Here is a 1,139,559-nt window from a genome sequence, read left to right as displayed (position 1 = left end):
GTACAAAGTAGAGTCTGGGACTGTGTCCTACGGTGATAACAATAAGCCTCTGTTGTAGAATCTTCTGTGACACCGAAAGAAGCGGAGGAGCTTAGATAATTTACTTATCGAGCAGACTCAGTACACTGATAGCGTAACACTCATTCATATAGCAAATAGCACATATACTGTACTAGCAACTGTGTGGCATGACAGACCATTGCTTTATTACATCAGAACGATAAGGCCCTTGCTCCTCACCTTTAGGGCCTTTTGGCTTTTCAAGTCATATTAATAACACATCATGTATGTATGTGTGTGTATATATATATATATATAACACACATTGATCTGTAAATGTGTCAGAGTTAGTCATACACAGGTTGGGAAACTAAAATGAAGAACCTCACTTCAGCTTTATCATTGTCTCCACCAACCTGCCATTTTTACCACAACATGACATGTTTTTTTATGGTCAGCTTCACTTTCATTCTGACTTAACTGCCAATTTGTTTGCCAACGGTACCACAAAGAGAATAAATGTTCAAAAGACGGTGGCACTGATGTTTCACAAGTGCCTCGCCTAAATATGAGATGAGCTGCAGCAAATGATTTTACTACTGTATCCAAATGTATTCATATCTAAACTGTATTAGGTCAAGGTCAGTGACTCAGCTCAGGATGGACACTGTGAAAAAACACACCATGATGCCCTCAAACATCGCCAGCATGCACAGTACAATCTAAACCAAGAAAACAAGAAACTGTTCTAACTTATAAAGTCAGTTCTTGTTCTGAAGTGCTCTGATAGCCGTTTATGGTTACAACAAATGCAACATAATCAACACATCTGACAGTTCGATTTTGGCCGGGGACTTTTTTTCCTATGTCACACCTCTTATCTCTCCCCTATGTTTCATGTTTACCTCTCAGCTGTTGAATGCAAATGAAGGCAAAAAAGAAGACATTTTTAAATATTATTCAGGAGCGCTCTGATAGGAAAATGGCTGCCTACACATGCAACGTAACTGCAACATCTGTGGTTTGTCTCTAACTGTGAAAACTTTGGTGCATATCCTATCCCTTATCTCTGCCCATATTTCCTATTTGCCTCTAGACTATTGAATGCCAAATAAAGGAAAAAAATGGTAACAAAGTAGTTGTACACCATCATTTACATTTGAAACTATCTTTGTACTTGAAATAAGTAAATCTCTGAGTGGTGATAATGTTGTGAAAATCATTTAAGTAACAACCAGTTAAAAGTAAAGGTAAGGTAGAAACAGATAAGATGACCTTTACACAACTATAAGATTAGTTAAAAATAAGAGGACAGTATAAATTACTCACTTTGTGCATGACTTGTCACATTTGCAGAGAGCTGTACTTTTGGTTTTCACTGGTGTTTGGTGCTCATGTTTAATGGAAAACATGCGTGTTCCAAAGGAACACTATGTCCTGTTCTAACCCACAAAGATCATACTTTTGTCCTGTTTTTTTCTCTCTCTCTCAGGGCACCAAAAAGCCATAAATACCAGAATGTAGTAAACAGATTTTAGTCCTCCAAAGGAAGCTCACAGCCTGCAAAAAAGGTATCTATATTTAGAGTAGACAGAGGTCCAAAAAGTGCTGAATAAAATGGACAAATAATAGCGGGAATGGGAAAGTTTTCAATAAGCAGCCATTCTCAGGATATGTCAGGTGTTACAACAAACTGATTTTATGAGCCAATATTTAGTTAGTATTAGTTTTTAGAACTACACGTTAATGGCATAAACAATGTATATTAGAGTCAAATCAAAAACTCTTGGGGCAGTGCCAAGTTCATAATTCACTGTGGTGGTGCAATTTTGACAGTTCTATCCTTGTAGTGCTGGTGGACAGCTTTTTGAATTTTACCATCTTACCTTACCAAAAACAAAGCGTCAGTCTTTGTCTGAACATCCCAATTTCCCTCAGTCAGTCAGTGTTGCTGCACCATACAGATGTGTTCCTGTGGTAGAGGAGAGCTGAGGTCTTCCCAGAGGCTAGAAATCTGACTTGTCAATTCCAGCTATTGAAACTAGCTGACCTAGGCTGCAAAAAAAAGAAAGAAAGAAATGAAATCTATAAAATCTAAAGGTCCAGAGTTTTCACATGCATTTCATTCATGCAATACTGAAGTGTAGGCCAAGATATAATTAATTGGTGTTGATATGGTGAAAGCACTGAATGGCATCCATAGAAATAAGTGTCTTTGTAATGGACACAGTAGGGCACTTAGGGCTTGCTCATACTGTAATATTCCAATATCAAGCAATATTTTAGTAACGCAAGGATTTTCTGTTGTGTGAAACCCTTCCTTAACATGTTTTCAAAAAGCAGCCAGAACAAGTAAACAATGGAGAAAGAAGTAAGAAAAAACTACAGTCAGAATAAAAGGCTAATTCATCCCTTAAAAAACTGCCAAAGCCCCAAAAGGAGAACTGTCTGCAGGGTGATGACAAAGATGACAGCAATGTGGCAGCAATAGCTTGTGTGTTCTTATGTAGCAACTACATCATGGCTGTGGTTTCAAAACAACTCAGCATCCTTTTTGGTAATTGAGTATGTCCTAAAGTAGGCAAAGGGCACCTCAGAATGAAACAGAAACTACACCTATTTACAAAATACAGCCCAGTATTCTGGGAAAGAACACCCCCCCCACACACACACACACACGTAAAACCATACCATGCAATGGGTGTGTCAGATCTCCAGTGGTGATATGAGTTTTAACAAACAGGCTGGTGTTACAAGAACAACACTGGATGACCAGACGGAGAGTGAAAGTTCAATCAACACTTTTTTTAAAATGACCTGGGTCCAGAACTACATAGACACAGCCCAAGTAAAGAGAAACATTGTAGTGGCCAGTTTCAAGAATACCCACCCAACATCCTTGAGGAGATCCAGGAAAGCATGAAACTTGGTAAATGAGCTCACAATGTTCTTGAGTACAGCCTCGTCTTCAAAAGCACTGACAGCAGGTGGTGATGACCCAGAGCCAGTGGCTGCAAGTGCCTCTGACAGGGAGAGGTTCGTACAATGACAGCTTTTTGAAATATGAATTTAAAAACTCAGAAACACAATATGAAACTGCTAACATGTTTATTTGAAAGTTTGAAAGATGTGCAGAATATCCTAAAAGGAACAACAAACGATAGTATTCTACATCATGAAAGATTGTTTTATAAAGACAAAATTAAAATCAAATAGGGACAAATTAAATAAATTACTATGTCAGCACTGCGTTTTAAAAATAAAAAACATTTAAAACAGCTGTAAAAAGAGTAATAGGACACATGGAACAAGCAGTACATTGTTTCTTAAAGCCCCCATGAAATGTCTGAAACTGTACTTTTCCTCTGAGGTTTGATGTGTTCCCACATTAAACCAGTTTACATCGGGAGATCTTGATTTATGGATTTGAATTGATACTTGATTGAGGTGGGGTTAGCTTGGAATCCCAAATATCTACCATGAAACTATACTGAATGAAATTTTTATATTGTGCATGGCACCAAATGCAAAATATGTCTTTACAAAATAAGGCAACATTTAAATACAAAAATTTACATTGCATGGCATTTTTGATACATATGATTGAATCAATAACTCTAATTTTAATTTCATACGATTCGACTACCCCTGCTTTGGCTTAAATGGATCAAGATTTTTAATGACTTTTCATGTCATCTCTCCCTAAAATGAAACTGAGACTGAAGATGTAAGAATTCTAAAGATTTAAAAAATAAACCTTCAAGAAAGAAAGTGCATAAAATCTACATCATAGTTGTCCTTAAAGTGAACAACAATCTATATGCAAGATTTTGCTACTGCCACATAGCCAACGTTAGCATTAACAGCTGTTTACTTACCAGTCTAGAAGAAATGCTTCAAGTTCAGCATCAAACTTCATTCCTTTATTCACCAAGAGCTGTGTCCAGCGGTGGAAAGCAATACAAAGGTCAATTCTTGTTTTGCTTCTATTTCTATCTATCTTTCCCTCTACTGAAATTAGCATGCTAGCCAGCTAGCCCAGGCCATCGTATCTGCTATGCGAAAGTGTCGTCCAGTTCAACATGAGAGGATGAAGATGTAGCACTGCCCAGAGAGGGTATTCTAACCTCTTGTCTTGTAAAAACAATTATGGCTGAAGCTCGTGGTAACTAAACAGCTGTTAATGCTAACACTGGCTAAGTAGTGACAACAGTAATTCACATGTAGCACCTTTGAGGAGAAGGCAATGAGAACAGACAGAAATATTTTCATTTTTCTCTGGTCAACTGGTCAGAGCAATTCAGTTTCTGACTGCCCTCCCAGACCGCTCAGAGGCCTGATCAGCTCCAGAGTCTTCCTAGCAAGACAGGCTTTCCCCTCTGTCCCTTCAGACCCTGACTGATTTATTGTCACTAGCCTTCCATTTCCCTTGTTCCGTGACCCTGCTGATCCCACAGATTCTGCCTTGTCACTTTTAATGTCACAACACTCGATCCTATGGACAATACACTAAGTTCCCATGACTTTGAGTTATGAAAAACATTGCTATGATGCGCTTTGCTCCGGGGAGAGTTGCTATGAACTTCCATGGGAACCGTTGCTATGATGGGAATTGCTCCGGTGAGAGATGCTGTTGCTCTTATGTGTGCTTGGCTGAGTCTGACAAGTTTTACCAAAGGAGGATTTTTGGCTACAGGAAACTGTGCTCAGAACCTGAGTCAAGCTGGGTATCAGGCTTGGAATATCGATGCAATTCCTCCTCTCCACCTATACCAGGGTCTATTCGAGATCTAGAAGCCTTACTGAAGGTCACATCTGGTTGCCTGTCTTCATGCAAGGACTCCCTGACAAAGGATGAAGATCTGGGTGTGGTAGTGTCAGCTGGGCCACCACAAAAGATGCTGCCTACCTAAAGACAGAAATTTGACATTTGATGAGAAAAACTGATAAATTATTAAGGTGATACAGCCTATGGATTACATGCTACTATCAAAGACATGTGATAGACATGTGGTGCAGTTGAACATTTCACCCTTAAACCAAACTGCAACTATGGAATATGTATTTGTAGTCTCATGCAACTATACTCACTGTGCCTGTGTTTTAAAATTACTTGTAAACATGAAACTGAAACACTCAGTGCACATACAACACAGTCACCCACCACTGACAAAGGTTACCCAAACATTGCATTGCACGTCCTTACCAAAGACAAAGCGTCAGTCTTTGTCCCAACATCCCGACAGTCCCCTCTAGTCAGTGATGCTGCATCATCCAAATGTGTTCCTATTGTAGAGGAGAGCTGAGGTCTTCCCAGAGGTTGGAAATCTGACTTGTCAATTCCAGCTATTGAAGCTAGCTGACCTAGGCTATAAAAAAAGATATGAAATCTATAAAATTTAAAGATCCAGAGTTGGCACATGCATTTCATTCATGCACTACTGAAGTGTAGGCCAAGATATAATTAACAGGCAGCAACATGGTAAAAGCACTGAATGGCATCCATTCAAAACAGTAATAATAATAATAATAATAATAACAATAATAATAATATTAATAATAATAAAAATAATAAATAAACAGCTCCATTGCATTTCATTCATGTACTACTGAAGTGTACACCAAATTGAATTGGTAAGTTCTAACAAATGCTATCTCACATACAGACTCATAATTTTCTGCAGAAAATGTAAATATAATTTCACTGAGATGCCACATGCATTGAGATGAATTACTGGAAGATAAAATTAATTGGTGTTGAAATGGTAAAAGCACTCAGTGGCATCTATAGCAACCATAGCAACAAGAGTCTCTGAATGAGATGTGGACACAGTAGGGCACTTATGGCTTGCTCATACTGCAATATTCCAGTATTAACAAGCAATATTTTAGTAATACAAGGATTTCCTGTTGTGTGAAACCCTTCCTTAACATACCTTCACAAAGTAAGCCAGAACAAGTAAACAATGGAGAAAAAAGTAACAAAAAACTAAAGTTAAGGTCAAGACTGCAAGGATTCTGGTTTCATTGTTTCTGTTGAGTAAACAGATAAAAGAATATGAGAGATGAGAAAGTCAGAGTAAAAGGTGAATTCATCCTTTAGAAAAACTGCCAAAGCCCCAAAAGGATAACTGGTCAATCAAATAATAAAATAAATAAATTCAGAACAAAAGTAGATAAGGAATTTATGATGCACATAAAATGTTAAACAAACACAACAAGTGGTTTTGTCAGATGATTCCTGTCAGAATGAAACTGTGCTTAATACCACACCCAAACACAGGATGCCAACATAGCTGACAAGAGACTTGTTTAAGTGTATGTCAAAATGAAACAGAAACATTTATAGCAGCCTACTTACAAAGAGATGCTTACAGCCCAGCATCTGTGAAATACATTCTGGGAAATCAACTTTCTTGTGAGTCACGAGAGGACATCCTTTCATTATTATGCATCCTGCATAAACACACACAACTGTTACTTGAACTGAACCATGAGTTCCTATAATCATGCAGTCCAGCATGATGGACTTCAGTTGCATGATCTTGTTACAGTGCAGTGTTTTCGCTGGGAAACCTTGGGTCCTGGCATTCATCTGGATGTTACTTGACACTTGACACTTGTCCCTTCCCAAAAAACACGGTTGGAGCTAACACTGTGTAAAAAAAAACCCCCAAAAAACTAACATTTGCTAAAATAACCCTCAGCAGTTTTTGACTGTTGAAAAATGAACAATTCAAAGCATTACTGTGGCCTCTATTACCCTGTAAAGATTTCATTGCAAAAATAAGGCACAGATTGATGAATAAGAAATTGTATTTGCTATAAGTGGTCCCAAAACATTTATATTGAAATAAAATTAGATAAAAGCATCATGTGACAAGGGGAAACATTAATAGTGAAATCAAAATAACATTCTATGGGGATCCTGTCAAAGTGAAACTAATGTGACCTGGGGTGTATGCCAGATCTCCAGTGGTGATATGACTCTTGGAAAAGTAAAACTGGACGATGAAAAACATGAGAGTGAAAGGTTAAGAGTTCAGTAAACACTTTCTTTAAACTGCCTGGGCCCAGAAGAAGAATGTGTCAATAGAGAAACATTGTAGTGGCCAGTTTCAAGAATACCCACCCAGCATCCTTGAGGAGATCCAAGGAAAGCATGAAACTTGGTAAATGAGCTCTCAATGCTCTCAAGCACTGCCTCGTCTTCAAGAGCACTGACAGGAGGTGGTGCTGATCCAGAGCCAGTGGCTGCAAGCGCCTCTGACAGGGAGTGATTGGCATCACGAAGACGGGAATTCTCCAGCTCATACTGAATAAAAATAAGAAAAAAGACTAGAATAATAAGGTATAGATTTTCATTTGCTTACTTACTAAAGCAAATATTCAAAACATCAGGCTCCGGTTGAACTGAGCTGATGGCTAATGTTTGAAACTTTAGCACAGCTACATCCATGTACCTGCCAAAACTGGTTTAAAGTGATGTGACTGTTTAATGTAATGAGTTAAGGCCACAAGCCTGCATAAACTGTCAATACAAATCATCAGCATGTGAATTAAAACTGAACTTTGGTCCCAAAAAGTTTTAAGCTAAATAATAAAAACATGGATTATGGATCTTGACGTGTCAGAATGTAGATTAGAAGTTTGGCACTGAAAAGATCATATCCACTGTATATACCTGTAGAGCGAAGCTGTTGCTGCTGCACAGAGAAGCTGCAGTAGTGCAAAACAGAAAAAAGTAAATAACAGACAAAAAAATTGTACCTAAGTATTTTCAAGATTATCATTACCTCAATGAGCCTCGACTCTGCTTTCAGTCTGGCTCTGCGTTCCTCTGCCAGCTTCAGACGACACTCTTTTAGCTCCATCTGCAGGACATGCACAGCAACACACAGACAAATACACATCATGGTTTCAGTGCTTTAAAGTCAACTGTTAAGAGATCCAGAACTTTGCCTTTGTGGGTACAAAAGAGAAAAGTTCCAGTATGGGAGTCAACCTGTTTTGACTCACCTGTAAACGCTCAAACTGCCGTCCAGTGATCCTGTTCTGGAGATTGAAAGAAGATGGTCTCTGCTCCACTTCCACAACCACTTCTTCCTCTTCCTGTTCTTCCTCGTCCTCATCTTCATCTGAATCTGAATCCACAGTAACCTTCACAGTAGCTGCACCCTAAAACCATGTGTTTCAACAGATGAAGATGAATACAGATTGAATTTAAAATCAATTTTTTGCAGTCTGACTGCTCTTGACAGGGTTCTGCTCCATTTTCTACTCCAGACAGTGGCTGTATAGGTCTTTTTTTATTATTTACATATACTTTGCATACATACTAGAAAACTTACCTGAAAGCTTTGTTCTGACACAGTTACTCCAGGAGGCAGACCTCTGCAACAAAAGCATAAAATAAGTCTTTGACTACAGTTATAATTGGTGAATGCTTTGTAAATACAGGAGGTATGACTGTTTTCCATAAAGCCTACAATATGTTATATCTTGGTTGGTTGAGGAGACATGTTTAATAAATGTGGCCTTGATTTGTAACTACACAGCTTTCTTTTTTAACTTAATACTTTTGTTCTATCAAAGTTTTAAAATAACAAATGTCTTAAACTTATAAATGGAATACAGATTATTATTATTATTATTATTATTTTTTAACTAAAGCAAATTGGTTAACATCTCTTCACCTCTGACGTCCAGCTCGTGCAGCAGCACGCCAAGGAATGTAACAGGAGCGGGAATAGGGCTTCTGTGCCTGGACAACACCTGAACTCCGCCCTCCAGGAGATGTTCCTTTACGGGGGGCTACACCAGAAAGAGAGCTGTGTGAATAACCTTAAGAAGTAAATGAACTCAAGCCTTTAGGCTGCAGGAAGTTTTGCTGAATGGCAATAAGCCTCTGTAGCTCAACAACGGTCACACTGTATCATGTGTGCAAAAGCCCCTCGTGTCGTTCACATCATTTGATGGAATGATCCCACTTCTATAATATGTGCCTTTTTCACTGGCTGATCACTACCACAAGTATTTGTGGTTAGATTTGTTTAACTAAAATACAGTGACTTTCATTATTTGACATCACAATCAAGTGTCTATGTTTTATGAAGCATTGTGAGAAACAAGAAACATGCACATACATACCTATCCTAAATGCACCTTTTCCTCTGACTAAACTGGGCAGTGATCGCTTCTTTGGACCAGGAGCTCTCTGTGGCTCAGTGGTTGCAGGCTTGATCCAGCAGTACTGCAGTAAAACATGAGGAATATTTTACCATTCAAAACACACATATGTAAATGCACCACTCGAGCACTTAGAACTTTTCTCAGTGATAACATCAGCTGCAGACACTGACCTCTGGTGACTCTCCATCAGCATTCATCAGTACTTTCTCTAATATAGTTTTAATTAGGACCTTGTCTGTGGAGGGAGAAAAATATATATATAGAAATTTGCCAGCATGAGAACACTGCATGCTAAAAACTTAAGACTTGGTATGCAATCAGGACATAGCTAAATAAAAATCTGAGAGTGCACTAGCAGCACCTAGAGTCTTTAATGTTTATTACACCATGATAAAAAAAACATATCATAAATTATCATTTTGGCCAAAGTTCAATGCAGTGTGAAAACATCTAGACTTGTTATTACTTTGATTGAAGAAGCTTCTTACCAACTAAAGGGTTACTCCGAATATCCAATACACAAAGAGCAGAATTTGTTTTCAAGGCTTCCAGCAAACGACGAGCTCCTTCATTGGACAGACCACATCTCTGCAGGTCCACAGCTGTTCACCAAGTCACAAAGTGGAAACCTGAGCAACATTTCTACAACAAGGAAAACAACAAGAAACACTCTCTTCTCCTTGTCTCCCTGTATTTCTCTCAAATCTGCACACAGGTACTAACCTTTAACCCAGAGATCCTCAGCCAGTTCATGTGCAAGAGCAGCAGCACCCCGGTCCCCAATCAAAGTGTTACAGTTAAGGGTGACACGGCGGAGACCTCCCATTCCCTCAAACTGCGGCTGTCGATACCTCAGAGACTCTGCCCATGCAGTACCATGTCTCTGCATTCCCTGATGCTAAGAAAAAACTGTGTTATTACAGGTAACTGACTACAGGTAATTTTTGAAATGATTTTTACAAATAGTGGTTGATTACATATCACTACAATAGCTAAAGTCCAAAATACATTAAAAATAGCAGGTCAAGTCTTTAAAATGAGATATTCCACCTTGATGATGTTGGCCATATGCTCTGCCCCTCTCCAGGTGAGATTGCATCCTGTAAAATCTACTGTCCTGATGCTTGTAGAATACTTAACACTTTGGCAAATCACTGAAACACATTATTATAAAAAAATAACATGTTCAGATACAGTTTAAGGCTTTCTGAACAATGAGGGGAAAGAATACTGTGAATATACGTACCCTCTAAGCCCTCGTCAGTGATTGGACAGTTAGCCAGAGATAGGTTTTCCAAGGCAACGCTTTTTGCCAAACCCTGGAAAAAAATACATGAAGCTCATTTAAATCATTTTAGTTTTTACAAAATGTCTCTTGAACAGGGCAGCTTTTTGAATAGATTTTCACCCAAGTTTTATGTCCCATGCATTCAAAGGTTATGTTTGCAACTTTGTAATATTTGCAATATTGTCTGTCTGTTTTCACCTTTGTCAAGGTGATGAGGTCCCTCTCTCTCAGTGGAAGTCCATTAAGCTGCAGAGTCTTGAGGTTGGAAGAGACAATCAGGCACTCTCTAAGGGCCTTGCACAGCTTAAATGTCATGTCCTTAGAGCGAATGGCTGGGATCTTCTTCTTGAAGCTAGACTTATAGTACCTTCTATCTGAAATTGGTTGTGATATGATTAATGTTTATATGCAAAAGTGGTAAGACATTCAAGTTTTTGATTTAACTTTTATTGTAAAGGCTAATACCATATAATAAGGTGATATAAACTTATTTTTTTTCATTGTCAGCAGATGAATGATGTCTATTTTCTGCCTTACCTGCGTCTCCAGAACCCAGACTAGCTTGGTATGTGCTACTTATTGCAATATGGTGCAGGTGTTTGTTGATGGAGATAGAGCTGAGAATGGGTGGCCAGTCTGTCAGTTTCAGCCTGTCTCCATTAAAGTCCAGCATCCCTTTGTCAAGGTTCATCTTGACAGCAGGGAGAGGCACTGATTCCTGTCTGGCACAGGCAAAGTCATAATATGCCATAAAATCCTGGGCACCCTGCTGCCGAATCTGAGCACTGTCCTGAACCATCTTTGACCTAGGAACAAAAACATGTTAGTCATAATAATTACAAAGATCAACAGGGCCATGAGATCATCTGGGACTGGTGGGGAAACTGTGAATAAACAAACAAAAAAAAAAAACATATATCTTCATCATTTTACTTTTATACAGTAAATAGCTGCCACAATGCAATTACTAATTTCTGCTACATGTATTTGCATATAAGGCAAACGTCTTCACTTACTCTTGTTCACTTGTACTGACTTTAACTACAACTTTTCGTTCCATTCTGAATTTAACTGAAGGTTAGGGTTGCTTAGATCACACTGAGGAGAATCAGATCAACTAAGCTTTAGTTATAACTTCTTAATATCTTAACTACTCAGTTAATGTGCTACAGTGTGGGTCTAAAACACCGCTGTTTGTTCTGTCTTGCTTTTGAAATGACAAGGCCTACGTTCATATTTAGGCTATCTTGTGGAAGATCTAGTGTGTTGCTCAAATATGAACTATATACACGGTTGTTTTCTTCTCTACAATCATATAGTATGTTCTCACAAAGGCTGGATAGGGATAGCATAGATTTACTACTCAGGAGTCGGTTACTACTACAGGTAACAGCGGATACCTCACTTGTCAATATTTGACCAGATCATCAACAATAGCTGAACAACCGTTAATGACAGCGTGAGACACAGATTTCAGAACACTTTAAAGTTAACGCTAAATCTTGCAGTACGTTAAAAGCTGAAAGATAATTTGGTTGGCTGTTAACGGGAAATTAAACTAAAACGTCCAGGCCTCAATGCACTTTAATAATAAAAGCGTTAGCTAGTGTTTCAGCTAGCAGCGTTAGCCAGCTAAGTGCTTAGCAACCGTTGGTAGTGAAAGACAGTACCAGGCTCTCGCGCTGGTACTGTCGTAAATGGTCGTGTTTAGCTGTACTTTCATACATGATTAAATAATGTAGAATCAAACTAAAATAATATAGTATACCTTCCACGTACAACTGAAGGCTTTATCGTCGTGGCACTGTTCTCTCCGTTCTTCTTGACCACTGTCTGACAACTTCTATGGTCTGTTATTGTTGTTGACGATGCAGACAAATAAGCGCTCAAAAGTGGCGCTGTTGTGGCAGACGAGCCTCGCCCACTTCACTTTCTCACTGTCTGCTCTGCGGCTCCATCCAGAGCCCTGCTGCCACCTACCGAGGTGGTGGTACAAACGCATCCCTGAATAGTCACTGTCTTGTAAATTGATAGTTTTGTGCGGCAATGCCAAAATAAGTTACGGCAGAATATGCGAGGCTGGGCTAACCAACTCGGCAAAGTGGGGTAACTGCTCAAAGACTCATAGAAGTCCCAACAGCCCTATAATTTGGGTCAACAAAATGTCGGAAAATCACCATCAATTTTCCTTGAGGTCCACGTTAACATATTTAATTGCGTTGTTTTTCAGCGAAAACTAAAAAAAACTAGCAAATATTTACATCTGGGCAGTTGGTAGCAGTGAATATTTGCTTAGAATGTATCTGAACATTTTTTCAAAAAATTAGTCAAAATATGCCTAGTTGTTGTTAAGCAAGACAGACTTTTGAAACAACCACACCACACTGCAACTAACATCTCCGAAAGAACTGTTCTAATGAGTATCCTATGTATCCAAATAACAAGCTTTTTTGCCGTCAACACATACTTTAAATGGTGCATTTGGGTCCCACACTAAAGTCCTCCATAATGTGATTGTTTAACATGATGTTATCGCAAATAAAAATTTGTGATCACGTGTAAAACCATCACAAGAGTTCATTCCATTTGAAATTTGCATAATTTTGTTTATTTTCATATGGTTCTAGTTTAAGACTCCGGTGTTGGAGTCCTTACAGAGATCTGAAAAGGTGTCGTGACCATGTTTGTGACCCTCACATTCTCGTCTGTTCTGTGGGATATGAACGCAACACAAGAACGCCCTCTCCTCCAGTGTGAAATGAACTAGTCGAAGCCCATTGGTCAGAGCAACTGTCGATCAAACGCCTGGTCCTCTGTATTCCAGTAATCCCAACCTACTCTGGCTTCATTGGGAATGAGCTAACTAGATTGCGCGGAGGCAGGATTGCGAAAATACCGAGCCGTAAAAAATAATTGTCACGTTTTTAAAAGAAGTTGGATTCAAGGAAATTGAACCGAAACAACACTGAGAAGGATTTCTTGCGACTTCAGAGGTAATTTTGGTCATTTGTCAGCTCATAATAACCGTTAAACGATAGTTCGTGGATGGCAGCTACTGTAGCTAGCAATGTGTGTTTTTTTTCCCAAACATCAGTGCCCTGGCTGTCTGAGTGTGTGTGGTGGGGTGCTGGCCTGTAAGTGAATTTCGAATTGTAAAATGTCAACCCTTTATATAACTATTATCTACGCTGTCTCTCTTGATAAGACGCAGTGAAATTGTATAGTTACATTACTAAAGCATATCTGTCTGCTGTTGTTTAAGATGAGACTTGCTATAGCGGTGTCCATCATGCTGTCCAGTGGCTAATGCTAATGATGCAAACCGTCCTGTGATAATGCAGTTTGGGATATTTGCTGTATTAGACACTTGTTCTGGAAGAGTGAAATCAGAATCAAAAATAGCCACCACACATGAACATATTCAAGGTGGTGAAAATTGAGAAAACACATGATTTTACACGTTTTGCTGTTGTTGTTTTTTATAGTGGGGACCCCAAGGTGGGATGTACCATATGACAATGTGTATTTTGTCATCATGGTTGTTTTGTTCATAGACTGAAGAGGGTCAGATCAAGTAATCTTTTATTATAATGTCTTAATATTTTGGTATCCCACTCAGTGTGCTGTAGGTGTGCAGTATGGCCAAGTGCAATATCAAAATCGCAGGAGCGGCAATTTTTGATGAAGGTTAAATGTGTCACAACATACCAGTATAAATAAATTATTTTGGTGTTACAGAGCTGCCCTGGCCTACAAATCATATTCTTCAGTTGTGAGGGAACATGTTTGTTTGGTACAGACCCCAGCAAAAATCACATCATCATAATTTTATATATTTTTCAGTGAAAAGGAAATTCAAAAATTCCCACTAAAATTGTGACTCATATCAATATTGCAGTATCTGTCAAAACGATTGCACCATGATATTTTATCATATACTTGCATACCCTTGGATGCTATAGTATGGATCTGCTAATCATAGGCTGAACTGTAAAAACACTTCCCAGTTATCAAACGGTGAACCAACAATTAATTTTCCTTGACAAATGCAAAATGGTTAAAACATTATCTATCTATATTTTTTAATGTGCAAAACCCATCAATAAAAATTATAAAAACCTGCACTACTTACAAAGGTGTCATTATGCATATATAAAAAAAAGAAGTGCTGCCCCATACAACTAAGTATGGACAGTCAGTAGCATATTCAACTTAGTACAGACACCGATTTTAATTATCTTTTTTAGCATAGAGAATACAGAAACTGAAAGTCCGCTCACTAATTTATCTGCACTGTTTGTATTGACAAGACATCTGCCTGATATCTTCAGACAGCTGTTTGTTAGTATTAGTTCCTTGGCAGGGACAGATTGAAGTAAGTAGCACCCACACACAGTTCACACGACTTTCTTGGTTTCACATTTGTTACCAGTAATGACTGCCTACATATAACATTGAGTACAGATGCATGTTTTATGAGAAAACTGGCAAATCCTTTTTTCTTTCTTTAAAAAAAAAAAATCCACTCCTGACAAATAGCCTGTAGTGTGTTGCTCAAATATGATCTGTTTGCACAGAGGAAGAGTTGTAAAATCTAGATCATGCACTCCTATAACCTTTTCAATAGTCGGTTACAGGTGACAGTGAATACGAATTATTCTAATACTTTTTCATGAGATCATTTCAGAACTGTAGCACATAAAGTGGGAATGCTGAAATTTTATCTAAAGGAGACAGTTGAGTTGGCTCAGCAATCAATCATTCACAGATGTGACCGTATCTCCACCTGCATGGAGGAGGAAAACAATTCCTGTTATTACGTTGTTAAGATTTACATGCATTTTGCATATACCACAAATAAGAGATGAATACTTTTAACACTCCCCTTTCCCTTGGTACAATCTTCCTAATTTTTTAGCAATAAGAAACAAAAGTTACTTGTGTTGTATCCTGTTCACAATGATCTTATGGAATGAATCTGCTGTACTCCTATATGAGTATGAATTGTAAAAACAGGTGGTTAGTTTTCATGCTACATACTATCCTGACCAAGAGGTCACAATAACAACCTGGGTGAGTATAAAGCGCCTACTGGTACCTTGCAGGACAATAGCCTCTCTGTTGGTGTGTTTTTTTTTGTTACCAGTCATTTGGCTGTGTTTGTGCCAAGAAAGATCCCACTAGTTTGTATATTTCTCTAAGGGGATGGGGTTGGACTGGCATGCTTTGGACTCTCTCTCTCTCTCTCTCTCTCTCTCTCTCTCTCTCTCTCTCTCTTTCTCTCTCTTTCTCTTTCTCTCTCTTTCTCTTTCTGTGTGTGTGTGTGTGTGTGTGTGTTACTATTGTCTTTGGTCAGTAACTTTGCAGTAAGCATCTAAACCAAATTATATATTTTTAAAGTGACTTATTTGTCTTTACTCACTTCCTGTTGCCGACAAGATTTACATTTACATTCATTAAGGATTACAGGGAAAAGGAAGGAAGGAAATGCTGTTTGGTTGAGGTCCAAAAGCTACACACACAGGACTGAATGTCCCTTCTCCACTGAGGTCAGCGCACCGACATTTCTCACAGACACAGTCATCTGTTAACACTCTTTTCTCTCACCAGCATCCGGTCTTCCTCTAGTCCCACTCAAAGGTCAAACATAATTAGCAGCAACTTTAGCTCGTGTTTCAAAATGTCATCACACTTCTATGGTACACTAGAGCCACTGTGTGCCTATTTCTTTGGTCCTGGTGGTCATCGTAATGACAGCTTTGCCGAGTGTAGGCCGAGAACAGACACACAACTTTTCCCTGGATTTGGCGTCAGCTGCCATCCCACACAGTTTTAGCAAAGAAAACAGCATCAGAGGTTTTGATCTTTGTTTCAAAATCTGGTCGTAATAGTAAGGTGCTTTACGGTAGGTGGCTGTGTATACAGATGAATAAAGATATCAAAATAAAAGGCAACTTACATAAGAAAAACACTAAAGCTAACATATAAAATATTTAGATAGTGATGAAACTTTTCAAAGCTTGTCGTAGTGTTTTCCATGAGTAGTTTTTTTTCTCTCCAAGCAATGGTAGTCTGGAGTAATTTTGGCTTTGGCTCCAATTAAGTTTTATTTTTGTCCTGCTTTTGGTTCTAGCAGGGATAACATTTCATTTAAAAAACTCCCCTTGGGCTCTGGAAACTTGTGATGGTCATTTATTATTTTAGACTAAATAATTATTTGATTTAACAGCCATTAATTCCAGGGCAACATTGCCTGAAATACAAAATAATTATTATGTGGAGTGAATTGGCCCAGCCAACACACAAACATGCTCACACAAAGCAAGTACACATTATTTTGCATATGCCAGTAACTGACTTGCACAGTCCCTGAATTAATCAGAATCAGAAACTTGAGTTGGATTCAGTTTTTTAGTTCCAGTTAATATTTAAATACCCTCAGGGTTATGGACCAGGGGAGTTTAAAGTGCATTTGGATTCTGAGAAATGACTGCATTTTGGGGTGGTCATTCCTGCACACTTGTTACTCCTAAGGGAGATGTATAAGGTCAGTTTTAGGAATGTCCCCCCAAATGTCGACTATTTGATGCATCAGTTGCAAAGTGCTTGATTCAACTCACAGTCAGTGGACAAATTGTTACATTTTTTTAAAGCTGCCTCACAGTTCACACACACAGCACTGCAGGAGCAACAGAGCAACTGGCGGTAAACTGTACAACCAGATAACTATTCCAGTCACATGATTGGTTCGGCGTGGTGCTTTTCTCATTATCGTTGGCTTTTCGTATTGTCTATCAAAACACAGGTGGAATGAGTTCTATCGATGTTGTTATCGACCATGTCTTAAATGTCGCGATATATATCATTATCTTTTATAGCCCAGGCCTAATTCCACTGTAACATCAGATGAAATGCAAAAATAATTGTTATGCGCAGTGAATTGGCCCAGCCAACACACATACACGCTCATGCAAAGCAAGCACACATCATTTTGCATATGCCAGTAACTGACTTGCACAATCCCTGAATTAATATATGGTAAACAAAGATGTGTTGCATATTGAGTTGAGTTTGATCCCGATTTAGCTGCAGTTTCTGTTTAGATAACCTAGGGGGTAGGGACTAGGGGGAAATGAGGTCTTAGTACATTTGGATTCTGACATATGATTGGATCTTGGAGAGATCCGTGCATGTATATCTACCTGGGAATTTTCAGTAGCTCACTCTATAAGGCAGGCATACACAACTGAATAGTTAAACAGGACAGTGGCAAAGTCCAATGCAGAGAGAGGAGGCGCTATTTTTTAGGTGAGTCTTTTCTTTCCTAAAATAGGACTCCTGCCGGCATACAAATGAGGTTTTGGTTTGGTTTTTAAGTAACAACAAAGTCTCTGTGGTTTTTGTAGTTTGTGGTCACATTCATTACTGCTGCAAGGACAAGGATCAGAGCCCAGCAAAGAGGTATTGATTTGTGTGTTGGTGTGCATTTGTAGCTATCAGTTTCTTGGTGAGATTTCCCAGAATCTGCAGCTGTTTTTCCCACTTCCCATCAGTGCATTATATATTTATTTATTTTTAGGCCTTGATGGCCGTGGATGTATTGGGGGTTGTGAAATGTTTCAGGCTGATGCAGAAGTTGGAAAAATAATCTTAAGTATTCAGAACCGCTAAAGCATATAACTGCTCTTTTCATGTGGGGACTCACTAGGCCTGCAACAGGCTCAGAAACGATTTTGGTGCTGGCACATAAGTGTGTGAAACATTGACTCCACACAGCTGTGTTTATGTTGAGCCATGCCTCTAAATTTCATCTGGAGGTGATATTTTTTTTAAGCAAAGAACACACTAGAAGACTTTTTAAGAACCGTGTCAACTGTGGAAAGACTCAGCAGCACACATGTGGGTTAACAAAGGCACAACTGTTCAGATTTTCTTGTTAACAAAGTGAAAATGAAGAAATGTCATTAAGAGTGGTGATTGATTGGTGTGTTTCTTGGCTGCAGAAGTAGTTGCAGGATGGAGGCTCTGCAGCATTTACGTTGTGTTCAGTTAACATCAGCTGGCCTCCAGTTGTTTCGCTACCATAAAAATGCACAGTATAATCAGTTACAGTGCATACAAAACAAACAGCTGGATGGACATGACCATAAACTTCAGCCATGTAGGCCACTTGTTTTTAAAACCATATTTGAAACCACTTTACGAGCCAGCAGTAAAAGCACATCCAGGATTTGAAATTCCTCTCTTACTCCTGCTGCTGCGAAATAACTAAGCTAACTAATAACTAGTGAAATAATAAGCTGTTTTTTTAACTTTAGATCTCTGTGGTTACTAGCTCTTGTATTCCTGCACTAAAATCCTAATATTTTCTTCATCTGACAGATTTTATTTCCAGTATCTTCTTGTTTTTATGACTGCATTTTATTCCCGTATTTGCATTCTATCCTCCACCAAAGTCTTGATAACAGTCAAACTAACCAGTGATTTGAAATGAAACATTGAGGAGGTGTTCAGATAAGCAGCCGTAAAAATATGTGCTCCACCACTCCTTTCCCACTGCATAAGCTTTCTCCTCCCCGAAATCATTGTGTACGTGTTTGTGAAGCCTCATGTGCAGTATACCATTATGGCCTGCTTTTCTTTGGCACTTACAGCAGCTGGTTTTGTTCACTGCATTGTGAAAAGAAAACAACTATATGTCATCTACCATGGAAAAAAAGATTGTTGAAGAATGCTGTCAGAATTCGAGAGCAGGGTTGTGTTTTATTGTTGCGTTATTTGTTACTGCCTTTAGATGAATAGATAGCTGTTGGTAACGATGGATATCATTTTGCAGTGGTCTGATTCTAAATGCTGCTGAGTATATTAGGGTCACACTGTACTGTCTGCATAATCCACTGCTATCTTTTTTGTTTCAGGTTAGGGTCACACTCTAACTACTTATTGGGTAATTCATAACAGGCTCTGCTTGTGTGTTTGCGCGTCTGTGTATTTTGCGATCAGCTCCTGTTGTTTCAGCAATGGGCTTGGCAGTACTTGAGAGCACTGTTTTATCAAGCTACCCAGCAGTTCTAGGCCTGTCCCAGCCTGTCTCAAGGAAAACCAGACAAACTGCACTGCAGCGTTTCGGTGACAGTTAAACGCACATAAACAGAATTATGTACACAAACATGCACACGCAAGTTTCATCCAAGCCAAGGCTCATAACCGAATCATTGCAACATATCCTTTTCTGCTTAAATCGAGTGTGCTGATTTTGTCTTTCTGTTTCTAGGGAAAATAACAGTCACATAATGTACGGGCAGAGCTGATCTTGCCTTCCCCACCTAGATGTCTTTACAGTTAACTTCTTTCAGTATATCAGACTGAAACTCTTTGCATCTTGTTCTAATCCCTGTCTATGCCCATTATTATGTTAGTGCTGTGGTAGTATTATTACTAATGTGGTTTTCTTGAATCCATCCTTATGCAATTATTGGATCGCAATTATTTGACCATACTCTTGATTAGGGCTGCAATAAACAATTACTATCATTATAGATTATTCTTGAGATTATTTCTTAATTAATCTTTTGATCTTTAAGTTGCTTAAAGGCTAAGGTGATTTCTTCATATTGCTTGTTTTCTCAGACCAACAGTCCAAAACCCAAATATATTCAGTTACTGGTCACATCAGGCAAAGGAAAGTAGTAAATCCTCAGAACTGTGAACCTGAAACCAATTAATGTTAATCAGGTATGAAAATAGTTGCAAATTAATTCTCTGTCAATTAATTGATCGGTTGTTTTAACTCTACTCTTAATTTTACTTGTAAGTTTAATCTGTTTGCCATAAAAGCTCCTGTGAGCAGTAAAATGACTTATCCCTTGTTTAATCCATAACATTAATATGATAGATTTATTAGGAGCACAAAATATAAATGTGTGGTTGTAGTTGCAAAGCCAGCCACAGCCAGTGAACAAGTTATGACAGTGCAACTTAGGAAGGAAGAGTGTCGTTTGTGTGTGCAACCTCTCAGTTTGTATAAACCAGATGCTGGTGGGGGAAAAAAAAATTCTCTGGAAAAAAGAAATCGTTCCATGTTATCGTAAATGTTTCCTCAGGTGTATCCTCATTACTTTCAGCTTCCTTTTAAATAGGTGTGTTTGTGTCTGAGGATCTGTTAGGCGTGCAGTACAAATAAAAGCTCCCGTGTATCCTGAGAAAAGTAGCTGGGACTTGTTTTCTTTGGAGAGTTTGTCAAGTGTACTATTTCTGTTGTAACTATTTCTGTTTCTCTTTGCTTTAACATTCTGCAGGACTGTGTACTTTTACATGTTTCACTGCCTATATTTGATTGAAATAATACTTCAACTGAAATTATACTGAAAGTAATAGTGAAAGCAGGAAAAGCAAGTTTATTTGTTTTGTACCTATTAAACACAGAGGCAGTTCCATGCTTCACAGGAGGCATCATGTATGGATTTCTAATGCTGGACCCACAGCTTTCAGACAGCTGCTTTCCTGTCCTTGTCTACCTGATCTTCATCTGGCTGTGGATAACCAGCCAATGCTAGAGGCATTGTTAGCAGATAAGTTGCAAAAACAAGCCTTCAACATTCAAAACCTCCTCAAGCTGAGAAGAAGACAGGTGAACCAGATAAGCAACAACAGCCAGCTTCACTGCATATAGCCTGAAAGCAGCTGCCAGTGAGATGTGTTTTCTTGTGGTAAAATTTGGTTTTTCCTGGCAGCGTTACCCTCTGGCTTTAGCGTGCATTCATACAGCACACACCCACAGGCTGACAGGGAATCACTGCAGAAACACAAAAAGGCACAGCAGATTGCAGCTCCTCCTCAGAACCAGTGACAAGAGCAAACTAGCCAAATCTCTAGAGACGTTTTATGAAATTACTGTGCATACCAGAATATTCCATGAATAAGGATATTTTATTTGCATGACTCCAATTTTGCTGTTTCACAACACCGCCCTTAGCCCAGCACCACCTTCATAGTTTGAAACAGCCCTGTGTGTTGATAGTCAGGGAGTTTTATTTGAACAAAAATTATCAGTCAGCGGTTAAATGTGTTTGTGTTTTATCAGATCTCTGTTCTATTAAATTTTTTCTCTTTTACCACAGGGCGCCTTCTATCTGTGTCTTGCCTCTCGGGATGTCCAGCATGGTGTTACTGTAGTGGAGAGGACCACCACTTTAGTACCTACAAACAGTGGCTTGGCCAGTTGATCACCATGCCTCGCTTAAGCTTCAGTCCCAACTCAAAGCCTGACTGTAGCCCTGTCTGGCTCATCTGTATTCTTCTCTGCCTCTCGGGTGTACACACTCATGCCAAAGATGGTAAGAACTGAACTACATTAAGGGAAAGCTCCACCCTCTACATTCTGATGAATCAAAAATCTGCAATTTTCAGTGCACATGATGTTATATTGAATATTGAATATTCTGTGTAGCAGGTGCAGATGGAAAAGTTTGCTTCTTTGGGGCTGATACTGAATCCATGTGTGCTGATGTAAAGTTACATTGAGTCTGTATACTACCATTTAAATCTCTTAATCACCTGTCTCAATCTTCCTTTTTCCCCCCTCCCAGTCCTTAGTGTACCCCAGGAGGTCAACCTGTCAGCCAACACATATACACAGCAGCTATCCATATCTTGGTTGGGAGGAGCAGCCACAACGTTTGACCTCATCGATTCTAAGAACTGAATTCAATGAAATTGTCTTCTATGTAAGAGCATTTTTTTTTCTGTTTAATTTGTTCTCTTGCTTTTCTTATTTTTTAGCTTTGTTACAGTTTGGTGACATTCTCATGTGAAAGATGCTATAACCTTACACACATGTTGGATTTTTAAGGCTAATGCTAATATTGATATTTGAGGGTTTCAAAAATCTCATAATCTGTATCAGCTGATATAGATCTTTTTTTTTATACAACCCAAATATAAAAAAACATTTATCTGCTGAGTTAACCACCAATTCAATTAGTTTACACTGAGCTAATAATGACCTGACCAATTTATTGGCTAAATATATAAATTATTTGCCTCTGCAGCACATATTGCTATAATTGTTCATTTGATTTTACATACATGTCCCAGGTTATGCATTTGATATAAAGATCCAAAGGAGTTTGTTTCTTTTCCTGGCTGAACTGTCATCATCTACCAGCTTCATGTTGTTCTGGTTCACTCCCTCACTGTTTTCTTTGTGTGTTATTTGTAGGAGACGGTGTCTGTGATGGCAAATCAGGTGAGTGGTTTGCACCAGTTTACCTGGACCTCAGCGGAACCTCTAGAGTGTACCTCGCTGTCCGTTAAAATCCGCTCAAGAGATGGACAGACAACAAGTGAATGGAGCAACACTGAGATACTTCAAGGTCAGAGGGACAATAATTACAGAATCAAAAATACTGTACTGCCTGACCTGTCAGTTAACGTCATGCATTTATTCATTCAGGAGGAGTTCAGACTATTTCAAATTCTTTTTCTCTCTGAAGTCAAATTACTTACTTTTGTAGCTAAATGTGGATCTCTATTTATATCTCCCTCCCCATAAACACTCTGCTTTTTACTTTCAATCTCACTCCTGCTTTTTAGGGAATGATATCCCCAGCAATGAGAAATTCCAGATCTACCCCATCGACAAAACTGTACCTGTGGGGTCCAACACTACCTTCTGCTGCATTGTGGAGGAGGGGAAGGTCTTTGATACCATCCTATACAATGGCGCAGTCATAAACACGACACGACTGAGCAGGCGAAGTTACGCTTCTACAGTGGTTAATCAGGGGCCATCCCAGAGCTCGGGTTTCAACATCATCTGCTACAACAGCCAAAAGGAGCTGGCTGGAACAGTGTTGTTTGTTGGATGTAAGACAAATAACTGGATGGATAACGACTGATGTGTGAATGGTTGTCTTATCTAAGATGGATGACAGTGGCTGGAGTGACAGAGAGAGTTCTCACAGAGTGAATTTGTCATTCAGATTGAGAAATAATAGATGTCACAGAAGGGGTCAGATGTAAGAGTTTGTTTATCCAAAAATATTCTTGAAACATCTGGTCTGCTTGTGATATTGAATGACTGTGTGCTGTGCCTGACTGCTTGAATTTTCCTGCTGATGCCTGCAAGTCTATAGATTATGCCAGAGCTTGTCGTTCAAATAAATCCTGGTAATTATTAAAATGTATGTAATCTTTATTCACATGTGTATATGATGATGTAAGTAAATAAGTCTCTGCTTCTTGTCCTCATCCCCAGACCCACCACTACCCACTGATTTTGTGTGTGAGACTCATGACTTAACCTCAGTTGTATGCCAGTGGAATGATACGCGAAACACACTGTATGGCAAACGAGGAACACGCTACTCGCTGAACAACAGGTAGCACAGTCGCACTCAAACACAATAATTTTAAATGGCTTAACCTCACCTCAGCTCACACATGTATGCAACAAAATGCCTGTAACCCGACCTGAAACCTGATGCTTGGGTTAGGTAGCAGAACACATGGAGTAGGACATGTCAGCACACCTCGTACTTTATTTAATATTAGTGTAGTTTTAATATTCTGCTAACACTCTGCTGTTAGGTCAGGTCAGCATTGCTTTCACACCACAAACTAGCTGTTCCAGAGTTACTTGGAACCAGATCCACTTTATCAGGCTGCCTTGGTAAGGTTACGCAGTCCGCACCAGTTCAATGCTGTCACTGTTATCACTACTGTGAACACACTGAACAAAAAGCCTGCTTAATCATACAATGGAATTTGTATCTGACTCAGATCCCAGACACTATAAAAAAGGAAAAAAACAAAGACACATTATTGGAAACTCTCAGTAGGATGTCATAATGGTCTGGGACGGGGGGAACAGTGATGGAGTGATGTTTGCTTGTTTTGGCCAGATTCATAGCAATTCATGTACAGGCTGGGATGTGGCACAATGTCACTTTGCTTCTGCCTTTGTCTAAAATGTGTTTTCTGCCCAGAAAAAAATCTACAGAGAGAGAGAGAACAGCAAGAAATAAAAAGCACTTAGTCTAAGTAACCACTTGCTGTTTCTGTGTGGACTGATAGTGGATTGGCTATCGGCCAGACCTTTTACAGGAATTGCCTGATAGCTGGCCAGAAGAATTACTACATTATGAATGTGTGTGCATCTGTATCTGTAGGTTACATGAGTTTCTAAACTGATGATATTTTATCTTAATTTAATTTGGTTGCTTTGATTTTCACATTCTTAGCAAATTTTTTGTTGATTTTTAATCTGTTTTGTTGTGTTTTTTAGGGATTGTCCACAGAGTAATCTGTGGCAGCAAAGGAAACAGTGTATTTTGTCCCAGTGGGAGGGTAACTTTACACTGGTAGCTGTGAATCCTCTCGGCCATTACAGTCTCACTGACTCTGCTAAACTCAGTCACAGAGGTGAGTATATTACCGTATCAAAATCATTTGGCCGATACGCAGAATTTATATGAATTAGTTTTTTATACCAATTTTTCAGAGTAAAACAGGGTTGTTTTTTTTTCTTCGGTTCACTGATTGTTGTTTCACCTTTTCACCACAGTGCGTCCAGTGGCACCAACCATACAGAACTCTGTCGTCCAAGCCTGGAACGCCACTGTGCAGTGGCAGTGGGAGTACAGTACCTATAACAACTGGGCTCTTGTCTGTCAAGCGGAGCTTACCTGCCATGGCTCCAAAACAACTGTGAGTTGTGTGTGTGTGTTTTTGTGTGTATGTGTGTGTGTTGTGGGGGATGACCACATCTCTATTTTCCTTGTTTTTTTTTTTTACCGTCTGTCTCCATGTACAGAACCATTTTAAATGTCATTTGTGTGTGTGTATGGTATGGCTGCAAGACAGTATCACTTCCATTCTTCCACATTTCCATTACAACATACTAATGACCTACCACAATACTTTCAACAAATGCAAGCATCGGCATGTTCTCTCCATGTGTGTGGCCATTAATGAAACACACAGCAACCCAGTATACTCTGTGTTTCCAGCATACCTTCTCTGGTGTGGGTCTGCACTCTGTGTTTTTATCGGACCTTTACCCTGATGAGGATTACAGTGTTAAGATCCGCTGTGGTGCCCAGGAGAATTTCTGGAAGTGGGGAAACTGGAGCGAACCATATGACTTCAAAACCAGAACATATGGTAAGAGGTTCATTTTTGGTATGTCTTAATTTTAGCTAGGTTTCAGTGAACCAAGACTGCAACTTATGACAGTTTTCATTAATTGACTTGTAGTAAGTAATTCATGTTTCTACATACTGTCCAGATCTTGGATAATTATTACTAATTGCTCTGAAGTATCACTTAAATATGATATTCTCACTTCTCACAATGTTACAGCTTGTCAGTTACAAAAGATTAGACATGTTATTACTGTAAAATTGTGAGGCCAGTGTGTCAGTTAAAGCCCCATTTGTATTTATTTTGACCGTGTAAAGCTGAGATATATTCATACAAAACAAAACATCTCTTGCACAAGTTAATGCAGCCTCATGTTGGTATAATAGATGATTATTTATGGGTAAGTAAGAAAATGGAACTTGTGCTAAGAAGATCAGTAAAGTGCAAAGATTTCTTTTAATTTTGTATGAGTCATCTTTATATTGTTGTGTATTTTCAACAGTAGAAATTTCACTTAAATAAATTAAAATGAAAAACCAGCAGTGACCAAATATGTATTTTCCTTCCCTCAGCTCCAGATGCTCCTGATGTGTGGGTGTGGATGAACAAAGACTACACTGGGCAAGTCATTTGGAAGGTGATTTTTGTTTTTTGGCTTTGAATTAAATTGCTTTAGACAGTTTGCTATTTTTACTGTGAAGAGCACAGATTTACAACATATTCAAATACGCCACAAACAGATTATGAAAGCTTTTCGGGTTCTTCTATTTTAGTCTTCATCCTTTGTCTCTGGCTTTCCTCCTCCTTTATCCTTTTACTCTCTTTCTCCATTTTGACATGAAGAAGCTGAACCTGATGTGAATATATGTTATGAATATCTAAAATTGTAAGTAAAATGCAGGTTTTAAATTGTCTCATCTTTCTCTTCCCTCTCATTCCTTCCCTTTTAACGTGATTGAATCTAGCCTCTGACACGAAGACAGAGCCACGGCCAGATCACAGGTTATGAAGTCACTCTCTTAATAGAAAATGGACAGCACACAGACATCTTTTCACCAGACACTACTGCTGCACCAGTCAACCTCACACAGATCGCTGCCTCCAGCAGTGGCAGCATGATCATTGCAACAGTCGTCGCAAAGAACACTGATTGGCTTTCTCAGCCTACAAGTGTAGTTATACCTCTACGTTCGACAGGTATGTGATAATGGAAGGGATAGTATGTTTGGGTCTGTTTGGTTTCACAGTCATAAAACACTTGTCTTACCTGAAAGTCTAAAGCCGCTGTTTTTCATGCTGTATACATATTTTCTTCTTTCCAGATGTGGAACCTCAGGCTGTGCCCAGGGCAGTTTTTGTGGACGGAGGTTTCCCCCTGTTCTGGCAGAGCGATGCTAACACCACCTTTGGTTACGTGGTAGAATGGAATGATGCCTTCTGCACGCAGAACTGCCCTGTGGAGTGGATTAAGGTGGCCGCTGGAAACACTAATGTCACGGTTGAGTCAGGTAAGGCACTTGAAGTCTTGAAAGTAGAGCATTGTTTTCAGTATGTTTTAAACATATTGTATATATGTCTACTGTTAGTACAGGCTAAAAACTCGTCTGTCTTTGTCACCTGCTATTTTTGGCTATGGACAGTGTTCAGTAATTTAAAAAGCAGGATTTTCTTCTTTCCACAAACTGAAACATGACATTAATCTCTAGTGTCTGCCAATAAGGTGTTGTGAATGTGAATGTGAAATTACACTGTTTAATACACAATAATCTCTTTCTTTGCCATCAGCCAACTTCCAGCAGGGTGTGAGGTACAACTTCTCCCTGTACAGCTGCTCCTCAGAGGCCCCAGAGCTGCTGCAGCGCTGGCAGGGATACATGCATGAGCTGGGTAAGGATAGTGCTGCATGCAGAAAGCTTATCCTTTTAGAAAAAGCAGTGACTTCAGAAATCGTACTCTGCATTTTAATTGCTGACTCTTTGTTCTCATACCCTCTTGTTCTCTGCCCCTGCCTACCTCTCCAATTTTCGATTTGTTCCCTTCCTTCTACAGTCCCCTCCTCCTCTGTCCTTCTGTCAACCAGTCAGCAGGGCTCTGATGTTCTCCTCACCTGGGGAGAGATCCCACTGGTCAATCACAGAGGTTTCCTCCTGGGCTACAACATTTACAACAGCACCGGCTCCGACCTCAAACTTCTAGGTACATGTTATGATGTGAAGTGCCACCTCTGTAAACAGTACAGCTGTTCCAGTAGTTGGCTTGAAAAAGGACTCGTATGTAAAACATCCATAATTCATGTTATTACATCATTCATCGCAATATTTTTTGGAAAATGCATTTTCTATCCTGTTAAACTCATTAACTTTCCTCTTCATTGCTCCTCCTTTTCTTTCCTTCCTGGGCCTCTCTCCCTTTGTTCTCCACCCTGTCCTTTTGAACAGCCAATCTGCCAGACCAAGAAAGCAGGAGCTACACAGTAAAAGGAGTCACTGAGGGCTCCCATAAATTTACTGTCAAGGCCTACAACTCAGCAGGCGAGGACTCTGGTGCCACTGCCTCCATAACGCTTGAGCCATACAGTATGTGAATATATTGTTATGTGTGTCATAGTTACATCATTGGTACTTGACAGCAGTTGTTTATTCTACAGTTATTTCTGTTATTTGAGGCTACAACAGAGGCTCTTGTATAAATAAATGCTTGCAGGTAACCACAGATGGATACAGTTTCCACAGTGATTTGTACTCAGATGTAACTTCAACTCTAATATGCCTAAACTTTCTGCTGTCCTGTCTTAACAGCTGATTGGCTGATCCTGGAAATCTTGGTTTCTCTGGGAATTACAGCTGTATTCCTCGCCATTGTCACTTTGGTTTGCTACAAGAAAAGAGAATGGTGAGACTAATGCTCCTCCTCTTTTTCTCTCTCCTGTTTGTATTTATTTCATGAATAATGAGCGTCATTTGTGAAAATATCTACCACACTGCAAAATCTCAGTCAGCTTATTCCCTACACTGTGTTGAAGAGGAGCTACTAGGAGGCATTATTTGAGTTTGTTTGGGCTTTCGACAATAGTAATTTTTTTTTAAAAAGTGTCATTTTACTTTGTCACCAGGGTGAAAAGGGCATTCTATCCAGACATACCTGAGCCCAAGCTGCCTGGTGATTGGTCCAGGTCACAGGTACGGTATCAACCTAATCCAGTCTGCCCCTCACAACTGAACTCATTCTGTTATATAGAACTTCTATATATATAGAACCATTCCTATTCCTTATTTTCTTGTTTTTTGATCATCACTAGTGATATGACTGTTCAATCACTCCATGTATCTTACAGGGGCCGTTGGATGTGAAGCCGTCTTCCCACAGTATCATCCATATTGTAGAAAAGCCTGAGTGGGATTCTAGTAAAGAAGCACTTGTCGTCATTCCAGAGGAAGATGAGGATGAAGATGAGCAGGGGATGGGAGACGAGCCAGTCGACACAGATGAGCCAACGTCATTGCGCTACTACAACCAAGTAGTAGATGACAGGCCCATAAGACCACGTTTCCCAGACTCTTCTGCTTCCTCTGCATCTTCTTTGGATTCAGGACGCACCGATGTGACATACACAGGGATCCAGACCTCAGGTTCTTCTTTTGTCTTCCAGCTGGATCCACAGGGTTCCTCTGAGGGCCACCAACCCCATGCTGATCTGCCTGTCAGCTGCGGAGGTGGAGGAGGGGGCTACCAGCCCCAGATGCAAAATAGGGCCCTGAGTGATGACATGGGTCTAGATTCACCCAAGCCGTTTGAGCCTCAGGCTGCCAGTTCTGGGGGCTACAAACCCCAGAGCTCCTGGCATTTGGACTCCCCTGTGGAGGCCAGGGAAAGCGGCGACCTGGCACCCTGCCTCGGCTCCCCCACCTCTGTTGCTTCTACTCAGTTCCTCCTCCCTGATGGGGATGAGCACACAGAAGAGAAACGACAGGTGCCATCAGCAGCAGCAAACTGGTTCACCAGTCTGCTGTCATCCACAAAACCATGATATCATCTCTGTCTCACTACTAGCAGCCAGACCAGGGGGAGTTAACACAAAACTGTCATATTCATTACTGTTAAGTGTCATACAAGAATCAAGGTTAGCCCATATGGTCTAGGTACATACCCCGTTTGATGTAGCACTACATCCACACATTTGCACTTGACAGCAGGTTAATAATGCTTTTTAAAGTGTTCTATTCCAAACATACAGAAATACATATATAGTTCATTTCTCTTTCATGCAAATATCATAAATCAAAATATGTATATTTCTACGTCAAAACATTTCTACACGGACAACAGATCTCCTCAAAATATTTCTTCAGACCCCTTTTCCACCATATTTATTGCACCCCCTGGCAATCTGGTGGCTGTTACAATAAATCTCCTCACTGCCTTTTCTGTGACACCCTGTAATGGGCATTTAGCAATGGCATATCCTGTGTTTCAGTTGAGTATATCCAGGTTTTAGCTTGCATTTCAAATGTTTTTATTTTTTGCTATGTGAACTTAAATACAATACAGAAGAAAACTGAAGATGGTGGTTTTGATCCAAAGGACATTTGTTGAAAGAAGTCTAAAGAGGACTGTTTGAAACAGAAGTTAGCTAAATAGACAGAAAACGTCCCTCTCCTCTCCAGAAAGTATCCATGTCTTCTGCTGGTCCGCCATTTGGGGTAATCTTGCCTGCTTTATGACAGCTGATGAGCTACTTGTAAAGAAGTCAGTCAGTGAAATTTTAATTGAAAGATGCAGTTATGAATGAGAGCCGTCATTATTTTGTGGTGCTTTCTGTTATAAGTCTGGAATTGTGTGGGTGATGAGCCCGGTGGATATACACTGATATAAGCTAGAACATGAATACAAACTGATGTAATTTCATGACCGAAGACACTATTCTGTTACTTTTGAGTGTTATTGTTGCTCTTTTGTCTTCCTTAGCCAGTAGAGATTTTTTTTTCTTGTTAAGACACACATTTCACAGTCAGGCCAGTGTAATTTTTTATGTTGTATTGTGAATCATCCTCAAATTGATGATTGTTGGTATTGTACAAATTATGATAATTAATTTGGATGGGTAATTTAAATTTTATTTCACACACTGCCTTACACCTAAATGTCATGCATAATGAAAAATAATTTCTACAGCAAAGCAGTTTAGAACTGATCAGAAATGTATTGCTACATTTTCCACTGGCATTTAGTATAATGTACAAAAGATGTCTTTTTTTAATCAGTTTTAGTATGTGCTGAAATTTCAGAACTTTGGTTACATTGTAATTTTTTTGGGATGTGACAAATGCTTTTTCTTTGGTTGCTTCATTGTCAAGCCCAGAGAGATGGCTGATTTGCTGTGCTTGCAAGTTTGTTTATTTTTAGGGAGATCTAAGTCTACGCTACATTTAAAACTACACCTGTTTTTTTTGTTTGTTTGTTTGTTTTTAAGTGACTATTTATCTTTTCATTTAAAACTTTTCCTGAGGCCACCATGGGAATTTTATGATTGGGAAAGGGGACCAAGGAGAAAAGCATATGTTGATATTGGGAAATACTATCATTCAGCTTTTGTTGACATTGGAGAAATGGCCATGTGAATATTGGTCGCTTGACCGCACTTTGGCATCTCTGTAATGGTGTCAAACACAGGGCACTAATTGCCTAAGTACACTTCACATACTCCATTAACTCTCCACCCATATGTACAGTGTGGGTGTTGAGGATGTACCATTGTCTGGACTTCCCAAAAGCATCATTATGCAAATATTTATACTTTCTAAATCAAGTGGTAACCAGGATGTTTATTTCATTGTATTTTTTCAGTTAGGCCCTGGCTTGCCTTTGTGGCAGCCTGTGGTCTGTTGATTCTCAGTGCCTCCAGCCAACAAGCTTTAAGTAAAACTACTGTGACCTGAATGATGATTTAGATTACTATAATGGATGGCTTCACTGATGAACTCATAACAGGCAAGCAGTCCTCTTTGACTACTGAGAAAAATGTATCCCCCCTTTTATCTTTATCTTGTGACACTGATCTGCATTTTGACTTGATTAATGGGGAAAAATGGCTGAAAGAATTTGTCAAAAGCTACGCCTCATACCAGTCAAACTGAGTAAAACGTTTCATCATGGGAGATCAGTGATCATTTTATGGCAGTGGCAAAGGGTGGATATAGTTTTGAGTATTTAAACATGGCTGCAGATTGTTTTCCTTTGAAGCCTGCTTTCTCAAACCAGCAGTGCTTTGGAGACTAACCTATGAACGCTATGTGTTACATGCTTTTATGTTGATTTAAATCAACAAAATGGCACCTTTTTAAATTTTTTCTTCAAATCTTTGTTTTTCTATGACTAACTGTACATAATTGTAATTTTCTTTCATTTGTTTCTTTCACACAACACAAAGTTGTAAGTTGTGCTACGATGGAAATTATATTCTCTATACTACAACATGTAGAGTTAATGTTGACTAACCAGCCTTCTTGAGAGAATAAAGGCAAGTGTTTGTGTTGATGACACCAGATATATAGAGTCCTATGACATGTAGAGCATCACACTTTAACTGTATGTTTGTTGTGTGCTTAAACACAGGAAAACTTTAAAGTGTGTCTGAAAAAAATCATGTAAACTGAATTAGAATTGTGATTTTGTCTTAGGATAGTTTAGCCTGCTTTGCATTCCTATCTTATCACAGCAGTGATGCTTTGCCAGACACGACACAAGTAGGGCCAGAGTACTCACCATGCAAACTCATACGTGGCGACTGCTGACATGCACGCATTCAGTCCATATTTCTTATTGGAGTCTATGTTTACTCTGTAGAGCATAACGGTTTTGAGGTTTATACAGCAGGGGACACTTGCTGCCTTATACATCTTCATCTCTGGCCCTAAGATGTTTTGCAAAATCAATGCATGCTGTATAAACTATTACTACAAACCAGTGGCTCGTAAATCCCATCAGCTCCATGTTTACGTTAGCCCATTGCTTCAAAACACTAACACTGACTAATGTTGTGCATGACAACATGACTGAAGTATTGTGCAGTTGAAAAAGGCTGTCTTTTAAAAAAAAATGCTTTAAAATGTATGATATTTTGCAAAATATTTTACTATGGATTGAGTGAAAAGAGAGTGAAGTGCTTTTGAGTGAATGAATAAATGTTAACACTAATAATACAAACTGATATGCTACTTGTTTAAAGGCAATAAAGTTATTTGTCTGGCCACTTATTAGTTTGTCGGTGTTGTTCACTTCCCCACTTATCTCCACAGAAATTTAAATAGCCATCTACTGCCTCTTGCCATAATCTATCTGCTAATCTTTACGATACGATTTTTTTGTCCATTAAATACAAGTTATTCTTTTTCTCTCATTCATTAGTGAGGGATGGCTGTAATCAAGAGTTGCTAAAAATACCACCGTCCCTGCTGACCTTCGTTAAGTGTCAGATTGCACAGGTCCTGGATCGGTTTGTAGTCATTACATCTCGTTTTTCATCCGGGTGCTGAAATGAAAACTGATCCAGAGTAAGCTGGGCCCGCCCGCTCCCACGAGTGCCCTCCTGAAGCACTCTGGGCAACCCCGTTGACATGTCGTCATGGCAACGGTGCAGTCTGTTTTTCAGTCTGTTTATTAGGGAGCTAAAAAAGACGTAACAACAGTAACATGTAAATTATTTGGTAGTATATTGTCTGAATTGAACTTAAAAGAAAGAAGATGTCGGATATATTGTGCAAGTGGCTGAATCAGGAGCTCCGACTGTCAAAAGCTGTTGGTAAGAGTGGTTAAAGTTATAGCCTGTCTAGCCACCTGTGAGCTCAATTATGGTAACGTTAACTTACGATTTATTTAACTGATAACGGTGACTAGTTAAGGATCACTAAAGGGCAAAGAGCATTTGAATTCACAAAGTGAACAATGTAAAAGCCATTTTAGAGGCTACATATCAAAGTCAATAAACAACGTATAGGAGGTAGAAGAAAGCAAACTTAGCTTAAACTTAAAAATAGTAGTATTTTTGACTTTGTCTGTGTGAAGTTAGCAGTCTGAAATTGACCAGACAGGTACTCCAGCTTATCATTTTAAATATTTTTGATGGTCAACTTAGATGGTTTTCCAATACTTTTAAGTTATAAGCAACATTAAAAAGATAGCACGGTCTAAAACGTTGCTATTGTTGGTGTAAATGATTGCATGTTCATCTTCACAGAGCCAAAGACCTTTTCCAAGGATTTCTCCACTGGTTACCTGATAGGGGAGGTTCTGCATAAATATCAGTTGCAGAGCGATTTCAGTATGTTTATGAAGAAAGAGTAAGTTGCCCTCTCTCTCTCTCTCTCTCTCTCTCGCTCTCTCGCTCACTCACTCACTCGCTCTTGCTTTCTCTGCATGTCAGTCCTTACTCCTTTGCTTTTTGTTGCTGGAAAAATGCTGCTTAATTCTCTAGCTCTTTTAAAGTGTTCATAAATATTTAAATTAATCACACCTTTTCTCATAGCACCTCCATCTCCAAACTGAATAATTTTACCCGCCTTGAGCCTACTCTCCAGTTATTGGGGATCTCCTTCGATATAAATACAGTCCAGGATCTGATGCAGGAGAAGCAGGGTGTTGCCACACGCCTCCTTTACCAACTCTACATCTCACTTGAAAAAAAGAAGAGAGCAGAAATCAGTGGGACAATGATGGAAATCATGCAACCAGCTGCCAATGCAGGCCTGCACAAAAAGGAGCATGACATCTACTCTGATGTAAGTGGGGCTATATAGATGTACTGTATGTGTAGTATGTGCATGCAGTTAGGGGTCAGTTTCTTTCAACAGTGTGTTGATTTTTTATGTTTGAAGTTCACATTTGTAGTTTAATATCAGTATCTGAAAAACATGTATTTTCAATTATCTTACTGTCTTTCTTTTATACAGCGACTACATCAGGTGGTAAAACGTGATGCAGAGCTGAAGCTGCAGAAAATTTCTCAGCACTATGAGGAGAAATGCCAGGAACTGAATGACAGGTCTGTCATGACCTATCCCATCCAGCAAAAGAGACAACTCAAAGTCCAGGATGAGAAAAGAATGAAGAATATTGAGAAGGTACTGGAGATCATGAAAGTATGTCTTTATCAACATGACATACTTTTTTTCCAGTCTTATGTCACACGGTTACAAGTCTTTGCAGGTATTTTGGTGTTAGACATCACTATAACTCTGTGGTACTTAATGAAATTCCACTTAAACTCTAGTTTCCTGATGACAGAATACATGAAAACTACTACTGCTACTGGCAGTGATGAACATTGGGAACTGTGTGTGTTGCAGCTGCGGATGTCCCATCAGAAGTACAATGGCATCATGCCTTATAACCAGACCACTGTCGTCCAGGTACCCAAGCCACCACCCTACACTTCACAGCTTAACCTAAAGAAGAGACAACAGCAGCAGCAACGCAGAGAACAACAAGCACAGGTGTGATCAAGATTAAACAAGTTGATCATTCAATTTATTTATTTTCTGGCTTGGTGACACAGGGTCAACTGTGGAATGGCGCCCAAAGAATTTGTAGAGGCTTATGCTTTCTGACAATGATCCTAAAAACTTACATTGGTCATCAGCATCTGTTAAATATATGATGAAAAAGATCCTCCAAAAACATTGTTTTTGTTGTTAAGTTCACCAGATGTCCCCAGATCTTTTCAAAAGCAATAGCTTGTTGTTATTAAACAGTTATCATCGTTTACAGAGGGGAGATTGTTCCTTGTTCTTTTTCTCTGCCAAGATTTTCCTTAGAATTTTTCAGACTAAGAATTTCAACTGATGACCCTCTGTATATTACACTACCCTTAAGGCATTTGTTATACCACAACATTTTTTTTAATTTCTCACTGCACATTTGTTACACGTGTCCAAACTGAAAACAAAGGAGTAATGAGGGTTTATTTATTTTTGGTATTGCAATTTCTGTCCATTTTGTCCATGCAGATGGTCCAGACTGAAATAGCCCAGTTTGAGACAAACAGGAAGAAGCTGGTTACTTATGGTTTTGCTTCCTCTTCAAGGTGAGAGAAATGGAAAAACTCACTGAAAGAATATACTATGTTATTTAAATGTTTGTATTAATGAAGTATTACAGTAATCTGAGATATTGACCATCATTTATCTCAACAATGACTTCATATGTGATTTGAACCATTTCAATTCTAGTGGTCAGCCCATCTCTACAGAGATTCCCCATGGTGGCAGCAGCCAGGGCTGTGAGGTCCCTGGAAATGGAACTAAGTTGATTTTACAGTCCAATAGCAAATATTTACAGGAGGTCCAACAGAGGCTGGAGGAGAATGCTGTAGCTCGCAAGCAGAGAGAGAAAAGACGAGCCAAATTCCTGGTGGAGCAGCTCAAGGCCCATGAAGCTGGAGAGGTGAAATGACTCCTCTCCTCTTGCTGAGAAATGTTAATATACCTAATGTTAATTGAGATAAATGCCCACTCAGGAGATGTGAGAATTCATTCAGTACAGTCTTTTTCTTTCTCTAGTCATTCAAATACAGTCATTCATCCAATTGTTTTTGTAGAATGTATATGGAAAACACATTTTAAACACACTTTACAAATGTCACCCCACTAAGTGACATTTGTCATTTTAACTCAGAATTGGCCACCTCTGCCTCACCTTGCAGGAGAAACAGCGAGAGGAACAGCTGGTGAAGCGTCTGACACGTCAGACTCGGCAGGAGCAGCGTTTGGCAGCTCTGCTCCTCCAGATGCGTATGCAGAAGGAGGTGATTCGGGAGAACCGCCTGTGCAGAGAGCAGCAGTACCAGCAGCGGAGAGAGAGGGACTTCCAGGAGGCTCTGGAGAGGGAGGCGGTGAGATGGGATGAATAAGGAAGAAGAATAACCCTCTCTACTATGGCTTTGTATTAGGCTGTATCACAGTGGTGTCAGAGGAAGAGAGAGGAAAGGGTGGATGCTGTTAGTTTGTGTAGTATCAACAGGGAGGGTGTTTGATATTATGAGGAGACAGAGAGAGAGAGACTTTACAGGGATGGATAAATGGTAAAGTAAGACTGTATGACTCATGACATACCTATATTTATCCTTCCAGTAATCACACTTATACTGTAGATGGTTGATTTAGTTGAAAGGAGAGCAGAGATACTTGAAATGCCTTGCAAAGGATGACAGCCATGATCCAGCATGGTTTCAGTGTTAACATATAGTATGTTGTAGTATGGTGTGTTCATGGTGTAGAACAGAATTTATCAGCCAATCCCAGAGCAGATTCTCATGTGATTATGTCTCGGATTCTTCAGTTACTTGCCCCTTACTCTAAAACTGAGAGAATCTTTTTTATGAGATGATTTACAGAGAATCGTGCGTTTAAATGTACATATGTTTAAAAGTTTTAATGGGGTATTATTGATGTTGTGTCTGGCAAACTGGAAACTGAATGAACTGTTATCTAATGTATAAAACCTGCTATACAGTAGGTAACAATAATTCAAATCTCAGCAATCAGCAGTCTATCGATTACAAAAACTGAATTACAGAAATGTCCAATGTAACATCTTTCATATTCCTTTATACTTATAACAGTGGTGATTAGCAGGAACATTTATCTCATGCCTTGTCCACTCATTCCGTCTTTCTGACTGGGGCCCAGTACAGGCTTTGGCTCAGCAGGCTAAGTTGGACCGCGCTGAAGAGATCAAAAAGGAGCTTGAATTCTGTAACAGGATTGCTGCTGAGCGAGCTCAAAACAGATATGAGAAGCACTTTAAGAGCTGCAAGGACATTTTGGAGCAGATAGTGGACTTGGCCACCAAGGTTGGAGAATATCGACTGCTCACTGCAAAGTACGTAACACAGTTGCTTTTAATGATGCAGTAGAAACACACATATGGTATTTGGGCTTAAAACCTCTAGACTGATCTCTTGGTCAGTCAGTTAGTGAAAATGTACTTTCCTGGTATTTACTAAGTATTATAATTGAAAAAAAAATTTAGTTAAGAAATCTATTTTTAAAAGTGTAATGTACTTTAGTTATAAAGACATTTTGGCCATTTCATGATGGGCCAAAATGAGGGATAGGACTGAGGAAGTAATAAGACAAGTTCTTTGCTGTGTCTGCAAATGTTAATTATTTATTTATTCATGAACAAAATTCACATTCAGGTGCAAAACATAACATCACATTAAGCTCTCTTAATCCTAAGAATAAAAAATAGACAGAGGGAAATATGGGCAAATATGCACTCTAAGTATTGGTTTGTTTCTTTCTTTCTCTGGGAAAACATTAAAAGGGTATTTCAGGAAAGTATTGAGAAACTGAAATCTGACTGTAGACTGAAGTCTTTTATGTAATGTTTAAAAACGGAAGCGTTGCAGTGCATTGCTAATTCAGATGCAAGTCTAAAACATGTGAAAAAAATCCATTCATTGGAACATTCTTGTACAACAAAATAAAATCAGGAGATGTCAACATCCTGTCTGCTTCTTCTCATGATCAAATACATCATTAACACAGGTATCAACTGCTCACCCAAACCTGCTCTGTATTCACTCTGTTTTTATACACACACACACACACACACACACACACACACAACCTGTGACCCCAGGTTGTAGATGTTCTGGTTAAACACAGTTCATTTTAGTCATTTTCATGGTCAGTCAAAAAACAATTAGATTTTCCATACACTGGTTGTTTAAAAGTATGGTATAGTGCAGTTAGTTACCTGGTATGCAGTATTTCCCTGGTATGCATTAAATTGTTACAGATCAAACCATTTTCAAACGTGTGGTCCATATTTTATTTCAACCACAGTTCTGCTTATTAAGTTTAGCTTTGCCTCCTCTCTTTTTTTCTGTTGTCATGTCCAGTCTGATTCCAGAGAAGCTGATGAGGGAGTGGAAGGAATTGCTGTTCAGAGGTCTGCCTCTCTATGAGCCGATACAGGGCCAGCAGCCCGGGTTTGAGTTCTCAACCCCACTAGATCCTGTAGAGCTTAAGAAACAGGAGATACTCAACAACCAGGACTATGATGAATACACTGTGAGTTTGAAACACAAGTGCAGTGTGTTTTTAAATTATGTTTGTACATGTGTATTTGCCTGCACATTTTCATGTAGCTTGTCTGTGCAGACTGAATAACTTGTTGGTCAAACCCACACTTTCAAACAAATGCTGATTTCACTAACAGTATCAGGCATAATTAGACTAAATAGTACCTGAACGGAAGCCATGAACTGATTGTTGAAGGTCCTCTTTGTCTTAGCCATTTGTCATGTTTCTCAGAATATGGTAGGCGAATGGGCGTGGCCAGAAGAAGCAAGGGAGACCACATTACCCCCAAGCAACAACAACATTCTTGGACATGTTGTCCAGCGACTGAGGAACATTGTTCACCCACCTGTCGTGGAACCCTCCACACCTTTATTTTCTCACTTTACCCTCAAGGCCTGTGTCTTGGGCAAGTTTTGCTCTGGCAAAACCACCTGCCTGGCCAAGATCGCTGAAGGCATGCAGTCACGAACACACAAACACAATGTCACACCACTTAATTAAGTCTTCACTGAAACAATATATTAAAAACTGGTGTAGAATAAGACTTATTTGTTGCTTAGTATGTGTGTTGTTTTCTGCTCTAGCCCATGGCATCCATGTCTTATCAGTTGACACACTGATTGAGGAGGCGCTGAATGCTTATCATAATGGAGAAGAGGTTAGTCAGATACAGTATAACAGTACTGTAACTTCACTAGTATCCTTTTTTATTGAATCTAGTCACATAATTTTATTTTGAAATGATTTTTTAGGATTAGGAGTCCTCAATGATCCTAAACATTTCACCCTCTAAAACAAGTCTGTTTTGGACAAAATGTACAGGCCATGGAGCAGCAAGGAGAAAAAGACAATGAGCATCTGCCCACATTCTGCACATCACTGAAACCTGGTGGGTTACTGAAGCCAGCATGATTCTGTTTTATGCTATTTTACACTATTCATTACATTGTGTTTTGTACTTGTGACAAAAATGCACTATATGTTAAGTATTTCACACAGCTGCTTGTTTAATGTGAAACAAGCTGTTACTCATAATTTTATTGTTTTTCAGACCTTGACACTCAAGAGGAAAATAGAGACAGTAATGTAAGTGTAAGAGTTGTTCATGTATACGTATGTTGTATTTGTGATTTTCTGACTTTTGACATTTGTATTTAATTAAACATGAGGTAACCTGTATTCAATTTATGTCACTAATGTGATTAAAATGTGCTTTACTTGCCAATAAAATAATGACTTTTCCTCCCGCTTACAGGGGTTCCCTCATCCAGCTGTCTACCCGGGCCATGCAAGGAGCAGCTGCAGAGAAAGAGCTGAGTAAAGGCAACACCATCCCTAATGAGCTGTTAGTAGACATTGTGGTAGAAGCTATCAGGTAAGCACATAATCTGTATTGCTGTATATAATACTGTATATAGGATTTCATTTGTCTTATCTCAGTTTTACTATTTGCAATTCATTTCACATATCCAGCGATTCAGAGAATTCTCAATGATACAGTCTTAATCAACAATTCCACTAGCACTGTCTAGAGAGTGAAACATTTCTTGTCTTCTTACTAGGCAGGTTCCAGCTCAGTCAGGTTGGATTCTGGATGGCTTTCCAGTGGACATCACCCAGGCCTACCTGCTAGAGAAAGCCCTGGGTGGGTCTGTAGATGAAGGAAATGAATCTGAAAGCGGAAGGGAGAACCTTGCTGCTGACCCTGATCCACCCAAACCCTTGCCGTCCCCAGATCCTGTATTGGACGTGGCTCTGCTGCTGGATATCCCTGATGAGAGTGTGGTTGGACGTGCATTCAGTAACACTGGTGGGAGTTTAATGTTATGTATCCATGTGCACCCAAACCTTATTTGTTAGATGGTGTGCGTGTGTGTGTGTGTTTGTGTGTGTGTATACCTACAAAAGTAACTAGTCAAATGTTTTAACTGTATGTTTGTGTTTTTATGTGGTTCCCCCACTTCCAAACCTCCCACAGATACAGATACTGCTGCTGATGCAACCTTCCACCCCACAGACAAAACTTTGCATCTGGCACAGATTTCACACAGGTAAAAAAATAAGAAGCTTACTGAAATTAATCACTGCTACTGTCTGACTACAGTATGTGTCTAATATCTAACAAACCCCATCTGCAGGATTGCAGCTTTTCAGGACACCTGGCCAAAACTTGAGAAATGGTTTGGTGGAAAGCAAAACATTTTTGTTCGTGTTGATGCCAATGTAGATGAGGAGGAGCTTTACAAGAGGGTGGAATCTGTCCTGCAGAAAACACATGTGCAAACACAAGACGGTAACTGGTTGTCATTTTAGTATCAACTCAATATTAGTTCTCACATTCTTTCACCATTTTGTTCAGAATCAATTTCCTTATTGTGCCATAGCAGTAGATAAAAATTATTAATTTTCCAACATATTCCCTCATCAGCTCTTGTCACTCCTGCTGTTGATGATGTGTTGGACAGTGGGAAAGCTCCAGACTCTTCTCCATCAGCCACTCCTCCACCTGTCAACCAACCTCCAGCCTTCACAGATGAGGCCCCTGACCCCACAGAATCCTATTCCAGCCTTAATGAGGAAAAAGCCCAAAGTGTGAACGCACTCTCCAAATCCAACACACACTCCCCCAGAGGTGATTAGATAAGCAGTCTCTGGATTACATACTTTAATTGCTGTTTTACAGTCATTTCTGGTCACAAAAGAAATTCTGCTTCACAGAAAAAATCATCACCAACATCTATTTTAGGGTGGTCTGGCTCTTAGTTGCCTTCCCACTGCTGTAATCAATAAGTAATTATGAATTATTGATAATTGATTCATGTTCAATAGATATAATTAGTTTTACTTTATTATAGTGATTATATATGTACTTCTGGCTAATCAACAGGGCATTCTAGGAAGGCATCAACTTCCTCAGTCGCCAATGAGAACTCTCAAGGAGTCCCCAAGAACCCACCTGAATCTGCCTCTCCCTGCTCAGGGTCCTCGGCCTGGGTTTATGTGGATGAACCCCTTCCTCTGGTAGGGTACAACCTGAGTTTATGTTTGTTTTACTAATCAAGTCAAGTCAAGTCAAATTTTATTTATATAGCGCCAATTCACAACAGAAGTTATCTCGAGGCACTAATCAGAGTTGGAGGTGCAACTCTAATGTCTTTCTAATGACATTCATGCAACAAGGTGGCGCACTAACATGATTTAGTCAATGAACCTGTGGTTTTATAACCTGTATTGCATCTTTGTTTCAGTTATGTGAAAATACATGACATGTTACATCTCTGTTACATTATGCCCTCTGCTTTGTTGTCTTCCCCTCACCAACTCTGTCTATAGGAGATCTCAGAGTACCTGTGCCCCCACTGGGACACAGTGTGTGGTTCTTATGTGAACAACATAAAGACAGTGATGCAGCAGCTGCGCTCACAAAGCACTGTTATTACCCATCACCTATTCAACATCAGGTACTACTCTGAAAATGATGTCTAATAAATATTACATTTAGTACCACATAAGTATTACCCAGTTCTCTGTATCTGTAGAAAGGAGTTCAAGCATTACCTGGGGCGTCCAGACTTGAGGCAGGAATTAGTGTTTCAGTGGCAGAAGGACTTCAACAGCATTGCCGATGATATGAGAGAGGATGAGGATACCAAAGCAGAGCTACATCTGAGACTCGATGTAAGAAGAATTTGTAGTATTGTGGTAATAATAATAATGATACAAATATACCTAAACTGATTCTGAAACTTGTGTGAAAATATAAAATACAAGGAGATGTTCTGATATTTGTACAGGAACTGCGTGAACGTTTGTGGGACATCAGTGACAAACGGAAAGAGCAGGACGAGCAAGAGAGGGCTTCTCTCATGTGTGATGGCTGGCTGGAGGACCACACAGCCGTTCTCGTCAACCTCCACTCTATGCTCATGCAGGTAACTTTTCAGTTTCTGTGTAACTGAAAAGCTGGAAAAGAAAACAGTGACTCCATTTCATTTCACCCTTGAGATGGCTGTGGCCCAAGAGAGGAGAACCATTGTGCATATAGCTAACTAGCCATCTGGACACAAGCTAAGGCCTGATCAGTAACATCACTTAAGATGCATTTGCTCATTGTAATTTATAAGCTCACCTGTTCCATTGCTTCTTTTCCATTCTCTTGGATTGTCTGTCATACAGGTGGAGTTGAACCGTTTCCAGGAGACACTCAGTTTTCTCAGGGTCTACTATTTGAGCATGTACAGACAGGTGCTGCCTGAACCACCCTCCAAGTTTGTCTGTATCCCTCTACTGGACAACCCAGAAACAAAAGATCAGGGCGAGAGGCAAGAAACACATTTTAAATTGCAACCTGACAGTTTTAATGCAAGATTAAGATGAAATGACAAAATTGTGAATAATTTAGGGATAATGAGAGGAGAAAATGAAAAAATGTATTTTGTTCCTCCAGCATTGAGCCAGCGGACACAAATATATGTAGTCAGATGGATGACGGAGAGGAAAGGAGGAAAAATAAATTGTAAGGGAAAAGCACTACCACATACAATGTTTCCTTTAAGTTTTCTGCTGTCTGTGTGATAGATGACATGGGCGTTGTTATTTCCTCACAATCTAAATATAACCCAGCACCAACAAATACACACATAAACAGTTTCCTCCTCTTCTGCAGTGTTCCCCTCCTTCCCAGACGTCCTGACTCCTCAGGAGGGGTCTCCAAGACAAAAGACCAGGGTCAAACAGAACCTGTCAAGGTATCTGTGTATCTCTATCTTTCATTTACTTCAGTCCTTCTCAGGATCTGTAACTTCTTTTGTTATTTTTTGTTATTCTACTCATTTCCACTCATAAAGGAGTACTATGGATATTATGTGCTCTGCTAGCTTTGTTTGAGTTTGAGTTGTTTCAGGTTGCACTACCTTATAAGGCAGATCTTTTTGGTGTGACGGTGGTATTGTTAATGGTGATACACTGATATACAGTCTTACAGTAAAAGATATTGACCCTTTTCATTGTTTACGCTAGCCACCACATGAGAAACTCATCTCCGACTATGAGGAGGCACTCAAAGCCATCGACAAATTGGTAAAACTGCACGAGTTTGCATGAATATTTTATGGTGGTATGTTTATTTATTTATTTCATTCGTGATTTGTATGGGTCACACGTGTGTAGGTGTCAGCAGAAGCCCACAAGGGGGAGACAAAAGAGCACAAGGAGAAACCACAGGAGAAGGAGAAGGCCCCTGCAAGTGCAAACAAAACAACAAAAGGAAAGCAATCAGCAAAAAAACAGAAAGGCATGTCTTAGTATAAAGAAAACAATGGAGAGGTGCTGTTTAACATGTACTGTATGTTTTAGAAGATCTTCTAGATCATTATCTCCTACCCCAACTTGTTTCTCCAGGTCCACCGTCCCCACCTCCAGCTCCCACCCCTGCACCAGCTGATGAAAAAACTTCTGAGAAGACTCAAGAACAAGAAGTCAGAAGTAAAATACATGAAGAATATAAAGCCGCACTAAAACACGAGGGTAGGTACACACACACACACACACACACACACATACAAAGAGATTCTGTAGTTTCTTCATATCAAAATATACATGTTTGCCATATTAAGATATTATATTAAGATATAAGATAAGATAATTGCACACACACATGCATGCAGGTGTGTACATGTTCAGTATGCTGATACAGTTGTGTTCCTGTGTCAATGTATGTGTTTTCCAGAGAATGCAGCAAAGGCACGCATTTCACTGGTGAAAGGTCATGGTCTGGTGATGGTGCAAACCCTGCAAAGCAGAGCAGAAGAGGCCTTTAGCAACATGGAGAAGTGGTTAGAAGCACACTATCTTGCAGAAATGAAGAGGTATGGGACAGTATGAGTGTGGGTTTATGTGTGGTATGGCGTGTAGTGGGCCATGTGTGCATATAGAGGGACAGGAATGTGAAAAGCACTATCACACACAAGGTCCTCTACCTTGTTCTTTTAAGTAACAAGGCTAAAGGATATGTGTGCAGGATTAAAAGCCCCCAGACTGAATTGTTGATATAGTGAGTTATATCTAGTGTTTTATTTAACTTTTAAGTAAGTCACAGAACATTTTCAAATTGATGGAAACTCTTTGAATGCCTCTGAGGTTATTCTGAAACTATTATTTGAAAATATAAAAATACATACTTCTTATGAGAAGTTGTAGATTTTAGTTTACACTGGGAATGAGCCACTTCTATCACATTTAAGCATGATTATTAATTATACAAAGAAGACATTCATGACATTTTATCTGTTTCTTATCTCCTGTAGTATTGATGAATTATCAGAAGTGGTTCGCCACCACATAGAGGCTGGTGCTAAGCTGCAGTATGAGCTGGTGTTGGTATGTAGTGACTTAATAATTTTATTGTATTATGTGTATGGTCTGAAGTCTCCTCCTCCTACCTCCCTCTTCTAATTTTAAGATTCTCCATAATCTCTTCTTCAGGAATGTACTGATTTCTATCTGAATGGAGACTGCCACATGGTGGCTAGCCAGCCTCCTCCTCCCCATCCACCTCCTCTGGAGAAACCCACAGAGTCCACCCCGACCATTACTCAGCTGGAGTCACTCCACCAACAGCTGTACAATGTTGCTCCATCAGGTGCATATAGGGGAGACACGTTTGGTGTGATTGGGTCTGTTAATCATGCTATCCAGCTATTCATCCATCCATTGATCCCTTTTCCTTCTTTTTTGACTTTCAGGCCTCATGTCCAGCTTTGATTTCTTCAGTTTGCTCAGGGATATCACCTCTGTTAGCATGGGCAGAAACACCTTGCCTGAGCCCTGGTTCAACAAGAATGAAACACAGGTACTCGTCAAAGTGTTGACTCAAAACACAATTGGGCAGTCATGTATTCTCACTTGACAGTTTATGAACAATATGAGTCAACTGACATTAGCATTTTAAAATTACACAACCAAATGACTACATAATCTCATAGCACTCTGCTGACCACAACCCAGTGCAGAAAAAGCAAAGCAAGATACAAAACATTCCATAACCTAATCAACTAAATAAAATAAAAGACACATTACATAGCTTACAGGAGCTCTGTCCTTTTCTCTCCTGTCCCCAGTTGATGGAGATCGTGTCTCTGCTATCGGATGACCACGAGCTCATAGACTGGCGTCGGTTTCTGCTCAGTGCTGCCCTCCCTTGGCCGTTTCCCTCCTTGACACAGCTGCTGGCTGTGCTACAATGTTTTAAAGCAGTTGATACCTGCGACACAGGCCATATAAACTGGGAACAGTACCTACAGGTCAGTCTCTACATTCACACTAATTCAGAAATATGTAATAAATACAGATTCTGATTCTCTGATTAGACATTGTAACTGTCTTGCCTCCTCTCTCACCAGACAGAGTTGTGGTTTCCGAGTGAGAGTGTCCTGCCCGTCCCTGTGGACCCCTCTGAGCCTCTACCTTATGACCGTCTGACTAACCTTCGCAAGGTAACTACCTGCAATAACTGACAACTTAATTCAGAATCAAGGTAAGCTTTTATTGTTCCTGAAATTAGGAATTCAAGGGGACACAAACATAACTTAAGGGCTTTTCTGCTATTCTCAGTGGTATCTTATTGCACCATCCACTTTGTTCTAAACCTAAAAGGGGTCAAACTTTTTAAACCAGTCTTATGTTTTGTGCATGTCCAAATGAACTGTGCTGCAAGTAATAAATAAAAAGAACTGACAGTAACATCAGTGTCTGTTCCTCCTTCTCAGTTCTTTTTCCAGTTGTTTGCGGACCACTCTTTCTCCCCCCCCCAACTGCACTATGTATCCATGCTGCAGTATTTTGCAGCCGACCCTAACCCCAGACAGGGCTTCATCAGAGCACTTAGTGTAGTGCTGGGACAAAATCTTAAGCACCCCTCATCAGGCCATCTTGTCAAGGTGGGTAAATTAATGTATAAATCAGAATCAGAATATCTTTATTGTCATTGTCACATGTACCACGAAATTAAAAGTGTCATCCAGTCGATGCATCATTCCTAAAATAGAATAAAAATAAATAAAATAGAAACAATAAATAAAAACAAGCACAAACGCACACGATCCATTCTGTTCTTATTGCACAGTTCTTATTGCACCTCAGGCTATGTTTTTGGCTATATTGAGTGTGGTTATTGGTAAAGAAATGTGAATGAAATATGCACATGAAATTAATTGAAAAAGCACTTTCTTTGGCATGTTATCTTTTTCTATCATCAACACCATTTCTGTCTTCTCTCACCAATGTTCTCAGATAGTCAAGAATTATAGAAACCAGTGATGTTATTTTCAGTATTACCAGCAATGATTTTGCAACAGTATGTGTCTCTAGTGGTTGAGATTTTGTTTTAGAATTAAACTGTTGCACAGTAACAGGACAATATCACTATGTGTTGTGTTTGCAGTCTATGCCCAGTATAGAAGAGGCTGCAGAGCTCAGCTCCACAGAACTTGATGGAGAGTGCAAGGAAGAGGAGACTCTGTGTGCATCAAGCAGTTCATTGGCGGAGCAGGGAGTGTCCATTCCTGCTCTCCTTGCTGTCATCTGCCACAAAATCACCAAGATGAAAGACAGAAGCCCCCTTCCTCCAGGCTGCCTGAGTCAGGAGGAGCACACTCAGGTATTTTGTGAAAGAAGTGATTGAGAAAGACATGTACAAGTTTTAATTTATATCTAGTTTTAATTTACTGATTCTGTGGGTTTGCATAAACCCTAAGGGTTCTATACTGAAAAATGAATTGTCCAAGCATAATTATTAACCATATTTTTAAATGAAACCCTCCCCTTGTGGGAATACTGTTTATCTCTGCTGCCCTCTAGTACCTGGTGCATGTATTCAAAGAGCTGGGCTACAAGCCTGAGAACTGTGTCCCTTTCTCCATCCTGTCTGAGCATCCTTCCATCCAGGGCCTGATGGAGACCTCAACACACTACCAGCTTGTAGTAAGTGTCTTTTTGTCACATGTTTTGTTTTCTTGTTATTTGTTCCCCTACCACAATGTCTGTTTGATGGGAATCCAAAATCACACACCACCACTTGTTCTCTGCTGCTGTGATCAGTCACACACACATCACCCAGCATCATGTGCATTTATATTCTCATTGCTTATTGTTTAAGCTGACAAACCTGCATAAGGACTCACTTTCAGCTTTCATCTGTCTCTCCCTCCCCATACTTTGTGTCCTCTTCTTCTTTTCTTTTTTTGTAACCTTTATTTATTTCTAAAATTTCCTTCTCTTCCTCTTTCTCTCTCTCTCTTTGTGTATCAGAACATTCATAAAGTGCTGCTGGCTCATCAGGATCAAGCAGACGCTAACAGCTCGACAGTTTCCTAAAGGATGAGACATATACTTTAGATACGCTGCTGTCTGCATCAAGAAGAACTCTTTCACTTAGGAAATGCAAACAATGATGCTTTGGACATTTTTAAGTATTCTCATTATTTTTTACATTTGAAATGTTTGCTGTTGGCCATATTGCTTACTTCAGTATTGAATAAATGCATTTGCGACCATAACTTGTTTCAGTGTGTAGAAATGTTTATAACTGACGAAGGCTGAATGACAACATAATTGCAAATGACAACAATAACATCAATGATGGCAGGATTGACCCCTTGACTCGCTTTTTTTCCTGATACACTCCAGCAGTTTTTCTGACTGACTTGTTTTTCTAATGACCTCTCTGACACAGAAAAGCATTGGTTGCAGCTACAATGAGTGCTTTGTCCAGGATAACCTAAATGTCAAGCCTGACTTGCCAGCAACTGCCTGCCAGGGCACCCGCAACCCTATCTCAGTCCATTCAGCAGTCATGTGTTGTGGTAGCTTAGCAGTCACTGGTGCCTACCAATCAAGTTAATGTGCATGCTGGTCAGAAAAAAAGGAATCATTTTGTTGTTACTAAAGACAAAGCAACTTATTAATACATCATCATGGGTGTCACACCAAGTATCTTTAATGTCATCAATAAGTGCTTCCCTGTACTTGTTGAGGGGGTTACATTCTGTCAGCAGTCTTAAGAGAATGTGACTCCTGTTAACATTTCCATTTGTTCAATTTGATGCAACAAGGGCTGGAGGAACCTCCCACCCCCCTGTCCCTACGCTTTTTCTTTTTCCCTCCCTTTCATTACCACTGCAGGTCCAGGGCTCTTGGACTTCTCAGTGTGTGACTTTTAGAGAAAACAGAGCCACTCACATGTGTCATATAGGCAGAGTCATATTTCGCAGACTTGCACCCAAAACCTCCTGAACGATAATGAATAAGTCAGCACCTTAATGTCGGACCTTTTCCAGCTGTTGCAAGAAAAAGCACACTGGATAAAATCTAGGTACACTAGATAAGGATTTGGGATTTCTTCACCATCAAATTGACACTGCAGACCTTGTTAAAAAACTTCTACTGCTGGCTCAAACGGACATGAGATCAGAAAGAAGACTTTCAGGACATAACGTGGTGCACTGATTTTTACCAAGAATGTGATTTTTCTCAGTTTTATGTTGGTGATCCTACTGATTTCTTGTGGAACATTTTTACAGTCACTCACTGGAACTGACACTGTTGCTGTATTACAGAATTAAAAGGGCAAACTTTCTCTCAAGGAAATTGCTGTTCATGCATGAAGGCTTTCATCAGTTTATTTTTGAATTGGAAAACTATTTCTGACTTTGGCTGTGGGTCACAGTTTGCTACTCTAATAACAACATGGGGGTTGTATTTTGGATATTTTCTCTTCTGGCTCTTCCAGTGCTTCAGTCTGCCAAGATCCTGACTGTTTGTCTAATTGGTGAGTAGTGGAGCAGTGATTGTAAAAGCACCTTTTACTAGTTGTAATAGGGATATTCAGTGCAAATATTTGTTAAAAAATATAAGAAGTATGGACTTCTCATTGGGGAGTGGTACTGGGGAGTCACTAATGTACAGTAATATATTTAGATTTGTAAGGAAATTGCAGTTTGTATATGTAATCATTAGTAGTGCAACAGCAAGACATGTATTCAGATAGCAGAGTGATAGTACAGTTATTTTTGGAGATGTCTCCTCAGCTCCCTTCTCTTCTTCCACAGGAGGAAGCCACTACTTGTTATTAGATGAAATTTCTCATAACTTACACCAGCGTGGCCATGAGGTCCGCATGCTCTTGCAACTGGGCAACCCTGTTATTACAGGTACTCTGTACATACAGAACACATACACTCAAACATACATATACAGAAAAATATTTTCTCCCTGATTCTTTTTCTGATTTAGTCATTCTATTTTTTGTGTAAATGACTTTGTCCCAGGTTTCTCCTATGAAGGCCGTGCAGACAGTTACCAGACGAGCACCTGGTCCTTAGGAGAGAAATATATCAAAGAATACAATGGCTGGTTCCTGGAGCAACAAACACAGTTTTTACTGGGAAGGTATCAAACAGAGTTTGATAATTATGCTAGGAGAAACAGGCAAGCTCTAGTAAGCTACTTAATCATGTTTTGAATCTGGTTCTCCATCAGCATTTGGACACTCTTGGATTTATCTTATAATAATGCCCAATTTGTCTCTGTTATACGGTAGACTAATGAACCTTCTTGGATTAATGTGAACAGCTGAACATATTTGTCTGTAACAGTATTATATCAGATTTAAATTGGTCCTTTTTCAATCCCTTTCCCTCTCTGTTTGTCTTTATCTTACCCACTTTCCCTTCCTCTCTCTTTCTCTCAGGGATAACTTTAATAACTTTTTAAACTTCATGGGGCACCTGTCCTATCAGTGTGACAAGCTGTTAGGGGACAAAGAGATGATAACTTTCCTCTGGAGGCAACATTTTGACATCACCATCCTCGATGCTTTTAACCCCTGTTCCTTCATACTGGCACACAGACTTGGTATATCTGCTGTTCATATCACTTTGGTTTACTATCACCATTTAATATCCTCTACCATTACTACAGTAATATACTATTTACAAATATTTACCAATTGCTACTTAAGCTATTTGTTTATTCAAACGTAAATCTAAATAAATCTGTCAACATGAATATATCCACAGCAAGTCCCATGTGCTTTACTTTTGATTCATTCCAGGTGTCCAATACATAGCTTTCTATCCTGGCACTCTGAACGGTCCTCTGTCCATTGCTCTTCCCAGCCCACTCTCCTACATCCCAGTCTTCAGCTCCCAGCTGTCCGACAACATGAACCTCTGGGGTCGTGCAAAGAACCTCTTTTATTCTTTCCTGGCTCCTGTAGGTAAGAATGGATAACAAGGTGTCAAGGATTTTATCTGCCTTTCTCAAAGCACAAATGCTTCTCTTTTCATTTGTAATATATTGACTGACAATATTAGCACGTATTATTAATTAGCCATCACTACCTGTCTCTTATCTCATACTTATTTCTTTTTAAGCTAAGTTCAACATCTGCTAGTGCTGCCATTAGCACACCATCTAAATACAGTAATCAGTACTATTTTTAGCTAATGTTCCATTGAAACAGTTTGCATCGGCAACAGTCATCTATGCTAATATGTATTAACAAGAAATGAGTTAGAATTAAATCTGAACTGCATTCTGCAAATATTGACTTACAATGTTGGTGCTTTTTGATTGTGTCTTGTGTCTTATATCAAAGGCCAGGAACTTGTATGGTTGACATTTAGGGAAGTAGCTGAGCGCCACCTTGAGTCAGGCTCACCCCCTGGTGGCCTGAAGGAGTTCCACCAAGGAGCTGAACTCTGGGCTTTCAACACTGACTTTTCACTGGAGTTCCCCCAGCCTCTAATGCCCTACACTGTGCTGGTGGGAGGTCTGCTGAATAAACCTGGCAAAGCCTCCAGACCAGGTCTGTATTCTTTATACACAGATAGGTTAGTGAGACTCAGGTTTTCAAAATAACCAGCCTTCTTTACTTTTCTTCTTCCCTCTGGACTTTTACTCCTCCCCATGCAAAACCATCCCTCTCTCGTCCTTCCTTGCTCCACACTCTGCAAATTTCCTCTATGGCCCATACTCCAACCCTTTTGATTCCTCAGGATCTTGAATTGTGGATCTCCAGTTTTGGAGAAGCAGGTTTCATTGTGGTGACTCTGGGATCCATGGTCTCTTCAATCTCTGTGGACCTTCTGCTTGTGGAGCTGGTGGCTGGCTTCTCTGAGATTCCTCAGGGGGTGCTCTGGAGGTAAAAGCATAACACACTTCATACAGGCATAGAATATATATGTCAGTTAAAGTCAGGATGTTACAAGAAGTTCTTAAACTTGCAGTGTTTTGCTTGCAGGTATGACCCCAAGCGATGGCCGGCTCACCTGGACAGACCTCCCAATCTCAGGCTAGTGGACTGGCTACCTCTTAATGACCTGCTGGGTAGGAACCATCTGCCTCTCTCACCCTGACCTTTTGTTACAAACATGAAGGCCTGTTACAGTATATGGTAGACTGTCAAAAGGCTTAGTCATTGAGGGCATTATGGGCTATCAGACTCTATTTCTCTGTTTACTCCAGGCCACAAAAAAGCACGTCTCTTTATCACCCATGGTGGACAAAACAGCCTGCTACAGGCAGTGTACCATGGTGTTCCTGTACTGGGAATCCCCCTGTTTGGAGACCAGTTTGACAATGTGGTCAGGGCTGAAACAAAAGGACTTGGCCTCACCATCAACCCCACGTGCATCACCAGGGAACGCCTCAGCTCCACTATTCAAATACTCATTCAGGACATTAGGTATGTGGATGGACAGCTGGGTGGTAGAGTACAGAGATGCATGTAGCTACACCCCTTTTCTCTTTCTTTATTTTTCCCAATCATCTCTTCTTTTCGAGGTTCAAGTCTTCAGCTCTGTCCCTCAGCCAGATCCACAGAACCCATCCTGTCCCTCCAGCCCTTCGACTCATCCAGTGGGTGGAGCACATCTTGCACTCTGGAGGTGGTGCTCATTTGAGGCCAACTTCACTGATGCAACCATGGTACCAGAGATACCTGCTGGACCTGGTGCTTCTTTTCTGTCTGGGGCTTCTTGGACCTGTAATTCTCTGCTGGACTTTCTGTAGGAACAAGAACAGCAGGGATAAACAGAAAAAAATGCACTAGCGGCACTACAATTCAGATTGACACCTCAGTTCTGTGTCACTTGTTTATTTTGGACTTCTTGTATACTGTACTATACTGTATATGAGAACTTAAAAACCCTAAAATACTTTTATTGAATAATGTTCAATAAATAAGCCATGCTTGTGGTAACCAATTCATACAATATGTCTCAAGGACAAAAATATAACTTAATTTTTCTTTTCAGAATATTCCCTTTAATTATCAAAACGAAAGCTAAAATGTACTGCAAAGCATAAGAAACAGAAAAAAGTGGTTTCAGGTGTTAGTGTGCAAAAAAATGCAACTTTGCTCAACTTTGCTTTTCACACTGAGTTCTTTCTGTATACTGAAACATTTCCACTTCATCCATGTCCACTAATGCCAAGTTTCCTGCCCTCTCCCCTCCTAGCGCCATCATGTCTACTAGACATCTCATTTCTACTGCAGCGCCACATTGTCCAACACCTCTGTGCTGTTTTGACCCGGCTCCACCGCAAGCAGGGGTGGTTGACAGTACACAGGCTAACACACTCGCACACTCTAACTAAGCTGGTTATGCTACAGTAGATGAATGAATGCTGGGAATGTTTCTAAGTGCTTTTCTTGTCTGGTTTGGGTACATATATGTAAACAAAGTTATTTATATACCTGAATTCTCATAAGTCTGCTCTACCTGCTAAACTTGTGTATGCATGTGTGCATGTGTGTGTTTGGGGCAGCGTTATGGTCTACTGGTTCTTCAGTTATTAACCACCACCACCACCTGCAAGCCTCAACTCTGACCCCCACACCCTCCTCTACTGGTTTCCACTGAGTCTCCTTCCCCTCTCTAAACAAGACACAAAAGCACACAGCAATGTTCACGGTCAGCGCTTAAGCCACTGTTGCCCTCCCATTCCTCACATCTGTGTTAAGGGTTAGCAGGGAGGAAAATATAGATTATCAGGGAAATAATGACCAATTAGGACAGCTTGTTCTCTGTCCATTCAGCTGTCCTTCCCCTCATTCCTTCCCTGCATTTCATTTGTCTATTTGTCTGGCAGTTGCAGGTGCCAGTGAGTCTTCCTCTGTCTCGCACGCAATCCACAACAGGCTGGGCAAAGCAGCCAAAGCATGACAGAGAAAAAAAAAGGCAGAAAAAGCAAACTTTAATGAAGCAGAAGACGAATACACCAAAGTAGAACAAAGGGAATTCATGGAAGAGAGGAGAAACAGAAAAAACGCAGCAGAGAGAAAGAGAAGATATATGAAATAGCGATCAGAATACCTCAGGATAAAACAGATAACAAAGACAGCTATCCAAGCATGAATAAACTGTCAACTTTTATTAATGTTTTAACACTGTAACTGAATTTAATTTACAGTTTGATTTTGAATTTTTGCTTTATGTTAACTGCAGTTGTCAATACATTTCATTTACAACAATGACACCACTTACAAAATTTTTTTTCTACAAGTAGCCTGCAGTAACAAAATCAAATAATTTGATTTTTTTTTCAAGTATGGGAAAAAGGATGCTCGAACATTTTTGGTGTTGAAAGTGAATATGAAGTTTCACACTAATAGCATGTTTCTGTCTTGATAAGCTGAGGCTTCTAGTAAAGATGGGAACTGGTTGTTTTGTGGCTGAATATCCTCTGAAATTATTTAAGGTAAAAACAAAAATGGGCTTGAGTGCAGTGGTGAGTTCAAGCAGGAAGTGAGAAATAAATCTGACAGACTCTGTAAACTCTTGCAGTTGGCTCAGTGATTTCCTAGATTGTAACGGGTCAAATAGGGAGACAGTTAAGAGTCTGCAGAGAGGGCATAATGTATTGTGTGTAATGAGATTGTTGGAGTTTTAACCAGTTTGTGCTCTGGAGCTAAAATCTGTGTTGTTTGTGGGTTAGAGCCCCATCTAGTGACCTGAGAAAACTTTCTAGAACTACCCACATATTGAGTAGAAATTAAATAACAAAATAAATGCAATCAGATACTGTTGTTAAAGTTACAGCTTTTAGGATCCGCTATATTAGTACCTCTATATTAGCCTTAACATTTTTGTGCAACTTTACACTTTTGCTCCTCTTGATTCACTCCATTTTTTTTTCCATTTATTATAGTTGTACTGTGCTACTTTGCACATAAAGATTAATTTTTACCACTTTACATTTATTTAACAGCTAAAGTTACTATTTACTTGGCATATTTTGAAAGAAAAAATCGTAAGAAAAACATGTATTAGCCTCTAATATGTGACTCTTACCATATTATTTTAATCTGGAATTGAGTCCTTATATTTTCATAATTCATTTCATCATTCCTGTGTAGCAATCATGGACTATATATGAAAATGGCAGCAACCTACTTTTTTAGTAGTATGTTGAATGCAGAACAACCTCTATTGCAACCTTTTTAAGTAACAGAAGTGAGTACTTCTTCCAGCACTATTTTTGTTTTATTTGGTGAAGCACTGTTATTTAGAGGCTATGTATATTTTAAAAATATATATAATATCGTATTTAAAATTGTCCGTCAACTGCCATGAGGGCGCAATTTATTTTTTAGAGAATGTTGCTCATGAAAGACATGTGACACACACGAATCTGATTGGCTGAAGTGCTGTAGTTTGATTGGTCCGTACTGACAGCGTGGGCGTGGCCAGACGTCAATGTTTATGTAGTCCACTGACCGTGTATGTAACTGCACCAAGGACTCTGCAATGTGATTTCCTGACATTGATTTGTTTTCATATCATTTTAACCGCGGTCTTCGACACATTATGCACCAGCTTCTAACATGGGGAATCATTAGCAGGTGAAAGACGGAAGAAACGGAGGAAAAAGCCGGGATGGCAGGCGCCTTTGGGTTCAAAGGCTGCCAGAAAATTCGAGGTCCGCAGATTAGAAATCTGTTGGAGGCGAAGGACTTCTTTCTCTTCGACTGCGACGGGGTCATATGGCACGGTGAGAAGGCGATATCTGGCGCGGCGAAGGTGGTGAACTCGCTCATCCGGCAAGGCAAAAATGTAGTGTTCGTAACCAACAACTGCACCAGGCCCCGGGAGAATTATGTGCACAAGTTCTACCGGCTGGGCTTCACTGACGTGATGCTGGAGCAGATCTTCAGCTCGTCGTACTGCTCGGCTCTCTACCTGAGAGACGTCGTCAAGGTCCGCGGCCAGGTGTTCGTCATCGGCTGCGACGGACTGCGCAGGGAGCTGCAGGAGGCGGGCATCCCCTGCGTGGAGGAGGTGGATGATCCGGACGCCACCATCTACGACTGCGCCTTGGCTCCGGACGTCAAGGCGGTGCTGGTGGGACATGACGATAAACTGACTTTTCTCAAACTGGCCAAAGCCTCGTGCTACCTGAGGGACCCGGATTGTCTGTTCCTGGCCACCGACAACGACCCCTGGCACCCTCTGTCAGGTGGAAGGATACTGCCAGGTATGGTGGTGGTATTCACTGAAGCTTGGCTTCTTTAATTTTATTCATTGAGGGTTAGTTCTGCACAATACTGCTCATTTCACTAAAGTTCAGGATCATTCCAGTGTTGGTGGATATCTGTGTTATTGCCAACCATGGATAGACTGAAAGGGCCGAGTGGGCACAGGCCCAGGAGCCAAAGGGGTCAGGGAGCCCTGAGCTAGAGCCTCGGTTTTATACTCCTGTTCGTTTTTTCTTCATACAGCTGCATATTGCATACTTAGTTACAGTACATTTTTATTATGAATTAATAAGACAATTTAAATGTAAGGCAGCAGAATAACCCTGCATCTGCATCACAAGTTGTTTTTAATGGTTTCCCATGATATTTATCCTATGCTATTACATAAAGTATTTTGTATGATATTTGTGGAGAGAAGCGTCAGTGTGAATCTGCTGTGACAGGATGGTTTGGGACTTAGAGGATTTAGACAGGCCGTCCAGCATGAACAAAATAGTTGCAAGCAGCAACATAACTTTACAGTCAAGGTAAACCTGCAAATTCTAGCTGCATTTCTGCTGCATTCAACACTTCTTTTGTCAAAAACACAAACAGACACGGTGTTCACTGTAGTACCCATTGCTGAAGGGGCAGGTGACATTGACTGCAATTCTTCTCACTCTGTGTGTATTGTTGGAGTACCCATTTGTCCCTAAGGGGCCCACCATGTGCAGTACATACATAGAGCAGACTACACATGGCAGCTTCACTACATATACAGTATATTTAGTTTAGGATCAAAAATGCCCCCTCAAAATACCAAAGAGATTAGGTAGAATGACTGTAGCATTAGCAGTGTTTCTGGACAAGTTGCCAAAAACCAACTGACACAAAGTGAACCTGAGTCTTTCAGGATCCCAGGAAACATGAGGCCACAGGGCAAGTGCCACTTTTGCTCACACAGGAACCTGCAGGTTGATTTTCATGTTGTTTGGCTGAAACCATTGGCTCCGCTCAGAAATATAAAAGGGAGTTCACTAGCAGTATTACTGCCTGTAGGGGGCTAAGTTGAGGCTCCAGGTTAGAGCCCCCCCAACCCTACTGCTGTGGGGAAATTTGGGGGAAGAGGATGTTTCTTAAGATTCACAGTGATCTAACGTTACTCTTCTCTTTAACCCCCTGGCAGGTTCTGGGTCCCTCACCGCAGCTCTGGAGGTGGCCTCAGGCCGCAAGGCCACTGTGATCGGCAAGCCCAGCCGCTTCATGTTCGAGTGCATCTCCAGTCAGTTCCGGGGGGTGGACCCCGCCCAGTGCCTGATGGTCGGGGACCGCTTGGAAACAGACATGCTGTTTGGGTCCAACTGCGGCCTCGACACCATGCTCACTCTCACCGGCGTGTCTCAGATCGAGGAGGCCCAGGAGTACAGGAATAGTGAGCTGACCACCAACCACAGCTTGGTGCCTGACTACGTGGTGGACACCATCGCTGATTTCTTACCTGCTTTTGAGGAACTGGATGAACAGAGCAATTGATGAGTCCTTTCGCCTCCAGCATGGAGCGCAGATTGCTTCTACTACATTTCAAGTGCAATGTTTAGTCTGGCATTTGCAAAAAAAAAAAAGTTCTAATCCACTATTATCAAAACCCATAAATGCTCCTCAGTAACAAAGCGCTGTTTATGTTGACCAAGATATGCATAGGCCAGAATATTCTCCTCAAAATACCCAGAGTAATCCAGTGCATACCTCAGTGTTTTATAGTGTTGTGCCCATTTGTGACTTGACAGTTCCTTGTTGCTGTAAGTGTTTATATTAATATATGAATAGTTCATAGGTCGTGTTTGATATTGGGGTTTTGAACATCCAGAGGTATTTTTGTAAAGCCATGAATTGTGCTGCAGTGGCATTCATGTGTTTAGGAGCTGATTGTTCAAATTTTTTTTTTTTTGCCAAAAAGGCAGACATGTACTTATTAACACAGAATTGTTTCCTCATGTGTATTTGCCTGGGTGTGACTTCTCCTTGATTAATTCATGACAAAGAGGAGAAAATAAAAACTGTGTGAGCTTCTCTGAGCTCTGATAGAGACTGAGATGACAATCTGCCAGTCAGACAAGTGAAGTGTATATTCACTTTTGGCCTTTCTGTCATGTCTGTACTACTTGTGCCAATATTCATCTGAGTAATAAACAGCTTACTGACTCTCTTAGTTAGAAAACCAGTAGCACATTAATGGTGGCCGATCATACTGCTCTGTTGTGAAAGTTCAGTGTTGTTAATGTTTACCATATAGAGCATGCCAGCAACAGTAACAACAATAAATACTGAAAATTCTGAATATGCTGTTGTTCATCTGTTGAAGACAGTGATGTCCTGTCATTACAAATGTCCTTATCTTCTGCTTGTTTAAGTTCCACATATCTAAGTTAAGCATAAGAACACCACAATCAAAATACAATAATCTTTTAATGATTTAAATCCAGAAGTTCACATGAACTCAACACTGTTAACATCCAGCATCTTCTTAGCCTTGTTCAGCCAAAATATATAAGTTTATTATGAAAGGCATAAAATGCAATGGAACCTTCCATTATTTAGTCTCATGGTTGGATTTAGGTATGGTGGTATTGTAAGTGAAGCTCAAACAACTTATATGACAAAGTTGAACATCAGAAAAAATGTGGATTTGAGCTGGTATACTATGATTTAACGAAAACAAGAAATCTCTAAGGAATAGTTGTGGTGCAAGTACAACAAATGAGGAAAACCAAGAAGCTGTTTTAATGGCTTTAGTATGTGAAATGCAATTGAGATGTCCCTTAGTATGAACTTCTAACAAAAAAAGATTTAACATCTAACAAAATAAACATATATACATTTTAACAGGATTTATGTAATATTTTATTCTACATCATGTCTCATGTGGCATTAGGTTCTCTTGTGCTGAGGAACAAAATTCAAGACACATACATATCACCAACAGATAAGGACTTTGGTTGCAGTAATTGAGTAGTTTCATGTCACTCTGGTCCACCACGCTGTAGCAAAGAAAGAGAAGATTTTTCAGATTACAAATCTGTAAACAAAATTATATTTACCAGTAGGTAAATTACATGAGAGTTCCTCAAACATGACACTGCACATGGACTTTTAGCAATTAGTTGTAAGATGTTCCTAAGGTGAGGAGATGTAGAGTTGCAGGAAACTTGTTTAACTGTTCCTATTATAAATCCATTTGAATTCATTTATGTCAGTGCAAACCAACACTCTGTCTTTCAATCCATTTAATCACATTTTAGTCTTGAAACACACTGAAACATCACACTATGTGCCTATATAATCTATAGGCGTTTAAAGGCCAAAGGTCACTGCAGGTTTATGCATGAGGTTGTAACTGCTTCAAAAGCAAGGTTCAGGCAGGCTACCCCAACCAGTGCATTGTATGTAGGTGGTCAGTTCTACCCCTCACCTGGATGTAGTCCATTTCATCTGCTGACAACGGTCTCCTGCGGTACCTTGCAGGGAGCAGCTGTATAGAGGCCAGGGTGTCTGCCGTGCCAGTGATTGGGGTTAAAGGTACATGAGGTCTTGATAACGGAGGCAGTGAACTGGGTGCATTATGTTCTGGAAGGTTAACTGCTAACATTTTCAGCGCCTCTTGGGCTAGAAAAGGAAGAGGAAAAAAGTAGGTAAAGCCATTCAGGCAAAACCTGACAGATCAGAAATCATCATCACAGTGGAAAACTACAATGGAAGAAAAAATCAATTTGCCAAACTGCTGGAGCTTTGTTGCAACAATCTGAACTTTAACTACTACACCTGGCCAGTTAGACACAAAAATGAGAGAATGCACCACAAAACACAATGGCCAAGAAAATATCTGATACAGTAAAACAGTATATAGGGCATATTTGAACTAAGTCACTTTTTTAAGGACTTACCATTGGGCTTTGGGATCACTTGTCTGTTGGGAAACTTGATCAGTGGAGCATGAGGCCGTACAGCCTGACAAATCACACAATAATTAGACAACTGTGTCATTTAACATTCTGGGTTAGTTAACAGCTCAGTTCATCAAAACCTTAACTGTATTTTCCTTCCTCCAACATGTGGTATCTAACATATCTATGCAGACAGCCTTAGTTTTAGCTGCGGACCATTGATAGCTTTTAAAGCATCTGCCAGCACAGTGTCTGAGAAGCAGGTACCACTAAACAAGTATGCTGGCCAGGAAAATGATACCACAAGGGGTATTAGAGGTAAGTTTCTCTGTGATTTTGGTTTAATGATGGAGCGTCAGATTGTGACAGCAGAGGCAAAAAATGTAGCTATAATTAGTTTGACCTATACTGGTGCTAAAATGACTAATTAATTGATCATCAGAAAACAACTGCTGGACATGTGGCTAATTGGTTAACAGTTCAAGTTATCAAACAAAGATGGTGAAAGTAGCTGGTTTCATTTCACTAATTTATGTTATTGTAAGTTGAGTATATTTGGATTTTGGACTGTTAGTTGGACAGTACAAAGCTAATCTGAAGACAGCACCAGGCCATTATACACTAAACGATCCAGCAACTAGTTGATAAAATAATAATAAGGCGAGTATATAATGAAAATAATCATGAGTAGCAGCCCCAACTCATTCAAACACTGTTTACAGGTTTGCTCGGCTACACGAATACAAAGGTTTGAGCCACAGAACAGGAAAAAATGACTAAGTACTGACTGAATGAGTAACTGTCAACAACGTGTTTTCTGTCCTGTAACTATTTTTAGGTAAATTTCAGCTGTGGACAAAGTTTACTACCTCCTCAGCATATGTAATCAGCCGTGACAGACTGGACTAACGCCGCTGCCAAAACTGTGAAAATGCCACTTCACTATAGCCAGTAAAATGCATTTCTACTTCTGTCTTAACACGATAACATACGTGAAACGATTGAATGTTTTACGGTTTAGCAAGGACATCAACAAGGGTAGAGGATGTGTTACCCTAAAAGGACTCAACATCAGGGCTCAAACAGTAAGAACAACAACAATGAAAAGCGTCGTTTTGCTTTTGTGCTGTTCATCTGAGCATAACACTCACGTATCTAGAGTAATTAAAATTTCAGGGGTAACGTTACCTGGATTGCTCGGGCGGCTGGAGCTGCCATTTTGGAGCTGACTTTGCTCCCCATGACGACCTCAAAGGTTTACTTCCGGTATGAAAAGTTTCCTGTAGTTGCTAAAACACACCACAAGATGGCGATGTTATTAAACCAAACAGTAAAGTCTATACCATAACCATGACATGCAGTGGTCCTGAGGACGCGGTGTGTGGTAATTTTACTGGGGGAAACGTGCCTGTCACAGCATTCAGATGAGAGGTAATAATACCAAACGAAGCTTATTCATATTGACAACGCATATATTTTATACTAATACAAAAATAAATAATTTAACGTTTAAAACTATAGTAATAGTTTATCAGCTGTACCTTAACTCTAGCTGTTTTCACCTCTCTGGTGATTATGGACAGCAGCCGATGGATGTGTTGTCCCAGTGACTGTCCCGCTAGGTCAAATCTCAGGCCATACTACAACCTTATTCCTCCAGGTTGTCAGTTAGCCTCCTGTCATAAAAGGACACACAAAAATAGACAGTGATAGACGTTAATCCGCTACAAAGCAAAACCGGCCGAGGTCCAAAGGGTTTTATTCCTCATAAAGAAAATAAATTGCAAGAATATTGTCTGTAATGTGTGAAAATGTCAATACAGGACTACTGCGCTAAGCAAAGACAAATATCATACCGTATCCTTAATTTCACTCCGCCTTAAAAAAAAAAAAAAGAAAAAGAGGACAACGTGGTCAGATGGTTGAAGCTCGTCCAATCACAGACGCGAAAAGCAGCAGAGATCTTTTATTTGAGAAGATGTGTCACTAGCAAAAAAGGAGGACGTGGTTTGTGTTGCTATTGAACTGTGTTGCCTTTATACTGAAAGGTATTTCTTTTAAAAGACGCTCCAAGATTCCCTGTGATTATGATGTTGGATCAAAAAAGCTTAGAATGATGTAAACTGAATACAGTGGACAAAATAATAACACCCATTGTATAGTGTAATACAACACTAGGCTGAGTAATACCTTTCATGAAGAATAAACTGATATTGAACTGATCTTGTAAAATCAGTGGAGTACTACTTTAATACATAATATAACATCTTGGAACAGAAAATATTGTAGAGCAAGAAATATTTGTTGGTTTGTGGAAACTAAAATTCTGACAACACTTGGAATAAAGGATAGCTTGAAAAAAGACAATTCCAACTTGTTACGATTACTGCTAGCTGTTGGAACATCTCTCCTGCAAGGCTCTTTGTAAATGCAGTCAAATATATGGGCCATGATACACTGCACTGCCATCTACTGGAGTTTTCATTCATTGCACAGTTCTCTACAGCCTTGCAGTGTTATGTTTGTCTTTACTATTCTCTAATTCTGCACTCGTAAATAATACAGCCCATGTCTAACTCTTGAACCACAGATTTGGATTCAGGAAATGTCCAGATTTTTATAGCATGTTGTGAAATTATATAGCACAGACTGCAGAGAGCCACTTTCATTGTGTGTATGTTGTTAAATGTTGCCTGTGCTTGATAAGTTAACAGGTTTATGATTAATCAGACACTTGGCAAGAATACACTGTAAATAATGATAATCATAATCAGATCTGCTACACAGCACACTAATATAGGCAGAATCATTTAATAGTAATTCTCATTATATTAAAGCTTTTTTCTATTTTAATATGTTATAGTCTACTTCAGATTTGTCCATGTATTAATTGTGAATTTCCATTAATAGATTTGACTGTGTGCATGTTGCCATGATCATCAGCTACAGACGATGGCACTAATAAAGCAGAGATAGAAAATACCCCCCAACCTGCTTTCACCCACCCATTCACAAGAAGAAACTACATCTCAACAGTCAAGTAACCAATTCACATTTTATTAGATTTTTTTTTTATTAAAACAAACTGGTCCAGAGTCATGGAAAACAAAAAGGTCCCAATCTTAACATGCGCTGACTCCTAACTTGAGATACCACTGCGGCCTCACATGATCTACAGTTTTACAGTAAACAGATGCACAGAACAGTGCCAGTCTCAAGTGAGGATTCGGCCCCTGACATTACGTTTGTTAGGTGTAGCACTGTTTACAGATGTGTGCACACCACTGTGCAGCATCAGTAGCTCCTGCTGTTTGACTCAGCCGTGCTGCCAGGTCTGAAGACCGACTCAGTGGCTCTTTGACCTGTCGAACAGCTGTTTGAGTTGGTCCTGAGAGGTGGCCTCTTTCTGCTGCATGAGATCAGCGTGGCCCTTGGTAACACCCCAGCCATCAGGGACAGACATGGAGGGACACGTGGGGCGACCAGAGGCTGGCTTCAGGTTCTCCCAGTAGTCACGGCGGGCTCTGAAACAGACAAAAAGACATGTATACTCATTCCTCTACCACTTGCTGGTGCTGAAGAGCCAACATTTAGCTGTGTATTTATTTTATTCACTAGCAGATTAACTTACCTAGGCTCTGACCCAGGGCTTGGTGTGCATCTCCAGACCAGCACCCCAGTTGCCATGTTTCTCTGATGCAGCTGGGAGGAAGCCTCTCTCAAGAGCCAGCTCCTCTGCCACAGCCCTAATGTGATAAGGCTCAAATCCACAGCAGCCACCAATGAAGTGAATGCCAGCATTGTAGGCCTCTCTGGCGTACTTGTGCATGTCCCAGCGGGTCAGAATCCTGGGCTCCAGACCTGACAGAACATTCAGTGTTAAAATAGTATATTTCAGTGTAATGCAGCACTCCAACTGGGGGTATGTATGCATGGAGATTAATTTTATACACAATTAAATTAACTGTAACTTAAATGTATATTATAGTATATTATTACCAAAGGGGAACTCTGGCAGATCGATGAATCCCTGGCAGCTACAGTCAGGGGTGTGGTATGCCAGGGGCTGCACCATGTAGTGAGCCTTCAGCCCAGCCTTCTCCACTCCCTCCTTCATCATCTTGACAGCTTTCACACAGGTCATGGGATCAAAGTGGCAGTTGACTCCAACAATCTGGGCACCTACAGAGGAGCATGCATTGGTGTGAGCTGACTGTTGCAGATAAGCAAAGAGAGAACACAAGTGGGGGAGACAACACTAACTGTGGCTTTGCAGTTGTGGTTGCAAGATTTGGGTTGAATCTATGAGACATTTCAAATTTTGGTTCATTCCTTGCAACAGCCAATCTACTGGACACGGTTTTGGCATGCACTCTGGTCCCAGTTATCAATTCAGAAGACCAGTAGACTACGAACATGTGTATATCATATCTCATGTCCACCATTTAGAAATCTTGCACTTGCTGTCTTAGGAAATACTGCTAAGTCACAGAGGCCATGTGAGGACAAGATGAGATAATATGTGTATAAGTTTAATCTCAAATACCAGGCTTCTCTTACATTTACCTCCAGTAATCATAAACTGGAATTCAAATCACTATTTATGTAATATATTAAGAAAAATGTGTGTCATCCCTTTACAGCTGAGATAGACTAACAAGAAGTTATTTTCATGGGTATATTAAAGAGGACTGTACCCACCAGCTTTGACCAGCTTGACAGCACACTCTGCTGGTGAGACACCGTGCATGTCTCCCTCTGGTCCAATGCACAGAGACGCAGCCACAGGCTTCCCTGTCTCCTTCAGCACCTCCACAGCCCACACGGCCTCTTCAACATGCTCAAAGTACTGCAAGGCACAGATACCAGTCAAACATATGAGACATAAACAAAACTGCTACAGCTAAAAAAAAAGAGGAATGAATTAGCCCCTATGATTAATTGAAAAAAAAAAAAAATCTCTACCTCAGCAATCAGGAAGTCCACATTTTTTTTGATGAACACATCCAGCTGTTTCTTGAAGATGGCCTTCACCTCTGCCTCACTCTTGCAGCTCAGGTAGGATGGAGTCTGAGACACTCCACCGGCAACCAGGGCATCACCCTCATTGGCGACCTCACGGGCCAAATCGCAGGCAGCCTCGTTGATCTGAGCTCCCTGCAGAAAGAAGCCGACTTAAGGTGAAACAAAAGTCAGAATCAAATAGACAACCCATGTTAAACCCGTGTTAAATCATATTATATAAGCATATCTGCTGTTGATGATTGCTTCTACATTCTTTACTCTGGATATGCTGCCTATTCCCTTGAAAGCGGTGTGGTGTCCCAATTTAACTTACAGTGAAAGTGAGCTTGTTGCCTCTGTTCTCCAGTTTGTCATCACTGGCATAGAAGGTGAAGGTCTGCATAACGTTGGCTCCGGCCCTCAGGAACTCCCTGTGCAGCTGACGCACTGGGAATCAAACAAACAGATTGATCATAATCTTAAGTATGACACATAATGCCTAAAGCCTGTAGAGGACAGTGGAGAGGCCATTTTAAGTTGAAATAGAGTATTAAAGTTGGTATAATAGTTTATTCTCACCTGCTTCAGGGTGCTCTGCAGCGGCCTCAGGGGTCCAGGGACCGGCCTTAACGTAGCCTCTCTTCTCCAGGGCAAACACGAAACCTCCATCGCCGATCACAATCTCGCCAGCGTCAAGACGCTCCAAGATTCCCTGTGATTATGATGTTGGATCAAAGAAAGCTTAGAATGATGTAAATTGAATATGATTAGATCAGTCAGCCACTCAGGCTAAAGGGTCTGCAGATTTTACATTCCAAGAACACTTGACAGCAGCTGGTGTAAATTCATATCTATACATTATGCCTTGTGCTCGGTGGTTTCCCAAATTCTGTGCCCACCCTCCACCCTCACCCCACCCCTGTCAGCAAGAAAGCAGCACATGTCTGACAACAGCTGCACTGCTCACAATGACTGATAGATCTGTACATTTTTATTCAGAATACTTGGCTGCCAAAGTAAAATTTAGACCTTGTGGCTGCCTCACTTTAAGAAACCTGCATCTATTACACTTTAAATCCCATGTCTGTAAAATACATTTTCATCCAAGTTCAGTCATAAATTGGAAACTGTTGAGTAAATAACCATCACTGTAATTAATTTGAAATTCACTGCAGTGGTGCTGGACATTTATAGTTATTTATTTATTTAAATTTATGTCATTGAATCTAAGAAAAGCTTCACCTGGCGTGCACTCACATCATGAACTCTCATCAGATTCTCCTTATGATACACCACATTGAGAGTGAGAGGTGCTGAGGAGTTTTCATCAGGACGTTTTTCAAGTCGCTTTTAAAAAAAAAAAAAAAAAACTGAATAGTCGCTTTACTGGTCTTATATCTCCAGGAACAGCTGGAAGCTTCAGTGGTCAGAGAAATGTGACCTGATCTACCAGTTGTGTAGAGGAAGCATTAGGAAGACTGTAGCCCTCTTCCCAGAATACACGCCACAAGAAAACACAACCATAAATATGCAGTATGTCCCTTTAGCAGGCCCCCCCAGTCACCCCAGCGCCCCCAGTCTGGAGCTCAAGAGTCTCTACAAGTAGAGATCACATATAACAACCACTTGTAATTCCCTGCATGAATATTCTTCAGAAAGCACACTTTAGACAAAATTCCACACGTACCTTCTTTCCTGGTGCCATAATCCTACAGCTGTGTGGACCCCTGATTGCTTAGACTTTGAGAGGCTGAAGCGACATTAACGTGGTGCAGAGGGCCACTATAAATCTCTCCGAAGCAGGGGAGGGGTCACAGTAAGAGCTGCTCTGATTGGCAAGGGCCAAGTTACACAACTGCAATGTTTACTCCTTCCCCTCCCCTCTCTAGCTGAATGAGAGTATTGTGTGTGTGCTACTAGTTTGGTCTGGATTAATTATGGTTGTTGGTGTGTTTGTGGGGTTTTTGTTTTATTGACCCTGAATAGAGACATTCTTTGAGAGAGAGAATCACTTCTAAATCAGTGCATATGTGAAATGTCTGACATATTTATAGTTAAAGACACTTTTGCATAAGTTTTTTGTAAGTGGTTTGTGACAACATGTAGCCATAACATTAAGTAACAAAGTCAGGTTTATTGTTTTGGGGTTTACATAGTAATACTCCACAACTGGAGCATCACTGTTACAAGTGCTTTTTTTTAATCTCCAAACTGAACTGGGAAAGACTTCACTCCTTCTCCCCGTCGTCACTCTGCTGTTAATCCAATGCTTTCCTCACGCTGTCTCACTCATGCGGAGGACTTGGCCTTCTTCTGCATCTCCAGCACATGCTTCATTTCCTGGGTGCTGGTGGCCTCTTTATGCTGCAGCAGGTCAGCGTGGCCCTTGGTCACACCCCAGCTTTCCGGTGTGGAAAGGGACGGGCACTTGGGGCGACCGGATGCGGGCATGATATTCTCCCAGTATTCACGACGGGACCTAGGGGAGATAAGGAGATAGGTTTCACACAGAGGAAAATAAAATTGGGTGCATGTCAGTGTTCTGAATATTTTTTGGATGGTTTACCTGGCTCTAACCCAAGGTTTGGTGTGCATCTCCAGACCAGAACCCCACATTCCATGTTTTTCTGTGCCAGGGGGTATTATACCTCTCTCAGGGGACAGCTCCTCTGCCACAGCCCTGATGTGGTAAGGCTCAAACCCACAGCAGCCACCAATGAACCTGATGCCAGCTTGGTAGGCCTCTCTGGCGTACTTGTGCATGTCCCAGCGGGTCAGGATTCTGGGCTCCAGGGCTGAGAGCAGAAGGTAAATGGAACCAAATGTTAAAAGCTGCCAACAGCATCACTATAACACTTGGTAGATGTTTTTTTTTTCTTTTTCCAAAAAATAATAATATATTTTCAACAAAATATTACCAAAGGGGAATTCTGGCAGGTCAATGAATCCCTGACAGTTGCAGTCAGGGGTGTGGAAGGCAAGCGGCTGCACCATGTAGTGAGCCTTCAGCTTGGCCTTCTCTACTCCTTCCTTCATCATCTTAACAGCCTTGACACAGGTCATAGGATCAAAGTGGCAGTTGACTCCAACAATCTGGGCACCTAGAGAACAGGGGGAAATGGTTAATGCCATATAAAATAACACAGCCGACACTTGTACACACAAAAAGTGTGTTATCATGCAGGATTGATCAAATACATACCAGCCTTCACCAGCCTGACAGCGCACTCTCCAGGTGAAACACCATGCATGTCTCCCTCTGGTCCGATGCACAGAGAAGCAGCCACAGGCTTTCCGCTGGTCTTCAGCACTTGCACGGCCCATTCCGCCTCCTCAACGTGCTCAAAGTACTGAAACGACAGAAATATTATACAAAACCACGGTCACCGCTGAGCTTTTATTCACTCCGCTAATCATAGTTCAGATCGGAGTAGTTTTGGCACAACTTGAAAACATGAATCCACCTCAGCAATAAGGAAATCCACGTCCTTCTTCATGAACACTTCCAGTTGTTTCTTGAAGATGGCCTTCACTTCTGTCTCGCTCTTGCAGCTCAGGTAGGATGGAGTCTGAGACACTCCACCAGCTACAAGTGCATCTCCTTCGTTGGCAACTTCCCGTGCCAGGTCGCAGGCTGCCTCGTTGACTTGTGCCCCCTGAAACAATGAGGCAGGTGATGAGTGTGTGGATGATCATGCTCTGTACAATACATGTTGTGTTTATTGATAAATCCATGACCATCAAGTGGTAGATTGAAATTTGTAAGGTCTGTACAGTGTTGCTCGTGTTGGCTGTGCGACAGTTGGATACTCACAGTGATTCTCAGTACTTGACCCCTGTTCTCCAGTTTGTCATCACTGGCATAGAATGTAAATGCCTGCATGACATTAGATCCTGCCCTCAGGAACTCCCTGTGCAGCTGTCGCACTGATGGAAAAACACAGATTTGTCATGTGAAAGTTAAAGCCCTGTGATTTTAGGTGTGTGCATCCTCTTTCTGGACCAGATGGAGATTTGGATACAATATGTGTGTGCGCTGTCTGTCTTACCAGCCTCAGGATGTGTGACAGTAGCCTCGGGAGTCCATGGCCCGGCCTTTACGTATCCCCTCTTTTCCAGAGCGAACACAAAACCTCCATCGCCAATCACCACCTCCCCAGCATTCAGACGTTCAAGGATACCCTATAGAAACAGAGGGATCCATCAACACACTTAAACTGTGCGCTACAGTGAATGGAAAATAAGCTTCATGATATTTTTTTTTAGCTCATTTAGTATCTTTAAAAATAATAAGAGTGAAGAGGGCAACAACAGACAATATTTATGAGCAGTAAAGATAACATGAGAGCACAGGTTTATATATATTTATCTATTTATATTACAGTGCCATTGATAAATTGACACATGTCAATGTGTGCAATTAAAATTTTATGATTCTGTATGTTTATGTGAAGCTGAAGTTCAGGTACAAAGGTGCAAAGATAAAAGCAGTTTTAGCTCGAGAGTCTCCAGCATTGACCGCTTCAGTCTGGCTATTTCACAAACCACATGCATAAAACCTGCACTGACAACATTTTCCTTACAACACCACAGTCCATTGACCAAGAAGACAACTACGACCTAATCACGTTACATGATGTTACAGCCCTGCATAATGCCTCAAGAAAATCTCTGACCTCTGCAGATCTACATATAAGTAATGCCTGTGCAGTATTGTCTGCAGAATGGTTATTTTACCTTCTTGACAGGTGCCATCTCTTTTTCCCAGTTTCAGTTGCAGCACTAAGTACTTGGTAACAGTGAACCCCTCTTTTCACCTGAAGAGTGCTGAGAGTTGCTGCTCACCAGTTTTATACTGCTGAATGAATATGGGAGGATTTCATTTTGGTGCCAAATCCACGTCTAATTTCCACGTCTGTTTGGACATTGTGCAACAAAGTCTGGCTCAGAGATCAATGAAGATGACATGGGTTGTAACAGTTGGTTCAGGTAAGACAGGGACGTGTATTTTGTTACAGAGAGAGAGATCTGTCTGTTTAATGATTATATTACCACTCTGGCCAATAATATCTCTAGTTTAACATTAACTTGCCTCCAAAACAATTTGTGTTTTGCTGTAAACTACTGTTTGGCAAACTGTGGGCCACAGTAGAGTAACACTTACAAGAAGGTTCCGGGGTTAGTTTAACAGACCAGAGCATCTTTATTATGTAACCAGTGCTGTTCTGCATTTGACACAGAGTTTACTCTGAGTAGCTTCCTGCAGTTTAGCTCCACCATTAGAATGTTTGCACATGTTCGCAACCTCATTTTTAATTAATTAAACCAGCTCTTTAAAGTGTTTACCTTCTTCAAGGTCTTGACACTGAAATGTCTTCACAAACTTGCAGTGCCCTCACAGTTGGAACCTTCTGCAAAAGCCTGAGGAGTTAAGCTTGTATGTCCAATGGCTGACATTTGTGTTGAGACACAAGACTGATAAGACTGGTGAGGCCTTCAACTCAAGCCTCAGTGTAATGTGTGGTGATTGACTGTAACTTCCTTGTGTTACAGCTCTAATTGCAATTCTGAAGATTTATTAACAGAGCAGAAAGATTTTGTTTTGATGATCAGTGAATTATTTAAGTAGACCTTTAAGCAAAATTGATGGTTGCAGCCTTTCAGTTGTGAGAATCTGCTGTCAACTTGTCCCACACTGTGGTGAAATGTTATTGTTGGTAAAATGAAATGATGATGTCACTTTAGGCTCTGGGACATTGTGATGAACATTTTAAACATCTTTTCTACAATATTCAACATATTCAATCTCAGCTGATTTGGCGATTTGTTAAGAAAATAATCAGAGCAGAGTAATCGATAATGACAGTAATCATTGCTGATCTTGACGGACATGTTTTAAAAATCTCAGTCAAGCTCAGAACCAGACCCCTGCTAGAGCTGATCGTTTTATATTGTATGACAGAAACCAGCATTACTCTGGATTTAAAAACCACTGCTGCATGTAGATCATTGCATTTATCCAGGTTAACCAGTAACACCTTCATAGCTGTCCTTTTTTCCCCCCACACACTGCACACAGACACACATTAAAATACGTCCAAACACACACACCCACACACATAAGGGGATGTTGACCTTCGGCAGAGTGGTGGTGTGTAGTTCTGTCAGCTCTGGGTCTATCCAGTTTCAGGGGGAATGTTACAGATAGGCCTCCCTAAGGTGTTTATCAACAGAGTCAAAGTTCAGAAAAACGCCTCCAATCTATAGTTCACCATAGGATTTCATCAGTTTGTATTAGAGCTGCACAGATCCCCTTTGTTGTGCAAAGAGGGCTGCTGTGTTACATGTCCCAAAAATGGATTCTGGCACTAGTTTGTAAATATGCTGTCCATTTTAACTTAGCTCTAACTCACTGGTTGGTCATATCCCATTTGTTTAGTCCATGTAAAAACATGTAGTGTAAAAGCAACGAAACTGACTACTTTTTGGTGGGACACAGTGACTTCCACAGTCTAAGAAGCGCACAGAGTGTTTTTTGTACAGACTAAAGAAATGAGAGCTAACATTTCATTCAATTCATGAGCTAAAGACAGAGCCAGAAAAGTTGTCTTTCTCCAGGCTTCATGCTAAGCCAAACTAACCATCTCTTGGCTTTCCATTCATATGAGAGATATGCGAGTGGCATTAAAGAAAGTGTATGAGTGCATTTCCCACAATGTCTAACTATGCCTTTTAGCCAACTGACATGTTTATACGTATGTTCCATATCTGGGTAAAAACAGGCTCTCAGACTGGGAATCTGTGCCCTTCACCATGTTAATGGTCTTGTAGCCTTGTGGGAAGGTGAAGCCTGTATGAATACTACCCAGTCATTCAGAAAACAAAAAATAGTTTCTCCCCGAGGGCAACTTAAATGTGTTTAAAGAGGAGTGGTGTGTTTACTATAAGGTGTAGTAGTCACATGTGGCGCACATGGCCTCTTTGGTAAGCGTTTGTCCACATGTTTGCGAGTGTGTGCATGTGCATTTATGTGTGAGAGCAGAAATAGCTCTAATGTGTCAAGTGTCACTGAAATGCTGAGCCAGGTGGCAGATCTCCACAGCAGAGGAGACCCTAAATTCCAAGTGCACACTGAACCACGACCCTGTTCTGAAAAGAGCTCCAAATGCACCAAGGAGAGCACTGCTCAGCATGCCCACTGCCCACATTACATCATGTTGACTGACCTAATGGCTTATGTAACACACAATAAAGAGACCAAAGAAGCATGGAATGATAAATGGTTTTTATAAAATGTGCTTTTTTTCTTCCACTGATCGTGATCTTCTTTTGGATTTCTTTCCACATCTTCTTCATTGATTGTCTTCCATTGCGGCTCCTCCTCTCTTCTCCTTCTGTGTCAGAGGCGTCTCTGAAGCCATACCAAGAGTTACTACATCATGTGAAGTTACATCATAGATTCAGTTCTATGAAGTCTATTTAAATGGTGTATATCTACCATATCCCATTTCCTCAGAGTTATTCCAGCTATTCCAGCTGAAGTATCAGGCTTTGACCAGCAGCTGTACTGAATGACATTTTCTCTGTGCAGCCACAACTAGTTCCCGCAGGCTGAGGCTGGAATTGAGGCCATCCATGCAGTTGCAAAGAAGCCATGGGAGGAGGAGAAGGAGAGGGGATTCAGGGGTGGTGTGAGGTGGTGTCAGGGGGGAGGACTCTCCACAGTGTGTGTTTGCTAGAGCTGGAATCGCTGAAGTTGTGAGGACAGGGAGAGAGAAGCTGGCTGGGAAAAAGGCCAGATTTGAGGCATGAGAGTAGAAGAAGAAGGTGAAGAAGTTTGGAAGCTCGGTTCTTTCTGTGGGGAAACACGTTTGTAATGGGAATAACCTGGACTGACACTGATAAAGTTGTGGTTAACTATTGACTCCTAGCAAACTGATAAAGTGTTGGACTTGTCACATGCTCTTGTAGCCAGGTGGCAACAGAAACAGAGCAGAGAAAAATTGCCTCAAATCGTTGCTCTTGAGAAATTATGTTTTTGCATTGCAAGTTATGGTAAAGTGTGTGTGTGTGAAGATCATTGACAATCATACCCACTTTCTTCAGTCTGCAGCTATACTATATGTCACTGGCCGTTGATGTTTTTGGCCTGAGTTTGTCTATGTGTGTGTGGAGCTAAGCCAGAAAACTAAAAATCATGTGAATCAGAGCCTGTGGAGTCGACACCAAGTTACCTCCTGATGTCTTTTCTCCCTGTAATCTTCACATGTGGTCTGTTTTTTGTGTTGCTTCACTCTCTGCTCTCCTGTTTTAGAGGGGCTCCCCATGCCACTGCAGCCCCCTGTTTACCTCCACCCCTTCCTCCGGTCCAATCACAGCTCAAGTTGAAGAAGACTTTCTGCTGAAACCGTCCATTCTTTGTGGATTTGTGGGCCACAGAATGGGAGATAGAGAGAGAGAGAGAGACACTGAGTGAGTGAGTGAGTGAGTGAGAGAAAGAGGGAGCGAACCCTATGACCTACTAAACTTGCCGGTATCTTTATAGACTTGTTTCTTATCTCTCTTATGTTGCATAAAGGCGCTGGTTCTAAGAAATTGTATCTGGCTACAATACACTCATCATGATGCGCTTCTCTTCTCAAAATTTGTAAAATTGACTTAACAAGAAGGTGGTTAAAAAATGATACAATGTAATACTGCTTTGAGACACAAGAGGGCACAAGAGTACATTTTCCTCAGTGGCTTGTAGTGCAGTGGCATTCTCTCATGTGCGGTCAAGGAAACTGATACCTGAATAAATAAATAAAGTTGGGAAACAAAACAGTACAGATTATCCCATATGATGCGTTGGTGCTTTCCACCTCCATCATCGAAACATGAACTGAGGAAACGTATAGTAAAACGGTGTTTGTACCTTTTAGCTCTGAAGCTGTTCTGCAGGCTTTTCCCTCTAATTTGTCGGGAATCTGGACAGAAAAATGACTCTGTGAAGAATCAAATTCTCAAGTGTGTCAACAGTACCGGACAGGGGAAACTGTTCAGTGCAGAGCTGTGAAAAAAATGCTTAAGTGCTTAAGTCTCTGCACAAGTGCTGGCACTAATAGGCATGAGGAACGCAAATAGGCCTGGACAAGTGGCTACTCAGAAATGCAATGTGCTTCATGTGTGGCGCTACTCTCAGCAGCCAAGCTTGAAGTCTTCCTTCTGCCTGCATTTGTGTCTGCATTTGTGCAGTATATAAAAAAACGTGCTTTCACCTCCCTGCATTTAGATTTCTCAGTATTTGTATTATAATATCAGCTGTAAGAAAACTAAATTACTTAATGTTAATTTGGTGAATACAGCAACAGTAGCTGCTTCACAGCGAGTGAACATCAATTTTGTGACACACCAAAAGTAAAGAGAAGGATGATTTGAACCTCATACCACTGTAATAAAGCAGGTGCACTGCTTTTCATTACCTACTTCTTTTTATTACCTCTTGGCACTGTAATTATTTTCTCTATAGAGGGATTACAGTAACTTATCTATGAACTGCTCTCTCTAATCTCACCATAAAGTCTCACAGAGTGACTCCACACTGAAAAAACTACAGCCTGCCATTACTTGAAAGGAGACTCATCATATAGAAGCCCATATGGTGATTCCTTAGTATGGAAATCATTATGTACATGTATTTTAAATGGCATAAAATCAACAGCTGTAAGATTATGAAAAGCATTCCTGAGGAATGACCCTCCTCAAATATCAGACTGAGTTAGCTGGTGTGTGTTGTTTCTCCTTTGTTTGTTAGCAACCGCAGATGTGTTGTCCAAACACAGTTGATGCAGGCACCTGCATCCAAGAGTTATAGTTATTTTGGCAAAACAAACATCAGTGAAACACTGTTGATGTTAGTTAGGTCTGAATGCTTAATGTGATTTTACGAGAATGAGTCAGGAGATGCTGCTGTGTTTCAGGTCATTCCTTGTGTCAGCAGGTTGATTAATATATTGAGATTAGTAGAACAGGGTTTGTCAGATAAATAAAAACTGGATACGCAAAGAATCTAAATATTTGTAAAGTAGATGGTGAGCCAAAGTGCTGAAACACACCATATAAGATCATCTCTGGTTTACGTATTTGTGTGCACATTCATGAGTCATACACAGATTGAATAGCCCTGATGTTTTTGTTTCTTAGATGAAATGAGGTACAGCTTCATTATCCATCAGGGTGAAATGTGTCTTTGGCCACAGCAGAAACACCAGAACTTTTTCTCTCTCACAAAATCATGACTTTACTCATAATTGCCTTGTCTGAGCAGGGTCTGTTTGAGTGACCTAACTCATGTGTAATTTTCTCCTTTGCCATGTTTTTTGTGGTCCAAAGTCTTGTGTCACCTCTTTGTCATACCTTATTTCTGTCTCATGTGCTCCCTGGTATGATCTCATTTCCAACATCAAACTGTATCTTGCTGGGAAATCCCCCCCAAAACAGAAATGGAGATGATGAATTCTCCTTTTTTTAAAAATGCCAGGTCTGACCACACTGCTGCCTACTGTATGTTTATGTTTACCTCACTGCACTGAGGCATTTTAACCCCTAATTAACTGGATTCTTTCTTCAAAGACTGGCAATATGTGTGTGTGTCTGTGTGTGTGAGCTTAACATGAACACGAGCTTCAGGTATTTTTTAAAGGAAAATAAAGTTCAATTTTGGTTTACAAAATAAATTAATTAATTTAAAAAATACTGAATGAAAATGAACCTGTTTTGTCATAATGATTATTTAGTGTTACTTTGTTGATATTCAAGATCTCATGTATGCTATTGAGGTCAAGCTTCAGGCGAAGGCCTTGAATCAAAATGTGTAATTTAATCTCCTTTATACATATGATTCCTAACCATTTGTTTTGTGAACCCTGAAAATACAACTGTGTCTCCTTGTGAACCCCAGTTTTCTTTCTCTTGTCCTCAAATTTACCTTGTGACCCACTGGAGGGTTTTCCACTGTTTTATGCTATAAGATATACGTGTTTATTTCAAAGGTTTTAAGCATTCTGAAAACTCAATAAGTATTTAAATTTATATGAATGCTTAATATGAAATTACTCAATAACTTCAAATACACCCACAATTATTAAGTAAAGCATTATGACTTTTAACTGCTTTGTTCACCCATGCAGTCAAAATACAAAGCCCTTCTTCACACAGAGGCTGCTTCTTTTTGGAAACTGTTGGATTTTGTGGCATCTGGCTGTGAGGTTGCAGATTGCAACCAACGGAATATCCCCTCCCCTCACCCCATCCTTTGCAAGTGTGTAGGAGAACCTGTTGACACCTTCAGGTAACGTAAGGTTTGTCCACTTTGGGCTACCATGCAGTGCAACATGGGAGCCTCCATCAAAGAAGACTCCCTCCTTATTTAGATATGAAGGGCTTAATTTAACCTGATGAAAACACCATGATTCTCTGTTTCAGGTGATTATACACTAATGAAAACATAATTGTGAATGTTATGTTCCAGTTCTGTCAATAGATTCTACGCACTGCTCCTTTAAATAAATTCACATCTTTGTTTTAAAATTCCAACATGATTTGTCTATTGGTAGTTTTAGAACCATTGCAGCCATATAATTAAGGCCCTAGTGCAATTAACACAATTATACCAGCCCTAATTCTCTCTCTCTGTGTCTCTCTCTCTCTCTCACACACACAAACATATCAACACATGCAGCAGGAATGGCATCATGGCATACAGTCATTTCTGCACAGAGCGTAAATTCCTCCCCACAGCCACTAACCATCGAACCCAATCATCTCTCCCAGTGTCTCATAAGTCCTGTCTGCGTTTCCCATGGAGTAGCCCTGCAGCCAAGAACATCCTCCGTCCTCTGAGACCAGAGCGCCATCAAGACCACACTTAATCTATTTACAGACTTCTCTGCCTCCCACAGTGTTCTCACCAGGACAACACACACACAGACAGATCTGGTGTGGAAAGAGGAAGTCCTGAAAGTCAGGGCGGACCAAATGACACAGTGGCCCAGCCGCAGTGAAGAAGTTAGGCACCGTGTGAGCGAGGAGAGAAACAGTAGAGTATGAAGTTTGAAGGCTGTAAAGAATGTCAGAAGGGCGGCGTGAAGGGCCACACTTATCAAACTCCCACTGCAGCATCCCAGGGAAGAAATGAGGGCTGGTGTTAACAGGCTGGGAAGACGAGTGAGGTTTTCTAAATGGCTTGTACAAAATAACAGAAACAGCTTGCAGTGGGAATGCAGTAAATACCAGTGTGGTGAAGCTCAACTTGCATAGTCACAAACAGACTAAAAAAAATTCATAATGACGCATGTCAGACACATAAAAAGTGAAGTGGTCCAGTGGTCACAAGTAGGTCCTTACCAGTGCTTACACTTCATGGGATCTCTGATTGTCTCAACAAAAACTATACAGGATGAGCTTTACCAAACTGTTATTTACTGCAGACATTTTGGAGTGTATTGTAAAATATTTATGCAATTCCCCCTCCCCTACAGACCATATGTGTACTTAAAGAATGTGTGGGGGAAAAATGATGAGAAGGTTGGAGATAGTTGTAGAACAAGCTGTGTGATCTGATGAGATTTTGGCCATTTTTGCCAAAAAAAAAAAAAAAAATTCAAACAGTGAGGAAATATGGGTGTAAATATGGCCCTGGTTACCACACACGCTGCCTTCACTCACAGTACAGTGTGTTTTCTCAACATAATTCCCCATTGGCTGTGACATGTTTTTGAGATTTAGATGCATATTCTCTGTCAGAAAATCTAAACAAAGAGACTGAAGACACCAAGCTGGACTTGTGCAAAACCTCATAAGGACAGGGCTCGGAGGTTCCCTCCAACAGATTACTTTCTCTCGTAAAAATTTAGTCAATAGGCATGCCATAGGAACTGAACCTAAGCTAGTGTAGATCTCGCTTGTGACATTTAAGGTGTCACTGGTACATCTGTAGCTTGCTTTTCATAAGGCATAAAAGACATGTACATGAAACATATGGCATAGGGAGTCTAAACAGGTGCTTATGATTTATTTAAATGCAAAAAAATGACAAGTTAAGTTTCTTTTTACTCTAGTTTTGGAGTCTGATTTCAGGCAAATCCTGTATCCTCAGCTACCAGAGATGAGATGCTGCTTCTTCATGTTTTGTTTGGACTAAGGAACTGTTACCTGCCTTTTACCTGGTTATCTGAGACTGATATTAGGAGATAATCAAGACAATCACATGTATTTTTTTTTTTTTTTTACCAAACTTACACACAAACAGGACTACTTTAAACATTACACATCAGAAGCCAGTACCAAGACCCAAGAAAGCTCTATTATTTCAGTCCTGCATCAAATTAAAGCATGAACATGTTTTTCCAAACCTGTCTGTAAGTGATCCCTCTGTTACTTGGTATGTTGAGACTCAAGTGACTCTTGAACACAATTGTGCAAGGCCTACATTAATCCACGTGGACTTCCTCCAGCAATTCATCACCGTCACCAGCTAACATTGCTTACAAGCCACACAATCCTTCAAAACACGGAGTTGGGGCCCAGTGTCATTCACTGTTCCCAGCTGCAGTGTACTGGCCCTCCCTGAAATTTTCATATGGTCCCAGTGTGACAGTCTTCCCTGAGTTTGTCACAGTTCCACAGACCACAATGTAATAAGTGTGGTTTATGTCTCCAGCTCAGCTCCCTGAGTGAGAAGAGAGGAAAGAACACAGTTTCTTCTTCTCGACAGGCGGAGACACAGCATGCAGAGGAAAGCTTATGATGTGAAATCTTTATTGGAGCCTTCAAGAAAACAATGGAAGGTGGCTCTTTAATTATGTTAAACAACACATACATATAATTAGAGCTATTAAGTCAAGATTAAGTTTCAGGCATTCCTGAGGCAATTGTAAGTCAATTTGGTAAATATGTTTTTTCTCATTCTTGCATAGAGCTCTATGAGACAGTCAATACCATTCTAATGTCTGTATGACGCTACAGCCAGCAGCTGGTTAGCTTAACTTAGCTCAAACAGGGGGAAACAGCTTAGCCTGGTCTTCAGCAAAACTCTTCTCTCATGGACTAACTCTTGGCAAGAGAGCAAATAGGTGAATTCCCCAAAAATAACAAACTAGATCCAAGTAAAGCCACAAATCGTCATAAGCAAACTGCAAGTCAGTTGTAATCTTTCAGGTGTCTGAATGTGGTCCATTAAATACACAGTTCTTCAACACATTTCTATCACAGTTGTTTTACCAGTTTTTTTTTTTTCTTTAAAGACTTCAAGTTTTTATTCAAGTGAAGCCATCATTGTTCTGAGATTATACCTGGCCAAAAATAGATCTTCACTTTCAAAACTTAGAGTCAAATCCTTATTATTTCAGGCTAACTCAAGTCCATGTGTCAAATCTGCAGCTCTGACACCAGTCAGTGTCAGTATGCCTACAACACAGGAAAATATAGACTCACTCAAAATTATTCCCATTAAAAAAATACCACTCCATTTCATGTAAAATGATTCCAAAAATTTTATCTCAAAAGTAATTGTTAGATATTTAATATTCTTATATTCCATGTTATCTTTCTGTGTGAGTGTAACCTATTTATGTCCAAAAGCTTTGAGAAAATGCGTTGATCCGCTGTGGAAATGTGGTGTTCGTAAAAGACATTTCAGGAAAAGGGAAAACTAGAAATCTAGTTTCAAAACTCGCATTACACAGACAAAAGAAAAAGCTAAAACGAAAGCGACGCTCGATTATTGGAGGGGTTCAAAGGAAGGGAAGTGGCGAAATCCAGACACTCATCATCATCTTCACAACTTTTCTTCTTCTCCTCATTCTCTCGGCCCAACGTGCGGTGGGGGAGGGGAAAGGGGGAGTGTGTTGGTGGGGGGGACGTCAGACGCTAAGTGGGATGGCTTTGTGTGTGTATGTGTGTGAGAGGGAGAAGCAAAAAGAGAGAGGACAACGTTCCTGAAGAAAGGAGACTTTCAGTTCAGTGAATGAGCGTTTGTGGAAAGCTCGTGGAAGAGAAGCAGCGTTTCAAAAACAAAAGGACAGATTCTTCACTTACGCCTGCGAAATCTCCACAGTTTGACTTCCCGTAAGTAGAAGACAATGCAACAAGGAGGCATAATGTAGCTGCTGTGGGCGCTAGTTTCATACATCTCCTTTATGGCTTGCAGATATGAATACTGTTGCTGATAATGTCATCAATTAAACTGTACTTTTTGGATTGATTTCCAGCTACATACACACACGCACAATGCAAGACGTCTTACTGCAAATAATGGTCCTCTAACTGCCAGTAATAGCTGACCACTTTTCTTACAAACAAACTTTTAATTACAAAGCTGTGTTAATTGGCAAGGAGATGAAGTTTTCATGCTTCATTGCAATAATGCTGAAGCAGCCCCGTGAAGACAGTTTGAATGGTGATGTTTTAACATTTTGGAGGCATGTGGATCAGGAGAAGAGGCAGTGTTTCCTACATTGTCTACATTTGCAGCTGGCCGTATCACTTTTGCGTGCTCAGGTACAACATCTGGCAGCAGTTGGACATCACAGCGCAGCGCCTACTAACAGGAATCTCCTCCATACAACAGCAGTTTTGCTTTTATTTCTTAATATGTCTTTCACACATGTCCGCACAGCAGCCTTCTGCTCTCCACTCCCCTTTCCACCGCAACCCCATGTCCTTGAAGTGCAGGGAGGAGGTCCATCTATGTGAGAGCCACCCATGGAGCGCTCTGTCTGATACACACTGCTGAGAGGGGAAGTGGTACTACATCATAAACTAAACAAAACCAGGAAAATGTTCAGTGTTTATTCTAGCTGAGTTCAAGGACAAACTACAAGTACAGTAATGAGAGGAGGGAATCACAGCTCATCTTGCTTTTCACCACCAGGCTTAACAAATTAGTGACCCACCCTCAAAAGGTTTCACTCTGTTACAAGTCAACTTTTCTAATGTTCTAGGAGTTATTTCATTATGCAGGTGTGCTGTGATTTACCTCAGAGTGATTGCCCTCGCCTGCCTACTTTTACTAGAATGAGTTTTGACAATCCTCAGGGAACAAGTGCAAACTTGTTACATGTCATTGGATAGAGCAATGTGATAGTCATGGCAGAGTGAACATTTTTACAGTGGTGAGAAAAAACAAGTTGTGCCTCTTACTAAAAGGAAACTGTGTTGTGGCTGTATGTCACTTTGACGGACATCGTGGGATAAAACACATTGATAGAAAGCGCCAAACCACTTAGATGACACTAAAGAACCACAGAAACGGTTACGCTATGTTTGGATTTTGTGATGAAGTTATTCCATTAACTACTAATTGTGTGCCCTGTGTCTATTGTTGCTTACCAGATGTTTGTAGATGGATTCTCTATCCTCTAGGAGATCAGTGTGTGCCTGTTTTTGGATTCATAGACATCTAAAACTTTGCAGACTGGGCTGAACAGCTGGATACCACAATTCCTGTAATGCAACTCTGTAGCATCTTTCATTAGATCCCCTTGTGTTTGGTAAATACCAGTGTTTTTCAAACTCCATGCACTCAGTTTGTAATGCATACTTTCTTTTTTTAGTTGAGCTGAGAATGGAGAGAAGACAACTGTATTCACAGGCTGAGTAGTGCATTCCACGACAAGTACGTTGATCTACATGTGTAAAATCATGTGTGAAGTGCCCCTTTAATACAAGAAAGATCCTATTTATCATTAGTGTTTGACTTGTAGTTTTCTAGCAGTGGTCATTGGCAGTGATTCTCATCCTCGAGAGGGGAACGTCCGAGAGCGCACCAAAAACTATGTTTCATACTAACGTGCTGTGTCACTGGTCTATGGTGACAGAGCATTGACGGAGTGTTTGTTGTGATGGAGTTGTAGGAGAATTAATCGAAACCAGTAGAAATGTTAACCAGTCTAAAAACTGATGTAATCTATGAGATAACATACACTACAAGCATCTAGAAGTTACTAGTTAACATGCTCCCAGTAGGTCCTTCAAACATCTTTGGAAAAGGGAGAGTGTAGAGTTCAAGTTTGTGTGTTCATCCATCATCTTTTCAGAAACAAAACCAAGAGCAGAAGAAGTGAGGAGGGAGTAGATTGAGGCCATGTCATGCCTTTCTTTGTGTAGGTGAAATGTGAGGGTCACTGAGGGGCTTTGTGCGTCACAAAATATGGGGCCACTACAAAGTCAGTGTGGGGAGTGAGGGGCCGGGGGGAGTGTTGCGCAGACTGAATAGTTTAGGGGCCACCGCGGCCTGCCTTTGAGAATGAAGGAGCTGCATTCTGGGCCCAACGGTGGCACATCTGAAAGCTCAAGAGTGAGTCGAGGGGGCCGGTGTCGGCAGGTCTTTGTGAGGCCTTTGTTGAGCTGAGTCGCACCAGATGAAGAGGGCTGATTTTATTCAGGCCTTTTTTTGGCACATGCACACATACAAACACACACACACACACACACACACACACACAACACGCGTCTGGCTGATACTTTTCTCTGGGGAAGTCATGCGTTTTTATGCAATTATACCCTGGGTGAGTGAGCACAGGCTGGCACCTTTCACAGTTTATGAGTGTGTATTTGTTTTTGTGTTTTTGCATCAGTAAAGTGAGCTGTATTGTTTTCGCCTGCTGTCGGGGGGGGGGGCTCTCACTGTTGACTTGTTGTTTACATTTTGGGGCCTCTTATTGTCACCGAAACCTCAGGCCCCCCTCGGTTGTATTTGAAAGCTAGAGCTGCTGCCATCTCTTCACTCGTCATGCACATTTAGGAGAATGACTTTTAATGGCCTTTTACAGCTTGAATTGTTTTATAGTGTTTAATCTGGGTCTGTAAAATAGATCCAAACTAACTCTGGAGCACTAAACATGCATTTGATGGCAGCCATCACTCACTGGCTGAAGTCATGAGACACAAGTTGTGGTGAATGCCTATCCATGGGAAACATTTTCTTCTCTTGCAGCTCTTTCATTCACTGTTTATAGAGGGCTACAAAAGCAGAGGCTCAGATGGTTATGGTTAGCTAAGAAAAGTTGTTGAAGAGAGCTGCTTTGGTTTGTGAACCAAAGAAACTGAACTCATCTTTGTGCTTGTTCTCTTTGGTGCTTTGTATGTTTTGCATGACTCACTCTTGTGCTCTGTCTCTCATCTCATTTGCTGTGAAAGCAGGTGGATGTTTGCCTCCCCTAAGGCCACAGGTTTAGGTGTGACAATCAAAGAGAGCCATAATGTATAACTCATTAGTGTAGTGTGCGTGTTCTTTCAGCTGTTTTTCTTGTTTGAAAGGTTCTGTTGTTTCTTGACGTTTGATGGTAGGGTTTCACAAGTTCTCAAATCTGCCTTTCAGACTGCTTGGGGCAAATAAATGAGCTGTGATGAAAATTTACGAGTCAACACTGTGGGGCATGGGTGTCTCCATTCTGGCTGATGTTATGGCTTGCCTGCTGTTCTTACATCATTTGCTCTGCTGTGTCAAAACACAGCCTTGATGAACCACTCACAATGAAACCTCTCGTTTAAAGTTAACAGGCAGTTGATTGGGAAATTGAGAGTTAAGGGTGTAATGTTTTCCCACTGTATGGGTGGTGTGTGCTTAGTATTCAGGCTACATTGCTTCATTCTCAGTCACTTCACCTACAGCTCAGCTGCTTGCATTCTTTTATGAAAGAGGGATACGTTTGGTCCTGCCCAACTCTGACTGGTATCATGCTAGTTTCATATCTCTTGAGTTTTTCTCTCCTGATACTTGGAGATACAGAGGGAAATTAGACCCTCATCAGTGGCCTGCGATGTGCCCCGCTGTCCACATCTTGTTTAAATAGCCTCTTATGTGGTTTTGGTTTTGAGGGCCTTTCCTCCTGGCTGGTCCAGATGCATGACCAGACCAGACCAGGCACAGCAGCTTAGGGAAAAGATTGCCCTGGTTTGAGGTTTCTGGTTCAGGATCTGTGAGTTGAGGAAAATGAGCTAATGGGAGTCCTCCCAGCCCAGATCAGCTGGGAGGGGAGTAAGGTGGGTGGGCGGATAGGGGGTGTCATCTGGGTGGGTGATCCACTAGCTCAAATACCCATTCCTAAACTGAGAGCAGCTCATACCCATTATAAAGAAACTAAAACATTTCTATCATCTCCCACAGTTTTTAACTCATGTCCATGAATGGAATTATTTCTTGCAAACTCCTAACAACTGAGCCTAGCCTCCCCCCCTCAGAACAATCTGGGTCAACTGTGTTTTAGATCTCTCAACCACCCACCTTCAGTCCTCATTCACTGTCACCCCACAGCACAGAGTACAGTGGCCAGCGCTCATTACCTCAGCACCTTGGCATGCTACCAGAGCCGTTGCTGATATCTCAGACCAATTACTCCAGATTTACTACTCAGCGGCCTCCTCTAACTAACGGCCAACTGACTGACCCACATATGCCTCGTATCCGCCGCTTCGTCTGGGGCTCTGAAAGGGCTCTGACTCAAACTGATTCTATGCTTCATTAGTTGAAATTTTATTGACCATACAGGCTGCTAGGCCAACAGGTTTTCGCAGCCAGAGTTGTACTCCGCATGGCTGGCTGTCAGCTCATGGACTGTTTTTTTTTTTTTTTTTTTTTTGTGAAATTCCTTGAGAGAAAGTTTGTCTCATAGCAGCAAGTAGACTGTTCATGTAAGCTTACTGAATGAAGGATTGGAAAAGTGTGTGTAGGTTGGCTTCAGGCCCTCAACTTCGTGCGTGTAATCCTGTGTGGCAAGCTTGGTTTCTGTCAGGACAGAAGAACAGTGTGGGAATGAGCAGTTCCAGATCAGATGTTGGAGCCCCATTACTGCTGATCAGCTTTGATCTTGTAGCGTATCTACAGTATCATCGGTCAAACTCAGCATCACGGAGGAGTCATGAAAGAAGCATATGACTTGGTGATCTGTCAGTTTTTTAGTGTTGATACATATCTGTGACGGTGACTCCACGGGCACATGGAGAGCTGTAGTAACAGAGATCTGACAGTTTAAAGATACGCATCTATTGAAAGCAACTGGGAGGCAGAGACCTCTCACCCACGGCGCCTTGATCGCCTGGGTTATGAATAAGTCATAATTCTGAGCATCTGATGTGTTGTGAAGTGTAAAAATACTCCTACCTCAACACTCACATAAACACAAGAGAAAATCTTGACCTTGCCAGGGAAGTGCTGTTCAAGCACTTTCCCAGAAATCTCTACAACAACCAGCAAACAAACGGAAAGTATTAATCAGTTTCAGGATGTAGTGACCTTTCTGCTCACTAAATGATCACACGCACGCACACACACACACACACACACACACACAGACAGGATGTTCATGCATGCCAGCACACACACATGCAAACGACAGCATGTGCAGATTAGAATCGTAATTAGTACACTTCCATATGATTGAAGCATTAATAATTCAGTGCTAAAGACATATTAGATGTTCTCTGTATGAAAAAAGTTGTTCATATGGTTATTCTGGGTGTTAGAATCAATAATGGAAACTCTCTGCTTACATAGCCCTACTAGATGCTTCCTCTAAATACTCTGCTCTTTACCCTACTGAAAAAGTCCCCTCAAGTTTTTATCTCTCTCCAAGTGCAGTCTTTAGCGAGACTACAGAGAGACATGATGAGGTATGAGTGAAGAGATTTCCTGTAAGAGCTGGAGGAGATCACACAAGGTGCCTGCCGACTGCCTCGGCAAGGTATGTTTTATGCTCCATCCCTGTAGTTTAAAGAGGCAGAGCTGCTAATTTGTGGCCATTGTAGTCTTAACAGATAGCAACCATACCCAGGCCTGGATGGACTATAATCAGCTGCAAACAGAGGAGTCACACTCTAAAAGTGTAGCCTGGGTGGCTGAAAACACAAAAACTTGAGCAAACAAACAGGCACACACAGAGTATATATGTGCTGTGTGTGATTTTTAGAGATCCACATTTACATACATATATTTACTCAGGATGCACACCCATTTGAAAACCAACACTTGTATGTTGTAATGGTTGCTGTAAATACTGCTCTAAACACTGGCATGTGGTGAGTCAGGCTGATCCTGTGCTGTTTTGTCAAACCATTGTAACTACTGCAAAATGGAAACTGTGATAACAATAAGGAGAGCCATGGTTTGAGAGGAGGTCTGGAATAAACTCAAGGACTATAATACAATAGGGCACTCCTCAAACATATAAACACACTTCAAACACCTGATTCTATTGTACTCTGCTTTTTCCCCTATAACTATAACTCACCAGAAGTAGATTCACAAATGTAAACATGTTTCTTCAGACATTCCATTTGTACTTCTTGTGTAAAGCTGAGTGAAGGGACGACGGTTTAGATTGAAAGAAGATATCTTCGATCATTCTCATAATGCATGGCTGTGCCTCAGAAGCTGTTGGAAAGACACTGGTGCTTCCTGTTTGCTTCCTGTTTATTTCTGTCATTTCCTTTTTTGGCTGATAATGAATAGTAACGTTGCTGTAGAGTCTTTATGCCGTCGCTGTAACTTCATTCAGATCAGTTGTAACTGAAAGGCACTCCCTCAGTTTATCTTCAAGGTGGGTAATTACATGTAGACAGTGTATTTTGGCTGAGGGTTTGTGTAATCTCTAATTAGGATTCAAAATTGTAGAATGAGAATACAGCTAATTTCCAGGGGAGACGTGCCCCCGAAACTCTGCAGGAGATGGAGGGAGATGAAATTGAATGTTGCAGATAGGCATCACTGTCAAACTCAAGACAAAGCAAACCTGCACAAGCACAGTTCTTCATACCATACCATACCATACCCCCCCGAACGCCAAACTACTTGAAAACAACAACCGTGAACTCTAGACATCCAGAAATCCCACTGAACGGAATCACACCCGCATCCTAAGTGTTTCAAATCTCATACCTGCCTCTCAGATGTTGTCATACCCGTGACTTTGTTGTTGTTGTGACCTAGTTCTGGTGGCTTCTAGCTGCATGAGATAACACTTATTTTGTTGCCTGAGAAGTGTCTGAAGTGTTTTGCCTTGTACTGACTCAGATCATATCAGACAATATACGGCATCAGTGTTCATTCCTTACAGATGTGTTATGATGATTTACCATCCTAAATGGAGGCTGCCGGGGAGGTTATGTGTAATCTAATACCACACTTACTCCCCTTGGGGCAACAGAGTCACTTGTTGCTCTTAATGAATGTTTTTGTGCTGAACTTTTCAACGCAGCCAAAGTGACACATTCAGCAAGAATTAGAGAGATAATTTGATAGAGCAGTCCACTCTTATCACTTTAACAAGCCTCCCTTTTGTTTTATGTGAATCTACTAGTCTGAGGTATAGTCTGATTTGTATTTCTCCTCATGACTGGTGCAGACTGCAAAACAGATTTTGAGATACAAACCTCTGAGATTTCTGACCCTAGCACAATGGAGGTGAATTAAATTTGATGTTGTTCACAGAATTGAAGAGTTCTATTAAAATATTTCAACCACAACTTGACTTTCCAGAAAAAAGGATTCCTTTTTATCTGGATAATACACAAACCTCACTGTCAACAGTTCGAAAGGGCAAAGTGGTTCAAGAGAATAATCAGAACACTAGAACTGACTCACTGAATTTTTTTGATCTATTTTTTGATAGCATGTCTCCAGTAATTGTTGACCACATCCCTGATTTGCTCAGTGGTTCAAATGTATGTCTGTAGGTCTGGTGTTGTGCTCAATGATGGCTACAGCATCTCCCCAAACAGAGCTTTGTAGGTGGGATTGCGATTTGGGACATCATCTTCCTACGCCACAGCAAGAATTAAACATACATACATACAAAAGTTTACCGAGAAGAAAAGATATCTCAAAACCTGGGCAACTAAAAGCAACACTATCTGCATGGCTAGATACCCCCAGAGATACGTTAGAAGTAGTTGTAATTTGGGTGAACAGACCCTTTAAACATCTCACAACCTTTTTTTGGAGGGGGATACATACACAGACTTGGAAATGTCAAGACTCATCCCGACTCCAGCAGTGAGATTCACCAACACAGCAGAGACAACCAGGCTGTATTTAAACCAGATCCAGCATATTTTCCTGTATGTATCATAATGCTGGATCATGACATCAGAAGGCCTCTGAGAAACCTCTGTGCTCTCATGAGGCCATGGCTGTGTTGAGGCCAGTGTGGTCACGGCAACTAAATCATAACATAGCAACAGTATCGCCATCATTTTGATTTTGACCTATACACGCTGGCTCGAAAACACACTTGAACGCTGTACATAGACGCACATGATTGAGAGGACTGCTCTGAAAATGTCATCTGTTACAAATTTGTAATCAACTTTTGATTGCTGGTGAATGAAGAACAAAGAAATTTTTTGCTGCGGCATCAAAAATAACATAACAAAATGCCACAATAAAAGCCAAGAACCACTCCTTTTAATTTATTGCATGTATTAAGACTTGTGATCTGAATTGTGAACTAAATAATGGTGCTCCAGTTGAGGTCATGTGTGCGCTTGCCCCAACAGTCGGGATCTGGCATGTGGTACTGCTGCGTTACCGTCAAACACGGCGTGCTGCAACAGAGCTCCTCGCTGATCTGCGCTGACAGCACACACACACACACACACACACACACACACACACAGCTCCTGTCATTTCACAAATAAAATCTCTGCGACCTAGCAATCATGAGTAAAAATGATGACAGTATGAACTCTGTCGTCTCTAGCAGTTATGTGTGTGCGTATGTGTGTGATTCACCGTGACTGTTCGAGCAGACATCTGGAACCGTTGCTCATGGTACGCTCACAGCTGGGTGCCAGTGAATTTGAAGTAGCGCTCTGTGGGAAACTCTTGGGTGAGGATGGGTCTATCTGATGACAGTGGTACAAATTTGACATCCTGTGTGTCGTCCGGCAAACACAAGGGAACTTGATGATTCATGGTGGATGGGAAATGAGTGCGGTCATCTTTGTCTCTTCCCCTTCCCCCCTCATAGACGTCAGTTACTCCCACTTCTTATGTTTACAGATTCTGCGCGTCTCTGACCCTCATGCGTCTCTGTGTTCGAAGGTGTGCTTTTCAGATGGTGCCATGGCTGAGGGAAGCTGCTTCGGTGCGTTGTAGCTGTTTAGGATGACCGGAGCTGAACCTCAAAGAGGAAGAGTGGAAAGCAAAGAAGAAGGAGTCGTAAGAAGAGGGAAAACATCTGGTCAGAGAAGATAAGATCAGCAGCACATCTGGATCTGAACAGGGAACCTACTGGACTTTTCTCTTTGTAAGGAAAAAGAATTCAGACTCATATCAGAGCTTTATTTTTTTATCACTGGTTGTTGCTGTTTCAGAAAGAGTTAACGCCATGTGCCATGTCATTGTAACATGCCGCTCCATGCTCTGGACACTGCTCAGCATTGTAGTTGCCTTTACTGAGCTCATTGCCTTCATGAGCCCTGATTGGTTGCTGGGATTCCCCCGGTCAGACTCCAGTGTGACAGGGGCAGGGGTGGACTCCGGGGAGTACCGGCCATCCCTCGGCCTCTACAGCCGCTGCCTTCGTGTGGGGAACCGGGGAGTTGGGGTGAGCTGCGGGCCCTATGCCGGGACGTTCGGAGAAGTGGCCAGTGGCTTCTGGAAGGCTGCCATGTTGTTTCTGGCAGCAGGGACGTTAGTGCTAGGGTGCGTGGCCTGTATCTCCATCTTCACCCTGTGTTTTCAGAGCATCCTGAAGAAGAGCCTATTCAACATCTGTGGACTGCTGCAGGCTATTGGAGGTGAGCTATCTACATCTGTGTGAGTGGATAACAGTGTGTGTGTGTTTAGTGCATATCTAACACAGAAAAAGTAGTCCCAGATCTTCCACACAAACTCTACTCTTGGCACTCAGTTGACAGGTGACATAACAAAGGTCCTCAGCTAGAATCAAACCATCTTGCAGGCCAAGAGGTCACCCCAAAGCACACTACACTCATAAAACCTTAAAACTTTTAAAAATATATCTTAATGTTAGACATTAAATTCCTGTCTCTCTTAATAATGTAGAAAAGTTCTTGATGTTCTGCAAGTAAAAACTGAAAGAAATTGATCTAACTTTTTCCACTTTTTTGTTGAGCCTGCATTATTGATCATGAAATATGTAAGTATATGTATATTGCATACAAAGTATACACAATGATTTCACCCATTCACATATTTACACTCACGTTTTTTCCCTGCCATGCGTCCTCTGGGTTCACGCATTCAGTTCAGTTTACAGTTGAAAAGGAAGGAAATTGCCCACTGACTTTGCATCCTCTAAGATGCGTGTTTTGGTTACTGAGCTCACAAATAGCAAGAAAGAACCATGTAAAACCCCAAGAAGTTGAACTTCTCACTTGCTACTGAAGTTAAATCTAATAATCTGGGATCTATGACTTATTATCTGAAGTGTTTACATATTCATGCAAGCATGTTAGTGTATATTTTATAATCATGCCATAACCTTTAGGGACTTTCACTGTAACTTTTGTAAACATCTGAGTTTACAAGTTGGCAAAATCAATGGGTGGATATTCCAACAAAGTCTGCATGCTTCTTTCAACAACAGGCTCCCACAGGTGTGTTCTGCTTGTCGGGCCTGTTGAGTAGGTAATCTATCATTCAGTGACATCACTGTAGGGGGGCAGTCAAGTGGGGCCCTTTCTCTCATCACAAATCAAATGCTTGTTAGTCACCACGTTCCCAGCTGCACTGCGATCTGTTTGTACTCTTCAGCCCCGATGTTTACGGGTACGTTACTAAACCCTTCGTCTCGTCGTCTGCTTTCCCTTCAGGCCTGTTGCTGATGGTGGGCCTCATGCTGTACCCCGCTGGCTGGGGTTCAGAGAAGGTTATCAGCTACTGCGGCCCAGACGCCTCGCCCTTCAGGCCGGCTCTGTGCTCGCTTGGCTGGGCGTTCTACGCAGCGATAGGGGGGACGCTGGCAACCTTCCTGTGCGCTGTTTTGTCCGCGCAGGCCGAGATTGCCACCTCCAGCGATAAGGTCCAAGAGGAGATTGAGGAGGGGAAGAGTCTGATATGTCTACTCTGAGCCCTGCAGAAAACTTGGGAAATCATCCCTTGGTGTAATTTCTCTCTTAAGGACATCTGTACCTCTCAGTGGAGGGAGGACAGACATTTCTCTGAGTGATTTTCTTCATGATAGCCTGGATAAAATCAGCTGATTGTTAAAAAGATAGAGGGGTTGGTAACAGCTTTTTAAACCATTAGGCATGGTGCTCTCTTTTGAAACTTGCTGAAGCCTTCTTGAGGCTAAGCAAATTTACCCATACACATATTCAGTGTTTTACTTTTTACCAAGATACTGTTTATTTTTGTAATAAATCTTTCCTTAAACAAACCACTGTGCTGGAAAAGCAGGAGATAGTTTTAGAATTAGTGTTACTGTGGACAGGTTAAACACAGTTAAACACTGTGGACAGTAAAACAGTGTGTAGGTCTGTAATGTTCATTCACATGGTTCACCTGCACACCTCAACAAACCACTGAATACTAGCAGATGTGCCCACTAAAACACCCAACAATGCTGTGTGTGTATGTGTGTGTGTGTGTATATATGTGTGTATGTGTATGCGTATGTGTATGTGATAGACATTAACTGTTGAGGTTTCTAAATGTCCATATGTTCTGATTTTGTGGCACAGCAGGACAGTAAGACTCTCCAGCTAACTTAAGGCGTGCCAATTAAGGGATTGTTCACTTCAAAGGGAGTTCCTCTCGTTAAATGGATTGTTTGTGGGTCTATTGCAGCTTAATAACTGGCAGAGTGTGTGCAGAAAAAGAACAGAGGCTCACCATATGTTTCACAGCGGTGAGCTTTCATGAGGGGATGTTTGCTCACAGCAAGATAAAGCAGGCTGCGCCATAGCTTATCATGAACTACCTTATGACATGAAGAGAAGATACAGACAAGATCTGGCTTTGTAAAGTGGTCCAAGACACAAAAAAGCATGTCAAAATTCAAAAAGCCTTTGTTGAGCAAAAACTCCAAATGGATCATTGGAGTTGCCACATCAGTGTGCTGTAGGTATTTTCCAAAGCTCACTAAAGCAAACCTTCTTAGTTTCATAGTTTCAGAGCATTCCTGTTCCCAAATAGCACCTGATATTGTGTTTTGCACTTGGTCGTTAATTCATTTCACATTGCTACATAAGTCGCTGTAAATCTAATACGATTTGTATGATGCTGTGCTTTTATTCATTGTAGATGAGATGTGCAATAATTCAGATATAGTATGTTTTCTGTGAGGGTGAGTGGACCGAGAGTAATGAAACTGAAAATGAATGAAATCACAACATGGATGTGTATCAAAAAGCATTTCTAGTCTCTCTGTGCTTTAATTAATGTTGACTTTTTTGTTACATTAACAAAAGAGTAACAGCATCTGTGGCTGTACATATGTATGAGAGGTTGATATGTGTGAATAGAGATACAATCTGTACTTTGTGCTCAAATAAACCAGGCCTTCTTTAGTAAATTTATCTGTGATAATATGTGTAATCCTTTGTACTACTACCACTGTCACTTAATATTTCTTCCCTGGTAAATCCCACATTCTTGGGGAAACACTGACACCTAGAGATGGAAGGTTGACAACACAGGACAGTGGTACAGTGTTTCCCAACCAGGGTTTCAGGATAATTTTTATTAAATACTTTTCAGTTTTACTTAACAGTTTTAAGAAGACTGACTAAGAGTTTATCCAGTGAACATCAACTTTTCCATTAAGCTGCTAACTCCTATATGTATACAAATACTGGCAAACATTGCTTCATTTTACATGTATGCAAGGTTTACATCTGGTTAAAAAAAATGGCTTTAAGTAAAAATCACTAGCATTCACTTGAGATTTTTTGCAATAATTTACTAAAAATAAGAAGCAGATAAAATTAATTTAAGTCCACAAATATTTCTTTCAAATTTTATTTCATGTTAATACCATAAATATACAAAACTCAAACTATTTCACATGCGACAAAGGCCAGACAAGAGTGCATTACGTTTTCTTTTTACATGTGATTGATAATGGGGATCAAATTTTCAACTTTACAAAATATACAAGTGTCCCTTTTGAATGAGTTTCTTCTCTGATTCAGTGAAATAACATGGTCACAGGTCAAAAACACAGTTTTGTGTCATCAAACTTCTAACACATCGTCCTGTACTGCAGACCAGCTCGCCAAATACATCAGGAAATTACCCACTGTGGCATGGCTTCGTATGACAACTGCTTAAAACTATAGATACATGGGAATCGAGTGGGTGTATGTGGCAAAGAAAAGTTGCGTAGTACCTTAAAAGTAAAACATGGCAAGGGAACACATCACAAATTAAGATTTGAAAAACAAATCTATATGGACATTTGGTAGGTTTCTCACAGCTTTTCAGGACTTGGAATAACACTTGAGGGAGATTTTTTTCTTTCCTTTCATACCAATCATACTCACTTCGTCATCCACACAAACACCTCTTGCAGGATCAAGTTGCAAAGTCATTGAACACTTTTTTTTTTAAATCTAGCTGATGCTATGATCATGTCATTACAAAACCACACAAACATAATACATAATGTAAAACCAAACCCAACAGAGATGAAATGCAAACAACTTAAATTACACCATAAATAAAAACATGTTTTTTTTGCACTAAATTTTAAACAAATCGAGAAAATGTGCAATGAATTTAAAAGAAAACATTTCCAGATAAAAACAATACTGCCAAGATGTAGTCTTGCTATTTCATGACAAATGATTGATCTTCACCTTGGTAGCACTCACAGGAGTATTTCATCCACTATAAATGTTCAGTCCACACATTTGTAGTAACAGCAGTATCAGTCATCAGGTCATCTATCATGCACATCTTCAGACACTCATCACCACAATGAGAGGTGCTAAAGCACAACACAAATGTAACCCACGTCCATGTTTCACTTCAGTGACAGTAGTCTGTACAACTTGTATCGAATAACACTGTTTTTATTGTATAGAAATTAATGTATCTTAGTAAGATTGCAGAATATGCATCAATTCCAGTACTCTGACATCTTAATGTTCATTTTGGCTCTGACATGTCTGATACCAATCCAATACTGACAGGAAAATCAGTGGACTGACTTTTTGTCTGTAAAAATGCAAACACTGTTAGTCTTCATGGTGTAGATATACACAGAATCAGTGTTTTTACTATTTTGTGTATACAGGATAATCTCAAGAAAAAAACAACAACATAGCTTTATCACTGTCCAGGTCACCTTCAGTGAGAAAAGGCAGGTCACCTCCCACAGTTCTCACTAAGTATGGTACTGTACATGTCCTTTTCAACAGGAAACAGGACAGAAGGAGGCCACGACTGAACAGCTCTGATTCATAGCAGCGTTAGTGTTTTTTTAACACAGTGTGAAAGGGCTACAAAAACAACTGAGAGAGAGAGCTGCGTAGTAGTCTGTTAATGTCATACACGCATAAAAGAAAATGAGATTATTTCTCTGGTGTTTCCCCCCCCTTTTTTTGGTGCACCAGGCCATGAAAGCATCTGTCTTGTTTGTGGTGAGAACTGGTGACCTGTTGACCTGGGTGTTCAGTGTGTCTTCACAAACAGATCCAAACATCATCAATCAGTCAAACAGCCACTGGGACATGCAATAACTTTATAGCCAGACACTCCCCTGAACCAGCTAACCCTGTAGTCTGAAGAAAAGGCCGATTGAGTGTGCTAAACATGCATGTCATTTTTATGCTGTCAGATCTTAGTAAGCCACAGAGATGCTGACTCAGCACACTTTGCAAATCAAAGTAGCACACAGAGAGGGAACTATTCAACTGACAGGTGTCACTGGAGCTCTGTTGGGGGCTGCGGGCAAGTCCTTGAATAAGAACATACAGACATATTCCTATTTATAAGAATTAAGTTTTACCATAATGATAATGGTATTGTCTTAGAATAGAAGCACTGATATAGTAGAAGGAAAGATTCACCTTTCAGATCTCAATGATCAAGCACTGGATTATAAAAAAAACAAAAACAAGTCAGAGCCACAATTTTCTTAAAGTGACGTACACATTCACACGCAGCCCCAGCCATTCAAACATATACTGTACTTCCAGTATGTGACCAAGAAAACAGAACTATGTGCAAAACACCATGATCAGATTATCACTTTTCATGACTCTATACTGTATTAACCAGGCAGGAAGCTGTTTGGAGGTCATCACCATGACAAAAATAAGGTTACGCTAGAACTGCGATCTCTGCCTGACCTAGGATCACCTCAAAGGGACAGAAGAACAGGGAAAGCAAAGGAGTGTGCAAGAGAGAGTGAGATGAGATCCCACATGCTCAGAGCACACCTTGAGTCACTAAGTGGATGTTTCAGGGGATGTGAGCAGACAGTCACCTGACTGAAAAGCAGACAGGGTGGATGTAGGAGAGTTTCACTGATGTTGATTTTAAGTGAGGATGGACAGCTCTGGTCACTTGTCAGTAATGTACGTTACACTTTTCAAGCAAAGTGTGTAGGGCAATCTTAGCATTGCAACATTCATAAATAAAATCAATTTGATCTGAAAACCAGCGGGGCCAGAGCTGTGCATCTCCATCTTTTCTGTGTGTGTGTGTGTGTGTGTGTGTGTGTGCTTGCTTGTATGTGTGAGCATGTGAGCATGTGTGCATGTATGCGTGTGTGTGTTTCAGTTTATGGATGAGCTTTGAAGGCCCCACGAGCGGCGTTGGATGCAGCATTGGCTGCAGCGTTGGCGGCTGCAGTCTGAACCGTCTTGTTGGACATGACCCCAGTTGCAAACTCCTGCTGAGCCTTCTCAAAACTAGCACCAGTCGTACGATAGAGTGCGTGCACCTGGAAAGAGCGGAGAAGAGAAAGTTAGCTGGAATCAGGTTAGTGAATAATTTAAATCTACTACAAGGCCTTTGGCACAGCGAAACATTGAAAATTGCTTCAACATTAGTAGTGAATAATAATGCAACGCAGTATCATGTTTAGTCTTGACACTTTACTAGTTACTTGCCACTGTCAGTAGGTGAGTCAGCATACATCTGTCCATTGTCCACTGTTTTTACCTTTGTCATTTGGTTTCTCGCATTTCAGGTCTAGTTTATTAAACACAACAATCGATGCTGACATGTTGGGAGTACTTTGTGATTGTGTTACCTTTTTAAACATGATGAGCGAGCCCACAGACAGTGCAGTGAAGAGAGCTGCAATCAGTAACATGATGATGCCCACTGGGATACTGGTGTTCAGACCAGTTAAAGCTGCGATCCAGCCACTGGTAAAGCAAAACAAAACAAATGAAATGTGAATGAACTTCAGTGCACACTCGCAGAGGCAGAGATTAAGTGCATGCTCAAAATAATCACCATGTTCCCCAGCCAGTGATGCCAATAGTTTGTAGAACGTGAACTCCAAACTGACAGATATAGACGAAGAAGAAGACAAAGAAGCGGAATGAACTGTCACTCCTGTTGTGGAGATAGAGAACAAGGTAGTAAGAGAGAGTGATATGGGGGCAATAAAATAACTAAAAGGCATTCCCTCAGCTATGTCCCAAATTCGTCCTCCATTAAACTTTAATTCCCTTTCTCTGCTTCCCTCAGTTTTTGAAAGTCTGTCTTTATCAGTTTCATATCTGTTCTCCCATCTATAACAGCAAGAAATGACAGCAAGTCAACTACCCACCACTTTTTACTAGTTTCATCTATGGAGCAATTACTGCCTCTCCAGCTTACCAGCACATAATGGTTGTCCACAGAGCGTCTGTTTCTTTTTACTGCTGCAGATGGCAGTGTAATTTTCCTTGTATCTGCTTACCTGAAAGCCCCGTAAAGCGGTCTGTACCAGCAGACAAAAGAACAGGGGGTAAACAGCAGAAACCATAGCATGGCCAGGCCAAAATCTACGCCACGACTTGAATCCACACAGAACCAGGCCAGGCAGCCAAACATGTTCACAAAGAGCGTGCCTGCATGAACTGGAGAAAAAAACACAAAATGAGGACCTTTAGTGTCATTTGAGTACAGGATAAGTATATGATTCATGATAACAAACTGACTCATATTGCTGCATGTTACTTGATGAGATATGCTGCAGAGCAAATGACCCCTGTGTTATAAACCCACATGTTCTGGGGATTTTGTGATAGAATTAAAATAAATGGCAACAATTATATTCACTGAAATAAGAGATGATTCAACTTACACATCCAAAGGTTGTACATGATCTTGACCGTCTTCTGGAACTCTACAGGAATGTCCACGGCAATGTCGTGGTAGAAACATGGGCCGACAGGGAACTTCTCTGGCAGTGGAGGCCAGTTGTTCTTACGTCCTGTGTGGACAAAGGCAACAGTGTTTTGATGATTAGACATGTACAGCATCATGAGTTTTATACTAATATCAATGAAGCACAGTAAACTGCCAGTCAAAGAATGTTAATACCCTGTGTTCAAGCCTTTAGGCTAAATGTCAAGCAATGTGATCACTATACATACCCTAAAGTATGTAATTGTGAGTATGGTATGGGTGTAAGTGAACTGAAAAATGTGGCTTTGCAAATAGCCTGGATAGCTTTGGAAATGGCCTAGATATTTTGATGAATCTAATTAGGAACCTTTAGTGGAAAACCTGCTCTGCACTTGTCTTAAACCTGATGCTAGCATACCCTTTCCAATAATAGTTTCCCCCTGTTTCTAAATGCCTTTTGACAATGTAAGCCGCAGTGCATAAACCTCAAAGACACTTTCCCCACTGTAAGTTTTAATTTCTCATAGTGTGACTTGACTTTTCTGTCTTGGGAGCTGACACTTTTTTTTTTTTAGCTTGGTTAATTTGACAAAAGAAGGGACCTCAGGTCACACATATCTGCAAAATGTCAAGGATAATGCAACAAAGTCCAATGCCCTAATTTTAAATAACACTATTTGAAATTAAACCAAAAATTCTAAGATACATGGCGTTATAAATCACTGAAGTGCAGTGCAAATACTGAAACAGAACATAATCTGACAGACAGAATGCTTCATGTGTACAGTGGTGCGTCTATAGAAATAAACAAGCATTGCTACGTATGTACATAAAATGTAGGCCTGTTTCAATGTGCGTTCCTTAATGACTTGTGAAACATCATCACTCACAGGCTGAACACTGTTCCAATTCAAGTCCAAGTCTGCATCTATTTGAGCACAATCCAGTTGAGCAGAAGTGTTCTTGCTCCATCTGTTTAATTGAGAATGCTTTGATTTCCATGGACTTGGTGTAGCCAAGTATCCCTGAACGTACTTCTTTGCACCAATCAGTGGTGATGGCACAGATTATGAGCCAGGCCCAAAGCTGTTATAAATTTTGACCAGATTTTTAAATATTTTTTCAGGTGATACAGTAACTATAGGATTTTAAATATGGAGTCAGAGTATTTGTATAAGCCTAATTTGGAAATTTACACAGACATTTTCAGAGATGTGAGGACCCATCACATTGTCTTGGCAGCCAGCAGCCTGGCCCAGGAAATGACTAGCCAGTAAATGTCCATTATCATCCCAGGGAGAAGTCTTGGTAATTGGTAATTTACTACTGGTTGTGAATTATATTTGCTAAGTTAAGGTTCATGTTTAACATTGGAAAATAAAGCTGCTCCTGTGGACCATTTGTATTCAGATATCACTAAATTTCAATTAAAAAATCAATATATGGAAGTGAAAATCAACAAAGGTACTATATTAAATTCAGCAGGAACTCTACTATCCCAACTACAGACTGACTGTTCTGTGTCCTCCTGTCCTCTGGAGTTTGGGCTCAAGAGTTGAACTCGAAGTGAGCTCAAACGTGGCATACTCTGTGTTGGGAAAGGCCTCAGAGAGTTATAATGTTCATCACAAATGGAACGCTGCATCAAGTTATGCTGTTGCCATGGTAACACATCAACTTTCAGAGTCTTAGCACCACTATGACGAATCTAGGTTTGATGGGTAATGACCACTCAGACTCTTAGGTTAATTTGAGGTAAGTGAGTGAGTGAAGTGGATGACTGATGGACTGACTAACTGACCTCCTGCTGCTCCATGGGACTGTAACTCCCTCTCCCGGCGATCAAGCTCTGCTGCTTTCTTCTCCAACTCCTCCTGCCTTCTCAACAACTCGGCCTGAGCACGCACTTGGTCCTGACACAGACACAGAAATGCTCTTACAAATCACTACCCAGCATCTGACAGGTGTTATGATATCCAATAAGGTAAGTAATGAAAGATATTTTCCACTCAGGTAAGCTTGGGTGTGTTAGTTTGAGAAGGAAAAAAAGGGGTTAGGGTTGGAAAAGCAATCAACTCCTGTTGTCAACTCACTTGTCTTCTTCAGTTAGTACTGAACTAGCTCTCAAATTGTACTGCAAAGGGAAAGCTACAGGTGGGGAGAAGGCATTAAATGGCTTCACACTATTCAACACAGTGACATGAAGGGGTGCAGGAGACATCAGATGAAAGACAGTACCTCATTACGCCGCTGTTGGGCCATCAGAGAACAGATGAGTATATGAAGGACAAGAGGAAAGGTGAACCAGAAGCAAATGCAGAGTCTGTATAGTGTTATAGTGCTGTGACTCTAAATATTGAGAGCTTATGTTGCTGACCTAGCCTGGACAAGTAAAAGTTAAAGAAAACCTAGGTGCAATTCTACGGATATGAGCATGTTTCTGTTTGTATTACCTGTGTCTGTTGCTGTGAATAAGCCGGCGGCTCTTCTGTGGGCTTCATGATGGCAGGTTGTGTGTTCTGGGAAGGGGTAGGAGTAGCTTTGGGGGCATTTCCAGGGGCTGCCTGTAAGCCAGCACAGACCTGCCATGTTAATATTTGAGCAATCCAAAGACATAACCTGAATCACAACTGTAATTAGGCCACAGTCATATTTTGTCAGTGAAATCCTCTGTGACTGAGAGGTGGAGGAAGAGAGAAAGAGGGTAGTGGATAAAAATGAGGTCACTGACTCAGAAGCACACAAACACATGCATGCACACTCTCATCAATACAATAGCGATGCTAGTTAAGCTGACCGTTCTGGCGTCTGTGAAGGGGTTATACTCCTCCAGACCACCAGGAGGGGCAGACCGGGTCACCTGCGTCACCGAAGGATCCTATGGGACAGAAAGGGTGTTGGTGGTAAAAACTACAACCACAAAATGAAAAGCTTTTTTGTTGCTGTTTTTAACTAACCTATAATTTGTATTAAAAAACCACAGTTAACCACACATTCACTGGATCTACTAATTCTCATGTTCTGATCAGTTACTGATGTTGTGTTGACAACACATAAGCGATAAACAGAGAGCAGGATGTGCATGCAACACAATAAAAACGATAATGTAACTATATTCTATTTGAAGTGGTCTTTCTGGACATTGTGGTGATTTAAAATATTATGAATGTGACCAAGTGCAGACAGAATTGGGAGAGGCCACTGATAACATGCTTGCAGAACAGCCTATGGTTGTCTATGGTGGTCTATGGTGGTCCACCATGTGCCATGAAGAGCCAACAGTCTGCTGCTTAACTCCACCCACTGATAAACACACCCTCAATTAGAGGGGAGGGACTTAACAATTAAATCACCTGCTGAGGTGAGGCGGCAGACTGTTAGCAAGCCCCCTGGTCCATGGTAACAGGTAGGACAGTTTACAAAGGAGAATAAACTCTACTGCACATTATACATAACACGAAAGTGACTGCTGTAGCACAACAGCGTGTTGTCTGCGTCTGGCCTACAATGAATAAAGGGCTAAACGGAAAACAAACAAACATTATCTTAGCTATCTGAATGCTGAATGTTGAAGTAAATGGGCTTCTGTATCACTCCATGCTACGATGAACTGAGAGTCGATGCTTTAGCATCAATATCAATATTCTCTGTGACGTTTGTGCCTACGGTGCATTAAATTTATGTAAGTGCAGTGAAAGATATGTTGAAACACTGCTGTGACAATATACAACTTCAGCGAGACGTTTATAACCCATATGCCTGCGTCAATGCGAAATTGTAGGCACACAGTGTACCTGACTGATGCTAGGAGCTAGCCAGCTAACACCGTGTGTCTTTGTTCTTAGTTTGCACAATCGTTATTGCAACGTTTTAAAACAAACAGCGTCAGCGGCATCGTGCTATCTAATCTTTCGTACCCTCCTTTACAAAATTAACAGCCACAATATGCGTGAGAGATAAGATCAACAATGTGGATGACGATTAGCTCGGTCTGCTACCTAGCCGTACACCAAGTAAAGCCTCTAGCTAGCTGTCAAGCTATTAGCAAAGACAGCTAGCAGGGATGCTAACGTAAAGCTGGCATCACTGGGTTTCAAAGCGTACGTTAGCCGGCTAGCTAGCCAAGTTAGCTACCTGAAAGGGATTGCTGAAGTCCGGGTCTGCGAACGGGTTGCTGTCAAAATCGGACATTGTTACAGCCTTTCTAGTAACAGTTTACAGTGAGGAAGAGCTCCCCGATTCTCCAGGGAAGATTCAGTCCCTTGATCTGACTGCCTCTCTCTGCTGCCCGCAGTCTTCCCCGCCTCCTGCTGATGGAGACCCCTTGCTTAGCAAGTTAGCCAGTAGCAGAAAAATGGCAGGAGAGGAGAGGATGCGTGATGAGCGGAACCCTCTACGTCACTGTTTCAGCACCGTGGACAGCATGACGCCTGGACAGGTACAGCACATCTTCTATCACATGTAACATAACTTTTATATTCGAGGCTTGAACACTGGTGATTATATTGCAATAATAGAAATAAGCCACTCATTCACTCTGTTAGGTTAACATATGAGGAGGCCAAGGGTCAAAAAACCCAGGGACACAACTCCTCTGCTGAAACACTAACTTCTGGCCCTAGGTTTTCTCTGTGCTCTGTGTGGGTTGATATTGTACTTAAGTGATGCAAATCCTCTGACAAATATGCTTTTATGCAAATTGCCAAAACCTATGTGACACTCAATTTAGGAGCTTTTGGGGACCCTGAGATTCTGGGACCCCCCGGCAGTTATTTTTTCATTTTTTTAAAACAAATATGTAATCTCCTCAAATACCCCTCTGTCCTGTCGGCAAAGTGAGATACAGTTATGCAAGTAGTATATTGTACATTTTTAAGGAACTTGTACCATACTTAAATATTTCAATTTGTATTCTACTGTGTATTTGTAAATCTCCACATTTCAGAGGGATGTATTGTGCTTTATTACTCCAATTTATCTTAAGATTGAGAGTTTAGATATATGATAAACTTTTAAATATGATGCATTGCTGTACATAACGTCAAACAGTAAAAATTGGCCAGTGACATAACTGTTTCTTACACATTGAGTAATAATAACCCCAAATACAATATAACATAGTGACAGAGGCCAATCTGTCACCTGTGTACTTTTTAACCTTTGACATTTTCAATATATTTTGTTCCTTATACTTCTCTGCTACTATTTAAGTAAATTTTAAATGTAGGACTTATACCTGTAATGGAGTATTTAAATTATTGCAGTTATGATCTCAGTAACTTCCTTCACCATTATTTGCCTGTACTCAATTTACAGTGGAACAGTAGATTAAAATTTTTCAGCCCAAATTTATAGCTGAAGTCTCACCCTGAAAAACTGAAGGATCAAAATTTTAAATCACTGTACACTGTGAGGGGGATATTTGTACAATTAAAACTTTACCACCCCAAACTTTAACTAAAAGGAAAACCTCACTATACAGCATTTAGGCTCTTGTAGGTCAAATACCACCACAGTCTTCTCCACTTGATGATTATCATGATTATGTTAATGGGGATAATGTTGATGAGGACTATGAAATATGGAAGTGTGTGCTGCTCAGTTGGTTGTGTATGCCTGTGAGGAGGAGCTGGAGAGGCAAACCCAGACTGCCTATTTCATGATATGTAACAGTGACCTCTTTCTCGGCAGCAATCCCAGACAATTTACTGGAAATCATTTTATCTCACTTGTCCCTACAAGAAGTATCAGACCCCCTTAGAGCTACTGTGGTGAGTGTGCATGTGTGTGTGAGTGCTTTTCCACATTGGCTTTGAGAATGTTAGTTGCCCAAAATGCCCACTTGGGGGAGCTGCGATCTAGTAGGTCTCCTCAGACCATTTTGCAGAATCCTTTCTCATTTGCCATCAATTTATTTTCATTCAAACGAAGGGTGACCATGTGAAGAACATCAGATCAGTTGACAGCCTGTAAATGTGATTTAAACATTTAAGCACCATTTACCCAGATTAAGTTTCAATTGAAGAACAAATGCTATTAGGTGGAAATCTTACAGTATGTGGTAAACGATGGAGCTTAAGATATTCCCTTTTATTGTTTGAATCCTCTTGCTCATATTTAAACAAATGCACCATGCTGCTTTGGTTTTGTAGTAGCCTAACATCCAGTATCTTTAACATAAGCTCATTTGCTTCTGTTAATAAGCAATTGTGCACCTTCAAACACAGCTGTTACTCTCCCTCTGGTTTACGCACTGTACCTGTATTGTATACTGTGCCACACTGATAGACCAAACACAAACTGTGGATTCATTATAATTCAACACTTGCCCACAAACACATGCACACAGGCCCACAAACACACACACACAACCTCTCTCTCTCTCTCTCTCTCTCTCTCTCTCTCTCTCTCTCTCTCTCTCTCTCTCTCTCTCTCTCTCTCTCTCTCTCTCTCTCACTCACACACACACACAAAATGAGCATCAGTTCCCTCCCTAATCTTGTATTAATGGACCCAATCACAGACTCTATGAATAATCAATGGCCAGTGGTCTGCAACCGCAGTGCTGAGACCTTGAGTGAAACTGAATTTTCCTAATAAGACTCTCTCACACATACACTCACACACCTTGAGGCCCTAATAAGCACTAATGCACTGTGGGTTGAGAATACGTCACATGGTTTGTTTGCTGCAGAATGTGAAAGATAAACACGCTGTTCCAGCCTGTGCAATGTGTGTGTATGTATGTACTGTATCTGTGTGTGTGTGTGTGTGTGTGCGCGTGCGTGCGTGCATGTGTGTGTATACAGAGAAGAACAGTGTGAAAACAAGGACCTGTCTGCCCTTGTCCACTCTCTCCTGACTCTCTAATGCTGCTTTCCTCAGATGACTCTGTGTGGAAACAACCGCTTTGGCTAATATCTGCTGCATTAGTCTCTTAACCAGCTGGTCATGGCCATTTAGAAATGTTCATTAGGTTGCGGACCAGAGTAGATAGGTGTGATAGTTCACTCCCCACTGTTGACTGTAGAAAGACAGAAAAAGAGACAGAGTGGAGAGAGAGAGAGAGGCAGACAGACCGACAGAAGGAGTGGGAGAGCGAGGCAATTTACTGGCCAACATGACAACCAAGTGTTAAAAACTGCAGATGCAATTATCATCATATTGCCCTGAATAAGAACCTTGTGCATAATTAGATCTCATTAAGGTCTATGAGTGTTATTTTAGGGCTCTGAAAGGTTGGATAAGCAGGACTTGATATTATGGGTTATTAATGCTGCAACATCTGGTGCCATTCTGGCAATATACTGACAATCATTACAACCACGTAGTAAAATACAAAGTAGAATGTATTATTTTTATGTGAATATGAATGGAGGTATAAATAGATACTGTATATAGGTATGTGGTAGGATATAGCTTTATATATGGTGTGTGTATGCATGTGAATTTGTTTGTGCTGATGACCAGTCAGAGCACATTACACACCGCGGAGGGAAACAGCCCTCTGTCGCCGGAAAAGCGATTGATTCTCCATTTCCATATTAATGAGCAGATTTGTTAAGAGCCTGCAGGAGAGGGAGAAAATAACAGGGTCTTCATAGGGCACGACATTTATAAATAAAGCTGATGCAGAGAAAAATGGAAATTAAACCTTTTAGTTTAATAAATTTGAGGCGTCCGCAGCAAAGCGAGCGATTTGCATTTCCATTTGTGGCCAAATAATGAGAGTGCGGGTCCATGATGAGCCTGCTTGTGCTGCTTTTGGGTCTCAAACAGTCAGGCAGTCACTCCAGCGTGCAGCCCTCCACATCAATGTCATTAGCTCAGGCCTGTTAACTCTGCTACTTGGCTCTCTAAGATTATTTGGAGAACTAGCGATTCTTGTTATCACTTTGAATGAAGAGGAGGATTGTGCACAAAGTAAAATTTATTCACTTCTGCATTCCTGTATTCCCCAACCTAGATGTGTCTATATCTTTCCCCTTGAATATTCAACATCTTCTATATATTCAAGTGTCACTTTAAAGTGATCTTTTGTTGTTCTAAAACAACCCTGTCAGAAAGAGTCTCTTGTCTTTTACTCTGCCTCTCTCATGAACATGTGCACACGTACACACACACACACACACACACACACACACACTCAACACACGACTCGCACACATACACACAAAGCATCACTGATTGAATTTATTGGGGAATGGATGTTGACTAGACCACTCCAAGTAGGCTAGATTGTTGTTGTTCCCAGATTGACAGACAGACCCAGAGCGGCTGATTGAAAGTGCCTTTTAGCTTGCTCTCACTGTATATTTGATTTGGCAAAATGGAAGGGGAGTCCAGTCTTTTCCCAGGATGCAAACACAAGTCCCTGTGTTTGTGTGGGTGTGTGCGCGTGTGTTTGTGTATTTTTGTGTGCCGTTTGTACATTGACTGGTGGATGGCTTAGTAAATGCTGCATAAAATGTACCCCTTTCAGGTATTAATTGAATAATGCAAGCACTCTTCTTGTCAGCCATCAAGTGGGCCACTTTCTCAGTGGCCTGTGCTGTTCTCCTTGCCTGTGAATTGACTAGATTTATCTGTGTTGTTCCAGCCAATGGATGCCATTTGTTCCAAATGTTTGACATAAACATGCAAAGAGCAGAGGCATGCACTCATAAAATAAGCTTCCAGACTGTTGTTTTACAGCCCAAAGGGACCGATGGAGTGAGATGGGGTGGGGGGGCTCTCAGCCTATCAAATCATGTTGGGCTCTTGCTGAGCCAACGGCGTGTTAAAGTTCTCTTTCAACCAATGATGTGATGAAAGGGAACAATTGCTGCCATAAAGAAAGGGAGAGGGGGGAGAGAAGGAAAAGGAAAAGGAGCATGGAGGATGGAGGATGGAGGATGGAGGAGTGCTCTGGGAGGAGGGAGAGTGCAGTTGGAGGAGAGATGAGCAGCGTTCTGCTAAATATGCACACTTATTTTCCATGCCTTTAATGGGACACATCTCATTGGGTGCCTTATGTCTGCTTCCAAACTGTAAAAGATATTTAGCTTTACACCTGCAGGAAATTCCCTATAATAAAGACAATATTGTCATATGGAGCCTTTGCTGAATCTGCTCTGTGCTTTCTAATGCTGCTAAGACAACCATGGTTTTAATACAGCTTGTAAAGAATAAAACTGGTTACCCTCAAAGTTACATTTAACTTGTCTTTGAACTGGAATGATGTGAAATTGAGATTAATCAGCATATCCTTTCATTTAAGAGTGCATAGCTTTTGTAGAGGTAGAAATTCCACTGAGATGCTGTCTGTATTGTGTGTATGGATTAGACTCAGGTGTGTGTGTGTGTGTCTGTTGTACACATTGAGGTTCGATTTGCTGATTTAGTCCCTCTCTAATTTGCCACAGGGTAATATTTGCCGTACCTGCCGCCATCTGTTTTTATTATCCGGGTGAATATGTTTGTCTAAGGATATCAATAATCATAAACAAAGCCATGACTCTTTCACCTCTCCTTCTGCATACTGCTTTCGATACCTTCGCTTGTCTCTCACACAAGGCTGCTCCCCACTCGCACTCTCTGATTGCACGCAGTCTACATATTTCAGTGTGTAATTGGTGAAAAGCAAACATTATCAAACGTAGTTTCCATCAAACTGTGGCGCGCACATACAGTACATAACCGCACACACATAAATTCTCACGCACTGTGCCGTGGCTCATGCCTTGACTGAGTGTGTGCTCTCCTATTACAGACAGTAATTACCGTCAGTCACCCTGTGTGTCCATAACAAGCCAGCATAATGCCCTAATCAGGCCTGGATTAATCCAACCCTCTCTCTAATCACTCTAAAAGTGATTTATATTGTTTTTCCTGTTCAGAACAAATGAAATCTGTAGCCTAAATTAATACTGGCTTTTCATCACTGGGAAGTTAAAAAGCCAGTAACCATCACATTCTTGTCATTAAGGCTGTGTCTGAGGAGACACAAACATGCACATAGGCATACACACATGTTCATATATGTATTTAAGTTGAAAGGAAAAGAATATATAATGTAATATTCCATTAACGATGCAAATTGATAACATTAGTCTTCTGCTTAGAAAGGCTTTCAGACCAAGTAAATGGCATCATCAGAGGAGTAACAAAAATTTTATTGCTACTATTTCATATCGCATATCTTGCTTTCATGTAATAATTACATAATATTTAATGCCTTTCAAGCTCTAAATTACCCTGAGTGTACCAAGAGTCTATTGGCCAGCTTCATGTATGTCAGCACAGGAATATTTTTGCACTGTAATGGACATGAAATCATTTTTTATCCATCTACCAATTATTCTGATGAAAAATGCTCTATATCATTCTGTACAAGTCATTTGTCAAATTGCATCAGCCACAATCTTGCAATTTCTTGGTCCCGAGCTTTCATTTAAGATAGCATGCCTCCTATTTTGGTCCATGCCTCCTACTTTGTTTCATTTCCATTGTTAAACAAATCAATTCCAACCCTGACTCACTTCCCACTGTTTTTCATTATGAAGAATGAAGGCCGGACACGAATTGTAGCAGAACCCTGAAATTTCCTGCTCACTATTCAGTTTGTGCTCGGAATACAAACCAACTCACAAGACGCACATTTAACAAATGCAAATTGTGAGCCAATCTGGTTGAGCTATCTGGGCTCCCGGTTCCATATTCATTTCCTCTGCCACCCGCGCTGCTCACAAACTCCAAAAACAATCCCGAGGTTAACCTGAAAGGGATAGGAAATGGAGATCTGACAGTGTCCACTATCTTGCTCTCTTTTCTTCTCCTTTATCTCTTTCTCTTCCACACGGTCTCTCACCTTTGCTCCCCTCTCCTTCCTCCCCTCTCCCCCTCTTCTCCCCTCGGTCCCTCTCCCCTGTTCTCTTCATGCTGTGTAATTCTCATCTTACACACTCTGTTGCTCTGGACTATGAATAATGCATGGTGTGTGAGAAATCCTCAATCTCATGCTTGGCTCCCAGCGAGCATTACGGAGCTTGCATCTCTATTATGGAGATGAATAGGAGAGAGGGGAATATTGCATAGGATACGCTCTAACTTCACTGTTTGTTTTCTGCATTAAAGCCCCAATCTGGGATTTCTTCTAAGTACCTATGAATAATGTATAGAAATATACAAGGAGAAGCTTGCAGATGAAAATTATTGTCAAAACTTTTATAATCCACCATATCGTCACCATAGTTAAATTTTTCTCCAGTGTCACCATACAGATAAATATGAACAAGAGCAAAATATTTACAGCTTCAGAATATATTTAAAATTCATATGCACTTGTACGCTGCCAGCCCTTGAAAAATAATTTACTTTCAGTTAATCGATTTTTATAGAGAACTACTTTAAATTCAATCAAATAATGCTATAAAAAACAGTGCTAGAATATATATATATATATATATATATATATATATATATATATATATAATATACATACACACACACACACACAGAATATATTTGCTGTGGTGTGTTTCAATTCTGTGGGGTTTTCATTCTTTACTTTGTGATTTGATTTTATGGAAATGATCAGATGGCAACTGCAGGGACGACGCATTTATAGATACAGTCAGAGTCTGGCTGGGAGCATGTGTATTCAAATCTTTGTGTCTGTCTCGACCATTGGCAATTTGTTGAAATACAGATAACAAAGCGGAGTCAGGTTCAGAAAAAAGACACTTTGAGAGCAGGTCAGGTAAAACTCCTTTGTGTTCAGTCCACAGTGGCATCACACTAGGAAGAAATGAATGCTTTAACATTTCTACAGACATTGTTTTTTGTGAAGTGTAAATCTACTGAGGTGTCTGAGCTGTGTGGCCTGCAATGTGAACTTTAAACAGCTTTACAAGCTTTTTTGACCATAGTTCCCCGTGCGTTGTCAACATCCTCTCGTTGATTTTCTCCTGTAGAAATGAGGCCATATCAGGGGACACTTACAAGAACGCGACAGTTGTTTTAAAAAAAAATGGAAAAAGATTTTGCTTTTCTCTGACAACTTTGCTGCTTCTGATGGACTGTTATGTATGCATTACGCTACTGTACGTGTGAGCCACGACACGGACCCCCATGTTTTATGGGGTGTGTACATGCGATAAAAGCACTGAAGAGTTAAAGTGCTTTTCTACCATGCTCAAAGCCATGTGTCAGCACTAGACCACTAAATCCACACAATTCCCTTGAACAGTTTCCCTTCCGCTGATAGTCTATCATTCCTGTTTCAGGTGGCTGGCCACTGTGGCTGACAGGGCCGAGTCCTTGAGGAGATCATGTGTCTGTGGAAAGTACAGGACAAGCACTGATGTTTGAGATTTCAAACCAGTGTCCCTGTTGTTGCCCCTTTCACTCTGTCTCTGCGGTCAGTGTCTCTGTGACAGAGGTGGTCTACTGTATGTCTTGGCACATGCTGCAATACATGATTTTGCATTGTTGGAGTGCTTTGAAGCATCATATATGGTGTAGAGGATAATATACCACCATTAATGTGTTATTCATTCTCTGATCTTGAGTGTAGTTCTTTCTCCTCTTTCTGATGCTCTGGAATATGTTCCTCATATTTCACCAATCTTTTAATCTTCTGCCTTTATGTTCTGGTTCACTCAGTATTGCACATCATTTGTAATATAAGGCAGGGATAGAGAATATTATGGATAAAAACCTCCCCATTATTCCATGGTGTTGAAATCTTACAGAAATATGCCTCCCATTTTGGTAGACATGGGTTACTCTTTCTGTCTCTTTCATGCCTGTTTTGGATGAAGCCCAGATGAATCACACTAACGACCTGGGCCCCGTGCTGCAGCACTGCTCTGAAATTAATATCTAAGGAATGGAGATATAGGGCAAATAGATGAGAATAGGAACCTGATATTCACTCTTGGGTACTACGTGCTCAGGCACAGACATACACACACATACGTGCACTCGCATATACTGAACACAGACACTGACAGGCAGGCTATTATCCCAGAGCCCGGGCTGCCGTAATTGGCTATCGCTTTTTACAAATGTGGCTCTGTCTGACTCGCATATCAGCTCCCGTCTCATCAACCGTGTAGGGGTCACCATGTCCGTTCTTGTGTGTGTGTGTACGTGTGTGGTGGTGGTGTATGTGTCTGTATATGTGCATGTATATATGTAGGGGTCACTGGTGTGCCCATCCCTCTCATGTCTTCATTTCACATGCTCATTTATGTCCATGCTAAACGAGCCAGTGGATGCTAGTGTGCTGGCTCCTCTTTAGCAGTGCCGGAGTATTTAGCCATTAGTCTGCTAATAGCATCAAGATCATTCCAACACTGGCTAGCTGATGATGAAATATTAGCTTAGCTCAGGCCGTCATTAGTTAGTCTGGGCTAGCCTTGGAGGTCAGGTCCATCTTATTTCTCACACACAGATCAAACCCAATTATCAAATGAATGTGCAGATTAATTTCTTAATTTCGTCAGTTTGTAGAGAAGCACGTTGTTAGACCTGACAAAGGCTACTAGAGCTAAAATCTGCAGGTTTTAATTTCAAAGCTTTACTTTACTCTCCAAAAGGAGCAGTGTCTTGCTCTTCTTTGAACTGAGTGGATGGTCCTAATGTACAAGGTTTTTTTTTTTTTTTTTTTTTTTTTTTTTTTTTTTAGATTTTTGTCTTTGATAGACAACAGTGACGGACAGAAAACATGATTATTTTGTGTTGTTGTATTCACAGACAATTACCACAGCTAACAAGGTGTGATGTAAATATATGACACTTCTGACATTGACATTTGCAATATCTACATGAATCTCTGACATTTGTGCTCACTTAAGAAAAGATGACATACAAGTTAAAAGATTCTCTTTGTTGTGAAAAAGATCCAAATTAGTTCTTAGACACCCAGTTTTGTAAATGATTTTGATTGATGAGTGGGCTTATTATGGAGATTTCTTAAAGGTAGAATTTGTAATTTTCTGAAGTATGAATGGGTTCTAAATTCAGCCTTGATTCAAGAAATATGCACTTGTTTTATCTCTTGTGTTCACTTGTTCACCTTATATCCCTTATAATATAGGCAAATATACTACAAATCTGTATAACTAATATCCACACTAATGTTCTGTCGCAGTTACATTAGTAATACATTGTATTAATTAACAATTCATAACTTCTTAATATTAGAAAACCAAGAGTTGAAAAAACCCACTGATTATAACTTGTACTAAAGCTTGTATGACACCTGCATGTGATCCTGGATCATTTACACCCTGCTGTGGCCTGCTGATATACATATAAGGGTGTAGTGGACACAATAGAACCATTATCTTTATTGCAGTGAAATCAGTGCAGTGATACTTGTAATATGTTCACCCCTTGTATGTGGCACATGGATTATTTAATATAAGATTAATGCATCTAATCCCCTGACAGAATTTACTCAGAAAAGGTTTTAGTGTTAAACAGTTTTCACACTGACTTGATTGCACAGTGTGAGATGTTGTGTGTCTTATGCTTGTGATTGTCTTAAGGAAGGAGGCAATGGTAAGGACTTACTTATGAATGGACCACACCTCAGTTGTGTCAGAACACCACAGGTTTGGAGTTTTACTTTAAGGAGAGTCCCTGAAGCCACGGTGTAATTACTTTCCCACCAGGCGGGGCTCTGGAGCTGAAATTTCATCACGAATAATGGGGTTGATTTAAACTTATATTCAAGAAGGCAACTGCTTGCCTATCATGCTCTTGCACCTTGTTAATCCTTAACCAATGAATTAACCCTCATTACCAGTGTTGGAATATAGATGAGCGCTCTCTCTCTCCCCCTCTTGTTCTGAGCCTTCTCCCCTCTATCCCTTTCTTACCCTCCATCTAGCTTCCTGTGATGGGGGACGTCTGGGGTCAGTGATTCTGTCCTGTGTCGCCCCTGATAGTTCCTCCTGCATTCAGATTATTCTGACCTTAGATCAGCCCTATCAGCTGACCACTAAAGCACTTTAAACCCCAACCCATCCAAGAGCCAGCTGCTCCCCTCTGAGTAAAGATTGCCTCATATCTCTCAGTGTGTTTGTCTATCTGTCTCTGTCTCATATGAACAGAAGGAACCGTGCGACTAAAAAGGAAACCATGAGCAAATGCTCCACGGCAATGCTTCAATTTCAAATGACAAAGTAGAGACAGTGAGCTGAGCACTGGTGTGAGATGAGCTTTATCCTCAGGTGTCATTTAAACCTGGCCTCCCCTAGTCTGTAAATAACATGCCTCAGCTCCACTTTGCACACAAGAGTCAAGTGCTCTCAGCCAAGATTGGAGTAGAGGACTGTGTGTGTGTGTGTGTGTTGTGTGTTTGTGTGCGTGTGACTGTGTGCGTTTTACCCAATGAGACACCAGCACATCCACTGTTCAGGCATTTTCATAAAGCACAGCTCTAAGACTTTGCTCCCGTCGTGAATGCGTGAGTTTGATTTCTCAGTCTCAAAATCCAATATGTTTTAGAACAAAATCTATTGGATCACAGTTTTATTGTCCCCAGTGTAACGGTGGTGTTTTCTAATGATTCTGTTTGATTGACACCTGGCACTCAGTTACCCTTCACTCCAACCAATCTTTCAGATCACTGACAAGAAGCTAAACACTAGATAAAGCACGGTTCTTTCACACATTTACAGAAGAAATGAAGAATAACATTTAAACCATGAATTTCTGGATGATATTTTCTTTTGTTGCAACATTTCTTAGTCTTTTTGTCCAGGTGCATCCTGTGAGGGGTGACCTGTCTGTGCTTGTGCATTCAGATGAACGTCCGGTCTTATTGTGTGTGACCTCCGTCTCTCTGGCTGTTTGCTGTCTCGGATAACATTTTGACATTCCAGTCTCCTCTCTCAGACACTGCGATACCTTGGGCCGAGGGTGGATGGGGGGCCCAATGATAAGGCTTCACTCACAATTAGCAGGCAGGAGCAGGGAGGCGAGAGGGGGAAATTGAACTGTCAGAGAGGAGAAGAGAGGAGAGGAGAAGTGGAGGAGAGAGGAGGGTAGGATATAGAGGGGTGGGTGTGTACGTGTGGGGGGGGTAAGGGGTGACCCCATCCTGCAAAATGGAGCCCGTCATAATTTGTTCATTTGGTGCCCATCAGGCTCTACCTTCCCTCTCTAACGCTGCTCTGCTGACCTCCCTCCCTCTGTTTCACCCTCTCCTGTTCCTCCTCTCCCTTCCATCTCTCATCTTCCATTTCACCTTCCTGCTTACCTTCACTCACCTCAGAATTCCCTCCTTATTTTTATGTTCATCAACTGCGCATGTGATGTGATTGTGCTCTCCCTTTTGCCATGCTCACACTGTAGCTATTAACAACATTATTCTCATTAAATGCATCAATTGGTGATTTAAGAAAAAAAATGTACGCAGATGCTTCAAGAGCTAAGAGTCGGGAGAAAAGGAGCTAACAAGACCAAGGCCCGTGCCTGCCCTTCCCCTCTGGAGGATGTGATGGATGGTAATGTTAATGTTAAATAAGCAGAGAGGCTTTTAGCAGCTCTGTATTTAAATGTCAACTGCTGATGGGCCCTAATGAGATAATACTGCTGAAAGCAATTAGCCTGCTAGACACAGAGAAGACTATTCACATCAACACACATAGACTCACACACATACAGTAGGTGTTTACATACACTTGTATACATACTGTATATTGCTGTGTGGAGAGAACAACTACCACTTAAAGGCAAAGGATTGTTTTAAACATGTAACTTGTTGATTTATTCAAAGGCTGATGTGAAAACAAAGCCAATCTGTTACAGTATGTTGTTACTGCATCTTTGTATTAGTTCAGTCCTGCACACTGCTCCAGCTCTAATTATGTTAAACTATTCAAAACACTATGTACAAGTATTTAAAACTAGAACAAACATGTTTAGATTTTTCTTTAATCATATTTCTACATACACAATACAGTTTGTGTCTGTGACCACTGTGCACTTTATGTCCTGAGGGCAAAAATTTGTTAAAATGAAAATGTATGCTCCTCACATACTGGCCTGTTGGAAGGAAACCCCTGCGTCTGCATCCAAGAGGGATGGAAAAAGATTTGTTTAGTAAAAGAGTCCGCATCTTAATTTAACAGGTTATAAATATTGATAACTTTATTCTGTAACTCTGGTGTTGTTAAAGTGATTTTGAGCTACTATTTATTATTTTTTGCATCTTTAGAGTGCAACCATCCATGGTATGTGGATAAGTTGTCATGGATAAGTTGATTCAAGTGCAGTCTGGCTCACATACATACCTCTGAAATATCAAAGTAGCACAGGAAATGTACTTTGTGCTCAAACTTTAAATATGAAAACTGAAAACTTGCTTTACCTTCAGTGATTCATTGTAACTGTATTGCTCTTAAATATAATTTTTGTCACTTTACTGTTGTTGTTGTTGTTGTTGTTGTTGTTGTAAGACTTGTAGGACATTTTCCTGGTCAGGTATTTCTGAAAATGGAAATCAGGCTTTGACTTCAGAGGTTTTGCTCAAAAGTAGCGCCTTTATTTTACAAGTGTAGTTTCACCACTTCTCAGTTTTGGCTGCAGATTGACCTGAGCAGTCACTGTTGATAAGACCGTATAGATTTTCATCTTTTTAAGTCCCTCTCTGTCTCTCACTCGCTACACAGTGCAATATGTGTGAATTGTTGTATGTCAGCAGAAGTGTGCATGGTGTGTGTGCGAGTGTGTGTGTGTGTGTGTGTGTGACAGAGAGGATACAGGTGTTGTTAGCAAGCTCTGAAGGTGACTGCTGGTCTCATCCATCACACAGGCTTTCCTCAGGCTGATCCCTAATGGATCCCCTCAATCAGTGCCGCTCACTGTCAGTCGCAGCGCAACAAAATGAGAAATCAGGCAACTGGTTGCGCAGCCAAGGTTGGGAGTCATATAAAGGGGACAAAGTGATAAAGACCAGCTCGTGTCCAGCCTGTTGATTAGTATTGAGTGATCTCAGCCTTCCAGCGGGTCATGACGGAAACAGGACATCAATCTGGACAAAGCTACTTCTTCAACAACTATAGTTCAGCTGCACATTCACCATATCCAAACCTGCAAACTTGTCTTCAGTGCGAGATGATGTGTTGGTGGCCACTACAAATCAGTCTGTGCCTTTAATTGCACTTAAAGTCTCAAATTAACTAGTATTAATAAATCAATATGATTTGATAACAGGCTATGGACCAAGTGTGCCAGAGGTTTTGATTTCATTCTGTGCAATTTATAGCAGAAATGGAAATGGAAATGGTAAATGGGCTAAGCCCCCTCTGTACTTTCAAAAAAATACTCTCAGGCTAATGTATTTATCAAGTGTTAACGCACTTCACTTTACCATAGGCCATTAAAATCTATGAAGGGAGGACAGATTCAAACAGAGCATTCACTTTATTCATCTGTGTCCAGGGCTCCTTACTATGTTAAATACTGGTTCTGTCTTCCCTTCATGGTGATTTGATTTGAGAAGCTAATATACTGAAAGCCTCTTCTTGCTGTTTGTCTCCAGCTACTCATTCTCTCAGCTTTAAAAGCCCAAAGGCTTTATTATTGAAAAGGCCTCTATTTGGTTTTAGAGTCTAACAAAAATTGTATACCACATTTTCTTCAGTGAACACAGAATGAAAAGGGTTTGAGTGCCGTCGGTGCCTAAAAAAGATTCATTATACAGTATTTCTGTGTTGGGCCTCTAAATAGACAAGGGAGATGGAAAGTGATTTATAGAGATATAGAGGTACAGTAAAGTAATCACACTAAAAGCTCTCTGTCTTGCTGCTGGTTGTGCTTTACTGTCAAACCCACTCACTTCTCGTCCCAGTTTTCTCAGGGTGTACAAACCATAGTGTAGTTTCAGAGCTCCTGGACTGGACTTCAAACTATTTCAGTAGCTCACGGCTGGGTGACCAACCAAGCAAAGTCATCAACTGCCCCAGATTCCCTAACCCCAGTTTGCCGTGTGTCATTGTTGGTTTGTACCACTTCAGTTAATCGCTAATTTATTTGCACATCTACAGCACAGGTATCAAGTGAATTGCTGCAGGCCTCATGATGAGTCTTGAGTCATTATTACCTCATCCTGAAGGTCTGAGGAGCCCTGAGTCAAGTTTTAAACATTTGTTTTTGGTAGACGTTGTCGTTACAGAAACATATTCTTAAAGTATTTTAATCACTGAAAATTGATTTACATACAGGTACTGATTGTTTACTGGGACTCTAAGTGAAATAAAATGAAACTTTGATTGATTCATTCATTTTGTTGGCCTTGAACTTTTAATTGTTGAGAGATAACGGTCATTATCAACACAAACAAGTTGCTTGTCAGGAAAACATAAACTTAGATCATTGTAAGTTTTTAACAAATAACCAATACTGTCATTTTTCTGAGACCGCAAGAGAGAGTGAGAGAATGGCTTCATATATTTTTTTATATTATTGTTGTGAATGAAGTAGCTGATAGTTCCAGTAAGTCACATCCGTTCCATTCATTCTTTGTCCTTGTTGCAGGCAGACCCAAGCCTGTTGATGTATGTGGTGATATTAATATTGGTGGCGATATTGATTTGGAGGCCTGCACGCAGTCATATATATATAAGGCTGTCCGGTGGTGGGCCTACCAATCACCATAAGTCAGTGTCTGGCTGGCAACACCAGGGGTGGTGTGAGCACCTATCAGATATTAATCAGGGAGATTTAATGCAGCCTTCATCTCCACCATTTCAGGACTTTGTACAGTTCTCACATTATTCATTCTGTACGGCATCATGTTATTTGACTCTAGAGTGACAACAGTTTTTAAGAGAAACCCAGCAAATTAGGTCCAAAGAATCTAGTAGCTTCATAAATGTCATATTATACATAATACATTACAGTAATGTATGCAGTATTGATTCCAGAGCTAAGATCATGCTTTAGCTTATAAATGTTGATGTATTCTCTACCAGCAATGATATTGTGTGTATTTATTAAAAGGACAGCTGATTTTACATCTGTTTGAAGTCTTACTGCTCACTTGTGGTCTCTTTGTCTCACCCTCCACGTTCCTTTCTCCCTCTGAAGCTAATGAAGGCTCCTTGGTTACAGTCCATGATTATCATACAGATAGGATCATATCCCATTGATTTTATGCAGATGATCACCTTTCTGTGTACGGAGGGCTGATGGTGGTAGTAATTTACAGAAGAAAATCAATTACCCTTCTCGTCTGCAGGAGTAATTGTTTATTATTTTCCTATTAGACAAACTGTGTTGATCAATGTTATGGAAAGATTGCCCATGAATACAATCAACATAAATAGATTTGCCTTCGACATTAGTAGTAGTTTTCCTTTAATGACCTGTGCAATGTCAAACCAATGCCACAGGCTGAGATTTAAGCACTGACTATAGGTGATGGATTTGTGTGTGTGTATGTGCATGTGTGTGTGTTTATGGGGAATAAGAAGTGGATGTAGTACTGCCTCAGTCTGTGCACACACTCTCTTTTTCTTTGTGAAGAAAAGTCTTGATATTTTTAAATTTTTGCAAACACAGAAACCCACTGTAAGCATTGAAATTACCTGCAAGTCCACACATATGCACTCTGTGGAGGTTTGATGGTGTGATGAAACAATTACATTCAGGATACTCAGCACATGAGCGCTGCATCAACGTTATTGTTGTTTCACAAATGTGCTGTTGATGTGTATAGTCAGTAGTTCCCCCAGCCCCATCCACAGCCTCTCTGCCGGTATCAGTGTGGATTGATCTAGACACAAACTAATCACTATTACCCACTGAAGTAATTGGCCCGGCCCAGATCAGAGAGTAGCAACCGATTGACTGGTCGAGGGATCAATACTCTGATCAGAAGAGGTGGGAGCAGAAGATAGGGATGCAGAGGAAGGAGGAAGGATGCTTTGCTAATGTAGCGGATCAATGTGGCTGAACGGTACAGTTTCCGACTCTGTTCTAGTCCACCTATCGCATTCACTGTGAAGTCCAACTTTGCTACTAAGTTATTTTCTCAGGTGTCATGCACCTCTGCTTTCTGGATTCAGAGGGGTGTTATGATCAGTAAAGTCACTACTTCTAGTCCTTCTCAGTCTCACAAGAGGCAAACACCTATCCCAGAGGTCACAGTGACACCTTCCTCAAGTTACCAGTCTATCAAAGTTTAAACACTGGTGAAATTCATAAATTTTGGCAATTAAAAAAGGAACTCTGCCTTAGAGCAGAATTTTAGTCAGTTAAGTCAAAATCTAAAAACCAGAAGAACAGTCGATCTTATAACATTCAAGAGTAGAGTAATCAGTCCTTTTAACAAGCTGCAGTGCCAAACATTTTCTGCTAGCTTCTCAAATATGAGTAATTTTCCTTCTTTTAAAACTTTGAACAATTATGTTTTGATTTTGAAGTTTTGGATAGAAAAGACAAGCATGAGAACATGGACTCTGTGATGTGGTAATGATGTTTTTCACAATTTTTTGGCATTTTATTAACAAAACAATTCAAATCAAGACGATAATCTAGAGCAAGATGCAAGCCCAATGAATATATCTGTCTGTGACATTACAGTATAAAATGGGAACACTGTTGGAACCTGTAATTGTTTGTTCCACCTGATGTGGACTGTCACTGACTTGTCCAAAGAAACCAGAGCACCCAGAGGGAACTAGCAAACACAGAAATTACTGGGTTTTGTAATCAAACTTGTCTTTTCTATTGCTAAGAGATGGCAGTGGTGGCGCCTGAGCCACTGAGCCCGATCCCTCAGATTTACACAAAACACCGGGATCACTCGCCTAACGTTTGGCCTCAGCTGTTGCATTCTCCTGCTCAGCCTATTTCATGGAAAAAGCAGGTGGTCCTACTATTTCATGCGTTCAGTATACTTGCAGCCCTTAGCCCCCCACTCCTGCCCTTGTCTATTCCTGATCCCACTAGAGCCCATTTCTCTTTTCATCCACGCTGGTCGTCGTCCTGCTTTTAGGAGGTTCCTGCTTGGCCAGACAGAACGCTGAGCACAGTTCCAGAGCGCTGGCCCTCCTCTCAACATTCACATCTCAGCATCTCCCCCGACACTGCCCCTGTCTTCACTTTCTCCTCTCCTCCATCTCCCCTCTGCTGCCCTTCTCCCCCACCCCACTTTCCTTTTTCTCTTTCTTCTCCTTCTGCTCTTCCTTCTCCCTTTCCTCTCTCGTTCTCTCTCTCTCTCTCTGTGGTTGTTGATTGGGTGTCTGAGTGCTTGTGGCAGCTGTGTGTTGTGTGTAATAGAGCAGAGAGGCTAGTCTGAATACAGCGATGGGAGAATTTGTTTATGTGAGAGATGCATAGATGGAGACAGGTCTCCAGACGCTGTGGGCTCTCTCTTGCTGTCAAGCTGCATTCAAGCCCTGACAGGAGATCTGAGATGGCCAAATATGCCAGACGCTCTGCCCAAATCCCCAAGCTGCACTCCACAATCCAACCGATGTGTGTTTGTGTTTATTCAGATTTGACAGAATGATTCTGTGTGTGTTTGCCTGCATGTGCAGTGTGTGCGTGTGTCTCGAGGATGGCATGCTTGATCAGATTCCCCCCTGCCACAGGCCTGGTCCAGGGTCCATTACCACTGAGCAATAGAGAGGAGAAAGTGTACCAGCAATTCTCTTTTTATCCCCCATCCCAGTGATCTCTTTCTCTGATGTGTTAAGTCTGTTCAGTGGGGCAAGGATTTAGCTTCCATTGCTGGTCTGAGATGTGTGTCCAGCTCAAACAGCTCATTTAGTGTTTTCATTCCCCTCTCGTTGGTGCACTTGTAGTTGCATTTGTATCTGAATTTTTGCAGCGGTTTGTCCAAGTTAGCCTTGTCACTTCAACCCCACATCTTCAGGGACTCTTGGCTTTGTCTTTGTGTCACCATGATGCACAGCAATATGTTACTGAAATAAAGTGTTTCAATTGAATAACATCTACTTTTCGTTCATAGGGAGCTTCCTTGACTTCCTTGTTTGGTGCAGCACTGAGCGTGGTACTCTTCTTCCAAAATAAAAACAAACTAATGTATTGGAATAACATGCGTGAGAGAGGAGAGAGAGACACTAAAGCACAATTAATGAAGACTGAATCTGAAGTGGCTGGTTGGCTGTAAGGCTGTTGTTCCCATTAGAATCCATGCTTCCATCAACACAGCTCAACTAAAACGCGAAGGCTGCATTCTGAGAGCATCCACAGTCGGCATGTTGTGGCCTTTTAACTGCCTTCAGCAATCACATTTGATGCTCTTTAATTATCCAACACTCCCCCCATCACCATCACCATCACCACCACCACCCTCCACCCTTATGCCTTGCTACCTTCTTCCCGCTCAGCCACAGAAGGTGCATTTGCTTACCGCTCTGCCTTGCCTAAGTGTTCGCCTGCATGTAAATTAATCTTGATTCACTTTACCCTGCCCTGCTGAGTGCTACAAATTACCCTATAGCAACGAAACAGCACAAGTGAAAAAAGCCAAATCGCTGCACTTGATAGGCTGTTGCTCCTGTGCTTTATGCCATTACATTAGGGCTACATAATGAATGCTCTCTTGTGAAAAGTAGTGTGTTGTAGGTTTTTAATTCATCCTGAATAGGGAGTGTTTGTGCATCTCTCTCTGACTGTGTCTGTTTGTGTCTGTGTTTCTCTGGAAGAAGCTTTAATGAAGGAGGCCTTGCTGGGTAACCATGAAGTGTACAGCCACCCCCCTACACCCACCCCCCCATCCCTTCACCAAAACGTCAGCATCCATCATGCCATTTACAGGAGCTTGACAAAATTAGCTGCCTTTGTACCGTAGTCACTCTAATTGGCCGAGGAAAGAAAAGCAGGCTTTTGACACAAACACAGGCAACGCATTCACTTTGCGCAGCACTTGTCTCTCTGTGGATGTTGATGCGAAAGAGGTTTCACCAGAGCAGAATTGGCTCCAGCTTGAGTGCTTCGTTTTCTACCCTGACCGCTCTTCACAAATTTCCCTGCCGTCATTTATTGCTTTTAAACCACAGTTTTACGTTCTTTCCTCACTGATGGATGTTCACTCAGTACTTACTAGCTTGTCTGGTGAGAACATGTCCCTTAAGAAGTCAGTCTTTGTTCTGTCTTCATGACCAAAAGTAATTTTTATTTGCTGTGTTTAATCTCAGCATATTAGTCAATATCTACATATAAAATAACCTTGACTATTGACAAAGCAAGGACACTCACTGTGGGTATGTACTTGTGTGTGTGTGTGTGTGTGTGTGTGTGTTTGTGTTTGTGTTTGTGTGTGTAAATCAATGACAGTGAATGGGAGGAACCCCTCTACAAACCCTCATCTTTCATCTTGAATAACCGATATCATAAACAGACGCTACTCATCAATCTCACCTGTGTTCCCGATACAAAGATGGGAGGCAGGCCGATTTCCCTCTCTTTTCTGCAGACCTGATGACATTTACTAAATTGCCCTATGTGTGTGTACGTGTTTATATGTATAAAATATATACATAGAGAGAGAGAACAATGTGTTTGTCAGTGTGTGTTTCTGTGTGCATGTGTCTAATGTTTGTGCTTGGCAACATTTGTGCAAACTTGATGCTGTCTGTTTGTATTTCAGTTATGCTGTAGATCGATTTGAGTTGAATAGGACAGTTTTGTTTCTCCATAGTGATTTTTGCCCCCCCCCCTCTTTTTTTTCTTTTGCAGTTGTCTGTGTTGGCAGCCCCTGCAGCTCCACAATCATCCACAGAGGGGCAGTGCAGCAGTTTGCAGCTGCCATGGACCAGGAGAGAGAAAATGAAATAAAAGTGGGGATAAATCAGGAAAACCAGCACACATGAAGAAGAGGTAAAGATTGAATTATGTTTAATGATGTCATTTGGAGAGGAGTGTACTATATTATAACAAATGATAAAAGTGTGTTTTAATGAGTAGTCATAAAGAGTCAGTAGACAATCTTATTCAGTAGGCCTCAGAATTGGCTCGCAAGGTTCCTCAGGGTTGAAAAAGAACAAAGTGACTTTGGGACAATTATTGCACGCCTGTTTATTATCACTCACCAATTCCAAGCCAAATTGAATGTGCTATTACTGTGTGTGTGCGCGCACATGTGGTGGCACAAGGTCATCAGTAAACATTGTACATCACTAGCTTTAGGCAACAGAGATAATCCTTGGATACATAATAGATGGAGTATATAAATCTATTAGCCAGAACAAGACATTTATCCCTCTGAAAGAGGGATTACCAAACAAAGACCTGGTGTGTGTGTGTGTGTGTGTGTCTGTGTCTGTGTCTGTGTCTGTGTGTGTGCATGCGTGTGTGTCTGTCTGTGACCGCATGAGTGCCTGTGTCTGTCATTCACCACAAAGGTGACAGCAAAGATAAACTGCAGACACTATGATTTCAAGAGTGAATTTTAAGAATGTTTTCTCTTACTCACAAGAAGGCATTCCAACCCTCTGTCTTTAATATCACTTATCTCGAAATATTACGTGCTAATTTTTCACAGAAAAGAGGAAAATGTGATTGTGATTAAAAGGCTCTTTTCCTGAAACGTTTCAAGTTTTCAGCGGTGCCCAATGAAGTGTTCCCCAGCCAACTGTTCCTTTCTGAACTAAAACTAAACAAAGTTCACAGCAACTGCAAAACAAAGAGTGCCACAACAATTAGTTGGAAACAATTAAATATCATTATGTTGTAATTAATCTGCACACAATTCATTAAATACTAATTCCATATGAAAATCGGGTAGAGAAGAAGAATGCCATCAATACGCTGCTTTAATTAGCATGTGATTGACAGCTTGCTGAAATAGAGAGTTTTTGTATAGGATGACACAGACTGGGTGTGTGTGTGTGTGTCAGTGTGTTCAAAGTGGATCATCTTAAGTGTGTAAAGATAAACTCCCCTCTGTCTGTTGATGGTAATTAAGTTTGCTCCCAGTGGGGTTGCTGGTATGGCCAGGTTGGGGGAGGTGGGTGAGGGGCATGATCTGTGCTAATTATTGTACACGAGAGCCTGTTTTGGCTCCTGATAGACACTGCGAGGCCCCTGTATGTGTGGTTTCTGTGTGTGTGTGTGTGTGTGTGTGTGTGTGTGTGTGTGTGTGTGTGTGTGTGTGTGTGTGTGTGTGTGTGTGTACGTTCAAGAGGTGTGAAACTGAATGGAGCCATATGACTTCAGGTCACACCCTGAGTGCCGTTGCTAGGATACAGCATCTGAAGCATCATGGAGGGGTGGTTCTGGGGTACTCCATCTTCGATCCCCCTCACCACCACCCCCACTCCGGTCCTGCTTCCTCCCCTCCATCCCACCTCTGCCACTTCCCCCTGGGGTTTGGCTGAATGGGCTGGGCTGACAGGGGCTGAATGGTTTGGGGTGACAGGGGGGTGGTGTCCTATTTGTCCCTAAATGCTTCTGTATAGACCCCTGATAATAGACTGGCTGCCTGTTCCCCTTCCCCACCCGCCTCACCAAACCTCCGCCGCCTCCTCCACCACCTTCACCCACTCTGTCTCTGTCTCCTTGTCTCATTGCCCCCCCCATCCCCTCTGTCTCGCTTTCCTCCCTATCATGTCTCCTTCTCTTCCCATCTCTTTCTCTGTCTCTCTTTTTCTTTTCTCTTCCTCCTACTGCACTTCTTCAGGCATAAGCTGCGTTGAGCTCAGTCCTCTGATGTATAAGCATTCTTTGCTGCTTGTTATATTGTCGGTGGTGCACATTTAAAAGTAGAAGGTCACTGCTTATTACTCACCTCTCCAGCTCCTCAGCATTGTCCAGCAGCTCAGGCTCTGCTAGTGTTAATAGGAGCTGCTTTTGATGTTGGGCTTTCATGCTTTGTTTGGAGACATAGCTGAAGATACCTTTGATGATGGCAGGCCTTATTAGTCAAGCTGTGTGAGAAATAAGAGGAAGTAAGGAAGAGTCTTTTTTTAATGACTGATATATGCTCCAATAAAAAAAAAAAAAAAAAGAAGAAGAAATAAACTCATGTGAGCAAAAGCTTTGAAAAGAATACAAGGATTGAGCCTCTCTCTGTATTCACCACACACTCAGAGTGAAGGCAGTGAGGTCACCAACCTGCATCTGGATCACCATCTGCTGAGTGGATTCACTGCATCAGATGTTTTTGTCTGCTTTCACTATGGCGGGGGGGGGTGGGGGGTCTGTTTACTAACTTGAATGTGCATGAGTGCATGCTTGATTTTATGTAAGTCTGTGTGTATTTGTGTTTGCATGTCTGTGTCTATGTGTGAGAACGCTCGCCCGTGTTAGGGGTCAGGAGTGAAGATGTTACCCTCTGGTCATTCATCACAAACGTGACACGCTCTCCCCTGCGCTCCGGTACGCAGAGGCAATGTTTTATAAAAGAATAACACGTCAGCGGGCACCCACTGGCCATCCATTACCACCCTGTGCAACCTGCAAAGACATACAATAGACTCACAGATATCGTGCACTCCTGGCGCACCACACTTGTTGTCTGCATATACAGTAGCACCCATTGTCCTGCCCATTTTTTTGTTTGGGAGGACTTTGTAAAATTTTGATTAACCTATAAAATCCTGCTTCCTCGTGCGCTGTGTGTGATTTGTGCTGTCCTGTAAAGGTAGACTGAAGCAAAGGTTGGAGGGACTAGATAGATTTAACACACAGGAGGCCCAGCATCCAGAGGCAGAGTTGGTTTATGGGAGCTGAGCAGACCTTGAAGGTGTTCAGTGTTAGAGGGAAAATGTCTTTATCTTCTCTCTCTTTTACTATGTGTGCACACACAGTTAATGCTGCCCTCACATGGCTCATCACTCATCTAGCTGACAGCATTTGTTACTACTACTGCTGCACACACACACACACACACACACACACACACACACACACACATTTTTCAGGTGATCGTGTTAATCAACAATAAAGAATGTAAAGAAATCTTGCTGTATATAGATGTGTATACAGATTCAAATACTGATCATATTTGTCTATTATTGATAAATTACAGTAATCTAACAGAGCAGTCTCATCAAGGAGAAACATTCAGACAAGCACTTGAACATATCAGATAAAAAACATTTTATTAAAGGCCCAGTCTGTAACTTTTCATTAACATTGATTTGTTGTATATTCACACTCAGGACATAATTTAAAGACTTAGCCTGGCTTTTTAGGAAATATGCCAGTTATTTTCTGGTAGACAGTAAGTTTAAAAGATCCATACTGCTTTAATGTCTGCTAACCATCTGCTGGAGCCAACAGCCAGTTAGCTTAGCATAACTCAAAGACTGGAAACCGGTGGAAACAGCTGGCCTGGCTTGGTCCAAAGGTAACAAAATCCACCTACCAGCACCTTTAAAGCTGAATAATTAGTGCATACATCTTGTTTGTGTAATCTGTACAGAAACCAAAATGTAATCAATAATTTCCTGTTTTATAGGGTGTTATTTGCACCCTTTACAGGGTGGTTAGCTGCTTCCAGTCTTTGTGCTAAACTAAGGTAACTGACTACTGGCTACAGCTTCATATTTACTGACAAGAGAATGGTTATTGATTGTCTCCTCTAAGTCTCCATCAGAAAGCAAAGAGGTGGATTTCCCAAGATGTTCAATGATTCTTTTAAAGGGTTGAGTTGAAGATAAAAAATATCAAAAACATTTTTGTGTTTCTCGGATTGACAGTCATGCATAATATATATGTCTGTTTCACTGCTGATGTAAACAAGCCAGCAACTATTAGAAACTTACATTTAGATGTCTAGTGTTGGTTTATGCTTTTAAAGACCAATCAGTAAACTTGGGACTGATAGCAGGTTTCAGTCAGTTGCATTTTTTTATTACATTTTTTGGTAGTGTGATTTCCCTTTTGTTTGCATTTACAGTGCAGTTTGTGCCACTGGGCCAGTAGTCAGTATTTTGGATGCGACAGCTTATGCTGTGTAAGACCGAACAAGTTGAGGACGTTGTGAGTTATAGAGCTCTTAGACCAGTTTACGAGGACTATTATCTCTCAGTTAGTCTCAGTTTTATGTGCATTTTCTCTGGGCTGGTCTGGAACCATCAATTTAATGCTTTCATAAAGCAAGGTTAGATAGCACTGAATCAAACAGAACACTCACTGACACTCTCCTCTGCTTTAGAGCTAAAGTCACAAAGAGGAGACGAAAGACGAAGACGAGGAGAGGCGATGAAAGATGGAGAGACATTTTTATGATGTATTTTTAAAGCCAATTTAGAGTAAAAGTTTTGTTTCCAGCTGCAATAACAATTGGAAATGTAGTCACACAGTGGAACCCAAACAAATATATTTCCCCCTGTCCATTTGAGTGTCTGTTGCATGGACACTTTATTGTCTGACATGACTCTGTGTTCATGTATCAAACAGACTTATGTGTTCTGTGAAACACCCATTTTCGTGGCGCTTATTGCTGGTTTTATAGCGGGCCATTCCTTTCATGATGTTGCTCTATCACCTGCTGTTTCCTGTCATCAGTCTGAGAGACAAAGACTTTGTCGTCAGTCCAAACATGTACATACTATTCACTTGAAAATAAATAACACACAGGAATCGATGCAGGTTGAAAACCAAGTGTAGTGCTTATGGACACCACACAGTTTTTCAAGCAGGCATTCAATAAGAGTCTGATTCCATTTCACCTCATTTATGAGTTGTGCGTGTGACTCTGTGTATGTGTGTGTAATCCATCTGCTCTAGTGTGACACCTTAATCTTGAATGCTGGTGGAGACACAGCAGGCCGAAAGAAGGAATGGATGAGAGTGAGGTAAGAGTGAGAAGAGAAACGAGGGAAGAGTGAAGAAAAAGATGCTAAAGAGGCCCAAGTATAAATTTTGTTTTGCTTTGTTTTGTGGGAGTTGTGTGTGTGAAGATGCAGTGCCAGCACTCCCTGACAAGGAAGAGGAGATTTATCACCTCTCAGTGGTACCTTACACTGCGACTGAATGGGAATGTGAGAATCCCCCTGACACACACACACACACACACACACACACATAAACACAGATGTACCCTGATGTGTTGACTGTGTGTGTTGTGGCAGGCATGGTGGAGCAGGCTGCAGGTTCTTTTGTCTGGCTTTGACGAGCATGTCATTAGCAGAGACGAGGAGAGACAGAGGGCCTCATCAGTATTTAAATAGACTGACATCTCTGCCACCACATTTCTGCAGGGGTTTCCTGCTCTCCACTCTCACTTTTCCAGCTTGTCTCCTATCTGCCCTTTTTTCCTTCTGTCCTTCTACCTTCCCTCTACCCATCCCTCTTCTTCCACCAGGCCGCTCTCATGCTCTGTCAGTTCCTTTTTCTGGTCTTTATATCAAAGACTGTGAAACGTATTCCCTTTCTTTTCTTTGTTTGTCTCAGTGTGTGTTGGGATTTGTCACAGAGTGTTACCTGCTGTGCCTGACTACCTGGTGTAAAGTATTGGATTCTCTTTACTTTGGCTGCGCTGAGTGAGTTTTTGGCTCTTATGAAATTCAGCATGGCAACAAGCCAAGGCTAAATCTGAGTTTGAAATTATCCTGAATCTTTCTGGCAATATTCCATGGAAATAATAACAGCTATATCTTTGTATGCATATACTTATCTGCCCTGAAGCAGCTTGTCTTTCAGCAGTTGAATGCTCCTGACCGTAGTTTTTGTTCATACATAAGCCACTCATTGCAGTAGCGAGTCACTTTGTGCAAAGAAGTACTCAAATTTACAGGAGAACAGACAAGGAAAAAAAACACAACTCAGGGCAGGCTTAATTGTGATTCTGATTTGAATGAGAAAGCACCTTGATAAAAGGGCCATCGGAGGCAGAGAGGTAAAAGGTTTTACCTTTAACAAGCACTGCGCTAAAACAACTCTGAACCTAAAGAGGTGCGCTCTGAAAGGCATGTATAAAGCTCTTTGTAAGTGTCTGCTTATGAGTGTGCGTGTGTTTGTTAGCAGTCGTATGTGTTTGTATGTGTGTGTGTCACACACACACACACACACGCACACAGAGGTGATTTATTCCAAGCACAGGGCAGGTAAATTGAAGCAGGCCTTTCAGGTTGGTTTTCAGCTCCAGGTCTAATGAGAGCAGCGTTTCCCGTCTCTCCAAACAATGCGCTCCTGTCTCTTAAGAGCCCTTCCACCCGCCTGCAGCCTAGCCACTCTACATTAGATCTGTGGCCTGCAGCAGCCACTACAGTGAAAGGCCTCAGGCTCTGAAATGGCTGTTTGATTCTCTCCCTGCTTTGCCTCTAAATGAATGATTTATTGGCTGTCAATGAGGAGGCCAAGCGTAATGGACAAAAGCAGCACTGCAGAGCCCCAGTCAAGAGGATGTTGTTGTGGATGTTCTCTTTGAGGATCTCCCTGCCTCTGTCTGAAACTGTAATGAAGAGTAAACAACCTTGCTAGTCCCAGACCAAAGATAGTTGGGCTGCATTAGGAATCGTATGACTTCAAGTTGAATGTTGACATCTTGCACCTTTAGCCCCTAATAGAAACATTTTTTTAAATCTAATTCACAGCGTTTGAGAAATTGTTGAGGAAATGACATTCATTGTGACAGTATTGGGGCAGTATTGGTTTTAAGTTGGCCCCAGTCACACTGAATTAAAATTTTATACTGTTTGATGACTCTATTTTGCTCACAATTGAAGTCAACACTTCAGCCTTTCCTTCTCAAATTTCCCTTTAAAAATACACTGGATTTTTTCTGAGCCACAGATGCTGGATGATGTAGGCTATCAGACACACCAATTCCTTCTGCGAGCGCACGACTTCAATCAATTAACGCTGCCGAGTAACCTACCACACACATACACACACACACACACACACACACACACTGCAACTGGAGAGGCCGCAGGCGGCAATGGAGACGTGTTATTTAAAATCCCCACTGCTTTTGTTCCTGTAAAAGGGGACATTAACACCCGCTCGTCCTTTGGCCTCTGCTTGTCATCCAAACGGCTAATTTCTGCAGATCCCCCTAATCCCCCATGAGAGACCGCGGGGCTCAGGGGCCAGCAGGGACAAGGGCCTCAGAGGCCAGCCGCAAGAATAGAGAGTCGATGGATGCTTTTAGAATTGACGTTCTAAAATAGGCCTTTGTTTGCATCATGCTCCCTGGCGTCCCGCCTTTCAGCAGTTCTAATGATAAGTGACAGGCCATTAATTGAAGCTCTTTAGGAAGCCATCATCAGACACACGTCTGATCCTTCTCCACTGAGACCAGCACAACAGTATTGCAAGATGGTAGATGAGGAAATTGTTGGGTTAGGCAGCTTAATGTGTTTGATTGCTTGTAAATCAGTGTTTAAAAAAAAGAAAACAAAACAAAGAGGATATTATCGGCTGGAAAATATTTTTATCTCCAGCCTAACAACCAACTGCAGCTTCTGCGGAAAAGACAAATATCAATTAGAATTTAATGTCTGTAATTAAAAAAAAAAAAAAAAAATGTGACGTGCAATGCATGCTGCCTGTAGTTACAAATCTATGAGGAACTTTTATTTGCTTTGTTTTGTGATCATAATTTTTTCCTTCTTTGTTAATCAATGAAAATACAAAACCAATAGTAAAAGAAAAACATATTGTCTCATTTCAAGGTATTCAGTGGACAAATAAGAGAGTAAAGATCTAAATACTCCTTCATTCTGTGTAGCTGACTGCAGTATCAACATAAAAACCATCTCTTATTTCAACAAAGTATATTGCGTTCATAAAGCAGGCTGTTGCACCATCAACTGTTTTTATTTTGTTTTGAATGTGAGCTTCTGCTATAGATTTCTGCCTCCCAACATGACATTCCCCAAAGCAAATAAACACCAGGAGTGTTTTACCCTGCAGTGGTGGCCTACTATAATTTGAAAATTGCTTCCACTGCTGATGTAGAGATGATAAAAAATTTATCATATGGGCTTACTGAGCTCTTGATAAGAAAATAAGTAGAGGAATATTACAATGTAATTGTCCATATATCAAGGTCAAAACATAAATTTAAAGGCACAACAGGCACCAGAAATGATATGAGGACCAAGATTGGGAAGGAAAACAAGAGTGCATAACAAAATGATGATTCATGTCAACTGCTTGTTTGTCACCCGTGGGTCTGTTTGATGTTTTAAAGGGTGAGCAAACCTGGCTATGCAATTGAATATTGTCAATTTGTGCCTTAATAAACAAAGGACAAAGATAATGAAATATGTGGAAAAGTTAGAAGTACTAAAATTTCAAATCTGTTGTTACATCTGCTGTTATATAGTGTGGATATACTTGTGGATATATTTTATATTTTATTTATCCTATTTTATTCTATTCTTTATTGTTTCATGTTTATTTAACAGTTTTTTTTTGTTTGTTTTTTTTACTGCTTATTGGAGCTATGTCTGGCACAACAGTTTTCTTTGGGATTAATACATTTCTTATCTTATTTTATTACTCACTAAAGATGTTTTCACAGTGATACATTTGCATAATTTCAATATGTTAGGTTCAGTTGTTGCATAGTTTTACTCTAGTAATAAAGACTTGTTTTTGCTTTCTGATTTCAAACCAGACTTCATCAAAGTACATCAGGACATGAAACAATACATGCACTTATTGAAGTGGAATTAGAGTACAAGATGAGCTGCCAACATAATAAAATTCAGAAGTATTTGATTCAACTGATACTTTTCAGTTAGTGTCTTTACAAACATACTCCCCTTCAAAATTTCATTGACCTTAAAAACAACAAAATGCTTCATAAAGGACACCATCATCACCACAGTGACCATGTCATAATCTATAAGGTCAAAACCGTCAATGGCCACAATAAATAGCCCAAATAATCTCAACTCCCAAACTGAAACCTGCATTGAATTTATTCTACATTCCCAAGTCCAGTCATCCAGCTACAGTTCATTCCCCTCCAACCAATTTACCATCTGTGCATCTCTCCATCTTCTCCATGAAACAGGGAAGGAAACAGTTGTCGCTGTTTGGGTTTTAGGGGCGAAATGATGTCGCTATCCAGCTTTTAGTGGGGCTGATTTATGGAAGGGACATGAATTGTTATAGGCTGACTTATATGTGTGTGTGTGTGAGTGTGTGTGTTTGGGTAGGTGTCAGAGAGGCAGCCTGTGGGATAGGCTAAATAGTCCTATTATTTATCGTCTCAGAGCGGCCTCTCTGAACGGAAGAGCGGCTCTCCAAATTGAAATATAGCTGAGTTTACCCTTCTGATTACCGCAGTAGTTTACTCCCAGAGCCGAAGGAGATCATTAAACAATGGCCGCCACTAGCAACTCAGCACCCCCCGTTATGGCCCAGGATAAATGCTCAGACTGAGACATAGCTAACCCCTGCTGACGGACAATAAGTATCTCTCACAGGCATCATATCCACCCCCCCAAAATTACTCCAGTTGTTTCCTCAACCCAGGCTGGCATCAAAACAGCAATTGTGTCTTGACTGATATGGATTTCTACGAGAAAGATTCATAGTTTTCTAGATGAGAAAAGGCACTCAAAATCCCAGCTAATGGGTGAAGCCATTCTGAGAGTAAACTGGCCAGCTAATGTTGTGACAGGCACTGTAATTGGTTCAAATTCTAACAAGATGATTAAAATATGGATTAATAGTAAATTATGAACAAACACTGAGCACACAAGGGCCTTACTGTTGCTATTACTGTCCAACTGAATTAGCTTAATTGCTGATAATGCACTAAGCCACCGAGACAAGATACTTAACACTGAGTCAGCTAGTAAAGGTCTAAAAATGAAATCATGACATTTTGCTTAGTTATTTCAAAGCTTTTATATCAAATTGTTAGTTGTTAGGTTTTTAGTTTTTTGTCTGCTTAAGGTTGTCAGGGAGAAATATGAGCATCTAAAGAGTTAAGAGAGCCACTGATGGCAAAAGTATCGATGTGAGAAAAATGGGTTATCTCAGTGGAACCACGTCTCATTCTATCCCAGCCATCACCATCACCCAGCATTTCCACAATGACCTTTGCCGGCATGATGTCGGTCGGGGTTGCAGGCTGAGTCCTTCACACGCTGCTGCTCTGATTACTGCAACATCTGTAACATAAACAGTCGAGCAGGACATCAGCACAGCAGACCTAACAGCCATGACAATGAAGTGACAGTGTCAGCTCAAGACAAGATGACAATGATGTTTCTGTCTCAGTGTGTTGATTATGCACTGTACAGTGTGTCTCATAGAGCTAGAGGCGGTTCTGGATAAATGGGGGATGAAGCTCCAGCGTACATCATGGCAGTTTTTTATGTCACAAAATTAAACCTTGACCTGTGATTACTTCTACAATTAATAGGGAACTGCACAAAAACATTTCTGATAGAACCGTGGCACAGTCTGGGTTGTGCTGCAACATGTTGCCCCCAGAGATGTCTGAGGCTTTATTAGAAATTAGTATGTATGTCGGTACACAAGTCAGCCAGGACCGGCTAGAGAATCATCACCAGTAATAATCAGCCTTATTCGATAATAGCAGGATAAGAGAAAAATAGGCTTGCATACTGCTGAAACTGGAGCTAATATGATGAGTTGGCTCTGGAGAGGCATTTTATTGAACCAGTGAATGGAAGGCTGAAGCTTTGTAAAATTAGCAAAATAGTCTTTAAGGCAGTGCTCATGAAGTTCATAAGCGTGAGCTGCGTATGAAACTTTATTTGACACTTCATACAAAGGGTCAGATGATTTATAATAAAAACCATGTTTTTGTTTAACATGCACACACATCCATAAAGAAAAAGAGCAGGTTTGTGCTGTTGAGTGGGTCTACGTCTCTCCCATGTAGGAGGCTGTTTTTGTGGCTGTTGTTGCTGTCTGTCCTAACACATTTACCTTAAGCCATCAGCACTCATTAAATGCCTGCTGGTGCAGGGAAACAAAAGGCTGCCTGGCGAGCCAATATGCGCCTCTGACACGTCAGCCAATCCCCAGACGATCCGCAGAGCCTGGCTGCGCCATGGAATTCTCAAACATATTTTTCTAATTTATGGATGGATAATAAATCAACATTAAGGCTTGGACAACGAGTTATACATCAGAGGGAGATGGCTGCAAACTGGGCCACAATGCAGCAGAGGAAACCAGGCGCACATCTGCACTAAAGTCACACTGTGTATGTGTGTTTGTGTGTGTGTTGTTAGCCTGTGTGTGTGATTATGTGCATATATGTATGTGTCTTTGCTGCCAAACTAAGTTTAATTTCGGCCTCTAAGTTGGTGGAGATGCAAACATTTTTAATGTCACTGCTTAGAGGTGGTGAGTATGAATATTATGAATAGGAAATAAGACCATTAGGATTTACTACTGGAGGGATGGTGCTTTAAATGCTTCATAAAATTTAACACTGTGAAATATGCGCGCGTTTGCATTTTAATGCCTATGAATTGGCCTTTCACTGATGTGGTAGGTCACTGGTTCTATACTGGGCCTATGTGCTATAGCCCTGTATTTAGTAGCCAGGGATTAGGAGGGAAACCCATATCCTAGTGCTGACTGACTGTTGCCTCACTGTCTTCTTTCTTCACTTCAGCAAACATCAATATTCCAAAACAAAATAAGCTTAAAATACTATATATACTTATATATATATATATATATATATATATATATATATATATATATATATACTATATATATATATATATATATATATATATATATATATATATATATATATAATTTTTTTTTTTTTTTAAACATACCTGGCTTGTGTTGTAGAGATTGCTTCAGTATGTTTTGATGTCAGAACTATTGTTTTCCTTCATCTCTCAAAGATTATTCAGATTCCCAGTGACAATATGAAGCCTGAAGTCAGGTCCAATTCAGTCTGGTTATTCCAGCAAAAATAGATATTATTTTAAATTTAGTTTTAATTAATTTTGTTTATGCTGAATGGTAAATTTGACCTCTCTCTGACCTGAAATGTGTACATTCTAAATCAGAATGTCACCTGTTGACATTTTAAGAAAAAATATCCGTATTATTTTATTTTACCTAAACAAAGAAAATGAAATTGAAAGTTGCAAATTGGTAACAGTAAGTTGGTCAATAAGCTACAGTCTGATTCCTTGTTTGTGCCTTTGTTTCAAACTTATATATTAGTTTATTTGAACAGAGAACACAAAACAGAAGCAGAATGTTTTCACTGTAGTTGCAGCTTTGAACTGTGTTTCAGCACCATGGACAGCACAAGCAGCGATCAAGGTTTAAAAGTGAAATTTTAAAAGATGTTGTGATTCAAAATTTTATTATCATGTTTCCCTTGCATTTTTGACATTTTCTCTTTTGCATTCATGTCACCATCACAACACTGATAATTGTTTCTTGTTGCTGACGCTCTCACTCTGTTGTTGATCTCACTCTGTTTAGCGTTTGATGCATCGTGTGGCTAAGCTAGAGCTCCACTCTAAAATTATTAGACCTAATCATTCATTAACCTCCATTAGACTGATAGGAGGGTAAACCTAACGCCTGATTACATTCTCAGTGTGTGTGGGTATGAGTTTGAGTGTCTATGTCTGTGTGTGTGTGTGTGTGTGCATGCTAAATGTGTGGATGTATGTGGGAGTGAAAGATGCACTTTATACGTCTCTCCACACACTGCACGTCTTAATTGTATTGATACACAGTTAAACAGCTTCCATGTTTGTGTGTGTATATGTGCATACATGTGCAGTGGAGAAGGTTTGTCATTCATTAGAGTGGAGCACAATCAGAGCTAAACTAGCCATGGCGGCCTGACTCATTATAAGCTGAAGGTTTATTTAAAACCTCACACTGCCTCATTCCCAATCCACTCACCGCCATATGCATACAGTAATTACACAAGTGAGGAGGAGGAGAAGGTTAGTGAGCTGCTGCTGTGCGTGTGTGTGTAGCTGTGTGTGAGTGAGAGAGAGAGAGAGAGAGAAAGCACGAAAGCCTGTGTATGATTATTTTTCATTCCGTGTTTCGCCTGAGTTCTGCCCCTATAACTGAGGATCTAATCAATCTGCCGGCTATTAAGTTTGTTAATTGATAATGCATACTAATTAGGCCTGGCTCCGTTACCACAGTGATGACGAGAAGGTGATTGTAGGCAGGAGTCCAAATGGACTTTTAAAGCAGGGAGCGTGAGGTTGAAGCCATCAAGCCTGCACGTGTACATGCATATGCCCATGGTGCCCACACACACACACACACACACACACACACACGTATGCAAAAAACGCAATCAGCTTAAAATGTGGGTGAACTGACCTCACTAAGCTGTGTCAACTTATATCGTCACGTACTTTGTACATACTGTATATCCAAAAAAGATTCAAAATATTGTGTACGGGGGTGAGGGGCAAAGTTAAGTGAAAAAGAAATAGGCCTATATAATTGGGCACCATATATATAGGGTTCATTACAAGTTATAAGTAACAAATTGCTTTATTAATGGTCAATAAATATATTGTAGACTTATTTTTAGCTCTTAAATTCCATCGTGGAGTGTAACTTACACTTAACTTGAGTATTTCCATTTCCTGCTGCCTCATACTTCCTCTTACTCGATTATAATTCAGAGGAAAATTGTTTACTTTTTACTTCACTTATTTCATTTATTTAAAAGTTCTAAAATCACACGCAAACCATATGATGAGCTTAAAATGTTATGATGCAGATAACCCTACCAACAGTAGGTTAAAATCAGCTCCATGTCAACCAACAATAACAATAAAATTCTGCTCACACACAAATGCATCAATAATAATAATTATATTATTTAATATAGAATAGAAAAATACTCATAGGGCCCTTTTTTAACATCATGAGTAGTCTAGTTTTATTTCTGATACTTTAAGTAGATCTTAATACTTTCTTACCTTTTACTCAAGTAACATTTTCATATATATATAACAGTAATGTACATAACATTAATTACAAATAGAAAGGATATACACCAACCAGCTTTTGAGTGATCTGTAGTAATAGTAAATTATTCATTTAAAGTCAAAACGAGTTACTGCTTATAAACCCTTTATAAAAAAGTCCCTCATTAGAAAGTGGTACTAAAAGACACTGAATGCAATAAACACACACTACATTTAACCAATTGCATAATCAGTTTGATCAGAAAATTGGAAGATTAATGGCAAGATAATGTAAACGCTGAATAAAGGCTACAAAACAAAAGAATATTACATTATTCTGCAGCCTAATGGAACAAAGATGATCTTAATTGCTGACTTTCTGTATTAATCAAACACATAACAGCTCTGTATTTATGGATGTGTTTGCTTTAATCCCTAGCATGCAGCCTCTCCATTTTTTATTCTTCCTTTTGTGAATTAGATATGAACACACACACAAAGACACATGCACATGCACACATGAACACAAACCATTCATCACCAGCCCGAGACCCTGAATTATTATCTCTGTGGTTCAAGGTCAAGGAGATGCAGCAGGTAAATTGAAGTCTAAGAGGTCAGCGGTGGGTTGATCTCTCTGTTCGGGGGGATAAAGGAAGACTAAGTCTGCTTTTGTTATGACAGTGATGATAGAGACATTTCCCTTGTTCGTCTTTGACAGGCCTTATCTCTCACTCAGCTACGTCGAGCCTCATTCCCTCTGACCTGTGTCACTTCCTGCTGTCCAAAAGGAAGTAGTTCCTTTGGCTCACCTCTGCACACGTTGTCACACAGAATACGCCTGTCATTGCTCCTCAAACGCCACACCACCTTGCTTGACAGTATGTGCGTGTGAGTATTTTCAGTACAGTACATTCAGCAGAGACGGTGACTGTTGTCCGGACTTGTCTGATTGTCTACTGGAAATCTGCTTGGATGTTCCTGTGCAGAGGAGGATATTATCCTCATTAGCTCATGATGAAGAGCTCAGTAGATGGTCATATCACTGATTTATTCTGCCCGCTTTGTCTGTGTGACTGATGGCATTGTACACACAGGCCAATCCCTCATCAAACTATCCAGTCTTTGACAGCTTGGAATTTATAAATGAACCAAACACTTTCAGGACGATTGACTCGACTTCACAAAACACTTTTAATTGAGTCATCTGTGTGTTTTGATTTTCTCTATTTTACATTTTTACTTTTTTCTTAACTTTGTATCTCCACCTCTGAATGCAAATTTCCATCTGAGCCAACCATCTCATGGCTTTGTTAAACCATAAATATGAAAACACATTTCTGCTTTGCTCTCTTCACCCTTCCTCCAACCTCCTATTACTTTCTCTTTGCCTCTTTTTCTCACTGCCTCTCATCACTTTCCCTTGCTCTGTGTTCCTCCAAATGTGCATGTGTTGCATGCTTTGTGTGTGTGTGTATTCACTGAGCACATGGCTGCATGCACTTGTGTGTTTGTTTCTACTGCAAGCACTGCATGCATGTGTGTGCATGTGTGTGCCTGTGTGTGTGTGTGTGGGGGGGGGGGGGGCAGAGCAGCCAGCTGGGTTGGAGGGGTAATAAAGAAGGAGAATCAATAGGCCATGCAGTAGAGCCAAGGTGCTGCCATTTATCACACCGCCTCCCTGACTTCCATCATTCATCATGCCCAATGAGGCAGCAAATAGGAAAATGACTATTTGTATCAAACACATCTGCACTCATCCACTGAGGTATTTTATTCCCATTAACTCAAAGAGTAGAATACGCCAGTTTCAGCTGCTGCTGCTGCTGTTGTTGCTGCTGTGTTTGTGTGTGTGTGTGATTCTATTTGTTCAGGCTTGTAGTTGTAGATTCATTGGGAACACATTCATGGCTGCTGTTGTTTTTTCCCCAGGAAAAAAAAAACAAAAAAAACTCGTGTGTGCTGTGAGCTCTCCAATCCCTGTATCCCTGTTTAGTCTCTATCTCCCCCTCGCTCCCTCTCTCACTTGACCTGCTCCCTACTTTAATCCACATTCCTTCTAGTTTCAGAATCTTCCTCTTTCTGAACCCATGGAGTGATGGTGCGAATAATATCTCACGGCTGTAAGGAGCCATTACATTAAGCTCGCCTTTCATTTTCACCTATAAATTAGCCCCGACACTGGCCTGCCCAGGGGTTGAGGTGTATATCTGTATGTGTGTGTAGCCTGTAGGGCTGTGGGGTGTAGAGGGGTGGACTGTGGTCATTATGGTCTAATATCCCATGAAATGGTGAAATTATTATGCAGCCTATTTTATGAGCTGCCTGTGAATATTAAAGAAGGATATTTTGTGTGATACCCCTCCCATAAATCAGTGTGATTGTGTTTGTTTTTGGCTTGCTTTCTTCCCTCTTAATAAAAACCACAGTTGCAGTAATTCAGGCCGACAGACAAATCTTTCTGTCTTTAAGAACAGTATTCAGATCTACAAATAGCAACTGCTGGCTAATCACTGTTTACATCACCTTTTCATGAACTACAAAAATCAACCATAGCTTTGAGGGAATTTCTTGTATAATCCTGAAATTAAGATGAAAAGAAAAAACACTCTTTTAACATTAAAAACAGAACTGTAGCAATCAGTTGATTGGGCAGAAAATTAATCCACATTTATTTTGATAATCATTTAATCTTTCAGTCATCTATGAAGCAGATATGCATAACATTCTCCAGTTCCAGACTTTCAAAAGTATGATTTGCTGCTTTTCTCTGGTTTATATCATTATCGATTGAATATATTTTGATGTTAAACTGTTGGTTGCACAAAAAAAGACATTTGAAGACACCAATTTGACCTCTGAGAAATGAATTTGATGAGTATATTTCCCATATTATTTGACATCAAACAAATAATAATCAAATGACTGAGGAAAAAAACCAGCAGGTTAATTGATAATTAATATAATCTATAGGTGCACTTCATTTTAAAGCAATAAGCACATGTAAAATGTAAGCACACTTCCACACATTTACAAATGTGTTTACAAAAAGGAAAAAAATGGGTGGGGGGGGGGGAAACAGCTGACAAGCACAAGGCCTGTAGACACAGTCACAAAATTTGGATTGCCTTGGAAAAGTGAGTCTAAGACACAGCCTAAAGACCACAAACACACATATACACACTTGGCGTGGCAAGGTAAGACTATACTAATCTTCATTGCCCTGGCTTTGAAGGAGAGTGTAATGTACCAAGGTCACTTAACACATCTATCTCTCAGACATTCATCAGTGCTCTTAGCGTCCCTCTTTTACTGCTTTCTGATATACGGCTCTCAGTGGGCTAAAGCCCTTACATGAAGAGGACACACACTCCACCACCACCATTATCAGGTGGCTCCTTCATGTAATATTGTATCACACGTGAAAAGGTGAGGTATCTTAGGTTTGGCCTCTTGAACTAATTTTGTAAATTTACATTAACTTTAGAAACAATGAATTTTCTAATAATGCTAATGTGTGTGAACAGGGTATTTCCTCTTTCTGTAGAGCTTATTATATTTAATATTTGATATGCTAGAGGTGGGCTGTGTAAGAGGCAACTAGGGTTAACATCATTACCTACTCACAGGCTCATAATCATTACTGATTGGACAAATTTCTAAAATTACCTTCTTTATTACCAATTACATAGAACACTTAGCTTTCTCAATATCAATCAGCACACTGTGATAATGCATAATTAAGTCTCACAGACCAATCTGGATGAATTATCTAATATAAACCTAATGACAAAATCAAAGGCTTCTTAATAAAACCCATACAGGCGTATTGTTTGTTAACTGATGGAAAATGAAAAAGATAACCACAGCTCTTCTGCCCATGTTTAATAAATCAGCAAATAGAGGCATAAAGCAAATGCCATTACACAGCTTTCATCACAAATGTATATTCCTATACATCCCACTGCAGTGATGTTGTGCTTTTATTTGTTGAGGCTAACATCAATCAAAATAATATTAACCATTTTTTTTTCATACCAATGTATTTATAACGGGAGGACTCCTGCAACATTTCCTGCAGACTTACTGTAAAGCTCCCGCGTTCACCCTGAGCGCGTCTGGAGCGCACGTGGAGACGTGACCGTGCCCTGCGCGCCCCCGCCCCCGCCCCCCTCTGCTTCCTCTGGGAGCTGAGGCAAAGTCACCGACCGCAAGGGGGGATGGCTTTCAGATTCATAAAATTCATAGAATTCTTCACAAATGGATGAACACAATTTCCTCCCAATTTCCTCATTATGCAAATATGCAAAATATCAAATCTAGACCAATTAGGGACAGCCACAGCTTCAAATTTACCGGTTTAAGCCGTAATTGCAGAAACCCTCAAATAATTACGCAGCTAATTGGGAATATTTGTGACAGATACAACAAATTCTCCCCACAAATTACATTTCATCCGAGGAACCACCGCGCCCCAGTGAAATCCTATCGAGGTCTAATTTCTCTTACATAATGAAAGGAACTGAAAACTTGTTATCACATTTGAGCACTACGCTGCTTTGTAATGTGGAATGATCAAATAAATTAAGCCGAAATTCATACATATTTCTCTAATCTCTTTCAAAGGCACTTTATTTGTATAGGAAATAACTCCGGGTCGTTCTAATATGAGCCATAATAGGCAGTTAGAGCGCAAGGGGAACCCAGGAGAGGCAGGGTGCATACAGGACGTTGGCATTTCCTAATGCACGAGGGAGAATCGCGCAGTCACCTTCAAAACTTCAGCGGCTTCACAGGCTGGAAAGGTTTACTGGAGCTGTCTGCCTCCACAGAGCTCTGGTTTGTCTTCCGTCTCTCCGGGATGTATCACTTCCTCACAGGTGACCCTAGTCAAGGTCACAAGGCCGCCTGTGGACGACGCACACACATTCGCACGTTCATACACACGCGTACACACGCACGTCAATACACACGTCACGTACACGGTCCATAAACGCCTGGCGCTGAGATGGAGCTGGTCTATGTAAACAGGCAGTGCGCCGGCGGAGCGTAACTGCGCCTATTTGTCAGAAAGCCTCATAAATATGATCGCTCTTGATATCTCCATTTCTCCGTCCCTCCGGATATTTTACAAATGGAGGAGCACAGACACAGAGAGAAAACGCTCCAATGTTTGCTTTGCAATTTATTTAGGAAAAATGTTAGAAATAAATAAAAAGAAATATAAGCAAATAGGCTACAATATGTTTCAAATATGCACGACTTATTTCTGCAGGTTTGGATTTGTCAATTAAAACGACAAGAGAGTAATAACATTTTAAAACACTTGTTTAATCAAATGTGTGTTAGTTTTTTTTAAATTAGATTACATTCACAGGATGTGGTCTAATTTCAGATTTCCCAGTAGTCGCTTCATTTTGCGAGTGATTGCAGTTAAATAAGACGATAAATAAGGAGATTCAAATACAGTATCGTTTATAACAACAACCACCAAGGTTCATCAGTCATATCTCTTAAATTTACAGGATCCACTTTGTTGCAAGTGTAATCACTTTGTCAGCCAATGATTCCAGATGTCTCCCAACCTTTAAAAAGTGCCATGATTTCTCTCCGGTTTGTGCTATCAATCATTGTGTTAGAAGTTGTCACTTTTGTGGGCTGGTGGATATCTTATTTTGTTGGGGGGGGGGGTCGTCCCCTCTTCAGTTATGTGATAATAAAAACTAGCTTTCAATCTGAAATGAAGGCTATGCTTACACATCACCAGCGCTGTTTATTTATACAAAAAGAAAACAAGACTGTGCGTCTGAGTGAGTGCTTTGTTCATATACTGTGTGTAAATCCACGCAGGGTGTGATTGATGAAAGGACAAAATGTTGGCACCAGGGACGGGAAGTGGACCCGGCCGGGGGAAGACTGAGGTGTGCTCTGTTTCTGTCACATGGAAAAACCCAATTCATCCCTCCATCCTTCCCTCACCTCCCCGCACATTCCCACGGCACCGCAGTCAATTTCAGTCTGTTTGTATGAGTAATCAGTTGACCTCTCTCTCTCTCTCTCTCTCTCTCTCTCTCTCTCTCTCTCTCTCTCTCTCTCCTCTACACACACAAACACTCACACCTCAGGCAGACCCGTTTATGCTGTGATTTTCTGGACACGACCGTCACTGACACCGGATAGATGAGGCTAATCTCAGCTGCAGGCAGACTGTCAGACAGCTTTGCTGAGGCTCTGGGTGTAAAATGGCGATCGGCTGCCCTGTGCTGTTTGGTTTCACTCTCTCTACCTCTCCCTTTATTTCTCTCTGTCTGTCCATCATACACTGAATGACCAGAAAAATAGAAACACCTGTGCGATGGCATGCAATCAATTCTCAAAATCTCGAGTTATTGTTGAAACTACTACATTTCAAAGTCTCTCTCTGTGCCGGACTGCATCATGTTAAAGTTTACTCCAGTGATTCATACCTTTAGACCTGTGTGTAGCAAAATCATTACAAACTTACGTAATGAAATGTTATGAAATCCAACATAACACAAATCACCACTTAAATCAACACGTGTTACACCGTGTCAACAACAATCAAGAATTACAGCTAACACAAATGTAAATGATTTGTTACTGCGTTACATTTTACTGGAGTTTCTATTTTTCTGACCACTCGCACAAGTGTGTATATGCAACAGCTCTGCTCGTGCATATGTGGGAAAGCAGGCTACGTCATCTGATGTGTAGAAGCACGTGTATGTGTGTGCGCACGCACGGCTACGTGTGCGTATGCGTGTGAGACTGTGTATGTGTGTGTGCGTCATCTCTAATGCCCTGTTAATTGCCTGACAGTGTTCCCACACACACCTCTACTAATGTTCCGCTTGCTATTCAGTCTGCGGCCTGCCTTCCTCCTGCCTCTCATCCTCCCTCTCCCTTCGGTACGGATTGTTCCGTTACAATAGCAGCCTCGTCCGCTAATTGGCTTACCTCACCAGAATTGTGATCAGGTTCTCGTAAAGTATGGACACAATAATTGCCAGAATTTGTTTAGATTTAAGCAGAAATACAAACGCATATAGTTGGTGGGTTACGGGCCCCGCGTTTGAGTTACCTGCGTGAACTCTGGCGTCCACAGCTTCAGCACCTTGGACAGCGCCCGAGGGCTCAGCTCAGGTGGTGCTGAAGGAAACCCGAGTCCCTCACACCTTCTCCCGCTAACAAACAAAAAGCTCAGTGTCTTCTAGTTTTCTTTAATCACGACAATTAGACCCAATATTTTTCCCCCGGACCCCGACAGACGTTGCTTGTAAGTCTCTCTTCTCTCTGAGCGTGCCGCCACTCTCATTACACACGCTGATTAAAGCATAGATTAGCCAGCAGTGGCCCTGTGCGCTCCTCACCAGCAGCTCGCTCAATATCAATTAGAGGCTGCGCCAAAAGCAGCATGTCCACCGGTGGCCCTCCGTCTCCTGCTTCCAGCCTGTACTCACAGCACTGGCAGTCCGCTGCTTTAAAAATAGTGCCCTAATAATAAAAAAGAAAGAAAGAAAAATCGAGCAGACCAGAAGCTTGGCACCGGGGGTAACAATCATCAATCGTGAGGGAGAAATGAGAAAGGACAGTTAAGGCAGTGTTCATCAGATGGTACTTTAGCTACTCCCAATAACACGTAACCCAATCTTAAACTCATACGAGGCCCGCAGGGTGATATTTTTAATCGTGCCCAGGCTCTCGCACCTCAAGAGGCGAAATAAAGGAAAAGTCACTTAGGCCTATTAGTCAAGGCAGCGCAGCCTACCTCTGCGGAGTTCATTTTGGAAATAATGAATAGTATGTGGATACGGAATGAAAAGCCTTTCAACCCAGCATCAGTAGGTCGTTCCGGCTTAGGGAGAATTAATTCACATTTCTCCTCTTCTCTGACCCCCCTTGCCTCCATAGAAATGAGGCTAATGGCGGCTGATTTCATTTACTGACCACATTAGTGAAGATATTTCTGTCTAACCTTATTGATTCCATATCTTGCACCACACCAGTCATCCTATATTTTTTGAGGAGTTAGTCGTGTTTGGGTATAATTGGTCCACTCACTTCAATTAGGCTTAAATGACATTTAAAGTTTCTTTATTTTTGTAGCACTGGCTACAATGGGAAACAATTATCTAGTTGCCTGTAAGACAGTAAACTGTTGAATTGTCTTATTTGTTTACAGAGTTAATATAAGATCCTTGCCTTTCCAGTAGTTTATCAATGATGAAATGTGTTATCAGATAACGGTTATTCAGTGCCTAGTTTGGATCATATATATATATATATATATATATGTGTGTGTGTGTGTGTGTGTGTGTGTGTGTGTGTGTGTGTGTGCATTTTGATTGCTGAATATTGATATTTCAGTCTATAGCATTTCATGCTTATCACAGAATTTGTGACTTACTAAATTTTTAAGGGTCACTGTGTGAAATTCTCAAATATAATTGACTGTCATGCAACAACAGAAGCACTGATTGGCTTTTTATAGAGAAAACCTCCAACGTTCCCGACCTATTTATCCACAATAACCATGTAGTAAATACAGTGCTGCCCCCACCCCCCACTCCTGCACAACCTTCGGTGTCCACTAACAGACAGCCTGTCCAATTAAAAGTGGCCATCGATTATAGATAGCTGCCTGCTGGCATATGAGGGAGACAATGTTGGATGCTATGCCACTGCCAATACAGGCCACAGTTAGCCACGCGCTAACCAGAGCTGACACCAGCATATTAGATCTGGACTGGGTTAATTCACCTGCAGTTGGCCCCTGTGTTGGCTCCATAGCGCGGCGGTTTACCTGCCCAGTCTAAATGCTGATCATTAAGTTGCTTCCAGCAGCCATGATTGGTGCAGAGGGGCTCATATCGTTGATTAAAAAGGAAGGCTGATATCGCAGTTATTTCAGCTCCTTCCTGTCTCCCACCGGGGTCAGGCTGGAGAGGGCTAACGTAAGACGCATTTAATATGGAATCAGTTTAGTTCACTGAGCAGTATACGGAACAATATTTCATGCTACTCTTTCTACATGGATTTTATTTAATGGCATTTTGGTTTATTTTTAAAATACACTTTCAGGCCGTGCAATCGTGTCACACACCTTTCTGATAAAATTATAAATAAAAAACTAAAAAGATCACTTTTACTTAATAGCGCGAGGCTGTGAGAAAATGACGGCACTAATTAGTATGTCTGTGTGGAAATAGGCCCGTAGCTCACAGTTATCCCTTGTTATTGTGTGTGAAAGCCTCTGAACCTAATTCCAATTTTTCCCTCTCCTATTTTCCAGCAAGCTGCTTTTCCATTAACTTTGGGAAAACACGGTGGCAGGTCCATTTAAAAAAAAAAAAAAAAAAAAGCCCGTGCTCCACCCTTCCCATAAACGCCTTCGGCTTCAGGAAAATAAGAAATTAAGCGCAGGGCCCATTTCATCATCAGCCCCTGTCTGCAAACCCCTTTTCAAAAAAAAAAAAAAAAAAACAACAGACACGGCATCCTCTGGTGGAACTCCCGGAGGGCGGGACAGGGGAGCTTTACCTTAGCATATGTTAACTATTACAAGATGTCTTGATGGAACACAACGAAATGACTGGTAATTGACATAAAATATGACAAAGTGTTTGAGTCTTTCTGAGGAAAGCGTCGCGTATTACGGCGTATCAGCTCCGTAATGTGACTGATTAATGAAAGATCGGCCTCGCACTCACTCAGATGATTCTGTGAAAAATGAGTTTTGTGTTGTCATTCCGACAAGCCGGCAACCACGGCCGGAAAAGACTATTAGCCGGAATCATTATCAATAGCCATATTTTCAAACTCTATTATGGCAATCAGGCTAGAATTTATTCAATAGATTTAGTTCATTTGGTTGTAATTGATAAATAATCAAAATTTATCAATGTACTTGCACACATTTCACTAACAATCAGGGAAAACTGCCCCATTTACCAGCTGACTTGGTCCAAATTAGAGCTAAATTGATGATCAATTAATCTTGGGAGGGGTAGTGCGCCGTGTTTAGCAGAGAAGCAGCAGAAATGTGGCGGAGTGGAGGGGGGGCGAAAGAGAGGGAGAGAGAGAGAGAGAGGGGGGAGGAGACGAGGAGAGGATGATAAAGAGAATGGATGGATGGGAAAGTGTGGGGATTTGTGAAGTGAGAGACGAGCTGAACTGGCTGGGTTAGTAAACGCACTGGAAAACACGAGGAAGCTGCGAGGTGTGATGGGCGGCGACAACAGCAATACAACAAGTGTGTGTGTGCGCGTGTGTGCGTGTGCGTGCTTTCGCCTTTTATTTTATAGGTTTTACTGCATTGCCTTCACAGCGTCCCTATCATCACACAATCAGCCGGAGCTCATCTTTGGGATGTGCGTTTACATGCACATGTACCATATCTCTCCCTCTCTCTTTCTACAGTATATTGGCCCTCCTGTGTATGTATGTGTGTGTGTGTGTATGCGTGTGTGCGTGTGCCTATATAAGCCTCAGAGTGAGTGAGCCACACACTTCAAGTATCAGGTAGATCAAGTTCGGCAAGTCAGAGTGAGCAAGGTCAAAGAGACTGATCCCATTTATTCTTTAATTTGCTGAGGCATTAAATTGCATGATGTGGCTTTGCTGCAGTCTGATAATTACCAGCACATGTTTCTAATTTCAAGCTACTCAGGAACACTACTGACCCAAGTCCTCCCCTTTATCTGGTATTTTAGGAGCATGAGTGTGTGTGAGGATATATGTGCGGTACATGTGTTTGCCACAAGAATAATCACAAGTTATTCTCACCATCTGCAACTATTAAATCACAAACAGTGATGTTTTACTTTATCGAATTCCCTCTAACAAAGCATCTTTGGTATTGTTGTGTGAATAAAAGCTTTCATACCTCTTTAAATATTACATTACCATTGGTTATAACCTGTTTTAAGCCACCATCACCTTTACTCTCACAGGTTAAAATGACTAAAACTGGAGTTGTTGTCAGGCTGCAGTGTAAAAGAGGGTTCAGTGTGTCTGAGGCTCACTGGCACCTGTAATGTAAGACACTCATTACCTTCAATGATGCATTACAGCTTCCTAATGATGGAGCCACAGTAATGGACCTAACTAATGACCGGACTTAAGAAAGAACATATTCTAATAGCTGGAGCAGAACTGGAGGGAAAGTCAAGGTGTCTGGGAGGAGAAGGAATTACATCTGTGGACAGCTGGAGGAGCCTAATTGACAGAGGTCAGGCTGTAAATACAAAAGATTACAGGCTATGCTTAATGCTCTAACCTTGTTAGTTAAATATTTTGCTTCTGTTTTAAATGTGATTAAGTTAAGATACGATTAATTAAAAAAATTAGAGTATTTATGCATAGAAATTAAATTAACACAGAGAAAAAGCACATTCAAGCGACACTGCTTTACACGGCTGCCAGCGGTGAGAAATAATGAAAACATACAGGGCTCGTGATCAAGTGGAATCAAGCTTTTATCAGAGTTGTGCTGCAAACCTCTCAGCCAATAAACTGTCAAAACAGATTTCAAAGAAGATTTATTTTGCTGTTGTCCCTAAACCCTTGTATTTCCAAAATGTCCGTTTTCAGAAAGAGGGGAAAACGGTTTTAATTTCAAATTGATCACCACATTTTTACATGGATTTTAAAGGGGGTAGAAATGTGTTAATCCACAAATCATTTTATTAAGAAATAAATTATCTTAATTGGATTTTTTGGCACAATATATATTGGCAGGTCCACCTCCTTTGAGTTTTAGTGGATGATATGTGATAACTTATACACTGTAGGCATCCATAATTTGTACATGCATGTTTACTGTTGTGATTGTAAGCCACCAGCAGCTCCACTAGCCTTCTCTCTTTGGGACTTGCAGTGACTCTATGTGTGATGTTTAGGGCCGCCACCTTTTAGTCAATTAGGCAACTAATCAGACGTTAAAGCCTCTTAGTCAATCAAGGGAATTTTAGCTGAGTGGTCAATATTTATGGTCTCTTTGTGGAGAGCAAGCTGTTCATTAAATCATCACAACATGGCACAGTTTTATTAAGCACTTAGTTTTAAGAGGCATTTTTTTTTAACATTCACCTGCAGAGGGGTAATAATACTGAGGACACAATTTGACTGTTTTTTAATGAAACATTTCCAGCTGATGGATTGAAGAAAGCAGAACAACCAGAACCATCCTGGTTCTGTTGAGAGCCTAAGTGCAGTCGTGTGTTTCTGATGTGTAGGGTAGTAGTGAAGTTAAAGTTGAGGCTTTTGGAGGCGTTATTGGCTTAACAGCAAACAAACCACCTAATTCTCCTCCAAAAACCTCAGTACCAATGAGGCCAGTATAACATAGTTTGGAAAGTGACTCAGTGTATTCATGAATGTACTTTTCCTCTGGGATATTGAACTCACTAAACTTGTTGAAACATTCCACCTTTACGTTTAATTTTGACTAGCATGATATGCTGAACTTAATGTTGATGAACCACGTAACCTGAGGCCGTTCACACAGTCTGTGTCTGTTAATTACAGACGATCCCAGCATCCTAAGAATAGACGACCTGAGCATGAGGTCAACTTTTGACAGCAGAAGTAATGAGACATTTTTAAAGCTGTTGAGACAAAACACCATTGTCTTAATGGCACCTATTGTCACTTTCATTGCTGTTTTAATAACCCCCCACCAAACTACCACCAACCACACACACACACACACACACACACACACACACGCACGCACGCACGTACGCACGTACTCCCTCTCGCCGCCACCACACCACCCTCTCCGTGACACACGCCTCTTCTTCCTCATTAAGGAAATCGCTCTTCTTTGCTGATTATTTTATTTGAAGCCGTGATTACCGCTCTGTGCACCAGATCACGCAGTAACGGAGACCAGGCGGAGGGCAGCGGGCCTAATTGGGGCATGAGATGCGCGGGGTGTTGCAGCCAGGCTGGGTGGCCGAAGAGGGAAGCCTCTAATGGGTTTGCCTGTCTGCGGCTCTCCACCCTCGCGTCTCTCTGCATCTCGGATGCAACGTACCTATTGGTCCGCTCCTTATTCCTCCGACTGTCATCAAACCACCTGCACAAAACTACAGTGTGATTTGTTAGAGAGTCGTTTCTGCAGATGGAAAATCGATTTTCCTTTTAGATTTCTATAACTGAGTGAATGCAGATGCCTACGAGGCGAAGCAATAGGCCTGAACATAAGAAACAACCAGTTCGCCTACTGGTCCATGTTACAATTTGGTTGTGGTGTAAAGGATCTCATCCCTGCGTCTGCCTTGTGTTACTTGTATTATTCTAACCTGTTCTGCAAAGGCCCATATGAGCAATGGATTTAACGCAGTTTGATTGCTAAAAAAGCGCGGAGAGGGTGGACACGGAATTCTTGATCTTTGAAATTGCTCTACAAAATTGCATTTGTTTTTGGTGCGCTTCCATTAAAAGTGTCTCCTCGCGTGTAAACAGCCGTTCCGCACTCAGATGCGCCGCATTAACCCGGGAGGATTGTATGTGAGTGTGTTTTTACTGGGGAAGATTGATGTGGTCCAGTTAGGGAGGCTGAGTGAGACATAGACCCATTTCAAGTGGGTTCCTCTTATTACAGCAATAAGTTACAGGCTGAGGATCGGACAGCTGAGGGGATATCTGCTATCCGGGCTGTTTTCGCTGCAACGCATCACGACATCAATATTTATCAGGCAGTGGGCTAAAATAACTACAACCTTTTGATTTTGACACGTGGCTTAACTTATGTAAACAGGACGTCCATATGAATAATTCTGAATGAAGCTTTCTGTTTTAAAATCATAGCTACCAATCTAATATTATTATTATTATTATTATTACTGTTATTATTAATAGTAGTATTAGTAGTAGTAGTATATCTTAAATCAAGATCTTATTATTTTCTGTTTATCTTTCTACAGGAAAAAAAACAGAAATAAAAAAAATATTTATTATTATTATCATTATTACAATAATGATAATAATAATTGCATTCGTATTTGGTATGCTCATTAATTTTTTTAATTAACATTTTTTAAATAAAATTAGTCCCAGATAACTTGAATAATGGCATCAAGATAATCCTGAATTTGAATTAAATGAATGTAATTTATTATTACATTTACTTAATTCGAAATTTATTAGATAGTATCACACATTTTTCATTTATGAATGCACACTTTGTGGAACAAAAGCTAATAGCCTGATGTAGCTAAAATTAAAATGATCTACGACCCTCATGGTCTGAGTTCATTTCTAAAATTTAGATTTTAAAAATGTTACATGGATTGTCTTCTTGCTCACAGTAACTGGAAATCAAACAACTTTCCAGAGCATACAGACCGTGTCTCCTGCCTCAAGCCCTTCACAAACGCAATGGTTGGCCTTACAACTCCCAACACAGACGGTCCCTCTCCTCTCTCCTTGTCTACAAGTCTGAATCAAACGAATCGAGCCTTCTGTTTCTGCTGCTGCTGATTGCTTATCCTGAACCTTCGGGAGCTGGTCACAGCTTTCCTCATCTCAGTGGACCATGCACCAGTCCATTTCCTTAAGTTTTCACGCTGTGCCACATATAGGCTACTTCCCTGCGTCCCGGCAGATTGCGGTGGAGGAGCATAAAAGATGAGCTGCCTCCATGTGGCGCAGGAGGAGAGACGGGAGTCCTCGCTCGGACGCTTCCTTTGTGCGGCTGCAAAGAAACCCATTTAGTCCCAGGCGGTGGTCTATTCACCAGGCTCACCCTGACATCTGCCAAGAGCCCTCTCTAACCAGCACTGTCTGGAGAAGTAAGAGCGCAGATCAATGACTGTCCTGTTAATTGTATAATAGACCTACTTATGGACCACTGCTAAAGGGGCACAATCGTTTAGGGTCTACCACGTCTGATTTTGTTTGAACCAAACAGGCCTAAATACCTTTAATTGCGCCCGTGCTGATGAAAAGTCGATGTGAGTTAAAGCGGCCGATCACTAACAGAGCTTAAATCCATCTGTACTCGTTTATTTATTTATTTCCTCGATTTGTTTCCACAAATCACCTGCCATGGGGGAATGGGAGCGATATTCGTTTTGTTTGTGATCCAAGGACGGGGAGGGAAGTGGGGCTCTGAGGTGCTGAGAAGAGGCCTGGCATTATAAGGCTTCCCATCGCCTACATTTTTTTTCTTTGATGACCAAAGCCCACACTGTGAACTGTACAGAACACACCCAACCTACTATTCTTCTCAATAGTAAAACCATTTAAAAAAAAAAAATACACAAAGACTGTTTAAATTGAAGGATTATTTCGTCAATTTGGGAAATGAATCCCCCCCTTTCTGAAACAGGGTTACTCTTTGTAAACAGGTTTATTGACGTTTGAAAACAGAGATTTGGATATGGATAATTATTTAATGATGATACATTTTCTGGCTCAAATAGACATAAGCTCCCCGAGCAAAATAAAACAAGCCTTTGCATGAGCTCACCTCCGGTATTTTACATGTGTATCTCTCCGAACGGGAGTCCTGTCATGGCACAGGCTATATGAGATTAAACAAACACATTAAGATGTTTAACGTGGAATAATTTGAGCATGAAAAGCTAATAAATCAGAGGACGGAATGGCAGAGGATTGAATTGAATTGTAGTGGTTTCGTGCGCGTTTGGGTCTGTGCGCGCGCGTGCCTGCGTGCGTGCGTGCGTATTTGTGGAGAGGGAGAGAGAGAGAAGAGAAAAAAAGGAAAAAAAAGAGGGAGGGAGTCACGTCGCTGACATTTCCAAGCTCCCGCTCTGATTGGCTCTTATTTGAGGAAGCTCACGGGTTCTTTCAACTAATAAGCGCCTCCCCATCGCTCTAAAGTACATTATAATGCAAGGGACCTCCTTTTTTAACCACAAACCGAATTTTCGTTCATTTAGACGATATATACTTTTTAAATTGTTCCAAAGTTGTAGGATTTTTTTGGAGCGCATTTCGCCCTGGAGCGGTACGCGATGCTCTCTCACGCCGACCTCCTGGATGCTCGGCTCGGTGAGTTATCATCACTAAACTCCGGCCCTAAACTCCAGTGTAAGATTTCAACTTCTTGTTTAACCTTTTGAAGTGATAAATAGACTGTGTAGTTAATTGTGTTAACAGCTAAGTGGTTTATCGTTGGTAGAAGCATTTCTTTACAGTTATTTATCAGGAATGATCTGACAGTAAAAATTACGGTATAAAATTATGACTCTAGCTTTATTGTCTTCATTGTTACATGTCTGTAAATTAATCCACTGCTTTTCTCAAACAAAGACGCTCATTTAAAGATGCTACGCTTTAAGATTCGCCGTGTATTTACTCTAAGCCTCTCTCCTCCTCATCCTCTCAGGGATGAAGGATGCTGCAGAGTTACTCGGACACCGAGAGGCTCTCAAGTGCCGGCTGGGAGGTGGGGTGCCAGACCAGGGGCATCCGGGAGACATGGCCCCTGGTTCAGACTCAGTAGAGGGGACCACCCTCCTGCCGGGCGAAGACATCGCCACTGTGGGATCCAACTCCGCCGGCATGCCCGTGAACGGGAAGGAGCAGGAGAAGCAGCAGCAGCAACCGCAGCAGAGCTCCGGTCAGTCCGCCAGCCAGCAGAAACAGAAACGGCACCGGACGCGCTTCACCCCGGCGCAGCTCAACGAGCTGGAGCGCAGCTTCGCCAAAACCCACTACCCTGACATCTTCATGAGGGAAGAACTGGCGCTGAGGATCGGCCTCACTGAGTCCAGAGTTCAGGTAAACACTTGTGCAGCGTTGATTCAGATTGCAAACACTGGCGTGATATGTCAGGGTGTGGCTTTGCGTCCACATTTGGTCTTATAGGGTTTTTCAGCGCGATGCAAACGTCCAAAAATCATCATTTAAATCCACCCAGGAAGGCAGTGAGGAAAAAATGCCTCAATTCATATCAGAAATGGATTCAGGACCAATGTCCCCCCTGGGCGTTTGTAAAATATAGTTTGGTCCTCTCTGCAATTAGTAAATTTTCATTTACCATAATGTATTTTCAGTTATTTGTCAGTGGTGTCCTCAGGAATTCTTTGGCGACTATGTTTTAAGTTTTGGGTGCAAATACCTAGAAAGTCAAAGCTAAAACCAGTGGACTGACTCCACTGATGCAGCCTAAGTTACCTCAACCTATAACTTAACGTGTACTGTTGTGTAGATTGTCATTAATGTAATAGAGTCACTTATATTTAAAGTTTCTCTTTTTTAGGTTCATATATAAAACGATACTACACCCTGCCTTAAATGAAGAAGCACTGTGCATAAAAAGATGAAGGGTAGATGCGCTGTGTTCTGATATTCTAGTAGCAATTGTTTTAGAAAATATACCGGTTCAAGCCTATTTTAATTAAATTATGTAATTACAATATTCCATGATTTGTTCAAGTTTAGCCTGATAGTAAGAGGCAGTATCGAATATACAAATCCTCTGTCCAAGGTGCTGAAACACTTCCCATCTGCGGACAGCGAGCAGGAACTCGGTGCTCATAGAGTCAGAAATATGAAATATTGAAATTGGAGTTGTGATCGTTGTTCGTTTCTTCCTTTACATTTGCCTGATTTTTTAAAAACTTGTTTCGTGCAGTTTTGAAATTTGGACCTACAACAATTGCACAGAATGACATAGGTGGGATTAAGGTTTTGATAATTATCATTAAAAATTACAAATATAGGGAGTTAAGCTGGACAAAAAAAAAACAAACTGCCCAAGTACGTCTTCAGGAATTTACAAAATATGACTCTCCTTTTTCACAACATTATCAAGATGGGAGTGTGTGACACTTTTTTTTAAACATAGCTTTGCTCATAGTGATGACATCAGTTAAAATCATCATAAAAAAATAATTATTTGTATTGAAACTGAACATGAAATAACTTTTTAACAATTCATACTGGTTAATACATACAGTGCTTGTTTTTGAACAAGCATGCAGGACAATACCAGGCTCTAATAAACCAAACACATTATCAACCAGTTTCAGTCTTATTTATAACAGTGAACGGGTTATTAACCAGTGATGTGAAATTCATGCAAATTATCCCACTGAAAGCAATAAAAGCTCTACAATCATTAGTCACCTTAATAATCAATTCTTTATTCCATCCAGTGCAGGATCCCAGCCGCTCAGTGCAGCTCGGCTCCTGCTGGCTGTTGGTAAACATTAGTGCAGGCCGTGCAGGTGCAGGCTTCAGTGGGCGTGTTGGTCCGCGTGCGTGCCTCCGCAGCCTCTCCCTTTAAAATGCTCTATCAGCGACGTCTTAATAGGACTCAAGAATATATTGTACTTTTTTAATGGAATGAGAAATTGCATTTTCTTTCCCCCCGAGTGTAATGGGTTTGGGCGACGTTTCACGGATGGCTGAGCGGAATGAGAGCGAGATTTCACTTTTTAATACGAAGGCATCGACTCACAGCCTCGCGCGCGCATTAATCACACCCGAGGATGATGAAATCTTTATAAAGCTCGATTGGGACGCGCGTGCGTTTTTTTTTTTTTTTTTTTTTTTTTTTTTAAAAGCAGTGAATGTGGGTTGGTGTGTATGTGATTCTCACTATCTCGAGCGCGCGTGTGTGGATGGGCAGATTTTATTTTCACGTAGATTGTGTACAGTAATGCGGGCCATTTGTATTTAGGTCCACACAATATTTAGGGCAATTTTCAGTTAATCTGTTTGTAAATAAGATGTTAGAAAGATAAATTGTTCGGCCCACTGCTGCGGAACGCCAATAATAAAACCCCCTGTGATTGCTACGTTTTTACACAAAGCGCTTTCTATGGGCCGTATTGTGCTTTATTCACAATGAAATTCCAAACCCATGATAAACACATGACACGTGAAACACATGATAATATGTAGACAGCAGCCGAATGGTTAGTATTGATTAAAAAAACTTCTTTTGAGAGGCTTCTCTTGTTATGTGTGTTAATTTCAGATTGTAAATTTTAGGGATTACATCAATGGGTTTTTGGTCAGAAACCCATCAAAGCTCGGCCTATTCGGATAGTGCAGTGAGCCAGTTAAAGAAGGTCTACATTAACTTCCTGTTAATTAATTTTACTCCAGCACAGCAGGTCAGACAATAAAGGGTTCGATTCAAACCAGGCCCCAGGGCTGCTAGAGAATTTGTGTTGCTCAAGGACACTGCTGCTATGGCATAGAATAAAGAATAATATATAGCTTTTCTGCCTGTACAAATATGATAAAGACCCATATGTCCTCTTACAGCCCTAAAGCTTGTCTGAGGTGTGGCAGGATTTTAGTCAGATTATCGTGCGTAAAAGTAGGCTGTTTTTCTCCAGTGGTTACACTAACACATACTGTAGGGACATGCTTCCAGTATCCACCTTGCTGCCCATGTGATGATGTAATATAACCTGACGCTGCCGCAGACATATGGTCGTCAGTCTGTCATTCAGATGGCTCATGGTCCTGTTTCCCTGCGTGCAGGTTTGGTTTCAGAACAGACGCGCTAAGTGGAAGAAAAGGAAGAAGACCACCAATGTTTTCCGCGCCCCGGGGACGCTGCTCCCAACACCGGGCCTGCCACAGTTCTCTGCCGCGGCCGCCATGGAGAACAGCCTGTGCTCTTTCCACGCCAACGACTCTCGCTGGGCCACGGGGATGCCGGGGGTCTCCCAGCTGCAGCTGCCGCCCGCCCTGGGTCGCCAGCCGGGCATGGCAGCAGTCTCTGTCACAGTGCAGCCTGGGCCCGGGCCCGCCACCAAACTCCATGGGTCTCTCCAACGGCCTGTCATCCAACGGCTCCGGTCTGCAGTCCCACCTCTACCAGACGCCTTTCCCCGGAATGTCGGCCTCTCTCTCCGGCCCCACGAACGTATCGGGCTCCCCGCAGCTGTGTAGTTCCCCGGACAGTGACATGTGGAGAGGGACAAGCATCGCGTCACTGCGGCGCAAAGCGCTGGAGCACACAGTGTCCATGAGTTTCACTTAGTGACTTTTTCCAAAAACAACCTGCCACTGCACCCCCTCTCCTCCTAAGTCCCCCCTCCCAGCCCCATCCTGCGGCTCTTTTTTCTGTTTTTATTTTCTGCTATTTAGATCAACACGAGAGAACGAGCGAGCTAATCAGGCCTGAAATGTGAGAAAATGGAGACTGTGTGTCACTTCATCTAGACATAATGACAAAAAGAAAAGGACAACACTGATGGACAAATGGAGGAAAAAAATAATAACTTGGGTTTGGGGTTATTTATCTTGTTAATTCAAAAGGATTTTATCGACTATTGATGATAAATACTATTGTAATGATCTCTAGACTATAGGCCCTAATTACTGAGAGCCAAACAATCGTCGTATTTACGTTTTCATTGAGTGTGTCTTTACGCACACATGTTAATGTGTTCAGGTGAAGTTGTGTTATGTCAAACGGTTATTTATAAGATTGGGTATACATTTTGGTAACAGCCTACCACACACGCACCATACTGTAGGTGGGCCTATTGAACTGAGTCTCAGGCATGCACCGTGCATGTGGATTTAAACGCTTGGATAATTTAAGGAGAAAATGGTTCCCACTCAGATCGAACAGGTACTTTTCGAGGCGACCTCTGTCTCGTCTGCATGAGACGGGAGCACAAATCTAAAGAGGAGAAGAAAAAAAATACAATGATCTCTCAGTAGGCCTACTCTGTTTTAGGATGTTTTGTGTAGATAAAACATTCTTGCTATGTACCCGCTGGTCTTTTTTGTGACATGTTTTAACTTATTGTATGTGCTATTACTTGACACATTTCTTAAATGTTTGATCTTACATCGCAATGCACCACATTGACGGGTTTGTACCAATTTAAAAATGACAAACAAATAAAAGTAATTTTCAAGAATGTCAAAACAAGAATGATTCGTGTCTCCATTAAAGTTGAACTGATATTCTAATTACTATTGTGTTTGAAGAATATGTTATACTGTAGCGTTTTTAAAAAAAACTTATTGTGTAGGAATTTAGTTCAGGCTATTTGGATTATACGTGAAAACTAACTGTTGAATTATGATGATACATTTGACCAATCTTGTAGTATATGGCAGGCTTGGCAGCTGTATTCAAAGATATCATTTTGTTGCACAAACTTCTATTGTTTGTGGTCACTGCTGTGACCTATTGAGGCTTTTTTTTTTTTTTTTTTTTTTACAGTGTTGGAGGTGACAGGGTAAAGGGTTTATGAAGGGTGACTGGTCCCGTGGTGGCAGACAGAAGCGGTAAAGATGTCAGTGGTGTGATGTGACGGTCATTGCTTTTAACCATGACGGTCATCCCACTGAGCAGACTGGATGGACTGTAACAAAACAGGAGGGATCACAGGGATGTGTGTGTGTGTCTGTGTCAACAGTATATACCAGCAGTATATACCAGCCCAGTTTCTATAGCTTGCCTTTTTAGGCCAACGTTGGATGCTATGATGCTGTAGCTCTCGAAATAGAAATGACAACATCGACCACTAGTTGCAACAAAACTGAAATTTATTATCATATTCGATTGGGATTGTGATGGAAATGGCAGGGGAGATGAAAATGAAATGGGAAAAAAAACGCCTAGATCCCATAGGACTTCTACAGAAAAATTAAACCAAGTGAAGTTCCATCAGATTTTAGCAGTCACTTATCAGTAATCCAACAATTATATATATGCCAGTCATCCAGTATCTGGGTCACACTAGTCTGGTGTGCAGCATTTGCAGGCGGCTCCTGTATACACTGCATTAGAAATCATAGCATAGGTAGCCTACAGAACCATTTGCTCTTGGGTGGTTGCCAAATAGCAATTTAGCCCAACCAGCAAAACTATGGTTTCATTAAGTGTGGTTTACAGTAATAATCTCCGAGTTTAAGTCAGTGTATAACTTTCACAATGTTTTTTACGCAATTCTAATTAAAGAAATGAACGGTGTGTGTCTGAAAACCAAACATTCCTGCGGTACTGACCTCATTTTAGAATAGTTTTTCTTTAGAAAATGAAAATGCAGTAATACACTCTGAGCCGATTTACCAGAGGTGTTATGCAGACCTCCAGCACAGAGCTCAGAATTGTGCACAGTCTGATCCACAATGCATTACCTATGAAGTGTTGATGTGTTTTTTTTAATGCAACACAAACAGCTGTCCCACATCTGCCAGCAAGTACCATAACAAAGTGATGAGCAAAATATTACTTAAATAAAGAAATAATAAAACGTGGATATGGGCGTTTCCTATAGGACTACTTCTTAGGAAAAAAGTTTTAAAAACATAGAATATTCTTCCGTTTCACACAACCTGCACCTAAACCTGTGTTTTACTGCTCAGTATACTTACAGTTATTATAGTAGGAATATTAAAAAATATTAAATATTTTGTAGCCATGGCAAACACAATCTTCTATTTATGAATCTGAACTGACATACTGCCATCCCGCAGTTGGTAAACTGGCATGTTTTCATTATTTCTGATTTATTATTAGGCCTGGCTTGTATAGTGTTTACTACATTACATGCATGTCATAAGAGACAGACATTACGGATAAACAGTATTAAGCAGTTTAGCTTTTACACCCTTTTGATCATTTGACATTTATTTAAAATTCATCATTACTTGCCCATCAGCTCTGTAATAAGAAAAACTCACCTTGTTTGCGTTACTCTAATTTCAAATTATCCTGATGTGAAATGTAATGTCTATAAACTCACACGCAGCACCGAAAGAAGTAAATAAAATTTTTCCATTATGAAAGTGAGCGGACCTCACTGTCTGTGTCAAAGATTATAAGTGTCAACTTGAGCCTGAAATCACAGCAGCTCAAATTAATCAGCGTGTTAACCTCATCTCGTTGTCAGCGCTGAGGCCAATTTACGGTCACGGGATGGTAATTGATGAGATATGGCATTACCATAAGCAGTCCCACTGCCTGTAAACTTATAATTGGAGTTTCTGTAACAATGCAGGGGGGTTAAACAAAGGATTAATCATAATTAACAAAAGTATATTACTTTTCCCATATTAAACAGTTGGTTCCCACCTTTTCTATTAACATAAATTTGTTTGCAGTAATTTACTGAATTATTGAAAATACCAACCCAAGTCAAGACCCTGAAAAATTCATTTATTCCTCTCTGTGCTTTCACATTTGTGTGTGTGTGTGTGTGTGTGTGTGTGTGTGTGTCAAACCCTATGTTTCTGTTATACCCAATTAGCTTGAATAAAATAGCCTGAAGTTTTCTAACATACAGTAAAAAAAAAAAAAATTTCTTTATATAATTTTTCAGGCTGTTTAGGAGTGTGCCAAACAGCAGCATAACACTGGTTCACGCTGTGATTACATTTACAGATTGATACAATGACCAGGCCACACTATTGTTTTACAGAGTGGAAGAAAGCATAAGTAACTCACCAGGGAAAACCTAGAGATAATTGAAAATATACTTTTTCTTGGGTAAATTTATAGTCGACACGCAGTGAATGCGTAGAAGAAACTGAGATATGTTGTTATCAGTTGTTTACACTCATTGAAGGTTACAGTCAAACAGTATAAACCAATATCAATGTGATTTAGGGATGTAAATGGATGTTAAACCCATTTATTTGTGGAGAGGAGCTGGCCAAACTCCCTCAGTCTGATGGTAAATTTCAAAATAAATGGTCTTTTGGTAAACAGAGAGAAGAGGCAAAAATAATACCACTTTTTTCTTTTAATTTAATGAGTGTTTGCATTATAATATAAGGTTATTGTTTATTTTTTAAATATAAATTTACCTCTGCATCACCCATCCCAGCTCTGACCCAGCAGGAGTCAAATTTTTTTTTTTCAGGACGAATGCAAGTGGCCCACCCATTCCCACAGAAGCATGTAATTACAAGATATTTCATGACAACAGTTGATCAAATGTTCTAACCACAGCCAAACTGACTGCTGCTCCACCCATCCAGGCTGGAGCCGCAGCAGTGCTCTGGTAGATCTAGCTCTATGCACGGCACAGCCCACCAGATCCAGCCCTATGCTGACTACTGTGTCCTGGGCTGCAGTAACAGATGTGAAATCACATTACCCAAACGCTGCAATTAGTCTCACTCGCTCGCGGGTTAATGAGTTTGTGGAAATGTGCGACCCATTCCTCATTAGGTAATTTCTCATGCACTGATGAGAGAGGGAGAGAGATGTGGGTATAGCAACTCAGTGGAAATGGCACATAGTCTGCTGCAACTCATACTGTAAAGCAGAATGCAGCTGAGGGAGAACATTGCAGCTGGACATTTTTTTTGAGGAGGGGTGGGGGTGGGTTGTCACCTCATCGTGAAACATGGGAACTGGCATGTATGCTTTTCTGTCTGAGAATGCCTGTGAGGTGAAAGGAAAAAAAAACCCACAATTCTCACTGTCAAGTCTTCTGTATTTGCATTCAAGAGTTCAATAACGGAGGCTTTGTGAAGCTGCTTCTGTTGCTTGCTGGGGTTACATCAGTCTGTCTCATTGTGGAACTGGCTATGCTTATTTCCTCCTCGCTGCAAGGCCAGAGAATCTGTGTGTGTGTGTGTGTGTGTGTGTGAGAGAGAGAATAGACAGCCCGGGGGCAAAGCTCTGTCAGGACACAATGGACGACAACAAAAGAACTAATTAGCAATCAATTACCGACATGTTTCTGTCCTGCACCTTTTATCTGGTTAGAGTGTAGAGCAGGTTACCACTCAACATATCCCATTCACACAAACACACACACACACACACACACACACACACACACACACACCACCTGCTGCCTATGTATGTGTATGTATGTGTGTGTGTGCAGTCAATGTGTGTTGTTTTTTGGTGAATTTGGATTATTGCAGGGATGTATATGGTAGCCCAGCGATACACAGTTTACTACAAGAGAATGTAACCTCTCTCCTGTGTGAGATAAAAGGGAAAAAAATCTTCAAATTAATCCAATTTAGGCCTTCAGAGGAAGTTGCCTTTCACTGTGTTTGTGCCTTAGAATGTAAAAAATAGTTGTTCATTAGCCTCATCTGTGCCAATCAGTCTCTAAACTCTCCTTTGTTGTGTCTCTTTGCTTCTCTTCGTTGTCATGATTGCTTGTAGTTGATCTGAGTTCAGACCGAGGAGGACATTTCTCACATTGAAGAATTTTCATGTACAACTTTATAAAAATCCACACAGACAAAAGATTTTAGGTGTTTACCTTAATTTTGGCTCATGGCTTGATCATTTCAGCATCTCCACTACTGTATAATACACACACACACACACACACATACACACAGTGACATCTGGGGGGAAAGTGTGCTGTGAGGAGGCTGCGAGTGCCTCTCATGATAACAACTCTGCATCTCAACAACCTGCATCCATCATCATCAACACTAACATCTGCTCTGAGCCTCAGCCTTAAATCTCTTTCTAAACCCACCCCCTCCCCTCAACCCTTTACCTCACTCTACTTGTCACCCTCTCTCCCCCCTTTCTTACTCTCTCCTCTCCTTCTTCCGCTACTATTCCGTCCATCTTTTTTTCTCACCAGAAGCCACTGTAGACTGCTTTTTAAAAAAACAAAAAACAAAAAAACACCCCTCCGCCCAATCTGCTTTGACTCTCATCCAAATTCCCTCATCTGCAGAATACGTGTGGATGCGTTTTTGTTTCAGCCATCCTTAAAATCAATATTTAATGATGATGTTATCAGTGCTTTTATGTGTAATTTAGCCAGAGTGTCAGTATGAATGAGACACTGTCAGCTTTATGGCGTCAAGCATTTATTTTCTGTTAATGGGCGCTCCTGGTGGTATACAAACCAAAACCCGGTGGACGTCTGATGGATTTATCTGTTCAATTTCTTTTCATGCATGCATTCACAGCCATGCGTGCATGCATATAGTATGTCTACCTACAGACTTAGACATACACACAAAGTCTAGCTGATTATATAACAATCTGAAAAGTATAAAATGAGAAAGAAACTGCTGGACTTTGATGTGACATTTCTTGTTTTATATTATCAGGATAAGACAGTGAATGAGTCACTGAATGTGACTGCATTGTCTCCCATTGGTTTGATCTTAAAACACAATCAATCAAAGCAACTGTTTGTTTCAAAAGAGACTGCATCACCCGATTTTGACATTTTCCAACGCCACAACAATTACTTCACCTCGTCAGCTCTGGGAGCCAACATTGTTGAGAGGCAATAATCATGATAGTTTTCTCAGTCATTTTTCTCCCAATAACAAGCCATTTTTAATCCAATTAGGAGTGCTAACGTGAGAGGCATAATACCAAGGCCCCTGGGACAGATGAGAGAATATGCAGGACATTTATCCCGACAGTCAATATTGGATTTCTCACTAAGCAGCTGTGCCTGCTCTCTCTGACATTCTCCACCTCTGCACAGTGATCCGTCCTGATTAAACCGGCTTTTCTACTTTATCAACATTCATTACATGACCTGGTCATGCATGGCCACAGAAACCAGGAATAGAAAAGTTACATGCCTGATGTTGGGGTTTTCCTTCTGCAGTTTTTCTTTTGATTTCAACTGTTGAGTGAAAGATGATATATCACATGGCTCTCTTTTGGATTTTAGATGGTGCTGTTGAACTGTATGAGGGTAGGTAGGTGTGTTATGGTATTCCCCAAAAACTCTCCTCACACCAGACTGACAGGTTAGATGTCCTTTTACATGCTGAACCTGAATGCAGGTGGCTAAACTAGTTTTGTATTACTGTATAGTTCTGTGGATAAAATATCCAACAGTTGTACTGATTCATTTCCAAATCTGAATCCACTGATTCTAACTGAATTTAAGCACTGTAGAAACAGACACCTGGTCATATGTCTTTTTTATTTAGTTCACTCACCTCACTCACCTTCCCCTTCATGGTAAGGAAGCAACCAGGAGCTGTCAGTACTTTAAATCCAACAGAAGCTAAACATTGCCACCTTCTGGTGGCTGAGGAGAGGATCACAGTGATGTGCAAAAATGTTTTTTATATTCATTCATACAATTATTTATTTATTTTTTAAGAATCTAGACAGATGGTCAATAGATTTTATCTCATCTTTGTATCACTTAATGAAATATGTCTGTTGATGCTACAGAGAGTTTTACAATTATTGTTCCATCAAAACATAGCTAATAAAATGCAGAAAATGCATGAAAAAGAGGGCTGCTGTTTATAACTGATTGCAGTCGATACATTTATGCAGTGCACTGAATCATTGTCATTGAGTGCATTGATTATGTGGACTAATCAATGTTTATTAGGCTGGAAAAGACTGGCCAGACCACAGTGGAGGCTGAATGATGAAGGAACACATTTACTGAGTGTAAAAGGCCCACCCACCTGCCCTGAGCAGACATGTTTCAGAGTTTGAGGGAACTTTAGTCAGGGAACTTCAAGCTGTGTGTTTAGGGGACAATATATAGTTTATGCATCCTAACTGAATATATACAGGATCAGTCAGAACTGAGTTAAAGGAAGCAGATTATGCTGCCCCTGGCTCCTCCTGCCCCAATACCTGAGGCCCAGGTTATTATGAAAACCTGGTTGCAATACAGTGGTACAATAGTCTATTCTGGCCAGCAGGTGCTTCAGGAAGCCACTGACATACATGGATCACAGGACAGGAGCATCTAGCTCCCCAGTTCTCTGAAACGTTGACTCCTTTCCTGTTTTCAAATCCAGACTCAAAACCCATCTGTTTAAGATTGCCTACTCTTAATCATCCTATTGCAACTTCACCGCCCTACATTTCTTTTATATGTTGATTTTATCCATTGTTGTTTTATTGATCATTATATACTGTACAGCTTTATTGATTATTGTCTATTATACAGCTTTATTGATTATTGTCTATTGTACAGTTTTATTGATTATTGTATATTGTACAGTGCCCTTAAGTGTTCAGAAAAGGTGCTTATAAATAAAATGTATTATTATTATTGTTATTATTAGATACAAAGACAGTTGACGCTCTTTCCTTTATATAGCAGTAACTGGAGATGGTCACTGCTTGCAGCTCAAAAACTGATTCCTAAATCATGATCTGACATATAGTAGCCTCCTGAGACTTTATAGAAATATGAATGTGATCTGCAAAACCTAATTTTGTTCCATAAAGACAGGAAATGGTCCTTAATCATTAACCCAGCAGGTACCCTATGATTATTATATGACTATTATCTGATTATTATCTGACTAAAACACATCACTCTGATATGAGGTGTTTGTTTGAAAGAACAAGTGATCTTACAAGAGAACGTACCATTAATGTCCCTCCATAATTTGCATTAATTTCAACTTTGTCTTGTGTTTTTGTACCAGGCCAAGATTGGAGATGCAGGATCACATTAATTGGGATTTAGGATCAGGCGTGGGTGAGTAAGCAATGACTAAGCTAACACAACAAAACAAATTAGAGTATACAGATATAAATGTGATGTGATGATTTAAAAAAAAAAAAAACCTTGTGGAAATTATTTCCTCTCTAATCAAACAAGGAAGTTTGGAGTTTTTGTTTTAAGTAATGATTTTACTCCCTCAGCCTCTTTTTAGTTACATTTTGGGCCACTGCTGTCTGATTGTGTCAGTCTGCCTGATTGTATTTCCTGGGGTAAAGAGGTCCCTCGCTGCTCTGGAACAATTATTCCACAGTGCACTCTGTAATTATACTATTATGTAGAATTATTCTCTTCATCTGCATGCACCATCAATCATCACTGCACAATGTGTTTGTTGCCTTACCCGGCCAAAGAAAACAAAAAGCTCTTCACAAAATGTTCCAGTGGCTCTCTCAGGAATGTACAGTACCTCAGTAAAATCAACATTTTTTTTTTTTACCACACAATTATATTCTTAAAGACTGTTAGAATCAAGGTTTGTAAAATAAACTAATTAGTTAACACAGGAAAGTGTTTGATAGACATTAAAGTAACATTAAGTAATTTTTGCTGACCAGCAGCAACAGTGGCCTCAGTCAGAAGTGGTGATTACAAGACGCTGGTGCATTACATTCTGTTGATTGTTGTCCAATTGGTTTCAGGTACTGGAAGCAGCATACCCATAGAAGCTGACAGCTCATGTTCGGAAAACAAATCACTCAGACAATAAACATAAAATTCAGCAAAGGGGTTAAGCTAGCTTCTCCTGTGTGTGAGAGTGTTGTAAACCTTACGCGCTTCTTGCGTACCCACTCAGCCCAAGTTACATAGTGCAAGAACACACGCCATTCTCCCTATTACAAGTCATTGTACCATCAAAATGATTTCGAAGCAGTTATTTTAAGGAAAAATAGTTGTATAATGTTTTTGAATAAGCTTGCATGTGCTTACAGAGAATAAGTGAATCAAAGTTGAACCAAGACAATGTATTTTCCATATCGTGTTATTTCTTACCTTAACATATAGTGTCTCCATGACATACCCATAAATGATTCATTATAATTTATCCAGAGGAGTACAAAATTCATTAGATAAAATACTTTTACCAGTAAAAGCAGATGAAACAAACAGGCTAGCATCAGATGGGAGTCACCAGACCTCCTCTGACGAAACCCTGTTGGAAGGTAATTAAAAGAAGAGTGTGTTATCCATCGCTCCTCATTAATGTACTTTGAATTAACCACTTTCAGGGGAGAGGGATGGGGAGGAGGGGACAAGCAAGAAAATCCATGCAGGCTTTAAAGTAATCTCTCTCTGTCAGGTCGGTCCAAACGGGGAGGGTCGGCTCATTACGGCCCCCACAGGAGATGAATGGGTCAGTCAGGCAGTAAGGAGAGCTGGGCTGGACCGCTGCGTTGACAGACAGATCCACACAAGGAGCGTGTGTGTGTGTGAGTCAGCACACAATGAACAACAAAGCAGAATACTTAGCTATATATGCTGTCTTTGATGGGGAGCAGGTGTGCAGAAGGAGGCTGCATGCTGGGATACAAGGCAGGGTTAAGATACTAATGTCTGGAGTCAAAAATCATTGTGATTTTACTTTGACCACATGGAGGGGTACCTGACTGTCACATCTGGCCAGCTGAGGCAACTATCACAGGCACAGAGGGCACTCCAAAATAACACTTCTTTAAATTTTCTTTACTGCTTATGCCTTTAAGAAAATTCTGATGAAAAAAATAAATAAATAAATAAATATATATATATATATATATATATATATATATATATATATATATATATATATATATATATATATATATATATATAATATGGTTCTTGCATTGAGGTGGACCTCCTAGACCCAAAATAAGTCCTACATTTGCCACCAGATGGCGTTGTAGTCTTTTTTCTTTTGAGACAGAGGCAGCTGACACTTTCACTAAGATTTATTTTAGTAATGAGGACAGGGAGCTTTCTTAATTCATTTCATTTCAAACATATCTGAATTTCATGTTATATTTTCACCAACATCCATGTGGTGACATCTGCCAACTTTTGTACACTGAACAAAATTCACTGATTCTAATATTTAACTCAATATATAATGTATGTTTTAAAGTGACATGTGAGTGGAATCATGTTTTCATGAAATTGGTGATTTTTTTCTTGCCACTGTTGCATTTTATTTACCCTGACTTTTCTAGTGTGACACATTTGCACAGCAAGCTCATCTCTAGGCAGCACAGGATGTTATTCCATTCATTCAGGGTTTTCAGGGAGAGCGTGAGGGTCTGGGGGTGGTAATAGGGGAAGAGGGGTTAGATATGATTATGTTAGATTAGATTAGAAGCTGAACTATCTGAATAGACCAGCATAATATGAATTGATATATCTGTTCATCATTTAGAGCAGTATGATGAGACTGTGGGTTTACTTGTTCATTAAAATCTATTGATTTATTTAATAAATTGGATTTAAACAATTACGGTATGTATCACAGCACCACATCACACACATGGCAGCATTTGCCTGAAATCGCCAAGGGACAAGCACTTGTAGCACATGCCGGCGCATGAAATACACACACATGCACACACCATGTAGCATTTTGCTAACATTTTCCTTTCCCTCTGCTGTCATTCACATTAGCAAAACACACTTCAGCAGCGAGACTTTGGATAATAGCTTCAGACATCTTCTCAGCACAAGGACTTTGTAAGACAACTACTTATTATCACTGACCACTGGATTTTAAATGAAAGTAATACACCTTGAATAGGTCATCAGTATTGTAGACAATGGACTGAGGGGGTGTTAAACTAAATGTTACTCATTGTATTCATTATTGTTCGCTCCTGTGTATGACATCACAGACCTTCATCACTATGAGAAAATGTCAGCTATCATTAGCTCAAGATAATTGCGACCCAGAGTTTCACACAGAGTCGCTCGTCTTCATTTCAAATGAATGAGAGAACGTGTGGGTTGTTCTATCACAAGTGCGTATGAACGCTGACAGGATGATGATCATCTCTTACACGCAGCTACATTTGAGTTTGACCTTTCACAATGGCAGTGTGGACACCCACAATTAGTCTCATCTAAATGAATACGCTATGTTACTCCAAACCAAATTACATCACAGATTATCTCTCTTTATGACTCTTTCTCCTCTCCTGTACCTTCATTCTGCTCCTTTTAAGTTCTTTGTGTTGTGCAAAATGTGACTCTCCACAGTTTGTTCTTGTTTTGTCAGTAGATCTCAGTAATAGTGTGCTTTGGCTGTCTGATTGGGTCTCAGCAGCAGATTATCTTCCAAGAGGGGCATCACTGATTGAGTATTAACTGAGCGAGTGGCCATATTGTGAATATCTCTCCACATAGACACGTAAGAACAACACAGCCGTCCACTTAATGACCAATCTCTAGCAAAATCTGGTGGTGCTCTACTGCAGTAGCAGCAGCAGTGTAACTCATACAAACTCTAGTGTGTTGTGTTATTTAGACACAACTATCCTCTGGTGTGATTATGTGATGATCTTTGTATGCTTGAGTTGAACAAAATTAGCGTTACCAACTAACTGATTACAGAATATGTCCTCCGTACTGGGTTTAATGATAGAAATACTGTTTGAAGTTGCTGATTGGATCTGTTGATAAGCTTTCAGTCTGCTCTGATCTCAACTCTTGGTTTAGAAAGACACATAAAAGCTTTTCCATGATTTCTTTGTGAATGACAGGAAGATGGGAGTTCAAAAGTAAGTTAGCCCAATTTTCCCTGGATGTCTGTCCTGCCTTGTCCATGCCTATAACCAGCATGGTGAACCAATTAAACTGGTAAAGTCTAGAGTTTGTAGAAGCCACAAGTAACTGACACCAGAGCAGAGAGAAGGATGAGAGGAGGGGGAGATAAAAGGCAAAAATAAGGTACAGCTAGCAATTTCATGTGTATCAGTGGAGGCAGATGGTAGTCTAGAGCCGTTCCAGGCAATCCCTGTCTCCTAGAAATGACATTTATGACATTGGGGTTGAGAAAAACAAGCACCAGTGATGCATATTAGGAATTAAAATGACTTAGGTGATTTAGTCCAGCACTAGGCACTAGTGTGGTGAGAAAGCTTGCAAAGGTTTACATGCACCTCACAGGGGAATTAAAGAGAAGCTTAAGACCACCATTTCCCCATGATCCCTCACTGGCTTCCCAATCACAAACACTGCAGATCATTTTGTTTGGACTGCTTGATCCAAGCCTAAGGGGCTGCTTTTGGGAACTGGATCCAGGTCATAGCCAGGGTATAAGCCCATATTTGCATGTGTGTCCTTGTTTGATGTAAGCATTTCATCTCAAAATAAGGTATTACATTTATGTTTTAGGTTGTGCAGTATTTTATATAAATATATAAATATATTACAAATGAAGTTTCCATAAAACGCGTGTCTGTAGGTGACCTTATCATTTAATTACACTGTGTTTATTTATCTGGGATAAAACCCATTCATCTACACAAAACATCTAAATGAGCCCATAAACTGACCAAAAATTCAAAGACATTCTATAAATATAAAACAAAGTGTAAAATAATTCAACAGATGTGAAACATTCACGTGTGCCTCTAGATTTTTATTTCAATATTTGTCATGTTAGCAATGATAAATGTATTTACAACCTACCAATTAAATAGCTAACTAAGTAATATTATGGCAGGAATACATTATGACTTTTAATCAGGTTTTTAAATTTTACGAAGTTGTTATTAGTTTCCATTAGTGGCAAGCGTCTTTAAATGCCTTAATGTGGCTTTGAATGGCAGCTTTTCACACATTATCTACATCACCGAGAGCCCCTTCGGCTCAGTGTTTTCCAGTGACCCTCTGATGTAGGCCTGCCTGCCTGTCTGTGCTGCTATAAAAGCTGCCACCTCACAGCCAGCGCCGTTATTTCCCCCCTCTGCTTCAGGAAACACTTTACGAGAGACGCACTTCAGCATGTCGGTGGCTCTGCGCGCACAGCTGTTCCTCTTTCTGATCTCCCTTTCATCAAGGATGGGGCTCAGTCGCTACATTGAGGTAAGATCACGTTTTTTAAATAGCTGAACTAAAGCACGGTGAAATTATTGATTAAGTCAGGCTGGTTAAACTGATGTCTTTAAAGTAATGCTGGAACCTGGAACTTGACGCCTATTTCTGTCATGTTTAATTCAGGACAACGAGGCTTCAGATGGATTATATTCTCTGTTCAGTTTGGACCAGAAAAGAGAATCAGAAGATTTTATGTTCCGCCGACCTCTCAGTAAGTGCTGCTGTAAACAATGGCTTTATTCAGTCGCTGGTTGTGCGTAACACTGCTCACCGACTTGGCAAACAGCAACTAAGCCCTTCACATAATTAAAAGTATTTAGTGCAGAGATGTTCAGTGCAGCTTTAGTGTTCAAACAGATTCTATTGGGTCAATCAATCAATCCATATCTATATCTTCACAGAATATAGCCTACATTTTATAGTAGTTGCATTTAGAATTTACAATAATGAACATAATAAAAATGTCAATGTTACTGGAGTTATTTTAACACTCTTAGTCTATTCTGGCACAAACTCCCCAGAGCTAAATAAACTCTATTGTTTTAACAAAAAAACCAACAACCCCACTCAACACTTCTCTCAGTCTCTTTTGAACACTAGGTGATTTGTGTTTGACCATAAAGCTGATTACCATCACACATCACACATCACACATCACAGTTCATGACTGAACTCAATCAATGATGTCTCTCATGGTCAAAAAATTGATGAGAGTGTTTTGTGAATCCCTCCTCTGCCATGATGAACAAGTAGTGTGTGGTCTGTAGGATGCTTGGATATGCTGGCCACTGACGGCTACTTCACCTTCTTGGCGTCTCGGCCGCAGCTGGCCTGTGCTGCTTTCATCATCGCTGAGCCCAATGAGGTCATCAGTCTGGAGCTGTCTGACGTCAACATCGACTGCAGCGCCGGTGATTTCATCAAGGTTGGCCCCCCACTCACCAAAAATAACACCCACACATGCCTCTGGAGGGAGAGGAGGACAGGAAGTTTAGTGCTTTGCCATTTAAACTCTGAATTCTATTTCATCCTCCTCTGTTTGATTAAATTGGTGCCAAACAGGGTTAAGGCAGTGTTTAAGGGCCAAACACCACACTGGATCCTCTCTGCATTGGTCACATTACCCAGAGCAAGTGTGGGAAGAGGAGGCTTTGGTTTTGTAGCCAAGCCTGCCAGTTACATTGCAGTTTCCCTTTGTGTGGGCCCAACTGGTAAAAAAGGCATGGCAGGGAGAAAGACTGGGAATCCTGTCACTTCATAATACTGACTGGACAGAGCTGGAAGGCTGGACTGAAGTGTTTTCATATCTGGAAATATACAACAGCTGTGTGTAACCTGTACACATCAGTTCCTCTAAACAAGAGAAAGATGCTCATCATGCTCAACAAAACCAAACACCACAACTCAGTGTGTGTGTGTGTGTTTTTAGCACACTTATCTGTTTAAACATGATTAACTGAATATTCATGGAACAAAAATCTCTTTGCATAATGGTGGTCAATCAAATAAGATTCACGTGGCCTTATTAGACTTTTTATTGGACTAACAGCCATAGAAAAGCCACCTTAACTGCCCTTTGAAGGTAAAATAAATTTACTATCTTTACACTACAGTGTAAGCGTGAATCAAACTTAAAAGATAAATTTTTGGAGATGGGCATATTGGTAAACTCAATGATGAATTCACTATACTTGTCATAAAATAGAACTAAATGTTATTTACGTTAACCTTTCACCAGTCTCTCTACACAAAACTGACACCTGACACCCTCTGATAGTTATGTATCATCCAGCTTTACACTAGTTCTTTTTTTTTTTTTTTCCAAGATACCAGCGTGGAGCAGTGGTATACAGCTAAATTGATTGTTTTAATTCAATGTTTCACCTCCTAACTGATGTTTTCCTCTGAGTAATATCAGAATTATGTCGCCAAATAAAAACAAGGTATGAGTGAAATTCTGAAGTGATAAAATGAGTAAAGCGAGTGTTGCTTTGTCTTTGCTATTTTTATGATGCTCACCTGGCATGGCGTATAAATAACTCACGTAAAATCTTTCCACCTGCAGATGTTTGACGGCTGGGTTCTGAAGGGAGAGAAGTTCCCCAGCAGTCAGGACCACCAGCTCCCTCTGCACCAGCGCTACACAGACTACTGCTCCTCTCTAGCACCAGGGGCCACCAGCCGCTCCTCTCAGAATGTCGCCATGATCTTCTTCCGCATTCACAGCCCCGACAGTGGCTTCACCCTCACTGTCAAAAAGCTGCACAACCCTTTCCGTGAGTTCTGCCACGCATCTCTGAGATCAATTTGTGGCTTAAAAGTTTGAAAGCAAAATAAGCAGAAACCAAGTCCATAAAGGAGAAAGCTAAATTGTAGGAAAAAAATCATGAGAAAAATACAAATAAGGGCCAAGGACTAACATCTAAATCCAATTTGTGTTATTTTTTTGTGTTTTAAGGTGATGGATAGACTGGTCATTCTTGCTTGTGTGCATGCATGTGTGTTCTTCCTGGACATTTTCGCTTGGTTGAGCATTAATCAAGGCCGAGAGCGACAGGAAGAGATTGAATGAGAGGGATGCACCTGTTTTCCAGCTGCTTGACAAACACGGTGTTAACACTGTGTCAAGAAACATAACAATCACAGTCTGGCTCTAAGACAAAGACAGACAAAGAAAGAGCACTGGGGTTTTGAATGGATTATCTATAGGGAAACCGCATAAATCTCAGGCCAATGTGTGAGGTCTTATTCATATATTTGCCATTAACTGCAGCTGTCCACTGTATTGTTCCTTTATTTCATCTGATTGCAAGCCTCTGCTGTGACACCCCAACTGGATAAAACTGGCCATAAAACAGTATTAATATGTCCATATATGCTAAGATGTGATAGACAATCAATGCATGCATTAGTAACACCAAACATTTTCTGTCCCTCAACATCTGTAGACCCATCTTGGCCAAAAAAACCCTATTTTAATTTATATTCATTCTGTACCTTTGTAAATGTTACCCACATAAACATGGAAAAATGATACACACACACGCACACATACAATAATCAAAAGTTGTTCAGACTTGCAGAACAAATAGTCCTCTATTATATTTATTCTAGCATTCCCCCCTCAGCTTTGATTGGCAAGGCTCTTTTACCACAAAAGTGTTTCTAAATGAACAACATGCCCGCAGGAGTAAAGTGTTCCGACTCCTCTTGGTGTCTATCTATTCTACCATACTGTTATCAATTCAAATTTCATTATTTTCTTATCTTTGTCATCAGAGCTGGAATTGGATTTCCATGCTCAGCCCTAATTGTGTCCCCTCCCCGCAGTCAGCCTTGATTATGTCCAATTTGTGACATGAAGTGTCAATAATGAGTTTCTCTGGTGATGGGGGAACTGTTAATTTGAAACCTCTGCTTCTGTGTGTGTGTGTGTGTGTGTGTGTGTGTGTGCATGTGTGTGTGTGTGTGTGTGTGTGTGTGTGTGTGTGTGTGTGTGCGTGTGTGCGCGTGCGTGTATAGCCTGTAACATCATGTCTCAGAGTCCAGAGGGCAGCTTCACCATGGTGATGCCACATCAGCGCAGGAACTGCAGCTTCTCCATCATCTATCCTGTGGAGCTCCGACTGACAGAACTCAGCTTGGGACAGGCCAAAAGCAATGAGCTCAGCCCACAGGTGACACACACACACACACATCCTCCTTCCTTGGTGAAAAAAACGGCTTATTGAAGAAGTACTCTCACTTCAATGAAATTCTTCTCTGATCTGAATGATCAAATTCAAGAGACAGAATTACAGCACTTAAAAGAGATGGTGGCCTCTGGTTTTACCGTGGTACTGCCTCTGTTATTGCAAACAGTTGGTAACAGGCGGTGCTGTTCTCGGTAAAGGCAGTGATATTGGAAAAGGAGATCTGCATATGTTGGATTACAAGTGTGCCAGCCGTGAACCTTTATGTTATTACAACTTGACATGATCTTATTTCCATTTAGTAAAGTTTCAGTTCACCATTACGATACAGCAACCTTCTTCCAGTCAAAACTAATTCAGTGTACCTCAGCATAAGCAAATCTCACAACAATAAATCAGAAGGGAAACACTTGCTTTCATAGTCTGGTGCCAGACCTCTGAATCGGTGCCCACCTCACAGATTTGTTCTGCAATCCACACAGGTCTGGTGCTGAATACTGCATTCAGTCAATTTATCATTTTAAACATTTTCATAAAACCCTAAAAGTTGGTTTAAGTGATTTAAATTATTTTCACTATTTTCATTATATTTATTGCTGTAAAATAATAATCATGAAGTTTAACATTTTTGGAAATATGCTTTTTGGCTTTGTTGCCCAGAGTTAGAGATCAATACCACTCTCCCATTTGTCTATTAAGTATGAAGCTACAACCTTGAAGCAGTTAATTTAGTGTAGTGTGAAGACTGGAGAAAAACGTGAATAAGCATATTTCTCCAAAATGTTGAACTATTCCTTTAACCAATTCATTTCATTTGCCCATCTTGACCTTATCCATATTGTATTTGCCATGTATGGATATCGTGGCAGTAGTCAACTGGAAAACATTGGCAGCGAATTTCTAAAAAACACTGTCACTGAAAATAATCCAGGGTTTTGCAAAGTTATCCAAAATCATTGTTCTGTTTGGCAAATAAAGGCCCACACTGGTGTTCTGTTACCAGTAGTTGTCCTGCCCCAGCAGGTGCAGCAAAGTCACATTTTTGGCAAAATGTCTAATCAATGCTATAGAAAGAAAGTTTATATTGTTATTATTATTATTATATTGGCATAGTTATTAGACTAAGTATCTATATAGCTTCAATTATCTACTCTAATTAGCAAGGTTGAGCATTAAACAATTCATTTTGTACATTTGTTAACCCTTTATATTGCATGTTCAGCAAAGCTGTTGACCTGTTTGTGATGCATGACGCAATGGAATCAGTTTGAATTGTAGTATTGAATAATACTCGAGTCAAAACATATTTAAAGTGGCTATTCTAATAATTACAATGTATCAAATGACTGTGAAAACAATATCAAAATGATCGCTTGTAGTAATGAGAGAATTATCACCTGAATCTGCTGCTCTCCTCTGCTTTATGGAGCTTTACAATAAGTTTCAGTTTGTTGTTTAGCTGTTCAACTGACAACTTAACTGTTTTAGTTTTATCTTACTGCTCTCACAGCATAATTTTGGCTGTAGCAGGCAGCTGTTTTCATTAAAAAGGTTCTGTTCATATAAGCACTATAAGCTCCATTAAGAATATATTAGTTTATATATAAGTTTAAATCATAGAACAGAACCTTTAAAGTCTGATTAATCGTGTTTGCCAAGCTGAAACATGTAAATTTCTAAATAAAAACGGTGAATGGAATATTATAAGTATGTATATATGCAGATGTATAAGTATGGAAATGTAATAAATATTGTATACACTTAATGATTCCCAGCCAGTTGCAAAAACTTTCAGTAAGAATACTATATGAACTCCAAATCTCTTAGAGCAGTACAACAATGGTGTAAATCGTGTTGATAACAGACTGGGCAGGTCAAAATGACTTCTGAAGATGTTGGCAGTGGGTCTGACACTGGCTGCCAGACTGCTGACATTATGATGAACTGTAATGCATTCACTGGGCCAAATACAACAACCTGACATTTCTACTCAAACACTGAGGAAAGTTGTAAGTGTTCCAGACTCAAGTGATACAATTTCAAATTGTATGAACATTTTTCAGGCAAATACAGCTGCATATAATCATATTTTATGTAAAGGATATGTGATGAAAGATGGGCATAGTTAGAAAATACGATGAATCAAGTCCTGAAACTTGAGGTACTCTTTAGCTTTAGAGTATATACTGTGGCATTATTTTCAACAACAGGATATAACAGTCCTGCCTGTGTGATAATTAGATAGAACCCTTTCATAGTAGAGTCTCTAATTATTGCTACACACTAACTGACAGTTTGCAGACCAAGGTGGAACTGAAAGGTATCCTGTGGCATTTCTTTGTCAACAAACACAGTTATGTTTACTTTCAGTATTTCTCACCAACACATTGAAACCTGGCAAATGTGCTGAATCCATGTCCTTCCTTATTAAACACTTTTTAAACTGAGTTTGTGAACACTTTGTAACTGAGCTTGCATTACCAACCTATACTGTCATCCTTTGTGCATGTGCTAACACACACAAGATACAAAGAAAACAGGGCCCTACTCATCATCATATTCATATATTAAACTCAGACAGACATGAGACATGCAGACAGCTCCATCATACCTTGTTGTTTGTATTGTACAGAAGCAGGTGTGGTCGGGCTGTTCAGGGTCTGGTGACTATGTGGAGCTGCTAGGAGGGAATGGGGTGGACACCTCTAAGATGTTCCCTGTGGCTGACCTCTGTTTCTCCCTCAGTGGGCTCGGTGAGTCTGAGCCCCTCCAGTTTACCTCCAGTGTGAATCTGTGATTTTCATTGTAACAGCAGGTTTCCATCAGAACAGCAACAATTTGTAAATCTGACTTCTTGTACTGGACTTTGACTATACTACACTGTACTACACTATATTGTCTTATGCTAACCTGCACTATCCTAAAAGGCTGCTATACTATGCTGTGGTTTGCAGTGTTGAACTTTGCATCATTATGGTATGCTATGCCTGCCATTGATCTTCACTGAATATTCCCCTTATATTTTTTAATATAGTTTGGCACATTTCACTGTGTATTGACAAAAAGATTTAAACCACATTTCAGCTGCATATTGTTATCCCATATGTCACAATATGCATATGCACTGAAGTGCATATGCTTCCAATAATAGAAATTCTGCTGCAGATGAGTTCTTCATAATAACAGAAACACTCTTAATGGTGAAATCTACAAATGTTTACATGTAAATGTTATTATGATTATATAATAATATTTATTTATGATTATCTTTATTAATTTACCATGATCTCAGTGAATTAGTGCAATGTAAAACACTTCACACTGAGAACAAAGAATAGACTAAATTAAAAAGATTAGTCCTACACATACACTTGTCACTTGAGTAAGAAGGACTGGCTAGAGAACAAGAAGACTCTGTATGTGCTCCAGTGTAAAGTATCCTTTTCTCTCTTTGGCCCTTCAGCCCAGATGAAGATTGGTTGTGATAATTCAGTTGTGAGACTGGTGTCCAGTGGGAACTATATCAACCGTGTTTCCTTCCAGTACCGACTACTGGAACACAACGAGCTCCCCAAGACCCGAGAGAACAGTCTGGATAACTTCTGCACTGTGGAATGAGACCACACACTCACACACACACACACCCAAACACACACAGGCTCACATGTGTACATGTACACACAATCATACATCTACTCATTTCTCTGTAAATATACCAATTTAATGAAAATGTCCTATTTGCTAATGCTGTCAAGTATTTTGTATTGTTTTTGCCAGATATTTTATTTAGTGTCCTAGTTATATTAGCTTTGATCATAGCATATTTATTTGAAGAACTGTTTTTATTAATTTCAAATTTATGGATTATGATGAATTTAATTGTTTTCTCTTCAGCCATTTGTCATGAAAATCTGTGATGCATTATATTTCTTGGCAAGAGCATTCATTTCAAACCCTCCCACTTTTGTTCTTACTTGATATCAGTTTCAGTATTCTTTGGGAGGTTTTACATCTGTGTTGTCTCCTCTGTTTATATTACCTTGACAATTTAAAAATAAATATGACTTGCATGATAAAGCACATTTTTAATGCTCTACTTTTGTGAGTGACTCTGTCCTCATGAGCTGTTTTCTATTCCATTCTAGAACTTCATGTTCACTCTGCCATGGCATTATGTTTTTGGGTTGTCCATCCGTTCGTATGTCCATCTGTCTATCTCAGTTAAGTAATTTCTTCAAAATATTCACCTGGGCTCACTGATGAACTGATTAGAATGTGGTGGTCAAAGATCAAGTCACTGTGGCCTCACAAAACAGTCTTGCAAAAGTGAACGCTTCAAGGGAATCCCATCAACTTTGGCATAAATAATCACTTGGACTCAAGGATGAATTGATTACAACTTGGTAGTCAGAGGTCAAGGTCTGTGATGGCATGAAACATGTTTTTGGCCGTAATTCAAGAATATACATGCTAATTAACTGCCACTTGACTGGTTGGTGAAGGCATACAACCATTGACAGTAAGAACTACAATTACTGCTTTGTAATTGTAGTTCTTACTAATAGCAATGTGGAGGAGATATTAGGAGATTCTCAAACAAATCTTTTCTGTAATGAACCTAACAACATAAACTATTAGATCATGGAAGATAACTTACAAATCCTGAGACCTTAATCCTTGTAAGACTCCTTAAAGCAGTCCAAGAGAGGTTCCTCATGTGATGGGTACTTAGTGGTGGGGTGGATTTGTTTGTGTCCATAGTGTTGTCTTAGAGCAGCTGGTTCGAATCCACCCCTTTGCTGGTACCTGAATTATTTCTTATGGTACTTAGTAAATTTATGAAGGCTGGTGCACAAAGGAAAGACTGAAAAGCCTTAAGAAAGAAAGCTCAAATATCTAACCAAATAGTTGTTAGAAGACAGCCAGGTAGTTGTGAGGTTGAGGGTTCAAATCTTATGAGACCTAGTGAATCTGTAAGATTAATCATGACAGGTGATGAGGGAGCAGAGATTTTAAAGTTGGTCTGAAGATTCACATCTTGCAACACCATTCTGGTAGAGACTGAAATATGTCAGCAACTATTGGATGGACTGTCATGAAATTTTGTCAGTTAAGGTCCCCAAAGGATGAATCCCTAAAGGCTCACCTGATTTCTTCAGGTAGGCAGGCAGGTCGTTCCAGAGCCTTGGGACTATGACTGCAAATGCTCTGTCCCTTTTAGTCTTCAACTGGGTCTCTGTATCAGATAAAAGACCTCTGCCTGAGGATCTCAAACCTCAGACTGGCTCCTATGGAACTAAAAGGTCAAACATAATCAGTAAGATCCAGTGTAAGGAAGCAAAACAGGAGTGATGTGGTGATGCTTCTCGAAAAAGCCAGAGTACAATCTGGAGCGGATCAGTGGATTTTTGGCTAAGACCAGTAAAAATGCTGCTGCAATAATAAAGGCATGCTGAAATAAAAGCATGTCAAATGATCTTTATGTCTTTAAGGGTAATGAAAGTGTTTATGAAATATTTCTAAGATGAAAAAAACGTGACCTGAACTGTGGACATTTGTGGGCTTCAGTAAAATATCTCTACATCTATGGGAGGGATTGCCGTGAAATTTGGTACAGACAGTTATGACCCCTTCAGGATAATTTGTAGTAACTTTAGTGATTCCAAATTTTTATTGGTCTAGTACTTTGGTTTATGACCAAATTTTTGCAAAACTAATGACTTTTCCATGTGCCTCTGCTGTACTTTGTGTTTTGTACTAATTATTAGCAAATGCCAGCATTCTAACATGCAAAACTAAGATGATGAACATGTTAAACATTATACCTTATAACATCCAAATGTTAACATTGTCATGCGTAACATTTGCATTTCCTCAAAGGACTATTTTGTGTAAATATAATCTCACAGAGCCACTACCATTGCTTTAGAACCTTTGTTTAAATTACTGCCCTTCATTGTTGGCATATGGTTTTGATGGACACTGTGTGGTATGCAAATGTTTATTTTACCCACAGACACATAGAATCTAGAAGACTAGTCTAGTTTTAGATCAAATGCTTACAGTGTAGTCAGAGAAGACGTCATTGATAAACCCTGCATTGATACATGTGTGTGTATATGTAAAATGTAAATGTGTATGTGTACACCAGTGTATTAAAATATGTCCTTGGCAATCAGTATTAAGCAATGACGCATGCATTTCTCTTATTTTTTGTGCCCTAATCCAATCTGTTCCAGAGACAAACTCTTAAATAGCTTTCATAGTGGCTGATCATTGCTTGAAATAATAATTAAAAAGGCTTTATACTGAGAGCACAGAATAATACACCACAATGTTCTATAACTGTTAGAATACAGGTTTGTTTGTGACCCTTCTCCATCACTTACTGTTTAGCCCTAATCTCTTACATACTGTACAGTTGTGGATCCTCTGTCTGAATGAATGTGCAGCTCTTAATGGGATTATCCCACAAGCCTCAGTGCTCTTATTCCCCTCGACATCCTTCTAACTGGCTCGCTTTTGATCTTCTCCTTACGTGGAATTAATCTCAAACCTGCTCAACCGTGATGATTCAATTAACCAGCGGATGTCTTTTTTCGCTCGATGTGTTGCAATTTTCAGTCTTCATTAGAGAATGAAATGCACTTTGGATGCCATCGAAAGGGATAAAGTCTGATTATTTGTTTCTAGCATTGGGCACAGCAGTCTTGAATAGTCAGTAATGTATTTATAGTGGCTTGTGATGGTGGACTGGAAATGAGTTTGTCACTTGTTGGGCCAAGAGGGGTCACAAGTCCCTGTGGTTGAAATGTGACCCTGTACTGGAAGAGACATGCTTCTGTTATTAATAACACTGAAGAAACAGAAAGAGGAAATGATGTTTATTTAAGACATTATTCACACTGGACTAGTGAGTGAATATTCCACAGAGAGAGAAATCTATTACTGTCATTTTACTTCTTTATTCATTCTCCCTATTTCTCTCTTTTCTTTTTTTGTGTTGGACTATTCTAAATATGAGGTTTCACTTTGGTAGTATTAATCTACAGTACAATATGTTCATAGGGAATCATTTAGTTTTATGATATTGCCACAATGTAAAGTGGTAGACACAGTCCCTTTTGTGCTTCCAGAGTCCAGAGGACTAGTCTGCATGACGTTTGAATCTGAGAGTATGACATCCTTCTTTTAAGGACATTTTAACTGACTCTCCCTGATTAATTCTGACATCAAATTGATAACATACCATAACTAACACCATCTATTGTGCAGCACTCATGCTAAAATCTATAAAATATTTTGCACTGAAATGTAAGTAAGAGAACTCAAATACTTCAGAATTATTGCAATACTTACCTATTCTAAGTACTTAGCAGTAGTGCTTGAGTAAAGGTACTTGGCTACGTTTAGCCACTGCTCTGCGTTATGTTATATGTCGTGATTGTCTCCCTGACAGATTTGTAGACATTCCTGGGTCACTTACCATATGGTTAGAGTGAAAATTATTTTTAAAAATTGCATATTTTCAGTGGCGGGATGGCTGACTGTATGACTCCAGATGTTGTTATTGTATAAGAGAAAAAGTCTTTTTACAACCTGGGTATATTTTCATAGTTTTGGCTGTTGTTTTTGTTTCATTTAGTTTTTATTATTTTAGTTAAGATAACATTTTACACATCTCCTTTAACTGAAATTATTAGGGGTGCTGTAGAGGTTACTAAACAAAACTGTGATCCAGGTTGAATGTGATGATGGATGAAAAAGTGCCTTATCCCTACACTTGTTACTCTACAGTATCTTGGGGTTTGTAAACATACAGTAAATCAAATTTAATTGTCTATGTAGTATGATCCAGCAATGTAAAATGACATGATCACAGTGTTTAAAATGCAAGGGCAGCCAGAACAATCAAACAGCTTGATCCTTTTACCTGACAGCTTGGCTCACATTGGAAGTTGGAGAGAATGGCAGCAAACAAACCCCCGCTGATGTGGAATTGTATATGTTGTACATGCCTGATAGAAAGAACATAAATCAGCCTGACTTCACAGCAAGACAAATAATGACAGTGAGCATTTACACCCATAAATGAACATTCCTTGGTGAAAAACACACATCCATTGCTCAATATTTTGCAACCAGTTTATCTGTAATCCTAGCTCTGTGGCTCTCATTGCCTCTTTAGAGAGAATTAAATCAATCTACTTCACAAGTTGACATCAGCAACTGACCCCAGAGCAAACATATCATAACAAGTTATATACAGCACATTGCTCATACACTACATGTGATTTACTATAAGGGATCAGAATTTGTTATCACTTACCATCTTACAAAATGTAATTGTACTGTCCTGTGTCTATCCAGAGTCATTTTAGTGACTAATGTGCAATAGCTATTTTTTTTATATCAACATGACTCAGAACATATTGTTATGAATTTTACTGCAATTTCAGTTACAGAAACAAAATACATTTGTGGTAATTAAATTCTTAATTCACTGCATAGATCAAGTAGAGGTTTGTGGGAGTTAATTCAAAATATGTCAGTATGTCGGTCTTTAGTGTAGATCTGTATATGACTTTTTACAGCAATACATCTTTTACTACCTAATGATGACATAAAGAAATATTAACCACAAACATTAGAGAGTGAATTTCTGGAGAGCTGAGATCTATGATGAATACAGTTTACACAAGGACAGAAGAGTTATGTCCTGAAACTGGAGTGATTGCATAATGGTGAAAACCCTGTTGTTTATTTTTGCTTTTTATTTTGCAGACCACATTATCTCAAGGGTGACCAACCTTTAGTTTGTTTATAAAGTATGCAGTCACTGTGAATAGAGATTAGGGCTGATAATCAGCTGGGTGTGGTTTTGATCTGCTCTTTCAGAAGTGCACATCAGGTCAATCGGTATATAACCTCTCTACACAAAAATCTCCATTAATTACACAGTTGCAATATAATTACCCCAGTAAATCAAACTGTGACGCCTGGCTGCTGTTGGATTGTAAAAAAAATTTTAAATTGGTCTGTGGCTTTTAATATAGTTTAATATCAGTCATATCTGTTATTTTGTATTCAACCATATCATGATTATATTGCTGGTTTTACAGGCAAAACACAATGCATAGATTCCTAAAACAAGAAAATGCCAAAAAATTAAATATCTAACCCTAGCACCACATGGGCCACTTACATAGAAACATTGTTTACATAATAACATATCAGTAATTGAAGATTATATTGAAGAAAAATGTGAGAAGTGACACACACACACAAATATGTATGGACTTCACCACCTTTTGATTTCTCCTATACTGCCCTCTACTGTGAAAAACATGAATTTGGTTGATTTTACCATCTCTGATCTCAAGGCAGTGCTTCTCTCAGACACTTTTTTGTATACACATGAGCAAAAACAAGTTAGTACAACGTATTTTCAAAGAATTGAATATTTATTTTGTAATATTAGTTTATATTTGGTACATGATATATATACAAATATTTCAAAATATACAGTATCTGTTAAATGTTTAGGTGATTAAAAAAGAGGAAGTTATTCTGTTGAAGGGCTCCAAATATAGTTATATTTATAGTATTTTGAAAGTTGATCCTCTCCCAAAAACACAGTTTTGGATTTTCATAGCATGAGAATGTAAAAATGAGGACATTAAGCTTCAAATGAAGAGTGTAATAATGGCTAAGGACACTAGAAGGACAGGGACAAAGACTCCACTGTGTTTTGCTCCATTACACAGGTCTTCAGCACAGCATCTGATACCCAGGGAATCAACGTTATTGCACATATCACTCCTCATGCAGTGTTTGCTGATCATATTTTCAGCAACTGCAACAGAGACAAACAGGAAAAGTTTCAGTGACAACAGTGACAGAATTTTAAAGCTTGCTATGGCTGAACAGAATTTTGCTAATGCAACAGCAATGTTCCTGTTAGGAAAAATAAAAATCCCACAATAAAAAAAATACTGAATACTAAAGCCACATGTGATGGTAAATCAAACATACCTATTGTGGTGGCACAGCGGTCATAAGATGCAGGACAGTTCCATATCTGATTGCAGGTGCCGGGGTTATCACCCCAGCAAGTGAAACACTTTAACCCATAACCTGCAGGCAAAAAAAAAAAAATCTTCACAAAGGCCAACAAAAATAAACTCAAATCTTGTATTAATTTCTGTACTGATTGCTCATCTCCTCTGTTCTTACCTGCTGACAGCATCGTACAGACAAAAGCCAAAGATACACACAGCCTCATTTTGAGCCTCTGATCAAAGTGTAGAGAACTGAAATCTTGTCGGACCTCTGATGTCAAATGAATTTTTTCCACTTCCTTTTGTGTTTTATAGCCTCAACTAATTATGCATGGGCAGTTCACATCTGGGGAGTGTTCACCACTCATCATTTACAGCTAATACCTTAGTTTATGTTGAGATGGAGCCCTCAACAGTTCTACAAATTCATCATTAATCCACTTTCCAAAAGAATTTCAGTGTCAACAAGAGGTTGCTTGACTTGAGAACTTGCATTGAAATGTATCACTTGTTCTGTATTTGCACAAAGAATTTACACAAAACACTACAGTCATAGTGTGGTGAAGCTGAGACTGAAGCTGCCACACCTGAAGATGTCAATGTGTAACTAATCAATGTTTATACAGCCAAAAATATCTACAATGACCCTGGCAGAATATTCATCTCATAGCTGTAAAAATTCTGTCTTATAGGCTACCTAGAAATACTGCACATATGTTGATGGTACACTTTAAATGGTTGGAAGTCCCAGTTAAACACTACCATAGGTTCTGTGTATGTGTGTAAGTATGATCTGGCTATTCACTATCCCTGCTTAGAAAATCCAATTTTAATGTAATATAAATCCTGGCCTCATTCAAATGTGATAATTGCAGCATTAATTCTTTACTAGCACACACTCATACACACACAGATTCAGAGCTCTTTAGTTTAGATCTCTAATAGCATTAATAGATGTACGTCATTAATCTGCTGCCAGAAAAGGAAGAGTGACTCTCTGAGCAGCAGGATTTAAAGGGACCATTCACCCAAATAATTAAAACCCTAATTTCTCATGGCAGGATGCCTTTATTTATAAAGTATGGGCTAATCCCTGCATCCTCTCACCTAAGCATGTAAATGAGATGAAACTGGCTATGTTGTGATGTTAACTGGCCACTTCTGTTTGGCCTGTCTGGTGTCTGTCAGTAATGAGCTTGGCCTTTTACCCCTGGATTAAATGCCTTGTATAGGTGGCATGTGAGGTCTGGATGCCAGGTTAATTGCCAGCTACTGCTGAGAAGTATTCCATCATTTAGGCACTTTTTAAAATTAATTTTTAAAAAGAAAAAAATCATGGTGGGTTTTTTTCTTTTCATAGAAGAATATAAACCTGATTCCTGCAGTAACAGTGGCTATAGCCTTCTTTGTGAGTCATAGTGCCAGACGTGTGGGGTTCAGCACTTAATTATAGAGTTTCAAAGGTCATGACATTATTGTCCAATATAGCTCCATCTTATTAAGGCTGGCAGTCGTCCATGGCCTGATAATAACATCGCTGTCTGAGGAAGAGGAGGAACTAGCAGAGTAGTATGAGGTCAAGTGTGTTTGTGTGTGCACTTGAGTTTTGCTTTCTTTTCTTTTCAACCTATATGTGATTTTTGTGATAGTTAATACTCTCTCGTCTTTTGTTTGTCATATTAGATATTAGACATATGAGATTAATGAATATGACTTGGTTGGATTTGATTGCCAAGCAGTGATGGAGGAAGTATTCAGATCTTATACTTAATAAAAGAACAGATGCAAGGATGAAATTCCATTACAAGGAAAAGTACTGCATTCAAAGAAGAATGGAAGTATTATCAGCAAAATATAGCTAATGTATACAAAGTCAACATCCTAGTTCTTCACAAAAAATGGCTGATATTAAATTAGTTTAACTACTTCATAAACAGTTTTGAAGTAAAGTTAACCTACGGGTCAGTGCCACTCAAAAAGATCAAGATTTTGGGGGGGGGGGGGGCCTAAGATGGCTAAGATGGCGGGAAAGAAGTACCTAGATATTGAACTTAACTACTGTTCTTGAGTTAATGTCCTTAGTTACTTTCCACCACTGCTGACAAGCTTATATCTTTTCATGTTTTAAATGTTCATGCTTTCATGTTTTTGCTTTCTGCTTTCTACCACAGAGGCTGTAACACCACCAAAATGGTAAAGTACCAGTCAATAATACAACTCAGTTCATCAAGAGGATTTATTTTGTTTAGAATTCATGTACACGTAATGAATTTATAGTGCATATAAGTCAGTACAGTGCTATACATGCCATGAATATCTTGTAAGACCAACAGTTTAAAGACCAGCGGTTGGAGCGCCTGCTCTATTCCAAGATTCCCTGCAGAGGTGATATTCACTTCCTGAACTGTGGGACTGGAGAGGGGATCTTGATGTCCTGGCCCCTCTCCAACCTCTTCTCACATTCAGTCAGGTAGTTTACACCATCAACCACTAATTGTACCAGCTCGACCTGTGAATACATGGTAACTAGTGTTAAAAAAAATCACATGATCAATATGTCATAAATTCTAACACAGGTTCAGACTACATTTTAATCAGCAGTCATGCAAATGATCTACTGCAGCCCTGATAATGACCTAACACAATGTGTCACTGCAGCTCAGGAGTATGCAGGATTTTCTCTCAGGTTCAACGGACACAAAGAGGTGAAATCAGCTGGTTTGGTTGAAATAAACTGAGTATCATTTTATCTCAGCAATTTTTCTTAAATAAGTTGCACATGTAGTTATATACAGCTTTTAATGGGCGTTAAAAGCTGTCCATTATCGAGCCATTCATACTGTGCAGACAGTGAAGAAAGAGGAGGAAAGTTATTAAATTTAATATTGGTAAAATAAGATTACACATACTTCTGCTTGTTCTCTATCAAACACACAGCAGTTGTTAACCAGTGACCTTTGTTTATTTATAAGCTATTGTAAGCTGTCTTTAAGTTTAAATCCTCAGTGTTTCTGCTGATTGTTGTCTACTAGAGTACATGATGCCCATGTCATCAACACTAGCTAGCATCTAAATGGCTGTAATTACCCTAGAGATACAAAGAAGAGCTCAGGCCAGGAGGCAGTGGAAAGTTCAACCAACGAACAGCAGTTGCTGCTCCCTGAGTTTAGCCTTTCAGGCTTCTGCCTCCTCTAGTGAAACTGGAAGAAACCCCAGCTATAGCCCTGACCTTAACCATCTATGACCTTTAATAACATTTGATTGATAGTGCCTGTTGGTACATAGCCTAGGTGGAAGTACTGCATGAAAGGCTCAGTTCAGGAAGCAGAAGTCTTTTAACCTCAACTGGCACATCCCCGCCTGGATTACAGATTAAAGAACAGCAGGGGGTTCGGTTATTCACAGCCCACACCTGTTGGGATGTCTGCTCTCTCCGTCTGACTCTGTCTCCCTTTACCTGCTGCTCATTTCTACTTTTACTTTTGCTGCTGCCTTCCTCTTCAAGTGTTTACCTCTGACTTGCCCAGACGGTCAAGATTAGAGATGTCAAAGGTGTCTCCGGTGGCAGCTGTGTCAACACCTCCTGTGCCTCTCTTCTGTAGCCTCAGGTTTTCCAGGATCTTTTTGAAGCGAGGATCCTGGATCATAAAACATCACACACATTCAGTCATTTTCAGACATGAGAACCACAATATAGGAGGGAATGTGAATCTGTGTGTGTGTGTGTGTGTGTGTGCAGTCACAGTTGCTGGTGTGTTTCCTGCAATACCCTGCTGAGGAAGGGCAGGCGAATATGCACACCAGCCCTGAGCCCGGTGCCGAGGTTAGAGGGGCAGGTGAGGATATAGCCCAAACGCTCATTCCACATGAATTCCCAACCTCTTTCCTGAATTAACTGCTCCACCTATAAATTACAAGAAAAGACCATTTATATTTTTATTTTTGAAACACACATATAAAAGTTAGTTGTAATAGACCTTAGAAATAAAACACCCTGTTTCTTGATTTTGTGTTAATTCTCCTATATTTTGTTTTTATAGCTTTGTTTTGTGATGAATAAGTTAAATCTTTACAATACTCTAAGATAAACAGCATGAATTCCCAATAAAAGTAAAAGTAAAGATTGAGGTTATTTTAAAAATCAACACTGGACCATGGTGGTGCAGGAAGACATAGAGACATGTGTACCTGTTTGAGACCTCTGCAGAACCTTTCAAACACTCTCTTCATGTTTCCTCCTTTCTCCATGGATATGATCCTAGTGTGGTCCTCCTCATTGATCCAGATCAAGAAGTTTTTCTCGTTGTTATGCCTGACACAATAAGGACCGGCTGAATTAAACTCTGATTGCTGATACAATCAAATCATTGTTTTAAGCGAAGAAAAGGTATTTTTCAATCACATTCAGCAGAGGCATGAGAAAAGTCATTTTGAATTGGCAGAGGAGAATAAAATTTGATCAGTGCAGAACAGCTGTTTGAAAAGCGTGAAGATGATCATTTTTAGTTTGGATCTGGAGAAACTGCAAGTGCAAGTTTTGGGATACTACCAGTGAGCTAACAAGCACTAAATGTACAAGGAACACAGCATTTCCACATATATATGAATAAACATTTACACATAAATTGGGTGATTTGGTGATTTTAGGCCTTGCTACAATGAGGGCACAGAATTTTCTACATTATTTGTTCTTACCTAATGTTATTGAAAAACTGCATAATCTAATTCTACCATATAATCCACTCCAGTCATGTTGGTCCAACTGTATGATAGTGGAAATTAATAGTGTCAGGTATGAGATAGTATTCCCATATGCTTCTTTAATAACTACTCATATCTAACACATTGGTGAATATCATTAAGTAATACTTTGCTACCTTCCCGAAAGGAAGCAATTGAATGGAGATGGTCACAAATTCCGACCTGTCTTATTTGTGTTTATACTGATGTCTCTTTGAACTTAAAATGCAGTTGTTCCCCAACACTAACCAACCACTATTGATGGCTATGAAAGACAGAACAAACAAACTATGCAGTAACAGCTTTTGGAGGGTCTCTAAGCTAATACGTCTTTTAGACTAAGTTTCTCCTAGTCTTACCAGATCCCACGAGCATCAGGCCAATCTCTGGCCATCCCAGCTGCCGTGAGCAGAGGTGACACAGGTTTATCAAACAGGAAGTGTTCCTGATTGACCAGTAAAGGGACAGAGGAACCAGGGGGACATTAGATAGCAAAGGTCATCAAAAAAAAAAGTAACCAAACCTTGTCTCTGAGTGTGTGTGTGTGTGTGTGTGTGGGGGGGGGGGGGGGGGGGGGGTTTGCACTAACATCAATAAGTTGTTGCTGCTCTCTCTCAGACATTTCTCCCAGGCTGTAGTAGCGACCAGCCAGGTCTCCCTTCAGGCCGGACAGAGCTGTCACGACGACACGCTCCACCTCACGGCGCTCAGAGCGTGTGCATGCGGGAGGAAGACTCAGTCCACGGATGCTACGACCAGTGCGGACGCGAGATGACAACACATAGCGCTCATCAAACATTCCTGAGGTGATCTGAGAAGAAGAAGGTATTAGGTCACCATATGCAGGTGTGGATACAGAAATTTATGGATGGAAAAGACCATGAGAGCTAAGGCGTACCTTGGAGGCATCCAGGTCAGTGGGGTGCTTCATTGTGCGAGGGTCATAGCCATTGTGTCGGTCCTTGATAACAGGGTCAAAGAGCTCAGCAAATACCTGATTTTAAAAAAAAATATCAAACAGTCAACTCAGTTTTCCCCATTTCCAGATTAACTAAACAACAGCTCACTGTAAACATTAACTCCGACCTCATAGCTCTCCTCATCTCCAGCTACCATGCCCACGGTCTTGATGAAGGGGTGTCCAGGGTTGTCTACCCCAGTCTGGATGCACTGGTCCAGGGTCCAGTTGTTTGGGGTTGTCTTGTCCCTCAGATGTGCATAAATAGTTGGGGTCAGGGCTGATGCCATACAGTTGTTGTGCTTCCTCAGGTCAGGGAAATCAGCACTGTAGAAAGTTATCAACAGCTAACTTAGTGTATGGACAAACAAGTTTCATAGTGTCTCAGTTAATTCAAACATGATCAAACACATCATCATATATGAACTGCAGGTTTGGAAACCTCACTCTGCAGAAATAACACATGCTGAAATGTCTTGTTTTTTTAATTTACAATTGTAACTAATTGATGTGCTGCACTAATATCTTTGTTGGTGGAAGCAGTAATGTTGTAACTTTGCTGTGCAGTAGCTATGCAGGTGAAATACATGTACACTCACACACATGTACCTGGGTGGATAGGCCCTCTTCCTCTCAGCAGCAGCAGCACTGTCACTGAGGAGGTATCCAGATGCCAGTGTGCCAGCTCCGATGCTGGCCAACACCACTGCTGTGTTGCGACCAGACATCATGCGGGTGAAAGAGGTCGCCATGTTTATGTGATCTTGGTTATTACCTGATGAAAAGTCAAAGGGCAAAAGTTGCTTTATATCAAGCTCATATATGTTTAGCTATTCATCAAGGTACCATTACAAATTTCAGTCTACCATTGTACAGCATGATTTGTGTCAATTTTAGTCAGTGACAACAAATCAGATCACTGCTGTCTGGCAAATCACACCTTTAAATCTGGTCATATCTCATGGAAAAGTACTGTAACCACTGGATACCAAAATGTAAGTATCCATAATAGTTGGTTGTGGTATCACAGGGAGCTGTAAATGTCAGGATATTTGTTAATGTTTATTCACAGTACACTGTAGCATGCTGAGCTATTGGTTTGACCAAGCCTGAACTTTACAGCAGCATCCTGCCTGAATATCACAGATGGCTCTCGGAGGAAGCTGATAATTATGAATCAGATTGTTAAACCAGACAGCCCACAGGCACAGAGGATAGCAGAAAGACAATCTGTAGCCTATATGTATCCAAGCAGAATATTTTTTTTTTACAACTTCATAACATAACTGTGTGTGAATATGAAAACAGAGATTTATAGTAATCCAAGCCTTTGCAATGAACATTTTATGAATTGCAGTGATAAATACATATTTAGAGGTAGCAGTGGTTGTGGCTTTTGTATTTAAATTACCAATATTGCTGCACTAAATGCATTTAACCTTTTGTATGTGTTGATCTGTGGCCATTGTCATACATTAAGATATATTAACACACATCTTTACAGGTACATACTCAGGCTACTAATTGCATTAAGCTAGCAAATGCTTAAGTAACAGATATGCCTGCAGCTTGTGTGATGAGATTATTCTAGAAGCAGACAGAAGCCTTCTGATTGGTCGCTGTGGGAGAGTCACCAGCTCAGGTGATCAGATGATTTGTGATTGGATACTGAGAGAGATACTAATGAAATATATTATTATATATGTCAATTGCCCCTTCCAACATCAATCAGTCTGATAATGTCAATGAAATTTCAGAAGTGACAATGACATTAAGCAAAGAAGGACTGCAATGTAAATGAATATTAGAGCACTACTATGAGGTGCTTGTTGACTAATCTGAAGTGCCAGCCCAGAGTTGGCAGCAGCCCTGGCCTGTCAGCTGAGTTTACACAAGACAGAAAGGAAGAAAACTGAGACAGAGAGTCAGAGGGTGGTGAGGAGAAGTTGAATAAATAGCACTGGAAAAGATGAGAGAGAGTGAAAGGAAGTGAGGGGAAACTGAGTTTAAAGGGAGCTATGGGAAAAATATAGACAAGGTGTATATGTAGCAAGAAACTGCAGTTTTTCACAGTAAAAAGTGTAGTGTGGGGCAGTGTAAAATGGATTATAGGTCAGATTAAGGTCAGTGGGAGGGTTAAAGAGTATAAGGACAATTAAAAGGGAGTGAGTGGAAAAGGTGGGATTATAGGGATTCCCATCAGAGACTAGAAGATTAAATGAGGAGTGAAAGTAATTCCTGAAATGAGGAAAAACATACAACAAAGTCACATCTTATTTGTTACTTCTTCAAAAAGATTTTTCATTACTGATATTAAATATAAGATGAACTGTCAGTTTTAGGTGTAGGAGACACTGCTGGAGCTTTGATAAAGAGGAGAATGAAGAACAGTTGTTGACAGGTAGTTGGTTCCTGTTAATATCAGGCATATGAAGAGAACCTAATGCAGGCGGCTTGACAGTGTAAATGTTTGCCAAGGAGCAAGCACAAAACAAAAGGCTCTGTTAAAAAGGCAGCTGGTAAAAAGATTGTGTTGTGCACATACATGCTGCGAAAGAAAAGCTTAATTGCTATTATAGATCAATCAAAATGTATTAAATCTTAATTGGCTCTTCATGCATACTCCCACAATAATATGACTGCATGTAAATGTTTCTTTTTAAGAGGAAGGCTGATGCCCCTACTTTGATCACAAACATATATGGGTCAAATACGTCTATTTTTATAAAAGCCTCTGTACTATATACAGAAGCAGGAAGGAAATACATATACAGTAAAGACTGGCAAGAGAGAGGGAAGAAAACTTAGGAGGAGTCCATCACTCACCTGAGGATAGCTGAAGAGTGGAGGCAGCAGAGGGCTGGAGTGTGTGTCCTGCAGCTCAGTCCAGAGAGGCTCGATCTGCAGAGTGAGAGCAGACTGAAGAACAGAGATGGGATCAGAGAGAGAGAGAGAGAGAGAGAGATGGGGACACTGGCTCAGGATTAGCCTCTCACTGGGCAACAGACAGAAAATCCTCTTTCTACTGTCAGTCAGCATGTCTGCCTGCCTCTTCACACAGGCACTCATGCACATGCATGTGCACACTCATCCAGGCTTTTCTTTATTACACAGACACTTCTACCCAAACCATTTTTGCTATGTTTAGGGGGAGTCTGAATCTGCAATAGGAGGGCTTTCGTGTTGCAGTAAAATAGGAGCCATTGACAGTTTTCCACCACTTAACCCCCCTGCTTCTATCTCTCCACCAAGTTCACTGCGTGCTGGGAGCTTCTCTCTGAGCATTTTTCAGTCGTCACTTTAGGTGGTGGACTTCAAAAGTCACTAAGCCTCCTAAGAATCAAACTCACAGCCTGATAACTTCCAAGCAGTCCCCTAACACCGTGAGCTATCTTGTGAAACACCTAAGATATTTAGGGACGTTTGAGCTCTTCTTCTCAGAAAAGATTTTTAAGGTTCACATCCAAAACCTCAAACCCTCTGGATGGTCCTGTTCCTCCAGTACCTTTAATTTAATAACTAACTGGCCACCATGGCATTCCAAAAGTAGCTAAAATGACTGGAGTTTTAACTGCGTTTTGCGCAATTTTTTAATGAGAAAGTGATACTGTATGTGACATATAACTACAACTTGGAAGGTAAAGTTATTATTTATAAGACTTTACAAATAAATATAAATATAAATGTGGTTGTTGAGAATTTAAGTGACCATAGACTGTATATAAAGAGATAAGACACAGATCACATAAACTATCACATAAAAGGTAAATGACTTATGAATTTAAAATACCCAGAGGAAAACTGTTATGGTGGAAGTTATGAAAAGCCACCTAGTATCATATCACTGATTTTTAATGAGGCTAATATATTGGTTAAAAAAGCTTTTTTTTTTTGCAACTTGACCTTTCTGGGCTTTTGCAGTACCGCGAGTGGCCACTGGGGGGAAATGCTGCAAGGCTGAACCATAGACTGTATGGGTTGAACGGCGGCACCGTATCCAGGTCTTATAATACATCTATGATTCCAGACCTTATCGATATTCTATTTTGCCCTCCTGTAAGACCAATCAGAGACGGTTGCTAGGCGGAACAGAATAACCCAGCTAATTGGTGTTTTTTCTACCGATGTTGGCTTACGTGTGTTGTCATTGGTCGCGTCGTGTTTCGTCATCGGCCACCTTCTGGGAGGAGCCAGAGAGGCGGAGAAAGTCGGGGAGCAGACAAAAACCATCGTTTGAACTGTTTCCTCGGTTTGTCAGTAGTGTAAGAAAACTTCATTACCGAAGAAGCCTGGATACTGAAACAAGCGTCGGGGCTGCTTTTTTGTCGAACATGAATGAGGCTGGATGTTGAATACACTTGCAGCGCGAAGGTAAGGCTAAGTAGCGAACTAGCTAGCGGTTAGCTCTAGCATTTGCGTTAGCATTAGCCTTCATTAGCCAGCGAGGGTTAGCATTAGCCTTCTCTTCTTATTACATCATTTTCCCTTAACTCCATTTTTAGCCGTTTGCGTTTGTGTTTCCGCGTTAAATTTATACTGTGGATGTACCCCACTTGTCTGACCCCTGTGTGAGTCAGTATGCACGGAGCCACACAAGGTGGTGTCGTTTTCTCTTTGACATAGCCCACTATGCCTCTTTGTTTGTGTGTTTCTTCCGGTCTTGTTGTTGGGTAGATTGCAAAACTGGATTGCCCTTTGGGATAAATAAAGTTGTCAGTATCTGAATCTGAGGCATCCCTGACATGAGTTGTGGACCCCCAACATAGATGGGTGAAAACACAATGAACTCTTACTAGTCTGCCTAAATGCTTGTTGCATTTATTTACAGTCACCAACATTTTGCATCTCTTTGTAACTTTGTGTTCCATGCTGGTCATTTTAACTCAGTTTATAGTCTATTATGTTTAACTCAGTCTATCACGTCGTTGTCATCGTTCTGTGTCTATTTGTGGTCATTTTGTGTTATATCACGTCTATACCTGGCTTCTTTACACCTGGATGTCAGTGTTAGCATTAACCACGAGCGTTAGCATGAGCCTTATCTCTAAATGATATCTTTGGAGCTCTTTTCCCTCGTTTTTAATTGCGTAGGTTAAGGTGTGTTTGTGTTTCTGTGATTATAGTGTCCCTGACATGAGTTGTGGGCACCTTATGGACGTAAGGTAGCTGTTAAGTAGTCTGTTTGTCTGATTGTCATGTCGTTGTGATCATTTTGCATTTTTACTTACTTACTTTACATCTACTTACTTAGTTACTTACTTACTGTGTCTTTGTGTCCATTCCTGATAATTTTACATTTCTTTGAAGTCATTTTTTGTTTCATTGTGGCAGTTCAGCATCTAATAGTAATTGTTTTGCGTTTGTTTTTTGTCTGTCGTTTTTGTTTGTAGATTTGTTGCAGTAATTTGTAATTTGTCCAGCTATCTATTAACCCACAGTTGTATGAGAAATTTGTTTGTGACATCCTAATAATTGATTGAGCTCAGTGATATGTTAAATTCATGCTTGAAAACTAAAATTTAACTCCACAAGTTTGAGTCTCAAACATGTGAGTTTCTATTGGTTCTTAAGGATGTGATGCTTTTTCTTATCATATGTGACAGTAAACAGTCCATTTTCTGAAACACTCCTCTAATGTTTGGAGAATGTTCTGGTTCAGCTATGATGATTAATATCTGTTAGGGGTGTAACAGTACACTCAACTCACAAGAACAGGATGAGACGTGACAAGATTTTAACACTATTTTTATGAAACTCCAATGATGTAACTGGAAAGATTCTTTTATTTGACTGAAAGTCACAAAATGCAAAACAAAGTAAGTGCGTTTTGAAATGTCTCATGTGAGTTGTTCATAATTGTGTTAATTCTAATTGTTGGTTAGAGGGTGATTTTAAAAATATCTTTACAGTATATAACAGCCATTTAATGACTTAAAATTTCTCACATATGCTGCTGTCATGACCTTTGTAAATTAGTTTTTTATTCATTAAAGAAAAACAACACAAAACAAAGACATTTTGAATATGTGTTAATATGAAGGTTGAAATGTGAAATAATAATTCTGTATGTGACCGTCTGTGGTGGAAGAAATACCCAGACACTTCATAATTTGTCAAAAAATAGACTTAACCCATTAATGAAGTACATTACATAGTTCATCATAGTTCAAAGAAAAGGAGGAACTTGAGGATAAATCGACTGTTACTTTGGAAAGGTGATGACTTGTTAGGCCTTGTTAGTAGTATATTTTTTTTTAATTAATGTTGTGTTTGGAAAACCTTGTTTTAAACAAATGTTCTCAATGTTTCTCTTTGATTTCCTCCAGGTGTCACCACTTTTTCCACATCATCCACGATTGCAGAGACATCGTCCACAATTGCAGAGACACTGTACATGTTCGGAGAGACATTGTTGAGAATGAGGGAGACATTGTCCATGACTCGCAGAGACCTGCGCAAGAATCGATGGTGACAGGCGTCCCCCATTTGACGGCATTGCCCACAATCAGAGAGACATTGTTGAAGATCACAGAGACTTTGTCCATAATCTCAGAGTCGCCAAGACGTCGTCCATGATCGCAGAGACATGGTCCATGATCGGAGCGACATTGTTGAGGATGAGGGAGACACCGTCCACGATCAGAGACGTTGTCCACGATTGCAGAGACCTTGTCAAAGATGAGAGAGGCGTTGTCATTGGTCAGAGACATTGTCCCATGCTTCGTAGAGACCTTGCGATAGAATCGGCGGAGACGGGGGTCACCGATTTGATGGCATTGCCCGCGATCATGGAGACATTGTCGATGATCACAGAGATACCGTCTATGATCTCAGAGACATCGTCCACGATCGTAAAGACATTGTCCATGATCACAGAGACTTTGTCTATAATCTCAGAGACATTGTCCGCGATCACAGAGACGTAGTCCACGATCACAAAGACGTCATCCATGATCACAGAGAGTCTTCATACAATAAAGAAGTTCTTTGAGAACCGGGACTGAGGCCTCCAGGTAATTCACAAACTGTTTTACATCAACTGTCCAACACAGAGCACTGACAATAAAATGCTTATGTTCAGTATTCCATATATCAGAAAAGTGAAAAGTGTTAGAAGTAATCTGCTATATAAAAATAATGTACAAGTAATCTGTATTAATAGAAGTAATGTAAACGTAATTAGCAATATCAGAAGTAAGATGGTATAGTAAGGCATAAAAATCTTGTTAAAAAAATGTTGTGAAATGTAGAGGTTCAGCGTGCCTCCATAGCCAAATGGTTAGGGCGCGTACCACGTGGGCCTTAGTGGCCTGAGCAGGTGGACCCCAGTTCAACTTCCAGTCTGGCCAGACCTTTGCTGCATGTCATTTCCCTACTCTCTCCCCATTTCCTGTCACTCTCTCTCGCTGTCCTATCAAATTAAAGGCTGGAATGGGTAGTAGTGTATTGATCATTTTCCTTTGTATGTTTCTCTTTGATTTCTTCCAGGTGTCACCACTTCATCCACCACATAGTCTACGATCGCCAAGACGTTGTCCATGATCGCAGAGACATGGTCCATGATCGGAGCGACATTGTTGAGGATGAGGGAGACATCGTCCACGATCAGAGACGTTGTCCACGATTGCAGAGACCTTGTCAAAGATGAGAGAGGCATTGTCCTTGGTCAGAGACATTGTCCCATGCTTCGTAGAGACCTTGCGATAGAAACGGCGGAGACGGGGGTCACCGATTTGATGGCATTGCCCGTGATCATGGAGACATTGTCGATGATCACAGAGATACCGTCTATGATCTCAGAGACATCGTCCACGATCGTAAAGACATTGTCCATGATCATAGAGACATTGTCCATAATCTCAGAGACATTGTCTGCGATCACAGAGACATAGTCCACGATCACAAAGACGTTGTCCACTATCACAGAGAGTCTTCGTACAATAAAGAAGTACTTTGAGAACCGGGACTGAGGCCTCCAGGTAATTCACAAACCGCTTTACATCAACTGTCCAACACAGAGCACTGACATTAAACTGTTTATCTTCAGTATTCAGTATATTAGAAAAGTGTTAGAATAGAAGTAATTTGCTATATAAAAATAATGTATAAGTAATCTGTACTAATAGAAGTAATGTAAAAGTAATTTGCAATATCAGGAATAAGATGGTATAGTAATATGATCACAGAGAGGTAATTCACAAACCGTTTTACATCAACTGTCCAACACAGAGCACTGACAATAAAATGCTTATGTTCAGTATTCCATATATCAGAAAAGTGAAAAGTGTTAGAAGTAATCTGCTATATAAAAATAATGTATAAGTAATCTGTATTAATAGAAGTAATGTAAACGTAATTAGCAATATCAGAAGTAAGATGGTATAGTAAGGCATAAAAATCTTGTTAAAAAAATGTTGTGAAATGTAGAGGTTCAGCGTGCCTCCATAGCCAAATGGTTAGGGCGCATACCACGTGGGCCTTAGTGGCCTGAGCAGGTGGACCCCGGTTCAACTTCCAGTTTGGCCGGACCTTTGCTGCATGTCATTCCCTTACTCTCTCCCCGTTTCCTGTCTCTCTCTCACTGTCCTATCAAATTAAAGGCTAGAAAGCCCCCCCCCCAAAAAAAACAGTGGTTTTCATGATTAAACTGTTGATGAGGAATAGGTAGTAGTGTATTGATCATTTTCCTTTGTATGTTTCTCTTTGATTTCTTCCAGATGTCACCACTTCATCCACCACATAGTCCACAATTGCCAAGACGTCGTCCATGATCACAGAGACATTGGTCCATGATTGGAGCGGCATTGTTGAGGATGAGGGAGACATCGTCCACGATCAGAGATGTTGTCCACGATCGCACAGACCTTGTCAAAGATGAGAGAGACGTTGTCCATGATCAGAGACATTGTCCCATGCTTCGTAGAGACCTTGCGATAGAATCGGCGGAGACGGGGGTCACCGATTTGATGGCATTGCCCGCGATCATGGAGACATTGTCGATGATCACAGAGATACCGTCTATGATCTCAGAGACATCGTCCACGATCGTAAAGACATTGTCCATGATCATAGAGACTTTGTCCATATTCTCAGAGACATTGTCCACGATCACAAAGATGTCGTCCACGATCACAGAGAGTCTTCGTACAATAAAGAAGTGCTTTGAGAACCGGGACTGAGGCCTCCAGGTAATTCACAAACCGTTTTACATCAACTGTCCAACACAGAGCACTGACAATAAAATGCTTATGTTCAGTATTCCATATATCAGAAAAGTGAAAAGTGTTAGAATAGAAGTAATCTGCTCTAAAAAAGTAATGTAAAAGTAATTAGCAATATCAGAAGTAAGATGGTATAGTAAGGCATAACATGTTTTGTTAAATGTAGTGGTTCAGCTGTAATGTTGAATATTTCTCTGTTTTCGTGGTTAAACTGTTGATGAGGAATATGTAGTAGTGTATTGATCATTTTCCTTTGTATACTTCTCTTTGATTTCCTCCAGGTGTAACCACTTTGTCCACAACATCGTCCATGATCGCAGAGACTTCATCCATAATCGGAGAGACATTGCTGAAGATGAGGGAGACATTGTCCATGATTGCAGAGACATTGTCCATAATTTCAGAGACAAGGTAATTCACAAACAGCTTTACATCAACTGTCCAACACAGAGCACTGACATTGTTTATGTTTAGTATGCAATATATCAGAAATGTGTAATAATAGAAGTAAACCACCATATAAAAATAATGTAAATAATCTGTATTAATAGAAGTAATGTGGAAGTAATTTGCATTATCAGAAGTAAGATGCAATAGTCAAAATAATCTGTTACTAGATGTAATGTGCAACAGTGAGTTATCATTTAAGTTTAGAAGTAATATGTAATAAGAAAAGTACTCTTTAAGGGTAAAAGTAATCTAATGTTAGAGGTAACAGTAAAAATGTCCTGGAATATAAAAGCAATTAAGAGAAAATACCAATCTAAAATGAAGGAAAAAATGTTACAATATATTATAGCATCAAAAAAAAAAAAAAATCATAGTAATGTTTTCAACATGTCTTAAGATGTTATTATATAGTAAGGCATAAAAAAGTATCAAAAGCCATCAAAAAATATAGTAAGGCGTTAAAAAATGTCAAAGCAGCAAGTGATCAAAAGATGACAAGTGATTTCATAGATGTAAAAAAAATGTCAAAACGAGTCATTGTGTCAAAAAATTGCATAGTAATAAATGTCATAAGATAGTAAGGCATGACAAATGGTCCAAAAATGTCATTTTATATAAAGGCATCAAAAATGGTCATAAAATGTCATAGTGCACTGAGGCGTCAAAAACCATTAAAAAAACGTCATAATATAGTAAAGCATGAAAAATGGTCGAAAAATGTCATGGTATATGGGGTCAAAAACCACCAAAAAATGAAAAATATGTCACAAAATGTCACAATATAGTATGGCTTCAAAAACGGTCAAAAATGGTCCAAAAATGTCACAGTAAAGCATGGCTTAAAAAAACATCAAAAAATGTCATAGTAAAGTATGGCGTCAGAAACGGTCAATAAATGTCATAGTATAGGATGGCTTAAAAAACCATCAAAAAATGTCACAGTATAGTATGGCTTAAAAAACCATCAAAGATGGTCAAAAATTGTCAAAGGATGGCTTCAAAAACCATCAAAAAATGTCATAGTAAAGAATGGCTTAAAAACATCAAAAACTGTCACAGTATAGTATGCCGTCAGAAACGGTCAATAAATGTCATAGTATAGGATGGCTTAAAAAAACCATCAAAGATGGTCAAAAGTTGTCATAAGGATGGCTTCAAAAAACCATCAAAAACTGTCACAGTATAGTATGGCTTAAAAAACCATCAAAGATGGTCAAAAATTCAAAGATCAAAAACAAAAAAAAAAAAAAAAAACATCAAAAACTGTCACAGTATAGTATGGCTTAAAAAAACCATCAAAGATGGTCAAAAAATGTCATAGTATAGTATGGCGTCAAAAACGGTCAATAAATGTCATAGAATTGCATGGCTTAAAAAACCGGCAAAAATGGTCAAAAGTTGTCATAGTAAAGCATGGCTTCAAAAAACTTAAATAAATGTCATAGTAAAGAATGGCTTAAAAAACATCAAAAAATGTCACAGTATAGTATGGCTTCAAAAATGGTCAAAAAATGTCATAGTAAAGTATGGCATCAAAAATGGTCAGAAACAGTCAAAAAATGTCATTAGGGATGCTCCGATACCACTTTTTTTCAAACCGATACGATACCGATACTTGGATCTGAGTACTTGCCGATACAGAGTACCGATACGAGTACTTACTAATGCCGTTACACTTCGTACATTTACTTGAAAACGTGTTTTATTTTCATCAGATATTGTTTAATTCTCTGGCTGTTAGAAATTGCTGTGACTGACATTTGAATATTCCATTGTATATGGCACTGCCACACATTTTACTCAAATAGAAGTACCGTTAAAGTACTGTTATTGACATTTTAGCATTCAACTGCATCTTTTTTTTAACAAACAGAATATCTTCAAGGCAGGAGTAGGCTAAGGCGGAATGTTTAAAATGTCCAACTATTTCAGCCACGCTCCTCTGTGCTAAAAGCCCCTCATTAACAGCCAGCTGGAAGGTGTGTGCGACACACGGCAGGCTTGGGAGTCCAGCGTCACTCATGGCTTTGATCATGTTTTTCGCATTATCACGTAGCACAACATGAACAGAACTTTTAGGGACCCCCCATGTCTGAAGCATGTCATCAAACACACCCGCGATGGCTTGGCTGGTGTGCGAACCCCTAAACTGTTTTGCATGCAGGATGACTTTGTGGAGTAAAATCCTCGTCAATCTGCTGTGCAGTTAAACTGATGAGGGACACTGAGCCAACGCTGCTCGTCCAAATATCAGTGGTGAAGCTGAGGGCCGAAATGTCTTGCAACAGGCTGCGGATGTGCCTCTTCACAAAGTCGTGTAGCTTTGGCAACACTGTGTCAGTGATGTGGTGTCGGCTAGGGATCTCATACCTCAGCTCCAGTACGCTGAGAAGACGTCTAAATCCCATATTATCAACAACCGACAATGGCTGGTCATCAAGAGCAACGTACTGGGTCAGAGCTTCTGTTATTTTCACTGCGCACGGGTTGTCTCTTAACATCTTCTCCCTCTTCTCCAGTTTGCTGCAAGTTGGTTGTTGCTGTTTGCCATTATTAGCAAACACTTTGAACTCTGTCGTGTTGGTTTTTTAGATGTTTTATCATAGCATAATTTGCAGTCCGCTTTACTTTAGTCCCCATCATCCACTTTGAAATACCTCCACACCGCCGACATTGCTCCTCCATGCTCTCACTTAGCACCTGACCGCCCGAGTGAACGTCACGCTGCCATAAAGTGGTATCGGGCTGTGGTATCGGAACACTTTCATGAGTACGAGTACACGAACAGGGTATTGGGCCTGATACCCAATACTGGTATCGGTGCATCCCTAAATGTCATAGTATAGTATGGCGTCAAAAAATGTCATAGTATAGTAAGACATGAAAAATGGTTAAAAAAAATGTCATATGGTGTCAAAAAATGGTAAAAAATGTCAGTATAGTATGGCTTAAAAAAAACATCAAAAATGGTTTAAAAAATTGTCATAGTAAAGCATGACTTCAGAAACTGTCAAAAAATGCCATAGTATAGTAGGGCTTTAAAAAAAACATCAAAATTGTCAAAAATTGTCAGAGTAAAGTATGGCTTCAAAAACCATCAAAAAAGGCCATAGTAAAGTATGGCATCAGAAATGGTCAAAAAAGGTCGTAGTAAGGTATGGCGTCAAAAATGGTCAAAAATGTCATAGTATAGTATCAGCTTCAAAACCCGTCAAAAAATGTCATAGTATGGCTTAAAAAAAACATCATAAATGGTCAAAAAATGTCAGTTTATAATAAGGTGTTAAAACATGTCACAAACAAAAATGTCATAGTATAGTATGGCTTCAGAAACATCAAAAAATGTCAAAAAAAAAATGTCAAAAAATGTCATAGTATAGTATGGCTTCAGAAACCATCTAAAAATGTCACAGTATAGTGTCAAAAACGAGTCAAAAATGGTCAAAAAATAGCATGGCTTCAAAAACCTTCAAAAAATGTCATAGTATAGTAAGGTTAACAACAGTCAAAAATGTCACAGTATAGTATGGCTTAAAAAAAACGTCAAAATGGTCAAAAATTGTCATAGTAAAGTATGGCTTCAAAAACCATCAAAAATGGTTAAAAAAATTGTCATGGTAAAGCATGGCTTCAGAAACCATCGAAAATGGTCAAAAAATGTCATAATAAAGAATGGTGTGAAAAATGTTATTTAAAAAATTTCATAGTATAGTAAGGCATGAAAAATGGTTTTAAAAAATGTAGTAGTATAGTATGGTGTCAAAAATGGTCAAAAAAATGTCATAGTATATAGTATATTATGGCTTCAGAAACCATCAAAAAATGTCATAGTATAACTTTTGAGTTCTCTGTTTTTTTAATTAATATCAGTGATTTTGTATTGCAGAAATGGCAGTTATTCTCTAATCTCTGGCTAAAATTATTCACTTCCATACAATCTTAAACATACTGGCAAAATATTCAGTGTTCAGAAGTATTTATTTGAGCAAGATTTCAGTCCCACAACAGGGAAATTCAGTGTTGCAACAGCAAAAATAGAGAAGGGCATTACATATACAAGAGAAGATATAAAACAATATATACAAGTTACACACAATATGAACAGTATAAACAGGACTATGTACACAGTAATAGATAAGAGTACTGACATTGCACTGTTTGAAATAGCAAAATTTAAATCTGACCTAACCCATAAATAGTATAGAGGTGTGTGTATCTGTGGAAAACAAAGGTAAGATGGGTACTTTAGGTTGTTCCTTTGTCTTAAGCCACGTCATAGTATAGTAAGTGTCAAACACTGTCAAAAAATGTGATTAATTGTTCTTGTCTCTGCAGAAGGAGAAGCTGAAGCAGCTGAAGACCTGAAGTGGATGAAAGAAAAGTGTTACAAAGCTGTTAATTAGATAAGAGACCTCCACCATCTAACTGCTGTAAACAGTGCTGGTTTCCTGTTGTTCAAGTGAAAACACAGTTTTTCTCTAGTCATGGGCACATTTCCCAAAGACTTTATTAAACACCTGTGAGAACATTCAACAGCTTATGACACAACTATTTAATAATTGTATCACAAGTAGTTAAATGATCACAAAGATGCTTCATAGACATGTTAATCTTTGGAAAATGTGCTCATCAGTACATTAACCATAACTCTAACTAGCTCTAATCCTTGTGGTCAAACTTTTGAGTTGCATTTCTCTATTTTGTAACTGAAGTTATACAAATCATTTTACTGCATTTTATTTTAAGAAAAATGTAATGATTCTCATGTTTCAGTTTCTAGACTCATTTTTTTTTAACATTTTGAAGATATATTTTTTAAGGTTTCATATTTATTTTTTATGGTTTTATACTTTTACTTTTAAATATAGATATTTTTAAAGTTTTTAACAACATATTTAAATGCTTTATACTTTTTTAGACTTATTCTTAGACCTATTTTTAAGTGTGTAGTATGGCGTCAAAAAAAATAAATAAAATAAAATTATATATATATATATATATACACACACACACACACATTATACATATATATACTTTTAAGTCTGTGTAAAGCAGTTATACCAATGGCGTTCTGAGTTAGTCTCACCACAGAAAAATGTGCTATTAACCACCCAGGTAAATTGTAATGTTTTTTTTTTATATTAAAAAAAAAAAAAACAGCAAATGTGTAACATTAGGTTTCAAAATCATGAAAAAAATAAGAGTTCTGCTCTGAGAGCTGGGTATGTCGCTGAAAAACAGCCACTTGGTGCAGCACAGTGACACAGTGGCATCCTGTTCGCTCTCTGCTAGCACCCTACTCCGTACATGTTTGAGCCACCAGAGCTTTTTGTTTTTGTTGATCAAATGGCCTGTCTTCAAGGACTCAAGAAACAAGTTGCATTGTTTATGCAGTCATATTACTGACATTTATTAAAACAAAGTTTAATGATGTTACACTGATAATAAACTCATTTTGTGATAACTAGTGTGTTAGACAAATCACTGAATTTGCTTTACACAGACTTAAAAGGGTGAACATTTAAAGGTTTTAAGGTCTTATTTATCAAACCTGTTTTGATGAGGTTTGTTAAATATTTTATCCTTATTTTTAGACCTGTCCCTTTAGGGTTTGAAATGTATTTTTTAAAGATTTCATACTTACTTTTTAGAACTATTTATTTAAGGTTTTAAATGTATTTGTAATGGTTTTATATGTATTTTTCGAGAAGTTTTTTGAAGGTTGGGTTTATACTTATATTTAAAAGTTTTATACTTATACTAAAACAATTTATTAAAAGGGTTTCTATTCTACTCTATTCTGAACTAAGGTTTTATATTTTAAACTTATTTTTTGCAGCTACATTGATGGAAAATACTAATTACAACTGATATGTTACAGCAGCTTTAATTTATTGCTATTTGTTCCAGACAAGAGGTTTTCAAGTGTCAAACTGCAGCTGAGATAATGACAGAGTCAGACTGAAAAGAATAAACTAACACTGACCTTCTGGAAATGTTTTCACGTCTGTTTCTTGTCTGTGCTTTAATGGTTGAAGTTTGAATCCTGTGGAGAAAAACACAACGAATGTTACACATCTTTATAGATGTGACACTTAACACGTCAAAATAAAAGCACAGTGTTTCTGGATATTGAATTTCAGATTGTCAAAAGATAGAGAAGTAAAAAACTAAATCTGCAAAGAAACCAGAGTGTGGACTAACTGGTTCTTGGCTAATCAGAACTAGTCCAAGAGTTAAATTTGCTTTATACACAAAGAAGCTGCTCTGACTGGAGAACTGACTCCACCAGCTCCTGATATTCACACAACAGCAGTGGATGGAAATGTCAGTTAAAATTTGAACTAGATGTGGGTGATAGGAGCCAAAATGAAGCAAAATGACAGTGTTTATAGTGTGAAACTGAACTGAATAAGACCTTCACATATTTATAATTTACTGTACTACTGTACAGAGAGAGAGAGGGAGGGCGAAACAGAGACAGAATGAGACACAGAGAGCGAGAGGGACAGACAGATCGAGAAAATGAGACAGGGAGGGGGAGAGACAAAGGGAGGGAAAGGGAGAGAGAGTTAGAGACAGAGAGAATGAGACACGGAGGGAGAGGGAGAGACAGAAAGAGCATGAGACACAGGGAGAGAGAGGGAAAGGGAGAGAGACACAGAAAGATGGGGAGGAGACAGAAAGGGAGGGAATGAGACAGAAAGAGAGGGAGAGAGAAAGAGACGGGGGGATATAGTGTGAGTGAGAGAGCAAGGAAGAGAGAAAGAGACTAAGAGAGACGGGGAGAGAGAAGGAGGCAGAAAGAATTACAGTAAAGCAGGGTGCACACCAAAAGATAATTGGTCCGATTATCGGCCCAAATCCCCTCCCAATCAAAGTCAGCAAAGGTCTGATTACCAATTGGTTCTAAGGATGATCTTGTCAGATTCTCCTGTTCTGTGAGATGTGTTTGGAGTGATTTTACGCTCCATGATCTGCTCCGAAGACAATCAGAGCTGCCTCAACAAATATTAAACATGTTCAATATTTCAGATCAGAAATCCTGTTGTATGGGGGGAACACTAAGCAAAACGGAGCATGCACACTGTGGATTGTCACATGGAGTGGAACAATAGCCAATCAGGAAGCAAGCTGATTGAAGACGGAAGCACAACAAACAGGAGACGTTGTCGTCCTCCATCATGTTTGTTTACTCTAAAGTCTTATTTGACCATGTGAGATTTGTGAGTTCTGAGAGTCCAGACTGTGGTTGTTGGTGAATCTGTTAGTGTGTGGTATGGCTGTGTTGGTCTTATCATTGCACATTATACACTATGAGAACAAAACTGTTAATTTGTCATTGTGTGTGGTCTCTCACATTTTCTACATTAGGTAAGATTTTAAAAATCTGTTAGTGTGAGCCAGGCTTAAGAGAGCGAGAGAGAGAGATGGAGAGAGAGAACGAGCGAGAGCAAAGGAGAGGGAGAAGGAGAGAGCGCTCATGTTTAAATTCTTCATTTTCTTTGAACTGTACATTCATGAACTATGTAAATAAACTTTAATAATGAGTGAGGTCTTTTGTGACAAATCAAACTATTCAGACAGAAGATCAATTACTGAATATAAACAGTTTAATGTCAGTGCTCTGTGATGGACAGTTTATCTAAAACTGTTGAATTACCTGGAGGCCTCAGTACCAGTCTCAAAGAACTTTGTCATCGTTCAAAGACACTCTGCAACCATGGACAAAGTGGTGACACCTGGAAGAAATAAAAAACCAGAAATATACAAAGGAAAATGGTCAATTCACTATTACCTATTTCCTCATCAACAGTTTAACTATGAAAACACACAAATATTCAACATTACAGCTGAACCAGAGCATTTAACAAACATCAGTGTCTCAGAAAATATGCTGTTTACTGTCACATAAGACAAGAAAAAGCATCACATCTTATCATCAATAATACATTTTTGGGAAAAATTAACTGAAATGATTATCTTAAATTTCTATATTAATTGTCTGTCGACTAATCACTGGAGGAATCATGTATATTAATGTGAACTTTCACCTAAGTAACTTTTTGAAAGCAGGGTTTTAACCTGTACTTTAAAATATACTTCAGTCAACAGGCAGAAAATTAAGTCACAACTATTTTGAGTTTTAAAAAAATATTATAACTCGTACTATTTTCTGACAATTTATAGACATGATTTATCCGTTTTTATTATATTCAATACTAAACTCATTAAATACCAAGGACTTAAACAATAACACTGTTAGTAACATATATAATTCAGCTCATCAATACATTTTTTTCAGACTGGGTAAGTCTTTAGGACACATACCTGTTTGGTTTGTCAGGTGAGAGCTGGTACTTCTGTCCAGGCTGCAGCTAGCTGAACCAGTAAACCTGGAAAACACAAGTACAACACTTGAAAAACAAATAACCTCATTAATAAAGAATAATTCACCTCCAAAACTTGAACAGTGTAGAAGAATATAACACTGAAAACCAAACACTAGAACCTCTAAATATTTGTCGACGTGGAATTTTAGTTTCGACATCATATAAAACCATAAAATCATAGACTTTGTAAGTGGAACTACATCACTTGTTACTGCAATGCACTACAGGCGGTGCTTGGGGCAGTATCGCTTTCACTGAATGTAATAATTGCATCACTGATGCAACGTGACGCCCCGCAAGAAAGGCAAAGGAAAAAAATGTGAAAATCAAAGATCGTTTACATTCGCGTTTCTCGCGCGTCTCCGTGTGTGTGTGTGTCTGCGAGGAGTAAAAGGGCTGCAGAGGAGACGGGTTGACAACTCGACACTTAAAGAGCAAGAAAATAACTCCTACAAGTGTTGTAGAACAGAACAGAACAGATGTCGACCCCAGACGTTGGAAACGTCAGACCAAAATATCAGCGTTTTTTTTTTCTTTTTCTTTTTTATGCGCGCTATCTGCTCACAGTGGCCGTGCTTGTATTACCCTCCTGACCTAGGGGTGTCAGGGAGGAACGTGGTCTTCAACACTGCTGCCGCGGTCTGAACGTATAGACAAAGAGGCAGACAACTTTAGCGTTCACAAGCGGTAAACTGCAGGATTTATTCTCTACAACACATTTTATATTCACACTTAAATTAATGAATCAAAACAAATTCCCATTATGTGTCTCAGCAATGTTCGCATGCACCACGCGTGCTAAGCTAACAATTAGCAAATGCATCCATAGCATCGAAGTCACTACCTCCATTTTTCCACACACACACACACACACACACACACGACAAAAACAAAACTCTAACCCTTACAACAAATTCATACACGCTTGTCCCATGTTCTGGGAAACATACATGCATTAAGGAGGACTAATAACCCACCTGAACATATAAACAAAGAGGCAGACAACTTTAGCGTTCACAAGCGGTAAACTGCAGGATTTATTCTGCAGTTTCTGCCTCCGGGGATTATCATGCTCCTTACAGGCACAAGGCGCCCTCTATTGGCATGTAAGAGTATAGCGCTAACAAAGTAACAAGCAGTGCAATGTGAAACATACATTTTAATGGCTTTTGTAAGACACAATGAAACAAAATAAATATATATATATATATATTGGTGTCTATTTTTATCATATTTAACCTTTCTTCTTAACCAATAATGAAGTGAACTATTCAAACGACAAAGAGATCTCTGCATACCTTTAATCTTAACTGAATTTTAGTTCCTTTATAACATCTAGTCCTCTCTTCAGACATCCATATGTATCAGTGTAGACATCTATCACCCCCCAAGCTCAAGTGTGCAGACTTGACCAGGTGAAGTAAAACATGCACTGGAGCCCAGAGCAGGTGCTGCGCCCACAGGAAGCAGAGATGGAGGTTGTGACAGAAATAAGCGTTGACTAATCAGAAAAACAGACAGATTAGTCGACTACCAAAATAATCTTTATCTGCAGCCCCAAAATAAATCAGTTCTATTACTAGAATATGACTTAATTGATCTCAGAGGGAAAAGCGATTTTAAAAACTGTTTTTATAGTAATTCCCAACAGTAATCTCAGCTATTGTGACCTACTTTTGAGGCTTAAAACTTGTGGAGGAGCACAGAGTTAAAATTTTGTTTTCAAGCTTGTATTTAACACAAAACTAAGCTCAATAAAGTTGAAGTCAACACAAACAAATTTCTGCTCAACAATATACACAATAAGGGATCAATGTACGGCTATGGACAGATTGCTGCCACACAGCTACAAAGACACACAAAACGACAAAGACCAAAAAACTGAGTGGCAAAATAATCATAATGAGATGCTTAATTTAGCCATTTGTGGCAAAATGGCCACAAAGAAACGTTACATGACCTGGAATAGGCACAAAACTACACAAACATAATACGATGTAAAACAACCACAAAAAAGATGACGATAAGTAGATGTAAAACAACCAGCAAGAGACACAAGACGATGCAATGCCACCACAAAGAGACACAAAATGATCACATCGACACGATAAACCGCCATAAACTGGCTTAAAATGACCAAACTGAACCATAAAATTACAAAGCAGTAAAATGTCTGCAGAATAATTCTAAAGAGATGCAAACGAAGTTGTAAACAGACAAAATAACAACAAACAACAAACAGTTACCACCCTCAACAACTCATGTGAGGGATGCTTTAGTCACGGAAACACAAACACACTCTTACCCACGTGATATAAATGACTGCAAATGGAATAATAATTTCACGTAATGTTAATGCTAACGGTCGTCTGATGCTAACGCTCCCCGATGAGGTTAACATTAACGCTAACGCTAGGCGCTAATTGTTTGCCTTACCTTCGCGCCGCAGGTGTGTTCAGCGTCCAGTCTCACTCGAGTTCGAAAAAGCGGGTCCAGAGGAGAGTTGGTTTTAGCAACCAGACCTTTCTGCTATCCGGGGTTTTGTCACAGTACTAGCAAACAGATGCAATGTTTCACACTTGGTTTAAATCTGTTTCTCGACCTCGTTTCTCCGCCTCTCTGCGCTCCTCCCAGAAATCATGGCCAATGACAAGAAACGTCGCGACCAATGACGACATACGTCAGCTAACGTTTGCAGGAAAACGCTGATTGGCCGGCCCATTTTGGTCCGCCTAGCAACCGCCTCTGATTGGTCTTTAATTCGTCCACCATAAAGAGTAAGAGAAGACATATTATAAGATCTGGTGGACATTTAATCGCAGAGGCACCGTATTCGGTTCTTACAATACATCCATGCTCGGTGGCAGATGAGGAGAGGATGAGACTGAGCAGTTAACTGTAATTTGATCAATGAAATGTGATGCTAAAAATGCTAATAAAAATGCCGAAACTTTAAACTTATTTTCTAATATGATGAGCTTAATTGACCCGATGTCAGACGCAGCCCATCTATAAACCAATCATTGTCAAAGGCACATGCAGCACATTTGGACAATATTGTTTAAAATGATTTTGAACTTATTCAGAGTGTTTTGCTTATTGTTTTCTGCTGTTACTCAGAGGAATCAAAGACTGTATTACAAAAAGTGATTTATTTCAGTGTTAAAGCTCAAAAGTAAGGAACCTAAAAGCACAGTTTACTATTTGTCTGTCAGTTGTAGGACAAATAATTCGTTTATTGCATATTAAACATGCTAATAGGCTTGATCAAATTGTTGGTCAGGATCACTTTATCTGTCTATTAGCCTTGCTCAGAATATATCCACCTCAAAATGTTCCAGTGTTGGTGTGTTTTGTTTGTACTTTTGTATCACTCAGAGTAAAGTCCAGTTTCAGTAATGACATGGAGGGTGAGGTGAAATGCAAAGATTTCCCAAGGAGGCACAATACTACACAAACATGGTGAGTGTAGTCTGATGCTTATACTATAGAGGAACATTCTTATTCAGCTTTTTGGACAGTACTACCTTTATACCTCTAAATTTAGATCAACTCTCCTTATTTTTTCTCAGTATTTCAAGTCTAGAATTATTTATTCGTGCTAAGCCCACGTGTTACTGTCTTTGACTGGAAAGGGCAGAGATATCACACTCACAGTGTTGTGACAAACTTCAGCTAACTGCCATCCATCTGTTCTCCAGAAACAGGAGTTGTGTTGGCTGATCTGCTATAAAATCCCTACTGGGAGACAAATACAACCTACAACTGACACCCTCCTGTTGGTTTATCTACACTGACACCAGATTCCACAGTAAAAACTTGGCACATCTCCTCGACAACATTTTGAATGATGACTTTATAACCTTGCAAACACTTGCCCAGCTTGTCTGGACTCACACTCCACCATTTTTCTCTCTCTCTCCCTCTGTCTGGTCTGTCTCACTCTGGTTGCCTTCCCATTATTTCTGGAACAACCGATGGCAATGTCAGTTGTTGCTCTCACTATACTGAAACTGCATTCAACAGTGTTTCCTCTTCGTATTTTGATATCATTGCTGGTAAATCAACAATGGGTGGACTATTTAATGAATCACTCCCTTTCTCTATATTCATTAATTTCTCAAATTTAAAACATTTTTGATGCACTTTTACTTTTCAACAGCCCTTCAGTGTCCTGTATTTTGACGCTGTTAATTTCAACGCTTTTTATTCATACTATTATCCATTACCCATGGAATTGCAACATCTAGTTACTGTAAATATCTCATTGATCAATAAAACAAACATCCTCATTGTCATAGGCTGATATTAAAGAAGAGAAATTTGTGCATTTTTTAAAAATACTTAACATACTAAACCTATTGTTGTTTCACTTGTAACACATTGGTTCATGGATACAGGTCATGAATACTCATGAATACAGGTCATGTCTGTAATGATGCAAAAAGAGGCATATTCATTCATGACCACAGGGTGGCAGGATGGTCACAGTGCCAGGTCACACTAGATGACATTACGTGTGGAGACTTTTATGTTGTACAAAGTCGGGACTGTGAGACAGTTTGTCAAAGAACAAGATGATTGCTGAACAAACAGCTGGAGATAATGTGGAGACTGAGCGTGCAAATACCCAATCATAGGCAAGGTTTTATGTTATTACAGTGCTACCTGCCCTGTGTCAATGCAGCCCACACAGTATGTTTGCTTTGTGTGTAACCTGTACAGTATGCTGATAAAAATGAAAGCTTTATATTCTTCGCTCTGGTGTGTGGTTTGACCACCCTCTTGGGAACAACCAGATATTTCCTCTGGTTGATAAACTCCAATATATAATAGTGGTCTTACACCATTGTCCTATTTAAATATACATGAACTGTGGTTGTCCTTTCAAAGCACTACCCCTAAGACGGAATGTCCTCCAGCTACTGCAACCATGCAAACTGAAGAATAGCTTTAATCTATGCTGAAATGGAAGCTGTTATTTCAGTTGCTTTGTAGTCTTTCTCAGCTCTCTGACCATCAGAACAGAACAATCAGGGAGCCAACTTTCATAAAGTTCAAATAATGCATTACCTATGAAGCATTTCTAGGCATTACCTGGATAACAATACTAAATCAAGATTTAGTTTTCTCTTAAATATAACTGTGATAGCAGAGGTGCTACTGTATCTAGTCATCAAGCTCAAATTTTGGATTCCTATTCATCATTGTAAGAGCAGCATCAGATTTGGTACTTTGAGAATGTATCGTTTACAGTCTAGCTCTGGTCCCTGGCTTTGAGTGTGTATTAGTGGGTTAATAACCGGACAGTCCTAGACAGAGGGGAGCATATTAATTCTCAGATTTAGGTGAATTCTACTTTCAGACTAGTCTTAGACCTCAGCAACAGATAAAACTGTGAATGTCCGTAATAAATGTTCAAGAAGAATTTTTTAAATCATACTGTACTCTGATCACACAAAGTACTGCTTCCCTTGTAAACATATACTCACTGTTTTTCCTGCTGGTTTTGCAAAGTTTGGCCCCAATATCATAGCAGAGGTGCTGCCTTTGTTTATGCACCAGAGATTGTTGGAGCCATTTGTTATGTGGAGAAATTGACATAGGAATTAAAATTAAGGGCAGCTGCCAGAGAAAGCAGAAGTCGAAGAAAGTTAATATTGTTGAAATTATTGCACAGTGCAAAAACGTAAGGCATGTTGAATTTATTTCCCCTGCACCTACGAGTGAAAAATGGAAACAAATAAATAAACAAACAAATACACAAAAATAATATTACAATATAAACATGGCATCCAGTCTTCCCAAACCTGTGTGTAAAACAGACACTCAGAATTACAGGCGCAGAGCAAAGGACAAGTTTTCCCAAAAGCAAAGCCTGAAAACATTTCCTCTAATCAATCTGTAACAAGGTTATTGTTTTATGAGGAAAGTTCTCTGTTTTCACTGAGGCCTGCATAAACTTCCAACAGTGCTACTGCATAACGACAGACTGTTTTGCAGATGACATAGCCAAAGGACTCTGCTCGACACCAAAAGACAAACGTGCCAGATTTGATGGACAAAATATTGTTTTTATGCCTTTTAACAGAGCCTCCTGACAGCTACAGAGACAATATTAATATAGAGAAGCAGAAGGAGAAGGTACAGGAAGCATCCAGTCAGACATGCACAACATGCAGCTGTTGTGTGCGTGCAGGACAACCACGTTCATCATATCAGCAATACGGAAAAACTATTTCTGATTATTCAAATGCTACATTTTTTTAAAACTTTGAATAGACATCTTTTTCTTTTTAGAATAAAGTTAAACATATTTCTTGCAATACAAGAGCCTGGGATGCAAAACTAGAATTCAACATGAAAGCAAGAGAGACAAAACAAAACAAAATAAAAATAATAAAAATAATATTCACAGCATAACAATTCAAAATATTCCTTCATCAATCATATGATATGTGTGGATTCACTATATACAACATAAATACAGTATCTGATGAAATGAATAGCATGGTAAATAACGATCATACTGTCACTCAAGCAAAGCTACATCTCAGAGAGTGCAAAACTGTCCCAGCCTACGTCCAAGAGTTACACACTGGGACCTGACTACACAAGTCAGTATCAGACAGTTTGTAGAAGCCAAAAAATAAAAAGTAAAATCAATCAAAATGCACACATACACTGCAAAAGCTTTGGGTCAGTAGAGGTTATAACAATGTTCAAACACTAGAGGGAGATATTTGCTGACGATCAGATGCTGCAATGACTTCACTGAGTTTACACTAACATGCTACTGTAAAGTCTACATGACCTATTTTCTGAAAAAAATACATTGAATGAGTGAAACTACAGTCCAAATTTAAAATTTTGTCTTAGCAGGATTTATATAAAACTTCATGCTCGTAAAGTGGCAGCTGTGGGGAAACTGACCTACACTTGTGGAAGGCACTGATAAAGTTTTTAATTTTGTATCATTCATGCGGACATTTTAAAAAACAGAGCTCTCTTTAGGAAGTCTTTAGGGAAATGCAGACTAAAGACAAATATGGAATTAATTGTTTTATCAATGGAAAAATCAGCCACTTCATCAAATATATCAAATTTTCCATTTTAAATTATCCTTAAGTGTTTCATTTTAGTGTCTTTCTACATTATATCTGAAGGCTTAACGGCATTTTGCCATACCCAGCCCACTGAGGATGCATAGTGGCTTAGAGAGTCACCCTGGTAAGAGTGAGGCATGCTAAGGTGAGGGTCGGGGGTCAGGTTGAAGGCCATTTACACAGTCACATCCCAAGCTGAAATCATGCAAGTTTTATGCAGTGACCATCATGACAGAAAGCATTTTTTTGGGGGGGGGTGGGTGTGGGCTCTTGCTCCAGGACATGGCACGGAAATGCACAGGCAACAGAACACAGACAACAGCACAGAGACACGAGCGCAGACATCTCTCTGTCACACTATCTGTATATGCTACATCTCTGTTATATCCATTGTATTTCATTCACTCCATGCTCTCAGCCTTTCCTGCACTCTCAGGCTGTCTGAGGAAGTGTGATGTCTTGTGCACCACACTCTCCACTGAGGAATAATGAGCACACACAGCCACATGCCATTTCCTCAAAACCCTCATGCAATGCAGCTTGTTTTCCTTGAAGACAATCAGCCCAACTCTTTAGACATTCTTAGCCTGTCCACTTCTCATGCTCCCTCAGTCGCTTGTAAAAACTCTGAAGCTTGTTCGACTGTCCTCATTCTTGACTCTCAAGATATCTCTCAAATCAGTCTCTTATTTCCATTTCCGTGTCACTCTCAAAACGTCCTGATTTCCTCTTGATTGATGAGATTAACATGGGTGCGTTACCCTTGGGGTTCCAGGTTTGGCAGGTTCCCAACTGGTCACAAAAAGCTGGCAAACTCAGGCAGGAAGCCTAGGCTCAATCTTCAGTGAGAGATCATAGAGCGTGTCTTCATCCATGATCAGAGTCTTATCCAGAAGGTACTGGGTCACCTGCACAGAAGTAAAATACTGTAGGTTTCTGATCAGCAACCGGCTTTATTTTTGTATTTTTGGTTAAAAGGTGAGATGTTTAACGTTTTTAGCAATTACATAAACCACAGTTCTCTGAAACATATCACAGACATACAGGCCATTTCCAAAAGACTACAATATATCAAAGGGATTTTCAGTAATCCTTTCACAACAACAGTCGAGACCAGCGCTTCCATAAAAGATCTGTGTTGTAAAACCTTGTGTAACTCAATTTTCAAAATCTTCTCATAAACTTCTACAAACTACCTCCTAAGTTAATCGTATTTTATAACACATATTTCTTTAGTGTAATCAGTTTTAATATTTCTGATCCTCTGTTTATGTTTTGTAAAGAACTTTGTAACTGTGTTATTTTTGAACTGCTATCCAAATAAAATTTATTGTATATTATTATTTAAATGTACTGTACACGTGTTGATATTCACTGCTGCTTTTGTGATGTTCTTGTGTTTGCTGGAGTACCTTGGCTTGATGCTCTATTCTGTACGGAGTCTGCTGGAACTGTCGGATCTCTCTGATGATATGAGATATCTAAAGAAAAGTCAGAATATAAGTTGATATATAAAGTACAATGTACATGTACAGATGATTTGCATTCCCATGTGTGTATTTTTTCCTCATGCATGTGCCTACCATCCTCATTTTGGAGAAGTTAACAAGACCTTCCTCAGTAAAATTGGGTGTTCCCTCCTCAATAAAGGCCAGGTCTGTCAGATACATTCCCAGGTATGGCACACATGGAGGGTTGCAGCTGTAGGCAGACAGTGTGGAGGAATAATGTATATAACAAATCTTCCCACATTTTAATTTTCTGATTATGTGTAATGATATGTGCAAAGTCTCACTTTTTCAGGGTTTCCCTCAGATTTTTAAACCTTCCCTCAGAGGACACGGTCTTCTGCAGTTTGTCCATCAGGGCTTTAGTCTGGGGAAAACCACAAATACACATTTAAAATATTTTAAAAGATTATTATGAACAACTCAGGACAAACAAGACATGCGTTAACCCAAGATCCACTTACTCTTAATAAAAGATGATAATGATAACAATAGAATGACAAAATCAAATTTGTGTCAGTCCTGAAGAGGGAGAATGGCTCGGTGGGGAGACAGACTGTCTGGTGATTGGATGACTATGGCTTTAATTGATTTAGTGTTCGTCAGAATTAAGTGAGGAGCAGATACAGGTAAATGCCTTTCAGCATTGTCTTTTCTCTGAACTCTCTAACAGTGTCCATTTTACCAGGAGACATTCATTTGTACACATATACTGACAGAAAAGAACTTTCTTCTAATCCCCCGTGCTCAGGAAAACTTTATATAACCTTGTTTTTAAAAAAAATACCTACTGACAACTTGTGTTATGCTTTGTACATATAGATTATAGCCTTTACACACACAGAGGATTGATGGAGAATTATACAACCTGTTTGCTGACTTTGGCCCAAGTCTTCTTCAAACGGTAGATGGCACTGCGATTGAGTGCAGATGTGATTTCCAGTACTCCATTGTAGTTGTTGAGGCAGCGGCAGATGTCAGCCACAGCAACCCACTTCTCTATGGAGCTGGCCCTCGAGCCCACATCGGTATGGGTCATAATCTGTGATGCCACCAGGTTACTCATCTTCAAAAAGAAGGAAGGGAAAGAGGAGAGAATGTAAAAAAGACACATACTGGATACTGACACTGGAGTCAGGAACAAAATTGTGTTTGAAGACAGAGAGAGAGCTTACATCATTGAAGTGTTGGCTAGTTTTCATGATGTAGGGCGTCCTTTCTGTCTTATCGACCTTCATCCAGCCCTGGCCCAGGAACTCCCTTTTAGAGAGGGAGGACAGAGACACATGATAAGTCTAAATGAGATCACACTCACTAAAATATAGCACAGTAATCTCACAAGATATAAGTTACATTAACCAAAGCCTGTGACTTAAGGATATTATCATGCCTTTTCAGGATTTCTTTAACAAGTGTGTCTTGTGAAGGACTGTTGAAAAATCAAGAACTGAACAGGTGAGTGTGTTTAAGTGTGTATAATATTATTATTGGACTAAACTCTTACATTGCCATGTGGCCAGAATATAAAGGTCTAAACTGGTCTTCAACATCACAAACTGAAGAACTGGATAATCTTTCTTAGGTCACAAATTTTTGAGAGAGGCCAATACAGTAAAATTTACATTAAATGGGGATAGAATGAGGCTTTTAACCTGTTTTACTATATATGTCAATGCCATGGATAAATATGTGTCCTTATGTAGAGGAGATACAAACACAGTTACACAAATGAAATAAATTAGAGTAGAATAACTTTTTATGTGCCTCCCACCTTACCTGACCAACAGTAGAGGAAGCTGGTGTAAATGCCACTGAATATAAAGATTATTTTCAATCCATCTAACATGTAAGTGCAGGTGTTACAGATGTTTCTCAAAGCTGATTGGCAGGAGAAACCTCCATCATAGCAGCAGTTTACCACACAATGATGTCAATATTGTATAGCTGAATGTAAATTCTAATAAAACCTAGCATTTGGAGTTGTTTTCCCTCTAAGCATACTTTTCTATGAAGCTGCTGAAGGAAACTATGGTGATTAACTGGTCTCATAATGAGCAGTATCCATAAAAGTGATTCAGTTTTGTTTGGCCTGATGCAGATGCACAGTGTGAGGGTATCATGAGAGGACTAACTCATAAGGAATGCTCCTGAAGACAATATGATCCAGCAGAGTGATCTGTTCAGCCAGCTCCATCGCCGAGAGAGACTCAAAACACTCTGCCTTCGGACAGTCCGCCTAAACACACACACACAGACACACACGGACATCCACCCACACACACACACACACACACACACACACACACACACACACATACAGAGACAGGGTCATAAACAAACAAGTGGTCACACCATAACACAAACACAAATAACAAGGAGATATAAATATCTAATAGACTGGCTACAGTGAATAAGTTTTATGACATCTGACAGTCCCCTGCAGACGGTCACAGTCAGGAGAGGGTGAATTTACCCCTTCTGCCTGGAGGAGAGGACAATGTGTACTGACATAAGCTTTTCATATCTTACAAAGGGAATGCATATCTGTATCTGTGATTCCCAATCATTAATAAGCCAAAACCATTAACCAGGGGCGCTTGTGACTCCCGACTGTTTTCATTCTAGGGATTAATAACTATTAAGTAAGTATTTTTGAGGAAAGTGCGTATTAAAGTGTAAATATATTAGGGAGGCTTGTTTTCATAAAACCAAGTAATCCCATAGAGAGCCACATAAATATTCACAGTCAAATTGAACATGGTATCAGTCAACGTCTGCAGTCACATGAGGTTTATGTTACGCAGCAAGAGGTGGATTTCTCTTTTTATGCTGTAAATTCTAGCTGCTTAATTGATCCAACAGAATAATAACTAGCGCATCACAAAATCATAACGAGATGTATTCACTGGCTCACATAAAAGTTATTAGAAAATTTTATGTGCTGCAATTTTCTCACCATCTGTAAGATGTCCTCTATCCTCAGCTGGGCATCTTCCTGCTCATCTTGAGAAAGGGCACTGGGAGACGGATGATATTTAAACAAGACAATTTGATGATAGAAACTATTCAACTTTCAAGTGCTTGATTCTAGTGCTTTACACATGTGCAGCGTGTTGGTGTGTATACATATTTTTGGCTAGTATTTGTGTGTGTACTGTACCTTAGTATGTTCGCAGTAGCTTTCCTCTCCTGAGGCAGAAGGTCTGGATCTCTGAGCACCTCCTCCAGGAGACAGATCACTGACATCTTCAGCTCCCCATTCATCTCAAAGTCCTAAAACACAAACACGAATGAATCATTTCACTTTGGACAGCAATATAGATATTTCTTGTCATACTTAGTAATGTATGATGAGATTTTTAGTTAAGATTTATTTTATATTTTATTTTATTGGGATATTTGACATAATTTAATTGATAATAGTAATTGCACCATAACACAGTGAAGTGGGTGAATTCCTTATTCCTTTCTCTGCCATTAATTACTTTCTCTGGTCTCCTCCATCTGGCCAATCATCACTCACTGCTGTATAACCCCTCATGTTTTCCAGCTGTCCTGAACCTCTTCATTCCCTCTGCTCTTTACACCTTCTTTGTCTCCTCTTGTCCCCTTTCCTTCCCACCCCAATTTAACTCCTGTTCAAAGGTCAGTTTTAACAAGCTCTTTGTTCTTTGGCCTCCAAAACACAAATGCGAGTGAGTGTATATGTGTGTGTTTGTGCTTGCCTGTGTGCTAATAAGCCGGCTAAAGCTTGCCTGTCATGACAGCGTTTTGTATTATTGAAGAAAAATACATAAAACAGATCGATGCAGTTAGACTGGAAGGACCTCTATGCAGGGAGTCAGGCAATTACCTTGATATTCAATTCATTAGAGGCAACACTGGCTGCTTAGCAGAAGAGGAGGTAGGTGGACTGAGGCCGGCTGAGCTGATCGTCCAATTGACGCAGCAACAATATGCGGTTGTGTGTGTTTGTGTGCATGGGGCTGTTTACATGCTCAAGCGAGAGCAATGGAGCGGAGAGAGAATGTGTCAGACACCTGCTTTAATGAGACCACAGACTTGATCACCCCAGCAAAACGGGGGACACTCCCCCCGCTCCACACACACACAGATGATGGTGGGTGCAGACAGACCTGTGAGTGTTTGGAGACCCAGTGGCGCAGCACGTTGAGAACTCTGTTAGTTGCAGCTCTGCGGATGATGAACTCTTTATCACAAGTTCTTTCAGAGTTAGTGAACACTGGAAAAACGAGGAAAAGGAGAACCAGAAGTATATGCCATTATTACATGATAATATGAAACTTTCAGTGATGATCTGGAGCTTTACTATATTTACCAAGAGAAGATCCATCAAAAGAATTAAAATAAAAGTAACAGTGTCGCAATGGAGAAATGCACAATGGAGAGTTCCCCTTCAGAGTTGTAATATATTGAGATATCACATCACATTTTAAAGGATCAATTAACCCAAATTGAGTTCTGGATAATCCACAGATAAACCTTTTTTATATGAACTAGTTCTTTTACAAAAATTAATTCCAATGAAAACTGTTTACACAAATACGTAATGTATGGATTACCCAGAGTAAAGCAGGACACCGTTGCTGCAAAGAGATATTATTCAAGTGTAATTTTTCAGTGCTTTGATCACCATCATTTCAATCATCTATTTTACTGTGTTAGTGACAAAAAATGTCAGGGACCTCATATCTGGACAAATAGAAACCAAACTATCCTCTTGAACTGACATAATTAAGGATGACTGAGATTCAATTCAACTTTTTGTAATTTGGCACAATCAGTACTTCTACATCTACTATTTAACCACAAACACAAACTACTTAAACCAGAGCTATCTTATAAATAAAGCAGGCTAAAGTACAATAAAGTACAATATATCCTTCCAATAACTGGCACAGAAAAACTCAGCTCCTTAAACTCCCCTCACGACATGTAATACTTTGTCTTGACAAACTTGGTTTATATTATTATGTCAATGCTCAGACAACTATAAAATATTATATAAATGTAACACTCACTTCCACATTCATTTATCTTTAATTACAGACTGCACTTAATTCATATTCACTTTGAACAACACATCTGTTCTTTCAGATTTACAGTATGTTTGATTAGTGTGTGTGCCAGTGTGAGTGTGTGTGTACCTGGTGGTGTACCATGTCCTGCTGCGGCTGTGGCGATAGCGAAGGCGGAGGCAGGAGAGACTGAGCAGCGTGAGTTCTCCCCCGACTGGACTGCAGACACACAAACACATAATTATCATCAAGACCAACAATACTGTAATCATTATTACTTTGTTGTCATTCAGGTGAGGGACCACAAGTGAATAAAAATTAACTTTCAGTTCATTCTGACATCATGAAACTTGGTTAGACACAAATTAAAATACCTTTGTGTATTATGACATTTTTCATTACATAAATGTCAATTTTGTATTACCTAAATGTCAAATTGCTTTCTATATGGATTAAAGTATTTTTTCATAGCAACCACAATTGGCCAAAAAAAGCCAACATGGCCAAAAAGTTTGTCTCATGTTAAAGACCTATAAAAAACAAATGGTAGAATTTTAAAAATACACTCTGTAGATTACAGAATATGTGTTAATAAGCACTATTCCAAAGCTTAGACTATGAACAGATTTTCAAAACGATAATTTCCATAAAGAGAGTAAGCTGTATGCAGACAATGGCCAAGTTTATTAAGATGATGTTTTACACCTTTTCACCATTTATTATCTTTATTATTACTTATGAAACTCCCAATAACCATGATTGTTGGAGACCATAAATATACTTCTGGTCATTGGAAATATTTCCTGCAAACATACAGGAATCCTCACTGTGATGAAAACACTCTTCACTTTTAATATCACCATTGAAATTGTCATTATAATCATCATCATCATCCTCACTTATGCTGTCACAAGTGCTTGTTGCCTCTGCAGCTGTCCTACGTACAGGATAAACTCTCTTTAATGTCATCCAGGAAGTCTATTTAACTGGGCACACCTCAAGGAAAACTATCCCGAGACACTTAGGTTATACACACTCACTCTCACAAACACATAGGGCCCATTTATACCATGGTTTGGTGTTTGGCTTTTGTGTTGTGCTGCTGTACCAAAGATGTCAGCCTCCAGGGTCAGGGCTCTTTGCCATAGCTGCGTGGCTCTGCAGAGTAGTCTGTCAGTGGGCACAGCGCTGCCCACTGCACAGGCCTCTGGCTATGGCATTGTGGTCTAGTTATGAGTCATAACCCACACAAACACACACACACACAGTCTTACCTCCAGGCTGTCTGTAGCGGAGGTGTCGAGGTGTTGAGGGAGAGCGACATGGAGACATGTCTCCTGCTTCACTGCTCTGAGGAGACTCTGGGATGATTTTCTCCAGTGACACTGACTCCAGCACAGCTACACAGGAGGAGACAAGAATCACAATAATGATGATGATGATGGTGACGATGATGATGGTGACGATGATGATGATGGCCATAGTTATGGTCATTACTGTTGCTGATGTACTGGAATGGAGAACCTTATTATACTTAAGTTCACGGCTAAGCAGGGATCACTCAGTATACCAAGTGGATAACATCAAGACTTCGATTTCTTCCCTGCACATTTTTGTGTGTGTGTGTGTGTGTCTGTATTTATATAACATGCCTGTATTTGATATTTGATTCATTCAGAAAATGTCCAATCACAATTTTTTTGATTTCTTTAAATGCAAACATGTATTTAGCCCTTGGACGTGCACTCCAACACAAATACAGAAAAGAACCAATAATTCAAATGTGTCTTGGCATATTAAAATAAGTAGAACTGAAACTGAATTAGTCTGTGGCTGACTATACAGTATGAATGGGTGACAAATTAAAGGAAAAATCAACATAAAGTTTGGGCCAACACAAACCTCCAGAGCAGCTTCAGTTTTCCGTGACACAAATGTACAAGTCTGTAGGGGTGAACACAATTTTTCCTAAAGATATTTCTTCATTTGGTTGCGTCTTACACGTTGGTGCAAAAAATTCCATAGGTGTGAAATTTTGACTGTGAAAGCCCTGTAATATAGTATGATTCACATCATTTTCACATTCATCAAACAATTCAATGACCCGCCCATTCCCTGTATGAAAGCAATAAATTAAGTACAGTCAACATCACACAGTACCTAGTTACCTGCTGTGGATACTCTTATTACCCTGGCATTTTGCTTTGGGAATAAATATATGTGTCGCCAAAACAAATGTCACCTGGATATAATTTGGAAGACACAGAGACACTGACTATCTCAAACTGTGGGAGGTTTTGCCTGATGAGTCTTTAACATGTGCTCAGATTGTCATACTTGCAACTTGCCGGTGAAAGAGAAAGGCCAAGAGAAAGGGTAAGATCAACAAATAAAAAGAAAGATATATATATATATCTATATATATAGATATATATATACACTGACCGATTAAGAGCTAAAGAAATTGACTGTATGCAGAGAAGGTGAAGATGGCTTGATGGTAGGGGTAATAATGGGTCTTTGTCTCCTAGTGAGCGGTTAGCAGCTGTCACACATGTGCACATTCATACACATTCATGTATACACACACAAACACACATGCAAGCACATGTATTGTTACTGTGTGCACATGCTAATGAGGGTCTAACTGCAGCTTGTTCTTGCTGGGCTGCTTCAGATGCCCCGACAATCTCTCTCCAATCTGAGAGGGCTCTTTGACACTACTATTAGAACATCTAAGCATGTGTGGTGGGAAGTCAGCGTAGCCGACTCAAGCACACAAATGCAAGGAGATAATGATGTCCCACCAGGCGCCTATTCTGCTCTTACAGGAAACACTTCACACTGTGCCATTTGATGAGTGACCTCCAGCTCTTCCTAAGCACTTCAGTACACCAACATGGCTCTATGTGTGGATGTTCAGTCATACAGCATATATATAGTTTATATACACTCCTGAACAAAATCTTAAGACCGGAGGGAAAAAATCTCAAGTATTCGCATTTTGCGCTGGTGGATCGTAACCAGGTTGTAAGTAGAACTTCAAAATGCAAAAAAGAAGAAACAGGAGCAAGAGACAAAAAATAGAGTAGGCAATTGATTGAAAACTGCATTTAAACTTAAACAGGCTGTTCATCAGCTGAACAAGAGTTAAAGACCATAGCCTTAAAAAGTCAAAATCTGGCTTTCATGTCATTTTCTTTGAGGCATTCACACTGTCATGACCCCCACTGATCTCAAAGGCTTTCTGTTTTTGAACTTGGCAGGATTATTGAACTGCCAAAGCAAGGCCAATCGCAACACATCATCGCTGTTGAGTTTGAGGACAAAAAATGGTCAAATGGTAAACCCAAAAAAACCGTGACCGTGACATGACATCACTGTTGGGTGTGGTTAAAGGTGAAACTTTAAACTGGAGAGGACAGCAAGATATTGCTTTTCAACCTGCCATTAAGTTACTCCTTAATCTCTGATCAGATCATTTCTGGTTTGAATCCAAATGTAGCTACTTTGAGTATCAAAAATTTTGAATTCTTGCGTGGCTGCTTGTGTTTACATATTTCATAACTTTTCTGACAAATGAAAAAGAGAGTTTAGTAGAAAAACATTTCAAACGAAAGGCAGCCCTAACGTTCTGTTGAGTAGAAACGTTTTTGCATTGTATTAATATGGATGCTTTAACTTACCTCTGCGGATGCTCCGGCGCAATTTTCCACAGAAAGGGTCGATCCTGGGCACCTCCTCTCCCTCTGCAGTTGGGCCGGGACTCTGGTCCGGGGATGAAGGAATGGGTGGAACTTGGTCTTGTGGTGGCTTGGAGTTGTTGGGTGGGGGAGAGGTAGAGGAGGGAGGCAGAGGAGGAGAAGAGGTGGTTGGGGTCGGGGTCTGAGGCGTCGGGGTCTGTGGGGTGTGGGCAGATGTAGGGCTACTGGCAGCAGACTGGGAAGTGTTGGCGCTGGAGTTTGACAAAGGACTGGTCAGGTCAAGGCCTCCAACCCTGGCTGGTGATGGGGGAGTGGAGGGAAAGCTTTCGTGTTCTAACAGGGGAGGAGGTGCGGGATGGGATGGACAGAGGGGGAGGAGAGGAGAACTTGCGGCAGAGACGAGGAGATTTGTCGTTTATATGTTCACCACCTCTGTTATTCTGATTGGTAGCAAAGAACAGCTCCAAGGACCTGAAAGAGGGAGAGAACAATATCGTTCGCAAAATAATAGGATATTAAAAAAGCAATAAAGAGAGCGTTCAGGGAAATGGAGAAAAGGATGAAAAGTAAACGTGTGATTAGCAGCAGCCTCAAAACAAGACCTTGCTAGTCTCTATACCCCAAACTATAAAAGGTTTATTAGCAAAAGGATTAGAAATATTTTTCTTGTATTAGAGATATATGGCTGGTTTAGGGTCTTGAGCAGTGTCTCAGGAAAAAAAGTAAGATTTATAGAGTACTAGGTGAGTTAGGTGGATTTTATATTAAATTTGGGGCATTTAGTTAATGTGATTATACAAAGTGACTGATAATGAAAGGATTAGGGTTCAGAGTGTATTTAAACAGTGACAGAATTTGTTGTTTCTGTAGTCCTGCATACTGGGTTGTAAATAAAACAATATATTTTAGATTACAGCACTGACTTATAGCTTATATACAGCAAGTAACTTTAGTTTATATCCACATTAGATGAACAGTGAGGATTTTAGACCTTTGTATACATGCTTCACAAATTCTAATAGACAGAGAGTTGTCAGACAAGTTGGCATAAACTTAAAACTGCTACTCTAATCATTATCTTCATCAATTTGAAGGATGAAATGACTGCATGTAGTGTGACAGTGGTGGCTCTTAGTGAAGGACCTACAGAGAGTTATTACCACACTATGCAGTTCCCTTAGCCCCATAGAGCTTTATAGCATCTATCAACTAACCGTTTTGGTTTCATGGTCTGGACCTTTATTGTTTTGGCTCACTTTCACCTGTGCTGGTTCATTCATTCATGCTGTTTTCATTAAAAAAAAAACAACCTGATCAGAACCAAATGGCAGAGAGACTTAGCAACTAGCTGGTGAAGACATTTAACAACTAAAGATCCTAAAGAAAGAGCTAAAAAGAGGTGAAGACGACTCCGGATGATTACTAATGTTGCTCTGTGTCTACTGGATATGTGAAAATTTACCAGATCAACACTTCACATCATAAGTTGCTTTTATGGGACTTTTGACTCCAGCTAGGCCTTAGGAACAGTTAAATTAAAGGTTAGGAGAAAATTTGCTTGTTTATCTTGTCTAATGTTTAGAATCACTGTGCTGCTGCACTGTCCTAAAAATGTGTCAAAACAATGCATTAAAAAACAGTTCAACCAATGTGGATGTGAATACCCTCAAACACCCTTAAACCTGAAAATTACTGACCATGATTTTAGCACCTGATCGTGTGCCTAAAGCAGCATTACAGTCAACAAAAAATGCCTCATCTATCTTTTATTGCAGATTACATTTGCAACATTTAAATGCCTTATTTACTACTACTACCATTTTGGTTATCTGTTTCATGATGACATTAACTGCTCAGAGAGTCGAGTGTTCAGAGCTACATCAAGGGAGGAGTAATCATGCATAGATAAACACAGCCATCATTTATCCACATACGCCCGTTATTTAGCAGGAAATAGAAGAACAAATTGCATCCCAGATTGAAAGAGGAGGGGGAGAAATGAAAGAAGGATAGAATAAGGAAAAATACACGAAAAGCAGAGAGGAGGAATGCTGAAGAACTTTGATGCAAATGGCGGAAAAAGAAGAAGCAAGCACCAGAAGATGTCAGAAGCAGACTGAAAAGGAATAATAAAAAGGATCAATATGGATACAGAGTCGGAAAACAGCCTTAAGGGGAAAACAGCCTTGAGGAAGCAATGCTTCAGTAAGAAAACATGCTACAGATCAGCTGCAGATTGAAGACTACAAAATATTCTCCCATCTCCCATTCCTGTGTACGTATCATCAACATAAAATGTTTCAAGATGGTGAGATTACAAGCCCTGTTAGTTGTTCATTCTTATAAAGAGATATAGTATAGGTCAACTGAAATGTCAAACTGAAGGGGAAAGTCATGCATCAGTAAAGACCAGAGCAAAGGAAGAACAAGCAGGAAAGGTAAGAAAGAGACAGTAAGAGGGAGGACAGAGAGAGAAGAGTTGGTTACTTGGACTGATCCATGGCTATCTTCTTGATCTTCAGACTGTAGTCAGGACAGATGGATGAGATGGACAGACGGTCAAATGAGTGGTACTGCGCCCTGTAGTTGGAGGGGACATGAAGAGATGGATGACACAGAAAAATGATTAAATGGATGGGTGTGATGGTTGGATTGAGACATGAAAATGCAACTGGGGGGATGTGACGGAGATAGAAGATGGTTTAGGGGAAGATGATGGGAGGATGATAAATGAACATCTCAGAGGAGGAAAGGTGTGTTTGAAGAGGAGGGGAGGCAGCTCGTGAGTCAGAGAACAGCAGCATTTGTTCAGTCTCCCAGATATTGACATGTACTGACCACACAGGAGAAAAAATCAGCGCAAAAAGGATGCAGAGAGATATGTTTACATCTGTGAGTCTTTGCATCTCTGTATGTATGTAAGCATGTGTGTGTCCCTAACAGTAGCATGCAAAGACTCTCTAATGGACAGGGTCAAAAATCAAATAGAAGACACATCGTCCAACTACTTGAGCAAACCAAAGGGAGCCATTTTGGCTCTAGGTTGAAGGATCAATCTAATCATCTGTAAAAGGGTGGAAACCGCAGTGCACTTATCTTTGTCAATAGACTGCCATTAAGAGACATTAAAACTAGCACCACAAAGATAAATCATGAAAGATAGCATCCACGAAACTAGAAATTGAGCCACAAAATATAAATGTGCAAGTAAAAAAAAAAAGCTATTATTAAAACATGGGAACACGTTAAATCTTCCTTATAAACCTGCTATTGTTCAGTCTCTGGAGAATGAAGGAGAGAGAAAAACATTTTAAAATGAGGGTTGACTAGAGCCACTCATGCCCAACTGGAGAGACATTAAGGGCAAAATTTAGACACATCCTAATTAAGTAAAGGTTTAAGAAAGGGGACTTTCCCCGTACGCCCCCGCCACACTTCCTGCACACCTCTGGACCCTGGATGAGTCCTTCCTGTTCTCTTCCAGTGAAGAAGGCCACAGGCCATGGTGAGTTAGGCTTTGCATACCAACTCGCCCTTGGGCAGGGGAAAAGGCAGAGCTTTTCCAGCAAAAAAAAAAAAAAAAGCTAAGTTAAGTAAAGCAGAGGAAGGAATATAAACACACAATTCTGATGCAGCCAGAGACCTAATAAGAAAGAGAGAGCATGAGAAAAGTAGAGAGAGTGAGTGAGAGAGAGAGAAACTCCTCATCTAACACACAATATATTCCTATGACTGTGCCAAAAACTTTGTTGAAGCATCTGTTCTGCTGGCCTCCACACACACACACACACACACACAGGCTGGTATGTATTTCAGCCAGTATGTATTTAACCTTGTGGACATAGGTGGAAGCAGACTGCCGGGTCCAAAACACTGACCCACATCTGACTACATCATTCATAGATTTAGAAAAAAAAGGGTGAAGCTAATAAACCACTCTCAGAACACTCACATAACGCCAATACACATTCTTGTGTGTATTTGTGTTTGTATGAGCACAAAATCAAAGCGCAAATATAAAGAGACACACACAAAACTGGCATGGACAAAATGTGCGCATGTTTCAGAGCAGTAAAGGTACATTCTGTGAAGATTTGTGAGATGCCATTACCTCCTTGGTAGTAATGAATGTGTGTATGTAATTTCTGTCTGCTCTTTTCTGCGTTTGTGATTATGTATTTGTGTGTATGAACGGTATGACCTGATAGGTATGGAGGAAAAGGGCTTCTTGTAGATGTCGGCCAGTTTGTCCATAACCACCGTTGCCGTGGTGAAGATCCTGTATGTGTGCAGGAAGGTGTTGAGGAAGTCTATGGAGAGGAAACGCAGGTCGGTCAGCCTCTCCAGCAGCCGCTCCACGCTGGCGTAGCGGATCTGGGGGACCTTGCAGGAGTTGAGCGTCTTGCTGAAGCAAATGTCAACATCATCTTTATGGAGACGCACATCGGATCTGATGGATACACACGTACACACATACACACACACATAACCAAGCATGGGTGACTGCTGGGCTGCTAAGCTAGGAAAAGGTTATGAAAAGAGCTGAGCAAAAACGGGCCAAGTAAAAGAGAGAAATGAAAACAAAAACCCCCATATTTCAAAAAGCAGGCTAAAGTAAGAGTGAATACCAAAGAATACTGTCGAGCAGATTACAGCATCAGCACAAATGAGTATTAAAAAAGCATAATACATAACATACAGCCTAACAACTTACTGTGCATCAACACAACTGTAACATTTTCACCCAAGTTATGTTTTGCAACACCGGCATGAAGAGAAACATTACTTACTTGATCATATGAGGCACAGTGACTTTGGAGTTTTCCTCAAATACACTGGTCATCAAGCCATTGCAGCGGATGTTATCTATACACTATAGAGACGGAGAGATAAAAGGAATAAACTATGTAATTCAACTAAATAATTTGATTGTATGCAATATCATAAAACATGTAGATGGAAGAAAATATTCTATATTTACTTTGAATCATATTTCTGGCACTAATTTGTTTATCTGTGTGCTCCCTTTAGATTCAAAACAAATGCAAATAGTTTTGAAATAATTTCAGAAGTCTGATGTGAAAAAGAAGCCATTTAAAACTGCCAGTGTATTTTCTTTGTCTGAAAAGAATTAATCCAGTCTGACATGCTTGTATGGTGCTACACTGTTTGTGAAGTACTGAGGCAGTGAGCTGAGCTCGCCCCTGGAGAACTGCACCCATGTCTGTGTTTACTTATCACTAAGCCTTCTCAATGCCCAGCGGAGACATGCTTTCGCTGTTTGGAGGTTCTTGTTTTTCTGTGTTTGTCTGGGTGTGTGTTTGTGTGACTCTGCATGTTACCTGGCTAATATCACTGGTCCATGCAGCCTTCTCCTGCCGCGATGGCGCCAGCAACACCACAGTAAATGAAGGCGAGTCTGACGGCTCTACAACAAGCTTAAAGTCCAGCTGACCAAATACCTGACCACCAACTTTAGCTGTATGATAGAGGGAGAAGACAGACGTTTTTATGCCACTTAATGATAAGAATGGAAAAAGAAGTTAATGCTTATGCTTACACAAACATACACGTATGCACACACACATACACACACAGAGGGTTAATTAAGCAGACCTACTATCTCCATTCTATGCACCCCTGAGGCTTAAGTGTAAAGGTGTGTGTAGAAGTGTGCATATGCATGTGATTGCCTCAGCACTTAAATTTATGTGTTTTTGTGTGTGTGGGTGTTTCATCAGTCTTCCTATTTTGCAAAATGTATCCTCAGAAAAATAAATAAATAATGGATCTGTAATGTTAAAAGATCAAAACCTGACATTTACAGGGGCATCTGATATTTAAAGGGAAGTAATTTCTGGACACTTATTGTCTGACAGCCTAATTAACCTCCATGAGTGGTGAAGAGCCTAAATGAGCCAATAAAAGCTGCCTTGCGTGTCAACAAACACAGACACACAGCCTCATACAATGGATGTAGTGAACTTACACTCCTCATCACTGGCATCTGGTTCCTCTATAAGTGTGCAGTCAATTAGGGACAAAACTCCGCCTTGCTGCATAAGTTTAAGAGAAAATATGCACAGTCATTTATTGCCATTTTTGGACAAAGGTTGCTTTTGATTTACAAAATGAATTTCCTCACTGGGGCACACATAGTTACAGAGCTACAGAGGTGAAGGTGTTCTCACCTTGAGAAGGTGCAGTTTTCCCCCAGAGCTGCGTGTGCAGACGAGGAAGTGTTTGGTGAAGAGGAAACACTGCCTTTCCCCTTCCTTCTTCAGAGAGAGAGAGCCCAAACGGACCTTACTTAACTTCCCTCGCTCCACTGACGGCAGCTGGATCAGAGAGCCTGAAGAGCAAGAGGGGCACAGGATTACATTACATTTCATTAAGCTGACACTAAGCCGAGGGCTTGGTTTACTGAGCATTTGCAGTAGCACAAACATGCATGTGGAGCAATTCAAAACACAAAAAAAACACTGCTGCACACATGCATTTAGTGTGTGCACCTGGCACAACAATAATAAAATGAAGGAGATCACTGAAATGGTGTGTGTGGGGTAAAATCCAGTCTCTTCATGGAGGAATTAAAAAACAGACAATATCAGTAGAAGTTATGCGCTGGCACAACTGCTGTCAGCACTTCATCTCCTTTTCTCTCATTGCCATACGTTTCACTTGCCAGTATGCTAACTGAGTGATGCTCAATAATTAGCTCTGACTTTATATAAGTGATTTTTGTAGATCAGATTAATCTGGAACAGCTTTTGCACACTTTAGTAATTAGAATACTTCTAAGTCAAAAACACAGAATACGACTTTGCAAGATGGCAGCATGAAACTCAATTTTTATGCAGAGCATTTGAAACAAAAAATTACTTTGCTTTGTTAGATTAGGCAGATTGTTTGTTCTGGCACCACGACTCCACTCTAAGACCAGAGTGATCACAGACAATTCATTTGTCTAGACAGTGAAACATAAACATGAGGTTTGAGCCAAAAAGAATCAGTGCAGCACCTTGTTTTGAAGTACTATCCATTAAGACCTTTTCTTGCTAATAACTCAGTCTTTTTACTTTAAATGATACTTGCTGATACTTTCCCCTCAGAAAAATGTCTCCCAGGAGTTAGCACTGAGCACCACAGCCAGTTTGTAGAGTCACATTTTTACTGTGCATGCTGACAGCCAAATGTCCACTCTTGTACTAAATATTACAGTAGCTAATGTCATGATTCAGTGACTGAGCTTCACCAAAGAACTGTGTCTGTGCTCTCAGATCACATGCTGACAGGTCCAGACAGGTTGGACGTTACTGTTTAGTAAACCTCCAGAGATCTGCTGCCTGGTGAGCACTGCTGTGAGCTGATGAAGGCTCACCCTGCCTGACGAAGGTCTGGCTGGTGTCCAGCAGGATGTCACAGCCCTCCACTATCATCCTCTCTATGGCCAGGTTCTTCCGGATGTTCTCTGTGTCACTCACCTCGTCATGCATTACTCTGGACACACACAAACACACCAGTTAGTTCAGCATCCAATATCAAGGTGTATTTGAAAAAAATGATATGTCTGACAACTAGATACACACCTGGACAGTTCCTCTAATTTGGATTTGGCGAATTCCAGACTCTTGCGCTCCACATGCTCATGAGGTGTGTGTGCCAGTAACTCATGCAAGGTGATGATGTAGCGGGGAATCTTACCGAAGAGAAGAGCAACAGATGGAGACAAGAATTGATATAAAAACGTAGACTGAATTTGTGCCATAGTATGTTTGTGAAAACCAACGTGTGCTGGTGACTGAGCTCTACCTGGAACATGGGGTATGTGAGGAAGGTCTCGAGCATCCTTCCCTCACAGGCAGCGTTGGACTCGTACTGTTTCAGTAGCTTGTCAAAGTCTCTGTTCTGCTTACAGTTGGCCAAAACCTGCAAGCTATACTGATGGTTTCTCACAAACTCCTGATAGATGTTAAGCATGGGCAGCAGGATGTCAAATAGGTCAGCTAGAAACAAAAGCACACACATACATATACATTATGTTCCAGAAGAGGGAAAACTGAATTTAACATCTCATTTTACGTTTGCAAATATGCTAATAACTAAAAATCAATGTAACAGAGACTGTCAATAAACAATATGTTCTGTGGCTTGCTTCATATGGTTAGATAAGGATGGCAGCTATTTTTCAAGTCACAACTCCCCAGAGTAATTAGGTTGATGTTCATTCACAGAGGAAATACAGTTTTATTCCCTGGTATAAAGTCATTCAAATCAGCCCAAAAATGGTTTGACAAACTGAGGAGGTAGTGAAAGGGATGTGGCCATGGTAATGTTAGAGGGAAATCAGGAAAGATATTTCAAAACTTATTTGAGCTTTTTGGGTGTGTACTGTAGCTGTGAAACTGCAACCCCCATTAAACAAATTCAGAAAACACTGCTTCATTAATTCTGTGAGTGACTGCACCATAATGGAGTTAGATTTCTTACATGAATAAAGTAAACCTAATTTGAACATTGTGAAAGAGCATCTGATGAAGCAGATTATATTTCTTAATTCACTGCAGAGAACTAAATCAGGCCCTCAAAAGAATAAAAGAATCAAAATCATGCAAGAAAAGGCAAATGTCTCCATTATATTAGTCAAAACTCAATTGCTACGTCCATGTGTGAATAGTCTCTGTATGTTAAAAGTACATTATGTTGGAAACTAAATATTCTGATAACAATATTAATAATAAAACAAATTATCAGCACTTAAAATACTGCAGAAATTGATTTGATCTAGAACATACTGTTTGTTAAAAGTCTACATTCAGCATCTGCCTGAAGCAGGGAGTCAGATAAGGGTGGCATGTTTAATCAGTGGACCCTTTTCTTTTTGAATTTGTCACAAGTAATTTGCTGCCACGTCTTTCAGCCGTCGGTCTCCAAGGTGATGCTTATCTGTTGAGGGGGCTTCTGTTTTAGGAGGTGAAATCGTGGGATGCCTTCTGGTCTGAGTGGTCATTGTCTGTCAAGACAATGATTGTGTCGTGTTGCAGACTGAGATAGGGAAATGAGCGTTTATGTGAGGGGGGGGCAGAAAGATGTCAAGGCTGACGTTTGAATGAGACAAACTGGATGTGGAGGACCACTGAAAACCTGACCTTGACGTCACTGAGTGGCTGCAGAGCATATAGCATGCACACAGTGTGTATTTGTGTGTTTTGTGTATTGTGTGAGGTTGAGTAACAGCTTACCCAGCACCAGAGTTGGCCAGTTGGCTATCCTCGCCTTCAAGCCTTGATGGAAAATCTCATGTAGGAACATAATGGTCTCACTGAAGACGGTGTCAACAAAATGTGAAAACAAAAAGACAGAGGAGGTGTTTATTGTTTTTTTTAAATCCTCAGTATGCATCTCTGTGTGTGCCTCCAGCATAATATCACATCAGTGATTCAGTTAAAAGCAAAGATGGACAAAACATGTTGGACAAACACATTCACACGCAAACAAATGCACCTGTTTAGGAAGATGCTGCTGACATCGTCATGGCTGATGGGGGGTTTCTTGGAGCTGGCAGCCATTCTCAGAGGTCTGAGGAAACAGTTGACCAGGATGTAGAGCTGGTGAACGTACCTGTCATCACACACACACGGACAAAGAGAGAAACACCTGGATTAGAAAAATGTCTGGGTATAGCCTTGCGCAGGCAGGCACAGCAGGCTCCTGATAATGTTGTAGGAGTTCAGATAGTTCTCCTAAATACACAATTGATCCATTATGTTCCACAAAGAAAACACTCAGTTATTCCTGCATTAACAATATAAAGTTATTCAGTCAAAGACATTTAACTTATATATGACTTGTCAGTATATTCCAGTGCTAGGTTATGTTTAGTCATCACAGCTTAACTCAGTCCAGACATGAACAGGCAATAAAGCCTATCTGAATTAGAGGAGGTGGTTTTGTCTGCTGATCGGGGGCTGATAATGTGACTGTGATTCAGTTCAATTCAAATCCAATAAAAATACTTTTAAAGGTGAAATAAGGGATGATACTGTCTGTTATGGCTGCTGCAGTAAAATAAAAGACCTTACAAATTGAGTTATTTCTTCAAAATGATGCAAAAATCCTGCAAATCCAATATTGTCATAATAGTATATAATATTCACTGATTTGCAGAATTGTCTGGAATGATGACCATTATTGGAGTGATTTTTGCTTCAGTATACAAGACATGACATAGTTGACAAACCTCTGTCTTCTCACAGTGCTTACAGTATAACACATCATGAACAGCGTCCTTTCCTGAGGCACAGTCTACACAGTAAGCAAGATAACATCATGTGCTGCAAAGCTCGACAACAGTGACAACTTTTCTACAGCTACTGTACCACTCCAGGCATAATTCATTTACATACTCTGTCTCTGCCTCCACCATGTTGAAGACAATCTGGTTCCTCTTCCTCATGCTCTCAGCATGAGGAGAGCAGATGTAATCCTGCACGATGATCTTCCACTTCCTCCGACAGAGCCAGCCCCGCATGAAGCTCTGCACCTGAGCAGATACAAACCAGCAAAGCTTAGATGAGGATGCACTGAGCAACACATGGCATAGCAACACGCTAGCAAATTAAAAATGCAAGAAATCACAGGTGGTGAACAAGAGGTGGCAGTTTACAGCAATCAAAAATACATGCAACTTAAATTCTACCTTATCTGAACATGTAGAATTGATGCATTTACCTTTTTGATCTTTTTGATATCCGGGTCTTCATTTTCATGGTTGACGTGGTAAGGCCGCATTCGCTCCTTGGTTTTGTTCAGAGCTATAATCTTTGAAGAGAAATTCAGTCAGAAACAAGATGAGCATAATGTGGGTGATTAAATGTGTGAACAAGAAAGAAACATTAAATTACATTAAAAATCACAAGGTCGTCTGAGGTGAAATAAGTGAAAGTGCCAATGAAAGTGCCAAGGTTTCATTCATGAGGATGTTATATTATATTCCTGATGGGAACTGTTTGAATGCTGTGTAGGTGATAGTCATTCAGTGTGTGCTCAGTGAATTGTTGGTGTGTTCTCGCCAGATAGACATCAGACTTCCTCATCTTTGACAATCTGGTGCTTTCATTCAGAAACAGAGGATGAAAGAGAAGGGGGAGGGCTGCTATCAGCTGGTAACAGTAAGCAAATTGAGGCTCATATGTGCCTGATCACCTGCAGTGCATTGTAGGTCTCAGCAGGTACCAAAGACAAAGTATAATCCGCCGCTGCCACTGAATACGTTCTATTCCTGGCAGAAACCAATCTATGCAAACCATAATATCAAGAGCTTTTAAATACCTAATCTTTCTAATGATGTCAGTTCTTGTATCATTTTTGAAGCCATGAAATACTCTTCTTCAGACAGCAGAGTCAGATTAGCCTTTAGACATGTGACATTTGCTCACTGTCATTAAGAAAAAGCCAACCACCTACCACAAACTTAATGTTATCTACCAGGTTTCAAAACTGAGGCATACAGACACAACACAAAGGGAATAAGGTAGGCTCAAAATGTTATTAAGCTGTGGAGGAAAAAAATCTCATATCACATTGTAAACCTAATAATAGACAGGACCACTTTTCTTTAAATAACAGTGATGAATTTCAAACATAGCTGGTAAAAGGTTTTTCCTGGCAACGCCGTCTTCTGTGCAGACATAAACTCAGCAGAGGTTAAGATTGGCTCTGCCACTATATCACTTTAACCTATTCGTTTTTACCTTCGGGCCTGTTGACAACATCACTTTGTCACCTAATGAGAAAAGTATGAAGGATGAAACTAAAGCCTGTTTTCAAGCACACACTTTCATCTTAATTTTCTTACTCACTAGCACTATCATGCAAATGGCAGCAGAGAGGAACCAGTCTGCCAAGTGTTGACAGTTTCAGTGGCTAGTTGGTTTAATTATTCATAAACACGGAGCAAACATAGCACACATAAATAAACAAACAAGAGTATGTTTTAATGAGATGGATCACCAATTGCACGCTGGCTTTCAAAGTCTAATCCTTTTTTCATGAGCAGCCCCATTACACAGGCAGATGTTTCCTAATATAAAATGTCTTTCGTTTGCATTTTCATTATAAACCGAGCTCTCACTGTATCCTGCCAATGAGATATAATCACAGTGTGTAGCGGTGAGGTGTATCTGCCACACTTGTTGCTCTGAGGGAGAATTACAACTAAAAGCAGCGTAACAGGCTAATCCATTCAACGTAGTGTGATTTCCTTCCATAGACAGAAATAGTGTATACGAGCAAAATGTTTATACAAGCAATTATTGACACAGATGAGCAGAGAGTGAATTGGAAACGACAGTGGGGGTGTGATTTATGGAGATGTTAGCAGCTGGCCCAGTGAGTAAATGGCAACTCCTGGGGCCAACTGCTGCACAGACCAGAATTCAATTTCAATCCAACACCTGTACATTAAGAATAACTCTGCATTGCTGTCTGGCCTTCTGGCTATCTCTGTGGCACATAACAGAACCACTTCTCATCTGATATAACAATGATTTGGCAAATTACAGCAAATCTCAGACGAGCAATTACATAAAACAAACAAACAAACAAAAAATAACAGTGGTAATGCTTTATTTTATTGGTACATATTTTCTGAATAATTTCCTAATTATCCTAGTGTCTTAGTTTCTATTATTGAGTGAAATTTGGTTCAGTTGATACACTTTCATTTAAATAATTCCAGTTAATTGGTAATCAAACCTAGAGAGTCTTCATGTTAGGTCAGCTGAACCTGGAAAACTGTAAATTTGCCTACAGGGACGCAACATATATGAGATACAGAAAAATAACTGAACAAAAAAACAGTACATTTCTAACACAACACAAATTTAGGGAAATGCTTAAATCATACAATCACAACATCACAATACAATTCAGACAGACAATAAACAATTATATTGAATCATCCTTCAGTACTAATCTAAGTGATGTACATGTATATGCTCTTTCCAACAGTTTGACAGAGATGTCAGGGTTGAACATGGCGTAAACTCACTTGTTGTTAACTTCAGAAAAGATTAGAGCTATTGATTTAATTACCATAAACCAATAATTACCTGCTGTCGTGTTAGTGTGTGAAAGAGAGTGGTAATTAGTTCTGATCGGAGGTCAGTTGTTGTTTTGTGTGTGAACGTGCACATGTGATTTATCGCATGGCAGACCAGAAACGTGTTGCGTTCATTAAGCGCACGGTTCAGCAGCTGTTTATAAGGAACCTGATGGGCTGTCCTTATTGAGCGGTGGACTTGTCCTCCTACGCTCAGAGGTGACTGAGCACTGCTCACACCCACTCCCCCCACTGCCATAAACACAACAGGGAGAAACCACACACAATACACAACCATAGGGATAGGGGTATATATAGATACTCTATATACATTTGTTTCTTCTTGGATCACTCTTCATGATTCATGGCAGGAGAGTAATCACAGAGCTGTGTGAGCGTGCTGGTGAAGGAGTGTGTGAGCAAGTGAGCGAATGAGTGAGTGAGTGATGCCAACTTTATGTGTGCATACTGTATTCCGATGCCCAACAAAAAAAAGCTACAAAAAATGAAGAAGAAACAAGTTTTAGGAGAAATGTGGTCCTAATTTTTAGGATTCCCAGCACTGAAGCACTTGGAATGGCATGATCTGCCATTTGTTATGGCAGCCACAAACAAATGATCTAATGCCTCTAAAGGACATAGTGAAATAAACAATAAAATGTCCAAGTTCTAATCCGTGTGTCTATGTTCAGTTATGTCAAATACATGTCAAACAAATCATTTTTGACTGTTTTCTATGGCAAAACCCTTCTCTTTCCTCTTCCTGTAAAACTCAATCAAATCATTGGGGTAACCAGCTAACCCTGCATCAATAAACCACACTCGACCATTAGCTCAATGGTAGTAGTATTTTGCAGAGTGACACTACAGGAGCTATGTGATACATGTCAGTTAGAAAAACTTGTTGACATTTCCAAAAGCGCATAATTATGCTTTAATTTTATTAATTCCCCCCAGTTCCTCCACCATCTGGTGGACGAGGGAGGTGTGGGTAGAGGTCCATGGTCTTCTTTAAGATGATACATACACAGGTTTTAAAGTTATAATCCTTAAAAATCTTACTTGATTTGGAGATGCCTGTGGTTGTTCTTGGTAATGAAAACGAGGTTTGATAATGAAAACCTTGAGGATTAAACCTTTTAAGGTCTATGTGTATGTGTGTGTGTCGGTGTGTGTGCTGTACCTCTGCTTTGAGCCTCTCAATTTCTGTGTCCTGATCCTCTAGCTGAGTACGCAGCTGATTGGCAGCCACCTTCTCAGTCTCCACTATCTGTACAAGGTGGATGTATTTCTGCATCAGCACTTCTCGTTCGATGATGATGTCAGAATAACTGAAAATAACAGAGAGGTCCGCAAATACACAGAGTCATACAAAGGTAGTGAACAGGTAGTAGGACACTAAACTGCATTAATATGAGCCTGTATGTTTATCCATCCTGTGAGAAGTCTTACAGGATTGTACTGATGGTTTGGCAAATTATACTCTTTTAACAATAAATGTGTCTACAATGTATTCCTATACAAGCTATACCCACTGGCTTTGAAACTTGAAATGTGCATTATCTTTTTCAGAGGTTTTAGAACACTAAGTTTGATTATCTTCTAAGTTTGATTTTCCCTTAGTGGTGCGTGTGAATTCAGCGCTTCTCAATAGCTGATTCTCAAAACTGAGATATCATGGCCTCTGAGAACCACTAAGGAAGAGCTCTCAAAAATTCCTGCTGCAAGTGCATTGCAGATGGAGACTGACAAAGAAAAGATCCCGTTTTACTAAGTATATGAAGCTAGTTTCAAGTAAATTCAGCACTGAAATGAACTGAAGGTTAAGAAACAACTTCAAAAAGTTAGGATAATCTTTGCAACAATTAGCAACAAACATTAGAAAACAATTAGCTTTGTGGTAAATTACACATGATTTATATTTAATGGCCTACATCATGCAAAACTACCAGTATGGTATTTTAAGTTAATGTTAATGCTCTCTAATGCTAATGGTCTGTCACATTAAATCAAATTGCGGTCATGCCATTGGATGTGATACAGAATTTCCTCTCCATGCAAAAGAAAATTGGGAAAATACAAATGTTCTGGCTAAATAAATACTACTACTATTATGCCTTTGGGAAATACCATTTATATAACACTGTATGTATACCTGGCCTGCTGGATGGCCTCCACCCATTCATCACACTCACTCTCCTCCTCCGTCCGCAGCTCCAGAGGTTTCTGTCCATCATGACCAAACACGATAAGGAAGTAGTGCTGAGGAGAGAAAAAGATAGAGAGAGAAAAGCTGCTTATATTTGTGACCCTGAGACCAAACACATCTTCCAGCACCACCACTCCTCAGTTGGTTGCTCATTTGAGATGCCAGCCACAGCTAATCAGACATATGGTGCAGACATATGGAAACGTCACTTTCAGATACATTTGCTTTTCTCTTGCCCAGATTCATCCCATATAAAATTCCACAGCCCTTACATGAACCGAGCAGAGTGCACACAGACAAGAGCAGGAGACAGGACGGGGGAGGGTGGCTCAACGCACATGACATAGTTATTTGCTCACTGAAATAAAACATTGAGTCTCGTCTGTGCCTCCCTTCTCCACCAGCCTATTATCATCACCATCAATTAGCCCGCTCTCTCCGTCTCTCTCTTCCCCCTCTCCTCTCTCTCTCACTTCCTGTCTGTCTCTCTTATTATTCTGATGAGCTTCCCTGAGTATCTGCCTTTAAAACACTTTCCCAGTCTCACACACGGCCACATGCTAACACATGCGATCACAGAGACTCACACCTACAGTAGAGCACACACACACACACACACACACACACACACACACACACACACCAGACATTACATGAAGTGATAGAGGCTTTTATTCAAATGGTCATGTCCTGGGGCACTGGGTTACCAGAAGAGCTGCTATTCTTAGTCAGGGAAAACAGAGAAGACTGAGCTCTGCATGGACTTTCTATCCTCCTCCTCCTCCTCTCTTCTCTTCTCTTCATCTAACCACCTCTTTCCTCCTCCCTCTCTTTTTGCACTTCACCTATCATCCCACTCCGCCTCCTCTGCCCAGCTAAACCAGAATTCCTCACTTCTCTTGCTGTCGAAACCCACTCCTCCTCCTCCTCCTCCTCCTCCTCCTTCATCTCCACATCCCTTCATACTTTCATCTCTTTGTGTCTCTCTCAGTAAGGATTCAGTGAACCAAACAGTCCGGAGGAGAGATGTTTACCCTGCAGGAGGATGGATGGGCTTCGGCCCCTGCAATGGGGATGGGCCAGGGACAGAGTCATCAAGGTTATTGGAACAAGCCCACACACACGCAGACACACACAGACCCTCCTCTATCTCCATCTCATCCTCCTATCCCTGCTTTTTATGTATCTGTCATTTCAATTCACTGGCTGGCTGGATTTTATTACATCAACAATAATCTGTGCTCTAACAGTGTTTGACAGGGAGAAAGAGAGACAGAGAAGGATAGAGAGAGAGAGAGAAAGAGGGAAGAGGGACTTGTTACATAATATTTCTTAACTGAGTACGTATTTCTAAATTGTGTCACTACCTAACAAGATAACATTTCCATGGCAACCCAATATCTGACGCTTGTGCTGTGTTTTGCGCTTCCATTTTCTGCCTTTCAGTGCTGCCTCTATTCATTTAAGGCTTTTATTGATCCATCCTGCAATTTTAGACATGAGGAGGAGGGACCTTAAAGTAGGAACTGAAACGGTTTTGTTAATGCAAATCTTAGAGTTCTAGATGGATCATCTGAGCCCATGTTATCTGCACATTTAAGATGGTATGAGGATTGTAGATTTTTACCATTTACATTACGTGTAAGGATGACACTTTATCTGCTTTTTATAGCTTTATTAAAGTGAATAAATGTTGTCACATTATGCTGGTATTGATGCTTTAATCACATAGATGTCCTTGTTATTATTATCACCTAGACAGGATGATAGAGAGCATAATAATCTCTATTTTCTAAGTGGTGTAGTCAGGTCTTTTACATAAATGAAAGTAGCAATGGCACAATGTAAAATATATGTTACAGGTAAGAATATTGACTTTATAACTTAAGTATAGAAACATTATGAGCAAATGAGTAAAGTAAAGTAACTAGTCATCATGTTAAATATAATCTTTCAATCTGTAATGTATTAGAGCAGAAGTGTAAAGTAGCATAAAATTGAAATACAAATGCCTACAAGAACCTTGCTATACAGTACTGTATTTACAAGCCAGTCTCTGTTTGTTTGTATTGCGCATGTGCATGAGAGTGTACATGGCATGCATGTAATTGACAGTTGACAGCAGCAGAGTGTGAAGAAGCATTGCAGCGTCCTTGCAAAGACGTTAAGGAAGGAGGATGCCAGCCACTTTGCAGTAGTGAGTCACTGCAGAGTCCAATCCAACATGAGTGGATGAAGAAGCAGAGCTGGCCAGAGGGTGTATTCTAACCTCTTGTCATTGAAACGCAACAATGGCTGAAGCTCTGTTATGTAAACAGTTGTTATGGCTAACGTTCATTATGTAGCGACAGAAAAAACTTACATATAGTACCTTTAAAATGTTCAAAATAAATTCCTAACTTTGTTAGACCTCAAGGATACACACAATAAGATTTGGTGAGAAAAACTGCATACTGACCTAACTTATGTCTGAAAACTCTACAGGGCAAAGTACAGTGCTAAGTAATTGCACTTGAATACAATCCACCATTATTTATAATGAATACAGCATCACCATACGGGTATTACATTTATTCATAGCATTTCCCGTCCCAACATATTTCACATAATGTTAATGTTTTGCACTCAATTCTCCACAAGTCTTCCCAGTTGTACTCTTTGCTTAACATGTTAAATTTGTCAGTTTGTATGTTTAAATAACTCAAATCTATGTATATTTTATTCTACTTTTATGCTTTTACTCTAACATTCTTTCTTACCCCTACTGTATACTACTACTATTTACTGCAGCACTGACCCGCTTGCCCTAAGGTAGTCATTAAAATTTAATAGTATATCATCGTATATAGAACATTTCATATTGCTGGACCTCATGGCATTAATGTATTGTAATGAATTACACTGTAACACAGTACTGTGTCCTCATTAGTCGAAGAAGAACGCAGCAAACGCAGTAAGGGGTCTAACTTTCTCTGAGCTGTAAACATGCAGCTTCCAAACTCTACAGTACCATTCAGGACAACCAGCTCGCTCTCCCTTCAAATCGCCTCAAATGTAGCTTCCATCCCTCAGGGCCTTCACTGTACTGTAAGAAATTTCATTTATACAAATAACAACAGAGAAGAAAAGAAAAAAAAACAAAGAGACAGAGATTCTTTTCTTCTCTTTCACTCTGTATGTCACTAACAACCAATTTACCACTCACCTGAAAGTTTTTTGTTTTTTTCTGAGAAATAACTATTACAGAAAATGAGACTGTGAAACTGACAGTGTGGCACAAAGTAGTGTGTTTTACCAACACAGAGAAAGACACAGACATAATGACGGACAGCAAATTTTGTAATTCTGAAGCAATTTCAGGGCAGTCATTTAAAACTGCCTGCTGTGAGAACAGATGTGTGAAGTGAGAAGTTCTCAGAAACAAAAAAACTGAGACTGAACATTAGGAAATCACAAACACACACACACCCTCAGGTTCACGGTAGCGCTCTGATGAAATACTTTTTTTTCTTTATTAAAGATTAAAGAGTCAAAGATTAAACTGGACTTGGTGGTAATAGATTCATTAGGCAAACGATGGCTGGGGGATCCAGAAATACTCGTCAGTTATAAATACTTAAAAGCAGAGATGACAGAATCACTGTCGGGATCCACTGATGATTAGGGACTGGAATAGCCACTAATGATGCAACACTGCCGTCTGCTTTGGTATCTGCACTGATGAGAGGCCAAATTGTGTTGTACAGTACTACAGATGGACCGTGTTTTTTTTCTCGACTCTCAGACTCTCAGCCTTTCAAAGCGACTGGCATTTTACTGCTTTGATGTTGTTTACTTCAGTGGGTAGAAAGAGGCATGTATGCTGAAAGCGTTAAAAGATTGATCTTCACTGGGGCTAAATGTGTATAAACTTAAAGAACTGAAAGGCTGGTTGAATAACAATAAAGAAACAATAGGGTTACATGGAGCTCTCACTGTATAGTGTATATAGGGTATTCTCTACTGTACAGCAGAACAGAACAACCAGAAACTGCAGCATTTCTGCCATTAAGGTTCACTTGCAACATTTCCATGTGTTTCATGTGGGGTTTTCTAGCTTCTACAAACCATGTGTACTTTACATTTTTGCATGCTACAGAGTTATGGATCACTGGATGGCTTCAGCCATTGTTGCATTTACAAAACAAGAGGTCAATACATCAGCAGCGCTACTTCTTCAGGGCAGTCTGGACACTACAGTGAGTTGCTATCGGAAAAAGTGACGAGCCAAGCTGGGCCACATAACAGCATATAAAAGTGCACATTCACTTTTAAATCACATACCCAATGCAAAATTTTGCAGCCAGGTAGATCACAAAAATTGGACTACTGCCTTTTCCCACCTCTTATATGTATTGTGTGTATATCAGTTATATTAATATCAATGTCAAGCCACTGAGATTGGCCTAATTTCATTTGAGCTTGATTTGCATAAAAGCGGAATTTGGAGCAAAAAATTGTATGCACAAGTATGCGACAGCATTGGTGCCTTAATATGCATGGCATAGGACTCTATAGCATCAAAAATGAATGAAAGGCCAATGTTTACTGTGTTTTTGTCTCATCTTATTCCTGAGATCCATATGTGCTGATTAAAAGGTAGAGAGCAAAAATCATTAACAAGCTGTTTTAAAACAACGGGCTTCACTGGAAGTTGGTGTATAATGTGTCTCCACCTTTGCACTGCTGTGGTGAACCAGGCTCTGCTCAGTGATCCTGAGTCCCACAGGGTGATAATTACCATTGCAAAGAAATACAACAGAGAGAAGACCAGATTCATGTGTGTGTATGTGAGACTATAAAGGACAGAGGAACTGATAGAATCCATAAACTGGATCTCCTGCATGTGTGTGTGGGTGTATGTGGGAATAGATGCACCGTGTGTGTTTTCCTGTAAAGAACCGAACAAATAGAAAGTGAGATGCTGCAAAAGAACCACATGTAGTGATTGTGAGTTATTATCAAAACAGGGATAATCTCAAGCCTCCTGTTGTCAGTGGTTCTCATGGGGGAACACAAAGCCTCAAACATATCAGCAAGAGATTATATTCACAACAAGTATCAATTATTTAGTTTGAAATCACCATACACTGGGTATGAAAATATTCTACTGAAAAAAAAATCACAACATAAAAAATAAAATTTGGTTAATTTCAAATCAAAAGAGGTACAAAAAAAAAAAACTAAGAGTAATTAAAAGTACAAAATACCAATCTAATACTGTGAGTGTTTTTGAAAACAGCTGAAATAACTTGCAGAGTGAGCCTTTTTTGATTAAAATTTCATTCATAACATGTGCATAGCTTGTTAAAATTTCCATGTAAAGCCATAAAATGTATTATTGCCCATTACAAAGGGTTAAGCCAGTTACTGAAACAATAAAAGTCATTTGTGAGAGGAAGCTTTAGAAAGATAAATAGGAGAGAAGGGTGTGGGTTCACTTTTTCCACCCACCAGTCTTCTGGATCAGACTCACAATCTGCCTCTCTCCTCTTTATATTCCTCTCATTTCTCAGCCCCTGTCATGCTCCCACAGGGGCAATAATGTCTTTTTTGTGCCGAGTGTAGCTTCATAAAATGCTCCAAGGACAAGAACAAAGAAACAAACTGCTATTGTCGCAAAAACCTTGTGCATTCAATTATATAAATTTTTATCTCATTTGCCGTACAGTAGGCTGCACACCCATCCATCTAAATATGACAACACCAAAAATTATGAATTCATTTTTAATAAGTGGACAGGTGTACAATGCCATAATATTTGCCATAATAAATAATGTAGTAAGACATAATAAAAGCATCTTTTGCCCTAAAGGAATAGTTTGACATTATGAAAATATTCTTACCTGAAAAGACTCAGACAAGGTCAATACATATATTTATCAGTTGATAAGGCTACAGCCAGCAGCCAGTTAGCATAGCTTAGCATAAACACTAAAAAGAGTGAAACAGCTGGCGTGACAAAATCCGCCTACCAGCACCTCCACAGCTTACTGATTTAATATGTTATATCTCATTTGTTTACAAAAGCCAACATGTAAAAAAAACACTAAGGTTTTACGAAGCCTACCTGGAGTCTCTTCTGATTGAAAGGCAACCTTATGGTGATGACGAGACTCAAGGAAGTCACTGCTCCCAGCCAAGAAACAGTCCCACACATACAGCAACCCCTTGTAAAACCACAAACTGTCATTTGTTTCTATTTTAATTATGAAAGTGAAGACATTTTGGTCGTCTTTAACATCTTTAAAAAGCTGTTTGAAGATTTTGGGAAACTCTTCTTGCAGATAGTTAGATGAGAAGATCAATTCCACAACACCACACTCATGTCTGTACAGTAAATATGAATCTGGAGCCAGTTAGTTTGGCTTGGCATAAAGATCTCACAGCGACAACAAGATTCCAGGAAGTCACAGCAACCGGCCAGGAAATAGTCCGGCACGTAAACGCTGTAAATCCATAACATCGATGTTTTTACATTTCTGTTTTGAAGGGATTAAACAAACATAATATTAAGTGTTAATTAGTGAGCTTCAGAGAGGCTGGGAGGTGTATGTTGCTATTCCTTTATAATGCTTTTTATTTTATTTTCCTTTGTTTTAGGACTGCCAGTACACACGTACTGCATTATCAGCTAACATGACAATAAAGAATACATGAGATGTAAAAGTAAATATGACGGTTTTTACATGGTTGATGGTCTCACTTGACTTCAAATGGCCCTCTTTGTTTATTTCTATCCCTTTCTAATTCCCATTCTATCATAATTTTGTAATTTCAGAAATCCAAAAGGCTTTACTTCCCTTTAGAAGACAAAAAAACAGATTTTTTTATTTCCTGGAGACTTGTCATTGTAAAGAGATTCAAAACATTAATCTGACAGCAGCAATGGCAGCAGCGGTACTTTATGTAACCACTGAATTCAACTAATGATGTACCAGCTAATGTGACAATCACTGAATCAACATCCCACATCCTGCTGTTTTCTCATTGCCCTCCATGCTGTTCGCTTCCTCCAGAGAAGTTCTTACAAAGTATTGGTCTCTCTATCTCTCTCACACATGCATAAAAACTTTCACACATATGCGCAACTAACACACATACACACACTTTATATAAGTATCACTAATAACTGTTGTGCCTGCCTCAGAACACTCTGATCAGGGATTACCTGTCTTGTTATCTGGAGATTAATCAGATTGCTCCCCTCCTCCACGGTTTACTTTCACTGCTGTCCTCCTACTCTACACACATACAGCCGACATCAAGCTCTTTCTCTCATCTTACACAATAGTTGCTTTAGAGATGCCCCCGTCACTCCACCGCCAGGAGGATTTGTTGGGAAACATCCTGCCGCTTTTATACAATAGATGTTGGACTGGAGAGTTTGTTCTATGACTCCCACAGTGCAACAGCAGAGGTGTCTAAACACACTGTAAATTTGTTTTACTATATTCTTGAGAATTGCACTCATAAATGTGGCACAGACAACAACAAACACACATGAACTTGACAATCCTATTACATGACACTAAAGTTTACTTAATACAGTCCTGGGGGGGTTGTGTGTGTAATGTATGTGTGTGCAAGTGTGTGCTTTTCTCTGTGCCACCACTCCACATTCAGCACCTGTAGCTGATGGCAGGAGGAGCATGTATAATAGATGGGAGCAGCTCCAGCAATAACAATAACACCAGTGAAGAGCGCAGAGGCTCGGTGCTCCTAGAGCTTTTATCACCCAGGGCGTCCCCACAAACAGTCCACAGTGCCGGTTCAGGAGGACGACCAGAATCTTATACCTGCTGGGATCTCTCTTATGTGTTAATCTCACCCCTGCTCAGCCTGACCTGAGGCAGTGTGGTGACTGACAAGTCCCAAATTCAGCTTTCTTGACAGGCCGATCAATATGGTGCAACGTTTTCATATTATGTCACTATTTTGCAAAAAAAGAATCAGCAAATTTGCGGCAAAAATCATTCAAATCATTTGAGTGTAGGTCTATAACAGCCGTACCTTTTGACTGATGGATGCTCTTGTCAGTCAAAAAGCTATCTAATAAAATCATCACCAAAGACTTTCACTTTTTCTGGTAAACTGACACCAGAAAAAGTACGACACAAAATAAATTGTTGGAGCACTTAAACCTGCATTAATTGTGCCCCTGGAAGCAGAACCACAAGTTATTAACACAACACTGACACATCACTTTATAAAGTTGATGTGGAGAAGTAGCTAGCAAAGATGCTTATTTATACATCAAGCAGACATTAGCAATATTAGCATTCTCATGTCACAAGTCCAGCCTCTCATCAGTCCAGTATTCAGTTTAGCTGTTACATGCTCCATTGTATTCACCAGATAGTGGATTTTTAGAGCCGCCTGCTGTGGCTGAAAACAACACTAAAGAGAGCAGTGACAGTGAACCAAAACAGTCATGTTGTGAGCTATAAAACTAAAACCAAAACAATCAGCTGAAAGACGATAAAAGCTCGGCAGAGCTGGGGAAACTGCAGAGTCTGATGATAGATCTCTGTGGATTATTTGCGATGACTAAGCCCTTTCAGGTTACACATAACAATTTGATTCATCGTTGATATATATGAAGTAATTGATTAGGGCAGCATTAAAGGAATAATTTAATATTACAGGGAATAAACTCATTCACTTTTGTCAGAGTTAACAGATAAGATCTATACTATGCTACAGCCAGGAGGTGGACAGTGTTAGTTAGCATAAAGATGCAGGGGGAACAGTCAGCCTGGCTCGCTATGAAAATGTTCCTACCAGCATCTTTAAGGTTCAATAGTTTATCCATCTGCCCAGCACGTCTGTGCAGCTGGTTGCCTCACAGCCTCAAGGTGACCCTAAGACTCAGAGGAGTCACTGCACCCAACTGTTGTTCGTAATGAGATAGTTAGAGCACATAACCTGCCCTATTTTTGAACTTTGGACAAGTAAGCTTTTCCCTGCTGTCTCCTGGCTCCAGCTCCACACTTGCCACACAAAGTGGTATCAGTCTTCTCATGTAACTCTCAGATAGAAAGCAAATAAGCATATTTCCCAAAATGTTGAACTACTCCTTTTCTCCTTTAAAAGAAACTGTTCTTTTAGTTCATGAGCATTTCACTATTTGGAGGCAAATTGTTTTCATAGGAGAGAAATGCAGAGAGTATGCAGAAAATGAGATACCTGAACACTGTTGTATCGGCGGTGTTTTCTTGAGAGTAAAATCACCCTCGCTGTCATCCATACTTTGATTAGTGTAGTATTTTAAACACAAGAGACAGATTTTAAGACAGATGCCAGCTTCAAATTCTTATCTGACACTAATGAGGTCCATAATGGCTCTACCACTTGGCAGAAAACTTAAGAGGGAAATGAAAAGCAGCCTGCAGAGGAAAGCAGATCAGACTCTGGGAATATGGGAAGAATCAGTTCCTTGATGCAGACGATTAATGTGAGCAACAGCAAAAGTGCAAGGATGTAAGAGGGGCGGTTAGAGCTAGCACAGTTAAATAATGAGAACTAATTACACACACACACATCAGGAAGTCAGCGCTGACACTTCGACTGTACAGTGTCACCCCACCTCTTCCTGCACCGACTCTAATGAGGAAGAAGGTTGTTGAAAAGAACCTCATGTGCCCATAACTCAACAAAAACACACTCTATTAAAGCCAGTGTAGCCCAATCAGACAGGACTGAATTAACATGATATCTCTCCCATGCTTTACGTGTCTTATCAAAGTTCCTGTTTCACTGTACTACAGCCTTGTGCATTACGCATGGATGGAGGCAAGGTCAGATTCGACCTCCTCAACAGCTAATTTGTCCGTCCCTTTCAAAGCATCCTTAATGATGATGCTGAGTTGTAAGTTGTAGAAACATGAACATATTGCATAGTTCCTCTTCAATGCATAAGTATGGCTGGTTTTGATTATTTTTATACATGAAGTGCCCTCCTACACAAATCCAAACTCTGACAGTGATTCCAACTTTTTGCTGCAGTATACACAATAATTTGGATACACTTAGTTTTGGAATGCAACACTCAAGCTACTAAAATGGCATACAGATTTTTAATTTTTTTATTTTTTCACAAGGCTGCAAGAGACATGCCTCATCACTTTTTTTTTTTCAAAACCGTAAAAAGATGTACAAAATTAAATAATGCATATTTGCAGTATTTATATGCATCATAACTACTTGTACTGTGTACAACACAAAAGAAAAATCATCCACAATTTGCCCTATAAAATAAGCAAAACAACAGGTACTTTACTTTTCTAATTTAAAAAATTTTCTGAAAAACTGCATTTTTGTGTTGAGAAATAATTTGTTGTTAATGTTGAGTTTTGTTCACCGTGCGGAGCATGTGACTGAACTTTTGTTTCATTACCAGTGCATTATGTGGTAAGTGTCTATTTACTATGTAATAGCGATACTCCAAGCCAGTCATGCAGGGAGCCTTTGTCATTTTAGCGCTGTAATTTTTGTAAAGGCATTCATAGGCTTTTTTTTTTTTTTTAGCAAACAGCCATTCAGGAAAGGAACATCTGGCCTTTGAATCTCTCAGCAAATTTAAATATATGAGAGGCAATCTGGAAACAGACTACACTGTATGAAATGGCCATTGCCTCTGATGAACTCTTTCTGGGATCAATAACAAACTTGATGCCTCACGATGGGGGCGGGGGGGATAGTTTGACAATTAGCTTCTGCTGGCATTATATATATACACACACACACACATTCACATCTGCAATGCATGTCCAGTCTCCAGTCGCTGTGGAAACCATTCAGGCCAATATGAATACTCTCCAAATTATTTGAAGGGTTTGTGTCTATCTGAGAGTACAACAGAGCGTGTGTGTGTGAGAGAAAGCGAAGCGGGAGGCAGTAGCTGTGTGTTGTTTGTGTGGTTGCATTGTGGCTCACTGTGGGGGTGTGATATTGCAGGTTGCTGGCAGACTCACTCGACTGTACAGAGAAACAGTGAAGAGCAGGAGCCACCAATGGAAAGATGGAGGGACTTCTCTCACTTTATCCTACAAAACCCTCACACAAAACCCTGGATCAGACTCAACTCCAAAATGCTCCTTGATTGAGACTTGATCTAAAAAAGACAAGCACGCACACACACTCTCTCCCTCTCTCTCCCTCTCTCTCTCTCTCTCTCTCTCTCTCTCTCTCTCACACACACACACACACACACACACACACAAGCACATAAGCCAGACAAAATGTCATGGCTGTTTGGTTTATTCCTCCTGTGTGCATGGCTATGTAGTTATACAGTTACATGGCAGCACACAAGGTTTCAGCTGAGGGCAGATTGAAAATAACCCTAATTAAACATCACAGCTGTAGCATGAGAGTGAGACAGATGGGGATGGAGAGTGAGACAGCCAGTGTGAGTGTGTAAAAAAAGCAGATAAAATAAGGTCATAATTGCCAAGCTTGGTAACATCAAAAGAGACAGGTTTTATGCTCACATCAGTGCCAATATTAGCGGTTGGAGCCACATGTAATTTTGCCCTTAAAAAGACAGATCTGCCCTCCTTTCATCATCACTACTTACAACTCCATTACAGAAATAAAGATGTGCTCTTCTTGCTTTGATTAAAACCACTCTCTACCATCTCCTGGCTTTACTAAAGCCTCTTCTCCATTTGCATACATCTGGGATGAATTGTCTTTACACATACTGTACATTTAAAGAGACAGACATCTACTGTGCAAGTAGGTGGGAGTCTGTGGAGATGAATATTTCTACGTGATGAGAACTGGTAGCTATTTTTGATCTCTTCAGCTCTCATACTATTAACTGTACATCCACTCACTGTCTCCTTAACACTTTCTCAAACTGTAAAAAGTCAATACTCTCCAGTGTATTCTCCCTCCACCCCCTACATTTTAATGGGCATGATGCCTGTGCACACACATGCACACAGTTCCCAAGGCCAGCTGAAATCTGGGATCAGAAACAGAAATCATCCTGTTCTCTCTGCGATTACTTTGGTAAAGTAGAGGCAAGTTTACAACAAAGACAGATTCTTTGATTGACATAACCGTAGGATCAATGTGACTTGTGAACAATGCATGTGCATATCATTTTTTCTCAATGAAATGCACATGCAAATGCTAATTCAAATGTTTCCTAGCAACAAGACCTACCTAACTGTTGGAGCAACAATGCCGAGGCAACTTCCAGGAGCACAGTGACAAACAGATTTACCCAAAATATTTCCCCACATATCACAGCTTTAAAGTCAAGAACCCCTAACCCTTTTCAGCCCCCGCAGGATTCAGGAGTGGGTCTGTTATTACAAATCTGAGTTGCTCAAATATAAATGACTTAAACCCACAGAGCTTTAATTTATATTGTTGTTCTGATCACAGGTTTCTGAAGCCAGTGTGCAGTATGTTTGATTAAAAGCACAAGGCTAGATCTATCTAGAATATTTCCATCTGATGTAATGTTACAGCCATAAAAACATGGCATCACGGAAACGAATATTTCATTAAATGTAAAAATGATAGATATATTGAAGTGCTGGATCAAATAAATAGAAAATATGGGGAAAATGTGCTCTCTTACTTTGTGGCGTTCAAGCAGTTAAATACAAGAACCTGTTGCTGCATTGTGCCTCCCACTGTCAGACTGAGGATGAATTTAAATTTGAACTGACTTTTGACTTGTTTGATTAATCCCTGTAAGATTGAGTTGAAGTCCCTTTAGAATAACTTATTGCATTCATGATGAAAATGTGACAGACTAACGGGTTCACACTCAAGAGATACAAATCAAGTACATTTTGTGGTTGCAGCCAGTGAAAAAGCTGAGAGTAAAAGAGACAGATAAATATATGTTTGACTGCTGGAAGATAAGAACCTGATCATTATAATATCTATTTATTACAGGATACTATAACTGCTGCTGTAGCTGTAGTATGCTGTAACTGCTCTCTCCTATACCATTTGCACATCTGAATCCTTGGGGGATGGTCACCTGCTCTGGGAGGATGCACTTGGAGCTCTTGACACTGCAGGGCTTTTTGAAACTGGAGAGAGCAGAGAGGCTGAGCTGCTGCAGCCACTTTAGTCTGAGGCTGCATGAGCCACTTGCTCTTTTTTGGTACATGAGCGTCAGTTTGAGTTTGAGGAAACAATTTGATCCTGTAGTTTTTATAATTTTTTATGTAATTGGAAACTATAGGTTGGTCTGAAAGACACAACAGATTAGCTTTCAGAAATTGTGCTCACTGATTCACTTATGCTGATGTCTGTGGACTATGAGCAGATTTTGGGAAGTTCTTGGAGCAGATGAGACTAAATGTGGGGAACTTGTCCACTGACCGCAGGGTTTAGTGAATGATTCCCCCCTGCTCTCTTTAAATCTCTTACCTGTTTCTCCAGCGCTTCCTTCCCAGTGGTGGACATCTTGGGTGCCGGCGCACGCTCGCAGGTGCATCCTTCCAACAGGTAAATCCCGGCAGGTCGCGCGCTCTGCTCGTTCTCGAAGTAGAACAGTATATTCTGATAGAGGGCGAAGAACTTCTCGTGCCATCGGCTGTTCTCCGCCGCCTTCTTGCTCAGGTAGCCGCGTTTGGTCCCCTCTTTACGCGCGACCGCCGACAGGAACAGCGCGTGTCCTTCGTTGTAGCGGACGCTCTTCTGCATTTTTTCTCCTTTTTTGGTCGTACAGTTTGGAAGAGAAAAGAAAGTGGGACTGTCGGGGAGTTTTCACCGCGAGCCCATGTTAACCGGGGGGCGGGGAGGGGTTGCGTGTAAACTTTCCCACCGAGAGACGAGCGGCTCAGCGGCGCCGTGGCGCACGGAAAAGTTGCCTCTCTGACGGAAGCGCTTACTGCAGAGGAACTCATAGTAAAGATGTCCGAGTCCCACAAGCACTAGAATAAATCCATACTGCTGGCCACAAAAAAGCACGCGTCTATAAATGAACAACAGCTCACAAGCGGGAGAAAGCGAGAGGCGTGCCGTTCACAGAGGGGAGAACCCTCAAGTGGACAGACTGTGACAGAATCGCAGACCCGATAAGCTGTAATCGGTGTGACAGTGGTTAACACTCTCTCTCTCTCTCTCTCCTCTCTCCTCTCTCTCTCCTCTCTCTCTCTCTCTCTGGTGATGGGCGCTGATCTTGGAGTTGGCGGAATTAAAGGCGGAGCATGAGTTGGTTGTGTTTGTGTGTGTGTGTGTGTGTGTGTGTGTGTGTGTGTGTGTGTTCGAGAGTGGGTGAGAAAGCCAGAGATGTCATGCAGATTTCTCAGAGGCAACACATGTTGTGATTTTCTTTCTGCATTATTAACAGCCTTGGATCAAAGAGCACGCACTAATGAATACATTAACGGGTAAAGAAAAATAAATTGGAATATTCAACATTGACAAAACCTAGGGTAAGGCAAGAAGTTAGTGCGATCTCGTGTCAAAATCTTGCCTTCTGACTGACGAGATGAAATGCTGTAGTTCTTATTTGAAGGAGAACTCCACCAATTTTACACATTAAAGTCTGTTTGCAGGTCTTTTTGGTTCTAGAGGGAGCTGCATGAAGTCTAATAAACTGGCTCAAGTGACTTAGGCTTAAGCTTGGCCTCTGTAGCCGCTCCTTATCTCTGCTTGAGGCTGGTGGCTCAAAGCTACTAGCATAACACACCTCAATGTGCAACTGAGGCGTCAGCAGCTGAGTTAAATTGTGATGATGATGTGGGTGCCACATGTGCACAAAGATTAAGGATGTGCAGAATAAAAAAGATGACATTTCTGGCTATGTGGCATTTTTTTTTTTTTTTTTTTGTTTGTTTGTTTTGTTTTGTTTTGTTTTTTAACTGTCCAACCGTGGCTCAGACAATGTTACAGTAGTCCAGTGCTGAATTGGTGGAGTACTCTTTGAAGGTCAAAGAGCAGCAAGTGTGACAAGTTTGTCTTTTTTTCTTTATTCAACCAGCAAAAACACTGATGTCACATTAAGTGTGGAAGGTAGAATCCTGATTAGTTGGTATTAATTAATGGTTTGACAATTATGTTACAGTACAGATGATGGTGATAACCAGAACCTGAGGTGGTTAAAATCCTTCTCATGCACCAACACACACACATGATTAACAAGAGCAGCAACAACTGTTCCACTCTATCAAATCTGAGTCCTTTCTGAAACAAGTTTTTACTTCTGTGAGCATGTATATTCTCCTCTAAGCGTGCTCGATCACTGATAGCTATGTTCTCTCTTCTCCATGTGTGTGTTCTCATGGTGTTGCGATGTCAAGAGTTTGACTGCAGCCACTCCACGAGGGACGATCTGTCCGAGACGCTCCAAAGATCTGAGAGAAGCTTCTTATTCTTCCTGGAAAGACGGAGACAGAGACACCGAGATGTTGCTTATACAAAACAATTGTGTATCCTCACATAGCCCGTATGTGTAGAGCCCTAACACATTGTAGTCTCACACACATCTACAATAAAATCCCTGTTCTTAACCTTCGACCAGCAGCTCAGCTCCTCTGTGTACGATTATTGTGTACTCAGCGTGGCTTCACTCCAACAAAGGACAAACATTTCATATAGGGAGGATTATGCTGACAGAGAGTTATGGCTCTGTGTGTGTGTGTGTGTGTGTGTGTGTGTGTGTGTGTGTGTGTGTGTGTTTGTGTGTGTGCTGACAGATATTTCATATGGTGAGGATTATTTAGGAAGAGTCTAAGCAGCACTCAACCCCCAGCAGGCTGTCTGTTACAGGGCAGGGAGATGCCGTGTACAAATTTATAGAGACAGAAGTCTGTATTTGAAGTGCAATATGCTGATGCTTTGACAGCATAAAACTGAGAATTAGCCATATTTCCACTTCCTAACTCACTTGTAAGAGGAACCTCTCTGCCTGGCAGTGTGCGGCTCATCCATAATAGAAAAATGTTTCTACATCAGCAGTAAAAAACTCTTCCTTTCCCTATCAGCGTACACTCCATTCTTCTGAATACTTGGAAAACAAGTTAGCCAAGGGAAAAAAGATTTGGAGCCCCTGGGAGAAAATATGCCATGACAAAAATTTAACAAAAGCTGTTCAAGCATTTCTCCTAGATTTAATCAATACTTTCAGCACATTTATATAAATTAAAACAGCCTTTTAGTTGCAGTGTCTGTTCAATATGTCGGTAAGGGCTGATTGCTCCACGTGTGATAATCCAGCTTGCAGCTTTCTTGAGAGTATCATCCAAACAACTTCACACCCGACACTGACAAAAAAAAAAAAAAACACCCGTTTTTCTTGTTTTAAGTCGATCGGATGAGTGGCTGTCGAGAAAATCAAATGGCAATGGCTGCATCCATTTGAGACGACGTGAGAAGTTTCCAAGAACATCTAAAATGAAACTGACAATAAAACATTTTTTGAAGTAAACAGGATTTTCAAACCTTAGAAGTTTCTGTCATACACCTGCTCGTGGGTGTCACTGTCTCCTCTGCAAAACTCCTTTATGTCATCAGGTGAAACAAACTCTGTGTCGCTCTGTTAATCTGTGCCCTGCCTGATTTTCCAGAAATACTGGTGCATTTTCTGGTTCAGATGTGTTATCACAAGTATGAAATCAAGTTTATTTGAGTGTTAAAGCTTAAATAAAAATTTGATCTAGCGTTGGTGGAGCTGCTTTTATTTTTTCATGACACACATTTGACTCCTAGTTTTCAGTTGTCAGGCTCCATTCGTGCTTAACAATTTTCAAGAAACTCTTCAAAAACACAGGAACCAGATATTCTGCTGGGTACTCCAGCGATTTAGTATTAAACTTCTATAAAGTTGGGCCACTTGTGAGAAACGGATTTAAAAAAGAATGATTGAAATCAAAGCAGCAGAAGCTGAGATATCCTGACTTTTAGTCTTTAATATGGGTCAAGCTCCAAAAACACTGGAGCCTACATTCCCCATAATGCAACTTTGTAGAGTTCTGTGTCAGACGGGTTTCAGACCAAACTCAGGCTGAGTTGACTAGTAAACAGATCTACACGTGTAAATTAGTGGAGCGCCCCCTCACGAAATTAGGGTGAGTATGTGTGTTTGTGGTACCTCCTGGCGTTGACCATGTTCTCCAGTTCTCTGGCTTTACGAGCAGCAGTGTGAAGTATAGGATCCGGGATGTCAGCCAATCGGGCGACATTCAGGCCGTAGCTCCGCCCTGCAGCTCCTTCAGTTAGCTGGTAGAGGAAGGTGATGAACTCTGGCTGAACCTCTCCATCTGTCACCATATACACACACATATATAAATATACATGTTAAAATCTCAACAAAGTGCCAAGAGATAATTACTCAGAAATTGCCAGAGTTAAGATTGTTCTAAATTTAAACTGCAAGGCATCAGTCAAACCCCATATACATTGAAGCATTTTCACATGTGCACAAAAATTCCCACACATACCATCAGTGTCAGCAGCGATGTCAGGTTCATTGAGTAGGAAAGCCATGTGGTAGTTAGACACATGTGCAGGATAGGCCCGCTCCAGCTCACACAGAGGAGGATAATGGGTCACAAACAGGGTTAGGGCTTTCACCTAGGAAAAGAAAAGAGAGAGTTAACATCTAGAATAATCTAGTGCGCAAGGTCCCTGGCAGCTCCTCAGCTTTTTACACCTGGTATCAAAATGTTAAGGATCAGGAAAAGTGCTAAACAGGGTCAGTCAGGTGTGAATAGAATCAGTACACTGTGCTCACATTGGTAACAAAATATCCAGACGAGGGGTAGAAAACAGCATAGCTGCAGGCAGGAATGTCATCACTGCAGTCATTGCTCTGCACCAGCCTGCCAGAGAAGAAGCTTGTCACTTCTGTTGGTTGTTTTTTTTTTTGTTTTTTACAGTTGTGGAATACATCTCTCTGGTAGGTAAAAGTAAGAAAAGTACAGGCTATACAGTAACGTCACTTGTGCTGACCCTCCACCTGCCATGTTTAGTTTTACTGACAATAGAACTGCCGCCTTCCCACCTACTCACCAGCTTTGCATAGTGCCTGTGAAAAAAGATCTGATCACAGACTGCAGACAAGAAAACCATATAAAAACTGAAGTACATGCTGAGATTTTGCTGTTGTATTTGTCATTATCTGCTTAACACATCCTTAGGCAGACCACATTTTCTTACCAGGTGTAAAGAGGTTATGCCGACAGAATGATGATCACATATGAGAATCAATAAGCCAGAGTCCAAAAAAATACAATAAAGAAACAGAGACATTCTGATAAACAAGCCTGAAACATTAAATGCAAAAAAAACAAGACAAAGTCACAGTCATGCCTACACACAAAGTACCGCTAAGGCTGACAGATTAGAAGTTATAGCATCATTGTAGTTATTAAAATTCATCCTGATAGGGACGTGAAGGCCTGAAGGAAATCCAGCCAGTATTTGTCGAGGCATTTCACCAAAAACCACAAATATCAACCTGCTAGTGGTGCTAAAGGTAAAAGTCAGGAGATCACACTTATTGGCAACCCTTCAAATAGGTATTTCAGTCTGACTGACAAACCGTCACACTGGTGAATCTAACTTCTCTATAAAGGAACCTTTTCCCCATAGAAACTCACTTTTACAGCCCTTCAAAAATATTTTTAAAAATTGCCTTGTATCTTTAACCTCACTAAAACTGTATGATTCATATTCCCAGTAAAGATTTGGCTCTTGATTTTTTCTTACAAAATATTTTTCTTCGTCCTTCAAATGTTTTTTTTCACTACTTTTTAATCCTTATACAAAAGAAAAAGGACAGAAAGACAAGCGACAAAGAAGAGAGATAAAGTAATACATATACCAAATGGGGAGGTAGCATAACAAATGTTGCATTATGTAATGCTGTGTAACCACAACTAAGTAAAAGTAGAAGCTGAAAAACAAAGAGCAGAGCATCTACATCTACTGTGCTTTGGCCCAGTGTTACTTAACTGCCTCTGTACCCTGCAGTGTGCTGAGCCAATACATGAAGACATGCTTTATGAATATACTGATATAAACACATAAATACTGCATTGTGTCACTTTTTCCCTGCATCAGTTCATTTACTTCTTTTGTTTTTTCCTTTCTATTAAGGATTTCTGCAGTCAATCAAGCCCCGTTTTTCTGCCTTTCACTGTGAACACCACACTCTGCTTTTTAGGCTCTGGAGACAGATTCAGCCAAGTGGAGGCACTTCACCTCATCCTGCTATTCTTTAATCTCTGTCGGGCCTGGGAGCCACCCAAAGGCTACATGACTGAACTCTGGCATTAAGGTTAAGACAAAATCAACCTAAAAAAAAAAAAAAACGAGTGGCGCATGCACTCATTCACTCAGCCTCTCTGTCAAATGCATGCACAAACATTTTCCTCTCAGCGCTGCACTCTCAGGACAGCTGCTAAGAGCTCTTCACTAAAACAAATGCATTTCCTTTTCCTGCTTACTTTAACGACCTAGTCATGTAAATGGAGTAGGGAGTGCAAAATGCTGTGAAAATATCTTCTCCCACATACTGTGTTTTGACAGTGTGAACAAACTGCTGAAACACAGTTACTAATGCCGCATTAAAAATCCCCAAAATGCTAATATTAATGATCATTAAGTCCAATGACGACTGTAATTACAACAAATTGAATAGGCATTCTCACGGTGGAGCAGGCCTGAGTCTTACATCATCACAGCAGACAGGCGGCTGCAGGATCGGCCTGCTAACCGCTCGGTCTAAGAAAGGTCACATGTCACTGGTAATACCTCCCTCTGAGAGAGACGTGCAGGGTCACTCCCACGTTTCCAACTGAGATACACAGACCTGTGCCTACTAAAATACATTCATAATCACACACACTCACACACGAGCTACTTCAATCATTCCTGTCCACCTACACTGAAAGGTAAAAACAATTGGAGCGTGGCAGAGGGAGGCTGCAGCCTGGATAATGGTCTGATTAGGTGCTAATGGCAGCTCATTACCAGATCACCCCAGGGTGCGCTGACAGCCTCGTTCTGCAGAGCTGGACGATCTGATGAAATTAGTGTCAAAACAATTAGCCAATTAATCGATTAGTCACAGGCAATTTTGATGACCAAATAATCGTTTCAGTCATTATCAAGTAACAATCCAATTAGCTGTTTCTGGAGTTCTGGAAACTGCTACTCAGTGGTTTTTTATTATCTTTGATCTTTCATAAACTAACTAATTGGTCAGTTGATCAAAAAATAAATCAACTGAAGAAGAGTTGCAGGCCAGAAAACCACAACAACGAGCTGAAGACACTAAAATGACTCCATAGACTGGTGGAGAACTGTCATCTGATAATTCTGTGCAGGTTTGCCACGTCATCATTTGATCTGATGTTAATTTAGAAGTACTGATTAGTGCAGCTTTTTTAGTTGCAGCCCTAAAAGAAACACAACTGAAGATCTAGATGGATTTTGGTTGAAAGTAGCCCTTACTCTGATCTTAAATTTCCCAATCCTCTAAGAGGACCATGATGTAGACAAAATATACAACTAGGAGACAGAAAAAAAGGGGGAGATGCAAGGAACAGTTCTCAGCCTCTCTGACTATGAGAACGGGTGTCTGGGTCTTAAAAAAACATCTATAAATATCCACCCATAATATAAACTAAAATCTGCTGCATATTTATAAACACGTGGAAGGAAGTTTGGACCGGTCAAACTTTAAGGAGGCCATGTCCAGATGGGACAAGCTGTGTGTTCGTCTCACTAGACATGATGGTTCAAATACATCTCACAGACTGCCACATGCCACAGATAGCACTTTCTCTGCATTGTGTCACCTTGTCCACCTCTTCTTCTCCTAGAATATATCTCTGATAGGTTTTGAGCTCCCAACTGGTGTCTGTCTCACTGTACACCTGTAGAGCGGTTTTATAATGACATGCTGATCCTGATCCTGCAGAAAAGGCTACAGGTGTCAACACCACTACTGCTGTCTTTCAATCTTGTTACTTCTCTCTGCCCAATTAGACACAAATCCGATTCTAACTCAAGTCAACACCCTTTGTGTTCTCACCTCACAACTAACAAGGTTCTCACTGAGGTGCTGTGTGTGTGTGTGTGAGAGAAGAGAGAGAGAGAGGAGGAGAGAGAGAGAGAGAGAAAGAAAGAAATGAAGCATGCATGTGTTATTGACCTCTGACTTTGGCTGCAAGTCAACCTTTTTCTCTCAATGGCCTAAATTACTTGAGCCAGGGTCAGTGACAGGTGCACAGGCGATGACCTCTCCTTTAGGTCATGTTCTGCCTTTCGTTTAAACGGAAATACTTGTTACAAAATGCCTGTGGCTTTTTTTGTACCATCCACAGCACAGTAACAGTAAGGACTGACTGTTTAAGATATCTGCATAGACCAGTGCTTTACTGCACCTTCACACTTATAGTTCGGTCATTTGGTCCAAATCCAGGAAAAATAACAGTTCATTGTTGCATTTAATTCTGGTCTGGTTCATGTTAACTCTATTTATGAAACTATTTATGAAATGTTTAACTTTGTATACTGTAGTTGCATAAATCGCTTAAAGGGGGACTCCGCAAATTTTACACATCAATGTCTGCTTACAGATCTTTATCCAAACGTGAATTCACGCAAGCTTTTATTTGTTGACAAATTGTTGCAAAACCAAAGTTTTATGGTCAGTTGACAATGTACCAGCAAGAGATGCAGAAACTGTGACTAACACCTGAATACCAAATTTTTGATGACGGATGTTGAGATGATGAAAAAATATTTTTATTGCAACATCAAGTGTTGTTGGTCAGTCAACATTTGCCTGTGTGGAGGTCTCGATTAGTGCTGTTCAGAGTTCTTCAAGATTCAAAGATATGACTTGCCTTTTTTTTTTCACACCTGACATTTAGCTGGACACATATAGCAAATTTATTTCACCTTACTGACTGGGAACAGGATGCTCATCTCTGTCTCAATTACAGTTTGTTATTAAGGCAGCAGACATAAGGACATAAAAATCCTGCATAGAACAGATTCTGATTCAGAGTACTTGCACTTTTTCAACAACACCTGCCACACGACACTCAGTGAAAAAGAGAGTGTGAATTTTCAAGTAAGTTCTGAAACGAATTCAAGCAAGCTGTGTTCCTGTCCGTGCCAGCATTAAAAGAACTTCTTCTATTCTTCTGTTTTGCAATAGACCAGAACTTAACTTGTACGCACACTAAACAAAGTGTGGAGGAGTATTTGGATAACAACGTAGAGGGATTTAGTTAAATCTCACACATTTAGTTAAAACTGATCAATGAAATTACAGTTGAAATATTACATTAAAACACACAATTAGTAAAATCCACATCAGAATCACAAATCTAGTGCTGAAAAGACCAGTCAATTTATTACTGGTTAAATTATTGTTCAACAAAATACACTGAACATTTGTTAGATTTAGATTTGCTGCTTAGATTTGCTGCTTCTGCTGTTTGGTCTGATTGTGCATTTCATAGCTCTGGGTTTAAAAGTGTTAGTTGAGCAATTTGAGGACTTTCACGCTGGACTTGGGCAGATTTAAATGTTTGATATTGTTTTATGCTAACAAATGAACAAATTCAAGTCCAATTGAGTCTGTGATCTCTAAATGTCTCTGGGTACTTGAGTTACACTAAACCTGTGTTTTAGGCTCCATCTAACTTGAGTTCTCTAGAAACGTAATCACTGTTAGGACAAGCTCTTACTCTAAAGCAGTGGTCACAGAATTTTTGGTCTGTGATTAAACATAATTTTGTAACAGAGATATTGTTTTCCTTCCTTTGCATCGTCTTGCTGCCCTTCCAGTTTTTATCCTGCGACTCTCTCTGGGGTCTCGAGCCACATGTTGGCTACCACTGCTCTAAACTATGTTTGGAATGCAATGAATCCTCTAACATAATCTGCACAATCAAGTTTGCTAGAAATTTCAACAAAAGAATGCAATCACAGTGAGATGAGAGAAAAACAGACAAGCATCTTATCCATGTGTATGAGTACAGTGCAGGCACAGAGCAGCTCAGAGTGCAGTGGAGCACATGTGGGTCTTCGTAGGAGCTTTGCGCATCAGCGTGAGCACATCAGACCATTTACGCCCACATGGAACAATACATTCTACTGGAAATACACCCATTAGTGCACAGCCAAAAGTGAGCTTTGGTGAGTTCTGTGAGTCCAAGTGTAAAGCTGGGCCTGATGCTCCCTACTATTACAGTGCAGTATTACAATGCTTGCACAGTAACATGCAAATCTGAGTCACGGTACGAGTGGAGAGCAATGTGTAGTGCTAAGCTTAGTGTGAAGCTAATGGCAGGACCTGCTGTTAGTGTGAATAAAAGTGAGAGTCCAAGTGAGTCTGAGAGTGAGTAATGGCTAAAGAAGAGGACAGTATGAGGTACTTCACACATCACAGTGAGAGGGGAATTGAATTAGATAAACATGTACTGAACCGAGCTCATGCTGGTCGTGATTTCATCACAAAAAATCCAGCAACTTCTAGCGGAAGCAACTCCTAGTTTTAGCGATCCTCTCTCCTCTGCTTTCCTGTTTCTTTTTTTTCTACCTGCACCAAGGCTGTCTCTTTTATTGAGCGATGTTATGAAACCCATCTACATTCTTAACTACCTCTCAGGTGAGTGTTGGGGGACAGGGGAAGGTGTGTTACTATAACAACCGAGTCAAAGGAAGAGTAGTCTTGACTTTTGACGCCAACAGTTGAGTCTGGTGAGGAGGAGGGGGGTCGAGGCAGAGGAGGAGGGGGAAGAGTGGGAGGAAGAGGAGTGAGCATGAAAGGCTCTGCAGGTCTGCCTGTACTGAGGAGGCCTTTCGCTGTAGCAAAGCAAAACTCGTTTTGTGCTCTTTTATTTGTCTTTCCTTTAATAGCAAGGCTTTTCTAACAAATCAATGCTGTTATACAACAGGTAGTTAGAGAGCTCCCTCCTCCTGCCAGCAGCAGCTCCCTACTGCATTAGCTGCTACTTACACATTTTCAGTCTACGTTCTCCAGCAGAATTACATAACTTCAAGATTCTGTCCAAAGATTAATGTGGAACTGGCAAAACATAAAAACTGGAAGGAGGTTTTCAAAGATAAATGTTTATTCATCTATATTTGAACAGGGGTAACTTGGGGCAATTTGGAGCTTTTTGACTAATGTCTTGGAAAACAGAAAATAAACAAGCACCAAAATACCAGCTCTCATAGATTGGACACAGCTTTGATTACCCATAAGGTACAAAGCGATTAAGTACGCTTTAATGGTTTAAAACTCCAGAAACACATCAAAGGTATCTGTCACTGTGGGAGCTGCACCACGAGGCTCATCCTTTCACAACCACCAGGAGGCCCATATTCAGATTCAGTGGTCTGTGTAGTCCACTGACTGTCAGCTAAACAGGTGGTGGTGTGCTAATCCACAACAGCCAGCAAAACAAAGTTCCTCAAGTGCAAGATTAAATACCCGCTCCCTATGGTCAGTGCTGACCATCTGAGTTGCTAAATCCTCCAGAAAAGCTACAACATGGAGAGCGCTAATACCACACACATGCCACCCAACCGTTAATAACAAAAGACCTCTGTGCTGTGTATGTGTATGTCTTGCAGACTACAACCAAATGTAGAACTTGACTCTTATATTGGCAGCATCGACTTATCACTTATATTGCTTTTAATTTATTTTATTCATATTTTTTTCATCCACTCCACTTTGTAAACCTGACGAATTCAAGTCCAACATTTATTGTCCTTTTATACCTCTGTTTTTGGTCTTCACAAACTTCTCAGAAGAACATCTGGCTCTTTCGCAGCAACTTGTAAATGCTTCATTTTATTAACCAGCTAGCCTCTAACTTTGTCTGTGTCCCATCTGGTGCATAGTCAGTGTATCAAAACTTTTTTAATGAAACCAGCTGCCTGTTGCTGCAGAGTTTGTGGGTCCTACAACCAAAACTAGGATTGAAAATGGTCTAAAAGGTTCCATAGAGCTGAGGGGGACTGCAGAATCAGGTGATAAACCTCTGTAGGTCTATTACTATAGACATTACACTGGTCACTTTATTCATTGTTAATACAATAAAACAGTTATTAGTGCAGCCTTAAACAGATTTGAATTGAATTTAACCTTCATTTTTCAGATGATTTAATTTTATGCGTGGTTGTTTAAATTTACTGTCACTTACTGTTACTGTCATGTTTGATGGTAAGATTAATTGTTCTACTGTGAACATCCTGCCTCAACACAGCAATGACTACCCACACAGTCAATGGGTATGTAAATGTCACATGTTTAAAGGGCCTCAGATCCCAAGTCAAACAAATTCATCACAAAGAAACACAAAGTCTGTCTCTACACTAATTAACTGCATATAATAAATAAAACATTCACACTACTTGGCGCCTTTAATGAAACGCCTAACAACGGAGGTACATATCCAAATCCATATGGTAATGATCTCATTTGACACGCTGATTAGAAAACATTGAAGAAACATGAGGCTCCCTGTTCATTCTCCATTAGTCTGCATTATACAGAATAAAAGATTCTGAGTGCAAACTGCTGAGACAAGTAACAGCTGTGTCTCCAAACTGATGCCACGACCTCGAGCACGCAGCCTATGTCAAACTGTAATAATCAGTCTTCTGTGCTTACAGTATTGATTTGTTTGTTCAACACAAATTGGTACATTGAAGCACTGCACAATAAGTTCTCCACAAGGAAACAGCGATTAACCTGCCAAAGTTGGTATTGATACCCCCCCGCCCCTTTACCAACACAAACAGCCTCTCTCCTGGTCTCTTAGGGTACCAGTCATCTGTTCTGTCAAACTGGAGATACGCAACATTGTGTAACACCCAAAGGGCTCTTGACTGTGCCAGTTCATATAATCCCAGCAGAACACACACACACACACACACACACACACACACACACACACACACACACACACATACACACACACACAGTCTCCCTCATAGGAATACTGATTCCAAGTACTGAAGCTGAAGCTGAAAAGCCCAGTATATCTCCAGCTCTGTCTCTTCTCTTCAGTGAACCATTGCCTCTGAGCTGCTCTCCTCCTCCCTTTGGCTAAAATTGCACCTTTCTGCTTTCCATACACATCATTTTAACGACAGCCTCAGGGAAACATGTCATTAAGAAATGGCGGCAACGCATATGGACACATATCCCTTGTAAGTGTAAAGTCCAAAGGTGGACATTGGACAGCCTGTCATCAGCCTTGATTGTGTGGGTGTTTCATGAGGATAAAATGAGGCCTGCCGCAGTACAACATACATCCCTTCAACTGTTAGGTATCTAAGTGTCACTCGCTCTCTTTTTTCTTCTCCTTTATAAATGCATCCTGCTCTCTAATAGTATATTAGCACTATAGATCAAGCTCTTCCGCAATTCCGCTCCGTTTCCAGAAGCTGCTCTGCTGCCGAGGCCTCTCTGGTGGCTCATTTCGCTCTGCAAAAGAACCGATCGTGGCAGTGTGCAGGGAGCACACAAGCACCTGCAATCAATCAATCAACACTTGCATGCACACAAACAGACACATGCATAAACCTCTCTAGATGGCTAATTGAGCTGGCTTCAAGATCACATAATGCTTGTGGATTTAGCAATAAGAAGAGTCTGACAAGCATGTATTTCATGTTATTGGTAACTCAGCAGCTACACTAAAAGTTACATGCCCCAAATGTCCCATCAGTGCCTTTGTCCTCATTTCTCATCTCTTTTTCTTTCCCTTTTTAAATATTTAAATCTGTCTAATGTCCACGTCATCAGTGGTGTGTTCATTCACTAACACACACGAATACACACTTACATCTCTGATGAAGTACTCCAGGGTGGCATAGGCGATGGCAATCCCATCATGGGTGCTCGTGCCCCGTCCCAGTTCATCAAGGATGACCAATGAACGTTCAGTTGCGCGGGAAATTATCTCTGAGGCTTCAGTCAGCTCTTCCATGAATGTACTGCGCCCTTTGTAGATGTTATCTGAGGCCCCCATCCTGGTAACCAGTCAGAGAAAAAAAAAAGAGAGGGCAGAGGTTGAATTTAATAAGGTGAAAGAAAGTTATGCTGACATCAGACTGCAAAACAGTTTTTGTGTTTTGAGATGGTGACTGTGTCAGATTATCATGGAGTTATAAATTGTTGCTGTGACGTTGCTGAGAGACGTGGCTGACTACGCGATGGACTCCAACCAATTTTTGCTCTACAGTAGGTGAGCAGCAAAGTGCCAGGCACTGACTTCACTGTTCCAACTGACAGGACCAACAACAAATGTTTACATATGAAATCATGACTTTATGAATGAAAGTGAACCTGGAGCCATTCATTGTCTCTCTGCAGTAACACTGTGAATCTGTGTTTATCCTTCCCTTAGAGAGAGGCTGACTGTGTGGGTGTGCAGCATACTTTGCATATGTCTGCAGAGGGTGACACTGCACCCACAGGTGTGCTTAATGCTCCTGTCTTTCACGTCACCACATCTACACTGTGCTCACATGGGTCAACATTTTTATTCGTCTAAATGATTGAAAGCCGGACTCCATCAAGAAATAAAATGCATTAACACAATAATTGTGTGCATGTAAGTAATCATTTTGGTTAGGGAATAATTTATCACTGGAAGAGTTCACAAGTCATGTTCATGGTGTTCCTGTTTCAACTATAAAATTACATATAAATTTGGGATACTACGTCTCTAAATGATTTGATCTCACACTGAGATAATACACAAACTGCTGTTGCTCCTCCAGAAACCCCCCAAAACCATCCACAAATACAGATTCAGCCATGTTTCTAACAGTGAACCTGCTCCTACAAGGTCCCCTTCCAGGAGTGTTGTTCATGCACCAAGAAAAGACAAAAATAGAGTGAAACTGAAACAGGGGATGAGGATGAAAGCAAGAGAGACACTTTTTAAAAAATCTTTTTTAGATTGGAGGAAAAAGAGGGAAGTCAACCAGCTGCTGCCAGATGTGGGTGATACTGTGGAGGGGTCAAAATGGATTGTTAAATCTAATTTCAAGCCCTCATCAAGTTTGTTCACTTCAGAGAGAATAAGAGGAGAAAAACGTTCTTGCATGAGGCCCAATGTGTCATGAGAAACAACACACTGTCTAGAACGCATGTAATGAATGTATTGACAAACACATTTTACCTGAAAGTAATGAGTGGTGATTTTACACTGTTGCCTGAGGAAAAAATGAGAAACAGTGGAACAAAAATACCTTGAACACAACTGTTGTTGCCACCTGTTGAGTACATGTCAATAGATTTGTGCTGCTTACAGAGATAATGTGACAACATGTTGAATTCTTCACAAGCCTCACAGCCAGTTTGAGAGCTCCTCTGATGCTCTGATACAGACTGACAGACAGAGCAGTGACTCATCTGATAAAAACTCGACTCCAGCTGGATCACAGATGCCACATCTCTCTGCCAGTCAGTGCTTCTCACCCCTAAATCTGTCTTTTCCTGTCTTGATTGACCGTCAGCATAATACCTATCAATGAACCACCAACAGGACCCTGCAGAACTATGAGTTACTATGGTTACACCACACGCCATATAAGAGAGGGGTGTGGCAGGCATGCTGCTGCATTTCATTAGCCATTTATGACGTGTGTGTGTGTGTGCGTGCATGTCTGAGACTCCGGGGAAATTATGACAATCGGATCTATACTGCATGGCAGGGAGCAGCGACAGAGTCAGATGAAAAAAGACAGAAGCGCCATGTCTGTCCACTGATGAGGGGATGCACAGCGGAAACACAACAACACCCCACCAGCTGGGTGTCCTGCTGGTCTCATTTAGTCCCTTCTTCCCGCCAAACAAACTGATTCTGAAAATAGACTCCATTTATCATCACCTCACACCTCTCCAGAAAACATGTTTAGCCACATTTCAAGTGTTTATCTGACACTTGTGGATCCCATTTTTTGCTTGGTGGTCTTATTTTCTTATTTTATAACCATATTCCTCTTAGTTTGATTGACGAGAAGGCTGCTTTCACTCACATTTTTAATACAGCACGATCAGTTGTTTGGCAGAAAGTCAAAAATCAAGCACAACCACAAAGCAAAAAACACACAGAACACAAGAAAACACAAACACAAGAAAAGGAATTACTGTATAATCATGACTGTATGACACAAAACTTCCAAAGTAAGAAATCTATCTCCAAAGTGACAGTGTTGCCTCAGCAATCAATGAAAGCTGACATCCTAAGGAGTGTAAAAGAAAAAAAATCCACAGACAGTGTTACACTCTGTATCATCAATCTACGATGTTTGGATTTGTCTCAGTATGAAATATAGTCTACAAATAAACTTCTGCTGTTTGATATGAAACTGGCTGACTGTTACAAAACCTGATGTTTACTGCTGATGTCTGAAATTTCTGCTATTAGACTTCACTTTAACAGAATCATCACATATTTTATCCACAGGAAAACAAATACATATACATAATATAAATCTTTTTGTTTTTTGATGTTGTAAAAGCAGATAACTTTATTGTTTGTTACATTTCTTCTGCACAACAGTTCCATTGTGATTTAAAATTTAAGTCACTTCTTATAATCATTTCATGCGATCCCGCCCCCTGCTAACAGGGATCCACACAAAGAATGAAGCTTTGTATCTACATACAGTGCCATAACAAAGGATCAATGTAAACATGTTAACATGTGGCCTAATTATATCTATATATTGCCAGTTATTTTGAGTTCTCCTTAGATTTGTCTGACCTGAGCGTGATTTAAACCTCCGGGTTCTATAGAAAACTAAAGGCCTGACCAGCCCCATATTCCACCTACAAGATGGCACAGGCTCTCTGATACTGTGGCTCAATACAAACTCAGAGGACCAAATGAATCAATTCAGGATACCGCATTTTTCCACATGCACAACATATTGCACCACACTCTTCGGTGATGATGTTACACAGAGACCTGTTGGCACCAAAACACTCACCACAGTCTCTCTAGATATTAGCCACATTTCTGCCCCCCCCCCCCCACCAAAAAAAAAATCTCTGCATTCTCTGATGGGAGGGGAGCCTGTGAAAGACTTTACTAAAACACAGTATAATCACTGCTTGGAGTCCATGGTCGATTAAAGGTCCTTTTCAAAACACACTTTTACATTCTGCTTCCTTTTGCTGTTTCCATAACAACCATGTAGGGATGGAAGAATGTGCTCTATAACCTTCAGGACTCAATACCGACGAGAAAACACACACACACAGCAGCTGCACATGTGCACGTACACATATGCAGACTCTATGATGCGGCACGCAGCTTTAAACCAATCCCCAGATTATTCACTTTATCCTCATAGATAATCAATCACCTGCATCAGTTCAGGCAGGATATCCCATTAGGCGCCTACGCACCATCTCATTACCCCCAACTCACAAAGTCTGCTTATTCCACCCTGGTAAAACTCACACGCTCGCACACTGAGTCTGTCTCCCTCTCACTCATAAAATACAAAACATCTCACACACACAAGATGAAGCAATTCCCACCGCTGCGTCTATTAAGCTTGACACAGCGGTGGGGATTGATTGAGCGTTTATTATCAAGACCGATTCTCCTCAGGATCTTACATTCAGTGATAAGAGGGAGGCCGAGCAGTGCAATTAGAAACAGATAGGACGACTGAGGTAACGGAGGAGGTGAAGAGAGGACAGCGGATACTGTGTGGCTGCGTGTTCGTTTTCTCTGTGCACATTAATTAGCTATAAAATGCTTTTTTTTGTTTGAGAGATAGAGACCATACAGTATTAACCTCCAACCCCAATCAGAGACCAGAACAAAGCACACACATGCATGGTGCTGTATTACTTGACTGTTTTTTTCTCGAAACATCCACATTTTTATAAAAAACAGATCAACTGGGGCACCGTGGTGATGTAGGGCTTTAAGGTGCAGTTTAAATGAAATTTCACTCAGATTTATGTCCCCGTGTTCCTAAAAGCTGTTGTTTCATGCTGAAAGAACACATGGATTACTTTAGTTTATAACAAAATAAAAATAGTTTGGTTATGAAAAAAAACTCAGGAACTGACTGAGATAATAAAAAGTAAAAAAAAACAAGGATGAAAACAGTGCTATAGGAAGGCAGTCAAAGTAAGTGACTAAGTGACCACAAACCATGACCTGTACAACTGAGAATCTTAACAGACAAGGGGAAAATCACAAATAGGATTCTGATTATCTGATTACATCCTTCAGATTTAATAAACAATGTGTTTTGCTGGTTTTAGCAGTATTTAAGTATTTAGTTTTTAAAATCAAAGTAAATAATTCCAAGATTTTTAAAAAACACTTCTATAATGTAAGCTTATTCAATTATAACTTGATTTCAGTTGACTTTAAATCTTCTTGTTTTTTTGTTTTCAGCTTCTAAGATGATAAAATATATGATCTCCACGTTTTATTATCAGTTCCTTATTTCTGTTCACTCAAACTTACCCAACCTGTTAGTCTAATAACCCCAAGTCCAAGCATTAACCCTAAAGTAGAGTCTTACAGACGTGTGGACCAGCCAAAATCACCTCATTACACTAATATGAAGTCTAAAACCCTCCAACTCTTTCTCTCAAGGACGCACACACACGGACACAAACACACACACATAGTTTTGGTGTGCTGACAAGTCGCTGGCTCCCTCTGGGTTAATACATAAGAACATGCTTAAACCCACAAAAAAGACAATTACACACATCTGCAAGCCATTAGGTCTAATCACATAGTGCAGCAGAGGCAGAATAACAGAGACCATATATTGGCCTGTGTTCCACACTAATATGTAGTCAGGACTGGAAACTACATGCAGAGCTTAATGCTACTCTCATCATAATGAGAATAATCATCAGCGGCAAAGAATGATCTTCTCCCACAAAGCCTTATTGTCTGAGGGTTCCTACGATACAGAGCCTCATCGTACCAAACAATGACAGAACAATGGAGCCGGCCTTGTCAAACAGCTCTTGTTCAATTTTTTTTTTCATCCTTATGCACCTCCTCCTGTGAGGTGAGGAACACAATGGGATTAGATGGGATTACTCCTGCTCCTAAAAATAATCTTGACCATGTCACAGATGATGACACAGGTGAATGAGGTGTTTGTTACTGTGGAGATAACAAAAAATTCTCACTTCCTCCCAGTGTCCTAATGTTTAATTGGACTAATAAGAAAGAATGTGCAGAGGTGAAAGTGCGTTGTGCGCCATTGGTGTTGTCATGGTCACTATCCTCGTCTTCCTGTCAACGAGGACAAAGAGTCACTCAGGTATCACTTCTTGAGTGTGTGTCTGTCTGTCCGTTGATAAAAATAAAGCAAAGCTGCAATGGCATTTTTGTGCTACTTTTACACAATGGACTGTCTCATCCTCAATGTGCCAGCCAGGCAAACATCTACACACTGATGTCCCCAGTAGACTGTTACATATGAGCTGTGTCCACTTCTTCTGCATCAAATGATTGCTTTTATTCATCTCTTGTTTCCATAAAATCCGAACTGCTTGATGAAGCCAATTCACAAGCAGATTCATAAAAAAGTGCCCGTTTGTCCAAAGTACAAATAAACAGTTTTTTATTTTCAGTTAATTCCTGCAGCTCTCACAAGATTTCAGATGGAGCACTTTTTCAGAAGAATATTACTCTTTAATATTTACTCTTAACTCTACTCTTTACTCTTTAATTTGTGTAAATGTGCAGTGTTTCCGTGTTCCCCCCTTCTTGTATTCATCATGTGGCCAGACAGGTAGAAATGTCTCCTTTTTGTCATTTCAATATGTTCATTGTTCATGTTTGTGGCTTAATTTCTGGTAATGGACCTCGCCCTGTTAAATGTGTTTGCACATGAGTTAAAGTGATTGTTTGTCATGAACACTGAAAATTTGTCTGAATAAAACTCTTAAATTGCACTGTGCTGGTCATTGCCAGCAGGTCATCATATGCAGTTTGTTATCATTTCTGTCTCGCTACGCTGTTTACTGAAATTCACAGCTATCACAGATTCAGAGGGAGACTTCACATGGGCTTGTGTTCATACCTGGTGTAAATGCCATCCAGTATGCCCAGACGGGCCTCAGAGGCTGGGACGTAGGAGCCCATCTGAGCCATAACACAGATCAGGGCCACTTGGCGGATGTAGGAGCTCTTACCCCCCATATTAGGACCAGTGATTATCATGGTTCTCCTAGCATCACCCTGTTACAGAGGAGAGGAGGAGAGAATAATAACAGTGACACAGACAGAAGGCGAATGAGGAGAGAGACAGAATAAGATATTTGCATGCTGTCCTGCACAGCTGAGGAGGTGGGTGGATTGAAAGCTTGGCTTCTCTTCCTACTGGCTTGTGCTTCTGTTGCAAGATTAACCTACACCCACTCCAGCACTGAGCGAGGAAGTGTGTGTGTACATGTGGTGTATTGTGTATTTATATGTGTGAGAGCATGTCTCTATGTGTGCTGTTGCAATTTTGTTTCAGAACTGTCTCAATGAGTTAGTGAGCAGGCCCATAATGTGTGTGTTTTGGCTCAACTTTGTATCAAAGCCATCTGAATAAGCCTGTGTCTGCGTGTGTGTACCTGTAGTTCAGTCTGGTTGGGCACATACTGGTTGTGCTCTCCCATCAGTAAGTCTATAGCAGGGTGTCTGCCGTCCCTGATCATGATCTGACGCTGATTTTCGCACACCTCCGGTCTGAACACAGAGAAAACACTCAGTTTGGCACATACAATAACACACATTCATACACACCAAACACAGAAGATAGCATAATTATTACAACTGACACTGAGACTATAACATTGTGTAGACCAGTTTTCCCTTTCTGCTTTATTTACTGTATAGATATTAGAGGATGATACAGATTCTAAAGAATGAAAATAAGGGATAAAAATATATACACTGATATTTCATTCCAAAAACGTGCCACATTTGAGTTCACATATTTAACATGTAAACAATATTCTACTATCAAATGTGACAGTAAAAGTAAATAGTAACATTTAAGTTTGGATTTTAAACATATCTGAAATTGAAATTATTTAAAATAAGGCATTTATCACTGTAGTTTAGTGCTCTGCATTTATTTTTTCTCTATCTGCCAAAATTCACACACATGATGTATCTGTGCTAACCCATTACTGGCCAATAACAAATAGGCCTGCTATTGCGTCGGGCATGCTCTATTTATTAAAGTAACACACACGCACACAGAACAGTAAATGCCTGCTTTCCTTAAATGAATTAAAGAGCAATGACAAAAATAATAAAAAGAGTTAAAGAAAAAAAAGGTATAAATCTCCACAAACTACGAAAAAGGGGACCTGCAGTACTAACACACAGATAGAAGTAAACCTAAAATACTAGTGTAGAAATAGACAATACATGTAAAGGTGTATGTGTGTGTGTGTGTGTGTGTGTGTGTGTGTGTACGTGTGCGCGTGTGTGAGTGGGAGAGATGTTGGCGTTCTGGCTGAGCACACTGCTGAGCCCAGTGCACACTCCCACACACAGCCTGTCTGAGACTATAGGACACGACACAGGACACCCACACACACGCTCACACATACACATGCACACACACAATACAACCTTACACACAAACACCAATATTTACGGTCATCATGAGAGGACATCACCTGCAATAGTCCCCTTGTTTAGCCACCTCAGCCAATGAAAAGAGACAATCCATGGTTGCTAGGTGACTAATAGCCCTTTTCATGGTGTGATAGTGCTCCCCAAACTGACTACAGAGAGGGAGAGATAGAGAGAGAGAGAAACAGCGAGGGAGAGGAAAAAGATTTTCAAGTGTAAATTAAGGTAAGTGCGTACTGCGTTCAGAGTAGACGCCACTGACGCCGCTCTTGACTAAAACTGACTTATTCCAACAGGCAGCTGCGGAGGCATCTCTCTGAACCAGAGACTGACAAGTTTTTAGCAGTTCCTCGTTGGGAATTCATGATCAGGTATATGTTTGGATGCAAGTGTCTTGTCATACTCGAGGAAATTGGTCCACTCCCTCTGGCAATCCAGCAGCAGCTGCTCCCGGAGCTGCAGCAGCTTCTTGTAGCGCTCCACCAGGAAAGGAGAGTGATATCTGCTGACTGCCTTGGTGCTGAGGAGGAGAAGGGGGGGAAAGAGGTGAGGCGGAGGAGGCAGAGCACAGAACGGATTAAAGCGAGCAACTTTTTCAATCACTGATTTGCTATCTTAAGTGCTCTAGAGACAATGCATAACATATCACGCTCCCCCATTACACCGTTCAGTGAAAAAAATCTATTTCCTCAGAGTTACACAGCTCAAGCTAGACAGCATGGTAGTTAGCTCAGAGTGATATTTAAAACCACAGAGCAAAATTTAAAAAGACTGTCAGTGCCACTGTTATATCATTTCAGAAAAACTGACAAAAGTGCTGGTGACTGTGTGCGTTTGTCTTGCATGTGTGTGTGTTGAGACTGTGAGCTCACCTGCTGATTTTGACCCAGTCAGGTGGAACAGTGGACGACAGCGAGTTCTTCACCTCAATCAGAAACTGAGGGCAGAGGAGGAAGAGGAGAAGGAAGACTTTGATGAATAAGACCAGAGCAGACGGACAAAATAATGTGTCACTTTTGATTAAAACTGACACACACACACTGATACAACACACAGAAATCAGATCATTGTGGTGAGTCAGTCTTTCACCCAAAGCGGGCCATCAATCTCCTCCCACCTGTCTTTCACTCTCAGCCTCAAACACACACACACAGACAGTACCTCCTGTCCAGAGACACTTGTGTAGTCGAGCGCGGGGGCTTTCAGCGTCAGTCGAATTTCTTTGCGGTGGTCTTGAATCTCATCGAGGACGGCCTGGATCTGCTCCCTCCTTTCCTGCAGCACCGGGAAGCCGGACAGATCTGAGAACAGTTCTGTCTTGTTCCCCAACCTACAAAATTACATCATACAAACTGTGAGACATTTTCTGAGACGTGAGCCTGCTGGTCAGCCTGATTCTTCAGTAGTAAAAACTGAAGGAAAAAAAATCATCCATGTGTCACTTAACACTTAGGAGGTCCATCACCCTGGTGCTCCATGCCAACTGTTGACTATACATTATGTGGAGTGACAGCAGGCATCTAACATCACTGCGTTGTATTTCTGCGCCCAGTTTTGTGATACTGTGGTGTGTTTTTCTGATTCCCAGATTAACATATGACCATAAGGGCTTTAAATCAAAATAAATCCAATATAGAGGGGTCAAAAAGACACCAGTGTCCCAACCAGAAGAGATTTAAGCATCTATCTTTAACAAACCAAGGTATTAAAATGTATTTATTCAAATACAATGTCTGGTATCTACATCCATGTAAAAATATTCAAAATAAAATCATTGAAAGTTGCTGCTTGAAAGTTCTCATTTTCTTAATTTTGATGTTAAAAAAATATTTTCTTTAACAACAGTTTTGATAATAACACATCAATTTTAAGTCACTTGTCAAGAGAAAATGTCTCCAACTAGCTCATGTCAGAGGATTTTCATTTTCACATTTTTTTTTATAATAAAACTCTTGCTGGCCTTGGGCTTTGAGAAATGGTAATGGACATTTTTCAGTGATTTTCTGATGTTTTGTAGACAAAACAATTCATCTGTTAAAAAAGCAACAAATAAATCCATAATGAAAGTAACGCTTAGTTACAGCCCTGCACTCTATATCAACCACAAAGGAATTTAAATGATATAATACTGACATGATTGACTATATACTTCTGTAATGAACAATAAAAATAACTTAGACAAAGTGTTAAAGACTATAACATTCTAGGTAAAAACATATAAGTCACTCATGAAGCTTTGTTCAAATTGAAATTTGAGTTCAAACCAATTGACTATTTTGGGTACAAATCATTCCTCCCTGACTTCTGAATGAAAATTCAGCATGATTGCCACTGTTCTGTGCTATGCTAACGCTATGGTCCAATACTATTGCATTGATTGTATCATATTGATTTTTTTTTTTTTTGTATAGCTGCTCATGCAAAATACTCAGTTTTTCCTCTTTCACCTCCAGATGCCTCTTTTTCATGCTGCTGGATACTCACTTGGCCGCCTTTTCATTGAGCACTTTGAGAAAGCTGTGTGCTGGAGCCAGCAGATCAGGAGTGTCCAACAAGAGGCCTCGGAGCAGCGTCGAGCTGATCTGTGACTGGATGGCTGGGAGCAAGGCCTGCAGTTCCAGCCCCAGGCGAGACAGACTGCTACTAATGAGGTAAAACTCCTGTGTGGAAGACTGGAACACACACACACACAAAGATATGCATGAGATCTGATGAAGCGTAAATGGTTGAGCAGCTCTTCACTGCTTTGTGTGTGTGTGTATGTTTGTGTGTGTGAGAGAGAGAGAGAGAAAGAGTACTGAGTGCTTTTTGTAAACCAGTGACATTAGGTCACTAAATCTCATCTGCACCCCTCCAAAAAATAATAAATAAATATCACAGCTGCTTCGCTGGATTTATTCAGCACTTCAGGCACTGATTTCTTCCTGATTTCTTTATTCACATTTATCATCGCACTCAGAGAAGATGACTGTGGCTCAGTTATAAGCAGATGCTGCCATTAATCTATTCCAATTTGTGTAAATTTCAGCTGTTTTGGTAATCGATGACAACCACAATATGGGACACATAGCTATATAATCTAATACATAGCAGGCACAGTTTTATGTTTCTGTAAGATCAATGCTGCGGCTGTAAAAATAACACTGGCGATCATTTAAGATGAAATCAACCTAATGACTAATCAATGCTCAGCATTTCACCTCTGAAGAGAGGTGATATTGTAGATTATATCGACTCCATATAGCCATTAGTGATGTCACAGTATCGTATCAAGTCATGAAAGGTTAATGAGAGTCACACTGAGGATGGTTTATGGTATTTATCAAATGCTGCAGTTTTAATGCCCCCCCCCCATGTCTGCCCCCTTGTTGCTCTTTTATGAACCCAAACAGACAGTGACTGGAGACCATAAGTGTGCCCTCCCTCTCATTATGTCAGTGGAGCCAAGGAGACACAGGCCATTACACACAGGCCCATTTATCTACAGATGGGCAAAATGACAATTAAGGGCCCTGTGCATGTGCATGTGTGCATGTGTGTGTGTGTCTGTGTGGGGTAACATTTGATCATTTTCTTTTAACAATATATGAAGGAGTCAGAAAGTTGAACATGAAACAAGCCATCAAGACCAGAGAGCCTCTCTCATCTCCGCACAACACACACACACGCACACACGCACACGCACACACACACACACCACACACACACACACACACACACACACGGGTGGGATGAAGCCTTCTGACATTCTGACATTTCAAAGATGGGTCCGATGGGAAATGAGATTGTCTCAGACAATCAGGTAAGTGCCACTGAGGCGACTGCTCCCTGTTGTTAATCAACAGGCATGCCATAAAAGAGAGCAAGTGAGAGAGAAAGAAGGTGACAGAGAGAGAGAGAAAATGTCTTGGTTTTGATTTTCATGCAAAACAGGGAGGAGAATGAGGCCTGCCATTTTACCACCTTTGTACCAGACTTGTCAGTTTTAAACTATTTCACCACACCCACAGATCTCAGTTTGAGACAATGGGTAAAATGAAAATGTAACCGATATTATTTTCAGCCAGAGGTGTGTGTGTGATTGGAGGCGACTATGTCAGTCTCATGTGCCATCCTCCGACCAGTTTCATTACTTTTTACCTTTTTGTGATATATGCTGCAGATGCCTCTCTCCAGGTCAGGCAAATGTGACAACAGGGATCTGGTGGAGTTCAAAGTGAGAGAGTCCGACTCTAAGATCTCCTGCACAGCATCCTGCCGCTCTGAGACGGATCTGAGTTCACGGAAGAAAAAGAAGGAAAGAAAGAAAGAAGCACAGAAATTAGGAAGACAAGAAGGAAGGTAAAGAGTTAAAGAGATCAAAATGCTCGTCCCATTTCCCATCAGCAAAAGAAATGTGTCACGTGGAGGGCTGAATCAGTCTTGAGTGAGAGCTGCTTTTTTAAAGAAAGGTGTTTTGAACTTAGAAGAAATAACTGCTAAATTGCGACTGATTGGCTTCTTCATAAGTTCAGAGATGTGCTGTTCAAAGAGGTGATTGCAGTGATATCTATAGCAAGTTCAATTACTTCAGCTTGTGCGTTTTCCTATTACTAAATGGGATCTCTGGCATATTCTCTCTGGAGACAGGGCAGATACTAAGAGTTTTAAAATATGTTTATTGAGTTAAATCATTTTTATAGTGCATTTTACAATGTGGACAGGTTAAATATTGATGGTAAGAGTTTAAGAGGATTATAAAAACTATTTCAACAAATGTTAACACCCTTTTAACATTTGTCTTGATGTTTAAATTACAGACATCCAGGGAAAATGGACTGGAAAAGCAGATCAAGACAAGCTTAGTTATGTAATAAATGGACTTCATACTCACACTCCCATCATTAATGTATAATTTTTTTGCGTGTCTGTGTATGCACATGTGTATGAGTTGCCGTGTAATGTGTGTCTTGGAATTAATGTGGCTGGGTGTAATCTGGGTTTTACTGATGTTGAAATTCTGTAGAGGAGCTATCTGTATAATCTGAGTGCAGCGCCCAATCCACAGCTATAATCCCTGCACAGGGGGGAGAGGGAGGGCCACACACACGGAAAGAAAATACTCGTACAATCAATATGTGGATAACAAAATTACAATGCAGAGAAGAGAAATGGAATAGCACTGCAGTATCAGAACTGAGGGGTTGTGTGGAGCAGAAGTGCTGTGAGTCAGTTTCAGCTTTTTATGTGTGTTTTCACCCTGCAGTGTTTCTGAAAAGAAGAGCAGCTGCTCTACTGAGTGAAAAATAAAATAAGTGTTAACATTATGGGTGCTTTCCTACATCCTCTCTTACAATGTTTACTTAAATGCGACACTGGAGCATTTCATTAAAAGCATTAATACATCATGAAAACATCAGAAACAAAAAATGGGATGTGGGGATAATTTCTATTAACAGTCATGTGACTTGTGAAGCTCATTTATGCAAGTAAGAGTAGAAACTAATTCAATACATTATTCTTCAAAATGGCAGTGATTGAAAACATATTTTAAGTAGGAGTATGTCTAATTAATGGTGCCTTCTGATACTTATTTGTATTATTTTTGGTCCTGGCACTGTATTTATTCACATATACTGAATAATAACTCTGGAGGAATTATGCACTTCTGCTCTTTGTCCCAGTGTGTCACAGTCAAACAAGAAGTGCTGAAATTAATGAAAAGATAAATGGACCTGACCTTTTTACCCTAAGCTCTGCCTCTCGGGTGGTGCTGTGTGCAAACTCAAAATCAGTCAGGTCACATCTTTATCGTCCCACAGGAGGAAATTGTTTTTTTGGTAAAGGCAACTAAAAATACAAACAACACTGCAACAACTCTAACCTTAACCACCTTCAACCTAAATCCTGACAAAACCACATAACAAGTACAGTTTTTCTGAGTGGTATACAGCATTGGGAGTACTGCTGTGTTCACATCATATTGCAGTGTGGGGTTCACATCAGCATTCAAGTTGTAATAAGAGATGAGAAATTTGGATTTTGCTGAATTCACAGATATAGCTGACCTAGACTTTAATAAGGTGGATGTGACTGAGACTCAAAGATTGATCTGTCAGGGGCTATAATGTCAATACATGGCATTTTTAACCTACTCTCTCATTTCTACCATGTGACATGAAGGTGCATAAATGCTGCCTGAGAGGTTTAATTTGGCACAAGAAAGTTCCCTCACCATGGCAAAGAGAAGACAAACACCTGGTGTTTAGATTTATTTTGCAGCACTGTGAAGTTTACTGAAAAGAACAGAGAAAGAACAGTCGTGCTTCATCAGAGGTCAGAGGGTGTCCTGTACTCACTGCGGGTCTGTGAGGGGTTGGCTCACCCACTTCCTCATCAGTCTCCTCCCAAACGGAGTGCAAGTGTGGTCCAACACCCACAACAGACTGCCCTTCACACCACCATCTGTCTGTCATTGAAACAACACACACAAAAAACAGCTTACACACACAGTAATACACACATTCAGCTTGTATATCATGACAAAATCCAGCACTGTTATTTCAAATAGGTAGAAAATGCTACTGTGACATTAGTAATGTAAGAAGTGAGCAGGTGATGGAAGCCGCAGGCGGTCAGGTGAAAAGACTTGACTTGGGCTTGAACTCCCAAGTGTGACAGATGTATGTGTGTGTGTACTGTGCAGGAAGTCTGCTTGTCTCACACACACGCCACAGCAGCAGAGTCGTGCTGAACTTTTGAGCCGTCACCCACGCAAGCCTGACTAGTGACCGAACATTTTCTTCAGTTTATCTCACGCATTAAATTTTTACAGTCCACTGTTCAACTGGCTGATTTCTTCAAGTTGTACAAAAACCATGTGCAAAGTTGTCGTTACATATATAAAAAAGTATTCACACTGGAAGATGTCCATCTACCTGGTGACATTTCTATCTGGCTGGCTGCTGACAGTGTTCTCTGTTGAAAGCTCGGCAAAAAGGAAACTCAAGTAAAGCAGTATAATCCGTGGGCTTTTAGTACTGAAGTGAATGTAGCATACACTCAAGCTTCACGTCCACTTTTCCTGTGTGGTAAATTACCACTGGCACACACTTCTGTTCAGCAGTCTCTCTTGACCTGGTTCTAGCCAAAGCAGCAGATTTGAGACTTTGACTCGAGTCAAACTTAGGTCACAAAAATGAGAACTTGAGACTTAACATAAAGTGGCTGTGATATTTCAAAAATAACTATGTATGAAGGGACAAGGTCAAAGCAATGAAACAATGTGAAAGTCAATGCGGAGTGTCAGGTCTGTAACTTGATTCACTCTCACTACTCTCACTACGTTCAGTACCAAACTGTAGAAAGACACAGTAACGCAGTAGCTGGTGAACATAGAGAAGCAATTAGCAGCTAAAGAACCAAATATTTCCCACAGGAGCTAGTAGACTTAACTCCCTTAAGACTTGACTTGACTTCATACTTGAGAGTGATGGCAATCAAGTTTCAAATTTTGACCTGGAATAATAGAGTCTATAGCCATGCTAGCAGTTCTGTGAGGTTGTATGTAGGCATGTTAGCATGTTAGCATAGGATCAGCATTTAGCATCAACATGCTAACATGCTCATAGTGTCAACTACGAGTAACTAACTGAGGATGATGGATGTTCGTAGAGACATGCATTGTCACACACAATGTGAATGCAGTGATTAGGCCTCTTTATAAAAAAGACTCAGTCTCAGCTATGTAAAATACACTATAAATGTATAAATGTTCAGATGATGTGTCTGACTAATTGTCAGTATCGAGAGAGCTTAAAGACCTGTAACATGACTCCCTACACAGACATGAGGCTTAAGACTTGGCTCTATCTAAAATGAAAAACAGAATTTTCCTCGCCAAGCCAAAGATAGAGTGCAGATGTTTCTGTTTAGCAATTAGTGAACACTAGAGGATTGTACAGTATGGTGCAGTGTAAACAGCCAACTGAGATGTGCTTATACCTGATTGTTGAGGATTTCCAGGTTCCTGAGGGTGGCAGCACTGAGTATCATACCCTCAGACTCACAGGGACAGACGTCGAAATGAGCTGTATGGAGAACAAAATATTATTACAATACAGCAGCATAATGTGAGTAGCATTTTTTTAATTAGGAAAAGGTTTTAAAATAATTCCACAACTTTTCTAACTCAAATCAAACCAGTTCTTTGACTGAAATATGGCTCTTTGACGTGTAAAATCTTGGTGTTCAATTTGTAAATAGTTGTAAATGGGGTAGAGAACAAACTAAAAGTTGCACTTTAGTCCAAGAGTCCAAGAGTGAAATATGTTGTAGAACACATTATAAAACACCCCTTTAAGTTGTACAATGGTGCAACTAACCCTTTCAAACTGAAGACACAGTCCATCACTGTGTTTTATCTAAAGAGGTCATTTTCAGAATCATTTTCTCACATTAACCCTGCAGTGTTTCTGAAGCAGAACTAATCTGCTGACGAATAAGTGACAGCATAGGCGTTACCTTACAACCTCTCGAACAATACTTAATTATATGTAATGTTTGAGAATGTCATAGTGTCAAATATCAATTCAAATATCAGGAGCAGAAAACTGGAGATAAAAATCATTTCATTTAAATGTCACATGACTCCTAAAGTCAAGTGTTATGCAAGCCACAAAGCAGACTGGAAACTACTTTATTGTTTAAAACTGCAGGAACTAAAAACGTGAGTATAGGTTTTGCTTGTGATGGTGCAGTTCTACAGAAGGGTGTAAAAGGAGAAAAATATAAATACTTCACTTGTGTAAAATAAGATGTGAAATACATACTGTTATATTCCTGTAGGGCAATGTGTAAATTACCTCACATTCCTAACTGGAATCCAAACCTCAAAATTAAACATAGATCCAGGAATTCACCAGCGGAAACCCTTGACAATGATTTACCTTGTAGCCTGTGCTGCTAAGTGTATGTGTTTGTTTGAGTGCGGGGGTTTGTGTGCACCTTTCACTTCTAAGAACTCTCTCCAAGTTGAATTCTTGGAGGTACTGGATGAGCGGCCCTAGACAGCAGATCACTGGGCTCTCCAAGGACGCCACACCCGACAGAGAGCGAGAGCCTGGAGGGGACACACACAGCAAACATGCCACATTTCCACTAATATAAAACACAGCCAACTCTTCAGACGCATCCAGTGTTTTACATGTGAATGGCTGTTTTGGTCTCAATGAGAGTATATGAGTAACTGAAGGGAATATGGGATAAACATCTGAAAAGAAAATACACCTTTCTCCTGGGTGTGGCAGTAGAACTCGGTGACTGTGTTCATTGCAGAGGTGAACTCAAACTCATCCCTGTCCCTCTTCTCGACTCTCACTCGGTCATCAGCCTGAGCACTGGAGGGAGCAGCGTTGATTCAAGTGGTCAGTGATGCTTGTGAATATACAGACAGACCAGTGAAGGGAACACAACACCTGATATCTGATTATTTTTCATTCTGTGACAAGAATTAGGCACAGCAGCACGGCACGTTCCAGCTGTGCTTTTGTTCAGCTAGACTCTACAAACACACACACGCATGCAAACCTCATTCACACACTGAAACACAGCACATTTCCCCTGCATCTCCCCGTTGCTCCGTTGCATCTCCCGATTGTTCCATTCACTCTCTAGGCTTTGCTGCTTTCAAGGACTTGGTTGCTTTGTCCGCTCTGCTGTTGCCAGGGCAACCAAGGCAAGCACATGGCTCTGGACACAGTGCTGAAGCATTTTCTTTCTTCCGCTTCCTAATGCTCACACACAACACACACACAACAGACACACAACCACACATAGAAGAATCATCTTTCACTTCAGCCACTGGCTGGACTAAGAACAACGACTGCATAGTGTGATCAATAGACTGCATATTGTGCCAGCAGTGCATCTACGACCATAAATCATTTAACCAGTCAATTCAACCATATTATGAGGTTTACAAGAACAGCCACGCTTGCAGATATTGATCCAGGAACAGAGGGTTTCTACAAACCCCTGACAGGACCCAGCATTGTGATCTTGGGTTTAGGACGTCTCAGTCTGTTATGAGTTTCTTGGGAAACTACAAAGCCGGATGCTGGTTCAAGTTTATGCAAACAACTGACCAGAGGTTTGTGCTGTGTTCAATTTTGCAGGCATTTGAATCATAATATTGGACAAATCTACATTTTAACCTGATGATGGCGCTAGCTAGAGGAGGCATCAAGTGCTCATGAAAGTTATTAGAATTCATCATCTGGATGCCATAGATGTCTCCTTCTAGAGATGTTTCACCCAAAACCACAAATATCAACATCATGATAATCAAAGTCTTTAGGATCCATCTTTTGGGAACCATGAATATCTGTAAAACATTTTGTGCAAATCCACAACATGCAACAAGGTCCCTCAGGCTGGGAGTCAAACCATGGACGTTGCAGCTATGTGGTGTGCCCTGTAACAATTCAGCTGCCGAGGCAAACCTCAAACATCCTTTTTCCAATACTATGAGCACTACAAATTAAATTTAATCAAATGCCATTAAATGCCATCTTTCAATACAATGAGCACTGCAAATTTAATTTTATTAAACTGTAATTTGTGTTTCGTCCATCTCTGAGGATCTGAAGGGGAGGGTGCTTCATATTTTAAAAGTGGCACACCACTTCCTTTAGGCAATGAGATTTTTTTTTTTGTTTTTTTGTTTTGTTGTTTTTCGATAAATGTCCACAGCACTGTGACGCTCATAATCAATCAAAGACACAGGTGGATAAAGGTTAAATCAGAATGCTGAGACCTAGAGATCAGAGGTTAATGTGCACAACAGATTAAGGTGCTCGATTAGTCTCTATAGCTGCAGGGTGAATATGAATCTCTCAGAGTGGCCATTTAAGTCTACACACACACATAAAATACACAAATTATGTCTGATGTGTGTGTGCGCTCGTGTGGATCTATTCTGACAGATGCTTGCTGTCTTACCATGTACCCAGGATGAACTATTAAATTTCAAGGGCATCAGTCATCGACTTAAAATCTTTGGAAAAGCAAAGAGACAGAGAACGTTTGCGTTGACAACATCAGCCAGTGAGCTTTTTCAGTCGCTCTGATCCTCGTCACTGCTCTGATCCTGACTCATGACTCCAGGCTGTGGATGAGTAAAGCAACTAATACTGCACCTAGCTACTACCAACCTCCCAGGGACTCATTACCTGCCGCTCCATGGACACACATACATCCCGTTGCCTTGGGGCCCACCTCATCAGCCCACCCCAGAGACATGGAGGTTGTCGAGCTAACGTCAGAAGCAACAAAAATCCCTTGTTTTAAACATTCACCTGGGGGGATCTTGCCATTGTATTTTTTTAATGGGTTTTGGTTAAATTAATAAAACATTTACAAATGTCAATGCTAATATCCATCAAAACATCTATTTCAGAATCATTTATGCATTTTAAGTGTCTTTAAGAGCCTGATGAAGAAAAAAACTAATCACCTAGAAAAATGTCTTGGGAGGAAGCCAACAGTGGTGATCTGTAAAGGGTCTCACACAGCTGAGTATAGTGTGTGAATATAAATGTAACAAATTGTCTTGAGTTGAACAGACCTGCCCTGTATTTGTATGATACAGGCTGCACAACACTAGAGAGCAGTGCTGTTCAAACATAATAATTGGACTGGCCTTTACAGGCCCATCTCCACTATAATCACTCAACACGGACAGCTGTAAAAAGGAGGAGGGGAAGAGACAAAGAGAGGGGAAAAGAGAGAGAGGAATGAATACAAATGAACAAAAATTTCTAGAATTAGATCTTAACAAAGGGGAAAATGAGAAGGGAGAGAAAATAGCCACTGAATAAAAGTGAATAATGAGAAATGTACCTCATCAAGGAGTCAAAACCAGCAGACATCCCTCCCATTTATTCTAGCATCCCCTTCTAATCTAATCCACTCCACTCCCTCCCACTCCCACGTTTCATTTTCTCGGCATAATGCAATCACTGGCAGCCTCCAGAGGCCCTGTCCCCACTGGTGTGAACATGCTGGGTGCAGACTGTCTGCGAAGATGAGCCAAATGACAGCACGATGGGAGGCAACAGGTTTCTGGAATACAGCAGTTCAGTGTCACTGTCGCTGCCCCAGTCGCTATTAGTCAGCCGATGAACAAAGGACAATGCGTTGAACTTTTTTGATCTTGCAGCTCAGACAGCAGCCTGCTCGCATTAAAGTCTGCTTTTGCATCAGAGACGTCATTGAAGCTTGTTAGTACAACATAAAGGCTGACGACTCCCTGTTGTACGTCATGTTCTTATGCTGAGCTAATCACTAGGATGATTTGAGTGCTGCCAAATTTCTATCATCACCTGAAATGATGGCGTTACCTTAACTGTGAGGAGTCCTATAGGATTCTCTCCTAATGTGATTTTCAGTGATGGGGAAGAAAATCCACAGACCTTATTCAATACAAAAATATATTCAAAGGTTTATCTGAAGCTAACATGCGGCTTCAGCCATCTGAGTTGCAGTCTCTGGTAGTAAATTACTACTTCATGTTTCCCTATTGAGTTGAAATGGAAGAAAAGTAACAAAAAGAGGAAATTTTGAATTAAAAAGGCTGCAACATGGAAAGATTATCACTTGATCTGACTAATTACAATAGCTGCAGTCTTAGTCTAACACCTAAAGTGTTCAATTTATGCAAAATTATATTTTAAATGTTTGATCTTTACATGTATTGTTGTGTTATACCATGATGGTGCTAATAATATCAACACCAATACTTTTTCCTCCACTTCTCTGGTTATGAGCAACTACTACCTGTTATTTTGTAGACTGTAAATGTTGGACAGTAAATGTAAGCTAAGTTGTAAGACCAGGATACATTTTTTTACCTATATGTGTCTATAGTTTGCATCCTGTAACTTCTCAGCAGCTGCAACGATCATTTATTTTGTTGACCCTGAGTAAAAAGCTCCAAAAGACTCACAAATACATTTATCAACATTAGAGCCTGCTGCGGCCTCCAGGGCCACCAGCCCACTTTTATTGACTTTAACTTTCTTCCAGCATTTATAACTACTTTACTTGTTTGGCCAATGAAATAGACTTAATGCATCATCTGACAAATGTTTCCTTTGTAAAACAACTATTATAGAAACATTGGTTTAGGGTGGAAAGTCAGTCTATGAACTTTTAAAATAGATAAGCACTGGTTGGACCCTGTTTAGCCCTGCAGAGGTACCCAGAGTACGGAGGGCCATTATCACAAAACCTCAATATGAGTCGGCACTTGATTTCCTCATCCAGACTGAGCCCGGAGAACTCCAGACCAAACAACTGTCTACCTGCCTGGGGCAATACAAACACAATCCCTCTGACTAAAATAGACTAAACTCTCTCACTCTCTCTCTCTCACACACTCACACTCACACACACACACACACACACACACACACTCTTCAACACTTCAGTTTTTGTATACTGTAGTAAATGGACCTATACTGCCCTCTAGTGTCCTGATAGGAGATTACCTGGCATTAGTGATGCTCTGTAGAAGTCTGAGGGTTTGTTCGGAGAGGTCAGAGGGCACCAGGATCTCCACAGGGTTGATCTTTAGGACACGAGTCTCCAGCTCAGATCGAGACTGACCATCAGCAAAACAGTCCAGTAACACGTCTCCTGTGCTGGGCTGGACCGCCTACATACGCAAACACATTCATAACATGAAGTAACAGAGTGAATACATGTGCATATACTGTAGTAAGACATTTATTGTTTGTGGTGCTTGACCCTTTGCTCTGAATTTCAGGGGTAAAGTAATGTTTCTATAAGACAACTCCTTCACATTGCTCATATAATAAAGACTCAGTGTTTTTAAACAAAAGTAGGTCATTCAATTTCATATGGAGATGCCTTCATTCTAAATGAGATGATGTCACAGAAATACAGCTTGTGCTCAAAGTTCACCTTGTTGTAGCTGGAACATAAAAAAATTAACAAAGTTATTATGAGGTAAATAAGATTTCAAAGTCGAGGCTAAGTTTTAAAAATGGTGAAAGGTTGGCAATGCATATGATGCAATAAAGTAATTCTGTTACCAAATAAAGGGTAATAACAACAAGTGTTTTTTACTTTACAACCCAGCTGTGAGTCAAATGTATTGCCCATATCAGGGTTGGATGGATTAGGCAGTGTTCTATTTCAGAATTTGTAATCGTGCAATATTGTTATAGTGATGTCTTACGTTTTCTGGAAATGAAACTGAAAAACTCTACAGATAAAGTTACTACATGGGAATGTCTGGTTCTGGCTAATCCTGTGTAACAAATACCTGACGAATAAAGGGAAGGGATAGAATTTCATTAATCTAAAAGGCTACAGATTTTAGAGGGAGAGTTAATTAGGTATGAGCTGAAAGGGGGTACGACAACAACACAATACCTTAATTTTGTGATGACAAACAAGGTGAGATGAAACCTTTCTTTAACTTTCAAATAAACTATTAATTCTGATTCTGATTCTGATTCTGATTAAGCTTAATCTGCTTCAAACTGAACAACCTGATTAACACGTTTAACACCACAAGTTTTTATGAATTTCTACTCTCCGTACTCACCACCAGCCCGACAGTGAGCTGCTTCTTCAGTTTATCCCAGTTCTCACTGATACACAGCAGGAAGCTGTCGGGAGGGTCCAACACCACATCCCCACAATCCCCATCCTCCACATTCCCCAGTTTACAGACCGGGTTTACATCTTGAACAATTGTCAAGGACACAGCTTTGGACATGCAGAGACAGGAATGGCTGTTTTAAGGACACATGCACACAGATGTTCACAATGTATAAAGATACCCTCTCCCACCAGAGTGGACTTGGTGTACAGAGCGCTGAGCTGACGAGTAAACAGAGTGTTCCTATTGGCCCCTGAGGCCTTGATCGCTGACGTCTCTGTCTGCTTAACAACACCAACCTAAAAATAAAATACAATAACGTCGCAATCAGAAACAACATGGCTCTTAACAGCTTGAATTTGTTACAAACAATTACGCAAAATACACTTCATACCTTGTGTCCGTGGGACACCAACCGTCTGACGTGAACAAACAGACGGTGTGTGGGGATGCTGCATGTCATGAAGTTATGATCCAGGTGACAGGTGATGTTCAGCTCCTTTGCAGCAATCTGTTCACACACATGCATCATGAATTGAATTTCAGTAATGTATTTAATATATTTTGGATTCATAATGTTAATGTCCTCCTTGCATCATTAACGTGGACATTTTTCATATATTTCTCACCTCTGCATCCTCTCCAAAAAACCTGTACTTGTAACCACACTCCACAGCCAACAAGGCATCCTTATGCTGCTGTTTCAGCTCGATCACCTGCTGTTCCAGGGGAGTGTAAATGCTTTTTGAGCGTCTGGAGGGGGCGCTAGACTCAGACGGAGGACTTAGCTCTGCAGTCCTTCCTCCCCCTCCCCCTCTCCCTCCACCTCTTCCTGACTTTGCAAACTGAGACAAGAGGAACCCCTACAAAAGAAAAAAAATGGTCACACTGAGTTTTCAATAGTTAACCCAAACAAAAGTCTCTTTGTCTTCTTGGCAGTTTCACACTCAAACCCATCTGATGCTAACTTTATTTCCCCTGAAGAGCTTAACTACTTCATCTTTCATTTGTTGTTAGTTCCGTAGCCCAACAAATATCAAATTGTATGATAAACACGCATGCTGAGAGTTTCTCTAGAATTACCACCTCACAATTGTATACCTCCACCAACCACACAAGTTGCAGGAAATACAGTCACAATCTCTCCAAGAGCTCCTGAGTCATGTAGTACTTTATCCTGTGAGGCATTAAATTTTGTCATAATTAACATGTGATTTCTTCAGTTATGGTTTTGTGAGGTCACAGCGGTCTTGACCTTTGACCAGCAAATTCTGCTTAACTCATCCTGAAGGTTTTCCCTCAGAGGTTTGTCATCATGAGGGCTTCAACCTTCATCCCAGCAAACCAAAGCACACTCCAGTGACGGCTATGTAATAGAGTCAACATGTATGATGGGTACCTGTTTCGTAGCAGCCAACCCTGAACTCTCCTTTCCTTTATCCTCCTCCTCTTCATCCTCATGCTCATCCTCTGCCTGCTGTAGCCTGTTTTTGTTGCTGTGTTGATCTGGAGTGTCTCGAGGAGGCAAAACGCTGCTTCCTCGGATGTAGATTTTACTGCTAGCACCATCTGCCTTCTTTTCCTCTCTCTCAGTGTCACTGTGCCTCGCACTGGGCTCAGCCATGCAGGTGAAGCCTTTCAGCTTCTCCAGGGTGGAGGAGCAGAGGCCGCCTGCTCCTCGGCTCAATGTTAGCTTTGTCTCTGAGGAGAGAAGAAATAGATTATTAAGCATGATTATTAGGAGGATTTGTTCCTGCCTTTATCTATACTTTGTCACACTTACAGGATTTAACATTACTGCACATGCAGTTTGGAGAAAGTTGATGCTTTTGGAAGCTGGAGATGGGTGAGAAGTGGGTGACCTGTGTGAGGGTGGAAAAGCACTTGGTGGATTTTGGTGGAGATTAGCACGCTCACCTTTAGTGCTCTGACCGGGTGCAGATTCACAGTCCAAATCCTCCACCTGCTCATCTTGTAGTGAAAGCTTTGCCCGTTTTGTTGGCAACCCGCAATCTTCATCAGAGGAAAGTTTCTGCTGCAGGAAAGGGAGGTTCAGTGTTTAGCATTGTCAAGTTAAACGTGTTATCTGAGCCTGTGTGTGTGTGTGTGTGTGTGTGTGTGTGTGTGTGTGTGTGTGTGTGTGTGATATATCCAGTGAAGCCCACACCTCACCTTGCCTCTTGAAAGCTGGTGCGCAGGATTCTGGTTAATCCCACACTGACTGTTGGAGGCACTGCTGCTGCTCAGTCCTCCGAAGTACCTGCTAATGGAGGTCTGAGAGCTGCAGGACTTTTTCAGAGACTTTGGCATCTTTTCATTTGCTCTTACTTTAGAAACATTGTGGAAATATATTTATATAAAAATAAATGAACCTGGGAGGGCTGCGCCAGGCTTTAGCTTCAGCTGCCCGGCTTTTCAAAACATAGCGGCGCATGTGCTGAGATCACACAGGCGCGTAAATGACGCAGTCAGCGTCAAACTCACAGTCTATGGCGTCAAGTCAACCAAGCCAACATAGGAAGGTTTCCGGTTATTTCTTTCAAAATTAAACTACTTTTTTTTTGTTTGTTTGACCACGTCCGTCTCTTGTTTTTACAAACCTAGTCCTATTTGAGTTAAGAAAAAGTTTTGTTATGTTTGTTTTTCATGCACTGCAGGAACCTTTTAAAGAATATTTTCTGAGGCTGCATTTACCAAGCTAATCAACTGCAGATAAAAACATTTTCATGAAATGGATGCACTGCCATTGTCTAACTATTATGTGAAGTGGTTCAGTCTAGACTATATCATAGCCACACTGACAGAGGCGGTCCTGGCTAGATTTGCGCCCCGGGCGAACCATCCCTTGAAAGTAATTTGTGTTGTGTGGCCTGGCATCAGTCTATCCCTCGCCCCCCTCCCCCTTGCCAGCCTCTGCAGTCGCAAGTTGATCTCCTGCCCCCCTCCCCCTTCCTCTTCGGACACACACAACTTGTATGACTCTCAGCAGCAAATTGACGTGACAATAACTAACTTGACATGGAAATGAGCGGTAGTCTAGAAAACTGGCGAGTTTTGTTTTAAGTTAGTTTTTTTTTTTTTTTTTTTTTGTGAGGGCGCTCCCTCGTGCGTCCTCACATAGATTGCGCCCTGGGCGGTCGCCCACACTGCCCATAGCAAAAACCGGCCCTGCACACTGACCACTGACCACTTCTTCTTTTGGCTCATCTCGGTATTCATCTTGCTACGTTTTTACTTTTAAAATTTACTTCCGGATGTGCTAGAAAGAGCCGCACCACCGTGGTTTCAGAGTTGCATTCCTAGACATTTACAAGCAACGCAACTATAACAATGCTACAAAGGTCATAGTGAAAAATATAAATATGTTTTGATGTTACTGTGTTATACTCAAGTGGATATAATGAAGAAATGAATGTAGTGGTCAAATTATTTCAAAATATTCCAGAAACACATAATAATACAATAATGAACATATTTGAAATAAATTGGACAAATAAAGATCACTCCAAGAGGAAGAGTCAGACAAGTGTCATTTTCCTAAAATGTGAACTATATTTTCTCTTTTCCATCATGATTTTACATATTTTATCAACTGAAAACAAAAAGCATAGCCTATATACATTGTAAAATTCAGTGAACTGAACTGGACAAATTGTATTCAGAGGACACTGCTGAACAATAATAGCTCATTTAGTCAGGCATTATTCTAATCTGATTTTATTTTATTTTATTTTTTTTTTTTAAACATTTCAAACGGACCACATGTGTGGTAGACTGGTCAAAGGCTGTCTGATGGAAAAACAGAATGTATTCAGAATGTATTTTAAGAACCATAGAGGGGAATTGAAAGTGCTTTTGCTGTGTTTGTTCAGACAGAGATTTTTTTTTTCTGTTACATCAGCTGATTTCACACGGGCATAAAATTCTTGCCTTCTTTTCCATAAAGTGTTACGGCACATGTTGGTCTCAGGGATAATGGGGTCAATTGAGAGCTGACGTTATTCAGGTCACTTGGGAGGAGTCTTTGTGAGGAAATGCAAATGTTCAAGTCCTGAAAGAGGACCAAGAAGTTGTGCTGAAAGAGGACGGCCTCTCTCCAGTTCTCTGCCTCACAGGGTTGATTAACAATCTGTTCAATTCTGCGCTCAGGATGCATCTTTATGGAGCTCTGGTCCTGTTCATGACTCTGTCTGCTGGTAAGAACGGCTCAGCTGAGCTAGGCTTATGTGCCCCGACTGAACATTTTAATGTAAAGAAAAGTTGTTGTTTATGTTAAAACCCGACAAGCAGGTGATGTCAGACATCTGAGCAACTATTTGTGGTTTCATAGAGGTCGGGCTAGAGAAGTTCCTTATTTGACCCTAACCAAGATCTTTTGCTAAACCATGTTTCTGTGGCCATATAATGTGAAACTATTCCTTTAAACTCAGTACCGTGATAGGGCCAAGTACTCTAACGTTTTATTTAATAAGTAAACATTTGTTCAAGAGAAATAAGACACCACTGGCAACCACCCTCTCTTAAGTTTCGTTTACTTATTCTGGGTGCACACAGACGGTTTCATATTGAGACCTTTTTTTCGTTTTCTCTGAACTTGCCTTTTCATGTTCTCGTACAATTCTCTGAGAGTGAGAATTTCTTCAAACTCCGATGATCAGCGTCTTCTTGCAAAACACCTGCAATTTAAATAAGAAGATATAGGTGCATGTCTTGACCAGCTGTGTTCTGTGTCTCTGTATAGCCTGTGGATTGAGATGCTACACATGCACAGCCACTGAGCCTAAATCCTGCACAGACACCAAATCTTGTGCTGTCATCTTCAACCGTTGTTACTCTCTCAAAGTAGAAGGTAAGTTGTTCTTTCACATCAGCAGCTGATACAATATGTTTCTCTGCTGAATGAGGGCATCACATGTTATTTCTGAGAGTTTTTCCATCAGAGGCGGTCCTGGCTACATTGGCACATAGATTGCGCCCTGGGCGGTCACCCACATTGCCCATAGCAAAAACCGGCCCTGTTTTCCATCCATGTTTCGCAGGTTACAACGTGATTTCCAAGGGTTGCCAAACCAGCGTGGCGTGCGTCGGTGCCATGGATTGCTGTGAGGGGGACTTGTGTAACAGTGCCATACCCACTGGTTCCAGTGTCATCCTCCTGCTGGTGTCCTCAGCCATCATCACTCTGTTTCTCTGAGGCTCTGGGACAGCTACAGCTGAAAATATTTTACTTTCTTTCTCTTACCAAATTTGTATAAGTCAGGAAGGATAAACAATTTTTCAATATGTAAAAGCTGTCAATGAATACAGATCAATGTTTGTTCAATAAACCACAATATGAGCGACCATTGAATTGGTTAATTTCTTCACCTCTCTCCACAGCTACAGCTGAGAATATTGTGTTATCTCAGTGCTGCACTTTTTGACTCAGTTTGTACAATAGAATAAACAACTTTTCAGTGGTAAAAACTGTGGATTGATAATGTCTCCTGAACCTGGACCAACTACACCAGACTGACAACAGATGTTATTGTGTCATTTACAACAAACAAAATCTTTGTTATGAAGCTTTAATTAGAAAAATTAATGATAAAGCAGGGTAGAAATACAAATAAGCATGAGATATTAATAAATTATATGGTTAGGTGTTGAACCTGATGATCAACAAAGTGCTCCAGCAGACATAATTGGGTTGTTGCTGGGTTGTTGTTAGGCAATAGAGGCTATGCTTGGGGCACCAGAAAGAGATGTGCATGGAAATTGCAGGTGGTGAGCCAGCATGCACAGTATCACAACCCTGAATCTGAAGCAGATAAACGGAAAAATGTCAAAACATGTTTTGTGAAAACATCTTTTGCATTTACTTGTACTCAGCAAGACATATTATTTTTGTTGTTGAGCACACTCAGTCTCTGCAAAACGGTCAAAAAATATCAACATTACTCTCATTTGTTTTAAAAATATAGAAAAGTCTTCTTTAAATTTAATATCCATGGCCACCAGTAGCAAAAATGCATCTACAATTTGGAGTTTCTTGATGCTATTCTTGCATTTTCTTGGAAAAAAAAATCACAATATGATTTATGAGAGGCAACACTATCATAAGAATAAATTTGAAAGGTGTCACATCTACTATTTTGTAAAAATTTGTAGCAAATTACATACATATAAGAAAAGAAAGCTTGCATTGCGTAACAACAGGAATTAAGGGGTGCAACACATAGCAAATGATGAATTGTTGACTTGCCTAAGTCTGTATGACAAAGACAGGGAACAGGGAGGAAGCTTCATGATGAAATTAAGCAATATTAACCGAGAGGGTGTGCTTTAAAGTGATTTGAGCACTTCAGTTATGCTTGCAGGAGTAATATTTTTAGTGATGAGTAAGGCGTGCTCTCATGCTGATTTGAGCACATTCTAAATGTTTTGTTGACCAATCAGATTGCTTGGTTGGAACTACTTGTTGTATAACATACATTATTCATGTTCTGAAAGAAAACTCAGAGTTCACATTCTTTCTCCAGTTTTCCTCCCACATCTGCTCCTTTCTCTGTTCACCATGCAGCTTTACGGAGTTCTGGCGATCCTGTTTATGACTCTGTCCACCGGTAAGAATCTGTTTATTAGAGTTATATGTGCTTTAACTGAACATGTTAACATAAAAACAGTTCTGAGGCCATAGCTCTCTCCAAGGAGAGAGTTTTATTTAGCAGATGTTGCTTTAAAAATACTGAATCTGACAAATGAGACCAGCGCGGAAACACACTGGCAGGTTAACAAAGAGAATCCAAACTAAACTATACAGAAAATCAGAAACTTCAGCCTGACGCAAAGTGGTGCCAGGGGAGAGATAGGCTCCAGACTTCAAGTGGGTCTTGTGTAACCTTGAGACAGTGACCAGTTGTTGGAGTATCTTAAATCACGTGTGACAGTATTCTCTATTTCTGTGCAGCATATGGATTAAGATGCTACACATGTACAGCCACCACCCCAAAGTCCTGTACACTGGACTATAATTGTCCTGCCCACTTGAATCGTTGCTCTTCCCTCAATGAGAATGGTAAGTTGTTCTTCCACACCAGAAGTATCTATATCTGATATAGAACATTTCAGTCTGGTCTGTGCTGATATGTCGCTGTACTGAATACTGGTGGTTTTTGTTGTTGTTAAAAGTAAGTTTTTTCCATCATGTCTCACAGGTCTCATCACTAAGGGCTGCCAGAACAGCAACGCATGCGTAAAACCCCTAACTTGCTGTGAAGGGGACTTGTGTAACAGTGCCACACCCGCTGATTCCAGTTTCATACCCACTGGTCCCAGTGTCATCCTCCTGCTGGTATCCTCAGCCATCATCCCTCTGTTTATCTAAGGCTCCAGAACAGCTACAGCATTAATATGTAAAGGCTGTGAATGAATACAAATAAATATTTGTTCAATAAACCACAATGTAATCAACCACTGAATTGTTTAATTCTTTCCTTTCTGCATTTCACATCACTATCATAAGCTGGAGTACCCGGAGAGAACCCACACAGGCACAGGGAGAACATGCAAACTCCACACAGAAAAGCCTGGGGTTCAAACCAGGAACCTTCTCGCTGTGAGGTGACAGTGCTAACCACTGCACCAGAGTCTTGGGTAAATTAATAAGCTGTGGTTAGTTGTTGATTATTGAAGCAGACCAACTGATATAAAGACTTTGGACCTCCTGGTTTTATGACTTTTGTTATTTTCCAAATGTAAAGCAACAAAGTGCCACAGGACCAAGTCATTGTTTCGGAGTCTAGATGAAGTAAGATGTCATTTTTCTGTAAGTTACTGACAGATTTGGGCACACATATGCATAAAATGATACTTTTAAGATAAAAAAGATGCAGAAAAGATGAATTGTGCTTCACATTTAGAGGACTCTTATTTCTTGATAAACCCAGACCTGTCAACATCATCATCTAAAGAGAAAACCAACACACGGAGATTTCAAACTTCCTTGTTTGATGCCTTTGATTATTCATCACACTATTGCAATGCAAACTGTTGGAAGTTCAACAACCTCTCACCACTTCAAACACAAAAAAATGCAGTAAAGGTGCACCTGAACCTGTCAAAAATCTTCATTTTTTGTTTGTAAAACAGAAAACATGTCACATGGCATATTAGGTTGAGGAAAGAAAAAAATCTCTTTTGAAATCTTTCCAGTAGCCACTTGATGATTTCATTCTGAATCATCTGTAACTTAAACTGACATTTTCAAAGCACACGCTTTTTACAAAACATAATTCAGCAAGGATCACAGCCACACAAGGACTGTTAATAAAACATACCCATATAGTTGTGGCTTTGACTAGTAAATAGATAAACTACAGCAAGAAAATAAACTTGTAATTTTTGTAATTTGTACATGGCTTTAAATATGCTAAATGTGAAATATTAGATGTTGCTGTGGCAAGGCACATTACTGATTCCGGTCACACAGAAGAATCATTTATACGCCACAATGCTACTAAATGTTGTATCACTTTAAGAAATGAAAAGATACTGAGTTCATTTTGGGATGACTCATAGGGTGGAATCTTGCTGAGAAAATTCGCATAAACATATTTTGAAGAAGGACTCAGAGTTCACATTCTTGCTCCAGCTTTCCTCCCACATCTGTTTTTGTATCTGTTCATCATGCAGTTTTACAGAGTTCTGACAATCCTGTTTATGACTCTGTCCACAGGTAAGAATCAGTTTATTAGTTATCTTTGCCTTACTTGAACATTTTATGCAGAAATGGTGAGCTGGGAGTCACTGATGTTGTTTTAAAAATGTTGAATCTAACAAATGAGACCAGCAAAGAAACACACTGGCAGGTTAACAAAGAGAATGCAACCTAAACTATACAGAAAATCAGAAACTTCAACCTGACACAAAGTTGTGTCAGAGGAGAGAGAGCCTCCAGACTTCAAGTGGGTCTTGTATAAGTTAGAGACAATGGCCAGCTGGCCCCAGATCCATCCAGAATTTTTTTTTCCAGCATCCTCTTTCAGTAGGAAACACCACTTTTGGATGTGACATAAAATGATCAAAAACGTGCTTTTAGAATTGGAGTATCTTAAACCTTATGTGACAGTATTCTGTATTTCTCTACAGCATGTGGAATAAAATGTTACTCATGCGGTCCCACCGACCCCAAATCCTGCACAACTACCTTATCTTGTTCTGACCCCTTTAACCGTTGTTTCTCCCTTGATGTGAACGGTAAGTTGTTCTTCCACACCAGAAGCTTTTATATCTGATATAGAACATTTCAGTGGGGTCTGAGCTCATGTGTTGCTGTAATGAATAGCTTGTGGTTTTTGTTGAAATTGAGGCTTTTTTCATCATGTCTTACAGGTGTCACCACAAAGGGCTGCCAGAGTAATGCTTTTTGTGTAAAACCAATGGATTGCTGTGAGGGGGACTTGTGTAACAGTGCCATACCCACTGGTCCCAGCGTCATCCTCCTGCTGGTGTCTTCAGCCATCATCACACTCTTTCTCTGAGGCTCTAGAACAGTTACAGCTGAGAACATTTGACTTTTTTCTCTTATCAAATTTGTATAAGTCAAGAAGAATAAACAATTTCTCAAAATGTAAGGGCAGTGAATGAATACAGATCAATATTTGTTCAATAAACTACAATATGATCGACCACTGAAATTGTTTAATTCCTTCCTTTCAAATATGAACAATCATGAGTAAATTAATAAACTGTGATTGGCTGTTGATTACTGGACTTCCTGGTTTGATGCCTTTCATTACTTTTTAAATTTAAAATAGCAAGCCAAGTCATGTTTTTTGGAGTCCAGTTGAAGTAAGACATTGTTTTTCTACAAGTTACTGACAGATTTTGTTGCACAGAGGACACTTGTTTCTTGCCTGCTCTTGAACCTGTCAAAAATATTCTCTTTTTTGTTTGTAAAACAAGAAACATGTCATGCAGCATATTTGGTTGAGGTAACAAAACATTCTCTGACCTCTTGAGCTTTTGAAATCCTTCCAGTAGTCACTGGATGATTTCATTCTGCATCATCTGTAACTTAAACTGACATTTTAAAGCACACACTTCACAAAACACTTAAGACAGAAAACACTTCTCCTTCATCATTTCAAACTCACTGCCTCAAGTAATGACATTTTTAACACAATCATATAGTTGTGGTTTTGATTAAGAAATTAGGTGACACATTTCTAAAAATGCATGATTTGGAATAGAAACATTCATATATCTTTCTGGCAAACTTGACAAACTACAGCAAGAAAATAAGCATGTTGTTTTTTTATCAGTTGTGAAATGTCAGATGTTGCTGTGGTTATCAGGGGAACGTTACTGCTGCAACATTTATATCCTGATTCCTATAACACAGAAGAGATTTTGTATGCTACCAAAAATTATTTCTTTGTATTATTACTGTAATAACTGACATTATTGTCCAGGGGATAGTGAGGAAACTTTGGGCTGACTCCTATAGGGACGAGTCTTTCTGAGAAAATTCACATTAACATGTTTTGCAAGAGGACTCCACACACTCACATTTCTCCTCCAGTTATCCTCCCGCTTTTGTTTTTGTCATTTCCTGGTTTGATGCCTTTGATCACTTTTCACACTAGTTCTTTTATTTCTTGATGCACCTGGGCCTGTTACAGAATATTCCTTTTCTCTGTAAAACAGGAAACGTGGCATTTCCAGTATATGACACTAAAGGATAGTCTTACTATGTTTTAAAAAAAAATCAGCTACAATATTTTTACATGCATTTATTTGTTTTTAAATATGCTATGTGAAATATCAGATGTTGCTGTAGCTATCAAAGGCACATTACTGCCACACCATTCATATCCTTTCCTGTCACACATAAAAGATTGACTCAGGGTTGTAAAACAATGAACCTTAGATTTGGAGCTTCTTCAATCATGTGTGACAGTATTCTACATTTCTGTACAGCATGTGGATTAAGATGTTACAGATGTGGTAGCTCTGACCCAAAGTCCTGCACATGGATCTTAACTTTTCCTCACCCCTTTGACTGCTGTTTCTCGATGTGGACGGTAAGTTGTTCTCCCACACCAGAAGTATTTATATCTATTCAGTTCAATTGAATTCAGTTTTATTTATATAGTGCTGAATCACAACAGAAGTTATCTCGAGGTACTTTTCATATAGAGCAGGTCCACACTGTACTCTTTATATAATAAAATTTCAGTAGGGTTTGAGCTGATATGTTTTTGTACTGAAAACTGGCAAATGTTTTTTTCTTGTTGAAACTGAGATTTTCCATCATGTTTTACAGGTGCTATCACTAAGGGCTGCAAAGAAAGTGCTCTCTGTGTAAAACCCATGTCTTGCCGTGAGGGGGACTTGTGTAACAGTGCCATACCCACTGGTCCCAGTGTCATCCTCCTGCTGGTGTCCTCAGCCATCATCACACTCTTTCTCTGAGGCTGTGAATGAATATGGATCAACATTTGCTCGATAAACCACAGTATGATTGACCATTGATTTTTTTAATTCCTTCCTTTCTGCATTTCACATCACTTTTTACAATGGAAAATAGCTTTGTTATGACAAAACAGGACACCATATATGAACAATCATGAGTAAATTAATAAATTATTGTTAGTTGTTGATCATGAGGATTATTGAAGCAGGCCAGCTGGTCTAAAGACTTTGGACTTCCTGGTTTAATGACTTTCATTATTTCTCAAACTTAAAACCTCAAAGTGCTACAGAGCAATTTCTCAGGGTCAGAAAGATGTTGTTTTTCTCTTAGTCATTGACATGTTTTGTGGCACATATGCATAAAAAGCATTTTCATCTACAGGGATGACCGACACACATGGAGATTTCAAACTTCCTAGTTTGATGCCTTTGCTTATTCTTCATGCTGCTGCAAAATATTGGAAGTTTAACAACCTCTCACCACTTCAAGCGCAAACAAATGCAGAAAAGATGAGTTGTGCTCCACAATCAGAAGACTCTTACTTCTTGCTGCACCTGAATCTGTCAAAAATGTTTATTTTTTGAATTCTAAAACACCAAATATGTTACACGGCATATTTGGTTGAGGTAAGAAAACATTCTCTGACATTTATATTCATTCTGCATCATCTGTAACTTAAACTGACATTTTTAAAGCACACACAGTTTTTTACAGGATCCACATGCAAACACAGACCATATGATGTTTTATTGCAGCTTAACAGTTGCTGAATTGGTGGGCTTGTCTGGAAAGGTCTGAAAACCAATAAGATTTCAGGAGAGCTTGTGGTGAATCCTAGTATCAAGACAATTTCCAAGCCATATCACTCCAATGATTTACAGAATTGTATATGTGATAAAGGGTCATTTTAGGCTGAGGTACTTTATGAGGAAATTCACAACATTCAGATGTTGTACAGTAAAGGCCAGACTTTGGAAGAGTTCACATTCTTGCTCCAGCTTTCCTCCCGCATCTGTTTTTGTCTCTGTTCACCATGCAGATTTACGGAGTTCTGATGATCCTGTTTATGACTCTGTCCACAGGTAAGAATCTGTTTATTAGAGTTATGTTTGCTTTAATTGAACATTTTAACATAAAATGGCTCTAAGGCCATAGCAAATATCAGAGGGATTAGAGAGTTTTATTTAACTGATGTTGCTTTAAAATGTCAAATCTAACAAATGAGACCAGCAGGGTGAGATACTGGCAGATACAACAAATGTTAGTGAAACTAGAATGTATAAACTGGAGACAGTGACCAGGTCCCTCTAGCTCCACCCACTATATATTTCTTTTCAGCTTGCAATAGGAAACACCACTTTTGGATGTCACATAAAATGGTCAAAAATCTTCAATCTCTTTTAGATTTGGAGTATCTTAAACTATGAGTGACAGTATTCTGTATTTCTGTGCAGCATGTGGAATAAGATGCTACACATGTCAAACCACCAACCCAAAAACCTGCACAGACATCTTAAATTGTACTGAGCTATCTTTGAACCGTTGTTTCTCCCTCAATGTGGATGGTAAGTTGTTCTTCTACACCAGAAGCTTTTATATCTGATATAGAACATGTCAGTCTGGTCAGAGCTGATGTATTGCTGTACTGAATACCTGGTAGTTTTTGTTGTTGTTGAAACTGAGGTTCTTCCATCGTGTCTTCAGGTCTCATCACTAAGGGCTGCATAAACAGGGGTTTCTGCGGAGGATCCATGTTTTGCTGTGAGGGGGACTTGTGTAACAGTGCCATAGCCATTGGTCCCAGTGTCATCCTCCTGCTGGTGTCTTCAGCCATCATCACACTCTTTCTCTGAGGCTCTGGAACAGTTACAGCTGAGAATGTTTGACTTTTTTTCTCTTATCAAATTTGTATAAGTCAAGAAGAATAAACAATTTGTCAAAATGTAAGGGCAGTGAATGAATACAGATCAATATTTGTTCAATAAACAACAATCAACCACTGAATTGTTTAATTCCTTCCTTTCTGCATTTTTGGAGATCCTGGCCAAAAGGAACAAAAGATGGGAAGGTGATGGGCCAGCCACGTGTTGGGCCATCATCCCCCCCCTAACCTATAAATGGAAAAAAGAGCTAACTTTAATCAAACAACAGATGTATAACTGAGCTACCACGGGTCTCCTGCCCAAACTGAAACACCCAAAACAAAAACCCAGCAAGATACTGCATGCTGGGGCAAAACCTGTTTGGAAGGAAAAGGAGGAGAAAGGATTTAGGAGACAAACTCCTCTCTACCTGCTGCGTTGCCCGGTTTGTGTGTGCCTCCCCTTCTCCACACATCCTACTCCTGTACACGTCCTCCTCCTGTCTGAATAACAATCACACTCAGGTGCTTCAGAAGAGGAGGGGAAGAAGGAGAGGCAAAACATAAGGCTAGAGAGAGAGAGAGAGGAGAAAAAAGAGAGAGAACAGGCTAATGGTGGCTAATGTTAGGCTTAACTATGCCCTCATATTCAAGCACTGACCTACACAGACAGCAGAGAAGAAGAGAGATGGTGTAATGACAGATATTGGGGATATGTCTCTCTGAACACTTGTAGGGGAGGAATACAGATAGAGCAAGTGGCCAAGGGGGCCCTCTGCAGCCCCCTATTGGTAGAAATGGTTCTAACCTACATACAGTTTGGAAAGGTCCCTTTTGATTGTTGAAATTTATTGCCATGAGTTTGAACTTTGAGCATGTGCACTGTAACTGGACATTTTCTATTTGTCTCCATGTCACAGCCCGTCCTGCGACCTCTAGTGCCCCTAGTGTTTCCTGTCTGTCTTCGTTCTCCTCTGTCTCATCACTTTTCTCTCCTCCCTCTGTTTGTGTTGTGTTTTCACTGGCAGAGGTGCAATGCAACTTGTGGCTTCCAGGCACATCTGTTTTCCATCACATGATCATTTGCAGTACAAGAACCCCAGCCCAACCTCAACTTCAGCCAGACTTTCTAGCACGATCTCTAGTTTCTAGTGTTTCCTGTTTCTTTGTACTTTTCACACCAGTGGTTCTTTGTGTGCCTCAGTCACTCAGCAACATGTTGCTGCCTAGCCTCTGCCACCCACTCACCAGCTTCCTGGTCGAGTCGCCATATCCCTCATGTCAAGCTCCTGCCTGGAACTCCATCTCCTCCGGGCCGTTCCTCCCCTCCAGGACCTGGATCACTCCACAACCCCAGTGCCGTATCTCTGGCCTCCACCATTTACAATAAGATCGACTGTACTGTCATTAAAACACTCCCAACTGTCTCTGCTGATGTCCTTGTCTCTGTGTCAGCACTGGGGCAGTCCATCACTTAAAATGAAGATGTAACATTACTATTCTTATTGTTGTTATTATGATCTTTTTAATCTTGTTTAACAATCAAATTTTATAACAATAGCAAAGCAAAATATATTCATTTTTCATTCCAGCATTGCCACAGGAGCACTATATACAGCACAAACACGTGCAAAACATACACATGAATGTCAACAACCAAGTAGATCAGTCTAACACAGTGTTAATGTTGGAGCTCATCTAATATAGTCTGACCAGGTATTCCAGCAGGTGGACCCACAAAAACATAAAAGCCACTTTGCCAGATTTTGTTTAGACAGAGAAGCAAAAATCACCACTTAGAAAGTTACAAAATATTGACTGATTAGGTAAAAAATATAATTCATTCTAGGTTTCTATTATTTCAAGTTCAGTTGAAGGTTTCAAAAAGCCAAAAAAAAAGCCATTGATTTGTTTTAATCAGTTATGATTTATTTATTTATTAAAGATCCCCTTAAAATGCTATAAAATTGGAAATACAAATATTCTGAATGAGGAAGTTGGACAGTAAAAGAGAGAGAAAGAGTTCACTTCCTCTCTCCAGTTTTCCTTTTCACAGGGTTAAAAGTAATGATAAATATGAACTCATATAAAATAATCTTAACGTCAAGAGGAAGAAACTATTTTTTATAATGTAAAAGCTGTGAGTGACTACAGATCAATGTTTATTCAGTAAAACCACAATTGTGTGCCTTCCATGTTGCATTTCACACCACTCTTTACAGCAAAAATAGCTTTGCTGTGGAGCCACAAAGAAATGTGACAGAACACACACACAAAAAAAAACTTTTTCACACTCATCACCACAAAGTGCTGCAATGCAAAGCATTGAAAAGTCAAGAAGGTTTCTCACCTCTTCAGACACAAATAAAATGCGGAAACAGTTGGTTTGTTCTGTTCAGAGATTAAGCTTAGATTAAGAATGAACCAATCAGATACTATTTTATGTCTTTTTCTGTTGTTTTAGAGGCTAGGTTAGAGAGCTTATTCTCTCAGTTTCTTGTGACACTCTCTTTGTGGAGCTGTGGTTGTAGTGGTAGACATTTCCGCAAACTGTGTAGTCTTCATGCAAAAGGAAACCATGTCTGAAGAAACTATGTGTTCCCCCACACATTCCTCACTGCTGTTAAAATAAAAATAAAAAAATAATTGAAATAAAGTGAAATAATGATTTGGTGTGTAATCAAAGATGCAATAATAGATGCAATAATAGAATAATCCATGTGTGTCATTCTCCCACTGGTATCCTCAGCCATCATCACACTGGGTATATATAGATTTATATACTGTATATATGTATATATGTGTGCGTGTCTGTGTGACTGTTGGAGACTCCTGCTCTGCCACTGCTCTCTTAAAACTCTCACCACTTCTGAGACAAAAGGTAACACAAACATTTGGTGTGTGCCTTGGTTTCAGCAATTTAGCTGGTTGTATTTTCCTGACATAGGGTCTATATTTCACTGGGCATGTGTACCTGCCAAAAATACAAATTTATCCTATGTAAAACACAAGTCGTCTTAGGCTACACTTTCTTTTTAGGGGTGAAGACGTCAGGACAATGCAGTATAAGTATGGCACACTGAGAATCAAAATGATAATGGTCATGGTTTGTCTTATCTGATATTATCCAAAGTTAGTTTAGTTTGTTCACAGGAGCTCAAACAAAGATGTATTAATTGAATAATCCATGTAAGGTGGAGCATATTGTTGTTGTCATGTAAAAAACGTCTGACTCAAGTGATGATGGTGTTCATATTTTCAGTTTATTGTAGGGATTATATACATATGTTTAGGGACACGACCACCAGTGGAACTTCTTTCAATAATCAGTGCTGGGTATCAAATTTTACCCACAACACACAACAAGTGATCTCTCTTCTTTCCATAATGTTGCCAGACAACTATCTGAGTCTTTCAATGGCAAAAACAAGCACTTTGAGCGAACACAGACAATGCCCACTGGATTACATTGCAGCAGCTGTTTAGTGGTTAGGTGCACAGTTCTTATATCATATGTACCAGAGTTATCCTTTAGAAAACACCTCTCCTTTAGCAATGTAAAATTCATGTCACCATACTTATCAATGGTGTTCTTTGAGGTGAACATTTTGACTTCAGCAGTTCCAGCCTGAATTTATCACACACAGTAGATTTGATCTGCTACTAATAATGATCAAATTTAGTTTAGTTAATAGACTGGAAATAATCTGCATGGCTGTCTAGGGGATGATGAGCTCACTTTAGGGCTGATGTTGTTTTGAGACTTCATGAGGAAATGCAGCTGGTTTGAGTTGTGGACGAGTACTGAAATGCTGGTTATAAAAGGATGGATTAGCAAGAGTTCACGTCTTCTCTGCAGCTCTCTCACAGAGTCGAGTACAAGTCTGTTTTTCTCCACATTCACAATGCGTCTTTATGGAGCTCTGATCCTGTTTATGACTCTGTCCACAGGTAAGAACTGTTCATGTTTCATGCGCCTTAGCTGGACATTAACACAAAAAATTCAAGTTACACTTAAACCTTTTGAAAGTTAGGTTTAAAAGTTGGAGTAGCGTAATAAGGCTCATTATTTAACATTTTTATTGAATGAATGAATTTGAAGATATATATTTTGAGGAAGGGATGCAATTGCCTATACCACATGCAACACAGTCACTCTGTTGTTGTGTAATCATTTTTTTTCTGTTGTTTTCAGAGGGACTTAGGGTCCATAATTAAATAATGTTTAAACTGATGGACTTTTTTGTGAAAATTGATAGAAATGAGCCTTAGATTTGGAGTATCTTAAACCATGTGTGACCGTATTCTGTATTTCTGTGCAGTATGTGGATTAAGATGCTACACATGTGATCCTACCAACACAAAATCCTGCACAGATATCTCAGATTGTCCTCCCCTGATGGACCATTGTTTCTCCGCCAATATGAACGGTAAGTTTTTCTTCCACACCAGAAGTACTTGTATCTGATAATGATTATTTCAAAGATATTGTCAATCACACAGGATCTGAGCTGATATGTTGCTGGCGGTCTGGTGTTTTTCTATCTTACAGGTATCATCAGAAAGGGCTGCATGAACAGTGCTCTCTGTGTAAACCCCATGTCTTGCTGTGATGAGGACTTGTGTAACAGTGCCAGTCCCACTGGTACCAGTGTCATCCTCCTGCTGGTGTCCTCAGCCATCATCACACTCTTTCTCTGAGAATATTTGACTTTTTTTATTTTACCCAATTTGTATAACTCAGGAAGAATTGACAATTTCTTGCTATGTAAAAGCAGTGAATGAATACAGATCAATATTTGTTCAATAAACCATAATATGATCGACCACTGAATTGTTTAATTCCTTCATTTCTGCATTTCACATCCTGTTTATGATACTGTCCACAAGTAAGAGCAGCTTATATTTTCATGTGCCTTAGCTGGATATTAACACACAGAAATGAAAGTTACTGTTGAACCTGAAAGGGTAGTTAGGTTCAAAATTTAGAGTAGCGCAATAAGGCTTATTATTTCAAATTTTTATTGAATGAATGAATTTAAAGAAATGTATTTTGGTATGTAATATTTACTTTTATTCTATTGTTCGTAGAGGGACTCTGGGTTCATAATTGGATGTTTCTTAGCATTTTCTCTGTAGGAGTCTTCTTGCAACAGGAAATTATGTTCAGTTGTGTGGGAATGAAAAGGACCCAGTTTAAAATGATGTTGTTTTTTGTGAAAATTGAGCCTTAGAAATTGGAGTATCTTAAATTACGCGTGACAGTATTCTGTATTTCTGTACAGCATGTGGATTAAGATGCTACACATGTGTAACCAAAGACCCGAAAACTTGCACAAAGATCTCACCTTGTGCTGCTTTTGCAGACAGTTGTGTCAAGCGCAGTCTGCTTGGTAAGTTGCCTTTCCACACCAGAAGTACTCATATCCAATACTGAACATTATAAAGATAGAGATCAGATTGGGTCTGAGTGTAGATATTACTGTACTGAACACCCAGTGGTTTTTGTTGTTTGTGAGGTTTTTCCATCATGTCTTCCATGAGGTGTCACCATTAAGGGCTGCTATTACAATAATTCATGTAAAGAAGGGGGACATTACTGTGAAACGGACTTGTGTAACAGTGCCATGCCCACTGGTCCTAGCGTCATCCTCCTGCTGATATCCTCAGCCATCATCACACTCTTTCTCTGAGGCTCTGGAACAGCTGCAGCTCAAGAAGAATAAACAATTTATTAATATGTAAAAGTTGTGAATGAATACTTGAATGACTAGTTGTTCAATAAACCACAATGTGATCAACCATTCAGTTGTCTAACCCCACCACTGTGTCACCAAAAACCCTGTTTACTTTACTTATGTGAATCAAATATTACTTAGGGATAATGAGCTCTCTTTGGGGCTGACGTTATTCAGGTTTCTTGGGAGGAGGCTTAGTGCTGAAATGCACAGGTTCAAGTTTTGGAGGGAGAGTAAGAAGTTGGGCTATAAAAGGAGGGTTCTGCAGGTCTTCACATCTTCACAGATCTGCAGATCTCCTCTCACACGGTTGATTTAAAAAAGTCTGTTTTTCTCTGAGTTCATGATGCAGCTTTATGGAGCTCTGATCCTGCTAATGATTCTGTCCACAGGTAGGAACAACTTATGTTTGTGTTTAGGCTGGACATTGTTACATTAAAAAAATATACTATTAGTTATTGACATGTGAAAGTTGTTGTGGTACCTGAAATAATAGGTAGGTGGGCACACAAGTTTTGTTTTTATGACATGAATGTATGAATTTAAATATACTTATTTTAAATAACACTAAAAGGATGGACACATTTTTTATCCGTGGTGATTTTGGAAAATACCATTTGCAGCACTTAAACACCAAATTTTTTCTGTTCTTTTAGACGGACTCACTTAATATGGACTATAACAGGAAGTTTGTTTGCGTTCTCTCAAGTTTTTCTTCACATTCTCTTACTGTTATTTGCAACATTTCCACACTGTAGTTTTTTTTCTCGTTTTTGTTCTTTCAGAAGGACTTACTTAATGTATACTATTACTGGAAGTTTGTTTGTATTCTTCTCAAGTTTCTCTTGGAGGTGTTGTTGTAGGGGAGTTTACTGCAGATTTTTGTGCCAATTATTTTCTTATACTGAGAAACCACTTTTGAAGGTGTGGGAACATTAAAAAAAATGTTTCTTTGTTTTAATTTGTAAAATTGTGAGCCTTAGATCTGAAGTATCTTAAACTATGTGAGATATTATTTTGTATTTTTGTGCAGCATGTGAATCAAGATGCTACACATGTGTAACCACAGACCATAAACCCTGCACATGGATCTCGATTTGTCCTGAAAACTTGGAGTGCTGTTTTTCCACCAAGGCAGATGGTAGGTCCATCTATCACTCCAGAAATGTTTATATCTGATACTGAGGCCTTTATTCAACAAGGTCTGAGCTGGTATATTGCTGTTCTGAATACTGGGTGGCTGAGGTTCTTCCATCATGTCTTACAGGTGTCATCGCTGAGGGTTGTCAAAAAAGTCTGAACTGTGTAGAACCCATATCTTGCTGTGAAGATGAGTTGTGTAATGGCACTATACCCATCAGCTGCAGAGTCATCCTCCTGCTGGTATCCTCAGCCATCACCACACTCTTTCTCTGAGGCTCTGCACCAGCTACAGCTGAGAATATTTTACTTTTTTCTTACTAAGTTTATATAACTACAATATATTCACAACAAACCTTCTGGTAAATGTGAAAGTGCCATTCTAAGTCTAATAGAGAAGGTCCTCTCTTTTGTAACATGTCAGTCATCTGTTGGCCAAGATACAGAACACCAAACCAAAGTCAATCAATAGGCAAAACAAACCCCCTTCCTGGAACACTCATATCCAAACATTTCCCAGAAAAAGATGCTTCACTTCTTTCATGACCATACAAGCCTGGACATCTTAATGCAGCCAAGAGCAAAGTACAAGTCAGATCTTTCTACCTTCCTGAATCTCAGATAACTCCTTAGGTGTCTTGCTTGATGGACAGAACATTTCCCACACATAACAAGATAGGCGATGCACTCTAGCACACAGGCGAAAACATTTATGTTCAATCATAAATCATTTTTTCCCCCAAACAGCCTCATTTGTATCACGGCAAAGAGAATTAATCTGCACTATGAAATGAGGATTCATTAAAATATCACCAAATCTGTTATTTACCCTCAATTGCATTTTCTCTGTAGGTGTCATCTTACAACAGGAAACCACATTTGACTTTGTGGGGACACAAAAAACCCAGTTTAAAATGCTGGTGTTTTTTGTGAAAATTTGTAAAACAATTAGCCTTATTTGGAGTATCTTAAACCACGTGTGACAGTTCTGTATTTTAATGTTACAATACCTACTCTCAACCAGTGCAGGTGTGAAGAAGGAGAAGCATTTTCGTACTATCCAGGTCTAATAAGCATCTTTACAATCCCATGTTGCACTGGTCACAGCCAATTTATTTCAACAATCAAAGGTGAGAATGCTTTTTTTTTTCTTGTTGTTTGAGGGGACTGAAATTATTATAATTTAATGCAGACCATTGTTGCTAAGTCTGTGGTGTACTCAACATTCCCTGACTTGCAGACTGACTGTAATATGATGAAAGTGCTTCCAACTTCTTGAAGAGAAGTTCTCTTAGTAGCTATATTTTATGATATTTTCAGAATTTACATTTTAAGCTATTAACATTCATTGATTACAGACAGCAAAGTTATTTCTATGTCTTATTCCTAAAGCTCTTCAGATTTTGAAATCCTTCAAATATTTACTGGATAATTTTGTTTTGCAATATTTTCAACATCAACTGACATTTTTTAAACACCCTTCACAAAACACCAAATGTGTTGTTTGTAGACAGGGAATTCAACAACCACACTGAGTGTTTGTTTTCTTTGTTACAGTGTACATTTATAATGCAATAAGTATTCACAGCAGCACAAAAACCCTCAATATTGCTCATTAATCACTTCACAAATGCATCCAATCCACTTAAGCAATTCAAACTCACTACCACCAGATGGTCACAAGATGACGCCAAAGTAAAGACTTTTGGAAACATACAGTACATGCGCAGTCTATGAGTACAAGCACAGTGGCTTGACTTAGTAAGGAAGTAAGAAATTAGGTAAAGTTACGTTTTTAAATAATAATAATAGTAACAGATAAATAAAATGTGTAATTTTATAATCATTCATTCATTCATTCTTCCTGGCAGACTCGTTGAGAAAAAAGATGAACCAATGTGAGAAAATAATCTTGTTACAATATTTTCATATTAGTAATGTTTTATAATTTGTAAGTATATGTCAACATGCAAAATGTAGTTCCAGTTCCAGTTCCAGTATGCAATGTCATATGGAACTTGTTATCAATGGAGTTATTTGAATCAAACCTTACTTCTGCAATACTTACAGTCTTTTGTGTAACACAAAAGAGATGATCGGCTACAAAAAATGATCCCATGTTATTTTCAGTTCTTGTCTTTACTTAAACTACTGTAAATAATCTACATAGTGGTCTCTGGAATAATGAGCTCTCTTTGGGGCTGACGTTATTCAGGTTGTGAGCCTTGGATCGGGAGTATCTCAAACTATGTGTGATATTATGTTGTATTTCTGTGCAGCATGTGAATCAAGATGCTACACATGTGTAACCACAGACCATAAACCCTGCACATGGATCTCGATTTGTCCTGAAAACTTGGAGTGCTGTTTTTCCACCAAGGCAGATGGTAGGTCCATCTATCACTCCAGAAATGTTTATATCTGATACTGAGGCCTTTATTCAACAAGGTCTGAGCTGGTATATTGCTGTTCTGAATACTGGGTGGCTGAGGTTCTTCCATCATGTCTTACAGGTGTCATCGCTGAGGGTTGTCAAAAAAGTCTGAACTGTGTAGAACCCATATCTTGCTGTGAAGATGAGTTGTGTAATGGCACTATACCCATCAGCTGCAGAGTCATCCTCCTGCTGGTATCCTCAGCCATCACCACACTCTTTCTCTGAGGCTCTGCACCAGCTACAGCTGAGAATATTTTACTTTTTTCTTACTAAGTTTATATAACTACAATATATTCACAACAAACCTTCTGGTAAATGTGAAAGTGCCATTCTAAGTCTAATAGAGAAGGTCCTCTCTTTTGTAACATGTCAGTCATCTGTTGGCCAAGATACAGAACACCAAACCAAAGTCAATCAATAGGCAAAACAAACCCCCTTCCTGGAACACTCATATCCAAACATTTCCCAGAAAAAGATGCTTCACTTCTTTCATGACCATACAAGCCTGGACATCTTAATGCAGCCAAGAGCAAAGTACAAGTCAGATCTTTCTACCTTCCTGAATCTCAGATTACATTATTCCTTAAGTGTCTTGCTTGACAGATGGAACACTCCCAAATGCAACAAAATAGGTGATGCACTCAAGTACAAAGGCAAAAACACTTGTGTTCAATTACAAATCATTATTTCCCCCACGCCACCTCATTTGTATCACAGAAAAGAGATGTAATCTGCACTATGAAACAAGAATCCCTTAAAATAAAGCAATGAGCCTTATTTGGAGAATCTTAAACCATGTGTGACATTTCTGTATTTTAATGTTATTAACAATACCTACTTTCAATCAGTGCAGGTGTGAAGAAGAAAGAACCTTTTCCTCAGAGTACTGTTCAAGTGTTGGACAGATCATCTTCAAGAAGCAACGTTGCACTGGTCACAGCCGACTCATTTCGACAAACAAAGGTGGGTATGTATTTTTCTGTTTGAGGGAAATTTATTGTCGACCATTTTTGCTAAGTCTGTGGTGTATTTCATATTCCCTGACTAGCTATATGTTATGCTATGTTATTTTGAGTATTTACATTTTAAGCTATTAACATTAATTGAGTCAGATATCACATTTCTATTTCTTTTCCTTAAAGCTCTTCAGATTTTGAAACCCTTCAAATATTCACTGGATAATCTCATTTTGCCTCATTTTCAACATCAACTGACATTTTTCCAACACCCTTCACAAAACACAACATATATTGTTTGTAGACAGGGAATTCAACAACCAAATTGAGTGTTTGTTTTCTTTGGTACAGTGTACATTTATAATGCAATAAGTATTCACAGCAGCACGAAAACCCCTAATATTGCTCATTAATCATTTCACAAATGCATCCAATCCACTTGAGCAGTTCAAACTCACTACCACCAGATGGTCACAAGATGACGCCAAAGTAAAGACTTTTGGAAACATACAGTACATGCGCAGTCTATGAGTACAAGCACAGTGGCTTGACTTAGTAAGTTAAGGAAATTAGGTAAAGTTACGTTTTTAAATAATAATAATAGTAACAGATAAATAAAATGTGTAATTTTATAATCATTCATTCATTCATTCTTCCTGGCAGACTCGTTGAGAAAAAAGATGAGCCAATGTGAGAAAATAATCTTGTTACAATATTTTCATATTAGTAATGTTTTATAATTTGTAAGTATATGTCAACATGCAAAATGTGCAATGTCATATGGAACTAGTTATCAATGGAGCTATTTGAATCAAACCTTACTTCTGCAATACTTACAGTCTTTTGTGTAACACAAAAGAGATGATCTGCTACAAAAAATGATCCCATGTCATTTTCAGCTTTTGTCTTTATTTAAATAATTGTAAATAATCTATATAGTGGTCTCAGGGATAATGAGCTCTCTTTGGGGCTGACGTTATTCAGGATTTCTTGGGAGGAGGCTTAGTGCTGCAATGCACATGTTCAAGTTTTGGAGGGAGAGTAAGAAGTTGGGCTATAAAAGGAGGGTTCTGCAGGTCTTCACATCTTCTCAGATCTGCAGATCTCCTCTCACACGGTCGATTAAAAAAAGTCTGTTTTTCTCTGTGTTTATGATGCGGCTTTATAGAGCTCTGATCCTGTTAATGATTCTGTCCACAGGTAGGAACAACTTATGTTTGTGTTTAGGCTGGACATTGTTACATTTTAAAAAATGACAGTTATTGACATGTGAAAGTTGTTGTGGTACCTGAAATAATAGGTAGGTAGGCACACAAGTTTTGTTTTGTGACATGAATGTATGAATTTAAATATATTTTAATAACAGTAAAGATGGACATTTTTTATCGTGTGATTTGGAAATACATTTGCAGCACTTAACACAATTTTTCTGTTCTTTTAGACGGACTCACTTAATATGGACTATAACAGGAAGTTTGTTTGCGTTCTCTCAAGTTTTTCTTCACATTCTCCTACTGGACGTTTTTTGGAGCTGTTGTTCTAGAGGAGATTACTGCATTACAACTCTTGTACTGATTGTCTTGTTGCAGTGGGAAACCACTTTTGTTAAAAAAATTCTGTTTCTTAGTTTTGTCAAAATTGTGAGCCTTAGATCTGGACTATCTTAAACCAGTATTTTGTATTTCTGTGCAGCATGTGGATTAAGATGCTACTCATGTGTAACCACCAACCCCAAAGCCTGCACACGCATCTCGCTTTGTCCTGGACCCTTGGATCGCTGTTTTTCCACCATGGTGGATGGTAGGTCTTTCTATCACTCCAGAAGTATTTATATCTAATACTGAGGCCTTCAGAGAGATTATCTATCTAACTGGGTCTGAGCTGATATACTGCTGTATTGAATGGTTGTTGTTGTTGAAACTGAGGTTTTTCCATCATGTCTTGTAGGTCATATCACTAAGGGTTGTCGAAGAAATCAGTACTGTATAAAACCCATTTCTTGCTGTGGGGATGACTTGTGTAACAGTGCCATACCCGCCAGCGGCAGTGTCATCCTCCTGCTGGTGTCCTCAGCCATCACCACACTGTTTCTCTGAGGCTCTGCAACAGCTACAGCTGAGAATATTTTACTTCTTTTCTTACTAAATTTGTATTACTCAAGAACAATAACATATTAAGCCGCATAACTAAATGAATTAAAACCACAATATGATCGACAATTAATTTGTTTAATTCCTGTTCTTCCTGTTATATCACTATTTACAGCTATTTTCTATTGGTTTTTAATGTGTTAGGGTTAGGGTTAAGGTTACTTTTTACACTTATCACTGCAAAATGCTCATGTCTTTCTGTCAGACTTATAAACTAGATCAACTACTGTGAGAAAATTAATTGCCCCAGTATTTTAACATTGATAATGTTTTATCATTTGTACATAGATTTTAAAATGCCCAATGCAAAATATCAGATTTTACTGTAGTTATCAGTTCTATTAAGTGAACATTAGTAGTCACAGCTGTGAGGAAAAAACCCTATTCTCTCTTTATTTACTTACTGAACCCCTATGTGAATTCAGGTGATGATGCTCTATAATATCTTTTACGTGCACACAGAGAATACAGTCACACACAACCTTTAGGTAAATGTGAAAGTCCCATTCTATCTCTAATACAGACAGTCCTCTCTTTTGCAACATTTTAGATATACAGAGATACAAAACACCAGACCAAAGTCAACTGATTGGGACCTGAGACACTCATATCCAACCATTTCCCAGAAAAAGATGCTTCACCCCATCTGTGAACATACAAGCCAGGACATCTTGACACAGCCAAGAACAAAGTCAGGAAGTCAGATTACAAAGGCGAAAACACTTCTTTTTGATCACAAATCATCATTTCCTCCTCCATAAAGCCTCATTTGTATCACAACAAAGAGATTTAATCTGCAGTATGAATCAAGGACTTCTTAATATACCACCGAGTCTGTAATTTGCCCTCGAAAGCCAAAAAAAGGAGCATAGATCTAAATTAAAGCTCTTATGTCCTCAAAGGTCAGTGCATTTCTTGTCAACAAATTTGAACTTCTGTAACACAGCTTGCACACAACAATGGCAAGACACAAGCATAACTTGTTAAATGTTAAGTGTCCATAAATACAGACTATACACATGCTTGTAAGCTGAAATACCAATACATACTAATCAGCTCCATCTCAGATACAATGCTGTCTGCAGTGCATATATTTTATAGGCTGGTAGTTCACATTCAAACAAATATCTGAGTAATGTTTTTTGAACACACATGAAGATGGTATATCGACAAGTGGTTAAAATTATACTGACGACGACGTGTTTAACTAGCTAACACTGACGTTAGCCACCACGGTAGTTAACGTTAATGTAGCTAGCTAACATTCACGTTAGTTTGTTAGTTAGAAGTGATTTTCAACGAGTGAACCATGACCCAACACCAATCCACACAGTTTAGAGTCGTCACTATTTTTCCACCCTCCGTCTATCAGCACTGGACACTTTGCTGACCCTCCTAAACACATACCTCCAAATAGCATATCTCCACCGCCAGCCACCAAAAATACAAAATTAGACAGTTACACATTTAAATAAGTTCATTTTTCAGTTTCATTTCTCTCTGTCTGTCCCCATACATTCACCGGGACAGGTGTTAAATCACAAAAACAGAAGTGGAATTAAGTAAATTAATGCTTATTTTATCTGTTTAATTTTCATTTTGAGATGTTACTATGACTAAATGCATTTCTTGGAAGTAAGTCCCTCACCAGTCAAACGTGTTTTTCTTATTGTTGCTTCACTTGGATGTTTGAGCTTCACTTCACTTCAGTTCTTCTGTTAGAGGGAAAAAGTTTCTCTGTGCTCACCTTAAATCTCTACAATATACCCAAATATGATGTGGAAACATACAATGGACTTTTCAGTGAAGTAGGACACATCCTGTATCCATAATCATAGATTCTGGATTTTTGAATAAGTGACAATAATATGGAAAATAATATAACACCCAGCGTCTCGAGATAACAGCGTCTCGAGATAACTTCTGTTGTGAATTGGCGCTATATAAATAAAATTTGACTTGACTTGAATAAATTATATTAAAAAGTTTATTTTTATGTCTGGAAAGGATGTGTCCAAGTGAGTTTCCTCTAACCCACCCACACTATGTATATGGGTCTTCCATATTGTTGAAAAGCGTAAGAGAGAGACCATGTGCATAAACAGTATGTACAGAAAGACAGACAGCCATGTAAGAGAAATTTGTGCAGAGCTGGAATGAAGTGAAGGGCGTGTTTTTTTCATCCAGCTTTTTTTTTTTTTTTTTTTTTTTTTTTGTGGCTGACAGCAGAGATATGCTACTCTGAGGTATATAGTTGGGAGGGGCAGTAAGGTGTTCACTGCTGATAGTCAGAGGGAGGATGGTCAGTTTTGATACTCTGCAAAAAAAAAAAAAAAAAAAAAAATGACATGTGGCTAAACTAAAAGCAAATTTCTGATCAGACCATCACTGCTGGTGCTGGCAGGAGGTTGGCAGATGTATGTCGGGGGTCAGGGTGGGGCCACACATGTAGCACTATCCCAAGCATTTACAGTGAAGTGTACTTGGGTGCCAGTAGTGTATCTTTGCGTCCCATAGTCAACACTGCATAGACTGGTACAGGGTCTCGACCCAGTCATTGGAAATCACTGCATTAGAGGAGCAGTTAAACTGTTGTTTTAGAGTGCAGTGAGCCACAGTGTGTCATAAAATACAATTTAATAATGTTAGGAGTAGCTCATGTCACACTTTCTGCCCTGGAGTAGTATAGGTATCTACTAAGCTTTTCAGTCATGTTTGAAGGATGAAGCAGGACATGATTTGCCTAAGCTATGCATAAGACTACTCCAGGTACTGATGCTTTCTTAACAGAGAACATAAGACATGTACTTAATAGATGCTGTAACACACACAAAAAAAATTGAACTTATTTTTAATTGTTGTTGCATGTGCACAAAAACCTGCTGCCCAGCTGGATGAACAATAAAGAATATCATGCCAAACATGGACAGAGTTTGTGTTTTTTGTTTGTTTGTTTTTTTTTTTCCAACAAATGTTTTTTCATCAAGAATACTATTTTCTTACTCATACTCATACTACAGTATGAGTGTGCAGTTAGAACACATTCTCATGCAGAAACCTGTTTACACACAGCTTCTAAATAATTACTCTGTATTTCCATATTGCTGCGTGAATTAAATTTTTTTGCTTTTTCTTTGGAACTGCCAGCTAGCAGTTTGATTAATTTCTGTCCACTCCCATCTTGTGCGTTTTCCCTTGGTACTAAGTACATATTCAATTCAACATTAAAGGTGCCATGTGGAGTTTTCTACAAAACAAAGTTAATGTTTACATTCATCATTTCTCACAATGCATATCCTTGAAACCTTACACATTTTGAATCAATTCCGTGTATCATAAAGCATTTACAAAGCTGGTTATTTTAGTGTTTTAATCCTGCATTGTTTACATGCATGTTTGCTAATGCTAAAGTTTCTTCTTCTGTGCATTTTGTCAGTGCATCACAGCATTTCTTAGCCCATTTTTGGCATCTGTTTATCAGTAACCAGCTTGACACCATTGGCAGGAATGAACACTGTGGCACGCACCCATGTGTCCCCTTTGGCTCAGGTCAAGCAAAGTTACCACTGATCACCACAGTGCCACCTAGCACTATTAGAGTTTCACAACTCCACAGAGTATCTTTCATTTCTTGAAAGTACAGCAGACAAGATCTGCCAGCTATCCATTAAAGCAAAAAGGAAGTCACAGGAGCCTGAAGCGTCAGGTCAGTGTCAGTGGCACTGGTCCTGAAATGTATGTCTGGTGTTAATTATGGTTATACACCACAATAACATTATGCCTTCCTCTACATAGATCCCTTGTTCTTTGCTGCAGAATGATACCACTGAAACAAGAAAGGCCCATGTACTGAAAGCACTTTTTAAAAAAATCTCAGTAAAGACCCCCTGAAAAAAAAGGACAGTATCTCTAAGTTTTTGAAGTTGTTTGTTTCTACAAGGAATGCTGTTTTTTTTTGTTTTTGTTTTTTTTTAGTCAACACTTAACACTATATCCACTGCTGCCTCAATCAGTTATTTCTGTTGTGTGGTACTTATACTAATGTAAAGGATCTGAATACTTCCACCACTGAAAGTCACACAACAAACTGGAGTCTGGTGGTGATACATATATATATCAATGTTTCTGGGTACACAAAAAGATTTTAGTCATTCATAAAAAGGTATATCACTGTAGGAATCCTATCCATAATGTTGTCAGACACTTATAATAATTTCACCTTGTCAGTGGCAAAAACAAAAACATACTTAGTAGACATACTTCTACATGGACAATTGCCCGTTGGATTACATTGCAGCAGCTGCTCACAGGTTGTCAGGTACATCATTCTTGTTCAATACTGTACCAATTCCAAAGATTTTTATCTCTGTCAATCATTTACACACCAAAAACAGGGGAAAGTAAGTTTTTTTTTAAAAAGTTGGAGCTCAAACTGCAGCAGCAGGTCTCTTCAACGTCTGCATGCAGCAGGAATTAGGAACAATACCAGTGTGGAGGAGGGAAATGAATGAACTTAGAAGTAGAGGAATCATATGTTATGTGTGCATGCCAATTGCTTATGTGTGTAATCTGTTTAACACTATTTACGGACCAAACTTTGAAAAAACTGTCCCTAGCTGGGGGCTAGCCTGAGAAAGCCCTGCATGGGGAAACAGGACACAGGTGCATCTTGTTAAAGTGGCCTGTCCTACGTTGGGGTTTGTAGACAGCAAAACAAATGACCAGCGCCGAAAGCATAGTGAGCTGTCTAGGCTGAGGTAAGATGGGACAGGACTGGCCCAAGAAAGATGTGTTCCCGTACAAGCTGTTCCTAGGACAGATCACATGCTATGCAAACATGTAAAAACTAACCAAGCGCTGTCTTGTGCAGCTGTCACATGTTGACGTCATGGCTATAGTGAAAACACATTTGGTGCAACTAATTAGGGGACTGAGTTGTTGAATGTAGTGCAAATAAACCTACTTGGACTGAATGACACTAGGTCTCTGTTTGGTAATTCTCTGAATTTGCTAAGACATCACTACATGTGAGGTTTGTGGTGCCTCACATCACATCTAACTTGTATATTATTTGACAGCAAGTAAAACTCAATATGAATATGAAAATAATCCACCACAAAAGAAAACGCAACAACCATAATTTTTTTCTTTGGCATCTGCCTTCATAATGTTGCAAGTATTCATTCACAGCAGCAAACACTTCTCCTTTAACATTTCAGACTCTTGATACTGTTGTATCACAGTGGAAATATCTGGATGGATTTCACAGAAGTCTCCAGCTTTACAATATGGGTCAACACATTTATTCAGTGTTTTGACAAAATACCCTTTTAAATCCCTTTAAATTATGTCTATTGGTGCATATCTGTCCTTTCACATTTTGCATTTTATCTATGTACAAATTATAAAATGTAAGTATGTATGAAAACACGGTGGTTTTGTCTTACAGTAGTTCATCTAGCCTCTCTACATGCCTGCCACAAGCACAAGTAATACTATTACAAATTGAGCATTTGTTTTTATAAATGTTGCTGCGTGTAAGATTTGAAAATTTGACTTTGGCTCCATCTTTTGGTGGAAGAAAGCAACAAAAAGACTACTAATTTACAGAAAAACTCTATCACTAACAAAAATGATCAGAATATGAAAGGTGCTCTAATATCCCAACAACTATATGTTAACTTAAACATTTTAAAAACAGTGCTGACTCTATCCTATTTAGTTTAATTATTTTCAAGCAAGGCATTTAGATGACTTAACCAGTAGTGTGCTTTACTCTCATGCCAGCAATCACTGTGTAAGAGCAGAGAGACATACAGTATATTCAGATGGCAGATATCTCATTTTAGAATAAAACTCCCCATGTACTTTGCAGTGTTAGTCCTTGAAAACATAAAGGTGCAGTGCATCAAGCATATCACTGTGTGCCAAAGTGGGTGTTTTATTACCCCACTGGTTCTCTGTACTAAGGCTGGCATACCTTAGTTCAGCTGATAAGGCAAATTAAAGGTCGCATGGCAGACATGGACGGCACATTAAAATATGGCATCTTGGACAACAATACTTGTTTTACAAGGCAAACCAGTAGCATTAGAATAATAAATCTGTTTCTTTCTGTGGATCAACAAAATTCATTCCAACGTAACAAATGCTTTGTTTTAAATCTACCCTGAGCTGTGGATTTAGATGAAAAAGCACTAAACAGTAGATTTTTGGCACTGAAATGACAGAATGGCACTACAGGTCAGGGAATATTGACATAAAAATATTTGCAGTCTGTTGATCGTGATAAATACCCACTAATTTAAACCCAGAATCACATACACTAAAATACTATCCACAAATCAAAAGGAAGCAAATAAATAGAGTTGCAAAAACCAAATAAATATAAAAAGCAAGAGACAAACAAATGAAGTTACATGTTGTTGGCAGGGTTGCTTAATACAAATTAATAGTTAGCATTAATAATCTGCATTAATGCAAATTAATGCATGTTAGCTTAAACAAATAGTTGAGAACTTAGAAATCACAATACAGCAGTTGTTATGGCAACATGAGGTTAGGCATACCCTCTGAGCAGGGGTGCATTTGTCAGAGAGTGCATATTTATTGCCGGTTCAGTGCCCAACCCTGTCAAACCACAATAAAGACAGTATCAGTTACCTTATCACCCACTTACTTCATCTGCCCTGAAACAAATTTCACACCAAGGGAAATAAAACCAACTCTCACCCTAAAACCAACATCAGCCTAGCTATAGGACTTGGGCTTTTTGTACTCTAGATGTCCATTAGGTGGAAGACTGCGGTGGTGATACAATCTGAGATCGGTTTTACTATTGGCTGTGGAAGGCACACAAGGATGAGGATCAGCTTAAGAATGGAACAAGGATGGTTGTTGTGGTTGGTTGCGGATGGTTATAATCTGCAGGCAGAAGTCCAGATAAAGAGCAGGCCAGAGGACATGAGGTTAATCTTTACCAAAATAACTGCTGCGACAACAGATCCCTAGTGGTCATTTCCCTTTAAAAAACAAACATCTCCTGCTCTTTCTTAGCATGTGTGCTCACCAGAATGTACATGTGAATCCAGTATGTGTGTGTGCGTGTAGGGGTGTAACGATGCACCGTGGCACGATGCAATGCGATTCAGAAAACATGACGACACACATCGCAACACTGAAAAAAATTTATCACGATGTGACTGATGAAGTGAGCGCTGTGTCCTGAAGTAACGCTTTACACTTCTGTGAGTGATCACACTCTTGTAGCTTAAACTGAACTAACCGAACACTTTAAAGGCGGATTAACTCTCGAAAAACTCTCTATACACGAACTGACAACTAGCAACATAATAAGGCTACAAACAACCCTCAATGCTACACTCTAAAAGACCATAGTTACACTGGGACTTGCTCCACTCAAAAAAAATCTGTTGTAATGAATGAAAATTTGATTGTTTAATCCTAAAACATAAGACAACCCCCATTTTTAAACCTAAATTTCAGGAGAAAAAAATATTGCCTTATATTAGTATATTATATATTATATTATAGTATTGGAATCCTTTCTTTTGCGCTGTAGTTGGCAGATTAACTGCAACAAAGTTTTTATTTTAACATTTTAACTAGAATTTAGTTTAAAAAAAAGGAAAACACTGTAAACTCTTGTGGCAACAAGAGATTAGAGATAGATTAGAGATAAGAGGTTTTTTTTTTGCTAATTTACACTAAGAAAGAATAAATAAGAACTCTTAAGCTCTTTGTTTTCATTCTTTCTTCATTAAATATATCCTTGGATGTATCATGAGTGTATCAAATCGTGAGCTTCGTATCGAGTATCAAATGGAATCATGAGTTGATTGAATCGTTACACCCCTACCTGTGTGTGATTTACGTGTCTTAACTGTCTTCAGTGAACCCATGTAAAGAAAGCTACCTCATCCAAGTCCACTGGATAGTCAGTGAGGTAAATGGGGCCTTTATCAAAATGTTCCCCCTTGTAGCTTCTCCATCGTCCTGCAGGCAGGTAGATGTCCCTCTCTTGCTTTCCTGGCTCCAACACCGGAGCCACCATCAGGTCATCCCCGATCAGGAACTGTGAGTCGATCTTATAGGCTGCCTCGTCATCATTGGCGATCCACCAAAGGGGCCTTATGATTGGGTCTCCTGTATCAAGAACCTCGCCTGCCAGCTCGAGAACCCTTGGAGCCACCAGAGTCTCATGAAGCTCTGTGAACTTCTGTGCTATTTGTACCACCTAGAGATGAACGCACAAAGATACAGTGTTAGCTGAGAGCATGTCACCTAATAGCTTGAAAGTTCTATGAGTCCCCAGTGGTTGTAAAAAAAAAATACACTGTAAGTAAATTAAAGCAACCACTTTTCTACAAGCATAAACTTATCCCTTCAAAATAATTAGAATATACAATTATGCTTCCCAAAGACTCCACTCATTTTTATCTCATGTCAAAATTTGAATACGCTTTTCCGTGTTTTGTTGCTATACTGCTTGTAAATTACTTTATTGCTATTTTTTAAACTGTTTTTCAGTGATTACATGCATCCTTACAATTATTTGACTAAATTCCTTGACTAAAAACCTATATGTATTTGTTGCTTTTGTTATAATTTCCTATGTTACTTTTGTTATAATTTCCTATGTTTTGTTATAATTTCCTATGTGAAATTTGTTAGAATTTCCTATGTACTCTGCTCACCTCATTGTCATAGGCCCAGGGTGGTATAGAAAATTGCATGGCAGGCAGAAATGCTGACAGCTCCAGCCATCGTATGTACAGTTCTCTGTCTGGCAGACCATTTTTGCCATCCAAACCACCTAAAATACAACACAGGCATCAGCCAGTAGACTAAAACCATGTCTAATATCACTCTAAAACTCTCTGTGGCCATATGTAATTAAATACCATACCTGTGGTGCGGTTGGGGTATGCATTTCCTCCTATCATATCAGGTAAGACAAACTGGTAGCCCAGAATGCTAATCGTCAGAACAGTTGGAATGATGGACTTGAGGCCGAGCTCGTAGCCCCACACAGAGTCTCTGTCAATGATCCTGAAGAAGCAGGAGATGTTCTGACTCTGGTACCCAACCCTCAGCTCAGCACGCTCACTGAACGGTATGGCCATCTCTGTGTAGCGGCGGGTGAAGGTGGAGGGGTCAGAGAGCGGGACCAGAGTGCTAAACTGCTGGGGGAGGTAGCTCGTCTCTCCTGCATCGAACTTGAAGGAGGTCACATCATAGCGGGTTTTGAGCATGCGCAGGTGGGAAGAGTACCACTCACGGGCCTCTGGGTTGGTGAAGTCCAAGATTCCTCCAATGCCGTTCCACCAGCGAACCAGAGCTGGGAGCTCACCACTTGGCTGCCGGACAAACAGCCCTTTCTCCACGGCGACACCAAAATTAATGGAGTCATAGTTGATGAAAGGATGTGTCCAGAGCGACACCTGAAACCCGTCCTCTCTGAGCTTGTCAAACATACCGGTGGCATTGGGGAACTTCTGCGGGTCAAAGTCAAACTCGCCATAGTCAGCAGTGTAGCGGTCGTCCAGCTCCAGATGGGAGCATGTAAAGCCATGCTTGGTGATGTCAGAGGCATAGCGTAGCAGCTTCTCCTGAGTTACAGATGTTTTGTGAAGAGCCCACGTGGACCACACTGGATGTTTGAAGACTTCAGTAGATGGGACCTTGATAGGCTTTGGGAAATATCGACGAACCTGTGCAAAATGCACGAATATAGAGCACAGAGTTACTACAGGGTTACAATTAAAATGTGTGTTCCACTCTTGTCTTTGGTCAATTTGGATTATAAGAATTCTTTCTTCTAGCTTGGCATAACGATGAAGTCTGGTGATTTTGATAGATAAATTACTTTAACAATTAATCAATCAGAATTGTTATTAATTCTGTCTCTACACCAGTGAAGAATACATCATGAATCACATTAACATTATTGTCAGCCAAGACTGCAAATGGGCTTGGGTATTTCCCATCATCTTCACTCCAATTTTGCTCTTAGCTAATTTTATTATAATATATTGGACTTTCCAGGCAGATAAGTTGGTTCCAAATTTAGCCTTTCTCTGTGAGTGCACCACAGTTTGCCTGGACTAGGACCAACACAAGCATTTTCAAGAGATCTTGGTGAAGTCATTTGGTGCATATCCAAGTATGAATAGAAAAAATCCCACTTTCCCCACCATATTTACTAGCAAATAATCCAGACTTTGAATTTACTACTTTAAACCAACTTAGTTTAAACATATGATACTTCGCTACACTCCTGTATATAACAAAAAGTTATAGAAGAAAAAAGATGAAAGATTAAACAAAAAACACAGTATGTCTATACTTACCATGTATTTGTGAATAGATGTAACATCTGACCCCACACACACTCTATAGCTGAGTTCAGGTAAGGCCTGCTGTCCCTCTGGCGGTCTGAAAGGAGAGTCCTGGTACCGGGCCTCGAACCTGAGTGTCCTGTCCTTCTCTGACCAGCCCAAATGAAATGGCACAGAGTCATTAATCTTGATCGCAGTTGCATTCGATGACAGCCAATAGCGTTCTAGGATTCCCCCAAAAGCATTCCGATCAGAGTAAACATCACTGGTGATGAAAGGCCGTGGTTCCTCCTCGCCCTGGATCCTGATAGGCCAGTACTGTGTTGCTGTCTCTGCCCCTCCATACCAATGAGAGTCATTATAGGCCATGGCATGCTCCACCAAGCGCTTATTTTGTAGCTCCTCCCAGCGGACACGGTAACACATCACCGTGTCCTTGGGTCGAACTGTCTGGATGAAGAAGTTGAGCTTGCCAGAATCTGACTGAGTGCAGCTCAGTATACTTCCCTCCTTTGAGCAGGAGTCCAGATCCAGAGTGCCAGACCTAGGACGGTGTGTGGACAGATAAAATACAAAGGAACTGGGTGAGCACAGCACTAACCAGGCAAGGCTTATCAGCAACAAGTCAACAACTGTGCAGAGGCCAAAAAGAAGTGATTTATGTTACAAGGGTTATCGTTAGCCAAGATTTACTGGCTGTTAGTTTCACAGGGGGAGTGTTTATTACTGGGATGTATTAGATTGAATTACATTGTGCAGAAGCTCCTATTTACTGGTCACTATGTGTCTTGATTGCTCTGAAATGGCTAAGGCATCAGCAGGATGATCCTTATTACTTTCCTCACATCTGTAAGTAAGATCACTAAGTAACTATTTTTATAATCAATTAATAATTTGAATCACTTTTCAAGCAAAAATGCCTGAAAATCTCTGGGGTTTGGACCCTTGGTTTGACAAAATGAGTGATTTGAATATGTAGTCTCTGGAAAATTGCGTTGGGCATTTGTCAGAATTTTTTTAGGGCAAAAAGATGAATCAAGACGATAACCAGCAGATTAATCAATCATGAAAATGTTCCCTAAAATGAACCCACCTGAAGGTCATATTGAAGATGACAGCCCCTGCCTGGTTACGAATAATAAAACCATCCTTGTCAAGGTCTAACGACTCAGTCTTCAGCAGCTGGGCTTTACGGAGAGACGCTGAGTAGTAGCACCACGCAACCACAGCAGCCAGCACCAACACACAGCCCAACATCCCTGCCATAACCAGGGGTCGGCCTTCGTGAGCCAGTTTCTTTTTTAGCGGGGAGCCTCCAGCTCCCCCTGCCATCTGCTGCTCCCCAGGAGCCACCGGGACAATCTGATACATACTGAAGACTTGAGGCAGTGAGGTGTACACAAGAACAGGTTTAGAGGAGGAGTGGCAGGGAGTGGACAGCTGTGCTAAGCTTGCTGTCAGTGTTGGTGAAAATGGCTGGAATTTATCTTCACACTGGCAGCAGCGGAGGTGACAAGAAGCCTTACGTCTACTTGCCGATCTTTAGCGGCATCTCCATTTCTGAATGAGGGCTGATTTTTCCAAAGCTGCGAGACAGAGACAAGCAGAGGCAGACAGAGGTCAAGAGAGGTGGCGCAACATGCAAAACCGCAGGAGTGTCAAGAAGAACAAGAAATAAGCCACAATAAATGTCATTAGCATACAGTCTATGATGTCTTACACTGACAGAATTTGACCAGCTTGACAATTTTGTTCTAATTATCACCACTGACAGTCTCCATGAGCTGTAGTTATAAATAGCTCTGAAACTCTTCACACTGCATGCTATCGTGAATTAAGACATTTATTACACACACCTTCTGTTTCCTATTATTCTCTCAAGATAACAGATGTGTATTGTACGGTTATTCAGTAAGAAAGCATTATTTATTTTAAACACAAAGAAATACACATATATGTACTTACTAAACTTGTCAAACTTAACAAATTTGCCAACAGTGCTGCTATATGTGTACCATCACCACACTAATATATTCCAAATAAAGCCACATGTTACTGTACTGAATACATTCAATTGTACTTGTGTCCTTACAGCATAATTGAGCAGCAGCAGCAGTGTCCAACAGAGAGAGAGAGCACAGGAAATAATGTGTAAAATAGGAAGTAGCCAAGCTCTGTAGCCACACAGACACTAATGGTAACAGGACCAATGAAACAATAAAAACAGGCTATGATCAGAGAAAGTCCAGACACCATGTCAGCATGGTTCAATTACATTTATCTCTCGGGTAAGAGTAACTTGGACATGACTAAATAATATTCATCAGTCTCAGCCCTCAAATAATTGTACTGCAGCAAGCCTACAGTTTTCAGATAGAGCACTGGGCAATCATCCACAACAGAACCCTACTTTATCCTCCCCACAGGTATCATTATGTTCCAGCTCAACATGCTTATTTTGTTCTGATGAAGGTGAGTGGCAATGCGGCAGGAAGGGAAGGAAACCTTGCAAATGCATGCCCTGCAAAAACTGCGATTCTATACTTAAATCAGCGCTTCACTGACAGACTGCTACGTGACATGTCTTCCTCTTTACATGGGCTTACTCACACCTCTGTTAGAATAAGATCCTTTAACTCCTTTGTATACACTTATAAACACTGCTGCACCATCTTGTTAATATGATCAGTTTTACATTAATCAGTCACGTTTTTCATACCATATACTGAACTTAACCCTGCTTTGTTCTAGCTTCCCAGTACCCACACTGCTTGGCAGGAGCACAAGACATGCCCATGTTTTCTGGTCCAGACCTGCCCTGTTTCAGTCCTCATTTATTGGAGCAAGTCTAGCTTGATTTATTGTATTAAAAACTGCTCTCTCACTGTCATAAAATATTTTTACAATCATAACTACACACACAATGTTTGAAACATCCCTAAACTATTTCTAGAGATCCTAAAGGCTGTTTTAGAACACTCTTCAGATTTTAAGTAGGTTAGCCCCCACATTGTGACCAGAAATCATTTTAATTTTGCTGGTATTGGGAAACAAATGTATGCAAAGCAAAGTTATTTTTATTCTGATATACAGCTGCAAATAATTATTCTACTCGGTGCAGTATTTTAGGCTGTACAATGTAAGTTAAACGTGTTTTCTAACCTTGCAGCGAGCTCATAAACACATGCAGACACACGTTTCCTTCACAGTGTCTCCTACTCGTTTTGTGCTCACTTTAAGTTGTAAATCCCCAAAACAAAATTTAAAAACACTGTAATCTGACTTTGCTGTAAAGATCATAGTGGACACAAACAGCGCATCCAGATTTACCCAGTATTTTTATGTTATTTTCCGCACCAGAGTCAAGGTGACATACAGGATAACTCAATAGCCAAACATTTCCAAATCCTGATCGATAACACACAAACACTCTTCGACGCGGCTGTTGACGCTGTGTCGGGACATTACAGTGGCTGGAACCGGCTGTACCAGTTGTCACGAATTAGGGTGTCAAACGATCATGTTCACGGTTAAAATTTATGTTTTCTATGCAAATTACACACAAATGAGTTAGAAAATACACACACATACATTCAATCTGTCCTTTGCGGCGTTGCGGTCATGAAAATAGTTATCTCACCTCCGCATCTCTCTCTCTGGGGTCAATGTGTAGTTACAGCTGTGAGCGCAGTAGCTCACTGCGCAGCTGCGGATCGGTTTGAAGTTCCACGGTCCCGCCCAACAACAGAAGATGTCGAAGCGGATTCGCTCATGTATCTGTCACTCATGCACATAGTGGGCTTCTGGGAAACGTAGTGTGAAAATAAGGTGGTCTTCAGAATGCCTTCCCAAAAGAGATAACTAAATCAACAACAACTTTAAAGTGTGTCTCCTGTCAGCCACTCAAAGTGAAATTAGGTTAAAACGGATAAACTAATGTGCACTATTTCAAGTATTATTTTTAAACTATTGTCTTTTCTTATGTTACGTGCGACCGTTTACCATGGAAACCATTAAAATAGCGAATATAACGCGTCTATCTTTTTTCGGTTTATATTAACCGCCAACAAAAATTGCGTATACATGTGGTTCAGCTGTATTTTTTTAACGGTAACCGTCTGTTTTTGATATCTTTGAAGAGTAAGCAGATTGTTTTCTTGCGGTTTGTGTGAAATAATAGCAAACTCGACCCGAGCTGTTGCCACATCAGCTGACACAGGAGCAACATTGCACAACTTCTCTTGAACAAAGAACAGGGGATTAGACCACCAAGAGGTAATAATAATGTGGCTGTGGCGTGCTTTCTACCACTGGGTGACAGCAACACACTATAAATGACACGACGAAGGAGCACGTTAAAGCAAGTACACTGCCCTTTTCTTTCTTTTTTTTTTTCTTTTTTCTTTTTTTTTTTTTTTTTTTTTTTTACCCTTGTTTACATACTTAGTAAAAAGGTGGATGTTCCTGTTATCGTTCTTCCACTGAATATCAGTTGGCTAGCAGTGACAGCAGTGCTATAAATAGTAGAAAAAGTCAGAGTAATTTAGATAGTAGTCACCTTTATCACCGTTTTTGTTTTTAAATGTGCATCATTAGTGGAGGGTGCACCACGGACTGAATTAAGCTGTAACTAAAGCAATAGTAGCAGTTAGCTATAGCAAGTACAAACAGTATGCTAGTGCTACGTAGCATTAAGCAGCACCACAGGTTAAGGCAGTTAAGTATTATAGACAAAAGTATCTGTACTCTCAAATAACCACATAAGAGAAACAATGCCACCGAGGCTGTATTTCCAAGTGGGTACTTATTCAGTAAGTCAACTGAAAGAATAATCTGCACATTTTTTGATAACTGATTATTGTTATTTTTATTTTTTACGAAAAAGCCAAATATTTACTACTTTAAGTTTTTCACCTTTGAGGAGTTGATTTTCCTTGTCTTGTGTTAGTTAACTTAATATTGTTGGGTTTTCAATGTTTCAGTGTTGAACGGAGAAAATAAACTGTCACTTTGGGCTTTGGGTAATTGTATTGGGCATGTGTCTCTATTTTTCTATAGCAATTGAATGATTAATCAAACGAATAAATGGTAGATTAGTCAATAATAAAAGGTGATTGTTAGTTTCATCTTTAAACATGGTACATGTTTAAGCAATTTCAACAAAACTGACAGGAAACACTATATTATACTGTAATGTAACCTTGCCCCAGAAAACATGAGGCCAACAACATTATTTTCCACTAACAGATTATCTGTCCATGGAAATTGCAGCCAAATGGTAAAAGTAGAAACAGCAGTAATATGAGTAACACTAGTCCTCAGTGTGTAGTACTAACAGTAAAAGTATCAGTTGCTGTAAACAGCTGTAGGAGTGGTGATGATGGTTGCAGTAACAGTAATACTGGTGTTTGTAGCAATAATAATGTTTGGCAACTCTGTGTCAGTACCTGCACCGACTGAAAAATCACAAGACTCAAAGTGACTCATCCTCATGTGCAGGAAGTTAAAGGTTCAAAAGGAAGATGCTGCTGATGGTGGTGTCCCTGCTCTGCTGTGTCCCAGCAGCCACAGCCTGTCTGCAGTGTGACCGCAGGATCAGGCTCCTACATGAGGACTTAGTCCTTTCTGCTCCCACTCTGAATGACCAGATTGAAATGAAAAAGATTTATGACCACGCATATGTGACCTATAGAGAGACCAGCAGGGAACGAAAGGGAGTCATTGGTGAGATCAAGGCCTGGTTTAGCACAACAGTACATGGTGTGAGTGTGGAGTCTAATTTATGTTGAGCAACTTAAGTCATATAGCAATATTGTCTTATTTTCATTACATTTTTATAAAATATTGTCATTGTAAGTTTTTTTATGACCTGGTAGATAAAGTATTTAATACCATGGGAGTCATTTTGTTCTGGATAAAAGTCTGGGTGAGATTCCTAAAGTGTAAAATCATATTATCAGTAAACGATGATCTGTTTTCCATTGCTCAGATCCCACCACTTTGTACAGAGCCAGAACTGAGTACCAGAGTGAATTTGACCGCTTTCTGAAAACCATGCACACCGGTGAGAAACAAAAAAAAAACACAATTTATCGGAAATTGGAACAAAAAAACTATAACAAAACACTTGTAACTGTTCACCTGTATCATATCAACCAAATGTATTTACATGTATGACACTTTAATCAAGACAAATTCAATATCCACCACCTTGTTAAGACAAAAACTGTTCTTTTTAAAGGATCTGCAACATTTGAAGCCATTCAGATCATGGAGAAGGGCAGGAAGATCTTAGAGAAACACTTGGACACCTTCATCCGTGATGGTAATTGGCATGTTGTGCACAATATGAGGCAGGGCACTTTACATAAGTCATTGCTGTTACTGAGATGCATTGGTGTCAGATCATTTGTTTGTCTCTCCCTCAGGATTGTGCCCCAACAAGTGCGGTAAGTTTGTTGTGCCAGGGTTTTTCCATCTGTGTTACTGGAAATCCTTGTAGAAACACGCAGAGTACTATACACACAGTGCATGTTTACAGGACACGTGTATGTGTGTGTGTGTGTGTGTGGTTCTCAGGGCTTCTGAATCGAAGAGTGATGGACTGCTTCTCTTGCCGCTACAAGATATACATGTGTCCCTCTCCCTCTGGCCAGCAGGACTGTGGTGGTATATTTTTTATGTGTTGGTTTGTGCAGGCATGTTGTTGGGTGAATGGGTGGGTGGGTGATTGAGAGGATGAGGGTTGTTACCTATGTGTGAGGGAGTGCACCATCATCCAGAGTACATGGACACATGTTGTCACGAGTGTGTAAATGTGTTCTTAAGCAAGGCACTGCTGCAGTCCTGCCCATGTGCGTGGCTAATGAAAAAGATTATTCAAGTAATCCACATGGAATGAATGAAGCATATCTCTCTCTCCCTCATCCCCCCACCCCCCCTTGCTCCAGAGTACCCAGTGCAGGCCGAGGAGGGAGGCCAGGCAGTGTTGAACTGTTTTCTTCCATGGCATCGTCTACTGTTGGGAAAACCAGAGTACCACTACTCCTGGGCCCCAGGAGTTCCGGGAACTAAAAAGGTCTCTCTGCTTTTCTCAAATGAGAAGCAAAACAAAAATATAAATGCTAACAGACCACTTTTAAATCACTCTAACCGCTTTGCACACTTCCTAATTTCCATGTATTACGTTATGTTCCTTATTTAGCTTTACTTGTGAATATGCATATTTACTGCCCGCGTTTACACCCACTAACACACAAGTATCACTTCCTAATTTGTGCATGCAGCTGGATGAGAGTCATTTCAAATCCTTGGTGGTGACAGAGGACTCATCTGTGGTCTTAAATCAGCTGCATGTGGACGAACAAGGAACATATCGCTGCTCTCTGCAAGGCCAAAATGGAGCAGTCTTCTACCGAGCCACTTTCCTGCTAACTGGTAGGGTTACAACTCGTAGACACATCATTGCTCAAAAGTTGTCAAATAATTCAGCTCCAAAAGAGCAAAAGGCGACGTCGCATCCAGGCTAATTTAGCACATTTGAACAGGTGTTAGATAACAGAACAAACACACCCAAAATGTGCCAACTCTTAAAAGTTAGCACTGATTAAAACCCTTCAAAATATGTAAAACTATTTGTAGATAAATGTCCCAGTCTAGATATTCTAGTACTAAATTTATGGTTTTCAAGCCCATGGGTTTACTGAAGTATATCCAGAAGGCAAAGAAGCAAACTTAGAAACACAGTAGTTAGTTTTTAAAGAGATTAACTCACTAAATGTTCAACAGTAAGGCTTATAATTAGTTGAATATTACCTAGTATAATTAGTTACTGTGTGTGTGAGTGTTTGTGGTTTGTATCTGTTGGGTGGGTGAAGGGCGTGTCAGTTTCTTAAAGACAGTGGGCGTTTTTTTCCCTTTTCTTTTGTTGCTCTGTTGGCTTCCTTGTATTTTATTTAGTGTATTCTTATATAAATGTTCCCTGTTGCTCTATGGATTTTAATAAAAAGCACATTGTGTTTACCCTCATGTGCTATATAGTGTAATATCAACCAGAGGAAGCATAAGAACTACCTCTAAAAAGTGGTTTCATCCTCTCAACCAATACAATACCTGTTAAATTAACAAAATAAATCTTCACATATGAGGATCCTGGAGAGTAAACTTTTTGTAGAGGGAGTCCATGGCCTGCTGTGTGTCTGTTTGGTGATGGGCAAAATCATGTGAAAGCTCCTATTTATAGCTGATCTAGAACAAACTGACAGCTAAAAAGTCCTGCCTCTGTATTTTCCTGCACATGCAAGTTACTTTACAACTTTGTTAACACACCTCTCTGTTATTTCCACCCTCCTCCCTCATAGTCGCCCCTCTGCCTGGCCAAACTCACCGGCCCCTCGTCACTCTACCCTCTCTGCCTCATGGAGACAAGTACTCACCTTTTCAACCTACTGAGGGCCTGCTGGTGCCCGTCATCGCCATGGTTACTGCTCTGAGCCTGGCAGCGAGCATAGGCCTCACATTTGTCCTGGGGTGAGCAGCAGTAGGTGGGCGGAGGGGAGAAAGAAAGGGCAAGGGGTTAGCAGGAAGGGAGGAGGTAAAAGAGGTGACACCTAACAGTCAGACAGCATGACAACCAAAATGACGAAAAAGGGAGAAAAGCGATCACTTTGTCATGTAGTTTGAGGATTGAATTATGATTTTATGAGAATTAGGTGTATGACATATGAAGTAACAATTGATATATAAATAGGCTCATTGTTTATAGCTGAGCTGAGCACAGCATTAAGTTGTTTTCTATGAAAGTATCGTCACTTCTTCCAGGAAGTGATGTCACTTGCTTAAGCACAAAAGTCAACAAGTACTAACTTGAATTTGAACATTAATTAAGGGCACACAATGGGCAGTGTTATTTTATATCTATTTACTTGTGACTTAAAGTTTGGATTATTGTGTTAGTGATCTTTTTTGTAGACTGATGATGAATCAGCAGAGAGCAGCAGAGGAGCGGAGAAGGAGGAGGAAGGAGGAAAACACCACACAAAACATAGCGTGATGAAGACACTGTATACAGTAAAAACACACTTTAATGACTGGCATGTTTTTCTCACTTCAGGTTGTACATTTTGCCTTGTGGTTAAAAGAATTTCCCAGCATGAAGTGCCAAGTCATGCCTATAAATGACATGGAAGTGAGAATACATGCAAATGAGGCTCCGTGATGAGTCAAAAATTGGCTCAGGGGTTTCTGTAAACATATTGTTTATCTTTAACAATGAAGAAATAAGTCAGGGATTGACAGTGTGCATCACAGTGTATGTATCATCATCATGTATCATGTATCGAGCGCTGAGCTCTTGCTCATAAAACAGAATGTTTGAGGTGCAATATAACCAAAAGACACAATACACATACCCACACTAAAAATCCCCCAGAAACCACTCAACTTTCCGTAACATTAAGCACCAGCTTGCCAGAACACAGCAATGATCTGACCCCAGCAGGGACACGTTCCCTCTCAATGGGGAGATGGTGTTGTCACGTGGGCGTTTATGAGAGGAATCAGGGATGAGGTAAATCTCCTGGATTACAGTGTTTTTCAGAGATTAATAGCCCCAGCCATCCAATTAATCCTGGATAATCCCCCTGTGGAGGGGGGCGGGGGGGGCATGGAGGGGTAAAAGCTAGCAGCAGATGTTTTCATCAGGGTTCCTTTTAATGTTTATTTACTCATACATTCATTTAGAGACATTGCATAAGGGCAAAAATTTGCTTTACTAGTGATGTTCTCATCATTCTGAAGCCACTGATTCCTCACAAGACCATCACCAAACTTTAAAAATTATTTTAGTCTCCTTCTGTCTGTGGCTTCTGTACATTTTGATGACATAAGCTGCTTCTGATTCAGAAATAGCTGCCTCTGTTTACACAAGTTCTGTCATGATCTCCGCCACTTCCTCGTCATCAAATCTATAAGTCTGTCACTCGGCATATTTCTGCTTGCCACTGCCTTTTTTGGCTCCCATGATGTATGCGCAATGAGTACCTAGCCCAATGTTGATATAAACGTCTTAATTTCCTGTGAAAGGCCAAGTCATCATCATCATCATCAACACGTTCACTCATATCTCTGATAGGGGTGTGTTGGCTGATGCTTTGCCAACATGACTTGCTTACCTAGGAAAAATATATTTGACCCAAATGAAAATGAAAGCGTATGAGTCACCACATCCAGACATTAAGAAACAAACTCACCCCTGGGATCACTGCTCAGGGTAATTTCTTACAAACTTTTTGAATCAGAGGGAGTCAGGTTGGGTTAAGAGCCAAAGACAAACGTAACAAAGGTTGTAATAATGATGCAGCATGCGGGGGTGCGTGTGTGTGTGGAGGCTGAGGCCTGCATGGATGGTGACAGGATGTATGTGTGGTGCTGTTTCCTGTCGGGCTGCTGAGATGGGGGCGAATGTTGAAAAAAAAAAACTCTTTAAGACACCCTCATTCAGAGACGCTCACGTCACAATCTTCCAACTCAACAGACCTCGTCACTTCACCGTGGGTTTATTCACCGAGTGTGTTCGAGCCTAAAGTGCAGGTTTAGGCTACAGCAAATGCATGCTCAGCAGTGCTGCTGACAGCCATGATGAACTGTGTAACTAAATGTGTGTGTGTGTGTTCTGCTGTGGACTGAAATTGCAGCCTCAGCAGGGAGAGAGCAGGACAAAGTGGGATTGCCGCAGAGGGATCAGCAGGCAGCGGTGAGGGGAGGGGGAGGAGGGAAGTGGGAAGATGAAGAAAGTGGAGTCAGAGGTTTGAGTGGGAGACATCTGTGGGAAGGCAGAGTGATTTGAAAGTGGGTTATGAGGAAATGAAGACAAAGACGTCAGATTGCACCTTATGATATAAACTATCCTACACTGCACATGAACTATATTTCTGTGTTTTGTAACATGGCTTTGAGTCTCCTGTGTCCGGGGGCGGAAAGACATCTACAGTGTCCCACTCACTTAGATTTACTGGTGTTTAACTAAAATATTACTCATGTAGAATTGAGACACTGAAAATTAATCATGTGAAAGCATAAAAGAGACTCAAAGCCCCTAAAAACCTGGTTTCAAACTTATGTAAAGGCTCTCTTAAATTAAATATTCACAACTAAATAAGCAAGAATGAAAGTTAAAGTTTAAGAGTTTAACAATAATATGACTAATATGTTTCATTAGAAATGTGTGGGTATGATTTGATTAGATTTGACTGATAGTGGATAGTGGATGACCCTCCTCACCCAAATATGTCATCTTATTCTGATCCAAATATTTCTCAACTATTATGTAACATAACAATTTCCCCACTGACCCCCTCTCTCCTCAGTTAGAAGACGATAGACAAAAACACGAATACAGGAAGGAGGCATGTAAAATAACGAGAGCTGTTGGCTGTTCTAACTTTAACAGAAAATGTGAGGTTTATGTACCCCCGAGTTTAAGGTCACAAAGAAAGAGCCAACTGCTTTACAAAGTACTTTGTAATGAGTAATCTTTAATATATTACATTATTAATAAAGAAAAAGAATGGTCTTTTGCGTTTAAGAGTAAATAATGAGGACTGTTTCCTTGTTAGGAAGCTGTCAACTGAATTGCCTTCAGTATCACTGCGATCTTAAATGGAATATCCTGTTAGCTGAACTGAAGTCACAAGGCTTCCTCCTAATTTCTGGCTTTTCCCACTGAGCACAATACTTTATCAGTAATCTGTTTAAAGGATACTGTAAGTCTGGGGACATTCTATATTTTTCTTATTGTCAACAATCACATGAAAAAAACAAAACTAATAATAAATTGGTCACACAAACAGCAGCTGAAAATATTTCCCAGTAAATATACTATTTACATATTTTGAGTAAAAAAAAAAAAAATACAGCACTGTGCTGTATCTGTGACTTGCTTTTAAATATGACATCTTAAGCAGACTAAAATAATAGTGTGTTGTTGTGATCTGACCCTAACAAAAAATATGGAAGAGCCTGAAACCACCAGCCTTATCCTTTGACTATAAATAGTCTATTCAAAGTTCAAGTTTATGGTAAATGGGACTAACTTTTAATAAGTTATGCTTTGTGCAAAATTAAATATGTGTGACCAAATTATGTCATCTATGCCTGGCACAGGTTTAAATATGCATCAAATGAGCAGAAATAATAACTGTACTGTGCTGTGCTTTGCATTTGATATTATCAGTGCACTGGGCAGCTGTTTTCTGTCAGGCAGAGATTGTATTTATTCATTTTGTAGTGTTAACAGGCATCTAGTATCTAAAAGCAAGCTAAAAAGATACAGATACTTTTCGATTTCCCAGCAGAGAATAAACAAAGAAACTCAAGTCTGCTATGACATTTTATCAGTGCAGCAACATTTTACTTTTCCCCGAGGTGAATGCACGAAAACATGCCGAAAACAAAGGGAAAGAGAGCATCGAGACAAAATGTTACTTTTGTCTGCATGGGGCGAGAAAACAGAAAGGGTTGTGCAGTGGCCCAGAGAGGCTCAGGTTTAATCTAACCCAAATAACTAAATCCAGCCTTCACCCTTTCCTCTGAGGGCTGCTGTTACAGGGCAGGTCGGTTCAGCATAACGTCATTCAACACAAAAACACGGGATAACCCTAAACGACCACGTGCGCGGTAGGAAAATCATGTTTTACGTCAGTGTCCATATGAGGAGTGTCGGGCAGGACCATATATGGTCGTTCCGCCTCTGACGTTGTTCCTCCTGTGGAAAAAGAGGAGGGGCCGCGGCGACCCCGCCCCTCCCACAGCTGTTATCAATGAACAAGTGAAACTCAAAATCTAAAGCTGATGTGAGCCGCGCTGACGGAGAAGCAACTCTTAATATATTTATAGCAAACTTTAAAAACATTTTCTAACTACTTTATCAACTTTAAATTGTCACAGAAAAACACTAAAAATAGTTTTTTATTCGCTGATATTTTTTGTTTTAAGCAAGAACTAGTTTCTTATTCATTACTTTTAAATTATTTGAAATCCACTTTTCAGCCATGACTTCAAGCAACGAGCCTTTGGAAATTACTGGCAATGAGCTGGTTCACATACTCAGGACCCCCATTGACCAGTACACCTCTGCTGGGTGCGTGGTGCTGGACTGCAGACCTTTCCTCGATTTTTCTTTGACTCACATTTGCGAGTCCCGAAACGTGAACTGGAACTCCATGCTGCGCCGGAGATCCAAGAGCTCTGTGGTGGCTCTGGAGTGGCTCATCCCGGACAAGGCTCTCCTAGGTCGGCTGCGGCGCGGAGAGTTCTCCCCAGTGGTGGTGGTGGACGAGAGCAGCCGCTCCCTGGCCGAGCTGAAGGCAGAGAGCGTGGTCCAGATGTTGCTCACCGCCCTGCAGAACGAAGTCCAGACGCAGATCTGCTTTCTACAAGGTAATAAGACCTTTTCAATCTATTGTTATGCATAATAATAATAATAATAATAATTAATTTAAATGTTTTTTTTTTACTTTGCAAATAGTCTATGTAAAACTCTCCACAATCAAACCTAATAGATAAACAAACTGTTAAACTTGTAATTTTAAAAATGTATATACAGACTTTGTTTTCATGTTTACCCCAACATTTTTAGTGTTTATACCTAACACATTTCTAAGAAGGACTTTGGTGAGATCCTGGGGCTTAACAAAACCTACTATGTGACCTCCATTTAGGTGGATTTGAAGGATTTTCAGAGGCCTATCCAGATCTCTGTTACAACTCTGCCAGCAGCCACCTCTCTACAGTGGAACCAGAGCCAACAGTGACGGGTCGGAGGACACCAGCATATGATCAGGTAAGATAAAATTTGCCTTTATAATTGAGAATATATAATGTTATACATATTAAAAATCTCAAAACAGGTTGCATCAAAATGTTCTCTAAGTAATAGGAAACTATAAAGAGTGAAGTTGTGATTATTCGTGGTTTTAAACATGGTCATTTTGTAAATTGCAGGATGGTCCAGTGGAGCTGCTGCCCTTCCTGTTTTTGGGCAGCTGCCATCCACTCCTCCCGCAGAGAGACCCTCGCAGCAGCGGGCATCACAGCTGTGCTCAACGTTTCCTCCACTTGCCCCAACTTCTACGAGGGGGAGTTTGAGTACCTGCGGCTCACCGTGGAGGACAGTCTGGCTGCCGACATCAGAGCCTGCTTCTCCACAGCCATCGCCTTCATCGGTGAGTTTACCCTCTGAAGCTTCCAACCTGTGTACAATGTAACCTTAAAATGAAAGTTCAGTCATTGTTTGCTCACTGTAACATCAGTCCAAACTCCGGCAAAGTGAGTGGATCCATTAAAACATAGTGAATTAGTCTTAAGTTTAATGAGCCATTTTACACACTCTGGAGGAAACATAAAGTATCCAAAAAATGTCTCTAAGCAGCTTGCACATACCATAATCCACTTTGTAGCCTCGACTTATGGACCAACAGTAATCGTCTGATTACAAAACAGCTGGATTATGATGCACAAGCTACAGTAGTTTACCTTTTTTTTCTTAGACTTGTTTTGACCCTTTCACCTTGAAAAGTTTAGTTCAGGAGAAGACAGTTTGTTATTGGAACTAACTTTGGTTTGGTTTCCATTATCACGGTGAGCAATGACTGCATTTTCATTTCCGGGTAGACTGCAGCTTGAGTCGTGCTGTGTCACTGATGTCAAAGAAACTAACGTGAAATGGAGCAACAACATGCTGATGTGTCTTCCTCTTTCCGCCTTGTCTTTTCCATCCCGCCTACAGACTCGGTGAAGCAGAGTGGTGGTCGAGTGCTAGTGCACTGCCAGGCAGGTATCTCCCGCTCCGCCACCATCTGCCTGGCCTACCTCATGCACACACAGCGCGTCCGTCTGGACGAAGCCTTCGACTTTGTGAAGCAGCGGCGTCATGTCATCTCCCCCAACCTGGCCTTCATGGGACAGCTGCTGCAGTTTGAGACCGACGTCCTCTGCCAAGGATGAACACACCGATGCGTCAAGAGGAAGGAAATTGACATGACTGATCTTTTTTTGTTAAATCTCCTGCCTCCTGTTGGGGTTGTGCTGGACTTAGAGCATTATCAAGACTCAAAATACATGTACAAATATACGGTTTGTACTATTGAAACTAGTACACAACAGAAGTAAACACTTTGTGCATTCAGACAAAAGCCACTTGTGTTGCTGGCATCACATGGCTTGGATTCCCACTTTCAGTAGAAACTGACAAATGGGATCCTAATGCAACAAACAGCAGCTGGCAAAATAAACCCTACTGTAATAATAATACAATTGCAATTCTGAGCCAGCTATTTGGTGCAGCTATGAGGTAATTTCCCTGCCGTTTTTACTCCCAGGGAATTGTGCCTGCTTGTCTGGTTTTGTGTGTGTTTGTGTGTAACTTTGTTTGACTTACGTGCCTGATTATTTGCAAGGGCTGTTTCTTTCTTTTTTTTCATACTGAAAGTCATTCCATCACAGTCACTATCACTGTGACATTTTTATGAGACCACACTGTGTTAACTACGAACAGCAATACTGGATGAATCTCAAGCTTTTATTGTCTAATTTATAAAAATGCACTAACCAGAGTTGGTGTCTAGTCATAAATCTAATCCTGAGATAGATTACACTTAGTACACTCAAACTGGAAGATATTGCTTTTATCCTGTAAATATAACTTTATTTTTATTTATTATTTCAGCATTTGTTATGACAGTGTTACCGTTATTGCTGTCTGTTACTGCACTTTATACCTACAAGATTTCCTGCTGTTTTTCCACTGAAATAAAAACATGCTGGAGAATACACTGAATCTGTTTCCTCTGTATAATGATGTATTTAATTCATACACATTGTGTGACACACTTGCTCTCATAAAGATATATGATCAATTTATAATCTGTAACACAGGCTCTCCAGACAGACAAAGTAATCTCAGACCAGTTAGTCCTGAGTGTGGTGCAGTCTTTTTAGCAGAGCACATTACAAATGCATAATTTCACACTGATCTTGCTGCACTCAGTTTGCTCTTGCTGCATCAGGAGGTATTAAAAACCGTCCATTGCTGAGTATTTTGGGGGATTATCTGCAGAGAATGGGTTTCGCAGTCTGATGTCCTTTTGACCTCAGTAACCACTGACATCAATTTCACTTCAAGTTACGAGAACAACTTTGTAAATTTCACAGAGAATTACCAAAGCACAATTGCAAGAGTACAAAAGCCATCGAAGATTAATTTGAAATGAGGAAGTTTGTAAAGTCCATATCACCAATCGATTTCTAGTCATGATATTTTGATCTGATGAGTATACCTATAAACCTGTACCTTCATTTGGTGTCTCAATGTGACCAAACACTGGTTCCTCATTTGGTAGATTCCAGATGAACTACTACAGGTGTTACATCCACACTGAGCTAGGTTTACACACGTCAACCACAGGCCTCCATATGTAGGTCACAAGAATGTTAGACACAGTTCCTCATAGCATCACGGGTAAAAGTCACGTTTCCACACACTGACTTTCCACACAATGCACAGCTGAACTTTGAGCATTAAACTGTTTAAATAACATTCTTTGTATTTTTTCTAAAATATACCAGTCCAGATGAAATGACAAAGAATGACCACTGATAAAGACCAGCTGCCACCACTACCTCATCTCCATGATAATTATACCACCCACACTCCTGCGTCGGCCACGGCCAAAATAATCCACTTCCTCTCATTTGCAAGAATCCATTGCCCACTATGTACGCAAGTGTAATTGTTGTGCTTGACTTCTTCCTTCCATTAGCCACATTTTTTCCAGACAGGGGGCAGTGAAATGCACCTTGGAGTTTTTTCAGTTTTGTTTGAGACAGAGTCCACTTTGACTGAAACACAGAAAAATAACGTTTTGTCACATTCAGGTTACATAACTGAGTGTAACCGAAACTAATACTAATGCCTGTTTTCATCGGTCTCAGCCTCAAACCTTAACGCGTTATCTGTTTTTAAAGCAAATGAAACGTATTACCAAGTTTGAGCACAACTTCCTCCCATAATTCCAGCGCGAGTGTTTACTGCTCGGGGTCAAAGGTGAAAGCCGAGGCTAACGCGTTTACCGCTATGACTGAGGAGATAGCTACTAGTGTGCTTAACGGAAAATTGAGTTTAAAGAACTTCCAGATAGACGTTTAGGTAAAACTAAAGTTGTGTGCACACGGTGCAGCGATGAACTGTCTTTCCATGGAAGCACAACGAGTCTGAAGTACCACCTTCGAGCTGATGTTAGCAAAGATGCTAGCACTGAGACTGGATGTATCCGAGCTCGTCAAACTAAACTGGGAGAGTTCAGCCAGAGGAGGTCTGTCAACAAAACCACAACAACTAAGGTATTGGCAAAATGGATCGCCTTCAGCCTGCTGACTCATTTGGGTGAGATGTGACTTTACAAACAATCTGTTTGTAAAGCAAGCTGTTGATGTTCTTTACCTGTACTTCACGTAGTTGTCTGCACTTAAGTCAGCAATTCATTGTGTTACTCAGCAAACTAAGAGATTTTATTTCAAAAAACATTAAAACTGAAACATTAAAATAAAGTTTTAAAAACTCTAACCAGTTAGTCATACATTTCTTATTCCAGCACCATACATGTACTTATCATATATCCCCACAAAATACAAGTAGATACTAGTATTTTAAACTTTTGATTAATCATGACTATAATCACTGCCTGTTATTGTGAAACAGGATGGAAATGCCCCCATCCATAGGATACGAGGGGGTCACCGAATGGTTTGATGAGTATGAAAAATGCCATCGCCTCACCACATCTCAATGTGAAATCTCCCACAGGTGTTCAGGTGGCGTGTTAGACATCGCTCTCCACCTCCATCCTCAGAACAGGTAGTCAGTGTTGGAAAATAACTAAGAACATATACTTACTTATATTAATTGTTAAGAACAGTTTTGAGATAGTTGTACTTTCCTCGAGCATATCCGTCTTGTGCTACTTTATACTACTGAATAAATATTTTACTCCATTACATGAATGTGACAGCTATAGTTATTGGTTACTTTTCAGGTTAAGATTTTACACTGAATAAAAATGTGGTAAGTCTGTAAAATACAGTGTATTGTCAATGATTAAACCAGTGGTTTCCAGCCTTTGGCATGTGACCTGTTTCTAAAAAGCAGTCAAATGTCTTTTTAATTGTTAGCAGTTCCACCAAGGAGAGACTTCTCCCTTAAATGTCTCAAATGATTGAATTGAAACAACTGTTTGCAGCCCAAAGAGGTAAACTTATCCAGCATTTCACTAAAAAGCAAAGGTGAGAGAAAAGTTTGAAGAGCTAATACAGATTTGTGCCATCAGACTTATAATATCACTTTCTGGAGGGGACTTGAACCCTATAATAGCAACCACTGGACCAAAGTACCTAAATGTTAGACACTGTAAAATCTGACAAGTGTATAAATAAAATATAATTACCTCCACCTCAACCAGCTACAACAGCAAAATGCTGCTGCAGCATTCATGTATCAGTATAGTATCACTATATATAACATCTAATAATGTTATATATAGTCATATATTTGTCACAAGCCATTTTTCCAAAGTACAAATACTTTTAACTTTAATAGTTTTAAGTATTGCTAATGGTACTTGTGACTCAAGTAGGATTGTGAATACAGGACTTCTACTTGTAATTTGGTATTTTTACATTGTTGTGTAGGCATACTTAAGTAAGTAAAGGATCTGTGTGTCCTTCACCATTGCAGGTAGTTTCAAAAGGAAAATCACCCAGATTACCTGTTATCAACAGAACAGTATTACAAGCATTGGAGATTAGTTTGTAGTGAGACAGTGCTCTCTAGTGGCGACTTTTGAAATGACTAGAAATCAGTATGATTCTGAAGTATCCAGTAGGTGACACCAGCAGACTGTTTATTAACGGCTGCAGCCTTTCTGTCACCAAGCTAACACAGGAGATCCACATGTACACATCACTCGCGCGCGTGTGCGCACACACACACACACACACACACATTTCTGTCTGTGCTGTTTCCTGATACATGATTGTTCATTAACACATTTGACTGACTTTTAATGTCATTTCACTTGGTCATCGATTTATCTCTTGAGGCAGACTGTTCCACCAACCTTTCATTTGAACGTCTCTCTCATCCCGTCTGTTCTTCTCCGTTCATCCTCACTCAGTCAGGCTCCTTAATGAAAACAGACCAGAACCGTTATTCACACTCAGTGTCCAGATTAAACTAGTGTCAGGCTCAATCATACTACATTAAACTGTGGAAATACCTACCAATAGTGTGTACGTATGCGTGTTTGTGTGTGCGAGCAACTTTATTGTATACACAAAAAGAAGAGAGATTAGGGATTTGCACAGGGATCACACTTCTGTTGGATGTGGTGATTTGCACTATTTGCTCTTCACAGCTGAAGACTGTCACTCAAACAAGAAATCCCATTTAGCAAAAAAAAAAAAAAAAAACAGAATCTGCTAACAGATCATATGAGCAGTATTTGTGATATTATTATCTGGAGAATTACAATGTGGGGATATAACACACGCATGGTCTGGCCTGTGGGTAAACACACAAACAGCCGTTGTCATCATTACAAATGCAGTCAGGAAAATTACTGTATGACCATCTGGGAGTGCTCCCTGTAATTGTTTGCAGGTTGTGCACACACACGCAAACACTTGTATCGCTATACTTCTGAGGAACCTCACTGATACAATGCATTCCTGAGTGCAGGGGAAGGGGTCGCAGACTAAGAACAGATGGGAAATAAGATTAAAACTTATTCGACTGTTTATTTTTCTGACTTTTCTCCCAGTCTTTGTGATTAAATTGTGAAATACTGAGCACTTTAATGTCTTTAAACCATTAAAATGATCAATCTGAGTATAGGAAATTACTATTTGGTTGTCCTGCTTGTACCTCAAAGTCAAAATACAACCTGTGACAAGGGGTCACAAGTCAAAACCCTACCCTGAGCTTAAACATTACAAAATACATGCCTGACTCCAACCAGTGCCTGACTGAATGTAAACCTAATTCAAATTTTTACCCTACACCCAAGTCTTAGCACTCTTAAAGAGCTAAAATTCACCACCTTTCGAAACTGTCTTCAGTCTCAAGGTCTAAAAGTAAAACTGGTCCCCACAAAAGTAGAAGCACACAAGCACATAGAGAACAGGGAGCAAAATCAAGCCAATAACTCAAAAGAAAAGGGCCTAAACTGAAAGCATCCAGAGGGCCGGCACTGAGCTGTAATTGATTTGGACCTGAACCATAATGTGCACAGCTGAGCCTCCCACCACAACCGTGTATTACGCTGACCTGGCTGCAGAAACAGCCTTTAAAGACTCCTTCTTAGTTATGTTAAACCTCACCGCATCAGGAGACTTCAGGAATCGCTTTGAGCAGAATTAAACTTTTCCAAAGCACATTAAGTTTTCTCAAAGAGTGAGTGGCCTTTCCTGACCAGGTGTAAACTTTTCCAGTCTTGAAGTTCTACTCCCCCCCCCCAACCCCCCTTCCCTTCCCCTGTGCGTGATCTGTGACAGCAGAAATTCCCCCAGGCTTGTGTGAGTGTGTGTGTGCGTGCACACATTTGTATACCCACATGCTCTTACACAACAAGCACTTCAGCAGCGGTGTACATGCGCTGAACGCTGTGTGCTGAACGCTGCGTGCTGCTCAGTCTCCGTAACCTTGGCATCGGTGACATACCCCTCTCCCCCAGAATGCATTTCCAGCGCATTACTAAGTGCGGTTCACCCACGGAAACAGAGACACTTGATTGGAGTGCACTCTCCCGCTAAAAGCTTTATTCTCTTTCTCCCTTTATATTTAGAATGTGTAGCGTGGAGCGAAAAAAATTACAACCATTATTATTTTTTTTATTTTTTTTTTGGGGGGGGGGGGAGCACTACAAAACAAATAAACAGGACCTCCTACCCACATACCATTCATAAGATAGTGTGTGTGCATGTGTAGGCTGGTGAATGTGTGCATGTATTGTTTGTTTGTGTAGTTGTGATTGAGTTTAAAACACAGAGGCCACCTACCTACTTTCAAACACCACGAGATAAACTTTGCTGCCGTCTGTTTTCTGGCTCAGTGTAAACAGGCAACACGATGTGACGTGGGTTTCACTCCATAACTCAACCACCGGGCACTTGATCTCGGTTAGGCAACACATTATGAGGGATGCCGTGGATGTCCGCGCTTCTCTCGGGGGAGGAGGCGTTAATGCACAGGGATTTAAATGGAGGTCAAGTGATGATGTAAATGCAGGAGCACAACAAGTACCTTGTGCACCTTGCGCATTGAGCAAAGGTGAAAGGTAACATGGTGCATTCAGGTCCTGAGGCAGAGTTACTCAGAGCATGAGGAGAATCCAGATTTCATGAGGAAATGACTCACTTTTACTGCAGCGTTTGGGTGACAGTTTCCACGCAGAATAAGGTTTTATATGCTAAATTTGTAGTAAAATATGTGATTTATTGTTTGAGATTAAACTACCCAGCGGTGTAGAAGGACCACCTGCAGTTTAATGCATCAATAATTTAGCACTCTGAGGGGAGCTTTCCTCAAAATCATCATCTTATAAGAATATCCTGAATTTGTGGACTTTTATGTGACTTAACTACATAAAAAAAAGATGTAACTACTTCTTCACAGCTTAGAATGAGTCCTAATTTAACAGGCTCTACAGCCATGTGTGTTAAGGACATACAGCAGGCCTATAGATGATATTCACAACTCAACACTGTAGCATGAACATGAAACACTGGTCTTAACCTAACCTAACTAAAAATAACTACAAATAATATAATAACCAACTCCATCTCCATCATCATGTTACATGAAAACTGGTGTAAAGAGCAAAGACATATAGAAATCACATACACATTCGCTTTTAAATGAGACTCATTGATCGGCTATACTGTATGATGAAGGGAATGATGATGATGATGATGATGATTATGATTATGATTATGATTATGAATTACTGAGTAGTTTTAAAAAGTGCACCAGTCCCTGAATTGAAGCTAATGTTTTCCGTAAAGCAGATGGCATCCGCTCTGTACTCTCAGCTGGACACCCCCCACCCGCCCCCAGCGTCCCGCGGAGTTAATTGACCGAGGCAGTGCCACCCAACAAGCCGTTTCTAATATAACCGCGCTGGTATACATTTGATGTGAGCGAGAGAGAGGGAGAGGAGGGGGGGAGAAGAGCAAAGGGGATAGAGAAAGCAAGGATCCCATGACGCCCACAGCTCCACAATGACATCACCGGCTCTAAAAAGAAGCGGAAGAGGGAGATGGGAGGCACCCCACTTATTAGATTTCGTCGTAAGGTCCTGCACGCAAGTAAAGATGCTGCTGCGTCTCTGCGAGGAAGCCTGTGATGTGCGCCGGGCGGAGCGGCCGGATCTTGGCACCCTGGTGAACTTCTGAGGAGGGCAGAAGCGACCGAGGCGCCGAGAGACAACTCCTGAGACGCACAGGCTGGCGGCTGCTCTGCGGGGACAGTTTCACTACTGTGGAGACGACGCGCTCTGACTGCATATCTGGCTCCGTGCGCAAGAACTGGAGAGCTTTCGGTTAACTTTGAGCTTTCTCTTGTGCCATTGGCTGGAAACGCAGGCACCAGCGCAGGCTATATCCTCCGCAGGGAAACACCAGTATCTTTTTTTTTTTTTTGGGTGAATCATTGTAAATATTGCATTCTATTGACTTTATTTCACTTTGTGAGAGCCATTCTGTGATCGCTGTTCACATGAGACGGTCAGGTATACGCGCGTCTCCAAACGAGGACGCACGGAGATGTGCCGAGAAGTGTCGAGATTGTTCATTCTAATCCAATCTCTTACATTCACTGTCGCATCTCCGTAAACGACCCAAAATTTGATTATTGTAAATTAAATCTTCCCATCTCCAAGACACTAATTAATCCAGTGACCAAAATGGATCAATTCTCGTGCATTAAGGAAGTTTTAACTCTTCGGGCTGTGTTCTGACTCCGCAAAGGTTGATGCACAGCAGTGCAATTACCTGTTATTTTGGGGGGGTTGGGGGGAATCTGTTTTACAAAGTGGCAAGGCATTTTAATTGAAAGGCACTGATCCGTGTCTTGACACACTGCCCAGAACTGTTTGTATGATTAAAACGGACTTGGAAGACCTGCCGGGGAGGATGCAAGGGAGCTAACATTTGGAAACAACAGAGACAGAACGAGAACAACTGAGGTAAATATGACACAATATAATCACATGTATATTCTTTAAAATGTAAACAGTATTTTATTGCGCACAAACAACATGATAATCAATGGCATAAAACGTAAAAAAAAAAAAAAAAAAAAAACATTCTTAAAATAATTTTTACACACTGACCAAACATACACTTTTTTTTTTATCTGTAAAGACTTCTGGAAAGCTGATCCCAGCATGGCCTCGGTTCTGGACAGCGGCTGCTCCATGGAGCTGAGCGGCTGGAACAGCAGTGCGAGCAGCTCCGGAGCCTCCGTGCCCTGCAACCAGAGCGTCCTTAAGCTCGCCCCTTACTCCCCCGAAGCCACGGCGGCCTTCGCCACCGCCATAACCTTGATGGTCCTCTTCACCATCGTGGGGAACATCATGGTCATCATCGCCGTCCTCACCAGCCGGTCGCTCCGGGGCCCTCAGAACCTGTTCCTGGTGTCACTGGCCGCTGCAGACATTTTGGTGGCCACGCTCATCATCCCCTTTTCCCTGGCTAACGAACTTCTTGGCTACTGGTACTTTAAGTCCCTGTGGTGTGAGATCTACTTGGCGCTGGATGTGCTGTTCTGCACCTCCTCCATCGTGCACCTGTGCGCCATCTCGTTGGACCGCTACTTGTCGATTTCCAGAGTAACTTACGGGCGCCAGCGGACTCCCAGACGCATCAAAGCCGCTATTGTGGTGGTGTGGCTCATCTCTGCCATCATCTCCTTCCCTCCCCTGCTCTCGTTGAACAAGAGCGAGGCGGGGGACCAGGGGAGCGAGAGAGGACCACAGTGCCAGCTGAATGACGAACGCTGGTACATCCTCTACTCCACCGTCGGCTCCTTCTTCGCCCCGTGCCTCATCATGATTCTGGTCTACATAAGAATCTACCAAATAGCCAAACAGAGGACACGTTGCCCGCCAGGAGAGCCCAGGAAGGACGGGGTCGGCTGTGCCACACCAAGTCAGCCTCCAAGGCATGTGCAGGCCAATGGGAAGGATGACGAAGAAAGCACACCCCCTTCATCCAACAAAACCTCCAACGCCAGACCCCCCACCCTCGCCATCACCCCTTCTCCATCCCCAGGAGAGTCTCAAACCTCCCAGAATCCCACATCCAATAACCTCCTGCAACCTCCGTCCCCTTCTCCAGCCATGACCCCCGTCACGGCCCCCCTCGATACCTCTTCCCACGGCCCCTCATCCCCATCCTCCGTGCCTCAGTCCGCCCCCGCCAAGACTAAAGAGGAGAGGAAGAAGGGCAAGCGGCAGGGAGGGAAAAAGGCTGACAATAACAACGGCGACAGCTCGAGCACGGAGAGCGATATAGAGCACAGCCACGGAGGAGGCCGGGGCAGCAGCAGCATGCCGGGGTCACCCGCGGGAGGGGGGATCCACTCCCCGGCTTCGGTCAAGCGCTACCGGGACATGATCGCCACTTCAAAGGGGGCTCGGCTGGTGCCAGGGAGGAAGTCGAAAACAGACAACAACCCCGGAGCGGCGAGGCGCAAAGCGATGGTCAACAGAGAGAAACGTTTCACCTTCGTCCTGGCGGTGGTCATCGGCGTCTTCGTGGTGTGCTGGTTCCCGTTTTTCTTCTCCTACTCTCTGCAGGCGGTGTGCCCAGAGACCTGCGCCATCCCCGATCCACTCTTTAAGTTTTTCTTCTGGATCGGTTACTGCAACTCATCACTCAACCCAGTCATATACACCATCTTCAACAAAGACTTCAGAAAGGCCTTCAAAAAGATACTGTGCAGTGGCACCAAAGGCACTTTCTTTTAGCATACATACCCACTGTATAGGACATGGACACACAAAAAATGCTACATCTGAGGCATAGAATAAAAAAAAAACAACAACAATCATTTCCATTTTTCAGAACACTGAAAGGGCTCTTTTAAAAATAAAGTTGAACTGTGGAAATTCCAGCATAAAATCCATAACTGAGAGCCACCCTTTTACAGCTACAGTGTGCGCAAACAGGCAACTTGGACTGTGAAATCCCAGCCCACAGCTGATGCACACATCAATCTTTACAGGGTGTGGGTGAAAACAGGACATGGAATAGAGGCAGAGCTAGACTGCATTAAACTGCTTAACACTTCAGTGTTGCTGATAAGATTTCAAATGCAACGTTTTATCCTCAGATCACTCTGATCAATGGATAATACTTGGAGAGAGAGAGAGAGAACGGTGCAGCATCATAGAAGAAATGCACACACACTCTCTAAAACTGACGGGAGGTCTTGAAGGCAGGAAAGCTGTTGAGAATTAACTTCTGAATAAGAATACAGATTGTTAAATGTATGATATATAAGGTTTTTGTGGTTATTAAGGAGGCCAGGTCTACTGGAGAAGGAAAACTGGTTAAAAGAAGGAAAAGTGACCTTAGATTCCTGTGAGCCTAGGGCCCTTTATTTATCAATACAGAGCACAAGGAGCACACAAGGTTAGTGCTGATTTCTTACATCTGCAGTCTTAATTTGCCCAGCTGCGGGGCAAACATGTGTTCCTCGATTTTTATCTAAAAGCGCAACAACAAGCAAAGGTTTATGACGATCTCAAATCTAACAGCACAGACAAGGGCACCCTTTCAAACTGAACTTTTATGTAGAAAGCCTTCATTTCAGACACCTTGCTCTCAGCTTGGCATGGGCCACAATGGACACTCAGGTTGTTTGTAACGACACTCTCGGCTTTCACCAGTCATGAAATATAGCTGAATATAAGCTGAAGTGTGTTGGATTTTGGGCTTAGAAGAAGAAAACGTATGTTACTGAGGTAAAGTGAGACAGTGTGACCCCCCCAACCCAACCCCACCCCCTCCCTTCTTCCTCTTAGCTTGCTGATTCCCTGCTTTTTAATTCAACCTGGACTATCCCAATAATGGACTGGCCTCCCCTCTAACAAACTGCCTCAGTATTTGGACAGCTGAGTAACATTCATGTCTCAGAGTTTATCCACAGTATCTAATGGGAGGTGCATCTGCTGAAGACTGAAAAAAAAAACATTAGATTCTTATTTAACATGTGAACAATCCTGCTTCCTGATGAGCAGCAGTATTTACCAGGTAGATATTTACATTGACCGTAAAGGACAGACAAACAATGCAATTATGGATCTATAATGTTACCCCCAATTACGCCTACATGGGTTACTCTGAGAGTCATACGGCTGAGTCACTCTTTTACCAATGCCTCTGGCACGTCATCGCCTGCAGTGGACCTCTACATGGCACATTTGGTTTGCTGCTGAGAGGCGAGGGGATGAATGGCGCATTTATTTTTCTCACCAAGAGACTGAGGCTCTGTCAATTTTCTCGACACACATAAAAAAAAGAGAAAAAAAGAAGAAAATGTGTCTGTAACTGTGAACAGCACACAGGCTTATTGACTCAATGGGACAAGGGCTGTCAGCAACAACACTTCAATTTACTAATTGTCTAATTCTGCTGACCTGTGTGAGTGTGTGCGTGCAGGTGTGTGCGCCTATGTGTGTGAGTGCGTGCGTGTGCGCATGCGTATGTGTGTGTGTGTGAGTGTGTGTTGACTTAAATGTTTTTCTGTAGAAAGTGTCAGTGCCTCCTCTGGCTGCTATGTACTACAGATCTACTGTAATGTTGATAAGAACACAGACCAGATTTCCTGGTGCAGGCATCACATTGCTATCTGTCATGTAAATTTTTCACTTAATGGAGAGATCAGTAGTATATCACCACGTTGAGAAAGTCTTACTGAGCTGAAAGTCAGTGTTTATCAGTGATATTAAGTACATGGCTTTTTAGTGATCACCCTCAAGGGACCAAAGGGCCTTATTAAAGGACACCAGCCTGACTCTGTGATATCTGGCTCTGTTGTTGCTTTAATGAAGTATTACTTTATATTTGGTGTATGTGATGGGAGGCAAGGTTTGAAAATACTGTATTATTTATTTCAAACTATTTTGTGTTTTTCTGTCTGTTACCTATTTATTGTTCAGTTATTGTGCTTTTATTCTGAAAGTCAAGCAAAGTGGAGAGCTGGTCAGAGGTCATCTCAACAAGAGCGGAATTGATTCACGCTGTCGAGCTCTTGCTTTGTGAGACTGCGCTATATTTGAGCTCGGGTGACGTGTTTGTGTTGAACCGAAGGGACGTGAACTTTGAGTTATGTGCATCATGCAGAACCTACAATGCAACATTTGTCATCATTGTTTTCATCGAGTTATGGTACAGTAAAATGTTCAGTCAGAGATACAAAGCACATTCATGGATGTACAATTTATCAAGCATGCTGTGGCAGGACAACCTCTCCTCACCAGTGCTACTGTTGTCAAACATTTCCTGGAAAAGTGAATCGAACATGAGCGTGTCAGTAGCACCCATAGCCAGTTTCATTTGGATGGTTTGAAGGCGTTGTTCAGGACATTAAGGCTATAATCCATACCACACAGAGCTGCTGCTTGGAGATTTAAAAAAAAATGATTTTAAAAAAATGGTAGAGAGGAAGAGCTCTGTGCACTTGTACAACTGTTCACTTCCCTCATCTGAAATGGTTATTTTCTCTCCAGAAATACAAACAGCTATAGCAACGCAATTATGACAAAAATAGCCACAGAGGTCATGGATTCATGGCTGTTTCCAATAAATATGAGTTGTAATGCTGCTCAAATTCCCCTCGACCCCCAAAAACCATGGCTTTATGTGGTGAGAATGCTGCTTTGTTTGTTTTAAAAAAAAAGTATGAAATATGGCTTAAAGGTGACAGATGCAGTAATCTGCCTCTTGATCACCATCCTTTTCCCTGAAACCGCCTGTATTGTCTCTTCCCCCCCGACTGTGTTTGGACCAAACTGCATGGTCTGAGCTTAACAATCTTCTATCCACCCATCTGTCATCATCCCTCTCCAGTTTGGAAATAAAGCTACTTGAAAAAGCATGAGTCATTCCCCCGGTTCGTTTATTTCATGTATTTTCACAGTAGAACATCAGGAATGAGGGAGAAGAAGGGAAGTTACAAAAAAGAAAAAGAAGAAAACATCCGGGAAGAGAATTACCAATAAGTTGTTTTGCAAATATGAGAGTTTTAACAGAATGATGTTTTTCTAGCATACATGTCGAAGCAAAGTGCAATTTAAAGCAATTTCCAGCCATTATGAAATAGCCCTGAATAGCAACACAACTTCAGCAAATAGTCCATAACATTGTGGGCTGATGGCAGTTCAAGATGTCGTTGGAAAAAATCTCCTATCACAGTGGGACATGAGAAGTAGGCCGCAGCAGAAGCAGCATGATGTTGCCTACTGCCAGCAAACACAGGGGAAGTCTAGAGGGAATTAGAGCACGTTGTTGCCAAATATCACATATGCACTTACAAGCATAGCGAATGTGTCATCCTGCACCAAGTATCACATACTGTATTCAAGTCATGAAACATGCTCAATGCACACACATACACACACTTGTTGTGACAGCTTGTTATATTTGAGGTCGGTGAGCCCACAGTGAATTGTAATTGATTTATGCTGATGGGCAGTTTCTCAGCACCAAATCTAGCCCCTGCCCTGATTTTCCTTCACACACATATTCACTCAAAGGAGATACACCACAGAAGTGATGCCCCACCTTCACGTCCTCACAGTCTCATTTCCATATTCATGGCTGTGCACAAGGAGGTGAACAGATAACTTATCTTTGCCAAAGCGTAGGGAGTCTTGAGGTGTGTGTTTACAGTGTTGTATATTCATACAGACATAGTGTCCCTAAGCTCCTTATTCTCTAGCCTCAGCTGGAATATAAAGCAGGCGTGATCAGTGGCGGTGGACCCTCCAGAGAGAGTGTGGAGAGAGTCCGACTAACACGACACACAACATGCTCATTAGCTCCTTTTTCGCACAAGATAGTGGCCTCGAGACGAAGGGAGAAAAAAATGCACACACAACCTCCTATACAAGGGGGGGTGTATGCACAAAACATGTAAACACACACACACGCACACACACAAGTATAGAAACACAGACCCACATTAACCTTCATTTTTAAATTTCATGATGGATATTGCATTCTGCAGTATGAATATGTATGTGTTTGGAGGGCTGAGCGTTTTCCATTTCCAGTCTCTTCCACGTTATAACACCAGATAGATTTCTTCACTCTGTAATTTGGCTGTTGAAAACACCCAAGAGGCAGGATGAAAAATGAGAGACAGCACACGGGCAGGCACTCTCTCTATTGAAGGTAGAGACATTAAAATGCACTTTTTTCTTTGTGAAATCTGCGATAAAAACGTCATTTTTAAGGGGCACAGGCAATTATGATTAGAATCGCTTCAGGAGCCGGCGACTGTTTAACACAGTGGTACTCAATGGGTGGGTGTGTGGGTGTGTGTGTGTGTGTGTGTGTGTGTGTGTGTGTACACTTCTATCTTTGGAAGGACCAAATTGAGCTTTAGACCTTGAGAATGAAACAGTTTTGGAAAATGAGGACATTGTCTTCAAAGACTTTATTAAGGTCAAGAGTTAAGATGTGGGTCAGGCATGTACTTGTTTGTTCTTTATATTTACTGTTACCTTGGCAACAACTGCTCTTCAAAAGAAATACACAATTAACACCAATTCACACACACACTATTATACATATCAAACTTTCCTGACCACATCTGAGAAAGTGAATTATCTTCAGGATGTCACTGTGCTCTATGTGTAGATATTTCTGGACATTTATATTATTTCTTAGTATATTTATTACCAATCCACATATAGTTTTTAAGCTTATATCCACTGATTGTTTATTTTTGTGATTAACTGTGGGTTTTTCCCCTCTTTTTCTATTTATTGTGTGTTCATTTCTTTTCCTAAGACCATTAATTCCTCCAGACTTTAACATTGCGTGTCCTTCATGCAGCAACCCAACATAATAAGAGGGAAATTGACTTGCATCGATAGTGTAAAATTTCTATGGAGGTAAAATCATTTTCTGGTCAAAATAAGCTTTTTATCAGAGAATTGCAGCTTTACCAAGTTTGGATAAACACAGTAACTGTAGTACAATGGCCCCTGTGGAGATAAATAAAGCTGTATTGACCTGAACTGAACTTGGTTACAGTGTTGCCACACAATAAATTTATATCAAATCAGATATAAGTATGTGACATTCAAAACAATTAATAGAACATTTTATTTGAACACCCATACTGCAATGACATATTGCTTCAAAACAGATTCTTAAGTAATAAAGTATGGCAGACTGCTCTGATGGGATATAGCTCTGTATGTTAATGTTTTTATTGCATTACTGTTTGGTGTTGAGAGTCCTCACAAATATAGAAGTACAGAATTCTATATGACTTTCAATAGGCCAGATTCAACAATACAAAAAATAAGTTTAAAAAAATTCACTAACTGAGATACAAAAGAAGTGTCAAAAATAAAAGCCATGCAGTACTCCAGCTGGTAGTGTGATGCTTTTTAGAAAAATATTCTTGTATGGCTTCATCACTGAATTAGGAATGAGACTCATTTCTGCTCTCCCTGTGGACACAATTACTCCCATGTTTTTCATGGCTATAAACTCTGACGCATTATTGTGCCTCCTGGTGTTGGTAAAGAAAAGAATTGAGAGCAAAAATTGTCACATTATTATCATGGGCCGCATCAGGCTTTGCTGTAATAACTCTATTAGTGCTATGTTTCTTAGGAAAATCGAAGTCTATCCAGAACTCTGACGAGAATCCCAATCAGAACTGAATCATCTGATTGAAAAGTAGACGCCAGGCTATCAAACAGCCATAAAATTTGCAGGTGATTTGTTGGCGGATCGACACACAAGAAAAGAGATGACTTATGCAGTTGTGTGAGACTTCCAAGCAAGGTTGCCAAATATGAAGAGGGGAGAAAGATGGCAGTGTCTTTATTTAGCCAGGCCATCATGGAAAGGTCACAAAGTTCAATTTGACACACAGACATGCACGTACGTGCCCCCACTCACACTAAGGCAATCACAAAGACACACAAGCCAGGGTATACATGCACACACACACACACACACACACACCAAATCAAAGCACACACAAAGAGAAACAAACTCGAGCCAAAAATAGAGGAACAGATGACCAACACTCAACTGCACAAACAGATACACACTTATTAAATGTCAGCACACACACACACACTGTACATGGCCACATACTGTATGCTGTCACGTGAGCACACACACATTCACAGACGAGAACAAGAAAGAATAGACCAAAGAAGAGTTTCCAGTTATGTCCCAATTCATCGATTTTCTGACAGTCTGTCATTTAAAGCTGAGGCATTAATGGTGTTCTACTGTATAATTCATTCATTGATCCACAGTAATCAGTGCAACATCAATCTGGTCTGGAACTTTTTACTAACATTTTTTTTGGAGTGGGCTGTGTGTGTGTGTGTGTGTGTGTGTGTGTGTGTGTGTGACTGTGTGGCTGATTAAAGGAGCAGAAGCGGAGAGAGGATGATGAGAATGCAATGGGAGGGATGTTTGTTGACATACAGTACTTACAGTATGAGTTTCTGTGTGTGTTTGTGTCACTTTTGGCACAGGAAGGAGAACAGGATGTGCTGTTTGGATGTGAAAGTGTCATGTCCTTTCTCATCTATACAGTAGGGTAAGTAGTGGACACAACACAGGCAGTTTCCATTACAAATATGTCAGTTGGGAATAATCACAAGACAAATCTAACTCAGTATGTTGAACCATTATGGCTCCCACATCCTAGATATTATTTGTGTCATTTTTTGTTGGATTTTTGCTGATGTCTGCAGTCTGGGACTCGTTCCAAGTACATGACGTACCATTTTGGTTCAATCAAAACGATGAAAATGTTATTCGATTTACACTCAAATGTAGTTTTAAAATAACTCTCCATGGATGCCTGTACACATTATACATAAAAAGCATTTGCAACAAAATTGCTGCATAAGCATTTTTTTTATGAAGCATATAACAAGAATCTGTAATATACTAACTTCAGTAAACTTTATCTAAGAAAGTGGAATATATGGTTCATACAAGGTTCCTTGGTCCTTCTCTATTGGATATAATTTACAGTTGGTTTTTGTACAGTTGGTTTTTGTACGGGATTAAATGAACAAGATATAACATGATAAGTGACATTTAGAAGTACTGGTTAGGTGGATTTTTTTTTCACCCCTCTACAGAGCCAGGCTAGCTGTGTCCCCTTACTTCCAGCATTTGTGCTAAGCTAAAGGGCTGATGGAGTAGTTTCATATTTCTGCATAGTTGTACTGATCTTCTCTTCTACCTATCTGTAAAAAACAGAATAAGCATTTTCTGTTGAACTATTCCATTACACAAAAATTAATTGGATTTGATCATGAATTCCTCCTAGCCTTAACAGACAAAGTGTAGCAGTAATATTAGCATTAGTTATTTGCCCTTCAGCCTCAAAAGAATTCACCCAAACCTATTCCAATTTTTTGATTATAAATACAGTACAACTTTTAAAAACAAGTTTTATAAATACAGTAACTGCCTGATTGTGGTTTTCTGCTCACGTCATTGCATAAGAATAAATTTCACTGTAACACCATTTTATAAATGAGGCTGCTGACCTTAGTTTAGTTCAGGCATCAACCCACAGTCTCTCCCCTGTGCTTTGAAGCCCTAACAGTGACTGATTTCAGTGGTTGGCCTCTCGTCGTTAGTGTGGATGAAGGGCTCCATGTGACTAACAGGAGGAGAGCATCCGGCACAGCAAAGAGAAAGAGGCATTTATTTCTTATCACAGTCTCGACATTCAATCCTTGTTTGGGTCTTTGTATCAAGAATCTCTCCTCTGGTTTCAAAGCTTTTCACAGTTCTTTTTTTTCCATATGAATATGTTTTTTTAGTCCACTTTGAAAACCAAGAATGAGGCCAGCAGATAAACATAGTAAGGACTCAGGACTCTGTTAACACAACATAGGTTCTGCTTTGCTGCCTTTTTGATGAGATTGGAAGGTCTCAGATGCCATCTTCTCCCTTCATTTAGCCCTCAACCAGCACGTACTGTACATTCATCTATTTTTGTGTGGGTACTTTTATGCTCACAGTACTGAATGTTATGTTATTACATTTTCAATTATTCTACATTGCCTGAAAAAAGGGTTGTGACATGTAGGGAAAATGAGGTAGCTCCATTACTGTAGGCATTTTTAGCAGCATTCTGCAGTATGTTAATGTTTGAGTATTTATGGTGCACCATTCAAGTAGAAATGTGTGAGCCCAACTACGATGAGAGGAAATCCTTGTTTGCTATCAATCATATGCCGACAGACTTCTTAGACAAGTCATCTGAGATGCTTAAGATAAATATTTCCTGTAAGCCTCCCTGTGCCAAGTAGATAAGTCTCTGTGAACGATAATCCAGAAAAGGGTAAGACTTATTCCTGGATGTTGGAAGTGCACATACACTGTTCCCATGCCAGTCATTTGGTGATGTTGAATGTCAAATGTCAGGGCCATTTTACAAAACATTGATGTGATTTTTCCTGAAATGCACTGTAGAGTAGAGATACAAACACCCACTAGTTGCCAGCTTATGGAAAAGTTTTGTGTAGTTTTTGCTGTAAGAAATTCATGTTTTGTGTATGTGAATGAGAATACAGAAGCATGAAACTGGTACTCCTTGGTAGGATGTCACACAAGAAATGATTCATGATATTCTGTGTCAAATTCATCCCTTCAGGGCTGAATGACATAGTCCTCGATAGTCCTTGCATGTGATTGAGCAGTCACAGTTTCTTTCAAGGGAGATGGGCAAGGACAACAACATCACCAGCCATTTATAGTTAATCAGTTATGCTAGTATTAGGTTAATGAATCCCAAACAACCTGTTTTATTAATAGAGATTGTTGGAAACCAAACAACTTTTAGTGAAACAACACAACTCAATTACCTTGATAGAATTAACTTATGGGTACAGAGAGGACTTTCACTCTGCAAACTGCAAAAAATAGAAAAGAAAAGAAAGTATATGCAACTAGGCATCCAAGCCAAATGAAATCATTTACTTAGGTTTTTCTGTTGATACTCCCATGCCACTTGAGGACACTAATGCCAGGCTATTGCAGAATTTCAAAGCAGAAAAGTCATAGCCAAATAGACAGCTTGGCACTCATACCCCATGTCTCAGACAGACAAATGTGTGTGTGTGCATGTCTGTGTGTGCTTGTGTTTTCCTCTCAAATACATTTCACACTCTCATCCCAGTATAATACATGAAGGGGGTGGGGTTGGGGTTGGGGAGCGTTGCAGTCCATGATTGTTGAAGTCAGATCTCCCCCTATGGCTGTCATTGCGTGTCAGCCATAGGAGCGGCTAACCGTGTGATCAGACACAAGAGGGGAGCCGGGAGAGGAGAGGGTAATTTGATTGGGATGGGTGTCAGTGATTGACAGCAGAGAAATTCTCTAGATTGCTTATCAAGCGTTGCGGCCGCTGAGTGATGGAATGAACAACAATGAAACATGACACAGGGCTAACACAAAATGGCATCTGTTGGCTTTTTACGGCAGGGGTGAAAATGGGAATCTCTATCCACATGTGTTTCGTACACTCATGCACAGACACACACACAGACATAACACAGTCACATTAAGAATGTTAAGTCCTATTTCAGCCACTAAAGTAACTGTGCAGGTTCTCAGCAGCACCAGCACCAGCAGCAGCAGCTCAGTGAGCCCACTGATGCATACTGAGTCTGAAATCAGCTGAGCTTCGGTGAATACAAAGCAAGTAATTGACAAGTCATCCTCTAATGCCTGACGTAGCTGGAGACAACTCCTACACAGTAATGGCATCACCAGATATAATCACACTGGTGCATTGCGGGAATAAACCCCTGAGCCTGGTAACTAGTTATCAGACTAATTTTGCACACACATGGGTGAGTCTTGTAATCATGATGGTGGGATGTCTGTGCCAAGTGTATTTTGTGAGAGGCAATTATCACAGTGATATATCCTGATACATCTTGGAAAGGCCCATCATGTACCAGTCTGGCTTTGGTCTGTGTATACATGCGTGCCATCTGTACGATTCATATGTGGGTGGATGCCTAATTATCTCAACATCCTGCCTGACTCTGAGTATGCTAAATACTTTATTGACATCATGTATACGGTGCAGATAAAAACCCACATGCAATAGCTATCAATTTAAGACCTTCAAAGCATATATGGTGAGTCAGAGTTAGTCACCGATGTGTATGAATACAGAGATAGGTGAGAGACAAAACACTTGGCTTAAAAAAACTTGTGAAATTCCCCCACCTACAACAAATATGTTATCAAGAAATACATTGTTGTCCATTAGCATATGGCTTTTTCTATATTTTTGTGGTAAGATGTTATTGTAAATGATCACTCTCAATAGGACTGGGCAGTCATTTATGATGGAGGGCTGTCATGCTGCAGCTTTTCGCCACCCGACCTCCTCCATCAGTGCTACTCCATGTGGATATATATATATATATATTTCCTACACCATAATCAAAAGAGGCATTCTGCTGCTGATTGAGTGGCCCTGTCACAAGTGATGTAGCCCAAGCTTACATTACAGCTTGTAAGCAATCAGAGCATGTAAAACGGGTGCAAAATACAAATGTCATGTTCATACTTCCTCCAAAGTGGCAGCATTGATGTATTTATTTGATGATTAACATGGAATACAATATAAGTCTGTATTCAACTCTTCAAAGTTGCATTAATCATTATTTTTCTATTAACAGTGGATCAAATAACTGTGTTTAATGTGGAAGGGGCCACCTTATCATCTGACTCCATAGTTTACCTCAGCCCCTTAGATGTTTTTTGCCTCTTTCAGCCTATTGTTTTGGCTTTTGTGACCCTCCGACCCTTCTCATAAAGAACCTTATTTCCAGCAGTAACACACAGCTGTTTGACCAAAAAAAGTTCTGAACCCACTGTAAACTATTTGCCCAGCACCAATTAGCAAGCAGACATAGTTAGTAACTAGATGGTGGGTATTTAGCAGCTAAGGGGTCAGATATTTTCCTTGGGACTTGGCAGAGATCAAAACAGAGCTAAACGGAGAGTGAATATTGGACTTACACTCATCAAGTAGCCAGAGACACAACTTCAAATGAATGCTAATGTGGCTACACATCTGTTAGATGTGTAAACAGGCAACTAATTGCTCACACATTCCACATGACTACTTTATAGGGTGCTAATATGGTACTAATGCTGTGATTTCAGCCTGTTCATCTGCACTCGAGGGGCCATAAAAAATAATTAATGTAGCCTTAATAATGTAACCAAACAACACACCTCATGATAGAAAGAAGTTGATCCATCTAGCATTTATTTAGACTCACAGATTTGTTTTGTTGTTTTTTATGTTTATTATGTTTTGTCAGTGGTATCATATATGTTGCGTGTAGTGTCAGTGAGGCTTCCTGCTTTGAAACTTAAAAAGCTCCCTGGAGAGGCAACACCTGTGCCTCATCCAAAGGACACTTCAGCTTCTCTCATCTCTTCTTCTATTGAGCCACACTGTGACACCGGCATCAGTTTTCATGTCACAGAGGAAAAGAGGAATAATTTAGGACCTTTTGGGCCCACCCCAGGTGATTTCACTGATTAATTTACTGTCACTCTGAGAGCGGGAACTAATCAGTGAATGAATATCAAATCCATCAATGCCTGGTCAATACTTGCATGCACCTACAGAGGAGAAAATCCTTCCCCAGGTGTCTTGAAAATAGGTATCTACTCATTAGGTGGGGCAAAAAGAGATTTGAGAGGCACTGAATACTTGATGTTGTGTGCACAATCAAATGTGTGCAGCTCTTCATCTTCCCATCTGTTTAAACTGGCTCAGTAATACACCAAAACACTACAGACATGAATCCTCTGAGAGAATCTTGAGGCTTAAGATTCAGTCATGTTACAATCCACTGAATTTCATACTGGCAGCTAAACTTTCAGTGCTTTGGCTTTGCATTGTCTTCTCAAGTGTCAACTGTCTGTGCCTCTTATCTGTCTGGCCCTATTCTCCTTTTAGCATCTCATTTAGACAAGTCACAGTTTATCTGCCGTGGCTTGATGATCTGCCCTGTTTGGAGCAGCTAGGTCACCGAGAGGAGGTTACAAGAGATGAGATGAGAGGGTGGCCTAACTCTACAGTAAGCTTAAACATAAAATCCTCACATCTGGCTCCTGTCAGTCTAACATTTGGACCTAATGGGGTTGAGATGGCACCTGAGAAAGACTACACTGATAAGACAGGAAGGATAATGAAAACCACTACAAATTACAGGGAGTAGATTCATAATGAAATATATAAATGGGCAAATGGTGTAGTCACTTTGTGACACTTCAGGGTTGGCAAAGATAAAATAAAAACTATCTGTGTAATGCAGGATTTATCAGTGTGTTTTAGAGTTCAACAATTAGTCATTTGGCAGACATATAAACTACTCCAATACTCAAATAATTGTTTCAGACATGTTTCAAGCAAAAATACCAAACGATTTCTTGCTCAAAGGTTCAAGGCTCAAACATTTGAAGACATCAACTTGGACATTACAAAACTGTAACAGGTATTCTTTACTTTTTTTTATTTTTACCTTTTATAGACTAATAGAGTAATATATATTATTATATATATTGTAGATTCACTTCCAGACAAAACAATCAGCAGATCAATCAATAATAAAAGTAATTGTTAGTTGCAGTCCTATTTTTATATAGCCTCACTGGCAATACATTTTTTTTGGTGATGACCAACTTTTTTTCATATAATAGGCTACTAAAGAAGAACAATTTCCCTCTTGTTGATAACATTTGTTTGCGTGTGAAATTTGTTTTGATTATTTTCATTATTTTGAGAAGAAAATAAACCCCACCTCTAGGTCAGCTGAAAAGGTTGAAAGTTCTGTGGGGGAAAAAAAGATCTTGAATTGGGGTGGCTTGGTTAAGAAGAATGACCTTCAAAGCTGTAGCACTAATTATTGCTTTTGGTTCAGTGGTATGTCCTGACCACTTATTAATGCTAGCTATGTTGGCTGCACTCCATTTCACCTTGCCCCTTGCTGCATGTTAAGAGGAGGCGAGGACAGAGCCAGTGTTGAATTTCAATACAGTGATACCATCACACCAGGAAATATAATATGTATAAAAACTATTTTTTCTATTTTTCTACTCTTCTTCTATTTCTACACCAGTATGCGCAAATGCGTCTGAAAACATAAAGTTTAAATCCTGCAAATCGGCAAAAAGATAGTGTTATGTCACTTCCGGCCACCATCTTTGTTTGGACCGAGGAGTCAAAGCTCGAGAAACGAATAAAACTTCACTTTTAACGTGCAGCGAAAGGAGTATTTTTGCCCCAGTGGAAATAGGAGTTTCTGAGGAATATAGAAATAAGCTGCGGTAAGTGTTTTTAAACGACTCTCTGTGTTTATGAAAGAAAAACAGCTGCTGTAACGTAATTATGGAGCAGGAGGGGCACGAATGGCTGCTAGCTACAGTACAGGTGAGGGAAGCAGATGAAACAGGTGAAAATACGTCAGTTTAATTGGTAAGTAGATATGTTTTTGTCCTCAGAGTGTAACAGTAAAATGTCCCGTGGTCTGCCGTGTTTGTTTTGAATTGTACGCGGCTAATTAACCGGGCAAAAACAGGCTAAAACGTCACCTAACCTCAATAACAACAACTCTGCTTTTGGCTAGTAGACATTCTGGCACCATAGTCTCTAGAAAGTACTTTAATATTGTCTTTTTTTGTCATGTTTATTAGTCACGCTTCATGGGCTTTGCGTCTTCGAAATTTGTGCCCTTTGGTCATACCTTGCCAACCCACTCACAATTCTTGGAAAACTTAATGAAAAAACTCCCATTAAATTCATGGGACCTTGCAAGATCGTATAACTCTGCTCCACGTATTTTTTAGTTATGAAGTTTTGCCCTTGGAGCTAAATGTCATCATTTTTTTTTGCAATTCTTCTTTTTCATATGTGTGTTATAAGCCTCATTTAGCCTTGCTTATTTTAAAAAAGAATTTCTGAAATGAAATCTCTACTAGTTTTGATTCTGTATAGACTTTGAATAGTTTTATCAAGTTATTTGGTCCTGCATAAAAATAATGAGCCACACATCTTGCTAAAATTAACTTTGGAATTAAGGAAAAAAAGAAAAGAAAAACACTTTCAAGATATTTTGACTATATACTTTCCTAATATGTGTTATGTTAATTTTTCAAAACGGAGAGTGGAGAAGTGCTCCCATTGCAGATATATCAAAATAATAAGTATGTTAAATTAGCTCTTCACTCATTTAACTTTTTTAATGGCCCATACTTTTTACTGGCAGTAATATTTCAGTCAGTGGTTTATTTTATATGTAGAATTTGTAATTTACAGCTTATAATGGTTTGGTTTGTTTCAAACTAGTTGCTGCCATCTTGCTCTGTGTGTCTGAACAAATATTAATCTTAATTCCTTAGCTCAATATATATACATTATGTTGCAGTTTCAAGACTTTGCTGCACTAAATTTAGACATAATCAGCCAGTAGCATTAGAAGACAATAAAGCAGAAACAAATTAATTAAGCAGTTTAATGTTGGTGAGATCATGCAGCCCTGCTCTATTGGAAAAACCCTAGAAGAAGAAGCCAACTATCACAAGACAGTAATTGAAAAGTTGATATTTCAAGCCCAATTTGAAACATAAATGGTTGCTATAAGTGCTTTTACCCTGCAAATATAGATCAGGTTGGTGGCCGTAAAATAAAACCTTGCTTTTCAGAGCATGTATTTGCTTCAAGTCCGGTCTGTTTTGCAGTATTTACACTTGTTGGTTATGGAGGGGAAAACTTGTCATGCACATCTCTATGCTTGTTGCTGACAATGCTAGTCATTGTTTGAACTATAATTCTTAGTTTCTCACCCTCCGGTGATAACAGAAGTTCATTTCTGTGTAGGCAGCACTTTGTTAAGATGAAATCCTGACTGCAGCAGGACATAGATTCAGAATACCTGTAGGAGTGTTTGCTTTCCCTTCTGTTGATGCATCAGCAACCATGAAAGCAAAAGCCAGCTAGGTTTATTTTCTCAAAGCTAATCATTTTGAAGCCAATTTGGTATTTGTATTTTAGGGTGCATATTTTTCATCCTTTTGTGTGTGTGTGTGTGTGTGTGTGTGTGTGTGTGTGTTGAGTTGAATGCCAACATTTGTTCCAGCCAGCAGCCAACAGCTGACATTAGTGCCTGTTTTGCTGTGTGGCATACCAAAGGTGAAATTATGTCAAATAAATGGGCTGATTTTTTTATTTTAATTTTCTTTGTAACAACAAAAACAAGAATAACCATAATCATAACAGCGACTATAGTCATTATATTAAATAGCATAATTTTTTTCCATTAACAGTGTTAGGCAGTAGTTATATTACAGGTATTAATCCAAGTAATGTCGTATTACTGCATTTCCAGAATGCAATTAGTTTTTTGTCCTAGGTAGGAAAGAAGGTGTCTTATGATGATGAAGACTAATACTTGAATGACAAGCTATCATTACGCTTCATGTGTTGCCGTCATTTGTCTGTGGTCTGTATCCTCACCTTTAGACTCACACTGTCATCTCTGCTCCAGATCCACAGAGACATGACGGGAAAGTTGCAAAGCTATGACTGATAACCTTTCCGTTATCAGCTTCTTTTTTGATTAAATTTGCACTTTTCTGCTTTGTACAAGCATCAAGACTAAATTGGCATAATCTGCCATCAAGTCTTTTGTGTTTTGTGTGCACTGCAGTTAAAAGGGAACCCCACTCAGCTGAAAGAAATCATTGATGTTATTCCAAAGGTGGTGGCCTATAGTCTAGTCAGTTATTTGTAAACATAAACACATCATGCTCAAGTCAGAAATTAGCACTAAAGCAGAGTGCAAAATATACTGTATGGCCGCTCCATAGACAACACAAATGAAACCATCTGCCATAATACAGAGAATTTCCTCTTGCTTCTCTGGTCCTTTTCCATTTTAAACACTGTCTGCTGGTTAAACGCCAGAATTTTGGCTCAGGCCTCACTTTTTTAAACATATGGCCTTTGCTGTGTGATACAGCACCTCAAACCTTAATATTATATTTCATAAAGGTGGAATAACTTCTTTAGATTTAATCTCAGATGCTCCTTATTACAGGCGGGGTGCTGCGCTTCTGCTGTAATACTCTGTGGGGAGCCCTGGTGACAATACAGATGAATATTGTTTCATAGGAAGAAGAAATGCAACAAAAGTCATGTACATATATATATAACTAAAGCTGTATATTAGCCCACAATCCTGTTTTGGCTTTCACAGTGGCTGGGGCATTAAGTTTTAAAGTTCAGATGTTTTACAGTACGGCTGTCATTTTTTAACTTAAATATGGATGTCTGTTTCTAACATGGGAAAAACTGAATATTCCAACTGTAATGACCTGCTATGATTCAAAATTTACAGTCTACAAGCGCATCGGACCATTTGAAGTAGCCTACCTTGTGATCCAGTAAAGGGCTCTCTTAAAATTCACAGTTAGTTTGGCCTATTTGCCCATTGACCGATCAGTAAAGTCAATTAAAAGATCAATTAAAATGAAGGATTTTATGAATTTTGTTCAGATTAGCTCATCATGTTCAAATGAATTATGTGCCAGTTCAGATTTTGTTTGAACACCTACCCACGGTCACCTGAATCAAAGTCCCAGTCCAGACTGTTATCGTTTATGGTTCCCCAGTGGCGGAACAAGCTACCAGATCCTATCAGAGCAGGGATGTCCCTCTCTGTCTTCACAAATCTCATGAAATCTCCCCTCCTAACACCTCTAATACCCTAATGTGCCTAACTTGCACTGACTGTGCACTTCTTTACCGATCTCCTTGCTCTTTGTGTTACTGAACAGATTTAGTACTTAGTGCAAAAAGTGTTGTCCTTTAGGATAAAAGCATCTGCCAAATGAGTGAATGTGACTGCAAATGAACTTGATTTTTTGAGTGACAGGTACAGTCCAGTCAGAGAGTATTAGGACAGTTAGTCATTGTCTCTGCTCTGCACTCAAGCACACAGGTTTTTGAAATGAAACAATAAGCTGTTTTCTAAAAAGGACTCTGGACAATGTCTGGAAAATCAGGTCGCCCTTGCGCACGTGTTGCACAAAACAGGGGAACATTGTCCATGTCAGATGCATTCTCACACACTGACAATACTCTGTTTGGATCAGGTGAGGGGTGGCATTGTGGTAGAGCATGCAGGAGGCTGGGTAGAAACGTCATCAACATACCCACTCGCTAGCTGTGATTTCTCAGGACAGCAACCTGCTCTGTTCACACATTGGCTCAATCAGACTTCACAAACTTTGTACTAGGGAGCTGGGAGGGTAGAGTCTGTTAAATGTCCGGTCCAACTGATTTGAACATTTGTTTTCTCACATACAGCTCCTTCGGGTAATGTCTTGATAAGTTCAGGGTTGCAGTGCATGTGTGAAAGCAGCCAGTGACTCTGAGGTTAAATTCCTGACTTTTAGCTTTAAGGTTGTTCACTTTCATAATGGCTGAACAGTGTAGGACTTGGAAGTCATTTTTAAACATAGGCATTTTTTTGTGTAGTGATGCATCCTCAAACTTTGTCAGAATTTTTTTTTAAATTATTACCAGGGAGCCTCTGTCATGGGACCACACTGTGATAACAACAGCATGTGAGAGGAAAAACACATTTTTAATGAATTATTAAACAAGGCTTTAATTATGAATAAAAAGTGACTGAGACAGAAAAATCTTAATGTGGGTGAATCATTTTAAAACAGAGTCTTGGCTAGTGAACATTATAGTCTGATTGAATTATGTAGTAGTGGAGGAGGATATACTGAGTCCTGGCCTCACAGAGCTCATCTGAGTCCAGTGCCTACAGAGTTATCTGTGTGCCTTTCTGTCACACTTCTTTTTCCCCAGTTTGTTTTTGTCTTTTTCTTATAAATCTATCCGTCTCTGAGTTTCACTCCTGCCTCCTCTCTCAATACAGTATACTTCAACCTAATTTAAACCATGCTTTGAAGTGGCATCTTATAGGAATTTTGTCACATACAAGTGCATTCAGCTGAGAGTAATGGAGGAAAGAAATACTGATACAGTGGCAGAGTGATGTCCCAGTACGCTATCAGACTATTGTGTATAGACTGAACAACTTTCTCATATCATCAGATGTCTGAACTCGATCTCTTTCTGAAAGAGTTTTGGCTAGACTGGCAGAGATTATATTGTGAGGAAAAAAAAATTACAAAAGTTTAGATTCTCGAATCCAACTTTCTGGGAATCTTTCACTTTTTCTTTTATACAGAAGTAAAACCCAGGGGGAGTCTCAAATCAGTCAGTACTGCCTCACTGCACGGAGAGGCATTTTCAAAGGTGTAACAGTGCCCAAAGTGTGAGCAAAGTCTAACTGCAAAGCACCACTACAGGACAGTACTGCTCTGCTGCTTATTGTGAAGGGATGTATGTATTAGCATCAAAGCTGAAATGATTAGTTGATCGTCAAGAAATTAATTGACAACAACTGGTTGTTTGTTCAAGTAACTTTTAAGGCAAAAATGTCAAATGTTCCATTTTCTTAAATGTGGATATTTGGAATCAGTTGATATTTGTCCTCTGAGTATTCTGTGATAGTAAACATATTTTTTGACCAAACATATAATGACCACAATAATCTGTAGGCTAATCAATAATGAAAATAACTGTTAGTGCAGCTCTAATTTGCATTATGTCACAGACGTGATGACAGACCAGATTTAATGTATTGTGATGAAAATGTTAGAGAATCATACTGGTTGCTTTGTACATTTTAGCCCATTATTTACAAAGTGCATACACTTAGATTACTGCAGCTATATTCCAAAGCACATCATTGGCAAACACTGGTTTCAGTTCATGCAGTATAGAATAAAAACAACTTGCACAGAAAATAGTTAAAGATTTTCACATTCTTTAATACTTACCAGACTTACAAGTCAAAAACAGTTGCATTCCTAAGATGGGAATCATTCATGTGGTGATAGAAATATAAAGTAGTTATGACATTTAGATAATGTCCAGCACTAAAACTCAAGTCTTGACATAGTCTGATTATTGAAAATTAACATCAATAATAAGGCACAACTGATGAGAAGCTTAAAATCCCAAAAGTCTCATTTAGTAAAAGTGACCTCAAGTGATTCAAGAATTAAAACTGACACCAGTGTTTCTCCTATAAAAGGCCATCTGTGTCAGTTTTATTGCAGCTGCCACAGAATCATAAATAATGAAAATTTCATTATGAAACCTTCAATCACAAAGCTGCACCAAATGGCACATGACTAGAAAAGAACCACTGCTGTCAGGGATCTTGTGAAGATGAGTTTGACAAGGAACAGTAAACTAAATATTTAGAAGTGTTTTTCAATGGATACTTCAGATAGAATGATTTAATGAGTTAGTTGAGCAGAGCCCTTGTACACTGCAGTCATCGTTCTTGACAGTATTTTAGCCAGGGCCAAATTACAGCAGTTGGCTTTTAAAAGACTAAACATCCCCCAGACTACTACGCACAAAATTAAAAATCTATGAAGACAGCCTACAGTCTGGATGGAAAGCTTACTGGTAGCTGAAATAGTAACTTTCTGCTGCTACACTTTTGCAGAACTGAAGTTGCCTGCAGAGCTGATTAAATCAATAACAGGAATACACAAATACTCAGAGGTCAAGCTTAAAGCATATGGTGTCTCTTTGGACAGGACTTAATTATTAGAGCACCAACGAGCTGGTAAACAGTAAACATTAGGGGCTGTAATTAAAATTTTGTAGGGGCAAAAAACCAAAGGCATGCTTTAAACAAGATTATATTTTAACTTATGCAATAATTAAATCACTTTAATTATTACAAAGAAATAGCTTTATGTTTGGGCCACTTATTTAAAGAGTAACTACATCCCAAATATTTTTTGTGCTGTACACACAGACATGTAGAGATCTGCCTTATACCTAGTTTCGGTCTCCTTGGGTTTGAAAAGTTTGGTTCAGTCAAACCCCATGGCTTGTCCTTGTGACTGTGACATTATAGACAAGACTCCAAGGTCAAACAGTAGTGTTAGCCATGATAAACAGCATGGCCCATAGACACACACACACCAGAGCACCTTATGCAGGAGAGTTGCTAGCTCAGCTACAACACATGTACCCTTACAGTAACTCTGTCAAAGGGCCATAAATGTGTTGCATTATAGGTTATTTGTCACCTTATTATGTTGGTAGGTTAGCAAGTGTTTTCAGGTCCATCTGTAGTGAAGTCTCTCAGAGTTAATCAGCCTTAAAAGTGTTTGGGTAATCCAGTTTAACCTGCAGGAGTTTCTGAAGGCTCGTATAACATGTTCTGCTGCCACAGAAGAAATAAATTCATGACATGTGAAAATGAGTTCATAGCATTTCCCAGGGTCTTCACTAAAGCAGCAACAAACTGGGGAGAAAATCTGTCAAAGAGCCAAGAATTACATCTGTCACAGATGATGAGCTCAAAAAGACAGTCTGAAAAATGTTAACTGTCAGAGAACATAATAATGCGAGAGGAATCGACTTGATACAGTAACTCAGTCAGCTGACAAAAATGTGAAGGATTACTTCAGGGCATGGCGCTCACTCAGTAAGGATATGTGTTCTGCTTTTCTTCTTACTAATGTCTGAATGTGCTGTGAAAAACAACAACCTGTGTTGTGTTTTTATAAATATTATAATGATAATGGTCCAGTGCATGTTTCTGCAGTGCCCAGAATACCCCGGGGAACTGAAAACTGTAACTGCTGTAAACTGACCACTGGAATTATTACAGAGCAACATGATGATGATGATGGTTGTTGTTATGGTACGATATCCTTTTTTCCCTTGGGTATAAGGGATGTGCAAGTTAGCCCATTCTCGCATTGACTCAGTAAATCGTGTCAGTGGAAGTGAAGATGTATTTTATATGAGTTAGTGTCCTGCAGGGCTCTCCCTCTCTGCCATGTATGGGCTGAAATGCAACGATACTATAATTTTATTTCCCCCCGTCCCCATAAATCTATAGATATACATTTATTTCCTGTGTGCAGAATCACTGAGGTATAAATCTTTGAGATAAGCTTCCTCTCTGATGGGCTGTGCTGCAGCTTTAAGGAGATCGTTTTTCAAAAACATCGACATATGGCAGCGACCAGTGTATACATACTATACAAACACTGGAAGTATGATCACACAGACAAACAATTAGCCTCACAGAAAGGAAAATAATTACAGGATGGTCTCCAAACCGTACATTTCCTATTTCCATATTTATAGTTTTAAATAGGCTTGTGTCAATAAACGCTCAAGAAAAAGGTGGACAGTAAAGCTGCAGTCAAGTCCTCAAAAATGTTAAATTTGCATGTCAGTAGCAATCGACTGATCTGAGGTCTCACCTGACCTTAGTAAGTGTTGCTGCCTCAAAGATCTTATTGACAAAAAACATCCTCTTTAGCACCACATTGAAGTTAGCAGTTAGTTGATTATTTCGCCGTTTTGTTTTTAAATGAGCATCTGGGTGTCATTCTGAAATCAAATCCAAAATTATTTCTGCTGAAGTAACCAAATGTAACAGGGCTGTGATATTTAATTTTAAAGGATTTAAAATTAATCTGTAACAAGTTATTTTCCACTTTCAAGATTTCTTATTTAACAAAAACCTTTTTTAGGGTTTTGCCTCAACCCACATGACGCGTGAGTTGAGGCAAAGCATGAGCAACCAGTGGAAGTCAGAGGAATTGAAAGCACCACTGAGGCCTAATATAATGTTTTAAAGCTTTGACAGGATCAGAGGTATCATGTCATTTCACCCTCTGATGGAGAGGAGAGAGCGGTGACCTGTGCGTGTGTGTGTCATGGTGGTACATGAGCTAATCCACATTTCAAGTGCCTCCGTGTGCACAGGGGTGTGTGGCACCAGTTGGTGGTAAAATGGATTGACTTTATTAAATGAAAGGAAAAGTAATGTCCACCTGCACTGGTTTTGCTGAAACCGTGTCATGTAGTGTATAAATGAGCGTGTATCTTTGTACGTCATAGTTGATAGAAAAGAGTTTGTTCGCTGCAATCAAATGAGCTCTGAGTCAGAGGTTTTCTCTCCCTCCCCTCACATCTTATCCCTCTCCTCTCTCATTTGTCTTTGCTTGCTGCATTGATGTCTTCCCTATTACCTCTGATTCGGCTTGTCTGGTTGTGAATACCTAATCATGCTAAAGATGTCACATTTTCATTCCCTGAAGGCTTTATTCTTATCCCTCTCCTTTCCTCTCCTCTCATCTCGTCATTGGGGTGACACTTATTCCTTGTTGGGAGGAGGGGTCGTGTGTGTGCCACAGATAGTTCACACAGTCGTTAAAAAAAAGAAAAAAAAAGAAAGCCCATGCATGTCATGACCATCTCTACTCACCCACCCTACACATCTGCACCCAAAGGATTTTTTTAAAGTCCATAATACAGTAACATCCTTATTTTGATATTCCATCCTTTCACTCAGATTGGATTGTCTGGCTTTATTCAGAGATTTTAGAGAGTTTATAGTCAGTGCTTTGATATTGTTCTTAACTTCAGGCTCCTGATGTGTCTTTTGTTTCCTTTAAGACAGCGCTGAATGTCTAGACACCAGTCGTCTTCGTCAGACAAATCCTGCCGCTGCTTCAGAGTAAGGTAGGACAAAACATCAGTCTTCTTGTTGCCGACAGTGCACAACAAAACACAGAATGAGATGAGCCCACGGTGTCTTTGCTTGTGTGCTTGTGTGTAGTGTTTGTGTGTTTGCGTGAGCCCCATTTGTTTTTTGATCCCCCCACCTGTGGAGGTACTGAGGGCTCCACTGCCGTTGGGGTTGTTCTTAAGGTCTTGGTCAGGGGTCCGCAGCTGCTCTATGGAGAATGTACTGAATATGTCACTTAGTTGCTATGTTACAAGGGACCATAGCAACAGTACAAAGTCATCACGATCACAGGGAGTGTTTTTCTGTATTCTGGGGGAAAAAAAAAAAATCCTCTGTATTTTGAGTATGGCCCACTTAGAGTTTCTGCATGTGAAAATCGCTTACAGAATGATGATCTGATTAAAGATTAGTTATTACCATACATAAATTACTATATATCTCTTTTGAAAAGAGGAGATTGTGCTACTTTATGACACTGATCATACATATGTTACACTGAAAAGAAAACTGTCCATCTGAACTCTGGTGAACTCTACATTCAGGATGCCTTTCTCACTGCTGTGTGTCCATTACTATTCTAAATACAATGAACCACGGACAGAGAATATGAATACAGCCCTAGCGTTCAGTTTTTTATTTAATTTTTTTATACCAAGTGGGATATAGCCTGTTTGATTTGCATGTGCTACTTTGAAGTGCTGTGCCTTGTGAGCGTCTTGTGTCAGGGGAACTGAAGCAGTGATTCATGGTCTCTGGTGGGCAATGATTGCATCCGTCTCCCTCTCCATGAGTGCTCTTCAGGGAATTCTGTGCTTAGTCCACGCATGTGGATGTGTGTTTGTTTGCGAGTGCTATAGCTGCAAGTGTTCTCAAAACTAAGTCTGTAGTATTACTCTTGTCAGTATCAAAATCTACTGTGTTACTGCTTTTGTTATTTCTTTAATTCTTAGGCCTCTGTGCCAGCGACAAGTGCATATGTGTTTGGGTTGTCCGTCTTATTCGATAAAGCAATATCTCAGGAGTGCCGTGAGGGAATTTCTTCAACTTTGGTACATTCACTGACACACAAGACTAAACTGATAAACTGAACTGAGAATTTGAACTTGTTTAAAAGTCAAAGGTCAAGGTCACTGTGACCTCATAAAACATGTTTTTGCCCATAACTCAACAGTTCATATGCTTTTTATAACAAAATTTCACAATAAGATGAAATGAAAAAATGATGACATTTTATAACCAAAAGATCAAAGGTCAGATCACTGTGACATCATAATTTTCTGCAAAAACACTTTTCTGGCCATCATTGAACGTCATATCTCAGGAACAGAAAGGGAGATTGTGACTCTATCTCCTGCAACTCGATTGGTTGGCAGAGGTTTACAACCACGAGGCAGTAATTCTAGTTGTCATATAAATTCACTGTAATAGGCATTTTGTTTGGGTTTGGGGGTGGGGGATGTTTGTGTGGTCTGACATGTGTCACATTCCTTAAATTTGAGGTACTGCTCCAGTAAACAGCTTGTTAATATGTAAACAAACAAAAACAAAGCCAGTCAGCACCTTTTGCAGTGGGACTTAAACTGTAACAATCTGACAATGTGTGACAAAATCTCTAGCTTATCACTGAAGAAACCATGATACAAATGTCCACAGTCTTGTGTCATGCTTTGGGAAGATGAAACCTGTAAGCCCTTCTTATTCGTTTAATTGTTTTAATCAACTATAAAATACCAGAAAACTTTTAAAATGTGTCATTATAATCTCCCAGAGATTTAGTTTACTCTTCCACATGAGCAGAAAAACACCAGAACTTGTTTTAATGAAAAAACTGATGTTAAGTCTCAGTTCCCGAGTTTTGTCTTAAATTATCTTATTTTTGTTGCTGGGTGAGTGCTGACTCAAAGAGCTGATTGTACCTCTGTCTGTGTTTGTCGACCACAGTCAACTGACACACTACCCCCACCCCCTCTCTCCATCGGCCTTCCTGAGGTGTCACTGACTGCAGAACCACAGGAACAGGCTTCAGGGAGACTGTCTGAATTCTGTTCCTCTCTTTTCACTTTTGCCCTCCTTTTTTTATCTCCTCAAGCATATGCTCTCACACAAAGCTGGTATTCTCTTTCTTAACTGCTCATCGTGTCACACTTTAGCTTGGTGGGTGGGCATCTACGGTCTTGTGGGTGCAGATGTATCTATAAGTATCTCTTTATCTTAACACCCCAAACCACCACTTCCACCATGTGCCATGATCCACCCCTCTGTCTTGCAAAACTTGTAAACAACTATTCATCTAAAATTGTGCTAGTGGTAGAAAGGCTCTTTTCTTAACCAAAAAAAAAAAAGCATTTCCCTCAGTTTCTTATTTTACTGGGTGTTGTGTAAGGGTTAGCATGAAGGAAAAACACAAAAACAGTTGCCAGTGGCATTATATGCATTATTTCTACTTTTATGTTATATATATTATAGCAGATAGCAGATAGCAGATATATCAGCACTACATCTACATCAGCATTACATAGTTGGTCCAGTAGAGAGTAGAGACAAGTTTTTGCCTTTAATTTGACAACTGACAGTGAAGAGGAAGTCAGGAAACAAGGGGAGAGAGAGTGGGGTGTGACAGAATTGAACTGCAGACCTTATGGTTATGTATGTACTGTAACTATTTGGATACCAGTGCGCTTCATGTATTTATCTAAAAAATTAATATAGGCTCATATATTGTTATTGGATTGTCGATTGTCAGTATCAACCTCAAAAATATACAGTCCACGTGGCTGTGCAGTTCATCATACAAAAATTAAGTGTTACATCATGTGATGTTGCTGATGCTGTCAGCTTGTCTTTTTGTGTGTAATGATAAAAACATAATATTCACCATTTGTTCTCTTTTCATGCCAGTTGGTAATGAACATTTTTCAGTTATCATACATTATTTTTATTATATTCCATCAGGTCTCTGTAGCTGTTGCCTTGAGCTTGAGCACTTTGAATGCTACAAGATTATATGGAGTTATTTAACTGTTGAACCTTGAAATGATGTGGCTCGTAAATAAAACATCTAAATAGTTTTTTTTAGTACACATGATGGAAGACGCATAAATTAATTGTGCTGTGACTTATGTTTGCTTTTGTTTTGATCATTTAAGTTAAGCAGTTGGATTTAAGCAGTCCATAAACAGCTGTTGTCCAAAGTTTATGTATCAGTCAAGTACCAGGCACGATCATATTACACATTCTGTCTGCATAAAGAAGAATGCATTTAATATTTTTAATTTCTAAAGAACTGTGACAGAAAAATCAGTTTTGAGGAAGAAAATCATGATTCTCATTTTATCCATAACTCCTGTCCTTACTTGCAGCAGAGTTGGTTACATTAGCAGAGCGTTCTGTTCAGCACAGTAAGCATGCTTATGTATAACACAGCTGTATGTAGACCCCTGGTACTTGGCTCTTATGAACTGTCTCACAGTGCATTTGAGAGGAGCCAAATTAGCAGTGCGTCAAGGACTTGCTGACGTAAATTCACTTCCACACTGGTGGCCTCAGTGTACCTAAGGCCTTTGTGGGGCTTTGTTTGTGCATTGTTTTTGCCACTTCACATTGTAGTGCCTGCAGTACCATCACATCTGCATGATGTGGAGAGGTTTGTGGAGTGTTTATTTGTTTCAATATCCCTGCAGGAGTCTGCTTTTCTAATAGTGCATGAGCAGCTTCATACCTAAACCAAATTAACACTCTAGTGATGTTTTTTGCAATGTCTCTCTTTCTACCTCGCTGTTTGCATTTTCAATTTTACTGTCCTCTTCTAACACCGCACTTTTCTATTTATCAATTTGTTGCCTTTTCTTCTCTCTCTCTCTCACTCACTGTTTCTGTGTTTGTGGAAGTCATCTCACCCTCTTGCTGTCTGTCACTGTGCTGGCCACTTGGGAGCTTGTGTGCATTTGCTTGGATGTTTACACATATCGCTGATAAATTGTTTGGCTTGATCTCAGAGAGCAGGCCTGCTATTAGAATGGTTTATCTGATTTGGTATTTGGGGAAGCAAATTCGTCATTATTTTTATGTAATTAAAAAGTTTCCCATGGGTTGGCTTTTCATTTATACAGCATTCCCAAAACTCGGCACAGTAGCCCAACTCAATATAGGGCTGGTGGGTTGTAATTTGCCATCTTCTTTTTCTTGTTTTGATTAAAAATGCACTCATGTGTTTTCACTCTAAAGAAATATTTATGATTTCATTCTTACTGTCTTCATTGGGCTTCAGTGTAGAGTGTATATGTTGGTTTTTCCCCAGTAATTATATTAGGATTTGTATTAGTTTAGAGGTGTGCTTATATCATTTTTTCATAAGTAGTCAGAGTACCATGGATCAGCTGATGTTAAGCAACAGGAATTATTAGATATTGGTACTTACACTGCTAACATTGACACGAATGTCTAAATTAAATAAGTTCTCACATTTTCTGTTGCTGATGCTGGATAATAGAGCAGCAGTGTCTATAATCTGCAGTCACAGCTGTTGCATCTAATGGTGGATTAACGATTAAACAATTGTGCTTTTCAAATGTAAGCACATGATGCTGTTGTTCTGTTGTTTACATTCCCTCACACACAGTCATCCACCAAAGTATTATTTGCAGCCCTGGAATTGACATGTTATCCTTCTGGGGACATTCTTGCCTTATTCCCATGGTATTAATCAGCTGTTCCAGCGGGGCTGTCAACTTTGTGTTTGTGTGCGTGCGTGCTTCAGTGGATACTCGTGCGAGTTCACTAATGGCATTGTGCTAAGTGTCATGTCCAACCCTAAAGACTGTTTTTCATCTAGGTTGACGGTTGCTTTTTCAGCCAAGTATCTGCTTTCCTCTAATCAGGCTACTGTAGGGTGGAGGGTTAGTTTCCCAGCACTTCAGAATCAGACCGAAAAAATGTAGTAGCTTAACAAAAGTTTTTAAAGAAATTTCTGAACTGAGTAGGTTTTGTTATTTCTGCAATTTAACCAAACCATAATATGAAATGCATATCCTAAATTTTCCTTTAAAAAAACGCTATGTGTGATGTGCATTTTGCATTGTCAGGCACTAGGATAAATGCCTAGTATTGGTAATTGCAAAACTATTCTGTTAAGTTGTAAAACATGTTTTACTATTTCATTTTCAATGTTGTATGCAGCTGTGTGTGTCTGTCTCCTGAACATGTTTGTCAAGTGCTCGAAGTGTTTGTTCCACCAATGTTGGTGTGTAAAAATAATTGTGAAAATTGCCAATTTAGACAAGTAAATGTTGAAGTAGAGTAACAATAATTTGCAGAGCTGGAAGGCTTTTATTGTGAAACAGCTGCAGGCAAGTCAATCTATCAGTGGCTAACTGCTTAATAAAAACTGTTCAAAACATTGGAACAGAGGGACTTGAGTAATCTATCAACAAAACATCGAAGAGTATCCCGTCAACTGTGATAAAATTTGTGCTCTGTTTTGGGTCTTGTTTTGGTTCTTGTTTTGCTCTGGCGTTTTGTTTGGAGTTGCAGTTTGGGTTTTAACAAGACTCAGTCAGGGTAACCACAGATTTCCAATGCCAATTAGATGCATAAACTGCCTGGTGAATAAGTGAATTAATTTGGAATAGAGCATAAAATGAATAATTATGAGCTCTCGTTAGTGGCTGGAAGATATAAGCAGTCGAAGCTTCTTTTCCAGAATGTCTTAGCTCACCTTTATGTACAGGGTAAGGAGCTCAGATATCCAGTAGAGTACTGGATTAGAACTACTAGGATGCTTCTTGGACAGCTCCCTGTAGAGTTATTGTGGGCAGGTCCAACTGGGAGCAAATCTAGAACACGCTGGAGAGATAACATATCATTTCTGGCACGGGAACACCAAGGATCCCCAAAGAATAGCTGGAGGAGGATGCTGGGCAGAAAGGGACCTGCTGCCACCATGACAAGGACCGGGATAAGCAGGGAAAAATAAATGGGTAGATGTATGGGGCAGTCTGTTTGTTCCAGATCCTGTGCTGGCACGTTAAGAGTGTTCATCATTGTCTTCTTAAGATGAGGAAGCAAAGCAGAAACACAAAAAGAACAAACAAGTCCACTGAATGGCTTTTGCTTATCTTTATGCTTTTGTGCACCATAATTATGCTTTCTATTATTTGTTTGCAGTAGCTGTGCCAACTGTCCTTCTGTACTTTCATTAATATATAAAAAACAGTCTTGTGGGAGCAAATTCAGGACCAGACAATAAAAAACCTGATTAATGAGTAGACAAACATAACAAATGCAGATGCTTCTATATAGGGCACAAGGGCACTACAAAATCTAATTGAAAATGAAAGTGATGTGAATTGCCTTCACTGTCAGGTTAAGTAACTTTAATCAAAATAAGTCACAAAAACCAGGAAAGCGTAGAAGACCTTGGGGCCCTTCAAGAGCATAGTAGACAGATATGAAACCTGTAGGAACATTTTCATATTTAGTGCAAGATTTCTGTGTGGGATTACATTATTTGTAAGACGTTCCTTGTAGTTTTGTCTATGCTGACGTAGATTTGTCATGAAGAATAATTCCTTGCTGTCAAATTCTGCTGTCTAAGGAGCCACAAAATGACTCTCCTGTTACACGTTTATAGCAGGTACAATATTCCTTTTATAACCAACTTGGGCCGTGCTGATTCACGGGGGCACTAAAACCTCTGAATCAAATAATGTCAGTGACATAGTTCTGAATCATGGAGCATATCCGAATCAAATTAAATCACTGAAATAGTTTTCATTGCAATAACACCACCGGTCATAACAGATGTAATCATCAGCTATGTCTCAATTTACCCATCATTACCTGCCTAGAAGCTCACAAGTGGCAGGCATCTGACTGCCACGAAGCGTGTTGTCATTTGATTTGATGCAACTGAATTTTAAATGAGCCCTTTTCAGTTTCTAAAAAATGATTACGATTCCAAACATTAGTCAAGTAAACAACAGGAGAAAAAGGAAATAAGATTGCTGTAATGCCATTAATGCAACAGGGGGTCTTGAACAAGCTTTGCTTTGCCATTGGGCATTGCAAACCAAAAGGTTTAAAAGCAGTGGATACAGAATTTTAAGTGGTGACGGGAAAAAAAACTAATGTGTGTGACTTTGCCTTCACTCTGTGTGTGTCATTGTCACGTTAAACACTGATACATGTAATTTCATGGAAATTGGGCTTTTGTTAAAATTAAACTTCATTAGTCCTCTGGCAATAGTCCAGGTATCAAACAACCAGGATGAGTTTTCTTCTCTCTCTCACTCATTCTCTCTCTGACTCTGTTTTTCTTTTTTACACACGTGCATGTGTTTCTCTGTAGTTGTGAGGACTGGCATTGGCATAATGCATTCCTTAGCTCCCAAACCTTAAACACTAAATTATTTTTTTGGTGCTGTCGACATAATTAAATAGATTCTTGTTCGCACATGATGTTTTTACTGAGATTTATTCCCAGCAGTAAACACAACACAAGGGCCAACCTGTAACTGCTGTATTAAGAGCTTAACGAGATTTTAAGGGCTGGTGAACAGTCATGTTAACGTTGATAAACAACATGGCTACAGCTTTGCCCCGGCACTGCCCCACTGGAGAGCCTCTCACAGTAGAGCCTCTAGCTCCGCTACAACACAGGTACCCACACAGAAACTTTCTGGGCCATAAATGTGCTTTTAGTGACTAATAAAGCACCACCACACTCCCCATCTATCCAGCAAGAGAGATGGAGAGTCACGCAGTAGCTTCTCCTGGCTGTTTAGGTCTGACTACAAGCTCTACATCTTTGTCTATGCCACACGGAGCAATGGTCAGTCAGTACCCCATGGGTCCCCTGAGCCTCTGTGTCACATAGTTCATAGCCACTACAGTTGTTGCTCCCTCTTTGCTGTTGCATTGTTAAAATATACTGGGAAGGAGGCTTCTATCAGAATTTGAGTAACTAACCTTGTAACATTGCAACTAAATGCCTAACTCCAACCTAACCATAACACTTACCTGTACCTTATAACCAAGTGTCAACCTTCAGCAGTCCTTTGAAGTAATGAGAACTGGCCTCACAGTGCAGAAATGTCCTCACTAAGAGGTTTAAAACTGAATTCACAAAGACAGTAATGCAAGCAGACACACACACATGCACACATGCCACTTTAGTTACATCGCTCAGAAAAGTAGAAATAACTTGAGCTGTAGCATCAGTGAGATGGATGAACACTGCAAGGTTTTAGACGGGATTCTGATATTGTTCCGCATACACAGACTGTGCTGAAGAGGCAAAAAAGCAGTGTGCTCGCTGTAGAAAATTCTTCAGTAAGATATAGTTTTTCCAATTACTTGCTGTTGTCTTTTCTTACTCGCTCTCTTTTCCCCTTGTACTGCAGTGATTAAATTGGCTCAGAAATGTAATATCAGAAGTTTTACTTAATTTGATTCTTTTGAGACAGAGGCTGCAGGCTAAAACCACTTTATTTCAAATAGTAAATTGATGATTGTTTTTGGCATTTTTCATCCCAATAATTTTTTTAACATCTAATGGAGGAGGCATGGTGCAGTATGAACAGCCCAAGGTAGCAGTTTGCACTGCATCTAATAGTATTGCTTCTGTAACATCCTTTTGCAAGTGTTTTTCTGAATTTAGCAGCTATTATGAAGGCTTTTTAGGGCAACCTATTATTCATAATATGCACAGGATATCATGCTTTTTGCTTAATTTCCTTTTTCTCATTAGATTTCCATCAGATTGATATTCAGGGAGCTAATAAATATGCACAAGCAATTCTCAGTTGCAGGAGTCGTTTAATTTCACTATCATTTCAGGAGAAATCCTACTTTTTCTGTGGAGTAGAAGTAGCTGTGTTTGTGTGGGATGGGGGCTGGGAGAAGTGAAACAGACTAACGTGCAGAAGGAGTAGAGGAGGAGAGAAGCTGACACAGCACAGATTTAGTGAAGAGGGAAAGCAGCAAGGAGAGAATAAGCTAGGACAGACAGTGATGAAGGGAGTAAATCAGACCTTGAGAGGACTGAGAAATTGCAAGGCCTCAGAGACTCAGAGCAGGGATGGAGGGATGTTGATTGATAGGGGAATCACTAGTCTGTTGTTTATCACTGGAGTTAAGATGGTGTTAAGTAGCCTTATGCTGTGGTGAGGGAGAAGTATAATGCTGGGAGAGGGGAGGGTGGATGAGAGGAAAATAATTATGGTGAGGTGGAGGCTGGCAGCTTAGGGGTTTAAAGTGAGAGGCACATACTTTAGAGAATATTGACAATATGAAATCATACAGCTGAGATAAAGTTAGAGGCAGATTACTAGGTACGAAGAAACAAATCTCCTGTGAGTTATTTTGTGTTCTGTAAGAATATATGAAGTTCATGATTCTTAAATCTCTAAATAACCCTCAATTTCGCCCATTGTTTCTGCTATATTTACTCAGGTATAGCAGCCATGTGTCATTTTTCACTGCCACATCAATCCTTGTGCACTATATATCCTTATTTTTCATATTGCCAGCAATCACTTTGTCTCTACTTTGTTGTAGGAGCAATATTTTTTCCCTTGGTGGATAGCAGAAAAGGGGTGTTTGTTTTGTTTTGCCTGCTTGAGGCCCCTCTGGAGATTTACTATATTATGTACCTCATATCTTTGTGTGATTTAGAGTGAGGACAATTTGAGAAACAAGCCTATATTTTTGAAATATTGCTTCTATAGGAGGCATGTTTGTCAAGATCTTCAGCCACCCATAAAAGGCACACTGTGGTACAGAACAAGTTCACCTTTTCCTCTGAAATCTCTGTGAATGGACAGCCTCCATGACCCTCTCATGGAAAGCTGCCCAAGAGGAGCCTGACTGGAACTGTGCATGTGTCTCTGTAGTTTTTGATGAGTAGGCTGTAGAACTAGCATGGCAGTGTTGTAAGCAATTTCCCCTAAGCTTAAATTACTCTCTAAAAAACGTTCAACTCTGTGTATGCTAAGTGTTCATCTCAATAAGCCGACAAGTGAGACTAACAGAATGGTAGCTAAGTTATAGCTTCCCTTCACTAAAATACTGACTATATTCTCTATGCTCACACTGTCGTGAATGCATTATAGAAAGAAACACAATAGCTGCACATAGTAACTGTTTAAGCAGACAATATCACCAGATGATTTATGCACAGGTTCCAGCTACAGTAAAAATAAAGGTAAAAACTTAAATAAACTGTATCTGATTGGCCCCCAAAGCAAAGCAAGTCCTTTAAGTTTCATCTGATAGCAGCATGTACAATGTGGTTACCTGCATCTGAAGAAAGATTATCAGACCTTGTTGCAGGCAGAGCTACATGATCAAAAAATTTCAATGCGCAGCCTACTAGAGCTCTTCAGAAAGCTCTCACAATTGATGATTTCCTAATCCTGAATGTTTAAACACAGTCCTAAGTGATTTTTAAGGTTGTATCATACCTGAAATAATAGGATTAAAAACCACTGCGGGCTAAAGCTTAGTCTTGGAATAGAATATTTTTTTGTTGGCCGGGTTCTCAAGTCTCACACTCAACTGGGACTTGTCTGTATTCAGTCTTGAAGTGGCTTTGACAGCCCTGTCAGTATTAAAATGCACTTAGGCTAGTCAGTAATATTGTACTGCATATTTATTTCCTGTTTAGTAAATATCTGAAAGTAAAAGCAACCAAGACTGTGGCACATTAATTCATTGCATTTCTTGACAAGTGTTATCCGCTTCACACAATGATTGGCCAGGTGTGTGGAGATGAGAATTATATATGCAGATTTTGACCTTCAAACTTCTGTCACAGTTTTCGTGTGAACAAACAAGTTTGACAGCATTAATGCCTTTGAGGAGGGACTGTACAACTGTGTGTGCTGTTATCTCTGTTTCGGTTTGAACACTTATCATGCCTCGCCCCGCCTCTGAGTGTGGTCGCTCAGAACAGTTATAAACACGTTTTCCATCACTAGACCACACATCATACAAACTACTTTGTTTCAAGCTCTCCTCAAGCATTAATCAACACTTAGTGATCTGTATAAGTTGTGTTAGATTTGCTTGCAGCGCTGTCTGTCCACTGCTTTTATCCTTTTTGAGTGTAGCCTCTCTTAGTCTAAATCCATCTCTCCTTGTCTGTTGATTCTATCACATACATCTTTTTCAGGGAATGAGTGTACAGAGTGTTAAAAAATAGACACGCAGTTTTAGGGTATGTCAGCCAGTAACTGCAGATAAATCTTGTCGCCACAAATGACTGTCAGAAATGTAATGGAATTGGTCCTGTGATCCATTTCCAACCCTCAGAGAGGCTTTTGCCTTGTGATCACAGAGATAACATCTCACTCTGTCTCCGCAGAATACCAATGTCATACTTACCCTCGTCTCTGGCTGCAGCACTTCTACACTGATTCATTCGAGCCACCGAAGTTTTTTCTGCCGCTGCTTGAGAGAAAATCGTGAGTTAGGCAAGTGGTGTGGTGCAGTGTGAGAGAAAACCTGGAAGGAAAGACAGGGCATTGAAATGTATCTGAAAATCCCAGAGGTTTTCCTCTTTGTGAATTTTCTAATGAAACAGGTGTTCCCCTTATCCTGCTGATATGAGAGCTGGGAAATGAGTCCGCTCCTGCCTCATTTACATTCATATGGAACATAGCAGGAGAAAAGTAACAAGCCTTTTCATCATATTTCCCGTAATTTGACTTGGAACAATGTGGTTTCCTTATCCACCGCAGTACAGATTTAATCTTCTTTGACCTGCTGACAGTGATAATTTAACAACTGACTGATCGTGATGAAGGGTCACATTTAAACAAATTATGTCACCACAACACACAGGGTTAACTGGCATTAAAGGATCAGACAAAAAGCCTGTGACATTTGGCGAGTGTGTGTTTATATAAATGCCTACAGGTGTGGATGATTTTTCTGTGTGAGAGCTGGGAGCATCATGAATAATACGGAGAAGAAGACCAACAGCGGGATGCCTCCTAATTTATCATGCCAGGATTCACTCATGAGGTTTTGCCTGCCTTCTAGGATTGTTTTTCCGAGGAAGGGGTTCAGAGCGTAATGTGGAAACATTTTAAATTCATCAATGATTAATTTATCAGAAGTCAGTGAGAAAACTTTAACTTTCCTGAACAAGTTTCACAGAAGAAGCAATAAATATATAATTCAGTGTATTAAAAACCCTGTTAGATATTCAATTATGGTGCCGCTAATGGCTTGACAGCTTGCAGTTTCCAGTTGTCATAACACAACGTGCTTTCCAGCTCGTGAGTTTTCCAGTTGCAGAAGTCAGAAATAGTGACTATCAGAGCATGCGATAGAGATAATCACTGTGAGTAAAGCCCTAATAAATGCTGATACATCTCAGCCCTCCACACAGACCACAGTGACTGACTCTGGGCTGACAGGATGTGGCTGCTTGTGCTGTGAGAAACGCATATATATCTTCCTACTTCATAGTCATGGTTTTATAGTTATAGTCATATCTGTTTGAGCTTACTTTGTTACATCTGGTTTACATGAAAAAAACAAAACAAACTTGTGAACAAAGAGGAGAAAGACATTAAACCATATAGCATGCCTGATTTTATTTGTTGTTTACTTCAGGTTTAATGTTGATTTGTGAAAAGGTCTTTAGCCGAAGACTTGAAGTTAGAGAACAGAAGTGAACTTACCAGGCCTCTGTAGTCTGTTAGCAGCTCAAGGCTAAATTAGCTGCTACTAGTGTAACACACCCAAATCTCTGACTGAACTGTGTATCATGGGTAAGATTAAAATGTAAAGGAAAACTATGATAAGTCCAACAGTATTGTAGAAGTGAAAGCTAAATTGGTAGAGTTCTCTTTTAGTATTGATGTTTGTCCATATATATCACACATTATAAAAATTTTTCTTAGTTCTTTCTTAAGTTGTCATACCAGGAAAAAAAAAAAGTTTTAGCTGAAAAGTGTGTACAGCAAGAGTGGAGCAGCATCCCGTGGGAAAAAAATATTACTGTGAAGGGATGCAGTGATTTAAAAAAGTTTGGAGAGACATGCTCTACTGCACTACGTATAATTTAACAGAAAACATTTGCGATGTCTGTTGGGCCTTCTGTGTATTAAAGTTTCACATTTTTAAAACCCCCTGTGTACACACTGAGGCTTTATATAAGTGTCACCAACGTTATCCCCGGCACGTACGGCAGTACTGTCATGCTACAGCTAGTGTGTGTATTTATGTGTGACTTGATGTGCAGCACAGCAATCAGGTGACATACTCAGCCACCCGAGCCTGTGTGTTGTCTGCAGCACCTGCCTTGTACTCCCATTCCCGAGGCTGTGCACGGCTCTGCATATCTGCAACGGCCTGTGACGGTGCTAGTCTCTGTGCGGCTCTGTGCTAATGGTTTCCTTTGAATCATAAATTAGACTTGAAAGGAGGGAGAGAATGAGTGCATGATTGAGGCAGAGAGAGAGAGCTTGATAGATTTTTCTATCATTAATACAGATTGTCTTGCCACAGAGCCTCTATCATGTAGGCTAATTATATTGATTTCATCCGTCAGTCAAGTATTTTACCAGTGTGGCCTTCGTTCAGTATGCATGCGTGTGCCTGCTGCACAGAATCAGCCAGGTCACACAAGGGTCTGTCAGAGGACTTTGTCCGTAATTAAAGACTGTGTGGCAGCAGCATGTTTCTCATTAGGCCACCAGTATCACATCCCAGCCATGTGACTCAGCTTTGGCAGTCTGGCACTCTTGCCCTGTTTAATAGAGTTTAACAGAAACACTTAGGCTAATTGTCCACGTCCCTGTTTGGATTTGCCTTTAGCAGTCACACTATAAAGCAGCAACAGTGATCAACTAAAATAAAAATGATTAGAAGAGGTAAATATCCAGTGATCTTTAAGTTAATGTATAGATTGGGTCAGAATGAAGAAAAAAAACTTAATGTCTTCTGAGTAGCAATGAATTAGATTTCTGGGGAAAGACTTGCTGCACAGAAACAGGAAGCAGCTGTTTTATTGATTGCCCTCAGGGAGATTCTGAAGAGCATCACCCCAGTCGGTGGTACATTAATGCCAATGGTTCCATGAATGCTTTTCAGAAAGTACAATTTCTTCTCTGATCATGCCCAGTCCTCACCACGTCTATCTCTCACATGCTCCTTTATTCTCCCTCTATGTCTTTTGTCCTTCAGCTTGCTGTGTTCCATCTCTCCAGACCCCATTTTATATCTACTCACCATTGTCTGTAATGTTACCAAGGGTGCTTGAATGGCTTATTTGAAGGGCTTAATACTGATGAGGACATAATGACATGAATACTACGTGCAGTACTGTGACATAGTAGGATGTGTCATGAGCACCGACTGGAGGCAAAGAAGGGGATGTGGTTGTGCACCTGTTCTGAGGCAGGTTAAGTGGCTCAAGACGTGCCCTCTCTCTGACACCGCGTGGTGTGGATGGGCAAAGTTTTTGGTGCTCTCTGCCATGGCAGCTGGTGCACGTGACCCACGTCAGGTTAATTATCTCTGGACAGGTGAAAGTGCGATCTGCTCAATGACACGTGGGTAGCGGGTCATGTTAGAGATGTGATGGAGACAACAGACCTACACAGTCACACTCCCATGACAGTCTGATTATTTGTTATCTGCTTTGTGTGTTAACAAATGGACAGACTGTGGACAAAACAGTTTTTGTTTTTGTCTCTGTGCTGACAAGCCCTATTAAAAGCCACTCTGGTGGCTCTGTGGTCATTTGCCACAGATACTTTTGGCCTCATGCCACGCAGTTTGCAACATTTCAGTGGGGCTGCATGGTTAATTTTGTGTGTGTGTGTGTGTGTCCTCTCTTGCATTTGTAGTGGATTTCTCTTTGAAGACATTAACATGATGTTTGCTCAAACAATTTTAAAATACAAAATAGAATTTTGAAACAACTTTATTTTTATGTCCTCGATTTATTCCTTTCAGTCATTGTAACGTAACTTGGGCGAGTCCACATCTAATCAATTCTGTTTATTAAACAAAGAGCACAGAATGGGTGATGAGGCCAAGAAATTAAATCTCAATATATAAGATGTGTTTTTTTTTCCAAGCTCAGGCAGATCCACCATCAGTTTTTTACTTGCAAGATTAAAACATTTCTGAAACATCCACTTTTTAGGACTTAATATGCATTACAGTCCAGGAATAAAAATAAGAATAAAAGACTCAACCACCTGCAGAGCTATTATTACTATATAAAAATACAGGTATATAGGTTATCCATTCAGCTATGGACTGCTTCAACTAAACAGAGCACTGCCCTCCACTTCAGTGTTTAGTTTCAGCACAGATTTAGTAGAAAAGTGCACAGTAATGCATCTGCTTCTGCTGTTTGTTTCTTAACTGGACTGGACATCAGCCTGATATCTGCAGACAACTTGCTAGCATAAAGTAGAGTCTCCACACTGTTCAGTAGACTGTGGTGGCTTTCTGCACACTGAGCATAGATCAGTGTGCAGAATCGTTTTTGATACGTCCTGCTCGCAGATGCAACTGTTAAATCCAAAAAAAGATAGCCAGAGGCCGCCAGCCAGCCTGGAGTTGGGAGACACCTGGAGTCACAATGGTGAGGCACATCATGGTTTCTGAATATTACTCACAACAGCCAAAATATCCAGTAATCATCTGCTTTTTGACAATATGTAACCTTTTCATTCAGATTGTAAAGAGACTATTTTCATGATGTAGACATTTTATACATTGTACAGAAGCACTAATTCAGAGTAACTGGTTTATCGCCCAGCCCCAGGAGACAGATTCCCTTATTGAGGCTCTGCCTCTCTCTGACTTCCACATCAACTTATAGCAGATTTTTCAGTTTATGCATTGTTATTTATACAAAGACCCTGCCTAGAACTAAAAAGATAAGCTGATCAATCAATTCACTGATTTAGTGAGTGGCCAGAAAATTCATATTTTTTGATTTTTGATTAAATTGATTAATCATTTAAGTAATTTTTCAAGTAAAAATACTCAACACACTATGGTTCTGGATCTTTAGATTTTGGATCGTTAGATGAAAAAATAAAAATACATTTGATTATGTCACCTTTATTTTGACATTTTTCACTATTTTCTGACATTTAAGGTTTTTACAGGTGATTGCAAAGTGATTGTTTGTCGTTATATTGTTTCTGACTTTTGATGTTTGCCCTTCACAGCGAGCCAACTCTGCAAGGCTCCTAGCTTTTTTGGCTCTGCTCGAACATCTGACATTTTTATGTTTTTTAACCTGAGTGTAGACTGACAGCTTAAAAGAACAGTTGTTCATATAGGTTGCAGAAAGTGTTTTTGCTCTTGAGTTTACTGTTTACACTATATGACACTGAAATTAATATTTAAGTACTTAATATTTACTTTACATTAAATTTCCATCCTGAATCTTTATGAGGAATAGGTGGAAGAAAAGTGGAAAACAGCTGGAAAAAACAGTTTACACCGATCAATTAAATTGCTCTTCCAGCTGGTTTATTTTTGTGTGTTTAATGTGTTGGTTTGGCTCCTAGTCAGCACCTGAAACCTGAACTCACAAACACGTGTTCACATGTGATGATTTCTCAGAAACATTAAATACCAGTAAAAACACATCCTGTTTGCCCTATTTAATCTGGTTATGTCAATTGACTGACCTGCACATCCTTTAAGAGAGCTGCTGAGAGAGAGAGAGGGAGAGAGAGAGAGATCCACATAAACATATACGGTACATAGCATTATATAAAGCATATTGTCTGTGCTCAGATGTTATTGATATGTGTAATCATGGAGTGCCCTACTCTAATGGAGGAAGAGTCAATGCCTCTCAGGAAGTCTGGCCTTTTGAAATGTCACAGTCGTTTCAGAGGACTATCCTTTAAAAGAGGAGATTTCTGTCCTTCGTCTTCCACTTGTCTTTTCTCCCCTTTTTCAGTCTATGCTCTCTCTTTTTGCACTCCAGTTTTCATTGTTCATCATTCCTCTTTGAGTCCATCTTGAGACTTTGAAGAATGTCACAATGTGCTTTTTGATTCTGGCAAAGGTAATAGGGAGCAAAACTGCACTGTGGCAGTTAAAGGTACAGTGTCACACCTTAATAGGTTATTAATCGTTTATAAATCCCTATGAATAGACTGTGCAGTTATATTCTTTATAATTATTATTAAATTATACATTTTTGTACAAAAACAGCAGTTTTGTACAAAATGTCAATTAATCTCAGTCATTAAGTCAATTAATCTCAGTTGTTTTCTCCACTAACTGATCAATTAGTTTGTTTAAAAAATGTTAGCAAATAGTGAAAAATGCATGTTACGATTTCCTACAGCCCATGGTGATGTCGTCCAAAATACAAAAACTATTCAGTTAACTATTATGTATGACTTCTCATATTCTCATTCTTATATTTGAGAAGCTAGAACCAGCAAATTTTCAGTATTTCTGGCCTCAAAGATGACTAAAATGATTATTTTATTATTGAGTTAAACCTTGTCTGTCTGTGTTATGCACTTTAAGGTATGAGAAATAATACATTACACGTAGGAAACTATAGTTTTTGCTAGAGCTGCACCTCTTTCTTTTGGGAGCCTTTTTTCTAAGAGTGTGCAGCACATAGTTCTCCCATCCTGTGCCAATGGGACCCAGCTGATATGAGTCTCATACACTTGACCTTAACATAAAACCTTTAAACACTCAGACAGGGAGTGAAGTGCTTTGCTTCACCAAAGGTCACTCCCACAGACTTCTCCCACTCTGGTGCAGTACTTGGCAACAAGAAGGAAAAGGGTGAACCCAGCAGGCTGCCGCTTCATGACCTCAGGCTGAATACATTCCTGGACAAATATAGCCTTGATCTCTCTTTATACTACAGTTTTAAGCTTGTGAAAGCGCCTTTGGAGAACTTCGATTGATGGCAGATGTTTATATATGTTCATTTACAGTTCATCAACTTTGACCTTTGGTGATCTCTGAAACTGGTTTAGATATAGATTGACTTTCTAGATGAATTCACAGTATATGAGCCGTTTTCCTGGTGTGTGTGTGTAGGCTTCAATAATGGTTAAAGGCAATTAAGTCATTATTTAAAAATGACACTGAGTATGTTCACATACACACTGGTACCCCAGTTGTGATTAGGTTTTTGGAGCATCCCACATTTGTAAACATAATACACTGCTTTCAAAATACTGGATAAGCCCTTAAATGTGTCTGAGAAAAAAAATCCTACCCATCCTTTGATGATCCGTGCGCCGAAATGAAAGTGAATTTATAATCAGTCATTGTCACCTGAGCTGAATCACAGAGATCCCGACATGCCTTGTCTCGTGTTTAATTCATTTAGTGGATGACGATGTATGTGTTAGTCATGGGCTGCTTACCAGTTTCAAGGTTGAGGGACTTATTTTGAAAAAATAACATACATGTTTACTAATGTAATGTGTTCAATGGAGAAAAAAGTTGTTTTTCTTACCAGGCATTTCAAAATACTTTGATACCACAAACCCTGATATTTTTGCTTAAGGTTGTCATACTGTCAGACTCTCATCCAAGCCCATGCCTAGTATGTGTTCTTTGTTGTGCAATGTAACAGCTCTGTTCTTTTCTCATAAGGTTGTGTTATTGTATCTTCTCTGTATTTCTGTTGTTTCTTTTTTGAAACTAACTTCTGAAACATGGATGATGAAATCAGGCACACGGATCTGAATAACAAAGTTACTCTTTTACTCCCTGTAAATATCTTATTCTGGATAAATCCATCCTCTTGAAATTGATATTTATATGTTATTGTTCTTTAAATAATGGTTTCTTCCTGGATTATGTGGCATTGTTTGTCCCAGTGTAGACATTGCTACAGTACTGTATTGGATAGAAGTCATAAGGAGGTGGCTGGGTTGTTGGTGAACGTACAAAATACAAGATTTTAACTCTGAAAGGTAAAAGTTCACATCCTGAGTCCTGTTTGTGGTTAAGATAAAGCAACAAAATTGCTTAATTGTAATTAATATTAAATATGTCCTGCCTTGTGCTTGTAGTCACTGCTCATTTATTCAATATTTACCAAATACCACAGGTCCCAGTCAAATTTTATTATCCCACCAGGGGAACTTTGGTTCCAGCCAGGTGTTAAAAACCATTCAATCCATCATAAATACAACATAAAAGACAGCATACCAGAGAGAACACGGGAGCAACAAGGCAAGATCGCGTCTTATGAAGACAAAAGGTTTTTAACCATGTCCCAACCAAGTGATATGAATCCCTAAACAAAACCATGAAATCATATTGATGGAAAATGTCATGTGAATTAGATGTATATAAACATAATTACCAGGAAATGGGGTTGTCTGAATATATTGAAAACCAGTTACCATGTTATTAGTCTGCATGTAAACGTGCTTTTTGTGCCGGCGAGCCTCTTGGGTTTAGGTGTTAACATCATTAAGAGAATGGGATATTGACACAGTCCCTCTACTTGTGTCTCAAATTAATTTATACTCTGCTCTCTTGGCCTTTGAGATTCATCTGTTTGTGATGTGTAGCATTTAAAATCTGTGTGACCTCAAATGTGACTGACTCAGTCACTCCTGCTCCGTCTTTGATTCAGTCAGGCGCTCACTACGCTCCTCTTTCATCTCCGTCCCCACCGCTTGCTTGTTTTGTCTCCCAGCTGTAGCAGCGTGATGAGATGAGAACATGCAGTGTCGCTGTTTACAAAAATGACTGCCAACCTGACATTCAGCTGTCCATCAGCTGCCTACATGATTTCTTATTACCCCCCTCCCTCCTGGCCTGTCTTCTTGCCTGTCATTTTTCTCTCTCAGTCTCTAGCTTATAACATGCTTTTCCTGCCCTGGTACCTCAACTCCTCTCTCTCTCTCTCTCTCTCTCTCTCTCTCTCCCTCCCTCCTCTTCTTTCATCCTTTCATCGAATCACTCCGTCTCAATCTTCCACAGCTATCAGAGATGGCAGCTTTAACCAGGCTTCCTCCTCTGTCCATTTCGTTCCCCTTTACCTCCTTAGCTGCTGCCTCTACTCTCACATTTCTTCATCCCACTCTCCTGTTTTGAGTAAACGCAGCAGTCGCCTCAGATCTCGTAACGCATCAGATTGTTTGAACTGGAAACAGCTTTTTCTCCCTCCCTCATGCTTCCTCCCACCACACTATCGCATTTATCTTCATCCTCCACTCGTCCCATCCTCCCTGTGTGCTTTTCTGTCTCTTCCTCTGCCTGTTTTATGTTGCTTCATCTTCTGTGGCCGTGTCGTTTATCTTCCTCCTTTCCTCCATCTTTAGAAAACTTGTCTATATTCCTTTTTCTTACTTGAGATTAATGTGTCCATCTGTCAGGATTTGTCAATAAGGTGTGTGGAAGTGTATTTACTCCAAGAACTTTAAAAAAATCTGTCCCTAAGTAATGGAAATGTTATCTGGATCTGATATTCATCCATTCTCAATTCACTAAAGTAGAAGTTTAAAGCAAAGTATCTCTCACTAGATATTTGATGATCTGTGTGTGGCAAAAGATGTGATGCTTGTCAACTTGCATTTTAGATTTTTATCTATAAAGCTTCATGGTTCGTCTCTGTGTTGCTCTCCAAAGTTGAAAGGCCATAGACCCTTCTTTTTTTTTTAATCAACAGGAAACTTCGCTGGTCTCACTAGCTCCCCTCTCTTCCCCTACTGTGTAGATAAAGACCTTCATCTCTCCATTCATCTCTCTGTGATGCAGCAGGAGTCAGTATTTTCCTGTTATGCTCTTTACCCCCCCCATGCCTTATTTTCCTCTTGTCTTGTGACCATGACGCCTTCATCCTGTCATGGTCATTTTATCCTCTACTCATTTTTCCCCTGTGGTGAAAAAAAATCTAAATGTCACTACATCGACACATCCTGAGCTCGCCCACCCACTCATCCTTGCTCTAGAACGCCCTGTGTTTTTAAAGTACTGAGGTCTGGATCATAGGAAATTGTAAATGTTTTGATCCATACAAATGCCCTCTGCAGAAAGAGAGGCAATTTGTTGTTTTTTTGCCACCTGTCATTGTCGTGGTATTGGCTGTGCATCTTAATAGAAAATCCAGGTGTTTTTCAACCTGGGTCTCATAATCATGGATGTTCTGACTATGGGTCATCCTCGTTTTTATGCCTCCATGTGGGCAACAGCCATGTCCGGAGGCATTATGTTTTTGGGTTGTCCATCCATTCATCCATCTGTGTCTCTGTCCATCACATTCTTGTGGATGTGATATCTCAGAAATGCCTCGAGGGAATATCCTCAAAATAAACATTCACTTGGACTCAAGGATGAACTAACTTGAATTTGGTGGTCAAAGGTCAAAGATCAAGGTCACTGTGACCTCACAAAACAGGTTTTTGTCCATAACTCCAGGACAAAATTTCACATAAATGTTTAATGGGGTAAAATGATGAAGTGATTATATTCTATATCCAAAAGGTCAAGGGTAAACTTCACTGTGAATTCGCAATGTTCTTCAAAAATACTTGGCCATTATTCGACACCATTTCTCAGGAACAGAAGGGGAGATATTGACCCTATTTAATATTTGGTCAGATACTGAATTGGTGAGACTGATCTTGGATGCCTACCTTGAACCTTTGGTGATTGTTTAGATCTTAAATTCCCTCAAAGTCTTCCCTACATATGAGTCCAAAGGGACACGGATGTAAACTGCAATATCTGCAACAACCTCAAGGTGGCAAATAGTGAAGTGCTACAGAGGTCACACATTTACTCATACTGTGTTGTGATCTGCTCTTTCTACTCCCCCACCTCTTCTCTCATTATCACATTGCTCCAAAATGCTTAGCTCAAGACTATTTGCCTTGACTCACCAAATGCATTTTTGCTCTTTTGCTGCTTCTTTTCCCCACTTCACCATCCCTCTCCAGTTTTTAAAATGTTATTTTGTAACACATCAGCTGAAATCCCTCTTTATTTTTACTTTTTAGCACTTTGCAGTGGCAATGGGAGCAGTGTCATCATCACCGGGATGAGCAGAGGCAGAAGTGTCAGCAGATTTACCATAGTTTTGTCCTGACACATTTGTGCGTTAATGGGGGAGAGAGTGAGTCCGGGCGACTGAACCGTGAGAGGTGCGCTGTAGTTTCATGTAGAGTGGAAGAGGCGAAGTCATTAAGATACTTCATATTCAGTGCTCTGAAAAATATGTCTTTATTTTTTCACCATGTGCAGCTTTTTGTTTGTGATCACCCCATGTCCTCCTATCTAAAAACTGAAAGGCACTACTGTTAACCTGTGCTCTCATAACAATTAAACAACTCCCCAAACTCAGAATTCATAATTAAGCAAATCACTTGTCTGATTGAGTAATTAAAATGAGCTGTGTTGTTCCTATCTCCCAGAAGAGTCCAAAAAGCTGTTTGAATTAACTAGCGTGGGCCTCTGTAATAAAATAAGCATATTCACTGCATCGGACTGTATAATACAGAGTGAATTTCTCTATTATGCAGTACAATGCAATGTGTAAATATCATCTTTGTGAAGCTGTTAATGGTCAGTTTGTGGTGAGAGCTGTTGAATCAGCTCTGTGATGATGTTTGAGGCTAAGTGTGAGCTTAATACCAGATTGCATTACATTGTATGGTGCTCCTGTTATGAACAAAAACACAAACAACTCACAAAGCACAATGATCTACAGTACAGTTTATTAAATACAAAATAACTCTCTCTAACTGTCTCCTTGTGCTGCTTCATGCTGTGTGGTAGCAGTGTTATACAATTTAATATAACCTGCTTTAAAAGAGGGTCAGATACAATCATATTAAAAACAAAACAAATAAAGAGAAGTGCAAAATAACCCAAAGTAAACGCCTCACTGTTACACTGTGATATAATATAACCTTATACTGTGAGGTGGTACTATGTAATGCAATCATGTGCGACACTACTGTGAATTTAATCAACACCTTTCTGATACATAAGGTGTTTTTGGACCAAACAGTTCTGGGGGACTTCCTCAGAGGAACTGCTCACTGGGGAGCTTCCACGAGAAATATACACTTTTCAAGGGCTTTTTTCTGTTGGCTGATATAGCAAAATTGCATTGTATTCTGCCGGATACACAATTAATAAAACCTGGACTTTGCTATCGTAACGAGCTATGGTTTACACAGTTTTTTAAAAACAGCAGCTGCTGATGCTGCATTGGTCAACCAGTCAACGTACATTTCTGTCACTTGAAGTTCCTCTTGTGCTGTGAGAGAAGGAGCTAATAAAATCCCCTAAAACGCCTTTCTGAATATCATGGTCGCTCCCAGTTCTTGCTGTGCGGACACAATAAGAAAGAGAAGGTCTTCCAACTGTTCTTAGAACTATGAGGAAGTACCTCGGGTCTAAAAACACCTATCATTTGTACATTTTTAACAAGAAAAATGAAGATAATATTTATTTACGTGCTGTTGCATTGGATTTCATTAAAGTTTATAGCTTTTTATTCCCTAAATGTACAAATACAACTAATTTGTTTTGATAACATCAGATTAGTTATCATTACACACTGTGTAGTGAGTGCTGTAAAGACCATCCCACAACACTTATGTGCACAAATACATAAATGCACATTTTGTACTAGCATATATAAATTCACTCAACTATCCAGTTTGAAACAATAGAACTTGATGGGTCTAAATGGATGCGCTGACACTAGGCTATTACCATTTCCCCCTTGGCCTAATTAATTGCATGGTGAAATGCTCCCCTCCGACTCTTGTCTAAAGCTTGTCTAAAGACACTTTGTTTGATGTGTGTGACTTTCCCTTGTTCTCAGTTGGATCCCGTCCGTTTCTGTGCTCTGTAACTCCTGGGCAGGGTGGGAGTGACACACATACACACACACACACGCACAAAGAAAGAGCTTCTGTTTAAGCTGGGAACTCGTGCCTGGCCTCTCCTCTGCTGCTAATTGCCTTGTTTCCCATCTGGACTATCTGGCACTGGTAGTGCTCTTTTTCTTCTTTACCCTTTTCCCCATTTTCTCCTCTGTTCGCTGTTAGTCACACGCCTGTTCAGTCTATAAAATAAACTGATACTAGAATCTGGCACAATATCACTTGAAATGACAAACTTCAAATAGCTTTTGTGCATGAAAACAATTCTTTAGGTTCCTGGTTTTCTAGATCTCTAAGAGCATTTGCTCTTGTAATTTTAATATCACATCAATTTAATATACATTATGCATTTTGGACCTCTGTTAATTTTCTTTAATTGCTCCTGAAATCTGGGTTATACGGCTGGGTATTGAAATGGTCAAGTGGTGTGTGATTGCATTTAAAAGCTAATTAAACACCACTCCTTGTTTTGAAATGAAATAGCTTGTGGTTAAACATTAACAACTTTCATTTTGTTTTGTAGCATTATACAAAAGAAAATATTGGATAATTTTATGGCGTAACTTCGTAAAATTAAAAATTGGAATCAACTGAAGGTGACTTCGATTCATTTTATTGTGCTGCTCTGGTGCCTCATATCGGCTGACTGTACCAATAATGTACACTTGTGTGACTCTGAAACAGAGTCATAATAAATGTATTGTAAACCAATAATTTTCAGGCTATGACCAGTCAAAATATATTTTTACATGGGCAGTTAATCTTTGAATTTTCTCGTAATGTTTGTTTCTTTGGTTAGCATGGTATCACCATTGCTGATCGTGTTAACCAGCAAGCTGTTTTAGGGGATTTTTCTTAAGAAGGACACACTTAACACTGATTAACACTGATTTTTAAGGGCAGGAAGTATATAGGGTTTCATGAACCAGGTAAAGGTTGTTCTGAAACACTCTGATACAACCGGCATTTGTCAAGAAGCTCCAAAATAGATGCCCTGGCCTCGGGGTTAAATTGCCGACAATTAACCGCAACGTCCCTGGATCAAGTCCGGCTGGGGATCTCTCGCACTCCTCCTTTCCTGTCGTTTCTCCACTGTTGTGGTTCAATAAAGTAAACAAATGCCCCAAAGATAATAAAAAAAGGAAAATATACTTCCTGATTCCAGAGGTCACATCACATAGGTGTTTGTCCATATACACCGGTCTATCATTACCTTACCTGCCTTTGTCATTGAGCTCTTTTTCCATCACTGTCAAGGTTACAGGGTGGCAGAGCACTTTCTCAGTTGTCTGCTTTTGCAGACGCCTCAGACATCACTTGGAGTCACGTCTTCTAAAAATGAGAAATTTCTGGCTGTAGTTCAAACCAGACCTCTGTCGTCCAGATGAAACATTTTGTGTCGACATCTTGCTCTTTTTTGTGTTTACTTCCCCTTAGCAGATGTGTGCCAGGAAGTTCATATTGAAGTCCAATCCAATATCAGCATCTGTATTTTGACAGATTTGTCTCCCTTATAGGTGTTGAAGTGGGGGGACTCTTCCACTTGAGGTGCCTCTCCACATTTTGGCAGAGGAAACCAGGTCACAGAGAGTTCAGTAGAAGTTATTACACAGTAGTCATCATAATCTGAGCTTTCATTACTCTGCAAAAGACTTTTTTTTCTGCTGGCCAAATCCCTCTGCATGTCAGAGTTTCTGGACACTCTTGTCCACAAAGTGAGCCTTTCATTTAGTGATCATGATGATGTGTGACAGGCAGAAAATGAGACCAATAAAACCAGTGAGGAAAATAATTCCCACAACACTGTAACACATTATGTGTGATTGGCAACATATTTGTGTCAAGATTTTATGGATTCTCATTAAGCCTCAAATACCTGTTCCAGATTTTCATGCCTGTGAAGGTTAAATGTAACACTGCGAGTCTTTTTTATCAGAATGTGATGGAATAATAAGAGTCTTTATCTATGCTGAGCTTTTAATTTGGCTGTATGACGTCAGAGACATATCAGTTGTGAGATGTAACAGCCACTCAGAGAGACAAATTAATGTTCAATTTCTTTCTTTGTTTAACAAAGCATTTGATAGAGAGAGTACATCTTTGACCAGCGTTGTCAAATGTGTAATTTTCTGTAAGCATGTATTTTTTTTCATTTTTGTTACCTTCATTTGTTTAGTTTTTCTCACAAGTTAGTTGGACATTTAACCACAGACAAACTGTTTTTATGAAACTATAAAAAAGTGTGTGTGTGGTGGGGGGAGGGGGAGGGATTTTATTGGCCAATGAAAAAATACATTTCAAAAATGCAGTCAATCACTGGGCTCAAAGCAAAAGCAGCCCATGTCCACCAGAAAAAAGAAAAACACCCTGAAGAATGCCAAAGTGCCAAATGGTTGTTTATTTCATGACAGTTTCAGCAACAAGTCATCATCAGCGTGAAATGGCACAATTTCCCAGATGGTGTATACCCCTTCAAGTAAGACGTCCAAAAGACAGTAGCTGCTCTTTTACCACTCTTTCATGGATGATGCTTACACACAGTCTTTAATGTTTGAGCTGAATAAATAATAACACAAAAAGTAAAACAGGCAATAAACAAAGAAAGTTGAAAAAGTGAAAAAGCAACGCTACCTCTATACCCAAGTGATTCTCTCATTTGGTCCTGGATCATTGCTGTTAATTGGATTAATGTGAAAGAGAACAAACAGTCTTACTCAGGGTCAAGAATTTGTTTTGTTAAAAATTGGCCAAACTATGTTGGCATTCTCAGAAGAACAAGCTTAAAAACAAATTTGTAAAAACTAAAGCTACTAAGTAGAAAATAATGAAATGAATTAAATAAACATCATATACCAATATAAAACAAGAACAACAATAAAAGGTCCTCACGGATGTTATTATTACATTATGTAAGGTTTATTATGGGGATCATTTGGATGCAGATCTCAGTGGAGTGGCACTCTACATTGAAATGCATAATCACATTACCTGCTGCTGTAAGCAGTAGTGAGATGAGGACCACAGTACAGATAAAGACGGGAGACAGTTTTTATTGACTTGGAAAAACAATTAGAAGTACAGCCAAAAATGATTGCCTTGGAACTCTTTATTGGCTGCAGAAAACAATTAACAGAAGCAGATTATAACATATTGGTTTTACAAATTTCTTTCACTAACAGCTCAGTTACAGGAACATCTAGTTAAAGACAATTGAGGGAGATCTCCGTGATCAAGAACACACCGATTAGACATGGTCGCTTTCACTTAAAATTACCATTAACAGCCACTGTTGACAGGAGCTTGTACCTCGTGTCGCTCCTTTGCCACTTGTTGCCACAGGATCAGAAACAAAAAACTGCAACACACTTATTCCTAGGTGTGGGCGGACATTGTGAGGTTCACGTGCATCACATCCTCTTGGCAAGTCTCATCACTACTCATCACGTGTGACATCTGTCAGCATGCATCAGTAGGGATAGCCTCTGGCAAGGACTTTGCTTAAATCAAAATTTAAAGGTAAAAGAAATACGATTAAAAAACATGAAAGAATGGTATGTCCATTTAGTCCAGTTTGAATCAGAAAAAAAATCTTTTTACTTACAATTGCTTTCATACAAAGAAGGGTAAAAATAGCAAGTTAAATTTTCATTTAAGGTTCATTTAACACCGTGCAACACCTGCCTCCAGCCTTGATGGGTGTCCCTAAAATGGGCTGTGAAAGTGAATGACATTGATTTTGTTGCATATTAAAATTTCAGAGTACACCAGTGTTGACAACTGTCAAAAATGCTTTAGGCTACAGAGGCACCAACTCAATAAGATGCCAGGCTTACAACAGGTCTTAAAATAGTTGCTGCTTGGTGGAATTTACTCAGATGTTGCAGCCAAACAACGAAATGACAGCTTAATAAAAGCCATAAGCTGACACGGCTAAAACAGTTCCTGGCAGCTTCCACTTAATTCACTGAATTATATGGTAAGTTTTCTTTTAACAACCCAAAGCATTGCTCTTATTTATTTACTTATTTATCATATATTTTCAGCTGTTCATCTAAGTTGTAAACAAGGCAGGTTCATGCAGCATTTGAACAATACACTTTTGGTTTAAATGCAAAAACTTGGAATCAGTCAGTGTTGTCCCACCTGTTTTAGAGATGAATGTAAGCTCAAAATTAAAAAGATATAAGCTACAAGGCACACAGATAAACCATGTGCCATTGCTCCTAAGTCTTGGGACACAACTGCGTTTGACATTAATTTCCACTCACTCATTTATTATTCTCTCTGCCGCCAGAGGAAGTTTCAAGCAGATGACATAAAACAACATGAAGATATAAACCTGTCATTGTAATTATCCTTTGGAGTCAGACCAAGAGTAGTAACAAGAACATGATGTTCAGAGTTGAGCGGGGCACTTAACACAGTCAATCAAAACAAAATTTGTTCTCAGCCCGCAACTAGATACATTTAATTTTGCAGGGCAAAGCACTTCATCGTACATTATTGTGTAACAAAATGCTTTGAGTATAGAAAAGGTAAACAATGGTTTATTCATTTGCTTTAATTGTGTCTCTTTCATCAGAGTAGGGAGGGTCACAGGAGGTCTCTGAACAAATGGAATCGAAGTTCACAGACCCAGATGTTCAAACCGCGTTAAATGGGGTTGTGTGTAAAATTCACCCTACCCCTACAGTTGGAATCGGCTTCCACTGGTCTGACAGCTCATGTTTTCCATCAGGAGTAAATTGTATGCATTTGCCCTTTAATGCATTAAATGGACTAAGATAAAACAGTGAACTGGGGTCAAGCTTTTGAGGGCACAAATGCATGGGAAATTCCATTTAGCAAAAGAAAAGTGCAGGGGAGGGGTCTAGCAGGAGAGGAGGGTGCCAGGATGCCCACCCTTTGGGTTAAGTGACAGAATCCACCCACTCTGTGTTTTAATTCTGTGACTAATAACATTTTGTGATTCGTGACTATTTGATAGAATGTGTTTTAAAACACTGAACTGCTGTCTACAAAACATAAAAGAGTTCTTTAATGAGTGTCGCTGTAATGAGGACTTGTTGCCATGTGAGTATAATAATTGGGTACTGTCAAAATGTGCTTGTCTTCGTGCTGTTTGAGTGCGTCAGTGGGATCTACAGTGTTTCTTGTTAGGACTGGTCCTTAGGAGGTCTGCACAATTAATTAAAGTGACTTTAATTCAGTGCAACCCAATTTTTACTTAACAGTGACTCTGTAGTAAATGACGACTGTATGTTAAGCTGCGCAGGCAAAGAGGGCAGAAAGAAAAGTCAACCAGTGTTAGTGTGGTGTGAAAAAACAGTACTCATTTACTTGAATGGTTCCACTCTGTCAATGCAGTGGGCCGTCAGTTGACTGTGGCAAAAATAAAAACACAGGGTTGTCGAGCACAGAAGGCTCTACTTTTTCTGGAATGCAACGAGAACTCAGCAGCAGGAGGAAAACCAAAAGCGGCCTACGTTATAACAACACAAAGGGGTGCGTTTGTGGGGGTGTGTTGCTTCAGGAAATAAAAATCCAGGAAAGCCTGTTTAAGTAACAGATCCATGAATGTGAAGATTTGTCAGACACCAAAACACTGCATGGTAGTTTATAATTCTATGAGTTATTGCAGTGGCAATTATTTTATTATTAACAGTAGAAATACAGTTTTCATGCTGCACAGTAATGTCCCAGGAATGTGGGCTTTTACTTATTTGACTGGCCACTGCAGAACCTTGCTGGATAATAATAAACACCCTCAAGAGTGTTTCTTGTGTCAGAGGAGTAACAGGGCACCCTCATCCACCCCTACATCTGACAGAAGAAAAGCTTTTCATTCTTTTGTGGCCAAATAATGTTTTGCCATAGTTGCAGCTCTTTGGAGCGACACTTCAAAACCACTTAAACTGTCACTACAAAATACAAGATGATGGAAACTTCCAGAGCATGTTCCATAAGGAGAGTTTCATACTATAAGCTCCCATAGGCACAATGAGATAACAGAGACAATATTTCATTATTAAAAATGAATTCTCCCTCTAAACCATTTTGTGTGGTGGAGAACTACAAACCAACATATTCAATGTGACTGGAGACGCTTTTCAGACGTGTTTAAGTGCTTATCTGAATTGTCAAGTTACATCTTATGTGTCAGTTAATAAGAGAGGCTGCTAAACAGAGAGCCAGCACAGTTGAAGTCAGGTTTACACATCACAATACAGCCTAAGCACTGTGCTGGTACACTTTGCTAGCTGTTGCATTTTCCACATTTTGTAATAGCTGAATAAACGACTTTCCACAATAACACTGCAATGGTGGCTGTAGACCTTATTTCAACTTTCATATTGGTGTCTAGATCGATTTGCAAGTCACTGTGTGTTCATGGTTTCAGTAGATCGGTTACTGGGACTGATTCCCTGCGAGTGTTCCTGGCTGATAAAACCCTCAGGGCTGCTCGTTGCCAGCAGCCAGCAAAAAGTCCATGTATGCTAGAACCTCGTCAGAGCCAAGACTCTGAGCACTGCCAGCTCTGCTTAGAGCTGCGTTGTCTGCTGTCAGACTGTACAGAATGATAACTACCAGAATGGAAATTAATATGCAGTATCCACCAATCAGGATTGTGCAGCTGTTATACAATTCAGCATTCCTGAGTGGGTGTCTACACCACTGGTTATATTTGATAGTACTGGATTCTATGATGCTTGTAACGTCACTTGCTTTTCTGTCGTGTTTCCCTGTAGTCAGTACTTATTTCTGTTTTGCAACAGCATGTAAACCAGCTGAATTTATTTATATATTAAGGTATTTTTAAAGTATCTTGAAATAGATGACTGCTTCAATTTCACAGTTGCAGCATTATTACTCCACTCTCCTATACTTAGCATGGGTTGTTAAGTGTATCAGTGTGTGTCTCAGAGGGAAAATGTTTGTGTGGCTCTCACAGGAAATGCTCTACACAGCTCCGGGGTTAATTGCTTTCAAGACAAAGCATGTTGATATGTTGTTGTTAGGACTTCATGGATGTTCAAGAGCACTTGATGCCAGAGTCTGTGTTGACTTCATACAACTTTTTATTAGTTGTCAAGATAAAAAAAAGATTTTCCAAACTGGCCCTGGTGTTAGGCCTTTGTCAAAAGTGAGAGTCCTGAGAGTCCAGTCCAGCAGCCACGGATTCATGCAGAATTTAAGATGCCTGCTCTTTCACTTCCTATTCTCTTTGGTGCTGTAGAACAAGATGTAGGGATATAGAGCATTTCTGTCATGGAGCCTCTTACCAGTATAGGGCTAGCCTCAGTGGTTACTAAATATTAATGATGAGGCATGAAATATGGTCAGTCACAGTCGCTGAAGGTGAAGCTTGAAATGTTGACCGCCAAGAGGCAGCAAACCAGCGGAGCTTACCGGTGAGATGGACAGCTGAGATGAAGGGTAGTCAACTGTAAATGCAGCAGAAACCATCCAGGCTTGTGTGTCTTTTAACACATTTCATAGTACGTATGAAATGTAGAGTTGTTGAGATTTTGGACAGAGAGAGCTAGAGAGAGTGTGAATGCATGTTTTTGTGCAACAACAAAAAAAAATTTAGAGTTGAGAGTAAATGTACAATATGTGAGTAAAGACGGTGAAGTGAAGAAAGTGTATTATGGGATCCAATTTCAATTTGTGAGGATTTTAGAGTTTTGTTATCTTATCAAAACCTGCCCCAAGGCTCTTGAAGAGTAAGTATCAAAGAGGCAAAATTACAGTACAGTAATTAAAATGGTTTTAAGCTGATCATTTATTTATACAACCTGTGCTGTTTACCACCAGATTTCCCGATGACTACTAATGTAAATCCTTCCAATATGTATTTGTAACATACAAAGCCTAATCTTTTCTTTTGCTAATTTCACATATTTCACTATAATAAATTTTAAAGTAACTGTAGCACTGTATTGTATGCAAAGGATTTATTTTTTACACGCTTTTGTCAACACATATGACAAGGATATCCTGTAGTAGAAGTTATATGTTGAAATTATATTTTTACCCTGTATATATACAGGTATTTTTACCCTGTATAATATACAGGGTAAAAATGTATAGACAAAAATGGAGACTGAGAGGCTCGGCCCTCTGTGTTTATTTTCTTATTTTCTTCCTATTGCTATGTTCGAGATGTTTCTTCGCTGCAACCTTTGGCCGTTGGGTATGTAGCTCCCAACCAATAACAGCACACATCCTGTGAGGGGCTGTTAAATAGCTGTCTCCGTCTCTCTCTTCACTCTCTGTTGGTGTCATAAAGAGCTGCAGGTCTGTTTACAAGGCAGGCTGGCTGACTGTATCATCACATCTGCAGTGTGCACTTCTGCAGTTTGTGTGGAGATGTTGGTGTGTTTATTTTTGTTTCAGAACGTAACTGCTGTGGTGTGTTTACAAGCAGCATTTGACAAATATTTTAATTGTATTTTAACAAAATTTAGTCACATTTAACAGACAACTAGACACCTTTCCTGGGCTGGGCTGTTATCACATGCTCCAACTATAAACCAAGTCCCTGCTCCACAAAATACTTCACTTTTATTCATCTCCATTGAAATTAAATCCTCACACTCTGCTTGGATTCTGCTGTTCAGTTCACCCATGCCACTGCAGTAATGGTGGCATAAGTCAAATGCTGGATTCATCTACAGACAAGTACAGTTTATAATCTATTGTGCTGAACTCTTGGTTTGCCAAAGTTAATGCCTGTCCATGCATCCAGTCTCGTTGTTGCCAAACAAGAAGCTACAAAATGTAAATGCTGTACTGTAAACAATAGCTCACCATAAAATTAACTCGTAGCCTAGTTGAACACATTACTTCTGTCTCCAGCCAGTGGATTGATTATGCTAACTAAACGGCTAACGGCTATTAGTTCTCAAATGTGCCACTGCCCTCCAATTAAAACAACTTCCACAGTCTATCAAAGACAGCACAGAGCGAGGCTGGAGCGCTGCCAGTACCAGTCAGCAGATGTCAAGAGAGTGAAACACTGCTATTATCAAAGTAAACACTCTTTGCCTGAGAGGCCAGAGAGAGAGAGAGAGAGGGACCTTAAGACCTTGAGCATGATCTATAAAAAGTGAGTCAATATCGCCTGGGGCGCCATGCTAACTTGGTTCCCCCGTGGTATCTGTGTATGTCATCAGTTTATATAAGCTGTGCATCCTGTCAATCTCTATCAAAGCACAGGAAGAATTGAATAAATGTGAGTTACCACCAGCATCTACTCCACTGATCATTGAATCTATAGGGGCATTAGCAGCCAGAGGTGAGTTAGAGCTGTGGAGCTGCACTGGGTTTTTGTGTTTGTGTGTGTTTGTCAGCGTGACTGAGAATTGAACAGTGGGTGAAAGCAACTGCTGTGGAATTAGTAGCTTTAAAGTCTGAACATTACACTAATGAGTTGGAATTGCACCTGTACTGAAGGGAAAATCTGACTCATAACTAGGCCCGGGTGATATGCTAGAGCTGAGATGTGTCTATATCATAGTTCAGTCTCTTTATACTCTTGGGGTGCCTGATAGAATATTGTTTTTGTAACCATTTTAGCTTTTAGATATATTATAAAATGCACCAAAATGGCAGAGGTTCAGAGCAGATTTATTTATGCTGATAATGCAGAGGCAGCCCACCATCTCATTCTACGCCTCATCTAGCGCTCCTCACCTCTCAGTGCAGAGGAATACTCTCTATAAAACTCAAATTCTGCACCTAATGGCACCTAAATAAATCAATTATCTGCAGAGTCAGAGAAGGTGCTGTAGTTGTAGAAGAGATTTCACAGACCGATGGTTGTGTACTGTAACTGCAGTTATCTGATCTGACAGGCGAAACCTGCTAACAGGGCTCTGTAGTCTTAGCTATTCATCCTCATCTATCCATCCATTTATCTCTGTTTATCCGGGTCTGACTTGCACTGGCAGCAGGCTAAGCAAGGTAGCACAGATGGGTCTTATCCTGGTGGATGCCGAGGTTTTCCCAGACCTTGTGGAAAGTATAATCCCTCTGGCACATTCTGGGTCTGCCCTGGCAACTCCTCCAATTTTTAAGTGTATGGAATAACTTCAAAGAAGAGTGTTCAGTTTGAGTGTATGCACTCAATCAGAATTAGCCTTTGTTAAGTGTTAGGAGATGCTACACAGGGATGTCTTGGCATCACATCTTCAAAGCAAAAAGTGTGTTACCACCATATTCATCAAATGAAAACATAGAAAAAATACTTCACAACAATCAACTGCAGCTTTACAAAGTTAACATCAAATTAACTTCTAACACATTCATATTTTCATACATGTTCTGATTTCCTTGGGCCAAAACAGTTAAAATCATTTTTAAAAGATAGTGATGGACTGTGCTACAGTTATATCAGGCACTTAGAAGACACTAGCACTGCCTGCATCTCTACACATTACCTCCACTTCACTCCTGACAATATTTTTGGCAGAGCTGAAGCAATGCAGATTTAATGTGTGTAATCTTGAGGTAGCGAATTTTTTGTTGTCAGTCAGTGCCGTTAAATTAGCTGAGTTTCATAATAGTAGGTTGACTAGTTAATGTTAGCATAGCATGTCATGGGCACTGTCCAAGGAGCTGACTTGGCCCTGCTGTGGTGCATCTGCCTCTGTTTAACCAGTGGGAAGGCGCTCCCTCGTGGCTTATCAAAATAAAAGTGCTGATCAAAGTGTTACATTATGGCGTATACTAGGACTACTGTATCAGCGCATCTAAATTCCAGTGTAAAAGGAAAGTGGTAATCCTACATAGCTTTCAGTAAGTCTTGCAAATGGAACAGCAAAGTATTTGTTGTATAGACAACCATGTGCCTTGGTTTACAAATAGGCTTTCACTGCCAAAAGTCTGGCCTGACAAAAGATGTATTATTGTTTAAATATCACTTGGTCTCTATGGCTGCCTCCTAACAGCTGTCCACAGTGTTTCCTCTGGTAACACTTTGGCTATCCGTATCCCTGTGGCTCATGCAGAGTGTTTTGCTCTCACTGCGTGTCCCTTCTGTCTGATCTGCTTTCTAATCTCCTACACTCCCGTGCTGTACCTCCTCAGGTGACTTCCTCGCAGCAGTCATTGTTAGCTGATCACAATCAAGGTCGCTGACACTTCCCCTTCTTCCTGGCCAGATACTCCATACTGTGGCCACCCTATTGCCTCTTCTCTCTCTGGGCTGCACTGTCTGTGTCTGTCTCTGCCCTTGCTTCTCCACAAATGTCCAAAAATGTATGGAAGAGTTGTGACCAATCAAAGCCAGGGGAGGTTTGAGCCATCTGATTAAGTACTCATAAAAGTCACTGTTGTTGTCTTATTAACATGCAATAGAACCACCAGTAGAGAATGGAAACAACAGCGCAACGACTAAAATATTTAAACGAGTAATGCTAACTCACAAATGGAAATACATCTAAATAGAGTATAAATGCAGATAAAACAAAGAGAACAATGTTGACAATGTTAAAATGTGTTCACAAAACATCTTCAGACTAAGAGAAGCTCCTAACTCATTGATTTACTCCTGCAAATAATGGCTGGACCTAACATTTGCTTTTAGTCACCCTAATAAGTGAACCAACAAAAGATGATGTGGCTGTCAACAAGAGTAATTATCAACCTCCATTATCACTTGGGTGGCTGATGAAAGCTGTATTATACTGTATTATACACTTGGCATTGTTGTCAAGTGTCCAGGCTCAACCCATGAATCCTGTACCCTGCAGTGTCTGAGGCTGCCTTTTGAGAAGCATCATGCCCCAGCTGGATGACACTTGGTGGGGGGTGGGGTGTGGGTGGTGTTTGTCCCTGCAGGTGGTGGCTGTCCATGCACATTATCACTCCTCACACATCCACTAGTCCATGAGTTGAGAAAAATTTTAGTTTGTTGTTTGTTGTTAGGATCATTTTGTTGTTCAAATAAATAGTCACAAGTAATCATGAATGTGTGATGTGTATTTTGACACATATGAGTACAGTCATGAAAGGTACTGTAGCCAGATAGTTCACTCAGGGAGTGGGAAGTTGTTCATAAAGCAACAGGATCAACCTTATTCTTTTATTCTTATTAAGCATACACTTGAGTATTAAGTATACACGTCTGGTGCGCTGAAAGGACACATGCACCTAGTTAAAGACAAGGTGCATTATAATGAAACTCGGAGAAACTGATTCAGTTTGATAGTGATTGATGTTTTTTTTTTTTTTTTTTTTCAAAGGCAGTGGGCATAGTGGTCTGAAGATCCAAATATCTGACACTGATAGAGTCTCCTCTGCTTCAGCAAAGTATGATTTTCCCTGTATCCAAAAGTAGCTGTCAGAGGTGAGTACTTGGCTATTAGAGAGCGAGAATTGTGATGTGATGCATTTCAGAATCAGTTTTTACCCCCACCTGATGGGAGGGACAGTGGAGCACATCGCTGGACATTTACCGCTCATTTTTTTGTGGTAAATGTATCAGGAGATTGCTGACTCCCAGCAGTATTAGCAGAAGATGTTGAAAAGAGACTATTTGACTGGTTGAACAACTCTCTGAATCACAGGCAGTGCACACAGCTGGCACAAGATCATTATTGCATCTGTTGGACATTTGTGTGGTTGTTTTCAGCTGCTGGATTCAGGATGAATTTCAGTGTTGTCATTACAGTCGATATTGCAGGCACACTGCGAGTTATTTTCTACATGACACAGTCTGCTCAGTAATAGGTTTAGTTTTTCCCTTTGCTGTAATGCCCCCTGCAAAATGGAAAATCCACCATGACTTGTATCTGACCACATGCTTGAGATCGCTCTTACTCTAATAGAGAGACCAGTAAGACCAGTAAGAATTAATGAGCCCCCTTTATTCTTCTACTTATATAAGTATGTGTAGGCTGTGGCTTTTTCCATGGGTAGAGAAAAGGTTTAGGATTTGTACTCAGTACTAAGTGCTCAGCGTGTGATGTTAATACTGGCACATGTCAACAACTGAAAGATTTTACTGAGGAAATGCGATAATCCAAAAAAGGAGTGAAATTGTTTTATTAGAAAGTTTGGCCTCGTTAGAAAGAACTTTCCAAGATTAAGTTGGTGAATTTAAGATTGTCAAACGTTGTCAAAAACCATTTTAAACTGTCCTAGGCCATGTCTTCGATGTCATGTCTATCAGACCCAAGGTGAATCTGTCAAAGGACTTCTCTACTTTTATCCTTTGTTATCTTTCATCAGCACTGGTTTCCTGCCTCTCTATCCTCTGACTCTCTTTGACTTTAAAGCTCAGTTGCTCCATGATCCCTGGAGGCTGTGTTATGGTACAAAGGCCATTTTAGTATTTTTAAGAAACACCAGACCGAGGGATTGAGAAGACAAAAGGAATAGGAAAGTGTCTGTATCATCAAAATAACCAGATGAGTCATCCATCCCAAACAATAGTTTCACTTCAAAAACAAGAACTTAGTGATTAGTAAATTATTATATCATAAGATTAGATCATAAAAAAATTTACTTGACCAGTTTAGTTAACAAACTCTGGGCACTGAAAAGTTTAGGGTACCTAAATTACCTCCTTACCCCACTTACCAAAAAACTTCAAGGAAACCATATGTTTGGCAGATGCATTTGTGCTAAGTCTTTCAAGTACTACAGGCCACCATGAATAAGTAATTGGAAGCATTAGAGTCCATTATTTTTATTCAGCTGCTGTGTAATAAAGTGAGTTTACTCACCAAAATTGTTCACCCCATGCTCCTGTCCTTCTCACTCTTTTTTTCAAAGGTAATTTCTTAAATTTAAAGCCACCTTGATAATGAAATAAGTAAGAGAGAGTATTAGAGGGAAGATGTTGGGTCCTGCCAAAGAGAAGGCAACTCAGGCCTTTATTTTCACGTCAGGAGTACATATCGTTGCACACAGAGGAGATCCATGTGTGAGATGTAGTCTGATCCATACAGCATTTAATTTACTTAACTGGTTGAGCAGAAAAACAGTCAATTGTTGGTCCTGGCACGAGCTATAGATTGCACAACAAAGCCCAAAAAGTCAGATGTGTGGTTTTTTTTTTCTTTTCAGATTTCTTCACATAGAAAGTTTTAATTAGGCAGAGTTTGACTACATCTTAAATTATCTCCTCTAGCTTAGTCACAACATTAAAAAGAATCTTTTCACCTCAGTTGCCAGTTCAGTGGTGTAATATACATGTAACAGTTTGTGAGAGTTGAATCCTGTTTTATCATTTTAATCATTTTAATCATTTTAATCTGCCAATTTAAAGCAAATGAGCCAAACAGTGCTGTCTGGTTTTATACTCATTGATCATTGTTTGCGTATTGCTTTGCAAATTGTAGGAAGAGGAAAAAAAGCAGCACTTACACCAACTGGGTATCCTCCAGGTATAAATGTAACATAGTGAGTGTGGAGCAGGACCATTCCTGTGAAAAGAGTACTTTACTTAGTGAATCAGGGTTAAACAAAGCTTTGAAAACTTACCAGCTGTTGTTGATACTCTCTGTGACAGCAGATAGTGAGCTAGCAAAGATGTGGACATTGGACTGTCTGTCAACAGCTTATAGTTTGCTAAAGGACTTTTATGATACAGAAAGACAACTACCCACCCAGAAAATGTTCTGCTTGATGCTGTGCTGGGTAAATTATTTGTGTAGCCTGATTATTGCAAGACTGTAGTGTCTTTAGCTAGAGCAACAGATGATGCTGCACACCTAACTAGGTGCTGTGGGACCAGGAAACATCTGTGTTTGTGTGGGTATTTGTTTGGCTAATACAGTTTGATTTGTTTAAGACTCTTCCTATTGGCTCTTGCATATTATTTCCCAATTTTCTTCCTAGTTATTTCCCCATGCATTATGGTCCTTACAGGAGCTGCTACTGCAGTGACAATAATTTTGTGCTTCCCACACCAGTAAACACTGTCGTTTGATTGGACACCCAGCCAAGCCAGAGGCTGCTGCTGGAGACTGAATCTGAGTGTGTGCAGTGCTGGGTGTGTGCAGTTCCGTCTGTGCCACTGAGGGACTCCCACATCATGTATATCTTGCACGAAATTGATCTCCCGGGGCTCCTGTTTGTGTTGAGTCCAACTTGGCAAACTTTAACAAGGAAATTTGCATCACTGACCAATAGCAAACTTGTCTAGACAATGCAGCAACTTGTGTTTTAAGTCTCAGCTCTCAGCTCCATTAAAATATATACATAACTAAATTGGCACTCAGTAGAGCACGTACCTCCACCAACGTCAAAATATTGTCCTATCTCGCAATGTTAAGGAAAGTGATTTAAAAAATCCTTGGCCCAATCCTTGGGGTTATCAACGAAAGTCGGGGTTGACAAACCCTGACTGCCTCGATCTGTGTTAAATGGTACTACGACAGTGGTTCAGATGTCGGTAAGTTGAGTTGGCGTTAACTTAATAGGAGTTAGTGCGTGTGCATAAAACAGGTGTGCGCTGTAGCTCTCAGATGAAGAGCGCACGTTAATTCTGTCGGTTTGTGAGTAATTTAAAGAGACTCTAGCGATACAATGTAAAACAGCATCTGTCAACAAAGACAGGGAGATTTGTCACATGTTCTCTGGGTTCTTAATCTGTAATATGAGATGTAGGGACTCGTAAAATATGTGATGATTTTTCAGATACTTGGATTACAGTCAACACGTGGGTCACATGTCTGAAAATGAGCTGTTAATGATGTTCTGCCTGGAACACTCAGGCTGTATATGTATCAATGTAATGCTATTATGTTCAGTAAGAACTTCATGTTAACAGCATTTCAGCCTCAGTGGAAATCTGAATCTGGATGAAATAGAAACATTCTATAAAGTGCTGCACATTCATATTTCCCATCATTAATACTGCATGCTTTGGTCTGTAGTCTACAATTACAACAGCCTGTCGCATTATATTGTCTTTCAGGACAATAATGCCGCCCCCCCGCCCCTCCAATGAAATTATTATTCAAATCGATAATATGCAACACCAATGTTGCTAAATTCTGCTGCTTGACTGTGAGAAAAAAATACAAATTAATATAACTGAAAGTGAAAATTGAAAATTAATTAAAAACATCATTTATCGGTCCACATATCTCTATCATCCACTACATATCTTTAGACACCCCGTCAATCGTTGTGCCAATATCGATTGGTTGCTCCACCTGTGGGGCGGTACTTAGGTAGAAGTAACACCGGTAACACCGAGTTAACCATGAACATAAACTGCTCGGAGCAGTTTAGAGACGCAGCGTAAATTACCATGGCAGCAGACCCCGGGCAAAACCTATCCACCTTTCGTAGTACAGGTTAATCAGGAAGTTAAACCTGACATCACCAAGTTACTCCTGAAGTTACCCTGATAAGCCAGTAACCTCGCTTCGTAGTACATGCCTCTGGTTAAGAGGTACAGGCTGTCTTTGTGAATTTGTGTTTCCATATTTACAGTTTTAGGTGTTTGCATTACCAACAAAACATTTGACTGGCCAAATAACATTTTGATCTGATAACAATTGAACAGTGACACATTTTTACTTCCACCTAGGAGGTTATATTTTCACCCATGTCTGTTTGCTTGTTTATTTGTCAGCAGGATTATGTAAACAATACTGAAACGATTTGCACCAAACCTGGTAGAGGGATGGGGCATGGGCCAAGGATTTTTTTAATCACTTTCCTTAACATTGCGAGATAGGACATTTTTCAATATTTTGACCTTGGTGGAGGTACGTGCTCTACTGAGTGCCAATTTAGTTATGTATATATTTTAATAGAGCTGAGAGCTGAGACTTAAAACACAAGTTGCTGCAAGTGAAAACCTCTTCTTGCAGTCCCAGGCATGTTTGTTAGGGGTTGGCATGTTAACACTTGCTGCTCTCAGTCCTCTTCTTCTCACCCGCACTTCATCACACACCCCCTTATCAAATCAAGGACCCTTACTAACCTAACAGCCGATCAGGACAGGTGGCGCCGTGACAAGATTGTGAGGTAAACATCCACCTTATGGCAGATTGAAGGCAGAAAAAAATCTAAAAACATATGTTACAGTAACTTTAAAGTCTCCTCAGTTTTACTCACAGAAACATGAACAACTAGATGAATTTCAAATAGTTGATTGGCACCACAGGTAGTATAGATTTGTTAGTTGTTAGTTGCTGCATGTGGACATGTTCTTGAATGTATATGTTTTCATATCAAGGTCACTGGCCTGTGGCCTTCTGGGGAAACTGGAGCTGTGATGCTGAAAGCAGTAAATTCATAATTAATACAGCTAAGCCAGACCACAGCACAGACCTTCTCAATGGACCTCAGGCTGCTGTTTGATGTTATATCCCCTGGTCGCTGTCACTATTTCCGCTGTGAGGAGAGACCATCCCCTGGTTCTTGTGCCCTAGAACCACAACTGCCCAAATTAGAAACACTTTGTCGAAAGCTGTGGTTTGTGATATTGTACAGTTGGGTGCCATCACCATAGTAACCATTGTCACTGCTGTCTTTTTTTTTTCTCCAGTATCTTTGCAGTGTAGTTTGATGCGTGACAGACTTCACAAAGCGAGTCTGTGTCTCATAAACTCTATTTTTGCATGGTCAGATACAAACCGGACCAGTGACTGAACTGTAGCGAGCGTGTAGAACGTGGTGTGATTCAGCTCCCCACCAAAAGCCCTGAATCTTTTATTGTAGATGTAAAATGAAGCCTGTTTCTGCAACTCCATGGCTCTTTTCTGATGTAATATGTATTCAGAAACTGGTTCTCAATCATAGTCTATGATGAGTACGATGTTTAAAGAAAACAATTCTGACAAATTTTTGACAATTTGGAATGGTGAGACCAATGAGAGTTTAATGCGTGATGTCTTTGTCCAGGGAGGTTTAGGAATCATGTTGATGCAAAATATATAATGGTATCTATTATTTAGGCTACTTAAAATTACATATGTCATAATCAGTCCAAGGCTTTGCCACACAAAAGTCAGAGAGGACAAATTCCAGGATGTTCAAGAACAATGCAGATTTCAATATTTGAGGGTTTAAAAAAATCCAATAATGATATATCCGGTGATATTCATTTTTTAACAGAAACACATGACCAAAGTTAGCAAAGGGTTTTGATAAGAATCCCTTACATTTAGGTTCTAAGGAGGGCACGGGGAGTGTCTGAAAGTCTAACAATCCCTCTATCTAATATTACCATTACCATTACATTATGTCCCAGGCTCATTAGCTGTCCTCCACTGAAAAACCATGATATTAGCTAGCTTTGTGGCTAACTAATTTAACTGCAAATAAACTGCAAGCATGTGTTTTATGGCATCTATCAGTCTATTTTTCAGTCACTAGAACTGTCTTACTTGCTGTTTCATAATTAAATCTAAAATCAGGTTTACTAACAGTATATAACCTGATGTTACCCCACTCAGATATCTTGCTACGATGTACTAAATGACTTCAGAGGATTGGCTTCAGTTGCCAATCATGGAGTCACTGTTCTCTCTAGTGGACAAACTAAACAATAGTGACACTGGTAATGAAATAGGTCAAGCTCCTGTCTCTGGTTTTCCTTAGCTTGTCACTGATGTGCCAATATAAACATAGATACTAGATTATTTGAGACAGACATCAGATATGATATCCTCAGAAGGTGTAAGTCACACTGAGTCCAAAGATATGAGTATCAAGTCTGTGTCTTCAGATTTGTCTGATTTACAACTGCAAGAAGAGGGAGTGTGAATTTTCATGCAAATTGCAGCTAATCAGAAGGTTTTAAAGTACCATAATTTCCTCCATCAGCTGTGTGTCACAGCCACCACTACAGCAACTGTTGACTCTGTGGGTAAGTGGGACAAACTATAACAACTAACCTCCTGTTGTTTCCAAAACACAGGCATGCAAAGAAAATCTCTCCTCTGAACTCATTTTTGATGCCACAGTTCTTGAAATATTAGACGACAGCGGGTGTTACATGACATAATCCCATTCTCAGCTAGTGAAATTGAATGCTGATACTTGAATTATTCCCATTCAATTTAAACCACACTCTGTACCACATTTGGCCTTCTGATGACATTCATTAAAAATGCAGTAACGTGTGCATTCATATTGCATGTGTTTGCAATAAGTAAGCAGGGCTGTGACAACAAGTCCAAGTTCTTCAGGTCTGATCGTTCATTCTGCAACAGAGAGAGGTGTGGACATTTACACTACATGCCGCGATTCATTTCAGTTTTTTAATTTCATTTTGAGTGATCAGCGCCGTGTTTTGGTTTTGACTGCTTTCCAAAGTTGCAAACAAGTAAGGGGGCAGAGAATCAGGGGTAGAAAGACTGAAGGTGAGGGAGTGGGCGACAGATGGGGAAGCATAGACTCTGGTCTCAGCTAAATGAGCTGTTGCTGGAATTATTGGTCAAATCAATCTGAGTGCCACAGACACTAAGGCTGTCTACCTGCAGGGCAGGAGTAGGAGTTTTATGATATCGTTCTCCTAGAGTGGAACAAACTCACACACACACACACACACACACACACACACACACACAAAGTGAGGCCTCTGGTCATTTTCAGGAATGTGTGATTATAGATCTTCAGACCTTGACCTGCTTTGTACGTTCACCCTCTCCTAATTTTCTGACATTTATTGTAGAAGTTATTGTTGTCTGTAAGTTATCTCTTGGCTAAAAACGACACTGTATTATGATTGTACAGAGCATTAAAAGTTGTTGTCATGGTCACCGAACTTTGGCTAACTGCAGCAAACACCATATACCACACACAGAGTGATATAGGAAGTATAAACATTGTAATTCAGTCCAACAGTAATAAATATGACCCTTACACTGCTGTAAAAAAGTTGCTGATTCAGCTTTATGGTAATTTTTGATGCTGTAATCTGCGGTTGTAGTGTTGGATTGTATTATATTACATTGCAAGGGCAGGGTTAGTAAATGAAGTGCACATGAAACAGTAGAAACAGCCTTCAGTATAATGCAGTCTTATTCAACACCACTACAGAGTACAGCCTCAAAAATGACAGTCAGCACAAACAAAATAAGAAGTAGTTGCAATGAAAACATTTTAAGGTGGCATGAAGTGCAGGGCTGCTTTGTTGCATAACATTGTGCAGGTGTTTCTATTTGCTTGGTTACTCAGTACAAATGTGTGTTTGCACTCACTGGAACACTTGAACTGCAAAACTTAAGTTTTTGCTGACTAAAGATGCTTTTTTTTTTTTTAAGTGTGCTTATAGATAGGATTGTACCATTTCACTCAAAAATGATGTATTTAATAATGTCATTTAAATTACAACAGGTAGAAAGGATATTAAGAAAAAATAAGAAAAAAGTAAAAAAGTTAAGCATTTTAATATTTGTATTCTAATGTTACAATGTACTGTTGCATTTTAACAATTATTAGGGCAGCAATTAATGATTTTCATTATCAAATAATCTGCTTATTGTTTAATTAGTTTTATAAAATTGTGGGGAAATTGTCCGCCCAAGTTTTCTAGAGTCTAAGGTAACATCTTCAGATGTCTTATTTTGTCCAACAAACCAAAAGATATTTAGTTTACTGTTAATGAAATGAAAATATTCACATTTGAGAGGGTTGACACCAGAGGTTTTTTGTCATTATAATAATTGCTGATTATTAATCAGTCGATAAGCTTTAAACATTATTACTATATACATATACAATACAATATATTGTCTTCTAGATCGCTGCAATCGGTATCCATTTTTGTTCATTGCATGGCACAAAGTGGACATTTATTCTTAAAGCCAAGACAGAACATGTGCATTAATGGATTGAAATTGACAGCACCACTGTAACCTGGCTGGTTCTGCTTACATAAGATCTTCCAATGATACATTTCCACAGAATATACAAGTAGACAGTTATTTGTCTCCAGGCTTTGATTGTTACTGCCAATAGTAAAGGGATTAATTTGTCAGTCAGACAAATTGATGATGGAGCTAACCCTGACCGTGACCCGGACCCTATTGATTAAGTTCCGGGGAGTAAAATGTGCTGAGACAAGAGGATTAGACTGCATTTCAATAACAGTTGTTCTGTCCAACTGTTTCCTGCCTGTCAGCTCTTTGTAGTAAGCAGTGGGATCCTGGGAATCTTGCTGATGCTGGGGGAGCCACAATGATTCAAGCTAATTTGATTGGTAGTCTCCAGAAGGAAACTTCATGAATTAGAAAGTTATGGCCCGATTATCACATAAATTGCCCCTTTAAATAGATTTTACTTCCTCTGCAGTGTGTGTGCGTGCGTTATTTGTGTGTGTGTGTGTGTGTGTGTGTGTGTGTGTGTGTGTGTGTGTGTGTGTGTGTGAGAGAGTCAGAAAGCGAGATCCATCCAAGATAACTCACTCTCCATTACTTATATCAACAGCGCAGATAATGATAGTGTGGTTCTTTATTACCTTCATCAGTTTTATTGGTGTTGTTAATACTATGGTTTGTTCCTCTGGCACTCTAATGCAGAAGAGATGAGTGGATCAATCACAGCTAGATTGGCTCCTGGAGGAGAGATAACCTGCATGAGTCAGAAAGAGAGACCAGCGGCGTGTGAGCGGCAGAAAGAGATAAAAAAAACAAAGACGAAAAAGAAAGATGATATTAAAGAATGAACAAAATAATTGAACAAACAAACAGACAGAGATGACTTATTAGTCAAGAAAGAGGAACCAAGTGAGATGGAAGGAAGAAAATGGGTTGCCCTGGATTGTGTGTCCTCTTTAGACATAAAAGTGATTTAAATTTAGTAAAAAAGAAACAAAAAAAACAACAAATGTGCACAGAAGAAGGAAGAAGTCCTTTTTCTCTTTAAAATGGAAGGGGATCCTTTTCTAAGGCGTAAGGAGGACCAAGATAAGAATAACAGAAAGATGGTGAGAGCAAATAAAGTGAGTGCTTCACTCTTCTTTGTGCTACAGACCAAAGCACTACCAGCAACAGAGATCCTTTAATACTAATACACACTACTGCATGTTTCCTGCTGTACCTTATCTGCTTCACTGATGGAAACCTGGGCAGGGGACCAGATGCGCTGGATTGTGTTGTTTGAATTTCTTGACTGCAGCTCTTCATCACTGTACTTCTGGCTATGCACTGCAATAAGTAGCCAAAGCAAATACAGACAACTCTGTCTGTGGCTCCATGGGCCGTTCTGTGGGACAATAGCTGTCAACATTTTGTCTGCAGGTCTTGACTTAAAAAGTATTGAATTCAGTTTACTCAAAGAGGGTTTCAGAAGGTATTACAACCGACGTGCATTTATTTATTAAACTAAAAGTGGGATTGTTTTGACAGTGGATGTGAGTGCAGGGGAGTATTTAATCTTTCTTTATGAGTTCAGTCGGCAACCATCAGACTTATAATAAACTGTTTCAGTACTGGTGGCTACTGCACCAAGGAGGCTCATGGACTCAGAAAGGACAAATGTAGATTTTGGCAAAAACTTAAATAACTTTGTCATTTTTATTTTGATCAATGTATCCATCCATTTTCTGCTGCTTATCAGAGTACCAGTCACATTAATTATATTTGTTAGTATTCCTTATATTAATAGTAATCATTATAATTAGGAATTATTGCTGGGAAGTACTGAAAAACATGTGATATAATAATAAATATTTCAAGGCCATCGTGAAACAGATGTTGAATAGCATTATATGTGGTGGTAAAAATGTTTTAAAAGTCTTAACCCTGCAGAAACCCTGACAAAAAGAGAGTTAAAAAGACAAACTTATCAGGAACAAACAAGGCAAGAAATTCCAGACAAAAGTCCAAAAGTATTTGATATGACATGTGGGATGTTAGTATCTGTGGGTGAAAGTTTAGGCAGCTAACCCTATTATGTTAAACTCAATATTGTAGAGTCACGCACACACAAACAATAGTTGTCAGTCAGTCGATTTGTCATTTTAGTAGTAGGAGGCATGGTTTGGGAGTGAGAATATGGGGTTATTATTGCAATATAATTGCATCATTTCTGTGGAACTGCCCTCAGTACTTTACATAATATTCCCTAAAGTTTCTTCACATATAAATATAAAGCACCGTACTTCTCCTCAAATGTTTTGTTTGGAAGTGGAGATTTGAGGACTGTCAGCACTCCAGGTGAATTATTTCTGTGTAGGCAGTTAAGTTTTATACTGATGAGGGCATTTTTAAGGTAGAAAGAAGGGATGCTCCAAGAGACCAGCTGATATTCATTATAAATACCTTGACTTGATCTTAAATTTTTGCTGTGTGGAGTTTGCATGTTTTCCCTGTGCCTGCGTGGGTTTCCTCCCACAGTCCAAAGACATGCAGGTTAACTGGTGACTCTGGTGTTTGTCTTTATTTGTTGGCCCTGCTGACCTGTCCAAGGTGTACCCCACCTCTCACCCAGTCTCAGCTGGGATTGGATCCAGCCCCCATGCAACCCTCAGGATAAGCAGTATAGATAATGGATGGATGGAAAAATTCAAATCATAAAACAAGGAAGGCAACCCAGTAAATGTCACTGCCCAATCCATCATGGCTGCCCAGTCACAACTTCTTAGTCCTCTGAGACACCTCATGTCTCACTTTATCAAGATGGCGCTGTTAGTGCAGATGCAGAAAGGAAGGCATTATGTTTAGGCTACAAGTAGCTCATAAGATTGGGTTCCTTTGTTGACAAGTTACTTGCTACTGTAGCTAACTCAGTTAACGGTGAATTTCAGAAGTTTTTTTTATGCCAAAAAGCTTTGGAGCATATGTAACTTTGAGTAACAATCACTTTTTGTCACAAAATTCTGATCTAGTTTTGCAACCACAACAAACAGCTGACCACAGTGAGGCTTGAGATTCAGGACTGAAGCTGCTGTAGTGCTGATAAAGTGAAAATGAAATAATGGCAGTGTAAAATATGATGTCGCCTCCTGTTTGACATTTTTCACCAGGTGTGTGAAAGCGTGATTCATCAAGCTGATCTGTGATCACTCAGAGAGCCATATCCCGAGACAGGAGACCTGACCAGCATTTTTAAGGTAAGGACAAGGTTGCTGAGTTAATTATGTTATGGCTTCAATTATTATTTATACTTTTGATTAATCTGCTGACTATTTCCTCAATGTACTGATTAATTGTTTGGTCTGTAAAAGGTCAGAAAATAGTGAAAAATTATGATTTTTCACAGTCTGAGGTATTCATGAAGCTTTTTTTTCCCCAAACAAATTTACAAAACCCAAAGATATTCAGTTTACTATCATATACAGCAAGAGAGCAAGTAGATTAGTTGCTTGGTTGGTTAATTTTCTGTTGATTGACTTGCTGATTTAATGATAATTGTTGCAGCTCTGAAACCACTCAAAAAGGAGGGTTGTGTGGAAATCTTTTGGAGCAACAAGTCTTTCTGAAGAATGTTTAAAAGCAAGAATCAGTCAGTCAGTCAGATATTGGATCTGCTGACCTTAATGAAGTGAAAATGGTGATCAGTATCCGCACTGAAAGCCTGATTGGAGCATCCCTTTTAGAAAGATGCCAGATACTGTAACAACTGCCTCGACTAGTTGGTGTGATATGAAGAGCAAACTGGAGATGATGGAAAAAGAAGAGCGCGGGCTATTGTTATTACCAGACAGTAAATGATGGGAGAGACTGGGGAGAAAAGGACAGCAAAAAGGAAAAAATGTGTAATGAAAGGGAAGATGGCAGATGATGAAAGAAGCAAAGACAGAAGATTAGACAGGTGGTGACTGGAAAGGAGAGTCAATGTGGATGGGTGTGAGAGGGTCTGTGTTTCACATCACAAAAGCAGATGAGAAAAATGATTCTTTAGCTCTTTGTTATGGTTGTTAAAAATTCGAGAGAGAGGCAAGGAGTGGCGCAGAGGCTGGGGAGCCAAAGAGGCACGGTTTAGGAGGAGGCAGGAGAGAGAGAGGGGGAGAGCAGTAAGACAGAGGAAGCCAAGGCAGTGTTTTGTAGTGTAATTAGAAGAGCTCTTACCCCAGGCTGCCATTGGGGATGTTTTCTGTTCTCCACTTGAGCGCCTTGTTGTTTATCTGCACAGCTGGCTGAGAGAAGGAAGGGAGCTGGGTGGGGGGGGACAAGACTAAGTGTGTAAGGTGGAGACAGAGGAGTGAGGGCTTTGGGGGTGTCATGTTTTTGAAGAAAATATGCAAACACCTGTGGAGCTCGCTTCGCTGATTTGGTCTGCTGTTGCTTACCATCAGTTGCACATTGTCTCATTTACTGTATGCGTCCCTGTTTAGTTACATTATCTGTCTTCTTCTGTCTTCTCATGTAGAGTCCTTCATGCCTCACTACATCCATCATATTACATTACAACTGTAATGGACCAGGTGAGGATCTTTGTGTTTCTGCCCCCTCTTTCATCTTAGCTGACTGAGTTACCAAATGGTTATATTCATATCCACATTATGCAATAGCTTAAGCACCAGTTGCACAAGGAGTCTTACATAAGTATTAACTGTATTCTTTACTGCCACAATTTTCCACAGTGTACAACTGCTTTTATTACTGCCACTAATTACCAGAAGTGGATGTAGTGTGTGTCTGTGGTGCTGGGCTAAAACCATTACTCACTGCAGTAAAAATCATTATAATTATGATAATGTAATATTCTAATTATGTCGTTGCTTATGCGCTTACAGAAATGCTGGATCACTTGGGAACATGGTAAATCACAGGTTGTGCTGTACTAATAGTTTGCTGTGTGTTTACCCATGCATGGAATTGCTTGTCCAAGCCATTTAAGTAATGCAGGCCTTCAGCAATAGAGAAATCTCAGCTGCAGCATCAGTTCAGAGGACACTGGTAATTTTCTGTACAAGTCAGTTTTAACCTTGAAAGACCTTAAAAGTTGCTGAAAATAGACATGGATCATTGAAAGTGCTCAAAATCATATATTTTGTGTTAAAAAGTAATCAAATTTATTTTATTTTTTCTGCTTAATGTTCAGAAATAGTCTTCCTGCCACTGTCTGCATGTATACGATAGACCACGTAGTCCGCCATCACTGTTCACACATTGAGGCTTCTCTGTCTTTTTAAATGTTGTCTGTGAGCATCTGTGAAGCCCACTAGTTCTCATTATAAAAACTCAGTGTTGTAACAGTAATTAACCTTGGTCCGTGTCTCAAACTATGCCACGTCGGGTCCTTGAATTTGATGGATTTAGGCCCAGGAAAGTCCTTGAGAAGTCCTTGACTTTTTGCAGACTAAAAGCCAAAATAGACATGAGCCAGAGACACCAACCACCACACATTTTCAGTGAGAGTGAACAAAAAGTGATCTGTATTCGTAATGAGCTACAAAGACCAGCAGAAGGCAGAGGGGTGTGATAAAGTAAGTGTCAAGTTGTTCAGACGAGGCGTACACTGCACAGGGAAACTGAAGCTACAGAATTGCATTTCTTTCTTTCTCTTCTGTTTTCTCTTATTCTCATCTTGTCTTTTTTTCTTTCCCTCTGTTGCAACTGGAGATAAATTAAACAGAGAGTGAAGAAGATTTACTTCAGGGTTACTTCAATAATAAATTAAAGGTAGTGATTGTAGGTCACAGTGCCATTACTAGGCTGTTTATTCAAAAACTACTGTAATTTATCTAGTTAAAACATACAGAGGGGGGGGGACTAAAAAAGGTCATGGCTCAGGTTCCTAGTGTCTCAAGATGTTTAGCTCAGAGTACCTAAACTTAATGTACCCAAAAGAAGTAATTACAAACCCAATACAGCCCATCCAAAACCATAAAACCTCTCAAGAACAAACCAAGACTATAATCCCACCCCCAGAGCCTACAACAAACAGATATAGCATAAATTAAATTACTACTGTTAATCTATTAACCAATCCAGTGCCATACCTGTACGCAGTACTGTTGTAGGCCTGGACTCAGAGTGTACAGTCTCTTGTTTCTCACAGAAAGTGACTCAAGATAAAAATTGTGCCCTTGCTGAAAAGGAATCTTGTGTGCTGGATTTTTTTTCTCTCCTCGATCCACATGATTCTACATCAGGACCTAACGGGGGAACACAGCGAGAAAAGATGCAGTAAAGGTCAATGAAAAAAAGATCTTTCAAGTACACAGTGATGCTGTTGTACCTGGTTCTGCTTTTTCTGCAGCTTACACCCACGATTACACGCCTCCGCTCCACCAAAAAGACCAAAAAGTATGAAGGGCATCTGACAAGAACACCACACTGTAGATAAGGACAAAAGAGACAATTTATTCATTAGAGTGCATGTTTAGGTCTCTTTAAGTTTTATAAATAATAATAATCCTGCTAGGTATCTCAAATCCCGCTGATGCAATCCTTTATTAACCAGCTAAATCCTTGGAATTATCCAATCCCCAGACCAACTTCTAATCTTCCTAGCTAGCATTTATAATGATCCCCCAAATCTCTCTTAATTATGAAAGCACAATTTACTTTCCAGGAAGCAAAACTCCATAGCACTGATACAAAAGTATCATCTTGCTCATAACTTGACCCGAGGAACTCTAATTAAATGCTGCTGTGGATGAGGTTAAAATATGTCGAATTTCCACAAAAACCATTGGAGGTAATGAGGCGCCTTGAACTCCCACTCGCTCTGATTTCCTTGAAACTTGCAAGGACTAATTTCTAAGGAGTCATCCTCCGCCTCAGATCTCTCATTGGTCAGATGGATTTCCACATGAGAACACGCAAACCCCCATCAAAAAAACCTCGAATCAACTGAAGACTAAGCTTTGTTCACAAAAACTGAGCGGTTTGTTAAGCACTCTGCAAGGTTTGTTGTACACATTACACATTCATGTACAAGACCACTGCCTCTTCCTCAGAGCTCCATAACGCAATATACTAATGCATATACACTGTTTACTGCAGTGTGCTACACGAGGCTGTTCCTACATCCAGCATTATGACCTCAACAAAAAAAATCCCCAGTTAGAAGAAAATCGATTGCCTGCATTTTTCCAAAGCCCTCCTGAACAGGTTGCTTTTACCTTACATCAGCTGCGTATCTACCTGACATGATCACAAATATGGCTGGTCCAGAGGCCTGTCAGGTTCAATAGGAGTGAGAAAAAGCTTTTAGGATAGCTCCCTGGGGGAAAATGGAATAAACTATGAGCCATGCTGAAGAGTTTAAAACTTAAAGTGCCACTTCTACACACATGAGATAAACAAGTAATGTTAAGTACAGTTACAATTATAAGCACTGATGCAAAAGTGTGTCATGTTAGGTTTAATGCCAAACAGCAGCCTTTGTCAGAGATTAAAGCACTTTGATATGTGTTTTCAAAGCAACATGAGACAACTACTGTAAGAAAGAGAGACACATGCAGTGTACACTGATCAGCCATAACATTATGACCGCTGGTGGATGAAGTGAATAACATCGATCATCTCGTTATAACACAATGTTCTGCTGAGGAACCTTTCATTTGGACATTCATCCCCAGATCCCAATCTGATTCAGTACCTGTGGGACCTGCTTAATATTACATAGGTCCCCCTCATACTGGCAAAACAGCTCCGATCTGTTGGGGCTTGGACATGGGATCTCTGAAGAGCTCCTGTCGTGTCTGGCACTGGGACATTGGCAGCAGATCCTTTGGGTCCTGTGGGTTGCGGGATGGGGCCTCCATGGATCTGACTTGTCCTGGATCATCCCACAGATGCTGGGTCAGATTGGGATCTGGGGAGTCTGGAGTCTTGACCTCCTGTGGTTGTAGCTGTTAATGTTTAATCTTGTATCTTGGTTGTGTGTCTCAGCTGTTTACGCTGAAACATTTTGAGTTGTATGTTTTGTAACTGATTATACACAGCTGAGTTTTCAAATTTGTTTTCCGATTGGATTTCCTTGTACAAATGAAGGTTAACACAACAAATAGGATGGGGTGTAGTGCTGAGGTTCCTCATTCCTTTAGTTAAACACTGAACAGTGTTGTGTGTTGGATAAACAGGCAAACAACCAGAGGAAAGCTAATTCATAGTCCTCCTCAGGTTTCATGGGGGCAATAGATTGTGATGTGGCAGAGTGCATTCAAATGAGGCCACTTTGTTTTTTCAGTTTTTTTCTGGTTAAAAAATGTATTTGTCACTGAAACTGAGATGTGCCTGAAAATGCAAGCACTCATTGTGTTGTGAAGTACTTTGAATAAACGTGCCCTCTTAATGTTTTTTTCATAAAAATGAGATGATAGATTGAACATCTTTTAACCTGCATTTCATTATTATTCATTCAAGATAATTGGTCACAAGTAACCTTGAGGAAAAATTAACATTCTCAACATCTGAGGTTCTGCTAGGATCCATGTGACATAAATTTGTACTGTATCACAAACCTTGGATAAATCTGTGTGCTTAATTTGTTGCAGTGTCTTACAGACTAGACATGGAGGTTTCAGTTCAGTTTAGATTTTTGTTTTACCTTATGGAAAGTAATGCAGCTACTTGGATGGTACGATCACTTTCTCTTAAATTCACCACAACTTTTGCAAATAATATTGAATAAAATTATAGTATCTATACAATTAGGATTGGTCTACTAAGTATATGGTTACGATAGAGTTTTTTGTTTACATGATACCAAAGCTTTCAGATCTGCAGGTCAGAAGCAGGGAGTTCATGGATTTTTTTTAGCTAGTTAATGCTAAAATGCAGCTGACTGACATTGTTTACCTCAGTTCCAGGGTCACTGGCATCCCTGTGAATTTGATATTTTCAATAAATCTGCATTGATGCATTGCACTATAAATAAAACAGCACATGGCTTCAGTAACTGGGAGTTGAGGCCAGTTGGAAGCAGCATTAGCTGCTAACGCTACTGTTACTTGCTTAGTGTTGACTGTTTGTTTGTCAGCACTCATGTTGACCTCTCATAAAAGTAGCAGGGGTTAGCAGGGGAAGCCAGCTCATGTTAAAACTCCCAGGACAAATAATATTTTCAGCCAACATCATGAAGCTTCCTTTTAGGCTGTTTGAAATTAATTTTTAATCTTTGTTAACAAAAAGACAAACATTCTTTTCCTTGTGTTTCATGTCCTCTCTCTTCATCTGTCTGTCCCCTTGCCTCTGGATTGAAAATATTTTTGTCGGATGTGTGTTGTCTTGTTTTTTAACAGACTCATATAAATTGTACGTTGTTTTGAGAATTAGCCTTAGAGGAGGTTTTGGTATTTTTCTTCTTTGCGAGAGAAGTGATAGAGCTTGGCAAAAAAGGTAAACACTGACACCACTGTGTTCCTTTAACCATACACCCACAGCGAGAGACAAGAAGAGAGGGAGGATGAAATTCACATATAATATTCACCCTTGTCAGCCCACGGGCTCTTCATTGAGCCCGTTAATGACCCTCACATGTCTCCCTCTCTCACTCTGGCATATAACCACAGAGCCCTCAGCCTTGATTGTATTACATTTATCTGCTGTTAAAGTTGTGATCATGAGACCTCAGTAAATTGCCTTCTTTCTCTTTTTCTCAGAAGGCCTTTAAACCATGTGGCAAAATTGCATACACATTCACATTACCCTTTAGTGGGCTATACACACATAGAAAGGAGCAAAGTCTAAGGTTATCATCATAGCATTACGTATCAGCAGGACGCAAACAAAGAGACCTTTACTCTGAGAGGGCTTCTCTTAATAACCGTTACACAAGAATAACACCAAAATTAGTTTCCATAAACATGTGACAGGGAGGGCGAAAGGCATATGCATCATATTGAGACATATAGGGCAGATGGTGGAGCGCTAACAGCGCAAACAACAAAGCAGTGTGATTGAAGAATGTCCACTCAGTAGCTGTTCTGGAGGTTTTAATTGGCTCTTCCTCAGCAAATCAGTCTGCCCAGTTAAAATGTTTAAATTTGTAATTTTTCTGAGCATTTTAAAGGCCCAACCAAAAATAAGAACATGCAAATCAAAATGCAGATGATACAGGCAACATTTTCTTTCATTTCACATGGTAGTTCCTTGTCATATTTTTGACTGATCGTAATTGTGTTCTGTGTTGCTCGATCTACCTTGATCTCAGCCTTCAACACCTCATCAATCCCTCACTCACACCTTTAACCACTTTACCTTGATCTATTAAAAGTAGTTTGCTAAGATGAATGAAGCTTGTTTATGATGTGTCTAGTTTTTACGCAGGTCTGTATTTTTGACTGTATGAAGAGACTGACTGTCTGTTCCATTGCTATAACTCCCGTGACCATGAATATAAATACATGTAATTATATACTGCTTTGTCTCCCATTATTCATCTGTGTATGTCAGATATTATTGAGGAAAGTAACACACACACAGACACACACACACTCACATGACCCTGCTCCCCAGTTCAACTCAGTTTCTTATAACGTCTCTTCAGTTGTACATCATAGTGTAATCTTTGATCTTTAATCTATCACACTTTCCTTGAACCCTAGTGTGTGTGTAAATGTAAATGTCAGTGTGTGCAAGATTGATGCTTTCATGCATACAGAGATTATAGGCGCAGCAGTGATGCGCATTTATCGTCCCAGTGAAGCATTTCAGCAGCCTTGTGTTTGACTAATCAGTCTGTTATTGAATTATAGACATCAATAGACTAAGTGTCCACCTGGAGTGAACCAAGAGCCTCACAGACTCCCTTGTTTACTTTTCTAGTCTTGAAATGATTAGCCTGTTAATAGATTTGTTGATTGAGAGAAAATTAACCTGTTTCAGCCTTTAGTCTTTGGGTTTTAGAAATAAAAGGGGACGATTACGGATATGCTCTGCAAACTTGGGATTAGCACTTAATACCATTTGCTTACATTCTGTAGTGCAAACAACTCGGAAACCAGTGGGGTACATTATCAGTAGAGTAACTTTACATAAAATAAATGTTATTTGCAGTCCTGGAATTTTCATTAGCCATCCAAAATAATTGCAATCATACAGCAAATTTTAGTTTATGCTAGAGGTGAATAATGGATGGACAGAAAATTAATCAGCAGAAGCTTTGACAACAAGTCAATCATTTAACTCATTTCTTAAGCACAAACCCCACAAAACCTTTCCCATTTGTGTCAAACTTAATGATTTTAACCTTTATTAATTTTTATCGACCATATTGAGAAGATAACTGGCAGTAACAGTAAGCAGTAGCTCCTCTCTCTAGCCTCCTTCAAATGCACCATGGCTCAGTGTTTTCTTAGCCACCCTTAAACTCTACAATCAAATTACACTAACTGTAAAAAGTTTTGAGAGAGCTCAAAGGAGCGTGCTGCTTGTCGGGGCTTTAATCCGGCCATGCTGCTTATATCTCTCTGTACTGCAGGGCAGCAGTCGGCAGGAAATCTCTGCAAGAAAATTGCCTCTTTCTGTAGAAGTTAAAGAAGTTATTTCAGTGCATCCCCTCATGATGAATCTGTCCCTAAACCTCTTCAGTCTCTGTCTCTTCAGTCTGTGACTTCAAGAAGAGACACAGTCATTCAGTGTGTCTGCCTTCAAATAGTTTAGTGAGTTCTTTCTTTAAGTGAGTTATTTTCAGATGCTGAGGAATTTTACTTACTGTACAGCATATAGACATACACATGAATGTCAGGCTTGTCACTGAGTCATGCTTTCAATTGGATCAGTGTACTCTGCGTTCCTTGCTGCACATGTGTTGTACAGCTTGTCTTTGTTGCCCCAGGAGGAGGACAGCACTGGGTCAAAGATGAAATAAGTGTTTGTTTAAAGTTAATGTAAATTTAATGTGACGATAAGTGGATGTTATGGGCCAGTTGGTGATGATCAAGCAAGATTACATTGTTCATTATCAGTGCAGCCTTTGGAGATGTCTGATGCTTGACCTTGTGCCAGCACACACACACATTAACATACTGTATGTTTAGACAATTTTGTCTCAAGTATTGCATAAAACCTGCCAGGCCTTCCTGAATATTTTTGGTTCATGAATCAATTACCAAATAGGCCAGTTGCATAAGACATCAGGTTGCATCACTGACTTTGTAGAACACATTTTGAAGGATTTCTTTTAATGTAGCTCCTCAGCTTTGTGTTCACACATTTGCACATATTTGAATGCATCTGTGTTACATGTGCGAATGTTTTAATGTGGCCAACAGCTTGTACAGCTTGTGTTTGGAATTTAGGAGAAGCATAGCTGCAGGTAGCTCTCCTCTCACCCTTACCTTAATCTGGCAGGTCGGCCCAGGCGTCTTGTACCCCACAGTAGTTATTAAAACATCTTGGCTGTCAGGGAGAGATGAAAACCTGTTTAAAGGTAGGAGAGAGGGTGAAATATGGATGCGTGAAGGGGGAGATATGATGTATCTGACGCGTAATTAGTACTCTCCTTTTTTGTGAATCCAATGCGAGGTAGAAACCTTTTTATCTGACACTGTCAGATAGAAACGGCTCAGTGATCAGTGTAATTATCATCAGATCCTCTTAGTCAAAAACACGATGAACAGTGTAATTATCATCAGATCCTGTTAGTCGAAAACAATCTGATCTCTCTTTTTCTGAGCTTTTCCCCTCCTCCCTCCCCCATGATGTTTTCCCTCAATCATATCTTGTGCAGGTTTTTTTTGCATGCTTTAATGTTGTTTTTATGAAAGAACATCAAAAGTCATAGCAAATCACTCTTGTATCCCCTCTTATGATTTTCTACGCTTCCCACACAAACATATTTTATCTTTTTATCTTTCTTTCTGGGATTTGACTTTCATGGCAACATGCGTGGGGTCAACCCAAGGTCAGAAAAAGACCTTCTGAAATATTTCAACAGTAAAGCATGTCTGGAACAGCACAGGTTTTACCAATAACGTTAACGATGGCTCTGTTCTACTCTGTGACAGTGGGTCAGCATGCATAGCACCATCACTGTGTTTTCATATCAGATACTTAAGTTACTACACTTATAGTACATGGAGTGCACAGGAATATACTCAATGACATAGTACGTGAATTTTGTCTCAAATCAAACAAGGCCTTTGTGCATTTACCAGAAATAACGATTGCACTGTGTGACTGTGATTGTCGCCTGCCAAAATATCGACCTGTTACCTGTTACCTGTTGTCCTCTGCCTCTGTTTTCACAAGTTAGGAAATTTGTTGTGCCCCCCCCCCCGTTCCGCTGTGTAGCCAAGATGGTGACCCTTGAGGGTGGGAAATATCCATCGTTCCACACTCAACATTTTTGACTGGTTTGAGCGCACCGTCCGAGTACTTATAGTGCGCCGCATGTTTCCATACTAGTCAGTGTGAATGCACTAATGCACAAAGAATAACAATGGAATGGAAGTTTGCAAATTGTGACTGTACTGTACTGTACTCTCTTTGCCAACACTTCTTAATTATTAAATTAACACGTTATAGTAAATTTTACCACAGCGTCTCTAGCATCTGCTACGATAGAGATTTAACTTGACTGACACATTCAGTATTAAAGGTATAAATTTTCCCATCCTGACAGGTGACCAAAAAACAACAACAAGAGAGCTGAGGAGATGTCAGTTAAAGACAGCTTGTACACTGCCACGCCGTCCTGAGAGGAGGACTCATCAGGCATACTAAGTGAAAACACCTGTGGGGCAAGCCTTGGACATGTAGAATCCTTAAATGACACTGTTATTGAAAAGTACGATTTGAAAGTATCTCTGTATGAACTTAGTGTCTTTAGGACAGCTGTCTCAATCTATCAGGTATCAATTTTTTACATCCTAACTTCCACTTTAGCTAAGGCAGTATATTTTTAATTGTACAATATGGTAAATTACTAATATTATCTGTGTTATAGTGAAACTACAGTACTAAACCAGATACTATCATGATGCAAGCCAAGTGGTCTTTGTATACTTGTAAACAGACCGGTGCGGGGGAGATTTAGTGAAGCTAACAAAAATCTGCTCCGTCACACTGTCATCTCTTGTGCTAAATCTACTGACTGGCTTCATTTTGGTACAGTGAAATGAATGCCCGTGTCAGGCTTTTTGAGGCTGTCGCTGTCCCAAAATGTTACTGTTTAATTCATTTACCATAAATGTTGACACTGCAGGAGCTGGTTTTCATTAAAAAGGGGATTATGTGGTTCTCCAAAGAAATTTCAGAAGGATTCTTGTATTAATAGTGCTGTACTGTAAGCCTGTTATTAACCATGTCGTGTTGAAATTCAAAATTAAGATAAATAACACAAATAGCTCATCCATAAATATGAAAAGGTCGTTTCTAATCAGATAGCAGCACAGTTAGTCATAGTAACAGTCTGAAACCTTGATTGAAAATTTGACTGCTGGCTGTCAGGAAGTTTATATTAGTATTTTCTACAAGCACTGTATCATGGACATTAAAGTAAAAACAGTGTGAAGCTAAAGGGAGGAAGAGAGCAGGGAGTAAGGGTAAAGGATTCCTTTTGTTGTCGGAAATCAATGATACTCTCTGGCTCCATGACGCACAGCTACTGATTCACAAATTGATTTTCTCTGTGTGTGTGTGTGCTGTGAAACAGAGACAACTGACGCATTCGGGTGCATAACTGTGTGTTTTTACCATATTAACATTCTTTTCGAATAGCCTGGTTTGCTTGCAAGCTGTAAATAAAAGCCCCATCACGTTGACGTCCCGGTGGTGTTATCCGTCTGCGTGTTCAGCAGAGTCCGCGCTCTCCATTGGTTTGTTTAAGAAGGCTTGTGAGCAGGTCAAAGACACACTGTTAGCACTATCACAAAGTTATGTACCACTGCATTTGTTGTTTCTTTGCTCAAGTGATGCTCAGATCAAAATATTCTTCTCAATTGGAGGAGAAATTTTCTGCCAGCAGCGAATATCACCAGTACAGTTAACCTATCGTGATGTGCTGCAGTTAGGATTAAGGCCTGTTAACAATGAGGCCCTCCTGTCCAGAGCTGCAGAGTATTGACGTATTGACAGGTCATTTTCACAGCCATTTGGCTCATGTTGATGTTATTTATTTTACTGCGTTACCACTCTGTGTCTGCTTTCCAATGGTTAGTCTTTACTCTGATTTTTTTAGCTGTAGATGTAAACATCCTAACAATGCAGCTTTATAAATTCCTATCCTGATTTATACTCCACTGTTTCTGTGTTTGGAAACACTAGAGAAGATGGAGATGAGTGTAATCTAATTTGTATGATACTCCTCCATTCTGGTGAGATACAGTTTAAAGACACAGAAACTTAAAATTCATCACAGAGTTTCATCACATACAGAAAAATGTCTACATATAGATCGCTGATCTTTCCCAAGATGTTGTCTTTGATGTTTGATTGACAGGTGATTAGGCTAATTGCAACTAGCTACATCTGAGAAAGGGTGACTTGCTGACTTTTGTGAAGTTTTTAACACCTCAAAGACTAGCACAAGAGAGAGAGAGACTTGTAGATTTGACTGATTTTTATTTATTTATTTATTTACCACAAAGCCATACCATTCCTTACCATGTAAGGAGAGGGGGGGGGGAGCTAATTTGAATGCAGCGTGAATTTCACCTATGAGACTGCGCACAAAACAAGCTGGATTGGTAAACAGGTTATATCTGCCGGAGGAGTTGTACTGGCTCCATTGTGGGAATTTGGTGGAGCTCAGCAGCAGATTAATTTTTTAAAATAAATTGTGAATTGGCAAGTGATGCTCCATTTTATTTTTAGATTTTTTATTAATTACTTAAACATATTTTACTCTGAGGCTTTCACTAGCTAACATGTACAATAGCTAACATGTCCTTGTCGTCTCTAAATCAAATACACACAAGATGAAATACAGACCTTGGGTTGTGATTCGTGTGGTTGTTGTTTGAATTTGGTGTATGTGATGTATAAACCCGTCTTGGATACATTTTACTCTCCCAGTGTTCAGCACAAATACTTCTCATTTGGTTTCTTGTCAGTATTTTTCCAGTTAAGGTTGTTTAAAGGTCACCTGGACTCTGTTGAGTTTACATTGTGTGCCATTGCTACGTATTGCCATAGGAACTTCAGCCACTGAGGGGGTTTTTGTTGTTGCTGTTCTTGTTGTGTGTGACCTTGAGGTCTTTCCATGGTCTTCATTTTCTTTGCATCTAACAGAAACCCACTCACTATCCTTCTGTGAGAAAAGAAGTAACTTTAATTAACTGAAAGCACTAAATCACAGCTGTTCCTGCATATAAACATGAGAAAATACTATTTAATGTACCATTTGTGTGTGTGTAGATAGGCAGACTTCTTACTTCTCCATGTCTGGCTCCTTTTCAAATAGACGCTAAGTGTATTTAAAGCCCTGACTAATCACTGAGCGGTTTTGGGAATAGACGGGAATGCACCAACCAACACTTCGACGGCTGCTCTAAAATTATCTTCAATCTAATCTGACCTGGCAGCTCGTAATGGCTTCTGATTTTTAATCCTTTTTCATCATGGGCCCACTTAGGTCTGAGATATCGCATTAGCAAAACTACAGCATTTTAATTAAAGACTATAATTGATCAATTAACTTTTGACTAGTGGAAGAACTAAGCAAGCAATATGAGCACTGTAAGGAGGAACCTGTGGCCCAGATTTGAATACTTGTCAAGTTTCTCTGTGAATTCTTCTGACAGGTAAGCCTGTGTGAGAGGGAGGATGTTTGTAGTGTTACACTGGTCTGGCCTTAGCATACTGCTGTCCCTAGCAGTTTCCATGTGGTCTTGTATTCCCTCTGGAGTGGCTTATGTAACTCCATTAAAGCCTTTGCTGATTCTTTAGCTGTGTAATTTACAGTTTTACACCCTTTACTCCCCATTTTGCCGCCTTGTCTCCTCCTTCACCTTGTGTACCTGCAAAGAATCACAGAGCCCTGGGAACTGCTTATCAACATCTCCGTTCCCACCAGAGTTGATAATGAATGTGGGAACTTGAGGAAGTTGAAATGGAGCATCTCCCCATGGGGAGGGCTTAAGTTTTAATTAGCAAAGTTAATGGGGCAGAGTGGGATCAACAGAGTAGGAGACAGAGATGCAAAAGGAAAAGTCTCCCATTGAACCTAATGAGTCTCCTGAATCTGATGGGTGTAACCCTCAGAAAGATTTATCAGAGGAGAGTTGGTGCCACAGGATGACAACAGGCCACATCTTTATCCTTTTGTAGTAGAAACAAAGCCTTACATAAAACTAAAGGGAGGCTCTCTTGGGATGCTGGCTTTGACGTAGCTCTCCCTTTGGAGAGTGTGCACAGGCTCTTGATCTGCATTAAATCCACCTTAATCTCAGATGATTACTCAGTTGAGTTCCAACATAGCCAACAATCAATTAGGTAACCTGTTTCATCTATATCGTATTACATTGTGACCTATGTTGCCAACTCTCATTACTGGGTTTCTGAGTGGGCAAGGGACCAGCATCAGTTACATAAGAGCTGTTTTTTGGCTGATGGCTCTGTACCCTAGTTTTAATGATTTATAACCCACTGGTGTGTGTCTGCCCCATTCCACCTGTATGTTGCTGAGCACAGACAACCTGGGAGTTCCTCTCGATCTCTAACCTCTTAATGGCAGTTCTGCCCTTGTTTTATTCCTACCTGCATTAAGAAGCGAGCGCAAAAACTTTTAAACTCAAGTTTGCCACAATTCCAAGAAGAGGTAGCAGTGGGAAACGAACACAAGGAAATCAGCAGCAAGAGGCTACTTTCCCTTAACTTGAAAAGTTAGGGAGGGGAGGGATAAAAAAGAATTCTGTGACGGTGGACGGAAAGAAGTGCTGTTAGGTGGGTGAAATTATAGCTATGGGCAGCGGGTGATAGATTGGTGAGTGCTGCCAACCCTCCCCTGCAAAGGACCAGAGGACAAAATGAAATTTGTGTCACACTGAGATTGTGTGCGTGTGTGCGAATGGATGTGTATTTATTTTCTTAAATTGAAGAGATGAAGCCTTTTCTCAAAGCTGGGTTTTGTATTGTAAAGCTCCCTAAAAATGACTGCCCACTCACATTCACGTACTCCGAGAACAATCCCTCTTACCCAACACAATGTGAGAAAGCTCTGCTTTAACACGAGGCTGTATAATATACTCTTCTCCTCCAATCTTTTCTGTGGTAGGTCTCTGAGTAAACGTCTGCAGGGTGCGCACCATGGTGCAGGAGAAGAATGACGGGATGAACAAAGACGTAGCCCTTCCACCAGTTCAACAAAATAGACCTGCAGTAAGAGCTCTGCATGCATGACTCTCTCCCACTGTCATCTCTCTGTCCACTTACTCCATGTGCACTAATCTCTAAACTAAACTCTTTGTTCTTCGCAATCACAACAGAACATGCACAGACCCATGTGATTAATTCTGTTTGATGTTTACCAAAATCACAGGATGTCGTGTGTCAGTGAGTCATACTGATCCATCAGAAAATTAAAAGAATTTTAAAGGAATATTTTGACATTTTTGGAAACATGCTTATTTGAAGTTAATGAAAAAATAGATACCAGTCTCACGCGTTAAGAGTGGGGCTCGACCCTGGAGGTTAAAGATGCTATATGTGCATTTTTGCTGTCGAACATAGCCAATGTTAGCATTGATAGCTGTTTACTTACCAAGAGTCTCAACCATGGTTGGGTTGACAAGACAGAAGTTTAGAGTATGTCCTCTGGGCAGCGCTACTTCTTCATCCTCTCACGTTGGACTGAGGCAGACTGGATGCTACAGTGACTCATTATCACAAAGTGGCATTACGAGACAGGATGGGTTGGGTCTAGCTGGTTAGCATGGTAACTTCGGTATAAGAAAAGAAGTGGTAGGAATAGACACAAAACAAGACTTAGTCATTGGCGTTGCTTGAGACAGCTTTATTCCATGTCACATTTTGGACAGGTCTATTAAAATCTTGAGCTCAATCTGTGTTAGACTGTACAATATGTGAATTTGAGGTAAGTCAGACTGTGAACTGAAAATGTAGTGAATCATAGCAGTACTGTGTGAAGCAGAAAAAAGTTCCTGAGAGTAGAAGCTTGCCATCAGCTCTTGCATGTATTGAAAATACAAGGTTTTCTTATTTGCCTTAGTCACACAGACTTTTTTTTTTTAACCTTTCGCCTTGGATGTGGGTCATAGAAGTGTCTCAGCCAGTCCAAAATCACATAGTGAAAATAGGCCTTTAGCTTGGCGTAATGAGTGAGTGGTTTAACTAATCCCTAAGAAATCCCCTCCTAATGTCTTACTAGTGTGAATCGTGGGGGTTTTGCTGTACGACTGTAACTGACGGTACAGCGGCTGTCCTGCAGAAACTGTAACTGTCTTCATTGACGTTGCTCCTCATTGTGACATTTGCTGTTATTGATATGAAAGCATCACTACTTTGCAGAAATAAAACTGTCTTCCACTCTGACACCAGAAAATAACTTTCATAGACAATTCAGTACAGCTAACTGTCAAATTTATGACAAGTCTTTATCACATTAATGTCTGGTAATATTTGTATTCCCTGCTGAGTTTCAGGACACTATGCATTATTTTATGAATGCAGTGCTTTATGGCAGCTGAATGGCTCTTGTTGTCAGACCTTTAGCACATGAATGCACCACAAGGAAGGATTCACAAATTATTCCAGGAATTTAACACATTAAAACTGTACACTACACTGAGCATGTTTGAAGGATCTGTGAGCTGATTTTGATAGCGTACTAAAATAAACTGAAACCAACAGGTCCCCTGGAAGGTAGGAAAAACTGGTTGGCAGTTATTTAGTTGTAAGCACATAGGGTTTCCTGCTGTGGTCCTTTAAGACAGAACTGGAAAACTGTGAAGCTATCCTTTAAAGACCAGACATATGATTCGTTCCTAAAATTTCCTAAAATGTCACACTATTCCTTTAACACCTAGGCTGGTATGTGTTGTTAGCATGATGATACTAAAACCTTACCTACGTACTTGTATTCACTGTTTCATTCCCTCTTCTCCCCTCTTCCTTTAGGCGTTTCCTCTCAACCAGTGTGGTCGTTTGAATTGTCGTTTGAACAATTGTTGTTACAGTAATGTTTCGTCTTTAAATTGACATTTTCTTGGCATGGTACTGATTCAGTCGGCTACTCAGTTTTGCAGAATCCATCATCATCACTCAACCAGGAGAAAGTGTCATTGATTGTCGAAGATTCATTAGCTCGTTTCATCTAGACAGGGTAATCAGTCTGAATCCTAACTAACACTTGCTTTTAGGCACCATAACAGCCCACACACACACACACACACACACACATAGCATGATAATTAATGGGTACCACTGCTGTTTGTCATGATAACACAAATACTTGTACAACTGACCAGCAGTCAAGTTGCTACAAGAGACCTTAAGTCGGTTTGATTAGTACACCGTACACAGTCTAGCCTGTGCTTCAGTGCATGAGCTGTTTATGCCTGGTGTGCACTGAATGCCTGATACTGGGTCTCATATGGGCCTTGTATTAATATTTACTGCACTGCTGGTTATTGCATGCTCCCATGGATTCTGAGTTAAACCAATCACAGCAACACAGAAATCATTACAAACTCATAATGAAATCAAAAGCAAAGAATCGAAGCATATAAACTGGCTATTTTTTTCTCCTTCAATTCACCAGTGTTTTTATATTTTCTGAAGAGCTGCTCAAATCAAATGTAGCTGGCAGACAGCAAGATGATATTTTATTGACACTGCCATCATTTGTCGACTTGTACTTTTTCGTGCACACAAGAGACCAGGTTACTGAGAGAGATCAGGTTAGTCCGATAATCAGAGAACACATTTACATTACTGTAGTAAGCTGGCTACTGTAAATCTGTGTATGAATGCAGCAGGTCAATAATCAGATTTCCCCCTATTCCTGACTTTATTACCTCCGCCAAGCAGGTTCTGTTTGCACCTGTGTCAGCAGGATTATGCAAAAAAAAGGTACTGAATTGATTTGCAACAAACTTGGTGGAGGGGTGGGAAATGAGCAAGGGAAGAACCCATTACATTTTGATGTGGGTCTGGTTAAAGGGGCACAACCAGGAACATTTTATTTGGTTTTACCAGGTTTTTATTTGGTTTCTCTGAGTCTGTTTGTTGTATACACAAAGAAATAAGTTTACTGCAGAAAACAGATTTTAAATTGGCTAAGTCCACATAAACACACTGGTTGCGTCATTAGTAGGTTTGTCACCTATCAGGCATCTCTTCAACGAAAACTGAGCATCATAACCTTTATTAACGTTGGATTTATTGCGGGACTGTTGTATCAGACTGCATTAGATTTAGCTAGGTGTTCCTAATAAATTGTCAACTGAGTGTAATTTCACTAAGTGGATGTGGTTACAGTCCCTGTGTATGTGTGTGTTTCCTTCCCTCTCAGTTGTCATGGGAACTGAAGATCAAAAAAAAGCTGACGATTGTGCCTCCCTCTCTGGGCAAGTTCAGACCAGTCGTGGGCCAGTGCTGCCACCAGTGCACCCCAGACAGCCTGGTGAGTGTGTGAGTGAAGGTTAGAGAAGAAAGGGAAGGTAGAGAGTGAGACAAATGAAATGAGAGAGGTAGATTGTATTTTGAAAGCATCCAACAAACTTAATTTCTGTAATTCAGTAGTGGATTTGTTTCCAAGACCAAATTACAATGAAGCAAACTATTTCATTGACTGAGAGGATACAGACCTTACATGATGTACCAAGCTTGTTTAGAGAACTTAAAGATGCTTTTCAGGATGTCCACATTCTGACAGCATCCTTGAGCTGCATGCATCTCATATACAATGAATAGGATAGAGTCCAGCAGAGCTCATTCTTGGCTGATGTTTACACCCACGTCATCTGTCTGTTTGTGTTTTCCTGCCTTTGTTTAGCGCAAGAAGCTCGGACAAAACAATTTCCTTGGCTTCCGCAACCTGCTGAGTGTCAACGAGACACAAACCAGGTAGTGATAGTATCAGACAAAAACAACATTTTTCGGTCCCAACACTCTCAGGGATGCACATTTTCTGCTTCTGAATTGTGTGTTTTCTATCGCAGGTATCGAGGCTGGCTGGTGCGGAGAATGTGCTGTGCGCTGTTTGTGAGTGGGTGCAAGGTTTACGCGAGTCCTGTTAGCAACAGACTGGAGAGGGTCTGTCAGAGCAACAGGTACCTGAGGGGAAAGAGGAGGAGGAGAGATGCCAGAGGAGGGTAAATAAATGATAGGGAGAGATACAGAAAATGAAACAGGCTCCTGCAGTTCAGGAGAGAGTGAAAGAGAAAGGCAAAGAGGAGATAAGAGGCACAAACAAAGATACAGAAAATTAAGGCTATCATGGGGTCTGTGCAGAGTGAATGAAGAGAAATGGGATAACTTGGGATGGTCGTCACACTTCCCCTATCTCAGTCTCCAAGCCTTCAGTTTGTATGTGTTGTCTCTCCTTCGGTGTAATTGAGTTTAACCTTTATGTAACCTCTTTACTCAGGGATGTTGTTGTTGTTGTTTTACTGGAATGCGGGTGCTCATCTGTGTGCAGCACAAAAAAGGCTCTGTGCGGTCTTAACCCCGCTGTCCTGTGACCATGTGTTTCAGGGTGAAGGAGGCGCTCACAGCAGAGCAGAAAGCACCTGAGGGGGGAGACAGCCGTGGGCACCTCAACCGCCTCTCACCGTTCCTCCCCCTCATTAAAACCTGCATCTCCCCGGGCCTCTTACGGTTGGTGTGTTTGTTTATGAATGCGTGGACTTATGGGCAAAGGGCGAGGTTCAAAGATTGTTGTCTAATCTTTATTTATTTATGCTGCGTATTGATTTAAAGCTGAACTAAGCAACCCTTTCACTTAGAAGTAACAAGAGATAAATAGAATATATCCAATACTATCAGTTTGATAGAAGCAGTAGACTTGCTAAAGGCTTTCTTTTACTGATACCCCTCAATCCTCTTCAAAGTAGAAACAGTAGAGCCTTGATACTAAAGGTTTAAACTGTAGCCAGCAGTTTAAATTATTTTACAAGTTTACAATTTTTTATATGATAAATTTGTTACCACTACTACAGATAAGGCTAATGATACTTTTAATATTATCAACAAATCCCATGAAAACAACACAGCCAGCACCAGCACCATATTCTTTACCCAATATAAAAGATTTACCTCTTCAGTCAGAGCAAATGGACTCAGCACTGACTTCAACACACAGGCTGGAGAAGTTGGAAAGTTTTGAGAGACATTGGTCGTTTCAAGGGGATTTGTGGACGATATCAGAATTATAGAACACCGTCAGGCCGGTCTTGTCCTTTAAGTACAACCATGCTCAAGAGCTTCAGCTGCCGTTGCCATGGAGAAGAAGCCAACTGAAGCAGTTGTTCGGTTCAGAACAAAACATGGCACCATAACAGTCCAAAAAGCAAACTGATATTCTTGGTAATTTAACTACTTCTCGCTGATGGTGTGCAACATAATTTGAGGGTTGTGTTTTTATGTACACAGGCTTGTATCTTTTACTCTTTATTACAGTTGCTAATGTTTCTTTCTCTTTTACTGATGATTAAACTGGGAGTTTCATGCCAACTCAGGCCCTAACCAACCGTCAGTCTCCTAAAATCGCCTCTCCAGAAAATGAAAGGACGTGTAGATCTGGTACCACAACGCTCAAAATAACTCCTTCGTTTTTGCTTCTCTGTGGCAGAACAATAACAAATAAACAATAACAAACTGAACAAAAGAAACACTAAGAACTGCTTTGTAAACCTGGTGCCACAGAAATAGCTCATATACTGTGCTGCTTGAGATTTAGGATGTTAGTCAGACTGTCAGTGTTTCAGATGTGACTATCTACTGGTGCCCGACTATCCATCACTTATTTATCATGCTCCTCAAGATGACTGACAGAGGCATAAACTTGTCCATTGGCAATGGAGGACATGCAACACACTTCGATCGCTCCTGGCAAAGAGATGTGTGTTGTATTTGAAATTGAAATCGGGTGCTATGACTCTGTCAGGTCTTAAGAGCCTGTTGCTGTAATGTTAGAAATTCAATAAATGTCTGGTAAAATGGAGTGAAAACTTTCTTGTAGTCTTAGGAATCTCTCTCCAAAATCTGCCCTGTTCTGTCTTTTTTTCCTTCTCCTCCTCTCTTTTCTTTCTCTCACTCCCTCACATCCACAGCCTCAGACGTCATCTCTATCTACAACTGTCACCATTATCCCCCCCTTATCGCTTTCCGTTTTGCTTCTTCCCTGTGTCATCAGTTTCTTTCTTATCCCCATCCCTTTTATCACCACTTTGTCTCACTCCCATCTATCTCATTTACATGTTGTCACACTTAACTCCATTCTCACTCTCTTTGCTGTAGCTCTCTTTTGCTCGATATCACGCCAGTGGCGGCCGTTTTCTCTTGGCCTCATCACTGTCTGTCCATTATTCCCCCTGTGTACATTGTCCCCTTGTTCTCCTTATCTCCAGTCATTAATTTCTTCCTCATGCTCTCCTCTCGTTCTTTCTATACATCTCTCTGCCCTCTGTCCTTTCCTGGTTAGAGTCGTGGGCTGGGTGATGCTGAAGATGTTTGCCTCAGTGCTTGGCAGTATTCAAGTTAACCTCAACCATCTGTCGGCTTTGCATAAAGTCTCACAAGAGGTACAAGTATCTATAAACACACACATGCATATGCATATGCCCTAACTACTTTATTCACAGATGATTAAATGTGCTCATAAGTGCTACCCCGAAGACTCTTCCTGTAAAATGTGGAAAAAACTCTTTGTATAGGGACATAGATACTGTGATGTTTTGGCTCCACACACACATCCTCACTCAGGATGTGAAATTAGGTTGTGCTCATCCATCTAATGAGGTGGTAAACAGCTTCAGTACTGTTTGCACACATCCACAAAACATTTCAAGGTAAACAAAAATATAAAAATCTAAATGTCTGATTACTTTTGAAAGTCTGAGGGGAAAAATACCCAAAACTTTCAAGTTTCTCTTACTTGCCTTGTTATACTTAATTATTTTTATGAGGTTTTTTTCTTTGCTGAAGACTACACAACTCTAATTACATGGTTGACTACATAAAAACAAGTAAACAACTCTGAGCCAGGCTGCTGTTGCAGAGGTTCAAGATGGGCATGAATGAATTCAGTGAACTATGTCTTTACCTTAGATCTCACTGAAGTGTAGTTTTAAGGTTTCTCTGCATGGTGTCCTGTCCTCCAGATTATTTTTAATTTGTCCAAATGCGTTTTTGAAACCTGAAACTAGGGGTTCTGTGTACAAATCCAGTGTGTCCTAATTTACCCTCAAATGTGTAATTTCTGTATATTCTGACCTTGTTAATCTCACAGTTATTTCACACATAAATTCAAAAAACTATGGATTTAAAAGTGCTTCATTGTCCAAATGCATATGGCACTCTCAACATGTCTTTATCCATCTCATTTGAAATCTTTCAGATTCACATCAGGTTATTGCAGCAGATAAATAAGTAATTTACATTCTTCCAATTAGATTTTGGTTGCAAGTTTCCCAGATAAATAAGTTAGTATAAAAATAAAAGATGATAAGCATAAATTTAAAAAAAATAATAAACATGTTTTCAGTCAAGGCTTTTAAAAAGTGTAGTAATAGTCTGACTGTTTACAAAGTTTTAATATTGCAGCACATTTATTGCAAACCTTATTACCTTTTTTGTAGTGACACTATGATATCCACAAAAGTGCAATCATATTTTATCTCTCCACTTTGATTTCACTTGATACATAATTGAGTTTGTGATAGCAGCTTTCATTTCCATGTGTGTAATGAAAAAAGATTAAATGCTGCTCAAAAGATAACAGGCCACACACAAAATAATAGAGCTGTTGTTAACCTTGGAGAAAAAAAACACTCATGCAATGCTGCCTCTTTGTACACCAACAGTACACACTGTCACTCATACATACTTCCCACATATACACTTAATCTCTGCCTGCATCTCTCTAACTGTTGAGTGAAAAATACTAGCATTGTCTGATTTGTTTATCTATTGGTTTTAAATTATACATGTATTTTCTAAACTGCTGATACTATCTGAAGCATGTGGGGCTTGATTATAATATTGATCAAATTTAAGGCCGCAGAAAAACTCCTAATCCATGTGCCACCCCTGCACAGTCCACCGTTGTTTGCCATAATGAATGACAATGTGAGGAATGTGGTTTATCTAAAGCTGCCTTTGTTCTGTAATTCAGGGATCTCTGCTGGTTTATGTGTATGTGCGTCAGAGCCTCATGGACTGTGCTCTCATCCCGCTGGTGCTCCTCTGTCACAACCTGCGAGTCCCATACACTGTTTGTCCTCTCCAGGTTTACAGCTCCTCCCTAAGGTATGGTCATAAACACACAAAGCCACATTGAGGCTGCCTGGCAAGTCGCACTGAGATAACAAGTAAACATAGAGAATCATCCCCCACAAATGATACAATGACTCCCTTTTTTTGCCAGGAATGAGACGCTGAATTTATCAGTTATATTCACAGCATCCTATTTAGGCCAGTCCATTTAATTTTGAACACAGTGTGAAGATGTATCGTCACTGCAAGCTTCTAAATTAAACAAGTATCAGAGATACATTATACTCTATTCATCCTCTAGGTCGATCCTGCAGAAAGTAGGTGTGGTCCTACTGCCACCCTCTGCACTGACTGAGCAGGAAGCTGAGATGGACAGTCTGTACTCGCCTGTCATGACCGCTGTAAGTCTTAACACCTGTATTAGAAATCTGTGATTGGACACAGCAGCTGATTGTATTGACTTGAAACCACATCACAGCATCACCACAGTTGCTGTCAGTGATTCAGTAGATTTGAGTATTACTCCCATCTTTTAGATTGTACTTATTTTTCAGATTCACCATCAAAAGAAATAAACTTTTGTGGATAGTACATATATGGGAAATTCCAAATCGTTAGAAGTTGCAATACCACTGTTAAAGCTGAAGGACAGCTGATCCAGCTGCGCAGCCATCATCAGAAGGGAATGCCGCTTTAGATAATCAGAGGACGGGACATCTTATCTTTCCATAAACATGTTTTCTTGACTCCTCACTGCTTCTCCTTTAGTGGCAGGGATGAAGATGAAAGAAAAAGAAATGTGGGAGACAGATACAGTTAAGGGAATTGGGATATACCCCATGTATATCAGGAAAAAGTGTCATGGCAAGCCATCCAATAGAGGCTCAGATATGTCAAGTGGCAGACCGACTGACATAGCAACATTGCCATTCTTCAAGCCACTTCATTAAATCTAATTATTAAATCAATCAATTTTCAATTAAAATGGCGTAACCTTATCCTTTGAGGGTCATGGGGGGCTGGAGCCAATCCCAGCTGACCCAGGTGGGGTACACCCTGGACGGGTGGTCAGTCTATCACAGGGCTGAGATGTAGAGAAGCTACATAAAGGTTAGCCTCAGTTGGAGCTTGAGGTCAGCGAAGTCCACAATGCCAAATAAGAGCCAGTCAAAAGCGCAGTTCCTGTTTCAAACTTCTAGTTTCTAACTCCAATGAGAATGATATACATTACCTAAGTACAGTAACATCCAAAGCTGCTTGACCCACAGAGTTTTCAACAGTGTATGTCCCCTTCAGCAGTCAAAAGTTAATTCAGGTTTCATGTACCCTTCTCCCAGAGTCACCAACCATAAAAACACCCTCTTGGTACAAATCATTCCAGCCTGACTGTTGGAGCAGTTCGTCATTAGCTGCGTATATGAAACCAAAAACAGTCCGTCCACTCATAGATGGGAATGAAACAAAGGGCCAAGGATCAGAAAACATGATGCTAATGCATTTTGCTGGGGAAAAAAACCCTTCATAGACAGCAGGTGATTATATAAAATTGCTGGGTAAGCAAAAGTTACCTGTCCTTGCAATTTGGCTGTTTAGTCTGCATTCAGTGCAATTCATTCTCCCTCACATACCACACACTTTTCATTACACTCCACGCTGGAGTGTTATCACAGTCAGCTCCTCAATCAGAATACAACCTGCCCCCCCCCCCCTTCATTCCCCAGCCTCATCCCACTCTCTATTCATTCTCAAAATTACCGAGGGGCCCGAGTTTTTGCTACAGAGATTGCAGCTTTGGAGTTGGCTGGAGTGACAAAGCAATGAGGAGAGGGCGGAGAAACGAGAATAATGGTGGTTGGTTTGATTGTGTGAGCTTGGCAGGTTTGAGCAGGTTGTTTCTATATTTATGAGACGGTAATGTGTGTGTGTTTTTTTTCCTTATTTTGTAGATTTTCATGGTTTATATTAATGTCTCTCTCTTCTCTCTTGCATCTATCACAGTTTCCTCAAGTACCTCCTTTGAGGCCTTTGTCTAAGTGCCTCTATTTACTTGATTTTTATAAATGATCAATGCCTGTTCATCATTAATATCCTTCTCTCTTTGTATCAAGCAAGGGAGCACTTTGTGGTTTGTATCACTTTGCCTAAAGACGTATTTCATTTGGAGGAGTTACTGGCTTGATTAAGATCCATATTGTGCTATACAGCTCAATAAAACGGCTCAGTCTGACATTAATCTACAAGACTACAGCCACAGTGGAACATAAACAGGTTGTTTATGAGTGACGCAGTCAGTAATTTTTTTTTCTTTTTCTTTTTTTCATTGACCATTTATGTGAGTAAGCATATTGGCTGTGCGTGAGAAAGCAGGCTTGTTTATTGGTTGTATTTCAATGTTAATAGACCTTTATTGTTTATTGAGTGTAGGCCTGCTTAGCTGCTGTTCAATGGTAATTGAATTTTTCTTGTCTGTAAGGGGAAAACAGTACTTGGGGCAAGGGAAGTATCTCTGAATGTCATGGAGTGTCACCCACAGTCCTTTTTATTTCTGCTCTTTATCCTGCCTCGTTCCTGCATTTTGACTTTTCCTTCTTTAGCTGCCCTCCATGCTCTGTTTTCTGTACTCCTTATGTATATTTTAAAGATGCATGGCAGGCATTTTATGTTAATTGCTCTCCTACTGCCAGGACTTTTCAGATCTTTTTCACTGCCCTCTTTTTCTCTCCCCTTTTCTCTTTCCTCCCCCCTCAGCTGGTACGTGAGCTGCTACATGAGGGCCAGACGATAAGTGTTGGTGTGTCAGCGGAGTCTGGCCGAGGCGGCCAGTGGCTGGCTCGCATCAGACAGCTCATCAAAGAGGGATCTGTCCCCGATGTTAGTCTGGTCCCTGTGGGCATCTCTTACGACTGCGTGCCCAAAGCCAACGTACAGGTGGGTGTGCGTGTGAGGACACACACTTGCAAGCACACGCACTTAATAAGAGCCATCTGTAACTGTAATGTCCCCAGGAGCAAGTGAACAGGTTTGGTTTAGAACAGGGTTTTTTTTAAGATGCACCTCGGAGGAGGAAGAGATGTGAGGTAAACATACTGTGTGAGGTGAAAGGGGCTGGTCAGTGTAATGAAAACAAGAAAACACCTGGGGGCTGCAGCAGTGGCTGACACAAAACTCATGGAGGAAATTAAGGTACTTCAGAATCTTAATGCTCAATTGGACTCAGACTGCTGAGTGGACTGCTCGGAGTCATAACTGTCAAATCTGATGGCACAGGCATGAAGGACATATTTCAGTATAGTGCTTCTTCTAACTCCAGCACTGAAAATAATCCAGTGACAGTTGTCTGTACATCTATGGGTCCATTGCAAACAGAGACTGACAATAGCTAATTAATGTGTAAACAAATGCAAAAAATGATGCTGAAGTTTCAGTCCACAGCATAACTCACTCAATCCATACTTCCTGTTTACATCCCCTAAAAGGATTATGGGAGCTGCCCCCAAACGGAAGCCCAATAATAATAATTGGAACTGCAAAATGAATCAGTATAATTTATTTTATGTTACATGTAGAATAAGGGTGTCTGCCAGTGATGATCCAGTGTGCAGCTTTCACGTTTCATGACTCTCAGCTCTCTAATTTCTCACCAGCCGGCTTTGGTTGATTAGTTGAGGTTTGTACTTCATTTTTTTTTAAGGTGATGGCTATTAGTCTCCATTAGTCTTGCCCTCTGTTATCTGCACTTACTATACTGGAGAGTGGGTGTTACTTTCGGTTAATTGCCATAATAAGGTTCTCGCCTCATCATTTTGTTCTGTCATTCAGACTCAGTGCACATGCAGTGCTGTACACACAGTTCTCCTACTCATATGCAGACTCAGAGACTGGCTGTTTATCTTAGTGCTCATCATTGTGTGTGTGTGTGTGTGTGTGTCTGTGTGCGTGCACTTGTTTTTATATCCCTGTGGGGACTGTAAACCTGAACACACACTGACCTATGGGGACTGCTTTTTGGAGTGGGGTAAGGGTTAAGGATAGATGTGAAGCTGTGATGGTTAAAGGTAAAGGGTAAGGAGCTGGGGAATGCATGGGCAATGAGTTGTCTCAATGAGGACAGTAAAACAAGTGCGTGTGTTATATATCCTCGCAGGTTGGCTTAAGCACAGTGTTGCAGTGGCTGTGGTCTCTTCTCTGGAGGACACCAGGAGGAAGTGTGAGGATCCACCTCGCACAGCCTTTCTCTCTCAAGGTGCACATCAAAAAGAGCACATCATCAAAGACGTGCGAGTCATTTGCAGCAGTGTTTCTCAGCATTTTTTGTCTTGTGACTCTTTAAACCCTTTATTATGTCTATTCAGTTACACCTCATCAAAGGCCATAGGTGTTGTGTGAACATGAGTGAGCAGTTCAGTCAAAAAGTAATTTTTCCCCTCTATTGTTTCAGTATTTTCAGTAGAGAGTAAGCAAAAATGAGAGAAAATCTGAAGGAAATGCATATTTCTTTGTAAAAGATTTTTTTTGTCCTTTCATCTTTGTTGTCTCTTTAATCATCATGTTGTGATCTCAGATTTATCTTGGGACCACTTGTGGGGTTGCAGCCCTCAGATTTGAAACCACAGATTTACAGACCAGCAAAGAATAATCTTTATCATAAACCACACTGACCTTTGGAGGTGTACTAACCAAATTATCTTTTACAAATGAATGTTGAAATTGTTCTTCTTTTGACCTTATCCTATCTCAGAATGATTTTTTTTGGGCCATGAAATTAAGATGTTACTTATTTTATTATATTAAGCATATAAAAAAACATCTCAATATATGAAATACAAGGCTACACATCACAAACTGTAGCCTTCAAAATGACTGTAAAGTTGAATCAGCACTTCTCTATAAACAGCTTCAACAAACTGGCAACTGAGTGCAGCTGAAGGTTATTGTATGGCAGTAATAATAAAAGAATGAGCTGCAGCAAAAATAAAGGGAATCTAATGTTTAAACACAAACTTTGTCTAATTTTCTGAACTCACTTAATCAGAACATCATTGTTGAATGATTTAGAAAGATTCCACTTTGAGTGAGTGCTCATGAGCATTGTTATCCTTTGTGTGTGTGTGCTTCTGTGTGTGTAGGAGATGTGCGAGTCAGGGAGGTGCAGAGTAGATGAATGGCTCCCTCTACAGGACCTGTTGCTGCCCGTTATCCTCAACAACAGGTAATCAAACCACCTGTGTATATCTACCTATGTGCATGAGTGAGTGATGATACTGTACAAGCACAAACCACAGTGGGATTCAGATTTGGATTGTGTTTTATCTAACATCTGTGAAATTGAAAAGTTACTTTCTCTTGAACTTTGAAGATAAACTTTCCACTAAATCTTAAATCTGGCACAGATATGATCCGAGCTCTGATGAGAGTCTTCATCCTCTTAGGCTCGGTCCAATTACCATCAACATTACGCAGTCTGCCAGTGAAAAAGATAACAGAGAGAAAATAACATCCCTGCTCATTCTCTGCTTGGCTTCTGACGAGCAAAGTGGCTTCTCCCTTAAAATGTTTTAATTCTTCTGAGAGAGCCGACACAAGAAAAACAGCCTGAGTGAAAGAGATGGCAAGTGATGGATGAAAAGAGGTGGAGAAGGATAGTTAGATTGGGTTGTTACCAGCATGTGAGCAGTTTTTAGTCCATTGTGCATATCTTCATCATTAGCATGTTCAGTCGTTCTGTTTGTCCCCAGCTGCTGAGTTTTCAGCTTTTGAAGCTTCTTGTCTTTGCCCACATAAAACACAGGGAGTATGAGGGCTGACGTGACAAAACTCAGAAGTCCTCTCATGTAAACACTCGTTTTACTTAGGTGCCTACACTCATATATTATTTAATCTTGGTTGAGATGATCAGTGTTGCTGTCTGTAGGACGTATTAACAGAGCCAGATATGACACACTCTATAATACACTACTGTACATCTAAGCACTTTATTAGGATCATCAGTACTCCTGCGCATGTAGTTATCCAATCAGCCAATCATGTGGGAGCAGTGCAGTGCATAAAATCCTGCAGATACAGGTCAGGAGCTTCAGTTAATGTTTACCTCAAGCATCAGAATGGGGAAAAAATATGACTTCACAGACTTTGAATGTGACATGATTGTTGGTATTTCTGAGTATTTCTGAAACTTCTGATCTCCTGGGATTGTCATGCACAACAATCTCTAGAGTTTACTCAGAATAGTGCAAAAAAAAAAAAAAAAAAAATCCAAAAATATCCAGTGAGCAGCAGCTTGTGCTGATGGAAACAAGGTCAGAGAGAATGATAGGAGCTGAAAGAAGGGCTACAGTAACTCAGATAACCACTCCATACAATTGTGGTGAGCCGAAAAGCCTCTTCCAGTGCACAGATGGCAAACCTTTAAGTGGATGGGCTACAACAGCAGAGGACCAGGTTGGGCTCCACTCTGGTCAACCAGGAACAGAAATGTGAGGCTGTAGTGGGCAGTGGCTCACCAAAAGTGGACAGCTGAAGACTGGAACTCATAACCTGGGCTAATGAATCTGGATTTCTGCTGAGGCACACAGATGGTAGGGTCAGAATTTGGCAATCAATAGTTGGACCCAACTTGCCCTGCTGGTGTAATGGTGTGGGAAATGTATTCTTGGCACTCTGGGCCCCTTCATACCAGTAAATCATCATTTGGCCACAGCCTATCTGAGTGTTGTTTCTGAACATGTGTGCCCCTTTATGGCCACAATTTACCATCTTCTAATGGCTGCTTCCAGCATGATAACGTCACAAAACAAAAGTTGTCACAAACTGGTTTCTCAAGAATATGACAGTGTACTCCAGTGGCCTCGCCAGTCACCAGATCTGAATCCAGTAGAACACCTTTGGGATGTGGTAGAGCAGGAGATTGGCAGCATGAATGTGCAGCTGACACATCTGCAGAAATTATGTGATACAATCATGTCAACATGGAGCAGAATCTCAAAGAAATATTTCCAATATCTTGTGGAATCCATGCTACGAAGAGTTCAGGCTGTTGTGAGAGCAAACGGAGTACCTGCTGAGTATTAGTATGGTGTTTCTGATAAAGCCTCAGTGAATGTATATCTCTCACTTGCACAGCTAAGAAGCATAAATAATACTTATATCACTCCAGCATAGCCTCAGATAAGCAGCTCATAAAATGTTTTGCGCACACTTCCATTTTTGGGTGATACAGCTGAGATTTTATTTGCTTGTGTGCACCTAAAGGGACTGAGACTAGAGAGTTGTTTTACCCACACACATTTCCTCTTATAATTGTGGTGTTAAGTCATCCTCTGAATTCTCTTCACAGCTGTAAAGAGTTTTCCTGAAATTTAGTTTATATTTTCTCATGCTTAGCCAACAAATATTGTGATAAAAGTGAAGTGATTGTCACTCAAAAATTCCATGTTATATAATTAAATGAAACCATTAATTTTTTTTCCAGCTGGAACAAATATACTTGTAATGGGAGTCACATTATCATGTTATGGAACTCTCTCAACAATGACAATGCAACTTACTGCAGCACATTTGTATGGCATAAGGCCAACAGAATGTTTTCTTTCAGTTCACCGACTGTGTTATTCTTTGTTAATCTTGTAATCCTTAAGATTTTACTTCTGGTTGATTTGGCGACAATTGTGGTTACCATGGTGACAGACAATGTGATTCTAAACTACAGCAAATGCTCCTTGAACAGCGACTTTGACAGGAATACAACAGAGGAGCAACTGGTGTGTCAGTTAACAGAGCAACAAAATAAACTTAAGTTATTTTTTTAAAGTAACTGGCTGTTTTCCATCATGGCGACTGCAATCTGATTTCCATGATGTAGTTTTCCACACAACAGCTGGACACAGTTGCTCTTCATGTAGCAACTCCATCTTGTTCCATTACTCCTGCAATATTTTAAACTAACTAAACTTGTTTTGTTTTTTAGACATAGTTTTCATAGATATTTGCAGTTATCTTTTATTGTGGTGATGAATTGCATTTCCTGGCTGCTTCACAATAAAAGCCACCAACTAGCAACTAGTTTTCCCAGTTGAACAGTTTTGATTGATTAGTTTTGGTGCTTGTTTTGATGAAAATTATAACTCTTAAGGAGAATAAGTTAGTTGAGACAACCTGGAATAAATTTACTATGAATTCACCCTGACATCCTTCACTCCTCACCTCTCTTTTTCTCTCAAGAGCTGACAGTGTGCTGGGGCGGAGGAGGTTGTCGTGGCTCCTGCCTTCTTCTCATTATGCATCTGAACCTGAAGAACCAACTCATCCAGAGAGAGACCTCAGCATCACCATCATCCTCCACCTCATCTTCTGTAGGTCCAGGATTATGTTCCCCTGCTGAATTGTAAATGAGTCGTTATAAGCTGTTGTTTTAATGGTATGCAAATTGTGCCGCATTATCTGTGTGTGTGTGTGTGTGTGTGTGTGTGGTGTGTGTGTGTGTGTGGTGTGTGTGTGTGTGGTGTGTGTGTGTGTGTGTGCTCTCTCTCTCTTTCTAGCTGCAACTTCCAGCATGGCTGTGATGTCCACCAGTCTGGTGTCCAGTCTTTTGCTGTACAAGCACCGCAAGGTACAGGCATCACTCCTGTGCTTGTGTGTTTGCTGAACAATTTTGCCCACAGTGTGCTGTGAGTGTTCAAATCTGCCCCTGCCCCTCCAAGGATCCATCAGTTCTCCAAGAGGCTCATAAACAGAATTGGTTTTCGTTCTAGTTTATTAGAGTGTGACAGTGATTTTCTGAGTCATAGCCACCAGTCTCTAACTAATGTCACCAGATGGTTAATGCTCACGTCTGATGTTGGAGCTGAACTTCTCCATCCTTGTCCTCCGCAGGGTGTGAGTGCGTCGGTCCTGTGTCGTGATGTGGCTTGGCTCACGGAGGAGCTCTTGTTCAGGAACAAAGATGTCGGCTTTGGAGGAAGTTTAGCAGAGGTTGTCCACTATTCCCTCTCTCTGCTTGCCCCTTACCTCGTCATAGCTGCAGTGCCATCTAGGTTGGTTTTCTGTCTGTCAAAAAAAAAAAAAAAAACACTGACAGCTATACACAGCAAAAGTGTGTTGCTTATCAGAAATCCAATTTCCTTTTCAGTGAAATCTCAGTCTCCATTAATGTCCTTTCTTCTTCTTCTTCTTCTTCTCCTAGGAAAGACCCTTTTATTGTGCCCCGTCCTTCACTTGCTGCCACACTTCACCTCGACCTCCATGCTCAGATTGTCACACACACCTTTATCCTTGAAGCTGTTGGTGGTGAGTGACTTTTCATGCGTGTATTTTGTGTTGCTGACAAAACTTTCTCATAACATTTAAGCTTAAATATCATGTTGAGACCCTGCGTTCTCCAGGCACCTTATTTTTCGTAGGAGGCTTTGGCAGTGGTTCTGACTGTTGGCATGTCAGTGTGGAAAATCAGTTTGATGAACATGACATTTTAAAGTATTAGAACTTAATATTTTTAATGTTTAAGGAATTCCAAGCTTCAAACAGTGTCAGGGTGCTGTACACAGAGCAGCTTTTAAAAAGAAGCCGAGGACTGGTCAACAGTTTGAATGTGTGCCTTTTGTCACTTTTGTTTGTGCTTTCTCGTTTCTCTAAATTCAAATGTGTCAATATATGTGATGCGCAGATATTGACGTCAAAACCCTCATAAATGAAGTGCTGCACCACACATAACAAGTGAGTCATCGATGGAAATCAGGCAGCAGAATGATACGAGGAGACAAACTTTAACTGGAAGACTCAGATGTACCTAAAACCAGGCCCTTCTTCATGTTTCAGTTCATTTTTGATGATCTGCAGACCTGATGTGCTGATTTAAAGCTTGTTCAAAACTCCAGAAAGTAAAAAAAAAAAAATGCATGCATTTCACAGGACCAGGAACCTTTGAAGTTCCTACTCTGATCCATACTATCAACTGAAATCTACACAGAGGAACAGAGCATGTTCTTTAATGACAGATACGTTATGGTTGAGAGGGTTGAGAGTTATATGAAAAGGTCAGATGGTCGTCAGTGAGAACCAGCACACCTGTCTTTTCAGATATAAAGCCACGCTATCTTAGTCCTTGGAGGGAGGAGGGACTTCATATTTAAATATCTGTGAATATTTTGTTTAGTCCCTATAACCTTAACAACACTGTAGCTACCAAACTATTTTGAAAACACTTGCATTGAACATTGTCCAGTGTTTTGCAGAATCACCTTATTTTGGTGTCTTTGTTTGGCAGTAGAGTTAGGAACACAGCATAATATGTGTGAGTAATATATGGTAATCATCTAATGGTAAAAAGCCCTCTATCCCAAAATCAAACCAGATGTTCGTGTATCAATTCATCCTTGAGCCAAGAGCTATTTGCTGACTAAACTCGACTCAACTATGTGCTCTACAGATGTAGTCCCTTTATGCTACTTACAAAAAACAAAAGTTATATAAATGAATAAATAATCAAGTCATAAAAATAAAGTTAGTGGAGTGTGGAGGATGGAGGATGGAGGATGGATTCAGGATTCTCGCAGCCTGAGGAACAAAACCACTCCGAAGTCCAGTGGTACGGCAGCAGATACTTCTGAATCGCTTGCCAGGCAGCAGCAAGGTGAACTTTACTGATAGAGGTAAAAATAATGTACTGTTCAAAGCACAGGAAGCTACGTTTTTTTCTGTGAATAAGTCTCTGTTTCTGCGTGACTCAGTATTCCTGCATGACTTCTTTTGGTTGTATAGGAAGTGAAGGTGGTGGGCAGTGGGCTGTGTAATGCTGAAAGCCTTTGTGTAATAGACCGATACATGGATGCTAACCTCAGGTGATAAAAATAAATTAAATCAGCTACATTGAGGCAGCTATATTGGCCATATAATAAACACTAATTTTAGGACTCTAATCTCCCCTAGCCTATGTAATGATTTGTGTTGAGTATTTGTCTTGCAGATTTGATTTTGTGATAAAATGGAGTGTGAAGGCAGCTCTGTTTAGAGACAAAAATCAGGCCGTCTGGACTTTCCCACCAGCACATGGAAGCAGGATAAAGGGGATAATTAGTACAAATAAATACATAACACTTGTGTACATGGCGGAAATCCTAGATCACACAAAGACCGTGTCAAGGTTCACGAGTTTTCTCACAGTTTGTATGTGCGTAACGAACTGGAGCAAGCGATCAGGTGTTTGTGTGTGTGTGTTTTGTCCGTAGCGTGTGCGGTGTCAGCCATGCTGTGCGAGGTGGCCAGCAGCGGCGTCAGCAGCAGGGTGAGGAGTGACGGCGTGGACGGGGAGGAGGTCAGAGGTGACATGGAGTTTGATGTGGTGCTCTGTCAGTCCGAGCTGACTGAGCGAGCCCTGCAGCTCTGCCATCTCCTGCCTCCGGGCGTCATGCCAGTGAGTTTGAATTCATATCACACACACACGCACGCACACACCCAGTGTGTCTCATTCAATGGATGTTTAATGGAGCTGAACAGCCATTCATCCTGCTCTGCTGCCGCTATCTCAGACAGTGAGAGGTTTTGGATTGTGTGTGTGTGTGTGTGTGTGTGTGTGTGTGTGTGTGTGTGTGTGTGTGTGTGTGTGTGTGTGTGTGTGTGTGTGTGTGTGTGTGTGCGCACTCGTGCATATGTATGGGTGTGTTTATTGTGTATGTCTGTGGCTATGTATGTACATGCTCTATCAGACTGACATCAAGGGCTCCGAATCTGAGCCAGAAATACTATTCCTTTCTCTGTTTGCCCACCTTTCATTTCAGCTCTTTCTTGTCTCCTCGGCTTGCAGAAATGTTTCTCACCCCATTCCTCGTTGAAAAATATTGCTCCTGCTATCACTCCCCTGCCGGCCATCTCTCATTCTCCTCCTCTGATCTCTGCTACATCTCTACTACACACCTCATGCTCTCTGTCAGCTGTCTGCCTCTACACTCCTTAGATAGGTGATGGGCTGAAGCTTGTTTGTGGCTCTAACCTTGCCTCACCATTCAGTTTATCCATTCTCTCTCTCCCTCTCTCTCTCTCTCCCTCCCTCCCTCTGTCTCTCTCTCTTTTTCTGCAGCCCTGTCAGTTGCCACAGAGTTTTCGCTCTGGACGCTGTTGACAGTCTGGTACGCTGTGGCATCCTGATCATGGAAGAAGTAAGAAAGACTTTGGAAAATTTCTAAAAGTTGCTCTCAAACACTACATAATTTAAGACAGTGCTGTTTTTGAGAATGCTATTTCCTCAAGTTAAATTCATTATTCAGAAATATAGATGATCTGGTCTGCATTTCATCATCAAATACCATTTTTTCAAAAGTTACAGTCAATTTTTCATACAGTACCTTTACTCGATAACTTCTTATACATTCAGTGGTAGAACTGTACAACACACAGCTAGGAAAGAGGAAGTAAACAAGTAAAGTGGAAAAACTACTGTAAAATAATAATGATAATAAAGAAAAGCTGTCTGGTGGTTTTTTGTTTTGGTTCACTTTCACCACTCTCATAGTGTTGTGTTTGCTCACAGCAGGCAGCTGTTTTCAGCTTGAAGAGTTCTAACTGTACTCTACCTGCTGAGCACCAAACTTTAGACAGAGACAGTCAGCAACCAGGTGGTGAATATAGTGGAGTATTTAGCAGCTACACAGCCAGATATTTCCCTCAGGGAGACCAAAACTAAACTAAAATAGACTGATTATTGGACTTAGAATTCACCAGGTGGCCAGGAAATGAATGATAATGTTTCCCTGTAACGGCTAGATGTGTGCATAAGCAGCTGTTTGCTAACAAGTTCACCATATCAATTTAAAAAGTGATGAAATGTCAGTGTTGTTTAATAGAATGACAGAAACAAAGTAACAAGAACAAACAGTCAATTAATGAAAAAGCTCAGCAACATGTTACAAGCTCAGTGGAAGCAGTCAGGGGCAGACAGATAATGATTATTAAGATGATCTTGTCTTTTAGTTTCAGAGAGGTAATTAGTGTGCAGAGCCTTGTTTAGTGTTACAATTATTGCATTCCTTCATCTTTTAATGGAAATCATAGAAGACATTTGACACAAAATATAAACATGAGGACAGAGTTTATCAGAAACAAAAGACTTAGTCAGACAGCATTAAGACAGTATTTTAAATCAGTCACATATGGCCTTACCACACACACAGAGTTACAGTCTGATATTCTGTTGTCTGTTCTACCATCTACCATCCCTATGTAGATTCCCAGAGACGTCCCTATCTGTGATTTCTGGAAGAAAGAGGGCACTCTGACCTGGACCACCACTGACGACCCTTATCACAGCGACTCTGATTGCGAAGAGCAGGACCTACGTTCTTACAAGGTACAGAAGAGCTGCTGCTTGGCCCCTCTGGCTTCTTCACATGCCTTAGAGAAACACCGGAGGTTACATGAAGGGAAAAATGTTCCACGCTGGCCCGGCCTTATGAAAAAATGACACCCTAGGTGACTGCCTACAGGGCACGTACAAAAATGCCTGAAACACCACATGAAAAAGTACTTTGAAGTTACTAAATCTCCATTACAAAAGCACCTACACAAATGAGTCACGCATCCTGAATGCCGATTAGCAGTGTGTGTCAGCTTTAAAAGAAGCCTAACTGTCATGACTGTTACATGAGATTTTTCAAAGCAGCACGAGGCAGCTAACCAACCTCCAGAGGGACCAAACAGGCAGTGCTCAAAGTGCAGGTGCCTCAGTCACAAAAGCTGCAAAGTGACTTTGAGATGCCTCAAGATTCATAACAGTATGAGTACAACTTAAACTGCATTAAAAAAAAAAAGAGCAGCAATCAAAGCTCAGTAACCTCGATAGGCACAGACTTTATTAGAATAACTGATAATAGGACAGCTCTGGATAGATCACCATCATCAATCAATGAGCCATTGTTTTCTCATTTTCAGCATATCAAAACGCAATAAAAGATTAACACATTTTCATTTAAAGGTGCACTGAGGAGTGCACAGAGTAGATACACTGGTAATTGTGAAAGCCTGAGAAATTGAGGCACACAGCATCAAAAATCGCTTTTCAAACCAACTCCACATAGAAAAAAACACATTCCATGTTTTTATTCCTGTTTAGACTTTTTTAAGATCAATCTGGATATGCCAAAAAACATATTAAACTCATATTTCTGCATTGAATGGTTGAAACCTTGACATGAGAGTCCTGACTGAACGGACATACAAAAGAAAAGAACAGGGAGTCAGCACACCAGTTCTCAAAGAATGACTGATGATGGCCTGCAGTCAAACTGTTGTACAGTTTGCCTTTCATTCACACAGACACAGCCACCACACTAGTGCAAGTCACACATGCAAGGTGCTGGACAAGCCTTCGGGAGCAACTGAGGACTTGTTCAAGGACACCAAGTCAAGTGGACAGGAGCAGCTTGGGGATCGAACCACCAACACTGAAATTAATTTTAATGACCAGTTCTACCTGTGGAGCCACAGCTGACGGTTAATAGCTGGTTTCATCATCATCATCATCATCATCATGTGATAATAATCTCCTAATTGCAGCTGTTTCAGACTGTTTTTTGCCAGTCAAAGACCTTGGAGGTTGAAACACTGCATCATTAACAATTTTTTGGAGGTTTCAATATTCAGTATGTGGACTACCTTGCTTTTTGTTTAGTATGCTGCCTCTGTAGTTCACCTTTACCCAGCTGGGCTGATACTATCTATCTTCCTTACTTACAGCCATTATTTTAGACCTTGTTTTTATTAGAAAATAACTAGCCTGGGTAAGCTACACAGAATCCATCCAAATAAGTTCTACCTGTGCTGCAAGCAAGTTGACTTACTAGTCCAGAAAGAAAAATGCCACCTCTATGTTTGCATAAAGCTTTGTCCACTGAGGAAGAGCCTCATGAATGTTTGTACAGCTTTACTCTTTTAAACTTTAATCTTTTAACTTTTCCATCCATTGCACTCACTCTTCTCCTCCTGACGCCTCTACTCTGCTGCCCCCAGCTCAGGTGCTGAACAAGGACAGAACACACCTCCATACCAAACAAATATTTAAAAAAATATATTCCCTTACCTCCTCCTCTACTGCTTGGTATCAGTTAGCTTGCATAAATTCACTTCAGGTGGTCTGACAAAGCAGGTTGGCAGTGATTCAGGTTAAGTCGTTTTAGTATCTAATTCTCGCAAAGAACCCTTGTCTTGTGTAGGCTCAAAGTTTGGAGATTTGTGCTTAAACACCTGAAGTTTAAAACACACTGCTCATGTAGAATCTTATTTTTCCAAAGGCGATGTATCTTCTTTTATTTACATTGTTCTTCAGCTTACATTATTCTCTCAGATGGCAGTTCTCCACTAGTAACAGCAACAACTACCCACCTCATTTCTTAAAGGCTTTAGGTGATGAAATGAACAGTTTTCTGTAGAATTGCATCCGGGGATATGTACTGAGCAGGAACCCTAGCAGTTGAAAAATAAGTGCTCTGTGATGAATGAATTTAGGGAATCTGCAGGTCTTGAAAAGTCTTGAAAAAAGCACTGAATTCAATTCTCTCAGAAAAAGGAAGGACTGGAAGTTACTAAAAAAGTCTTTAATTTTGTTTTTAAAAATCCTCTTGATATCTTTTCATGTGTGCTGTAGAGAGTGATGTTAAAACGTTTTCATATATGAATGCAGGCTGTCAGGAAATTTATAAATTACAAGTGAAACTGGTGCAGCATGGCTTTCCATGGCTTTTATCAGCCAACATACACACTGATACAGATACGTCTGATGAGTTAATATTCACCAGTATGTCAGTGTTTACATCTTTAATTGCTACCATGTCCTTTTGGACATTTATTTCTTTAAAAAATTGCTTATTTGCATTGTTTAAATATTAGGAGTTCATTTGATCCACTTGTACACTGAGTAATTTTTGGCCAAGCAGCCCCTCTGGCCTTGTTCGTAGCTGCTACATTGCCCTTTTTGTTATCATGTGTTTCTTCTGCTCATATAACTCAGCTATTAGCTGTTTTCCTGACTGCCCTCTCTTTTCTCTTTGCCAGTTTGATTTTTAAGTTCTACTGTGTATTGATCTTTTCTAGTGCTGCACATTGACATAATGATTGTTTAAACACAAACTGAATTAGCCTCATCTACTAAATGGCCACTGCTCATTGAAAAATTGGATGAGGCTCCATTCAGAATGTCGGTTGGGAAGAAATAACACTTAATTAAATCTTGATTCATATATTTTTAAGCACATTTTGTGAAGTACATTGTAAGGAATACAAAAGGAAGGTCTTGACAAAGACAAAATGGTCTTATAAGTTTCCTTGAGGTCATATGTGTAGATAGCAGAAGCAAACTATAATATCTGCTGCAGACTGTTCAGTATGCTGTGCTGGTGTGAGCATTCATCCCTTGAGAGACTTAACATTTCATAATGGTTTCTGTATGGCTGTGTAATGACCAACGAATACAAGGCAATTTCACAGGACCAGCTGCACTCTACAGTATAAACTCACATATATTTCCATTTTACATGATTATAATATGGCCCCATACACAACGTTAAACTGTTAAAGTGCTTTTGGAACCTCCGGTTTTATGGTCTCCCTCATTACCAAATGTAACCATTAGCTCAGTCTTTATGGTAAATGTCGGAATACATGAATGTGGAGCAGAAGTAGAGTTCCAGCTTCCCTTAAAGGTATAATATGCACAATGCAGTATAGCCTTATACAAAGATAATCCCTCTCAGTTATCACTTCTGACTCGCTAGAAGTGTGTGGTGGTGTATTTATCTGCAGAAACCCTGCCCTCTGCCTTTATTTTCATTAATTTAGTCTCCTCTTATTTTTCTGTACTGGGGCTGCAGCCTTTGGGCAGAGGGTGTGTAATCCCCAGCCAGTAGCAGCGCAGGGTGTGAAGGACTCAATAAAAACATAGTGACTAGGTTGAATCGTTCTGTCCGTCTCTGTGCCTGCTCTCTGTCGGTGTCATGGAAATATATGATATATGAATATATAATATAAAGAGTTGCAGGTCTGTGTGTCTGTTTTACCTAGAACGGGGATGAACTTGGGATGATAGTGTGGCATTTTCCTGCAGGTTTGTGTGGATGAGTGGGTGTCTTTATTTGTGCTTTAGAACATAACCACTGCGAAACAATCTCAAAATAACATTTCATCTCTCTGATTCACTGCTTATTTTTCTTTTACAAGGACAAATCCTGCATAATGTACCTTTAAACAGATGACCAGTGCCCCCACCCACAAAGCAAGCCCCATAAAGAAATGGTTTTCCCAGTTTGGTGTGGAAGAAGTCAACTATCCCTCACCAATTCCTGACCTCAACCCTATCCAACACCTTTGACTTCGAGCTGAGGCTTTAGGATCCAGTCTCTGTGCCTGATGTTAACTTGTGGCTGAAACAAATCCCTGTAATCAAGATTCCAAAATCATGTTGAAGCCTTAAAAGAATAGTGAAGGCTATAATAGCAGCACATTAGTCCCCATTGTTTTTGAATTACATTTTTGGGTGAAAAGAGTAACTGCTGCACTCTGACTCCAAGCAAGAAATTTATGTAGATAAATGGCATTTTAGTATGATCTTAGGTAAATCATATTTTAATGTTTCCTTTCATGTAGTTTATAGCTATATATTTTTACTGGGATCAAAACATCTCATTTGAATTAATTTATGTTAGAATCAGTGTGCAGATGTTATTTGGTTCATTCGTCCATCCCTCCCACATACAGCACAACAAACAAACCTCCCACCTTAACATACTGTACATGCTAGCTCAGTAACACACATGCCATGCAGTGGCACTGTTGCAATGGTTATAGTAGGTTATAGTTTACATCAGAACAAAAAGTTTTAATTCACAGATAGGAATATAACGTTTATTTCACCGGCACTGTGTTTTGAACCTGAGACACCCACATAAAAGTGTGCTGCCCCAGCAAATGTTACAGTATTGTGCCTCTGCGTCCTCCAGCTGTATTTTATCCTGACAGTGATTTCTCACTATGTGCTCATTGTAGTGGAAAATTCTCTTTTATTCCAGCTCTACCCCTCATCCTTCTGATAACTACTGCTTCGGTCTCTGTCCACTTTTCTAGATAAGCCAGCCAAGTCAATGTCCAGAGATGCTCTTCTTCCTCTGCAGTATGCTAGCTGGACATCTGCGCTCGCTCTGTTGGACCACAACAGCACTTGACCTCATCGACACACCTCTGCCAGGTATACCTATGTTTACTGGACAGTGTTTATCTTTTACTTTTATTATTTTATTATCTCATCATTTAATAAATGATTAAAACTTCTTTATGATAACTTAACAGGACTATCATTTTAAAACTTGCATTTCTATTTGATACAGTTAAACAGTTCGTGTTGTTTTTAAAGCAAAATAGCTTTAACATTCATGCCACATTAAGTCAAAATTAATGCCGATAGTGTTCTTCTTCTCTCTGATATTTATGCCATTTGCTGTGACCCCTCACCAGCCATAAATATACAGTATAATAGCACATCACTGAACCATGAAGACTCCTGACTTTGTAGACTGTCTGGAATAATTGCCTCTATTTTCATGTCTTTCGTGCTGCAGAAGCAGAGTTTGTGGCTCAGATACACTCCCATCTGTGTGACACAGCAGATAAGAAGAAACAGCACTACGGTGAGCTCAACCTGACGTCCCCTTCCCACAAACACACACGCAGGCACACACGAAGACCTTTAAAAGCGCAGCCTTAAAAGCTTGTCTCTTCGCCTTGTCCCACTGATTCAGTGTGTGTTGTAACAAGTCAGCGGAGACGGAGAAGAAACGCCCGGCAGCTCCCCTTCTTACATCACATGCTCTCTTCTTCGTCTTCTTAAAAAAACATACAAGACAATCAGAAACTACCCAAATGACACCCTTCAATAATACACAGTATAAAAATTCCATCAGTCCCACTGGTAATGGCTTTGTTCTGTTATCCCGACCTGGTTTTTCTATATTGGATATCTGTCTGTTCTTTTGATTCATGTGTGCCTTTGTGCCGTATCTCACAGAGAGCTGCTCAGTGGAGGCTGCACACACTGCAGTTAGAACACTAATAGACCTGGGGGTGAGTGACAGCCTCTATGTGTGTGTGTCTCTGCGTGTGTGTCTCTCTAAATCTGTCTGTCTGCAGAGAATTAAAGCTCGACTCAGGACTGAAAGTTGAGGTCCAACTCCCAAAAAGTTCAGTTCTTACATGATCTGTTCCCAGGAGAACCTGAATACAAATCAACCAAATCACTAATGATCAATCAGTCGCTGGGAAAGTTTTTCAACAATATTCTTGAGCTTCAAACTCAATGTGAACAGGAATCCAGCCTCATATGAACCAGCCATATCCAATCATGTTTGAGACAGATATATAAGGAGGATTCACTGGGCCAAGGACACATTCAATTTAAAATTAGAAACCAGAAAGGAGCAGCACAGGCAGGTTGAAGTCTCCTAACTGTGGCACAGTGATCTAGATTTCATATTAGCGTTTTTAAAGAAAAGCACTGCTGTCATATGGACCTATAAGTAGTATGAGTATGATTTGTAGCAAATATAAAGTAGTCAAATCGTGTTACATCAATTTTTCTGCACTATCAGTACTTTTACTTTCAGTTCAGTTCATTTTGTTTGTAATGTGTTGTACTTGTAATAGAGTATTTTTACACTGAGGTTTTGCTTATTTTACTGAAGTAAGTGCTGCTTATTTTTGTGGATTCCTCAGTGACATATTTCCCTTTGTTCCTGTGGGGTGTGAGGTGACTTGATAGGAAAACACTCCACTTCTGGCACAATGAACCGAGGATGAAACAGAAACTTTGACGAGACCAGATAAAGGTTTTTATGTTTATTGTGATGGATTATCGAGCCATAGCAGTTTTCAAGTCTCCGAAAGTTGTTTTTCATATAGTGCAAGAAGGAAGGCGGCAAATGGTTTGTCTTGCAGATAGGAATATGAGCGTCTGTTATCGCCATCTGCACGCAAACAGCGAGGAATAATGAAAAGGAGAAGGTCAACCTCACTGATGGGCGCCAACTTAAAAATAGAGGGAAACTGGAGGAAAACACACCTGTTGTGGTCAGAGAGATGGAGAAACTCACTCATGAATCTCAAATTTTTTGATCCATAAATACATAAATCAGTGTTTCTGCACAAATTCCTTGCTCTAGCAGTTCACCACTCAGCCTTTCAACTTGGTCAAAGTCGACAGTGTCTGCGCTCATCAGTCTCCTCTGTCAGTCTGTGGGTTGGGAATCGCTGCCTTTAAAAATAGAGCATCATTGACCTATATATCTGCAAAGATCTCATGAGGAAATTATTAACTCTCTTATCAAGGTTATCAGTCAGAAGTGGTCGTTATCTTGCTTGTGTCTTTAGGATTTGACAGATAATTCCAGTCCCTGATGTCATGTTGGCTTGATTTTCACACACTACACTTCAAACTGAGGGGGAAATTTGTTTCTAGTGTTTATGCATCAGTAAAACAAATGAAAGGACGGCACAGTCTGTAGTTTGACTCTCTCATTTCGCCTCATTATTTCAGACCTTGCTGAGCGAATAAGGTGGCTCTGTGTTATTTATGTAACATCTTTAGCTTTGTTTTTCTTCTTCATTCTTGAAGTGTTCTTGTTTTGAAGGGTTCTGTTTTTATCTCTTTTATTACTTCAGTGTTTTTTATTTGGCCTTGTACAAAAAAGCACACCACTGAAGATAAGAGAAGCTGCGTGCTCGCAGTGTCCAAATAAAGGCTACTGTCTAAAAAGTGTTTTGGTTGCAAGTCGTCCTGACGGTGCTGTGTTTTACGCTCGACTTCAGGTCCTTTCGGAGGAGCGTCAGAGGAGAGGCGTCGTCCTGGGTGTCAGCTCTTTGTTCCAGTTGTCAGAGAACAGGCAGAAACTGCACCGCTTCATCTCACAGTACCTCTACAATTAATGTGTTTAACTGAGAAGCATGACTCAAGGCCTTGACACGGCTTTGTTTTGTTGCAGAGTCTGACCTCATCCTCCCTTAGTGTCAGAGAAACTTGGGTTCGGTGTTAAAAAAAAAGCATGCATGCTGAGCCGGGACGCCAGTGCCTTTAGGTTAATTGCATTTTGATTTTTCAGTGATGAGACATTGATTTTAAGTTTATCTTTACTAATAGCATTAGCATAAAGCCACAGGGGACGAGGATTATGAAGTCCCTGTAATCAGTTGTGAGGACTCAGTGTAGGATGATGATGCTCAGTGCAGCTTGTGTTTCGACCATGTTTATGTTGTAATGAAGGCTGCAAGTTAAGTTTGTTACATGTGGAAATGTTTTAGTTCTGTGTTTTTCACAAGTTGATTAGTTAAAACAAATAAATGTTCTCATTTCATCATAAATTTAACACATGCACACAGACTGGATTTCATTTACACAAATTAAAATCTGTTACTGCAGTATATTATTCTCATTCCTATAGATAACCATATCTTCTGAACTGCTCATGGAGTCGCTTTCTTCCTGAATGTAGATCTTTCTGTGCTGACTCAGACCTCAGGAGAGTCCTCTCTGTTCGGTGTAGACCTTTTGACACCAAGATGCAGAGACAAATCGATGCCTTGCTTTGAACAGAACAGCTTTTTTCTGGCAGGCATTAATATTTTGGAGTTTATGGCTGACTTTTTGTACAAGTCTGAGTCAGAGTGGCTGTAATTTTCCGCCAAAATTGAGCACAGACCAATGCTACAGTTAATCAGCTGTTACTGACTGGGTGGCACTCTACTGCCACCCAGTGTTTGACTGAGGGTACTGTTGAGTCCAAAACAGTAGTCACACATGTCCCTCACACTCCATCCATCCATACAACACACTAATTCTAAGCAGACTAAGCAGACTTCTTGTAAAAACAGCATACAGTATAGATTTTTTTTATTCTACATGCTGTTTACAGTTAGTATGTGGTGTGGTGTTGGGACACAGCTTAATTAAAGGGAGATGCAGCATTAGAAAGCTCCAGGATTTGGTCTCTAACATCTGTGACACCTGAAGAGTCACTGACAGACGCACTATTTATGTCTATGAATTTATACAAAACTAAAGCTAAAGCAATCTAATACAAGTTCTACCTTCATGAAGGTTATAATGTTTTTGTGGTGCTGTTAAAATTCCTTGCATTTTATTTCTAATATTTTCCTGTTTATATTAATGAGTGTAGACTAAAATAGAAACTCCTGTTATTGTAATGCATCACCACAAACTACATGATCATACAGCTGAATCAACACCTCTCTGAAATCATCAAAAACTGAACATTATAACAATGATTAAGGTAGGATTTATTGCAGGATTGTTTCACTACACCTCATTAGTTTTGTGTGTGTACCTAATAGACTGGTAACTGATTGTGTTTCCCGCATCCTTTTTTTTACTGAAAGTGATTTAATTTTGACTGATTTCAGATTCAAGACATTCATTCTGTCTGCTTTGGACAAGATTTTTTGCCAAATGAATGTAATTTTGAATGTAATAATTTCTCATATTATTATTAACTCAACAGTCAAACGTTATTACCAGGCTCAACACGTCACCTCATTACAGTATTGAGAAAATGTAAATGGGTTTGTTCAGTCCTGGGAATTCTCTGAGACTAATCTCTGTCAGTGAAAAAATTCAACTCCAGTGATGATCCAGGAAAAAGAAAATGAAGCGCGTAGGTACATGAATCAAAGCCCAGATCAAAGTAATTATGGAAAATTCTTCTCTCAGGCAAACGCAAGGAGCAAATTTTGAAGACAGAATATTGTTAATTTAATTGAATTTTCCCCCATCACTGGAAATGTGCTTTTTTATATGAGAAAGCTACAGTTTGAATCCTCCAAGTTAGAAAAGTTTTATGTGCGATTTATCATCCTGACTATTAATAATACACGATTACAAATACTTTTTTCCCTTATATTGAAATAAGTCAGGAGGTTCACAGTTTCTGCTGTGTAGCATGAGTGGGTGGCTGCTGATAGAGGGTATTTTCACAGCTGGTGATGACTGTGACTCAATAACCGGGGTTGAGCTGCAAACACCACGTTGAGTCACGTAATTATACTGTTTCATGTAGTTAAAAACACCGCGTTTTCCCTCCTCACAATTAGCGTAGTATGATGAATAAAACATTCAACAGGAAACACACTTTTTACACATTTTCATACAATCAAGCGGGAAAAGTTTTTTTTATGTAAAAATAAAATAGTCCTTCAGTGTGTGAAATGGTTTATTTAACAGCTGATGTTCCTTTGTGGTTTGTTTCTGTTCTCAGTAGTTTGTCTCAGGGTTTAGACGACTTTGTTGATTATTGAGCCTAACTGGTCAATCTGACACTCCACCATGTCTCCTTTCTGAAAGAAAAAATAAAATAAAATAAAATAAAAAATACACCTTTACCCTCATATCTGTTATAATATTGTCATGGGCTTTACAGAGTCCCTTCAACACTCTCATACATTAAATGAAGTTGGATGAATTAACTTGTAGAGCTGGTTTGCACACATTATTAGTTTCATGCATGAAATCACCTTAAGAAAGATGGGTGGCTTTCTGAACACACCCACACCTGGAGGAGTGCCTGTCAGGAACACGTCTCCTGGAGTTAATGTCACGAACCTAACAGAGGAGAAAGAAAAAAACACAGTGGAGGCTCAGATTCAAGGGCAGGAAAGAGAAAGAGTTCTACACCGTAAAGTCATAATTACAGTGCACCTTAACTTATTTAGGTATAAAGTAACTTCCCAAATTTATCCCAGTGTATATGCAGATCTAGTGAAAAGTGCCGTGGGCTGCCATTATTACAGCATGACATAGGCGTTGTCACCAGTAAGTCAGGCGAAGAGGTCCAAGAATCTCTAATCAGATCAGTGGACGCTCCAGTTGGTCAGGGAGCTTTAGGGCAAAAGGGTGCCAGCCGTGATGGATAAGTCTTAGCTGAAGCATGTAATTTTGGCTTTGAGCCAGTGATGAACCCATTTGCTGACACAGTGCTCTTTTTGTGTAGATTCATTTCTGACACGATTTGATTTGCATAATTTCTTAAATAAAAACTGTGCACTCTCTGTTTGAGTTATCGAGGCAGAAAAATGTAAAAGTTCTAGATTCATTATGTAAATCTGAACCTAAAACATGCAACATCTCTGCAAAGTTCTCATGCACAGACGCCGTCGTCGTGGGCAGTAACAGTGAGTGGACTTACTTTGAGACCCAGGCGACCAGCGCTGCTGTCTTGAAGATCATCTGATCTGTGTTGCTGCTCTGGACTGTCTCTCCATTAACCAGGCAACGGATGCCCAGGTTGTGAGGATCTGGAGGGGGAAAAACACAAAAAACACAGGACAGCTGATATTCTTGTTTCTGACATTAGACCTTGACTTTTTACATGACGACGCCTGAAGAAGGTGAATGGACACAGTTACAAGTAAAAAACAAAAATAAAGAAAGAGGACAGCAACACCTGCTGCCCAGTAATGAGCAAATGCAGCACAATAAAGAAGAAAATGAATAAATAAAAAAGAAACAAGTATGTTTTCCCCTGTGAAGAAAGGCTGCGTGTGATTCAATGACAGTCTGGACGATTTGTGAATTTCTAAGTACGAGTAGCTTGGTGAATGCCACAAATTCTCTTATAACACTTGTACCTGCTACGTAAGAATGAATGTGTGAAATGTTTGTACAACTGGGGGCCTGGAGGACTGAGAACAAACTAACATAAGATAATACTAATGCTTGGTTGTGTGACTAGGATACACACTAACTGGGATAATTTACATTTGAAACATTAACTTGTTCGTCTTCTCTGATGGACCGACTATTTATTGGTGACACTGATTCTGAAATACCTCAAACCAAGTTTGACATTTCTGTCCTGAACCTTTTGTTAAATACTGACCAACATATACACCAATACCTAATCTATTTTGAATTGACTAGTGAAGTGACATAAACACAACAACCAACTTCCACCAACAATGTTTTTAACCTTAAAAATCTGGTCTAGTGTGCTCTAGTCACCTCATTAAACCTGACTTTTCTGTGAATTACAGCTTGTGAACTCAGTGAAGCTGCTGACGTACAAATTACAGATAACTGTGTGATTCACCAGACTATCTTTAATTCCCCGTTTCCGTCTTGCGCTCCCTGCCGTTCTTATGTCTCACTCTGTCTCTCACCTTTCACAGCGTCGGTTGTTACTAAGGCAGGGCCGAGAGGACAGAAGCTGTCAAACGTTTTTCCCAGCAGCCACTGCTTCCCGTTGCGCTTCATCTGCCAGTCGCGCGCGCTGACGTCATTGGCCACAGTGAACCCGGCCACGTAGGAGAGAGCATCTTCCTCCTGAACAACAAGAGGAGTGGAAGTGGAGTCTGTGCAGATGCTTCAATGGGGCATCAAACATCAGAGGTGGTGTCGTGACGCTCACCTTGATGTGCTTTCCTCTTCGTCCAATCACAAAGGCCAGCTCCACTTCCCAGTCCACCTCCTTAAGTCAGACAAAAGAAGATCAAGCAAATACAACATCAGAAAGTACCAGAGCTGTGTCCCAGTTCTAAACTACACATATGTAGTGTTCACACAGAAAAATACTTAAAATAGTCACCATGCATTCTAAAAAATACAGTTAGTGTATAGTAATGAATTGGGACACTGCATATGATTTGGTCTCTTTAATATCTGCAAAACATGAACTTGTGTATTCATAGTGTCTTGCTGCATGCATATATTTCTTTATTATGCTAGAAAAAAAACATTTTACGCTTTGAAACAGGTTTTATTATGGTGCAAATGAGCTTATTTCTTAAATAAATTAAAACTAAATCTAAGGAACATTGCAAAATTTAAACGTTTAAAGGTCCTCTATGTTTTTATCATATTGTACTGTTCATTAACGTCTTTTTCAGCTGTCTTAGCAGATCCTCTCGATCTTGACTGCAAATGGTTCAAATCTTTGCACTGATCACACATTTCACAGGTTTTAGCTTCTCTCTACCGGCTCCCTGTTACTTTAAGGACTGATTTTAAAGGTTTACTCTTGATATATGAAGCATTACATTAGACCTAAGATAGCTGTGGTGCCCTCTGACCTCCGGGATCGCTCAGATGATGTCTCAAAGGGACCAAATTAGTGCACTTCTTTAAAAAGCGTCTTAAAACATTTCCTCTCTCTAGACTGTTATTGATATAATAACTATATATAGTCTTTCCTCACAATATTGAAGTGCCAAAGTTTGCTCGCTTGCTCTCACCTGGCTCTCTGAGGGCAGGGTAATGTCATCATACGGCCCCGTGATGGCGCTGGGGAACTTGCTGAATATAATGGGTTCCTTGGGGATCGGGGCGTTCTGCTCCAAGCAGTGGTCGCGATAGTTCATGCCCACACACACCACCTTCTCCGGGGCCAATACAGGAGACAGCAGATGGATGTCCGATCGCTCTACCACACACTGACCGGACACCAAGGCTCTGAGGAGGGAGACGACGAAGATGAGTTAGAAAGAGCGTGATGATTTGGGATGGAAGTTGACTGAAGAGCAATAAGAAGAAGATGATGATAATGATGAGGATGAAGAGTCAAGCAAGTCTAACTACTAGGAAGATGATGATTTAAAGATGGGGAGCTGATGTAGGAATAAAATGATGATTTAAGAAGCCACAATTGTAGAGGATGGTGATGATTTCGCATTAGCATAATTTATGAAGATAAACAACAACAGGTTGTTGATTTAGAATGATGGTGATGATTTAAGATGATAATGCAAGAGGATAATTACTTAGATAGAGGACGGGGAACAAAAACGATTGAGCAAGATGACTGTAGATTCAGGAGATGATGTTTATTCAGGGAAAACATAATGATGTAAGAAGATTATGGTAACCGTGACGATGATGAATGAAAAAGATTATGCTGAGGAGGAAGATAATGATTTGGAGGGCTGGAAAGCGTAATTAGGAATGATGATGATGACTGATGAGGATCATTTGGAAGAAGAAGACTGATTTAGGAATCGACGTGGAGTCAGAGCAGAATAGGTTTAACAATGGCACCACTTTCTGATACAGCATCGTGAAGGGTTTATACAGATTTTTTTGATGATTGATTTACTAAGGCTTTATAGGTCAGTTCTAAGCCATTTTAGCTCTTAAACATGGCCGAACATCAAACAGTGTGTTTGATACCTCTGTGCACACTCCAGACCTTTGTCTCCCAGCTCCAGCAGCTCTCTCACTGTTGAGGGCATGGAGGGGTCAAACGCCTTCAGGTCCACCACGCCGAGCCCTTCGCCTTGCTCCACTCCCACTCTGATGCCTCCTCCTCCATCCCCATGGCGATGGAACTGCACCAGACGCATGGCTGCACCGCTCAGGCCTCGCCTTCTGTGGGTCTGCTGTTTGCCTTTGTGAAAGTAAATTTCCTGAAGATGCAGAAGGAGCGAAGGGGAAGTCTCATCTGTTGAGGACAGAAGAAATGAAAGTGACGAAGAAGACAAACACATAACAGGTGATGACAGGTGGCAGACAAGCGGAGAGAAAATTGAAATCAAACAACAGCTAATGAGATTTCTTTCTTTGGGAGTGTTTTGTAGACTTGAGCTGATTTATTTTATGTTCTCCTCTGTTTGTTTTTCCTTCAATTAATCAGCTCTTTGTTACTCTGTCAAATGTCATTAAATAATGGAAAGTGCCCATTACAGTTTCCTAGAGCCTGTAGCTTCTGATTTCATGTTTTGTCCAACCAAAAGTCTAAATTAGAAATATATTCGATTTAAAAACTGAATAAATTAGAGCAGTAAATTCTCACATTTGAGATGTGGAGCCAGAGAAAATTTGATAATTTAGTAACTAGATAGATAGATAGATAGATAGATAGATAGATAGATAGAGAGACTTTATTGATCATGTGATTATGGACTGGTCCTGCTATGAAACTACATAACCTTTCCATTCTCAAACTGGTTCAGTGAGAAGAAGCTGCCAAAATGAAAGTACCCGTCAGCTGTCACAGCTGTCTGTCACACACTGCACAGTCATCATTATCTGCTATAACTTGATAGATAAGTTTTAACTCATTAGTTAGATAAGACAAGCATGAACACAGCTGCAGTAGCTGGTAACCTCTGCCTACCTGCAGCTCGAGCTGTAGCTTTGCAAAATGGATTCTTATCTCAGATGAAATGCCACTTAAAGAGGAATGTGACACTGTAACCAGCTACTGAATAACTCTGACGGCTACTTCTTCTTTCATGCCCTTTGCACTGTCTCTTGTTAATACTCACCTCCGCTTCTGCACAGAAAACACCACTTTTAACTGCTTCCGGTTTGTGTTTGTAGTCCACGAGGTCAGACCTGTCAGAAACGAGACATGTTATTCAGCCGAGACTAACTGCAAAGTGTATTCATGATTATTATTACATTATGTTTAACAACACACATTATACTGACAATATATTCGTCTTAATGCGGCTTTTCGTGTTTTTGTATCAGTTTAAGGAACTACAATTCCCGAGTACATCTTTGAAGGTGCCTTAAATGCAGTGGGAATTTAAGAACTTCAACGACCTAACTTGAGAAGCTTTAGTTGATCAAAACTTTACTCAGATGCCAATCATACCCTTTTACATCCGCGCACAAAGGAGATATTACACAATTTATGGGAGAGGGAAGAAGAAAAAAGTTGTGCCACTTAAATATGCCCTCAGCTTTTTTGCGTTGGTCTTATCCTTTATTTTTTATTTATTGAAATATTGGATAACATTGTCCATTTGGGCCTCAAACTGTCTTTAATTGAAACCAGCTGAGAAGGTTAGGAGTGAAGATGTCTTTTTGGTGGAAGAAACTAAGAGCACAGAAATCTGAAACATTAGAAGTGGCCGACATTTTTAATTTAATTATTCACCCTTATTGTGTGTTTTTGATGTATAATCTTAATTTGAAAAGTCACTACTTGTCAGATAACTGTAGTGGAGTAACGAGTGCAGTATTTCCCTCTGAAACTTCCTACACTTGAGGAATAAAATAGCATAAAATAAAAATGTTAAGTCTTAGCAGGAGCCAAATTTGAAGTACAAGTACCCCATAACTGTACTTTGCTACAGTTCTTGAGAGTAAATGTACTTAGGTATTTTACCCCAGTCCTCATTTGACGTTATTTGAGACAAAGGGGCCTAAAATCGGAATAAATTAGCATTTAACAGCGAGGGTGGTCGTAATTACGAGCTGGGAGAAGGCCGTGAAGGCAGCACGAAGGCAACTTAACGGATCATGTGATCGTCTGGAGAGGAGTGCAGGGCAGGATCCGTTGCTACCGGCTGTCAGCTGTCTCTTTCACCCCGAAGACACCGGAGGAGGAGGACTAAAATGTGCACCAGGTGAGATGAACGATTCTTTGTCATTTTAAACGCTCGATTTTTGCTTTTTTGCCCAATGGATTTCTAAGGTGCAGCTTTACATATACATTAAGTAACAGCCACGGAGACTCGAGGGGTTTTTGTTTTAATACTTTATCCCATAGCTATTTAATGGCGTGTTTTTTTCCAGTTGGTTTAATTCAGCCATTTAACTTATCTCGTTTTCCGAGTGCTTCATTAGTTTATTCATCTAAAGCTGAAAGTGGAAAAATCTGATCCTCCCATGTTGCAATAGATGTGGATACATTTACCACTAAAAGGGCCCACACATGAATTTTTCGCTTAGATTTCAGTTTCAGTATTGCTATATTTCCCTTTTATTCCCACCAGGTGTCATATGATGCCAAAAATGTCTGACGGGTGCAAGAAAACTGGTTGAAAATAAAAATCCGACTAGTTAACAGATTTACACACAGTACATAACAGTTGTATGGAGCAGTCTGGGCACCACTGAGCAACTTAGACCAAATCCCTGCAGCACACAGACATTAAAATTAGCCCTCTTTTCACATTCTATGCACTGAAAAGAAGCAAAAGAACAATTATCCAAACCAAACCTCAAAACCCACACTGAAAATCTGTGGGTAGATTAGAAACATGCTGTGCTGCAAGAACTTAAATAATCAAAATCACTAAATCAAGAATAGAAGGACAAACAAGTTGTTGCAAGCTGTGATGTCCTCCCAAAGGGTATGGCCCCAAACTATCGCTAAGTTACTGTTGAATTTCTAAGTTCTTGTAATGAAAAATAACAATACGTTTGAAGACACTTTAATGCATGTTTGCTGCAGGGGTTGTATTTACGTCTTTTGACTTAAAAAATCAAACCAAATATATGAAACTGTAAGATAACCATCTGCTGCGAGCTGTGGTGATTGCTCCCTGTGAAGTGAACGCTCGGTACAAAGTCTTGATTTTGCTGCAGTGAGAGAAATGAACCTGTCACACTCTTTTAACAGCTGAAATTAAAGCAGATCTCAAAGGTCCCACTGCGTTATCATTAACCTGCATCATAAGAGACTAATTGCATCATTTTGTCTGAGATAGCTTATCCGCATCAGGCAGTGCTGACACTGCACATACAAGAGGAAATAACTGTGTGTTTTCTCTGTGTGTGTCCCTCTCCCTCTCTGTCCAGCGTCCAGCCTGTTGAGTGGACCACCGACCTCAAGAACCAGAAGTGAGTGTCAGGAGAACATGCTGCCTCTTTAGCTCTGATGGTGTGTATGTGTGACAGTCATGTTTGATGATGGTGTTGTCTTCTTTCTAGTTTTGATGGCATCGTCTTAGTGACCCAGAGCCATGACACGCTGCCCCCTGAGCTCGAGTGTCTGAAAAGCTCCCCTGCAGGACTACAGCTCTGTGAGTGGTCTGGTCTTCACCCACCTGCAGCCAATCAACCTCAAACACCTAAACTTGGTCCTCGCTTGGTCTGTCTTTGCCTCAGAGCATTTATTCCTCTGTGGTGTTGCTTTATTTCCAGGTGGACAGCGGTCTGGGGGAGGAGGTGGTGATCCTCAAGGTCCACGGTCTCCCTGGTAACCGCCTGGTGTTTGCCTCCACCGGTCCCGTGAACCGCGACTATGACGACGCCAGGCGCTTCAGTGATGCGGCAGTCAACGGCATCAAACGGTCAGCTGGTGGTAGCTTTTTTTTCCCCCTCCCATTGTGTTTCATATTGGTCATTTACCTCCAGGGACACATCTCCATTCCCTTAATGGCATCTGCGTTTCTTTCACTCAAGTTTTTTTCCTTGTGTCCTACTAAAGAAGGGATGCAGGGAAAAATGTGAGGAGAGAGGAAATGAGGAAATATATCTGTTGAGAAAAGAGACGTCCTGAATCAACGTTGGTTTCTATTGAATCTATTATTTATGTGCCCACTTTGGTTTTAAAGTGTGATGATGTTGTCATGTGGTTTCAGATCAGTCCAACCACTATCAGATCTAATAAAGTTGTGTGTCAGCTAGTTAAAAGACTTCTGCAAAGGATGGTCTCTTGTATCCTCACCTCTCAGAGCAGAAATAAGAGCTTTCAAATCAAATAAAGGAACTGTGTCTTTCCAGGGCCCTGAAAGCCGGCATGCAGCGCCCCCTGCTGGTCTGCCCTCCACACAAGGATTATAAGAACAACACCTTGGTAGCTGCACTTGGAGCCCTTCATGCTCTTTACATGGTGAGAACAAAGCTAAATGACTCCTCCTCATTCAGGGCTTATGAAGAGGCTCTATTCACACATGGTACTTGATGTGTCTTGGATGACTGCACCACAAGTGGACAGCTTTAAAGGGGAACTCCACTAATCAAAGTTTTGTAGTTACTTCTAGTCATGAGAAGCACTATTTAGCCAGTACACTGCACAAAACTGTTGTATAATGTCTCCTGTGGAGTGTAGTTTGAATGATAGACTAGTCTATGGATCTATTTCAGCCTCTGCTGCTTCACCTACGACCATTCTGTCTCTTGTGAGCCACCCAGCTACATGGAAGTGTAGTGCTGCTGTCAGCACACAACATCTCAGTTTCTTTCAAGGTCCACACTTGAGGCAAAGTATCAGTTATTTGCCACAGTCAATTCTCTAACTGTAAACAGAAAAAAATACTTATTTGCCTTTTTTTAAGCAACAATTATAGTTTCCATGAAAGTGCAAACTATAGTCCATCTTATCTAAGACTAGACACATCCTACATAAGTATAGATATACTCATATACTTGCTCTAAACAAGGCCATTTCTTACATAGATGAAACAATGTTTGCATCCAGTGCAATAAACTCTTGTGTTGTCCTCTGTTTATTTTCTGTTTCCTCCAAAAAGCCCCTTGAAGTGAGGGAGGGGAAGGTGAAATCCAGTGACTACAAGGTGTGTGTTCTGGGGCTGTGGGCTGCACATGAGGCTCAGGGAAAGAGGCTGGTGGAGCTGGCCGAGGCCCTGGAGAGCGGGAGGTGAGTCACAAATACTTCCCACTCATTTCCTGCGGAGATTTTATCACACCTGTTATTCACTTGGTCACTCACCAACTGTACTTCCTCCCCTCCTCAGACTGGCATGTCGTGACATCGGTGGCTCCGACCCAGAGCGTATGGCCGCTCCTCGTGTGGCTGAGTACGTCCTGGATCTCTTCAAGGACAGCCCTGTGCAGGTAGTCAGAAATATTATATAATATGAGCTGACAGGGTCACATGATGCTCTATATTTTATTAGAACTATTGTGAAGGTGTTCACTTTTCTGTGTTTATTCACCTCCAGGTGGAAGTGCTGAGCGACCTGAAGGTTCTGGAGAAAGAGTATCCCTGTCTGGCTGCAGTCAACCGCTGTGCCAGCAGTAAGAGAATATATATGGTTTTAACCACATATTAACTAACATGGCTCCAGACACAGATTTTCAGAACTGTTAAGTGTTGATTTTCTTAAAAAGATGTTTGCATACATATTCATATTTTCCTCCTCATACAGGTGTCCCTCGTCACCAGGCCAGAGTTATCAAGCTGCAGTACTGTGGAGAGGGACCCATCCAGAAGACACTCATGCTGGTGGGAAAGGTGAGAGGGAGCTGTCAAGACTTCAGTCCATGAACCGCTAAAACATTAAAAGGAAAGCTTGACCTCAAAACAGACCTTTTAAAACATGAGAACATTTCAGAACAAAACTGTGCCTGACGCTCACAGATCAATTAAATTCATCAAACTTGCACACTTTGAACAGTGGTGAACTTGCGACTGAAGTTTAAATTGATATCAGTGAGTAAACAATAACTGAGTTTTCAACAAATAAAACCTTGAGTCCTCAGAGTCTTGTCAACCTGAACTTCAGGGAAATAGTGTAAAATAATGCAGATGACATCTAGAAACACACAGATGCACATACATAAGTAAGTAAATAATAATTTATTAGTTGATCAACACAAAATGAATGTGTTTAATAAAGGTTAATACATTTTTATGATTGAATAAATGTTGTAGTCGCAGCCTTTCTAACACTCTAATCTGGAAGAGACGCTGTCGGTTAGGTGTTGGTTAAAAGTTAGTATTTACTACTATTTACTTTACTACTACATCATCTATATGTGATTGACTACTTAATGCATTTCCTTCCAGGGTATCACCTACGACACTGGAGGAGCTGACATCAAGGCTGGTGGAGTCATGGCTGGGATGCACAGGGACAAGTGTGGAGCTGCTGCCGTTGCCGGCTTCTTCCAGGTGCATGACCTACCTCTGCACCTGAACAACAAACCGTCAGGGAGCTTTTACTGGGCAGATGAAGAAAATGACTTCTTGGTTTGGCTCAGTGTCTTCAATATGAAAGCTGCATTTCAGGACTTGTGACTAGGTAGCTCAGACCTGGATGTTGCTGAGTCATGGTGACCAAAGAACATATTAGATACCTCAAGAGTGCAAATTTTCTGAATTCAAGCCCTTTGTCTGGGGAAAATGAAATGCTAGTGTTCAAGTCCAGATAGCCTTCCATTTCAGCTCAGTCATTATAGCAGTGTCACTTGGTTGAAGCTGATATATACGTGACCTGATATATAGGCGACCTGAGCTTTAGTGACTTGTTTAGTGACAAGTCTTCAGTGACAACTCTGCCTCTTCTTTGTCTCCAGACTTTAGCCAAGCTGAAGCCAAAACATCTGAAGGTTGTTGGCTCGATGGCCATGGTGAGGAACAGTGTGGGAGCAGGTCAGTTTAATCCACTTCTTCCCATTTTTTTAGAGTATGTCCCCAGTTTTACTTCTCTAAGTGAGGTCTGTGTTATAGCTCCCTCTCCTTCAGCTGACTGTGTACTGTATGTGTGTATTTTCTCAGACTGCTACGTGGCAGATGAGCTGGTGGTTTCCCGCGCTGGTCGTAGAGTGAGAGTGGGAAACACCGACGCAGAGGGACGTATGGTGATGGTCGACCTGCTCTGTGAGATGAAGGAGAAGGTCAGAACATCATCCGTATAATCACGTCTTAACTCAAGTCTACATTCTAACCCCTTTTCATTATTACTATCTATCATTCCTTTTAAATTAGTGTACCTCTAAATGAAGGACTGGGTAATCTGAGAAGCAAAAGCTTAGGTCCAGTGTCAGCATGGACATTCAAAATCAAATTTATCAACATTTTTACCCCAGATAGTACTTCTCAGTATCGTTATACATCCACATATCTATATCTTCTGGCCTCCACTTGATATTTTAAATACATTTCTTTCAAACTTGGATTTGTACTGACCCCATATTTGTACCTGTTTTATCCATTGGAAGATGTTGAGGTTATTCTGAACTCATGTTACTACAAGGTTAAGTTCAGCGTATCACTGACCGAGAACTCTTTCTTCTTCTCTGTTTGATAATGTCATGTGTGACTGCAGGCAGTATGTGAGACTTCTCCTCAGCTGTTTACTATCGCGACCCTGACTGGTCACGCCATCAGAGCCATGGGACCCAACTACTCTGTGAGCGCTGTTCACACACAGGCATTACTGTTTGACATTTAAACATCCACTGCTCTAGAAATCACTCTTTGTGCTGAGTTCGGTTTTAAATTTCTGGTCACAGATCATCATGGATAATGGACCAGGCCCATCGCAGTGAGAATGCTGCTCAGTGGCAGAAAGGTGAGAAAAGCTTTTAACCACATCTGAAAATAATCAGATGTCATGAAGTTAATTTAGTCGTCAGTTATTACAACAATTGAGGTAAAGCTACAAAGTAAAATATGACTTGAATGTAAACTCATTTTTAGAGTTCATTAATTTAAAGTTTAGCTAAAAGAAATATAAAATTTAGATTAGTATTTGTATTATAAACAAAATGATAAATTGATAATCAAACATTTTTACCGCTAAGCTGCTCTCTATTTAATGTCATCATGAGCTGAATGTGTTCTGGGTTGTGTTGGTCAAACCAAAACAATTTAAGACATAAATATAGTAATTATCTTGTTTTATGCTTTGTTGCAAATGTCACAACTTTTGACTATTTAGAGACCTAATAATTAAAAACTATTGGGTCAGCATTAGTTATGTTGCACTCAAAGCAGACTACTTGACACAGAGTTGACCTTTCAAAGCAGATCTCATAATGTCACACTGAATTATAGAGGTAGCACACTGGTGTTGAACACAGGATGTGTTTTTGAACTTGCTTCCATGTTTAAAGGCAGAGTTGTTGACTGTTTAAAAGTGGTTATTTTTTATAATTATTACTATTATTATTATTGAAGAAAATATTAATAACAACAGTGAGACTTCCTGTTTCATCATGTTCTGCAGATGTCACCATTTTGACTGAATCAAACATTATCCTGACTTACTCTCAGCACAAGTTGCTTCATAGAAAGATTTATTTTCCTCATCATCAACTAACACCTGATTCATTCCTCTCTTGAGCAGCTGGAGAGGTGTTGGGCGATTTGTTTGAGGTGTCCAGCATCAGACGAGAGGACTACGAGTTCCACAAGGGCAAGTCTGAGTACGAGGACATTCTGCAGTGCAACAACCTGCCTTCATCAGCTACTCCACGAGGACATCAAACCCCTGCAGCTTTCCTCATCATGGCCTCAGGGCTCGACAAGGTGCTCACACATTCAGAATAAGTTTTTATTTATCTGAAAATATGAAAATATATATATATATATACACACACACACATATATATATATATATATATATATATACACACATACATACATATAATGTGGAAGAAGTGCAGTGATTAACTTGCATTACTCCTGAATTTCCAATGCAGCATGGTGTGGACTCAAACGCACCTCTGCCATACTCCCACATTGACATCGCCGGGTCCAGCGGTCCTTTCCCCGGTGTCCCAACAGGAGCCCCTATCGTCGCCATGGCAACCAACTACATCCTGTCTGATGTTCTGTAAACGGATACACCAAGCATAAGAAGCATACGATCTCTGCACTCGATCCCAACACAAATTTGTAACCGTCCAAATACAAACAAAATTCCTGACACGTCATTTAATGCAACATGTGCTGTTTTTCATGTCTGACTTTCCCTAATACCTCAAATTTCTTCTCTTCAAGAATGTTCTCTATTTTCTAAGATCTTGTGACATTTGTTCTATCTGCGCCAAGTGTCAAATGACCCTGTTCTTAAGTGGCCTGAATCCATATAAACTCAGGGGTTAAAAGGCATGAAAATGTCATCCTTTTTTATGTGCGTCTGTGAGTGTGCAACAAATCGTGGACATGGTTGTGGGATTAATGACATTGTGTGCCAGTTTAACCAAGTACTACTCTCTGATCAATAAAACAAATTAGAGCTCAGTGAATTCTTTCCATACTACTTATTTTAAATCTTTAATCTTAAAGTCTGAAGAAGAGATGGGCCAGAATGGTTAAAGGAAAAAAAAAACAGTATAATACTTTTGCCTCAGTGGAACTGAAAATATTTACATTTTAAATGCCTTTTATACATTACACTTGTGGTAAAAAGTGTGGTAAAAACAGATTTGCATGAAATGTCACATAAAATTCTAATAAATACTGTAAATGATGCATTTGTATAGATTAACAGCATTTTAATGTTGCCCATTACAATACTGGGCTTTAATGGTCAATACACTTTGTTCCTTAAGGGATATCAAAAACCATCAGGGTATCTGCAGGTCTTGAAAAGTCTTAAAAAGAATTCAATTTAGTTCCCTCAGGGGAAAAAATGCCTTAGAATATATGACCAACATGGGTCCAAATTAGGTTTATTAATTACACTCAGTTTGCTGCAGGAGCACTAAAAACTGCAGCTTCCAAGTTGGTCATACAGTTAAATCAATACACCTCTTTAAACAATTTTAACTGAACATATAATCTCCACGAGGACAGGAATTATCAGGACTGTTGTATTAGACCGAATTAGTTTTAGCCAGTTGTAGCTAATAAACTGCCAACTGAGAGCAGATTACTATGAATTATTGTTATACACAGCTTATAATATACAAATGTCATGTACTAAATAAATAATTGTGGGCCGTATTGAACTGTATTCAATGCAGCATTAAAATGGTCCTTAAAAGTCTCAAATGTTATCCAGTGAGTAATTCAGAAACCCTTGCATATGTAGGGAGTCGTGGCTTTAAAAAAAAATGCATATGTTTTGGTGAAATAGATGCATCAGACCGTTGTCACAGGTTGACTAACTGTCCTCTCCAATATGGCCGAAATCCGTGTCCATTCGTTTTGCGGGAGGTGGGAACAAGGAGGCGGAAATGACGCAATGACGCCGAATCATTAAAAACTGACGTTAGCGCGCGCTTGCAGCTCAAACCTTACCTCTGCAGTGAGAGTTGTGTCTGCGTGCGGTTCGTCTGCTAGCTAACAACACACAAAGACAGAACTTTTGGAGGACTCTCTCTCACACACTCGGTGATCATTCCAAATCGCAGCCTCCATTTTAACGGAGTAAACGCTAAAGGCGACAAAAGCTCTTCTTTTGAAATCTACGCAGACGAAAAAAACTCCACAGCAACCATGTTTGAGGCTCGCTTGGTCCAGGGCTCCATCCTGAAAAAGGTGCTGGAAGCTCTGAAGGATCTGATCACAGAAGCCTGCTGGGATGTCAGCTCGTCCGGCATCTCCCTGCAAAGCATGGACTCCTCTCACGTCTCCCTGGTCCAGCTCACCCTGCGGCACGACGGTTTCGACTCATACCGCTGCGACAGAAACCTCGCCATGGGAGTCAACCTTAGCAGGTGGAGTAAATATCACCTACAACACTTTTAGCCAGGAAACACTACAGGTTTAAAGTTATTTGACATCATTTCTGTTGCGTTTTTAGGTTGTAGGCTTAAAGAGAAAAGAAGTATCTGCCGACGAATACGTAGTTTGACAGGTCGAGCTGCCAAAGTTTTGCCGCTGCTAAAATCGATATAAAAATACATGAGGTTTGGTTCGTGTGAGCGGCTTTTATACAGTCTGCAAACCCCTAACCTTCCGCACGGTCTGACTGTCACTTCAGTATCTTTTGTTAGCTTAAATTAATGGTCTGTGTCGAATATCTGGAGCTTACAAAGAAGGTAGCCATCTTGGCGGAGTTGCCCGGGCATGCCTCTGTACTGCACTGAGCTTTCACCTGTTAACTCTTTATTGACAGCTTTCAATCTGACCAGTTTACTCACCTGTCATTCACTATTAGATCGCTTGGTTTAACGTACAGCTTTTGTCTTGTGTTGAAATTACATTTGGCGCAGTTTCAGGGAGACGTCCCATACATTGTGATTACGTAGCGACGTCATTTGAGCGCCAAATTCTCTGCAGGGAGGGTTGGCGGGAATAGTTTTTTAACCCGGGAACTTCCACTTCCGCCTGTTTGTGTAACACTATACCGGTTCACTACATATGTCTTTTTGTTAGAGCATTTAGATTTTATATGACAAAGGGAATAAGTTATAAATTTGATTAGTTGATCAACAGAAAATAACCTGTAACTATTTTGATAGATGAATTGTTTCAGGAATTTTTAAGTCAAATTTTAATACAATGCAGAATGTTGCAATGTAATTTCAGCCTCTCAAACTGCATCTTTGTAAACTAGAGCTGCAACTAACGATTATTATCATCGATGATTAATATGCACATTATTTTCTTGAGTAATTGTTTTATTTGTAAAATAGTGGAAATGCTTGTTATAAACTCCCATAGCCCTCGGCGATGTTGCTTAAAAAATGAATATTAAAGTATTCAGCACATTAATCAAGAATGAACACTCCTCATTTATTTAAACTTTTTGGGAAATGCTTTACTTAACACAGTAAGAAAAGATGTGTAAATGCTATGTGTAAAAGTTACTTTATGATCAGTCATTTACTTAAGAAAAAATGTGAGATTTTCATTAAATGCTGATTAAATACGATTAATCACTCCTCATGTATATTATGGTATTCTTATTGCTATTTGAAATGATTTACTTTGATTTTTTAGCATATTTAAAATGTACTGCTTTCTACAGCTTTTTCTGTCTCTTGTAGTTTGTAACCCGCCTTTAATTTGTGTTTTGTCTTTTGTCATTCTCCTCCAGTATGTCAAAAATCCTGAAGTGTGCAGGAAACGAGGACATCATCACCCTCCGAGCAGAAGACAATGCAGACACACTCGCCCTTGTGTTTGAGACACTCAGTAAGTTCTTGGTTTATTGACGTTACAGCAGCATGAAATCAACTTTACAGATCAGCTTATTCAGCTACGTTTCTTCAGCATTGTCTTATTAATTACTTTACCTCTCACTCTTACAGACCAGGAGAAAGTCTCAGATTACGAGATGAAGTTGATGGACCTGGATGTAGAGCAGCTGGGTATTCCAGTAAGTAATCTGTTGCCTGTCCTTGTCCCTTATTGTTGTCCCGTTATGCATGCTTTTCCTGACCTTTCCCTGACCGTCTGTCCCTCCAGGAGCAGGAGTACAGCTGTGTGGTGAAGATGCCCTCTGGGGAGTTCGCCCGTATCTGCCGCGACCTGTCCCAGATCGGCGATGCCGTCATGATCTCCTGCGCCAAGGACGGAGTCAAGTTCTCTGCCTCAGGAGAGCTGGGCACAGGAAACATCAAGTTGTCCCAGACCAGCAATGTAGACAAAGAGGATGAGGCAGTGAGTAGTAATAGTTAGGCTGAGTTATAATCACATTTAGTCAACCCACAGTAAAACCTTGACAGAAGAATTAGCAAGCCAGTAATATTGGCTAATATTAGCTTATGACATTGTTAAACACTGACATCTGTATGTAGCTCAAATCCAGTGTTGGCTAGTGATACAATTAGCAGTGAGTTGGGCTGTTTTAGTACACATACAATCCACTGGCTGCTGAATGCTTTACAGATGTTCATGTTTTTTCTTTTTCTCTACCTTGTGTCATTATTTGAATACAGTTGAATTTGTGGCTATTGATCAGATGACACCAGCACTTTTAAGACATATGTTAATTATTTCAAATGTAAAATGAGTTATTCAAATTACTTATTGCTGATTTAATGTTTGTTTTATTTGTCCCTAGAACCAAAGATTCAGAGCTTTACCTAAGGGCTGAAACAGTTGATTGTTCAATTAACAGTAAATTAATCTGCATCTACTGACCACAGTGCAAATCATTCATTAGTTTCAGTCTTAGGAATTGAATATATCAGGCTCCAACAGCTCATAGTTGAGCACTATTGACAGTGAGACTGTTGGATTCCTAGATAATAAAGCTAATTGTTACTTGCAGCCGGGCTCTTCTATTACTGTTGTGATGACTCATGTTAAAGTTTTGACCACTTTTCACTTTGTGTCTGTAGGTCACTATTGAGATGAATGAACCCGTCCAGTTGATCTTTGCCCTCAACTACCTGAACTTCTTCACCAAGGCCACGCCACTGTCAAAGACCGTCACCCTCAGCATGTCTGCTGACATCCCCCTCGGTGAGTGCATCTCTTCTTTTTGATTTAACAAGTCTCTTTATTTGGATTCTCAATGGGTTGTGGCTCTGACTTTACTTTATCCCCCCCTGCAGTGGTGGAGTACAAGATTGCTGACATGGGACACGTCAAATACTACTTGGCACCGAAGATCGATGAAGAGGCTTCCTAAGTTTGTCTCTAAAAGCCCAAAAGGGGAGAATAGAGAAAAGCAGGCGACTGGGACTTGTCTTGAGTGATTTGAGGGACTGAAGTGATCCTCTGGCGGTGGATGATCACTCTGTCTGAGGTTTCTGGTCTTCTCCTGTCTAATGAGATTCACAGCAGGAGGTGTAGAGACAACTTTTATTAACAGTCAGCTGTCAGCCGTATGAATGATGCCATCTGTGTGATGTGATAAAGCTTCAGTGCTTTGACTCTGAGGAGGTGTTCAGAGCGGCTGGCTGTGTTCCAGACAGCCCCGGTGTAAATTCAGCACTTGCTCACTCCACTGTTTGTGTCTCTCTCTCTATTTTTACCCATTTTGGGAAAGCAGATTTCACATATCCCATTCCTCTTGTAGATAACGCATTTGTAAATAATTTTTGTGGTTTCGCACTGTCAAGTCAACCCCAAATGTTTTTGTATTCATTGATTCAGTCCAAAATAAATGATTCAAGTTGTTTCCAATATCTGTTTGTGCCTTTTGATATTTGTGGACAAATGTTACACGTACACTAGTTTTAGTCATGCTCGCACTGTGCTCGCAGGTCTTTAAAGTGCTTCACTTTGGAGTTGGAGTCTGTCTTGAATTTCATTCAAAATGCTGCACTCAATTAGGTGCTGAATGTACAAAAAATAAAAATCATGACATACTTCATAATCGTGCTAACTGAAACATCAGTGAATTTTTCAGAGGAATTGGGCTATTGACATTTTTGACCTGTTAAAAAAGCATAGGTGTTACTTGAAACACTATTAATGGCTCTGTTATATTCAAGTGTCCAAGTAAGCTGTGCCAGTGATCGAGCATGCACAATACCATGACCTTGAGCTTTTCTTACTGTGACTTAAAAATGTCTTCAGTAAAAAGAGACTTTAATAAACAAGGCCAAAAGTGTTGGTTTTCATTCAACTCAAGAACCAAAAACACATAAATGACTAAAGCAGACATAGATGTTTATCCAGTAAATATCTTTGGTTTTCTTTTACCAAAGCTTTTGAGGAATGAAAAGTACAATACTTCCTTCTGAAATATATCAAGTAGAACTTTAAAGTACCGTAAAAAGTTTTAAGTACCACAAGATTGTACTTAAACACAGGACAGGACTAAATGTACCAAGTTCATTTCTTTTAAATGATTTGAGATCCCACTGTAGCTTGAAGACAGTTGCTGCAGCAGTAACCAGGTATAGCCAGTAGGTGGCACTCTTCTGCTGCTTTTGTTTCTGCTGTAGATGGGAGCACATTATAGTCACCTGACAGGTCCCATTTGAGGAATAATTTATGCTGAGAAGAAATTTACTCTTTATTTCCATTTGGCAGTTTTCCTAAAAGGATGAAAAGTTAAACACATGGGCACAGGATGTGGATTTATTATGTGCTCCTGGATGGAAAGCGCTCATCAGTTATTCAGCATCAAAATGATAATCTCTTTATACCTACACAACCCTTATCCAGTGTCAAGGACATTTCATTTGCTTTTGCTTCTCTGTACTTCAGTTATTCAACCACGTGATAGGGATTTTGGCAAACAACTCTCTGATCTCAGTTTCACAGAACAGTTACATCACAGAAGTCATCAGAGTTGTTGGAGCTTCAAAGCTTCAGGTCAGTGAACAAAATGAATAAAAACAGTCAGAGAATTCACTTCTCATGAGGCCAGAAATACCTGAGAGACACAAGTCTGTCTGTGTGTGTGTCTGTGTGTGTACAGCTGGGTGTTTACTGTGTTGTAGTGCAGTAGGTAATATGGAGCCAGACAGTTTTAATCCTCATACGCTTTAATCTGACCCTCAGCCACATCTGGCTCTACTCTGAATTCAATTTCTCTACTGCATTCAGTTGAGCTCTATTACTATGTGACAGTGGTGACATTGCACTACACTATGGCTCAGAGGAAAATGTTGTACTTTTTACAGCACTACATTTATCTGACAGCTACTACATACTTTTAAACTGGAAATTTTTACAAACAAAATATGTGAAGATCTTATAGAATATGTTGCTTTGTTATAGATTAAATGCTTTATTATAGATTGATTAATGGAGTGACTAAAAACTACTCAGCAACTACTTTAATAGTCATTGAAGTCATCTTTCACACAAAAATGCTCAACATTTTCTGGTTAAAACTCCTGAAATGTGAGGATTTCTCACTTTTCTTTTTTTTTTACTTACATACTTTTGCTTAAGTGACATCTTCAGTGTAGGACTTATTTCTACTGTGTGGTATTGTGGTATCAGTACTTTTACTTAAGTAAAGGATCAGAATACTTCCTTCGCCACAGCTACATGTGATAACTGCTAATTCTGCTGCTTTCATGTAATATGTTTACATGAAGCTAACAGCTACAGCTAGCAGCTGTTTACCCTAGCAGATAAGCATAAAGATGGAAAAGCCTAGCTGTATTCAAAGCTAACAATTTAAGTCTACCAGTACTAAGGCTCACCGTTTAAAGTGGTGTATTTAATTTCTTTGATCAAAGCAAAAATCAAACTGTATTATGACAGTTCCAGGTTTTATCTAGGATTATGTATCGAACTATCTCATGGACAGGACTAGTTGCTAGGCAACCAGAGAAGAGAGTTAGTTGGGTTTGTTTGCTCCGATAGTTGATGTCACGCAATCCCGGCATACAATAGTTGAAAACAAAACTCCGCTATATTGACCGGTAAGCGCGGCGTTCAATTCAGTGCCAGGCAGGCCACTGCTGGCAGGTAACGTGTCTCTTCTCTGCTGTAGTTCTAAAAAGTTTACACGGTGGATAGCTGTTGTGCCGAGGGATGTCAGAATAGTCGGGGACAAGCAAAGGGGAGATTAGCGGATTCCCAAATATCCTGAAAGAAGACAGAAATGGTTTACTGCCATAAAACACGCTAGAAGCTAGCAGAAGAAAACGGAGTGGTGTGAACCCACAAGAAACGGATATCAGGTACAGAATCCGACGTTTCTTAACGTTACTACCTTGCGTATTTTACGTGATTTTATTGCGATTTCTAACGGTTCTATTATCCTGAAAGACATTTAAGACCTATGCATCGTGGCGTGGATTTTGCAGGGCTAACTTGTTGAACAAGGGAAAGCTAATCAGGTAACTGTAGATATCAACAAACCAAGTCACGTGACGCAAGGAGGTCTATAGTAAACTGTTTTAGGTTTCTGTACGGATTTATAATATGTCTAGACAGTGGGGGGAATGTAAATTGTACTTTGTGCAAGTTTTAAACTAATGAATGTGATAATGAGATCTGTTGTCAACTAAGCTAACAGCCTGGGGTAAGCAATTGCAAACAAAGCAAATGTGGCTACCCCAGGTAAATAACACAATTTGTTGATTTTAAGAACTTAAAACATGATTAGTGACAAATAAACACTAATCGTGGCATGTGGCAATGACAGTGGTTAGTATAGTCATTTTAATGCTATAAAATTTTCAGGTGTATATGTATTTACCTGACACAAGCTAGATCAACCTCTGCCGTGGTGGTCCTCGAACTTTTTGACTTTTGTCCCTTTTAAACAACTCTCTTACGTTTAGTACACTGTGTACAGTTGTATGTGTTTTGGGGAAGTATATTTTTGCTGAGTAAATATAACCCCTGCAGCAAACAATACGTTTATTTTTTCAGTTTTTTAAGTTAATTGAATCAAAAGTAATAGTGCATTAATGTTTGAAGAAATGTTCATTTTTAATACTCAAAATATGTAATTGCTTAGGGGTGCAAAAATTGTCCCTTTTTCTATTTCTTTTGTCTTTCTCACTCCCACAAAGAGGCATTTTCTCATTTTCTGCACCATCACTTCAAAATCTGACTTTACTGATTAAAGAATAAAAGCAGCCTGAGTTAGAGACAGTGGAGCATAGACAGAGCAGATTATAACCTTACAGTAGATTCCCTGCTGGTGTAATCCCAGACTGCTCTGGAATATCAAAATTCATCTGCTGAAAGGGAGGGAATGCCTAATGAGCTCCCACCCATGCAGAAAAGAGGATTTTACTTTTTGTGGATTTATTTTTGCCAAATACATTTTGATAACTTTGATGTACTGTATGTCTTTTCAAATTGTCTAAATCTATAGCAGCTTTCTACTCTGGACTGAATGTTCCTGAAAACTTGTGAGGAAGCTGTACTCATAGTATTTTATTCTCTAAAACACAATGTACTGCAGCTGATAGACCTGATAAGGGAAGTCGTGTGTGTCTTCAGATACAGAGCGGAGAAAAACGATGGGACTGTCATTTTAGGAAGTGACCGATAAAGCAAAGCGACAGCGCAGGCATTTAAGCTGCCTCAATATTTAATTAACCACTGCCATCCAGGTTAAGATTAATTACTTCCTGGAACAGAGCAAAGAGGGTTCAACCTGATTGGGGTGTGTGCTCCTGAATTGGCCACAATTTCAGACTGCAATACCAGTTACCATGCTTACCATGCTTTATAATGACGAATAATGTCAGAGCTGTAATTATGAATTTCATTAATGATTCCAGAAGTTTTAAGCAAAAACCAGGCCAGTCAGACAATATGTCTTTATATCAGTGTTACATAGAGAACTTACATTATTAAATAATGTAACTTTTGCATCATATTGACCAGATATTACTTTGTACTTTGAATTACTCTATAAATCTCACATATTCCCTGTCAAATCCAGAAGGTGGTGATTACCATCCAGTCTTCAATGGTGATCATTTAACAAGCACAATAAACTCCATTTGTAAAATGTTCAAGTAAGCTGAGAACAACACAAAAAGTATTACATAAACAAAAACAGTAAGGTAAATTAATCTGTCCAGCACCCTCTCACAAGAAGCTAATTCACAGTGACAGGGCACTTAAACAAGATATAAAAGAAGCACATAAATATGAATAAATGGTTTCTAGAGTAGACAAAATTATGTAAATACTTTCACAATTCACAAAGCACCTCTACAGAGTTTGCCCATGTTAGCTTGAATGCTAATTAGCAGTATTTATTGAAGTCATTCCTATGTTCCCAAGGTCCTTTGTTTTCAGGATCCTGTGTTCTCGAGCTCTATATAGCATATAACGTGACCCTGAAAAACCCCCCCAATTCTGTATTTGCTTACTATTACATGTGCTATTGTAGGAACTCATCAAAGAGGTTCTCTGTTCCTCGGCACTGGGGCTCTCAATCGAAATGTAATAGGCCTACACAGACAAAGAGAGAAGTCTGGGAACATAGATACACTCCCCATTTAACAGATAATTTCAGTTTTCCAGGCAACATAGAAAGACTGCCAAAGATTACAATTCACCAGTACCCAAACTGCAGATGCATTCAAAAAGTAGAAGGAAACAGAGAATCTTCCAAACACAAGATGCAAGTTAAAACTAACCCTTTAGACTTATTACACAGGAATAGATTTGGGAAATACACTTTTACACTCTTTTGTTAGGAATGAGGTAAGACGACTCATACCACTCTCATATCTGTCTGTCCAATATAAGACTACCACCAGCTTAGCTCAGCAGAAAGACTGGAAACGGCTAGCCAAGCTCTGTCCAAAGGTATCAAAATTTGCTTACCAGAACCTCAAAATCTCACTAATAACACATTATACCTTGTTTGTTTTATCTGTAGAAAAACAGACAAATTGCTAATTGTTTTAAGAGAGGGTTCAGTGCTGGCCTGTTTTCTAGGTTGGGAGCAGTGGCAGGAGGATTTTGTTACTTTTGGGCAGAGCCAGTCAACCTGTTTCCTCTTGTTCCCAGTGTTTGTGCTGGGCTGAGCTATAACCAGCTGCTGGCTATAGCTCCATGTTTACTGTACAGACATGAAAGTGGTATCAGTCTTCTCATCTCACTCTTGGCGAGAAAGGGAATAAGCAGATTTTCCAAAATGTCCGCCCACAGAGATTTTCAGTGAGAGACACTGGGATGGCACCTGTAGCTGTGCAGCTGTAATGCTGATTAAAGTGATTTAGGTAATTGGGCACAGATGCCCTAAAGTCCATGTTGCACCCACACACCCACAAAATGCACGAAGGTGTCATGATGGCTCTTTTGTTGAGACTTTTTTAAAGGGTAGCTGGTTTTCCGAAAGACCTTTTTCGATTCTTCAAGAGCAAATGTTAATAATAGTCATAACACATAAAATGCTGTTAGCAAGTGTTCAGCAGGCTGGTTATATAATCCAGATCTTTAGGTACTGATCTTACACTGGTCACTGAGTTCAACAAAATAGAAGTGCACCTAAGTCTTCACACAGTCACACAGCCAACACCAATTGTTCCACAAGTTACTTTAAAGTCATCAAACTTTTACATTATCTACATTATTTTGTGATATTCTGACATATTAGTTGTGTGAAAATAATGATTTTACCAAGCTTTCAGCAGTGTGCCAGACTTCTTTTAATCAACTAAGAATGAACAGCATAAAATATAAGCTCTTGCATTAATTTGAAATGTTTTAATGCATTTTTAGTGTCGTTACACTTGGCTTAGATGTTGCCTGTTGTATTCAAGTGAACCTGATCTCTACAGTGTTACCATGAGGCTGGATTCCCGCATATATCTCTCTCTCTCTCTTCTGTCTCTGTCTGGCCTCTAAATTGCTTTCTGGAGGCAGGGGATTTTGGCCAAGGAGATAAGGGGAATGGGATGAAACACTCTCGCTGGCTGTCTATCTCGGTCTTTCTCAGCGAGGCAAGGGGAGTCTACTGAGCGCCGTACATTTATAGAGACAGAGGAGAGGCAGGGATTGTACTCGCTCATCCCTCGGGTCAGTGAGGCTGAGGAGATGCCAGCGACATCTTTCAAACCCATTTCAAACCTCCGTCAGCTTTATCAGCAACAAAACAAACTGCTTGTAGATGAAAGATGTCAAAGCATACAGTGGATTCTCACTAAAAGTGTATTTCTGCTTGGGGAAAGCTTGAATGTACAACACAGACGCTGCAGAAAGGATGAAAGTCTTGCTGTTTCTCTGTTGTAAATGTGCATGTTCTTGTGGTTTTCCCTCTTCTTGTCAGTCAGTCAGGTCCTGGAGGATCAATCCCAACCCAACTCTCAGACCTGACACTCTCTTACATAAGCCCTCAGTGCACTGCTGTCTCTCCACAAGAGCAGGTCGCATGGATTATTGATGCCAGCACAGAGTGAGGGAGCGAGGCCGCACATGGCAAGGACATACCAGTCGCACATGCTGCACGATCCACCTGCTTCAAACCACTCAGCTGAATATTTCAGATATCATTCCTTCTATTGCAAAGATTTTGAGGCAGCCTAATGTTTTTTTTTGTGTGTGTGTGGTGTGAGGATGTGGGGATTCCCTCTCCACAAACCCACCACTTTACTTTTTATGCACACAACCACAGCTCTCTCCCCACATTACATTCATACCACCCTCCTCCCCCTCCTCCTCCTCCTCCTCCTCCCTCTCCCTGAGCTTTGATTTTACACTGCGTACCTCATAGTTGACACACATGTATTTCTGACTATGCTGCGTGTGTCGAAGTCATCCCCGCATGGATTAGCATATTAATGGGCTGTCCTCTTTGTCCCTGTTTTCTGTCACTCAGATTTCACAGCAGCGAGGGAGGAGACGAGGCGATACAGAGGGGGAGGAAGAGGGAAAAGAAAATGCAGAGATGGAGCAGCGTGCTGGAGCTTGAGAGTCACACCTGAGTGTAGTTGGTGCAGGTGGGACAAATAATCAATATGGTAGTCAATTGTTTTCTTTTTTTTAATGCTGGTGACACCAAATAAGACTAAATTTTTAAATCCTCTTGAGTCTATAAACCAGATTACATCACTGTTACATGTACATGTGTTTCATTCCATTTAAAAAAATAAGGGACTATGTTAAAAACTGGAAAAACATCTGCACTCTCCAATTTCAATAATAAATATATATTTTTATTGTATATATTATATTCATATAATATATAACAGTCACAGGGTCCATTTTATGAAACTGAGTGCTTTTCCTGATTATTCTTCCAAGTAATATTTTCAATGCAGGACTTTTACCTGTATGAAGTATTTTTACAGTGTGGTATTGGTGCTTTTATTTTGGTAAAGGATCTGACTACTTCCTTCACCACTCCTATGGATTGGCAATCACTTGATGAATCCTGATGCAAAACACCTGTGTCATGTGTCTGTGTCGTCCAGATCTCAGCTCAGCACCTCAAACAAGCCTCTACATGGTGAGTGGTGAAATTCAAATATAAAGACAAACTTCAGCTTATTTTGGACAGTGCTGGTGAAAGAAATCCAAGTTTTTGATGCTTAGACATACATACAGTTCTTTTTTTTAATGCAAAAAAATATTTAGTCTATTTACTCTTAACTTGCACAGATATCACACTGCATTGCAGATGTTGTCAGCTTTGGGACAGGGCTTTTTTCCAGTGTGTTTTTAATTGGTACATTTAGCATTACAAACACTTTAACCTTCAAGGAAAAGAGATTTAGAGCTGAAATGATTACTTGCTTAGTTGACCAACAGAAAAATAATCAGCTCAACTCAACTGACTCTTTTGAGAGTCGATTAATCATAATTTTCCAGCTTCTCAGTTGTGAAGATTTGCTGTTTTTCTTTTTCATATTCAGTAATAAAGTATTTATAAGTTTTGTGATGCTAATTGGATAAAAACAAGCATTCCCTAAGGATGACCTTAAGCTTTAGGAAATAGTGAAATTTTAAGGGATCTTTCGATGAAGAAGTCTGTAGATTAACGCCAGCAGGTGAAATGTAAATCAAAATCTTTTTTTTTTTTTTTTAATTGATATTTCCTTCTCTTTCCTCTTTTCCTGCACTTTGTCTCCCGTCACAATCAGATCTTTGTCCTTCTCTGTCCAGGGATGCCTCTGTTCGCTACTTAGCAACTGTTTCCACGGATACAAAGTTGCTCCCTATCTCACCCGTACCCCGCCTCCACAATAAGTCGCCACTGCCCCTCTGCTCCTTTGTGTCCACTTCCTAAAGCCTGATCATGAAGCAAAGTGAGCCTTTTAGTTCATCTTAATTTTAAATCTCAGGAAACCAAACTGTCTCAGGTTCACAACAGATTCAGCATCTTTTGTCTCAAAGCTCAGGAGAGGACATTATCCTTCACTCTGTGTCACAGTATTCCTCTGTGTGGAGGGATGGTTGTTATCTTGGTGCTTTTGGTGCTTTTATTGATCCTAGGGGGGCAGTAGAAAGTGTATTGATGAATGTGACAACCTCTTACCAATTACACTCAGGCAGTTCTACTTTTCCTCAGTGTTGTTCTTGTGGGCGGAGTGTCGGTGTGCTCTGAGACCATACAGTCCACCTCAGCACTAATGTCACTGAGACAAACCGCACTTCATTGTCTGCACTTGCCCAGTAAACTGTTCATGTAACTGACTGTCATTCACACATGCACACACACACACACACACTCAGGAGGAGAGCAGATGAGTCTTTGGCAGTGTGATTGTGAAAAACAAATCAGTGGAGGCACATGGAGATAAGACAATAATATACAGTAAAGGCTGCTGGGTACATTCAGACATGAATGCAAGTGTTGGAGCTACAGAAAGATCTATTTATATCGCTCCTAAAAATAGATATTCTTCTCCATAGAAACATGAAATCCTTCTGAGGGGCGAATAACTCTCAAGCTGCTGCTGGTGTGTGTGTGTCTGTGTGTGTTTTATTCTTCTATTTTTTCCAAAGGTGAAAGCAAATTATCGACTGTAGCATCCCAGCCGTGAGGCTCTTTCTTGGGGAATCTCCACTCTCCCTCTCAGTCTGCAGCAGACAGGATTTTACAGTGCTTTGATGATCACCCCACCACCGCCACCACCACCTCTTCAGTCTTTCATGGTGACAGGCTTTAAGCCGTCAGGCACGCCGTAGATTCATGCACATTAGTTTACAGTAGCAGAGGGGGAAGTGTGTGAATGTGTGGATAATCTGATGTGGGAAGAAACACAATGACGTGAACATTTAAACTGCAACCTCTTACTTTGTGATGTCTCAAAGATTAACCTCTGACTAACTGAGATCATTTGGTTGTTTTTTTTTTATCTGATTTTCCGTCACTGTTAGGAGGGTGAGGTATGCACTTCGGTTCTGTGGTAAGGCCTAAAGCCTGTGAAATAACACTGTAGTATCACCCTGCTGCAGCACTGGGGAATGTTGAATTCAGCAGCACTAACTTGTCTGGCTGATGTTCATTTAAAGTACATTTGTTACTTTGATTTGGCCTTTGATTTCAACTCAATCATCAGCCAACAAATTCATTTCACCAGATGCCAAAAAATGACAAATTGACTCTGGAAACTCACTGAGATTTTAATGAAAATAAGTTGAAACAAACAGACTAATACTTGATACTGCAGTTCTTGCAGATACAGTGCTCAGATTAAAGGTAGATAGAGACTATAAAGTACTTAACATAAATCAATAGACAAATTAAACAGTAACAGAGGTAGGTAAGAAAAATGATGGCTGTATATTGCATTTTGCTTCTTGACCAACTCTTCAAGCATCTCATTTGTCGCAGATCTATTGTACAGTATATGTTGTATTTCTGTGTTGGCAGGAAACCACTGTCAAATGCAACATGTGACAAATAATAAACATGAAATCTGAATAAATGTGTGGAAAAACATAACAAATGCATGATACAGTGAGGCAATTAACTTCCTATTACGCTTTGTGACATTTACTAAAATGCCCAGGGGACCTTGATTTCAGATAAAACTGCCAGGAAGAAAAGATTTCAACGATGCCTCAGTGAATGCTTTGAATTAACATCAGTGGAAGATTTTGATTTGGTGACAGGCGGAGCGTGCCGCCACCATCATTAAAATACCAAATGAAGGATTATGTTTTGGAAACGTGGTGTTTGTCCTTTCAGTAGAGACTCGTGACGTGTAGATTGTAATTAAGCTGGTCAGGAGGTTCCTTGTGTCCCAACACCTTATGCTGCTACTCAAGGTTTGGCTTTACTTCCAGTTGTCATCCATGTTTATGATGACAACTGGAATGACAATGTAACTGGTAAATAGTAGACTTTGGAACAACTTCTGAACATACCTTAACAGTTTAATTGGGATATCTTGCATGGATATGCCTGGATTAGTGGATTAGTGGGGTGAAATCCTTATTTTGTAAGACTGATTCATTTTATTTTTCAAAAAAGATTACAGGAGTAATTTTCATGTTGTTTAGCATATTGTTCTGATGCAAAAAGAAAGAAAATCTGTTAATGTTTGGTACTGAGGAACATAGTTCAAGTAACTAAAAGTCAAGATCTGTCTCTGCACAATCCTGTTCAGGTACCATTCACTTTAGAAAAAGGCAGGTTTGCTGGTCTCCCTGAGGGGAACAGACTTTGTTTGCTATGTGTTTAAGGTCAGACTGAAGATAAAGTCCATTTTTATTGGTCATTATATGCATAATTTTATTTTTTCCTCCTGGGGCAGAGGTTCCTTACCTGGGAGTTCAGAACCTCTGAAAGGGGTTACAAGTTAAAGGGGCAATTTGTAAGTTTTCTCCTCTGCCAAATGTGGTTTCTTGCAGGTAGGGTGTGGTAGTGATGGTTGCTTGCCAAGAGCTTCAGCCATTGTTGTTTTACAATGCAAGAGGTTATGAGATCTCATCCCATCTCTACTTTCCACTGCTGAAGACAGCTCTTGGCGATTAAAGGAATTGGCTACGTAATAAGAACTTACATATAGCACCTTTAAATCAAAAGAGGTCATAGGATTATCAATTAGAAAATAGTCAAAAACAAGATTATGCTACATAAAATTATGTCTGTTCTATAACTATTGTCGTCAGGCTTCTAAAAATTCTTCTGAGATACAATCTGAGAGGGAAAAATTACTCGTAGGTAGATTAATGCATGCTGGAAGGAACTCATGAGAGGAGCACCTAAATTGGCACTGAACCATTGCAGTAGAATTTGATCCCTCCAAAACTCATGCCAAACATTGAGTGGTCTTTCTCAGATGCATCGTTCTCATCCATCGTTGTTCACCATCATGTGCTTCTCCTGTAAGAAGAGACAGCTTTGCCTCAACATCTGTCCCTGCTCTCACACTGTGTTTCCTGTTTGCCTGATGATATCTCTCCTCTTCAGCAGAGACTATGGACGTCCTTGGGGGGGAAACCAGCAACTGATTCAAACGACTCGACTCAACCATCTGATATCCCCGTGGGATCAGAGAGCCGCTGTCGATCTCCAACCAGAGCTGTTTCCATCATGTTTATTCTGTGTGAGCTGGTGGAGTTCAGATGGAGCTGACCCTTGCACTGATTGTTTGTCCTACAGAGCCATTCTCTCTGATAACAGTTATCCTTCCTCACTGTGGGAAAGACAAATCGAATGCTGAATGTGCTTGTGTGTGTGCATTTCTGTGTGTGTGTGTGTTTGCGTTTGCGTGGGTAATATGGAAGTTTAAAGAATGAGATATTGAACCTGAGATAAGTAAAACAAAGACAAAGATAGAAAAGAAAAACTGAAGAGGGGTTTTTTCTGTGCATGTGTGTGTGTGTGTGTGTGTGTGTCTGTGTGTCTGTGTGTCTCCTGTGCTCGTTCCATCACTCACACGTTAATCGGTTGTCCTCCTTCAGTGGCCTCTAAATGATGCTCACCCAATGAGAGAACATGCAATTATTCACATGGTGTCATCTGTTAACATATTACACGTGCATGTGTGTCTTTGTGGACGTGTGTGTGTCTGTGCGTGCATGTCTGTGCACGCACGCGTGTGTGTGTTTCTGTTACACAAAGCAAGCAAGGCAGAGATAAAGTGGAAAACAAGACGAGAGAGGAGAGGCGGAGATGGAGATGGAGATGGAGATAACGTGAGAGACAAGGACACGGATGCTGACACATCTGAGATTATATAAAATCCACTTTGTTAAAAGTCACTTTATAGGTAAGGACTTTAAGAACAACAGTTCTAACTTTCTCAAGACCTTCTCACCTTTCCACCTGACCCTGTTTGTACTGTGTGTCGAAATATTTGCATATTCACATTTTAATATCAGTAATTTTCTCACCAAATTCTCACCAATATTGTAGCATACTCTACAGTGGTGGAAGAAGCACTCAGATCTTTTAAGTCCAAGTAGTAATACCACAGTGTAGAAATACTCTTACAAGTAAAAGCCAGCAGAACGGCCCATTTATCAGATCATAATAATAGGTTTCTTAATTAGTATATCACTTGAATGTTGCAGCTAGTAAATCAGTAATTTTTTTTTTTTTTTTTTTTTGAATGACTTGAAATAATTTTTTCTGATTATACATACACACTAATGTTACATAATTAACATTTTCAGTGCTTGACTATTACTTGTAATGGAGTATTTCCACAATGTGGTATCAGTACTTTTACCAGTACTTTAATTGTGATAAATTTCAATATCAATTTGAAAAAAATTCTTCAGTATGCAAGATGCAAAATTCTGTCTCAATGAGCAAAGCACAGCTGAGTAGATGTGAGGATGTGGTGTTTAAAGAGGAAAAAGCATAAATCTGTGCATATGCAGGAAGCTGCAGACATTGATTTCTGTTCATACAGTGTGTCAGCTGCCCTCAAGTGATAATTTCCCACTTCTCTGTTTGCCTCAACTATGTCCAGCATCATTTCCTATGAAATCAGGTTTAATTCTTTCTCTAATAGTGGACATACTGTGGGCTACCATGAAAATTAAACTCGCGTGAATGTGTGTTTGTTCAAAAATGGCCTCTGTGTGCTGTCAGGCTCGTGTGGAAACATGGAAACATGTCTCCAGCTTTGGTGGCTAACAGCTAAAAGCGGTTTTATTAGACAGATGGCCTTTCCTCATTCATCCTCCAGGCTATTTACATTTTCTTGGCTGTTCATTATGCAATCAACGTGATGTGTGAGGATGCTTGACCTGGCTTGATTGCTATTTAGCATCTTGCTACAGTATCTCTCTCTCTCTCGCGCGTCTCTCTCTCTCTCTTTCTCTTTCTCTTTCTCTCTCTTTCTCCCTCTCTCCCTCTCCCTCTCTCCCCCTCCTCTGGGCAGCTTCACAGTGAGCCAAGGTCGCCTAAATTGATTCAGTTCCTCACCGAGCACACACGGATTCTCCAGCAGAGCTTTAATTGCATTTCTGTACCAATCACTCTCATGACAATCACATACTGTAATCTAATGCAACACACACACACAGACATAAAGGACCTCCCCCTCTTTACTTGATATGCTTAAATTGGCCGCAGTGATCATGGTGGAGAGAACAGATGAATGAAAAAGGTCGAAACTGTGAAGAATTTGTCTCTTTTTTTAGAGTAGCTGCCTTCAAGTACTGCTGTAAATGTCAATTAAGTTTTATGAATTACATTTATTTATTGCAAGGCTGTTGCTCTGAGCTGAATTTAAAATAAACTAAAGCCTTAGGTACCGCTGTCTAATAAGACTGGTTTATATGTTGTTACTAACTATTAACTACTATTATGTTTTGTAGGTCAGTTAAAAACAATAAGAACAACGTCTGGTTTGCCAGGTTGTTGTTTATATCATCAGGTCTCTCTCTATTAAACCAGCAGTTAAAGTTATTGTGTGATCTGCAATTATAAATGATGTAAGCTGTTAATAAAAATTTCTCATAATATTTGTTGAAGTCTACAGCTGTAAATGTTAATAAGTTGTTAATAAATGGATTTTAGGTAAGATGCATTTATTGAGTAATCACTGCAGCTCTACTTACAAAAGCTAAATAGAGGAGGTGAAAACCAGTCTGTTGGAGGGATGATCCTGATGATAAGGGGCTAGGAGTAAAAGCACAAAGCAGGGGTCATTGTGGAGGATAAAAACCAGCTGAGAGATTTTTCACAGCTAGTCCTTTACCAGAGGGTGAGTGGTCAAACAGTCCATTAGAGACTTTTCCCTAATGGATTAAACAGCTGCCTGAAAAAACAAGTGTCACCAGGATTTTCAACAACCTTGCAGCCTAAATGGTGTTCTTAATAATGGCTTATGACTAATCTGTAAAGCACCAATAAACGATTTATTAACTGTTAATAAAGCCAATATAAATGGTGCCTTATGTGTAAAGCCAGCTGTGCAGTTTGATATTCCAGCTCAACATCTGTGCAGGTGTTCACCGGCTGCAGGTAACGCTTTAGGCTGATACATTAGCAGAATTAAATCCACTTCCAGCCTGTTGACTTTGTCCTCGCGTCATTAGGCTGTAAAAGATGAAGGTCCACTTGTTTCCTCTGCTCCCCCCTTCTCTCCACCCCCACCCCCTCCGTGTGTGTGTGTGTGTGTGTGTGTGTGTGTGTGTGTGTGTGTGCTGTGCGTGCGCGCGCATTCCTTCGCATCCAGTGGCTCGGCAGTCGGAGCTTGAGGGTCCGCGCAGAGAGGACATCACTCGGCAGAGATCAGCCATCAGTGTCGCCGTTACAACACAGAAGAACATGCAGGTGAGTCACAGATTAAATCCTCTCTCTGCTGCCCGTCATGCGAGAGGACGACAGGTTGGACTGATGATTTTTCTGCAGGTGGCAAAAGAAAGCAAAAAAAAAAAAAACGCGTTGAAGTTAAATTAACAGCCTGGATCTGCTCGCCAGGCTACTTGTTGGCTAAATTCTAATTTTCATGTTCGTTTTTAAATTCAGCCGCGACCCTCAACGACTCATTTGCGCCCACTTTAGCCCAAAGCTGAGTTTCGGAGAGAACTTATGTAATTGCAGCCCTGCTGGAAGCTGCATGTGGGGGAAAGACGCTTCGCTTTCAGCGCGCAGCAGAAATCCTGCAGACGGCTTCCAGCAAGTGTCACTTGGCATCACGTCTCTCCACCGCGACTTTACCTCCCTCTCACTCCGTCAATTTTAGTGCGTGTGTGTATATGTATATGTGCGCGCGCGCGCGTGTGTGGCTCTCTGTATGATTTGTAGTGTGAGACGGAGAGACCACCTCGTTTACGCGTGATTTTACAGACGTGGCTTTAAATAAAAAATCTGCCTCGAATCCTCAGTTCTAGGAAAGAGGTGGGAGATTGTGTTTGTAATTCAGTCCGCGCTTGTTTTCCTCCGGGCTGATGAATCAATTTAGCAGATCGGTCCTCAGCAAGAAGCAGCCTCTGTGTCTAAATCCGAGGTAATAGACTGTAAAGTGAAAGCCCAGCCTCCCCAAAGTGTCTTCCAACACCTTGCAAAGCGATGCTCATTAATGCTCCCAGAATGATCTGTTTCTGGTTGGGTTTCCTCTCCTCTATGAATGTATTTTTTTTCTCGTGATGGGCTGGATAACAGGGAAAACCTGTTACTGCCAATGTAAATTAAGTCCTTGTAGATAGGATGGCAGCTCCTCTCTGCATGGTTGCACACTGCTCACAGGGAGAAGGGAAGCTGCATCCTGTGTGTACTTCGCAGAGTTTACTCGTGTTTGTGCAGTTGATGCAAACAAAAGATCCCTGACAGGAGAAAAATTTATATTTATGATGGTGTTAGGCAAGAACAAATGGTGTCTTCCCACACACACACACACACACACCCCTCTGGATGCACACAAACATCTGCATGAGCATTGCTTTTCCCCTCAGTGGTGAGGTTCTGGTCGGAGGCTGGAGTAAAAAAGCAGGAGGATGAGGCAGAGCTTCTTTATGAGTGATGAGACCCATCATCATTCACTCAGTGAGTCAATCAGTGAACCAGTCGATCAATCACACGAACATAATGAGATGGAGAGCTGGGGTCTGTGGGCTCAAGCGTGGGCCTGGATGCATTTTTTAGACACATGCACTTGTTTTTCTATTTGTTTCACATCTTTGATTCATCATGTTGTGTGTGCTTGATGGTAGTGGCTACAAAGTATTGATTTTTACCAGGGCTGCAATAAAAAATGTTTTCATTATTAGTTAATTTATAGATTGGTTTATCGATCAATCAATTAATCATTGAGGGTATTGTCAGCAAAGTGTCAAGCTTATGAGATGTTTTTAAATGTCTTGTTTTGACTGACCACCGGTTATGAGTCCAAAGATATTTAGTGTGCCTGTACAGAAGTTGAATAAAATCATTATATATTTGCACTTTTGAAAATGGAACCAATTCATTTTTTGTTATTTTTGCTTTACAAAATGACTCAAACGATCAACTGATCATCAAAATAGTTTAATTTTCCATAAAATGACTAAACAGTGAATCATAACTTATGTCGTGATTTGACACTATATAAATAAAAATTGACCTGAGCTGTAAGCTCCCGATAAAGTCCAAGGTGGTGTTTTTATTTTGCCAACATGCTAAAAATGCAACAATTTTCGATTAATTATCACAAAAGACATAGAAAAGCAGGAAATGCTCACATTTGAAAAGGTAAACCTGAGCAATGTTTGCCATTTTTGCTCGAAAACTGACAAACAGCTAATCAATTACCTATGTTAAGGCAGGCCATCTCTCCTGTTCCACTCATGAATATTAAATCTAAGTTAAATTTCACATTGGCAACAATTTCAGATGGAAAAATGTTTGACATTATTAGCAGCAGTTTGACACCTGCCACAGGCTGACTGCTGCAGTACCTCTCCTACAACATTTAGAACCCCCACCCCCAGATATTGACATGCAGGTGTTTGAATTAAATCACGCTGTGAAGCAACTGAGTGCCTGATATTTTAGTGTGTGACTCACTTCAGTTTATTTTTTGCTGAAAAAAAGACTGTGTGATCAGTAGGGGTTTGTAGTTGTTCATTCATTCTGAGTCATTTTCAGCGAGATCAGAGCGGCTGTCAGAGAGAGTCCTAACATATTCTTATATACTGTCTAACAACATTACACAGTCCTGGTCTGAATCTCAAGCACATGATTCAGAAAATCTTCAGAAATGAATGCAAATGAACCAACTTCTTACAACCAGAATATTTTAATAAATTGGCCAAAGTTACTGAACAAAAGACATTTTTAAAAAGGGGGCAAAACAGTGACATAATACAAACAGAAAATGTACCTTGGACACAGTGATCGGCACCCTTCGCTAGTATTTGCATTACAGAACCTTTGGTAACAATGAATGTTTCTTGAAGCCATCTAAAACCTTCTTGCACCTGTCCTGTTGATAGTTTGTGTAAACAGATAGGCGCAGGAGTTCTTTTTGCAATGACAGATTTCAGCTCTCTCCAAAGGTTTTGAATGAGATTTAGGTCAGGACTCACTGCGGGTCAGTTAAAAACAGTCCATCTTTTCCTTTTCAACCATTGTTTTGTGCTGTTTTATGTCGTTGTCCCGCTGAAAGACCCAAGACCTTTGCCTAAAACCTAATTTTTTGACACTGTGTAACACACTTTGCACTAGGTTGTCTAGAATGCCTTGGTAATCCACTTCAGTGCCTCCAGTATCAGAGGCAGCAAAGCAGCCCGACAGCATGAGAAAACTTCCACCATGTTTTACTGTAGGTTGGGTGGTTTCTTTGCATTATGGGCTTCATTCTGTCACCCACCTATAAACAAACTGATGCACTGCATTCCCAAAGAGCTCTGTCCATAGATGCATTATCCCAGAAAGACGGTGGCTCCACTTGGTTTAGTGTGCGGTGTATGGTCTGGGCTGAAACCCCTGCTCCAGATTACTCTCGGTCAGCCTAAAGCTTTTTAAATGTCTTGTGTGGTGTTTTTTTTTTTTCCGCACGGTAAACTTCTCTCAGACTCAGACTTCTCTCAGTGAGTATCCTCTTAGTTCCACATCCTGAAGCATCCTAACCGTTTTATGACTGCGAAATCACTTGAAACACGGATTTCAAGATCTTTGGTGATTGCCTTGTAGCCAGTTTAGTATGTGTTTTCTGATGTTGTGGATCGCTGGTCACATAGAATATGTGATCTGAATAGATTGAATTGAGTTGTGGGAAATTCTAACAAGCTTTTTTTTTTTAGCATTTTTATAGACAAGACAATGAATCAAGAAAATAATCAGTCCACATAACTGCAAAGTAAAGACACTCAAACTGCAGCTTCAGTGTGACTGTAAGGTTTACATAACAAGTGCTTTAGAGACTTTTCCTTTAAGAGACTCTGATGTTGCAGTTTTCCACAGAGCGGCACGTCAATCAAAGCACAGTCAACCTGCAACAGATCAGTGACGCTACACCAGACAGGCTGACGGCAACACACACACACACACACACATACACACACTGCACCTGATACAGTGTCTGAGGGACCCACCTGCTCAATAGGTGGAGTGATTGGTAGATTTAGACTCATTAAATAATTTAACAGGTCTGGTAACTGTATCCTTTAAAGTGGGAACAGGAATTGGCACCGCCCGTTTCTGATCCAACTTCAGCACTGAACACAGAGGAGAGCTTCTTTTCACAGTACTGCAGAAAAACACTGCTTTGGAAGACTTTGTAGCCAGTGAAGAAAATTGCCTCTCTTGCTGAAATCTTCATTTTATCTCGCTGTAGTTTAATTTTCTCTGGATCTCACTTTAAAAATGGAGCATATGGTATTTATCATTGTAAATTAGTTCTGATATGGTAAAACGGGCCAAATGGAGAATTTCTTTCTTCAGCATAGTGTGAGATAGTGTGCTTATTAAACACACACATACACACACAGAGCCAATATGACTGTACTGAGTAAGGCAGTGTTATCGACCCACAAGGGTAAAAATGCAGTGAGGAGAAGAGATGCTGCTGTAAAATATCAACCACCAATCAATCAATGCTGTGATGTTCATATATTGTATCTTTATTATCTGTCAATATACTTATTGACCTACAGAAAGAGGAATAATAGATGTGTTTGGCATGGACTGATGTGTGTGTATGAGTGTGTGTGTGTGTGTGTGATGTGAGAGAGAGAGAGAGGGGGGGAGGAGCTGATAATTGAAACATGGCTCCTCTATTACTTGGAGCCTCCCCAGAGTATCAATTCTTTCTCCACATGAAGGCTCACACATCAGTATAATACTCTCTCAACACACACACACACACACACAAAAACAGCACGCAGTCCATATGGAAGTGCCATCCTCCCACAGACACACTGATTCGCACTGACAACCATACTGAGAGGCTCAAGCAGTCGGGACACAAATAGTATCAGCTTTCGACCATCAGTCCGCTCACATATTTTCCTCAGGACGCAGCAGGCTTCACATACAGAGCCACCTTAAGCACAGCCCGATCGAAGAGGACATACACTGCAATGTAGATATTTTCTACTGACTTTAAGTTAAGGTTACAGTTCTGTTGGTTGTTTCATGCAGCAAACTGAAAACACAAGAGAAACAATCTGTCTCTCTATCATCCAGCATCTGTGAAGCTATTTCTCTGTTGTCAAGCGACACTTGTTTCTGTTTTCCATAAAAACGTATTCTTTGCTGCAGTGTTTCTTTCTGCGTTTTCCTGAGACTTTCCTCTTGTGCAAGCAGATTATTACAACTCGTACTGGTGTTTTATTAAGTGACATCTAGCAGTTGGGTGACACGGCAGTCGTTTCAGCAAACGTCGCAAAAAGACTTGTTTACGCTCAAGTGACACCACCCTCTAGTGGCTGTAGTAGTTATGACAGGAGTAAAGGAGGAATTCAGGGGATATTGTTACAGTGCGACTAAGTTCACACAGGGAGGAGGTTGGGGTGAACGGATGTTAAAGTCCAAAGCAAACATTGGATTTTAACACAGGAGACTATTGTTCATTTCCCATTTCTATGTTTTTTCTTTTAACTATGATCATTCTACAGCTTTAACCGCGTGTTTATTATTGTAACCATGACAACGAAGGTCCTTTAACCACAGGGAAGTACTTATCTTAACCCAAACTTTGATCTTTTCCTAAACCTAACCAAGTCGTTTTTGTGTCTGAGCCTAACAAGGTCTTTTTTTAATTAAAAAAAAACAAACAACAACACTTTATCTGTGGTATATCTCCTGCCACCAGTAGGGGCACTGTGTTTACTGCAGCTTTAAAACAGAGCAAAGTTCCCAACCATTTTCTCAGGCAGAGTCGTATTCCTTGTCACTACTACGCTATTAAACAGATCTTGGTGTTTAAAATTAGAGGAATATTGGTTATCTTTAAAAGAAGAAGCACATAACCTTCCCTGTGTTGTGCTGACAGTCATTTTAGAACTCTAGGTGTCACTTTATTCCAGCTTACTTTGGAACAAATCTCCATGTTATTTATGTCTGCAAACAATCCTGACAAAATGAGCAGTGAATTTGTGTGTCTTTCCCGTGCATCTTCACACCTGCACGGGAAAGAGATTTGAGACCATGTCACTCTCGCACACCGCTGTGCTCCTCGGCAGGAAATCCCGGGTGGTAGAATTTATGCGCGGGGGTTTTATCAAGTATTTACTGTATCTCTCCCTTTGTGCTGTCAGTCTTTGTCACTGTGCTCCTCCTCGCGCAACACTCGTCTCATTTCTCTCCATATGCAGGCACACATGGGCTCACACACCCACACAGAAAAACACACTCGTACACACACACACACACAGTGTCTTCCTCACGCTCGCAGAGACTGAGTGTTCCTCCCTTATGTTCAGATCCCAGTTGGTATTTTCACTTCACCTGGAGTGCAGTCTGGTGACAGGTGACATTATGGTGAGAGAGGAGGGTGAGGTGTGTGTGTGTGAGAGAGTGTGTGTGTGGGTGTTGGTTGAGCAGAAGAAGGAGGTGGAGGAGTGAATGACTGTGAAATAAATTGGAGGGAATGAAGAGGTGAGGAGATGGAGGGATAGAGGACAGATTTGCGGCGACATCCGTGGCGAGAGAAACAATAAATATTAATATGAACGACTAATGAAATGACGGTTGTTCTTTTCCAGTGTATGCATGTGTGTGTATGTGGTGTATGTGTGTGTAGTCTCATTCTCATTTCAAGTGAAATTAGGTTAGATCTTTGAAATGTAGCCCAGTGGATCAATTAGATCTCCTCAGAGTTTTATGAAGGACTGTTGAACAATAGGTATTGAAAGAGAAAAGAGGCACAGGAAGAAATGAAAGCTTGTGTTTTGCTTTGTGGGATGAATAGAGAAAGGTCAAAAGAAACCCACTTTTTAAAATGCTTTTAAATGCTAGCTAAGTTCAGCTAATAGCTGATGCAGATACAGTACAGTACAGTAGAAATGAAATCTACCATTCCAAGTTAGACCAAGTTATGCTCTTCCACAGCAGATATGCAGTTTACAGTGATAACAGTGGCAGATTTAACACCCAAAACAATCATTAATTGTTAAAACAACAGGTCCTTGATCTCAAATAGCAGTAGCAGTAGACTCATTTCCAGCTGTCAACTGTCGATATTTCTAGATGAATTTCAACTGTAACTAAAGGTTTTAACAGCTATAGCTAGCTAGCTAAATACATTAACATTAGCTCCATGCAGTCATTGAGACTTTTAAAACAAGAATCCTGTAAAGTGGACCTGAAAATGCACTTTAATGGCTTCATAAGAGATGCAAAATGTCCTCAAGGAGATACAAAATAAAGACACAGAATGATCACAAACATTGTGGCATTGTGGTTTTGGGTCTTTTCCACATCTGTGCCCAAGGACACAATGTGTTATAATCTGTCCATGATAAAACCACTGCAACATGTGGAGAAATCTGAGGCTTGACACACCTGCTGTGCCTAATTAAAGTTGCCAGGCTGTGATTGGACAGTCACTGTGTGGGGGGCGGGGGCTTAGCGAGTGATCTGTTTTGCCCTTAATTGAACCCAGGTTTGTTGGTGTTTGTTGGATCTTGTCAGGTTTGTTGAGTTGCCAGTTTTTTTGAGAAACGTTTGAACATCTGCACACGGTATCGCTGTGCTGCAGCACAGGTACGTGGGTGGTTGTCGTGTGTGTAACAGATGTAAAGGGAGGTGTATTTTGTGTGTGTGTTTCTGTGTGTGCATTTGAGTCTTGGTGTATTTATAGTCTGCACTGTGTCTGCTTTTATGTCTCTCTGTGTGCTCCACTATAGATGTGTTGTGGATGCATCTGTATGGTCTGACAGTTTGTGGGGTTATTTTTGTGTCTCTGCATTTCACACATCTTCAGAGGGATAGAATATAAAACTGGAGTTCGTGGAGTTGCGTAGACAATAGCTAATTTATGATAAAATCTCAGTTTTCTGAATGCATAGATAGTAAACAACTCACTCTCTCAGCAAAATTAGGCTGTTGTGTCTAAATTAGCCTGATATTAGCATGGCTGAGTTTCAGTAATATTTTGGATCTGGTATCTGGTATCTTAAATGAAATATGGTCCCATCTTATCCAGCCAATTTTCTGGAAATGTTCCCTAATAATTTACCAAAATGACGAGAACTGAAAAAACAAACAAACAAAAAAGTCTTTTTGAATGTTAAATGATGGCTAGACACAGGCAGACGTCAGCAGAGGAGTAAGTAAGGAAGAACACAGAGACCCAGGCAGAGTGATTTTTACATCTTGAAAATTGATAAATAGTCATGAGGGTAGGTCATCACAAAGATAGGTTAATGTGACTGGTTCTGAGAAATATTTTTTGTCTACCTTTTTTTTTTTTTTAGAGTTATATTACAAAAAAGCACGCTCTGTGACTGGAGGATTTTCCCTGAAGCAGCCCATTTAAGTACATTTTGACCTTGAAGAAGCAATCAGGCAGAACAGAGAAACCTCAGCTGCCTGAGTTTGAGTCATACTGTGAAAAAGTCTGAGAACATGTGAGCCGGGACGTTATAGCAGAACATGAGAGAGAGACACATGCTGTAACTCCGCTGTGGCCTGGTTGAATGTTAATCACATATAACTTATTAATGGACACTCCCCTCCACTAATAGACTACATCTCTCTCGTTCTCTCTCTCCATCCCATTTCCATCACTCTTTCACTTCCTTCTCCATCAGTGTTTCGACCAAAATTAAAACAGTATTACCAAAATAGGTTATGCAACATTTAAAATATAAGAAAAAAAAAGACAACAAATGGTTTACACTAGGCAAATAAGGGCCCGTGAGCCAACTCCAACAAAAATAATTGGCCCCACAACAGAAGTTGAAGTTTTCAGTTTCATAAATTGAATCAAAACTTTTGCATAATTTACCATAAATCTAACCTAGGTTACAGTTTATATATAAGGCTTATGTAAATCCCAATGAGTATGGCGTAATGTCTAATAATAGCCAACGATTTGCATCTCAAACACTACACAGCATACCACAATTAAAGCAAAACATTAAAGCAGTCCTAATCAATATTTGTATGTTAGCAGTGACACCTGTAGTTGCAGTGATGATCCCATAGAGAATTATCACCAACTTGAACCACAGTTCCCAGGGATTTTTAACATCTTCCAACTCATTGTTTTGGTTCTTCTGTCGGTAATATTACTGTTTTTATTCACTTTCACCACTCTGATATAAACCTTTTTAAGTTAAATAAATCTAACTTAAAACGGTTTATCTAATCTAAAACAAACTATTTTCAGTCCCAAACCACAGACAAACAAAGTTAGCAGCTAGCTTGTGAACATAGTGGAGCATTGAGCAGCTGAAGAGCCAGATATTTCCTTCGGGAGATGGTAGAGAACAAAACAGGAGCTAAAAGAGAGTGAACACTTGACTCGTATTCAAAACACAACTCCCAGATAATGCTAATGTTGATCGTGTTTGCTGGATATGTAGATAACTGTTTACTAACACATTCTCTGTAACAGCTTTATGAAGTGATGTCAGTGCCTGCAAATGGTTAAAATATCAATTAATACTGCTTTCAAAATGTAACTTTAAGAATATATATGATAAGATGGGATAACTGAGAGAGACATGCTCAGTGTAGTTTCATGTGATATTCTGCTGGTTTTCCCTCAGGCTCTGACATATTTTGCTGCTTCCATGGCACTGTCACTGTTCTCACATACGGTAAATATTGGATTTTGGTTTGGCCTGAGAGTGAGTTGAAATCCTGGTATTTGAGTTTCATTTCAGAAAGAAATTTGATGCTTCTGTCTTTATATATGGTTTGTCCGTGTCCACCAAGTTGAGGTCACTCACTTTCGGTTTCTCTTCACTCACGATGCTCAGTTTGTTTTTGTGGTAGATGTCCAGAGGTTAATGGACTTTTTTTTGGTCCAGATTCTCTCTCTTTTGAGCACAGCATGGGAAGACCTCATGTAATGAGGCCAGAGTTTACGCTTCAAGTAAACCAATATTCATTGAACCAACAACACGGCGACTGATGTTTAATAATTTATGGCAGAGCATAGCGATGTTCACCGCGTCGCTGCTCTGTGTTTGCTTTGAGCATTCTGGGTATATGCTCTGCTTTATAGGATGTGTGTGCGTGTGTTTGTGTGTGCTTGTGGTCATGCGTGCGTGTGGTTCAAAGGATGCTGCACACATTACATGAGGGAAGTGCTGCCCCAGGACAAAGCTAGCTGAAGCGTTAAGAAGGAACACAAGATAAAAAAACTAGTTGAAACTGTGTGTGTGTGTGTGTGTGTGTGTGTGTGTGTGTATGTGTGGACACGCCTCATGATTGTGGGTATGCCAGCTTGTCCGGCAGTCCATGAATAAAAAAGTAATGTAACGCTGAATTTTCTCGTGTTTACACTGCGTCTGTCTGCATCTGTTTGTCTTGCGGCCTTCTCTTTCCAATTTGTGACTTCTGCTGAATAGCCACACTGAAAACAATTCTTTCTTTTTCTAATTTACTCCTCCGGAGAAGCAAGTCAGCGTCGAGCGCTTTCCTGGCCCTTTTTCATATTACCCCTCTGTGCTGTGCCACTCTTGATCTGTGAATAAATAGATGTTGGGATGAGTGGAATTGTCTTACTCATCTATTTCCATTTCAGTGTGTTCGAACCTGTCTGTTTGTGTGAGCGTACCACACACATGTTCACCTCCCTCCTCGTAGTTCCTTCCTTCCTTCCCGCCTTTTCCTCTCTCATTTTATGCTCTTTTTATCCGTCTCTTCATGTGGAAGATGCACAGAAATAGCCTTGTAGATGTATTCTCCGGCAAAGTGCTTTCATATCTTCATCTCCTCTGTCCTCCCATCCTCCATCCCTCCGTCCTTTGGCCGTCCTTTGCTCTTCTTCTCTGATAGGCCACAATTCATTATGCTAATTGACTTCAGTTCTTCCAGGAACACGAGCAGACCTTGTTCTCTTCACATCCTCCTCCTTTTGGTCCCTCTCTCTCTCTCTCTATTCTCCTTCTCTCATTCTCTCCCTCTACCTTAAAGTAGGGGATTTGCATGGTCAGACTCCTGTGGGATCAAATAGCCGTTTAAAATCCTCTCTATGTGTGTGCCCCCCCCCCCTCCCTCTGTCATCCTTTGCTTTCCTGTCCTCCCCACAGAGTAAACAGAGCTTCTGTTTGTTCTGTGTTCACCTCTTTCATCTTCCTCCCCACACTCACTCCAGTGTACACATGTACGTGCGTGAGTTTTCTCTGTGTGTGTGTTTTGCATACACACCCAGCAGGAGCAGATTAATGTAGCTTCTTGAGAATTTAAGGAAAGACGTTTTCGCTATAAATCAGATCACATCAGATCGCATCGGCGTTTGCCTTAAGAGAAACTGAAAGGATACGGAGATATGAGGGAAAGAAATTGAAAAATATATTAGAGCAAAAAACTTCAATGTCAAATTTATCTCCACCGATGAAAGAGGATAAATGCTGAATATGAATGAGACGGAGGGGAATGGTCTGGCATAGTAAGAGTCACGATGATGAATTGGAGCTGAATATGAGAATGAACAGAAACAGCCTTTTAATTCGTCTGAAATTGAACCTGAGGGTAGATGTTTCAAGATAGTACTTAACACGGAAATATTAAAGTAACCTCACCTGCACCCTGATTTCTTAGAAAGCTGATGTCAAGGTTTGCGTCAGAGGTTTTAACATTTGTGGATGAAGTGCAAATCAGCTCATCTCTTTCTAAAACTAGAGACAGCTCACTCCTAGTCTTTTCCCCCTGTATCCGCTCAGTGTTGGTGGATTGCTGCGAGCTTCTGTATTTGCAGCCAAACTGTTGTAATCCGTCCTTATTAAAACATTACAAGGCCATATGGTGATAGAAACAGCTACAAGATGGTGTCACTGGCTTATAAAACTTTGGGTGTTGGGTGCATGCACATTCAAATACAGAGATCGTAAAGTTGTTCCAACACTTTACTGTGGCAATAAATTAGTGATAAATATATACATGAACCGTAGCAGTGAAATAATGTGTAAATTTGTAAAATCAAGTCATTATCAATCTTACACCAGTTTAAGTATTCATAATGTTGCCATTTGGTTCATCTTTAAGGCTCGCTAAATACAATCCAGTTGACACTTAAAGCTGCTCTAATTAATATTTTTTCCATTAATAGTGGCTCAAGTGGCTACATGCAGAACATTTTCTCCTGACTCCATAGTTCCCCTCACTTATCCTTAATCTGGCAGCTCTACTGTTTTGGTTCACTCTCTCAGCTCTCATCAGTGACAGTTTTTTCCCAAAGCAGGCAGCTGTTCTCAACTGGAAAAGCTAAGCTGGACCAGTTTAGCAGTTCAAGAGTCAGATTTCTGTCAAGGGTTGGTAGAGACCAAAACAGAGCTAAAAGAGAGTGAATATTGGACTTTCATCAACACTGCTTATTTCTACTGACCAGAAAATCCACTAATGCTGTTTTAAACTAATCCATCACTTGTGACCACATTGGCCAGAGCTGGACACTACACTACGAGTTTGAAAATGACAAATATCTGGGGTGTGGAGCAAGAAAGAAGTGACTTTACAAGACCTGTGTAGCTTCTGATCTCTGCTTGAGGCTAGAGGCTGGAGGCTACACACACACCCAAATCTGTGACTTGAACTGTTGGCGGTCGCATTGCATTGTGGGTAATGTAGGTGCCAGGTTTTGACAGGGAAGAAAAAAAACGTCTCTGGTTCTGCTGTGTAGATTTTAAACCTTTCTTTTCTTATCTGTGTCCATCATAGGTTAAATATTACAAAGGCCAGCAGTGAAATGGCAGAGGTTAAAAAAGTAAAAAACAATATTTGATTCCCATTGCAGAAAGAAAGACACAAGCATGTTCGACTGCTGACTGAGTCAAAATTTTAGATAAAATTTAATTCAACAAAACTATTCCATGACTCATTGTTTTTAAAATCTCCAGCTGTATATTTGTTCTACACTACACTGCAATGTTAAACTATGTCAGTCTCAATAACAACTGGAAAATTTGAGGTGGTCTAAAACTTTTGACATCAGTTTAGAAAGTGGAGCTATAGCAGACAGTATGATTGGACACAACCTCTCCTCAAAACCTCAGATAATAAAAAATCTCATAAAATACCACAGATGTGCAGAACTGAACTCTTTTTGAACCTCTTTTAAGTCTTCCTGAAACACCTCCAGATCAGAGGCTAATCATATTTTCCAGGCATACACATAATCTCCTGCTTAATTTAAAGATCTCAGTTCAGTTTGTTTAATTTTCTTATCGACCTGAACTCTCTTCCCTCCTCCCTCCCCGTTTCTCTCATTCCCTCCAGGCGGACGGCAAGGTGGTCGATGGCAGCCTGCTGGGAGATGCCAATGGCGTGGAGCCTGCGCCGGGCAGAGTGAAGGAGTCAGGAAAGTGGCAGAAGCCTCGGTTCTCTCGGAAAGCTCTGATGAAGTGCTGCCTGGTCAAATGGATCATCGCCAGCACGCAGCCACAGGACAAAGGTGAGAAGGAGGGGGGGAAGAAACCGATCTGATTGGAGTGTGATGTGTTGGCAAGACTAACGATGTGGCGAATGTGCAACAAATGCAACTAACAGTATTTGAATTGATCGCCAAATTGACCGGCTGGACCTGTCCTGGCCTCCTGGAGCCCCCCGGAGGCACGACTGAGTCACTGAGCCGAGCGGTTGACCTTGGGGTCAAGCAGCCAGGGATCATTTAGTCATATACACTCATTTATCAAACGTCTCCACACCCTGGGTTCACCATTAATATTCTCTACACAGACCTGAAATACTCGGATACACCTCATCTCCTCCTCCTTTGTGCATCTAAAACCACCTCTGATCATTTCTCCCTTTCACAAGATCTAGATAGATACACACTGCACATGGACACAGATATAGTGGAAAACAACTAGGAGAACTAAGGTAACACTTTATAACAGAACCTGTGATTTACAGTGCAATTCTGTTGTATGAATCAAGATCCAATGCATTACTTCCTGGTTCCTACTGGTACTTCAGTGTAGATATGGTCGAACAAAATATGGCTATGGGGAACAAGGGAGTAACAACTGGACATTTTAATATTTTTGTAAAGACGGGAGCTACAGGATACAGCACTGAGAAACAAAACTGAAGGAAAAATGGTCTTAACAACATTGTGTTTACTAATAAATCATAAAAAGGGGAGAACAGCCACATATTATTTATCTAAAGCAACTTACAAGTGAGGGACAGCACTAAATCTTCAGTACACTAAGAGACCTTGACGTAAGTCCTACATAATGCAAGGACACCAGCAAAGAAGTGCGCAGTAAGTGCAAGTCAGGCATGTTATATGTGTTAGAGGTTTTAGAGGAGAAGGTGCTTTCTGAAATGATGAGTCCTCGAGAGATTCTTGAAGATAAAGAGGAGTACAGCTGCTCTGGTAGCAGATTACATCCACCTTCATCTACATGTTTTATTAGTACATAACTTTATTATGTTATAGTTTGCCCTCCTCACACGACAATAGAAGCCTTCTATAACTGTGCATTTGAGTCTGTTTTCTACTCCAGCGTACATGTCTTTATTTTAAATAACACACTGAAGTGGAAGAATGACAAATAAACTTGTGTTTTACATTACAAAGCAAGAATGAGGTATGAGGGCTGTGTATGTGACTGTTCTCCTCTTTTTACTCTTTAATCAAACATTAGAACAATTTTCACAATTTTAATGGTACCTCATTCATACAAGAAAATCCCAGACCTCCTGAGCAGTTTCCCCTGCTGGTTCCACTGTTTTGCTCAGACTGGTCCTGGTTTGTTCACGGACTTAGTCTCAGTGCTCCACCCAGTGGTCCAGCTGTGATTGTGCACAATTAATCTTTTCCCTGCAGGTGGAAGGAGTAAGAAGTGTTTCTCAATGGGAGCACACAGCTCACTGTTATGGTTGTAGTTTAATCCACTGAGGACTTTTATTTCAGCATCTTGTTGTACTTTGACTAATGTGTTCTCACTTCTGATTTACGACATGAAACGTTTCTGTAGACACCTGCATGAAGGCAGAGTGAGCAGAGGTGGATCTGTTTTGTCTGGACGTTTGGTAAAAAAGCATGTGAGTAAAAATCTGTAGCTGTGCAAATAAAAGCAGACTTTTATAGATTTTGCTGTTGTTGCAGTTAACCCTCCTTGAAGCTGATTTTGTGTTAAGAAAAGACAGGAAAATAAATACCTTGTTTAGGATCCATAAACAGTTGTATGTCATGTTAGGAAGGCAACATTACCTCAGGCTGCAGAGAGCTTTAATCAAGCCAGATGAGGCAGAGTGTGTGATTGCGACATATCTTTAAGGTCTGAGGTCAGTTCAGCCTCATGTACCATGTAATGGTACTCTTGCAGGTCACTGAAATGTGAGAGCTAGACTCAGTTGTATCAGACCTGCCCTTGTGGCTTATCACGCAATCCTGTTTATCACACAGATGGGTAGGCGTCTCCTCTCCTTTTCCTCCCTTGGCTCTAGCAGTAGCAGCACTTTGCTAAGTGCTGTTGTCTTTTCTTCACCGGACAACTTTGCACTTTGGCGGCCCCAAGTGGCAACAAATATAGAAAATTGTTTGCATTTTTAAAAAATTTAAAGGATATTTACAGTCTGCAAACATTAAAGTTGCTTGCTTAAAATGAACTGAGGCTCAGTGGTTGAGATGTTGAGAAACATGTTTTTGCAGCAGGTTCAGGTTTTATTGGTCCGTGAGTTTTTTTGGACAGAGGGATCACTTGCTGTGCTCTAGGAGCAAACTTTACCTTTTGATGATTCCCATCAATGTCCTTGTACACCTGAATGACATCTACTCAGTCAGCTGTGTAGTTCAAAGCTGTAGGGAGGTGTGCTGAACAGCATAAGATGTCTTGACAATTGTAAACAGCCAACAAGCGTGGACACTTGCAGAGATGCTGGAGCACATTTGATGGTTGCTGGCTGCCGATATCTACTCAGTGTCAGCAGGTTGAAGAGGCTGCTCTCAGCTGCAAATGTAGTTTTAACCTTCTCAGCCACAACACTAACACATAATCAGTCTTCAACAGATTCACATAATCCCTCAGGTCTTTTTTTTTCAGCGTCTTTAGTTGCAAAATCAGTAAAAGAGCTCTTTGTGCGGGTGAAATAGGATCACAGCAAGTAAGAAAACAGTCACAGAGAGGGAAAGAAAAGCAGGGCTGTGATGGGATATATTTCATCTCAGCTGTGCTGAGGGAGGAGAGATTCAGCGTTGTCAGTGGGCAAGCCCTCACCTCGGTAATGGCCAGCGGCTAAAAATAGCAGCACGGAGACGGAGATGTGTATCACAGAGAGGTGGGGGCGGTGGTGGTGGTGTTGAAGCAGTTGCTGTGGTTTAGTTTAGACGTGGAGAAGGACGAGCAGGATAACGAACGATGAAGTAATAGAGCAGATGCAGAGAGGATGTCTGTTGATAACAGAAGAAGAAACTGAGAATGAGGAATCTGTTTCTGCACATCAATGCAGGGATGTTACTCCAACCTGCTGTGCAAATAATGATTATTTTTATAATGGACTAATTGGTTGTTTTTTTATTTAGTTAATCGATTAATCGTGTTCTCGCTGTTGTTTCAGGGAATCTGGTTTAATTTGAGGATTTTACTTTCTTGTTTCATGTTTTATAGATTTTAGAGTCAGTATCATTACATGTGACTGTTTTTGGTGACATTTTACACCTTTATTGGGCAGTGATGGTAGAGAAGTTAATGGAAATGATGAAGAGAAAGAGGAGGCATAATGTAATAAAGGTTCATGGTGCATGTGACTGTTTTCAGGAAAAAGACATTTTCTTTTCTGCACCAGAATTGTACTCGTTGCACTGTGGGGAAGACTTTGAAACAGCACTTAAACCATCAGTAGAAACTTCATACTGACACTACAGGTACTCCATGGAGTAGATGATCTGATTAAGTGTTTGAGCCTCCTGCATACATTTGCATATTAATAAGGGAACAATGATTTCCTTAAAGTTGCTTAAACTCTTTAACACTTCCAGCTAACAAGTTAAAACTGATACCAGGTATGTGGTGTGCAAACACAAACATGTCAATATGGAAAATCTTTGCCAATAAATGATTAGTTAATGATTAATTAGAAGGCAACAGTTTTTTGTGGACACAATAATTCCTGAGCAACACATATTAGGAACTTCATACTTGCACCACAGGTACTTCACATGGAGCAGATGATCTAATTAGATTTCTATGTGCCTTCCTGTATTTTAATGAGGTAAACAGATCTTCTTTTTTTTTTTTAACTTCTATTTGCATTTTTGATTATAAACAATTAGCACTATAAGCAGACATGTTCTATGGTTGTGGAAATGATAGCAGGACATAAAGCAATCAAAGTACCTCGTGTAAATTTTAGCAGAGCTACTCCACAATCTTTCCACATAACCCCCCTGCAGCTGAAGAAGTACCCCTGGATACACACACCCCTGCTTGAGAATGACTGGTTCTGTCTCTATAAACATCACAAATTAGTGCAAAATGTCCATCATTGTTTTCAGAGCCCAAAATATTCAGGTTACAGTGACATGAAACAGAAAAAGGAACCAGGAAATGTTCATGATTTTTGCTTGACTAATGACTTATCATTTATCAAAACAGTTGTTTGAATTAATTTGTCTGTTGATCAACCAAGAACTGTAGAAGCTGTCAAACTTATTCTGTGCAGAATAAGTATGTCAAAGTTTTTAATTTAATAAGAAGAAATTACACTTAGCACCTAAATTTAATCTTTAAATTAAAAGTAACTCCCACACTGTGGAAGAAGAGTCAGATAATGAGGCCATATAAGAGACAAACAGGAGAGATATGAATGACTGTAATATGAAAAGTGTAATATGAGTCGGATTAGATATGGAAGCGAGAAGAAGAAGGGAGGGAGGGAAATAGAGTAGTATGATTTCTCCTCTCATGTCTGTGTGACTTCTGTCTGTAAGAGAGAGTGAGATGAAGTTTCAGAGGGTGAGCACGTCCCGGTGACCATGCAGCGCCTTGGCCCAGTGAGGGCTGAAACAGGAGGAGTCGTTAACGGGTGTCGGTGTAGTGTGTTTGAGGTTTGTCAGGGTCGGTCACATGAAACGACAGCGACCGGAGCTTCAGGACGGACCCAACATCATGTGATTCAGATCACCCCTTCTGAGGTGACAAGGGCTAGAGGAGGAGGAGGAGGAGGGAGTGAACATCACCTGTAAGCAAACTGGGACACCAGTTTAAAAAGGAGCATTAGCGTGTTATCTAAAGGGAAACAGACAGCGTTAGACCAAAGAAATATCCTCTGGAGAGCAAGAAAATAAAAGTTTTAACAGGACAATATTTACTTTTTCTGCAACTTTTTTATTGTGCGCTTTAATTTTTTTCTTTTTTGGGTGAAGCCTCCTCCTTTTATTTCTTTCCATTTATGGACATTCAACTGTTGTTTTTCCTGTGAGACCCCCGTATTTTCCTGTTTTTGACACTGTCTGGTGCTGGTGGTCCAGGTGTGGTCAAGGTTTAGAGGATGAATGCATGCAGAGCAGAGTGTGAAAAGGAGATCACCAAGCTGCTGCGCTGCTTCTTTGGCTTCATCACTGGGACGCTAGTTCAAGGTATTTTCTCTTTTATTCTGCCGCTGGTTGTTAAACAGCTGTAATTGATGGAAACTGTGGTTTTTTTTTGTTTGTTTTTCTCCCCAGAAAAGCATTGAGGTGGGGGTGCATTTACTGTTAGCAGATGTATGTATACAGTTTCAAGAAAATCTGTGTGTATATGTTATCAATACTCTTATCCGCACCATAGTGTTCATTCACTGAAACTGATCCTGAAAAGTACATTTACTTAAGTACTGTATTAAGTTCAGTTCTGAGGTGCTTTATACTACTTTATACTTCTACTCCACTACATTTTAGATGGAAATATTGTACTTTTTACTCCAATACATTTATTCTATACCTTTTAGTTACTAGTTACTTTGCAGTTTCAGATTGATAATACAAAATATCACCAACAAATAACTTGTCCCAACAAAACTTTATTTATTCCTGGGGCGAAATTCATTATTAACTACTTTGCTATCTGTCAGCTGCAGCTTTCAAATTTGTACATTTAAAAACATAAGATACAAAAAAGTAGCGTGTATTTGGGGTCCCTTGTCATGTTTTAAATGTCTATGTGTATGAAACATTTCCCCTTTAAACCTCTCAGGTGTTATCATTTAATTAACATTTTCATGCCCAAAGAGGTCAGATTATACAACATTTAACAAAAAGCAAAGATTCAGAAAAATCGTTAATAAATCAACACAAATTTGTGTAGCAGAAAGTTGATTTTTTTTTTCTTTCCCTCACATTGGCTGTGCCCTACCAATATAACTACCAATATATAAACTAGTTAAAACCAACTACACCTCAAGCAGCTACAGTAGCAAACTGATGCATTAATATCAGTAATGTAATATAAAATGATTTATCAGTCACAGGGGCCAAGTACTTTTACTTTTGATACTAGTTTTTGTTGGTCTATCTTTAGCTGTGCAGCAACCATCATAAAAACATTTTAACTTACAGTAGGTACCTGAAGGAAGCAGTGTGCCTTGCCTTTTTTTTAATGGACTTTTTTTCTTTCTGTTTGGTCTTGAATCAAAGGAAACTTCTGAGCGTTGTTGAGCTAAACTTTTATTGTCCAATCAGTGGCACCTTTTCCAAGTCAGGATTTTTATTTTTATTGCTGCTCAGTTCATCTTTTTACCAGTGTGTCCTTCTTGAGTTAGTCTGTACGTCCTTCCTTTCATCATTGATTAGATGTAAGCCTATCCTCTGTCCTCCTCCTGTGTCCTCTCATCCAACCAACACATCGCTTCATCAAGCTACCACCGGCTGAATCAGCACGGTATCCCTTCTCTCATCATCCCCACTGTTTCCTCTTTATCCATTCTCGTTCCTCTCTTCACTTTCTTTTTTTAAAATGCTGATTATCAGTCCCCTTCTGTCTGACAGCTCCTGCTGTTTCCCTTGTCCCAGATTCTCCAAAAGTTTGTGCAGACGGGTGCGGACGCCGAGGGGTGCGGTGTTTACTCGTCCTCTTTAGAGAGCCGACAGGAGACAGGACTTGATGATGAATGTTCTCTGCAGAGGCAAAATCTTATCTTTTTTACCTCCTGCTTTGTTTAGCCTCGCTGTGCACCTCTCTTGACAGTTCCCAGTTTGAATCTCCACTATAAAGTCCTGCTCAGGTAGGGGGCTCAGGTCTCCACTGATCCATTAGCTAAACCTGATTCTGCCTCAAGCAGGGAAGAGGGAAGGGAGAGGGAGAAACAGAGACATGTGGGTGTTGGATAAAGAGAAATGAGAGGTATGAAAAACCAAACAGGGCAGAGGGAGAGAAGGAAAAAATAGCTTTGATTAAGAAGCCCCTGTTTTAATTACACAGCTAAGGCTGGCTTTGAACCTGCCTGGCTGAGGTGGTTTTATGAAAAGATTATCTCACATGGAAGTGAGAGTGGGTCTGGTTTTAACTGGAACATGCCAGAGATAGCAGGAGTGCAAAAAGCCTGAAAGAGTTGCCTTGCCTTTTTTCCTCCCTGTGATGACCAATGTTTTGTTTCTATAGGAAGCTTTGGTGGAGAGGCCATGCAGCTAAGAAAGGAAAGTTTACATTTTCAGTCCCAGGAGCAGGTTTTTTAAGGAAGATGTGAGCATTAAAGAGACACAAGGTGAAATCAGCAGCAGTGTGTTTAGTCCTGGAGGCTCACTGTTTGATCAGCTGGCTCTGTTCATGCAAAATACGACCACTCACCATGCAGACATTCACCTGTGTGGATTAATACACAATGTGAATGTAGAGAAAATAACAAGTCAGGCTTCAGTGCTGAAATCTTATATTTCTTTGTGGCTTGTTTTTCTCCATGTATTGGAGATTGTTCCTAATCAATCATTTCTCTGTGAAACACAGAAAATGATGATGTGACAAACTGCAGAGCCTCCACCTACTGGTTTGCAGCTGAGTAAGCTCATATACGATCTTGGAATAGTCAGAAACATTTGATCCATTCTCTCAAGTTTCATTTCCTTCTCTTTCCCACTCTTGATTGTGTTAGTGAATGGATGTTGCTGCTCCTCTGCTCTGCTATGCTGCTTAGTGTCCAGCACCCTCTCGTGGACAGAGGGGGTATTACAGGGCTGCTGAGGAGCAAGAATGTTGTCTACTGTTGGTCTGCAAACAATGATTTTCTGTATCATCGCTTAATGTGTTGATCATTCAGTCTCTAAAATGTCAGCAAAGCGTGAGAGAAGCCCATCACAAGTTCCCTGAGACCAAAGCGATGTCTTGTTTTGTCCAACCAACAGTCAAGATCCCAAAAATATTCAGTTTAACATCACAAAAGAGTAAGAAAATAAGAAAATATTCTCTCTATCACCAGAGAGAATGTACATGTTACTTTTGCCTCAGTAAAATTGTAAAGGTATAACTATTTTCTGACATTTTTAGACAAAACAAATGAGTGAATGTATCAGGAAAGATTAACATGTAATTTCCCCGAGGGAGTCATCCCAAAGGGATCAATAAAGTCCGTCTAAGTCTAGACAGACTATCAATTACTTTTCTTGATAATAAAAGTAATTGTTAGTTGCAGTCTTTGTAAGGTACTCTAAAACTTGAAACAGCCAGTTAGCACAACTGTCTCTGTTTCCTGTTGCTTGTAAATTGATACATAATAGAAATAGTCAGCCTCAACAAACTACAGCCTGTTGGTGATGACCTTACACTGCTGGCTACAATCACTTAACCACTGTGAGATCTCACCTCAGGGTCTGAGCTGAGCTGTTTCCAAATTAAAAGTGTAATGAATCAGTATTATCACAGCTATGAAATCTCATCACATTTGTGGGTATTATTATTATGTTTTTGACAATTTATTTTTGATCTATAATATGTATGTTCATTCAAAGCAAGTTTTCTTTTGGGATAACATGAAGTTTAAATAATAACCATGCACATTTTACAGTTTTCTAGTCTCCTTAACGTGTCCAGTCCAGGAATACATTATTAATTTACATCATTACGATTTACTGTAAATGCCAGTTGTGGATTGTTGAAGAACATCCACCACATCCACCTATATGAGGTAATTACAAACAGGATATGAGGGACATTAAGTCAGGTTCCATTATCCTCCATTTTGCCATAAACTGCAGCAGTGTGTCCACATGAATAGTAAACACAGCAGAAAAAAACAATCAAAGGCAAAAGTCAATTAATGCAGTCAACTTACGGAAAGCAAGGACTGGCTGCTGAGGTTTCTGAGGAATACTCACTCATTTCCTTTGTTGAAAAAAAAAGTCAGTGAACTCGTGGAATAAACCACAAATATACAGAAATTATACAATACAGGAAACAGCATGAGATGTTGTAAGAAAATGATGAACTGGATGATGTTTATTGTTACAGTTTGGTTTATGCAAACATAACAACTAAAATCTCCTCTATTCAAGAATTTCATATTTAAGAAATCACTAAAACATCTAGAGAAGTACACTTTTAATTTTCTTCTCCACTCTCGTATCTGTCCATTTAAAATACAGCTAGTGTTGAACTATTCTTTTAATGACTGACATAAAATTCATAAATAGGAAAGTTTTTGATTGTGATGTTTCAATGCCTTAAACACTATTTGGCAATGAAATGTCATCCAGTTCACCATCTTCTTATTGTTTGTTATGAACATGGCATAAGATCTTATTTTGTTTTCATATGAAATGACTGTATATTTCTGGTTCTTCCCAATGGTATATCCACTTTTAATGGCCTGATTGAGGGCAGTGTAGTTTTATTTATATAAAAATACTTTGTTGGTAGTGTGAGTATCTTGGTTCACTTCCAGACAGAAATAAAGCAGATTGTCCATAATTCTAACTTTCAGGCTAATGCAGATCTGACTCTAACAGCTAAAAGCATTCTTGCCTTCATTATACTTTCACAGTGGGTTTTGTTGTTGTTGTTGTTGTTGTTGTTGTTGTTGTTGTTGTTGTTATTTTTATTGTTTGGCATTTTCCTCTACTGGCAGCTAAGTGGTTCCAGCTTTTTCTGTTGTTTCCAGCTGTCAGACGTTTTATTTGTCAGTAACAAACCACAGTCAAATGAATCTTTGGTCACAGGCTCCCATGAAGGCCGTTATACGGATTCAAAAATATTTTGCCTCGCTGGGAATGACCTGTGATTGTCTGCAGCGTAATAATGGAGGCTTGCTTGGGTTTCTAGAAGCACACAGAAGTAGGAATATATGTACAGTAAGAGAGAGTGTATATGAGAGATACAGAGTATAGAAGTTACAGTCATGTTTGTATGTGGAGAACGATCAGACGAGAGGAAGGGAGTGAGACAGACAGAAAAAAAAGAAATGTGGGGGTGTGTGATGTGTGTGATGTGAAAGGTCAGAGGCTCTGCAGTGCTGTTTGATCCCTGCCTCTTTTTTATCTCTCTCACTGTGACGTGGTGTCACAAAACTCAAACAGATTTTCAAATGTGACCTCTGACAAACACACACACACACACACACACACACACTCACACACACATGCTCTCTTTTACCTGACGCTTTTTCCAAAGTGTTGGGCAGTTGCTTTTGTCCATACATGAGCTTCAGACTTTAAAGCTTTGCCCATTTACCTTCTTTCAGACTGAGTTGAGATTTTTAGTGCTGGGAATCAAACTTAGCAGCTCAGCAATTTAAAGCATTCTGTTAGCATTGATCTCCACGACTGAGCTTTCACATTTAGTCTTTTAAAGTTTGGATCTTGTCTTGCTAGACCTCTTTGGATTTCCAGCAGTATCCAAAGTATCTGAGAGCAGCTTGTTAGCAGTGTTAGCCTTGTCGTTGTGGTAGTTGATCTGCATTATGGGAGCTGTGATGGCCGCGCTCTCTGTGGAGGCCCGGAGGCGCCTCTCTCGGCCCAGCTGCCTCTCTCACTGTGGCCACAGTGCAGCCAGGTACCATCGCTCAGGTAAGCTGCTCTTATGGTTTCACCTCTACCTCAAGTAGCTGCTGTCCTGTTTTCTACTCATTCACTCCATCACTCTCTCTGTTTATCACTCATTCCTTTACTCGTGCTTCCTCTAATGATTATTGACTGGGCTGCTGAATTAGTTTTTAATGTGTGAAGAATTAATTACACTAAAAATCACTTTGAGTATTGTACACGTAATCTTGGATTCCATATCACAGTTCATACACATCTTGGAAAGATATTTGTGGAATTTGGTGATAAATGTGCTGTTACCTGTCAGTGCTACATATCATAAAAATTCCCTTAAACAAGCCATTCACTTCTATGACATCTTTTCCTCTGTAGCTGAAATATAAGTTTTCAATCTTAGTAATGACTGGAATAACTTCTCTGTTAAAATTAAACACGTCATTATTTCTTCTATTCCGAAGTTTTTGTTTTTGTTTTTTTTTTTACCAGGAAATACAAGCTGTCGAATGTAACTAAGCTGTCACGTTACTGTAGTGCAGTTTTGAGGCAGTTGTACCTAGTTGAGTATGTCACTTTTATGCAACTTCATACATTGTAGTTTTTACTTCCACTTCGTTTATTTGGCAGCTGAACTTTACGTACAAAACAAATATCTTATTTTAGATTAAACTACACAAAGGTAAAATTAGCTCCAGCTACTTTTACAGTACTCAAAGCACCTTCATTACTGGACAGCAAGTTTTTAAATATGAAAATGTCGTGCTGTCATGAGTTGGCTACAGGTTAAATCCCTTATGAGTTAGTTTTGTTAGTTAGCAATAAAGTCTCTTTTCCATCCTGATACCTGTTTTCCACCAACATGGAACAGGTTCTGTTTTTATTTTGAACCTTTTGGAGCATTTGAACCAAAAATAAATTGGTTCAAAACCTGAAAAGCTGTTTCTTTGCTGAAACAACAACAAAAAGGAAACCCAGCAGGTTTTCCCTGACCTGAAGTGTGACGACATCAGTGTCATTTTCTACAGGTTGGAAAGAAAGGAATCCTCTTGCGTGTAATTGCCCTCTTCGTCTTCTTATCATTAATAGTCTGTGCTTTTTCAATAAAAACAAGTATCTGTAATAACAGAACAAAAGCTCACAGGCAGTCAATGTGATCCATCATCTTGCTGCTACTGTTTACCTCCATTGCGCATTGTGCAACACCATCTGTTGATGATGCATCCTTAAAGTTTCCAAGAATCCTGAACAGAACCGATTTAAGAACCAGAGATAATTTGGTGGAAAAGAGGCCTGACTGTGGTGAAGACGGAGGCGATCTTTGCTGACTCTTGGCTGCGAGGAAACAGTCTGGGTCCTCTCTCCCTATTTACTGACTGTTGTGTCAGCAGGCAGCGCCAAGCCTACCTTTTAAAAACCTGTTAGTGTCCTAATGGCCTGCCCAGAGGAACCAACACGCACACACACATACACATTACAGACCACACAAACTCAATACACCAGCATCGATATGCAAGAGAACAAACTCAGATGCACATAAATAGACCCAAATACTCACACACATTTCTCCCTAAAACATCAGTATGCACAACATCAGTATGTGTGTTTAAGTGTGAGAATGCCTGTTACCTGATCCACTCTCTTCCACAAAGTGGTAACTGAAATGTAAATTCACCTTCAGTGTGATTCATCCTCTGTAAAGACTCAGTCAGTTGTGAAGGAATAATAACGATAGCAGACTGAAAATTCATTTGTGATTTCATGATTGATGGCTGACGCAGGTTTTTCTAGTAAATTACATGCAGAGGAGAAAAAGTGGGGAAGCTCCACTACCGCCACCACCTCACCACAAAGATATTGATCTCTCTCACTCTGGCCTCCCATCTGTGTCTCCTATCTCCAACTAAGTCAATGCATTAACACACACACACGCACACACACCTCTATTCCCCAGTTTTACCTTGATGCATTAGCAAGTGCAGAGTCATCAGTTATCCTCTCATGACCTGCTAAACACACCACTACTTTTTATACACACTCATGCTCACACACTCTAATGATAATTTTCCGTGTCGTCTGTGGCAAACTGTTGCACATATTCCAGGAATCGTGAGGATTAGAGAAATTAATATAATAGTTTTACATTTCTAATATTCAGGGATCTTCTTCCTTAGTTCACAGAGAAAAGATGAAAGCAGAGGGGCTGAGGAGAAGCTGAAGTGTGAGGAGGTGGTGTGCTGCTGATATTTGATCTCTGTGTGCTGGTGTGTGTATGTGTGCACACTCACACACTGCACATACTTGGGTAATTTGACTTCACCCCTCGTCTGCAAACTGTGGAAGCTAAGTGACGATATGTAGACAGAGGCAGGGCCAGAGGGGTTGGCATCACTACAGTTGCCCCCCGCACCAGAGTCAGAAGATGATAGGTAGTTGACTTATTAGAATCACAGATGGAGTACACGGAGTACAGGACCAGGTCCAGGGCTCCTAGACCAGCACCTCTGTGTGAGGCAACTGTAAACATTTGTTGTTGGAAAGTAAATCAACTGACTCTACAAAGAGGAGCAAAATTAGATCCCAGCCGAGATCTAACTGACTAAAATGAAACACAAAACCGCCACACAGAGATGCAAATTAAAAATGCAAGTCATAAAACTACTGAGAGGAGGTACAAAACAAACACAAAAATATGCAAAACAACTACAATGAGATGTCAAACATCCACAAAAAGACACAAAACTGTCTTTCACTTTGGGTGTCTTGCTCCTGCAGGGTTGGGGGGGCTTTTACATATCTGTGTCCAGGGACCCATTGTCTCATGTCTCATGCCAGTAATCAGGGCTTTAGATGTGTTGTAACCTATTTTTACTCTAAACCCACCTCTGGATGTAGAAGGAGAAAACAAAGAGGTGAAGAGGAGGACGTGGTGTTGAAAGAGGGGACAGTCTGAAGAGGAAAGAGAAAGCTGAGCAGAGGGGGAGAGAAAGTCTGTGGTTGGCCAAAGTTATGGACTGACAGAGGAGATGGAGGGAGGAGGAGGAGGAGGAGGAGGAGGAGGAGGAGGTTGCAAGCTCCGGGGCTCAAAGGCAAATCAGATAGACAGACGAAGAAAAAGGAGGAGTGCAGCAGAGTAAGGAGAGACCATGAGAAGAAGAAGAAGGGCAAGATGGGTGGAAGGTTTGAGGTGAACAAGGGCACTTTGGTTTTAAACCTCAGCTGGAGCAAAGCGCTGACCGGGTGAGTCGAGGGAGGAAAAAGTTGCAACCAGGCACAGCAACAGATAAATTCAGAAAACTGCAGAGAGTGCAGGGAGTGATGGCAAAGTATGTGCGGAGGAGGTAGACGCCGGGGGAGGAGGTTTCGTTCCCCACAGCTCCTCTCAGTTTCTCAGGATTTCCCTCCCTGGACGCTACTGCTGCTGCTGCTCTAAGTGCCTTCTCTCCAGGGCCATACTCTTCCATATCTGGACTCCTGGATTTGGACAAACAGTGAAGTGGACTGAATCAGGCAGGACAACAACGCTGAGGATTACCAACTGTTGTAAGACAAAAACAGTAGGAAAAAGCAGAAAAAGGGGGTTACTTGGCTGATTCATAAAGTCCCATAAGTAAATGCCTGATGAATTTCTGTTGATTATTTGGACAGTACAGCCTTGTTCTGACAAGTTGTCACTTTGCATGAAATTCTGCTTCTTCTGTTACTGACAGGTTTGTTTTAGAAGATTATCTCCTCCTGACTCTTGTTTATCATGAATATTATTGCAGATGCTGCTCAGACCAGATAGTTGGATTGTCCTCAGCTTGCAGATAGAGTGTTCACAGTATGTTTTTGTTCCAGAGCTGAGGTTTCAGAGATTGCTCTTGTGGTTGGTGTATATAATGGGGTAATTTATTTATAATCGCTAATGTTGTTTTGCCATTTTATGGCATGGAAGATGAGAAGACTTGAGTATTTCATGTTCTGTTCTCCAACGTTCTTTGTTTCAATAAGTCGGTTGCATTCGCTCAGACTTTCTCCCACCTAATGGGAGCGAGATTATGAAAATGGACACAGAGGCTGTGCCAAATCCTTTGCTTTTCCCAAGCTGCATTTTCATCTAAAACCAAGATGTGACTGGTGAGTGTAAACTATGGCATGAGGACTGATAATAGCTGTTTGGATTAAGAGGATGAGCAGTAACTTGTGTCTTTGCCAGTCTCAGCTCCCGAGAGTGCGCACAGGGGGAAAGTCTGGAAAGTGACTCTAAACGTCTCCTTTAATGCACTGTAATAAATGGCTCATGACACAACCCCCATTTTCCCTCACGGGTCCAGAGAGGGAGGTTTTCCATATATGTCGGCTTCCACATATTTTCCACTTCAGCATCAGTGTTGACATTAGAACAGCCTTCATCCAGTTCTCTGGCCTGGTTCTCATGCTGTGTGTCCTGGGCCTGGAAACAAACCCATGCAGTCACCCACCAACCAGACTGATTCCCGTCACATCTCGGTTCATCTCTGTTGAAAACACTTGTTGTTGACTGGCCCGGCCCAGTGTGACTCGGGCCGGCCAGGGCTTCCTTTCGTCTCCCCCAGGGCTTGGCCCTGAGTGGGCCCCACCACCACCCCGGCGTTCTGCAGTCATGGGGATCCAGGGCATGGAGCTGTTTGCCATCGGAGTGGTCATCATCCTTTTCATGGCAGTTCTCAAACAGTTTGGCATTCTGGAGCCCATGTCCTCGTTTGAAGGTAAGGGCCCATCTTAGGCCCCTCTACAGGTACCTGCAGCTTGGCTCTACTGTTACTCATGATGACTCACTACTGCAGTGGCTACTTTAACCCCCCTTGAAGCACTATATAAACTTTAAAAATGATTTATAACACACTATAATTTAGCTGTAGGCAGATAGAAGCACATTTATAAAAGACTGTACAAAGACTGTACATGAATCATCACAATTTCTTCTATGAAGACATATTTTATATTTATTACAACTGTGTCTTTTCTGCAATTAGACATAGTCGAACAAACGAATAATAAACATCTGCATCTGCTCACAGCCAAATTATGGTGTGTTATAAATCATTTATTAAATGTTTATATACTACTTTTAAATGCTAAATAGACCAGGATCAGGGGTGGGGAGGTTAAAGTAAACTGTTACAAGGTTTATCTATTAAACTTTAGTATTGTACGTTTGTATAGAAGGGCAGAGGCTCTTCTTAGCTCATGAAAAATTTTGTTTTGGACTTTTAAAGCCACACAGTGGCAAACCCAAATGCTTACCCCTACCAGTGGGAGAGACCTCCCTCCTAGTAAACACAGGTGACAACGGTTTATGTAACCATTCTCCAACACGTGTGATTACTTGTTCCCAAACAGGAGCACCGAAAGATTACTCCAGCACCAAATGATGGAAAGTACCCGTTTCATTTTTACACCTTTTATAGAAGAATTATCATCCATGAGTCACATTTTTTAGGTTTAGCTGGTATATAGTAACACCTGAGTATAATTTTATTATGTGTAAATTTGCCTACTGTATCTCTGACCATAGAGTACATATGTATATGTTAATTAAAATGTCATGCATTGTTATAGATGACTACTCCAGCAGATACATTAGTAATAATAATAATCTAATGAATCTGCCACTCTGGCAGGAACCATTCTGCCATACTGCAATATATATAATTTACTTTTACATAAGTAATAGTTTTTATATTGTAGTATTGATAATTTTACCTGTGATCAAGTCAGAATCTTCCACATTGCCTCCTGTAATGAAGTAAGTCAAGTTAATTTAGTTATATTACCCAGTCTAGATCAGACGTCACAAAGTGCTTTGCAATAAAAGACAAAAGCAAGTCATAAAATACAGACATAGTATGAGAGCAATAAAACAGAGATGGAGTGTCCTATTTTTCATGTTTTAATGGCTAATTGAACATCTGGCCTGGGGACAACAGCAGTTTTTTGGCTTACAGTGGCTCAGTGATGCAGATGTTGACCAGTGAGACCGGGTGGTACCAGAGGGTAGGAACAGGGTCATTCAGGTCGTGGGACTTGTTGTGATAAATGTAAAAATGTAAAAATAAATGAATAAGATAAATAAATTATTTTGGGAAAAGTGGTTTATGAAGCTGACCATGCCCCCAGTTTGGTTCCGGTCAGGGATGACAAATGCAGGTCATCTCTTATTGTCCTGTCCACTCTCCACTGTGTAATCAAGTAAAAATGCCTAAATAGAATAGATATTAAATACATAAAATTACTTTAGATTTTTTTATATTTCCAAATACAATATTAATTCTGGACTGTCAGCAAATCTTATGTACGGCATCAGAGTGGAAAAAGGTTAATGGGATGTTTTATTTTGCCGACTAAAGGATATACTGAAACATTGATGGGCCAATAGACCATGTACATTTGGGACTGTAAAAGAGACATCAGATACTGCTCTTTGAATGATGCAGTTCCCTTTGATTAGAGTTTTGGGCTGAAGGCCAGCCAGTCAGAGTGGCCTGCAGTCAGTTTGCCAAGACAATTACAGCAGGAAGGCTCCAGTCGGCACATTAGTGCTTCTCATATGGCTCGACATCATAAGTAATAAATTCAACAAAAACACCAGTAATGTCCTTTCATAATTTATCACTCCTCTCAATCTCTCCAATCTTCAGTCCGCCCCCCCACCCCCATCCTCCTCCTCCTCCTCCTCCTCCTCCCACTGTGGCAGGGCCTACACCCTGGTTTAGCATTACTTCACATCAATTATACATGCAGTATCGAACAGGCTTTCTCTGAGGCCACCTAAATATGGAGCCTGGAGTACTCCTCCAGGACCCTGAAGGACACTGGCCATCGCTCAGTAGCCTCCGAATTTCTCCTCATGTGTCTTCATCCTTGTTCTTGCCACTTCATTACTTCTTCACCGTCTCCCAGTGGGACTAATTTACCAAATGCAGTGTCATTAGCTCACCTGCTCCAGCTTCTTCTTCTTATCTTTAACATGTTTAACTGTTTGGCAGCAGATACTGTGAGTCGAAGGCGTCCCGTGCCTTTCTTTACATGTTCACCTCTCTACATGTAGGGAAACATCTGGAAAAGTCCAGATGTTGTGCTCTTTGTTGTTGTTATATATATATATATATATATAAAACTATTCATTCCCAGTATTTTGGGCTTGTTACCAAAAAAACCCTAGTTGTGGCATCAGATACAAGTTGTTAGTAGTTCAAACAAAGATATATTTCCCTGATTTTTTCCCTCAAGGCCAAAATGATTCACAAAAGAACAAAGATTGGAGAAAAGTCCAAATAAGGGAAAAGCAAAACTGTGCATCTTTACTTTGTTTTGTTTTCCTTTTCCTCTCCCATTAATCATCTCGTGACCACTCACACTTTATTTTGTGACCTTTTGGAGGCACCTGACCCCTAGGTTTGGAACCATTAACTTTATAAACAAGCTAAAACTAGCTCCCCCTCCACAGCCTAGAAAAATACTTGTCAAGTTTAATAATGAGTCATATATAATAATAGTTCCAGTAGGCTTTTTTCTACAAACCTAATACTTTTACTTTTGATTCTTTAAATATATTTTAAGCTAACTCTGCTGTATTTGAGCGATAATTTGAGGATTATGAATGAAGCTCAAAGATCTGAATGCATCTTTCACCATTTATAGCAGCCCTGCTATAAATACCAGCTGTGTGATGATCACAGTTGTTATTGAGACTCTCACTTTCCTGCTGATTCAGGTCTGGAGACATTTATGAGTCATTTTGTGGCATTTCTTATCTGTTAAAGGTGCAGCTTAAGATAATTCTTTTCTTTTTGCAGATGCACTTTGTCATTTTTCATCTAGATTTTGAGGTTATTCTCCAGTACAGTAGTGTGAGTGATTCATTTGTACTCCGAGGACACTGAGGTCATGTCCTTAGTAATATTTCTGGGAATTTTGGAGAGTAATATGACATCAATTAATCATTTGGTCATCATTTGATCAAAGTTTCCCAGAGCCCAATATGGATTATTCAGTCTGCTGTTTTTGTCTGAACAGCAGAGCTGAGGGATGTTCATTTTATTACAATGTGAAACAAGAAAATCAGGAAGTTTTCATATTAAAGAAGCTGAAACCATAAAATGTTTGACATTTTTGCTGAAAAATGACTTAAACATTTAATCTATTAATTGTTTTATTAAATGTTTTAATTAATCTATTAATTAAAATGTTGCCAGTTCATTTTCTGTTGATTGACTAATTAGTCAAGCAATGGTTTCTGATATTTGCACCTAATCTCCTTCAGGACTGTCTACTCTCTACTGTTACATTGTGTGTGTGTGTGTGTGTGTGTGTGTGTGTGTGTGTGTGTGTGTGTGTGTGTGTGTGTGTGTATGTGTGTGTTTTACTGACCTCTTGTGGTTTAATTTTGCACCTTCTACTCAGACTGTGCCTTTCAGCCCAGTGATTAGTTTCTCTTTTAACACTCAGAAATCATTACTCAAGCATGTAGAGTGTCTTTTACATATTAAAACACATCTTTAAGATTATGATACTGTGTACTCAGATATTTTATGTTATCAGCAATACATTAGATGTCTTTTATCAATCAGCAGGCACATAAGCTCTGGTATCTTATTGTTGCATTATTTATATCATCAGCACTCAAGGAATGATCATGCGATGTTGCGCTACGAAAAAATGCACACCTTCACACTCCTTTGTGTGAATGCACACTTAACATATGTTTGTCCACATATGTGTGTGTGCATGTTTAAAGTCCAGCTACATGATCTCATCTAGAAAGAAACTAGTAGCCTTTGGGTTGTTGTTTCAGTCTGGTCCTCACTGCTCTGATGTCGATTTTGGTCTCAGTCCAGCTCCTATTTTGGGATGACATCAATGCCAGAGGTAGCCTTGTCTTTAGAGATGTATGAGCCCTATTCTGAGGCTCTCTGATACCAATATCTGGTATATTTACTCCACATTTGACTCTCACGCAGGTTATTTTAGTGAGTAACATCAATATACTGTACAGAGAGATGGGAGGGAAATGAGTTGTTTCATTTGTTCATCAGTTATTGGCTTTTATATCATTTCACAGATTATTTATAATCATGTGTTTAAGGGCAAAGTTTCCATTTAGTCATTCAGACGGACAGAAACAACCATTCATGTATTTTCTGAACCTGTAAAAACAAAGTTACAGCACTTTAAAAATCTCTCAACAATGTTTAATGACCCAAGATCTGCAACCTGAAAACTGTACTTTTACCAGATTCTTGTTAATTAAAAGTTGTATTAACTGTCAGTACAAGGCACAGACACAGAGTACACAAAATAGACCATTATTCTTTCCATAGGGTAACAGAAAATGCCATAAAATTGATTCAAGGAGTAAATTCAAGTGCAATTTGGTACTTTATTTGAGAATTTTCATTTTGTGCTACCTTATACTTTTACTCCATCACATTTGTTTGATAACTATCTATCTATGTTTCTGTTTGAGATTTGGTAAATAATTTATATTTATTTATCCATTGTGCAAAGGATCTTGACTGTGAATAGAGAGAGAAGGAAGATGAAGATGAAGTTACCTGTTCACATTGTAAAACTAAAAAACAACACCTGTGCCTGCACACCATCTCTGTTCCTGTTGTTTCATTAGTCTCCACTACAGAGAAGCAGCAGCCTCTCCTCCAAAATAAGACAATGAAATGAATTTTGAACAAGTGTCACAGGGCCCGAGGGAGCATTTGCTCACTGTTTCCCGTTATTACACAAGTATGAGTGTGTGACAAGGCTCCGCCAAGTTAATGTGGTATTAAATCTGTGTTACAGACCTCAGGAGAGGCAGGGGGAACAATTAGAAAGTAGATCATGGAGCTGACTGGGAAAATGGGATTCAGGACACCTGTTGACCTTTGCCACCACCCTCTCTGGTTCCTTAAAGGCAAATGATGTTCTGTGTGTCACATTTAGCAAAGAGAATTAAAATCTTTGTCAGTCCTGTCCATTTAAAGCTGCAGCATTCAGTGCCGTGATGCGTTTACTGTCTTTTATGTAGCTGCTTTGGTGAAAATAGGAGGGATGTAGCTCCTCTCTGGTTCCTCAGGAGCTCGCAGGTTAATGATCAGAAAATAAGATGTGAGATGGAGGGAGGATAGAGAGGAGTTTAGTCACTCAGGCAGCGCTCAGTGGATAAATGTTGGATGTCATTTGGGTCTTTGGTGAGAGTTTTGTCATCCATCAACACTGGAGGAATCCCAAACCAACTGCCTTTGCCAAAATAAAAAATAAAAAACCTACATGTGTGATGTGAGAGAATCTGAGCTTGCTCTTCATTTGATTGGATTTTCCATGGATTAACAGGGTGGTCCAGATTTTTGGACAGGATTTTTTCTCTCTCTCCCTCTCTCTCTTTGGAGGTATTTTTACAGCAATAATCTGATCCACTTGGCCTTAATAAAAGACCATCAGACCCTGCTCTTAGTCGTGGAAAATATCCTGAAAGATCCATTAGACCAGGAGAGAGCACAGGGGGGGAAAGGCAGTCAATTAAAAAGGGAGAAGGGGCGGGCTAACAGGGTAACAGAAATTGCAGGAAAAAACTGTGACAGTAAAGAAGAAGATGAGAGATGAGTGAGTGACGCTGTCTCGGAGACAGGAAGAGAAGGGACTAACGGAGAGGATTGAAAGGAAGGTGTGTAGAAAGTCCAATTATGTAGTGGAGGATAAACAGAAAGAAGGGACCGTGGAAGAAAAGACAGAAGAAGAGGGGAAGATGAGTGTGAGGTGGGAGACGGAGGGACTCCAGACTGTTGGCATCGTCTGCCTGGTGATCATGTTCCTCAAGCTGATGCACCTGCTGGGTCTGATCGACATCACTGAGACCGGTGAGGCAACCTGGGAGAGGGGTAATGAGGCAGACGAGGAGGTGGAGGAGGTGTAGAGGGAGGATGGCATGGAGCGAGGAGGCTGGCGAAATATTTTTACCTTTAAACCAGTTTAATAACCAGTATAATAATAGATATTTGTGAATGTTGTTTGAGTAGAGGAGTAGAAGTTATGAATCGTGAGATGCTAATGAGGATGAGAGAAGTACAAGGGGTAAAACTCATGTGACTTTAAAGAATAGCGCTGGTGATAATTAACAATTTGTGATTTGGGGGAAACTATTTTCAGCTGGGCATGAATACACATCAGGTGCTCTTCTATCCATTAAATTTGGGTTTAATTACATTTAACGATGGTCACTGGCTGATGTGAAACAGCCATATTTGTGTAAAATCAAGTCTGACATTGGCACCCAACTGATAAAACATAAACAATGTTTTTTTTTTTTTTAATCAGGATCACTTTACTTACTTATTGCGGAGGTCATAGTAGAGAGTCATAGAGTGTCTAAATCAGTTTTCACTGTCATTTATTTGTCTCAGTGTGCACATATTTATTTCTAGTGTTTATCTGCTGGTATAATAATCATATAATCTAATATGACCAGTTCCAGCCATTTGTCTTGAAATGTGATGGTCAGACGAGTTAAAGGGGTTAGCTGTGAATTCTGAAAAGGCACTGTTTATCATCTTTAAAATGATTGTACAAACTACCATTATATTCAGTTGAAATCAGACGTGTTTCCAAATGCACCCACTGAAACTATGGTTCATTAGCTGCCCTCTACTAACAAACCATGGCATTAGATAGCTTTGTGGCTAACTAATTTAGCTACAGTTATACTTCTAGCATGTGTTTGAAGTCAGCACTGTACTGAAGAGGGAGGAAATCATACATTAATGTTCATTTATCAGTGCACAGTGTCTTTCTGTTTCACAAATAAAAATCAAATCAAGTTTGTCAACATGGCATTGGTGATCAAAATATCTTTAGCAGCCATCGTTGGCTTTCCATTACTTTAATTTCATCTGGATTATCAGCTGTTATAAATGCCAATACTGATTTATCTGCAATTAGCTTCAACTGGCAGATGTATCGGTCAGGCTCTATCGCATATACTGGAGCTTTCAGAAAAATCAGGCTTTCTCTGTCCATGTATTGTGAAGAAGTAGTGTCCAATATGAACTTATACTCAGAGGAAAATCCAGCTATGTTAAAAAAAAAAAAAAAAAACTGAGTAATCTCAGTGAGAGACTTTCAGTAGAATATGTAGACAAAGAATTTTAACTCAGTGTCCATGGTCTCCTGCAGGCAGTTTGCTCCCTCACACCAAGCAAACTTCATCCTATTTATGTGTTTGAAAGCCCCCATTAATTTAAAAAGTCTTTTTGTCATACTACTGTTTCCAAGGTTAAGAAATAGCTATCATGCTAAAGGGCAAAGTTGTGTTTGATCACCACCAGTTAATTTGATTTTACTCGTTTTGACATTTGATTTTACACATGGTTCTCAGTGGGAGAATTCATCTCGTGAGGAAGGTCAGAGGTCGTCTCCTCTTGTCTCCCTCTCACTTTGAGCAGGACTGAACTGCCTTATTGTTTTAAATGAACCCTGAAGGAACAATCCGGTATTCCATAAGAGCGGATCAGCTCCCACCTTCAGTTCCCTCTTTGTTGGTTTTGGTTTATGTTTCACAGCTATATTGTATTTCACTGCTCTGCTGGATGTTTGATCAGAATAACTTGAGTCTTTACTGGAGTCTTTCAGTGCTCATCATATAATCCTCTCAGTGTCCAATCTGACTTGACTTGTTATCTTTTGTTTTGTTTTGTTTTGTTTTTTCTTCCTCTTACTATCGCTCTCCCACTGTTCTCCATTTACTCTCTTTCACTCCATCTTGGTGTCAACACCCCTCCTCCTCCTCTTCTGTTCTCTCTGTCTAAAGATGGTGAGTATGGTTACAGTAGAAACCCAAAGCTATATTTCAAGAAAACTTCCCTCCTTTTTTTTTTTTTTTTTGAATGTTTTCTTTTTCCTCAGTCATGCAGTGCTTTCTCTTAGTGTGTGTGAACTGGTAACCAATTATGCCGCGACACTTAATTGTGAATTTGTGATTTGCTCTGTGAGTAAAAAAGTGTCTTTGATTGAATTTCTCAAATTCAGATTTTCTGCAGTGGCCTTTTTTTTTAGAACAAAACAAAACTTCTTCGGTCACATTTCCGCCGTAAAGAAAGTACCTCCTCTTCTTTTTTTTCCTACTCCCCCGTTTGCCTGCCTTTTGCTCCTCTGCAGTTTTTAAAATCTCTCTATGAAACTCGCACGTTTTTCCCCACCTCCTCTATAACAAAATGCCTCCCTGTTGAATGTGTGATCCCACCCCTCCCTGAATGTTGACCTGCATCCACACACTCAATGTCTGCCCCATCCTCCCTCTTTTTCTCTTCATCTTTCTCTACATCACTTCTCTCTCTCTTTCTCTCTTTCTGTCTATCCACCCCTTCCTCTCTCTCTTTCTCTTTCTCCCACAGACAGCAGCGACAGTGATTTGGAGCTGTCGACGGTGCGTCACCAGCCGGAGGGGCTGGACCAGCTGCAGGCTCAGACCAAGTTCACCAGGAAGGAGCTTCAGTCTCTCTATCGAGGCTTCAAGAACGTATGTCGTCCGGCTACCGGCTGCTGTGACCATCTTAATTGCTTTACCACCATTATTGTGCTTTATATAGACTTGAATTATTCTAATATACATCTCATTTTTTTTCTTCCCCTTCCCTTGAGCAGGAGTGTCCCAGTGGGCTGGTTGATGAGGAGACATTCAAGTCCATCTATTCTCAGTTCTTTCCCCAAGGAGGTTAGATGTTAAAACAATCTGTCCTCTACTGTTCTCTCCTTGTATGACAATTATTAGGGGATGGGTCGGCTCGAAAAATGATTATGTATTATGTATTAGATTATGTATTTTTTTCATGACAGCAGTGGAAGAAGTAAATAGATTCTGTACTTTAGTGAAAGTGATAGTACATCAGTGTAAAACACTCTGTTACAAGTAAAAGTCTCACAAATGTCAATCAAGTTTGTCAAATCTATTGACCACTTTCTTGAAATATATATATATATATTGTTGTGAAAGATGATTGATGAGTGTAGGACAGGGAAAGTGAATAGTTTTTTTGTTGTTTTTCATCATATCACTTCACTTTTTATTTTACATCAGTTTTTATAGCCGTATTTCTCAATTCACCTGGCCTGAGTTTTTAGCATTCAATTTTTGTTACTTCCACCCTAGTCACGCGGTAAAGTTACATGCATTATGTAGACACAATGCATGTTTAGTACAACCTGTAGTAGTGCTTGGATTAAGTGAAAATATTATGGTGCTGAGGCCTCCTGTGTCTCAATAAGTGACAGTAGTGAAAAAAGACAGAAGCTGAAGCAAGAAGTACCTTTTTTGTTATCTACCATAATACTGACTGTTGCCAGTTTCACTCCTTAATATGCAGCAGGCTATGTAAAAATAACAGTTCTACTAACATATCAAGCAGGAAGTCAGGGTTTAGTTTAGAATTAGAGTCGAAGGTGTTTATTCTATGGGTCGAAAGCAAATATTAATAACACTGGGGAGTCAAACATATGGTCCAACCCTCCTTCCCAAAGCACAGTTCAATAAATCCATGACATTGACTCCTTTTCTCTGCAGATGCAACCACCTATGCTCACTTCCTGTTCAACGCATTTGACATCGACAGAAACGGCTCAATCCGCTTCGAGGACTTTGTCATCGGCCTGTCTGTGTTGCTCAGAGGCTCGGTCACTGAGAAGCTCAACTGGGCCTTTAACCTCTACGACATTAATAAGGATGGCTACATCACCAAAGAGGTATGTGCGACAATTTGCATTAATGAGTGACTTTCAGTGATTGAAGGAGTATTCAGAAGTATTAGTACCACAGAACAACACAGACAAACTAACCGATCCACGCAGCGGTACTCCACTAACTTCCATGTTCTGTGTAAAGTAAAATAAAATAACTGTTGAGTCTGGTGGTAATATAGAGTTTTGTTTGTGGCTTAGACAAAAAGGATCTTACTCATTAATAAAATGTGGCAAAAACAGGAACTTTATTGGATGTACTTCTATAAAATAAGAAAAAACAAGGCCAAAAATACTAGAGTCACCCTTTTTCAGCTCAAATAAAAGTAATTTAATCTCTTAGTGATTCACATATAGTATATCTTAGCTTTGTACATTTAAAATCAGTAGTTAAATTGTTTCTCTTTGCTTCTGTCCTCCTCTCTTCAGGAAATGTTGGCGATAATGAAGTCAATCTACGACATGATGGGAAGATACACCTACCCCTGTGTGCGAGATGAAGCACCCTCTGAACATGTGGACAAATTCTTCCAGGTTAATAACACACAAGTGTACAGTGCTATAAGTGCAAGAAGAAACATTACCAAGTATCTAAAAACTGCTCTCACTAATGTGTCTTTTCTCTCTGTTTTGTTTCTTCCTTCTCTTTCCCTCAGAAAATGGACAAAAATCGAGATGGTGTAGTGACCATTGAAGAGTTCATTGAAACCTGTCAGAAGGTGACTCACACTCTTACACCCACTCCCACACACAAACAGATTGGTACAGTGCTATGAAAAACAAAATTACAGTTACTCATCAACACAAATAGTGCACCGTAGGTCATAGACCCTGGTACAACAGCAGTGACAACAAAGTGTCACTGGTTAATGAGGCACTGACTAAGATCATCCACATTCATGTTTCTCATCTCATTCTTGAATCATATCCAGACCCTTCTTCTTCTTACGTTCTATTTCCCACCACCTTTCATTCACATAATTAACTCTTATACAGACTCCAAAAAGACAAAACAAATAGAAGGTACAGCTCACAGTGTTGGTCATAGATTATTTAACGTAACTGCAAATTTGTAGAGTTGAAAGGCAACACCTAACTTGATCCTATGTCATACTGGGACCTCATTTAAAATTACTCAGTGGTTAGGCTTTATTTTACAGGTTACTTCCTAAAAATCTCCCTAAAAGTTTCCATTAAAGAACATGTGATTTGGAAGCAATTACAGGGCAAAAAGAAACAAAGTTCAGAGACTGTTCAGTTTCTTCTGTTGAGTTTATTATTGACTTTAAGAGTTGTGTCTGTCGGGAAATGCTCAGTTTACATCCTAGTAAATATTTATTCATCATTCTTATTATTGGAAACTTTGTCTTCATATATACTGATTTGGGTGTTTGTAGACACATCTTAAATTTTGAAGCTTTAGCTTATCTGTTATTTTCTGACTGAAGTCTGAAGGTTGTGCAATGTTAGCTTAGCATTTAGAAATAATTGGAAGTGTACAGAGTAATCACTGTTTACTTGTTTTATCTATAATGTGCACTAAATTTGTGCCAAAAACACTAAAAAGTAAATGTAAATGTACATGATTCTTGCAGGGAAACTTCCATTGACTTTATTGGGAAACTAATCAGAACTAATCAAAATTTGGACACTTAAAATAAAGTGTTACCCACTTAACATATGATCTATAAATGTATATTTATAATTACTGATATTGAATTCATAATTTTTGTCTCATAGGATTTGCCAAAAAGTGAAAGTTTTTAAAATGCTCTATGGGTCTGATTCAAACCTTTTCCGTGTTCTAAATGTCATTTAGTGCATGTGTTTGTGAAACTTTCACATTCATAAGACTTGATGCAAACTACATTATCACTTAAGCCAGTTGATAAAAACTCAAGTACTATGTTTAAACTTTCTAAACAAATCCACCTAACCTTACCTCAGACATCTGGTGTTGAGTGTTTTTTTTTTTTGTTTTTTTTTATCTTTTATCTTTTTTTTCCAGGACGAGAACATCATGAACTCCATGCAGCTGTTTGAAAATGTGATATAAGGAATGGAGATTCTCTCAGTAGTTTTCCTCCACTAGCCCCACGTGCACAACTCACACACACACACACACACACACACACACACACAACACCATGGACCTCACCCGCACCTCAAACTCCACACTAAAACATGACATCCTGACACATAACGTAGGTACTGTAAAGAAACGGGAACTAGACGTTTTCGCTGTTTCTCGTCACGCTCTTTTTAGCTGCATCCTGCAACTGCTTCTGGATTAAAACGACTGTTACAGACAGAAGAAGCTTCCTGGGTAAAAATCCCATCCTCAATGAGGCAACAGATGAGCCCCTTGTTCTTTTATCTTCAGACAAAAAGGATCAACAACCAACAAAGAGCGAAGAAGCTTACAGTAATCCATTGACCTGAGCACACAAGGACACTAGCTTTAACACTAATACACCTTGTTTCTGTCTCTGACACACACACACTGTTTCTCACACAGACCTACTGTGTCCTGGAGAATTTTTAGAGCACTGGGTGAACAAAGAGCAGCACAGGAAAAAATTAAAATCCCCCCCCCCACCCACCCAAAAAAAAAAAAAAAGAGAAATGAACTAAAGCATGTTTGTCATCAAATATGTGATGTGGAATTAGCTTGCACTACAATTTTATGACTATGTATTATATGCGCCTGAGATAAAGGCACTGTAGATACCTGCACCTGATACACCACTGATGGAAACCAGTGTATTTGTATATATGTATAGTGAATAGTTATATATCCTACGTTGTATTGGTTTCCTCTGTACTGCACTGGGTGATGGAATAGGACCAGAACTGAGTGTTTGTTTATGAAATCTCTGTGTTTATCAGTTTAACATCATGTTTAGTAACAGTTCTTCACAGGATTTAAATGGATTATTCAAAGATTTCTCTTTTTTTTTTCTTTTTGTATTTTTCGGGAAGATTATATTTAGCTGGTCAGATTGGAAAAGTGGAGTCTGTACAGTACTGTGAAGATACAAAAGGACTGTTAGAAGTGTGTTCTTTTATGCTGAATTAAGGCTTTATCTTGGTTCCTCAGTATCTACAAGCATGCTGACTCTAAGTGCCACAGTATAATGTACAGTACAGTAGGACCTCTGTGATGTCGGTTAATTAAAGATGCTGTCAACAGCTGCGACCTCTCCTTTTTTTAATGCGTCCCTTCATTACATTCACCTCCTGCTCTCAGGTGATAAAGCAGCAAAAATGTGAGTGAACAAAGATAAAGTCAACTAACAAAAATGACATTCATCAGTTGGAAAACAGTGACACACACACACACACACACACACACACACACAAACCCCCCTCTAAAATAAGGATGTTTTGTCAGCAAATGTGAGGTGTGAAATTTGCTTGTACTGTTTATGAACATACTAACATACTACATTTATTTGACAGATAGATAGATACTTTTTAAATTAATATTTTACATTAAAAAAAAACACATGATAAGCTCACAAAATATAATACAACTTGTCTGCTTGGAGCCCTTTGACATATTTCACGAGTTGTTAGTCGTTCAAACAAAGGCACACTTCCCCTCTAAACCTCTCAGATGATTTCATTTAAATAACAGATTAAGGCACAAAAAAGTCAGATTATCCAATATTTCACACAGAGCAAAGTTTACAGAGTGAATTTTAAAAAACAAAGTTTTAAGTAGCAGAATTTCCTTTTTTCTTTCATTCCCCATTAATGACAGTATAACTCCCCAGATTAATCTTTTGAACCTTTGGATAGGGCTGACCCCTAAGTAGGGAACCACTGAACTAAAATACCAAACTGTATATAAAGTACTTAAAAGTAGCTGCACCTGGATCGGCTGCAACAGAAAGCAATTTATGCACTGATGCATTAATATTGATAATTTAATAATATAATATAGCTAACACTCCTGTGACTGATAACACTCATGTATATTTTTGAATGCAAGCGTTTTATTTCTCATTGGGTATTTTTACACCTCAGTAAAGGTCTTGAGTATTTCTACTAAAACTCTGCTGGTGATGATTACTATAATCATTTCAGCCTATTATTATCTAAATTGAGTGACTGTGTTAGCTGAGGCAGACCACTGAAGTCACCCTGCATTAGCTGACTGGCATCAGCTGCTTCATTCATGCTTCCCCTCCAGTGGTTTATTCATCAGCTGCTTGTAATGCTCAGTCATATTCCTGCAGGTGTACACACAGTGACTCTTGTAACCTGACACTTCTCACTGCTGTTCTCCATGACGACACCTCCCTCCACCACCTCAGCCTGATGAAATGCTAAATGTTAATGTCATATGCTGTATCCCTTGTGTTTTTCTCTGGGATTAGTTATTCCCAGCAGAATTCATGTTGCTGCACAGATTTTTTGAGAGCTCCTCCTCAAACCGCAGAGACCTCTCCACCAAATCTTTAAACATTTTCTATAAATGGTCAGCGCCTTGACGTAAGTGACCCTGCCTGAACTTTCAGAGTTTACTGTTCACTCTGTACCACTTTTCAGGTTGATTATGAAATCCATGCAGCCCTGTATGTGATCTATCATCACTCACAGAGAGAATCTTAAGTGGCTGAACTGACCTCTTGTGGGGCCCCAAAAATTTGTTGATAGGCCCCTATTGACCCCTGCTAGTGTAGAAGGTGAAGAGGAAGGGAGCTGGGACTGTTTCCTGCAGGGCCCCTGTGCTGCAGACAACCATGTCAGACTCACAGTCCCTCACTTGCTATGGTAGGTTGGTGAAGTAGTCCATGATCCACACTGTGAGGTTTTGATCCACATTCGGTGCACACCATCTTGTCCTTCAGAGGTGTGGGCTGTATCATATTGAAGGTACTGGAGAAATCAAAAAACGTGATTCTCTGAGTGCTCTTGGCCTTTTCCAGGTTAGAGAGGGAGCTATGTAGGTGGTAGATGACAGTGTCATCCATCCCAAGGTCTTCATTAGGTTATTAGGTGTCAACAGGGTTTTACATGTGTCAGCCAAAACTTGATTGATAAACCTCAAATCTATCTATCTATATATCTAACTATCAATCTATTTATCTGCTGTTACAATTTGAGATTTGGTAAATATTTTTTTTTTTTTTATCCATGCCTGCACACTGTCTCTGTTCTTGTTGTTTCATCTACAGTATTTGAGTAAATGTACTTTCCACCACTCGTTCTCGATTTACATATTAAACCAGTGCCGGAAAAGTGAGAAGAGTACTGTATGTTCATTCACAGTGCAAGCACATTTCACAATTCACATTTGCTGAGAAAATCCCTTATTTTATTTGTGTGTGTGTGTGTGTGTGTGTGTGTGTGTGTGTGTCATTGTTTTCCTTCTAATAGCCGTCCCTTTCCCAGCATTTCCAAATTCAGTACAATACATGATGAAATATACTAAGTTACCCTTTATGCCTATTATGCAACCCTGTGCCAGCCGGGTTATGCCAGGATCACCATACACCATGTGTGAATGTTGGCAGATGAAGGCAGTGCAGCTAAACAACCATCAGATGGCGGTATGGGGGAATACATAAGCCTAAAGGCACAGAGGGAGGAAGGAAGGCAGACAGACCGTATATTAATATTTTAGGAGGCAGAAAACGTGCTGGTTAAGCAACAGAAAAAAAGGCGCATCTTATGCAAGAAAAGGTTATTATTACAGAAACTGTTGCAGGTACTGAAATCCACACAGGAGAGGGAGGCAGGGCTGCGTCACCGCCAGGCCGCTCCTGATTGGCTGAGCCTGCGCTTCCAAGGCGGGGCAAGAGGCAGGTCCTTGACGTCACGGCTAAACGTGGGCATGCGTGAAGATGAACGTCAACCCCCGTGGCTTTATGAAAGGCAAGATCCCTCCATGGGCAGCGCGTCTGTCGGCTGCTTAAACCCGCGTTTGTGTTGAGAGAAGGAGCTCTCCTCTGAAGAACCGGGCCCGAGGACGGTCTCATCTCTTCGCCGCAGTCCGTTCGCCGTGTGTGTGTGTGTGTGGGGGGCTACCATTCGGCTTCAGGCGTAAGGCTATCCTTGCCCTCCGTCCTCTCTCAGCCTCAACAACACAAACCACGGGGACGAGCCAACGGTTAGCCGAGAAGGGAAGTGGGCTCCGTCTTCTCTTTCATCAGGCAGGTGAGTCCCAAAACGTGCCTTTTTTAAAATCCCATGACACAGACTTAACACACACGTGGATGTTAGGAAGTAGGGCATGTAGAGAGCCGAGCTTTGCATGGCCTCACTTCGCCCCGTCGCGGCTCGGGGCTATAAGCTGGCCGCGGATACATAACGTTCAGAGATGTAAAGGTGTCTCCTCTGGTAGCCGGAGGACTTCATGGGCCCACCGGCCGTGTGTGACCGTGTGTCTGCTGATGCTCAAGTGTGACCGTGTATCACAAGGCCAAATCAGCCTTTACATACCCTCCCCTCTTTATCTGTCCACTTATTACGACAAAGCAGAGTAAAAAACTGCATTTAGCGCAGGAATTATGATCTTTCACGTGTGGAGGTCAGATGCCTCGAGGTTTTTTTTAGATTGGAGGACTTTACTGTGTCTCTAAAACACACTGTAGAGAGGTTGAACATGCATCACGAGCTGGCATTGTCCTGTATCATTTGAAATTAATGAGACCCCATAAGGTAGCTGAGCTGGTACAAAACTACAGCCATCAGGCAGCACAATCTGGGACACCAGAGCTTATTTGGCCATTAGGATTTATTGGCTCCTGATGATGGGGGTTGTCCTGGAAACGTGGCTGGGCAGGTGTGTGTGCTTACAGTGTGTGTGCTTGTGCTTCTATCTGAGGCAAACACACTTTATTAAAAAGGTAAGTTCAGATGTGCAGAGTTTTTGGGACAACTGAGTGATGTTGTTGGGTAAAGACACTGCCTCCCTGGAGTCTCTGCAAGATCTGAAATGCAGTCACATTCAAGTGTTTGGATGGTCCTGGGAAAATTACATATTTTGTTAAATGTGATGTGAACAGAAGTAAATACACCCCCTACAGCATACAGACATAAAAAATGCCCTCTTAAAATGTTACCTATTTATTTCATGAACTTACAAAACTGAAAATAATTACAGCAATTGCAGCTCAAAAGTCTGGGCACTCTACTAGGTCAGTATTTGTCCTACTGGTAAACACTGGGGTTATAAATATTCTGCTGTGGGGTTGTGGCACAGGAAACATCGCACAGATAGAGCCTTCCATTAAATATCACAATAAGTCTGGATGCAGACGCCATGTCAGCCAGTCAAGAAAGTGAAACAGGACAGTGATCCAAAGCAGACCTCAAAATCCACCATGAACTACGTCAAGAAGCACAAGCCGAAGATTTAGGAATGGCAGGGTGAAGCAGCCTGTCAGTCCTGCGTCGGGTGGGACATGTTCTCCATCAGAGATGATAGCTTCAGGTAGATCTTAAAGATGCTGTGCAGACGGCCTAAAAATACCCCTTGAACTTGAAGTGATCTCCAGGAAACAGTGGGTGAAAACTCTCAAATCCAGCCTAGAGAGACTGATGTTGTTGATAAGCTGTGATATCTGCACAAGCCACAATAACTGTGTATTTCAGTGCATTAACATTTGAGGAAAGGTTCATTTTGAAATTACTGTCTACTACTCATATGCACTTTTTTCTGCCTCTAAAAATCTGCCAAGTATGTAATGTGTAAGGTGTGCCCAAGCATTTGCATACAGATGTAACTTTGTGTTAACCCCTGCTGCCAGAAAACAGCTTGACTGTGTCAGCTCCCAGTCTAATCAATATGTATTGAATTTTCCAGATGACACTGCTATCCTCAGTTTACACAGAGTAGGGATTTCTGGCTGCCCTCAAAGTTCATGGAGAACAAAAATAGTCTGAGGACTTGAAAACTACAGCTACAGTTTTAGGATAAATAGGAACTTTATCGTGAGACCAACACGTTGAGCCTGTGGCCTCCATCCACAGGGTCATCAAACCATTATATCCCAGATGAAGGCCACAATAAAGGCCTCTTTATTCTCAGTTTGCTCACTAGCATCTCTGACATTTGTAGCTATTAGACCGAGGTTGACAGTTTTGTGGACCAGCACTATGACCATCATTTGCACATCAGTGTCCATAAAACAGGAAGTTATGTGGTGTCTCAAGTCAGTCTATAGTCAGTATGATGGTCTTATTGTTCAGTGCTTGGTTGTAGGCATGCAGGTGCAATGTGTGTTTGTACACTTGTGTCAAGTTTAGACCAGTGTTGCAAGTGTTTTTAGGTATTTTTGCAGCATGTTTGTTCTCTGCTTGTTAATTCCTTTAATTCGAGACTAGACTATTGTTCTTTTTTTCAGGGACAGTAGAAGCAACCTTGAATCTTGAACCTTGAAGCTGGTCTGAAAATATCCTCAGCCTCAGCCTCTGAAAAGAGGCTGAGATGATGAGCACATTTTTATGTCAAGTACTTGCCACAAATTAAACTTGTGTGCTGTCCTTAATATGGTGCTTTTTACCCCAAATTAAATTAAGTGTTCCTCAGAGTGTTCGTTATGGTAGATACAATCTGTGCACACAGGACTGATTTTGCATGCTGTGTGTTGAGTTTTGCACCCATCCCTGCACTTTGCACAGGACTCAGGTCTGGTAAATTGTATCTGGTCTTGTGGCACGCCGGCATATGAGAGCAAGACCAAGACTGAAGCCAGTCCCTCTCCACCAGAGGTTATTTTTAATGCCCTGTCTCAGCTAGAGTGAATTCTGCTTCACCCTTTACACCAAATCAACCATCAGATCTTCATGGCAACAGGTAGAAGTTACTGCTGTCAAGAGTGAGCCTTAGATTTAACCAGCGGTGGGAGAGGTGTTCGGTGGAGCTCTAAATTTGTTTAACTTATCTCAGGATTTAGTATCCTGCTGAGTCACCCTTGAACCCAGGCAAATGTCTAGAATAAATTTTCTTGGCCAGGTGAGCTCACACGCACTAAGAATTTCACTCTGGTCTCAGTCGAGTGTAAATGTATAGAATGGCAAAACAAACACACACAAAAGCATAACAAAATAGGCTTAAAAATAAGATAAAGTTTTTTTTTAAAAAGCAAGTCATTGAAATGGAACCAAACACCTAACAGCTGAATATGTTAAGACGGTTTCAGATTTAATTTGGCAAAGTCATCCAGAGAACTCAGCAAACCCAGCTGGTCAGCTTTGCTTGCTTATGCAGACTCATCACTTTTTCAGATGTGGCAGATGGCAGTTATGTTATTTGCAAACTTTAGGACGGACCATGAGGATGATTAAGATTTACAGTCATGTCGGGAGAGCTCACAACCCTATGGGGGCGCCAGTGCTTACTGTACAGGTGAATTTACCCAGCCTCCCCTGCTGCCTCCTGTCTGTAAAAAAAGTTCATGATACAGTGATGCATGGATCTAAAGCGGTTGTGACCACAGACATGTGGGCGACAGGCCTGATCTTTTCAACCTGTGATAACAATAATGATAAACTATATTTACAAAGCACTTCCACTTCCAAACTGAATTATGGAGTGCTTTTCATGGCAAGATCCAGATAAAGTGATACAGCACAATGAAATTAAACAGAATCAGGCCAGTGTAGAGAAATTCCAAAATACCCAATACTATGAAACAAAGGATTACATAAAGAAGCTAAAATATGTTGAAGTAAAACAATGGATGTGTGATATATAATAGAGCATTTGAAACAGAAATCTGTGTCATTGTCTGTTGGGACCATGTGTGTCTTTTCCTTTTGTAAATGCTGCCATGCATCCTCTTCACAAAGCACAGGTTGAGTGGCAGGTGGGTTGGGAGTGTTTTAAGGCCTAAATCCTTTAAACAACCCCTCCCTGTAAATGGAGGTCTGTCCTCCCAAAAGTATGTTAGTTCTGTTCAGCGCTAGAAAAAATGCAGACGCTGAAATTCATAACAAAAATAAGTACGAGAGGAAGGAAGGAAGAAAATGGTTTAGAACCGGCCATTTTATTTGCTCTCTAAATAATAGACAGCTTTCACACTTATTTATCCACATCCAAGCCCTTGTAACTAATATGGTAAGTAAACATTTTGCATCAGGAAACCCATGTTTTCCTTGTAAGTCTTCACCTCATACTACAGTTTTATATATTGACCCTGATTCAGGCCAAAATGTTCAGTGTAACTACAGCTTGCTATTTATGGTTAACTTGACTGTCAAAACAACTTCCTCAAACCAGCCACCCTGAAAAGTGTGAGGTACCATTACCGATCAGGTGCTTCCTCCTTTTGTTGTTCCATGAGTGCAGGCATCAATCTGTAAATAAAGCTACCTGCAGGTTAGTTCAGCTTGTACATAAAACTGTAATCATCACAGGCATTGTTGATCCCCAATTAAAGTGCATTAGAAATTGGATACCTACACAATGCTGATAATAACGAGTCTGTTTTTGTCAGCATAATAACAAGTTTAGAGACTGTGACAGGATCTTTATTTGAAAACATGTTTTTCACCTAGTCATGGTAACAGTTCTTAGTCACTCTGACTTACAGTAAAAGGATATAGAGCAGAGGGTCACCTCACAGGATGTCAGGCCAGGCTGGGCCAGGAACAGGCACACTGAGCAGAACTGGGTCGCAGAAAAGGATTGCTGGCCCTGTTTGCTGTAGGCAGCATGTGACTAAGATTACACTGTAGTGCTGGGTCATGCTGTGCCTTCCCACTGTACTGTGTAAAGGTGTGCGTGTGTGGTTGTGCAGTGGGTGGTAAAGGGTTATATTTTATCATGTGGCTCTGAATAGTTTGCCCTGAAATAACATTTAATTTAGTTTGTTGACTGTTTTCTTATGGGAAAGTAAAATTAATATCCTGAGGTTTTGAAGTGTTGATCAGGCAAAACTAGCAACCTGGTGATTACCTTGGACTGCAGGGACATTTTTCACTGCTTTCCAACATTTTACAGACTAAACAATTAAAACCGATAAATGAGTCCATAGTTTTAATTGTGGAAGTTATTTGAATTGTCCAGTGTAATTTAAAACTCTGGCCTCTTTCCACCTCTCTGTCATATCAGTGTAGTTTGAATAAATGTCAGGATCCAGCACTCTTCATAAAACCCAGATTTTGTGCCTTGCTAACAGACAGTTAAATGTTTTCTCTGGAAATACTGGAACAGAGCAATGAGCCACATCATATCCAAGTTTCATAAAAATTTAATCAGCAGCATGACAGATGATGAATACACTGGTAGCAGCAGACTAAAGAGCATTACTAATTGACTTACGTACTGTTTTCCTTTCTACTGGAAGTCGTCCATCTGAGGTCTATGCTCTTTATTAAGGCATCAAATTTTCAAAACTCTGAGAACAGTGTGCAGCCACATTTGTTTCCAGGTCATTATGTCTGAAGCACCTGAATAATTTTAGTGGTTTTAAACTGAAGACATCAGTTTTTTTTTTTTCATGGTTCATTCCATTTCCCTCTTTCCACCATTACGTTAGTGCTGTTATTGTTAACATTATTACAAATTGATCAATTAAACATGCTTCAGCGCCTACAGTGAGTCACATCAATATGAAACTACCACTGTGTTCAGGGCTGCAACTAACTTTCTAACTTTTCATATGCTTTTAATTTCTCTCTAGTGATAGTCTTGCCTATACAACATCAGAAAACTGTGTAAAATGGCCATTACAATATCCTAGAGCATAGGGTGTCCTCATAAAATGTCTTGTTTTCATCCAACCAAGGAATCCAAAACTGCAAATTATTCAATTGATTTTACTAAAAGACCAAGAATAGCAGTGAATTCGTCCATTCAAGAACGAGGAACCAACTACTACATGCATAAGGGCTACAGGGCTGCAGCTGATTATTATCAATTCATCTGCTGACTCATTTCTTGATTGATTGTGTAGTTTCCTCTATAAAAAGTGAAAGCTGTTTCTCGTGGAAACTTTCCAGAGGCCAAGGGGTTGTATTTAATTTTTTATTTTTTTTTGTCTAATCAAAAACAATAAACAATCCACGACCCAAAGGTATTTAATTTAATATAATAGAAAACAAAGGGGACCATCAAATCTTAATCTTGGGGTCAGTGAAGTTTCTGCATTTCTCCTCAAATAAAAACAAGCTGAAATGATTAAATGATCAAAATAAAATAAAAAAAAATTCTGTTAATCAACTGATCATTTCAGCTCTGCAAAGGGCCAGCACATCTGCTCACTGTTCACAGACATCAGTCATGTTTCCTAGGTCACTGTGGAAATACTGTAAATTGACTACCTACTTGTGTGTGTGTGTGTGTGTGTGCTGTGGTGTGTGCGTGTGTGCGCGCACAGTAAAGTCTATTGTTCTGTTAAAGCTGGCTTAGCCTCCACTCAGTCCTTGCTGGTCCCCTTCAATGTACAGGCTAATAATGTTTTACATGTACAGCAACGGGACCTTGCTGCAAGTTGAAAGCTCTTGTTTTAGGTCCCAGGCCTTGATCTCTATCTTCTCCTGTCCTCTGCTATCAGGTCTGTCTATGAGGAGTTTTCATATCACTCCTCAGCAGTGTCTGCTTATCTCCCCTGAGCCCTCACATTTATTTCGTCTGTCCTCTCCCCTGTTACCACAACACACTTCACGTGAACCACAACACAATATGCGTGTGTGTGTTTGGGTGGATGTGGTGACTCTGCAGCAGGGTTGGGTTTGTTTGTGCAAGTATGATGAACTATTAAAAACTATACTTTGAAGCTGCAACAGTTAAAAACAGTTAATTAACAGTTAATTAATTGATTAGTTGAAAATTAGGCCACAAACCTATCAATCGCCCTTGTATGATACCAGTTGTAATATTTATATTTTGGCCCAAAATATGTAGAGCTACAGTGATTAGTCAATCACCAGAAAATTAAATCAGCCCCTATTTTGTATTGTTGAGTTGTTCATGTCATTTTTTAGCAAAAATGCCAAACTGTCTGTGGTTGTAGCTTCTCCTATGTGAGGATTTGCTGCTTTTCTCTTTTCACTTCCACTAACTTACTATAGTGTCTTACCTCCATAGTAGTACAGGAAATTGAACCATCACTGAATCTTAAAACCATAACCCAGTTTTGCTCATTTTAAATGTGTCAGCCACAGCTCTAACCTGTGTAAGTGTTGTAAGAGATCACAACATTTTCTCAGATGACCCACTTTTAATGTAACTGAGTCACTTTGTTTGCTGTAATATCTCAGGTAGGGCATTTGTAGCTGATCATTATGAAACTTGTTAAGGGGCTAAATGGAGGTAATCCGTCTCCACAGTTACTGTACAAGCAAACAAAAGTAGTTGTCCCACTGAGAGCAACAGCAGGAACCTGCCTTGGGTAGGCTCAAAGAATTTCATCAATTTCAAGCAACAATGGATACCTTTACTGTTGAATATCCCTGCTGGGTTTGATGGGAAAAATGCCTGAGGCTGTGGGTGGTGGAACAACCTATAAGAAAAGTGTACAGTTACAGTACAGGTCTACTTAGTTTTTTTTTTTTTAATGTAACCTTCAATAGCCCATTCATGTGCTGCTGGCAGCATACTGTGTGGGTGTAGGTGTTGCTTTGAGAAAGGGATAGAAATACGGTTAAAGGCTGAACATCTCCGTCCCCCTGATCTAAATGTGACTGTCTTTCCTGCTGCTTTGGTTTCTTTAACTGAGAAATGTGTTTGTTCAACTCAGCATGGGAGCCCTCCTGCTGCTGAACTCTAAAGAACTTACTAAAGAAAGCAGGATTACTTTGGCTTTAGACTGACTATTAAATACTGTAACTACACAGTGCAAGTTAATTTTTATCTGGAAGCTGACTACATTTCCCAAACTATAATGAAACTCATTAGTCATGTATAATCTGTGTAATCTTGCACTTTCCCTGCACTGATGTCATCATCACCACCGCTGTTGCTCTCTTCTTCCATTTTTTTCTTTCCTTTTCCTGATGGTTCAATCCTTTAATTCGGACTGAAATATCTCTCTCTAACTATTAGATGGGTTGCTATGAAATTTTCTTCAGATATTTTCCAGATGAATCACAGTGACTTAAGTGATTTCCTGACTTGTGTAGCACCATCCAGCAGGTTGATATTTTGGGCTTTTTAGGAGCATAATTCAGCTGCATTTCCATTAAATTTTGTCCCATCAGCCTCTATGTGTATTCTGTGATCAGTGTAATTAGCAAGGGTTAGCATGCATGGATCCATTAGCATGTCTATAGACTCATAGGCTTGTTGTTGAATCATCAGACAGAAATTTAAGGTACACCTGCAAACTAGTCATGGTTTGTAATATTACAGAAGACTACAACAGTGAAATGGAGATCAGTCAGGTAAGATGGCAGAAATGAATTAAGTTTTCAATAAGTCATAACTGCAGTAAATTCCAAGTAATTGAATATTACTTTATTTTGTTTTCATTGGCTGAATGTATTTTAAGTTTTAGCCTTGTGGTGTAACCGTTCCACCTGTGACTGATCAACAAGAGTAAAGGCAGATATGCACTGTGGGAAATAAGATGAAATCCAGTTCAAGTGGCTCACACGAAGCAGTGAACAGCTCAGGTTCTTAGTTGCAAACCAGAGCGTGTGTATGTCTGTCTTTGTGAGTTTTGTAAAGGTTGTCTTGCTAAGCCTTTTGGCTGTTTCCGAGTGACTGATTAATATTGATTGTTATTGCCACTGACAGCTGCCACAGTAATCTGGTGTTATACAACAAATGAGTGTGTGCATCTCCCCTGAAGTTAGTATGTGCTTGACTTGGGCAAAAGAAATGCTCACACCAGAAATAGGTAACCATGTGACATGAAGGGTCAAGTATCTGTAGCATTATTTTCCAACCACAAACCTCAAACCAGGTGATTCCATTATTTAGTTCCTCTTGTCTGGGTTTACCCCATCAACAGGGCTTCAAACAAACTCCGTGCCTCTGAAAATCCCCTCAAAAACCTGTGTTTAATCACAGATGCTGCATCCATGAAATGTCCATTATAGTGGACATGACTGAGGTTCAGGCTGAGAGGCTAAAACCAGCACTGTGCAGTCCAGGCTGAGCCATTTAACAGATTCAGAGAAGACCTTCATATCTCTTTGGAACTTAATGTACTCAGTAGAGACAGTCTGAAATTTAGGTTATAGCTAAAACTTTAAATAAAAAGTAATACTAATAATATATTACATTTTATTAGAACGCTCAAGCTCTAGGTGCTTAAGAAAATAAACTCATGAAGGCATAGTTGAAAAGTTATGGTACATACACACAAGACATTTAAATATAATAAAGCAAAATAAAACCCCAATTCAAGGAAACAGTTTAAGTAAACCAGACTTAGAAGGTTGGAAAAAACCCAACCCTTTAACCTCTGTCTACTAGATTTAATTTTACTGTTAGTAATCAAGTGCAGTGATGTGTTGTGACCTCAGACAGACATTTAAAAGCTACTGTATGAAGGTGGTAAACCGTTAAAAGCCTTGCTAACTAGCAATTTAAATTTTTAAAAAGCCTTGAAGAGTTTCACTGTCGTGCTCTGTTGTAGTTGTAGCAGTCTGAACTAAATATTAATCAATGATAGATCTGATCGTTTTTTATTATTTTACTGTACTGAGATAAGATGCTGCTGTCCACATGACTGTGCTGCTCTCTTATCTCCGTTCAACTCTGCTCCAATAACAGGAAGTTGACCAATGTAAACCTGACCTTGCAGGCGTTTTACAATCTCCCCCTCTCGCTGCACGTGGTGAAATATGAAGCGCTCACATGTTCCGTGACATGTAAGGTGTCGCCTGATGTCAAACAGGCTGCTGACATAAATACATAGTTAACATTATTTCTATTTTTTTAATTTTCATTTATATCCTCTTTAGTCTGTGGTTTCACACGAGTTGCGGTTGACGGATTTATTTTTTAATCAATCCTGAAACCATGGATTCTTGCCAAGCTCTGTTGTGTTGAATTTATCATGAGAAAGTGCAGCACATACCTGGCTGTGTACGTATATTAAATATTTCAATGAAACGTTCACGTAACTTTCTCCAAGAGACACTGAGAGAAGATGTTCCTATGTGTTACGTGTCAGAGGTCCCCCGAGAACAAGCTGGGTGTGATAAACAAGATTGATTGTAGGTTGTGGCAGTTCGTTTTGTTTCTTCAGAGTAAAGCACAAGTAAACAAACTTTCTGTTTTTAATGTATTGGGCTGTGGCTGATGAGGTTTCTTGTCGGATCATGTTCATGTAACTCCTAAGGCTCATACAGCAGCTGTGGAAATTTTTACTACGGTTCACCATGATTAACTTGTCAGCATAACATCCTGAGCATGTGGATTTGGCAGTTATAGAAGGCTTCATAGTTTGAAGTAATTAATTACACAATGGAAACTAGATTAACTAGATTGGTTTCATCTGAGGCTGTCCACATAATAACTTGGTATAACAATTTTCTCCCACAAACAGGTTTTGGCACATTTACCATGAAGTCACCCTAGTCTTAATAACCTTTGCACGAAATTTAATATTTATTTTTCAAGAGCGCCTCTGTGTCTTCTCACTATTAGCAGCAGGTAAAAAGGTATAATTTAGAATCATTTGATATGTTAGTGATATTGCACAGGGGAGTATTCACTGTAACTAAGGCTCAAACCAAGACTATACCTGTTGATGTGAGATAAGGTGAGGGAGCAGGTTGATGTCATGAGATCACTATCAACGGTTGCCAGTTGTCTACATTCTTTGGATAAGTGTGAAGGGATTGTTCACAGCATTGCTTAGTGAATAGATTATATGAGGTCCTTTACCTTTACACACACAGGTTAGTACATGTAGGCTGTAATGAACAGTTTATATGATATGTAGTTTAGTTTGAATAAGTCTACATAAATGTTGTATAATACACCTGGTTCTGTTCTGTAGAACCAGGGATGTGTTGTTTGTTGCATTTCAGGGATGTTTTTTTTTTTTGATACACAGACAATTAATTAGCAACTATTAATTTCAATTATTATTTTTTTTTAATCAAGCAAAATGTGACTATTTGTTCTGCTTTTCTCTCTCTTACCTCATCTTTGGGGATTGGACTGACAGAACAAGCATTTAGATGTCTTCTTGGCTCAGAGAAATTATAGTGAGCTTTTTCTTAGATATTTTGTATATTAAACAATTGATTGATGGTATAATTGGCAGGCTGATTGATAATAAGAATGATTGGTTAGTGTTAAGATGTTGTTTCATCCCTCTGACAGTCAAGTGTTCATGACCCCAGATGGTGATTCTTTAAGGACTCTGTACTGAAGCTGATACTCTCACAGTACATCGCTCTAATCCTGCTGCAGGCTTAACACAGTCCAGACTATGACTGAACTGCAGACTAACATCTGGAGGGGATAGGGTTAGGCTCGTACACAAATTTAGCGCTAGAGATGAAACCACCAACGCCAACATCTGGTGTGAGGGCCCACACGCAGCACAGCACAAGCCTGCACAGGATCCACAGATCATGTTACCATGGTTATAGATCCTGGCGGTAACTCTGTCCACCAGCCTGAGTATTCTGGGATGAGTTAAAATTACCACTGCAGTTGTCTTTGTTCCTCCTCGCCCTCATTTCCTTCTCTGTTTTCTTTTTTTCTTTGGCGTTCTCTGGACAGTCTCTCACCCATAAACACACACTTTTACTGCTTTTATCTGTCTTTTTTTTTCCCAAACATGTTTTCCTTTACATAATGTGAAAAGTCATGTTTATGAAACTGCTGATTTCATCTCTTATGTAATCTCATGAACTCACTTTTCAGTTCTCTCTTCTCGCGCTCCAGTTCCCCTTGTTTTCTCTTGGTTGTCTAATGTTTTGTTGTGTGTCTGTTGGTGTTGTCTGGGAATCCATCCACAACACACACACACACACACACACACACACACACACACACACAGACAGCAAACACAGGGATGAGACGAGGAGAGTGTGTCTCCTGGGCAGCAGTGGAAAATGGCATTTGAGGATGTCATGCTACAGTAGCATGTCTCCCCTAGTGTTAGCACATGCCCCATCAGACCTTAAGTCACCCAGAGGCTGCTGGGATACTTTCTGTCACACTCCACATCTCACAACTGACTCACAGCACTGAGAGAGCCACAGGCTGGGCAGCACTCAGGTCAATTATGTGCTGCATGGAGTATCACTGGCCAGAAAATGACTTGTGGGGCGAAACACTGACTTTCTATTGATTTCTGTCATCGTGTGGCAGTGTTGAAGAATAATTCTAGTTAATGATGATGTGTAGAGATGCATTTTTTAAGTGCTTTCTCAGGATAAAATGCCAAAGATTCTTTGGTTGCAGCCTCTCCAGTGTAAGAATATACACCTTTTCTCTGTTTTATATATATTATTATATTGTGAACTCAATTTCTTTGGGGTTTGGGGTTTAGATCAAATAAAATCAGACATTTAAAGATGGAGGGAAATGTGACACATGCAAAACATTTTTCACCTTTGGCCAAATGGTTAAAAGAATAATTGAGAAAATGGTCTTTGAATATGTTTTAATTGTTAATGGAAAATAATCATTAGTTGCAACCTTAATGACAGTGGTCTTATTTTTTTTAAAATCATCTGATAAAATGTAACTTAAATGTTAAAAATATTATCAACTATCTAAACCAATTTATTTGGGCGTAAATCCAGAAGCATGTAACAACAAGAAAATTTGACGCTTCAATTGTGGTAATTCATTTGTTTATTTGTTTTGTTTTTTTCAATTTAAATTCATCTTCAGATTTATTTTAGTTTTTTTGTTTATTTAGATCCCCATAAGCAACAACAGAACTATTTACTTTTCCTGGCCTTCAGTGTACTTAAAATCATACCTCAGCAAAATAAACATTTGAATCATGATTTAATTACCAATTTGATCAACAGCAGATTAGCAGGTGTTTTGATAATTGATTCATCTTTTTAGGTATTTTCAAAGCATTTGCCAGTTAAATCTTGTCAAATGTGATGATTTGCTGATTGTTATTTTTTATTCCCATCATATCTGATGCCCTCACAGAGAAAAGCCTTGCCAGTGACCCTCAGGTTATTTGAGTTTCAGTCCATGTTTTAAAACTTGTAGGATCATGACTGCTTATGTTTCTTGCCCGGTGGATTTTCTTTTCCCAATGCTGCAGAGTAGGCCAGAATCACATGTTGTACCTGCCTTTATTGTCTGTGTTGAAAATACAGGAATGCTTTGCATAACTCACATGGTTGTATCAAGTTGCTTGAACACCCTCAACCCCAACTGAACTCTCACACTAACTCTTTTTTTAAAAGACTTATTAACAGCTCTTTTTCAAATATTAGCGTGTTAATCATGACTGGCTCCCGTGACGGAGACTGGCTTCTTCTTTTTTGTCTCTTTATTCCTACAGTTACACGCACCCTCTATAGGTCACACTAATAACTTTTGCTTGTGATTAAATGCTGTCTGTTATATTAACTTATGTCTCACCTCCCTCCTCCTCCTCTTCTTCCTCCTTATCCTTGACCCTTCTGCCTCTCTCCTCTCTGCCTCTCTCCCCAGTTTCTTCTTCTCTTTCCTTTCTTCCCTCTCTTCTTCTTCTACCTACTCCTTTCCCTTCTCTCTCACCTCTTCCACACAGATGCTCCCAGCCGCCCAGCTTGACAAGCGTGATGGGATGTGTCAACTAGGTATTACACCTATCCCAACATTTTACACTAAAAGCAGGGAGACTGGTGATCAGATTTTTTAAAATATCTGAGAAGGGAATATGACATAAAGGAAAGGTGGTGACAAGGCACAGTACAGGTGATGCCAGGTAGGCATCTGTTGATAAGACATCTAACATCTGTTCCTGACATACAAGATTATGCACAAGTAAGTGCACGAACAGTCAGTAGTTTCAGTAAAGATCTGCACTCACTCTTAGATATAATTAGATATATTCCTCTAATTGTTATGCTCCTCAAAGGGGGCATAAATATTTTTAACATTTAAGTTACCTTTTATCTAATTATATCTATTCATTTTGGGGGTTATTTTGATTCTATTTTATTGTTAGACAGTAGAGAGCTGACAGGAAATGAGAGGAGAGATGGACATAATGTAACAAAATTCTCCAGCTGGACTCAAGTTGGGCATTTGTGATTATGGTCAATATTTTAAGGCTCAAAGTTATTAGGATAACTCTAATTACAATGTTTTTAACAATGCAGTTAAGTAAAATTGCAGGTTATTGTTATACTTAAAATCACATCTCTGGCTGATTGAAAATTGCTCTCTTTTAAATCACAATCTTTTGTTCAGTCTTGCTGTTTTTAATTAGATTTTTTTGTTATGTTTTTGGATTAAGGGATTTCTTTATATATATTGTATATTTGGGCATCAATATATCTGTAAATCTGCATAGATTGTAGACACAACCACTCTACAAGAAACCTTTTATTGAGTTTTAACTGAGTTTTCTATCAGAATCACAAACAAAAATAGCTAATCACTAGAGGCTGTCACTCTCCTAACATTGTCATCTAGACATGCACAAAATGAAAAATGGGGAGCAAAGGAAAGATTAGTTTTACTGCTCTAATATAAACAGTGTTGGATTGGTAACTTGGTTTTTCTAAGTAACAAATGAAATGACCTTTAGATAATGAAACTGCTTTGTGTCTGAGTCATTTGGGACAAAGGAAATGGGATCTTTAGTTGCTTTTCAACAAGTTGACTCTTCACCCATCATAAGACTCATTTAGAAACTTAAATAAACATTTAAGTGAACCTGTCAGCTGACCCTGATGATCTACAGCAGTATTTGTGTGTGATGCAGTTTCATTTACAGCAGCACGAGGTTTGTGAGCTGGCTAATGCAGCTGCTTTAATGAGAAGATGTTGTTCAAGTACTGTAATTTTGAAATGTGAAAGCGCAGTGTGAACACACTCGCAGTTTGTCAGTTTCTAGACAGAGGTGTCGGAGACGTCACCTGAGCTTCATCCACTGTGAGGCTGACGTTTGTAGACTGTTTATTCTTTTTACATATTTTTCACCAAACCAATCTGCGTTTTGTTTGTCATATCAGCTTGTTAATTAGTTCTGCCTTATGTAACGAGTCTCATTTAGATCAATGTGTCACCTGAACCCATATTTATGCAAATTTATGAATACAAATTACTTAAACTTATTTTGACTAAGAAGTTTCACAGCTCCAAAGCTTTTAAAGTTTGTAAAGAGTAGATCCTTGACGACTGGGGCACAGAGCCCTTTCCATACTGGCTCTGAGATCAAAATACATAAATAAAACATCACAACATGACAATTCAGTCACACAAAGCTGTTGTCAGACATTAAAAGGGTCACACATTAGTAATACTATGGGTTAGGACAACAAGTCCCTCAGAAGAATGAATGTCTCTAATTTCAGTTTGTTTTGCAGTTCATTCCCTCAGAAAGTCTTATTTTAGTGTAAAACGTCAGTGTAGCTATTTTTAAAGAGTTTGATTCCATCTCTGTGTATATGAAGGAAAAGGTTTTAGATCAGAGGAGACCAGTATTTGTGTTGAGTTTGGCAGGCACCTTTCATCGCTGCCGACTTGGCAACGTTTCACTTTCCCATATTTTTGATAAATTCAGTGAGTGACAGTCACTTAATTAATTGAATAAGGCACAGATTGCTCAGCAGGGTTTTCTAGTGTTAGCCAAGAGTCAGGTGTGGTGTAGAGCAACACACATCAAGTCCTTGTTTCACACAGAAAAGTAGCACACCACCTCTGTCTGCCTCTTTTTTCATCATCCGACAACTCCGGTCATTCTGTTTCTCCTCTATCAAAATGCGTCCATGTTTCACTCTTTCTCCAACTACTTGCATATTCTCTCCTTTCTATATCTTTACTTCCTCCTTGCTTGTTGTGTCTATCAGACAGTGAACTGCTGACAACATGGAGTATTATTATTACTATAGTGTAAAAATGTAATGTAAATTATTGTTTCTGAATATGAATGAGTTGAAGTCAAAGTTATGTTAATTATTGATTAATTTGTTGATTATTTTCTTGATTAATTGGTTAGTTAATTGGTTAGGATTGTTTCAGATTGGTTAATCACCCAGTTAAGTTACTAGAGACAAAACAGGTGGCATAAAAGTGCTGTCATAATCTGCTTTACAGCTGCCCAGGAACATTTTGATATGAATCAGAGAAATGGAAGCCGTAACCAGCATATTTATTTGTCTTTTTACTTGATAAATGGTTGCAGTTAACATAATCCTGTTGTCCAGAATAGAGAAAAAACAAAAAACCAAACTAAAAATCAGGACTTATCTCAGGTCTCTTAAGTACAGCCTGGCAGCCTCTCAGGCTCTTTGATGTGATCAGACCATAACATTAAAGTCAGGATATTAGAACCTTTAAAGTAATAAATCAGGATATTAATCTCTCTTATCTGTCTCTGTTTTTTAAGCAGATGAGGTGGTCCTGGACGATGTGATCGGACTGAAGGATTCATCTGCAGTGTTCACACCAGAGGCGAGACAGAGGAGGGACCGGGCAGAGGAGGAGGAGGAGGACATCGAAGACACAAGGATGGGCGTGGGGAAGAACACCACCTCCAAGTCGATGGACAGCGGCAGTGAGGGAGGAAAATATGAAGAGGAGAGCAAACATGGCGCAGATTTCTACCCTATTCCGGTAAAGACTGTGTTTTAATGTTCTAACATTTTTCCCACAGAGACAAAAACCACAGACACATCATGAGCATGTCCAAACCAAGCTCATACTGAACAAATGACAAAGACAGGGTTTGGTCAATGTGCATGCAACCTTATAATTCCTGTTCTCCTTGTCCTCCTCCCGTCTCTCTTTCTTTGACTTGCACGCTCAGATTGGGCTTTGCTTTTTGCTCAGAATGTATTTGTGTAAGCAGACGCCCAGAGTTTATACACACACACACACACACACATCAACACACACAAACTGTCTACGTCACGGCTGGTTTGTGCGTGCTGCTGCAGCTCAGTCCATCCATTTCCTTTGTTTGTCCGCTTGGCTCCAGGCCAGCGTGTCATGTAGGTCAAAAGGCAAAATGACAACAGCAGCAATTTATTCATAAGCCCATTCACAAATCGCACACAGACACAAACCCGTGCTTCATTACAACTTCGATCCAGTGGTAGGTATTAATTAAATACCTTTATTCAAGTTCTGTATTTATGTATTTTGAAATACTTGGAACATTAGCATGATTGCAGCATCAGCAGTAATGTGGGCATTGTACCAGACTGCATTCCAACCCTCACCTGGACTCTGGGTAGTGATCAAAGCAATGCACAAAAAAATGTTGCGGACTGTCACATTCACACCCATGTCACGCTTTGATTTGTCATATGTGTGCAATGTGACTTTATTATTTATTTTGATCAACCTATGACAGCACTATGAATGTTTCTCTGGAGAGGCTGTCCGATGATGTGCAAAACAACATCACGCCCCCACTCGGTTGTTCTACAACGTCCAGCTTTTCACTCCACCTTCCAGTGTGGCTGTTCAGAACAGGTATAAATACTTTTGATTTCCGACACGGTCCAGCAGTACATCTTAAAAGCTGATTCTGAGAGATCATAAATCTGCCCTGAGCCTGCTGCTGCTGCTGCTGAATGGACAGACTTTTACTTTAATTGTAATTAGATTTTGTGCTGCTTTGTAGTTGCTTTCCACTACATTAAAGAATTATTGTACTTTTTACTCATTTACTACTTTTATTTACTACTTTGCAAGTTAAGATTTTACATACAGAACATACAGGCACAGCTTCCACCAGTGCACAAGACTAAAGATAAAATTTTCCACAGGCTATGACAGTGACCCTGAAGCCTGTTGATTTCCTTTAAAAGCTAAGATAAGCTCGATCCAGTTTGTTAGAACAGTCACAAGGCTTCTCCTGTGTCATTTTCTGAAGCCATTCAGTTGAACACAAAGGGAAGGAAATACAATACAAGCCTCAAGTTTCCCTTGCAGTTATTTTGTCCCGTTGAAGCGCTATGAGGAGATGTTTGTCTCCCTGTACGACCTTAAGGCTACAGACATTCATATCCAGTGCTTGACAAATTCCAAATTATATATGCAGAGACAACGCTGCTCAGTCTTTAATCTAGTGGGCTCGGCATGTAGACACAGCAGACTATGTTTACAATTGGAAAACACACGAGTGCATTCAAAGGTCTGTCCTCTCCCTGAGGTTTTTCTCCAAAGGGATCATGAGACTGTACAATGAAAATTTTAGCTGTAAAAACCAGTCGCATGTGACAGTTGATGGATGAGTATATTTGCATACTTCCATTTCTTTGCATCTTTGTCCTGCAGGCACGGAGACATTCAGAAGTATATCATCCTTAAATGTTATTTTTAATGTTTTTGATTTTCCTCACAGTGTGTTTTTTATGTTTCTTTTGTGATGACTCCCTGTTTACTGACTTACATGACATAGACACATTTGAGACATACACAGGAAAAGCAAACACTCACACACACACACACTGTGGAAGACATTTGTTTGTAAGGAAACAAGTTTGCATACTGTAGGAAACACGTGTTCGTGTTCCAGGCTGCTAAGTCCTCCTTCATTCAGTATCTTTTTTTTACCACTTAGTATGCTTTAGCAAAATGTACTTAAAATTGTTCTGTGTTTTTATTAATGTGTGTATGATTTTAAAAATCTCAATTGCGTGTGTTTGTGTGTGTGTAGGTGGTGGTAAACGGAGTGGGCGGTGCCAGTGGAGACCAGGATACTGAGAACACAGAGCTCATGGCCATCTACACTAAAGATAATCAAGGAGCAGAAAAGGTAACTTGACAGAAAACAGTCTTCACGTGTATATTCCCAAATAAGCCTCTGACACATAGTCACATGGTTCAGACAGCTTACTCATACAGTTACAGGCTCGTACTTACGTACTCTGTAATTTTGTTTAATCGCAGTCACAGTTTGAATGACTTTGCTTTTCCTCACTCACCTTTCCCCTAAATCCTATGAGGCTGTAATCCTTTAGACTTCAGCAGTGGTACTCAATCATTTTACTTCAATGAAGTAGCAAAACCACTCTGGGGAAATACCCTGTCACAGTAAAAGTCCTGCATTAAGTAAAAATTACCTGCAAAATGTCAGACATTTTTATATCCTTTATATACATGTATCATATTATTTGGAATATTACTACTGATACATGAGCACAGAAGCAGTATTTCAAGACTGTATTTCAAGACAGGTAATGATGATGATTTTTCTTATATCTACACAAGGCAAGAATCTGGATTTCAATCTGTTAAATAAAAACATTAAAGGGAAAAAAAGGAAGGCAAAAATGAAATGTCTATTTCAGTTATAATGCATAAACCATAACTTGTTCATTAAAAAGGGTGTATGCTTTTATGAGATAAATTTTTTTAGCGTGAATGTAATGCAGGAGATCCCTGAATTCTGCTTCTCAAATAAAAAGGTAGAAGAATTTAGTTTTATCCAGGTTTGTGTTTCACTTATTCACTTGGTTCCTCATTTTCAAAACAGTAAAAAGCAAACTCATTTCCACTGTAGCTAGCACAAAAAAGTGCTGATGACATGTGCACCACAAAAAAAAGAAAATACCAGTCTGACTCATCAAACAGTTTCGACTGACTCCTGTCTTATTGTCACCGTGACTGTGCTTTTTTTTTTTTTCCTTGCTGTAATGAATAGAATGAATGGTATGAAATCATGTGTTGCGGTCTCTCTTGGTAGTTTTTTTTTTTTAAACATCTTTCCTCTTATCTGCTCAGACATGCTGTTCTCACGTCAACATTTGACATCATTTGGTTTCACCTGAGAAGTATTAATCCCTCTGACCCTTTACATAAAGCATGGGGCAGGGCACATATGCCAACAGAGATGTTAATTATGAAGATATCATTCATCCTGTTTCTTTGTGTGTCTCTGAGTAGAGCTCCATGTCTGAGACGTTGGACAGCACAGACAGTATAGATGCAAGGAGGATGGATATGATCTACACCATTGAAGACACTCCTCCGTGGTACCTGTGTGTTTTCTTAGGCTTACAGGTAAATCCTCAGACTTAACCGTTTTGTTATGTTTACTTTCAGAGAGCTTCACGGCTGACTTACAGTGTGCATTATCTGTCATCAGTGTATTTTCTATACCTGACTAATAGATGTGTTTAAAGGGCAGATGAAAAAAAACATGCATATACACATGTCCTGTATAGTCACCACGTGTCAGATCATGTAATGTTGTAGCACTTGTCATCTCAGTGCAGTATTTTTCATCTTGCTGTCCCCAGTGCTCGTTACGCAACTGGAGGCCAGAGACACAAAGAGGACAGTGGTGGTTCAGTGGGTTAATGTCCTCACTGTCTGACCACAGTGTGTCTGTCCTCTGTCACTTCCCTCTGTCTCATAGTCATTACTGAGAAGGTTTTGTGTATCTGTCAAATATAGGAGGGTAATGGTCAAATATTAAAAGGCACTTAGTGAACACTAGGTGAGTAGGTCAGCGACACACCAAGCCCATTCGACCAAAGATATCTCTATCAGTGCACATCTGAACAAAAATTTGCTCTGAACATCAAGCCACAATATTCTACACATGGTGTTGAATATTGGGGCTTAATGCTGCTGTCCTCAGAACAGTCTGACTTCAGAAATACCAATCAATTTAATGGCCTGTGTGTTAGGTCGGATTAGCAAGGACCGACAGGTGAAGAACAGTTTGATTTGCTTGTCTGAGAACAGAAGAAGAGACATCATAATGCCTGTTAACAATATGAATTAATAATCAAACAAATTTAAATGTATAAAACATATGAAACTGTGTTTACACAGCAAGTAACAAACCAAATTGTTACTAAATATATGATTTCCTTTGTTAAAATATCAAACAAGCCAAACTTGTGCATCATTCATATTCAGGCTGTTTCAGGAAAAGGTAACATGATGGTTGGAGAATGTCCAAATCCTTTCTGTGAATGTCAGGGCTTGGTACAAGGATAGCTAGTGTTAAAAGTGTGAGTCAGACTGTTCACTGTTGCGTTATGGTCATTTGAATACATAATGAATTTTTCACAATCACTCAGTTCATTCAAGAGTTTTGGCAGTTTGTGGAATAGGCCACTCCTGTGTGGCTTGTTTTTGCAGGGTTGTCTGTTTGTGTTCCAAATCTGGTGAAGATCACAGGATCTCTGTAGGAGGAGTAATAAATAATTGTATTTTGTAATAATTCAAAGTGGTAGAAAACCAGTTCATGTCAAATAAGGCTCATACTCAAGAATTATATTACAAAATTCTTTCTGTTCATCAATATTCAAGAGTTATGAGCAAAAAAAGGGGATGGTGGGTTTATACGTGGTGAGATGGTGATGCTGTAAGGTCCAAATCTAAAAACAAATCATTTTTTTGTTGGCCTGTGTCATAACCTTATGCCAAGTTCATGTAAAACTGTGAGTTTGTTTTTAAGAAATTTCTGTTAACTAACATTTGACAGACAGAAATAACACCAACAGCAATGCTGTTTTCTGCCTGGAAGGTGAGAAACATAAGAAAACAAAAATTCAGGTACGCACAGGCAGCCACCTTGTTCCCAGTTCTTCTTTAATTCTGCGTGAACTTGACGTTTTATTCAGGGGAATAACTGGAAACAGGTCATCAGTGTATGGGTACTTTCTTAATTTTGTTATGTTCAGCTTATTGTTATCCAGTGTCTGCAAATATATGGATGTGTGTGTCCTCTCATGACACACACCTACTAACAGTGTGGCTTCTTGTCTTTGCAGCACTACTTGACATGTTTCAGCGGGACGATCGCGGTGCCATTCCTCCTCGCTGAGGCGATGTGCGTTGGTTTTGATCAGTGGGCCACCAGTCAGCTCATAGGGACCATCTTCTTCTGTGTGGGGATCACCACCCTGCTACAGACCACACTGGGCTGCAGGTACACACACACACACACACACACACACACACACACACACACACACACAACAACAAACACACACAACACAACACAAAAAACAAAACAATACTGTCTCACATGATCATAAGGAAATGCTTTCACATACTCCCAGTCATACAGCAGATTAGTGGCTATATACAAACACTGAACTTTTCCATGGGTTGTACATTTTATTCTTTCACTTCCTCTCCTCCTGTTTCTCTGGGTGTCTGCAGGTCTTTTGAATTCAGTTCCTGGAAAAAAACACAAGCGTTTTAGAAGATATTATATAGAAGTCTTAGATTTTTTCCAGCATTCTTAATCCTGTGAAAAAGAATTCAACTTCATTTACATTCTATACAGTGTTTAAAGTTTTACATTTAATTTAGAGAACCCCGCAAAGACCCTGTGTTTAATTCCCCTGCTTGCTTACACTTACTCTCTCTCATCACTCAAGTGCCACTTAAAGATGAGGGCCATTGTCAACATGAAGTTCCTCTTTCTCTGCCCTCCCCCTTCATGTCACTGTGGAGTGGGTTTAAGTGTGTCTGCATGCATTTAAGTAGATGCTCACACATCCTTTTTGTCACAGTATGTTCCCACTACTGCAAAACAGTCAGTTTTAAATTGAAATTTGTATTACAAGTACCTCACAGTTAAATTAAGTTCCTGGTTTTGCTCATGTGACTGCAGTCGTCTCATGTGGCTGAGACCTTCTCTCTTCGTAACAGTGAGAGCCAGCTTTCCTGAAGTAGATCATATTTTCTCATTTGAGACAACAGTGCAGCAGCTGAAGAAATACCAGAAACTAAAGACGTCAGGCATTTGACTGCATGCCTGAGGAGTGAGCTACATGTGCTTCAACTATTGCATCACTCCTGGGCAAGCAACTGAATCTGAAATCGATTAAACACACAGATATGTCTTTGTCAATGGACTGTTAACAAAGAGAGGGAAGTCCCAGTTTTTGGTCCTACCAGTGCGTACATGCCAGGAATACCTCATTTGACGCAGTTTCTCCTGCATTTATTAACATTATGTTGATCTAAAACACCTCATTTTCACCTTTGGTCACCCTGCTGGCTGCTAACACACATTTCCTCCTTCTCCCTCATGTCTTGTTTTTTCCCCTCTCTGTCCTCTCCCCAACTCGAGGTGCTCAGTCTTCCTCACACATCTTGATCAGTCATCTGGAATCCCTTCATCTCTGCAGTTCACCACCTTTTGTTTTGGTCTTTGCTCTTGCACACACATAACATTGACTGTACATAATATGATCCGGCTTGTTTATTTGTGTATGTGTGTTTCATAACCAGTGATTCACCCGCTCCATCGCTGAGAGTTTTATCAGTCATCCATCATTCACCAATAAAATAACAACTGACATGAGGCATTACCTGCTGCCATGGATATTATCTCATCTATTGGTTTTAATGAAAGTCAGGGTCATGTTGGCAAGAGGTGATATTTTTCTTTCATAACAGAGGAGGAGCTCAGTGAGGTAAACTCACAGTTTCCATTTTTGTAATAAACCTAATCTTTCCATCATTCTCAGTGTCTCATCATTGAATGAGGTGATTTTGCTGCCGCTGCATACCGGGGAACAGACAAACCCAGACAGACACAGTCACTCACTGTTCTTTTTGACACAAGTTCAATGGCCTTGACTGATGCCTCAGTAAAAACACTGTGCAACACTGTCCTGTCTACTTCTTTTTTTTCTTACTGAAACATTCAGTGGGCAGCCAGAAACATTTTTTATATGTGGTGGTAAAAACTCATGGAAAAGGACTAAAAGTCAGCAGGATTAATTGATTAATCATTGCTTTTTTTCCTCATGAGCATCTTCAAAGTAATATCATTTTCTGGGAAACATAAAAAAATCATTGTGAACACAGTTTGCAGTTGAGATAGTGCAATGAACTGAACAAACGGATAAAACCTGGACATCTGTTTGCAGTTTTTGTTTGTTCTTCTACATTATCTCATTCTCAGTGACCTCATCTTTGCCTTTTGACTTTGTATCTTTATAAAAAAAATCCTCATTGATTCTTTGGTCCAGTGTGTACTACCCCATTGTCTGAATAAGGAACATAATATGTTAGGAAATTCAAGACAATGGCCACATACCAACTGTCCAGTACATCACACAGATAATGGTCAGTTCTGATGGACATTATTTGTCCAAGATATTTGTTTGTTCTTTAGTATCACGGCTCTTATCGAAAGGATCTCTAAAAATAGATAATTTTAATCTGTCGAGCTTGTCAGGCCTTGACCTCCACTGCTGAACCAACACATAATTACCTTGAACTAATTTGAGCACAACCCACCTGGTAAAGTGTGAGTCCTCAGTTTTGTTGTTTAAGGCAGCTAAGCAAAGCAAGCAAATACTTCCCCCCATTTTGAGTTCAGACAGGTCAATTTTTTCCTACATTTGGACAAACGTTCAAATTTTTTATAAAAAGTGACAGCCCACGGAGGCACATAGGTCTTGCACTTACACAATACGGGTGTACTTGTGTGAGGCTGATGTTTAAAAAAAAAAAAAAAAAAGAAGAAGAAGAAGAAGAAGAGAGAAGCTGTCAAAATTGTTGCAACAGCAGCCAGCAGCCAAGATATCCTGATGTTCGTTCTGTAAAACTTTATGGCTAGTTCCAAAAACACTGCATCCTCTGGTTCCCATAATGTAACTCTGTAGCAACCTGTCATAGGCCTTTCTGATTATGTTGGAGTTTCACACTTAATTTTTTCAGAGTTGACAAAGCTCCTTCAGAGCCACAGATGTTTGATTTTTGGTAGTAGTTCTCCTGACAATGAGTAAACTGATATTACCCACCCAGTATCATAAATAATGCTGCAAAACTGCAACTGAAATATTAATTGTGATACTTTACATAGATTTTCTACAGACATTTAGTGATATAAAAGAAGCTTAGATGTCACTTAATTAACATCAACAGAGAAAGTTTCTGTTCAGTCTGGCGATGGCTCTCAAATTTAAAATATAGTCTCTCTCTCTCTCTGTCTCTGCTCAGTTCCTCCTCGCTCTCTGACACAAAGAAAGACACAGCAGAGTCTGGTGTTGGCTTCAACATAAGTGACATTCCTGTCACACCAACAGCCCACACTCTCTTACAGGCACAGTGCTAAGCTGCTGTGACACAGACAGCGCTTATCTAACAACTTTTTTCTATGGATTACTGTCTTCTGAGAAATGGCAATGAATGGGACCAGAGAGGAGGAAACCAGGGAAACTAGAGTCATCCATACCTATAGTTTCCCTGTAATAATACTGGAAACGCCTCTCTTCTTCTGTCTCTCACTCTTGATTCATTCAGTACAGACACTCCCATCTAATATAACACTGTGATGAAATCTGTGGGCTATTATGTCTTTATTCTCCGTAATCCCATCTCCAAATGCTTTCAACATCAAAGACAGGATGTCACCTAGAAGAGGTTGATGTGATCATTCCTCCTGTTCAAACTTGCCATGAAATGATTTCTGCTTCATGCAATTTCAGTGTAAGTGTTGGGGCACAAAATCCACAATATGAGCAAAGACTTAAATTAGATGAACTTAAATTAATTTAAAAAATCTTTTTAGTCTAAAAAGGGTTTAACTTTGACAAATGTACTTTTAATTAAATTTAATTTGGATGGCTGGAGTATGGATCAAAAGGGTTGGATCAGTTATACTTGGAAGTGTATTAGGAAGGGATTGTTTAATGGTCAGTGTGAGTAGGAGGAACAGCAACAGAAAACACCTGACAACTGTTGTTTTGCCTGTTGGACAACAATAGAGACCACAAACTTTTTTTTTTTTTTTCATTTATTTTGTGAATGTGTATTAGCAGGGAATTTAAATCTGATCACTAGTCGTCATTCTGGATGTGAGTGGCAGTGTGTCTCAGTTGTATCCAGACACAGTCCAAACACTTGTGCACAGCAGTAAAGAGAAGGAGAGATGGGAGTGGGGGGGTGAATGATGAGTCATGGTGCCAAGTGAGGTCGATGAGAAAAAGCACAAATGTGTTTTCCAGGAAAGGTGCAGAGTATGTGCTCACGTATGTGTGTTCGCTCCAATTGCCCAGTTTGTTTTCGCAGCTGCCACCTGCAGACATGTAACTTGTTCAGTAAATGTGAATTTGAAATGATTCAATGTGGACTTAGGCTGCTTGTCTTTGAAAATGAGACTTCACTTATAAAAGAAAAGTAGACTGATAATCAAAAAAAAGCTTTTAATATGTGATGGAACAGAGGAATTACTGATTAATATTCCCTGCCTAGATATATAAGTACAAGGAATCAAACTACTTGTCGTGAAGTATGGAGGCTAAAATATATATATATATATATATATATATATATATATATATGTGTGTGTGTGTGTGTGTGTGTGTAAATTCTAGTCAGGTCTTTGTTTCATCAGGGTTTTTGACCAGAAAATAAAAACATATTTTAAATTTAAAGTCAGTGCACAAGTGAAACTTTTTGATGAAACAGACAGGTGTAGATACTAGATTATAGTGTTTTGTTATGAATGCTCACTTCCTCTTTCTTAATAAATGTAAATGTACTTCATCCCTTTTCCAGCTCGTTCACACCTTTTTATTTTCGTTCCTTTCCATTCTCACCAATGTGACGTCATTACAGTTGATTTATTCAGTTTGGTCTCTGATCAGATCTCATGATCTTCCTGTCACTGCTGCTTCTTACAGTTACAATTTATAAAGGTCAGTCATGCTGTCGAGTGTGGTTCACTACCGTCTTAATCGCCCATAAAGTAGCCATTACATAAAACATGACATGTTTATGAGTTCACTAAGTGCGTGAGTGGTGCTGGGTGATTTCAATGGGGGAAAAAAGAAGAAAATGGGGAGGGAGGGAAATCAGTGCCAGCAGTAACTGGTCTTTACTACCCCATCCTGTGTTTAACTGACCTCTGGTCACTAAAGAACAGGATGATTCTCACGCCAAACACTAGTGAATGATATTAAAATAAATGGGAATAATTACTTGTAAGAAAATAATGACGACAATTGTGTTGGCACTCTGTGGTTCTCCACAGTAGATCAGATTCCCTCTGTTGTACATCTGATTTATTATTCAGGCTTGTTAACGCCATTTCTAAATGATGCTTTTGTTGTGTTCAGGTTGCCTTTGTTCCAGGCCAGTGCGTTCGCCTTCCTCGCACCAGCCAGAGCCATCCTGTCACTGGACAAATGGAAATGTAATAATACAGGTAACTTCTTCTGTCAGTTCAATTCAATATATATTTATTACATATCTACAGTGTATTGTATGCATGTGTGTGTATCTTAAGGTCATTCACTGTCCCTCAGGGGACTTCGAGATGTCATTTAATTAAAGTGGTTTCTTATTTCACTGAATGATTTGCATTTTAGGAGGAAGTTAGTTTTTTCCCCCATCTACTGTTTTTTTTTTCTGTCTTCCTCCTTCAGTTGCCAGCTTGTGGTTTCATTCAGACTTCTTCTGTCTCTCACTCCTGTCCCATTCATTACAGACCCTCCCCTCTGATATATCACTTTGATGAAAACTATGGGTTATTATATCTTTAGTTTACTTGAACCCCAACTCCAACAAACGCGGCTGGCATCAAAGACAACAGAGAATTAAACGACCCCAAATGAGATTAGTATGTTTATATCTGTGTGCTCCAAATTAACGACAACAATTTTTTTTTCCCACAACCAGAGGTTCCAGTGTTGAACAGCACAGAGCTCCTCCACACAGAGCACATCTGGCATCCCAGGATACGAGAGGTGAGGCAGTGAAAGACAAATGAAACTCAAACCTGAGAGGTGGATAAGGAGAGGGCAGGGAGACAGCAAAACTATAAACATGTGTTGATTAACAAACATTGCTCCAAAACACATGCTTGTGGAAAGGCAGTCTGTTTGCGATGATGAATGAAAGAAGCTGAATTCAAAGTAAATATTAGCACTAGATGTTATACAACTTGGAATAACTCCTTACACAACGTTTTACACAACTGTAGTTGAATAAGATATTTTTTTAGGCTAATATATAAACCGTTGCACATTTAGAGGATTTTTTTTTTTTTTTTTTTTCAATCATATAAATAGAAACATCACTGTCTGTATATGGCTACAGGGGTTTGGTTTTGTGCGACAAGAACTGTTAATTCATGTTAACCTTTTGGGCTTGCGTAAGCCAGTTGAGTAATTGTTTTTCTGTGCGTGACGTCTGAACAAGACTGAACTCAATCAAACTGAATCAAATTGTTGAATGGAACATCGGTGGGCCGCAGGCAGGAGGAACATGCAGGTGATAGCAGAGAACAGGAAGCCGGACAAACACAGGACAAATAGGATTATCACACAGATGTATCAAATGAAAACTGGATCACTGTTGATTCTGTAACCCCATCTTATTCCTTATCTTTATTTTTGTGTTGTAAATTTGATTTCTCTTATTATTTACCTTAAGATGAGTCAAATGTACAGGATTTCCTCTAGGAAAACAGCTTTCTGAGGTGTTTAGTGATGATTAATCACTGCAAGCAAACGCATGATGCGATGGACCAGCGCTGACACATTCTGTCTCATGATCAGTGCAGTAATAGAGATAGTTGCCAACAAACACCTCATTCATAAAGAGACATTGCTGTGTGATTTAGTGCCACTGCTCTTTTTGCCTGAAGCTTATTAAGCCTGGTTTATTTCATAAAAATGTAAGAATGTTTCTCTGATGTTAGCAGAGGAACTTTATTTCACATGAAGTGGGGCATCTCCTTTACAAGACAACCAGATGTAATGTTGCACAATGGAGGCATTAATCTCAACAGTGTTTAATCAAACTTGCAGTTCATCTTGTGTCTCCTCTAATCTATCAGATCCAGGGGGCTATCATCGTGTCCTCTCTAGTTGAAGTGTGTATCGGAGCGCTGGGTCTTCCTGGGATTCTGCTCAAGTACATCGGACCTCTGACCATCACCCCCACCGTAGCCCTCATCGGCCTGTCTGGCTTCCAGGCTGCGGGGGAGAGGGCTGGAAAACACTGGGGTATTGCTATGCTGTGAGTAAAGTCAGACTCTACTGCAAAGGAATGTACATTCAGGTGTCAACAAAAGTGCCTAAAATCCACGTGTCTGTCATCCCTGTCTGTGTTGGTTATATTCTGATGATCTTGATTCACATGGATCTCTGTCTAAGTGTTGTGGTGCAACTTCGCCTTTAGCTGTATTTTTAGGGAAAGTACTGAGGATAAATTTAGCGTACAGATGAGCCACTGCAGAAGTGGTATGACAGGTTTCTACAAACATTTTGATACTCTTGTTTTACTTGTGTTTTTACTGCCATGAAAACTTGGCACCATTGGCAACCATTGAAGCTGACTGAATCCAAACTGTCCCACCATTGTTCTCTGTTCTTTTGGGAGTAGTATTGCCTTAGGCTTTTGTACAAAGACAAGCGTTTACACAGCAGCTTGGAGCTCATTCACCTGAATGATTTACAGCAACTGCAACTGCAAAATAGACACTCCATATCTCCTCCTTTTAGAGATAATATCTTCACAGACCATGAATCAGCAGGTAGTTTGGGAAAGTCTAGGACAGAAAAGAAGAACTTGTTTTACTTAAAGAAAGAACATACTGGATCATGTAGACCGTAAAGAAACCGATTGACTGACACATGAGTGAAGATCCACTTCAAAGCTGTGACATGCAGGTGGTGGAACATCAGTTCCTGCTGTGTCACGGCTGTTTGCACTGTAGCCAGAGGGCCTGTTTTCTCACTCCACAGGGACAGAGGATATGTGCCTGTAATTGCCACTGATTCACTCTTTCTCAGGCAGTTAGGATAATTGATTGGCTCTGAGGCCTCTGGAGGGGCCTAGTCAAACGTAAACGAGGAGAAAAAGGTACATGTTCGTGCAGGATTAGCTCACTCATGGGAGGATGTACAACACAGAAACAATAAGACACTGCTCTCTGACTGTGATCCACCAAACTCAGGAGGATTGTTTCTGTCTGCAGGACTATCTTCTTGGTGCTGCTCTTCTCTCAGTATGCCAGAAACGTTCACTTCCCTCTCCCTATCTACAAAGCCAAGAAAGGCTGGACTTCCTATAGGCTTCAAGTCTTCAAAATGTTTCCTGTAAGTACACAACTTAAAACATAAAACTACACTACTACGGTTTGCCTTTTGTCCAAATTGTGTCTGGGCTTCACTTCTTGATTAATTTTTCTCAGTAAATATTCTGTACTCTTTTAATGAATTGACCTTGGTGTCTTCACAACTTTGCCCCCTGCCTCCACCACAAACTGTGTTCCCGTCTAAGTCACAAATTATTCAACAGAGCTAATCTCATTCCTCCATGGGAGGTTAAGAGGTTTTCCCTTTGCGTGCCTCTGTGCAGGGTGTAAATCTGTCTTTTCCTGCCCTCTGCTGGTGATATATAAGATAATAAAAACTACCTTAAGTTCACATCAAAGTTACCAACCAATAATAATAATAATCTTGAATAATTTTTAGGAAAAAAATCAAAAATGTTTTTAGTTAACAAGTAACATGAGCTTGCAAGGTTAAAACCTGTGAAATGTGTTCATTTTTACATCTGATAAGCGTTTCTTTCCTTTCTCTTGCACTCAGATCATCATGGCCATCCTGGTGTCTTGGCTGTTGTGCTTCATCTTCACTGTGACTGACGTCTTCCCACCGGAGAAGGACAAGTACGGTTTCTACGCCCGCACAGACGCACGTCAAGGAATTCTCACAGCTGCGCCGTGGTTTAAGATCCCATATCCCTGTAAGTGTGTTTATGAAGATGAGGAGGAAGAAGGGGGTGTTGGAAAGGATTGTTGGATCTCATGTCTGATCTCTCTTGTTTAGTAACATACAGTATAATGTGTAAATAGTTAGGGGAGAGGCAGAAAATATCAGTAAAAATCAAAGTCCCCAAAACAAATATAAAAGTATAATATTGATATAAAAACTAAACATATCAGGGAAATGATTATGTGTTTAAATTTAGCTGTTTCTCTCTGTGCTTTCCCCTCTACAGTTCCAGTGGGGCGTTCCTACTGTAACAGCTGCAGGTGTGATCGGTATGATGAGCGCTGTGGTGGCCAGCATCATCGAGTCGATTGGAGATTACTACGCCTGCGCTCGTCTCTCCTGCGCTCCTCCACCTCCCATCCATGCCATCAATAGGTGACTCCTCAGTTTCTCCTTAATTCACTCTTCCTCATTCTCCCCAGTGTTCCAGTTGTTTATGAATCATAGCACGGGCAATTAACTGTCTGTCAGACGCTGTAATGAGGCTGTTTTTTCCCCTCTGTCTCTGTAGGGGGATATTTGTGGAGGGTATTTCCTGTGTGTTGGATGGACTTTTCGGGACAGGAAATGGCTCTACCTCCTCCAGTCCAAATATAGGTGTCCTGGGAATCACAAAGGTGAACACACACCTCTACTCACTTTGTTTTTTCTTTATCCTTCTCCTTTATGTATCTGCTTCCTGTTTTCCATCCTTTTTTTAAAAAAAAATCATTTAATTAATGAATTTTTTAACTAAACTTGAGCTGAAACAATAACCTGCTTCATTGATTGGTCAAGTGACAGGAAATAAATCGACAACTACTTTGATAATCTGTCAACTGTGTGAGTCACTTCTCAAGCAAAAATGCTAAACTTTCATTGGTAAAAACATCTGAAATGTGAGGATATTCCTCTTTCCACCTTTTATATCACTTCAAATTGAACATTTTGGGTTTGAGGCTGTTTGTTGGACAAATTGAGCAAAGCGTAGCGTGCTTTGGGAAATTTTTCACAATTTTCTGATGTTTCTAGACAAAATAATGAGCAGATTAACCAAAAATGATAATAATCGTCAGTTGCAGCCCTACATTAAACTAATAACCCGTCATGCTGAGTGTGTGTCACTCCATAAAGGTTGAGGTATAAATAAACTGAGACTCACCCACCACTTTCTGGCATGGGCGGAAACATCCATTACAGTGGTTAATGATAGGTCTTGTTCACTCAGCTTCCAAGTTAGACGACTGGATATTAAGCACTGTTTAACTGTAAACATGTAAGATCCCCAAAACAGTAATCATGTGCTATAAAACAGACAGTTTGATCATTTCAACCCAGATGTGCAGATGCAGCATGAGTAGGTCAAGGTTGTAGTAGGGTTTGAGCTTCACCTTATCAAACTCTTACAAATTCACCCTGGCTGGTTTTCTGTAATGCTCCTCCAGGTGGGCAGCAGGCGTGTGATTCAGTACGGAGCCGCCATGATGCTGCTGCTTGGGCTTGTGGGTAAATTCAGCGCCCTCTTCGCCTCTCTGCCAGACCCTGTCCTGGGAGCTCTGTTTTGCACCTTGTTCGGTATGATCACAGCAGTGGGACTGTCCAACCTGCAGTTTGTCGACCTCAACTCCTCCAGGAACCTCTTTGTCCTGGGCTTCTCCATCTTCTTTGGCCTGATGCTGCCGAGCTACCTCAAACAGAACCCGCTGGTCACAGGTGAGTGAAGGGGGGAGGGGGTCTCTGTGTACAAATTAGGGCTGAAGGTTCATTGTCACATTTACCTCAGTAATAATTAATTAAGATTTTCCATCCTTGCAGTGGATCTCTCATAAATTATTGGTAGTGAGTAGTTTTATTTAACATATTCAGGCATTAAGAGCTAGTTTATGGATTTAAAACCAAAGTAAATTTCGGTTCTGTTTCACATCTCGTTTGACTTTTCAACTATCAAGGAAGTAACACGTATTAGATGTGAATAACACATTTACTGCTTCCATTATCTCTCTCCATCTGCAGGATGTTGCAAGATGTGTAGCATCATTATAAATGCTTGTGTAATATGTTGCCTCTGATCAAGAGTTCAATTTTTGTTTACTTCTTGGCCACAAACTTCTGTATGAATATAGATGTGTTTCAGGTGGTGGAAATTGCTCAGGTTTACTCTGGAGGCTGCAGCTTCTTTTCTGACAGTATTTACATTTAGCTGTTTTGTTTTGTTCTGTATCCTGTTTATTGAAGACAGTGTGCACACACATTTTTTTTTTCTCTAGCACCTTTGTTGTCTACACCCACCTCCAGCTGTAGTTCTTCAGTGTCAGTGTTTCAAGCAGTTAATAAGCTCCTGTCTCTTTATTTCTTATCTTTCTCAGGCATAATTGAGGTTGACCAAGTTCTGAATGTGCTCCTCACCACTGCCATGTTTGTCGGAGGCTCCGTCGCCTTCATTTTGGACAATACTATCCCTGGTAAGGTGTTTAATCCGCTGTTTTCATTCAGTAGAAAAAACACTTTAAAAATGAATTTAAATTGTGCTGTAAAGTTTTATGGCTGTATGATCTTGATCAGTTAATTGATATAATTGTTGTTTTTTTTAAAGAGCAGAATCATAATAACATGGCTGTGACTGCCAAGCAGGTACAGATATACTTATAAAGACAGAACATGCAGGAGCAGTTATATCATCTCAAGATCCCTCTGGGAGAGTTGGAAGATATGGCTGGGAGAAGGAGCTTAACCTGCTGCTGTAACCTGGACTGGGATAAGCGACAGAAGACTGATGGGCAGACACATGGATAAATTATACTTTAGGATGGATTTTTAAGCATCTTTGACTTTCTTTGTCTTTGACAAAGATCAAAAGATTGTAGCGACAAAGGAGGCTCATATTGTTCGTATTGTGGATTTTTAGAACCTCATAATTAAAATCTCCTCCCTTTGTTCCTGTCAGGTTCCCCTGAAGAGCGAGGCATCAGGAAGCTGAAGCGTGGCTCTGGTCTCAGCGCAGCAGAACTGGAGGGGATGAGATCTTACGACCTGCCGTTTGGAATGGACTTCATCCGCAGATACCCCATCTTCAAGTATATCCCCATCAGCCCGGCCTTCACAGGCTACCAGTGGGGGAAGCTGCAGGACGCCTGCAGGAGCAGGATGGGACACGGGGATGTGGTGAAGGGTGGAGTAATGGGAGGGGATGGAGGCACAGCGCTGGGAGAGAGTCGGGTATAGCCAACGGGGCTCGTGTGGCTGAATTTGGGGAGCATGGGATGGTACACTAAGATAAAAGGATAGGAGGGTGGAGGACAGAAGCGGTGCAGGATTTGGGATTGTGTGGCAGAAAATGTGATGCACCAACCTACCCCCCGTCAGTATGTGTTTTCTTTAGCTTGTGTCAGTCTTTTCCCACTTCCCACTATGCTATTTTAAGCATGCTTATAGCAAGTCACAGCATGCTATGAAAGATGTCACCACACAGAGGTTAGTTGGTGTGTGTGTGTGTGTGTGTGTGTGTGTGTGCATGTGTGTATGGCATGCAGCAGGAGATGACGGCACTTTAATCCAGAAGGAGGCAGACGGATGTCAAACAATCAGAGCTGAATGTTTGATGATTCACTGACTTGATTCACTGCTAACTTCTACTGCCAGTGTCATTTTACAAAACGCACTCCACTGAGAGCACAGTAGATTTGATTGATTTGATGTCAATTGAGGATTATGCAAAATTTCTGTAACGAATCATTTGCCTCTAGACTCATTTATGCAATTGCATCAGAGATACACACATGCTCTCTCTCTCTCTCACACACACCACACACACACACACACACACACACACACCAATAGCCTCACCAAAACTAGCTAGAGTGCAGCGATGCACGTTAGAGTCGCGCAGACTGATGGACGTGGTTTGTCAGGTGCCCTTCGCCATGCAAAGTGATTGTAAAATTTATTTTTGCACTATCTGAGTTCAAATCTAGAATGTCACTCCACAGCTCGCTCCCTCCTCTCCCACCTCTTTTCTTCATTAAAAACTCCTCAGAGATCCATTCACAACACGTCATACCCGCTCATCTCATGCCGAGCAGTTTCACATCCCTCACTTTTAATTTAGTTTTTTCTGTGTAGTAGAGTGCTGATATTCACAAGATCTCCCCTATGGTTGGGCAAAATTTCACTAACCCCACCAGTTTACATACTGTTTACTGTCAGTATTATGCATCATTATTTACTAACAAGACCAAAACTCTAGTTTACCTGAACACAACTGCATCTCATTTAAATGGGACTTGACTTTTACTTCATAATGGAACAAAATTAATATTCAAGTTTTTTTAGTGTTCATTCAATAATAACCTTAATGTGCTTATCTTGTGTCTCCTCGATTGCACTTAGGCACTTACACGATGAAACAAGCTTTGAATAATGCCTGTGCTGCCGTAATGACAGCAGCTATGTTAATGGCACACAGTAACACAGACGTGTGGCCTTGTCAGACTTTGAAACGTTGTGTACATAAATACTGGGCTTAAAAAACTGAAAATGACTACAGAGAGAGAGTTTTTAAGGGGTCACTTGTGCTCTGTTTTTAGTAGCAATGTGTGTTAATGTAGGATTTACAAATAATTCACCAACCCCGTCGAATCCACCAAATTCGACTCTGTGCATTTGTGTGTTGTTTGCAACACTGACTGTTGCTGATGCCATTAACAATTTCCTCGTTTCATAGTGTTGATGACTTTCCCATACATTCCTCCTTCCTCCTGTCCTTTGTCACCCTCACCCCTTCCCACTCTCATCTCACTTTAACTAGTTAACTGCTGATGTTTGTTACTGTTCATGTCTGTTGTCGTTCAGCACATTTTGGTTTCAGAGCATCAGCAGCCCTGTACCTTACTGACCCAGGTGTGAAGAGCGAGTCTCTAATCTGACCACACTGTGTGCCTCTGCTACTTTAATAGGGAAAAAACAGCAGTTTAACCAAGAATTTGCAACATTATAATTTTGGCAAATGTAGAAATAAAAATTAGCACAAGGAGAGAAATGATGAATTAATAATAATGATGATAAAAACCAACTTCTAAATATTTAGCCCAGCTGAGATTTTTACTAAACCAAAATATAAAAGTTCCTTATTTTCTATTTCCTCTTATTGTTCTGTAACAATATACCAAAACATTTTTTCAGCATTGGCAGTCACTGTTGAGAAACTTTTTAAAAATTAGTTTGAAATCTCATCCCAAAATGTTCACACCTTTTATCTCTTATGTTAAATCTATTTATTTATTTATGAGAAGAAAGATGTTGTTGATGTTTAATGATTGCTTGAAGCAGGTTTATTTGTCTCTGCACATTGTTGAAAGTATATTTATTATTTGACCTGTTCATGCCCTGTAAAGATCGGCGTGACGACCGCTACTCCCGCCCTCAGTCTCAGCTACAGTTGGTGCTTTTAGAAAAACTCACACGGGGACAGCAGCTTTTGATAAAGTTAGTTTCTAACCTAAGAATTAAGCTTTCTCTGTTTCATTCCATTTATATCATGTTGTTTGATATAAAGAGAGAGAAAAAAAACAAGTTTAAATGTTGAACTGGATAGTTTAGTCAAATTTTTCAGAGTCAGGGCCTTTTTACTACACGTACTGTTTGCACATGTAAAGGTGCCAAGAAGATCAGGGTCAGAGTGAGTAATATTCACTGACCTGAAACCCTAAGACATCACTAGTGTACGTAGCCAGATTTATAGTCAAATATAATCATTTATTTTTGTTTGATGATTTGATGACGGAACAGCTTTGTGCTGAATGTTTCTGGGCCTTAGTCTCTGATAGCACAGCTAGCTATAGCCCCAGTTACGACCTCATCTCTCTGTACATTAACTCTCGGTCAGATAGCATTCCCAGTGCTATTTTTACCTGTCACCCAGCAGTGGGTTGAATCTTCAAAGGTATTTTTTCTGATCTTACAAATGTCTGCTGTCTGCCTTGAATGATAAAATGGACAAAACCAATGTTAAAGTCCAATATTTCCACAGTCGCACTGTACTCTACTCCTCTACATTTCTGGATGTAAGAGGAACAGGAATAGGAATTTCATCCAGCTGTATTCCTGTAAATGTTTTCATCATTTACTTACTTGATGTCACCATAAATGTGGCCCCACAGTGTTTACACAGAGGCACAAATTTTGGTCTTTGTCATGTTGTTGAATCTGACTGGTCGTCACAGTTTGTGGTACATCAGCTGTTCGAGATTTGTGACCCTGTCTAAATGCTATGAGGGCACCATTTTCTGCTACACCTATCAGAATGCAATAAAGTAAGGTTAGTGTTTGCAGTGCTAATATACAGCAGCTGAAAGCACTAATCCGGTCACAGACTCTGATGGGAATTTTGTGTAACGTTGGTATCACCAAATATTTTATCATTCTGGGCAGATGGTTGATGTCATGACCAAATCGCAGAGAAAAAAAATCACAGATTGATGACGTCTTAAAAGAGGCTAGGCTAGCTAGCGGCCACTGACGTGTGCAGAAACTGAAAAATCTAAAACCTCACCATCCTCATCTAAATGTTGGCTGTGCTCAGGACTGGCAGCTGGATAGCTGTAAAACAAGAAGTAATGTAATGAGGTGGTTGGTCAAATTAAACAGTGTGTACATTTGCACACCAACTGATGTTCTTTGGCTCCTTTGCCCACGCTGCGTGACCTTGCTCTGTGAAGCAGGGATGATCGAGTCAGAGAGGTCAGAGAGCAGTCGCCGCCTCCTCCTGCAGTCGGAGGATGGTTTGACAGTTTTTGTCTCCTATGTAGTGAATTCTCTTGTACATGGCATGTAACACATAATAATCACATGGACACCGTGTTTTCTGTGTCATATCATGTTCATGCAACCAGCACTTAGTTCCCCCATCACATCCTCTCTCCTCTCTCCACACACTCATACTGTTTAACTCCCCCAGTCCTGCAGTGAAAATACATTGGTGTCCTCTCATGTTTAGTGTACCTGGTGTTCTCCCCGGGAGTTCTTACTGTTGTTTCTGGATGCAGGAGAAGACACCGGCTGGCCACCTTGTTAAGAGCCTGTTGGTCATTTTGGCAGCTGTGTGGACCTGACTTATCACTTTACAGCAAGATGAACATGGGATGATTTTGTGCCTAAATACAACTTCTTCTTGATGTTAACTTTTACCCTCCACTTTTTATCCTCAGTTCGGTCTTATTTTAGGATGCTTTTTCGCATAGTTGTTACAGAAATGGCCCAGTTACACTAAAAACACCTTCTATTTCACATCCCTAGACGCTACTCTTGGTTTTCTGGCTTGAATTACAACAGATGGATCTTAAGAAGGTGGCCATGAGGTGTGTAACACAAAGACATCAATCCCTTTCAGTTATTTTGAAGGGGGTGCTACCTGAAGAATATACTATTGTGTATCAAGTGTTTTATCTTTTTCAATGTTTTTGTTCTTTTATACATCATTTTTATGTTTTTGCAGGCAAATATTTGTAAGAAACAAATCATAACTTTTAATCTTAAATCATGCTGGAAAGCGCACCATTTTGTTGTACTTATTTAAAAAGTAAATACATTTTGATCCTATTTTGAATCTGTGGTTTGGTGGAATCCTTTGTTTGTTTGTTAGGACCTTTTCATATTGTATTTTTTTACTCTAACATTGCTTTCTGTCTATGTTAACACATTACCAGTATAAATTAAAGATGGAGCTGAGAAACTTTAAATAGATGTAAAAACAAAACAAAAAAATAAATGTATATTTAATGGAGTAAAGTTTGCTAAACCTTCTGGAAGAGAAATTGTGTAAACTAATTGTAGCAACAAGATGTTTTATTCTTTGTTCCTAAAACTATTTAATAAGATGTTACAGAATGAATAAGGTCTTTTGTCTTTATTGGTCGACAACCCTGATCATGGCGGTTCTGTTTTTTCCGAGGCACAACAACCGTGGCCAGAGGAATTATGTTTTGGGGTTTTCTGTCCATCTCATTCTCTTGAATGTGATATTTTGGGAACGCTATAAGGGACTTTCTTCAAATTTGACAGAAACATTGACTTGGACTAAAGGTATGAACTGATGAGAATTTGCTGGTCAAAGGTCAAGATCACTGTGACCTCACAAAATATGTTTTTGTCCATAACTCAAGAATTCTTACGTTAAATACCCTTTCACACAAATTCCTGAAAGGGTAAAATGAAGTTATGACATTTTATATCCAAACGGTCAAAGATCAGCCACACTGTGACTTCAAAATGTTTTTCAAAAACACCTCTGTCCATTATCAGGAACAGAGGGGGAGAATTATGACCATATTTACTGCAACTTGACTGGTTGGTGGAGGCATACAACCACAAGCCAGTAATTCCAGTTATTTCTAAACAGCTCTCTACTATTTTTCTATTTTTGGGATTCTTTTATCCAGTTGTTACCCAAAAATAGAAAAACAGTCTTTGCACACTTGTAAACTGACAGGTACTCAGGCAAGTACAAAACAAAGAGAGGCCCTCGCAGTGTGGCTCTAATTATAAGGAAAATGGAGAAAGTGTTAGTTATTGCATTAAGTACCTACTTGTTGTATTTAGTTAGAAAAAATAGGTAATTGATCAGAAGGTAAGTGAAGAATTATTCATAAACGGGCATCAATATCCATCATAGTTTCCTAGCAAGATTTCTTAGATAGGAAATGTGCCAGAGTCACTTTATTCTGTGGAAATTAATGGAAATATGTGTATAACTGCCTGTGTTTTATTTGTTTATCATCATCAGTTTGAAACACAAAATTAAAGAATTTCCAGTGGAACTGAAAATCACAGGTAAGTTTGTAATTCAAGTATATCTCATTTTTAGAAATTTTATCAAAAATTCCTGGAAATAATCTGGATATGTGGGTAAAATCAAGTGTTTCCTATTTATTAATTTACTGGTGTTTATTTGTTTTTTTATTCATGTATTTTTTCTCTTGACGGAAATGAGCTTCCATACATCCATGGTGCAAAAATGATAAACGTAGCATCTTTAAAGTTTTTAAACGGGTCGACCGAGTTTGACGTGAGTCGAGTTTGACATGGGACGTTAAAAAAAATCTCTTGTAGTTTTTATCCGTTCAGCAGTTTCTGTACATTTTGGTTTTCCGCTGAATAGTAAGGACTCTCTGATTTTTCACAGGCTCTCCCATTGTTTTCATGTTTTCATTCAGCGCGAACAAAGGGGCGTCAGGGTCGCTCTCTGATTGGCTCCCAGCCGGGCCCCCCAACGCCGCTGTGCCGCGAGCTCATGCGCGAGCTCCGCCACAACAGATGGACCTCTCGCGCTCTCCTCCTCCTCCTCCTTCTACTAGCTCGTGGTGGATGCACGCGCCCCAAGTGATTGTTTGCAACGGCTGGAGAGCGAGCGAGTTGGTCGAGGAGTTTACCGTTAACGGACAGTAACGGGAGTAAACGGAAAGCCGGAGGAGCTGTAAGAGGAGAACCGCGGCAGAGCGTGCACATCTGTGTTTGGTGAGCCGAGAGAGCAGCTTCAAAAGTCGGCAGGAATCAGACAGAGGCGTCAGTGTCGCTAAGTAGGCTGATCATGATGATGTCTGTGGGTTGATGTGGCGATGTGGACTGGGTGTAGTTTGATAGCCTGACTGTTCGTTCAAAAAGAAGACTGTCTAAATGTTTTGACAACATAAAAAGCAAAATGGACGACAAATATATAGACTAGAAATCTCGATTATTAGTCACATACGTTGCATTTAGTTCACATACAGTGATAATAGGCAGGCTCCGTAGCACTAAATGCGACGGTCCAGCCTAAATTTGGAACAGAAAATGATAGGTAGTCCGTATCTTATCACATTTGGTGTGTACCAGGGAGTGTGCAGCGCTGTGTTTTAGTAAAACGGGTTACATAACAAGCAATAGATAGTTAAGATTCCACTCAGCACACATAAGGCTGGCGAGACAGAGGGAGAGCTTTAAGACAGACCCTCTGCCAAAAAGTGAATACCTCATGTTTTGGCTTGTAATTTACACTCATTTGCCAGTTTATCTGGTGCACTTAAAGTAATGTGATTTAATACAACACCCCTGCAGTGAATCATATGTTTATGTTCAGTTTTTGTTGAGATGTGGGGATTGAACTTTATTGTCATTTTGCTGAGGTGTTGTATTTTGTCTGCCCACATTGATGTTAAAGGGCTAGACAGAGAATTAAAAGCAATATAATACAAGCTGCATCCTGCAAAATGAGCATGAAGTTGAATCAACACCCCTAAATCATAAACCAAACATTCATGAACGTAGGTGGTGTTGGACTGCATTAGCAGACCTAATAATCTAACAACTTCAGTGCACTCTTAATCTTTGATAAAGTCGGCTAGAGCTGCAACCAGGGATTATTTTTCTGGTTAATCGTTTGCTCATAGAACCAGGAAATATTCACGAAACCTTTATGTTTTTGTAATAGTTGCACATACATATATAGATAAGGAGCAATAATAGGTTCAACTTGATCTAGAGAATCTGGAAGCCGAGTCTGGCAGCGTATTTGACAACCCCAGTATGCCTAACAAGGAGCAGGAGAGACAAACACACATACACTATTTTTGGCTCAGTGTTGTGGGATAGTTGCTGGAGCTCAGATGTTTTTTGGTGTTGCTATGACAATGGTGACAATAGTGAGGCAGAGCAGTGGTAATGTGGCGGCTGAAGACCGGGGAGGTGGTGGTGGTGGGTTTGAAAGAGGACAGGAGGAGGTTTGGAGCTATTCATCGTCCATTTCGGGCCAAAGACGTTGACAGAGGAGGTTCAGAGGCAACGGGGCAAGAGGGCAGAAAAACAAGCGTGCATGTGTGTCAATGAAAGAGAGAGAGACAGACAGTGTGTGTGTGAGGGGGAGAAGAGTCAGGAAGTTGTGGTCGTGAGTTTTAAATGGCTTCACAAGGGAGCAAGAAGAAGGCAGAGGAGAGAGCTGAATGGGAAAAACAGTCAGACAGCAGAGAGGAAAGAATTTCCTAATCAGAAAAAGTGGACAGTCGCTAATAAACTGAGTTACCGTGGTATGAAACAACGGAGCAGATGACGGTGAATGAGACGTAAAGATACAGAGGAAAAAGGGAAAGATGGAGGGTGAGGGTTGGCTGACTTTTTAATGAGGCACATGGGAATTCAGGGAGTCAATGAGATCTACATTTGGACTGTTGTTACGTACAGAGAAAAGCTCTGTGATCTGAAAACAGGAGCGGGTCAGCTGTGGGTCAGTCTGGCTGCATTTTATACACTGCTGTTGGCTTCAAAACAAAAAAGCAGAGACAGATTTCTGGAGTCTAAATGTCAGACAGATCATTTCCGCAGAAACAAGGCCCTCTGGCTATAATGGACAGCAGTTATAATTGGTTTGGATCTGTTTTGATTAGATCTGAAGGTAATTTATACAGTTTTATAGGCTTTAGAGCTTCAATGATTAGTCAATTAATAGATAAATCAATCCAAAAAAAAAATTATCTGCATCTCTTCACTAATCATTTAAGTAATTTCTCAAGCACAAATACCAAATATTCATGGTTCCAAGTTCTTTGGACTGTTTATGGGACAAAGACATGTGAAGAAGTCACCTTTAACTTTGGGAAGCTATGATGGACATTTTTCACATTTTTAAAAAATGTTTTACAGAAAAAGCCATAAATCGATCAAAAAAAACAAAAAACAGATGAATCAATACCAAAAATAATGATCACTTGTTGCCCTGATTGTAGCGCAGAGAATCAGTATTTGGCATCAAATGTCTCACCAGATTTGTAGTCTTGTTTGCTGATTCCTTCATGTGTTTTAAATTACATTTTCCCTTTTTTAGACTGGTTTGACACATCTGAAAGGTTTTCTTTCTACTGTTAATGAACACTGTGTTCATCTTCAAGCAGAAAGGTATGAAAATGAACTTGTATGCCTAACAGTACATTAGCCATTGCAGCCAGGGGAAGACAAGGCTTTGCCACAGCTGGACAATATCTCATATCATATCACAACATCAATATTGCACTGAAGTATCTCCCAGCTTTATCCTGTGGTTTGAGAAAACTCTGAGAGCTCTGATCTGAAGAAAACCACTAAATTCCCTTTGTATAAAGTCAGAAACATACACCTAGCAAAGGCCTAAACAAGTCTATTTGAGTCTGCAAACTTTTCACCAGCAGCGAACACCACACAGGACACACAGAGTAATTATTACAGCAGTGAATGACAATCTAGCAGCAGCCTCAAAGGTTAAATGGTTTGATCTTTATTGTAGGAGCCAGAGGTAACATCAGGGAAGGATCAGTTTTTGTTATCAGACAGCAATCTAGTTGACTTAAAGTTCACATTGACTTGCCAGACAATTACATCATTGTCTTGGTTTGATGGGCAGCTGCCATCAGCTGTTAATGAGTCCACGAGCATGGCTGCCCTTGACCACGACCGCAGTATTAAAGACTAATGATTCCCATTGTGTGGGTCAATGGTGGCTTCTGAGCGTTTGACAGGGCCTAATATAGGTGCTGAAATATTGATAGAGCTTGGCAGGGGGCTGGGCCGATTGGTGTTTAATATTTAATTTGATCACAATAACTGAGCACATTTGTTTCAGAGATTGACAGCCTCTGGTTATTTATCAAAACTGTATGTTTAAAGGTACTGCATTATTCTGCCTGTCAGATTTTGAATATCTTTATTGACACCAACCTGTTAGGTGTGTTTCTGATGTGAGGGTGATAATGGGGGTAAGGCAGTGTGGGTGTTATCAGATTTTGCTCATGTGTGTAAACTACTGTTGGGCGTGCATGATAATTCATCCGTGCTGCTTGAATTGAGGAAGTTTTGGGCCGTGTTAAGGGCTAGTGTCAGTTTCCTGCGTTTCCTGTGTGACTGACTGAGTAAACGAGGAAGTGATTTAGCGGAAGGGGAGTGCTTCCTTTTAACGCCCCCACTCTTCTCCGTCTGTTTGCTGTCACACTCGCAAGAAAAGACCCCGTGGGCTGATTTGAAATCTACACCTGAATGACAACTCTGCTAATACCTAGGGATATATTCTGAGTCTACCTGTCTAATCTCTCGCTCTCTCTTCTCCACATCCTCAGCTCTCTCTTTCTGGTGACTCAACGAGATCATACAGTCGTCACCACGGTAAGATCACTTGTAGTCGTGGAACAGTTACACCATACCTATTGAGCAGGCAGGTCTCTGTGTCTTTAATATTAATATTTTGTTGGTAGCTATGTTTTTTTAACAGTAATATGGAAAGTTAAGTTAGACTGACGGTCAGACAGACACGGTTTTCAACTTATCAACAGAACTTTAAAGGTCACCAGCAGTAGTTTTACATGTTTTAACCCATTTACCACAAATCACATGTAGTTTATGCTGCTGTATCTTAAAGGTGTGTTAATTTTGTCCTCTGTTAAAGCAACCATTGATTTCCTTTAGTTGGTGAGTTTTGAAACTTAAAGTATGCTCTTCAAGTTAATTTAAGTTAATTACTGTGATGAAATATGTGCTTACAGAATTTAAACTGAACACAGACTTGATGTTCACTGTGATGGATTACATAAAGTTTGCCATGTGATTTTGGTACCATACAGAAATCAGTCGAGTCCAGGAGTTGCTTCAAACAGTAGGAAAATTACATAAACACAACCAAGAGTCTAAGGTCATGCAAGTAGCACTGTGGGACTGTACAGTAATGCTCTGCTCTAAATACTAACGTCAGCATGTTAACTCCCTCACAGTGAATAATGCTAACATGCTGATGTTTAGCTGGTATAATGGTTACCATGTTAACCACCTTAGTTTAGCCTGTTAGCCAACCAACATTTAATAATTAGCAGTAGCCATTAAGTACAAGCCAAGGTAGATGGTTATGTCATTAGTTAAAGTGACAATATGCAACTACCTTAAAATAACAGCTTCAGATTCATTTCAATGGTACACTGACATGTAATAGGAGAATGGCGTCTCTATTATTCTCACTCTGCACCACAAATGCCTGTGGGATCTGTTGGGTCTCTCTCTGTAAATGTAATAAGATAAAAAGTGCAGTCTAGACCTGCTCTATATGTACAGTGCCTCGAGATAACTTCTGTTGTGAATTGGCACTTGGACTTGACTGTTCTTGCACTATGTAACTTGGTTTGAGTGGGTACGATCTCCTGCGAGAAGCGTCACACATAGAAGAAGCTAGTTCAACAATTCTTTCTTTCTTTAATCTATTAACCCCTTTGATTAATTTTGTGTTTGTTGCCTGAGCCATTGATAGGCTTTATTTTCTGTGCATGAGCTGTTAACTTGTACGCTGCTTATGAGGATTTTCATTTTTTTTTTTTTTTTTCATTTTACACCATTGCAAACTGAGTATCTTTGGGTCTTGGGTTGTTAGTTGGACAAAGTAAGACAATTTATAGACCAAGCAACTAATCGATTCATCAAAAATATAATCGGCAGTTGTTCCAGCCCAAGACAGCTCACCTGAAACCACACATGTGAACATCATGTTGGCAGGGAATCCTCAGAGTAATCAGGATCTATCCTCAGGGCTCTCAGGATGTCTGCACCAATCCATCCAAAGGTTGTCAAGACATTTGGCTAAAAGCCAATAACGTCAGCCTCTCAGATGGCGCTAGAAGATAAGTCAGGGGATCACTAAAGTCAATAGGATGCATCCTCTGCAGACTGTAGAAGTCTGTATCAAATTTCATATAATATCATAATTCATGTAAATATTTATTATTTAGTATATATTTAACTAAACTTTTTTAACACACACTTTTTTAAAAGATCCACTGTTGCGTGTGTTTGTGTGTGAAGGCAAAGAATAGAAAGACAGATAGAAAACAACATTAATTTCAGTAACACAGGGACTAAAATGTAAAAGTTCATGTTGCAAGAGTTTGAGATGAATCCTCTTAGACGAGTTGTGAAATGTCTTCAGTTCTTCGGCTGCATGTCAAGTGGATATAAAGAGATATAAATGTTTAAGAAGCTGAAATAATTTGGTGCAGCAGGTGGCCCATGTGTCCTACACCTGTTCATCTCTTTCCGGAGGCTTCTGTCCTGCTTCCTCTGTCGATACACAAAGACAAATACACACACACACTCTTTCAGCACAGAGGGAGGATAAACTCTACGGGGTCGATGGCAGAGTGCCATTTTAAACAGCTGCATGTGTGTGTTTGTGTGTTTTGTGTAGAGGAGGGAGAAAGGCATAAGGACAGAATTAACAGGGTGTCAGGAAAGAGAAAAAAAAATATTGTCGGCAAGTGGAAGACGAGAGCGTGGAGAACAGCTGTTTCAGTCCATCACACAACAAATATTTTGATTGTGTAGAGAGACATAGTGATGGTTTAACTATCAGTCGGCTTGTATCTTGAAGGAAATAGTTGACAGGAAAGTAGATATGATCTGCTGTTATTGTTTGCCGTCTGGAGCTTTACCCCCTCCTCCTCCTCCTCCTCTTCCTGCAGTCACTTCTCCTCGTCTCCTCGCTGCCCTCTTCGTGTCTGCGCTGGCTGCCGGTCATGAGGAGTCATGAGACTGAATCAGATGGATGAAAATTATTAACTCGCTGTGTGTTGCTTCTTTGTCTCCCAGCTCCTCTGATGCTTACTGAAAATGGATGACACACAGGACGGGGTTCAGATTGGAGAGAACAAGTTCATCAGCAAGTAAGGACTGAATACTGCACTGTTATTCACACTCACACATATACAGATGCCTGTATACACATGTGAAATACATGATAAACTCATGTCGAACAGAAAAAAAATCCATTATTAACCTTTGGTATGTGTATGTTGGTTTAGTGTTTAAAATAACAGTGTGTGGAAAGCGGATGTTAAAGCACCACACTAGTGGTTATACAGGTTTCAGCCTGTTAATTACTCATAAATATGTGCATGGTTTACTTCACTGAGGTCCATTTTCCCAGCATACAGATTTTTTTGTATTTAATGATTCATATCAGATGCAGAATCACCTTTGTCAAGCAAATTTCTAGTTTCTGTAAGTTGATTTTCAAACTGCACTGAAATGAATTCATTTCAAATGCTGCCCTTACGTCAGGGAAACAACCTAACCACAGTTCATATGCCTTGGGAAGTGGTCAGCAGTGATGTGAAGTACACATTATTTATCCAAAATCGGCAGCATGCTCCTTTAAACAGCAGCTCCTCCTCAGTGATTCAACATCTCTGTCTCCAGGGCAACAGTCCTCTCCCATCTTAAGACGTACAACCTTTACTATGAAGGACAAAATCTACAGCTCAGACACAGAGAAGTGAGTATTTACGACTACATGCATGTGTGTTTGTTTACATTTATTTTATCCTTGTTTTCAATAGAAGCACCAGAATGTCTCCACTTTTCACTGCTGTCTGTCTGACTCCCTGTCACCCTTTTCACTTTAGCCTTCAGTCATTTGCAATTTAATATACCTTACCCATTATACACTCTGGCCCAAAGGGGTAATAACTGTCCATTGTGTGTATTTATATGTGCGTGTGTGTGTGTGCATTGATCACAGCTCCTCTCCTCTCTCCCAACAGGAAGAGGGGGAGCTGATTGTCGAGGGTTTGCTAAATATCTTCTGGGGCCTGCGGCGACCAATCAGGCTGCAGATGCAGGACGACCACGAGCGAATCCGGCCACCCCCCTCCTCTACATCCTGGCACTCGGGTTGTAATCTGGACAGTCAAGGGTAAGAGGTCCAGACAGATCCAGTTACACCTCGCTGACCGGAAACTGGTGATAAGCAGTAGGTCAGGGAGGCAGATATAGATTATGTCTTATGTCCCTGCAGAAACAAAGTTTGGTAAATCCCTCATTAAAACACCAATTGGTAACAGCTCATTAATAAAAGTAAACCTTTTAACCCACACTTCTGGCTCAGCTTTTGATTTTGCCTTAGTGTCACTTGGCTCAAAGCCTTTTTTCAGCTCTTTAATCCCACTCATCAAATGAAGCTATTCTCGTTCCCAGGTTAACAGGCCTGCATGCAACTGACGTGGGTGTTACTTACAGGAAATAGACAAAATAACTTGAAAATTATATGAAAAAGGCCTTTATTTCACCTTGTATATGTTTCCTTTCTTATTGTTTTTTTTTCATCCTAAAATGGACACAAAAATGTCAGTAAGCACAAATTATACAACAGTGAACATCACAACAACACTGACACCAGAGGAGCCCACCACCCTTCATCCTCCCACCCACCAGCAAGTAAATAAAAACAATGATAGTTAGCTGCATTTACCAGCAACAGACAGAAAAAATGTCTGGCTCAATCCAAAAAATTGCAAAAAAAACTACAGGAACTACTCTCACAAGTCCAGTACATCTCAAACACATTACAGACTGCATCAACAAAGAGGAACAGCTGTCACAAGTTGAAACTAAGCAGCAGCGATGTGGCGTATAAACAGTGTGTGGTGCACAAGTTGTAAACAAAATGCTGCCACTTGGCAGGAAATGAGACTCACCCCTGTATCAGTGTTGTGGTTATGTTGTTAAATTAAAAGCCCTTATTCTTACACTGCTGACATTACTTACAGTAATTCCTCACTTTTGTTTCATATACAGCCAGTGTCATTAGATGTAATAACCGCCCATATCTATAAAATATTTTTCGGCCTTCTTTACAGCTCTTGTTCTTTTAGCACTCTGTGTCTTCGTTTCTTACTCTGTGCTCTCTCTTGTTTCCTTTTTAAAGTTCCCCCAACAGCACAGATGGTCAACAGACAACACAGCAGAGCCCGCCCACAGTGGAAGTGACGCCACCTGACAACCAACCAGAGGACAATGGAGTGATGGAAGAACAGACACAAGGTGAGTGGCTTTACTGACTGTGTGTGTCAGTGGCTGTGTATTACTCGCTTGGCTGTAATAAAGATGCAGGAAACAAAATTATATATCAGTCCCAAGTATGCATAGTAGAAACAACTTGTCTTATCAGTTGCCAAGACAAAAAAAAGAGCTTTGGATTAGGTTCACTGAGATCAAATTAACTCAGCTCTGAAAAAACACTGTGGACCAAATCTCTAATTAACTCTCAGCTGTTTTATATAAGCACACAATCACTGTTGGGTGGAAACCTCACCTTCAAAACTTCTCGTGGGCAAGGAATTAAAACTTTATTTTTAGTTTGTCCAGATGTGTTTTAAAGTTTATCTCAAGCCTAAGAGGAGGTGTATACTCAGCAGAGATGAAAACATAAAACTTGCACATGACAAAAAAGTGAGCACCAGTTTTCTGTCATTTTTGCTTCTTATTTGCTTCTTCCATGTGACATGATTAAATTCAGTGTTATCCACCATTTGAGCATAAGTAAGGAATAGTTAGCATTGTAAATCCACTCTAAAAAAAACACTGGACCAAATCTCTAATTAACTTTCATCTGTTTTATATAAGCACACCATCACTGTTGGGTGGAAGCCTCACCTTCAAAAAGGCAACTTCTCATGGGCAAGGAATTAAAACTTTATTTTTAGTTTGTCCAGATTTGTTTTAGAGTTTATATCAAGCCTAAGAGGAGGTGTATACTTGGCTAGAATAAAAACATAAAACTTGCACATGATAGTGGTGACTAATGAGTGAGCACCACATTTCTCTGTCATATGAGTTTATCGTAACTTTGAAATAGAAATTTTATTTCCAGTTCTGTACATGTGACATGAATAAATTCAGTGTTCTCCACCATTTGATCTTGACTTAGTATCTTTAGAGGACATTAAATAATAACCAATAATCTAAGCTAATGATTGTTGATTGGACAGAGGACAGTGAGAGCTCCGCTCAGCTCCTCAGGACGAAGAGTGATGCCGGGGTCTTAAGACGGGGTCAGCGACGGTCGCCGAGCGACCAGAGGAAATTACGGCGCCATCGCTTCTCCATCAATGGACACTTCTACAACCACAAGGTGACGCCAGCCACACAAGTTTGGCAGTGGAAGAGTTTATTCGCCACTTTTAAACAGATTCTGGAACACTTTATGTCCCCCTGTATAGCATTTATTAGAGGACATAAACAGTTAATAATGTGTAGTGTTTATTAATGTACAGTATTTGTCAGCAGTTCTAAGTTCTCCTATGAAGACGTATTTTATAGTACTACAGCAGTGTTTTATTAAATGTGACCAATATATGTATATATCTGTGCACAAATAAATACAAAGTTATATAGAAATGTAATTGATTGATTGTAATTGTTTTCCTCCATCAGACAGCAGTGTTTACTCCTGCTTTCGGCTCAGTGACTAACGTTCGGATCAACAGCTGCATGAGAACACCTCAGGTGCTGCGAGTCCTCCTCAACAAGTTCAAAATTGAAAACAGCCCAGATGATTTTGCGCTCTACCTTGTCCATGCAAGTGGAGGTGAGCGTGAATTACCACTCAGTTTATTTCCTGTTTGTCCCAGGTGTAAGAGTGATGTAGCGAGAGATCAAGACATTGATTTCAGCCATAATGAGAAAATATTATTGGTTATTTTTGTTGTGTTAATCAGTGCGATTGTGGATGTGTTGATGTTTCAGAGCGTGTGAAACTGAAGCGGAGCGACTATCCTCTGGTGCTGAGAATAATGCAGGGTCCTTGTGAGCAGGTCTGCAAAGTTTTCCTCATGGAAGAAGATCTGGGGGAGGAAGTCACATATGATGTAAATCACCATCATTTACTTTAACTGCTTCTTCAAAGAGGCCTCAGAGATACAGAGAAATGACTCCTTGCTATGAATGAATGTGTCTTACTCCTTCTCTGTGACAGTGTGTGACAGTACCCTTTTATTTTTCTCTCAACAGCGTCTCTTTTTTTCTGCTTTGTCATGACTTTTCTCTTCTCTTCCACCAGGTGGCGCAGTATATCAAGTTTGAGATGCCTGTCCTGCAGAGTTTTATCACCAAGCTGAAGGAGGAGGAGGATAGGGAGGTGCAGAAACTCAGGAGAAGGTACAAAAAGATATATAACCCTCAAACTGTCATACATCATTCATAGTATTATAATTACTATCTGATGTATCCTCGCCGACACAGACATTTATTCTTACTTGTCTGCTTGTACCTGCAGGTATAATTACCTGCGGTGTATCATTGAGAAGCAGCTGCGTTGTCTTCCAGAGGGGGCGACATGTATGTGATCTGCTCATGGTGAGGACTCCACCTCCAGCACATCAAACTGTCAAAAACCTTTCCCCCTCCTGAGTACAAAATCCTCCGTCCAAGAATTAGCTGACAAGAACCCAGCATATCCCTCTGCATGGAGTCTTTTTCAAATAATTCAACCAATCACCTTACAGATAAACTCGCAACATGCCATCTTGTGTGCATGTTAAGTGTGACCATTCAGCAATAGTCTTGAGAGTCCTGACGACTCACTCAGACCCGATTGTTTTATCTCTTTTCTTTGTCTTTGTCGCCACATACAGTAAACACAGGAAGATGTTCCTCTACACCTGTGTAATTTTAGTGTCTTCGCAGTGAAGTACTGTGCAGAATGAGCCTAAAATGTGACTTCTTATCTTCCCCACCACCAAGACTGCAAGCTGATTCCCAAAATCAATTTAAAGCACAAACATCACATTATATGGTCCCAGCAAAGTGCCTGTTCAAAGGTTTCTCCAAGCACAAAGACACAAACTTTGATAAAATATTGTGAAGTTATCGTTCTGTGGAAAATTCTACGGAAATTCTGAGGGTTTTAACGAGAGCGTAGGAATCCGGGGTTAAACCACATCAGACCACACAGTTTGGGTCGAATGTGAAACCAAACAAACCACACGCAAACAGTTGTGCCCTATAGTCTTATATTGCACTTGGTGCTCTTATTTTCCTCACTGTTTGAGAATTTGTTAAACATTGTAATTGGAGGAATATGATTGACCCCTCCCCCCTCAATTTTATTGCAGCTGGGAACTTCACTGCAGAAATTATTAAAGGCCGTGAGAACAAATAATCTGTTTACGTTGTTACCATCAGTCTGATGTTAACAACAGTTGCCCTTTTTCTGCAGACATGGAAACTGAATGTTTAAGACATTTTATGATTGAAGTTAAAGGAATAGTTTGGCATTTTGAGAAATGCATTCATTCATTTCCTTGCTCACAGTTACATGAGAAGATTGATACCACTCTCATGTCCGTACAGTATGTATGAGGCTACCACTGGCTGCTTAGCTTAGCTCATCTTATCTTAGCTTAGTTTAGCATAAAGATTGGAAACATAGAGAAACAGCTAGTCTGGCTCTGTCAAAACAAAATCCACCTATCAGCAGCTCTAAAGCTTAATAATTAACATTTTATATCTAATTTATTCTGCACAAAACATATCTGTACAAAAACTGTGTGAAGTGTGAAAATGAAAGGTTTATTTCTTACATAACCTCCTGTAACATGGCAGTTTGTCTTTTTTTACACCTTTTTGTGGAGATTAAACAGACAAGATATAATGTTTTAATTACTAGCCTTTTAGAAAAGCTGGTAGATAGATTTGGTTACCTTTTCTTAAGCTAAGCTAACTGGCTGCTCACTGTAGCTTCATATTCACCACACAGACATGAGAGTGCAGTAAACTGTCTCATCAAACTCTCAGCAAGAAACTGGATCAGTATACTTTTTTCCTGGTCGTCTAATTGTCCTTACATGCATTCATGCCTTAGATAAGATGACGAGTGATGAGATATTAAGCACAGTAAAATACTACTTGATAGATGAACAGTTTCAACATTAGAAGTTAAATAATAACATCCAACAAAGTGAAGCACAAAACAAGTGAAATCCCACAAGACTGTGAATTAGACTGATGATCTTTAATGTGTGAATGATCATTTCAGAGCAGCACAGTTTGCCTCCGCATGTCCGGCGCTTTGCATATGTCCGATTTTGTCTGTGAAAGACCACTGGTTCAGTATTTGTTGACATTCATGTTGAACATTTCCCCATACAGTACACAGTGGACTTTGTCAACAAGAGTGTGCGTGTGTGTGTGTGTGTGTGTGTGTGTGTGTGTGTGTGTGGTTCTCAGAGTGTGCATGTTATATTTTTAGTGACTCTTTGCTTGCTTTTGTATTGTCTTTTACAAAATAATGAAGAAACCAGTCCTTAAAATGTTCAGAACTCATGCCGCTACTTTGAAAATGTAGGGTTGTTTTTTTTTTTTCGTACGATGATTGTTATTTAATAAAAAAAGTTATCCTGAGACAAGATGTACATATATATCTGTAATCTCCTTCTGCTTCGTTCAGGGTCAGTGGGTGAAAAGCCAAGCATGTTATGTAATGATGTTTAAATCTTGGGTTGTATAATTCAAAGTAATATAATGGTGCAATTTTCTCATACAGACGAGATATAACATCAGTCGTACTCGAAGCTTCTGGAGAGATGGTTAAGTGCTCTGGTTCATTCACTCAGTGGGAAGTTAAATAATTAAGACAAAATTAGAAACACACACAGTCACTGTCACAGGTATTTATGTGCGATGTCGGTGGTACAGCAGCTTAGTCTAAACTCAGCCAATGAACAGGTGTGAGTCAGAGTGATCCACGCCACCTGAATGAGATTGTCTGGAGGATAACAAGCTGCCCCTGAAACATACTTTCCTACAGACGGTCAGAGGAGTCTGAGCTGCACACACTTTGTGGACGAGGAACATCATCTGAACTGACGCATTTCAACAGGTGAGATTGTTTATTCTTAGAGAAGGAGAATAATTATTTAATATAAAATGGTGTGAAGATTTTCAGCAATGTTCATTATTTTCCTCTGTTGTTTTTGTAGCATATTTCCCTTATTTTTAGACAATGTTTTTTAATGTTTCCTATTTAATGTTTCTGCTGCACAAATTAGGGCTTATCTCTATGAAGCACAGTTAATGATGACACTGGGAAGCAGAGTGCTCCAGATTGAATCAGATTCAAGATGAAATGTTTTGTCTTCTCTGAGTCTGTATCTGTAATCTGAGAATCACTGGATTATTCTCAAACAAAGTGACCTGGTGTAATTATAGCTCAGAGGATACAGATTAGAGTTTGTTGACGGCAGAGCAAATGATGTCAGTGCTGCTCACTGGGAATATGCTGCAGTCAGTGATTGTTTACTTAAGTAAATGTTGCAATACCACGCTATAAAAGCACTCCATTAGCAAGTTACGTTTCATGTAACAGTACAGAAGAATTTGCAAAACAATGTACTTAAATTATGAAAAGTAAAAGTGCGCATGATACAGAACGGTCACCATGGCTGTTATTAAATTATTATTGATGTTTTAATATATGTGTTATTTTGGTGTTGCATTTGGTTGAGGTGGAGTCAGTTTTAACAGCTTCATATACTGTTACGTACTTTAAATCTATAATAATGCATAATAATTTCTACAATTTATGACCTTGATCTGAAAAGTAACTAGTAACTAAATCTGTTACATAAATGTAATTAGGTAAAAAGAAAACATCTTCTGAATTGCAGTGGAGTAGAAGCATTAAATGGCTTGTAAAGAAACCACTTGAGTAAAATACACATTTGTCAAAGCTGTAAATACAGTACTAAATGTACTTTACACAACTGCATATAGTGCAACAGTTTTTAATTACTTGTTACTATTACAATTTTATATATATATAACATTAGCAATCTAATGATATTTCAAACACAGATTGCTTTATATTACATTACATAGTAATATATTATTACTGTATGGCATATATTACATATTCAGCACATATATACTTTAACTTGTCATTATGTATATTTTATTATTATTTATACTTGTATACTTAAATTATAAATACATTATGGCTCCTCTGGTTGCACTACTATATTTATTTTTGCACTAATCAGTCTAAGATACTGTAAATATATATTGTGTGCAGCCTTTTATGCCATGGCTCTAATTTCTGGAATTTCTTATTTGTATATATTTAATTCAGACAGATCTTTGTCTGTTTTTTGGGGTTAGACATTGAGAAAACATTTATTTAATGCTAACGAAACAGTTGTTTATCCATTGTGATCATTACTGCAGTAGGTCTAGAACCACACTGCATCTGACAGATCCTAATTAAAGGGCATTAGAGATTATGAAAGCTATCTGATCCCATCTCAGCTGCAGTGTTAAGTTGTGCTGCAGCAGTGACGCTGCTTGTGTAAGATGTGTTTGTTTAAGCTGGATTAAGAGCCATGATCTGTACTGCTCTTAATTTATCAGACATAAAAATACATCGCAGCAGGACTAAAGCTGCAGTGAGAACATCTCCTCAGTCTGTTGATGTGTTTTGAAGGAGCTGTCCAGAATCATGTAACTAAAAAACTAAATTTATCAACACAATAGATACCAAGTCTCTCTTGTTTCGAGAGTACAACACTCTCCAGTAAAAAAATTCTTGCCTCCTAATAATGTTTCCTTTGTCTATTTTTTTTCCAGAAAAAAAAATTAATGTTGGGTCTTCAGAAACTGCCCATCACAGTGGCCCTCTGCCTGCTGCTCCTTGCCACACTGTTACCCAGCTCTGAGGCCCGCCGTGGTCGTGGAGGTGGCTTCAGCCGAGGTGGAGGAGGCTTGAGCCGGGGCTGGGGCGGCGGTGCTGGTCAGGCTTACAGACCCGTCCAGAGCAGTGGCCCCAGTGCAGGGAAAATAGCAGGGGCAGCTGCAGCAGGCGCTGTAGGAGGAGCGATGCTTGGATCTGCCTTGAGCCGCCCCGGGTATGGGTACGGGTATGGTGGATACGGAGGATATGGGGGATATGGTGGATATGGAGGATATGGGGGATATGGGGGGGGCTATGGCCCACGGTTCGTAGGTGGTGGTGGCTACGGCCCCAGGTCTGGCTATGAGCCAGAGGGCTCTGGAGATATGGAGTACTACACCGGAGCATCCAGTGGCCCCATCTACAACAGTATCATCGTTGTTATCGGCTCCCTGATGTCCCTGCTGATGGGCCACTGGGTGGCAGTCATGTAGAGCTGGACTCAGAGCTGAGATCCCAAAAACAGACAGAACAAATTCTGACCAAAAATAATCCACGACCTGACAGAAAACAGGACTATTTTTGGTTTAACGTCCAGTGTGACCTAAAATATGATCTTTGAGTGATGAAAAGCTGTGTCCAACTTCTTTTCCTGACACTTGAGTGACTCTCCATGAGGACAGGAAGAGGACTATGACCCATTTAAACTCCGCAACACGTCAGTGTGACACCATACTTTAATCAGCAGGTGTACTGATTAACAAAGAAAACACACTCCCTGTAGATAATTGTCAGAGTCGTCAGATAATTTGACTCGATGAATCACTCTGCATTGTATCCCATGCTACCGTTTCTCCTTTTAACGTGTTCAGTCTTTTTATACTTTTGATGATTTTGGTGGCGATGATGATGATGGTACTAATGATGGCGAGTGTTTTCTAGCAAACACATTCTCCATAAGCAGTCTGAGAGGATAGAGGAGGAGTAAAATTAGATGTGTAATCAGGTTAAGGCTACCTCATGAAATCATGTCAGGACCAGAGTTTAAGAGCAGCTACACACTTCATATGATAACGCCATCCCTCTTTGTATTTCATCATAACTTAATAATTCTTCCCGTATCTTAGATTTTCAGTGCATTACTTGTATATGTATACTTTACCTGATTAAAGTACATGTTTTATGCCATTTTGTAGACTTTTAAGAGAGAAAATGTGGTCCTATGTTTGATATTGTTCTATGAGTAAAAAGAACTTAGAACAAACATTGCTGTTGATTTTTATTGTGTACATTGTTGTGATTGTTGTGAGACACCATTCACCATTGTGACCTGCTAAAATAGCAGTGACTGATCTACTGTGTTGACATTGTTTAGATTTCTCAACACACATTTAGTGAACACAGATAAAATAGACTTGATGAAAACTCATAGTTTTGAGCTTTAACAGCTGGTTCCTGACTAAACAGCAGGAGACAAAAGTAAACTCAACTCAAGCTCCAGTGTTTTGCTTGCTCCAGAGCTTTCAACAATATCTCACTGCCATTGATTGGCACATTGATCTTTCAAGTATAGCATTTAAACTGAAAAGTGCCATCGACCCTTGACAATCCTGTTGTCAATACTGTCAATACTGATGTGTAATGATATAATGTTCATAGTGTTTACCAACTTCCTAGGCTGATAAGAATTTTAACCTGATGATGGAGAAAAATAAAAAGTCAGGCACCAGTTTATTACACATAATCCTGAGGGAAACGTGAATTTAATGGCAATCCATCCAGTAGTTATTGAGATAATGTTGCCTGGATCAAAGTATCCTCGGTGATAACATATGGACAAGACAAGTGCAGTTATTTCATTTCCATCAGCATCTCGCTGGGTATCATAATACATGTCAGTTCCATTAAGGTGCACAAGCTTTGCGGTTGTGTTTGGCCTGTCAAAGCATTTCAACATCAAGAAATGGAAACCAGAGAGGTGGTCGCGGGGCGTGTGGTGTTCATGACTCAGCCTTTCAGATGACATTTAACAGCCTGGCTTACATCATGTCAGCTTCACAAGATGTCTGCTTTCTTCTCTGTCCTCCTCAGTGCAGTAGTAACCATCTCAGATTCTGATGTTTATGCAATGTTTGTTAATATTATATTAAACAAACAGCAGCGTTCTGTGGGCACCATCACAGGCTCAGACCTGAAACACTAATAAGTGCTGACACAGCCCTCATGTTGTTAAGATGTTGCTACAACAGACTTGACTTTTTACTCAAAGTCTGAGTGTTGGATGACAAACTAAAACACCCAAATGAAAGCCAAAGCAAACTGAGTTAAGTGTAAAGAGTGTAAAATGAATATCATGAAACTTCAGTTTTTATGAAACTAAATTTCTGCAGTACCAATGTTTTTTTTTTTGTTTTTTTTGCTATTTTATACTTTATATTGACACTTGCTTATCTAGATGTTGCCATAGTCCTGCCAGTCGTTCCCCTTAAACACTGACTCAGACTTTGACCATTTGTGCATCATCGCTGCACCACTCCCCTGTCAGCTGACCCCTCCTGCAGCTCCTTTGCAGTCACATGGGTGTTTTGCTTTGTCTTTCTGCCCAGCAGATGAGCACTTTTATCAATTTTCTTGGTCTTCCATCTTGTCTTGACTAAAGACGGCTGCTGTTTATTATTGACCTTCAGGGACAGTGGAAATTTCAAGCTGGAAGCGCTTTGATATCATTTTATAGTCGCCCCTGCTGTAGGTGTCAGCTAGTTTCATTTTCAGAGCCTCAGTAAGTTGCATAGACCACAACATTTGAAGGATCAGAGAGTTTAAGAGCTCTGGAAATGTCATTAGCTGATTAATGACAAAAGAGTCAATTAAGGCCTAATGAGGCACTCAGACTTTTCATAATAATGCTGGCTTTCATTCAAAATGTCAACTCCAATTCCAGAAATAAGAAAACAAATATCCACAAATGCAAATTAGTAAAGTTAAGAAGTTTATTTGACCAGACAAGCAAAAAGTGTAAGTCAACGCTCAGTATTCAGTAGACCCTCCGGCAGCACAGGAAATATGATCCCTCACAGGAGAAGGCATTCATGTCTCTACAAGTGATACATGTGCATATTCAGATACATTCAAAGCCAGACACAAAATCACATAGGCTACATTTGACGACGCATTAAAGGTACACTGTGTTCAATTGTCAAACTATAAAAAGTGTTAATTGTAATTGGAGTTTAGTGCTAAGTTGGCAGTGCCTTGTGAATTACAGAGGGCGGCGAGAGAAAGATGTGAGATTTATAAACAGGAAAATCAAAAGGCAAAAGGCACAGATAGCAATACCAGCTTATTTGGATGTGTAATGTGGGTAGTTACAGATTATTCTGGGCTAAAATAATGATCATGTCAAATGTTTTAAACATTGTGTGTTTGTGGTGATCTGTTTGTTTGCAACTACAACTCCAGACAGTACCTTTGAATTGTTCTTGAAGTCACCAGCTTCCATAGTTAGGTAAGTTATTGTGCATATCCAAGCTTGGTGACCAAGACTCCTGCACTTTAAGAGCACTTCTTCAATCACAAGCTATCCCAGAGAGGAAAAAACACTGAATAGACAAGGGCACATATGTTTTGAGCTACAGAGACATCAGTAGGTATGATCCATTACAAATACTCAGTCATGCTTATAGTGTCAAACCTCTCAGTCTAAAGCACTGATATTAGCAGTATTAGTAATTATAGACTAATTGAGTATTAGACAAGTTCACTGCTTTCCAACTCTAACCTTAAATCTGACTGTCCTCGAACATTATTGTTCCTGGAGTTAATGATATCATATTATTCCTAGAGCAGTTTATGTACACAGATTGTCACCATGACAGAGCCTGTACCAGCCCCACAGGTGCAAACTAACCCTCTCAGACGCTTTCTACCTCTGGGACAAACAAAAGACAAAGACCCAATCCATTTTCATGGAATAAATAAATATATATTTTTTTTAAAAGCATTGATTTCTGAGACAGATATTACAAACAACGAAAGATGAGTCATTGGTAGTGCCACTCGTGATTTGTGTGGCTAGAGAGAAGGTTAAATTAAATCTAAATGGACATTAATGGGCCAATTTTGAAGTATCAGAATACAGTTAATGGACCCTTTCTCTGTCAGACGAGGAAGAGGAACAGAGAAGTGCAATTTGTTGCAACACTGTGGCTCTCTACTTTAACCCTTTCCTTTCCTTTCCTTGAACACACAGTTCAAATATGCAACCTAACAAGGTTCTGTAAGAGAATCGTCCCTCCCTAATCACTTTCCATCTGTTTGGTTGAATTTTTTAACACATTCTCCATCATTTCTCCTGCAAATGAAGGCCTCAGTGCATCAGTAGCATCAGTACAGTACTGGTGACCACTGCTAAAAACCCTCGCAGGCCCACCTCCAACCCCTGCACTCCATCATTAAGGTCTGACTGTTTCTTCAAGTACCTGTCAGAGTAAACCATGTACAGCTCTAAACATTTCCTGACCTTCAGCTGCTCAACCAGCGCCGGATAGCCGATCTCAACAATGCTGACTGTGTCGTCGTCTTCAGTGTTGCCGGAAGCCTGTGAAGCTGGAGGCATGGGATCGGCACCAGGCTGATTCAGAGGGCGGGGAGTTGAAGGTGCAGAGGTCAAGGATTTTTCTGCTGCGGTGCTGTTTGTCTCTGTTGCGTTGCTTTCTGCGCCAGAGTCTGGAGCTGAGGTGATGACAGTGGTTGTAGTGGTGGTGGTGGCAGCTGGTTTGTTTTCTGGCTTTCGATTCTCCACAGGCAGAAGGTCTTTTCTCTTCATGCAGGAGTCCATGTAGCTATCATAGGTCTGAGTGGGTTTGCTGTAGACATAGTCTCTACTGTAGTCATTGGTATCAGTAGACTTGACACCATATCTCCTGTACATGTAGTGGTTGTAGTAGTACTCCTCCTGGGGGCTGTGGAAGTTGAAGTGAGGACGAGGGAACCTTCCAAGCCCGTAGCCCAGGGCCATTCCTGCCACAGCCCCTCCAGCTGCTGCCATTACTGCACTGCGCCCAAACCCTCTGGATTTATCATTGGGATACATGCCCATTGCCTGAACCTGAGTGGGAAAAGGGAGAGCCACCCCCAGCACCGTAGCCCCCGTAACCAAAGCTGCTACCATAGTGAGGGCTCAGGATTTTGTTGTTTGGGTTATGGTTGATATATCCACCTGGATAACCTCCATAACCCCCATACCCACCATAACCTCTATAACCCCCCTGACCCCCATAACCTCCTTGACCACCATAACTTCCTTGGCCTCCATACCACCATAACCTCCTCCGTATGGGGAGCCCCGTGCTGGATACTGGTTATGGTACCCTCCTCCACCCTGCTGGGGGTAACCACCAGGACTCCCAGGTCTGCCTGGTTGCGGAGCATAGCCTCCCTGACTGGTCTGTCCAGGCTGTTTGGGATATCCGCCCTTAGAGCTGGAGCCCTGATTACTTTTGTGGCCAGTATTAGTGTTAGTGTGGGTGCTGCCTCTGCTCTTTGAGCCGAAGCCTCTCCCAAAGCCGCCGCCACCGCCTCTCTTAGCCAGTGAGGAATGGGCGTGAAACAAAAGAAGTGACAGACACAGCACAGATAATGATGTCAGCTTCATCTTCAGCCTGTAGGGAGGGTCAGGGAGAGAAATGGAAAATTAAGAAAGTGAAAAAAAGATCACAAAAATATTTAACAATACTTGGATTTGATCATTTTACTCTCAAAAAGTCATGTCTCATTTCACAAGAGCAACTGTCTGTGTTTTCAAAAACAGAAAATCCTCGAGTTGCACCCTACAACTTGAGAACATGCACCTAATGTAAGTTTCATTTAGCTGAGCATACTGGGAATATTAGAGCAACCTGACAGTTCTGGCTACTGTATTGCACTGTGTTAGCCATGTCCTCTGTTAACTTGTTTATCAACTTAAGCAAGTAAACGCAATACACTATTAAATCACAGTCACTACATTTTTGGGGACATCCTAAAAGTGTTTTTGCACCATGTAGCCTTGCCCATCTGGTTTACCCCATGACTTCAACACAGAGCTGTGGTTCCAAAATGGGCTGCCAGATTGGCCTGAAATAGCACAATGCATCCTGGACCTTAGCGTTACTGCAGACAGTCAAATAGTACTCTTCTTCTATAATTAACACTATGTGTACAGTATAAAAGGAAAAGATATTATTAGGGCTGCAACTGTTTTAACTGTTATAATAACAAGTATTACAATAATTATTATTTTCATTGTCAATTTATCAGACAATTGTTCTCCCTATTCATCACAACATTTACTGCTTTTTACGAGAAAAAGTATCAGTATCAGTATTGATGAGGATGATCTGGTGTCGAAACCAAATTATGTGGTATCACCTACCCCTTACATTTCACATGCAGCAAACATTGGCATAAAGTTTAGAAACGGCTCTCGCATTTTCGGTGGTGTTGTCAGCCAGCGGTAGCAGGTAAAACTAAAGCTGTTTCCATAGAAACGCAATCAAAAGATGCTACAGGCTGATTGTTAAACGTAGGTGTAGCTTCTGATCTTACTCTATACAACACAATCACACAATGGGGATTAAGAAGTCATAGTATGAGGTCAGCGTTTTCCTTTTAAATAGATCTGTTCGCGACTGACGACCTGACAATACATAAACATGGCAGGTGTGGCAGTGACAGTACATAGACCTATGGGGGTTTTGTGATGGGCATGGGTGATTACTGTTGATGCAAACAATGTCCTCTAGCTCCCAAAGCAAACCATAAACAATATTTATAAATACACACTATAGATAAACAATATAACCGACCTTGTTAGGGCTATTGACAGTGCATTCACTTAATGTGGCTGTGCTAAAGATCAGTTTAACACATCATAATGTGAGCGGGTTTATTGCAGACAGGGGATAACGTGAGGTAATAACAGTGGCATAAATCAGCATTAAAACTGAGAGAGGGTACGGTTACTTGAAATAAATGACCAGCCTTACCTTGAGTGATGACTGCTTCGTTGCTTTTTGAATCGATGTTACTTGGTTTCACCGAGCTTCCCTGGGCGTTTCTACCGTTTCGACTTGGTGTAAACGACTGTGTAGAACCTGGTTGGTTCCATCTGACGTCACGCCGCGCGAGGGATATGAGAGGGAAGCTTAGAAAAAAATATGTGGGTAGCCTAGAAACAGATGCGGGCGGGGCTTTACTTGCCTTAGTTCCTAGCATCCCCAAATCATGTGACGATGTCTGTTTCACATGGAAAATCACCAGTGATGGAAAAAAGGTTAACTTAAGAGTACAAGTGTATAACAGGCCTAATCGTGATTTTTTTTCTCTTATTTTTAATTTTACTTTAATCAATATATGTACATTTAAAATTAACATGATATAGTTTTTCAGGAAAATGTTACAAGAAAATAAAAATATAAAAACCTGTAGGTAGAAGGCTACTCTGAACCTACTTTTTGCTGAAAATGTTTTCTGATTTTTCATCTGAGATTCTGTAGCTCTGTCCTTCTTTCAGTCAGCCACAGCTATACTTAAACCTATCTTTAAATCATGACAAAAACCTCCTCTTATTTTATCTTTCACTCAACTCCAGAAATGATAACAAGACCTTCCAGTATAACATTAGAGCTCACCTGAGAGCCTGCACCTCACCTGTGTCTCTATCCCCTAGCTCAGGCTGCTACTGACAGGATCTTCAAAGTAAAATGATCCCAGGCATTAGTAAACAAATCATCAAATCAAGGTATTAGCCATACCTCATGAATAATTTCTTCCATTAATTCCAAAGAAGATAAATGTTTGGATTGATTATAGTAGGCTATACTCCAACAAATGTTAGAGTAAGTAACAATAAGATTAATAACAGTACTAATAGATCTAATGTGTTAAAATACAGAATAATCAGATTTATGCTGTTTAAACCTGGTTATTATGTATCTAAAACACACTGAGTTTCCATGTTTCATTTATATTTGACTAACAGACATGCATCACATTATGTTTATTGGTTTGTCTCATCAAACAAAATGCAACTTTCATTCATTTTTAATGTATTCTTTAGATGGAGACGTACTACAAGGTGCATTCAAAATCTCAAAAGCTCCCAGCTGCTTGTTAATGGCATCAGGATTTGTGGTAAAACCTTAGAATGCAAATATTTCATTAATGCTTGCTGAGCTCTGAGAGAAGAAGTAAGCCGCAAATTATAGGAGCTTTCAAGAGCCACAACAGAGAGCTCAATGCAGGGACATGATTCTTAAATACAGATGGCCCCATCTGCTGGCTACTTAAAGTCCTACATTGAAAACCTTCAGCGATTAATCATTCTGTGAACCCCAACCCATCTGAGCCTTAAAATAAAAGGAGTTGTTTGTCTCCACCAACCAGTCTGGTTGCAGTTGATTTCCTGGTTATCCTCAGTAGATAACACAATAAAACATCTGTCCTTAATTCAGGCTGGAATTGAGGAGGATTACATGCTTTCAATTTATTCTTAATCAACAAAATTGCTTTGGTATAAGACAGTGGCTTAATTGTAGATCTGATACCCATCCAAAGAAAAGCACATGGTCTGACACCCCGCCCCTCTCCCAACTCTATATAAGTCTGGTTAGTATCCACCACTTCCTCTTTGGCAGTCGGCCCTCCCACATGGGTCTACCAAGACCTGGAACACATGGAACAAACATTTGGTAATTGCTGTTTAGAATATCAATACATTCATTACACCCTTTGCGTGTTAAATGTATCAGTGCATTTTTTTCACTGTTAACATGTGATTTAGGGTACAACCTAATTCTTTTGTTTGCTAATTCTGCATGCTCCAACTAAACTAGCATCATTGTCTAGCCTAGCCACACCTGATTCTAGTTCATCAGTAATGCAGCATTGGGTGTCCTTTGGGAACTTCTCTCTGAGCACTAATTAGTATTCACTTTGGCTGTTGAAATTCAAAAATTAACTGAGTCTAATAAGATTTTAACCCATATTCTTACAAGTCAGTGTGTTACACCAGCTTAAGCTGTTTGGTTACACAGTTGAGCATTCTTTCTTAATGCTTTTCAGTCTTTCATTTGCACACCACCCCTCCAGAAGATCAACGGGGTCTACAGCTCTAACAATGACATAAGATTTTAACCATTTGACATGGTAAAATCTAGATATGCTAGATATATTTACATCATGTGGCCCACAGGTCACCAGTTGATGATAAACCTTCACAAATGTTTAGTAAAGTTAAATTAGATGAAATGAATGAATGAATAAAATGGAGCAGAAAACAAGTTTTTCAGGAACTGAGCTGCATAAAAATGTGGCTTCTTTCATGCCATTTTGGGTAGAACTCTTTTTTACAGGCAGATCATTTTTGAAGGTTATGTGTATTCCCAAATAAATTAGGAATTTTCATATTAATTAATTTTTGAGGAAATTAATAGGCTACCTCATACAAACTTTAAATTAAGAGAGGTACATTACAAATTGTTACACACCATACAGTATATGCGGTATAAGCTGTCCCAGAATTTGTAAGTTGTCTGTAGTGCTTGCATGGTATCTCATTCGTATATTGCTTTGGACAAAATGTCGGGTAATGTTTTAACCGTCCATTTAAAGGAGGAAATGGGCTGAAAATAGTTCCCAACAAAAACAAGATTTACACTATTTACACAGATAAGATATACTTTAATGTACCCATAGGGAAATTTGTTCTGAACTCCATCTTGCAGCTCAACAGAAAGATAAAATCATACATTAGGTCATCATGTAGTAAAAGAGAAAGAGGAAAAAAAAAAACATATACAACGTACACATATAAATTTACAGGGAGTATGTGTGTATGTAACAATGGCAACATACTGCACAACCCACCATCTGTCTGATATGTTAGTGTTGAGAGGCTTAATGAACACAGGCAGAAAATAACATTTATAGTTGTTTAGCCTGCTCTTGGGAACCCTGGGTTTTCTACCAAAAGATAAAAGCTGGAACTCTGTGTGGAGACTATGAGTTGGATCAGACACTATTTTCTGTTCCTGTGTGATAACAGACTGCTCATAAATTGCTTGGAGAAGCTGGTGGTTTTTAAACCTCACAATTTTCATACGGTCTGTACCAGACGAGCAATCTGTCATTTCAACTGCACTGTCAAGTTACCATACACGGCTGTAATACCATAATACTCTCTTGTACTAATTGGTAAAATAGTGATATGAACTTCAGCTCAACTACTGTAGACAGTAAGTCTACGTAAAAAAAATACATCCGCTCTAGAACAGAGTCTTCCCACATGGACCTTCCAGCTCAGTGTATTATCAGTATGAATCCCCGAGAGGAGACCTGAGTGATAGATACACCACAGGCCTAAAGTCTGCCGCCTGTGGCTAAAACACCATCTCCTCAGTCTGAGCTGATAGACTGCTGTTTCTGTGCCAAGGATGGCTATATCACCTGAGAATTTAATAATATAGTTCTCACGATGGATTCTCGTACAGTCATTTGTGTACAGTGTGAAGAGGACTGAGTGTGTTTGGTTAAAAAGGAAAAATACCATTTAAAAAAGGGATTTACATTCATCTTCCAATATCTGAATCAACATACAAGGTTGCAAGGTATTAAAAGCTGTGCTAAAATTAATAAACAGCAGGTGTAAGACTTAGGGTCTTCAGGGTTTAGTGAGGTTTAGTTATAGCATCATCTGTACCACACCCCTGCTTGTAAGCTAACTTAGAAGGGTCTAAAAATATATCCACCTCTTTCTTAAGCAACAACACCGTAATCCTCTTAAAACATTTAATGACAATGAACATTAGTGGAACAGGCCTAAAATCATTGTTAACCTTTGGACAGTTTTTTAGGGAGAGGTGTAGTTACTGATTTCTTCCACAGGGTAGGGGTAATGTGCAATTCCACAGATTTTTGGAAGATGGGGCACCATGCTGATGTTAGCCACACTGCACATGTTTTGCACATGTGGTTCAGTCACCAACCTTGCATCCTGTTTAGTAACAGTGATTGTCTCTATATTCAGAGGAAAAGAAGAAGTGGGTTTCAAATGCATTGGGACACTTTGATCCCCTGAGCCACCAATTGTGAGGGTTGTAGCTCATGTACTTAATTTATTTAATGCTTTCTTCATTGTACAACTCACTTCTATATTTCTCCATCCCTGGTAATGAAGGCCTCAATGGAGCAGCATTGGCATGTTGCTGTTCAGTAGCATCAGCACAGTGCTGATGACAACTGCTAAAAACCCCCGTAAGTCCATCTCCAGTCCCTGCACCCCATTGTTAGCACTGGGCTCTCTCTTTTTCTTCAAGTACCTGTCAGAGTAAACCATGTACAGCTCTAAACATCTCCTGACCTTCACCTGCTCAATCAGTGCTGGATAGCCGATCTCCACAATGCTGACTGTGTCATCATCATCGTCAGCTTTTGTGACAGCCTGTGAAGCTGGTGGCATAGGTTTGGACTCAGACCCATTCAGAGGGCCTGGAGTTGGAAGTGCAGAGGTTGAGGAGTTTCCTGCTGTAGTGCTGTTAGTCTTTGTTGTGTTGCTGCCAATGCCAGTATGTGGACCAGCAGTAGATGTGGTAGTTATGGATGTAGTTGTGGTAGTTGTGGTGGTTGTAGTGGTGGTGGTGGCAGCTGGTTTGTTTTCTGGCTTTCGATTCTCCACAGGCAGAAGGTCTTTTCTCTTCATGCAGGAGTCCATGTAGCTATTATAGGTCTGAGTGGGTTTGCTGTAGACATAGTCTCTACTGTAGTCATTGGTATCAGTAGACTTGACACCATATCTCCTGTACATGTAGTGGTTGTAGTAGTACTCCTCCTGGGGGCTGTGGAAGTCAAAGTGAGGACGAGGGAACCTTCCAAGCCCGTAGCCCAGGGCCATTCCTGCCACAGCCCCTCCAGCTGCTGCCATTACTGCACTGCGCCCAAACCCTCTGGATTTTTCTTTGGGGTACACGCCCATCTCCTGAACTGAGCGGGAAAAGGGAGAGCCACCCCCAGCACCGTAGCCCCCGTAACCAAAGCTGCTACCATAGTGAGGGCTCGGGATTTTGTTGTTTGGGTTGTAGTTCATGTATCCACCTGGATAACCTCCGTAACTTCCATAACTTCCATAACCTCCGTAGCTTCCATAACCTCCATAACTTCCATGACCACCATCTCCATGCCCACCATAACCTCCATAACCTCCGTGACCACCATAACTGCCATAACCAGCTCCATAAGGGGAGCCCCGTGCTGGATAGCCCCCCGCTCCGTATCCTGGTTGCTGGGGGTAACTTCCTTGGTTGAACTGCTGGTTAACCTTAGACTTGGTGTCCAGATTATTTTTTGTTTTGGGGGTCTTCTTAAAGAGATTTATTTTCCGACCAAGTCCTATACTTTTCTTGGCCAGTGAAAAATCAGTATTCAAAAGAAGGCACAGACACAACGCAACTATTACTGTCAGCTTCATCTTTGCACTGCAGAGAGAAGCTGGGGAAAGAAACAAAAATATGAGGGAAAAATATTAGAAAAACTGCTAAACAGACACATCTTATCCACTAATTAAAACTGAATGCATTAAAACGAATCAATTAAGTTCAAGACAAGGCACAGTTATTGCTGGGCATACTGGAAAAGCTTGAGCAGGCATTTTTGGAGAGGATATATCTTAGGGAAGCAAATTAATAATTTACCTCAACAGTTAATCTGCCAATAATTTTCTTTTTTGTAAGTCTATATAATGTTAACAAGCAGGGAAAAAAACACCAGGATAACACCTTAAAATTGCTTCAAAATTCAAAGATATTTCACAAACTATCAAATACAACGAGGCAAATTCTCAAATTTCTGAAGCTAAAACCAGCAAATGTTTTACTTGAAAACTGAAAAACAAATCAATTATTAAAATAGTTGCTAATTAATTTTCTTTTTTTTTTTTTTAACTTCTTCCCAAAGCTCTGATATATAACTAAATCATGTTCACTACTTCACATATTAACATGCATATACAGCCTTGATGTGTTTTTGCACCACCTGTTTTACCAACATGAAGCTGTGGGTCCAAAATAGCTGGCAGGCTGAAAATAGCGCTGTAGACCCTTCAGACTTTAAGCTTGTAGCAGGCAGTCAAATGTCACTCATGTCTGTAACTATCGTTGTTTTCTAGGCTCTGAATCACCCGTGGCCATCGAAACAAATCCAGTAATAACGACACTGGTAGCTCACCTGAGTCTAAGCAAAGAATTACCATAAATACATGAACATAATAAACTACTGACCTTGTTCTGTCAACGCGCCCAACAACACCTCCGTTTCTTTCTTGACACCACGTGGTTCCCAAACTTTATGTATCGGCGCCGCTCCCCTCCTCCCTCCCCCCTTTACTGCAGTAAAATATTAATAAGCTAGCGGTGCAAGAAGCTGTCACTTCATTTATTCAAGTAAAAGCAATAACATCACGCCAAATAAATACACTATTACAAGTGTAGGAGTATTAGAAATAAACTGTACACATTTGAAATATAGCGTTACAATAATTCACTAATCATTAGATAATTAACAGTCTCGAGAATTTAATGATCATTTGTGCCAAATAAAGTTTCTCAGACATTATTTAAATTATTGTGTTCAGGTTGTTAAAGCTAATAACTGCATTCTCTTCATTTCCTCCAGGTTTCAACATGGACTCTTGTGCGTATTTGTCGCCACCTGCTGGCCAAGGAGAACCACACATTTAAAATGCAGATGAGGTGAGTATTCCTGGGAACTCACTACTTCTGTCTTTATTATGAGGATAAAAAGTAATGACATAAACAAAATCACTGAGCCAGTAAGCAGCCACTAATTAATATTATACAGTAATAATGTTTACTTCTAGTATCCCTGATATTCAATTCAAGTCAGTGAACTGGATGCAACTAAATATTGTTAACAAACAGATAGGAAATGGCTGTCAAGGGTTTCATGATTTTAATCATGTGAGTTCTTGTTTTTCATCACCCCAACACTCACTCACCATGGTAAAGCGATGCATACATTTAATGCAGGGTAATAACTAACAGCAGTGCAATTTTTAACTGAAGGAAATAAATCCTGTGGACAGAGGACACATCACAGTGTCACTGATGTATCAAACCACCTGTGATAGCAGTAGGTAATGATAGTTTCCAGACACGCACAGAGTTGTTAACACAAACTATGATGCTGATGAATGACAAGGAAACAAACAGTATTCCAAGAGTTGACGTAAGAAAGGTTAGTTAGGATAAGACAAGTGAAATAAATTGGATCTCCCAGAGAAATAACTAGGAATTTACAATTTTTTTCCAGAAATATGAAGCCAGTCATTTTCATTGCTTAACTGCTGTGCAATCTTTTAATCATGACAGTACACAGTACCAGTCATCAAATGCCATCAAGTCAGGAAACCTACAAGTCTGAGGAGCAACTCAACAACATGACATGTCTTTCTCCACAGGTCAGTGACATGTGTTGTTAAAGAGAAACTTAACACCTGCTGAAAATCTAGATTTTTGCTGACCTCCAGGTGTACTCTGTGACATCACTGTTAGGTGTGGTTACAGGAACACCCAACCACACCAATCAGTAGCTAATTATCCATTCAAATGTGCAAATTTTAACTGAATTTCAAGAAAATCTGCAGCAGAAAATCTGAATTGATGTACATACTAATCTACAAGTTATGTGCATACTAGGAGCTGGTGGTGCCAATTCTCCGGTCAGGTGCCAAAAAACTGTTGCAGACGAACAGAACAGGTGCAACATGATGTTATTAAAAGGGCAGCATCAAACCAATGTTTTAAGATGGAGATAAGACATTTGTGTTTGTTTCTGAGGTGTTTCCACAAATTAGTTTTCAGTGCAAATTAAAAATGCAAACTTTTGACCAGAGTGAGTTAAAAAAAAAAAAAAAAAAACTACTTTTCAGCCTGGTGTTACGTTACTCTTTAAAAAGCACAATTTGTTTCCAAAGAAAACTGCTATAAATGCTGATAAATCAGTTCACATCCACTCAGAATTTTGGGGGAAATCTTGGGAATTTTTTTTAAATATTGCAGCAGAACACAAACCACAAACCATAAAGCAACTATTTTGATTGTTGGGTTTTTTTTATTTCCTTCACACCACGAGTGCAGATCTGATTGAAAGTGTGATGTTTTTTTCCCCATCTGCATCAACACTGGTGCTAATAAGGAAACGATTCACTTGGATTTAGATTGATACTTGCATCCAATGGGAAGGGAAAAGGAGACATTCCACTTAAGAGAGAAGGTGCAACTGGGCGCTTTTAAACACACTGAGGCGAATGATCAAACCAAAGTACAACGCAACATAAAGAAAATCTGTTCTCTCATGAAAAATTGCAAACACAGACCCAATCGCCCTTTAACCTTAGGCACATATGTAAAACCAATAATATAAATCTTCATTAGCAATCAATCTGCTAAAAAAATATCCTTTCATTTATGGCATCCACCTCTGGGAGGTGCCTATGGATAAATAGCAACAAGGAAAAAATGGAGGAGACAAAAACTTTCATCCATCAGTTACTCCAACAAGGTTAGATGTATAAAGAGGAAGGATATGAGGGTTACAAAATACACATAAAACTGTATTTATATATTACACAGCTATGCGGTAAACCTTCAAATAACAATTTTTAGGGTCATATATTGTATTTATGAGAACTTGATGAAGTAGGGAAGTTGGGCAAATCAGTCATAATGCTACACATTTACCTATTTTAGTGCCACAATACCAAAAAATAACATTAATCTCATTTGTGGCTTCAGGATTTAACCATTTAACCATCTCCTCCACATTAACAGTATCTATAGGGTAACAACAAGCATTTGCTCTTTTTAGTTTAAAGAAATCTTAGCATCATAGTGTTAAAAACACAATACATACACCGTATCTGCAAATAAAATCTGTAATTTTCTTTTTTCTTTTATACAGATGTTCATTCAGTGGTTTACCAGTGGTGGCAGACTGCACTTTACCACTGTCACCTCTGGGTTTAAGGAGTGACCGCTCTCTTAATAACATACCAATCTTCATTTGCTAATTACAGCAGCAATATACTACACTACGTCACCCTGTTCAGAGTTAGGGCCAGTCCACATCTGCTGGTCCACCCACTGACAAAATGAAAAGACATTTTGACTGAACCTTTTTGCATTTTATTCAACTGCAGGTTCAAAACGTGCTGTTTTTTGTTGTCTACTTCAGCATGTCAGCACGGTCCAGCTCACTGAGCCAAGACGAAGGTGGGACAGTCACTGAACCAAAAAGTTCAGCAGAAAATTAGATGACCTCTCTCCCATCCTGAGCAGGAGTTAAAAAGGTATGCAAATAAAACTGCTAAGAGAGATAAACTTGAAAATTTTCAAGAGACATTAGGCCTTTGCATAGCAAACTGTACAAAGCTGCTGCTGCTGCTGCTGTGATGTAAGACAGAGACGAAAATATACAAGATATTTACAAATTTACAGCACGAGAAGTAGCAGGAGGAGGAGGAGACCGTCTAGACTGTAGGGAGACACTATCAAACAGACAGCTGACCAGGATCAGCCATGGGCGGTTTGAGCGTCACTTCTAGGACATTAGGTCAAACAAATGACACCATCAGTGGCCTGTCAGTCCAGTGAAACTTCAGGCTGGTCTGTCCAGCTCTAACGGAGAGTTACAGTGAATGGAGTGCACGAGAGTGACCGTCGAGGGTTGAGAGTACGAAGCAGCCGGTATTGACACGAAGCAGAGGAGGCAGCAGAGAGAGGGACGAGGAAGGATCAGGCCTCCTGGATGCAATGTGTGTGATCAGAGTCCAGAAACACTGCTTCCTCTCCCTCTGGTCCAAAGAGGGGAGACGGTATTTAACAGAGGACCACTGAAATATAAACCATCAATAGCCCTGTCACCCCTCTCTCCTCCCCTCCGAGGACACAGGTCCATGTGAGTCCATCTCCCCCTCAGTCCAGAGACTCCAGCTCCTCTTTAAACACCGTTGGCACTCATCTTACTCTTCTGGGACACCTCTGTCGCTGCTTTAGCCTGTGAAGACAGACTTTAGTTTAACCACAACATCCGGTATTTCCCATTGAAAATGTTTAATGTTTATAGCCTTTGCCCTTATTTCATAGCTCATAGCCACTGAGCTACAGTATGGTATCTGCATGTTTTCAAAAGTCTTTAAAAGCTTATTCAGTTCACTGACGAAAAGGCCTTAGTATGTCAAAGTCTTAAATATGATGTTGAGTTTACTTGTTTTTTTGCTTGCCATTGTTGGTGAAATTAGCTATAACTTTTGGGTGACAGTAGCTAGAAAGATAATCGATTCATAATATATCAATTTTAGCAAAAAACTTAAATTTACAAATAATTTTTTAATTGGTTAATCCATCCAGTTTTTCTGTCTCTTATCTGGGTCCAGGCACGGATGGATTGTGAGATAATTGGCCTCTGGGCACAGACAAGGACATAGCCCCTGCCCCCACTAGAAAGGAACCTGGAAGAGATGCATCAGTCTGTGGTTATGTGGATATGTTATCGTGGATCCAGGTCAAAGTAAGTGATTAATTATATTACTATAAATTGTTGTTATACATTGCGGAGACATATATGTGAATGAATTAATGTATTGTAATTTTTGGTTTTACAATTGAATCACTGGCTCCTTAAATCAAACATCAATGTGTTGTCAGTAACTTTCCCTCAAACAAAAAAGGAAATATCCATGTCTGTCAGCAGAAGACAGAATTTAAATTTATAATTATGTTTTACTAGTCTTAAATTATGATTCATTTGTATGGAAGCCCATAATGACTTCTCATTATTTTTGATAAAGTTTCTCATAATTATGACTTATAAGCTCCCTTTATTTGACCTAAGAAATTATACGACTTCTCATCTTTGCCCCGTGTACTCAACCTCTTATGCCTGAGAAAAACCGCAATGTCACCCATATAATACATATTTGTTTATAAATGTGTGGATGTTTAAATAAGGGATGGAAACATTAAACTGACATTTAAACAACAGTTACATAACTGACTATCCCAGCAGTCTTACAGACAGAAAAGCCAAGCATCAAACAGTGAAAGAGAGAGGGAGGGAGACAACAAGCTTGTGTTGCTTTTCTGTGAAAACGTTCACCATGAGAATAGTTGAAATTCAACACACAGGGGCTATAAATATGTTTGATGTCATGTAGTGTCTCTTTAAATGACCAGTTGGTTTATTAAAAAAAAATCAAAATCACTTGGAAGCGTGCATGACAGTGACAGGTCTATATTTATCAGCTATTTTTAAAAACACAGATTAACTTGCCATTGATCAGTTCCTTCTCTGCCTCTGATCTCTGTATTCCTTCTCTGTCAGACTTATTTCTCCTACAGATTTAAACTAAACAGATTTACAACCAGTCTCTACGCTCTCCCCAATTGTATTCAAGTACTTTCTGCTCCCCCCAGAATAGCTGCTATGTCCCACTGTGACAGAGATTAGTGTGTCAGGTGAGAAAGATTAAAGCCAGGAAGAACTAACTGGATTACGAAACCCTGTCTAGCAGGAAAATCCCACACTGGTTTCTGTGGCTGCCGCAGGTCCAAGAAACAATGGGTGCTCACCTGAAGGACTTCGGCAGGCGTCAGAGGTTTGTCCGAGACCACAGGAGCCTTGTCTCTCATCTCCTCCACCTACAACAAAGATAATAGAATAAATAAGATGGAGTGTCCTGCAGGATCAGTTCCGGTCCTATGAAAATCACCTCTTCATTAACTAATAACAGGCTCGTGTCTGATGCATTTCTGGACAACCCAGTTGGTTTTTCAGTAGTCTGTTTAGCTTATATTAATACTTTAAACTCGAGCTGAAAATCGACAGAAAATGAATCATTAAATTATCTGATAACTGATTAATTGTGGTGTTTAAAGAAAGATGTGAAATATAGCTGGTTCGAGGTTCTCAAATTCAAGATGGCATTTTTTACTATCTTCTGCCGACTAACAGAGAAAATAATCAGTAGATTAAATTACAGTTAGACCTAAAGCTTGACATAGGAGTAAATATGTCAGAGTAAAAATGTCATATGTGTAGGGTAAATATGGAGCTACTGGTGGCAGCCGGTTAGCTTAGCTTAGTACAACAACTGGAAAAATGGGATAAGAAATCAAGAAAGCAAGTAAGCATAATTCCCAAAATGTTGACCTATTCCCTAAAGAATCTGGAGACTTCTCTCAACCGAGCTGTCCCAAAATCATCACATTGGCTTCGTATTTAGTCAAAGATTAACCCTGTCTCATTCTGTGTAGTGCTCAGCAGTGAATAAATAAATCTGTAAGCAAGCTTTAAGTAACTGGACAAATACAGTGAAAATCAACAACTGAAAGAGATTGTAAATGTTAGAACCAGTTTTTACTGTCACGTTTCATGATTCTACCTGTTTTTGTGTCCAAGTATATGAACATATCCCAGGATTCGACTGTGATTAGAAAAACAGTTGTACAGCTTCTCCTGTACAATAACTACATCTACTGTTTTGGCAGAAATCGATTCTTAACTGCAGTGATGACCCAGTCTCCTCTTTGCCATCAATACAGTTCATCTTATCTTGTGCTGCTGTGTGTTTTGTGTCTGTGTTTCAGCAGAGCACTGACCGGTCGGTCTTTGATGATGAGAGCAGGGTCTGCCAACATGTCAGTGCTGACTGAGGTGGTGTTTGCTCCTGTATTCTCCACTGGAGGAGGAGTAGCTTTCTGTAAAAACAACAGCAAACATCTGATAAGAAGACTCCAACAAAAGACTCTATGCTCAACATAAATACTTATGAAACAGCTTAAATAAGGAGGGCAAACACTGAATGTACCAAACATTAGTGACCTGCGTACCAGCTATTTAACAGCTGGAATGTTAAGCTGGGTACAATTTCCTCTAATCTGTACATCAGTGAATATACAGCGGTGTGTGGCCTGTAAGATGTTAAGTAGATTGTAAAGGTCGAACCTCTAGTTTGGGAACAGGTGGGATGACGGGGGCTTTTGGTTTGAGGTCAGTTAGGTACATGGCTCTGGAGAGCAGCAGCAGAGATGGAGGAACGTTCTCCTTCAGGTGCAGGTCCAGCCACTGGATGGAGGAGAGCGAGGGACATTTATTAAAAAAAGATCACTGACAAGACATTTCAAACACATTCCACATTATGCCTGCTCCAAATGATGGCACAAATACCCTCAAAAACAAAGATATCTATTGCAGGTTAATTTTAAGTTTAAATTTTAAGGCTTTTTAAGATTATTTTATTGACACTTAGAATTAAATCTAATACTTGTTTTACAGTTTAGACCTGCCAAAGTATCAAAGTATGATGGACAACCAGAAGGGACAATAAGGCTTATAATTATATATAATCATATCTTATTTTTTCAGTACTTTTCTGCTGTCAATCACACAAAATTTCTTTTAATTCCTCAGTGACATCGGGGAATTGGAGACCAGGATTTAGTTTGTTGAGCAGCAAAAGCTACAAGCTGTCATTCAGCTGCTCACCTGCTGCAGCTGCAGACGTAGCTGATCAGTGGTGAGACCCAGAGACCTCATCCCACGACTACGACATGCCGCCTGTAACTCTGACACGCTCATAGCTGCCACACCCTCTGCTGCGATCATCTGAGGAGACATGAGGAGAGGGAAGTTAAAAAATGTTGCACAAGCGTGAGAAAAGACAACAGCTACGCATCAAGAGACACTGGAATAACTCCAACTTAAATTAATTTGATCATTTGTAGCAACTTGTTTCTCCACAAGAAACTTTGAGTCACCTTCATTTTCTGTCATTTAACTTAATGGGATAAAGTAGTCTATGTGAACGGCTATCTACAGGATGTCTGCCTGAAAGAAACAGTAGAAAACAGGAGGGTGTGACACTTCCTAGTTTCTTAATCTTTGTCTATCTCTTTCTATCCCCTCCTCCCATGACTATCAAATCACGTAGACAGTTCCTCCACAAAACTACCCGGTCCCAGTCTCACCTCGTCGTCTGATTTGATGGTCCTGAGTTGCATCATCAGCTGAAAACGCAGCAAGTTGTTGGTGCCAATGGGCTGCAGCTCCAGCAGTTTGCACAGAGCCACCAGCTGGGGGCGTTCCAGGTGCTCCAGTGTCAGTTCGTCCTCAAACAGCTTCGAAAAGCGGACGATGTCCTTCGTGGTGGGCTGCTCGCCTGTGCCCCGCACCTGACAAGGACACATAGATGTCAATATAAGGACTTGAACTACATGGAGTAAACCTGGACTGGTCTAATCAAGTGGACTTACCATGAGCTGTGTAAAATGTATGAATGGGCTGCCACTGACTTGTTAAAAGCTAACTTTGCTGTAGTTTACCTTTTGAACATATGTGGAGAAGCGCTGCGTTTCATCCTCTGTCTGAGCTTTAGCCTTATTTCTTCGGGCCATCTCAGCGATGGTCTCTTGGAGAAACTTGGCCAGTTCCAGCTTCGCAGCCAGACCCTTCTTCTGCTTCTCCTCCTGTGTGAAGAGGAGCAAGGAGACACGGGTGAGTTTTAAAAATATACTTCTAACACAGCTACAGTGATGTACTAATATACAGTAAATACACACCACTGACTGGTTTCTCCACCTGAGTATACTGTGTTTATTACAGTTCTCTTTAGTTCAATATCACACAACAGAAATGTGATTAAATATGTTGTTGCCTTGTTGTTCAAGACTTTTGATTATGTTTTCTTTCATGTTTAGCTTTTTCTCTGAGCCACATAATATTACACTTTCCGAAGCACCATATTTTGCTGTCTGCTTTAAACACACTCTTGTTTGCTTATCTTCTCTTGCACTGAAAAAGTCATTTCTCGCAATAGAAAGGCAAAACATCAACGTCTGAGGTGCTTCTAACACAAAGCAGACTTATACTATTTAAAAATATTCATAGTAATCAATAGGAGGCAAGGAGACAGTTATAAATCACTGTTTTCAAACAACCATTTGAATTCTTAAGGTTTTTGCACCTTAATGAAAAAGGATGACGTTTTTCCTATTGAAAAGCCTCTGACCATGTTTTTCTTTCATTCACTGCACTTCACTGTAATCTACTATCACAACATGCTGTTTTTTAAATTCCCCAGTCATATTTTCAGAGGCCGGACACCTCTGTGCTATCCAGGAGCATGAGCGCATTTCTGTGAATCACTCAGCCGTGCTCCAGTACATCCAGGGAACATCGGATCTGACGGGCCGACTGGACCAAGTACAGAAACCTGCTGCTTTTCCTCTACAGGAGTTTTGAAGTTAACAAGAGAAGTGTCATATTACTGGTTTATTATAATCACAGAAACAACAGACCAATCAGTAAGTAGGTCCAGTGTATGTGAAGCTTTTTAAAGCATGTGTATATGATGTCACAGCTCCCAAAGTAAATTGCCCAGATTAGATAAAGTCAGCTGCTTTTACAGCCAGGGTTCTCAGTACAGCAGCCAGCCATATCTGACAAGTTACATAATCACGATGAACCCCACGTCATTCAGACAGCAGGGTGTGTGTGTCTGTGTGTACATGTACACATGCCTTTTTGGACTCTGTCTCGAAGGTGGAGGGCAACATCTCTGGGAAGAGTTTGAGGAAGACGGGAAGAAGGAACTCCATGAAGGGAACGATGATAAACACCATGAAGGGCACCAGACGGAAGAGGTCAGCGCAGGTCCTCATCAGCTGTAAGCACAAAGGTAAAAAAAAAAAAAAAAGCTGATGTAAACAAAATGTAAATGGTTACATGGGCACAGTGTTTACACCGATGCACCGCTATTAGTGCCCAAAGTCTGTAAGATCCATTACACGTGCACTGAGGCTCTGCCAGTCCTCTTCTAAAATAGCCCAAATATAGTTTCACCATGGCATGTGCACAGTGAGAGTCAGTGACTGAGCCTGCATACACACACTGAAACATGTGGATATCAATCAGTCAGCGACACGTTCAATAACAGAGTGTCGTTTTTCAATGATCTACCAAAGCTCATCTGAAATGTACATAGATACATGATATAAAAGCAGTTCCCATTTCTTTTAATACTTTCATGTTTTCTGAATACAATCAAGACTAGCTCAGCTACACATCGTCATCTGATCTGACCGCTGTTTCATAACCTGAATAATATATCCTGTAACTGACTGGACTCCCTTTGTCGTTTGTCAGCGAAAGGCTGGGGTTAGACAATTTCACACTTAACGACACTGGAACTGCTCAGCACCGTGAGCAAGTAAACAGTTCACAAGTCTGAATAAATGTCAACTGAGACAGGGAGTTTGAATTAAGATGAACAAACATAAGCTAGATCACCAGGATGCGCGTCCTGCTCAGTACACCTTGGTCACAACTTAAATTATTATTTGATAATTAATCAAATTAAAAGATCCTTTAAACATCACTATCAGAGTTTTTAGACTCTCAAATGTGAATATCAGCCTCGAAAACCTAGAATCTGTTGTGCTCTAATGATTTTGTGTATATTCAAGCCACTGTTTGCAGGTGTGCAATGCCACTAAATGTTTTGCTGTTAGTTGAAAACAACAAAACTAAATTAAGTATTTTGTTATAATTGGAACAAAATGAGAACCTGTCCAAATTTTTCTGCACGTCACAACTGCATGAAATAATACTTAAATATGTAACAAAAAAATATCAGATTTATTCACTGATAACTGGTAGACACTTAACATTTACCAGCTCCAGGGTTAGGTGTAAAAGAAAATTATGATGACATTTACAGACGCTTGGTAACATGCTTTAGTGCCACCACAGAGTTTGACCTGTGTTTGAGCTCTAAACATCACTGTGAAAAAACCAAATACCCTCAGTATTAGTGTATAACACCCTTACAATAATCCTTTGCAACATACAGATTAAACCTAACCTATTTCACAATGATAAGGAGTTTTAATCTTTATTCTTTAATCTTCGTTCACTGCACGTCAGTCAACAATAAGAAAACACAGCCTCAGATTTTGAGCTTTTTTTGAGATGTAAGGATTTTTTTAGCTCCTTCTGATATAATGCAGATGGACACACTGGAAGTTACAGTGCTTAGAACTTGAGCAATAATTTACAGAGAGGTCTGTTTAACCACTTAAGCACAACACTGCATACCTGCTCTTGCCCACATCTGTTACAACCTTGGGAACACATCAGTGCACATTCCTTAATGACACTTAAAAGTATGAAACATTCAAATGAACCCTTAAGCCATAAAACATTCACAGATATCGATCCAAAGGAAAACATAACAGAGGAGGGAGACCAGGACAACTACTTCCAGGGCAGAGTTGAGTCTTTTGTAATGACAAAAAATAAACCCAGACGACTGTTAAGGAACCAGACAGACATGCAGTTGTGACCTGAGGTCATTGTGAGACAAAACAAGACCAGGTTTTAAAAAAAAAAAAAAAAAAGAAAGAAAGAAAGAAAACAGATTGCAAATGAATTTGGCACAGAAATGTGGAAAGATAGTCTGTTGATGTTTTGAAGCAGAATTTATCCAAAAGTCAAAGATCTCTGTGTGCCTTTACTTTGAAGTACATTAGCATTTTTAGTTTTACTGGTTGTTATAAGTTAATTAAAGAGAAGCATTGTTGTAGTAATATATTCTTTGTTTATGAGGAGCTCATCTAATTGGATGCTTAGAAAAAACTAAAAGAGCCTTTAATATGTCAGGTAATCATAATCCTTAAACAAAAAAATCACAAATGACCAAATAAACCCTGTAAAATCAGACTGAATAATCATGTACCATAACATAATATGCATTTAACTTCTCTTACCCTTCTCCTCTCCCTGCGTGTGAGCAATTGTCCATGCAGCAGCCTCCAGACCATCCTGCCTGCGATCTTAATGTCGATGCCAAGTAACCGGAAGCCATTGTAGTAATGCTTCAACTCATCCACAATCCTCTGATACAGAGCCTTTTTCACTACTGCCCTCTCCTGCACCGGAGGGACGGCAGCTGCTGTGGTGGCGGCGGAGGCGGTGGACGCTGGAGTGGGGGCTGACAGGGGTTGAGACTGGGGTGCAGTGGCCACAGAGTCCTTTTTAGCTCCTGGAGCATCCTGGGCAGCAGCCGGTGAGGCTTTAGTGTCCTCTTGCTTTATGTCCTGGAGCCAAACACCTGAGCTGTGTAGAGAACGGGCGAGCAGGGCAGAGTTACGGCCGCGATCAAGGGCATGGCCTCGGTAACAGTGGGGGTAGCCGTAGCGGGAGTGCCTGAGTGGGAATGAGGACAAGACGTGGCGGGGAGGGTCTATATGGAGATAGGCTTTGGAAGACAGAGAGGAGCAGCTGTGCCTCTTGGATAACAAATACGATCCCCTGTTGACAGAGACAAGAAAAACTGGTTAGTTATTACATAATATAGTGGAGGGGAATGTTCTAAGAAAAATTAAAAAATGTACATGTAGTGCTCAATATGTTTTTTTATGATGAACTGATTAGTTGATCAACAGAGCACAGTTAGAATTTTGCATCAGATAGTAGAAAAAGTAAAATGTTTCAGTCACGACTTCTGCATGTTCCACATCGTCTGTAGACTGTTCAGCTGTCAACAAGCAGCCATTAACAAAAACTCAGCTGTCAACTATTTTGTTAATTGTTTAATGAGTTTTACAATTAATTTTTCTATGCATAAATATAAAACATTCTGTAGCTGCAGCTTCTTTAACGTGAGAATGTTCTAATTACAGTTTTAAATCATTACATGCTAAATATCTTTCGTTTGTGCTCAAATTAACTTTGACAAGCTTTGTCCAGGTCCTTCTTGGCCACTGTATACTCATCAGCCAATCACAACTAACTATCAAACAGACTCCTCAATGTCAGGAATGTTACATAGCTTTAAGCTAAAGTACCCCATCTACCTTTATGTAACAAGTTCCTCCAGTGTCTCTGTTGCTTTAATGATTATCTACCTGAGGAGATAAAGTACCACCTGTCTAGTGTGAGCAAGAGTAATAATGTTCACAAGTCTGTAAAACAAAACACAGCAATACTTCAACTGACAAGTACAGAGTGGAGATAACTTTTTGAGCGATTAAATAAATAGTGTAAAAAAAAAAAAAATCCAAACCAATTGACAGGAAATTTGTAATATTAACTATATTAGCCTGTTAAAATATTCTTAGTTTGTCCTTTTAGTTTGGCAGACGCACCAAAAAAGTTATTTGAAAGACTGCGACGCCCACAGTAATAGCTACTCAGAAACTATTTATGGCTTCCACTGGCTGATGCAGTCTTGTCAGATAAACATGTCCTCCACTCAAAAATATTTTGGTGAATCATCACACCATCTATTCACCTCCAAAGCCTCTCCATTCAGCTGCTTCTAGGAAACAGTCAACTATTCCTGGACAGCATAATTTATTGTTTTAACAACATGTTCAGATCCAGTTTCTACAGCACACAACAATTAAACCTGTTCAGAATACTTGTGATCAAATTACTCTACCTAGACTCCACACAGTCACTGCTACTAAAATAAAATACACGTTAGTGCAGGTACAGGACTCCGATGACCATGTGAACTCTGGGAAGGATTTGTGTTCACCTCTCAAGTGAATCTGTGTTCTTAATTTAACACCAAATTTTACATACTGTTTTGTTTACATCTATGTTTACAAGCTTTCAGTCTTCTTCCCTCCTTTTGTTGGTACATTTCTTAGCATGTTACTGCCACCTGCCCACTTACGTGTGTGTGTACAAGTGGGCAGTGACTAATTGTGCCATATATCACCATGTTCTCCGATTCTAATGTACAACTGAGTTAAAACTGTAAAATAATCTGGCTGTATTACTGTGCTCCAAGTTGTTAGGCCCCTTAATCTACAAAGTATCTTAGATTTGACTCATGCTCCACTGAACCAAATCCAACCTCTGAGGATAGGTTACAGCATCACAAGGTGATTTCTCTTCCAAAGTGACATCTCAGCCCAGTCCATTACCAACTTGATGTTCTATTCTTACTTAGACGGAACTAACTACATCTTTATTACACTGTATTACATAATCAAAATCTTGTTTTAACTCAAAGCTTTGCAAACTCTGCACCTTACTAGCAAAAATATGTCCATCTGTATTCTAGCACTTAACATATAGAATTTAATATAGATAAACTGTTATCTGAACTTACATATGTAATGCATGACAACAACTTAAACAATTTATCATATACAACTTCAGTGGGTCTTGTAGCAGGGACCATGAGAACATCAAGTTACCTCTTGAACAAACTGAGCTGCCTTCTTGTCTTACTGTGATAATATATTCTACTCCGGCAGCCCAGTTTCTGATCTTGCATCATCAGTAGATATCACAGTGGTTGTGTGTGTGACTTCAGTCATGGGATACACTGAAAATGCTTTACTGCAGCAGACACTGCAAACAGAGACAGTCTGTGCTTTTGACTCTCCTCCAGCTCAACAGAGGCTGCACCCAAGATCTTGTAATTACTGTCGGTGAACTTTATGAAGGGAACTACTTGTGTCTTTCATGAGATCCAGCCGGCTAGGTTTAGCCAGAGCTCTGGTTTGATGTGGACAACTGTAGCCATGCTAACTTACCTTGATCTTGTGACAGCAAACAGCACGTGGTGACTAAAGACGGCCATTGCAGGGATAGATTACAGTATTCTGCAAAAGTACACAAGGAGACAGAGAGGAGGGGGTGAGAGGGAGCATGCAGGTGTCTGATTACAATTCACATCATATGCATAACATGCAGCTACAGGCTAACTGGAAAATTACAAAAAGTTGCTGCCACCAGCCAGCGGTCAGTCATAGCTGGCCGTTGGCACTCTTTGATGATAAATCTAAGAAAGCCTGCTATTTGTTGACTTCATACTTGGGATTCACCTTAAACTTATTGACTATCATCCAGGTAAATGTCAACAAGCTGCACTTTTCAGGTCTGGGTTTAAAGACTTGTTAGTCAAAGATAAAGATAACATTTTTAATCAGTTTCAAATAATGTCAAACTGTCAACGTTATGATCCGGGTGAATTATCCACACGTGAGGAATACTCAGTATTACATAACAACACTGCCTACTGGTCTGACACACACTGCATCAAATACTCATCAAATTCGTATATCGCTTTAATGTCCTACCAAAAAAAACAATCAATACTTAGAACCACACTCTCAAAGGTTACTCAAACGACCCTGCTTAGGTTAGATATCATAGTTTCTGTTAAGTGGACGTAACTTAATGCTAAACCCGGGAGGAAACCTACATCATTTCGGTAATTTTCCACTAACGTTAGCGACCAGTGCAACTGCAAATTCAAAAGCTAACTTTATCTCAAACCAGCAATCAATAACTGTAGGAACTATGGTTTATTACAGTTTATTACGACTCTCAGAAACCTTTTGACACTTGCCGGCATTGAATTAGCATCATGCTAGCAACGGCACAATCAGCCTCCGCTAACTCCTAGCAGGTTAGCCAGTTAGCTTACCCTACTGCTGGCTAAAGCTAGCCAGTGAAATGGCAGCGCACATACCTCCAGCGTCATCGACCGAGCTATGGCTGCCGCTGCTGACTGGGCGTTGTAAGGCTTCTCGGTCAGAAGTGAATACTATAATCCATCCACAACAACCGGTCGAGGTAAACGGGAGCGACGAAAGTAACGGCCGACGTGGTGATAAACCCATTTACGGTGGGTTTATCGTTTTTAAACCGATCCTGGTGGCGTCGTGTCGGGGCCACTGACCGTCAGCTCAGTGTGCGCAGCTTTCGCAGCCAGCTGCACTGGAAGGTCAAACTGCACATGAGCAAATGTTGTGGGCGTAACAACCAAAGATCGTCTATTATCAACAAGACCAATCACTCAGTGGCTGAAAAAACGCCCCACCTTCAGTTCAGTAAAAGTGGGCGTAAACCCAAAAGCATGCACCTTCCTATTGTTATTTTTCCTTAAATCATCTTTAGTATGGGCGGATTCCTGAACAGGCCTGGTAGCCACAGCTTTTGTAAGAAAATGATGCAAGCAAATTTCTTTTTTGAAAGTCAGAAAGTTAGTTAAAGGACACAACTGACTACAAAGAGACATAAAACAACCACCAAGAGACACAAAAAGGTTGCAAAGACACAAAACGACCACTCAGATAAACAAAATGATCCCAGCCAGAGGGAAAACAACCACAAAGACATGCACTATGACTACAAACAGAACACAATTAATCACAAAGAGACAGAAAACGACTATAAAGAGATAACATATTATGTCCACAATCTTCCTTCTCCTATGTCCACTAGTTTTATAATCAGTGCGGTGATACAGCTATTTACTCTGTGTTGTAGATGTATTTTATTTTTGAATAGTTTACATAATTCAAGTTTGTATTTGAATGCAAATGCAATTTCTGTTTGACCAATACCAATTTGTGTTTGAGATGCAAATTACTGACTATCGTTAGATGTTACAAGGTCATATTTACTGGGTTTTACACAAAGCTTGTATATACACTTAGTTGCCAGTTTATAAGTCCTGCAATAAATCCAATAAATTCACAAAGGTTCAGTTTTTATGAAAATTGTTTTAGAGAGGTGTTTCAGCTTTATGATAATTTTGGAGGATGTAGTTTTGATGTTGTTTTACATTATACAGGGAGGTTATTTAGCCTAGTTTTATTTATGTAAATGTGGTGGGCAAATGATAGAAACACCTGTATGTGTAATGCTGTGGAATTAATGTTTTGTGTTGGAGGGCCAGATTTGTGCCTGCTTGCCGCTGCTGTGGACTACAACATTAGTGGTGAGTGGAAATAGAGACAGAGTGAGAGGCTTGCTTATTCTCCCTCCTCTCAGCTACAGATCAGGAGAGGAGGCGTGTAAAAAACTCAATCAGATATTGTGGTGCAAATGTAACCGCAGCATCTGCATCAGGGTGGGGAGGGAAAAAAGTCAAAACAATTATTTAATACTGCTTATACAACCTTTATCTCAGATGACTATTAAAAAATATTTTTGTGTTTGTCAGTGGGTATCCTCCTCCTCCCCCACATGCATTTCCTCTTTCACTTAAATGTAGGCGTGACTTTTAATACTGGCCGCTACATTTGATCCCTTCCCTTGCCTAATAAAGTATATCGCTATCTTGAAGTAAACTACACATCCCGGAGTGCTCTTGTTGACCCCTTCAGTCCGGTCTATGTGATTTGGCGCTGGGCTGCTGGAGAGAAGCCGATCAGGCCGTAACAAGCTAAGAAAACCGGGGTGCTTTTGTTAAACCAGAGGAAGAGGGAGCTAGAGATCGTTACTATTAATATTATTATTGTGAAGAAGGCTGCACACAGGAGAGAGTGGGGGGATGAGAACTGAACATATCTGTCTCCAGCGGGGTTTTCACTAAATGCTCCAGTCCCTACATTGAGGAAGAGCCAAGCTTTGGGATTGGGTAGCGACCAGATAGCGTAACACCCCCTCCTCCTCTGTGTACAGAATTGCGTTAAAACGAAAAGGAAAGGCCTGCGCTTTATCAATATTACTGGATTATTTTTTTTATTTTTCTGATTTTTCCCCCCTATAGATTAAACGAGGAAACGTTGCTGGCTGGTGTATGTGTTTAGAATGGGACACGCTGAAGGTACTGACATTTTTTTTAATTTCCCTGCATCTCTCGACTCGGCATCAAAATCTGTGCTGCTCCTTTTGCTCTCTCCTCTTTTAGCGATAAGCGTGTTTGCCATAGCTGCTGCCGCCGCCGCCGCTGTCGATGCATATCGTTATCCACCGCCACCACCACCACCCTGCCTCTTGTCTCCACACTGGCCGTTTTCGGTCGCTTGTTTTCAGGCACATTCTCCTTCTAAAAACCGCCAGTGATGGAGGTATAATCACGCCAGACAATTTGATTTAAAGGGGCAAAGGCAGCCATATTGGCAAATGAACGTTAGCCTAGCCAACATTAGCTTCCCCCTTCTTTCATCTTCTTCCATGTGTGTAATGAACATAAATGGATAAACTGTTAACAGGAAACGTTTATCCGTGTGTGCCAAGAAGACAAAATGGTCGCATCCCCGTTTCGTGTTTGTTGTCTAACGGTTAAAACGCTCCACGTCTTTTCAAACACAATCCCTTTGATGTCAGGTAGCTTTAGGCTAACATCGCAGAAAGCTATAAGATCATTCATGAAACATTTTTGTGTGCGCGCAGTCGTTTTTAAACATAACCACTCAGTTTTAAAAGGGTATATATATTTAGGACACCAGATATGAGGCCAAAAATAACACCAGAAGTCGATATAGGTGGCTGGTGACCGTTAGTTGACACTTTATGGATGTTTACATCACCGTTATCCACCTTTTCCCCCCACTGCTGGGGAACCAGAGTCTGACCACAAATTAAAACCACAATCAGTGGATTAATCTGTTCACTGTGAACACTGCAAGCCTCAACACTTTCAACCCGATTAATTCATCATTATAGATATTAAAAGTGTCAGGTATAAGAGGGGAAAGCAGCCACTGGCAGCTGCTCTTTGTTTTGCTTGTGATAGCAGGCCACCATGTGTTTGTGTTGATGAAAATATGAAAACTCTAAAATGATCTATAGCTTGTGAAAAGAGGCACTGCACAGATGATTAGTGGCTATCAAAGAGAAGTCCTGCAAAACCTCTCAGTCATAAGCACAAGCTGCCTGGGATTTGTTTTGTGTTAGTTTAAGATAATTGGTGGTGATGTTGGCCAAGGATTTGTGCAGTTTGTGGACAGAGTTTGACCATACAAGTGCACTTACTGTCTGTCCGCTGGCATCTAGCATTAAAACAACCATGTGAGTGTATCAGGACTTTGACAAACAGTTGTTTTGATTATTCATTTGGTCAATGAAAGAGTGAAAAAGTGCTATCAAAATTACCCCAGATGCTCCAAGTCAACATAATTAAATCGCTACTTTTGCCAGACAAAATTCAAACATATGTTTTTATTACAGAAGGATAAAGAAATCAACAAATACTCGCATTTGAGAAGCAGAAACTAGTGAGTTTTTTGCCTGTTTTGTTTTGAAATACTACTGAAGTGATGATTGATGACAGAACTGTTCAATCAATCTACTAATCGTTTCATCTCTTGAGTTTATCAGGAGCTGAGGATATGTTTGGCTAATGCTGGATGTATTCTCAGCATGGTGATATGACTTCATAAAGCATCGAGGCTGGATTACCCGCCAGGCAAAGTGTGATACTGCTCTGGAGCCCTGGCAGAGCTTTTTGTTTGCCACACATGCAGATTTGTTTGCAAATACGCACCACTTAAGCACAGTACTAGATGAAATGGCAAAAGCAGGTGCTACATTTTTTATGATTATTTTTTAGGGGATTGTTTTTCCTGTAGTGGACAGTTTAACTGTGTAGATGCAGACACAAAAGATGCAGTAAAGCTCCCTGGTTGGAATCAAATATCAGATTATGTTATGCCTACAAGGTGCATATTCCTAAATATATTTACAGTATGTTTAATCACATTACTACAACACCAACTGACTCACATAAAACCAGAGGAGGGATAATCTCCCAGAATAGGAGCACCGGTAGGTTTCTGGGCCTCTGGGCAAAGTATGATGAAGCTGCCGTGTGTAGTCTGTACCTGGCTGACACTGAAATACAAACAAATATATGTACCATGCATAGAGGGATGCAAGAACCAAGGGGTCAGTAGGTGCCCAAAAAAGTTTTGGTAGATCTAATTTAAGCTGGTGCTTGATGGTATTTAATTTATCAGTAAAGGATAAATGAGACGATGTTGAACGAGGTTTTAGGGTGGTTTGTCTGTCTTGGTTTTGAAAATGCAGCTTACCTGTGTCTTATTGAACTGCACATGTTTCTGTCCGCAGGTCCAGTCAAAGAAAAAGACAGTTAAGGATGCAGGAGCCCAACAATGGATTTCTCCTTCTCTTTCATGCAAGGGATCATGGGAAATACAATTCAGCAACCCCCTCAGCTCATTGACTCAGCCAACATCAGACAGGAAGGCACCTGCGACACCGGCAGTGACCCGGGCGAGGATGGTGGTCCCTCCTACGATGCTGCCCTGGATGCAGAGTTCTCCTACCCGCCGTCAGCGTCGGAGGACATGCAGCAGGTGTCCAACGGCTTTCCGCCTGGTCTGGGCATGTATGAGCCGCAGGCCAAGTTTTCCATGTACTCGCAGTTCCCCAACGGCTCGGCCAATGGCTACGGGGCCATACGGAGCTATGGCGAGCACGGGCTCATGCCAGGGGAGGGGACGGTCCTGAGAGGCCCGGGTCTCCAGGAGAGACCCTTATCTCCTGTGTCTCCTCCTCTGCCCACGCATCACCCACACCTCCACCACCATCACCACCACCCCCATCACCATCACCATGCGCACCACTTCCACTCGAACCCGCCTCATATACAAACCCACCCGCACCCGCAGAGCCCCCCACCACCGCCACTGCCCTCCCAGCACCACCTGCCCCAGACGCCTCACATCATGACCCACACACTCCCCCCTCCTCCTCCGTTACACCTGCCTTCATCCAGTCCTCCCCCCTCACTTGTGGACAGTACACCCTCTTCTCAGCCTTCCCACGCCCCGTCCAACACCCCTGGTGGGGTGCTTAAGAAAACCAGCTCTCCAGAGATCAAGCTGAAGATCATAAAGACGTATCAGAATGGAAAAGAGCTGTTTGAATCTGCGCTGTGTGGAGACCTACTGCAAGAGCTGCAGGTAATGCATGCGTGTTCGAGCTGGTTGTACACACACACAGATCTGTATCAGTCTCTGTAGACACTGTGGTCATGTCGTCTATACTCTTGAATGTCTTTTTTATGCCCCTTTCATGTCTAAACATGTGCTGGTCTGTTGTATGACATAGCAAATGGAATATATTTCGGTTTTAATCAAACAAGCGAGTTGAAGATGTTGGATTGGGCTCTTGGAAATTGTGATGAGCATTATTTACTATTTTCTGACATTTTTTGAATAAACAATTGATTGTTTGAGAAAGTAATCAGCAGATAGATTAATAATGAAAATAATTGTAAGCTTGAGTGTGACACTTTCTTCATTCTTGACCTTGGACGAAAGTTTTTAACTCAAGGTCTACTTACTAGCTTTTTCTGCACACGGTCACAATCTTCATCGATGTAAGCATGAGCCGCTTGGAACATCTTAACATCAACGTGTGCAGTATTTTTACACTGTAGATCATTACTGCAGCTTGGCGTTCAAATAAACAGCTGAATTTGAAAAGTGACCTCAAACCTCAGCATGTCCCACTGCTGCATCTTGTGAGCTTTGTATTATCTAGTACAACTTAAAGTGGAAAATTGTAAGAAACTCATTTGTTAATTCAAGTTTATTTATCAGAGACCAAACACAATAGGAACAAACTGTGCTGTAGAGATATGTCAAACTGTTTATTCCCAAACCCTAGATGGGGGAAACAAAAGTATAATTTACAGTTAATACTGCAACTAACAGTTCTTAAAAAATACTGATTACAACTTAATAATACTACTTGATCAAGACTTTGTCTTATAATCAATGAGTTGTTTGGCCTGTAAAATGCCAGAAAATAATTAAACATGCTGATGATGTCCTGAATAGCTTGCTCTGTCCAAATTACACAAAAATATTCAGTTTACAAGCATGTCAGACCATGAAAAGCAGGACGTCTTCGAATCCCTCGAAAAATGGCTGTAACGTTTTATCAAAATTGTTGCTGATTGATTTTCTGTCTCAATTAAATGTGTGTTTCAGCTTTAGATAAAAACAATAGTATGCGTTACATAAAAGCAAATACAGTAGTTTAAATTGAACTACAGAAAAATAACATCACACACTAAATAGAAGAACCTGTCCCATTAAAATTCATAGGGAATTTTTACACTCTGTGGTTTACTTTTAATCATCTTCTTAACAGCACTTAAGAAAGAGAGAGAGTAAGAAAAGAGAGATCCATTTATGATCCATTTATAAGTTGACTTTATGGAAACAGGGAAAAAAGGTAACTGATGTCTCATCGCCGCTGTTTTCCTTTTTCTATTTTCTAATCTTCAGAAGGAGTCTCAGAAGAACGAGGCCGCTCAGATGCAGCGCAGACATGAGAGGAAAAAGGAGAAGAGGAAAAAGAGTGCGAGGCTGCAGCTGCAGGTCCAGGAACAGAGCCTGGACCAGAGCCAAACCCAGGCAGGTACCACCACGGGCCAGACAGAGGACACCCACGTCCAGCCCCAGCTGAGAGAAACACCCCCGGCCCAGACAGAGAAGCCTCAGAAGGCCATTATCAAAACTGAACCAAAGACGCCGAAGGCAAGAGCACGACTGTTCGCTCTTCGTAGCAGTTTCAATTCTTTGGTAAACATACTTGTCGTTGTTCAGGATTTGGAAAGCAGATAGGTGATTTATCTGTGTTTGTGTTTAGGTTCCGAAGGTCCATCATCCGTCAGTGATCCAAGAAACGGGCTTCTGTAAGGAGTTCGTGATAGGAGATCTGGTGTGGTCCAAGGTGGGCACCTACCCCTGGTGGCCCTGCATGGTCTCCTCTGACCCGCAGATGAAGGTCCATACTCGCATCAACACCAGAGGTAAGAGAACACATCCACTGAAAAAAAAAACAGTCTTAACCTGCCTGTTTTACTTCACAAATGTTTGAACGTGTAAGAACAAAACACCGCAGCTCATTTTCCTGATTCTCTCTGTTGCTGTGCAGGTCACAGGGAGTATCACGTCCAGTTCTTTGGCAGTGTTGCTGAGCGAGCATGGATCCACGAGAAGAGGATTGTCATTTACCAAGGGAAGCAACAGTTCGACGAGCTTCAGGCAGAGACGCTGCGCAAGACCACAAATCCTGTAGAGAGACATAAAGTACGTGTGAATGCATCCAAGAAATTTTGTCAGACTGATTCTAGATCCTAGACACTAATGAGGCATTTTCAGGGGAAGAGTCATTAAACCACAGTAAACTTTCAGTTAAACCAGAATCTATAAAAATCAGGCTTTATATGTATTAGAATTTAAAGATTTATGTTTAAACTTAATTAAACTTAATTAGTTTGAACCCATATATAACAGGAAAAGAAAAAGATCACAGTATTGGTAGAAATATAAGACCGTTGCAGATCTTCAGTAGTAACAATATATTAGCTCTTGTTCCTTCTGTTTATGTGTGAATTTATATACAGAATAGTGTAATAAAGAATCCCTTAAATGCAGTTTTCACAGAGGTGTGAGAACGACATCAACCAGAGGTGAAGTATTTTACAGTTCAACCATAAACTTTAGTCTTAAATTCTCAACTGACTCCACACCAGCCTCAGCTCGGCTATAACATGTTATTCTGCCAACTCATTGCAGTTTGTTAGTACGGCCTATTATTTGTACCTTTTGCTTAAAATTTGTCACTTTATTTATTCATGCATTACAAAATCAGAGTTGAATGGGTGAATATTGTCTCATAAATACCATTTGCAGTGAAAATACTTTAGAATTTGAGTTCAAAATTTTTACCTTTTTTGAAAGAATAATTAGTAGCTCTTTAATGTTTTTTTTTTCCTACAATTTCTGAGCTGCCCTCTCCACAAGAGGACCTTATTTACTGTATAAATGAATGAATTGAACTTTTTCATGCCTTATCCTTCATGGGATTATAAGACATCTTTATAAGACCAATTTGAAATCCTCTTTTTTTTCAAAAAAACTCATTCAAGTCAGTGCAAGTCATTCATATTCAATTATCATATCCTTTATGTACTTAGAGTAAGTTACAAGAGTGGCAAATTAATTAAAACTTAAATATCCCACGCATGTTTTTTGGATTCTTAAGTCTTTTTTTAACCATCATGGACGCCAGCATCAATACATATTGGGGAAAGCCAATATTGATTGACAGTGAGACAGATTCTGTTCATCCGTTTTGTATTTTCTCTCCAGCTTCTGAAGCCTATCCCTCAGCGGGAACGTACTCAGTGGGAGGTGGGTGTGGGCCATGCTGAGGACGCCTTCCTGATGACGCGACAGGAGCGAATTGACAACTACACCTTCATCTACGTTGATCCCGACCCCAATGAAGCCCCGCCCAGCAAGAAACCCACCGTCCGAGCTGAGAAACGAAGCCGGCGCTCCAGCGGCTCAATCGGCAAGAAGGAAGACGGAGGAGTGAAGTCACCGGACAGAGAGCAGCCACCACGAAGGCAACTGCCACGCAGACAGTGTAGTGTATCAAACACAGACGACAACACAAACTCCCAGGCCTCAAGTGAAGAGAAGAGCCAGAGGGGGGACCAGCGTAAGACCAGCTCCCCAAAACAGAACGCTGGTTGTGATGCACGGCAGGACTCACCGCCACCGGTCAGGGCCTGGAAAACAGCAGCTGCCCGAAAGCTGCTGCCTCTCTCCATCACCATGAAGAGGCTGAATGTGGAGATCACAAAGTGTGACTGGCCTCTCCTGCAGAAAAAAGCAGCCGCATCTCCAAAAAAAGATGAAGAAGAGAAGGAAGAGAGAGTAGAAAGAGAGGCCAGGCAGCCCGACTTGGGATACTGCTCTCCTGAGGTTGGTGTAACGTCAATAGACAGATAAATGTGCACGTGACATTCTTATCCTGTAAGGTGATATTCAGATGTTGATGCTTTCAGCAGGACAGCAGAGCTAAACCCGAGCCCAGTCCAGAGGAGGAGGAAGATGGAGATGAAGGGGAGGAAGATGGGGAGGAGAGGAGAGGCTCCCCCGCCAGTCGGAGGAGTGAGGAGGGAGGATTGCAGCCCACATCCTCTCCTGGATCACACCACAGTAGTCCACAAGGTTGGTAAAACACAGACATGATGAATTATTTGACTTGTACAATGAGGTCATAAAGGTACTCAGAGATGCGGCTCAACATTTTTATGTGTTTTCAGGTTCTCAGGAGAGAAAGCTGCAGCGGCGGTCTGTCAGGAGCAGGTCTGAGTCAGAGAGAGGCAACGATCCCGTCCCTAAGAAGAAAACCAAAAAGGAACAGGTATCAGTCCTCCACAGATAACTTGGTGTTCAGACCAAAACCAGCACTGCATTGAAAAACACACAGGTGTGGCTCTGGTTAACGTCATACTCTTTTGTCCCCACATTCCCTATACACGTTTCTTTTTTCCTCTATATTGTCAGCTATTGGATATATACCAAAATATTATGAAAAAGTAAAAAATAGGAAATACAAGAGGCTGCGAGGATGGGGGCATGAAGCTTCGGGTCGATAAAATGATCTGGAAATTCCAATTAGAGTAGCAGATTCAAGATTTATCAGAAACCAAAATACTACACAGAAGTTTGTAATATTATGAGGGAGGATTTTGTATCCTGTGACAAAGCTGAGCCAGATTCAACTTTTTTTTTCTAGACAACCCTGAGTGTTTTGTGCCGGAGCCCTCTGTGCGTCAAATGAATGAGATGGTTTCATTATTTTATGCAGTACTGTAGTTGGTCTGAATGTGGCCAACTAACCTGCCACCACCTGAATCAGAGTGACCACCATTAAAACATATATTTGGTATAAGAACTTTTCCTAAACGTCCATGTTTAACCTCCACGCAGGCAGAGATGGCTCCTGAAACCACACTGAGGACAGGTTCACAGAAAGGTAAGGGATCTTTCATTCACACTTATTGTGGTAGGAACTCCACACACTTCTAAAAAGTGAGATTCATCTTTTTTCAATGCCCATTGTGTGATTTTCTAGGTGCCAGTGAGATCTCCGATGCCTGTAAGCCCCTGAAGAAGCGAAGCAGAGCGTCAACAGACGTAGAGATGGCTTCATCTCAGTACAGAGACACCTCTGATTCTGACTCCAGAGGCCTCAACGATCCACAGGTAGGCTTAGGAAAGAGAAAATACTGTCTATTTAGGTATTTTGAGCAATGTGCAGGATGTTTTTATATCAATCAGAGCATCACAACTCAAGCTCAGAGTGATAAGTTGATGAATTAGTGAATTAATTAGAAAAATAAAGATTTATTCAGATTTTCATCACCGATTAAGTGTTTAAGATGTTTTCTTAAGCAGAAATTAATAATGAACATAATAATTTGTTGATCATGCCGTGCACTAGTCTAAATATCTACACACATTTGGTGCATCTTTGTTTCATAAGACTGGGTTTATTCACACATCAACACACTTGCTCTTTCTTCATATCACAGGGTTTATTTGGGAAGAGTCTTGATAGCCCAGCAGCAGCAGATGCAGACGCTTCAGACACTCAGTCCGTGGACTCCGGCTTGTCCCGTCAGGACAGCAGCACCGGCAAGAGAGACACTGTCTGCCAGGTCAGCGGTGCTCATGATTCATCTCTGTTTCTTCTAAAAGTTGACAGACATTGAGTTATATCATGTGCTTATTCATCTCTCTGTGCGCTTTTTGTGTTTGTGCGTAGATCTGTGAGGTGTACGGAGAGGGTTTGGTGGTGTGTGAAGGTGACTGTAACAGACAGTTTCACTTGGAGTGTCTTGGTCTGACATCCCTACCTGAGGGCAGATTCACCTGTTTGGAATGTAGAAATGGTGAGCGAATCAAAGCGAATCAGCTACATCTTCACCATTTGTTTTTGTTTTTGGCTCTTTACAATCACAGGCTCTCTGTCATTCTTCCTCTAGGCAATCATCCTTGTTTTAGCTGTAAAACAGCTGGCCAGGAGGTGACCCGCTGCTCTGTGTTGGGGTGCGGTTGTTACTACCACGAGGATTGTGTCCGTAAACTTCCGGGCACCACCAGCAGTCCGGGCGGAGGCTTCTGCTGCCCTCAGCACAGCTGCTCTACCTGCTGCCTGGAGAGAGACCTGCAGCGAGCCAGTAAAGGTAAAACAGCCTCTGCTTTGTTTTTCAGCTTCTCTGATTTCCTGTTTGAGTCTGCAGTGGAAGCTGTGGGGCAATGAGCCAGTGCTGCATCAGCAAAGTGTGGAGAAAATGTATGAAAAGTTTCGTTTTCCATTAAATTTTTGGCTTCTAGTTGATGTTATTGACCAATAGCAATAGAAAAAAAGCTTGGATAATAAGAAGTGCAAGGGTCAAGGCTACTACTTCCCTTATTGTAATATGTAAGCAAGAAGTGCAAGAGAAAGAAATAAGACAGTGTGTGTTTTTCTTGAGGGAAATCAGATTGAGAAAGAGATGACTGACAAAAAAGGTGCTACTTTTGGAGGTACACCTTGGCTGAAACTTTGTGCTGCATTTCCTACAGAATATTTGATGACTCAGTCTTGCTACAAACATCCTGTTCCACCCAGGTGCCCCTCATTTCATCATTTTAGTGGTGAGGGGCACCTGGGGGCTGTAGACAATTGGAGAAAGATAAAGCAATCTCCATTTTCCTGGAAATACCTTTAGATGATGTTGCGTTATCTTGCTGGAAATATCCCATCTGAAAAAGAGAAGAGATACACTGTGAGTGCGTCGAAATGCAAGTGTCTTGTGGTTTAAAAATAAACCTCAGGTGCTAAGGTGCCAAAAATGTGGCTAGAAAACATTTGTCACACTGTGACACTGTCACCTTCGCTTTGTACCTGTGACACAAGATGGGATTTATGCTGTTTTTGTCTGATTCTGACCATACTAGCAAGCGAGCACTACGTTAAGAGTTAAGAAAAGATGGAAAGCAAATAAACGAAACCTGAAACTTTTGAAACACTTTTGGAGCCTATGCATTTTTACATATTGATGGAGAGGAAATGTCTCAATATTTCCTGAAAGCCCTTCAGAAACTCTTCTCAAATAACAACCTTCTCCAAAAGAGTCTGTTGTACATCCAAATTCCAGTGGGAGATAATCATGCTTGTATTTGTCTGTACAGAAAACAAAAGTGGCTCCCAAACTTTTTGGCTTGTGACCCCTCATAAAAAAAAAACAGTGTCTGTTTGTGGCCCCTTGTCATGTTGCAGATGTCTTTGAGTTGTTGGCAGCTCCCACAAAGACACATTTCCCCTCTAAGCTTCTCAGATGGGTTCATTTGAAACTGTTTGAGGCTTATAAAAGGTAAAATTATCACATATTTGACACAAAGGACCAAAGGTAAGAGAAAAGTAACTGACTTTCTTTAATTGCAACTTTAATTACAGCTGAAACTCATAAAGGACCCATAATTTGACCCAGTTTCATTATAAAAACTGCAATGTGAGGAATGAACCTTTTCTCAGCTCTGTGACAGACACATCTACATGACGGAGTGGAAAAACTTTCCACCTGTTGTGAAGCAACTCACTGACTCTTACCTCTCTCTGCACTGCCTCACATGCAGGTCGTCTGATGCGCTGCATCCGCTGCCCTCTGGCCTACCACACGGGGGACAGCTGCGTGGCGGCGGGTAGCGTCGTCCTCACGCACCACATCATGATCTGCAGCAGCCACAGCAGCGCCAAGAGGAACGGCCTCCTCACCTCCCCCATCAACGTGGGCTGGTGCTTCCTGTGTGCCAGAGGTAAGCTCTCACAGCTCTACACGCTCCTAATGACCTTCCTCTCCGGCAGCTGAGATTCAGCGTTGACCCCCGAACAGACGGAGCAGAAGTTCGTAATTTCACCACACTTGATTTTTGCCTGCGCCGGTCTCTGACTTCAGTATTATTACAAACAAAAAGAAGTTTTTCTTACTTGCACTTCACACTGGAGCATCAACAGGACCTGATCACCCTCCATGATTGTAGTTTTTTCATCCTTTTTTTTTTTTTAATATATATTACCATTTTTTGATAGAGTCACAGTTGCAGTAACATCAGAAACCTCACATACTTACTTTAGACATTTCATTTTTGGATATTTTATCTTTTAATATTACATGTTTCATGTTTGGCATTGTTGCTCATGAATAGCAGTGCTGTGAAATGTAATGTTTGTTTTCCATCACGATACTAATACTATGAACGATCCAGGCTATTACACTGCACTCGGCTTAAAAAAACAACGTCCTGGATGGTGATGAGTGAGAAAACACAGGATTTGATTATTTTAATAACTTTCAACCAGTTTAGATCTGATGTTTCATCTGTTTACACAATAAGTTGAGTGCACTGTTTGGCCTCTTTGTGTTGGGACAAACTTTGTTTTACTTGTTACTTTCTTATGTTATAACTGAGTGTGTGTGCACGTGTGTGTGTGAGACTTGTGTGTTTGTTCTTTCTCTTTTTGTGAATTTTTTGGGTAATTTCGAGTTTGACTGCGGCTCACCCCCGTCTCTTCCTGTGTGTCTTGTGTAGGGCTGTTAGTGCAAGACCTTACTGACACCATATTAAGTTCATATGCCTATAAGTCCCACTACCTTCTGACTGAGTCAAATCGTGCTGAGTTGAAATTACCTATGATTCCCTCTCCTTCGTCAGCTACCAAAAAGAATGTTGGGAAAGGTAACTGAACAGTTTTTCTCTTTCTCCATTGTCCCACTGGTCTGTGTTTTGTGTTGTGCCTGCTCCCGTTCTGATTTAGTTTCCCTTTTGTACGCATCTTTCATTTCAAAGCCTCGAGGTGCAAAGTCAATTAACTGGTTAAACATGCAGTTAATTTAAACGCAGAGTGGCGCAAAGTAACCTCAGCCAAGTTCCCTAACACATTAACAGAAAAACAGTGGGCCTCATGCAAGATGCATTTTTGTATTCTCATCACAAATCTCTCCTGTTTTTTGTGAGGGCATATGAGAAGTAGGAACTTGTAAACTGTCCTTTTTCACACACGTTTTGACATATCATAGCAGGAAAAGCACATGTGTAAACAACAAAATGAAGTCATTTTGAGCTGCTTCAGTTTCAGAGTCCTGGTATTGTGCGTGCTGGCTCACTATCACTGGGACGCTTGAATAGAACGAGGGGTACACCCCAATTAAGTTATTTGTTCGTTTCTTGCTTCTCAATCCTTGCTTGGCCCCTGGAATCGTTCTGGTCTGCCATCTTGAAAGCCGTACCAGGGTTTCTCTTTCCGTTCTGAAAAGTGAGGATACATGAGACCATCCAACGTCATGACTTATAAACATGTCTTTGTGCTAATGTCATCAGACGTCCTCTGAGATGACGGTTCAGATGCTGATGTTTATATTTCCTTGTTTCCTCTCTCCTTGCATGTTTTCCCTGAATCTCTCCTCTCATCTACAGTGGGAGGGACTAGGATTCAAGGAAAAGGCACAAGTGAGGGAAATGTGGATGCAGTTAAGGGAGTTAAGATGTACCCACAGCCATTTTTAAACTTATTAGAAACACCTTTGCTTTTCCTGCTTTGACAAGTTCAAATGTGTGCTGTGAAAAATGATTGTCGCTTGTCTCAAGTTTATTAAAGAGCGAAAAGAAAAGCTTCAAGTCCTGTTGTGGGAAACCAGCAGACAAAAATAGAGCACATGTAGCAGTGTCAGTAGTGGTAACATTAATGCAGCTGAGGCAGAAATAAAGAATAAATGTTGTGATAAAAATACATTTTAAAAAATCCCAGAAGTCTTTTTCTGCAGGTGGAACTTACTCAGGTGTCTCACATAATCTAAGTACAGGACCTGGGTCATGTTACAGGAGGTGGTCGTATGACCCCTGTTTCAGTTGGTGGCAGATGTGACTCCTGTTTCAAGTTCAAAATTTGAATCTCTTTGTAAAATAATAAAATAATAAAAATAAAGGTAGATGCTTAAAAAATATCTTGCTAAAACAAAGTGGTCCATGACTAAAAATGGGAGGCGGTCAAAGGGATGTGTTGTCATGGAGATCAATATTATTCAGGTAATGCAGCATCATATTTAAATTTAAATTAAGGTGTATTGATGCACCAAGTTCTCTTAAATCACTTGTATGTTCCACTGTAGAACAAATCTGTTCACATGAGTGGTTCTTGCGTGAGGCCCATTGTGAGATTGGTTTGTGCTGTGCATGAGCAGTCAATCTGGGTATATGTATCTTTGGAGTAAAGCTGTTATAAAAAAGATACATTGAACATTTGTGATAATTGGCCATTAAATCTCCAGTAGTTAACCTGCTGTATGATGATGCAGGATGCTCTGGATTAGTTCGGGTTCTGTCTGTGGTTTGTGGAGCTTTTCACTGCCGGAGGCGCACTGCTTCTCTGCTTCAGCACTCTGGGCTTTTTTTTTTTTTTTTTTTTTTTTGTCTTTTTTTGAAAGGCCTTGTTCAGCCTCACCTCTTTTATGCTGACTGCAACTTAGTTTTATTTTTGACTGAAATTTTCAGATGAAATGAAATTTTTGCTTACCTCATTTTCCTTGAGCTTTGACCTGCCTTGGATGGAATATAATCTCAATCGGGACCAGATTTGTCAAATAACTCTTTAAAAAGTTGCGATGTTAGTGCTACATTTATCAAAGAAACAGAAAAAAACCATCAGTGAATTGCAGTATTATAAAAGTTTATGATTCCATGCAAGCCGGTCTGTGCAGGATGCAATATGTGTGATGGGAAAAGTTTGCTTTACTGGCAGGACTGCATGCCTGCTTTTTGCCAGTAATTTGTTACTTGAGTATAACCCTGATTTGTTGTTAACACGCTGGCTGATTTTATTCCTGTGCTGCCGCATGTATTTCCCATAGACTGGTCTTGGTACAGAGCTCTGAATCTGATTGCCAGACATGCTGTAACTGCTGCAGTAAAAGTTGTAACTGAACTGAAAATCATATGCAGGGGTTTCCAACCACATTCATTCCTTTTCATGTTGTGTGGCCGTCACAGGAGCCTCCACTCAAGCAAAAAGCCCCTGACCTTAAGTTTTTCAGCTCAGAATAAAGGCCAGATGTTATTCTAATAGCTTTAAAGTGTTGTTCCCTACAAGGACACTATTTTCATGTGACTCTAAATGCTGAAAAACCATGACTTGGTGCTGTATATATTCATATGTATAGTTTCCTCTTCAGCTTCAGTGTAGTGTTTATACGTTACCTAGGCTTGTCTGCAAATGAGATTCAGAGTTTGTCCAGGTTTTAAGGTGCATCACCTAATCATACACTCCTCCTCTCTTTGCATACCCATTTCTCACAACGCATGCACACACACACACATACACACATGTGTACATCCATACAAATGTAGGAGGCAAGTTGCTGTGCTGCGACTCATGCCCAGCTTCCTTCCACCCGGAGTGTTTGGAGATGGAGATGCCGGAGGGCTCGTGGTCCTGCAGTGATTGCAGGGCAGGGAAGAAACCTCACTACAAACAAATTGTCTGGGTCAAACTGGGCAACTACAGGTACGCAGAGAGCACTGATAACAGACTGCTGAGGGTTGTGCAACTGTCAGTTTATGGTATGGTTACATTTAAAGGATAAGTCTGCTGCTATTCTGTGTTTTTCTTGTTTAAAAAAATCCCTCAAAAAGACTAAATCTAACAATGAAGTGATCTGAACTAGTATTGCCTGTGTAGACGAATTCCAATATAGGTTATTCCTCTGTGCCATAGAGCTCCATTGTTGTCCAAAGACTATTAAAAACACATCACAGTTGCACTGCATGACATGTCCCTTTATTACAATGAACATAGGCTCTGTACTTTAAATTGAGTAAATCTCACACCATCCTGCTGCCATAAATCCACTGCTGATAATAGCAAATTAGCTTTTTTATCCCTGTTTGAGTAACTCTTGCTAAAATGTCGGTGCCCAGCTGATTTATGATTTTATTTAGTTCTTTTTTAAGCGTGTCTTATCTTTGATGTTAAGTGCAACAAATCTGCTTCTCACCTCACACTGAAACAGGATGCAATGTGATATTCTAGGTGCAGGTATTCAGGAAATATTTAGCAAAGCAGGTTTGCAGGTTTGGTGTTTTCCTGTCTCACGCTGATGGCAAGTCATGCTCTTTAATATTTATGACAGTTTATAGTTCACTGGTATGGTACTGGATTAAAATGTGACAAAAACAACATTTCTATCAGCCAAACATGAGATCTTATAGGTCAGAGGTTAACAAACACAAACTCTGATCTGAGATTTTGCAGGAAAAAAAGCTTTCTCTCTATAGTTGCACACTCAAATTTACAATCAGACAAGTTTAGATGGATAAAAAATAATTAAAGGCAAAGTAAATACTTAGAGAGTTTGGATTTTTTACAGGTTGAGTTACTCCAACACTCTTCCTCTGTCCTGACTTTTCTCTCTCATCCTCTTCCCTTTCCTTATAAACAATGTCTCGTTCCGCTGCAGGTGGTGGCCAGCAGAGATCTGCAACCCTCGCTTGGTGCCATCAAACATTCAGAGCCTTCGCCACGATATCGGCGACTTCCCTGTCTTCTTCTTCGGCTCCCACGACTACTACTGGATCAACCAGGGCCGCGTCTTCCCCTACGTGGAGAATGACAAGAACTTTGTCACGGGACAGATCAACATCAACAAAACCTTCAAGAAAGGTAATTCCCTCCAAGATGGTTTTCTCAAATCTGATGGTATTTCATCCTGTACTGTAGAAAAGATTATTTCTGACGTTTTGTTGGTGTGTTTTAGCTCTGGAAGAAGCAGCGCGGCGGTTCCAGGAGCTTAAGGCACAGAGGGAAAGCAGGGAGGCTCTAGAGCAAGAACGCAACTCACGCAAACCTCCACCCTACAAATTCATCAAGGTAATGTTGTTTTAATATCTTACAAATAATCCAAACACTGTGCAAGTTAAAGTTATATTCAGAGGGTCTTTGTATTTTTTAACTTATTCTGTGGGTGTGATTTCTTGTCCCAGTCCAACAAACCAGTGGGGAAAGTGCAGGTGCATGTAGCCGACTTGTCAGAAATCCCACGATGCAACTGCAGACCAACAGACGAGCATCCCTGCAGCCTCGACTCCCAGTGTCTCAACCGCATGCTGCAGTACGAGTGTCACCCACAGGTCTGTGCTCTTCGTTGTTTGTATTCGTTAAGCTAATTTCCTGAGGAAAATCACGCATCTTAACTTCTTTACTTTGGTGCTGTCGTCAGGTGTGTCCTGCAGGAGACAGCTGTGAGAACCAGTGTTTCTCCAAGCGGCTATATGCGGAGACAGAGGTGATAAAGACCGACGGCCGTGGCTGGGGCCTCAGGACCAACCAGGCTCTCAGGAAGGTGCGTGTCGAGCTTAATGTCCAGCTCTTTCACCCAAAACGGCATCAACGTGTCACTGTAAAGCTGGTTTCATACTTCTACGTCGAGGGGCTGTGGCGTACCTCCAGTGGCTGCAGGTGTAGGCGGTGGTGTAGCTGACTCTCAGTAGTCTTCTTCTTTTCAGTAACAAGCATCTAACAAAGCAAATCTGATCTGTCTTTATGAATGCATGAACATAAAGACAGCGATTGCATGGTAATACTTTCTTATTCAGTAACGAGAAAGTTATAAATAACCAGGATGTAACTCTCTTTCAAAATAATTGAAAGAATTGCTGTGTTGGGCAGTTACTGTGGGGAATATACAGCAAAGCATTATACAGCCTGATCCTATGCAACCCGCGTTGCATGTTGCAGAGTTTAGATCAACAGGTTAAATCTGACTCTCAACTGTGGATCAAAACCTATACCATAGGTATCTACAATGGGACTCCTGTCAGTCCCTTGCATTGACTATTAATCCAGTTTTCTTCTCAGTTTTCTTAATTGAATCATCTTCAAACCTAAATCATGAATAACTCATATCAATAACTATCAAGCTTTTTACTTAATTTGCTTCTTACAATGTGCTGTAGTAATATACACAAAACAGACATTTAAAAGTCAAATTTGATATCAGTGTAGAATATCTGACGAGCCCTGCTGAGCCAGCACTGCACTCTGATCGACCCTTTCAGCCAAACAAAACTACAAAATCGGGAACTGCTGATTTTGCTGTTTTCTTCAGTTTGTGTTGGCAGATCAAGTGATCAGTGTCATAATATGTTTATGAATCAACACTTATCCCAAACATGTCAAGTACATGTAATGAAACTTTCCTTCAATGGCTTTCCCTGGGTGATATTATTTAAAGTTGGAAATTACCTTGGTCACAGCTTCAGTTGCTCTGAAACCCATGTTGAATTGTCCTGTCTGTGTGATGCCTAAAACAACGTATAAATGTGATGTCTGTTGTTTCCTCCAGGGTGACTTTGTGACCGAGTACGTGGGAGAGGTGATAGACTCGGAGGAGTGTCAGCAACGAATCAAACGTGCCCATGAAAATCACGTGACCAACTTTTACATGCTCACCCTCACCAAGGTAACCTCAGTGATAAACCCTGTTCAGAGGAGAGACCTGCACCGAGCATTTCTTAAACCGTTGTGTCTCAATATCCGTCTCACCCAGGATCGAGTGATAGACGCCGGCCCGAAAGGAAACTCGTCTCGGTTTATGAACCACAGCTGCAGCCCAAACTGTGAAACCCAGAAGTGGACGGTGAACGGAGACGTTCGCATCGGACTCTTCACCCTCTGTGATATCGACGCCGGTGAGTTCACACTGAAACGTGACACACACGCTCTCGTATGCTCGGTTACATTCCTGCGTATGCATCACATGTGCTCTGAGCTGATCAGAATCTCGTCCCTGATGTTCCTGCAGGCACAGAGCTGACGTTCAACTACAACCTGCACTGCGTGGGCAACAGGAGAACGTCCTGTCACTGCGGATCAGACAACTGCTCTGGATTCCTCGGGGTGCAGCCAGTGGTGAGGACATCGCCCTGAGTCCGTTTCTACTTCCAAACTCACAGTCGTGTCTTTGCAAGCTGCATAACGACTTTTTCGTCTTCTTATAATGTTCCCCTCAGAGTGCAGTGGTGATGGAGAAAGAGGAGAAGGCCAGGAACGCCAAGCTGAAGCCGAAGAAGCGGAAGCTGCGGCCGGAGGGCAAACACACGCACGAGTACTTCTGTTTCTGCTGCGGAGAAGGAGGAGAGCTGGTGATGTGTGACAGGAAGGACTGTCCGAAGGCGTACCACCTGCTGTGTCTCAACCTCACTAAGCCGCCATATGGTAATGACAAAATGAGCTTCTGTGCATATGTGTGTGAATCTGTAGATGCACAACGTCAAAGTCTTGCTGATAACAAATGTTTTTCATGTTCTGAGGAGATGCAGATGTAGAAAATCACAGCTCTGATCCTCTAAATATTTCCATAATTGCCTCTTTTCCTGTCTGCAGGACGTTGGGAGTGTCCGTGGCATGACTGCAGCGTCTGCAGCGCCCCAGCCTCGTCCCTCTGTGACTTCTGCCCTCGCTCGTTCTGCCAGGACCACGAGGTGGGCGCACTCACCGCCTCATCCCTAGAAGGCCGCCCCTGTTGCTCCAGCCACAACCCCCTCAGTCCCTTGGGCTCCAACTCTGGCTCGACCCAGCAGCGCCGCTCCGCCCCGAGTCCCGTCAGTGTCAAAGAGGAGCCAGGAGAGGGATGCAGGCCAGCAGGCCGCAGAGTGACGCCGCGGCTCCCTCAGTACCTCATTCCCTGTAAAGTGCGCTCCCGTTGGCCTCCCTTGGCTCCGATCCACCTCTGATCTGAAGCAGTGCACTACAAAAGGAAATACAGTGCTTTTTGACCAGTGCAATGGCTGCTGCTCAGAGCTGACACACACAGATGAACACCGCAGGGCGACTGGAGTGTCGGCATGGGAAGCGACCAGGCATCATTGTGTGCCGCTTTCCCTTCTCTCTTGCCATAAAACACCATCACTAACGCTCTCTACAGTTCGCCTGCGCCCATCGAATGGCCCAGACCACCACCTCATTATGTTTCTTTTTATTATTTTTTAAATTTTTACAGCTGTGGAAATTTTAAGTGTTGTCACGTCGTCAGTTACCGGCACTTTGAAGAACACGACGAGTGAGGTGGAGGGAGAGGTAGAGAGGGGGAGGAGAAGGAGGAAGAGGAGGAGATGTAAGGCTGAACCTCTCCACCACCACGCTGCTCCTCTCCTCGTTTACCTGCTGTAAGCTGTGGTCGGCATCTCAGACACACACACACACACACACACACACACACCACACACAGGTCGGCTTCACGGAAACGAGGCCAGCCTTTCTCCATCACTCCTGACGTGACCTGTCATCGTATATTTATCTCCTCTTCTTCTTGGAGGAGAAGGAGAGGGGGGAGGGTGACAGTTTTAGTGCAATTTTTTCAGGACCACACTACATTCCAACCTTCCTTAAACATGGTTTTAATATACTTATGGGTATAGATGAATATAATTATATACAGTATCTATGTTTGTTAATGTTTACAGACAGATTCTCTCACTTCATCTCGGTGAGTGGTGTATTATGTTTGTTTGTTTAGGTGTTAAGCATTACGCAGACCTCTTGTGAAAATAGTCCTATTAAGGTGAAATATAATGGTATATAGTGTAATGGTATGACATTACAGAAGTACTTGTGATTTTCATATTGCCAGTCTCACTCGCCATTGTGTACATAATTGGCTCATGATATTGTAAAGTACTTAAAGATCAGGAGGCGGACGGAGCCTTGCCTCTCTGGTTGTTCCTGGAAGAAGGAAAACGCTTTTTTAAAACAACAAGACAGATCCTTTTTATTTTCTTTTTTCAAGAAAAGTTCTGTTCTCACATTTCCTCCAAACAGTTACTGTTATTTGTATTGTAGATGGAGGAGCCCAGCTTGTGATCACTGGTGCTGTCTTAAAAGTATTGTTAACCAGCCTTAAGTTTGACTCTGGCTGTAGTAACTACTGCCCAGATGCAGTCCATTTCAGTAACGTTGTGTACTGTGACCGCTATGATGCTTGGTTTTCTTTCCTCTTCTTCTTCTTCTTCTGTTTGTTGTTTTGCCAAACTTTTTCTGAAAAGCACTTTCACACGGCTTGTCGCTACACAATTTAGCTAGGTCATACATATACAGAAATGTATATTAAAAGAACATATGACAAGTGTTTCAAAATGGATACCTCTTCTTCTCGTAGTAACGTCGGAATTTAAACTGTGTTGTAACTTTTTTCCTCTTGGTCAGAAACATGGTGAGTGCTGGGCGTCGTTTTTTTTTTTTTTTTTTTTTTTTTCAGGACAGTGGCCTAAAAGCTGTTGTTTTTGTTTGTTTGTTTGTTTTTTTGGCACAAGTAGAAATGACTGCCAGCCTGGCTTCGTACAAAAAAAAGTCCTCAGTGTCCTCAAGAGGCACTTCTTTATTTTCCACCTGGAGAACATACTCAAGGCTGGGCTTTATATAAAGACATAATGGTATAACCACAGTCCAGTCCAGTATAATGTACAAATACAAACTTCTGTACAGTGTTTTTAATCACTCATCTGTCAAATCCAATTCTTTTGTATTTATTGCACCACATTTTATACCAATTTCTTTTTAAAACACCAGTACAGTAATTTGTCTCCCTCTCTACCACAGGTGTAAGTGAAATAGACTATTTAAAAAACATGGGGAGTTTTACATATTATATCTGTATCTAGTCATTGCATACATTATGGTTTTTTTGTTTGTTTTTTTCTACATTTGGTGTAATGATTCCACATTTGGTAACTGCTGCTGCTCATCGACCTGTATCGTGACTCACTGTAGTTGGTGTTTAAAAGCAGTGTGAAGCAGTTCAATATTGGAATGTAAAGTTTCCCTTTCAGAGCAGTTTTTGTGCTGTTTTAGCCTGGACTCAAGCGATCGTCACAGGAGAAAGCTTCTCTGTAGTCATGCCTCAGCTTTTTGCTTGTGATTCTTCCCTGATTACACGACTGTTCTTGTCTTTTTTCTTCCCTTGAAAGATGGTTTTTTAATTTAAAAGTCGAACCACAGGATGAAACGGTGCCAATGTTTCCAAGTCATTTCAATTCTTTCAGGGTCTCTTTGAATAAGTAGAGTAGATACGTTCTGTTGCCAGTTGATTAGGTACACCTAGCTAAAACTAAGGCAGGCTAATACACCATAAATCCTACATTCATGAGGATGATAATGTTCGGTTTTTATTTTAACTATTTCAGACAGGTGTTGATTCAACTTTATGATCATTTTAGAGAGTGCAGTTTGTGAACGCATTGTGGTATATTAACAGGTGTGTGTATTATTCCCATTTATACCAGTGAGGGTAGACTATAAATAACAGCGACACCTCTTCAACAGCACCAAAAACTATCCTCCAGGATGATCATACAGTGAAAACCAACAGTTGGGGTGCCTAATAAACTGGCAGCTGAGTATAAATCATAAGGCTAGAAGCCTAAAGAAAGATAAAAAAGGAATGGAGCTACTGAATGCAGAAAAATAAGAAAAATCAGACCTGTTTTAACATACAAAAATACTGGAATAATAATTTGCTTGATATGAGAGATAAGTTTCAATAATTAAAGTTACATCTCCTCCTTTAATCTCATTGAACATGCAAATGCTTATCATTTCAAAAGTTTGACAAAAGATTTCACTTCACTGAAAAGTCCATTTCTCACTGTGTGTGTGCGAGAGTTTTTAGTATTTGACCTCCAAACTAGTTGTGACAGCACAAAATCATCATTCAGCCATCAGCAGATTTTTTAAAAAACTCTGCACATACATCATTGTGCACAGTGAAGGTCGAACACTGTAGTAAAATAATAGTTCAGGACTTCAATGTGCAAAAAAATGTGAACAAATACAGGCACTTAATATGATAAAGAGAGCCAAAAAAGCCTTGGACTTGCTTTGGCTTCTTTTACTGTGTTCTTGATGCCATGAAAGCTTGCAAATGAAATTTTCTAATTTTTCTGCAGCTCCTCTCCTTTTTTCTCTTTATAATCACTGATCATTTTATGAAGCTTTCTCCCACTGTTTTATGTGGATTCCTTACGAAAAAAAAAAGACTAAGCTTGCTGATTTCCTTGTGCAGCTAAGCCCTGTTCCCTAATCTTGCCAAACTTTTATTATTATTAACGATTACTTATTCTTTATCAGGTAGGTGCATAATTAAGACACTTTTTATTTACATACTCCAAACAGTCTGCGTGTCTAAACTTGAATTTTCTTTATTTTTTTAACTTATTGATGTATTTTTATTTTTTAACATAGGATTCATATATGTGTGATTATCAGACTACAGACTCTTGTGTTTGTGATTTCATAAGAAAATGACTGATGGGTTGTGATGACAAAACTGATCTTAAAGCCTTTTTTCTTTTCTTTTCTTTTTTTTCTTCTTTTTCTTTTTAGGGTGACTGTTGTTCAGTTGAAATGCATGCTTCCAACATCAGACACTGGTTTAAACCACCTCTGTGATCAGTTGGAGATTCTTTAAAAGCCTGATTTTAACACAGATGATTGTTTTTCATCAGTTTTCCTTTTGTTTTTGTTTTTTTAAACAATATTGCACAGAGATTCTGTAAAACCGAGCAGCCTTTATTTTTTTATTTTTTGCACCTGCAGATTACATGATCATTTATTTCTTAGTGACAGTTTGTCCTCTCCTGCCCTTCTCGGCTGATGGAGCAGCAGTATTACGTGCGTCTAATTTCAACGTCCCAGCGTGAATCATTTCATTCATTTAAAATCCTGATGTATGTGTTTTTGTTGCTTTATTCTCATTATACTGCCCACGTTTTTATTTCAGGAAGACAGCACGTTTGTTCTCATTTAAGTGACCCTTAAATACATCTAAAGAGGATTTTTCTAAGTGTCAAAAAATGTGTTTATTATTATTATTTTTATATACAAGTAAATTTAAGATTGACCACCACCGCCACCCCCTCACACCCCCTCTATGTCAAAGGGTATGTTTCTGTTCACTGTGACGTCTTTTGGTTTTTGTGCAATGTTGCCGACTGTCATTAAGTTTTTAATTAACATGCTGTCAGAGGAGAAATAGTGTTGGAATAAATAAATAAATCCACCTTCATAAGCACTCATCATCTCTTTTTACTTGTAGTAAAATTGCTTACAGTAACTCTAACTGGGGTCATATCTATCTCTCGTGGTGTTGCTTCAAGTAAAACGTGGATGAACACAAAATACCATGTTGATTACTGTTCAACCTGTGTTAACTGCATACTGCATATTGTTGAAGAACCTGTAAATAGTTTGCATTGAACTTGCATAGAATCATGTTACTGTGGCGTGCTCTTTTTGCTTGTACAATTCTGCTTCTAAATGTGTGTGACTGTTGAGACGACACTCTTTTTGTACATGACTGTCTTTTTATTTGAGAATATTGATTCTGTCCTTTTTTCATTCTAAAGTTGAGTTTGACGAGTTCAGACATGCCTGAAGTTTGACTTTAATAAAGCTGTACTCTGTCTCGGTGAAACACGCTCACTGTATTTTGATTTTTATATTTTTTTAACTGTTTGATAATTTTGAGAAAACATTGACCCCGATATAGACCGACCCTCTTGTTTAAGTGTTTAGCCAGATTTTCTACCATATTTTTACCAAACAGATGACAATTGAGTAAGACGGATGAAAAAAAAAATTAGAACTGCAGTCATCAACAGACAATTAATTGGCAACTATCCTCATTATAAATTAATAATTTCAAACATTTTTCAAACAAAAACTCCAAACATTTGGTGGTTAAATCTTCTCAAATGTGATGGTTTGATTCTTTTCTTTGTCATGTCTGATTGCAAACTAAATATTTTTGGATTTTTGAGTCAAATAAATCTTGTGATATGAACACATTATTTTGGGCTTTGGGAAATTATAGTGGCCGCTTTTCTCTCTTTTTTTTTTTTTTTTTAGTAGACAAAGCCATTAATGGATTAATTGAGAAAGTAGTCAATAATGATGATAAACGTTATTTGCATTCACTTTAAATAAATTAAAAATAATGTTGATTCCATGGTTAGTGGAAATAAAACAGTTCATTATTAGTCAGTGCGTTAGTGTGTCAATGATGAGGGATTAACTTAAATAAAAGTGCTACCAAGTGTAAAAGGTAAATGTACATCGCTTTATTTTTGTGAAACTAGAAGAAATGTAACATAGATTTTCTTTGCATCCGTTTCCATTTCATAGCTTTTTTCCTTTTTCTTTGTTGAACCTCTAGATGGCTCTCTATAACGTGACGTGGCTTCTTGCATCCTCTCGTCAAGGCAGATAAAATCATCTGCGCAACCATTTCCGGTTTATAAAGCACTACAGAGCTCTTTAATTTTCAATATCTCAAATTCATAATACTATTTTTGTCATGTAGTTATTCATTTAAAAAAAAAAACCTCCAGTACTTATAGAATAAAAAATGGTGCCACATGGTGCATCATGAATTAGTACAGTGGCCATCTATCAATTTATTTCGAGGTTTTTGATTAACACTAACTAGACCACCACGGCTCTAAAAATGTGTTTAATGTGCTTACTTCTTAAAAAAACACATATTTCTTGAAAATCTTATAATTTGATTTGATGATCAAGAGAAAATGTTATTTAATTTAGCTTTAATCTTGGGAATTGTATAATGATATTTAAAGAGAATTTAATATCATTATTATTTAGAAAAACACATTATCAAGGCATATTTAGTATTTTTCCTTTCATTTATTGTTCAAAACAGTGAAAGAGTTGAGATTATTTTTGTCAGTGTTTGTTACTTTGGTTGTCTTTCTGGTTTCGTTGAACTCATTGACTATGGTTAGACTACACACTTTTATTTTGAAAATCCTAAACCAGAAGTGGCTTTGATGCTAACCGTTGGTTTCACACAGCGCTCATCTCCTCCGTGGCATCCCCGTTTATCTCAAGTCCTCAAATGTACGACTTCCACCGTCGGCAGTGGGAGAGGATATCGAGGCCTGGTTTGTGTTGCGGTACATGTTAACATGAGGATAAAAAGATAAAAACAGCGACCTCTTTAAGGTTAGTACCGAACTAGAGATTCTCTCTCTGACAAATCGGAAATGCTCCAGATGTCTTGTTTGACAGATGTTGCTAACTAGCCTAGCTCAGTCTGCTATCATCTTGTTTCTGTAGCAGAGGGACTTGGTTTTACCTCGTCTGTCTTGTTTTCTGTGCTGACAGAGGCAGGCAGGCTGGTACATGTAGCCTTGGCATCATTAATAAACGGTTTTAATGTCGTACCCAGTTAAATAACAGCTTCTAAATATGGGTATTACCTGGAAGTGGAGGGCGCAGGTGCAGCATGTTGGCCTAAATATCGGGGTTTTAGACAGGGATACCTGAAAGATAATCAACATTATCTTTAATAATATTTCACCTGACTAATATTCAGAATAAAAGTGGTGGAGATACATTGCAGAAAGGTGAATAGCTCTCTGATTTGATAGATTTTTAGTAGGTTTTTTTCCTTTTTCCTAGAGACAAGTGAAAACTAAGGGGCTAGGGTCAGTAACCACTGCTGAAGTGGTTAAAGCTGGATCCTGGGGCCTTAAAAACTATAGGTTTTCTTTATATTAACTGGGCATATTGTTTATAAATTGGAGCCACTAAAGAGCAATATCAGTTAAGGTGGGGCCCTTCATTACTCAGTGCCTTCTTTTTTGGAGAGGTTTACTTTTGATTACTTGGTTTTAGTTTAGACGGTTTCATTTGTATCGTTATCATGTTTATCTGTTTCTCTGCATACCATGTGTTTTATTCACAATAACCAACTCAACTCTGTACTTCCTCACACAGCCCTGAAAACAGGTCTGTCCAGTGGAATATCTGTAAACACTTGTGTGGGTGTGGAGGGTCTTAGAAGTGGAAAACAAAGTGCCCAGACAAAGAAAAGACAGTTTATTTTTCCTCATATAATTAATCAGAATTGCAGATTTTAGTGGTAGGTATTGATGTTTGAGTTGGTATTGAGTTAGACTAATGACACATTAAAATAAAACTAATCTCTACAATTTCTTATGTCCCAGTTAAGTTAAAAGAAGGTGGGGTGATGATGTTTGCTGTTGACTGAAGTCCACTCTGAGAAAACAAAATGAAGGGGAGGCTGCTTCGTGGTTTCCTCTCGGAAATTTCCATCCGGATAGCGTTGCTGGTGGTGTTCCTGTAAGTGTGTCCTCCTTTGAGTATAATTGCATTTGAAACATTGCTTTATGGATCCATTAACTGAGATGCAGTTACTATGTTTTTTTTTATTGTTGAAAAATAAACACCAACATAACTCTCCTCTGCTACATTTAGTGTGACAGAGCGGCTTCCTCCTTTCTACCGTGAGATCCAGCCAGAGGAGATGTGGTTGTATAAATTCCATCGTGTGGATAATGACCATGTGCCCACCTTTCTCATGTTTGTAAGTAATATATTATCTTCATGTTTGTGAGTTACACTGGATCAGCTTATCTTATGTGAACCACACTATTGTTTCAGTGTACCAATTTATCACTTTACTAAACATTATCCAAAACATATCAGTTTTTAGATTAATATCCACACAATCACTGGTTTCATTGCAGTTTTAAAGTCAATTTGCACAGACATGATGGTCGAGGAGAAATAATCTACCTCAGTGAATATTTTTGTCAAAAATGTCTGTGTCATTGTGTAATTAAGAACTGCAGTGGATCTTTTGAATTGTGGGTAATGTAGGCACCAAATGTTGACAAAGAAGAAGAACAAATGCAATAAAAAGGACAGAAATTCTGGCTGCATAAATTTTCATCTTTTTTTTTCAACAGTCTATTGTGATTCTGACAATATTATAGGGGTGCAATACAAAATCACAGGAGCAGTCTTTTAATTTGGCTCTAAATAGATTAGAGTTGTTATGTTCTCCTCTTTTTTTTGTCTGCATCAGAGCGTGGCAGTTTTCACCCCGCTGATTGTAATCGTGGTTTTCACCTCCATGAAGAGGGCAGAGCGAGGGGATATGAAAGAAGCCTCCCTGGGTAAGAAAGTGACAGCTGCACACATGTTTTTGGTTTTTAATGTGCTAATATATGTTGACTAGCTCATTTGAGTTGACTTGTCTTTTTCATGATTCAGTTCTGTTTCTGTTTTGTCATCCAGCTGTGACTCTGACTCTGGTGCTTAATGGAGTTTTCACCAATGTCATCAAACTTGTTGTTGGCAGGTAAACACTGACTCTACACAACATAGCAGGTCATAATGTCAGCCAGTGTTACAGTGGATGAAAAACTAAATTTGTCCTTTGTGTTCCCTGTGTCTCATCCCTCAGGCCACGACCAGACTTCTTCTACCGCTGTTTCCCAGACGGTCAGATGAACCTGGAGCTGCGCTGCAGCGGTGACCCAGATGTTGTCATGGAGGGCAGGAAGAGCTTTCCCAGTGGACACTCTTCCTGTAAGAGAGGCTCTTATGTGCAATCATGTCTCTGTAGCTGGTACATTTTCATCAGCAGGCAACAAAGAGAGCAAACAATTGTAAAAGCAGTGCAGGGGGGCATATGATACATCTGAAAATAGATGTGCATAAGTGTGTTTTTGCCCCCAGGCTCTTATTTTGTACGAGCAAGAGTGCATCATCACATTACTCTAAAAAGTGTCTCCCCATCTCTAATCCATGCCCCTTCTCTTTTTGTTGCTTTCACAGTGTTTCTGTGTAAAACTCCTCCTGGCTCTGATCGTCTCTTTGATCTTTTCTCTCTGCTCCCAGTTGCCTTTGCAGGTTTGGGTTTCACAGCACTTTACATCGCAGGAAAGCTGCGCTGCTTCAACGCAGTGGGCCAGGGCAGAGCGTGGCGGCTGTGTGCCTTCCTCACCCCTTTGCTCATCGCGACTGTGATTGCCCTCTCCAGAACCTGTGACTACAAACACCACTGGCAAGGTCAGAGCCACAGAGAGAGTTTAGACCAGCACAAAGCATCACGTGGTAGACATTTGCACATTCGCAGTACATTAGCAAACAGGAAGGAATAAAATTAAAATAAGCACTCATTTTATCACGACAGCTGCTAGAGATGTTGTGAATTTTTCTTTCACCTCTTATTTGCACCAACATAAAGATATTTTACACAAGGAACCTATAAGACGAAACATTAACAAAGGATGAGAACCAGGTGGGATTTTCATGTTTTTTTACCCACTGTTTTTATGTCCACACTGTTCTTAGATTTATAGATCCTCACAGTGCTTCAGGCAAACATTCAAATAATTTTATGGTCACTTTCCATCCATTCTCCAGGCATGTATGTCCATGATACACAATATCTCATAATAGGTGGTTTGTTTAAACATGTGGTGCCCTTTCAGTCTGCATACAACAACACTGAGATCTGCATCCTCACTGCCAATCTGCTGCCTGCTCTTAGGAATTTAATCTGCTCCACCTCCCCAGCTTCCTCCTGTGTTAGCATTTAGCTGTACATACATTTTTTATGTATTTAATATGTGGTCATGTTCATTAAAGGTTCTGAAGTTGGCTCAGAAGGCACTAGCGGGAAGCTGTGGAATCAAAATCCTCAAAACCGATGTCTCTTATCTCCTCTCTCCTCCACATAGATGTATTAGTGGGTTCTCTCTTGGGTCTCGCCTTCGCCTGGCTGTGTTACAGACAACACTACCCTCCACTTCAGGACCCCGACTGCCACAGACCTCTGCGCCACAGAGAGACTGTTCCTGCCGCACAAGAACGCAAGCTGGCCAACTCCAACTACATCCTGCCCCTGTAGAACAGCTGTAACCGGCAAATACTCTTAACTGGTGTAGTTTATACTGGGTTACATGGTAATCATTCTAATTCTGGTTTTCACACCCTTAGGGCTGGGCAGTATATCAGTAGTTATTGTTTGTCGTCGATCATTGTAAATGTATTGTGGGAGTTTTTCTTTTTGTATGGTGGCGCACGGTTTGCTTTCTAAACTGAAATTACAAACTCATCACCGAGTCAGATTTCTATTGAATGGTTTCTGAAACACTTGAGAGTTGCGGAAAATAACAACTACATTTTAACAGTCCAGTGTGGTGGACATCAGCCACACTGTCAGCCTGAAGCGTGTGTTTCCAAATCCTAGAATGATGTCATTAATTACCGGATGTTTCAGTGCTGGAGGTCATGACATCGTTTTCCATATGGCCCAGCCCCCACACACCCTGTGTATTGTGCCTATAGATCACATGACTTTAAATACTCACAACAGCTGAGCCAGTCAACGACACAAGCACTGCACTAATAGTCCACTGCCCATCAATCTCTGGCTCAGCTGCTGTGACAGTTTCTCGTGTAGGGGCACTATTTTGTGATTGTTTTGTAAATTTGCAACTTTATAATATGTAATTTATCAGAGGGAAGCAGGGGAAGTAAGAGGTGTTGATATGGGCTGTTCATATCTGAAAGGGGTGGGTGACATGGATAAAATCTTTTGTCATGGTATATGTTCTTGTATATCATGATATATTTTGTGTGAAAAATGATTAATGGGTAAAATAACCAGACAGATTGTCTGTGAAAATTAAGAACATGAATTCAAGATACTTCATCACGCTGATGCTACAGTCAGAAGAAAATTTTACATTGCCATCAAGTAGTCCAGCTTAGTGGTTTACAGCAATACCTGTAATGACCTCACACAATCAGAGATATAAAAGCATAAAGCTGGCAGTATTCTATATTTTTCTTATTGTCAAAGCCCACAATGTGTTAATATGTCTCAGAATACTTTGACTTTCCAATGGTGTCTGTGGCACTCTGCCTCAAACACATTCACTCCTCTTTAATCTTTAAAAAAAAAGTCATGAAATGTGTTGTTTTAATGTTTAAAGTAGGATTAAAGAACCCCTTAAACAGCTGGGCACCGCTCTTTTTAGCAAACATTCCAGTGCTGTAGTAGTCTATGGCACATAGAAATAGTCTGGCTTCAGCTACAAAGGCAGTTGGGTTTTGGTCTTTTCATGAGGCTATGATATGATGAATAAGGAAAATATGGAATATTTGTATTTTATAGTTAGATAGTTACCACAGTATAAACATCTAAATTTTATATGTTATCTCAGTATATACTGTCACATCACCCACCCCTTTCTAAAAGTAACCACCTCAGTTACATTCAAAGGCAGGTCAAAAACAACTTTGTCAGCTTTGCATCTTTAGTCGCTGCAGTTTTGCTGTGCTGCCTCCATCTCGAGTGCTTTAAATCTCTCTGTCTTCCTCTAGTGTATCATGAATGTTTCCATTCACAGACAAGTCCAGTCCTCAGTGTAATATCCCGATGTAGCAGTTCCACTCAACTCTCCTCACAGTTTTTGCAGTGCCTGCTGTATTTTAATCCTTTACGACAAACACAGTCGATGAACTAACTGGACAGCACATCTACTAATATCATCACAGGGTTCATATGACTGTAAAACAACTATGAGATAAGTGTTTTTCCTACATCAGTGGTCTCAGGCTTAATGTAGGTCTGTTTTTTGTCACTGCACACTCTTCTGGCTCCGCTGCCAACTCACCTGAAGTGAGTCGAGAGAGGAAGTGTACAGGGGTTGGGTTTTTTGTCATTACAGCGGAGCCGGATCTTTCTGATCAACCTGAGTGGGGTTGGACTATAACCTCTCCAGGTGATGGTGCTAGCCTCCCAGCGCTCCTGCTGGTCAGGTTTTCTACCCTGTTAATAGTTTTGTTGGCATGTGAAGTTTGGTGGTTTGTTATTTTTCTCTGGAAGTCTTCACCTACTTTCATTTAAGTGAGTGAATGCTTATGAGAATGCTTGAATGCAGAGTTTTGCTTATTTGTGATCTCTCTGTTTTCCGTTTTATCCCATAATTATTTTGCTTTTGCGTAGGAAAAAGGTGTAAAAATTTACTTTGGTGTGACTGTTTAATGCAGGTTGAAACATGAGAGACAACCAAACCTCCTCTTTTTTTATTTGCTTGGGAAACCAGCCAAAGTTTTGCTGGGTCAAAGCACTTTTTGCTCATTGCTGTGAATCAAGCTTAAAGTGGCTGGATCGCAGCGGTTTCAGACCAAACTTGGCAGAAAAAAAACAGATGAATTTGTGCCTTTGTTTACTACATTGCTTTATGGCTCTCTGTCAATGAATGGAAGATATACTGCATGTAACAGTGTATGCTCTCTGTCACGTTAATTTTGTTTTGAATCTTTACTTTTTTATTGCTTTACAGTGTATAGGATTCATCTGTGAAGATACTTCATGATGTTTAAATGTGGCATGCTGCCTTTCTTTACCTCAGAAAAAACTTGTTCATTTATTTTCCATTAATTTAATTGTCAATGTGAAGATTTCTGTAGGGAAAGTGTAAAATTTATAACTGAGGGACAACACAAGAGGAGGAAAAATCTCACTTTTTACAGACCTTTGAGATAAATATCTTTAATTTACTTGGTCAATCTTACAGGTATTTATGAGATGATGTACAGGACTAGGTGTATTTAATTCTGGGGCATGTAGGAGTTTACTTGAAATTTGAATATTTGTTTGTTTACCTTAAATGTGATAATGTTATTTCATGAAAATAGGAACCATATTTGTTGTGGGCACATGGGTTTAAGGGCACCTTTCAGACAAAAAAAGGTTCATTAGACTCTGCTGCATTTTTTTAAAATCCTGCATGTTTCACAGCTACATTGCATTATATTTTCCTCATTACATCCTTCCAAATCCTGACATTTCCATCCATTTTTGATTATGATTATCAGTACATGTATACTGTATCCGGTTGTTGATCATGTCTGCTCTGCTTCAAATCTGCTGTCATGATGAGGAATTCTATGAAAACATATTTGTTTGCATTATTTATGTCATGCTCATCATAATTTGCCTTGGCTTGTAGGACCATACAGCAGCCACTCATGCTGATACAGTATCCTGATTGTACATGTTGTGATGCTTTTAATGGATCTTTAGGTGGCACTAAATAATGTTTCTAAATAATCTTGCAGTACATGCTGTCCTTTGCTTATTTCCTTTTGAATCAGCAATGTTGGCTTTGAGTATGTATGATGATTACATGCACTTGCTTTAGACAGTATGAACTTTATAGTAAAGGATACATAGAAAAGTGGATAAAAAACTATTATTAAAATTATTATTACAAATGTATTAGTCAAATTATAAAGCATCTTGGGTCACAGCAATGCAAGTGTGCAGGAAAGCAGCATTTTTACATAATTTTAAAGCTGCAATCTTTACATTTTCATATTTTCCGATGATGTATTTATTATTGCTTTAATGTTAATACTGTCAAGTCATTTCCTAGTTTTAACAGTTTAACAAGTGGGATTGTCAAACCTGAAATCAAAATAATAATTCTTGTGCAGGCCTACACTGAATCAAACATTGTTAAACAAATCTGGAGAAGTTGAACTACCTAATGCAACCTCGACCCCCTAGAAAATTTATCAATATAGCCACCAAGTGTGTAATTTTTTCAGATTTTATTTTATTTATTTATTTTTTAAATTAACCCATCCCTCTGCGTATTGCCTGGGATGCAGCTCTCTTGGGGAAATACAAACCCCTTTTTAATTCACGTTTATGTAATTTAATGTAACAAAATGTATTGGTGATTTTAATTATTATTCTTATAATTTTCTATTCTCTTATTTTACCTGTAAGCTGTGTGATCAGAGATATTGAGCCCCAAAACTGAAAATGTGTAATCTATGTAATTGTAGTGTGTAAATGCCTCATCAGGTTGTCAAAATCCCCAGCTCCCAGAAGTGGACATTATAACTTTCTAATCAAAAATAATTTTCCAGGAATCAGTATAAATTTCCGCGTGGTTGCCTCTGTTTTGGCAGGTTCCTCTTTTGGGTTTGTCTTCTTTGTTTGTAGCAGCTTTGTTTTACTGAACGTGATGGCGTCTCGTCGAACGTATGACGTACGGTACTTTCCTCCTCAGTGATTGGTTGGGATGTGACGTGCTGATTTGGCGCCACATTTCTGCAGCAGAAAGCGCTCGGGTACTGACAACAAACCTGAACAGGTCGCTGTACGTGCCTCCTTAGGGTCACTGGATTGCGGTTTTCTCCTCTTTAAAAGTTTTTAAAATGTTCATCTCAGACATAAGAAAGGAATTTTATGAAGTTGTCGCCAACCAGGTAAGTTTCCGCGTTTTCCGAGTGTAACGTCAGGTTAGCTCAATTGAACTGGGTTAAATGAAACTTAACTTACAACACACGTCGACCGGTTCTCCGTTTTCTGCTTTTCTCATGGGGTGTTTGCGTAGGTGAAGACATAAAGTTGTCTGAAACCCACCATCAAATGTGGCATTATCTTATTGACTTTGTAATGTAACTAAAAGCTATCTGTTGTACGTCACTTTGCTTACAGAGAGTCGCTCTCCTGGTGTCATCAGACATCGACGCCCTCTGCGCCTGTAAGATATTACAGGTAAGATACTCTGCCAGCTGTCAGCAAGCATTAGCTCCTGTTACCTGTGTTCAGTGTCTTGTTGGGCTCTTACTGATCCTCACTAACCCTTGCTATCCTGCACATGGTAGTTGAATTGTTTCTACCAGGCACCCAAAAACAGATAAAAACTCTGGAGACAAAACCGTTGGTCAGTCGACTGATAATTAAGTGGCAGCTGTTTATCGCCTTAATAATTTATTTAGGTTTTGCTAGTTTTGCCTTTTGCCCTAGTTTTCTGTGACACTAAACTCAACGTGTTTATGTTTTTGGCCCAACAAAAACAACTTGAATATGGTCACTCGGCCTTCAGGAAATAATGATGGGCCTTTTCAGTACTTTCTGACCCTGAACAATTAGGAGATTCTTAAAGAAAATAATTGTCAGACGCATTGATAATGACAGTAATTGTTGGTACAGTTCTTCTGTGATAGAATAATACATTACAGTGGAGCTCCTTCCTTCTGTAGTGGTTATTTTATGCAGTAACTGATGTGTGTGCTTTTAAATTTTAAGAGGATCTCAAGGCTTAAAGTTCTTTGGCACAGGGCGCTGGACGGTGATCTGTTGAAGCTTGTTAACATGAGAGCATAGAAATTAAATACTACTAGCTGTACACTTAAGATGGCGTAAAACACAGCAAATTTATATCTTATTAAAGCACATATCTGAGACCAAATTCATGGGTGCTTGTTCTTCAGTGGCTTAAGATTCAGTGTTCTTGTTTTCATATTTGTCATTGAAAGGCTATTGATGAATTACTAAATCACGCAATCATTTCTGAATCTTCTCCTATCTCTTTACCAGGCGCTGTTCCACTGTGACCAGGTCCAGTATACACTTGTGCCGGTCACAGGCTGGCAGGACCTTGGCACTGCCTTCCTTGAACACAAAGAGCAGGTATGTTAAAATCAGACCTGAGCTTACACATGAGTATATGACAGAAGCATATGAGGAAGAACTGTTAAGGTTATTATGGATTTTGTTGCGTTTCAGTTTCGATACTTTGTTCTCATCAACTGCGGGGCAAATGTCGACCTCCTTGAGATGCTGCAGCCAGATGACGACTCCATCTTCTTCATCTGTGACACTCACCGGCCTGTAGATGTGGTCAATGTCTACAATGACACCCAGGTGATGGATAATGATCAATTCATCTCAAATGATAGATAATGAAATGTGTGAGTGTTTTCTCTTGTCTAGCCCTTGACATGTGTAAGCAGTACCAAAACTTTAAACCATATCTCAGTGGAAATTGTGCTGCTTTGCCCACACATCTGGGATTTAACGGTGTATAAACGCCTGTCTTCTCGTCCGCAGATAAAGCTGCTTATCAAACAGGATGATGACCTTGGCGTACCCTCGTATGATGATATTTTCAGAGATGAAGAAGACGAAGGGCACGACTCTGGAAATGAGAGTGATGGGGGCTCAGAGCCGTCTGGCAAACGGAGGAGATTTGATGAAGTATGTGTTGAGCAGGATTAGAAAACTCTTCTGAGGTGAATCAGAGCAGTGTGGACTTGACTTTAACGGCTGTCATCGTGTCATTGCAGGGGGCAGTTGAGAGGAGAATTGAAAGACAACGAGAGAGGAGGGAGTGGGAGGCACGAAGGTGAAGTGTTTTTAAGGATATGTGGGAATTGTGCTTAACTAGTTTCTAAATTCTAATGTCTCACTTATTTTTCAGGCGGGAAATCTTGTTTGACTATGAGCAGTATGAATATCATGGGACGTCTGTGAGTAGACAGTTTTTAAAATTTAGATTATTTTTTTTTTGATTCAGTAATTTGCATGTCTTAAACTTTCACAAACCTGTCAAATTGTAAGACAGTTTTATATCTACATACACGTTTGAGTATTCGCTAATCTTAGCTGTTCACTACACATATTCTGTTGGTATTTCTGAAGTTTTCATTTCTGTCTTTTCTCAGGCTGCCATGATGTTTTTTGAGCTTGCATGGGTGTTAACTAAAGACACCAAGGACATGCTCTGGTGAGCTATCTGATCAAATGGTCATATACATGTTGGAAATGCACAGTTGCACTGTACAGACTCCTAGATGTAGTTTCTTCTTTTTGCAGGTGGGCCATCATTGGACTGACAGACCAGTGGGTTCATGATAAAATCACACAGTAAGAATGTCTTCAGTATTTTAATACATAATTCTCAAAAGCAGTAATTAGAATTAAACAGAGGAAATCCCTGCATTTATGCATTTTTGCTTCATTATTAGTTACAAGGTGTATTTACTGTTGTGCATCAAGTTGTTTACCTCAGCTGAATTAATCTGGTCTGCCCTGTTCCTTTTTAGTATGAAGTACGTAACTGACATCGCCACAATGCAGCGACATGTTTCCCGGCATAACCACCGAAATGAGGATGAGGAGAACTCGCTCTCCATCGACTGTATGAGGATCTCCTTTGAATACGAGTATCCTTAATTCATTTGACATGCCATCGCTAATCACTGCAGTAATCGCTCATACAAGGCTTTTGTAGCTTTGTCGTTTTTTGTTTTTTCTTGTGTTTTCCTTGACCTCTTGCTTCAGCCTGCGTCTAACCCTCTACCAGCACTGGACTCTGTATGAGAGCATCTGTAATTCATGTTACACGTCGTGCAGCTTCAAGCTTTGGACGTTAAATGGACAAAAGAAGCTGCAGGAGTTCCTGGCTGACATGGGGTGAGTGCCTAGAAATCAATACGCAGGGAACAGGGAAACGTCTGTCAACAGACCTACTTATTTTTATAGAGTTGAATTTGAGGTCAGCCTGTGATGTGAATAGAGTTCACTTGTTTTACTTGCTAATGCTTGTTGATGTTACTCGTAACAGGCTACCACTGAAACAAGTGCGGCAGAAGTTCAATTCCATGGACATGACAATCAAAGAGAACCTAAGAGACGTCATTGAAGAGGCCTCTAATAAATATGGGTATGCCTCTAGAAAAGATTTAAAGAGATACTTTCTGTCACATCCATTTTTTGACAGAAAACCTGAAGTGATTAGCCTTTGTTTTCCCCTCTTTATCAGCATGAAGGATATCCGTATCCAGACGTTTGGTGTTCACTTTGGCTTTAAGAACCGTTTCCTGGCTAGTGACATGGTGCATGCCACTGCTGCTTTGCTGGAGAGCACTGAGAAAGATGAGAGTGACAGCGACAACTTCATCAAGGCTCTTGACTCCCTTTCCAGGTGTGTAGCAGAAACTTAAACCCCTCACACTGTGCGATCTTGGGGCTGTCTGAGAAGTACGTCGACAGTCTTGAGAGAGAATCTGTGATCATTAATCCAAAACAGTGATCCCATATTGCTCTGTCAGACATATCTACTGATGGCTGATTTGTAGTTTTCACAGCTGAATACTTGCTGCAAAATTCAGTCGGTGTCAAATTCTCAGAGTGACAGCTGCTGCGACCCACATCTACAAACCAGTCGATCAGAATAGGACAAGAAATGATGCAGAACACACTGACCAATCAAGGTTAAGGGAACAAACATACATGTACATGCATAAACCAAAACAATGAAGACGAAGGAAGGAAAAACCATTGGTGGTGTTGTCTCAAAGCAGGGCTGCATTTTCAAAACATTAGATCAGTGCAGATGAATGACACCAGCTGATGATGTCTGACACAGGTCAAGACCAAGATTTAATTAGACCTGTTTTGCACGTTGTGAATTGCAGTAAACATAAACAATCGTTGTTGTCACAAAGTCTCTTTAAGTTTTAGTTGGTTCACTGTCTAAAATCTTTCTGCTCACACATGTGGGTGTCTTTCTTTGTGCAGGAGTAACCTCGATCGTCTGCATTCTGGCATTGAGCTGGCTAAGAAGAAGCTGATTGCTATCCAGCAGACTGTAGCTAGCTGCATCTGTACCAACCTCATCCTGTCGCAGGGACCCTTCCTCTACTGCTACCTCATGGAGGTACGAGTGTCTGTTTGACTCACGTGTGTCTGGCTCTTTATTAGCAGGACATCCTGCTCAGATGAATCCTCTCCTCCTGTTGTTTCATTTGTAGGGAACTCCTGATGTGAAGCTCTTTTCTAAACCCATGGCCTTGACTCTGCTCTGCAAATACCTCCTGAAGGCTTTTGTCCATTCTGTGAGTTTCTGATTGATCTGATTGAGAATGTTTAAGGAGGTAGACTGAAATCACCCTGTCATTGCTCTGTCCACTCTCTCACCCATGGTGTCTTGGTTGTTTAGACGAGGAATAAACGCTGCAAACTGCTTCCCCTCATCATGGCTGCTCCCAAGGACGTGGAGAAGGGAACTGTCATAGTTGTGGGAATCACACCGGAGTCTGAGACGTCTGACAAGAAGAAGTAAGACCTCCTGTTAAAAAAAAACAAACTGATGAGATGAGCTCAGGTGTATGATAACAACATATACAAAACAATGAAAGTGCAGCATACTGATTAAGAAGCTGATTCAGTTAAGACATGTTCATTTCAGCATAAAAGTTAAATAATAGATTCCTCATCCTTACTAACTGACTTATTAAAATAGCATTTTTTGGTACAATCAGCATCCAAAGAAAAATTTAAAGAAAGAAAATTTAAAAATTTACTCTCTTAGGAAACAAAAAATAGCTGCAAACCTTCACATTTGAGAATCTGGAAGTTAATTCAACCGTTAAATCAGCAATCAAAATTAATGATCTTTAATCTGTCAAACATATTGAATCAGCAGTGCAGGGCATTTGTCTCCCCCATCTGGCAGTCAGAGTAAATACACAAACACTGTTGTTGAGTACTTATGCTGCATCTCTTTTAGACTCTGATCCTTCCTTTGAATGCCAAGTTTCTTTCTTTCTTTTTTTTTTTTAATCCGGAGCATCATGTCTTTCTGTCATTGCGGGTTGACGTGAAACGCATCGCTTCAGGTTCAGGAGCGGGGGAATGTTAACACAGACACCAGATATAAAACAATACTGCAAAATACGAAGAGATTTACCTGGTGCTGATAGACTTAATCAGCACTGTGTGAACTTGTTTGGCAGTGAGGGCTTGAATGTAACGGACGTTCATTTATATGTAAAAGTCCTGCACTCCAGCTTCAAAGGCTGTTTCAGCTCTATTTTCTCCAGAACCTTGCCTTCCCTTTCCTTTGTTTTGTTTTGTATAGAGCAATTATTCCCTCATTTCCTCAACTCTTGTCCTTTTCTCTGTGCTCTATAAGTTTCTTTGGTCGAGCATTTGAGAAAGCTTCAGAGAGCACCAGCTCCCGAACTCTTCATGACAACTTCGACACATCAAGTAAGTAACAGTGTCATGTACTTTTGTAGTCTGCACAGTGTCTAACAGGGTATCTGCAGGTCTTGAAAAGGGTTGTGTTTACGTTCCCTTAAAATGGCTTAAGAAGATTTTAAATAGTCAATACTGTTAGCTGCAGCTAATAATTATATTATTATATTAGGAAATATTCTCATACACACCGGGATAGTACAGACAAAAATGTGACTTAAAGGTAAATAAATTCTATGAGGTATTAAAATAACTCTTAAAAGGTTGTAAATTTAATTTGGCAGACACTGACACACTGATGCACCTTGACAGAGGTTTATCAGTGTCAGTTACAGACATGTCAGTCTCTTCTCTGGACTCTAGGTGGCAGCCTTGTATTTGTCTAATGTACAGTCCAGCTTTTATTCATCCAGACTCGGGCAGCAGTCCATTATGTGACTGAGCACCAGGCACCATGAAATAAATGTGACATTCATTACGTGCATTTCAACACATCAGTAATGCTTCATGTGTAGAATAAGATTCAAGCATTTCTAATTGTTCCCACTTCAAACAGTTTTTCCAAACTACCAACAGATAATCACTTACAGAAAGTGTTCTCATTACAAAATGCTGCTGCACTCTTTCTTAATGCACTCAACTTGTGTCTTCCTCTCTGCAGTAATTGAACTGAAGACCGAGGACAGAAGCAAGTTTCTGGATGCACTCATCACCCTCTTGTCATGAGAAACTCAAAGGGAACGTGAGCATGAGTTTCGAGATTGAGTCTTGAACTGTGAGATTTATGTTGTCACCAGTACAAGTCTTTTTGTTTTTAAAAGTTTTAATGATTTTGTATGTATATTGTACAGTCCTTTTGTAAATGTGTGGAGGTCTTATTTCTGCTTTTAAATTCCTGTGTTTTATTCCTGTCTATATATGTGAGTAGTTCTCACCACATTAGATTTTAAACATGTTCAATAAATCATATTAAATGACTTAAATGTGTAGATTTTCCAAAATCATTTGCTTATTGCCATCAGTTTTATTGGTTTAGAAAAATGAAAGATCATTTGTCTTGTACAGATTCAAAGCTCTCCTTCAGGTTTAGTTGGAATTTATGGAAGTGTTAAATAAACGAGGCATTATTCGGTTGTACTTGAGCTTCTCAGTCATCGAGTGAGAAATCCACATTGTGCTTCACTTCAGCAGGACTTTTCTCGCTGTCACAAAGGTTGGAGACAGTGGGTTGTCTAGTTAAAAGGCACACATTCCTCTAAATTCTCCAAATCATGTCTGATTTCATTTCCTTTTCATCAGCTTAGATAGGAAATGTCATGGTGCTGTAGATAAATTTGAAGGAGACCTTATTTTACAAGTATTGTGATCATATATTCAGTTAAAACGGACATGCCAATATTACTTAATATAACAAACAAGACAAGTTCTAAACAAAGTGAACGAGTGCGGACATGCCATCCTCTAAATATTACCTAGTATTTATTAACCGGCAACATAAACAACCTGGAAATTGAAGTCAGAGGACAAAACCCCTCACTGTTCCCTCCATGGGTTCGCCTGCAGTTAATGAATGTACAAAAACACACACCTGCACAAACAAATAAACATATGCATATGCAGCATCTTTTTCCTGCTGTCTTACTTGTAGGAAAGTTAATCACTTAACAACAGGACAGTGGGAAATCAGGAATAATCTTACCTATAATGTTAGATCATTAGTCGAAGGTGATCTATTGTATCTCAGGCTAAAGGAAATAAGGAAGTTTGACCTGCTCTTAAACGTGCCGTCACTTATTTTATAGTTTGTTAACCAAGTTAAGAATTGCAACCATGCCACCAGTCTCTGGTTGGTCTGTTAGGAAGGTGCTAATACTTAATCCAGTAGTTCTAAATCTGTATACCTCAAAAAACACAAAAACATCTGTTTGCTGCTACCATGACAGGTGATACAGTGTGGTGGTTAACAATCCACCTAATACTCCACACGCAAAAACTAAATCATAGTTGTTTTTTTTTTTTTTTTTTTTTTTTTTTTAGCTACCTCAGTAACCCATGCTGAGAACCACCATTGTTACTTGTGGGCACCAAGGCTGGAGAAACCTACAGTGAATCTTATTTGTTAAAAGGAAGTTGAAACTTGTGTCATGAAACAAAGATCTGGCTGAGTTTTTGCTGTTGGCAGTCACAACCGATGTGGGGCAGAGAAAGTGATCCGAACAGATTACGGTCTTTTCATCGTGATCCAATCTTTTGTTAGGCTGATGCACAACTTGTGGTTGCACAGAAAGCAAAACAGCTCTTACTGTATTTTTATTTTGTATTTTTACTTACAGTAAAAGTATTGAGGTTTAATGAACTTTAACCTCAGGCTGCTCATGTGGGGCAAAGGTGAAGGCTGCGACCCTGGCCCACATTGGAGAATGTAGGCCAGGCCTCCTGGTGGTGATTTGCTGCCGGTCCAGAGAGTGACTGGAAAGGTGGAGCCTGAGCCGGTCTCTGAGGGATAATTGAGATCCTTATCGCTCCTGGATCAGGATGAGATCTTGACCTTAGGAGTGAAGGGTGTTTGGGTGTTTTCGCAGGAAAGTCCGGGACTGAGTGGCAGCAGTGGGACTGAAACGTGCCACAACCTGCATCGTTTTGCGGGTGGGGGCGCAGGAGGGGGGTAATTTATTGTCACCAAAGACGGTGTGTGCGTCATTGTCACTTAATTGTGTGTAAATGTGTACAATATGTATGCTGCCTCCCCTGGGAGCAATTTACATCCATAATGATATTGTTCACAGTCACAGCAGAGTGGTGTTATGCAGTTTGCAGAAATACGGAGAGCTATGAAGGACACATTTATATCATGAATAGCTGATAAAGGCGTCTTCAGCAGCCTCTCTGGTTCTCCTGCATCTCTTTTTGTTGTGTTTTCTGTTTCTGGTGGACGTTTTAGTTGGGTGGCTGTTCTGGAGCTTTTGATAATATCACACGATCTTCATCAGCAGATGGAGTTGTCCAGGTGCAGCTGTTAAGATACATGTCTTCTGAGCTCTTTTAAGGCCTTTATGTGTTATTTTTAAAAGCAGAGGTTCCCACAAAGTCATGGACATGGAGGGAACTGTCCTTAAAAACCTTATTTTTCTTTATCATACCAAAGGTGAAAAGTAAACAGTTACATGGATGTTATTATGTCAGATGTTGGAGAGAAAGTGGAGCATTTGATCGCTCGCATGGGATGTGTATAGGAAATGGAAAGTGCTACAACAAATATGAGTTGTTTGGTGCTTTATTGCTATAATTTTTCTAAGGAAAGTGTGAGGAGACAGATATAAATACTTCATTACAATATTGTTAGTAGCAAGTAAAAAAGGAACTAGGGAGAGGTGGAGCCACGAACAAAGGAACAAAGCAGCAGTAATTGTGCCAGTAATTACCTAAGAAATCATTTTAATGGAAAAACTGATGAGTATCTTGAGATTACCAAGAAGATTCAAAATGGCAACAGGGTACACAAATAAACCAATCAACTGGTCTGAATACAGTAAATGATGGAAAAATGTCACTGTTTAATATTGCAGATCATTTGCCAGTAAAGATTTAAGTGAGATAAGAAGTCTAAGGTTCAAAGCAGCAATTAAACACTCAACAACAACAAGGTCCATTTAGTAGCTGTTCAGGAGCTTTAAAACCAAAATGGAGGAGAGGTCCAACAAGTGAGATGATGTAACTTTAGCTAAACTGGCCACTGGTTACAAATGGCAGTGATGTTTTATTTTTTCCCTCTCTGTGATAAAACTATAGAAGTGTTTGTTTGTGACATACTGAATGTCGTATGTAGCACAAATAGGTCACAGTGAATTAATGTCAGTTACACAGCAAGGTCAACCTAAAGTTAACTAACATCAACCACTATAAGCTACTGGTCACAACAGACTAAACAAGCCTATAGCAACTACATCCCTGAAGGAACTGAGCTGAGCAAAGACGTGTTTCTTGTTTTTGAATTCAACTTTTCATTTGTAAGAGGACTGTGAAAGAAGATTATTTTGTTTAAAGTAGCGCAGTAAAAAAAATAGAAGTTCAAACATCAAATTCAGCTGCTGATGAAGCTTGTGTGATATGATTAAAGCGTGCAACAGCTACTAAATGTCTTCTCCTGTTTCTGATGTCAAGAATGAACTTTTGGACCTGAAGTTTTCCTCTGATGTTGAGGAAGAAAACATAAAACTTGGTCTTCTCTCTGTTGGATGCTGTTCAGGACAGGATCGAGGTTAAAGAACAGCTGCTATTCTCAATCATCTGACACTTACCTGGTCAGTGAGCAGGTACAGTGTCAGTGTTGGTCGGTCTGTTACTGTTCCAGTCATAGATCCACCTGTTCAGCACCAGCATGTGGCTTCTCCCCCTCAGCCATCAATCACTTTGCTCTCCATCCCCCCTCTTGCACCTCTGGTGAAGTGGGGCCACTGCCCTTTCCAGTGCTCTGCATCCGAGGAATGTGCCATGCAACAGACCCAACACACACACACACACACACACTGAGGGAAACATACCCCCGAAAGGCAGGATCGTGCAGTCGATGTGTAGATGTGCAGAGCAGCATTTTTGAAGGCCTCACAGTCGTGTTGCCTCAACAGGGGCGAGCTGCTTAGTGGAGCTTTAGGAGATGTTGGTGGAGTAATGACGGTGGTGATGGAAACTGATTCAGTATTTTCTGACTTTTGTGATGCAGTTTCTTATGGACTACTAGGAAAACTCCTATCCAGTGCTTTTTACATTCTTTAATAAAACATTAAACATTTTTTAATAAACAAGGAAGTCTTAATAACTTTATATTCACAAACTCACCCCTGTAAAAAAAATATTGAATTGCCAGTAAAATCTGGTACAGAGTATTTGATTTCTGAGGCAGATGGTTACAAAAATCTAATCATATATTGGCCAGTATTCATAACACATTACATACTGTATACAAATACTTTTTTTTTTTTCGAAAAAGTCCCTGAAATTGGGTTTTTAGAGAGTTGTAACCAGTGCACAGTCCTATGCAGTTTTTCCAGCCACCATAGGTAATGTGAGGATGCTTTAAAAAATAATGCAATCAACAGTTTGTCCTTTATCAATTAACAGTAAGCAGAAAAAATCTAATCTATATTTGGGGTGACCACCTTCTGCCTTTAAAACAGCCCCAATTTTCCTTGGTACACTTGCAGATTGTTTTTCAAGGTAGTTGGCAGGTAGAACTTTAGTCTGTCTCTGTGTTTCCTGTCTCTTCATGTAATCCACACTGACTCCATGATGTTTCAGGACTCCTTGTTCTTTGACTGCGAGGAGCTGAAATCAGCTGAGCAGACATTCCTGGTCCTAAAATAATGAATCGTGATGAATCTGGTAATCTCGACTTGTCATTTAGTGGAATCAGCAGCTGGTTGCTGGTTGTTGTTTCATGATGTACTCACATATTGCTTAGTTATTTCTGGGAGTAGAACAAGGTTTTGAAAGTTGACATGCTGGGTGCAGTGACAATGACACAATGTCCTGTCTTGAGCTCAAGTTTCTTTTCAGTGTGAATTTGTGAAGTGGACAGTGCAGTCTGTCAGTAAGGGAGGTGTTGTGATGTTTTTTTGTCGCTCAACCTCCCTCTTTTTTCGCTGTCCTTCTTAAACAACTTCAGTTGTTTTCCTTTGTTTTGCCTCTCTGTACCTAACAATCTCAGGATCCACACAGGATTAGTTATACTGGACAGCCAGAGACAAAGAACTACAGCTGACTGCCTCTGCCTGTCGCCTGTCTCCCCGTCACGCTGTGAAAGGATGATCACACACAGCAAAACAGACCTGTTACATGTACACAACACGAGCACAGTACATGATCAACCACGCAAACATCTCATAGAGACTTTCTCTAAAATCCACAGTCATCAAAAACGAGAAAAACTTTGTCACTTCAAATGTTATTTTCTGTCTTCTTATGTGTCAGTCTGTCAGCCCACAGATGCCCTTAATGATCCGTAACCCCTGTGACCTTTAACCCGCCAAGCCCTCTCACAGTCGGGGTGTTATTCCCTGAATCGCTCTCCTCTCCTCCATTGTTTTAAAGTGCTCTCAAGCAAAAGAGATTAGTATTGCCTGGAAAACATTTGCATGAATTTGATACCGATTGATGTTACCGAGTCCAATGGAACAAGCTGTTGAATTATCACATTTAAAGGAATGATTCAACATTTTGGAAAATACTCGCTCACTATTATCATGTCATTTCTTGGACGAGGTGTTGAATTAGAGGATTGATACTACTGTCATATCTGTGTGTTTACTATGAAGCAACAACCAGCAGCTGATTAGCTTAGCATAAAGAAACAGAAGGAAACAGCCTGCTTCTATACTAAGGTTTAAAAAAACATTTGCCTGCTAGCATCTCTAAATATCACTGACATTTTTTTAAACAAGTTGTTGAAAGTGTCCAGAGCCTAATCCCCTGTAAGAGACCCAGGCTAGCTGTTTCCCCCCATTTCCAGTCTTGTGCTAAGCTAAGCTAACTGCCTCCTGGTTGTAGCTTCATATGTTCCTCACAGAGAGAAATATCAAGTCTCTCATTTAACTTTGCTCAAGAAAGAAAAAAAAGACTGTTCCTTTAACAGAACTGTCTCTGTAGTTACTTGTATCGTCTGGAAAAGTAGCCCAGTTTATCCTATCCTATCCTATTTTCCTGTTTATGTATTATAACATTATAAGGATCTTTAAGACCTCTAGATCAGGAGACATTTATGATAAATTATGGTTTTCCCTGCTCTTTTTTTAAACATTATATTTGGGTTTGCACACACTGAAGGAGGCCAGTCTCAAACACAATGATGAGGGTGTCTTTTCTTTTATCCTCTGTGGTAGGTGGCTCAGTCATGCAGGACTCTTCTTTAATGGACGACATGCACTACAACTTTCATTCTTTAAAATACACTGCAGTCCCATGCACAGCGACAAAGAGAGAAGAGCTCAGGAAAAGAAAGAAGAAATCTCTTTAATATTGGTTTGTTTTAGATTAATCTGTTTCACATATTTAGATCAACTGCTGACTTTTTTTGTGTCTGTGTTTTCCAACAGTCCTGAAAATAACGAGCAGAGTTTTCCTGTGAGATGCAATTAGTGTGGAAACAATACACTTAGTACTCCTCGAAATCCTGATCCTGTTTGTGTGTGTGCGTGTTTTAGACAGTTTGTTTACTCAGCCACTGATTGCCATATCCTATTTATATTTTAATATGGGAGTCCATAGCAGCACCACCTGTACCACACAGTCCTGCAAACATGATGAATAAATCCTGTTTACGGCTATAACCCCTCCATGTTAGGGAAGATTTTTATTTTTTTTTTTTTCATTCTTCATCTCTGTTGAAGCGAGAGACTGACATCACATACATTTTGCTAACCATACCAAATCAGAAATGTCTCTTGATCCCACCCAGACATTCCTCATGCTGCCAGGCCACCCCTTCATCTCAGCAGAGGGCTGTCATTCACCACTTTGTCTGGTCTGCCTCACCTATGTGTGTGTGTGCAAGTCAATACATGTTCTTCATATGTCCAAGTATCTTATGATGATATACTGTATGGAGGCATGATCTCACGCAGGCATGAAAGGAGTAGAAACTCCCCGTTTCAACTTCTCCTCTGTCATATTTTGAGATAAAGCCGTCACTGTGCGCCTGTTTATCACTCTGTTAATAAACACTTCAGCGGCTGTAAATCTGTTGGGCTCTTATCTCAAATTACTCATCAATACTTAAATATTTTGTCATCTTGGGAAGTGTAATTTAATTTTTGGCAGCACTTTTTATAAATATTCAGGTTATATAAGGTTGTGGCTTAACTACTCCCTGTTCTTGCTTCAGGTATGAGCCTCCAATTATATCAATATTAGTGACCTTGCATCAGAAAGCAATATTACACTTCAGTATATTTGCTTATTTACACATTTTGTGTTATGGAGGAATATTATCATTTACACTGAGTTGTGTTTTTTGTTCCCATGGCGAATTTAAGTTCAGTATTCACTCTCTTTTAGCTCCATTTTGTTCTCCACCAGCTCCTGAGGGAAATGCCTGGTTCTTTAGATGATAAATGCTCCATTATCAATCAATCAATCAATCAGTGCTGCTTTATTAATCCATGAGGACAATTTGATTTTGGGCACAAGTAAAAACAGCCAGGAAACATACAAATTACCAGCACTAGCAAAGAAGTTAACAGAAGTGATAAAAGTCATAATAACGATAAGAATAAATAAATACAAAAAAAGTCCACAAGGCAAATGGTTTATTTAGCTTCAGGAGGAGGAGAAGTTTCTCAACCTACACAGGAACCAGTCACCAATGTGATGCATTCACATGTGCTTTTTCATCAGGGTTAAATCAAGCAGAGTTTAACAATAAATGTGACTAAACAAACCGCAGTGAGAGGTTACATGGATGTTTCATACAGGCGTATGAATTTCCTTGTATCAGTGGGTGTGTATATTTTTGTTAGTGCTTTAACCCAACCACCAAGCTCTCTGGTTTTCAGACACACACACACACTCCACCCTCCTCCTCCTCCTCCTCCTCCTCTTCCACACCCTCCATGTTCCTTCCTGTTTCCTGTTCCGCTGTCCGTTGCACAGGAAGCCTGGTCGTGCAACTGGACCGCGACAGAAACTCGTGAGTCACCGAGCTGTAAACTTTGCAGACATACAGGAGAAAAGAGCGAGGTGTTTTGCTTTTTTCCCTCTGATCTCCATCTCTAACCACTCTAGCTCATGCATTGTTTCTCAGACAAATGGCTCATGGGGTCTTTAACTCTGTACAAAGCAACATTTGTCCTCCACGTTTAACCACCTGCTGACTCTTGGCTTTACCATCAGTGAGTAAGCTCCATCCAGCTGGGAAGTCTGCAGACTGTATGCACCTGCTGACTCTGATCTACGTCTGAGTCAATCAACAAAAACACAAATTAATAATCCTTTGTTTTATGAATCATCCACAGCGGTGAAAGAAGTATTTGGCTCCTTTGCTTAAGTAAAAGTACTAATACAGCAATGTAAAATACTCCATTACAATGCATTCAAAACTCCACTTAAGTAAAAGCACATGTATGAGTAGCACAAGTATGAACAGGTAGATATACTCAAAGTATATATGTCTTACATAATCAAATAAAATTGTTGCTGATTTTTTTAATACAACATTTATTGGATACATGTTTTTGTCATATTATTCTTCCACAAAAACCAATTATACAAACAAAAAAAGCACTTCTCAGTCAGAGTCAGAGAAAATAAAGAAATAAATTCATCATCTGGAGTTGTCAAATTCAACTCTATAACAACCACTGCAACATAATAAATACAAGAAATACAGCTGCCATTATTATTGCCCTTATAATTTAATCCTTACTTGCCCTTATAATTTAATCCTTACTATCATCATATTCTAATTAAAGTTTGATTTACACATCATATTTTAAAATATTTGTGTGTAAAATTGTAATCTGTAAGGTCACTGTAACTCTAGCTAACAAATAATGCCAATTAGTGCAGATCCACCACTTTTCACCCCTGATCACCTACACTGTTTTGTTGCTTTGTAGTATCCATACCATAAACTTTCCATTATCTGACAGTGTAACCAGTTATCTGCAGGTGTGAGGAGCTCAGGGAGGGGTTGTGACCCCCATCAATTGTGTGGAATTCAGCTTCGATGAGATCATGCCTGGTCAGTCGAGGGAAGCAACTTTCGACTTGCCTGACCCGTGGCCGGCTTCAGAGTTCAAAGTTCATGTCATGAGAAACTACTCCCTTATAGCCCAGTCCAACCTCCCCACCCCCTCAGAAAAATGCACTGGTGGCTTCACAAAACTGAAATCAATACTCAGCCTGACCGAGATCTGACATGACCTTAACCGTGCGGCCTGGTCGCTGCGCCAGGCTCAGGGAGGTCAAGTTTAGAGGTCAGAATAGGTCTCTGCGTGTTATGTCATCTGTTTCTATGAGACATATTTGTGATAGCAGCAGCTTGTTTGTTTACATTCATGTTTTAAACTCCCTTTGGCCAGAATTTGTGTTTTTTCCTCCCAGTGTGCAGCATTTATGGCAACACTTAACACCTGCTCTTAAACTGAAACACAATGAAACCAACGTGTTTCTGCTGTCACAGCTCTTTTTGCAGTGACCATTACAGGCTTTAAGTAAATCCCTCCTTCATCTTCCAGACTGCTGTGCATATGCTGTGTGTGTGTACGTGTGTGTCCCCATGCTTGCAGGAATGTCTGCTGGCCAGGCCTTTTATTAGGCTCATCCATACCACCACATTATAGGCTCCTGTTGCCAGGCAACTCCAGGTTCTGGCTGGTTACCATGGCGAGCGCCCATTGAGTGACGTTGCTGGCCCTATTTGCCTCCCTCCTTATTGGAATGAGGGCCTTTTTAAAGGTGCACCCCCTCCTACCCCACCCCGACTCTTTCTACACTCACACACACATATACTCACTTAACCCCTTGCTCACACACACACACATCCCCTGCGCTTCGTCACCCTCTGTGTGGTGACTAGAGGAGTGGAACTAACAATCCGACAAAAACATCTCACTGAGGCAGACCAGACTGGACCTTCCAGGGAGTGTCTTTGTATAGAAAAACCCATAGAGAGCCCAAAGTGGGAACGCCTACTGTAAGCAACTGTGAGACTAAATTAAGTCTGCTGATATTCTATATTTCTCTTACTGTCAACAAATCCCATGAAAAGCCTAAAACCAACAATTCATTGGTCAAAAAAACAAGTATTCTCTGTGTAGATAAAACCTGATATAGGTTACTCCTCTGTGCCACGGAGTAACATTCTTTAAAAACTACCATGCCCAACTGCTTTAAGTAATGAAACTTCAAATTTATGACCCATTTTTAAAGATCTATGTCTTCACAATACTTGGACTTTGGGCTGAGTACTGAGGCTGAGTGTTGAAGGATGGACTGTTGTTGGTTTTAGTCTTTTTAGGTGAGTTTCACCAACGTAACAGTCATTTTTGTTACCAATCACTTTGTCTGTTATTTTCTTGAGTTAACACATTCAAGTTGCTTGTTTTGTTCAACCAACAGTCCAAAACCCAAAAGATATTCAGTTTGATATCAAAGAAGACTAATAAACCAGCAAATATTCACATTTTATAAGAAGGAACCAGTGAATTTTTTACCATTTTTTCTTAATCAAACGTCTTAAACAATTATGAAATTGTTGTAGATACATTTTTTGTTGCTCAATTAATTGGTTAATTGACAAACAGCTACAGCTTTACATGAAAGATCACTCTTGACTTTGGAAATATGAAATATATAGTTTGGAATTATGATATCATTTCACAAGGCGATTGTGATTCAAGCCACTCTTACGAGTTTTCTTCAGACCATTCATCTGAATCACATGGTTATCAACACATGGAGTTTGCTTGTTTGAATTTCTCGACTACAAGTGGACCTTGAGTTAGGATTGTTGTGTCAAGATTCAATTTCCAAAATGAACTGTCATGAGGCCAAGACACCTGAGGAGTCCTGAAAATGCTGTGAATGAAATCCTAGCAGCCGCTGAGGACGCACCTCAACAGATCCATCTCCATGACAACTGAGCAAACTCTATCCACTGATGAAGACCATGTGATATGGTTGAAAGCGCCAGAAAAAAGTAGTTCCATAAGTGTTTTGTCAAACTAAATCATTATATTATGAATTTCAGAGATTTGGTGATAAAGTCTTAGTCTCATGTCATAATTTTATATCAGTATTGTTCTACGTGCAGCTGTGTAGTTAAGTGGAAAATAATAAACATGCAGGAGTTTTTTTGGGGGGGGGTTGGATGTGGAGAATAATCTCTGGTGAATAATGAGCTCAGCCTTGGTTGACATTTTACAACAAGTTCTCCTCTTGTGGTGTGTGGCACTGATCACACACTCTCCTGACTGTATGTGGACTTTCTGCAGGGCCACATTTTCAACTTTTAAGAGGGCATATGACCTGCTAAGATTCTTAAGTCACCAGCAAAACAAGTATGCATAAGCTTTTGTAATCCAGGGCTGTTACTCTCAGGATGAAATATCTCGTGTTGTTGTGTTTTTCCACAAGTTTTTCACAACAATCCTGTATCTTTAATATCTTTATTATTACAGTGCAAAGTATTATCCCCGGTGTTTGTGGTGCCCTTGAAGCAGCTGTGGTTAAACTAATGACTTCAGAGTGACGGTGTGTAATCGTTCGTCACGGAGTCCATCTTCTCTTAGCACCGTCCTCACGGAGGGAGATGGGTTTGTGACGACTAATGAATGGAGTGACTTGCGGGAAGACGATTCCAGCAACTTCTCCGCAGCTCTAATTTGAACGCCTTTCAATGACTGCGGATGAGGAGGGTGGGGGGTGGTCTGCTACGGCGAGGTGGGGGTTGTTGGAGTATTGTGAGCTGAACAGCAGAGCCCCACTCTAGTTGAATGGGCATTGTCATCTGGATTTCTATGGCTAACCAAAATACTTTCTCCCGCCGTGGGGGTTTATGGATTCGTGGTGGGAACGGCATGCATTACGCACAGCCGCGGAGGGCAAGTCCTGTCTCTGCGGACCATCACAACACCAGTTGTCAGTTGTTTTTTGTTTAAGAACACACGTTAACTAAAGATTTCAGACAATATATTCAGTTTAATCTTAATAAAATGAAACGGTATTGCATCTTCATATACATGAATAATGAATCATTACATCAAACGTCAACAAAACCAACAGAAAACAGCGTTTATTCCTTGAATAGTTTGAAAAGAAAAGACTTCCTGCAGTGACAATGATGCAAAAAGAAAAAAAAACAACTTTGCAGGTGCTCAGTGCAGCCGTGTACAGGACTTTAACATTTCATGTTGTGACCTCCGGATCTCCAGGCTCTCCGGAATCTCTACATGTCCAAAAATAGACTGCAAACCTCAAAGTCACCGCCACCAACTTCTGAACAACACAAAAGCCTGTCCGTGATTTATTAGGGCTTTACCATGCATGCACTTTTCTTTCTTTTCGTCTTTCTTTATTTGCTATTGGACATTGTTGGAGTCCTCAACATGTCGGCGTCGTTCCACTAAAGGAAATGGGTCCTTGAATGCGTGAGAGTGCAATCATTCTCAGTTTACTGTACACGTTTGTGCTGACAATGCACATCAAGGCAAAAAAAAAATGAACAGTGTATATATTCGATGGCGAGAGTTCCTCTAGAAAAGAAAACGTTTGTAGTTACAACGGTAAACAATTCAAAATACTAGTAATTTCGAAAACTTACAAAAGCAGGTACCTAACAAAGATACTCCTTTTTGTCGTGAGCTACCTCTTGTGGTTGACAGTCTTTTTTTTTTTCTTAATCTCCTGTAGATACAAAAAGGATTTGTGAATTTGCGGTCCGAGCGTATTGAAGGTAAAACAGCAGAGGTGCTTCCATTGATTTTCAAAGTTCAGATTTCTAATTTTAAAAAACTGCAGGTGCAAAGATAACGTCCGTTAGGAAAAAAAAGTTTTTCAAAAAGCTGCAGGTCACTTTTACGCACCGCCTGCCGTGAGCCACGTAGCTACACATAATTCCTCTTGTCATAGTCCCCGTTCTGCGTGGCTCTCTTGGTCGGTGCGTATTTTACTGAGTATCCCGAGTTCCCGCTGGAGGGACAGGAGCAGCACAGCAGCGCTCCTCCGATCAGTAGCAGCGCCGTGGCCGCCCAGCCGATGTACAGCGCAGCGCCGATCTCCCTCTTCTTGGATGCGGGCACCTGCGGGTTGTAGAAGTCCGATATGATGTTGTTGGCCATCCAGCAGAGAGGCACCAGCACGAACAGGCCGCTGATGATGTAGATGACCCCTCCGGCGTTCACCACCCGGGCTTTGATGTACTCGGTGCGGATGCAGTTAGTGCACTGCGCGCCGGCGATCACGACCATGAGCCCCAGCACGCCCATCACCGAGGAGATGATGGTGAGCGCTCTGGCCGCTTGTAGGTCGTGGCTGAGGGCGAGGACTGAGTCGTGCACCTTGCACTGCATCTGGCCCGTGCTCTGCACCACACACGACATCCACAAGCCGTCCCAGATCGTCTGAGCCACCACGATGTTGGCCTCGATGAAAGCCGTCACCTTCCACATGGGCAGTCCGCACGCAACCATCACCAGGAGCGAGCCAATTACGCACAGCGACAGTCCCAGGATCTCCAGTCCGGCCGACACCATTTTCGCTCTTTACGATCAGTCAAGTCTGTCTGAAACTTTTCAAACTCTGCCCTAATTTCTCTTTTTCTTGAGAGCAAGGTGTGTTTCTGCTCTTTATGTCTTCGTTCTCGCTTCGATGTACAGGAGCGTCAGTCCTTAGTTGCGCATCACTCTACTCGGAGATGGAAGAGACAGCAGCTCTGAGTCTCTTTGTTAGTGAGTGGATGTGAAAACAACTGGAATCACAGTAGCACCGAACCACGAATATCTGCGGGGTGGGGGTGTGTGAACTAGGAGGAGAAACTTTCCTCCAATCAGCTGTGGCCGCATCCTCAAGAGACCAATGAAAACGCAGGGAAGTTGTGCGACTGAATAAAGCGGTCCAGAGCGCATTGTGCGTTTGAACAGTGATTTACAATGAATAGAGGGGAGCAGGAGAGGGGGGCGAGGGCACACGGGGGGTGTTTTAAGGGTATGGAGCGGCTGAAATGCAGTGGTTTGGTGAATCATGGCGGTTGTTATTGATTTTTCGGACATAGAGTTTAATGGTACTTGTCTGTGGTATCCATGGCTTAAAATGGCCATTTCACACCCACTGTGGTATGTATGAGGCTCTTAATTGGCTGACAATAAAATGCTAGTAAAGATGAAAGAAAAGAAAAGCAAATATAATATTCATTTAAACTGTATTCACTTTAAATTTGAAGCAGCTTTTTTCTTTTTCCTCTATGTGATTAGACCGATTAACCGTCACACATTAAGTTCACTAAATGTCTAAAATTATGCAAAATAGTCTTAATTTCATACTTGAACTTGCAATTTGATTGCGATTTTAATATTTATTTTATACTTACGAATTCAAAGCAATGATTCTGTGATAATTGATGTTTTTCTTTACTATTATGTCTACTGTTAGAATAGTATAACTATTCTTAGTATTATTATTTCTTAATAAGTATGTTTCTTATCTTTCTACCATGTTCTTGTATATGTTGTTTTTCTTTACATTTAACAGAATGAATGTCAAAAGAATTCACTGGAGTAAAAAGTATATTATCATCGCAGTGAAGTAGAAGAAAGTGGCATAAAATGAAAATATGGAAACACAAGGACCTCAGGATTGTACAAATTGTATAAATACTTTCCACCTCTAGATTGCAGATTATAACACAACCAGTGGATTAAAATTGTTTGTGGACATGTTTTGGGCAAAATATTCTGAAACATGAAAAAAATTGACCTATAACCAACATAAAATGTATTTTTCTGGGTTTTTTTCATGCTAAGTAATAGTACTAATACCAAACTGTAAAAATACTGCATTACAAGTAAGTATAATCTGGAAATTGTATTAAACATCTCAAAAATATAGTGAATAACAATTGGTGACTGTGATACTTTATATTATTTTCTTTATTCATTAATTCGATCATTTGTTTTGTAAAAAATAATAAAATAGTGAGAAATGCCTTCACAATTATCCAAAGCCTAAAGTAAAACCTTCATAACAGCCCAAAATTATTAAAAGGTAATTTAAAAACAAATTATTTAAAGGGAAAGAGCTAATCCTCACATTTGAGAACCTGGAACAATTAAAAGTCAAACATTTTGCAAGAAAAATCACTTGGTGCGTAGTTATAGAGCAACATTTTCCAATAACTGCTCATGTGTTTTGGATTCAAAAATATTCATTTGTGAGGTAATTTCAAAGCTGTCAGATAAAAGTAAAAAGTACAATATGTTTCTCTGATTTACAGCTAATTATAAGTTTGAAGTGTCATGAAAAGAAAATACTCATTGAAGTACCTCAAATTTGCATTTACATGTAGTACTTGAGTAAATATACTTAGTTACATTACACCGCTGACATTAAACATTTTCCACGAAGTTATGAGTCGGCGGGCAGAGAGGAACCCGTTAAAGAAACTCTAATACTTAAGCATCCATATTGGATCTGACAAGCAATGCCCTTCTACGGACCACCCGTCCTGACCTCTGAGCCGTAATGGCGTCGATGGCGCTGCAGGATAGCCGTTGGTAAACGCTTCAGGGACGAGGGCGGACTCACGGGAACGGTTTCCGGGTTTCCCTTCCTGGGCTGGGACAGCGGCGAGAGGCATAAAAGCTCCTGTTGATTAACAATATTTCAAACTTACTCTGAGGTAAGGCACTACTCGGTGGTTTGTTGTTATTGTCTTTTTGTAAACGAGCTGTTAGGTCGAGTCGGAGCAGGGGGAAGAGGACACACGGGAGCGTCAGTTGAAGCCGAGCTGGCAACATGTCACCAGCCGCGGTAACAACTGTTGCATGCTAAAGTTTGACATGTAAAGTTTCAGTGTTGTGTTACACTCATATTCGGTTTATCAAACAAATTTTAAAAGGGAAAATATTTTTTGAATGAACTACGGTATTTAACTAACTGGTGTACGTACAAACTAATAATGTTATTGTTCCAGTTGATGTTTTGTAAACTCAGTCAGTGTCTGTCAGACTGGGTGTGGTGGACATCCAACTGTTGCAGACCCAGAGGCCTTCACACACGTTTAAAAATCCCCTGGCCAGTGACTGAAGCATTGTTTTATATTCTCCTTAACTATCTGGCACAATAACATTTCCTCCTCTTCAGATTATCTAAACAGTGATGATAGCCCAATACATTTTTTGAAACACTCAGTGCTCTTGAACTCTATTGTCCCACATTATACTCCCTTCAAAATCTCTGCACTACATATTCCCAAATCAGCACCATATAAAATCTGCATCAGATGTGCTGTTCAAAGCACTGACTTTCACAAATTTCCTGTAAATCCTTCTTGTGTAACATTCCTGACGTCTGAAATCGCTCTCTAACATCCGAACGATCCTTGACCTTTGATTGTAAAGAACATTTTCACAAAATAAATTTAGTGTTTAGACAACTTCACAATAACAGTGGGAAACAATAATGTATTCTCATTATGTGTCTGTCTAAGATGTGGCGGAGGGCCACCATTGAAGAATTATCATCCATCTTTGCTTGGGTTTTTGGCTCAGTGAAAACATGCATATTTCACTTCCTTTCCTGCTGAGTGGCGAACAGTATGGGCACCATGGCAGACTGGTGGAGCTGTAATCTCAGGCTGGCAGCTGCCCTTTTCGCTTGAGAAACAACTTAGCTTTTTACCCAGTTGGACACAGATCAATTTGATATCAGAAGGATAACATCTAATGGTACTGAAAGACAGCTCAAGCCTCTGATCCAGCACCTTCACTGCTCCCTGACCTTTACCCTTCCTGCGACCTCACCTCATAAACACTGGGAGCGTTGAGGAAGACATCTGTCTGACACTATAAACTACAAGGGGATGTTTCCTCCTGTTTTGCGCAGTGGTGTGAATGGAAAAAACAAATCTTGATTCACGTTGACAAACCCAAGTGGACGCACTCTATTGTGTCGGAGGTTTGTTACACGGCAAGATGCCTTTATTCACTGGACTGTGTGTAAAAAAAGTGGAGGAAGAAACACGCATTAGAAATGACTTTGATCCGTTGTTTTATTTTGATAGCAGGAAAACAGTCTCCTTTGGCATTTGAATTACTTTCACTCCACTCTATGTGGAGCCATTCAAGTAAATATTGTAATATTTTTGGCCTTCAATGGACTTAATGAGCCTGTGACTACTTCAATTTAGAGTTCCCACCAACGCTTATCGTCTTTAGAGCTGCAATTATTTGATTGGATTGTTTGATTAGTTGATAAAAAGAAATAATCAACTATTTTTTATAATCATTTAATCTTTTAAGTTATTTTTTAAGTTTTAGGTAAAAATGCCCAACATTTGATGGTCCCAAGTTGGCAAAAATGAGAATTTGCTACTTTTATTGGTTATATATCATAGTAAATTAAATATTTTTGAGTTATGTCATAGGCATTTTGCACTTTTTTCTGATTTTTAACAAACAGGTAATTGTACTGTACAGCAGCTGTGTGAGTAGTACAGTGTTAGAATAATATTTGGTTTCTGCTGTGTTTTTAGTTATTTCCTATCCTGTTCCCATCATCATAAATGGTCCATCCTGTGCTTTAAACTCTGTGTGTGTTATGAACAGGCCTCCTGGTTTCCTCATGTTTAAAAGGCTTTTTCATTCCGCCTATTGTGGCTTTTTCCCCCCTCTCCCTGGGCTCATATTATCAAAGTGTTTTTAAAAGCACAGGCTTAAAATCCAGTATCATATCTTTATTATTGTTGCCCACCACTGCTACCTTTGGTCCCCAGGAGTGGCTTAATTACAGTCAAGCCCCCGTGTCCATGTGTGTGGTGTGTTTGTGTACGTCTGTGTGTGTGTGCACATCTTTGCCAAACATCACTTTATTTTGCTCAGTGGCTCCGGGATCCCTGTTGCTGTCATCATTTGCCAGTAAATTACCATAATTGTTGTGATGCCACTGAGTTCACTAAATCTCCATGCTGTGAAATTATTGTTTCAGTGTTTCCAATAAGTGTATAAAGTCTTTAATCCATGGAGAGTGGGTGTATGGACCCTTGACACTGCCTGTCAGGAAGGTGAATAGTTCACCTAGTACTTCGTGCCCCTTCATGGCTTCACTCCAGCCAATAAATCAACTGTAAATGCATTACATGCCAAGAACTTTGGCTTTTACTAAGGTGGCATTTTTCCTTTTTGGCCCAAACTGTTAAATCTCCCCCACGTCTGGCCCGTTGAGAGCTGTGTGTATGTGAGTGTAAGCAGCTCAGCAACCCGGCCGATTAAATGGCCATTATTAAGAGAGTATTATTGAAGTGTGCCTCCCGCCTGTCTGTCCTGTAGTGTTGTCTTTGTGATATTACAACTGCGATATTGGAGCAGTTTAATTAATCTGCTGCTGGACTAATGCTGGTTCCCACAGAGCTTGTCGGGGGAATAATGTTCGGGATGTGTGTATGTGTGTGTTATACACATGAGTACGCCTGTGTGGGCCGCTACATTAACTTGGATGTTCATTAACAATGAAAATGTGTTCAGGGCTGAAACTAATGATTAAGCCACACTAGTGCTGTGGCTTGAGGGATGGCATTGCTGCTCAGTTGATTGATCCATCACTTTGCTCCAAACCTGACTTGTTCTCTAGCGCCACGATGAGGTTGACATTTTTGTTTTTTTGGTAGCGGCTGGTTGCTTGACCTGCGTTGATCCAGCTCCAGGCTGCAGCCTGTGTGGTCAGTCGGTCTCGTTTGCTGCGGCTAGAATTGGCTGCTCCGCTCTGCTCTGATTGTGTCTCCATGACGGTGTAGAAAGTGATGTTGCAGTTGTGTCTCGCCTTTGTCAAAACTCTGGGATGTACGTGTTGTAAATTGTCCAGATGCAGCACTACCCCTGTCACATAGTTCCACCATTTTCTTCACGTCAGATAACACATAGAGAAGTTAAGTTTGAAGCTTTATCTAGAACCACTCATCCAAAAATCCTCACAGTTGACACTGCACTTCCTTGGGTCTTCAGCAACATACTCATTTAATAGCTAATAGATTATTCCAAAGGTCTCCAATTATATTATGGTTGATCCACCACTTGATTAATCAACTAATTGCTTCTGCTTGAGTTAAATTAGTGTCATAATACTATGTAATGGTCCCTATAACACTTGTGTTTGGTGTTCATTTTTAGTATCAGTGATGATTTTTCCCTTTATTTTTTAAAAATCTTTACTTCCCTGACAAGGGCTCATATCCTCTCCATTGTTTTGACTGGGTTATCCCTTTGACTTGAGTGGACCCTCAGCCCCTGACCTGGCACCCCTCCACCCTAAATGGCTGGTGTCTCCCCTCGCTATCCTGCATGTGGCTGGTCCTGAATGTGGTCAGGGGTGAGGCACGTGTTCTCCCTCCTCCCCCTGGCTGAGCTGCCCTGTATAGGAAAGGCTTCAGGAACCAGAGGAATAAACAGCCATTGTTCCCCTTGTGGGCTCGGTGAAACCACCCTGTCAGTATGAGAGATCTTTGCCCACTTTCATGTAGATACAGAGGGCCCCCCGACCACCATCTAATGCATTTAACAGTGTGAAATGGTTCCCCAAGTATCCACAAATGTTTGTTTGTCACATGCCAATGGAGAAAGGTCAGTTCAGGTTCCCATGCCACCTTTTTTTCCCCAGCTAACATTATGTAACCAGAGTGCATCTCTGTTTGGCAGCATACCACAGCCTGCCTCTTTCTAATGCTTATCACACTCCACCTGTCAAGGGCCAGTGTGTTGGTGATAAAATGGAGCCTGTTCTTCCTGCTCAGTCATTATGTGGCTAATTTATCAAGCAGGGCTGTTGCTCTGTCGTCTGCTCTGGGTCATAGATTGGGGCAGGGGCATGGGGTACACCAGACTGTAACAGTTTAATGGGAGTCTGGGAACGAACTTGTTGCCCACAACTGTTAATCTCTGCCTCTTCTGTGTGATAGTGTTGGAGAACAGTGTCGTCGTCAGCCTGAATAAACGTCTCACTGCGGACTCAGTGTGCAGAGTCAGAGTTTGCAACATAAATATCCTGAGGCGTTGGGTTTTTGTTCCCTGCTTGAGAGAAATGAGTACAATGAAGATCAATAACATAAAGATAACTCTAGGTCTTTATTGCCTGTCTAATTGCTTATCTTATATCTATATTTAGCAATTTTGCCCCCAACTAATCCAACTAACTAATTTCACAAGTTTTTCTGACAAGGATTTGACTGCAGCAACCAATTTGAATCAAATCCTTATTTTAGCAGTAACATTTAAAAAAGAAGCTTGGTTTCCAGTTTGGCTAAGAAAGTCTGGAAATATGTCAGACTCAGCAGATTCCTCAGGTCAGACTAAAACATAGATCTATTTATTGATATGAAGCCAAAATCCAGTATGAATATGACATGGTAGTTTAACAGAGGTCGTAGGTTTTTCAAAATAATACATAAAGTGAACAGGTAATATTTTATTGTCAGGTCAGTACTTTGGATGGATAAAGCATCACCAAAAGATAAAACGTGAGCATCACATTACAATTTCCCAGGCACAAGAGAAGAAGAAACTTTTAGAGAAAATGATGTGTTTGGGTGTATTTCTGAGAAATTATTTATTCAAGATGCCTGGAAGAAATGGATTGCTGTCAGAAGGAGGGAGGTTAATCTAAACTGATTTCTAGATGATTTATTTGGCTTTATTCACCACTTTATCTCTTCTTTATCTCCTCTTTTTTTTCCAACAGTGACTTATCAGACATCCAATAAACAGTAGCGATGTCTCAGTCTGGAGAAAAAGGGAAGGTGAGTAACAGGCGGAAATGTAATCACATCACCGTTTTTACTCCAAACTATGACAAGTCGACAGAGCGTGCAGGAGGGGCTGCTAATAAGGCAGTGGTGATTAAGGCTCATGGTACTTGTAATCTCATGCACACACGCTTGCACAGGCATCCAGAGAGGATATCCTGTATAAATGCAAGTGTTTCATGGCTAAGCGTTATTGCCTGTTGGAATTTCTCAATGATATGCATCATCATCAATCTCACTTACACCTTTACTCATGTAGCACACCTCATAAAATGATGAAAAATGCCGGGAGGGAGAGTTGTTTAGCAGATTTACTCTGTCAAAAGAGCAAGTAGTAAAGTGTAAGAAAATTATATACATACTCTCCTATTTCATTTTAGCCATTACGTATTTTTTTACTCCCTTATTAATTATGTCTGACCTTAATTTTGAACAATGTGTGTGTCTTTTTCTTCTCTGCAGTTCCCAGATGCAGCAGGTTATGTAGGGTTTGCCAACCTCCCAAACCAAGTGCACCGAAAGTCAGTGAAAAAAGGGTTTGAATTTACCCTAATGGTGGTAGGTGAGTGATCACTGTTTTCTTTTAATGTCGTACTTGAGCTACCAGACACGTGATTTCTTCTGAGAATAGAGCTTTATTTTCCATTCTCTCTGGTTTTCAGGGGAGTCTGGTTTGGGTAAATCGACACTTATAAACAGCCTGTTTCTCACTGATCTCTACCCTGAACGCTACATCCCTGGTGCCGCAGGTATACTCCCCAGTACACACACACACGCACATGCATGGATATACACAAATATGCACACTGTAATAATGCTGAAATGTCTGCTGCAGGGTCTCCAGCAGAGCAGTATTTCAAGAGGAATGTTGGGAATGCCTTAGTCTCAAAATATGACCCTGCCCTTCTCATGACTTGACTTAGATTAGGACTTGTCCTGGCTTGAAAACAATTATCCGGTCCCTCCCCGGTCAGTTTGTGCAGATAAGAAAACACATCGTCCTTTTTAGATGACAAAACCCATGATTTGATTTTTTTTTTAAGGCGTATCCACCTTCTCAAAGCCTGCGGTTGTAGAGGTTGAGAGGCTTGTGTAAGTGCGTAGCTCAGACAGAAAATTTTGGATTTCAGTGTTGAAATTCACTTGAGTAGCGACTTGTCTCCTCTGTTATACAACCATCACATATTCTTGTACTTCCACTCCGCAGAGAAGATTGAGAGGACGGTGCAGATTGAGGCATCAACTGTGGAGATTGAGGAGAGAGGGGTAAAGCTTCGCCTCACTGTGGTTGACACCCCTGGATACGGCGATGCCATCAACAGCCAGGACTGGTGTGTGTGTGTGCATGTGTGCATGTGTGCATGTGTGTGTGTCTGTTTTGTGGAGGAGTGAGGAGTGATAACATGTTTCCTGTCCAGCATGCTGTCTCATCCTTCCCTCCTGTCCTCAATAACTCCCTTTCTCAGATTTCTTCCTAAACTCCCTATTTTCTATCTCTCCTCCCTCCACATTCCCTATGTCTAGGTTTCCTTAAACTGTATGTGTGTGTGTGTATGCACGTGTGGGGTCCTCATGCCTTTGGTGTCGATGTAGCCTCCTTGTCCGAGATCTATTTCCTGTGGATTGTCCTGGCATAGCTATATTTTTACACTGCTGCACACATGTACTCAGAAAAGGAAATAACTATAACAAAGATGAAGTAATAGAAAATAGTCACTTCCCCTTTCTCTATGTAGAATTTGTTCAGTGTTGGCTGCTTAATACTTAGATTATAATGTTCAAGAGTAAATAAATTAAGCTGAATTTGGTGAGGTAGCTGTTATTCAGGACTACATTATAAGCTCTTGGACTGAGAAATCAGTTTCCATCTTAGAGGATAATTAAAAGCATTAATCAGTTAAACTTTATCTTACCAGCTAATCAGTCATTTAAAAAATGGTGTAAAAACTTATACACTGTTTTCTCATGACATATAAAGTCACACCACTGAGTCATTGCAGAAGTCCTAAAAAATATTTACCCCACAGGTTCTTCTCAACTAGATATTCCTCAACTTACTAGTCCAGTTCCTTCAAAATTACATTTATGACTTTCTTTCCGAGATGCTAGCAATGTCATTCTCTACCATTTTGGTAGAATATAATAGTATTCATGTGGTCATTTTGTGTGATTATGGAGGCTTAATATCTGTTTTCTCTCTTTGTTTACCTCTGGTGTCAGCTTCAAGACCATCATTCAGTACATTGACAATCAGTTTGAACGATACCTCCACGATGAGAGCGGGCTAAACCGAAGACACATAGTGGACAACAGGGTGCACTGCTGCTTCTACTTCATATCTCCATTTGGACATGGGTAAACAAACAAACACACACACACTTTGACAGACATCAACTGTGAGCTGAAGTCAATGTTATCTTTCCCATTTGAGTTAGTCATGTCTAAACCAATACATCCAAGATTACCCCAAGTAATGAGACTGGAAAAATATACTTCATAGCCCCATCTGTGAAGCGTGCTGTAAAATAAAGTCATATTATTTGGCCTTGAACATGTTTACATTGATCGTAATCTACCGCCAAGCACGCACTTGATGTCAACAAGGCAGAACTTCCTCATTTTGGATCTTACAAAATGAAGCAGCTCTCACTTGTTAGTAAAGCTGTTTCGCCAGTGTTACATTATAAACATTTTGTAGCAGTAGTTACTGTCGTTGGTTACTTAGCATACACCTCTGCTGATCAGAAAAACTATTTTGGTGCTCCCCTTATGATGAAGAGATGGGTATTTAGTATGAACTGTAGTTCCCCATCTACACATAAATCTGACCTAGTTGACCTCTCTTCTTTTGATCTTCTTTTCTCCTTCTCCACTTCTCTTTCCCAGTCTGAAGCCTCTGGATGTGGAGTTCATGAAGGCCATCCACAGCAAAGTCAACATAGTCCCAGTCATTGCCAAGGCTGACACACTGACACTGAGGGAGAGGGATCGCCTGAAGAGAAGGGTGAGTTTGATACACACACACGCAATGGGGAAAGAAGATGTAATCGTCTTGATTTCATTCTTGGCTCAAGGATAAAGCTGAAATATCTAAGCACTTGTTGTCAGGATGTTGTGTGTTTTGTTTTTATCCCATCAGCAGGTCTATGGTTTTACCATTAGAAAGCAGATCACTGAATAATACGCTAATAATAGCAAAATCACTTAAACACTCTTATTGGCAGCCTGGTGTGTCAGGCATCCGTGTGTTTGTGTGATAAAGCACACATGTACTTCCCTGTGTAATTGCAATGATGTATGGCTTACATTCCTGTGCTTTTGATGATACAGCCAGATTGTTCAAAAGCACAGGGAGGAATAGCACAAGAGAAGAAACAGTAGGAGGCACAGGCGTAGGGAAAGAGTATTGTATATAATATAGATGTAGCACATCTCATCCAGTCTCAACCCATCCCAGATACTTCCTGCTGGAGCTGACCCAAGTGTCTGCCTGCCTGCACGCTCCTCAGCTTCCTGCTGTCCAGAAGGGGAAGGACAGAGTAGTACAATACAGCACACACACACACCCCTTGCAGCAACATGTTCAGCTGATAACCTCTCACATGCAAGATGAGTTAATAGGATTTTCCTGCCTCTGTGTTACACCTCTCTTCTCCTGTCCTTACTCTGCTCCCTAATACAGCGTCAGTATTCCTTTAGATGTTACTGTTTGTGGCAGCAAAAAAACGATTTTTAAAAGTAAATTGAAACAACCTATAGTACAGTCTGTGCTTTTACGTCTCAATTTAGAGTTTTGTCAATTAACTGATCACTAGAAAATGAATGGGAAACTATTTTGTTAATATTTTTTGGGCTATAGCTTCTGGCTTTTCTTTGTTTTGTATCATAAAAAACTGAGTATATTTGGGTCTTAGAAAGTTGGTCAGACAAAAAAATCTTTATTTGCTCTCTGACATTTTATGGCCTTAGAGATAAATTGAGAAAGTAATCATCAGACTAAAAGATAATGAAATTTATCATTAGTTGTGGTTCTAGTTCAGAAGTATGTGGGCAGTGTGTGGGGCTTTAGTTGCAAGTTACTTTTTCCTCTCACTCCACTGTGTTTTTAATTGGAAGTCGGCCTGTCTCCCCCCACCAGCCGCCGCCTGCCCAGACCTCCCACCTACCTCTCATTCAGGTCTCGGAGCCGGTGGTCTGGCAGGCTCGGGTTGGTCGGCTGACCGGAGTCCAGCTCTGCGAGTCTGTTTTGTTCAAAGCTCCCACAGTCAGATTGCCTGAAATCGCTGATGCAGCATCTTAGGAAGAGAAGAGGGTATTCAGGACACGCACTTTTCTTCCTGTATTTCCAAAGACAACAGGATTCAGTATTTGTCACAGTGTTAAAATCTGAGACCTCAGTGATTGAATCCGTGGTTTCACCAGTATACAAGTTGCTCCAGTGTCAGAGGTGAAATTCCTCCACTGTACTGTTCTTAAGGGACCTACTAGTTGAATTGTGCTCTGTAGTGTTGTTCTGTGTTTTGACCTTCCTCAAACCTTCTGAGTGTTCCTCTGGCACTTAAGATGAACAAAACCATGTTTCCTGCTAGCTCTGACCCCCGCCCCAAACTACAGAAAACCCCCAAGCATGTAGGCTTTCGATCCAGCTGGCAGGGTGCAGCAGGTCAGCTGTCTTGATTAGAGTTTTGGCATAGCTTTTGTTTAATTTTGTTGAAGTCCTCCATTTCATCCAGCTTTACTGTTGGACATCATATAGCTATTAGCCAATAGTGGCAGAGTGGGAAATGATAACACGGCAGCAGTATTACACTGATCTGACCTCTTTACTGCTGAGCTATCCACAACACTATCTGTCCAGTAGAGTTGATTTTGTTCACATGCTCTGCTAACTGTTCCCTTAACAGACATTTCCCACTGTATACTAAGAAGCAATTAGCTGCTGCCTTCAACAAAATGGACAAATGCACGCACACAAGCACACACTCACACACACACAGATTCTATTCTAGCTGTGGAGAACACATGATTATTTCTAAACTACGTGTAGAAATGGACACACACGAGTTTTTTAGCTTGACTAAATGATAGTGAGTTCCGGGACAAGCCATTATTGTCAGGAAATACAGAGAGTTAATTGAGCTATCTGCCTCACATTTAGAAATAGCACTATGTGTCCCGAAGGAGGGCATATTATTCCAGCTATCGTTTGTTTGGTCAAATTTCGGGCTTTTGGGCATATACAACTTTTATCTTCATCTCAGTTTGTAAAAATACAGTTTGCTGCAGTGGTGCTTCTGTGCCCGTGAAGGTTTCTGTCAAATGATGATGTCAGAGGCTGTTCAGAAAAACATAAATTTTATCCAGCTTGTGTAAACATGCTCTTTTATTTCCTGCGTTTGACGATTTATCACAGTAATCTCTTTTCTTGTGTCCATGGTCATTTTAAATGTAGAACGTCCCTGTAATGCCCATTCATCTTTCTAAGTGTCTCTCAGGAGAACAAATACATCTGGCTCGAGTATTTGTTGGTTTGATCAGATTAGCTGAAGTGGCTCTTAGGTATACGTGCCTGATTCCTGCCATGCAGTCCTGTACAGTGTACTGGGGCACCTAGGCCTTCCTTTGAGGTCAGAGCACCAGCAGCCAAAAACCTGCCATAGAGCAGAATGCTGGAAGATGATTGATAACCCCCTGCGTTTCTCCCACAGTATTTATTAGTTTGTTTTTTTGCAGGGTACTTTCTCACCGTTTTGAGCCATTTGTCTCTCAGTAAATACCCCCCCCCCCCTCACAAAGCTTGTCCAGTCCTCTCTCTTATTATTGGGGGAAACAGCTTGTACAAAACAATAAAAGTTTCCTGCAATGTGTCAAGACTGTTCCACTGACAAGACAGAACCTGCTGCTCTGTACAGCTCAGGCCTCACACAGAAAGTGTACAAACTTCCCATCATTCAGCTTTCATCCTCTGTGCTGCCTGCTTCTCTCCCAGTCCTTCCTCTACTGGCAGTGCCTCACTCAGCTGCCTCGTACTTTCTTCATCTGCCTCTTTGTGTCCTCTTTTTTTAATTTGCTCTAATGCCAATTTCCTTCACCGGGGTCGCCACAGTCTCTAGCTCATAAGTTGCCCTGAGGAGGGTATATTGAGGGGCTGATCCTCTCAGTCTGGGACCTTACAGTCATATCCTGTGTGGGGCTTTACTCTCAAAATGCTTTACTGGTTTTCTGTTTTGAACACAGACAACAGTACGCAGCTGGTTTAGACTGGAATCCTGATGGAAGCAAGTAAAAATGACCATGTTTGAACAGAAGATTTCTTTTCACGTGTCTGTTTTCCTACAAATTTGTAACTAGGACATCTTCAACATAATCTGCATTCTCGTTAAAGTCATTTTCTTTTGCAAAATTCTCTTTTCCCAGCTTCTCAATTGTGAGGATTATTTGCTATATTTGTTTTACGTAATAGTAAACTGAATTTTATCTTATTTATTTTTTTGTACATCAGTTTTAAACTGCATTTTAAACCAAAAGCTGTCGTGTCTTGAGGCTTGGTGTTTTCATGTGCTGGAGGAAAGCTCAGACATCTGAAAAGTCATATGCTAAACACCTAAACCTTTGACATGTAAGTAAATTTACACTTCATGACCACCTTGATGTTATTCCATCGTAGCTCTTTTGATTTTGCCAAAAGTGTGTTTTTTTTTTTTTTACTACAACACAGAAAGATTGGAATACTAAAACTAAGGTTTACATAAATTTGACTGAGTATGCTGTTCATGCAAATAGATTTACATATATTAAGGAAATTTGAAGACTGCAGACTGCCTAGAAGTTAGAAAACATGCTCAAACATCTAAAACTCTTTTGAAAATGATCTGCAGTAATATAGCTGCAGGACAGCTCCATTAAACCCTTTAATAATGATGAAAGGTTAGCAGAAGCCAACCAGATGCATTTCTGACACAGGCCTCTGCCTCAATCTATGTGATATCTCCTTTTTTTCTTTTGTTTGAAGACTAAAAGCTGTTCTTGTAAGCCAGAGGTCAGCGAGGGCTAGAGAACCCAGCTCCTCCTCCGTTCTCGCACCAGGCTACAAGCAGCAGACAATAGTTCAGCCCCTTTTCTTCCCTCCCTTCTGTTTTCCTCCCTTCTGTGCCTTCTCTCCTAATCTCTTATTGCTTCCCTCATCATCTCCATCTCCTTTCCTTTCTTCTCTTTCCCCTGTCCATCTCTGCTCACTCTCTCCCATCCAGAACCCTCCCTCATGTTTGTCCCCTCAGTTGCCATATTTCACCCCTGGCCGAGGCACTGTCACACTTTTCCCCTCATTGTCTGTCTCATTGGCTGATGTCTCCCCTCCCGACCGCTCCACCATACTCCCACTGTGTGAACCAGCTCTACAGCCCCACTGGGACACATTATCAGTGCTGGACTGTTCATACCGGCCTGTATTGTCACCAGGTTTTCTTAAATGGCAATAACAGAAAGTGAAGCAGTTTTAAGACACAGGGTAAACTTAAGAAGTTAGGTCTCTGGAGCTTGGAAGGGAAATTAAGAGGCAGGTATAGGCAACTGATTGTTGATGAGTCATTATGTGAGCTCAATGTTCAATTTTTTACAGTCTTTCTTGGTACACGTCCCTGCTGGTGCCCTGTGAGTAAAGGCAGAGTGGTGATTACTTCATTTTTACCTCTCAGCTCCTGTGTGTGTTTCTGTGTGAGTGTATGGGTCAGTCTGTGCCCAGTGCTTTTCCTGCCAGTCTTTCAAACACGCGGATATATTTATTTTTCTGCCCTCCAGTGGTCATTGTGCTGGGGCATGCTCCACATCTCTGCAGATTTTAAAACAATAAATATGTGTTCTTCCTCATGGAGCGAGCGACTCTATTACTCACAATCATCTGCTCTCAAGTAAAAGAACAAGCCTGCTAACGGTGTGAAAACAGCAGGTTTCCTTGTTTGAGGACCAACCTGGAAAGATGGTTTCCTAGACTTTGCTGTGCTGCTAATGAGTCACTTTTTGCCTGTTGGATTTACCGTTGAGACCCTTTTGATTACCAGCCCAAGTCGCAAAACCTGATGTGTGGTTGAAATGTTAAACTCAACACTGTCCCCTTCTAAATCTCACTTAAATACAAGATTACATGAATAGCTCGATTGTTCCTCTCCATGCTCTTTGATCAGAGGGAGAGGTGGGTGGTCTTAACTGTACTAATACTTAGCCCAGACAATAGGAGTGTGAGTGTGAGTGTGAGTGTGTGTGTGAGTGTGTGTGTGTGTGTGTGTGTGTGTGTGTGTGTGTGTGTGTGTGTATGTATATGTGCGTGCAAGTGTGTTGATCACCGCCACTCATATGATGCCTTCTCGTTACCATGGGTTGCGGGACTTCCTCAGTGCCTCCCATTAGAACAAATCCAGCTGTTCTGGTCCAGTCTGTTCCAGTCTGGACCGTCCACCCAGTCTCAGACTCTGACTGGATATATCTGGAATGCAGTCCTGTGCATGCATTCAAGTGTTTTTAATCCTGTGAACAGAAAGTTATTGTTTTCCCTGTGCTGCTATGTGTCAGAGCCTGTGCTGTATGGGCACATTTAGTAGGAGATGATATTCAAACAGCCGGAGGGTTTTGCTCTGTAGACTCTCTGGAGGTCTGAGCGGTCGAAGATGTGAGCGTATTTTTGACCTCTCTCTCCAGGTCATCCTCCGTCTCTGGTGATCCACACACGTAACACCTAAACTTTTTTCCTGGTCCTGACGCCAGATTATAACAGTTCACACAGTGAGGCAGCAGTTCGCTATGCTTGTGTGTATGTGAAAATGTGTGTGTGTTTGGGTTTGAGGCTGGTATGAGGCCTAAATCCCTTAGACCCCCCTAGATCAGGTATTGTTGGGGCTCCCTCACCCCCTCAGACTCCCTGCAGGCAGGAGAGAGCCAGTTAGTTGAAAGGCGTTTCCTGGCAAGAGAGAAGCATTTGTTCTCATGTGTCTTAAGGTTAGCAAATTAAGTCTGGAAACTAGAGTAAAGTCAAAGGAATCTAGCAAGGAATCAGCTTTTTCTTTTCATGTTGCCAGATCTCTGTTGTTTGTCTTGTAATCTTGTAATTGAGGTGTCTAATATGTGTTGTACCAAATATAAATACAGTAACACACAGCTAAGTTGTCTTTTCTGAGTGTAAATACTAACATTTGTTGGCAGGCGTCATGTGTGAGACTAAATCATTGTTTATTTAGAGCAGAGAGGTCTAGTTTTGCTGTATCTTGCAGGCAGAAGACTGTGGAGAAACTTTTGTCTTTGTTTCAAACAGGAATGCAATTTACAGACATAACACTACTTGAAGTTTTAGAGGCTCTCTGTCATTCTAGATATAGATTTACAACAGGAGATTACGTTAGATTTGTTACAGTATTTCTTTCTTTATCAAGAAGTGGGTTGGCACTTTATATTATGTGGGAAGAGATCATATTTTTACTTGTCCAAATTCATATTTTACAGTTCATTGGCTGGACAGTTGGAATTCATCAGACCCACAGGTGTTTCGTTTTTCTCTTTAGATATAGGATGATGATATGATGATATAAGGTCAGTTTTAGCAGATGGATTTTTATATTCGGCTGTTAAAGAAACAGTTTCATATGAATTATTTTCATACTCTTATCTCTTACGTACTTTCCAACCCAAAGTACAATATCAAAACAAATGAAAATATTTGTAAAACATTATCAGGGTTTTCCCTAGAATGTGTTTAGCCAATGGGATAAGCCACTTAGATATACACTTATTAAATCTATGGCATTTGCTTGGTGAAATTGCTTCTCTGCTCTTTGTACTTGGAGATTAATTCATAGAAGTGGATTCAGCTTATTATGTTAGCCTGAGGGGACCTTGTATAAAACATTTTGGGAAGAATGCTGCGTTCTGAATTCAGAAGCTAGTATCTGTAGTTTAATAATGGCTGAACTCTTTGGTTACATCTTACCTCTTTTTAGCCCTTTCCACTGTTAAACAGACATTTTTGCATGAATGTAACTACATAAAATGGATGCAGAGGTTGCAAAGTAAGTGCTTAAGTGCTTTTTATTCATTGAATTGTAGACACACAGTTGGACCTACAGGAATTTCATAAAGGACAGAGAGCACTCAGGAAAATTTACTTAGCGCTCACCATGCTCAAGATTTTCCTTTAATAAACTCTGCAGTCTTGGAAAAAGAGGGCCCCTGCTCCTCAAGGTGTTGTCTCTGTGTGAAACAAGGTTTAAAAGCAACTGAAAGCTAATCAGAAAAACTACGTCTAATGGCAGTGATGCACTGTTTCATTCCCATGGCCGCTCTGCAGAAGCTGGCAGGCAGCTGCGAGGTTACATAAATGTTACGTAAAAGTGCTGCTAGTCTGGTCCCCCTGCGTTCCCGATCCTTAGCTTTTCTCAATCAGGGCTGATTAGTGTCAAGATGCAGTTTGATTGTTTTGTTTCGTGGATGTTTTTTCTCTCTCTGCGTTGTTGATTTCCTAAGAATGCTCTGGTGCATGTTTCTACTTCCAAGTATTGTTCCCTGTTACAGATTTAGTCGTAGTCAGCTCTGTCCTCAGCTATCACACAAGAGAACTGTGTAATTGCGTGTGTGTGTGTGTGTGTGTGTGTGTGTGTGTGCGTGCGTGCATGCATGTGGTCACCTGTTGAATGTCAGGACTGCACTGTTCACCTCAACCCTCCCATGTTTTGTCCCTTTGCTCTTGTCTTTCACAGCCTTTAGTTTTCTTCCAGTGTTGTTTGTCCAGAATTCATTTGTCATTGCAGGTGTTTGAGTCATTCATATTTTTGTGGGTTTGCTTGTGAGAATGAACAAATCATGAAAATATTATTCCCTCAGCAGGTTGACGTGATGAAGCGGTTGATGCCTATAATGATGGGTTTGCACCCGTGTTTCATTATGATTGGACGCTTTGGTTACAGCTGATGTGCAGTTGCAGAAAAACTGCTTAGCCACAACCCCCATGACTACACCTGATGTAATTATATCTATGTATAGACCAGGTATGCTATATTTGGGCTACACATACCAACCACTACAGTGTATTTAACACTGCTATTCCTAGAAGTGAGTGAGCCTGACTGAAAATACATGTCTGGCATTATTCACCTGCAACTTGTGTCATTTCTATCCCATTTTCTAACTGGACAGCAGCAGCCTCCACCCTTACAGTTAATCATATCTGGCCAACATGACGAAATATTTCCACAAACAATGCTTCATATTCAGTGATGTGAGCCAGAAACACAAGGTGATAAATCTTGGGCTTCCTTTTCTAATTAATACTGAGGTAGAGTCTTGTGTGGCATTGTTTGTTCACCGCCCTGACAGCACTGAGTGGACCTGCATGGCCAACCATAACAGCACAGGGAGGGGTCGGGGGGCAGAGGGGTTGTATTATAGCCTGACAGGATGGTCATAAAATCAAAATGGCTCCCACTGCCAACATCTCCGTGCCAACGAAAATACACAACTCCAAGGAGGAGGAGGAGAGGCTGGTGCAACATTAGGGATTAAGGCTTACATTGTGTACAGTAAATCAGCAGGAGACAACAGGGATTTGGAGCAGGCAGTGATTTTGACATCTGATGATCCCTGAGAGGTCTTGATTATAGGTGTCGGGCTGTACTAAGCACATGTTACGGAACAGAATAATTTAAGTAAACAGCCATTTTGCAGCTTTTGGCTTCGGTAGGTCTGGAAACACATGATGGCAGACAACGGACTCATGTTTGTGCAATGACCAGGTGATGTTTCTGGATATTTTATGGGAGCTTGCATTCATAAAATGTGTTACACACTCCTCATCTAACTGATGTCTTAGTGGCCTTTCAGTTCAGTTTTTCCTGTTTTATTGCACTTTATCTGAATTTGTTTATCTGATTGACTTGTTTGACTCAAATTGTTGTTTGTTTCATTTTTTCCTGCCATTGTATGATATGTGTTTATTTTCCCACTGAGTGCACAGTTTCCCAAAATTCTCTTCGCTCTGCCCCACCAGAATAATGTTTATCTACCGTCCATGTTGGAAGGATCTGTAAATCGTGTTTGAGTGAATGAAGGAAAAAGAGTCTCTGGTCTGATGTCACGCTCTCTGCTGGGTCCTACAAACACTGTTTGTTTTTAGATCTGCCCCACAACAATACCCGTCTCACAGAGTATCTTGCACACACTTCGCACAGAGCTCACTGAGAAAACAAGCGACAGCCATAACAAGGGCTCAAACAGGAGCTGCACTCTGTCGGAAAACCTGTGCTCACTTCCCAGGCTCCTGGCTGACTCACCACTGTCCTATTATACACTACAGTACATGAAAGTCCCCAAAAAGTTACAAAAACAACACTTGACATTTTTTGGCTCCATTATATAAGACTACATTGTGGATTTAAAAAGTTTGCTCTGGAGAAAACAAAAGAAAAATGCAGCTTTGATGCTTAGAATAATAAATACTGACATCTGTCCCTGAGGGTAACGGTGAAGAAAGCTCCTTTGTTTTAACTTGTTTCTTCACCGGTCAGCCCTCTGAATGAAGGACGGTGAGAACTTTGTTTCTGACTCTTTCAGAACTTGTGCACGCGCACACACACACACACACACACAGGCTGTTATTATTTTTCACCTGTCTACCCTTTTCTGTCTCACTCCTCTTTTCCTCCATGGGGGGCTTTAATTAAATGTGTTGCTGCAACAACAGGTACTCACTCACACCCTCCTATTAGTCTATAAGGCTGTCTTACTTTCTGTTTATGGGTCACAGCAGCAGCTGTTGTTTTGTCCATATGACTCACAGTTTACAGTGAATGCATCCATTTTATAAATATATATTTAGATAAATGACCAAAGTCTGTGCTATGATGGAATCAGCTTCTGCAGTAATGGGCTGTAGCGTTCATTGACATTACAATCAGCTTGTAATGTCAGAGCTCTCTTTAAGCTGAAAATGCAGTACAAGTAAAGTAAATTACAAGTACAAGTAGAAGAAAAGATGGATATTATGGATAAATATCTTAAACAGAAAATCATTATTAGCATCTACTACACACAAAGTGAAGCATGAATACAAAATTCAGCGGTAAAATGGAGACATTCCTTTATTAAAAGAAATTTTAAGGGGGAAAGGGGTACTGGTAGCGATTTTAAGTGAAATGATTTTCTAGATCATTGGTTCCTGCAGTGCCTGCTGCTAGGACAAGCAAAACAATCAGCGTTTGAGCTGATTTTACTATTATATACAGTATATTATATCTGATATTGCATTCTTGTATTCATCTTGTAATTTTCTGCCCTCTTGTGGCCACAGTAGGCTGTTTTCTCTGAAAGCTAGGTTGATCACCAGTCGCTACGTCCACTGTTGTGTGCGTTGTAAATAAGTCTGCGATCTCTGTGTTGTTACTAGCTATAACCACATATAACATATAACACACTAACACCTTGGTTATCGTGAGCGACAGTGAGGAGTTAGAGCTCTTAATAAATGTTTTTGCAAGGAAAGCTTTCACAGAGAATGTAATTACACCACATCTGTGTTTCTTAATTATTATTCTTGTCTGCTTTTTAGTTCTAATCATATCTTTTCCTTTCTGTTAATCAAGGTGTAGAATTCTCTGGCATATTATGATTATTGTTCTAGGTATTTTTCCTCTATGCTGCACATTTTCTGTGTTTACTGGCAGTTCAAAGGAATAATCCTAATACTTCTTCAGCCAGGAAGGAGTGCAGAAAGATGAAGATGTCCAGGCAGAGTGCAGCAAGAGGCAGGAGAGAGACTTTCAGCATAGGAAAGACAGGCACCACAGAATCAGACAGATGAGAGATTTGCTACTACTGTCATGAAATGGTATGGTAGTTAACAGCTGAATCACACACTGAGATGGTCGTATGGTGGGATTCTGGACTGATAAGAGAAAGTCTAGCTGAGCCTTTGGCAGTATCTGCGATGACACCACTCCAGGGTTTATGACTCTTGTTTTCCCTGTGCAGTGGGACATATCATGTAGGTCACAAGGAGGTCACGACACAGCTTCCTCAACCTGTCCGTTTCTTTTTTTCCCACCTTTCAGATCCTGGATGAGATCGCAGAGCACGGCATCAAAATTTATCAGCTACCTGATGCCGACTCTGATGAGGACGAGGAGTTCAAGGAGCAGACCAGAGTCCTGAAGGTGAGAGAGGGCCGCGCAGCTAATGTCAGTTCTTAAGAAACTACATCAGACATTTCCCTCTGTTGATTAAGTCATGGATGCAATGTTCTTCCCATTCATCCTCGCTTCCCATCACCGCACCGGATCACCTCCTCCCTGATACCTTTATTTACCATATCTCCTCCCATATTCTTTCCACTGACCTAACTTCCTTTCCCAGGCGAGCATTCCCTTTGCTGTGATTGGCTCCAACCAGCTGATTGAGGTGAAGGGGAAGAAGATCCGTGGTCGTCTTTACCCCTGGGGAGTTGTTGAAGTGGAGAACCCCGAGCACAACGACTTCCTCAAACTGCGCACCATGCTTGTGTGAGTCTCCCCTGGCAATAAAACTGCTGAAGTAGTAGGATATTCTGAAGGGAAGTCTTTCAAAACCTTGTCATAACTTCTTCATCATTAAAGTGGTTGTAAAAGTCCACTAGAAAACAGCAAATATCTACTGCCTTCTAGTGTGTAAAGATAGGATTGCATGTCTGTCTGTTGCAGGACCCACATGCAAGACCTCCAGGAGGTAACCCAGGATCTGCATTATGAGAACTTCCGCTCAGAGAGGCTGAAGAGGGCGGGCAGGTGAGACACTGATTTATTTATTTATCACCTTAAATACAGATGAGCTACTCCTGTAAGTTATTAATATTTGATGTGATTTTTTCCTGCAGGGCTGTGGATGAGGATGAGATGGATAAGGACCAGATACTGCTACAGAAAGAGGCCGAGGTAAGAACTTGCACACAGCTGCAAAAAACATTTTTTGCAAAAAGTTGTCTTGATTTATTCAATAATAAGTGTACAGTCAGGCTCAAAAACAAATTAGATGATATGTTTTCGTTTTTTTAAATTTCATATCAAAGGCAGTAGTCACTTGCTACATGTATGTTAAAAGAGTTATCAATCACTGTAATCATTCCTCCTCTCCTTACAGTCTGTGAGGTGCTCCCTTCTTAATTCAAGTCCACTGTTAGAAGGAAGGGACAAAATCTACTGTCCCTCCAACGTGCAAAAAAGCTAAATAGTAGCAAATATGATGCCTCAGCAGTTTGAGTCAGTCTTTTTAGTACAAACATGACTTTTCCCCAAAGTCTAATGCAAGGCAACAGCGCTTAAAGGACCACGTCCTAGTAGTAACCCGTAGGTTTGTTGCTCGGACAAATTAATGGCAGTGAACCTACATAAAACTACCATGACAAAGGTATCCACTTGATGTGGGTAATTGTCTTCAATTGGTCTCAATCACATCACAAGAACTTTGGGTTTTGTCCCACATTTGTAACACTAAGGCTGATTTAGGAAGGGAGCAGTAAAGGAGAGGATGAATAGAGTGACCAAACACTCTTGAAGTGTCCGTGTGGGCAAACACATGAGGATCTGATCAGTCAAACTAGAGTAACCCATGTGTCCAGAGAACAGTATGTAGCGAGGACTCACCCTGACTGTGTAGAGAAACTGCTTTGTCATCTTTGTTGTACATATGTCATTTTATCATGGTTTTACAACTGTAGCTGCAAGACTTCAAGGTCAAACCAAGAAAACTTCAGTTACTCAGTGTGACTATATTTTAGAAAGAGAATAAAAAGTTGTATTTATTTTCACTCCACTTTCTTCGATATGCATTGTTTACTTTTTGGTCCATGGAGCCCGCACGTCACCAGGCAATAACCTGTTTCCTGATTGCTCTTGATTGCCCTGTTTGTGTTACCGCTGCAGTGCACCGTAGTGAGCGGGCGGGGGTGCAATCAGAGCTATTTGTAAACAATGTGCCCAGGCAGGATATGCCATCACTTCCTGCCTGGATGTCCTGGCCTGGTTTTGATGGTGGGAATGACCTCAGTAATGTGAGGAGCCCAAAACACAAGGCTGGAGAGACAGTGGTCCGTTTGTTTTTGCCAGGGTTTTCAGTGGGAGGAAATATTACATTTTATAATCATTGTTACTCAGACTTAAGCATTACAAGTTCCCAGTTTCCTAATAATTTCCTAAGAAACTGATGAGTAACCATTATTTCTTGCCTTTCTTGGAAGGGCTTTGTTATTTAGTTCTAGTGAAAGGGAAAATGGACTTTCAATTGTTAACACTTCCATGAATTAATGTAGATTAACGACGTGTCATCTCTCTGGAGGTCGGCTGTACGTGCAAAAATGTATTTGTCCTTTTGTGTACATGTAAATTACAGGCAAAAATACAGTTAAATAAATATTTTATGTATTTAACCGGGACAGTGTACATTAAATTTACATTGCTGTAAAAGCATCAGTTAGTCAAAAGGGTTGACTTTAATCTGTAATCCCTGTTTAGATATTAGACACTTGGAAAAAAGAAAAACATATGATTGATTTTATGAGTTTATGAGAAATTCTACAATTATTAAGATCATTTATAAGCATGCAGAGCAATAATGACATTCTCAGGTGCTATTTAAAACATGCAACGCAAAAACACATAACAGAAGACATATAGAGCAGTGAAATGGGGATATTTTATGGATGAAATAAGACTAGCAAATAATAAGACCTTTACTGAGGTTTAAATTGATCTCTGTCAGTTTTTCCAACCATGAAGATTTGAATTGCTTACTCAAAAAAAACAAAAACAAAAGAAACATGGCACTCTGGAACACAATAAGTGTCAGATGATTTTACTATTTACTTTAAAAGGGGAAAGAATTTTGTTAAGGAGAAACATGTTTTTCATGGTTCATGTTTAAAGATGCATCTTATTACCTGAACCATATGAAGTTCTGTTCTCAGCCACAAGATGGCGGCAGACATCAGAGAAAGCTACAGAGCCTCTGTTAAGCAGCGTGACCTGCGATGGTTTTAAAACGAGCTTTATGTGCTATAGTTTTGTACTTTTTTCAGGTTATTTATTTATTTAGGATGCAGTTGTTACTTGTGCATTAACATTTATTTACCTTCCAGCCTTTATTAACTTATTGTTTGACACCAATTTTATTTTTCATTCATTTTTAAACAGTTCCCTCTATTGCAATCACAGCTGCTCTGTGCCGTGTTGATATGAATTCATTTGTGGTGAGGTGTTTTTTTTGTCCTAATTGTTCACCGCCTTGTTGTTTTCAGTCAGTGTGTCCAGTGCTGTCATGTCATCTTAGTATTTCTGTTGAGGTTTGTCTCTTTACAGACTGTGTTTCTTTTCTTAGTTTGCTCAGTCTTTGTGGTTTGCCTTTAGACGTGCTCGGACGATGAGTTGTACACCATACGCAGACTGATAGAGAACTTATGCTTCTAAAAAAGGAAATTAAATTTTATTGTTGTAAATTTCAAAACCTGGCTGGAGTCCTATTTGATAGAAAAAGTTATTTAAATGTCTTGTCCCATATTTCCATCCATGTGTCGATTTTCTTAATATACACATGAAGTTCTCATTAATTTAACTTCATTAACTAATGACCTCTTTAGCTCTGAGTTGGCTTTATGAAACACAACTGTCCTGGTTCCATTTGTCAGAGTCTAGACCTGCCCACTTATACATTTTTTGCTTGTAGTCGGTCCAAGTTCTCATTTCTCATGAAGAAATAAACACTGACGCTTATTTTTATTCCTCTTCTCTCTCGTAGCTGAGACGCATGCAGGAGATGATCGCTCAGATGCAGGCACAGATGAAGATGAAATCAGACGAGTAAAAGAGTTGTGGCAGAAAGGAAGCACGGTGATCCCAATCCACTCACACACATATACAGTATACATACACACACACACCTGGTTCTCCTCTGAGTCCATCCCTGCCTGCCACCACCCTGCAGACCCACCAGGAATCCAGGATCACATCATCTTCATCCACACACGTCTTCTCCTCCTCCTTCTTCTTCTTCCCTCCAAACATCCATCCATCAGTTGTTCAGGAGCTCACCACTAATTTTTTGTTTTTATTCTTCTTTAACATCTTGTCAAGACTCCGTTTTGTTTGTAGTAATTTGCAGAGTGGGACTGGACAAATTTTTGGAAAAAGTATGACCACAGAAATATTTGAATACTTGATGGACATGTATCCGTTATATCATCTTTGGTGTTAGTCATAGTCCACAGAGCTGCCAGTGACAGCGGTACTAAGAGGTTTTGCCATCACACTATGATGTTTACATAAATATATGCACAAGTTGTGCACTTTGTTCAAGTCCAGGCTTCAGATAACACCATTTTGCATTTATTTTGCTGCCAGGTTAAGACGGTTCTGAACATATTTTAACTTTAAAAGTTAAAAAAAACAAAAAAACAAAACTGTTTGCTTATCATGTTTTCTGTCGGCTTATGAGTACTTCAGAAGCCCATCACCTTTACCTCTGGATGGCTTCAGACCTTCAGTGCCTGTTTGCTTCAGTCTGACAATGCAATAACTATAAATAAATATTACCACAGTGAAAGGAAAGTGTGGTTGTGAACTAGGTAAAATGTCCATGTCGAGATCAAGGAATGCTCCAGTGTCCAGCTTTTCAGGCAAAATATTTGCCTTTAATTGTGTTAAATTAGAAACCGTACTATTTTGTAGCCAGAAATGCAAACTATTCTAGAAGTTTGTTTGGCTTATGCAAGTAGTCAAAGTCAGTTAGAGAAACAACCATTCTCTATGATAATGTTATGATTGAATGAAAGTGCCATGTTGTTAATATTTTTGTATTTATCCTCAAGAGCTGCATGTTCTTAATGTTGGTGCCAAACTACAAATACAGACTGAAACCTAATCAAACTATTCAGTCCATTAACTTAATATGTGTTTGCTTCAGTGACATTTAATCAGTCTGTTTCTACACTACATGTGCAGTCTGTCATCATACTATACTGCCTCTGGGGCTTCCCATTAAAAAAAAATCAAATGCTATAATATTTAACTGTTGTATGTGTAAACTCCTTCCAGCCTTCTGTGAGCAGCAGACTAAACATCCTAACTACTTCAGCAGTGCCATCGACCTGTGCTGTCACTGATACGCCATTGGCATTAATTTGTTTCTCCGTCTTTTGCTCTCATATGAATATTTGTCTGATGAACTCAGTAAGACAAACATAATTATTATTTCTTAACCATATGTCAGTAAAGACTTATTTTTAGGTGTCAGCATTGTTTTTGTATTTCGCTCTGAAATAAAAAAAATGTTTAGAGGAAAAAAAAATGTTATATTTGTTTTACTTTTGAATGAAGCATTCTTTAAAGTTTTTAGTGTTTATCAGAGTTAACAGAGGAGATACAGATACAATCACAGACATACCTTTGTGTTTTTTCAGCAGCATCTGATAGAAAGAGAACAAATGAATAATCCTTGCTGATGTGTTCCTTTGTTGTCCACCATGCAGCATTTAGCTGTAGGACTTAATTTAGAAACCAGGAAAATCATCCATTTGTTTTTGTTTTTTTTAATAAGAACTTACATTTATAATAGTGCATCTGATTTATTTGCTTCTGTTCATAAGATGTGTTGGTGCATTTGTTTCTGAACTTCACATTTAGGGATAAATAAATAAAATTCTGTGTGTGAACTTGTAATTTTGTGAAATGGGGTGTGTCCCCATGGGGAAATTTGTCTTGGACTCAAGTGCAGTGCACATGCAGCTGCCTTCATAGTAATAGAAAACAAATAAGAAACAACTTATAAACAAAGCTAAAATAGTTCAGGGAACCCTGTGACAGCTTCAGCTTTTTATCTATGTTCTGTCTTGTCAAGCTGTTGTGTCACCAAAATATCATCAGCTGTAGGTTTTTAATAAAAAAAGTCTTTCATTTTGTATCTTATGGCAAAAAAGAAGCAGAAGAGTAGAAACCCTACAGTCCAAGTACAAATATCTCAAAGCAGGAGAAAGTTAAAGTGGCAAATGCAGTTGTCTGTGTCGCAGTCCTGTAGATTTATCATTTATCATTTTAGATTCTGATGTTTTCTGTGATCGCTCCAATGATTTTTCTGTGTTCACCCATGATTGTCAGTCTAATACCTGCTTTACAGTCTCTGTATTTTGGGACAGATTTTCAGGAACGCTGCAACCTAGACTACTTTCAACAGCCTCCCACAAAACTGAAATCTATTTATGACCTGTTAACGATGTAAGATGTGAAGAAGTAAAAATGCCATTGATGTCAGTGAGGCAGGTTTTGACCCTTAACCCCCTCGTGGCGCCCCTGTGAGACCCTCCTCCCCCCAATAGAAAACTCTGCGTTGTAACTGGCTGAGCCCATGAGGAGGAGGGGCTTTCATCTGTCAGCTCAGCCCACCCTCCCGTTGCTCTCTGTCCGGGGTTTGGAGGCGAGGCGAAGCGAGGGGGCCGCTTTCTGTGAGCCGTCGCTTCGGTTGAATCCAGGGGAGGAGAGCGGTCAACATGACGAGCAACATCAGGTACAAAAGCCGGATCCCGGTTAAAACAGGTGAGGATGATTTCTGGTTTGATTCACAGTCAGTGTGTTTACCGAGGATCAATGCAGTGACTGCTTCATGTCTCTTGTTTCTCTGGGCGTCGCTCCGCATCCCTGCACCTGCGCCTCCTCATCCACCCTGTAATGGCCAATAGAGGACAGCACAGAGGTAAGAGACGTCATTTCATCTATTTATTTTGTATTTTTAAGTGCGGTTGAAAATGCATATGTAGTATAGGGTGTTATCAGAGTATGTAGCATCGCACAGTGTGGCCTCGGTCGCAGCAGCATCGGCAATATTTACGTTTCGGATCTCCTTTATTTGCACTTATTTTTCCGATGTGCGCGTCAGCTCTATTAAGACACCATGCTCGTGAGTGCAGCCATGCCATCACAGGCTGAGCGCTGATCACCAGACTGACAGGCGCAGAGGAGGAGGAGGAGGAGGGGGTTGGGGGGTGGATTTCATTTTTAGACGCATATGTAGAGCAGGCCGGCGTCACGAGAGGCGAGGGCCAACATGGTACCCAAAAGACAGCATCCTTCCGCTCCATCCTCTCTCCTCCGTGACTCTCCTCCTCCTCCTCCTCCTCCTTCTCCTGCCTACAGAATTATTAGCGATTATCGATCATTGAGGGGACCACCGGGGCTGACCCGGTTTGTCAGCGTTGCATCAGTACGACTCACATTTACGGTCGCCGCTGTTGGCCGCCCGTAGTGAACACTTCCCCGATCTTTGTTCAGCCGAGAGACACAGCTGCCACACGAGCCTGCAGGGGAGGTCGCGTCTCCGATGACCCCGCGGGCCTTCCTCCTCCACCGCTTCCTTCTGGCGAATCATGGTGTCTGATGACAGTGGAAGAGTATTTGCATGTGCTGAGTGTGCTCGGATGATTGAGTGAACATGATAGATTTAAAATAGTGACATGATTCAAGAGGCCACGAGGCACCAAAAGGTTGAATATTTGAGAAATGAAAATGATGCAAGAATAACACAGCATCAGTAGGAAATACTCTACTACACATGAACATTTATAGCATTTTAACCGTATGTACACACCCAGGGTGACGCAATACCACAACACAGAAATACTCAAGTACAAGTCACGCACTCAGTTTTATTCTCTAAAAAAGCATCAGTATATATTACTAAAGTACCAAATCTAAAAGTACTCAAGACTGGTCCATTTCAGAATCATATGCTGTATATCAGAGGAGTATAATTATTGATGCATTAATGTGTGCATCACTGTAATGTTGCAGCTCGTAAAGTGGAGTAACCACTTTATATGCTGCTGGAGAGCCTGTGATTTTTCCTTCAGGGATCAGTAAAGTCTTATATTAACCTCTAATAGTACATCATCACTTATTCGTTGATTGCATTTAAAATTATCAATCTAAATATGTGTAAAAACTAGTAACTAAAGCGTAAGATAAATGTTAAAAACACAGTATTTGCCTCTTATAGAGTGGACTTGGGTAAATGTGACTTTGCATAGCCATTCCATATAGCCACAGCCATATCCTGCAGGTGTCATTTTATTAGGCCCACCTACCTAAAACTAATGCAGATCTATACAACAGCCGTAGAATAAATCTGTGCTGATTTATCGTTATTGTCATTTCAAAAGCTGTAGTAGGTGATGCTGTCGAGCTGGACTGTGTTACACAAAGTGTCATTTCTCTACTCATATATGTGTAAATGCATTGGCTAAATATTAGAAACACTTCTCAGAAATAGCACAATACAACCGAACAGCACCTCGAACTACAGCCTCCAAAACGATTGTACAGTTGAATCAACACCTCTTTGATTCAGTTTCAACAAAAACTGAACACTATAACCTTCATGGAGGGAGGGTTTAGTGCAGGACTGTTGTATTAGAGTATCAGGTTGCAGACAGATTTCTTTTCTCCCAGAAATTCACAGTTGGATCAAATCCAGTTGCTGAAATCATTGTGGTCACATGGTACCACACACACACATACACACAAGGTTATGAGTAGAATCCTGTGAAACCTAGATTAGTATGATTTTTGCAGATCCCTCCACTCCTACACGTATAGTGCTTCACTCGTGTTCACTATTCAGATTACTACACAGTTTTTACACACAGTGAGTTTAGTTGTTGGCTGTCATCCTCTCTTCACTCCCACATACTCTACTGCATCTGACCCTGATGGACACTTTGAGAAAAATATCTCATATTTGGACCATCCAGGCTGCGGAGGAGGAGGAGGAGGGAGAGCTTGAAAACACAGTAATCATACTTGGTATGACCGACTTAACGATTAGATCATATCTGCTGAAAGAATCATAACTGATAATCAGATCCTAAATCAATATTTTCACAACCACCCCCTTCCCCGCTCCTCTTCCTTTTTCCATGTCTCCCTTCCTCTCATTGCCTCGAATGCTTCCGTCACTTCCTTCGCTGTGATATTGCGTTGCCAGGCAACAGTCTTTTTTTATTTTATTTAATTTTTTTAATCTGATTTCATCAGTTCTCCGATACGAGGGAGTGGACGACGCCATCTGACCCACCCACCATCCTGTGAGGTGTTTATTCTGTGTGTGTGGGTTGATATTCCCTGAACATTTTTCATCACACGTCAGAAACTGAAAGAGAAAAATCACAGTTTTATCAACAGTTCGCTGAGATACGTCACCTCGATGTAGTGAAGCACAGAAGGATCAAGTGAAGGATGGACTACCTCTAAAATAATAGGTTCAGCATTGTAGAGACATCCTGTCCTACCTGAACAAAATGTCAGTGTTTTGACGTCATCTCAGTCGGTCTCACCACGAGGTCCATTAGCAGCTGGTTTGGCGCTTTTGACTGAATCACATGAATTTCCATTTTCCTGAGCACTTCTTGTCCACTTTGCCTTAAAATGGGACTAAAATTCGTTCATTATTGATCTTGGAAACAGCAGTTGGACAAAAGGTCTCACCACGAGGTCCATTAGTAGCTGTTTGACATCAGATTCTGTTGACAGAATTAAGAAATAAAACAGCAGCCTCGAAGAAATCGATCATAGAAGCAACACGAATACATGTCTCTCCTCTGACTGGAGCCTCAGCAGACCAGAATCTAACACAGCCACAAATACACTGAGTATGTGCTTAATATTATATGTTTTGTACTTTATTTAATTATAGTGAGTCAGTGTAGCTTTCGCTGAATAACATTTACTGTAGCCACAAGTGGCAGCTACAGGTAATGGTGTTTACACAGTCTAACAGTAGCACAAACAGCAGAGAAGCCAAAGAAACACCTGAGTGTAAATTTAGAATGAGTCTGTTTCATCAATTCAGCTTTTTGTTTGTAAAAGGAAGGATGTGTTATTTTTATCTGCTTTGTAAGAAAGAGCCGTCCTCTGCTGTTCCTGCTGCTTCTTCTCTTCTGTTGGTGGCGTTTTTCCAAATCTGCATTCGAGCGGCTCAGAGAAGAAGGTGTCGAAATGTTGTGCAGAAACTCTCTGAGACAGATTTGTGATTTTGGCCAATAGAAACTAAATTAATCTGAAAATAAAACCCTGGATTGCCACAGTGTCAGGTTTAAGGGAACCACTTCTAATAATGCATTGTTTATGAAGCAAGTGGTTATCAATGGCTTTATTAATGGTTAATAAGTCATTTATTAATGCTTTGTAGATCAGTTATAGGTCTTTGAGTGTGCACTATTAGAAAGTGGTAACAAATTAAAGGTAATTTTGTGGAAATATTTCCACATTATCAAACCTTGTTGTCCTCCCTATCGGAGAAATAGAGAGGTCATCATCACATCACACACACTGATTTCTTCCTGCAGCAGTGAACAGATGTTGAGCCAGATGCGTTTGCATCCGTGCACGTATGTCACTTCACTTCAGATACACTCAATCCTCCCTCGCTCTCCGTCTCTTTCTTAACACACTCTCGCTGCCACACATGGGACCTTCACCGGCTCCCACTGAGGACCAGCTGTAGAGGCGCGTCTCGGGGGGTTGGGTGGGGTATTAGAAATGGGGATTTGAGCCCCCTGTGGCTCCTGCTCTCGAGCAGAAAGTTGTAAGAAATGAAGGATAGAGTGGCCGACCCAAGAAATCTTAGTCTTCTTCTTTGATCAACATTTACCTTAGTAACACAAAGTTTTCCCCAACAAGAAACAGCTTGCCAGAAAGTAAATAAGTATATTTCCCAAAATACTGCATCGCTTTAATGTTGCAAAATTATCTTATTCCACATTTTCAGACCAGTTTATACACATTTGCTTGACTCGTTTGGTATCTTTGGGAACTTCAGGATCTCCACTAGGATAAAAAATAAAGTCTGTTCAGTTTAAACACTTTATGGCTGCGCGGCATCAGTTTATAATTGCTGAACAACCAGCAGGCTAGTGCTTGTTGAGGTGCTGAATAAATTAATAACTTACTTTTTGTGACCAGTTTCCAATTAGATTTGACATAGGACACGATACGTAAGCCGTCTGAGTTTAGAAAAGCAACTCATGAATCTCCAGTGGCATACAATAAGACAGTAATGGCCAACTTTACTTGGCCACCAGAGACTGTGGCTTTATGCTCCCTTATTCATCACATCACAAAGGGAAATACAAAGTAAGAAATAAGAAACAGAGGAAATAAAAGGAGTGTAAACAAACAAACCACAATGGTCTTGTCAGAGAGGTTTTGACAACAGAATCTCTTAAGATGCAGTAAAGAATAAAAAAATAACACTACATATACACCCCTATATTAGACCCCTCTGAGTAATCCTTCCATCTGTTAACACAACATATGACACACAGCCACAATAATCCACCTTAAATGCTGTGAGCCCTTAAAAACATATAGGGTAAGTCCACGTCTGTCATATTTGAGTGTGTGTGTGAGTGTGTCTCTGTCTCTACAAGTTTTCTTTGGACTGTTTTTCCTCTGTGACAGTTGGAGTTTCACATGCACATACTTTCATTTTGTCATGCTGCAAACATGCATGTAAACCCAGTGATCCAGCAGAGAGAGTGTGTGAAGCAGCTCCACTCCTTCTCTTACATCCTTGGATTTATACCTAACAGTGCAGTGCTCGTCCTGTCTCTGCTCTGCATTTCAAAAAGCTTTTGTAAAGTAACTGGAGGCTTGACCCAGATAGTGTGACTCTCTGAAAAAATCTTTTTAAGTATTTTGTCAACCTTGATATGTTCAGGATTACAAATTCTGTGGAAATAGGGATCAGGAGTCTGAGCACTAATGCAATGAAACAAATGAATTAAAATTATTTCATAGCTGTTCTCAGTGTAATAAATTGCAAAAAATCAGAATTATACTTCAATCAATCTCATACAAGGTAAATTTTTCACCAGAGAACTCTGAAGTCTTGCATTTGATTCTTATTAAAGCATTGAGTTGGTGTAATTCTGCCTTTAAAAAGCCTTAAAGTTTATTCTCGGCCTTGGAAGCAGCATTTGACAAAAAGAAAAATACTCAAGGTCCACTTACCTGTTTATTTAGCTTTTGATCATATTACATGGTCTTCATCAGCAGACTGAGTTTGCTCAGTTTTTATAGAACTGTGATTTTGATTTTGATTTTGAGCACCCTCAGGACTTCTTCTCATTCATGCTGGCTTGAAAGTTGTGCTTGACAGTTCACATTCTGGACCTCAGAAACTCAGTCGACAAAAAGAGCAAGTAAGTGGGACCTTGAGTTGCCATTGTTGTTGTCAGCTGCTCTTTTCTGTAGTTTGGTCATCCATGCACAGAGAAAGATAACACAGAGACTCACTAACACAGAGTCAGTCCAGTCACAGCAAACAAGATGTGCTATATATTTAATCCAGTTTGTCAATTAATAAATAGAAGCAAGTAAATGGACTCAAAATCAACATTGATTTGGTTTCCTGCTCAGCCTGAAGCCCATTCGGTCCTACTGAATACTTTAACCTTTCCAAACAGGTCGTAGATATATGGCTTTGTTTTTAAAAAGTGAAATAATTTCCATAAACAGCTGGCCACTATAGTTTCATCATTACTTAAGCAGTGTATTTATTGGGGACTATTTTAAGCTGCGGATTGATACACATTTGGTCTGTTAGTGACTATTTACAGCAGCAGGACAGGACACGTGAAATCAACTGAAAATGAGCTTCAGTGCTCCTGTTCATTGTGAGGAAGGAACATGTCGTCCAGTGCAACATTTTAGGTGATTGATGTGTTTTTGGATAACGGTGGAAGTTTATGGCGCAGAGGAATAACGTCAATGAGCTCACAGCACTTGTTGGTACGATCAGTTGTTGACACCAAGAAAAATATTGCGAAATCCTTTAACTTCCAACCGTCCGAAACACTTTCTTCTACCTTTTATCCTGACAACATTTAGCCGACTGAAACCCTCTGCTAATTGTTCATGGATACCATTCAAGATTATAGCCATTGCTCCCACGAGTGTCCATTGTCAGTGAATAGGCGGATGCTAAAACTGGCCTCCGATGGCCAAGTGTCCTTCAGTGAAGCAATTTTATTGTTGCCTGAGCAATTACATGCTGTCAGATTAGCATGTTTAAGAGCCAAGTGCACGCAGGCCTTTGCATCTCCAAGGAGAGAAAACAGAAGAGGAGGGGCTTGGGGGGTTTAGGGTCCATTTATGTTGTTTTGTATACCCCTCTGCTTCACCCTCACCCCTCCTATCACCCCTTATCTCTCCCCCTTACCCTCTCCTGCCTCACTTACTGGTCGGCAGGCAACGATTTAGGGGAAGCATTCAGGGTTAATGGTGTGAAAGTGTCAGCTGCACGGCTGGGAGATGCAGAGAAGTCATCAGTAAAGGTCACCGCTCTTCACTGCTGCATCGCAGGCCGTCTGGCTGTCATCAGCCGGGGACACACCCGTGATTTTAAGCCCAGTTATCACCACGATTCAACCATTTGATGACTGATTTCCACTAGTTGAGTCTAGGTTTGAAATAGTCTTTAAAGAAGCTACTTCTGTATTTCTGTCTGGGTAATATTAAAGTCAAATACTTATATTTTTACTAGATGAAGATATTCTAGTCCACCTGAACAAAATAGGACATGTCGTCATGATTACTCAACACACATTATCTTATACAAACATGTTATGTGGTGGACCAGTGTGAAGTGATCCTGTCTCTAGTCTCAAATGTGTGATAGTGAGTCTTTTCATGGTGAGTTAAGATTTTAAAAGTTTTCCTCAGCCATACTGTGCGTCTGTGTTGTGCTGTCTTATCACTTGAAAACTCCTTGGCACAGGGAGTGATGGGTACGCTGCTGGACCGGACTCATTTGGATTACATCCTGTACATGATTGTGTAACTGTATTGTGTTTGTGTGTACCCTGGCAGTGGAGTTAGACTGCTGTGGCCTTTTGAGAGTCACTTCCTTTAAGGCCCCAGCTTTGTATGAACTGAGAGGAAGAAGCTGAGTGTTGCCTGCTGACTGAGTGGCTGGTCTCTGGATCTCTGCCTCTGTGGCACCGTCCAACAAACTGACTGACAAACAAACAAACAAACAAACACACACAGAGTCATGATGCATTTAGACTCTGAAATGACAGAGAAGAAGTCACTTCTTCTGCTTGTTGTTCTCATGTTGTCGTCCAAATTAAAGGCAGTGGGGCAGTCAGCAGCTGGTGCAGAGTTCATTAGAGGTTTGTTTAGAAGTAAAACATGTAGTACAGCAAGTAGCAATATAATTTTTATTAATGAATCACTTCAACGCAATAGATACAAAGTGCATGAAGTGCTGAAATGATAAGTCAATTAATCGTTGAGTTGATTGATCAAAAGTTTATGATTGGTAAAGCGCCAGATATATTCTGTTTGTGCTTCTAAACTCTCTCAGGGTTTTCAGCTTTTTCACTTTTTTGGTCACAGAGCTGCAGCTAATGATTATTTTCACTATCAGTTAATCTACAGATTGTTTTCTCAACTAATCAATGAATTTTTTTGTCAATACAATGATAAAATCCCTTTTAAATTTCCCAGAGCCCGGTGGGACTTCCTCAGATGTTTTGTTTTCTCTGACCAACACAAATCAGTTTTCTATTATATAGTGAAACATACAATCTGCACATTTGTGAAGCTTGAAACACGAAAACGCTGGCTTAGAAAAAAGGCAAAAAATCAGCTAAACATTACAGCTCTACTGGACAATTTATACACTAAATAATCAACACAGTGAAACACTAAACAACTGAAGAATTGATAATGAAAATAACTGTGAGTTGCAGCTCCAACACAAGGGAAGCAAAGTGCTCGCAACATCAACATAAATTTTTGAGTTATATGCTTTTAAGCCAAAGACGTGAGTTTGAAGATGCTCTCTAAGTTGCCCTCAGGTATCTTACTGCCCTGATTCTCGTCATTAGTCCTGAGTCATGGTTCACCCTTAATGTCTCTGCACCTGCTGCTGTACATCCCTCTCTCTCTGTTTGACCAGCTGGAAAGGGCAGGACAACTTTGATAAAGTAGTCACTCTCTACAGCAGCAACAAGAAGTCTGTGTAGCTTTTATACAATCATGTAACAACCCTGTGTTTGGTTACCTTTATGCAGGTTTTAAGCTCTTTATCTAGATGTTAGGGCAGTGACAGACCGAGGAAGTCCTTTATGTGTATTGATAATTTGTGAGTTTGATCACAAATCGAGAGGAAAAACATGATAATGTAAAAGTAAGGCAAAACATATACAAATCAAACCATTATCTTTCATCTAGTTTTCATCTGTCACGTAAGCATGATGAATAGATTTATTTTTGAGATATGTTCTCTAGACAACATCAGCTGTACTAATTTGTATCTGAAGTTTATAATCCACTTCTGTGATCTAAATAGTTACTAATTCCAAATCTCATTTTAACATTTAACATTGGCAGCAAAATATGACAATAGGATCATATAAGACACAACTTTTTGGCTTTGTGTAGTCGTAAGAGATGTTGAATTTTTAAGATAATTTCTAATTTGACTTGCAGAGATTATATTTAGTTTGTCTATGTGGTTGTTTGTGTGTGTGTATATGGCAGAAAGAGACAGCTGGCCACTGAGAGAGACTGAAGGTGGGGGGGTTAGCCAGGGGGGCTATTGTAGTAGCATTTCAAGACATCTGTTCTTTTCTTCTATTCAGATCGACCCTCCCACCCCCCTCCACAAACACTAACACACTCTTTCATGTCTCTCTACAATGACCTAAACTCTTATTCTAGCATCAGCACCACCACAGCTGAGGAACCAGGACTGTTTAAAAGCCAGAACCATAAACATTTTTTTTTTTTTTAAATCTGAGTTGAGTCCTCTGTCTCCCTCCTGTGGTGTGGAGTGGGACTGTCACATCCTGTACGTGGCATCACCGTGGGGTGTTGCCTGCTTGAGGAAAGAAAAGAGGAAAAAAAAATCTTAGTTTCTTTTTATTTCAAAGAGTATTTAAGCTCCACCAGCCCACATCATGTATGAGTCGGACACACCCACGTATACACACACACACATACACACATACATATTCCGCTGTCGCATCTGGAAGTAATCGAGTCCGACCTCTGTCATGAAATACGTATACCTCATTCACCTCTCCACACACACACACACACACACACACACACACACTTGGAATAACCAGAGGAGACGACACGGTGGCTGATTTTCTTTTGTAAAATATGTGAACTAACATCAGTATTGAACAAGATAAAGATAAAGATACAATGTTTTCTGACAGCTGTGGTGTATTTTCACTGGGTTTTATGTTTTAATTATTCCATCTTAATACATTTAAAGATATAACATAAAGAAAGAACTATACAAAAGTACAATTAGAAGTACTTATACTTCAGTTGCGTATTACTATTTTACACCACTGTAATACTCAGATCAGTATTTTGTGTTGAAACTACATGATAAGCTTTTGTAATACAACACATTGGTAAAAATTAAACCAGTGGCTCCAAGACTTTTTTTGCGTGTGACTCCTTACAGAAGCGCAGTGTCTACTTGGGGCCCCTTGTCATGTTTCAAATGAACTGTTAGCAGCTCCAACAAAGAGACGTTTCAGATGGTTTCATTTAAATAACTGTTTAAATAAATAAAGAGGCCAGATTATACGCAATATATAACCCCTCAAAAAAGAGAAAAGTACAAAAACAGGTCTGTACCAGAACTTTGCTTTTTCTTCTTTTCTTTCCCATTAATCTATCTCATGATCCCAGATCTAAGTCTTCTAACATTTGGAGGGGCCCGTCACCGAGATTAGGACCAGATTACATTTTTATATGAAGTAGTTAAAATGACAGACAACTGGAGCAAGAACCGAGGAATTGATGTGTAGTAAGGATAAGATAAGCAGTATTAACAATCTAATCAGACAATAATATTATTATATACAGCTTTTTTTTTTCACTTTGACTCAAGCACATTACTGTCTATACTTTTGTACGTCTGAATGCAGGATTTTTCCTTTTACATTATTTTATTGGTATTTATTGGAAATGAACAAAACTTCTGGCTCCCCTGGCTCATCTTTAAGGCACTGAGGTGTAGACAGTGCTGTTCAGCAACTACACACACACACACACACACACACACACACCCACACAGGATTCACTACACACATGGATTGACAAGTTAATTTCCTTAATAATCTGATAATCCCACTCCACAGGCCTGTACTTGTAGCACTTGTCTTTATCTTTTGTTGCTCTGTGTCAAGTTCAAACAAGTTCTTTATTGTTTCATATCTTTTACACCTGAGGTCAACAAAGCATCTACTCTCTCTCTCTCTCTCTCTCTCTGTCTGTCTGTTACCTCTCTCTCTCTCTGGTGGTCATTTCTCCCAGCACAGAGTTTTATTTTTCAACCGTCCGAGCTGGGGGAGGGAACACAGGCCGAATGAATGAGTTTCTTTTAGACTTTCGCTCCTTCCATCCCTGCCTTGTTTCCTCCCTCAAATTGCCACCTCTCTCTCTTTACTCCCTCTCTGCGTTTCCCTCCCTCTCGATGAGAATTCCTCCATACCTGTCTGAACAGGGAGAGCCGGAGTGCCGTGGGGCAGAGGAAAGAAAGGAATAAAGGACGAAAGAAAGAGGGCAGGGGTAAAAAAGAAGAAAGGGAATTAAGAGTGACAAAGTAGGAGGAACAAAGGGCACATATTTAAAGAGCACACAAACAGGAACGAGTCGTGTCAGAGAAAATTTGAGAGCAGAGAGAGAGCAGAGAGAGAGCGAGAGGCGAGTTTATCAAGGTCTTGAGGTTTCAAGATTTGCCGTATCCCGTTCCCTGCTGGGCTGTTTTTTAACTTTCCTGAGTCCCTGTGGCTATTTTGGTCTGTCACTGTCTGAGCGGTTTAGGATGGATGCCATCATGCTGCAAGAAAAACTGGTGGAACGGCTGCTGTGCCCACGAGTGAGAACGGCCCGCCAGAAGGTAAAGAGTTTGGATTTATGGGAAGAAATGCGTGAAGAACAGGCAGAAAGAGTGGGGAACAAAACATCAGGGAATTTTAACAAGTAAAGACAGAGTTCAGGATGAGTTCAGAAATCCATAAACAAGGAGCCCTCACACCTGTAGATTCACTGCCAGCATCTTTTTGGTGTTATCTCTGCTTTTCTTTGGAGGTATTTGAGTTCAGTTTGTTCTTGTGATATTTCTACATAGTGACAGATTTACTGCTGAGATGATTTGGCTTTGATTACTCATTGATTTATGTGTAGCTTTCTTCATTCTCACTCCTCTGGCTCTTTGGCAAGCGTGTCCTCCGTGCACTGATTGCACCACCTGTGGGGTTTTTTTTGTGTGAATGTGAGTGTCTATGTGTGTGTTTTCATAAATGTGATCCTCACCCGAGGGGGCTGTCGGAAATGCCTTGTGACAAGTTATGACAGCGTATGAGGACGCTGACTGCGTGTTTGACTCGTGTGTTTGCAGAGTTTAAAAAAACAGAACTTTTCAGGCCCGCTGACTGCAGCTTCTGTCTGTGTGTGTGAATTGCTCTCGGCGGGGCCTCCAGTGTGTATTTATATCTACGCATGTCAGCACGTAGCACTGTAGGGTGAGGATGACGTTCTGCCAGATGCAGCAGAGAAAACCTACAGGACTGAGAGCTACTGTCCCGACACAGTGAGAGACTGGTATCCTGTGGTTCCCTTTGTGTGTTTCTCAGAGAGATTTAGTGGAAAGTCTGAGACGCTGGTTATTCTCAGCTGCTCAGAGAGGAATGCTGTGTGCACGTGTTTTTCCATGCAGTTGTAGATTTTCTGTATTATAGACCCAGCCCTGTCTGTTGTGGTAATTTTATAGCATCAGACGCTGCCAGATCCATTTCGTCTTCACATTAAAAATCCCCAGAGCCCTCTTACAGTCATTTGGTGTCTGCTTCTGTTTTAAAGCTGCTGGTTCATGATGCTTTATTGTTGAGCTGAAACAATCAGTCGATTATCCAGTCAGTCGAATTAATTGGTTCATTTTTTGATAATCAAACTTTTTTTCAAGCAAAAATGTCAATTAAACTCTGATTCTGCTTAATTATGAGCATGTGCAGTAGTGGAAGAAGTACTCTTTACTGAGTGAGTGGCAATAGCACAGTGTAGAAATACTCCATCAAGTAAAAGTCCTGCATTCAGAAATGTTCTGAAGGAAAAGTACAAAAGTATTAGCATCACAAGTCCTCAACTATCACATTATATAAAGAAAATCACAAATTCACAAATGAGAGTCTGTAACTAGAGAATGTTTGGATAACTTGGCTTGAAAAATAACAGAACAAATAAAGAAATAATCAGTTATTTTTACAGTCAAACAGCTGTCTAATTGACTACTTGTTTCAGCTCCACAATAACTGTAAGACAAACTGATAATAAAAGCCCTGCATCGATGACACTGTCTTTCACACTGCATTAATTAATACTAACACACACCCCCCCCCCTTCTACTTCTTCTACTTCTTCTTCTTTTCTTTTTTCTGTCCCAGGAGAAACAGTATGTGGGTTTTGCGACTCTGCCCAACCAGGTCCACAGGAAGTCTGTGAAAAAAGGCTTTGACTTCACACTGATGGTGGCAGGTCAGTTTGTGGCTGAATGTGCAAATGTGACTGAAAACTGTTGTAAACACAGTCTTAGAGAGGTGCTGATTGAACATCACTCATGTTTACCACAAGCTACAGCCTCTAAAGTTGAATCAAAACCAGTCTCAACACAAACTGATGGATTTACTGCTGTTAGGTTAGTTTTGGCTCAGTGTACCTAATACACTGAGTTTATTTGGACTCAGTTCATGTTGTTCAATACACACACATCATAATGATCTGTGTGTCTGTGTTGCAGGAGAGTCTGGTATGGGTAAATCCACCCTGGTCAACAGCCTCTTCCTCACAGACCTCTACAAAGACAGGAAGCTACTGAATGCTGAGGGTGAGTCTTCATGCTGCATCAGCCACAGTGAATTCACTGCTCTGTCAATAAAAGCACTCTGAGGTCTGGTGTTTATGTGACGCAGCAGACCAACATCCGTCTTACGCTTAACCATGTCACATAGCTGCAGTCATGAAATCTAATTTAGTACATTTTTAATTGATTAACTGGCAGACAAGGCTGCTGCAGGATTGTTAGTACAGAAAATCCTATTAAAAGACCAAAATGAAGAATGAATTGATCTGGGTAATAATTATCCCTGTGCCACAGAGCCTCATTGTTGTCTATCAACTGTTAAAAACACATCTGGGTGACAGGTTCTTTCATTACTATGAATGTAGACTCTGTAGTTTTCATAGAGTAAAAATCTGTGGCCAATCATTTGTGAATGAAGGTGCAGTTTTTTTTTTTTTTTTTTTTCATACAAAGGAATTATATGTTTCAAAGTTGGTAATATTCATTCAGTTTTTCATTGTAACAGGTCAGATGAGTCCATATTTTAGCCCGCTAACGTTGGTTTTATCAGTTACACCTGGCAGCTACTGGGTATAAATATTTAGTAAGAAGAAATCTCTGCGTATTAACTAGTTTGTGTGGTGCAGCCTGTTTTGATTTAGTTAATCGTGAACATGTTATAACACGGCTAAGTACGAACAGCTGGTGCAGCTGCCTCTAGAGCTGCAAATGTGTATTAATCCATCACTGATTAGTCCCTGACAAATGGACTGTTTAGTCCTGTTTGAGTAATGTTTGCTTGAAACTAGAGTTTCCAGCAGTTTTAGTTTCTTTAAATGAAAGTATATGTTCATGATATTAAATATATGTACCTTCAGTCAGGATCTGGGATTACAGACATTGTTGATTTTGTTTTTTAATGGGATTTGTTCACAATAACAAAAATATAGAATATAAAGAGCCTTATCCTTTTAAGGCAAATGCATTTTAAAGCAGCTTTGTAATGTTATATTGCTCTTTTGCATAAGGAATAGAAAAGCTAAGTGACTCCACCAGAGCTTATTTTGCACCTTTCACTGGTTTGTTCCACATTATCCCTGACCTGCTGTTTCAGCTGTTTGGCCTCATTTTCTCCCTGTCACTGACTTTCACTCTCCTCCTCCGTGTCGATGCCTTTCAGAGCGCATCAACCAAACAGTGGAGATCATCAAACACACCGTAGACATTGAGGAGAAGGGGGTCAAGCTCAAGCTGACCATCGTGGACACGCCAGGATTCGGAGACGCCGTCAACAACAACGAGTGGTGAGCTGCAAGACATGCTGGTCTCGTGCCCTTGTGCCTGATTCAGCCTGCTCGTTTGAACTGACATTGCCTGGAGGGAGCTGCTAATGTAGTCTGTGCTGTGTGTGTGTGTGTGTGTGTGTGTGTGTGTGTGTGTGTGTCCTAGCTGGAAGCCGATCACAGACTACATAGATCAGCAGTTTGAGCAATACTTCAGGGATGAGAGCGGACTGAACAGAAAGAACATCCAGGACAACAGAGTCCACTGCTGCCTCTACTTCATCCCTCCATTTGGGCACGGGTAATAACATACACACACACACACACACTCAGGAATACAGTCTGAAGTTGATGACTGTAGACTGTGTTTCTGAGGTATCTCACTTATGTCACTGTATACAACAGCTCAATGTCTGTCAGCCAAGGTTGTTGTAGGGATCTGATATGATAGCTAGAGCCTTCAATGAAGGAGGCCAGAGCCAAAACAAACAGTCTGTGTCTTTGTGTCTCATGGCCATTTCAGTCTGTCTTAGTGGGACAGAGGTAATTGGAGTACACAGAATAAGCAAGGTTAATGTGATCTAATGTTTAGAAGCAGATACCCAATAGAAACATGTATGGAAATGATGTGGTCCCAAGAGGAATAACCTAATCCTGATAGTGACGACATACCTGCAGATTTCCTGTATGGAGTCAACAATTAAGACTGCTTTGATTTAGAACAACTTTATTATCTTTTTCTCTCCTGTTCACTCTGGTTTTCTCTCTGCAGGTTACGTCCTGTCGATGTCGAGTTCATGAAGGCTCTGCACGAAAAAGTGAACATAATTCCGCTCATTGCGAAAGCTGACTGCCTCACACCCAATGAGATTAAAAAGCTCAAAGACCGGGTGAGTCCCAGACCTGCAGCTTGGCGGTGAATTCAAAGTGTTTGCTGTAACATTTATTCTGATTTGTCTTTGCGTGTGTGAATGTGTGCGTCTAGATACGAGAGGAAATAGACAAGTTTGGGATCAAAGTTTACCAGTTCCCTGAATGTGACTCTGATGAGGATGAAGAGTTTAAACAACTTGACAAAGAGCTGAAGGTGAGTTTGGACTGCAGCTGTATTTTCTTAAAGGTTCAATCCACTCAAAAAAAGGAGTGTGAAAGTTAATTCTTGATCAAAAGAAAACAATCCTTACTAGCTCTTCCCAGAGCTTTCAACCCATGGTTTTCTCAGCAGGCCACACGTAACCTCTTAAAGTATGAAATCTCATCTCTCTGTTCAAAGAGTGCCATACTTAGATCAAGAATCAAAGAAAATGTAATTGTAAGTGGACCTTGAGTCAAGATTTTTTTCATATTTTCTCACTTGCTAACGGTAGTGTCTCGACATGCCAATAGTTTCAGTGTGTTGAAATTTTAAGATATCTGCCTCTAAATATTATACCTCCCCCTCAATACAGCTTTTTTTTTCACGTGTTAAAAAACGAAACAGAAATGTGTCTTTTCAGAAGCAGTGTCCCCATCACACTGGATAATCCACAGACTTTACTGTAAGCCACTTTTACACAGATTTAACCTTTGGTATAAAGCAGTTATTGTGAAAACTTGGTCTGTGCATTATCCAGAATAAAAGCTGCGTTATGTTTTAAATCAGCTATGTCGTACCATTTGCGAAGGTGTTTACATGTTGTTCTGAACGGACCTCAGTCACAGCGCACCACTGCATGCCCGACTTTTCTCCAATAGTTGTCTGTCTTTGTAGTCTTAATTGTACAACACCCAGAGCAAACTTCAGAAAAGTCTCTACTCTGTGTGTGTGTGTGTAGTGGAAAGTAGATAAAACAGGGGCTTTGAGATAAAAGTTAAAACTTTGCCAAATGCTGCTTAAAGAGGTTGTAATTGTTGGATTGTGTGTTAAGCAAAATTACAAATAATATTGCTCAATTCTGCCGTTAGAAAGGATGTTTCAGATGCTGTTAGTCAATCTGACAGGGATATTGTTTGCAGCAAACTGAGGAGGCTTTCACTGGGACTCTGGAAAGACGGAAATGTAATTTATTCAGTACATTTAACAGAAATTAGATTAGATTTACTTTCAGCGTGTTGAGGTAGACTCAGAGAAATCTCACAGATCTCAAAACCCTTGTGTGCTCTTGAATTGAGGTGTAGCAGCAGCTCAGAGGTTATAAATGAGGGCTTGTAGCATGAATCAACCAATCAGCTGGGAAAATCAGTGCAGGAAAAATAAACAACAAACTGTCTTTTGCATGTCTCAACAATTACAATTGCGTCTTTCATGACTGTGTGAATATGTGTCAGGGAACAACATGCTCTGTCAGCCGTCTCTGAGTTTATAAGGGTTAAAAAAAAACAACCCGCCCTCGTGTCTCTGTGCGCAGGAGTGCACCCCTTTCGCTGTGATCGGCAGTAATACAGTGGTGGAGGCTCGGGGGCAGAGAGTGAGAGGGAGACTGTACCCTTGGGGTATTGTTGAAGGTATGTTCACGCATCATCTGCAGTTTCTGTACAGCTCCTATCAGCCTGTATGTAAACACTTTGAATGTCACAACTTGGATTCATAATTAATCTCACATTAATTCATAATTGATGTCTTTGCTCAGTGGAGAACCAGTCGCACTGTGACTTTGTCAAACTGAGGAACATGCTGATTCGTTCGCACATGCACGACCTCAAAGACGTGACCTGCGACGTCCACTATGAAAACTACAGAGCGCAGTGCATACAGGAGATGACCAGGTGTGTGTGAGCAAAAGAGTCCGGTGGGAAATGAAAACGTGTGAGCGGGTGAAGTGTTATGTAAACATTGTAAAAAAAAAAAAAAACAACAGATTTTAATACAGATTTGTCTTTTTTTTTTTCCTCCTTTTCCTCTTCTTCTTCTTCTCTCAGTAAACTGGCTCAGGACAACCGTATGGAGAGTCCCATCCCCATCCTGCCGCTGTCCACTCCAGATGTGGACACTGAGAAACTCATCAAAATGAAAGACGAGGAGGTTTGAAGCATCATTTGCTGTTTTCAACAATGAATGTTTTGATTTCTTATAGGTTATAAAGTCCCTTATGAGCCCCAGACGTTATATATCCCTGTCTCAGTACAAGCGCAGATGGCTGCTGTTTGTACATAATTCATGAAACCCATTCGCAGCTGAGAAAAGAATTCATGTGGCAGGAATATTCATGTCTGTGTGTTAAATATTGGAGGTGGCGTCAGGAGCTGTGGAACAAGGGGGAAACAGTGAGCCTGGTTCTGTCTGAAGCTCAAAAATCTGCCTACCAGCACCTCTGAAGCTCTCTAATTAACACATTACATACAAACACAGTGATTTGGGCCGGTAAGATTGGGAGGTTTGGAACATTTGTGGCTGTACAAAATACCTGTGTTCACTTATCATATCTGTAAGCAGAGATACTGCTCCGAAGCACTGTGTGAATGTTTGTCAAAAAATATTTACAGCAAGCATCTCCCCCTAAAACCACAAACAGTTTTTCTTACATTTCTGTCTGTGTACAGATGAAACGAAAAGTGAAAGGTGTTTTCTCCTGCTTGGCTCCAGCTCCACACTTACCCACGTCTTCAGAGCAAAGAGAGGCCTTTAAGAATAAGTGCCGCAACACTTCCTGCCATATTCCACAAGAGCCACATGGAGAGAGCTCGAGCGTACTTAACACACAAACACGAGTGGTTCTGATCTTCTTATCTAACCTGTAGAGGGAAAACAAATCAGCATATCTCCAAATATGTTGAACTGTTCCTTTAATTCAATCTACACAGCACCAGTTCAAATAAAAAAAAAAAAAGATAAAAAGTTATGTGGTTTTATGTGAAATATGCTCTCATGTACACAGAGCTAACTCATCACCCATTAGCCCAAATCCCATTTTTGTACAGTCTTAAAGCTTCATCTGTGGCTTCACATTAAAACACTTTTAGCCCTTAAAACTTTAACCTTTAACCCTCTGCACCTTCCTCTCTGCCTGCAGCTGAAGAGGATGCAGGAGATGCTGAACAAGATGCAGCAGCAGATGCACGAGAAAGACCAGTGACCACCCCTACCCCCCCTCTCCTGACCCCGCCCCCACAGCGGAGCCGTGTGCCGCAGCGCCACCTGCTGTTTCTCCCCCCGAACGACAGCGAGACCTTCAGAGGTTGAACGATGGATATCATGTGTTAGTGGCAACTCTGGCTGTACATTTATCTTCAGTTTGGTGCTTTGTATAGTTTGTCTGCCTGAAGGGTTGTTGAATCAGAAGGTTTCTCTTCTCTGAAATGATCCGTTTGCCCTTCCTCGCCCCTCCCGCTGTGGTTTAACAGTCTTAACATATATATTATTAATGCGTAATTTAAATTACTACTCAGTGTATCTAATTTATAAATGCAATGCTAGACTTTTTGGATATTCTGTCAGGGTATGGACACGTGTGCTATGAGATGTTTTGTAAAGAAATTTAGGTTGTTGGTGATGTTTAGATTTGAACATGGATATTGTTTTTTTATTGTGTGTTTGTATGTGTGTGTGTGTGTGTTCGAGTGTGCGAGTGTATGTATTCTGTGAAATTTCCTTTGATATCACCAGGTATCCGTCCATAAAACCCCCATTTTCTTTGACAAAGGTACCACAGTGACTTTACTTTGTATTAAAACCCCAATTTTTCGCTCTCTGATCCTCATAAATACCTTCATGTAACTTCTTTTTTTTTTTAACATATGGCAAGTCAAAATATCCTCTCCCAGCATTTTTTCTATGTGCTGGCTGAGCTGAAAATGCACTTATTGCCAGTGGCTAACTGTGAATGGAGAGCCTTTGACATAATGAGAGGGTTGGTGCATGTGCAAGCATGCTGCCATTACTCATATCCGCTAAACGCTGTGGGCCTATTTTTACTGCTTTATAGCCGATGCCCTGTGCTTGTATTAAAACGCATCATGACCTACAGTATGCTTCGTTGCCACTATGAGATGGTGAAAACAGATTAACAATAATGAGGAGAAAATGCTGTGTTTATGCTTCTGTTATAAATCCCTCTCCTTGGAAGTGAAGATGTGTATCCTGTTAGTTAAGAGTGTGTGTGTGTGTGTGTGTGTGTGTGTGTGTCTGTGTGTCTGTGTGATGACTCCGCTGATGCTGAGGAACAGTACATATTTTGCCTGAAGGCTGTGAGCTCAGCCCCGCGCCCCGTTTATATAAAGGTGTGACAAATAAACCCTTGTTTCTCGTCAGTCCGGCTTCACTGCCTGTGCATTGTCTCCCTGAAGATTACAGAGTCGTACATTAAGTTCCAGCGCGACAACATCATCGGTCACTTCCTCACGTCAGAGTCTGAACAGCAGAGCTCAGGACTGGAGCTTTATCTGCTGATTCATGTTTATCTCCTGCAGACATTCTTCCTCTGCAGTACACACGCCATCTTCTCCCTGTCAGTCAGAGGCACAACATTAGGTGGAAAGTAACTAAGTACATTTGCTCAAGTGTACTCAATTTTGAGGTACTTGAGTTTACTTGAGTATTTCTCTTTTTTTTTTTTTTTTTTTGCTACTTTATATTTCTCCTTCACCACAGTTCAGAGGACAGTACTGTATTTTAACTCCACTACATTTACTTAAGGACTTAAGCTCTTTTGTTGATTCAGGTTATTAAAGCAAAATGGGAACTTTTACTTTTAGTTTTACACTAATACTTTTGTTCTTTTACTGAAGCAAAACTATGAATGCTTTACTTTTATTTGTACAATAGCATACTAATTCTGCACCACGTTATTACTGCTTTTACTTAAGTAAAACATCTGAGTACAAGTTAAAATCATGCATTCTGACTTTTACTTTTTAAGTTTCAAATACATGTAGTTGAGTAAAAAAGTACAATATTTGCCTCTGAATTGTAGAGGAGTAGAAGTATAAAGCAGCAGAAAGTACATGTGCAAGACCTCAAAAGTCTCCTAGAAAGAACCGTGTAATATGGTGCTAATTATGGTGGAAAGGTGAAGTAACTTCTCCATTTAAACTCAAGTTAAAACTCAATTATGAATCATTTAGTACTGGAAACTTGTTGAACTTTGTGCTTGTCAAAAGGCAAATTTCACATTTTTCTATGTTTAGCTGACCTGCTTTGATCTGAGTTTACCAGTCAAACACTGTCTCTGTTTTAACTTTAATTAGGATTAAATTACATTTTTCTTTTCATTAATCACATTATTAGGAAAATTAAAGACCAATGAATTAAAGAGTTACTGAGATACTTTCCATGTCCTTGTGTGTGTGTGTTACTGTGCATGCGTGTGCACAGGCGTCTGTGTGTATTGATATTTTGACAGTGGTTTTTATCAGTGAGTGCCAGCCGGCAGTAACACACACACACACACACACACACACACAGCCTCTCGGAGCGGCACTAAGAAACACAATCCTCTCCTGAAGACACACGGCGCTGAAGGTAAACCACTCTCCTCAGACTTTTCTGTTCTGTAGCTTTCATATTATTTACTCAGGATGACCTATGACCTAATTTCATGCTCTTAAAATATCCTCGCAATTATAAAACTGTGAAGTTGGTGTGTGGTCCACATGGTCCTGACCTCACAAAACTGAAAACTTATCAGACATGAAGGAAAGCAGAGGGTTTTTTACTGTTGGTGCTCTGGATAACAAAAGTATTTTAGGGTCAGGGTTTTTGTTAAATGGACATATAATGTGATAAAACTATGTTTGTTGAATGTTTGACACTAAACTAGAAGAAGTTGTAGTTGTAGTTCCCTCTAATACATCAAATATAGTATCGCCTTTTTATTTGTATAAAATCTGTGTAATGTATCTTCGTATACAAAGGCAGCTACTGTGTAGTTATACATTTTACAGTGACCAGAACATTTTCAAAATCTGCACACTCTAATGTTTTTATAGTGTAATAGTACAATCAACTACCACAACACTACAACAAGTACAGCCTCATAACGTACCACAGAGCTGAATCCATCTCTGCCATGAGATGGCAATTATGGCAACACTCTCATTGAGTTGCAATACAAGTAGCAATACAAACAGCTTTTGAAAACCAAACAATAACATATATTAGAGAATGATAATGAACCCAGGTCCAGTAGTAACTTTTTTGGATGGCTGTCATCAGTTTGGAATGAAATGGTGTATGTTTTCAATAACTGTGAATATTTTCTGAATGATCTTTTTGTTTGAACCAAACAATGAATGTGGGAGTAGCTTGTTGTAGCTAATATGATGTCTGCAGAAAGAAATGTTTCAGGCCTCTCCTCTCCTCTCCTCTCCAGTGATTGGTAACCATGAAGCAGCTTCTGCTCCCATTTCTGCTCCTCCTGTTTGGAGGTCAAAGGTCGTCTGCGTGCCCGAACCTCTGCTCCTGTCATGGTGGTCGGGTGGACTGCAGCGGCAAATATCTCACCTCCTCCTCGCTGCCAGTCAGTTTCCCTGCCGGCACCACGGAGCTCCATCTCCACAACAACCAGCTGACCACCCTCCCCAATGGGCTCCTGGATGGTTTGACCTCCCTCCGCTCTGTCTCCCTTCACGGTAACCCCTGGGTGTGCGACTGTGGCATCCTTTACCTGCGAGGCTGGCTGCTGCGTCAGCCCACCACCAACACAGCGCACCTGGGCGTCAACTGCAGCTCCCCTCCACCCATGAGAGGGCGGCTGGTGGTGTATCTAACCGAGGAGGAGGTCCTGGAGTCCTGCCACTACTGGTACTGTGACCTGGCTTTGGTGTCGCAGGTGTGCCTGTTTGTGTTCGTGGTGCTGCAGGCGGCTCTGCTGGTGGCTCTCGTTGTGTTCCTGAAGAGGTTCGAGAGGCTGTCCAAGGTGGCGAGGAGAACCACAGAGGAGAGCTTCATGGCCGGGGACAATCTGAGGGAGAACGAGTACGCTCCTTTAAAAGACAGTGACATCTGAGACAGACAGTGACTGCTGGACACCACAGAATAAAAAGAGCTTTTTATCATCAGAGAAAATGTTGGTCACACACTTTTTAGTTTCAGACAATCATTTCAAAGTAAATTTTTATGCACAAGCAGGTGACAAATTAAAAGAAAACCAGAATTAATAAGTAGAGAAAAAGTGCAGATGCTTCCTTACAGGGCACAAATGGGATGATTTGATAAATTTGAAAATAATGCGAATCAACAGGAGATCTGAACACTGAAGCTGTTCTGGCAGCTTGTGATGGATCGACACTTTCCTAAGACACTTTATGTTGGTTCCTTCTTTAATTTCTCACCAATGTATGTCACTTATATATTCAGGAAGAAAAGGAGAGGAGCTGTTAAATGCAGAGAAAGTGATAAAATGTGGATGCTGCCCATAGAAGAGTGCCCAGCTTGAAACACAATAACTGCTGATCTGTGTTCATCGTGCACAAAGAGAACATAGTAACTTTTCTCTCCTTTCTGCATTTGACAGCTCCCCTCCTTGTTTCAGTGATAACATTTTTGTGGTGTCATGTGTTATCATTGACCACTTGGGACAACCTTTTCCTCTGTTTCCTGTGCATTATTCATTTCATAACATTAATGAGGATAATATGGATCAGGATCCTTTCAGTTTGGTTGATCAGAAAGTTACCATCAACGTATCTTTGGCATTTCAGAACTTCAGTTTCTTGTTACTTATTGGCCAAAATAAAGTATTTGCCAGTTCCAATGGGTTTATCTAATAACCTGATATCACTTGATAATATTTGTTACTGGGCCTGTAGTCAAGTCAAGTTAGTTTTATTCAAATAAGCCAATATAACAAACCCCAAAAGTACCATTTTTATATCTGTGTGATATCTGGCAATTATACATGTTTTTTTTTTGTAACGGAATGATCATTTTTTAAAATTTATATTAATATATTGTGCAATTTGATTGGGCCATGTTTATGTTAGTCCCATATATATTTTTAGATGTTTATGTTGATTTTCATACTGTAAATGTATTTGCAATAATACACTCATAATCTGTTTACCACTTTGGAATAAATTAATAAAGCCATTTAACCGAAAAGTGACATGGACTTCTTTGGGCAAATTTATTTTTGATTAGTTTATAGATAGATTAACTACAGAGAGACTGTATTGTTCTTTTCAACAGCTCCACAGGTAACAAAACACATTAGTAGATAAATGATGATCAACAAACAATTCGGCGCTTATAAAACATTACATACAAGTTGGTAGGTTTAAGGATTTTTTTTTTCTCATTTGCGGTTTTTTGTTGCGGAACCTTTCTTCGAAGACAGCGTTTCAGCTCCGGACAGATTAACGTGATGGAATAATATGTGTTTACACGTGAGATTTGTGCAGGGCTAAAATTCAAACTTGGACGCGTTTAATCTCAAATGTTGTTGTTTGACCTGCTAAAATAAAAAGGTTTGTATTTTATAATAGTCATAAATATTTATTCGGTTGTGTGAATTCCGTTAAACACCGTAGTGGCTGTGGTAAAGTTAGCTAGTTAGCTCGTGTTTTGAGTGGCCAGGTGTCAGCTTGATTCGTGTTGTTTAACGTTACAAGTTATTGCGTACGTGTCTGTGTTTTTTTTAATTAATTTCTAGACGGTCAGTTTAAAATGGGAAAACTAAGGAAGAAACACAACTGGAAGGGGAGACAACAGAGTGACTCTCAAAAACCAGCAGATGAAGGAAAGACAGAAGTTGTGGTGGAGCTGCAGGGTAAGACTTGAACTTTTAACAGTGTTAGACACCATAGATAAAGCTCTAATCCTCTTTGAAAACCATTTTCACGTTTCTGAACCCTTAATTCTTATTGTGAAAACAGAAAAAAAAAAAAAAAAATCCAATTTCATTGTTGTTTTCACATCTAAACCACATCAGATCAAAATCCCATAACTTGGACTTTTAAAATCTGATCTTGATTAACAGGGAGAGTGTACAGCATGTTGAAAACCCAGTTTCAGATTTGTGAAACCTTATTTTTATTTGTGAATACACAAAAGAGGGTGATTTCACTGCATATTTCACATATAGATGACATTAGACAGAGGAGAAAATGCACTCAAATGACATTTTTTTGCTCAAATAAAGAAAATAAAGGCTTCACAAATATGAAAGTTGGTTTAAAACTGTGTTAATGCTTTAAATAGGATTTCTGACTGCATTTCTTGCCAGTGAGAGTGCAAAAATTGTCATTTGAATTTCACTTTTTCACAATATGCCATATTTTCATTAGATGGAGCCAGGCTAAAAGGTGTAGATGAGAGCAACGCTTTGGTGCTCCCAGCAAACAAAGCCAAGAAGAAGAAAGCCTCAGCGACACCGGTTTCAACCAAAAAGCCTCTCACCAAGAAGCAGAGGAGAGAGCTGCAGAAAGTGCTGGAGCGTAAGGAGAAGAAAGCTCAGGTAAGAGACAGTTTGATGCTGCATGGTCAGACAAAACTGTATAGCTTTCAGAAGAAAAGGTATTTATATTTGACTTTTTACCCACTTATGTGTCACGCTGTCTGTCTTGTCCAGAGAGCAGACATCCTGACCAAACTGGCTGAGGTGCAGCTTCCAGAGTCTGAGCTGAAGTTGCTGTACACCACGTCCAAACTGGGAACAGGAGACAAACTTTACCAGACTAAAGAGTAAGTGCACAAATGCAACATGTTAGATGTGGAGGAGGAGGATGTGGTGAAGGTGAAGCCAGTGGTCTAATATTTTTGGGTCATTTTCAGGTCATTGGACGACGTAAAAGAAGGAGACTCCGGTCCAAAGATCAGCAGTGTCAGTGGATCAAACAGGAAGAGAAAATGGAAAGAAGAGGAGGAAGATGAAGAGGAAGAACAAAAGGCAGAAGAAAGCAGTGATCTGGACACTTCCTCTGATGATGAGGAGGAGGAAGAGGAGGATAAAGACGTGAATAAGACCACAGAGATGGGTGAAGCTAAAGAAACCACCGCTCCCTCTCAGGAGACAGAGGAGAAACAGGGAGTGAAGGAAGAACAACAGAAAACAGAACGAGATGGACAGAGTGAGGCGAAGGTTGGAGAACAGCAACAAATCCAAAACAAGAAGCTGTCGCAGCCGGCCATCTTCATTCCTGTTGACAGATCACCAGAAATACAGGTGTGTCCTTGCTGTCTGTGTGTCTGAGAGTCTGAGAGTCTCTGGATTTTTTTTTTCCTGATTACTTCAAGTGTGTTTCCTCCTGTTGCTGTAGGAGGCTCGTCTGAAGCTGCCCGTGCTGGCAGAGGAGCAGGTCATCATGGAGGCAGTGAGAGAAAACCCCTGTGTCGTCATCTGCGGAGAGACAGGAAGTGGAAAGACCACTCAGGTGCCTCAGTTCCTGTATGAAGCCGGCTATGCCAGGTAGTTCATCCTCTTCATCGTACACAAACGTTTCACTGGATGTTTACCTAGAAAAAACACTGATGTGTGGATATACCTTCATTTATGTATTGCATGTGATAACGGTTGTTTTTATCATGTTTGGCTCCTGCAGTGGCAGTGGGATTATTGGCATCACAGAGCCGAGGCGAGTCGCAGCTGTCAGCATGTCCCACAGAGTGGCCAAGGAGATGAACCTGTCCACACGGTAACAAAAATACTGAGGGTTTTCAAAACACTTGTTAAGGAGAATCTAATCTAGATTAGACTTTCATACTATACAGACTGCTCATTTACAAAACCTCTTTGTGACAAACATGGAAATATTGCTCATAATAACATATCGGTGTTTTGTCTGTTCTCAGGGTGGTGTCTTACCAGATTAGATACGAGGGGAATGTGACCGACGAGACCAAAATCAAGTTCATGACAGATGGTGTTCTACTGAAGGAGATCCAGAAGGTACCATCTTTGAGTTATTTGAATAAGATATGGTAAACAATGAGATTATTCAACCTACTGTTATTTCTGTCTTCAGGGGAGATACTGTACATTTGGGTAACTTCTGTTTTCCTGCATTTCTCTACAGAAAAAGATGAGAATGAATAAATATAAATGTAATTTCCAAAAACAAATTTTCCTTATATTTTCCACAGATATGGTTAATTTTAGGGAGAAAAGTTAAGACTTTACATCCACATTTTTGATTCTACAGTTCTGTTATCTTAACCAAAACAGATATGTAGTTGTACGAGATACAATATTTATATTCCATACTGACCCTGCTTTAATGTTTGAAAAATCACATAATATCTCTGTGATTCTTTCTGTCTTGTCACGTAGGATTTCCTGCTCCAGAGATACAGTGTGATAATCATAGACGAAGCACATGAGAGGAGTGTGTACACAGACATCCTCATCGGACTGTTGTCTCGTATCGTCCCGCTCAGAAACAAGGTATGCTGTTTGTGTGTTGAAAAGTCACGCTCCGAATCTTAAATGTGTGATCATTAAAATGTTTTTTCATCTTGCCGCGGCCACCATCACTCTGCAGAAAGGTATGCCCATGAAGCTGCTGGTCATGTCAGCTACTCTGCGGGTCGAAGACTTCACAGACAACCAGAAGCTGTTTCGGACGCCTCCGCCCGTCATCAAGGTGGACGCTCGCCAGTTCCCGGTCACTATCCATTTCAACAAACGCACCCCACTGGAGGATTACACTGGGGAGGCTTTTCACAAGACCTGCAAGATCCACCGGATGCTGCCTCCAGGTGCACACACACACACACACACACACACACACGGTCAAATTTAACAGATTTCATCGATTTATTTACTACTTAAAACTTGACTTAAAGGGGTGAAATCAAAGATCATTAAATCAGCCAATGAACATCTGAATTAAACTAATCTGTCTTTTTCTCCTTTATTATATGTTATATGATCAAAACCGGCCTCCTCCTTATCTCCTAGTAATAATAAACAGAATAATCATAATTAAATCAAGCAGGTGAAGGCAATAGCCTTTAGGCTTTTTTGTCCAGTTGCAAGTTTTTTTGTTTTTTTGAGGAGATGCAGGGGAGACTCACAGACAGACTTCACAGACTCTCACTATCACTTTGATACCATATCTCTGTCCTTCAGGTGGTATCCTGGTGTTTCTGACCGGTCAGGCAGAGGTTCACAGTCTCTGCAGAAGACTGAGAAAAGCTTTCCCCTTCAGGAAGGGTAACACAACCACAGGTGAGTGTTAACACAAGCCCGTCACAGTTTGTCCCGTCACACTCCAACATATCTCTGAGCATAACTTTTTTACATTCACTTGTTTTTGTGTCCAGGTGAAGATGAAGAAGCAGACACCTCAGAGGCGATGAGGAAGTTTAAAAAGGCCAAACAGAAGAAGACTGTCGTAAGTCTACGTTCACTAAAAGGCCTCTTTTTGTGTGTGTTTTTGCAATGTCAGTAAAGCTGAGATTTATCTCTGTGTCCAGTCTCTGCCCCGGATCGACTTGGACAACTACTCTGCCCTGCCAGTGGACGAAGGTGACGAAGACAGAGAGGCAGGGATCGGAGACGAGGATGATGAAGGCTCTGACCTTGACATTGGAGATGATCCTGGCGATGCAGGCAAGCCACTCCAGATGAATAATTCTTCAAATCCAGTTGTATGTATTTTTTCATAAATAACCCTGACAAATTTTGCTCTGTGTTTTGTCTCTGTAGAGGAGAAGGCTGACCCGTCCATTCCTCTCTACGTCCTCCCACTGTACTCTTTGTTGGCCCCAGAGCAGCAGGCGAAGGTGAAATTAACATCCAGACAAACCAGCAAAAAACATGTTAACTTTTCATGTTTTTTTTTTGTTTGTTTGTTTTTTTTTTACCAGAAAAGTGGTTGTCTAATTATCAAAATAGTTGCAGATTTTCTGTCAGTCAGCTCTAATGTCAGTTGTGGTTGGTTTTTGTCTTAATATCATTGTGAACTACCTCCTGTAACGACCTGACATAATCTGTTTACCTTATCCAGTCTGTACTCTTGGGAACAGCAAGTTGTAAATTTTTCAGACATTGTTGTCTAGTAGATAATCCATAGGATGCATTTCAAACTGTGAGAACCCATAGAGGAGTATAATAATGTGGTTTTTTGACTGTAGGTGTTCAGGCCTTCCCCTCCTGGCACTCGTCTGTGTGTTGTAGCCACCAACGTGGCCGAGACGTCTCTGACCATCCCTGGCATCAAGTACGTGGTTGACTGCGGTCGAGTAAAGAAACGTTTCTACGACAGAGTGACCGGAGTGTCGTCCTTTAAAGTCACGTGGACCTCACAGGCCTCAGCCAATCAGAGGGCAGGTAGAGCGGGACGAACAGAGCCAGGACACTGCTACAGGTCTGGACTTGAAACTGCAGAACAATGTAATTACACATGTTTTTTTTTTTACTCAAGGATGATATTCACAAATGTTTTGTATTGCTGTTTCTGTGATGATTCTGCAGGTTGTACTCATCTGCAGTGTTCGGAGACTTCAGTTTGTTCTCAGAGGCAGAGATCACTCGCCGGCCTGTGGAAGACCTGGTTTTACAGATGAAGGACCTCAACATAGACAAGGTCAGTAAAAAGTGAACGAATCAAATTTACCAGCTAACATCTGTGTGAAATGTTACTGTATGAATAAAATATGGCTTTGTGTATTCTGTCCTGCAGGTGGTCAATTTTCCTTTTCCCACACCTCCCTCTGCCGAGGCTCTTGTCGCAGCAGAGCAGTTACTGGTGTCATTGGGAGCTCTGAAAGAGCCGCCTCGCACAGGAAGGTAACTGTCTGTCGCTGGGTCTTCTGCTCTTTACCTGTAGTATTCTATATATAGCATAGTCGTCAAACATGGAGGTACTCTGATATGACTTTATTTGAGAGAATATACAGTTAATCAACAGCAGGAACTTGTAGAATTTTTGAAGATTGTTGCCTTTTTATGGAGACATTTTGATTGAGAATTCATCAGACTCATTAGAAATACCAGAAAAGGGTGTTATTAAGTCAGATCTTGTGCTGCCCTTCATGGTTGTCTGCTTAAATCCTCTCAGCTAATCAGCCTTGTACATTTTCATTTAAGATTTTCACCATGTCGTGATCAGACAAATTGAGCTGATTATTGTCATGTCTGCACTCAGGGTAAAGGAGATGGAGCAAGCGAGGCTGAGCTGTCCCATCACCCCCCTCGGCAGAGCGATGGCTTCATTCCCTGTGGCGCCACGTTATGCTAAAATGTTAGCGCTCGGGAAGCAGCAGGATTGCCTGCCGTATGTCATCTCTGTGGTAGCAGCCATGACAGTCCGGGAGATCTTCGTAGATCTTGACAGGTGAGGGCACATGCTTGCTCTAATGATATGTGTTTTTGTTTCTTATTTTAAAAACCGGGCTTGTAGAAATTGATGCTCCAGAAGTGCATAGATAAACACACCATGACGTGCAACATCTTAAAAGTCTTTTCATACAGCATACTTTCATTTTTATACGCTGTACCACATTTTTGTCTCTCCGCAGACCTGCAGGAAGTGAAGATGAGAGCTCCAAGCTCACCCAGCGTCGAGCTCGGCTGACCCAAATGAGGAGGTTGTGGGCTGGGCAAGGAGCCTCGCTGCTGCTGGGGGACCTCATGGTCATGCTGGGTGAGCTTATTGTACTGAACTGTGAACTGTAAGAAACTGCATCAGGTCATGTGTTGAACTTTAAAGACCCTATGACATGGCAGCAGAATCAAAACTTTCTACCATGTTTCAGCATGAAGATTGATTTCTTGGTGAGACTTAACATCAGGAGGTTCTTGATTTAAGTTTTATGTGCAACCCTGGCTGCAAGATACATGTTGACAGCTCAAAGGCAGAGAAAAGGTTGGGATTTTAGTGAGATATAAGAATAAAAAAACAAACAGTTTTTATTGTACAGAATGTTTTTTAGTCATGTATATTAATAGGGTTTTAATGTATCTCTGCGTACGTGTGATTGCAGGTGCTGTTGGTGCTTGTGAATTTGCTGGCTGTACTCCCAAGTTCTGTGAAGAGAATGGCCTGAGGTATAAAGCCATGGTTGAGATCAGGAGGCTCAGAGGACAACTCACCAACGCAGGTACTCACATGAGAGAAGCACAGAAAACCTAAGACACATATCTGCTGCAGAAACACAAACAGACAAACAGAAAATAATTTGCGTCCTCTCCTCCCAGTGAACGCAGTGTGTCCAGAGGTGGGAGCATTTGTGGATCCCAAGATGGCTCCACCGACGGAACACCAGGTGGTCTGCTTGCGGCAGATTGTTTTGGCCGGACTGGGAGACCATCTTGCGCGGCGCGTGCAGGCGGAGGATATACTTGATCCAAAATGGAAGAATGGATACAAGGCAAGTTTCACTAAGGAGTGACGTTGTTATTTAGGAGAATGTATTGTGCTATTGCTCTCTTTCACCTCCTCACTGTTACCTGTTTTTGTTCATAGACGCCTCTAATGGACGACCCAGTGTTCATTCATCCCACGTCTGCACTGTTCAAAACACTGCCGGAGTTTGTTGTTTACCAGGAGATAATGGAGACCACCAAGATGTACATGAGAGGTAAATCATCATGGAGAGAAAGACAGTAAGATGTCATCTTACTGCTGACTTAGAGAGCTGTCAAATGTGAAAAACAGGAGCTTCTTGAGTTTCCAGATGTGCAGTGTAAAGTTAAGGTTGAATGGTTTTGATTTGCAGGCTGACAGTTTCACCTTTCAAACTGTTTTCTTTCCTGTTTCTGTCAGGTGTATCAGCAGTAGAGGCAGAGTGGGTCCCCGAGCTTCTGCCTCAGTACTGTCACTTCGGCCCCCCTCTGGAATCACCGCAACCGTGGTTTTGCTCGTCCTCCGGCACCGTCAGATGTCACCGTTCAAGCACCTTCTGTAAGTTCTCTACAGCTGAGCGTCAGAGCTGTGTATGTGCTTTAAGGTGGCTCTTCCTACATTTGAAGAATTTCTGTCTTCTCTGTCTTCTCCTGCAGTCCGGGTGGGTTGGCAGCTGCCAGCGGTGGAGATGGAGTATCCAGACGGCCTGGAGCGCTACAAACTTTTTGCCAAGTTTGTCCTTGAGGGACAGGTACTGCAGCAAAACCTGAAAGTTCCCCATCTCTGTGAAGTCTTTACTTTTGTTTCAACTGGACATGAAAACTTAAACCTGACCATTCTGCCCACTCCTTAAACAGTTCTGACCACTGCATCAAAATTAATCCAAAGAATTATTCAGAAATGTAAAATTAAGTGTAAATTTGTAAGTACATTAACCATTTCACATTTTCAGACAAGTTTTTGTTTAAATAAATTTAATATATTGATGTGTTGCTCACCAAAAATAAATATGAAAAAGAACATAAAAAACTCATGCTTTGCATAGTAATGTTTGCTTTGTCTGGTTTGTAGGTTTGTCCTAAACTAAAGAAACACAGCAGTCACCTTCTCTCAAATCCCTCCATCATGTTGAAAACATGGGCAAGGTAAGTTGGTGCTCTGCCTTATTAAGGTGTTTCACCATTCTAGGAGGGATTTTCCTCTTACTGGATTTGTTTGCTGTTGTAGACTGCAGCCCAGGACGGAGGCTGTGCTGGGAACGCTGGTGTCAAAGAGAATTGACTGCAGAGACGCTCTTCTCTCCATCTGGAAGACTGAAGATAAATGTGAGGAATTAATGTGTTTGGTATCACTTGTTTGAGTCTGATTTGATAAGCCTTCTTGGTGTCTAATCATGATGTTTTCTCTTGTATTTTTCTCCTACAGTTCTGCTGTCTGCATACTGTCAGTGGCTCCCTGAATCCATGCATCAAGATGTAGCCAAAAGCTGGCCTCCTATATAAAGGCCTGCAGATGGACAGGACTGGGCAGAGGAGCTTCTTCAGACTTAAAGATGTTTTCTCAAAGTGCAACTGCCACCACACCACATGGCCTTTTCACCATTTTGTATTTTATACACTGTATCTATGATTTGTACAGTTTTGTCAGGAAGACGTATTTCAACAAGAGCTCTGTAACAACTTTTAATGTGTTATCAGTGTGCTGCTGTCAGTTCTATATGTCTGATTTGGTCTTTATAAGACTTATTAAAACTGTGTGGCTCTGAGTACAGCTGGTGTGTGATTTATTCATACTGTATGTAAACTCTGGTTGGCTCCACAAATTTTACACAGAGCATTATGCATAAGATTTAGACCCTGAAAAGTCAACTTCATACAAAGTACATAAAAAAGTCATATTTGGCATGACCAGCATTTAAAATGGCACCAATTCTCCTAGGTACTCTTTTGCAGTTTTTCAAGCTAAGTTGGTCCAAGTGTCCTGGAAAACTGTTGTTCCTCTGTATTTAGGCTGTCTCAGCATCTTCTGTCTCCTCATGTAATCCCAGACTGACTCATTGATGTTGAGATCAGGACACTGTGGGGGCTAGACCATAAGGTGCTGGACTCCTTGTTCTTTTTGTCACTGAACATAGCTTTTTATGACCCTGGCTGTTTGATTTTGGGTAATTTTCCTGATGCAGAATAGGAATTTGAACATGTAAAATGTCTAAAACATTCAACTTTATGGAGGTGCAGCTGTTGGAGTTCCCCTGTATATATAATGTATTCATGGTACACCAGCAAATTAAAGAGGAAATAGTTTATCATCTAAAAATTCAGGAAGGGAACGTCTGATTAAAACTTAGATAAATGACTGTTTCAACGGGCTGCTGTGATTGGCTATGGTTACCCTTGTCGTCATTTCCTTCTGTCGGTTTGTACACTTCCGGAAGAAGCGGAAGACAACAGCAGTTCATATGTGACATTCCCCGACAAGAAAACAGAAACAGACATTTTGATTCGACTCGTTTGACAACCAAAGACTTAAATCGTCGACATGGTGAGTAGCTGTCTGCCACTGTTCACCGCTGAAGACGAACTCATGTCAGAACAAATCGTAGTTGGAGCAGTTTAGCTGGTTAGCGGCTAACAACAACAACAACTCAACCACAGCAGCAGAAAGATGCTCTGTCATGATGGAAGTAAAGTCCTGCCAACTCATGGAGAAAATACCAGAACTGTGTGCGTTTCATTAACAGGATTTTGGTTTGTTCCACAGTTTTCCTTCCAGGTTTTCGACCACCCGATGTCCCGGGGGTTTCAGAACCGCTTCTCCACTCAGTACCGCTGTTACTCGGTGTCCATGCTGGCAGGACCGAACGACCGGTCCGACGTGGAGAAAGGAGGCAAAAGTGAGTGTTATTCAAAGAAACGCAGAGATATTTTTCATGCTTTTAATCGGTTCAAGGTTTCTGTACAAACTGTATTTTAGCATCTTGGTCCAAACCCCAGAAATGTAATCTAAAATCATTGACTATAACTAAGATCTGGTATGCAGTCAGAGAGGTATTTGTGACTATCGTTTTATTGGATGAGACTTGTCATAGTCATTCAGTCCACAGTGCCCTTTCCCATTCCACAGCTGTCTAGTCCTCCTGTTTCTAACCCTAATCAATCGATCGATCAATCAATCAATCAAGTTCATAATTGCTGTTTTGATGCAGTGTTTCTCAAAACAGTGTCACACCCAGCTGTGGTTAGAAGGATATTCAGATCCTTTTTAATTTTACTGTAGGAAAAGTATGTATCTATAATCAGGAAAATGTGTTTAAAATATTAATGGGTTAAGTACTCAATGCAGAAAAATGGTCCTGATTATTATATAGCACAAAGTCTAAAAGTTATGACTGCTGGTTATGGTTTCATACTTGTACCCTCTGTTTCTTATATTGGTTGCTAGATATTTTGGAGAGCTCATGTTGTTCATGTGCCAAATAACTTTTTGTTTTCTTTTTAGTAATAATGCCTCCTTCGGCTCTTGACCAGCTCAGTAAGTGCGGGTTAAATCAAGCATCTCTTCATTTGAAAAGTCCTGTATGCATGCACCTTCCAGGTTTCTTATCTTTCTGCACCTTTCCCCTCTACAGGTAGGCTTAACATCACCTATCCAATGTTGTTCAAGCTGACAAACAAGAACTCAGACAGAATGACACATTGTGGTGTCCTGGAGTTTGTGGCAGATGAGGGAATCTGTTATCTGCCACACTGGGTGAGAAACAGTAACAAATTTGATGTCAGTGTCACAGAGATTGAACTGTCTGCTGTCACCAGTAGTGGTGTACTGAAGCATTCTTCTTATGTAGAAACTGGATTAGTAATGACATTTCATGCAAATACAAATAAAGGTACCAGCTTAAAAGTCTATTTAAGTAAAAGGAAAATGAAGTCAACAGTTTCTTTAGAAATAATGGATGAGATCATCAGGATTTTAATTGAAACGGAGAACACGTGTTTTTTACTGTTTCTGAAATGTTCTCTGCTGTCTTAATGCTTTTAAGGCCACTTTGTAAGGCAGCACTGATGTTTGCTTTATTGTGTTTGCTACAGATGATGCAGAATCTCCTGCTGGAGGAAGGTGGTCTGGTCCAGGTGGAAAGTGTTAACCTTATGGTGGCCACTTATTCAAAGTTCCAGCCGCAGAGTCCCGACTTCCTCGACATTACAAACCCAAAGGCAGTGTAAGAAACATCAGTTAGGGAAAATAAATTCATCCTATTTGCCCCCCACATTTTGTGTTGTAACTAACTAATTCACTTTATCACAGTCTGGAGAATGCACTGAGAAACTTTGCCTGCCTGACAACGGGTGATGTCATAGCTATCAACTACAATGAAAAGGTAAATCTACTTCTTCAAATTAATTTTGTTGTTTTGTCTCTTTTTCCTTTAACTGAATACCACAGCTAATGAAATCTGTGTTTGTTTCAGATATATGAGCTGCGAGTCATGGAGACCAAGCCAGATAAAGCAGTATCCATCATTGAATGTGATATGAACGTAAGACCATTAATTTTATCACAGACACCAGTAAGTCTTTCTCTTTCTGTGTAATTAATTGTGTTAAATTCTGTGTTGTGGCTCTGTTTTTCTCAGGTGGATTTCGATGCTCCTTTGGGTTACAAAGAGCCTGAACGGCGACCTCAGCACCTGGAAGAACCAACAGTAAGAACCAGACTCAGAAGGCAACTACAGTTTGTTCTCTGAACAATTAAATAAAGGCTCTTTTCTTTGCAGGAGGAAGAAGGAGACCCCAGCAGTTATGCCGACATGGACACAGGATTCAGAGTGAGTAAATGTTGCTGGGGGTTAGACACAAACAAATCCCCCTTATGATGCCTGACAACTGGAGCTAAGATAACTTCTAATCTGTTTCTAATCCTCAGGCTTTCACCGGTTCAGGCAATCGTTTGGATGGTAAAACAAAGGGGATTGAGCCTAGCCCTGCCCCTCTTGCCCCAAGTGATATTAAAAGGTGAAAAGATGTTCAGTTTTTATATTTTATATATATATTGTATATATTTATATGTCATGCTGCTATGTGAGTGACCACAGTAGTACAGTAGAGCATGGCAGGAAATGACAAAAGGTTACAGTGTTTGTGAGGTAACGTCATTTTATTTTGGTGTCACATGACACGGTCATCTTGCTTGTAGCAGATGAACTTCATGGTGTGGCCATTTAAGAAACTGTGAAATACAACAATAGACTCACTTCGACTTGTAGTGTCTATAGTGTCTGTTAATTCATGAGATGGTCAGAGTTCAACAGTGTGTGGACTCTCAGTAGCAGTCTTAATTTTAACTCTCTTTAATTTTTCGTCACACAGAGGCATTCCCAACTATGACTTCAAAGTTGGCAGGATCACCTTCATCAGAAACTCGAGGCCTCAGCCCAAAAAAATTGCAGATGATGTAAGAAATGTGAATGATTTTATCAGATGTTAAATTATTTGACGAGGCTGTATTTGTAGTATGTCGGTGGATTTCCTCACAATCTGTAGTCCAGTACAACGTCTTTTAATTGAATTAGCACCTGATAGTTTTATTGTGTGATTTACATATTTGTATTGAATTCTCTAAATCAAAATTGCAACTGTTTTAAATCTCTTTTAATCCTTTTAGGATGATACCCTGAACCGATTCATCGCATTCTCTGGACAAGGACAATCATTACGCAAGAAGGGCAGAAAGCCTTGAAGGTCTCCAAGTGGACGAGCTGGCTGATGGTCACAGACTCAACATATCAATTGTCACCTTCAACAGCAACGTAAAGAAATTGACCTTCAGATGCTCTGGGGTTTTGCTTGTCTTTCCCTTTGAAATGGGAGTTTTGCTGTTGAGCTAGGACTGCAATGTGTAATTAAAACCCTGACCGGTAATATTTTGCTCAACAGAAGCTGAGCTACATAAAATGCTGTCACTTTTAAGTTTTTATTTAGGAGTTCAGGCTGACTGATTCGAGCCAGGCTGAATAAATTCTATCATCACACCACCAACACAAAGAATAGCTTGTGAAGTATTATTGCAATATCAGATTTGAATTACATTTGACCCCCACCCCCTTTATTTTTTTCCCAAATTTGTTGCATTTTTACAGTTCACTTTGAAATACTGACATACAGAGTCTGATTCTTATGAAAGAATGGGAGCAATATTAGCTCTATACTTCAATTTGTAATTATAAAGAATTAATGTTTTTGGGTTTTTTTCTGAGTTATATGAATACTTTGAAAGTTTTTTCAAATTTTTCCTGGTTTATTTATAGACAAATAAAGAATTATGTTCCCAAGTCAATTGATTGTAACCTGCAATTATGGTTGTCGTGTCCAAGAATATACAGTACATGAACTACAGAATAAGACTGGAATATTATAGGAGGGGTTGAACACATTTATTCAGGAATAAGCAGATGAATTGTGATTGGTTCTTCAGCCTGAATTAAACAAAGTGTAATAGCATGGATTGAAGTAATAAGTAATTGTTTTAAAACACTGTTAAATGACAGAGAAGTCAGAAAGATGTAAAAAAATATTTGTCCAAAATGGACACTTCACTCAAATAAAATACAGATTCATTCCATTGAATTGGTCACAATTATAGTTACGAGTTATGGGATGCTTAGTTAGAGTGTCCTTGTTTCATTTTGATGTTTGCTGTTCAAAGGTACTTTATGTTTACAGCCTAAAGTGAGTTTCAAAATAAGTGTCGTCGAACTGCGTGGTAGCTCTTGTTGTGAAAAGAAACCGACCCGGAAGCATTGTTCCTGTTCATGTTAGCACAGCTAACGTTAGGAATGGACCGGTCAGCAGAACTATCGTGGAGGGTAATCTATCAAAAACATCAACTACGTTGTGAATTATGTTCTTGGCTAAATGTCCTGATTTGATTTTCCCTGCCTTGGTCTTGATAGTTCTGATATAGAGTGAAGAATACCAGATCTGAGCCAAGGTGATTAGCTGTCGATGCTAAAATGCCACAGTAACCTTAGCTAGCTATCGATGAGCGATGTCAGTTAAAGCAGGAGGTTAAAAACCCCTGAGTTCTTTACCTGATTTATGATCTGCTTTAAAATCTAACGTTGCTTAACACATTTAAAGATTATGTATAAATATAGTTGTAATACAAGACCAGCTACTAAACAAACTGGTTCATATAAACCATAGCAACCTCAGCGCGGCGCTGTCAGACAACTTCTCCATTGCCAGGCTGGAATTTCAGCCTCACTTAAGCAAAAACCCATAGCTAGACACACATGTGAAGCACTCTGCATGTTGATGTTTGATATAGCCTTTAAGTGTCATCCTGTGTAAGGTGTAACCAGGGAGGTGGGAATGATGCAGCCATTCATCATATACACAACAGAACGAGGTCAAAATGTAATTTGTACAAGTCAGACTGGTGATGATTCCTGCCTTTGTCCATTCGTACAGCCACCCCGGGCATGTGACAACTACTGGAGTGAATTCAGGCACTGCAAAAGCTTGTGGAATCGTTTCCACCACTACTACACCTATGGTACCTCCCCGTCCTGTCAGCAGTGGCAAGAAGACTACAATAACTGCAAAGAGTGGGAGAAACACAGAGACATCGAGGCAAAGGTACTGTACATCTGCATGAGGTCGCGTTGTTTGTCTTTTTCTGACACAAAAAATGTTGGTGCTCTCCAGTCCTACGCTTGCCAGTGAGAAATTAGCCTGGTTGTTAATCTGAGGTCTGCTGTTGGTTTTATTTTCTTATTAATTAGTAAATTAAATTTGGTAATTTTTTGTTTCTAAAGTTGTCAGCTGTGTTAAAAGTGTTAATTTCCAAACATAGCATCAGTTTTGATTATTGCCATCATCATCCACCAGTATTTGAACTTTTTGGGGCAACAGTTTGTGTTCTGAAACCTCTCAGAAGGACCTGGGTATTAATTGTACCTCAGCTTGTTATTCATTGACTGTTCTCACTGACAGGCAAATGAAACAAACTGTTCTTATACATTTAGTGTCCAATAGGCACAAAAGCAAACGTTTTGCTTTTTTCCACATATTTTTACATTCAGAATTCATTGTAATGTCAGTGATAGTAAAAGCTGCCCTGAAATAATTAAATATTTCTAAGATAAGCTTGACTATGGTACAATTAGTTTGTTTCACCAAGTCTGTCCAACATTTTTTACAATTATTGAAACTTCTTATGACTAAACGAGCCAACCAATAAGGAAAATTTCATATTTTTTCTATAACATATTGTAGGAAGCTTTGCAGAGGAGTGAAAGGAACAGAGTGGCAGAGCAGAAAAAGTTCACTCCAGTGTGGAAACTGAGACAAGACCCTCCTAGAGACTGGCACCTGCCCCTTAACCAGGAGAAGCCTCAGGACTCCTGAACTGTCACCATTATGTATTAACCTGCTGTCTCTGCTCCATGGTGGCTGGAACAATGTGAAATGAACATTCATAATGTACTATATTCCACTACATGGACATACAATCCTTCACAGCTTTATGCTGGAGAGACTGGTCATCACTTAGTGCCATCACAGGTTGTGTTCAGAGAGCGCGTATATTTGAACCGTGGTGGCAGCATCTAGTGGTCAATGAGGATGACAACAACTACTCAATCAGTAAGTTACAATATGATCTCTGCAAAGGCAAATAATGAAGTCTCCTATGCTTGTGTAAACTGAAGCACACTCACACACACTGTAAATGAAGTTAATATAAATTGCTTGGTTTTCTTTGTAAGGAAAAGGCACCATTGGGTCAAATCATGCACTGGATACATTTTCAAGATTACATGTAATCCATCTAAGTAATGAAAGACTGGCTGTGCATCATTTTGAGCACAAAGTGTTTAACATAATTCTGCTCAGATTTGATCAATAAAAAAACTCACATTTTAATTTTCAGTTTTCTTTCTTATTTTATACAGAGTTGTGAAAATGAAAAGAAAAAATTCAATGCATAATTTCCATGAACGTTGTTGCGTTTTATACAGAAACAATAGAACTGATGTGACTTTAAGCCTTACACTCTTGATGATAATTCAAGAAAAGAAAACGTGTGCAAGGTGTTTTGCACACCTACATCTGCAGACTGTTAGAATGCTGCGTCTTGGCTTATTTAATCATGTACAAATGAGGACACACACTACATAAACAACAGTACACACAGGCTGCAGCCACAGCTGTTCCCTGTCCATCACTGAGTGTAAACTCTAGTGATGTCGTTGTATTTCCCATCAGGAGCATCATACTGGGTCTTTGGCGGTGTGTTTACAGGACCTTCATGACTGAAGGGAAACAGAAGAGGGTCTGGCTTCAGTGCTGCCTGGTATAGCTCCTCAGACTCCAGCTTCAGCTCCTCCAGTGCCTCCCTCTGTGCTTCCAGAGCAAGTTCAATAGCCTTCACTTCAGCCATGTGTTGCTCCTGCAAGAACAAAGATGAGATGAGCACAGCAAATATAGCCCCATTAACTGTACACGATGGAGAGCAGAGGTTAGAAGCACCATTTCTGATAAAAGCTTTAGTGCTGGAGATGCGATAGGTAAGTGCTGACCCGTTTGTAATGACTCCACTCCTTCAGCAGCAGGGCTCGACCTTCCTTTTCTTCAAATGACAAGCTTGGAATAGAGCGCTCCCTTTGTAAGAGAATAATAAATACTAGTTTATAGCCCTTCAAAGCCAGCAGGGAAAGAACAAAGGCACAGTGAGTCAAAGAAAGACAAATGATACATAAAAGCACGTCCATTAAATATATTAAAATTAGTAATGTTGAATAAGCATTAGCCAGTCTTCAGATGTTTGAATTCATTGTGGGAGACTTAATGTCAAAATACTTTGTGTAACCTCCTTGGATTAACTTCATTTGTTCTCCCTGCTGCTTATTTTATTTTGTGCAACATGAGTTTGACACTGCTCTCGGGCAATAATACAGCTGAGTAGTAAGAGAATACTTCCCTTTTCCTTCCATCCATTCCATGGCATATACCAAAACCAATGTACCACCCAATGCAATTTTTAAGAGATTTAATAGATCTCATAAGATATATCAGCTGGGCTTTGGACACAGAGGCAATACTTTGTTGTTGTTGATAAGAAGAATACTGAATAACACCAGGCTGTCACCACACCCCGCAGACAGGATAACAACAGCTCAAAAAACAGTGAGATCAAGTGTACCTTGTTTCATCCTTGCATTTGGCTGGAGTGAATGAAGTCCTCTATAGGGATATATTCAGGTGGAACTTTCTCGAGCCTCTTCAACTTTTTTTTCAGTCTGTCTCTTAGTAGCTGCTCCCTTCTTGGGTCCACTTTCTTTTTCTTTTTGGGCTCCGCTCTTATAAAACACAAAGTACAGCTCTATTCAATTACATTATAATATATACATTGGCGAAGTGACATGAAACAAGATATCATCTGGGATTTTGGCTGTTATAATATTTCAAAAATTTACATCACACAAATCACCAACATATATAACTTACAGGCAAGTAACAGTGTAATTCAGCCTCGATCTTACCTCAGTGGAGCAGATGTCTTCAGTGTCATCACTGGGGCAAACCAAGGACTCTGTACAGCATGATGATGTTCTCCCGATAGGAGGCTGTAAAACAACACACAATAAAGGGCCTGTTTGTTTGTCAACCACCGAGCTGATTCAGCTGACATTTCTCTACTGAATAACCTTAGCCACGTTAGCTCCAGCTAGCTAACACCTTCTGAGTTCACGTCAAACCACAGACACTTACCTTAACGGGGCGGTCTGTCGGGACAGAGCCCTGCAGAGACAGCGCGATAAAGCCACAGACATGTTTCCACGGTGTGTTGTTTCAGTTTAAACTCATACTAAAGTGACAGAGACGCTCACATGTAAGTGCACATCACTGCGCTCGTCCCCTTACTTGATTGAGAAGTGGCGCAGGTTTATGACGTTTTCAACACGCACTCGCGCATTTTAGCAGGCGCACTTTCGAGTATTTTTGTTTGTGCTGGAAATAAGAAACTCCAATAAATTTTGTTAAGTATAAGATAATTAATACATATAATTAATAATAAAAACGATACAAGACAAGTAATTATTAATAATTCCTTAGTTTGACTTTATAGGTTTTTTTTTTTTGTCGAATCTCGAACGAGTGAAGCGTTAGCGCAGCGGCATTATTTAGGGAAAAGGTCGCAGCTGTCCCCGGGTTTTATTCATCTCGGACTTATTCACAGGTGACACAACACAGATACCAGCAGAAAAGTTTGATCCGGACAGCGGTGGGTTATCGAATCAGCATCATGGCACTCCTCAGAGGTAAATAAACACGTTTCAGCTCAGCAAGAAGCCAAAAAAGCACGAATACACGCTGGTGTGGATTGTTAATTTTAGGGCTGACACGTTTTACATTTACATTTATCAGTGTATTATTATCATCAGTGACCTGAACTTGAATGCTTTTAATATAATATATAGTCAGTTTTGTTCAAATATGAATGTCGGGGGGAGTGTGAAAGTTTTGCTGAACATTATGTTACTGAAATGTAGGCGAAAGGTGACAAGATGGACTCAAGATCATTAACAGCTATTTGTCGATCGCAAGACTTTGTACACAATGCAAATGAGAAAAGGTGAAACCTGCTCTACATCCTTTTGTAACCATATGGACCTTTACAACACTGTTTCCTTATCCCAAAAGAAAAAAAGGGAAAAACACCTCTGAAAACCTACTGAATAAACTCACCCAGCAATATAGTCTAGATTATTTATGTAAACTGTAATTTGTACTGTATTATGTAATTTCAGAGTATTTTTCTTTCCATATGGGTTTTCTTTTTGTAGAATTATTGCAGGAGCACACCCTAAAAGTTTTGAATAATAAGATAACATATCAAAGGTAAAAGTATCCATTATTCAGAGTGATCAGTTTCAGTTACAGCAATTACTTTATTGGATCATAAATATTAATGTTTAACATGTAAGCAGCAGATCTGAGGGTTGCATTTTGTTTGGATTACAGTTACTAGAAGAAAATGTACTTAGTTTCCACCAATAATTATCTCCTCACAGATCTTTTTGCTCTTCCCTTATTTTGTTCTTTGAGTTTTTGGTCCACTTTGTATTTTTGTTTACTTTCCACGTACAAACATGCGTACGTGTAAAAAACAGGACATATTGCACAACATTAAACACACTCCTCCAGCACACGTTAGGTGTTACTGAGTTTAGGCCAAAAAAAATGCAAGTCCAGTCCAGTGCAAATGCAATGGCAGGTCTAGGCATCCTGTGCCCCCTGATGCATCCCAGAAGTTACTCAATAGTCCAGTGTCTGATTAGAGTCTAAAAGGCGTTTCAACACAGTATTTTAAGATAGAGATCATACCTAGCAGTTATGTAGTTCTAGTGACATCTGTTACAAAGCTTTGAGCATCACATCAATTTTCATTAACCAACAGGTTTAACTTGCATATAATAACATCTGCCCCACCTGTGTTTCACTGTCTCAGATGGATTCCATTTTATTTTGATCAAGCTCTTTAATCAACAGGCACACTTTGTGATTTGTTTCAAAAAGTTACAAAAAAACCCTCCATTATCCCTGAACATTAATTGTTGTTAATTGTTTGTGTCTGTGTGTGACAGAAATATTTCTGGGAAAGAGGTTTATACTGTACCTTGACCTGAGGATTGAAAACCCAGGAGTATATTCTCCTCGTGTCCCTTTAGACCCATTTGATGCATCTGATGTTAGTTTCCCCTTTTTTATCATCTCTGCAACACATACCACCCCAGTAAATTCTTACACTGTGATCTGGCTGTGGTTTAATGGTGGGTGGTGTGAAGTCTTTGTCGCTGTACTAAACTGCTCCTGTTTTTCTGCAGGTGTATTTATTGTAGCTGCCAAGCGCACTCCGTTTGGTACCTATGGTGGCGTGCTGAAGGATCACAGCGCAACAGACCTGGCTGAGCATGCAGCCAAAGCTGCCCTCGCTGCAGGGGGCGTTGCACCAGAGCTCGTAAACAGTGTCATCATGGGCAACGTCATGCAGGTACCTAAAATCCAACATAAATCCACAATTAACAGATCACAAGTGCTATCACATGAAAATACCTATTACTAGTTTCCTGTCTTTACCCCCCCCTAATTTCAGAGCTCAGCCGATGCACCCTACATTGCTCGTCATGTGGGTCTGAGGTGTGGCGTTCCTATCCCAGTGCCTGCTCTCACTGTGAACAGACTGTGTGGATCTGGGTTCCAGGCCATCATCAGTGGTGCTCAAGTAAGAACTCCACCAAGAACAAAAAACACTAGCAGGAATACAAATCTTGTACACTCAGTGGCCACTTTATTAGGTACACGTGTTTCGGTCTGATACAGTCTAATATGACTGTTCTGCCATAAGGTCTTCTTTTATGATGCCTGTGATGTTTAATTTTTGTTGACACTGTCTTTGAAGTGCTAATTGAATCATACATTCAGCACTGACGTTGTAGTTAGCAGCTGTGTTGTGCCGGACTGTAATATATTCCATGGTTTTCCTAATGTTAATGTATGTAAATATGAAGGGCAAAACCTCTTAATATAATATTTTCCACCACTTTTAGCTAATTGAATTTACACTTCTGACAACGTCCCCAAAAACTGAACATTATGAGGTTGGTAAAGATAGATTTTATGGCAGAAATGCATTAGATTGTACAGGTAAACCTAGTAAAGGAGCCCCCGAGTGAATATCTGTGAATATCTCAAGAGCATGGTCCATACATTTGTAAAAGTACAATATTTTACATATATCAGTTGAACATAATGTGTCTCAACTTTTTGTCTTGTTTTGTTTTGTAGGAGATTTGCCTCAAGGAGTCAGAGGTGGTCCTGTGTGGAGGATCAGAAAGTATGAGCCAGGCCCCGTACGCTGTTCGCAACATACGATTTGGGACAAGGTTTGGAGTGGATCTCAAGGTTGGCTTTTAATTGATTTCTCTTTACCTTCTAATCCCCAAATACTTGACTAAAATGTACGTGAAACCACATGATGGCCATAAAGCAGTTAAAACCTCTCCTCGTCTGCCTCATAGCTGGAGGACACTCTGTGGGCCGGTCTGACCGACCTGCATGTCAAAATCCCGATGGGCATCACAGGCAGAAAACCTGGCAGAGAAATACCAGATCACACGAGAAGACTGTGACAACTATGCATACCAAACACAACAAAAGTGGAAGGCCGGTAGGACAGGATTTTTTGATGTCTTTTCTTTTTATGGTCTGCTCATTTTACACATCATAACACTGAAATATACTCAGAAGAGGGACCAGTATTTTGGCAGTCAAGAAGTTTCTGCTCGAGTCGAGTTCATTCTTAGTAGTTAAATCCTAACTTTTTTTTCTGTTTACAGCTCATGAGGCAGGTCACTACACAGCAGAAATTGCTCCCATTGATGTGAAAGCTAAGAAAGGGAAGGTGCCCATGACTCAGGACGAACACCCTCGACCACAGACCACACTAGAACAGATGGCCAAACTGGCTCCTGTCTTCAAGAAGGGAGGAACTGTTACTGCTGCCAACGCTTCGGTGAGTTAAGGCCTAAGGTGTTGTCTCCACTTACGGATCTAAGGTGATGAGTTTATCTTTTATCCATGGAGTGGAACGTCAAACAAGTTGTCTGTTTGACTTCAAACAATTATTTTTATTCATGTTTTTATTCACTTGGAGCAGTTAGGACTTGTGGTAATGTTATTTAGAGTTCCTCATGTTGAGCTTTTAAAATATATTTTATTATTAATATCATACAACTATCCTTACTTCTACCACGAGCAACAGCCTACTTAATCTGTCGCTCTCTGCTTGATCTCCAGGGCGTTTCTGATGGTGCTGCTGCAGTGGTGGTTGCAAGTGAAGAAGCACTGAAGGAGCACAAGCTCACTCCACTGGCCAGAATTGTGGCCTATCATGCATCAGGCTGTGACCCAAGCATTATGGGAATTGGTGAGAGACACTGCTGTAATGGAGATGCAACGCAACCTTTTTGAGTCAAAAAGGAACGACTAATAAACTGCTGTGGTACTCGACATGATCTCTGATAGTATGAATTTCTTTTTTCACTCTGATCATCTTAGGCCCCGTTCCAGCAATCACAGAAGCTCTCAAAAAAGCCGGACTGACGCTGAATGACATGGATCTTGTGGAGGTTTGTTATCAGTGAGAAAAAGTTTACCTATGTAAAAGTACAGAAGTATTATCAGAAACATGTTTTTTAAGTACTTCAGAATTATACTTAAGTTACAGTACTTGCTGAGTTACTTTCCACCACTACATCTCATATGTTTTGATTTAATCAAACTCATTTGTTCCACTGATGTCATTTGCTTTGCACAGGTGAATGAGGCATTTGCTCCTCAGTACCTGGCCGTTGCTAAGGCTCTTGGTCTGGATCCAGAGAAGAGCAACGTCAACGGAGGCGCCATCGCCATAGGTCATCCTCTCGGTGCCTCTGGAGCACGTATCACTGCTCACCTGGTTCATGAGCTCAGGTAGCCTAGGCATTAGTGATTATATGCACTGTATATCAGCTGAGATGTCGGCAGTTTTGAATAATGAATTTTGTTTCTGACAGGCGGCGAGGAGGAAAGTACGCCGTTGGCTCTGCCTGCATCGGTGGTGGTCAGGGCATCGCCATCATTCTCGAAAATTGCTGACTGAAGAACCTGCCAGTATCAGAGGAACTCCTGTCGAAGAACGTCCCGCACACACACTCTCCTCTCACGTAAAAAACATTCAATTGACACATGCTAAAAATAGATTTTTTTTCCACACACACACACATAAAATGGTTAATGCTCTCTTGACATGAGGTACCACTGCTCGGTTTTTCCCTGGCACACAAACAGAACTATCTCTCAAGACTTTTTTGCTGCTTACTCTTGTTTCCTCTTAGAGTCTATTTATACAAAAATGCATAGTAATGTTACAGTCCAGTGTTGCCTTGGAAGCCATGTGAAGTTAAAAGAGCCAACTCATGTTTCTGATCATTGTACCAGAGTGCTGCAAGAGTCTGTTTCTGTATGAGCCTGAAATACAGAAGCAGAGGTCCATGGTCACAATAAACCGTGTAGCATATTATTAACTCATGTCAAGTACAATTTGTGTTGGGTTAGAGAAAGGTTTAAAGGAACTGGTATTTGCCTTAAAATGCTCTCCATTATGCCTTTATCAATGATTAGTATTGCAAGAAAATATATCTGACCTGTGATGACTCCAGCAAAAACTGATTTTGTAATTCTTTGTCAAAGAATCTCAATAAATTGAATTAAAAAAAAAAAAAGTTTTCATCAACAATATGTGATTTTTTCCTAGTTTAGCAGGGAATTTAACAACCACTGCTAGTTCTCTTCATTTTAGTTCTAGTTCTTCAAATTGCTCTTAATATTTTCTTTAAAGATAGACCTGCATCATCATTGTATCTTTAAGTTATATTATTTCTTTTTTGAACAATGCAAAGCAGGAAATACAGGAAGACAAAAGTCTGTATGCAGAAGAAATACATAGCAGTTACTGATGTATGACTATAGCAGGCTACTGTATGAAAAACACAATAACAGAAAACATCAAATGTGCCTCACTATAAACCTCCACCACCACCATAAAAACGACAATACAAACAGTACAAAGAGGCTTTATACAATAATTAACTGTTTGCATGACCACATAAAGACAATAATATTTCAGATAAGTTAAATTATTTATTGAAGGAAGGAATTTGTTTAGGACTACAAGTACCATCATCCTCTCGAAATCCGACGCATTTACGTCAACGTCATGGTGCAGCGTCCTTATATGCGTCACGTCCCCGGATGTCGGTCTTTTTTTCATAGCAAAGGTAAGAATGCCTTGCCTTCGTGTTACTGTGGGAATTAAATCTGTTTTCATCTGTGTTATAGAATTAAAATTACAGTCCTCAAATATCAGGAGAGGAATCCGTGTACTTAGATGATGCGTTGGATATAGTTATTACCTTGATTTATCTGTTATGTTTATATAATAATGAACAGTTTTGTGTATCGCTCGTCCTAGGCCGCCGGCTAGCCTTCGTGCTGAATGTATCGTTAGCTAGCAGGCTAACAGAAACGTGCTGCCTTTCATTGCACTTGTGTACCATTTACACACACAATTCCACTGTCACATATTAAATCTTTCTTTCAAAACATTAAACTGCCATTTTTAGACGACAAGTGTTAGGCTAATCGGTAAAGCGACTCCACTGTACTGTGTTGCTAGCTGTTAGCTAACGTTACATGTCATGCCTGTTCTGCATTGGCGATGCCTGTGGTGTATAGCACTAAACTACTTTAATGTAAAAATAGACTGTCGGAAGGTTGTTGCTTTTTCTTGCTGCTTACCAATGTGTGGGGTACTCGGACTACGAATTTTCATTTTCTTGGAAAGCTGTAGTTGTCATTAATTCAGTGCTGATCTACTTCAGTTTGCACCAGAGCTTGAGCACTGTATAATAGTGCACTGTCCAACCAAGACTGGAAACCTCTTTTTTCTCTCACAATAATTAAAATAAACCACAGTAAATTAAATTGTGTTGCATTGCTATAGTGGTTGTATTAATGTCTGTTTTACTTATTCTACTTTGTGTCAGATGGCAGAGGGAGACAAGAAGTCTGCCAAGAAGAAGCACGGGAGCCGGAACCCGGTTCTGGCCCGGGGCATTGGCCGCTACTCCCGTTCCGCTATGTACGCCCGACGGGCCATGTACAAGAGGAAAACCAAGACCACTGAGACCAAGGTGAGGACAGATCCAGGACACCATGCAAAATGAGTTATATGAAGCCACATGTGTTGTTGTTTGTGTTTTGATGCTAATTTGCTTTTGTTTCAGATGGAGAAAAAGATTAAGGTGAAGCCGCAGGGCACCGTTGTCAAGACTGTCGGTGGAGACAAGAATGGAGGCACTCGTGTTGTCAAGCTGCGCAAGATGGTGAGTGATGTGACATCAGTCTTTCCCTTCAGATTGGATTTTGTACATCTTAATGACAGTTGAAACCTCAGATGTAACTAAGTCAAAGCAATCAACAGTTGGCTGGCTTAGGGGGAATACATTTTTATTAATACCATTTGAGATCCATCAATTAAAACTACTGGGAGTGTACATGGTGTTCAGTGTTTTGGCCCGCCCAGGATGGAATGATGGACACAAACTTGGAAATTCAGCATGGAAACATAACAAATCAGATACTCAGTTGACATTTTGGAGGCTGGGGTTTGTGGTGCTGTTGAATTGTTCTGTGTTAGTTTTCTAATGTGCTGTCCATGCAATTTGAATTAGTAAGGATAGACTAAATAACAAACACTTCGCTGTATAATGCAATACAGTTCAAAAGCACCACAAACTACATCTGCCACAGTTATACAGTTAAATCAGCACAAACAGTCTCAATAAAAACTGGTCATTAAAACCTTCATGAAGGTAGGATGTATTTCAGGACTGGTGTATTAGACTGGAGTAGTTAAGTGTTCCTATTAAACTCGCAACTATGTAAATAGGGTTACATTTTTCTAGTATAGATTCTGATAGTAATTGGTCCTATCAGCTGATTTAGTGCTGTCAGCTCTACAAAGCATTTGTTGATTTGTGTCAAGTGAAAAGGAACCCACTTGGTGATTTTGTGTGCATATGTCATCCACTGGATTTTGGCAGAAAACCAAAACCAAAAATAGTAATATTTTTATACTCTACTGCAGCCCCGCTACTACCCCACAGAGGATGTTCCCCGTAAACTGAAGAGCCATGGGAAGAAGCCCTTCAGCCAGCACAAGAGGAAGTTGCGTTCCTCCATCATCCCAGGAACTGTCCTCATCCTGCTCACTGGTCGCCACCGTGGAAAGGTGAGAACCATGTGATAAATGTGAATATTCACATGAATGAGTATTAATGATTTACGTAATACTTCTAGAGGCTCAAAATAATGTAAGTACAGAGTGCTGCGGGGTTTAAGGAGCAACAGTCTGTGTGCTTACAGGATTAAAACAGGATCATCTCTGTAACTTCCATATTGTACAAAACCCATTTGACTTGATGCAGATTTTCACATCATATATGAGAACTGGTCATTATTATCTGTAATGGCATGATCTGTGATCTAGATGTGAACTAAAGGATCTCTCCATCAAAACTTTAGATCTCAGTATGTGATCCTGCATTTATTCCCACTGTTTGATGGGTCTTTGATTATGTAGGCTTGTCACTGCATAACAAATACATGATCTATAAAATGGTTTGTTTACATAATGTGTGTAATCGAATCTGATACATTCCAGTTATGATTCGGGACATACACTTTTTTTTCCCAATCTAAGTGAAATTTAAAAATGTTATTGGATATATCAAGATACACTGTGCAAATGTCATGTAGTCTAAGTGATTACTGTTGAGGACTGTAAAATCATAAACTCATGGCGATGATGTCTATGGTCTGGCAGATGTTAGAAATGTGAATATAGAAATGCCTCAAACATAGTTTGTGTCAACAGTGAAGTCATTAACTCACTCATTTCTCATGGTAGCCTGTCATAGTGGACAGCTACCTATTATAGCATCACTGCTGATTTACAATTTTATTCCTTAACTCAATAGTCACTTAAGATTTAGGACAATAAAGTGCAGTTGAAAATGGGCATGTCAAAACCTCATTGAAGAACAAAATAAGGAACTTGGCTGAATTGATTCTTCAACTTTATTAATTTTCTGTTGTGTGACACTTCTTCCACACCATTTCTGCAAATTGGCATTTGCATAGCCTTTTTTTCTAGTCACTGTAATTGTGATGGATTTGTATTTAGTTCCAGAACTGTCAACAGGTAAAACTGTCTTGAATTGGAAAGATAATGACAATGCAGTTCATTACCATCATTTTCAATAAGGAGACTCACAGTATCAAAAGATAGTGGCTGGCCAAATAAATAAATAAATAAAATCAGTGATGCATCCTCCATTGTGCATGGAAATTTTTCTGCTTGAGGACACATTGTGGGTTTAACATCACTATAATCACAACACCCTCGGTGCCGCAGACGTTGTCCCTCCCACTCTCAAACACTACATGGGCAAGTTATGGAAGCGAGTATGCCCACACACACTTGGAGCAGTGGCTGACCTAAATAATGTTTCAGCTATGAAACTGACAGAGAGCTCTCTCGATAAAATCAGGAGTGTGTGTCAAGTAGATTTATTTTTCCCTTGTCTAAATAGCTTGGTATAAGAGAGGATTGCAGCTGTTGAATTATCTCACTCAAATGGCACACATATCACAGTTATTTTTTCTGAGCTCACTACTTGAATAGTTGAAGGATCCTTTTTGTGTTGAAGTTGGTAAGGAGTTTTGTGTGCAAAATACTCCCAATGCAGCAACTTCATATCGGTCTTTTTTTTTTTTCTTCTTCTTCTTTTAAGCGTGTGGTGTTCCTGAAGCAGCTCTCAAGTGGTCTCCTGCTTGTCACTGGTAAATATGACTCTGTTTACTCAACATTAATGCACATTATAGAAGAATCATCCATAATTCAAAGTAGTAGCTGTCAGCACAATGTTGTGGGCATTGTAAAGCATCTTTCTGACACTAGTGTTGTCTCACTTTTGTGTACTTTCAGGTCCTCTTGCTGTGAACAGAGTCCCCCTGCGCAGAGCCCACCAGAAATTCGTCATTGCCACCAACACCAAAGTTGACATCTCTGGCATGAAGATCCCCAAAACTCTGAACGATGCCTACTTCAAGAAGAAGAAGCTGAGGAAGGCCCCGTCACCAGGAGGGAGAGATCTTTGATACAGAGAAAGAGGTGAGCTAATTTGGGCTATAGTCTCTGAATGCTGTTTTACAGTTTTCTGCCAGACATTGGCTTCCAGATAAATGATGACTGACAAAGTGGTTTTCTACTTCCTCACTTGCAGAAGTACCAGCTGACAGAGCAGAGGAAGGAGGACCAGAAGGCTGTTGACAGTCAGCTCCTGCCCCTCATCAAGAAAGTACCTCAGCTGACAGGGTACCTGCGTTCTTCCTTCTGCCTGTCCAATGGCGTCTACCCTCACAAGCTGGTTTTCTAAATGTGTTGTAATAAAGAGTACCACCATCTGATGTCATGTCTTGCCTCAGTTTGTTCTGACATTTCATGTACACACATGGTTTGGATCTTTCTTTGCCAGATATGTCATTAATTTGCAGCCATTCTAACAACATAGTATCTCCTGAGCTATAATAGTTTATGACTTGTATTTACGCTGGTGAATTTACTATTAACAGGTTTTAGTGTCATGAGAATGAAATTGTCCTGGCAGCTGACCACATAGGACTGTCATACAAAACAATATCCAAGGTTAATGTGCTTCTGTAAAAAACAACAGGAACTCCCTGAGTGATGCAGTGGCTCAGATATTGTGTATGAGTTTCCTCAACATACCCGAGTCTTTCATACCCCATCTCTTTACTTCAGATATGGATTTAATATGTCAAATAGGTAACTGGGGAACAAAGACCAGCAAATGCAACTTGATATCATCCCACTGGTATACTGTAAATATAAATGTCAATACTACATTTATCCAAACATCTCAAAACATGACAAGTAACTGGCGATATGGGATTATAAATCTTATGGTTCAATTAGCAAATAATGAGGCAGTGCAATGAAATGACCACACCACACATGGGACCCAGACAGCTTAACAGCTACGCTTTAATTAAAAAATGACATGTCTAATGTAACAAGACAAAAATAAATACAAGTGTTTTATCTCTTTAACATGGCCACGGTTTTTTTTTCTTTTTTTTTTGTATCCTCAAAAACAGAACAAAGTAGAAAGCAGCACAGAAAAAGGCAGCGGCCCCTTGCCAAGGAATGATAAGTGCCTTTGTCGAGTCAGTCAGTACTGTATGTATGGTCAGCTGGTGTCGAGAAAATGCGTTCCCTCAGCCGGACTTAAACAGCAGAATGGCCACCTGACCCAAGTAGAAGTAAATGAAATGCTTGGTCTCGTGAGTCACGTAGCTGCCAAAGTTCCTCCCAACGATGCAGTGCCAGGTTGGGTTATATTTCTTGTCAAACTCCTGTGTGGGACAAAAGACACATTGTATTCATCAGATATTTGTGGAGCGATACATCCCTGCAAGTACAGTAGATGTTACAGAATGAAAACCAAGCGACAAACCACATGTGTAATTTATGCTTTCAAAGAATACATCTCAACTGACAAGTGATACCATTTTCTGCACTGAATATATTGTGCCTGAGGGAAATTAAGAGTTCGCCAATTTCCCCAGAAAATACAAGTATCACTCTTCCAAGCTAAGACTACATATTACATGATATTACTGATTTGTAGATTTTATTTTATTTTTTTATAGATTTATGTACCCCAGGTTTGAGCTGTGTGATTCATTGTGACAAACTGAAGTCTGGAGTTTTGGCTATTGTGTGGTTGTAATTTTTAAATGCTGTCAATTGATGGACAATTTAGTCAACTCAACTCCTGTAAAAACTCACTCAAGGTGTACACTCGCCAACATCCAGGACAGTGCATGAGAGATAATATCCAGCTGTATCTAAACGGTGTAACATCCTCGAAGGAGTGTCAATCCCTGCTCTGAGCAACAATGCCATCATGGGAGATACAGATGTGGTCATGTGGCTTGTGAAGGACAGTCAGTCCAAGAGGAACTGGTTTCCTCAGGAAGAGTGGAAACAATTACAAATACCAGGCTGGGTGTGGAACATGAATGATGCACAGGATGGTTGGTCAGTAAGTGCAAAAATAGCCTCACATCGCTAAAAGAAATAATAGATTTTGCTCACAAGCCAGTGGGTGAAAATTACACTGTGGGAACATACTTCGTGGATTGAGCTGAACAGAAGATGTTGGATGCGCAAGCGTTTTTTTAAATTACCTTTTTGATGTATGCAGCGATATCTTTCTCGATGTTGTACTTCTCCAGGGCCTGTGTGGCACACTCCACGGCGTCCTGCTGCATGTCCTCCGACATGTCAGCATTTTTGATCACTGCCTTTCTGTCAGACATGGTTGCCCTGGGAAACCAAAACACAGCGGAGGATTTATCATCTTCACAGACACATTGGCTCACACAAACACACAATGGAAGCGACTCTAGACCCCAAGCATCCCAACAGTCATTATCATCGATTGACTTAAACAGTGCTGTGTAGAGAGCACAGAGGGTCTCAGTAAAGGAAGAAAAAAGGCTAGTTAGTGACGAAGTTATTATTATATAATAACTGACACATAGTATTTGAGCCATCTCTACAAGTGTTGCATAACAACTTCCATCAGCGGCAAGCTCACTGGATGCGCGCTCTGCGTAGTTTCTATGGATACGCAAGACATTTGAGATTATCGCCTCAAATTTATCCAGATTTCAACAAAGATCCTATGAAATCTGAGGCTGCGAAATGAAAGCAGATTGCTGCAAATGCCAAACAATTAAAAAAAAACAAAAACAAATATAAAATCATGCCATAGCCGAATCAACGTGCAGGACACAAAAATAAACAACCCGTTTTCATAACAGTGTCACATTTGAATACTTTAAATTATCTTAAGTAAGGTGTAACAGGGAGAATGGTTTGCTAGCAACACCTCACCACATGCATACTGAGCGATGATTTGCTGTTGATTGGCTAAAGCACGATAACTAGCTACTCATTCATCCAACCAACGGAAAAAACGCCATACAAGCATAAATATTGCCATTTCGATATTATTTAAAAGAAAATAAATTAGACAACGTATAATATTCTGCATGCGCAATTCTTTAAATTTACCTACTAGTCTCCCGTATACTGTTTGTCTAGTTTTAAAGAGACGACCGCTCCTGTAGTGACAACTCCCGCGAAGTGGTTGACACAAAAGTAATGTGGGTGTGTAAGGGTAAGAAAATGCTGTCTTGACGTGTTCCCATTGGCTGATATTATTGCACAGGACGAAGTTATTGGCTGGATGAGGCCTATCTTTCCGGTGTTTCTGACTGCATTTTATTTCAACCCATCATGCCTTGCGACACAACCGTTGTCGGGGTAACCATTGTAAACAACTTCACTGGCGTTACAACTTTGTCAAGTATGTTATGCTGATTTAACATTGTTTTTGTTTTTTTTTTACAACAACGTAAAAAATATGAGTTTTATGTCTCCTTTTTAGGGCAATTTTTGTAAACAAAGTAAAAGGAAAATGTTAACATGAAACAAGAAAACATAGCCGCATTTTACGGTGGCCCTCAAATGTCAAAACACAGCAACATTTCGGATTACGGAAAGGGTGGGACACATTATTATTATTATTATTATTATTATTATTATTATTATTATTATTATATTTTATAATACATCCATGATTCAGACTTTATCGGTACCCTACCTTCCCCCTGGATGTATTATAAGAGCAATCGGATGCAGTTGCTAGGCGCCATAGAACTTGCTGACCAATTGGCGTTTTTTCTGCCGTTGTTAGCTAGTGTATGTGTTGTTATTGGCCGCATTGTGTGTCGTCATCGGCCTTTGACCTTCTTGGGAGGAGCCAGAGAGGCGGAGAAACGAAGTCGGAAAGCAGATAAAACCCAATGATTGATCGTTTCCTCGGTTTGTCAGTTCTGTGAGAAAACTTAATTACCGGAGAAGTCTGGATGCTTAAACAAGCTTTGGAGATGCTGTTTTGTCGAACATGAATGAGGCTGGACACCGAATACACCAGCGACACCAAGGTAAGGCTAATGAACGAACTAGCTGGCGGCTAGCATTAGCCTTCATTAGCCGGCGAGCGTTAGCGTTAGCCTTTTCTTTTATTGATTTATCCTTTGGCCTCATTTCCATTTTCAGTCGTTTTTATCGCATGGGTAAGAGTGTGTTTGTGTTTCCGTCACTGAGGCATGCTTGACATGAGTTTGTGGACCCCCAACTTGGATGGGTGAAAACACAAGGAGCTCTTGATAGTCCGTTTAAATCCCTGTTGTAATTGTTAAGTCACTTTACCGACATTTTGCATCTCTCTGTAACTCCATGTTCCATCCTAGTCATTTTAACTTAGTTTATATTGGTTTATCGTCTATTTGTGGTCATTTTGTATGATATTGCGTTTGACCCTGGGTGCGTAACACCCGGATGTCAGCGTTAGCAGTAGTGGCGAGTGTTAGCATTAGTGTTGAACGGTAGCATTAGCCTTATCTCTAAATTATGTCTGGATGTTTTTCTCTTTTGTCGTTGTTTTTATTTGCGTGGGTTAAAGTGTGTTTGTGTTTCTGTGATTATAGCGTCCCTGACATGAGTTGTGGGCACCTTACGGAGGCAAGGCAAGGTAACTGTTTGTCGTCTGTTTGTCTGATTATCATTTCCTTGTGATCATTGTCTATTTGTGTGTCCACAAATAGACACTGTCTTGGACTGTCTTGGACTGACATGTCCTTCACAAGCCACATGACCACATCTGTATCTCCCATTGTGTGTCTATTTGTGGTCTTATTGCATCATTTTTCGACTTCATTTGGCTAGATCACATGTATTTATTGTCAGCTTCAATATTGTCTCTTGGTGATCGTTCTTACTGCGTCTCTGTAGTTCTGTGTCCATTCCTGATCGTTTTACCTATTCCTTTAGTCATTTTTTTGTTTCATTGTGGAAGTTAAGCATCTCATCGTTTCATTGTTATCTGTCGTTTTTAGCGTCTTTGTAGATTTGTGACAGTAATCTGTCCATAGCCATCTGTTGACCCACTGTTGTGTATATTAGTGATCAGTAATTTGTTTGTGGCGTCTTAATACTTGATCGGCTCAGGTACGTTATGATATGTTAAATTCGAGCTTGAAAACTAAATTTGAACTTATTTTAAAGAAAACTATAATGTAACTGGAAAGGAAGTCACAAAATGCAAAACAATGCAGGTGCATTTTTAAGTGTCTCTGTATGAGTTTCTAACTTCTAACTGAAGCTGTGTGAGACCTTCTAACTGAACTTCTTTCCACAAATGGAACATAAAAATTGAAAAGAGTATCAATAACAAAAATAAACAAAACTGCTTTTTTCTTGGTCATTTATCTTAGTCTTATTTCTTTTAAGTGCAAACTATAATAAAAATACTACTCAATACTGTGCAAACAGAGACTGACCAAATTTTTCTTCAAGCATGATATAGAGCTAAGAGATGGTTTCAGCTACGCAGCCTGGACTAAGATATGGTCTTGGAACTGAGAGTGACGTCACCTATGAGCTGACGGCCCCTTAGACATCCACAGATAAAAACTGAACAGTACTATGTGTATGACTGACTTAATGTGAAACTAATTAGACAGAACTGCTATAAACAGTAAAATTAGCAGAGTGTTCACTACCATTGATGGGAGAAGTAGCTATCTTTAATTTTTATGTCAGGGTTGGTGGGTTTTCTCAGACTTTCCGGGTTGGAAATCCAACTTCATTGGGCGTTCCAGTTGACTCAGAAATTACGACTTCTAAGTATAACTGGAACACACAATAATTTTGTCGGTTATGCTAGTTGCAGCTGAATATTGTCTCATGAGGCAGCTTTTCACTTGACAAGAAATACCATCACATTTTAATATCACAAGGTGTTGTCCCACCCCTAGTGATTAGTCACTTGTTTGTTTGGACTTAATGCTTGATTGAGCAAAGTTTGGTGTTAAATGCTTGAAAACTACATTTTGACTCTGTGCCCCTCCACAATGTATGACCCGAGATTACAGTTAGAAATCATTACACCAAAATTTAAGCATCTCATGTCAAATTTATGCTTTCAGATTTTTTTACATTGCTTTTCTCTTTAGAGCCAGTCCAAGCTTTGTTTGTAATTGTCATGACTTTAGTGTTTAGTTTTGCTGTGTCTGTTGTGTTCCCCTACACTGTGTGGGTTTTAGTGGTAAAAAGTTTCCGTTACTATTTTGTAGGAGCTAATCAGTGTTGTACTTGTGTTTTCCAGGTCTACTTGTTCAGCTGCTCCAGCTTCGACAGAGACACCAATAACATCACCTTACAGACCAACAGGTATGTGTCTGAAACATTTACTCAGTCTGAAAAATATGTGTTGATGAGCTGAATTATTCATGTCAGCAATCACTTTCGTTGTTTTGTTTTTTTTTGTTTAGTGTGACCGAGTAAATCCCAGCTCAAATCTTGGTATTTATTCAATTTATTACTGAATATAATAAGAACTGATTAACTGTGTCTATTGAATCAGAAGAAAAGAACTAATTATAATTGCTCAGAGCTCAAGGTGATGTTTTCAGATGTTTTGCTTAATCAGCAGTATTTACTATTTATCATATGACAAAGAAAACTATTAAATTCTCACCTCTCAAGCCTCTTTCTTGAGGCAAATATTGGACATTATTGGTTTTAAAAGATATCAGAATAGTTGTCAATATACTGTCTGTGGACAAATTGACTGTAGCTCTCCTCACCTTCTCACCAAATGATATCAAATACATCAGAACCAACAAATGCTAATTTTTCTGTCTTGGATTGTTTTTGTTAAGGATCAGTCAAAATGGGACTGAAAATATCTTAACTTCAGTTTAATTGTACATGATCAGAAATTCTTAATTATGTGTATGTGCTAGACACACTAGACTACACCATACAAAACAGTATTGATTCTACGAATAAAATGTTGGAGTGAGTTGTTCATAGGTGTGTTAATTTTAACTGGTGGTCAGAGGGTGATTTTAAAAATATCTTTACAGTGCATAACGACCAGTTCTACACTTATTTACTTAAAGTTTTTCACATAAGCAGCTGTTAAGACCTTTGTAAATGTGGTTATTCATTAAACTGAAGCAACACAAAGACATTTTAAATGTGTGTTAATAAGAAGAAGGTTGAAATGTGAAATAATGATTCTGTATGTGACCATCTGTGGTGGAAGAAATACTCAGACCTTTTACAAAATAATAATAAATGACACAGGTTAAAATCCTGCATTCAAAAATTTACTCAACTGATAGTGTTTATTATTGTTGTGCACTTCACAGTAACATACATGATTGCTTCAGTGATTAGTTGATAGCCACACAGTTAATAATCATTATACTTTTTCCCAAATATTTGTTGTTCTTCTTCAGATGATGACAGTCTGTTGTTCATTTTCTGAAACAGTCCTCTAATGTTTGTTAAATGTTCTGGTTCAGCTGTCATGTTGAATATTTATGCACTGATCATTTTCCTTTGTATGTTTCTCTTTGATTTCCTCCAGGTATCATCACTTGGTCCACGATCGGACAGACGTTGTCCGCAATCATAGAGATGTAGTCCACGATCTCAGAGAGTCTTCGTACGATGAGGAACTTCTTTGAGGCCTCCAGGTAATTTACAAACAGCTTTACATCAACTGTCCAACACAGAACATTGACATTAAATTATATATCTTCAGTAATTGATCTGAAGTTTCAATAGTTTGATTTGTCACAAAAAGACTTCTCATTATTTATTTACATAGTTCATGAATGTACAGTTCAAAGAAAATGAATTTAAAACATCAGTGTTATCATAGAAGTAAAAAATAATGTATGAGCAATCTGTATTAACAGAAGTAATGTATAAATAGTAATATTAAAAGTAAGATTTAATAGTCAAAGTAATCTGTTACTAGATGTAGTTTGCAACAGTAAGACTTACCTGTAAATTTAGAAGTAATATATAATAAGAAAAGTGATATGTAATGGTTAATATAATATTAGAGGTAACAGTAAAAGTAATCTTTAATATAAAAGCAATGCAGAAGCAATAGTAATCCAAAATAGAAGTAAAAATGTCACCTAAGAGATCAAAAATGTCATTAGAGAAAGCCCGAAAAATGTCATATTTCAGTAAGCCATGTAAAATCATCAAATATTCTGGTTCAGCTGTAATGTTAAATATTTATCTGTGTTTTCATGGTTAAACTGTTGATGAGGAATGGGTAGTAGTGTATTGATCATTTTCCTTTGTATGTTTCTCTTTGATTTCCTCTAGGTGTCACAACTTTGTCCATGACCAGAGACATATTTTGTCAGTCTGTACTTGTACACTTGTAGCTGGAGGTTAGGGTTAGGGCTTTTAGCCAGAGATTAGTTTTTAGCCTCAATTAGACAATTTAATTGTAAGCTGCAAGCAGAGAATAGTTGGCATTTCTGCATTACAAAATCATTTTTGTGATAATTCGAAACTCAAAAGTTAAGCTACAAAACTATTGAGTCTGTTCTAAACAACATTTAACAAACCACAGCGAAGATAATGACAATGATGTTTGACCACTTGGAGACAGTTTGTTTTATTCTCTCACCCCAAACTTAATGTAGTGATGAGCACATATGATGATATGCTTACTGAAGTCTTATACATCACTAAACATCTTAAAGAATATTTAACTGCTTTTGTTGTCCTCTTCGGGTGATGCAGTCTTCTCCTCCTCCTGCAGAGACAGAACATGTTAATCACAGAAACTGTCCAAAACTTCAAGTTCTGAAACTTTATTACAAATAGAATTAAAAAGAAAAAGACAAAGTTAATTATCCCTCAAATGCCTCTATTACTACATACTTTTCCTATTCTTGTAGCTTTCTGACCACAAACTATACTGAAACTATACTCCCATTTTTGTGCCTGACTGTACGATGACATTTTTATTTATTTATTTATTTTTTTTTTAAACCATTTTTGATGCTTCCCTATACTGTGGTGTTTTTTGACATTTCTGACCACAAACTATACTGACATTTTTTCACATTTTTATGCCTTACTATGCTATGACTTTTTTTCAAACCATTTTTGATGCCTTACTATACTGTGGCATTTTTTGACCACACAGTATACTGTGGTGTTTTTTATGCCTTACTATAACATGACATTTTTACTTCTATTTTGGATTCTATATTACAGATTACTTTTACCTCTAATATTAGATTACTTTTTAAAAAATTAAATATTACTTCTAAATTTACAGATAACTTTTAATGTTGCAATTATTTGCATTACATCTTACTTCTGATATTACTAGAGATCATGTATACATTAGTTTTATATTGCAGATTACTTCTATTGTTACACTTTTCTGATATACTGAATACTGAACATAAACAATTTAATGTCAGTGCTCTGTGTTGGACAGTTGATGTAAAGCTGTTTGTCATTTACCTGGAGGCCTCAAAGAAGTTCCTCATCGTACGAAGACACTCTGAGATCGTGGACGATGTCATCTGGAAGAAATCAAAGAGAAACATACAGAGGAAAATGATCAGTACACTACTACCTATTCCTCATCAACAGTTTGATGAAACACAGATAAATACTCAATATTACAGCTGAACCAAAACATTTAACAAACATTAGGGGGCTGTTTCAGAAAATAAAGAGTTGACTGTCATCACCTCCTGAAGAACAAACAACAACAAATATTTGGGAAAAAGTATAATGATTATTAACTGTGTGTCTATTAACTAATTACTGAAGCAATCATGTATGTTACTGTGAAGTGCACAACAATAATAAACACTATCAGTTGAGTAAATTTTTGTATGCAGGATTTTAACTTGTGTTGTCTATTATTCTTTAGTAAAAAGTCTGAGTATTTCTTCCTCCGCAGATGGTCATATACAGGATCATTATTTCACATTTCAACATTATTATTATTAACACATATTTACAATATTTTTGTGTTGTTTCAGTTTAATGAATAATAAGTAAATTTAAGTGTAGAACTGGTCGTTATGCACTGTAAAGATATTTTTAAAATCACCCTCTGATTACCAGTTAAAATTAACATGAACAACTCACTCCAAAGTTTTATTGAAATTGTTTTGTATGGTGTAGTCTAGTGTGTCTAGCACATAAACATAATTATGTACAATTAAACTGAAGTTAAGATATTTTTCAGTCCCATTTTGACTGATCCTTAACAAAAACAATCCAAGACAGAAAATGTAGCATTTGTTGATTCTGATGTATTTGATATCATTTGGTGAGAAGGTGAGGAGAGCCACAGTCAATTTGTCCACAGACAGAACATTGACAACTATTCATATTTTTTTAAACCAAGAATTCAAATATTTGCTTGGAGGCAGCGAGAGAGAGAGGGAAAGGAGACAGAAAGAGAGCAAGTGTGAGAATTAGAAAGAGTGAGGGAGAGAGACGGAGAGAGACTGAGAGAAACAGCGAGAGAGAGCGAGCTGATGAACTATGTAAATAAACTTAAATAATGAGAAGTCTTTTTGGGACAAATCAAACTATTCAGACTTCAGATCAATTACTGAAGATAGAAATTTTAATGTCAGTGCTCTGTGTTGGACAGCTGATGTAAAGCTGTTTGTCATTTACCTGGAGGTCTCTGTCCTGGTCTCAAAGAACTTCTTCATCGTATGAAGACTCAGCAATCGTGGACGATGTCTCTCTGATTGTGGACTACGCCTCTATGATCATCGACAATGTCTCTCTGACTGTGTGCGATGCCGTCAAATCGGTGACCCCAGTCTCTGCCGATTCTTGCACAGATCTCTGCGAATCATGGACAATGTCACTCTCATCTTTGACAAGGTCTCTGCGGTCATGGACAATGTCTCTGATGGTGGACGATGTCTCAGTGATCATGGACTATGTCATGGGCGAAGTGGTGACACCTGGATGAAATCAAAGTGAAACATACAAAGGAAAATGATCAATACACTACTACCTATTCCTCATCAACAGTTTAACCATGAAAAAACACTATATTCAACATTACAGCTAAACCAGAACATTAGTTTAGGAGTGTCTCAGAAAATTGTCTGTTTACCGTTACAAATGACAAGAAAAAGCATCAAATCTTTAATAATCAATAACAATAAATATCTGGGAAAAAAATAACTAAAATGATTGTCTTAAATCTTAAATTTCTATATTAATTGCCAGTCATCTAATCACTGAAGGAATTGTGTATAGTACTGTGAACTGCATGATAAAAACTTTGACTTCAGTAATTTAAAAAAGAAACATTTTTGAAAGCAGGGTTTTAACTTCTGGTATTTTTTAATTATACTGTAGTCCACGGGCAGAAAAGTAACTGACAACTATTTTGAGTTTTTAAAAATTATTATAACTAGTACTATTTTCTGACAATTTATAGAGTAATCAGTTATTATTACATTCAATACTAAACTTAATAAATACCAAGGATTTAAACAATAACACTGTTACTAGTCTCAAGTCACCACAAACAAATTTATTATCAATAATATACCCAACAGGGGATCAATTGATGGCAATGGACAGATTACCACCACAAAGCTACAAAGACACACAAAATGAGACAAAAACTGAGTCGCAAAACGATCACATTGAGATGTTTAACTGCCACACTGAAACACAAAATGGCCACAAAGAAACGTTAAATGACCTGGAATAGACACAAAACTACAAAGACAGACCGGTGCAAAACAACCACGAAGAATCTGACGATTAGTAGATGGTAAAACAGCCAGCTAGATGTAATCTGTCTGGGTAATTGTCTGCAGAGTAATTGTAAAGGGATGCAAGTGGAGTTATAAACACACAAAATGACTGCTAATCAGTTACCACCCTCCGCAACTCATGTTTTAGTCACAGAAACACAAACACACTTAAACCCACGCAAATAAAAACGACGCCAAAAAGCCGAAAAGATGTCATTTAAAGATAAGGCTAATGCTAACGTTCAATGCTAGAGCTAGCGCTCGCCACTAATGCTAATGCTAAGACTCAGGTGTAAAAAGCCAGGTAGAGACGCTGGTACAAAATGACCACAAATAGCCAACGACCAAATCACCATAAAGTGAGTTAAAATGACCAGATATCGTTAATGCTAAGGCTAGTCGCTAACTGTTTGCCTTACCTTCGTGCAGCGGGTGTGTTCAGCGTCCAGTCTCACTCGTGTTCGACGAAAAAGAGCAGCTCCATAGTTTCTTTTAGCACCCAGGCCATTTTTTTTCAAAGTACTAGCAAACAGAGGCAGCGGTTCAAACTTGGTTTAAATCTGTTTTCCGCCTTCGTTTCTCCGCCTCTCTGCGCGCCTCCTGGATGTCGTAGCCAATAACGAGAGACGTCGCGGCGAATGACGACATACGTAGTTATATCAGCGTAGTGATGAAGCAGTGCAATAGATAACTGTTACCTAATGGCTCATTCCATGCCTAACAGGAAAACTATTAACATACATACATTACTCTCCTGTTATTGCAGTGAGATTTTCTGTGCTGACATAGGTATTGGTCACAGCACCTCATAAGAGTCAGACAACGATGCACATGTCTATTAGCTTGAGCTAATCAGTTTGACGTTTTGTAACATTTTCTCCAGCCCTTGTGTATTTGCAGTATGGTCCTGGACTTTAAAAACATACTGCATCGAGCTGAAATTGAACCGGCATCCTCTGAATCACCAGGCAGGCATTTGATAACCTGAGCCAATTTGTCTGATGCTATGTTGTGGTTTCTTCTGGCCTTTGAGCATTTGCAATTAGTCCTGGACTTAGAAGTTCATTAAAACTTGTTAGAATCAATCTTATATCATCAGAGCGTCAAAACAGTCTTTCAATGGCTTGCACTATTGGACCAAAGATACTTTAAGTTCTTCTCTTGAGTCATTAAGTCGTTCATCTGGGCTGTGGACTTTTTTAAAACAAAGTTTCTTTGGTGGCAAGGAGGAAGCTGAGGCAATATTCATACGTATATGGAAACCAAAGGAAAAAAAATAAAAAAATAAATAAAATCTAATACCATAATCTTTTTCACACCTTTATTTTACTCACTCACATCGTTTTTTCCTTAAATATTTTCTGAACTATTTCCAATCATCCACATACAAAACTGACTTAAAACCTATTCCTAACATTCATGTTCCAGTTACAGATGACATTTTGTATTACAGGATACACTGATTTCATCCACCTGGTTTTGTCGTCACCTGGTTAGCTTTATTATTTTTATCCACTGCTTTCTAAAGCCCCCCTGAAAACTGAAGATACAATAATTCCCTGATTTACGCAAAGGTAATCCCTCCATGTAATCCACACAACTACTCTTTCAGTGTAACAGTCATATTCATGCATCATCAAAAACTGAGAAAAATCTATATTCTCATGTGTCCAAAATTAGAGCTTATAACCAAAAACTGAGCCAATTAACCACAAATATTGTTTGCATCATTGTATGTCAACTTTCATCATTATAGGTTCACCCAAATTGGAATTTCAGTACTAAAAGCTTAAAAACACACACTCAAATTTCCATGACAATGCTGTCTTGTTTGCATGTGTAACAACTACATATTAAAATAGATGCATAACTCAAGCAAAGTACTAAAGGGCACAACTGGCATGACAGTGGTGATGATAGTGGTTCACATTATCCATGATGGATGAATAACAACTGAAACAGAAGCCAATCCACATTAAGACCACTGCTCACAGGTTATGTTATAATCTGGAATATCAAAAAGTAAAGCTACCTAATTGTGGTAAAAAAAAAATAAGAAAATAAAATAAATTACTGTTGAGCATGATTTAAAAACTTGATTAAAAATTAAACTCATAAGGCTTCATACGCAACCATGATGACTTATACTAGGGTGAAAACAAAATAACAATTTTGTTGGGCAGAGTATGTGTGTATAATTTCAATTTAAGACAGTAAAAAATGTCAAAAACAAATAATTAAAAAGTCTTTCACAGTTGTTTTCTTTTCAGTAACATAGCTGAAAGACTAACACACAAACACATTTGTACACATGCTTCTGAACTTGTTTACAGGGGAAGCTGTATCTGTAACTTCACTCGCTGCGATCCTTTGGCTCTCTATATTTGTACTGGATGTATTCAAAGATGTCCCTCTCACTATCCACCAACAGTGGCTCTCCTGCCACACCTACAACAGATCAACAAAGAAAAATAGCTGATATGAAAAACTGGAAGCATGAATCATTGGTAACTGACTGATGACAGAAATGACAAAGGACTGGAACAGGGTTTAGATGGGTCATGCCATATTTCACTGGTACTCACCAGTGACCCCGAGTGGTCGTATGGTGTACTCATTAAGAGTGAAGCCCTTCTCCAGAGCATGGGTTCTCATATTTTTATTGAAGATATCACTTCCAGTGAAATACAGAACTCCACAGTAGTACTGGTCCTTGGGAATTAACCTTGGGGAAATGGGGAAAGAAAAGTCAAACAGCAGGAACAAACAGCTGATTAGAAGAACAAACAAACAGAGAGTTGTCTCTTTGCTGTTTTTACCATATATTCACATTTACAATACTAAACTGGGTCTGTTTGATATTGTAGTCGATAGAGGCAGTGTTTTGATTGGAAAATCATTATTTGATCCCCTAAGCAAATGAAATCACATCATTATCCTCACAAAGGATAATCAATCCCTACCCACTGACACAGTCCATGCTGTTTTGTATAAATATACAGTATGCTTAAAAAAAAAACCTAAACTATTAATACTGAGAGCAATATAAAGGAGGGCACCTAATATCAATACGCCTGTGAGGGTATTCTTCCTCATCTTCATCACTCTGCTGCAGCTGGCAGACTCCCTAGAAAAACAAGATCCAGAACATCGTGACCACAGTCATGCGCTTCATGGGTTGGGTATAGTTACTGTACTAACTGCGTTACCAGTAACAACATCAAAAACATACAGCTGAGCACATGGGACAAAATAAGCACAGACAGGCCTCACCATGAACTTGGTGTCTCCTTTGGACAGAGTGTCGGTCACGAACCCAATGGACTCCAAATGGTCGACCACGGCGTGGAGGAGCTTGGGCTGGGAAAAAAAATGGAGTAAAATGAATTAGAAAAGGATAAAACAAGTTGACCTGCATGGCAACACACATCATTTACAACAGGATTAGTGAGCTACAGTAGAGACAAGTCATACCTGTTTCTCAGTCTGAGAAGTATACTTTGGGTGGGTCAGCAAAATATCAATATCACCACTCGATGCAGCACCTGGAAATTATAAATTATGTGTCAATATCATGATATGGTTTGAAAGTTTGAACTCCTACCATTTACTGAACATCAGCTGTAATAAAGAAAGAGAAACATTTTACCTCTTCTGTAACTTCCACAGATGGTTCCAATATATTCTGTATCAATTTTCTCCAACTCTCCAAGAATCAGCATCTAAACAAAAGCATCAGTACACAGAGTTAGAAAACTCTAAATTAAACTCATCTGAAGAGAACAGAAAAATGGAAATGCTTGATCACCTCCATCTTTTCCATTTCCGCACGTGGAATCCTCTTTTCAAACTCCTCAAAGTATCTAAAGGCACAAAAATAACACATGTATATCAATATAGGAAAACACATTTTATTTTGATACTGATGAATTACACATTCAGAAAAAACATTGAGCCATACTTACTTGAGACCAATCTGTTGATGATGGTTTAGCTTGTGCTCGATCTTTTTCAAATCTAAAAATACAGCAAAAAATAATGTTGTTTATTTGAAGTAACACCATAGCTAAATCTACAATGTGCACAACGTTTATATAGTCAATTATAACCAAATCATACAGACAAAGAATAAGATTAAACAAGGTATTTTAAAGATATTAACTACCAAACAAACCTTCTAATGTCTTCACACCTTCTTCAAAAAACTTTCTGGCAGCAGCGGGGCTAAAGCCAAGACCCAAAAGATGCAGTTTGTTACATGAAGTGCATTTGCATTCCATTGTGAATGTCCATATAAAACATTTAATAGATTTCTGATGTGGATTTCTAACACTGAAGACATACCCAATTCCAGTAACTCTGGTGAGGAAATTGATGGAAGAACTGGTGTCATCACTTCGGATCTAGGGGAAAATAATAAAGCAGCACATCAGTCTGTGTAATAAGTATTATAATTAGGCTATTATTAAACAAATAAATAGTTTGTCATCACTCATGTATTTCCCTGCCTGAAGACTCACCTTTTCCAGTTTCCGAAGTTTGCCAGTTTGAAGGAACTCATCAATCTTTTCTGCTATTTTAGCTCCAACACCATCCTGTTGAAATGTGTAAACAAACATGAGGGCACTGAGTAGCACGATCTGTAGCGGTTATGGAAGATGTCCAGAGTGGCTGTTGACAAACATTTTCAGGTTACAGAATACAATATCACATAACACACAACCACAACAACATGAGCACATTAGTGCTAGTGACGACTAATAATGATGGCACCATTTCCAGTTTCCAGACGTCAGTATGCTGAAATGACCTGTCTAAAAGCAGCAAAGATCAAATCATCTATCATGGTCAAGTCTGATGATGAATATGATCATTAGTTACACCACCCTACCTCTATACAAACCAAAAAACATAACACACAAACAATACAAATTTTTATACTGACTGGTTTATCATTACCAGTGTCTTCATTTACAACTATAGAACATTATAAACTTCACAAAGGTAGAATTTATTACGCGCACTTTATTACACGCAATGCAGTTACTCCATTTGTGCTTGTATTTGTTTGTAGTGTACAAAATCTCATTATGCATCACATAATGAAATGTGTCACAAATTCACTTATGTAGTATTTATAAAGATAGCTAATAAAGACATCAAAATTGTATTCAGTGCACATACCAGCTTCTTGGCCTCTTCACCACTTTTGATCTTGTTTGGGTACTTGGCAATGGTAGATGCTGCTTTCCTGGTAACAGAGCACGAGAAAAGTGATTATCTACTAGCAAAACAGCATTGATTGAATTTCTGGTATAACAAGGTTAAACAAAGTTTTATCAGAATTAATCATCAGGTTAATGATCTCCACCCCCTCTCAGTATGCTCCTTATTCTGCAGTATCCACTCACTTGCCATGTTATTAGGTACACCTAGCAAACAACAGCTCTACCACAAATCCAGCTGTCATGAAGCTTATATTGTTTAGTTTATGTTGAAACAGCTTACAAGAGGTGCTGATTCAATGTTATGGTTATTTTTGAGGCCATTAAATTGTATTTGTACTACTCCATTGTTTATACTACTGTATTACCAATATAATTCGTGTGAAAAAGTAAGTGAAGCAGGAACACCTCTCAGCATAACAATACAATTCAGCAACAACACAACCTACAACAGAAATGTTTTCTATCAACCACTGGATGTCTTACATTTCAACAGCATTATTTTTGTGTTACTCATAGCATTATGAACAATATTTAAAACCCTCATCTTAAAACAAAACATACCTCACAACTGAGCCTTCAGAACTTACCTGTATGCATTGTACTTGTGTATAGCCCTGTTGACATTTTTCTCGTAATTGGCCAGTTCTGGAAACAGACGCAAGACATTGCATGACTTCATATTTATAGTCCTGCCACTATTTCAGGAAGGCATTTAAATAGAAGGCATTTAAATGACAGGACAGTGACCATCCGCATCCCAGACTTCTAAGCAAACAAGATTAAGAAATGCGTGAAAGAAACATAATTTAGCATAGTCTGAAAAACACACTATGCCCATACTAAGTTTTATTAAGAGTTATTTTTATTTAAAAACAGAACACTGCTATCACGCTAGCTCTTGTTAGCTCAGCTCAACCGTCTGACTACTCTTCACGTACCCACAAGAAAGTCTGTAATTCCCTCATTTAGGGACTCCTGCGGTGCTTTCCTCTTGCTCATTGTGGATTTGAAAAGGTCTCAAGTGTCCTTTGGTGATTAAAACGGCCTTATATGCATGCAAAAAAAGTTAAAACCGGTTTGTGTTCTTAGTTATCCTTTAGCATATTTGCTAGCTCACGCTGAACAATGACCGACCGACGTAAGCACGTAGATGGGGTGGGGCGTACGTACTACGTCATAGATTCAAAGTGAGACACATCATGATAACAGTTTTTTAAAATGAAGCAGTGTTGATTTTCACTGATTGGCATTGAATGTTTTAATTTAAAAAATGTAATATACAGCAAGTTCACGAAAAAATCACCACCAGCCACTTACACACAAATCAAAAACAAAACTAAATAAAAATATATCGGCAAATGATACTTAAGGAGCTGATGGATTTTACCATTATGTTTACAGTGCATCAGCTTATTTCTTATTCCAAGAGAAAACTGCATGTTATTCATTAGCATTTAGCTGATATTCAGTAAACTTAGAGGCTGACCTTATGACAAAACTACATTTACATTAAAATAATCCCATATTTGACAAAGTTTGAAGTTCTGTTACATAATGCAAATACAAAATGAAAATGAATCTTGATAAAGCAGTGGATTTACAGCACCGTCTCCTCTTTCTTCTCTCCTTCTCCTCCTCTTACCCCTCATGTGTTACGAATCTATTTTTACATAAACTTTGTCCCTGGAGAATATTTTAATGGCCTCCTCGATTTCAGAAAGCCTACAGTCAAGGTGAGCCCTTTGTGAGCGAACACTCAGATTGTCAGCTTTGAGAGGGAGTGACAGCAGCTCCGTCACCAGGGCACGATGGGCTGAGGAAAAGAAAGCAACAACAGAGTTAGTCTGGCAAATATTCACTGTACATTTATTACTTTAGGTCAATGTTTACATCACAAATGTAAGGAAAGAGATAAAGAGTAACAGAGGCATACTCTCTTTGAGGGACTTCAGTGTCTCTTGTCGCTCACTCTCAGGCATCAAGGTGTGACCAGCTGGGACTGTGGGATCAGGTGCATTCCTCCTCCTCTCCTCATCCTCTTTACGCCACTGCTCCTTCCTTTCCTCTAGACTGTATGTGTGTGTTTAAGTTGCAGTGAGAGATGAAAGGATGTCAAAAATGTCAAAAACCATCTGTAGTTAAGAATCTCGTGTTCTTATCAAATTGGCTACTTTTGAGTTAATTAGGATTATGATAGTAAGGTAAGAGTACTCACTACTGAGGCACCTGTCCCTTGACTGCACTGGGCACAGGCCTCTCTCTTAGGCTTGTCATTGACTGGGACCGACGTGGCACAGTTTTTCCTGCAGCTCTGGCATTATATTTTATGAAGTCTATGTTCTGACCTTGTACCTGTAACTGTAGCCACACACAACAATGAAAGGAATTGGTAACATTTGGTAAAGATTGCAGATTCACATCAAGGTGAGCAAAATGCATATACATGTTATTTGTTTAATGCACCATTTTGGAGCACAAGACAACAATTGCAAGCCCAGAAAGAAAGAAAAAAGTAAAATCATATATACTAAACCTCTTATTGTCTGATCATGTAAGTGTGAATCAATAAGTACTGGCAATTCTCACTTGCAAATCCTGGTCACATAGAGAATTGCAGGAGGCCAGACGTTGCAAAGCTTTGGAGTGTGGTCTTGTTTGGGCAGTTAATCCACCATTGGAGTGGGCCTTCAGAAATTTTTGACACTGTGGTTTAATAGTCGGACTAGAAACCTGTATGAAAGAGACTAGATTAAAAGTGATCCAGAGGAAATACTCATAACTCAAGGACCTCCATCACAGACAGACACATTCCTCACCTGTAGCTGGGCCATCACCCGGGACGGGACATTGTCATATTTGGAGGAGGTCCACAGAGCTTTGACCGGAACTGGACGAGAATTTACTCTTTCAGCCTCCTGCTCTTTGCAGCGCCTCTGAATCTCTCGGAGACGACGCACATTCTCTTTACTGAAGTCATGTACACGCGGTTCTAAAGGAGACAAATAAGAAAAGTTGTCTCAATTAATTTGAACACAATTGCAACACACAAATTGAAAAACTAAAAATAAGAGAATATGACACTGCCATCCTTCAAGACAAAACAAGCCTCTCCCGTTTTCTGACATGCACTTACTCTGTTTGGGAACAGGGGTAATCGAAACACCTTCCAGTTTGAGTAGTTCCCCCACTACCCCTCTCTGTCCTCGTTCCAGAATATGGGTGGCATTAGGGCCAATACGGGGACGATGTGCTGGGGAACGAGCACTGTAGCAGCCGGGATACAAACTAGGATCTGGAGCAAGTGGCCCTGAGAGCAGGGCCAAAGTCCCATTGTGGTTCCCCTCTAAACGAGCACGAGCTGGAGGAGAAAAGACAGGAAAATAATGCAACTTGAGACCACAAATTATTTCTTTTGACAATGTTCTCCAAGTGTGGAGGTCAGTGGAATTCACCTTGATAAAAACAATTCAAGTGTTATTGCTGTAACATCTAACAAACAGGGATAGCTATCTTAAGTTTGCAGATGTTCATTTTACTGTCTTCGGTCATCAACACATGCATAGTAAATTCTGTTTTCATTTTAGTATATCATAATCCAGTGGCTGCACCTAACCTGAAGAAGGCCGTCTGTAGTACTGAGGAAACAGAGAAGGATCCGGGGGTATTGGCCCAGATATTGATGAAGGCCCCTCACACATCTGAAGCTGTAAATTGTTAAAAATGAAAATGAAAAAAGTATTAGTTAAGAAATATAATCAAGTCACACACATAAATGTGTTTCTCACAGTGACAGTGCAATTTAAAGAAAAGCAAGACAGTAATTAACCACTGACTTCCTTAGACCTGCAGATGGTGTAACAGCTGTATTTATAGTCCATTTCAGTATCACTTTCTGATAAGGCACCATGGGTCTACAAATAAATAAATCATTTACTAATGTTTAAAGTTATAAGCAGAGGAGGATTTTCTGTAATCTAGCAACCCATAAATTCCTTTCTTTAATAGCTTATTACAGACCTATAAAACATTAGTAAATTATTAAATAATTTTTAGACCTTTACATATAAATAGGCTACACATACAGCTTTAACATCACCCGCAGGTCTAAGGAAATCAGAAAATTATGTCGTCATTCATAAATAGTGCTTTATCAGAAGCTTTATCAGTAGTGCCCACTTTACGGACAAAATATAGCTAAGTCCTTCATGGTTATAAACTTAACCACTCTGACTGTATACGGCTACGCAGACGTTTAGCTGGTTTAAGTTAATGTTTACACGTTCAGTGGTCAGTATGCGTGGTGGCTATATTGTTACTATACCGTAAACACTTTGTTAAAATGAATAAAAGAATAAATCAATCAGTCACTGTTTTGAGTACAGCTGTTCGTTAGCTCGTTACGTGTCTAACTATAGCTATTGTTAATTAGCTTGTAAAGTTGACTCATCAACACAGGCTTTGTCGACGAATCCCTGCTCAGAAACGGAACACAACCACGCGTCAAACGAAAAATATTAGCAAAAACGTACGTCGACCAAACAACTGTAACCGATAAAGTTGCATTAAGTGGTCAATTTAAATCATTTACCTTTAATATTATGTTGTTTGTCCGTTGAGGATTTTGTTCACGCGCGCTGATGACGCCAAGGTATCAACACTTGTTTCAGTAGTCTTCACCATGGCAACGGTGCAAGCGCACATAGAAATAGACCTGATAGAAAGGAGAAGTCACCAGAAGGGTGTCCTAGTACTTTTAAAATTTCATCCAAATCATTTAACTGATAAGCAGTTCGGAGTTTATCATAAATCACACATGGACACAGCGTCAGACTGCTCACAACCTCCAATAAATAGTGTGTTACAACTATGTCGTAATCACGGACCAGCCATGAACTGATTGTTGATGATTACAACAATAAAAACGGTAATAATAATATTTGAGCCTAAATTATAACTCATATGCCACTATTTAATGGGTCGTTAGCCCTAAGACGCCAGTGTTTACCTGCATTCCTCTGCCTTTCCACAGCGTATGAGTTCTATCCAGGTGTATTTCTTTGTGAAAACTCCTTGAAATCCCCGAATGTTGCCTTTCAGGCTGTGTAAACCATACCCCTAATCATAACTATTCCTAACCTACATTAAAACATAAAATTTGACTGCTGGAGCGTGCTGGGACGGTACACTGTGCACAACCTGGAATTAACGTCTCCCTGGCAGGCCTGCTTCGAGGGTATAAAAAACCGCTAACGTAGGCGATATTAGCATGAGGTTATTGCCCCCGAGCGGTGTAAGAGTCTTATTACACCAACACAAATGCGGCACAACCACATTTGTGCCACCCACTGTTGTTTCACACTGACAGCGGCTAGAATAATGTAAACAGATGACACTGTGATAAAATTCTATCATTGCAGTAATTGTATTGTAATTATATTCCTCTTTTATCTGTGTTGCTGTCCATGAGTCCATGATCCCATCTTAAATTACAAAAATCTGAGAGATTTTTAACACAGTTTAGACTAATCTAAAAAAAAAAAAAAAAGAAGTAAAAAAAGAAAAAGAAAAAACATTATTTTTGGTACGCATTTGTAGAAAAATCAGGATAGCACGCCTAACCTCGTGATATTTCCTTGATATAATAAATACTACTAATAAAACTATAAAGACTTTTCCTGTGGTCATTTGTGCTTATACCTATACCAAACACCTACTGAGCCCCAAAGAACTTCTCAGCATTAATGTCCACCATGAGAACTCGATGTACATATGTAAAACAAAAACGTACAGTAAACTGTTTGATACGTTTTTTCCCCTCAATGTCAATTACACAACGGCCCCGCCCTCAGCTGGAGGTCTGACTCGCGCCTGCCCAGTCTGTTTGTCTCTGCTTTCTCCTTCACAGTGCCCCGAACAGCGCTGAGAAACTCTGCACACTCCGCCCCATAAATAAAGGTAAGGAATAACGGACTTTAAAAAATTGTTATTTTCATAAAGTTACTGACTTATGTCGGTTTATCTGCACGACGGGTTAGCTGTTGTCAGTGTTGTCGTTTGGACTGTCAGTGAGATATGAGTCACACAGAAAGGGGTGGGAGTGCAGCAGACGAGTATGCCAGGGTTTTAATGCCAGTTCAGGCCTGTATATCCCAGTAGTAAACTGAAATTCCTAAATGTGAACTGCTTTATAAAGATTCTCCACAAATGGAAGCTTACTGTCCATAACTGATTGTCGAGCAGCGATGGCGACACAGGAAAAAATGGTCCCACTTTGTATAAAGCTTTAAAGTGGCGTGCATTAACATTACGGTGCAACATCTGGTTTATATTTCTTAAAAGTAGAGATTATGTTTTAGTAAGGTAAGTGTTGCAGACAATGGTGGTGGCCAAGCACACAATAGACGTACAGACGAACAGAGGAAAACCAGAGGTGGGCGCACCTGGCAAATAAAAACACCCGTCCCCTTACGGGACAGGGCGACCTGATGCCATAAATCTTTAAAAAAAGGCCTTATCTGCTGTCGAGCACAAGGTCTGTGAATGAGCAGGTACACAACAAGGACCACTATCTTGTGGCACTGCCACCTTTACGCATGCTCCTTTTTGGGTAATCAATTACACGGTCTATTCAGTGTTAGTAGACACATACTGGCAGTGACCCATACTGAGTATGTATGAGGGAAATTATACATCAAGGTCACCTGGGAGGAATAAGTGAAATTGAAACCTATGTTATTTGAACCGATTATAAGTAATTCTGGTGGGGAATTGTGGTAATTTATTTACTCTTCTTTAACAGTCGCTATCCAAAGTTCTGAAATCAGGCCTGTTGACCAAATGCCAGGCAGTCTCAGCTGAAAAAACTCATTAATAACAACACAGGGTGATGCAATAAACATGAAATGACCAAGTCTACTGGTAAAAAAGGTGCTTACACACAACACTAGTCTAACTTTGCAGTCCACTATAGGTGCCTCTCATTGGGACCAGGGCATACAGTGAAGCAAATACATCACTACATCATGCATTTTACATTCAAGCTATAAATTGTCTTGGTGTAACTTGACCACACTTGAACTTATCTCACACCCACACATTCCTTCTGTTATATACCTCAGACACTTGCCATGGCTTCACGTTATCAGACGGCAGTGTTGGGTAACCGCCTGTTTACACAGTTTTACAGTTTTTTTGGAGGGGTTTATTATCTTGTCATTAGCAAGGCTAGGCTATTATCCTGTGTTTTCCTATTAATCTGGTTGCTGTTAGTCAGCAATTGCACACATTAAAATTATTGCTTTAATTGTTAGTTGTTTAAATAGTATGACAGGTGTTAATTTGTGTGATTAATCAGACATTTTGTTTCAAGTAAAAACATCTAACACACTGGCTTCACCTGTTCAAATACAAAGAATTGGTGGCTTTTATCCAGTTTATATCAGCACAAAGTGAACACCTTTTAAGTTTGATATATTAATTGATAGAAGTAAACAGTTTGCTGTTATTTTCCGATATTTCATAGACAGAGGAATTGAGTATTTCAGTGGCAATTTAGTGATAATAATAGGATGTTGCAGATCTAGTCAGAGGCAGGAGTAGCCTTGATTTTATATGAATCAGAGTTGATGTAACACACTAGTGTCCTGTGAGAGAGCAAACAATTCTCTAACTGAAAACAGCAGTAAATTAAAAATTGGCAAATTACACTTATTTTGCAGTGGTATGTATAACATATTAATAGCTGTACCTGGTTTTTAAGAGCATGTCTCAAATATATGGACTGAAAATATGGCACAAAATTTTATCCATGTTCATTATGATCCAAGATGTTAGACAGTTTTTTTTAAAGATACAGCATTATAAAGATACTATTTGTCTGTATTTGATTGTTGACGACCACAACCACCATCTTCATACTTCTGTTGATTCTAGGTGCCATTTTGACCTTTAAGCTCAGCTGAGGCTGTCATCTGGTTGCAGCTCCTGAAAATGTTAAGATGAGAGGCATGAGTGTGCTTGTGTATAAACACACTGTGGACATACAGTACAGACAAATACATCCATTTTTATAGGGGTTTTAATAGGTTGAACCTGGAGGAGGACACATGTTGAAACCCTAGTCACACGTGTTGTAGTGTCAGGTTCACCTGGGCTAAATATAGAGCCGAGTGTTGAGATTGAGGGATGAAGGCTAGGAGGGAAAGAGTCAAAAATGGACCTCGTGGTGAAGGAGGTGAGGGGGGTACAGAGTGGAGAAAGAGTGTGTCTGTTGGGTGAAATGACAAAGACAGCACAGGGATTGCATGTGGTCAGCAAAATGCAGGTCAGGTGGCATACAGTTGCTTAGTGTTTGAGAAATGAAGAGCAACACTGGGCAGCAGAAACAGACAGGACTTCTTGACACAGAGTACTGTGAGCCATGGTTAGGTGTTCGTGTGGAAGAAAGATGGAGATCTTAAAGGCCCGGAAAACCAATTTTCTCAATCAGTTTCCTTCTGTGAGTGAGGGGGGTCCCACAAGAACAGAACATTTTCTGCCAGGGTTAAACCAGACTTACTAAGCTTTATTTGTGTTCTTCACTGGTTTGAATCGGGCAGGTCTCAGCTCACATACCTCAATGCAGCGATCAGAGTTTTGCAACATCTGAATCAGATCCTAACGACAGCTGTGAGGTTGTTTGCTTATGTTTCCAGTATTGACATTCAGGTTATGATCAAACCACACCCACACAGTCCTGATTAAGGAGATTGGCTGCATTTTTCAGTGTTAAATTTAAAATGGTGGCCGTAAATGCTGCATGTGTAAATAAGCAAATCTCTTTCTTACAACTTCACCATATTAACTTAAATGGTGATGATTTGTCAGTGTTGTATTTGCTTCAGAAAAACTCAGTTAATGCAGGATAAAGAAAGAACTAAGGATGTTTCTGAACTTCATCTCTGACTGTTGCTTATTTAGTCATGAACATTAAATGTTATAAAGAAATACTTATGATTGGAAAACAAGGCTAAACACTACACCACCTCTGAAAAGACAAATTTGGAGAGTGACTGCTGTTCATACAGGACTCTGCTCATCTTGCCTTTAGAAAACATGAGTGGTGAATGACATTGTGATGTCAAGTCGCATTATAGGCGCTTTAACATGCTCTTGATGTAACACTTGTAGACAGATGTTTATCTGTATGATGTGCTGTGTTTTCTGTTCTCTTGTATAAGGAGCACAGAGGCCTCTGTATTTCACTAGCTCATCATTTTGTACCCCTCATGCAGCTAATCAGTATTCTTTGTCTGATAAAAATGCCATCTCTCAGTGCCATACAGGGACTGTACACAGGCCTTATCATGTTCAAATGCTGTGCACAAAGTACATGCGTTCATCATCTGCTGGCCTGTGCACATACTGTATAATGTGATGCAATAGTTGGCAAGTTTGCTGCATAGAGAGGAGACCTCTGAGCTCTGAATGCATGCTAAAAGAAACATGCTAATGTTCACAGCCGCTCTCAGACAAGCCCACATATTGTGCACTGCTGCTGTGGAAACAGTGCCGGACTATTTGCCAAAGTTTTCTATTGTCCCTCCTTGCGCTTCCCTCGTCTGAAGAGACATGGCAGAGAAAGAAGTGGCGGGTAAGGTGCAGCAGGACAAGACAGGAAAAGGCAAGCAGGCAGAGAACAAAGGCCACTGTGTGACATGTCAGCACCACGCACCCAAGGGACATGGTGAGTGGGGGGGTTTGTATGTAGAGAGACAGATGACATATCATCAGGGTCCCTGGATTGCACTTTGGCCACATTGTCATTAGAGACCTGATCTGAAGATGATAAGTCTTTGGGTCTGAAGTTTCATCTTTACCCTTTTCTCAGTTTCAGTTTGTTGGATTGCAGGGACAACATTTTGATGGTCTGCCCCTGGTCAATCATTGATGCATTAGCTGATATAAGTTGAATTACCCCAAGCAATGTCTTTTCTCCTTCCACTGCAGAAAAGATGAGATTAGCAGTGAGGGGACAGAAGCCCAAGAAAGAAGGCGAGCCTGTAGTAAAATATTAATCCAGGTGTAGGTTGTAAGTGAATGCAGGATATTCTGCAAAGTCACCTTGTCAAAAATATCTTCACATTCACAGAAAAAGTGTGCACACACACGCACTGACCCAGGGGACCCTGATGACTGTCTGAAGCACTACGGTGCAGTGCAGTGGTGTGCAGGACTCGTAGCTGCTGACTAACCAGACTTGCTCCTGCTGCTTATGTTAGCTCTACTGCATTGGCTTGCATAGTATTTCATACAGATTGTATATCTTTCCCTCCACAAGCATAACATAATGAGGATGTTTTTAATGTTCAAATACAGCGGTGACTATGGCAGCAAAATTTCTCTGTTGGACGTGTCTGTGGTCTTTTAAAATATTTGCTCCTTGACATTTCTAGTCCCTCCCTCCAAGAGAATCAGTCCCATTAGTTTAACAACCTCCTCTGCTTGCTAATGGACCGCTGCCAGGCAATCAATAGGGTTCACATGGAAGATGGAGGGGGAGGAGAGAAGCTGGATATCAGGCTTTCCCAACTGATCAGCAAATATGCATACTGATGTATACTGATTGTTTGCAAGCAGACATTTGTCAGAAAATCCTATCTGCAGTGCTTTGTGTGTGAGGGAATTATAGCTCTTTACATTTATTTATGCCTTCAGAAGTGTTGTCTGAGTTGCACTGCTAAGCTTCCACAAAGGTGCACATCTCCATATTTGTTTGCAGCATTTGCTTTAGCATTTTGATTTAAAAGGACTCTCTATTGGCCGGCTAAGTCCTCATTGGGAATACTGCTGCGTCACTGATAAAACTAATATCTATGATAATAAATGACAGGGTTGTCTCAGTTTGGTCTTGAGACTTAATTTTTTTAACAGGAAATCTATAGAATATCCTGCGAAAAGGTATGAGTGTTTAATAGGTAGGGTCTCATTAAAGATGTTATCAAGTTGCATCATGGGAAGCACAGGATCCAGCATATGTGGAGCTTAGCCCATGCTGGGACAAAAAAAAGGAAAAAAAGAGGATATTTGCTCTGCTACCACTTTTTTTGTCATTGCTGTTTTGTTAACCATCAAGTTGTAATCTCTGCAACTGGAGGTGCATCACTAAATTGCTGGAGTATCCCCCCTAATATAGTGAAGTGTATTTGTATGTGTGTTTTATTGTTGTGCAAAGATTTTTCAAAATGGATGTTTGTTTCCTCAGGCACAATGGCTGTCCCTCCTGCATACGCTGACTTGGGAAAATCTGCCAAAGACATCTTCAACAAGGGCTATGGTAACATCAACAAATTTGAAAATTCTTATATTTTAACCATTTTAGATCACTCCATGCCAAATTAAGAGAACAGTTGTGTTTGCTCTCTGTCACTATAAACGCAAACTGTTTATATTTGCTGCAGCTGTTTTAGAGCCATGCTATGCAGGACAAGGATGTAAGTGATTTTCCATCCTTTCTCCTTTTAAGATTTCCCAAATGTCCTTTTTCCCCAGGGTATGGAATCCTGAAGCTGGATGTTAAGACCAAGTCCCAGAGTGGTGTTGTAAGTACTACTGTTGTCTCTGTAAGCCTAATGTGTTTAGATTTCATGTTCAGGCCGTTCTCTCAGCACTCTGTGTTATAGATTAAATGGCTGACTCACTGACTTGCAGCAGTTCATGTCATGTCAGAATGTGTTTTCTACCTGACACGTTCTCAGTCGACATACAGAGTCAGCAGAGCAACACTGTCTGCCCAACAAGTATGCTCCTAAGTCTTATTCCTCAGGCAACATGTTGTATCATGTTGAGGGAAAAACAGTGTTTAGTCAGCTCCAGACACACTGTGTGATTGTGTGTGTTGCTCTTAACATGTTGCCATGGTAAAACCATAATGAGCGCTTGCAGAGTTTCCCACGTGCCATAAAAGTCAAAACCTCATTGAAAAAAAAAACACTGTAAACATCTTCTCTCTGTGTCCTAACTCACAGGTTTCTGCTTTCTGTAGCGCTGCTTTACATTTTTCCCACTGTGCGGATGAATTGCCTGCATGCAACTCTGCATGGTTCTCCCTAACTTTCTCTCTTTTCTCTTTTTTCTGCCTCGTCTTTGGGACGTTCCTGTCAGATGGTAAGAGAGAATGTTTGTGCATATGCAATGATTAAACACAGGTGCACTGCAGGGTAAGCCAGTGGTACCAGTTATGTGTTTGTGTGCAGACAATGTGTGCAGGCTTTCTGCCAAGCGTTTCATTGCAGCGGTAGTTCGTCTAAGTGACACCATTACTCCAAACTGCTGCAGCTGTAACAGCACTGATCCTCAAATAAACTCACGACCAGCCTCTCCCTCACAGTCCTGCCTATATTTTCAGTTTTCCCTCTCGACTCATTTCTCCATCTTAAAATGTATCGTTCCTCTTTTAAATAACCGGTCATACAAACCTGACAAGGATTGTGTGGCAGAGCAAAAGCGGAGTTTCCCTCTTCTTCTTTTTTTTTCTTCTCCTCTCTCTCCCTGAATGCTTCCTCACCCTGTCAGCCTTTAGTTTAATAGCTGGGCTCTAATGTGGCAATTGTGTCTTTCTGCTTACCTTCCCATCTCATTTGCCATCTTCATCTCCCCCCCATCACTCCATGCCTCTTTGTCATGCAGGAATTTGCCACCTCTGGTTCCAACAACACAGATACAGGGAAGTCGGGCGGCCACCTGGAGACCAAGTACAAAATGAATGAGCTGGGCCTCAGCTTCAACCAGAAATGGAACACGGACAACACTCTCACCACAGAAATCACCATGGAGGACCAGGTGCAGTCAAACAAACAGGATATTAGTCATTTTAAGTACTTTACTAGCTTCTAACATGAATATATTCAACTTTTAGATAAAATATTAGCTCACAGTCTGTGTCTCCTGTCTGTCTGCAGCTGGCTAAGGGCTTGAAGCTCGGTCTGGACACATCCTTTGTGCCCAACACTGGGTAATAACAATCCTGTTAATGCAAAGTAGTTTCAATGTCCTCAATAAATTGACAGCAAAGCAAATAAATTAGTCAGTCGATATACAGTAGATGCATATTACAAACATATTAATAATGCAACACTGCTATCTAAATGACTTTTCCTCTTTTCTTGTTATTCCCTCTGCAGCAAGAAGAGTGCCAAACTGAAGACTGGCTACAAGCGTGACTACGTGAATGTGGGATGTGACCTGGACTTCGACATGGCCGGTCCCACCGTCCACGCAGCTGCTGTGCTGGGCTACGAGGGCTGGCTGGCCGGCTACCAGTTGGCTTTTGACACTGCCAAATCTAAACTGACCCAGAACAACTTTGCCCTTGGATACAAGGCCGGCGACTTCCAGCTTCATACCAGTGTGTGAGTCATCACTGCATCAGAGTGAAGAGAGGGCAGGAAATGGGAGTGACACATTGGATGGAGGGCAGCAGTGATAGAGGAAGCGTTTCCCCAGGATGAAACATGAAGTTCAAAGAAAAATCCACTGCTGCTAACCTCCACCTTTTGTGTATGTGTTTTGCTCTTGTGTTTAAGCAATGACGGCACAGAGTTTGGTGGCTCCATTTACCAGAAGGTGAACAGCAACTTGGAGACAGCAGTCCACCTGGCCTGGACAGCTGGCAGCAACAACACACGCTTTGGAATTGGAGCCAAATACCAGCTGGATAAGGATGCCTTCCTGTCTGTAAGAACTGACTTCAAAACATCACAGAAGCATCTGAAATTATAAAGAAAATCCTCACCAGTAGGGTTAGCAGTGACAATGACTGTAGTACCTGGAATTAATACATCCCAGTTTGGGAAGAAACAGAAAAAAATCTCTAGAAATAGAACTGAAGAATTTATAGTTATGGTAGTGTACTTAGCTGTGTTTTGAGCTAAGTGAGGCCAATGGTAATGTTAGCATGCTGATGTTAAGCAGGTAAATTAGTCACTATGCTCACCATCTTAGTTTAGCCTGTTAGCATTGTTAACATTTTCTAATTAGCAATAGGCTAATTAGGCTAATGGGAATGTTATTAGCTTTGCAGGTATTTGGTAATAAACTCAAGTATTTGACCTGCTAATTTCAGTAAATGGAAAGGAAGGGATCACCAAATTTCTTCATATTAACATTATGGTGGTGCTAAATAAAAGTCAGAGGATATGATATAAATTATGTAACTGTAGCTCAGTTCCCAGTCTCCTAATGTTCATGACCATCTCACCGACCATGATGTTTTGTTTCTCCTCACAGACCAAAGTGAACAACGCCTGCCTTGTTGGAGTTGGATACACACAAACCCTCAGGCCAGGTTAGTTAATTACCTTAAAAAAAATCTGTAGAGCATAGGCTTGGTTACTTGATGCCTAATCTGACACTCTTCCCTGCAGGAGTGAAGCTCACCCTCTCAGCTCTGGTTGACGGGAAGAACGTGAACGGCGGTGGACACAAAGTCGGCATGGGTTTCGAGCTGGAGGCATAAAAGATTCAGCAGGAGGGCGGACAGGAAGAGAGAGAGAGAGAGGAAAGCAACACAGGAGAAGAATAAAAAGCCCAAATGTGACGACACCACAAAGGTCCAGTCAGAGGCATATAAACACACCTTCCCCACACACTGAGTCCTACACACTTATGCACACAAATACACACATTCTTTGGCCTTAACCCTTAAATCCCAAGCAGCCTCCAAGACCTCCAGTACTGTAATTTTTAAAGAAATCAAGCATTATTTTGTGTTGGTTATTTTTAAATTTTACATTATTTACAGGTCCCACAACCAACTTTTGAGCATGTGTTATATAAATCATGCAAAACCCCTGTTCTCTAAATAATGTGCTACTCAAGACCAGTTTGACCAGACAAAGTGCACTTTTAACAGAGCATTTGTCTAAAAGACGTATCTGTATTCTTTCTGAAATGAAATACAAAGCACCTTCTTATTTTGACTGTGTGGTCAGGTAATTTTTGTTCAGTTATGATCTGGGTTTTAGACAGTATTAAGATTATTAGAGGACTCTTGTTTTGGTATATTGTGGTTTTGTTGCATGCTTTTAAGGCTAGAGGGACGTTTTTTTGACTTCATTGTCATATTGACCAGTACAGTGACTGTAAACAGATGCAATAAAAGCTGGAGAGAATTAAGCAGAAAAGACAAAGAGCAGCTGATCTTTCTCAGACTGAGTGGACCGACTTTGATTCCACCACTTGACCTCAGTAACACAGTGATAAACTGTGAACCTTCAGTTGCCTAAATGTCTATTTTTCAGGTCCTGTTTGGTAAAAAAAAAAAAAAAAAAAAAGGGCCGATGGCAATTTGGAGCTCTGTGTCACCTCTTTGTCTTGTCTCGTTTTGTGTCCTGTACCTGTTCAACCTTTCCCACTACATTTCACTTTATCTGTGCTGTGCTTTGTATAGGAAAGTTAGTCGACAGTTAGGACCTCAAACTAATTTTATTGAATTAATGGAATAAAGAATGTAAAACTTTATATTAATGGGTGTTTTTTTTTGTTTTTTGTTTTTTTTACATTTTTGGTTGGCATGAAACAGTGGAGGAAGAGAACTTGTGCCCTCATTCTCAGAAAAATGGAAAATAATCAAAGAAAAAGATCATTTACAGTACAATAAGACACTGTATTCAAGATACAAAATCCAATTTTTTAAAAAGAAATGATGACAGAAATGTCGATTATTCTGACATTACAATCTTAACAACATAGAGTATGTACACAAATAGAAATTCAAGATATCACAGACACTTGATGATGTAACATCTCTCACTTTGTATGATCTATATACAGTAAAGACTACCTCCGATAATTGGAATTAAGATGGGCACAGCTTTGATGCAAATCATGATGCAGCTGCACAGCATCATGTTGCAGTAGCAGTCATACCTAAAACACAATAATACAATCAAGGTGCAATTAAAATGTAGTTAATTTACTAACTGTTTTCACAGTTTTACAAAAATCTATAAATGTGACTTTTTTGCATTTGCATAGTTTCAATAAAACAAGTTAATGTTTCAAAACCAATTACGGTTTAAACCATAAACCATGTGTATTATCTTGGATCAAAACGAGAGTAATGGGATATGTTAGTGTTGTCTTCAGTATGGCTACAAACATCACCACATACCCAATCTCTATATATAATATTTAACATTACAAGCTCTGCAACTCTTTACATTATTGCAGGGTTACTGGACTGCACCCTATTGTACAGGTGTTCCTGTTATTGTGTCCACCTCCCATATCTTTTTCAGTGGATGTAAAAAAAATATGATCATGTTCACAGTTATTATAGTCTCCCATGTTCAATGATTGGCTTTTTAAAATGAAATTTGCATTAAAAATAATGGTCCAGTGAGAAACAGAAAAACTTATACACATTTACATTTTGGGAAATAACACACTGTTCAAGGCAGAGATGCTTATAATAGGAATATAACTAAAACCCATTATTTTTTACTTGTGAAGACTGTGCTTAAGTCTTAAAATACAATCTGTAGTTTTTGAATAAAAACTCCACCAAATATGTTGAAACTAATGTAACTAAATAATGTTGTTTCAAAACTAAGACAGGAAATATTTCTGGTTACAATTCTGTAACACATTTACATTCACAATTCTCTCATACGTAAATTTGAGGCTAATATTTGCTCTTTGTGTGTTTCAGCTGTTTCAAGATAGATCCAGTTTGAAGCTTTGTGCAGTCTGCAAGCCTCTCCACATTCTCTAAGACTGAGGGAATATTATGACTTTACAAACAGTTTAAGTTTAAACACAATTTTGTAGGATCATCTGACAGAATCAGTGGAATGGTTGATCTGTGCATAATGAGGTGCAATTTTACTCCAATGTATTCAATGATTTGTTTAAATAAACCATTGAATACATTACAGTAAATAAATAATAATCCTCTGATATAAATTATTATCAGAGTTAGATTTGGCTTCAGTGCTCTAAATATTGGCAATGAGTAGGTTTACCTACCCTTTAATCTCATTAAGCAAATATGTGCCAGCAGCTATTACTCCATTCACATTGTCAGATAAAACAGCTGGTACTACATCCCCATGTAGTGTGACATCCCATCCACACTGAGGCAGCACAGTACCACATATAATCAGAGACTGAAACCCAATTTAAGAGAGGTCACTGGAGAAACTCTGGCTTCCATTCAGCCACGTCCACTCCCTCAACATCTGGGACAAAAACAAAGGGCAGTGATTTTAATAGTCATCCACATAATTCTGAGAAAAACAACAAAAGCTCTGTGACATCAAAACAAGACAAGTATAGGAGCTGAAGAGGGGAGTCGTGTGTTGTGTGAAGGAAAGTGGGGAGTGTGAGCGTGGATGTACCTCCATACTGCTTTCTGATTCCTGGATGGTGTCATGCAGCAAACTCTGGAGTCGACTCTCAAACGTCCTGCTCTGCTCCACAAGAGACTCATCACTGCAGACACACCCAGAATTTGATCCATGACTCATGACGATGTTACTCAGGGTTTTGATAATATCAATTTATCTGTGTTTTTACAGGACGTGTGTTTGTGCACTCCCAAAGATTCTGGTGATGATGTCTGTCTTCAAGTGATAATGGGCAGTGCTGGTGTGTGTGAAAGTAAAATTAAAGTGGCAAGTTTGTAGGACATCATCAGCGTACAAAGAAAACTCCCACAACTCTGAGTAGTAGTCGGCAGATGACTTTAAAACCAAAAAATCTTATGTATTCAGGAATATTATCAAAGTTCTGTATTTGTATAGCTGAGCGAAAAGTGAAAAGTTTATTTTCTGTAGCTCTGAATAACATTTACAAAAGATGAGTCTTATACCCTAACTTGAAAACATCATCAAAATCATTTAATCCCCAGTGTGTTGTGTGTGTTGTGTGTGTGTGTGTGTGAATGTACTCACAGCTGCTGTAAGCTGTGTCTGGGGGTCAGAAGAGGCGGCACTGATGAGGGGGTTCGTAATCCATCAGGACTCCCACTCACTGGGCTGCGAACTTTGCTCTACACAAGACAAGATGATGCACTTTATTCTGTGTTTGTTAACACAGTATACAGCACCTGCTTGTTGTGGAAGACATGATGAAACAAATTCTTATGGTTATAGTTATTGACTCCCAGTGATAAGTGTTGGAGTAGATCTGAAGTGCAATCAAAAAGATGTGAGACTGTTGCAAAAGATTAGACCGTGACACAGGTGGTGTTTGAAAGCAGGACTTCCAGGGAGTGTTCCTGGTGTGGCAGGATCACTGAGAGTGGTGTATCGCTGCAAAAGGTGACTACTTCAAAGGGAATGGCAGCCAAATTTAAATCAAGTACAATTTTCTCTTATTAAAGGTGCACTCTTAGGAACTTTTTGATCGCACTTTGTGTAAACATAATGGAACTGGTCCTTAAGAATGAGGTAAATCCAAATGAAGTGAAACTTGTCAACACTTGCACACCTGCTGCTATTCTATGATTATTATTTGTGGAAACACTCATATCATACAAATATATGCAATTAACAGCCATCCCTGTCTGTGTATATGAGCAGTTCATGTGTCCTCACACAAGCGACTTTGAGCAGGTTCCACAGCTCCCTCTGTCGCCTCTCCTGCAGACTCATCAGGACTTGTTCACTCTCCGCCATCTTCTGGACTACACCCTCCACCTTTGGCAGCAGCTCCATCACACGCTGACGGCACACAGCTGTCTTACTGCACAACACACAAACATAATGGCTCAATAAAGAAAAGGAAATTTACTTCTTTGTGTTGGTTGCCTTGTTGCAAACAGCCTCCTCTCATGGATTATTTGACCACCCCTAACTTGTATAAGAAAGTCCAACGTCATCCATTAGTGACTCACAAACATTTATAACCACAGATGTGATGACTTAATGTAGAATGAATAACTTTCATTAATAAAGTGCTGTGAATTTTTACACTTTATAATAAGCAAATTATAAATGTCAGCATGCCCTTAATTAACCGTTACAAATTTGTCACCTTTTACTTCTTTACACGTAGCCATCACACTGTTGTAAATGTTAATAAGTCACCAGCAAGTGTTTTCACTTATTCTGCCTCATCAGACCTATTCACAGGACTGTGTGGGTGTCCACATACCAGACAGATAGACTCTCCTGTTTGTTTTTCCCGCTATGACATGTCAAAATGTACAGTGGGAAGATGGCCACTTTCACTATGACGATTCCTTTTTTTTGTGACCTGACAAATTTTTGAACAAAACTTCACTTTGCCTCAACCTGGGCAGCTAGGTATTAACACAAAACACCTGTGTGGATGCTCAGAGCCCAGTAATTAGTGGTGTTAATTGTACATTATAGGGACCTCTCATTTATCTGTATACAAATAATTAATCATGCATTCACAATTAACCACTAGTACCAAACTTGTAAAGCTCTGACACAGTAGTTATGCCTATAAATTGGCTCCTACCTATCCTCTACAAAAACACAGTAAGGATTATATATACAGATACACAAATTCTCAAATGGGAGTTAACATACCTCAACTACAGAGCTGCTCAGGACTCATTCAGTTCCCTGAACAACATTTTCCCAAACACAACAACATACTCTATTGGTTATTCTTTCAAAAGATGTGCTTAGTCTTTGGACAGTTGTCTTTGGACAAAAGTTTTGTGTGATCTGGGAACTGTTTTCAGAGTTAAATAAAAATGATGTGTTTTGTGCCTGGGTACCTGAGGTGTGTGTAGAAGTCTCTGAGCTTCCTCTCGTAGAACTGCACAGCCTGAACCACCAGGCGCACCACCTCCTGACTGTCTCCTGAACATCTCTGGTCTGGGCAGGGGGAGGGAAAAAGAAAGCCAGAAGAACTTTTAAAAACGAGGTTTATTTTCTCATGGAAACACCATAACGAGTGGCAAGTAGGAAACATCCAAACCTCTGGGCTTTTCTCTGGAGTTTGCGGAACAGTTCCATGGCCTTTCCTTCTCTGAGGACCAAAGAGGGGGGAGAGAGCAGGGTTCAAGATCACACAGCAGTCGTTTTTGTTGTTGTGATTGTTTTAACAGTTGAGTTTGGTTCGTGCTTACAGTGTGTCCAGGGCCTCTCCACTCCTCCACGGCTGCCTCTGTACATCCACTATGTCTGGCTGCAGCTGCATCATCTCTTCCTCCAGTTCACTCACCTTGGCCTGGACACCCACATATGGATTTTAGTCTTTTAAAAGTGGATGTGAATACTCTGTCCACACACACATACAGAAACACACTCAACTCTACCTGACCACAGCTGACAGCAGTTTGCTCCATCTCCCTCCACACGCAGAGGAGTTTCTCTGACGCTAGCAAATGAAAAAAAAAACAAACTATAATTAGTCTGTGGCAAAGCGAATTGTTCTAGACACTCACTTGCACTTTCTACGTGGGGTAAAAACAATGGAGTACCCAATTAAACTACAAAATATTACAATTAAAGGACAGATTAAATGCAGTTTTAACGGTTGTAATGTAAACTTCCTGTTATCTACAAACATGTTTGTGTGACATAATACCAATCCCAGTGGCTGTCTGCTCCTGGTATTTGTCCATGTCTATGTGAAGGCTGGTGGTGAAGAAGTCCAGCTTGGCCGTGAGTCTCTGGTACATGGACACCATCTCATTCTTTTGTCTGGACAGTGAGGAGTTGTGTCTCAGCAGGCTCATGCTGAAAGACAGAGGAAAAAGAAACGTGTTTATTTTATCAAACAGTCAATGCACGTGTGTGTGTTGTGTATGGGATGTTGTGTGTGTGTGTGTGGTGTGTGTGTGTGTGTGTGTGTGTATGTGTGTATTTGTGTGTGTCCTACATGGCAGCTTTCTGCCCCTGCTGCAGTCTTTGCCAGTCTTCCTTCAGGGAGCGGATGGTGTGCCATGCCTGGCCGCTTGTCCTCCTCAGAGGGCTGTAAGCCAGAACGTGCTTAGGGTCAGTTTCTGTGAGACAGACAAAGAAACAATGGATGTTTCAGTTATTAGCAAGTCACAGTTTCTCCTGAGGTTTATGGTTCATATTAAAACATATGCCTCCACAGCTGTAAATGATCTTAACCAAGTGTTGTGTGGAGATTATTGAACAAAATGTGTCTTTATCAAAAATATTTATCCAAATCCTAATGCAAAACTTCCACTGGAAAGCTACTACAGGGTCCTGAGAAAGCAGATATCATTTCTTTTCTTATTTACTGTTTACACCACTAAAGCACATTCAACAGATCTAACTGATATGGACATAAAGATGAAAAAAAGTCATAATAAAACAAGATAGTGCAGGTATTGTACTTTTTAAAATATTCTTAGCTGAGATAAACAAACTTACGAACAAAGCGGATATTTTCAGGGAGGGTGCGAGGAGCAAACTGGGGCTCATAACTGCAAGAGGAGCGATCAAACAGGAAGACCAAGGGCAAGTCTGTCCGTCGCCCATCTATTTCCTACAGACACATAATATTATCATGGTTAAAAAATAAATAATTATAAGAATAACACGTTTCAGTCCATTATCACACTGTGCTGCTGATTTTTATATGAGGCATTGTGTGAACAGTGTTTGGGTTAGATATTACTGTGTAATCTATGGCACACTGTGTGGCCAGCCCATTAGGCTCCAAGGCCAATCCCGCTTCCAGCAGCAGCTCCTGATTGGCTGCAGGGATACCAGTGTCTTTTTCTATCCTCAGCTGCAGGTCGGCCACAGTCTCCTCGTCCGAGATGGAGTATGTCAGGATCTTAGCAGACATCATGTTCAGGACATGAACCAGCTGAGGAAAACGAGAAGGACGACCGTCATGAAGACAGAACAAGTAAACGTGTTGGTCTGAGCAATTAAATTTCACCAGACTTTAAAAGTTAGAGGTGGTTTAATGCTGGACTACAGATTAAAAGACGTAACCTCTTTGCAAACTCTGTCAACATCAGACCAGTGTTGTCTGAATAACATTCAACAAAAGGACAAAAAGAAAACATGAAAGAATAAATGAATGAATTACTTAATTAACCTTGAGCTGCAGTATGAGCTCCAACTGGGAGAAGCAGTCACTGGGCGTAGCATCGTGGTCTTTGCCTCTCTCCTGAGGAGACCACTTTAACATCAGCTTCAGCCATTTCTCCATTTTCTCTAATAAGAGACTGTCAAGCAGCAGTTAACACATTAGACTGAGATAATAAGAGTCTTAAATTAAATTATTTTTTAAATGTTTATGTGAGGGTCTGTCACAGATTAAAAATCACCTGTTGAGGTTGTTGGGCTGGGGCAGATGTTTGGAGAAGCGGACTTCCCCTGAGAGGTCTTCATAGACAACAATGTCATCGTCCTGCTTCAGCCTCAGTTTATTGTGCCTAAAAAAGACACAGGTGGATTATATAAGATAGAGAAGTTATAGAAAAGATCTATATCTTGCGGTTTGGAGTTTGCATATCTTTGTCTTTTTGTGAGGTTTACCAATTCCCCCGATCCCTCAATTTAGTAATGGTACATTCTGACCTGCGTTGTGTGGCTGGAAGTGAACCTGAATTTCTCCAGTTCCTCTATGTAACCAAGACCCCTGTGGAGCTTCATATCTTTCATCTATCATATTAGCGAGACACAAGGGCCGCTGAAGTTGGCACAACCCATATCCTTCAATTCTTTACTTTGACAGCTCCTGTTTATTTACATAATCATTGTGTAATTCAATCACATAACGATAACATTTATTTGGAATTAAGCTTATCGTTGCTTAACATTCAAAAATAGCATTGTTCAGGTTATTTTGCAAAAGTTAGGCTAGAGTCACAGAGGTGCAAGAGCAAAACAAAGAGAAAATGATATTTGAGAAGGGTCAAATGGTGGAAATTTTGAAAGGCATCACCCTCAAACTAGTTTTGGAAAACATGACTTCACTTCTTTCCTGATGACTTCTGTGAATTTTTGAAAGGTGGTACTACCAGGGAACTGGCTGCCAGGTCGGTAAGAAAGGGCGAAATCCTGTGATGCACTCAAACACCAAAGTCCCAAAGCTCCAGTAGTCCACAGTGACCGTGTACCTCTGCCTCTCGATGAGCTCTGGAGCCTGAGAGATGGAACGCATAAATAAATGCCAGGTTAAGGTTTTACTGTCTAGAATACAGAGAGGAAACTATGTATGAGAAAAGTTCATCACTTACTAAGTACTGCAGTGTTCCCACAAATGACGTGCAAAGGCTGCTCTGGTCCAGCTCTTTAGCATAGCCGAGATCGATAATCTTGTGGATCAGCTAAGATTAGAGGAGAGAGCAAAGAAGAAGAGGTTATTTAATCTTATCCTGTAAACAAACGGATAATGTGAAGTAACTGTTTGACATCTGACTCCCTGCCAGGAAGTGAATAAGTTAAACTATTCTTTAAATCCACACAGGCTCAGGAACACAAGAGCAAAAATCAAGTTTTGATGCTTTTCTGTTTAATCGCATACAACCACTTCTGTCTCAATAACCTCTGTGTCGCTAGTATGCAAGACAAAAACAAGTGTTCATGCAAAACTATAAACTCTGCAGATAGTCAGTCAGTTTTGTTAAAATTCTATAAACCCCAGCAGTGTGCATAAACACGAGTATATGACCCCTTTAATGTGTCTAGCCCCAGTTATATAACATTTTTCATTTTCCTGTGTCCTATGGGAGGCTGGAGGATGACATGTTATGATTTGTTACAAAACAAAATAAAAAGGGGCCCACAGAAGAAGGTAGGGGTAAGGCAGTCCCTAACGTTCCCTGTAGGTTAGGACTACAGGGATAAGTTAAAGGATTAAGTTTTCCAAATTAAATACTCAGTGCAGCGAAGTTGTGCTCGACGGGTGAGTGTAAACATGTGGACGTGAGAGAGACGGGTCCCCTGCACTTATTCCACATAACCCACATAGAGGCCAAAAGCCTTTATATGACCTCTTTGTTGTGGTTTGGGTATATTTGTCATAACAAGATGGTTTTCAGGCTTTAACTCACTCTCTTCTCTCCCTGCTGTAGCACAATGTTCTCTGGCTTCAAATCTCTGTGGATGATCCTCTTCTTATGGAGGTAGGTCAGAGCTGAAGCTGAGGTGAAAAAAGATGAAGAAGAAATAGAAGAACAAGAATCAGAAGAAAAGATGAAGGGAGAGTTAATAATGCACGTATTGCAAAAGATTTAAGGAAGAATGGTTTATGAACATTTAGAGGAACATTTGACAGCATGAGTCTGAATTTCTCTTTGTAAACCTGGCTAAGATTCATGGCTTATTCTCATGTGAAAGAAGTTAATGCTGCATGTAAAATTGGCCAGGCAGCTGCATGGACTGATATTAGATGACTACAGATAGTATATAAAGGAAAGAAACTGCAGCACAGAAGTCCCAAGGATATGTCTGAGGCAGCTTATAAACAGTGTATAACCAATACATTCTTTATCCAGCAAGGAGCACCTACCTTCATTTTGTTAAAGTGTGACTGCAATTCTTTAAAGATCAAATTTAAGGGATTTTTAAAAACTAAAAATGAACAAATAAGAGAAAAATCAGTAATAGTATGGGGGTCAAAAATCCAGTATCTGTCTGTCTGTAATGTAAACATCACATTCCTCTTGTTTGTGTCACTTTGCCAGATGAGATTATCCTTTTTTTCATCCACTGAAGGCAACTCAATTTTCAGCCAAATCTTACAGTGACTCAAGTTTTCTCACTTGAGGTAAACTCACTGCCCTCCCTGGTTGCAACTTTCAGTCTATCACACCCAGCATTACCGATCGATGCAGTCAGAAGTGTGCTCCGCTGCACCACGCCCGGCTGTGATGCCACTGTGCACTGACACACCCTGGAGTTCACCTCTATGTCACTGCAGCAAGATTTTCAGAGGGCATTAATTTACTTGTTACTTTAAAAAAAAGTAACTTAACAGTGGCTGAAAATCTTGTGTTTGCCGACCCCCTGTGGTCTAACTTCTCACCTTACTGCAGTGCTGTAAAGATGCACTCCAGGAGTCTGTGCCATCACTGCTGGGTGTGGTTACAGGTGCAACAAAGCAGGATGGGTAAGACGGAGGGGAAACAGGCTTGAAAATTTTAACCAGAGAGGTCAGTGAAACCCTACTTTTCAGCCTGGTCTTAAGTAACTCTCTAGTAAGATTCATAAGAAGATAAGACTCGTATATATGAACTTTAGCTTTAAAACTATTAACAAAGTTAAAGTCTAGTAGGTTTTATAACTGAAGCTATAATGTCACTTCACTTGCGTCAGAGGGTGACTAGTGTGTGTGCTGGCAATGAGAGTTCAACGAAGTGGAACTCATCACCTTTGCCTACCTAAACGTGTGTACGTGTGTGTGTGTGTGTGTGTGTGTGTGTGTGTGTGTGTGTGTGTGTATGCTAGTGACAGTGTGAGTTTGTGGGTGTGGACATGCCTGTGTGTAACTCGTGAAGCAGTTTAAAGGGGATCACTCATTATCAGGAAACGTCCACCAGCGGGTAAAAGGAAAGGGAGTTTCTGTGAAAGTGTGTGTGTGTGTGTGTGTGTGTGTGTTTGCTCTACTCTACTCTCCACTTAAGGTGTTAGTGATCCATACCATATGTGTCCTTTCTCTCACCTGTTTATACAGCATGTGATATACACTGCGCTGTTGATGTTAGTGTTCGTACATGTTTGTGAAAAACATACGTGAGTGTCCGATTGTTGACGTAAGCCCGTGTGAGTGTGAGCAGCCGCCGTTGTGACTAAGACGTTGGTGGTTAATGGTCATTGGTGACGTCATGATACTGGTCACCATGACGACACACTACATACTACAGGAAAATTAATCACACTGCCAGCTCAATCAGTCTCTCTCTCTGTATCTAAGAAACACAGGAGAGACTGAGCGGGATACTTACAAATGTCCCGTAACAGAATCAGAACGGAGCCCTCCCTCATTCCACAGCAGTTATCCAGAAGGTTCAGATACTGCAGAGAGCACAAACACAGACATTTGATAGCTGAATAGTATAAACCATGGGAAGGAAACTATACAAGCAGAAACAGGCTTAGGAAAGAGGTTCATTAATGTGTGTTCTTTATTAATGTTTTAGGACTTTCTGCTCATTTATTCTTCTATAAAGCAGCTGTTTTCCATGTTTATAAGATTGGACGTACATCGGAGGACATGAACCAGCTCAGATCCAAGCTTTTTCCCCTTTTCACAAGCCGTTTTTGCACAGCTGATCTAATTTTTAAAAGCATCTCTAGTGGGGAATTGGCCAATTGAAACTTCTGTTGTAAACACTTTGATTTAATTTACTTTAAATATATTTTTAAAGCGTTCCACTGCTGGAAACTTGTGGCCGGACTGACAAAAGAGGACGGTGTTGTTTTCCGCTCTCTGTCCGCACTAACCGCTCCATCTGCCCCCAACTCGACTGCTTAGCTCTTGACCATCTGGGATGCTTTGAAATTTTTATGACACCGTGGTTTGTGATGGTTGGCATTTTCCTCCTCTGCTGGCTGCCTGGTGCCTGGTGCCAACATCGCCTCAGGCTGCACACTCATCAGTTGGTTTCGGATTAAAAACCGTACCAGATTTCTCCGGAACAAACTGCAAGCCATTGGCTGAGTATCTCAAACTCAGTGAAACACAAAGAAAAATGAGCAACTGTAAGATTTGTGGTGTTGATGTGCCTGTATTTTTTTTCATAGTAACTTAATGAGCCTAATCATTTCTGACCCTGATACACACAGCTGTTAAGATTTACAAAGCTAAACCACACTCAGACCTGGTGCAGAGAGAAAAAGTCGTGTGGATTAAAAATGATTATCAACACACACAATTACTCCTCCTTATTAATTTATTGTAATTTAACACTTTAACCCAAAGGTCTCTCAGCTCTAATCTAGACATGCCACAGACTTTTACCTTCCTCAGATCTCCTCCCTGGCAGTACTCCATGGCCAGCAGAGGCAGGTCAATGGTGGCTACTAGTTTCTGCATACCCTCTGGAACCTCTCTGGCTGCAACAACGTTCATGTGATCCAACCTGAGCGAGCAAAGACGAGCACACATCAGTCAGTGGGGCTCCATCAATGTATCATATCTTTATCTTGACACAACTATTATAATTTACATTATAATTTATTAACACATTGCCAAAAGCTGCCATAAAAGGCAGCCATATTAGACGCCCAAGATTTATGAAGAAGCTTGTGCTGCCCTTTGTCAGAATTGCAGTACAGTCAGCTCCCCCTTTACAGTGTCTGGGATTGATTTGATGATGATGAAGAAATTTCTGGGAAAAATGTATAATGTCTAGATCTAGACCCATGTTTTCGATTCCTTTTGGTTTGTAACTCATTAAAATGAAGCAATGTCTACTTGCCACCCTGGTTGCATGTCAATAAAACTTCCCCTGTAAGTCACTTTTTTCTTGGTTTTATTTGAAGCCTAAAGAGGTAAAAAAAAAAAAAAAAAAAAAAAGTCCAACAATTCAGACTTCAGACAACTCAGACTTACTTTGTGACCACCAGGTTGGGAACTACTGATCTTAACCAACTTTCACAAAGCAACACAATCTATCAATTTTCATAGTCTACACCTGCACTACATACCAATCAGAGATGTACACTTGTAATTTTATTTCCTTGCATCTGTTCTCTGTCAGCAGCATCCATCGAGTGTATCTTAAACAGCATACTTTTAGAATTACGCCCAAGCCTATTCATCAGTTACTTAATAACCTTTAAAACTGATTACATCACCCCCCTCCCTCTGTTCTTTGACCTGCCCTATTACTTTCTCTGTCTCATTCTTCACGGTCTCAAAAGTCTGACCGAAACAATGTGGTTCTGATTGTCCCAGGGTCATGCAAAAGAGAAATTTTAAGATAACAAACTTAAATTGATACCAGATCTGCCAGGAAATTGATTCACACTGTAACCATAACATTGTAGCAAATGAAATCAGTGTCCTGTAACCGCTACAATAACAGAAGATAAACAATTGCTTTCACTAGAATAACAGGTTATTATCAGTCATTAACATTTCCCTGCAGACCTGCAGTGTTTGGTTAGTGAACAATCAAACAAACCTAAACATGATTAGAAGTGTTATAGACATATTGTGTCACTATAGGACGCTCTCTGATGCAGTGCTACATATATGATTTGAAGCAAAAATATTTCTCTCATCTTCGTTCTGCCTCTCTTGACCTTATTTGAAAATATTTTGGTAGGCGGGTAGAATCAGAGTCAGGAGGAGTGGGATGAAGAACTGAACATGGATGAGACTGTTGGATAAATACATTGTTTTCTTCTCGGTTTTGACCAATACAAGCTCTGTAAACACATCATAACTCAAAGACATTGTGAGAGTGGTGTGTTTTTCAGTATATGTGCATGTGTGCATTTGTGTTAAGTAGCTATAATAATATAATGGTAGATTGCCATGTATGTGTCCCCTGCCCTGTGGTTTTTCCACAAGTTGAGCGTGGGTGCACTGGAGGACTGTGGTTGTGTCTGTCTGAAAACAACACACTTGTTAAATTGGGACTAGGACAAAAATGGTTTTATAATCATGTTTGCACCAGAAAATAACAAAACACACACACTCACACACACACACACACACATATACATCTTGCATCTCACAGACAATCAAAACCAGCACAAGCTGCCATCAAACTCCAGTGACCTGACACCAAAAGTGAAACCGTTAATTGACAACACAGACGTGTGTGGAAATTAAACACACACCAAAACCAGAGCAAAATGAGGAGGCGGCACATTACCCTGTCAGAAATAACCACCAAAAGACCAAAATAACCCAAACCTCAACGCTGTTCTAATTATTTAAAGCCTTGTTTCAGGATACAAATTTAGTTTTTGTATTTTGAGAAAACTTGTGAGACAGATGGGCACGTAAAACTCAAAAGTCTAACTCATAAGCACCCAGCTTGTCATGGAATATACCATAGTGAGTCACAACAAGTCAAACCAAAACTCTCTCATTGCCAAAACAGGCTTTAAGGAAAAGCATGAAAGAGTTTGGAGGGGGAAAAAGACACGGGGAAATCACCAGTTTCTTCAGCTGAGGTAAAAAAAAAACTAATGTGTCACACACTGAGATGCATCACTGTGGGGAAAGAGACTCCTGAATCTTTTGTAAACAGAGACACAAGATTAGGTAATATACCAAGCTCAAACAAAAAGCTAACAAAACAATTAGGAAACCTGGTCTTTTTCATTCCCTGCATGATACAGAATGAATCTCTGATGATTGATTTGAAAGACATGATGCTCAAGTCTGTTCTATACTGCAGAGGATGCCACTTGTAAGCCTCTGTAAGAGTGAAACTGTGAGTCACAAAAGAGGTTTTTTAGAGAGTTTTTACCAAAACTTAAATTAATGTCTGACTCTATAAAAAGTGTATAATAACACGATCTTGGCATGATCTTAAAACTTCTGTCAAAATCTAGTTGATAGCTATTTTATTCTAATCAGAGCTGTGCTTATATGGTACATACTCCCACATAAATCTCTGCTTATAACACAGGAATGCTGGGAATACTGGGAATAGGAATACCAAGTGTGTCTTGGTCTCATAGTGGTTAACACACATACATACAACATACAACAGGGACCTGTGTCCTCTCTCATCACATTCACTGCAAACTGCAAAAAAAGGAAATACTGTTTGGCATTCAGGGGTCTGGGTAAAAGCTACCCTGTGTCTGCTGTGTGTCCTGCACATGACTGGTATGTGGAAATGACAGATGAAGGGTGGTGGAGCCAAAAGGGACCACATTTGAAAGTAAAACTGACCTCCTCATGATCTGGATCTCAAGACACCATCGCTCTTTGTTTCTCTCGCTCAGCTCCTGACGACACTGCTTTATAGCGATCTGCTCCTCTGTGTCCTGAGAAAACACACACACACACACACACACACACACACACACACAGAATGTTTTATATATTATCTATAGGCATTCCACAAGGATGGAAAACCAATGTTAATCTTCAGTTGTATATTACCAATCTTGAGGTGGCCATAACAAAGGGAAAATAGATTGTCAATTATAATTTTGAATTTGGAGTGGCAAACAAGAGGCAACAGCATTTCAATAAATATTTTAAAGTGGGCCTCATGGTTGGGATTTTATGTTACAGTTCACTGCATGTTCACATATAGGGCTGTAAATGAAGATTATTGTCATAATCAATTAATCAGCTGATTATCTTATCAATTTATGTATCATTTGGTCTAGAAAACATTAGAAAACAGTGGGAAATGTCTGTCAGGATTTCCTACAGCTCAAGGTGACATCTTCAAATGTCTCAGTTTCTCCAAATACCAGTCTAAAATACAAAAATAAAGTTAATTTACCGTAATGTCAAGACAAGAAAAATCAGTAAATATTCACATTTGAGAAGGTGGAATCACTGAATGTTTGGCAGTTTTACTTGACAACTGACTTAAGTGATTATTTGATTATTGCAAATGAAGTTTTTGTTGATTGACTAATCAGTTAATCAGCTAATGATTCCAGTTCTGGTAAAAGGTATGTCTGCTAGATGATACATGGAGACAGACAGGTAATAAAAAGAGAGGGGACAGAGTACAAATCATGCACGGTCACACCTTTGCCCGCAGACCACCATTTAACCGAAGTGCCAAAAATGATGAGCAACGCAAGTGCATCTCACTACCTGTTTCTCATGGCATCATCAAGGAAAAGGAACCTGCCCTGCTTCCCATAATGTGATCGGTGAACTAATAATAGCCCACATTATTGTCATTAACACAGGAAGACAGGAAATTTCCTCTCAGGGAAGTTTAGTCATCACGTGCCCACAGTGCCCTTTTCAGTTACGTCACTTTCCTCCTGTGTTTTCCCATTGATTCCTATAACCCAGTCTTGGGTGGCACTGATGATCAGCGCTGTGCAAACTGTTGAACAATACATTGCTGTTTTTGAACACTACTTCCTTGATTACTGTAAATAGCAGAATTTAATTGTATATAAACAAACTATAATGTAATGACACATCCACCAAGGCAACAGTCAACAGATGTTGTTTTTATGTAAACAAAGAGGTTATTAAAAATCTTTATGAAAGTGCAACAGAAAAGATTTTCTGAGGGATCATATTCTGAAATGCTTTACTACAGTTTCTGACTTGTGCTGCCATGATGATGCTGCCTGGATCACTAAAGTTTAAAGGCTTGAACGTGAGTGTGAGCAACACCACTGAGGTTTCATTCTAAAGGGAGGAAGAGGAAGGGCCACTAAGAGGGCGTTCTCATATTCCCATAGTGTCCAGGTTAACTCTCATCCTGTGACTTACAGTCATATCATTACAATCTACTGGACTGGTATGCACAAGCTTCCTGGACTGATGTCATACTGTTTTCAAAAACGGTGAGGACTCATTCCCAATATACCCATGTGGTTACATGTATTAAATATCAGGCTTTTACCTGACAATATTAATATCACAGGCAAAAATAACCCTAAAACAATGATTAAGTCTGTTGTCACACAGAAAATGAGAAGTGTATCAAGAATATTTGAACGCAGACTTGTACAACACAGTGACACTGTACATTGCTCTGTTTGCTTTTTATTGCTTGTTTCTAGTGGTTTTAAGTATTGGTTTACTTAACAAAATTTACAAACAGTTTACATTATGAGGAAGTATTCACTGCACTCATGATGACGTTGTTGATGTTTGTCTGAGGAATGCCTGAAGCGTAACTTCAGTTATCTTGCATCTGAGCACTTAAAATGCTTTAACATTTTTAAAATATCTAACAGCTTGTGGTTTCAACATCCTCTTTCCAGAGGAATTTCCAGTCATTCCATCTACTATCGTGTCCCATCACAGTTACATGTGTGTGGACTGTGTACCTTGTTTTGCCATCTTGTGACATTCCCAAAGCCTCCGGTGCCCAGCCGCTCCTTCAGCTCCCAGGGGCCACAGCTCTGCGGCTGCTGCAGGGGGACTCGATTCATGGTCTCCTCAGCTGGTCCTACACCCAACACAACAAATAACAAAGATACAATCATACTGGTTACTCTGTGAGGCTCACACTAGCAAACAAAAACATATCATTACCATTGCTGGGACAAAAAAGTTTAGTCTACGTATGGCATCAGAGAAAACACCTTCTGTCATCTAAATCGAAAGAGTTAATCGTCTGTACAGCAGATGTTTGAGGTCATCTCAGACTCAGCTCTACATCGACATCTGCCCAAGTTTCCATTGATCTAAACTGCACTTTTTCATCTTTTGGTGCACCAAGGCTCAGCTGATCTTCGAACATGTTGACATACTAACATTACCATGTCAAAAATGTGCATGATAATGTGCTTGACTGCAAAAAGTGAATGCATTTATTATGTTATTATCAGCATGTTATGTTAGCATTAATCTAACAGTATGGCTTTAGTCTGAGAATTGCTTCTAGTGCAGAACCAGTTAATCAGTTAATCCATTGGTCAATCAACAGAAAATTCATAAGCAACAGTTTATCACATCATATGTACATCATATGTCATAGATCTAAGTCTGATGTTCAGTTCTTAAGGCACTGTGGTGCTGCTGCAGCTGTCTTGTGTTTATGTGCTGAAAAGCATGATAAAAATCTAGTTACAAAGGAGGTAACTATCCAAAAATTTTTTTTTTGTAGTGCTGATAATGACAGTAAAAACAATAATATAATAAATAATAAAACAAAAATATATAATATAATGTAATAATAGCTGATGTATTGTTAATATAATTACAGAGCCAATTTAACTCCGCATGTCACCTCCACAACTCTCCAAACATTTACTCTGATTGTGTATAAACACTGGCTTAATGTTTCTATTTGTACCAATTACACAGACCAGATATACATTACAGAAGCTATGGAGGAGTGGGTAAAGCCCTCCCTGTTTATATTAGGAATATCTGTATAGCTACAATAAGTATCCTACAGGCTATTACCAGGCCTATTCAACACTACAGTGACAGCACATGTATCAATCAGACTGCTTCCTTTTTCTGACCTTATACTGTGGATATGAATCTCACCTCTGTGTTCATAACAAGATTATACATTCAGACACTGAAAATGACTTTTCCTCTGTTGATGTTTTATGTTTACTGGAGTTTAACAGTACGCGTTGTCGGTTTTTACTCCAATGCAGACAAACGCTTCAACTACAGTATCATATCAACTAAGTCCTACCTTAGACTTAGACGCAGGAGGCGTTCACACGCTTTCACACCTGATTTTCTTGGAACACAGTGTGTATCCGGTCTTTAACAGAGTTAAATTTTAAACGCCACAATTGTGACTTTTGGCGACACAACAAAACTCACAAAAGTTTGTAGCCCTACTTCCTGATACTCGTATTTCCTGTAAACCTGCAGAGACCCGCCCACAAAGAGGCAGACTCCTCGGCTCACATCCAGCTGCTCGCTCCATGCAGCGGTTTAACCGTGTTTACTGTGATGAAGGAACATGTCACCCAGCGCAGAGAGTGAGCTTCATTTTGATAGCTTTTGGTTAATAATGGGGCTCTATGGCAATACGGTTATGGACATAGCATAGTACAATTTATTATTCAATTTATTTAATATCGAATCTCAGTTTTAATTTAATTTTGAATATTTGTGCAATAAAGGTGAAGAAAACAAAAGGTAGCATGATTACCTGAAACTTATATCCATGTGTTGCTTTAGCCAAGTGGTGGCCAACCTGTGGTTTGAGGGCCCTTCAGTGGCGTGCTTCAGCAGGCCCTCTAACAAAATAAAGTCTTTGCTTAAATCTCTTTGTTTACAAAATGGGAAAATGATCCAGTTACAATTCTAAAAAGAGGGTTTAATCAGTTTTCTGTCAGGTTCCACCCTATAGAAAAGAAACACATGAGGTCACTGGGACAAACTGAAGTATGTCCTGGGGGACAGTCTGTTTGTCCATGAAGTGGTGTAAAAGCTTACAAGAGCACAATTAATGTATTTACTGACACTACTACAGAGCCTCTGGTTCACACTATTGTGGGAATGGACATAATACACTTATCTCACTAATGGTTGGATCATCTTCCCAAAGGACAGCAGTCGCCCTCGAATCTGTTTTCATGACCTGACTATTTCTTCATGTCTCCTTGAATTACGTGACTTACATGACGTGACGCTTTTTTTCCCCTTTGAATCTTCCTCATCATATCATCTTTTTAAACAACTTTTCTGGCTGGATCTTTTTTTTTTTACCTATTACTTAATCTTATCAAAAGTACACACAAGGATGTTTTTTGTTCTGTTATCCAGATACTGTCTCCGATGGTTTGCCAACACTTTTCAGGTAGAGCTTCGTCATATGTACCAGATACTCAAATAAATTCCCATGAAAATTGAGATGTTCAGCAATGCCCCATTTCCTCAGAAGCTGAAATACTTGTCACACTTGCTCCTTGAATTACGTGACTTTTCTGGCTGGATCTTTTTTTATGTATTACTTACTCATAGTCTCATCAAAAATACACACAAGGATGTTTTTTGTTCTGTTATCCAGATATCCTTGCTTAAATCAAATACTTGTTTCAGTAATTAACATTATTTGCAGGGTAATTGTTGATCCAGCGGATGTTGTGTTTGCAATTGATGTACTTCAGAATTCCAGAGTACTTCAGTGATTTTCTTCATTTCATCATTTGCTTGTCTTGAATCATGTGGAGAACAAAACAACAAACTTCACCTTTTTCTCTTTGCTAAAGCACAGCTGACGTTTGCTGACGTGATGCTCGGTTGTGTAACACACACTTTATCAGATTGGGAATGTTTGTTGAAAAAAAGAAAACTTTCCTGTTTATACTGACAAATATGGTGCTGCTTCCGAATTGTTTCAGTGCAAAACGGAAAGATTGCTTCTTGGAGGTCAAGAAGAAATGGAGTTCATAATGAAAGACCTTTGTTGTCTTATTTTAGCCATGTAAACTGAACCTGTGGAAATGACTTGAATGTTGTCCTGATTACATATTATTACGCAAATGTTTATTTTCATCATATTCATTAACTGGCACTGTTACAACCACCATTTTGTCAGTTACACACATTAATAAAAATCATTTTTATACTCAACAAACTCTTTTGTTGAGGCATTATCTGTTGATGTTTTTAGTTAATGTGACTTGTTCATTAGGTTTTCATGCATACTGCTAAGCAAGCTAGCCATTACATTAGCCTTTTGAGGCTGATGTGTTGCTAATACAAAACTCTGTGATGGCTAATGCTACATTTACTCAGTGTTCACATGATAAAAAAACACATCATTCTGTGTTCATGCATTATTTCAAGGTGGTTAGCTAATCTTGCAGTGACACCACATTAATAGCCTAAATTAGCCTTGTTTGTTGTGCTAGGAAGAGTATTTGTAGTTCATTTCCAGCTGAAACCAGATACAAACGAACACTGTATAAAATCTGCAGAAATGATTGTAGGCCATGAGTGTTAAAACTTAATTTTATTGTGATGCAACTGCCAGCATTTGCAGTCTGCCAACAGTTTGTTAACAGGTATCTATGTCTTTTCATCAAATGGGAGGTATGATCAAGTCAAAAATTTTGTATATCTCTGACTGGCTGATGTGAACACTGGATTTTTCCTAATAGGCCTAACATGTAGCTTATTTGCATTGATCTATCACCCATAATACTTCAGATGGATAATACAACTAATTTGACATCTGATTTGTCATCCCTAGAGTTGAATGTGTTGTCCCCTGCTATTTTCATAGCAGACAGGAAACTCTGAGTTGTGTCCCTGCTCAGACTTCACCAAGACAGATTCTGTATACTCATACGTGGCACTCTGTTTATGGATATGGTGAGTATGAGACCAAGGATTGAGACCCAGACATTAAAAAAGTAAACAAAAATAGTTTATCTAGTTTCTGTAATTCTCCCTACAACATACAAATGCCTTTAACTGCAATCATTGCATAATGTAAACAATGAGCAGTAAAATTGAGGATAATTGAAATGCTTTTTAAATCATTCAACACAAGAGAGGAGGTGTGCACTCAGCTGTGTTTAATAAATCTGGAAGTCTGTGGTAAATGAAAATAGAGAATAACTCAGAATATGGCCCCTGGCTGTGTTAGAGGAATCTGATGTAGGCTAATGCATAACTGTAAGCTTGAGTCATCAATGTAATCTACATAAAGTGACCTCCACAACCCAAAATGTGTGTGTATATGTGTTTGTGTGTGATTTTCCCCATCAAGTGGTGGGAGTGTGCTCTAATCTAACACAGATGGAAACAAATAGGACAGACGCCAAGCTAACTATCCCCAACCATTACATCCTCAAGCGTTGCATTCTCAGCTATTTAATGAGGAGTTAACAAACAATAAAAACAATGAACACAAATTATCCAATGCAAATAAAGTCACTGTTGCTCTCACAAAAATTGGTGCTATTCTTGAGGCTAAGTGACTGATTTCCTGAGGAAGGGATGGGTTGAATAAAGAGAAGAGTGGTTGTGACAAATGACTCCTGGTGCCAAATGGTTAACCGCTCCGATATAGTGTCACCCACAGCTCATTAAAGGCTGCCAGAGGGCGCTGAGAGTGTGAAAAATCTATAATATGCCAATGTCACTCAGCACCTATCAGACTCATTTTATAAGCTCCAGTAGCTAGACTAGAAGTAGATCACCTACAAATGACTGAAAATCAAGCTCTGAACACTTGACAACACAATACCTGATGAAACTGCACCTTTTGCAGATAGCATTTACTGTATTTGTAGGCTACATGTAGTGCATTATACCATATATAGTACTTACAGTATAGTTATTTTTTATGTTGTTGTATAGTAGACAAAATGCAGTATTCCTGTTTTATTACCTGCATGAGATCAATAAAGTTAATCTTATCTTAATAATGCCAACATTATGCTTCACACAAATGTTTCTTACTTTATCTGTCAACTAACTTGTCAGTTACTCAGATAATAATTTCAGCTGTAGCATTGCCTACTCATTGGTTTCCTTGTATCTTGGGAAATAATGAAACTGGTTGGAGTCAACTGGAGCCAAACAGGAAGTTTTTGCCCTGACAGCAATAGTTAATTTGTACTTAGACAACTATATATTTAAATATGATGATATGATTTTCTCACAGGTGTTCAAAACCAGCATTATATAAACACGGACTACTAGGTGTTAAATCCCTGCAAGATTTTGAATTCCACAGTCTGTTTAATGAAGCTTTTATTTGTCGCTGTCGTGTGCATACGGGTGTGTCAGCGACAGACGTGGAGGAGAATATGATAGCTGAAGGACATTTGTTCATTTCAAACTAAAATGAGTGATTTGCCCTCTCAATCTCCTGGGGCCCTCTGGACCGTTTCGGCACCACCCATGAGGCTGCATCATCACCATCATCATCATCATCCGGCCCGGCCAGCTACGCTTTCCCCGCTGAGGTCACAGACAACAGCCCTCCCCCCGTCCCTGCATACACCGGCAAACTGAAGCCATAAAAGCTGGGAGCAGAGACAGAGCCAACTCAGTCCGAGCGACTTATTCTAAAGACACTGACAAGACCGCTGCAAAACATACCGAGAAGTTGCCGTTTCAGAAGATTTCATATCCGGTAAGCGCATTTTCCTTTTCTAAGTTTTACTCGGATGCTCTCGCGATACAGATCTGACCAGACTGTGCACTTTGCTGCAGTTATCTCCTGATGTGACAAGGTTTCGCTCTGAATCGTGCCATTAGAGCATCATTATTATCTGACGTTGTGGAGCTCATAAGATGGGGGTAGATAATGACACTGTTCTGAACATTTTACATAATTGTTATTTGATGTGTCAAGGAGAAATAGATGAAATTTGTTTTTCAAGATTCCTCTCAAAGACTACACACACTTATATTGACATATTGCCTTTGTAACGATAGTCTAATCAACTTTAAGGGTACCTGTTAAATATTTCTTTAAATACTTTTTATCTAATATATGTGATAATCAAATGTGATTGGATAATGATATTGGAGTTGTCTTGAAATACAGTTCTCTCGTCTTATTTAATGCTAACTGGCAAAATCTAATTCAAATCTTTGTCAGTGTGATGTAAGATCAGTAATACAGAGAGAAAGATACAGACATTAGTCTTACTGTACTTAGTAACCTGCAACTCTGTGTAATAAACATCTTAGCAGACACTGGGGATTGCGGCTAGTAAATTTTAAACTGCAGGATTACAGTGGTATTCATTTTTGCAACTGTTTTCACATAAACTGGTGAAACTGTATGATGCTGGGTTACCCTGTGCTTGCTTATTCATGTGGCATCCCAACTGTTGCTCACTCTGACTTCAGCAGCGCTCATTATTTACCTCCCTCCATCCACATCCACCTGTTTAATCTGGTGAGAATGCGCTACAAATTCCCCCACGGTAAAGCACACATTCAGTTTTAATCCTCAAACACTTCTCGGAGACTGAATTTGACTCATCGAGATTATTTCATACACAACATCACAAAGCGTTCCTTGTTTGCCTCCTTTAAATGTTACAAAAACTTGGAGATCTTGTGCTGAGCTGCTGGACTCAGTGTGTGTACATTATCGAGGAAAAACCCTACCACGATACTGTGATTCTCAGCGTGTGTGTGCGTGTGTACGGTGTGTGTATGTTTATCTGTGTACCACTCAGGCCAAGCTCTGCACAGGATCATGCAGTCTCTTATCAAGTTAATGGTGATAATTGCGTCTGAGCTCGCATTTTGGGAATTCTCCTCCCTAACATCAGTCATCGCTGAGGCTCTCCATCACACTGATACTCTGTGTACTGTTGCGTGTTGAGAGAAAGTTTGTATCCATTATCTGCACTCCCTGCAGTTTGGTCAGCTGGCTTTGTACCTAACATGAATATTTGTGACTCACGGGATCAAGTGTTTTGGTCTTAAAGCTGTTTACGGGTAGGTCAGACAGAGGATAGTGCTGGATCAGACTGATGGGAACAATAGCCAGAGGATGTCTCTGAATCCCTCGAGAATGTATAATCAAATACTAGGCTGCAATTAAGCTTGAATCCAGACAAAACTCCTCTTTCACATCTCTACTCTTTGGGGGTTTTATGTTCATCTAATAGTTCCAGCTCTGGTTGTAAATCCCATCAATGCCTCCATATGTGTGCCTTCCTCCATCTGTCTCTGTGCAGTCCTGGAAGTCGGAATGACTCAGGACTACTCACCCTCTTTCTGCTGACCTCTGGGATTTGATTTCATCTCCCTCCTCTCCTTCTTTTTACCCTTCTCCCCTTTCTCTCTCCCTACATTGTCTCAGTTCCATTATCTGCTCATTACTAATGTCAGCACCTTCTTCTTTTGGCTGTGCTAGTTTGTGTTTCTTTCTGATAAGGAGCTCAAGGCTTCATATTGTGCACAGAAGGAAGCTGGAGGGTAACAATATAGCTCTGTGTTCTGCGGGGCTTTACAGAGCCAGATCACAGCTGGTTCACTGAAGCTTGACTGAAAAATCCCAGAGTAAAGAATGCATAATGCCGTCTAAGTAGCTTAGTCATCAACATGACAACACATGCTGTAACACATCAACAGCAAACATGCCAGGCACATGCAAACCTCCTAAATGAAGGGACAACACCTAAACTGAAGCCATTGTGAAAGCTGTTGTGAACGGTTGAATACAGGTTTAGGGATCCCGGCAGGTCAAACCAGTTCAAAACATGCTATGATGTTAAGATGCGTTACCGGAAACTGACAGGACAATGGGAATACTGTTCGCAATTCCAATCCCACAAATGTTGAGCTCTCTAAGAAATATCGTTAAGAAACTAAGTTCAGTGCCAAAGTAAATAGGGCTATAAAAGTACTACAATGCTCACAGTAAAGGTGTTTCCTGTACCATTTCCGTCCCTGTGGCCAGTCCAATCACTTTAAGAGCTTTATTAAGTAGCACTTCCGACATTTGCATGTAGGGGAGACAGGAAGCGTGATCTCAGAGATGCTTTGAGATGCTGCACAGAGAACCATAATTTTGAACTTCACAGGCACATGCAACTATGTCCCCTGCACGCAGCCCAACCACTCTCACTGTTTTAGGCTTTTGACATTTTGGCCTTGTTACTGGAAGACAAAAATTTCTCACCTCCAACCTTCACAGCCTCAGCGCACCATCATCATTACACATCCTCGCTAATGGTCCGGTTAACTCACTGCTAAAATGTCAAAGATTGTGGTCAGCACTTAACACCCAGTTCCTTTGAATACACTGAAAGTACACATGAATAGGAAATGAATAATCTTGGCGCAAAACCATTTACTTTCAGCTCTGGGCATTAATTTCTTCTGTGTGATTGTGTGTTTGTGTTTCTGCTTTATTATCTTGGATGGATCTAAACTGGATGCACTAAGTTGGTGCATTTTTAAAACAGTTTGGAAGCTGCTGCTGAGTCATTGTCTGGCTGCGGCTACGCTAAGATGTTTTCACTTCTTCCATTCATATTTGACCTACAAACCAGGGGAACTACACTCTCCTCAGGCTGCATACTTGGCTGTGCACGTTTCAACTAATACCAGATTGGGTGTAACTGACAAATGCTTTAACCCTATTAATCCCAGCGGGACACCTGCATCCTGCTTCACTTCTTAACTTATTTTTAACTTACTGCTGGATCTTATGGTCAGTCAGCATATCAGCAGCTCTGGTCCTTATGAGCAAAATAAGCTGTCAAAGTCAAGTCACGTCAAAGTCTGGTTGTATCTCATTCTCATTAATGGGAGAAGTAGATGCATGGAGTGCCCTGAAGAGTTTCTTATGTTTTACATTGGTTATGGTGATCTTGACCTTTGACCACATGCAGTCAGAAGGGTTAATAACATAGTCTGACTTGAGTAAAACCTGAATTGAAGATGTTTTTTGTTGCATTGAATCCGTTTTTGTAGGTTTTATTTACTGGTTATGAGGTTGCTGTAGCCACAGTTTTGCTTTGTATCCTGTAAATGAGACTTTGTCATTTTGTGTGTTTATGTCTGTTTATGCGTATTAACTGTTAGAAGACAGACCACAGAAACAGTTGAAAATCAGGCCAGTTGCATTGTGGGATTGTTACAAGAGCAATGATGATGGCTCGCAAAACAGGGCTTCTCCATCTCAGATACCGCAGACTTTTAAAAGGGTGGGATACACATATGTTCATGTCTGATGTGTGCATATTGGCGAGTGTTTTTGTGCATGTGTGTGTAGATATCTGTGCATGTTTCCGAAATGCATGGGGCCCACTCTGGCAGGAAACACATGTTTTTAGCTGACAGGGTTGGAAAGAGGGGCGACCGAACGGAGCTGAACAGCTGCACAAAGGAAACAAAAAGGAAACTAGTGTGTTGTTGTCACCCTGCCAGTGAGGCTCAGTTGGGGGGTAAAAGCGCAGGACAACAGGGTTTCCATTTGTCTGAGGCAAGGATAGCTTTCAAGGGAGCAGTCCTCTTAATGGTGAGTGTGTGTGAATGCGTGTGTGTGCCTGTGTTTTAAAGGTGAAATATTGAGAGGGAGTTTTTGTTCCAGTGAACAATGAGCAGCGTGAACAGTAAATCTTTGTGCAGGGGTGTTGATTAGCTCCACGTTCCTGAGCACTTTGTGTATGTGTGTTAGAGTATGTATAACTGTGTGTGTGTGTGTGTGTGTGTGTGTGTGTGTAGTTTCCAGTGATGCTGTTGATATATTAAAAACACAGCGCTGTTTTCTATCAACTCCAACGCCAACTGCAGAAGGTGAGTCAGGGGAGAACCAGCCAACAAAGAGGAGAGAGTATAAAAACGTGCCCAAGAATAGAAGTGTCAGTGCAGGCATGCATGCAGATGGTTATTGGTTCTATGTCTGGTTCCTTGCATGCATGTGTCTGTAGAAGTTTCTTACAGTTTTTTTTTTTATAGCAGCTTGGAATTTCTTTATATTTAGGTAATTTTTAACATTACAGTGCTGATTATGTGCAACTTTTTTCTTCCTCTCTTTCCCATTTTCCCTCTCTACTCCCTTTTCTGCCCCCCTAACCCCCCCTTCTTCTTTTGTGACTCATGTTTACTCACACTTGACCTGAGGAGCAACAAGCGCTCTCTCCTCTAACCCTCCTCCTCTTCTTCATAATTTTACTCCTTTATACCAGAGAAGAGGAACAAGTCTGATAACAAGATGTTTTTATGGAAGTATAGAAGGGAAATATGAGTTTAGTTACTTTTTCTTGCTCCAGGCTTTCCCTTACGTTTCCTCCTCCTTCCCTTTTAAGTCCTGACTCACTTCATCCTCCTACAGCTGCTGCTTTTCTCTGTTAGAGAGGGAATGCTGCCAGTGTGGTGCAGAAACTTTATGCTGTGTGTGCTGCCTTTCATCACTCCAGGATTGTCCAGATTGTGCTGTTTGATGTGGTGGTCAGCGTCCCATTTTTGGCATAAATATAGTCTGCTTCCTGTTTATTCCCTGTGAGAAAGAAAACAGATGAGTTATGATAACTGGATTGGTTTCATGGTATGCAAAGGAGTGGGCTTGTAGGAGGAATGTGACAAGAAAACAAGGGAAATCAAGGGAAAAAAAATACACAGAACAAACTTGTTGAACTAATTCACCCATGAGACTATCCTGCACAGGCTGTTTAAACTTCCCATCAACGTGACTTCAAGAAACTAGAAATGACCCCCAGTTTCCCACAAGCACCCCACCTTGCCCACCCTTTCCTCCCTAATGACCTCCTTCACCCCAAAGGGAGAGTTACACAGGCAGGCGCAGGGATGGAGGAAGGAAGCTGAGTAGCTAAACAGCATAGGTGGGAGACCAGAGGACCAATGTCCATAATTTTCCTGCCATTGTTGGCTCATTATTGATGACAAATTCATGACAAAAGATCTACACAGATAGACACAATGAAATCCCTGTTTGGGTTTCCTCAAGTTAGTCAGTCACCACACTGTAGATGGTTGCCAATGTTTTCACCTTGTGTGTGTGTGTGTGTGTATATGTGTCAGTGGTGATAAATTATGTCATGATGAGCAAAGAACAGATGAAGAGATAGGAGGAAATAAATGATCAATGTTCTCATTATTCACAGTTTGATCATTTATATCTTTATGTTACAGTACACATTACGTGGCCAGAATCCAAAACACTGTTCGAAGTGCGTAATAATGCTTAATGAGAGACTATTGTTACTGATCTGTGCAGCTTTAGTAGAATGTATTAAAGACCAGTTTAATTATTATGATTCTGGTCTTTGTCTTTGCTTTTTTCCATACACAGATTCTCAGTTCTTACATATGTATTAAATATGCATTTATATTCTTCTTCCAGCAAACTGAAGACCACTTGAGCAACCATGATGAGATCACTTGGACTATTAATTCTCCTTTCTGCTCTCTGCTGCTGCCTAGCGGACAATGTAAGTACTGCACCAATGTCATGAGGGGAGCGGTGCTGCAGCCCATTAACTACAGATTCTCCATACTTAACATGGGCTTTCCTTAATACATTTGAATTCTTGTGGTTTATAATCCATCTCAGCAAACATTTAGTCTGTTTGATATTTCTGGATTTGCTGCATGTTTTTAGCACTGACTAGTTTAAAAAAAAAAAAAACAAACCCAAAACAAAACATCATGTGTTCAAGAGCTTGTCCAAAATGTCCAAACTCCAGCCAACCTTTAAATCTTGGATACTAGAGCTCTACTGTGCTGTGTGTACCAACAAGTGATGTTTGACTAAAACTAAATGTTGATTCTGATGTATTATCTGCTGCATGTGAAGAAAGTTTCAGGCCTCTGCAAGTTTATTTTCACAGTATCCCTGCAGAAATTAAATAAAAACACTGGCTGCCTCGGTTGGAAACCAGCACCATGCAACCAGTACCCATCCGTTGCTGCTCTGTGTTTAACTTGAACTCCTCTCTGTCACAGGTGGAGCTGCTCCGCACTAAGAGAGGGACTCGTTTTTACAGAGGTGAGCCTAACAGGCAGCCAGCTAGACGGACGCTTTTGATTGTTCATGTCCAGAAGTCTTCACCTTCCTTTGACACGTCCTGTGAGCCCCATCACACTCTGTCTTTTCTTTCCTAATATCACCATCACCACCCTCACCATCTGCATGCTCTTTTACTTCTCTGTAGTCATTCATTTGTGTGTGTTCCTCTCAGTTTTCATGTTTGTAATTCCTTTTATATGTGACAATGATTCCGTTTTTTTCTGTGTGTCTTCCTGTTTGATCGGCTGTATACTTATAACTGTTTGTGTTTGTGTGTGTGTGTTTTCCTCAGTACGTTGTGTGGATAGTGAGACGTCTGCAGTGCGTAGTTATGGGGACACTTGGCTGCGATGGAGGGGACAGCGTGTGGAGTATTGCCGTTGTGCATTAGGAGGACGAGAGCATTGTCATATTGTGCCCGTCATCAGTGAGTTTGATATGAATGCACAGACACACAAACACATGTGAACTGGCTGATTTACTTTGTCTTACTTTCCTATCAGATGTTTTCATTTGCAATGAGCAGAATATAATTTTCTGTTTGTTAATTTGTCTGCCAGTGCTTGCCTGCCCTCACTAACCTCTCTGTCTGTCATTACAACCTAAGTTTACCTCCAACTTGCTGCGACAACTTCAGATGATTATTTTATTTTTTTGGGCTTTCCCCGCTCATCTGTCCAAATCCCTGTTATTTCAGTGCATCCAAACGAAGAGCCGTTGGGTTTTCTGTGTTTTTAGGTGGGCGTAGTTTAGTCTGAAACACTTGTGCCAGACCATCCCTCATGCGCACTTTCACCCCCACTGACGAATTCTGTGAAGCATGATTGCCCCCTCCCAAATTGCAACCACATTTTCAGTCTGTGCAGTCTGTGAGCTCATGCCGCTGGCAACGAGTGGGGTTCTGTTATTGTGGAGCCTAGCTTTTAGGAAATGTTGAAATAATAAATGACAAACTGGGCTGGTGATGGCATAAAACCAGCTCTTCTCTAGAAAGAAACCCTCGGCATGATGTGATATTTTTAAAGTGCAAGCGATGAGGATGTTTGCAAGTCAGGATGAACCATGCACACAGGCCTCACTACGACGTACTACTCAGTGTTTCTACGTCAAATGTGGCATACGAGGCTAAAAACCACAAATGTAATTCTCTGTTTACACAAGTGGTCACGGCCAATCAATCACGTTCTGATTCTTCCAAGTGTTTGTGGGTTGAAGAACTAGATGACCCATGATGACTGACTAACTGGCTCTCTGTCTGCCTTTTCCAGATTGCTACGTGTCTCAGTGTTATAACGGAGGAACCTGTAAAGAGGCCTGTGTACACCTCTGACTACATTTGCCAGTGTCCTGCAGGCTTCAGTGGGACTCAGTGTGAGATCAGTAAGTAAACAACAAACTCTTTCATTTGGGCCAATTTAGTCAAAAAGCGTTGTTTCTGCAAAATGTGAGCAAATTGTGAAACATGAATGTTTGAATTCAGTATTTAAAATTTTCTTTTGTTCATCCAAAACCTAAATATTCAATTTACAATAATGCAAAACAGAGAAAAGCTTCAAATCCTCACAATAGAGAAGCTAGAGCCAGAGAATAGTTGCATATTAATTTTCAGTTGATTGACTGATCACGTCAACTCTACTTTAAACTCCTGTGTGTTCTTCCTGTGCTGCAACAGATTCACCCTGTTCCACCATATTCCATTATGTCTATTACTCACATGTGTTTCACTTTAAAAGCAACAGTAAACCCAGCCATGTCCATAACAGGCTGTCCAACACTGATTAAAATATTCTACAAACTTTTTAGTGAGTCTTGATAAGGTCACAGTCTGACTGTGTGACTCATACAGAGGTGTCATGGGCCTGTGGTTTGGAGAGGAGAAGAAAGGATCATAAACAATGGAAAGACATTCTGGGATATGAATGTTTGTGTTTCTGCGGGCGACTTTAGGTGCACCCCACCCTCCCAGTGGGATAATTACGCGAACCCCAGTGGTCACAGCCAAGTGATTTCAACGAAAGAGTAATGAGTGACGTTGGCCAGACTCTATAAATCTGATTGCATTTACGATCATCATAGTTTATGTTTGGTCACTTTTTTAAACCACTAATTGGAAAACTACGATGTAAATGCTATTCGGAGGCAAGTCGTGAGTTTAATGTCTTACATAAGAAATAACAATGTTTTCATAATTTAATTTTCATATTTTGGATGTCTTAAGTTTTTCCAGATCCAATAAATGTGTTTTAATACTTAAGAATAAGTGAACTATGTCAGTTATTAGAGTGACATCAGTCTCATATATAAGTAGGCGACACTATGTTCAGTTCAACTTTGTCTCTTTTTCCAACAGACACCAATGAGAAGTGTATTGTGGGGCAGGGTGAAGGGTACCGTGGGACATGGAGTATCAGCCACTCAGGAGCAGAGTGCATCAACTGGAACTCGACATCTCTGCATGGAAGGCGGTTCACAGCTAGAAAAATTGACGCCAACAGTCTTGGACTGGGCAATCACAACTTCTGCAGGTGTGTGACCAGTGTAATCTGTTTAGGCCTGGAGCATCTGTAGGAATAAACTGCCAATTCATTGTGTCCTTGCAGTTAAATCAAGGGTTCTGACCCTACAGCATTAAACAGTAGTTTTCCAAAAGCAGGACTCACAGACAAAATAGTTTTAAGATCTGGAGTGACAGGTGACTTGGTGACTTGTCAGGGACAAAAGGTGTAAAAATTGTTTTTGGAACGTGTTTGTTCATCATTTATGTGACCCATGAACATATTTACTCATTGTCCCTGCCTTCCTTTTTTTCCCCCTCAGGAACCCAGACAATGACAGCACGCCCTGGTGTTACACCTATAAAGGCACTCAGATCATTTGGGAGTTCTGCTCTTTGTCCAAATGTCCAGAAGGTACAGCAAATATTCATTAAGCTGAAATGTTAACAATTAAACACTTTAACTGGTTTAATACTGATACACTTTCTCTGTGTGTTTTGGAGCAGACAAGTACCAAGAGTGTGTTCAGGGCTCTGGTCAGAACTACAGAGGCACAAAATCTGTCACTAAGAGCGGCTCTCGCTGTCTCTCGTGGGACTCTCCTGCTGTCAAGCGTAAACTCAACAATGCCTGGAGGTCTGATGCATTAGAGCTGGGGCTGGGCAGCCACAGCTTCTGCAGGTAGAGATTCCAGCACACACAGTGTGATAAAAACTGACACACACGAGAGGTTCCCTTTTGCATTTAGAGAGATCAAAATAACTCAGGTTTTAATTGCATTTCTTCTTCCCAGGAATCCAGATGGTGATGCCGGTCCATGGTGTCACACCTACAAGAACATGCAGCTGACCTGGGAGCTGTGTGACATACCTAAATGCCGTGAGTTCCCTTATGTCCATGGTTTAATTTTGCAGCAGTGTATAAAAGTCATCAGCTACCTTTTAGAAGAGGAGGAACTACAAGTGTGCTAACAGACTGTCACCTCTTTTTTAGAGAGACGTATCATCACCACTCTTGGCCCTCGTGCCCCGACCACTAACAACAACAACAGAGGTAGGGCATCCTCACATCCAATGAAAATCACCCAGAGTCTGTTTCCTATGATGTGTGTTATTGTTAACAATCATTGTGCAACTTGTCCTCTCTGTAGCAACATGCGGCCAGCGTTTAGATAACTCGCTGAATCGCCCAGCGTTCCGCATATTTGGAGGCAGACAGAGCGACATCACGGACCAGCCCTGGCAGGCGGCCATTAACGTTTACCAGCCCCGTCGCAGACAGCATTTCCACCGATGTGGAGGGGTCCTCATCGACTCCTGCTGGGTCCTGTCTGCTGCACACTGCTTTGAGGAAAAGTAGGAGAGACTCACATCCTTCCCCTTAAGCACACATAATTTAAGATGTTCATCATGCAACACTCTAACACATTCCCTGTCTTCTTCAGAGATAAAGCTGATAGATTGGAAGTGATTTTGGGAAGAACGTTTCGGAAACAGAATTCCAGCAGCGAGCAGATTTTCAAGGTTGAGAAGTATTGGATCCATGAGAAATTTGACAATGAAACGTTTGATAATGACATCGGTGAGTGAACATTTCAAGACACAATAATCACAATCTTTCATTCTTTTTTCTGTTTTTGCATATAATATAATGTGGCAAACTATAAAGTGAATAGTGAAAATTGAATGAAACATTTTAGTTGCCATGTTTTCCCCCAGCAGTGATGATATGGAACCTTAAGTGGGCACCAAATGCTTGTTGAAACTTTTACCCACGGTTGTCATCCCACGTTTTCCCAGTGCATTACCCTGACTTTCCTGTGGTCACTTTCCACTTGCAGCTCTCTTGAAGCTGAAGACGGATGTTGGTATCTGTGCTGTAAACTCTCCGGAGGTTCTTCCGGCGTGTCTGCCCGAACCTGGTCTGGTGCTGCCCAGCTGGACTGAGTGTGAGATCTCAGGTTATGGAAGAGACAAAGAATGTGAGCAAACATCCCAGCGACATTCTCAAATTTTGCATGGCTGCTGCTGTGTTGCAAATGTAGCTAACAAGCAAGTTGGATGAGATTTAGTTGACTGATCAGCAGAGGGCAGTATAAGGAAGGATTTGTTTTTTGGACATGAGATGCTGAAGTATTCATTTAAACCATTTCTCTACAGTTTCTGCAGAGTACTCAGAGCGTGTTAAGAGAGGTTATGTCCGCCTGTGGCCCAATGAGCGCTGCGTCCCAGAAGTGCTGTCCGGACGCCCAATTACCCCCAACATGCTCTGTGCAGGTGACACCCGAGGCCTTGACGACGCCTGCAAGGTGGGAACGCCTGATTTTTCCACTTAACCTCCTCATTAAATCAGTGCTGATAATATTACTCAATCTAATTTTCGTCCCTCCTTCTCTCCATTTCTCCTCTTGATCTTCACCTGCAGGGCGACTCTGGCGGCCCGCTCGTCTGTCGGAACAATGACAGGATGACTCTGATGGGTGTGATCAGCTGGGGCGACGGGTGCGGGCAGAGGGATAAGCCTGGGGTCTACACCCGAGTCACCAATTACATCAGCTGGATCAATGGCAAAATTAAGGCAAACCCAGTACTCTAAAGTAAGAGAGACTGCGAAGAAGGTGTTGTTGGATAACCCTAACCCATAAATACAATGGGAAAACCAGCAAAGGCAGATGTGTTTATCATTGAGAAGATAGACAGAGAGGTCCACAGGACTCTTGTTTAAACTGACGGAGGTCTTAAACCAGCAGGAACACTCCACTACAGAGATGCACAAGAAGGACCTTAGTCATGAGTTTTAATGCTCGATGTAGCTCCATGTTCTTCAGTTCTCTGTTCCTCACTTTGTCAAATGGGATGGTATATGTGGACAGAAACACAGACCAGACTCTATTTTTCCTCCTTCTGGGCCATCTTTATCACAATAATATTTTTTAAAAAATCTTTTAATGCATACAAAGTTTTCATGTGTTTTCTCTGCATTGCCTCCAACAAACTGGAAAAAACAGGAAATATCAGTGTAGTCTTCCTCTATCTGTGGCCGGTTTTATGCTACAAAGACGTCACAGTGGTAGAGTTCAGGTCAGTAGCACTTTTAATCCAGAAGAATACTCAGTCAACACAGGCATTTACTTTGCACAGTCCAGTAAGTCATAGGAATGTTTTTGCTACTCCAAAGGGGCATTTTTTAGAAGGTTTCATGCAAAGATTATGTTACAGGCTCGTCTTCTAGATATAAGGTGATGTTGGCTTAATTAGTTTTAATGCAAAATGTTCATGCGTTTGCTACTTTGGGGCTTGAGGTGCTCCAGAACGCCTCACTCAAACCACAAAACGTATCTGCTGGTTCAGATTCAGCTCGTTTTTGCAGCTTTCTCTGCTCTTGCTCGCTGCTGTCTTGGAGATGGGAGTAGCTCTGAACCTCTGAAACTCTGAACTCTGTTTAACAAACTCATGTCTTGTTCCTTAAGCTTTGTTATAGAGGGCGGGCTAAATCTCACCTGTTCTCAATTTTTTTTGTACCACAGCACTTCTCCACCAGACACCTGGGTTGAGCCCAGTATGTATATAACATTTTAACATGTCTGATTATTGATTTTATATTGAAAATGACTGGGGACTGGTTTTTCTGTTCTACATTAAAATGCTTATTGACTGCAAAGCTTAACAAACTCACTTTGATGTGTGATAGACTCTCAAAGACATTGGATTTTAGATGTTTTGGGCTAAGTTAATATTTATGTGTATTTTAAATTGCTTTGTAGAATCTTTAATATGTTATGTATGTGTACTGTAGCTTGATAATTTATTGTCACTGTCATTATAACCACATTTTACAACATACTCTTTTGTCAATAAATAATATTTGGAATAAATCTGTTTATGCGTCATGCTTTTTGACCTTGTTGTGGCATTTTTATTGTCCTCAGTAAATCACTGATGAATTAGTTTCACCACGACAGCTTAAGGATTACTGAGGTAAAAGTGATACTTTTTACAGTTTATCAGCCTCTGAATGAAAGTGTCATCAAACACATTCCTGGGTCATGACTGATGTAACTCTGAGCTGGAAATTCTGTCATCGTGTTGGAAATGAAAACATGCCAACGTTTCTTGGTTGAGTTAATGTTTTTTATCACAACATTTTTGTTTCAACATTCACTCATATCTCTCACAGTGGAACTTTTCTAAATTTGTGAACAATTAACTGCAGCATGCATAAATCAGAAAAAGGCTTTCTTTCTCAATCTATGTCTAATGTCTCTGATGAATTCCCAGTTTGATTCATATGGAATAGACAGTAAAGTAACACAGGCCTCTTCAGAGCTCAGCCTTTCTGCTGTCAGTTTCACCACCTCATTCAATCCCATTTACAGATAAGGAGTGTGAGAGGTTGTTTTCTATGTCACGGCCCTTTTAAAATGTTTTTCAAGCTTTTACTCTCATGTGTAGTGATCTTATGGATTCTTGCCAGCACAATACAAAATCTTATAAATTAATAAAACAGTAAGACATTTCACTAATTTGAAAGTTCAGTGTCAAGGTTCAGTTTATTTACCCATAAAAACATGGACATCACAGTGCTCCCGTCCTAATCAACCATGTAAATTACCAAAAAGACAAGAAATGAATGACAAATAACAAAAAACCACAGATAAAAACAACTGAAAATTACAGCCCCTAATAAAACTGTTGCGAACTCTTCAAAGAACCATTCAACCAACAGCATAACCAGGATTCAAATTAAATTAAAATGATGTCTTCCTTAAAAATGTCTGGTTGCTTTTGCACGGACTGCACTGTAACTGTGTCCCTTGTGGGATGAACTTGACCCATCAGGTCGAGTGATCCAGTGTACACTTACAGTAAAGACCAAATCCTGTGGGACATGACCCAATGATAAATAATGAGTTATCTTGTTGCCAAAAAGGAAATATATGTGGTTAGTATTAAAATCTACACTCAGTTTCAGTCAGATACAACACTCCTGTGATAAATTCTGTCTTCGCAAATGTTATGGTGTTGAATTTTGAGCTGTTTCAGAGATGTGTTGGTGCTGTGGCTAGGTGTACTTTTTCTATTTTTAAAGGTGTAAAATACAAATAGCTCTTTGTAGGTTGTTTTACATCTCATCTACAAAGCAGTTTTTGTGTTTTTTCACCCATCAATGAAGTCTCACTTCTTAATAAGAAACTGAGTAATGATGAAACAAGTTAATAATTGATTTCACACATTGATGGAAGATGAAATACAAAGGAGATGTTATTTACCAGTTGCAGTAAATGATATCAAATTCACCTGGTTATATGACCATTTGCAGTAGGGAAATTTGGAGCCACAGCTTGAGCTGTGCATTGGCTGCAGCTTATTTATAGGCAGGAGGTGCAGGTGAGGCTGTCTGTCCAACACAGGTAGGAAATGCAAATGAGATCAGTTAGAGCTTCTCTTCACACTCTCTCTGTATCGTTCACTGTCAATCTTTAAAAACATTTGCATCCAAGAATCGAAACAAAGACAATTCCTTATGACTTGAGCTGCGAGAATCGACCCCAAATCATGACGATGGTAAAGTACATGTTAATTTTTGTCATATTTTGGTTTACAGTGTGGTAAATGTGAGTGGAGTGAGAAGGAAGTGAGCAGGCATTGTCGAGTTTTAGTGTTGGTTGCAATTTAGCACTCCATTTTCCATAATAGTTCTCTATAGTTCTTTTGGGAGTTTTGAATGGGGGAGATATGTGATGGCAGCTACACTGTTTAAGTTGTGATTGCGTGGGAGTCTGAAGGCAAAAACAGTAAAAATGACCCAGACAACTAGTGTTTGCCGATAATGTGAAAGTAAACACGCCCACAGGCATCAGTAATGGTCAAGCTAGTTTGTTAAACTTTCTTTTATGTGGGCTCTTTGTTCAACAGTCCTCCATAAAATCAATTTCATAGCTGATCAAGCTGAATTTATTAAATTTGAACCAAACATGTTTCAATGTAATTTACCAAGATTTTGATTGAAACACAGTTGATACAGGTGTCGCTTTTAATGTTCAAGTTATATCTTGTACATTTTGAAATTTAGTGTCTCACATTTTGTAGCTATCAAATTCAAATAAATTTTGAAATCAGCTACCTACATATGTACATTATTTGTCTCAGGTGGACCAAATAGTGTCACTTCTATGTAGTCAAGCCTCATAGTATCATTCATCTGATGTTTTTGTACAGTTTTAACTCTGTTTGCTCATATAGTTTCCATTCTCTTCTTTATTTGGTAACATTAAACCTACACCATACAAAGACATTGCGTAGGAGTGATATCTAACTACAGAAGTATTCTCAGATGAATTTTGTTAACACACAAATCTCAGGAAAACAGCTTCACAGTCTCTAATGACTCCCTTTTTCTGATCTGATAGGAGTTCAGTTTCCCTTCAACTGTTGCCAAGAGTTCATGGAGATAAATGTTTTTGTGGTTTGGAGAAGTTCCCTGTATGTTCACAAGCTGGAACACACATTTAAACTCCATTTGTGAAGTTTGTTTATATTCAGCACATACGGTATTTGAAGTATGAAAGTAAAAATTCCAGAGCAGTAGCTGGTTCATTTTTAGACTAATATAATTGCCTGTGATAACACAGATACTATCAGTGTGTCTTGTCCTTGTTTGCATCAGATTTCACTTCATGGCTGCATGACTTTTTCCTTTTTCCTGCTGTTAGCGACTGACAACAGCTTTCACTGAGGCCTCACAGGTGTTTTTTTTTTTTTTTTTTTTAATTTTCCATCAGAGAGAAGTTACAACAGGTAACACAGGTTCAGCACTCTGACTTAAACAAAGCAGAACAGTGACATTGTAACTTGACCCAACCTTAAAATGCAGATATTTTTGGAGTTACTGTGTGAGATAAAGGTCATAAACAGCAGAACAGAAACGTAGTTCTCTTTTACTATCTCACAGCTGCTCCTCATTTATCAACAGAAAATCACCTGTTTTCTGACACTCTGTGTGCCAATGTGTGTGAGAGATAGGAACTCTGCAGTCCCTCCCTGTCTCCCTTTCTGTCTGCCCATAATCATTTACTTTACATCAACACTTCCTCCATCTCTGCCTGGCACTGTGGGAAAACAGCGCTACTCTGTTGCTCCACTTCCTGATTTCGCTTGACATGCATGTTTATCTCCACCTCCCCCATGCTAACCACAGTCACATCCCTGTAGATGCACTTTTCTGTGATTTAACTGTTAAGGAGTTTCTGCTTCAAAACAACACTGATTTCAAAGTAACAGCAGCAGTAATCAAAAGTCGTAGTGATAAGATAATTATACGAGTGAGAATACTGAAACTCTACCTGCCCATTTACATTCATTTGAAGTATGTGAACAAATAATCAGGGGTGGAAGAAGTTCTCAGATCTTTAGCTGAAGTAAATGTAGTAATAACACAATGTATAAATCATGTGTTGCATGTAAGTCATGCATTCAATTTTTTACCTAAGTAAAAGTACAAAAGTAATAGCATACCAGCACCAAGACCAAAAGCACTCACTATGCAGAATGGCCTTTTCCAGATTCCTATATGTTAAATAATTTGATCATAATTAATGATGCATTAATACAAAATATAAGCAGATATAATGACATTTTTCAGTGTGTTTCAGTGCTGAGGTGTACATACTGTCCATTGACATGTATACATTTTCACCAGACATAACCAAATGTATGTATGGACAATAACATTTTACATTAAGTATTCAGTATTTATTGCAGCACTGTTTACATCCAGCCTTGCACTGCTGGCATACGTGTTTAGAACCTACAGAAACAGTTTTGACTTGTATATAAAGACTGTTTATTGTTGTTCATTGTTTTATACTGTGATAAGGTGCAGAAAAACATGATCAAGTGTTTAAATTGAGTTTAAAATGCTACACAGGGTATTAAAATAAATTTTACCTGGTACTTTTGCTGTTTTTTTTTAACCATAGTAAATCCCCTTCTGCACCAAATAAAGCTCTATTGTTATTGTGTGACTCTACCCAAAAAACTCAGACTTAATGATGAAGTTGATCGATAACTAAAGGTAAATGATTACTAGCCAGACATGCAGCTATTTTGTCTATGTAAATTCTCTCAATCTGACATTTCTGTGTTTCTCAGAGCTTCTTTGGAAAACTGAAGAGCCTGTAAGTATAGCTACTGTTGATATAACCTCAGTTGATTTTCCTATGAATGCATTTCAGTATACATTAAATAAAATGTCACTGCAGCATCTCACCTCTCCTCTTTCCCTCAGACACAGTGGACCTCCAGCTCCACCCAGAAGAACAGGTAAGGTTTCAGAGTGAACAGATAATGTTTTGATTCCTCCTGTCTCTGTGTCTTCATCAGTGTCTGGTATCTGTTTCAGATACCAATGCAAACTTTGGGTGGCCACAGGATGAGTTTGTAAGTAGAAAGAAGCAATGAGTCTCTGAACCTGTACTTTTACAGGTTTTCTCCATATAAATATCATCCACATAAAGGTGATATGTGTGGCAATTTAAACATCAGTCACTTCATATCAGTCTTATGATATTATTGCCACATTTATTCATGGATGCTGGATTGCTGAATTGGCATACTTGTGACCACAAGTCCACGGGCCCAAAGGGTAAGGAGGCCTAGTGATCATTTCTTGTTGGAGAGTCAACCAAGCCACTACAAATAGATGCAAAACAATTACAAAAAGACACCAAATGAATGTGGAGAGACACAAAAGACTGCAAAGAGACAGAAAATTACTACAAAGAGTTGCAAAATGAACACAGAAAGATGCTAAAGAATACTAAAGGACACTGCTTTGCATGATGTAGTGTAAAATTCAGACATAAGGCTTCCAGTCCTTTTAGTTATACTTGCACTTGACTGAAACACCTATACTATTGTCTCAGAATTGTGTGGTAATGCACCTTTAAAGCAATTTTATATTTATATTTTCTTCCGGCAGGATGATGAGGAGGGTGACATGTATGAAGCACCTCCTTGTGAGCGTCCGGCTGTGAAAGTCCCACAGAGACAAGTGGAGGAGAATGTTTATCTGGGTAACAGCACTGCACTGAGTCACTACAGCACATAGGGCTAGGGTATAAACAGTTAAAAGCCCTGTTCAGCATAGATACATAAGACAATATAAAACTTATCTTGTACCCTGACATTGATTTAATTGATGCTACTTTTTGCAGAGAGGACGTCCAGTCCTGCTGTTCCACAGAGGCAGGCTGTTCCACCACCCAGGCTGGCAAAACCCTCGGTAACTTGTCTGTGTGACCCTGCATCTGTCACGACATTTCAAGCTTGTTTTGAGATGTTGCATCTGTTTTAATTAAGTCACCTCTGTCTTTCAGAAGCCTCTGCAACGTGACGTTTTCGGCTATGAACCCAAGAAACGTGAGTAATTCGTCCGTGTTCATTTGCAACTACACAAATATTTATTGTTTAACCCACATCTCTTCATCTCTTCAACCCTTTCCTTCACTGTGATACAACTACATTCTTCTCCCTCCCAGCACCTGAGATAGACAGAAATGAGAAGCCTGGGAGAAACAAGATGATGCCTCCTCCGCCGGTCCGCTCTGTACCTGCTCCAGTCCCTGCAGCCACCACTGAGGAAGGTGCACAAATAAGCCTTTCGTGGAGTAATTCACCACACTGTAAATGACTGTTGACTGACATGAACATAAATGTCTTAATATTTGTTAATATTAGTCACGTACTATTTACAGAGTTACAGTCACTCGATAAACCCACACCAAGAAAGGCAACAGCAGTTTGTTTGGAATTAATAAGTGCAACCAGAGCTGGGTGGTTACCATACATTAAGCAGCAGAGACAAAGAAGAGAGTGCCACCTACTGTACTGCCACTGAGCTGCAACTTGAGAACCTCAGAAACTCAACCTCTTTAGCAACGTCTCACTCTCTGGTTAACTGTGTTTGACTGCCCGCACTGTTAACTCCTTTTCATATTGTAGTCACTTATAAACAGTTTTTGAGGCCTTTCCCCACCACCTGAGATCACAACACAGATCACAGCCAGTATTTTCTCTCTGCATTTCAGATGTGTATCTGGATCCAAATGAAGAACAGGTGAGTGTAAATCACTTACTTCATTCTTTTTTTTTCCTTTGCAAGACAGGTCAAGGGACATGATTCATGCATGGAAAAGTGTGTAACACCAGAGAGGCTGCTAATTAGTGCTTATTTGTAAAACCAGTGGAAGTAGACAAGCAGGGACGGTGGCAGGACAACTGTGCAGGCCGTGGCATTCAGATGAATCTGCTTATCAAGCCAGTTGGGCCAATCACACATGGATTAGTGAACGGGTCCGGGCACAGGCTCAAAGGCCCAAGGGGTCAGGTTTTTTTTTTCAGTCTTTTAATATTCAGTGTCTGCCAACCAAATCCAATCCGATCTTTGTTTCCCTTTTTTCCTTCATAGTGCAGCTGCACATCAAACTGAGGCTACAGATTCATTAAAATACAGTAGAATTAGTGAAGCAATTCAAATCAAAACAGCAGCTTTAAGAAAATTAGATCTTGCAAATCAGGTTTTCTGTAATATTTTGTAGTGTGTTGTGGTATTGGGTATAATATCTGTGGAAAGGAGTGTTAAACAGCCTCTCTTCATCTTCAGTCTGAACTCAATACTGTCTGTCTGGGGGTCTTGCTCCTATGTAGGAGGTGCAATGGGGGCACCTATAACATGTCTGTGCCCAGGGGCCCATTGTTTCATAATACGCCCATAGAATGTAAATGTAAGGCCTAGTTAAACAGTCAGTTATCTGCTGTTTGCTTAGGTGAGGGTAGGATTCAAATTTTAGCACTGTGTGTAGAAGATTTAGCACAGCCTTATTCAACCGCTTAACATCTGATATAAGAGGGAACTATTCAACCTCTAATAAGCATACATGAAAATTAAATCAATCACTGTTAGTTAATTAATGCCAAAAGCTGAATACAAAAGGAAGATGCAGCAAACAGCCTTGGCATGAGCGTATGAGCACACCTGCATGAATATGATTGGATGTTACCAGCCAGTCACTGCCAAGAATGAATGCAACAGCTGACCCAACTCTTAGCACATTTCATCATGTGTATTGCTAAATAAAAAAGCTCCTATGCATTATTGTGACATGAGAGTCTGTCATTTTGTGTTTCAGGAGGATAACGATGACCTGTATTTAGAACCAACAGCAGGTAGGTTGAGTCAAGCTTCACAAGAACTTGCTCTGGGATGTTGAGGGACAATACGCTGCATGAACAGTGTCTGACGAGGGAGTGATCACAAATGAAAAGACAACCAGATTTAATTTCTACATGATGGAGAGCATGAAAAAATGAGGATTTCCTTACTTTCCACTCCTCAGCTTGCACTCCTCCCCCACGTGGGCCGATGAGGATGCCTCCATCTCCCAAGACACCACTTGTACCATCTCCCATGTAAGTGAACCTCACCCTGTCGAAGCAGCTTTCATCCTGCTACCCGACGAGAACATGGCGATATGCACAAACCTGAAATAACCTGTGATATAATCAGTCTGCACAGCTTCATACTCCTTGTCCCATCAGACAATGATGCTACTTTGTCTTTGCAGAAAAATGCAAATGTGGTTGATAATAGGAGTGGCATTATACAGCAAAGTCCTGATACTAAACATGCAATGAAAATGAACATTCACTCTATCTGCAGGATGAAGCCTCCTGTTCCCAGAGCTAAGTCTGTGAGTGTGTCTATTCATCTCAGTGCTTAGTCTTATCATTTCCTTATGCTAAGCTCTGTCCTAATTTAAAGTAAGACTTTCAAGATAAATGCTGAATTAGAAAGTTTTCATTCCTACTGTGTATTTCCATTTCCAGTGAAGCTCAGCTTGTCAGTATGTGGCACAGCAGTAACATTTATTTCCTCTCTTTCAGAATTCGTTCTTGCCTTCTTTGAATGAGGCAAAAACAGGTAAAGACCACTTCTTCTTTACTTATTAAAACTCATTATGTATCAGTACAAACCACATCTGAAAGAAATTACTTTGATCTCGATGGTGATGATGATGATCTTGCTTCTACAGCTCCTCCAGTTGAAGTGAGACGTCCCACATTTCTTTCCCAACTCCCTCCACCAACTCCCAGTGTTAAGCCTCCTCTTCCAGCAAACCTGAAGGAGGCTAAAGCCAGGTAAGAGGTGAATGGTACAGAGATGATGGAGAGTTTTGTTTAACGAGTGAAAGCTTGTTTTTTTGCAGTTGACCCCATCTGCAAGTGCATGCACACATCAGAGGTAAATTCAGTGTATAACATTAGCTTTGTTCTCTTTATTCCAGCCCTCCAAATCATCCCATGGCAGACCCTAAGCCTGTGGGTAAGCTCACATTAACCCTCAGAGGTTTTTTTTTTTTAAAATCCTGAGGGATGTCTCTGATCGTCTGGGGTCTGCTTAGATTCCTGAATTAATGTAATCCAAGCACTAAATTGATCATACTTTACTTCTTTTTTAAATCCATCTGTCTGTTGCCAAATACAGATTTCCTGACCCTGCACTTGACAAATAAAATGTTTTCTGTTTGTTTTAAGCCTCCTTTGGTGCTATGAGGACAACCAAACAATCTGGGAATGAGGTATGGTCTATCACACTCTAACATGACTAATTAAGCACCCATGGTGGAGGAAATATTCAAAACCTTCACTACTAATACTAATACAAGTACATACTAATACAATAAAATATTCTGTTGCAAGTAGCTGTCCTGCATTCAGACATTCATAACTATTTTCAGGAAAAACCTCTGAAAATATCAAATTAGCATTTTATTATTTATTAGTTTGGACTACTTTATTTATTTGGTAGTTTAATCCAGTGGTTCCCAATGTAGGGGTCAGGACCCTGCAAAGAGTCACAAGATAAATCTGAGGGTCTGTGAGATGATAGAAAAGAAAAGAAAAAAAGTTCTGATACACAAATTTGTGAATTTTTAGATAGATATTGGATAATTTTACCTCTTGTAGCTTCAAATAATTATTTAAATGTAACCATCTGATATTACTCATAGACAGCTGTAATTTGTAATGAGGGGCCCCAAGTAGACACTTCTTTCTTTTTGTAGATTTTGTGTTTTCTTACGATGTTTAATGTACAATCTCCATTTGAAAAGTAACTACACCTGTCAGATAAATGTGGTGGAGTGAAAAACTCAATATTTACCTTTAATATATAGTGAAGTAGAAGTACTTGAAGAGTAGCATACAACAGAAATACTCAAGTAAAGCACAAGCACCTCAAAACTGTACTTAACTAGAGTAGCTGAGTAAATGTACTGAGTTACTGATATATTTACTCTATGTCATATCCCAGGACAAAGAGTGGTTTGCTGGAGACTGCAACAGAAAGACAGCTGAGGACCTCTTACAGAGGGTCAACAAGGTAAGACCAAATTATCAAATGTTTCATCTTCATGGTGAATTAACAGCAAGGCCATAACATAAGGGTGTTGCACACGCAGTGAAGAAAGTTGCTGCGTGTTTGTGTGCATTTTTTTGCAGACTCTCAAATAAAAGGTGAACTTGTGTTAAGCTGCTTCAGGGCTTCCACGTCTGTGATCTTTTTCCATCTCCTCCACTTACTCTGCATGATATGTATTGTTTGTTTGTTTTTTTTCTCTTTAATTCTGAATCCATCCCTCACACTATTCTCTTTTCATTCTCCATCCCTTTTTATTTCTGTTTTTCTGTCTGTTTCACTGTCTCTTCTCTGATCTTCCTTGTTGTAGGACGGTGCCTTCCTCATCCGGCACAGCTCGGCCCAGAACTCCCGCCAGCCGTACACCCTCGCTGTGCTCTACCAGCAGAAGGTGTACAATATTCCCATCCGCTTCCTGGAGGAGACAAAAGGCTATGCCCTCGGAAAAGAGGGCAAGAAGAACGAAGAGGTGAGTTCAAATGAGGCAGTTTTAAGAGAGGGGAGCGTATTGTAGAGAGAGACAGGATGGAGATGGAGAAGAAGACAGAGAGACCAGGACTAAGCTCAGTGAGAATTTCAGGCTTTTGATTTGATCCCCTCTCTCCCTTCATCTTTCTCTGTCTCTCTCAGATTTTCAGCTCTCTCGACGATATGATTTCTCACCACAGAAATAACCAACTGTTCCTGATTGACAGCAAGAGCCAGGCCAAGCACACAGCGTATTTAACCCACCCTGCACGCCCTTAAAACTACACTACAATAGCTACTCTCTTATGTTGTGTTCATGAATTAAGTTACCAGCTTGGAACTACAACAGGCTTACTGTGTGTCTCTAACAAAAGTCAAATTACAGCTCTGTGATATCAGTCATACAGCCAGTACTGTTGTTTTTGTTGATAAGGTGAAATAGACAATGCACTGAAATATTTGTAGAGATGCTGTAAATCCCTCAAACTGTTGCTCTTTGACACTCAGCAGCCATGTGACATGACAGCAGCATAAAGCTCAGAGACTGTCAAGTTTGCAAGTTTGACAAAGCGATTTTTTGTGTGTGTCTGTTTTGCACCATGTCATCATTTTAACAAGAATTGCACAAAGCTAAGGGCTCTCTGGTGAGAGGGAAAATGTGTCACTGTTTTACTGTGACAGTCCCTCCACCTTTGGCTGGAGATCTTGCTGTCAGATGTCACTGTATTTCGCTACCTTACAAACACTATAGTCCTGCTGTTATAAGATATCAAACCATATCAGCAGAAATTCACAGTTTCGCAGCTATAATCTTAACCATCGCTTTAAGCCTCCTACTCATTTCCATTATTATGGTCATGCATGACGAACCGTTGAGATAAACGTCTGTGTGAATCAGTAATTTTGTTTTAACCATGAGTGCAGGTTTGGTGTGTATCTTTTCCCTACAGTTTAGTTTTTAGTCTGTTGACTTTGATTTTGACTAGAGTGTATGTTAGAGGTGTGATTTTATAGATATTGTGCAATATAGATCAGAAAGTAAGAAATGTATGTGCTTTACATTGTTTTTATTTTATTTCATGTACCACAGTCTCCCTATATTTACTGTTGTTGACAGCAAATCAACATTTAACCTGGATCCTGTAACTGGCCGTGTTGATTTGAAGTTTTATTACACTTCTGTCTGACTTCAACTTCTTATGGATCCTCATCAGTGAGGATCAGTGTGGTGAGCTGAGGGTTTGTAGCTTTAACTGAGACACCATGAGATGTGTGTGTGTGTGTGTGTGTGTGTGTGTGTGTCTGAGCTGCCTCCCAGTGGCCGCTGACCAGACGTCGGTGGTTACAGCTGCTTCCTCTTGGGGAGAGACCACCTCCTCTGTGACCATAACCATAAATCTTGGGCCTGCCAGAACACTACATGGGCAGAATAATAAGCCAGGGGCAAAAACAAATAATCAACATTATCTTCTCACATTACAGTTAAATCCATCATTCTGATAAATGTGACCACTGTCTTCACAGTGATATCAGCTTGTAATGGGGCAAAAAAAAAAAAAAAAAAAAGACGTTAACTTGAAATAATTTGAAGTTTATGTATTTAATGGACTAAATCCAACATTTGCAATGTGGCTAAAAGTCATTGAATTATACACAGAAATACAGCTTCAACTAACCACATCAGACCTTGCCAGAATATTATAGCCTTAACATTTTCAAATGTGTTCATCTTTTACAGTAATAACACAGTTCTAAGTTGTCTGATCATATTATGTGGTTGGTGTCAGGCTGAAAATACAGAGGCCGGTGCGAGCTGCTGTATTTGCATAGGCCAGTGGTGTAAATGAGTTCTAAATAACTTCCTGGAGCCAGTGTAATTTGGCAGGTGGGTGTGGGGCATCTTGTAGCTCTGTTACAGGATTACTGCCGGGATGACAAACTGATATGTTCTCAGGATCCTGACCCCAATAACACTGTGTGATTTGTAAGGTACAGTCCAGCAGCTCACCGTCTGTTAAATCAAGTTAAACATTTCATTTTCTTTTTTTGTGCATTTTACCTTTATTTGGCAGTGCCAATAGGGATGACAGGAAGTGAGGAGAGAGAGAGAGAGAGAGATTGGGGGTCCCTGGCTGGGTTTGAACCTGGGATGATTCAGTTATATGGTCAGAGTCTTACACCCCTTGGCCACCAGGACGCCCCAGATCATTCCCATTCAAAAATATAATTAATTAAAGCTGCGAGCAGCGTTGAACGGGCCCTCGCACCCGGCGCCCGTCGGGGGAGCGGCGACCGCGGGACCCCGGCAACCGCGGGGTCAACGCAGGTCGCAGGGCACACGCTGGCGTAACAGTTCACACTTCCGAGATGTAAAAATTTAAAATAAAAGCTTTTATGCTAATTATTTTCTGTGATAATATTTTTCAGAGCTCATCATCTGTGACAGCTCATGGCTCTCCTGACTGTAACCTCTCTGTGGCAGCTTCTCACAGACTCAATCAACTCCTCTTCCCCTCCCCCCTCAAACACAAACACAAACACACACACACACACAGATACCCCCTCCCAAAAGGAGATAAAACTCAGTTTTAACTTGAGTTTACAAGCTTTGAGCTTTGAGCAAAAGCATTTTTTTGCAAGTTCTGTTATTGGGTGCATATATAAATCATTTATGCTTAAACAAGGCTTATAATGAAGTTATTTGAACAGTGAATATCTCATCTGCCTAAAGTCAGGGCGAAGCCACTAACCAGCTGTAGGGATGGGTATCATTAGGATTTTATCTTTATCCATACAGACTCCTATCAGTCCAGCTCAGACTGTTACTGGTTTAAGAGAGTGAAGTTTATAGCAATTTGCCAAATTTGGAGATTAGTGACTAACCAGTTAGACTACATACAGACAAGCTTTCATTTTAGCTGTTAGTAACAGTTTGCCATGAGCTTAACCAGCGTGCTGTGCTTCGTGTTAAACATGTCATGAGACTGTGGACAACGCTGAAAATATTACTTTACTAACTACTGGCTGAACAGGCGCTTTGACAAAGAAAAGGTAAAGGCCAGCAGCTTTTACTTTTCAATGCACTTGTCGTCAACTTGAGTGGCTTATATTCAGCTGGTTCACCTCGACGCCGGTGGACCTAGTGCACTTTTCCTGTCGCCGTACACTGAGTAACACGAAAAAAATCAGCTGACCCCGTGTGAAATTTCCTAACTGATCAAAACCAAACTGTAAAGACAGCATCAATCCACGCTCAGCTTTGGTCAAGGGGAGACATATGGTAAGATTACATGAATTCATGTAATCTTCATTGAGGCTACAATTTCAGACTTAACTAAGTCATTCACTAGTGTCTTGGCAGCGTTTATGGGTTCTTTAGACAGGTCTCTCACTGGTTTTCTTTCCAGGGTCATTGAAATCTTTGGCTTCCTACCTCTGCCAGGCTTGTTCTGCACAGTGTGGCTCTCCTTGAATTTCTCGGTGACGTTTCTCATTTGAGTTCTTGACGCTTGGAAATACTGTTATAACTTTGTATATCCTTCTCCTGCTTCCTGAGCATCGACAATTCTTCAAGTCTACAGTGATTTCCTTAGTTTTTGGCATGATGCTTTCTCAAGTGACAGCTCAAATCTTAACTGAAGTTTTTATACCGCGTGTAAAGCAGCTCTTGGCTCTCCTGACTGTAACCTCTCTGTGGCAGCTTCTCACAGACTCAATCAACTCTTCTTCCCCTCCCCCCTCAAACACAAACACAAACACAAACACAAACACACACACACACACACACAGACACACACACACAGAGACCCCCTTCCAAAAACCCATCAAAGAGTAATACAATGGCTCCATCTATAGGATAAAGTAGAGAGTCGCAACAGGAAGTTACCCCAAAATCTGAGGTTTCAAACAGGAAGTTGGGTTTCCGAACTTTGACGGGCCAGAACCGGCACACGCTTCGACCAAAACTCACAATTTTCGGAGCCAGTCTTCCAAAAAATTCCTCAAGGAGGGGCTGACAACATTTGAAGTGAATCTGGTCACCCGTCTAGAAACTGGACATCACACTATAAAATATGTCATTTCCTGCTATAAATAGGTGGCGCTACAACAATTGTATGAATATTGACATATGGATGTGTGCAGAGAGGTACCATTAACAATCCTGTAAAGTTTGATGCAGTTTGGACAAAGTATGGCCGAAATATAGCAAAAATAAAGCAACTTCCTGTTTCGTGGCGAGTAATCGAACTTTGAGGGGCCATAACTTCCACGCCCTTCAACAAAAACTCAAAATCTGCCGCAATTTAACATCGTCTATGTCTTAAGAACATACTATTAAGTTTTGAAGTCAATGGGATAATGCGTCTAGGACTAGTTCGCGTTCAAGCGACCCCTGGAAATGGCCAAAAACACACAATTTTTTCACCTTCCGGTCAAAATAAAAATACTTTCTGTTGGGTTTAGAATATGGCTCCAAGAGACTTTTTGGTGCGTCATGGGATGTTACATATGTGTGCAGATTTTCAGATTTTTAGGCGCAACGGGCTTGAGGGGCTGTTCCGTTTAAAAATGTAGGTGGCGCTACCGAGGCCATTTTACCACACCCATGCTCAAGACCCCTAAATTATTAAATTTTTCGCCGTGCCTGACGCGTCTGCAAATTTTGGTAAGTTTTCACGCATGTTAAGGCCCTCAAAAAGCCGATCTAAGAGGCGGAAAAAGAAGAAAAAAAAAATAATAATAATAATAATAATAATAATAATAATAAACAGACCGAAAACAAGAGGGTCCTTGCAACTCGTTGCATGGCCCCGTTGGGCCCACGCAACTCGTTGCTCGGGCCCTAATTAAAGCTGCGAGCAGCGTTGAACGGGCCCTCGCACCCGGCGCCCGTCGGGGGAGCAGCGACCGCGGGACCCCGGCAACCGCGGGGTCAACGCAGGTCGCAGGGCACACGCTGGCGTAACAGTTCACACTTCCCAGATGTAAAAATTTTAAATAAAAGCTTTTATGCTAATTATTTTCTGTGATAATATTTTTCAGAGCTCATCATCTGTGACAGCTCTTGGCTCTCCTGACTGTAACCTCTCTGTGGCAGCTTCTCACAGACTCAATCAACTCCTCTTCCCCTCCCCCCTCAAACACAAACACACACACACACACACACACAGATACCCCCTCCCAAAAGGAGATAAAACTCAGTTTTAACTTGAGTTTACAAGCTTTGAGCTTTGAGCAAAAGCATTTTTTTTAAGTTCTGTTACTGGGTGCATATATAAATCATTTGTGCTTAAACAAGGCTTATAATGAAGTTATTTGAACAGTGAATATCTCATCTGCCTAAAGTCAGGGCGAAGCCACTAACCAGCTGTAGGGATGGGTATCATTAGGATTTTATCTTTATCCATACAGACCCCTATCAGTCCAGCTCAGACTGTTACTGGTTTAAGAGAGTGAAGTTTATAGCAATTTGCAAAATTTGGAGATTAGTGACAAACTAACCAGTTAGACTACATACAGACAAGCTTTCATTTTAGCTGTTAGTAACAGTTTGCCATGAGCTTAACCAGCGTGCTGTGCTTCCTGTTAAACATGTCATGAGACTGTGGACAACGCTGAAAATATTACTTTACTAACTACTGGCCGAACAGGCGCTTTTACAAAGAAAAGGTAAAGGCCAGCAGCTTTTACTTTTCAATGCACTTGTCGTCAACTTGAGTGGCTTATATTCAGCTGGTTCACCTCGACGCCGGTGGATGTAGACGTGCACTTTTCCTGTCGCCGTACACTGTGTAACATGAAAATATCAGCCGACCCCTTGTGAAATTTCCTAACTGATCAAAACCAAACTGTAAAGACTTTGGTCAAGGGGAGACATATGGTAAGATTACATGAATTCAAAATAACCTACAATTCCTTCAAATTAATTTGAAGCCAGTTTAATTTTTTGAGCCAGCTTTGACATCTGCAGATATGAGTTTCTGAAGAGGGGCCTGCTGAGGTTAGATGTGCTGAATAATATCCATTTTCATATCAGAAAAAACACTGCATTAAACATTGTCTTAGCTCACTGAGCTGAGGTCAACAGGTAATATAACCAACCTGTGAGGTGGCTCACCCCCGTAAGATAAACACATAAATGAACGCTGATAGAACCGATAATTAAAGGCACATCAGTGACAGGGAATGCTATTAAAACTAAACTATAAACTGGTGACATTAACTGCAAAAGAAGATTTTTATTGATACATTTCAGGTAGAATTTAGTTTTCAATAAGGAAAACGCTGTAAGAAACCTGAATTTGTTGCAACAAATTTAAAATAAAAGCTTTTATGCTAATTATTTTCTGTGATAATATTTTTCAGAGCTCATCATCTGTGACAGCTCATGGCTCTCTTGACTGTATCCTCCCCTGTGTTAGCTTCTCACAGACTCAATCAACTCCTCTTCCCCTCCCCCCTCAAACACAAACACAAACACACACACACAGAGACCCCCTTCCAAAAACCCATCAAAGAGTAATACAATGGCTCCATCTGTAGGATAAAGTAGAGAGTCGCAACAGGAAGTTACCCCAAAATCTGAGGTTTCAAACAGGAAGTTGGGTTTCCGAACTTTGACGGGCCAGAACCGGCACACGCTTCGACCAAAACTCACAATTTTCGGAGCCAGTCTTCCAAAAATCCTTAAGTCTGTCCTGACAACATTTGAAGTGAATCTGGTCACCCGTCTAGAAACTGGACATCACACCATAAAATATGTCATTTCCTGCTATAAATAGGTGGTGCTACAACAATTGTATGAATATTGACATATGGATGTGTGCAGATAGGTACCATTAACAATCCTGTAAAGTTTGATGCAGTTTGGACAAAGTACGGCCGAAATATAGCAAATTTAAAGCAACTTCCTGTTTTGTGGCGAGTGATCGAACTTTGAGGGGCCATAACTTCCACGCCCTTCAATGAAAAGTCCAAAACTTTTGCAATTTAACTTCGTCTATGTCTTAAGAACAAATTATCAAATTTTGAAGTCAATCGGATAATGCGTCTAGGACTAGTTCGCGTTCAAGCGACCCCTGGAAATGGCCAAAAACACACAATTTTTTCACCTTCCGGTCAAAATAAAAATACTTTCTGTTGGGTTTAGAATATGGCTCCAAGAGACTTTTTGGTGCGTCATGGGATGTTACATATGTGTGCAGATTTTCAGATTTTTAGGCGCAACGGGCTTGAGGGGCTGTTCCGTTAAAAATGTAGGTGGCGCTACCGAGGCCATTTTGCCACACCCATGCTCAAGACCCCTAAATTCTTAAATTTTTCGCCGTGCCTGACGCGTCTGCAAATTTTCAGGAGTTTTGACGCATGTTAAGGCCCTCAAAAAGGCGATCAAAGAGGCGGAAAAAGAAGAAAAAAAATAATAATAATAATAATAATAATAAACCGAACGAAAACAAGAGGGTCCTTGCAACTCGTTGCATGGCCCCGTTGGGCCCACGCAACTCGTTGCTCGGGCCCTAATAAAACACAATATTTTAAGGATATGTTTCCTTTGCTCTATCACTCTTTTAATTATCTGGAACATATCATCTGCTTTATTAATACTATAAACATTTGAATCATTCTGCTGTAAAAACAACAGTTTCCATGATAATAATAAATAATAAGAGACACTTTTCATTCCTTGTATGTTACAACTCTCTGTAGCTCACTCTACTGTTATCATAAATGTCTATATAGCACTTTATTTATTTCCCTCCTTTTACTAACTTCCAGTGTGGAAAGTTCAAAACTATATTGTGCAATCCACATCCTTTGGAACAGGCCTTTTTGAGTTCAAATGATGTCTGTGCTGGCCACATCCTGTGTGTAATACTGACTCACATCAGATGTGTACAGGCCTTTGTTAATTAAAAGGAAGAATTATTCATACCAACTGCAAACTGACACTTCATTATCTATCAATCAATCTAAATGATTATGATTTTTAAATAGACTGTGAGAATTTTTCACAGTTTTCCATTTCTCTTTCCATGAAATGTGTCCAGCACAGAGTCAGTCTCATCATGTAAGACTGTGAGTGAACAGGGAGTTTTTCTTGTTAACATAATAAGTGCAATAGATGAGTTTAAGCTTAACTAACTGAGCACATTTTTGAAATTGTGTAGAACCTGCTGCTCACTGGGTCAAGATAAAAAATGATGCGCATGATAATGATGATGAGGGTGAAGGGTGAAGATGAGAGCCTGTGTAAATAGCAAACATGCGGTTTCAGCTCCTAAGAAAAACACTTCGAAACGTCAGCAGTCCCCTCTGGTGCATGACTGTGTGTCATCCACATCACAACACACTTTTTTGGAAGGAAGAGTGTGTGTCTGATTTTGTAGAAATCACGCAAAGGTGGGGCGCCTGTCACGAGCCCTGATTTCGAAGTTGGTGGAAAGGAAGGGGGAAGGGGCTGCGGCGGAGGGGTACAAACTGCACATCCGACCTCTTTGACAGGTCTGAGGAAAGAAAAAAAAAAGAAAAAAGAAAATCCAAGACACGGGCTGCTTCTGTCAAGTCATCACTTACAATTACTCAGCACGGATTTTTAGGACAGCCCCGTATCCTTACAAGGCTCGTGGACGAACTGCTGTACGCACGGGGCTCTATAGTAGTTGAAGTGGACTAGTTTTCTTAGCGGAGGTGCGGAGTTTTTGATTCAGGACTGGTGTAGGGGGGCTACTGAATGGGAGCAGTCACTAGATTCGTGTGATATCAACGCAAGCCACCCAGACTACCTACTACTGCCCATCATATTTGACTTTTGGGGACGTTTGGGGCACATAAAGAAAAAGACCACCTCTATTCCTCCTGTTGTCCCCTTCCCCTTTCCTTCCTCACGGATTCTTCAGACAGAGAAATCCTCCAGAAATGGCTCAGATACTGCCGATACGATTTCAGGAACATCTGCAGGTAAGCGGACTCGGGAAAAGCCCTAAAATTAAATTCAGCTAATTCCTTTTTGCGCAGCTCCTCGCCCATTTGGGTCCGCAAACACACGGCACATGTCGCATTTAAATGGAATCTGAAATAGGGCTGCAGGGTGGTGCTCAATATAGCCACAGGCCTAGTTTTCTCCTGCCGGGCAGATGATGACTTGTAAAAATTGAGATCGTACACAGCTCCAATGCGGACCGGTGTGTGTGTGTGTGTGTATATGTATTTGCGCGTGTGTGTGTGTGGATACGCCGCAGTTTTTTCCCTTCAAGTGGAAAAACGCCGCTGTCATTTTCAATCCGTGCCGATGCAAACTGCGGTGTTTTGACACTTTTTGTTGCAGGCAACTGAGCTCAGCTGTTCTGGTTGCATTGTAACTGAGACCTGAATGGCACTTGCACTCAAGCTTTGTGGCTACCATGTTGTTGTCATGTCCTGCAGCAACACATTCTTACTTTATAACCTTCAACAGCAACAACAACAACAACTGCTCAGTGTGTTTGCAAATGTTCAGTTCCTGCGCTGAGCTGGGCGTAACTGACAGAATAATACACTGATAATGTAATGATAATGTTTTTAAACAGTATCCCTTTAGAGTAGGTGTGTGTGAAGAAGTAGAGGCATTTATTTCACATCCACTCAGTTACAAGAGTTAAATAAGTTCAGAAAACTGCACCACTTGCTGTAATACATCCTGTAAGAGCAGAAAAACGCTTGACAAGAGCAACATCCTGATATTGCACTTACCAAAGCCTCATGTGAAATCTAGTTTCATGTTACAGTATCAGTATTGTATTGATTTACTGTGTCTTCCAGCTCTGCCTCTTGGTGTTTTCATGCCAGAGGAGCATCTAATTGATCAACATCATCATGAGAGAGTAGCAAAGGCCCTCAAGTCTTTTGTTGGTGGAAAAACCAACACAGAATGCCCTTTTACAATCTGTGACAAAAAAGGAAAACAAGCAGCCAGTTATTTGGTCCTCTGTGGAGGAACTATTTCCACTATTGCCCCCTTTTTTTCCCCACTGGTTTGGACTTTGGTAATGGTTGTCCCATAGCAAACCCCAGTGCTTGGTGTCTTGCAGCCAAAAGAGAAACTTTGTGACGCACCCCTCCGCCTCCCCTGGTCTGTAGCCTGTTGTTATGGTAACAGCAGGCAGTGAAATGGCCTTTCACTAGGAAAAAAAAAGCACAGAGCCCCCACCCCCCTTTCTCTCTCTCTCTCTCTGCTCCCTTCCTCTGGCCAGTAGCCCCACTTTCGTCAGCCAAAGATCCTTTATCCACTGAAAAACTGTGCTGGCCAAGAGAGCTTGCAGGCCACCAGGCTCCTCTCCTCACTGACAGCACTGGTACGCTGTTGCTCGCTGATGGAGGGCAGTGCAGCACCTGGCAACGTCTGGGTTATTAGTTTAAATTGCTCTTGACAGCGCATACCTTTCCCTTATACATCTCCTAAGAAAATCTCGCGACTTGAGACAGTGATAAGCAGCAGACTGCTTTACGTTCCACCTCTACCGTGAAATCCCAGCTCTGCCCTGGTCGTATCCCCCTGTGAATCTAGGTGGCTCCAGCAGAGTAAAAAATGCTTGGAATTTGGGCCTCAAGTTGTTTAGCTTTTTTTTTTTTTTCCTTGGACTGGTATTTACAGCTCAATGTCTGCTGTCTGGGCCTGGGTTCAGGGGTGTAACATGGACCCTAGTTCCACAATAAGGTACCAGCCTGTTGCACCAGCTATAGCAGGAGATAAAGAACAAATCAAACGCTCCAAGTATCTCCAGATATTTCTCACAAAACTGCCCAGTAACGCTACCCTGGTGTTTAATGCAGACGTGGAGGATGAAGCCTGGATCTCAGAGCTATTGTTTTAGCTGTGAGAGATTCCACACCAGTAGCTATGCATTGCCTGCCTACCTTACACTGTCATTAACTGTGTGGTAAAGTCTCCCTCCATCATTACTCTTTGTCTCCCTTGCTTATTTACTATAGAGTGATTTATGATCCAAGGTCCAGGCTGTCGTGTCATAGTGTGTCATTAATTGACCAAATGGATCAGTGTCCCAGTTGTATGTGTGGAGGCGAATGTAGGCTGCATCACTGTGGCCTCCAAACTGTGGTTAAGTTCACTGGATTATGTTGGTGGGTAGGCGAAGGAGGACAAGCACAGAGACTGGTCTGTTGAATTATGAACGTGCGAAAGTGAGAGTGATTTTCAGTGAGAGTGCTGGCTGTCAGTGCAGCGGCCTACGTACTGTAGCAGCTTGTGTAAGTGCAAAAATGTCCTGCAGCTCTGAAGTGCCTGAACATTGTCCTGTCGAGCTGAGTTAGGAGAGCCCGACCTGCTGCTCTGCGCCTGTTTACAGCATCGCGGTCGCGCTGCTGCACGCGTGTCCGTGCTGATGAAATGATGCCACCACGTCAAACTGACGGATGTGATAGACAGATGAGGTAAGCAGGCCCCATTTAAGTCTGGCAAATCACATCAGGATAGGAAGCAGGATGGCAGAACAGCCTAACTCAGTCTAGCAGAACACATCTGTGACCGCAGCAGTGGCTGGTAGGGACGAGCATGAGCGTCTGTGTTCAGTCACCAAAACTCAATCATGAATACATTGACAGAGCAGTCATTCACATATACAATAGGAACATTGTGTCCCTCTCTAACATTAAATGAGTCACAAACTGTTAAATGAGTCACGAACCGCAATAACCGATTCAGGGCTTTAACTCATTTGCAGATTATTTTTTTGGCAATTGTTTCTCCAAAAAAAAAAAAAACAAACAAGAAAAGTCAGAAAGTAGTGAATTGTGTCCATTTAAATTTCCCAGAGTCCAAGGTAATGTCCTTATTTTAATTATTTGTCAGTCTGAAATCTAAAGTTATTCAGATTACTGTCATATATGACAAACAAAAGCATCAAATCCTTACATCTGATAATCAGAAACTAGTGAATATTTGGCAGTTTTGCTTGCAGAATGACTGAAATGATTCCTCAGTTTTCTCAATAGTCACATAATACAGCTGAATAATGATAGTGAGGGTTGTGAGAGTGAACCAATTCATTGAAGTTGTGGGGTGCAAAAACCAAAACAGCTAGATGAAAGGGAGAAGGGAGAACTGCAGAGTTGGCTAATAATTCTTTCTGGTGTTGTGGAGCATCCATCACATATATGAATATTGATAAGAGCAGCTTTAAGGTTTTCATGATCACCTTTATTATATACCTCTTTACATTTAGGCTGTAGATCTAACCTATACCCACCTTTTGTGCAAGAAAGTGCAAAGTAGCTGCGCTTCCATGTCTTTTTGCTGCGTTACTCATTTTTAATTGTGTTTGCGAAATCTCCTTATAAACCCAAAACCCTCAGCTGCTGATGCGACATGTCAGTGCCTCAGCAACACGTCCACCCAGTCTATGACTCACCAGATACCGTCAACGCTGTATCATCGGTGAAGTTCTGCTGCCTTTGTTATTGTGATATTATTGCTGTTGTAGTGATCTCAGCTGTTGAAGGAGGAGGCCTTGCAGGAGTCTCTGTGTGTAAAGATGCATTACTTAGGGTAGTTTATGGGTCACTGGGGACAAGAGGCTGTAGTTGAAGTGTGATTTTAGTCTGGAATGTTCTACTAAGAAGGAGTGCAGGGTGGGGGGTTGTCTTCTGGTGAGTCAGTCGCCCCACCCTGAACTGTAAATTGCCAAAGGCCTGTGTTACTGGAATTGCACTGTACAGGCCTCGCACTCATCCCTCACTCTTCAGTTTTCTTAAAAGGTACATTTATCACCCCGGCTTCTCTTCTTCACACTGACACGCACCCTGTCTTCATCTTTAGTAGGATGCTGGACTGTGTCTTGAGCTCCTCCTTTCACTCCCATCCTTATCTTCTCCCCCCTGTATCTTTATTGCATTTTCCCTCCCCTCTCCTCCCGGAGATAGTTTTGGCAATCTTGAGGAGATGCAACATATGGCTCCAATCCTCCCTCAGGTCTTCTCTGTGGCCTTTTCAAGAAGCCTTTATCTTGAGCTTCTCCATAATTTCACAGAACTGTACATTGAGCTGTGGCTGAGTGATACAGTTGAAATCATGATCACAGTATTAATTAGGTAAGTAAGTGTAAGTGACAGTGCCTCCTTGATTAGTAGACCTTTAAATTATTTCTCAGCCATACCCAGTGAAATTCAGCATCTAAAATGCTGAGATTGGTTCATTAACTGATTGATAAAAAATGAATCGGCAACTATTTTGACAGCTGAATAACCGTTTCAGTCGTTTTTCATACAACATACATGATCAGAAACTGAATATCTATGGGTTCTGAACTGTTTGTCAACTAGAACAAGGATTTTGAATACATTACCTTGAGCTGCAGGATTTTATTGACAAAATGATCGATCATTAAATCGAGAAAGTACTCGGAAGATTAATTGATAAGGAGAATAATCATTAGCTGCATCCATAATGCTGTTTCATGGATGTAATTAATTAAAGAACTTTCTAGAAAACAGCTACTCTCACTCTCACTCTGTCTGCCCCCAACTGCTGACCGTTACATCCTTCCTGTTTTTTAGATGACATGATTTAAATGGCTCAGCAGTCGTGATTTGTTGTCCTGATCCACCAGCCAACTGCGAGATAGTACAGTCCTTGTGATGAGCGTAAGGATTCCTTTCCGCTTGCCTCAGACTGCATAATGCAGTCAGTTCAGTCATCAGAGGGAGAGGGTGCGTGTTTTGGTCTGCCCTCTCAGTTCACAGTTAGTTTGACAATGTGCACAATAATTCCTCTGTTGGGCAGACGCTAACCCAGGTCGAGCGTTTCATGTTTGTTAGTTCTGCTAAGATTTGACACAGCTCGGTCTATCTGGTTTGTTGTGTCTTGGGACTTCTTCTCATCAGGAAAGTAAATATACTGAATAATGAATTGGATTGGCTGATGGTGCTCTATTAAAAAAATAGAATTTATTCTTGATTTCAGTAGGTCTCTCAGTGTAGTCTTGGGCTGGTTTTGGCTGAATAATCTAGTGTTAATTAAACTTTTCTTGCAGCTGGCTGCTCACATAGCTGATTAAATGCAGTGTCAGGGTTCAGTCACAGACTTTGCTGAAGTGAAGAAACACTGTACTTTTTCAGTATAATTGAGATGCGATGGTGGTTTCTAATGGCACTGCAAGTACAACATACCTCTCAAAATGTTTCAGTTAATTCAGGAGATTATTAGCAGCTATGATAAGAGTGTAAAATAAAGCTCTGTTGTGTTAACATCCTGTTGTCTGCTGTGTGCCCACGCTTGTTCCCTGGCTCCATGTAGCACCAGACCTCCTGTCTGGAAGACAACCTTTAAGAATATCCCTGGAAAACTGGAGCAGACCTGCTGCTATTTTAATCGAAACACAGTTTTGGCCCACTACTTGCTGGTTTTTCTCTCCTTCAAGGCAAATGTCAGCTGCTGCCATATACAGTATGTTTTCCCTCTGCATTTTTTTTGTTGTTGTGACTCCTTCAGAGGCCTTAAAAGTTTTTTTAAGTTTGAATGTTCCACTTCTAGCTGAGTTTTACTTTTAGTCCAAATGTAGCAAACTGCTGGCACGCTGTACTGGACAAGTCTATGTTTGTATTAATTTAACATGTTTCAGTTCAACCACCATCAAAACAATGAGTCAAAAACTAGCTTATAGCTCATTTTTTCCAGTGGTTATTAAGCATCACTCAAACTATTTAGAAGTTATGAGTAACAAACAGTTTTAAGAGTTTATGAATGTTGTCAACAACTATAACTCCACCTGTGAAACATTCATAACCAGCAGATAAACAAATAATAATTGACAATATTACAACACAGAGTTGTAATCACCCGTATCTTGGCATATTTCATTATATGCAATTATTATGTTTATGAAAGAAGTGTTTATTAGTTTGTAAATGGGTAAAGAATGAAACTTCAAGATCAACATTTCTTGATGATGTGTTATGAAACATTTAAAACAGTTTTAATCCTGACTCTGAATGATAATGACTTTAAAAGTTTTCTAAAACATTTGGAGAGTTTGTTCATGTGTGTAATCATATATCATCAATGATGTTTGTCCCTTTAATAGAGGCCTGCAGTCAGCAGCTGGTTAGCTTAGCATTAAAAGTGGCAACAGGGGGCCTGGGGAAACATACACTCCCTGTAATTAAAGTAAGCAAATGATATATAACATGTTAGTTAGTGAGTTGTAGAGGTGCTGTGGATTTTGCTACCAGAGCCTGGTTTCCTACTGTTTCCAGTCTTTATGTTGAGCTAAGCTAATCTGCTGACTCACTGTAGCTTCATATTTACTGTGCAGACATGAGAGTGATATCTTCTAATCTTACTGTCTGTCAGGAACTGTGTGTATCCCAAAATACTGAACTGTTACCTTGAGTGTGATTACAGCTGTGTCATACTGTGTTATCAATTGTTGAGGCCTCAGCCACTCAGTTACTTTCAAAAATGTACTTATCTGTTCACAGGTACATTATAGTCTTATGCACAATCGATTAAGTGTTATACCTCTTAACAATGCTAAAAGGGTTAAATTAAAGTTACCTGATAAAGGTAAAGATTCTCATTGTTAACAGTTTTTAAAAATATTTCTAATATTTCCAGTTGCAGAACCTGGGCGTGAACCCAGCCAACATTGGGTTCAGCTATCTGACCATGGAGTCGGACAAGTTCATCTGCATCAGAGAGAAGGTGGGTGAGCAGAACCAGGTTGTGATCGTGGACATGTCTGACCCCACCAACCCAATCAGGAGACCAATCTCTGCCGACAGTGCCATCATGAACCCCGCTAGCAAGGTCATCGCCCTGAAAGGTAAAGTAGGAGTACGTACGGTGAGACGCACAGCAGCACATGCTGCATCGCTGGCTATTAGGAGAGAAATACTGCGTTGTTGTGAGAAAAAACAGTTTGCTGATATTATCAGTGACTTCATGCCAAGTGTTGAGGTTATTATTGTTTTTTCAATTCCCAGAATAAAGTCTGCATGGCAATCACACTGTTTATTTGTCTCTAGTTTTAACAGATTTAGCCATCTACTGGTATTGCCATGGGAATGCCATGGTCATGCAATGACTAACGCTCTGTCAGTGCTGTAAATATGTAGAGTGCACTCAGTTCTATTGCCTGAACGTACTAAATTGGTTGTGCAAATTGATTTTCTGCCACTGAATCTAGCCCTTAGAGCACAAACACAAGCGCTGATCAGGATGATTTGCCTATAATGCTTCTCCCCCCCTCCCTCTGAGGATAATATGCCCCTGTTTGCCCTCTCCCTGTGGTCTATCTTTGTCTTCTCTTTCTTACCTGATTGACACTTTGCTTTTTCTCCCTTGCTTTCTGTCATTTCTCAGACGGTGAGTTGCTTTCTGTCTGTCTACCCGTCTGGCACTCTGTTGTGATGATACAGTAGCCATGTCTCTCTCATAAAAGCTTCCCACATACCCCTCTCAAGTAGAGCAGACCTATTTTGACCGCTGATCAATCAAAAGACAGACAACTGTTTAGAAATGACTTCAACTGCCAGTAAATTGCATCAGCATCACACCCCCTGCTCCAGCCTGACCTGCAGGCACATATGGTACCCTACTTTTATGAGAACTATACATGTGTTAGCATGACTTGTTGTATGCCGGTAGAGTGTATGTGTGGTATGCATCATCAGATATGACACATTGAGAAGAGTTTGGGCACTGTGTGTGTCTTTGCACGCCTGTGTGAGCGTGTGCCAGAAGCCATATCAACGTTCAGATCTTTTCTCGCTGCATATTAGGGGTGCCATTAATGTATCATTATAGCTGTGTGTGCTGATGGCAGTTTGTACAACAGCTCCAGTATTCACCTGAATCATGCATCTCCTCACCTGTTTGTTTCTGTGTAAACTTTATTGGCAAATGCAGGTTGTTACTGTTCACATGCACAATATTCTACATCATGGAAACATTAATGTGGCTCAACTAAACTTGTCCAAATTTAGTCAGTAAGTCGTTATTGCCTTAAAGTTGCTATTTGCTGTCTGCGGTCAGTTACACCCAGGAAATGTCAGCCAGGTTCCCGAATATAGAGTTTTGCCTTTTTTTCTTTCAAACACCCTGAACCAGAATGACATACTGAGATATTTGTGTCTGATATTTCCACTGGTTTCCCCTTACAGTTGAGATTAATCAAATTAATTTGTTTGCTGTGCTCACAGCACTGAACACTTTACAGAAAGTATGTCTTGTTACTGATAGATGACTAGATAATCCACCAGTCAACAGTTTTCTTCCTTAAATTAAACAGTTCAAGTAAAAAGCTGTCCTTCAACTGTGTTACATTGAGGTGGTGGCAGAAATTTCAGGCACAAATAAAACCAAAATTACACTGTATATGTGGCCAGTTACCACAAGATATAGGTGAGTGAATACAAGTTTATACAATTTTGGTGAACTGATTGGGCTGGGTGATGAAAATTCACAGACACCAGGCTAAATTTCAGAAAGTAAGTTAACAGGCTAAATTCTTTATTTTTGATCAAATCTTTCCTCACTGAGATGTAAGGGTAGCCAGTGAGGAGGTAGTTTAGGACACAGGGAACCACATGTGAGGATTTAACTCATGATGCTATCACAGTGTTTTTAGTCCGTGCCCATAAATATGTATCTTCTTCAAACCACAAACAACAAAACAGTCTCCCATCTCAGATAACCACATATGATATCTTGATTAAAGTTTTTGTGTTCCTAATTATTATTAATACCGGAATTGTTTTAATACACGAAGATGTGATAAGTTAAATGCAGCTTTCTTAATAGCCCAGTATAATTAGATTAAACACAAAAAATGATGATACAGTTTTTAGTATCTGTAGTTGTTATTGCATGCAATACAGGTAGTAAATACAAAAGTTTTTTGAAACCATTGTTCAGTAAGATCATCAGTTTATTATTATTGGACTGAATGTATGAAATCATCATGATTTTGATTTGAGGTTTTACCACCCACCTCTGCTCTCTATCTACCTGCCCTCACCCTCTGGGCTCAGTTATCAACATCATGCTTCCTGTCTGTCTCACCTCTCTCCTGTGTTTCTTTACCTCCCCTCAGCTGCCAAGACGCTGCAGATCTTCAACATTGAGATGAAGAGCAAGATGAAGGCTCACACCATGACTGAGGAGGTCATGTTCTGGAAGTGGATATCAGTAAACACTGTTGCCTTGGTGACGGATACGGCCGTCTATCACTGGAGCATGGAGGGGGATTCCCAACCGACCAAAGTATTTGATCGGCACGCCAGTCTGGCGGGATGTCAGATCATAAACTACAGAACTGACGAACAACAGAAGTGGCTACTGCTGATAGGGATCTCTGCACAGGTACAAAAGCACAGATGAACATGTTTACTCATGCCCTCGGCTCATACAACGAAAATGCACAACGGAAGAATATCTCTGAGAGGAATTAGCATGATTTGTCACTCTGTCTGATCCCCTATCTACATCTGCTCATGAGGCAAAAACTCCTTCACATTATCTGAGAACACATCGTTCTCTCTCTGTTTTTTCCCCTCTCTTCACACTAACCCTGCATTTTCTCACCCAAAAACAGAGCATTGAGAGACACTTTCAAGAGTGAAAAATGCAGAAATGTCAGTCTTGCATTTTAATGTGTATGTTGAGAACAAATCTTTGGAAAACGACAAACTAAGCCTGTTAAGACTTCTAAAGCACTGTATACTGTAAGTGTAGCTGATCACCAAAAGAGTTGTATCTAGCTTAATTTTGTCAGACTGCTTCATGATCATAAGATAGTGATATGAGCAACATATCAGTGCAGCAGTGCAGAATTTATTACATTTAAAGCAGCAATCGAATCGCTATTTCATGCTTGTTGAGTTGTTTGACTGCAGAAAAAATATGTAAAACAGCTTGAGTGTGAGTCAGCCTGTATTGAAACATAGCCTGAGTGATGAAGGGAAGGAGAACAGATTAGTAGAGTAGCTGGAGCTGTATTTGTGAACCTGCTTGAACCTAGAATCATCTTTGAGCTTTAACCATTTCATTAACACGGTGCTCTTGCTGACTCAATGGATCAATAATTCCTTTCACTTGCTTTTGTGCTGCAGCAAAACCGTGTGGTTGGGGCGATGCAGCTGTATTCTGTCGACAGGAAAGTGTCCCAGCCCATCGAGGGCCACGCCGCTGCCTTCGGGGAGTTCAAAGTGGAGGGAAATGCCAAACCCTCCACCCTCTTCTGCTTTGCTGTGCGCTCGCAGGCTGGGGGAAAGGTGAGGGCCCCTGGATTGCACACAAGGATTTCACTCATGATGCTATCACAGTGTATTTAGTCTAGTCTCTGAACAAAGACCTCTGAATTGCACAAAAAGGCAGTTTTAGTTAAGATCATAGAGGAAACAACCTTTATGCTTTGTGTTCCAAAGTAGCCACTTAATGTTGAAATAAAGAAAGTCAGAGTTTATTTATATGCATGCTCTCCCCTCTGTTGTCGTCCACATTCATATTTGCTTTTACTGTGGATGTTTACCTGCTGTGGTCATTTCATCATGAGGACTTGCTTCTTCCAGTTGCACATCATTGAAGTGGGTCAGCCAGCTGCAGGAAACCAGCCATTTGCTAAGAAAGCAGTGGATGTGTTCTTCCCTCCAGAGGCCCAGACAGACTTTCCTGTAGCTATGCAGGTAAGAGCCCCCCCCCCCCACTACTCCCCACTACTCCCCACTACTCATTAGCTTTGGATGAATGAAGGGTGACTGCTGAGCACTTAACATTCTCTCTCTCTCTGATCTTTCTCCTCAGATTGGTAGTAAGCATGGTGTAATATATTTGATCACCAAGTATGGTTACATTCACCTGTACGACCTGGAGTCTGGAGTGTGTATCTACATGAACCGAATCAGTGCAGAGACCATCTTTGTAACAGCCCCTCATGAAGCCACCTCAGGAATTATTGGGGTCAATAAGAAGGGACAGGTGAGAAAACTAATTGTATTATTTTTTCCAGCTGTGTATGGAGGCAGTCTCAACAGACAGACATATAGTTTCTTAATTATACATGTTTTCTTTCATGGCTTCTTTACCTTCACTGTATTCATATGCTTATCCATTATTTTCTTTCTAGGTGTTGTCAGTGTGTGTTGAGGAGGAAAACATCGTCAACTATGCCACCAATGTCCTGCAGAACCCTGATCTAGCCTTGAGGATGGCTGTGAGGTCAAATCTCGCTGGGGCTGAGGAGCTTTTTGCCAGAAAGTTCAACACTTTGTTTGCCCAGGGAAGCTATTCCGAGGCTGCAAAGGTTGCTGCATCAGCACCCAAGGTTTGTCTGTGTATCTACTGCTACACTGTAGTGTTTGCACATCATAATACGAACCAGGTGCACTGGCAAAAAGTCAAAAAAACTGTTCTAGAGAAAGGTACTTACTTGCACACATTTTTACATTTGTACATTTTTACATTTGTACATCTGTACATCTGTGTTAACAATCAATCTGAGTTTTTTCGCTGATGATTTAAAAACTATACCAGCTACATCCACTGTAGTTCAGTATTTGCTGATATACTGCAATAAATATGAATTTCTAGTTCCAGCAGATTTAATGGAATTACTCTTTCAAATTTTCTCTCTACTTTTTTTCATCCTTTACCCACAATCCCTCAGGGTATCCTGCGGACGGCAGAGACCATCCGTAAGTTTCAGAGTGTCCCGGCCCAGCCAGGTCAGGCCTCTCCGCTGTTGCAGTACTTTGGTATTCTTCTGGACCAGGGCCAGCTAAACAAGTTTGAGTCTCTGGAGCTGTGCAGGCCCGTCCTGCAGCAGGGCCGCAAGCAGCTACTGGAGAAGTGGCTGAAGGAGGACAAGGTAGGGCCAGAGGATTAGAACAACAAGGCAGCTTTCACAAGCCTGTGCTGATCTGTAGCTACACACAAGAAAAAGTCATTTTGAAAGTGAAGATGATGATGTCTCTGAAGTTCCTCATGTATAAGTTGTGCTTGTTTACCATGTTGCATCATCTTCATGATGATCATTCACTCACAGCTGGTAATTGTGATTATATATGTGCTGTAGCTGGAGTGCTCAGAGGAGCTGGGAGACCTGGTGAAGGCCTCTGACCCCACACTCGCTCTTAGTGTGTATCTCAGAGCTAATGTCCCCAACAAGGTCATCCAGTGCTTCGCTGAGACCGGACAGTTTCAGAAGATAGTGCTGTATGCTAAAAAGGTAATCAGGGAGCTTGCTTCCCTTTTCCGTTCCCTTATTTAATTATGCATGGAAAACGGATACACAAAAGTAACATCATATTAGCTTGGAAACATTAGTGAGATGGGGTGATGTGGTAGATAGTTTATTGAACATGTCATACATTTTTTCTTTGTACAAATTCATTATTAGTGAATTGAGAATTGCATTTTTATCTCACTGTACTTTTGCAGGTGGGCTACACCCCAGACTGGGTGTTTTTACTGAGAAACGTGATGCGCGTCAATCCAGACCAGGGACTGCAGTTTGCCCAGATGCTGGTCCAGGACGAGGAGCCGCTGGCCAACATCAACCAGGTAATGCACGCACCCAACGTTACCACCTCGCTCACTAGAGACGCACAATATTGTCTTTACTCATGCCCTCCGCACGTTAATCTCACACATGCACGCAAACACACAAAGAGCCCAGTGTGGGAGCCTCCATCTGTGTTATTCCAGATGTGGCAGCAATGCCAGGAATTCATTGAGTCAGTGATCCCCCCCTCCTCCTTGTAAAGCCACATCATTGCTCCGCTCAGTCTGGACCACCGCCAGCTAAACAAGTCTCAAATAGAGAATTTGATGACTTGATGCTTCTTTAAATTAAGACTCCTGCCTCCTTTTCAGTTGTAGCCTCCACAGATGTTGTTAAATATTAAAAGCAGAAACATCTGGCTGCCGGGCCTGTGATGCTCGATGGTGCGTTGCATGCTAACTCAATTCACGGCTCACAGATGGTGGGAAATCAGAAATCTTTACATGTTTTCTAACTGCTGTTCTTTCCATCTCTCTTTTTTTTTGCTCTCTTGCCCTTTGGTAGATTGTAGATGTATTTATGGAGGGCAGTCTGATTCAGCAGTGCACCTCCTTCCTGTTGGATGCTTTAAAGAACAACCGCCCAGCCGAAGGACACTTACAGACACGTCTGCTTGAGATGAACCTCATACATGCCCCCCAGGTGAACATGCAGACTTACTGTCCTGATTGCAAAAAGCAAACATCAGCTTTGATTATGTTAAATAACATTTGTGTGTGTTCATGTGTGCATGAACTTTTTCAGGTAGCAGATGCGATCCTGGGGAACCAGATGTTCACGCACTATGACCGTGCCCACGTTGCCCAGCTGTGTGAGAAAGCAGGTCTGCTGCAGCGAGCCCTTGAACACTACACTGACCTGTATGATATCAAACGAGCTGTGGTGCACACACATCTGCTTAACCCTGAGGTACGCTTGTGGAAGTGCGGTCATGCTTGTGAATACCGCTCTCACGGGAGCATCCAATTTTTGCTCCTTTTTTTGTTTTTGACGGTGTGTGAAAATGCCTGAACTCACTTTTTCTTTCCTCCTCCCTGCTCAGCCTGCTGTCTCACTTTCTCCCCTGACTTCTTTTTTCTCATTCTGACTCTGCTTTTAGTGGCTGGTGAACTTCTTCGGTTCTTTATCAGTAGAAGACTCCTTGGAGTGTTTAAGGGCCATGCTGTCGGCTAACATCAGACAGAACCTGCAGCTTTGTGTCCAGGTGGCATCTAAGTATCACGAGCAGCTGGGGACTCAGGCGTTAGTGGAGCTCTTTGAATCCTTCAAGAGTTATGAGGGTAGGTGTCACATGTGGGCATGGGTGGTTTGCAGACCTGGGTCGTGTTGGATTAAAGCAAGGGAACAGAATGTGTTAAATGAGTGATTTCCCTCATTTTTATCATCAGGCTTTCAAGTGGTAGTAACCAGACTAACTTTGCTGTTTCTTCCTCTGCCTTCTGTATTCAAGGACTGTTTTACTTCCTGGGGTCGATTGTGAATTTCAGCCAGGAGCCTGATGTCCACTTTAAGTACATCCAGGCTGCCTGTAAGACGGGCCAGATCAAAGAAGTGGAGAGAATCTGTAGGGAGAGCAACTGTTACGACCCAGAGAGAGTGAAAAACTTCCTCAAGGTAAAATGACCCCCTTTGTCAGAATGTTTAGTGAGTGATTTTATCATTCAGCAACATTTTCTTATATACTGTATTACCCATTTCATACAAGTTAATCACAAATGAACCTCCTGTTTCTTCTCTTTGTAGGAGGCCAAGCTAACAGACCAGCTTCCTCTTATCATAGTGTGTGATCGCTTTGATTTCGTCCACGATCTGGTGCTCTACCTCTACCGCAACAATCTACAGAAATACATAGAAATCTACGTACAGAAGGTGAGAGCGGGACCAGAGCTGAGACTTTCTACATAACTGGTTTCTACCAAATCAGAGTCTCTCCTTATTTAAGCTGCATGTTGCCACTTACTAGGAATTTATTGCCCTTGTTTTCAGGTGAACCCCAGTCGTTTACCTGTGGTGATAGGCGGGCTGTTGGATGTAGACTGTGCTGAAGATGTCATCAAGAACCTGATCATGGTGGTCAGGGGGCAGTTTTCCACCGATGAGCTGGTGGACGAGGTAGAGAAGAGAAACAGGTGAGACTAAATGATAAAAGCAGCCACTGTTTCCTGTTATCTTACATAGCTGCTTCTGGATGTCTCATTGCATAAAGCACCTGATTAATGTATGTCTCTTTAGGTAAGAGGTGTTTAATGGAACCTCTTCTTTTTGAAATTTTTTGGCCTTTATTAAATAGCTGTTAGATAAGCAGCAGACAGGAAATGAAGGCAGAGAGGGGGGTGTATGATGTGCAACAGGCTGTATTTGAACTATGGATGTTACTGTTATGTGGTTACGTGCTGTAACCATTCGGTTACTAAGGCATCCCAAATTGAGCCCTTTTAAAAAATGTAACTAGATGTAGCAGTTATAGAGGCTATGCTCACACTGTAAGACATGTTTGTTGTCTGACAGAATGGGCTGGCTAAAAGAGAGAGCAGCGATCTTAGTCACAGAAGTCAAAAAGTAAATACAGAATTGATAAATAATCATCTCTTTCTCAATAATGCTTGAGAGGATCAGTAGAAATTAAGTTAGAAATGTAAATACTTCATCATGATCACAAAAAGAAGTGACTGAGATATGCATATAAATAAATATGGAGAGAAAGACAGGCTCCTATGTTTGTCTTTTGCTCTGTGTACAGTTGGCAGTTTATGCATTTCAGACGCTGAGGTAAATATTTTCATTTTAGCATGCAGGGTTGATGCAGTGTTGATTCTGTCTGGGCTTTTCAGAAGCACTGTTTTCCCACTGTATTGTTCGTGGATACGTCAATAATGCTAGACAGATTAGCTGTGCCTCATCTAATGAAACCTATTTCGAGTACAAATCCTCTTTGTTCCCATTCTGTTTTGAGAAATGTGAATGTGAGAAAGTGTAAATCTAAATGGTTACTCTGCTGAATGCACAACACTGCCATCTAGTGTTTAAAAACATCAAAATAGAAATACAATTCAGGCTTCATACCAGAAGGTTCATGGTGCCATAGTACATGTAAGTTCAAATCTTCCTCTAAATCTTATTTAATGAAGCTTATATATCAAAACACTGTGTCCTCTTCTCAGGTTAAAGCTTCTTTTGCCATGGCTGGAGTCCCGTATCCATGAAGGCTGCGAGGAGCCAGCCACTCACAATGCCCTGGCAAAGATCTACATCGATAGCAACAACACACCCGAGCGCTTCCTGAAGGAGAACCCGTTCTACGACAGCGCTGTGGTGGGAAGATACTGTGAGAAGAGAGACCCCCATCTGGCCTGTGTGGCCTATGAGAGAGGCCAGTGCGACCTGGACCTTATCAAAGTGTGTAGATCACGTCGTGTAACATTCAGATGATCATTCACGTAACTGTAATCTTGTTAAATCTTTAATCTCTTTATATCTTTCGTTTTCAGGTGTGCAATGAGAACTCGTTATTCAAGAGTGAGGCTCGATATCTGGTACGACGGAAAGATCCAGAGCTTTGGGCCAACGTGTTAGAAGAGAACAACCCGTACAGGAGACAACTCATCGACCAGGTCAGGTTTTCTTCAGTGATGCAGACTGTGAATGAGTGGTGTTTTTTCTATGTTTATTTTTGCTATCTACTTATTGTATCTCATTTCAGGTGGTGCAGACAGCACTGTCAGAGACCCAGGATCCAGAGGAGGTGTCCGTCACAGTCAAGGCCTTCATGACTGCAGATCTGCCCAATGAGCTGATTGAACTGCTGGAGAAGATTGTACTTGATAACTCTGTCTTCAGTGAGCACAGGTACTGCAGGCTTACAGCTTGTTAGGCACCATGATAATTTAACCACAGTACTTGTAGTCTTTTTTTAATAATCCTGCTGTATTTTCACTAGGAACCTCCAGAACCTGCTGATTTTGACGGCCATCAAAGCAGACCGCACTCGTGTCATGGAGTACATTAACAGGCTAGACAACTACGACGCTCCGGACATTGCTAATATCGCCATCAGCAATGAGCTCTTTGAAGAAGCGTTTGCCATTTTCAAGAAGTTTGATGTCAACACTTCAGCCATACAGGTGAAATAAATGCACAACTGCTCGAACTGATGCTGGCATTTTAAGTTCAATAATTAGCATTAGCTTGTGTAAACTGAGTTCTGATCTGAGTACTTCTTTTATCTAAAATGGAGTAGTATAACGTAAATTTTGCAGTACCTACAGAATGTGTCAGATGATACAATGTGACTCTCTCCTTTCCTTGTTTCTGTAGGTATTGATAGAGCACATAGGGAACTTAGATCGTGCCTATGAGTTTGCTGAGCGCTGCAATGAGCCTGCAGTGTGGAGTCAGCTGGCCAGAGCTCAGCTGCACAGAGACCTGGTCAAGGAGGCTATTGACTCATATATTAAAGCTGTTGACCCATCAGCGTACATGGAGGTGGTTAATGCAGCCAGCAAGAACAGTAAGCCTTCGCTTTGCTGTGTAACTCTGCTACACGACAGCAGTAATTGTTCTGAGTTGATCTTTAAGGTGTCGTTTGTACTTTGCAGATAACTGGGAGGACTTGGTTAAATTCCTCCAGATGGCTCGAAAGAAAGCGAGAGAGTCGTACGTGGAGACGGAGCTGATCTTTGCTTTAGCTAAGACGAACCGTCTGGCTGAGCTGGAGGAGTTTGTCAGCGGGCCCAACAATGCTCACATACAGCAGGTAAGAAGAACATCACAGCTGTCATGTTCTTTGCCAGGACATTCATCTGCACGTTTATCTGCTAATTTCTTTCTGTCCTCCTCCAGGTGGGCGACAGATGTTATGAGGAGGGTATGTACGAAGCAGCCAAGCTCTTGTACAACAATGTGTCTAACTTTGCTCGCCTTGCATCGACACTAGTCCATCTGGGAGAGTACCAGGCAGCTGTGGACAGCGCCAGGAAAGCCAACAGCACACGAACATGGAAAGAGGTATGTTTAGCCTCTGCTCAGTTAGTTTTTTCTTTTTTCATCGTGGAAGGTTTTATCATCCTTTATCAGTCTGTCTAAAAAGTTGAAATGTCGTACTCTATATTCTAAGGTAGCACCCTGGTAATGTATGTTATTTGTACACATTAACATTTCAAAAATGTTGGCACAGTTATTTTAGTTAGTGTTCAACAACAACACAACACTTGAGTCTATTTATACATGCAAGTCATGTGGGAGTTCCTCTAATTACCAGGTTATAACTTGTAAATGCTGTTGTCAGCACCCAACAAGTTGTAATTACAACTGGGAAGTCTGATGTATCTGACCCAGAAATATAATAATGCCTGGAAAGTAAACCAATATTTACCTTCTGCCAGCTTAAGGCCTTTGTTTAAGGTAATTAGATGCAAATGAAATTAGTATAGTGTTATATTAAAGTATTTTTATCCCCCCTCCACCCCCATGGACAAATCTATGATAATAAAACTTAGTTTTCCAAAGACGTCAGTGCTTTCTACTATCTTGTTTACAGTAGTTGTAGATACTCATTTATGAGAGTGTGAACAGAAAATGCTGGTATCATGTTTCAGCTTTTTAGAAAGAATAATGCAAACATTGGCCCCTTTCAAGCATTGAATACCAAGTATGAGTATCTAACTCAGATTCTTATAAGCCCATTGTATTTCCTTTGAGAATAAGAGAGGATAATATAGAGATAAAATTATTTACAGAATGGTCTAAAAAGGCAAACGAGACATGCATTTAACCTTCTGCCTCTGTGTATTTAACCTTGTGCTGCTGCAGCCTTTGGGTAATGTAACACTGATTTCAGATATGCTGAGTTGGAAATGTTACAGAAATGTTATTAGTAAGATCCCAGCGTTGACTAAATGCGAAAGTGACTCTGGCACTTATTCAGACATGAGACCAACACGACCTTTTTCATAATATTTCCTGTTTCCTCTCGGTGACTTTCCTCTCTCTCCCTCCGACTGTCAGGTGTGTTTTGCATGTGTGGATGGCGAGGAGTTTCGGCTGGCACAAATCTGTGGCCTTCACATAGTGATCCACGCTGATGAGCTGGAGGACCTGATCAGCTACTATCAGGACCGCGGGTACTTCGAGGAGCTCATTGCTCTGCTGGAGGCTGCGCTGGGTCTGGAGCGGGCTCACATGGGCATGTTCACTGAGCTCGCCATCCTCTACTCCAAGTTCAAACCTCAGAAGATGAGGGAGCACCTGGAGCTGTTCTGGTCCAGAGTCAACATCCCAAAGGTAGAGTATGTCTGTACGTGAGTGTGTGTTTAAAAAGAGTTCCTACTATTGTAATAAATCAAAGAGAATCACAAACAAGGAGGCTGCTTGTGCGCTCTGAACTCCTTTGATTTATTGCTCCGCAAAGATTTCTGCTTCTCATCAGCACCTTAGAAGGAAAGTAATACTGTGCCCAGAAAGTTTCTTGAATTGTTTGTGTCTTTAGCTGGCTACAAGATACTGCACTGAAATATTACTGATGTCTTGTTAGATTCACACCTTCAATTCAATGTTTTCACTTTGAATAAAGGATTAAACATTCCTCTATGAGACTGTTAGTCTGTAATAGTCTGTTCTCCTGTCCTTATAAAACCAAACAGTAGACTCAAGAATATCTTGTTATTGAGGTGGAAAACAGCTGTTGGCTGTTTTCTTTGTCTTGAGAGTTCATAAAATCCTTGAAATCTTGAGAAGTTTTCAAAAACATTTATCTTGAAATTACTTGATCTTGGTGAATATTCTCCTTGTTGGAACTTGTTCTCATGATGAATTAACACTTATCATGTGTTAAAAAAATGAATTATATTAATACATACCAATAATTTCTTGACCTGGCCAAGTCATGAGTAAAAAAAACTGAAGGTTCGGCAGTGGCTAACGACTTTCCAGTACTTTTCTCTTCTTTTGTATGTTCTACCATAGCATGTTGATTAGTTAGAGCCAGTCGGGTCTTTTCCTGTGTCTTGGACACAAACGTTTTCCTCTCATGAATAGGCCACATAATTAAATTACCTTTAAAAAGATGTCCCTCCTTTATCAGTACATTTTATCCCAAATATACCAAATGTCAGTCATTAAATTTCAGCAAACAAGATATTGTAAGTTATGGTAGAGTCTTTAAATTTGAATACAAAATTTATAATTGAACCTTGAAAACTGTTTTGTTTCCTGTACTTTGCTGACCAGGTTCTTCGTGCAGCAGAGCAGTCTCACTTATGGGCAGAGCTGGTTTTCCTTTACGATAAATACGAGGAGTACGACAACGCAGTCATTACAATGATGTCTCATCCAACAGATGCATGGAAAGAGGGGCTGTTCAAAGACATCATTGCTAAGGTAAATAAAAGTATTTGTGACTGAGCTGTTTTATTTCCTTTTTAAACTTTTAATTATCTTTACATTTATTCTTTTTTCTTGTCCTCAGGTTGCCAACGTGGAGTTGTACTATAAATCTCTTTCCTTCTACCTGGATTACAAACCGCTCCTACTGAACGACCTGCTGACTATTCTGTCTCCGCGGTTGGACCACAGCCGAGCTGTCACCTTTTTCAGCAAGGTAACCAGCAGTTATTTTTCTTAACAGATCATACACAGTGAGACATGACATGACATGGGTTGTTTTTGCTTGACCAGGTGAACCAGCTGAAGTTGGTGAAGCCTTACCTGAGATCTGTCCAGAATCACAACAACAAGTCCGTCAATGAAGCTCTGAACAATCTGTTGACAGAGGAGGAAGACTACCAGGTCTCTCAGCCATACGGTTACTGGAGTTGATGATAAAAAGTAGACAAAATAAGTAGTAGTAAATACACCAGATTCTGTGTTCACTAGGTGGCACTGCTGACATTGAATTACAACAAACTGTTTCAGGTATCACTTTTCTCACTGTGCTGTGTGTACTTTCTTATGTGTCTTATCCACAGGGCCTGAGAGCATCCATTGATGCCTATGATAACTTTGATACCATTGGCCTGGCTCAGAGGTTAGAGAAACATGAACTGATTGAGTTTAGACGTATTGCTGCTTATCTGTACAAGGGCAACAACCGCTGGAGACAGAGTGTAGAGCTCTGCAAGAAGGACAAACTCTACAAGGTAAGAATTAAATTCACAGACAGTGAAGTACCTCCATGCCCCCATAGATGTCAGTGTTTGTTTACACTTCAGATACAGTAGCTATATTTGGAGATTGATTTATTAACCATCTAACATCCAGTAAAGATCAATAAAATCATGTCAGTTGGCCATTTCCTCACAAAAATGTTTGTTTAGACAACCCAAACTTTTATCAGAGTCAGTTAAATATCCTGTACTTGTCTTTCCCAGGATGCCATGCTGTACGCTGCAGAGTCTAAGGATGCTGAGCTGGCAGAGACTCTGCTCCAGTGGTTCCTGGAGGAGGGCAGGAAGGAGTGCTTCGCCGCCTGCCTGTTCGCCTCCTACGACCTGCTGCACCCTGATGTGGTGCTGGAGCTGGCGTGGAGGCACAACATCATGGACTTTGCCATGCCGTACTTCATCCAGGTCATGAGAGAGTATCTCACAAAGGTTAGTGCTTCACTGAAGAGCAATACAGAGTTAATGTTATTTATTGTTTATTTGTAGTTCTTGCTTTAATGTAAAAGTAGGTTTCATTATTTATTATTATTTTAGAAGGCACGTTTGAAATTCTGTATTTTTACTTCGTACTAAAGTTGGTTTATTTTTCTTAGATTGTTTAATTTCCTGTAGAAACCTGCGCTGACAAGTGAGAGATGGGCAGTAGTCTGTAGAGGTATTGAAAAACATACCGACAGACAGTTGCTAGTAGCTAGAAATAATGAGTTGAGGAGGTAGAGAGAAAGGCTTTATTAAGTAATGCTACTTTTGTGTATTTACCAGTGAACTCCCTCTGGTCATCATGATTTCCTAAAATGTTGACCTGTAGACATGTGAGGTCACTTGAGGTCATCTCTTTGGGTTCTTTTCCAGGTTGATGAGTTTGCAGCGAAGGTGACGGTCTCTGGCCCTCTTTTTTATTTCTCCTCTGTGTTCTGTCTGTTTTTTTTTTGTTTTTGTTTTTGTTGTAACTTATCTCTTAGGTTTCTGATGTAGGAACCTAGCATGGACTGTAGACTTGAGTACGGCCTAACTAGCTCTGGTCCTGGAGAGCTGCAGTAGCGTGCACAGGCTTTTGTTCCACCTCAGCAACCAGCACAACACATTTTTAATAAATTTTGAGTTTTATCTTCTGGAAGCAGTTTCTAAATTATCCTCCCAGGGAACCTCATTGTGTCGTTGGCATGGGTGATGAATTTTCATTTTCAAATAAAGGCTTTTGGCAGTCAAGCAGCAGCAAATTCATGAAAACATGAAAAATGGAAATGGACAGAGAAGCAAGGCTGTTTACTGATTTTCAGTGCAGACGTCAAAAGCAACAGGCAAAAATGTGGAAGTAGTACATGATGAAATGTAATCTGAGATAGCATGCCTTCTTTGTGTTCTGGTTAGAAATGTGACATTTTCAACCACTATTTAAAGGAATATATCTGCTGTTATATCTGCAGCGGAAATTAACAGTTTGGGTAAATATGCAACAGTTCAGGAAGATGTGTGCTGCTGATGTGAGATTAAAATCATTCATTCTCATTCTCATTCTTATTCTCATTCTCATTTGTTACAATTTTCTATAGAGACTTTTTTTCTGGCATTTTATGATCAATGGTTTAACAAACCTTCATTTTCATTGTATCCAGGAAATAGCATGTGGTCTGAAAAAGAAGTCTTAGACCAGTGGAGAGCCCATAACTGTAACTGCTGTGTTGGTGGCTGGAGCCAAAGCCTTTGCACCATCTTGTTCCTCAGGACCAGGATAAGTCTGTCCTGGCCTAACAGATACCTCTCACCTTCTAACTCCTCTCTTCTTGGGGTTGCATCTAGTGTTAAGTGGCATTTAAAAATAAGTCTTTGACAATTTCAGTTCTGTTGATATAAAACCATGAGACTGACGTCGATGGTACTGTATAGTATCATATAAAAAATATGATATTTCCACCTGTGCTAATGTTCTCCAAAGGCAGGTGAAGACAAAAGGCCACTCTAGACTTGTTAGATGCATCCCCGTGTTTTTAACTCCAGGTTAACAAATTTTAGATTCAAATATTTAGCTGTTAGATCAGTGCAGGGCTACAAACACTAACTTCAAAGGTGCTGGAGTCTTCTTTTCCTCTGTCTCTGGGGAAATTATTTATTTCAGCTATTCAGATCAGTTTATTTTCTAGAAATCAAACGTTTTGTTCCCTAAATCACTGGTCAAAGTGGTAGGGATGGAATCTAGCAGCCATTCAGGAAGTCAAATCCCAACTCTTTTGTACTTCTTAAATATGCATTTCTATAGAATATTTTGTAGTAATATACAGAAAGGTGCTTTATGAGTGCTGTTTAACCATTTCACTCTTTTGCCCAACTTTTTGTTTTCTTCATTTCTTTAAATTATTACTCAACAGGAGTTCTACATACAAAAAAATCTACGTTAATTGAGCCGAGCCATTGTTTAAAATCGAGCTCCACTTACATCAGAAACCTTTTGCATTCAGCTGCCTCCACAGTTGAAGCGCAATGCCTGACTATTTCTTTGCACTTAGTGACTACGAAAACTGCCACCACAATCAACTCACTGCGCAGATACTGTATGCCTGGCAAGGATGAGCTTAACCCGTGAGCTTCTGATCTGTAGCTTGATTTAAGTCCAGCAGAATGAAACACAAATGAAAATCTACCAGGAGGGCCTGCTTACAGCCATGAATGGGATGCATGTGGAAGCTGTGATTGTTGTTTCTTGATGATTAGACTGTTAACTGTGAATGGCTGGAAATGTAGCATCAGCATATAGGCATGTATAGCTTTTCCTTTACTTAATACACAATGTAATAGCTCTTTAACCTTGAATCCCACTTTAATTCTACTTTTAGAGGGTCAGCTCACACAAATCACAAAAAAACCCAAAAACATTTTCCCACAGTGGTGTCTACCCATGATGTATTGTATTGCTGAGATATCTGCCTCTGCTATGTCCCATCATTGTTAATCATCTTTTCAATCTTTTATATCTCAAGCTCAAAGCATTAAAAAATGACATTTTAGAGACTGAAAAGCGCTGTAACCAGACCTTGTTATCAACAGTTTTTATTGGAAACTAGTTGGTAACAACAACTGTGTTATTTCATGATGAGCAAGGACAGTGTATCTGGAAAGAGACATTGCTTTTTAGTTTTGTAATGTCCGTTTTCAGTGCTGCATGGAGCAGCATGGAGGAAATTTCACTCCACTCTGTTGAGCTGGGGCGATAGCAGGAGAGGGAGGCTCAGCAGTCACTGTCTGCATGTTTAGAAACCACCGGGGGTTAAATGGATATTTTGTTTTTTGGGTGATTTTTGGGTGAACAGACCCTTTAATTGTTGATTTAACATTTGTCCTGGAAAGCTGTCTTAGAAATTCTCACCAAACCTGCATGGCATCTTCTCTTAGGTAACCTTAGCTGCACTGTGAAGTACTGTGAAGTACTGTGTGTAGTTCTTTCAGAAGTAGGTATGATAAATCAGCTGTGTTAACTAGTCGTATTTATTAGTACTATTTATTTGTTTGTTTGATATTAAATTTAAAAAAATAGTGTAGTCTTACAGTTTAGGCATCAGAGTTTATGGTCAGATGTAATGTATCAAAAATAAATTGTCATGTAAATAAAACTGGCATATGTTACATTGCAGGTGTCCAGTGAAAATCTTTGTTATTGACATAGTTTTATTTCCATATCACCAGGACACATTGGACATTTTTAAATCTATACTTAGATTTTACATTAAGGTTTCTGCAGGATACCTACAATGTATGAAATCAGACTTTTTTTCTCTACAGTGCATCGCAGTGTCTGACTGCTCCTCTTTTCTTTGTTGCCCTCAGGTGGACAAGCTGGAGGAGGCAGAAAGCCAAAGGAAAACTGAGGAGGAGGTGACAGAACCTCAGCCGATGGTGTTTGGTAGGTTTACAGGCAGCAAGTCACCCTGAGGGACAGACAATTGCGGTTCCTGAATAGGAGAAAATTGCTTCCTGCTGCTCTCACAGCAGAATGTGAGCTGCAGTGTTTATCTGCCTGTGCCTGTCCGTTCTCAGAAGCTAAAAAAATGGCTGTTGCTGTTGAAATTGAGATTTTTTTTTTTTTTACATTACCCAAAACATTAACACCTCTCTGTTTTGAATGAATGAACAGGGGGTAGATGGTAGATGAGACCATCACTGAACAAATATGCAAGAGTGAAGAAAGTTGAGTCACTAAAAACACAAAAAAGTAGGCCTGGGCAATACTATTTAAAATCTGTTATATAATATATAGTCATATTTATCTCTAAAGATAAAAAAATGACATTTTTAAATACACGAGTATGTGACATTTCCTTTGTTGCTCTTACTATTTGTACTATATGTTTGTCTGCATTAATTACAGTATAAGCAGGTAGAGACTTTGGACTTTGGGGTGATTGGGTGGTCTGTATAAATGTCACCGTTGTTGCAACCAATGTAATTATATTGGATTCAGACTATTCATTTATGTAAAACTGCAATCAGTTTAAATTAAAATTGGCAGCAGATTCACAATTTCTGTAGTTTGGAAGTGCTTGAAGTGCTGAGCAAAAAACAACGCAGCAATGAAATCTTAGTTGTAAAAAGTTAATGTTTATGTAGCATGTAACCCTGTGTGTCTGTGTGTGTGTTTTTGTACGATCAGGCCAGCAGCTGATGTTGACTGCCTCTCCTGCCACAGTGGCTCCTCAGCCAGCGTACCCGGGCTACGGCTACCCTGCCACCGCCGCCGCAGGTTACCCTGCTCAGGCCACCGCTGCCGCCACCGCAGGTTACCCCGCTCAGGCTGCCGCAGCTGCGGGCTACCCTGCTCAGGCCACTTACGGCTTCAACATGTAGAGGCCTGACCCCTGCCTCTTCCACCCTTACCCCCTTTTCTCCCCCCCTGCACACACTCACACACCTTTCGACCTGAACCACACTGAACCGTGCTGCTCTGGGTCTCAACAGGCCAACTGACGGTGCGGAGAGACCCCACCCCCCTCCTTCCTGAAACTGATCTGGGCCTTCATTTCTCCAATGAGACTCCACCCTCGAGTTCTCTGAAACTGCAATAGAAACCCTTCACCTCTACTTTTCTCCACACACACCTCAGAAGGACCGGATCAAGGCTGTTGGACCCCCCCCCTCTTCTCCACTAGGACGTTATAACTGCATCACTGATCTACACAGCATGAAGTCACCTCTCAGCTCCTAGAGGAATTAACATACCGAAGATAACATTAGTGACACCAAACCACTCTGTCCTGTTGCTGTTCCATGTAGACTTTACTAACCATAGAGCAGCTTTTTTTTCCCTTTGTTTATTTTATTTTTTCCCTATAGATTCAGCACTGATGAGGAAGAGACTTTGTTATTGAGTAGCGGAGGGGCATGTGTGTGTCTCCCCCCTCCCTCCTAAAAGCACTGCTACGGCCTTATATACTTTGAGGAGGTGGCAAAGAAAAAAAAAAAACAGGCTCATTTGTTCTTGTTTTAATTTCACAACTGTCTCATGCTCTGATTAGAAAGACAGTTACTGTGCAATAGTTTTGTTTGTCCTTTCACAACAGGTACAAAGTGTTTGCTGTATATGGACTAAGAACACTTGTTTATGAGGTTACAGTACTCTCTGCTGTGTGTGTGTGTGTGTGTGTGTGTGAGTGTGTGTGTGTGTGTGTGTGTGTGGTGTGTGTGTGTGTGTGTGTTTTGTGTGTGTGTAGCCTCTAAAAAGCCTTTTGAGGGATACATCACCAAAACCAAGAGACACTCAATGAAATTTCCACTCCCTTGCAGCAGCAAACCTTTTGCTGGGTCAGAGCAGTTGATCTTGTCAGTTTACCTTTCGGACTCTTGTTACTGGACATCTGGAGTTTCAGGATGCTTGTGACAAAAAGACAAAAGAAAGAAAGAAAGAAAGCAGGTGAAATAAAAAAAAATGCTATATGCTGTAGTCTGTGCATGTGCTGCCAAACTATAATGCTGCAACCAGGAGCACAATTTTCATGTTACACTCAAGTATATCAAGTATTACTAATGTTGTGTCAAAAACTAAGTGGTGTTCGATGAAACTCTCTCACCTGACTAACAGAAAATGGTGACGAACCAACAGACTTGAGATGAAAACACAGGGGAACATTAGCTCACATCCTGATGCCAGTTGTTTAAAAAAAAAAGAAAAGAAAAAGAATCATTATTGTACTGAAAACAGTGTATAATTTAAGATATATTGAATTACCTAACTAATCAAAGAAGTCAAATATTATGAAATACCGTATGTATTGTCTATAGTGTGTTGTCGTAGTCTTAAAAAAGCATAATGATTTTTGTAAGAAAAGGACAAAATGCAAAAACAGCAGGTTAATAAAATGGCAAAGTCTTGAGGTAAGGCTGCTCAAAGCAGTGACAGTTTGGTTGATTGTGTACTTCCTGTGCTGTCCGACAGCCCCCCCCCCCCCCCCTCCAATGATATGCTGAGCTCTGTCCCACCTGTGGTGTCAACTTTGGATTTGTCAAAAGCAGAAAGCAAGAAAAAAAACTGAGCTGCACACGAAGCACTCCCTTTACCTGCACAAGTCATGCATACAGAAAGAGGAATAAAGTTTACACACAGTGATGTTGGTGCATTTCTTCTCCCCATTACTTCACACCAGGAGAAGGATGTAAAAGCTCGCTGGTGGGTTCAGCCTCTGTTTTCTGTGTATTTACACTTGTGAGCATGATTTTCTTTTCTGCTCCACCTTTATTTCCATCCTTCCCAAGACCCAGACTGACATTTTGGTAACCAAACTGCCAGGACCTGACTGATGGGTTTCTGTCCCTGTGAGAGCTGCAGCCTTTTTGTTTGTAGAGGGTGTGGTTTGGACCTTTTACTGCCTGCTGCTGGGGAAATGCTTAAGGTTGTTGTAGTGAAAGATTTAACAACAGGGGAATCCGTCTTTTTTTTTTTATTCTTCCTCGCCGAAATGCATTTATATGTTAATACAGACGGAGAGATGGAGAGAGAGAGAGAGAGGGGGAGAGAGAGGCGGCGCCCCGCCCTTCCTCTGTTGTGGAGCACAAGTGGCCAGTCCCCTCTCACATATAAACACTGGGTGTGACACCCACTGACCACTGCCACGCATCTGGATCGGTGGTTGTTGGAAGTTCACTCGCTTTACGGAGGGAGATTGCCACAAACTTCCACGCGACAGCAGGATACGGAGACAGCAACTCTTTGTCCGCCCTTCCTCGCTTCCGGTTTGCCTCGCTCTCTTACGTACAACTGTCGTGATACAGACGTTTCCATAGTTACAAATAACAGCTATTGGATTATATAGAAGGTCCCAACTTCCTTGACAGTCCCGGTGTCCGCCCACTGTCAACAGAGAGATCCGCCGGAGTCTCCGGACGCAGCAGAGATCACCTGCAGCCCAGAGAAGCGCGCCAGGCAGCAGCCGTGCGTCTGTTAACGCGCTCCAGTGTACTTGAGAGAAAACTGCAAACTGCCCACTTGAGGATAAACCTCATTAGACTAGAATCTCTTTTGTAGATCACGTTGTTTTTTGGTAAATATGCAGGATAAAGGCACATTTATCAGCCCTTTCCCCAGACCGAGGTGTCTGGCTGCAGCGGCGCCGGCGGGGAAAGCGAAATTAACTCACCCGGGGAAGGCGATTCTGGCAGGTAAGTTCATCATGATGTGTCTCACGGAAAAAAATCTTGAGTTGGTCAACATGTCACTAGTTATGCGAGTAATGATACCGAAGTTAAACGAAATATTGTCTTTGTTTACAGATACTTTGTGTAAGTAAGAGGGTGTGCACTGTGATAGCTTTAATGACCTGTGGGAAAGACTGTAACTGTAAAGACAAAACAGAAAAATTACCATGGGACTGTAACATATATTTTTCAGGGCTGTGTTGGAGTTTGCAGTGAAATTAGCTGAAACTATGAAAACAGGTAACTGTACCAGATAGACTGCTGCAAACAGGATTACCACAATCTACAATGATCGTTTATTTTTAGTGGTGATGCACAGGGGAGGAAGTGAGTCAGTAAAAGGAAATATTTTAATAGAGTTACTACATGCTCCACCAACTTCTGCCACTTGACCCCGTGACCTTTGAGGCTGCTGTAAAAGAGAAACAGTCTTGAGAGCTATGTTACCCAAGAGGAAGACTGCACTTTTCCTCCTCTTGTCCTGTCTAAAGATCACCTCCAGTGCACTTTACATAATGCTATTAGAGCAGAGTGATGCATCCAGAGGTATAGGGGACACTCGGCCAAGGTCTCAGGTGTGTGTGTGTGTGTGTGGTGGTGATCAAAGCATCAAGCATGAGACGATGCAACACAAGAAATTTATTGCTTATTGTTGAGTTTTTATGGAGATGTTGATCATATCCCATAATCCTCAGCAAATTATTTTTTGCTAAATCTCAAATTTCATTTTTTTCTGGAGCATTTTAAGGACTTTTTATCCAACCTGTTTGTGGTTCTGAACTGTTGATTCGTCTGTTGATTGGATTTGGAATAATGGGTTAACCATGTATTCAAACAGAGCCATGTATTTAAATAAAGATTTACTTATAGTTTAGTCAGTATTCAAAAACCCCACTCAATTATCATTATTACTATTATGTATTGGTACGATACAGAGAAATAAAAACATTTTTGCACTGAAGATGTAACCACCAAATGTTTGGTATATATACTTGATGAATTATTGGATTGATTGATCATTCATCATAGTTTTAACAGATCAGTTGATTGGCTGATTTGCTGTGCGTTACTTCAGTCATGCTTGTTTTAGCCTTTATCTATGATTGATATGACACTGGTTTATCCCCGCTGAGGTTCAAAACCCCTCGACCCCCTCTTGTGATGATGCAGCAGGATGCAGCAGCTCAAGCTGATGAAGAGGCTCTCTGAGGTGCTACTGTATTAAGGCTTCATGCTGGTATTTGGCAGCATGCTGTTGATTTTCAGCCTTGTGCTCTGGCAACAGTTACACGCTGAATATTTTATCCCTCTGAATGAATTCCTTTTGATTGAAGTTTAAGAACAAACTGTTTTGGGGGCTGCAACTAGTATTCTTGATCAATCAGTGGATCCTTTGAGCTATCAAATATCAATGAAAATGCCCTTTTAAGTTTCCAGAGCCCAAGGTAACATCCTTAAATTGCTTTCAAACCCCAAAATATTAAGTTTACTATCATATATGACAAAGAAACGCAGCATATCAGTGCATTTTAGAAGCTTAAACCAGCAAACATTTGATATTTTTGATTGAAAAGAAACACCTTGAGTTAACTGTAGAGTTAATGATTTTGTGGTGTGAGTGGACTGAGATGAGGAGAAAAAAAATCTCCTCTCCTGACTCATGTCACCCTGTCAGCTGCCAAGAAATGGAAATGTGGCCGTGGTGAGACCTTTCCCTTCCCCCATCAGCCCCATGCAGCCTGATTGACTGGATATGGCCCAGTATTTGCGCCCTGTTCCCCTCGCTGTGCCGTTCAGCTTGTCTCAAGCCTGTCTGTCCCGTTTTGCAACAGCAGCATGATTACATCCTCTCCCTGTCTCAACCCTGCGCACCCTCTGACTCCTCCCGGCCTCTCTGTCAAAAAAACATTGATTTGTCAGTGTCTTTTAAAGGTTTGGAAATGAAAGTGTGTTAGAGTATCACAGGGATGACTCAGCGATAGATAAACTGCCTCTTTGAGTTTGAGATAGCGATACCGAGATAGCGTCCATTGCAAACACAGCTGATCATTTACATTGTCCGGATATATTCCTCTCACTCAGCCGTGGCAGCTCATAAATACAGCTGACACCTCTTCTGGTGTCCTGACATGCTTTAGATTTACCTGTTATGGTTAGCAGTACATCTGTGTGGAGAGAGTGAGTCACTTGTACATGCCCGAAGGCTGTACGTAGACAAAGCAAGAAGTAGAAGGTCAGAGCTTAATGGATTAGAGCCCCCCACATAGACAGTGGTTGGGGAGGAGTGGTACACATTGCACATTTCCAAAGCTTTTAGAGGCCTGTGAGCTCTTTCTGCTGCCATTGGCTAGTTCAAGTCTTCACTCAACGGCCACTGGTGATGACTGAAGCTGAGACACAGAAGGAGGGAGAGTTTTATCTGTGTGAGGCCTGAGGGTGAGAGAGTGGTCTAAATGGGTCTCTGGTCCTGATTTGCTGGCTGTTGTGCATTCATACACTGCCCTGGCTTTCACTTATAACCGCGCTGCTCAGGAGAGAGAAAGGTTAGAGCAGCAGAGGAATGGACAGAGAGAGAAAGTTAATCTTTTTTTAAATCTTGATTCCATGATAGATTGGATTTTCCACTGACACAGCCTTGTTTTTTGTTCACTTTTCCTGCTCTCTTTTCCTTTTTTTCATCTCTCTCTCTCCAGCCTCAGGGCAGCCAGTTAGGTTTTGTGAGTGGCTGTCTCCTCTCAGGCTCAGAGGGCTCGTCAAACCATGGCTTACTCCCTGTTTCCCCGTGTCACAGGCGACGCACACAGTCCATTCCCATACACTGATTCTGCTGCTTGCAGACCCCGAGTACCATGAGGCAAGATAATAAATCACGGTGCGCTCCTCTGTTCAACCCCCCACCCCCACTGTAACAGCTTTTCAGCTAGGATGTTGTTGGTATAGTGTGGCCACAAACACCCAAACAAACAGCAATTTAAAATATAGGAGGCTGATATGATGGTCAGCTTAACATTACAGTTTTGGTCTTTTTTCATTGTTTCATTTGTGAATGTTTTGGAGATTCAATACAGCACCACACCAGTGTTTTATCTCATTAACTACAAAACAATATACCTCAAGGTTTTAGATTTTCCTTTTCTTTCTGTCAACCACTGAGCTTAATTCATTCTACTATTATTAACTAGCTACTGTTAACTTTCAGAGACTTGAAACCTGTTTGAGAAAATCAATCAGATTATGTAATAATAGCAGGCTAATTAATTTTCATGTAATTACTTTGTGTTAGACTTGAAAGATGGCTGTCCAACAAACAATCTTTTACAGACCATGAAAAGCTATTTTCTCAGTCAGCTTTCTACTCTGAGTGATGGGGTTGTATAGTCCTGAGGGAAATATCTGGTTCTTTAGCTGCTAAATAGTCCACTATGGCTAGTAGCTAACTTTTGTCTGTCTGCTGTCTGGTCCTGAGAAAGTAGTGCATAGAGAACTTTAGAGCTTTTTCACCAAAAACAGCTGCTCTCTGTATCTGGAAACCACTCTGAAGAGAGACTGAACCAAAACAGTAAAGTTGCCAAACCAAACAACAGTTTTCAAATTCTTGTAATTGCATGATCATATAATAATGTTGGGCAAAATCAGAAAGCAGACTCAAGATGTTACCATAGCAGGTCTGCAATCTCAGACTGTGCATGTTTGTATCACTGGTTTCGGTCTTGGATTCAGAGTCGTTACACCCCCGTCAATCAAGATTGGTTATCACTTAACAAATCATTTAATTATTGTCAGTTTAAAACATAGAAACCAATTGATTTTCTCCTTCAAAAATTGGAAGCCTTGTCTGCATCTGTACACACTGTCAAAACAACCTGTGCGTAGTTGTAATTCAGTGTACAATCTGCATGCTGCAGGGTTTTAAGCAGTTAAAATGGTTTCCATGTAAAATTAATCAACATCCCTCCTGTAATTAAGCATCAGTGTAGCAGTAGGGAATGTTGTTCAGGATAGAGGAAGCCTGAAAGGCCAGACGTCAGATGAATAATTCTTTTCATGTTTTACACGAGGCAAACAGAAATATTACGGCTCTATTAATAGGACACCTAATGTTTGAAGTACATCTGTCCTCTGGCCATGTTCTCAATTTGGACTGGAGATATGGACATAATAACATCTTTCCCTCAGACTCCAGAGAATTTAAAATGAGAGATAATAATCTAAATAAGGAACATCTGGATAAATAATAGATTGATTCTGTTGCAAAACTGCTTAATTTGCTGGCACATGCACAAACATACATGTAGATACACACTGTTGACTGTTTTGTGTGACTTTTATTGTTTGAACTGGACTTGGTTGGAAATGGAATCACTGAAATAGAATCTTAATTTTAGGTTTTACTGCAAGAGAAAATCCACAGCTACTCACTAAGGCAGCAGGACAAAGTGTCCCACTATGCTGCCAGTCAAAAATGTTTGTTTTAAAGGAAATGGAGTTTTAAATATGTTTAGAACCTGCCACATTCACAGACCATGTTAGATTGTCAGTCATTCCTTAGAAAAATGAAGTTTTTCAGTGGACCAGATGTGTTGGGTGCTCATTAGAGTCACTGAAGCAGGCAGGACAGGATTTCAGAGACTGTCCCTCCCTGTCAGATGGCTGTCTGCCTGCTCACCTGGCTTCTTCAGTGCCTTGGTGTACTGCAAAAAAGTGGCTGTGAATTTGTGTTGGTGTGCATATGGGCATATATACTGTGTTTTCTGCATGTGCACACTAATGCTAAAACAGAAAATTAATCAAATGGTGATCAATTAATCATTCAAGCAATATTTCAAACCAAAATATTTAACATTAACTAATTTTACCCTCTCAACCGTGAGGTTTTTTTTGTCTTGTGTGATTGTAAACTGAATATACTTGGGTTTTGGAGTGTTAGAGTTCACCTGGAAGGCAGGAGATGTGGGATAATGGCACACATTTCACAGTGTCTCTTGAAAGCCATTCATAGTTTTTCACTCTGCTGTTGACATAAAAAATGACTGAAATAGCTGTGTCGAGAATAAAATAGAGAGAGAGAGAGAGAGAGAGAGAGAGAGAGAGAGAGAGAGAAGTTCAAACCCTGGCCTCTTTCTCACCTCCACACAGACAGCCAATCACGGCATGAGTCGGGTATGAGCTAAATCCAAAAGCAAACACTGGAATTAATTTAAACAGAAACCGCAAACCAGGCCTTATCACTCAACATCAGTTCTCAACCTCACTAATGCTCCTGTGGCTGAATTGGAGTAAATCCCTGCAGCCAGAATCTTGTGGAAAGCCTTTCCAGAAGAGTGGAGGCTGGTTACAGCTGTTCTTGTTGGGTTTGGTTTAGTTTGGACCCAAAGTCAGAACACAGATAAAATGTTCAAAGGTGCTTTTATTGTAGTTAGTAGATTGAGCGAGACGAGTGGGTGAAGCAGGAATGTCGCAGTAGGGCCAGGTGGTGGAGGCAGGTAATGAGAAGGAGCAGAGCAGGATGGATCCAAACTGGAACAACAGGCAGACAAGGTACTGGGGGATACTGGCATACTGGAGTAACTGGAACAATAGGATCAGCTAGGTTCAGGCAAACACAAGGAAATCACTGACAAGGGCAGAATCTGACTGTAGCAAACAAAGAGTCTTGTGAGGACCGGAGTGTAAAGCCGGGCGTCTGTGTACAGCTGGTGTTGATTAGTGGATGAATCTCAGGTGTGCAGATGGATTAGTGGCAGGAGGAAACCAGAGAACCACACCCGGACAAACAATCACATGCACACAAATAGAGGATGAGAAAAACAGGGGAGAAGCAAGAAACAAGAGTGTGGTGAAGAACAGTAGAAAACACAAGGAACGAGGGAGAGGCCGAGCTGAACCATGACAGCTCTACAGTCGCATATGGAGATAAATTTCAGGTGTCCGCATACTTTTGGCCAGGCAGTATGTGGCAGCAATATGAGCTGGAGCACAGCTGTGAAGTCTGAGGGACATTGATTAAGTTATAAATTTACCTTCTCCGGCCAGAGAGTGAGTGTTACCTGCACACAGTGCATCAACTTCAGTCACTATGTGTCTGATTTATGAAACTGCTGTTCAGCTTGTGGCAGCTTCAAGTTTTTAAGAGTCTGTAAAAGCAGATTTGTATCAGGCACTACGCTGTTTTTCCACCGTCTCTAGGTTCCAATATCACTCCAATGCCATTTCCATTTCTTTTTGTGTAATATTAAGTGTCAGAGATCCATGTGGATGCATTGATTTTATGACACGATGTGGAGAAGAGTAGCTGAGGGAGAAGAGAGAGGAAGGAAGATGCTGCTGAGAGAAAAATTAAGAACAGGAGAACAGAGCGAGCCTGTGACGATAAAGATTAATGGCCATTTTTTTGCTCATGTAACCCACGTTTGGCAGCTACACAGGAGTCATTTAGGGTGTCATCTGAAAAGTGTGTGTGTGTGTATGTGTGTGTGTGTGTGTGTGTGTGTGTGTGTGTGTGTGGTGTGTGTGTGTGTGTAAATATGTGTGTGTGAGATGTGGGCTGCAAAATGGACTAGAAGACAAATGAGCTGCTTCTCCTCCACAGGCGCTGTGTGTCTGATGAGGATTGATCATGCAGTTATGTCTGTTGCTGAGTCGCGGACTGTGAGTGACTGCTGGTTGGTTTTCACATGTGGCTCTGTGTTGGCTGAAAACAGATGAATGAGGTTTATTGTTTCTCCTGCTCCAAGACACACTGACCCACTGATCCTGGATCAGGATGGCTGGAATGGAGCATGTGATTTCTGTTACGTCTCAGTTATGTATACTCACTGTTTTGCCAGGATTAGGAGAATTACAGGTCACTGGCCTGGTGATTGAAGTTTGAGAGAGTCTGAGAGGTCACATGAACATCATGATTCAGCTGAGTGGTGTTCACAGTTTTTATGAATAGCTGTGATTAGGTGAATCCAGGTATAATGACTAATGGGTTTGTAAGGCACTAAATAATTATTGTGCCAATCATCAGGAAATTATCTCACTATTGATGTGCCGAAATACTCAAATCAGGTTGTATAACATTTGTGTAGAACCAAGGTATATTAGAATTTTCAAAAAATATACAGTCTCAGGTATTTACACTCTAATCTACAGTTGTTGAATCACAGAATTTCAATATTAGAATTTTGTTTTAATACAGTCATATGCAGATGACAAATGAGTGTATTAAAAAAATGTGAAGCCTTATATAAAAGCTTTTGTCCCTAATTGATTTCCCTTATTAAACCAGCTGCACTCACAGAGGAGAGAATGTTAATAAAGATGAGTCAGAGGCTTTTTAGGCTTTTAGACAAATCATTTGTTAGTTATGCAGAAATGGTCACAATATTCCTGGTGTTATGTACATTTAGCATGTATGGAAATCTTTGGTATTTAGTTTGTGTTTCAATGCCATCCACTTAGAGTCCTCTGCTGTATGCTATATATATGTTTTTATCCTACATAGAGGTGAGATTACTTGGTGTAACCATGATAAAAGTCATGATGGCAGCATTAGCATATGAGCTGTGCCACTGCAGAGCTAAATGACCTTTATGTACATGAGTAAGTGAACTAATAAAATCGGATAATATCAACACATGGAGTGCGTTAATTTTCAGCTGGATTGTCTAATTTTTCTGCATGCAAAACATATGCTATATTAATAATTTGAAGGATACTACCATCGCATAAATGCTCTGCATATGGTGGCTCAAAGATTGATAATGGAACATGATAATTAGATCTCTGAGCATCTGAGGTGCAAGTTTTTATTCAGTAAATCTTTGCAGATACAGATTAACATCTGATCACAGTTGGTAATCCCCAGAAACAGAGAAAATCAAAACCACTTTTCTGTTACAACCACTTCTCTTTCAGCCTGATGTGGACTGTTCATGCAAAGGAAAGGCATTTCTGTTTTTGACTTCCCATTCATTGGTTTTATTGTGGTCTCTGTCTACATTATTTTGGGTTTCCTGACTCGGCACAAACACACATCGTCTACAGTAAAATGTTCCTCTCACTTAACCAGAAGAATTCTTTTAGATTATTTTGTGCAATAACTCGAATTTGTGTGTGTGTCTGTGTCCCTAGCACAGTATGTGTGTGTCTGTGTCATTGAGTTAATGGAGGGTCTTGGACTGGGTAATGGAGCCCCTCCCTGCAGGCTGAGCGGATAATTTAATTAATGTCAGCCCTCTCTCCATCCTCCTCCTTCCTTCCCTCGTGACTCATCTGTGTTTTGTATCGGCTTTGCTTTTGGACACTTGTCCTCATCTACTCAACTCATTGACTGTGACGGGTTTCAAGCCAAACCCCCCAGCAGTCACTCACGTTTGTTCACTGACTTTATTTCTTACATTCTTCGTGCAAATTTTCCTTTCTAAATCTAGACAGAAAAATCTTCTCTCGCAGCCTTTTTCTTGTGTTGACTTTCTGCTCGTTCCTCAGATGGCACAGTCACTGTGTAGTTTAGCTGTGGCAGGAACAGTTGATTCATCTTCGCCCAGCTCGTTACTCTTCCTCCCACAGCAGCAGTGCTTTTAATGTTTATGGAGGGAAAGCCATTTGTGGAGTCACTGTAATGATCCATGACGTAATGGCACCTCCTTCTAATTCATAAGGGGAACAGGGCATTGAATCAGGCTCGGCAAGGCTCCAGCCAGGGAGACATGGTATGCTAAGTTTAGGCAATATGTCTGCAAAGCTGCCTGACCTGAGAGAACAGTTTAGTTTTCATCCCTCAGTGCTTATACTTTTTAATCGGTCCCAGTTTCAGTCATGACTATTCTTTAGGTTGATCTTATGAAATAACAATCTGCTTTGGTTTTCTTTGTTTTTCAGGTGGAATTGCAGGTGGCATAGAGATCTGCATCACCTTCCCCACAGAGTACGTCAAGACCCAGTTACAGCTGGACGAGAGGGCCAATCCACCGAAATACAGAGGAATAGGTGAGTAATGATGGGTGTGTGAACATTTTTTAATAGTGGCCCTTCAGTTTTCCAACATATCGAGCTTAGTGTGGGATTTAATTCAATGCCAAATATATGCCAGCTCAAACACCCACCACTGATATGAAACAATATCCTTTTCATTCATTTAGATTTTTTTTAATTCAGCAAAAACTCATATCAAATAAAACTGTTGTATTTGTTCATCTATCTATCTATCTATCTATCTATCTATCTATCTATCTATCTATCTATCTATCTATCTATCTATCTATCTATCTATCTATCTATCTCTCTATCTATGTTCTGTTCTTCATCTTTTTCTTCTGCCTCTCTCAGGAGCTCATTATCCCATTACCCATCATCCCCAGGTACATTAGGGATTCTGGCAGGCTGTCACTGTGCTTGTTTATATGACTTAGAACAGACCATTGCACACATGCACATTCACCATCAACACACACACACACACACACACACACACACACACACACACACACACACACACACACACACACAAACTCAGGATCTGTTAATGTTGGCTACAGCTCTGAGGATCGGAGACCACGGTAATGAGCGCCCCAGACAGCTGTTGCTTGTCTTGCGCGGTTGTGCGTTTGGATAGCCAGAACAACATACTGCTGGACTGGACATCTCCAAGAGCCAGAAACAAAAAAAAAAAAAAACATTACGTTTTGGAGAAATCAGGCTATGGTTCAGTTTATGATATAAATACTTAGAGTAACAAAGTAATGTGTTGCCTGTTTGCTATTCTGTGATGTTGATGAGCTAAAAGTGAAGGACAGAAGTGACTGAATGACACAGGGCAAAAATAAATACATGAATAAAGAATCCAAAACACTGCTGTGCTACATTCATTATGCTGTTGCGAAGTAAAATGACTAGTATTCAGTCATTTTGGACAGTCTATAATGTGTGTGTGTGTTCCTCCAGGTGACTGTGTGAAACAGACGGTACAGAGTCACGGTGTCAAAGGACTGTACAGAGGACTCAGCTCACTGCTGTATGGATCCATACCCAAATCTGCAGTCAGGTAAGATAAATAACTAAAGGATTTTAAAATATTTAAACAGATGTACAATAAAACCACACAACTCCTCTTTCCAGTTTCTGATGCTTTCTATGTACTTTCTCTGATGACTTTTTGTGATATGCAGTCTTATATCTATCTTTTTAAAATAAATGGTAGCAGTAGAGCTGATGTACACTGTACATGGACACAATCCTCCTGTTCACCACTTAACCAATCTGTTATTATGCAACCACCCTAAATAAACATGTGCGTTGACACACACACACACACACACACTTTATTACTAAATATTGCTACTTTATTACTTTATTGCTTTTATCTCTTATATATATTTTTAAATCTCATGTTCATAATCTTAGTGTGTGTACTGTATATTTGTGCAGTAAAGGCTGGAATAAAAAGCTAAGCCATTATGATTTTCTACCTGGAACCACTAACTCACACAGTCCAATTATTCTAGTCCATTACCCACAATGCAAGGCATAAATGCCACACTAGCCCTCAGTGTAATTACGTTATTCTTTCACAGCAATGACATTTATTTCTAAACAAGTGTGCATGCTGCACACACACACACACACACACACACACACACACACACACATATTGCACAAAACGAAGTCAGACACTTTTATTGTCACCGTTTTTGTTCTCCTTTTCAGTCTTTCGTTCCTTCCTTTGCTTTCTTTTTTCTCTCTCTCTGTGTGTGTGTGTGTGTGTGTGTGTGTGTGTGTTATGCTGGAGGGTAGAGCCTGTCTGTACGATGGAGAGACAGGCCCAGCCAGGCGGAGCAAAGATGCCACTCAAACTCAGGCAGGGTCTCAATAGGGGTACAGAGAGGGAGACTTGTGTTAGTACTGGGTGTGTATGTGTTTATGTACAGTGTTTGTGTGTGAGTGTCAGTTCAGCCTTCAGCATCCTTTCCAGGGGGAGTCTGAGTGGTTTTATTTCTGCTCTAAGGAGAGTTTTCTCTTAAGACATATGAGGAGATAGAGGTTTAAGACATGTCCTCTTTCTGATCATGTAGTGGCTACACTATACATAAAGATGTATACAATCTGCTGCCTGCAGGGTTTATTCAGTTAGATTCAGTTATTTAGACTGATGGTTCCCAACTGTTTCAGCTTGTGACCCCTGAAAACAAAGCTATGTCTACTTGCAAGTCACTGTTACAGTTTACATTTTGTCTATGGGTTAATGACCTTTTCAGTGATAAAGGTCTCCCTTGTTTTATGTCTGTGCTTTCTAGACACACAAAGAAGTAAAACTATCCATTGAGCCATAAGGAAAAAGTGAATTTAAAGAAAATATACATGACTTTGCAGTGCTTACACATGGTGCTTAAATTGAATGCCATTAAGAGTAGAACAGTTAGTTTTCATTTATAGGCTATACCTTGGCACATTTCCATTGACCACCACTTCCTCTGAATCATTTGTTCGATCCGTTCTATTCTTACTTCCTCTATCTTCTTCCCCCTCCCCCCCTTTCCTATCGCTCTTTTGCCTTCTTTCTCCCCCATCCCATTAACTGATTGCCTGCGCACAATACAGTCTAGCAGAGGCTTGTCAGGGAGGTATGAGAGGGACAGACATGAGAACCTTTTACCTTTTCCTTCTCTTAACCCTTCATCCATAGCTACATCCCTCTCTCCTGTCTGCCCAGCCTCTTTTGTTTCTTTCTTCTCTCCCACTTTCTCCATCGTCTTGGTCTCTCCTTCACCTCCTCTTCTCATCAGCAGGACTGACCTTGTAGAAAGACCCACTAATGAAGATTGGGCAGCACTCTGCTGTCCAGAGTGACTCATCTCTGTCTGTGGATGTCAGCCAAAACATGATGTGTCGCTCTCTAACTGTAAAGTTTAGTCCACTTGTTAAATGAATAGGGGAATATGGAGAGTAAATTGGCAAAGGAGCAGGCCTGACAGCAGCATATTTCTCTCCAGCAGCTTTTAATGAACAGAATTTGTTTCACAAGGTTAGTTATTAAGTGCACTGCCATCTCCGTGCAGTCTAAGCATGCTTTAAGGAAATACACCTTTTCATTTTTTACTCTCTCCAAAGCTAAAAATCTTTGCAGTCAGTGAGTGGTGCGCTTGAAGACGAGAGAGGAATAGATTTATTTTTATGTGTTGTTTGTTCCTGCTTGATGGTGGGAGTCAGTTAATTGTGTGGTGCCTGTCTTTCAAAACAAACTGAATCTGTGTGAGGAGGGAGCTAGAGGAACAGATGTGGAGGGGTAATGAGTGGAGGAAAATCCTTCAACTGAGAGGCAGATGGAGAAGAAAACTAAAATCTCATGAGCCGAGTATTAGAGATGAATTCTGTTCTGTTTAGTCCAAACCTATGACGATGATAGGTGAATGGTTCGAGCCGAACGTGAAAAGACAAAGCATTCATCAAGAGCGAGTGTCTGTCCTCCTCCGCCCCTTTGCTAAATGTCCCAGGCAGCGTCCTGCCTTCACCACAATTCAATTCCATCTATAAATAACCTTTCTTGTAAAGGGCTCGCTGGCACAACATTTTCTGATTGCGGAGATACATAAACCACACCCCCCCCCACCCCCTCCTCTCTCTGTCTGTCTGTCTCTGGGCTGGCTCCAGTGGCAGCTGTTGCTGGTCACCCGGTAGTTACTGAGACACTACACTTTTATTGGCGCATCTGTAATGAGGACGTAGGCAGCAGGACAATAAAGTAAAAGCCTTAAGCACATTCTGCACTTTCAGCAGTTTGTCTCCACTAAAAATCCAACTTAGAGGGAAGTTTTTTTGCTTTGAGGTGCATCTGTGATTCTGTTTTTATTTGGACTCAGTGAGACATGGAAAAGAAACCAGTTTTACGTCTCCTCAAACGTCTTCCTCTGCTGCCTGATTTCTGCTGATGGGGGTAGTGTAATTATCTTGCGATATGTGCCCTTTTTTCATATGCTCTAGTCTACAGTGATAATGCCTTAGTACAAAGAATCTCATTATATGTCCCTGCAATATCACCAACTGTTTGTTTTTATTTCAGCCTTTTTATTAAACACACATATTAAATTGAATATAGTCTTGGCAGCATTAATCCAATTGCGCAGTGGTTTAATATCTTTGCCTTACAGAAAAGAAATTAAGCCCCAACAGACAGGGACAAAGGTGCAAACACAGAAGTTTTTAAACTGTCACTCCCAGCTCGAAATGAGATAATCGAAGTAAGAATTCATAGATTTGTTTTGTAGAAATGTACTTAAATTTATTGTGTAATGTCAAAGATTTTCCCACTGAAGCAATCAAGTAAATAGAATTCATGTCTGCGTTCACAGAAATCATTGTTATTCACTTGATTTGCTGCAGTTCTGGACATTCCTGTTGTTGACTTTTCCCATAATTCCCATGCTGACTCTATTCTCTCTTCCTCAGGTTCGGGGTGTTTGAGTTCCTCAGTAACCGTGCAAAGGATGAGTCCGGTCGACTGGACAGCACCAGAGGCCTGCTGTGTGGCCTTGGCGCTGGGGTGATGGAGGCTGTTTTGGTGGTCTGCCCCATGGAGACTGTCAAGGTAGGTCTACTTAACTAAAGTGGATGTTTATGTAAGATGTAAGTGCTGCTGCTGTCAGTCATGCCACTGCCTTTCAGAAAATGTAAGTTAAAGAATCAGTAGTGATTGTTCCCTGAACTCAGTTTCATTGTAAAGTCTCCAGCCAGACGAGAACATTTGTGCTGTTTTCACCAGCTTGTGTGTCTCTCTTCTCTGTAATAGTTTTGGACAATGATCATCCTGCTCCCTTTTTGTTTTTTTAATCTCCCAAGGTTAAATTCATTCACGACCAGACTTCAGCAAACCCCAAATACAAGGGTTTCTTCCACGGAGTCAGAGAGATCATCAGAGCACAAGGTGAAGAGCAGCTTCATGTGTAATTCACCTGACACCTACTGGTCAGACTGGGTAGTACAGGCTGAAAACATAGTGTCAAGCGTACTCTGTAGTTCATGATGCTGTTAACTTAAATTTTAAAAAAGTGCAATGAATTTACCTTCCCTCTTTTATCTAAACAGGATTAAGAGGCACATACCAGGGTCTCACTGCCACGGTCCTCAAACAAGGCTCCAACCAGGCTATTCGCTTCTTTGTGATGACCTCTCTCAAGAACTGGTACAAAGGTCAGTGTACAGGAAGAGAAATCGTATCAAAACTCTGTTGGGTGGTTGTTCAGTTCAGCTCAGAACTCACACGTACTGACTCTTCTGTCACGTCCTTACATCAGGTGATAACCCCAACAAAGCCATTAATCCCTTGGTGACTGGAGTGTTTGGGGCCATAGCAGGAGCAGCCAGTGTATTTGGAAACACCCCACTAGATGTCATCAAGACTCGGATGCAGGTACATAATATGAAGACTATTAAAAAGTGCATGTTCAGCATTTGCGTTTTCTCCCTTGTGTGTTTTGCTGGTGCCCTGACTTGAACTCAACTTGTTGCTAACTGCTGACAGTGTCTTTCCTTTTCTTTTCTGAAGGGTCTGGAAGCACATAAATATAAAAGCACGCTAGACTGTGCAGTGAAGATCCTCAGATATGAAGGCTTGGCAGCGTGAGTACGCCTACGCTTTGTTTAGTTTGGTGTCACAGCAGGCTTGTCCCTTTAATCACAACAGGCCTTCACTGCTTTCTCAGCTTACGCGTTATGCTGTTAACACTGCATGAGAAACACTTAGTTCATCCTTTGTATCAAACATAGGGATAAACTTAAAAAACCCATCACTCTACACATTTTTACCCCTGGCGGTATGTCACATCATATACACTATTATGTGTATAATTACTTTTTTTTTTAAGAATATGCTTGATGTTGGAAAATGTTACATATAATTTTACTGTCCTGAAAACTGTATATATATGTATGTGTTTGAACTCTGATATCTTATATTCACCCCTCCCTCTGTCTCTGTCCATGTGTAGTTTCTATAAAGGGACAGTTCCTCGCCTCGGCCGCGTGTGCCTGGATGTGGCCATAGTTTTCATCATCTATGAGGAGGTGGTGAAAGTACTGAATACAGTCTGGAAGACGGACTGAGCTGCTGGACGCACAGAAAGGGCAGAGGCTTCCTGCTTCCCAGGCATCAGACACAGATCAGAGTTTAGCAGACGTCCTCCGTATCAAGCAGCTGTTGAGGAGGTGAGACAGGGAGCTGAACTTAGATCAGTGTCTTATGTGAACCAGGAGGTTAAAGAGCTCATAGACAGGGGCTGCAGAGAAGGAAGAAATTGTGATAAAGGCTCTGTCGCTAACATCTGGACCACTGCAGATGCTCAGCGTCAAGACACCTGACAAGACCAAGGGTCAATGTCACAAAGTGGGATTATAAAGTCAGCCAAATAACTGTGAAAAAGATGCTTCATCCTAGAGACACATCATCAGTTTCTAAATACAAGACAAAACCTGAATATCAGTCATTAACATGATTCCTTCATGACTACTTATAAACAACATTTTTTTCAGATATTTCAGCAACTTTTTTCAAGTTATCTGGTTCACTTTCTTTGTAAAATAACCTCCTTTAGTGAGGAACATGATCTCTCATCATTCACAGCTGTTTTATTGTCATACTGGTGTCATACTGGGTTTTCTTGAGTTTGTGTAGCTCTCTGTCTCCTCTTGTGCCTAATATAAGACCCAGAGGACCCAGACTGCAGCTGGTTGCAGTTTACAGTCACATAAACTGCAGTAACTTCCATAACTAAGCCTTTAATAGAATGATTTAACGTTTAAAATATGCCAATTATTTTTCTAAAATGTAGATTCTAATTTAGTTTATTACCAGCATTCTAATTTTATTGTAAAATATTAGATATTTTATTCTTGTGCCAAGTGCCAAATCTGTTATACCACAAAAACGTATTGAGAGTAAGAACAGAAGTCTAATGATTTTAACCAGAGAAGAGCAGATATTATGATTAATTTTGTGACATGCTTTAGAAATGTATTTATTGGAATTTGAATGATGGATATATAGGTTGAGAGACTATTTGCTGTTAACTTGTGCCACTTGTGTCTAACTTTTTTTCTGTAATCAGGTCTGTAAAGTCGTTTTTAAGATGTTAGGAAAATATTTTATTGCTGTCACTGTGATTTTAAATGACCCAACAACAGAGTCATACACTAAGTAACCTCAGACTTCCTTTCCCCCCTCGGTGGAAGCGTTATGTTCATCAGGTTATATCCTAACACCAGGTTCCTACAGCTGGATGTTTATTTGTCTTCTGTTTACATGAGAAGCAGTTTTCAGTCTCCGCTTTGACATATGTTCCCTCTGTGAGTGCTTCGGTGGGTCGTGACCCCTCCAATGGGTCACAAGATAAATCTGAGGGATCATGAGATAATTGATTGGAAAGGAGTGAGGATAAATATTAATTTATGTATTAATTATACACATTTATATTCATTTTTTCAGGATATCACTCTTGGTGAACAATTCACAGATATAATTTGTGACCTATGATGAGGGGTTTTTGATAAGTAGGCAATTTACTGTGAAGGAGTCATGCACTAGAAAGGTTGGGAGTCAAAGTCTGTTCAAATCCATTTCCAGTGCTGTTCCTGTTCTGGTGCCGTGTTTCATTCAGGGTTTGTTTTAACTTCTCACTCATGTGCCTTTTGCTGTTGTATTTGTTGGTAAACGCTATTTGAGAAATATCCTCATCTATTATCAGTCCATTAAACTCTTTAATTATCTTACCAGAAATGAGAGATTTCTGTAGTTGAGTCACGTTTTTTAAAACAAATGTTTTTCCTTGTGTCATCACTAGTGATGTAAAAACAGTCAAAATCTATATGTCTTACCGTAATGATTGTATTCAAATACTGATAGATTATATTTCCCTATTGCTGAAATAATGTTCACCGTCTTTTGTGTGTGTTTTTCTGTTTGGCCAAAAAACAAAAAAAGAGCTTGTATTCCTAACTGCCAAATAGCCAAGAGAAAATGTTAGTATAGAAGATCAATGTATTCCAAAGGCTGTGTGAGTATGTGTGTCTGTGGTTCTTCATGATGAATCTTGTGCAATAAATGGCATCCACCTCTGTTGTTTGTGCTCAATGTGAAGTCCTTTGCTGTGGGAGGGGATTTCAAAACTCATTAAAGCAAGCATCTGAAGACTTGAAAGCATGCAGTCTGGTTGTTGTTTTTATCCTCCCTCTCTCGTTCATCTGTTGTTCTGTCCTTTCTGTTACAACAGATCATGTTGGGACAAACTGTGAGGGGCAGGTAGGGGAGGGATCGAACAGGGAAGTCATTGTTCCAGGTTTGGCTGATGCTCATGTAGAGTATCCATCTCTCTCTCTCTCTCTCTCTCTCTCTCTCTTTCTTACTCTCTTTCTCACTCATTAACACACACACATTTGCAACCTCATGAAGGTGACAATGTTCGATTTTTATTGAGACTGTTTCAATGAGGCTGCAGTTTGTGGTGCTGTTGAACTGTGCTGCATTATACAGAGAAGTGTTTGTGTTATTTAGACTACCCTCATTTAGTTCTATTGGGTGGACAAATTAATAGAAACAATCAGGACCACAAAGTGCAGCCTCCAAAATGACCATACAGCTAAATCACTATATGTGTAATGCTCAGTTTTTCTGAAACTATTTTAAGGAGCTGAAAAAGTTTCAATAAAAATTGAACATTACAACTGTCATGAAGGTTTTTTTTTAATTGCAAAAATGTATAGAATTATTTTTGGCCTACATCATTATTTATACATTGATTATTTTATTATTTTTATTAATAATCTGGATCTGAGAAGAAACTGTTAACTAAAACTTTAAAATAAATGAATTTTTAAATTGAACTGTGAGTGGAAGTAGTAGCATAAAATGAAATACTCAAGTAAAATGCCTAAAAATGTACAGTATTTATTTACTTTCCACCACAGGTGTGTATATGAAGGTGTTGGACAGTGGACAGTCTGAATCAGTGTACCATGCAGCGTGGAATTTGTGGTCTATAATAAGTCAATAAGTTTCACCAGAGAACCCAGAATGATAACAGGAACTGTTAATTCACTGGCAAGACTGAGACACAAATACATGTCATGACAGAAATTTAATCTTAAACACTAGGGGGAGCTGTTGCCAGAGCCTCAAACACATCTGTGATTCCTTCCCTCCTTGCTGTTCTGGCACACACAGACATCAGCGATGAGAGAGGCCTCCTCTCTCTTCATATCTGTACAATAGGGCTTTATGAGGAGGGTCAAAGCACCCACTAACCACCCTTCAACCTAACATCATCACTCCCTCCCTCTTCCTCCCTCTCTCCTCTCTGCTGCTGGAGAGAAGACTGGTCCAAAATTGCCAAAATATCTCTCATCATCTCAAGTCTCACACACATTAGCCTCACAGCAGATCAGGCCCTGAGATCATCTTTGAACTCCAGAGATGAAAAGTCAAGTTTCCCTGTTTTTCTGAGAGTAGTCCATTTGTGACTTGATAGTTTCATGCTCTTTGTTTTGCCTAACATGTTGGCTACAAATACTGCATTTAATGAAAGGCAGTTTAAGGCACTGGCACAAGTCTTTTGCAATACATTTTATAGGTGGAAACACTTGTTTGTGATCCACATAGATTAACTTGTGACCCCACATCACAGGTTACAGCCTTTATGTGGAAATGAAAAGTATTTTTTATTGAGGTTAAAATGTCCAGTATTTCATAAGTAAAAAAAAAAGGCTTGTGACACCAGTGGGGGGCTCAGACCCCTGAGCTGGTAACCACTGCTCTACATGATATCCCACCATTTCCTAACTGTTGTCAGCTGTTATACAATATGAAGCAGTACATTTACTTTTAATCTAACATTTTCAGGCTTGTAGGGTATGTGACTACTCTCTTTGTCTGATACTAAAATATTTCTCCTTCTCGTCCTGTTGCTCTTTTACAGTAACCTGCATCCCACTGCTCAGTTTCTCCTCCAGAGCCTCCATTCACTCAGAACCAGTGAAGGGTAAGTAATGTTATTGTTCTCCAGTCTGTCTCTCAATAGGGTGGATGCTCCTAGTTCTGCGGGATCATTTTGTCGCTGCAGCTAAAAAAAAAGGAGGAGCGCTTCACTCCGCAGTGCTGCGACTGAATCCTGTTTTTATGTAAACTTGTCTTTTATTTTCTGATTAACGTTTTATAAGAGTGACTGCGCCGCTGTCCTTGGTGCTGAATTTGATTTTCTGATTGGGAGCTGAAACGGTTTTAGATACTTTCATTATGCTGTTTGCAGATATTATGATGGAAAACACAAGAGACGCTTTGTTCTTTTCCACTTGTGGCAGTCTTAGATTTCTTGAGTTGTTTTTCCAGTTTTGGTGCAACGGTGCAAGTGTATATATATATATATATATATATATATATACTATAAACACCTCGCTTAGGGCTTATTTGGTCTATTTTAAAGTATTTTCCCAAAAATGAACGATTGCTTTGACTGATTTGCATCTCACTTATATACTTGTAACTTGGCAGGAGTAGTGGTCGTTTTTTCACATATTGCGCAAGCAAGCGAGGGAGAGAGAGAGGGGGAGGGAAAGAGAGAGAGAGGCTTGTACTGTACGTCTTTCCTAATAACCAACAGTAACTCTAAGGGGCGGTGTCCTGACAGACTGATAGAGGAGAGCTGGTGCGCACACAGGCTCCACTTTTACGCATCACTTGTTCGTGTAGGTGTCCATACAGACGTTACCTCGTTTTCTTCGTAAATAGGACCATGTTGGATTCTATATAGGAAATACAGCCTGTGTCTTAACGTAATTCAGTTTTAAGCACCTTCCAAAGTGTGGCATACACCAGCGGAGTGTGTGCGTGCGTGTGTGTGTGTTAGTGAGTGTGTGGAGTAAGAGGACCCGGAGAAGTTTCCGTCATGGGAGCGCATGGATGGAGCTCAGCGCGTCTTGGGTTTGTCGTTTGTGGATATTTGTCGTTTTTCTGTGGGGAGATTGTTCCAGGGGCTGAAGCGGGCTGCAGGGAGAGGGAGAGCCCAAACTGCTGCACCGGCCGGAATAACGAATGTTTTGAGTACACCAAGAGAAAGACAGTGTGCTACTGTGACACCTACTGTCAGAAAACCAGAGACTGCTGCGAGGACTACCAGCGTGTGTGCCAAATATCTGGTGAGTCGCTTGTTCTGTCGTCTAATCTGGCATCAAATATCTTCAGAAATTGCGGTTGCTTTTGGGACTTGAATGCTCATAGTTTCAGAAAAAGGAGCACCTGTACTGTACAGATTTTGTGTCCTGCCTTTCGTTGTTTATTGTTGTCCAGTTTGAGCCAGAGATGGCTGGCATTGAGGTGACACAGAGACAGTGAGACATACTACACATAGCTGTCTGTAGTGTACCCATTATGGCTATTTGTTTTAAGTGACCAGCCAGAAGTGACTGTCTGTAGGAGGGGGGGACTTGGAGGGGCTATCTCCTGTCTTCGTGGTACGTTTTTCAACAGCAGGTTGTGTGTCTGTGTTTTTAAGTTTGTAGGGTTGACCCTTGACCTTCACATCAAAGTTTCACATTGCACAACTTGGCCACGAAGTGGCTGGAAACTGGAGTGAGTGATCATAACAAAGAAAAAAAAAAACATTTTGAATCCTGAAATTACAGTTAAGCTGTTCATAGAATCCTTAGATGTGATTTTGGGTAACCTCTCATCATCCCAGCTGCTGCTATATATGGCCAAATTAGGGAATGGACACCATGGAAACAGACTGCCAAAGATGGTCAGGGTTACAGTAGAGCTGTGTCTGAGATGTGAGACACACACAGGAAACACTCCAACCTGTAACTAAGGCTGCTCTTACGGTATGTTGAAACATCTCAAGTTCAGGGGGAGGAGTGATAGTTTGTGTATAAGTACACTCAGAGTATGACCCTCGTTGTAACAGCACACTAACAAGCACCTGCAGGGACAATCCCACAAGTCAAAGAGCACTTAAAATGCTGCAGCAATCCTTCTACTTATAGGCACATTTAGTATATACACAGTGAACCTTTGTTTGAGCACTGTATCTGTGTGGTGATGTGAAACAGGCTGCCTCATCCAGACTTGAGTCAATCACTTAAAAAGGCGTACAGAAGTACTATGATGGAAGCAGTAGACCTCAGCGTTTACTGCAAAGATAGCTGAACCACTTGTTAATCAATATTTAACTGAGCCATACTAGTGTTTTGCACAGTTTACTTCAGTACTTCACATAACAACTAGCCTTTTGTAGCATATTGTATTCATAGCTGAATGGCATTTTTACAACTCGAGGATCCCTTAATGTTAGTTTAAACTCAACAGAATTTCAGTGAAGACAAATCTGTGTGTTGAGCAGATTGTTTAGCCTTTTGATGCAAATTTGTAACTTTGTGTTGTGTTAGTCTTTAAACTTGCTTGAGACAAATGAATAATCACAGTCAGCATCATGTGACTCTTCTAATCAACCTACAATTTCAATTACATTGTGTCAAATGGTCAAAAGGAGTGGCTGTAATGTAAATGATACCGTATGTGACTTCTACGCTGGTAAATGGGTTAAAGCATTCAAAAACACCGGTATAGGACTTTGAATGTGCAGAAATTCTAAAATACTGCAATGATATAACAGTGTCATATTCAATAGGTAAGAATATTGTGCACACAAAGTTCTGTTTGTGCTTTGAATTCAACTGATGTGCATGGAAAAATAGGTTTGCTGCGTTGCTAAAAGCAGAGGTGAAACTAAATGCACTGCACCTAGAAAGAAATATTGCATACTCAAATCTCAATTTGTATTTTTAAATCCACTAAATCAGTCGAACAGGCGTGCAGAGGCAGCATTTATCTTCCAGCAGCCAGCTGAATGGATTCCAGCTACCACTTGATCCATCCCATGTGTCTGCCAAACTGAAACTTAACAGAATAAGCACAGGAAAGCACCTCAGGTCAGTGTTGAGTCATCACTGTACTGTTCAACAGCAGCTGGTTGCCTCAGAGGTCAGCTAACAGCCTGCCATGTGCAACGGTTCATTCACGTGTCAGATGAGGATTTTTAGCACCCTGGACCTGAATGTGTCACTCTGATGTGACACAGTACAGAAAAAAAGAGTAGTCACATGATGTTGTGATGCAGATGTTACAGGTTGGATGATGTTTTCCAGATGCCTGCGTGTGTTACTGTACAGGATAACTGACGTCTGCTGAATATTAAGGTTTATAATAATTTACAGTTCAGAAAGTAGCATTTGTCAGTTGTAGAAAGATACTTTTAGGATTTTTAGTTCTTGATGGAGAGAGACAAATCTGAACATGAAAGTGATGTCATGTTAACCATGAGCATTTGAAACCTGTATGGACCAGTGAGCACTGTGTGACGCTGTGAAAAACACCTTGACTTCCTTCCTGTGCAACCTGAGAATCTTTGCAGTATCAACACAGCGCGCATCTTGTGGCTTGGCTCGGGTCCACCAGAGGACCCTGATATTTTCTCACCCACATTACACTCTAAGACTTTATCTGATCCTGATCCTGCTGGTCTGTAATGCATCAAGGGGCCTGTCTGTGTACTGTCTGTCACAGACTGTAATTAACTGGTGTCAGCTGTAGCCGAGCAAAGAGCTTGGAGTGGCTGACATCAGAGGAGAGACAGAGAGCGCGGCCGACTGTTTGTACCACTTGGACCTGAACACTTAAAGCTTTCAGAATGTGATACTGTTCTCTTTTACTGCTCTTAGGAGTTGTGAGGCATCAACTTAAAACAAGTGGAGTTTGTGGTGGAATGTTTTAAGCAACTTAAAGTGGTGTGCCATTCATTTCTGTGCCCATTTTGCTCCACTCATCTCTTGCTGGCCAGGCAAGAGACATTTTCTTGGCTCATAGTCATCATCACTAAGCACAGGCATTATTTCATTCTTTTAGATGGTATTTCTTTAAAAGAACAGTATAAAGTCTTTCTGTACTTGACTGACTGAATGCACTGCTCACAGGACTGTTTGTGTTTAAATATTTGAAGTTTTTAAAATGGAAAACATGGTGGAGTCTATGGAAACAGAACATTTCAGCAGAGCAACCCAGAAATGAATAATGGACAGTAGTTGCACAACCTTGCAGTGACACAGAGTCTTGTGTTGAAGCTGATGAGTTAATTTATGTCAAGTTAACACCATTTATCATCTTCATCATCTAAATTACTTTGCATAACTTAGTAATGGGTTTGTCTTCTAAATCTTGGGCTTGACTCTCAGTGGATGTTTCCATTTTATGTCACATAGAAAAAACAAACATGCAGTTATTTGTGGTTGGCTTGTGAAAGGCTCAGTTTGCAAAATTGTGAAAGCTCATAATGAAAGTTCCCCCAGTTTAGTTGCAAAAGTTTTCAATGGTTCGTAAGATTTCATCTTCTGTGTTTTTAACGCATATGGGCAGATACATTGTTGAATAGGCAGAGAAGATGCCGGTTTCTGTACTGACAGGAACATCACTACATCAACATTAAACACAGCCTTAAGATGTGAGACACTTTTCTGGCTAGAAAGGGAAATTACTGTCTGAAGCAGAGGAGGAGGAGGAGGCAGGTTAAGAGGATTCATCAAAAACACCACTTCATCACAAAGTGCCTCCTAGAAAGCACTGAATGTCACAAATGACTGATACTGTGTGTTAGAAATCCATGTGGGGAGTTGTCTCCTGTTGTGGGAGTACTTGTAAATCACATATTCTTCATCTCTAAAAATCTCTAATTCCTCTTCATAGGCTCTAGAGATCAAACTGGCTCACAGGAGGATGGAGGGGGCAGCTCTTCTTCCCTCCTACTGTGGAGTCTGGTAATTCTCATTTCAGCAGGAAGACATACTGTATCCTCTGCCTCAGATACACCAGAGGTTTGCACATCATTCATCTGTCTTTCCTGCCTGCCCTTCTGCTTCTCCTCCTTCTCCTCCAGGGCACTGTATGTCGTCATGCCGTGATGTTTGCTTCCGTCCACCTACCTTCACTCCCTCTTTTTCTTCCTGGCTTCCCACATGTTCTTTAACCACAACCTCTATGACTGGTAGATGTTTTTGCCAAGCCCACTGAAACAAGCCAACTGTTGTAGAAAGCTTTACTGTCAATTTTCACTGCACCCATCACGATTAACGCTCCTGGCTGTAAGAGCATCTCCTTTATTATCCCCTTAGGGCATTCATCTAACTTATGATGTTGATGAGGTATTCTCTGTGTAAAAGGGTGAATTCCTCCAAAATAAAGTTCACTTTGTCTTTGAATGGTGATGACAAGAGCACATTTTCCGTTTCACTTCTTGTTTTTTTACCCTTTTCTTTATTTTTGTGTAGTGAGGCGTAGTCAGCGTAAGGAACTGATATACTGAATTTGTGTATCTTGTCTGTAGTTATAATCATTAAGCGATAATAAAGAGTTGAGAGGCCATCCAAAGCAAACAGCTCTGTCCTTTGGTCCTGCAAACCTGTCTCAGCTGTGTTTGTAATGAATCCTTTTAACTAGTTGGTTTGTTTGGCTCCTCTTTTCAAGGTGTCTACAGGAAACATTTACATGCTAACCTGTTATTAGGGCTCAGTCCTGTGTCCTTCACCCCGAGAACAGGCTTACAGTTCTCCCTTGTGTTGCCAAACATTGTGAGGCTTGTCTGATGGGACCAAGGCCCAGCTCTCTCTCTCTCTACATGGGAGGGAGGGGTGACTGTGGAGGTTTTTTAGGTGCAGCGGTACTCCACAGCAGCTGGACATCTGGGTCCCATCAGAGAGGAGATGAGGGGTGGGGGGGGTCGAGGTAGGCGGAGGGGGAGGGAGAGTGAAAAGGAGGACCCAAAAAAAGGAGACAGATGGAGGAGGAAGAACAAGGGAGAGTGTCGGGGCAAAGCGATAAAGGGAGGAGAAGATAAAGCAAATTGGGCGGGCAGGTCTGATAACTCTTTTGTTGTGGAACCCTAAAATGGAAGCAGAATTCAGGGGAGAGCGAGAGAAAAAAGCAAAGGAATGCCAATGTGAAAAGCCAGATAGTGCACTATTATCTCACTGTAACAAGTGTGACTGGAGATTGGCTGACAAGTCGGGGGATAAAAGTGCTGATGTTGGATACACATTCAGTGCTGTGTTTCAGTTAGTAGTGTTCGTCTGAAGCCCTGCCAGCTGCCAGGAAAATTAGACATACTCCCCCCAGAAACTGTCCAAGCAAACTGCTGTTACTCTCAACTATTTTATTTAACTACAGCCACATTTTTAAAATTTTCAAACACAGTGTAAAACATCTTCTCTGCAGCCATCGTGCTCTAAACCCTCTTTCAAACTCTAAATCCTGAATGACGCACAGAAATGTGTGACTCCTTGGTATTGTTTTTCTTTCTCACTTTTACTTTTTTTGTTTCAAAGTTAACTTTAACATTAACTTTGTTCTGCAAAATATTAGAGAACACACATATAAAATAAGCTGCAGATAAAACACAGTGTTTTTTACAATAAAACTTTTTAAATGACTTGGAAACACTTTGTAAAAATACAAGCTCATTGAAAAAACAAAAGCTCAACATGCTGACAACGAGCACCATTTGTTTCCTGTATTGGGGTCAGAGGTCAGAGGTGGTGGCGTACTTTCCAACTGGGGACTTTCTCGTCAACAATGCAAACAGGGGACAGCAGTGGCTGTAAGCTGCGTGGGTCAGGCTGTGTCAGACTGTCAGCGGGGTTATCGTGTGGGTGGTAAGACTGTCGTGCTGGTGGTACCAGAAGCAGAGGCTGTGGACCACTGTTTGGTAATTACCTTCTGACCTCTGGTGGCTCGGGGGGGGGGCAACAGGCTGAGACTTCCAGACAGAGCCTTAGTCCCGTTGGTGTGTGTGTCTGTGTCGATCAGGGTGGGTAATAGCCCTGTTTCTCCCTGGTTGCGGGAACTCGGCGACCCTATTGGTTTCATTGCACGCCCTCAACAGTAAAGATCCCTTCTGCATTGCTTAGTCGTGTTTTTCCCACTAAAAATGGCAACATAGAATTGGCTCCTGTGAATGTCAGAAGGTGTAGAGGAGGGAAGGAAAGACGATGAGCCAGGAGTAAGGATAAGTAGAGGTGGAGGACGCAGCAGGAAGAGGCTGATATGGTCGTGGGGTCTAATTCCAAAACACCTTTCAGTGTTCTTTCAAGAAACTTCATGTCAGCCTACATGGAGAAATGTGTACGTCTGTGTGTTTTAGGGGTGATGACTGAGGATGGAACAAGCCCAAGTGGGCGGGTTTATCTGACAGAAATTGTTTTCAATGTGTGTATGCGCGCGCGCACGCGTGTGTGTGTGTGTGTGTGGCAATCTGGGAAAGGCGAGTGTCAGGTGGGCAGCACTAATGTGCAGGAATGCAGAGATTCCACAGTGGCTTTGTGGATCGGCTGTGTCACTGAGACAGCCACCCCCCCTCTGAAAACCCAACAGGACCATGGGAATGAACCAAACAGGCGGCACCTTGAAAGCTCTCTCTCTCTCTCTTTTTCTCCTGTTCACACACACCCACACACACACACACACTTTATTCACTAGCAGCATTGTACTGAGGGGTGAGCGTGTATTATAAAGACAGAGTGAGGTAGATTAGATGGCGAGGGAGGATTAGATTCAGTTATGGTATATTTATCCTCTCCCTCCCTATAATTTCACCAAGAACATCTGAGAGCTTCAAGCCTGTGCACCTGCTCTCGTTGTATTAGGCCTTGCAAGTCCCACACTAGTAATATCTGACTTCATGAAAACCAGTCTTGTGGTGTAAGTGTACATGTTTACATTTATTAATCTGTGTGTGAGGATTTGAGAGCTTCTCTCCTACTTTGCTTGTGTGTTTATGAAGGGTGCACTTCCTCCCTAAAACAAGGCTGTTAAATGTCTGCTGCTATTAAATCTCTGTGTTGGACAAGACTTGATTACTGCTGGAGACTCTCAGCTTTGATCAGAGCAGCCATCTAACTAATATAGCTTCCTCCTAGCCTGATGTAATTGGCTAAATCAGCCTACTGAACGGGAAGCCTGATTGCTGCTGCTGCTGCTGTGTTTATATGTTATGTTGTATTTGTGTGTGTGTTTAATTGTGGGGTAGAGGGAAACTGGAGAGAACAGGATGCAAAATTAGACCCTTATTTAATTGCCCCCCCCCCTCCACACACACACACACACATACACATATGACCTGGGTTGCAGACTTCCTGAGTCTGGGGTTTGCCTGGACTGACATTAGTAGATGGTAATGACCCGGTCACTCTTTTGCCACCCACCTACCTCAGTCAGTGCAGTATTATGCAAGACAATGTCTGGGTGTGTATTGCAGCTCCCACTTTTAGTCATGCAGTAAAACATGGCAGAACAGATGAGAGGAATATTTATTTGGGTTAAAGGTGCAGTCATTCTTCTGAATTAGACCTCTTGTCATGATAACACAGCTGGAAAGAGCTTGTCAGAGTCTCATAAAAATATTTTTCCTTCTCTTCTGCCCTCATGCATTTAAATCCTCCTCAACTGAAACTCATTTTAACTTCCCAAAATGTACTTGACCTTCACTGAGAAAAGACATGATATCCAAAAACAACTAGAGGAGGGCTCAGATGATCTTTCTTTGTGTTTTTCACATGTTTAATTCATTATTTTCTAAAACTTTTTGGTCTTCACATTTCTGCTGCTGTTTATCAAAAATCCTCAGCTGATCTCTCTTCCTGCTTCCCTAGCAGCCATTGATTGTGTGGTGGGCTCATGGGGTCCCTGGTCTTCATGCACATCTCCATGCGGAGTTGGCAGCACAGAAAGGAGTCGCCAAGTATCAATTCCCCCTAGAAACGGAGGCACGCCCTGTCCAGACCTCAAACAGCGACGAGGATGCTTTGGAAACAACGCCATATGCAGCACTGCGAAAGGTGAGAACATGACCTTTTCTATCTGCCCCTACATGTGTGCATTTATGCAGACACGCACTCCTGCTCTGAACTCTGTTACATATTAATTTGGTGTTCTAGTATTCTCTGGGGTAGCACTTGTTAACAGTTTTACTGTAAGCTACACATTTGCACACATCTGTTCTGAAGCCTTATCTCCAGCTGCACCATTTCAAACGCCTCAGTTATGCTCTTTACTGTGGAAATACTTTACTGTTGATAAAACACCAGAAAACAGATAAACACTCTTCCAAGAAAAGATTTCTGAGGAAAACTGTGTTTGTGAAAACCTCACTTCTCATCACTTTGAGTCATTCGATTCATTGAGTCATTTTGAGTCATGTACGGTGCCTTCAGGAAGTGTTTAAACCTCTTCACTCACACATTTTGTAATGTTGCAGCCCTGTGCTAAAATATGTTTCCCTCATAAATCTACACTCAATACACCATAATGACAAAATGAAAACAGAATTTTATACATTTTTGCAAAATTGGAAGAAGTAAAATATCACATAGACCTAAATATTCAGACTCTTTCCTATGATACTTGAAATTTAGCTCCAGTTCCTCCCATTTCTCTTGATCATCTTTGAGATTTTTCCTCACCCTGATTGCAGTCCACCTATGGTAAATTGAATTGATTGGACATGATTTAGAAAGGCACGCACCTGTCTACATAAGGGTCTCATGGCTGACAATGCATATCAGAGCAAAAGCTAAGCCATGAGGAACTGCAGGCAGAGCTCAGATACGGGATTGTGTTGAGGCAGCAGATCTGGAAGAAGACTACAAATACATTTTGCTGCACTGAAGGTTCCCAAGAGCACAATGACCTCCATGATTCTTAAATGGAAGAAGTTTTGAACAACCAGGACAATTCCAAGAGCTGGCTGTCCAGTCAAACTGATCAATCGGGGGAAAAAGGGCCTTGGTAAGAGAGTTGACCAAAAACCTGATGGTCACTTTGGCTGAGCGCCAGAGATCCTGTTTAGAGATGGGAGAAACTCACAGAAAGACTTTGTGCCTTTCCAAATCCTGTCTGATCAACTGAATTTACCACAGGTGCACTCCAGTCGAGGGAAATGTGAGGAGGTTTTTCAGAGTCATAGGAAAGGGTCTAAATCCTTACGTCAATGTGATATTCCAGTTTTTCCTTTTTAATAAATCTACAAAAATCTAGACACAGTTGACCTAATGTTTTAATTTGCACCTTTCCATCCCCACTCCTGACTTTTCAGAGGTGGCAAAGATCCTGCCTGATTCTTTCAAGAGGAACTTCAAGGATCCCTGGAGACGACCACACATGCTGATGAAGGAAGAGAAGGCCAGGTAAGGCCTCTATTATTAGACTGCAAACAAACACACAAGAGTGCTTGCTACTGACCCAGACAACCCACTTTGTTTTCCTGTATAGAACTAGCTTTCATGTGCAATCAATGCAGAGAGGAAGTAATTACAGCTCAACTGTGTGAAGTGTTGAATGATTGCATGTCCGGGGCTGTGCTGACGCCAAGAGTTTGTGGAGACAAAAATCCCATCTATGTGTTTTTTGTGTGAAATTTACAAGATCAGTATTTTAAAAGCATATTTGATTCTATCTTTTAACAATACAACTTGTACCTATAGCTGTAATTATAATTAACTAAACTCTGTTTTCTTGCCAGCATTTATTTTAAGTGAGAAAATGTTCAGATGTTATAAAAGGATTCTGGCATGAACCATTTTGACTCCAGCTTCAAGGTTGCTTTTCAGCTTCTCTGATAGGATTTTACTCAAGCTTCATATCTGTTTTTCCTTAGTTTCAAAGGTCACTTTAAGATCTACTTTGTGCTCCAAAAGATTAGAGAGACACTGAGGCCAAGGTTGCCATAGCACACAGGGCCTTTGAAAATGCTTTGAAAAGTGTAACATGAACATCGTCACTGAATATTTGCATCACAAACTGACCTTTGCTGATAAGGCGCCTGTAATCCATGTAAAGGTGAACCCCCCCTCCTGCAAAGATGTCATCTTTGATTTGAGCTGATTGCAGATGTTCTCTGAGACGGAAAAATCAGAGAGAAGGGGAATAAAATCATGGCTGGTTTCCTGACAGCCCACAGCTTCTCACACTGATTAAAACAGACATTGGATCCCTTTGTTTTGACTGAAACACAAAACATCAGGGGATTGGAAGCACATTACTCATAAATGTGAGAAATTTGGCGTGGATGATACAGAGTTAGGGTTTCACAAGAGACATCTGGAGCATTTACAGGTCGCTGGTGTTGTCATGGAAATTGACCCAGGAGACGAGGGGTTAAAATGACATGAAATGAGGATTGTAGTTGTCTTTGGATCTCTAGCTATCTCTGAAATTCTGGAGTAATATTTCACAGAAATGTGGAGACTATCCTGCAGTTCCTATTTTTCTTGTAGAGGCTTAACACAGACCTTAATTTCTGACCTTTCAGGAATTAATATAAACATTTGTTTTTATAAGACAGCATTTTAGTGGTATGAACAGTATTTGAGGTTAGGTTTTGCAGAATGAACAAGTTCAAGCCTAATTAAGGGAGAGACAAACTAAGGAAATTACACTTTTGCGCACGTGCATACCTGTGTGTAGAACTTCATTAGGCTTGTTATTTCAGCATAATTTAAAAATGATCTCAAATACAGTACCTACGTTAATGAAAATTTCTGACAGATGCCAGTAAGCATGAGATATTCTGCTGAGGATTTATTCTTCACTTTGCTCTACCCTGTCCACAATTCTTATTCAGTACTTCTTCCTCAGAATTCAAGCATGAACACTCCTAATTAAGACCTGATTAAAAGAGGATAATTTCCCAGTGTTACTGGAGGGCAATGTCTTCAGGAATTAATTTGAGAGAAAAATGGAACTTCATGTTTTCTCTGACAAACCACCCCACTGAGGATGGTGTTTTGTCACAGCTGACTGAATCATAGACCAAAATAAATGGTGCAGGATGTTAAAGCGCCTGCCAGAGACCACAGCGATAAGGAAAACAAAACTTTATTATTGTTTCCAGTGCACAGACTGAGCTGTGTTGATATTAGGATATGGCAGGTGACCATGACACTGCTGGATCACCTTCAAAAGGAACAAATCTCTTACCAGCAAATTTGATTTGTCTTTTGCCTGCTTATAATCTTGGTTAAGTGAAGCTTACTGGGTTGGATCAAAACTTTGCTTTCATCAATCAAGCCAAGATAGATTGCCCCAAGGGCAGGGCAGCTTTGAGGCCTTTTGTCTGTGTTTTCAGTCCAAAGCTCAATCCAAAGAACAAAATATTAGATGTTGAGCTCTTAGCTACAGATCTCTGAGCAGCATGCTGTCAGAATCACAGGATTTTGAATCCAGAAATGCATGATTTGACCTTTTGCATTTTTGCCAGATTTGAGAATCACATGCAAGTAAAATTGAGTCAATTACTTTAGACTCCTTTCCTTTCTCTCTGTGCTTGCAGCTACTGCGTGTACCTGCGGCTGAAACAGGCCAGTGCAGCATGTAAACTCCAACTGTGGAGTGCTCAGCTGGTGAGAGAGAGGCTGGTCTGTGCAGAGTGTCAGAGTGATGCCATGTCAAAGTCAGACCGCTGTGGAGGTGATGGCCTGGAGAGCACCAGGTAAAGGATATGTTCATTTATCACACCCCTGACAGTCCTAACAGTCAGTTTAGAGTGGTGGGCCTGTGTAGCCTTTAATGTAGCTTAGCTGCAAACTGACGCAGAATGAAAAATGTATATCCCCTCAAATGAGGAATGAAAAATACTTTTCCTTAATTGCACTAGTTACATGCCTGACATTGTCCTGACTTTTTTTTTTTTTTTTAAATCATAGAACTTTCTGGTCAGCAGCTTCAGTCCCAGGCTGTCATGGTTCCTGGGTACGAGAGTCATCAACTGAGGGCTGCCGCTGTCCTCCCTACTCTGTGCTCTTTGTGTGAGCCGACACGCAAAATCCCAGACATCCGTACGCAGGGACAAGACTCCCTGCTAACTGTGGAGAGCCCTGCCAGCCAAGCCAGACCCCTCCGATCCAGATGACTGGATGGGTAACTCAAGGACATCAGCAGCATCCTGCCACTTTATCCTTTCACCTCATATACTCTGTACTGTATACACTATATGCTAAGCACACAGAAATTATTGCATTTAACTTCTGATTTTACAGCCACGTTATGTTCTTCTTCTTCTCCAAAGCACAGCAACATATATATACCTTTTTACCTCTGACTCTTTGCTATCTACCTCCATCAATGCAAGTGCATTTGTTAATGCATAATGTATAAATATATAAATATATTATTTTGCTTTATACATTTTCTACTTTTGATTGTTATGTGTATTGTATATGTGTCTATATAGCTACACTTATTTGTATCCAACAGTTTAAACACCAAACAGCAGTTGCTGCACCCAGCCCCAGTCACCTGCAGGCTAGAGATGCTGAAAACATATTGTATCCATTGCTAGAATCCTTGAGTCAATATTATCTGTGTTTAACAGTTTTGTCCCTGTTATTGTTTCTCTTCAGCAAAACATTTATGCCAGCAAGTCAAGGTGTATATCAGGTATTGATTCTCAGGTGCTTAGATTTGTGTCTTTGTCTCCCACCAAGCTTCCTCTTTCATGTCTGCCTCTTCTTATGGTTAAGACACTGATGTTTTTTTAGTAGTTTTATAGTGTCTCATCAGTCCCATATTGTTGGAGAGGAAAAAGAGCCATTTAAGAGAATTTCACTGTGGTTCTCTCTGTCCTCTGTGTCCAAGACTGAAAGGAATTACTTTATAACTGTTTTCTTTGACTCCACTGCCTTGCTCAGAAATCCTATTAAATTCACAAGGGAGTTTATTCCATCAAAGTGACACCATGTACAGCCATGTTACTCCCATTTTTTTTTTTTTTTTTTATTAACAGAATCTCCTCCCAGTACAACCCACAGCTCCTTGACCTGCACTTCTTTTTCAAAGAAAACTGTCAATACACAGCGTTACCGTCTTGATTTTTAAAAGCAGGAGTCAGTCACTTAGCTCTGTATGCTTCCCCCACATCTCTTGTACTGCTGGTTTAAGATGAGGACACATGTTACATTACATAGTGCCGGTAAAGGGCTTTTCTCTCTGGAAAGCTGTATCTTTCTCTTTCTCTCCCACGTCTGTGTTTGTGTGTTTATTTATTATAAAACAAGTGATGACTTTATTATTAGTGCAGCACAGCATACTCTGTACACTGTCCATTAGTGAAAATAAACAACTATACTGTCATTTCTCCCCCACTCTTGTCATATTTCTTGGATGTGGGTAGCATTGTGCCTCTCTCTGTAAGTGTGTGTGGGTGTGAGTGAGTGAGAGTGTGTGTTTGGGGGTGTGGCTGAGCAATCAGCACCAGAATCATCAGCACACCTGTTTGTCATTATTCATCAGCCACAGTACAAGAACCCCATCTTTGCAACCACTCACCTGCCTACCTGGTCCCCTTCCTTCATTGCCTCTCATTGTTCCCCTCGCTATTTCCCCTGAAAACCTTTTGCTGCTTTTGGGTCCACTCCATAAATGAGCCATAACAGACTTCTGACTTCTCCCCTCTGCAATTACTACCACAAGTGCAGCTAATTATATCCCTCAGCTTGAACAGTGTTTACATGCAGCAGCTCACAGCTGAAAGGAGAACATCATGTAACTTGTGCCCATCAAGGTATCCGTGTCACATTCTTGACATTCTTACCTGTGGTGTAAATGGGATGACGACAAGCACACTGACAGCTAATGTGTATAATCATGTTTCTGAGCTACATTCTCCTGAAATTTGGGGTTTGTTTCTGTGATGTAACCACCAGATATGATGTGTGGACAGACTAATGAAGACACCTGAGATCACGTCACAGCTTGCATCATATGTAAGTACATCTTTTTGTTTTGATTCTGTGGACAGTGAACATCAAAATGCCCAATTTGAAACCCAGCATGCCTGCTCCACCATGTGATATATGGTCTAGTGAGCTCAACATGGAGTAAGGGACATCTAAACCTCGACTCTGACCCTGAAAGGTTATAACTCTCTGTATCTATTAAGTTATATCTTGTTCTTGCTGGCAGTTTTCTACACGTCACACAAATAATGCCTTTTTTTTGCTGTACAGCAAAGCCCATCAACACCAGCAGGGGTGTAACCAGGAGGGTAAAGCAGCTCAGCAGAGGAAGGGTGCATTTGCAGTTGTAAATACTACACATGCCACCTGTTTTTAAAGGCCACTCATCCTCATGAATACAATGCATTTTTGTCTGAAAATGGAAAATGAAAACAGAAAAATGCCAAAGACTTGACCACCTTGTACTTAACGGTACACTAGTCATGTCACTGATAAGAAATGACTTTGTGAAAAGTGAGATGACCAAGATCTAACAAATCAGCACTTCCCAAATGAGTCTTTGAGAGAGACTCTACCCTCGTGTTTCATCTCAGAGGCACTTGAACTTCACCTCCTCCATTAATCTCTCCAGCCATCCTCCCCTCTTCTCTGCCCTCCTCCCTCTCCGCAGCTCCCTACCAAACTCCCCTCCGTCAGCACAACCCTTTATTTTCTCTTACTAAAACAGTGGCAATAGAGTGCTGTCAGCCTGACAGTCCATCCCCTCTGAAGCAGGCTTTACCCCCCTGGCTGCCCTGCCTCTGCTGCTAACCCGCTTTCCAAAGGGCAGGAAGGCCAATCTCTGGCCCAGTGCCTGATGGGCTCCGACAGCAGTGTGTTCTGGGATTACGCCCGCTGAAAAGGGGGGCATTCCAGCACCGGCGGCCTTTGTCACAGCACGGCCACTGTTTGCTTTTGACAAGACAGCTGTTCAAAGCCCTCACGGCCCCCATGGATGGCGTGAAGGGAAAGAACCCAGAGGTGACTTCCGTTTATTGGTGGTGTTGGTGCGGCTGTGCGCTGCCACCTCGACCTGAGGTCCCTTCTTCAGCATATTTATCTGTAGCCCCAGTCTGACCATCTTACATAATCTCATTGTTCTCACATTTGATACCACTGTGGTGAGTACACTGAAGTTACAGAAACAAAGAAGTCAAACTCTGAGAAACAAGGGATATCACTCAACAAACTCAAGACTTTTCTGCCCTGCAGCTCCAAGTACTTTAATAGTTTCACAAAGTGTTTCATCTTTCCTTGGAAATTGGAACACGCCATAACCAGCAGTCTCTCATTTAAATTCTCCCCAAGAAAGACAATTATGTTTAAGTAACCACAGGAAAAACCTTTTAAAAGTTTGTGGTCCTGCATGTTTCATCACTCTATTTTTTTTTGTTGTTGTGTCGCTTCTGAAGCACTCAACTGAGCCTTGTTATATATAAAAATGAAACACATAAATGTAAATGTAAAAAACATACAGTATTTCCAAATACATGCTTGAGGTGTTACAAAAACCCCCTTCAGTCCAGACATGCAGGGACCTCACTCAGCTTGGGACCCTGGGTAGCTGGTGCCCCCGTTTCCCCTCTGCATCGCCCCAGTGTTTTGGGGATGTGTGTACTGTAATTAGCAAGTCATCCTAATGAAGGCCCTTTGCCTATGTAGGAGCAGCTGGTCCAACAGAGAGGAATGATAATGAATGAGCGCTTCAACATGAGGACCTGAGGTACACACAGCAACACAGCTGGTACACAACAGAGCCAGCATAGTAAACACTCACACATCCTAAGATGATCATATTGAAAGCAACTTATCATTAATGCCTTGTTTTCAGCATCATGATGAGACAGGATTTCAATTACAGTGAGACATCATCTTTAAAAAAAATAAGATTTCATTTACACTTTCTGTTTTGACATTTTACTATGAGAAGAAAGAACAGTTTTGATGTATATAGGTGGCTACTTTCAACTCTGACAAGTGTGCTTGGAATATAAAATGTACATTGTACATGATTCTAAACATCATCAAGTTAATGCATTTCTAGCCTTTGACTTCAACACAGAGCTAAACTAATGTGGTCCTCCATCAATATATCTGAAGTAATGAACGATCAGCAGTGGTATATTGCTACAGAAGTTCACACAAATTCTATCCCAGAGCTGTGGCGTCACCTTGTGGTACTTTTGACTTCCTGCGCTTCTCTTAACAGACAACTTTTATTATTTAAACACCTGAGACTCCCCTTACAATGTTTTTATTGGGTATGACGTTTTGATTTGAATACAATTTATGCATGGTAAAATTGAAACACAGTGACCATGAATCCTTGTTTACTTTTATTAAAGTTAATTAATTATTGATGATGTAATTTCTGAAAAACGCACATGTGGTTCACCAGCTATTACTCTGTATTGTTAGGAAGATTTGAGATTATAGTACTGGGGATATTCCTTCTGTTTCTAGCTTTTTCAATATTCACAGCTAACTTCTTCACATTATTTATGCTGTACATTAATCATTCCATCAGATTCTGCAGCATTGAATATGACATATATCAACGTAAACAATCTGTATAAAGCTATGGAAAGCACTGAAGAACATGAACATACTCCAAACAAAAAATATCAAATTCATACTGAAGAACTTTAAAAACTGAAGCATTATAATGAGATGTATCAGTGGAGGCAGAATCATGGCACAGAAACAAAAGCGGGTCTTCTGTACATACATAGTTACATGTAAGGCAAAGGTGATTTGAGTGAGACTTGTGAAGTGTTTTTGTACAAATATGGAGGCAAGTCCAGGTTATCAATCATACACACAAAACAGTCTACTTTCTGTTTACTGACTTACTAATTAATTCAAATGCTCTTCCTCATTTTTCAAACCATTCTTCTGTTTTGCCTGCATGACGAGCAAACTAGCAGCCAATTGTAGGTCTTTGGTGGCCGAGAAAAACTGATCAAACTGATACTCTAATCACCTGACCAATGCAAATTCAGCTGACTACATTCAGACAGGAGTGCAGTGGAGCTTGATGGAGAAAACAAACAGATGGACAGAGACAGTCCCTTACATCTAATCATGGAATAAACTTTTCCCGTCAAAGCACACAAATGTAACTTAATCACATTTTAAGGTGGGATAGCTCCATAAGGCGTGTGCAAGTGTGGGCAGGACAAAATTCAATACAACATGTCAGTATAAACATTTGTGGCGGGAAGAGCCAGGCAGAGTTAGATTTATGGACAAATCTGACACAGAAATGGGAAATTCACTTGAGAGGAAAATGATGTGGATAAAAATGAGTTCACTTGTGCATCTGCTAGAATTACATTTTCCAATACGTGAAAAAAGAAAAGACAAAGAAAAGACAAAATCAAAAGTGTTTTTCGACAAAGGCCAGGATGGACACAAAGTGAGAGGACACTGACTTCTCTTTATCTCTGTAATGTGAGTCCAAGTGTTTGTTTTATTTGAGGTTTTTGATCTGTTGGTTTGTGTTGTGGATCTTGACATCCATCTTGTCCACTTTGTTGAGCAGAGAATGGATGGAGTCGTCCTGCTCCTCAATCTCAGACTGGAGGCCAAGTCCAAGGTTCTTTAGTCTTCTCAAGCCATCAGACATCTCATCTAGGTAATACACAAAAAGACATCTGATGCTAGTTAAACTGTGGATTTAGTGGTACTTCACTGCTGCTTTATAATTGAACAGAAATGAAAGCACAAACAGAAATTTTTACCTAAATTTTTGTCAAGGGTCTGGTGAGCCTCTCTAAGGTGTCTATTCTGAGCATATCCATTCTGTCTGGAGGAGCTGTCATCTATTGATGCAGAAGCTCCAAATCCTGCAACACAGAAATAAAAAATGGTGGTAGCCAGTTTGTGTTATGGTTATGGCATGCAGAGGTTCTTGTGCAAAGTCTTACCTCCTGTGTCCAGTTTTCTTAGGTTGGGGTGGCTGGCTTGGTATTTATCTTCATGTTCTTTGCTGCTGGCCAAGGCATTCTGTAATCTGAACATGAGATAGTCAGATAAGCACTGTTAACCTATTTAGTGAAGGACAGTCAATGACAAGTAGCTGGAGCTGGCAAAAATACACAATTAATAATAGCAATTAAAATGCAGATGATAAGAATGTAGCAGTAACTGATGACTAAATTTGACACAAACCAGTTTTACCTGACATGGTTCTGATTCATATTTACAGACTGAACCTTACTTGTCACTAGCCTGGTAGGCCTTAGGCTGCTCAGGTGGTGGCTTTGTCTCTGGCTTGCCCTTGAAGTAATTAACAAGACCGCCCCACACACTTCTTATAGAGGTAATGTGCCGCTGGCTGGTCTTCAGGTCCTGATCCATGTTGTCCAACATCTTGTCTGTCCTTTTCAGAACCTCACCCTGTCGCACCAGCTCCTACAGAGACAAAGACAGAGAGGGGGCAAAGTGTTAGAACCTACAAGAATTTTTTGTCAACCTCTCAGATACAATTTGATTCCTTGTGTGCCAGGGAAAAGCTGATTTACTTGACATACCTCTGCAGTTTCCACACCCATCTTCTCTGATTCATAGATGAGGCCAAGGGAGCGGTGACTGCTGTCCACAGCAGACTGAGCTGTACGCATCACTTCCTGCTGGAGGTATCGCTGCCTCCTCTCTGCTTCACTCATCCCACTGTCATCAGGGTCATCGAAGCCCCTACTTTTCGGTTTAAAGTCTTCCTCATCATCATCATCTGCAAACGGGTTGTGGGATTTTGGGTAGGCCATCTGTGGAGGTGACATACAATGTTTTGACAAAATAATTTTAACTCAAGCTCTACTAGCTGTATCCAATGCTTTCAGCTGCATCTCATGATCTTCCTCTTTGTTGAGCTACTATTCCCCTTTCATGCTCAACAGAGAGTTTTGTATCTGTAAACACCTGGACATCGGGGGTTTTGACAATTTTTGAAATTAATGAAAATAATCGTTAGGTGCAGCGCCACGTAAGATAGAAATTAAAAGATCATCTTTTGGGACATTGAGAAACCACGTAATTTATCACTTCTGTAAAATGAGAACTTTTACTTTCGACAATAGCCACCGTAACAGCCCCATGTTGCTGATAATACTGTACTTTTACACGAGCAGAATTTTGAGTTTGTTGTATTGTTCCTTCTTAGCAAAGTAAAGGATTTGAATACTTCTTCCACAACTGCTTACTTGATTTGACAGATGGTATTCAAAACTTTAAGAGCGATTAGTTAACGCTAGGGCTTCGGCTAGCTCAAGTAAAACGAGCTCAGAGCAACGGAGACAACCTGTCACAATGTTTCACACTAGTCATTTGCTAAAACAAGTATATTTTCGGACGGTAATCATTAGCTGTACAATAGCTAGATTACAGAATTGCGTTTTAGTCGTTAAAGCTGGTAAAGAGGTGTCGGCTTGCTAGCTAATTAACGAGGACTAAAAGCTAGCCAAATAAGCACACCCATAAGGCAAGACAAGACGGCCCTGTGCCAGCTTTGGCGTTTTCTTCTCGTAAAATAGACTGTATCTAAGATGAAACTGTAGAAAATGAGGGTATGATCAACATAAAAGACAAACCTTTGACCGTCGGAGATGTGGACGTTGTTGTTACTCAGCTGACTGAGCGACTTCCGATCACGTTCGGTGACGTAGCCGCGTGTTATCCCACAGGCTACTCCTGCGCAACAGAAACGCATACGGCGCTTCTCAAATGAGAAGTAATTAGATATGACACTTTCAGGTGGTTCACTCGTGTTTTATTCTGATGTTTTAACAATTATAACACTCCAGTACCTCCAGATGAATTTGCTGTATTTTTTTGACGCAATCCTGTCTGCACAGTAGACTTTCATCCTTTTACCACTGGATCCAACTGTAACTCCTGTTGATCAAATCCAATAAATGTAAGTAATATTCGTGCTTTATTCTATAAAAGAAGACTTGATCTCCTTTCTATTTGTAGCATCTTATTGGCAGTACACATATCCCATTTAAACTGGAATAAATATCTGGAATTTATTATATGTATTTTTTTATGTAATGTCATTGTCATTGTATTATTTACAATAAAGTGGCTGTTGGCCCCTTATCACAGTATATCATCCAGAATAATTTTGCTGCAGGATTTTTTTTAAGGTAATATTCCTTTTCTTATATTATTTACACGGGGAAACTCAACACTGAAAAAACTTCACACTAGACCGCAGCGACTTTTTTTTTTACCTGTGACTTTTAAAACAGTATTTGTGTGGTCAAATAAAGACCCACTAGCGTAATCGTCAGCCCTCGTTAAGATTGTCCCTGCTGATTTGCCGTACTGCGGCTGTGCCACCGCCAGCTGCTCGGCTGTTTCCTCTCCGCTCGCAGAATCTCGCTCGTTTGATGTCGGGGTAAACATGTCTGTAATGGGAGGTGGTACGAGGGGGTTTTATTTCAACACAGTCCTGTCGCTGGCCCGCTCTTTAGCTGCCCACCGCCCCGCACCAGTCGAAAAGGTGAGGAAGTAGAAAAACGAGTGAGCTCCAAAAGGCACGATTTGTGTTAATTAGCTAACGTCAAGCAACAGTTAACGTTTGTTCAGGGTGTAGCTCCGCTTCCGCACAAGCAGGTGGCTTATTTTGATCACTATCATGACAGCCGACTTAACATTTGACAGGTGTGTGTGTGTCTGTGGTTATGAATCACTGGAGCTGGGTCTTCTCGTCAGTGTTTTCCCAGTTACAGAAGAAGAGAGCAGTGCAGGAGAAAGTGGCGTCGCTGCTTGTGTGGTGCCTGTTACTGCATCAGACAGGCAGAGTGGTCAGGCTCGATCAGCACTGCAGTCAAACAGGTTTACAAAGTAAAGAGCGAGGGAGATGAGAGGTTCACAACGTGCTCTGTTCGGCATGACAGACAGTTACTAACCTGTTGCAAGGATTATCACGTGTAAATGAAACATTTTTTGCCAGTATAGGAAGATCAGTGAGTTTGGAAAAAGAGCAGTGCTGTACAACGCAATATAATTAAATTGGGTGGAGTACACAGGAACATATAAAGGCCGTCATCAAGACACTCTCATTTAGTAGTACTGTTTTATGGAGCACCCAGTATAGGTTATGTAATGTCCAGTCTTACACAGGTTTTTGTAGGAAAGACCAGTTTTGAGCTATAGTGAGGTGACTGTCATCTCATGCACTATATCATATCATAAATACCTGTATCTTCATCCCATTATTATAGTGGGCACCATGATAGCATACAGTCAACTTTATTAATTCACAGGAGGGAAAGATAGTAAGGTAGAAGGCAGGAACAGAAACAGAAGGTTAAAGTTAGACATGTATATACATATTTCCTTTTCTTTTCTATGGATGTAACCAAATTCAGACAGCTGCAGCCTTGACTATCTGATTTCTATTGTCTGTTTTTGTCCGTTTCTAAAATATTTTTTATCCTTTTCTAGAGATGATCTCCTTGTGTGTCTTTCAGGTCCAGAAGCTACAATGTATGTGTCCACTGGAAGTCCGCGGTGTGTTCACTCTAGATGTGCGTCGCAGAGATGCCGTCATTGCACTGGCTGTGTTTTTGGTGGAATCTGGCTTACAGGTGGGTGGTGGTCAGTAAAAAGTGGAACTGTTATCATAGTGGATGCTTTTTATCATCACTAATTTAAACCATTAGATCTTTAGGCTGCCCTTGTAGTCAATGGATAGTATGGTGGACTGAAGATCCAAACATTACACAGTTTACAGGGATGCAGTAGGCTGATACTTATAAATTATTAACATTATTGTATTAGTACTTTTAGTCTGCTTCTGTTGCCAGCCTCTCACAGCTCTCCACATATATCACCATGATAAGCTTATTCTCTACATTCCCATAATCTGATTAAGATGGCGATTAGGCATGCAGCTGGCTGTGTAAGCCTCTAACCTCATCATACTGAGACACGGTGGAAAGCTTTCCTGCCATTTGGTTATGTTGAGATGATAGTTTTACTTTTCAGTGCTAAAGTTATGTTTTATATACTTTCTCTGAGCCACATTTGACTCTGTGTTACAATAACAAACAATACCTCTCATTTTTTGATTTATCAGTGCTTGTTAGGCAAACAAAAGTGCTGCTCTTTGCCAGCAACTGCTGTTGTTTGTGGTGTGTAATGATTTGCCTTTACTCAGCAGCACAAAGACATACTTGTTTCCTACTTGCTGAGCCTATTGAGAGGGCTACCACGGGTCCAATGGATCGAAGAGAGCTTGGGAAAGAAAGGAAAGGGTGAGAACAATCCTCTTATGTTTTTTTTTTTTTTTTTTTTTAACAATAGCCTCTATTTACTTGCTGCAACAGTGTTCTATAATAGTAGTATTAGTAGTAATTCCTATTTGTTTTGGTTTGATGGTATTGATCCATCTGTAGATTGCCATCAAACAATAGTTTCCAGTAGTTAATCCTCTGTAGTTTAGTGTTTACTGTTTGCTTGCCTTTTCATTTTCTTATGTGACATGTAATGCTACGTTTTTGTGTTTTTCGGCATTTTCTGCTCTTCAGAATTCCTCCCGGTTGCCGAAAACTTCAGCTTCTGTCTAGTGACTCTTTTGGCAGATGTGGCTGAGAGGGACCCAGACTCCCGACAAGAGGTCAGCTTAAAAAGTGGTGATAGTATGTGATTCTTAGGTTAGGGTGCGTGTGAGTTAAGTTAAGTTATTATTCCTGGTGTTTCCCCTTCAGATCTTGAACACTATAATGGAGGTCATGCAGGCATTGCAGGACATGTGCCAAACACCTGATAATCATGACAAAGGTATATGCAAGCAGGCAACAAAAAAAACATAACATCAGTCTTCCAGAATGAAAAAGCCTCATATATGCTCTGTTATCTCTAGTCTACCTGTGCAGATATATTGTCCCCAGCCTGCTCGGCATGACTCGGGCATTTGGCCGCTACAGCAACACAGATGAAGCCCTGCTGTCCAAGCTGTTCCCCAAAGATTCACCACAGGCTCGCTGCGTCACAGAGGAAACAGAGGGAGTGCGACGCAGATCCTTCAATGACTTTCGTTCCATCCTGCCCTCCTCACTGCTCACAGTGTGCCAAAGTGACACTCTGCGCAGACGCACTGGGACCAACCTGGATTCCTCTGTACAGGTATGTGTATGTTGTGATAGAGCAGGTTGGATCCAAGATGTGTTTGGTGTGTTCAGGACAATTTGAGGTGACTGCAGGGTGATGATATTTTCACATGCTTTGTGATTTTATCTTGCTAAAATGTCAAAGAGGGAGGGAGTAATTTTCGATGACTTTTGTTTTGTTCGGTTAGTGGTTAAAGATGTTCTGTAATGTGCTGTCTCATAGGTGTGCACCGACCCAGGAGGGCACTCACCCTGCTCTCCTACAACTCCTGGCCCACATTACTTTGAAGGTAAAACTCACAGAAACAAAGACTGCTTTGACTAAATTTGTGTATAGCACACTGTATAGCCCACTCTGTGTAATGGAACTCTTGTCTAACCCTTTCATTGGTCAGTCACTTCTCAACCCAGATGGTCAGATAAACTGTTATACCTTGTAATTACTGTACAGTAGTCTTATCATGCTTGAGATAACTGCTGTCGTCTGTCTGATGCCAATAGTGTTTTTAGCGATAGACCTTCGATCAATTTTCCTGCTGCTGATTAATTTATGTGACATCTGATTGAGATATTTCCAGTTCATCTTCAGTTGACTCTGACGCCAAAACAAATTTCAGCTCCCAGAAACATTAACTGGTGTCATCTGTTTTTGGTGTCAGAATATACTTGAGTCACCATTCTTCACTGTTGATCAACAGTCACAGAGGAAGACGTCCATTATAGAGACAGATATTGCTTTCACCATTGATAGTAATCGCAGTAGACTGAGGTATAGCACAGCAACAAGCCATCATTCTTATTTCATGTCATTTATATGCTACCCATAGCACCCTGAAGGAACCAGTCCCATGTTGTCCAACTTGTCACATGTTTTTTTTCAAATGTCATCTGGTTCCTTTCATTTCATTTCAGGTGCCTACCTCCCAGACAGCAGTGCAGTGGATCCTGACTACTACTTCTCCACAGTCAGCTCCAGTTTTTCAGTGTCTCCTCTCTTCATGGGGGCCGGAGAAAACGAGGTGGAAGTCTCTGTTGATTTGCTCCGGCAGCTCCTTGGCATGGTACAGCAACAGTAGATACTGCTTCTGTTGTCTCCCATCCTATGTATGGTATTTTGCATCTTTACCAGCGGTTGTGCTTATTGTCTTTTTACAGGTGAAGAATTTTGTTTCCGACTCCTTTTTGAAAACTCTGGATGCCACTATGACAGAAGTTATAGAGGTAACTACATTTTTTTAAATGGTAATGTCAAAGCTCAATTTATGCCATTATCAGTTAAATAATCTTCTCTGTCATTGTCTCTCTTGTTTGTTGTTAAGTCTAATCCTGGAATCAACCTCTATTACAAAACCTTCAGTGACCCTCTCTATGTATGTGTGTTCAAAATGCTGCGGGACACACTATACAACATGAAAGGTAAAGCATCATAAATTGCTTAGTTATTATGTATTAAAGCGTTAGATTGCTATTGCTGTGTTTTGTACTTTGTCAAGTTTTCATGCTCCCGTCATGTGTTACAGCATTGCAGCCGGCCTTTGTACGGGAGGTTCACGACTTTGTGCTGGAGCAGTTTAGCAGCAGTCAGTCAGAGCTGCAGCGGGTACTTCATGACACCGGGGGGTTGCCGGGGGAACAGAGCCCCCTCAAGCTTCGTTGCCAAGCCAACGCTGCGTGTGTGGACCTCATGGTGTGGGCCGTCAAAGATGAGCAAGGTGATCAATAGCGAAGAACGAGCAGAGCGGTGTTTTCAGATGTCATAATCAGAGGGATGTGTTTATTTGCACTGGTTGTCTCACCTATTCTTCCTGGTGTCTTTTTTTTCAGGCGCAGAGAATTTGTGCACAAAACTGTCCGAGAAGCTGCAGTCAAAAACCTCTAGTAAAGTCATCATTGCTCATATGCCCCTGCTCATCTGTTGCCTACAGGTATAATACCAAAAGACAGAAAGAAAACTGAGATCAAACAGAAGTGAAACATTACACAAGATACTAGATCTTGGGATGAGAGTATGTTAGATGTCTGAGTTTTGAAGCTGACAAAGACCTGTGCTGCCAGTACTTTCTATTATTCATTGGGTATTCATTTTAATCTTTTCTAATTGTCTTCTCCTCTGTCTTAGGGCCTGGGCCGTCTGTGTGAGAGGTTTCCAGTAGTTGCTCACTCTGCTACGACCTCTCTCAGGGATTTTCTGGTGGTTCCTTCCCCAGTTCTCGTAAAACTCTACAAGTACCACAGCCAGTACAGCACAGGTGCAGATATACTGATTACCTCAAATCCAATGTAATATTTAAACCATTCAAAACTGATATTCTCCCACTTAAATAAAAACAATACAATTTCCCGAAAATTTGAATTAATTTACAATACGTCCACAGGAACCTTCTTAATCCAAGTACAGCATAGATGGTCAGAGCCAGTAAACAGGATAAGAGTGCTGTCTATATTTGTGGCTGTGACAAATATACATCAATAATAGTGTCATTGTCACATACAGCTCTCATCTATTATTGATCTTGACAGAGTGTTCATTGACGGGCAGCTGCAGATACAAACAATTGGAAATGCAATTCAGGTTACTGATTTTTTTTTTTTTCCTGTGCCGTCCTCCACAGTGTACTGCCTTCTCATAAATCAGCTGCGAAACTGTTAAATTAGAAAAGATAACATAATCTTGTGATTACACTACACTCAGGTGTTTTCAGCATATTTTGTAGAGTTTTTTGAATTGCAACAGATTTTAAAGTGCTTGTTTTGAATTCTGTTTGTACTGATATTTCTCTCTCTGTGCTGTTGTCTCTCTTTTTCTAAAGGCACAGGAGAAATTAGGATAAATGTGACCAATGAGCATTCTCAGTCCACATTCAACCTCCTGTCAAACAGGAAAGACCAGCCTTCCATGTATGAGCAGCTCAGAGACATTTCCATTGACAACATCTGCAGGTCAGACACAAACACCTGGCACAACTTTGATTAGAGTTTTTTTTTTTTACATGTATACTTAATTAAACATTCAATTTTATCTTTGTATATTTCCTCTCTCTTAGATGTCTGAAAGCTGGTCTGACCATGGACCATGTGATAGTGGAGGCTTTCCTGGCCAGTCTGTCCAACCGTCTCTACATTTCACAAGAGAATGACAAGTGAGCAACATTTCTAGTTGGAAAAAAAAGGCAACTTTGTGTTTTGTAGTCACCCAGAATATTTCCACATCCTTGAAACTGATGAGCAGCCACTCTAAAAATAAAACTTGTCTTCCTGCCAGGGATGCCCATCTAATCCCAGATCACACAATTCGAGCTCTGGGCCACATTGCAGTGGCTCTGAGAGACACTCCTAAAGTCATGGAACACATCCTACAAATCCTTCAACAGAAGTTCTGCCAGCCTCCATCACAGCTGGATGTACTCATCATTGACCAGCTTGGCTGCATGGTTATCACAGGAAATGTAAGTACAAGTCACTATGATGGCACAGATTTAAAGCATCTTGTCTCTATTCTGTTATGTATTGATAGTTGGAAAGAGATGAGGGAAGCAAATGACTACAGGAGATCAAGTGTAAAAAAGAGGAATTATTACTGTTATTACTGTTGCTTAAATAGAAGCAAAGCAACCCCTTTTCTTAACCCAGAGGGACTGACATGCTGTAATTATTGCAAACCTGATGGCTGCTGTTTACTTGCTCAGTACACTGTGCATTAAGAATAGGTTCCAGTGTTCCAGTTGACACACCATTACAACATAATGACCTGTTTTTGACAGCCAGTGTACCCAGAGTGCATTAGGCTACAATTAACAAAGGACTAGAAATGGATCTGACCTTATATAGCAGATACAAGTCACTCACAAAATGCCTCGCTAAGCCTTGATACAGATCCAGCATATTTGCTCATGTTATCCCTAATAAGGAGATTTTTGTTTTTGAGAAAAAATGTAGTATGCAAGTAGAAGATTGTTTAACCTATTGGTGCCTGCACAGTCTTACTCCCTGTTAACTTCCTGTCTGTTTGTCCTGTAGCAATACATCTATCAGGAGGTTTGGAACCTGTTCCAGCAGATCAGTGTGAAGGCCAGTTCAGTGGTCTACTCAGCTACCAAAGACTACAGAGATCACGGCTACAGGTCAGCCTCTGCTACCCCGTTCACAGACTTAACAGTCTCACCAGAGGATTGCTATGGCTTAAAAGGAGGAAATGTAACTAGGAAAATGTTAATAATGGTTGCTCTTTGCTCACCTCTACCAAGTGGTCAGCATTAGTAGGTTGTAATACTTGCACATTCCCCTGGGTTGGACCTGTGTATATTTATGTCTACATGCAGTATAAATGTTTTAACTGTTCCCCCCATGTATGCTATCTTTCTCCTCTAAGGCACTGCTCTCTGGCAGTGATAAATGCTCTGGCCAACATCGCGGCCAACCTGCAGGGGGAGCAGCTGGTGGACGAACTGATGGTAAATCTTTTAGAACTGTTTGTCCAACTGGGCCTGGAAGGAAAGAGAGCCAGTGAGAGGGCCTCAGACAAGGGACCAGCACTGAAGGTATGTACTTTCATGCACAAGCAAGGGAACACAACAGGAATCTGATAACAGCCATGTTGATAAATTGGTAATGGCACTTTATCTCCCATAGGCATCGAGTAGTGCTGGAAATCTTGGAGTTCTTATCCCTGTGATTGCTGTGGTGAGTACTGTATGTAATGTGTGTGCAAACTGTTGCCCCTTTAGAGACAAGTCCCATTCATTTGCTGCAAGAATTCATGTTAAAATACCCACATAGATCACAGTTAAATGATCTACATGAGTATTTGAGTTGTTACAGATGAATCCAAGCTGTTAGTTAGCTTTTAACTCTATGAACAAATATTTACCCTGTCTGCTGGAGTACAAATATCACTGTCACCGCTTCACTGCAGATATTGTTTTTTTACATTTTACATTTTTCACATTTCCTTTTTTCTAAAATATTAATTTCAAGCCAACTTATAAATATTATAGTACAATATAAACAGTATACATTGAATTGTATTCATAGTCCTACAAAAATGGAGTGCTAATTAGTAGTATTTTTGTCATTGTATTGAGATAGTAATAGTTTTAAAGTAGGTTTGAGTAATAACGCAGTAATAAATAATAAGGTATCATTATTCCTTCAATATTTCTTCATTAAAGCACTCCCTTTGTAAAAAAAATAATGTTTAAGTTTTATTCACAGAAATTCTTCTCTACTGGACAGTAGTGTTATGTATGATTTTATTATTTCCTTTCTTGTGTTATTCACCCATGGTATTTCTGCAAATATTACAGTAAGGCATCAGGATAATGACAGTTACGTAATGTCATTTTCTGAGCACACTCCTCCACTAGCCTCACGGCAAAAGATAAAACATTAACAGGCAGATAACAAGTGTTCATTGAGTCATTCAGAAAAACTCAGCACTTTGAGCAATATGAAGGAGAAGTTCAAACGTTCAGTAAGTGAGTAATACACATAAGGACTACTTGTTACATTTTATATATTGTACCAATGGAAATAATTGACTCTTAAAAACAACTCCTGAGTTATTAAAATCAGTAATATTTCTTATTCATTAAAACTTAGTTGGAAGTTCTAACCAAAGATGGAATAGTTAAGCTGTTAGCTTGAGTTTAGGTTTGTGAGGGGTTGACCACCCGGCCCATGAACACAAGGCAATCTGTGCGGTGCTCGTAGATCAGGAAGAGGAAGGGGTGATCCACAGTGAAGCGAATCTGAGAGGAGAGGGGCATGAAGCCCACCTGGGTCAGAGCAGCAGCTTCTGTCCCCTCTTCATTCACAGTGATGGTTCCCTGGTGCTTCAGCTGCAGGGGGAGATCATTTTGAAATACTCAGCAGGGATTATTGATTGCAGTTGATAAAGTGTTCAGGTGACTGAATGACTCACAGACTTTTATGTTGTTTTGATGTGTGACTTGTCAGTTTGGTTATTTCTTTGTAAAATCATTGATTTAGTCTTACTCACCCAGTTCATGGCAACCTTTTCAGAAGTCATTCCAGTGAAATCTCCACTCTCCTGGAACAAGTCAGTGAGGCCCATCTCCTTCAAATTTGCAATCAAGTCATAGTTCTGCTCCAGTTTAAAGCGAGGTAACACAACCTCACGAGTCCTGAAGGCATAAAAAAGTTTCAGCCATTAACTCTAAAGAGGCTCCCAATAAAAAATATCAATAAAATAACATATTATTATTTACAGTATGCTGACCTGTTTGTCATGTTTTTGAGCCACTTGTTGATGACAGTGGGGGAGATCTCCTGCTCCAAGGTTCTCATGCCAGTGATCTTCCTAGGCAAGGCAATAAGCATGCTGATGTTTCCTGTGTATGGGAGCTAAAAACAAGTTAATCATTATTATGCAGCACAGTTGACTTGTTTATGGATCAGTATGCATATTTGTCAGGACATTCTTGTTGAAAAAGCTTGCCACTTTTCTGATGCCAAGACAGAATTCAAATCGGTCTGACCGACCTGTAGGATGTCGCACTCTAGCTCATGGTCAGCAGCAGCCAGATAGTTCCCCTTGTTGGTCATCATTGGCACGCGTACATTTGTCTTCTCATTGACTCTGAAGTTGCGATAGTGAGTCATTTCTTTGGGGAACTTCTGTTCCCATGTACCTGTTAATACAAACAAATAAGGTCAAAGAGTAATATGTTTGCTTAATGATTCAAATAATCACACAAAGCAGACAGGTGTGTTGTAATTTTTACTTTAGTCGGAATTCTGTAACATTAAACTCATATACATTTTTGAAAGTAGATGGAGAACAGCATGTCTTTATTTTCACCCACCTTTGAAGTACAGGTAGTTGAGCAGCATCAGCACCATATTCGGGTCCACACTCTTGAGTGGTTCCCTGATCAGTCCCTTGGTCAGCTTTTGGATGCGACGGTTGGCCTTGCTCAGAAAAGCAGGGTCCCTGAAGTCCACTGACTGTGGCTCTGCAAAATAAAAAGCTTTGGTCTCTGCACGGAAAGTGTCTTTCACAGAGACATTCTTCTTTAGGTAGACATCGTTTACAGAGCGTAGGGTGTATCCAAAATTCCTCCTGAAGAGCCTGTGTGTCAGCTTCCTGAAAAGTTTGTGCACTGTTGTGTTGTCATAGTGGTGGCTGGCATTGACAAACTCGGCAAATCCCAGAGCTTTGTAGATCTGATCGTGGGTTCCAGGTCCTGCCCCCAAAGACATCATTCCCATAGCGATGGAGATGCCAGCGGGTGCCAGCAGGATGTTGTCAGTCTGGTTGACATCATTACGAAGACTTCGATAGAGATTAAAACCAAAACGGGCGTTGACGATGTTGAGGCGTTGAAGGCGAGACCGACCGTGGAACAGTCGTAGGAGTCTGGCACGACGAATCTTTGGGTCAGAGGGTTCGGCAAAGATATCAATGTCTGGGGCTGGTGTGGCAATGTCATCGATCTCATCCCCTTCACTGAAAAACATCAAAAATATCATCCAACCTTTCAAAAGTTGAATCACTCTAAATTTGTTTTGGTATTTAACATTTAACATTTTAATTTTTAAACATAATCAAGCACACTACATAAAGGCTGCATCATAAGTAACTATTAGTAGATAGATAAACACATATATCGCCAGCAGTGATAAGAAAAATGTCACTAATGCAAGTGTATAAATGTTACAGACTGTTTTGCTTAGGCCTTCAATGTGAAAATAAGAATTACTTCATTACTTTATGTCGGAAGTTCTTTTCTTGACATTACATTTTTGATGTAATCAACCAGAAGTAAGAACCATTAAAACATACATGTAGTCATCACTGCCTGCAGCCAGGATCTTATCAAAATCAATATAATCTTCATCCTCGAATCCATCAAAAATGAGGTCATTAGTGACGGTGTTTTCTTTGTGGAACTCCAAGGGAATGGCCTCTATATTCACTGTCCCGTCTGGTTCGAAACCTCTGGGCTCTGGTTTAGGCTCAGTGAAAGTGAGAGCTGAGCTCTTTGATTCCAGCCAGGGATGGACTGATCAACAGACAGGCCACAGAGATGACGGTGATGACCCACATCCTTAAGGCTGAGGCAGAGGGAATGGACATTTAGTTTGGCTTAGTTAACAGTCTGATCAACATTAAGATTTGATAAAAAATATATTAAATCTGTGGGAAGTAAATAATGTCTTTACTGGTTAAAAATTAAACCAGATACATCAAGTTCCTATACTAGCAGTATCAGCTTGTAAAATGTCTTACCGTTAACTGTGTCCTGGCAGAAAGTGCTGTGTTGCTTCTGTTTGTGGGACTAAGAGCAAAGAATTGAATACAAAACTGAACTTTGATGCAGGCTCCTCCTGAACAAACAGACCAGATCAAACAGACCAAAAAGTGCTGTGATTGACTAAAATCTTTAACTCTTCACAATTCAGCTGTTAAGAGTATCAAATATTAATTAACTGCTAAAGGGCTAGCAGTCTGGTTAAGATGTTTTGCAGTTGTTTGTTTATATCATATGTATGTCTTTATTTTATTAGTATGCTGAATGTCCATAAAGATTTTAGCTATTTGTGTTTGAGGGAATTTCTGTTTTACCTTTCCTTTAGAATCATTCTAACTGAGTGTGAACATATGCATAATACAATACAGATCAATTTACATTTTTCACTCTTCTCCTGTGTCGCTTTTTTTAAACTCACAGTTGACCAGGCGACTTCCGCCAATCAAAGAAGCCAAGCCCCGCCTCCAGAAGCTGTTCAGGGACTTCTGGTTGTACTCTGTGGTCATGGGTTTTGCTGTAGAAGGATCAGGTGAGTTTTTAGCACAGTGCATGAAAGTTCTGCACTTCTGAACTATATCTCATAAAATGAGTTGGAGTTGATTTAATGGTACATACACTGACTTTGTTTAGTGTCTTTAGCTTCGCCATAAGTCTTCGTCATAAGATCTGTTCCTCATTCAATGTTGAGATTCTGAATCTCAGCTGTCATCTTTGTGGGGTTTCAAAACATCTTTTTCTATTATCAATATCAATCCACATATAACCAAAAATTTGGCTCTTCAAAAACCTGTTCAAATTAGAGATATTAGCACACCATCATACTAACGTTGGTGTCAGTAAGTGTGTGGCCTCCTGCATTTCTAGATATGTATTTTTTCCTTTCAGGGCTTTGGCCAGAAGAATGGTATGAAGGTGTGTGTGAGATTGCCACCAAATCACCTCTTCTCACCTTCCCCAGTGGAGAACCTCTTCGCTCTGAACTGCAGTACAACTCAGCTCTAAAAAATGACACAGTAACACCGGTACAGTGCTTAAAATCTAGACTTTGTTTCCGGTGTTAAGGTAGGGAAAAGACTTCTTAAAACAGCAATACCAGGACTAATATTTAGATTGTCAATTTCTGTCCTCCAGGCTGAGTTGAGCTGAACTGCGGGCAACCATCAGTAATCTCCTTGACCCACCTCCTGAAGGATCTGCCCTCATTAACAAGCTAGACTTTGCCATGTCTACATACCTGCTCTCAGTCTACAGATTAGAATACATGAGGTCAGCTCTATTGCACTTAGAAACCCAGATTACATTTACTTTAAGGTAGACTTGAAAAAAAATCTGAACCTACAATAGTGACGTTTGTGTAGTTTTGTAATATCCCTCTTTCCTTTTACGCACTCTCAGGATGCTGCGATCCAATGATCCTGACAGGTTCCAGGTCATGTTTCGATACTTTGAAGACAAAGCCATCCAGAAAGACAAATCTGGTGAGGGCTTTATGCCTGTACTCCTACAGCTTTCTCCTTTTCTTCAGGCAGTGTAATACATTTTCTCAAATTCCCTTTTGTATCTTCACAGGCATGATGCAGTGCATCATTTGTGTTGGCGATAAAGTATTTGATGTCTTCCTCCAGATGATGGCTGAGAAGGTAAGCAGCATGGTTTCTCTTTAAATTTTGAATAATAGCAAGCAATGACTAAAATTACTGATCACGGATTTTGCTCTGTGTATTTCTCATGTTTGTAGCCAAAGACCAAAGAGCATGAGGAGGAATTAGAGCGACATGCCCAGTTCTTGTTGGTCAACTTTAACCATACTCACAAGAGGATCCGCAGAGTGGCAGACAAATACCTCTCTGGTTTGGCTGAAACGTGAGTGATAATTATTAATTTACCTTGTTTGCTTCCATTTTTTTTATTGCTTTACACATGTGGGTTTTTTATATCCTTCTACCTCAACCAGATTCCCCCACCTGCTTTGGAGTGGTCGTGTGTTGAAAACCATGTTGGATATTTTGCAGACACTCTCTCTGTCACTAAGTGCTGTAAGTATCAGGAGAGGGCTGTTGTGTAGTGCCAGGTTGATGGTTTGAATCCCTATCACAAAAGTGTTTTTTGGTGGAACTGATTATTATCAGTCCCCAGGGAAGTGTTGAAATAAGTGCAACTAGAAGTTTCAGTTCCAACAAATCTTCTTTGTTTGTTTAGGACATTCACAAGGATCAACCATACTATGACATTCCAGACACCCCTTACAGGATCACTGTTCCTGACACATATGAAGCCCGAGAGGTGAGTTTGGACTGTTGTTACACTTACGACCACTAGAGAGCAGCACAGTATTGGTTTTAAACACAGTACTGATCCCCCTTGCTTAGTCTGAATTTTTTTTGCGTGGTGGAATCAATTTGTCACCTAAATTAAACTGTGTAAAATTAAACTTAAACTGTGAAGCTGATGGTTTATGTTCAAATTTAATGTCCACCAGCACTCCTGTGCTTCATTGGTGTTTTGTCTTTTATTTCCTTATCTCCTCTTAGAGTATAGTAAAGGACTTTGCTGCACGTTGTGGTGAGATCCTGAAAGAGGCGATGAAGTGGGCCCCTTCAGTCACAAAGTCCCACCTACAGGTCAGTTTCTTTACCTTTATGTTTATGAGAGGCCTGACTCAGAATTAATTAAAGTAGTAAATTTACTTCAAGCTACAATTTTATAAACTCTAGCAAAATTAAGTTATACTGGAAGTAGATTTAAGAAAATTCATCAGTGTCTCTCTGAAAGTTGAGATATTCAAGATCTTGACTTTACAGAGAATATTTGACATTCCTGTTCTCTTATTGTTTTTCTTTTTTCCCCCTTTCTCTCTCTCTCTCTGACTATTCCTACCTAACTATTATGATTAATGCAGGAGTACCTGAACAAGCATCAGAACTGGGTATCAGGACTGTCCCAGCACACTGGTCTCGCCATGGCCACAGAGAGCATACTGCACTTTGCAGGCTACAACAGACAGAGTACTACACTCGGCGTGAGTCATAGTCACACATCCGGCCATCATCACATGTCTGCACACAAGCCTTTTCACATCACCAAAGTTATTGTCGCGTAAATCTCTGATTTACCCCAGATTAAGGACAGATGTGTCCCAAATTAATGGTGAGGGCAAAATGAACCGTCTTAATCCTACCCACCTATTTTAAGCATATTTAAAGACTGTATAACAAATTTCAATCTGTCACCTTAACAGTACTGTATCGTTTGAAACATTGTTTTGATGCACATCATTGAAAGCCGCAACAATACAAGCACAGTATGTTTTCACAGTGCTACCAATAGACAAAAGTACAAAAGTTTTTTGTAATAAGAAAAGACACAATTTTTTAGAGGAGAATGACTCAGGAAGTAACAAATTGTCACTTTTTGAGGTATCATAACATACTCTACTTGGAACAAAGAGCAAACTTTAAATTAGATTGTTTACCTACCAGAGGCCTCACGGGCTTGATGAGTTGATGCTTATTAACATTTGTCCAACATTAATGGCTTTTTAACATAAATGTTGGTCTTTGTCAAAGCCTTTGGGGTTTTGTTAGCACTGACCAGAAATGTCTTGTATCCTTTGTGCACATATATGTTTTATTATGCGTTTTATTCTGTATGTATTCTATAGCACTGTAAACACTGGGAGTCTTTTTGTCTCGTTGTTTACAGTACTATACTGTATGTCCATGTGTGCATGCTTACTAGTCTGTGTGACATTATTTTGCTTGCTGTGCATTTCTTATGCATTCTTGGGCTTGCATTCTGCTATATCTGTCTTTTCATTTGCTTCATTTGTTGTGTTTTGTCTTTATTAAACTGCACCGAACTACCTACCTGGTTGCTTGGCTGGTTTACGGATTTGCTGGTTACCTGGTTACTTACCTACAATGGACGGGTGGGTTGGTTGGCTGGTTGCCCATTTGGCTAACTGGTTATGCTGGTGCTGTCCTCCACCATGTGGCCAACCGTAGGCTGCTTTCCCTCAGGTTGGTCTGAACACTATATACAGAGACAGGGCTCAGGCATGATACCTTCCAGTATATCCAGAACTGTACAGCTACGTATCTTACTTTCCGAGCTTGTGATTGGGTGGCCCTAAGTGGCCCTTTAACTCTGTTTTTATTAGACCACCCAGCTGACAGGAGAGACCAGCATGTGTGAAGAAGGATTACTCGAATTTCATGGCATCACTCAACCTGCGCAACCGCTACACAGGAGAGGTGTCTTACTCTTATAAATCTTTAACATGATGTGACTTTTCTAGACTTTCGGCATACAGCATGACTCATACCAGTCTGTTGATGTGCTGTCCAGGTGGCTGGTATGATCCAGTTCTCAGAGGCGACTCACAGCCAGTCAGACCTCAACAAGCTAATGATTCATCAGATGACCAGTGCTCTTGACAGAAAAGACCCAGAGGCCTTCACCCAGGCCATGTTCAAGATGGCTGCCCTGCTCATAACTACTAAAAGTGAGAAACTCTTGCCCCCCCAATTGAGTTTATGTCCATCAGCAATAGTGTTAGTGGTTTTTGTTCTGTTTAATTTGTGGTAACTTTCTCTGTTTTGTCTCTCAGACTGCGACCCTCAGCTCCTGCACCATCTGTGTTGGTCTCCTCTGAAGATGTTTACAGAACATGGCATGGAAACTGCTATCGCCTGCTGGGAATGGCTCCTGGCTGCACACAACGGGGTGGAAGTGCCAGTATGTATATTTACCACAAATGCAGATGAACAATTTGATAAATGAATTTGTATCTTGGCTCAACATATGTTGAAGAATAGATTCATTTTTGTCTTCTCGTTTCCGTTCCGCCTAGTTCATGCGTGAGATGGCAGGAGCTTGGCAGATGACAGTAGAGCTGAAGATGGGTTTGTTTTCGGAGGCTAAAGTAGAGGCCGGCCCTCTGGCTGTCTCAGAGGAGAGTCAACCTGCACCCTGTGCACCCGACGTCATCCCTCACTTTCTCTGGATAGAGGTCAGTGATGCGAAGTGCTGTTTTGATTTCTTGCCTATTAAAGTTCTTTTGAGCGCAACTTTACGTTAGTAAAATTCACAAAAATACAGCATGCACATGTTCACCGACCCAGTGTGCTTTAGTGCTGTGATACTAAAGGGATATGCTGTACAATCATTTGCAAATCTTTCACATTTGAAACATAAGTTGCTATTTATTTTAAGGGTGCAAGGTTTGGAAACTGTCTCCTCTTCATTCCTGTTCTGTTCTCCCTCCAGTTTCTGGTGCAGAGGTTTGAGATAGCCAAGTACAGCAGTGCTGACCAAGTGGAGATTTTCACAGCCATTTTGCAGAGATCTCTGTCTCTGAGTGTCGGTGGACCCAAAAGCAGCCTGAACCGACATGTTGCCGCCATTGGACCAAGATTCAGGTACTGTGCCAGCAAAGTGATTAATCATCAGTGCTGTAGTCACCAGCTGTAAGAAATACTGAATACTAAACTTGGTCAAAGTCTATTGTATCATTACTTTGTTTTATTTCAGACTGCTGACTATGGGTCTGACTCTTCTGCATGCGGATGTTGTGACAAATGCCACCATCAGAAATGTGCTTCGAGAGAAGATCTATTCCACAGCTTTTGACTATTTCAGGTAGTAAAAAATTCAAGCCTGTTTTGTTGGTTAAAAAGAAAACTGTTATAGTGTCTCTCTGCCCACTAATTTAATCTCCATTTCTGTCTTTGTGTAGTGTCACTCCCAAATTCCCCACTCAGACAGATAAGAGGCTGAGAGAAGACATCAGTATAATGATCAAGTTCTATGCCAGCCTGCAGTCTGACAAGAAGTATCTGGCTGCCAACCAGCTGGTTCCCCCAGGTACAGCTATGATAAAACAGTGGCTTAATCTTTCTGTAATAATAATTAGCAACTTTACACAGCACAGGAATTCATGCTTTTATATGTGGATTTGATTTTTAATTTTTTTTATTGCAGTAAAGCTTCAGATCCAGTAAAATGTATTCTAGAGTATGACAGCTGAATTAGACACAAGTCACCTGTGATCATGAGTTTTATTAGGCAAGTCTAGTGGTTACTTCACCTGGACTTTTTTGCTAGCATGGAAAGCCCAGGTTACAGATTAGGGATTAAGTCAAAATATCCTCTCTTGTTTCTGTTAGAGAAGAAATTTAAAATGTATATAAATTTGACCCACAATGTCCTCAGAGAGCTTCTTTGTGAAGAAGCCTATTTTCCCCACTATGACTTTTTTTCTTTGTCTAGATCCCCAAGACATGTCTGTGAACAGCCTGTCTGTAGTAGCAGTGACAGATAGCCGGAGCAGTCTTGATGCAGCGGTGGGCCAGAGGCAGCAGGTGGCTCAGGGATGGATCAACACCTACCCTCTCTCTTCTGGGATGTCCACCATATCCAAGAAATCAGGTAAAAAAACAAAACAAAAACACACACAGCATGTTAAACTTGCTTTGCTGGAACCCATCATATGTCCATAAACTGAACCTCTTATGCCTCTGGTTAATTTAGAAATAGGTTTTCATTAAAAGTCATTTACTGTGACATGATGTGTTGCTGATATACATATTGCTCCTGTGCTGTTTCAGGACTGTCTAAAAAAAGCAACAGAGGCTCTCAGCTGCACAAATACTACATGAAACGCAGGACTCTACTACTGGCTTTACTGGTATTTACCTTTTCTCAGCAACTATTTGTTCTCACAAATATGTGGTAATAAGTAAGAATTACTGTACTAGTGCTGGTTAAGTAAGATAAGGCTTGACCATCAAAGCCCAGTACTGAAACTGAAATATGTCTCAGTCAAACTATTCCCTGTATTGTCTCTCTCTAGGCCAGCGACATTGAGCGGCTGACAACATGGTACAACCCGTTATCCACTCAGGAGCTTGCTATTGCTACTGAACAGTCGGTGGAGACCAGCATTGCAAACTGGAGGTCCAAGTACATCAGTCTGACGGAAAAACAGTGGAAGGACAACGTCAACCTGGCCTGGAGCATAGCACCTTACCTCGCCCTGCAGCTGCCTGCCAGGTACACAGAGAAACATGCATTACATTTTATCAATGTCGAACCATCAGTGTAACAGATTTTATATTTTAATTGTCAACAATAATTGTATCCCAAGCAAGCCAGTAAGGAAAGTTTCTTTTTTAACCAAAATCACCAACTTTCTGCACATTGTTGCCCTCTATTGTTGTGAGAAGTAACTGAATGATGCTCAAACAACAACACATGTGGCAGAGAATTCAGGTTTGCACTTGCTAGCTAAATGAAAATATCCTCAACAGGCCAGCTTAATGCTTTATGTTACCCCTTTACTTTATGTGCACATAAAATATTCACTGATATGTAGACTATGGCTTAGGTTCAGGTCTGAAACTTCAGTGATTTTGTAAGTAAAGGTAACTGACATGTGGGCCTTCAGTCAATTTTTACCCATACACAATGTGCTTTATACACACATACATGCATCTTGACATGCCAAGAGCAAATGTTAAATTTATTCATAACTCCTATTCAATCTCATATTTGTTTTTTAGATTTAAAAACACGGAGGCTATTGTCTCTGAGGTGACCCGCCTGGTGCGAATGGATCCAGCTGCTGTGTGTGATGTTCCTGAAGCAGTCAAGGTGAGGTCACCCACCCGCCATTACAAACCAACAGCCTGGCCGTTATGTCTGTTATCTTTTTGTCAGTGGGTTTTGGGTGGAGATTTAAGCAGCTGTACAGGACTGAAAATAGAAAATTCTATAAAACACTATATATAGTGACAATCACAATGAACCTTTCATATTTTGTAGCCAAATTCACAGTAGACTTTATGAAAATAAAATGCATCCTTTCCAACATTTACCTTATGCTTCATTACCACTATGTCATTACTGGCATACTTTCGTTTAGTGCTGTTCGTTCTTTTTGACTTGAGGCATTTAAAGTGTTCTCCTGCTACTTTTTAAATAATACGTTCCTTGGCTTTTGAAGTTCCCACCACTGCATTTCTCTTTAAGTTAAACATGAGAATTTTTTTGTCACTTAATGTTTTAGCATTTCTCTTGTATTGTCACTTGAGAAATGATGGTGTTATGGAAGCAATCTTTTTCCCTCAAGCTTCCTCTTGTCCCTTTCATTTAGTTCAACCTGACTGGGCTCTTAATGAGCCCTGTACCTGCTTAAAGAAGCAGCAGAGGAGCCAGAGCACGACCTTCCCCAAAGGCCACTATAATTTAGCAGATAATCCCCCTTGACATGTCATAGTTGTTTATTCCAGTCACTTAAGTAACTAATAAACACAGCTGGAAGCTAGTTAACACACCATCAGGCTTGGGGTCATAACCTTGAATCAGATTTCTGTCATATTTGATGCTGAAATATGGATCCTTTGATACATGCTGCACTTCAGAGTAGAGCCTGTCTAAGCACTGATGGAAATGTTGGCTATGTCTAATTTTTGATTTGATTTACTTCTCTCTTTTTTGTTTTTACTCAGTTCCTGGTGACATGGCACACAATTGATGCTGACTCTCCAGAGCTGAGTCATATCTTGTGCTGGGCCCCGGCAGATCCCCCGACCGGCCTGTCCTACTTCTCCTCCATGTACCCTCCTCACCCCCTCACAGCCCAGTATGGGGTCAAAGTGCTTCGCTCCTTTCCCCCTGTATGCAAATATATACACAATCAACTGTTGTTTTTTTTGTACCAAATTTCTATTGTTTTCTTAAGTAGCATATAGTAGTAAACCCCATCAGAACTGATTTTGCTAAGAGTCTGATAAATCTATGACTTTACACCTAATGGTGTAGTCTGATGAAACTGTGACTGATAAGCCCAAGGACTGTTCACAATATTTGTAGGGGACTATGTGTTTCACTTGTATACAGTGACTCAATTGTGGCATTTATTTATTTTTTCTTATCTGTAAAGTATTTTTTACCACTGTTTCTAGGATGCCATTTTGTTTTACATTCCTCAAATCGTCCAAGCGCTTCGTTACGACAAGGTAAATATCAGACTCTCAGTCAGCAAATACATATAAAGCCCACATATCTTAAGGTTATTAAATTTGCCATCTTACTTTCCCCTTCCATCTTGGTGTAGATGGGTTATGTGAGAGAGTACATCCTGTGGGCAGCTCAGAAGTCTCAGCTGCTGGCTCACCAGTTCATCTGGAACTATGAAGACAAACATATACTTGGATGAGGAAGGAAACCAAAAAGACCGTAAGATAGCTCTATCTCAGTGTGTCTCTTTTGCCACACATGCACATCAATGCACAGATATGAACATACAAAGGTACAAAATTCTTATCATCTCTCTCCCTGCAGCTGATATTGGTGAGCTGTTGGAACAGATGGTGGAGGAGATCACTGGCTCTCTGTCTGGCCCGGCCAAAGACTTCTACCAGCGAGAGTTTGACTTCTTCAACAAGATCACCAATGTGTCAGCTATTATCAAGTATGAAAACACTTTTTAAGGAGCCATACTTTTCAGTATGTTTTAGGCTTTTAATTACTTGTACACTACAGATGGATCTTTTTTTCTAAATACCCCACATTTCCTGCCTCTCAAGCAGCATCAATCTCTTATAATGCTATGTAATATGATCAGAAATAGTACACTGAAAGAAAAGTTAAAACACTGAACTTTGCCAGAGGCCTCAAAGTAGTACCATAGTTGAATGCGTCTACTCTCCAGGTAAACTTTAAGGTGTTAATGAAGTGATAACAAGTTTTCCCCTGAGCTTACATGTTTTCTTCCATCTTTGCCTTGCACCACCTTGATCTGCTCCCAAAATCCCTTTGTTGTTCATTTATTTGGCCATTGGTTGCTGTACTGTCTCTCTGATTATGCACTGGTCCAGAAGACATTGTAGGTTGTGTTCCCACTGCCCCTGACTCCTTGTGTGTACACTTTGCAACTGATGAGTACTTTTCTGACAGGTCCCATTATTGCTGTTACGTAGAGTGTTTTATCTGCCCACCAGAGGCTGGCAAAATTCCCCTCTGTCCTCATTACAGCTCTAATTGTAAGAAGTCAGGGGAGAAACTTCTTCGGTCCCCTGGCTTCCACTCTAGTAATTTCTACCCCAGTGAGTTACCTCTGTGCATAACAGCAGAGCCCGACTGTCACTTCTGGTCTGGAGTCATTCAATGAGATACCCATGCATAGAGGTGTGCAAATTCTGTGTTCAAGTTGTTTTTGTTTGTCTTCATCAGACCTTTTCCCAAAGGGGAGGAGAGGAAGAGGGCCTGCCTGGAGGCCATGTCACAGATCAAAGTCCAACCTGGCTGTTACCTTCCCAGTAACCCAGAAGCCATAGTTTTGGACATAGACTACAAGTCTGGGACCCCCATGCAGAGGTGCGCCTCAAAAGCAACTACTGTAATGTGCTTAACAGTTACGAAAATTTACAAAAAAAAAAGCTTCACTGAACCACTTTTATCTCCTTGTGTGACTGTTTAGTGCTGCCAAAGCTCCCTACTTGGCCAAATTCAAAGTTAGGAGATGTGGAGTCAGTGAGCTGGAAAAAGAAGGTATAGTCACTGTAACAGGAACCTACAGCAGATTTTATACTCCTCAAAATTTGCACATAGACAAATAATGTATCATGACATCTTCCTCTCAGGTCTGCAGTGTCGCTCAGATTCTGTGGATGAAGCTAAAAGTGAAGAAGAGGCCAAGAGAATCTGCTGGCAGGCAGCCATCTTTAAAGTGGGAGACGACTGCCGACAGGTCTCGATTTCACACACCTCACCTTTTAATTACCACACTGCTATCTCACATTAATTTCAGATATCTACATTTAGCTTGATTTAAGTATTTTAGCTTGAACTTCCTTATATTACCCTTTAGCCATTTGTGTTCACAGGACATGCTGGCTCTTCAGATCATCAGCCTGTTTAAGAACATCTTCCAGCTGGTGGGCCTTGACCTCTATGTGTTTCCTTATAGGGTGGTGGCCACAGCCCCTGGAGTAAGTTCACAACTTTTCAGATCGTTTCCTGTCTTCCTCTATATTACTTTCTGACAGGAACTGCTGAATGTTCAAAACAAATTTTCCACTAAGATGATAGTCTGACTATTCCCTGTAATCAAGCCACTTCTCATTCTTCCTGTTTTTGATGTTCCACCACAGTGTGGAGTAATCGAATGCATCCCGGACTGCAAGTCTCGTGACCAGCTGGGCCGACAGACAGACTTCGGCATGTACGACTATTTCAGGAACCAGTATGGAGATGAATCCACGCTAGCTTTCCAGAAGGTAAATGTCAAATCTCACAACCTTGTGCAGTTGTTTTCAGGCATTTCAGTCATTTATAACTGTAAAATCATACCTTATTTTTCAGTGCTCGCATAACAGTTTATTCTGATACTCCCTCACTTCACTTTTCAGGCACGGTACAACTTCATCCGCAGCATGGCAGCTTACAGCTTGCTCCTCTTCCTTCTGCAAATAAAAGACAGACACAATGGCAACATCATGCTGGATAGTCAAGGCCATCTCATCCACATTGGTGTGTATTGTGTGCAATTCCATGTGTATTTACTGAATACACATGGAATTGTATTCAGTTGATGGGTGTGTGGCCCTGGTGTGAATTTAGGGCTATATCAGACACCGGTTTGAAAAAGTTTGCATTTGAACTGATGGTGCAAGACTTCACATTCATGACGGAGGAAAAAATCCTTATGTGTTTGTGTGTCTCCAGATTTTGGGTTCATGTTTGAAAGTTCTCCCGGTGGGAACCTTGGCTGGGAGCCAGATATTAAGCTAACTGATGAGATGGTGATGATCATGGGTGGCAAGATGGAGGCAACACCCTTCAAGTGGTTCATGGAGATGTGTGTGAGGGGATACTTAGCCGTCAGGTGAGTATGGAGACATGCTAAAGAAACTGTTCGCAGCGCATTAAAGATGACTAATGTGTAACATTAAGACAAGCTCCTCTTGTGAATCAGGCCCTACATGGATGGGGTGGTCTCCTTAGTAAACCTCATGCTGGACACTGGCCTTCCCTGCTTCAGAGGACAGACCATCAAACTGCTCAAGTAAGTCAGGCGTGTGGATTTGTCTGCACGTGTGTGCCAGCGTGAATGTGCATAAGCAGTTTGCATGTCATTTGCTGTTGTTGCTGCATTGTCTCTTTTGCCACATCTAGGCAGCGATTCAACCCTGGTTTGAGTGAGAAAGATGCAGCTTCCTTCATCATAAAAGTCATCCAGAACTGCTTCCTCAGCAATAGGTCAGTATAGTTTACACATTCTTCATATATTCTTGTTAATATTGGTTTCCTGAAAGCAGTATTCACATTTGTTCGATTGCTCTTTTCTGTCTTACAGGAGTAGAACCTACGACATGATCCAGTATTACCAAAACCAGATCCCATACTAAACGTTTGTGCCTAAGCATGTGCATATATTGGCTGGTACACAGTGTGCGTGTGTGAGTTTGCGTGTGTGCCTTTGTTAATGTTCATTGAAGATTGTGTTTCTGCTGATTGTTGGATGTTGTCCGTTGTGTTTGCTTTAGCTTCTTGTTTCCTCTCATACCATATTTTCTTTATATTAGTAGTCTATTCTGTTATTTATTATGTTATGTTGAAATCAATGTAATTGATTATTATTATTATACTATTGCACTAGCATCTTGACTTCTGTGCACTTCTCAAAAACTCTTGGTCTTGATCTGCACGTTCAGTATATACTTTATCAGAGTTTGTGCCAATTTTAAATGATTTGTAATATTTGTGAATGTGGATTCTTTAAGCTGTTGATTTTAGATGGGGTTTGAAATGTAATTGGATACTTGAAGTAGCCAAAGTAGTCTGGTTTCAGTTCTGACCAACGTGGCCTATTCTGTCATCTTGTACTTGACTGTACTACTGTGCTTCTCTTTTTAAATGGACCAGTCAGAGTTCTTTGATCTGTGGCATGGTACTTGTCTTGTATTTAACAGTGAGACTGTATAGACATGGGTCTGTATTTTTTGGGTTTCCATATTTGCAGTTACCATGGGTGAAATGATGCACACAGGTTCTGGGAAACACTGGGGCTGTGTTTTGTATATTTAGCATTGCCAAAGTGGGAGGGAGGATAATGCACATAAATCAAACTTTTTTATTGTTTGTGGATAAAGGTAAGGCACAGCTTGAATGTTGGGCAGTTGCATGAAGTTAAGTGTTAACTACCATGTAGCCTGTGTCCAATGTGGCTTTTGGTGAAAGTTATTTTAGTAATCCAAAGTGCTGTGCCCCATGTCCATATGGTTAGCTTATGCCTTTTATGTAATGTTACTGATTGTAAAGATTTTGCCTCTCTTTGTATATTTATATCCATGACCCATTTTCTGTCTCCTTTTCTGTCATAGCCTTTTGAATGAAAATGCATAAGATATGAAATCAAATAAAGATCTATTAACTTAAAGGCACTGTCTTATTCTCAATGCTGGAGGTTCATTATGAAAACATGCTCCTTACTGAAGACGGTTACATTTGTATTTTAAGTTGAAGGAATAATTATACAGTACTGTTGTAAAACATTAGTGGTGGTGGATCTGTTGGGCTTTCATAGTACAATAAGAGGACTATGAACAAAAAAAACCTACAAAAGTTAAAGAAACCAGATAAGAAAAAATATCTCTCATTAATTTGTTGCTAAACAGTGTCCTAGAAATAAAAACATGATTTTCACAAGTAAAGTGTTTGGGGTTAAATGTTGACAAGTGAAAATATAATCATTTCTAAAAAGAGGGGAGGGATCTTCACAGAGCCTATATTTAGAAATGCCCCCAGCAAGTATCTGGTCAGAAACCCCTACTTCACAACCAAAGTATCTCCCCTCCCTGACAGCACGTCTGCTAATGTTAAATAATGCGCGTCTGCAACTTCCTCAGCACCTCGAAGAAAACACTCAAGTATCAGACTGAATAACTAAGGCCATTACACTCCTGCTTGATAGCTCATGTCATAGCATGACATGTTGTCAACACTCAAAGGCTAGAAGAAAAAGCAACAGAGCATCAGACTGATTAGCTCAGGCTATTAAATGCCTATATAGTATTTCAGAGGACACAGGTTCGATGCTAACCAGGGGGCATGAATTTTGAAGCCCAAGACCTACAGGAAACACTAAAATTCAAAGAAATAGCCGATAACCATCTATATAAGTAATGCAGGCTGTTTAAATAATTCAGAGAATGCAGGTTTGATTTTTGCGAGAGACAATGAATTTTGACATATAAGACCAAGTGCAAACAGCCAAATGCTTGAAAAGCATTGAAGCCAAGCATCAGATCAAACAGTGCTGGCTGTTGCCAGATGCTTGCTTAGTAATTGAGAAAGCTGTGGTTTGATTCCTACTATTGGCAGTAAATTTTCAAGTCCAACACCAAATGCAAACACTCAAATGCTCAAAGAAATCGGTGATTACCATCTGACTAAGTAGCATAGGCTGATAAGACACCTGCTTTGTAGTTCTGAGGGTGCACGTTTGATTCTTAACAGGGGCAGGAAAAAGTCCTGCAGCCAAAGAGAAGCTTGAAAAGCACTCTGAGAAATGTTCCTGATGCTAAGGGGAAACAAAAACAAAAACAAACAAAAAAAAATTATATATATATATATATATATACATAGACTATATATACTATGACTATAAACTATATACTACTATCTATCTAATTACTTAACTACTACACTATATTGCTTTACTATATTATTGCTTTCTATATTACCAAACTAAAGTAACACACTACTATAATACTACCATACCACACTACTAACCAGCTTAGAGTCACAACAGAGAAAACTGTTTACTGCTTGCAGTCTTCATACAGTGCAGTAATGATTTTATGCATTATTTCTTCTCTACTCTCTATGTTTGGATTTATTTGCTTGCAGACAGAAAAAGAAACAGAACAGATCTGACTTCACAATACAATTAATAGATAACTCAGGTATTTTTTAACCTGGGCCTTATTTCCCATGTTTTTGGGTGTAAATAATTTGTCAGGACACAGGGGATCATTGCAGTACTGAGCAAGAAAGGTGTACTTGGCTGCCACTTTCTTTGTGTTATTGTGTGACCTTGAGGGGTTGAAGAAGTATTCAGAGTCTTTACATAAGTAAAATACCACACAACAAGGCAAACAACGAAGTGACTGAGGCAGTGGTATTCCAGCAACTCCTGTGCTCTGCTCTGTAAAATTACTAGTTTTGTCAATAGAGCCTTGTAGGGATATATAGAGAAAAGGATCTTGCTCTATCTCCGTAGGAATCCTATCCATAATGTTGTCAAACACTTGATAAAATTGTACTTATCAGTAGAAAAAACAAACACTTTAGTGGGCTTAATTTGATTATATTGCAAGATTTATTTTTTAGCTATCCTTCTTGAATATAAACTAATAATATGCAATGGTAATGGTTTTGCCTCTGCTGTTTTGACACTTTTTTACACATTGGATAATATAACAAGCTTTTAACTATAAAACATTGTTAAAGATTAAACCAGTGGTTCTCAATTTTTTTGATGTGTAGTGAGTGGTCACATTTCAGATGTCTGAGAGTTATTTAACCCTTCACCAAAGGAACCAGACTTTTCTGTCCCAATCTCTTGCATCAAATGATCCAGTAACTCAACAAAAATCAAATCTAGTTTGTGAATCAGAACTATGTCTTTTCTTCTCTCCCCTCCCATAAATTATCAGGCAACCCCTCAGATTTACCTGATGACCCTGTATATAAAACTATACACAAAATTCAATTGTTCATTCAAACTAGCTCCACCTCCAGCAGCTACAACAGTAACATGCTGCTTACACACTGATGCCTCACTATTAATCATCTAATGATGCCATATATTATAATCTATTAGTCTCAGGAGCGGAACCACTCTTAATTTAATACTTTAACCAGAGTTTGATGCCAATACTTCCACACCTTACTGAAGTTGGATTTTTCTTGCAGGACTTTCACTTATAATAGATTATTTTTACATTGCTGTATTGGTACTTTTATAGAACTGAATACTTCTTCCACCACTAATGAGAGCTTACTGTGTAAGCCTGATTCAAAAGTTACATATATTATTTGTTGTCAGAATCACTTCTATAAGAGACTATAATCTGAGAAACTGGTAAGTGGCTACACACTAGCCAGTACACACTACACTACACTACACTAATACAATTCATTTACCTTATCAATCTTGAAACATCTCAGTGATGTCCTCTTGCTCTGGGCTCTAGACTCTGGGCTGATGGAGAAACAGGAAGATCTCTGCACCATCAGTGTGTCTTTGTTGATCATCTCTGGATTTCACCCTCTCTTCTTGGTGGACATGAGGCATCTGATATGGACTTAGAGAACAACAAAGCATAATTTAACACTTGTAAGGTGGTGTAACTGCCAACTCATCTGGCTTTGAACAAGGTACAATATATAAGGCAACAATCATAGTATTTTATCAAAAATCACATTATCAATATAAACTTGGTAAAAAGTAAGGAAATTTGTTTTGGAAGATTATTTCTTTGTTGTAACAATGCTTCTTGGAAATAAATCTTATACCGTCGGAAAGCCTGGTTATTATCCTTTTAAATGGTACCACATTTGTAAGGAACATGCATTTGTGGGATGAGCAGCAGAGCTGAGTATGTGGGTTGAGCTCATGAAAAATTTGCCATATCTTCTCTGCCAACGCCAAACAGCTTATTCTGCCACTGACTCTTGTTTGGTGTTTGGTGAATTGGATGATTGAAGTATGAAAAAACAATTTATTCATTTAACAAACAGGAGCCTCAGTAGCGTGTGGAAGAACCATACACAGCCACAACAGCCTGGCATCTCCTCCTCATGCTGGTCACCAGCCTGGTCGCACACTGCTGTGGGATGGCATGTCATTCTTCAACCAGCATTTGTTGCAAGTCAGCCAATGTGGTTGTGTTGGTCACTCTGCCACGAACAGCACACCCAAGCTGATTGCACCTTAAATATGGCATTCTGTTTGCACTGGACTTGAAGTTTCTTCACTGTGTTTTTTATTAGCAGTGTTTATCATTATTATTATTCCCAATATTTATTGCATGCCTTCAACCTTTTAAGTCTGTTGATGCTGCTGGAACTGTGAATTTCCTGTGCGGATTAATAAAGTATCTATCTATCTATCTATCTATCTATCTATCTATCTATCTATCTATCTATCTATCCCACATGTGTTCAGTGGGGTTGAAGTCAGGACTGCTGGCAGGCCATTCCATCCTCTCCACTCCCAAATTCTGGAGGTAGTCTGTGATAAACCCTGCTCTGTGGGGGCGAGCATTGTCATCTTGGAGGAGTTCGGTCCCAGACTGTGGAGATGTGGGATTGCCACTGGTCACAGAATCTCATCTCGATATCTCTCTCCATTGAGATTGCCTCCAGTGATGACAACCCTTGTTTTTCCAGTGAGGGAGATGCCGCCCCACACCATCACACTGCCTCCACCAAAAGATGTTACTCTATCAGTGCAGCAATGAGTATAGCGTTCTCCACGTCTTCTCCACACTTTGACCCTATGATCCAACTGCTGTAGGCAGAATCTGGACTCATGTTCAGGTTTCGGTGCACGTGTTATCAACAACAGTGCAAATGGGCCTGACGGTGAAGGGCAGTCAGCAGGCCTCCTGGCAGCCCTATGAGACTGGAGATTGGCTGGGTTCAGTCTGTTCTGGATTGTCTGGGCAGAGAGCCGTCAGCCATATCGTCCTGCAAACCTTGACTGCAAATCTGTAGAGGACAGCCTACGGTACCTAAGTGCTGACAGGGTGAGGAAACGGCCTTCTTGGGGTGTTGTCTTCTTGGGACACCCACTTCATGGCCTGTCTCTGACATCCCCCCGTTATATGGAACTTGGCCTTCAGTTTGGATATGGTATTAGGACTCACTCCAAAAAATGCCGCAACTTGGTTTTGCGTAACACCAGCTTGAAGTTGCCCTGTCCAGATCAGTCAAAGGTGGCATGACAAAACAAGAGTCAATAGCAACAGCAATATAAGCTGTTTGGCATTGGCAGAGAAGATTTGGCAAATTTTTCATGGGTGCAACCCACATACTCAGCTCTGCTGCTCATCCCACAATGCATGTTCCTTACAACTGTGGCACCCTTTAAAAGGGCAATAAACAGGCTTTCCAACAGTATAAGACACACACACACATATATATACACACAATATACTAAATCATTTCGATTAAACTAATTTAAGTATCGATTCAAATGGACTTCAAATCAGCTTAGTATAAGGTACATCTATTTCTAGGTTCACTAACAATGTAAATAAATCAACTATTGAGGGGAAAGCACAGCTACAAGTGAGTGGACAAAGTTCATCCACTCATTCATTATCTATACCGCTTAGCCGATTAAGGGTCGCGGGGGGGCTACAGCCTATCCCAGCTGTCATTGGGCGTGTACCCTGTACGGATCGCCAGGCCAACACATAGACAAACAACCATTCACACCAACGGGCAATTTAAAGTCAACAATAAACCTGACATGCATGTCTTTGCGGGGGGGAGTACCCTGAACGTGCAAACTCCACACAGAAAACCCCCCGGGCTCGAACCCGGAACCCATGAGACGACAGTGCTAACCACTGCACCAGAGTGGCCAAAGTTACACCATGCAAATCACGCAGTAGCCAACGTTAACTACCTTTGCTACGTTTTTGTTGTTTGATACATACTATAAATTGAACGCTATATAGTAGCCTAGTACCCCATTTCCCAACACAAACATGGCCAACTAAGTTAAGTTACCTTTGACGAACTGATGACTGCACACACAACACGAGGCATTTCCGACTCCGTTCCTCCGAACAGTCGGTGGGAGTTGGACGCCATTTTGACGGCGTTTTTCGGTTAATTTCTTACATTTTTCTCCTTAAGAAAAACTACTTTATGGTACAACTCTCGGTCTGAATTATTTTAGGCAGCATACGCGACGCAAGACGTAGGCATTATACAGGCCTGTGACACCACTGCAAACAATCACTTCCGGTCTTAAAGGTAAATTTCGCTGAGGTCACATGCAAAGTATCTACTGACTTGGGTTTTGTTCAAACAATAACTGCCCTGATATTAAATGTCTTTTTGTTTGTGCATATATAAAAAGGAATAAAGGAATGGAAACCAAATTATTTCTATCTATCATTAATTTGTTTTTCCTCGAAATAAAGTTAAGAGTAGAGTATAATCTTATAATCTTTGCTGGTAAAGTAGAGTTTGATGTTGGCCAGTGAAAATGCCATTGTCATCACTAAAAGAGGGGAGAGGTTTTCAGCCTATATTTAGAAATGGCCCCAGTGATTATCTGATCGTGTACCCCTACTTTACAACTAAAATATCCCTACCCTCCTGATAGCACATGGCTGTTTATGTCAGATAAGATGTGCCAACATCTTCTCCGGCACTTTCATGCTTTATTTTATATTTACATCCACCAGAGGGCAGCACATAATGACATTTAATGTGGTTCTATGTTCCTGCCAGTTCTGGCTGATTGACCGCTCAATCGTAACTATCAGCTCCTACCACAGTGTCTCTCCTCATGTTTTGAGGATGGGTGTCACTGTGGGCAGCACTTGAAATAGAGAAATATCAGAAAACATATCTGAAACAAGGGCTCACCCATCACAGCTGTCAAATGGTTTTCCTCTCAGATAACAGGACTGGTCTTGAGTGGGCCTTGAAGACTTTACAGATACAGTGAGTCACTTGCTTTTGAAGAGGACCTTCCCCTCTGACAATAGCATTATTTTAAATAGTGGCTAACATGTATGTGCGTCTGCTACTGTGAAACATGGACTTGAGACACAGCCTTTTTGAAATACTTCTTGTTCTTGCATTAGCTGAAGCATTGATGCTGGAAAAAGACTGAAATAAAATAGTCCAGTGCAGAAGGTATAAGAAATTTGCAGGTGTCTGCATCACTTAGAGACCTGAGGAGAAAGTTGATGCAGATCAAGTCTGGACATGCCAAACTATACAAGGAGAGAATGACTGAAAGAAAGAAAGATAGAGATCCCTTGACAGCACAGGGTTGAGCTGCTCTTTGAGTTATCATAACTGATATACTGGTGGTTTTAATGAAAAGCCTACAGATTTAATTGGAGAAGCTGCTGATGGTTGTTTATGGGTGGATTCTCAGTACTCCATTTGGTTAATATTTCATTGCAGATGTCCAGAGGGGAAACACCTTGATGTATTTTTGATGAGATCAGATCACTGACTGTCACGGCTACTCCCTGTGGTCCAACAGGTGTACTGATCTAATCCCTGTAGCTTCACACAGAGTTTCAGATTCAAGATGTGTGTGTGCATGTGTATGTATAGGTCTTCAGTTGGTTGGACATTTGTGCCTGTTGAGGTCTGAACAAAGCCTATAGACAAAAAGTGACACATGTAACCTAAAGACCTGTTTTGGCAGTTTAGACAAAGCTCCTATTTTGTTGGAATCTATCTGAAATTGTGAAATTACACTGGCAATGGCACACTGTCTGTTCTCCATCTACTGTGGCCACAGCACAAAACCATGACATAAATAGAAATTAACTTGATGTGGACAATGATAGAGATACATAGAATAAGAAATATTGGGTTGATAAATATTCCAGTGCTTTGCTGAGTTTATCTGACTGAATATTCTGGATTTCACACTACATACAAAGACATATTGATACTGACAGTGTGAGGTGCTACTGTTGGAGGTCTGTGTGTGTCTGTCTTTGGGTGGTATATGCTAGTTTGTGGGTGGCGGTGTTAGAGGGACTTTTGGGATATTTGAATTGTCAACACGTGAGTGATTATCCACCATTCACAAACTGAGGTGTTTTTATTGGTTTTAGCTCATGCATGAATTGTCTAATTGTGTAAAAAAACACCAAATCTGTTTACTGAAACACTTGCTTTTTTTTCTCTCTCTCTCTTTCTATACGAACATACACAACTGCAATACCACATATCCTTGTTCATCACATGTATTAAATTGCAGGGCATCTTGTGACACGTTCATGCTTCTTGAATTGGTGCAGCCGCGGCCCTGCTGTATGCCAGCCATGTGCTATACAATAATTAACTCTTCTCTGAGCTGTTCCAGCCATTAAAGCAGTAAGGAGTGAAGCTGAGTAGAAAGGGCTATTTGTCCGATGGCCAGAGCTGACAGTCAGGCCTATTGATGAGACGCTGGAGCTAATCAGGAATAGTGGCTGCTGTGCCCTGAATAGCAGCGTTGATGTGTTTTTTTGTGGGAGAAGGGAAACCAGCAGCACACAAAAGTCAGGCTGTCCCTCTCGTCACCGCTGCCATAATCTTTTTTTTTTTTCACATCACTGGGGCATCAAAAAAATCTGGCTCTTGACTGTATTGTCTGCTCTTTGGCTTTAAGAGATACCTGCATCACAATAATGGTATTTGTTATAACACCATGACTACAAATGAGAGTGAAAAAATGTCATTTAGGGAATAGAAATTATTGTGTTTTTAAAGGGATAGTTGAGCTAAGGGGGGTAACTTTAAAATTATCCCACTTAATTATTCAGTCAGGTGGATGTCTTTATTATGTCTCTATGGGAAATGTGTTGATGATGTTAGCATAGAGTAGCCTGAATCATGGACGTTTATGGGGACAAATTGCAACTTGTCTAAAGAGTCACTGTTAAATTTCTCCAATGATGGATAGCTGCTGTGATGAAAACACACATTGTAATTTGCATATATATTAAGTCACTAATTTCACAAAGAATAAGCTTATATCAAACCTTCCAATCAATCCATTCTCTGATCACATACATTCAAAGAACAAAATATGTATGGTTTTACATTCTCCAAAATAACTATTAAGTTGAATTAACACTTCTCTAAAACTGTTTCAACAAAAACTGTACATTACATCTTTCATGAGAGTATGATTTATTGCACTGACTTGTATTAGACTACATTGCTTTTAGTTTGATTTAGCTCATAAGGACAGAGGGAAAACCAGTTAAATTCCCTCCAAACTGAATCATTTCATTGGTGCCTCTTCATTTAATAGCCGTTTTCTGCAGTTTGCATGTGGCTGGAGGGCAACAGTAGAGTCATCCTCTCCTGTGCAGTGTTGCCACTGTAGATCAGTTGTGTTATCTGATGGTGTGGTGACTTAAGGGAGGGGTTGGAGCCACAGGCTTAACCAACACACAGTGTTTACTTGTGAGCTAAAGGCCAGTGGGGCAACAAACTCTGTACATTTAAACACGCAAACACACATGTGCTCATGCAAACAGAGACAATGCACGAGTACTGTTCATCCCAACAGTAAGGTTAAATCCATCATAATGTAAAGCACACTGTATTCAATACAATTTGGCATATTAGCATAACAAATCAATGTTTTATAAAGCTCCTCTGTGGCTGCTCTAAAGAAAAGACTTTCCCAGAACTCTCTGAGGGCTTGTCAGGACACACACTGGGGCTAAAACTCTCGTTTTTCCCTTTCTCTCTTTTTTCTCTCTGTTTCTTGGTGCCCACGTGTTATACGCTATTGGTCCGGGCTGCTGAATGGGCCCCAGTGTTCACCCTCTCCTTATCGTGTGACCTTTGATCTGTTTGGACAGCGTGACCGACAGAGGCTGCAAGCAGAGGAGAGCCAAGAGATACCCGAGTCGGAGCAGAGGAAACCTGGCACAATTCAAACGTAAAGCCATTAAATGAAATGCAAGGATAAAAGAAAAGCACCTATGGCATGTAACAGGCATCAAATGCACATGTATGTGAATATTACATGATACATACATGGTATTGTAATACTCTTTCAGGGCTTTACTTGGTCCTTGCTAAACTCTGTTTTGACCTCAAAATATTAGTCTACGACTCATAAATCACAGCACAGCCTTGTACTTTCATACACAAGAGATATGCCACACCTGCACTACCCACTACTAACACTACCCGCACATAGACTCCAAGAAAATTTGTGTTGTCAACTCTTTTTTTTTTTTTTTTAACACAGAACATCATGGCACCACTTATTTGCATTTAGAAAATGTCACTGCTCTCAGGTGTACAGTATGGGTTAAAAAATAAATATGGAGCCTTTGCCATCTTCGCTCTTTATTGTTCCTCTATCCCTGCAGTCCTCTTGCCACCCTTTTACCTCTGCTGCTTCTCCTGCCCATCACCCTGCTTCTCTCTGTTGTCTTACTGTAATAGTCCTCATGTTTTGTCACTGTGCTGACTTTGTGCACTTTGACCACCCAGATTCAGAACAACCATGATAGATCTTAAAAACAGAATTGTGAGGACTCTTTTTTGACTTGTTTCACACTGGAAAAAGGAATAGTTTTTTTTGTGTGTGTGTATTTATTACTTTAATAAGCATTTTATCATCCCCTTTAATGCTTGTCATGTACAAATTGAAATGTTTTCTTGACAATACATTATTCCGCTTTTTCTCCATTTTGCTGGAACATTTCAGTGTGAAATACACATTTAATATCTCCTTTTGATTTGTCAACAAGTAAAATATGAGCCGAGACAAGCAGAATTAATCGGCATCACATAGCATTTCTCTAAACATTAAAACACTAGCATTAAGATTTTCCACCACAGTGTATTGGCTGGTGCTGGTACTGGTGATGTGAAGCTGTGCAGTGGTGTGTTTGCCCAGCAGAGGGCTGAGGCAGCACCATACTGCAGGAACATCAGCACAGAAACAGTGAATCCCAAACATGCTGGAAAAGCTGAGTATAAAATGAGCAAGACCTCCCTAAAACACTCTGTTTTCTTACTAGCCCTATTTTCTCCCTCATTTTTAATTACTTTTTCTTTTAATTGCTACCATCTAGGCCATTTTCCATATAAAACAACAACTGAATGTTTCTTTTTGCATTATGAACACTTTAAACTTAAAATAATTTTCTTCCTAAATCATAGTTCAGTTTCCTCTGTGTGCCTGAATCTGATTAATTAAGCACTGTCCATGGCAACCAGGCGACAACAAAAAGCCTCTGCCACTCTCTCAACCGCCATGACCAGACCACTGTTGCCACGGAGACCCATTCAGATGCCCGGTGGTGACCTCTGACCCAAGGGGAGGCTGGTGAATGTAGCTGAAAGGGGCGGCTGGGCCGGGGCATCTGGGGTATCATCTGGCGCCTAACAAAGCCCCTCGCCAGCTGGGGAGGAGGGCAGGAGAGTGAGAGAGAGAGAGGGAGCTGGAGGAAGGGGCACAGAGGAGAGGGGAGTGGAGAGAAAGAGAGAGCACCCTTTTCTTCTTGCCCTCTTCAGAGAGAGTGGCCATTGACACTGTGCATCTCATTAAAATCTGTGCACCCCCTCCTTCTCTTCCCACCCCTCTTTCTCTCTGGAGCACAGGGCCCAGGCAGCTGCCTGTCCTGCTCTGTCCATTCAAGCTCAAGTGCAGTCCACTGCAGGGTAGAGAGAAAAAAGGCAGACAGAGAGAAGGTTGGGAGTTGGGGGGGTTGACAAGGGGGTGGAAGAGACATATGCCACCACCACTGGGACTGGAGAGGCTGCAAGGAGAAAGACATCACTCTACTGTTGTATCTTAAAAATCTTTCTATTTTCCATCTTTTAAAAACTTTTTTTTCAGGGTTGGGTTCAAAAATGATGCTGATTAGAACTGTGTGTGCACAGATAAAAACATTTTCTGGCATTCACCAGAATTCACATTTTCATTTTAAGGCATGAATCGCCTCTTAAAACACTACACGCCTACTGTATGACTTCATCGCCCTCCTTCCTGACAAAAAAAGAATGTCAGGCACAGCATGAATCCTGATGGGTTTTTTTTTTGGTGAATTTTTGAAAGATCTAACTGAGCCCAAGACTGATGTGATGTCAGCAAGGCGCCAGACACGGCCCCATCCATGTGTAGATGGACAGCAGGATAAACATGCAAACAGCTGCTGGGTGGCAACACGCGTAATCACAGACAGCAAACAATGACACACACACCCGTCAACCTCCCAGAGCCCCTCTGGTGTCCCCACATCCCCGAAGGACATTGTGGACATGCACGGGGCTCTCTGAGGGTCATGGTCATGCAATCTGTGTGTGTGTGTGCATGTATATGTGTCTGTGTGTGTGAAGCCAAGAGAGCACAGCAGGACTGCTGTCAAAACAGAAAATCTGCCATGGGGTGCAAAAGGTGGGGGATCTGTAATAAGGGAGGGGAGAAATGACTAATATTGGGGGCAGGACTTAAACTGGTGGGTGCTATGCTAATGAGATGATAACACTGCAGGTACTGGAGAGTGGAGCATAAGCAGAGCCCTAATTACACTGAGGAATGTAACATGTTTCTAAATGTGCACATATTAATTTGCACATACATACACATTTTAGGCATGTGATTGTTTGAGGAATGAGTATGGATTCACTGAAGACAACATAGATCACATATCTAGAGAATTAGGCCTGAACTCTCCTTGCTCCCTTTTTCACTCTTCACAAGTTAGTTTGGATTCCTAAATTCAAGGGTACAGCGGTGGAGCCCCTTGTCCCCCACCTCTTCTCTCTCTTTCTTTCTCTCTGTCATCTCCGCTGATGAATGGGGCTTTGCGTGTGGATTTTAATTACTGCTCTGTCGAGGTGGGAATTGGCCATGCATTAAATTGGAATGAGACACATTTTTCCCCTCAGCAGGGGAGGGAGGAGAATTGAGGGTAAAAGGAGAAACTGGTTACTGTATATTAATTGAACCATCCAGTGGCACAAACTTTTCACATAACTGTGCAAGGTTTACAAAAAAGGAGCTTGGAGTGCATATTTTTACATGCAGGAAAAGAGTTCCAGAGGTTTACTGGGAGGCTCAATATTTAGGACATAATCTGGTGAGTTTATCCCTAAGAGAGATATCTTTATTCTGTCAAATCATAACATAAGGGTGAGTTATTGTATGAGCTAAAAGCCTGGTGGCTTTTTTTCTTTCTGTTGTGGGAATTTATTCAGCCAATCTACTGTAAGTGGTGGAAGTCAGAGTGCAGAGCACTGCGGGGCTTCGGCTTGGTTGGCAAGGGCATATACAGTTATGATGAAGGTCTATCTGTGTCAATTGCCTCTGATTAAAAAGGACATTACATAGGTCAAATTCCATTTTGCAGTCTGCCAGTGCAGCTTGGCAGCATCAAAGAAAATTGAGCTCTTAGAATCCATTCACACACATACACACAGGGAAGGCTCATATTGCAAGCATAGTGTTCAGCCAAACAAGGAAAGCACTAGTGGTCCATTTTGTCTGTTTTTTTTTTCTTTTCCAATATCAGGAGGTGAAAAAAGGGCCAGTCCTGATTTTCAAACAGCACATAAAGCACCTGACTTTAGGGGTAAATGGTAGCGATGTTAAAGTTTATGACCAGGAGGTTACCCTTAAATGGCTGATAAAATGTGAATACCTCTGGGAACCTGTAGGACAAGATGCCAGATTTGTGTCACCCATACCCACTGGGTGTATTTGAGTGAAAACAAATCACAGTATAGTAGAGCATAGTATAGTATAGGCTAGTATAGTATAGGCTCTTTGTTGCCTGTATTTAGACTAAATTAATCATTGTGGGTTGGGCCTCATTTACAGTGATGTTGAGTAACCGTTTAAAATGTTAAATGTTGAAACGGGTACAAACAAAAGCTGAATGGTTTATAATCATGAATTTAAATTGACCAAGGGTTACCAATGGGTTAACTTTTAGGGTGCTTTGTAAAGATTTCTAAGTAGTCAAAGCATAGAGACTAAAAGCAGATATTCCAAATTCAGCACAGACATGAACGACTTGCAGAGAGAGCCGGTCATTAGACTGCATTTGATGTGGTCAACATTGACAATCTCGAAGGATGTGCCCCCATGGATTCCCTTTTAGTGGGAGAAAATGTGCTAGTGGCCCTGTAAATTACCCACACAAGCCAGAAAAGATGAAACGAAAGTGCAAAAGAAGAAGTGCCCAATGAGTTGTGTGCCAGTGTAATGTGGTGAGCTGCAGGTGCTGTATGGGTGCTCTTCTAATGAAAAAAATGAAAATGTGGCATTTAAGGTACCCTTAAGTCGAACGTACTGAAGTGCAGAATTGAGTGCCCTTTCAGTGAACGAAAAACATGCTGAAGTGCCCTTAAGGTTGCACTGTGTGAGAGAAAAACCCCTTCTGGTGAAGAACATGAGATACTGTGCCAAGATGTCAGTGGGGTACACTAAGGAGTACACCATTATGTTAGAAATGCACCTATCATTGTATCCTGTTAAACAACTGTCCAGTGGTCTGCTATTTTAGATGCTCTATCAGGATGCTATACCAGAATAACAGTGCTTTTATTGTGGCATCTCAGGTGGGAAATTTCTATCATGCTCTAAATACGGTAGCTCATTCTGTCAACAACAGAATGTACTAGCAGTCATATGAATTGGCTTTGGAGAAAGGTATAAAGGATGTATCTATCATAAATCTGCTCATTTTATTTTTGAGCACATTTGGTCGTCCATGTTGATCAATATTTCCCACTTGAAAGAATGTGACACCTCGCTTTAAAGCTCTTGTGTTCTACTCTTCAACCAGTGCAAGCAACCCATAGTCACTGGCACACAATGGATTATGAGATACTGATGGCTGTAAAGTATTCACAGGTTGTGTCCTCCAAGTCTGATTGTAAGCGGGCTGCAGTTTCTCTGCCACATTTACAGGAGCCTTTGAAATGTGACAAAGTCTGCACTGAATTAGGTCTGGAAACGTTTTGGATCCAGACACAGTGTTACACAGTTGTGTCTTGTCCCTCTATCATTAAAGGTGGCTGTTACCTGAATAGTTGAAAAGGTCAAATTTTTATTGCAAACCACACATACATTAACTAAACTACCCTCCAGCGAGTGATGTGCTCTATTCCCCCTGCAGACTTTGTTTGTCATGTACAATGTTTGCTGTATCAATATCAGTTGGCTTGTAATCACTTAGACACACAAAGGCTCATGAGAAATAAGATCAAATGTGATACTGGTGGGAAGAGAATACACTGCTACAATACACACATACAGTTGTTTCTTGCTCCAGCAAACCACTCCACGAAGCCATGATAGTGCTATGCTCTGGTGTAACAACAGCCAAAATTCCATATTGATTTGTAATGACAAAATGAATTTAGCAAAACCTCTACAGCCCTGTTGGCACCAGCATTCATACAAAACACAGGACATTTTATTCTTTCAAATCAGTCAAATCTACCCTGAGGATTGACATTCAGGCTGAAAGTAATGTATAGTAAAAACTAACATAAATGAGGCTGATGCAAATGCTGAATTGTATTATCCTTTTGAGGAATAGCAGCTACTTGTCTCAGAGTCAGTGTTTGCCTTCACAACAATCTCTGTGGCTCTGAAGTAGCCGAAAAATGAATGTAAAACCCTGTCAATTATTTACAATCCCTTGACAAGGCTATGACCTGAGGTATCTCCTACTTGGGGGCCTTTGCTTTGACTTCACCTCAGCTGCTTTTAGAGGATTTCATAAAGTTCTCCTGTGTTTGTAGAACAGGAAGATGAGCGTGTCCAGCTCTGGGGAAAATACAGGCCTCACATGATTTGATTGGAGGTTGCAGGGGTCAACACATGGTCATCTGTAGTCAGCTGACAGACTGAGCCACACTCTGATAACAGGCCAGACGGGCAAAGGACAGGAAAAGCATGACCTGGCAAACAACACGTGACCCCAACAGAGATCTTTGTCTATTTGTCCTTGTTTGTCCCTTTTATTCTCTCAGACTCACCTCGTCAGTCTCCTTTGAAGTGTGTTATGCTCAGCTCCTCTCAACCAAGCACCTCTCTTCTCTCTACTCTCTTCTCTCCCAGTATACTGAAGCTCCAGAGATTTATTCCTGAATCACTCATTTGCTGTTGTTGTGGGGATCTGTAGCACCAACATGACTGAGAGTGTTGAGCTTCTCTGGCCTGACAACCTGGAAACAATGAGAAATGATGTTAACTTCCTTTTTCTTATTGGATTATTTGCATTCTTAATACTTAATACTAGCACTAACACTTTCCAGCTAAATCTTACTGTCCAATCAACACAAATGTTGGCAGTTTGATTCACACAGTGAATCTATTGGATTTTTTTGATCAGGTTTGGCTTTTAAAACCCATTAACATGTTATGAAATGAACAGTTTCTTCTACAGGGTACAGACTCCAGTTTTCACCCATAGATTTTTAATTTAGAACAATTATGTTTATGTCTCCTAAATGACTAGACTAAAGATCTAAATGTCTCCTGTCCTCACAATTTTAAATAAATAGATACTGTATATCAGATAAACTTAAAAAAGTATTATAATCTGTTCACTGTATTTTATAATGTGTTACTGTGAGGTAAAAAAGTTACCTGGTTTTAAACTTACTTTAATCTTGTTAAAGTAATTTGCTTCATCAACTTTCTTATCCCATTAACCCAGCTCTAATCCTCAGATTATAAAAGGGATACACAGTCACCAAGAAGTTTATTCTATCCTCCATTTCCCCATACAGTCAACTTTTTCCACTCCCTTTCTTTCCCCTATGCTACTACGTTTCCATCCCTTTTTCCTTCCTCTTTACCTCCTCTTTTTCCCACTCCCTCCCTCCCACTCTCCTTTTCCTCCTCTGTCCGTTAATGGAGTGTTGGCAGCGAGCCAGGGGAAGCCTTGCTCTGTAGGTCTTCCCTCCCTGGCAGAGCTCCCAGAGAGAGAGTGTGTGTGTGTGTGTGTGTGTGTGTGTGTGGCATGGAGCTCTCTCATAATCACTGCCATTCAGCACCTCGCCGGAGTGTGTCCGTGTTTACATGAGAGGGGTCAGGGAGCAGGCAACAACTCTCTCTCTCTTTCACTTCAAACACACACACACGTACACACACGCACACAAACAAATGCACACACACACACACACATAAACATGTGCACAAACAGAGGTCAAGGAAGAAACAAGGCACACGCTTGGTTCGCGCTACACCCTGAAACTCTCATCTTGGTGGGTGACAGAAAGAGGTTGAAAAGTTTTGTGTTTAGTAGAAAAGATGACATTCATTCTGTCCAAGATACTGTTATATAATCTCTCAAATAATATATTATTATACCATGCTAATGGAAAATACTGATTTCCTTTGGTTTCCTTTTCAATCAAATAAGGGGGCACCTCAGTCTAAATACACTCTAAAACGGCGAGGTACATTGTACAGCTTTAAAAAAATCTTATTGTAACTTGGATCATAAATTTCATTGTTTAAGACATAATTATATATACATACTAATACTAATTACATAATAATTAGGCCAGTTTTAATTTTGCCTTAGCCTAGTCTAAGTTGGACAGTTTCAAAAAAACAGACAATAAGTGAATACATTTTAAAAAAGAGTGATTTATTTTAGGCATAAAATGTTTGCCATCTGAGCCCCAGGCAAACTGAGAACTAAGAGCCATGTTTCCATGGTAACAATCAGTGACACCTACTGACCAGTCGTGCCAAATGACAAAAAGAGCAAAACAGTTTGTGTCTCAATGATAATGTTGTCGTTTGAGTGATGAGAAGGGAGCTGGGCAACGAGTACCGAGTCTGTCAGGATCAAGAACTAGACAGTTTTATGCAAAACTTTAAAAATTTAAATGTCTGTCTGCGGGTCTGTGAACCATAGTCAAAGTATGTTTATGTGAAACTGGCCCCCACAGTGGGAAGGTGGCGATAAGAAGAGATCTGATGGGGCAGATCTGACAAGTGGTCACATGATCTTACAGGTTTCCCACAAAGCACGAGATTGGTCAAATTTAGCTCGAAGGGGAAACAAAATCAAATTGTGAAATTATGGCCCAAATTGTCTGTTGCAGATCATCAATCACAGTCTAAAGTTCCAGTTGAACTTTCACCTACTGTGCAAGTAGCTGTGCACATGTACAGTGCTCATGTGCAATAAGGAATTAAAACCAATGTGGAGCATCCACAGTTTGATGGTTGAGTTCATTTGATCTAAGAAACTATTTAAACTCAAGTATCTGTTTTTGCCTGCTCAGTGGTTATTACTGTATATACATATGAAAACAACTGTTGTGAGAAAATGCAGACTTACCACATCATCTGTTTTTTTCAGATGCAATAAACATCATTTTCTTGCATGTCAGTCATTACTGCATTTATCACGTGGGTATTTATGTCTAGAAACAGACTGACATCTGAAATGGACTTACTGGTGGTTTTCACTGTCTATGTGAGTTTTCATTCCAGGTAAACATTCAGAAAGCTGTGATGGACTAGCAGCCAGAAAACTGTGCACACATAAATGAAAAGCTCTGTTGGCAGAGGTTTGTTACAGCTGGCAGCTGTCAGCTGGGCAACATGCACCACGGGTTTGAATGTATAACTTTTCTCTTCTCACATTGACAGATAGGGTAAGGAAGTAATTGTCTTTGCAGCAAAGATTCCACTGGCATGAAGGAATGTGGCTCGTTCTCTCTCTTGTTGTGTCTGTTTTCTCTCTGTAATCTGTTATTCTTTTTCCTCTCTCTCTAATAGCTACCTTGCACCCCCACCCCCCAAGGGCCTGCAAGCCATTCTCCTTTATATTTGCATGCTAGGAGTGGGTGTGTGAGCAGTTCAACTGTCTGTTTGAATCTCAAATAGCCCTGGGACACACCAGTCATCACTGGATGGCAATTTCTTGGGAGAAATGATGAAACACCTTCAACTGTGACACTCACTACCTTTGGGGCTGTCCAAACACAATTACCATTTTACAGTGTGAGAAAGTTAATATTCATGATACAGGTAACTGACTTTAGTGTGTGTTTTTATTAACTGCTCCATGACCAGTGGTGCCTCTTCTGCCGGTTCCTGCCAGTATGTGCATGTATGTACACGTGTGTGTACAATATGTCTGCAGGTGTTTGCAGTGTGCCTATATATGCATGTGAACAAACATGTGCCTAAAGTCAGAAGAACACTTACATCAGAGCGAGACACATGGAGAGGCAGAGCCATAAAAAAACCCTGAAAAAGGAAGAAAGTAGAAATACAATTAGACACATAAACATGCACATGTCTTTGCTCATCTGTACCAGCATGCTTTACACCCCTGCGGGTTCGCTTTGCAGACATAAAACAAGTAACACAATCGTAATCAAATGAGAAGATTATATACAATAGACTGGCTGTGGGGGGTTTTTATTAGTTGTAATGTCATTTAACATAATTTATTCATAACAAATCATATTTAGTTTGATGTACTGACAAACGCTAAGAGAGGACAGCTCCTGCTGTGACACAAGTGGTTTAGGCTGAGTGTATTTGACCCATAAAGGTTACTCTGCTGTTTTCTCAAACTTCCTGCCACCTCTTTCCCAGCAGAATCATGTGGTTATTTATGAAACACAGAAAATAAGATGATAGAGTCATATATGAGCACAGATTAAGTGCTATTGTTTACTAAAATATCTATAGCTGTTTTCAGTGATTTCAGGGTTCAGATACAGTAATTTATAAAGAACATTTATGGCAGTTTATAGTTATTTTTGATTCAGTGCTGGGGCAGTTACAACTGTAATGGTATTCATATACACAATACATGTATATTTACAGGGTTGTCCATTGATGGGCATGAAATGTAAACAGTATTGATTAATGACTGGTACTCACTCACTAGAGGATTCCACCTGTATCCCTGTCCTCTGTCATGCAGCTAAATAATTCTCTACCTCTTTATTTATGTTACACATGCTAAAAATAAAATAAACTGGATAGTCTTTACCATCCTCTTATAATCAATCCTCTGCCTCCCAGTCCCTCTCTTACTTAGGTTCCTCTACGCTGGTGGCATTTAGCGCTCAGACTGGCCAACTCATCAGCAATCTGCTTATACCAACTGGGTCATTTGCACCTAATGAGATCAAGGAAGGGTGATCCAGTGCTTTGAGCTTGAGATCACACCAACAGCACTTTTCATTTGCATATATAAGCATATACAGCACAAATACCCCGGGCTTGTAATAAATATGTGCATAGATTTGTTTAAGGTGTAGAATGCAAATGCAATGAAAGTGTAAAATTAGCATTACAAAATCTGTTTTGCATGATTAACAGTAAACAGAAGGCTTGGCCATTGACAAGTAGATTTTAGATAAAATAGTCAATACAACAGTCCCTCCCTATTCCCTCAATGTTTTTCAAGAAACCACAGCATTGAGCTTAGGGCTGGTTTAGTAATGCTCCAAGCAGATTAGGATGCCTACTGCATGCTTGCAGGGGATTGGGCACATAAGCACAATACAACAAGACAGATTACCTATCCACAATGGCACATGGCTGACCACAGCTACAGGAGAGACTTACTGCTGATTTCTTCCTCTCACAGTCTTATGCTCACAAGCATACAAGCAGTCATAAACACACATTACGCAGCTCTTCTCAGGTATGCAGCACACACACATGTTGTACAACGTGTACACAAAAGCACACACGCTAGTGCACATACCAACATACACAAACATGTGTACATACCCTGCACACACCAGTACCCAAGGACTTGATCCTGATCATCTGGTGTTGATCTCTTCTGTATATACAAGGGTCATTTCACATTCTTAACAATACATAGTATTATCTAAGAAAACAATTATTTGCATGTAAACACAAGGCTTATTTTAACCTCAGACATAATCTGCTCCAGTGTGTTAATGTATGTTTAAAGGGAAATGCCAACCTCGGCCACTCTTAAACCTGCTTCACTTATTTTTGTGTCTGTTTGTGATTTCCCATAATGCCTGTAACCAACCCTCAGAGTGCATGTTTCATTCAGCTGTGGGTTATACATGTAGAGAGCAGGTAAAAGCAGTACTGTGCATGAGAGAGAGAGTAATATACAGTTGGGAGAATGTGAGAACCAGCGCTTATTCAAATCAAAATGTCCTGTTGCTGCAATGCATGCTGGTCTGCCGTACCTGTACACGCTAGATGAAATGGCATGTATGATTTCTCCCTTGACAGCTGCTGAGTATATGTCCAAAACTGACAGAATAAAGACAAACAACAAAATGAATTGAATGTGAACTCCCTCCAGGTTTCTAAAACCTTTAAATTCCTGCAAAAAAAATTAAAGGGGAAATGAATTCAGTTTCCTCTACATCCCTGAGCACAAGCATTTGTCTGAACCATTTGTTCTGCTGAGGGAAAAGTAAACCCAGAGCTACTGGTTATATCTCCCTCCATTATTCATCCAAGACTGCTGTTTCTTGCCAGAGTTACAACCATTCCCATTTTCCATTAAAAAAGAAAAAAAAAAAAAAAAAAAAATCAAATTGGACTTCTCTTGAATACCGACACATATATATCGCACAATTGCCTATTTATTGACTGCACAATGTTCATACAAGTCATACACACAGACACACAAAGAGAGCTGGTGCTGTGCTGGTGAAAGCTCTATCTGTGTGTCCACATAGAGCAGGTCTGACCCAGTCTAAGGGCTTGGAGTCCCAGAGGGCCAGTGAGGGTCTCAGGGCCCCAGTGGTTGAGAATAGCTAGGTGATCTATATTCATTGGCCAGCTTTGGCGAGGCCTGCTGTCATGGCCTCCCCACCCCCCATAGCAGACCAGACCAGGGACCTGTATATATGTGTGTGGTGTGTGTGTGTGGTGGTGTGTGCGTGCTCCTCATGGCACTAATGCAGCCTGACAAAGATGAATGGAGCTGGACCACACGGTTTTCAGCAACGAGGGGTCCAGAGAGCAGAGAGCAGAGGGACTTATCTGCATAAAAAGGCAAAGAGAGAAGAAATGGAGAACATGTAGGTGAGGAGAGAAGAAAGAGGGAGAGAGGAGTGACTGCAGGGGTGAGGAGAGAGAGAGAGGGAGGGAGAGAAATAGATAACATGAGGGCACAGGGGGGACTAGAGGGTGGGTGGGGGTGCAGGTGTTGGACTGGGCCTGCAGAGAAGAGGGGAAAGATGATGATGAGGAGGATAAGGAGGAGGAGGGGAGATGCGAGCTACTTTTCATTGGCACTGCATCTGCATTGGAGGTGAAGATGGGGGGAGATCATAAGAGGTGAGAGGATGGCTAAGACAAGAGGGCAGAATAAAGCGAGAGGGGAAAGAAAAGGGGAAGAAAAGATGCACATGGACCATGGAGGAAGGAGAGATGTTGGAGGGGTTTGCAGAAGAAGAAGAAGAAGGAAAAAACAGGGGAGAGGGTGAGCTGGGAGAATGGTTTGAGAAATGGGGGTTGGTCCCATTAATGTTAATCAAACAGCTCTGACAGATCCTAATGAAGGTTTCATAAGAAGGGTTATTCATGATTTCTCCTTGTGCTCCCGGTGTCACATATCCACACTAGAGCTGGAATGGCAAGAGCCAAAGTGTTCATCTTTGGTATTATCCATTACCATTAGATTTTTCCTTCAATTAATTTCCCCTACAGAAAGAATAATATTTTACAATGAATACAAAAATAAGGATAAAGCAGAATCTAATGTTTCTTGGTGCTTGCTGGACTGCTGATAATGGGATTCCTGTTTCAGCTCAGTGTTCAGCACTTTATCTGACCACAGGCGGGACATTCATATCTACATTCGCAAATGTCATGGATGGGGGTAACCTATCAAACTGAAAGGCTTCTTTAGGACGTGCGTAAACACAGCCCTCCTCACATTTTCTGAGATCTCTGTCTTTCTGATTCTTTCTTCATTTGAAAAGACGCTAACTGGGTTCTAAAGCACAAGGTTAAAATAAAGATACACAGAGTTAAAGGTAAACGTGACGGTTAAGAATACATCTTGTGGAATTACTTTTTACATTACGGAATTTTTTGGTTTTGTCTGTTGGCAGGATCTCAAAAAACACTCAAAAGGTTTCAACAAAATTTGATGAAAAAGAAGATTTATGTAAATACCTGTGCTCTAAATGTGTGTCTGTGTGTGCGTTGTTTTGTTTTTCCAGATATCTGGTAGATCAGTCCTCAGTCGTGTATACCCCATACCTGTTATGGCCATGATAATGACTGTTTTGCCATGGATGTGCACACATACAGCCCTTCTCTGCACAGCATCTGAGGCGCCTGCGATGATGTGTTTATGTACCATATGCACCATGCTGGTTCCCATTATGGACCTGGGGCTCTCTAAGCTCCATCCTCTGCTCGCCACGATTAACAGCACTCTCCTGTCAGACTAATGAACATGCCAGAGAGCAGAGAAAGAGAATAGAGCGGAAGGAAAAAGAGAGAGGGGGTGGTTATGAAAGAAAGGGAATGAGAGGGAGATTGCCAGATATGAGGAAGGATATTAATAAGGTAATGAAGTGAAAGGGGACAGCGGCAAAAAGGGGAGGCTGCAGAAAAAAAGGGGTGGTCAGAGAGGATGTCAATTTACACAGCCATCCATCAGATCTTGTAGTGATCAGATTTTAGTATGACAATAGGGAGAACAAACTGTGCTGTACTTTGTATGGAGATGGCCTGACCTGTATATCAGACAGGGAAGAGGTGAAATAATACAGAGAAAAAATAGGAGTGGAGGAGTGGACCAGCTAACAGATCTGTCATCATTATGAATTAAAATACAGTGCTATAGGCTGTAGTCAGTGAATTAAACAAGAAATGTACGTGACTATACTTACTTTGTGTTGCCTTTTTTATTGTACCACATTTGTTTCTGCAAAGACAGACAAGTTTGAGTCAGATAGTGCTGTTGAAACTAGGATAAACAAGAGTGGACAGACTCTATCATGATGATATAACAGATATCCAGATATATGGATAAAAGCACATTTTGTTATTGTTTTGTAGCACAAAATAAACATTTTTCAACAAGCCAAAAGTTGGTTTGCCAGTAATGTGTAGTCTCTTTTATGCATAAGGAGAGCTTGGAGCATTCTACCTTTGTGTGTTGGTTTATTGTTTCTGTGCTGTGTCTTTGAGGACCACAGTGGAAACAAGGCATTTGGCCGTATTGTGTTTTATCCTTGATTATTTTTTATTACTGCAGACTAGAGAGTTATAGTATATTTCTAAGCATCAGATAAAATAAATCAATAAATGGTGAGCTACTCTCTCGTTTCCTGCACACACACACACACACACACACACACACACACACACACATACACTTGTTAGTTAGTCCTCTACATGACCAAGTTCCCCTGCATCACCTTTCCATCTAACACATGTAATCACACTTCTTAGCATATAATTAGACACCACATAGTCACATTAAAAAACTGCAGAAGTTGTATTACCTGTTGGTGAACATAGGATGGGAATGGGATTATCTCACCTTTCAATCAGCTTTGTACAATACATAACTGCACAGTGGAGTGTTGAACACTGCAGTCACCCAGCCCTGATTGAAACCGTGATGACGAGATTATTAAATCTGATAACGCTGCAGATGTTGTGCTCCTGTGTTCTGTGTTCAATAAAAAAGAACCAAGGTAAGATGGTAATGATGACCCCTGCAAATGCCCCAACCAGTAAATGCCTATTTGTACAGCAAATGAATGCATGTACAATGTCAAATTTGAGCACTTTGAAAATTAATGTCCATGAATGATGATCAGGAATAATTCCATCAGCTTGTTAATAAATCATTTACTGCTGCTTCCCTGTATCTGGGCTAGATTAGTGGGGGAAATTCATAAATTGAAGAGAGGGGGGGTGATGGAGGTTGCCGTGGAAACACTAATGACACCCACCCCCTCCATGTACATGCGCTGGCTCTGTCCTCAAGATACTATGTAATTGTAGTTTGTGCTGTGGTTGGTAAAGCAAAAGCTTTTTGGAAAAATCTTTGATTCAACCTGGTATATGTGTGTGTGTGGTGTTTGAAATGAGAAGAGGAAAATTCTACACTAAGGCACTTTTGTTTTCTCTGACGGAGGATTTGTGATCCTAAGCAAGCCACTGGCAAACACTTGAAATAAAAGTGCCAAGGCCGTGATATATTTGATTTAATCATGCTTGAGCAAAACTATTACAACATCAACAATTGGAAAACCAAACACCAGGGGCATTTTCATGGAACATGTTCACATTATCTGATTGAAGAGTGTGTGCAAGGATAAAAGAAGGGTGCAAATGCTAAACAAACATTTTACAGAGCAAATCAGTGTGCAGATGCACATAAACTGAAAATGTGAAAAACCACCAGAAGTAGGCCTGCAGGATTTTTCCAGTGACAACCTTGATGCATGTGCGCTACTTTCACATAAGTGAGATGCACAGCTTTTACTCGTTTAGTTTTTGTGTTTTCCCTTTACTGAGTGTGTTTTGACTCATGCATAAGTGAGTGTTTTCTTAGAAGAAGAAGAAGAAGAAGAAGAAGAAGAAAAGAAAAGTTCTGTACTGCTTCAAAGCCAAAATACCCTTTTCCTCTGTGAGCAAGAGGCAGGTGCAGTGATGCTTAGCCCACATCCCTCTGACTGGGATGAGATGACTGAGGAGCCCGGGCTGTTGGTGTGAAGAGAGGCTTAGACCCAAGGCTGATTACTGATTACCACAGTACTGCTGAGTATGCTAAAGCACATGGGCTCAAGGTGGGCTGGGTCAGTATGATTAGGGGAAGGGGAGGGTGGGTTTTGTGGAATGGCGAGTGAAGGAGGGGACAGGGCCACTGAGACCCCACCAGGAGAGAGAACTGCTGAGGTGGACCCTGTAAAGTCATTACAGGCAAATTCATCTCCATCTTCTGCTCTCTGCATCCAGCAGGCCCACATAACCCTACCAGAAAAACACATCAGACGATTTTTGTAGAGGAAACCCAATAATAAATATTATGCAACTGCAATGTTTGGAGCAGTGCTTGGATGATAAGGCATGTACACAGTCCCTGTTAAAAGTGTCAGTCACAGATATAGAGCTTGACCCCTTTTAAATGCTGCAAGAAAAAGGCTGCGCAGGAAACCCTGAGCGAATCCCGTCAGTGTGTGAGGAGTCGCAGAGTCTAGTCTTGAGGGGAAGAGGTTCAACAGACTCACAGGAGAACACAAAAAAAATGTGCTTTAGTAGGAGAAACACTGGAAAAATGCTGAGTTTACCTTTAATCCAACGTGCATGTGTGTATATAAAGACCCAAGGTGGAGATTATTAAAGCCATTTGTGCACACCTGTGTGTGTGTGTGTGTGTGTGTGTGTGTGTGCGCATTTGTATACAGTGCATGCATGTTCCTCTGTCCCCTTGAGGTAGCTCATGATTTTATTGCCCGTCGACTTATTGCCATGGTGTAAGTGTCCAATAGCTGGGGGTGAGACCATAATGAAGTTGCCTTTTATTGGTTTAACAGTCAAAGTCAAGAGGCCACTTCCCAGCTGCAGGACACAGTTTTATGCATAGGTGTGTGTGTGTGTGAGTGAGAGAATATAAAGTGAATATCACTTAATCTTTTATACGCTGGTATATATTTATAGGGAGATTATAGGCTTGCAGGTATTGACTTGTACAAACACATGCAATAACCCATCAGTGGACCTTAAACCTTTAAAGGACTATACTGGTGTTATTGATAGTTTTAGCTACTTACATAGGTATGTATTCTTTTGAAGGTACACATAAAATAGAAAGTTGACAGTGAGGTTCATGGATTAGTCAAAGAACTGTGAAAGATCAGAGACAGATAACTCAAACAAGCAACATGACCAGTTACCTGTAAAGCCCAAACTATCTGCATGGGGGTAGGTATTACTAAATGTAAACTATAAAACAAAATGATTTTTGTGAATGGACCATTTGAGTGCAGATTGTTTGTTGCAGAGTCTGCACTGTATTCAATGTATGGCTGTAACTAACAATTCTTTTTAAAATTGATTAATCTGCAACATATTTTTTTTTTACTGATAGACTCATTAATCATTTAGTCTATGTGTTTTCTCCAAGTAAAAGTCCCAAACTAAACAATATTTCATATTACTATGTATGATAAAGATGAGGAGCATTTACATAGTAGTTAGCCACAATGTAAAGTAAGGGTAATTTGTGGAAAAACTGGTTAAAACGTGAACTAATACTGAAAACCGAATAATTCAGAAAAAAGTAATGAGCTGCAGAGAAAAGGTCATTCTAAGGCACGAGTAGCTGTTTCTCTGAATAAGAGCCATTAGGGGCTATTCACAGACAACTGACCAATGACACAACATGAAGAAATGCCACAGCAGAGGGTCTTATGACCAACCACCCCACTGCCACACTAAATCAATAATCATTAACACTGTAGCTATGAAATGTCAATTACATACATAGCATTTTCAAAGCATTACACTGAGTCACATAAAGGAGAAGCCGAAATGTTTGCTCTAATCGATTGCACCAAGCCCTTCTTATGACTCATTGTCCTAATTCTATTATAGATATAGATCATCCACACTTCATTTGTGCTCATCTGGGGAAAATTGATATTGCTGCAGAAGCACATATTACTAAATAGATAAGCTCCTCTTCTTTCACTTATGTGAAGTCTGGAATTCACTCACAGGTTGCAAGCCACAGCATATTTACCCTCCTGCCTGCCACACACACACACACACAAACAGTATCGCTGCCAGGCAGGGTGGAATTACCAGAGATGTGCTTCAACTTGCCCAACAACATTCCCCAGAAACCATGGCAACCTCGCAAGGTATAGCGAGAGCGTGTGTGGTGTGTTTACTTGCCTTAAGGGTCTCCAGTGCCCATCAGCCTCACACAGTCTGACGGACTGCATCAGCCTGTGCTAGAGCCACTCCACATCTTTCAGGAGCTGAATAGGGTCAAGCCTGCATGGCAACAATCTCTTCTTCCTTTGTGGCTGTGTGGGATCCTTAAAAGAAACCAGGAGGGCATAAAACTCATTCACCAACTCACCCACTCACTTGCAAGCACGCACACACTCTTTCTTCCTCTCTCTTACACATACACACACATGTATGCACGCACACACGCACACACAAGGGCATTTACAGCTGCAGAATGTGGTGGTCTCATGAGAATGGAAGGGTAAGTACAACACAACCTCACACTGACCCTAGGTTGAACGAAGGTACATGCATTCATGCACACCCACACACGTACACACACATATATACATTAAACTGGAGAAAGACTCAAGCACAATGTTTCAAAGGGAAATCCATCCAACTCTGTCTATATTTAACCCTATCCAGTAAGTGCCTGGTATATTTTGATACCCATAGGTTGTGTACAGTTGGACGAGGATTCCTGAGCAGAGCTGGCTATGGGTGAGGACAGCCAAGGGTCAGTTTACACGTCTCTCCCTCTCTCTTTCTCTCCCTCTCCTCAATTATTCATACCCTATAACATCCTCTCCTGCTCCCAGCCAATCACCATATGCCAAGAATGAGGAGAGGAGGCTTGGGGGAGGGCATGGAGAAACTTGGGAGCAAAGAAAGAGCTGATGAATCCGTGGGCTCCACGAGAAGCTGCCACTCACTCATTCACTGCGGGCTCCATTATCTCCTGGAAGGTATCAGACACGGAAGTATCTGATTCCACGGGGGCACAAACTGTAGATGGAACACACACACACACACCACAAGAACACATGTACACACATTATATACATCAGGTTGCGCAAATACTACAGGCATGCTCTAGAAAGCCTCCGCTGAACAATACCACCACAATTGCTGTGTAAGCATTAGCATAGTAATGGAGTCTTGAATACAGGGTCAGGCACAGCTCTTAGGTTATTAGACCCACTCCAGGTGCCTTTAAATCTAAAAATGACCCCATTCAGCCGCGCCTCCTAGCTCATTTTACGTGTCAATACAACATTATTCTAAGGGCTCACTGATATTCATGGAATAAAATATGCAACTAAAGCAGGTTAGCTGTGGCATAACGTGTGAGAGTGAAAGGTTTTAGGGCAGGAAAGGATTAGGATTTTTGCCTGGATGAAGAAATAAAGTGAGAAAAAAAACTACAGCCTGTAACACAAGAACAATAAGTGAAACAATTTTTTTTCAAAAAATTTTTTAAAATGGTCAAATTCAATACAGCAGAAAGCAGGATATCTGGGTTTCTATTGCCTATAGATACTGTAGACCAAGCTCCAAAAACATTAGATTCTATGTGTCCCATAATGCAACTTGAAAACACACAAAACAGATAGATGTACATAATACATGCCTGTTTACATTTGCATGAATGTTACATATTGTTGGGAAGATCTGAGCAAAAAGCCTAATCAGTGTTTTTTCCCTAGGGTGAGGTTGCCACTGACCTTTTTCCCATAATGCACTCTGGTGGCCTCAGGGCAAAGGGTGTAGCTCTGTGCCGCAAGGAAGCTCTCCTCCTGCCCTGTAACATAGCTCTTACCTTTATTTCATGCCTCCTTTCTTCTCTGTCCCTGCTCTTCCTCTGTCTTTGAACACGAGGTAATAATACAAAAGAGAGTGGAGGAGCAAGAGAGAGCAGCAGAGACAATTAACAAAGGGTTTTTTTTATTGCACTATGGGTAAGAGAGCAAGACAGAGAAGTAACCAAAAAAAGGGACAATAAGGAAAAAGAAGACAGAAAAAAGAAAGAAAAAGGGAGATCAAATTCTGTCCAATTACAGAGGGAGCTGAGGCGTAAAGTGAAATGGTTATGGGAAGGAGGAGGTATTCTCACTAACCTAATGTAACCAGACAGAGAGGAGAGGAGAGGAGAGGAGAGGAGAGAAGAGGCCGAAGGACTGGAGCCAGTTGAGTCAGGGGAGATGGTGCAGTATGCCACAGCATCCAGTCAGCATGGTGGTGAAAGAGTAAGTGTTCAAATCAACAATAGCTCTAATGGCAGAACAAAAACCTAACTCGGTGGCCAGAAAGCAATAATTAAACATTAAGATAACAAAAAAGGCAAGTAAATCCATGACGGACACGGGGAACATGATCTAATGGGTAATAAACAAACAAAAAAAAAAATAGGAGTTGATTCTGAAGAGCAAAACTCATTACGTGATGCCTCCACATGCTTATTATTTCAACATATAAATCCCCTATGACAGATTTGCATAGAGTATCCCTTTAGTCCTCATTCCTCTGAGCCTTTAATGAGGAGCAAAAAAGAAAGAAGAGGAATTTCTGAGCGACTGAAACGTGTGTCCCGTCACAGAGTCGCTGCTTGATCTTCTGACAGTGCCAGATCTTCTGAGACTCTTTCATGGCATCGTCATTACTTGTTTTAAAACGTTCAGCCCTGAAATGAGATGTTCTCTTATTCCTTTTTCACATGTACTGCTTTGATTTGTCTGTAGGGTCAGAAAGGACTGGTAATTGGAGCATAACGGAAGCATTTAAATTGACATAAAAGAGAGCAATATGTCCTAGTTTTTATGTGAAATCTTATTGTGAATACACATGACTGTCTTTCTGCTCTTTTGTTTAATGATTTTTCTCTTGACGTTGTAAAAGACAGAGGCATGTAATAAATGTGTCACAGCCTTGTTATTAAATGAACATTTATGGTTCACTGTATGTATGCAGCGGCCTCTAATTTAATTGCTGTGTTTTCCACACAAGATTATCTGTGTGATCGTGCCCGTGCATGTGTGAGATGAGTGTTTCAGTGCTTTTATATGCACACTCTGATTAACACTCAAAGTCGGCCAGTGAATGATAAATTAGTAGCAAGTTTTAATTCACTTGCCACCGAAGGGAATTACAATCAAAATATAACACACTCACACACACATACACATACACACACACACACACATACAGAGAGAGAGAGATAAACAAATTAGTACAAAGGGGAGGAGATTAGAGAGCAAATGAGTTTACCCATACGCCATGACGCTGATTACTCTTTGAGACAAATATCTTTCCCATCAAAATATTCGCCTTCGCTTTCTACCACTGTTTATGACTCGATTGTGCTTAATGTCTCATTATAGAGGATGAATGAATGAATGAGGAGCAGTAGCAAACAGTGGATGACCTCATGTATAGAGGACACAGAGTATTAAGTAGGGTTTTAATGTTTACTCTAAAAGTGTCTTCAATATTAAAAATAAATAAATGCCCATCGCAATATCTCAGAGCCCAAGATGATCCCTTTGTCTAATCAAGAGTCCAAAATCCAAAGATATTCTATTTTCCAAAAGTGGTGAATGTTGGGCATTTTTGCTTGATAAATGGTGGAAAACTAATGCATATAGATAGATAATGGCGTAGTGATGATTGGTGTATACATTCATTTCATTTGGGTACCGACTAATCAGTTCATCAGCTTCCTATTTGGCCTTGGAAACAGCAGTCAACAAAACATCATCGTACCTCACGAGTGCATTCAGTCTCTTTCATGTTATGTTCCCGTTACTTCACCAAACTAGATGGGAAACTTTAAGTCCTTAAAAAATGTAAATTTAAACATCATTTCCTGCATTTCCTTGACAACTGGGCAGACTCCATCTGCTGATGAACACTGTGTGATATGATCGCCATAGACTGAAGCTTATGTGCTTTGGAAGAACAGCTGGCGGTTTCCAAAACGGTACCAAGATTTCATAGACATAAGTTAAGATTTAATCAGGCAAAAGGACAGATTATAAATTTGCCTCGATCTGGGTGTTAAGCTTAACTTCAAGTCCTTGGAGCACATTGTAGGGAAAGCAAGAACTTTCTACAGATGGCAGGAAGAGTTTACTGAAAGCCACTCTGTACCACTTAAAGAAAAGTAAACCATCACCTCAAAAAAAAAAAAAAAAAAAAAAAAAAAACACAATTGCCATTCTGAGTGGACAAAAACCAAAAAGCTGAGACTGTGCCACGCAGCAGGTCAGCCAGTGTCTAATTCTTATTTAGTTCTGAAAATGGGATAATGATGATAATGAGTATGATTACCGAAATGGACGTCTTGGAGCACAGTAATCTAAACTGTCCATCACAAAGAGAAAAAAGGATCTGTGCATTTTTTTTGTGTGTGTGCCTGTGTGTTACAGCTTACAGTACCACTCTGTAAATGAACTGGCATTAGCATGCTCTGAAAGGAGCAGAGCTGGGGTTGAAGGGAGCAGGTGAAAATCTCACTTTGAATCATTTCCCCTCCCGGTCCCTGCCATTGTTCCTGTCCTCACACATGGCAGAGGCAGAAAGAAAGGATCCTATTATTCCGGCCCAAGCCTGTTCTCCTCGTTTATCGTTTAAAGAGGGGGAAGAGAGGGGGAATATTCTGATGGAAAGCAGGGCCTCTGTGGCAGCCTAGCAGTTGTGTGCCAGCTGAAAAGACTCCGGCGGGTTGAAGCTGCGGCGGTGCCCACCACCTGCCGAGTTCTTTCTCCTTCATCTCTCCCTTCTCTCCCCTGCTCTCTTTCTCTGCCTTTCACCATCAAGCGCTCTGTGACTCAGCAGTCCTGGTTCAATTCAGGCTGTGGCCTCATGAAATAAAGAAAAAAAGGAGGGGTACAAAAAGAGAGAGAAAAGATTAATTTCTTGAGTGGGAGAGTGAAAAGGGGTGAAAGCAGCGGGCAGATACATAGGTACTGTATTTTGTTTTGCACCGAAAGGGAGGCCTAAGCTGCACCTGGCTCTGGATTTTTGACGTGATTTTCAAGGATGTTAGAGAAGGATGAAGTTTATCCAACTTTCTCCCAGAAATCCACAGAGTTTCTGAATCACAACATACTGCTTCTGGTTTTTAAATCTCATACAGATCATTCTATCTGTGCCTATTTTGGCCTTGTCCTCTTGCCATGCCTGCATCTCAGGCCTTGGACATCCTCCCCATGCTCCATAAACAGACCCCCTGAATTTAAGATCAGGTATTGATGCGCAGAGTGTACTCAGCCCTCATCAATACTGATGGGTTATTGATGAAGGGGTGAGTGAATTCTTGCACCGTACCATCATGAGACCAGAACTGTCAGGGTAACATCTGTGTGTGTGTGTGTGTGATGAAATAATGAGATAGGGCTAAAGGAAGGTGTTGTCATATATATCGTGTGCACGCTCACACAGCAAAAATCAATGAAATCCCACACAAATGGAGATATATACCTTGCCTGCAGCGTTGCACTTTTGTGCCAAGACACGTGTCTTCCCAGTGGGACGGGATCCACTGCTCTCTTCCCTGAGGAAGAAGGAGAAGGAGGAGGGCATGGTTAACTACATGGATGGAGGGAGCTGGCCCCACAGGCAGAGGCAGGGAGATGAAAAGATGCAACTATGAAGACGAGATGAAGTGTTGGAACCTGGGATGAACAGGACAGAGCTTTGTATCAGAGGCAAAAGCAGAAGTGAATCAACATTTCCCCCGGATCTCTCCCTTGCTCTACCAGGAGTCGCATCTCATAACGCCTGTACAGACAACCTGGGGCTCCAAGGCATTAATTCAACACACTGTTAATAATTGATGTGCATCAAAACATTGAAGATATATGCACACATGATCAGAATGTATAAATTCTACTTGTGGGTGATCCACTCTCTCTCAAGAGGGTTTTATGAGTCTAGTTTGCAAGCAACTCAGCAGTCAATCAAACATTATCTTTCCTCAAGCTTTACATTACATCAACTTCAGACCAATAGCAGATCATTTGCATTCAGATTCTGGATGCGTAGCAGTCACTGCCCATAAACTTTTAAAATCATACTCAGCCCGAACACAGAACAGGTTGTAACAAATGCAAAAATCCATTGCAACATTGCCGTGAAGCTGCACGCATCTCTTAGACCTCTGGAGTCTCCATCTTTACAAAATCATGTTGTTGTGCCAAGCATTGCTCAAGATCACAGATCATGAATATTTCACCCGATGCAAGCATCATATAGTTTCAGTCAAGAACTGGAATAAGCTCAGCATGTGAAAATGTCAGAAAGAGTTAGAGGGAGGGGGTTCAGAATTCTGAGACATATTTACTTTCTTGGAGAGTTATATGAGAAGATTAATACCACTCTTAATAGGGGGGAAACAGCTAGCCTGGCTCAATCAAAAGGTAACGAAATCCACCTTTTAGCACCTCCAACACTCACTAATAAACATCTTTGTTGTTTCGTCTGCCCAAAAACAACAAGTTGTGGTTTTACCTGGGGTTATGTGCCTGACTATTCTAAGCTAACCAGCTGATGGCTACAGCCTTACATACAAACTATCCCTCATACAGGGATTAAAACATAACAATTGATCAAGACGAGACAGAAGTCCTTCTGCTCAATATCAGCATGGAGACAAGAAGGTCGTCTGGCAGTAGAGATAAAGGTGTGTGTGGTGTGTGTGTGTGTGTGTGTGTGTGTGTGTGTGTACCACTTAAAACAGACGGTGTCCATCTCCCTCGCCCACCATGGGCAGGCCAGGCATCTCTCATCCACATTCCTCAGATTATAGAGGGCCATCCCAGACGAGCAGAGGCAAGCCTGGACCCACCTGGGCAGACCCTGGTAAATTCCACTCATGCTCACAGACCCACTGGAATAAGAGAACTGGGGAGAAGTGGGGGGCATTTTTAGGAATTTCTCTCTTTGCTCTTCACCAGCATTTGCATCTGCTGAGCTTCATGCTTGCTCTCAAGGAGCCAAAACAGCTCTCAACATGAATGACCCCTGGTAGGCAAACAGGCACTCCAGGTCTTTGCTGTGGGTAATGTCCATGCTGTACCCACCCAGCAACCCACACCCACCCCCCTCCGCTTTCACTATTGTGTTTGCTTGGCGCTGATGTTAGGGGAGAGAGGGGATGGGGGAGGGCAGGGTAGGGCTATCGACACCAGGGCCATTGTTTCTCTGCGACCCCCATTCAGGGTCATTTAGCATGTGACACCTCTAGGGGCACAGTGCATTGCTAATGGCACAGAAGAGCAATAAATGTGCCAGCTCCATACACTCTGACCTGAGCCAGGATGATGTGAAATAAGGCAGGAGAGATAAGGGGGAAGGAAGAGGGGGTGGCAAAGAGAGACTGAGATTAGAGACTCAAAATTAGGGACAAGAAACAAACAGAGGAAACACATAATGGATGGATGGTGGTGAGAAACACCAATGCACCAAAGCAGACAGATGTTGAAGGAGCTCATCTACATACCTGGGGAGGGTGTGTGCATGAGTCTGCGTGGTCTATATGCTAAGTATGTGTTTGCTGTAAGTGATGGGCAGGCCAGCAGCCCACAGCCATGGGCATTCCTGTCTGGGCATCAAAAGGAGCATGAGAAAGAGACACTGGGGGAGGGGAGACTGGAAAAGGCTCAGTGTTTACCACTGCTGGGTCTGCCAATACTACAGGAGGTGGGGATGATAGTTGAAACCCATAACAATACAGTTAGATGGAGCATATAACGTTCAGCTGTCATTGAGTTTTTTAGACATATTAGTTCAATTTAAAGGAATAGTTCAACATCACAGGAAATACACTCTTATGTCCTGAGACCTAAGAGTGTATTTGGGACCGGGTCTTGCTGGGACCGGGTGGTGGTGATGGTTGCTTGTCAAGAGCTTCAGCAGTTGTTGCATTTACAATACGAGAGGTTAGAATACACCCTCTGAGCAACACTGCTGCTTCAGGGCAGTCGGGATGATACAGTGGGTTGGTATCGGAAAGTGACAAGACAGGCTGACTGAGCTGGGGCTAGGTGGTTAGAATGCTAACTTCAGTAGAAGAAATGATAGAACTAGAATTAAAAGCATTTCCATTGCTTTTCACTTCTGGAGACAGCTCTTGACCAGTAAAGGAGTGAAGTTTGATGCTTAACACAACATTTCTTCTAAACTTTTACGTAAACAGTTGTTAAATGTTGGCTGTGAAGCAACATGAAGACATAGTCAGGAGACAATTCGCTGTGAATGCCCCTCAGTCACATAAGACCACATATGACTTTTGCACCATTTATGACTGGTCCAAAAGCAACTGAGGTAATTAAAAATGTTAATCCCATAGTAGCAGAATACTAATCCCATATTAGCAGAATACTAATTAGCAATATTCAGTTTCAAAGGAGAGTTTTCAAGGCATCATAAATCACATTATAGAGGTGCATAGAGGCCAGAAAGTCACTGTCATCAAAATGCTGGTGCTTTAGTGGCAAACTGTGAATCTGAAATATGCAAAGGCAAGACTCAAGAATCATGATGAATCAAATACAGGAAAACCGCATTTGTAAGAGGGACTGCGGGCCACAAGTTGACATGTTCACAGACTGTACATAAAACAAGCCAGAGGCAAACTGCACAGGGCAGAAATACCTGAAATGAGACAAGAAACATGTGACCTGTGTGAGTTGGGAGACATTATTCATAAAGGTATTATCTATGAACAGGATCACTTAAACCAACACGACGACAGAATCAGACTTGTTCTCCAGAGATGAACACAAAACTAAGAAAAGTCGAAAGACAGTCTTGGTTTTCAATCAAGCTTTTAATGAAAAGATCATAAAATAACAGTTTATTTTTCCTCACTGCTGTACATTAAGACTGCAAGGTTGTGAGTGCTGAGGTCAGCTGTATTACACTTTTATGACACTTTGAGTTTGCGAGCCCCATCGCTATGCACGGCGGTGGCTCTGACCTGAATACGAGCTCTCTGAGGAGTGGAGATAAAGCGAGAGCCCAGCCTGGGTGCTGCCAAAAGAGTCAAAAAAAAGGGGAAGGAAAAAAAAAGGGGGGTCACAGAATCTCACCTTAAAATACTGGTGTGTGCATGTTAGGTTGTGTTTGAAGTCTAGACGCTTACATCTGTGTTTGCATGAGTGGAAGTGTATGCGCATGCATGCCAGCAAAAGTGCACCTGGGTGTGTACACCTTTGCATATGAAGTGTGTTTGCCAAGGGGAGGGCTTCTCGGCCTTTTAATTATTCAACAGCAAAGACCCTACATGTCCATTCCAGAGCCTCTCAGCCCACAGATCCTGATACATTATTGAGAGGTGTTCCTGAAGAAAACGGACCAGAGAGGAAGCCTGATACACCCACTTCATGGGCACCTCCACTAATCAACTCTTCAAGTACTATTTTTCTTTTAGCAGCTAATCATGTCTTTCCATTAATGTGGTGAACAACAAGGTGACAATGTGCCTTCAAATAAACAGATGGAAATTAAAAGGTTATGTCTGAAAATATGCTGCTACAAATCCATTTCAGAAAGGATATTTTGGTTACAGATGGACGGCAAAAAAAAAAAAAAGTATAAATAGTGAGATGTGATGTAATGGCAAAATAGCACATTTCTGTAAACACTGAAAGTTTTGAGGTAATTTGGTGCTTTTTGTTTTAGTGACTACTGCACAACGTCACTGGAGGTACAGTAAAATACTGATGTGAAATATAAAATGCAGCAGCGCAGAGTATACGGCTGCCTGCGCAGTAACAGAGATTACAGAGGGTCAAAGGGCTAAAGTGGGGGGGTCAGGTGCATCTGAGATAAAGCAAGGGACAGTAAAGCTTCAACAAGGTTTAATGGCACCGGAGGCCATTTTAAAAACTGGCTTTGGTTTAGTCTGCCAAGGTAAGAAGGAGCATCTCCACAATAACTGGACAGACCAGCCCCTCTACTGTACAAATGCCTGGAGAGGATGGTAGTATAGCAACAACTGCACACGGTGTAACAACAATAATGCCAAGAAATGAGATGGAAACTTGAATGCTTAGAGGCTGAGTACAGTCTCTCCGTTAAGTTTCCTGCTTTGTATATTCAGTTTTAAAGCTTTTGTAACACTGCATAATGATATGATACTTCAACAAACACACAGCAACAATGATGAGGTAAGAAGAGAAAAGACAAAGAGTAAACCGTCAGTTAAATGGGAACTGATATGAGAGTGCCCGGGTCCTCCCAGAGGCTTTGAAAAACATACAAAGTGCACTTAGTAAAGCTATCTCACCTAAGGTTTCTAAAATCCTCCGATGTGGAACTAACAGACACTAAAAACATAAAATGCCATGTTAAAGAAGAAGTGGAAGAGGTGGCAAGTGGTTTAAGACAAGAACTGTAACAATAGTCACAAGGAGAACGCTGTTGTTCAGCGGAGAGAAGGGTCGATTATGTGCATGTTTATGCTGTGTGAATGTTTTTCTTTTGCTTTGTTTTTAACAGCCGCAGCATGGCAACACCCAGGGAGAGCAAGCTTGAAAAGATACAGTAGCCTCCGTTCTGCCCAGGCAGGTCACAGTGTCCTGCCTGTGTCCGCAGACACACACAAGGGGTGTGCAGTCGTTCAGTGAGAACTCAAGAACACATGGGCAAAAAAAACACCCATAGTGAATTACATGAAATAAAAACCCTACAGACTGTCAGGTATAACTGAGAAAGAAGATATTAAATGCCATAGACCATTTTTTTTGAGTTTGGAAAAAAAAAAAAAAAAATCAGTTCTCCCACAAAAAAAGTCAACTTCACAGATTGTGGTTAATGGCTATGTATTGTGTCTCATTTTTGATTCTCAGCTTGAAATCCTTAAAACAAAAAACAAAACAAAAAAATAGGGGGTCCTGCCTCCATCTCAGTCTCACACACTGAGCAAATTCTTTGCAGAGGTGAGGGCAGGACCAGAAATAAATACATTCATCACTGACAATAGACATTTGATAAAAAAAGAACACTGTCAATAAGTGTTTGCACCAACTTTGTATGAGGCTTGGCCAGCCAGAGGTTTGTGCTGCTTTTACCCACAGAACACAGGCAGCTAAAAACAAACAAAAAAAAAGGTTTCAAAACGTCATAAAAGCAGAAAATGACAATAACATTCACAGTTAAGACTACTAGATAAGCCTGTTTACATGCAGTGAACAAATCAAAAGCTACATTCTCCAGATAGGTTTCAAGAACCACCAGCATAAGAGATGTACCATGTTACGAAAAACAACCCAAACCATTCAAGCATCACACCCACCCTCTCCTACATATTAAGAGACCCAAGCAGCAGAGGTAGTCCTCAAGTGTGTTTGGGTAAACACAGAGACACAACACTGAGCTAAAAACCCTGACTAACAATGCCTTTTGATTAATACGTCAAGGATGCACTGCACACCCCCCATCTCTGCGGCCCCATCTGAAGACAGGCCAGAGGGCAGGGGGGACTGGGGCGCAGGGTCACCCCAAAGCCAGCTGGCAGAGGAGGGGAGGGGATGTGGGGTGGGGGGATACCCTTAAACCACACATCCCTCCCCTTCATTGAATATGCAGCAGTTCAACCCATGTTTGACGCTATGCTTTTGTTTTGGCAGCGACCTCTGTGGAAAAGCATCTTTAAAAAAAAAAAAAAAATCTTTAAAATACACACAAAACCACCTCTCTGACTGGCCGAGCCTCGACTGAGGTCTGTAAAACTGTAAGAGTTTATGTAAACAATGAGATAAATACATATGTTTCTTTTTAGAGCCACACATGGTTCCATAATCATTCAAATGTGCTTTGGTTTAAAAAATAGTTTGTGGATTTGGGTATGAGCTTTTTTTTTTCTTCTTAGTACTTTGTACAACTTTGCAACTATTTCTGAACATACTGTGTTACTAACTAAAATGTAGACTTGTTTCGAGCTGCCTCGCCTTTGTCAAGGCTCTTCGTGTTAGTTGAAAAAGTACCCCCCTGTTCGTCTTAAATATGAAACTAGTGTTTTGCTTTTCCCATGATTAAAATACAGAGAAATCGATACAATACTATGTCTTACAAATGTAGCTGAGAGTCTGCATTCACAGATGCAGAACAATCCCTGAAGTATTTGAATAGTAGTAGTACTAGTAGTAGTAGTAGTAATAGTAGTAGTAGTAGTAGTAGTATGGTCACAGTTTGGAGTTCGTAGTTTTTTTTTTTTTTTTCTTCGTTATGTCAAACAAGCAAGCATTCAAATGCAGCTGCAAAGTCTTCTGCAGAGATGGCTAGAGATCTTTTGTACAAAAACACCTTTTGCATGACAGACATTATGCTGTACTGCAGTAAGCGCTGACAAGTACAATAACGTTTGAAGGCAATGCATTGTGGACTCCCTCTCAAGCTAGAAGAGGTCACAAGCAACAATGGATCAGGCGATAAATAACGTGTGTGTTTGGGCGGGGGGGGGAGTGTGAGAAATTCATAGATGTACCATGCAATCACTAAAAAGCAACTGCTTAACAGCAAAGACACCAACATCCAACATAACCAAGTAACAACTCTGGGAGTCCAGGACGCAGGTACCTTAAAACGGTAGTGATGTTTGTAACTGTAGCTGCATACCTATGATAACAAACATTTCACAGACCATAACATGAGGACGAAAGAGGAATTAAAAAAAAAAAAAAAATCAAGAAGACAGTTAAACCAACATTATAGAGGAATGCCTATACCAAAAACTTGTAGTGAAGGTTCATGCTCCACAGTGTAACTGTTTAGAGTAGATACACTGGACAGGTTTCAGTGAAACTGACAGACAACAGAGGGGCCATTCCCAACTGGTTGCTTATGATGAGGTAAAGCTTTAGAGGTTTAAAATAATTTAAAATCATTCTGTGATATAATGAAATACAATCAGAAACAAAAAGGATGCTGCAGGAGACCAATGAGTTGTCCAGCTGTCCAGTGCATCTCTGCTTCTCCCTTCTTATTACAAGTTTTCACAAGTCTGGCTCAAAAAACTAACAAGCAACTTGAACTTCACATTAAAATTCTGATTATAATTCCTATCTTTTTTTTCTTTTTCTTTTTTTGGTCTGAACAGAACACGTACAATGTCATCAAGTCCTGTTTTTAAAAGTCAGGGAATATAAAGTGATACGGACTCTGGAAACAAACAAAAAGAAACATAAAAACATGCTCAGGGAACATGTTTTTAAACTTTACCAGTTTGGTTAGGTGGTAAAGTTTACATTATACCGGCCCACCAATCAGCACAAGCTTTCCTTGCAAACCACAAAAACCTTCCTCAGTCTCAGAGTCATTGGCCAAAACTCCATCAAAAGAGTGGATTTCTTTGTTTGGACTTAGAATATAATTCATAATTTGTTTTATACAGCAAAAAGAAATCAAAAGTGAAATAATTTAGTATGCTATATATCTTAAGTACATCTTTTTAAAAACTTTGGTTATGAACTTGTCTAGCAATGTTTGTTAGTTAGCTCTGTTCTCCTCAACATTCATAAGATCTTTGGAACACTATACATTGAAACTAACTAACCACTATTTGCTCCAGGCAGGAAGCTACAGTACACTTTGAGGTGGGGCCACACTGAGCAGGGCACCTGAAAAGCTATATTTGACAAGCAAAAACAACAGCTAAAACAATATTAATGAGTAAAATCTATGAGCATTTAAAAAAAACCTGTGTTGAGAGATGGGCAGGTTAAAGCATTAGGTGAAAAGTTACCATAATCTACACACTTTTTACAATTAATTACATAGGAACTTTCAACTAATCAACATAGAGTTCATAAGAGTAATCAGAGGTAGCGAGGTCACAAGCCTATATAAATAGACTTTTCTTTTTTCTGAGGGGAGGAAAGCTATACAGACAAAAAAATAAACGTACCCACTGAACATAATGTTCAGTCTAAAACACCCTCTTCTTACCCCCTTTAAACCCCTCCTCCCGCCCCCACCCCAACCCAAATCCCTCCCCTCCACAAGAAAAATCCCCAAGACCTTCCAGTTTAAACATTCACTGAAACATTACAAGTTCTTTAAGTAAAACAAGTACCTCGAGGGGTTAATCTTTCCAACCAGGATTCATTCCTGGAAGCACTAGCAGGCAAAACCGAAAAAAAAAAACAATGAAAAAAAAATCCTCTCTATATTACTGTGAACAGCTGTAGAGAGGATTTTTCAGTTTGTTGTCTGTAAAATCTAAAACTTAACCCAATGTCATCTCACCATGAACCTTCTTTCAGGACTTTCAGTTAAAGCATGGAGATGGTCCCAAACCCAGTTATCCCTCCTCTTACATACAGATCCCCGTCACCAACATAACAAAGGATATAAAGCTGTCAGGGTAAAAATAATCTTTTTGCTGAATTATTGCCAGTATTGTTTGCACGGGTTTTTGGTCAAAATAGCACTGGAGTAGAGAGGGGACTCTTGAGTTAATCTGTTTGAGGAACAATCTGAAAAACTCAAAGACTCCATGCTCAAAGGTAGAAGAGGGGAAGGCTGCTGAGGGGTATGAGGTGAGGGGGGCTTGTCATTATATAAGTACCCACATTCACATTTGATAGACTCGCAACGCAGACCAGAAGTCATGCCACTCGACCATGGCTTTGTGACTTTGGAGAGTGACAGGAGTAAATTGTCCCTCTAGAACTCCTGAGAGCTGAGCCGATGATATAAACGATGACATGATCCTTGCATCAACACGATTCCACCTTCACCAAGAGCCCACTGTGGCTAACAGCAACATCATTCACTTAGCCGGGGCGTCGTAAACTGGAATTAATATGTAGAACTATATGTGTGTCTGCGTGTGAATGCGTTTGTGTGCGTTTCTTTGCTTTTAAGATGGAAAAAAGGTAGAGAAATGTTTTTTATCTATTCCCAGAGTTCTTTGGCTTGATGCATTTCTAAGAGGGTGAGGTGTGCATTCTCAGGTGACTGATGAGGTTGCGCTGCTGGGTAAACTTCCCCCCGCATAGCTGGCATTCGTACGGCTTCTCCCCAGAGTGGACACGCATGTGCTCCGTCAGACGGTACTGGCGTGTGAAGCGCATGCCACACTCTTCACACGCGAACGGCTTGAGGCCAAGATGGCTGCGCATATGGCGTGTCATGGTGCCCCTCTGGGTGAACATTTTGCCGCAGATGTTGCAGGGGAAGGGCCTGGTCAGCCAGTGGCTCTTTTCATGTTGTCTCAGCGTTGCTGGGTCTTTGTAGCTCTTACTGCAGACTGTACACTTGAATGGACGCGTTTCAGAGCCAAAGTTGGAGGGACCTACGGGGGCAGAGAGGTCCTCTGCCTCCTCCTCATCTTCCTCTTTCACAAAGGTCCCTCCCTCCTCTTTGATGTAGAGCTCATCCTCAGTGTGTGTCTCCACGTGAGCATTGAGCTGCTCAGAACTGGGGAAGCCCTTACCACAGGGAATGCACACATAGAGGTTGTCTCCGAATGCTGGCTCAAAACCTTCCTGCCTGTACACGTAGTTGGCGCTGTGGTGTCCCCCTCCTGTTCCTCCTCCACCCCCTGCACTCTCACCGTCGCTCTGTCCGCTCTCATCACTGTGGTCCTGGCCGTTCTCACCTCCTTCTTCCTCATCTTTACACTGGAAGGACTGGTCAGAGGTGAAGCTGCTACCACTTCCCCCTCCAACCCCAGAGGAGCGGCCATCTTTAGGACCCACAATTACCCCATTAACCAGGGGCCTGTCAAGATCTTCAGACTTCAACCCTGATGCCTCTCTTTTAGGCCATTCATTCTTGCGAGCACCCTGTCGAGATTTCTTCTGGGGTGGGGGCCCATCCAGCTGGTTTTGGGTTTCCTCTGAGGTTTTAGAAGAAGAATTGAGCTCCATGGATTCTGAGCCACAGGTGTCTACACCTGGTAGGGTGGTCGAGGAGTCATCCAGTGAGGCACTGTTGGTTGTGGATACTGAGGCAGATTGAGGGGATTCTTGGGAGTTGCTGTGGGGGCTGAGAGCATCAGTGGCTGTGCCCGCAGAAGGAGGGCTCTTCTTGGACAGATCTAGTCCAAGATCTGGTTCCCCAGCACTTCCTCCACTGCTGAGGTTACCGTTACTGCTGCCATTCCCCCCATTCCCATTCTTCCCAGAGCTGCCAACAAACATCTCATCGTCTGAGAGCTTGTCCCGAAGGCCTTCGTCAGGCTGTGGCTGGTCGGCATCGGAAGGGGTCGGAGGATAGTGGTTGTTGGGACCAGCAGGGGTAGAGGAGGAAAGGCGCTGGTTGTTGAGGCGTAAGCGGCTAAGGGGACCTGGAGTGGAGGGTTTACCTGGAAGGGGTTTCCCACCACTGCGCTTGAGCTTCTTTCTGCACAGAGCAGCGAGGTCATGGAGCTGGAGGTAGCTGGCTGCGGTTAAGAGGGCACTGAAGTTCTGCTCACTGCTCTGATCCGATGAGGACAGGAGCTTCCCAGTGTAGATGAAGTCCAGAACTTGTCTGAATACAGAGGGGTTAACCATCTCTGTATCAAGGTTAATGAGGTTATCGTGGAGGACCAAAGATTTGAAATAGATGCTGCTTGCGGCCAAGATGTTCTTGTGGGCACGGAAGAGCGCATTCTCCACCACGATGATAACATCACACAGGAAGCCCTTGGCTCTCTGCTGGTTGAGTTGCAGCAGCAGGTGTTTGGCATGGTTTGGCAGTTCCATTTCCACCTTCCTTCTTTCCTTCTCTCTCTCTCTCTCTCTCTCTCTCTCTTCCTACACGAGCACCACCTGAAGCTGAAAGAAAAAAATGAAAAGGTGGTCAGTACTACATTGTATTAGTATTAGACTGATACTGTGGCAAATAACAGGATGTTCAATACAGTGTATAATCCAGAGTAAGTCTTCAACAGATGATGAAAATGATGATGTTGCCCAAGTAATGTGTACTAGCTTGGTCAATGCAGCATGCAAAGGTTTGTAGTACTTGCAGTTCCAGTACTTGCACATCTGACACATCTAACAATTAGGCTGTGTGTGTTATAACTTCCACTGTGAGTGCATCAATCTAAGTTTTTCGCTCTCTCAGGGAAATCGGCAAACTGTTAGCACAGCGTGCCACATAATCACATGGCAGAAACTAGAACCCTTCCCTCCCTCTCATCTTCCTTTTTAGACAAATTGCAGCCCTACATGGATCAAGTTCTGATTGTACACATTGCCAAAGTTGTGGCACAAAAGCCAAAGGGGCAGAGAGGAACAAAGGGTAAAGTAACTACTTTTCTAAGGTGCCTCTTCTCAGCTTCTCTTCCTCTATCTCTGTGGAGTAACTCTAGTTTCGGTGGGGTGCCCTCTTTGGAAACTCGGCTCACTCTAGTCTCTATTAGGTCATGGTAATGTCAGCCCTGCCCCATTGTCTAGGGGTGGGGGGTCGGTGGCACAGCAGGGCCGGGGGGAGGGATTAGGTGACACTTGAGCAGGTAAAACTACACAGGAGCTAGGGCAGAGAAGGGGGGTAGGGTGTGGCTCAAAGACAAGGACACTACCACCTGATCCTCCAGAGAGGCCCTCATTTATGGAATTAGGGCAGATGAATCTCATTCACTGTTAAACTACATACAGGTGACCCACTACATACCACAGTGCCCCACTTCTAGACTGAAAAAAATAATTTTATTGAAATTTGCAACTGATGCAAAGAGTCTGTCCACAGTGTAATATAACAGTAGGGTGCTTTAGCTGAAGCAGCAGGGTCTGTCCCTGACTCATGTTTAACATGTTGCTAAAGCTCTGGATATGCTGGGAAAATAGACACACATCTTTAATGCCTCTGATGAGGGCAGGGTATACTGTATTACAGGAGATTACAGAGTAATGCAGAGAAATGTTTAGCTCAAGCCATAAATACATATGAAAATGTGCCATTTCAACCAAGTGCCAACTTAGAGATTTACTGAAAATCATATTTCATATATAGTATGCAGCAGGAAAGAAGGTGGTTTCTCAACGTAGCTGGAGTAACAGAGGAGCCAAGCCTGAATGCAAAGACACAAACCTGAAACCTGCTTTACAAAACATTCTCTGGAATATGGATTTATCTGAAATTCACAAAAATGTATCAGGCAAAAGCTCTAGAAATCACAGAACCAACAGCTGCTACAGTCCATTTTCCTTTTTGAATACTAAGAATAACTGCAAAAAGATAAAGGATGTAGTTCATCATCACCATATACTCATTCAGTTTCTTTAACCACTCAATTCAACTTGAATAATTAGGTTTTAGCAAGCTTGTGTTGGATCAGCACGCTTCATCAAGGAATCTGAAATTTCCAGCACCATAATGACACACTGCATCACATCTATCTTAAACAAGGCCTCTAATATACTGGCCAAGGCTCTACAGTTAAGTTCAAAAATCACTAAACAGACTGTGATGAGAGAATAACACTATACAGGCAAAGGTGAACATTGTGCATGAACAACAAGGTGAAATTTGTAAACTGGAGATGGCTGGCTGATGCATCAAAGCTGGCTCTGTTGGAACAGTTGAGCTAGCTGATACAATCAGCTGGAGTGATCATTACTCTCAGGTCCAGGCCTGGGCTTGCCTCCTCTGCTTTGACACTTCAAGTCATGGTCTTCTTCCCCTCCCCCGTCTCTCCTCTGCTCCTCTCCTCCTTCTCCTTTCTCTCTATCCTCCCACCCTTACCAGCCTCTCACCGGGCATGCAGACACATCCCAGGAACAGTTTGCCATCCCCAACGTGGATCATAATGAGCTATTCTGGAATACATAACCCAGATCTGCAGTTAATTGCAGAATGTGCTACAGGGGCGTACAGCGCTCAACCCTGCAGGCGGTAAGGGAGAAGAGGGCTGCTGGAGAAAGAAGGGCCTCCACTATGATGCCAGCCAGGAAGCCATATATCAGTCAAGTCTCTCTGTTAACATACACACACCTCTGCAGGCTTTATGGGGGGATTCAAGAGGCTTTTCCAGCAGACCGACATAAAAGGGGGCTGGGCCCATAGTAGAGAAGCCAGCTCAGGAGGAAAAAAAAAAGGCCGTCCCCCACCCCCCTCCTCTTCTCATCCTGCGTTCTCTCTCTCTCTCTCTCTCTCCTCCCCCCATCACCCACACAGCTACCCACTCCCCCTGGCCCCTCTGGTGCTGTGCCGTGCCGGCTGGATTCCAGGGAGCTGCTAATGGATTACGGCTGATCTATATGCAGCTAGGGTGGGACACGTGTAGGCCCAGCTCCCCTTCCAATGGTGCTGCCCAGGAAAACAGGCTTAATACCACAGGGAACAGACAGGCCTGCACCATCATGGCAGCTCCATCTATGAGTTCATGGTGCTCTTTGCAGTTTGTAGAAGCATGTCCAATCCAACACATCCAAAATCATATTGAGACTGTTATTGTGTTACAGCATTGCAGCCTCACAGTTATAGCAGAAAGTCAGGGATGGATGAACCATTGGAAAAAAGATACTACTAGAACAAATGTTTCCAGTATGCAGGATGACTGGTTCATATGTATGTTATGTAGTTGGTGAGCAGCATTTCCTGCAGGGTTGGATTCCTGTACTAAGCCCCTGCAAAGGCCAGCAGGGAGGCTGAGAGGTGGCAAGGTAGCTGGTAAGGAGGGCTGTGACACAGCTTGGACCAAATATGGCACCACATACCAACCAAGGCCAGCCTTGGGCTTGGACTGCTGACCAGGGTAGCTGTTGCCCTTCAAGCACAGCCACAGGATCAACTTACCTTGCCTGCAGTATTAACCTTTTCAAAAACTGACTGTGGCTTAATGATAGAGGGGCCAACCTCATTTTAAAAACACAGCAACCTACTCTTTAGCCTCAACCTTGACTTGCAGCAGGAGTCTGCAGATGAAGAGATGAGCATACAGGGATGTTTACACACACTTGACAGACATGATCAGGATAACATATCCATGTGTTGATTTGAGACTGAAAACTAGAGGAGCGTCAAAGTGCCCCCCAGCAGTGAATTAATGTCAACCTCCTCTAAATTAAACTGGTTACACCAGAGATCTGGATGATCTGGTTTGACTTCATTTACTGCCGCCTGTCATTGCATCCAGACTCCAAGGAGTTTATGCATTAAACAGCCAGCTAGTAAACCTTTCAGAGTCTGCGTTCATGCAGCGAAAGGTGACTGAGAGAGCAGTGGGCTGTGGCACTAATCTGCTGAACAGAGGGTAGAGAGCCAGGAGAGAGGGCAGAGGTGAGGCAAAGTCCTGTGGCGCAATAACAAAACACACCCTACTACTGCGAGAGGTCATTTCCTAACAACCAATAGAAAATAAGACTGAGCAGGATTTCTGAAAACATACTCAACCTAGGCTTTATTGCAGTCTTATCTTATGCACTGATTCCTTTAAATACTATACAGTAATGGCTTTGTAAACCATGTAGATGATCACACTGTGCAGGGAAAGATGGGAAAAGATGAAATGTTTTTGCAGATAAAGACTGTTTTGAGCAGACAGAGGAAGAGAGCCAATCATGATCACCCAAGCAAAAGGCATTGGTGTGTGCACACTCTCACAGACAGTGCACTTAAAGCGCATGCACACGCACAAATGTGCACACGCCCAGAGAGAGTATGCTGGTGGGCAGAGGGAGTGGGGGAGGGGTTAGGGGGATGGTACAAAGCCAGTTTGAAATACAAACACTGAGCAACCACCTCTGAGCCATTTCAACATGGCTGACGCTGCTGCATGGGTAAGGTTGATCCAAGCAGAACTCATGGTTACTGCAGTTATTTGAGTTTCAGGACAGCTCACAGTACAAAGAGGAGATTAAACAGAACAGCTGTGCTTTTCAGCTATCCACTCTGTGTGTTCCTTTTCACCTGTGTAATATCTGCTGCATCAGCGGAAACACCATAAACATCCCTCTACTGATTTCATCATTTCAGTTTTAAGAAACATGTTAGAAACACACAGTTTACAGTTACTGTGTTTAAATGCAGAGACGAAAAATAACAGGTTACTGGCAGAATGTGACTCTAAGCACTTCAGTAATCTGGTTACTGTAAAACAAGCAGGTACGTGCAGGTTGTCAGTAAGTTATTTTCCCCCTATGATATTTTTTAACTGTGGCATATCTGGGGTGTATTAAGGGTGGAGATTTTTTTCCTTTTTCCCAGAGCATTTGGCTTCAGCATGGTGCGCAGTGGGAGGGCAGACAGTATTTTGTTACTGTGTACATGATTTACAAATAGTCTACTGTTCAGCTGGGGAAACCGGCCTACTTATTTCAGTTTTAGCCCGTTCGGATTGGTTACAGGGATGCACTTATACAAGTGATGATGTTTCCTTTCATCCTGCCACACTGCGGTCACAGCGATACTCTCCCTGTGTGAAATCTTTGTCATGCACATGTGCACAAGTAAAAACGTATACAAGGCAGAGAAATCAGGTTTCTCCATCTGAAATCTAGCTGTGTTAACCAGGTTTTCTTTAATCCCTTACCTCAATTAAAAGGAACCTGGTTTTTTGTTTCCATAATGTTTAAGAAATCAGGTTACGACAGGAAGTCAACAATACCGAGGTAAGTTATGTGTATGTAAACGTACCAGCATGACCCAGTATCTCTTAAAGAAAAATAAGTAATTTAACACAACATTTAATCCAAAACCTTGAACATGACATACAAGCTTGAATTGAATTTTCTCTGGTAACAGAAAAGAAAGCAAGGCTATTCAACCAGGTGTAGAGCAGAATATGCAGTTTTTCCCAACCAAAGAGTACAGAGGGTGAAATAATAAATGAAATCACCTGCTGTGGTCCTTGATTGAAATAAAAACCTACCTAGACTCCTGACTCTGTAGCAGATGGTTGAATAGCTGTGATGCAAAGCATCTGCTGGAATTTTGGACACTGATCCAATTCCAGTTATAATCTCTTCAGAAAAGCTGCAGGAGAGACGCCCTGCTGTACATAAATATCAAAAACATTACGACAAGAGGTAAAGGCTGATCTGTCTCGTCCTAGAGACATGCATCTCTGCAGAATCGCTGGATATAAATGCTTGTGAACAGGTGCGTGACCCTAGTGCTGCATGGCCGAAGGGGGAAGTACATGAATTACAGTGTCCCTGCCGCAGTCTGGGTAGAACCCTTCCAATTAAGACTAATTTTCTGTCAGGCAGTTCAGCCATATTGCAGACAAACAAGTCCTGCCCAGGGTGCAGTGGAATGAAAAGAACCCTGTTCATTTCATCACAGGAGGGGGTCAATGGCTGCTGTGTACCCCAGATGTGCCAGTACTGTGCAAGCAAGGGAAGAAAAGCCAAGACACTCTCTATCTATCTCTCTCTCTCTCACACACACACACAGGCACATGAAACCTGTAATTAGACCCATGCATCTCCTTCTGTGTGAATTCATGCAATTTTCTAAAAACACAAACACACGTCTAAATAACATAATTTTCATTTCAGGATTTTCTTGCACCTCAACATTAATTTTCTGAGGATCTCCCTCATGAGATAAAGCAGTAGCATGAGTCTTAACCTTTTTTCCTACATTACAACTTAACAACAGGTCATGAATGAATGTGTTCTGTGGTGTGCATATCAGCCACAGGTAACACTAGACACTAAAGCCACAGCCAAGTCTAGAGGGAGTAACAGGTATACAAAGTATACTCTCTCATACGTGGAAAAAAATAGCACACACCCCTGAAACTTTCCAAAAATTCCCCTGCAGTACATTTAATGTTGTGACGGTGCTGGATACAGGCACCTAAACTGGACCACCCAAGTCTAATTTAATTCTAGCAAACATGATTTATCTGCATGAGACAATTAAACATCACGATTAAAAAGGTAAAATAAATCATTAAAAACAAGATATCAGAGCACAAAAACAAACATGCCAAGGCATAATGCCAGATTTAAGGATCAATTTACAATGAATTTAAAAACTTTCTCATGATGGGTAACTGTGTGACAACTGATAAACATCTATGACACAATTAAGTATGCAAAAGGTGGGTCTAAATACTTTCTTCTGTAGCTGTATCAGACAAGAACGACAAAGTACCAACATAATGAGACCAGCTGCAATTCAATGCACAGTATACATGACCTCTCTTATAGTTCTTGGTTTGTCATAATTTTAATGAACCTCGAATCAAGTGTTAAATCTCCTTACATCATAGCTATAGCCTTTCATATGCCTTTACAAAATGTATACATTGCTTAATTTTTAAATATTAACACAAATAAACAAACATCCAGAAAGAAATACAGATGTGTTTTGACATACAGATTACTTATCTGCTTTTTAGTTGACAAACTACCTGAATGTGTGTTAATGCCAATAAAGAAAAGAGAAGCTAAAAGATTATATGAAAGCTTTCTTAGACTCTAGATTAGATCAACAAATCCAGGTATTTAACATCCAGATTGGACAATTCTCAATAATAGCAGAGAGCCCCTATTCTTTTTCCTCATTCTTTCTTTCTTGCTGCCATGGGTTTAAGTATAACTGTGCTGCATTGAATTCTGCGGCTGTGTTGCTGCATCTAAAGTGTCCTCCGGAGAAATTAAATAAAGACTGAAATGAACACTGAGACTTTCACTGATACACATGCTGTATCCAACTGTGTATCATTGCCAAAAGTGAAGTAATCAACCACACCATTAACAAGCGAACATATGATTGGTGTGATAAAATGCCCTCTGTTTTAAGAGAATGAACTCTGTTGATGAGATAAAACCCCACATAAAAAGCAGCAGGCCCACATGACCTGGTGCCTAATGCTGGGTTAAGGACAGAGGGCATGTTGGGTAAGGAGAGATCCTGTATGGTCCAAGGTTTTACAGAGCTGCCTCCCCCCCCTCCTCTTCCACCTCTTACTCCTCCAGCCTTTACACACTGCATAACCTTCTGGCTATCAGCACTACATTCCACAGACTGTTTCTTCTTCTTAAAGAACAACAACCCTGCCCTGAGGTGTTTCAGCCACTGAACGAACCAATCTGCCCTCCAACGGGCAGCAGAGAACAGAACAGACAGATCTGTATAGATACAACAGCCTAGCACAATCTATAAGTCCTTGTGCAACATGTCAGCAGAACATATAGCCTAAGTAGCCTTCTTACTGCATTGTGCTGCCCACACACGCCACTGTAAGCCATGATCACAATGTGCACAGGATACTATGTGTGTACTGAGAAGAGGAAGGGACAAGTAGGGTGAGGCAAGACCAACCGGCCGATCATGAGGCATACACACACTCACACGGGCCTCAAATTACCCTCCAGGCCCCACTTTGTTGTCCGTAGCAATCAATGAAAGTAGTCACACTGATCGGTTGACTTGAGTAAATTCACTTGTTTGACAATTATTATTAGATGTGCCTACAAATAATGTATGACAACAGCTACAATATGCAGATGGTCAGGCTTGGCAATAAAATAATAGGTTTATTACACTTTTTGGTCAGTGCTTCCCTCTCATTTCTGTTGGCAGAGATACCAGCTTGCTATAAAGGAGTGGTCAGTTAAAATGCAACACAGTATCCTCACTCATACAAGTTTATCATTTCTGCATACCTGTATAAGTCTGTAAGAGACACTGTCTGGAAAATAATAGGATCACATGAACAACACACTTAGTACTGCCAGTCTTCAAAGCTTATTACTGTTACAGATGCAACATTGTCACTGTCAAATGCTTAAGGCAGTACAGCTCTCTTCCAGCTTTACAGGGCTCACCAAATTAGATTATGTATATGGAGTGTAAAATGTATTTAGATGCACCCCGTCAGGCCTTTAAAATCTCTCATCAAAGCAGTTGAAAAGTTCAAAAGCACAGTTCAGCTAATTGTTGGACCAAATTTTAGGACTGGCACACAAACCACACACTTTAACTACACTTCTGGGTGGGTGTAACCAGTCAAAATATAATCCTATAATCTTCATATTACAGCCTACAGCCCTGAACAGGATAAGAGGTTGTGAAAATAGAAGGATTTATCTTCTCTATGTTGTGACAAAATCCAAGAAAAGAGTCAAGAAATGTCTCAGCATTTAAAGAAAACAGTGAAACTCTGCATTTGTCAAAACTCCAGTCTACTTGAAATGAGTTAATGCAAACAACTACCCTGGATGTATTCAACCTAATGAGCAGTTAACTTTGTGTCATTAAGCAACAAACAAGGCTAGGCAAGACTGTGTTGTCATGCATGACTAGAACAAAAGCAGGAAAATCATTGCGGCTAACCAATTTCACATTTTATAGATAGACCTAAGAGTTACTGGACAAGTGAGGACCTCTGGCCTCTAGAGGGGCAACACTTTTTACTCAAACATTAAGTGACACATTTCAAACAGAGTGGCAAAATTACTTAGACACACATACACACATTGTTAGCATATGTAACCAGGTAAACCAGTTACACCATTAACTCTATAATACAACAAACATGTCGTATCAAAATTACATCTTGTGACCTGTGTGATTTTTCTCAGCTCAAACTTAGCAGTGTGTAACAGCCCTGTACTAGGGCTGGAAATGTTTTTACAGAACTAAAAAATTTGGTTATACAAAAACAGCAGTCAGTCTAAAGGAACCTACATTACTGACATTCCTCTGCCTTATTATCTCCATGCCCCTTGGTACTTTAACTACTCTAATCACCTGAGAAGCCAATGTGCCTTTACACCTGAGCACATACATATTGTTTCAGTAGCTACAAAGTGATTTGTAATTGGTCTCAGTTTAATAATCAAATATTAAAGCATACATGACTTTTTTGGCCTTATTAGAATGATAATTTATGTAAGGAAATGAATATCACACAACACTGTTTCTATAAAGCACAGCAGTTGTTGGGTAACAATGTAACGTTACATCCACTTTGTAGCTGATCACAAAGATGGTCGATGCACAGCAGTAGCCCACCTATAGGCTAGAGAGACATATACAATCCCCATGCATCGATGGGAATTCACATTTACCAGACAAACGTTTTAAACCAGAAAGTACCTGCGTCTACACTGTACTGGGTATGTTACTAAGTCAATCCTGTTAAATTATTTTTAATTAGTCCTACCTAAGACCAAGGTGGCTTAACCTACATATAAACAATACAGATTACACTAAAGGTATCGGCTGTAACATCTCTGTGATTAACAGAATGATTGCGCAACGTACCGTGCGTAAAATCCACACAATCAGTCCGGATTCATTAAACACATTAAGTGCAATTTACTGCTATTTGAAAAAAAGTCGGCGTTACCATTACATGTCAGAGACTGATTTAAATGAAACCTTCACCTCATTGCCTTACATTCTGACAAACAATTCATTGAACTTATTGGGTTATAAAGCAGAAAAAACGAAGTAAAGTGTGGAAACATCTCTTTGAAGCGCTGCGGCGAGACGTTTGTGGATCCTTTCTGTCGCCTAATGTGCTTTGCCAGCCTGGTTATCATTTGGTACACACTCGTCCCCTGTGAGGCATCCCTTATAAACCCCACGACGCCGAAATAACCGCCACAGCATTTGCATTTGCTGTTTGTTTTGCCGTTTCGAAAATGAGCCGCGATAAACTCGAACGAAAAAGAGCGAGATTCTTCGGTTTGCCAAGCAAGGCTGGTAGAGCCAGAATAGGCACCAGCGGAGCCCCCTTTTTTGTTGGCACGCCGTGGAAAAAACACCACCGTAACGCCGAAAAGCCTTGCGATCCTTGCAGCAGCTGCGAGAAAAACGATCCGATCGATACAGACGTAAAAAGCGGCTCCGTGGCGCGTTTACAATCCGGCTCAATGAGAAATAATTTATTTTAAATACCTTATTACATCGGTAGGATCGTTCTCAAGCGTTCTTTACCATCCTCTTGCTCATCTCACAGCCTTCGGGACGCCATGTTGCAAGCTTATGACGTTAGGCTTCCTCACCCCTGACCCACATTTGAATAGAAACCAGCCCAGAGTGCAGCAGAGAAAACATCCCTCTGTGGGAGGGTTTGGCCACTTTCTCAGCCCCAGGACCCCTGGCAACTTTACCTGCAAGATGGCAGAGGGAGAAATAAAGAAAGAGAGACAGAGGAGGGGCGTATAAGCTGTGTTCAAACTGTGGTTTAGGCCTTCTTCTCCCAGCAGCACGACTCAGCCATGGTTCTATACTGCTGAATGAGGGTCTGCACTGCAAAAAATGTCTGACTTGATAAGTGATTTTGTGTACATTTTTAGGCCTGGGCTTCTAATTAAAAATATTAATTATGCAAAACAAACGATTTCTGAGAGGGTGTCAGAAAAACTCGCACTTTCGAGCGTAGTTTCACCTGCAGGTACAATAACTGTTAGTAGGCCATGTATTGAAACGAAGTGGGATCACTGATTTTATGACACAGAATGTTCTAATCATGGTTTGTACCTCTGGTAATTGAAATGATCTTGTAGCCAATGACTTTATTCTGTTTTTAAAAAATAAATAAAAAGGCTCGTGGCACGGATTCAGATTAACCTGACACTTTTTGCAGTGTACACAATGTTTCTCTGCAAGCTCAGGTATTCACTAGTAGACTATGCAAATTCAACATGCCTATTGCAATCCTTATAGAAACCAGCATCGACCGTGTTCATTTTAAAATCAGTTCATCAGTGGGATTGAGGAGGAGAACTCCAATATGAGACTCTAATCTCAGAAAATGACAGTGTATATCCACTTTCTATAGGTTTTCCTGTTTGGTTTTAACTGTGTTCACTCATACAATATATAGCTAGTCTGTATGCATGTTTTTTCACTGGGGTCTGTTATGTGGGGCTATGTGCAGCCCGGTTGGTGATCATGGTGATTTTAAATCTTCAGGGCCGGAAAAATGATTTGAAGGTATCAGCAGGGAGACAGAGGCAGAAGGGAGAAGGGGGGGGGGGGGGGGGGGGGGTGATGTGGTGGTTGTGGGTCAGAAATTGGGCACCAGATGTGCGGAAGTGTGGCGATCTGCTGGCTCCTCCTCTCAGCACAGAGGACCAGACCAGCCTTCAGCCAATAGAAAACAGGACACTGATATGTTTGACCAACATATCATTTATTGGACCTCTATCAACGAGATTACTTTGATGATGTCAACTGATTGAAGCCATTAATGAATCTTATTGCCCATGGCCTACAAGGCCCCGAGGATACACAGGCCTGACAAAGTATCAGTCCACTCTCCTTTTGCTTTATGCTCATGGCTCACATCCCACAGACCCCGAAGTTATGGCGCTGTGCCAAAGTGCTCTCCTGACACGCTGTGGTTGCCGCGGAAACTGCATCCTCCGCGGGGAGGCTCGGCACACTGGGGTTGCATAATCAAGGTGCTTAGACGCACCGCGTGTGTTTCTGTATTATTAGCTCGACCTGGCTGAGGATCCTTCACAAATGACAGCAGTTGCTCTGAGGCAAACCTGTGATTCGTCTTATAAAGGATACACCGTAAATCAAAAGTCTGTGCCCACTGTCCAATGGGATCGTATAAAATTCGAATTCAATGAATACAATCGATTACAGCACAACGAGTTTCACATTTAGTTTAACATTTACTTCAGTAAAAATAAATAAATAAATCACCTTAATCAAGTTGTAAAGGAAAACTACAAAAGAGACTCTGTAAAGATTAATTCATATTATATTTTAAAAAATAATAACTGAATTCAAACACGTCATTAGTATTCATTGCTAATTTCCATTTGTAATTTTTCTGGAATAACATCTTAAATTCGTTAATTGTGTAATGTGAGAACAACACTGGAAAAAACAAGGTGTAGATGCAGTCCGCTGGATGAAGGAATGAAGGATGAAACATTTCCAGCATCTTCCGAGAAACCAAAAGCCTGGACTTGTTCTCAGCGTTTGACAGCTGGCGTCCATTCATAATGAAAAATCCCCATCCAGTCTCTGATTAGTTCGGTTATATTGGCATGGATTTAAAACAACACAGGCGTTGACATCCATTCACCTTTAAAACCAACTTTTAAATTAAGTCGCGCGGGCTGGGTGTTTGATAGAGCCAAGTCGTCCGGGATACACGCTTTATGAAGAGAAAGAAAGAGAAGGAAAAAAAGACAATTGGATCAGTTTCAAGATTCAGTGACTTATTGCCAAACCAACTCATCGACTCAGGACATTTGTCTTAGTGTTTTCATGGCAGACAAAAAGACAGCGAGAATTTCAAGCAAGATTCAACCAAAAAAAGAACATTTAAAACAAACATATCCAAGCACAAAACGTGCAAAGTCATAGCACATTTAACTGTGCACCCACAATTTCACCGTGAACAGTGAGCTACAATACGCCAATAAGTGATGAGAGGCATTCATATTCATGTCATACATAAATAACCTACATGACAATTAGGAGCTGTAAGCAATGTTCTTGGATCAAACAAATAAATCAAAAATAAAAATCAGGTCTCTGCAGCATCTATGAAGTGACACCAGACTCGGGTGTGATCAAATCTTTGCATAAAAAACCCAGATTTAACCATCATGACACGCATCTTAGATAACAGAGGAGTTCACAGCGTGGAGTCTCGTCAAACATCATCACCCTCTTACCTCCTCTTACAGCAGGGTCTCCACACTTTGGAGAGCAGTGTGGCTCTGAGCGGACTGCACCCTCTGATGTACAGAATGGGGGTCAGGGCAGCGTTAAGACGGGGCAAAATGCGAATAGGGTCAGTGCCTTCGTTCTTAAAGGTGTAACAGGTCGAACCAAGGAAATTACAGGCAATGATGTGACAGAATATAGGAAGCCACGTCCCTAAGAAAAACACAGCCACCACCAGTATGAGATACACTGATGAGCGCTTGTTCTCTCTCTCCTCAGAGGGTGGTTCCCTCTCCAGCTGGAACCTGGCTATGATGAACAGTCTAATATTCAGCCCTATCATTATAATCACTGTGAATATGTTCCCTATGAACGAGCCAATGCTCGTGATCTGTTTGGCTACCCCGACTGTGACCAGGTTGTGCGCAGCCACGATGAGGAAAGCATAGACCCAGTAGGCAACAATGACCATCAGGGTCCTGTTTCGGGTCATGTGGTAGGAGTATTTAAGAGGTGACACCACGGCGTGGTACCTGTCTGCCTGCGCGGCCAGAATGGCCATGTAAGACAGACCTAAAAATGTGGGTACGATATGAAAGGTTCTCGTAGGGGAGTCGAAGCTGTCCCTCACATCGAGAACACCAACATAATAATAAGACACGCCGGAGCAGATGTCACTGAAGCAGGTGCTCAGCATGTACATGAAGCGGTTCTCACTGCGAAGCGCCCCGTTCACCAGGATGGAGACAGACACAGACACGTTGAGGAAAATGATGGTTGCAGGCAGGAAAATACTGAAAAGAACCACCAATACATTGCCAAAACTCGTGAGGGGCAGCACAAGAGACAAACCCCGAACGCTGTTGTTACTCATCGGTGCAGAGGTGAGCAACAGAGTGTTCAGGTCTTCATTGCACAGCAAAGACTGGCAGCAGTGCAGCTGTGTTACTGAACAGCTGAGGGGGGCGGGATTCAACCTCTGCTCTGATTTATGTAGGAGGCAAAGTCAAGCAGAGAAGACGACGTAGACCTGGGTGACTTTAAATTCCCGTGACAAGAAGTCAACAAGCTCCTGATGAAACATGGGTCAACATCTTATTAAAGCAGTTGAAGTAACGAGCCTAAAAATGATATAACTGAGTTATCTTGTATCATTTTCAGTTGACATTATCATCACATCTTACAGTCTTGACTTGCTTTCATATTAAATTATGAGTTGAAAGAGCTTATTTAAAAAACGAAACTAACATAGATTCTGCAAAACTCCACCCAGCGTCAGGAGCCTATCCCTGGATCTGAGAACATAACCATCAACAAAGGCCTTTTAGCATGTAAACCAATCTTTTTAGATTTGGTTTTATCTAGAACCTAATGTCACCACTCAGATACCATCTTATTATAAACCTCTGTGTGTGTTTTTACCTCTTTTCAAGTTGTATTTGCAATCATCAGTTATCCAATTCTTATTGTTATATTGTTTTATATTAATGTAGAGCACTTTGACCTTTTGAAAGCACATCAGCCTCTGAAATAGTTTGCTTAAGTTTTAGGACACAAGAGAGAGAGCAGAGAAGATTTTTGTCAAACGTGCAAAGAACATAATGTCTGTTAATTAGCATTTACACATGCTGGAGGCCACTCATGTTTCCTGGTGTTTCAATGCTACGTAAACAGCTAAGTCTGAACAGAGAAACTGCCAACAACATGTGTTAACTGTTCAAAGTGTCTGTATTCAGACAGACTAACTTTTGTAAAGGTGGCTAACTAAACTGAGTGTTTCAGCAATGTTAGGCCTTTATGTCCAAGAAAAGGATTTTGTCAAGTGTGTATGTTTCAGATTGATGCATATTTATAGCTTTTTTACTGTGTACTCGTTCAATTACAGTTTTACTTTTAAATTTCAAGTGTATGTTTGTAATTGACAGTGTGTAAAGATAAAAATGTCAGTGGATAAAACAGAATATCAAAAGCATTTCTACATCATGATATTTACTATGAGGGTCAATTCAGTGGATCAAACCTTCATACTTTAAGTCTCACCACACTGCATATATTGGACACAAACTGAGATGGGAATACAGACATAACACACCCGGTTATAGGCTATGATGGCAAGAATCCATACAACTTGCCAGATTAGTGATGACAGCCAGCAGTAGAGAGGAGTCTTTCGGCCTTGCTGTAATGAAGTGGTTTGAGTGGTTTATTGCGCCCTCTAGTGGCTGAAAAACGCATGACTTTGGTGAGGTATTCAAGTGATCGATGCTTATCTCACAGAGACAGGACTCTGGACTGCAGTCCGTGGTGCGACAGTCGTCTTCTCCGCCATCCATCCATCTCCGCGGTCTATGATAAAAGTAGCGTTTCATTCATTCAAATGATTCCAAGCTGAATCCAACCAGGCTACGTTCTTTGTTAAGTTTTTACCCTAAAACGAGAAAAGTGGGGCGGTGAGGGTATTGAGTACTGATAAAACCTTAATAGGCTTTAAAGTGGTCTGTTTCTGAGCTTTCCTGAACCATGCAGAAGGGAAGCCGCACCATTAGGCCACTGAAAAGTATTGTGGAGACACCAGGACGCACAAACAAGTGATTGGCTGTCATCTTGTTTTCACCATTACCAAATACCCGTGAGACTTCTTGTGATTAGGCTTCACATACTCTTTCCATGATATCTACTAAACGTGTTATTTGTTTGCGCTAAAGCCTCTGCCCTCTAGAGATAAGGAGGTTTGCTTTAACCCTGATAAGTAGCACCATTCATGTATAAGTAGGCCCAACATGAACGTTCGTCTTCTGGCGGAGCGTCAGGATGCTCCTTAACGCCACCGTCCCGCTGTCGGTGGATTTCAACACTCCGGTGGACTTCCTCATCTTCATCTTCCACATTCTGTTCGCCACAAGCGCCGTGCTCGTCGCCGGCTCGGTGGTCATCGGGATCTCCTGTACCCGGTCTCTGCGAGGCCAGAACCGTTTTATATTCATGCTGAACACGAGCATCAGTGACACTCTGACCGGCTTCTCGGTCTACTACCTCGGCCTCTTCGACGTCCAAGAGGGCTACCCATCGAGGAACGGGACATATTATATTTTACCCTCATTCTTAGGTGTCAATGTGTTGACCTTCCTCTTCGCTCAGTTTGACCGGTACTTCGCCGTGTGCCATCCGTTCTTTTACAACCGCTACATAACCAGGTCTTTTGTCATTGGAACCTGTGCGTTTTGCTGGATTTACACATACTCCATCCTCACGGTGCAGAACATGGTCCCTATTTCAAAGGCGGCACAAATAAACGCGTTTGGTGTGATGACCCTGCAGATTATAGTTCTCATTAAAGTGTTGATGACAATGAAATTATACATCATAGCCAGGAATCAGCTGGTGAGAGAAGCGCCCAGTGCTGAGAGAGACAACAAAAAAGAATCGCTGCGCATCATTGTGTTTGTGGTCATTTGCTTCTTGGCTCTGTGGTGTCCGTCTTTTGTCAATATAATTGTCAGACAGCTGACTAGGAAAGGTCTGAGGTTTAGGAATGAGGCCACTAACCTGTTCGCCACCATGGCACGCCTAAACGCACTGGTCACCCCGGCTCTGTACATCTGGGGCAGCCCGGCGCTGCGGGGGGCCGTATGGAGAATAGTATGGCGGAGGTTCTGCCCCAGGCGGAGAGCAAGGTAGATGTTACTGAGATTTAACATGTCACTATTTGGGTGTTTAGGAACATTTGATTTGTGTCCAATTGTGTGTGTAAATGAAAAATATGATGTAAAGTTATATATCATTATAACTCTCTCTCCCTCTCTCTCCGCCCCCACCCTCTGTCTCTTTTTTCAGAATTGGCTTTAACTTTGATGGAGTGACAAACAAATCATAGTGACTCATCTGCATTAGGTACACCGTAAGGAGATGGACTAAATGGCCAGATCGTGGGACTGAAACATAATGCACTTGACAAATTGGGGAAGCTGGGCGTTTTCTGTGTGTGAATTCAGGTGTGATATGGAAGGTGAAACGTGACACTGGTTTGAGATTAGGCGACGGCTGTATGTGCCACTGCCATATGTTTCGAGGACAATCCGTCACGGTCTGGGGTTTCAGCTCACAAATTGCACTATATCATTTGGAGAGGATGTATTGTTTTCCACACGAACAGGCTTGCTTACTTGTCATAAACGTCTTTAATAAGATAAAAAGATTTTTTTGGATATTTTTTGTAACGCCTGCTTTTTGCTTGAACTTGAAATTTGGAATATGAACTGTATGCTTTTATTTTCTGGAAAAGCTATTCAGGAAGGTTAAATGAGCTTGTTATTTCATTGTCTACTATCTTTCTTTTCCGTAAAGCTGTTTTTGTTAAAGTTTGGATGGCATTTTAAATATGAAACTTTCCATTACTGCAGAATGCATTTTAACCACCATAGGGGGCCATTGCAAACAGTTTTAGTGTTTGAGGATAATCTATGACATAGCTATAACCTATATCACTCAGTTGAGATTTTCAATTCGCAAACACCCACAGATTGATACAGTTATACTATTCGAGGACAAATTCAATGACACTCGACTAAGTCTGGATTAAGACTAAAACTGAGGTGACAGTCTCTAATAGAAGAAAACATGAACTGTATTGAAACGCACAGTCACAGCCACTCTGAAAAGCCATACGCTCATTTCAAGCGATACTTTAGGGAACAGACATTAACGGGGAGATTTAGCACAAGGTGTTATGAAACCGCATATACTTGTTAGTTAAAGTTAATGTAATTTAATGGGATCGACCACGAAGGCCGCTCCCAGCCGCAGGTTCAGCACCATGATCTGCGGCGTGGCCCGAACTCCAGCACCGCGGACAGCTCCACTGTCACTGTCATCTGCAAATTCAGGACCTTTGTCAGCTCCGTATTGTTGTCGTTAACAATAGTTCCTCTCCCACAAGATGGGCCACATGGTTGTGGTGGTAGGAGTCTCGGCTATGCCCTCCTCAAAAAACAAAAACAAAAAACGTATGTTTTTGTCTGTTGCTGAATGCTGAATAAAGAGGGAGATTAAAAAAAAGGAAAACGAAAATAAAATTGATCTCAAGGGAAAGGTCGATTTGTCACCAGTCTCCTCCTGCACACCACCCCATCCCTAAACATCAGCATGGAAAGTCTGAGGTCTACATGGCAAAAACACTGACTTAAAAACACGAGTCCTGCTGTGTTTCTGTTGCAGTACAGGTTGGGGCTGCTTCTAACTGTACACTCCCATCATGATCCTCTCCATCAACATAACACTCATCCCTCTGTGTGTTGACTTTGACAGTCAAGGAGACTACTTTCTTTTTATTTTTCACATCTTGGCCGGGGCGAGCACCATCCTCGTGGCCGGTTCCGTGGCATGTGGTATTATTAATACTAGATCGCTGTTAGGCCAAAATCGGTTTATATTTATGCTGAACACGAGCATCTGTGATACAATGACCGGTTGTGGTATTTTCTATCAGTTTCTCTTCGATGTGCGGGTGGAATTCCCTTCGAAAAATGGGACTTATTACATTTTACCTTCACTGCTTGGAGTTAATATCATGACGTTTCTATTCGCCCAGTTCGACCGATACTTTGCTGTTTGTCATCCATTCTTTTATGGTCGTTTCATCACCACGAGAGTGATTATATGTGTCAACGTGTACAGCTGGGTGCATGTTTATAGTCTCCTGGCCATACAACACATGGTGCCACTCTCCAAAGCCATAGAGATCGGAATATACAGCAGAATCAGTTTAATGGTGATAATTATCACAAAAATAATCATGACAATTAAACTGCTCGTCGTGGCCAGGTACCAGCTGCTGCGAGAGCCTCCGGGCCCGGAGAGAGACAGTAAGAAAGAGTCCTTGTTGATCATAGTGCTGGTGGTGGTGTTTTTTCTGCTGCTGTGGGGCCCATCCATGCTCTATACGGTTCTGTCTTCGCTGACGGGGCAGTATCTTTACATTGAAAATGATGCAGTAAACCCGATGAAAATTTTATCCAGGAGCAACGCTCTGTGCACTCCGTCCCTCTACCTGTGTGCGAGTCCTTCACTGAAGAAGGCCGTGTGGGAAACTGTGTGGAGTAAAATCTGCTGCTGCAAACGACTCGTAAGGTTGGTTGCAGTAATGAACGGAAACTAGTACTTTGCTTTTGAATTAACACATTAAACAATTTAAATTTAGGAAAAAATCACTTTGATTGTGCAGTGTTCAAACTGTAAACTAGATATGTTTTATAGTTTCTGGGCTTTTTCACTGACGAAATTACATTTAATCTGCAGAAGCAAAGCTTTTGAATCGAGGAAGTCTCGTTAATTAATATAGCTGCGAGTTGCAAAATGTTGATACTGAACGTACTATTAGTAAAATGTCCGTAAGTAAAGTATTTAGCTTGATTTCCGCTAAAATATCTGTTCTTGCTGATTGTGATCAAACAGTAATCCAGGCAACAATTACATTTCTAACCACAACAACTAGGCCTAAATATTAATGGCTGTAAGGGTTGCCACGGCTTTGTAAAACAGATAACTGTTAAGACTATTACTACATCTGTCAAGTTTGATCTTAACATACTGTAGGTGTACATTTTACAGGAATAAATGCGAATTACAAACAATGACAGTAAACGCTACCTCACCTGCTGAAGTCAGGTTTTCATATGCTGGGTTATAAAAACATTAATTATTTACGATCAGAATGTGGAGGTTTCATGATTCAAATTACAGATGAAATCAGAAAAAAGATGACCATGCTTTAAATTCTACAGATAAACTGCCATAATAATTCGCAATTGATTTTCAATTTGTCTTCTTATAGGATTGATAAGGTTGGCGATAAGATTTGACACTGACAACGAGCTGGGCTTTGAGACTTCACACCAGACTACGCCTTTGAGGAAGTACAGTACTTTATATTACTTTATAATATAGTTTTCTTCATGTCACTTCATCTTCCTCAAACGACGACCAGACTCGGAGAGTAAAGAAGTCTGTTGTGATTTTAAAAAAATAATCATGTCATTGTTTCTCTAATTAGAAATTCACAATGCAAACAACAATAACACGTGATCTATTACTAAATACTTTGCCATACTGAGTATGTGGAATTGAAGACATTTATTAAGCTTTTCTGGGGGATACACGCTCTTTACTCTTCAATTCATGATCTATAATATACAGATGGTATATAACCACCCGAGAGCTGCTCCAGAAGTATAGGGCCTAAATGTTTAAGCTCATGTGCTGTGTGGTATCAACACTTTAATCAAGAGGAGAAACAATGCCTACAGCAACCCTCCATGTTGATTTATATCAAAAAAAATGTCTGTCAGAATGGGATCCAAACACAGAGACTGCTTATCTCTATCATACTGTAACAACCTCTGATGTTTTTATGTACTAGAATATGAATAGTTGTTAAAGAGAAGTATGAAAAGCAAATAAAACTGTCCTAAAGCAAATAAAGCTGTCCTATATATTTGTGACATACAGTAACTTCCTGGTATGCTATGGTTGTGTCGATGCAAGATAACCACACAAGCCTGTTTCACTATAACCAACCCTTTCTTCTGCTGGTCTCCCAGTTAAGCTGTTCTTTATGGTACAAGTGCAGCTGGAGTTTTGACCTCATCATGCTATGGTTGTGACATACGGGTTTCAAAGCTGATTTTCTTTGCCACATTGAAGGCCAGCAAACAAAAGAATTAAATATTTGCACACCAAACTGTTATTCTAGGCAGGATGGGAGAAGATCTGAAACATTTGAACTAACAGGTTTTTACACTCTTCTGGTCAGGTGATGCACATTTGATGATAACCTAACAATCCAACCACCAACATTTAACAGATTGTGGCCTATTGTAAGACAGGATATGTTAGAGAGACATATGAGTATCCTGAATAAAAAGTGCATTCACTTTATTGATAAGACTGTACTGTCAAGGGATTTTGACTGACAGTGATTTAAAGAAAAAAAAAGAAGTTAAATGTTTATCGAGTTATTTGAACAAATATAAGCCTGATGATTGACGTGTAAAGAAAGATTAGGTCATACTTCATGGGTAAAGACAGTTTGGGTTTACATGGGCATCGGCTTATCAAGGATCTATTTAAAGACAAACGATTCAAACTGCTATCAGTGAAACAATGCCCCTCCCAAACATCACAGACTCTCAGACAGGAGGACTGCGTCTCTCGGTGAACTTCGACAGTCCCGTAGATTATCTCATCTTTATTTTTCAGATTTTATTCGCCACAGCTGCTGTTCTCATAGCAGGACCTGTAGTCATTAGCATTTTATCCACAAGAGCGCTTCACCTCCAGAACAGATTTATTTTCATGCTCAACACTAGTATTTGTGACACGCTGGTTGGGTTTTCAGTGTATTATCTCGGACTGTTTGATGTTCAGGAGGGATATCCTTCGAGAAATGGAACCTATAATTTGTTGCCTTCTCTCCTAGGAGTAAACATCATGACATTTCTATTTGCACAGTTTGACCGGTATTTTGCAGTTTGCCACCCTTTCATCTACACGCGCTTTATAACTCGGCGAGTGGTCATCTCTGCAAATGTCTATTGTTGGTTTCATGTCTATTCTCAGTCGATCATTTCAAATTTCCTGCCCCTTTCCAAAGCTATACAGCTGTATGTTTTCAGTATTGTCATCTTACAGGTCATTGTGTTCACCAAAGTGGTCATGACTATCAAACTGTATGTTGTTGCCAGATTCCAGCTGGAAAGAGACCCTCCCAGTGCTGACAAAGAGAACAACAAGGAATCGTTAAGAATAATCATTTTTGTGGTTATAAGTTTCTTGGTGCTGTGGTGTCCCTCTTTTGTTAATATCGTACTCAGGCTGGTGGTAGGAGGAGGGCTGACGTTTCGGAACGAGGCCACCAATGTTTTCGCCATCATGGCTCGTTTAAACGCTGTGTGCACACCTGCGGTGTACCTATGGGGGAGTCCGGCTCTGAAAGAGGCCATGGTGAGGACAGTGTGGAGAAGACTGTGCCCAAGATGCAAGAGGAGGTAAGAGATCAAATGTCCCTGCACTGCTACAAGGATACCATTCATTCCTCTCAGTAGATAACGTGTAATAAGCAGCTGTTAATCTGCTTCTTTTTCAGAACTGGCTCCTGTCCTGTGAAGGGAAGCGGCAGGAAAATGTAGAGACCGAGGACTCCGCCAGCGACTACTACAAGGACTCGGTGACAAGGGACTGTATGAAAATAACTAAAGCGGATAGGGAAAATATTCAAATTGTAAATTCAACATAAATATAAATAAATAACATTCTTTATCGCAGATTATGTTGTCTCTGACGGATTGACTCCTTGACACTGGACTGCACTTTGTCCGTCTGGTCGGGATTTTTGTGCTTTATTTAGGCCTTGTGACTGTTTACTTATCGTTGCAGCATAAGAAGTACTGAGCATTCAGAATTTCTCCTGTTAATGACACAAAATATGTCAATCTGTCCCTTTTTTTTGCAAAGCTAAACCCGAATATAGTATTTTGAATTATTACAGGAGAAGAGGGCGCTTTCTTTTTAACCAGTGGTGTAGGCCCACGGTCTAAACTCTACCAGCCTGCGGTTGCACATTAACATTTGTCATATAGCTTATACATTTTGAGTTAAACGTTGAATTCAAATAATCAACTACTTGACCGTATATTATTTAATTGTCACTATTTATAAGGAGAATACCTCCAAAAGGCCATTCACATTTTAAAGTTCAATTATCCTTTGAAGCTTTGTTGATAAAATGGTTAAGCTGAATACAATGGACACACTCACTTTTCCTATATCATCCCTACAAGATTGTTATTTTGTTGTGGTTATGTTAAGTGTATTATTCTTATTCTTATTCTTATGTGTTGAGTGTAAGAGAAATCTGTACAGGAGGGAAGCTGAGCTGTAACATCATAATCTGCTGCTGGACTTTACTCATTCATCTGTAGTGCTGTACAGAGCACAAGATAACTGTACTTTATTTTCACACCCGTTTTCCAAAGACAATAAAATAATTTAAAACAGGAAAAAAGTAAATAAATAGCGGTACAGGCCTGCTACTGCGGGCGGGTCTGGCTCTGAGAGTAAGTTTTTTCCACCGAGTGTTTAAAGTTTTCCTTACAACATAAAAACGTCTAAGCATTGGTCATAAATATGCTATAGTCTGGATACTGTACTGATAATGGTCGATCCCTGGGCCTTTACTGTGGTGATGGTATTCTGTGCGCTGTGAACAGCTCCTGGTGCTGAAGTTATGTCTCACAGCTCTATCTGAGGAATAACTGGTAAATAATAGGACTAGTTAATTCAGATAAAATAAAACAGAGTTTTAAGTCCACATGAATACTTTAACGAAAAAGATTTACGCTTCACAAACAGAACTGAGCATCGAACTGACTTTGGCAAATTAGATTTTTCGTTCATTCCTCTCTGAATTTGTACAGTGTCACTGTGTCTAATCATATCTCTGTGCTAGTAAAAAATAATAATAAATAAATAAAAAAATAAATAAAATAAAACTCACGCAGAGGGAGAACTTTATTAGATGCTCCCTTCCGTTTAAAGGCTGCGCAGCGCCCTCTGGTGGTGTTTTTGGATCAAATACAACTAAACGACTGATAAAAGCTCTTGTAAATTAGCATATGCCCCTAACGCAATGATATGTAATATTCGTTGTCTTTATCAGGTTCAGTTAAACTGGACATATTTTCCAACAATACTGATGTATTATAGCAAAGGAGGAATGTTATGTTACGTTCATTATCGCATATCATCAGAACTTATTTTTAAACTGTTGCTGCATCAGGATGAGAAAGTTTTATTTTCTACAAGCACGACAAAGCTTTAATAAAAGCGTAATGTGCTGCATGTTAGGAGAAAGAATTAAACATATGATTACAAAGGTTAAACTAAATTCTCCATTGGGCAACATAGTCAAAGAATCTCAAGAGATTACGTCTGGTGACTTCACGGTACAGCAGGTTTTACATATAAAATAGTGGTCGCACCAAACTGTTTGCGCATAAACAATGATCCTCTCCAACATCACACACTCTCAGACAGGAGGAGTACCTCTCTCGGTGGACTTCGACAGTCCCGAGGACTATTTGATCTTTATTTTCCAGATTTTATTCGCTACGACTACTGTTCTGGTAGCAGGAACAGTAGTCACTGGCATATTGGCCACCAGAGCGCTCCGCATTCAAAACAGGTTCATTTTCATGCTCAACACTAGTATTTGTGACACGCTGGTTGGGTTTTCAGTCTATTATCTGGGCCTGTTCGACGTTCAGGAGGGATATCCGTCTAGAAATGGAACCTATAATGTTTTACCCTCACTTCTGGGCGTGAATATATTGACATTTTTGTTCGCACAGTTTGACCGGTATTTTGCTGTGTGCCATCCATTCATCTACAGCCGCTTCGTAACAAGACAGTTTGTGATAGCTGTTAACATCTACTGCTGGGTTTACAATTCTGCTCACTTGCTCGCCAGGAATTTGTTGCCAGTTTCAAAAGCGATACAACTGTATGTATTCAGCATTGTCTTTTTTCAACTAATCGTGTTCACCAAAGTGGTCATGACTATCAAACTGTATGTTGTTGCCAGATTCCAGCTGGAAAGAGACCCTCCCAGTGCTGACAAAGAGAGCAAAAAAGAATCACTGAGAATAATCATTTTTGTTGTCATTAGCTTCTTGATGCTGTGGTGTCCCTCTTTTGTTAATATTATCATCAGATTTGTGGTAGGAGGAGGGCTGACGTTTAGGAACGAGGCCACCAATCTTTTCGCCATCATGGCTCGTTTAAACGCTGTGTGCACACCGTCTGTGTATATCTGGGGGAGCCCGGCTCTGAGAGAGGCCACGATGAGGACAGTGTGGGGCAGACTGTGCCCAAGATGCAAGAGGAGGTAACGCAGGGAAGGGAATCACTGTGGGGAGAAATTACATACAAAATTCACTAGCATCTTAATGCATTCATCGCTCATTTAAACTGTCTATAACATCTTTCTTCAGAGTCGACCCCTGTCACGTGAAGGCAGATAACAAAAAGTCGTGGACATAACGAGAACCCGAGGACTCCACTCAGCACGTTAATCCACACGTTATTTTATGTAAATTAATCATTTTTGTTTTTTTGCCATCTCTCTTTCTCCCCTGCCTCTCACTGTCTCTCTGAGTAATACGGATTGAAACAATACACCCTACCCAACATACAGTCAAAGAGTTTTTATGCAAACACTTTTTTCTGAAATGTTTCCTAAAGTTTGCTGCTCTGAATTTGCTGCTGTTTTAGTCATTTAGACATGATTAAAAAAAAAAAAAGGTGGAACTTCAACTTTCACAGTGAATTAATTTGTTGCAATAATATGAGAGGGCGTGTAGGTGGGGTGGTATAGATGGACTGACGAGTTTCTGTCCCAATTATATTTGTCCAGATGAAAATGACAAGTGGACAACTTATTGTACAGGGTAAAGGAGAATAAATGGGAAAACACAGTGTAAATGTAATATCATTTACACTGTGTTTTTGGTTATGGTAAATCACCGTGTCATCTGTGGTAATGGTGTGTAAACTCTTAACCAATTCAGAATTGTGAATTGAGTTACACGCCATTCCATAATTACAATTTCATGAATTAAATTAGAGATGACGTCTATGATCCCAGTTTCCCCATACAGTAAAAAACAAACACCTAGAATCTGATAAACTTATTTAATACGAATTTCTACTTCAAATGAAAAAAAAAACAACAATAAATAAATACAGGTCGTTTTTTCTCGTCTTCTTTTTTTCTCCTGTGGATTGTGACTAATTCAGCAACAGTAAGCACCAGGCATATGTATATATGCAGTGGTTTTGCAACTGCCCCGTGGCCCTGGGCGCTAGTGTCCCCGACCCCCCCCCCCCCCAACCCCTACGCTTACTGGTTAGTTTGATAAACTGACTGAAATTTTGTTTCAGGACATGCAACACTATAAAGCATAGCATCAACTAACATGGTATGGGCCTTCGGGTGGGTCTTCTTTTACTACATAATCTTGAGGCCCCTCCTTGAAGAGAATCCGTGTCAAATTACAGTGTCAATATACAGTTTTGATACAGGGATCCTCTTCAAAGGGGTTAATTTTGTCCCATAGTGGGATTCATCTGACCATGCTCATCATCTTGGTGACCTCAACACATCCGCATTACTCTCTTGCCATGTTTGGTAATATCCATAATCGGGCTAATTATTTGCTTGTTTGCTTGATGCTTTGCGATATATCTGTGGGACTCACGTGGACACTGACAATTGGTCTATACTTGTGTTCATTATTGTTTGGTAGTATTACAAATATCTAGGACAGTTATATGTCATTGTGTCGCCGCAAATAAAAAAACTAAAACTGAAATAAAAAAATGTAGAGTTATTGCCCAAAGTTTTAGACAACGCCTTAAAGAAAAATGTAAATTAAAAAAACTTAAATGTTTATCGAGTTATTTGAACAAATATAAGCCTGATGATTGACGTGTAAAGAAAAATTAGGTCATACCTCATGGGTAAAGACAGTTTGGGTTTACATGGGCAATCAGAGATCTATTTAAAGACAAACGATTCAAACTGCTATCAGTGAAACAATGCCCCTCCCAAACATCACAGACTCTCAGACAGGAGGACTGCGTCTCTCGGTGAACTTCGACAGTCCCGTAGATTATCTCATCTTTATTTTTCAGATTTTATTCGCCACAGCTGCTGTTCTCATAGCAGGACCTGTAGTCATTAGCATTTTATCCACAAGAGCGCTTCACCTCCAGAACAGATTTATTTTCATGCTCAACACTAGTATTTGTGACACGCTGGTTGGGTTTTCAGTGTATTATCTCGGACTGTTTGATGTTCAGGAGGGATATCCTTCGAGAAATGGAACCTATAATTTGTTGCCTTCTCTCCTAGGAGTAAACATCATGACATTTCTATTTGCACAGTTTGACCGGTATTTTGCAGTTTGCCACCCTTTCATCTACACGCGCTTTATAACTCGGCGAGTGGTCATCTCTGCAAATGTCTATTGTTGGTTTCATGTCTATTCTCAGTCGATCATTTTAATTTTCGTGCCCCTTTCAAAAGCTATACAGCTGTATGTTTTCAGTATTGTCATCTTACAGGTCATTGTGTTCACCAAAGTGGTCATGACTATCAAACTGTATGTTGTTGCCAGATTCCAGCTGGAAAGAGACCCTCCCAGTGCTGACAAAGAGAGCAAAAAAGAATCACTGAGAATAATCATTTTTGTTGTCATTAGCTTCTTGATGCTGTGGTGTCCCTCTTTTGTTAATATTATCATCAGATTTGTGGTAGGAGGAGGGCTGACGTTTAGGAACGAGGCCACCAATCTTTTCGCCATCATGGCTCGTTTAAACGCTGTGTGCACACCGTCTGTGTATATCTGGGGGAGCCCGGCTCTGAGAGAGGCCACGATGAGGACAGTGTGGGGCAGACTGTGCCCAAGATGCAAGAGGAGGTAACGCAGGGAAGGAAAACAATATTTGTGGTGATATTTGTCCAGTGATGACTCTGTCTCTCTGAACTATCTGTCTACTCAATAGTAAGTCAAAGAATTTTTAGGCAACTACAATAAATAAATACAGGAATATTTTTTCTCATCCAACAGAAAGAGCTTAAATGAAAGTAATTCTTTACTATTTATTCATATGTGAATAAAAGGTATGTAGGCTGTTAGAAAGAAATGCAGAATTAAATATTTGTATTCATGCCCTGCATTCCTGTTATTCCATGGACCCAACAAACATGACCTCAGATTAAATCTGTCAAACCTTTCTAACAAATGAGATAAAATAAATCAGAACTTCAAAGAAGTACTCTCAACATTTTTTTGACTTTTAGCAAAAAGAAATATGAAATGTGGCCTCACAGAGGTCCACCTTCTTAGTTCTATACTAATGTGTGATGTTATTCAGGACACTGACACATGCAGTTTATCAAACAGGGAGGATGGCAAGCTACAGGAATATGAAACATTGAATTGATTTAGACCCTCCCTGACCTTAGAAATGCAGTTAGTCCAGAAGCTGGAGGAACATTAATATTTAATGACAGCAACTGGTCCATAAGAGTAACAGAGCAGGTATTGTATGAGGCTGTTCTTTCTATGCACTCCAAGCCAATCATAAGTTGCAATAAGAGCTCTAGACGGCCAATGACAATTATAGATATTAAAGAAAACTGTTGCAGTTAACACAAAGTCCAAAAAAGCAAGTGCAGTATTGGTATGAGTCCTGTAGGTTTAATGGAATACTTCCACTATCTGTAAACAGTGGTAAAGATCTAAGTGCAGGCTTTAAGTAAACTCAAACGAGGTATTATTATATTGGCAAAACAAGTGAAAAACAGCCAATCAACAGGTCAATTAAACACAAACTTACTACTCTGGGCCTCTTCACTGAGTACTGATTTCAGAGGAATAAGTTATCTAATGAAAACATGACACATCTTTACTATCAACTATGAATGTTACGTAATTTTGTGAAGGCCACAGGTTCACAGCACTGTGCTGGTGAGGTGATTTTAGCTGGAGGCTTAAATCCACATGTGTAGGCTATGTGCTCTTATCTGCATCTATTTCGTCTAATTTCATCAATCTTTACAAGAGAGAATTAACAATGAATTAAAGAAAAATTTGAGACTGACCTGATGTGATGTCATTATCAATCTATATTTATCAGTATACCACTGTCATTGTCTCCTCCTACACCCACACCCCATCCCACGACAACAACATTTGGTTATAACAACTAGTTATGCCATATAATCTCCAACAACATGGAAAAAGACTTTAAAACACAGAGGATCTCTGTTTAATTCGCAGTTGACAATAATGCTCCTCTCCATCATCATAACACTCGCATCCCTCTCGCTTTTGACTTTGACAGTCCAGGGGAATATTTCCTTTTTCTTTTTCACACCATGACCAGGGCGAGCACCATGGCCGTCGCTGGTTCTGTTGCCCATGGTATTATTAAAACGCATCCGCTATTAAGACAAAACCGGTTTATATTTATGCTGAACACATGTATATGTGACACAATGACCGGCTGTGGTATTTTCTGTCAGTTTCTCTACCATCATGTTCACTGACCCGCTGAGAATTTTGTCCAGTGGGAACGCTCTGTGCACTCCGTGTCTCTATCTGTGGGGGAGTCCTGCACTCAGGAAGGCCGTGTGGGAAAATGTGTGGAGTAAAATCTGTAGCTGGAAACCACCAAAAAGGCTGGTTGGATTTGCTTTAAGAGATTAACTAACACTTTGTTTGGATTGCGCAAAAATCAAAAATATAAACTGTGTTTTAAATAAGGCAGTAACAATAACTGTAAGTAAGTAAACAAAGTACAAAGATCAGCTATATTTGGCGATAAAGATTGTATTTTCTTTTCAAATTTGTGCATTTATTATTTTCATACTGATTGTGGAAAATCTCAATAACAATTTTACAGCTGTATCTTTAACAACTGAGAAGGGACTTAAGTTCTAAGTTCAGTTTGGAATCGCTTTATTAACTGCATCAAATTCTGTTAACTGCATGGAGAATGGGTGCATTCATATAAAAGCAAAGAACCTAAGGCAAAAAATGCAGAAATATAGGGTAAATACATTTGATTTGGGAAGAAAATCCAACTTGCTGCAAACGGTTATACCTGCAGAGTAAAATTTAAAACTCAAACTGTGTTATGTTGTATATGAGAAAACATAAGCTGAAGGTCCAATTCATGACTGTTTAAGGACCTTTAAAGTCTGTTTAACTTAAACAGAAATTATTAATTCCTAACCTTCCCTCAGATTTGAAAAGTTCTAATTTTCGAGAATTATTTTTCCAGATTAAATTACAAAGAATCTCAGTGACCTTATTGCTTGTTATTTTAATAATGGGAGTGGCGGGAAGGATCTCAATTAGGGGTGAATTACTGAAGGTGCATATATTACTGCAGGTAATATAGAATCTCCCATACTGGTTAATTCTGCTCAGAAGTAGAAGGGGATTGGTTGCACTACTACAATGGTCAACAATGATTTGGCTTCAGGCACAAGCGGACAAAAAGGTCTGTAAAGTTATATAGGTATGGACCTCAGAAAGGCAACAAATGATGTCTGTTATGCCAAAAGTTTAATTTTATATTTATTTACCATAAGAAAAAAGAATGTTCATTCTGATCACTCAACTACTCAGTTAAAGTTCATGCAAGTAAACAGGAATTTATTTACATTTTTACAGTGAGACGTAATTCCTAGTATGCTGTATTGCAGTTTTTTTTCTTTTCTTTTCTTGGGGGTGGTGGGTCGGGGTGGTTTCTTTCCCATAGTGGCCTACATAATCACTCGTGTCATTAGACATGGCAGGAGAAATGGTGCACTTCAGTCTGTATGTGTTGTATTAATACATATTGGATTTTACAGTTTCACCACTCACTAGCAATCAGCAGATCATCTGAACATAAGTTCATGAAGACTGCTCTACTGGAAGACACACCATTATCATGACCACTTGATAATGAATCAAACTAAGCTAAGTAATGAACATAAGCATGCATGTTTTCTGTTCACCTGTTTTTACCTGGTACAACAGCTCCAACAAGGAGGTCTGCAAAGAGGTTTGCTCTACATGCCTTTGCCTATGTGCCTATCATGTGTACATATATTAACTTTATTGGTTCACCAGTAAAGCATGTGAATTTGTTAACCACCACCAAAGACTTTCCCTGGAAGGCTGTGAGTTTATTCACTGCTGATAGGATATGCACTGATGAAAGAATGTTGTTTGAGTGAGGAGGTGGATGAAGTTGTAGGTGCGCGTCACTTCTACCACAGTGTCCATGGCGGCTGCTTCAGAGGGAATGAGGCCAAAGAGGAAACATTGACAGGAATAGAGATGACAGCCCAGGGCAGTGCTTGTCTCTGAAGAGATCGTCTGATCATCATCCTAGAAAACATGGAAAAATGGGAAAAAAAAAAACTGTCATACAATGTCCCAAAATGTATTATTGTACTAATCCTTAGATAAAATAAAGCAGCTCTGAATGTCTGTCTTACCCATCACGTCCCAGCAGAAACAGTGCAGGTATGCTTGGTTTGGCAGTGGTTCCATCAGTGATCATATCAAGGTACTGGCTGTCATTGTCCACTGCATTATCAGCAATCAGAACAGCTTTGCCTCCTGCTTCCTCCACATGTCGGGCCTTCTGTACAAAGGAGCAACCTCTGGAGAAAAACAGAGAAAGAAATTATCAGAAAACGTTCTTGAAAAAACAAGTTTTAATACCACCAATGATCTATTGTCACGTATTTATTCGAAAATATTGTACGATAAAAGCAGTTCTACACATAGTTTGCAGTAAAACATTCCAAAAATATAATGTCTCCAACCACAACATTTTCAGTTCCTGCTTCATTCTGTTGATTCATTTTGTGGCTATAACTTGTCTTCTAATACAAAAGAAAAACGTTTTTCCCCTATATACAACCATTACACAAGAAACAACTGTAAAGCAATAAAGAAGATTTGCTAAACATGCATTGTAAAAATTTGCCACATCAACATTTTATATTTGTGCCAGGCAGGTGCAGCCAGAAAATGACTTACTGTATGTGTATGTGCTATGGGCCCCTAATAATATGAACAGGGTATTATATTATATCTTTTCGATATTTTTATTCCAGAGGTAAGACAGAATTTGCACCTAAAAAACAGCAGCTGAAACTGTCTTCTTAAATCTATAAGATAATCAAGAATAGAACCACAGATAAACTTATGAAAGATGCCTCCCTGGTGGTATACTCAAATGTCTTCATGTCTTACAACCACAACCTGGGGCTCCTTATCTTAGACTTAGTCTGAGACCACAGCTTATATTAGTCTTCTTCCCCACCCACTGACTGCTAAATGAATCCATCCCAGCTCGTAGTTCCAGTTTCACATAACTAGTTTGTTTTCACATCCTCAGTGACTTATACAGGTGCAGCTACAGGTGCTGCAGTGTGTTTGCTTACCCCCTTTCCACCAGGATCACTTGTCCCTGAATTATATCTCTATCCTTCAGGTCTGAGCAACCATCTGCAGGATCTGCAGGTACCAAGAAAATCTCCTCATAAGATGACGTCTGGCAAACAAGGGAGAGAAGGGTAATGTGAGGCAGAGGGATGAGTGTACGTGCGAATCTGAGGCTTGAGAATATTTTGGGTAGCAAATGAAATTTAAATAAGGAAAAGAGTACACACAAAATCTCCTCCAAAGTCTTTAGCAGGCGCTGCACTGAAGATGTACCCTATCTCCTCTGGACTGATGACCCGGAAATACAACAGTTCGTTGATCCCAAGACCTGGAGGAGTCCACAAATGAAACCATGACTAAGTGTTGGTTAACCGCAGCGACAGAGTGACAGGGCATGGGAATTCACAGGGAATGACACAGTACACCTCTACATTTGACTTCATATGTGACGAACCCTGTAAAAGAGCCACGTATGACAGGCCAACCTACACGAAGGTTAAATAAAAGCTTTAGCTAACTCCGACCGTTAGCTAAATTAGCTATGTACTAGCATTTGAAAGTCGCCCCCGCTTCATCCACTCCTTCTCTCACCTGACAAGCGACTGAACTGCATGAAAACACTCCACAGGTATAAAACTAAAGCCGCCACCCGAACAACCGCTGCCATGTTCAAGACATTTGCACAATTACACAGATGAGACTTCAGTGTGGCTTCATATTTAGCAGTAGTATTCGGTCCATATGTAGCGTTGGTTGACGCTACGCCAGCGAGCAACAGAGCAGCAGGTTAGCGACCATATCGACTTTTCCTATTATGCGCATGCGCATATTACAAACCCGGATTTCGTACTAGGGAGGCGTGGGGCAAAAATGAGCTTTTGGGCCCCACTAGCCCCCCATTTCTACAACTGTTACAATTCTCTGTGCAGTGTTTAGCCTATAGTCTATATATTCAGTCCTATCTGGCAATAGTCCCAGTTTTTCCTACATTCATAGTCACAGAGGTAACCACTGGGTTCTGTTCTGTTCTTGTAAATTTCCCCATTGTGGGACTAATAAAGGATTATCTTATCTCTACAATATGATGTTGGTCAATGTTTGAAAAAACAGGCCATTTAAAACACTTAATGCTGTTCTGAAAGCATTACCAAAATCCCAAAGATTCTCATGTCTACTTTTTTAAAATTTCATTTTAAGATTTTAACTCAATTCACGAGATGTGCTTCTGTTTCCGAATGCAAACAAAGATGGAGGCCTGGTGGCTATTGTATAGCCTGGAAGCATGTTATTTCATAACCAAGGTGCTGGTAGGCACATGGAGGTAGCTTTACATACTCTACAGATATGAGAGTGGTGTATCACTCTTCTTATCTAACTTCAGCTCAACAATGTGTTTACAGAAACAACTCAGTACTTTATTGAATAAAATCAACACTATAATCCTCGTTATTGTATAGATTTATTGCATGGTTGTTTCATTAATTTGTGCATCTGGCCAGTGAGTGTAATTCTCAAAACATCATAAGAAATGCCTTGGGTCGTTCTGTTGAATCTTCAGTGTTGAATCTTTGTTAAAGTACTTGCCAAGTGCAATCAAAGGTACAACTTATTTTACTATCTATAGAGAGGTTATATATGTCCACTTACACACCAGACCAATCCCAGTTGCAACATATATTTTTATTGAACATCTTCTTTTTGGGGACTCTGACTCCCTCTACCATTTCTGTTCTTTTTCTTCCCTTTCTTCTTGCAATGGTCCAAGGACCCGGGTGACAACTCTGGACAGCAATATTTTGCTGTTTTTCTGCATTTGCACAAGCTCTTTGCCCCTGTAATCACCTGCAATGAGTTAATGACAGATTAGGGTCTGAAATGGCGATAAGAAAACTGAATAAGCAATGCAAGTCTTACAAACTTTGATACATATTCAATTTGTCCTTGCAAGTTCTGGCTATGAAAAATCAAGAATGGTTCCCATTAATACTTACCGTTTAGTTACTTTCAGTGAAATGCAGTATCATATTACTTTCACACTGGAGCATGTTATTTCTCTGCATAACAGTATTAATAAGTAATTAGTAATTTACTGCTCAAGCTTCAAGCCAAGTAAGCTCTGCCAAGGTATCTCTATGTGGGGTCATGCTGTCAGGGTAAGAGTTTTACCCTTTTGTGGAACTGTCAGCAAATATATTGATTTTACATTTCAAAGTTTAGGAGAATCTAAACATCAGCCTTCAGCCTTTCCACTAGCATTGAGTAATTGATGACAATATTTGCCTGCTAATGAAAGAATTTTATGACCTACATGAAAAAACAGTGCAGAATTTCATAGCAACTAATGTCATAATGTCATCAGCAGGCTTCTGTCTATAACAAATCTGTCTGGTATAGCAGGTTCAGCTATGATAAATCCTTGCTGCATTTTGCTGTTTGCTACCTACAGTTGGTGCCTCAAAGGGTCTGTATTGACACAAGCTTAACACTGATGAATGACAATATTAGTATGTTTTTTAAAAAATGTATATATTGGCATTATAGTGTAGCTGACAGCCACTGAGAGAGAGTTTCTCCTTGTTAGCCTTGTTGCCTTTCTTATTTTTATTTGCCCTGCTTCTTACATTACAAGGACCATTCAAAAGATGCCAGACATGTAATTGTTTTACTACCTAAACTACTATTGCTTATTCATTGCCAACTCAAATCAGATGAATATTATGAGTAGCCTCTAGTCTTTAATATAGAGTAACTTGCTTATCAATAATTATCAGTAATTAGTTGTCATTATATTACATACAAATATATACTATAATTGTTACTGGAATATTGTAGGCAATTAGTAACTAAAGGTATTTTATTTTGTTTCTATTTATGTCTCTTTTGCTAAGATTTACATAAAATGCGTAAATGTGGTTTGACACTGCGTTACACTCACAGGGGATTTCTACTAGTCTGGTCAATAAGTGTAAACATGTCATCAACAACACATAAATGAAGAAGGAACATATATAAGGAAGGAAGCACAAAGCTCTTTTAATAGCCATTTGTTTTGCACAGCACCAAACCACCAAAGTACACAGCAACGCCAACTCACTTACACAGAAATAACAGGGACACGAAACATGAGATGTGAAATTCTGTCTAAAGTGCAAATTGAACTGGACACCTCCTATTTGAACAAAAAACCCCATCTGATATTTTTTGCTGGTATATACAGTTTCGTATGGATTCATAGAACTGTCTGTGTTGTAAGCTGGGCAGTAACAGTGAGTGTGCAGTACTAGTGTCTAGTGTCTACTTTTCATGGGGACCTCCATTAGCCCTCACAAGGACTTCTGGTGGTTACCAGGCCCCAAATTGAGGAATAGTAGTGCTTTTGTTGAGTTAGAGAAACTTCCTTAATTTTTTGTATGCATGATTTACCATAAATAATAAATAGTCATAAATAAAAATAAATAATAAGGGTGTACTGTATTGCTCCTCTTATAAAACAAAACCTTTGACTTATTACTGAGCCTCTAGTGAGTGCTGTGTTATCTCTTGGTCAAACAGAGACAGGCACATACACATAGAAAACGGTATATGAGAGGACATGACAGGAAACTGTAGACATGTAAAAACAAAGAAAGAGCGGGAGCAGACAGTGCTGGGTTCAGATAAGGTCAGTGGGTTACATTTTTCCAAGGAGTCCACTGGCTCCAGGTTGAGAGCACCACCGAGTCTCTGCAGCGAACCCTCAGCTTGCTGATCCCCTTTGGTATCAGGAGTGATGAAGAGTTTTCAACCTAAAGCCAGACAGATCATACAATAAGAAAAACAAACTGCAGTGGAAAGGATGACAGACATAGAGAGAGATTTCATTTCAGCTTGTGCGTACCTTGCCATCGTCTTTAAGCTTGTATTGAATCTGGTGCTCCAGCCTGAAGAAACTGTGAGGAGTGGACCAGCTGGACGGTGGATTAATGGTCACATTCAGTTCCTCCCCAACCTCCTGACACTTGACAATCTGGGGACTATCAGGGTTGAACTTGGCAGAAGAAAATACCCATAAAATATATGGGTCAAAGTCTATCAGTCAGGAATCATTAAGGCATATGTAAATTAACAAATATTTGCTGCAATAATTATAAAAGGGGATTTATTTTTACTTCTTTAGAAAGTTACTTTACACAGTGTACCTTTGTTCTTGTGAACAACTATTTTTTGTGCAAAAGATGCTCTTTACTCTGAATCTTGATAATCTTCTGTTGAATGTCTTTAGTGTAGCTCAGTTTCACTCAGCTTACCAATGTCCCTGAGATAAAATCTCTTGGTTCTCCTGAGGATCAAGGGGTAGACCATGGCCTCAACAGTGAGTTTGAGCATGGTGCTTTCCTCAGCATAGGGTGAGAGGGAGTGGGAAAGCTCAAACTGGAATCCCCCATTTGGGAGCTGGTTGTTGCTGCTGACCCAGTCATATGACTTCTCGCCTTCAATGCTACAAGGCAAGTAGTAAAGAGAACAGAGTCTACTTTTTGTCTCACTATCTTAATATTCTATATGCAATGGTTTGATATCTTTATTGTATCATAACTGTGTGTGTGTGTGTGTGTTCTTTTTATTTACCTGTCATGGCCCAGTCCAAGGCGCACTGCTGTGTATCTACTGTTGTTCCAGACACAGCTGAAGTTGCAATCGTAAGACTTGGCCCAACAATGGAAGAAAGAATCTATAAAGATACACGATGTGAGTAGATACAAGTTTAATGGAAGATGTTAGTCAAGAGAAGAGAAAATGAATGTAAGACCTTTATATACATTCCTCTGTTTGAGAGAGCCCTCTGATACACAGTACAGGGACAGTGGAATAATAGAAAAATGAAATGAGCTTCTCACCTAATTCTTCTTCAGCCTCAGCTTCCAGCAAGAGATGGGTTGATGATAACATCGCTTCTCCACTCCAGCAACTATAGTTTCCTAGCGAGGGTGTACCTACACCTGACACCTTCAGATTTTGACCGTCCAGCTGGAAATCATCGTCGACCTCAATCTCGTCATTTTCCAACTTCCATGTGACATCTCCAGTGAGCTGTGTACTACTGCAGGTCAGTGTGACTGTGTCGTTCTTCTTTACCACAACAACTATGCATATAAACATAGTTACAGACAGACAGGTACACACAGAGACATACTCATGCACAGAAGCACATATATTAATGTCAGGATGAACAGATTTAGAACAGCTTAAGATATGCAAGAATTAATTAATTATAAAATAAAATTAATTAATTCTAAAAAATAAATAAGACATACAATTTTCTGGAAAGTGGTTGAGTCCATGTGCTCCTGTGGGGCTGATGAGGAGAAGTCCAAATATCCACAGAGGTAAAGTCTTCTGAGGGATTGTATGACAACAAGAGGAGGAGAAGATGATCAAAACCAACCCATTGCATTGCTTGCATTAAAACCTAAGTATTTATCCCATGATTTGCTTGTGATTATTGTGATTATTGTCATCCTCAATTCAAAAACAAAAATCTGTTCATGAGACATATCAATTGGCTTAAAACTTTTAGTTGAAAAAATACAAAAAATAGCAGAATAGCAAAGTACTATACTGAATAGTATTATTTACCATAAATGACAAAATAACCGACCAAATAATATGTGTAATTGTAAATGTAAGAAAAAGGTCTATACAGTATCTAATTCCTTGCTTTAACTCCCAGTAGTTAGTCCTTACCATTTGGATGAACCTACACTGAAGCGATGCTATAAAAAAACAAGAGCAGAAGTTCAGTCGTAGTACTCCTGATGATTGTGTGCTCTTACTGCCCACTGAGCTTCATTTTTATATCTTTGTGTACAGCATACATCATCATCAACATCATCATTACTAGTCATGGCACCTTTGGAGGTGAGAGAGAAACTTAGATCATAAAGTCTGATAAAAATTTATTGACAGAGATGCGGGACAGTGCATTTCCTCCACACTGTTTTGCAATACAAATTTTTGTAAACAGATAAACCATGGGTTTCAAATAAGGGACTGGGAGAGATAAGAAGTGTGAAGTGTGGGTGTTTGGTGGGGCGGGGGGTTACCCTCTGTCTTTAAGCTGAATTACTGTAGTATAACACAGTGTTTGACATATACTGTATCTGATTAAAACATTCATGCACGGACACACACACACACACACACACACACACACACATTTGATCTCCTATCTTTATGAGAACTAAACATTTCTTTTTTCTCAAAGCACTAAAGTTCACATAAAAAAAGAACAGAATACAAATGTCAGACCTTTAGTAAAAGATCATATACAAAATACACAGAGAAACAGAATCGAAATTTTACAAATAGATCATTAGTCTCTCTGCTCTAGTAATCTTTCTTTTATGGGTATTGTAACATTGTTTTTCTTTTCTATTTTTACAAATGTTCTTCTCATTCTCTCATCATCGTTTCAAAACACTTTTTAGGCTAAAATACCAACATTCTGTGTTTCTTTCATTTTTTTTTTTTTTTACAATTAAAGTATTGGTCACATAGCGCATGCAATTTGAATTAAGTATACTTGGTTCTGGAAAATTGTGTGTGTGTGTGTGGGGGGGGGGGGCATTTTCACTATTTCCTCACAAAAATGAATCCTCAAATTAACTGATAATGTAAAATGTCATTAGCTGCAGCCTTACAAGAAAGACTGTGTATGAGATAAATACTGTATATGGTAAAAAGTCAGCGCCCATCTATCTTCACATTAATGATAATATGTCCCCTGATCCCAAATCCCCTTAATCCCAGAAATAACCCAGAATTATCCCGGCTAGACAAGACCTTTCTTTCAGAGATTTTCCCCATCATGCAATCTTTCTGGGGACATTTAATGATCCCCTAGTTCAAGACCATACACTTACACAGACATGCACGCACAGCAACACACGCACACCTTTGCATAGGAAAACAGACAGGGATGGACAGTAGGACTTTCCCTGCTCATTAGTCATATATGGGGCAACCCAATTTTGTTCCACCAAATGTCAGCTCTGAAAGAACTAGAACTAGCACTTAGGTCACACTCATGTGTTCAACTTCAAACATAAATCAGCTGTTCCAGTTGGGTGTTAAAGAGGGTGTGGAATACTTTCATAGGACACAAACCCTTGCAAGTCATGTGGAGGCTACAGGAGGCTACGCTGGAATCTAGTGGGTGCATTATACTGTTTTTTTTTTTTTAAAGAATTCACACTGTATAGTAGTCTATGACATGCAAATTGTAACCACATTAATGACTTATGATTCTGTGAAAACATGTTCGGTCATATGAACAGAAATAGTTGGTTTCAGGTTTCACTTCCTTAAAAGTCTGAATAGAATTGTCTGTGAAGAGTCTCAGTCATCTAGGTTGTGGTATTTCTTTCTAAGGCAACTGGACTTACGTGCTTCTTGAGGACATTTTCATCTGAAAGCCGTCTTAATTTTCAGATGAAAGGAGAAATGTCTTCTAAGAACCTCAAGCAAGTCCAGTTACCTAAATTGCATTGTTCATGTATCTGCTTCAGGGACGACTTAAACGTACTTGAATAACTTCCCTCAACAACTGCAGTGAATACTCACTTTATTGATAATAATCTTTAGTTACTAAGATGCCCAGGTGTCTGAACCATTCACATCCTAAAATCAATAATCACACAGTTATAGAAATTAATGCAGAGCAGGTAAATGTCGATCAGTCATACAGGTACTTATATTGTTAATACTGGCCTCTACAATGCTCTGGACTTTATAAGAAATAACCAGGGAGGGATATATATATAATAATAATTTGTTTTACTTGTGGTTTTGGTTTCAGTGTAGCTTTAAGTTTTGTTTTACACTTACTAGCCTTTTTACTTTCACTTGAGTTAAATATTTTAGGGGCAAAGATGGTTTCGAGTAACAACTTCTTTTTTCCACTTAACAAGATGATTAATTGTGAACAAAGCCACAAAGTCCCAACCAAGCCTGTGTTATTTAGATATGAATCTTTAAACTGAAAAAAAATATTTTAGTTTATACTGTACAGTAATGAGCAAGGGCCACTTCAGTCCATACAATGGAACACACCAAGGGTTCAACAACAGTTTCAACATCAGCCCAACAAAATCTAATTTAATCAATGTGATATTAGTATCTCAGTGTGTATGATTTCTGCTGTGCTCCTGATTCCGCAATAACTTTTCGAACCCTTTCATTAAACACTCATAATACAGGTAAATGTTTAACCATCCTGGCTGGATTAGCCACATATTGAGCATCCCAGGTAGAACATCAGCTGACACTCAGTAACACCAGTAGGTGACCCTAAATCATGTGCAGTCCCAGAGATATGGTCACCCCACTGTTAATGTAAAATCCTCTTAAGTACAACATCATAAGAACTTGACCCACCAGTAGATGACCTTGATGATTAATTAATTCATAAAATCCGTTTCGCATTTCACATGGAAAATTACATCCAGCTCCTGATTCACCATGACACAGTACTCTGAAGGTGTATGAGCTATTTTCTGTTTTTTGCTCTTTGGTGATGAAGTAATGTTTAAGCTTTCAATTATGGCATAACTAGCAAAGTTACTACTTTTGCCACACCTGTGATTTGACATAGTTTGTGAAATTGTGAGATTTAGAGCAGCCACACTACTCTGTTCCATGCATCCATGGGACTTTTTTCTATACAAGTCCGTCCACACTGGCTGTTTTTCAGCTTTCCACAGACATGTTTCCAATTTATCCAGTGCTGCTGTCAACACAGGCATCTTCATGGCTTGAATTTCACATTTAACTGTAACCTGAATGTACTTATCAGCCTCTATTTTTAAAAAAAACTTTTTTACACACTAAAGAATATAACATTGCATTTTGGACCTAAGTCTGTTGTGGTCATGTTAATGACACAATTCATTGTTTTCTCTGGTAAATTCCTACTCGTAACAACTGCCCTTATCTAATTACCTGTAAAAATGTAGAAAAAGAATACCGTGAATATGAATCAAATGAAGCCAACAAAATAAACATGCTTTTGTTGGGGAGAATTTGAGGAGTATTTTTTAAAAATGAGAAATTTTAATGTAATCTTTATTACATGATTAATTTCAACAATACATCTTTGATGTGTGGGCATCACAATGCAGGGGAGGCAGTGTGAGAAAGAAAAAGGTCTGCACATTCTGCTGAATTAAATAATCACTTGTACTGGAGAATGAGGCAAATCAGACAAAACGGTGGGTAACAGTTGCCATAAAAAGTAAGATTTACATGTTTTAGCCCAATTGCCAAGGTTACAATTAAAAAGCAACTTTTGTTTGTAGCCACAGAGCAATAACAGGGATGAATAACTACAAAATGCTGCTGTGTCAAAGCGAGTCAAGAGAAGCCGTGACATGTTCGCTGGTGTTTGTTAGTTTGCCTCGTTCTTTGAAGCCTCGTCAAAGTTTTCAACAAGATCTGAAAAGGGAAACAGGAAGGGTAAGGAACTTTGGAGGACAAAAAACAGTAACAAATAATGATAAGAAAATGTCTAAATAACCATAATTTTATCAACATACAAATAAAATTTAATTATTAACTATGAATATAACCAAAAATATCAGACATTTGACTTCTTAATAACACAAATACTATTGTGGTTAGACATAAATGCATACACCTAGCTCTGAATGTTGTGGACTTTTAATAATGTGGTCAGTTTAGACAGAGCTGATGCAAATGATTTCAAAGGGGATGTTTAAATTTGCTTACCTGGAACGTCATCATCCTCCTCCTCAGCAGCAACCATGGGGGCTTTGTCTTCTCCGGCTATGAAAGAAGAACAAACAGCAAACTGCTGACAGAGAGCTCAAAAAACTACTGAGGAGTGTAAACAGATCATTTTTTGTGGGTACCTGGTTTGGGCAGGGTCTCTGCTAATCTTCTGAGGCTGGTAAGACTGTCAGCTCCCAGCTGGTTTAGGATTCCTGGTAGCATCTCTGTGAGCTGCTTGTTCTCAGCATGCCCTGTGATAGTGAAGGTGTTGGCAGCCAAAGAGGCCTGAACCTTTGGATTATTGAAGTGGATCACTGTCCCCTGGTTTGTGAACATATTCACCTACAGTGAAATATAAGAGGAGTTGAAGAGAGCAAAGAGGAAGAGAAATAGAGGAATTTGAGGTCAGTGTCAATGAGGAAGATGCAACAGTTGGCAGGACTCAAACAGATAAAATGGACAGATTAAAAACTCACTTAAAAGTATTTATATTGGTGATGGCTGATGTCTAAATCAACAGCTGGTCTCTAATCAGTGATACTGTTGGTGTCATTTGATGAGAAACTGGTTATTTTTTCAGTCCCTTGAGTCACATTTTGCCTCCGCTATGATATGATATTTAGTGCACCATTATCGAGTGGAGACACCTGACCTGAGAACACCATAGCCAGTCATGAAGAGGACATGTTTGCCTTACTTACTGCTTTACATTTCAGAAAGAATTTGCTTTACCTCCTCAATTCCAGAGATGTTGTTGACGCCTAGTTTCTTGAGGGAGAACTGCAGCTTCTTGTCATCTGCTGTAGCTGTTCTGTGCACCACCTTCTTCTTTCGGCGGGCTGAACCCTACAGAGCACAACAATGAGCAATAATATATGATCTCACTACCCAAGGATGGGACTCTCTGGGGAAAAATAAATAAATCTGTAAGTTATTTATGAGCATGTACTCCAACTCACCTTGCCGCCTATGCGGACCTGCGCCTGCAGTTTGGCGAGCTTCTCCTGGTTCATTATCGTCTCCTTCATCTGAAACACAGAACATACTCAAATTTAATATTTGTTCACGAATTACAGTCCTTTGGGAACAAAATTAATACCACTATATACAGAGCTGAAAAACATATGATACAATTAACAGTCATTCCATTAATGTCATTATCACCACAATGATGATTATAGGGGGTTTGAGTCAATACAGTTTTCTCATTAGACATTCCTGTCTACATATATGAGAATCAGAGACAGGGAAATATACAAAATGAAACACCGGTACAATTTCATGAGAATTGATAAACTTGTGATTGATTAAACTGTGAACACTTAGTGTAATGTGTTGTTTCGACAGTTAACTGGAAACACAGGGATTGTAATTTAATTGAAATGCCGAAACTAAAACTCCCGAGAATCCCCCCTCCCCGTTGATTAGTCTAAAACTAACAAGAATGCACAACTGCCAAGAGCTCCAAAAATAGCTGCACACTTGTTCAAGTCTCGACTCAAGTTCTGTAGAATCGGACAGAGGTGGTCAGCTTGAGTTAGTGGCTAAGTTAGGCTCACAACGTTCCCCAAAGCGAAGGGGGATGAGTTAGCTAACAACTTTCCCAGCTTACTTTCCCCACTGTGCGCTAACAAGAAGCCCGTGCTTGAACTTTCAGCCTCCAAGACCGTGAAATATGTATATTTTTTACCCGAGGTCTCAGAAATTATGACACTGAAGTGCCTAGCAAGCCATGCTAAACAGCTAACTTAGGCCTCTTCAAACTGATGCTAGTGTTCAAGTATAACTGACGTTTTCCTCGCACTTTAACACACAGAGTGGCATCCGGGAACTGTTCTTTCTTTACACGGTCTAAATTACATGACCATAGGACAGGTTAAAAGGGGCAGAGAGACGTTAACTGACCTGGGAGTGTGTAAACACGCGGGTCACACCGCCGACAGGAGATCGGAGAAAGGAAGGAAGGCCGGAAGTGACGCACTCAGATCGCTATCTTACTGACGGCTTTTCAAAATTCGTGCTCAAACTGTAATGTAATTTTAATCTCAATCTAATTTTTCCAGTGTTACGTCTGTGTCCGTGTCATGTTTTTTTTCGAGTCACATCTAATAATGACATGGTTTTAAAAACTGATTAAAGGTCGTGAACTTCTGAAGGAGATCATGTTTATTTTTACGTGAGAAGCAAATATTTTAACAGCCAGTACAAAGATTCGCATTAAAATACTATATAATGTAAATAAACATAAAAAGGTAAGATCAAATCTTTTATTTAACCGAAAAGGAAATATATTATATATATTATATATCATAAAAACATGTTTCTTATAATCATATAATATAATTGATATGTAGACCTACATAGAAAAAATAAAGAAAATACTAAGTAACCCACCAGCACGATGTATAGATAAAAAAGCAAGTAAAAAAGTTTTGAAATTGTTAAAAGACATGCCATTTATAACGGAAGTGGTTACGTTCACAGTCATGGCGACCTCCTGTGCAGCGAGAGGCAACGTGATCACCTAAAATGAGCAACTTTTGGTTTACTTGGACAACCAGCATCGGCATCATTTAAATTCAACACATCCCTCTTTAAGAAATAAGTTTTCACTCCCGGACTTTTTCGTTCAAAGGTGAGAATCATCACAACCCGGTTTAGTAGAGAATGTTAGCCGGCTAAAGAATACTGTGCTAACTAAGTTGTGCTGCGCTGAACACGTTGGGTCAGGCATCTGTCTAATAAACTGTCTTTGTTTCCAAACCAGTAACTATGCGTGTAATTCTCGCTCTTGGGTAAAGCTTGATTGTGGACGTCTTTTATTCTACTAAGCTCTTTATGCACAAGCAAAGCTTAAATGAAGGAATATACTGCCTCGAAATAGTGAACGCGTTAGCTTAGCCTTCACGACCTGCATAGTTTGGTGAGTTGTGATGATGTTGGGCTAAGAGTGTGGACTCTTGTTTCGCGTCGCTGAAGTTGATGCCGCTTTTTTACTTGTAGATCAAGCTCATAAGAGTTAAGCTATAATCCCTTAACGACCAGTTCGCCACGTTAATTTCCTCTGAAATAGCTCAGCTTTTATGTAAAAGGCTCCGTACTCTTCTCTGTGTGACAGAATAGGTTTGTGCCAGCTCCCCTTTAGAGCTATAACATGTTTACAGTGAGTGGAATTACCAACATAGACTCTGTGTTATTGTGGTTTAATCCATTAACGTATTTGAAACGTGCCTCACTTCATGCGTCCTCTCCTACCAGTAGGTAAAAGGGGTTTAGGAAGTTTAATTAGCCCAGGTGTCATATCTCTTGCTATATGTTGATTTGCATGTTTTTTGTCATCTGTATCTTCACAGACATAGTATTCTGTCATCAGCCCAGAAATGGCTTCATTTAAACCCACAAAAATCCAAGTTTATCCCAAACTTGGAGAGAAAGTCACACAAGACACACTGTACTGGAAAAACTACAAGGTGAGTTTGCCTCTACTGTATCCAGGGATCAAAAATGGCATGAATTTATGAGTTATTGGTTCCTCAATCTTAACAATGCATCTTTGTTTTTCCTCTCATAGGCTCCAGTCCAGATAAAAGAATTTGGAGCTGTCACAAACATAGACTTTTCCCCAGTGGCTCCACATAATTTTGCTGTGACAGCATTCACAAGGGTATGTTGGCTTTGCTTGTATGAATTTTGATTAGTTTTGTTTACTCAAACAGTTCTAGTTCTCATCTGTTTTTGATGAGTAATCGGGTATTAAGATTTGTTTGAGATTTCTTCTAATCCGAACACTGGTTTCTCTACAGATCCACATTTACGGGCCGTTCTCCCAGGAGCCTGTGAAGTCATTTACACGGTTTAAAGATACTGCGTACTGTGGGAGGTTCAGGTCAGATGGACAGCTACTCGCGGCGGGATGCGAGGACTCTGTGGTCCGGCTATTTGACGTCAGCGGCAAGGTGGCGCTCAGGATGTTCAAAGGGCACACAAAGTAGGTATCTCATATGTCACTGTCTGATAGGGTTTTAGTTATGCTGTCCTAGCCCGCAGTCCGAGGATCTTTCCTATAGATAGATAGATAGATAGATAGATAGATGTACCCTATCGATCCCGTGAGGGAAATTCTTGTGTTACAGCAGCAGAGACAGCAACAATAGGTAACAACAAATATTAAGGGGGAAAAAAAGTAAGAACTAAAAATACTAAGAAATTTAAGTTGTTAAATTTAAGTTGCAGTGCAGTATTTGGATTTGCAAACTGGCAGTGAAGTATATAGGCAATATGTACAATATTACAACATGTGCTACTGTTAGTGAATGAAGTGAATAGATAGTCCCAGTATTTTCAGAATGTGTGTACAGGTGGAAGTGTTCGTCTGACACACACAGGTGAGTTGTTGTCTCTGCCAGTTTTTCTCACTGCTGGTCCTCTCATCAATTGAAAATAATTGAGACATTAGGAGTTAATGTGTACTAAAGAAATCGTTGAATGATGATTTCTTGAGTGATCCATCGACTGAATTTCATGATGAGCTCAAGAATTCTGACAACCTGCAAAACCGTCGTTCTGACTTACAAACGTCTCGTCATGAGAGAGAACTCATGTGAATTCTGTCTCTTATTTTTACTTCTGCTCAGGGCTGTACACGTAACAGACTTTACCTCAGACCGTTACCAGATCGTCACGGGGTCAGACGACTATACCTGTCGACTCTGGGACATCCCAAATGCCACAGAGCTCAGCACCTACCAAGAACACACAGATTACATCCGCTGCGGTGTCACCAGCAAACTCAACAGAGACCTCTTCATTACTGGTGAGATGGAAGCTACATTTTTTTAAAAATGGTGTAAGGAAATTAACCTCCTGGTACATTGGAATCAATGGGTGTTGCATCCCAGACTGTCAATGTATTTTGACATACTGATTAAAAAAAAAAAAAAAATTAGAACCATTATGTGATGGATGCCATCTGTCTTTTAAATCAAAGTGACCTTTAACTGGTGTTTTATTTCCAGCCAGGTTTATGGTGTAGAAGCAGCATGTTTTCTGTTCTGTATGCCACAGAATTTTAAATACTTTGAGCTAAAATAGAAACAAATATCAAAAGAAAAAGTTGTATAACTAGACTAATTGATGGCAAAGTTAGTAGTAACTACAGAAAAAATAACCTCAGTAATCACATTCCAAGTTGTTGGACAGAGAGCCACTGCAGATGGACGGATGAGGACCAGGATGAAGGATTTTGCTCCATTTTTGTGTGACTAAAAATAGATGTTTTTTTTGTTTTTTGTAGGATCATATGACCACACACTGAAAGTGTTTGATGCTAGAGTGGATAAGAGTGTGATGACCATGGACCATGGCCAGCCAGTGGAGAGTCTGCTTCTCTATCCTTCTGAGGGTCTCCTCGTCTCTGCAGGTAATTGGCAACATAAGCATCATGTTCAGTGAGCACATCCATGCTGTCAGACCCATATGCACTCAAACACAAATATTACGTTATACGTTATTTTTGATGTGTAATCATGTACATCTAGGACATTAGAAAACTTTTAGTCCTAATCCTCTCTGTCACTCTTTTTAGGGGGGCGCTATGTGAAAGTGTGGGATCTGCTAAAAGGAGGCCAGCCTCTAGTGTCCCTGAAGAACCATCACAAAACTGTCACCTGTTTGAGTCTTAGCAGCAATGGGCAGAGACTGCTGTCAGGCTCTCTGGACAGGTACAGGAGAGATGTTTGTACAGAGTGCATGTCAAAGGAAACAATATTCTAAATTGTGGAAATCAAGGGCCACTCTATTTGTCATGACAGCTTCATACTTATTTCATATCTGTCTTATCTGATGCAGAGACTCTGTTTGTCTTTCAGGCATGTAAAGGTCTACAACACAACTAACTACAAAGTGGTCCACAACTTTGACTACGCTGCCTCCATCCTCAGTCTGGCTTTAGCTGTAAGAAATTTAATACAACCCTTTATCATTTTTTGTCATTAGTTTTCATGTTTGAAGATGAATTAAGTTTAGAAAGGTGCATTCAAATAAGTGAAGCTTGTGATTATAGTCACCCAGGGTAAGAAACTCCTTATTTGGCAGACTGTGGCCTATAAATATGCATAAACCTCTTGTACTTGTTTGTGCAAATACAGAGAGATGACAAATTGCTTGTATTTGCGGTGCACCTCTGAGAGGAAGCCGTGATTTGAGACCAGACTGCAAAGTGATAGATTTGGTTTCTGCAGCAGCCAACAGAAATATCCAGTATTGCCAGAGATTTTTATCGAAAGGAGATGAAACGCAGAACATCCTCTTCTCACGTCGTTGGAATTAGGGTGTAGGGTTTCCAGAACACAATGTAAAACCCTGGATAATGACCTGACAAGGCATTTTTTACTTTAAGCTTTTGAATGCTTTTGAATTTCCTCTTTCAGCCACCACCACAATCCTTGAATTGTTAGATAAATACTCTTCAAAAAGAAATACTACCCCAGATATATTGATAATGATGTTCTATATTGTTACATGAGTTATATGAGTCACAGCGTTATATGGATTTTGTTGGGCCTGTTTGCTGCTCCACAAAGAGATGTGTGGGGAAAAAAGGGAGTTTGAATTCCTGACAATAAAACTATGAACATGTCTTTCTTCTCAGCCGGATGATGAATCCATTGTGGTGGGTATGACCAACGGTATTCTGAGCATGAAACACAGAAAAAGCCCAGAGGAGGCAAAGGAAACCTCTGGCCAACCGAGGCGACGACCTTCATATCGTGTCTTTGTGAAGGGGAAGAACTATGTCCCCAAACAGGTACATTTACATTTTGTAACATGAAGTAGCTGTTGTTTAGTCTGAAACATGATGTTGTGTGTTCTTCTATTGTACCCCAAGAGATACATTGACTGAATGCTACAGAGGACAAGGTCAAAATGTCTGACAATGGCTAATGCTGTTATTTCTGCACCCTGAGGTACTATGAGACTATTTTCTTTCTGACCATTGTTCATTTATTTCTTTGTTCTCCATCTTTTTCCAGGATGATTATCTCGTCAGTAAGCCAGTGAAACAGCATTTGGCCAAATACGATAAGCAGCTCAAGAAATTTAATGTATCTAAGGCTTTAGATACAGCTCTGGAGGTATATATTCCATGCATTTATAACATTAGCAACAAGGTCGAATCAGTTGATATCGTTATGTTGAGGTTTTTTCCATTTTCAGTATAAAAATGTATGCTACTTTACTGTTGCTTTTTTTGTACAGAGTACACAAACATACATTTCTGTGGGGGTACTGAGTTACAAGTATTATTCAATTTTATTTATAGTCTTGGACAAGACTGAGAAAACCAGAGATCACAGTTGCTGTTGTAAAGGAGCTGGATCGAAGAGGAACACTGAAGAACGCTCTGGCAGGAAGGGATGAACAGGGACTCTCTCAGCTGCTCAACTTCCTCATAGGGTAAGAGTCAGATAAAACTTCATCACGCTAGGCTTTACAAGTATTGACATAATGTGTTATTGGATGCACTGAATTTTTTAGCGCGTGAAATTGTAGATCAAATTGTGCAGATCTGTTTTGACATGTGAATGCTTAAACTTTTTCTGCTTCTTCTCCAGGAACTTGGTTGACCCCAGGTTTGCTCCTGTCCTTGTAACAGCGGCTGAGATGATCCTGGACATCTATCAGACGGTAATCGGCCAGTCACCAGTTGTGGACCGACAGCTGCTGCGTCTGCAGGAGCTGCTGGAGAAAGAGATTGACTACCAGCGGGACCTGCTGGAGGTGCTGGGCATGTTGGACACATTGTTCGCCTCCTCCCTCCCTAAGAAGGAGGTACCATGCTCTGCCATCAGCAGGTCTAACGGCATGGCTCAGGAAGAAGCAAGACCACAGCTTCAGGCCACCTGAGGTTTTTCTAGGGGGGGGGAACAACTGCTTCAGATGGGGTTAGAGTACTTTTACAACTCCAAAACCTCTTTTTGAAACATCAGACACAAATGCCTTGACATGTCAGGCTACATGTCATCAAACAGAAACATTTTGTCACAGGTTTTAAGAGACAGCGACAAACCTATGGTCTCGCTCTGGTGTTTTAACTTGGCGTGACTGACATTACAACAGACAACAAAGAGAACATTCATATACTGTATGAGGAGTCTCTGAACGTTTGGATGTAAAGCAAGTTCTTTGCTTTTATTGGAAGTCTTGTAATTACACTTTCAATTGTAAGTGTGTGTGCGTGCGTGCGTGTTTTTGAAAGATTTCGATGCGAATGTCTGCTTTATGTTTTCATAATATTTGGCATTGACAAATGTTTTATAAGCAGATTAAAAAAATCTTTGTAATATTCAAACGGACCATAATTGAGTTCAAAAAGTGTGGAAAAATTGGCTCCTCACTGTTAAATTTCCAGACAGCACTGATTTTTAACAGAAACACATTACTTTAAATACCCATTCAGCAATATTAGTGTGTAAGACACATTACATAGTTATTAGCGCACATGAGGGCAGTTTTAAATGTTTAGAAATGTACAGTATTTGCCAATAGTTTTAACTTCTATGAAGACATTTTTACCAGTGCTTTTTAGTATATTTTCTGTAATTATTTTTTATACAGCTGCTTCCACGTCAGGGGGTGTACAGGAGAAGTTTGCAGTTGTTAACAAATACCCTAATTTATATCTGCTTAAAGCGACATTATAGTCTGTTATACACCGTTTATCAAGTGTTTATGTGCTGCATTTAAACGCTTAACGTTTATGGACCATTACCCTCTCCTATGGCCTCGCCTCTGTTTTTTCGCCGTCCACTAGAGGTCGCTGTAACCTCAAAGAAACTGTTAACTTTCGCATGTAAGAGGAGGAATTTGCATTTGAGCAGACGGAAGACAGGCAGAAAGCATCGACACTGACAGGGAGGAGGATGCTGTGTCAGTGGAGGCTGCGGCTCAGACTGGAGACGGCAGCGGCAACGACCGAACTGAACGCCATTTCTCAACTTGTAGCTTCAGCACCGACTCTTGAATTAGCGGTTAGCAAGAGGGGGATGAGTCCGAGTTAAGGTGCTCTCTTTATTTTATTTTATTTTTTTAATTTTTCTGCTGAATTTAAGCGCACTGTCAGGTTTCCTCTGCTGGACTTTGGGCTACTGTGAAGGTAAGCACGTCTATAACCGGTTTCTATTAGCCGCTGACTTTGTTCAACCTGTCTGTTTCCTATGATATTATTGACAGTTTGTTTGTCAGTACTTGGTAATGGTGAAACAGCCGTTATGGAGTCTCATTTATTCTGCGGAGCTAAATAGGTCAACATTTAACTATGAGTCAAATTCATTTGAATCATTTAAAAAAGCACAGAAATGGTTGCAAAGCCAGACTGTTGAGTTTGTGGTATTTAAAGATAAATATACACCGTACAGTAGTACCAGTAATATCCATACTGTGATATGCAGTTTTGCTGTGTCACAAAGCTAGCACTCTTAGAGAAAAGTCCTCTCCTCTTGGTTTGTTCATGCTTTACCTTTTCTCACTGTAATGTTTGCTCTGTTATGATTAGAAATATGAAATCAGTAAGTGAATTACAAAAGATAATGTAATTACAAAAGGGGACAATTTCTTGACAAATGGTTGTTATGACAAGAAGAGTTTGCTGTTGTGTCCAGTTTAGGAAGTGGCCACTGATAAAGAACAGGTCTAAACCTTGAAGCACTGAAATCAATCGATTTTGTACTTATCCACACAGACACACATGCAGAAGTACACCAAACACTGTCTGCACATCAGATTTTGGCACATTTGGTGCTCTGGTACAAGGCAGAAAAGGCAGAAAGTATCATCATTAAAATCATTATTCACATACTTGGGATCAAAAGATTATCCTGTCTCGTCAGGGACCTCTGACTCTGCTTGGCACAGATAAGGTTTGATAATCTCCTCTGAATCAGAGGAGCAGGCAGAATAACCAAAATAACCAAACGGGTAATGAGGAGTCACATGGCTACACTGGATGTTTTTCATATTTGTCTCTCATATGTCTATTTAATGTCTGTCTGCAGATGGAGCTGAGCAGGAGGAAAGTGCCTCTGTATGTGAGTATGTGCTCCAGTTTGCAGTCAAGTTTCAGACCAGCCTCTCCTGTTAATCTCAAGAGTTAGTTATCCCTCTGGAAAGATCTCTGCAAATTGGGTTTGGAATGGAGGGAGAGATCAGGAACCTTATTTAGAAAAAAACGAAAAATCTGTGGCAGAGATTTTGTGCTCGTGACCAAGTCGATATGTTTAATGAAACTGCATCTCAAGGCAAAAAATATAACAGTAAATTACATCCAATATCTGAAAGAATACAGATGTTTTCTGCTTGTGCATCAATATAGTGCATGAAATTTCATTCATTGAAGTTGCTGTATGATTTTATAAATGAGACCTCAGATTTGACACTGGGGTCGATGAGGGCCCTATGATGACAGGAGACAGATGTTTTCCACAGTGATCAAACAGGGACTTTATTCATCTTTGAATGAAACATTTCTGGGTTTTGCTGTTGAATTATTTGAGCACTGAATCATAGTTTCTAAGGGAAAAAAATAACCTTATCCATCAGCACAGCAGTGACAAAAGCAGCCTGGCACTTGTGTATATAACTAGCAAATCAGTAACTCTGTGATTCATTCACACTGTTGTTTTTTATTTGTGTTTTAACTTAGTCAGAGTTGGAAAGGAACTTGGATTTGCTATCAGTTTGATTTGTGGTGTCTGTGATCATGTTAAACCTTTGAATGGATCTGTTGTCTGTGAGGTTAAGCTGTAGTCAAACAGGGCAAATATTTTTCTATTGGTTTTAGTTTGGGATCTTAACAGTGTACGCAAACATTAATGAGAATTCATGTATTCTCTGAAGATCAAAGGAAGAATACACTGCACACACTGTATTCAGTCAGTCCTAGTATCATATGTTTTTAATGCTGTTTTCCTTTCACTCAAGGTTATGTAAAGGTTACCAAGCGTTTAATGTGGGCACACCATCTTGGCCATTTCATGTAATGAAGCACCTGCTGCTCAGAGACTGTGCTTGCTTTCTGTAGAGGCCCACAAATGAATGAATGAATACATTTATACAATACCTTGATTTTAAAAGCAGAGGATAGCTTGCAGAACTGAGGAAAGCTAACCAGTGTTTTAACAAAAGTAGCCTGCAAACATGTCAAAATGCTAACATCAGCATGCCAAGATGCTCCCAAAGACGATGCTAACATGCTGATGTTTAGGAGGTAATGTTAACATGCTCATCATCTTAGCTGGTGAGCATGCTAACACTTGCTAACTGGCACTAAACATAACATAGAGCTATGTTTAATGGGAATGCCTCTAGTTTTGCAGGTATTTGGTCAAAATACTGGACACATTAAAATAAAATTTGACCTGCTGGTGGTGCTAGAAGAGACATTACCAGTTATTATGACTCCTCTTCATTTAATGAATTGGGATATTTCACTCAGAACTACATATGTCAGCCTGCTGTTGGTGCTAGAGGGAAATTCAGGGATTCACCAAAGTTATTAGAAAACATTGTCTAGGAACCTTGAGTGTATGCACAAAATGTTGTGCCTATCTATCCAGCAGATGTTTAGATATTTCAGAAGATAACTGGACACTCTGACCTGCTGTCTCTACATGAAAAGACAGATGATCACCAAAACTGTTAGGGTTCATCCTCTGAGCACCTTGGCTATAATGTATGGTAATCCATCTAATAGTTGTTGAGACATTTCACTAAAAGCTAAATGTCTATCTTACCAGAGGGTAAGTCAGGAACTCACCATAGTCAATAGGCTTTATCCTATGTAAACATGTATACACATCCACAGCAGAGTTTATGGACATCTGTTCCAAGGTGGAAAACAAAGCAAACATTTGAATATTGCTAGACTGGCACACAGCACATTACATAATGTAGCATCAGTTTTTTTGTTTCAAACTCTGTTCCTATCCATTCTTCCTCTGATAGCTCCCACTGTTATGCTCTGTGTTTTCACCTAGTGTCCGCATTATTGCTCAACATCTGGTCAACCGCACAGAAGTGAGGGGTCTTAATGATGGCACAGGAGAGGATGTGTAGATATTAAAAAAAATGTGGTAAACTTTTCTTTATGTCAAAGAATAACTGACTTGGGATAAAGAAATGAAAGTCAAGCTGATGGTAGGATTAGGTGAGTCGGAGAGACATGGAGGCAGGATTACTCACAGTGTCTCTGCCTGAGACAACGAGAGAAGTAAAGAGAAAAGCCTCTTCGGTGTTATAGTGTCAGAAATCAGGTCAGCTGTCGAGGTGATGCAAGGCTAATAGATAGATTCTCAACACAACACAAAACAGAGAGAGAGATTACTTAAGAAAACACCCTCACTCTTATACCATCCAACACTAATCTGGAATGTTCATTGCATTTCAAGCTAAGCTTCATAATTAAAATTTTTTGCTGCACCTTCTTCCATTCAACCTGTCTCCCCCGTTCCTTCCTCAGTCAGTTGTTTGATATGTTTCCCAGAATAACCCACACAGTGTGTCTTGTGGTTGCATTGCTATTGAGGCCACTGTAGGTGGACAAATTGATGTCTTCTTGATTCTTGGTGGAGAGTGGCGGTGGCTCTAAAAAGCAGGCTAGGGGCCCTGGAGGATGGTTTTTTAATTCGGCGGGACTGAAACCAAAACCCCTGTACCCAGGAGGGTAAAAACCAATTAATACTGCTTAAAATATTTTAAGTTGTATTTTCATAACCTAATAAGGACAGATATTTGGTGTTTGTGTTGTATTTAAAATATTTTTACGAAGCTATTCTAGGGGTGTGCCATGTTGTATTTTGCTAAACCAATATCACACAAATATACCTATAAGCTAATTCCATTTTCCCTAAGTTCTGTAGTTTTTAATGGCTCAGTGGATCACTGTATAAAACTTTTCCACATAATATGTCTATGGTTGGATGTCTAACTTCAATTCTTCTTTTTTTACAGGCTGAAATATGTCTGTAGCCCAGAGTTATGAAAACGTCAATACCAAAAGAAGGGAATGAATGTCTTGTTAGATTCTGTAGCCTTGTGCCAGTATATAAAAAATTCAGTGCTGATATCAAAACTCAGGTACTATATTGGCTCTAGTATCAAAAACTTCAAACAACACCCAGCCCACGATAAATCAATGACACATCTGACCTGCGCAAAGTTATCCAAAGGGCACTGATCAGTCTACACATTGGTGTTACTGTTCTGCCCTAGTTTACTTTCTTCTGCCTCAGATCACAAGTTTAAAGTGTTCTGGCCTGTTGGGATCAGGGCAGGTATTTGCAATGGACACTAAGACATTCCTGTTTTTATTGAGGGGGAATGTTTTATTGTACCCTCAGGACAACTGCTGTCAGGGGATTTGGTGTACTTTAGAGAAATGTCGAACACTGCATCAGAATAGAGTCTAAATCTAAAATGAGCCTGTATCTTTAGAAATAGAAATATATATATATTTTTGCTCTCTGGCATCTTTCATCTTTATTTTCTCCTCTCAATCTCTCTCACCTTTCTTCATCGCAGGGTCAGGCAAAGGTATTTGCATTGCTAGAGGGTTTAGACTCGGTGCTGGATGATGCAGAGGTCTACGTTGTTTTGGAAGGATCCACACTGGTTCATGTCACCAGGGCTCAGAGTGATGTCATGCTCTGCTTTATAGTGCCTGGTACGTGCTTTAAGATGTGTACTGTAATGCTGTGTTATTGTATAACGTGTATGTTTTTATTCTTTGTTAGGTAATTTGCTATGTTTCACATCTAAAAGGGAGAAATTATATCAGTATATATCATTTATATCTCCAGAAGTTAAACTGCACATGCATGAAGGAGCAATATATCACTATTTGCATCTTCCCACTTGCACACATACATACACAGTCTGTGAGTTGAGGTCTGGAGGGGCACAGAATCTTATCAGCTTCCTGTCAGGAGGGAAACAGCACCATAAACAGTATGTCAACATTACTGAGCTTCTGTGTAGGCTGACACAGATGACAGGCAGTCCTGCAGGCTTATGTGCTCTCTGCAGATGGAGAGTGCACAAGCCTGATGGACTATTAAAACCAGGTCTCCTGCTCCATCAAATAAGAAAATGTGGCTTTATTTACATACAAAAAACATTTAAGATGCTAAGGCTCTAAAGTAAAAAATAACAGGACTTCTTTGCACTCAGGTGGCCACCAATTTCAGTTCATTTTATTACAGGTTGAAACAGAGACTTGAAACTTGTCTGAGATACATAATCAGTCACTGTGGACATTTTGTCTGCTCTATTTTTGTTGCATAAGAAGGCAGTTGCAGGCAGAGCTTCAGCATAGAGAGAAAGAAGGCTACAGTATATTGGGTCTCATAATGCACATAACATTTTAGAGGTATAAATCAGTCATTCTGCTTTTGTTGTGGTGCGTCTGCCTTTAGGACATAACCTGGCTGAGATGGTCTCTGTCCAGGCGTACCTGTGCTCTGAAACCACACCCCTCACTTGGGTGGGCGGAGCTTCACTCGAGTATGTCCAAGATGATGCTCAGGTAGGGAAGATAGACAAATATGATCCTATACATTGTACACAAGGTTTTGTAATCCTGCGGTGAAAATGTCCTGCTTGTACACAGATTTTCCTCTTGTGTTTGCTTTATTAGTGTAAACTTTCCTCAAGTAACAAAATTCTCCAAACATGTTTTTCACTGAAAACAAGGAGAATCATCTCACCTTAGTTGCATAGCAGTAGTTCTGTCATTACTATTTTTTTTGCATAGCGCACCAGTTATCACAGATCGCATCTCATTCACGACTACTTTATTCTCAGGACCTTGCAGAGCACCTGGTAATCCATGGACATTGTCTGAGCTCCACGGATCACAAGGAGCTGAGAAGCCTCTTCAACCTCGGCCAGGAGAGCTCTCGCTGGGCTATGGATCGTCGCGTGGCCCTGGCCATGGCCAACCTGGATATCCCCCAAAACTGGAATGTTCTGGGGAGCCACAGCGGAGACGGTGAGAACAGGATTATCTTATCTTGCTGAACAGCATTCCTACACAGATATGTTGGCTACATAACAATGTCAGTGAAAAGTAGGAAATTCTAAAATGTTAAAACCTTAAAAAGGTAAAGTAATAGATAAGTAGAGATAGATAAATAAGTGAAACATTACAGTTCATACTGATAGTTAAGGAAGGTTTAATAAGGAGAAACTGGTTTAAAAACAGACACAGTTTTATTTTATTATTTACATGTCAGTTCATGAACAGAAATTCTCAAGGGCACTTAGTGAGCAGAGAAACAGTCAACAGGTTTTGTGAAAGCTTCATCTCTCCGCATCGTGCTGGAAACTTGGAGCCAGCGCTAACCAAGGAAGGTGAACTTTTCAACTCTGCTTCCATCCACCCTCCTTCTACTTTCTCCACCACCATTCCCATTTTCCATGCTCACTGGGCTGAAATCGGAAGTGAACATGGTCACATGTGTGCTTCTGTGGAATTCATCAAAGCCAATTAAGCAGCATGTAATGTCGTTAATAGAGCTGTTCCATCTGGAAGTAGCCCTAGGCAGAGCTCAATAAATCTGAGGGTGAATGTGTGTTTGTGTGTGTGTGTGTGTGTGTGTGTGTGTGTGTGCATGTGTGTGCGTGCTGTTTCTGTGTGTGCTGACCACCATGTCTACTAGATGCCACCATCTGTTTGTGTGATCTGAGTGTTTGTGTAAGGCCACCTACATAAATAACAAACTAGATTTAGCGTTAATGTGGTTATGGCAGTCTGTTTCATCACAGCGTCTCCCTCTAAATGTCTGTGGTTAATTTGATAACACTGCTTATGACATCACTATTGCTGATGGTGTATGCGACTGAATTATCAATCCCCAACTTCCCTTTGATTATCTCCATTGCTTTGCCGTGCACTCTGCATTTTTAAGGAACTGGGAAAACTCATTACTATCACAAAATGAAAGAGACTGCATTCGGAGTTTGGAATCACCATGTTCTCATCTCTGAGAAATTTAGCATTAAAACACATTCAGCTGGCAAAAGTGTTATCTTGTGAAATCTGTCTTTAAGCTTAACAAGGCCGGCACCCTGATGGGTTTCTGGATACAGAATGTCCTTGGACAAATAGAACTGAAGTCAAGACTTTTAGGTCTGTAAAGTTAATTTGGGTTTGCTCTCACCAGTCCCCTTACGTTTGCATACTATAAAGCAACCTCAACATGAATAGAAATATACATTTAATGTCTTTTAAAGTAAATTTCTTGCACCAGTTTTGAAGCATACATTCTACAAGGGTGATATGTGGGTGAAAAAGGTCTTTATAAATTGTCATTCCAGCACTTTCTGCTGCCCACTATAATACAAAGGCAAATGGGACGTATAATCTTTAAACTAACGGACAGAATAGAATAGAATTACTTTTGTTTTTGATAAAACTGTTTAAGTTGTTAATTATGTTTGATGGTCATATCTGAGATGGTAGTTTGTGGTGTAATATCCCATGAAAAGTCCCTTAGTCAGTGTATGACCAGTGTTTCTGTTTGCTGGTGTAGTTTTCCTGTGATTCATTATGATTTTGCCTCTTGCCACATTTTTGCAGTATTAGTGAGTAATGTGCAGTCAAGCCAGACAGCATCTGTTTGGCCTCACCGTACCTCTGTAAGTGACCTCCTGTTGCCTTGAAAAGATTTTATGAAATTATGAAAGTGGTGACTGTCAGACCTTTGTTAAAGCTGTCACACACTGCTTATTGTCATTCAAGTTAATATGACTCACTTCTGCATTTGCCTTTATAATTGTGATTTACTGTAGTTGCTGTCTGGATTTCTGGTGAATTAGTCACAACTGCTGAAATATTATGGAGAAAGTAAAAAAAACTGTATTTGCAGATGGGAGCAGTAGTATCAATAGACCCTCATTTTTTCTAAAAGTGTGGGTGAGATTGGTAATGACTACACGATTTGTTTGTACATTGTATGTTGTTTCCATTATTTTATCCAGCCCCCTGGGAGCTACTTTTTTGATAATATGATTTTACCTTGACCACTGGCTGAAATGTACCACTCATCTGCTGTATATGTTCTTTAATACAAAGATTTATTTAGTTTAAAAGAATAATATCTAAAAGAAACTGAATAGATTGAAATAGTTTAAGATTATGGTGACTTATGCTGCATTTAAAAAAAAACAATACAACTTTACTTATCCAAGTTTGCCAGTTGCATGACTGTAGCTGATTTGATGCAGGCCAGTTACCTGGATACAGATCTAGTTGGACTGCACTGAGTGGCAGACACAGAAATAAGGAGCTGTCACCACTTTGTTGAAAAGCTTTTATTGCTTTAAAGTGGGTCAGTGGAGCAGAGGGATCCAGTGCTGTGGAGGAGAAGAAATCAATCATTGACATTTAGGTTAATCATCATGAGGAGGAGGTGGTTATCAGGACGAGATTCTCTGCATGTTCGTTTCCTCTTATTTTTCTTACATTCTGCCACTGACTTATTTTCTTTCGTCTTGCTGTTAATCTCACCTCCCTCTCCCATTCAGCAGCTGCCTTCCCTCTGCATACTTATACCTCTCCAGAATTATTCACTTTTTTATGTTATTATATTTCTTCCCTTGTCTCCAGAGCACAGTCCCAGGGAGTCTCCCCTCCACCTGGCTGTGCGATGGGGTCTGTGTCGGCTTGCGGAGCTGTTGCTTTGCCAGCCGGGGGGTTTGATGGCTGTCAGTCTGCCAAACGAAGAGGGAGTCACGCCGCTGCAGCTGGCACAGGCAGCGGGCAACACTGAACTCCTGGAGCTGCTCACACAGTAAGATTTTAAGCTCAAACGGGGCGCTTCAGGGAGAGATACTGACAAATGAATCACTGTTCTGCTGTAACATTATGCGTTCAGTGCAGACATTTCCCACACACAACAGGGGAAGGGAAAGCTCTCCAAATGTAGAAACAACCCAGTTTTTAAGCTAGCTATTACCCCAGATAATTTGCATTCTTTAGATTTCTTAGGTACTGTAAATGGTACTGCATATGCACATTTTATGAACACATAAAATGCTAAACACCTCTAAATATTACCTGTCAAGCTCAGGAATGTTTTGTGGTCAGTTCATTAGTTGGGCTAAATCTAGATCCATAAATCTTTAGTACAACTTTATTGGCGTGTTTACTTATCCTGAAAAACCAGAAGACCATCATCTGCACTGAGTGACAGTAGATTTTTTAAATGTATGTATTTTCATTATTTCTTAACAATAGAAAAAGTATTCTCTAAGAATAAATATTTTTTGGATTACAACTAAGCCACCTGTTGTGCTGCAGCCCACCCAACCCTCTAGCCACGCCTCCAGCAGGCCTGTCTCAGGTGTGGGCAGACCGGTCCCGCTTGCTGAGGTTCTGTCATGACACAGGGAACCTGACTCTGACCGTTCGACAAAACCTGAGGTGGAGCTCAGAGGAAAGCCGGCACGCTGACATCCTGCTTCTCAGAGACCGACTCAGAGATGAGGATTTCCTCAGAGAGGTGAGCGTGTGTTATCAGTGTTGCCTGATCATTGTTAAGAGTTGTTTACATCAGTAATATCTATAAACTCAAGACTGAGATGGAACAACATTATTGATTATGATCAAGTATTGGTATAAACCTGTAATGTTTATGAAAAATCCCTAATGAGTCTTTCTCAAGGGACCTCTGTCTGAGATTTTAATATGTTAGTTAACTGCATCTTCTTATTTAAAACATTACCTTTCCATCCTCAGATCAAAGCACTAAGGAGGGAACGGGTGGAGACCATCTTAGGGAAGGAAGAACTAGTGGATGATCCTACAGAGAACGGTATCATGCACTTCATAATCTGCCTGCTTTGTGGGATTTGTGAGGCATGGTTAAACTAAGCCATCCAGTCTTAACTATTCTTTTTTCATGTTGCAGTGTTGCAAACATTTTTTGTTTTAGTGTTTTATGAGGGTGGATACTGTCTGTCATGGAAGACAGATAGAAATTGACTGCCCTCCTCTGGGGTTTTAGGGGTAGTGCAAGTCTGTGAAAGTGAAAAAATCCAGAGAACAACCGAGCTGTATGTTTAGGAAATGCTGACAGATTAGTTGACCAATACATGATGAATTGTTAGTTAATTGTCCAAAAATAATTTAACAACAGTTTATTAATTGATTAATGGTGTGAGCTATTTATCAAGCAATAATATTTTTGGATAAAATAAAAAGCAATAAACAAATTAAAGTTTGGACCTGATGATGGAGCTAGATGTCAGGGGATTACCAGTGTTATGAAAAATCATTCACAGGGAGACATTACGATAGACTGTTTGGTGATTTTTGACCTGCTGGTGGTGCTAGAGGAAAAGTCAGGGGTTCAACAAAGTCATTAGGATTCAGCCTCTGGGTACCATTTGGCTGTGCACAATTTCATGGCAGTCTATCAGCTAGTTAGTTGTGAATTCAGTCAGAACTAAAGTGGTGGACTAACCAAAAACAGACTGCTAACATGGTTAAAAATACACAGATTAGCTGGATGAAATTTAAAAGATTGTGTCCCCTCTCCTTCTCTGTCTGTCTCCCAGTCTCTCTGGCTCCCCCCCCCCGGCTATAGAGCAACATTTTGAGCCAGCTGGCATCATTATATCAGACTTGAATGTGTTTTATGGCATCACGCTGAGGGACAGAAAGACCTCAGTCAGCTCAGGGTTGTTGTTTAGTGTTTTCCTGTACATGACATCCTTTCCTTTCCCAGCCTCTGCTTTCTTTTTATCCTCTTCCTCTCATGATTTTTTTCTTGGGTCTGACTTTCTCTCCCAACCTATATATCCTTCATGAGTTGGTACCACTTAGTTCACCTACATTTCCTGCCTTTATATTTTTACGCGACCTCAGGCTACACATCAAACCACCCAAACGCTAATTTCTGTATGTCGCTGCTTTGTTTCTGGTAAATGATCATACATGGTGTCCTTTGATCTGGGATGTACATGGTAGTTAAATGAAAAGAAAGGAGATCAAGGCCTCACGGTAAAGATCCCCCAGGTCCCCCCCAAACAAAAATAAGACTTGACATGGTATCGTTAAAAACTGACAAACATCTGTGCTTACTTGAGTCTCTTTTGAAGTTTAATGGCCACTGTATGGCTGCGTCTGAATATGTTTTCTCCTCTTTCAGCACTGTATCCTGATATCAATGGAGGAAGCTCTGCTGTAGAAGAAAATGTACGTATTTGATGCAAGGACAGTAGTGGATTTTCTCAACATAATTCACACACAAAGCTATAGACTCAAATATAACAAGAATATATTAAATTATTATGAATCTCCCTGGAATGTCTGCCTTAACATTTTTATCTAATGAGATGTCCTTCCAAAACATTCCTGATTAATTCGGTGCCTGTATTTATTTTGCAACAACAAGTGTTACTTAAAGAATCCTGGGTATCTTATTTCAAGTTTTTTCAAAACTCTGAAAGCTCCATTCAGTCTCCGTGAACATCTGCCATCAGCCAGTGGCAAACTGCGGTCATGGCTACAACAAGGCACTGACTGCCCCTCAATGCTCCACATTGTTTCACTCTCATTGTTAAGGTGTTGGAGTTGGCACCTTGCACGTGCCACTGAATAGATGACTTTGTGCGTGGTCAAGTGTGCGTTTCAAGTTTTAGAGGTGTGGTGTGTGCACATGATTCTGGTTATCCAATAGGACCCGTTTTATGTGATACAGATGGTTACCTAATTAATCTTTTTCTGCCACACACCGAGGCAATTGCCAAATGCGTTTTTGTGCTTAGTTCCACTCACTTTTTAGTTTTTGTGTTAACCTTGCAGCCTAAGGTGCAAGATCAGTGTGAAAATGAACGTGGTTTTTGGTGAAATGTACCCTGTTTCCTCACTCAGGACTATGAGGAGCCACTAATGTTTTGCCTGAATGAGGAGGACGAAGAGGACGATCCATCACAGTCTGACTCTGGTAAAGATTTTATTTTTAAAGTCTTTTTAAAGTTCCTTCCAAGCACGGTTGCTTTCTCGGAAGCCTGTTTTTAGATATGGTTTTAATTTTAGAGCTTGTGGTGCCTCAGCCATAGATCATGTTTTGTGCAGACTGAAACTGATCATTGTTGTTTTAGGTGGTGTTATATTCATAGGAAGTTATCCAAGTAGCTTCAAATCATTAAGCGAGTCCAACTGCAGGAAACATTTCCTTTCCTGAACAGAACTTGGACCTCAGCTCTAATCCTCGTCTATGGCTGCCTACCATCCCCACGGACTATAGGATCACATTTCAGTACCCTGGCTTGTCATGCCCCCCCCCCCTCTGCCTGGAGTTTTTGGAGTCTTGTCACTCCGTGTTTACAGCAATTATGGCAGTGTGAAGGAATCTTTTTAATACAACATTTAGGGAATGCTCCTGTCTGTAATCCTGAGTCATTCTGTTCCTGCCAGCAGTGACAGAAAGAACAGAAATGACTCCTAACTGGGTGGCTGAAGGTGGCTTCACTCTGATCTTCTTCTGGATGGGAAAGGAAGGATTTGAGAGTGGGAACATCCTGCGGGTTAATAATTGGCTTGTATTGCTGCAGAGCAGACTGATGCCTCAGTGTAAGAATGCTGTGGTTACAAGCTGAGGCTTCAGGCTTTATAACACTTGGCACTGGACATCTGCAATCTTAACTTCCTGTGGCTGGTGTTGTTTTCCATGCTATATGGTCTAGTCATTTTGTACTCTGTGTGCACATGTGTATTTGTGAATGTGTGTGTGTTTGTTGGCTAGTTGCGGATTTTCACATTTTCTGTGTAGCCATTGAGGACTGCCTGCCGGTGACCTCGTTCGATCCCCTCAAAGGCCTTTTGTGGTTCAGACGAATAACATTAGTCACTTGAATGCTGTTTTCTTCAAGTTTCCCTTCAAGTTTCTTTCAGGTTTCTTCAAGTTGAGTGAATTATTTGAATAAAAAAAATAGCTCAGACTGAAAATGACTCAGGTTTTTTACATGCCATTCTTCCTGGATTACAGTGCCTATTTGACCCTTTCCTCATTAGACATTCCAAAGCTGTCGGGCGTTACAAGTTACCAGAAGGTTTTTTTCTTTTTTGTAACCAAGAAATGAAGCATATATTGTGATTCGATCGCATGCAATGTGGCTGCTCTCTTGTGCATCAAATAGACAGACAGAAATTCTGTAGCCAGATCTTCAGCAAGGGATGAGGAATTTAGAATATAGCTGTTAGGTCCCCCTGTCTTCTTGATGTCAGCTCTTTCCTCTCTCCAATTCATATCACTAGTAACTTCATTGGCTGTTAACTGTATTTAAATACAGTGTTGCAAAAGCAGGTTTTACAAGCTTTACGATATAAATATAGTGATTCTGAATTTTTAAGAGAAGGGCAATCTTTTTCTTTTGTTTTTCATACCCACCACCCCCCACCTCTGCCCTCCTAATGCCCCCAATATTCAAATACCCCACCCAAAACACACACTTGCACCCAAATACCTACATAGAGACACACACACACACCGACTTATGCACCCTTGCTCCCTGCTCCATCCTCCCAGGTCAGCATTTTAATGTGAGTTTAGTGAACAAACAGCAAAGGCCACTTCATCCTGAGAAACTTTGCTCTCCACAGCTGAAGAAAGGAAGGAGGCTGTTGTGTGTGTGTGTGTGTGTGCGCGCACTTGTGTGCTTGAGAGGGAGAATGCAGTAAGGAAGAGCACTCTGAAGGGGGCAAGGGGTATGGGGAAGTGAAAAAAGGGGGTGTTTGTTGCTGAATGGGGGTTGCCAGGGCTTTGCTGAATGCAGTTTTCCAGCAGCTTGTTGAGATCCCCAGGGAGAGGAGAGTGGAGGAGTGTGCAAATGGTGTGTGTGTATTTGGGGGCGGGGGCAAGAGAAAGGGATTTATGATATGGATAGTTTGGCACTGTGGCAACGGACGATGAGCGCAACACCAGGAACGCTAACAAGAGCCTGAGACTCCATCTGAGGGATCTAATTGGAGAACCGAAAAAAGGACTAAACCTCACACAGACCCCACAAAAGCAGCATTAATGTTCACTAGTACAGTGCCAACACCCTCCACCACCCCTCCTCCCCACACACATCCTCATGCACACACAGAAACAGCTCTCTATAGTTGCAGTGTACCTCTTTTTCCCTCCTCTGCCTTTATTCTGCCTACAAAATTCTTCTCATCCCTTTTTTTTGTCTTTTTTTTTATCACATTCCTTCATTTATGTGCATTTATAAACCCATGTTTGGCCTCTCTCCAGAGTGCCTTTGTCTGATCTGTCTCTTAAACCTCCTTCACTGTCCCATTCTCTTGCTTTTACCACCTCTAGCCAAACTTACTTGTATTCTCGCCATTGCAAATGGAGCGCTGTACTCCTGCAAGTTGGCAAGAGGAGGAAAATTGGGGGGGGGGACGGCATGGAAGAAGAAAACAGCAGCGGCTCTCACTGCTGTCTCCATGGTGAGGCTGCTGACCTGGCAGTCCCCCCCCCCACCCCAATACTCCATCCCCTTTACCCCTTCAGCTTGGCTTTGACATGCTAAAATATAGAGAAAGAGACAGAGTGAATGGAGTGATCGAGGAGAACTCTCTTCAGACGTGGCATCAGGCATACTAGGACTGAATGGCTAGTAACTGAATGTGTGGAGTGTGCAGCTCTACAGTCCAGCATATCTCCGAGACAATCATGAACTCACAGGGTTAATGATTTCTCCTGTGTCTGAGACTCACCTCCGCTAAGCTGTCTGCCCTCATGTTTGTCTTCACTGTAGGTTCTGAAGTCACTCCTATGTTTGACTTTGTCTCTCCCTGTTTCTCTCCCTCCTTTACTCACTCTTTCCGGCCGTCAATACCGTCCTCCCCCCTGCTCCTGTCAGCCTGTGTTGATCTCTCTCCCTCTCCCTCCGCACTGTGTGTGGTTGTTGAGTGACTGAGATAGAGAAAGACTAAAAAGCTGAGAGGCTGGCACAGACTTGAGAAGAGCAGCCAGAAACACAAGAAATAGGGATAGAGACCGAGCGAAAAGTCAAGAAAAGGAGCACAGGCAGAAGGCAGGGTTCGGTGCCGGCTCTGTCGAACAGTTGTTTCAGGGTTGTGAAGGGGGGAAGGGGAAGATTTTAGGGGGAGGGGTGATTAGAGGGGGAGACAGAGGGGAACATGCTGGCTCACTCCTGAAGTGTCAGAGTGTCTACAGCAGAGCTCTGGAAAAAGGAGCATGAGTATGCAGCTAGTCCGCAGTCTGTTCAGCCATGGGGAAATGGATGTAAACTGAGGCACTGTTCATTTATTTATCAAACACTTTGAGCTGTTTGGATGAAGATTTTCTCGAAGACAGCAAATCATGGATTCTGACTCGGACTCGCCTTTCAACTACTCCTGGCCTTCTTTTCCCAAGATGAGGATGCGCAGGAAGATGGGGAAAAAAGGTAACAGAGCGGTAAATAGATGTGGAACTCTATCCCTGCTGTTCTGTCACACCAACAGTTATAGCTGTATGGCTTGCCATGTATATTGACTGGGTCACTTTTCACTTCACAGACAGAAATATTAATGACAAATGTTTCTGAAATGTTGTTTTCTGAGGTGTTTGACAGACTTTAGATGCATTTGCATTAATTTCCGAGGGAAAGCTTTCGGCTGTATACACACAGGATAGCCTAACAGCTACATCATGCTACAGATGGCAAATGGAAGACTTAACTGCAAACTGCCCGCTCGGCAGACACGTTTCACTGTTCACTGTGGAACAATAAAGTTAAAATTAGACTGTTCCCATTACACAGTCTTACTCACAGGCCTCCACTGCAGTACCAAGTCAATCAGAGTGAGATAACTGCATGTTTGCCAGTGATGTAACCTGATATCTGACAGCATGTTGGGGAATGTCAGATGTCCACTCGAGGCTGATTGAGTGGTTTGGGGGCTTTCTACATCCTCAGGCCACACTCTTGTGTGCATGAATGAACACTGGTGAGGAGTTGTGGCTTCATGTGACTGCTGGGTGCCCATGAAGTGCAAGAGGGAGACCAAGTGCTTAATATGTCCTTTCGTAAACAGAACCTGTGCTCAGGCACCTGCAGTTGATAATCAAAATCAGTTTTTGTTTGGGTGCCACTGAAGCATCACTGGAGCTGAAGTTCAGTGTTTGCCTCAGTTTATTGTTGATTTATCAGACACTGAGGAAAATTAAAGTTAAGACTGGTGCTTTAACTTGGCATACAAATTTGTTGCCTCATCATTAGTCATGGGAGAGCTGAAGTGAATGCATAAAATGGTACAAAATTAAACCAGAGTGGTTAAACAGTTCATTGCTTGTGTGCAAATGGCTGTGTGTTTTGGGGAGCGAGAGAGAGGGAGAGAGAAACAGAGAAAGACAGACACAGAATGAGATCAGGTTACTGCCATGTCTGTGTCATGGCTCAACTCCAGTGGTCTTTTCCTCATCTTTCACCATAAACCTCTGCAAGATTATCCATGTTATTGCTTCTTAATTGTGATTGACATCGGCAACTTTTATACACACTGCCTGTCTTTGCTCTTCAGCTGAAGAGTTCTTTTTTTCTTCAACTTTTTAACCTGATCATAAAGTATATTAAAGTGAAGGTAGACATTTTTAGAGCTCAGAATCTGAAGTAAAATAGCTCTGGTGTAACAATGCACCTGCAAAGTGAAATGTGGTTTCAGGTGTGCGGTGCCAGAAGTTTATTTCTTCGCTCTGAGGACTGATCGCTCTTCACTCTGGGTTTACCTCTTCCTGGATCTCTCGGGCCCGGGTGACACACTGAAATGTAAACACAGAGGGAGCACACAATGTGATGCTTGGACCAGGATGTTTGACCGCAGGTGTCATAACTCAGAGTGGGTTTGTAGATTTTGGTAGACAATTGTTTTAATGATTTAAACGGCCCACCACGAGCACTGAAGTCAAATAATTACCTCTCTCCTCTTATAAGGTAATAACACCAGCTGTTGTGATTATTTTTCTCCTTTTTTTAGACTCAGCTTATTATTTTACTCTGCTCCTAACTTCTCCCAGCTCTCTCCATAGTGACAGTTGTTTAGCTCAGTGCTTAAAACATGACTTGCATCATAAAAGAAGGGACAGCATGGACAAATAATCATTTTATACTCATAATAAACAAGCCAGGGTGTTTACACACTTAACAGTTATGATTCTGTGTTTGTCTTAAACTTTTTGTTTTGCCGTACAGCTTCAAAAGTGAGTGAGCCTTGAGAAAGAACCCTTGTGACAGCCCTGCCTCCCCCCTTTCCATCCTCCCTTCCTCGATCTCTCTCTCCCAGGGGTCTGCATGGGTTGAAGGGTCACTCTCTGTGTTTAACTGCCCTGTTCTGGAAACCTGGCAGTGACTGCTGTCTTTGTCTGGGTCTCTGTAAAGCTCCAGCTCTCTCTTTTTCTCTCTGCTGCTGCTCCAGGCGCTGCTACTGTATAGGGTTGGCTCTCACTCAGGGACATGCTCTGAATATCACATCATTCCAAATATACCTTCTGTGAGTGAAAATCTTACACAAATAGCCCCACACACTGCTCAGCATTCCTTAAAACTCTCTTTGAAATGGCAACCTGCAGACAGCACCCTCTGTATCAGCAATAAAGACAGCTTCTCCAGCAGAAAGATTGATTTTGTGCGGCTTTAACTTGTTAGTAATATGAACTCCCTGCTTCTCTGTTATTCCCTCAGTTAACTAATGTTAAACACAGATCGCAGCGCCTGACAGTAATGTTCACTGAGGCGGTGTTTATGGGTCAGAGGTGTGTGAATGATCGGGCCAGTCGCAGCCAGCTGTGGCTTTGGATCTGGCCCAGAACTTGAACTATTAGGCCTGTCTGTCAAGTTCCTGAAGTGGGTTTATGTGAAACAGTATCTGCTTTCAAACAGCGGTTTGACCCACATCCAGGATCTGACCTCCTTTCTGGATTTGATGTTACACTAAAACTAATCCTGCGATACACAGTAGAACGTCTAACGTGACTTTTTGCAGGTATTATGAACCAGGGTTCAGGTTCATGTACAGTACAGTGTCTTCTGCTGGAACTAAAAGGAAGCTTTTTTTAAACAGCATAAGAACAGGTTGTAACATTTATAGTAACTTACAGTAGATTTTCTAGAAGATACCATGCATTATCAGAGATACTTCAGAACTCAGAGATTCAGATTTAATGTGGAGCGGCCTCTGTATATCCTGCAGTGGTTGAACTTGATTCTCTTCCTTTACATTTGATGTGGATGGAACAGGACTCATCTGGTGTCCTCATCAATGTCTGCTTGACTCCCTGTTGCCTCTCAGATTTATTGGTCTCACCACCTACAGGAAGCACAGCCAATTGTTGGTCTGATTTATCCCCTGTTACAAATGCTGGACTGCTCTTATTTTGCGGCACTGGCAGCTCAGAAACTATGGCTAAACTATGGATTTGTTTTTAAAATAGACTGTTGAGTCTTGTTTTAATAGCTTCTTGAGGGGTTTGGGTGGAAGTAGCGGTGCCAAACACATGTTTTTGCACCACTGGCATCACTGCAGGCATGGTTTGGCTCTTGTAAGGTGAGACTGTCATTAGGAGCATAATAATATAACTGAGCTAATGAGGCTGCCTCTTCTGGTTACTGTGACAACTGCTTCACTGTTACTACCGGCTGCTAATGTGGTTTGAATTTATTTCTCTCCTTAGAAGCTTCACTGCAGCACTGAGGACGGGTTGGTAGATTTATGAGTTGTTGCGGGTTAAGTTCCTTGTAATTTGGTGATGTTGTTTTCTTAGTTTTGTTAATGACTGGCTAGGTATTGTTGGAGTTTGACAGCCTAAAAGTTTCAGACGCTTTCTATGTAAATATAAATATATGAATAATAAATATATTTCTATAAATATATAATTTAATCTTGGTTGAGACAGAGAGACATTTCATAAGTATTCCTAATCAGCCTAATTAGCACAGGTAACACACAGGCAGTGTGGTGCTGAGATTGGACAAAGTTAGACAGAAACACCCAGTGGAAACTACTGTACATCTGGAACTTCACATAAGTTTGCAATATGTTAATAGCTGTTTTGGAGCATTCAATAATATCACATGACCTTCAACAGCAGGTGGACCTTGTCCTGTTGTCTTTGAAATGTAGATGGTGAAATTTCTACTTTTGATGAACATTTAAACAACTTTCCATATATGTTGGCTTTATAGTTGATCATATTTGACCTTGGAAACAACAGATGAGACAGATTCGCACCTTAACACCCATTTGGTTGCTGCTCTGGAGCTTTTGATTGTGGTCACATGATTCTAAAACTTATTCATGTCAATCTAAATCTCAATTTCAAGTCAGATTTTGTGTTTTATTCAGGGCTGTGCAGTTAAATGTCTTTTCCTTATTTCACCTCTGCCATTTTTTCCACTCCTTATTCTGTTAAGTTTCTCCATATTGTGCAAATAAGCAAACAATACTTGACTGTGCTGCATAACTGTTGCATCAAAGCTTCGTTGTAGTCAGTGCTGTGTTTAATAATGTTAGGCTTGAAATACTTTCTAAGAAATTGTGTTGTGAAGCTGTGTTTTCTACAGAGCAACATCCCAGAGGGAGCTGTGTGTGTTTTGAGAGCAGGAGTGTTTTCTCCTGTTTAACAGCAAAACCAGGCTCCTGCTCACAGTGACTCTACTGTGTTGGAAGGATTCCTGTCAATGCTACTGTGTGCTTACTGGGAGTTATTTCCACTCACCCGCTGTATCGAAGGCAGGGTGGAGGAAAAAAACAAGCCTACAGATGCCCACTCACGACTCGACATGCACACCCATTCACGTGTGTGCAAAGAGCCTTTCAGACAGACACACACAAACACTCACTCTCACAGAGACTCTTGGTCCAGAACAATGATATGCAACTGCCCAGGATGTCTATGTCACTTCCTGTGTTTGTGAGAAGTTAGGAGGTGTTGCTGTGGAAACCAAATGTAATATTGAAAAATCCCCTCTCTCTCTCTCTTTCTGTGGTTCGCTCCCTCTCTGTAGAGAAAAGCCAGTCCATAAGGGAGAGCCAGGCCTCATCCCCGACTCTGGCTGCAGCTGCCAGACTGTCAGCGATGATACACGGCAAAGACCGAGTGTACGCCAACGCTATGCTGGTGGATCAGGTGAGTTGGGCTGAAATTAGTGTTTCTTTCTTTGCTGTGTAAGTAAAAATATACAGTGTGCGTCAGTTATATAGTTTAGTCATTAAGTCAAAAATAGACTTGGCTCACATGATGTAAAATGTTCCATTACAGGAGCTACAGATCAGTTTGTTAAATGGTTCGGTCTCATTGCCTTCAGTTTCTCTCTTTTCTGTTCCAGGTGGATGACGCTGACATTAGATACCGCTCTCCAGGGGAGGAGGAGGTGAGCCCTGCGCCCCATGTTGGCAACCAGTGCTGGGACTCCTTCTCCACGAGTCCCCCTGACTCAGGGAACTGCTCCCAGAATCGGCACCCATCCACACCCCATAATGGGGAGAGGGGAATCCAAGGCCCCAGCCCAGAGAATCACAGGGAGCCATCCCCTCGCACCTCTCCCTCCTCTCCCTTTGCTACATCCCCGTCTTTTCCTTCCTCCCCCCTGGCTTCCGCCTTCCGTTTGTTCGAAGGAGCACAGAGGCGTCAGATGCAGCCGTGCCTGCCAGCGTCTCCTGCTTTGAATCGCAGAGGATGCAGCTTGACTGAGGCAAGCCGGGGCCTGAGGTAGGACACAATTGCTGTTGATCACAACTAGTTGAGTTTTTTTCATGTTAAAGTGAGCGAACAACTACTCCACATCATAGCCTATTTGATTCCTTGATTTTTCTTGAAAGATGCAGTGCAGCAGAATTTTAAACTTGTGCACCAATTTCAGAAGCTTTTACTGTGATCTTGTTGATAAGCATTATAAAAATTCCTGAGACTAACCCATATTAAGACAACCAAGCGTCATCTGGTTGGAATGTCAGCTGAGGCGTTTTCTGACGTTTAGTGCAGTGATTGTAGTCAGTGAAGGTGCAGAAAGTGACAGGAAGCATGGACACAATTGAGCTGTTTGTGTGTTGAAGTTGCTGAACATTCCTTCCAGTTTCCTCAGTGCTGCAGGATCTTCTGTACTGGGACAGAAGTTGGCAAAAGGCTGCATGGTTCAAAGTCTGATCATAGCCTGGATTTGGCAGTGATGACAGTCAGTGGTGATATCATGGAGATTATCTGCACTGATCTATACAAAATGATCAAAATCATCGTAGACACAGAGCCAGTGCATGATGTTGTACTATGCAAGACTTTAGGATTTAAAAGTGCTTCCTGGGTTATGAACAGGACTGGAATCTGAGCAAAACTGAATGTAATCTTCTAGTTTCAGCTGGTTAATGACAGAAATATGAATACAGTGATTGTCTGCAACAGTAATATGCAACATCAAGACTTTTGACTGCCAGTAGATTTTTTTTAAGTCTCTCATTTGTTCCCAGTTCAATTCAATTATAGGCTGGAATAGCAACAGCTGTTATTGAACACTGTAGCTGCAGGATCATAACCTAAATATGTGTCTGTGGCTGTTTGTGTGCGTATATGTGTCATTAGTCCTAGTCTTGAGTGCGACAGTGGGGAAGAGGACATACTAGGACATTCCTACCCCTGCTCATCTATAAAGCAGCAGTCCATCCTGCGCTCCAGCTCAGGAGAGGAGAGAGACTCTTTCGAAACGTCACCGGACTTTAACCGCACACACTCCACGAGCACGCAGAAGTCCACAAAGGTACACCCTCATTACACGTTATATTAAATGTTCCATGCACCTGATATATCATACTATAGTTAAAACATTTTATGCAGCAGGGTTTATGGAAATGCATTACAATCACAATAAAAAACGAAAAATGAATATAAAGTACTACAGCAGACACAGCCTGCCTTACAGACAAACATCAGCTGATAAGCCCAGGCTGTCAAGCTCAATAGGTGAACGAAAAGTCAGACACATTAATCTGTCAGTCCTGCAGCAATCCGCTGTTCTCCAAGTTTCCTGTTCACAGCCTGATTTGTTTTCCCTGATTCATTTTCTCACCCAGAACCCAGAGGAAGCCGAGGTTCGTCTGCGCTCCTACTCCTACTCCTCCCCCAAAGCAAAGCCGTCACGGCCACTGCTAAACCGAGATGCAACCATCACTGACCTGGCAGAAGGTGAGTGAACTTTGACCCCGTTTGCCCTGTGACCTCTCTGTTCCCAGGAGCCAGCTGAATGGACACATGTGCCACATGTCTAACAGGGGGACAACCAGACAGGTGTCATAAATCAACTGAACCTCTATAAAGTATATGTGTGTTTACAGTCAGCTTTGATACAACACCACTACTCATGTATGAGTGAGTGTGGAGCATTAAGGCCGTGCTTTATCCTGTGTAGATGGTGCATTCAGCAGCAGCGGTCGTTCTCTACTTCAAGCTTTATCTCTCTCTAAATCCCTCTCTCGTCTCAACCAAGTTAGTAAGTACAAAGACTCTGCCGGTTGGTTGGTGAATGCATTTCACTGTGTCTTTTTGCTCTTTCTGGTGAACCATGGGACAAACTGATGATTATCAAAGAGCTGCACAACGAAAAGGCACGTTTGGCATATTTAAACTTTTCATGACCCACCACAGTTTAAAAGTATATTTATACGAGGTGGAAAACCTGGAGTAAAACAGTTGAATTAGTCTAGATATAGTGCAAAATCAAATCATTTTGCCACACATTCTGGTGTAAAATGATTTGATCACAATTTTGGAAAACGAAGATGTTTCTCATTGTTGTCCAAGTTGCGCAGCCCTGTATATGTGGTAAGATTTAGTTCTTGGCGGTGACCCTCATAATGTGCAATGCATAAACCACTGTCTCAGTAAAGAACATACTCTTTATTATTTTGAATTACTGAATTGATCAAAAGCAGACTTTCTCCAAAGCTTGATGCCAAGACTTGTGTCTTGACAATAGTCATCCAAAATACTTTTTTTTGGTCCATGTAATGGTTAAGTAGACGTCTGAATCTTTAACATTTTGATATCCTTAGGCTTTGGAAAAATGCTCTCTACTTAACTCTTATAGATCGTCCGAAGGAGGAGTTGTTTCTACTCTGAGGGTTCTCTTTGCTTCCATTTGGGTGCATGTTTTGTTTCCCTCTTGGTTTTTATTTTTTCCATCTTAACTGTCATCTGGTTTTTCATAGCAAAACTTGTTTGCTTGTTCTTTCTCTGCAGGGGTTTGCTGGATCCAGACTGTTTCAGGGATTCTTGTTGTTGCTCCTAACTCAATTCTGATTTAGGCTGATGGTTTTTCACCCCCTCAGCTGATTAACTTAAAATCTGTAACAATATCCTCAACTTGATTGATATGTGTTTTTGGCTTACTCATTTGTGTGTCTTTGTTCCTCTATCTTACAGAGCAGAGAGCGTTCAGCCTGACAGAGACACCCAGAGAGAAGAGGTAAAGCCAGTGTGTCATTTCATGAGCTCAGGCAAGATCCACTCAACTGTGCAGGGTCTTGTTCAGATGTTCCTCCTTTTTTAGGCATCAGTGTTGACCAGTGGTTAGAGATTTACCCAGATGCGCCCACATGTGTGTATGTGTGCATTTGAGTGTGTATGTGTGTCTCTAGGGTTAAACCTGTGGTTGGTGTCTGAGTGTGCAGGATGTGACAAACTTCCTGTTGCAAGGCCTGGGCCAGAATATGTACTGATTGCAACCTCAAAATAACCCTGAGTAAACAGCAAAACTCAGGGCTTTCCTGGACTTCAAACCTCAGAAACATATAGCTTGTTTCTAGACCACATTAATGATACTGAATTGATAGCATGTACATATTCTAGTATTTATTTTGGGCATAGATTATAACATGTATACTTACTTAACATTTCCTTTACAATCCTACCATGTGACAAATTTAGTCTATTTTATTTCATAACCGCCACAATCCATATCCATTTTATAGTTTATTTCATTTCACTGCCTCATAAATGTATCATGCGCTAATTCATTTTGTTTGCTAATAACCATGCAATGCTAACAGTGGAAACATTTTAGAAGATCATATTAGACAATTACATTATCATATTAGATAATTTGATTATTGTATTAGAATAGATCATAATAATACTACAATATTCACAATACCAGACTGATCGGACTCAATGTTTGTCCCTCACAATATCTCAGTCCATCCAATGTTAACAAAGCATGGATGTTGTCCCTGCCTCAAGCATTTTCTAATATTTTATATTGTTTACTAAAACTTAATGTAGTACAACCAGCCATGTGATTATCCATATGTAAAACCTGATGGCAGCTAACAGAAATGGTTTGTAGTCTCTAATCTCAGATGACACACATATTATTAATATTTTAAGTCTCCTAATGAGCTGAAAAAGCAACAACCTGGTCTGAGGTGTGTTATATCCATGCAGGATTTTGGGTTTCCGTAAGCGGGCCCAGTCAGCAGAGGAGGAGAGCAGCGCATCACTCCAACACCTCACCCTCACAGAGTTCCTCAAAGAGTATGTTTTCACCAAAACAACCTCCCAGCCATGCATGTGTGGCTTAACTCATTCTAACCCCATCATAAAACCATTGTCCAACTCATCCATTAACCACCTGGATTATTTGCAGCCATATTTGGTCACATATGAATCTTCAGAAATAGACTATATTAACACTTTATATGTCATGTCAAGGTATGGGTTTGATGTGATGCTGCATGTGTTCCTCTCATTTCTTTATGTTCTGTCATTGTTCCCTTTCACCTAGAATGTCTAATGTAACCAACATAAGTTGCTATGAACAGTTGACACATTATTAATTGCATCTTGGCAAGGTCATTCTATAAATAGTATCCACTAGAGTCCATGGTGACTTCCAAGCATGCCAAGCATGTTGCTAAGAGTAATAATCTGTAGACCAGGGGTCCTGGAAGACTGTCTGGACATTCTTTCATTCCAGCATGACACCAGTGTATCTGATTATTCAACTCTTTTTGGTATATTAAAAGTACTCAAACGATGATTAGTTTTATAAAGAAGGTGCATGTCAGGTTTGAATGCTGCAGTCTTCCATAGGCCAAAATGATGTGATGAGTTGTGATGACTGCTGACTGAAATATTTACATACTGAAACAGGATTGAGGATGAGGAGTGGGATAAATACATAATCCCATCTAAGGTCGAGTCAGAGAAGTACAAAGTCAGCCGGACCTTCAGCTTTCCTCAAGAACAGGATGTCCAGCACTCGCAACAAGACCAAGGTGAGGAAACATGGCAGCAATTAGCTCCTGTGGAAAATATGATTCCTGTTGGTTAAGATGTCTTCAAAATTCAGACTGAGTTGAACTTTTTTTCAATTGGTAGTTGAACTTTTTATACACATATATTAAAAAAAAGAATGAATCAGAGCTGAAAGGCCTTCCAGAAGTAGCACAGTAAAAGGTTTACCACCTCTCAGACAAGCCAGGTCAGAATTCCTGTGCTTGGGAGCCATTGTATGTTCACTGTGCCTTTATTTGGCAAGGCAGAAAATTCCCTCTCCTCAGGTCTTAGCAACGGGGCAGAGAAAATATCCTCTTACATAATACATAGACCCCCTCCACACAGTGTGAGGAACCAAAACACATTCCATAGTATAGTCTCAATGTTATACACATGTGTGCATGTATTCAAGAACATGCTTCCATGTATATATAGATACATGATGCACACGAACAGTCAAAAAACAAACATGCACCCTTAGACTTCCTTGTAAAGTTTGATAGGAAAACAAACATTGCACTATCACACACATACACAGAGAAATCCCCCTAACGTCCCCCTAAGGGTAAAGCACCACAACAGCAGTCGTCCCAATGGACTTTAACAAAGTAAACAGAACGGCTCTCTCAGAGGCCCCTTTATCTCAACTAACTCCACTTTAACAGGTGTGTTCCAGCAAGAAGATGGTTGCTGTATGCCTCTTTCTGCCTGCTGCTCAGAGTCATGTTATTTCTACTTTGGTGGTTTACATGATATTGTGGCATTAACTGCAGTAAACGTCAGCTGAATGAGTAAATTTGCGATATTTATGACTTGTATTTCAGGTCAAGGGAAAAGAGGTGAAGGAGGGAAAGGAGAAGTCAGGAGCCGCTAATGGACACCAGTTTGCCCCTGTGTCTCCATCTGGTCCCGCTCTCTGTGTGGCCTGTGATAAGTCTGTTTCTGGGAAGGAGCTGTTGCAGTGCTCCAGTAAGTATTATACTGTCAGCACTGTTGTTGTTTTATGTCCTGTGGTGGCTGAACTGTTAAGGGTTTGTGTAAATCTCTTTGCACGTGCTGCCTTGATGTTTTGTTTAGCAGAAGACATGAAGTCAGTTTTCTTCCTCCCACAAATTGAACATTGATTGTGAAGAGCGGAGCAGTTCGACAGCCATCTGGACACTGAATCCAGAGATGTGGTGATTTTGTTTATTATCATTTAACTGATGAAATTAACTGGGATTTGCTTTTTGTCTGCAGACTGTTTCCTGAATGTCCATAAAAACTGTCGAGAGTCTGTTGCAGCCTGTGGAAAGGTAACCACTAACATCATGCACCTCATTTGATCTCAAAACCAACAAGCAAGAACGATGAATGATTTTAAATATATTTTAAATAGTTTAAAGGAAAAACTCTGAGTAAATGACTTTACAAACATTCAAAAACAGCTGTTGATGACAGACAATGCATGTCTGGGACTACTTTGAATTTGATGATGTGTTTTTCTTTTTGTCACGAATAAAGAAGCAGGTAAAAACAATGTGGTGTAATGTGAAAATATTTGCAAGAGTCGTATTTGGGCTTCTTTTAAATGATTTCATTAGTCAAACAGTGTTTCAGGGAGAAAGTCTTTTTTCCCCATGTTGATGTTAGCACATTTCGTGCATTGTTGAGGTCTAACAAACATATTGTCTTTCCTCTTCCTGACCCATTTGCATGTGTCCTTGTGCTTATTGCTCCATAGCACTATTAGTGATCAAAAACTCCACAGGTTGCTTTTACATACATAATTAACAATTTATGAATTGAAAATCTGTCACCACATGTTGTTACCATGCTACGGCCATTACTCTTATCAATCAAATTTTCCACACAGTGTTTTGAATCCAGTAAGTTCACAAACAGTATGATCTGTAGTGCAACTGTCTTTCAACCATGTCCAGTGGTCTGATGCGCGCTCTGTGGCAGCAACATCCCCGGTTCAAATCCAGCTTTTGTTGCAGGCCATTCCCTCTGTATCTCCCCGTGCTTCCTGTCACACTCCTCTGTGCTGTCTAAAGGCAAAATGCCAAGAAAAAAGAAAATATAAATCAGTTACTGAAGTAGAGGCAGGCTAAGAGGAGTTGGGTACAGCAGGATGAGTAAATTCCAACACTCGGAGACGAAGGAACTCCTGGAATGTGTTGAAGAACACAATAAGATTATCTAAGGGCAGGATCTCTTCAGTGTTTTGGCAAAGCATACATTGACTCCAATATTGAATTTATTTTGTACTGAATTTGTTGTGTTATAACCACAACAACGTGATATTTTAAACACAAACTATGATTTACATCTGTCAATGTTAATATGATTATGTCTTTTCCCAGAAGCCGCAGGAGAGGAATGCATTGCTGATGAAAAGCAAGACCTTGTCTCTCCCACAGAGTGAGTCAGAAATTACAATGTGCCCCCTCCTTCCCCCTCTCCAATAGTGTCCTCCCTTGATCTTTGATTCATTTGGTTTTCACCTGTCCTCCCTTGGTTTCCCCTGTAGTGCATTAAGTAAGCCATTTCTCCTCAGCCCCCACTCTCTTTCCTCTTCCCTGTTGTTCTTTCCCTGGTAAAAAAAGTTACATTTTAATCTATCTCAGTGGGGGATCTGGCCTGGATTGTGCCCATGTGTGTGTTTGTGCATGAGCACTGAGGTTAAATGATTCTCTCTCATTGACAGGATCATTTTACTTCTTAATGTGTCTTCACTGTGTTTTCAAAAAGGCGTCAAGGTCAAATACAATCAGCTTTAATTATTATAGCATATTGTCATAACTGTAGGCTGCAAGCCCAGTTAAACAATGATAGATAACAAATGCAGACCTCCTCACAGCTTTATAATCCAGTTAGTTACTTTCAGTGACTACATAGATATAAACAGAACATCTGGACACTAAACAGAGTTTTGAAGTATTTATTTGTAGAATGGTAAAATCTCCAATCTGTCTCCAATCGCTCTTCTTGCTCCTGATCTCTCCCTTAGGCTCTGTTAAGGACAACTCTCCAGCCTCCATTTTCTCTTCATCCTCCTCCTCTTCCTCTTCACTGCCAACGATGACCAGAGAGAAGAGAGAAACAGTCACCCCTCTCACCAAAAGCCTCTCCATCTCTATAGACAGCAGGTAGGATGGCAGTGGCTCCCACTATGGCTTCACCAATACATCAAAGACTGTTTTGTCAAATTTTGAACATGACCACTACTATAAAATAGTCTCTCCCACAAATGCTGGAATCTGTTTCAGAGTATTAAAATAAATAAAATCTTTGTTCACAATCACGCAGCCACATGCAAACACTCTCTTTGTCTTTGTCAAAAAGCTTCATGTTCAGTTCCAACTCGATTTGTCTCTCTACAGACGGCTGAGTGACTCAGCAGGGTTGGACGGGGACTGCAGTGCGACAGCTTGCACTAACAGCTTATTGTCTGATGAGGGAACACCAATCACAATGACTCCCCCATCCACTGACCCGCCAATCATTACACAGGGTGAGGAAGAGAGACTTACTGGGATTTAAATTTCTCAAGCATCACACCAGCATTTCTGAAAGCAGTGATTCAGAATTAAGACTTCTTCTTTATTTTTGTTCTCATAGATGCTGTTGATGCCCCTCTCCTGAGTGACTTGTCAGCCGACCTGCTGGGACTTGATGCAGAATCGTGGAGTCTGGCTGTTAGTCCGGAGTTCTGCAGACAGCATGACAGGCACACCATCAAACGACAGGATGTTATTTATGGTGAGAGGTTTCTTTTTCTTTGTGCCTTCAACATGACATGACATGCTTCATCCAAAAACTTCTGTTACTAGTATTTAATTTTGCGTTATTTCATATGAGCATTGTGAACTTGCAAAGCAGATTTTATTGGTTGAAGTGAACTTCAGTGGGTTGAACCAAAGAATCACATTTGACTGTAGTTTACTTTGCTAATTGGAAAACCTGATAACATACATGATGCACACTCCTTCATTCAAGATCAATAAAAATAAACTTTTGCCCAACTAAGCATCTTATCTGCATCTCTAAACATACACATTTCCACCAGATGTTTCAGTTCCCATAATCCATTTTCCCAACCCCTCTACAGAGCTGATGCAGACTGAGCTGCACCACATCCAAACCCTGACAGTCATGTCAGAGGTGTTCAGGAGAGGCATGGTGGAGGAGCTTCAGCTGGACTGGGACTGCGTGGCCCGGATCTTCCCGTGCTTGGATCCCTTGCTGCTCTTCCACAGGAACCTCTTCGGAGCTCTGCAGGAACGCAGACAGGCCACAACCCAACCTGAGAACCCACAGAATTATCTCATCCATCAGATTGGAGACATACTGCTTCAGCAGGTTGGTGAAGATTCATCCATGCGTATAAACACCCAGAGATACATGTCTATACTTAGTGTCTCATGGTCTCTTGCTCTCTCTCAGTTTTCAGATGAAAATGCAGAGAAGATGAAGCAGGTGTACGGCGAGTTCTGCAGTCGCCACACTGAGGCTGTCAACGTCTTCAAAGACCTGCAGCAACAGAACAAGAAACTGCCAAAACTTTGTCAGAGTGAGCTCCCTGACCTCTTGCGCTTTTAAAAACTAGGTTTTTACAGTAAAATGTTTTAATTGATTGAGATGATATTCTCATTATCACTTTTACCTCTGTTCACAGCAACAGAGCAATAACTCTCTGGTCAGGCGGAGAGAGGTACCAGAATTTATCCTGCTGGTCACTCAGCGCATCACCAAGTATCCTGTGCTGCTAGGAGAGGATATTGCAGTACACTCAGGGTAAGTCAGCTCTACTGTGTCCTACACTAAACTGTAAACATATCTAACTCTTACATATAAAGGTAGGGGTCTTGCATATCTAAATGTCTAAAATTTGCAACATAGCAGTTAATGGATAAGGAAATCTATATAAAATCGATATGTAAGCAGAGAGCTAAACATTTCTCTCAGTGTACATGTGCACTTTGAGTGCAGTGTAATTAAAAAAATGTGTTTTGTAATGCCCTTGTTTTTATTACTTCTCTGTTACCTCTTTCCCCCCACAGAAGGAAGTCAGGAACACTCTGACTTGTCAAGTGCCCTGGCTCAGATCCGTGACATCATTGCTGCAGTGGACCTGACTGTGAGTAAGTATGACAGGTGTCAGGAGCTGCAGGAAGTGCTGGCCCGGCTCGAGAACAAGAGCTTTGCCAAGCTGAAGAACGGCAAGGTGTTTCGCAAACAGGACCTGCACAGTAAACACAGGGATCTGCAGCATAAAGGCTTGGTCTACTGGAAAACTGCCACAGGGCGGCTAAAAGGTATGTATGACGTCCTCTGTGCCACTAGATTTTTTTTTGTTTAGTTTTGAGACAACCAAAGTATATGTATTTCTACTCCTGTTTTCAGATACTTTGGCGCTCCTGCTCACAGATGTGCTGGTTTTCCTGCAAGAGAAAGACCAGCGCTTCATATTTGCTGCTGTGGTAAGCCTCTACCGAAACAACACTTCAATCAAAGACACCTTTGCCCTCTGTCCATCCATTTCTCTCGATCTTTTAACACCAATTTTATGGGCTTTATCCATTCTTTCAGGACCAGAAGCCTCCAGTAATCCCTCTGCAGAAGCTCATCGTTAGAGAAGTAGCCAATGAGGAGAGAGGGATGTTCCTTATCTCCGCCTCATCAGTGGGACCAGAGATGTATGAAGTTCACACCACCACCAGAGAGGAGAGGAATGCCTGGATGAGACACATAAGACAAGCTGTAGAGAGGTGTGTGTATGCACGTGTGTCCAGTCAAGTCAAGTGTACAGTGTTTGTCCTGGTCAGTCTCTGTAAGTGCATGTGTGTTACTCCTTATCTAACCCACTGGTCTACCTGGCAGTTGTCCTGAGGAAGAGGAGGAGGAGGAGCGAAGCACTGAGACAGAGGAGGCCAGGCGAGCCGCAGAAGCAAGGGTTCAGAAGACTGCCAAGTTCCAAGGTAAGAAAATATTTGGATGCCTGCATGAATTTTATCTGTTACCTGTGCTGTCCAGATTTCATTCGTTGATACTGTTTTGTGTTTGTGTTTTGTGTAGAGACGCTGTTGGGTCAGGATCAGCGCATCTGCAACAGCCTGGAGGAGAAGTTACAGTTGTATGCTGAGCTCACTGAGTTAACCCTCTGCTCACCAGAACCTGTACCACATCGCCATCTGCTGGTGCAACCAGACACTGACAGTGAGATGCCACGACAGGCCTCCTCACTCCTCACAGCTGCTCTCAGAGAAGGTGAGAAAGCAACAGTGTGGCTGGAGTCATGCTGCAAATATAAGCCCAAGAATATATTTCACTCTTTTCAGTCAGTCTTTTAAGTGTCACCTGCATCACCACAGTGACTTTGAAATACAAATCTTTTGGGTTAGGGCAAATCCATTTTTGTGGGCAGCTTGAATAGTAAGAACTTACAAGAGAAACTCTCAAATACCTAATGTAATACTATATATACAGGGCTGGCCTGTTGTTGAAAAGGGGGCTCTGAGCAATATTTCTGAGGAGGACGCCTGTTCTCTACCACCTAACATGGTACACCTACACAGGTGTTTTCACTCATTTGGCTGAGTAGACCTCTTTCCAGGACCATGCTTAATTAACCACTCCCTCACTCTACTGTCAGTTTGGTTGCACCTACAAACCTTTTTCACAGTGAACATTTTAGCATAGTAGCATAGCTTTTATGAGAGTGAATACTAACTGTGTATGGCTTCCCAGGACACTTAAATGATGCAACCATTAATTTTTTATGAGGCGTTTCTTAAGTCAGGATTTCTGCTATAAATAGGTCTGTTGGATCTGGACAACTTGCTCCTTTATCATTCTTATCTGTGTAATGAGTTTGAGAACATCATATAATTTCTAGCAGAGCTCAGCCCAGTATCAGCCTGAGCTCTATTCAGGCTTTTGGGGGCATGCAGGACTTTTAATCAACTAAAATGCAGTTTGGCAAAGCAAATAATTACTCCACTGTAACAAATAGATACTGAGTGATTGTTTTAATTGGACATGTGTATTAGACTTTGCAAATATCAATATGAAAAACATAGTCTGCATACACTGGCAATCATAATCAGGAGTTTTGACAGATATTTGCTTATTTTGCAGCTGAGAACCTGATCGCCATTCTTCAGACTCGTGATGGCCTCTCTGTACAGAATCAGAGCTCTCCTGTCCGAGGACCAGAGTGCTGCAGCTACAACAGTCATGGCAGCAGCATCCAGGAGTCTCCCTCTGAACGTGAGCCGCAGATATACACTGTAATTTTGAATGTCATTTTGTATGTTTGTCCTGAAGTTGGCACTGCTGCTCATAATGTGCAGGCTGTGCCATTTACTATGTTACTTCTCCTGTCCTTGCCCCTGCAGCAGACTATCTCAGCACACTCAGTATGAGCTCTACCTCTCTTGGATCAGACACAGAGTTGTCAGGGCTGGATAGTGTGTTGTGGAGCTCTGCTGTCGAGCTGAGAAGAGGAGACACCAAAGGAACACTGTTAAAGGTTGAACCACTGGTTCCTCTTAAGCAATGTTTGTTAATGAATAAATATACATTACTGTTCCCCTCCTAATAACACTTTGTTCTGTAGGTGGCGGAGAGCGTCCAGAGCCTGACTCAGCTTCTCTATAGTCTGCAGGTGAGATAACACACAAGTCTCATCGTCTGTGGTTAAATGAGTTCATATCTGGATTGAAAGGACATCATTGACATTTTAGTCAATAAGCTGGCTATCAAATTTCCAGCCCTCATTACGGGATGTATGGAATTTTTATATTACAACTTGAGTGTGATCAGGTGTTTCCTCCTTGTGTTTGCAGGCTGCAGTGACCCTTCAGGACAGCTGCTATGAGGTCCAGAAACTTCTTCTTCAGGAGGGAGAGAAGCCTCAGCTCCGAGTCCTCTCTTCCCTCCAAAACAGTCTGGTACCAGTCACATGCTATCCACGTTAAAATAAATGTTTTTACTATATGTTAGCCCATACCAGTGTATCAGTGGTTTGAGAAAGTTAGATAACAATTATTTTATCTTTCTAAATTATGAAAGAAAGGAATAAACCAGTTTTTGTTTTTGTTCAGGAGCAGGAGAAGCAGAGGAGTATTGATAAGAGGAAAGAGGAAGTAGAAAAGAAGGGTGTAGAGCGGAGGAAAGAAGAGGTGGATGAGGTGCAGAAACTCCACATGAAGCTGAAACAGGAGCAGCAGCGCTGGGACAAAGAGTGTCTGGTCAGGGAGAAACAACAGGTGAGCCTCAGAATGGTGATGACCTAAAGATTTAAATATATACTCTGATATGTCTGTTGCTTGTCTTTCCTGTCTCCCTCTGTTCTCGTTCCATGGAAGCTTGGTGCACCACCAAAAATGTTGTGGTGAGCACTGTGCACACTGAGGCCTCACCCATATCTTTCATCTGTGCCAGTTTCTGATCATATCACACCAGAATCAAAGCTGTCAAATAAATGAAAAAAAAAAACACCACTAGGTGATATACTGTAACCTTGACTAAATAATACAGTAAATAGAAACAGTCATTTCAGCAACAACAAAAAACGAAGACTGTCACATAGCGACAAAATCTATGACCTATGAATTCACCTCGCCCTTATCAGTTATTTTTAGATTGCAGTGACACATCATCAGCACAGAATGTGGAGAAAATTAAGGTGTGATCTTGTGAAGTTTTGTAACTTCCTTTTCCTTTGACCTCATCAGGTTGGAGTTCCTGTCTTTTCAGTGGGATAACTGGTGAACTTGTTTCTTAACAACAACATATATTCTGATGAATTCAAAAAACAGGTTGTCTGTCAAGGCTTTAGTCTGTGGGCTTTTTTTCATCTATGATGTGTTTTCCCTTATATAATTTTTAATGTCAGTGTCAAGTGGTAAATTTGGAGACAAACACTAAAATGTGTTGTTTCAGCTAGCTGAAGCATTTTCTACTCTTTGTTGTGCTGTTATTACTTGTGCCTACATTTAGCTAAATGCAAGAGAGGAAAAAATACACAAACATTAAAACAGACTTTTGTGTTTACAGAGTGAACAGGAGAGTGTGCTGGAGCAGCGAGAGCAGCAGTGCCTCCTGGAGGCTGAGCGTCTGCGCTGTGAGCGTGAGGAGCTGGAGGCCCAGCTGCTGGAGTATCAGCAAAATCTGGACAGACTGAGGGACGGCCAGAGGAGTGTGGAGAGGGAGAAGGAGAAGATTGAAGCCCAGCAGAGGCTTCTCCAGAGCTGGAGACACAACCGCCAGAGCAGCCTGCCTGTTACAATACCACTGGATGGTTTTAAGGTATGATGGGGAGGAGGAGAGAGAGGGGAAGGTAGCAAAAAACCCCTGAACACAGCTGAGCAAACCAGCTGAGCAAACCATGTCCCCTCTGCTTTCTTGGTGTTGTTTCAATGTCCCAGGTGTCCAGCCACAGCCGCTCAGGCAGTCTGGATGGTAGCTGTTCAGTGTACGAAAACGAGGCAGCTTTGCTCTCCTCCCTACAGCATAACCTCCCCCACCACCAGCCTGCCAACAACAACCAACACCAGCGTCTGCTCTCAGTGTCGAGGAAGAACCACGATGGCCCTCTGCACAGCTCTAGCTACACCGCTAACCTCGGCCTCAGCGCCAGCCTCTACAACAGCCTCAACACTCTGCTGAGCCAGGCGCACAGCAAACAGCCTCCGGACAGTCTGACATACCCAAACTGCAGTAGCAACCACAGCTGCCCTCGGCCTCTCAACGACTCTGTCCACCCATTCAGTAGCAGGGTCACTGCACAGCCACAGAGGACCAACAACAGTAAGACGACTTACTACACATGGAATCATACAAGATAGTTAAGAAACCATATTCTGATATTGATTCTATGTTGTACATACAAAAAATAACATTCCTCCAAAACAAATGATCTTTGTCTCCTTCCAGCAGACTTCAGCCCATCATTGGACAGGCGACCCCTGGGTCCCTGGAGGTCAGAGGTCACAGGTCACAGACTTTTCGAGGACTACTCCTCCTCTCCCTCTCTCACCCCCCTCCTTCCCCCGCAGGCTTATCTCTCTCTTGAAGGACAGAACGGGGAAGAGGGAGGTGAGGAGAACATTGTTTATCTCTGAGAATCGTTCCAGAGAAACAAACAACGCGAGCTGCCTGACACATAACTGGACCAACAATATATCTGTTGCTTATATGTGTTTGTGAATGTGCGCATTTGCATCCATCTAAATGTGATGGGTGTGACTTCATTTAAAAAAAAACAACCTATATAATCAAATAAGGGAATAACTGAAGGGAGGAAGTATATAAGCAGACATACTGTACGTGCCTTTGTCAGTGTGTGTGTGTGTGTGTGTGTGTGTGTGTGTGTGTGTGTGTGTGTCAGCCATTAATCATTTTCTTCCTGTGTGATCAAACCATGGTGCCTTTTTGCAAACAAGCTCTTTGTAAATCAGCTTTTATACTTGTGCTCCCTGTGTTTTTACCTCTACTATGATTCTTTTTAGTATCCGTTGGACTCTCCGTTTGACGGCAGAGATACCTTTTGTGCTACAAACACTGGGACCTAAAGCACCAGGAAGTCTGGACAGAAGTGTTGATGTTATTTTCCTGTGAGCACTTAAAAGAAAATGGAGATATTTGAGAAGCCAATTGAGTCCTTCCCCAAACTATGTATAGAGTGGTATTATTTCTCCATGTCGTCTTTAATATTTATGAGGGTTTGTGAGCATTTAAAAGACATATAATTGTACTGACATAATTGTATAGATATTAAATATATGTATAATTTTATGAAAAGGCTACCTATGCACACTATAATAGAGGAGGAGCTTAATTTTTCTCACTTAAGTGCCAAAAATCTTGCTATCTGATACTGTAATTGATTTCTGTAAAGAATGTGGCTGTATCTGTATTTTTTCCTGTTCGTCTCTTTTTCTGGTAATTTATTGTGTGTAAATTGCTTCTTGCACTGTCAACATTAATAATATTTTGTTTGATATGTGTTCTCTTGTAATCTCTGTAATCAAAACTGCGATGTGACATAGCATTATTGTGCTGTATATAAAACTATTGTGGCAAACATCTGTTTTGTTTTTTTGTTTTGTTTTTTTGCCTCGCATAAAACACAGCAGCCACGGTTCAACATTTGCACACCACGTAGTGGTTTCGATGATGCAATACTTTTACAGTAATAGTAGGCTGCTGTTAACCACTGACTCATGACAGTTTCAGTTAGCATTTGCAGTGTGTGGTCAGTGTTTCACTCTGGCTTTACAATTCATCGCTTCTCTACTGAGAGGATGAAAAGTTTCAGAATATCCTTGATTAACCTGCTTGGGTTGTACCTAATATTTTCTGAAGATCACAGTGGATGCTGCTTGGACACTGGTGAGTTCAATTCATTTAAATTTTTCAATTGCCACTGTTAAACTCCTCAGATATGTCCTGTAATCACTGTGTTTTTTGTGTGCCAGTTTGGCAGCCACCAAGACCGAACATCAGTCCTCTGCAGGCTATCAGTGACAAGCAAAGCCTCGTGGTGAGCTGGCTGGTAAACCACAGTGGCTTAGCAGGCAACATTTATGAGATCCAGATCAGCCGCACTGAAAACCACATCATTATTTACAGTGTGAGTACTGAAGATCTTATGCCTGTACTTCTTGTTGTTTAAAGGCTCTGTATAGTTGCTTCCCATTCATTTTATGGTATTGATTATGTTACTTTTAACAAGATTACTGTGAATAATGATGTCATGGATAATCACCAACTCAAACCGACTCTGTTGATTTAGGCAAATGTCAGCGTACCCTCTACAGATACACATCAATATACATGGACTTGGACCTCTGACCTGCCTCTGGAGTGCGTGAATCACTCGGTCAGGATACGACATTTCTACAATCAGTCTTTCCTGAGTCCCTGGAGCGAGTGGGCAACTAACAATGGTGAGATGATGCCATTCTCATCCTTAATTGTCAATGCATGTGAGTAAAACCAGACCAAATACATAGAAAACAGGTCTGTTTTTCTTGTGTGCACTGTTTCACTAATAAGATTGTGATATCAGATAGTAGTAGTACTAGTTGCTGTTTTCTCGAGTGAGGCCCCCATCCTTTTTCCTCTTCCCTTTCACCAATCTTTTAATCAGTGTTTCTCAACTGTTGCAGTGTCTGTTGCTGTCATTGCAAATGTATGTTGCAATGCACCACCTACTTAAAGACTGCCCATAGTATACTTGGATGGATAATGTTTTTAAAGTAAAACACTACCAGGTATCATGTCTCTCGTTTATCTGTTATCCTGCACTAAGAGGGTGAGTGGTAGTAAGGGTTCAGGGGTCCTAGAACAATCAAGGGATTATGGGTACCTGTAGTAGCACCACTACTTGTGTGCAAAGCTGACCATATCCTCACCAGACTGCACTATAACTCTTTTCTGTGGCCTACAGGAGCTGAGGCGAAGGATAAGACCAAGCTGTTTCCATTCCAGCAGGTGCTGAGAGAGGGCACCAGTGGCGTGTTCTGCTGTGTTCCCCCAGTAGGAGTCAATATCACCAACATAACCCTCAGTAAAAAAAAATACCCTATTATCAGCATTGGAACCAGAGTCAAGGCCATCGTTGTACCTAATCTGACTATCCCAAAAAATCCCCGAAAAGCTCTGTTACTCACTTGCAGCGACACATCTGGAAAAGGCGACAGTTACATCTGGAACTATGTCAGTTGTGAGTTTGAATTATTCTTATTTTTGTTCACGTTCTTGACATTCTTTTAATAGTAATTGTCCATAAATAATTTTTTTTTTACATACATGTATGTATCTGGGTGCTGTAGTTCCTCCCCAGAAGCCCAGACACCTCAGCTGTGTGACCTCAGACATGACAACTGTCACCTGCACCTGGGATCCAGGCAGAGCTCGTGACCTATATGATCACAACAAGCAAACATGCACTCTTCACATAGAGTAAGAACACACGCTACCAAACATTCAGGATGTATCTGTAGTGTGCAGAATTTCAGGCATACATTGCAGTATATTTGTAAATACTGGTTTAACATAATGCCAAATGATGGTGTGAGGAAGATTTGATGTCTTTAGTATTTTTTCCTTCCAGTTCCCTCTTTGATTAAAAAAAAAATTAGGCTTGATTTGCCATAGTTGAACAAATCTTCCCGAGTGAAGAAGGAGATAGGAGATTAGGAGTTTTCTCTCATATAGTATATTAATATTTGTTTTATTGCAGTAAATAATAAGATTTCAAACATAGACTTTATATTAAGTTCATTTGGAGCTACTGCACTTACATGTTCTTCAAATTAGGCCACAAAAGTATTCCATACTCATACTCACATTTTAAAGACAGCTTGACAACACTCAAAAGCCAGAGAAACTATGGTGTATCCAAACAACCAAATTCCAAGCAGACAGTTCTACTGAATTTCTAGTGAGACTTTTCCCATCTTTGTTGTGGAAAACACAGGAACTCAGACCAGGCACCCGTCACCTGTGGGCCATCATCCTGTACTTTCCAGGCCATCCCAGATTTGGAAGAGTACAACATCAGTGTGGTGGTGAAGGACCAGCTGGGAGAGGAGACAGCAAGCTATAGCTTCAATATCTCTGAAAGAGGTCAGAGGTCACCTGAACATCTAAACAGAATATGGAATATACAGTATATGCTAAAGCCACGGTTGTGGATTTTCTTCTGTCTTCTTCTGTTCTTCAGGAGATAGTTTCAAACATTCTCAGAGAGTACAATGTAAAAATCTGACATGCAAAGAGTCTGCACAACAAAAATCTCTTCTCTGACATGTTCTTTCAACCGTCTCACCCCATGCTTCTCATAAGGGGATGCAATTTTATTGACTGGTCAACAGTTATCCACAAGGCTGTCTAATTGATCTACTGAGTCATGACTGTAGCAGTGCCTAGGATTACACTTACTTGACTGATGTTCCCACCTGCACTCAAAGGGAAACCTTTTCTTAGGCTGTTAATGATCTGCAGGTCAGCGTGATCTTTTCTCTTCTCCGTCACTCTGCACACATTTACTAAATTGTACCATCGGATTTGTGTGTTGCTGTTAGTGTCTCCTGTTACGGAATGGGGAGGAGTGAGCCCTGGGATGACAGACACCACTGTGTCCTGGATCGTACAGGGAAACCTGACTCAGATGAACCTCCTCTGTCAGGTCGCTGTAGACCCAGGCAGCACTACCGAGGTGAGTATAATTGAGTTTAACTAAAATATTCATACTGCAGAAATGGAAGCTTTAGTGCATTTTTTAACCTTCCTTCTGTGTGTTTGTAACAGCTGAATTGCAAGAGCGTGAGTGATCCCTGCAAAGTCAAACTGCAACATCTGCTACCCAGCACCCGCTACTCTACTAGGGTGCGCTGCTCTGTCAATGGCAGGTTCTGGGGAAAATGGACCAAGCCCATACCCTTCACAACCTGTGAGTACAAAAAGTGTGTCTTACTGGGAGCAGACAAGAATCAGCTGAGCCAACAATACAAGTCCTAGACATCACAAATTTGGTTCAAGGCCAGACTTTAAACTACTGGTAGTACTACTGTGCTAGTACATACAACACGTATGCTGGTAGTGGTATTGAAAGATCTGTTGATGCCTGTGACACCTAAACAAATAATCTTCATGTGCTTTCCTCAGATCCATTTGTAACCTTAGACTTATGGAGGAGAATAAAGCAGATGTCTGACCCCTACAGTCGTCAAGTTACACTATTGTGGAAGCTGGTGAGACTTGTCTGTTTTTTGTCTGTGTCTGTTTTCCTACAGATGTGTCATTCTGGCACAAGTATTGGTGTAATGGTGCACAAACTCTGTTTGGTTTAGTTAAGGTAACATATATCACCACAGCTTGAACTTTCATCACTATCTTTGTTCTCAGGATGATCTTGGCTCAGCAACTATCCAAGGTTTCACAGTTCAGGGGTCGCAGGAAGGGCAAAACAGGACTGAGTTGATACCTGCTTTAGACAGTGAACAGACCCAGGCAGAGGTCCCCATTGGTCCGGGGCAGTATGACTTCACTGTTGAGGCTATCCTGCGCAATGGCCCCTCCATCCCTGCTCACATCACCATCCCAAAGTTGGACGATACCAGTGAGTACCACGGAGTCAGCTTAGATTCTCTCAATTTAGCTGGAATTACACATACACGCTTCTCCCATCACGTCATATTGCTAACTTGTTGTCCTTGGCAAGTTTGTATTACAAAAAATGGAGTCGACAGAGGAAAAAACTGATACTGGTGGCGATCAGTAGCTTATATTTCTGCCATTAGATGGTCATTGTACAGTGAGAGGAAAATCATTCTTAGATAAAATGTCTAAAAACTTGTTTGTTGTTAGTGTTGTGTTTTGAATCTACCATCACTACTATTTTTCTGGATTCATCACTTTAGATATTTTGTTTTGAACTAAATGTGTTTTTTTTCTCATCCACAATCTAAGATATTCAGCAGTTTGTACATATCAAGTGGTAAAATTTGTTAAATTTGTTTTTCTGTCCAGAGAACCTGCTAGTAGAGAAGCAGTTGAACAGCAGCTCAGCTGGTGGTTTCAATCTCTCCTGGGCTGAAGAGGACACTGCTACTTGTGGCTTTACAGTGGAGTGGTGCGTCCTGGGAAATGCAGTGCCTTGTACTCTGCAATGGATACATTTGCCAGAGGGAAACAACACATTATTCCTCGCTGCTGGTAAGTGTTTGTTTTATTGTTTTCCTTTAGTGGTCACTCTAAATGCATCCTTTAAGATTTTCCTATTTTGTCATTTATCGTCATACACCTTTATTTTGCAGGAAATTTTGAAGCAGGTACCAGGTATACATTTAATATCTATGGATGCACAGAAAATGGACACAGACTACTGGAGATACAGACTGGATACTCACGAGAGCTTAGTAAGTGTTATACACATCTGTCAACCATATTTGTTCATGAGATTAATTAGGTGTTTCATAAGGTGTGACCTGAGGTTTTGACACAGGATGTCTTCATCCAAGGCTCTAATGAAGACATACCCCAGATCACATCGATGCACAAGACACTGTCTTTCCTGTTTTTCAGATATGCAGAAAGGAGTGAGCATAAAGAAACAGAGACAAGAAGGCAATGCAAATATTTATCTTAACTACTGATGTCTGATATAGAAGCTACTTTCTATCAGATCGAAGATCAACAGATTCTGACTTCTGCACAACAATGCAGGTGTCAGCTAGAAAGTCCCTTTGGGTTGACATCAACTAGGGAAGTTGCATTGCTGTTAGAAGTGTGTTGCTTTCATAGATTCTTAGATTAGATTCTATCTGTCTTCCTTCCTGAAAACCACCTCCCTTTTTCCCAGAAGCTGTTCAGTCCCCTAGTCTAGTTGAACCTGTTCAGATTACTTCCTCAACTGTGACACTGGAATGGCATTACAATGAGGCTGATCCATCTCATCCGGCGTTCATCACTGGTTACTTGGTTATTGTACAGGAATTTGGAGGTCATACTGCAAGTAGGTGCACAGGACAGCTTCCAGTGTCAATAATTCTTGATCTCTTTCTATGCAAAATATAAATGTTATGCAAAATGTAATAACTTATAGTGTAGATGCAAACTATTGTGACAATCATACATTTAAGTTTGAACAAATAACGATACATTTCTTTCGTCAGATAAACACTGATTTTAGTCATGCTTGAGTTATGATGCTGATCAACAACATGAAAGGCAATAATAATCTTGTGTGCATTTAGGAATGTTCAACGTGTCAGACCCTCAGAAGAAGTCTGTGACCATAGAGGGTCTGAAGCAGAGCCATAAGTATGTTTTCTCTGTGAGCGCTCTCACAAAGAAAGGGCCTGGAGAACCAGCCAAAATCAGAATCACAACCAAAGCCAACTGTGAGCTCTACAACATCCAGTGCAATCACAGAGATACAATATACAATATATATATTTTTTATTATTGTTTTTCTCAGATTCTGGTGCACAGCCTTGATTTCTACTGTTTGGTTGTAGAAGCTGCTCAACCTCTGTTTCCTTTGGTAGACACTGCTCACTTAGCCAAGATACTGACTCCCATCTTATTACTGCTGGGCTGTACTGTTCTCCTTTGGCCTAGAAGAAAAACGTGAGTAACTTCATCTTCAAATCTTTAACATTCATTCCTCCAGAAGATACCCGGGGCCTCTCTTTTTATCTTATCTTTTTTGTTTGTTTGTTTGTTTTTTCTTCCAGGCTGAGGAGAGGGCTGAAGAAGGTATTTGCTTATCCTGCTGGTATGGACATCAGAACTTCTGAGTTACACAGCTTCCTGCAAGAGGTATGGATATACCACTCACACAATCAAAATATGCACAGAGAAAACAGCTACAATTTTTTCATTATAAGATGCATTTAGCACATAATACTTTGTAATATTCATTCAAGGAAATATTAAACTATTTCAATAAACTAAAATTGATGCACTTTACAACATAACTAGCGCAATGCCCCCTTTACAGTGGTTTTAAAAATTGAGCTTGTTTATTAGCTTATTATAGATATCATAACCACATTTCTGTATATTCAGGTGACTCATTACTTGCATTCAAATACATCATCAGAAAGCAACTCATCAACCTGCTTTCAAAACATGTAGAATAATTTATCTCTTGGTACAAAGTTGGTTTTAAGAGTATTAAAGGTGCCATTTGTTTAGTTTTTGCTATCGCTACATAGCTAACGTTAATGCTAATGTTAGCATTAGCATTGTGGACAGTAGTCTTGGAGTGGAACAGAGGTTAGAGACAAGGATGGAGCTCTTGCTTACCAAGAAAGGTAAGCAAACAGCTGTTAATGCTGACATTGGCTATTCAGCGATAGCATACATACACTCTAGTCACACACACTATTTTGTGTACTTGAATCCTACAGATATGGACCTGCTCCTATCTAAATTTGTGTAATTATTTGCCTTAAATATACATTATTTTAACCCCCTCTACTTGTTTGTATAGACTGGTGAGAGGGTGCAGCCTCACAAGGTGGAGGAGTGCATCAGCTGTGAAATTGAGATCCTAAATACCCACACTCCTCCAAATGAATCAACCACATGGAGAGATCCTGAATCCCTGAACATGCCACCTTCTCCTTGTTCCAAGTTCTCTGCTCCATCCTTGTCTCTAACCTCTGTTCCACTCCAAGACTACTGTCCACAGTCAGCCACGCTGCTCTTCGAGGGACCGGCCCCTCAGCAAATGACATGCATCACAAACAAGATTTACTTTAACTCCACAGTGGGGTATTTATCTCAGCCACAAGAGGTTGCATTCAGTGAAATCAAACCAAGCTTTGAACCCTCAGATTGTCTGCAGGAATCATGTAGTGTTGTATATGGTTACATCTCCAGTGATACAATGAAGAATGAAGAAGAAGACAAAGCCAAAGACCTCATTTAATGCCTCAATTTTAATTGTTTGAATACTGTACATGAGATGCTTTGTTCATCTGGACATGAAGTGTATCCGCAGCTCTTTATTGTACATAAGATTTTGTATTTCTGCCACACTTTAACATACTACATACATATGTGATATGACTGAAAAATGTAGTTTGCAAACGTATTGTAACATATTGTAAAGAGAGCAGAAAACAAGGAGCAGGTATTCTAAAAAAAAAAAAAAAGCAGCATTTTAAACAACTCTGCTTTCTCTGCTGCAGTCGAGTCTAAAAATGAAACTACAGGAGCTATTGTATGTGACAGTGTATTCAGCAGCTTAAGGGAAACTCACAGCAAAGATTTTGCTGAACTGTGAAGCAATCAGAGATCTTTATCCACAGGATGCAAATGATACCAGTGATAAGGCAGCTGAACATATCAGGCGGAAGGAGAAGACTAGAGTATGACATGAGCTGATTTTTTGTTCTGCAGTCATGATTCCCATGTCCAGCAAATAGCATTTGTCATAACTGATGGATGTAATATGATGCATATAAAGCGTAATATTGCCCTGTTCATTTCCGGGTGCCAAAGAAATCAGATTTTTTAAATACAGATCATTGTTTTAGTAATTTCAAAGGCATTTGAGGAGGTGTGTGTGATTGTTCTTGCATCCAGGTTCAACACGGAACAAGTTTATAGCAGGAAATCTGTCACCTTGGTTTTTACTTTGGTGTTACTGTTTATCAAAAAATAACACAGCTGTGAGTGAGTGTGATCTTGGTATTACTCAAGGCAGAAATCTGGGTTAGAATAAAGACTAATCTTGCTTATTTCGACAGTTTTCATCTAGTTTGCCATCTGTTGGACATGCGGTGTCACAACAAATTTTTGTATTGAACACTCAAGTTTAGAATGCATACACTCACTGAGCACTTTATTAGGAACACCATACTATCACTGGGTAGGGACCTCCGTTGCTCTCAAAACAACCTCAAGTCTTCGTGGCATGAATTGCACAAGATGTTGGAAACATCCCTTAGGGATTTTGGTCCCTCTTGACATGATTGCATTTGTCAGCTGCACGTTCATGCTGCCAATTTCTCATTCTGGCACATCACAAAGGTGTTCTATTGGATTCAGATGATTGATTGACAATAAAGAGCCCTGTGTCCCAAGAAAACACTCTCCACACCATTACACCACCACCACCAGCCTCAACTGTTGACACAAGGCACTTTGGCTCCATGGATTCATGTCGTTAACACCAAAATTCGGACCCTACCATCTTCGTGTCTCACGTTTTTCAAGCCTTTAATTGTCCAGTTTTGTTGAGCCTCTTCCCATGGAACCTGCCGGGGTCTTCTGCTGTTGTAGCCCATCTGCCTTAAGATTCAACATGTCCATTCTGATGCTTTTCTGCTTGCTACAGTTGTAAAAAGTGGTTATCTGAGTTACTGTAGCCTTTTTGTCAACACCAACCAACCTGGCCATTCTATCCTAACCCTGACCTATTCAGTATAATCTGTGGTTCAGTGCAGCTACCATCCAAAATTTCAGTGTTATCAAAACTATTTACATATCTGCCGTTATGTTTTGACAAATGTGGTTGCACGTAGTTTGTCAGTTTTTAGTCAATTGTCAGTTAAGCTATCTCTGCTCTGATGAGTTCTTAATTCCCAGGCAACACTCTCCCCATTTCCACCAAACCACATTCCCTGCTCATTACTATTCTGTTCACGCCTCTCTGAGGTTTAAGTTGTGGAACTGGTTCTGGAAATGTGTGTCAGACCTCCGCTGTGGCTGTGACACAGTCAGTTACTTTAATAACATGTGTAATACTATATTAAGCAGTGTAGCTCAGTGGCCACTGCATGTGTCCATCTGGCCCAGGTGACCACTTACATGTACATGCCATAAAAAGACCAGTCTTGAGTTTTTTTCATGAACTGGTATGAAATGAATCTGACCAGATATTACTGACGCCCATCAGGCACTCACACATGAAAAAAACTGATGACAAATCAGAGATAAGAATTGTTTTCTTTTACACTCATACTGGCACTTAATCTGTTTACTGCCCTGCTTTCAATAAAGTTTCTGCATAAATAAACAGAATTTGACCTGAGGGGAAAAAAATGCCACACCTCCCAACACTTTTCTTCATTCAGTGCTTAGAGTGAGTTAGAAATACACCACAAAGCAAAGGAAAAGCAGGTCATTGAGTCTGATTTGAGGTTTCACCAATTGTGTCTCACTGATCTTGGTAAATATTTATGGTCACATCCACTAACTGTAAAAAACATAAACCACAGTTTATTATAGAGTCAAAAGTCACAGTACTTACAACATCCTGAGTAAATTGAAACTATAAAGACTTCAAAGAAGACAACAAAGAACACTAAATTAATATCAATTCCAGGATTTCTATAGCAAATGCTGTCTAAGGACTCAAGTGGAGGTGATTTGCTGACTGTCCTCAGCACCCTGGCAGCTCCAGGGTGTTTACCAAAAACATGACAGATGACAGATTAAAATGGATGTAAATGAAATCTACTGATGTCATTAAGAAATACTATGCAAGAATGGAGGACATGCTTAACGTGCAACTGCCCATTTGGTGCAGGTAAAAACACATATACTAAATATACCACAAACTCTCTCTCAGACACACACAGCTTATTGGTCACTGGAGCGGGCCGTGGCCTCGTTCCTCAGTAGTGCAGAGTTCACGGGGGAGAAAAAGCCAGAAAAAAGCCAGAAAAAAGAAGCACAATCTGACCTAGCAAAAAAAGTGATTCATGTCATCATGGAGCCACCAGCAGAGAGTAAAACTGGTGACATGTCCACTCAGTTTTGTTTTGGGTTTTTCTGCTGGTTTGATCTTGTTGGATCTATTAGGAGGAGGATCTTCTTCAGCAGCATACTGTCACTCTGGTGCTTTTCTCTGACTGGGAGCAAAGTCTGCTCTCAGATTTTAGTCTGCACCATTACGATCCAAAAAAAACCTGCTGAACAGACGCGACCTGGAAGGCAGTCTTCACACAGAATTCCTCTGTTGCACTCTTACCCTCACCTTGCTGTGCTTTCTGAAAGAGAAAAACAAACGAGTGCTTAAACAACTACAATGAAATAGTAACACAGTTTAATATGAAGTCGGAAAAAGTGGCGATCATGTGAGGTGGGATACAAAGTTCAGACCTGTGACACTAACAGGCAGGTCAACAAATAGCAGTTTGCAAGATCACTGTGTAAACAAAATCAAATTGAAGCTCCAGCGAAATCAAGTTAGGGCCTGTGTCTGGTCTTTACCTTTGAGGTGGTGACACCATGCACTTCCAGAGGACTGCATAGAGAGCAAGTAAAAAGGCAATGAACACTGTAGCTGCAATTGCACCTAAAAGCACAAAATATACATATGTTTATTTTGCATGTGTTAAAAATACAACTTCAAAACATGCATGTGCCCTAATGAGGACCAAGTGTAGTGTAGCATGATTCAGTTTTTAGGTCCTGTGCAGGGAGTACAGCAGAAATAATTTGTTTACCTGCTTTTCATCCTGTTGAGCTGAATGAACCACAGAAAACAAAAGAGCTATGTTTCATGACTGCAAATTCATCCTCATATTTGTGCTCCTGATTTCCCTATCCTTCCTCACTGCACTTCTGTATTCCAAAATTTCTCCCTTCCTGACAGAGGTTATATTTGCAAAAGTCACTTTTCAGAGCTCTGCAGACTATTATCCTGCACTCATAATATCACTGACCATTCCTGAGACCTGAGGAATTTCACTGCCCTTTCCAAATTTCTAGTCTGGGTCTGGGTGAACTGACAAGTATTTCAAACAAAACTTTCATCCACAGAATTTGATCCTGACCAGCAGTGAGCTGTGTTTCAAAACAGAATGGTAGATGGTTAACAGCCACTTGGTGCATGGTTTACTGACACTGTGTTATATGATTTTTTTAAGTAATAATGTCCTTTAAAAATGTTTGAGGTGTATTATTGGGTTGCAGGGAGGCACCACTTTCAGATTGGTCACACATTTGCATGCTCTCACAATTAAACACCATATGTATTATGGGACATGTGGCAGTCTAGAAACTTGAGTGACCTGGGGTCACCAAAGTGCAAAGGTTTTCTAGTAAGAAACCTGCAGTACAGGGTTCAAATGATATGCAGGAAATACACAGTGTAAGTTGCCAACACACTGCATATTCAAATGCACGCAGAGAAAGAAGTGTGTGTTGTGGAAGTTTTATATTTTTGAATGTGTGCGACAAAAAACACCATTCTCAGTATTTTTGGAAAATCTTGGTCTCTGGCTCATCCAATGAAAATAACCCTGAGCAATTTGATCATAATCACAAGACCTCTATTGCTTTGCAGTCGTTCTCCAAAAAGAACTGCCAAATAAAATGTTTTAAAGCCCGGCTGGCTGTCGGTGGTGTAACTCGACTCCCCTTTATTTGTGGGTCTCGACACTCTGCGTGAAATAGGCGGTCTTTGTGAGCTGTTGACTCAAGGTGGTATATCTTACAAACCAGGTGGGTCCTGAATTGTAAGATATACCACCCAGGTCCTGGGTCTGTAAAGACATCAGATTTTGGTCAAAGTGGTGCTCACCAGGGATGATTCCACTGTTCCGGGTTAAAGAGCCCTCTGTGCGGGAGGGACGGGTGGCGGCTGTCGTTGAATCTTCATCGGAAAGAAAAAAGAAATATTTGAAAAACAATGCTGATATAAAAAATTACTGTGTGTGTGATACATTTGCTTAATGATCTAGCATCTGAATTGCTCACTATTAACATGCAGGTGTGTGAACAAAGTAAAACACTTTATCATACATGAACTAAACGATAAATCCTGACATATGTGGATTTGGGCACAGCACCTTTATTCCAAACCAGCTTTAGCGAGCTCATGACGTGCAACGTTTGTTGACAATGTGTCGTTGATTCAAATTTTTTGGTCATTTCTGAATATTACAGTTCTGTACAGTGCAGCCCTCAGGAGCCTGTTTGTTATGTTATTTCCAGTCGTCAGTTAACTTTCCTGATCTCCTTATCGATCAGTAACTCCCCTCTCTGGTAAACCAACTTACTATAATTTATTATATACATTCTCTGTGTAACTAAAACAGTCACATACCCACTTCACAATTATAGTTAGCTGTTTTGTCTGCGAGCATTGACCAGCAATTGTGTTGTCTGATGCTGAATTTGCTAGAATTGTTGTGATCACTGCACTTTCATTTTGTACATGGACTACTCACCTTCTTTGGCACTTTGCTATTTTCCCTGTGATGCTCATGAGCTAAAATAAGTATTAATTGCCAGTCATTTAAAGCTGGCATACTACTAACTGGAATTTATCTGATGTGGATTCCCCTGTTTATCTGGAACTGTAGTGCCATTTAGGTGTTTCAAAGTTAAGGCCCTTTTTGTTTGGATTTCTAAGGCGTGTCTGTACTAAAGCTTTTTACTAGAATTTTTAAAAACACTTACATCTAAAAATTACAGTTATGCTCTTAAAATTAAAACCAGGATTGGCTAAACAGCTTGGCTTAACTACAGCTCAAGAAGACGATAGGGGAGATAAAAATCAAGAAGAGATAAAACCTCACCATTAATCTGCTGAACAGCATGTAACAGCTGCCGTGTAACATCTGGGTCAACCATCTGAAAATGCAGCAAAACATTCATGTTTGAACAAAAAAAAAATGTAGGTGCACCGACGGAACAGGACACACCACCCCAGCTCGGGAAAACAACTCGCCTTGTTCTGCAGGTTAGAAGTTAGCCATTTATTTCAGTTACATGCGCTTGGAAAGGAGAAAAAGAAGGAAAACGAGTCAGCAACAAGTCACGCTGCTTACAGCTGAGGAGGGAAATTTGCTGCAGGAAGTCCAGCAATAAGGAAAATCAGAGGGCTTAGGGCTGCGACGCACGCAAAGATAAGAAAATGTGCAAGATAAGAAACTGTAATTGAGATAAATATTTCCAAAACATTAAAGTCGAGACCACACGTGCTCCTATAGTTTACAGTGTTAAACCGCTGCCAGTCCAGGTACAACCCTTAATCAAATACTACCCATCGCAGGCTTGTAAACCATGTCAGTAAAGCAGGACTATATCCCGATAGTGAGACTAACTCTTGGATCGTGAGGCATCGCTGCTCTTCAGAGTCTCTTTTAGCTTCTCACCTTCGAGCTTTTTCCGCTGTTGATGATAGTTTCGCTCTTGTTTTTCAGCTCCGTCCAACTGTTTGAGGTCGCGCGGTCAGATCTCATCAGTTCATGCTGTTTTCCTCTCACCTCAGCTGTGCGCTGAGACGCGCCTCTCGTGCTGCGTTCAAGCGCTTCCACTGGAACTCGTACTTACATGTAGCATACAGATAAGATCCTCCACACATGCTGAATAACGCAAAATTAAAGGGGAAAAAAGTTCATTTAAGCTGCTGATTTGTTTTTATCCTTGCTAATTACCTCTTGTTTGTGATTATTTGCAAGTTGTATTACCCAGATACACTCTCGCATCTTTCATTTGTGCCATTAAGTTGTACCATTTCCTACAAGAGAAGGGTGCACCAGGTTCTAGCTAAGAGTGAGGCCACACAGCCCTGAGTTTGCTGATTGTTGATATAGATATTAAAGATAGGACTGTTGACTTCCTGTTGCTGGACAGAACAAGTTCACCTTAACAGTGTTTTACAGGATGTCCTGAGACACCTCACTGCCACCTTCGAAAAACACAACCCACGTGGATGCCTGAAACAATGAAGACATAGCACAGAAGAAGCTATTTTTTTGTTTATCTAAGCAAAACAACATGTTCTGTAAACAGTCAGTGTTTCAACAAAACTGTTCCAAAAACAAAATGTTAATACAGACAGAAAAAAATGTTTATTATCTATACGTCTTTTTACATTTGCAGACCACATCTGGACAAAAACGTTTAATGCAGACTGTTAAACACACTGGTCAGTGAGACCTGACCTGCAAATAGCTACAGCATAACTCTATAGATCTGACAGATTCTCAAATTCAGCACATCAATTGGAATTTTTGCAGAGAAGAAATCAGACAAGTATCTCAGAAACAACCCTGGACAAGCGTCACATGGGAGTTAGTCTTACGAATAGCATATACAAAGATTCAATTTACTGTCCTTTATGAGAAATGTTACCATTTATCCTCTCTGCTTTAAAGAGAGACACCAACAGTCTGCAGTGATATTGCACAAATGTTTACACTGTAAAAGCAGAAAGAGCTAATTCAAATCTCTCTCACACACACAAACACACAGGCACAGGCACTCAACATCAATGCAGCCTGCAGATGTTGTTTATCAGTAAATCATACACACGCACATACAGCAGAAAGAGAGCAGAGAAACATATTAAAATACACAACCAAAGGCATCTATTCATCTTAAACTGATCAGCAGTTCACAAAGAAAGAAATTTCCATCCAGTCAGACCTAAACACAGAGCAAACAGTGCTCACAGTTTTAAAAAAAAAAAAAAAAAAAAAAAGTCAACCGTGGAGTGTTTTAAAATAAGAGAGGGATGTGAAATCGTCTGTCTGTTTATGATCACGCAATATGTCTGTTCTACACCCATTTTAGAGGAAACGTGACTAGCACACAATAAGAGGCCAGAGAGTGCAGCAGCACCTGAGGTTCCCCAGAATCACCTCATTCACAAATGATGGTAAAACATCCAGAGATGGTAGGTTTGAGAGGTACAGACAAGCCCTGGACTGCGGAAGTCCCAGCGGGCGTTTGAACTCTAAAAACCTGCTTAAGTGTCATGTGTTGGCTACCAGAGCGAAAAGCTTGGCCATGGTGAGCAGAGTAAAAGAAAATAGTTTACAAGTCCTGTCCTGCTCTCTAGATGACATAATTCTTACACAGGGTGGGTTACATGTTAGCCACACAGCAATAAGGCTGCATCTATGGAGAAAGATCTTTCTACATTTTACATCTGATCTCCAACTTCTCAGATGCATCATCACACAATAACACAATCACCCAAAGTGGGAATGTTTTAAGATTTCACTATTTAACACTATGAGACAGAGAAAAGCAAAGAAATCATGTAACTCAATCCAGAATATAGAGATTTAAAAATCAATGTAAAATTCTTTGAGATATTGATATCATATGCCACTTGCTGTCTTGGCAGACATTAGAGTTTTTAGATTGACCTCAACATTGAGGCTCATTGGAACAAAGTACATAAACAGGGCCACCTAGTGGGCATGAAGGTTACGCCCACTGAGAAAAACAATTTGAGTTTTGAAGAACTGAACTGAAAACAGTGACATGCTGTATGAATTCACAAGATAAGACTGTGAGATTGTCAGAGTTGCCTTGAAGCAGAAGCACAACCGTGGTTAATACTCTTTGAAAAAATTTCAAGATTTGAGATCAAACTATTGAGATTTGATTCAAAATCTGAATAACATTAAATGGTTTGAAGACAACACATCACCAATACACAACGTCACACTATTATGTCCTCAGCTGGTATTGAAACACCGCACAGATTATTATCCTTTGAAAGGTTTAAAAATAATTCAAATGTTACTTCTTCCCCTGACCAAACCCCATCACTCCTTCAGCCCCCATCAGTCACAATCCGGACAGGTCACACTTTAAGACTGGCCACCACCTTCCATCCTTTCTTGCTCTCATCCTGGTGCGCCCCATCCCGGATTAGACAGCGTCAGTTCTGTCCTTTTGTGTTGAGAGCTGGTGGCTGTTGCATGATGGGAGATGTAGGAAAAGCAGAAAGGCAGAGACAGGCGTGTCCGCGAGGACGAGGCAGCGGCATCACATGATTTCACAGCATGAGTTCTGTTTCCGTGCCTGCCAGGGTTAACATGAACACACAAACAGTCAGGCATATAAACAGTGACGGGCCAACAGCCCTCCAGTCCAATGTTAGTGAGATCGTTAGTCATTAGTACTCACAGTCTTGTAGAAGGCTTTGGACTGGTTTCCCAGGTGCTCTGACTTTGCCACAAGATCATCCAGTTTCTCTCCTCTCTCCAACAGACTTTCCATGGTGTTGTGCTACAGAAAACAAAACATTTGTTTATGACATAGTGTGCAGTGTAAAGATTATCATAAGTGCTACATAACATTTCAAGCACGTCACAATTTGGTCAATAAAAATACTGCACTGATAACAGTAAGATAACAGCAGTGCACTTATTAAGATTTATCGTGGTAGTTGTGGAGCCCAGCTCTGATTGCTGAAAAGAAACATTTTCTTGCTCCTCTCAGTTATGTGTAATCTAGTAGTTTGTGCTTTCCATATCATATCTTGTAATGTCTCTATTTCAGTGAGTAATGTGTATATATTTCAGCTTTCTGAACAAAGTACTGGGTCCCAGCTAAGAGAGGTATTTTACCAAAATTATCTTTGTCTCATCCAGTTCTGCCTGCACTTTGGACATTGCATCTGCTTCCCTGGGGTTCTGGGGGAAAAAAACAAAAATAAAACAACAAGCTATCAGGTACACTAATAATAACTGATAATCTTGCAGCATTTTGTGAGCAACTGCTTAGACTGACCACAAGCGAATGAATGAATGACATAAGAAATGTAGATATTCCTCTCAAAGATTACACACTTACCTGGTATTTAGAAAGGTGAATATCTAGGGCTTTGTAGTTGATGGTTTCAGGATTACCAGAGGGCCAGTCTATACTATCCACTTGCCTGGAAAACTCCTCTAATACCTGAAAAACAGACAGCAATCTTAATATTGAACTTGACATGTGTGCAATAATTATGTGTCTTTATTTACATAATTTTGCATCCACCTTGTCCAGCAATGTGAAACAGACTCTCTGTGGGTATTCAGTATCTGCGATGACCACAGCACCCAGGTTGTCATTCCTCACATACACATGGCACAGGTACTCTGAAGAAGAGAAAGAGAAACCATTCAAGAAATGTGATGAAAATGGCATTTCCTGGTTGTGGAAAAAAAAGTTTAAAAAGTTTAGCGATGTTCACCACAAGAATACTGACTGTATTGTGAATACTGTGTCATTTTGATAACTCAGCATGTTTAATGCTGAATATGTAAAGTGGTGTGTTTATATGTTTATATGACCAATGAGAGAAAACGGGAAACATTTGCCTTGGTTCCTAGAAAACGTAATTGACTCCAGTGTTAAATGACAGCGAGTAAAAACACAGTTCCCCTTTCAGACCTTTAAAATACATTGTTAATGTTATTAGTCCATCAGACCAATATATGTGAGCGGACACGTGAGAGCAGCTAACACAGACAGAAGAAAAGGAACTTGCCTTGTTTATATTTCATTACTTCAAGTATGACTAATTCACTTGAATTGCTGACAAATTGCCATCAGCTTTATATGCTAGTCAATCTGTGTAAAAACAGATTAAATTGTAATTTAAGTTTACTAGAATTACTGTTTCTAAATGACTGAACCTGCTTTTTTTTTACCTTGTTCCTTGACAGAGGCACGGCTCCCTTGAGATGTTCGTTCAACAATCAAGGCACTGGTGAAGGTCATGAACTCCTGAACACTAAGGAAATCAAAACAGTAGTGTCACTACGTAGGAAAACACGCTGATCTCCATTTCTAAGGTCTATCATCACATTTAATACAAAGGCGTAACAACAAAGCACGGTAAAGAAAATGTAATGAATATCGTAGATAAAACTTTGTCAGGTGTAGTGATAGTGATCGGTCAGCCGCACCTGGAGCGCTGAAAGAAGCTGAAGGAGGACAGGTCGTAGGCCGCTTTGAGGAGGTTGGCTTTGGTTGCTCCTTTATATAGGATGCTGAGGCTGTAGAGCTTCATGTTGCCGCCGGATCAGTTTGGGTCAGTTAGTCACACACGCAGGCCTGGTTATCTAATTATGAAGATGACACAAGCGAAATCACATGAGAGCATTATCCCTTATATCCAGCTCCGGTAGATAGCTTCCCTGCTAACAACGCAGCTAAAGAAACTTGAGTGACATACAGATGACAAGTGAAAGTAGCCGCCTTGTTTAAAGCTAACAAGCTAACCGGCTATTGTTAGCTCTATTAAGCTTAGGTAAATCTTTTTCTCCCAGCGAAAATCGATTATCCGACAGCGACCAGTACAAATTCACCACAGACTGATTATAATGTAAATGAGGTTTTAAACTTATATCTGAAGTCAAGTCAAGCACACTGCTAACTACAGCTGTTATCCGGTCTTCGTGAGGCCTTAGCTAACTTACCAGACAAATCAGCAGCAAAACAGTTTGAATCCCGTCAAAACAACTGAATAAACTTCTTATTCCACATAAACCAAGACCCCGGAGTATATGCAGGAGACGTCCGGCGACCTAACAACGATGTAGTTTGTGCTAACTTGATAACTTTAAAGAGGCAGTTTAGTGACCAATCACCACGTCACGATCCACAAACGGTCCGACGTGATATTAGCTCCGGTCGAAACTAAGCCGCTGTGTTTCAGAGTTCCCGCTGATAAATTGAAATCCCATGGCTATGACTATGTCGATATGCGCAGCGTCTATATTGACTGAAGCTATGATAAAACATTTTACTGTGTTTATAATTGAACTGTACTTCAATTGTAACAAAACAATTTTGACAATTGACAAAACATTGGTGAGAATGGGAGAGTGGACAAACTGGACATTGCATGTACCTCTCGTTAGAGATTTTGATTAGCTAATTTCCTGTGTTTATCAGTCATTCATAAATAAATAGAGCCATAAGAAATCTTTCAAAGCTTGCTAAGGCACCAAACATTTCGGTAGGAAGAAAGTCTTGTCTTTGCAACCCTCCATGTTCCTTTAACGCACCTCTCCACATGTATTATATATATGTACTTATATACGCTCTTTAAATACAGTTTGTGGCGCCCACCCACTACAAGATCGTGACGTCAGACGTCGAATATTGCGCACCAGGGCGCACTCAACGGATGGTGTTTTTGGTGTCATGGCGGAAATTTAAATCCTCGGGGGCTCAACAACAAAACTACCCTTATCAAAAATGTTGGGGAAAAGTTATAAAATATTGCGACGACCGTGACCGAGCACTGGAGGAGCTTGGCAACTAACCCAGAAAGGTCAGTGATGGCTGTAAGTTAGCTACGAGTTAGCTTGGCGGTAATGTCTTCGCCGTCAGGTGTGTTGATGCATGTTAGGTTTGTAATGTAACGTTTACCTTTAATGCACTGTGGGGGCGCAGACTTTTGCAGCATTTAATGTCATCTTTTCATTAAGTCCCTATATTTAAATGCAGGTTCACCTAATTTAACAAATAAAAAGTCGAAGTGGTGTGTTGTTGCTCTGAGGGACACAGGGCTAAACCACAATGCTGTAAATCCTTGTTAGTCATGATTGGATTAAATTCAGAGGGAGAAAATGCGCCTGGAAAAAGGCTTGTGGCTTCAAGCGTGCCCACCATTTTGGTTCAAATACGTGCAAAAAAGTCTACAGAACACGAATGTAAACCTTTTAAAAAGAGCTCCTTTTAAAAATGTATTTATTTTAGGTTAATGAAAATTGAAAGGGTTTGGTGGATAATAAATTCAGTCACATTATAGAGCTCTAAAATATGATACAGCTGAGGCAATCAAACAAATGGAAAAGGCCGCTCCAGGGTGCACGTGCGCTGCACCTGGCCACAAACAGGTGCAGTGTAATCCAACTGCGCATTTGTCTGTCAAAGTAGTGTATGACAACATTATGGATAGGATTCCTAGAGAGAAAGACCTTTTTATATTAAACACAGGAGAGATATTTTGTCATAGTTCACTAGCTGCCTGTGGCGTGTATGCTGAAAAAACAATCCAGTATTTCTACAGAGCCCTGGCTCAGTAATAGGGCTCTGAGACGGAGTCATTCCAGGCAATCGGCTACAGGTGGCGTTCATGCCCGTGCTGAAGTTTCCAGTCATCATTAGGAAATGGTATGTAGTTGATTATGTGTAATGAGGTCACTTCATGTTCAGCAGTTCTTTGCTAAATAGAGTCCTCTGCTGGTTGAAAGTCAGCAGCTGAAATGAGAGGGATGAATGTGTAAATGGGAAGGTTGATAGTGCACAAAGTAATTGCATTTCACCACAACATTCATTTTGTGTATAAAGTAGCTATTTTGACTTAAGTCATTAAGCATTCTCCTTACTTATCATGTAGGATACATTAAACTGTGCATTCTATGAAAAAGCTGAGATACAGTAGCAGCTTAAATGTTAATAAAGTCCACTAGTTGTACCAGTTGAGAGGATAAGTTATTAAATGTCTTTGTTGTCCAAGATACCTAGATTTAAACCTTGCTAAAATGCCTAAAACAGCCTATAGTTATTGTCCCCAAGGACCCCTAGCGCAAAATGGCCAAAAAGGTTTACAAATAGCTTTAGGTCTAGTTGGTTTGCTAAAACTGACATATTAGTCCTATTGGAGCTAATTGATGGCCAAAGAAGATGAAGCCCTGATTATATGTAGATATTTTCTGTCCTCTGAGTTAAAATTCAACATCATCACATCCAAAGATTAAAAAGACCAGAGCGTTATGGATCATTACCAGATCTGTTGCCTCCACCTGTGACATTGTCTACTAAAAAGTGGCATTATATCATCTATACATAACTACTGAAACAGCCAATCATGTACTTCTGTGTATCTTGAAAAATCAAATCAGTTAAGGTTACAGAAATAACTCTATGAAAGTTTAGACACACAGATTTTTTTAAAGATCATATTAAGATGCTGATTATTATTGTGAGTACCCAGTAATAGTGAGCCTCAAAGACATTTTATTTTTTTGTGTAATTTTTTAACTTCTGTTTGAAAGAAAAATAATGTGACAATCAAATTATTATTGTTATTTTTATTTGTCCAAAAAGTGTTAAGCAGCTTGGTGGCCTTGTGAGTCTCTCAGCTATTTTGTCTACAAAAACATGCCACCCTCAATTGATGTTTTCTTTGGTAATCTTGCTCCATTTAACAATTTCCCCTGGCCACTTAACTCACTGGTAAGTGTTTTCCATGGCAGAAGTGGGTCTGTAATTCATTTCCAAGGCAACACATTGAAATCATTTTGGCATGGAAACGGCTAAGCCCTGTTGATGGCTCAGCTACACCAGGGGAAGAAATGATTTTTCTTTCCTGGAACAGTTTTGGTTGCCTGTAAGATGTTGAAGTAACAACGTCAGTAAGAAGCTCAGCTAAGAACTGGAGGCTGTCTCAATATTTTTTTTCTCTATTTTTGAGGTTCATCACTGGAGCTAATGTTTGGACAGAAGATTCAGTCTGCTTTCTCGTTTAACTGGCTGTTGGACCTGATGGCACATACAGTGCATCGATGGGGATATTGACTGGACCTGTCACTGTAAGAATGAAGACAAATGCACAGGTTTTTAAATAGTATACCTGCAGCAATGACAATGAATCCGTAGTTTTTGTCTTTTAAGAATGAAAATAAAAGCAAAAGCGTTTTTTGTTTCTTGAAATCTGCTTAAGAATGAAGATGAATCCTTAGTTTTTTCTCCTAAAATATCTGCATGACTGAAGACAAATCCATAGGCTGTTTATATTATTTCTTTGCTGCTTCCTTGAAGATTTCATCTCACTGTTTAATACCTAGGCATTGAAAATACAGGCAGATATGTGTCATTTTTGAGATGTGTTTCGGAATTACCACTGAACATTATGTAGATCCAACGTGTTGGGAATATAATAATGGTTGGGCTGTTTGTCATAGAAGGATAACGTTTTCCTTTCACTTCATCCACGGACGTTGAGTTAAAACATCGTTAAAAGCAGAAACTTGGTAAACTCCACAACTCCTGGGAAGAACAAGTGAACTTCCACTGCACAGCACTGATGGTCGTGATAGGATGGATAAGGTAAAGACAAAAACAAAGTTTAGATTTAGTTCGTCAAGGTTGTATGATGACATATGGCTCTTTATATTTTCATTTCACAACCTGCTACACGAGTGTCATGAAAACTAAGCAAAATATGTCTGTCTGTCTGTCTGAATTTTAAAAAGGGCAAAATAAGTGATTCAGTGTAAGTAATTGTGCATGTAAGTAAGCAAATATGTAAGTAGGTTATTGAGGTTGTTAGTAGAGTAAGTCCGTGTCAGTGACCTGCAGAGTGGACCCATGGTTGTATCATCGATCTCAATTCATAGTTCAAGATGTGATGATCCCTGGGCCTCAAAACCAATTTACAACTCAACATGTGACAAGACTGCAAGCTTTCCACTTCAGTGTACAAGTCTTAATGAATCAACTTGTGCAGCAGTGAATGATTTGACACAAATTCCTTGATACCCAGTATGAGGTGATATACCGTAAACAAACAGATATTTACATCTCCTTTTCCTGTAATCGAGTAACATGTTGGCTTAATTGTTTACCTTGTGAGAGACAGCTGGCTGAATGGAAGTCTATTATGTGGGTCTCTGTGCAAACAACCCAGAGGGTTAAATTAACCAGATAATCAGCTATTGACAAGCACTTGGCACACATTCAACTCTTAACCGTAAATGGATGCAATAAGAACTGAGTCAGTCTTGTGTGTGTGTGTGTGTGTGTGATTTGCACCATGTTCTTCATTCTTCATTTCTAGTTAATACAATGTTGTAATTCTGTTTTTCCCACTGCTTTACTCCCCTGTCCGGTAGACCCAGTTAACAACACATGTAAATACACTTTGATAGATCAAAGTTAAAGCAGCCGTAAAAGCTGGTGCAGCTTGCCCAACATAGATGAAATACACTTCTATAATATTTGCAATTTATATGCGAACTTGCCAGTAATTACTTTCTCCTTTTGAGTAAATATTTTTAACTCTACTGATCAACAGCTGGGTACATCATTACAAACACATATTGTTTAAACAGTAATTGTTCAAAGCCTCAGAACTTCCTATCCAAAAAATTTTAAATATACCAAACCTAATGTGTGTCAGGCTAAATTTAGTGGAAATGTTTGTAAAATGATGACCAGCCAAGTAGAGTGTTTATAATCTTTGGTAATTGTGAATTAAAACTAAACATATAATCTTATGTTTCAAATATTTTACTCAGTATAAGTATTATATAGATTCAAAGACATGCGTACAAGATTCTTGATGTTGAAAATTTTAGAGGAATTTTCCAAGGTTAAAGCTACTTAATTGGACGTTTAGGAGGATTAAAAATTGTATTACATTACATATTAGAGGGCTTATATTATCTGTAGTATGTGACTGTATTGCATAAGTGTATGTGTCTTTAGGTCAGTGTCACTATTTGGGTTTACTTTTGAAATCCTACTGTCAGGGCAGTGGGGGAGAGAGTCAGAGTTATCTCACAGCCAGAGGTCAGAGCTAAAAAAAGCTCTGACCTCTGGTCAGGTAAACTGCCAGAGCTGATAAGTGCAAGAGGCCTTCACCTGCAGCATACTATTGTTAGTTTTAGAGGTCATTCATCCCTCACTGTTGCTAGTTTTAGATGTGTTTCTAATTTTACAAACATATGCGTAACTCTCTCCGGCCTCTGATGTTCCTTTATTACGCAACATTTGGCATTGGATCTTGTTCCTCTAAATAAAAAAAAAGATGAGTTACGATCATGAGATTTGTCATGTTGGTGGGCTGTGAAATCTCAGTCAATTGGATTCAAGGTCACAGGTCACACCTCGGCACATGAAGGCAGTGAATAATGTACCAAACCAAATCTTAAGTCTTTTTCTAATAGGCCATCTGAGAAAATTCATATACTATAACAGTAATAAGTATTCAGTTTTATTATTGTGAAATTATGTTTTTTTTGTTTGTCTATGTAACTTTAATAAGGAAGCTCTCAGTGGATTGAAAAGTCTCTTCTCTCAAGTATGTGTTGGCAAAGATAAGCATATATCACAAGATCAGAATTGGAATATTTTGTGATGAATTATGAACATTTGTATAAAACAATTTAAAATGTCAGTTCAAAATGTAGTTTATTGTGATTAAGTAGGGTATGAATTAATCAATTCAGCATGTCATTTAGTTAATAATATTACTATTGTTAATTTGAGATTTTTTGTTTTCCGCAAAGGAATAAAATTATTTTGCCAGATGGGGTGAGGTTAGGGAAGGGGTGGGGATTTGCGGCTCCTGTGTCCAGCCCACTTCACCTGAGCATAAAAACAGCTGAGGTTCTCATTCAGAGACACTCACACTTCACTGACTCTGCACACACACAGGGTGGACACACACTCACCACACACCTAGAAACACACACACAAGCTCATTTAGTTAAACCTGTGAAGATGCCTTGTGTCAGCTCTCATCTTGACCAGATGGTGAAGATGCCTTGTAACTACGGCTCTGTGCTTGATAAAATCCTCATGGTAAGATTTACTTTACTCTATGGATGTCTGATTTTCTCCCATGTGACTGTGAATTAACACCAGTCTTTACACGCAGACTACTCCATGTTGTACGAGAAGAAACTCTTGGTGAGGAGCTGATTGTAGATATTCAGATACTACTTTGTTTTGTACTACTTAAAAATATGGTTGTGTGTGGGAACTTTGTAGCAGAACTTGGTGGTGAACTTGGTGGTTGTCTGTGGTCCGTAGAGAGTCCTCTTTGCTTTTTTCCCATTGTTTTCTGTTGTCAAGTAGTGCAGGAAAATATGTTTTTTGTGCAGCCCCTGACTTGTTTGCCTCTCCTCCTGTTGCAGGTAGAGCAGATCCTGTCAGAGTTCAGACTGAATAAGGAGGACCTAAAAGAAATTATGGAGAGGATGCAGCATGAAATGGACAGAGGACTGCGTATAGAGACACACGAGGAGGCCAGTGTCAAAATGCTTCCGACTTATGTCTGCTCCACCCCTGAGGGATCAGGTAGACATTCATTTTTCAATCATAATATGATCACTTTTTTTTTTAGTAAAATCTAGCAGCTGTCACCAATATGTAACCTAATCCTTATCACCAGGTAGGTCAAGCCAGTATGTATATTCAGATGTGTGTGTGTGTTTTGACAGAGGTGGGCGATTTCCTGGCTCTGGACCTGGGTGGTACAAACTTCCGTGTCATGCTGGTCATAGTGGGTGAAGATGAGGAAAGGAGCTGGAAGGTGGAGACCAAGAACCAAATGTACTCCATTCCTGAAGATGCCATGACAGGGACTGCTGAAATGGTTAGTAATTCTAGTATTCACACACAGAAGCAATTATTTTCTGGTATCAATATGTTGATTTTTCATCACCAGTCGTCTACTTATAGAGGTGATATAGTTCTGTGATGGACTTGAAACCTCTCAGACTGAAATTAGCACTAATTACTGTGCATTTTGCCACATTTCATATCTTCTCTTTTTCTCACTCTTCAGCTGTTTGACTACATAGCAGAGTGTATGTCAGACTTTCTGGACAAACACCATATCAAGCACAAGAAGCTTCCTCTGGGTTTTACCTTCTCCTTTCCAGTACGACATGAGGACATTGACAAGGTAGGAAGTTATTCTGTACATTTTACATACAAATACTATGATGACTAATAATGACTTCCATCACCCTTTCACCTAACACTGAAGACTGTCTTTGATTTACTGTATTTGCCACATTCATAAAAGTCCTGTACTATAAAGTTTCTACATTTGAGGTTTGTCTTTGCCTTTCCACAGGGTATCCTGATTAACTGGACTAAAGGCTTCAAGGCTTCTGGGGCAGAAGGGAACAATATTGTGGGTTTACTCAGAGATGCCATCAAGAGACGAGGGGTGAGTTGCATTATATCAATTATCATTTAAAATAATGAACAGTACAGTATGTTTGTAAACACATCTGTAGATGACTGTAATTGAATTGTGATGTTGATGATATCATTCAGGACTTTGAGATGGATGTGGTTGCCATGGTGAATGACACAGTAGCAACCATGATTTCCTGTTATTACGAGGATCGCAGCTGTGAAGTTGGGATGATTGTTGGTAAGAAGTTGTACACATGCACACATGCTCATACACACTTACAACATTCATAAACATGCTTGCATCTATACACATGTATACTCTGACACCTGCTGGTCTAAGGTCTGTATCTGCTTTTTTTCCCCCTTTTTTTTACCAGGTACTGGTTGTAATGCATGTTACATGGAGGAGATGAGGACTGTGGAGTTGGTAGAAGGGGAGGAGGGCCGGATGTGTGTGAACACTGAGTGGGGGGCGTTTGGAGACAACGGGGAGCTGGAGGAGTTCAGGCTGGAGTACGACAGAGTGGTGGATGAGACCTCAATTAACCCTGGACACCAGCTGTAAGTGAAAGGGTGCACTCAGTTCAAACCAAACACTCCTCCCCTCACTCTCCTACTGTATTTCTGAATTAATCATCCTTCTGTGGCAATAGTCACCTGACTCTCACCTGAGGCCTCTGTGTAGTTGCTAAGCCACCAGCTGTTTTTCAAGAGGATGTCTGTAAATGGCCAGGGCCCTCATACGTCAGTGGCCAGTCAGCACGCACTGGCATCAGATTAATGATCTCTCTCCAGTGCTTGTCATAGTGCCTGTCGGCCTAATGGCTGTTTGCCTTTTGCACTGGCAGCCCCTTCTCACAGACAACTGCTGAGGCCAGTCTCAATCAGCCTCTTGTGTACAAAGTTGTTTGCTCATGTGTTTGACGCACATGTCCTTCCTGTTTCTTCCACCATTACCTCTCTTGAGCTCATTTTTGCCACCTTTTTTATGAATATTACTCTGTTTTTAAAGCAACCTGTCTCTTTTGTCCTTTCCCCCTGTAGATATGAGAAGGTGATCAGTGGGAAGTATATGGGTGAGTTGGTCAGGCTTGTTCTGATGAAGCTGGTGAATGAAGACCTGCTGTTCAATGGTGAGGCCTCAGAGCAGCTGAAGACACGTGGCAGCTTTGAGACGCGGTTCGTCTCACAAGTGGAGAGGTGAGCATCAATAAATTCTTCGTTATTCACCACTAACATTTTTTAGAGTGAATGTTGGCTATAAAAATATTATTACATTCCATGTAATGTGCACCATGCATCTAAAAACTACTGCTCTTTTAATTTTGACTTTTTTTTCCCCAGTGACACTGGTGACAGAAAACAAATCTACAATATCTTGTCCTCACTGGGTGTTCTGCCATCAGAGCTGGACTGTGACATTGTGCGTCTGGTCTGTGAGAGCGTTTCAACTCGCTCTGCTCACATGTGTGGTGCGGGGCTCGCTGGTGTGATCAACCGAATGCGGGAGCGACGCTGCCAGGAAGCCCTTAAGATCACAGTGGGGGTTGACGGATCGGTCTACAAGCTGCACCCATGGTGAGGAATGCCCTGTGTATAGACTTTTGAATATCTATATAGTTTTCTGAATAAAATAACAAAAAGTAGTAGTTAACCAACAAACTATAAAAAATTCAGTTTTCTAATGTATAATTGACAGGAAATGAATAGGATAAGAATCAAGCAGCAGCTGCTGTACTGATATTCAACAGTCATACGCCAAGGGACATCTTATTAGCATCACATGAAACCCCCAAAATCCATTTTATTGGAGCAAATTAGACAATTGGATGACCAAACAGAGAGAGAAAGTGAAAAAGGAGGTTTGACTGATGCTGAATAATTAACACATTGTTTCTCTATCTCAGTTTCCGTGACAAGTTCCACAAAATCGTCAGGGACCTCACGCCTCACTGTGAGATCACCTTCATCCAGTCAGAGGAGGGGAGTGGTCGTGGAGCAGCCCTTATCTCAGCAGTGGCCTGTAAAATGGCTGCCTGCATGCTGACACAATAAAGGGAGTTGTGCTCCGAGCAGTCTCTCTGCAGGACAGTGGTAAAGTAAGCCTGAACTCTGATCTGAGAACGCTGATGACATGTCATCCATAGAAGTGCAGCTCTGGCCTTTGTCTGATTCTGAGGGATGTGTGTCAGTGAACTGGACACTCATGGCTGGAGGATGTACTGTACAGACAAGCAGTTTGTATTATAGACTGTATTTTGTAGTACTTAAGTATTTCTGAACTGTAAGAATTGATTTACTGTTGCACCCAAAACATTAGGTAGCATGAAAGCTCATTTAAAAACATGCTCCTCGTGTATCACTGCCTTTAAATAGTGTTGGATAGTTAGTGGATATTGACTGGTCCATTTCAAAAATGGCTGATGTGTAAATGATGATAGTGTATTATAATACCAGTGCAAACTGGTAGTTGTGCAACACAAGGGTTCTTTTTGTAAATGCTATTGTAAACTATTCAAATTCATTGCTTTGTTGTGTGGTAATTCCTGTTTGTTAACAATGAGATTTTTCTTGTGTCATATATTTAAATTTTCTGTCTTCAGCTCCATGTGTGTTAGCTGGTAGGTTGTAGCTTTTCCATATGTACATGATGAAATGTACTTTATGTGAATATGTTGAATAACTGTAAATAAAATACATTAATTAAACTTAAAAACTGTATTTTAAATGTGGGTTTTTTTGGTCAGTTGCCACATATGATAGAGATTTAGCCAGGAAGCTGTGATTTATTGTCACCTTTACGTCAACTATTGTCATCTCATCACAGAATGCCCATGCAGGGTTGAGAAACAGTATCATTAAAACACACTAAAACAATACTAATGTAATGACACCACAGTAAAACACCATTAACTCAATGGCAAAACTGATGCCAGTGGTGTAATAGTCCTTTTAATGTTACACTAATGAAGTAAAAGGAACCAAATGTGATTTAAACATCAGATTTTGGGCTTTTGTTACAATAACACAATAGGAAATTGGTCCAGAACAACTGTTTCTAAATTAATCTGTTTAAACAAATATGATCATCATCATCATCATTTAGTTTATTAGAATTTGTTACATTTATTTGTAAGGGACCATGTGCAAGCAACATGACTCTCATACAAAGCAAAGTCTTACACTGTACCAGAGTTAGCCACCAGCTCATTTCCATCTGCAATCCCCTGTGACAGACAGTGGATTATTGAGGGAAATGATCTGAAAATAGATCACTGATGAGCACTGAAACTGATTTGCAGTTCAACAATATCAACCATCTTGAAACAAAGGATGCCACTGGGATTTAGGGAACCTGTGTACAGGATGTGATTTTGGTTTATTGTACCATTATCTATAAAAAAAAAAAAAGAATGTGTGCACACACACATTTTCAAAATTCAATTAGTTATCAGTTATCTCTCTCCCTCTCTCTTTTTGGCTCTGGGGGCTTCCCTTAGAAATTAAAAAATTAAATAGGGTTGTCATAATCCTTTGAGGGACAATTTTGATGTAGTTTGCACAGGAAAAGATTTTTGCTGTCAAAAGTAAAGTTTTTAGAAAAGTGTTAGTCCTATTTATTTCACTTTGTCTTACATAATAAACTAATGAACTTATGATATCCCATTTGCTGCAGGGCATTATTATATTTGTTGGTTTAAGGTGTACTTTATTTAGTCGTGTAGCTGTCAAATGTCAGAGGTCACTTTCCCCTGTCTCCTCTCTCCCTTTCTGCTCCTCATATCTCTAGTTTCCAGCCCAGAGGAATCCTGGCTGCTTCAGCTCTTATCAGGTCCTTCTAGTGACACAGAGAGCAGCCGTGGCCATTTAAGGGGTTGTGCTGCCCACCACAGGCTATTATAGGAGGGTAGAAGATAAGATGGGTCGTACATAAAACCCACCCTAGTATCACACCTTGGCTGGGAGTCCACATACAATCATTCAGACATGGTAAGTCAGTTGGCATTTTCAGTTTTCAGTTTTCAGAGAAAACCTATCAGATAAAGTAGGAATCCTATTACTGTGTTGTGTTAGGGTTATTGTGTATTTGAAAATATAATTTTGCAAAGGTAAAAGCAGTTGTTTTATATACTTCTGACTGATCTGTATGTAGACATAAACAAAATAAAATGTAAAAATATCAGTGTTTAAACTGAATGAGTTTGTGTTCATCCTCTCAGGCAAGTAAGAAGGCTTCCAACAAGAGACAGAGGGGAGGACAGAAGTCTTGCTCTAATGTCTTCTCCATGTTCGAGCAGTCCCAGATACAGGAATTCAAGGAGGTACAGTGCACTCTTGTCCTGGCTTGACACAGCTCCCTATAAAACTTTTCTTGGAGGAAATTTGTGTTGCCCTTATAAACAAACTGCCTACATTTAATGTCATATGAGATAGATTTAAAATGTTTGGCCTTGATTCTGTGAAGCAGTTATTCCTCTTTGCATAACCTACATTTTGTTCGTTTCAACCAAAAACAATGAATATATTATAATTTTCAGAAAAAATGTCAGTATTCCACCTAACACAATAACTTGTGTATCTTGCATTAAAGATGCATTAAATGAAATTCTGAAGCACCTAGTAAAGAGCAAGAAAAGCTGACATTATTACAGGTGGTAATGGAAGAAATAATTATTGTGAATTATGCAGGGTAAAATACCTATGTTTCAGTATTTCTCACTGTCATTTAAATTAATGATAATCTGCCCAGCCTGCACTTGTGAAAACGTGTTTGTTCTTTATCCAACAGGCTTTCGGCTGCATTGACCAAGACAGAGACGGTGTTATCAAAAAACAGGACCTGAAGGAGACCTATGCTCAGCTGGGTATTTTGTTTACTTATAAATCTCTATTAAAAATAAAAATGTTCTACTTATGTAACCTGCCTTTTGTACTGCATTTGTTACTGTATATTTGTTTAAACTGGTTGTGTGTGCATTTGCTTGTGTGTGTGTGTGTTTGCGTATCAGGAAAACTTAATGTCAAAGACGAGGAGCTGGATGAGATGTTGAATGAAGGGAAGGGCCCCATCAACTTCACTGTGTTCCTGACTCTTTTTGGGGAGAAACTCAATGGTGAGAGCTTTACACAGATAATCAAACAAATCTTTGGATTTTTTTGATGACAGATTTTCAGATGACGTTGGATGATTTTTGTTTTCCTGCAGGTACTGATCCTGAAGACACCATACTTGCTGCCTTCAAACTTTTTGATCCCAATGGAACAGGCTTTGTTAACAAGGATGAGTAAGATAAATTTCATTAAGCAGCTTTCATGTTTATTTTCTGTATTAGCTGTAACATTACAGTATCATATTTATTTTTCCTTTAACCCTTTTTTGTTTTGTTTATCCAGGTTTAGGCGATTACTGATGAACCAGGCCGATAAATTCACAGCAGATGAGGTTTGTGTTTTCTATTTCTATAGTAAGAGACCTTCAAAATATTCCTTAAGATAATCATTTTCACCAGGCAAATTGTCACTTCAGGTGGATCAGGCATTCGCTCTCGCTCCCATTGACCCAACTGGCAACATCGACTACAAATCACTCTGCTACATCATCACACATGGAGACGAGAAGGAAGAATCCTAACAAGGATCTGTGTAATCAGGTCATACAGGTCACCTAAACACGCTGATGACTGTTTTTATGTTGACTAGTTATCATTCCAAAACATTAATGTTTGATGGAATAATGGTGGAATATCTGATTCATTCAAACTCAACTGTTCAATGGTCAGAAATGCAGCAGAAAAAGTGACTCATTTGTTTGTATGCTATAAGAATAAAGTGCTGGCTCCTCAAAAGCTTCTTTGGTGATTACACCTGCTCCTTCTGTTCAACAACACTGCATATGGAATAAGACTAAAAGCTCTTGATCCTAAAAAAAAATCTGAACATCAAACACTGAAAAATCTAAGCTCTATCTGATATAAAAGAAAAATATTAACTCAACTCAAGAAATACTTTAGGCAGAAGTTAAGTAAAGTCAACAGGTTATCTTTCAACTGAAAACTGTGTTGCATAAATGTTAATTGGTGTTAATTATTTTTCAGTATAACACTGCAAGGTCTAAATACAAAAGTCCATATTTAAATAAATAAAATAAAGTAAACTAAAGTAAAGTAAAGTAAAGTAAAGTAAAGTAAAGTAGTTGTCAGTGGATCCATCACATTCGCTGAGGCCTCACCGTAGTTCTATTCTTTTGGGACACTGTTGCCATGGATACAACAACAAACATTTCCATAAACTCCACAGCCACATCTCCCTGCTCACACAGCAAAAAGCCAGTCAACAACAAGAGGACAAGGAGTGTGTGAAAGGCAAGCTCCTCTTTCCGCACATTTGCAGCAGCGACAGGAGTTGCATCCAAATGACTGTGAGTTTATTTTTGATCTCTCAGATCTGTAGTTCTGCTGGCAGAGATGCCTATTGCATCTGGAGCTGCAGGCAGGGTGGATGTAGGAGTAAATACAACCTCAGTGTGGACACACGATGGACTGAGGGGGAAGCCCAAACCTGCCAACAGGAACCGTGACTCCTATCTGCAGAGGTGGGTTAACATTTTGCATAAGTTGCTATATCCTCCAGTGGGGGCTGATATTATCCTGGAGACATGCTCAGTCCCACATTTTTATCACATAAATGATGAAAACTAACACAGCTAATAAGCTAAATTTAAAATCATAGCCTGTCTTGTTCTGAATGTAGAAACTGCTGTGCTCATTGAGGTAAAATCCACAGAAGATTTGTTACAGAGCAGCTTTACTGGATTTTATTGCTAAGCAATAAAAGCAGCTTTATTCAAACACTGCCTGAGTGAATCAACAGCAACCTTTTTGTCATCTGAACTGCATAGAGGGAGACACAGATGTGAGGCACTAATCTGGCTCATAAATATTTCACCATACCATTTGTTTCTCCTTGCTGGGTTAATAAAAAGAAGAGACAGGAAGTCACATTTAAAGAAAGCTGTGACACACTGGCTGTTGTCCACCACACACTACTGTAAATAAATTAGACTCAGCTGAGCTTCTTGGCAATCACATGTAAATTTCTGTTTGTTTTCAATGATTTTTACAGATATCAGGAGCTCAAACAGTGCAGGAAAAACAAAATGAACGCACTGCAGGTGAGTACTGTCATCGAGTAGAGGCTCATTACTGAATGCAATACTGTGATACACGTGATTAAGGGGTGTTTGTTTTCACACAGGGCACGCAGGACAACACAGATGAGAATGACGGTGAGAATTCAAAAAGAAATACCAGGGTTGTGTCAACATTCGTGTCGTTACAGTGAGTGAGTGAACTGAAAACAAAATTCGTACTCAATTTGTTTTTAAGGAGCCAAAGTGGGGAACCCACCAGTAAACGGAGACAGCGAGGGTCATGCTTCAGGAAAACCAGCCAGTGGAGAGAGATCCAAAAAGTCTCGGCTGTGTGTTCTCCTTTAAGGCTGTTGCGTCTCGTGTGGACATTTAATGAACTCGGCTTTCACACGCAACATTATCATGTATCATTTGAGTGCCAAACCCTTGAGTCTCTTGTGTCCATGTTTTACTTTTGCACGTCTGTGAAAAAAGGGCAAGGGGGTCAAAGGTCACCAAAAACACTGTAAAAAGTATTGATTTTGAAGAACAGAAAACTAAATTGTATGTCTAACAATGTTTAATTCAACAAAGGGACAACTGTCGGAACAGGTTATTTTTTAATTGAGAACTATGTTACATACTGTAGGTGCTTATCAGTGTTAATCATCTTGCGGTATAACACTGCAAGATTTAAATACATAAAAACCATATTTAAAAGCTTGAATCAAAATTATTTCAACATTTTGGCATCTATTATATTTATACACTAAATAATCATATCATTATGTAATCATTATCATTATGTTACAAAACTATAGAGTCTTTTTGTTCATGGGTATTCAATTTGTAAGCTAAAATCTATTTAAAAAACATTAGCAGCCTGTGAGTGAGTGAACTGACTGTGAGAACAAAGATATTCATCAACCCAGTTTGTCTAAGCAGTGGGTTGTCTGCAACCAATTTCACTCAGAGCATTTTCTCAGCATTAATATTCAATCACAACAGTAGATATCATAAGCAGCAATAAAAACTACGAGTTTTCCCTTTTCACAGTCAGTCAGTACCTCATGAAGTTCAATATTGCACTTGTGTTTTCTGTATATTGCTGAGACTCTCCTCCATTTAGCTGTACCAAAGTTTTCACAGTGTTCATTTAAGGCCACTTGGTAGTACTGTATTCCACGTCGGATCCAGCTAATAAGAACACGTTAGAGGAGGGAGGTCTGTTTCTAGTGTAAATCCTCCTAAAAGCAGGGCAGGGATTTGTCCATCGTACTGGTCTGGGAGGGTCTCAGTCACTGTTGCTGCTGCTGTCGTCTCCCACCACCATGCTGCTATACTTCTTCTGCTCCTGCTCTTTAAACGTCTCCTTCACTTTTGCTCTCTTCAGGCCTCCATCCCTGTAGGGGCAGCAAGGGGGAGATGGGACAAACTGAGAGTGGTGCTGATCATTCAAACACATACAACAGAATGTATAATCAATGTCATTACTTTACTTTTATGTAAAAAAGTGACTTTTTTTGGTTATTTTCATGTCAGACATTCAGGCAGTGTACCACTGTGCTTTAAAAATATCACCCTTCTGTCGGAGACTCAAAAGTCGAAGTTTTCTCCCACCAACTGTGGTATAATGTTACAACTGCTTGTGAGTTAAAAGGCAGTGCGTCAGTTTTTCAGTCACAGATTAAACATTGATCATCAACTAAACTGAATTGTGACAGGAAATTAATCATTTTAAAGTCAGTTTCATCTGGAAAGAGTCTTAGTCTATTTCAAAGAAGAAAAATTCACCAGACCCAAAAAAAAAAAAAATAGAAATCACATCTTTGAGAATGATTCAGTCAGCTGAGGTCAAATCTTACCACTGTAGATCCACCAGCCCTCCCTGGTGAGCGATGGCCGACTTCACTCTGTTGGCAAACTGGACAGCATCTTCCCCCTCCTGCCATTTTTTAATAAACAACAAGCTCAAGTCAGACACGTGTCTCTGTGTGTACATATGTGGATGGGGTGGGGGGTGAAGGTAGGGTGGCTCCTGTGGGCCGTACACATGGGTTTATACATGCGGGTGCTCACGTGCCTCAGCACATGTCTTACACACCTGTTGGTGCATTGCTGGAAGGTACCAGACGTTGCAGACGAGGGCCCAGCTGGTCATCATCCTCAGCAGGTAACTGACCATGCTGTACTTGGAACTGTTCCAGAAAGCGTCTCCAAACTTTGGGTCATACTAAGAAAAAATTCAAAAATACATAGAAGAGCTGTGAGAAATAGTATTTTTAAATATATGATTCAGAAATGGCGCTTGACTGACAGACAAGACTGAAGTACCTTAATGGCTACTGGATATATTGTTGCTCCAATTTCAAAACTTCCCTTTTTAAACATCATGACAGATGTGTTGTTGACACAGGTTCCTGTGGAAACCAGACAGGATATTAAAGGAGACAGACTTGTGTGAGCTCAGGCCAAACCCACATGAAATAGCTGCTCATTTGTCACCGCTCAGTGGCCAGACTGCCATCAGGCACTGAGCTAAAATAACAACACTCACTGAGTCTTATCTTTGATGATACAAAGGCAAACATCAGATTGGCGTGGATGAAGTAACTCTGTCTCACTACGTGGTCACACTTACCCTCTGGAAATATCAATATGGGAAGCTTTGTCTTGTCATTCACATGATCCCTCAACCTGGAAGCAGCACAGAGAGGTAATGGAAACCATTTCCAGACTGTATAAATATCTACATATTGCACCTTTGAAGAGTTTTTTTTTTCACATTCAGGACAATGCATCACACATCTGGAACAAGCATCTGGGTGAGGATGAGATATTATGAGATACTGGAATCCAAACTGTGTGAGTCACTGTTCGGTAGCAACTTTCCAAAACATATCTGTTCTTGTTTGGATAATAAGGGATAGAGAAACTCTAGAAGATTTTACTGCCAGGAAAATGCCAACCTCTCTTAATGCCAGAGCAGCCACAGAGAGAAAATACAGGGCATGAAATGACAAGCCTGTAAAGATGTGCTGAAGTTAAGAAGTGTAAAACTGACCTTTTGGTCACTAGGTGGCGATCTTTCATCTCTGCTCTCTCGAACCAGACATGAGGACAGGACCTCACCATGGCTCTCTGAACAACTCCCATCAGGCCTCCATGGACCTGACCCACCTGATGAACACATTCGGACAATTATGGCAGCATGTCAAGATTCAGCATGAAGAATTATCACTAAGTGTGGACATGTTAAGAGTTTAAAAATTGTCTTACGTACCATAGCGTAACACCCATCGTTGCAGAGAATTACAATGTCGATAGGAGTGGTGTGATTGGCAACACAGATCCCTCCTTTTTTGGGTTTATTTTCCCTGTGGTTGTGAGGAGAAGACATGAAGCCAGAGTCAGAAGATAAAGCTAGTCCTGATTGTTGTTAGAAAGGTACTTTGTGAGAGGCCTTACTCACCTGTTGTGATAGAGGATAGTGGCAGAGAGTCCTCGAGCACAGATTCTGTAGCACATGACATGGACCCATTCACTGAGCCAAGATTTAATCCTAAAAATTGAAAGAAGCAAACAAGCACAGTTGAGGACAAGGAGCCATGGTGGAAGTGTTTTTAAAAAAATGTAAGGCATAGAAAATGATTATTTTTGGATTTAGTTATATTCTGTGGTCACCTCGAATTTGGAAGTAATCCAACTGCTGATGTTCCTATCACCAACCAGCTCAAGCCGATGCAGGCCAGTGTTATCCTGGAGAGAGTAATACTTGCAGTTTTCAGTTTTCAAACAGACAAAAATAAAAGCACACACGTAATAAAATAGTGAACAGGTCTGAGGTCTGTGTAAGCTGAAGTTTTGTAAGCTAACTAAAATCTAACTTTAATTCAAGAATGTAGGACAATTATTAGAGGCATGCTTTGAATGTAGCACATAAGACAAACATTATACCCTGAAGTTAATTAAACTCACTTATACATTTTCGTGATATCTTCATAACAGTAATTTCTTCCTCTTCTACACCTTGCATTTTTCAATACCAAGACAAAGAGCACATAAGCCTGGATGGCAGTGCTACTTTTGACTGACAGCTTCATTCTGCAGTGTACCTGAGTGGGGCGAGGATGCAGTATCTCACAAAGATGCCGAGTCCATAAACGAGCGTCAGCTTCAGACTGATGTACTGGAAATCGTTGTTGGTGCGAGTAAGTAAGTTCCAGGAAAACAGCTCCTCTGAAGTGAAACGCTGGGTCACCTAAATTTAGAAGGTTAAACGCTTAAAATCTGGAATGCAAAACAAAATAATTTCTTACCATTAACATAGCAAATAGTGTTGTTGCTGACAGATCAAAAATGTACCTCGTCCTCTACAATGCTCTCAATTCCTTTCCGGGTGAAATAAAAACAGTCACTGAGTGTAAAATCACCACCCACTGGTGGCTTGGGACGACTGCGTCTCAGTTCCTCTAACTCTTTCTCCATGGAGCCATCTTCCCTCTGGATGAGACCTAATACACACCCACACACACACACACACACACACAGAGTCACAGATTTAAACTCAGTCATCTGATAAGAGTCATTATCTTCTAAGCAATCTGGAAGATAAGTAAGCCTTGGCATATCAGAGATGTTAGAAGACTAAATGGTTTGTGTCAACAGAGGAAAAAATCAAAGTTCATTGGAGAAGGCAGCAATGTGTTTCTTGGAAGGACAGAAAGAAGTGCATAAGTGTCATGTAGAATAACAAACAGGAACTGATAAAAGACCAGATGATATTTCATTGATAGTTCTCATCCCTGCAAAAACTTTCCAAGAACCAACAAAATGCATCAACAACTGACCTTTTACCTTTTCACCTGAAACACATAACACAACAACGGAGCCATTCAGAGAACGGTCTGCCTGGGATCTAACACTATACATCTAACAGGTCTCAGAACAGTCAAGAGTCACCCTCAGCTCCGCATTATCTGATAACTCAGTGGGCAAAGTTCAAAACCAGGAGTAACAAGCTCTGCATTCAATACTCAATCAAAACCTCCCGAAGAGTGTCTGCCTCATCTCTGCTCAGAAGCACTTTCGCTCCTTATATTCACCCTGCACATTTAAAAATGTAACACTGACAAACTTTGAATTTTGCAGAGGCCACATTTTGCTGATATGACTAACATTTTTGCGCTACAGCAGGAAATACCACCCTGTGCCAGCTTAGAGACCCATAAAAAAAAAAAAAAGTTGTGTAATCCCATCTTGTGCGATAGGCAGACTCTGCAGAACAACTTCACCTTGTTGCCTGTCATAAAAAAGTTCCCAAGTTAAGTAAGTCACGGTGCCAGACAGAGACTGCTCGGTGCAGTAGAAGAAATCCTTCAGTTAAAAAAGAAAAACAATTTAAAGCTTCTATGTAAAGTCACAGGGTTTCATCCTGTTAACATTTTTCTGTATTGAGAAAAACATTCTTCACTCTATGTATAAATCAATGCCTCTTTTACAACTAGCCAATATTATTGCAACATGCATGCCCAGACTTGTAATAAAGTATCTTATGAAACCCAGTATTGCAGCTCAACACATATCTGTCACTAAACCCCAATCTTTCACAATAAAGGACGTGACAACAACTTCCCTTTCGTAGAGCCTGTCCATCTATCTATCTATCTATCTATCTATCTATCTATCTATCTATCTATCTATCTATCTATCTACTCACCATTAGATGCAGAGGCTTTCAGTGTCCGTTCATCTGCATTTGCCTTCTGTATCTTCAGAGTGGCCCACTGCAGAGGAGGACATTCATGGACATGTCTTATATGGGCTAGCGGATGAGAATCAGAATACTTACATAGCTTAAAGCGTAATGACAGTACCTCTAAGGTTTTGACCAGGATGGTCATGTAGGTCTCAGAAATGCCCAGTGAGAAGCCAAACATGGCTGGGATCATGATGAGGCTGATGATGAGGTACAGCCAAATCCTCAATGCCCAGAGGGCCCCTGTCCAGAAATCCTCCATCTCCATCTTATTCCCTGAGGTATACGAGTGCAGCCCTGTGGCTCTGATGTAGTGCAGTCCTGTATGTGAGGAAAAAAGGTGTCATGTCACCAAAAGTTAATACAAACAAGTGAGATCCCTCCTGTGTAAGATTATTTGTCAGCATGAAGGTCAAAAACAACCACAGTGACAAGTGGAGCAAACTGGTGTAAATAAAACTTTTCAGTTGATTTAATCAGGAGTAAAGTCTGAACAGGTCACAGTACACTTCACACACACTGACACAGAAAGATCTCAGAAACACTGCCGGTCACTCTCACATGCATTCCTTGCCAACGTAAACAAACCCATAAATAACCAAACCATGACAGGGCTACTCTAGACCACAAAGCTGCACGCACGACTGCATTATTACTTTTAGTTTTCTACAATTATCAGCGACATTGTTTTCAAATCACATCGGCTCATCTTACCTGTCAAACCTCAGTCCATCTCCTTACTTCCTGGGGAATAACTCAAATGACTGAGCTCAGTGAGAAAACACGCCCATTTACTACTGGAACAAAGTTCACGTGGGTGCGTCCGACAGCGCCTCCTCTGGACGCAGAGGGAAGCGCAGACACGTGGACTTGGGATGGATTCCAGCGATACTCAATAGTCCCGTTTGGTGGGGCAATTACTTGGTTTATTTTTGCTCAACATTTACTGGAACGGGGAAACCTACATACTTAACTAATGACACGAAGAGCTTGTTCACTTTATAAAATGGCTAACTCTTGATACCTCTCCTATTACTTTACACCACATACCTGTACATACCTGTATTCTGTATATGGGATGAACTACAAATCGCATTGAACCTTGAAAGTCTCACCCCATTAGATGAATTTAAACTTTTAATTTTGGACCTTAGCTATCTCTGTGATTGTTCCTGATGCTGCTTGTGTGTGTTTGTATTTCATTGTATGTATTATCTCTGTTCTTCTACTGTACTCAGGTCTATCTAGCAAAAGAGATCTTAATCTGAATGAGACTACCTGCCATATAAAACTAAAAATAAATAAATAAATAATACCATAAATGAAAATAAAAATTTGAGCTTGTTAATTCATTCCTGACTTGTAATTTAAAAGGGTCCATTTAGTTTCTTATTTGAACAATTGGCTTTGCACTGATGAAGACCACAGGACATGTCTGAAAGCTCCTGAGAAGTGGATATGGAGATAAGATGAAAGGAAAAAAAAAAAAAATCATATCATGATTTTTAGAGTCTCCTGTCATTTGAGAGCAACAATCACTGATCCAGCTGCTAAAATGTTGACCTCAAACTGATGCAGTTTAGGAAACAGTCATACAACTGGAATAAAATACCCCAAACCTCTCAGACATGTTACTCACCAAAACACAAGGAAGCCTTTATGAGGAATGCAGCCACAATCTCTCTGTGTTAAATCCTCTCTCTCCCACCTAAGACTAACAAAAGGTCCTGATTATTTTCCAGGTTGAGACATTTCACAGTCTGTTGCACATTACTGTAACGGGGTACTTCAGGGGGTCAGTTTGGGTAATGTCTCTGGGAATGATAGGAGGGCGATTCATTCTGGGATTGACCCTAATCCAGAGAATTTTCTGGACCATAATCTGGCTCCTTGTCAAAATAAAACCTGCAGCTGCCTGCCACAGTAATATACAGTACAGAAATATATTTGCCATACGATGATGTAATTCATGCCTAAAATCCATCCTCTCATCCAAAAATATGCGATCACTTTGATTTAGTGAAATAGTTGTGAGTAATTAAGTGCTACATCTTCATCCAGTTCTGCATATTTTTTTTTTTACATGAGGCAGACATTCCAGATGTGTAGTAAAACACTTGCCAACAACACACCATTTGTCCTTTAATGTCAAGGTGTGTTAGTTCCAGTAAGGCAGGGCTTGTTAGTTCTCAAATAACAGTTTTTTTTTTTATCTCAAAGCCTCAACACAAAGAGCTTATTGCTGACGGGTTTATTGGGTCCTTTTAGCAGGAACACCCCAGTATGGCCCATTAGGTGAGGGGGAAGTAAAGGTCGACTGAGATCAACTCAAAGCTCAAGTGTCATAATCTGTGTAGAACTGTGTATGTTATTTTTAGGAGGGTCCTGCATTTTCCAAAATTATCTTCACTCTACTCCAAAACAGATTCCTGATACATTGAGAAAATCTAACAAATGTTTCTGTGTTTAAAAGCCACAGCCTCATTATCCAGCAGTCTTACGTGCAGCCAAATCTGCAGGACTTCAAAATGCTTTATTTCAAAAATAGCAAATTAAAATCTGCCTTGACTCACATTTGGGTCTTTGCCGATCTTTGAAAAACACTGCAGAAGATAAGTCTGTGGGAGGTCCGTAACCCCTTAACCACATATGTCTACATTCAGACTAGATAGATAGATAGATAAATACTCATATGCCACAGTTTAATGAGTTCACTACATTGTCTGCCTGTGTGTCTCCCATAGACTGAGACAACACAGGAGAGAATGTGTCATGTCTCAGCATCCATTTAGTCACACACAAATCTGCTCTAGGGATAAACATTAGACAACTGAACTACAGCAATATTCATTGAGGGGGGTTACAGCCTTCAGAGAATACACCCCAGAAAAGCCTTTTACCCTGAGACTCAGTAGGCCATGGTTCACAGGAACTTCAAATGTCCTCTGGAAATTATACATGATGTCCTACAGAAGGCTCTTGTGGATTTTCACTCAATAGAGGCTGAAAGTATGAGCGACTGGAATCTAATTCTTGGCTGACATTACAAACTGATATAAACTCTTTGTATAGAAATCAGTGTTCAAAAGCTGCAGCAGCAATATGGAATGAACAAATATTTGTCCTTTTACCTCAAATAAAATCTAAAGAATGCATATGTTTGCACAAGATTTATATTTTGTTTGACATTTAGACCCGTTCTCTGTTCATGGCATTAAGAGATCTGTATAAATGTCACAAAAATACACGCAAAATTAACTAATTTTAGACAGATTAAGACAAGGACTTTGCTCATTAATGTCTTCTCACATGAATGAATGGGTAGTTTATGTACAATAACGTGACTGAACAGCAGTGTTAGTCATTCTTATGCATTTTCACAATGTACAAAGGTGTGCACTGTGTTTCTGTCTGTAAGTGTTGTAAGTGACAGGTATTGAGTCTTATCATGAAGCTGTTATAGCTGTCATAAGCCATAAGGTCTGAGGAAGTTTATGTATGCGTTTTACATTGTAGTGCTGACTACTATCTGAAAACTCTCAGCACAGGCTGTAATTAAATAATCTCTATTTGCATCCATTAAGTTTCATCCTAAATGTTCCACGTAATTTCTTTGAAAGGCAGTAACATGTCTCGCATTAATGGTCCAGCATTTAATGGCAAGTCTCGACGCAGGTGATTCAAATCAATGAAGCTTCTCCCTCTGCAGCACCGACTCTGCTCTGCTCCCCCATTCGCTCCAGCAAGGAAAAGTAGCCACTGGCCGAGAGAACACTCCTCCCCTCCTTCCTCCTCCGTGGAGCCAGAGCTTTCTCCCTCTTTAAACTACGATCTGGCTCCTAGTCTTCCCTCGGTGCATGCTTCCCTTCGTGAGAGGGAGATTTCTGAGCTTGTTCATGTCATGACACAGTGCAGCGCAGGATCGAAGTGGTCGCCTCTAACGCCACTGGAACTGCCAGAGTGCCCGGGACTCCTTTCCAGTGCTTTGAGTTTGGTTACATGAAATTATGCGATGTTCGCAGGAGTGCCCGGTTCTTTTTCTGCTACTGCACTTTGTTTTCATTTTGGCAGCCGGCCACGAAGAGCTCTCCGACTCCGGCAGACTCCTCTCCCTCTTTCCAGAGCAAGGTCAGTGTGGTGCAACTTTAAATGAAGCTTGCAGTTTCTGTGCACGTCTGAATTGCATGCATGAGTGGAAAAGTTTGTATGATTGAATGCATATCAGCATCAGTGTGCTCTAAAGGTAAAAAAAAAAAATCAGTGTGATCAATCCATCACAACTGTACTTACCCAGTTCTATTGTACTGTATTGTGCTGTATGCAACTGTGTTCTGCAGGTCAGCTGTCCCAGTCAGATCTGTCCATTGTCCACCCAGAGAAGACCAGCGCTGATGGAGAGTTCATCTCCCACTCTCTGTCTCACCACTTCAGGGGTGGGAGAGTCAGGCGTGACCTGCGACCCTTCGCTTCAGAGGGACAGGTTTACTACAAGGTCAACTACAAGGGTCGAGCTTTAAGGTTCAAGTTTGACTGCAAACAATAACCTGGTTTCAAATGAGTACATTCTGGAGAGGAGGAACGGCAGTGCCAACAGGACTGAGCATCGCCTCTCTGAGGGGAATTCCTGCCACCTCCTTGGCACCGTGGAAGTCTCTGATGTGCGAGGGACTGCTGCCATCAGCACCTGTAAAGGACTGGTAAGGAATCACATTGTGCTACATACATAACAGGCTCAATGTTAACCTCAGACTCATTGATCAGATTGAGCCATTTAATCCAGATGAAGCTTCTTTCCCTAAATCTGCATTGATGGTCATATCTCTTTGAGAAATACAGTTGCTTTTGACAGGAAGGTTTTTTTAATAAACAGGAGAGAGGAGGGCATCACTCTGGGAAAGCTGGTATGTGGTTTAGGCAAGCAAACCCTTACATCTGACAGTGCCCTGTCTGTTAGTTTGCCCTTCAAAGACTTCCTGACACTATTTGCAGAACGACTGTGCTGACGGCTGCTGCTTTCCAACCGTGAGACCCTTTTTTGTCTTCTTTGTCTTTCAGATGTTTTCCTCTTTACTCTCACCCTCACTCATTCATTCACATCACTGTCCATTCCTGCAGAAGTTCTTTTCAACCCCCCCCCCCCCCCCTACTCTTGGACGTGCAGTTTTGCTTTGTTCTATGCTAAGAGAGAGCTTCAGTAATTGATTTCGGCACATTTTTATAGACTGGAGCAATAAGGTCTGACAGATGGAGAGACAGGAAATAGAGCCATACTTTTAGTGCTTTGTGCTTTTTAAAAAAAGTTTTGGCTGAAATGTTTCTAATCAGAGAAGCAGTTAAACTACAAAAGAAAAGAAGACAGCTGGACAGCAGAAAGACAAGTGAGGAGCTCAGCATATGAAGAATTTAAATTATGAAAAGAACATATGCACCATATGAAAGTTTCTGCTGCACTCATTGCTGAGTATCTGACCTTTAAAGACCTTTATACACCAGATACACTCACAACATACTCTTTCAGCAATATCTTGAAAGAACCAAGTAGGATGGGAGGATGTGGAGAAGAAGGAACTACTTGTCTCTTAAATGATGGGATGTGTCAGTTTTAGTCATGAAAAATGTTTCGGTGTTCATGTTTGATTGTAGCACAGCAGGAATGCCTCTCCTGCAGGGTCTTGCCTCCTGCCTCCCTGTTATGTTTGTGTGGGTTACATGGCCTCTTCCTGCCAAACCTTGTAAATGTAGTTCATTTGTTATATCTGACTCAGAACACACAAGACTAAAATGACAGCTACCCCTGCAATACCATGATTTATATCTGACCCACTTTACATGCTTTCAAGTAATCCTCAATGGAAAAATGTGTTATGTCATTCAAAAGTCCACTTATCTACAACCTGCTGCATGTAGAGGGTGTTGTTTTTTGTTTTTTTTTTTGTTCAATCCTGAACGCCACAGTTTGCCCCTTTTCTCCAACCCTACTCAGGGAAACCACCACGATCTATTACACTGATTTTCTGTTCCGAGGTTTATAGCAGCTAAAACCCACAGAGAAACCACTAGAGAGCAAGACTCAGCCAGGCAGATGTGGGGAGGGAAACCCTGCCAGCTGCTGTGGAGGTCATTCACCCTTAGGAAACAGAGAAAGATGGACTGAAAACATGATCATCATTTGTTTATGTAGAACAACAGCAGTTACTAGGGGCCAAATAAACAGGAAGTGTAAGGAATACATACAGAATGTCAAGCATTGACTGAGGCTTTATAAAAACTGTGAGGGTGTTTTTTGAAACATACTCCACTAGTGATTCCAGATTTTTTTAATGTAAATTAATGTCATTGATCAAAAAAGATTGTGGAAGTTGTCCAGAACTATGAGTCGACACAGCTGCCACAGTTTAATTGCTTTGCTTTTAAGTGCTGCCTTTGGTGGTAAAAATAATAACTCTGTGATATGTTTGCAACAAAACTCACTGGGAAATAGTTGCATACTTGAGCTATAGTTGTAGACAGCAGGCTATGCTGGCAATAGAGCTGGGGCTGCAGCTAACAATTTTCTCAGCTTATTGATTAATCATTTGTTTTATAAAACATCAGAGAACTGTGAAAAATCCCCATTGCAACTGCAGTAGTCCAAAACCAAGATAATAATTTTACTATAATGTAAGAGAAGGAAAAGCAGCAAACTTGTTTTTGAGAAGCTGGAATGAAAAAACAAAAGTTTTGACGTAAACGATGAACTGATTATCAAATACGTTCCAGTTAATTTTCTGTTGATCACCTAATCAATTAATCATCTAGCTGTTGTAGCTCTGCACAGCACAGAACTGTTAATTGAGCAGGATCGTGCCATTTAAATACTGTAAAAGCCACAGTGTGGTCCCTGCTACCACATTAACACCTCTACATCCTGTCATGTTAACATCCAGACTCTGGTTGCAAAGCAAAAAGTCACATTTGCTCCAACAAGTAGTGAGCTACACTATATTTACCTCGCTAAGTTCAGGTTATCCTTCACCTTTACTATATACTGCACATGTGGAAGTTGCTGTCTCTGTCTTTTTTTCTTTCTGTGGGAAAACCTTTAATTCAAGCAAAGCTAAATCTTTCTCAGTGGAGTCTTTGGTAATCCCTGAGGCACAATGCAAAGCAGGAACATGCAGGTTCAGACCTATTATAATGGTATTTTCCTGACTTAAATGCATGTTTCTTCGCACTATGCAGATGAAAAATGATAATGTCTTTGACCTCGGTGGAAGAAGTTAGCTCACAGGCAGAATTATCTGGTGAAGTTAAAAAAAAAAAAAAAGAAGTTAAGTAAGTGCAGCGAAACCTGTAATTATCAAGAAACCATCTAAGAATAAATGCAAGTTTGTTTGGTAAGAAATTATTGTGATTAATCATATTGCAGTAATGAGCACCATCCGCCCCCACCTCTCCTTCTGTCCCACTAATCACTACTGAGGCCAAAGGCTGTGTAACAGCAGAGACTTTATTCCAGACCCAGTTGGCCAGCACTACAAAACCCACAGAAGCAGGAAACAAAAGTAAAGCAGTTCCACATGGCCAATGTATTTAGAACACAGACCTGTGTTATGGTAACCTCCCCTGGCTCTGGCACCTCACACCCAAACACGCTTCCTCTAGGTCAGAGGCAGGGGGGGTTAATCGAAGAGGAGGAGGAGGAGAAGGGCAGGAGGTGATGAAGGGAGAAGAGGTGGCGAAAGTGCATCATGAACTCCAGTCTGAGGCTGTTTCAGCTGGCAGAGTGTTCAGGATTTAGAGCAAAAAAAAAGTGCCAGGATAATCCCCCATTTTTAATCAAATGGAAAACAAAGTCCTAGTTGGTATTCTTTCAGGTTGTCTTTGTTTGTAGAGCGCAGACATCACACAGGATCTGTCCATGGTAATTTAGGGATCACAAGTAACACCATAACCACACTGTTACAAGCAAAGCCTTGCAGGCTGCGTTGCACAGTAGGACTGCATTTGGTATACAGATCATGCAGAGCAATGGTCTGCATGTTTGGATGGGCCTCTCTGAAGCATTCCTTCCTGGTTGATCTGCACTCCACCACCTGCATTTCTCCTCAGGGACTCACTTGGAAGTTTAATGCTCAGGAAAACATATAGGGGAGAACAGGGAGGCGTGATACGACCAAATACGATAGAATCCGCCCACAACTTTACCCTCATATGTTCTTATGCAGTGTGTGTTTTGTCTTGCAGTGAGATGATGCAAATGCAAAAACAAATCTTGATCTGATAACATTAATCCTGTTAAATAGAGTGTGAGTGTGGATGAGATACAGAGCTAGAGTGAAATCAGCTGAGTGTTTTCGGAGCAGGGCCTGTGGGAAACTTTCCCAGCTGACTATAGACATATCAGCTTGCATGGTTTGTGGATGAGTCCACCACAGCTCTGGGACCTCTGGCTGAAGGCCACACTCTGAGTCAGTGCTGGAGAACTCTCTCTCGATATTTAATTTAATCTGAGTTCAGACAAAAATAACCAAACCTCAAGCATATACAGAGGACTTCTGTTTAGCTTTTGCAATGTTAATGTTGTTCTTCTGATGGTTTTACATGGACAAACAAGCCAGAACAGCTTTGTTGTATCCTACATAGTCTCTGTTCCAGTCTCTGGACACTATCTTATTTTACAAAGTTATTTGTAACAGGTGGAGTAATATAGTCTTTCCAAAGGAACTGCTACATCATATTTTGCACTTTCTGAACTCCCTGAATGAGGAAACGGGATACCCTATCAGAGCTCTGCAGGCTGCTGAATGAATGTGGATGGATGTGGATGTTTTATTTTTTTATGTCGTCCAAGAAACACATGTAAAATTTGTCAGGATGACCCAGAAAGCTGAGCAGCGCGTAACTGCAGTAAACAGCAGGGTAGACCCTTGGAACCACAACTGGCCAAACTGTAAGCACTTCATGGCCTAATTTTTCACATCTGCCATTGGCTCCTCAAATACTGAGAAGGAATCCAAGAATCCGATGCAATACTCATACTTTAAAAATTCTTCGTGTTGGTCTTGTTTGACTCAATACATGTACGTGTTTTTTTTTCCAACTGTGCATTATCTCATTTATCCATGTGCATGAACATTTTAACATCCATCATTCAAATTCTTGCCAAAAGATAATTTTTTTTTAATGTGTGTACTCAGTTGTACTTAACGCAGACCTTCCTCTTTCCATCTGTTTGGCTTGTGAAAGAACTATGTATCCCTCTGTCATTCTCTCTTTTGCGTTGGTTTAGTGAGAGAGGGAGGGGTTCATCCCCAAACAGTCTGGGCATGTTTGGACTCAGTTTGACACAAAACCCACACAGACACACTCGCATACACACACACACCACACACACACACACACACACACACACACACACACAGTCACATTAATGAAGAGAACTTGCAAACAGTGAGCTGGAGGTGGAACATTCATAATGTGTGTGTTTACAAGACAAAGTCAAAGGATTTGACAGAAGCCTCTTTTGCGTATCTACATTGCATGTATGTTTTCATGTAGGTGTATTTGTGTGCAAGGGTGTGTACCTGTGTACTTGTCTTTGTGTGTGTTCACCAGCGAACCTCAGTCAGCAAGTGAATGGCCTGCACCAGTAAGAACATGCATGGCATACTTAGGAAAAAGTCTTTGTATTGCTGCTGCTGCTGCAGCAGACAGAGAATGTGCCTCAGGGAAGGAGAAAGGTTCATATTCAGATCTGTTGAGTAATGATGGTTTTCAGCCTGATGGAAATTACTGAGCAATGACCTTTTCAGCGGGCTTAACGAGGGAACGTCCACCCTCTCATCTTTTAAGTGTGGGAATAATTGAAACACTACAATTTTTGGTGATTTGTTGGTGCGCTCATAAATGTTACATCAGAGAAGCACGCCTGTGTCTAGGCCGTAACTTTTCTGCTTTGGTCACAGTTTGAGAATGTTTATTGTATTTCAAAAGAACTGAATTAGATAAGATTTTGGGATAAGAAATAATCTTTTTAATCTTAATTATAAATCAGAGCTGTGACTGAGTAGGATGTCGTGTCCCTAATAAACGAGACAATGTACATTGCTGTTTTTTAGATTTGGTTATCTGTCTTGAGTGCATGCAAACTTACTCTGAACTGTCTCAATTACCTCTGCCAAGTGCATATTCATCTGTGTAATTTTTGTTTTCCTCAGAGAGGCTTCTTCTCCCTGCCAGAGGGACAGTATTTCATAGAACCTGTCCAGAAATCTCCTGACGATCCTGCAGGGACTCCAGAGCCCCACATAGTCTATCCAAGAGTTACCACAGAGAGTCAAAGAAAAAAACGCAGCCTCCAGTCTAAGGAAACATCCAGTCCCTGCGGAGTTAAAGGTGTGTATCTGAATTAGTGTATACATGTGTATGGTGGAGGTGCCAGCAATTTTTTTCCCTCTGCCTGCACCTGTGTCAAGCAAGGATAAGCCACAAGTGTACACTAAGGCATGTCTCTCATGATCCATGCTCTAGATGCTCCAAGCGACTCGGTCCAGGTGGAGAGGGAGAGGGAGGAATGGGAGAGGGAGCAGCAGCGGGGGGAGGGTCAGGCTCAGTCCCGCTCGCAGCGCTCAGTCAGCAGAGAGCGCTGGGTGGAGACCATGGTGGTTGCCGACTCCAAACTCATTGAATATCACGGCACTGACAATGTGGAGTCTTACATCTTCACCATCATGAACATGGTGAGGGGGTTAGAATGAACATTTGGCTTTACTTTTTTTTTTTTTTTTTTACATTTTCTCTCATTAACTATCAGTTTCCTGCCCTGGTGTTACATTTTCAAAATAGTTAGTTTGTGAATGATCTTTATGTTTACAGGTGGCGGGAATCTTTCATGATGCCAGTATTGGTAATGCCATCCATGTCATCTTGGTGCGCCTCATTTTACTACAGGGAGAAGAGGTAACACTTAACACTTCTTTTTTTATCATCAAACTTTAAATATGAAACAAAAGAAGCACATGCAGGTCTATAAAGCATTACTATAAGGAGCAACAGGTGTACAAGGAAAACTGAGACTCTCCTTAAGATTGGACACAGTTTTAGCTCCTTGCACTGAGCATCCAGCTGAAGCAAGCTCTAACCAATAAACAAAAAAAGACTAAATTCAACAAGAAACCAATGGACTGACTGCAAGAACGATCCAAATCTAATTTGCCCCATAAAATTGTGCAAACCTTATTTGCATGATGTTGCATTATGTGTACTTATTTTTAGATTCATCCTTGGTTTGCATTGTAAGGAATAGATCCTTTTAACATGTCATCATAGGAACAGCACAGATGTGATTGATAATATTAAAAAACGACTGCATTCGATTTAGGTGATCTAATTGTAAGGTCCTGGTATTGTGAATGCTGACACATTGGGACACTTTATTGAACTGAGTCTGAGTCTTTGTTTTTCCTGCTGGGACAGGTTAAAATGTCTGCTGTGAAAAGGGTCTGTTCTGTCACCATGTGTGAAATTAAAACCTGTTTACAAAAGAAAGTGAATAAAAGTGAACCTCTTGGATTGTAAGTCATAGTACGATGGGCCCCTCACACTGAAGATGATGAATCTCTCCTGCTCAGTAACTGACTCTGTTCTAAAATTCCCCTGTGAAATAACGAAAACAAAGACATTTTTCTTCAGGGTCAAAAATAGTCTCACGCTGTTCTAAAATGCCAGAATGTAATAAATCTGAATGATGCCAAGAATGTGATATCTTTAATTATTCTGTTTGTTACAGAAAGGGTTGAAGATTGTTCACCACGCAGACACCACTTTGGCCAGTTTCTGTGCTTGGCAGAAAAACCTCAATCCTCAGAGTGACACACACCCAGCTCACCATGACCTGGCTGTGCTGGTCACCAGGCAAGTCACACACGCATATGTAAATCAGCAGTTTTATTAGATAGCTTAAATGACATGTATGAATGATATGCTCTGATGCCAGCCCCTCCTGAAAATATTGCATGCTCACACTTAATTTGTATTTGTGTTCTCCCCCCAGGAAAGACATCTGTGCTGGGATGAACCAGCCCTGTGAGACCCTGGGTCTGTCTCATCTGTCTGGGATGTGTCAACCACACCGCAGCTGCAACATCAATGAGGACTCGGGACTACCTGTCGCCTTCACCGTTGCTCATGAAATGGGCCACAGGTCTGTGTGTGTTAGTGTGCATTTGCAATTGTTATAAAAACCCTGCATAATGGAACATCAGAACAATGGACTGAGTGACAAAGAAAGCATCTTGTTCCCATGATCAGTTACCATAGAAGAATATACAGTTGCATCATTGAGTCTTCTAGCATTAGAGCATCAGGCCATTAGTGAATTGGCTGTATGCAAATAATTGGCAGTATCTGGTAACAAGACATAAAGAAAGTTTGATACCTGAGAGGAATGATGTAGTGTGGGTGTAGATCATTTGTTAACAGTGAAAGTGAATGGACAGAGCAGTTAGGTTTGTTTTCACCTTTGGATTACTGTGACACACAAAAACATATTTTCTTTGATGGCAATTTTCTACTACAGTGTTTTGTTGAGTTGTAGCTTCAGTGCCAGTTCAACCGTAAGACACCAGTTACTGATTACAGTTATATACGAATATAAAGTCTTGCTGATAAAATGAGAGTTGGTGGATAGGATATAGGGATTCCCCACTTTATGTTACTTATATAATTTTGAAATTACATAGGGCACAAGGGATCACTGAATGATTTGATGAGGATGAAAATGATGTGAATCATATGCTGTGGCCTTCACAGTCACTAGATCTCAACCCAATTGAACACCTATGGGAGATTTTGGACTGACGTGTTAGACAGCGCTCTCCAACACCATCATCAAAACACAAAATGAGGGAACATCTTTTTTAGAAGAATGGTGTTCCATCCCTGGAGTAGGCTTCCAGACATTTGTAGAATCAATGCCAAGGCACATTGAAGCTGTTCTGGTGGCTTGTGGTGGCCCCAACATCCTACTAAAATGCTTAATGTTGGTTTTTCCTTTAATTTGTCACCTGTCTGTACGTCTAAATCTTCACAGTATCCTGTTTGGGCAAGAAATTCATGTACTTTTCTGTTTTGTACTAACAGGAAATGATGTAAGACATGCCTGAACAAAAGTCATCAGATGACTTTGGACCTATTTCAGATTATTACTTGCATGTATCACAGGATTAGGACACACTGATGTTCAATTCTGTCGAGACTAGTGGTAGTTTGTTCGGAGGCACACATGACAGCCAGAACGTAAAGGCGCTGAATTCTTGTAAAATCATTTCTTTGTGTAATGATGATATAATATTTAATTGGTAATGTTGGTTGTGTTTAAATGCAGCTTTGGAATTCATCATGACGGTCAGGGGAACGACTGTGAGCTGGAAGGGAGGCACCCGTTCATTATGTCCAGACAGCTGATGTATGACAGCTCGCCTCTCACTTGGTCTTCCTGCTCCAAAGAATACATCACACGCTTCCTGGAGTAAGGCTGAATTCATACATTATTCTGAAGCCGTTAATGATCAAATAATGATCAAATAATGACATGATTCACTCAGCTTTAACACTGTTTTTCTTTGTGGGAGAACACAAATTGTGTAAGTTACCAGGGTTGTGAAATCATTATGAAAATGGGAGCGAATCCAAGCTACAATGAGAAAGAGGATGTGTTGGTGCAGATTTGAGTGGAGTCAGTGAAAATGATCCAAAAAACACAGTGGGTGTGCCGCGTGTTTGAACAAAACAACATTTTAAAAACACTGATGTGTAGCAAACTGCGGCAAGTTTTTAAAAGAGCGTTGCACAAATATGTTTGCTTTGACTCATTATTTTCTTGTGAAACATCTGTTCAGTGATGAATTCAAGAATTCCTTTCTGACAACAACAATTTCACCTCAAGCTCCTGCCAAGTCAGAGGTCAAAGCTCATATTTGTTGACCTCTGACCCATATTTTCAATCAGCCTGTTTTGCTATTAGAATGGTTGCCCAGCAAGTAGGTTTCTCTGGTGTGATCCTTTCAGTCTATTTGATTAACACTGGGCTAGGAGACTGCAGAGAGCAGTCTAAAAGCAAACAGTGATCATGTTCAGTGGCATGCTTTGGCGTGACAGTAGTTTGTATGGTTGTTTAAAGTTTTGCTGCATGTTGAAAGCATGATGGTAGCCACAAGCAAGGATTTCTCTTAAACAAGACTGTTTACTGATTTTCTCTTTCCTTTCTCTGTCAGGTATCTCTCATTCAAAAAGTCACACCTGTATGTTTGTCTGTTGTAGTCGTGGCTGGGGTTTCTGTCTGGATGACCGTCCTTCTAAGAGGGATCTAACCACCCCGCTGGCTCGCCTTGGTGTCCGCTACACCACGCACCACCAGTGCCAGCTCCAGTATGGCCCAAACGCCACCTTCTGCCCCGAGGTTGATGTGAGTATTGTGGCCTTCCACAAAGCACCAACTGTAAGCTGAATGTCAGACACAGTTTTGTCATTGTTTCTGGTTTTGTGTCTTTCTTTCAGAACGTCTGCCAGATTCTTTGGTGTTCGGTCAACGGCTCCTGTCGCTCCAAACTGGACTCGCCTATAGATGGTACCCGCTGTGGACCAGAGAAGGTGGATGGCGCCAGTTGCCTTTGTCTTGTTAGGGTTTGGGTTTCATTTGCCTGGGGAAGGAAATGGTTAGCACCACAGATATCAGGGCCATGCTGGCGCAGTGTGTTGAGTATTAAATGTGTCATATTACTAGTGTGATTTGAGTGATCTAACCAGCATTTTCTCCCACAGTGGTGTATCTCAGGGGAGTGTGTGATCGTGGGTAAACTGCCAGAGACAGTGAATGGAGCCTGGGGACAGTGGAGTACCTGGTCTCACTGCTCCAGGACGTGTGGAACAGGTGTTCAGTCAGCAGAAAGGGAATGTGACAACCCCAAGTAAGGGCAAACTTCAGACGTGTTTCACACCACAAATCACCATTTGAGGTCTTTTCTCCCACTCTAACTAAACCTTTTTTTACTGTTCACTGTCTTTCACAACTGACACCCTGATACAAAACTCATCACCAACTGAATTTCCTCTGTTTGTACAGGGGATCAGAAAAGGTACATCTTATCTTTTCTTACCTGGTTGATTCAAAGTGTCCCACTGTTTTCTGCAGACCAGAGTTTGGAGGCAAGTACTGCACCGGAGAAAGAAAGCGTTATCGGACCTGTAACACGAAACCCTGCCAGAGGAGCAAACCAACCTTCAGAGAGATGCTGTGCAGTGAGTTTGACACCGTGGCCTACAACAATGATTTCTACCAGTGGATTCCTGTGGCTAACCCATGTAAGTGTTCAAAGTCTCTGATGCAGAGTTAGGTACTGCATTTAGACAGACACACAGATGCTAGTAGCCCTTTTTTTCACTCCCCTTTCCATAAGCTCAGTAGATGCAATTATATGCTTCATCCAACAGGGGGTAGCATTTACACTGGAAAGGTGTCAGTGATGCAACAAGAACTTAGTGAAACGTTTCAGTAGTGCAGTCACTGTCTTGCTGTTTGTTTTTGTTTCATTTCCTATTTTCAAATCAGGTTCATGTGATACTTTCTTTGTGAACTGTAGTTAAAGAAAGAAAGCGAAGCAAAAATGAACTCCAAAAAAGCAATGTCATCATTTTAGGTTTCACTTGACAGAAGTAAACTTTTCTCACACTCACCACACCCAGCAATCTTCTTTTCCCTTCATCTCACAACCATCTTCAGTAAACCCCTGTGAGCTGCACTGTCGACCGGTCAATGAGTATTTCTCGGAGAAGATGCTCGACACTGTGACAGATGGGACGCCGTGTTTCATGAACAACAAGTCCAGAAACATCTGCGTCAATGGAGTGTGCAAGGTAGTGTGGCTGGGTAAGACACTAAAAGAGGCTGGAGAGGTTATAGTGAAGCAGGAGTGCGAGACACGCTGCAGTGTAACTACAGTATAATAGAGGGAGGAGGTTTTCTGTGTAAACCTCCATCTTGTGTTACACTGCAATGTGTCTGTGGTTGTATTTTTATGTGTTTGTGTGTGGTGTGTTTCTGTCTGTAGGAGGTAGGCTGTGACTATGGCATTGACTCAAACGCAGTGGAGGATCGTTGTGGAGTCTGTTTGGGCGACGGCACAAGCTGTGAGACGGTCTATAAGTCATTTGATGAAGCAGAGGGCTTTGGTGAGTCCAACTCAAAGGATATCTGAGCAGCTGGAAGCAAATTAGATTATCCAGACATAAGAAATCATATAATAATGATATTGTATTAATACAAAACAAAACAGACAACCTATTAATGAGAAAAAGCTTTGATGTGCCCACCAGAGTGTGAAAAAGCACAGAATTCGATGCAATTTATGTCTACGGGCAGAAAGTCATTTCAGGACAGTTCATTAGCATTACGCCATTGTGTTTTTTCTTTGTTGTCATGGCAGCCTTCTGTCCACACTGTGCAGCTGCTTGTCCTGCTGTACTTGGCTGGTGTTGTGTGTGTGTGTGTGTGTGTATGTGTGTGTGTGTCAGCAGGCCCATGTTTGCATTTGTCTAAGGATACACATGTCTTTGGCTTATTTTACTATGCTTGGAAAGGAGTAATTCACCCGCAGAATCAACATACCATGAAGACAGATTAATAGAGAGAGAGGCTCTAAAACAATAAAATGTTCCTCGTTTCTCCCCTCTCCTTCTTTCTGTGTGTGTTTGCCCCACACAGCATCCTCTCCAGATAACCAGCCCAGATGTGTAAGACTTCAAAAGGCTTAGACCAAGGGCAAACCTCCCCCCTCCTTTGCACAAACACAGAAACACACACACCTTCCCACAAACATCATTAAACTCCAGAGACCCACTCATAGCTGCTTTCGTCCTCCCCCATCCAGCCATCCAGCCACCCCCCCCCACCACCACCATCCACACACAATAAAAAACAGAGACAGGGCAGTGCCCCCCACGCCGAATACGCACACATACACTCACACACACACACACACACACACACACATGCCAACCACCCCCACAGACTGAACCCACCCTCTATTAAAGATCAGAGAGAAACTGTCTGGTAGTCTGGATGTGAGTGTGGCAGCAGCCATGGTGGCCCATCCATTACCTCGCCGTGACTCTGACTCCCCTCCCGACTTCTCCCAGGGTACACGGACGTGGGTGTGATACCTGAGGGGGCGCGGGACATCCTGGTAACGGAAGTGGAGGAGGCAGGTAACTTCCTGGCTCTGAGGAGTGAGGCGTCGGAGGAGTATTTCCTCAACGGCAACTACATCATCCAGTGGAATGGGGAGTACGAAGCCGGTGGGACCACGTTCTTCTACGAACGCAGCGGAAACATGGAGAACCTCACTGCTCCTGGACCCACCATGCAGCCAGTCGTGCTCCAGGTAGGCCCACATATGTTGAATGCGTTTTAAAGTTAAATGTGTCAGTATTGTGAGATGGGAAGAAGTGATCACCAATTTATATTTTCTTAATATTTTTGCCATAAATTGTTTTTGTTCTAGTGTGTGGTACAAAAAAATATAGTGCAGTAATCACTCTTCTCTGAGTGTAGAGTGATTTCAACCAATCAGGGACAGAACAGAAGGACAGAAGGATAGCCAACCAATCAGCATGTTTTCCAAATAAGCTTGTACATTTCTGAGTGAAGGTTAAGATACTATTAATAAAATGAGTCAAGAAAAAGTGTTTCAAAGACATAAGATACTGGAATCAAGTTAGAAAAGAAGATGGAAAACATGTCTTTATTACATGTCTTTGTATGCTTGTCAAATATGTAATATTGATATCTAGATATATACTCTACATAACATTTCATGTGGTTGTACAGTTGCTGTTTCAGGAGAGGAACCCTGGTCTAAAGTATGAGTACACCATCAAGAAGACCAAAGAGGCAGGAAATGAGATCATCGAACCTATTTACAAGTGGAGACACGGGGCATGGACAGACTGTAGCACCACCTGTGGCTTAGGTTGTTGTTGTATTTATGAACAAAAAAAAGATTTGAAGTATTTGGAAGAGTTCAGCAACATTGTAGCTTTCTGACTTCCTGTGTGTTTTAGGTGAGCAGCACCAGCCTGTTCTTTGTTTTGAGATGGACGTGGGCGTAGTGGACGAGTCTCTGTGTGACCCAGAGAGCCGTCCAGAGGACAGACACCGAAAGTGCAAGACTATGGATTGTCCTGCAAGGTCCTTACTCTCAAATGCCCTTCGACTGTTTTTCTGTCACTAGCATTATGAGCTTGAAACATGTCATTCTGTAGTTTCATTTGTATGGTAAATGAAAAAATAGGTTGGGATACACAGGTTACCTATTGGCAATAATATTAAACATTTTCAAATCTTATCCAGCCCTATTCGCTGTTGGAAAAAGATGACAATGTTATCCACTTACCATGTGCTCTCCACTTATTTTTTGAATGTCATCAAAAGACTCTCTCTATCCCTTCTCCCCCAGGTGGTGGGTTGGGGGTTGGCAGCAGTGTTCAGCCACCTGTGGATCAGACGGCATGAGAAAGCGAACAGTGCTCTGTGTCCGCACGGTTTCAGGGGAGGAGAGGGTGCTCCACCCCGTGGAGTGCAAGCATCTCCTTAAACCCAAACCTGCCGTGCCGTGCAACAGAGATGTACCCTGTGGACAGGACTGGGCGGTTGGGAACTGGGAAGAGGTAAGCCTTTTATTCTGATTTATATTTTATTTTCTTCTCCGTCCCCTTTATCTTCCTGACTTCAATCAGACTTCGGTCTTCCTTGCATTTGTTCCCTTACTTTAATACCGTCCTTTATTTCTGAGTGAGCCCTTTTTTTCCCACTGCAGTGCCCAGTCACATGTGGCGGAGGGGTTCGCTCGAGGACAGTCACGTGTGTGCTAGCGCCCAAAAAGACCTGCGATCTCTCAACCAAACCTCGGTCCAGATCACTGTGTGCCCTGCAGAGCTGCCCTAACTCGAGTCTACGTAGACGACCTGGGCATGCCCCTAAATACCGCCGTGTTTACCCACCCAAGAGCCACCCCACCAAGCATCCCAGCTCACCTACTTTGGCTCCCACGAGCACCACGGCCACAGCTGCACCCACAGCTGCCATCACTGTCAGGAAGAAAACAACCACCAAAGAAATGACAACTGCTTTCATCCCTACCACCACATCCATTTCAACCCCTGAAACCACAATCCCTGAAATCATAGACACAGATGATTATGAGTTCAGTGGTGTTGTGAGGAAAAATGGGGATAAGAGAGGGAAAGTTTTCCCTTCTAAACCCAGTTCTACAGAAAAGGACAGGAAGCCGACTAATGTGGAAAAGGAGAACATGGAAGGAGAGGAGGGAAGTACGCCAAATGTGGTGATGTACACTCCAGGATATGATTATGTTGTTGAGGACAGGACGACAGAAGAGGAGGGGATTATTGACCTGGATGTTTTTACCACAGCTACATCACTCAAAAATCCTCTTAAATCAACCACTTTACAAACAAGTCCACCTAACATACGCACAACCAGAACACCCACCACAACCACTTACTCCACCCCACACACCAGTACTGAAACATGGGAAAAGACCACTCACCACTTATCCAGCCCACACACCAGTCCGTACAGCCACTGGACATACAGGGTTCCCCTCACCACTCCTACGTACAAGAGCCACTCAAACCCTTCAAAAACTGGCTTCCACACAACGCAAGCTCCCTCCACAGCTGCAAGAAAACTGTTCACCACTGCGGCATCGCCCCAGCCCACGGTAAAGATTATTAAACCAAAGAAGCCTGTGACACCCAAGAAAAACAGCCCTGCCTCTCGCACTAAAAAGCCCTCTTCACTGGCCCAAAGGCAGTCGCTCCAAGAGTCCAAACCGGCAACCAGGAAGTCCCATGAGCAGCTCCGCCAGTGACCAAAGCAACCTGATGGCCAGAGAGCCAGTCAGCATGGATATATTCTGGGTTGTAGGAAACTGGAGTAAGGTGGGTGCACACATTTTATGACTGTGTTGTCCTGCTCTCTAAAACACCACGCCAGTAAATTAGCATATTTTAGCATTAATTAATTCTGACCATACTATCCATACTATAGCTTTTTAAGATGGTTTTCCTCCCTTCTGGGCATGCTAGGACTGCAATGAAATTCAAAGCTTTGAAAATTGACCTGCAGAGACTTGAAATTTCTGTCCAGTGAATTTTTCATGCATGGGAGTGAAGTTGCTAGTGGAGACTGAAAATTCTGTTGAGATGCCTCTGCCTAATCTCCAGATTTTGAGCGTCAATTTAGAGTAGCCAAAAGGCATAATGTTCATGATAAACCATAAGTAAACATGGATGTTGGGAAAATAATATTAATTTGATCATTTAATCAGAATGATAGACATCCCTAAATTCATCAAAAGGAAGAGTTTTCAGTACTGTTTGCAGCTGTACAGTGTGGTTTAAAAGCAACAAGTCTTTCAGTGGTAGATTGGTAGACTGCAGATTAATGTTCTAGTCGCGTCTTGGTTAGAAAATGGTTACAAGATTTGCTTTTATCAGGCTAAATCATGGGGGAAAAAAACACCCACACACTCCTTTAAGAATTTCCTAAAACATCTACTTTATAATATTATTGCCTTACATGTGACTTTAATTAGTTTGTCACCCAAGCACACACATGAACCCATTCCGAGTTTTAATCAGAGAACACCTCTTCTTCTCCAGTGTTCAACAACATGTGGGATCGGTGCTATATGGCGAACAGTCACATGCAGCTCCCACAGCGACGAGGACTGTGCCAACATGAAGAGACCTGAGCCTGCACGCACATGTGAGCTGCAGCCCTGTGCTGCCTGGCAAAGTGGCAGCTGGAGCAAGGTGAGTAACGTTAGATTTCCTCCAGTTACTCAATCCGATAATTGCACTTATTACTTGTTAATTACACTTAATACTTAATTATAATTCCACCGTAACTTTTCCAGATAATGAAATGGATTTGTTTCACTTGTGCATGTGTTTCTGAGCCATTTATTGCAATGTGATAATATATCTTCAGTGCCCGGATAACTGTGCGGTTGTGGGAAGGAGGTACCGTGATGTCCAGTGTGTCGATTCTCAGAGCAAACGTCCCCTCAGACCTTTCCACTGCCAGGCTGTGTCCAGCAGACCTGTCAGCACCTTGACTTGCCCCCACAAGCCCTGTATGGCCTGGAGTGTATCACCCTGGGGACCAGTGAGGAGCATTACACACTTTTTGCATATATTTTCACTGCAATAAAGAGTGATGCACGTATATATAAATATACATGTTTATTTTCTATCTTACCTCAAGTGGTATCTGGCCTTGCAGATAATTGTGGTTTTTTTTGCCCATGTGTTTTGAGATAACCATCCTTGAGATTTCTGCCATTAATATTTTTGTAATTTGTTAGGTCTACCCCCTTTAAAATCAAAAATGATCATCACAGTCACCAAACTGCCTATTTTTTGTAACCTTTGAGAACTATTTAGCTAAATATGGGAATGACCAATCTCAGCTAGAAGTAGATACCTCCCTTTAAATCCTTGTTTTCCTCAGTGCTCTGGCAGCTGTGGCGAAGGCATCAGGGAGCGGCTGGTGTACTGTCCCGAGCCTCATCGCTGTAGTACCACACTGAGGCCAAACGGCACGGAGCAGTGCAGCTTAAAGCCCTGCACACACTGGAAGACTGAAGACTGGGAGGAGGTCAGTCGCACGTGATTTCCTTAAGGGTTTGAGGCTTTGATTAAAATAGTCATAGAGGTGGACTAAATTATCACTCTGTTTGTGTCTGTGTGTGTGTGTGTGTGTGTTGGTGTATGACTTTACAGTGCTCTGTGAGTTGTGGTGGGGGTCAGCAGCAGCGTCAAGTCAACTGTGTGAGTGACCAAGATTTGGCTGTTATGCCAAACAGCCTCTGTGAGAAGATTTCAAAACCAGAAACACTCAGGAAGTGCAATATGCAGGAATGCAAGGCGAACACAGGTTTGTATGGAACACTCAATCTGTCTGTTTGTCTGCCTTAGTGGAAGATTTGAAAAACAAATTCACTATTCACACACACACATGCAATTTTTATGACATTGCAGTACATCTTTTGTATTTTTTGTGATGAGCCTCTTGGTTCATATCACATGAATAAATCTGACCTTATATATTATTTGTATTTTAGTGTTTCATGGCATTTGACCCCTGTGTTGTGTTCCTTCTCATGCAGGTCCAGTTTGCAGGAAGAACACCATGTCCTCACGCTTCTGTGACAAGCTGAAGCTATTGGGTCGCTGCTCTCTCAGGTCGGTCCAAAGACAGTGCTGTGTCACCTGTGGGCCATAGCTTACAGGTTACACACGCACAATACTGTATATCACAATGGGCACATCCCAACCACAGTAAGACTTACTGTATCTCCATGCAATACATCCATCCAGCCAAGCCATCCATAGACTGACACGTCCGAACCAAAGTGTTAATGTCCACAACACTACAACAAGCGCATCTTAAACAGCACAAACAAACATGGGTCGAATAAGATTATGTTATTATTATTTTTATGGTTTTTATCTGTTTAGGTAACTTTTTCTAATGAAAGATTTTACTGGGAGGGTTTTTAAAAAGTACGTGAGAGAACAAGCCAAAACAGTGAGGATAAATACACATTTGGTCTGTAACAAATGTTAGAGCATTAGCCATCTTGAGATGAGCAGAAATGCTTATCAGAATTAAAATATTGCTAATTCTTTTTTTTTTTCAAGAAGCACAACTCAAAAGCTCAGGCAAGTACAAGAGCTACTGCTACACAGTTGTGCTAAATAAGATTATAACACAAGGTACAGTACGCACTTTCTTTATTCAGTAAGAAAATTTAGTAATGACCCACAGTACAAATATTTCTGGGCCAAAGGTGCTTTTATAATCAAGGTGCTGATGATCACAGTTCAACAGTCCAGTTACCAGTTATATTTTTATTTCAAACTAAACTGGTAACACAGAATGTAAATAAAGATTTTTGTGACCTCTTTATTAAATTGTTAATAGTAATGATAATCTTTTTTAACTCATATTTTTTGCTTTTTCTTGCTTGAATTCTGGTTTTGTCCTCAGAGCTGGCACTGTGTGTTTATATTATTCTGGGTACAAGTTCCTGCTTTAGTCTTTTTTGTTTCAGTTGTTAACAGAAAAAAAAAAAAATGCTGCAGAACCTGCACAGTTCTCTGGCTGAACCTGTGGTGCTCATCCTCTGGTGTGTGAGATTGACCAATGAGAAAGAGGTGTTGCAGGTCATCCCTCTCAGGTCCCTTCCAAAGATGGCCGCTGTGTTTGTATGATATTGTACAGGCATTACCGTTGTCATGAAACTGGTACATCACCGTCACTGATTCGTCCGTCACATGTCTCCATCAATAAATGTTGTGGTACAAGATGTTTGTGACAAAACTTTGTAACTGAGACATGGAATAAAAATTTCTTTTAATATTTGTACTTGTATGTATGATTTCCATCCTTCCCAACATTATAACAAATTATAACAACCCATTATGCATTGACCCTGTTTGATATTGTAATACTCACAGCTTGAATAGCACAGTAACAGTGTAAATAAGAGTATTAACACCTCATGTTAGCTAGCATATCATGCTCCTCTTTGCATCATGGCCATCTGCTTTATGACCTCTCATGTCAACAAGGTCATTCTCGCCTGTGAATGCCAGATGCTGCTGGATGTGTAACACCAGAGTCAGCGGCACCAGGCTATGTTTCAGGAATCGGGTTCAGCTGGCCCAGATTTCCCAGGCTCCTCTGTGCCAGATAACTTGACACGGATGGACGCTGCCCCCCTGCTCCACACACACCCTGCCACTGTCATTCAAGCCAGACACCAAGAGTTAGTCAGCAGTAATGGAAGGAGTAACACAACACTGGGTCAATGTGGAGCATCGTGTCCTAAAAACCAGCAGGATGTGTGTGTGCGTTATCATGACGAAGCAAACACCATCCACTTGTATTACCTAACCACATCCTCTCATTCTGTTATGTAACTGTGTGTGTTGCTTGATTTGCAGATTTACACAATGGAAAGACACAAATGAGCTCAAAATCAGGAAATGAAAAAATTAGAACATTCAGATTCTGTGTGAACAAAATTTCCTTTATAGCTTATTTATGATTTCAAAATTCTCCACCAGTGTTCTAGACAACTTTATACATTTCCTGTCTGAATCCTGGATAATGTACAGTAGACAAAGGAGAGCAGAGTAACACATAATTGAATCAAAAATCAAGGTATTTTTCACAAAAGAACAGTTCATTCAAATGTGAAACTCAACATCACACAACATTACTTAAGCGGATGTTGGTGTGCAAGCAGTGATCTCCATGGCACAGCTCAATTTCAGCTGTTTTCAAAACAACTTAAGTGGCTGATGACTGGTTCTTCTTTAAAAAGGGCAAACATGGCCATAAAATTACTCTTAACAGCTTGTGCAACACTGTTCAAGTGTTCTAATGCCAAACAATTGTGGTTTTGGATTCAATAGTCGAATGTTTACTTCATTATTTGTAGATGTTCCAGACGTTTGTACTCTGCACAGTGCCAACAGTAGCAAACAGATGTTGCCACCAAAGCTTTAAGACACATCACAATAATGATTAGAGCGTGTCTGATTGATAGTTAAGTGGTAAATGTAAAATGTCAGGATATGACATTCATTTAACCGTGAAGCTTTAAGGTTTGTATTCTGTTGCTGTGCAGCTGAGGTTTGTTTCACTTGCGTTTCAGAAAGTTGCTTTTTTTTAACTGTCTATTTTGTTATTTCTGACTAAAAGTTAACCACATTCTGGAGGATTTCCACTGACAACTTGGACTCTCAAGAAAATCAAACCACCAAAGTTTTGTAGTGCAAGTTGTTCCGTGAGCATCGAAAAAATGTGGGAGTGAGAAGCTTCAGAGCTCAATGCAAAATTCTCATGTGTGTACAAATTAGCTATTCATCATATATTAGCCCATCAGTTTTATCTGATTATTACAATCCATGATACATTTTTAATCATTGCCATGACAAATTCATTCAAATGTGTAATGCTTATAATTAGGACAGGGTGGTGTAGGGGACCATCCTTGATCCCTGTTATATTGTATCACAATAGCAATGTATATCATGAAATAATACATTTTGAGGAAATCAAACAAACACAGAAATTGTGAATATTAAATGTTGAAATAACCAGGTGTCTGCTTTTGACTAGTTTGCCAAATTAAACACATGACAGTATGACATATTTAGTCACATTGATGCAAAAATATAAAAAAATCACCATAAAGCTAATTAAAAGCTTTTCCTGCAGTATCAAACACACCCTGCGATATTAACCCTCGCGTTGTCCTCTGGGTCAAAGTGACCCGGTGGCCAACAACGTGCCTTTGTGTGTGTGTGTGTGTGTAGTAGGATTTGTTGTTGTGCATGACATTTGTGATTCTGAAGCGGTTATCTTTTGTTTTTGAATAATAGTAAGAGGAAAAATGTATACGGAATATGAAGGGAGGGTTAAAGAGACAGCTGCCATGGTATGAACAGCATGGCAAAAGCTGTGATGGTTGACAAATGTACAGCATATTCTCTCACGGTGTATATTTCATTCCTATTGTTTTACTCTTTGTAGTAAAAAGCTTGGTAGTAAAATTTACTGCACCGTCACCATATTGCCCAGAGAAAAACAGAGAAGAGCTCAGTGTGGAACAGTTGATCCAGTGTCTGACCTGTAAGTAAATTCCACTACCCTGCTGAAACTGACACTCAGCAGAGGAGGGTGATGTAAGTGCCCGTCAGGACAGGGAAGATAACATGACAAACATCTATTGATCACCATAGAGCAGGAAACAGCAACCTCATCTTGTAGGTTACCAGACACCGCCCCAACACAACGGCCAAGAACACATTAAATATTTACATTTGATGACCAACAGAAAAAGGAGGCCTCCGGTATGAGCCAAGCATTTGTTTGCAAGTTGTATCTCTTTGGAGCATGAGGTAACACATTTTCCTGTGATCTATGAAAAGCTTTAAAGTACCATTAAAAGAGAATGTTACTTTAATCTGGCTGCTTACCCCTCAGATCCCAGTGTAAACGCAAAGAGAGGCTCAAGGAAGAAGGCAGTGGAACGTAATCGGTGCACCAACTGGCTGTTGGTTTGGAGGAAGAAGTCCAGTCTGGTGGCTCTCATCTGGACCCCATCAGGTTGCATGTCCCCAGGCAGTCAGACTGGCATCCCTGTACCAGGCCTGTTCCTTTATTAAAGCCTCGGCCTCCTCTGACCCAGCACACACAGAGTGGGCCCCAGGGAACGCAGACAGAGACACACACATGGTTCCCATAGGTCAGTTTGGTTGTTTGTGAGTTGTGCGTTTGATTCCCTCATAGACCACATATGGATTTGGGCTTAAGTAACTCGGAGTGAGGTGCTTTTCTTCGTAAAACATCTGCTTAAT

The 1,139,559-nt window shown here is 40.4% G+C and overlaps 78 protein-coding genes, 8 long non-coding RNA genes and 1 pseudogene across 114 annotated transcripts; 55 read left to right on the top strand and 32 right to left on the bottom strand.

Moving 5' to 3' along the window:
* Nucleotides 1-3,091: 3,091 nt before the first annotated feature.
* On the bottom strand, nt 3,092-12,414 carry cep78 (centrosomal protein 78). The gene is given in 18 exon segments (XM_018674390.2): nt 3,092-4,701; nt 4,703-4,909; nt 5,207-5,369; nt 7,133-7,155; nt 7,157-7,315; nt 7,797-7,874; nt 8,020-8,178; nt 8,352-8,394; nt 8,697-8,814; nt 9,151-9,253; nt 9,363-9,427; nt 9,681-9,794; nt 9,916-10,090; nt 10,243-10,346; nt 10,439-10,511; nt 10,679-10,854; nt 11,018-11,286; nt 12,249-12,414. Coding segments are annotated over 17 exon segments (2,148 nt in total). The 5' UTR covers nt 11,280-11,286; nt 12,249-12,414; the 3' UTR covers nt 3,092-4,575.
* Nucleotides 12,415-17,700: 5,286 nt separating this feature from the next.
* Nucleotides 17,701-32,877, top strand: lifra (LIF receptor subunit alpha a). The gene is given in 20 exon segments (XM_051074979.1): nt 17,701-17,788; nt 17,887-17,941; nt 21,601-21,816; nt 22,069-22,169; nt 22,171-22,206; nt 22,701-22,854; nt 23,075-23,347; nt 23,739-23,862; nt 24,768-24,904; nt 25,047-25,189; nt 25,492-25,645; nt 26,197-26,261; nt 26,590-26,821; nt 26,947-27,132; nt 27,410-27,511; nt 27,674-27,820; nt 28,063-28,200; nt 28,423-28,516; nt 28,737-28,803; nt 28,959-32,877. Coding segments are annotated over 18 exon segments (2,952 nt in total). The 5' UTR covers nt 17,701-17,788; nt 17,887-17,941; nt 21,601-21,710; the 3' UTR covers nt 29,652-32,877.
* Nucleotides 32,878-33,137: 260 nt separating this feature from the next.
* On the top strand, nt 33,138-48,254 carry spef2 (sperm flagellar 2). Its single transcript, XM_051075300.1, has 37 exons — nt 33,138-33,422; nt 33,858-33,960; nt 34,146-34,398; nt 34,570-34,740; nt 34,966-35,112; nt 35,626-35,702; nt 35,848-36,061; nt 36,321-36,509; nt 37,311-37,498; nt 38,526-38,697; nt 38,941-39,163; nt 39,294-39,367; nt 39,981-40,084; nt 40,272-40,519; nt 40,688-40,760; nt 40,848-41,002; nt 41,138-41,341; nt 41,597-41,730; nt 42,043-42,170; nt 42,249-42,387; nt 42,504-42,641; nt 42,886-43,031; nt 43,157-43,225; nt 43,376-43,457; nt 43,729-43,788; nt 43,879-44,002; nt 44,110-44,235; nt 44,438-44,576; nt 45,015-45,087; nt 45,193-45,349; nt 45,453-45,559; nt 45,828-46,010; nt 46,110-46,202; nt 46,476-46,646; nt 47,150-47,365; nt 47,566-47,688; nt 48,016-48,254. Exons 1-37 carry the CDS (start codon nt 33,365-33,367, stop codon nt 48,079-48,081), a joined length of 5,127 nt encoding a protein of 1,708 aa, XP_050931257.1. The 5' UTR covers nt 33,138-33,364; the 3' UTR covers nt 48,082-48,254.
* Nucleotides 48,255-49,882: 1,628 nt separating this feature from the next.
* Nucleotides 49,883-53,045, top strand: LOC108882076 (UDP-glucuronosyltransferase 3A1). Its single transcript, XM_018674352.2, has 10 exons — nt 49,883-49,916; nt 50,034-50,154; nt 50,456-50,684; nt 50,726-50,774; nt 50,810-50,983; nt 51,365-51,623; nt 51,716-51,910; nt 52,010-52,095; nt 52,234-52,453; nt 52,552-53,045. The coding sequence occupies exons 1-10, from the start codon at nt 49,883-49,885 to the stop codon at nt 52,817-52,819; spliced, it is 1,635 nt and encodes a 544-aa protein (XP_018529868.2). The 3' UTR covers nt 52,820-53,045.
* Nucleotides 53,046-55,457: 2,412 nt separating this feature from the next.
* On the top strand, nt 55,458-58,565 carry pdxp (pyridoxal (pyridoxine, vitamin B6) phosphatase). The gene is made up of 2 exons (XM_018674314.2): nt 55,458-56,247; nt 57,414-58,565. Exons 1-2 carry the CDS (start codon nt 55,650-55,652, stop codon nt 57,758-57,760), a joined length of 945 nt encoding a protein of 314 aa, XP_018529830.1. The 5' UTR covers nt 55,458-55,649; the 3' UTR covers nt 57,761-58,565.
* A 437-nt stretch (nt 58,566-59,002) lies between these two features.
* On the bottom strand, nt 59,003-62,123 carry mrps36 (mitochondrial ribosomal protein S36). The gene is made up of 6 exons (XM_018674323.2): nt 62,025-62,123; nt 61,710-61,844; nt 61,357-61,457; nt 60,169-60,232; nt 59,697-59,890; nt 59,003-59,265 (listed from the first exon to the last, which is right to left on the bottom strand). Exons 3-6 carry the CDS (start codon nt 61,408-61,410, stop codon nt 59,248-59,250), a joined length of 330 nt encoding a protein of 109 aa, XP_018529839.1. The 5' UTR covers nt 61,411-61,457; nt 61,710-61,844; nt 62,025-62,123; the 3' UTR covers nt 59,003-59,247.
* Nucleotides 62,124-63,204: 1,081 nt separating this feature from the next.
* LOC108882056 (betaine--homocysteine S-methyltransferase 1) lies at nt 63,205-67,011 on the bottom strand. The gene is made up of 8 exons (XM_018674294.2): nt 66,860-67,011; nt 65,752-65,884; nt 65,507-65,619; nt 65,134-65,325; nt 64,870-65,017; nt 64,168-64,350; nt 63,804-64,029; nt 63,205-63,695 (listed from the first exon to the last, which is right to left on the bottom strand). Exons 1-8 carry the CDS (start codon nt 66,875-66,877, stop codon nt 63,515-63,517), a joined length of 1,194 nt encoding a protein of 397 aa, XP_018529810.1. The 5' UTR covers nt 66,878-67,011; the 3' UTR covers nt 63,205-63,514.
* Nucleotides 67,012-67,286: 275 nt separating this feature from the next.
* On the bottom strand, nt 67,287-70,078 carry LOC108882050 (betaine--homocysteine S-methyltransferase 1). Its single transcript, XM_018674283.2, has 8 exons — nt 69,910-70,078; nt 69,222-69,354; nt 68,987-69,099; nt 68,637-68,828; nt 68,375-68,522; nt 68,091-68,273; nt 67,739-67,967; nt 67,287-67,651 (listed from the first exon to the last, which is right to left on the bottom strand). Exons 1-8 carry the CDS (start codon nt 69,925-69,927, stop codon nt 67,462-67,464), a joined length of 1,206 nt encoding a protein of 401 aa, XP_018529799.1. The 5' UTR covers nt 69,928-70,078; the 3' UTR covers nt 67,287-67,461.
* A 9,989-nt stretch (nt 70,079-80,067) lies between these two features.
* On the top strand, nt 80,068-92,694 carry LOC108882040 (LHFPL tetraspan subfamily member 2a protein). The gene is made up of 3 exons (XM_018674272.2): nt 80,068-80,277; nt 89,252-89,949; nt 90,988-92,694. The coding sequence occupies exons 2-3, from the start codon at nt 89,538-89,540 to the stop codon at nt 91,242-91,244; spliced, it is 669 nt and encodes a 222-aa protein (XP_018529788.1). The 5' UTR covers nt 80,068-80,277; nt 89,252-89,537; the 3' UTR covers nt 91,245-92,694.
* A 426-nt stretch (nt 92,695-93,120) lies between these two features.
* LOC108882025 (secretory carrier-associated membrane protein 1) lies at nt 93,121-101,815 on the bottom strand. The gene is made up of 9 exons (XM_018674248.2): nt 101,606-101,815; nt 100,269-100,349; nt 99,925-100,035; nt 99,273-99,384; nt 97,428-97,556; nt 97,041-97,200; nt 96,590-96,691; nt 96,381-96,498; nt 93,121-96,068 (listed from the first exon to the last, which is right to left on the bottom strand). The coding sequence occupies exons 1-9, from the start codon at nt 101,660-101,662 to the stop codon at nt 95,907-95,909; spliced, it is 1,032 nt and encodes a 343-aa protein (XP_018529764.1). The 5' UTR covers nt 101,663-101,815; the 3' UTR covers nt 93,121-95,906.
* Nucleotides 101,771-150,152, top strand: LOC127143163 (uncharacterized). The gene is made up of 3 exons (XR_007814397.1): nt 101,771-101,909; nt 122,183-122,323; nt 147,417-150,152. It is a non-coding gene; the product is annotated as an uncharacterized LOC127143163 (long non-coding RNA).
* A 246-nt stretch (nt 150,153-150,398) lies between these two features.
* Nucleotides 150,399-157,251, top strand: LOC108882033 (homeobox protein orthopedia B-like). Its single transcript, XM_018674262.2, is given in 4 exon segments — nt 150,399-152,367; nt 152,705-153,099; nt 155,821-156,054; nt 156,056-157,251. Coding segments are annotated over 4 exon segments (936 nt in total). The 5' UTR covers nt 150,399-152,330; the 3' UTR covers nt 156,326-157,251.
* Nucleotides 157,252-169,679: 12,428 nt separating this feature from the next.
* On the top strand, nt 169,680-177,586 carry LOC108882019 (corticotropin-releasing factor-binding protein). Its single transcript, XM_018674235.2, has 7 exons — nt 169,680-169,805; nt 169,941-170,028; nt 170,585-170,742; nt 171,883-172,093; nt 173,340-173,494; nt 176,142-176,262; nt 176,973-177,586. The coding sequence occupies exons 1-7, from the start codon at nt 169,725-169,727 to the stop codon at nt 177,125-177,127; spliced, it is 969 nt and encodes a 322-aa protein (XP_018529751.2). The 5' UTR covers nt 169,680-169,724; the 3' UTR covers nt 177,128-177,586.
* An 8,233-nt stretch (nt 177,587-185,819) lies between these two features.
* On the bottom strand, nt 185,820-192,184 carry LOC108882011 (creatine kinase U-type, mitochondrial). The gene is made up of 10 exons (XM_018674229.2): nt 192,095-192,184; nt 189,878-190,043; nt 189,397-189,595; nt 189,209-189,304; nt 188,900-189,121; nt 188,670-188,755; nt 187,759-187,882; nt 187,340-187,474; nt 187,083-187,208; nt 185,820-186,079 (listed from the first exon to the last, which is right to left on the bottom strand). The coding sequence occupies exons 2-10, from the start codon at nt 190,018-190,020 to the stop codon at nt 185,963-185,965; spliced, it is 1,248 nt and encodes a 415-aa protein (XP_018529745.1). The 5' UTR covers nt 190,021-190,043; nt 192,095-192,184; the 3' UTR covers nt 185,820-185,962.
* Nucleotides 192,185-198,013: 5,829 nt separating this feature from the next.
* On the top strand, nt 198,014-203,568 carry LOC127143188 (uncharacterized). The gene is made up of 3 exons (XR_007814440.1): nt 198,014-198,456; nt 198,771-198,900; nt 203,275-203,568. It is a non-coding gene; the product is annotated as an uncharacterized LOC127143188 (long non-coding RNA).
* Nucleotides 202,907-209,940, bottom strand: LOC108897939 (uncharacterized). The gene is made up of 5 exons (XR_001963376.2): nt 209,769-209,940; nt 207,271-207,335; nt 206,603-206,681; nt 204,926-204,985; nt 202,907-203,300 (listed from the first exon to the last, which is right to left on the bottom strand). It is a non-coding gene; the product is annotated as an uncharacterized LOC108897939 (long non-coding RNA).
* A 3,082-nt stretch (nt 209,941-213,022) lies between these two features.
* On the bottom strand, nt 213,023-254,141 carry rasgrf2b (Ras protein-specific guanine nucleotide-releasing factor 2b). Its single transcript, XM_051075274.1, is given in 29 exon segments — nt 213,023-215,346; nt 215,851-215,919; nt 216,022-216,139; nt 216,234-216,313; nt 216,815-217,012; nt 217,122-217,206; nt 218,079-218,182; nt 218,903-218,963; nt 219,107-219,219; nt 220,083-220,189; nt 221,115-221,204; nt 222,260-222,385; nt 224,672-224,987; nt 224,989-225,160; nt 228,891-229,139; nt 229,480-229,562; nt 230,032-230,168; nt 230,679-230,745; nt 230,881-231,041; nt 232,071-232,189; nt 232,279-232,388; nt 232,502-232,695; nt 233,932-234,011; nt 234,194-234,310; nt 235,096-235,232; nt 235,421-235,510; nt 238,975-239,122; nt 239,947-240,053; nt 253,447-254,141. Coding segments are annotated over 29 exon segments (3,807 nt in total). The 5' UTR covers nt 253,723-254,141; the 3' UTR covers nt 213,023-215,253.
* Nucleotides 254,142-254,972: 831 nt separating this feature from the next.
* On the bottom strand, nt 254,973-291,769 carry msh3 (mutS homolog 3 (E. coli)). Its single transcript, XM_018674214.2, is given in 25 exon segments — nt 254,973-255,400; nt 257,114-257,282; nt 257,463-257,595; nt 266,853-267,039; nt 273,103-273,260; nt 273,641-273,755; nt 274,700-274,807; nt 275,059-275,175; nt 275,528-275,592; nt 275,817-275,985; nt 277,140-277,327; nt 278,796-278,928; nt 280,994-281,103; nt 282,639-282,704; nt 282,706-282,724; nt 283,641-283,755; nt 283,923-284,032; nt 288,185-288,351; nt 289,270-289,409; nt 289,508-289,625; nt 289,721-289,837; nt 289,956-290,189; nt 290,726-291,027; nt 291,244-291,361; nt 291,499-291,769. Coding segments are annotated over 25 exon segments (3,378 nt in total). The 5' UTR covers nt 291,637-291,769; the 3' UTR covers nt 254,973-255,318.
* On the top strand, nt 278,912-279,538 carry LOC108882000 (uncharacterized). Its single transcript, XR_001960717.1, has 2 exons — nt 278,912-278,996; nt 279,455-279,538. It is a non-coding gene; the product is annotated as an uncharacterized LOC108882000 (long non-coding RNA).
* A 1,519-nt stretch (nt 291,770-293,288) lies between the features above and the next one.
* LOC108897845 (lymphocyte antigen 6G) lies at nt 293,289-294,671 on the top strand. The gene is made up of 3 exons (XM_018697679.2): nt 293,289-293,522; nt 294,068-294,175; nt 294,366-294,671. Exons 1-3 carry the CDS (start codon nt 293,477-293,479, stop codon nt 294,518-294,520), a joined length of 309 nt encoding a protein of 102 aa, XP_018553195.1. The 5' UTR covers nt 293,289-293,476; the 3' UTR covers nt 294,521-294,671.
* A 1,099-nt stretch (nt 294,672-295,770) lies between these two features.
* On the top strand, nt 295,771-296,778 carry LOC108897765 (CD59 glycoprotein). The gene is made up of 3 exons (XM_018697570.2): nt 295,771-295,931; nt 296,276-296,383; nt 296,523-296,778. Exons 1-3 carry the CDS (start codon nt 295,883-295,885, stop codon nt 296,690-296,692), a joined length of 327 nt encoding a protein of 108 aa, XP_018553086.1. The 5' UTR covers nt 295,771-295,882; the 3' UTR covers nt 296,693-296,778.
* Nucleotides 296,779-297,870: 1,092 nt separating this feature from the next.
* On the top strand, nt 297,871-299,003 carry LOC108897681 (lymphocyte antigen 6G). Its single transcript, XM_018697453.2, has 3 exons — nt 297,871-298,042; nt 298,456-298,563; nt 298,699-299,003. The coding sequence occupies exons 1-3, from the start codon at nt 297,994-297,996 to the stop codon at nt 298,845-298,847; spliced, it is 306 nt and encodes a 101-aa protein (XP_018552969.1). The 5' UTR covers nt 297,871-297,993; the 3' UTR covers nt 298,848-299,003.
* LOC127143205 (uncharacterized) lies at nt 298,730-302,775 on the bottom strand. The gene is made up of 2 exons (XR_007814455.1): nt 302,672-302,775; nt 298,730-298,880 (listed from the first exon to the last, which is right to left on the bottom strand). It is a non-coding gene; the product is annotated as an uncharacterized LOC127143205 (long non-coding RNA).
* LOC108897514 (secreted Ly-6/uPAR-related protein 1) lies at nt 301,708-307,474 on the top strand. 3 transcript variants are annotated; one of them, XM_051075293.1, is made up of 3 exons: nt 301,708-301,866; nt 302,239-302,349; nt 302,489-302,665. In XM_051075293.1, exons 1-3 carry the CDS (start codon nt 301,818-301,820, stop codon nt 302,635-302,637), a joined length of 309 nt encoding a protein of 102 aa, XP_050931250.1. In that variant the 5' UTR covers nt 301,708-301,817; the 3' UTR covers nt 302,638-302,665. The 3 variants fall into 3 exon arrangements, with proteins under 3 accessions (XP_050931250.1, XP_050931251.1, XP_018552741.2); XM_051075294.1 differs by lacking the exons at nt 302,239-302,349; nt 302,489-302,665 and adding exons at nt 306,968-307,075; nt 307,198-307,474 and having other exon boundaries at nt 301,749-301,866; XM_018697225.2 differs by lacking the exons at nt 301,708-301,866; nt 302,239-302,349; nt 302,489-302,665 and adding exons at nt 306,428-306,596; nt 306,968-307,075; nt 307,198-307,474.
* Nucleotides 307,475-308,672: 1,198 nt separating this feature from the next.
* Nucleotides 308,673-317,987, top strand: LOC108881988 (uncharacterized). Of its 4 annotated transcripts, XM_051075358.1 has the most exons (7): nt 308,673-308,775; nt 309,417-309,524; nt 309,651-309,766; nt 310,548-310,653; nt 311,803-311,910; nt 312,037-312,152; nt 312,814-312,904. In XM_051075358.1, the coding sequence occupies exons 1-7, from the start codon at nt 308,727-308,729 to the stop codon at nt 312,817-312,819; spliced, it is 609 nt and encodes a 202-aa protein (XP_050931315.1). In that variant the 5' UTR covers nt 308,673-308,726; the 3' UTR covers nt 312,820-312,904. The 4 variants fall into 4 exon arrangements, 1 of the variants encoding a protein (XP_050931315.1); XR_007814488.1 differs by lacking the exons at nt 309,417-309,524; nt 309,651-309,766; nt 310,548-310,653; ... (1 more) ...; nt 312,037-312,152; nt 312,814-312,904 and adding exons at nt 314,609-314,716; nt 314,864-317,987 and having other exon boundaries at nt 308,758-308,775; XR_007814486.1 differs by lacking the exons at nt 308,673-308,775; nt 309,417-309,524; nt 309,651-309,766; ... (2 more) ...; nt 312,037-312,152; nt 312,814-312,904 and adding exons at nt 313,949-314,116; nt 314,609-314,716; nt 314,864-317,987.
* An 804-nt stretch (nt 317,988-318,791) lies between these two features.
* On the bottom strand, nt 318,792-329,147 carry LOC108881950 (myogenesis-regulating glycosidase). Of its 2 annotated transcripts, none has more exons than XM_018674170.2 (6): nt 329,068-329,147; nt 326,521-327,013; nt 325,440-325,971; nt 323,996-324,800; nt 323,784-323,902; nt 318,792-323,323 (listed from the first exon to the last, which is right to left on the bottom strand). In XM_018674170.2, exons 2-6 carry the CDS (start codon nt 326,796-326,798, stop codon nt 322,976-322,978), a joined length of 2,082 nt encoding a protein of 693 aa, XP_018529686.1. In that variant the 5' UTR covers nt 326,799-327,013; nt 329,068-329,147; the 3' UTR covers nt 318,792-322,975. The 2 variants fall into 2 exon arrangements, with proteins under 2 accessions (XP_018529686.1, XP_018529679.1); XM_018674163.2 differs by having other exon boundaries at nt 329,019-329,134.
* Nucleotides 329,148-329,307: 160 nt separating this feature from the next.
* On the top strand, nt 329,308-341,255 carry dusp2 (dual specificity phosphatase 2). The gene is given in 13 exon segments (XM_051075357.1): nt 329,308-329,787; nt 330,927-331,151; nt 331,417-331,491; nt 331,669-331,752; nt 331,856-331,876; nt 332,007-332,096; nt 332,378-332,505; nt 332,714-332,864; nt 338,475-338,864; nt 339,146-339,267; nt 339,429-339,470; nt 339,472-339,649; nt 340,213-341,255. Coding segments are annotated over 12 exon segments (1,701 nt in total). The 5' UTR covers nt 329,308-329,787; nt 330,927-330,949; the 3' UTR covers nt 340,431-341,255.
* Nucleotides 341,256-347,697: 6,442 nt separating this feature from the next.
* Nucleotides 347,698-353,643, top strand: adra2b (adrenoceptor alpha 2B). Its single transcript, XM_018674142.2, has 2 exons — nt 347,698-348,721; nt 348,900-353,643. Exon 2 carries the CDS (start codon nt 348,923-348,925, stop codon nt 350,504-350,506), a length of 1,584 nt encoding a protein of 527 aa, XP_018529658.1. The 5' UTR covers nt 347,698-348,721; nt 348,900-348,922; the 3' UTR covers nt 350,507-353,643.
* Nucleotides 353,644-402,310: 48,667 nt separating this feature from the next.
* On the top strand, nt 402,311-465,964 carry gpat2 (glycerol-3-phosphate acyltransferase 2, mitochondrial). Its single transcript, XM_051075126.1, is given in 27 exon segments — nt 402,311-402,432; nt 409,611-409,714; nt 421,307-421,393; nt 422,653-422,707; nt 436,399-436,502; nt 439,657-439,767; nt 440,140-440,210; nt 440,306-440,458; nt 440,841-440,963; nt 442,789-442,888; nt 444,481-444,614; nt 444,883-444,982; nt 447,330-447,509; nt 448,726-448,824; nt 449,708-449,790; nt 452,799-452,929; nt 453,116-453,186; nt 453,450-453,610; nt 453,760-453,863; nt 455,801-455,985; nt 456,649-456,669; nt 456,671-456,727; nt 457,792-457,914; nt 462,678-462,798; nt 463,169-463,237; nt 463,615-463,670; nt 465,411-465,964. Coding segments are annotated over 23 exon segments (2,442 nt in total). The 5' UTR covers nt 402,311-402,432; nt 409,611-409,714; nt 421,307-421,393; nt 422,653-422,707; nt 436,399-436,430; the 3' UTR covers nt 465,528-465,964.
* Nucleotides 465,965-467,806: 1,842 nt separating this feature from the next.
* Nucleotides 467,807-472,042, bottom strand: fahd2a (fumarylacetoacetate hydrolase domain containing 2A). Its single transcript, XM_018674124.2, is given in 8 exon segments — nt 467,807-467,948; nt 468,126-468,213; nt 468,797-468,905; nt 469,770-469,932; nt 470,018-470,077; nt 470,841-471,057; nt 471,772-472,006; nt 472,009-472,042. Coding segments are annotated over 8 exon segments (969 nt in total). The 3' UTR covers nt 467,807-467,885.
* Nucleotides 472,043-473,858: 1,816 nt separating this feature from the next.
* On the top strand, nt 473,859-481,276 carry zgc:152830 (uncharacterized protein LOC767682 homolog). Its single transcript, XM_018674111.2, is given in 18 exon segments — nt 473,859-473,960; nt 475,138-475,179; nt 475,270-475,333; nt 475,335-475,361; nt 475,483-475,631; nt 476,065-476,173; nt 476,814-476,941; nt 477,039-477,138; nt 477,246-477,321; nt 477,453-477,538; nt 478,094-478,198; nt 478,603-478,678; nt 478,805-478,923; nt 479,355-479,438; nt 479,542-479,559; nt 479,561-479,600; nt 480,378-480,559; nt 480,733-481,276. Coding segments are annotated over 18 exon segments (1,554 nt in total). The 5' UTR covers nt 473,859-473,949; the 3' UTR covers nt 480,871-481,276.
* A 985-nt stretch (nt 481,277-482,261) lies between these two features.
* Nucleotides 482,262-486,063, top strand: pcna (proliferating cell nuclear antigen). Its single transcript, XM_018674133.2, has 6 exons — nt 482,262-482,697; nt 484,023-484,120; nt 484,237-484,304; nt 484,394-484,588; nt 485,272-485,395; nt 485,488-486,063. The coding sequence occupies exons 1-6, from the start codon at nt 482,477-482,479 to the stop codon at nt 485,562-485,564; spliced, it is 783 nt and encodes a 260-aa protein (XP_018529649.1). The 5' UTR covers nt 482,262-482,476; the 3' UTR covers nt 485,565-486,063.
* A 2,112-nt stretch (nt 486,064-488,175) lies between these two features.
* LOC108881886 (uncharacterized) lies at nt 488,176-498,823 on the top strand. The gene is made up of 4 exons (XR_001960696.2): nt 488,176-488,526; nt 493,143-493,263; nt 493,645-493,772; nt 497,688-498,823. It is a non-coding gene; the product is annotated as an uncharacterized LOC108881886 (long non-coding RNA).
* A 2,076-nt stretch (nt 498,824-500,899) lies between these two features.
* Nucleotides 500,900-542,663, top strand: kcnip3b (Kv channel interacting protein 3b, calsenilin). 4 transcript variants are annotated; one of them, XM_018674057.1, is made up of 8 exons: nt 500,900-501,011; nt 514,053-514,227; nt 538,131-538,255; nt 538,381-538,450; nt 539,297-539,475; nt 539,899-540,003; nt 540,126-540,188; nt 541,478-542,663. In XM_018674057.1, exons 1-8 carry the CDS (start codon nt 501,006-501,008, stop codon nt 541,523-541,525), a joined length of 771 nt encoding a protein of 256 aa, XP_018529573.1. In that variant the 5' UTR covers nt 500,900-501,005; the 3' UTR covers nt 541,526-542,663. The 4 variants fall into 4 exon arrangements, with proteins under 4 accessions (XP_018529573.1, XP_050931203.1, XP_018529590.1 ...); XM_051075246.1 differs by lacking the exon at nt 500,900-501,011 and adding an exon at nt 508,287-508,364; XM_018674074.2 differs by lacking the exons at nt 500,900-501,011; nt 514,053-514,227 and adding an exon at nt 527,771-529,454.
* Nucleotides 542,664-545,313: 2,650 nt separating this feature from the next.
* slc23a2 (solute carrier family 23 member 2) lies at nt 545,314-584,122 on the top strand. The gene is made up of 16 exons (XM_051075102.1): nt 545,314-545,637; nt 559,031-559,158; nt 561,918-562,144; nt 564,198-564,296; nt 565,427-565,543; nt 567,271-567,428; nt 572,587-572,675; nt 573,149-573,216; nt 574,311-574,492; nt 575,454-575,574; nt 576,070-576,226; nt 576,483-576,630; nt 576,767-576,872; nt 577,680-577,947; nt 578,601-578,696; nt 579,179-584,122. Exons 2-16 carry the CDS (start codon nt 559,110-559,112, stop codon nt 579,454-579,456), a joined length of 2,163 nt encoding a protein of 720 aa, XP_050931059.1. The 5' UTR covers nt 545,314-545,637; nt 559,031-559,109; the 3' UTR covers nt 579,457-584,122.
* A 1,405-nt stretch (nt 584,123-585,527) lies between these two features.
* Nucleotides 585,528-598,448, top strand: rassf2b (Ras association domain family member 2b). 2 transcript variants are annotated; one of them, XM_018673995.2, is made up of 11 exons: nt 585,528-585,741; nt 589,341-589,386; nt 591,847-591,920; nt 592,456-592,531; nt 592,800-592,951; nt 593,963-594,078; nt 595,026-595,168; nt 595,471-595,624; nt 595,783-595,904; nt 596,096-596,193; nt 596,312-598,448. In XM_018673995.2, the coding sequence occupies exons 3-11, from the start codon at nt 591,868-591,870 to the stop codon at nt 596,379-596,381; spliced, it is 984 nt and encodes a 327-aa protein (XP_018529511.1). In that variant the 5' UTR covers nt 585,528-585,741; nt 589,341-589,386; nt 591,847-591,867; the 3' UTR covers nt 596,382-598,448. The 2 variants fall into 2 exon arrangements, with proteins under 2 accessions (XP_018529511.1, XP_018529526.1); XM_018674010.2 differs by lacking the exon at nt 585,528-585,741 and adding an exon at nt 585,763-585,803.
* Nucleotides 596,371-601,974, top strand: sprn2 (shadow of prion protein 2). Its single transcript, XM_051075103.1, has 3 exons — nt 596,371-596,391; nt 598,844-598,915; nt 600,658-601,974. Exon 3 carries the CDS (start codon nt 600,670-600,672, stop codon nt 601,192-601,194), a length of 525 nt encoding a protein of 174 aa, XP_050931060.1. The 5' UTR covers nt 596,371-596,391; nt 598,844-598,915; nt 600,658-600,669; the 3' UTR covers nt 601,195-601,974.
* A 1,702-nt stretch (nt 601,975-603,676) lies between these two features.
* On the bottom strand, nt 603,677-607,268 carry LOC127143180 (prisilkin-39-like). Its single transcript, XM_051075100.1, is given in 4 exon segments — nt 603,677-605,813; nt 605,815-606,017; nt 606,020-606,360; nt 607,113-607,268. Coding segments are annotated over 3 exon segments (1,284 nt in total). The 5' UTR covers nt 606,354-606,360; nt 607,113-607,268; the 3' UTR covers nt 603,677-605,066.
* A 1,939-nt stretch (nt 607,269-609,207) lies between these two features.
* On the bottom strand, nt 609,208-614,089 carry LOC108881801 (probable ATP-dependent RNA helicase ddx17). The gene is made up of 3 exons (XM_051075101.1): nt 614,011-614,089; nt 612,105-613,222; nt 609,208-609,404 (listed from the first exon to the last, which is right to left on the bottom strand). Exons 2-3 carry the CDS (start codon nt 613,200-613,202, stop codon nt 609,348-609,350), a joined length of 1,155 nt encoding a protein of 384 aa, XP_050931058.1. The 5' UTR covers nt 613,203-613,222; nt 614,011-614,089; the 3' UTR covers nt 609,208-609,347.
* Nucleotides 614,090-614,686: 597 nt separating this feature from the next.
* Nucleotides 614,687-629,569, bottom strand: letm2 (leucine zipper-EF-hand containing transmembrane protein 2). Its single transcript, XM_018673958.2, has 11 exons — nt 629,304-629,569; nt 628,363-628,431; nt 625,576-626,119; nt 623,329-623,472; nt 622,132-622,275; nt 621,778-621,981; nt 621,296-621,415; nt 620,756-620,875; nt 620,410-620,508; nt 619,381-619,449; nt 614,687-617,806 (listed from the first exon to the last, which is right to left on the bottom strand). The coding sequence occupies exons 2-11, from the start codon at nt 628,407-628,409 to the stop codon at nt 617,750-617,752; spliced, it is 1,548 nt and encodes a 515-aa protein (XP_018529474.1). The 5' UTR covers nt 628,410-628,431; nt 629,304-629,569; the 3' UTR covers nt 614,687-617,749.
* Nucleotides 629,570-630,910: 1,341 nt separating this feature from the next.
* On the top strand, nt 630,911-654,908 carry nsd3 (nuclear receptor binding SET domain protein 3). 4 transcript variants are annotated; one of them, XM_018673925.1, is made up of 25 exons: nt 630,911-631,388; nt 633,635-634,491; nt 635,827-636,078; nt 636,191-636,353; nt 636,479-636,633; nt 637,699-638,319; nt 638,406-638,568; nt 638,664-638,764; nt 639,334-639,379; nt 639,479-639,609; nt 639,939-640,064; nt 640,172-640,298; nt 640,392-640,592; nt 642,028-642,207; nt 642,982-643,128; nt 645,793-645,949; nt 646,902-647,104; nt 647,199-647,311; nt 647,425-647,571; nt 647,661-647,783; nt 648,786-648,902; nt 648,990-649,131; nt 649,245-649,351; nt 649,453-649,657; nt 649,826-654,908. In XM_018673925.1, exons 2-25 carry the CDS (start codon nt 633,679-633,681, stop codon nt 650,173-650,175), a joined length of 4,890 nt encoding a protein of 1,629 aa, XP_018529441.1. In that variant the 5' UTR covers nt 630,911-631,388; nt 633,635-633,678; the 3' UTR covers nt 650,176-654,908. The 4 variants fall into 4 exon arrangements, with proteins under 4 accessions (XP_018529441.1, XP_018529452.1, XP_018529433.1 ...); XM_018673936.1 differs by having other exon boundaries at nt 638,403-638,568; nt 643,105-643,128; XM_018673917.1 differs by having other exon boundaries at nt 638,403-638,568.
* A 1,373-nt stretch (nt 654,909-656,281) lies between these two features.
* plpp5 (phospholipid phosphatase 5) lies at nt 656,282-663,405 on the top strand. Its single transcript, XM_018673905.2, has 8 exons — nt 656,282-656,455; nt 657,463-657,598; nt 657,734-657,842; nt 658,347-658,437; nt 658,559-658,622; nt 658,728-658,852; nt 659,165-659,335; nt 660,010-663,405. Exons 2-8 carry the CDS (start codon nt 657,528-657,530, stop codon nt 660,177-660,179), a joined length of 801 nt encoding a protein of 266 aa, XP_018529421.1. The 5' UTR covers nt 656,282-656,455; nt 657,463-657,527; the 3' UTR covers nt 660,180-663,405.
* A 982-nt stretch (nt 663,406-664,387) lies between these two features.
* cdc45 (CDC45 cell division cycle 45 homolog (S. cerevisiae)) lies at nt 664,388-671,110 on the top strand. Its single transcript, XM_018673893.2, has 18 exons — nt 664,388-664,564; nt 664,797-664,856; nt 665,682-665,774; nt 665,871-666,008; nt 666,195-666,341; nt 666,431-666,489; nt 666,565-666,613; nt 666,809-666,870; nt 666,960-667,010; nt 667,190-667,309; nt 667,428-667,559; nt 667,711-667,809; nt 667,909-668,070; nt 668,667-668,805; nt 668,900-668,983; nt 669,088-669,206; nt 670,063-670,139; nt 670,789-671,110. Exons 1-18 carry the CDS (start codon nt 664,514-664,516, stop codon nt 670,851-670,853), a joined length of 1,707 nt encoding a protein of 568 aa, XP_018529409.1. The 5' UTR covers nt 664,388-664,513; the 3' UTR covers nt 670,854-671,110.
* Nucleotides 671,111-682,800: 11,690 nt separating this feature from the next.
* On the bottom strand, nt 682,801-684,763 carry cldn5a (claudin 5a). The gene has a single exon (XM_018673882.2). The coding sequence runs from the start codon at nt 684,371-684,373 to the stop codon at nt 683,726-683,728; it is 648 nt and encodes a 215-aa protein (XP_018529398.1). The 5' UTR covers nt 684,374-684,763; the 3' UTR covers nt 682,801-683,725.
* A 1,593-nt stretch (nt 684,764-686,356) lies between these two features.
* On the top strand, nt 686,357-711,338 carry zgc:63587 (uncharacterized protein LOC393431 homolog). The gene is made up of 12 exons (XM_018673857.2): nt 686,357-686,514; nt 691,563-691,620; nt 692,089-692,188; nt 692,289-692,375; nt 692,834-692,957; nt 693,847-693,981; nt 694,513-694,630; nt 705,711-705,812; nt 706,012-706,157; nt 706,335-706,418; nt 706,508-706,565; nt 709,420-711,338. The coding sequence occupies exons 2-12, from the start codon at nt 691,594-691,596 to the stop codon at nt 709,483-709,485; spliced, it is 1,047 nt and encodes a 348-aa protein (XP_018529373.1). The 5' UTR covers nt 686,357-686,514; nt 691,563-691,593; the 3' UTR covers nt 709,486-711,338.
* An 11,827-nt stretch (nt 711,339-723,165) lies between these two features.
* On the top strand, nt 723,166-732,050 carry septin5a (septin 5a). The gene is made up of 11 exons (XM_018673835.2): nt 723,166-723,603; nt 725,147-725,237; nt 725,500-725,586; nt 726,722-726,845; nt 726,991-727,125; nt 727,597-727,714; nt 727,810-727,911; nt 729,212-729,308; nt 729,434-729,569; nt 729,723-729,825; nt 730,814-732,050. The coding sequence occupies exons 1-11, from the start codon at nt 723,529-723,531 to the stop codon at nt 730,874-730,876; spliced, it is 1,131 nt and encodes a 376-aa protein (XP_018529351.1). The 5' UTR covers nt 723,166-723,528; the 3' UTR covers nt 730,877-732,050.
* Nucleotides 732,051-733,109: 1,059 nt separating this feature from the next.
* gp1bb (glycoprotein Ib platelet subunit beta) lies at nt 733,110-735,844 on the top strand. The gene is made up of 2 exons (XM_018673868.2): nt 733,110-733,260; nt 734,111-735,844. Exon 2 carries the CDS (start codon nt 734,123-734,125, stop codon nt 734,744-734,746), a length of 624 nt encoding a protein of 207 aa, XP_018529384.1. The 5' UTR covers nt 733,110-733,260; nt 734,111-734,122; the 3' UTR covers nt 734,747-735,844.
* Nucleotides 735,845-736,060: 216 nt separating this feature from the next.
* On the top strand, nt 736,061-744,792 carry dhx37 (DEAH (Asp-Glu-Ala-His) box polypeptide 37). Its single transcript, XM_018673822.2, has 27 exons — nt 736,061-736,205; nt 736,391-736,507; nt 737,025-737,194; nt 737,309-737,421; nt 737,512-737,902; nt 737,997-738,145; nt 738,279-738,371; nt 738,529-738,625; nt 739,007-739,120; nt 739,218-739,434; nt 739,808-739,906; nt 740,002-740,072; nt 740,155-740,290; nt 740,387-740,463; nt 740,815-741,047; nt 741,155-741,266; nt 741,363-741,469; nt 741,828-742,016; nt 742,201-742,325; nt 742,666-742,782; nt 742,880-743,052; nt 743,148-743,262; nt 743,448-743,585; nt 743,684-743,778; nt 744,099-744,172; nt 744,255-744,352; nt 744,453-744,792. Exons 2-27 carry the CDS (start codon nt 736,405-736,407, stop codon nt 744,527-744,529), a joined length of 3,483 nt encoding a protein of 1,160 aa, XP_018529338.1. The 5' UTR covers nt 736,061-736,205; nt 736,391-736,404; the 3' UTR covers nt 744,530-744,792.
* A 636-nt stretch (nt 744,793-745,428) lies between these two features.
* On the top strand, nt 745,429-749,360 carry ufd1l (ubiquitin recognition factor in ER associated degradation 1). The gene is made up of 12 exons (XM_018673785.2): nt 745,429-745,568; nt 745,788-745,920; nt 746,526-746,558; nt 746,656-746,777; nt 747,116-747,246; nt 747,333-747,405; nt 747,496-747,564; nt 747,661-747,729; nt 747,802-747,852; nt 747,951-748,039; nt 748,394-748,478; nt 748,689-749,360. The coding sequence occupies exons 1-12, from the start codon at nt 745,566-745,568 to the stop codon at nt 748,761-748,763; spliced, it is 933 nt and encodes a 310-aa protein (XP_018529301.1). The 5' UTR covers nt 745,429-745,565; the 3' UTR covers nt 748,764-749,360.
* A 395-nt stretch (nt 749,361-749,755) lies between these two features.
* lg13h22orf39 (linkage group 13 C22orf39 homolog) lies at nt 749,756-751,951 on the top strand. The gene is made up of 3 exons (XM_018673810.2): nt 749,756-749,889; nt 750,497-750,664; nt 751,304-751,951. The coding sequence occupies exons 1-3, from the start codon at nt 749,836-749,838 to the stop codon at nt 751,433-751,435; spliced, it is 354 nt and encodes a 117-aa protein (XP_018529326.1). The 5' UTR covers nt 749,756-749,835; the 3' UTR covers nt 751,436-751,951.
* mrpl40 (mitochondrial ribosomal protein L40) lies at nt 751,923-753,969 on the bottom strand. Its single transcript, XM_018673798.2, is given in 6 exon segments — nt 751,923-752,477; nt 752,608-752,689; nt 753,231-753,259; nt 753,261-753,387; nt 753,571-753,654; nt 753,800-753,969. Coding segments are annotated over 6 exon segments (612 nt in total). The 5' UTR covers nt 753,862-753,969; the 3' UTR covers nt 751,923-752,249.
* A 212-nt stretch (nt 753,970-754,181) lies between these two features.
* Nucleotides 754,182-759,354, top strand: acaa2 (acetyl-CoA acyltransferase 2). The gene is given in 11 exon segments (XM_018673774.2): nt 754,182-754,350; nt 755,917-756,083; nt 756,186-756,314; nt 756,878-756,994; nt 757,111-757,173; nt 757,175-757,259; nt 757,429-757,604; nt 757,889-758,018; nt 758,150-758,220; nt 758,409-758,563; nt 758,647-759,354. Coding segments are annotated over 11 exon segments (1,191 nt in total). The 5' UTR covers nt 754,182-754,334; the 3' UTR covers nt 758,729-759,354.
* A 1,301-nt stretch (nt 759,355-760,655) lies between these two features.
* On the top strand, nt 760,656-764,164 carry rpl6 (ribosomal protein L6). The gene is given in 7 exon segments (XM_018673736.2): nt 760,656-760,824; nt 760,918-761,016; nt 761,781-761,924; nt 763,489-763,537; nt 763,683-763,825; nt 763,827-763,868; nt 763,981-764,164. Coding segments are annotated over 7 exon segments (777 nt in total). The 5' UTR covers nt 760,656-760,677; the 3' UTR covers nt 764,134-764,164.
* Nucleotides 764,165-764,733: 569 nt separating this feature from the next.
* Nucleotides 764,734-767,005, bottom strand: dynll1 (dynein, light chain, LC8-type 1). Of its 2 annotated transcripts, none has more exons than XM_018673746.2 (3): nt 766,863-767,005; nt 765,971-766,109; nt 764,734-765,133 (listed from the first exon to the last, which is right to left on the bottom strand). In XM_018673746.2, the coding sequence occupies exons 2-3, from the start codon at nt 766,100-766,102 to the stop codon at nt 764,996-764,998; spliced, it is 270 nt and encodes an 89-aa protein (XP_018529262.1). In that variant the 5' UTR covers nt 766,103-766,109; nt 766,863-767,005; the 3' UTR covers nt 764,734-764,995. The 2 variants fall into 2 exon arrangements, with proteins under 2 accessions (XP_018529262.1, XP_018529272.1); XM_018673756.2 differs by having other exon boundaries at nt 766,867-766,978.
* A 432-nt stretch (nt 767,006-767,437) lies between these two features.
* LOC108881677 (uncharacterized) lies at nt 767,438-774,987 on the top strand. The gene is made up of 4 exons (XR_001960663.2): nt 767,438-767,797; nt 768,344-768,387; nt 770,023-770,087; nt 771,295-774,987. It is a non-coding gene; the product is annotated as an uncharacterized LOC108881677 (long non-coding RNA).
* Nucleotides 774,988-776,808: 1,821 nt separating this feature from the next.
* Nucleotides 776,809-781,864, bottom strand: polb (polymerase (DNA directed), beta). The gene is made up of 14 exons (XM_018673689.2): nt 781,668-781,864; nt 781,317-781,374; nt 780,686-780,752; nt 780,022-780,096; nt 779,846-779,904; nt 779,676-779,725; nt 779,467-779,518; nt 779,310-779,364; nt 779,151-779,223; nt 778,976-779,046; nt 778,775-778,861; nt 778,561-778,628; nt 778,087-778,226; nt 776,809-777,949 (listed from the first exon to the last, which is right to left on the bottom strand). Exons 1-14 carry the CDS (start codon nt 781,726-781,728, stop codon nt 777,855-777,857), a joined length of 1,011 nt encoding a protein of 336 aa, XP_018529205.1. The 5' UTR covers nt 781,729-781,864; the 3' UTR covers nt 776,809-777,854.
* A 108-nt stretch (nt 781,865-781,972) lies between these two features.
* enkd1 (enkurin domain containing 1) lies at nt 781,973-785,969 on the bottom strand. Its single transcript, XM_018673661.2, has 9 exons — nt 785,735-785,969; nt 785,318-785,440; nt 784,343-784,433; nt 783,863-784,087; nt 783,546-783,718; nt 783,316-783,459; nt 782,945-783,087; nt 782,663-782,799; nt 781,973-782,542 (listed from the first exon to the last, which is right to left on the bottom strand). Exons 3-9 carry the CDS (start codon nt 784,425-784,427, stop codon nt 782,382-782,384), a joined length of 1,068 nt encoding a protein of 355 aa, XP_018529177.1. The 5' UTR covers nt 784,428-784,433; nt 785,318-785,440; nt 785,735-785,969; the 3' UTR covers nt 781,973-782,381.
* A 582-nt stretch (nt 785,970-786,551) lies between these two features.
* On the top strand, nt 786,552-796,227 carry vdac3 (voltage-dependent anion channel 3). Of its 3 annotated transcripts, none has more exons than XM_051075327.1 (10): nt 786,565-786,684; nt 790,229-790,453; nt 791,972-792,043; nt 792,259-792,308; nt 793,396-793,548; nt 793,668-793,720; nt 793,890-794,117; nt 794,292-794,442; nt 794,995-795,052; nt 795,132-796,227. In XM_051075327.1, exons 2-10 carry the CDS (start codon nt 790,339-790,341, stop codon nt 795,221-795,223), a joined length of 972 nt encoding a protein of 323 aa, XP_050931284.1. In that variant the 5' UTR covers nt 786,565-786,684; nt 790,229-790,338; the 3' UTR covers nt 795,224-796,227. The 3 variants fall into 3 exon arrangements, with proteins under 3 accessions (XP_018529239.1, XP_050931284.1, XP_050931285.1); XM_051075328.1 differs by having other exon boundaries at nt 786,610-786,684; nt 790,337-790,453; XM_018673723.2 differs by lacking the exon at nt 790,229-790,453 and having other exon boundaries at nt 786,552-786,684.
* On the bottom strand, nt 796,020-814,139 carry ikbkb (inhibitor of nuclear factor kappa B kinase subunit beta). The gene is given in 23 exon segments (XM_018673653.2): nt 796,020-797,948; nt 798,108-798,201; nt 798,663-798,760; nt 799,308-799,455; nt 800,465-800,564; nt 800,668-800,683; nt 800,685-800,718; nt 800,819-800,919; nt 801,008-801,069; nt 801,280-801,431; nt 801,574-801,697; nt 802,080-802,194; nt 802,327-802,521; nt 802,759-802,888; nt 802,991-803,098; nt 803,687-803,811; nt 803,906-803,995; nt 804,722-804,810; nt 806,615-806,684; nt 807,631-807,751; nt 810,532-810,626; nt 812,622-812,743; nt 813,950-814,139. Coding segments are annotated over 22 exon segments (2,232 nt in total). The 5' UTR covers nt 812,727-812,743; nt 813,950-814,139; the 3' UTR covers nt 796,020-797,888.
* Nucleotides 814,140-818,197: 4,058 nt separating this feature from the next.
* plat (plasminogen activator, tissue) lies at nt 818,198-831,100 on the top strand. The gene is given in 16 exon segments (XM_018673644.2): nt 818,198-818,362; nt 824,066-824,153; nt 824,668-824,710; nt 825,024-825,158; nt 826,000-826,046; nt 826,048-826,111; nt 827,082-827,256; nt 827,549-827,640; nt 827,733-827,907; nt 828,020-828,105; nt 828,220-828,279; nt 828,377-828,581; nt 828,671-828,807; nt 829,067-829,207; nt 829,386-829,534; nt 829,651-831,100. Coding segments are annotated over 15 exon segments (1,743 nt in total). The 5' UTR covers nt 818,198-818,362; nt 824,066-824,090; the 3' UTR covers nt 829,822-831,100.
* Nucleotides 831,101-832,637: 1,537 nt separating this feature from the next.
* On the top strand, nt 832,638-843,396 carry si:dkeyp-117b11.1 (B-cell linker protein). 2 transcript variants are annotated; one of them, XM_018697108.2, is made up of 19 exons: nt 832,638-832,790; nt 835,377-835,402; nt 835,513-835,547; nt 835,627-835,664; nt 836,206-836,299; nt 836,441-836,508; nt 836,606-836,645; nt 836,765-836,869; nt 837,314-837,342; nt 838,415-838,451; nt 838,622-838,694; nt 838,945-838,975; nt 839,169-839,205; nt 839,318-839,423; nt 839,570-839,607; nt 839,820-839,863; nt 840,598-840,666; nt 841,013-841,171; nt 841,333-843,396. In XM_018697108.2, exons 1-19 carry the CDS (start codon nt 832,782-832,784, stop codon nt 841,447-841,449), a joined length of 1,155 nt encoding a protein of 384 aa, XP_018552624.1. In that variant the 5' UTR covers nt 832,638-832,781; the 3' UTR covers nt 841,450-843,396. The 2 variants fall into 2 exon arrangements, with proteins under 2 accessions (XP_018552624.1, XP_018552547.1); XM_018697031.2 differs by having other exon boundaries at nt 836,603-836,645.
* Nucleotides 843,397-849,545: 6,149 nt separating this feature from the next.
* cltcl1 (clathrin, heavy chain-like 1) lies at nt 849,546-876,542 on the top strand. 3 transcript variants are annotated; one of them, XM_051075053.1, is made up of 32 exons: nt 849,546-850,128; nt 856,778-856,985; nt 859,257-859,525; nt 860,275-860,436; nt 860,734-860,847; nt 860,966-861,139; nt 861,288-861,485; nt 861,828-862,028; nt 862,236-862,388; nt 862,601-862,723; nt 863,229-863,366; nt 863,469-863,633; nt 863,824-864,004; nt 864,175-864,338; nt 864,468-864,593; nt 864,711-864,853; nt 865,886-866,120; nt 866,213-866,335; nt 866,425-866,570; nt 866,662-866,845; nt 867,039-867,231; nt 867,320-867,477; nt 867,564-867,728; nt 868,728-869,003; nt 869,949-870,098; nt 870,187-870,318; nt 870,396-870,506; nt 870,686-870,856; nt 871,088-871,309; nt 871,733-871,753; nt 874,700-874,775; nt 875,523-876,542. In XM_051075053.1, the coding sequence occupies exons 1-32, from the start codon at nt 850,087-850,089 to the stop codon at nt 875,714-875,716; spliced, it is 5,118 nt and encodes a 1,705-aa protein (XP_050931010.1). In that variant the 5' UTR covers nt 849,546-850,086; the 3' UTR covers nt 875,717-876,542. The 3 variants fall into 3 exon arrangements, with proteins under 3 accessions (XP_050931010.1, XP_018529133.1, XP_018529152.1); XM_018673617.2 differs by having other exon boundaries at nt 871,733-871,759; XM_018673636.2 differs by lacking the exon at nt 871,733-871,753 and having other exon boundaries at nt 849,547-850,128.
* Nucleotides 876,543-877,580: 1,038 nt separating this feature from the next.
* On the top strand, nt 877,581-894,973 carry si:dkey-178e17.1 (tricarboxylate transport protein B, mitochondrial). The gene is made up of 9 exons (XM_018673643.2): nt 877,581-878,521; nt 887,426-887,533; nt 888,488-888,587; nt 891,986-892,124; nt 892,376-892,460; nt 892,622-892,726; nt 892,831-892,946; nt 893,082-893,155; nt 893,524-894,973. Exons 1-9 carry the CDS (start codon nt 878,410-878,412, stop codon nt 893,636-893,638), a joined length of 954 nt encoding a protein of 317 aa, XP_018529159.1. The 5' UTR covers nt 877,581-878,409; the 3' UTR covers nt 893,639-894,973.
* A 3,200-nt stretch (nt 894,974-898,173) lies between these two features.
* Nucleotides 898,174-911,747, top strand: si:dkey-178e17.3 (somatomedin-B and thrombospondin type-1 domain-containing protein). Of its 2 annotated transcripts, none has more exons than XM_018673591.2 (5): nt 898,174-898,717; nt 906,272-906,457; nt 907,714-907,804; nt 909,949-910,107; nt 910,322-911,747. In XM_018673591.2, exons 1-5 carry the CDS (start codon nt 898,468-898,470, stop codon nt 910,425-910,427), a joined length of 792 nt encoding a protein of 263 aa, XP_018529107.1. In that variant the 5' UTR covers nt 898,174-898,467; the 3' UTR covers nt 910,428-911,747. The 2 variants fall into 2 exon arrangements, with proteins under 2 accessions (XP_018529107.1, XP_018529116.1); XM_018673600.2 differs by having other exon boundaries at nt 898,175-898,717; nt 906,275-906,457.
* A 2,967-nt stretch (nt 911,748-914,714) lies between these two features.
* Nucleotides 914,715-918,047, bottom strand: snap29 (synaptosome associated protein 29). Its single transcript, XM_018673544.2, has 6 exons — nt 917,983-918,047; nt 916,927-917,160; nt 916,614-916,807; nt 916,321-916,406; nt 916,135-916,239; nt 914,715-916,024 (listed from the first exon to the last, which is right to left on the bottom strand). The coding sequence occupies exons 2-6, from the start codon at nt 917,158-917,160 to the stop codon at nt 915,864-915,866; spliced, it is 780 nt and encodes a 259-aa protein (XP_018529060.1). The 5' UTR covers nt 917,983-918,047; the 3' UTR covers nt 914,715-915,863.
* Nucleotides 918,048-918,714: 667 nt separating this feature from the next.
* On the top strand, nt 918,715-943,230 carry LOC108881505 (phosphatidylinositol 4-kinase alpha-like; annotated as a pseudogene).
* serpind1 (serpin peptidase inhibitor, clade D (heparin cofactor), member 1) lies at nt 926,746-929,589 on the bottom strand. The gene is given in 7 exon segments (XM_018673530.2): nt 926,746-927,350; nt 927,512-927,656; nt 927,752-927,876; nt 928,015-928,163; nt 928,338-928,981; nt 929,318-929,499; nt 929,501-929,589. Coding segments are annotated over 7 exon segments (1,518 nt in total). The 5' UTR covers nt 929,582-929,589; the 3' UTR covers nt 926,746-927,158.
* Nucleotides 936,061-948,830, bottom strand: LOC108881514 (uncharacterized). Of its 3 annotated transcripts, XR_007814464.1 has the most exons (6): nt 948,600-948,830; nt 946,002-946,162; nt 941,142-941,254; nt 938,882-938,972; nt 938,272-938,462; nt 936,693-936,832 (listed from the first exon to the last, which is right to left on the bottom strand). It is a non-coding gene; the product is annotated as an uncharacterized LOC108881514 (long non-coding RNA). The 3 variants fall into 3 exon arrangements; XR_007814465.1 differs by lacking the exons at nt 936,693-936,832; nt 938,272-938,462 and adding an exon at nt 936,061-936,185; XR_001960629.2 differs by lacking the exon at nt 938,272-938,462 and having other exon boundaries at nt 936,718-936,832.
* Nucleotides 948,831-979,119: 30,289 nt separating this feature from the next.
* hic2 (hypermethylated in cancer 2) lies at nt 979,120-997,514 on the bottom strand. Its single transcript, XM_018672977.2, has 2 exons — nt 997,111-997,514; nt 979,120-987,077 (listed from the first exon to the last, which is right to left on the bottom strand). The coding sequence occupies exon 2, from the start codon at nt 987,003-987,005 to the stop codon at nt 985,242-985,244; it is 1,764 nt and encodes a 587-aa protein (XP_018528493.1). The 5' UTR covers nt 987,006-987,077; nt 997,111-997,514; the 3' UTR covers nt 979,120-985,241.
* Nucleotides 997,515-999,856: 2,342 nt separating this feature from the next.
* On the bottom strand, nt 999,857-1,000,733 carry LOC108896557 (beta-2 adrenergic receptor-like). The gene has a single exon (XM_018695783.2). It carries the CDS (start codon nt 1,000,724-1,000,726, stop codon nt 999,857-999,859), a length of 870 nt encoding a protein of 289 aa, XP_018551299.1. The 5' UTR covers nt 1,000,727-1,000,733.
* Nucleotides 1,000,734-1,002,085: 1,352 nt separating this feature from the next.
* On the top strand, nt 1,002,086-1,003,530 carry LOC108896477 (G-protein coupled receptor 15-like). Its single transcript, XM_018695660.2, has 2 exons — nt 1,002,086-1,002,099; nt 1,002,663-1,003,530. The coding sequence occupies exons 1-2, from the start codon at nt 1,002,086-1,002,088 to the stop codon at nt 1,003,528-1,003,530; spliced, it is 882 nt and encodes a 293-aa protein (XP_018551176.2).
* A 1,573-nt stretch (nt 1,003,531-1,005,103) lies between these two features.
* Nucleotides 1,005,104-1,006,006, top strand: LOC108896395 (uncharacterized). The gene has a single exon (XM_018695546.1). The coding sequence runs from the start codon at nt 1,005,104-1,005,106 to the stop codon at nt 1,006,004-1,006,006; it is 903 nt and encodes a 300-aa protein (XP_018551062.1).
* A 2,003-nt stretch (nt 1,006,007-1,008,009) lies between these two features.
* On the top strand, nt 1,008,010-1,008,897 carry LOC108896323 (uncharacterized). The gene has a single exon (XM_018695436.1). The coding sequence runs from the start codon at nt 1,008,010-1,008,012 to the stop codon at nt 1,008,895-1,008,897; it is 888 nt and encodes a 295-aa protein (XP_018550952.1).
* A 2,009-nt stretch (nt 1,008,898-1,010,906) lies between these two features.
* Nucleotides 1,010,907-1,011,794, top strand: LOC108896252 (mu-type opioid receptor). Its single transcript, XM_018695323.2, has one exon. The coding sequence runs from the start codon at nt 1,010,907-1,010,909 to the stop codon at nt 1,011,792-1,011,794; it is 888 nt and encodes a 295-aa protein (XP_018550839.2).
* A 1,708-nt stretch (nt 1,011,795-1,013,502) lies between these two features.
* On the top strand, nt 1,013,503-1,016,873 carry LOC108896165 (uncharacterized). The gene is made up of 2 exons (XM_018695226.2): nt 1,013,503-1,014,336; nt 1,016,100-1,016,873. The coding sequence occupies exons 1-2, from the start codon at nt 1,013,503-1,013,505 to the stop codon at nt 1,016,178-1,016,180; spliced, it is 915 nt and encodes a 304-aa protein (XP_018550742.1). The 3' UTR covers nt 1,016,181-1,016,873.
* Nucleotides 1,016,874-1,017,025: 152 nt separating this feature from the next.
* On the bottom strand, nt 1,017,026-1,019,740 carry LOC108881377 (protease-associated domain-containing protein 1). The gene is made up of 5 exons (XM_018673354.2): nt 1,019,517-1,019,740; nt 1,019,153-1,019,253; nt 1,018,925-1,019,034; nt 1,017,968-1,018,135; nt 1,017,026-1,017,857 (listed from the first exon to the last, which is right to left on the bottom strand). Exons 1-5 carry the CDS (start codon nt 1,019,590-1,019,592, stop codon nt 1,017,737-1,017,739), a joined length of 576 nt encoding a protein of 191 aa, XP_018528870.1. The 5' UTR covers nt 1,019,593-1,019,740; the 3' UTR covers nt 1,017,026-1,017,736.
* Nucleotides 1,019,741-1,020,773: 1,033 nt separating this feature from the next.
* si:dkey-88e18.2 (interleukin-12 subunit beta) lies at nt 1,020,774-1,024,782 on the bottom strand. The gene is given in 7 exon segments (XM_018673494.2): nt 1,020,774-1,022,710; nt 1,022,803-1,022,951; nt 1,023,212-1,023,402; nt 1,023,531-1,023,633; nt 1,023,800-1,024,045; nt 1,024,217-1,024,298; nt 1,024,647-1,024,782. Coding segments are annotated over 7 exon segments (1,026 nt in total). The 5' UTR covers nt 1,024,650-1,024,782; the 3' UTR covers nt 1,020,774-1,022,458.
* Nucleotides 1,024,783-1,028,007: 3,225 nt separating this feature from the next.
* LOC108881410 (transcription factor BTF3) lies at nt 1,028,008-1,030,716 on the bottom strand. Its single transcript, XM_018673413.2, has 6 exons — nt 1,030,596-1,030,716; nt 1,029,650-1,029,718; nt 1,029,423-1,029,536; nt 1,028,831-1,029,032; nt 1,028,688-1,028,744; nt 1,028,008-1,028,393 (listed from the first exon to the last, which is right to left on the bottom strand). Exons 2-6 carry the CDS (start codon nt 1,029,716-1,029,718, stop codon nt 1,028,347-1,028,349), a joined length of 489 nt encoding a protein of 162 aa, XP_018528929.1. The 5' UTR covers nt 1,030,596-1,030,716; the 3' UTR covers nt 1,028,008-1,028,346.
* A 440-nt stretch (nt 1,030,717-1,031,156) lies between these two features.
* utp15 (UTP15 small subunit processome component) lies at nt 1,031,157-1,037,040 on the top strand. Its single transcript, XM_018673000.2, has 12 exons — nt 1,031,157-1,031,325; nt 1,032,044-1,032,160; nt 1,032,262-1,032,354; nt 1,032,494-1,032,678; nt 1,033,325-1,033,503; nt 1,033,984-1,034,109; nt 1,034,275-1,034,410; nt 1,034,558-1,034,642; nt 1,035,340-1,035,495; nt 1,035,722-1,035,823; nt 1,036,012-1,036,145; nt 1,036,304-1,037,040. The coding sequence occupies exons 2-12, from the start codon at nt 1,032,071-1,032,073 to the stop codon at nt 1,036,593-1,036,595; spliced, it is 1,578 nt and encodes a 525-aa protein (XP_018528516.1). The 5' UTR covers nt 1,031,157-1,031,325; nt 1,032,044-1,032,070; the 3' UTR covers nt 1,036,596-1,037,040.
* Nucleotides 1,037,041-1,037,544: 504 nt separating this feature from the next.
* On the top strand, nt 1,037,545-1,074,091 carry LOC108881044 (rho guanine nucleotide exchange factor 28-like). The gene is given in 43 exon segments (XM_018672817.2): nt 1,037,545-1,037,844; nt 1,038,743-1,038,775; nt 1,042,266-1,042,407; nt 1,043,159-1,043,268; nt 1,043,547-1,043,733; nt 1,046,353-1,046,536; nt 1,047,046-1,047,247; nt 1,047,484-1,047,559; nt 1,048,898-1,048,944; nt 1,049,623-1,049,695; nt 1,057,755-1,057,876; nt 1,058,076-1,058,458; nt 1,059,323-1,059,497; nt 1,059,811-1,059,922; nt 1,061,159-1,061,201; nt 1,062,179-1,062,268; nt 1,062,887-1,062,968; nt 1,062,970-1,063,011; nt 1,063,837-1,063,981; nt 1,064,252-1,064,307; nt 1,065,361-1,065,418; nt 1,066,008-1,066,146; nt 1,066,381-1,066,511; nt 1,066,619-1,066,759; nt 1,067,109-1,067,359; nt 1,067,444-1,067,554; nt 1,067,556-1,067,570; nt 1,067,676-1,067,768; nt 1,067,770-1,067,794; nt 1,068,061-1,068,315; nt 1,068,404-1,068,480; nt 1,068,590-1,068,768; nt 1,068,881-1,068,978; nt 1,069,076-1,069,267; nt 1,070,138-1,070,269; nt 1,070,398-1,070,531; nt 1,070,619-1,070,666; nt 1,070,848-1,070,952; nt 1,071,106-1,071,270; nt 1,072,061-1,072,312; nt 1,072,432-1,072,813; nt 1,072,940-1,073,101; nt 1,073,515-1,074,091. Coding segments are annotated over 42 exon segments (5,472 nt in total). The 5' UTR covers nt 1,037,545-1,037,844; the 3' UTR covers nt 1,073,538-1,074,091.
* Nucleotides 1,074,092-1,074,214: 123 nt separating this feature from the next.
* osmr (oncostatin M receptor) lies at nt 1,074,215-1,088,947 on the top strand. Of its 5 annotated transcripts, none has more exons than XM_051075238.1 (17): nt 1,074,215-1,074,397; nt 1,074,484-1,074,638; nt 1,074,801-1,074,954; nt 1,075,458-1,075,733; nt 1,075,843-1,075,972; nt 1,076,490-1,076,638; nt 1,077,097-1,077,230; nt 1,077,323-1,077,464; nt 1,077,680-1,077,765; nt 1,077,920-1,078,133; nt 1,078,544-1,078,729; nt 1,078,831-1,078,932; nt 1,079,376-1,079,528; nt 1,079,770-1,079,916; nt 1,080,064-1,080,145; nt 1,080,253-1,080,337; nt 1,088,152-1,088,947. In XM_051075238.1, the coding sequence occupies exons 1-17, from the start codon at nt 1,074,229-1,074,231 to the stop codon at nt 1,088,215-1,088,217; spliced, it is 2,430 nt and encodes an 809-aa protein (XP_050931195.1). In that variant the 5' UTR covers nt 1,074,215-1,074,228; the 3' UTR covers nt 1,088,218-1,088,947. The 5 variants fall into 5 exon arrangements, with proteins under 5 accessions (XP_050931195.1, XP_050931196.1, XP_018528374.2 ...); XM_051075239.1 differs by lacking the exon at nt 1,088,152-1,088,947 and adding an exon at nt 1,087,690-1,087,826; XM_018672858.2 differs by lacking the exon at nt 1,088,152-1,088,947 and adding an exon at nt 1,081,014-1,082,276 and having other exon boundaries at nt 1,079,379-1,079,528.
* Nucleotides 1,083,733-1,087,775, bottom strand: sb:cb288 (uncharacterized). 2 transcript variants are annotated; one of them, XM_051075241.1, is made up of 5 exons: nt 1,087,642-1,087,775; nt 1,087,063-1,087,117; nt 1,086,063-1,086,134; nt 1,084,748-1,084,832; nt 1,083,733-1,084,524 (listed from the first exon to the last, which is right to left on the bottom strand). In XM_051075241.1, exons 1-5 carry the CDS (start codon nt 1,087,726-1,087,728, stop codon nt 1,084,476-1,084,478), a joined length of 348 nt encoding a protein of 115 aa, XP_050931198.1. In that variant the 5' UTR covers nt 1,087,729-1,087,775; the 3' UTR covers nt 1,083,733-1,084,475. The 2 variants fall into 2 exon arrangements, with proteins under 2 accessions (XP_050931198.1, XP_050931199.1); XM_051075242.1 differs by having other exon boundaries at nt 1,084,748-1,084,781.
* On the bottom strand, nt 1,088,318-1,092,923 carry ykt6 (YKT6 v-SNARE homolog (S. cerevisiae)). Its single transcript, XM_018673340.2, has 8 exons — nt 1,092,700-1,092,923; nt 1,092,187-1,092,342; nt 1,091,929-1,092,011; nt 1,091,273-1,091,373; nt 1,091,084-1,091,188; nt 1,090,858-1,090,923; nt 1,090,415-1,090,516; nt 1,088,318-1,090,309 (listed from the first exon to the last, which is right to left on the bottom strand). Exons 2-8 carry the CDS (start codon nt 1,092,288-1,092,290, stop codon nt 1,090,274-1,090,276), a joined length of 597 nt encoding a protein of 198 aa, XP_018528856.1. The 5' UTR covers nt 1,092,291-1,092,342; nt 1,092,700-1,092,923; the 3' UTR covers nt 1,088,318-1,090,273.
* Nucleotides 1,092,924-1,098,630: 5,707 nt separating this feature from the next.
* Nucleotides 1,098,631-1,102,891, top strand: gck (glucokinase (hexokinase 4)). The gene is made up of 10 exons (XM_018673051.2): nt 1,098,631-1,098,820; nt 1,099,156-1,099,318; nt 1,099,462-1,099,616; nt 1,099,809-1,099,928; nt 1,100,103-1,100,198; nt 1,100,309-1,100,408; nt 1,100,548-1,100,731; nt 1,101,215-1,101,370; nt 1,101,515-1,101,748; nt 1,102,078-1,102,891. Exons 1-10 carry the CDS (start codon nt 1,098,740-1,098,742, stop codon nt 1,102,223-1,102,225), a joined length of 1,437 nt encoding a protein of 478 aa, XP_018528567.1. The 5' UTR covers nt 1,098,631-1,098,739; the 3' UTR covers nt 1,102,226-1,102,891.
* Nucleotides 1,102,892-1,104,030: 1,139 nt separating this feature from the next.
* Nucleotides 1,104,031-1,106,001, top strand: myl7 (myosin, light chain 7, regulatory). 2 transcript variants are annotated; one of them, XM_051075118.1, is made up of 6 exons: nt 1,104,031-1,104,160; nt 1,104,391-1,104,492; nt 1,104,960-1,105,284; nt 1,105,377-1,105,455; nt 1,105,565-1,105,613; nt 1,105,698-1,106,001. In XM_051075118.1, exons 1-6 carry the CDS (start codon nt 1,104,158-1,104,160, stop codon nt 1,105,800-1,105,802), a joined length of 663 nt encoding a protein of 220 aa, XP_050931075.1. In that variant the 5' UTR covers nt 1,104,031-1,104,157; the 3' UTR covers nt 1,105,803-1,106,001. The 2 variants fall into 2 exon arrangements, with proteins under 2 accessions (XP_050931075.1, XP_018528898.1); XM_018673382.2 differs by lacking the exon at nt 1,104,031-1,104,160 and having other exon boundaries at nt 1,104,367-1,104,492; nt 1,104,960-1,105,035; nt 1,105,180-1,105,284.
* A 1,899-nt stretch (nt 1,106,002-1,107,900) lies between these two features.
* Nucleotides 1,107,901-1,113,894, bottom strand: agpat9l (1-acylglycerol-3-phosphate O-acyltransferase 9, like). The gene is made up of 14 exons (XM_018673094.2): nt 1,113,772-1,113,894; nt 1,113,176-1,113,378; nt 1,113,019-1,113,085; nt 1,111,665-1,111,813; nt 1,111,415-1,111,560; nt 1,110,984-1,111,058; nt 1,110,772-1,110,861; nt 1,110,583-1,110,676; nt 1,110,364-1,110,479; nt 1,109,941-1,109,996; nt 1,109,634-1,109,719; nt 1,109,404-1,109,532; nt 1,109,165-1,109,244; nt 1,107,901-1,108,702 (listed from the first exon to the last, which is right to left on the bottom strand). The coding sequence occupies exons 2-14, from the start codon at nt 1,113,323-1,113,325 to the stop codon at nt 1,108,594-1,108,596; spliced, it is 1,347 nt and encodes a 448-aa protein (XP_018528610.1). The 5' UTR covers nt 1,113,326-1,113,378; nt 1,113,772-1,113,894; the 3' UTR covers nt 1,107,901-1,108,593.
* A 2,868-nt stretch (nt 1,113,895-1,116,762) lies between these two features.
* adamts12 (ADAM metallopeptidase with thrombospondin type 1 motif, 12) lies at nt 1,116,763-1,136,550 on the top strand. The gene is given in 26 exon segments (XM_018672827.2): nt 1,116,763-1,117,185; nt 1,117,395-1,117,579; nt 1,117,581-1,117,754; nt 1,123,257-1,123,434; nt 1,123,570-1,123,778; nt 1,123,915-1,123,998; nt 1,124,828-1,124,952; nt 1,125,092-1,125,241; nt 1,126,424-1,126,567; nt 1,127,359-1,127,503; nt 1,127,596-1,127,688; nt 1,127,860-1,128,005; nt 1,128,230-1,128,399; nt 1,128,818-1,128,951; nt 1,129,146-1,129,266; nt 1,130,233-1,130,477; nt 1,130,924-1,131,065; nt 1,131,157-1,131,283; nt 1,131,552-1,131,762; nt 1,131,912-1,132,919; nt 1,132,921-1,133,058; nt 1,133,782-1,133,934; nt 1,134,113-1,134,289; nt 1,134,635-1,134,781; nt 1,134,907-1,135,060; nt 1,135,293-1,136,550. Coding segments are annotated over 26 exon segments (4,797 nt in total). The 5' UTR covers nt 1,116,763-1,117,064; the 3' UTR covers nt 1,135,409-1,136,550.
* Nucleotides 1,136,551-1,139,559: the final 3,009 nt, after the last annotated feature.

This window comes from Lates calcarifer, linkage group LG13 (genome assembly GCF_001640805.2).
Source record: "Lates calcarifer isolate ASB-BC8 linkage group LG13, TLL_Latcal_v3, whole genome shotgun sequence".
NCBI classification, from domain to species: Eukaryota; Metazoa; Chordata; class Actinopteri; family Centropomidae; genus Lates; species Lates calcarifer.
Note: the sequence above shows the minus strand (reverse complement) of the source record. Positions and strands in the feature narration are given on the sequence as shown.

Bases quoted from the DNA above. Each gene is read 5' to 3' on its own strand.
- spef2 (XM_051075300.1), top strand. From the start codon at position 33,365: ATGTCGGATATATTGTGCAAGTGGCTGAATCAGGAGCTCCGACTGTCA. The intron at 39,164-39,293 runs GCATGCAGTCAC...TTTCTGCTCTAG, and splicing joins CCTGGCCAAGATCGCTGAAG to CCCATGGCATCCATGTCTTA. The intron at 43,458-43,728 runs GTATCTGTGTAT...TGTTTACGCTAG, and splicing joins GTCAAACAGAACCTGTCAAG to CCACCACATGAGAAACTCAT.
- LOC108882076 (XM_018674352.2), top strand. From the start codon at position 49,883: ATGCTCTTGCAACTGGGCAACCCTGTTATTACAG. The intron at 50,685-50,725 runs GTAATATACTAT...TTGCTACTTAAG, and splicing joins TATCCTCTACCATTACTACA to CTATTTGTTTATTCAAACGT. The intron at 50,984-51,364 runs GTAAGAATGGAT...CTTATATCAAAG, and splicing joins TTCTTTCCTGGCTCCTGTAG to GCCAGGAACTTGTATGGTTG.
- pdxp (XM_018674314.2), top strand. From the start codon at position 55,650: ATGGCAGGCGCCTTTGGGTTCAAAGGCTGCCAGAAAATTCGAGGTCCG. The intron at 56,248-57,413 runs GTATGGTGGTGG...ACCCCCTGGCAG, and splicing joins AGGTGGAAGGATACTGCCAG to GTTCTGGGTCCCTCACCGCA.
- mrps36 (XM_018674323.2), bottom strand. From the start codon at position 61,410: ATGGGGAGCAAAGTCAGCTCCAAAATGGCAGCTCCAGCCGCCCGAGCA. The intron at 60,233-61,356 runs GTAACGTTACCC...GTGATTTGTCAG, and splicing joins CAGCCGCCCGAGCAATCCAG to GCTGTACGGCCTCATGCTCC. The intron at 59,891-60,168 runs GTAAGTCCTTAA...TTCCTTTTCTAG, and splicing joins AGTGATCCCAAAGCCCAATG to CCCAAGAGGCGCTGAAAATG.
- LOC108882056 (XM_018674294.2), bottom strand. The intron at 64,030-64,167 runs GTAATAATATAC...ATGTTCTGTCAG, and splicing joins TCTGCCAGAGTTCCCCTTTG to GTCTGGAGCCCAGGATTCTG. The intron at 63,696-63,803 runs CTAGGTAAGTTA...TTTTGTCTGTTT, and splicing joins ACCAAGCCCTGGGTCAGAGC to CAGAGCCCGCCGTGACTACT.
- LOC108882050 (XM_018674283.2), bottom strand. The intron at 68,523-68,636 runs GTGGATTCATGT...CTGTCGTTTCAG, and splicing joins TGGATTTCCTTATTGCTGAG to TACTTTGAGCACGTTGAGGA. The intron at 67,652-67,738 runs GTAAACCATCCA...TATCTCCCCTAG, and splicing joins AAACCTTGGGTTAGAGCCAG to GTCCCGTCGTGAATACTGGG.
- LOC108882040 (XM_018674272.2), top strand. From the start codon at position 89,538: ATGTGCCATGTCATTGTAACATGCCGCTCCATGCTCTGGACACTGCTC. The intron at 89,950-90,987 runs GTGAGCTATCTA...CTTTCCCTTCAG, and splicing joins ACTGCTGCAGGCTATTGGAG to GCCTGTTGCTGATGGTGGGC.
- LOC108882025 (XM_018674248.2), bottom strand. From the start codon at position 101,662: ATGTCCGATTTTGACAGCAACCCGTTCGCAGACCCGGACTTCAGCAAT. The intron at 100,350-101,605 runs GTAGCTAACTTG...TCTGTCCCATAG, and splicing joins ACTTCAGCAATCCCTTTCAG to GATCCTTCGGTGACGCAGGT. The intron at 100,036-100,268 runs GTCAGCTTAACT...GCTGGCTTACAG, and splicing joins CCTTCACAGACGCCAGAACG to GCAGCCCCTGGAAATGCCCC.
- LOC108882019 (XM_018674235.2), top strand. From the start codon at position 169,725: ATGTCGGTGGCTCTGCGCGCACAGCTGTTCCTCTTTCTGATCTCCCTT. The intron at 169,806-169,940 runs GTAAGATCACGT...TGTTTAATTCAG, and splicing joins GGCTCAGTCGCTACATTGAG to GACAACGAGGCTTCAGATGG. The intron at 173,495-176,141 runs GTGACACACACA...TGTATTGTACAG, and splicing joins GCAATGAGCTCAGCCCACAG to AAGCAGGTGTGGTCGGGCTG.
- LOC108882011 (XM_018674229.2), bottom strand. From the start codon at position 190,020: ATGGCGACCTCTTTCACCCGCATGATGTCTGGTCGCAACACAGCAGTG. The intron at 187,883-188,669 runs GTAAGACTAGGA...TTATTGTGTCAG, and splicing joins CCTGATGCTCGTGGGATCTG to GCATAACAACGAGAAAAACT. The intron at 186,080-187,082 runs GTAAACACTTGA...ATGTATTCACAG, and splicing joins ACCGTCTGGGCAAGTCAGAG to GTCGAGCTGGTACAATTAGT.
- LOC108897845 (XM_018697679.2), top strand. From the start codon at position 293,477: ATGCATCTTTATGGAGCTCTGGTCCTGTTCATGACTCTGTCTGCTG. The intron at 293,523-294,067 runs GTAAGAACGGCT...GTCTCTGTATAG, and splicing joins GTTCATGACTCTGTCTGCTG to CCTGTGGATTGAGATGCTAC. The intron at 294,176-294,365 runs GTAAGTTGTTCT...CATGTTTCGCAG, and splicing joins TTACTCTCTCAAAGTAGAAG to GTTACAACGTGATTTCCAAG.
- LOC108897765 (XM_018697570.2), top strand. From the start codon at position 295,883: ATGCAGCTTTACGGAGTTCTGGCGATCCTGTTTATGACTCTGTCCACC. The intron at 295,932-296,275 runs GTAAGAATCTGT...ATTTCTGTGCAG, and splicing joins GTTTATGACTCTGTCCACCG to CATATGGATTAAGATGCTAC. The intron at 296,384-296,522 runs GTAAGTTGTTCT...CATGTCTCACAG, and splicing joins CTCTTCCCTCAATGAGAATG to GTCTCATCACTAAGGGCTGC.
- LOC108897681 (XM_018697453.2), top strand. From the start codon at position 297,994: ATGCAGTTTTACAGAGTTCTGACAATCCTGTTTATGACTCTGTCCACA. The intron at 298,043-298,455 runs GTAAGAATCAGT...ATTTCTCTACAG, and splicing joins GTTTATGACTCTGTCCACAG to CATGTGGAATAAAATGTTAC. The intron at 298,564-298,698 runs GTAAGTTGTTCT...CATGTCTTACAG, and splicing joins TTTCTCCCTTGATGTGAACG to GTGTCACCACAAAGGGCTGC.
- LOC108897514 (XM_018697225.2), top strand. From the start codon at position 306,455: ATGCTGGTTATAAAAGGATGGATTAGCAAGAGTTCACGTCTTCTCTGC. The intron at 306,597-306,967 runs GTAAGAACTGTT...ATTTCTGTGCAG, and splicing joins GTTTATGACTCTGTCCACAG to TATGTGGATTAAGATGCTAC. The intron at 307,076-307,197 runs GTAAGTTTTTCT...TCTATCTTACAG, and splicing joins TTTCTCCGCCAATATGAACG to GTATCATCAGAAAGGGCTGC.
- LOC108881988 (XM_051075358.1), top strand. From the start codon at position 308,727: ATGATGCAGCTTTATGGAGCTCTGATCCTGCTAATGATTCTGTCCACA. The intron at 308,776-309,416 runs GTAGGAACAACT...ATTTTTGTGCAG, and splicing joins GCTAATGATTCTGTCCACAG to CATGTGAATCAAGATGCTAC. The intron at 311,911-312,036 runs GTAGGTCCATCT...CATGTCTTACAG, and splicing joins TTTTTCCACCAAGGCAGATG to GTGTCATCGCTGAGGGTTGT.
- LOC108881950 (XM_018674170.2), bottom strand. From the start codon at position 326,798: ATGTATCAGATTGTCCCGGTGGCTCCTGGGGAGCAGCAGATGGCAGGG. The intron at 324,801-325,439 runs GTAAGTATAGAC...CATTTTGCACAG, and splicing joins CATCTATTCACAAATACATG to GTTCGTCGATATTTCCCAAA. The intron at 323,903-323,995 runs GTATGGTATTTA...GTTGTATTTTAG, and splicing joins ATACCCCAACCGCACCACAG to GTGGTTTGGATGGCAAAAAT.
- adra2b (XM_018674142.2), top strand. From the start codon at position 348,923: ATGGCCTCGGTTCTGGACAGCGGCTGCTCCATGGAGCTGAGCGGCTGG.
- pcna (XM_018674133.2), top strand. From the start codon at position 482,477: ATGTTTGAGGCTCGCTTGGTCCAGGGCTCCATCCTGAAAAAGGTGCTG. The intron at 484,121-484,236 runs GTAAGTTCTTGG...TCACTCTTACAG, and splicing joins CCTTGTGTTTGAGACACTCA to ACCAGGAGAAAGTCTCAGAT. The intron at 484,305-484,393 runs GTAAGTAATCTG...CTGTCCCTCCAG, and splicing joins TAGAGCAGCTGGGTATTCCA to GAGCAGGAGTACAGCTGTGT.
- kcnip3b (XM_018674057.1), top strand. The intron at 538,256-538,380 runs GTATGTCGTCCG...TCCCTTGAGCAG, and splicing joins TCTATCGAGGCTTCAAGAAC to GAGTGTCCCAGTGGGCTGGT. The intron at 540,004-540,125 runs GTTAATAACACA...TCTTTCCCTCAG, and splicing joins ATGTGGACAAATTCTTCCAG to AAAATGGACAAAAATCGAGA.
- slc23a2 (XM_051075102.1), top strand. From the start codon at position 559,110: ATGCTCCCAGCCGCCCAGCTTGACAAGCGTGATGGGATGTGTCAACTA. The intron at 559,159-561,917 runs GTATTACACCTA...CTGTTTTTTAAG, and splicing joins TGATGGGATGTGTCAACTAG to CAGATGAGGTGGTCCTGGAC. The intron at 564,297-565,426 runs GTAACTTGACAG...GTCTCTGAGTAG, and splicing joins ATAATCAAGGAGCAGAAAAG to AGCTCCATGTCTGAGACGTT.
- rassf2b (XM_018673995.2), top strand. From the start codon at position 591,868: ATGGATGACACACAGGACGGGGTTCAGATTGGAGAGAACAAGTTCATC. The intron at 594,079-595,025 runs GTGAGTGGCTTT...TTGATTGGACAG, and splicing joins GATGGAAGAACAGACACAAG to AGGACAGTGAGAGCTCCGCT. The intron at 595,625-595,782 runs GTGAGCGTGAAT...TTGATGTTTCAG, and splicing joins CCTTGTCCATGCAAGTGGAG to AGCGTGTGAAACTGAAGCGG.
- sprn2 (XM_051075103.1), top strand. From the start codon at position 600,670: ATGTTGGGTCTTCAGAAACTGCCCATCACAGTGGCCCTCTGCCTGCTG.
- LOC108881801 (XM_051075101.1), bottom strand. From the start codon at position 613,202: ATGAAGCTGACAGTAATAGTTGCGTTGTGTCTGTGCCTTCTTTTGAAT. The intron at 609,405-612,104 runs GTGAAGGTCAGG...CATGTGTTCCAG, and splicing joins ATCCAGCACTGATTGAGCAG to GTCTTGGTAGACCCATGTGG.
- letm2 (XM_018673958.2), bottom strand. From the start codon at position 628,409: ATGGCCGTCTTTAGTCACCACGTGCTGTTTGCTGTCACAAGATCAAG. The intron at 622,276-623,328 runs GCATGTGTACAT...CTCTTCACACAG, and splicing joins TCGAGACAGAGTCCAAAAAG to GAGGAGAAGCAGAAGAAGGG. The intron at 621,416-621,777 runs GTGAGACTGGGA...ATGTCTCCTCAG, and splicing joins CCATCAAATCAGACGACGAG to ATGATCGCAGCAGAGGGTGT.
- nsd3 (XM_018673917.1), top strand. From the start codon at position 633,679: ATGGATTTCTCCTTCTCTTTCATGCAAGGGATCATGGGAAATACAATT. The intron at 639,380-639,478 runs GTAAGGGATCTT...GTGATTTTCTAG, and splicing joins GAGGACAGGTTCACAGAAAG to GTGCCAGTGAGATCTCCGAT. The intron at 647,105-647,198 runs GTAATTCCCTCC...GGTGTGTTTTAG, and splicing joins CAACAAAACCTTCAAGAAAG to CTCTGGAAGAAGCAGCGCGG.
- plpp5 (XM_018673905.2), top strand. From the start codon at position 657,528: ATGAAGGGGAGGCTGCTTCGTGGTTTCCTCTCGGAAATTTCCATCCGG. The intron at 657,843-658,346 runs GTAAGTAATATA...TGTCTGCATCAG, and splicing joins TGCCCACCTTTCTCATGTTT to AGCGTGGCAGTTTTCACCCC. The intron at 658,438-658,558 runs GTAAGAAAGTGA...TTTGTCATCCAG, and splicing joins TATGAAAGAAGCCTCCCTGG to CTGTGACTCTGACTCTGGTG.
- cdc45 (XM_018673893.2), top strand. From the start codon at position 664,514: ATGTTCATCTCAGACATAAGAAAGGAATTTTATGAAGTTGTCGCCAAC. The intron at 666,490-666,564 runs GTGAAGTGTTTT...CTTATTTTTCAG, and splicing joins AGGGAGTGGGAGGCACGAAG to GCGGGAAATCTTGTTTGACT. The intron at 668,806-668,899 runs GTACGAGTGTCT...TTTCATTTGTAG, and splicing joins TCTACTGCTACCTCATGGAG to GGAACTCCTGATGTGAAGCT.
- cldn5a (XM_018673882.2), bottom strand. From the start codon at position 684,373: ATGGTGTCGGCCGGACTGGAGATCCTGGGACTGTCGCTGTGCGTAATT.
- zgc:63587 (XM_018673857.2), top strand. From the start codon at position 691,594: ATGTCTCAGTCTGGAGAAAAAGGGAAG. The intron at 693,982-694,512 runs GTAAACAAACAA...TCTCTTTCCCAG, and splicing joins ATATCTCCATTTGGACATGG to TCTGAAGCCTCTGGATGTGG. The intron at 705,813-706,011 runs GTGAGAGAGGGC...TTCCTTTCCCAG, and splicing joins AGCAGACCAGAGTCCTGAAG to GCGAGCATTCCCTTTGCTGT.
- septin5a (XM_018673835.2), top strand. From the start codon at position 723,529: ATGGATGCCATCATGCTGCAAGAAAAACTGGTGGAACGGCTGCTGTGC. The intron at 723,604-725,146 runs GTAAAGAGTTTG...TTTCTGTCCCAG, and splicing joins TGAGAACGGCCCGCCAGAAG to GAGAAACAGTATGTGGGTTT. The intron at 729,570-729,722 runs GTGTGTGTGAGC...TTCTTCTCTCAG, and splicing joins TGCATACAGGAGATGACCAG to TAAACTGGCTCAGGACAACC.
- gp1bb (XM_018673868.2), top strand. From the start codon at position 734,123: ATGAAGCAGCTTCTGCTCCCATTTCTGCTCCTCCTGTTTGGAGGTCAA.
- dhx37 (XM_018673822.2), top strand. From the start codon at position 736,405: ATGGGAAAACTAAGGAAGAAACACAACTGGAAGGGGAGACAACAGAGT. The intron at 738,372-738,528 runs GTAACAAAAATA...GTCTGTTCTCAG, and splicing joins GAGATGAACCTGTCCACACG to GGTGGTGTCTTACCAGATTA. The intron at 739,121-739,217 runs GTATGCTGTTTG...ATCACTCTGCAG, and splicing joins TCGTCCCGCTCAGAAACAAG to AAAGGTATGCCCATGAAGCT.
- ufd1l (XM_018673785.2), top strand. The intron at 747,565-747,660 runs GTAAGACCATTA...TGTTTTTCTCAG, and splicing joins TCATTGAATGTGATATGAAC to GTGGATTTCGATGCTCCTTT. The intron at 747,730-747,801 runs GTAAGAACCAGA...TTTTCTTTGCAG, and splicing joins AGCACCTGGAAGAACCAACA to GAGGAAGAAGGAGACCCCAG.
- lg13h22orf39 (XM_018673810.2), top strand. From the start codon at position 749,836: ATGTTAGCACAGCTAACGTTAGGAATGGACCGGTCAGCAGAACTATCG. The intron at 749,890-750,496 runs GTAATCTATCAA...CCATTCGTACAG, and splicing joins CAGCAGAACTATCGTGGAGG to CCACCCCGGGCATGTGACAA. The intron at 750,665-751,303 runs GTACTGTACATC...AACATATTGTAG, and splicing joins ACAGAGACATCGAGGCAAAG to GAAGCTTTGCAGAGGAGTGA.
- dynll1 (XM_018673746.2), bottom strand. From the start codon at position 766,102: ATGTCTGACAGAAAGGCAGTGATCAAAAATGCTGACATGTCGGAGGAC. The intron at 765,134-765,970 runs GTAATTTAAAAA...TGTCCCACACAG, and splicing joins TCGCTGCATACATCAAAAAG to GAGTTTGACAAGAAATATAA.
- polb (XM_018673689.2), bottom strand. From the start codon at position 781,728: ATGAGCAAGAGGAAAGCACCGCAGGAGTCCCTAAATGAGGGAATTACA. The intron at 781,375-781,667 runs GTACGTGAAGAG...GTCTGTTTCCAG, and splicing joins AATTACAGACTTTCTTGTGG to AACTGGCCAATTACGAGAAA. The intron at 779,905-780,021 runs GTGAGTCTTCAG...ATTTTCCCCTAG, and splicing joins AACTTCGGAAACTGGAAAAG to ATCCGAAGTGATGACACCAG.
- enkd1 (XM_018673661.2), bottom strand. From the start codon at position 784,427: ATGTGTGAGGGGCCTTCATCAATATCTGGGCCAATACCCCCGGATCCT. The intron at 783,719-783,862 runs GTAAGTGCATGT...TGTCTCCTTTAG, and splicing joins TACCCCTGTTCCCAAACAGA to AACCGCGTGTACATGACTTC. The intron at 783,460-783,545 runs GTGAGGAATGTG...TCTTTCATACAG, and splicing joins GGGTGATGGCCCAGCTACAG to GTTTCTAGTCCGACTATTAA.
- vdac3 (XM_051075327.1), top strand. From the start codon at position 790,339: ATGGCAGAGAAAGAAGTGGCGGGTAAGGTGCAGCAGGACAAGACAGGA. The intron at 790,454-791,971 runs GTGAGTGGGGGG...TTGTTTCCTCAG, and splicing joins CCACGCACCCAAGGGACATG to GCACAATGGCTGTCCCTCCT. The intron at 794,443-794,994 runs GTAAGAACTGAC...TTCTCCTCACAG, and splicing joins ATAAGGATGCCTTCCTGTCT to ACCAAAGTGAACAACGCCTG.
- si:dkeyp-117b11.1 (XM_018697031.2), top strand. The intron at 839,424-839,569 runs GTAAGAGGTGAA...TCTTTATTCCAG, and splicing joins CTGAAGGAGGCTAAAGCCAG to CCCTCCAAATCATCCCATGG. The intron at 839,608-839,819 runs GTAAGCTCACAT...GTTTGTTTTAAG, and splicing joins GGCAGACCCTAAGCCTGTGG to CCTCCTTTGGTGCTATGAGG.
- cltcl1 (XM_018673617.2), top strand. From the start codon at position 850,087: ATGGCTCAGATACTGCCGATACGATTTCAGGAACATCTGCAG. The intron at 864,339-864,467 runs GTAAAATGACCC...TTCTCTTTGTAG, and splicing joins GAGTGAAAAACTTCCTCAAG to GAGGCCAAGCTAACAGACCA. The intron at 871,760-874,699 runs GTCTCTGGCCCT...TGTTGCCCTCAG, and splicing joins AGTTTGCAGCGAAGGTGACG to GTGGACAAGCTGGAGGAGGC.
- si:dkey-178e17.1 (XM_018673643.2), top strand. From the start codon at position 878,410: ATGCAGGATAAAGGCACATTTATCAGCCCTTTCCCCAGACCGAGGTGT. The intron at 878,522-887,425 runs GTAAGTTCATCA...TTTGTTTTTCAG, and splicing joins GGGGAAGGCGATTCTGGCAG to GTGGAATTGCAGGTGGCATA. The intron at 888,588-891,985 runs GTAAGATAAATA...TCTCTTCCTCAG, and splicing joins ATACCCAAATCTGCAGTCAG to GTTCGGGGTGTTTGAGTTCC.
- si:dkey-178e17.3 (XM_018673591.2), top strand. From the start codon at position 898,468: ATGGGAGCGCATGGATGGAGCTCAGCGCGTCTTGGGTTTGTCGTTTGT. The intron at 898,718-906,271 runs GTGAGTCGCTTG...CTGCTTCCCTAG, and splicing joins GCGTGTGTGCCAAATATCTG to CAGCCATTGATTGTGTGGTG. The intron at 910,108-910,321 runs GTAAAGGATATG...TTTAAATCATAG, and splicing joins GATGGCCTGGAGAGCACCAG to AACTTTCTGGTCAGCAGCTT.
- snap29 (XM_018673544.2), bottom strand. From the start codon at position 917,160: ATGGCCTACCCAAAATCCCACAACCCGTTTGCAGATGATGATGATGAG. The intron at 916,407-916,613 runs GTAAGGTTCAGT...TCTCATGTTCAG, and splicing joins GCCTACCAGGCTAGTGACAA to ATTACAGAATGCCTTGGCCA. The intron at 916,025-916,134 runs GTAAAAATTTCT...TGTATTACCTAG, and splicing joins GACCCTTGACAAAAATTTAG to ATGAGATGTCTGATGGCTTG.
- hic2 (XM_018672977.2), bottom strand. From the start codon at position 987,005: ATGGAACTGCCAAACCATGCCAAACACCTGCTGCTGCAACTCAACCAG.
- LOC108896557 (XM_018695783.2), bottom strand. From the start codon at position 1,000,726: ATGAGTAACAACAGCGTTCGGGGTTTGTCTCTTGTGCTGCCCCTCACG.
- LOC108896395 (XM_018695546.1), top strand. From the start codon at position 1,005,104: ATGATCCTCTCCATCAACATAACACTCATCCCTCTGTGTGTTGACTTT.
- LOC108896323 (XM_018695436.1), top strand. From the start codon at position 1,008,010: ATGCCCCTCCCAAACATCACAGACTCTCAGACAGGAGGACTGCGTCTC.
- LOC108896252 (XM_018695323.2), top strand. From the start codon at position 1,010,907: ATGATCCTCTCCAACATCACACACTCTCAGACAGGAGGAGTACCTCTC.
- LOC108896165 (XM_018695226.2), top strand. From the start codon at position 1,013,503: ATGCCCCTCCCAAACATCACAGACTCTCAGACAGGAGGACTGCGTCTC. The intron at 1,014,337-1,016,099 runs GCCACGATGAGG...GCACTCAGGAAG, and splicing joins GGAGCCCGGCTCTGAGAGAG to GCCGTGTGGGAAAATGTGTG.
- LOC108881377 (XM_018673354.2), bottom strand. From the start codon at position 1,019,592: ATGGCAGCGGTTGTTCGGGTGGCGGCTTTAGTTTTATACCTGTGGAGT. The intron at 1,019,254-1,019,516 runs GTGAGAGAAGGA...GGACTCCTCCAG, and splicing joins GCAGTTCAGTCGCTTGTCAG to GTCTTGGGATCAACGAACTG. The intron at 1,019,035-1,019,152 runs GTGTGTACTCTT...CTTGTTTGCCAG, and splicing joins AAGACTTTGGAGGAGATTTT to ACGTCATCTTATGAGGAGAT.
- LOC108881410 (XM_018673413.2), bottom strand. From the start codon at position 1,029,718: ATGAAGGAGACGATAATGAACCAGGAGAAGCTCGCCAAACTGCAGGCG. The intron at 1,029,033-1,029,422 runs GTAAAGCAAATT...ATTTCACTGTAG, and splicing joins ACATCTCTGGAATTGAGGAG to GTGAATATGTTCACAAACCA. The intron at 1,028,394-1,028,687 runs GTAAGCAAATTT...TTCCCTTTTCAG, and splicing joins GGAGGATGATGACGTTCCAG to ATCTTGTTGAAAACTTTGAC.
- utp15 (XM_018673000.2), top strand. From the start codon at position 1,032,071: ATGGCTTCATTTAAACCCACAAAAATCCAAGTTTATCCCAAACTTGGA. The intron at 1,032,161-1,032,261 runs GTGAGTTTGCCT...TTCCTCTCATAG, and splicing joins TGTACTGGAAAAACTACAAG to GCTCCAGTCCAGATAAAAGA. The intron at 1,032,355-1,032,493 runs GTATGTTGGCTT...GTTTCTCTACAG, and splicing joins CTGTGACAGCATTCACAAGG to ATCCACATTTACGGGCCGTT.
- osmr (XM_018672850.2), top strand. From the start codon at position 1,074,229: ATGACAGTTTCAGTTAGCATTTGCAGTGTGTGGTCAGTGTTTCACTCT. The intron at 1,075,973-1,076,489 runs GTAAGAACACAC...TGGAAAACACAG, and splicing joins ACATGCACTCTTCACATAGA to GAACTCAGACCAGGCACCCG. The intron at 1,079,529-1,079,769 runs GTAGGTGCACAG...GTGTGCATTTAG, and splicing joins ATTTGGAGGTCATACTGCAA to GAATGTTCAACGTGTCAGAC.
- sb:cb288 (XM_051075241.1), bottom strand. From the start codon at position 1,087,728: ATGAGATCTGACCGCGCGACCTCAAACAGTTGGACGGAGCTGAAAAAC. The intron at 1,087,118-1,087,641 runs GTGAGAAGCTAA...CTGCATTTTCAG, and splicing joins ACAGCGGAAAAAGCTCGAAG to ATGGTTGACCCAGATGTTAC. The intron at 1,084,833-1,086,062 runs GTGAGCACCACT...TTGTGCTTTTAG, and splicing joins GAACAGTGGAATCATCCCTG to GTGCAATTGCAGCTACAGTG.
- ykt6 (XM_018673340.2), bottom strand. From the start codon at position 1,092,290: ATGAAGCTCTACAGCCTCAGCATCCTATATAAAGGAGCAACCAAAGCC. The intron at 1,091,374-1,091,928 runs GTAAAAAAAAAG...TCTCTTCTTCAG, and splicing joins TGCCTCTGTCAAGGAACAAG to AGTACCTGTGCCATGTGTAT. The intron at 1,090,310-1,090,414 runs GTGAGTACTAAT...TAACCCTGGCAG, and splicing joins CCAAAGCCTTCTACAAGACT to GCACGGAAACAGAACTCATG.
- gck (XM_018673051.2), top strand. From the start codon at position 1,098,740: ATGCCTTGTGTCAGCTCTCATCTTGACCAGATGGTGAAGATGCCTTGT. The intron at 1,098,821-1,099,155 runs GTAAGATTTACT...CTCCTGTTGCAG, and splicing joins TGCTTGATAAAATCCTCATG to GTAGAGCAGATCCTGTCAGA. The intron at 1,100,409-1,100,547 runs GTAAGAAGTTGT...TTTTTTTACCAG, and splicing joins TGAAGTTGGGATGATTGTTG to GTACTGGTTGTAATGCATGT.
- myl7 (XM_051075118.1), top strand. The intron at 1,104,493-1,104,959 runs GTACAGTGCACT...TTTATCCAACAG, and splicing joins AGATACAGGAATTCAAGGAG to GCTTTCGGCTGCATTGACCA. The intron at 1,105,285-1,105,376 runs GTGAGAGCTTTA...GTTTTCCTGCAG, and splicing joins TTTTGGGGAGAAACTCAATG to GTACTGATCCTGAAGACACC.
- agpat9l (XM_018673094.2), bottom strand. From the start codon at position 1,113,325: ATGGAGATGGAGGATTTCTGGACAGGGGCCCTCTGGGCATTGAGGATT. The intron at 1,111,059-1,111,414 runs GTACACTGCAGA...TACTCTCTCCAG, and splicing joins TGCATCCTCGCCCCACTCAG to GATAACACTGGCCTGCATCG. The intron at 1,109,997-1,110,363 runs GTCAGTTTTACA...TGCTGCTTCCAG, and splicing joins CGCCACCTAGTGACCAAAAG to GTTGAGGGATCATGTGAATG.